The sequence below is a fragment of the Bubalus bubalis genome, chromosome 7 (genome assembly GCF_019923935.1).
Source record: "Bubalus bubalis isolate 160015118507 breed Murrah chromosome 7, NDDB_SH_1, whole genome shotgun sequence".
NCBI classification, from domain to species: Eukaryota; Metazoa; Chordata; class Mammalia; order Artiodactyla; family Bovidae; genus Bubalus; species Bubalus bubalis.
In genome coordinates this window covers 51,065,072-52,218,504 of record NC_059163.1, presented here as the reverse complement: position 1 = coordinate 52,218,504, position 1,153,433 = coordinate 51,065,072, and the positions used below count along the sequence as shown (strand labels likewise).

The 1,153,433-nt window shown below is 38.5% G+C and overlaps 5 protein-coding genes, 1 long non-coding RNA gene, 2 other non-coding genes and 1 pseudogene across 19 annotated transcripts; 6 read left to right on the top strand and 3 right to left on the bottom strand.

The window, feature by feature from the left end:
• The first annotated feature begins 102,360 nt into the window (after window positions 1-102,360).
• LOC102395254 lies at window positions 102,361-103,155 on the top strand (annotated as a pseudogene).
• A 125,348-nt stretch (window positions 103,156-228,503) lies between these two features.
• LOC102395589 (cytochrome c oxidase subunit 7B2, mitochondrial) lies at window positions 228,504-228,862 on the bottom strand. The gene has a single exon (XM_025290094.3). It carries the CDS (start codon window positions 228,860-228,862, stop codon window positions 228,626-228,628), a length of 237 nt encoding a protein of 78 aa, XP_025145879.1. The 3' UTR covers window positions 228,504-228,625.
• GABRA4 (gamma-aminobutyric acid type A receptor subunit alpha4) lies at window positions 228,707-474,158 on the bottom strand. 5 transcript variants are annotated; one of them, XM_044945908.2, is made up of 11 exons: window positions 473,255-474,143; window positions 472,723-472,841; window positions 458,001-458,068; window positions 456,854-457,074; window positions 456,611-456,693; window positions 454,145-454,288; window positions 452,557-452,709; window positions 444,120-444,379; window positions 366,980-367,102; window positions 313,025-313,080; window positions 228,707-228,924 (listed from the first exon to the last, which is right to left on the bottom strand). In XM_044945908.2, the coding sequence occupies exons 1-10, from the start codon at window positions 473,338-473,340 to the stop codon at window positions 313,066-313,068; spliced, it is 1,272 nt and encodes a 423-aa protein (XP_044801843.1). In that variant the 5' UTR covers window positions 473,341-474,143; the 3' UTR covers window positions 228,707-228,924; window positions 313,025-313,065. The 5 variants fall into 5 exon arrangements, 4 of the variants coding, with proteins under 4 accessions (XP_044801843.1, XP_044801844.1, XP_006070011.1 ...); XR_006641275.1 differs by lacking the exon at window positions 228,707-228,924 and adding an exon at window positions 313,861-313,986 and having other exon boundaries at window positions 313,054-313,080; window positions 473,255-474,158; XM_044945909.2 differs by lacking the exon at window positions 366,980-367,102 and having other exon boundaries at window positions 473,255-474,136.
• Window positions 474,159-511,928: 37,770 nt separating this feature from the next.
• GABRB1 (gamma-aminobutyric acid type A receptor subunit beta1) lies at window positions 511,929-958,516 on the top strand. Its single transcript, XM_006069953.4, has 9 exons — window positions 511,929-512,337; window positions 512,510-512,601; window positions 513,033-513,100; window positions 678,239-678,459; window positions 841,767-841,849; window positions 930,121-930,258; window positions 930,358-930,510; window positions 933,560-933,804; window positions 953,423-958,516. Exons 1-9 carry the CDS (start codon window positions 512,258-512,260, stop codon window positions 953,765-953,767), a joined length of 1,425 nt encoding a protein of 474 aa, XP_006070015.3. The 5' UTR covers window positions 511,929-512,257; the 3' UTR covers window positions 953,768-958,516.
• Window positions 878,049-878,155, top strand: LOC112586323. Its single transcript, XR_003110784.3, has one exon. It is a non-coding gene; the product is annotated as a U6 spliceosomal RNA (small nuclear RNA).
• A 26,395-nt stretch (window positions 958,517-984,911) lies between the features above and the next one.
• COMMD8 (COMM domain containing 8) lies at window positions 984,912-1,002,123 on the bottom strand. 2 transcript variants are annotated; one of them, XM_006069957.4, is made up of 5 exons: window positions 1,001,965-1,002,123; window positions 996,058-996,213; window positions 991,799-991,951; window positions 988,295-988,450; window positions 984,912-987,260 (listed from the first exon to the last, which is right to left on the bottom strand). In XM_006069957.4, the coding sequence occupies exons 1-5, from the start codon at window positions 1,002,028-1,002,030 to the stop codon at window positions 987,240-987,242; spliced, it is 552 nt and encodes a 183-aa protein (XP_006070019.3). In that variant the 5' UTR covers window positions 1,002,031-1,002,123; the 3' UTR covers window positions 984,912-987,239. The 2 variants fall into 2 exon arrangements, with proteins under 2 accessions (XP_006070019.3, XP_044801842.2); XM_044945907.2 differs by having other exon boundaries at window positions 987,249-987,365.
• Window positions 1,002,124-1,013,506: 11,383 nt separating this feature from the next.
• Window positions 1,013,507-1,014,391, top strand: LOC123334556. Its single transcript, XR_006552579.2, has 2 exons — window positions 1,013,507-1,014,049; window positions 1,014,307-1,014,391. It is a non-coding gene; the product is annotated as an uncharacterized LOC123334556 (long non-coding RNA).
• A 12,505-nt stretch (window positions 1,014,392-1,026,896) lies between these two features.
• On the top strand, window positions 1,026,897-1,151,464 carry ATP10D (ATPase phospholipid transporting 10D (putative)). Of its 7 annotated transcripts, none has more exons than XM_044945900.2 (24): window positions 1,026,897-1,026,915; window positions 1,028,235-1,028,352; window positions 1,063,771-1,064,097; window positions 1,066,530-1,066,724; window positions 1,081,332-1,081,536; window positions 1,083,777-1,083,862; window positions 1,091,102-1,091,208; window positions 1,091,499-1,091,630; window positions 1,092,032-1,092,159; window positions 1,092,279-1,092,531; window positions 1,104,192-1,104,430; window positions 1,110,276-1,110,464; window positions 1,112,815-1,113,421; window positions 1,114,175-1,114,281; window positions 1,116,855-1,116,981; window positions 1,118,623-1,118,807; window positions 1,121,811-1,122,120; window positions 1,124,984-1,125,060; window positions 1,126,463-1,126,588; window positions 1,133,836-1,134,036; window positions 1,138,724-1,138,804; window positions 1,140,090-1,140,194; window positions 1,144,669-1,144,856; window positions 1,149,906-1,151,464. In XM_044945900.2, the coding sequence occupies exons 3-24, from the start codon at window positions 1,063,778-1,063,780 to the stop codon at window positions 1,150,234-1,150,236; spliced, it is 4,299 nt and encodes a 1,432-aa protein (XP_044801835.2). In that variant the 5' UTR covers window positions 1,026,897-1,026,915; window positions 1,028,235-1,028,352; window positions 1,063,771-1,063,777; the 3' UTR covers window positions 1,150,237-1,151,464. The 7 variants fall into 7 exon arrangements, with proteins under 7 accessions (XP_044801835.2, XP_044801834.2, XP_044801838.2 ...); XM_044945899.2 differs by lacking the exon at window positions 1,026,897-1,026,915 and adding an exon at window positions 1,027,769-1,028,038; XM_044945901.2 differs by lacking the exon at window positions 1,026,897-1,026,915 and adding an exon at window positions 1,046,404-1,046,447 and having other exon boundaries at window positions 1,028,067-1,028,352.
• On the top strand, window positions 1,136,193-1,136,265 carry TRNAC-GCA. The gene has a single exon. It is a non-coding gene; the product is annotated as a tRNA-Cys (tRNA).
• Window positions 1,151,465-1,153,433: the final 1,969 nt, after the last annotated feature.

Below are 1,153,433 nucleotides of genomic sequence, written 5' to 3'. Positions count from 1 at the left end.
ACATATCTGAGCTTGTTGATTTTTCTCTCCCCTACCTTGATTCTGGCTTGTAACTCATATTGTGGTATATTTTTAGACCTAGTTATAAATATTCCTGAAATTTATTTCACAACACAGTTAATTTTTAAAAAAAAAAGGTTTGTCATTTTAAATTTTGCTTTTAATCTTTGTTTGACAGAGCCCAGGAAGCATTTATTTTAAGGCTAATTTTGCCCTATTACTGCAGCAAAATTTGTCTGAGTCCACTACTCAGTGGTTCATGAATTTTGTGGTTTTCCCACTCTGGTTGTTGGGAACATAATTTTCCTGGCCTTTGTGAGTTCCTATTACTATTCTCTTGTTGTTTTGTGTGGTTTCTTTTTTTCTCCCAGCCTTGGGCAATTTCTTCACACACCTGCCCCACTTAGAGCTCAGATAAAGATTCAAGAGTTCTGACCTTCAGCAAATCACCTCAGCTCTCTCTGTGCAGCTCTACTCTCTACTCCTGTGCCCTATGAATGCTGCCTGGTGGTAGTGGTAGTTTAGCCTCTAAGTCATGTCTGATTCTTTGCAACCCCATGGACCAGAGCCCACTAGGCTCCTCTGTCCGTGGGATTTCCCAGGCAAGAATACTGGAATGGGTTGCCATTTCCTTCTCCAGGGTATCTTCCTGACCCAGGGATTGAACCCGCATCTCCTGCCTTCACAGGCATATTCTTGACCACTGAGCCACCTGGAAAGCCCATGAATGCCACCTCCTCTTCATTAAATGAGTAAAACCAAATTTACAGCCCCACTTTCTCAATGCAGAGAGATCACAGGAAGGGGAAACCCTGTACTTCAACTAGGAAACTCCAAGCATTATCCTGGGCCAATTTAAGGTCTTACTGTGCTCAAGGATCACTCTCCTTTATTGCCTGATACATAATTAGGAAAGCTGTCACTTCATATATATTGTCCACTTTTCAATTGTTTCAAATGAGAGGGTAAGTACAGTCCCCTGTTACTGCATCCCAGCTGGTGGCAGTCACATGATCTCAGCTTTTCAGTGCAATAGGCCGTGTGGCATTGTTGATGGTAACATATAATGGCCCAGTAGCCATTAAGGCCCGTAAGCCTTGGGTATCAGCCCCACCTGGATATTTTAAGTTCATCAAAGCCAACAACAGTAGTTTACTTAATACTAAGGAATAAAAGAGATGATTATTTTCATAGGTTCATTATACCTCACTCATCCAACATTAACACAAAGATGACGACACAGAAAAACTTTAGATCTACATTCAAAATTCTCTTGTGCTATTTAGTAAACAAATCTAAGCTTCCTTTTAATGCTTTTTGATTATACTCATTTGACTTAAATATCTTTCATTTCACAGTATGTTTCTTCTTCATGTTTAGTTAAGTAAAATTGAATTAAACTCTAGTGTAACCACAAAGATTTTCAATCATATTATCATTTAGCATATGCTGAAATTGATGAGAACCTACATACAGATATGGTGTCTAGATACACAACATACCCAGTGTCAATAAATCACTCTGTCCCCAGAAGTAGTCCAGAGTTCACCCGTAGTGTCAGACCAATAGACCGTTTTGTAAAGAATTATATTCAATTCAAGAAATATTTATTTAGATTACTAGGTAGGACTCATGTATGGCATGATTTTTCTGAAAGCATCATATTCTAACTACAGAAATGATTTTACCTTTTCTTGAAAGAACAGCTAGCCAGTAGAATATCCAAAGGCTAACTGAGTGTATTGACAGTATTAAAATAAAGACAGAAGGCATTTTTTACACCTCTTTAATATGTCTCCTTTATACTGCAGTGATTCTATTAATTGAAGTAAAGCTTTATTTTTAAATTTTAATTTCTCATAATATTTGTTCAAAGACAGTCAAAATGACTATAAGATAACATTTACACACATATTACAATATGAGCATGAATTGGTTGTTAGAACAATTAGAGATATATATTCAATATCGATAATCTGTTTATAGATTTTCCTTTTATTGCTTTCATTTTCTAAGTGACAGAATCTTCCATCTATTCCTCTGGATACTTTTTTAATATATATATGGATGATTATCTCAGAATTGTTCTCTTGATTCAATGTCTAAAATCAGGAGAAGATTTTTTAAAAGTCTTAAATTCAAATGACTTTTTGTTTTTAAGAAGAAGCTTGTTTACTTTAGGAGAAGCTATCTTTTAAAATTTTCTGAATTTAAGTCTATAATATTAGCAATTTTTATTACCATAAAATGTGAGTTACCTCTGACATTTCATTTCCAGCAATATATCCAAATAATAATGAGCTATCATTTAGTAACAATATATGTCAGGTGCTTTTGTAAGTGGTTTGTTATGCTTAATATTCACCACAATCCCATGAGGTCAATCCTGTTCCTTGGTCATATATGAAAAAAACCAAGCCACAGAGGGGCTAAATGGCTAGCCCAAACTCATGTATTGAGTGAGTAGTGGAGAAGAGATTCAATTCCAGGAAAACTGAGACCAAAGCTCAAATACTTAACAATATAATATGCTCCTTACAAAAAATATAATCAGATACACAAATAATACATATGGAGAGGCTAGATAGACATATCAGTAGATTGATAGATAGGTGGATTGAGCTAGAATATATAGATATTCATTGGCATGTAATTTATTGTAATCTAAAATTAGGAAAAACAGTGTTGGAATAGAGAGTTAGTTAAATATATTATTCTATCCCCATCAAAGGCCTGCGATGCAATCAGCAAAAATAATTATGTAAAAGATAGATTTGTTGACATAACATATCCTTAATGTAAATCTGCAAGAAAAATTAAAAATTGTAGGGAGTTTATATTTTGTTAACTTATTTTTGTAAATATTTGTTAAAAAAAAAAAAAAAAAAAGAGTCCTGGAGTTCTAGAAGCTGTTTACCAAATATCTCATCATAACTATCAAGATCTCTAGGAGTCTAGGTGAAAATCATTCATTTTCTTAGTTCTTTGTTGATTTTAAATTTTTCTGCAATAATCATGACTTTCTATAGAGATAAAACTTCAAAAATTCAATTGCCAACTTTCTTAAAATAATTAAAACAAAAATACTGAATTTCAATATTTTTGAGATATGATAAAATTTACATGTAGAAGCTAATTCTATGACTAACACTTTTTGAAGAAAATAATTAAGAATTCAGCACCAGATGTTAGAAGTAAAAAATAATTTTTAGGAAAACATGAGCAAGATAATTATAAACATAAAGGGAGAAATTGGTATATTTGAAATGACAAAAAATAACAAAAGGAGTCAGTGTCCAGGCTGCTGATGGGGTTAATTTCCTTTCCTAAGACTCCTACTTACACCCACCCAGCTCCACCATTACCCCTATGTGCCATGCTCCAACCTCCTCCTCCTCCTCCTCAGTAATGCAGAGATCAAGCCCTGAGCCTTTGGAGTGGGAGCACTGACTCCAAGACCCTAGAATACCAGAGAACTAACTCTAGGGAGTATCAAATAGTGAGAACTCATACAAAGGAAACCACTTGAATACAAGACCCCGCATAACCCAACCACCAGTAGCACCCTGTTCAGGATGCCTCATCTAAACAACAAACAAAACAAAATACAAACCCAATCATCAGGAGACAGGATTACCACCTCACTCAGCCTTGCCCATCAGAGGAAAGACAAACAAACAAAAACTTAGCACAAATCTCACCCTATAAGGAAGCTCACACAAACCACTGGACCAACCTTCAGTTCAGTTCAGTTTGGTCATTCAGTTGTGTCTGACTCTTTTTGACCCCATGAACCGCAGCATGCCAGGTCTCCCTATCCATCACCAACTCCCGGTTTACCAGAACTTATGTCTACTGAGTCAGTGATGCCATCTAACCCCATCTTGTCCTCTGCTGTACCCTTCTTCTCCTGCCTTCAATCTTTCCCAGCATCAGGGTCTTTTCCAATGAGTCAGCTCTTCATATCAGGTGGCCAAAACTGGAGTTTGAACTTCAACATCAGTCCTTCCAATGAACACCCAGGACTGATTTCCTTTAGGATTGACTGGTTGGATCTCCCTGCAGTTCAAAGGACTCTCAGAGTCTTCTCCAACAGTTCAAAAACATCAATTCTTCAGCACTCAGCTTTCTTTATAGCCAGCTCTCACATTCATACATGACTACTGGAAAAACCATAGCCTTGACTAGATGGACCTTTGTTGACAAAGTAATGTCTCTGCTTTTTAATATGCTGTCTAGTTTAGGCATAACTTTCCTTCCAAGGAGTAAGTGTCTTTTAATTTCATGGCTGCAATCACAATCTGCAGTGATTTTGGAGCCCAGGCAGATAAAGTCAGACACTGTTTCCACTGTTTCCCCATCTATTTGCCATGAAGTAATGGGACTGGCTGCCATGATCTTAGTTTTCTGAATGTTGAGTTTTAAGCCAACTTTTTCACTCTCCTCTTTCACTTGCATCAAGAGGCTCTTTAGTTCTTCTTCACTTTCTGCCATAAGGGTGGTGTCATCTGCATATCTGGGGTTATTGATATTTCTCCCAGCAATCTTGATTTCAGCTTGTGCTTCCTTCAGCCCAGCGTTTCTCATGATGTACTCTGCATAGAAGTTAAAAAAATAGGGTGACAATATACAGCCTTGATGTACTCCTTTTCCTATGTGGAACCAGTCTGTTGTTCCATGTCCAGTTCTAACTGTTGCTTCCTGACATGCATACAGGTTTCTCAAGAGGCAGGACCTACATCAGGAGGGCAGAAACCATAAGAAAGAAAGAATTCAACCTTCTTCAAAGAAAAAGTTCAACTTTCCTTGAAGCCTGGGAAAAGGAAATCTCAAACATAATGTTATTAAAAAAAAATGAAAAGGCAGAGAAATACTACACAAATGAAGGAAAAAACTAGAAACACAGAAGTGCAAATAAATGAAGAGGAAATACGCAAACTACCTATAAAACAATTCAGAATAATGATAGTAAAAATGATCAAAAACCTTGAAAACAAAATGGAGAATGCAACAAAATGCAAGGATTAATTAACAAAGACCAAGAATAATTAAAGAATAAACATACAGAGACAATGCAATTACTGAAATTAAAAATACTTTAGAAGGAATCAATAGCAGAATATCTGAAGCAGAAGAACCAATCAGTGAGCTGGAAGATTAAAATGGTAGAAATAACTTATGAAGAACAGAATAAAGTAAAAAGAATGAGAAGAACTGAGTATAGTCTTAGAAAACTCTGGGACAATATCAAATGCACCAACAATCGAATAATAGGGGTCCTAGAAGAAGAAGAGAAAAAGAAAGGCTATGAGAAAATTTCTGGAGATTATAGCTGATAATTTCCCCAATATGGAAAAGGAAACAGTCAGTCAAGTCGAAGAGGTATAAAGAGGCCCATTAAAGATAAACCCAAGGAAAAACACACCAAAGACACATACTAGTCACACTAATAAAGACTGAACACAAAGAAAGAATATTAAAAACAGCGAGGGAAAAGCAACAAGTAACATACAAGGGAAAATCCCATACGCTTAACAGCTGATCTTTCAGCAGAAACTCTGCAGGCCAGAAGGGAGTGAGTGGCAGGATATTATTTAAACTACTGAAAGGGAAAAATCTACAACCAAGGTTAAACTACCTGGCAAGGATCTCATTCAAAATTGATGGAGAAATGAAAAGTTTTTCAGACAAGCAAAAGCTAAGAGAATTCAGTACCACCAAACCAGCTTTACAACAGACATTAAAGAAATACATGAGAAGAAAAATAATCTACAAAATCAATCCCAAACAATTAAGAAAATGACAATCAGTACAGTTCAGTTCAGTTCAGTCGCTCAGTCTTGTCCAACTCTTTGCGACCCCATGAATCTCAGCACGCCAGGCCTCCCTGTCCATCACCAACTCTCAGAGTTCACTCAAACTCATGTCCATCGAGTTGGTGATGCCATCCAGCTATCTCATCCTCTGTCGTCCCCTTCTCCTCCTGCCCCCAATCCCTCCCTGCATCAGAGTCCTTTCCAATGAGTCAACTCTTCACATGAGGTGGCCAAAGTACTGGAGTTTCAGCTTTAGCATCATTCCTTCCAAAGAAATCCCAGGGCTGATCTCCTTCAGAATGGACTGGTTGGATCTCCTTGCAGTCCAATGGACTCTCAAGAGTCTTCTCCAACACCACAATTCAAAAGTATCAATTCTTCGGCGCTCAGCCTTCTTCACAGTCCAACTCTCACATCCATACATGAGCACAGGAAAAACCATAGCCTTGACTAGACGAACCTTTGTTGGCAAAGTAATGTCTCTGCTTTTGAATATGCTATCTAGGTTGGTCATAACTTTCCTTCCAGTGAGTAAGCGTCTTTTAATTTCATGGCTGCAGTCACCATCTGCAGTGATTTTTGAGCCCCCCCCAAAAAAGTCTGACACTGTTTCCACTGTTTCCCCATCTATTTCCCATGAAGTGATGGAACCAGATGCCATGATCTCCGTTTTCTGAATGTTGAGCTTTAAGCCAACTTTTTCACTCTCCTCTTTCACCTTCATCAAGAGGCTTTTTAGTTCCTCTTCACTTTCTGCCATAAGGGTGGTGTCATCTGCATATCTGAGGTTATTGATATTCTCCCAGCAATCTTGATTCCAGCTTGTGTTTCTTCCAGTCCAGCATTTCTCATGATGTACTCTGCATATAAGTTAAATAAGCAGGGTGACATGACGTACTCCTTTTCCTATTTGGAACCAGTCTGTTGTTCCATGTCCAGTTCTAACTGTTGCTTCCTGACCTGCATACAAATTTCTCAAGAGGCAGGTCACGTGGTCTGATATTCCCATCTCTTGAAGAATTTTCCACAGTTTATTGTGATCCACACAGTCAAAGGCTTTGGCATAGTCAATAAAGCAGAAATAGATGTTTTTCTGGAAGTCTCTTGCTTCTTCCATGATCCAGACAATCGGAACATATATATCAATAATTACTTTAAATGTAAATGGATTAAATGCTCCTATCAAAGACACAGATTGGCTGAATGGATTTAAAAAAAAAAAAAAAACAAGACCCATATATATGCTGTCTACAAGAAACCCACTTCAGACTTAAAGACACATATAGACTGAAAGTGAGAGAATGGAAAAATATATTTCTTGCAAATGGGAAGCAAAAGAAATCTGGAGTAGCAATCCTCATATCAGACAAAATAGAGCTGAAAATAAAGATGATTACAAGAGATAAGGAAGGATACTACATAATGATCAAGAGAGCAATCCAAGAAGAAGACATAAGAATTGTAAATACCTTCCCTGGTGGCTCAGAGGGTAAAGTGTCTGCCTGCAATGCAGGAGACCTGGGTTCGATCCCTGGGCCAGGAAGATCCCCTTGAGAAGGAAATGGCAACCCACTCCAGTACTCTTGCCTGGAAAATCCCACGGACAGAGAAGCCTGGTAGACTACAGTTCATGGATCTCAAAGAGTTGGACACGACTGAGTGACTTTACTTTCTTTCACTTTCATGCACCCAACATAGGAGCAGCTCAATACATAAGACAAACACTAACAGACATTAAAGGAGAAATTGACAGGAACACAATAATAGCAAGAGACTTTAACACCCACTCACACCAATGGACAGATCATCAAAACAAAAAATTAATAAGGAAACACAAGTCTTAAATAATACATTAGATGAGATGGCTCTCATTGATATCTTCAGGACATTCCATCCAAATGCAGAATAATCCACCTTCTCAAGTGCACATGGAACATTCTCCAGGATAAATCACATCTTGGGTCACAAATCAAACCTCAGTAAATTTAAGAAAATTGAAATCATATCAAGCATCTTCTCTGACCACAATGCTATGCCACCAAATATCAATTACAAGAAAAAAACTGTAAGAAACACAAACACATGGAGATTAAACAACACATTTCTTGGTAACCATCAGGTTACTGAAGAAATCAAAAGGGAAATCAAAGAATTTCTAGAAACAAATGACAATGAAAACACAACTCAAAACCTATGGGATGCAGCAAAAGCAGTTCTAAGAAGGAAGTTTGTAGCAATATAATCCTACCTCAAGAAACAAGAAAAACATCAAATAGACAACCTAACTTTACACCTAAAACAACTGGAAAAAGAACCAAAAAAAAGCTCCAAAATTAGTAGAAGGAAAGAAATCATAAAGATCCTAGCAGAAGTAAATGAAAAGCAAATGAAAGAAACAATAGTAAAGACAATAAAACTGAAAGCTGGTTCTTCGAGAACATAAATAAAATTGACAAATCTTTAGCCAGACTCATCAAGAAAAAAAGAGAGAAGAATCAAATCAACAAAATTAAAATGAAAAGGAAGAGGTTACAACAGACAATGCAGAAACACAAAGGATTATAAGAGACTATTATGAACAACTATATGGCAATAAAATGGATAACTTGGAAAAAATGGACATATTCTTTGAAAAGTTCAATGTTTCAAGACTGAACCAGGAAGATATAGAAACCATGAACAACCCAATTACAAGCACTGAAATTGAAAGCTGTGACCAAAAATCTCCCAAAAAACAAAACCCCAGGACCAGATGGCTTCACGGGAGAATTCCATCAAATATTTAGAAAAGAGCTAATGCCTATCCTTCTAAAACTCTTTCAAAAAATTGCAGAGGAATGAACATACCCAAATACATTCAATGAGACCACCATCATCCCAATACCAAAACCAGTTAAAGACAACACACAAAAAAGAAAACTCCAGGCAAATATCACTGATGAATATACATGCAAAAATCCTCAACACAACTTTAACAAACAAAATTCAGAAATACATCTAAAAGCTCATACACCATGATCAAGTTGAGTTTATTCCAGGAATGCAAGGATTCTTCAATGTATGCAAATCAGTCAGTATGATACCCTATATTAACAAACTGAATGATAAAAACCATATGATCATCTCAGTTCAGTTTAGTCGATTAGTCATGTCCGACTCTTTGTGACCCCATGGACTGCAACACATCAGCCTTCCCTGTCCATCACCAATCCCAGAGTTTACTCAAACTCATGTCCATTGAGTCAGTGACGCCATCCAACCATCTCATCCTCTGTCATCCTCTTCTCCTCCTGCCTTCAATCATTCCCAGCATCAGGGTCTTTTCCAGTGAGTTGGTTCTTCACATAAGGTGACCAAACTATTGGAGTTTCAGCTTCAGCATCAAATCTTTCAATGAATACTCAGGATTGATCTCCTTTAGGATAGACTGGTTGGATCCCCTTGCAGTCCAAGGGACTCTCAAGAATCTTCTCCAACACCACAGTTCAAAAGCATCAGTTCTTTGGCACTCAACTTTCTCTACGGTCCAACTCTCACATCCATACATGACTACTGGAAAAACCATAGCTTGGAGTAGACAGACCTTTGTTGGCAAAGTAATGTCTCTGCTTTTTAACATGCTGTCTAAGTTGGTCATAACTTTTCTTCCAAAGAGCAAGCGTCTTTTAATTTCATGGCTGCAGTCACCATCTGCAGTGATTTTGGAGCCCAAAAAATAGTTTCTCACTGTTTCCATTGTTTCCCCATCTATTTACCATGAAGCGGTGAAACTGGATGCCATGATCTTAGTTTTCTGAATGTTGAGCTTTAAGCCAATCTTTTCACTCTCCTCTTTCACTTTCATCAAGAGGCTCTTTGGTTATTCTTCTCTTTCTGCCATAAGTTTGGTGTCATTTGCATATGTGAGGTTATTGATATTTCTCCTGGAAATCTTGATTCCAGCTTGTGCTTCATCCAGCATGGCATTTCTCATGATGTACTCTGCATATAAGTTAAATAAGTAGGGTGACAAAATATAGCCTTGATGTATTCCTTTTCTGATTTGGAACCAGTCTGTTGTTCCATGTCCAGTTTCAACTGTTGCTTCTTGACCTGCATACATATTTCTCAAGAGGCAGTTCAGGTGGTCTGGTATTCCAATCTATTTAAGAATTTTCCAGTTTGTTGTGATCCACACAAATCATCTCAATAGATGCAGAAAAAGCCTTTGACAAAATTCAGTACTCGTTTACAATTAAAACTCTTCAAAAAATGGTCATAGAATAAACCTATCTCAACATAGTAAAGGCCATATATGGTAAGTCTACAGCAAACATTATTCTCAATGGTGAAACACTGAAAGCATTCCCCCTAAGGTCAGGAACAAGACAAGGGTGTCCACTTTCACCACTATTATTCAACATAGTTCTGGAAGTCCTAGCTATAGCAATCAGAGAACAAAAAGAAATAAAAGGAATCCAGGTAAGAGATTGTTTGTAGATGACATAATACTGTACATAGAAAACCCTAAAGTTAGTATCAGAAAATGTCTAGAGCTAATCAGTGAATTTAGCAAAGTTGCAGGATACAAAATCAATACATGGAAATCACTTGCATTTCTATATACTAACAATAAAAATTCAGAAAGAGAAATCAAGGAATCAATCCCATTCACCATTGCAAAATAATAATAATAATTAAATATCTAGGAATAAATTTACTCATGGAGACCAAAGAACTGTACACAGAAAATTATAAGACACTAATGAAAGAAATCAAAGACAACTTAAGTAGATGGAGAGATATTCCATGTTCCTGGGTAGGAAGAATCAATATTGTGAAAATGATTATACTACCAAATGTAACCTACAGATTCAATGTGATCCCTATCAAATTACCAATGGCATTTTTCACAGAACTATAACAAAAAATTTCACAATTCATATTGAAACACAAAATACCCCAAATAGCCATACAGTCCTGAGAAATAAGAATGCAGCTGGAGGAATCAACCTTCCTGACTTCATATTATACTACAAGCTACAGTCATCAAGAAAGTATGGTACTGGCACAAAAACAGATATATAGATCAATGGAACAAGTTAGTAAGCCGAGAAATAAACCCATGGACCTATGGGTACCTTGTTTTTGACAAAGGAGGCAAGAATATACATGGGGCAGAGACAGCCTCTTCAATAAATGGTGCTGGGAAAACATGGTCAGCTCCATTTAAAAGAATGAAATTAAAACACTTCCTAACACCATACACAAAGATAAACTCAAAATGGATTAAAGACCTAAATTTGAGACCAGAAACTATATAACTCTTAGAGGAAAGCATAGACAGAAGACTTGATGACATAAATCAAAGCAAGATCCTATATGCCCAACCTCCTAGAGTAATGGAAATAGAAACAAAAGTAAACGAGTGGGACCTGATTAAACTTAAAAGCTTTTTCACAGCAAAGGAGACTATAAGCAAGGTGAAAAGACAGTCCTCAGAATGGGAGAAAATAATAGCAAATGAAACAACTGACAAAGAATTAATTTCCAAAATATACAAGCAACTCATACAACTCAATGCCAGAAACACAAAAAACCCATCAAAAACTGGGAAAAAGACTTAAACACACATTTCTCCAAAGAAGACATACGGATGGCTAACAAACACATGAAAAGATGCTCAACGTCGCTCATTATTAGAGAAATGCAAATAAAAACTACAATGAGATATCACCTCACACAGATCAGAATGGCCATCATCAAAGTCTGCAAACAATAAATGCTGGAGAGAATGTGGAGAAAAGGGAATGCTCTTACAATGTTGGTGGGAATGTAAATTGATACAGCCACTATGGAAGACGGTATGGAGATTCCTTAAAAAACTAGGAATAAAACCACCATATGACCCAGTAACCCCACTCCTAGGCATAGACCCTAAGGAAACCAAAATTGAAAAAGACACATTTATCCCATTGTTCATTGCAACACTATTTACAAAAGCTAGAACATGGAAGCAACCTAGATGTCCATCAACAGTGGTACATATACACAGTGGAATATTACTCAGCCATAAAAAGGAACACATTTGAGTCAATTCTGATGGGGTGGAACCTAGAATCTATTATACAGAGTGAAGTGAGTCAGAAAGAGAAAGATAAATATCATATTCTAACACATACTTATGGACTCTAGAAAAATGGTACTGAAGAATTTATTTATAGGGCAGCGATGGAGAAACAGACATAGAGAATAGACTTATGGACATGGGGAGAGGGGAGGAGAGGATGATATATATGGAAAAAGTAACATATAAATTTACATTACCATATGTAAAATAGGTAGCCAATGGAAATTTACTCTATGGCTCAGGAAATTCAAACAGGGGTTCTGTATCAATCTAGAGGGGTGCGATGGGGCAGGAGATGGGAGGGAGGTTCAAAAGAGAGAGGATATATGTATACCTATGGCTGATTCATGTTGAAGTTTGACAGAAAACAACAAAATTCCATAAAGCAATTATCATTCAATAAAAAAATAATTAAAAAATAACAAAACTATCAAATGTAATAATCTAAGTGTTAAATGACAAACATAAACCTGTCTTTGAAAAGGAAAATACTACAGCTGCTGCTACTGCTACTGCTAAGCCACTTCAGTTGTGTCCGACTCTGTGTGACCCTATAGGCGGCAGCCCACCAGGCTCTCCCATCCCTGAGATTCTGCAGGCAAGAACACTGGAGTGGGTTGCCATTTCCTTCTCCAATGCATGAAAGTGAAAAATGAAAGTGAAGTCGCTCAGTCGTGTCCGACCCTCAGCGACCCCATGGACTGCAGCCTTCCAGGCTCCTCCGTCCATGGGATTTTCCAGGCGGGGGAGTACTGGAGTGGGGTGCCATTGCCTTCTCAAACAAATATATCTAACAAAATATTATAAATGCTAAGAAAGCATAAAACAAGAGATATGGTGGTTAAGGGTAGGCATAGGTGTCAATTACATAGATTCATAGTGAGTTTCAATATATACAAAGAATGTGATTTGGGGTAACAATTTTTCTTCATTTATGTAACAGGGATAATAATAATAATACCTCCCTAATGAGGTTGTTTTGAGAATAAATTGAGATGACAAATAATGTCATCATTTATGCAAACAACTTGGCAAAACTTGAGGAAATAATTGATTTTCTGAAAGTAAAATTTATTCAAGAGGCATACAACATCAAGAAGCAAATAATCTACTTTTCAAAGATCAGTCTATTCCCCACCTTATTGATAAAGCTTCCCATAGTATCTTGCCCACATAATCTCTTTCTTTTTCTCTGAATCTTCATTTAGGTTTTATGTCTAAACTATCTTTTCAGCACTTACGGTAGGAAGAATAATGGTCCCCAAGGATGTCCATGAACTAATCCCTGAAACCTGTGAATATGTTACCTTACATAGCAAAAGGGAGTTTAAAGGTTAAGAACATTGAGAAAGATTATCTTGGATTTTTCAGGTGAGCCCAGTACGAGACAGCAAAAGAGACACTGATGTATAGAACAGCCTTATGGACTCTGTGGGAGAGGGAGAGGGTGGGAAGATTTGGGAGAATGGCATTGAAACATGTAAACTATCATGTATGAAACGAGTTGCCAGTCCAGGTTCGATGCACGATACTGGATGCTTGGGGCTGGTGCACTGGGACGACCCAGAGGGATGGTATGGGGAGGGAGGAGGGAGGAGGGTTCAGGATGGGGAACACATGTATACCTGTGGCGGATTCATTTTGATGTTTGGCAAAACTAATACAATTATGTAAAGTTTAAAAATAAAATAAAATTTAAAAAAAAGTGAAAAATCCACAGACTTCTTGAGACTCTTTGGATATAGAGAGAAGAAGGAGAAAGGGTAGAATATAATACTGTAAGAGGAACATCGGATCAATCAAATAAATACTGAACCCTCTGATGTCAGATGAGATACAATGGTGGCAGAAGGGTCAGAGAGAAATCTGATGTTGTTAACTTGGAAGATAGAGTAATGGAGCTTACAGCAGATGTATATGAACAGCTTTGAAAGCTAGAAAAAGCAAGGAAACAAACTCTACCCTAGACTTTTCAGGAAGGAATGAAGCCTTCCTGGAATAGAGATTTCTTTATTTTAGCCTGGTGAGACTTTGAAGCTTTAGAACTGAAAGACAGTAAATTAGTGTTGTTTTAAGCCACTGTTGGTGGTAATTTATCACAGAAGCAATGGAAAACTAATATGATATTATACAGTGATGTTCAATTAAAACACATGTGCATAGTCTTGCCTCCTTGCTATAAATAATGCAAGCTCTCTGAGGTCAGGAAGACCATTTGATACCTCTGTTCATAAACTATAGCTTTGCTTGCTAACATGTTCCTTTCCATATAGTGGGAAGGGTTCAGTATTTATTTGATTGACCCGATGTTCCTCTTACAGTATTATATTCTACCCTTTCTCCTTCTTCTCTCTATATCCAAAGAGTCTCAGGAAGTCTGTAGGAAAAGTCGGTCAGGTTCATATTGGATAAATATAGTAAAAAAACAAGAGTCAGGTTTTTAGTTATGGGATTTTGAATTAGCATATGCTCTAAAAGACAGTCCTAGAGTCCTTCCAGAAATAGCTTCCCTTCAGACAGATTCTGCCACCTGAAATATTAATACAACAATCATCTTTTATTCTAATCACAAGCATTTCCTCCTAATAACTCATGATTGCAGTAGTTTCTTGCTTTAATTACCACATAGACACTGTGCACCACAAACAGACAATAGGCATTTCACATAGGCTACATCATTTCCATCAGAAAAGGCACCACTGACTGATGTCAGAGAGCCATTATTAGATACCATATTGACCAGGCTCAGAGATAGACTATTTATAGAAAAACAACTTACATATATTTTGAAAGAGAAACACAAGTGGCAAATAAAGACACTACTCATAGAGCTTTATAGTGTCTTTATATCCGTCTCACAAAAGGTTTGATGCTCATTTACACTTTAACATTACATATATTTGAATAAAATAATCACTATTGTAAAATATTTTAAATGCTTCAAAATTATTTTAAGATTTTTTAGATAATAAAACACTTTGAAGATAGTTATAATATTACACAGTATTAAACTTGGAAGGTAATTTTGAAGTGATTTTGTTCAACCATTCAGTTAATGCAGAAATTCATTTTTCAGTATCTTGATAAGGTTATGTATTGTCTGTTTAGCTTTTAAGATTCATGCTGATGTATGGCAAAACCAACCTACAATATTGTAAAGTAATTAACCTCCAATTAAAATAAATAAACTTATATTTAAAAAAAATAAAATAAAATTCCAAAAACTTGAAAATATAAGCAATCCTTAGTAGTTCAGACTGAAAACAGAGATTGAGGAAGTTCAGAAAATAATCTTTGCTCTTTTACTTTCAAGAAATTTTATTAGGAAATATAGGGAGGGGAGAACATCGGAACTAGACACAAACTAAGAGTGAAAGAAGGGCTGGGGAAGGTGTGAGAATATCTACATCAGTCAAGAGCGCTTGAAGTCTGTTTCTGTTACTTACTTGCTGTGTGACATAGGGAAGTCACATCCTCCCTCAGATATAAAATAATTTAAAGAATTAATGTGTGTTTAGTCACTTAGTCATGTCTGACTCTTTGTGATCTCATAGACTGTACAACCCACCAGGCACCTCTGTCCATGGGGGTTCTCCAGGCAAGAAGAATTCTGGAGTGGGTTGCCATGCCCTCCTCCAGGGGATCTTCCTAACCCAGGGATTAAACTCAGGTCTCCTGCATCGCGGGTGGATTCTTTACCATCTGAGCAACCATTAATAATGGAAGTGAAATAACTTTATAAACACAATTCATCTAAATAGGAATAATTTATCCAAGATATTTTCTTTGTTGCTAGTGTATACGATTTACCTTTCTGCATGTCACATTGATTTAGTCAGTATTTGTTTATTTCTGAGTGGTAAACTCTGCAGTATATGCTAAGAGTCTGTATTTCTTTTCAAGGAAACATAATTTTAAATCAAACATTTAGAAATCCTATATGTGATATCCTAGAGAAATTCTGGAAAAGAATTCATGAAAATAAACATTTATAACATTTGTTTTTTAAGTTTTTTACTGGTTGGTAAAGATACTACATTTGTGAATGAAGAGTTTCCATTTAAGAATGATCTATAGAATTTCAAACTGATGACAATAGTTATAGCAAATTCAAGGCATTGATAATATTAACTATTTTTAAAAATGATCAAAACTTTATCAAAATATTGTGGTAAAGGTGAACCCACTTGTTCATATCTACATTCTCATTAAAGAGAATAGAAAATTTGGACCAACAAAAAAATAATCTATTTGGTGATACCTAAGAACTCTTACTGCTGCTGCTAAGTCGCTTCAGTCGTGTCCGACTCTGTGCGACCCCACAGATGGCAGCCCACCAGGCTCTGCCATCCCTGGGATTCTCCAGGCAAGAACACTGGAGTGGGTTGCCATTTCCTTCTCCAATGCATGAAAGTGAAAGTGAAGTCGCTCAGTAAGTGTCCGACTCTTCGTGACCCCATGGACTACAGCCTACCAGGCTCCTCCGTCCATGGGATTTTCCAGGCAAATGTACTGGAGTGGGTTGCCATTGCCTTCTCCGAAGAACTCTTAAGTAGAGAGGAATTGCAAGACCAAGATAAAAGAAAACAAAAGGAAATACCAGATAAACCCAGAATATGGGGCCATATATTCACCAGGGGCAAACAACAATTATAGAGGATATTACTGAGAGACTGAGAAGCCAAATGTAGCATTTGACAGGTTCATGTACAACAAAGACAAAACTTAGATTCCAAAGGCCAGTAAGGATAGAGGATGTGGCAGGCACACCAGGTTTTAGTTCAGGACCCAAAAGAAGGTCATTGTAGAAATGAGAGAGAAAAGGAAACAGATCTTCTGACATCAAAAAGAGAACTTAATATAGAAGAAAAATGCTAATGATAAGATAAACGAATAAAATAGAAAATAAATATGCACTGGAGATGGATTTACAAAGCCAGGTTCCTATAAATACAATGTTGCGCAAAAGAAGCCAGGGCCCAAATAGTGCATGATAAATGATTCCATCTCTACATACTTTTAAAATGGACAGATCAAATCTATGATTTTAGAAGTCGAGATGGTAGTCCCACTGGGAGAAAGGAAAGAGTATGATTGGGAGAGGTTACAAATAGAGTTTCTGAAAGTAATGGAAATACTTTATTTCCTGACCTACATAATAACTATGAAGCTTTATTTACTGATAATTCATTAAGCTATACATCCTGATTTATGCATTTTTATGTATGTGTGTTACAGTCAATAAAATTGAAAGGAAAAAAAAACTTTAACAACAGAGCAACTGACTATGATATTGATATATACAAAATGCTATTTAAAAATAACACTGCTGCTGCTGCTAAGTCGCTTCAGTGGTGTCCAACTCTGTACGACCCCATAGACGGCACCCCACCAGGCTACCCCCGTCCCTGGGATTCTCCAGGCAAGAACACTGGAGTAGGTTGCCATTTCCTTCTCCAATACATGAAAGTGAAAAGTAAAAGTGAAGTTGCTCAGTTGTGTCTGACTCTTAGCGACCCCATGGACTGCAGCCCACCAGGCTCCTCCATCCATGGGATTTTCCAGGCAAGAGTACTGGAGTGGGGTGCCATTGCTTTCTCTGAAAAATAACACTGATGTCCTTCTAAAGAACAAGTGATGAATCTATTTGTCTTTAACATAAGAATTATAGAGTCATAGTTTATACAGAATACAATCTATCCTACACAATAAACATAAAGTTTTTAAAACACAAATCAGATCTTTCCATACTCTACTTCAAATTGCCCACGACTTATGTCACTCTTAGAACAGAACCCACAGTAAGCAAGGCTGTTCATAATCTGGCCCCTGGTCATTACTTTGACTTCATTTCTTATTCTTTGCTTTGCCCTAGTACTCCAGATTCCTCACAGAACCTTAAATATACTTACTAGGGCTTCTTTTCAGAGTTTTTGTGGTTTTTTATTTATCCTGGAATATCACACCCCAGAAATACGTTCCCTTCCTCCTGTACCTTATTCCTGATGCTGTTCAACTGCTACTTCCTCAGCAAAGCCCATCTCTGAACACCTTATTTTATTTTTAAAATCTTTTCATAGATGTATAATTGATTTATGATGTTGTGTTAGTTTCAGGTGTACAGCAAAGTGATTCAGTTAAATTTTTCAGATTCATTTCCATTATAAGTTATTTGAGATATTGAATATAATTCCTTGTGCTATATAGTAGGTCCTTGTTACTTATTTATTTTATATATAGTAGTTGTGCATCTGTTAATTTCAAGCTAATTGATCCCGCCTCCCTTTCCCATTTGGTGATTGTAAGATTGTTTTCTAAGTCTATGGATCTATTTTGTAAATAAGTGAATGTTTTATTTTAAAATGTACCTCAAACCTTCTAGATACCCTCTCTTTCTTTTCCCAGATTTTTTTCATTCTTTTATCTCTTATAACTGATATTACATTGCATGTTTATTTGTTTATGTTTGCCAGCATAGGAATTTTCCTGTTTGCCCATCCCTTCCTTCACAACATGTAAAACATGTCTGACATGGAATATGAGTAGGCATTCCACATGTTGTTCTGAAATGACTAGATTAATGAATAGATGAATTAATGTATGAACACAATGTATTCCAAAAAGTGCTGGCAATAAGATTTGAAGACTATAATACAGTTCACCAACGTCAAGACACTTTTATACCCATCAGTCTTAAATTTAGCAATGTGAAGACAATTGGTTTTCACAAGGGGAAGTAACATGTGAAATTTCTTTCTAATTGAATTTCTATGAACTACAAAACATAGCTGCCTTTGTTTACAATGCTATTGACTGACTGTTTACATTTGTAGGTGTAGCTCACAGCATTCCCAGGAGAAAAACAAGAAAAACTTTGCTAAGTCAGGATTCTGCACAGGTTGTTGTTTACTCAACTTCATCTTCTCTGGGCACCAGAATCTTTATCTCCTAACCTAATTGTCTGCATTAATCAGGGTTCTCCAGAGAAACAGAACAAAGAGGATTCTGATTGTTCTGTATTCAAAATAACCATCTTGTTGAGGTCTGGATGCCAGGTTCTTTTATAGATTAGAGATGAGGGGAGGTGAGGAAGCAAAGTAAAAGGGCCATTCATCTTGCAAACATCTCCTAGAATGGCAAACCTCAGGCAGGGGATGTGTTAATTTCTTCCTTCCTATCATCCACAGATGGACAGGGTTCTGAACAAAGGCACTTAATTTAACAGTCAGGCAGAGGAGCAGGATTCTCTGAGGCAAACCATTCTATATGATTGTAATAACAAAAGCAATGAATGCAAGTCAAAGAAACAGTTCCAACATAGAGTCAGAACTGGTTTCTTCCCTTCAACATGTTCAAAATTACTAACCTTGGCTGAAGCAAGAAGCAAATATTTTATCATGGACTGTGGTGGGTAGCAGCAAAACTGTGCACTCCAGAGAGAAGTCAAATGGGACAAAATTTGTTTCTCAATAACATGGCATTGGAGATCTCTATCAGAAATCAGGAATTATTGTTTATTCTCCTCCATTAATTCTATATTTATAGCATGTCTCGATTCATTTCAGTTCAGTCACTCAGTCATGTCAGACTCTTTGCAACCCCATGGACTGCAGCACGCCAGGCCTGCCTGTCCATCACCAACTCCCAGAGCTTACTCAGACTCACGTCCATTGAGTCAGTGATGCCATCCAACTATCTCATCCTCTATCGTCCCCTTCTCCTCCCACCTTCAATCTTTCCCAGCATCAGGGTCTCTTCCAATGAATCAGTTCTTCGCATCAGTTGGCCAAAGTATTGGAGCTTCAACTTCAGCATCAATCCTTCCAATATTCAGGAAGGATGAATATTGGAATGAATGTTCAGGACTGATTTCCCTTAGGATTGACTGGTTGGATCTCATTGTAGTCCAAGAGACTCTCAAGAGTCTTCTCCAACATCACATGTCTCAGCTAGACATACACAATTATAATGTGTCCCAATTTAGGTTCAGTGATTCTCAAAAAAAAAAAAAATTACCTTTATAGATACCTGAGTTAAAAGACATCTACCAGATATTATCACATAAGGACATTTTGATGGTTAATTTTGGGTGTTGACTTGTCGTGAGATGCCCAGATTAACCATTTTTTCTGGTGTGTCTGTGAAGGTGTTTCCTATAAGATTAGCATTTGAATCAATTTGAATCAGTAAACTGTCCTCCTTAAAGTGGATGGGCACCATCCAATCTCTTGATGGCTTGAATAGAACAAAAAGTGGAGGGAAATGGAATTCAACCTTTTATTTTTCTGCATCACTACTGGAGTGAGACATCTCATTTTACTTTCTGCTCTCAGACTGGGATTTACATTATTAACATCCCAGTTCTCAGGCTGTCAGATTCAGACTGGAAAGTACCACTGGCTTTTCTAGGGCTAATAGACAGATAGATTGATATCTTCTTGGTTATCTACGGTTAATAGATATATAACCAAGATATAAATATCTGGTTAAATATCTTGGTTATATTTAAAAACAATAATATTGTGAAATATTCAGTATAATACTTGATATAATCACTCAGTAACTGTAAATTGTACAAAAAAAATGAGCAACTGTATACTTATAGTATAAAATGATTTAATATATAGTTTTATGTGCTTTTTCAACCTATGACTTTAACTATGTGGTCTTTATCTGTTAATTTCTTAAGGGAGATGATTATCTCTGGTACGCTCTGCAACTTCCTGTCTTTTACTCGATTGCTCTACATCTATCTCCAGCTACTCTCTGGGACAAAGTGCTTTAAGCAATCAATAATAAGCAAGAGTTTTAATTCCTCTCAAGAGACAAGAGTCTTTTCTTGTTTGGCACAGATCTTTCCCAAGGTTCAGAGGCATTTCCTCCATGCTCCTTCCTCTGTGACACCACTAAACTTTCCTCAAGAAACCATAAGTCAGGGAGTTCCGATTCCGTCCCTTCAAGCTCCTTGTCTGGGTTGCATGAACACTATGTCTTCTGCTGGGCATTTATTCCAGGTTAGCCACGGGTTGTTGCTACTGCACCAAATTTGCCCCAAGTCTGTTATGTCTCATATATTTTGAGACTTGGAAATAGAATGTCAGTTCTTCAGTGCCAAAGGCACCACCCGAGGCGGTTGTGTGATTCAAGCATTTTCATCTCCTCCTGCTCTTTTGCTTTGAAATCAGTAAGGTTATGTGTAATCAAAGAACAAATATGATCACTCAAAGGAATTAGTGGCTGGTAAATTTAGAACTAACCCTTCATATGCGACTTCACACAGAGATTGTTTTTCATCTTTCTCTGCATGTCATAGAGCTCATCTAAATGAGAAACACAAATGTTTTCAAAGGCAATTCCACACACAGCTCTAAGCTGTAAAAATAATGGTGAAAAAGAAGCCTTTGGTGTATTATCAGTTCCACCCACCTGACTTTTCATTACACTCAAGATAAATCAATAATGTTGCTGGTTTTGTAATTTTTTTTAATTAACTGGACAAGTTTACATCATTTAGGAAAGAATGTTGAATATCCCTAATATTGAAATGGTAAGCATGAAGAATCAAGAAGGACAAGTTCATTAACATAATATTAATTGAATATCATGTGAAAAATGTTGTGATAAGTTTGGGGGAAATATAAGAATGATGTCTTAGTCTCCTCAAGCTGCTATAACAAAATACCATAAACTGGATATCAACAATAAAAATGTATTTCCATAGTTCTGGATATTGTAAGTTAGATCAGGGTGCCAGCAGGTTTCTGGTGAGAGTTCTCTTGCAGGTGACTGACTTCTCATTGTATTCTCATGTGGTGGGAAGAGAGCTAGCTAGCTTTCTGACCTCTTTCTATAAGTGTACTAATGATATTTATGAGAACTTCATCCTCATGACCTAATTACCTTACAAAGGCCCACCTCCAAATACCATCACATCAGAATTAGCGTTCAACATATCAATTTTCAGTTCAGTTCAGTTCAGTTCAGTCGCTCAGTTGTGTCTGACTCTTTGCAATTCCATGAATTGCAGCACACCAGGCCTCCCTGTCCATCACCAACTCTCAGAGTTCACTCAAACTCATGTCCATCGAGTTTGTGATGCCATCCAGCTATCTCATCCTCTGTCGTCCCCTTCTCCTCCTGCCCCCAATCCCTCCCAGCATCAGAGTCTTTTCCAATGAGTCAACTCTTCGCATGAGGTGGCCAAAGTACTGGAGTTTCAACTTTAGCATCATTCCTTCCAAAGGACACCCAGGACCGATCTCCTTTAGAATGGACTTGGAGGGACACAAATATTTAGTCCAAGAGAGATGACTAAAAATAGTTGCTGATCTCAAGGATTTCACTATTTGGTTGTAGACAAATAAGGCATAACTGTATGGAATCAAAGCCCTCTGGTAGCGTTAGGAAAACTTACTGATTTTCCTGAGACTGAGCCTGCAGTATACAGTATATCTGAGAAATATGCCATATTTACCTTTCTTTGAATGGCCCCAACATAAGGTGGAAGAAAATTTAGGGGGAAAATAATTTTGGGAATCAATTTAAGAGATTACATGTGTAAACTGAAAGTCCTGCTAAATCTCAATGTTTTACATATTCATTCCTGACATTTACAGTCTCTGGGGACAGAGACCCTTTCCACTAACCCTACTTCCAGAGCTGCCAGTGCACTTCTGTCCTTATTACGTTACTACATTGTCACTGAGATGCAATTGTTATCTCTCTGGGAGCCATTATCGATTCCATTCCCTTCATACATTCTCAGCTCCATGCTCTGCGCTCATGAGTGCTGCCTTTACAAGAAGTATGAATCTTGGAGCATATTTCTATTCTTTTCCTTTGTCTCTTTTCCTGCATTATTAATATTTTCTTCTTTCCTGTCCCCTTTGATACACAAGTGAAAAATGTAAAGCTCATAACCACACGAAGCTTTAGAAAATGCCTTTTTGGAGCTATGACTCATGACATAAGAGCTGGCTTACAGCCATAGATCTTATTCATAGATTAATATACATAAGAAGAATCCAATAAGCTCCAATTTGTACAAATTAAAATAAAATAGGATAGTATTTGAGAGTTCTATACATATCATAAGTGTGTGTCTGGGGTGTTTTCAGATGATAGATTTTGATAATAATTAGAAGTGGCTTAAGTTTATAAAAGAAAGAACATATGTGTGTGTAGATTGGTCCAGAACTGTCTTGTAGGGTGCCGGGGTCCAGCCCCGGCTGATCCAGGGTATTCGAAGGAGAGACAGTGTAGGCGAGGATCAGGAAACAACTGCTTAATTAAACGTTAATTAAGGATATAAAGAGTAATAGAATGAGGATAGCTCAGTAGGAAAATTCAGTGCAGAAAAGAGGCTGAGTAGCTTGGTTTACGCGGGAGACCAATAAAACTTCAAGACAAGAAGTTTGCACCACTTACGTAGGCCGCAGGTGTCCTTCCGTTCTCCCGAAGGAGAGGAGACACTGAGGCCTCCCCGGTCGGATCTTAGAAGCCCAGGCATAATTAGCAAGCATGGCGGGTTCCGCGCTCCAGATGGAGACTCAGCCAGAATTTGAGAGAGCAACATGGGGAGACCAAGTTTCGGTGAACAAGGCCCGCACTTTATTTTCCAAAGTAGTTTTTTTACCTTAAGTTATGCATAGAGGATAATGGGGGAAGGGGTGGAGTCATGCAAGGACAGCAGTTCCTGGTTCTAATCGAAGCCAGGCTTTCAAACTTATCATATGCAAAAGTTCAGGTGATTGACATCATCTTCTGGCCAGGAGGCCTGTTAACATTTTAAGAAACTTATTTTTCTCTAAAGGTGATTATTCCAAAGTCAGGCACCAGCCTCCAAAAAAGCATTGGACATAGCTGCATTTTACATTTCTATACACCCATTATATCAATCACTACACTGCCAAGGACACAGTAGGTAAGGAGTATGGAGACTTAGCAGCAAACATTGGCTCAATAAGTGAAAAACCCTTCACCAATACAATTTCTAATCAATCTTTTAACTACTCAAAAGAATCTGTGTTTAGACAGTTTAGAACATCTCCTGCCTCTCACAGTTGGGAGGCTCTGAACAATCACATGTGGCCGGAAAAACCTATTCAGGCAGGCTAGAGGACTTCCAAAGGAGTTTGTAGGTTGAAACACTGTCACACCCAGGAATTATTAACTGGAGCTGTAAGCTAACTCTTTTTTCAGAGAGACGTAGTGGGGGACAGCCCCCTGTAAAGTCAGAGGTGTAGGTGAAAGCACAAAGCCAAAAGTAGGCAGGCTCTGGTTTGGGGGTAGATGCTCGAGAATTTCCAGGGGGACTCCTGAGGCTCGATCCCGCCTTTGCATATGCCGAGCCTCCTTCCTCATGACCTTTGTCATGGGCGGAGTTCCTCACGCTGGCTCCCGGCAGTGATAGAATTCCAGTTGAGCTATTCCAGATCCTGAAAGATGATGCTGTGGAAAGTGCTGCACTCAATATGCAATATGCTGGCTCCCGGCAGTGGGGTGTAAAAAATATCAGTTAATTTATGAAGATAGATAAGATTTAAAAATAGGAAATAATTGTGAAGGTTGTTCTAGATTAGGGAAATCTGAGATTGATGGTGTGTGCAAAATTGTGAGTTGAACTCCACTGAAAATAGTGAGGTAAATGCAGTTGAGGTCTAATTCCATCAAAATTCTGAGTCTAGATCTTATTCATTTTTCTTCTCTTTGCCAGGCAAACTCCATGGTATATAGAAAATGTGTGTGTGTGTGTGCACACACATGTGTGCGTATGTGTGTGTGTCTGAGGACCAATGAGTTTCTTCAGGAGGCAGTCAAGATGCTATTTCTTTGTGTGCCTCTGTGCTGACTGTGGGGATTAGATCCAATTGCAAAGTAATAAAAGTGTAGAGAAAGGAATGTTGCTATATTAAAGGATAAGCTTTCAAATATATTCCAACGAACACTGTTAGGGTCTTAAGGGAAATCTCATTTCACTTGCTAACTTTTCTAATGCAGGTCAGGTATATAACCTGTCTCCTGAGAGAATAGACAAAGATATGCTGAACCAGGCTGAGTGAGAACAGCCCACATAGAGAGGAAAATGATGACCCTTCTCTTACCTATTTGTGTTTAGCAACGATGTGAAGGCTAAATAGAGAGGTGTTTGTTGATATCATTGGCTCTACAAGCATAAATATTAAATGATGTGCTTCTAGATTGTCATTTCTAGTTATTTTTATGGATGTATATATGGCAACTGAGGGCTACTGGTGCTGCATTTTACTGGGGAGCTTTCAGCACTTTGTATTGATCTAACCAATTTATGACTTTGCTGTGGACAGATTATCTTCTTCCTAATACCTAGGCATTCTGGCTCTGCTTTCTGTTCTCAACTACCTTTCAGCTAACTTTTCCTCAGTTGCTTTCTCTCCATTCCATTCTACAGCCTCTGATTTATTCATCAGTTCATTCATTATTTAGTTTTTGAGAAAAAGTGAGAGAAAACATCTTGGAGAGAGAAAAGATTGTAGAATCAGGAGAAAGAAGATAGGAAAGAAAGGTGGAAATAAATAAATATTCCCTCAATCCCTTTCTCCAGGCTCTAGAAATTTTAAAAAATTTTTGCTTTCTGCAGGGCCTTCTAGAAAATAAGTTTGAGGGGAAAAAAGCAAACAAGCTAATAATCACATTTTAACAAAAATGTCCTTATTGTCCCCTCACATAAAACAGATAAAAATTTAGAGGTAAATCATCAAAAGTGTCAAGTAAGAGAAGCAGTGTCAATACCATCAAAGATGAGTTCTTTACAAGAGGGCTTTCCTCTCCTCCTAAGAAGTTCAGTCTTCCTATCTCCACTGCTACTGCTACAATCGTGTACAGAATTAAAGTTTTCCACACCCAGAACTCTGTCTTTTCACATGAATAATTGAAAGCCCACATCATTCTTTCATCTGGTTTTCAGTGACCCTTGAGATAGTGCATATCTTTCTGCAATAATCGGGCTAAGCTATAGTTGCAATTCTGCCTGTAAGTGGCACAGATGAAAAAGGCAGTAATCAGAGGTGAATGACATTCTCCTCCATGACTCTATAGAGTGTGAGATAAAAATACCAGCAAATGACAGCAAAGGTCCATGTGTGGGTCAGAAAAGAGACATTCTAGGACATCAAATGAATCTGCTTCTAACTTCCAGAACATGACCCTAAGAGATGAAGTTCTATGACTTAATTTTACAGATTTCTTCCTGATTGCTGAATTGAGACCTGAACCCAAGACCCTAGCTTCCTATTTAAGTAATAAGTGAGAAATATCTCTCAAGTTTCAAGGTTTTTAAGGGATAAATACATCTTGATTTTACATCTGGTATTTCATAATTTGTTCACTTTCTACAAGAAACCTGAAAACAAGAAAGACAAAGAGCATTTTACCTAGCAGCACTGATGCAAATGGTTATTGTTACTATAACTTTGATCATTTTTATTTATACTAAAATCTTTAGTCACATCACTATGGGACAATTTTAGATGCAAGTGCCCCAGAAAGTGGACACCACATTTGTCAGGTCCTTGAGCAGAACCTATCCTAGGTTTTTGGGTTATATTAATGATGTAATACAAAATTAATAAAAATCAGCTGAAATAATTATTGCCATTCTAGAAGAAACACATAAAGATAGGCATTGATGAATCCTCAAGGAAATATTGAACCACCACTTAATAATTTAACTTTTCAGAGAACTTTGAGAAATATGTTATTTGAAAACATACTTCATCTCCATCAGAGCTGGGTATTAGTTAGATCTAGCAAGTGAAGCTGGTCCATGTGGGTCCTTCTTTGTCTGAAGTCTGTGTCTGAAAACAAACATTGACCTGGAAGTCATAGCAGTCTAGGTTCAAGACATGCTACTTCTTAAGTGTATAACCCTGGAGAGTCACATATACCTTTTAATTCCATTTTCAGTGCTGACAAAGAGGATAATAATAGCTATCTCACAGGGTGACATGAAATTTAAATGAAATGGATGTGTATGAACACACTTTTTAAAGTCCTTGGCTTTACTATTATAAGATTATTATTTTAATCATATTTTTTAAAATTTAATGTTGATATAATTTGAAAAGCTTTAGTGACTCCTAAAATAACACTTGAATAAGGAATATTCTAATTGCAAATAATTTCAACCATTTTAAGGCACTCAAGTATGTTGCCCAAACCCCAGTGAATTGATTTTAATGATTAGTCAATGATATGAGCAAAAACACATAATGAATTTGAAAAAAATAATTCTGCCTTTCAACTTAAAATTTGCCAGTGGCCACAGAGCAGGCTATTATAGGAAATGAAATCATCTTAGCAAGTCATTTCTTGAGATATAAATAGATACATAGAATTTCATACTTGAAATGTAATCTCATAACCACAATAATGACAACTAATAAGGCTGTAAGACAGAGTTGTTAAGTTACCAGCAGACAAAGACAGCAGGTCATAGTGGAAACAGCGGGAGTCTTAGAACCAAACAACCACAGTTTCCTTTAGTGAGTTATAGGACATGGGTGTGTTATCAGGCTTTCTGGTCAGGAGGGAAATGCCATTTCCCTCTCCTTCCAAGAGCAGGTATTTCCTCTTAGCGCATGCTGGCTTTTCACCATTCTTCATTTCACTCCACCTTAATGGAAGTGAATTGACACACTCATTAGTTATTTTGAGACGAGTAACTACATGTTTGGTTCTTCTGTTTTCTCTTGTACTCATGAACTTGTCCTCAAAGATCATACATTTTCCTCCATTCTGTGTTGTCCAGGATAGGAGGGTAAATCTGCTTATTTCTGAGGTCTGAGATTAGAGTATTTGCCTAGCTAATCAAGAAACCATACCTGCCAACCTGGTCTCTGGTAGTATTTATTGTTGTTATTGTATTTTGTTTCATTGCTAAGTCATGTCTGACTCTTGTGACTCAAAGACTGTAACCAGCCAGACTCCTCTGTCCACGGGATTTCCCAGGCAAGAGTACTGGAATAGGTTGCCATTTCCTTCTCCAGGGGATCTTCCCGACTCACAGATCAAACCCGCATCTCCTGTGTCTCCTGGATTTAGGTGGATTCTTTACCACTGAGCCATCAGTATATTATTTCGGCCTCCATTTTGACTTGATTTTTTTCTCAGCTTCCTCAGATCACACCAGGGTGAAGGGGGACAATAATAATTGCATAGTGGTTCTGTCAATATTCTGACATTATGTGCATCAACCAAAAGCAATGAAAATTAAAACCAAAATGATGGAACTGGGACAGGCAACCAGAATGGGCAGCAAATTATATGCATAGAAGAGTGCTGGGAATTTAAAGATGTACAGTGTGGGCCTTGCTGTTCTGACTTCAGTGACTTGAAGAAGCCAGTTTTAGTCTCATTGAAATTTTTACATTCTGTGATTGACTAAACTGAAATATTTTTACCCAGCTTCATGGTATTTTGGGTTGCAGTAGATAACTTGGTGTCTCAGACAGTAAAGAATCCACCTGCAATGCAGAAGACCTGGGTTTGATCCCTGGGTTGGGAAGATCCCCTGGAGGAGGGAATGACAACCCACTCCAGTATTCTTGCCTAGAGAATCCCCATGCACAGAGGAGCCTGGTGGGCTGCAGTCCAGGGAGTCCTAAAGAGTCAGACACAACTGAGCGGACTGCACAACACAGCATAGTGTATTTAGTAGTCTTTTTGTCCAAAAGCAAATGACTATTTTCCTAGAAGCAGAGATTTAAATAAAGGCCCTAGGGCTGCAAGAAAGGTTCTCAAGGAGGGATGGCAATAAGAGGGAGCCTTTGAATGATAACGTAAAATGAGGGACAAAATGTGGGCATCTTAGCCAAGCAGGATGAAGTCACTCAGCTCTCAGCAGATATGCAGAGAGTGGCAAAGACTCAAAGGGCTGGGGCCTGGAAAGGACAGAGATCCCAATTCAGGGAACGAACTGCAACCTCCTCTCTAGGCATAGCTTTTACTAAGGAGATATGACTGAGGTCAATGCTCCATTTCTCGGAAGACAGTAGAGGCGTCTTAGATCTTAGAGGGAAACTGTTTACTCCTTTTAAGTTGACAGATAGTGGGTTCCCTGGTCCAGTGGTTAAGAAACTGCCTTCCAGTGTAGGGGACATCGTGGGGGAACTAAGATGCCACATTCCTTAGGGCAACTAGACCCACACATCACAACTACTGAGCCTGCTTACCACAGCTAGAGAGAAAGAACAAAAGATCCCACATGCTACAACTAAGACCTCTGCTGCTGCTGCTGCTAAGTCGGTTCAGTCGTGTCCAACTCTGTGCCACCCCATGGACTGCAGCCTACCAGGCTTCCATGGGATTCTCCAGGCAAGAATACTGGAGTGTTTGCCATTTCCTTCTCCAATGCATGAAAGTGAAAAGTGAAAGTAAAGTCGCTCAGTCGTGTCTGACTCCTAACGACCCCATGGACTGCAGCCTATCAGGCTCCTCCATTCCTGGACTAGATGTGCTAAATTCCATTCTGTGTGTAGGGCTAAGAATATAAGAATGGGAGAGCCAGTTATGAGGACTGTCCACAAATTTCAAAATCATTTCCCACTTGATAATTTCAGGGAGTTAGTAGATTGGTTAACTCTGGGTTGAGAGAGAAAACTTACCTAAGAGGCAGGTTTCCTGGCAAGAGGCACTGCAAATATCCACAACAGCTCAGGAATGGAAGTGCATACTTATAAGAGAGTGGGACCCTGGAGCCTGAGTTGCCACCTTTGCAAACTTGTAAACTGTGCAAGCAAGCTAAGTGTCACTCTTACAGGCTGGAGGTGAGGTGCATAAATGGATTATCCCCTCAGATGTATGATTGCAGAGCACCAAAGTTAACTTCTTGCTAAAAGAGTTCTTCCAAGTGAGTTTAAATTCACACATCATGGATTTAGAATACCTGGAGTAGACTGAGTGGTACCCTGGCCAGGCTTCTACCAAGAACATTTTCTTCTTCTCTCAAAAGGATCTTCCTCTCTGGTCTTTGGCATCATTAAATATCGGGCTCTAATGATATTTTTTCCTGGAATAACTGTTTTTAGAAGTGAGAACTAGCTTAATTTGAAATTCCTTAATTTGAATAGTGTGATAATTTTGTGTGTCCTATTATTTTTTTGAACTCTTTAAAAAGTGAGAGTCTACAAATTGTGGTTGAATTAACAGAACTTCTCAGACCTTTTAAAGAATTTTATTCATTCCAGAAGAAAATAGTACAAGCTGTAGTTGCTGATAGAACCCAGGTTTACCAAAGCATGAAGAGTATTTCTAGCTAGGACTGAATTGAAGAAGTTGGAGAAGATGAAATTTTCATTTCTATTCTTTTAATTTTTTATTAAAAGGATCAGTTCAGTTCAGTTCAGTCACTCAGTCATGTCCAACTCTTTGCGACCCCATGAATCGCAGCACGCCAGGCCTGCCTGTCCATCACCAACTCCCGGAGTTCACTCAGACTCATGTCTATCAAGTCCGTGATACCATCCAGCCATCTCATCCTCCATCGTCCCCTTCTCCTCCTGCCCCCAATCCCTCCCAGCATCAGAGTCTTTTCCAATGAGTCAACTCTTCGCATGAGGTGGCCAAAGTACTGGAGTTTCAGCTTTAGCATCATTCCTTCCTAAGAAATCCCAGGGCTGATCTCCTTCAGAATGGACTGGTTGGATCTCCTTGCAGTCCAAGGGACTCTCAAGAATCTTCTCCAACACCACAGTTCAAAAGCATCAATATTGCTCTTTACAGCATCGGACCTTGCTTCTATCACCAGTCACATCCACAGCTGGGTATTGTTTTTGCTTTGGCTCCATCCCTTCATTCTTTCTGGAGTTATTTCTCCACTGATCTCCAGTAGCATATTGGGCACCTACTGACCTGGGGAGTTCTTCTTTCACTATCCTATCGTTTTGCTTTTTCATACTGTTCATGGGGTTCTCAAGGCAAGAATACTGAAATGGTTTGCCATTCTCTTCTCCAGTGGACCACATCCTGTCAGATCTCTCCATGATGACCCACCCGTCTTGGGTTGCTCCACGGGCATGGCTTAGTTTCATTGAGTTAGACAAGGCTGTGGTCCTAGTGTGATTAGATTGACTAGTTTATTAAAAGGGTAAGAGAGCTTAATGTATTGAGTATGAAAGTGGGCTATATGTTTAGTTTCTTTCTAAAAAGTCAATACTTTGCATTCAAATGTTAGCATCTGGATATTGGCATCTTGGACTATCTTAATTAATTTAATCTCACTGAAGAATCTTTAACATATTATGTTATGTGACTGGCCATATTATTGGATAAGAAATCAAATATGGAGTAAACATAGACCTTGGAGGCTGAGTGGCATTGGGTTTAGTTAATGATTTTAATCCATTTTAGGACTTTGGAAGCAAAATGATTATCATCCACATCGACTCTAAGAAAATGCTCAAAAAAAGAAGTAATTAGTACATAAGAGTGACATCTTGAAAATGATGTCATATTTTCCAAACATATTGCTGATCACTTCAATGGACAGTGTTGATCACTTTGGTAGACAATTGACAAGCTCCCATTTTGTTAAACCCTACATGTTTATATGAATAAAAAGTAAGACAACTCTTTTCCTCACTCCTGACTTCTATAAGGAGGGATTTCCCTTGAACTTTTATTACCACTTGCACTCTCTTCCTCCTCTCATTCCTCCCTTCAAAGAAGGAATAAGAGCCATACTACCTGGGTTCAAGTCTTGCCAACACTTCTTGGTAACTGTTAGAAAGAGGCAAGTTGATTAACTCCCCTGTGACTCCCATTTCTCAGTGTAGCTTGTGGGGACATTAATAGTTTTGAATTTATGAAGTCATTGAGTGGAGAACAATGTCTAGCCATACAAGTGTTGTGTTTAAGTTTTAGCTATTATTTGTCAAGTCTGTCCAGTTCTTTTTAATAATTCTTGTTCAGACCTTTGAAGATTGCACTGCTTGCTTGAAATTATGGAAAAAAAGAGACTACTTTTTTTCTCAGTTTTGTATTCATCAATTTTCTGAAAACCCTATCCTAGTATAATAGCCCTTTATTCATAATCTGAATATGAGAATAAGCAACCTATATACTAGAGCATTGGCAAGCAGGAAATTATAGGAATAATGAGATCTCAGTGCAACTACTCTTCCTTCCATTACCAAATCTAAACCACTTCAGATGAATATTTGGGAGAAGATTCCAGATTTGGAACTATAGGAATAGATATGAAATAGATAAGCAGGGAAGTGATAAATGTTGACTGGATTAGGGAAATCTAGTAGGATTTCCAGGTAGCACTAAAGCCCTACTTGATATTAGTGGTCATGATAAAAAAGGATAAAGAGGCTCAGAGGAGGTACAAACTATGTAAAGAGTTGCATTTATGCAGGACAGGTGTTTTGACAAGCAAGCGTGATGGCCTTCACCCAGAATGGGCAGAATGAAGAGGCCCACAGAGCCTGGGGAGACTGGAAAACTCCCTGGTGTTTGTGGTAAGTTATCCTAGTAAGACCTTCATAGCTTCTTTGCAAATCTCCTAAATTAAATACTTTCCAAATCTCTTAAATAGTAAAAGAAAACTATTCATGTATCAAAATATTATTATAAAATAACCAAGTAAGATTAATTACAAAAATGTTGTCATAAAACCTATCAGTATAGTGTACTCCATCAACATGGTTAGAGACAAAATTAATATGACCATGTGATTAAACACACATGTATTGATTTTTAAGAGCTAATAAATATTATAACTAAATTGGAATAAATGAAAATTAATAAAGATTTTAGTAAAATCAACCATAGATAAAAACACCAAAACCATTTCATTTAAATTCAGAAACTATGCAGGGATTCCCAACCTCCATTATCTTCAATATTGCTTCAGAGTTTTTAGTAAATGAGATCATGCAATAAAATAAAATAATATTTATAAAAATAGAAATATAAGAAATAAGGCTAATGGATGATTTGATTCTTAAAGAGACAAAAACAAAGCAATCTTGTTAAGAATAAACTCATAAGATATTCAGGTGCCTACACATTTGATAAAAATGAGCAATTCAAATATTGTGTCTAATTTAGCAATGAATACTTCCCTGGTAACTGAGTTGGTAAAGAATCTGCCTGCAGTGCAGGAGACCAGGTTTTGATCCTTAGTTCAGGAAAATCCCCTGGAGAGGGAAATGGCAACCCTCTCCAGTATTCCTGCCTGGAAAATCCCATGGACAGAGGAGCCTGCCAGGCTACTGTCCATGGAGTCGCAAGATTTCGACACAACTTGGCAATTAAATCACCACCACCACTTACAAAAAAAAAGAAAAAAAATTGTTTACACCTATTGGCCACAAAAATTGAAACACTCACATGACTGAATTTAATAGTGAAGGCATAGGATCCACATGTGTAAAATCTTGTTGAAGGACATAAAACACAATGAACCAATTAAAATCAAATCATAATGTTAAACAAAAAGACTTACTATTGTGAATACGCTAGTTGTTAAAAAATGAATGAGTAGGCCCCTCATCTTCTGAGATGGCTCATGCTGTCTGTGGAGTGGGTTTCCCCCAAGGCCGTTATCACCTTTTGAGATGGATTGCCTTCTGTCTGTTAAATGTGTATCTCTCTAAATAAATCCACTTCTTAACAATCAATTTCTCTCTCACTACATTCTTTCTGTGATGAAACATAAAGAACTTGAGCTTCATAAAAATAAAAGAAAACGAATGAACAAGTGTTAATAGAGTTCTAATAGAATCCCAAAAGAGCTTAAATTCTTGGGAAGAGAAGGGAGTGTTTCTGAGAGCAATTGAAAAAAATAAAAACAAAAGAATTTATGGTTTATAAGGAAAAGAAAATGCCTAAGAATTACCAAGAACATTTTTAAAAAGGGTAGTGAACAGAAACTTTCTTATCAGATATCACAGTTTATTATAAAGCCTCTGTACTTCATATATCATTGGCATTAAGTTTAGTTCAGTCACTCAGTCATGTGATCTTATGGACTGCAGCACGTCAGGCTTCCCTGTCCATCACCAACTCCCAGAGTTTGCTCAAACTCATGTCCATTGAGTCACTGATGCCGTCCAACCATCCCATCCTCTGTCATCCCTTTCTCCTCCTGCCTTCAATGTTTCTCAGCATCAGGGTCTTTTCCAATAAGTCAGTTCTTCCCATCAGGTGGCCAAAATATTGGAGCTTTAGTTTCAGCATCAGTCCTTCCAAGGAATATTCAGGGCCAGTTTCCTCTAGGATTGACTGGTTTGATCTCTTTGCAGTCCAAGGGACTCTCAAGAATCTTCTCCAACACCACAGTTCAATAGCATCTTTTTTCAACTCTCAGCTTTCTTCATGGACCAACTCTCACATCTGTACATGACAACTGGAAAAACCATAGCTTTGACTAGACACATCTTTGTCAGTTAGAAATGGTATGGACCTGAAAGAAGCAGAATATACTAAGAAGAAGTGGCAAAAATACACAGAACTGTACAAAAAAAAAAAAGCTTCACCACCCAGATATTCACGATGATGTGATCACTCACCTAGAGCCAGACATCCTGGAATGTAAAGTCAAGTGAGCCTTAGGAAGCATCACTACAATCAAAGCTGGTGGAGGTGATGGAATTCCAGTTGAGCTCTTTCAAATCCTAAAAGACGATGCTGTGAAACTGCTGCAACCAATATGTCAGCAAATTTGAAAAACTCAGCAGTGGCCACAGGACTGAAAAATGTCAATTTTCATCCCAATCCCAAAGAAAGGCAATGCCAAGAATGCTCAAGCTACTGCACAATTGCACTCATCTCACACACTAGCAGTGTAATGCTCAAAATTCTCCAAGCCAGGCTTCAGCCATACATGAACCATGAACTTCCAGATGTTCAAGCTGGTTTTAGAAAAGGCAGAGGAACAAGAGATCAAATTGCCAACATCTGCTGGATCATCGAAAAAACAAGAGAGTTCCAGAAACATCTATTTCTACTTTATTGACTATGCCAAAGCCTTTGACTGTGTAGATCCCAATAAACTGTGGAAAATTCTCAAAGAGATGGGAATACCAGACCCCCTGATCTGCCTCTTGAGAAACCTGCATGCAGGTCAGAAAGCAACAGTTAGAACTGGACATGGAAAAACATACTGGTTCCAAATAGGAAAAGGAGTACATCAAGGCTGTATATTGTCACCCTGCTTATTTAACTTATATGCAGAGTACATCATGAGAAAAGCTGAACTGGAGGAAGCACAAGCTGGAATCAAGATTGTCGGGAGAAATATCAATAGCCTCAGATATGCAGATGACACCACCCTTATGACAGAAAGTGAAGAAGAACTAAAGAGCCTCTTGATGAAAGTGAAAGAGGAGAGTGAAAAAGTAGCTTAAAGCTCAACATTCAGAAAATGAAGATCATGGCATCCGGTCCCATCACTTCATGGCAAATAGATAGGGAAACAGCAGAAACAGTGGCTGACTTTATTTTGAGAGTCTCCAAAATCACTGAAGATTGGGAATGCAGCCATGAAATTAAAAGACTCTTACTCTTTGGAAGGAGAGTTATGACCAGTCTAGAAAGCATATTAAAAGCAGAGACATTACTTTGTCCACAAAGGTCCGTCTAGTCAAGGCTATGGTTTTTCCAGCGGTCATGTGTGGATGTGAGAGTTGGACTACAAAGAAAGCTGAGTGCCAAAGAATTGATGCTTTTGACCTGTGGTGTTGGAGAAGACTCTTGCGAGTCCCTTGAACTGCAAGGAGATCCAACCAGTTCATCCTAAATGAGATCAGTCCTGGGTGTTCATTGGAAGGACTGATGGTGAAGCTGAAACTCCAATACTCTGGCCACCTGATGTTAAGAGCTGACTCATCTGAAAAGACCCTGATGCTGGAAAATATTGAGGGTGGGAAGAGAAGGGGATGACAGAGGATGAGAGAGTTGGATGGCATCACCAACTCAATGGACATGAGTTTGGGTAAACTCTAGGAGTTGGTGATGGACAGGGAGGCCTGGCGTGCTGTGGTTCATGAGATCGCAAAGAGTTGGACATTACTGAGCGACTGAACTGAACTGAACCTTTGTCAGTGAAGTAATGTCTCTTCTTTTTAATAAGCTATTTAGGTTGGTCATAGCTCTTCTTCCAAGGAGTAAGCGTCTCTTAACTTTATGGCTGCAGTAATCATCTGCAGTGATTTTGGAGCTCAAGGAAATAAAGTTTGTCACTGTTTCCATTGTTTCCTCATCTATTTGCCATGAAGTGATGGGACCAAATGTGATAATCTTAGTTTTCTGAATGTTGAGTTTTAAGCCAGCTCTTTCTCTCTTCTCTTTCACTTTCATCAAGATGCTCTTTAGTTCTTCTTTGCTTTCTGCCATAAGTGTTGTGTCATCTGCATATCTGAGGTGACTGATATTTCTCCCGGCAATCTTGATACCAGCTTGTGCTTCATCCAGCCCAGCCTTTCGCATGATGTACTCTGCATATGAGTTAAATAATCAGGGTGATGATATACAGCCTTGACGTACTCCTTTCCCATTTTGGAACCAGTCCATTGTTCCATGTCTGGTTCTAAATGTTGCTCCTTGACCTGCATACAGGTTTCTCAGTAGGCAGATAATGTCTGGTATTCCCATCTCTTGAAGAATTTTCCACAGTTTGCTGTGATCCACACTGTCAAAAGCTTTGGCACAGTCAATAAAGCAGAAGTAGATTTTCTCTGGAATTCTCTTGCTCTTTCTATGATCCAGCAGATGATGGCAATTTGATCTCAGGTTCCTCTGCCTTTTCTAAATCCAGTTTGAACATCTGGAAGTTCTTGGTCCATGTACTGTTGAGACCTAGCTTGGAAACTTTTGAGCATTACTTTGCTAGCGTATGAGATTAGTGCAATTGTGCAGTAGTTTGAACATTCTTTGGCATTGCCTTTCTTTGGGATTGGAATGAAAACTGCCCTTTTCCAGTCCTGTGGCCACTGCTGAGTTTTCCAAATTTGCTGACATATTGAGTGCAGCACTTTCAGAGCCTCATCTTTTAGGATGTGAAATAGCTCAACTGGAATTCCATTGCCTCCTCTAGCCTTGTTCATACTGATGCTTCCTAAGGCCCATTTGACTTTGCATTCCAAGATGTCTGGCTCTAGGTGAGTGATCACATCATCATGGTTATCTGGGTCATGAAGGTCTTTTTGTATAGTTCTTTATATTCTTCTCACCTCCTTTCATCTCTTCTGCTTCTGTTAGGTCCATAGTGTATCTGTCTTTTACTGTGCCCATCTTTGCATGAAATATTCCCTTAATATCTCTAAATTTCCTAAAGAGATCTCTGGTCTTTCCCATGCTATTGTTTTCCTCTATTTTTTGTTTGATTACTGAGGAAGACTTTCTTATCTCTTCTTGCTATTCCTTGGAACTCTGTATTCAAATGGGTATATCTTTCCTTTTCTCCTTTGCCTTTATCGTCTCAGCTATTTATAAGGCCTCCTCAGACAACCATTTTGCCTTTTTTGCATTTCTTTTTCTTAGGGATGGTCTTGATCACTGCCTCCTGTACAATGTCATGAACCTCCATCCATAGTTAATCAGGCACTCTATCAGATCTCATCCCTTGAATTTGTCACTTCCACCATATAATCATAAGGGATTTGATTGATATGGGAAAATAAAGCATTGAAATAAACTAGTGTATCCAGAAATGGGTTCAAGTATATGTGAGAACATAGCCCATGGAAATTGTTTACTAAATGTTATAATCAGCATCACCACATTTATGATTATCGTACCATTATTATATGATATCGGTTATCATCATTATCATCACACTCTCCTAATACATAGTTCATAGCAATGAGTAAGCTTATATCATTGTTGTTTGAATGGAACTGATATAAAAGTAAGGCATTAAAAATTACATTACATAAGAAAAATGAATCTGGAGAACAATGTGAAGGTTTTTGACCAGTTGTGATATATTTATAGACAAATAAAGTAATACATGTAAAAACTCTTTGCAGATGATAAAGTATTTATGTGTAATTTTGACATTAGCATAATTTTGCATTCTGCAAGGTCAGAGGACATGAAACAGTGGTTTACAGTACATATGAACCATACATTTTGGTAAACCTGCTAAATCATTGTTCTGCCTATAGGCATAAATAAGATAATTTGGTGTTTCTACATGTTCAGCCAAGTTTTTGTGGATGAGGTATGAAGAATAGGGCATTTGTTAGCATGTTAACATATTTGACTTCAAGGAACATACAAGCTCACACAAGATGCACCTATAAAGCTTTGATTCTGTTACACAGTACCTAGTTTCATATGTATTTTCTCAATACATTTCATCAGAAGTAACAAAAGAAAGGGAAATCTGTTTTATTTCTGATGATGAATTACCCACTGTTGACTTCTTATAAACCTTGGGGTATTTTTTACAAGCTATTTTGAGCTTTTTCATCCTGTCTTAATGGCCCAAAGAGTTAAAAAAAAAATAGGTTAATTAACTTTGTTTTTCTATTCCTCCAGAAGTCAGAACAATAGATACATCATTTTATGCTTTAATGGAGAAGAATCATTACAGTAGTAAGGAGTGAGAAGTGAAAGTTTTCTAACTGTGCTCTAAGTGTCTTTAAAGTTTATGATTTCTATATCTGCATGCACTTAGTATGGCATACTTTGGACAATAACAAGAGCATTTTGTTTTCCTGTTTTGCTTCTGTCAATGACATTAGGTCATTAGGAAAGACCTAATGTCACCACCATTTTGAAGCCTTCATATCATCCTATAGGGCAATTCCATGGGTGCTGTGAAATATGCAGGGTGCCTCACCTTTCTACATAGAAGGGCTCTGCATTTGTGGTTGAGATTACAGATCATATAGGGAAAAATAAACCTATTATTATTATAGACTGTGACTCAAATATTAACTATATGTTTTTTAAAATCCCACGTTATTCTTCTGCCGGGTACCACTGCTTCAGACTGACTCTGAGCACAAAGATCCACAAGATCAGAAATATAATTAAAAGCCCACTATGTGTCAGGTGCACAGTTGTGTCCTCAGCACTAATTCCCTGCCATTTAGGTAGTATGATAAAACAGAGACTTTTAACCTATGCTAAGAACAGAAACAGAATTGGAAGACTTTACATAAACATTCAAAAAAAATTATCTGCAATTAAATCTCTGCAGTTTTTTCTGTCATAGAAAATAGGATTAGAGAGTTGGGACTTCTAAACAAATGTAGTGCCCTTTTGACATTTTGTACTTGAACTTTAAAAATAAATAACCAGTGTGTATGCCCAGCAGTAGGATTGCTGGATCATAAGGCAGTTCTATTTCTAGTTTTTTAAGGACTCTCCACACTGTTCTCCATAGTGGCTGTACTAGTTTGCATACACACTGAGGAAACCAGAAGGGAAAGAGACACGTGTACCCCAATGTTCATCGCAGCACTGTTTATAATAGCCAGGACATGGAAGCAACCTAGATGTCCATCAGCAGACGAATGGATAAGAAAGCTGTGGTACATATACACAATGGAGTATTACTCAGCCATTAAAAAGAATACATTTGAATCAGTTCTAATGAGGTGGAGTTCTGAATCAGTTCTAATGAAACTGGAGCCTATTATACAGAGTGAAGTAAGCCAGAAAGAAAAACACCAATACAGTATACTAACGCATATATATGGAATTTAGAAAGATGGTAACAATAACCCTGTGTACGAGACAGCAAAAGAGACACTGATGTATAGAACAGTCTTACGGACTCTGTGGGAGAGGGAGAGGGTGGGAAAATTTGGGAGAATGGCATTGAAACATGTAAACTATCATGTATGAAACGAGTTGCCAGTCCAGGTTCGATACACGATACTGGATGCTTGGGGCTAGTGCACTGGGACGACCCAGAGGGATGGTATGGGGAGGGAGGAGGGAGGAGGGTTCAGGATGGGGAACACATGTATACCTGTGGTGGATTCATTTTGATATTTGGCAAAACTAATACAATTTTGTAAAGTTTAAAAATAAAATTAAATTAAAAATAAATAACCAAACATTCATGTGCTAAAGATACTCCTGCTGTAGGAGAATATAGAAGTGTGACATATTAGTACAATATTTTACAGCCAATGCTTCATTGTTTGTGAGGGCTCATTGGCAGTGTCTCTGCAAATTAGGGTCAGGAAAAAAAGATTCAAATGTGACAAAAAATCTTTAAACTTCTGTAAATCTTACTTTTAGCACAAAGGAAGAAAAACATTTCCTTAAGAAAATCTTTATTATTTTGTTCCTTTTGTATTATCATCATCATCAATTAAAGAAATCCTGGTAATTAAAATATCAATTGATAGAAACATAACAGAAATTCATTTAAGCAAAAAATAAATGCTGCTACTGCTGCTAAGTCACGTCAGTCATGTCTGACTCTGTGCGACCCCACAGACAGGCAGCCCAGCAGGCTCCCCTGTCCCCGGGATTCTCCAGGCAAGAACACTGGAGTGTGTTGCCATTTCCTTCTCCAATGCATGAAAGTGAAACATGAAAGTGAAGTCGCTCAGTTGTGTCCGACTCCTAGCGACCCCATGGACTGCAGCCTACCAGGCTCCTCCGTCCATGGGATTTGCCAGGCAAGAGTATTGGAGTGGGGTGCCATTGCCAACTTCAAAAAGAAGTCAAAGCTATGGTTTTTCCAGTAGTCATGTATGGATGTGAGAATTGGACCATAAAGAAAGCTCAGTGCTGAAGAATTGATGCTTTTGAACTGTGGTGTTGGAAAAGACTCTTGAGAGTCCCTTGGACTGCAAGGAGATCAAAAAAGTCAATCCTAAAGGAAATCATCCCTGAATATTCATGGAATATGCTAAAGCTGAAACTCCAATACTTTGGCCATCTGATGGGAAGAATTGACTTATTGGAAAAAACCCTGATTCTGGGAAAGATTGAAGGCAGAAGGAGAAGGGGACGACAGAGGATGAGATGGTTGAATGGCATCACCAACTCAATAGACATGAGTTTGAGCAAGCTCCAGGAATTGGTGATGGACTGGAAGGCCTGGCGTGCTGCGGTCCATGGGGTTGCAAAGAGTCAGACAAGACTAAGAGACTGAACTGAACTGAAATGAAGAATATATCCTTGAAAAGTTCAAGAAAATTTTTCATGTAAAGCTGAATCTAGAGTTTCAAAAGCAGTCAGCAAGGCCTTGGCATTTTATCTCTATCCCTCAGGTCTACTTCCTTTATTGGCTTCATTCTCTATTTGACTCTCTTCATGTGGTAGCTAAGTTGCTTCCTGGAAATTGAGGTTTAAGTGATCCTTAGCACTTTTGCCTCAGAAAAACATTTCTCACCATGTATCTATGTCAGTCTGCACAGTATGATCTAACTAGAACTGCACTAACTTCAGCTTCAGCAACAGTCCATCCAATAAATATTCAGGATTGATTTCCTTTAGGATTGACTGGTTTGATCTCCTTGCAGTCCAAGGGACTCTCCAGAGTCTTCTCCAACACCACAGTTTAAAAGCATCAATTCTTCAGTGCTCAACCTTCTTCATGGTATAACCCTTACATCTGTACCTGACTACTTGATAAACCATAGTTTTGACTATATGGACCTTTATCAGCAAAGTGATAGCTCTGCTTTTCAATGTGCTGTCTAGGTTTCCCATAGCTTTTCTTCCCAGGAGCAAGCGTCTCTTATATTCATGGCTGCAGTTCCTGTCTGCAGTGATTTTGGAGCCCAAGAAAATAAAATCTGTCACTGCTTCCAATTTTTCTCCACCTATTTGCCATGAAGTGATGGAACCAGATTCCATTCAGTTCAGTTCAGTTCAATCGCTCAGTCGTGTCCGACTCTTTGTGACCCCATGAATTGCAGCATGCCAGGCCTCCCTGTCCCATCACCAACTCCCGGAGTTCACTCAGACTCACGTCCATCGAGTCAGTGATGCCATCCAGCCATCTCATCCTCTGTTGTCCCCTTCCTCTGCCCCCAATCCCTCCCAGCATCAGAGTCTTTTCCAATGAGTCAACTCTTCGCATGAGGTGGTCAAAGTACTGGAGTTTCAGCTTTAGCATCATGCCTTCCAAAGAAATCCCAGGGCTGATCTCCTTCAGAATGGACTGGTTGGATCTCCTTGCAGTCCAATGGACTCTCAAGAGTCTTCTCCAACACCACAGTTCAAAAGCATCAATTCTTCGGCGCTCAGCTTTCTTCACAGTCCAACTCCCACATCCATACATGACCACTGGGAAAACCATAGCCTTGACTAGATGGACCTTGTTGGCAAAGTAATGTCTCTGCTTTTGAATATGCTATCTAGGTTGTCATAACTTTCCTTTGAAGGAGTAAGCGTCTTTTAATTTCATGGCTGCAGTCACCATCTGCAGTGATTTTGGAGCCCCCAAAAATAAAGTCTGACACTGTTTCCACTGTTTCCCCATCTATTTCCCATGAAGTGATGGGCCCAGATGCCATGATGCTAGTGTTCTGAATGTTCAGCTTTAAGCCAACTTTTTCACTCTCCACCTTCACTTTCATCAAGAGGCTTTTGAGTTCCTCTTCACTTTCTACCATTAGGGTGGTGTCACCTGCATATCTGAGGTTATTGATATTTCTCCCAGCAATCTTGATTCCAGCTTGTGCTTCTTCCAGACCAGCGTTTCTCATGATGTACTCTGCACATAAGTTAAATAAGCAGGATGACAATATACAGCCTTGATGTACTCCTTTTCCTATTTGGAACCAGTCAGATTCCATGATCTTAGATTTTTGAATGTTGAGGTTAAAGCCAGCCTTTTCACTGTCTTCTTCACCTTCATCAAGAGGCTCTTTTTTCCTTTTCTCTTTCTGCCATTAGAGTGGTATCATCTGCTTCCTATAGTGTTAGTTGCTCAGTCGTGTCCAACTCTTTGTAACCCCATAGACAGTAGTGCACCAGGTTCCTCTGTCCATTAAATCTACAGGCAAGGATACTGGATAAAGTTGTCATTCCCTTCTCCAGGGGATCTTCTTGACCCAGGGATTGAACCTGGGTCTCCTACATTGCAGGAAGATTCTTTACAATCTAAGTCACCAGGGAAGCTCATCATCTGCATATAAGTTTTTTATATTTCTCCCAGCAATCTCAATTACAGCTTATGATTCTCCAGCCCAGTATTTTGCATGATGTACTCTGCATAGAAGTTAAATAAGCAAGGTGACAGTATACAGCCTTGAGCTACTCTTTCCCAGTTTTGAACCAGTCCATTGTTTCATGTCCGGTTCTAACTGTTTCTCAATCTGCATACAGGTTTCTCAGGAGACAGTTTAGGTGGCCTGGCATTACCATCACTTTAAGAATTTTCCACAGCTTGTTTTAATCCACATAGTCAAAAGTTTAGCATAGTCAATGAAGCAGAAGTAGATGGATGTTTTTCTGGAATGCTTTTGTTTTATCTATGATCCAGTGGATGTATCTCTGGTTCTTTTGCCTTTTCTAAATCCAGCTTGTTGATCTGGAAGTTCTCAGTTCATGTACTGCTAAAGACTAGCTTGAAGGATTTTGAGCATTATCTTGCTAGTACATGAAATGAATGCATTTGTAGAGTAGTTTGAACATTCTTTAGCATTGACTTTCTTTGGGATAGGAATGAAAACAGACCTTTTCCAGTCCTGTGGCCAGTGCTGAGTTTTCCAAGTTTGATAGCGTATTGAGGGCAGCACTTTAACAGTATCATCTTTTAGAATTTTTTTGTAGCTTATCTGTAATTTCATCACCTCCACTAGCTTTGTTCTTAGTAATGCTTCCTAAGGCCTGCTTGACTTCACTCTCCAGAATGTCTGGCTCTAAGTGAGTGACTACCTCATTGCAGTTATCCAGATCATTAATACCTTTTTTGTATAGTTTTTCTGTTTATTTTTGCAACTTCTTCTTAACAGCTTCTGCTTCTGTTAGGTCCTTTCCATTTCTGTCTTTTATTGTACCCATCTTTGCATGAAATGCTCCCTTAGTATCTTCAGTTTTCTTGAAGAAATCGCTAGTTTTTCCCATTCTGTTGTTTTCCTCTATCCCTTTGTACTGGTCACTTAAAGGCTTTCTTATTTCTCCTTGCTATTCTCTGGAACTCTGCATTCAGTTGGGTATATCTTTCTCTTTCTCCTTTGCCTTATGCTTCTCTTCTTTTCTCAGCTATTTGTAAGATCTCCTCAGACAACCACTTTTCCTTCTTGCATTTCTTTTTCTTTGGGATTGTTTTGGTTGTCACCTCCTGTACAATATTACGAACCTCCATCCATAGTTCTTAAGGCACTCTGCCTAGCAGACCTAATTTAATAGGGCATCATGTCCATTCTGTGCAAAGTTATCAGGCTTGTTCAAAAAGAGAAATGAGGAGAAATATTTCTTACACAGAAATATGATACAAAAAAAACTATGAAAGATGCACATTTGAGAAAAACGCATCAAGTATTTGATCTGTTTTTGTAACAGAACTTTTTGAGTTACAGGTATAAGAGTATACCTTCAAATCTTTTCCAAAAATTGTCTATTCCAAACCCCTATACCACATTGTGTTTCCACGTGTAAATCTATTTTGGAGCCAACAATGCAGGAATGCAGGGCAACAAGTAAATCTGGTGAACCATGTGTTAGAAGGGAGGCAGGGGGAGTTGGGAGACAAAGGTCCAGGTAGTTAGTCACCAGTGAAAATATATTTAAGTTGGGTGGTTCATTATAGAAAGCTGGAATCAGAATTGAAATACCCACTCAGTTCCATTTCAGAAGTGGGCAAGAAAATAAATGCAAATCAGGAAAATCATTCTAGTTTATCAAAGAAAATAAAACTGGAAATTGGAAAATAAAACTGGAAATTGGAAAATGCAATGGAGTTTAGTAAGATGGTAGTTTAGTGAGAGAAATTATGTGCCCAAATGAAAGCCATTTACAAGGATCTGATATAAAGAAGGGAAATCTAAGTTTGAAACTCTCTCATCAAAAAGAGAACATAAATTCATTTAATATTCATAAAAAGACTGAGGAAAAACATACTGGAGTATAATCAGAAGTGCAGTGCTCAAATGTCATTGTTAGCACAAGTTTCTTATCATTAAACACATGAAAGAGATCCTTAAAAGAAAATGTGATAATGTTCATTCTCTAAAATTGTCCTCATTTTCCCTTAGGATTTTCTTAAAGACAGAATTAAATTTTCAGTGTCATCAAAACTTTGCTATGCTTCTTAAAGGTAAAAATAATATTTTTCCTAAGTGACATTTTTTCCAAGACTTTTTATGATATCATGTGAACACAATAACACCAGTCATTCAAGGAGAGATCACTTCACTATTGTACAAAAATTGGTGGCAAAGTTCCTATATAGTGGAGATGCCTCCTTAAGAATCTAGATTTTCAGACAAATCTTATTTGTCTAAAGAATGACAAAGCCTCCATTTATTTGTGGCATAAGTGGTGTATACTTAAAATGCAAAAATAAGCTATAAAGCTTTGGATCTTTAGCACTTTGCCTGGCATATGTGTCTTGTTTTTCACATTTAGGAAAAAGTGCCAAAATTTTGTTAATACAATTATCTCAAATATTTCAGCACATGATTTTAAGGAGCAAGCCCATGGACTTTGCAGAACTATGAACCCTTTACCTCAAGTAATGGAGGTGTTAATATTCAGTTTTTCAAATTCAGTATATTGTCTATTAAAAGGATTGGCTAAAACACAGGTCTGGCTCAGTCTCTGGGTGCAGCAGATCTGGGTCACACAGCCTGTGGCAAAGGCCTTCTTGGAGGAAGTCACCATTAACCCCACCATACAGGTGCCAAGCAGACGACCCACAAACACAGAACAATTATACCAAAGAAATTTTCACACTGTTAAGAAAGTTCTACTACCCACAACTGATTTCCCAACCTGGGGATCTGGCAAAGAGACTGAGAACCCCAGGGAATTTGACTTTGGAGGACAGTGGGATCTGATTATAGAATTTACACAGGACTGGGAAACAGACTCTTGCAGGGCACAAACAAAACCTTGTGTGCACCAGGACCCAGGAGAAAGGAGCAGTGACCCCACAAGAGACTGACACAGACTTGCCTGTGAGTGTACATGAGTCTCTGGCATAGGTGTTGGTTGACGGTGGCTGCTGCAGGCTCGGGGCACTAAGTGCTGCAGTGCTTGCACAGGCCGCTTTGAAGGTCACCATTATCTTCCATATCTCCACCCTAGTTCGGTCTCAGGTCAAATAACAAGGAGGAAACACAGCTCCACCCATGAACAGGAAATTGGATTAAAGATTTACTGAGGGTGGCCCCACACATCAGAACAAGACCAAGTTTCCCCCACTGGCAGCCTCTCCCATCAGGAACATAAGGCTTTTATACTTACCTTCAGAGGGCAGACAGAATGAAAACCACAATCACAGAAAACTAACCAAACTGATCACACAGATCACAGCCATGTCTAGCTCAATGAAACTATGAGCCATGCCATGCAGAGTACCCAAGATGGATGGGTCATGATGGAGAGTTCTGACAAAATGTGGTCCACTGGAGAAGGGAATGGCAAACCACTTCAGTATTCTTGCCTTGAGAACCCCATGAACAGTATGAAAAAGCAAAAAGATAGGACACTGAAAGATGAACTCCCCAGGTTGGCAGGTGCCCAATATGCTACTGGAGAAGAGTGGAGAAATAACTCCAGAAAGAATGAAGAGATGGAGCCAAAGCAAAAATAATCCCCAGTTGTGGATGTGACTGGTGATGGAAGTAAAGTCCAGTGCTATAAAGAGCTATATTGCATAGGAACCTAGAATGTTGGGTCTGTGAATCAAGGTAAATTAGAAGTGATCAAACAGGAGATGGCAAAAGTGAACATCAACATTTTAGAAATCAGTGAACTAAAATGGACTGGAATGGGTGAATATAACTCATATGACCATTATGTCTACTACTGTGAGCAAGAATCCCTTAGAAGAAATGTAGTAGCCCTCATAGTCAACAAAAGAGTCCAAATGCAGTACTTGGTTGCAATCTCAAAAATGACAGAATGATCTCTGTTCATTTCTAATGCAAGCCACTCAATATCAGAGTAATGCAAGTCTATGCTCCAACCAGTAATGCTAAAGAAGCTGAAGCTGAATGGTTCTATGAAGACTTACAAGACATTCTAGAACTAACACCCAAAAAAGATGTCCTTTTCATCATAGGGGACTGGACTACAAAAATAAGTAAGTCAAGAGATACCAAGAGTAACAGGCAAATTTGGCCTTGGAATACAAAATGAAGCAGCACAAAGGCTAACAGAGTTTTGCCAAAGGAATGCACTGGTCATAGCAAACACCCTCTTCCAGCAACACAAGAGAAGACTCTGCACATGGACATCACCAGACGGTCAATACCGAAATCAGACTGATTATTTTTTCTGCAGCCAAAGATAGACAAGCTCTATACAGTCAGCAAACACAAGACCAGGAGCTGACTGTGGCTCAGATCATGAACTCCTTATTGTAAAATTCAAACTTAAATTGAAGAAAGTAGAGAAAACCACTAGACCATTCAGTATGACCTAAATCAAATCCCTTATGATTATACAGTAGAAGTTACAAATAGATTAAAGAGATGAGATCTGATAGAGTGCCTGAAGAACTAACAATGGAGGTTCATGACATTGTACAGGAGGCAGGGATCAAGGTCTTCCCCAAGAAAAAGAAAGGCAAAGAGGAAAAATGGTTGTCTGAGGAGGCCTTGTAAATAACTGAGAAAAGAAGAGGAGCTAAAGGCAAAGGAGAAAAGGAAAGATATACCCATTTGAATGAAGAGTTCAAAAGAACAGCAAGGAAAGATAAGAAAGCCTTCTTCAGTGATCAATGTAACAAAATAAAGGAAAACAATAGAATGGGAAAGACTAGAGATCTCTTCAAGAATATCAGAGATACCAAGGAAATATTTCATGCAAAGATGGGCACAATAAAGGACAGGAATGGTATGGACCTAACAAAAGCAGAAAATATTAAGAAGAGGAGGCAAGAATACACAAAAGTACTATACAAAGAAGATCTTCATGACCCAGATAATCATGATGGTGTGATCACTCACCTAGAGCCAGACATCCTGGAATGTGAAGTCAAGTGGACTTAGGAAGTATCACTACAAACAAAATTAGTGGAGGTGATGGAATTCCAGTTGAGCTATTTCACATCCTAAAAGATTAGGCTGTTAAAGTGCTGCACTCAATATGCTAGCAAATTTGGAAAACTCAGCTGTGGCCATGGGACTGGAAAAGGTCCATTTTCATTCCTGTCCCAAAGAAAGGCAATGCCAAAGAATGTTCAAACTACCACACAATTGCACTCATCTCACATGCTAGCAAAATAATTAGCAAAATTCTCCAAACCAGGCTTCAACGTATGTGAACTGTGAACTTCCAGATGTTCAAACTGGATTTAGAAAAGGTAGAGGAACCTGCGATTAAATTGCCATATCTGTTGGATCATAGAAAAAGCAAGACAGTTCCAGAAAAATATCTACTTCTGCTTTATTGATTAAGCCAAAGCCTTTGACTGTGTGGATCACAACAATCTGTGGAAAATTCCTCGAGAAAAGGGAATACCAGACCTTACCTGCCTCCTGAGAAATATGTATTCAGGTCAAGAAACAACAGCTAGAACTGGACATGGAACAACAGACTGGCTCCAATTTGGGAAAGGAGTACGTCAAGGCTATATATTGTCACCTTGCTTATTTTAATTATATGCAGAGTACATGATGCAAAATGTTGAGCTGGATGAAGCACAAGCTGGAATCAAGATTGCTGGGAGAAATATCAATAACCTCAGATACTCAGATGACCCCACCCTTATGGCAGAAAGTGAAGAAGAACTAAAGAGCCTCTTGATGAAAATTAAACAGGAGAGTGAAATAGCTGGCTTAAAACTCAACATTCAAAAAACAAAAATTATTGCATTCAATCCCATTACTTCATGGCAAATAGATGGGGAAACAATGGAAACAGTGACAGACTTTATTGTCTTGGTCTCCAAATCACTGCAGATGGTGACTGCAGCCTTGAAATTAAAAGATGCTTGCTCCTTGGAAAAAAAGCTATAACAAACCTAGACAACATATTAAAAAGCAGAGACATTTCTTTGCCAACAGAGGTCCATTGAGTCAAAGCTATGGTTTTTCCAATAGTCATGTATGGATGTAAGAGCTGGGCTGTAAAGAAAGCTGAATGCCAAAGAATTGATGCCTTTGAACTTTGGTGTTGGAGAAGACTCTTGAGAGTCCCTTGGTGACTCTCCAAGGAGATCCAACCAGTCCATCCTAAAGGAAATCAGTCCTGAATATTCATTGTAAGGACTGATGCTGAAACTGAAACTCCAATATTTTGGCCATCTGATGCGAAGAACTGACTTATTGGAAAAGACCCTGATGATAGGAAAGACTGAAGGCAATAGGAGAAGGGGATGACATAGGTTGAGATGGTTGGATATCATCACTGATTTGATGGACATGAGTTTGAGCAACCCCCGGGAGTTGATGACAGACAGAGAAGCCTGGTGTGCTGCAGTCTATGGGGTCACAGAGTCGGACATGACTGAGCGACTGAACTGAACTGAAAGAAAGGGATTGGCATTTGTTATCACAGTTTTAATGAAGGAAAGAATCTCTGATACTTCACTTTAATTGGTTTTAAGTCTCAACAGCTTTGTAATTTACAAAGCCCTCTACTAGGAAATTGAAAATAATATAAACTATAAATATGCTTTATACAAAGAAAAAATAACATGTCTTAAGTCTCCCAGTGATCCTTCTGTTTTAGATTTATCGATTCATTTGTTCCACAAAGACTAACTTAACAGCTACTATTTTCCCAGTATAAATGCCTGCAAGTATTATTTCAATACACTCCACTAAGGGAAACTGAAAGGGACATTTTAAAGGGAGGGTGTGTGTGTGTGCGTGTGTGTGAAAGTCACTCAGTTGTGTCCGACTCTGTGATCCCATGGAGTATACAGTTCATGGACATCTCCAGGCCAGAGTACTGGAGTGGGTAGCCTTTCCCTTCTCCAGGGGATCTTCCCAACCCAGGGATCAAACCCAGGTCTCCCGCATTGCAGGTGGATTTTTTACCAGCTGAGCCACAAACGAAGCCCAAGAATACTGGTGTGGGTAGCCTACCAGGGGATCTTCCCAACCCACGAATCGAACTGGGATCTCACACATTACAGGAGGATTCTTTACCAACTGAGCTATCAGGGAACCTCCAAAGGGAGGGTACTTAGGCTAAATTATTGATACTTTACTCCCTTTCATCTTTTAAGTGAGAAGAATCCTTCCCAGTATACAATTTATTCTCAAACATTTACATTTCCTTAGCTTAGAGTGGGATCAAAGGTAGCACTCTGCTTGCACTTTGACCCAAAAAATTTTGATAACTTTCTATATGATGCAAATCAAGTGGATATAATTATTTAGTCAAGTTACACAGTTTTACCTTTACTTAACTGACAATGAATTGTTTATGTGAGTATAGACTCATATTTTGACATATATAAGCAAGATACAAATGGATTTAATTTGAACACATTTCCACAATAATGGGAATAGCCGACCCAATGGACATGAATTGAAGCAAACTTTGGGAGAGGGTGAACAACAAGGAAGCCTGGCGTGCTGCAGTCCATGTGGTTGCAAGGAGTCCTACAGGACTGAGGTAATGAATAGCAACAACAAAGTTGCTGTTTATGTTGCTGTATTTCCAGGAGTTGCTTGTAATAAGAAGCCAAGATTCATAGAATAAAAATCAGAAAATAAGATGAAATTTCCAAATATAAATGTCAAAAGCTCTTCCTTTCTTTCCCTCATGACACTCACCATGAGTCTGTTATATTGATTGATGGAGGAATGAGATGAAAAGGTAATGTAGAAGATACTTTCTCTGCACAGGAGAACAGCCTACATAGTGGAGAAAGATCTATCTTATAAATTGTGCTTGGGGTGTGCAATTTTCAGTCCTCAAGATGCCAGTAGCCATTCAGACATCTACCTTCATCACATTAACTCAGAAGCATACTGGCATCACAAAGCTTAATGTGAACGGACTCTGGGAAATAATAGTGCCTGTGAAGAATTACATGCAAAAGTTAATACAAAATAACTGACTCTTTGGGGATTAGAAAGATTTATAAGAGAAAGTACCATGTTGTTTGGGGCTTCCCACATGGCACTATGGTAAAGAACCCACCTGCCCAATGCAGGAGACATAACAGACATGGGTTCAGTCCCTGGGTTGGTAAGATCCCCTGAAGAAGGGCATGACAATCCACTCCAGTATTCTTGCCTGGAGTATCCTGTGGACTGTGGAGCCTGGTGGGCTACAGTCCAGAGGGTTGCAAAGAGCTGGACACGACTGAAATGACTTCACACACACACACACACACACACACACCATGTTGTTTGGTGATAAGAAGTTTACCAAGAAGAAATAGCAAACAGGTCCAAATAGTTCAACTGCTAAGTGCATAAAGCCAAACTAAAGATAACAATTTTCAAGATAAACAAATTATCTACATTTTCTCCCATGAATGCAAATTGAAACTTCATTTTCAATAAAAAATTTTATCAACATGATGGAAAATTGAATAAGAAAAATTTGGATCATTTCATGCACTACACCACAATTATTAGAAAAAAATAATTTCAAGAAATCAGTGGGATAATTTGGTAGTCAAGTGTAGCTTCAAGGCCTTAAAAGGACTCACGTTTTCTGGTTTTCTTAATAAAGTCCAGTGGAAATGTAAATCTTTTTTCAGGCTGATTTACTTCAGAACTGTATTCATGATTCTCATATGACTGTTCTCTAGTGAAATTGAAAGTGTTAGTGACACTCAGTTTTTTCCGACTCTGTCTAACCCCATGGACTATAGCCTGCCAGGTTCCTCTGTCCATGGAATTCTCCAGGCAAGAATACTGGAGTGGGTAGCCAATATCTTCTCCAGGGATCTTCCTGACCAGTGATTGAATCTGGATCTCCCGCATTGCAGACTCTTTACTATCTGAGCCACCACGGAAGCCCAGTAATTAAGACCCTTTTGCTTTCCAACCCATCCTGCAGCCTTGAAATTTTATTTGCTTGACTTTATTTATAGTGTGCTCACAGTTGTGTCTACATCCTGGCCCCCAGTCACCTATCTGCTCTGATACATAGCCCTGCATTTTACTCACCTGTTGAGTTTTTTCACTCCATTGCTTTACCTTTACTCCTGCTGTTACACTTACCATTAGGACTGAGTGCTTCCTATGGCTCACTGTTTAACTGGGACAATAATCTGCAGAAACACATCCCATAGAACTCAGCTCTTATCTCCCACATAATATAACTAACGGCTGCCTGTAGATAACATTCTCCTACATAAAAGCAACTATTTTTCAGCCTTATTACAAATTACTAAAACGTGACATTGTAGTGACCTATGAGGGCATAATGGTTCAAACGATCTGCAAGAATGTGAAAGCATATAAGATTGTAAATTCCTACATGGAACTCCAGTTTATTTGACTCTCGTGTTTCCTCTGCTGTGATTCTCACTCCCTTCATGATAGGAGAATGTGTAATCATAAATCTGTGTTGGCTGCAGTGTCAAAGCCAGATTACACTGGGGGAAGAAGCAAGTTCCTGCTCCATTGAAGCCGACAAAGACAATAGCATCAGTCTGACCCTTTTATAGCCTCATTCTCTGGGCCTCACTTCTCTCATCTCTCATGGAGAATGTGAGCAGATCCTCCTATCATGTTTTTGCCCAATAAAGTGGCATGTGTTTGCAGAACATCTTGTTTTCCTCTTATTCATATTTTGACTTGGCATTTATAGCAGTTGGGTGGAAAAAAAGGAAGCCACAGTCTGATTTGTCTGCAACAGACAGTCTAATTAAATTGGAGGGGAGGTACAGATGCACAAAGCTGCTGAACTGCTCATAATACAAAACATGGCAGCTTCAGTTTGGAAAAATGTAGCAAGATGGTGCCAACAATTTCTGCTCACTGAACTAACTGAAGTATGTAATTATGATAAGTTCTCTCATTTTAATTCCAGTTTCACATATATTGCTGATGCATTTGAAAAGAGCTTAGAAGGCCATTATTTGAGCTGTGATAGAAGTCTGATATACAGATGATTCACAAATGCTGTAATTTTTTTCAAAGTCAGAATTTTCAATATTAAAGTGCTATTTTATAAAATAAATACACATAGAATTTTATCATCTTAAAAAAATTTTTCTCTATGTGATTCAAATCAACATCAGTTCTTTGATTCTTAAGAACTCCATGAAATTGAGAGTTCTAACTGCTGTTAGTAATACTGGAAACTTTAAGCAAACCTTTGTGAATATGAACAGAAGCACAGACTGCTTGCATCTCTAATGGCAAATCCTCTCTGTCAAGCTGTTTGACAACCTGCACTTCCACTATAACATTAGTTTTTCAAATTACTATGGGCATTCATGTTGTTACTATGGGATGCTAATCTCACACTGATCTGTTTGTCTACTTTATCCCATCCTACCTCAAAAGTTACAAAGGCTACAGGCATGGCCACCTTTCAGTGTGAAAGTATATTTACCTGTCTGTAGGTGAAACATGTTGCATTCAAAGTTCACTGTTTCCAAATAATTTATAAGCTTCATGCCACCATTTGAATGGTAAAAGTCTCAAGAGACAAATGCTACAAAATTATAATTTTCAAAAATTTCTTTGAAGAACTGACAACACAAAGAACTCTGAATAAAATAAATTCCAAAATGTACCAAGCCCTTTATAGGAGAGAAGTTATTTATGTCTGTTCCATTCCTAGCAAAATAAAGCAAAGAGCAGCAGTAACAACATCAACAAAAGGATCACATGTATCATGTGATTCATGATCAAGAGAGGAAACAGTCAATGGAAATGGACAAAGAGATGGACCAGATGGACTTTAAATTAAATATGATAAAAATTCAAAAATTCTAATGGAAAGGTATACAATATGCATGAAGAAAGGAAAAAGATCAAGAGAGATACGGAAGTTATAAAAAAGGAAATATTACTTGTGATAGATAAATCAAGATAACTTATATAAGTAATGCTTATAATACTTTAAATATAGTTCTAACATGTAATATTAAATATATTCCCAGTTAATGGAAAATAAGACACAGTTTAAGTGTTACTATGTGACACCTCATTCAAGATGACTAAGGCAACACAAGAGATATATCCCCTACTTTTTGAAATTCCATTTTAAGGATAGATGGTTTAAAAAGGGAATAAACCCAAAGAACAAAGAGAGAAACATATTGGAAGTTGAAGCCATATGGAAAAAGCAGTAAGTGATTTCAAAGATCCAAGAAAACCAAATCCTAATCTAAAAAATTCTAACAATGAAATCTGAGAATACCTAGGATGACCCAGTGCATTCTGAGGAACCAATGACTCAGGAATTGGTAGTATTGTGTACTTATGGAAGTTGGAATAAAAGTGGTAGAATAAAAGCAAGAAGATCAGTCAAAAGACTACTCTCCAGGTCACCTCCTTTCATCTGCAAAGCTGAGAACTTGCTGCCTCCCTTCCTCACATGTATACCAGCTAGGCAGATGAATGCTGGTTCATTAATATGAGAGGGCAAATTAGAATATCTCTGATCTGAGTTGAAGTTCAGAGTATTATACTAAAAAATGAGAAAATTGAGGGGAAATCTAGACACTAAATATATTTGCCACCCCCATGGACTGTAGCCCCAGGCTCTTCTGTCCATGGGGATTCTCCAGGCAAGAATGCTCGAGTGGGTTGCTATGCCATCCTGCAGGGGATCATTCCAACCCAGGGATCAAACCCAGGTCTTCTGCATTGCAGGCAGATTCTTTACCATCTGAGCCACAAGGGAAGCCCTATTATCTCAGCAGAATCTCAGAATTGAAAGTTGTAATTTTTTTTTTATTTTATTTTTAAACTTAACATAACTGTATTAGATTTGCCAAATATCAAAATGAATCCGCCACAGGTACACATGTGCTCCCCATCCTGAACCCTCCTCCCTCCTCCCTCCCCATTCCATCCCTCTGGGTCATCCCAGTGCACCAGCCCCAAGCATCCAGTATCGTGCATCGAACCTGGACTGGCAACTCATTTCATACATGATATTTTACATGTTTCAATGCCATTCACCCAAATCTTCCCACCCTCTCCCTCTCCCACAGAGTCCATAAGACTGTTCTATACATCAGTGTCTCTTTTGCTGTCTCGTACACATGGTTATTGTTACCATCTTTCTAAATTCCATATATATGCGTTAGTGAAAGTTGTAATTTTGTACTGCAAGCTACTTGAGTTTTCCTGGAAGTCTGGCCAGCCCACAGAAAAATTCTGAAGAATTTGCCTAGGGAGCAGCATTGGCAGATCACCCCACAGGGAAGCCCATAGTCTATTCCATATGCATACAGAATCCAATTGGATTTTTAGTGCCCCTCTTTTAAATATGAGTCTACTGTCAAAAATGAACAGATGTTTGAAGCATACCTCTATTATGAAAGATAAAAGCCAAGATGAATAGAAATAAGTAACAGAGAAAATAGACTGCAAAGAGAGATGAAAATCACACAGACACACACATATACACACGCAACTGGATAGATACTATCAGAGAAATAAGAGGAATATGAATATATTGAAAAAAAGAAACATTCAGAGAACAAATAAATGAGTCTTTGGAAAATAGATATATGATGTTAGAAATGAAAACATCAGTAATATAAATGGGAGATAAAGCTGAGGAAACTTCCTAGGAAGTAGAATAATTAGATAAAAAATAGTAAATTTTTTACAATAATAAACTAGAGGACCAATGTGGGGTTTTTAACATCCAAATAATAGGTGATTCCAAAAGGACAGCATAGAAATGGAGAGAGAGGAAGAAAAAGGCAAAACAATTCAAGAAAAATGTTGTAGGTCTCAGAGTCATGATTCCACATTGAAATACACCCCTAGTGCCCAGCGCAATAGCTGAATATAGTCAAAATCAATAGGATTGTCTTATACGGTCACACAGGTTGTAAACGGCACAACTTCAGGGGCAAGTGTCACTGATAATATGAATGAACTTCCTTTGACATGTGCCTTTTGCAATGGTGCCCTGGGCTTTTGTAGTGCAGCAGTTCTTCTCAGCAATGTACCCCACACTGAAATTTTAGAAAGCAGAATAAAAAAAGAGACTCCATGGGATTTCTGAGAGAGGTAGAAGGCCTCATGTGAAGACAGATTTCTCAACAACAATACTGAGGCCTAGAAAAAAATGGAGGAATGTCTTAAAAGACTCAGCGAAAAATGTTTTCCCATTTACAATCCTATAAGGAGTCAAGTGATTATGCGTGACCACCAAAAACACAAACACACAAAGATATTTTCATTCTTATAAATTAGAAAGTGTGACTCCATGCTTAGGAAGCTCCTGGGTACTAATTCAGCAAAATCAGGACGGAAAACAGAAATATGGGAAAATAGGATCCAGGAAACTGGAGATCCAAATTGAGAGAGATTAACAGAACTTTTAGTGTGATGGTGTGGGGAGATATCAATGTAAAAACCATCAAACCTAGGGATGAACCAATCTAGGGTGGAACAAGAAACTTCCGGAAAGAATTTCTTCAAAAATTGTGAAATTTATAGAAAAACTAGGGCTTCCCTGATAGCTCAGTTGGTAAAGAATCTGCCTGCAATGCAGGAGACCCTGATTTGATTCCTGGGTCAGGAAGAACCCCTGGAGAAGGGATAGGCTATACACTCCAGTATTCTTGGGCTTCCCTTATGGCTCAGCTGGTAAAGAATCTGCCTGCAATTTGGGAAACCTTGGTTTGATCCCTGGGTTGGGAATATGCCCTGGAGAAGGGAAAGGCTACCCACTCCAGTGTTCTGGCCTGGAGAATTCCATGGACTGTATAGTCCATGGGATCACAAAGAGTCGGACATGGAGCAACTTTCACTCGCTCATAGAAAACCTGTGACTAAATGATATGTGTGCATACATGCTCAGTCGCTTCAGTTGTGTTCGACTCTTTAGGACCCTGTGGACGGTAGCCCACCAGGCTCCTCTCATCAGAGATTTTGAGATCTCTGATGTATCAGAGATTCTCCAGGCAAGAATACTGGAGTGGGTTGTCATTCCCTCCTCCAGGGGATCTTCCTGACCCGGGGATCAAACTCTCACCTACCTAAATCTCCTGCATTGCAGGCAGATTCTTTACCCACTGAGCCTGGGAAGCCCACAAATGATGTGAGAGGTGTCTGTAAAATTAGGGAACAAATTGGGGCTAAATAAGTGTGTGTGTGGTTTAGTTGCTAAGTCGTGTCCGACTCTTGCAACTCCATGGACTGTAGCTTGCCAAGCTCTTCTGTTCATGGGATTTCTCAGGCAAGAATACTGGAGTGGGTTGCCATTTCCTTCTCCAGGGACTCTTCCCAACCCAGGAATCAAACCTGGTTCTGATGTGTTTGGAAAACTAAACATTTTAAAAGGGCAATTATTAACTCTAAGAAAAATAAACATGCCCAAGAATGAAAAGTACTCAAGGCATGCTATAGGGTTCATTTGGGGTGGCAGTCATATAATCATAATAGTTATAATAATATGAATATTAAATATTCATCTTAATAAAATTAGAATAGAAGGATAATGGCAACATGGGGAGATAGAAAGAGTGGGAAGGGTTGATAGGGTTATGCATAAAAAAGAGTCAATCTTCCTCTTCCATATTAGGAAGTAAATTGATAAAGCCAAAAAAAGAAAAATTCAAAAACAGTAGAGATGTAGAGGTAATACTAATGGAGAAGGCAGTGGCACCCCACTCCAGTACTCTTGTCGGGAAAATCCCATGGAGGGAGGAGCCTGGTGGGCTGCCGTCTATGGGGTTGTACAGAGTCCGATACAACTGAAGCGACTTAGCAGCAGCAGCAGCAGCAGCAGCAGCAGAGGTAATAAGAGTAAGAGTTGCAAATGGTTGCCTCTAAAGTGGGAAGCAGGGAGTGCGATTGTGATACACTTGTTTTAAAAGGTCTGTGGTACTATTGCTATTTCTCTCTTTAAAATGTGTGCACAGAGTATGAAAACCTGCTCCAGAGATTGCCTGTGGGGTCTTCTAAGTAGTCATTAGTTGTACAAATCGTATTAGTATTTATGGTAGCTGTATATACTTGCATGGATTGCTTCCTCAGTGCCTGATATGCATTTCTGTTTCTTTCTGAAAATTGTCAACTGATTGTTCAGTCAATTTGCTTAATTCTTACTAGTCCTGGTCCCTAGGATGAGACACTGTAGCTTCAATGAATGTAAACCTCTGGACCTTATTTGACAATGTTCTATCAGAAACCACAGTGATGATACTTTAACTGATTTCAAGCACCTCTACCTAGAACTTCAGAGCTCGTTGAATCCTGTCATTTGGGCTATAGCATTTTTTCAGTTAAATGTTTTGGGTATAATTTTTCAGGTAAAAATTTGTAGAGTGGACTAGATACCTGGATTTGTGCTTTGGCTTCAGAACTTACTTTTTCTATGATGTTTGGCCATAGCTTAACCAAGCTGAGCAAAGTTTATTGATTTTATAAAGTGATATTAGTCGTACTACCTACCACAAATGATGAAAAGTTAAATGAAATAATGCATATAATGAGTTTATTGCAACAGTTGGCATTTAGTTAGTTCAAAAGATGTATTAGCTAGTACTTTTACTGCCTTCTCAGATCCAAGCTTAAACATCTATCATTCCCCCTAAATTCCTCAGCCACTCTATTAGCCTACGGTACTTAGTTTCCAGATTCACCAACTGCCTCACATCTTAGAACTTTGGAGCTTGTGCAAATAGAACCAGAGGGGCTGTCTGTGGCTTTTCATAAGTCTTTGAAACAACTATGCAGATTGGATTTAAACAGTCAGCTTGAATTACCTATGAGGAAAAAATTTCAGCACTCACAAACACCTTCTGTAAAAATGACAAAAAAAAAACCCAAGATTGTGATCAAATATAGTGAAAGCAAACTAAAATTCGAAAGGTAGGTGATGGTTTAGTTGCTAAGTCATGTTGGACTCTTTGCGACCCCATGGACTATAGCCTGCCAGGCTCCTCTGTCCATGGGATTCTCCTGCATTGCAGACAGATTCATTACCAACTGCTCTGCAAGGGAAGCCCCCTCCAAAGGTATAATTTTGGCTTTTAATTTAAATATGTTTTGTCTCTGCATAGCATTCAGGTAAAGACACAGAACCTGAATGGAAGGCAAATATATTAATACAAAGAAAGTGTTATTTGCTCAGCCATGTCCTACTCTTTGTGACCCCGTGGACTGCAGCCTGCCAGGCTTCTTTGTCCGTGGAATTCTCCAGGCAAGAATACTGGAGTGGGTAGCCATTTCCTTCTCCAGGGGATCTTTCTGACCCAGGGATCAAATCTGAGTCTCTTGCACTACAGACGGATTTTTTACTGTCTGAGCCACCATGTGGGCAAATGTACAAAGAAAATGAAAATAAAAAATTCTGCACCAATCTGGAAATGGGGAACGGCAATAAACATAAGATTTTAAGAATAAAGTTATCCAGCTTTAAGAACAGCGTAAATCCACATACATAACTCAAACACTCACTAATAATCTAAGATGTGGCCGCAACTTGATTGTACCTGCATTCTCAGAGTCCTGAAGTTCCTGAAAGTTCTAAAATATTGATGTGCTTTGCTTCTAATTTCACTTGGTCATTGCTTAAAAAAAAAAAAAAAAAGATGTTGAGGACAAGCAACGAGGAATTGTGTAAAGGCAGAGGGACCATAGATTTTATAAACACAGTTTTAACTTGGGTCAACGTGTCTCACAGGGTATTTCTGCATCAAGATGCAGCTACAGTTCTGGATAATGTACCAATAAAAGATACATTATGACATTTTAAAGTTGAATCACAACTCATTTGTTTATTTAAACACTATGGTTATGTAATAATAAAAGCATTTATTTGGTAAAATAATGTGTTATACGTTCTTCCTTCTCCCACTCATGGATTGGAATCCAAAAATTAGCTTAAGACATAAATGAAAAAGGTACTTAGACTGCCATCTAGTACACATTTTTCTGTATAGCATAATTCCCAAAGCAGTTTGAATAACATCTCTAGCATTGGAACAAACACACACTCAAAACACAATTACTTTTTTTTATGTATTGAAAATTGTATATGAACCATCCTTTTTACTCTTTGACCTAAATTCTTCTCCTAAATAATAATCTGTGAATGCATCATTCTGTCTATCAGTTTATTAGTTCTTTATTCACTTGGCCCAGATAAAGAATTTTATTCTACTAGGGATTTTCTTCAAAAGCCTGAGTTGAAATATTTTTACTAACCTATTTTTTCCTTCTCTAGAAAGTATACAAGGATTTGAGCCAGAAGTCTCTCAGGATTCAACATGCTTTGTATTCAATAAAAATATTTCCCTTCTACAATGAGAAAGCATTATTTCATGGGCAAAAACATAGTTAAGCTGATAATTTAAATTAAATTTAAATATTTTCATGAACAGTTTTTCTAGACTATGTTCTGATATTTGCAAGCTTCCTGCCAATAACTATATGCTTACTCTATCTCTGAGAGCTGGGGCTGGAAGACACACAATGTGCCCAAACACTGTGTCTAAAATGAGCATAACAATGCAATATGTCAAGACTTACACTGACAATATTTAAAATGGCATTAAAACTTGATCAATAAATGTCCTAACTTGATATCAGTCAAGAACAGGCTGGAATTCCAAATACACTTAAGAATAAAGCAGAAACTCCAAGCCTTTTCCACACCTTTAGAGGACCTGCAGAAAATGTCCATATTTGCTCCAAGAGATAAAACCTGACAACTCTTAACAGGTAATATTAGGATATTCAACTCAATTTACTTGCATACATTTTATTGGACTACCACTATGGGCCAGAAATAGATTTTGGAGGTACAAGATCAAATAAGCCATGGTGTGTCCCCTGAACAGTTTACTGTATCTTGATGACACACATTTCAGAATTTAGAAAACTTTCAAAAGATTAAATTTTGATGTAGGTAGAAAACACAGGGCTCCCCAGGTGGAGCTAGTGTAAAGAACCTGCCTGCCAATGCAGAACAGAGACCTGGGTGTGATCCCTGGGGAGGAAGATCCTTGAAAGAGGGTATGGCAACCCATTCCAGTATTCTTGCCTGCAGAATCCTATGGACAGAGGGGCCTAGCAGGCCACAGTCCAGAGGGTCACAAAGAGTCAGAAACGACTGAAGCGACTTAACATGCACACACAGAAAACCTGTCCTTGAAGATTTTATACTGTAGGTTGGGTAATTATTCATCAGTTACACAGCTGAAAAGATTCCTCTATTGGGAAGAAAGTTAGATATCTTAGATTCCATTTTAATGCATAATTTTCTGATTTCTTTATAAATTAGATTTAGACCATCTGAATACCAAATAAATAGTCAAAGAAAATAGAACATTATATTTTATTTGAAGATATAATAGTTTTACTCAATGTCAAAGCTTTGAATAATAAAATACCTTAAAATATTAATGAATCAGGAAATGAACTTAAATTTTTTCAGTAATCACTGCATTATAGAATAGCAATGTAAAAATAAATGCCAAAATAATAAATAGTTATAAGATAACTCAAGAATACTGAACCATGTATCCATTTTATTCCTCAATGTGCTAGGCTTCTTTTTAATAATTTTATCTGAAGAATTGATGCTTTCAAACTGTGGTGTTGGAGAAGACTCTTGAGAGTCCCTTGGACTGCAAGATCCAACCAGTCCATCCTAAAGGAAATCAGTCCTGACTATTCATTGGACGGACTGATGCTTAGGCTGAAGCTCCAATACTTTGGCCACCTGATGCGAAGAGCCAGCTCACTGGAAAGGACCCTGATGGGAGAGTGACAGAGGATGAGATGGTTGAATGGCATCATCAGTGCAAAGGACATGAACTTGGGCAAACTCCAGGAGATGATGAGGGACACGGAAGCCTGGCATGCTATAATCCATGCAGTTGCAAAGGGTGGAACATGACTTTACAACTGAACAACAATCTGATCTTGCGCTGTGCTCTGTTTAGTTGCTCAGTCATGTCTGACGCTTTGCGACCCCATGAACTGTAGCCCACCAGGCACCTCTGTTTATGGGGATTCTACAGGCAAGAATACTAGAGTGGCTTGCCATGCCCTCCTAAAGGGGATCATCCCAACCCAGGGATCAAACCCAGGTCTCCTACACTGCAGACAGAGTCTACTGTCTGAGCCACCAGGGAAGACCAAAAGTACTCCAAGGGCTCTTCCCCACCCAGGAATTGAATTGAGGTCATCTGCATTGCAGGCAGATTCTTTAACAACTGAGCTACTAGGGAAGCCTGCTTTTAGGGAATTTAATTTGAGAAGATAATTTCAAGACAACAATCTTGTCTAGGCCACCAAAATGATTCTAAGCCAAGCACATTCCATTCTTTCAAAACCGTCGTTAGCAACTTCAAGTTACATCTCACCTTATGACTTATTTCAATTTAAAAAGCTTGTAAGGATTTAAATACTAAAAGAAACAAAACCAATTATTTATATATACTTTAAGACGTATAAAATCAGCTAAAGCTAGATTCCAAAAAAAAAAAAAGGAAAACAGTTGCTTTAAATGTGCTTCTTAGCACAAAGAAAAATGGAAATAAATATTCAATTCAATAAATATGAGTCAAATTGTCTTATTCAATTAGTATAAATTTTAATGCAATTTATCTTCCTTGCTTGCAATTAGATGCTGTCTTAAATTGATGTAAACAATTTCTTGCTCTTTCTTTTGGCCACACTGTGTAGTTTGTGGGATTTTAGCTTTGAGCCCAAGGATTGAAACCCTGAACCCAGGCACTCGGCAGTGATAGCATGGAGTCCTAACCACTGGACCGCCGGGAAATATGATCCAAAATTATTATTTTAAGTGTGTTTAAATTATATACTGAGAAGGCAATGGCACCCCACTCCAGTACTCTTGCCTGGAAAATCCCATGGATGGAGGAGCCTGGCGGGCTGCAGTCCACGGGGTCGCTAAGAGTCAGACATGACTGATTGACTTCACTTTCACTTTTCACTTTCATGCATTGGAGAAGGAAATGGCACCCCACTCCAGTGTTCTTCATGGAGAATCCCGGGGACGGGGGAGCCTGGTGGGCTGCCATCTATGGGGTCGCACAGAGTCTGACACGACTGAAGTGACTTAGCAGCACTTAGCAGCAGCATGCATATCCATTGTTAATTATGCAAATAATTTGATGGCAAAAGGGTAGTTAAAAGTCAACATTATAAAGATTCTTTTTGTAAACATTTATTTTAGTTTTTTAACATTATGTATTTAGTTTGTTAGCATGGCTGCACTGGGTTTCATTGCCACTCATGGGCTTTTTCTAATTATGGTAAGTGGGGGGCTTCTGTCTAGTTGCCGTGTGTAGGCTTCTTATTGCAATAGCTTCTCTTGTTGTGGAGTATGGGCTTTAGAGTGTAGGCTTAGTACTTGGGGTGAATGGGCTTAGTTGCCCTGAGGCATGTACAATCGTCCCAGACCAGAGCTTGAACCCATGTCCCCTGAATAGACAGCTGGATTCTTAAACACTGGACCACCAGGGAAACCCTATTCTTGAAACTTACTGTGGCTTTAGTAACCTTCATCTTCTAAATCTCCCCAAAATAAAAAATAAACACAATCAAAATGAGAAAATGATTTGCACTAATTCTTAGAGTTTGACTAATATCTGAGAACATGATATGAATAATTTACTTGCAAAATTTTCAAATTAGTATTATTCAGGCTGCAGAATATTTCTGTTCAATAAATAATTGAATATATATGATTTCATTTTCTATCAAGGTATAGGCAATCATTGATTAAGATTATTAAAGCCATGAAAGTTGGGTTCATCTTATAACTTAAACGCTATCATAAGATATAGCATCTAAGACACTAGAACTCTGAGGAAGTATATAAGTGTGGATATAAAATAGATAACTCAGACTGGCAGTGTATTTTACCTTCAATGTAATTTTTTAGCTTTACAACTAAGATAAAAAGAAAGGAATGTTAGTGGAGAATATTTATTACTTGAAAATTTTTACATAAAATTCCATTCTTTGGCTTCTTTTGAAAAATTGATTATATTACAACAGAAGTCCACTTTTCTACATGGTGACAGTTAGAGGAAACTGAATAGTCATAGCCCTATTCAGGCAGGACAAGCAAGCTCACATGTGACCACCAACTCTCTACTGTATTTTCCTAATACTTTCTCTCATCTGCATGGCCATATGGGCATATTATCCCCATTTTATATCCAAGGAGAAAGAAGGAAAATGTTCAGAATTTGAAATACTGAGGTTTGGATCAAGTTCTTGGGAGGAGCTGAGAATGCTGTAAGACATCCGTATGAGGGAAAGACTAAAACAAAAATATCCACGTTGATGGTCGAAGTACAGAAAGTCACTTTTTCAAGAATATAAGCAACTAGAAATAAATAAGATGTGTTTTTATAGAACCTTTTAATGTTCATTTTAATTTCCTTTCGGTGTGCTTTGATACCCAAAACATTCAGAATCTTTTACTCTTTATATTTCATCGATTTCTAGGTCATTGAAATTGGTGGTCCATGTGGGAACATAAAGCAACTTAGTATTGAGCAGAATATTCATTTAACCAGGAAAAGCATTCCCTTAAAGATTCGTGTACAAAGACTATAGTTTAAAAGAATTACATAGTTCTTAAATATCCTGTAAATTATTCTTTTCCTAAGGTACATACAAGTTGTTTATACAATAAAAGTATCACAAGGGAAGAATAATAAACTGTTAGCTTATGCCATGGTTGGGTTATAGAAATGAAGTTCATTATATTTTCCAGTCCATTAGAAAATATTGTGATTCACAGTGAAAGCTATATTGTTAAAGCATTAAGTTTTCTTTAGCCTTGGAGTGAACACCTATCTGGTACTGTCAAAACAATAAGATTTGGATAATTCTCTTGCTCTTCATGTTTATTCATTTAAAAATCTCAAACAGAATTATTTTCCTATGAATAAATGTTTAAATTCATGATTATACACATAAGAAACTGGAAACTTAAAATAGATTTCTTAAAGAAATTATTTAATGGGAAGTGTCCCTTTGTATACCTGACATAGAAGAAATGAGTAAAGCTTAATATTTAAACAAAAGACTGTTTGAAGACCAGTCTTAAGAATTGAAATATGGTTGAAATATGCCAGAATGACAGATGAATTTAGAAAGGAGAAATATGTATTTTCATCTGTATGTTAATTTTTACACAGCAAAAGAGACAAAGGAAACCAGGACATAGATTATTCTCTAAGAAATTTACTAAATGTGTCCTAATTCACTTCTGGGTGTGCATTTGGTGATCATAAGCATATAATTAGTAAGTATATGATTCAAAAGTATAATTCATATGCCCTGATATCAAATATATATATATAGAAATCTATTTTAAAACCCAATTGCTACTTAAACCTATCTTTGTGCATAGTTTAATAATGTAAAAATGGCTTGTGTTGTGTGCTTAGTCATGTCTGACTCTTTGCAACCCCTGAACTGTAGCCTGCCAGGCTCCTTTGTCCATGGGATTCTCCAGGCAAGAATACTCGAGTGGGTTGCCATGCCCTCCTCCAGGGGATCTTCCCAACCCGGGAATTGAAATGGGGTCTCCTGCATTGCAGGCAGATTTTGTACCAGTTGAGCTACCAAGAGAGCTCCCCAACCCCTCCCAAAAAATGTTTAGTTGAGTCAAATTAATTCAACAAGCAGTCTTTAACTACCTAATTAGTATATAGCAGGCACTCTATTATATACGAGAGAAAACAAAATAAATATTCTATGGCATTTGTTCTCAAAATGTTCACATTCAAAAATTGGCATCTACCAATCTGGGAGATGGTGTGGACCTTTCACTGTGAAAGCATATATTCTAAATTTTTAATTTATATGTGTCATCATGAAGACTACAATACATCACTTTTCCATTATGAAACTTTTACCTAAGTCCACTGCTTATCTTTTATTCTAAGTCTGCTTCTATTGAGCACTATCGTAGGCAGAGTAAATTCTAGCAGAGGATGTGGCGTTATTTGCCAAAGGTTGGATCTTTATCTTGCTCTGAAAAGTTGAACATGATTTTCATGTAAAACATACTTAAATGTTATATTAGCATTCCCCAAATGCGTCCCCTTTTCATCTGTGTTGATAAGTATTCAAATATATCCACTGAAGACATTTTTACATTATTTCCTCAAATGTGAGCCAATTTTAATTTAGCAGGCAATTATTTTGTGTGAATGGAAGTGACTTTTTACCTAATTTACTTTGGTTAATATTAATTCCTAACTAGTAATTGCTTCAGCAACTGTAAAAATGAAGGAGCTTATGGGACCCCCTGCCTCCCTACCAAACACACTGGCCGAGTAATGCTGAACTTGAACTGCCTGCCATCCTCCTGGAGAAAGAGAACTGAGACATCAGTGAAATATTCTGTTCCCTTCCTGTAAAATATGTCTTATTTTCTCAGAGGACTTTCTAGAATGAAGGCAGACAGTGGGATTGAAGCAACAGATAGCTGAAAATTTTAAGGAAATAATAAAAGACACATTTCACAATGCTGAATCAGTGACTCATGTCTGTTACTTCTTTTAAGACATGGTCCACAATTCACCTTTTAAAGAGAGCTTTTCTTCCATCCCATCTGTGAGTAAGGTGACCTCATAGTTTATTGTCTAACTAGAATACTGTTGAGAGTGAAATAGGGCAATAAATAACAGGGCTGAGACAACAGGCATAAACCTGACTGTCCCTGCTAAAGTGTGATGGATGGCCTCCCTATCCATGAAGCGAGCTATAGTCCCTCAAGATTCTAACAGTATTTACTGCGAGTTTTACTTGTTTGACGTTCAGCACATGCTACAGGGGGTTCCTTATATTCTACGTGTATGTTCTGTGGCCTTGACGTGTTTTATAATATCCTTTGTGAGCAGAGAGGCATTTATTTGTTTGTTTCTCTAGATCCTAACACAAGCACTCAGGAGCTATGTTTAAGGCAGTGTGTGAACAGATTTAATGGTTAATTAATGTTTGTTGAAGGAATCTGCATTAGTCAGGGCTGTCCAGACACAGCCAATAGTTTCTGCTATCTATCTATATGTGTGTGTGTTTATATATGTTTATAAATAAATATATATATAGTGCATATATAAAGAAATTTATTATAAGGGGTTGGCTCACATGATTATGGAGGGTGAGACATCCTGAGACCTATAGTCAAAAAGTTAAAAATCCAGGAGAACCAACATGTAGTTATAGTTTGAGGACCAAGGCCTGAGAACAAGAATTCAAGGTATGAGTTCAAGCCTGAAAGCCAGTACACTCAACAAAACCCAAGAACAGCTGAATTTTCAGTTGAATCCAGAGCCAGGAAAAGACTGATGTCTCAGCTTTGCAGTCAGGAATTTCCTTGTACTTACGGAAGAATTGGCCTTTATGTCTTGTTCAGGCCTTTAGTTGATTGAATAGGGCCACTCTCGGGGAAACCAATGCTCAGCCCAATGATTTAAATGTCACAAACACACCCAGAATAACATTTGACCAAATGTCTAAGCACTCTGACCCAGTCAAGTTAACACATAAAATTAAACACCACAAAATGTAACACATGATATTTGTTAGTGATAGTGACTTCAGCTAATACTATCATATCTTTACCTATATGATGTGATTTTGGCTAGGTGTATAATGGTTTATTTCTACTACAAGATGATAAGATCTTTGCTTCCACTGGATTTTCCCAAATTGCCTAGAATCATTTTTTTTTTAATATTCTTAATGATAACAACTTAGGAACTGTGAATATACAGAAGTAAATTAGGGATGGTTTCTGCCTTCAGATCCCTAAAGGCTTTATTTGAAAGAAGAGATGAATACATACAAAGGATGAGTCACAGTAGAGTCAATAAATCATGTAATATTTGTAGCACACACAGAAACTGCAGAACAATGTGGTGGAAAGTGTAAAACTTTTCATCCTGAAACTTGCATGTAACTTTCATACCATTTCAGAGAGCACTGCATTTGAATCCAGCTCTATATTGGAACAACTGTGTGGACTTTGACATTCAGAACTTCATTTCTTCTACTGTAAAATGAACAGTAATAAACTTTTGTCACATAGTTGTTAAAATTAAATGAATCATGGGACTGGCGTGTAGTACTCAAATTACTATTTTAATAATTGTTATCATTATGAACATTATCTTTATTATTATATAACAGCTATGAGTTTTCTAAAGAATACTAAACATAAATGATTACTGTAAAGAGTAAATGATATAACATGTTTAAGTTTTTAGTTAATTTAAAACAATAATATAATTATTAACTGGAAGTAATATTGTCATTACTGTGAAACAGAGTGGAAATATGTTATTCTTTAATAAAAATGTGAAGAGCCAGCTCATTTGAAAAGCCCCTGATGCTGGGAAAGATTGGAGTCAAAAGGAGAAGGGTGCAGCAGAGGATGAGGTGTTTAGATAGCATTATAGACTTAATGGACATGAATTTGAGCAAACCCCAGGAGACAGTGAAGGACAGGGGAGACTTTGCATGCTGCAGTCCATCAGGTAGCAAGAAGTTGGATATGATTTAGCTACTGAACAGCAACAATAAATTTAATTAATTAATCTCAATTAATTCTATGTCAAATAATATTGTCAGAAAAATCTAATTTATCTAAATTTATAAATTTAAATATATAATTTAAAAGTATACCTCTCATATATATGCATGTATATATATATCATATATATTTATCCTGTCATATTTTTGTTATTTTTAACCTCTAGAATATAATAGTTGGATTCAGTGTGGAGAAATAATGTATACATATGAGGATATTTGTTCAGCTATCAACTATCAATGAAATCTTGGTCTAGTCATTTTAATTTCAGGGCCTTGGTTTCTTCATGTGCATAATGTAACACTGTAACATTATTTTTCAATATTTCTGTGATTTTTCTAATAGGAGTCCAAAATAAAGGGTTTGGTCATTAAATCTGTGGCTAGTGACTCACGATAGCTAAAACACAGTACTGTTTTACTCCTGAATTAACCAAATTAACAATTACTAACCTTGACATTTGCTTGCTGTAAAGCCTTCTAGAATCCTTCTCATCGAGTTTCCATTAACCCTCATCTATTAATTTGAGTAAATTCCTTACGCACTTAGGAAATAGATGAACGTGAAAGAATAAAATGATTGTCTGTTTACTTAACTAGAAAATACTTTTAGTTTCTGCCACTTTCAGAAATCATAAAATTATCAGTTCCTTAATTTAAAACTCCATTCAAACCAACAATTTTAATGTGCCCAAATTCTTACTTCAAAGGTAGATTCAACATAAAATAGTAAATTCTTTGTGCTGGGGAATTCTTGCTGTCTAAGAGCCATTTAGAGGATGAATTCTCATTGTGCAGTTAATGTAGATATGGTGGGAAATCAAACTGACACTGCTTTGGTGATAGAGATATTTTCTAGACATAACTTTAAAATACATTCTTGTTATGCTTAGCTGTCAAACACATTTCTTCCAAAGTAGAGGACAGATAAAAAATTCCTGATTCCTCGAGAAGTGGCTGCTTCATCATCAAGTTTTCAATTCTTTCACACTTTCAACTGGTATCCCTTCAAACTCCCCTTTCTGCATATCAGCACTCACCAGCAACAAAGACTGCAGTTTCCTCATATAACCTATTCCAAGTAATAAGCTTTGCATCTAGTCTTTAGTCTTCATCTTCAAAGCACTTGACAAACATTAAATAATTAATCCACACAACACATGTGGGAAGTAGGCATATATTATTATCACCCTGACAGAACTGGAGGCTCCCTGAATTTAAATAAGTTGCCTGAGGCCACACATCAAGTTATTATCAGAGCTGAAATTAGCTGCTGCTTCCCATTCTCATTTAAGACCTCACCATGTCTCTCCTCCTGCCCTGTAAGAACCCATGTCCACTTTCTGCATAATTTTCATAAAGAATCAACAGTGTGGTGCAAATATGATTTGCATATTAGTATTTATCATTTTGGACACACATTTGAATCATTTTGATTCAGATTTAGTAATCAGTAATGATACTCATCTCATACGCTAGTAAAGTAATGCTCAAAATTCTCCAACCCAGGTTTCAGCAATACATGAACCATGAACTTCCAGATGTTCAACCTGGTTTTAGAAAAGGCAGAGGAACCAGAGATCAAATTGCCAATATCATGGAAAAAGCAAGAGAGTTCCAGAAAAACATCTATTTCTGCTTTATTGACTATGCCAAAGCCTTTGACTGTGTGGATCATAATAAACAGTGGAAAATTCTGAAAGAGACAGGAATACCAGATCACCTGACCTGCCTCTTGAGAAACCTATATGCAGGTCAGGACGCAACAGTTAAAACTGGACATGGAACAACAGACCGGTTCCAAGTAGGAAAAGGAGAACGTCAAGGCTGTATTTTGTCACCCTGCTTATTTAACTTATATGCAGAGTACATCATGAGAAACGCTGGGCTGGAAGAAGCACAAGCTGGAATCAAGATTGCTGGGAAAAATATCAATAACCTCAGATATGCAGATGACACCACCCTTACGGCAGAAAGTGAAGAGGAACTAAAAAGCCTCTTGATGAAAGTGAAAGAGGAGAGTGGAAAAGTTGGCTTAAAGGCCAACATTCAGAAATTGAACATCATGGCATCTGGTCCATCACTTCATGGGAAATTCACTTCATGGGGAATTCACTAGATGGGGAAACAGTGGAAAGTGTCAGACTTTTTTGGGGGGGGTGCTCCAAAATCACTGGAGATGGTGACTGCAGCCATGAAATTAAAAGATGCTTACTCCTTGGAAGGAAAGTTATGACCAACCTAGATAGCATATTCAAAAGCAGAGACTTTACTTGGCCAACAAAGGTCCATCTAGTCAAGGCTATGGTTTTTCCAGTGGTCATGTATGGATGTGAGAGTTGAAGTGTGAAGAAAGCTGAGCGCCGAAGAATTGATGCTTTTGAACTGTGGTGTTGGAGAAGACTCTTGAGAGTCCCTTGGACTGCAAGGAGATCCAACCAGTCCATTCTAAAGGAGATCAGCCCTGGGTGTTCTTTGGAAGGAATGATGCTAAAGCTGAAACTCCAGTACTTTGGCCACCTCATGTGAAGAGTTGACTCATTGTAAAAGACTCTGATGCTGGAGAGATTGGGGTCAGGAGGAAAAGGGGACAACAGAGGATGAGATGGCTGGATGGCATCACTGACTCGATGGATGTGAGTTTGAGTGAACTCTGGGAGATGGTGTTGGACAGGGAAGCCTGGCATGCTGCAATTCACAGGGTCGCAAAGAGTCAGACACAACTGAGCGACTGAACTGAACTGAACTGAATGATATGAGATAGATTTTCTTACAGTTTGTTCTGATAGTGACCAAAGGGCTTCACCTTTAAACAAAACATCAGATGATGGCTGCCCAGGAAGGAAATGATGCTATCTTCAACAAGTTAGTGGATCTGTGTTTCAAAATTCCTGTTTTTAAAATAGGGTTTTCATATGTTTACCCTAACAGATAGAAAAGATTTTCTTCTAAGAGCAAGGAATATTCACTAAGGAAATTACTTCAGTTCAGTTGAATGCACCATGAATTGCAGCACGCCAGGCCTCCCTGTCCATCACCAACTCCCGGAGTTCACTCAGACTCACGTCCATCAAGTCAGTGATGCCATCCAGCCATCTCATCCTCGGTTGTCCCCTTCTCCTCCTGACCCCAATCCCTCCCAGCATCAGAGTCTTACAATGAGTCAACTCTTCGCATGAGGTGGCCAAAGTACTAGAGTTTCAGCTTTAGCATCATTCCTTCCAAAGAACACCCAGGGCTGATCTCCTTTAGAATGGACTGGTTGGATCTCCTTGCAGTCCAAGGGACTCTCAAGAGTCTTCTCCAACACCACAGTTCAAAAGCTTCAATTCTTCGGCGCTCATCTTTCTTCACACTTCAACTCTCACATCCATACATGACCACTGGAAAAACCATAGCCTTGACTAGATGGACCTTTGTTGGCAAAGTAATGTCTCTGCTTTTGAATATGCTATCTAGGTTGGTCATAACTTTCCTTCCAAGGAGTAAGCGTCTTTTAATTTCATGGCTGCAGTCATCATCTGCAGTGATTTTGGAGCCCAGAAAAATAAAGTCTGACACTGTTTCCACTGTTTCCCCATCTATTTCCTATGAAGTGATGGGACCAGATGCCATGATCTTCGTTTTCTGAATGTTGAGCTTTAAGCCAACTTTTTCACTCTCCTCTTTCACTTTCATCAAGAGGCTTTTGAGTTCCTCTTCACTTTCTGCCGTAAGGGTGGTGTCATCTGCATATCTGAGGTTATTGATATTTCTCCCGGAAATACTTAGTAAAGTTTAAAAATGGAAGAATTATCTTCATTAGCATTTGTTGGACACCCAGTCCTTGCTAAGCGCTGTATGTGGCAAAGAATTAATCATAGTCTAAACCCCATGGGCTTAAGAGATAGTCTTATTAATATTCACTTGTAAATAGCTTGTACTTACTAATAAAATCCCCTGATGAAGTTCAGGTCATTACTCCTACAATTCCTACACTCAGTATCTCAGAATGTGTACATTCTATAACTTCCAAGTTAAGGAGCTCTACAAGACAGAGCCATGCCCTGACATTTATCACAGAATTAGCAGAAATGAGCCCTCATCATGCCCAGCCGATAAACAGCCTTTGGTGAGCTGAACTCATGTTGCTGATCCGCTAATTGTCCAGCTATATTCATTTGGCGTTGCTGAGCCTCTAAACAAATTAAGGTTAATTGGAATCAGGAATGGATCAGCAACCTTGGTACTCAATCTGTTTAGCAGTTCTCCTCAACTCATTACTTTTCTTCTTTTAGCTCTTGCATGACCAAAGTGCCACTCATTCTACCTGCCTCTGTTGTGACTCGATCTTATTACAAAATGTTTCAAAAGGGAATTATCTGGGGGACACGTGGCAAATCACAACTCAATAGCATCCAGAGACTCAACGCCTCCAAGATGCACCTTGTGAATGTTGTTTTCATGTGTCTTTTTCAAGTAAGTCTCTATCTAATCCCTCAAGACGTTTCATTTTCTCATTTGGGGTCCTCTTTTGGTAGAACAGAACCTAGTCCTAGAAAGGACTTCAACATATCCATCTGATCTAGCTCCTAGTCAGAGATTGTATTAAATGCATTTCATAGATTAAGTACAGAAACTCTGAATGTGATAAGAAAATTTCCCAAAATCCTGTACATAGGGCATTAGTATTTTGGTGTTCTGCTTCATAATTTAGTGACTTTCAACTGTGCTATGTTGCCTCTGTACTTCTAATAGCTAATATTAGACAATCACTATGTTCCAAGCAATGGTGGAGTGCTTTACATGCATTACATTAATGAATCCTTACAAGCTTTAATTCCATTTCAGAAGAAACACCCTTCATTGAATTAGCCTGATTGCACAGTCCCTACTACATATTCAATAACAATTATTCAACAGACAATCTGTAAACAATTCCAGAATCCACCTCCTGCCAGTTACTACTCTGAATTAAAATCAGGACTGTGAGACACAGCTCTGTGCTTTAGGAAAATGGTGTACATCCCATTCAGACCTAGGCAATGAGGAATAGTGAGCATTAATACCCATCAGAATCTCTCTAAAGAGTATATTCTTGTCATCATGGGTTCATAAAAAAAATAAAAACACAGTGAGAATTATTTTATCAGTTTCAAAAGTAAGAATCTATCAAGTTATTGAAGTAATTATCATTCAGTTGGTGTTCTTGGCAGAAGGAAACTATATAGACAGTAAATCCTATTATAACCATGTATTGGGGCTCCATATACTTTCAACAAGTCTCTTTTGTCATTGTGATGTCCTCCCCACATTGCTCCCCTTTTGACCCTCTTCTGTTTCCTTTACTCCCCAAATTCCTCCTTTCAAACACTTCACTTCCTTGTTCTTCACAAGGGCATTCAATTAAGAAGCAGAAATATGAAAGCAACATCCTATATATTAATATCTCCTCTGCTCCAAATCACTTCCTTTTCCACTACATCCTGATGTATTTATGAAACTCTGAAAGTAATGGAATGATATTTGCCATACAGAACCTGGACAGTGGGCCTCTGATGTAATTATTTCTGATGTTTTTCCAGCATGGACAATTGTATAAAATACCAAGCAAGTGCATTTCTTACTTATACTTGAATACATTTTATCATCTTCCTAGCCAAACATTGTGCACGCATGCTCAGTCATAACCGACTCTTTGCGACCCCATGGACTACAGCCTGCCAGGCTCCTCTGTCCATGGAATTTTCCAGGCAAGAATACTGGAGTGGGTTGCCATTTCCTTCTCCAACAATTCAATTATTATTCATCCTTTGAAAAACTTCTAAGCTAAAATTATGAAATTGTTAGGGGAATTAAAAGATGCACAAATTGATTTGTGCCAAATGTAAAATTTATAAAGCTTCTGACTGTCTAAAGGTATAATTCTCAAAACCTGTGTGAGTTAGAATCAACTGGGGCTGTTGTAACAAATTTCTGAACCCCACGGCAAAGAGGCTTAATTAGGCTGGCTTACATCTGACAGCATCAATTTTTTTAATGTACATGAAAGGTTTTATTTATAGAAATATTTTTATTTTTTAAATTAAAAATCAACTTATTAAAGTAATGAATTAAGAAATGAAGATTCTATAGATCCTTTGCTGAAGTATTTGTTGTTGTTTAATTGCTAAATCATGTTGGACTCTTTACAAACCCATAGGCTGTAGCCTGCCAGTCTCCTCTGACCATGGGATTTCCCAGGCAAGAATACTGAAGTGGGTTGCCATTTCCTCCTCCAGAGGATCTTCCCCACCCAAGGATCAAACCTGCTTGGTAGGCAAATTCTTTACCACTGACCTACCCAGGAAAACCTATTGAAGTATAATTGACATTAAATAAATTATGTATGTTTAAATTGTATATTAGACAAGTACCCCTAGAGGAAGGGCATGGCAAGCCACTCCAGTATTTTTGCCTGGAGAATCCAAATGGACAGAGGAGCCTGGAAGATTATATGCACCTCTTTGTTTGGCAAGATGAGGACATAGTCAAGGGTTAATCTCTCCCCACCACTGATGCAAGAACTTTCTTAGTGATCTACACCATGGGCCGTAATTTGTTAGATTTTCCACTCTAGCTGCTGGGAACAGTACTGTTCTAGACCCTATGTGAGTTCAAGTATTATTCCTTCTGATCTTTTCAGATAGTTCTTCTTCAGCCTTGAATAGTTTCTGCATATATGTGCTGATCAAACCTTAGCTGAAAACTCCAGGAATCCCTCTCAGGGCTCTGCTTGTTTCTCCAGGCAACTCTTTTTTCTCTGGTATTCTGTCCTGCAAAATGTGGCTGCCTTGGCCTCCCTGGACACCCAATGGTGTCTCTGTAACCCAAGAAAAAGTCTGGAATGTGTTTCCCTTGGTACAACCTGAAAATTGTTTCCTGGAAGTAACCTGGAGCAATCCAAGGGCTCATCACCTCATTTATTTCTCATCTCCAGGCTCATTGGCCTTCATTGCCTAATGCGCAATTTCTTTAAAATTATTTTCACATCACTTGCCTGGTTTTTTAATTGTTTCAGGAAGAAAAGTGCCTTTGATCCTCCACTATGCCACCTAAGTTACACATTAAACTTTTTAAGTCAATTTATAATCTTTTCCTATAATTGTAAATACAATAAATATTTAGCAATCACTTTATTTTTGTTTTATATTTTATTCAAACAATTATCTAGATATAGTCAATACTTTAAAATTTGTCAAATGACAAGATTCTTTATTTTAGTTAATTCTATATTTATTTTTTCTATTTTTCTTCATTTATTTTTAATTGGAGGATAATTGCTTTATAATGTTGTGTTTTTTTCTACCATACAACACCATGAATAAGCTATATATATACATAACAGTGGCTTTTGATTAATATTTTACCTAATTTATAACTATTTAACCAAAACATCTACATTTACCATTTTAAATATTCAAATTGCATGCTCAGTAATGTCTGACATTTTGCAACTCTTCGGACTGCAGCCCACCAGGCTCCTCTGTCCATGGGCTTCTACAGGCAAGGATACTGGAACAGGTTGCCATTTCCTCTTCCAGGTGATTTTCCTGACCCAGGGATCAAACCCTAGTTTCTTGCATTGCAGACTGATTCTTTACCTGCTTCCCTGATGAGGGAAGCAAACTTTATCTATAATTTAACTATCACACTGAGAGTATTCTCAGTGCAGATGTGAAAGCATATTGGTGTGCTGTGCAGGAATTGCAAAGCTTATTATTGATCTCCTTTGAGCTCGGGATGGCTGGGTGGGACCTTGTGTGTATATGTGCACAAAATGGAAAACAGCAGCACAAACTCTTCTAACAAACAAAATTTTCACAAATTCTTAAGTATTTCTTTACCCCTTGTTGCTCAGTTGCTCAGTCATGTCTGACTCTGCGACCCAATGAACTGCAGCACGCCAAGCTTCCATTTTACCCCTAGTGAATTATAAATAGATTAATAGTAAATATTAAACTTTCAAAGTTATTCCCATGTTGTAAAACACTAAACAAGAGACACAGATATATAGAACAGTCTTTTGGACTCTGTGGGAGAGGGAGGGGGGGATGATTTGGGAGAATGGCATTAAAATATGTGTAATATCATATAAGAAACGAATCTCCAGTCCAGGTTCAATGCAGAATACAGGAAGCTTGGGGCTGGTGCTCTGGGATGACCCAGAGGGATAGTATGGGGAGGGAGGTGGGAGGGGGATTCAGGATGGGGAACATGTGTACACCCATGGAGGATGCATGTTGATGTATGGCAAAACCAATACAATATTGTAAAGTAAAACATTAATTAATTAATTAATTTTAAAAATAAACAAAAATAAAATCTCAACCCATAATTAATTTTTCCTTAAGCATTTTAAATTGAAATTACAACTGAGATACTATAACAAAAATAAAGAGTACAAGCACTTTAACAAAAGTAGACAGATTTTTTTTCCTTCACATAAAATTATTCATACTGTAGCTTGATTTGCTTATCATATTAACCTGTGATAAAATGTTTTTACCCAATCAGTTCAATTCAGTCACTCAGTCATGTCCGACTCTATCCGACCCCAGATCAGATCAGATCAGTCGCTCAGTCATATCCGACTCTTTGCAACCCCATGAATCACAGCACACCAGGCCTCCCTGTCCATCACCAACTCCTGGAGTTCACTCAGACTCACGTCCATCGAGTCAGTGATGCCATCCAGCCATCTCATCCTCTGTTGTTCCCTTTTCCTCCTGCCCCCAATCCCTCCCAGCATCAGAGTCTTTTCCAAAGAGTTAACTCTTCACATGAGGTGGCCAAAGTACTGGAGTTTCAGCTTTAGCATCATTCCTTCCAAAGAAATCCCAGGGCTGATCTCCTTCAGAATGGACTGGTTGGATCTCCTTGCAGTCCAAGGGACTCTCAAGAGTCTTCTCCAACACCACAGTTCAGAAGCATCAATTCTTTGGCGCTCAGCCTTCTTCACAGTCCAACTCTCACATCCATACATGACCACAGGAAAAACCATAGCCTTGAATAGACGGCCCTTTGTTGGCAAAGTAATGTCTCTGCTTTTGAATATGCTATCTAGGTTGGTCATAACTTTCCTTCCAAGGAGTAAGCGTCTTTTAATTTCATGGCTGCAGTCATCATCTGCAGTGATTTTGGAGCCCAGAAAAATAAAGTCTGACACTGTTTCCCCTGTTTCCCCATCTATTTCCTATGAAGTGATGGGACCAGATGCCATGATCTTCATTTTCTGAATGTTGAGCTTTAAGCCAACTTTTTCACTTTCCACTTTCACTTTCATCAAGAGGCTTTTGAGTTCCTCTTCACTTTCTGCCATAAGGGTGGTGTCATGAATTGCCAGTAAAGTGGCCAATATACTTTCGGTGGCTCAGACGATAAAGAATATGCCTAAAATGCAGGAGTCCTCTGTTCAATCCCTAGGTTGGGAAGATCCCTTAGAGAGGAATGGCTACCCACTCCAGTATTCTGGCCTGGAGAATTCCATGGCCAGAGGAGCCTGACAGGCTACATACAGCCCATCGGGTAGCAAAGAGTCAGACACAACTGAGAGAATTTCATTCCACATATTTTCCCAAGCAAACTGGGATTTTCCTGTCTGGCAAATAAGATTGTATATTGACTAAAGAAAGACTTGGCAGGGAAGTGGGTTTCACCTGCTTTGTTTTCTGTTTTTCTCCCAAGACAAAACTGGAAAATGCTGAAAGACTCACTAAACAGATTCCATAGTTACTGTCGTCTAAAAATATACACACAACGTGAAAGTAGAGAGCTATTTTATTTGGTGGGAATGTTTAGGACTCTGAGCCCAGGAGACAGCATCTCAATAGCTCGGAGAAAACTACTCCAAGGAGGAGATAGGGGAAGTAAAGCTACATAGGTGTTTGCAACAAAGGGAGCAGGCAGTCTGAACATCAAAGATCAAGTATCAAGTTAAAGAATTTAACATTCTGTGTATGGGAAAATGCAAGCCTCTGGGCTCACTGAATTCATTCCATTCATAGTTCATACACCTCAGCTATCAGGGGCCAAACCTGTTTCCTTGTTCACTTTTAAGAATGGCAGATGGCTGCTTCCTGCCTGCTCCCAGCTCTTCAGCAATCACCGTGGGGGGTGGCAGTATCCACTCCATCACAGTCTGGGGAGCCCTCATTCACATTTGGAGGCCAGAAGTCACTGATGGCTGGGACATTTCTTATTTATTGATATGGCAGGAGATATCTTCATTTCACATTACAAAGGTGTGCAGTTTTACAATTTTCATTCCCTAATTCAAGTTACTTACACATTAGTCTAATTAGTTCATCACATCTGAGTAGTCTACTTACTCATCCAACTTTAATATTCCGATTTTGCACTTTTGGCTCTCTCTTTACATATATAATTTCATTTATTTGTGGCTGTGTTAGGTCTTTGTTGTTGCCCGGGCTTTTCTGTAGCTGTGGTGAAAGGAGGCCATGCTCTAGGTGCAGGGCGTGGGCTTCTCATTGCAGTAGTTTCTCTAGTTGCAGATCATGGGCTCCTGGGCACATGGGCTTCAGTAGTTGTGGTTGGTGTGCATACGCCCACCAGGCTCCTCTATCCATGGAATTTTCAGGCAAGAATATTGGGGTGGGTTGCCATTTCCTCCTCCAGGGATTGTCCCCACTAGGGATCAAACCCATGTCTCCTGCATTGGCAAGTGGATTCTTTACCACTGAGGTACCAGTGAAACCCTTTGGCTCTCTTAAGACATTTTATTTTCTTCAAATTTGAAAATCACATGCTCTTGAATAGTTCATGCAACGCTTCCGAATTTTATATTTTACCATCTGAACTGTGTAGATGGAATTTCATATTGTATGCTTCTTTTTTGTCATCTGGAAGCACCATTTTATGTATATTTTAAATTAGTTCCTATTGGATTTTGGATGGCATCATGGCTTTCTCTGATTCTAGGGTACTTTACTAAAATTATACTAGCCACAGTGCCTAGGAAGCTATACATTTTAAAGAGTATTAACCAGTGATTTTGAATCTGGTTTTTCTGATATCTCATGATTATACTTTAAGGCAAAGACACATTAAACCCTTAGAAATACTCCGAGTTCCATACTGCAATAATATGATTGGTTACTTTTATATATTGACTACCCATTGTTTTTATTCAATTATCTTTGAGACATTTTGTGTACACAATTTTCAAATATAACAATACTGTACAAATATATTGTCTACATTAAGCATTTCTTCTTTTATGAATTTAACAATGAAAAAGATACTACTGAGGGAAATAGGTCTTGGAGGGTTTTTTTATGGGGAAGGATTAGAGTTGTTTTGCTTTAACATATATTCTTTTTCTTCCCTTTTCATATAGCTACCCTGCTCTAAGGCAGAAAGAAAAAGAGTATAGATGAACTTTCTCCTGTATTATATCCATTTCATATCATTTCCTCTTTCTTATCATATCATATTCAGATCATAGCTGTATCACTTCCTCTATCATATCCAGTAAAAAGCAAGATATTAACAGTTGATATCATATGAGGACCTAAAAATATTTTGTAGCTGTACGTTTAACAGAATAACAGATTTTAGAAGTTATTCCCTTTAATAATTAATATCTATTATGTTACCAGCCTTCATAAATAATTTCTTGGGTGGCTTTTAGAAAGTTCACTTATGGTAAGAATTTGGTGTATACCAAAAGTATATGGATTCATTCTTGGTGTGTGTGAGTGCATACATGTGTGGTGTGTCTGTGTATGCATACACGTTGTTCTCTATGTTTGAAAACACTGAGTAAGTTAAGTTGATTCATCCCAAGTTTTAACTGAGTCTCTTCTTTTCTCTTTAATTGAGTCTCTTCTTTTAATTGAGGCTCTTGCAGAAAAAAATCTGCAAAATTCTGTAATATGAAAGAATTAAAAGTCATGTATATACTCCTGTGTATAAAATAGATGACTTATGAGAACCCACTGTGTAGCTCAGGGAACTCTACTCAGGGCTCCCTTGATGGAAGGGAGATCCAGGAGGGTGGAAATATATGTATATATGTGTATATATATATATATATATATATATATATATATATGGTGGATTCACTTTGCTGTGAAGAAATTAGCACCACATTGTGACTATACTCCTATAATCTTTTTTTTTTTTTTGTCAGTCACTTGCTTCAAGACCATGTTATCTAGAAAAGACAAAAAGAGCAAATCTGGAAAACAAAAAGAATAAAAGTGGTTTGTAATTAAATTCCACATAAGTAGAAGTCATATTTCAGCTTTGTTATCCTACAATTTGAACACAATATGTGGCAGTAAAATAATTAAAATAATTCATCAAACTCTACCCAAACAAAATATACCTAATTAGAGCTTATTCTTCAAAATAATTTTTTAATAGGTTATACACATTTCAGTGGCTTTGAGAATTCCTTTTATTGAGGGGGATGGAGATTCTCTAGGGATATCTTAGAAATGAGTTTTGTTATTCTATACTTATATTTTAAAATCAAATTATTATTCTTCAAACTATTCAAAAGACTTTGCTTAGAGAGTCAGGCAGACTCTTGTGGCTTTGGGCAACTTATTTTAAGTCCTCCTAGCCTGTACCAGACCACCTGACCTGCCTCTTGAGAAACCTATATGCAGGGCAGGAAGCAATAATTAGAACTGGACATGGAACAACAGACCGGTTCCAAGTAGGAAAAGGAGAACATCAAGGCTGTATATTGTCAGCCTGCTTATTTAACTTCTATGCAGAGTACATCATGAGAAATGCTGGGCTGGAAGAAGCACAAGCTGGAATCAAGATTGCCGGGAGAAATATCAATAACCTCAGATATGCAGATGACACCACCCTTATGACAGAAAGTGAAGAGGAACTCAAATCCTCTTGATGAAGGTGAAAGTGGAGAGTGAAAAAGTTGGCTTAAAGCTCAACATTCAGAAAACGAAGATCATGGCATCTGGTCCCATCACTTCATGGGAAATTCACTTCATGGGGAATTCACTAGATGGGGAAACAGTGGAAAGAGTGTCAGACTATTTTTCTGGGCTCCAAAATCACTGCAGATGGTGACTGCAGCCATGAAATTAAAAGACACTTACTCCTTGGAAGGAAAGTTATGACCAACCTAGGTAGCATATTCAAAAGCAGAGACTTTACTTGGCCAACAAAGGTCCATCTAGTCAAGGCTATGGTTTTTCCAGTGGTCATGCATGGATGTGAGAGTTGGACTGTGAAGAAAGCTAAGTGCCGAAGAATTGATGCTTTTGAACTGTGGTGTTGGAGAAGACTCTTGAGAGTCCCTTGAACTGCAAGGAGATCCAACCAGTCCATTCTAAAGGAGATCAGTCCTGGATGTTCTTTGGAAGGACTGATGCTAAAGCTGAAACTCCAGTACTTTGGCCACCTCATGTGATGAGCTGACTCATTGGAAAAGACTCTGATGCTGGGAGGGATTGGGGTCAGGAGGAAAAGGGGACAACAGAGGATGAGATGGCTGGATGGCATCACAGACTTGATGGACATGAGTTTGAGTGAACTCCAGGAGATGGTGATGGACAGGGAGGCCTGGAGTACTGCAATTCATGGGGTTGCAAAGAGTTAGACATGACTGAGCGACTGAACTGAACTGAACTGAACCGAGCCTGTTTCCTCAGCTAAAAAATACTAGATGTACTTAGCTCATTGGGTGGTTATGAAGACTAAATATGATAATGTTCATTACTCTTAGTACAGGGTTTGCTACACATTGTAGGTACTCCATATTGTTGTTATTGTTATTATTTTTTTATGTATTTTTCAAGAAGCATGTGTATTTAAATACACTCCTGAAAAGATGATTTTCCTAGAGAAGATCTGTAAAGTTTCGAGGTAATTCCTAAAGAGGAAATCTAAAAATATGAGTATTAGCAGCATTGTCATAACAAGAGTGTTGCGTTTCCGACGCACCTGCTTCCAAGGAGAGTGGATTTTGTTTATATTCGATACTTTTTTAAACATCTGAGGTAATACTTAGTGGCCTTGTCACTCTACCTGAATACACTGGCAGGTTAACTTGATGTCTCCGTCAGATGAATTGGAATGTCTGTAAAATAGCTATCTAGTTTACATCTAATTCATTATCTACTGTGTAAATGATTCCCAATCTCTAGTACTAATCTGAGACTCTTTCTGAAACTCCAGACTCCCCTATCCTTCTTGCAAACCTACTCCTTCCTATCTGTCTCCTAGACAGAGCCATTCATCCAGTGCTCCACTTTAGAAACCCTAGAGACAGCTTAGATATTGTCCTATGCCCTATCTATCAACAAGTCATATCCATTTTATTTGTCCTCTATTTATGTATCCATTTAATTAATATGAACACCAGCATTGTTCCAGATTCTTCTTCATTCATACTGGCAGAACTTTGATCAAAGTTTACCAAACCTAACACCATAGACCCCTCCTCAGTGTCCCTTTTTCTCTTGTTCCTCATCCAATATATACATCACAACACATGCCTCCTTTATAATACAAATACTATCTGCCTCCATGTCCTTCTGCACAGATTTCACCTATGCTCATTCTTCAAATGTCATTTCTTGTGGTCTATGTGGATACACTATCAATGAAACTGCCTTTGAGAAATGATTTCTGTATGTAGGAATGGATTTTATTTACTATCCATGCTCTCTTGTCTAGGCCTACTAGGACTAAACTAGTTTATTTGTTAGTCTAATACAACTTTGGGTCTGACTGCACAAAATGTTGTGGGGTTTTTGCTTTTTAGTCCTTGTTTTTAGAAAAAGTTTTTTAACTAAAAAAATGTGATTTTATGCATGGGTTTGTTTAGATACTGTGGAAAGTAAATTGTATCACAGATTGATCTAACTTAAGAGAAAATGAAATTGTTAGTCACTAAATCATGTCCAACTCTTTGTGACCCTGTGAATGGTAGCCCACCAGGCTCCTCTGTCCTTGGAATTCTCCAGTGGAGAATTCTCCAGTGGATTGTCATGACCTCCTCCAGGGGATCTTCCCAACACAGTGATCAAACCTGGGTCTCCTGAATTGGCAGGTGGATTCTTTACTGTCTGAGCCACATAAAGGTTATATAAATTCTTTATGACATTTTTTAACAAGTATTTTTTTAACAAAACAAGGAAATAATATCTTCAGATAGATGTGTCTTCATAGAAATGTCTTCAGATAGATCAGGGTTTCTCAGCCTCAGTCCTGTTGACATTTTGAGACATATAATTTTTTGTTTGGATGAGCTGGGTGAGGGGTGAGAGGCTTTTCTGTTCATTGTAGGATGCTTAACAACTTCCCTGGCCTGTACCCACTAAATCCCAACAGCCCCACCTCAACTCCATTTGATACTAACAAAAATTGTCTGTAGACACAGCCAAACGTCCCCTGGAGAAAAAAATCACTCCACCTGAGCACTACTGCTGTAAACTCCCAATTCTCCAGGTTTCCAGGATCACATTTTCTTGAGTACACAAATAAATATTCCCAGCTCTTATCCAATTAAGTATAGGCATTACTTGGTAGTGGACCTTTAAACTGCTCCTATACCAGCCATGTGGCAGCCTGAGCCTCGCCTGTCATGTGGCCCCTGCAATTGCCTCAGCCCCTATGCTTCTCCACACTAACTTCTTTCATTCTTCTCCCCTCAAAAAGCAATCACTAAGCCAAAGGCTCATGTGGTTGCCCGATTTTATACAATGTTGGTAAGTGTAAGAGAATAAATACATCAAAAGGCAAGTAACAATTTTACATTCAATATCAGTCATTACTGTGTCTGCAAAATTATGGCCTATATCCCCAATTAGGAATTTCTCCCTGTATCTTTCTCTATGTTTCTTCTAACATTCTGTTATTGATAGGTCCTCATCCACAGGCCCTCCCACGTTATTTCTCTTTCATACTTTTCCTTTATTGTCACCTTTTTCCTCATTTCATAATCTCAAACTCCTGTGTTGACATGTAGAGCAACTATACTTTGTTGCTTTTTCACATTCCCCGATTTGAGCAATCAAAATGCCCATTGAGACCTACCAGGGTGTTTTTCTAAATACTAGAACCTATTGACCAGTGGATGAATTATGGCCCTGCCCTAAGTGTTTAAATAGCATTTCTCCCTATAGAATGTGTGCCAACCGTTCACCTAACTCTTCTCTTTCAATTCTCATTTTAAATATCATTTCCAGAGAAACTTTTCCTGACTCTCAACAAAATAATTCCCCACCGAGGCTACTCTCTTTCTTAGCTGCCAGCTCCTTTACTTAGTATCTCTTATTGGGACCTGTAACTATTAATACATACTGAAGTGAAGTGAAGGTTGCTCAGTCACGTCCAACTCTTTGCAACCCCATGGACTATACAGTCCATGGAATTCTCCAGGCCAGAATACTGGAGTTGGTAGCCATTCCCTTCTCCAGGGGATCTTTCCACCCTGGGATCCAAACCAGGTCTCCCGCATTGCAGCAGATTCTTTACCAGCTGAGCCACAAGGGAAGACCCATTAATATATATGCCTAGGTGTAATTTTTATGCGTGTGTTTTTATTAATCTGTAAGATCCATAGGGGCAAGCATACATTTGGCCTTTTCAACTATGTGCAATGTCTAGTACTTAATAACTGTGGTTTTTTTTTTTTTTTCATTTAAAAAACTTAAAATTTTAAATAAAAAAGTGAATAAATGAACGTTACAGAAGGTAGCAGTGGGGGAAAAAAAGGGAACTGTAAAATATACTCAAAGATTAAACATAAGCTTTAAGACAGAATTAGTTGGCTCATAATATGAATTAAATAAAGAAACTTTGTGACCCATGGCTTGTAGCCCACTAGGCCCCTCTGTCCATGGAACTTTCCAGGCAAGAATACTGGAGTGGGTAGCTGTTCCATCTTCTAGGAGATATTCCCAATCCAGGGATCAAGCCCAGGTCTCCTACACTGCAGGCAGATTCATTACCATCTGAGCCACCAGGGAAGCCCAAGAATGCTGAAATGAGTAGCCTAACCCTTCTCCAGTGGATCTTCCTGACCCAGTAATCAAACCAGGGTCTCCTGCATTACAGGCAGATTCGTTATCAGCTGAGTTACCAGGGAAACCCTGAAGATAAATCTAAAGTGGCCCAAAGCAGGAAAGATGAAATGACAATCCAAAGGGAATTCAATAGCTGTACAGGTACTATCCCTTAACTGCAAAGAATGGATAAAAGCTGCAATGCATGCTCTTTTGCCTTATAATTATTTACTAGGTTAGAAATCCTTTTCAGCCCCAGCAAGATGTACAAAGGAGATTTCTAAAACTACCTATTTAAAGAAGCAGTGATAATTCTCCAAGAAACATAAATGATTGAAAATATAAACAATAACTCTGTATTGCATAGACTTCCTCTGAAATCAGTATTTAAAAATCTCTCAAAATGTGAATGAATACCAAGGAAAGAAACAGAGAAATAAGGGAAGAGCCAGCCAGTGGCCTTGCCCAGCAGAGGAATTAGGTGAGGCAGAAGCTTCAGGCTCCCCCAGGCTTAGAAGAAATGGTAGATAAACATGCAAAACGGCTTCTGGTGAAACAGCATCCCCCCTCCCTAGTACATTTCGATAGCTGTACCAACACAAATAAATAGACCAAAGCTAAATTCATTCTGAAAGAACCATTTAATTTCAATATCAGAAATAGTGTCTCCTCTAAAGATAACTTTTCCTTCAGGAGTCCCCACTTATATAAACAACAGAGATACACAGGCAAAGACACACAAGCACATAACATACCCACACAGGCACTTGAGCTCACCAGTAGCTAGATAGTGCTAGCTCAAGTGAAGCTTAGAAACATACTGGAACTATAGGCTCTTTAAGGGTTTTGTGGGATTTGTTTTATACAAAGCCTCCAACCTTTATTTTTAAAATGTGGAGAAAGTGGGCCTCAAAAAACTGGAATCACAAGCCCAAGGTTACTCACCAAAACAAAGGATATGCTAGCAAGAATTAGAATCCTAAGCTTGAAGTCCTACAACCTGGGTCCCATTTCCCACAGCACTTACAAAGTAAGTGTTGGCATAACCAACATAACATGGTTAACATTGAATTAATTGACTTCTTTTCCCTGTATCTGTATTACTACCCTATGATAACTAGTTCTGAACTGCAGATGAAAATATTGGAACTAAAAAGGGGATCTATAGCTTGGTGGTGGGCATACAGCTATCACAGAGGCAGAGCTAGAATGTGAGCACAGATGTCTGAATAAATTCACATTGTTCCCAATATTAAATTGTAAAGGACAAAATAAATAAGATGTTAAGGACAATGTCATTATAGAAATCCTGTTTTCTCTTCAAGAAATCCTTATAGAAATCCTGTTTTCTGTTCCTTGCCTGAAATAATAATATAAAAATATTAAACCAAATTTATAGATTCATAGTAGTGTGGAAAGTCAAGGGCTGAGTTACCATGTAACAAGGGCTTGCTAAAGGGGGCCATTTGAAAATGGAAGCCTAAAGAGCTGAGATGTCTGCAACTTTGTACATTTGGAAAGAGGCTCCCAAGCTGAGAGTCCAGGAGAACTCCAGGAGAGTGCTAAGGTAGGAATGACTGGGCTCTGAGAAAAGCAGCAGGCTTGAGACGGAACACCAAGTAAGTGAAAGAAGAGTAACAAAGCTCTGAAGAAAAATGTTCATCAGAAATTAGAAATGTATATCCAATCAAACCACCTTCAAATGCAATGGCACTGAATATATAGAGGCACTGTTAGACATTAAAGGATTTAAAAAGTTTAGTATCCACAAATTTATTCTGAAGAACTTCCACATCTACATATTTCAGCAAAATTTTTAAAAATTAACACAGAATAGTTGAAAAAAAAGTAAGTAGACAAGAATGTACTACAGACACACAGATCAACAGAATGGAATTTAGAGCCCAGAAATATATCACATTATATAAAGACAATAATTTACAACAAAGGAGCACAGACTATACAATAGAGAAAAGATGCTGTGCTGTGCTGTGCTCAGTTGCTTAGTTGTGTACAACTCTGAGACCCCATGGACTGCAGCCCTCCAGACTTCTTGGCCCATGGGATTATCCAAGTAAGAACACTGGAGTGGGTTGCCATTTATCTCCTCCAGGAGATGTTTCCAACCCAGAGACTGAACCTGCATCTTCTGCATTGGCAGGCTTATTCTTTACCACTGAGTCACCTGGGAAGCCCAAAGAAAGGATAGTCTCTCCAATTAATAATGTTAAGAAAACTGGACAGCCACATGCAAGAGTAACACTAGACCACTATCTTACACCACATACAAAAATTAACCCAAAATAAATTGCAGACTTGAATATAAGACCTGAAACCATAAGATTCCCAGAACAAAACAGAGGAACATAAGCAGGAACTTCATTGACCTCAATCTTAGCTGTGTTTTTGTGGATCTGAGTCCAAAGGCAAGAGAATCAAAAGCAAAAATAAACAAATAGAATTGTATCAAACTCAAAAGCTTCTTCACAGTGAGGGAAGGCATCATCAAAGCAAAAGGGCAACCTACTGAATTAGAGAAGATATTAGAAAATCAGATGTCTGATAAGGAGTTAAAAATCAAAAAATATAAGAAGCTCATACAATCCAACAATGACAAAAAACCTTGATTTTAAAAATGAGCAGAGGATCTGAGTAGACATTTTCCCAAAGAAGACATGGAGATGGCCAACAGGCACACGAAAGGTTTTCAACATCATTAGTTATTAGGGACATGCAAATTAAAAACACAATGAGATGTCACTTTACACCTGTTAGAATGGCATTATTGAAAAGAAAAACAAACAAACAAACATTGGAGAGGATGCAGAGAAAAGGCAACTTCTGTCTACACTATTGGTGGGACAGTAAATTGGCACAGCCACTACGAAAAGCAGTGTGGAGTTTCCTCAGAAAATTTAAGACAGAACTGACATATAACCCAGGTATCTCTGGGTATTTATCTAAAAATCACAAAAACACTAATTCAAAAAGATATATGAAACCCAATGTTCATTGCAACATTATTATCAATAGCCAAGATATGGAAACAAGCTACATACCCTGAGGGATGAATGAATTAAAGCAGATGTGATATCTATCTATAATGGAATACTACCCAGACTTATGTTCTTATAAAAGAATAAAATCTTGCTGCCTGTGACAACATGGATGGACCTGAAGAATATTATGGTAAGTGAAAGAAGTCATGGAGAGAAAGACAAATACCATATGAATTCACTCATATCTGCAGTCTACAAAAATAAACTCATAGATACAGGCATAGATTAGTGGTTACTAGAGGAAAGGGGGCTTCCAAGGTGGCACTGCTGCTGCTGCTAAGTCGCGTCAGTCGTGTCCGACTCTGTGCGACCCCATAGACAGCAGCCCACCAGGCTCCCCCGTCCCTGGGATTCTCCAGGCAAGAACACTGGAGTGGGTTGCCATTTACTTCTCCAAGGCATGAAAGTGAAAAGTGAAGGTGAAGTCGCTCAGTCGCGTCCGACCCCCAGCGACCCCATGGACTGCAGCCTTCCAGGCTCCTCCATCCATGGGATTTTCCAGGCAAGAGCACTAGTGATAAAGAACCCCCCTGCCAATGCAGTAGACATAAGAGACATGGGTTCGATCCCTGGGTAAGGAAGATCCCCTGGAAAAGGAAATGGCAACTCAGTCCAATATTCTTGCCTGGAAAACTCCATAGACAGAAGAGCCTGGCAGGCTGTAGTTCATGGGGTCTCAAAGAGTCAGACATGACTGAAGTAACTTAGCACACACATAGAGGAAAAGGGGGCTGGAGAGTGAACAAAATAGGTGACGGGGTCAACTATATGGTGATGAATTGCAACTGGACTTGTGGTGATCATTTTTTAGTGTACCTAGATGTCAAATTGCAATGCTATGCATCTGAAACCTAATATAATTTAAAAAAAGTGTATAAAATCATTATTCTTAATAGCCAAAAATGAAATAAATACTCAGGTATCCATCCTCAACTATAGAAAGCATATATTCATTGGAGAATGTTCATTCAAATAAATCATATATAAGGTATACATTCAACAGCATATGTTGAATAAAATAAACTATAAACAGAAATAAATACACTATCATTCCCTTTACATTAATTTCTAAAATAGGCACAATTAATTTATGTTAGCAAAAATCTTGATAGTTTAATAATGATTATCTTTGTCAGGGTTGATGACTGGAAAGGACCATAAGAGTTGCATCTGGGCTAAGGTTAATGCTTTACGTCTTAAGTGGGGTGGTCATTACATTGATGTGTTGATCACTGTAAAATTCAGTGAAAACCATATTTAAGATTTTCCCCCCCAAAAAATGTCTAAAAGTTCCAAAAAAAAAGAGATTGAACTTTATATGATATACATAGCATAATATGTACATGTAGCTACTATATATAAATAGTGTTTTGCTATAACCTTTTTATGTGCTTGTCATTCATTTTGACTATCTGTCCACATCAATAAATACACTAATTGCAATATCAAAGATTATCATTAATTTTTATTTGTTCATTCAGTTAAAATTTGAATTGGTATTTTAATACCAAAGTACTTGGTACTATTTTTAAAATATAGAGAACTAAATGGAAATATGTAAAGCAAAATAGCCATATTTTTTATGAATTCCCTTTGTGTTCTATTGATCTCAAGATTCCTGGAACATAAAATAAATCCAATGAAATTATTGCAAGGCAATTTAACTTCACATTTTTTTTTCTTTCTGGATGAGTCATTTATCTTTAAGATAGGAATGGGAGAAAAAAAGAGATAGGAATGGCATCATGACTCATAAATTATTAGCTGATAGTGGGAAGTCAGCTTTTATGAACTAAGAACTATTTAAGATTTCAGTACAAAGATTGCAGAGCGTTCTCAGACTAGAGTTTCCAGGTAGAAACACAAGTTGGAATAAAGAAATATATTTGTTAGGCAAATTAATTAAGAAATTTTCTTTTCATCCTAAGCTTGAAAAGTTCTTTATCCTTTAAGACACTGCTAAAATGATATTCTTTGAACACAAATCTTGCACATCGACACACATTCCTCTTTTCAATCCTACTTTGGAGAAAATCAATCAACACCACTGCTTCTTGCCTAATGACCAAGTTCTTACCTTGATTTTAAAGATTTGTTCATTCTAAGTATTCATCGTACAAATTATGTCAAAAGCTTCCCTAAGAACAGGTGTTTACAAGAGAAAATGGAAGGGAAAAAAAAGGAAAACTACCAAGCATGAATGTAGTATGTGTGGTAGATGGAAAGAAACTTGAACTGAGAAAGTCCCTTTAACAAGGACACTGAGAGCAGTAACACATTTAGGTAGAAAGACAGCTGGTGTTTACTGAGCACCTACTATAAGTTTTCATAGACCTTTATTTTACAGATGATGAAACTTAGGCCCAGAAAAGGCCAGAAATTTACCTGACTTCACCAACGTATCTAGATATTAACAGATAACTCTAAACTTCTAAAGGTCATCCTTTTTTTTTTTTTAACGTAATTCTCAGCTAGAGCACATCAATGTAAAATGTACTGTATGTAAAAACAATGCAAAATTAAGACTGTACCTGAGTCACTTGTTTTCAAAATGTGCCTTGAAACATGCTGTAGTGATTTTAAGCAGTCAGTAACCTCTTTCAAATGGATTAATGTAGTTACAAATTTAAGATGAAGTTTGGGTCAGATATGGCACATGAAGTATGTATTTATTTTTTGCAGAGATCAAGAGGGGATAAGACAGCAGCACACTACTTAGAGAATCAATCAGGAAAAATTCTGGGTCACTTTTGCAATGTCACACAGCTCCAAATATTTTTGTGCCATGCATAAATACCCCAACCCATAAGACCCAACTGCTTTAAAGAACCATTGTCACTGGTTGCTTTGTAACTTAGATTCAGTGTTTTGTGGTACAAACTGTTGGAAAACCACTGCCATAAAAAAATAGATTTTAGAACTCCTATCTGTAATTTAATTTTGTTTGTTTCAAAGTAATCACTTTTAACAACCTATTACATATTAGGTTGGATACTTTCAATGCTAGTAAATCTTCTAAGGAAAGGTAATTTAGGTTTCAGAAAGAAAGAATAATCATTCAGAACCATTTTTCATTTGTCTCAAGAGGCAAGTCCCTGATGCTGATTTCTTCTTGTGGCTGGAAAAATAAAAGAAGTTCATTCAAGGAAGTAAGTCCAGCCATGGGTTGAGTAATGGGCACCTTTGGAACTTCTGCTTCCCTATTTTTGGAGAAAGAACAATAGTGTCTACTTCAAAGAGTTGCTTGTAAAGATTCAGTTCAGTTCAGTTCAGTTCAGTCGCTCAGTCGTGTCTGACTCTTTGTGACCCCATGGATTGCAGCATGCCAGTCTTCCCTGTCCAACACCAACTCCTGGAGATTATTCAAATTCATGTCCATTGAGTCAGTGATGCCATCCAACCACCTCATCCTCTGTCATCTCCTTCTCCTCCTACCTTCAATCATTCCCAGAATCAGGGTCAAATGAGTCAGTTCTTCGCATCAGGTGGCCAAAGTGTTGGAGTTTCAGCTACAGCATCAGTCCTTCCAATGAATATTCAGGACTGATTTCCTTTAGGATGGACTGGGTTGGATCTCCTTGCAGTGATTTGTAACCCAATACGAATGAAGAAACACAAATAAAAATGGCTAAGGAACTTAAGGGACAGGGGAGCCTGCTGGGCTGCCGTCTATGGGGTCGCACAGAGTAGGACACGACTGAAGTAACTTAGCAGCAGCAGCAGCAGCAAGAAACTTTAGATGTTACAAAATGTAAAAATGTTATAGTTTTATTTTGCTTAATTGTATCTCGTGAAGTATTTCTAGCATCCTGAATCATATTTGCTTTTATCTCAAGCCCTCAGGATTGGAAATTCAAGAATCTCTGATTTATATATTTCTCCTTTAGCTATCACCACAGCCAACTCATTGCACTTTATGTGTCTCTAGTACCTTCACCCTTTACTGTTCCCTCTGTTACCAGCCTAGTTCAGGCTTTCATTGCTACGACCTAGATTACTGTAACATCTCCTGAGAGTCTGCCATTTACCATCTCCAAACTGTCCACCCTATATCATGGTGTCATATTAATCTTCAAGCCGTACAACAACAATCATATCACTCCCTTGCTCAATGACCTTCAGTGCAATGCCTTCAAGTTCCCAAATAAATCAATTCCCAGTTTTGCACTGTGGCATTCAAGTTTTCCAAAATGTAGCTCCAATGTGTCTTTCTGTCCTTATCTTCAACCATTTCTACACAAATACTATAAATATTGGCTCTCTGGCTTGCAAACTACCCTCTCCTTAATTCTCATAATAGCACTGATCAGGTATCAGCATTTCCAATGTATAGAAGTATAAAGTAATATTTCTTAATGTTACCTAATACTATTTATTGTTATATGTTAACTTTATATTTCTATATTCCTTCTTGTATCTCTTTATATTTTTAAATTAACATTAACTTGACCAAATCCCACAAAGAAAAAATGTTGCTACTATTCAGATTTAGCTTTTCTAACACCAAAGTCCTTGGGATTTCCAATAAACCTGCATACCCAATTCTATCAAGTCAGGACTTCCTGACAAGACGTTTTAACTAGATTCTGGGACTTGGCTTCCAATTTTGTTGGCTGGTGAATAAAGCATCCCTCTTCCACACATTGTCATTTATTTTTAGGACCACATAATTTATTCTTTACGTTTCTTTGGGTTGCAAATAGCAGACGCTGGCACTGGCTAACCTTAGCAAAACAGAGATTTATTGGAAGGACATTAAGGTCACTGTTTGAATTAAAGCAAAGACTGAGTCTCCAAGCATGATAATGACAAAAACTAGGGCAGCTCCAGATATCTTAGCAGCACATATGATATGTGATGCTTTATCATATGATGATTTAGTTTCAACCACCTTTGTCTTTATGTTTCCATGATTGTCCTAGCTTGGGTCATTAGACTGTCCTAGCTTGGGTCATTAGACTGAATCTTGTATCTATTAGCCATATCCAGAGGACAGGAGCTGTGGTACAGATACGGCCTATTTCGACGCAAGCATTTACCCAAGTTTATGTCTCTTACAGATGTTGACTCTGCAAAGAGATAATGAAATCAACACCATTTGTCTGTTTGCATCTACTAATTATAAATTTTTAAAGGAGCTTCATATAGAAAAATCTATGGGATCCTAACATTTTCTTACTCTGGATGTCACAAATATATTTTTAAAATCCGTAAGACTGTGCTTATCCCTATAAAAGTCAAATAAAAAGAAATGACATCGAAATCACTTAGGAAAATCCAATTCATTCACTCAGTCATTAAAAAGCTTTTATTTGATGCCTAAAGTTTGTTTTGGAGATACATTTATGTCTATATATAAAAAAATAGTACTACCTCCCTAAAAGTAGGAAATGTGAATCAGTGAGCTAGACTTCACACCAATCTAGCTTGTTAAAGGGAAACTGGATCTAGCTGATACTGAAATCCTTCCTGCAGCAGGCAAGCAAACATTCTCTATGTGTGTGTGTGTGTGTACACATGCACAGATTTGAATTTGCAGTAGAGTGCATCTGCGGGACTATAGCAAGGGCACGATCAAGTAAAGACTGATTTAGAGCTAGTGAGAGTGAAGCTCAGCAACATCAGAGATAGAAATGGTTGGAATCACTTAAATAAGTGATTCAGAGAGATGCAAATATATGGGGACCTTCAGATCACTATCAACCCCATCATCTGTAGCATGGCAGGATTGTTGAAGGGAAGAAAATAAGCAGGTGAGGCTTTGAGGGCTAGGAGTTGTAGCTGAGAACAGTGTCTTAGTTCCCCAGCACTTGGCAGCAATCAATCTGCAAGGCAAACTTGAATCAAGGGCACAGAAATGTTCCCCCAGGGAACCTCAGAAATATTGAGGGAAAGGACCCACTAAGTAAGCCCAGAATTGTGCTGACAAATGGGTAGTAACTCAAAGCCATTGGGATTTGGTATGGTAATGTCCATGTCATCTCATTTGTAACCAGCACTGGTAAAGCACAAGGCCAAGCCACAGATAACACAGACCACATCAAACACTCTACTGTTGTCCATCTTCTCTGCTTCTGTTTTCATTGTGTTCTCTAATTATATGGTTGTCTAAACCCAGGCCAAGAAAAGATATTTATCCATTTAGTTCACCTCACCAATAACCTCTACTTAGTTTTACTCCATAACCCACCTCCAAGATATAAACAGATAATTTCAATTACAACGGCAGTTTAGCCCAGGCCCTATTCTAGAAGACATTGTGGACTAGGAACTTCATTTGTACTATCCTTTCCTCTTTTCTCTTTTTAAAAGTCTACCTTACCTTGGGTTCACTGTGATTTGTTTATTTGTTTTATTCTCTCTTCTGCATAGTGAATTAATTTAGGACAGTCTGTCTTGTTCATATTTACACCTAATTGAATGAAACTGAATGTTTGCATGTATGCAGACCTGATGTGGTGAAACCATTTTTCTGGAAGGATGATTCAAAAGCCTGGCAAAAAAGATGTCTTATCTTATTTTCTGGAGACCAACAAAAACAGATACCATAGAGCTATCCCCATGTATTAGTCTATGTGAGAGAAAGCCAGGAGGTTTCTGAAGAAAATTCCTAAGAAAATCAATGTAGGTAGACCTCAGGCTTTGAAACATGTGTTCATATAGAATATATTTTGGGAAATGAAAAATTAAAATGTCTTTATTGAAAGAATTAAATCATAGTGACACTAATACAATAGGATAAGACTGAAGCTTTGCTAAGGAAAACTCTGAATAACAGGACCAAGAAATCATGTGGAAGAGAGAACTCTGGCTCAGACTGACAGGTAGGGGGTGAAAAGAGAAGCCACAGGGTAGGATGAGATATTTTCAATTCTGAATCACCTTCCAAATAACCAAGTCCCTGTCTTGGGTTTTGCTATTCAGAGAACCAAACTAAAGTAGAATGGGATCAAGAGTGAAGGCCAACAGGCAGATAATGACTCTTTAGGTGGCACTTGTGGTAAAGAATCTGCCTGCCAGTGCAGGAGACGCAGATACAAGTTAGATCCCTGTGTAGGGAAGATACCCTGGAATAGGAAATGGCAACCCATCCCTGTATTCTTGCCTGAAAAATTCCATGGACAGAGGAGCCTAGCAGGCCTCAGTCCATGGGGCTGCAGAGAGTCAAACATGACTGAGTGACTAAGCACATAATATTACTTGAAGATAAAGGAGAGAGGAAAACACAACGTGGTAGGCTTAAAAACAGCTTCCCTCCAAAAAATAAAAAATTAAAAAATATACTCACATCAAATCTTGGGAACATGTGAGCATTACCTAATTTGGAAGAAGAGTCTTTGTAGATATGATTATGTTAAGGATCTTGAGATGAAAAAATTCTGGATTATCTAAGTAGCTCTAAATGTCATCATGTGTGTCCTTATGAAAGAAAAGTAGAGGGAGGTTTGACACAGAAACACAGAAAAGAAGAAAGCAACATGGAAACAAAAGCAAGAAACCAGAGTGTTGTGGTCACAAGCCAAGGAACTGGGAACCACCAGAAGCTGGAAGATGCAAAGAAGAGATTCTCTCTGAAGGCTCTGTACGGAGTTTGACCGTACTGACACTTGATTTTGGATTTCTGGCCTCCAGAACTGTGAAAGAATACATTTCTGTTGCTTTAAGCCCCTGTGTTTATAAGGCAGCCCTTAAAAATAAATACACAAGAATCAAGGTTTGTATAAGACTACATGTAGGGAAAGAAGTTGAAAATGTCCTTATCAGGTGGTCTAATTTCTTGTTTAAATAAGAATCAAGTATTAAGTGAGTTTTAGAGTCTTCTTGTCCTTTAAAAATAAGAGTCTTTTTTGAAGAATTTGGGAAGAAATGACTAAATACAAGAGAAAAGATTTCTCAGGAGAATCAGATTGAAAGTCATGAATGTGTAATGTGTTGATTGTCATCTCTTGGGACTTGACAGTTAACAACAGGGATGCTGTTTAATAAGCAGAAAATATCATTCCAGTGTCTTTTTGGAGTTCAGGGACTAGATTAAAGATCCTGGTAAAAACAAGGCAAGATTCTAATTCTGATCAGGGAATATGTAATTTAAAAGTGCACAAATATGAACACCTTCTAAAAGTTGAGAATTTTAAGGGAAGTCAGTTTTCTAGAAGCAAAAGCAAAAGCCTGGTTAACAAGATAGCACCTGCTGAAGACACATTAGCATCAATTGTTACTTAGTACAGGAATAGGACCAGCTTCCCATGTCTCAGTTCAGAAGGAACCCCAGACAGCTGAGTTGAACTGAATGTGCAAATGAGAACTCAAATGGCCTTACCTCTTTGCATAACTGGCATTTTGGATGTCACAATCTTCTTGCAGTTTTTTCATCCATTTCTGCCTTTGTTGATCTTCATTTTCAGCCCAAAGATTACTTGGGAGACAGAAAAGAGGAAAAAACAGCAAAAGAAGAGGAGCAGAAAGAGCTGGAGGGAGTATCTTTACAAATATTACCTCGTACAAGTCTCGTGAGCATATAATGCAGGTATTATCATATTTTAGAGAGAAGGAAAGTGAGATTGGAAAAATTAGGCAGCCCAAAGTCACACAACATTTAAAAGATAAAGCCATAATTCAAACCCAAGTTGGACTATTATATATCTGAAACAGCCAGAGTTTATTTAGCCATTCTCCTACTGAAGGGCATCTTTGTTACTTCCGAGTTTTGGCAATCATGAACAAAGTTGTGACAAACGTTCATTTGCTAGTCTCTATGTATGGGCTTCCCTGGTGGCTCAGACGGTAAAGCATCTGCCTACAATGCAGGAGACCCGGGTTCAATCCCTGGGTCGGGAAGATCCCCTGGAGAAGGAAATGGCAACCCACTCCAGTACTTTTACCTGGAAAATCCTATGGACAGAGGAGCCTGGTAGGCTACAGTCCATCGGGTCGCAAAGAGTCGGACATGACTGAGTGACTTCACTTCACTTCACTTCATGTTGACCAAAGTTTCCAACTCATTGGGTTAAATATAAGGAGAGCAGTTGCTGGATCGTATGGTAAGAGTATGTATAGCTTTGTAGGAAACTGCAAAGCTGTATTCAAAGTGGCTGTATCATTTCATTCCCATCAGCAGTTCCTGTTGCTTCATATGCTCATCAGCATTTGGTATTGCTTGCTTCATATTTTGGCCATTCCAATAGATGTGTAGTGGTATCTCATTGTCTTAATTTGTAATTTCCTAATAGTCAAGGCTATGGTTTTTCCAGTGGTCACGTATGGATGTGAGAGTTGGACTGTGAAGAAAGCTGAGCACCGAAGAATTGATGCTTTTGAACTGTGGTGTTAGAAAAGACTTTTGAGAGTCCCTTGGACTGCAAGGAGATCCAACCAGTCCATCCTAAAAGAGATCAGTCCTGGGTGTTCATTGGAAGGACTGATGCTGAGGCTGAAACTCCAATAATTTGGCCACCTCACACGAAGAGTTGACTCACTGGAAAAGACCCTGATGCTGGGAGGGATTGGGGGCAGGAGGAGAAGGGGACGACAGAGGATGAGATGGCTGGATGGCAACACCAACTCGATGGACATGAGTTTGGGTAAACTCCAGGAGTTGGTGATGGACAGGGAGGCCTGGCATGTTGCAGTTCATGGGGCCACAAAGAGTTGGACACGACTGAGTGACTGAACTGAAATGAACTGAAGGACTTAATGACGTTAAACATTTTTTCAAATGTTTCCTTGCCTTCGGTTTATCTTCTTTGGTGAGGTTTTGGTGTTCAAATCTTTGCCTGTGTTTCAATTAGCTTGCTCATTTTCTTGTGTTGAGTTAAAAGTACTCTGTATTTTGGATATAGTCCTTTTTCAGATATGTCTTTTGCAAATGCTTTCCCCGGTCTTTAGCTTGTCTTCTAATTCTCTTGGCAATGTCTTTTGCAGAGCAGAATTTTTCAACTTTAACGAAGTCCAGCTTATCAATTCTTTCTTTCATGGATTGTTATTTTAGTGTTATATCTAGAAAGTCATTACTAGATCCAAGATTATGCAGATTTTTTCTTATGTTCTAAGAGTTTTATACTCTTAGATTTTTTATTTAGTTTGTGATCCATTTGAGCTATTTTTGTGATGGATATAAAGTCAGTCTCTGAATTTTTGTATGTGCATGTACAGTTATTCCAGCACTATTTGATGAAAAAACTCTCTTTGCTCTATGATATTTGCATTTTTTTCCAATAGCTCATCATTTTGGTTACTATAGCTTCATAGAAAGTCTTGAAGTTGGGTTGTGTAAGTCCTCTGACTTTGTTCTTCTCTTTCAATGCTGTGTTGACTATTCTGAATTTTTTGGTCTTCTACAAAAAATTTAGAATCTACTTGTTGATAGCCACAAAATAAGAACTGACATCTTGACATATTGAGTTTTCTTATACATGAACATGGACTCTTTCTCCACTTCTTAAGGTCCTTAATATCTTTCATCAGACTTTTGTAGTTTGGGAGATAGAAGAGGCATATTTCAAAATAGCTCCATTTCTCTTTCTCCTGCTGGAAACAGGAGGGAATTTTTCTCCACTGCAAGAACCTAATGGGGCTCCTGGAGTTAAACTCACAAAAGTGTAGGCGCCCCCTGTGACTGGGTCCCCTTGGAGTTTTTCTATCTATTGTCTCCACACTGAGTCTCTAGCAATTCATTAATTGTAGCTCAGGTTTCCCTACACCAGTACTGGTCCTATGGAGTTTCAGCTCTTGCGGTTCTGCTCTGGTCTCTGTATCTGCCTGTTTCTCTCTCCAATTTTAAATACAATGGTTTGTCCTGTGACCTCACTCTGAGAAATCTATGGAGATTTGTTAATTTTTCATTTTATTCACCTTTCTAATGTTTTTAGGATGGAGGGACAGTTTCTAAACTCTTTATATGCCAGGTAGAACCAACTATGCTTATTTTGTTAATCAGCATTTTCCAGCTTCTCACTCTTTTCTAATCTACCTTTCCAAATATCAACAATTAATTAAATCACTCATTGAAGAAAAGTTACTAATATCTACTGAATTTAGAAAGACTCTGTAAGCTGGAGGAAATTACAAACAGTAACTTGTGACCAAGACATACATTGCATATGCTTTCATGATTTTAAGGCCCCATGGAAGAAACTATCAATGATTTCTTCCATTTCTATTGCCTTGCTGTTACATCTAGTTAATAAACTACTTGATGTTCACATTGGATTATACTTTTTATAGGTAGGACATGGTATCATGTAGGGAAATTTATAAAGTTTTAAAGTTATTGTCGACACCATGTGAATCAAATTTAAGACTCTTGTGTACATGGCAATAATTTAAATAATAAATATCAACAATTTTTCAACAGTTAGAGTAGGAAATATATAAACAATAAAAGCACACTTCACTGGGGAGAAATGATTTTCAGCTAGATTTCTGAACTAGAATAGCATATTTTCTTTTAAATAGAAATGTACTACTTCAAGTTAAATCTAAGTTTCAGGCAAAGCAGTCTTTGATATTTATTATTTAAGTAATACTGAGAGGTAGGTAGAGCACAAAAGTAATTTTAGATTTTGCTAGGGTGACAAATGTGAAATTACAATAGTAGGAGGATGACAGACTCAATCCTATGATAAAAATCACTCCCTATGTTTGTTAACAGTTTCTACACAAAGACTAGTTTCAAGCATTACTATTTAAATAATTCTACCTAGCCAGGTGGGAAGTTTTCAATAAGAGAAGCAGTTTCAGCCTTTTCAGAAATTACAATATGCTAAAAATAATTGAATGCATCCGAGTATTTTCAACATCAGCATTTTACAATTCATCATTACTTCTCTTATTTATTTTCCAATTTAAACACCTTTCATAATTCATTAGGAAAGATATAAACTTGTCTTAACAAAAACTTAGATGGTAAAAGTATCCATCACATGCATTTAAAAGATATTGCTCCTAGCCTATGTGACAGATTTTTCCCATGCTTAGCTTTTTCCCCTACATAAATGTTCATTTTTATATGTTCCCATCCTCTCACATCAACATTCAGTACTTTTGTATCCAATTAAAGTTTAAGAAAAAACTCTCACATTATTTATTATAAAGTTAGTAAAATTTTCTCATATCTTGAGAAAACTGTATGCAGGTCAGGAAGCAACAGTTAGAACTGGACATGGAAAAACAGACTGGTTCCAAATAGGAAAAGGAGTACATCAAGGCTCTATACTGTCACCCTGCTTATTTAACTTATGTGCAGAGTACATCATGAGAAACGCTGGACTGGAGGAAGCACAAGCTGGAATCAAGATTGCAGGGAGAAATATCAATAACCTCAAATATGCAGATGACACCACCCTTAAGGCAGAAAGTGAAGAAGAACTAAAGAGCCTCTTGATGAAAATGAAAGAGGAGAGTGAAAAAGTTAGCTTAAAGCTCAACATTCAGAAAACTAAGATTTTTCTGGGCTCCAAAATCACTACAGATGGTGATTGCAGCCATGAAATTAAAAGACGCTTACTCCTTGGAAGGAAAATTATGACCAACCTAGACAGCATATTAAAGAGCAGAGACATTACTTTGCAAACAAAGGTCCATCTAGTCAAGGCTATGGTTTTTCCAGTGGTCATGTATGGATGTGAGAGTTGGATTATAAAGAAAGCTGAGCACCGAAGAATTGATGTTTTTGAACTATGGTGTTGGAGAAGACTCTTAAGAGTCCCTTGGACTGCAAGGAGATCCAATCAGTACACCCAAAAGGGGAACAGTCCTGGGTGTTCCTTGGAGGGACTGATGTTGAAGCTGAAACTCCAATACTTTGGCCACCTGATGCAGAGAGCTGACTCATTGGAAAAGACCCCAGTGCTGGGAAAGATTGTGGGCAGGAGGAGAAGGGGAGGACAGAGGATGAGATGGTTGGATGGCATCACTACCACAATGGACATGGGTTTGGGTGGACTCTGGGAGTTGGTGATGGACAGGGAGGCCTGGCCTGCTGTGGTTCATGGGGTCACAAAGAGTCAGACACAACTGAGTGAATGAACTGAACTGAACTGAACTGAATAGAAATCAATATAATAAAACTGCTTGTAAGTTTGAGAACACATTGGTATATTGAATTCATAAACAGTACATTGTGGAATAAAATCTATGACAAAACCCATACAAGCATATGGGTCTTCTATGACTTTCAACTTCTTCAAATGTATACATGGCCCTATTCATTTAAGCTTCTCTCTTGTTCAAACTTTCCAAATGTTAAAAAAAAAAATTTGTATCCTTCAAAAAAAAAATTTTTTTAACTGTAAAAAAAATTGTTAAAGATCATTTAATGAATACTTAATGTGTGTTCAGTATTTCCCAGGTACTGGGGATTCAATGACAAATTTGACAAATTAGATTCCAGTTCTTTCCACTACTGGGGCTTTGAATTTATGGTCCCTATCTAACAGGAAGGGAATTAGTCTGCTCTTCATTTGTCTGCCCCTTCATCATTCAGTTCTCACTTAAAGTATATTTCCTGCTCTTTTTCGTGGTGCCTCGGAGGCTGTCAGCCACTTCAGAATGATGCTGAACATCTCTTTCCTGGCCACTGGCTGCCAGAAGCCCATTGAAGTGGATGATGAACGAAAACTTCGTACCTTTCTACGAGAAGTGTATGGCCACAGAAGTTGCTGCTGACACTCTGGGTGAAGAATGGAAGGGTTTGGTGGTCCGAATCAGTGGCGGGAACGATAAGCAGGATTTTCCCATAAAGTAGGATGTCTTGACCCATGGCCGAGTTCGCCTGCTACTGAGTAAGGGGCATTCCTGTTACAGACCAAGGAGGACTGGAGAGAGAAAGTGCAAATCTGTATGGGGTTGCATTGTGGATGCCAATCTGAGTGTTCTCAATTTGGTCATCATGAAAAAAGGAGAGAAGGATATTCCTGGACTCGCTGATACTATAGTGCCTCATCACCTGGGTCCCAAAAGAGCTAGAAGAATCCGCAAACTTTTCAATCTCTCTAAAAGAAGATGATGTCCACCAGTATGTTATGCGAAAGCCCCTAAACAAAGACGGTAAGAAACCTAGGACTAAAGCACCCAAGATTCAGCGTCTCGTGACTCCACGAGTTCTGCAACACAAACACCGGCATATTGCTCTGAAGAAACAGCGTACTAAGAAAAATAAAGACGAGGCTGCAGAATATGCTAAACTTTTGGCCAAGAGAATGAAGGAAGCCAAAGAAAAACGGCAGGAACAGATTGCCAAGAGACGGAGGCTGTCCTCTCTGAGAGCTTCTACTTCTGAGTCTGAGTCCAGTCAAAAATGAGATGTTCTAAGAGTAACAAATAAATAATATCAGACATCAAAAATAAATAAATAAATAAATAAAGTATATTTCCTTAGGCCCTCTGTGAGCATCCTCTTTGATGGGCCACTACTCCATCCCCAACACTTCCTGTCACAAAACTGTGCTTGAATTTCATCATTACTTTTTAAAATTATTTTATTCACATTTTTGCTTACTTTTTTCTTACTTTTCTATCCAAGTAGAATGAAAGTCCCACAGAGTGAGTATACCTTTAATACCTCCAGTAATGCAGATTATATTTTATGCATGGTAGAGTTTCAATTAATATTTCTTAAATTAATTAATCAATAAGAAAATAAATAAGTAAATGTTCCTGACAATATAAAGTTAACTTCTGTTGGGGGCTTCCATTCTAAGGAATGATTCATTTACAGAGGCTATCTTAAGATGCAGTGGCATGGAAACCATCGGAACAGAGAACTGACTGAATCCATTGGTCGAACAGAGTTTGTTGTTGTTCAGTCACTCAGTCATGACCAACTCTTTACAACCCAATGGACTGCAGCACACCAGGCTTCGTGTCCTTCACCATCTCCCAGAACTTGCTCAAACTCATGTCCATTGAGTCAATGATGCCATCCAACTATCTCGTCCTCTGTTACCCCTTCTCTTCCTGCCTTCAATCTTTCCTAGCATCAGGGTCTTTTATAATGAGTCAACTCTTCATATAAAGTGGCCAAAGTATTGGAGCTTCAGCTTCAGCATCAGTCCTTTCAATAAATATTCAGGACTAATTTCCTTTAGGATTGACTAGTTTGATATCTTTGCAGTCCAAGAGTCAAGAGTCTTCTCCATCACCACAGTTCAAAAGCATCAATTCTTTGGCTCTCAGCCTTCTTCATAGTCCAACTCTCACATCCATACATGGATGGAAAAGCCATAGCTTTGACTATAACAGATCTTTGTCAAAAAGTAATGTCTCTGCTTTTTAATATGCTGTCTAGATTTGTCATAACTTTTCTTCCAAGGAGCAAGTGTCTTAATTTCATGGCTACAGTTACCATCTGCAGTGATTTTGGAGCCCAGGAAAATAGAGTCTGTCACTGCTTCCATTATTTCCCCATCTGTTTGCCATGATGGAGAAGGAAATGGCAACCCACTCCAGTATTCTTGCCTGGAGAATTTCACGGACGAATGAGCCTGGTAGGCTATAGTCCATGGTGTCACAAAGAGTCAGATCTGACTGAGTAACTAACACAACACACAAAATTTGCCATGAAATGGTGGGACTGGATGCCATGATCTTAGTTTTTTGAATGTTGAGTTTTAAGCCAGCTTATTCACTCTCCTTTTTCACCTTCATCAAGATGCTCTTTAGTTCCTCTTTGCTTTCTGCCATAAGGGTGATGTCATCTGTATATCTGAGGTTATTGATATTTCTCCCAGCAATCTTTATTCCAGCTTGTGCTTCATCCAGCCCAGCATTTCTCATGATGTATTCTGCATATATAAGAATTCTAGCCTTTTTTTTTTCCTGACCACTATTTCCATAAGTGACCCTACAAAGAAGAATAACTATGTACAATCAGTTATTCTCTAGCAGTCCTCATTCTTCTGAATTTGCTTCTGCCATTAAATAAGTTTCTCCATTCATTCTCTCAAAGAATGTAATTTGTGTGTGAGTTTGATATTGTGTAATAGGAGATAACTGTGGGATGACTAGAGATGGTAGGTTCAAACTGTACCCCATTTGTATCCCTCTCTCTAAGTTGTGGCCCATTATTCCTTCCTGCATGCATGAGTGCTCACTCTCCAAGTTCTGTGAACTCTTTGGAATTCATGTAACCCTCCAGACTCCTCTGCCCATGGAATTTTCCAGGCAAGAATACTGGAGTGAGTTGCCATTTCCTACTGCAGGGTATCTTCCTGACCCAGGGATTGAACCCACATCTCCTGTATCTCTTGCATTGGCAGGCAGATTTTTTATCACTGTGCCACCTGAGAAGCTCTTATTCCCTCCTGCCTCTGACTTTTCCAGTGATCTTATTTAAATGGTAAAGTAATAGATACCAAATGAAAGCACAGGAAATGGTTGCTTAATAGGCAACTTACAATATCTAGTATACTTGTGGAAGAATTAGCAGTTTCAGATAAACTCAAACTACTTCTACCATAATAAGCACTCACAAATTTCTCTGTAAGGTAATGAGTCTGTCCTGCCATTTCCAAGTTTATATACATTAGTGAAATGTGACCTAAAAAGAATAAAAGTGGGCCATTTTCAACTTTACTTTGCCACTTTTAGTCTTTGAATTTTTATGGTTTCCTAATGTCTTATGCAGTTGCTTAATTTTTTCACACTTCAGCGGTCATGGTTAATTCATGTCACATAGCTGTTGGGAATGGACTGACCTGAAAACTGCCCAAGTCATTGAATGAAGAGTAACTCTGTAAAGACAATTAAATATCAGAGAATTTTTCTCAGGGATGGTTGAGTTAAGGTCTTCTACAGTGTCCTTGTAAGTTTAACTGTTCTTGGCATTCCAATGTCATCTAACTTGAAATGTGATGAGGTGTAGAAACTCTTTCCTGTGTGCACTGTATTTACATTTTTTTCAAAACCATCCTTATAAATCTAATATGCTCTGTTTGGAGGTGCTTAGCCATAGTTCTGTTGGTAAATTATTTGCAAAATGTTTTTCTTATCTGTAAAATATTTAGGTGGCACAAGAGCCTCATGAAGTTCTAACATCCTGCCAGAGCACAGGTTGCTAAAACATGACAATCATCATATTATTCCTACTTAAGAATCTGGCTTCCAGGTACCTGTGGTACAAGATGAAATCCGTTTATTTGTATCTCAAGATTCTCCACCTTCTACAGTTGCTCTTCCTCATGTTAACGCTCATATCTCTGATACACACACGTGATCCACACTCACGGGGTGGTTCAACATTTGGTTTACCTTTCAGGAACCATAACTAAGTGACACTCAAAATGTGGCCCATGTTCCTGGGCTGATCCATGAACCATCTCTTATAGGCTGTGACAGTATAAGTTGAGGGACAAAAAGGGATTCAGACATTTTTACAGTAATTTGGCATGGCCATGACATTCAAGCACATGATCAGTTCATTTCTTTTTGCAGTTTTCATACTTCCAAACTGGCTCTGTGGGTAGCATAAAGCAGGACATGCAGGCTGGTCACACTCACTCAAACCGCATTACAGTCTGTAACTGAGTTTGACCAAATTTATAGAAATATGTGAGAACATCTCAATGTATATTTATATTTTTGACATTTTTAGAATTGTTTTAATTTTTAATCAAACCTGGTTTCAGATTTCAGTTTAATATTCTTAGCTAAATTAGGGAAGAAACTTTTCTGTTATTTTAAATTCTAATTTAATTATGGTGATGTAGGACATCAGACATTTTTGTCAAGATACACCTTTTCAAAATGCAGCAACAGTCATAAACTAAATTATGGTTGTGAAGAAATGAAGATCAAAAATATTTATATTATACTATATATACTACTATATTATACTACATAGTATACTATATACTGTATTATAAAGCCTGTTTAGTATCCATAATTGATGATGAAGTTCCAACATTAATATGTTCTAGCTAATGTGCTGGCTAATGGGGCAAGGGAAACAATGAAACTTAAATAGCTTTTAAACTCAAAACATAAAGAAAGATTAAAAACCAAAAGTGCTCTATAAAAAAAGAAATCGTATTGAGTTAACAAGGTGATGGAAAGAATGTTTAATATTTTATATGTAACCATTAGTATGTTGTGAGTTTATTATAAGTAGCTCTGTGAGTTGCTAACACTAAAAGCATATGTATACTTAACTGCTGAATTTTTAATGCAAGACCACTCCTCAGGTATTAGCATGAAAAATAGTGGGTGGAACTTCAGCAAAGAAGATAGTTCAAGTACAAATTTTCAGTGACACTATACATCAACTTAAGAAACAAACTAATGACATGGAATACTAACTCAGAGGATAAGTAAAGCTAGTAAAGTACTTTTTAATGCAATTTTAAAAATCCAGAGATATTCTTAGCATGGCAGTCTTTTTGGTATAAGTGCAATTTGCCTGAACACTTTTTAGCTTCATTGTTAAAAAAACACAACTATACATGAAGTGCATAAAAATAATTTGGAGTTCAAATCTTGTGTAGGAATATGCTCTTGCTACAGTTCCGAAGACAAGGAAGCATTCTGGAGTAATTAGCCAGTTTTTCTGGTTGTGGAGTATTAATCCCCACAACTCCTTAATTCATTGGAATGTTTTGATAGTAAAAGAAAAATGTTAACTCCACTAAATAATGTGTTTGCATGTGTGCGTGCTAAATCACTTCTGTCATGTCTGACTCTTTGAGACCTCACGGACTGTAGCCCTTGAAGCTCCTCTGTCCATGGAATTCTCCAGGCAAAAATATTAGTGTGGGTTGCCCTGCCCTCCTCCAGTGGATCCTCCCAACCCAGGGTTCAAACCCACGTTTCTTATTCTTCTGCATTGGCAGGTGGGTTCTTTACCACTAGTGCCACCTGGGAAGCCCAAGTAATGTGTTTAGGATGTAGTACAAAATTATGATGTTAGAAACTGAAATTTCAAATTTCAGATTATTTTCTTTATTAGGAAATAATATGAAAGCTGATCACAAAGTATTGTTGCATTTTTCAAGTACAATGGCCATCAAGGAGAAAAGCTCTGTAGAAAATATTTGGATGACAGAAAGAAACAGTATACAGTACGGAAAAAAAAAAATTTAATATCAATGTATTCAAATCATAAATTGAGCCTCAAGACATGTTACTTGTTTGGAATTTGGAGCTTTTAGTGATCTAAATACATTCATGCAGTGGAAAAATGCAATATGTTTTTCATGGCAGATAAGTCTTATAGGTAAAAATCAAAGGTGAGAATCTTTGAGAAAAAAGTGTTATTATGTGGCCCAGCATTTAATAACAATTATTAAGCAAGCAGGTAATGATCTTGATAAATTTTATCTGTGGAAAGTTGTCAATAAGGACCTTATGAATTTGATAGGATGATATAAATTAATTTTCCATCAAAAGAATATTCACTTCTCAGTCGTATCTGACTCTTTGCGACCCCATGGACTGTAGCCTATCAGCCTCCATCCATGGGATTTTCCAGGCAAGAGTGCTGGAGTGGATTGTCATTTCCTTCTCCAGGGGATCTTCCTGAGCCAGGAATCAAACCAGTGTCTCCCACATTGCAGGCAGACACTTTACCATCTGAGCCACCAAGGAAGCCCTATCATATATTAATGGAATCTAAAATCAATTTCTTTCATCATAAGTTAAATTAAGTTTGGCAATAACTTGCAGTATAAAATGTTGGCACTAGCTGCTGATAAAGCATTGAAGATGAGTTTTGAAAATATAGCATCCTGGATAAAAGTTAAAAATGAATACCTTGAGCTTGCTGAAATTACTTTAAAACCACTTTCACTGCCATCAACATATTGTTGTGAGTCTGATTTCTCCACAGTTAGTTTATTTATTTATTTATTTTATTGATTGATTGATTGATTTTTGCTGCCCTGTGTGGCTTGTGGGATCTTATTTCCCTGACCAGGAATAGAACCTGAGTCCCCAGCAATAGAAGGGCAGAGTCCTAACAACCGGACTATCAGGTAATTTCATTTACAATGAGTTGATAAAAAACTGAAATAGTTTATATATGTAATTCTCTATAAATAAGAGTTGTTTTTGAGAGAACCTATATTCGATAAATTAATAAGCAAGAACAAATTTATTGTTACTTTAAAAATGTTATATTTTGATGTGTAGGATATTTCTTCAAAGGGTGAACTAGGTAATCAATATACAGAGAATTTCTATTTTACTCATAACTTTTAATTTCTGTTATGACACTACAGGTTCAAGTGTAATAGTGATTTTCTATCTGAATCACAGTGATGCAATTTTCAACAAACAATGTACATATTTTTAATTTTTTTCCTTGTAATGCATTTTTATTGTATTTGTTAAACATAATTTTTCTCTTGAATATAATAACAACTTGGCTTGTATTGGTTTTAATTTCATTTTCCTAGTAATTTATTTTATTGAATTTTAGAAAAGTATAAGTTTGCAACAGAAATGCAATTTTTCAAAAAATGAATTTTTTTGCTCTAAATAATTGAGCAGTGTCCTATATTTCTCTTCTTATCATGAATGAGACAGTGCTGGGAACACAGGAAATGCTCAGCAAATAACTGTACATATATAGATTTAAATCAATCAATTGGGTTATATTTTCTAAAGGGAATAATTCCCCCTAGTGGATAACTGTACTATAGAGAGATTCTTTTTCTCTGCCAATTTCCAGCGCTAGGAATCATTAAAGTACACAGCAGGAATCTTACCATTGTCACTGCTCTATTCTAATGCTTCAGCAATGTCAAGCTATCTATTCCTTTCTGGAGAAAGTTCCTAAGGCAAGCCACAGCATCCGGCTTCAAGCAAGTGGAAAGAACAGTATTTGGTAACCTCTTGATAGGGACATGGACAGGTGTACCTGGCCAATAATATCTTAACTGTGATATTGACCAACAAATGTCAACTCTGGATCCATGTAAGGGTTTGGCTCTTTAAGATACACTATCAAAATGAAAATACCTCTGAACATTTAGCTTGTCATTGTTTTATGATTTATGTAACTGTAAGGGTGAAGGGGGAAGTAGGGTTTTAGAGATAGGATTCATCAGCTCCATAATTTCTTTGTGAAAGTATATTACCTCCCACAGAATCATATGGCCCGATCTCATCTCCTAGTTCTATCTGTACTACACAATGAGAGGGGAGTTCCCTTTTTCTTTTTACAGCTGCCTCAATTATTTGTGTGTATCTCCTAGTTAAAACCAAAACAGAACTGTCAGGATAAATTATATACATAGACACATGTCATGCTCAGTTGCTTCAGTGTGTCTGACTCTTTGTGAACCTATGGACTACTGCCCACCAGGCTCCTCTGTCCATGGAGATTCCCCAGGCAAGAATACTGGAATGGGTTGCATGCTCTCCTCCAGGTGACATTCCCCACCCAGGGATCAACCCATGACTTCTGCAATGCAGGCAGATTCTTTACCACTGAGTCATCTGAAACAACTGTAAAAAATAAACAATCAAATAACAGTAAATTTCTGATACTCATGATAAACCTTAAACCTGAACAAAACTCATATTTGTACTTATTTTTCTTTTAGATTTTAAGCATCATATTAAATACTAACATGCTGTATTTCATATTAGTCTGATGTTAGACAAAGATTCATTCTCCTTCATAGTAAATTTTCACCTTTTTTCTTGAAGAATTGATTTCTTCCTCAGTGGTTTGTGATATTTTCCTACAAGTTGGAAACTTGGACCATGTGAAAATATTCTTATGAAAATTTGGGATTTCCTATATTCATGAATTTAATTCAGCTTTGCTAAATTTAAGAGAAAAACTTTTGTTCTTATTACCATGGACCAATTCCTGGGTTATTTAGGAGCTGGGTAGCTTTTGCCTTGAGAGACTATAATATTGGTGTAAATTTTCCAATTTTTGCCATGTCCTACAACATACTTGGCATCACAAGTCACTGTCTATTTTTACTGCCAACCAAGATGCAATACTGGAAATTGTAATACCAAGGCAGATGTAGTAAATGATACCAGTGTGTGAATAAATCTCAGAAAACTAGGTTCCTCTTACCCCTCTGGTGAGCAAGGCAGAGTACTTCTAAGCAAAGGAGTGGGATCTGCAAGGATAATGTGGATAATTCTTCATAAATTCAAAACTGTGAATGAGCATAATGTCAAACCAAACTGTACAAAGTCCCATATTCCTCCGAATAAAGCAACCACAATTTCCTCTTTTCTAAATCCTTATACAACTAAAGCAATACCATAGAATATCTGAAAAGTATCAAAGACTGTGATGTGATCAGAACATTTCTTAAGAAGAATAAAAGCATGTAAGAATTCTGCTGCCTTTTGTATTTGAAGATTTAATGTTAGGAAACCAGTCAAGCTGAGATTTTGCTTGACCAAAGGTAAACAAAAGAATATTCATGAAAGGGCAAAATGAAACAATATTCCAAGTCTCTGCATTTAATCGTTAGTTTCATCCAGAAATATAAAGTCAAGGTATCCTTATGGAAGTTCATCGGGGAAATGGCAAAAGCAAACTGAAACAGCTAATGGTCCTTGATCTCCTCTTTAATACCTATATTACATATAATGTCTATACTCCAGTATTTGGGAATTAGAGAAAACTTTTGCGTTAGACATTTTTGTGTGTGAAATCAGTCTTAGAGAAATCACTTTCTGGTCTAGTCCAAGTAAGAATTACTCTTTAAGACTTTAAGTGACTAGAACAATTATATTGCATAAAATTTTAATCAAAGTCAGCTCTTTTACATAAAACTTGCAATCAAAGTCTTGATGTGTTTGACACCCTTGGGTTATTTCAGGGCTCCTATAAAGAACAATTGAGCGTGCTCATTTCCTTCCTGAAGTGACAAGGTAGATGCCATTACTATTTCATAGATTTCTTACCTTTCTTTTCCAATTGCACGAACCAAGTATGCACTTTCGGAGAAGGCAATGGCACCCCACTCCAGTACTCTTGCTGGAAAATCCCATGGACGCTGGAGCCTGGTGCGCTGCATTCCATGGGGTCGCTAGGAGTTGGACACGACTAAGCAATTTCACTTTCACTTTTCACTTTCATGCCTTGGAGAAGGAAACGGCAACACACTCCAGTGTTCTTGCCTGGAGAATCCCAGGGACGGGGGAGCCTGATGGGCTGCCTTCTCTGGGGTCACACAGAGTCAGACACGACTGAAGTGACTTAGCAGCAGCAGCAGCAGCAGCAAGTATGCACTTTTTCTCTAAATGTGAATACTTATTACAGTTAATTTATTTGCATATGTGTATAAATGAATTACACATGGTTTTCAATAACCTACCAATAAAATTCCTTAGGGAATGGCATTCGTTCTCTTCTTAATTGTTCTGTTCAGTTCAGTTCAGTTCATTCGCTCAGTCATGTCTGACCCTTTGCAACCCGCAGCATGCCAGGCCTCCCTGTCCATCACCAACTCCCAGAGTCCATCGAAACCCATGTCCACAGAGTCAGTGATGCCATCCAACCATCTAATCCTCTGTCGTCCCCTTCTCCTCCTGCCCTCAATCTTTCCCAGCATCAGGGTCTTTTCCAATGAGTCAACTCTTCGTATCAGGTGGCCAAAGTATTGGAGTTTCAGCGTCAACATCAGTCCCTCCAGTGAACACCCAGGAATAATCTCTTTTAGGATAGACTGCTTGGATCTCCTTGCAGTCCAAGGGACTCTCAAGAGTCTTCTCCAACACCACAGTTCAAAAGCACCAATTCTTCAGCACTCAGCTTTCTTTATAGTCCAACTCTCACATCCATACATGACCACTGAAAAAACCATAGCCCTTACTAGACGGACCTTTGTTGACAAAGTAATGTCTCTACTTTTTAATATGCTGTCTAGGTTGGTCATAACTTTCCTTCCAAGGAGTAAGCGTCTTTTAATTTCATGGCTGCAATCACCATCTGCAGTGATTTTGGAGCCAAGAAAAATAGTCAACCACTGTTTCCCCATCTATCTGCCATGAAATGATGGGACCAGATGCCATGATCTTCGTTTTCTGAATGTTAAGCTTTAAGCCAGCTTTTTCACTCTTCCCTTGCACTTTCCTCAAGAGGCTTTTAGTTCTTCTTCACTTTCTGCCATAAGGGTGGTGTCATCTGCATATCTGAGGTTATTGATATTTCTCCCGGCAATCTTGATTCCAGCTTGTGCTTCTTCCAGCCCAGCATTTCTCATGATGTACTCTGCATAGAAGTTAAATAAGCAGGGTGACAATATACAGCCTGGACGTACTCCTTTTCCTATTTGGAACCAGTCTGTTGTTCCGTGTCCAGTTCTAACTGTTGCTTCCTGACCTGTATACAGGTTTCTCAAGAGGCAGGTCAGGTGGTCTGTATTCCCATCTCTTTCAGAATTTTCCACAGTTTATTATGATCCACACAGTCAAAGGCTTTGGCATAGTCACTAAACCAGAAATAGATGTTTTTCTGGAACTCTCTTGCTTTTTCTATGATCCAGCGGATGTTGGCAATTTGATCTCTGGTTCCTCTGCCTTTTCTAAAACCAGCTTGAACATCTGGAGGTTCATGGTTCACATATTGCTGAACCCTGGCTTGGAGAATTTTGAGCATTACTTTCCTAGCGTGTGAGACGAGTGCAATTGTATATTAGTGTTAATCACTATATAGAACCTGCCAATATTACCTATTATCATGTCAAGGTTAATGGAAAAGAGAAACAGGATAGGACAATTTAGATATAGAAAAGTGTTGCTATAAGAAACTCTGGAGAGTTTTGACTGAGAGAAGACACAGTGGCCTCTTTCCTCAGCAAGTAGATCCTTTTTAGATAAGTCTCGTGTTTTAGCAAACTTTATAGTTTAATATCCTCTTTCATCACCTCCAGTAGCACTCCTCTGTAGTCTAATAACTGAAGTCCTTCTGAGGCAGGAGGCAGATGGACCCTCTCAGGGTAAAGTGATTGGAGATTCATTTCCTATGGACAAAAACTCCAAGACAAGACTAGCAGAACAATTAAGATGAGGAGGCTGGGCCCTGCCCAGACCACATATTTTTCATTCTGAAATCAAGAAACCTCTGAGACCACACATACACAGAAAAGGTTCCTTGCAGGCCAAACAGGAAGCAATGATAAGGGATGCTATATCCAGATGCCTTTTTGGTAAAATCCGTCTTGGCTAAGAGATGCATGTGCACACAAGGGAGGATCCTACGATATGCCAAAAAGACCTGTGAACCAGGCAAATCAAAATGATTGGCCAAAGGAAACATGGACAAAATACCCCATAAAAGTCATTGAAACTGCCACAAGGATGCAACTCAGCGACTCTTTCCACCTCATGGTCTATCCACATGTACTGTGCTTTTTTCCCTCTCTTAATACATACTTTACCTTCTTCACTACTTCCTTCTTTGGGGAAGTTCTTTTCTGTAAAGCCAAAGGCTTTCACTTGACACTTTCCCTTGTCACTGATCACTGGTCTAGTGGCTAAGATCTGAAACTATCACCACCTCAGTCTCTTGCTGGAAACCCAAGCCCTGCTCCAGCCATTGCAGGCTGAGGCCACCCAAGATCACTTCTAAAGAGAGTGTTATTTGGGGGCATGTGAAATGCTTTTTTGGAGAAGGAAATGACAACCCACTCCAGTGTTCTTGCCTGGAGAATCCCAGGGACGGGGGAGCCTGGTGGGCTGCCGTCTATTGGATCGCACAGAGTTGGACACGACTGAAGCAACTTAGCAGCAGCAGAAATGCTTTTTTATATCTAAGACTCTTAGTAACAACAACAAAATGATTTCAATTAATCCAGACTATTGGATAAAGAGTGGGGCAAAATTCATTGTACTAACATTATTTCCACATAATAAACCCATTCTTGATCCTTATCAATTCAAATTACCAAAAACAAAGAGTTAAATTACTTTAGATAATGCAAAAAGAAAATGTCTTGGCAATATTTAGAAAGGAATATATCTATATTTACTGAAATGCCTAAGAGAATTTATGAAATTTATACACAACTTTTACTGAAAAATAATTGGATGCCACCCACAGTATACTATAAAAATTCTAATTTTCCAGCCTTTTTCATTCTGAAACCATTAGCATTCTTCAGTAACACAGAAATTGAAAAACAACAGTTCTTGCCTAATGTTTGACAAAACATAACTCTGTTACATCATTATAAATTCTTATTTCTATTCTCTGAAAATAATCTAAGATTTCTTTTAAATAGCTAAATTTTAAAAATTCTCTTATTCATTTTATACTTTCAAAGACCATCTAAAACTAACATCAATCCGTACCTTCCTATAAATCAACACACTTTGAATATTCAGAGGCCATCATATGTCATTGGGCCACAATCTCCAACATATAAGCAGTTAAATCATAGTTATATATCCTATGGTCCTACTACTGAGAACAAAATTAAAAAATTATCAGGAAAGAATATGAATTTGTTAATTAATCAAATGAATATGTATATTCCTTCCTCAACCAAAAAATCTGATGTACTCTTGCAAATTACCAGTCCCTTAAGCATACTTAGGGTATATTGAAAATCTAGTTTATTATATTCTTTATTAAAATTATTGACTTGTCAAAATATGTGGTACGTAGTTCAGTATTAGGAAATATTATCTAAAACAAAATTCAGAAAGAGGAAGAGAGAACTCTTTACTTTTATGACAAAGTTGTGGCTGTTCAGTTGCTAAGTCATGTCCGACTCTGCAATTCCATGGACTGCCGCATGCTAGGCTCCCCTGTGCTTCACTATCTCTTGGAGTTTGCTCAAACTTACATCTATTGAGTCGATGATGACATCCAACCATCATCAACCCCTTCTCCTCCTGCCTTCAATCTTTCAAAATAGGAAGAATAATCACTATACTTTTAATTCTTTCCTTCTCTGAACTAAATTATTTAGATTTCTCTTACCTGACAGACTTGATGCAAATGTTTGGTACTTTATAATAATTCCCCCAGTGTCCTTCAATTTGATTTCTGAGCAGATTTAGATATTTTCTTTTTTCTTACTTCGTAACAGAGCAGGAAGCTGTGCATTTCCCTACAGACAATTCATGGACAACAGCCTAGCTTGTGGCTCACTTTAGTCCTTATCCATCTGAATTGAAAATGCTCTCACAAGATTTCTTCTCAATCACCAAAACTTAAGTTGTTTTCTCTCCACATTTACTGCCACTTACTCTGTACTTTGATGCTACAATACCAATTCAAACTTACTCCTCTGTTCCTACGCCTAATGAAAAAGATTCATCTATCAGTAAAATTGATAAAATCTGTCAGCAAAATGAGTACAGTCTTTCATCTTAATTTTTAAAAGAAATGAATCATAAATGAAACATTTGGATTTGGTTTATCATTTTCATTTTGAAAGAAAATAACTTATTTGCTATTTACCACTTAAGAATAGGTTTAATATTCACACAAGAATTTTCATATAAAAGTGAATTATTTTAAGTGATATTTATGTCAATGTGAAAAATAATAGAATGTTTACCAGAGGCAATAATTTGGAAGAGACCAATCTCCAAATATATTTGTAAGTGGATTGAGGGTTTTGTAATTAGAGTTCCCAGATCACAATGTTATTGGGAAGTATTCCATAGAAATCAATATTTCCACTTCAAGTCAATCAGGTTGCATTGTCCACTGGCAAAATAATTACATTTGTCTTACACGTGTTAGCTAGAGATAAAGTTTCTGAAACTTTAAAATAATAGTCACTCAAAACAGTATCATTTTATATTGGAATACTTCCATTAAAAAGTTAAAGCTAGAAAAAAAAGAGACCATATAAAAATAACAAAACACATAAACATATTTAGAGATTGTGATTTCTTAAAAACCCTGTCACGAATAGAATTATTTCTTAAAACAAATTTTAATGCTTTTGGTTGATTTAAATGCAGCTTTCCTGTTTTTAAACTGAATTGACTTAATTGTGTGGTTATATCTATACATTTTCCTGCCACATATCATATTTAATTATATCCCAATCCACGTACTGGATTACATTTAGCCTGTATCTCTCTGTAAATAATGCCACAGTCATTTATTTCTGTGTCAGTCTTTGGCCCTTGGAAAGATTTGTGAAAAGGAGAGAAGTGGTGAGCTACCCTCTTATTTTATCTTTTAAAGATTTTAATATCTATTTAGTGCAATGTGAAGACAATGCAACTATCCTTAAGGCCACAGTTCAGTTCAGTTGCTCAGTCGTGTTGGACTCTTTGCGACTCCATGGACTGCAGCACGCCAGGTTTCCTTGTCCATCACCAACTCCCAGAACTTGCTCAAACTCATGTCCATTGAGTCAGTGAGCCATCCAACTATCTCATCCTCTGTCATCCCCTTCTCCTCCTGCCTTAAATCTTTACCAGCAGCAGGGTCTTTTCCAGTAAGTCAGTTCTTCACATCAGCTGGCCAAAGTATTGGAGTTTCAGCTTTAGCATCAGTCCTTTCAATGAATATTCACGACTGATTTCCTTTAGGATGGACTGGTTGGATCTCCTTGAAGTCCAAGGGACTCTCAAGAGTCTTCTCCAACACCACAGTTCAAAAGCATCAGTTCTTCAGTGCTCAGCTTTCTTTACAGTCTAACTCTCACATCCATACATGACTACTGGAAAAAAACCATAGCTTTGACTATACAGACATTTGTTGGCAAAGTCATGTTACTGTTTTTTAATATGCTGTCTAGGTTCCTCATATCTTTTCTTCCAAGGAACAAGGGTCTTTTAACTTCATGGCTGCAGTCACCATCTGCAGTGATTTTGGAGTCCAAAAAAATTAAGTGTCTCGCTGTTTACATTGTATCCCCATCTATTTGCCTCGAATTGATGGGACCAAATGCCATGATCTTAGTTTTCTGAACGTTGAGCTTTAAGCCAACTTTTTCACTCTCCTCTTTCACTTTCATCAAGAGGTTGTTTAGTTCCTCTTCGCTTTCTGACATAAGGGTGGTGTCATCTGCATATCTGAGGTTATTGATATGTCTCCTGGCAATCTTGATTCCAGCTTGTGCTTCATCCAGCCTGCCATTTCACAGGATGTACTCTGCTTATAAGTTAATTAAGCAGGGTGACAATATACAGCCTTGACATACTCTTTTCCCAATTTGGAATAAGTCTGTTTTCCATGTCCAGTTCTAACTGTTTCTTCTTTACCTGAATACATATTTCTCAAGAGGCAGGTCAGGTGGTCTGGTATTCCCATCTCTTTAAAATTTTCCACAGTTTGTTGTGATCCACACTTTCAAAGGCTTTGGTGTAGTCAATAAAGCAGAAATAGATGTTTTTCTGGAACTCTCTTGCTTTTTCAATGATCCAGTGGGTGTTGGCGATTTGATCTCTGGTTCCTCTGCCTTTTCTAAATCCAGCTTGAACATCTGGAAGTTCACAGTTTATGTACTGTTGAAGCCTGGCTTGGAGAATTTGGGGCATTACTTTGCTAGAGTGTGAGATAAGTGCAATTGTGCGGTAGTTTGAACATTCTTTGGCATTGCCTTTCTTTGGGCTGCAGATAACTATTGCTAATTGCTGCTGGTATGATGCAGATCATGATGTTTTCTCTTTTGAATGCCAACTTTATGGATCAAGAATTCTACGCAAGTTGTATTTACTCTTACCAGTTCAAGTCTAAATTCTTCAGATCTACCACCAATATTCATCCCTGTGCTAAAAATTGGTTTCAAAATATATTATTGATAAAAATAACTATGGATTTTCTGTCCAATCCTCCTGGATCTCTCTAAAAATTTTGGTTTTCACTAACCAGATTCTTAAAACAATTTCTTCTTTAGCTCTGTTTTAGTTTATTTTTGCAATGCCTTAATATTTTTTGTTGTTGTTGTATGTATGTTTCTGCATCATAAAAATTGACATTTTCTGGTCTTGTTCTTAATTTACACATAGATTACTCCAAACAATTTTATTGCTTAAATTGCTGTTTTAGTGTAAATGATACAAATCTTTTCCTAAAGCTTCCTGATCACCAGATCAGTTACTCCATTTGATGACAATATATTTATTCACCCTTATTTTTTATTATTTTTTGTTAAGTATATTTCTGTTAATCCCCCTGACTTGCTATCCTTTCTCTCTTCCTCAACTCATTCTGTTGATATATCTATCCAAGATTTGTCACAAATGTCTTCATGTTAATGAAAAACACTTCTTGATTCTTCAAAATGAATATGATTATTTCTTCTGTATGAGTTTTGTTTTTTTCTTTTTTAATGGCACTTGTCTTACTCTACCTGTGCTCCCCCCCCTTATTATCTACTTGATTGTTTAATCCTGTCTGTAAAATTATAATCTTTTGTATGTGTCTTAGCTTGTCAAATATCCCCTTTGGTGTCTTAACTTTTGTTTTGCTAAAACAAAACATTATAGACTGGGTGGCTTATAAACAAAGGGAATTTATTGCTGTGAGTTGTAGAGGCTAGGAAGTGCAAGATCACAGGGTCCAGTTCTGGTGAAGGACACTTCACAGTTTATAGCTGGCACTTTCTCTGGGTGTCCTCATGTGATGGAATTCAGAGTGAAGCTCTCTGAGGTCTCTCTTAAAATCTCACTAATCCCATTCATGAAGGCCCCACCCTCATTGACCTAATTACCTGCCAAAGGCCCCACCTTCTAATACTATCATCTTTGAGGATTAGGATTTTAACACATAGATTTGGGGGAGGGCACAGACAAGAGCTTCCCTGTAGCTCAAATGGTAAAGAATCTGCCTGCAATGCAGGAGACTTGGGTTTGATCCCTGGGTTGGGAAGATCCTCTGGAGAAGGGAATGGCAGTCCACTCCACTGTCTTGCCTGGGGAATCACATGGACAGAGGAGCCTGGTGAACTACAGTTCATGAGATTGCAAAGAGCCAGACATGACTGAGCAACTAACACCACCACTACCACACCACAGACATTCAAGTCTATAGCAGCAGGAATCATGAGATGCCCAAGTGGCACAGTGGTAAAGAACTTGCTTGCCAATGCAGGAGACACAAGACGGGGGTTCAATCCCTGGGTCATGGCAACTCACTCCAGTATTCTTGCCTGGAGAATCCCATGGACAGAGCAGCCTGGCAGTCTACTATCCATAGATTCACAGTGTCAAACAGGACTGAGCATGCCACACCATGCAGTAAGGATGAGATCTAATATCTTAATGCCCTTGTTTTTCCTGCAAAGTCTAGGATATAGTGCCTTCAACATATTGAGTAGATAACTGAATTTAATGTTTCCACCTTTTCACAATTTTCATTTGGAGATTTTTAAAAAGTCTCATAAAATAATCCATTATACAGTTGTTTTTTATTTATTTATTTTTATCTTTGGTCTGGGCCATATGGCATGTGGGATCCTAGTTCCTCTACCAGGGATTGAACTTGCACTCCCAGCACTGGAAGCATGGAGCCTTAAACACTGGATTCCCAGTGAAGTCTCTATAATACAGTTGTGGAAGAAGGAAGAAGTTAGATAGCAGATGTGATCTACATTTGAAATAACTGGAAAAGAAGGCAAAGACATGCATCCAGCTGAGATAAAGAGGTAATTGGAGAGTTCAGCTTGCAATACATTGATACCAAGAAAATATTCATGATGAAACTAGAAAGGAGTCTGGATGCCCCATACAGATATATGGCAACCTTTGACCTCTACAATATGATAAAATCTTTAGGACCAATTTTTCCCTACATAAAATATGTTTATCAGAATTAGTTGATTATATACCTTGATTTGCTCTGGGATAGTCCAGGTTTTCACTATTATCTTTAAACAATTCACTGACTCCTTTATCTCTCAAAAATGTACCAGTTTGAATGATGAATTACATGGTCATTTAACTAAAGCAATATACATACACACTATCATATATAAAATAGATAAGCAAAAAGGATATACTGTATAACACAGGGAACTATGATATATTCAATATCTTGTAATAATCTATAAGTGAAAAAAACTGAAAAAGAATAAATATATTTACCTATAACTGAATTATTTTACTGTACACCTGAAATTAGAACAACATTGTTAATCAACTATACTTCAATAAAAATAAGCAAAATTTAAAAAAAATAAATAAAAAATACACAAAGCTGGGTAGTTTGTCTAATCTATATCTCTATGGTTACCAATCTGTATCTTAAAAATTCACACATTTGTCACATTTCCAGCAAAATTATTTATACTGAATTTGACATGACTGGCATACTAATTAATTATAAATTAATGAAAGGCAAGAATAATTGTGTTCTTTCCTTCACTGTGCCTAACAGGGCCTTGCACTTTATTGGCTCTTCCTTGAGGTTTATGAAATTGGACACATGTTCTACCAGGCAGGTATTAAAAGCTCTCATTGAGAGTCATTGGTATCAAGGGCTCTTGATTAAGTCAGACATTTAATGCTTTTTCAGGTGATTTTGTATGCTAGCAAACTGGATAGAGCTTTGTAAAACTAACTAACGTATTAAAAAGAATCTACATGCCTAACTGAAAGCAGATTTGTCATTGACTCATAATAGAAGCTACTTATTTGGGGGGAAAAAAGTGTTGAAAATAGTGATTTTTTTCCAAAAGTCACATTTAACACCTTTCAAACCAACCCCATTCCAAAAAGAGCTCATTTGAAACACAATATTCAGAATGCACAAGCCAGATTTTTTTTCGTTTAATTATTTGGATATTGAAGATTCAACTCATAGAATTGAAGCTGCTGAGACAAAATTAATGCATAGAAGAATAGACTTCTTTGGACTCTACTATCTTTCTCCTCTCTTTGAATAATTTTTGATACATCAAAGGGTGAAAATTTGAAATTTTTCTGCTTGCTTCATTTCAACTTTATCATCCACCTATTTCTTAGCCACAAAAAAAAAAAAAAAGTTTTTTCCTTAGAGAAAAGAAAAAGGCAGCAACTCTTTCCCATCCACCATAATTTTAAGATCTCATTAATAAAAACATAGATGTTATACTGAGTGTGCAAAATTAAAGCTAATCTGCTACCACGTCCATTAACATCTCCCTGATGTTATATTTGATGGACAGGGAAACCTGGCGTGCTACAGTCCATGGGGTCACAATGTTTGCCTAATGCCCATTAGGCAAACACCCTGTGAAGAAGATAAATGAAGGTGAGAACAGAGAAATGATAGAAGCAGAAAAGAGAATTTGACATCTTCCTTCTAATCTGCAGCCCTGGGATTTCCTGGAAAATAAACACACAATCAGGCATGTCAATTAATCCACACTACACCAATCCCCAGCCAATGAATGGCAATCTCAGATGAGGGGAACAGAGGTATGAAGAGCATCAGTTCAGTTCAGTTCAGTTCAGTCACTCAGTCATGTCTGACTCTTTGTGACCCCATAGACTGTAGCATGCCAGGTTTCCCTGTCCATCACCAACTCCCGGAACTTGCTCAAACTCATGTCCATTGAGTCGGTGATGCCATCGAACCATCTCATCCTCTGTCGTCCCCTTCTCTTCCTGCCCTCAATCTTTCCCAGCATCAGAGTCTTTTCAAATGAGTCAGTTCTTCACATCAGGTGGCCAAAGTATTGGAGTTTCAGCTTCAGCATCAGTCCTTCCAATGAATATTCAGGACTGATTTCCTTTAGGCTGGACTGGTTGGATCTCCTTGAAGTCCAAGGGACTCTCAAGAGTCTTCTCCAACACCACAGTCCAAAAGCATCAATTCTTCAGCACTCAGCTTTCTTTATAGTCCAACTCTCACTTCCATACATGTCTACTGGGAAAATCATAGCTTTGATTATACAGACATTTGTTGGCAAAATAATGTCACTGCTTTTTAATATGCTGTCTAGATTCCTCATAGCTTTTCTTCCAAGGAACAAAGGTCTTTTAATTTCATGGCTGCAATCACCATCTGCAGTGATTTTGAAGCCCCTCAAAAAACAAAGTTTGTCACTGTTTCCATTGTTTCTCCATCTATTTGTCATGAAGTGATGGGACCAAATGCCATGATCTTAGGTTTCTGAATGTTGAGTTTTAAGCCAATATTTTCACTCTCCTCTTTTACTTTCATCAAGAGGCTTTTTAGTTCTTCTTTGCTTTCTGCCATAAGGGTGGTGTCATCTGTATATCTGAGGTTATTGATATATCTCCCGGCAACCTTGATTCCAGCTTGTGTTAGAATCAAAATGTATACTTCTTCCAGAATTATGAATTATGAATATCTGGAAAAGACATAGCAACTTATGTCTTAGTCAATAGTTAAAGTGATATTCTCCTAGAATTCAAGATTAGCATCCAACCTAAACAGCTGATACTCATGCTGACCTCTTTAAATATTTTGAATGCTACTTGTGGCCAGTGGTGTGTATCTACTTCAAGTTTATAAAGAACAAGTAAACGCTAAGTATGTCTTAGTCCAAATAGTCTCTATACTCCATTCTTCCACAATACCAAGATCACCAAAATTATCTCCAATATATTCTTATAGTACTTGTATAACTTTACCTCTTTAAGTTTAGATTTTTGATCCATTTTATGCTAATGAATATTGTATATCTGTATGAGTCTATGTATCGAAGTCCTTTTTTTGTTTGTTTTTGCATACTGGCATTTTGATATCCAATGTTTCTAGCACCAGTTGCTAAAAAGATTCTTCTATATTGAATTACCTACAAAACTATTGCTCACTTTGCTTTAGATCTTTGCTATGGCTCATGATAAAGTAAAAATACCATATATTGTGTGCTAGCCATAAAAACATCTTTGATATAATATTTCACAGACATAAACTAAAGAGAGATCGTTATTTGCCTAACTGTCATTCTTGAAGAATTAAAGATATGCAAAATCAGCACATTGTCAGAGTGACCTCCTCTTTGCTCTTATGTATATTTTATAGTTCTGCCCTAACTGGTAAACTACACAGTTGGGACAAATTGAAAAATAAAGTATGATAGATAAAAGAGACTAGAGATTAGAGTGCAGTAGTCTGTATGTGTTCTGTCCAATATAATCTCAACCTTACTAAGTAACTCTATTAGCAATTTGGAGATCTATGGTACACTGGAGAAAATAGCATAATTTAACTGAACAGGGGAAGGAAAATTTTCTTTGACATTTTCTAAGGGTTATTTCCCATTATATTAAGAAAATGTGGCAGCATTTTATTGTAACAACAAAAGAGGTAAATTTTTGCATGAAACCCCAATCTCTGGTCCCGGAAAGGTCTTTATTATTTAGCCTTCAAGAGAATGAAAGTGACATTGCAATTGTCAGTAGATACTTACTGCCTTTCTGTTCCCCTACTCTTCTTATTCCCAATAGGATACAGAACTGATTACACTCTGACTCCAGAATGTGAAACCAAGAAGTTTTATAACCATGTGGGTGACTTTAGCACCCATGGGTGCCATGGAGATCAGAAGTTCTTGAACTTGACATTATAATCTGCATTATCGTCTCTCAAAATGGTTAAATAGCTGTAGTATCAGAAAACTGATAATTCCAGTTGTATGTTTCAAATCCTATAATTCATCCAGATTTTCAATCTTCTTAAATTTGGTTGGCTGTTTCTGTTTATTGCTACAGTATTCATTAGAGCAGGCATATGTGTGTCAATCTCATTGTCTATGTTAATAGATCAGCAAATAATTTTTTATGGGTTTTATTGTTCAATTCAGAGGATTCTAAACCAGAAATACCTGGTATCAGCTTAACTAAAAAATTAGCAATACGTCAGGCAAAAGTTATGGGACACTCTTAAATGAAGACTTATTCATGCTTGAGGGCATTTCTTTCTTTCTTTTTCCTTCTCATGCTCAATTCAACAACGAAATCATATTACTACTCTACCTCCTATCTATTTCTGGAGATTTCAGTTGGAGAGCTTTAGCACCTCAGTGCCCCTGAGATTAATTTTGACAAGAGCTTTCAAGCACACTTTTCCAAGATCATTCGGTCACTCAGGTAGGCATCTAAGGGATATGTAAGCATACTGTATTTGACCCTGGGATAAACAGTCACAGTACACCTAGCTGTGAAGTTACTCATTAAAAATCTGTACCTTCCACCCTAATCAACATCATGACTCTTCTTTGTAGCTTTTTGTGTGCTTAACTCTACATGCAGATAAGAAAGTTTTAACATAATAGGGGGGTTCTTTTGAAGATGCTTGGGTTGACCAGGGTTATAGTTTTACTGCACAAATATAGGATCCTTTGATTTTCAGAAGAAAAATCATATTTAAAAGCCATTTCTAATCAACTGATTATGACTGTCCACTGATCTACTTCTATATCCAGCTCTCTGTTCTCATGGTATAACTGTGTCAGATTACTTTTTTCACATGATTACTCTTCATTTTTATTTCCTGTCTAGATTCATAAGTTCTGTATCCTTACTATTTACTTTATCCTTTAGTGAAAAAATATATCAGGAAGGACAAGAAAATTCTCTATTTCTTGCTTTTCTTTCTGTACACACCATTTTCTGAATGGAAAGACAGGAAGCCACATTTCAAGTACATGCCCAACTGTAGAGTACAAACATTCTAGGTCATAGTATTTTAAGGTTTCCATGATGTCTTTACTCAGATTCATTCCATTTGGTTCATAATTGGTATTATGCATCTTTAAAAACTTTACTGAAATTTGGATGCTAGTGGGCCTTCAAGCTGCAGTGATGACTTTGTTTGTTCTGTCATGTATTGCTATGTTTGAATCTTCAGTATTGATTGCTTAATGACAAAGACAGGGGAAATTATGAGAAGGATAAGACTGACTAAAATGGATCTTGCTAAAATCTTTATTTCTTATGTTTTTATTCCAGTAGCAACTTCTGGAAGACCTAGAAGTTCCAGGGCATAACAAGTAAAGATTTTTAGAAGCATAGGTAGTGATTTTAACAAAATTATCAGAAATTCCCCTGAAAATATTGGGACTATGTGCTTATATTCCAGGTACATGGGAATATTATTTTATGTTCAGATGGGAAAATATTCTGACTGTAGTTGCCTGGAGCTATGTGTTGCAAATGAGGCTAAGACTTCCAGTAGAAGGGTGCTCCACTGGTTCTCAAAGTTTTGTCACTGATCAACTTGTTCGAAATGCAGATTCCTGTTGCACCTTCAGACTATCAAATCAGAAACTCTGGCACTGGAGACTTAGCAATCTGTGTTTTAGTAGGCTCTCCAGGTTTTCCATACATTCTAAGCTTCGAGAAACACTGCTCTAACCCATTCATTATTTCTGCTATGTGTGTGTGTGATGATAAACCAAAAGTCATTTGCATGTCTGTGTTGGAAGAAATAAAAACAGTGACACAGTAAAGAATCTCTTAGCCACTGAAGTTTTAAAAAATGTGAAATGTTTCACCATCAGGAGCCTCACATTGTGATATTCAGTGAATTTTAAATGAAATTTTTAAAAAGCTAGAGCAATAACTAGTGAACAACTGCAGTAAGAGCATTTACTCTTGTCCACACTCTCTTCTTTCTTAGAACAAGCCCTCCCTATGCCGTAATTCTACCGAGGCTGTCATTTGGGGCCCAACTATTTTAAAAATTGGTACCTGGAACACACTATCCAAAGAGATAGACAATTAAATAGACAAGTTGCATTGATACAGAGCCCCATTTTCCTGGCTGAAATTTGGCAAAGCTTTCTTAAGTGGCAGCAAAAACTGCCTAATGTTTTATCTGTTATATAAGATCCAAGCTCTGTGCCTATGAATGGCATACTTTCAGAAGGCTTAGCAGAAATACATGAGTATTAGAGTGTGCTGTTAACTTCTTGCAGACATTAAGAGGATTTTAGGAGAAGACTAGATTATTTTATCTAAGGGGGGAAATTTTTAAACAGAGAGTGTAGCATGCAGCTTGTTGGATGAGGCAATTGTCTTCCTATAGTTAGGGATGGCTGATCGTGAGGATTCAGATAGTCATGTATTTTGTGGGGATGCGTGTGAAATCTCAATTTCCAGTAAAAGTTAATGCCAGCAAAGTCCAGTAAAATGTAATGCCAGCAAAGTCCAGTAAATGGGAATGTTTGGTTAGCAATAGTGGAAACCAGGGTCTTCACTTAGAAAGCTCATTCCCTAGATGTTTGTCTATTCTACCCTTCCTCTCCACACTCTGACTCAAATGCCAGCCTCCCAGTTAGGCCCACTGAGATTGTCCCATTTATAATTTTCATCAACTCTAGACCCCCATCACCTCTTATTCCCACTTAGCCTGCTGTGTTGTTTTCCATATCACTTAACACTTTCTAACCTGCAATAAAATTTACTTGTTTATTGTATCTACTATTTTTGTCTATTTTGTCTGTGTTTCCCAGAGAGAATGTAACTTCTGTAACAGCAATGGGCTTTATCGGTTTTATTAATTTATGTATCCCCCAAGCCTAGAAGTGTATATGATACATAGTTGGTGCTCACTAAGTGGTTGTTGAAGAAACCTGTGTCCATCTATTACAGGACCCTCAAATTGCTTTGTGATAGCTTGGGAACTCTGACCTCATTAAGAAGTATAATACACCTTTAAAAATGTATTAGGCTTATATATATTGTATAAAAACACTATGTCTGATACAGGGATGTGAGCTGTAGGAGATTTTTTTTAAATATTACCAAGAAAGTTGGTATTATGGGCTGAATTGTGTACCCCACAGATTGTGACAATATTTTCAATTAAGGGTTTTTGCAGAGGTAATTATGTTAAAATGGGATCATTTGAGTAGATCCCTATCCAATCTTACCCATGTCCTTAGAAGAAGAAATTAGGGCACAGACATGCATAGACAATGTTGGTCATTTCTGATTCCCATGGACTGTAGCCCGCCAGGCTCCTTTGTCCATAGAATTCTCCAGGCAAGAATACTGGAGTGGGTTGCCATTCCCTTCTCCAGCGAATCTTCCCAACCCAGGGATCGAACCCAGATCTCCCATATTGCAGCACATTCTTTACCAGCGAGCTACCAGGGAAGCCCTTAAAAGAAGATATTAGGTCACAGACATGTATAGTCAATGTCAAGACACAGGAAGTAGACAACCAACTATAGGCCAAGGGGAGAGGCTTAGAGCAGATCCCTTCCACGTGGTCCTCAGAAAAATTTGTCTTCCCAGCAACTTGTCCAGACTTCATATTTCTGAGAAAATAATTTTCTGAGTGCTTAATTCAACCAGTATGAAGTATTTTGTTATAGCAGCCCTAGCAAACTAATATAGCAAGTTTACATATAGCATTAGAACTGGGGAAGATTGATAGATCTGCCCAGGATAGAACATATTTTGTTTTTACACAACAACGTTAGACAAAATATTGATTGGTACATAACACTTCTGTTTAGAGTTCTCCCATGTGTGAATTTTTGTCTCTAAGATCTATGTTCAGATTCTGCTGTTCTGAGGCCCACACCTTTCTAATAGAAATCCTAAATCACCCATAAGAGGAAAACTTTAGCAGGAGCTCAGTGTTCATAAGTTGAATTATGAACTGGCTTTGACCTTCCCCACATGCATTCAAACTCTGCTTGTACCTATAGAGAGTAGTTGTTATGGGTCACCTAGGACAGTACTAATTATAATGGTTCTTGTTAACCATAATAAGAGCAATCAATAAGAATGATGGTACAACAATTACAACAAGCAAACATAAAACATATTAGTGGTATTGGGCTAATAATTAACCTACGTTTATGGTTCAGTTATCAAGGAGAATAAATGAGTAGGCTACATACATTATTGAGAGTGTCTGCAGATTGGTTTACTTGTACTTGCATTTATATGGATTAAACAGGCTGAAAATTCAGTGGATTGGTTAACAACTGACCAAAGGGTCTTTCCCTTAACAAAACCAAAAGGCACCCTTGCTGATTTGGTAAGATTTTACCAAGATTTACTAAGATTTTACCACTCACTAAGTCTTAGCAGCCAAATAGAGAAAACATCTCTGCTAGAGCAAAGACCTTTGGTGATGGAAAGGATTTTCACCTCAACTACACCATATCAGCTCATTTGTAAACTAAGCATCTTCATCTCAAGCTCAAATATGTCTCAACTTTCCCTGACAACAATGGATCAAGAAGATATATGACAAAGGAAGGGATCTACTCAAGAGTCCTTGACTTAAACAAGAGGATTCTAAGAAGAAAGTTACTTGGAGATACTTCATCCATATTCATATTGATGTGCTGCTCTGCCTAGCAAAGTGCCAAGAGGGCCCCTGTAACAGGTATTTGTGTGACTTACACCGTTGATGCAACTGAACAACGACCACAACAAACAGCAACTGAACAGCAACAACACGCTGTCGTGCAGTAAGATGAGTGCCTGGTGTCTAAACACCTATGCTGCTGCTGCTAAGTCGCGTCAGTCATATCCGACTCTGTGTGGCCCCATAGACGGCAGCCCACCAGGCTCCCTCGTCCCTGGGATTCTCCAGGCAAGAACACTGGAGTGGGTTGCCATTTCCTTCTCCAGTGCATGAAAGTGGAAAGTGAAAGTGAAGTCGCTCAGTCGTGACCGACCCTTAGCGACCCCATGGACTGCAGCCTACCAGGCTCCTCTGTCCATGGGATTTCCTAGTCAAGAGTACTGGAGTGGGGTGCCATTGCCTTCTCCGCTAAACACCTATAAGAAGTGTTATATGTGAGTGCATATGTGAGTAACATTGAATATTTATTCTCTTGAATATTAGTTTTATCTCTTCAGTGGTATGTAGGAATTTAAGCTTTTTTCTAAGTACTCTCCATTATAAAACTATTTCTCTCTTTTTTAAAAAACAATTTTATTTCTCTTACACATGGAAAAAGACCAAAAGTATATATTCAGAGCTGTTGAATGTTCCTTGTCATCAAGTTTTTTTTGTTGTTTAGTTGGTTGGTTGGGTGTTTCTTTCTTTTTTTTTTTTTTTTGGCAAGGGCTGGGGGGCATGTGGCATGCCTTGTAGGATCTCAGTTCCCCACCAACGATCAAATCTGTGCCTCCTAAAGTGGAAGGGCAGAGTCTTAACCACTGGACCACCAGGGAAGTCCCAAAACTTTTATTTCACATAGCTACTTACTTTGTGTCTTGGGTTGTCCATTTGCTTTAACCTTCCAGATTTCCTTCTCTGGCTTTCTGTTAATTTAATACATAATTTGCTCATAGCCCGATGTATTTTTGGTAAATATATTTCCTCAACTAACCATGTCCCCACTCTCATTGTTACCGTAAGTTATTAGCCCTGTAGAAAATTTCATTATATAAAAGAAGTCCCTCTCATTTTTCTACCTAGGTTCAAGGCCTTAAAAAATTTTATCTCTAAAAATAGACATCTATATATAATCTTTTCATTATTATTGACATTAGATATATGGAAAGGTAGCTAAGTAATGAGGTAGGTAGCATGAAAAAAAATCACATACACATATATATAAAATACAAATTAGAAAAAGTATTTCATATTTGTTTGTGTGTTGAACATTTTTGTAATTTTTGTATTGAGACTTTATCAAGAGTTGGAAGAATAGATCAAGAAAGGGATTCAGATATAACCTGAACTCAGCATACTGTATTCTCTGGATATTTGCCTCAGTCTAGCAAAGACACAGGCAAATGGTAATGGCTCCAAAGGACTCATTGGTGCTGATGCTAGCAGTGCATTTTTAAGAAAAGTAGTCAGGGTTCATCATCGACGCATTATCACGCTAGTCCACAGAGACCAATTGGAATTGCTATCGCTCTATGCTTTATCATCATGAGTACTGCTGCCTAACACTCTGCCAAATGGGAGAAATCTCAAAAGGGAGGAGGAGGGAGGGTAATAAGCCAGGTTAAGAATTTGAAATAAACAAATAAATAAGCCTTCAAGTGAAGGTGTGAAAGCTATAAATATGCAATAGAAGAAGAAAAAAAATCACTATCCTATTTCCTATCCTCCCCCTTCAATAAATCTATACTTCAACAAATCTATACTTCTACAAGGAGATAAATAAATCGACAGCTACCAATAAATCTACCCATAAGTCTACAGAAGATTGAACTAAAGGCTTCTAAAAACTTTTACCATTTGCTAATTACCTCTGAAAGAAAGAAAGTGAAATTCACTCAGTGGTGTCCGACTCTTTGGGACCCCATGGACTATACAGTCCATGGAATTCGCCAGGCCAAAATACTGGACTGGGTAGCCTTTCCCTTCTCCAGGTGATCTTCCCAACCCAGGGATCAAACCCAGGTCTCCCACAATGCAGCAGGTTCTTTACCAACTGAGCCACAAGGGAAATCCAAGAATACTGGAGTGCATAGCCTATCCCTTCTCCAGGGATTTTGTCCAGCGGGTCTTACTGACCCAGGAATCAAACCAGGGTCTCTTGCATTGCAGGCAGATTCTTTATCAACTGAGCTATGAGGGAAGCTCTAAAATCTTACAGGACTTTCTTTTCTTTATTCCTTATGATGTTTGAAACATTTTCTAAGTCATAGTTTCCAAGTCTAAACTCATTGTAATACATGCTTTCATTTCTTCTGGGCCTATAAGCAGAATATACTGTTGTGAGTTGATCTCATCCATCTCAGTGGCTTTAAATATTATCTATATACTCATTCATTTATATAGTGATATAAATGAATCCAAAATTTATATCACTAGCCCCTATTATTTCTTGGGATACCAGTGATATATATACACAAATGCTTATTATTTATTTCAGTTCAGTTCAGTTCAGTTCAGTCACTCAGTTGTATCTGACTCTTTGCGACCCCAAGAAGCGCAGCATGCCAGGCCTCCCTGTCATCACCAACTCCCAGAGTTCACTCAGACTCACGACCATTGAGTCAGTGATGCCATCCAGCCATCTCATCTTCTGTCGTCCCATTCTCCTCCTGCCCCCAATCCCTCCAAGCATCAGAGTCTTTTCCAATGAGTCAACTCTTCGCATGAGGTGGCCAAAGTACTGGAGTTTCAGTTCAGCATCAGTCCTTCCAAAGAAATCCCAGGGCTGATCTCCTTCAGAATGGACTGGTTGGATCTCCTTGCAGTCCAAGGGACTCTCAAGAGTCTTCTCCAACACCACAGTTCAGAAGCATCAATTCTTCGGTGCTCAGCTTTCTTCAGAGTCCAACTCTCACATCCATACATGACCACTGGAAAAACCATAGGCTTGACTAGACGGACCTTTGTTGGCAAAGGAATGTCTCTGCTTTTGAATATGCTATCTAGGTTGGTCATAACTTTCCTTCCAAGGAGTAAGCGGCTTTTAATTTCATGGCTGCAGTCATCATCTGTAGTGATTTTGGAGCCCCCAAAAATAAAGTCTGACACTGTTTCCACTGTTTCCCCATCTATTTCCCATGAAGTGATGGGACCAGATGCCATGACCTTACTTTTCTGAATGTTGAGCTTTAAGCCAACTTTTTCACTCTCCTCTTTCACTTTCATCAAGAGGCTTTTTAGTTCCTCTTCACTTTCTGTCATAAGGGTGGTGTCATCTGCATATCTGAGGTTATTGATATTTCTCCCGGCAATCTTGATTCCAGCTTGTGCTTCTTCCAGCCCAGCGTTTCTCATGATGTACTCTGCATATAAGTTAAATAAGCAGGGTGACAATATACAGCCTTGACCAGGAAACACACATTTAATGCCCCAAACTGAGTTGTTGATTTTAACTTGCTCTATTTTTAGTGTTCCTTATATCAGCAAATGTCATCACTAGATCCTAAGATCAAAACTTTCACTTTGTCTCACATAGAAAATCCAGTTCACTGCAAATCCTATCGTCTCTTGATTCTACATTCAAAATGTGTCCCCCTCAATAGCTAGTCTCCTAGTTCACAATTCCTGACCTCCTAATTGATCTCCTTGCTTTCACACTTTTCCCCACTACAGTTTGTTCTCTAAACAGCATCAGCAGAAATCTTTTTATTTTTCATATTTATTTATTTATTTGGCTGTGCCAAATCTTAGTTGTGACATGTGGAATTCTGTTCCCTGACCAGAGATCGAAACTGGGCAGTGCGGTCTTAGTCACTGGATCACCAGAGAAGTCACATGGAATCTTTTTAAAACGTAAGTCTAATTATGCACTTCCCAGCTAGTAGCTTTACATTTGCTTCTTATCCTACTCACACTCAAAGTTAGAAACCTTACAGAGGCCCACAGAGTCCTATACGATCTGGCCCCTGGCTACCTCGCCAGTTTCCCTTCTGTCCCTCACACTGCGCCCCAGTCATACGGGCCTCTGCTTTTCCTTAGACACACATGTGCATCCACCTCAAGATCTTTGCCTCTGTGGTTTCTACTGTTTCCAGTACTAGCACGGTTCATGCATCCTATTCTGGTTTTGCAAATGTCACTCCTTTACAGGGTCCTTTCCTGACCACCTCATCTGAAATAGAACCCTGCTGATCTTTAATCTTATTCTAAAATATGGTGTATTGAGGTAATAGAGAGGCCAACAGATCAGGAGACAATTACCAGTGAAAAGATAGTTTATCACTCATAGTTCCCATGAGAGGGCATGCCATGAAATGAGTGGGCTGGCACACAGAGAGGCACCAGGGTTGGTCAGGAAACCAAGGGAACAGGTTGGGGGAACTGGGCAAATGCCTATACTGTGGTTTTCTCAGGAAGGAACAGGTGAGACAGGGTAAGCAGGTTTCGGATTGCCTACTTTGAATACTTTCAGCATCTCTGGGGCACAAGGGCTGTTCCTAACTGCCTGGTACCTGGCCCTGAGCTGATTAGGGCAGGTGGATAATGGTCCAGAGTGAGAACCTCATAGAGAAAGTACTTGAGGGTGAGACTCTCACTGTTTAAGTTGCATTTAAAAACACAGTTTCCGGCAAGTTGTTTATACCACTAGGAACTGGCTAGCCCTAGGAAGGACAATCACTCCAGGGTCAGAAATTCTCAGATGTGAAGATATTAGAATACAGAAAATAAAAGACATTATTAATATAATCCTCATACCAACTTCATTTTCTTCATATCATTTCTCACTACCTTACCTTATATTATGGATTACTTTATTTATTTATTCTATATTTATTCTTCCATAATAGAGGCTTTGTTAAGGTAGAGTCTTTTCTGTTTCATTCATTGCTGTATTCCTAGTGCTAGAATAGTGCCAGACATGGAGTAAACATTCAATATCATTTTTAAATTGGTTGACAAATGAATGGATGGAAGTTGTATGTCAGATTCTCCATTGGGGTGATTTTATTTCCCAGGGACATTTGGCAATATTTGGATATAACTTTCATTGTCACAGTAGGGGCAGAGGAGTCCTATTAGCATAGACAGGTAGAAGGTAGGTATTATGCTAGCATTCTACAATGTAAAGACAGCCCCACCCAATTTCATGAGTGTCAAGGCTAAATATTGTGCTGTAGATAAACCACATTGCTTTGATGAATCTCAAAACCTATATCTTTTTGAAACCATAGCAATAACTGTCAGAATTTAATGACTATGGTCACAGGAATATTTAATTCAGAATGAATCTTTCTCATGCAATCATTATGTTCATAAACTTTTATTAAATAGGTAAACATAATCATTAACTGCTGTTACTACCTATTGAATTTCAACAAAAACTAAACAATGAAAAGCAATGCATTCATTTGTTAATTTTTTATTTGTATTCTACTTCACTCAGTAAAACAAAAAAAGACTTATAAGAACATCTTCTTGCTATGTTCTCACGTGGCAGAAGGGGCAAAGGAGCTTTCAGTTCAGTTCAGTTCAGTTCAGTCCAGTCGCTCAGTCATGTCCGACTCTTTGCGACCCCATGGATTGCAGCACACCAGGCCTCCCTGTCCATCACCAACTCCCGGAGTTTACTCCAACTCATGTCCATTGAGTTGGTGATGCCATTGAACCATCTTATCCTCTGTCGTCCTTTTTTCCTCCCAACTTCAATCTTTCCCAGCATCAGGGTCTTTTCAAATGAGTCACTTCTTCGTACCAGGTGGCCAAAGTATTGGAGTTTCATCTTTAGCATCAGTCCTTCCTATGAATATTCAGGACTGATTTTCTTTAGGATGGAATGCTTGGACCTCCTTGCAGTCCAAGGGACACTCAAGAGTCTTCTCCAACATCACAGTCAAAAGCATAAATTCTTTGGTGCTTTTGGAGTCCAACTCTCACATCCATGATCCATCCAGATGGATGACTACTTGAAAAACAATAGCCTTGACAAGACAGACTTTTGTTGGCAAAGTAATGTCTCTGCTTTTTAATATGCTGTCTAGGTTGGTCCTAACTTTTTTTCCAAGGAGTAAGTGTCTTTTAACTTCATGGCTGCAGTCACCATCTGCAGTGATTTTTGGAGCCCCCAAAATAAAGTCTGTCACTGTCTCTATTGTTTCCCCATCTATTTGCTGTGAAGTGATGGGTCCAGATGCCATGATCTTAGTTTTCTGAATGCTGAGTTTTAAGCCAACTTTTTCACTCTCCTCTTTCACTTTCATCAAGAGGCTTTTTAGTTCTTCACTTTCTGCCATAAGGTGGTATCATTGGCATATCTGAGGTTATTGATATTTCTCCTAGTAATCTTGATTCCAGCTTGTGCTTCATCCAGCCCAGCATTTCTCATGATGTACTCTGCACATAATTTAAATAAGTAGGGTGACAATATACAGCCTTGACATACTCCTTTCCCAATTTGGAACCAGTCTGTTCTATGTCCAGTTCTAACTATTGCTTTCTGATCTGCATGCAGATTTCTCAAGAGACAGGTAAGGTGGTCTGGTATTCCCATCTCTTTCAAAAATTTCCACAGTTTAATGTAATCCACACAGTCAAAGGCTTTGGCATAGTCAATAAAGCAGAAATAGATGTTTTTCTGGAACTCTCTTGCTTTTTCCATGATCCAGCAGATGTTGGCAATTTGATCTCTGGTTCCCCTGCTTTTCCCAAATCCAGCTTTAATATCTGGAAGTTCACAGTTCACGTACTGTTGAAGCCTGGCTTGGAGAATTTTGAGCATTACTAGCATGTGAGATGAGTGCAGTTGTGCGGTAGTTTGAGCCTTCTTTGGCATTGCCTTTCTTTGGGATTGGAATGAAAACTGACCTTTTCCAGTCCTGTGGCCACTGATGAGTTTTCCAAATTTGCTGGCATACTGTGTGCAATCCTTTCACAGCCTCATCTTTTAGGATTTGAAATAGCTCAACCAGAAAGGAGATTTATCTCTTTTATAAGGGTACTAATCTCATTCATGAAGGCTCTGCCTTCATGACCTAATCACTTCCCAGATGTCTTACCTACAAATATCATCTCATTTGGAATTATATATCAAAATATGAATTGAAGCAGTATATTCAATCTATTACAACACTTATTTCTGTCTTAAAGGGAAATAATTCAAAGCACCATATAGTTACTGAACCCAGCTTGAAGTCTAGGCTTTTTAGGTAGTACAGTATCTTTTTTGAAGTCTTTTGTGTTTCCCTGTGGGAGTCACAACATACAAACTAAAATGACAAACTTGCTGCATCTCTACGTAATACAAATCAGCCAATATACAATGATGGAGCAGGGGCAGAGTATGCCTGGAACAAGGACAGGGTGTGCCCAATAAAAACTTCAGATCAACAAAGTGAAAATGGGAAACACACAGCAGTTACCGATCTATGGCAAAGACAGAATTCTGCTGAGCAAGCAGTTTGAAGAATCTTCCTCTGTTTTTTGCTTGACTTTGATTGGTTACCTTGAAGGAACCAACTGTTCATTGTACTCTGTAATGCTTAGCTCTGCTCACTGAGCATACAGGAGAGTTGGCCTTAGTTAGGGAATTGTGGAAAGTTTAGCTTTTTTATTCTACTTTCTAACAAGGTAAGTTGGAACTGTGGCCTAAGAGTTGGTTCAAAGTCACCTGTTATTTTTGGCTGGGATCATAGTATCCTTAGCAGTACGGTTTTGGCCAAAAAAAAGAGCTTCCCTGGTGGCTCAGACAAAAGAATCTGCCTGCAATGCAGGAGACCCAGGTTCGATCCCTGGGTCAGGAAGATCCTACCATATTGAGGCCTGCTGGCATAGAGTGAAAGTCAATCCCCTTAATTTTATATGGTCTGAAGCAACAGTTAGAACTGGACATGAAACAACAGAAAGGTTCCAAATGGGCAAGGAGTATGTCAAGGCTGTATACTGTCACCCTGCTTTATTTAACTTATATGCAGAGTACATCATGAGAATCGCTGGGCTGGAAGAAGCACAAGCTGGAATCAAGATTGCCAGGAGAAATATCAATACCTCAGATATGCAGATGACACCATCCTTATGGCAGAAAGCGAAGAAGAACTAAAGAGCCTTTTGATGAAAGTGAAAGAGGAGAGTGAAAAGTTGGCTTAAAGCTCAACATTCAGAAAACTAAGATCATAGCATCTGGTCCCATCACTTCATGGCAAATAGATGGGGAAACAGTGGAAATAGTGACAGACTTTATTTTGGGGGGCTCCAAAATCACTGCAGATGGTGACTGCACCCATGAAATTAAAAGACACTTATTCCTTGGAAGTAAAGTTAAGACCAACCTAGGCAATAGCACCCTACTCCAGTACTGTTGCCCAGAAAATCCCATGGATGGAGGAGCCTGGTAGGCTGCAGTCCATGTGGTCGCTAAGAGTCAGACACGACTGAGCAACTTCACTTTCATGCATTGGAGAAGGAAATGGCAACCCACTCCAGTGTTCTTGCCTGGAGAATCCCATGGATGGATAAGCCTGGCAGGCTGCAGTCCATGGGGTTGCACAGAGTCAGACACGACTGAAGCGACTTAGCAGCAGACAGCATATTAAACAGCAGAGACATTACTTTGCCAACAAATGTCTGTCTAGTCAAAGCTATGGTTTTTCCAGTACTCATGTATGGATGTGAGAGTTGGACTATAAAGAAAGCTGAGTGCCGAAGAATTGATGCTTTTGGACTGTGGTGTTGGAGAAGATTCTTGAGAGTCCCTTGGACTGCAAGGAGATCTAACCAGTCCTTTAGAGGAAATCAGTTCTAAATGTTCATTGGAAGGACTGATGCTGAAGCTGAAACACCAATAGTTTGGCCACCTGATGTGAAGAACTGACTCATTTGAAAAGACCCTGATGCTGGGAAAGATTGAAGTTGGGAGGAGAAGGGGACAACAGAGGATGAGATAGTTGGATGGCATCACTGATTCAATGGACTTGATTTTGAGTAAACTCTGGAAGTTGGTGACAGACAGGGAGGCCTGGAGTGCCGCAGTCCATGGGGTTGCAAAGAGTTGAACATGACTGAGCCACTGAACTAACTGAACTGATGCCTCAATTACATTTTTTTCACCTGAGAGGCCTAGATGGTCTTTATGCCCTCAATGCCTTTTCAGTCATATTTTCTATTATTTGAACTCCAGAAACTATTAGTTTTTATCATGATGTGAAATCAATGTGTTATATTTTCCACTTGAAAGCTAGTCAATTACTATTCTAGAAGGAATTAACCAAAATATTCTAACTATCTGGATGGTTCTGGACAGCTTTCCTAAAAGCTACCAGCTTAGTAGGCACTTGATCTACCTTCTAGGTCATCCCAGGTGACAATTTTATCAAATGTTTGCCATGGTAAACAAAGATCTCATTTTCTAGCCACCTCTATTTGCTGCCCACAATCAGACTGCTAATCCAGTTCAACAGATTTTAGTGTTTTTTTACTAGTAGCACTCCACTTCTGGTATAAATTTCTGTATTAGTTTGGGTGACCTAGCTGCAGTTATAAATAAGAACCCAATTTCAGTGACTTAACAGAATGTAAAAGTATTTCACAACTGCATAACAGTTCTGCACATACATTCCCGTTGCTTTCTTCTACATGATGAGTCAGGGAGTCTGGTTGCTTCCATGTCATGGCTCTGCCTCTTCCCAGGCCTTGGAGTCCTCTGTATCAACTTTGTGGATAAAAAAGGAGTATGAGAACTGTGCATAGGAGGACAAAGAGGTCAGCTCTTTAACTTCTTGGAATTATTGATAACAGTAAATATCATAGTTGTCATGATTATAATTTTTATAGAAGTTTCTCTTCATACTAATTTCCTGAATTATATTTTACCCTATTTGTTATTGATGTTACTTGTTTTCCTGTTGAGGAATAAAACAAGTTAAACATTAAGCTATAAGTGTTGATCTTGATGACTTAAAACTTTGATTCAAGAAAACATCTGACTCTGAGCTTTCCAATGTGGTTCTTCTTTCTCTGTGCCTTACTTTGATATCAGCTGCTACTGGCCTACTTTTACTAAAGCTTGGCAACTCTCCTATATACTTAGTGCCCAGTTTGTCTTATCCTAGACTCTTGTTTTTTTTTACACTGCAACAAACCCTGCATCTGTATTTAACTTTGCTATCTTTATGTTAGGGATCAGTTCAGTTCAGTTCAGTTGCTCAGTCGTGTCCGACTCTTTGAGACCCCATGAATCACAGCATGCCAGGCCTCCCTGTCCATCACCAACTCCCGGAGTTCACTGAGACTCACGTCCATTGAGTCGGTGATGCCATCCAGCCATCTCATCCTCTGTTGTCCCCTTCTCCTCCTACCCCCAATCCCTCCCAGCATCAGAGTCTTTTCCAGTGAGTCAACTCTTCGCATGAGGTGGCCAAAGTACTGGAGTTTCAGTTTTAGCATCATTCTTTCCAAAGAACACTCAGGGCTGATCTCCTTTAGAATGGACTGGTTGGATCTCCTTGCAGTCCAAGGGACTCTCAAGAGTCTTCTCCAACACCACAGTTCAAAAGCATCAATTCTTTGGTGCTCAGCTTTCTTCACAGTCCAACTCTCACATCCATACATGACCACTGGAAAAACCATAGCCTTGACTAGATGGACCTTTGTTGGCAAAATAATGTCTCTGCTTTTCAATATGCTATCTAGGTTGGTCATAACTTTTCTTCCAAGGAGTAAGTGTCTTTTAATTTCATGGCTGCAGTCACCATCTGCAGTGATTTTGGAGCCCAGAAAAATAAAGTCTGACACTGTTTCCACTGTTTCCCCATCTATTTCCCATGAAATGATGGGACCAGATGCCATATGTTAGGGATATCATCTCAAAATAAGTCTATCTCATTATAAAAATAATAGATGATAGTCCTTCAAACCACTCATTTTTGATCAACAGCCTTTTAATAATGTTTCCTATTCTATTGCATTTGGCAACTTATTCTGAGTCTATTTGATCTAGCAAGAAATCATTAATTTGCATCATCCCAGCTATACTAGAGAAAAAGCTTTTATAATTTATGCAAATAGAACTTTTAAAAGTTAATAATCAGAAAATTATAGAATGCCACTTAAGAATAAAGAAATATGAAAACCTAAATATGCCATTGTTCCTTAGAACCATAAGCCACATTTCAGATCCCCTGGTACCCCAATAGCAATATTGTGAAAACTAATATTTTAGCAAGGGTTTATATACTCTTGAGTAAATTGCCTCCCCTTGCAATGACCTGGATGAACATTTACAGCATCCTTCAATGCCTAACATCTTCACTGGGGGTGTTTCAGAGCAGTAAATCTTAATCTTTTCATAAATGTGAACTGGTTCAGATCCAATCACCAAAGTATCATCTCTGAAAGAATACAGAATGTAAGCACACTTAAAGAATTTAGAAGCTCACCTCCATTTTCTTACCTAGCGAATCCCATGGACAGAGGAGCTTAGCAAGCTACAGTCCATGGGATTGCAAGAGTCAGACATTACTTAGCAACTAATCTACCACCACCACCATCACCTCCATTTTACCAATATGATCCAGAGCCTTATTACTCTAAGTGTAGCCCACAAACAACAGCATCTGGGAATCATTAAAAATACCAAGTTGTAGGCCTCACTATATGCCTATTGAATAGGAATCTCATACCTATTGAACAGGAATCTGTATCTTCATAACATAATGGATGATTTATAGGATAGCAAAGTTTAAGAAACACTAGCCTAATAAAATATATACTCCAGTTCAAGGTCCAACAGCTAGTGTCAGAGACTAGCCAAGACCCAATCTTTATGTCTCTTTTCAAAACATTTCCCATCATGGTCTACCCATCCACACAATGGCTCCTGGGTCCTCCCTTTCTACCACATTAGGTTTGAGCAAGATCCAGAATCACTGGTAGGCTCCATGCTGGGAGGCCACACCTTTCAGAGAAACTAAAACAATGTTCCAGAGCACAGCTTGGTGAAGTTATTATAAACCAGCTTGAAAGGAAGCATAACACTTTCCCATTGCTATCCACATAGCCCCTAAACACAGGATTTTAAATAGTCAAGATGTCAAGGATATATAACTCTTTGAATAAGTTGACCTCTATTTGTTAAAAAGGCCCTAATTAATAGCACAGAAACCATTAAAGGACAGAAACGATATGGACTTAACAGAGGCTGAAGATATTAAGAAGAGGCAGCAAGAACACACAGAAGAACTATACAAAGAAGATCTTAGTGACGGAGATAGCCACAGCAGTGTGATCACTCATCTAAAGGCAGACATCCTGGAGTGAGAAGTCAAGGGGGCCTTAGGAAGCATCATTATGAACATAGCAAGTGGCAGTGATGGAATTCTACCTGAGCTATTTCACATCCTAAAAAATGATGCTGTAACAGTTCTGCATTTAATATGCCAGAAAATTTGGAAAACTCAGCCATGACCACAGGACTGGAAAAGATCAGTTTTCATTCCAATACCAAAGAAAGGCAATGCCAAAGAATGTTCAAACTACTGCACAATTGAACTCATTTCACATGCTAGCAAAGTAATGCTCAAAATTCTCCAAGTTAGGCTTCACCAGTATGTGAACAGAGATATTACAAATGTTCAAGCTGGATTTGGAAAAGGCAGAGGAACCAGAGATCAAATTGCCAACATCTGTTGGATCATAAAAAAACAAGAGAATTCCAGAAAAACATTTACTTCTGCTTCATTGTCTATGCTAAAGCCTTTGACTGTTTTGAACACAGCAAACTGTGGAAAATTCTTAAAGAGATGGGAATACCAGACCAACTTACCTGCCTCCAGAGAAATCTGTATGAAGATCAAGAAGCAACAGTTAGAAGTGGACATAGAGCAACAGACTGGTTCCAAATTGGGAAAGGAGTATGTCAAGGCTGTATTTTGTCATGCTGCTTATTTAATTTATGTGCAGAGTATATCATGCAAAATGCCAGGCCGGATGAAGCACAAGCTGGAATCAAGACTGCCAGAAGAAATATCAATAACCTCACATATGCAGATGACACCACCCTTATGGCAGAAAGCAAAGAGGAACTAAAGAGCCTCTTGCTGAAGGTGAAAGAGGAGAGTGAAAAAGATGGCTTAAAACAACATTCAAGAAACTAAGATCATGGTATCTTGTCCCATCACTTCATGGCAAATAGATGGGGAAACAATGGAAACAGTGACAGACTTTATTTTGGGGGGCTCCAAAATCACTGCAGATGGTGACTATAGCCATAAATTAAAAGATACTTGCTCCTTGCAAGTAAAGCTATAACAAACCTAGACATCATACTAAAAAAGCAGAGACATTACTTCGCTGACTAAGATCCATCTATGGTCAAGCTATGGTTTTTCCAGTTGTCATGTATGGACATGAGAGCTGGACCATAAAGAAGGCTGAACACTGAAGAATTTATGCTTTTGAACTGCGGTATTGGAAAAGACTCTTGAGAGTCCCTTGGACTGCAAGGAAATCCAACCAGTTCATCCTAAAAGAAATCAGTCCCGAATATTCATTGGAATGACTGATGCTGAAGCTGAAACTCCAATACTGTGATCACCTGATGGAAAGAACTGACTCATTAGAAAAGACTCTGATGCTGAGAAAGATTAAGGCAGGAGAAGAAGGGGATGACAGAGGATGAGATGGTTGGATGGCATCACCAACTCAATGAACATGAGTTTGAGTAAGCTCTGGGAGTTGGTGATGGACAGGGAAGCCTGGCATGCTGCAGTCCATGGTGTCACAGTCTTACATGACTGAGCGGCCGAACTGAACTCATCTGCATGGCACTGAAAAAATGAATGATGGGACATGTGCAAAGAACAGTCAATGCCTTGAGGGAAAAGTCTAGTTGAGGGAAAATGTAGAATAAAGCATTCTAGGGATTCTACCAGGAAAAGAGGTAGGTCAAAAATAGATCCAGATACAATGTGTGGTAAGTTAGTTCAGTCTTGTCCAACTCTTTGTGACTCTATGGACTATAGCCTATCAGGCTCCTCTGTCCTTGGGATTACCTAGGCAAGAATACTGGAGTGGGTTGCCATTTCCTCCTCCAAGGAAGCTTCCCAACCTAGGAATCGAACCCAGGTCTCCTGCACTGGTAGGTGTGTTCTTTACTACTAGTGCCACCCAGGAAGCCCCTCCTGGTACAATAGACCCTGAATATAGGTAACAATTGATTGAAAGGCAATAGGCATTCATAAACAAATTCAATGGATGAATTAACTGTAAAATCTAGAGTTCAATTTGAGTAGGACTGAGAACTGTTCCTGTTCTCTGACATGTTCAAAATAAATCACATAGCAAAAAACAGAAAAAAAAAAAATTATGGACTTTGTGGCAGTATCAGAGTTCAGGAAGATAGCACTTAGTTTGATACAGCAGCAACAGACTCTGCTTTGATTGTTGGTTGTCCTGGTTTGTAGGTTTGCTGCTACTGCTGCTGCTAAGTCGCTTCAGTCGTGTCCGACTCTGTGCGACCCCAGAGACGGCAGCCCACCAGGCTCCCCCGTCCCTGGGATTCTCCAGGCAAGAACACTGGAGTGGGTTGCCATTTCCTCCTCCAATGCATGAAAGTGAAAAGTGAAAGTGAAGTTGATCAGTCACGTCCAAGTCCCAGCGACCCCTTGGACTGCAGCCCACCAGGCTCCTCCGTCCATGGGACTTTCCAGGCAAGAGTACTGGAGTGGGGTGTATGTTTGAGATGATACTAAAGACAGTTTTCAACATCTTCCAACATTGTTCAAGATCTGGTTGTTTTTTTGTTCTGTGCCTCTTCTATCCTTATTAATTTTTTTTATATCATAATAGATGCAAATCTTCCTATGTGCCTGGTTCTATGAAGGTCTATCAGGAAAAGCTTAAAACTTCTAAACCTTCTTTCCAGTTTTAGCATCCTCATATCTACAACAGACTGTGTATAGACATAAAGAAAGTTATACAAAAAATGTTTTTGTGTTTCTCAGAATAAAGCATTCTATACACTGAAAGCATTATGGAATCCAAAATTTTGAAGCATCTGAACAAGTGATCAGCTCTGACATGATCTTTTTCCTCATGAGTTTAATGTTCTATTTTTAATAGAAACAAGAAATATACTTGTTTTTCATTCTATATTCAGCTGAGCAAGTATTAGACCATTTTTCTCTCACTTCAATAATGCATGGAATGTTTTATAGTTCCACCCATACAGAGCAGTCTTAAAATACAGTAAAGAAGGAAATTGCATGTGTTCATCATCATATAGTATGCATACTGTTTGTGCCAACTTGTGGGCACACATTAAATTGAAATTATTTTTTTAAGTTGCCTTTTACAGAAGCATCATTTTTCTTATTTTCCTTGAAGTAAGCCAGATTCTAGCTTTTTGAAATTTAAAATGAATTTTCTCATCCTTCCTTTTCAATAGCCCTTAAACAATAACTGTTGAACCTTCTTTTTACTCAATTACCCCAGGGGTTTAACAATATATTTAATATTTCTTGTGGAACCCTTATCTCTCTTCTACATTTTAAACAATACAAAATTCACATTTTGCATTCCCTGTAATGCTGTTTTTTTATTCAATTGTTTATTTCAAATGTAGCTTTTCTTCCGTAATAGCTAAACACTTGGAAATTGTTCACAATTACTTCCTTTATAATTTCAAACCCCAAATGATTGCTTTTTGCCTCCCAAATGCATTTCAAAATTTGCTATGTGTTAATGTGTTGAGTGAGTCAGACTACTGTAAGATAATTGACTAGACCTTTGCATAAACACATGATTTTTGTAATTAGAAATTTAATTCCACTTTCCCCTTGTTGTTATCCCCCAACTGCAATACATTTTTATTATTTCATAACCCTTGTCCCAAGGGATGAAGCCATTATCTCAAATTCTCTTATTTTTTTTTACTGCTAAAATGTCATTGTTTTTCCTTTTCTTCATGTTAAATTCTATCACTGTTATTTATTTTCTTTTTAGAAATATATATCCAAGGACATTTGTCCTAAGCCTAACAATTCTGTGTTCCAGCTACATAATATAGTTTTTAGGAAGTCCATCAGTGACGGCCTCTTTTTCAGTGTTCTAGCTCTCCTCAGATCATTGTTTTTGAAAAATTTAGCTCCTTCAATTCTGCCTCTCCCTTTGTGGAAGTCATATTATACATCTCAGACAATCTGTGGTTTCTCTATCAAAGCACAGAGTGACTTACATGTCATCTTCTATTCTTGTTGATTATTTCTTCACATCACAAAAGTGGCAACATCTTTTTATGTGCCTGGTTTCAATATAATTCTATCAGAAAGAGGACATAATTGAAATCTTCTCTTTAGTTTTAGTTTCATGATCTTCGTAGTTTGTATCTTTGGGAACACTGCTCAGAGATCTACCTGATTCCCAAAATATCTTCTTGGGGCACTCAAAGTAATGTCATTTTGAGCCTCACATAAAATATGCTGTGAGGTGTATTATTGCAGCATTTATTGGGTTTCCAAAACCAGAATGAACCTTTTGGCCAACCCAATAATTTCCTTTTCTTGACCTAAAACAAATGGTCTATCAGATACCTCCCAGATATCTCTGCAGCAAAGATGATGTGGGGGGTGGTGGGGGCGGATAGGAATCACGAGAGAGTTGCAATCTTGCACCTGCATGTGAGTGCCTGGCAAAGGAAGGAGGGCACTTTATAAAAGGGAAAGGAACTTGGGAGGGCTATAGGAAACAGAGTCCATGGGTTTTCATTTGGCAGAGTTATTGCCAGGAAAAAAGGAAAGTCTTTCTTCTTCCTTTTGGATTCTGCTATCAATACAGTGGGGGAAAGCTACCACTTCCAGTCTCCCAGCTCTATTTAATTTGGGTTTCTATTAATTTTTTATACTTTTCAGAGTCTTAGAATGCAATGTTTTCTATCAAAGTGAAATAACAGTTTAAGAGAAACTAACCACATGATAGAACCACTGCCTTTGGGTAACCTTAAATCACAATAATTAAATAAATTAAATATATCTATGTCTTATATTTTACACCAGATAATTGGAAGTTTCCTAATCATCATCTTTAGGTAAATGAGAACCAACTCCTCACAGCAAATGTACAGATGGAGTTTTCTAGTACTAGTTTGAGACTTTGAGGAGTAAGGACTCATGTCTTATTCACTTCTATGTTAGTTCTTACCAGAGTGCCTAGCATCCAAAAATACATTTATTGATTCAAACCAACATTACTTATGTCTTTAAACTGATGATCCCTTAAGTTCAATGGTATGATTTTTGCAGATATTAATTATGTTTAGAATTTTGTACTACAGTTGCTGCATATAATTCTCAGTTGTTTTAATATTATAAATCATTATGTAAGTAAGATAGCAATGAAGAGAGAGAAATACAGAGCAGATGTTTTGCTTAATAGTTCTTGACTGGACTTGACAAATAGAGAAAGGTATCATAAGTGAAATCTTAAAAATATGAAACTAGCTGTATATGACTTTTAAAATATTACATTCAACTGAAAGTTCAGCACTCAGCCAAAAATTTAAAGTATTTATTTTTTGTTTTCAAACTACTTATTTTTTATTTTCTAGAAAGAATGTATTTTTAAGAGCAGTTTTAGGTTTTACAATAAAACTGAGAAGAAGGTACAGAGATTTCCTTTATGTCCCCTGTTCTCACACAAGCACTTACCAGAATGGCACATTTATGACCCAGGATGAACCTACGCTGACACGTCATCATCACCCCAGGTCCACAGCTGACTTTAGGTTTCACTTTTGTTGTTGCACATTCTACGACTTTGGACAAAGTATAATGACATATATTCATCATTATAATACTATACAAAGTATTTTCACTGCCCCAAACTCTTCTGTTCACCTCCCATCACCCTGCTTTTTCCTAGCAACCACAGATCTTTATACTGTTTCCACAGTTCTGCCTTTCCAGAAAGTCATATAGTTGGAATCATACAGTATGCGGCCTTTTCATATTGGCTTCTCACTTAGTAATATTTTTGTTAACATGGTAAATCCTTTTAAGAAGTCATTACAGTAATATTGTCTTTTCTTTTCAGTCATTCTTATGTGTTTTAACCTCAATATATTTTAGATTTCTCACAAGACACATGAGACACCTGCCGTGGTATTTGATCATGCTTGCAAAGTGTTAAGCCTCAGTGAAGCTTCTCAGTGATTTTTAAAATACTCCAGAAGAATGGAAATCTTTCATTTCAGCAGTTTGAATGATGCAGCAATAACAGTCTCCATGGGAGAGTTAAAGAAGCAACGAACTGCAAAGTATGAACTCAGTAGGTTGGATCTGGAAATCAAAAGGGGTCAGCTTTGAAATGTAATATATCTGCTCATATTCCAATTCAAATAAAAAAGTAGGAAGTCTGACTTACTAGACATTTATTAATTAAACGGCACGCAGCACAATTACTCATAGAAGTACTCTCAATGCTGGGTTACTTTAGAAGTTACCTCATTTAATAATCTCTAAACTGGGAAGCAACCATAGTTCAAGTAGGTTAAATAATTTGATCAAAGGCACCTAGCCAGTGATAACAAGACGTGACATATAATTGTAGACCTAATTAAAAAATGAAGCTCTTTATCGTGTGTCATGCTATCTCTCAATTAGGACATATGCAATTGTCATAATTTTTGCCTTTTTTAACTCCTCATAAAAGCCCTGGACTGAACTCAAGAACTCTGAATTGCAGTAAGCCCTCTGATAGAATTTGCTTGATGTTGAGCAAGTTAGTTCACAGCATATTGTTTCCTCATCTGAAAAGTGAAAGCCTGAACTCTACAAGGACTTTAAAGATTTTTCCACCTCCAACAAGATGTATTGTAACTTTGAAGAGGTGAGGCAACAAGCAATAAGGACAGAAGAAAAAAAAAAAAAAAAAAAAAGGATACTTTTATAATGCAATTGAAGATCAACTATTTTCAGGAAAAAACATAAATATTTAATTTTATTCACTATCTCAAAACTCAAAAAAATTTCCTTTAAGCATTTAAAACATGTTCTTTAATATGTATGCTCATAATTAACGAATTCATAGTTATTATAAAAAATAGAAATTCAATACAAGATCTTCATGACCTCAACTTACTCATTTCCTCAATTGTTTAGAAAGCATATTAAGAGGAAGTTTCCCTAAAAGTATAATAATAATACAAGTCTATAATGATGAACTGAATGTTCCCTCTTTTAGACTTTCCTAGGATGTACATGCACTTTATCCATAGGAAGTGAATTTTAGGATTGCAAAGAGACCATAATGTTCATTACCAGAATTACCTGTGTCAGATGTACTGCTGCTGCTGCTAAGTCACTTCAGTCGTGTCCAACTCTGTGTGGCCCCATAGACAGCAGCCCACCAGGCTCCCTCATCCCTGGGATTCTCCAGGCAAGAATACTGGAGGAGGTTGCCATTTCCTTCTCTTACCATAATTATAATCTGTGTAGTAATTAATTTGATCTTGCCCCAAGCACTCTTGCCTTTGTCCCAGGGTCCTGAAAAGCAATCTCTTAAACTCTTGGAATTTCTCAAGTGGTAAGAATGTTTTTGTTATGTATGGTGAGTCCCTTGGATCACACCTGATAATTTATGCTAAATATTAGGTGACTAATGACACGAAGTAACCCACTCCAGTACTCTTGCCTGGCAAATCCCATGGACGGAGGAGCCTGGTAGGCTGCAGTCCATGGGGTCGCTAGGAGTCGGACAGGACTGAGCAACTTCACTTTCACTTTTCACTTTCATGCATTGGAGAAGGAAATGGCAACCCACTCCAGTGTTCTTGCCTGGAGAATCCCAGGGATGGCAGAGCCTGGTGGGCTGCAGTCTATGGGGTCGCACAGAGTCGGACATGACTGAAGCGACTTAGCAGCAGCAGCAGCAGCAATGACATGAAGTAAAGCAGCATTTATATATAACTTTTATGACTCTGCCTTAAATTAATTTTTTAATCTATTGACTATCTCTGGTCATGAGTGTATCAAATAATAAAGTTTCTACTCCATACAAATCCATCCCTTCTCCAAAAATTAAGAAAAAAAAAAAAAAAAAGAAAACCATTATAATTCCAATATCGAGAGAAAAGCACCTTAACATTTGGATAGAGAAAGAGAGACACAGAGGAGTTGATTTGCATATTTTAATTTAAATATAGAATACAGCCCAGTGTTTTAATGGATGTACTAAATTTATAATAACACATCATCTCATGCTTTGAATGCTATATGAAAGACAGTTCCTTTGACATCTGGGGATTTTGAAGATGAGTAGTATACAGTACCTTACTTTGAAAAACAAATCAAATTTGAGAACAAGCATGTTTTGTTCACCTAATCACTGCAGGTAGGACAATAAAACAAGATCAACAGACATGATCCTCACACTCATACTTTATTTTACTGGATGAAATCAACAAGAAATATAAGTAAACAGAATAATTTTCATAGTGGTTAATATTATGAAGACAAATATAATAAAAATAAATAGTGCACTATGAAAGAGAGTGACTGGCTTGCTACTATAGATTGAATGATGAGAGAGGGTACGGGGGGTAGAATTTGCCACCCCAAAATGTACCTCTTTGGCATAAAGATTATTTTTAGCTGCTGATTTTTAATAAATGACAGGCACTAGAGAAGTTCTGAAAACCAAGAGGCAAGTTACTGTTTGTAAGAGATGTCTATGTTTATAAGGGAAATCTTTGTTTGTAAGGGTGTCTCACTCACTGTGCCAGGAAGAGGGGGATGATTCAATCTCCAGAAACTCATGTCAGTGGAGAAGGCAAAGGCTTCAATCCATGTACACCTGTGAGGGTTACTTTAATGCTGACTTCCAGATGATAAGTAGCTAGCAGCCAGGCCAGTTATTTGCGAGGAATATTCCAGATATAATAGATAACTAGGAAAAATACCATAATGTAGGAACAAACTTAATGTGTTTGATAAAAAGAAAGTCAGTTAGGCTAGAGTATTAACAACTGATAGTAGAATATATGAGACGAAGCCTGAGAAATAAGAGAACCTGATCAAATAGAGAGCTCAGCTTTTAAATGTGATGGAAGCGATTCAGGGCATGAAGAGTATGGTATTTCAGTAGCTTTTAAAATTGTCCCACAGTTTTTTGAGTGTTCTGTTCTGGGTGTATTATTGCTTTATATTTGCATTTCAGTTTGGAAATTTCCTATCTTTAAGCTCACTAATTCTTTTCTTAACTATGTCAGTTTACTGATGAGCTCATCTAAAAGTATAATTTGTTTCTTTTATTGTGTTTTTGATTTATGACATTTCCTTTTGCTTCTTTATTGAGCCCATCTTTGCATGAAATGTTCCTTGGTATCTCTAATTTTCTTGAAGAGATCTCTGCTGCTGTTGCTAAGTCGCATCAGTCGTGTCCAACTCTGTGCGACCCCATAGACAGCAGCCCACCAGGCTCCCCCGTCCCTGGGATTCTCCAGGCAAGAACACTGGAGTGGGTTGCCATTTCCTTCTCCAATGCATGAAAGTGAAAAGTGAAAGTGAAGTCGCTCAGTCGTGTCCAACCCTTAGCAACCCCATGGATTGCAGCCTACCAGGTTCCTCCATCCATGGGATTTTCTAGGCAAGCGTACTGGAGTGGGGTGCCATTGCCTTCTCCATGAAGAGATCTCTAGTCTTTCCCATTCTGTTGTTTTCCTCTATGTCTTTGCATTGATCGCTGAGGAAGGCTTTCTATCTCCTCTTGCTATTCTTTGGAACTCTGCATTCAGATACTTATATCTTTCCTTTTCTTCTTTGCTTTTGCTTCTCTTCTTTTCACAGCTATTTGTAGGGCCTCCTCAGACAGCCATTTTGCCTTTTTTTTTTTTTTTTTTTGCATTTCTTTTCCATGGGTATGGTCTTGATCCCTGTCTCCTGTACAATGTCACGAACCTCTGTCCATAGTTCATCAGGCACTCTATCTATCAGATCTAGGCCCTTAAATCTATTTCTCACTTCCACTGTATAATCATAAGGGATGTGATTTGGGTCAGACCTGAATGGTCAAGTGGTTTTCCCTACTTTCTTCAATTTAAGTCTGAATTTGGCAATAAGGAGTTCATGATCTGAGCCACAGTCAGCTCCCGGTCTTGTTTTTGCTGACTGTATAGAGCTTCTCCATCTTTGGCTGCAAAGAATATAATCAATCTGATTTTGGTGTTGACCATCTGGTGATGTCCATGTGTAGAGTCTTCTCTTGTGTTGTTGGAAGAGGGTGTTTGCTATTACCAGTGCATTCTCTTGGCAAAACTCTATTGGCCTTTGCCCTGCTTGGGCTCGATAAAGGACAGAAATGTTATGGACCTAACAGAAGCAGAAGATATTAAGAAGAGATGGCAAGAATATACAGAAGAACTGTACAAAAAGTTTAAAAATAAAATAAAATTTAAAAAATAAATAAATAAATAAAAAAAAAAAAAAAAAAAGATCTTCATGACCAAGTTAATCACGATGATGCGATCACTCACCTAGAGCCAGACATCCTGGAACGTGAAGTCAAGCCGGCCTTAGAAAACATCACTACAAACAAAGCTAGTGGATGGGATTCACTAGCTTGATGGGATTCCAGTTGAGCTATTTCAAATCCTGAAAGATGATGCTGTGAAAGTGCTGCACTCAATATGCCAGCAAATTTGGAAAACTCAGCAGTGGCCACAGGACTGGAAGAGGTCAGTTTTCATTCCAATCCCAAAGAAAGACAATACCAAAGAATGCTCAAACTACCGCACAATTGCACTGATCTCACATGCTAGTAAAGTAATACTCAAAATTTTGCAAGCCAGGCTTTAGCAGTACGTGAACCGTGAACTTCCAGATGTTCAAGCTGGTTTTAGAAAAGGCAGAGGAACCAGAGATCAAATTGCCAACATCCGCTGGATCATGGAAAAAGCAAGAGAGTTCCAGAAAAGCATCTATTTCTGTTTTATTGACTATGCCAAATCCTTTGACTGTGTGGATCACAATAAACTGTGGAAAATTCTGAAAGAGATGGGAATACCAGACCACCTGAACTGCCTCTTGAGAAATCTATATGCAGGTCAGGAAGCAAGAATTAAAACTGGTCATAGAACAACAGACTGGTTCCAAATAGGGAAAAGAGTAAATCAAGGCTGTATATTGTCACCCTGCTTATTTAACTTATATGCAGAGTACATCATGAGAAACGCTGAGCTGGAGGAAGCACAAGCTGGAATCAAGATTGCCGGGAGAAATATCAATAGCCTCAGATATGCCGAGGACACCACCCTTATGGCAGAAAGTGAAGAGGAACTAAAAAGCCTCTTGATGAAGGTGAAAGAGGAGAGTGAAAAAGTTGGCTTAAAACTCAACATTCACAAAACGAAGATCATGGCTTTTGGTTCCATCATTTCATGGGAAATAGATGGGGAAAGAGTGGAAACAGTGTCAGACTTTATTTTGGGGGGCTCCAAAATCACTGCAGATGGTGATTGCAGCCATGAAATTAAAAGATGGTTACTCCTTGGAAGGAAAGTTAGGACCAACCTAGACAGCATATTGAAAAGCAGAGACATTACTTTGCCAACAAAGTTCCGTCTAGTCAAGCCTATGGTTTTTCCAGTGGTCATGTATGGATGTGCGCGTTGGACTATGAAGAAAGCTGAGCACTGAAGAATTGATGCTTTTGAACTGTGGTGTTGGAGAAGACTCTTAAGGGTCCCTTGGACTGCAAAGAGATCCAACCAGTCCATTCTGAAGGAAATCAGCCCTGGGTGTTCATTGGAAGGAATGATGCTAAAGCTGAAACTCCAGTACTTTGGCCACCTCATGTGAAGAGTTGACTCATTGGAAAAGACTCTGATACTGGGAGGGATTGGGGGCAGGAGGAGAAGGGGACGACAGAGGATGAGATGGCTGGATGGCATCACTGACTCAATGGACGTGAGTTTGAGTGAACTCCAAGAGTTGGTGATGGACAGGGAGGCCTGGAGTGCTGCGATTCATGGGGTCACAAAGAGTCGGACATGACTGAGCGACTGGACTGAACTGAACTTTTGCTTATTTGTTAGAATTTCCATATCTATACTTATTTCTCATCCATTCTCGCATGTTGTCTACTTTTTCCTTAAGAGTCCTTAACATATTAATGATAGATATATAAATTCACAATTTGCTAGTTCAAATACCTATGTCATATCTGAGGCTGGTTCTGATGATTGTTTTGTCTCTTCAATTCTTTTTTTCTTTTTGTCTTTTGCAGTCCTTGGACATATCCATTCTTGTTGAAAACTGGATGCCTTGTACACAATAATAGGAGCTAAGATAAATATGCCTTTATGTTAATCTGGCTAGGAATTGGTTGTTTTTCAGTCACTCAGTCGTGTGCAACTCCTTGCGACCCCATCAACTGCAGTACTCCAGGCTTCCCTGTTCTTCACTATCTCCCAGAGCTTGGCTCAAACTCACGTCCATTGAATCAATGATCCCACCAACCATCTCATCCTCAGTCTCCCCCTTCTCCTGTCCTCAATCTTTCCCAGCATTAGGGTCATTTCCAATGAGTTAGAAGTATAGAAGAGGCTTGAGTTTGAGGAGTACCCTGCCTCTAGCGGAGATAAATCGCTGGTAAATGCTTTTCCTCCTGAGGGAAACCTTTGTTATGGAGAAAGCTCTAGATATTTCACAGTGATTGCTCTTGTAGGCCCCTTAGCAGAGCTGGGTGGGGATCTTCTCCAACTCTTCAATATGAGAGCTTGATGGATTACTACAGGTTAAAACATGAAAATCAGAGGGTCCTTTAAGACAGAAGCTCCCATAGTTTCTCACTCTCTTGCTTGTTGTTGTTCGGTCACTCATTCATGTCCAACTCTTTACGACCCCATGGACCACAGCATGCTAGGCTTCCCTGTCCTTCACTGTCTCCCAGAGTTTGCTCAAATTCATGTCCATTGAGTCGGTGATGCCATCCAACCATCTCATCCTCTGTCGTCCCCTTCTCCTCCTGCCCTCAATCTTCCCCATCACCAGGGTCTTTTCCAGTGAGTTGGACAGGACCTAGCAACTAAACAACTGATACCAAAAGCTCAGTCTCTGTACACCAATGTCAAATCAAATCTCACAGAGTTTTGGGTGAACTAGAAAAGAATAGCTTTATTGCTTTGCCAGGCAATGGGGGACACAGCAGGCTCTGCCTTTCAAAAACTATGTGTCCCAACCTGGGAGGACTTGAGGAAGGGTTTTATAGCAAGGATTCAAGAGTGGGGTAAGATGAGGCTTTGTGCAGATCTCTGCTCCTCTTCTCTGGTCTCAGGTGACCAGAGCTTCTTGATGAGTTACTCTAATTCCTTTCATGTAGACTAAGGTGGTCTTTCTCTGGTATGAAGAAGGCTAACATCTTAAAGAGAGCTTAGAACATTTTTATTCCTTGAAGTGGAACCAGGACCCTGGCCCAAGGCTATACTATTGCTTCCTGGGCTGCCTCTCCCTTTTCTTTGCATCCCTTCCCTTCCAGGAGTATTGTTGTTGTTCAGTCACTCAGTCATGTCCAACTCTTTATGACATCACAGACTGCAACACGTCAGGCTTCCCTGTCCTTCACCATCTCTGGGAGCTTGCCCAAACTCATGTCGAGTCTATAATGCCATGCAACCATCTCATCCTCTGTTGTCCCCTTATACTCCTGCCTTCAATCTTTACCAGCATCAGGGTCTTTTTTAATGAGTTGGCTCTTTGCATCAGGTGGCCAAAGTATTGGAGCTTCAGCTACAGCATCAGTCCTTCCAATGAATATTCAGGGTTGATTTCCACTGTTTAAATCTGTCCTTTGGAACTCAGGGCAGGTCATGGAGGCTGGAGTAAAAAACCTGGGGACAGAAAGGCTTCTGTGCCCAGGAGTCCTACAGAGTCCTGCTTGGTTTCACTACTAGTTTATGGCTCTAGTGGTTTCCACCTCATGTAAGGAGAGTTTGTGACTCTCTAGTTACACCTGTCCGCCCAGATTTTGGGGGAGAGATTTACCTTACAACTTCAGCCTTGTGATGAATTTTTAAAAATTATTGACTTTTCATCTGTTCAGTTTTTTTCTTATTGGAAAGAAAAATAACCACTTCCAAGCTATTTTCATTTCAGAACCAAAATTGGAAGTCAAGAAGTTTCACAACAGACTCTTAATAAATTCTTTTCAATATGATGCTGACTAAAGAATTTAGCTAACTTAAAAAGGAAAGAGCAAACTCCTCAAAATTAAAAAAAGTGATCCTTTTTATCTGATTTCATACTATAAAATCCTTAACTAAATGAGAAACATTTGCATAAAGAGAAATGGAAATTTGGAAGAATAATTCTTCAAGACTCAAATGTCAAAATTCACACCATCAGCCCTTACTACTTTATCTTGGCTCTCCACCCTTTCTCCTCCTTTGCTCCTCTTGCTTCTTCCTGAGGACCAGAATGGGCTGGTACTTCTAGATGTAACTTGATCCACACTGGGTGTTTCTTGTCTTGATTAAATGCCATCAATATCTTCAATCATTATGCTTCAAAGTAGAGATACTTCTTTATAACTTTCCTAAATGTCTATGCCAAACTTGTCACTAAGCTCTTTTGTAGCATTCTGATTCCATTTTTGGTCTTTGACCGCTGACAGTTTTCAAGCCCCATCTATTTCTGTCTCTTGCCCCACAGCTAAGAAAGTCAGTAAGAAAGACTTCACTCACCTTCCCTTGGCACCAGCAGGACTTTGACCTATGCAAACCCAGTCCACACAGAAACTCTTACTCTAGACTTCATACTCTAACTGAAATAAAAACAGAAGTCCCTTCCTTTGCTCAAGTTATTGTACCTGACTACTATCAACAGATAGACCCATTATATGCACTAAACCTTTTCATAACTTCTTAGCATATGTGATATCACCAATTTAGACATATTAACCAATTTTGTTGGGGGCATGGATGGGTAACTACAAAAAAATATCTTTCCTTTTTCCGTTTTCAAATTCTTCCTTGTATTATCTAATATTTTCTCTTGGCTCTTTTAAATTAGAATGGCTGCGATCCAAAAGTCTACAAGTAATAAATGCTGGAGAGGGTGTGGAGAAAAGGGAACCCTCTTACACTGTCGGTGGGAATGCAAACTAGTACAGCCACTATGGAGAACAGTGTGGAGATGCCTTAAAAAACTGGAAATAGAACTGCCTTATGATCCAGCAATCCCACTGCTGGGCATACACACTGAGGAAACCAGAAGGGAAAGAGACACGTGTACCCCAATGTTCATCGCAGCACTGTTTATAATAGCCAGGACATGGAAGCAACCTAGATGTCCATCAGCAGATGAATGGATAAGAAAGCTGTGGTACATATACACAATGGAGTATTACTCAGCCATTAAAAAGAATACATTTGAATCAGTTCTAATGAGGTGGATGAAACTGGAGCCTATTATACAGAGTGAAGTAAGCCAGAAAGAAAAACACCAATACAGTATACTAACACATATATATGGAATTTAGAAAGATGGTAACAATAACCCTGTGTACAAGACAGCAAAAGAGACACTGATGTATAGAACAGTCTTATGGACTCTGTGAGAGAGGGAGAGGGTGGGAAGATTTGGGAGAATGGCATTGAAACATGTAAAATATCATGTATGAAACGAGTTGCCAGTCCAGGTTCGATGCATGATACTGGATGCTTGGGGCTGGTGCACTGGGACGACCCAGAGGGATGGAATGGGGAGGGAGGAGGGAGGAGGGTTCAGGATGGGGAACATATGTATACCTGTGGCAGATTCATTTTGATATTTGGCAAAACTAATACAATTATGTAAAGTTTAAAAATAAAAATAAAATTAAAAAAAAAAAGAAAACTCTTCACTGTTCCAATTCGTCTACTCCCATTGTCCCTTGAATGCAATTCAGAAATACTTTCACTCCACCTCCACACAGAATCTCTTCTTGTGAAGGTCAGCAAAGATTTCATTATTATTTAATCCAAAGGTCAGTTTTTAGAATTCTTGCTTGAAATGCCAGCTGTGTTTGATTCAGTTGATTACTCTTCCAACTTGGAAAAAATTTCTTCTCCTGGCTTTTAAGACATTATAATCTCTAAGTTTCCTCCTATCTCACTGGTGCTGTTTTTCAGTCTCTTTGTTCCTCCTTGTCTACCTTATGGCTTCCCAGGTGGCACCAGTGATAAAAAAAAAAACACTTGCCTGCCAATGCAGGAGACTCAAGAGACTCAGTTTCCATCCCAGGGTGGGAAGATTTGCTGGAGAAGGAAATGTCTTGTTTTTAAAATGCTCCAAATGTCAGTCCCTAGGATGCTTCTCTTCTCTCTCAAGACTCTTTCCTTAGTGATCTCATCTATGGAACTGAGGACTGCCAAATTTCTATCTCAAGGCTTGACCTTTCAAACTCCAAAATTATAGGATTCAACCTCTTACTCAACATCTTTACTTTGATGCCTTAATATCCATTTCAAATGTAACCATGTCAAAATTAGACCCCTGATATTCTTCCCCCCAATTTTTTCCACCTGCAGTTTAACTCTTCTGTTTTAATAACCATTCCATCTTTCCCTGAAGACATCTTTAAGTCCTCCTTATCATTCATATATCACATCCAATTGTCAGAAACTTGAGTTGTCCGTATCTTCAGAATAGTTTAAGAAACTGATGATTCAAATTATTTCCATTGCTGTCACAATGTCCAAAGTATCACTATATGAAACTGGGTTATTGCAATATCCTTCTAACTAGTCTTTCTCTTTCTTCCATTGACACTGTCACCAAGTCTATTGAAACAGCAGTCAGATTTATCCTATTAATACATAAAGCACAATGTGTCTTTCTATTTCTCAAAGCCCTTCTTGGTTTTCTATCACAGTCAAGAGCAAAAGCCAAAGTTCTTATAAGAAACTAGAGTTCTAAATATCAGGCACCCCACTGTTCATCTCACCTAACATTCTACTCCTCTCCCCATTACTTCTATTCCAGCTACAGTATCATGCTTTGCTGTTTCTAGGACACTTCCATGCTTTGATCTTTCTATTGATATGTTGCTCTCTGTCAGGAATGACTTTCACCAGATAACTACTTGGCTTGAAACTTCACCTCCTTCAAATTTATTTAAAATATTACTGTATCAGTAAAACCATTCCAAATCATCTTATTTAACGCCTCTCTCCACCTGGCACTGTATGTCCCCTTCACTGCTTTTTTTCCTCATAGCACCTAATCTGTCAATCTTTATCTATATCTATCTATGTAAGTAATATGTTTATTTTATGTCATAGCAATAGAATATAACCTCCACAAGAGTAAAAAAAATTTTTCTGTTTTTCTTTTTGCTGTATTCACAATACCTAGAACAATACCTGCTTATAGTAAGCATTTGGTAAATATTTATTGTGGAGAAGGCAATGGCACCCCACTCCAGTATGCTTGCCTGAAAAATCTCATGGATGGAGGAGCCTGATAGGCTGCAGTCCATGGGGTCGCTAAGAGTCGGGAACGACTGAGTGACTTCACTTTCACTTTTCACTTTCATGCACTGGAGAAGGAAATGGCAACCCACTCCAGTATTCTTGCCTGGAGAATCCCAGGGATGGAGGAGCCTAGTGGGCTGCCATCTCTGGGGTCGCATAGAGTCAGACACGACTGAAGCGACTTAGCAGCAGCAGCAGCAGCAAATATTTATTGAACCATTGAGTCTTCCTTGTCCTTCCAATTCTCATGCCATCATCCCAACTTTGACCCTCATTAACTCTTTCTTGGCCATTTGCAATCATCTCCTAACTTGTTTCTCTGTGTTAAGTCCCAGATTTCACAAACCCATTATTTCCTAAAGTAATCTTTCTGAAGCATATCTCTGCTTAATACTTCTGTGCTCAAAACCCTTCATTGACTCTCCACTGCCAAAGATAGTTTCTTCCAAATACTGAAGTGCAACATCATCAGTTGATTCTTCAAACTACAGATTCCAAGGTCTCATCCAAAATCTTTTAAATAAGAATATTTACAAGAAGAACAAGATACCTTAAAAAAATTAAATAAAGTAAAATGTGAGGCACAACAGATTTCAAGGATCACAGGGCCAGAAATCCTAAGAATGCCTCCAAAATAATTCAGAAATTTGACCTCAGCCTTACCTTTCCAATCTTCTTTTTCTTTCTCTCTTCCATGTTATCCACCCAGTGCAAGTATAAGTAGCCAAGCAATGCGTGGCTTTGAATTATAGGTAGAGATTTTTACATATAGTAAAAAAAAAAAAAAAAAAAAAAAGGTAAAGAAACTATAGAAGTGAATTAAAATTAAAAAAAAAAAAAAACACAGGAAAGTGAAGCTTGTTTTCTGAGAATAGAAAAGCATACATGAGCTTCAATATTTATTTTGTCTAACTAATTCACTAAGTCCAAAGGGATAATTAGATGAAAAAAAATCCCGGTGATAAAAGCATGTTTTCATTAAAAACTATGATCATGGTCAATATTAAGGATTGGTAAAAGTCAAATTACTTTAAAACTACACACATTGAAAGTTTTCTTTAGTAAGAGAGTTCTATTCTTTGATGTGAGTACCCTGATCCTGGGAAAGATTGAGGGCAGGAGGAGAAAGGGATGACAGAGATGGTTGATAGATGATGAGATGGTTGGATGGCATCACCGACTCAATGGACATGGGTTTTGGTGGACTCCGGAAGTTGGTGATGGACAAGGAGGCCTGGCATGCTGCAGTTCATGGGTTTGAAAAGAGTCTGACATGACTGAGTGACTGAACTGAAGTGAACTGAATCACTCTCAACCATCAACCACTAAATAGTTCAATTTTAGATGGTGAAAAGCAGAAGTGGTAAGGTATACAATCATTTATTCCTCCCATTGTTAAAAAGTGGTTAGAAAGGTAAATTTAAAACTTAATTTTAAGATAGGAAAATCTATATATTTCTAAATTTGAAGCTTCCTATAGTAAAGATAAAAGCACCTAACATGAGATTCGTAATTGGGCCAAATAAGATGATATTAGTAAGCTTACATATGGGGGATTTCAATTTTTTATTCTATGAAAGAATTATCAAAGTTATAACACAATGTTACTATGAAGTCTGAAGATAAGATATTCATCATAAAACCAGTGAGGAAACAAAATTTGGCACCCTAAAATGTCTCTTTGGCAAGAAGACTAATTTAGCTGATTATCTTTGAGAAACAGAAGACCCAGGAAAACTTTTTTTGTCTACATAATTTAGATGAAAGCTCTGTTTCAAAATAGAGCCATCACCAGAGATACCTGCAAAGAATGTGGTATAGATGTGGTGGAGGAGACTTGGCAGGGTTTAAAGATCAGAGTCCACTCCCTTTCTCATTGCCTCTGTATGGACCAACAAACATTTATTCACCAAATCTGTGCTTTTCCATCTTCATATCAAGTGCCTTCTTCCCTTCTGAAATCTCAAACCACCTTATGCAACATCCTCTTTTTCTTAGGCTGAAAACAGTAAATAAGGTGAGAATTTTGGCTATTTGGGTGAGTAGCTCAGTTTTCCTGGGTCTTTCCTGCAAATACACGCTATGAAACTTTTACTTTATTTTCTCCATTAACCTCATGTCAATTTAACTCTTAGATCTCAGATCAGATCAGTCCCTCAGTCGTGTCTGACTCTTTGCAACCCCATGAATCGCAGCACACCAGGCCTCCTTGTCCATCAACAACTCCTGGAGTTCACTCAGACTCACATCCATCAAGTCAGTGATGCCATCCAGCCATCTCCTCATCCTCTGTCGTCCCCTTCTCCTCCTGCCTCCAATCCCTCCCAGCATCAGAGTCTTTTCCAATGAGTCAACTCTTCACATGAGGTGGCCAAAGTATTGGAGTTTCAGCTTTAGCATCATTCCTTCCAAAGAAATCCCAGGGCTGATCTCCTTCAGAATGGACTGGTAGGATCTCCCTGCAGTCCAAGGGACTCTCAAGAGTCTTCTCCAACACCACAGTTCAAAAGCATCAATTCTTCGGCGCTCAGCCTTCTTTACAGTCCAACTCTCACATCCATATATGACCACTGGAAAAACCATAGCCTTGACTAGACGAACCTTTGTTGGTAAAGTAATGTCTCTGCTTTTGAATATGCTATCTAGGTTGGTCATAACTTTCCTTCCAAGGAGTAAGCGTCCTTTATTTTCATGGCTGCAGTCACCATCTGCAGTGATTTTGGAGCCCAGAAAAATAAAGTCTGAGACTGTTTCCACTGTTTCCCCATCTATCTCACATGAAGTGGTGGGAGTGGATGCCATAATCTTCATTTTCTGAATGTTGAGCTTTAAGCCAACTTTTTACTCTCCACTTTCACTTTCATCAAGAGGCTTTTGAGTTCCTCTTCACTTTCTGCCATAAGGGTGGTGTCATCTGCATATCTGAGGTGATTGATATTTCTCCCGGCAATCTTGATTCCAGTTTGTGTTTCTTCCAGTCCAGCATTTCTCATGATGTACTCTGCATATAAGTTAAATAAACAGGGTGACAATATACAGCGTTGACGAACTCCTTTTCCTATTTGGAACCAGTCTGTTGTTCCATATCCAGTTCTAACTCTTGCTTCCTGACCTGCATACAAATTTCTCAAGAGGCAGATCAGGTGGTCTGGTATTCCCATCTCTTTCAGAATTTTCCACAGTTTATTGTGATCCACACAGTCAAAGGCTTCGGCATAGTCAATAAAACAGAAATAGATGTTTTTCTGGAACTCTCTTGCTTTTTCTATGATCCAGCAGATGCTGGCAATTTGATCTCTGGTTCCTCTGCCTTTTCTAAAACCAGCTTGAACATCAGGAAGTTCACGGTTCACATATTGCTGAAGCCTGGCTTGGAGAATTTTGAGCATTACTTTACTAGCGTGTGAGATGAGTGCAATTGTGTGGTAGTTTGAGCATTCTTTGGCATTGCCTTTCTTTGGGATTGGAATGAAAACTGACCTTTTCCAGTCCTGTGGCCACTGCTGAGTTTTCCAAATTTGCTGGCATATTGAGTGCAGCACTTTCACAGCATCAGCTTTCAGGATTTGGAATAGCTCAACTGGAATTCCATCACGTCCACTAGCTTTGTTCGTAGTGATGCTTTCTAAGGCCCACTTGACTTCACATTCCAGGATGTCTGGCTCTAGGTCAGTGATCACACCATCGTGATTATCTGGGTCATGAAGATCTTTTTTGTACAGTTCTTCTGTGTATTCTTGCCACCTCTTCTTAATATCTTCTGCTTCTGTTAGGTCCATACCATTTCTGTCCTTTATCGAGCCCATCTTTGCATGAAATGTTCCTTTGGTATCTCTGATTTTCTTGAAGAGATCCCTAGTCCTTCCCATTCTGTTGTTTTCCTCTATTTCTTTGCATTGATCGCTGAAGAAGGCTTTCTTATCTCCTCTTGCTATTCTTTGGAACTCTGCATTCAGATGCTTATAACTTTGCTTTTCTCCTTTGCTTTTCACTTCTCTTCTTTTCACAGCTATTTGTAAGGCCTCCCCAGACAGCCATTTTGCTTTTTTGCATTTCTTTTCCATGGGGATGGTCTTGATCCCTGTCTCCTGTACAATGTCACGAACCTCATTCCATAGTTCATCAGGCACTCTATCTATCAGATCTAGGCCCTTGAATCTATTTCTCACTTCCACTGTATAATCATAAGGGATTTGATTTAGGTCATACCTGAATGGTCTAGTGGTTTTCCCTACTTTCTTCAATTTAAGTCTGTATTTGGCAATAAGGAGTTCATGGTCTGAGCCACAGTCAGCTCCTGGTCTTATTTTTGCTGACTGTATAGAGCTTCTCCATCTTTGGCTGCAAAGAATATAATCAATCTGATTTGGGTGTTGACCATCTGGTGATGTCCATGTATAGAGTCTTCTCTTGTGTTGTTGGAAGAGGGTGTTTGTTATGACCAGTGCATTTTCTTGGCAAAACTCTATTAGTCTTTGCCCTGCTTCATTCTGTATTCCAAGGCCAAATTTGCCTGTTACTCCAGGTGTTTCTTGACTTCCTACTTTTGCATTCCAGTCCCCTATAATGAAAAGGACATCTTTTTGGGGTGTGTCAATTTAATTCTTAGATCAGCCCAAAGAACTTAGACTGAATGAAAGTCATTCAGTCATGTTCAACTCTTTGGAGAATTCCATGGAATTCTCTAGGCCAGAATACTGGAGTGGGTACCTTTCCCTTCCTCAGGGGATCTTCCCAACCCATGGATCAAACCCAGGTCTCCTGCATTGCAGGCAGATTCTTCACCAACTAAGCCACCAGCGAAGCAACTTAGAAGGGTAGAGGAAATTTTTTTTCTCTCCAACAGACCCAAGGCACTTCTAATGTACTGAGTATGTATGATTTCTCCTGGGTAGTCCTGTCTACTTCTTTCCTTATGACATACTACCTCACTGCAGGAGGCATTTTGCTCCCTCCATGGGTTCTACATTTTGCTTCCTGTTACTTGCAATTTCATTAATTTATGTTTAAATTTGAATCCCATTCTCAAGAGGCCATTTATTTCCCTTCTGGTATTCCCTCTGTAATCTGGGTGCTTTGTCAGTACATGAATCACCAGCTCTGTTTAGGATGTTATGCCTCAGCCAATCTGGCTTCTTCTAAAAATGCTTCATTTGACTATAGTATCCACCCAACCTTTATATTTTAACTCAACTATGCAAGAATCCCTGACGAGGGCCTTTCCATGTAGCATGTGCCCATATATTATCTAATCATAGATGAACAACTAGCAAACCATTGGCCCCAGAAGATTTTATCCACAGGCTGGGCTACCCATTAGATTTCTTTCCTTGGAATTTGAAATTTGAATATTTAGAGACACTGAGACATCAGTTTCCTAACATCCCTTAGGAAACAGCGGTGGGGGATGCAGATTCAGTAAGTAGAGATAAGTGAACATAAAGTCAGAGAAACCAGAGTGAAGGCCCACAAAATCTAGTTGATGGGCTCCTGGAGCTAACGCATTTTTATTTTATTATATAAGGCCTATTTTTTCAGCATTTGCAGATTTTTGTGAAGATGCAACCTCCCCCTTTATTTGAGTAAGCTTGAGTGGACATCTGTTCCTTATCAACCAGAGATCAACTGAAGGATCCAAAGAACCTAAATTATCACCTGTTCAATTATCCTGTTGTGTTTGTGTGTGTGGTGTGTGGATTTTTTTGCTATATATTTTTGTATATTTTGAATACTTCTATACCTTACAAAATAAAAATTATTATATTTATATTTAATTAAATGAGCAGAAATAGCAAATAGTACAATCACTGTAATAAGTAATAAAATTTTACTGTTTATTTTTGTTGTTGCTCTGGGGTTTTTGTTCATTAGTTTGTTTTTTTGCTTTAAAAACCTAGTGTCATTTGGTACCTTTTATAGCATACTAAAATATTTTTCAGAAAGCCCGAGCTTCTCCTAAGTTGACAGAATAGAGTTTGTTTTATATGTCAAGTCTTTTGTGTTTTATTGATGCTTATCTCTTAAGTAATGAGTGGCTAGAAACAACCTAACCGCAAAGCCTGCACCACTCTAAACAGGCACAGGTGATGGCCTATAATTGAAATCATAGTAATTAAAAAATGATAAAAGGAAAAAGAGATGTCTTATAACCAAATCCTAAAGTCAACAATTTCCTGATATCTATAAACCTTGAGCAGTTTCTTTTAAAACAAGAATATTCTAAGGCAAATATCTTTGGGTAGCATAGGATCTGTCAGTCTGACTTGTTTTTAAATTATTATTTCAACATTTCAATTAAAAATACAATCTCACTCCCAGTAAGTTCATGTAAATACATCTGTGTCAAAAGTAAAATGTAGAGTAATCAAAGCAATTGTCTACTCGATGCCATATATTTGGATACATAAAGTTAGGTATAGACAACATCTACCAAATAACCAACATTGTCACTTTATATTTAGAGTGTTATATAAAAGTATCTCCATGTATACTGAAATTGTAAAAAAAAAAAAAAAATCAGTATAAATGTAATTCTACTGCTTATCTCATTTATTCACTGGTATATTATTTCAACAATTACTATAATGAAAGAGATTCTCAGTGTGTGGTCCCTGAACCAACTGAATCAGTATCACTTAAAAACTAGCTCAAGATAAAAATTCTGTCTCTACCTCAAACTTAACTGAAGTAGAAACTATGGGGTCAGAGTTCAGAAATCCTTTTTTTTTTTTAAACAAGCCTTTCAAAGATTACAATGTAGCCAACATTTGCAAAGCATTGCTCTTGGAGAAAGATTGCTGAGTAATGCATATTGTACCAAAATATAGAATATCAAATAATTTACAATATAATATATAATCAAACTAAAAGGTAGTATGAGGTCATCTTCCCGCAGAAAAACTCATTTTTTGGAGTTCATTTGGTGTTTTTAGATTGAGTGCTGCTCTGATGATGTACAGCTGCCCTTCACATCATGATCTGTGTGACTGGTCCCTCCACAGATGTGGAGGCACAGTTCAAATGACAAAACACTGAACCTGGTGTGAGCAGCACTTCATGAGCTCCATTCTTCACCTCTCTGAGTGAGGCACAGTATTAAACAACAACAAACTGTGATACACAGATGTGACATCATGCCATGTAATCAGTTTATTCTTGTTCAAAATTTTAATGCTAAGCCTGCTTCATGTTGGACTTCCCTGATAGCTCAGATGGTAAAGAATCCACCTGCAATGCAGAAGACCTCATGTTTTTTTTTTTAGTATAAATTTATTTATTTTAATTGGAGGCTAATTACTTTACAATATTGTATTGGTTTTGCCATACATCAACATGAATCTGCCACGGGTGTACACGTGTTCCCCATCCTGAACACCCCTCCCACCTTCCTCCCTGTACCATCCCTCTGGGTCGTCCCAGTGCACCAGCCCCGAGCATCCTGCATCAGGCATCGAACCTGGACTGGTGATTCATTTCACATATGATAATATACATGTTTCAATGCCATTCTCCCAAATCATCCCACCCTCGCCCTCTCCCACAGAGTCCATAAGACTGTTCTATACATTTGTGTCTAAATACAGGGTTATTGTTACCCTCTTTCTAAATTCCATATATATGCGTTAGTATACTGTATTGGTGTTTTTCTTTCTGGCTTACTTCACTCTGTATAATAGGCTCCAGTTTCATCCACCTCATTAGAACTGATTCAAATGTATTCTTTTTAATGGCTGAGTAATACTCCATTGTGTATATGTACCACAGCTTTCTTATCCATTCATCTGCTGATGGACATCTAGGTTGCTTCCATGTCCTGACTATTATAAACAGTGCTGCGATGAACATTGGGGTACACGTGTCTCTTTCCCTTCTGGTTTCCTCAGTGTGTATGCCCAGCAGTGGGATTGCTGGGTCGTATGGCAGTTCTATTTCCAGTTTTTTAAGGAATAGGAGACCCCGTTTTGATACCTTGGTCAGGAAGATCCCCTGAAGAAGGAATAGGCTATCCACGTCAGTATTCTTGGGCTTCCCTTGTGGCTCAGCTGGTAAAAAAAAATCCACCCGCAAAGTGGGAGACCTAGGTTCAATCCCTGGATTGGGATGATCTCCTGGAGATCTTTGCTACCCACTCCAATATTCTGGCCTGGAGATTCCATGGACTATATATGCCATGGGGTCGCAAAGAGTTGGACACAACTGAGGTCCTTCATTTTGAATCTATACACTCTTTCACTTTGGATCCATACATGTTAATTTGTGTTCAACTATCAGGTATCTATGCTGTGTGTGTCTGTGATGTATGTATGTTCCTTATGTATGGATTTACTGAAAGTTCTTTTCTGTCTTAAACATTTGGTAAGATTAAAAAAAATACTTCATGTGACTTTTCATTGTTTCTGTTTTGAGGATATTTTAGAATAATAATCAATTTAAGGGAGTGGCTGAGTACATTACAATAATCTATAATAGCATTCAAATAAGCCTTGGAATTTCTACTTTCTCTCAATAACAGTTTGGTGAGGACAGGATTTGGCTGCAGACTCCAACACTCCATATGTTTGATTTAGAATATTTTCCATGTTGTCACTATTTTTTCACAGATGCACAGATGAAAGGCAAAGTAGATTAAGCTGCCATAAAATACTAAGCTGTATTTTACAACAACCACACAATGACTACCAATGAATCCCTGCTCAAAATTGTTATGGGCAGGCCCTTCCCTTTTGGCTATTTTGGTAGCATAGAAAGAAAGTGTTGGCAGCCACCCAGAGAACTTTTTCAGCACCTTATCCTATCTCTAATAAAGCCTATACTTTGATCAACTAGACAAGAAAGTTAACTTATGCTTTTGCTTTGAAGTACACAAAAAGTAAAACTTGACAACATTCCAGTTCAAAAGTACTTCATTTGCTTTCACACATATTGTTTGCCTATGCTGGATTTGTACAAAGGAACTGAAGTCATGGTCCTTGTTCTTAAAAATCTTATAAGGGTCCCAAATCAAAGTAAGAACAATGCATGCCAAATGCTTTATACATTAAAGGGAGCTTCACAACAATCCTGTAAGATAGGTGTTATTATTATCCTCATTTTAGAGAAGAGAAAATTAATTTTCCTAACTATACATAACTAACTTTACAGAGTTGATATTTCTATCCAAGTATTCCCATTTTAAGGCTCATTCTTTTTTCTCTACTCTACATTTCAACTTAACTGATGCCATCACTCTCCCTGTTTTTCACAGCACCAAAGATGAGCAGTGAGTTGGGTCTGGATACCAGCATGAGGTAGTAATAGTTCTTGGGTATGTCTGACTCTCCAAATGTGACTTCTGGAGGCATAGAGTCTAAAATATTCAATGAAAACATATACAATTATATAACTCAAGCATGATCTAATCCAGTCTACCTCCTGAACTCACAGCAGACATTGTAATCAAGCCCAGCTTAATTAACTAGATGGGAAGACTTCTTTCACAAAGAAAGCATGTTTCAAATCATGATGTGCACTTTAAATATCTTACTATATTGTTCATCAACTGTACCTCAAAAAAGTTTTTAAAAACCCAGAAATTTATATCCTCAAATCTGTAATTCACAGAGATAATGGTGGTCTTTACCAGAGCTTCCAGGTTAACATATGAAATGAAAACTGCTATGCTTAGTCTAGTCTAAACCTTATGTCCCCAAGTTTATGGTTAAACTGGGCTTCCCTGGTGGCTCAAATGGTAAAGAATCTGTCTGCAATACAGGAGAACCAGGTTTGATCTCTGGGTCCAAAAGATCCCCCAAAGAAGGAAATGATAACCCACTCCAGTATTCTTGCCTGGGAAATCCCATGGACAGAGGAGCCTGGTGGTCTACATACAGTCCATGGGGTTACAAAGAGTCGGACACAGCTGAGGGACTAACTCTTCACTTCATAGTTAAACTGAGTACACTACAAATCCATGGTAAAGCCTTTAGTATTATATGAATATTAAGTTACATGGCCTCTAGAATTTATTATCAACTCACAGCTTCTTTGTTTTGTTGTAGAAGAAAATAATAATGGTATCATAAAATAAATTCTTTATGAGAATTTCCAAAAATAAGTCCTCCTCTGATTCAACTAAACTTCCATCCTTCCTTGTCTTAGAGTGGATAATTTCAACAAGAGATTAGAAGCAGAATTTAGGCCTCATCAGATTGAGCCACAAGTCGTGGTTTTGGGGATAGAAGTATTGAGTATGGACAATATTATTCTATTTAGATACTTTAATCAGAAACTCTATTTGGAGGTGAACACCCACAAAACAGGTGTGAGTTTATCCAAGAATAATCAAATGTAAGAAATGTCACATTTTGAAACAAATTACCCTGGCTCACAGCCTTCCACAGGCATTTTGCAGCTATCCCCCCTGAAATCCTGCCAAATTACAGAGTATATTTGCATATAGGAAACTGATCTCCAACATCCTTTAATCCTCACAGTCCAAGAATCTCATTATTTTGCCTAGATCAGGCTATCCTCCTCTCTCATCTCTTTGCCTACAACCTAGTGCTGCGCTGTGTAGTACAATGACCATGATCTCCATACAAATATTAAGTGCTGGTATGAATTAGGTGTTCTGTAAGAACAAACAAACAAAGAAGTTAAAAAAAAAGAAAACCTGCATTAACCTGCACTTAAGAAATTAGTCTTAAGTATGTCATTAAAAATTTTATATTGATTACATGTGGAAGTAATAATATTTTTGATATATCAAGTTAACTGAAATCTGTTATTAAAATTATGTTTATTCCTTCTCTTTATTTTTTTAAAAAGATTGTCACTAAAATATTTAAAACTACCTGCGTGATTCACATTACATTTCTGTTGGACAATGCTGCTCTAAGATAATTTCAGCTAAATTGTTGAAGAACTTGTGATACCCTGGATTATTACTCATTTTAGAGTGTTACACCACACAAAAAGAATCAATTATCACACATCATCTCACCCCTAGAAGAACATAGAAAGACACAATTTCAGCTGTCCCAGGAGAGACAAAGAGAGAAAAACACGTTTCTATCTTTTTTTCTTGAAGAACTGAGAGAAGTACACAGGATTTCTCAGAAGTGTCTCAGAACTATCAGCAACACTGTAAGACTGAAACATGGATCCAAGGTAAGAAAACTAGTTTCTCCCTGTGTTACAATAAATTATGTGGCTTAGCATTTCTCTTCTGAGTGACTGTGGGTTTCCATTTCCATGTCTCAAACATGGAACAAGTCGTTAAGCTGTTTCCTGTCCAGATCTCCTATATTCAATGATTTTCTCCATGACTTTAAACAGAGAAATAATCATATGGTCATAAAGAGAACCAGGCTTTAATCTTATAACCTTGAAGAAAGTTTAACTTTCTATCCTATTTCTAATAAGTTACCACATACCATATCTAGATATATTGGGTAGGTGGATTATGGAAAACTAAAGTACTAGATGACTGGTCATGACCCAGTTAGTTTAATCATCCAGAAAAGGCTTCATTCTGTTTCATTTACGTTTTAATCTCCTTCGCATAGAAGAGGGCTCTGCTTTGTACCTGACTCACTGGGTGTCATTTCAATCCAGTGATCTTCACATCTCTGGTTCCACCTGTGAATTTTGTGCCCCCTTGGGTCCCCAGGAGAAGGCAATGGCACCCCACTCCAGTTCTCTTGCCTGGAAAATCCCATGGACGGAGGAGTCTGGAAGGCTGCAGTCCATGGGGACGCGAAGAGTCAGACATGACTGAACGACTTCACTTTCACTTTTCACTTTCATGCACTGGGGAAGGAAATCGCAACCCACTCCAGTGTTCTTGCCTGGAGAATCCCAGGGATGGCGGGGCCTGGTGGGCTGCCATCTATGGGATCACATGAGTTGGACACGACTTAAGTGACTTAGCAGCAGCAGCAGCAGCTTGGGTCTCATAAAATGGTATGATGTTTGTGATCTGGGTATTGAGAAGCACAATGTTATGATCTGTGCCAAAGTTAAATAGTATGGAAAATGACTCTTTTTCTGAGATGGATGCTTTTCTTTACAACTAAATCTGATGATAATTTTAATTGCCATCAATATAAAGTCAATACTCACTTTTTGAAAAACATATAGAAATGGCTTTTCATTATAATTAGAAATGCTTGAAAAGTTTGATCTTAATTGATGTCTACAGTCTTTTAACTTATGCCTGAAACAATATGCTAGAAACCAATATCTTGACTACATTTCATAAGATGTAGGTAAAGGTTTTGATTTTCATTTGTTTTTAGTGCTTAATTTTCCAGAAAACATTACATTTTTAAACTGATATCCCATATTGAAAACTGAACCAAAATTGACATGACTCAGCTGCAATTCAACAAAGATGCTATCCAAAAATTTCCTACTCAGGAGCTCTACAAAAGATATATGGCTCTCCATTAAATTAAACTGTCTTTTTTTTCTTCTGGCAAGTTTTTATAACTGGATAGTTGCATTAGTTTGTTTATTCATGTTTGATTTATCAACTCTAATGTAAATTTAATTCTAAATATGTTTATTTTTAGATATTGGCATTTTTATATTAAAATATTAAGGTCAGAGGTTATTAGTATTACATAATAAAGAGAGGTAACACAAGAAAAATCTTCAATTTCAGGAGGGACTAATATAATCTTGAAAAAACTCTTCTGTCTTGGAGTTATATTAGAGAATAGGAGTGATTATACAAAGGCCTCCTCTAGCTATATTTAAGAATCAGGTGGGTTATGGGTTTAAGAATAATCTTGAAGAAAAATATTTTAAATCTGTCCTCCATTGCTTCACATTCCATAGATTTTTAATATCAAAAATACGAAAAATATACTATGCTGTGTCTGAACAAAAACGAACTAAACAGTATTTTAGTCGATAGATTGATGAATTATGCAGTTTTATCTGAAACAAATAATGTATTTATTAAAGCTTCTAAATAGAATAATCTCTACTTTCTACTCAATATTTTACAACAAGACCACCAAGTCACCATGACACAGGTCTGGCTGCTCTTGATCCCCTTAAAGGTAGTATTCCCTACAGAAATATCAACAAGGTGATTTCCTCTAGCTTCCTGACAATAAAGTTTAGAATGCCTTAGAATCTTAATAATTGCCAAAGCTTCTGGAAAAGTATTGCATCCCCAAATTCCTGAGCACTGGAGCTATTTTTAATTTTATTTCTCCAGAAAATAAGAAAGCCATGCTGCTTCCACAACATTCTAAAATCATGAGCTATTCTGAGAGTATACCTGCTACCAGTATAAATACTGGCAGATGTGTCTTCGCCTGTGTTCAGTTCAATTCAGTTCAGTTCAGTGGCTCAGTCATGTCTGACTCTTTGCAACCCCATGAATTGCAGCATGCCAGGCCTCCCTGTCCATCACCAACTCCCGGAGTTCACTCAGAATCATGTCAATCCAGTCGGTGATGCCATCCAGCCATCTCATCCTCTGTCGTCCCCTTCTCCTCCTGCCCCCAATCCCTCCCAGCATCAGAGTCTCTTCCAATGAGTCAACTATTTGCATGAGGTGGCCAAAGTACTAGAGTTTCAGCTTTAGCATCATTCCTTCCAAAGAAATCTCAGGGCTGATCTCCTTCAGAATGGACTGGTTGGAGCTCCTTGCAGTCCAAGGGACTCTTAAGAGTCTTCTTCAACACCACAGTTCAAAAGCATCAATTCTTCAGCACTCAGCCTTCTTCACAGTCCAACTCTCACATCCATACATGACCACTGGAAAAACCATAGGCTTGATTAGACGGACCTTTGTTGGCAAAGGAATGTCTCTGCTTTTCAATATGCTACCTAGGTTTGTCAGAACTTTCCTTCCAAGGAGTAAGCGTCTTTTAATTTCATGGTGGCAGTCACCATCTGCAGTGATTTTGGAGCTCAGAAAAATAAAGTCTGACACTGTTTCCACTCTTTCCCCATCTATTTCCCATGAAGTGATGGGACTGGATTCCATGATCATCTTTTTCTGAATGTTGAGCTTTAAGCCAACTTTTTCACTCTCCACTTTCACTTTCATGAGGCTTTTTAGTTCCTCTTCACAAAAGAGTCCGAAATGCAGTACTTGGATGCAATCTCAAAAATGACAGAATGATCTCTGTTCATTTCCAAGGCAAACCATTCAATATCACAGCAATCCAAGTCTATGCCCCAACCAGTAATGCTGAAGAAGCTGAAGTTGAATGGTTCTATGAAAATCTACAAGACCTTTTAGAACTAACACCCCAAAAAGATGTCCTTTTCATTATAGGGGACTGGAATGCAAAAGTAGGAAGTCAAGAAACACCTGGAGTAACAGGCAAATTTGGCCTTGGAATACGGAATGAAGCAGGGCAAAGACTAATAGAGTTTTGCCAAGAAAATGCACTGGTCATAACAAACATCCTCTTCCAACAACACAAGAGAAGACTGTACACATGGACATCACCAGATGGTCAACACCGAAATCAGATTGATTATATTCTTTGCAGCCAAAGATGGAGAAGCTCTATACAGTCAGCAAAAACAAGACCAGGAGCTGACTGTGGCTCAGACCATGAACTCCTTATTGCCAAATACAGACTTAAATTGAAGAAAGTAGGGAAAACCACTAGACCATTCAGGTATAACCTACATCAAATCCCTTATGATTATACAGTGGAAGCCAGAAATAGATTTAAGGGCCTAGATCTGATAGAGTGCCTGATGAACTATGGAATGAGGTTCATGACATTGTACAGGAGACAGGGACCAAGACCATTCCCATAGAAAAGAAATGCAAAAAAGCAAAATGGCTCTCTGGGGAGGCCTTACAAATAGCTGTGAAAAGAAGAGAAGCGAAAAGCAAAGGAGAAAAGGAAAGATATAAGCAACTGAATGCAGAGTTCCAAAGAAGAGCAAGAAGAGATAAGAAAGCCTTATTCAGTGATCAATGCAAAGAAATAGAGGAAAACAACAGAATGGGAAAAACTAGAGACCTCTTCAAGAAAATCAGAGATACCAAAGGAACATTTCATGCAAAGATGGGTTCAATAAAGGACAGAAATGGTATGGACCTAACAGAAGCAGAAGATATTAAGAAGAGGTGGCAAGAATACACAGAATAACTGTACAAAAAACATCTTCACGACCCAGATAATCACCATGGTGTGATCACTGATCTAGAGCCAGACATCCTGGAATGTGAAGTCAAGTGGGGGCCTTAGAAAGCATCATTATGAACAAAGCTAGTGGACGTGATGGAATTCCAGTTGAGCTATTTCAAATCCTGAAAGCTGATGCTGTGAAAGTGCTGCACTCAATATGCCAGCAAATTTGGAAAACTCAGCAGTGGCCACAGGACTGGAAAAGGTCAGTTTTCATTCCAATCCCAAAGAAAGGCAATGCCAAAGAATGCTCAAACTACCACACAATTGCACTCATCTCACACGCTAGTAAAATAATGCTCAAAATTCTCCAAGCCAGGCTTAAGCAATACGTGAACCGCGAACTTCCTGATGTTCAAGCTGGTTTTAGAAAAGGCAGAGGAACCAGAGATCAAATTGCCAGCATCCGCTGGATCATAGAAAAAGCAAGAGAATTCCAGAAAAACATCTATTTATGCTTTATTGACTATGCCAAAGCCTTTGACTGTGTGGATCACAATAAACTGGAAAATTCTGAAAGAGATGGGAATACCAGATCACCTGATCTGCCTCTTGAGAAATTTGTATGCAGGTCAGGAAGCAAGAGTTAGAACTGGGCATGGAACAACAGACTGGTTCCAAATAGGAAAAGGAGTTCATCAAGGCTGTATATTGTCACCCTGTTTATTTAACTTATATGCAGAGTACATCATGAGAAACACTGGACGGAAGAAACACAAGCTGGAATCAAGATTGCTGGGAGAAATATCAATAACCTCAGATATGCAAATGACACCACCCTTATGGCAGAAAGTGAAGAGGAACTCAAAAGCCTCTTGATGAAAGTGAAAGTGGAGAGTGAAAAAGTTGGCTTAAAGCTCAACATTCAGAAAACGAAGATTATGGCATCTGGTCCCACCACTTCATAGGAAATAGATGGGGAAAGAATGGAAACAGTGTCAGACTTTATTTTTCTGGGCTCCAAATCACTGCAGATGGTGACTGCAGCCATGAAATTAAAAGACGCTTACTCCTTGGAAGGAAAGTTATGACCAACCTAGTTAGCATATTCAAAAGCAGAGACATTACTTTGCCAACAAAGGTTCGTCTAGTCAAGCCTATGGTTTTTCCTGTGGTCATGTATGGATGTGAGAGTTGGACTGTGAAGAAGGCTGAGCACCGAAGAATTGATGCTTTTGAACTGTGGTGTTGGAGAAGACTCTTGAGAGTCCCTTGGACTGCAAGGAGATCCAACCAGTCCATCCTAAAGGAGATCAGTCCTGGATGTTCATTGGAAGGAATGATGCTAAAGCTGAAACTCCAGTACTTTGGCCACCTCATGCGAAGAGTTGACTCATTGGAAAAGACTCTGATGCTGGGAGGGATTGGGGGCAGGAGGAGAAGGGGACAACAGAGGATGAGATGGCTGGATGGCATCACCGACTGGATTGACATGATTCTGAGTGAACTCCGGGAGTTGGTGATGGACAGGGAGGCCTGGCATGCTGCGATTATGGGGTCGCAAAGAGTTGGACATGACTGAGCGACTGATCTGATCTGATCACTTTCTGCCATAAGGGTGGTGTCATCTGCATATCTGAGGTGATTGATATTTCTCCCGGCAATCTTGATTCCAGCTTGTGTTTCTTCCAGTCCAGCATTTCTCATGATGTACTCTGCATAAAAGTTAAAGAAGCAGGGTGACAATATACAGCCTTGACGTACTCCTTTTCCTATTTGGAACCAGTCTGTTGTTCCATATCCAGTTCTAACTCTTGCTTTCTGACCCATATACAAATTTCTCAAGAGGCAGGTCAGGTGTTCTGGTTTTCCCATCTCTTTCAGAATTTTCCACAGTTTATTGTGATCCACACAGTTAAAGGCTTTGACATAGTCAATAAAGCATAAATAGATGTTTTTCTGGAACTCTCTTGTTTTTTCTATGATCCAGCAGATGCTGGCAATTTGATCTCTGGTTCCTCTGCCTTTTCTAAAGTTTATAATTCAACCTGTTGAACCTTTATCTATGGCTTTATCTAGCCATAGATAAAGATGTTGCCTCAACAACAATATCAAAAGGATTTACAATAGTACACCCAGTACAATATTGCCATTTTCACCTTTTGAATAACAACCATCAGTGAACAATTAGAAGTCAACTTTACCAAATGAAATTTCCTGTAGATCATTATGAGGAGTCAGGAAGTGATCCACCAGAGTTAAGCAGTTTTGATATACTCCTTTGGTGGCAAAGGAGAGAAAAGTAGCCAAGCTGAGGCTATTAAAATGTAAAATAGTTATCTGAGGGTCAGTTAATAAGAAAAATTTCTGTGAGGTAAAGTGGCTGGCTAAGAAATGTTGAGTATGTTGCAAATTCTGGAGAGTTTCTACTGCATGAGGTACAAAAATGATTAAAGGGGACAGCAATTTTCTCTTTGGTCTTAACCAAAAGGGCAGTGGCTGTAATGTCTCTAAAGTAAGTGGAGTATCCCTGTACTACAGGACCCAGTGATTGACTATAATACCGTATGGACTGATGGTGGTCTCCTTTGTTTGAGGGTATGTACCCAAAGGTATTCCCTTTCTTTTCACATATAAAACGGGAAAAGGTATCTAATAATTGGGATACCCAGGACAAGTGGGTTCATCAAACTCTCCTTTATGTAGGCTATGTCATTCAATTTTTCCCATAAAATTGGATCAGACTTGTTATTGTTGAATAAAACATATAGAGGTTTAACTGTAAGAGAAAAATTTGGAATCTAATTTTGGCAATAACCTACTAGCCTAACAAAAACTCACAGTTGGCATTGTTTTGAGTTTGGGGAAACAGGACACCATGAAGTCTCTCTGGATCTAGGTGTAGACTTTGTTCTAAATTTGCCCTAAATATCAAACCTGGGTTTGGGCAAATAGCAATTTTTCCTTGGTGGCGTTATAATTTTTAAGACTAAAAGTTAGCAAGTGGATGCAGCCTTGTTCAATAGTTGAGACGTGTTCGACTGTTTGCAGCCCCATGCACTACAGCACGCCAGAAGAAGTTTGAGAAGGAAAGCAAAAAAGCAAATCATCCATATACCACAACAAAGTAGAACCTCTAAAGAACTCTTTGTCATCTGGGTTAGCCTTCAGGATTTGCAAGAAATAAGAACTCTCAGTAAAACCCTGAGGCATTACTGTTTCCTTCCAAAATGAAAGCAAAAAGGTACTGTCTAGATTCATCAACTGGAATACTAAAGACTGTGCTGCATGAATCAATTTAAAGAATTTACTTCCAGTAGGAATGCATATTAGTAACACATAAGGATTAGGAACAACAGGCTATCAAAGGATAACAGTGTTACTCATTGCTTAGAGGTCCTGGACAAACCTCCATTATCAGCCCTTAGGTTTTCTCACTGGTAAAATGAGAGAGCATGTGTGTGTAGGTGGGCAGTGGTTTCATTTCGGAGCCTTCATTTATTGGAGTTGAAGAAAAAATATTTTTGTGATTTTCTTTGGCAATAACTTACTTAAAGCTCCAATAGATGCAAAGAGCCGACTCACTGGAAAAGGCCCTGATGCTGGGAAAGACTGACGGCAAGAGGAAAAGGGGGCAACAGAGGATGACATCACTGTCTCAATAGACATGAGATTGAGCAAACTCTGGAATATAATGAAGGACAGGGAAGCCTGGCGTGCTGTAGTGCATGGGGTTGCAAACAGTCAAACACGTCTCAACTATTGAACAACAACATCATCTAAAGTAGAAGAGCGTTAGTTTACCAGATGAACTAAACCTGAAGTGGACATAATTTCCCATTTTACCCTGGTCCTTTTCACTAGAGGGGAAAGGTCCCAGTCCATTTCATTAATAAATATAGAGTTGAAAGTTACTTGGGTGGAATCAGCATTTAAAGGAAGATCAGAATTTTCTTTAAAAATAAACTGAAGTCAATTGTAACAATCATGACTATATTCATCAGACTTTTGTGTGCAGGCATGAATTTTGTCCCAATCACCATGCTTTGGAAAAGCTCTAGGAATTTATTGATGAAATCACTCAGTGCTTGCTTAAGCCTGATTTTATAAATTAGTCAGCTGGCCTCCCAGTTTTAATTCCAGAGACCTTTCAGAACTTTCCCAATTAGTGGTTTTCATTAAGTGCTAGGCTTGGTCTTACAGACTAGTGTATGAATTAGCTGATATAAGTATGAGAAAAGAAACTGATAAGTTTGAGTGACTGTGTTAAATTCCTCAGAAATCTGTGAGAATCTCCTATTACTTTGGGAAAATCTTTGACTATGGCTTATAGTTCAGCTTTAGTCTGGGGAATATAAGAAATTAAGAGTTTAGTCTATGGAGCCTCAAAAGGATTAACTTTAAATGAATAGGTTCTGACAATTCAGAGGAAAAGGGAATGGGGCAAGCTCCAAGAAAAGGGGAAGATAGTTTGGAAGTTTTTATGGGAGAACAATGGAGCCACTGGCGGTGTAGAAGGAAAGGAAGAAGATGGTGCCAGTGATGGTTCCGGGCCGAGAGAGAGACAAGATGCTGCTGGAGACAGAGCCTGAGACAAAGAAGCCAGGAAAGGCCAATCTGAGGTTTCAGGACTCATTTTACCTTTTTTCAATCATTTGTTTGCCTCAGTTAATATTAACACCTTATTTTGCAAAGAGGCAATTTTAGACTCTTGATAATGTTAAGAAGTCTCAAAATACCAATCACAATAAGCATTCCACTCAGTTCTGGAAATTTTTGAGTTTCTGTGGTTCAGTTTAGTATTAAGGAAATTAAGTTTGGGGATTACAAAATTCCCCGTAATGACCAGTGATATTCTAAATTGCATTTGGTCAGGTTGGTCCGTTTAGATAGAAATGCACATAAGGAAGGATCACGGTTTTTAAGCATAATATTAGCCAATATTAGACTTTGTGGTGGGATGGATGGGTGGGGTCCTCAAAATATTTAGATAACTGAGGCTCCATTTTCAGGGTTTTTTTCTTCTAGAGTAAAAACAATTTTCAAACAGCTCAAACAGCTTACAGCACAAATGATTCAGTTCAAACAGCTTGCAAGTCAACCCCAGCCAGTCCTAAGAAGACAGCTTGGTCCAGGAAGAGCCAAGGCAAAAGCTTTTTTTTTTCTCAGTCTGCAGAGAATAGTCTTTCCAAAGGAATAGTCTGAAGGCTAAAAAACTCAGCACAGTTTCTTTTGAAGCAGTTCCTTCCTAAAAGAATTGGGCCAACAGCAATTCCAACCACTATCAGTTGAAACAGTCTGATTTCAAAGTCAGATGGAAATGCCAAACCAGTACTAGGACACAGAACAAGGTCTTAACCAGAAAGTCAAAACCCTTAAATAGACCCCAAACAACACCTGGAGAGCTTCAAACACAAACAGGTTGTAAACTTAGATCCAGGAGAAACGCATACGTTTGAACCCCAGGGTTGGTAAGAAAAGCAATGAGTGACAAAGGGTTCAGATCTGCTCACCAGTCCCAGGGCCCTCAGGGGTCTTCTCTAGTTCCCAAATAGGTCACCAAAATGCTGACCTGAAACAAATAGACTGCCAGATATTTCCCCAGCAATGAGAGGTTTATGCAGGATCAGCATAAAATTGTAATTCAGGTTCTGCAACGTGGCAAGCCACGTACATGTTCCCACAGGGCAGGGGAAGGAATACACTTTTACGGAGGGAAAGAGGAAGTTCAGACAGCTCTAGTAAATAGTCTGTGATTTTCATTGGCTGAGTCCTTGCCAGGAAAGAAGATGAGTCTTTCTTTTCCCTGTTGGGCTCTGCTTTCACAGCACATGAGAGCTCCCCCTTCTGCTTTTTTGACTCTGTTTAGTGAAGGTCCATGAGATGCCTGGTAGGCTACAGTCCATGGGGTCACACAGACTCGGACACGACTGAAGCGACGCAGCAGCAGCAGCAGTGAAGGTTTCTCATTATTATTATTATTATTATTATTTTGTTTTTATTTTCTTTCTTTCCTTTGTTTTATTTAACAGCAGACAGAAAATCAAGGATTTCTGGTTAAAGTTAACAGAATCAAAGAAAGAAAGTGAAGTCGCTCAGTTGTGTCCAACTCTTTGGGACCCCAAGGACTGTAGCCTACCAGGCGCCTCCATCCATGGGATTTTCCAGGCAAGAGTACTGGAGTGGGTTGCCATTTCCTTCTCCCTGAGTTCTTCCCGAATCGGGGATTGAACCTGGGTCTCCCACATTGTAGGCAGATGCTTTACCATCTGAGCCACCAGGGAAGTACCTTATAAACACATACACACACACACACACACACTACTCTATTATTCATTTATCCCTAGAAATAAAGTACTGTCAAATTGGAAGCTATATACATATATATAAACTACTAAATTTTGAGTTGCCAAACTTTTCTAATTTGATAGGTAAAGAATGGAATTTCATGTTAATGTTCATTTTGGAGTAAGGTTAAACACTATAGTTGTTTTTTTCCTGTAAAATATTTACTGGCTTACTTTTCCATGTTTGAAAAGAGTTGCTGGTACTCCTTCTTATGAAAACATTTCATGATTAAATAAACCTTGTCAATTATGTTGGAAACACTACATTCTGCCTGTTACCAGAATGAATCACTAGTTTTTTCTTACATATTCTTTCAGAAATCTTCTATCCATAAAGAGACAAATCCGTGTGTGCCAATTTCATGAGATATATACTCTTTAATATACAGAGGAGCTTACAATTCTTCAGTATTTGCTTATATCATTAAAAAAATTTTTCATTTATAATATATTTTCAGAATATTTTTCCTTGTCGATACATATTGAAATCACTCTTTTTAAAGGCTGATAACTTTGTCTTTGTATGTATGTAATATTTCATTTTAAAAGTTCTCTTACCCCTGAATGTTTGTTTCTGGTCTTTTAATATTGTACATATCATACTGTACTTATATTTTTTTAATGTATACAAGACATCTGTAGGAAATTATTGGGTTGAAAGATATGTACAGTTAGACTCTTGAGAGTTCTTATCAAGTGGTTAATCAAATAAAAAGTGCCAATTTACATTCCATTAATGGTAAGGGAGTACCCGTGTTAATCAAACATTTTCACTTTTGCCAACATAATAGACCAAAAATGGAACATCATTGTAATGTTAATTTGCTCATCTTTGATTATGACTGAAGTTGGGCATGTTTCAAATTTTCATAAGGCATTTGTGTTTCTTTTCTTATAGACTATCTGTACATAAACTTTGCTGGTTTTATGTATATTTGTGTATAGGTATGTGTATTTCTATAAAATATATGTTATAGTTTTATTTACATCTTTCATATTTCAAAACTTCTGTTCACTTGATCTTTTGTGGTGTGAGAAATGTAGACAGATCAAAGGAACAGAATGGAGAGTGCAGAAATAGAAACAAATGCATATGGGGATTTAGCAAATAGCTAAATGTGGCATTTCACTTCAATAGGAAAAAGATGAATTATTTTTCTTTCTTAAAGTGTTCAGAATGACTGCCAGTCACTAGGAACAAATAGAGCTATATTTCAACATTATCATTTTAAACAAAATATACTTTAGATATATCAAAGTAGAAAATATGAATATATCATAGGAGATAGAAAAAGATGAGCATATTTATTCATTATATTAGAGTTGGTTATGACTTTCTTCATGAGAAACACTAGAGAGGAAAGGACTACAAAGGAAAATATTGTTAAATATTTTAATAATGTTTAACAATTTAGAGAAAGCTATAGAGGAAAATGGGTTCCCTGGTGGCTCAGATGATAAAGAATCTGCCTGCAATGCAGGAGACCTGGGTTTGATCCCTGGGTCAGAAAAGTCCCCTGGAGAAGGGAATGGCTACCCATTAGAGTATTCTTGCCTGGAGAATTCCATGGACAGAAGAGCCTGGTGGATTACAGTCCATGGGGTCGCAAAGAGTCAGACACATCTGAGTGACTAACACTTTCATAGAGGAAAATGTTGTTAAAGTTGTATATAACAAAATTATTAAATATCAGTCCAGGAAAAATATTATGAAAAGATAAACATAGCAAGTGATAAACTAAAAATAGGGCTATGTTTCCTAAAGATATAAAACATTTCTACACATTAGAAGAAAAACTCAATAACCCTACAGATACATGTATAGATTATATAAAGAAGAAATACCACCAATTTACAAACCTCTTTCATAATCAATAGGATGCACTTTAAAACAAAAATTTGATGCCATCATTATCTCCCAAGATTAAAAAAGTGAAAATATTTATGAACATTCATCTAAAAATTTCAAATCTTGGTGAAAATTGGCTATGTCTCTTTGGAGAACAATTTGGCAATCACAAAATTTTAAGGGCAGATATTTTCTGATTTAGAAATTTTACTTCTTGGAATATATTCTTATGTATACATGTGCACACAAATGTATGCACTGACATTTATTAACAATGTTGTTTTCTTTCAATATGTTGTTAGTGAGGAAATTAAAGCATTGATCAATAGGCAGGGAAGGTTCCTGTTTGTGTTGATATGTGGGACCCAGACCTAAAGTAGAATGGAAAACTTCTTTCATTGCACATGTGTTCAAATGTTACCATTTGAATTTATTTAATTATCAATAATGCAGGTAATAATAGGACTTTTACTTTTTAACCCTGGTAATTCATATTATGATGGGATTTCACCAGTATCAGTTGGACTGATCCAGGAGTACTGAAATTTTAACCTACACTATATCACCCTTCTCATGAGGCTATACACAATGAACAATGACAAATGGGAGAAAGAAGCTTTGGGCAAAAGCTATATTTGTCCCTAAACCTCAAAGCTTATAATCATTTTATATTGAGACTTCTGAAGTTTAACCTGTCACCTTTTCTATTTCAAACTCTCCTCCCACACATACCTCCTCAACCTAAGGCAGATTTTCAGTATTATCACATTCTAATTTCATGGCAGGAAGATGTAGAAGATATTCAAAGAAAGAAAAAGAAAGTAAAGTAGGCTCCAGGGTTGTTGAAATGGCCAAGTTCCTGAACTCCGAGTCGAGGAGGCATGAGAGAGATTTCAAAGGGAGCTGGCCATTTAACCCACAGATTAACTTCACTCATTGCTTGTTATGGCCTTTTCAGTATCTAACATCTGACAAGCAGATTTCTCCTCTAGAAGAAAAAGAAGAGTGTGAGAGTAGAAATGTGAAATCTTCCTTTTCCCCCAGAAACTACAAAGCTAACAGCTCTTAAGTCTATATTGCAGATTCATTCCCATATTCAGAGGCCCAGACTACATTTCTAACTCAGCTAAATTTCTTAGTTTGACTATCCCACCATCTCAAAATTAACTTGTCCCAAACTGAACCTATAATTTTCTCCTAAATCTGTTCCTCTTGCTATGATAATCCCTATCCTGGTTAAGAACCCGTCAGAAGCCTAGACACTTAAGGTAAAAATGTCACGGTGGTCCTCCAAGCATCACTGAACCAAGGCAAGAGAAACATCTATTCTGATCCATCCACTCCAGTATTCTTGCCTGGAAAATTCCATGGACAGCAGAGCCTAGTGGGCTACAGTCCATAGGGTCGCAAAAAGTCAGACATGACTGAGCAACTGAGTACACACATCTTTAAAAAAAATTCCAGGTTCTCTCTCTCATGCACAAACACTCTCTCTCTCTCTCAAGGAAGTCATGGGCATCTCTGACTTTCTGGGTCTGGCACACAGATTGGCACAAGGTGAATTGTGCCACTAATATCTTTTCTCTTGGCTAGTACCCTTCAGTTTCCATGACAACGTTTCACATATCTTTTGCCCTATATTCTTGAAATCAAAGGGAATTACTTCTGAATGATGGGAAGGTGTGAGAACTGTGTCACTAACAACTTCAGAAAGGGGTCTTGCCAAAGAGAACGATGAGGATTTAAGCTGTGGATGTGCTAAGGTAAATGAAAAGACATATTAATGATCTTGTCAAAATGTTCCTTCAGCAGGCATGGGTACAATGGATTCTTGCAATAATTTCTTGGGCTAAGCATCCATTTTCATGTTCTCTTCATGTTCCAATTTGTAGTTCCAGAGGTGCTCAAGCATTAGTATCGTGTTGCTAACTGTTCAGTGGAGACTATGGAACATTTATCAATGTTAAGAATTCTTAATATTAAATTTGTATGAGTTAAGGTCTGGAGGAAACAGGCATGAAGTATGATACCGATTCTTCATATTGGCAACCAGGTAGACATTAAATGCTAGAATTGATCTTAAATAGAATATTCTTTATAATTTACATTTCACATCTTAATTTTAATAGATGATTGGGTTGCTTTAGGTGAAAAAAATCCTTCCCCAAAATATGAAAAGTAATTTTTTAAGTTTATAATTTTATCAAAAATATAATTACATATACTTTGAGCACAATTATATTTTAGCTTTTAATCCCTTAAGCCATTATTTTCATGAAAAAATGCTGACAAAAACATTCAGATATGCACTATATAGTAATTAAATTATCACTGATATTTTACCAACATTGTTATATAAAAATCATAGATTAACCCTATAGTTAATCTGTCATTACAGATTTATATTTTTCAGGAGGAGAGGAGAGGATGTGTTTTAATTACTGGATTGTCAACTTACATAGATTTTTAAAACCTGTGATTATGTTGACCTACACTGACTCATGCACTGGAGCCTAAAAGTCAGAGGCCAGTCTGCTCTTTCTAGTCCCTCCTATTCTCTCACTAACCCTCACCAAGTCTTGCGGGTCCAACTCCTTATTGCTTCTTCAATCCTTCCCCTCTCTTTGTCTACACACTCATGAGTTTAACTTGGATGATAATAACAGTTCTCTAACTTATTTCATTTCTGCTACTCTCATCCTAATCAAATCTATTTTTCCCAATACCAAGAGTGTCTTTGCCACATACATATCAAATAAGTGATGTCACTACTTTGCTTTAAATACTTAAACACCTTAAGAACATTATGCTAAGTGAGATGTCAGGTGAAGAAAGACAAATACTGTATGATATCACTTACACATGGCACCTAAAACAGCTGACCTTGTAAAAACAGAGTAGAACAGTGGTGACCAGGGGTTGGGGAGTTGGGGAATTGGAGGGATGCTGCTTAAGGGTACATACTTGCAACTTGTGAACAAATGGGTCCTAGAGATCTAATGCACAGCACAGTGATTACAGATAACAATGTTGGTGGTGGTGGTGGTGGTGGTGGTGGTGGTGTTTAGTTGCTAAGAATGCTGGAGTGGGTTGCACTCTAGAGCCTGGGAGCCATAATTACCAAGCCCACTTGCCACAACTACTGAAGCCTGACTGCCCATGCACCTTGACTAGATAAAAGCCCACACAGCAACAAAGATCCAACACAGTGAAAAATAAATAAAATGCAAAAATAAATAAAATTAAGTTAGTAAACCTTTTTAAAAGACATCATGATTGCTAGGAATCAGGTACAAATAGATGTAGGAAAAAAATATGACAAACCTGTGTGGCGTGGTGTGGTGTGCTGTCATGTCCATATCTGTGCAACCCCATGGACTGCAGCCCGCCAGGCTTCTCTGTCCATGGAATTCTCCAGGCAAGTATACTGGAGTGGGTTGCCATTTCCTACTCCAGGGGATCTTCCTGATACAGGAATTGGGCCCGTGTCTCTTTCATCTCTTGCATTGGCAGATGGATTGTTTACCACTGTACCACATGGGAATCCCATGACAAACATAGACAATGTATTAAAAAAACAAAGACATCACTTTGCCAGCAAAGGTCCACATAATCATAGCTATGGTTTTTCCAATAGTCATGTATAGATGTGAGTATCGAACCATAAAGAAAACTGAGCACCAAAGAACTGATGCTTTCTAATTGTGGTGTTGGAGAAGATTCTTGAGAGTCCCTTGGACTGCACGAAGATCAAACCAGTCAATCCTTAAGGAAAGCACCACTGAATATTCATTGGAAGGACTGATTCTGAAGCTGAAGATTGAGGGCAGGAGGCGAAGGGGGTGACAGAGGATGAGATGGTTGGATGGCATCATTGACTCAATGGACATGAGTTTAAGCAAACTCCAGGAGATAGCGAAGGACAGGAAGCCTGGCATGCTGCATGCCATGGGTCATAAAGAGTCAGTCATGACTTAGCAACTGAACAACAACAAACCAATTTCCACTGTAGCAGTTGTGGTTGTGGTCATAGTGGATGATGGAACTATCTTCTGTCATTTTTCTCATATTCATTATTCTTGATAATGCTAGATTCTGCCCCCAACCCCCAAAAGCTCTATTTTTTACAACAGTTTAGTTTCACAGCAAAGTTGAGCAGAAAGTACATTTCCTATATACTCCCTGACCACACACATGCATAGCCTCCCTAGTTATCAACAACCCTCACCAGAGTGGTACATTTGTTATAATCACTGAACCTACATTGATATATTATTACCACCCAAAGTCCATAGTTTACATGAGAGCTCACTCTTGGTGTTGTACATTCTAGGGACTTTACAAACATACAATGAGAAGTATCCAGCTTTCTAGTATCGTATGGAGTAATTTCATTATCTAAAAATCCTGTGCTTTGTCTACTCTACACTGTCTCTTCCCTAATCCCTGGCAATAACTGATCTTTTTACTCTCTGCATTGCTTTGCCATTATAGAATGTCATACAGTTGAAATCACACAGTATGTAGCCTTTTCTGATTGGCTTTTTTTCATTTAGTAATATGTATTTAAGGTTCCTACATGTCTTTTCATGGCTTGATTTCTTATTTCCTTTTTAGTCCTGAATAGTATTCCATTTTATAGATTTACCATAGTTTATAATCTGCCTGCAATGCAGGAGACCTGGGTTCGATTCCTGGGCTGGGAAGATTTCCCTAGAGAAGGGAAAGGCTACCCTCTCCAGTATTCTGTCCTAGAGAATCCCATGGATGGTATAGTCTATGGGGTCACAAAGAGTTGGACACAACTGAATGACTTTCACTCACCATAGTTTATTTATCCATTCACTTACTGAAAGACATTTTGGCTACTCCCAGGTTGCGACAACTGTGAATAATGCTGCTATAAACATCTGTGTGCAAGTTTTTGTGAACATGTTGTCATCTCATGTGGGCAATAACCAAGGGATTGTGACTTCTGAATCATATGGTCACAGTAAGTTTAATGTAAGGTTCCCCCTAAGTCTGGGTCTCCTTTAGTTTTTAAAGCTCAGGCTTGCCTACACTGAAACTCTAGCATTTTGTCAATTACAGTTTAGATTTCTGCTCTAGTAAACTGTGATTTTCTGTATCTTCTTGTCTATCCTTCTAATTTGGGGGGTAACAATTTGTCCTATGACTTCAGTTCTCTGATGGATCTAAGAGTAGTGGATGTTCAGTTTGTTCAGCTTTTTATTTGTTTTTAGAACAGAGTGACAACTTCCATGCCCCTCAAATGCATTGATTTTCTTAATGTGTCCTAGTATCTCTCTTACCTCTATGCCTTTATCCAAGTTCCACTATACATCTGGGCTTCTGTGCACTCACTGCTACCATCTGCATTAATCTGCACTGGGTGACAAGAGTTTCTTTTTTGTTGTTCATTTCACTTGAAGATGGAATCTACATACTCAGAGTCTGCATAAGGCATCAGGACACAGTTCTTTAACAACAACAACAACAAACAGAAACCCAATCCCAATTAGCTTAAGCTAAAACAGAAACCTATTGACTCATTTAATAAGAAAATATATGTTGTTGTTCTTGCTTTGGACTTGGCTGGATCCAAAGGTTCAAATACTATCAAGAAGCTGCCATCATTTCATTCTCAAATGGACTAGTCATACCTTAACAAAGATGCATGGTCTGGGTTTTCTGCCTCCTTATACCAAACATTCCTGCCACAGAAATAGAATATTCCCTTTACTATTAACATCTATATTAATCCTTTGAAAGGTTCTGGAGTAGTTAATGTTCCTAACAGTAAAGGCTATTCTTACAGGTCAACCTGGATTATTTTTTTCTTCTGTAGCCAGGAGAGGAGGTTAGAGAAGAGGAACTCACCCAAAGCAAGGAATATAGGCAAGATATAAAGGTCACAGATAAATTCCATGGTTTGTAACAAAGAAAGTCTCAAAAAATATTTATATAAAGGCTTTTGGTAATAAAAATATCTGACTGAAATGACCCCAACTTCATTTTTTAATTTAGTTTTTGCACATAGAGTTCAAATTCACTAAAAATTTATTTTCTCATACCTAGTTTGAAGTGTCTACAACAGCTTCTAGCAAATACATATCCCATTAACCGTTAGGAAAATGGAATGTAAATTAACAACAGGTGCACTTGAAGCAATTTTCCCTGAATTATCTTTAATATGATTCTGATATTGTTTTTAACAATTAAAAAGTTTCAAAGGAAAAAATTCTTGCCAAAAGAGAATAACTTTAAAACATTATGAAGGTTGTTTTATTGCTATAGAAACAATCATAACACCTGCTATTTAAAGAAACACTAACTTTTGCAAGCCTATCTGTCTTGAATGTGAATTAATACTCTTTCCATTATGTATGATATCTTGATAAGAACTGCTTGTATTTGCCTAATTCTGTTTTAAAGCAGTCAGACCACTTTTGAAAACATTATCAATAAATGCATCACCTTGGAGTGTTGTGGATATGATTATTTTCAGCAGTATAGAAAAACTGGAACAAAAGGAGAGTTCCTTATCAGCCTTTATACTTATCAAACCATAGAAAAGACTGAAAGGAGGAAGAGATGCCATCACCAGATGTGTCTTCAGCCCTCTGCTTGGCCATACTTCCCTGACTCATTCATTCACCAAATACGTATGTGGGGACAGCCTCTAAGCAGGCACTACAGTAGATACTACACTTCTCTGCATACTTTGCAATTGTCTTGCCTATTTCTCCTGAGCTAATAATGTAACTGGGCTTCTCTAATGGCTCAGGGGTAAAGTATCTGCCTGCAGTGCAGGAGATGTGGGTTCAATCCTTGGGTCAGGAAGATCCCCTGCAGAAGGAAATGGCAACCCACAGTGGTACTCTTGCCTGGGAAATCCCATGGACTTGGCAGGAGCTTGGCAGGCTACAGTCCTTGGTATTGCAAGGTGACATGACTTAGAGACTAAACAACATTAATAATAAAACTATTACTATCCTTGCCATAATTTTCTTTCCTTTATGCTTCTATTGTGTTTATGATTTAGTTTTAAAATTTGGCAACATGCAAAACCATAAGTAGATAATTACAGTATTCACAGAAAGCTAAAAGTTGACTTAACATTCTAGGCATGGTCTACACTACAAAATTTCTAAAACAAAACTGTTGGTATATAGAAGTAGCTTTTATATGGAACACATCCTGATTTATTACAAAATTCTAAAATGCAACCGTTACATATCATGATTTCAAAAATCAGCAAAGGATCCAAGCAGATAAATTATGAAAAAAGAAACAAAAATAGACAAATAAAATTTAAAAAATTCAACCTTGTTAATGATGAAAGGAAAGCCAAGTAAAATAAGATGCAGCTTATATGTACGAAATTGGCATTTACTAAAAGTTAATATCATGTTATGTGAAGACAATGGTGTGATAGGTCTCTTACATACTGCTGATGAATACATTTTTTGGTAAAACAATTTGGCACATGAATTGTGAAATTTAATATTTTTATAGACTTTTATTCAGAATTTTTACTATGAAGATGAAATCCCAAGGAAACAATGAGGAATAGGGGCAAAGATTATGTAAAGAATTCTCACTGTAGCATTATTACAGCAGTGATTAAGGCGAAGGCGTTTTACACTGTAACCATGAGGGAATAGTAAATTATGTTATGATATATTCATGTACACAATGGAGAATTTTTTCCCTCAAAATTTGTTTATGAGTAATTATCATGTACATGAAAAATCCTTACCATACAATATTGTGATCAAAACTGGACCAAAGCTACAGTACAGCTATAGATACAGAAGTAAAAATATAGATTTGCAAAAAAGTAGCAAAATGTCATGATAATTAATAATGAGATGATTCTTTATGGTTATTTCCTTCTTTATATGTTCCTGAGTATTACAAGTTTTCTTTAATGATTGCTGTTGTTGTTCAATTGCTAAGTCATGTCCAACTCTCCCTGTCCTTCACTATCTTCCAGAGTTGCTCAAACTCATGTACATTGTGTAAATGATGCCATCCAACCATCTCATCTTCTGTTGCCCTCACTCTTTCCCAGCATAAGGGTCTTTTTGAAAGGGTTGGGTCTTTGCTTCAGGTGGCCAAAGTATTGGACCTTCAGCTTCAGCATCAGCCCTTCCAATGAATATTCAGGGTTGATTTCCTGTAAGATTAACTGGTTTGGTCTCCTTGTAGTCCAAGAGATTTTCAAGAGTCTTCTTCAGCACCACAATTTGAAAGCATCAATTCTTCAGCTCTCAGCCTTCTTTATGGTCCACCTCTCACACCCATACATGACAGGAAAATCCATAGCTTTGACTGTTTGGGCCTTTGTTGGCAAATGATGTGCATGTGTTAATTGCTCAACTACATCCGACTCTTTGCAATCCCATGAACTGTAGTTACATTATATTCCTCTGTCCTTGGAATTCTCCAGGCAAGAATACTGGAGTGGGTGGCTATTCCCTTCTCCAGGGTATCATCCTAACTTTGGTATCAAACCAGGGTCTCCTGGACTGCAGGCAGATTCTTTACCATCTGAGCCACAGTGCTTCCAAAGTGTGTTGGCAAAGTGATGTCTCTGCTTTTCAATACACTGTCTAGGTCTGTCATGGTGTTTCTTCCAAGTAACAAGTGCCTTTCAATATCATGGCTGCAGTCATCATCTGCAGTGATTTTGGATCCCAAGAAAATATAATGTACCACTGTTTCCATTTCCATTGTTTCCCCATCTATTTGCCAAGAAGTGATGGGATTGAATGCCACAAGCTTAGTTTTTTTAATGTTGAGTTTTAAGCCAGCTTTTTCTTCAATGATTACTTATTTGTTTTAAAAATAAAATGCAGTAAAATTTATTTTTAAAAGTAACATGATTTCTGGTTCAGGACAGATGATAAAATGCAAACACTTTTCTTCTCTTACCTTAAGATCTTCAACAAAGGCCAATAAAGAGTAAAAAATACATCAGTTCAGTTCAGTTCAGTCACTCAGTCGTGTCCGACTCTTTGTGACCCCATGAATCGCAGCACCCCAGGCCTGCCTGTCCATCACCAACTCCTGGAGTTCACCCAGACTCACGTCCATCGAGTCAGTGATGCCATCCAGCCATCTCATCCTCTGTCGTCCCCTTCTCCTCTTGCCCCCAATCCCTCCCAGCATCAGAGTCTTTTCCAATGAGTCAACTCTTCACATGAGGTGGCCAAAGTACTGGAGTTTCAGCTTTAGCATCATTCATTCCAAAGAAATCCCAGGGCTGATCTCCTTCAGAATGGACTGGCTGGATCTCCTTGCAGTCCAAGGGACTCTCAAGAGTCTTCTCCAACACCACAGTTCAAAAGCATCAATTCTTCGGCACTCAGCTTTCTTCACAGTCCAATTCTCACATCCATACATGACCACTGGAAAAACCATAGCCTTGACTAGATGAACCTTTGTTGGCAAAGGTATGTCTCTGCTTTTCAATATGCTATCTAGGTTGGTCACAACTTTCCTTCCAAGGAGTAAGCATCTTTTAATTTCATGGCTGCAGTCACCATCTACAGTGATTTTGGGAGCCCAGAAAAATAAAGTCTGACACTGTTTCCACTGTTTCCCCATCTATTTCCCATGAAGTGATGGGACCAGATGCCATGATCTTAATTTTCTGAATGTTGAGTTTTAAGCCAACTTTTTCACTCTCCTCTTTCACCTTCATCAAGAGGCTTTTTAATTCTTCTTCACTTTCTGCCATAAGGGTGGTGTCCTCTGCATATCTGAGGTTATTGATATTTCTCCCGGCAATCTTGATTCCAGCTTGTGCTTTTTCCAGCCCAGCATTTCTCATGATGTACTCTGCATATAAGTTAAATAAGCAGGGTGACAATATACAGCCTTGATGTACTCCTTTTCCTATTTGGAACCAGTCTGTTGTTCCATGTCCAGTTCTAACTGTTGCTTCCTGACCTGCATATAGGTTTCTCAAGAGGCAGATCAGGTGTTCTGGTATTCCCATCTCTATTAGAATTTTCCACAGTTTATTGTGATCCACACAGTCAAAGGCTTTGGCATAGTGAATAATGCAGAAATAGATGTTTTTCTGGATCTCTCTTGCTTTTTCGATGATCCAGCGATGTTGGCAATTTGGTCTCTGGTTCCTCTGCCTTTTCTAAAACCAGCTTGAACAATTGGAAGTTCACAATTCATGTATTGCTGAAGCTATACATGAACCTCCAAGGTTCATGTATATAATATGTGAACCTCCAAGGAGCTGTGGCTGCACGGATGCAGGAGGGCCTAGAGGAGCTATTCCACGTTCAAGGTCAGAAGGGACAGCTGTGAGGAGATACCCCTGGTCCAAGGTAAGGAGCAGTGGCTGCACTTTGCTGGAGCAGCCGTGAAGAGATACCCCACATCCAAGGTAAGAGAAACCCAAGTAAGATGGTAGGTGTTGCAAGAGGGCATCAGAGGGCAGAAACACTGAAACCATAATCACTGAAAACTAGTCAATCTAATCACACTAGGACCACAGCCTTGTCTAACTCAATGAAACTAAGCCATGCCAGTGGGGCCACCCAAGACGGGCGGGTCATGGTGGAGAGGTCTGACAGAATATGGTCCACTGGAGAAGGGAATGGCAAACCACTTCAGTATTCTTGCCTTGAGAACTCCATGAACAGTATGAAAAGGAAAAATTATAGGATACTGAAAGAGGAATTCCCCAGGTAAGTAGGTGTCCAATATGCTACTGGAGATCAGTGGAGAAATAACTCCAGAAAGAATGAAGGGATGGAGCCAAAGCAAAAACAATACCCAGCTGTGGATGTGACTGGTGATAGAAGCAAGGTCCAATGCTGTAAAGAGCAATATTGCATAGGAACCTGGAATGTCAGGTCCATGAATCAAGGCAAACTGGAAGTGGTCAAACAAGAGATGGCAAGAGTGAACATCAACATTCTAGGAATCAGCGAACTAAAATGGACTGGAATGGGCGAATTTAACTCACATGACCATTATATCTATTACTGCAGGCAGGAATCCCTCAGAAGACATGGAGCGGCCATCATGGTCAACAAAAGAGTTTGAAAGGCAGTACTTGGATGCAATCTCAAAAACAACAGAATGATCTCTATTCGTTTCCAAGGCAAACCATTCAATATCACAGTAATCCAAATCTATGCTGCAACCAGTAATGCTGAAGAAGCTGAAGTTGAACGGTTCTATGAAGACCCACAAGACCTTTTAGAACTAACACCCAAAAAAGATGTCCTTTTCATTATAGGGGACTGGAATGCAAAAGTAGGAAGTCAAGAAACACCTGGAATAACAGGAAAATTTGGCCTTGGAATACGGAATGAAGCAGGGCAAAGACTAATAGAGTTTTGCCAAGAAAATGCACTGGTCATAGCAAACACCCTCTTCCAACAACACAAGAGAAGACTCTACACATGGACATTACCAGATGGTCAACACCGAAATCGGATTGATTATATTCTTTGCAGCCAAAGATGGAGAAGCTCTATACAGTCACCACTCCAGTACTCTTGCCTGGAAAATCCCATGGATGGAGGAGCCTGATAGGCTGCACTCCATGGGGTCGGGAAGAGTCGGACACGACTGAGCAACTTCACTTTCACTTTTCACTTTCCTGCATTGGAGAAGGAAATGGCAACCCACTCCAGTGTTCTTGCCTGGAGAATCCCAGGGATGGCAGAGACTGGTGGGCTGCCATCTCTGGGGTCGCACAGAGTCAGACACAACTTAAGTGACTTAGCATCATACAGTCAACAAAAACAAGACCAGGAGCTGACTGTGGCTCAGATCATGAACTCCTTATTACCAAATTCAGACTTAAATTGAAGAAAGTAGGGAAAACCACTAGACCATTCAGGTATGACCTACATCAAATCCCTTATGATTATACAGTGGAAGTGAGAAATAGATTTAAGGGCCTATATCTGATAGATAGAGTGCCTGATGAACTATGGAATGAGGTTCGTGACATTGTACAGGAGACAGGGATCAAGACCATCCCCATGGAAAAGAAATGCAAAAAAGCAAAATGGCTGTCTGGGGAGGCCTTACAAATAGCTGTGAAAAGACGAGAAGCAAAAAGCAAAGGGGAAAAGGAAAGATATAAGTATCTGAATGCAGAGTTCCAAAGAATAGCACGAAGAGATAAGAAAGCCTTCCTCAGCGATCAATGCAAAGAAATGGAGGAAAACAACAGAATGGAAAAGACTAGAGATCTCTTCAAGAAAATTAGAGATACCAAGGGAACATTTCATGCAAAGATGGGCTCGATAAAGGACAGAAATGGTATGGACCTAGCAGAAGCAGAAGATATGAAGAAGAGGTGGCAAGTATACACAGAATAACTGTACAGAAAAGATCTTCACGACCCAGATAATCATGATGGTGTGATCACTGACCTAGAGCCAGACATCCTGGAATGTGAAGTCAAGTGGGCCTTAGAAAGCATCACTACGAACAAAGCTAGTGGAGGTGATGGAATTCCAGTTGAGCTATTTCAAATTCTGAAAGATGATGTTGTGAAAGTGCTGCACTCAATATGCCAGCAAATTTGGAAAACTCAGCAGTGACCACAGGACTAGAAAAGGTCAGATTTTATTCCAATCCCAAAGAAAGGCAATGCCAAAGAATGCTCAAACTACCGCACAATTGCACTCATCTCACACGCTAGTAAAGTAATGCTCAAAAAATATATAGATGACTATAATAAAATGAGATAAGAGCTTCAGCAGACAGATTTATCAAACATGGACAAACAGAAGAGGACCCACCCACCCTAGAATTTAAGGAAGAACCCAGAAACACAGGGAGCTGACCTTCTAAACACAACACCTCAGTGTTAATTTTTAGAAAAGTCAGAACAGTCCCCATTTATCCTGACTTCTAAATAAGGCAAAATCACCCAAAGTGTTGAGGTTAGGAGGAAGGGGACTTCATTCTAATGAAACTTAAGTGTCTGTGGGCAAACTGAGATAAATGGGTATTTGCCTTAAAAGCAAAATTTTTCAAATTCTACTATTCAGAAAAATTCCAGTTCCCTGCTCAATTATTCAAAATGAATCCTGCCAGTTCACAGGCCCGAAGCACACACCTTACAGTGACAGTCATTCTCTCTATGAAAGAAATATGCTAGAAACGGAAGAAAAATCTGTAGCAAGGGAAAGATCAAGCTAAACAAATTTGAAAAAGTTACCAAAGGAAAAAGATCAATTATCAGGGAACTGAAGTGAGCTTTTTAAAAAACAAAGAATTTTAACCCTAGTACACAGATTTGAAAAGATTTTCTAATCCCAAAAATGAGAACAGAAAATATTGCTAGATACTCATTTATCATTCCCAGGTGACTTAGGGGTGAGGAATCAACCTGCCAATGCAGGAGACGCAGGAGATGTAGGTTTGATCCCTGGGTCGGGAAGATCCTCTGGAGGAGGAAGTGACAACCCACTCCAGGATTCTTGTCTGGAAAATCCCATGGGCAGAGGAGCCTGGTGGGCTACAGTCCATGGGGTCACAAAGAATTTGGGATGACTGGGCACGCACAGCATCCATCATACAAAGATATGCAGAGACAAAGGCTGAAATAAATTAATCAAGAAATATCAATGCCAGTTTATGATGTAGAGCTACAAGAAAAATTAGCAAACAGAAAAACAATTAGAAAATGGTAAAAAGGTTCTAATGAAAGAGAAACTGAAGATGGAAGGAAATTGTGTGGGAGACTAATTTTTTTTTTTAAGCCTTCTACATTGCTAGAGTTTAAAAAACCATGTACTTGTACTACTTTGTTACAAATAAAAAATAATGTTAAAAATGGGAAGAAATCTGTTTCAAAATGTTCCTTCTCAAAATAACAAGATTTTCCAAACAAAAGTCGGGTTTCTAAATTCACACTTGTTTTAACTCTCATTCTGAGTAGTGAAAACAGAAACGGAGAATCATCTCTGAAGTTTTAATGGGAATGATTAACTTTGTGGCTGTCACTGAAATTCTTTAATCAAGTGTGTACTTGATGTGAGTTTATTCAAAAGCACAGACATTACTTTGCCAACAAAGGTCTGTCTAGTCAAGGCTATGGTTTTTCCTGTGGTCATGCATGGATGTGAGAGTTGGACTGTGAAGAAGGCTGAGCACCGAGGAATTGATGCTTTTGAACTGTGGTGTTGGAGAAGACTCTTGAGAGTCCCTTGGACTGCAAGGAGATCCAACCAGTCCATTCTGAGGGAGATCAGCCCTGGGATTTCTCTGAAAGGAATGATGCTAAAGCTGAAACTCCAGTACTTTGGCCACCTCATGTGAAGAGTTGACTCATTGGAAAAGACTCTGATGCTGGGAGGGATTGGGGGCAGGAGGAAAAGGGGACGACAGAGGATGAGATGGCTGGATGGCATCACTGACTCGATGGACGTGAGTCTGAGTGAACTCTGGGAATTGGTGATGGACAGGGAGGCCTGGCGTGCTGCGATTCATGGGGTCGCAAAGAGTCGGACACGACTGAGCGACTGAACTGAACTGAACTGAACTTTGGAATTTCAGTGCTTTAGATAAAGCTATGTCCCTGAATGAAAATCTCCAAGCATCTTGCTAAATATCTCCTATGCCATCATTAAAGACATGGTATGTGGTGGCATCTGGCTGCTCTCTGCTCAAAATGCCAATAAACAGGCCAAGTTGGTTGAAACGAAAGTTTGCTTTATTTCAAGTGCTGGCAACTCAGTGGGGAGGGGGAGGGCCAACATCTGTCTAAAGGCTGCAGGGGCCGCATGCAGATCAGCACAGTTATCTGTAATAGTCTTCTTCCAGTTGGTCATCAGCTGTCTGACCAGTGTCATCTTCGTGTTAGGGACAGTCAATCTTCAGTTCCAGGGTCTATCTGTTCCCATTTCTTGTGGCCAATTCTCAGAATTGTGGCAGCTCATGTCCTGGGTATAGTCTAGTCAACATGTAGTTAACTTCTCCATCTGGTGTTTTAGTATCTACAGGATAACTCACAGGATATGGTTCAGAACATTATCTAAAGGTCTTTGACTAAGCTTAATGATTACATTATTATTATTTAGTCTCCTTTGACTGTTTTCCTTTGTTTCCTCATTTCTCACTACTCTGATTAAACTTTTTCTTTGACTGGTTTATCACAGACAAAAGGAAGACAGAAGACATGGGGCAGGTTAGAGGGGCAAGGACCACAGGATCCTGCTCCATTTCAGCAATGCCAACAAAAATTAAAACTTGCTTCAAAAATGTTGATTTTTTTCAATTATTTCTCCTCTGTCTTTTCTACTAAGAACCTATTTGCATCCAAACCAAGTGTTCACACCGAAAGGCATTGGTGATGCTCTCCTCTCAAGCTGCCTTCCGTAGCCTTTACACTAATAATGCTCCTTGGTTCAACGCCAGAAACTTCCTGCTGAGATCAGGTACTTTGACAGCCAGGATTCTTCAACCAATTCAGACTACAAAACAGCCTTAGAACTAGTTGGTCCAGCTCTGCACTGCCTAGAGAGCAGGTGTTACAACAACGTTTTCCCAGCCTAAGCTGGAAAAGAGCTTGGTAAGAGTCAAGGTTCTGAAAGGAAGTCAGTTGACTAGAGCATTTGGGGGCAAAGCGGGGAATAATGGCTCAAAACCTAACCAATTAGTGCACAAGTCTGTGAATGTTTCTCTGATGTGATCCCCAAAGACTGTCCAAGTGAAAAAGCTCATTAGAAAAGGTAAAAGGAAATGATTGATTAAATGATTACATCAAAATTGGAAAAAATCACCTGTCAGAAATACCATGAACAAATATAAAGAGCAAACACTAAAGTAAGAAAATTTTTGCAGGACATATGACTGAAAATAACTGGTATTTTATGATTATCAGAAGTCTTAGAATTTAAAAACATAAGAATGTCAGTCAAACAAACAGAGGCTTCCTTGGTAGCTGGGTGGTAAAGCATCTTTCTGTCCATGCAGGAGACATGGGTTCCATCCCTCATCTGGGAAGATCCCTCATGCTGAGGAACAATTAATTGCATATGCCACAACTACTGAGCCTGTGCGCTAGAGCCCAGAAGCCGCATTTACTGAGCCCACAGGCAGCAAATACTGCTGGATCCACAACAAGAGAAGCCACCATAACAAGACGCCCACACACCACAAGTAGAGAGTAGCCCCTGCTAGCTGCAACTAGAGAAAAGCCCATGTAGCAACTAAGACTCAGCATGATCAAAAATAAATAAATCTTCATATTAAAAAAAAAACAGATGAAGGAAACTAATGGACAATACATATATACACATAGTCACATAATACAAAATTATCTTACTTCAAAATGTCTTATACTATTATCAAAGAAATGAAAACATAAAAATCACATGAAAACTCTCAGGTTTCAACTGTGCTTTTTAAAAAATGAGATTACTAAGTGAAACTCAAGTGTACTGAACTCCACATAATACTGGAACTGTTATGTAAAACTGGTGGAAGCTGACAAAGTTTTTCTGAAGGGGATTATTAATCAATATACATATCAATATATAAAGTTTCAAATGTTTATACCTAGTAAATTTTTTAAGATTCTTCTTAAAAATACCAGAAGTGAAGCTTCAAGATTTGTGTATAAGAGTTCCTCATACAGTACTATTTCTAATAGGAACAAATGAGGAATTTATAGGTCTAATAGAAGATAAATGTTTAAACAGATTCTGCATAGGAGACCCCGAAATCACACAAGCTTTCTAAGCATGATAAAATGCATTTAGCTAATAAAAGTTTTACTTCTTAGAATAGTCAAAGGTGTCAAATAAATACTCAAAGTCCTTAGAACAGTGCCTGGTACATAATGATAACAGACAACCAATATTATTTAATAATTATTAAACATTAATATTAAAAGAACTTACTCACTGACAAACTTGAAACTGAAATTTTTACCACCTTTTACCACTAATTAGATAGAATGGCAGAGAAGCAAATAGTTGTGAGGATAAAGGCTTTGAAATCAGGCAAAATGGAAATACTTATACAAAAATCAGTATTCCACATATTTACTGGGGAAATTTAAAGAAATAAAGCATTTAAAGTACATTTAAGCATCACAGTTCTCAAATGGAATGTTCATTGTCATTATTATTAATCACTATGATTATCAGCAAAAGATACTATAAATACACTAAATTATTTACTTTTAATTTTGAAAAATGTAAAAAATAATATATAAATATACAAATAGAATAAGAAAATGAACTCCTATGCACACAATTCTAAGTTTTAATAGTTTTCAACAAGTGGCCATTTTCATTTCATTTATGCCTCCCTGCCCCCACTATGCACACTGGATTATTTTGAAGCAAGTTCTAGGTAGCAGTTTACTTAAAAGTGTCTCAGGGTATATTTCTAAAATACAAGCATTCTCTTACTTGCAACATAACCAAAATATCATTGTTATATCTAAAACAAAATTCCTTAAAATCATCACATGTTCAGGCCAGTCAGTGTTCAAATTCCCAATTGTCTCATATATATTTTGTTTGAATCAAAATCCAAGGAAGGTCCATACATTGCAATTTGCAATTATTTTGTTTCAAGTTTCACTTTATATGTTCCCACCGACTCCCTCTTTTTTTTCTCCATCTCTCTTTTTTTTTTCCTTGCCAATTATTTGCAGAGGAAACTGGATATTTGTCCAAGAGTTTCCCAGTCTTGATTTTGCTTAGCGTATCTCCATGGTGTTGTACAAACTGTTTCTCTCTCTCATTATTTCCTGTAAATTGGTAGTTAGAATGACATTCAACTCTGGGAATTTTTTTTGGCAAGAATGGTCCAGAAATAGTCTCTGTATTCTCACCAGTAGGTAATATTGTCTGATTTTCTCTTTTTTGTGTGATATAGTGGTAGTGATGGTGATAATGAAGTCACTCAGTCGTATCCGACTCTTTGCCACCCCATGGATAGTAGCCAACAAAGCTCCTCCGTCCATGGGATTTTCTAGGCAAGAATACTGGAGTGGGTTGCCATTTCCTTCTCCAGGGGATCTTTCCGACCCAGGGATCAAACCCAGGTCTCCCACATTGTAGGCAGACGCTTTACCATCTGAGCCACCAGGGAAGGATATCAGATCAGATCAGATTAGATCAGTCACTCAGTCGTGTCCGACTCTTTGCGACCCCATGAATCGCGGCATGCCAGGCGTCCCTGTCCATCACCAACTCCAGGAGTTCACTGAGACTCACATCCGTTGAGTCAGTGATGCCATCCAGCCATCTCATCCTCTGCCGTCCCCTTCTCCTCTTGCCCCCAATCCCTCCCAGCATCAGAGTCTTTTCCAATGAGTCAACTCTTCGCATGAGGTGGCCAAAGTACTGGAGTTTCAGCTTTAGCATCATTCCTTCCAAAGAAATCCCAGGGCTGATCTCCTTCAGAATGGACTGGTTGGAGCTCCTTGCAGTCCAAGGGACTCTCAGGAGTCTTCTCCAACACCACAGTTCAAAAGCATCAATTCTTCGGTGCTCAGCCTTCTTCACAGTCCAACTCTCACATCCATACATGACCACTGGAAACACCATAGCCTTGACTAGACGAACCTTTGTTGGCAAAGTAATGTCTCTGCTTTTGAATATGCTATCTAGGTTGGTCAGAACTTTTCTTCCAAGGAGTAAGCGTCTTTTAATTTCATGGCCGCAGTCACCATCTGCAGTGATTTTGGAGCCCAGAAAAATAAAGTCTGACACTGTTTCCACTGTTTCCCCATCTATTTCCCATGAAGTGGTGGGACTGGATGCTATGATCTTCGTTTTCTGAATGTTGAGCTTTAAGCCAACTTTTTCACTCTCCACTTTCACTTTCATCAAGAGGCTTTTGAGTTCCTCTTCACTTTCTGCCACAAGGGTGGTGTCATCTGCATATCTGAGGTTATTGATATTTCTCCCGGAAATCTTGATTCCAGCTTGTGCTTCTTCCGGCCCAGCATTTCTCATGATGTACTCTGCATATAAGTTAAATAAGCAGGGTGCCAATGTAGAGCCTTGACGTACTCCTTTTCCTATTTGGAACCAGTCTGTTGTTCCATGTCCAGTTCTAACTCTTGCTTCCTGACCTGCATACAAATTTCTCAAGAGGCAGATCAGGTGGTCTGGTTTTCCCATCTCTTTCAGAATTTTCCACAGTTTATTGTGATCCACACAGTAAAAGGCTTTGGCATAGTCAATAAAGCAGAAATACATGTTTTTCTGGAACTCTCTTGCTTTTTCCCTGATCAAGTGGACGTTGGCAATTTGATCTCTGGTTCCTCTGACCTTTCTAAAACCAGCTTGAACGTCAGGAAGTTCACGGTTCACATATTGCTGAAGCCTGGCTTGGAGAATTTTGAGCATTACTTTACTAGTGTGTGAGATGAGTGCAATTGTGAGTAGTCACTAATTTGGAGAAGACAATGGCACCCCACTCCAGTACTCTTGCCTGGAAAATCCCATGGACAGAGGAGCCTGGTAGGCTGCAGTCCATGGGGTCACGAAGAGTCGGACACGACTGAGCGACTTCACTTTCACTTTTCACTTTCATGCATTGGAGAAGGAAATGGCAACCCGCTCCAGTGTTCTTGCCTGGAGAGTCCCAGAGACAGGGGAGCCTGGTGGGCTGCCGTCTATGGGGTCGCACAGAGTCGGACACGACTGAAGCGACTTAGCAGCAGCAGCAGTCAGTAGTTACTTTGCTTAGATCCATTGTTCACTGGTTATATTCTAACTCGTTTTTTTCTTTATTCATTAGCAGAATAATATGAAAAGAGACTTCTTGCCATTTGTTTATCCGTCAGTTGAGTTCATAGAGAAGAGGCAGGATGAATAGTAAAATTTTTTATTCCAGTCTTTGGAAAATATTAGATGGTTTCCTAAGTGCTCCAAAGGGAGCATTTGATTGCATTTTAGAGGTTCTAATTCTCATAGAGGGATGTTTATTATGCTATCAGAGATACCGAGCAGCACATACCTGCTGGTCTCCCCTCATTGGAGGTCTGGATGCCAGCTCCACAGGACTTGAAGATCAAATACGCCAGTGCCATCCAAGCAGTGCCCTTTCTTTAGAGGTCTAAGTACCAGTTCTGCTACTTCCCTTTTCAGGCTTTCAAGTTCTCATAACTGCAGATTATTCACCCCTTTGTTTCCCTGGTCATCAGTTCAGTTCAGTTCAGTCGCTCAGTCGTGTCTGACTCTTTGCAACCCCATGAATCGCAGCACACCAGGCCTCCCTGTCCATCACCAACTCCCAGAGTTCACTCAGACTCACATCCATCGAGTCAGTGATGCCATCCAGCCATCTCATCCTCTGTCGTCCCCTTCTCCTCCTGACCCCAATCCCTCCCAGCATCAGAGTCTTTTCCAATGAGTCAACTCTTCGCATGAGGTGGCCAAAGTACTGGAGTTTCAGCTTTAGCATCATTCCTTCCAAAGAAATCCCAGGGCTGATCTCCTTCAGAATGGACTGGTTGGATCTCCTTGCAGTCCAAGGGACTCTCAGGAGTCTTCTCCAACACCACAGTTCAAAAGCATCAATTCTTCAGTGCTCAGCTTTCTTCACAGTCCAACTCTCACATCCATACGTGACCACTGGAAAAACCATAGCCTTGACTAGACGGACCTTTGTTGGCAAAGTAATGTCTCTGCTTTTGAATATGCTATCTAGTCATAGATATTGTTTTTCCCTGTAGTTACTACCTGTGTGACCCGTAAGTGTTCCCATTTTCATCTAGTTATACAATTTCATTTTTAAAATATTTAAATCTCAGAACCATCTGGAATCAAACCTGTGGAGAAGGTCATAAATAAAATCAGTTTTATCTATTATTCCTGTTGTTAACCAGCTAGTCCAACACAATTTAGTAAGAAGTCCAGGTTTTCCTGGATATTATTTGTTCTTCCAAATGAACTGTATTACCAACAGGTTAAGCTTCAGACAAAGCATTTACTATGTGGTAAAGGCAGCATTTAAATCACTGGGGAACAAGTTCTTGTTGTTGGAGTGAAGAAATGTTGCTGTTGTGACACTCAAAGAAACTGGAGGCAAATCATCCTTTAGATGTTTTGGAAAAGTCAGCATTCTTTATTTCCTTTTCTGAGTTTCTGTTTGTTATAGTGTCCCCTGCAGGCAGAGACGAACAGAAGCCATGGAGCAAACAGAACTGTGGTCAATAGAGCCAGACTGCAAATCTGGTCAGTTATACAAGTGTGGATTTTGAAGCTGAAAATAAACAAATAAGAGTTCAATAACAGGCTATTTTTTTTTTTCTCTTTCAAAACTGCTGCCATGAATAGCATGCTGTTTATACTTTTTCATGTATTTGTCAGTGCATTTTGAGATCGATTTCTAGAAATGAGATACCTCGATCAAAAGATAAATGGAAAATATAGCTAAAATTCTCCTTCAGGAAATGTTACCATTTTCCATTCCCAATAGCAATCTATGAAAGTGCTTGTTTTCCCTCAACCTCATCAACGTTTAGTCTACTTTGGGATTTTTGTCAATCTGATTGATGAGAAACAGTATCTCAGCTTAGCTGTAATTAGCACATTTCTCTTATGGAAAGTTGTGAATATTTTCATATATAAGAACTATTTGCATTTCTTCTGTGAACTATCTGCTCATATCTCTTTTGTAAATTGGCCTTTTATCTCTCTACTTTCAGAAGACTTTTATTTTTTAACTTTTTATATTGAAATATAGTTGATTAACAATGTTGTGTTAGTTTCAAGTGTACAGCAAAGTGATTCAGTTGTATGTACACATGTATCTATTCTTTTTCAAATTATTTTCCCACTCTCCTCAATATTATGTAACAACCTAAATGAGCAGAAGGCTTTTTTAGGGATAATAACTCTTTAAAATGACATAATTTTCAAACACTTTTCTCCTATTTGTCATTGTAATTTTTACTTTATTGGATTGTTTTGCAATGTAAAAGTTATTTCTTTATATCATTAAATTTATCAGTATTTTTTCTCATTGCATATTGATTTTGACTTATAATTATGAAATTTTGTGACTCAAAAAAAATTTTCTCCATGTTTTCTTCTTGATTTATATTTTCTTTTCTTTTTTTTTCTTCTTGTATTTAGAGATTCAAACCAGTTGGAATTTATTCTGTATTAAGTGTCAGAAGTAGACACAATTTTATCTATTTTCCTTGTGAGTGACTAGTTATCCCAACACTATTCATTAAAAATGCATCTTCTCCCCACTGTTTAAATGCTACCTTTGTCATATATTAAATTTCCACATAAAAAATCTATTTATGGGTTCCCTATTCCATTATATTGGTCTGGCTTCTATTTATACATGATGGCACAGTGCTTTAGAAATTAAGATTATGAAAAATGTTTCAATAACTAAGAGAGACAGTCACTACCTTCCAGGATATTCATGTGTCCTGATTATTATCTGCTCTGCTAAATGAATTTTATAATTAACTTGCCAAGTCCTAAAGAAATACAGTTTACTAATATTTCCTGGAAAAGCTTTAATGCTAAAATTATCTCAGAGAAGATTAAACTCTATGACATTGAAGTTCTCTGTCCAAGACCACAGCATGTGTTTTCATTCGTTCATACAGACACACATACATATGCTGTACATTTTTCTACATATAGCTGTTCTATGTGCTCATTATTTTTCCTTGGTAAGTGGAATTGTCTCAACCACATTATCTTTTCAAATGTTGACTCTATGATTTTATAATCTGATCTCACCTGGAATTCTTTTATTGTTTGTAGTTACCACATCAGTTTTGTTTCTTTTTTTCCCATTTTCCACATACACAATTCTGTCATCTGCAAATAGGAGTTAACTCTTTCCAACTCCTACGCTTCTAATTGCATTTTTACTGACTAATTGTATATGCTACTTCCTGTAAGTTAAAATTTTAAATAATAGAAGCTGAGAACATATGTGCTTTTTGCTTTATTTTAATCAGAATGTCCCCAGTGCTTTTCCCTTACATAAGATGCTGACTTTGGGATCAAGGGTTGTAGGAGTGTGTGTGTCTGTGTGTGTGTACATTCACACACATGAATATTTTTAAAATGAAAAAAAATTTATACATTGTTAAATATCATTATACATCTTTGAACCTGAGGATATCATTTACCTCCCTAGTTCCATTGATATAATGGGTTATGTAAATGTCAATATTTAACTATCATTGCATTCCTGGAATAAATCCACATGGTCATTGTGTATTATTCCCACATTGATATTGAGATTGAATTTTAATTTAGGTACATTCTTTTTAATTTGAGGGTCTATAACTCATTTATTTCCTAAAATAAATTTGGAATTTTCATTTTTTCCTGTTCTATAATAGTTTAAATAGATTGAGGATTTTCTTATTTTCAAAGTTTGGCCAAATTCTCAACTGGGCCTATTCAGGGTTTTCTTTTCTTTTTTTTTATTGGAGTCATCTCTTTATTCTGAGGTAATTGGTATGTTTATATATCCTTTAGAATAAATGAACTTTGATAAATTATATTTTGCTAGAAAATTATTCATTTCATCTAGATTTTTAAATATATTGAATATAAATATATATAAATGTAAATAATATATATAAACAGAATATGAATAATCGGTTATATTTTTTCAATTTGAATAAAACATTGCCATTTCTAAATTTCAGTATATGTGTCCTCTCCCACATTTTTAAAATTAATATGATTATTTATTGACTAGTGATCTCTTATTGTGTTGATCATTTCAAATGAGTGAGTTCACTTTTGGATTATTAGTTAGTTCTTAATGATGTTTCATTATGTTTCAGTTTTAGAGTTGATTTAAATCTTCTGATTTGAGTTTTATATAATTCTTTCTAAAGTTTCTTGTTTACTGACCTGCGAGGTGTTTAATTCACTTTTCACTTTTATATTTATAAATATGTAATCTAAAAATTGTCATCTAATACCTAATTTAGCTGTATCTCATCAATTCTGATACATTGTGTTCTCTTGAATTTTGAGGAAGGTCTGAAATTTTGGATTCTACTTCCTCTTGAAACTGAGCAGGACCCTATGATCCTTGCCCCCCCACCACACCCCCCACTATGTCCTCGGCCTGCCTTTGCCTGTGGAAACCTTTAGTCAAAGAATAAGTTTAATCAGAGAAGTGAGAAATACTGAAACAAAAGAAAACAGTCAAAAGGGGTTAAATAACAAACATAACATAAACAAAGTCACTAAACATCATCAGGGACCTTTAGTTCTTTCTCAAGGGTTGTAGGTAATATTCTGAGTCATATCCTGTGAGCTGTCTTATAGATACCAAAACATCAGGTGGAGAAGTTAACTATGAGGACCAGGCTGTACCCAGGACATGAGCGGCCACAATTCAGAGAATTGACCGCAAAGAAATGGGAGCAAATGGACCCTGGAACCGAAGATTGTTTAACTGTACCTAAAACAATCAAGATGATGCTGGTCAGACCACCGATGACCAGTTTGAAGATGATGTTAGAGATGACGGTGCTGTGTACTCCCCCTCTACTCTGTCTATAAAAGCTGACACTCCCTGCTTATCAGGGGCAAGTCTGCCTTTGGACAGATGTCTGCCACTCTCCCCGACCCCCACCCCAGTTGCCAGCATCTGAAATAAAGCAAATGTTCCTTTCCACCAACCTGACATGTTCATTGGCTTTTAAGCAGTGAGCAGCCAGACCCCAAACACATACTCTTTCAGTAACACTCTTTGACCCATGAGCTGTGTGATAGTTAATTTCATGTGCCCATATATTTGGTCAAGTAGCATTATGGTAGGTCTGAGATGGTGTTTTAGAGTGAGATTAGCATTTGAAATTCAAAATTCGTACATTGAATAAAACTGACTGCCCTCCCTAATGTGTGTGCCCTCATCAAATCAATTGAAAGTGTGAAAAGAGTAAAAAGCTGACCTTCCTGCAAATAAAAACCCCTCTTGTTGTTTGAGCTGGGACACTGGCCCCTGGAATCAGACTGAAATATCTGCTCATCTTGGGTCTAGAGCCTGCCTGACTTTCAGACTGGAAATTACATCATTAGCTCTGCTGGTTCTCAGGCTGCTGGAATTTGACATGAATTACACTTTTGTTTCCTGGGTCTCCAGCTTGCCCACTCACCCTTCAGATCTTGGAACTTAGCCTTCATCATTGCATGAGCCAAACTATTCAGTTCCGTTCAGTTTAGTTGCTCATTCGTGTCTGACTCTTTGTGACCCCATGTACTGCCTCACGCCAGGTTTGGCTGTCTATCACCAACTTCCGTAGCCTACTCAAACTCATGTCCATTGAGTCTGGGATGCCATCCATTCATCTCATCCTCTGTCGTCCCCTTCTCCTCCCAACTTCAATCTTTCCCAGCATCAGGGTCTTTTCAAATGAATCAGTTCTTCACATCAGGTGGCCAAAGTTTGGTGTTTCAGCTTCACCATCAGTCCTTCCAATGAATATTCAGGAATGATTTCCTTTAGGATGGACTGGTTGGATCTCCTTGTTATACCAAGGAACTAATCTATACCTGATAATGAAACGCATATATATATATATACACACACACACACACACCAAGTGGGCAGGGCTTTCTGTTTTAAAATTTGGGGAGTTTTTGTTTGTTTTGGTTTTAATTGCAGTATGGTCATAGAATTTATTACTACAATCATGCACACATACACACACAACCTTCCTGTTTCTATAACCATACTATTTTGAGAGAAAACAGGGAACCTGCACTGCTTTGGTGTAAGAGGTGTGTTAATCTTCTTACTGTGAATGCTTCCTATTTGTCCTTGAATCTCCAGTGGCTTCTGCTGTTGCTATGGTGTTGCTTAATGCCCTAAACTGTTCACCTGCACAGAACTGCTAAATCAGAAAGAAATAAATTTCAACTTTAAGCTTAGCCTTATTTTATCTAACTAACTACAGACAAATTCACCAAGTTTATAAAGTTTATCTCTGAAGAGACATTGGCTTAGTAACAGGTAACTTTACAAAACGGTCAGTTCCAACTAATACAAATAAAGTGTGGCATGCGTTTTGGACTAACTCATAAAAGAAGATACTTCTTTTTGTTACTTTGCCACTCTCTTTCCCACAATCATTTCAAATGCTAATAATTCTGTCCTACAGACTATTTAATTATATTGTATTCTGAGGAGATTTATAGTACAACCAAATAAATTAATAATTTTGAATGAGTAAAATATACAAAACATTTGTCTTGGTATATTCAGGCTACTATAACAGAATCCCAGAGACTGAGTGGCTTATAAACAGCAGCAATGCATCTCTCACAGTTCTGGAGGCTGAGATGTCTGAGATCAAGCTGCTGTCAACTCAGCGTCTGATGAAATCCTGCTTTCTGATTTAAATATAGGTTCTTCTGATTAAGTTCTCACATGTCAGAAAGGCAAGTAAACTCTTTGGGATCTCTTCTAAGGGCACTAACCCCATTCACGAGGGCTTCATCATCATAATCTAATCATTTCCCCAAGATCCCACTGCCAAATACCATTACATTGGGAATTAAGTTTCAAAATGAATTTTGGAGAGATACAAACATTCTCTATGATAGCAGTCTATTAATTAAAGAACTATCACAGTCTTGTTATGGCAAAGAAGCTTGTATAATGCAATGAAGCTATGAGCCATGCTGTGCAGGGCCACCCAAGACAAACTAGTCATAGGGGAGAGTTTTGACAAAATGTGGTACACTGGAGGAGAAAACAGCAAACCACTCCAGTATTCTTGCCAAGAGAATCCCATGAACAGTATGAACACAGAAAAAGATATGACACCAGAAGTTGAGCCCCCCAGGTTGGAAGATGTCCAATATGCTACTGGGGAAGAGTGAGAGACAATAACCAATAGCTCCAGAAAGAGTGAAGCAGTTCGGTCAAAGTGGAAATGACACTCGGCTATAGATGTATCTGGTGGTAAAAGTAAAGTCTGATGCTGCAAAGAACAATACTGTATAGGAACCTAGAATGTTAGGACTATGAATCAAGGTAACTTGAATGTGGTCAGGCAGGAGATGTCAAGAGTAAACATCAAAATAAGTGAACTAAAATGTACAGGAGAGGGCAAATTTAATTCAGATGATCACTATATATACTACTGAGGGGAAGAATCCTGAAGAAGAAATAAGAGTAGCCATCATAGTCAACAAAAGAATCTGAAATACAGTACTTGGGTGCAATCTCAAAAATGACAATGATCTTGGTTCACTTCCAAGGAAAACCATTCAACATCACAGTAATCTAGGTCTCCAGGCAAGAATACTGAAGTGACTTGCCATGCCCTCCTCCAAGGGATCTTGCAGACTCAGGGATGGGACTCATATCTCTTGCATCTCTTGCCTTACAGGCAGATTCTTTACCTGTTGAGCATCAGGGAAGCCCATAAGATCATTTAGAACTAACACACACAAAGATATACTTTTCATCATAGAGGACTGGAATGCAAGAGTAGAAAATCAAGAGATACCTGGAGTATTGAGGCAAGATTGAGTTTGGAGTACAAAATGAAGCAGGAAAAAGGCTAACAGGGTTTTTTCAAAAGAAGACACCGGTCACAGCAAACACCGTTTTCCAACAATATAAGAGAGGACTCTACACATGCACATCACTAGATGGCCAACACCAAAATCAGATTAATTATATTTTTTGCAGCCAAACATGGAGAAGCTCTATACAGTCTGCAAAAACAAGACCAGGAGCTGACCGTGCTCAGATCATGAACTCCTTATTGCCAAATTCAGACTTAAATTGAAGAGAGTAGGGGAAACCACTAGAACATTCAGTTACAATCTAAATAAATCCCTATGAGTATACAGTGGAAGTGACAAATAAATTCAAGGGATTAGATCTGCTAAACAGAGTGCCTGAAAATATGGATGGAAGCTCATAATGTTGCACAGGAGGCAGTGACCAAAACAATCTCAAAGAAAAAGAAATGCAAGAAGGCAAAGTGGCTGTCTGAGAAGGCTTTAAAATAGCTGAGAAAAGAAGAGAAGCAAAAGGCAAGGGGAAAAGGGAAAGATACACCCAACTGAATGCAGAGTTCCAGAGAATAATAAGGAGAGACAAGAAAGCCTTCTTAAATAAACAATGCAAAGAAATAGAGGAAAATAACATAATGGGAAAGGCTAAAGATCTCAAGAAAGTTGGCAATATCAAGGGACTATTTCATGAAAGAATAGGCATGATAAAGGACAAAAATGGTAAGGACCTAAGAAAAACAGAAGAGATTAGGAAGAGATGCAAGAATAAACAAACAAAACTATACAAAAAAGGTCTTAATGACCCAGATAACCATGATGGTGTGGTTACTCACCTAGAGCTAGATGTCCTACAGTGTGAAGTCAAGTGGGCCTTAGGAAGCATTTAAACAAATAAAGCTAGTGGAAGTGATGGAATTTCAGCTGTGCTATGTCAAATCCTAAAAGATGTGCTGTTAAAGTGCTGCACTGAATATGTCAGCAAATTTTAAAACTCAGCAGTGTCCACAGAACTGGAAAATGTGTTTTCATTCCAATCTCAAAGAAGGGCAATGCCAAAAACATTCAAACTACCATAAAATTGCACCTGTTTCACATGCCAGTAGGGTTATGCTCAAAATTCTTCAAGCTAGTCTTCAGCAGCATGTGAAATAAGAACTTCCAGATGTACAACCCTGGTTTTGAAGAGGCAGAGGAGCCAGAGATCAAATTGCCAACACATATTGGATCATAGAGAAAGCAAGAGAATTCCAGAAAAACATCTCCTTCTGCTTCATTTACTATATGAAAGCCTTTGACTGTGTGGATCACAATAAACTATGGAAAATTCTTAAAAAGATTGGAATACCAGAACACCTAACCAGTATCCTGAGAAACTTGTATGCTGGTCAAGAAGCAATAGTTAGAACCAGACATAGAACAACAGACTGATTCAAAATTTGGAAAGGAGTATGTTAAGGCTGTATATTGTCACCCTGTTAATTTAACTTATATGCAGAGCATTTCATGCGAAATACTGGGCTGGAGGAAGCACAAGCTGGAATCAAGATTGCCAGAATATCAATCTCACATATGCAGATGATACCACTCTAATGGGAGAAAGCAAAGAGGAACTAAAGAGCTTCTTGATGAAGATGAAAGAAGAGAGTGAAAAAGCCGACTTAAAACTCAATATTCAAAAAACTAAGATCATGGCATCCAGTCCCACCACCTCATAGCAAATAAATGGGGGAAAAGTGGAAGCAGTAGTAGATTTTATTTTCTTGGGCTCCAAAATCATTGGGTGGTAATTGTAGCCATGAAATAAAAAGATACTTGCTCCTTAGAAGGAAAGCTATGACAAACCTAGACAGCATATTAAAAAGCAGAGACATCACTGTACCAACAAAGGTCCATATAGTCAAAGCTATGATTTTTCCAGTAGTCATGTATGGATGAGAGAATTCGATCATAAAGAAGGCTGAGCACCAAAGAATTTACGCTTTTGAGCTGTGGTGCTGGAGAAGACTTTTGAGAGTCTCTTGGACAGCAAGGAGATCAGACCAGTCAATCCTAAGGAAATCAACCCAGAGTATTCATTGGAAGGACTGATGCTGAAGTTGAAGCTCCAATATTTTGGCCACATGATGTGATGAGCCAACTCATTGGGAAAGACCCTGTTGCTGGGAAAGTTTGAAGACAAAACGGGAAGAGGGTGGTGGTGGATGAGATAGTTGGATAGCATCACCTACTCAATGGACTTGAATTTAATCAAACTCTGGGAGATAGTGAAGGACAGGGAAGCCTGGCATGTTGCAGTCTATGGGGTAGCAAAGAGTCAGACACAGCTTAGTGACTATACAATAACAACAACAACATAATTATGTGACATAATTAAAGACAAAGCAAATAATCTTGCTTAAAATTTTTATGTAATATACCAGAATAGTTGTGTAAAATATAAAATTCCTTTTTGCCCAATTCTTTTGGAAACTGCCTTTTAAAGGCTACTAATAGCATTTTTTTTTTTCATTTTACAGAAGCAAAAAGTCAAAAAGTCAAAGTATTAGTCACTCAGTCCTGTCCAACTCTGCGATCCCATGGACTGTAGCCTGCCAGGCTCCTCTATCCATGGGATTCTCCAGGCAAGAATACTGGAGTGGGCTGCCATTTCCTTCTCCAGGGGATCTTCCCGACCCAGAGATCAAACACAGGTCTCCTGTATTGCAGGCAGACACTTTACTGTCTGAGCTACCTGGTTTCTTCACTTGTCAGGTAATAACTCAAAAACTGAACACTGAAGTTGGATAATATTTAGCAAACAAAGAAACTCTATTTTTTTCTTGTTAGTCTGATTCTTTAATTAGTCAAGTTGTAATGCTGTTTGTCCAACACAGTAAAGCTAAATTATTATTATTTTTAAATTTATGGAATAATTATCATGCTCAACAAATCATTCTATGTTGTCAGATTAGGAAAATAAAAAATTTATTTGTATTTAAGTTATAATAAAGGAGTACATCGAGGATGTATATTGTCACCCTGCTCATTTAACTTATGTGCAGAGTACATCATGAGAAACGCTGGGCTGGAAGAAGCACAAGCTGGAATCAAGATTGCCGGGAGAAATATCAATGACAGATGACACCACCCTTATGGCAGAAAGTGAAGAGGAACTCAAAAGCCTCTTGATGAAAGTGAAAGAGGAGAGTGAAAAAGTTGGCTTAAAGCTCAACATTCAGAAAACAAAGATCATGGCATCTCGTCCCATCACTTCATGGCAAATAGATGGGGAAACAGTGGCAACAGTGGCTGACTTTATTTTTCTGGGCTCCAAAATCACTGCAGATGGTGACTGCAGCCATGAAATTAAAAGATGCTTACTCCTTGGAAGGAAAGTTATGACCAACCTAGATAGCATATTCAAAAACAGAGACATTACTTTGCCAACAAAGGTCTGTCTAGTCAAGGCTATGGTTTTTCCAGTGGTCATGTATGGATGTGAGAGTTGGACTCTGAAGAAAGCTGAGAGCCGAAGAATTGATGCTTTTGAACTGTGGTGTTGGAGAAGACTCTTGAGAGTCCCTTGGACTGCAAGGAGATCCAACCAGTCCATTCTAAAGGAAATCAGTCCTGGGTGTTCATTAGAAGGACTGATCAGTTTCAGCTGAAGCTGAAGCTGAAACTCCAATACTTTGGCCACTTTATGCGAAGAGTTGACTCATTGGAAAAGACTCTGATGCTGGGAGGGATTGGGGGCAGGAGGAGAAGGGGATGACAGAGGATGAGATGGCTGGATGGCATCACCAACTCGGTGGACGTGAGTTTGGGTGAACTCTGGGAGTTGGTGATGGACAGGGAGGCCTGGCGTGCTGCAATTCATGGGGTCGCAAAGAGTCAGACACGACTGAGCGACTGAACTGAACTGAACTGACTGTGAAAATACATTGAAGATTAATTTTCATTCATATATTAAATGGGTAGTTTCTTACTTATAAATTTAATTTATAAGTAACTTTTTAAAAATAAGTGTACAGTCAGTGGGCTTCCCTGGTGGTTCAGAGGTAAGGAATCCACCTGCAGTGCAGAAGATGCAAGAGATGCAGGTTCAATCCCTGGGTCAGGAAGACCCCCTGGAGAAGGACATGGCAACCCACTCCAGGATTCTTGCTGGGAAAATCCCATAGACACAGGAGCCTGGCAGGCTACTGTAAACATGGTTGCAAAGAGTCAGACATAACTGAAGCAACTGGGTATTCACTTATGGTAATAAGCCATTCTATTTCACTGGGGATAACAGCTTTTAGTGCTTTTCAGTATCATTAGAGAGTAATTTTTAGAGCTATCAGAACAGAACATTTTCTTGATATCACAATTTAGAGAATGCATGAAGTAAACAAACTTTGGCAGGATGTCATATAATCCTAGCCAGCATTCTCATTAAGTGATGTAAAAATTATAATGTCTTTATTGCTAAAGTCCTAAGAGTTAAAAACTCAGATTCACAAATTATTTAGTAGGTAGGGGAGGTAGATATATAAAGAAAAGGAAAGAAATTGGAGTAGTTTAAGGTTTTCCTATCATATGCCTTTTACACATATTAACATGTGAATTTATTTCATTGAGATAAAAAGGTGTGTGGTCAAAGGTAATGCACTGGAAATTGTAACATAACTGAAATCCTATCTTAACCTAAAGTAAGCAAAAAATTTTAAATGTAGGTCTTTAATATACATGCTGCTGCTGCTTCTAAGTTGCTTCAGTCATGTCCAACTCTGTGCGACCCCATAGACGGCAGCCCACCAGGCTCTTCTGTCCTTGGGATTTTCCAGGCAAGAATACTGGAGTGGGTTGCCATGTCCTTCTCCATATTATACAGCTTATGCATGAGTTTGATTATTCTATAATCAATGAAATTGTGTGTGTTTAAAATACTTTTATGCATATCCATGACTTCTTAACTGACTTAACATGATTGTTCCTTTAGCGTTCCTTATTTTTGGAAAAATAAAATTCTGAATACACCCATAGAAGTTTGTTTTATATCACTCAGCATGTGTTGCATGTGTTGCTGCTTAATTTTAATACTGCTTCCATGGTAATATAGTGGAGTCATATCATATATGTGTTTAATTTAATCAGATCAGCTTATAGGCTTGGAGACAAACAGGAGGACACGAAAATGGAAAGAGGCATGGGGAGAGATTAAAGAGACTGGAACATAGATACAGAATGACAGACACACACAAAAATATAGTGAATACAGAGCAGAACAATCTGTCTATTGTTCTGCTCAGTAAACCTACGTGTTTCTGAGTGTTTTTTTGGTTTCACTTTGCTCTCATAAAAGAACATGCCCTCACACTCTATGGAGGTATATTGTATATTTGTCCTGTATATGTCTTGGTTAATATGTGTTACTGTGTATATTCTTTATATAACAGACCACATTTAATGGATACTGAATTTTACATGCAATTTAAGATACTTTTGAAAATATGATTTTTACCTTATGGGCTTATTTTAGGGCTCACTCCTATAATATGATGAAGTCCCTTCTCCACCCCATTCATATGACCCAAGCTCCAAACAGCAATCTTAAAAATAATTTTTTGGAGATTATTCAAATTTTGAATTAGGAATAATCATTGTATTATTAGAATTAAATCATTGTCAAAACTCTTGACATTCCTATTTGGTCTCTTTCACCTATTTAGTCTCTTTTCACCTTTCATCTCTTAACCATTCATTAAAAGGCTGATATAATCCTCCTTCTCACCCTTATCAATACTTCCATCACTCATTTATTCATTTAACCAGTTAAAAATTCATAATTGCTTATTAAGCATTTAGCATAACCCATTAGCAAACAAAACCTGTAAATCAGGTATTATTTTCCTCAACTTTATAATAAAAAAATTAGGAGTCAGAAGCCAGACAGCTAAGGGGCAGAGTTACGCTGTGAATACAGATCTTTCTGAATTCGAAGTCCATACTATTTTAGGAAGTTGCCTTTTATGCAAAAATCTAGAAAGAAAAATATTTAAATAGAGTGACAGAACATTGTTTTCAAAACTGTATTTTTATTTCTGTAGTTGGTATCACACTTACCATTTAAATGTCCTCATTTATGAAGTAGTTATAAAACTCTTCCAAATGTATTATCTAATAAAAATATCTGTGTACTTTTTGTTGGTGGTGGTATATTTGTCAGACACCCATCAGTTATGGTTGTGTCTGACTGGAATATCTTTCATTTCAAGAAAATGTGAAATGTTTCCATGGAGATCAGCTTGAGATAGCCCAGTGACGAACTTCTTTGCTGTAATTTCGCATTGGTTTCTATGGTTTCCAGATAGGAGAAGAAAACGAAGTTACAGATTTTTTTTTTTTTGTAATGTAAAAGGTTATTGGCAAATAACAGATAACTGCTCAAATTAATATACCCCCCCCACTAAGGAAAGCAACTGCTGTTATTGCAAAACATGAAAGATTTTATGATGTAGGTCAAACATCTATGCTATTTTCTATGCTTGTAACAAATGAGGAACTAACATGATACTTAAACAGTTCTAAATTTAGCAGAAATTTCCCTTAAAAGGGGGAATTTTCTACTGAAATCTGTTTTAACAATGGCTGTTAAGAACTAGCTTGTCATCTCCACTTCATTTATCTTACGTCACATCTTTGAAGATGGCACACATTGCATCTGTTACATCAATTAATGATGTGAGTGAAAAATTTAGCACAGAGATATCTCTTTACTTATTGTTCATACTTTTTGGATAGCTTCTGTCATTTTTATTAATTAGTAAATGCTGGACCTCATATTCAAATCACATTAAAGTGGGTGCATGCACATAAATTAGACTGATCACACACACACACACACACCACCCTTTCAGTCCTGTTCTCCAGCCTGACTCTAACTTACCTATTTTCCCAATAGCTGGCATGCAGCCACTCCAGTTATTTATCAATTTACCATCATCCCAAGGGATGAGATCAGGGTTGTCTTTTCTTAGAAGCATGTGAAATTCTAATGAGACAGTAGACCAAAGGCCAAGAGATGTGGGTTCTATCTCTATCTTTAATTTTGGATGACATCCAAACTTAACCAACCCATGGCTAATCACAGATATACATTTATTCAATAGGATACATGACAAGCTTATGTACTCTATACATTTCAAATAAGAAAAATATTCAATGCTTCAACAACTAAAAGAGCATGTAGAAATAGAAAGCTTTAATTATTCTATCTTCACTTATTATTCATACTTAAGCCAGTATGAAAGTGTAGCCTTACTAGCCCAGTTTTTCAAAATAAATAGAGAATGTGCAGAATGAAGTTCTCCTCCTTTGATGGCAGCAAGCAAATATATTCAGTAATTTCCAAGTAATATATTCCTCATAATGATATATACAAGATGGTGGAGTAGAAGAATGTGTGCTCATATTCTCCTGTGAGAACACAAAAATCGCAACTAGCTGCTGAACAGCCATCGATAGGAAGATGTTGCAACCCACCAAAAAAAGATACCCCATGTCCAAAGACAAATAAGAAGCCACAATGAGATAGTAGGAATCACATTAAAAGGATGTTAAAATCAAACCCCATATCCACCAGAGTCTCTTGGAGGACACAAACAAACCTCATTCGCACCAAGACCCAGGGGAAAGGAGCAATAACTCCCACAAAAGACTGAGCCAAGCTTGCCTGTAAGTGTTTGAAGGTTCCCTGTGGAGGCATGGGTCAGCAGTGGTCTGCCGCAGCACAGGAGAACTGGCAACAGCAGTGCTAGGAGGGTCGGTGTGTTGGCATAAGTCCTTTCGGGGGAGGGCACCATTAGCCCTACCATAAAGCCTGAAGCACTATTACAGAGCTGCCAGGTAGGAGACTCATAAACTGGAGAACAATTATACTAAAGATGTTGTCACATACCTGGAGTAACAGGCAAGCTGGCCTTGGATTATAAAATGAAGCAGAGTAAGGGTTAACAGAGTTTTGTCAAGAGAACACCCTGGTCATAGCAAACATGCACTTCCAACAACACGAGAGCTGACTCTGCACATGGACATCATTAGATGGTCAATACTGAAATCAGATTGCTTATTATCTTTGCAGCCGAAAATGGAAAAGCTCCATACAGTCAGCAAAAAACAAGACCTGGAGCTGACTGTGGCTCAGATCATGAGCTCCTTGTTGTAAAATTCAGACTTAAATTGAAGAAAGTAGCAAAAACCACTAGGCCATTCAGGTATGATCTATATCAGATCATTTATGATCATACAGTGGAGATGATAAATAGATTCAGGGGATTAGATCTGATAGACAGGAGTGCCTGAAGAACTATGGACAGAGGTTCATAACATTCTAAAGGAGGCAGTGACCAAAACTATCACAAAGAAAAAGAAATGCAACAAGGCAAAATGGTTGTCTGAGGAGGCCTTACAAATAGCTGAGAAAAAGAAGTGAAAGGCAAAGGAGAAAGGGAAAGATATACTCAACTGAATGCAGCATTCGGGAGATAAGTAAGAAAAGATAAGAAAGCCTTCTTTGGTGCAAAGAAATAGAGCAAAATAACAGAAGGGAAAAGACTAGACAGAAATAGCAAGGATCTAACAGAAGCAGAAGAGATCAAGAAGTGCAAGAATACATAGAACTATACAAAAAGGTCTTAATGACCCAGATAATCACAATGGTGTGGTCACTCACCTAAAGCCAGCCATCCAGGAGTGTGAAGTCAAGTGGGCCTTAGGAAGCATTATTATGAACAAAGCTAATGGAGTGATGGAATTCCAGCTGAGCTATTTCAAATCACAAAAGACGATGCTGTTAAAGTGTTGCACTCAATATGCCAGCAAATTTGTAAAACTCAGCAGTGGCCACAATACTGGAAAAAGTCAGTTTTCATTCCAATCTCAAAGAAAAACAATGCCAAAGAATGTGCAAGTGAAAGTCGCTCAGTCATGTCTGACTCTGCAACCCCATGGACTGTAGCCTGCCAGGATCCTTCCTCTCTGTCCATGGAATTCTCCATGCAGGAATACCAGAGTGGGTAGTATATCCCTTCTCCAGGGGATCTTCCCCACCCAGGAATTGAACCCAGGTCTCCTGTATTGCAGGCAGATTTTTTTTATCATTTGAGCTACCAGGGAAGCCTAACAATACTGGAGGGGGTAGTATATCCCTTATCCAGGGGATCTTCCCAACCTAGAGTTCAAACTAGGGTCTCCTGCATTGCAGACAGATTCCTTACCAGCTGAGCTACCAAGAATGTTCAATCTACCTTACAACTGTGCTCATTTTACATGCTAGCAAGATAATGCTCAAAATTCTTTAAGTTAGGTTTCAACAGTAGGTGAACCAAGAACTTCCAGATGTACAAGTTGGATTTAGAACAGGCAGAGAACAAATTGCCAACATCTGTTGGATTGCAAGCAAAGCAAAGGAATTCCAGAAAAAAATTGACTTCTGTTTCATTGGCTACACTAAAGCCTTTAACTGTGTGGATCACAACAAACTCTGGGAAATTCTTAAAGAGACGGTAATAGCAGTCCACCTTACCTGCCTCCAGAGAAACCTGTATGTAGATCAAGAAGCAACAGTTAGAACAGACATGGACCAACAGACTGGTTCAAAATTGGGAAAGGAGTTTGTTAAGGTATACTTTCACACGGCTTATTCAACTTCTATGTAGAGTACATCATGTGAAGCGCCAGGCTGGATGAATCACAAGCTGGAATAAAGATTGTCAGGAAAAATATCAAAAACCTCAGATATATAGATGATACCACTCTAATGGCAGAAAGCAGAGAGGAACTAAAGAGCCTTTTATGAGGGTGAAAGTGAAAGTATTAGTCACTCAGTTGTGTCTGACTCTTTGCAACCCCATGGACTGTAGCCTGCCATTGTCATCTGTCCATGGAATTCTCCGGGAAAGAATACTGGAGTGGGTAGCCATTCATTTCTCCAGGGGATCTTCCCAAGCCAGGGATCGAACCCAGGTCTACCATGTTGCAGGCAGATTCTTTACCGTGTGAGCCATCAAAGAGGAGAGTGAAAAAGCTTATTTAAAACTCAACATTCAAAAAACTAAGGTCATGGCATTCGGTTCCATCACTTCATGCAAATAGATGGGGAAAAAATGATAACACTGGCTGATTTTATTTTGTTGGGTTCCAAAATCACTGTGTATGCTGATTGCAGCCATGAAATTAAAAGATGCTTGCTCCATGGAAGAAAAGCTATGACAAACCCAGACAGCATATTAAAAAGCAGAGATACCACTTTGCTGATGAAAGTCCATACAGTCAAGCTATGGTTTTCCAGTAGTCATGTATGGATGTGAGAGGTGGACCATAAAGAAGGCTGAGTGCCAAAGAATTGATGTTTTTGAATTGTGGTTCTGAATAGGACTCCAAGAGTCCCTTATATGGCAAAGAGATCAAACCAGTCAATCCTAAAGGAAATCAACCCTGAATATTCACTGGGAGCCCTGATGTTGAAGCTGAAGCTCTAATACTTTGGCCAACTGATGTGGAGAGCTGACTCATTGGAAAAGACCCTGATGCAGGAAAGATGGAAGGGAAGAGGAGAAGAAAGCAGCAGAGGATGAGATGGTTGGATGGCCTCACTGATTCAATGGACGTGAGTTTGAGCAAACTCTGTAAGACAGTGAAGGACAGGGAAACCTGGAGTGCTTCAGTCCATGGGGTCTCAAAGAGTTGGACATGACTTAGCAACTGAACAAAAACAGTGACATTTTAATGAGATACTAAAAAAAATTACATTGTGGCTGAAAATTTGATAAATGTATTCAAAAGTTAGTTTTAGGACACATGGAGAATAATAAAACAGCCTGAATTTGATGTTTTATGTCTGATCATATTATAATAATAATAACCAGATTTATTTTGGGGGGCTCCAAAATCACTGCAGATGGTGACTGCAGCCATGAAATTAAAAAACGCTTACTCCTTGGAAGGAAAGTTATGACCAACCTAGATAGCATATTAAAAAGCAGAGACATTACTTTGCCAACAAAGGTCCGTCTAGTCAAGACTATGGTTTTTCCAGTAGTCATGTATAGATGTGAGAGTTGGACTGTGAAAAAAGCTGAGGGCCAAAGAATTGATGCTTTTGAACTGTGGTGTTGGATAAGACTCTTGAGAGTCCCTTGGACTGCAAGGGGATCCAACCAGTCCATTCTGAAGGAGATCAGCCCTGGGATTTCTTTGGAAGGAATGATGCTAAAGCTGAAACTCCAGTACTTTGGCCACCTCATGCGAAGAGTTGACTCATTGGAAAAGACTCTGATGCTGGGAGGGATTGGGGGCAGGAGTAAAAGGGGATGACAGAGGATGAGATGGCTGGATGGCATCACCAACTCGATGGACATGAGTCTAAGTGAACTCCAGGAGTTGGTGATGGACAGGGAGGCCTGGTGTGCTGCAATTCATGGGGTCGCAAAGAGTTGGACATGACTGAGTGACTGAACTGAACTGAGATTATAATCCAGTGGGAAAAGACAGAAGTAGCAAAAAATTCAATATTTCAATTTCTCATAAGAGACCAGTGGTCACAAACTTTAATATGACTGCGCAACTTCACTTTCACTTTTCACTTTCATGCATTGGAGAAGGAAATGGCAGCCCACTCCAGAGTTCTTGCCTGGAGAATCCCAGGGACGAGGGAGCCTGGTGAGCTGCCGTCTATGTGATTGCGCAGAGTTGGACTCGACTGAAGCGACTCAGCAGCAAAGCTTATTTATATGTATGAAAGTGAAAGTGAAGTTGCTCAGTCATGTCCAACTCTTTGCGATCCTATGAATGGTAAGCCTACCAGGCTCCTCCATCCATGGGATTTTCCAGGCAAGAACACTGGAGTGGGTTGCCATTTCCTTCTCCAGGGGATCTTCCTGACCTAAGGATTGAACCCGGGTCTCCTGCATTGTAGGCAGACGCTTTACCATCTGAGCCACCAGGGAAGTCCATTTATGTGTATAGACATTCCTTTAAATAAATTTAAAAAGCATGTATACATGTGTGTATATCGATATAGATGTGTCTATAACTGTATACCTAAATATGCACACTCCACACCCCCCACACACACACACATTCCCATTTATGCGTGCCCATACTTACATATGTATATATAAGCCTAAAGAGATAGGCTTTCATTCTCATTCCAAATTAGAAAATATTCAAGGTGAACATAAAGTAATAGTATCCATTGCATAATTCATGTATTCCTTATACCTGCTTCCTTGTTGATATGTGTGTGTGTTTGTGTTGATACATGTTTCAGAGACTCAGTCGTGTCCAACTCTTTGTGACCCCATGGACTGTAGCCCACCTGGCTCCTCTGTCCATGGAATTCTCCAAGCAAGAATACTGGATACTGGAGTGGGTTGCCATTTCCTCCTCCACCTTGTTGATATATTCTCTTGATAATGTTTTTCACCCCCTTGGTTTTCACAACAATCTATGATAACTCCCTATCTTCTCTAGCTCCAGCTTGAGTCCTCCTCTGGAACGTCCAAGCCGTACACCAAGAAACACTGAGAGACAGTGTAACTTGGAAGTAAAATAACATATTCTAAAGTTTGACTCCAGGTTCCACTGTTTACACATTGTAGGTTTGGGAAAGTCTCATGTCACTTCAAAATCTAGGATTTATAGTTTCATAAGCCATTTGAATGAGGAATAAAGAATTCAGATCTGGTTCTACAAAATATGCTGGCCCTACCTGAAAGCAGACAGCTTCAGCAATATAGCTTAATTACCAATTGTCCCTGAAGAAGGGAAATCTTGGTAGGCAGTACATGAAATAGTACATAGAGTTGTTGCTTAGTTGGAGGTACAACCGTACACCTGGTCATGGATACCACCTAATGGTTTGGTAAGCTGGTCAGGGAATTAGAAGCAACACTATTGGAAAATTGGTGACAAGTCTGGGAATGGATTATGTAACAGATTTCTCTAAATGAGTACAGAATAGGAAGATATTCAGACCCGTATAAATGCTCACCAAAAGGATACTTATCAGAAGTGTATCTATCTTAATGCTCAGGTGGACAAGATGATCCCTTCTTGCGGCTATCACACTCAGCCACCCTGTACTTTCACAGTGGCTTAGAGACAAAGTGGTCATGACAGCAGGTAGGGAGACTGTCTGTGCTCAACAACGTGGACTTGCACTCATCAAGGTTAGTCTGGCTGTAGTCACTGTTGAGTGCCCCATCTATCAAATGAATAGACCAACACTGCACCTTTACTGGACACTAATTTCTTAGAGGAAAGGAAGGAGTCAGCTAGCTATCAGTGCTAGGTTGATTTCATTAGACATCTCCATCACAGAACAGGCAACATTTTGTTCTCATTCGAATACACACTTACTAACAAGGTCAATTTACCCCTTCTCTCTGTGACTTTTCTGTGAATACCATCATCCATTAATTTACAAAGTGTCTTACTTAATACCATGGTATGTAACACAGCACTGGTACTGACAAAGAAGCTTACTTTTTAGCAAATGTAGTATAGTAATAGGTTTATGCTTCTCGGAGTCACTAATATTACCACATTTCCCATCACTTATGAAATGGTAATGGGACATTTTTGAAGTGTTAGTGACTGCAACAACTGGGCCACACTACCTTGCCAGCTGAAGTAATGTCTCCCAAGATGCTGGACTTGCTTTAAATAACCAACAAATATATGGTGCTATTTCCCAGAACTGAGATTCACAGGCCTGGAAATCAAGAGGTGGAGATTAGAGTTGCTTTTCCACAATCACCCCTAGCATTACACTAGAGAAGCATTTGTTTTCTGTCCCTGTAACTTTAGAGTTTTGCTGGTCTAGACGTCTAAGTTTCCAGTAGAGCTCACAGCAACGGTTCCACTAAACTGGCCCTGCCACAGATAAAGGGTCTTTGTGGTGTCCTCTTTTGAGGATAGGATTAGAGTATTAGTTTTAAGAGAGACAGTTGCATTGTGTTAGGTGAAAGCTTATTTTTGCTACTGTCTTTATTTGAAATTCAAGTACTGGCATGGATGGCAAGTTGACAAGTGGTAGATTACTGTAGCTTATTAAATGTCAACTTAACTAGGATTGAACTTTTTCCAGAATTCCCTCCCCTCTATGGTTTCAGGTTAGGACTGGCCACAAGAGAGAGAGATGCATGAGACAGGGATAGTAGACATGAACCAGCATCCATTTTACACTTGGAAGATTGGTGTAGAGCAAATCCTGAAAGATGATGCTGTGAAAGTGCTGCACTCAGTATGCCAGCTAATTTGGAAAACTCAGCAGTGGCTGAGCAAAATGGCTGTCTGAGGAGGCCTTACAAATAGCTGTGAAAAGAAGAGAAGCGAAAAGAAAAGGAGAAAAGGAAAGATATAAGCATCTGAATGCAGAGTTCCAAAGAATAGCAAGGAGAGATAAAGCCTTCCTCAGCAATCAATGCAAAGAAATAGAGGAAAACAACAGAATGGGAAAAACTAGAAACCTCTAATTAGAGATACCAAAGGAACATTTCATGCAAAGATGGGCTCAATAAAGGACAGAAATGGTATGGACCTAACAAAGCAGAAGATATTAAAAGGTGGCAAGAATACACAGAACTATACAAAAAAGATCTTCATGACCAAGTTAATCACGATGGTGTGATCACTCACCTAGAGCCAGAAATCCTGGAGTGTGAAGTCAAGTGGGCCTTAGAAAACATCACTGCAAACAAAACTAGAGGAGGTGATGGAATTCCAGTTGAGCTATTTCAAATCCTGGAAGACAATGCTGTGAAAGTGCTGCACTCAATATGCCAGCAAATTTGGCAAACTCAGCAGTGGCCAAAGGACTGGAAAAGGTCAGTTTTCATTCCAATCCCAAAGAAAGGCAATGCCAAAGAACGCTCAAACTACCGCACAATTGCACTCATCTCACACGCTAGTAAGGTAATGCTCAAAATTCTCCAAGCCAGGCTTAAGCAATATGTGAACCGTGAACTTCCAGATGTTCAAGCTGGTTTTAGAAAAGGCAGAGGAACCAGAGATCAAATTGCCAATATCCGCTGGATCATCGAAAAAAGAAGAATTGCAGAAAAATATCTATTTCTGCACACTGTGCCAAAGCCTTTGACTGTGTGCATCACAACAAACTGTGGGAAATTCTCAAAGAGATGGGAATACCAGACCACCTGACCTGCCTCTTGAAAAACCTATATGGAGGTCAGGAAGCAACAGTTAGAACTGGGCATGGAACAAGAGACTGGTTCCAAAGAGGAAAAGGAGTACTTCAAGGCTGTATATTGTCACCCTGCTTATTTAACTTATATGCAGAGTACATCATGAGAAACACTGGGCTGGATGAAGCACAAGGTGGAATCAAGATTGCTGGGAGAAATATCAATAACCTCAGATGTGCAGATGACACCACCCTTATGGCAGAAAGTGAAGAAAAACTAAAGAGACTCTTGATGAAAGTGAAAGAGGAGAGTGAAAAAGTTGGCTTAAAGCTCAACATTCAGAAAACTAAGATCATGGCATCCGATCCCATCACTTCATGGCAAATAGATGGGCAAAGAGCGGAAACAATGGCTGACTTTATTTTTCTGGGCTCTAAAATCACTGCAAACGGTGATTGCAGCCATGAAATTAAAAGACGCTTACTCCTTGGAAGGAAAGTTATGACCAACCTAGATAGCAACCTAGATAGCAAAGCAGAGTCATTACTTTGCCAACAAAGGTCCATGTAGTCAAGGCTATTGTTTTTCCAGTGGTCATCTATAAATGTGAGAGTTGGACTATAAAGAAAGCTGAGCACCAAAGCATTGATGCTTTTGAACTGTGGTGCTGGAGAAGACTCTTGAGAGAGTCCCTTGGACTGCAAGGAGATCCAACAAGTCCATCCTAAAGGAAATCAGTCCTGGGTATTCATTGGAGGGACTGATGTTGAAGCTGAAACTCCAATACTTTGGCCACCTGATGCGAAGAGCTGACTCATTTGAAAAGACCCTGATCTAGGAAAGATTGAGGGCAGGAGAGGAGAACTGGTCGACAAGAGGAGATGGTTGGATGGCATTACCAACTCAATGGATATGGGTTTGGGTGGACCCCGGGAGTTGGTGATGGACAGGGAGGCCTGGCGTGCTGTGGTTCATGGGGTTGCTAAGGGTCGGACATGACTGAGCGACTGAATTGAACTGAAGTGGCCCTGCACTGTGGCAGCTTGCGTATGCTGTTACTGATCTTCTGGCTTGATTGATAAGAAACAGCTCCTGGGCCTGTAACTGCTTAAATGCCTGTTTTTCTCCAGCTCTTTTGAGTCCTGAGCCAGGTGAATGTGCAGTTCCACTGTGAAGGGCTCTAGCTTCTCCCATAAGGCATCCTTTTCATCTCAATTAAGAGACAGTAAGAAAGAGGCACAGTTTCCAGTTAATAGCCGTGGTTCCAGTGCACCCTTCTCAATTCCTGTTGGCCCCAGCACTCCCTTTATTGATGTTCAGCTTTCCTCCTTTACTGAGAACTTGTTCAGTACCAAAGACAACAGCCTTGTAAAAACTTCTCTTCTAGCTCTCGAGTCTATACTATTCACACTGCTTCTGTCTCTCTGATTCAATCCTGACTGATATAATCATTAATAGTATGAAGAATATACAAAATTTTCTGCATGATTAAGGTAAATAATTTAAAAAATGGCAAAAAGGAACATATAGAAAGTTCATATACACACAAAAAAATCCCAAACACAAAAAGCTAACACAAGATGTTTGACCTCATAAATTATCAGGAAAACAAAGTATGAGCTATGATTTCATGTTCATCAAAGTAGAAAATATTAAAATGTATGAAAACTCTTTAAGAGTGAGTTTGGATGTGAAACAAGAAGTTGTACATATCATTGCTTAGGGATGATTTGGGAGAATGGCGTTGAAATATGTATAATATCATGTATGAAACGAGTCGCCAGTCCAGGTTCGATGCACGATACTGGATGCTTGGGGCTGGTGCACTGGGACGACCCAGAGGGATGGTATGGGGAGGGAGGAAGGAGGAGGGTTCAGGATGGGGAACACATGTATACCTGTGGCAGATTCATTTTGATATATGGCAAAACCAATATTGTAAAGTTAAATAAAATAAAAATTTTAAAAAAAAGAATGTAAACTAACCACTTTGGGGAATAACTTAGTAATACTAACAGAACTGAAAATGGGCATTCCTCAAAGACCTATAAATAACACACCTCGGAAAGATTCTAGAAAACCCTCAAATAGTAATAATAGGGAGGAATGTGTCCTTTATCCAGAGAATAATGATACGAATATGTATTTGAGCTTGAGAACAGTACACTTACCTTGAAATTGATTATCCAGAAGTAGGAGGTGGTCTAGTCACTCTAGTAAGAGACAGACAGTCTCTCTCATAAGAGCTCCAGTGATCCTTGCCTCCCCTTTTGCAGGGCCTTGATTTAGTGTTTCACTTCTAATAAACAAAATATGGTGCAGGTGATGGAATGTTACTTGCAAGATTAGGTTACAAAAAGACTGAAGCTCTGTCCTGTACACCCTCTCTTATTCTGTTACATTATAAGCTCTATGGAGAGACCGACATGACAAGAAACTGATGTGTCCAGCCACAATCCAGTCAGGCCTGACTAGTCAACAGCCATGTGAGTGACTTTGGATATGGATCCTCCCTCAGTTTGTCTTAAAATAATAGCAGCCCTGTCTGATACTTTGAAGAAGTCCTGGACCTGAGATATCCAGCTAGGTCATACCCAGATTCTTGACCCACAGCAACTGTGAGATAATAAATGTTTGTCGTTTCAAATCACTAAATTTTAAGGCACTTTGTAAAGTAGCAACAGATACTAATAAAATCTCCAGTAATCACTGCAAACCCACCGTGGTAAACAAATGTATTATTTTCAGACTAAGAAGGACAACTGTGAATTATCTCAAATCAGTCATTAATTCATTAATTCAACCAGTAATTACTGAAGACCTAATTTATCAGGCCCTGTTGTAGGGATAAAGTTATGAAAAAAAACAATACACAGACAATAAATAATAAAATATATCCTGTGTGTCAGATGATGAAAATCCTATAGAGAAAAATAAAGCAAGTAGACAGGATAAACAAAGCTTGGTCTAAGCAGGGTTTGCAATTTTCAAAAGTGTAGTCAGAGACCTTCTCTGAAAAGACAGTATGCAAACAAAACCAAGAAAATGTGTGATGGAGTGAGTCATACAGGGTCTGGAGGAAATGCATTCCAGGAAGAGAGAAGAGCAAATGAAGAAGTCTTGATGCAGGGGTGAAACTGAGCAGTGCAGCATCGAAGGGTTCTGGGTACTCTGGAGGGAAGGGGGAGCTGCAGGGTTTTGAAGAAAGGAGTAAAATCACTGTGTTCTGCTTTGTCGCTCAGTAATGTCTGACTCTTTGTGACCCCATGGTCTGCAGCCTGCCAGGTTCCTCCATCCATGGGGATTCTCCAGGCAAGAATATTGGAGTAGGTTGCCATGCCCTCCTCCAGCAGAGATTCTTGACCCAGGGATTGAACCCAGGTCTCCTGCACTGAAGACAGATTCTTTACTGTCTGAGCCACCATGGAAGCCCAACTAGACTAATGTTTTAAAATGATCATTCTTGCTGTTGTCCTTAAAATAGTGTGTGACCGGGTTGGGGGGTGTGGGGCAGGCTTGGGGGTCATCAAGTGTAAAGAAAAGGAGACAGGCTAGGAAGTTTTTATAATAATCCAGTCAAAGTATGTTGGTTCAGATCGGGGAAGGAAAAATGGTCAATTATGAATTGTTTTAAAGTAAGACTTAATAGGATTTGCCAGACAAAAATTTGTAAAATTTGTAAAGTGTATGTGTGTGCTCAGATACTCATTCATGTCCTACTCTTTTGCGACCCCATGGACTGTAGCCCAGCAGGCTTCTCTGTCCATGACATTCTTCCGGCAAGAATATGGGAGTGGGTTGCCATTTCTTCCTCCAGGGATCTTCCAGACTCAGGGATGAAACCCAAGTCTCCTGCAGCTCCTGGATTTGGCAGGGAGATTCTTTACCACTAGTGCCACCTGGGAAGCCCCTTTGTAAAGTACCTATGTATGTATATCTGCTGAAGGATATGTAAATTATTAAACCAGAAAAGTACATGTTTCATTAATTCTACTTTCAAATATTTATTCTTCATAATGCCCTGGAATCTATACATACCACTACTGCCTTGCTTTCACGCACAATGACTATTTTCAATGACTTTTCAACAGTTTCACATGCATTTTATTTCTTCAATTATGCTATAGTTTAATGAGCAGCAGAGTGCTTAAAGAACAAGTTGACCTTGAAACAATTCTGTTTTACAGTAACTGTGATGGCTACTCTTCATTCCACTCTTGTGGGGTGACTCTGCCAACAGGGGAACGGCCCCACTCTATGCCAATCTGTGTGACTAGAAATACCCATGTAACAAGACAGAAAGAGGTTCCACTGGCTAGTAGGATATCACCATATTTGTCATGAAAATCTGGTGAGTGTTTCGAGTGACTCTGTCTAATTTGTTGAATCCTTCGGATCCTGAGACTACTTAGTGCATTTCTGACCAAGGGAAACATCGTGAAGGTATGACAGAATTGAAGTTGATTGAAGCTGCTGGTCTATTTCCTTGTGAAGAAACCTGCAAAAACAAAAAATGGGCAATGACATCTGACCTACATTTAGTTCTTCCCAGTTTGAAGGTTTTACCCACACCATCTCCTGCAGTGTGGTCAGGCAGCTGAGTTTTCATGATGTCTGGATCTGAGTCTTAGCTCTGCCACTGACCAGCTATATGAACTTGGGCAGTTCATATAGTTCTTTTTGCCTTAATTTCTTCAATGGCAAACTGAGACAAAAATGTCCAGCTGATAAAATGGCTTAGATTTCCAACATGCCACACTAGCCCAATGACCTGCCTATGTCTACAGTAAAACTCTAATTTCAGTCAGAATTACAAGGCATTCACAAGTATGTCATATCTTTTTCCTGCTCCTTTCTTCCCTTCGAAACCTCCTCCTCATTTCTTCTCCTCTACCTGTAATTTTTGCCTTGCACTTTCCTACAGGGCAACTTCTATTTACCTTAAATCCTGGTCTAAAAGCCATCGGTTGTATGAAGTCTTCTTGAAACCCCTCTAGGCTGAACAAGCCCTTCTCTGGGCTTCTACACTTCTTACAACCCTTCTTTCATACCATCTGGCATGATGCATTGGTTTAATCATTTTTAAAAACACACTTAATTTCTTTAGTTTTAGATTCACAAAAAATTGAATAGAAAGTATAAAGTCTCCATATAACCCTGTGCCTTTACCATCCTGCACCAGCATAGCACATTTGTTATATTTGTTGCAATGAACCTTCAGTCCTTTATCATATATGTCTTTTGCAAATATTTTCTTCCAGCCTATGGCTTGTCTTGTCATTCTCTTAAAGAATTATCTTTATATTCTCCTCCAGTAATCTGAAAATCTTCAAGAACAAAGAATGTAATTTTGCATACCCAGTAGCTGACATGAAAATTAAGAAAGAACATTTTTGAGTCAATCTGAAATATAAATGAACATTGGTATTCTCATAAGAAGTTAAAACCAACTGAGAACAAAACCCCAAATCATGAAATCAGATGTACATGACCATAATAGCCCTAATAATTCTAATTTTTCAAACAGATAGTTACACTGAACAAGAGATATAGGAGCAGAAACGCATGGAGGAGTCCCTCCTATTAATTTCTCTTCTCTGTGCAAGCTGTCAAACAGTGCTCAGTCTCTAGCAATGACATACGTTAACTGAACCCCAAATGCAGGCAACATGGATACAAAAGGGCCTGAGGTCAGTACTTGTGAACTTTTAACTGTTCACTGAGATTTTCCAACTCAAATTATTTTATTCCCAACTTAGAAAACAAGACCCTAAGGTTCTCTTTTATTTCCTACCAGATGGTAAAGTGGTACTCTTCGTGACTGTGACAAACAGGGTAAAAACAGAACCAAATGCATTTCCTCTGATGTTTCAAGCATTCATAGCTTTTTTTTTTTTTTTTTCTGTTAGTCATGACTCTCTTCACCAAAAAGCACTGCAGTTTTAATCTGAGTGGCGTTCAGAGAGTTGGTTGAAGGTGAAATGGATCAGAGTATGACAGGTGCAGCCTTAATCCAATACAAAAGCGCTTGTGCCACAGAGCTTTCAGCCTCTAAGAAGGCATGGAACCAGAGAATAATTCGTGATAATAGGCATCTCCTGTGGGTCATCAACTCATGCCTGCTGCTTTATGACAAATTGGTTTCATTATTCCTATCCTCTCAGTGTTAAGTTGAAACTCAAATACTTTGTCTCTAGTGACACTTGGTTGCATCTCTTTGCTGCTTAGTTCATCCTTTGGCTATCACCAGATCTGTGAAACTTTTTTCCATCTAGTCTGAATTTTCTTGTACCAATAAGTGTCCATTATTAAGAATTTCATATTAGGAATGCTTTCTGTAGCTTTATGTAGTTACAGTCATTTCATTCTATAATAAAAAAACTGCCACCTTTTCATTCTTTTTTTGTTTTTCCTTGTAAGCATCAGCTAAATCAGAATCAGTTGCTTTCATATCTACCTTTGATCTATTTTTGTTTATAAAACACATGTAAGAGGTGGGAACCTACTGATTAGAGAAATTTTCCATCTTGCTGAACTCCACATGACTTACTTTTACAATAAATTTTGTGTTATCTAAGAGCCTTAAGTCTATTACCCAAAGAACTGAAGCTATAGATTCTCATAACTGTATGAAAGCATAAAAAAGGAAAATTCAATAATACAATGCCGGTAAAGAGAATGCTTCTCAAAGTAGATGCTTTTTGATGAAAATGGACTACAAAGAGAAGGAAGAAGACAGATTTTTCTAGGTAATAAGAACAAAGTAGAGGTTCTCTCATGCCTGTGGCAATAAAAGAAAAAAAATATGTTCTGAATAAATATAAATAGTTAAAGCGAGTGAGGTATCCTGTGAGGATGAAAAGGAAAGATGGATTGTCCCATCTATTTTATACAGTAAAGCAGAAGCACAGTGCAGGAAAAAATAACTAATAGTGGTCCTCAATCTAACTGTAATAAGGAGGTATATAAATTTGAAACTTCACTGGTAACAATAACAATTTTAAATACATACAGCCCATAAAAAGAAGTAAAGCAATAACATAGGAAAGAAACGAACATTTATTGCATATATGCCTGTTTGCCAAATATTATGCCAAAATTTTGCACATCTGCAAAAAGAGTGTGAGATGGTGATTATCTCCATCTTACACACAAGAATAAATGACAGGGCAAGATGTGAAATCAAGTCCTTTGATTTTAAATACTGTGCATTTTCAACTATGCCATGTTTTCTTAAAGTACATTCAATTCTGAGCATTGGAAACAAACATACATACAAAGAAACAAAAGCTAGCCTGGTTACCAGAGATGGGTCTTCAGTTTAAAATGGGTCACTTCAGCTTACTATACATACATACATACATGCATGCATGTATTTCTGGAGTGATTCCTGGTATGACAGGACCTGGGCTAGTGGCACCATCCCTACTCTTATTGTAGCTCTGATAGAGGGAGGTGATGGACAGAGCACTGTCACAAGGGAGGAGACAGTTTAGGGAAGGTCACTGGGTACCCTTAATCCACAGAGGAGAGGTACATTTCACCCTGGGGTTCTAGAAATGGTTTTAGAGGAAAAGATATCTAGGCTTGATCTGAACGATGATTAAGAAACATAAAAAACAAAACTGGTAGGGAAAAAATGTAGACCAAGTACCACAAGCAAAAGCACAGAGGTGAAATAGTATTGGAGCAAGGCAGTCTGATGAGCTCTGTAACACTAAGTAATAAGTACTAAAACAGCAAATACCATGGATGAGCCTGGAGGGATGAAAAAAGAACAGCAGTGGATACTGAAGACTTTACATGCCTTGCTGCGGCATCTGGACTCAATTCTATAGGTCAGTCTTTCCCATTGTTGAGGAAACAGTGCTCAAACACAAAGCCTTTCCTGTAATTTACAAGAATTCTTAATTCTGTGATTTTTCCCTTTATAATAATACAATATAAATAAATACAAGAAAATAATATGAGAACTGGCTGATGTATCAATTTCTAGTACCTGTGTTTATCCTGGTTTTGCATTTCAATTGCACTAGTGTATATTTATCTGTCCTGGGCTAATATGAAAAGAATAGAGGCAGGTTTTATATTTAAATAATACACTGATTTCAGGGACAGAATAAAGAATTAGATGAACAGAGTCACACCACAGCTTACCATATAGCACAGGCACTTGAAAATAACGAACACAAGGCCACTGAAAGCAATGTTTTAGTTTCAAGACAATATTAACTGTCTTACTGAGTTATATTGCAAATTTGAATTTTCTTGGTTGAATAGTTTGGTTCATTTTTAATTTGAAAATTTGTTTTGGTTTCATAGTTGTGTTAAACATAAAGAAGAATTTGATTTTATGTTTATACATAAATACATGTGATATTACAATCAAATAATTTAAGCAGATATCAGCTGAGATAAAATGATTTCTTTCCTCTTTATAAAGATTCCATATGTAATCCACAATTGAGAAACATTCTATTGATGGGGAGAAACTACCTATTGGTTTAATCAGGAAAATTTTAAGGTGGGGGAAAATCTGGAGGAAAAAGCACTTTACAAATTAGACTAGGTGAAAAAATGGTAAGAAAACAGCAAAAGTGGCAGAAAAGTTAAGAGGTTAGTTAAGTGTTTCTTTCAATGGTTTACTAAAAGGATGATGAATATCTGAATTAAGTACTGACGACAGAGGGAGATAAAATTGAGACATATTAGGGAAAAAAATCATATTGATTTGAAAATAAGTTACTCTAAGTAAATTTGTATTCTATTCACTTTAGCCTTTAGGTTAAGATTATGCCCCAAACTGTCTCAATTTCTGTTAAAACTCAGCAGACATTGACACTGTAGCTTTTAGCTGATCCCCTGGAATTAGAATTTGGGTGATCTAGATACAGAACGCAGAAAGGTCAAAGCAAACATAATTGAGGTGTACTAGGAATGACAGGTCTAGATATTTGAGTAGACGAAAGAGGAAGAATCCTAAAAGGATTTTACTGTATCGTCCTAAAATAAAAAAATAAAAAAAAAAAGAAGACGAATTTCACCCAGCCTAAGAATAGCCTGACATGGGTCAATAAATGACCTGCTTAACTTTGGTATAAGACTTTCTATCTAATTTCAGGAAGAAAATTGGAAACTGTATCCTACTTCTCAAATGTGCCCAGATAGGACTATTAAGTATCTCAAAGGGAGATAATGCTCAAGAAGCAATTAATACCAGGGTTTCCCCATTTGGACACTATTGACACTGTGGTCCACGTAATTCTTTGCTGTAGGAGGATGTCTTGTGTGTGGCAGTGTGTTTAGTAGCATCTCTGTCTCTATACACTACATACGAGTAGTACCTCTTTTTCTTTAGCTGTGACATTGCCAAATGTCACCTGTGGGGCAAAATCATTCTTGAGAACCACTGTCGTATGCAGAGTCAAGTGTCTTCCATCACTACTGTCACAGTCTTCTAAATAGCACTGTTCTATTCAATAAAGAAGGCTTAAATTATAAGAAAATACATTTTCTACTATGAGATGCATGTAAGTTGCCCATCACAACTTTTTTCCTGAAATAATCTCAATTTTTCAAAATATTCTGTGCAGTATAATTTAGATGAATCATTTAATCTATCTAGGCATCTGCTTCTTCATCCATAAAATTAAAAAGTGGAACTAATTTGGCTTTTCCCAAACTCGCCTTAGTTATTTGGAATCTTCATTACAAAATGTAGATTCCTGGGCCCCATGTCAAATATATTGTAACAGAGTATCCAGGGAAGAAGCCTGAGAATCTATATTTTTGAAAACAAGTTCTCAGGAGAATCTTGTCATCAGACAAGTTTATGGAACACTGAATCAGATCATCTCTAAGGTCCTATTCAGCCCTAACACTCTAGACCTTTCCAAAGAGAAAAACATTTTAGGAAGACCATTTATTCTTTTAGGCCACTGAAAGAGTACAGCAGTAATTGAATTCACTACCACGGTAATTTAGAAAGCAGTACCTGAGTGACCTGAAAGAGTTATACGGAACCCCTGGGAATAGGTTAGTCAACGAAACATTTGGTAGCATTTAAAAACATTAAAAGCACTAGTAACACGGGTGTTCTGCTGTATAACGAATAATATTCTTTCAAAGCTAAGGCTCCTAGACTCCATTACTCAACTGCAACACTTTTATTTCCACCTTTTATTTCTACTCTTCTACTCTTCGTCAACAACTTCAGAACATTGACACAAAATAAGAAACAGTAAAAAGGTAATCGTCTTGAAATGAAAATGCACCAAATCTGCAGTGTCTTTGTTCATTTATGTATTTCTCAGAAAATTAGGCTGCTCAAGGAGGGATTAAGTATACACGATGTGGTGTCACCCATCACAATTAAGCCTTCAGCCTTTTTCTAACAGGAGATCTGGGAACCCTGCATGAAGCAGTGCCCCTGATGGAAATGTTGAACAATAGTTCTACTTCATATGTAATGATATCGCCTCCTGAGTTACTCAATCGATGGATGGTGCAGCCATTTGTTTAAGGGTGTGGATTATGTCACTTTATTAAGCCTAAAAGTGACACAAATGGATGTCACCTGAACAAACACAAAGGCAGATTACAGTGGTGGATTATTGTGCCAGGAGGGAGAAATGACAGACTGGACAACTTGCCAGCCAATGCCCTCAAATGGCAAATGGTGCTTGATGAGTGAAGGGATAGAATGTATATATTCTCCCTCAGGTACTTCTCACAGCCAAAGTGAGCAGACTATTTCTATCTTATATAGAATGCTGAAAGGATTCAATTCTATCCATCCTCAGAATAACCATAGTGTTCATTCAGGCATTTCCTTTTATGTAACTGATTACATTAATATGCTTCTCTCCTGAAGTGCCCATTATATTTTCTTTAGTCACAAAGCACTCTCAACTATCCTCATTTTCTCCCTTTCTGATAGTTACGTATAACAGAACAAAACTGTTACAGAGAGGTTGGGGGCTCTTCTCCACGCCACACTACAAGTCAATGGCATGACTGTTTTCTGTTAAACTTTATCTTGTTTTTTTATTAAACTTTAGTGGGTTGCGATTTCCTCCTCCAGGGGATCTTCCCAACCCGGGGATCAAATCCAAGTCTGCCACATTGCAGGCAGATTCTTTACTGCTGAGCCACCAGGGAAGCCCTTAAACTCTAATAGATCCAGCAAAGTTCCATGTTATTTTTACATTACGATCCATTTCAAACATTGGAAATAAGTGACCTTGTTATTTTAGGCAATGTATTAATGTCAGAAAGAAGGCTGCTGTGCTTACTCCCAAAAGATTTTATATTAAGTGCATTCCAAGGCTTGTAGGTTGTTGTAGAGTCAGGTCCAGCTAAAAGAGTCTATGGATTCAGTAAACTGAAACATCTGGAGAAATGTGTAGCATTTATCCAACTTAATCTTGGAAAGAAAAGAGTGGTTTCTTTTTAAAGAAAAAGAATGTGGTTTTAATAAATTCCAGAAACTTTGAAAATTTTATCTAGAAAATGAGCCACTGAGAGACATTAGGAACATGAGTTATGGGGTCAACGTTGCACCTTAGACATTACTCTGGTGTGGAGACGAGTTTGCAAGGGAACAATGCAAATGCTAATGATGGATGATTAGAACTTGGACAGTTCACCCAATCAAGATCTTAAAACATGCCAGTCCCTTGTTTCTGCAGTCTTCAAATTTCTGTATCCAGTCCTTTGCTCTGCAGCACTAGACCACAATTCTTTTGGTTGCAAAGGCATGTAAAGATGAGCATCCACCTCATGCCAATGGAACTCTCAGAACTTGACACAGAAACCGGAATGTGAGAATTTATTTTCTAAACTTTAAAAGAATAATATCCCAATCCAGTGACTGGAATACATAATATATCTTTTAACTTAACTTGCCTAACACTGATTTCAATAGTAAAGTGACCTTCTATCAGCATTTCCCCAAAGATATGCCTATTTCAGTATCTCTGTTTGATGCTAGTGTTATTTATTTAAACGACTTCAGTGTCATCTAAATTTGGTAAATATGCAGGTAATAAAGTCGAACTCTTTTTTACTGAAGTATTTCCCAAACCTGTATGTTGCTAATGCATACCGTGATTCTCTGAGAGGAAAGCCATGTGGAGATTTCCAAACTTAGTTGAGCCAGCATGCTTTCTTCCTCTGGAGCATATTTCCATATTAGTGTTTTCCAGAACGCACTTTGGGGAACACCAAAGGATGTCTCTGGTTCTCAATGCTGTTACATCACTGTACTCATTTTAAATGGTTTAATAGCTCCAGGAGGCATCTTGCAAACTAAATCACTTCCTTGTGGGGACTTGCAACATATGACTCAGGGAGTACAGAGTGTGTGGTAAGCCTGGTAACACTCTCAGCAATTAACTCTAGCCTTCACTATGTGACTCTGACTTCTACAGTTTTAATATTTTGTGTGTATGTTTTTCCCTATCTACCTTTTTATTCATGAAACACTCTATGAACAGAAAGATTGTATGATTCTTAAATGGCCATTAGAGTTGCATCAGTGACCCCTCTTTGCATAAAGTGAAACTTTCATTTAAATCTTGAAATAAAAACGTGCAAGGTATTCCTATCTTTAAGTATTTATTCATATTCACGTAAAAGTAGAGAAAAACTAAAATATTAATATTTAACTTTTAGATATCAACCACATTTTAATTTTGAAAGTGTCTCTACTTTCATGAAAATTGTTTTCAGCTACTGGTAAAAAATTAGGGCAGTAATGGTCTATTCCAGAAGTTAATTTGGATCAAATCCACATTTAGATTGGAATATTGAGTGCTGCAGAATAATCCTTTCATCCTTGTTTCTGAAAAATCCAGATTTTATTTCCTACTTGGACTATCTCTGTCCTGCTAAACTCTGTTCAAAATATATCTGCAAATAAAACCTTTAAGAATAAGACTTTTGTTATTGCCATCACCTGGGCAACTTATGGAGCATTTGCAGAGAAATATCATTTGATGAGATAAGCACTTCACAGCCCTCAAGTAGTAACTGTGATCACTTTGCAAGTTGTTTTTTACCAGTTCTTTCAGTACAATTTATTTTTTTATTTTTGCTTTCATAAAATTTTGGAAACTTTTAACAAGATGCTGGTATTCTACTCTTTTTTCCTTTCCATTTAGAATTCATTATTTGGAAGTGAGAAAGACTTTGGTCAGAGGGGCTGACTTTAGTAAACTGATTTTTTTTTTTTCCCTTGCAGATGCCTCAGAAGACACAGTAAGACAGGATGCATTTTGCAAAACCTTGGGGCAGGGTGCCTGCTTTAGTGAACTGATATTTCGTTTTAGTTTTTCTTTTAAATCCTTGAGGGAAAAAGCCTAAAGAAGAAAGCAAGTCTCAGGGAGGTTACCCATCTAAGCACACGCAACAGAAATTCAGAACACAGATTCTTGTTTTGAAATCTTAAGGTTTCCAATTAGAATTCTGGTTTCAAAGAGGTTACTTTCACTTTCTTTTTCTTTAATCTAACGGAGTCTAACATTTCACAGACTAAATGGGCATTCTTAAACTAACCTGGCATAATTTAAATCATTTTGAACATTTGTTAACTTGAAAAGTAAGATTGCAAATAGGCCATAATTTGATTATACATATAATTTATGTGGGCCTCCCTTGTGGCTAAGCTGGCAAAGAGTCTGCCTGCAATGCGGGAGACCTGGGTTCGATTCCTGGGTTGAGAAGATCCCCTGGAGAAGGGAAAGGCTACCCACTCCAGAATTCTGGCCTGGAGAATTCCATGAACTCTATAGTCCACGGGTCGCAAAGAGTCAGACAGGACTGAGTGACTTTCACTTTCACAATTTATATATAGCTTAGAACCTAGCTGATGAGGATCTGTGGGCTTCTTATATAGACTATGTATTTTATCACATTCATTGAATCCAAACCATAAGATCCGAAAGACCCAGACATCACTTTAAATTGATATTTAATGCTTATAGCCAGCTTTTGGTGATTGGTCATTCATGACTTAGTACTATAAATAAATGTTGAGGAAAAACATGGGTAGAAATAGGAAGACAGAGTAGAGTAAACACAGAGATTAAACTACTTCTTTCCTGAATTCACATTCTAACTGAGGGAAAATCAAACACATGTATGTATTTTTCTAATGTAAGTGAAGTTGCTCAGTCATGTCTGACTCTTTGTGACCCCATGGACTGCAGCCCACCAGGCTCCTCCTCGGTCCATGAGATTTTCCAGGCATGAATACTGGAGTGGATTGCCATTTCCTTCCCCATGTAATGTAAGCTAGTTACAAAAGAGGCACAAAGATCAAAGTATAGAAACAGGTATGAATCCTTTGCCCTCCCTTAGATCAGGACACTGAATAAGCAATGGGATAACTGTTACCAGAAGAAGGTGGAATGCATACTGAATGGGCAAGGGCAAACCAAAACAACAAACAAAACCAAAACCAAAAATATCTCCACTATACTGAGAGAAAAATCTGATCCAAATACAAGTCCATTGGAAAGGGAGTGGAAACACAGCAATGCAGTCATTAAATGACAGGGATCCATGGACTAGATTCTCTCCAGCTTTTTCCATCTATAACATTTTATTTCTATTATCAAAAGTTTCAAATAAATATGTTGCACTGGCAGAAAGAAGTCAGTAAAAGGAGCAATTGAGACTGTGAGGATGGGAGTATGTACACTCTTCTTTCTGCCGCTTATTTACAGAACTGAAATTTTCCATTTCAAGATTTTTGCATAATGAAATGATCCTCTAGAAAATCCTAAATAGCATTATGACTATTCTATGCTTGAATATGATTCAATTAAGCTCCTATTATGTGATCGCAGCCTGCTACACACTGGAGTTACAAAAATGGATCAGAAAGGTCCATTCTTCCCAAAAACGCTCAGTGGGAAAGACAGATAATGATAAGGTTTCAATATGAAAAGTTCTATAACAGATATGATCAAGATGCTAAGCCACCAAAAAAAAAGGCATCTACGCCAGCCAAAGAGCTCAGTAAAATTTTCCTGGAGTAATGGATGAGTGAGCTAAAATTCATAAATAAGCTCAACCAGATGTAAAGGAATGGTGGTGGAAAGCTTTATTGAGTGTTTTTCTCCAACTAGCAAAACTAAAATTTAGTTTTCAAACATTTCCTCTTTAAAGGTGATCTTCAGGTCTGATCATGTACAGATTAAGAGGATCTCCTTTAATGTCAAATTTATAACAACAGCACTGGTAATGGGAGCACATAAACATCATATCGGAATGAAGCTCCTTCTGACTTTTTGCCAATTCTATAATACATTTTCATCTAGACTGAATATCATATTGTAATCATCATAAAAACTTGTTAAGGTTCCTGAGAAATAATAGCAGATAAGCCTGAGAGACTTGAGAACAAATACAGGCAATTTATAAGACTGGACAGACACAAAATAATTAGAATTAAGATTGTTAGAATCTAATTGTGCTCTGAATTAATAATATCCAAAGTGAAGCAAGCTCCTGCTTTTACTTCATAGTTCATGATTTTACAGGGTCACCTATAACTTCATAATTTATATTAAAGAGCCAGAAAGAATAACTAAGAAAATCTTGCAATTGATACCGGGATAATAAATGATAGCCATGTTTCATAGGCACTTGCTTCATCCAGGACTGAATTTAAGCTAGATTGTGAAGGTATTCCCTTTGAGTATGCCTAACATCCAAAGTCACACATTAGGTGAGTGCCTACAAATGGTATTTGTCAAAATATGGGGAAAATCCAAAATTACTGATACAACATACACCCAGCAGCTAGATGATGCTGAGGATTTCCTACATAAAACATTCATTTATTTGACTGTAGAAAACAGTCCCAGAACAACAACAAAATGTGCTATGCTTAGTTCCTCAGTCATGTCCAAGTCTTTCTGATCCCACAGACTATAGATCGCCAGGCTCCTCTGACCATGCGGATTCTCCAGGCAAGAATACTGGAGTGGGTTGCCACGCTGTCCTCCAAGGGATCTTCCCAACCCAGGGATTGAACCTAGGTCTCCCACATTGCAGGAAGATTATTTACTGTCTGAGTCACCAGGGAAGCCTTAAGCCAAAACAGCGATTTACATTATGTGAACTGTAGATATATGTGAAGGCTTCCAAGGTGGTGCTGTGGTGTGCTGTGCTTTAGTGGTTCAGTTGTATCCAACTCTTCGTGACCCCGTGGGTTGTTAGCCTGCCAGGCTGCTCTATCCACGGAATCCTCCAGGCAAGAATACTGGAATGGGTAGCCATTCACTTCTCCAGGGGATGTTCCCAACCCAGGGATCAAACCCAGGTCTCCCACATTGCAGGTGGATTCTTTACAGTCTGAGCCAACAGGGAAGCCCACCTGCCAATGCAGGAGACATAAGCGATGTGGGTTCGATCTCCGGGTCAGGAAGATCCCCTGGAGGAGGGCATGGCAACCCACTCCAGTATTCTTGCCTGGAGAGTCCCATGGACATAGGAGCCTGATGGGCTACAGTCCATAGGGTTGCACAAAGTTGGACATGACTGAAGCAACTTAGCATACATGCATGCACACAATGTAAGAATGTATAGAAGGACACAATTCCATGGAAGAGAGATCTAGTTTCAAACAATTAATGAACCCTGAGAATTTCCTGAGTTTCCAGTTTTTTTCCCTTGCACCCCATCTGGTTTCCCCTCATTCAATATAAATAGATATTACAAAGAGCAATAATGGCTCTTCTGTCTCTAAAATGATATAGTAAATCCCTTTTCTTGACTTTTCTGCTACAATAAAATCCAACAATGCACCCCTCTTCTGAATCCCTTCTCTTCCATTAGCTTCTATAATCTCTCTTAAGTTTTCTATTTCTATGGTTATTTCTTCTTTACAAACTTGTTGTTCTCTAATAAGTCCTTTGTGAAGAAGTACTTCAAGAATATATATGCTTTCTCTCTCGCTAGGTACTCCTAGGCACACTAATAAACATACCATCAATGTGCAATTAGATGACTCCCAAATTATGTCTCCACATATAAGCTATCTTCTTAGATACAGGGCAATACATTAAACTGCCTTCTTAACATCTATCCTAAGATAATTCTAATTCTAAGATATTATGAAATAATCCAAAATAATTTGATGTCTACAAAATCAACAGGTGTAAGTGTATTTATTCCCTTCCATACTCAAACCTGGTCTTTATTAGTGCTTCCTAACCTAGCAAAGATTACTTCCACACATGTGGTGGAGTAACTTAAAACTTACAAATGATTCTTGACACCTTCAACTCCCTTGGAACATTTAATACAGCACTGGATTCTTTTACAGTTTCATCCTAAAAACATCTCAAATCCATTAATTTTTTTCTATCCAAACTGCCTCTATCATAGCTCAACTTTTCTTCATAAATGGTGAATGATTTCCATAAATGGTGTTTCTACAATGCCTCTGCCATCCCACATTCTCTATCTATCCTCCCAACTGCTCATAAGTGATTTCTTTTTGCTTGAGATTTTTGTGATTTTGTCTCCCCCAGTTTTATTGAAGTATAAATGACATATGGCATTGCATACTTTTAAGTTACATAGTGTGACAATTTGATGTATGTATACTTTGCGAAATGAACTACAACAATGAAGGTTGTTAACACATCCATCACCTCACATAGTTGTCATTGTGTATGTGTGAGAGAGAGGGAGAGAGACAGGAAAAGAGAGAGATGAGGGCATTTAAGATCTACTTTCAAATTTCAGCTTTACAGTACAGAATTGTTAGTATACACAAGCTATCAATTAGAGTTTCAAAACTGTGGCGGATTCATTTTGATATTTGGCAAAACTAATACAGTTATGTAAAGTTTAAAAATAAAATAAAATTAAAAAAAAAACTTATAAATGGAAATTTGCATCCTTGAATACACCTCTCAATTTCCCCCATCCCCTGTGCCTAACAACTACCAATCTACTCTCTGCTGCTATGAGTTCAGTTGTGTTTGTGTGTTTTTTCCAGTTTCCACTTATAAATAAAATTATGGAGTATTTGTTTTTCTCTCTCTGACTTTTTCATTCAGCATAATGCAGTCTAGGTTAATCCATGTTGGCCCAAATGGCAGATTTTCCTTTTTTGTTATAGCTGAACATATGCCACATTTTACTTACCTATTAATTTGTCAACAGAAGGATTATTTCCACATTTTTGGCTATTGTGAATAATGCTACAATAAACATAGGGGTACAAATATCTCTTCAAAACACAAATTTTGTTTCCTTTGGATGTATACCTAGAAATGGGATTTACTGGATCATATAATATTTCTATTTTTATTTTTTGAGGAAACTCTATAGTGTTTTCCAGCCCCATTTATATTCCCACCATCAGTGCACCAGTGTTCCCTTTTCTCCGTATCTTCCAAGACACTTGGTATCTGCTGCCTTTTTGATGCTAGGCATCAAATGATGATGTTAGGATGCTGCCATCCTAACACGGGGCTTCCCTTGTGGCTCAGACGGTAAAGCATCTGCTTACAATGCAGGAGATCTGGGTTCGATCCCTGGGTCAGGAAGATCCCCTGGAGAAGGCAATGGCATCCCACTCCAGTACTCTTGCCTGGAAAATCCCATGGATGGAGGAGCCAGGTGGGCTGCAGTCCATGGGATCGCTAAGAGTCGGACACGACTGAGCAACTTCACTTTCACTTTGCACTTTCATGCACTGGAGAAGGAAATGGCAACCCACTCCAGTGTTCTTGCCTGGAGAATCCCAGGGACGGGGGAGCCTGGTGGGCTGCCGTCTATGGGGTTGCAGAGTCTGACATGACTGAAGTGACTTAGCACCAGTACTCTCGCCTGGAAAATACATATTGATGGAAAATCCCATGGATGGAGAATCCTGGTAGGCTACAGTCCATGGGGTCGCAAAGAGTCAGACACGACTGAGCGACTTCGCTCTCATCCTAACATATGTGAGGTGATATTTCATTGTGGTTTTGATTTGCATTTTCCTGAGTAGCGACCTTGAACACGTTTTCATGTACCTACTGACCATCTGTACATCTTCTTTGGGTAAATGTCTTTTCCGATTCTTTGCCCATTTTTTAACTGGGTTATTTATTTGCTATTGAATTGCATAAATTCTTTATATATCCTGTATATTAATCCCTTATCCTGTATATTGTCTCTTATATATATATATCCCTTAGATATATGGTTCTCAAATATTTTTCTCCCATTCCACAACTAGCCTTTTCATTTTGTTCCTTTTGCTTTACAGAATCTTTTTACTTTGATATAGCTCTATTTTTTTTGTTGTTGTTGCTGTTGCCTGTGGCTTGGTCTCAAAATTTAAAAAATCATTGCCAAGACCAACAACTTGGAGCTTCTTCCATATGTTTTCTTATAGGAGAGTTTCATGATTTCAGGTCTTACACTTAAGTCTGTAATCCATTTCATGTTAAATTTTACGAGTGATATAAAATAGGGTTCTAGTTTAATTCTTTAGCATGTGAATATACAATTTTCCCAATACCATTTATTGAAGAGATTATCTTTTCCCCAGTGTGTGTTTTTTGTGCTCTTGTTAAAATTATTTGACCATATATGCATAGGTATATTTCTGGCTTCTCTGCTCAGTTCCCCTGGTCTTATGTGTCTGTTTTTATGCCAGTACATATTGTTTTGATTACTATAGGTTTATAATACAGTTCGAAATAAGTGAGTGTGATGCATCCAGTTTTGTTCTTTCTCAAGATTGCTTTTGGTAATTATGGTCCTGATAGTTCCATAAAAATTTTAAGATTATTTTTCTATTTTTTTGAAAAATACTATTGGTATTTGGGAAAATTGCATAGACTATATATATCACTTGGTAGTGTGGACATTTTTATAATATTAAGTTCTTCCAATCCATAAATATGTGATATCTTTCATCTGTGTCTCCCTCAATTTCTTTCATCACTGTCACAGTTTTCAGAGGTCTTTCACCTCTTTAGTTAAATTTATTTCTAGATATTTTATTGTTTTTAACGATATTATAAATGGAATTGTTTTATTTCTTTTACAGATAGTTCATTACTAATATATAGAAATGTAATTTATTTTTGTATGTTGATTTCATATTCTGCAACTTTACTGAAAAAAAAATTAGGGGGGATTCCACAGAATTTTCTACACGAAGTACCATGTTATCTGAAAATAGAAACAATTTTACTTCTTGGTTTCCAACTTGTGCCTTTAATTTATTTACATTTCCTGTCAGATTGCTTTGGCTAGGACTTCTAATACTATGTTAAATAAAAGTGGCAAAAGAGTGCACCCTTGAATTGTTCCTGATCATGGAGGAAAAACTTTCAGCTTTTCACCTTTGAGTATGATAGTTGTGGGCTTCTCATACATGGTCTCTATTATTTTGAGAAAGTTATGACCAACCTAGATGGCATATTAAAAAGCAGAGACATTACTTTGCCAACAAAGGTCCATCTAGTCAAGGCTATGGTTTTTCCAGTGGTCATGTATGGATGTGAGAGTTGGACTGTGAAGAAAGCTGAGTGCTGAAGAATTGATGCTTTTGAACTGTGGTGTTGGAGAAGACTCTTGAGAGTCCCTTGGACTGCAAGGAGATCCAACTAGTCCATTCTAAAGGAGATCAGTGCTGGGTGTTCACTGGAAGGACTGATGCTAAAGCTGAAACTGCAATAGTTTGGCCACCTCATGCGAAGAGTTGACTCCTACGAGACAGCAAAAGAGACACTGATGTATAGAACAGTCTTATGGACTCTGTGGGAGAGGGAGAGGGTGGGAAGATTTGGGAGAATGGCATTGAAACGTAAAATATCATGTATGAAATGAGTTGCCAGTCCAGGTTCGATGCACGATACTGGATGCTTGGGGCTGGTGCACTGGGACGACCCAGAGGGATGGAATGGGGAGGGAGGAGGGAGGAGGGTTCAGGATGGGGAACACATGTATACCTGTGGCGGATTCATTTTGATATTTGGCAAATCTAATACAGTTATGTTAAGTTTAAAAATAAAATAAAATTAAAAAAAAAAAAAAAAAAGGAAAAGACTCTGATGCTGGAAGGGATTGGGGGCAGGAGGAGAAGGGGACGACAGAGGATGAGATGGCTGGATGGCATCAACGACTCGAAGGACATGAATTTGAGGAAACTCCGGGAGTTGGTGATGGACAGGGAGGCCTGGAGTGCTGCGATTCATGGGGTTGCAGGGAGTCGGACCCGACTGAGAGACTGAATTGAACTGATGCTATACTCAATTTTTTGAGAGTTTTTGTCATAAAATGATTTCAAATTTTGTCAAATGCTTTTTATGCATCTATTGAGGTGATCATATGATTTTCATCTTTCATTTTGTTAATGTTCTGTATCACATTTTTTTGACTTGTATATGTTGAACCCTCCTTCACAATCTTCTAAAAGCAGAAACATGACTGTATCACATCCACACTGACAAATCTTTTATTAGACTCTCAGATGACTTACTTTTGAAACGTTTAAATAAAAATAGTATAATATATATGTAAATAATTTAACCTCAGTTTATATCCTTGGGGATGTTAGCATTTGAATTTTATTAATCAGAAATGCATGGGCTTCCTAGGTGGCACTAGTGGTAAAGAATTCACCTGCCAATACAGGGGACATAAGACACATGGGTTTGATCCCTGGGTTGCAAAGATTCCCTGGGGGAGGACATGGCAATCTGCTCCAGTATTCTCGCCTGGAAAATCCCATGGACAGAGGAGCCTGGCAGGCTATACAGTCCATAGGGTCACAAAGAGTCATACACGACAGAAGTGGCTTAGCATGCATGCAGTCAGAAATGTACATTTCAGGAATAATTACATATGCACCCAGCACATAACCATAGAAATATATATCAGAGGGCTTATTTAGAATAAAATATATTAGAAATAATTTTTCAATGAAAATATGAGTTAGACAGTGACTGCTGCCATGAAATTAAAAGACACTTGCTCCTAAAAAAAGGTATGACAAACCCAGACAGTGTATTAAAAAGCAGAGTCATCACTTTGCCAACAAAGGCCTGCAGAGTCAAAGCTATAGTTTTCCCAGTAGTCATGTACAGATGTGAGACTTGGACCAGAAAGAAGGCTGAGTGCCAAAGAATTAATGCTTTTGAACTGTGCTACTGGAGAAGACTCTTGAGAATCCTTTGGACAGCAAGGAGATCAAACCAGTCAACCTTAAAGGAGACCAGCCCTGATTACTCATTGGAAGGACTGATGCTGAAGCTAAAGTTCCAATACTTTGGTCACCTGATGCGAAGAACTTACTCATTGGAAAAGAACCTGATGCTGGGAAAGATGGAGGGCAGGAGGAGAAGGGGGTGATACAAGGTGAGATGGTTGGATAGAATAACCGACTCAATGGACATGAGTTTGAGTAAACTCCAGGAGATGGTGAAGGACAAGAAAGTCTGCCATGCTGCAGTCCATGGGGTCTCAAAATGTTAGACACAACTTAACAACTGAACCACAACAACAAGATACATGGTTCACTAGAAATGTTATATTAGGTCTAATAATACTCTTGCATTGATGAAGAATGAAATTTTGGCGCACACAGTAGCCTGATAAACTGGAAATAGTACTTTAATTTTACAGTTTTATTTTTCCTGACTCTATCTACTGTAGGTCTCTATGAAGACCTATAAGACCTTTTAGAACTAACACCCAAAAAGATGTCCTTTTCATTATAGGGGAATGGAATGCAAAAGTAGGAAGTCAAGAAACACCTGGAGTAATAGGCAAATTTGGCCTTGGAATACGGAATGAAGTAGGGCAAAGACTAATAGAGTTTTGCCAAGAAAATGCACTGGTCATAACAAACACCCTCTTCCAACAACACAGGAGAAGACTCTATACATGGACATCACCAGATGGTCAACACCAAAATCAGATTAATTACATTCTTTGCAGCCAAAGATGGAGAAGCTCTATACAGTCAGCAAAAACAAGACCAGGAGCTGACTGTGGCTCAGACCATGAACTCCTTATTGCCAAATTCAGACTTAAATTGAAGAAAGTAGGGAAAACCACTAGACCATTCAGGTATGACCTAAATCAAATCCCTTATGATTATACAGTGGAAGTGAGAAATAGATTTAAGGGCCTAGATCTGATAGATAGAGTGCCTGATGAACTATGAAATGAGGTTCATGACATTGTACAGAAGACAGGGATCAAGACCATCCTCATGGAAAAGAAATGTAAAAAAGCAAAATGGCTGTCTGGGGAGGCCTTACAAATAGCTGTGAAAAGAAGAGAAGCGAAAAGCAAAGGAGAAAAGGAAAGATATAAACATTTGAATGCAGAGTTCCAAAGAATAGCAAGAAGAGATAAGAAAGCCTTCCTCAGCGATCAATGCAAAGAAATAGAGGAAAACAACAGAATGGGAAAGACTAGGGATCTATTCAAGAAAATCAGAGATACCAAAGGAACATTTCATGCAAAGATGGGCTCGATAAAGGACAGAAATGGTATGGACCTAACAGATGCAGAAGATATTAAGAAGAGATGGCAAGAATACACAGGGAACTGTACAAAAAAAAAAAATCTTCACGACCAAGATAATCACAATGGTGTGATCACTGACCTACAGCCAGACATCCTGGAATGTGAAGTCAAGTGGGCCTTAGAAAGCATCACTACAAACAAAGCTAGTGGAGGTGATGGAATTCCAGTTGAGCTATTCCAAATCCTGATGGATGATGCTGTGAAAGTGCTGCACTCAATATGCCAGCAAATTTGGAAAACTCAGCAGTGGCCACAGGACTGGAAAAGGGCAGTTTTCATTCCAATCCCAAATAAAGGCAATGCCAAAGAATGCTCAAACTACTGCACAACTGCACTCATCTCACATGCTAGTAAAATAATGCTCAAAATTCTCCAAGCCAGGCTTCAGCAATATGTGAACCGTGAACTTCCTGATATTCAAGCTGGTTTTAGGAAAGACAGAGGAACCAGAGATCAAATTGCCAACGTCCGCTGGATCATGGGAAAAGCAAGAGAGTTCCAGAAAAGCATCTATTTCTGCTTTATTGACTATGCCAAAGCCTTTGACTATGTGGATCACAATAAACTGTGGAAAATTCTGAAAGAGATGGCAATACCAGACCACCTGATCTGCTTCGTGAGAAATTTGTATGCAGGTCAGGAAGCAACAGTTAGAACTGGATATGGAACAACAGACTGGTTCCAAATAGGAAAAGGAGTTCGTCAAGGCTGTATATTGTCACCCTGCTTATTTAAATTATATCAGAGTACATCATGAGAAACGCTGGATTGGAAGAAACACAAGCTGGAATCAAGATTGCCGGGAGAAATATCAATAACCTCAGATATGCAGATGACACCACCCTTATGGCAGAAAGTGAAGAGGAACTAAAAGGCGTCTTTATGGAAATGAAAGTGGAGAGTGAAAAAGTTGGCTTAAAGCTCAACATTCAGAAAACGAAGATCATGGCATCTGGTCCCATTACTTCATGGGAAATAGATGAGGAAACAGTGGCTGACTTTATTTTGGGGGGCTGCAAAATCACTGCAGATGGTGACTGCAGCCATGAAATTAAAAGATGCTTACTCCTTGGAAGGAAAGTTATAACCAACCTAGATATCATATTGAAAAGCAGAGACATTCCTTTGCCAACAAAGGTTCATCTAGTCAAGGTTATGGTTTTTCCTGTGGTCACGTATGGATGTGAGAGTTGGACTGTGAAGAAGGCTGAGCACCAAAGAATTGATGCTTTTGAACTGTGGTGCTGGAGAAGACTCTTGAGAGTCCCTTGGACTGCAAGGAGATCCAACCAGTCCATTCTGAAGGAGATCAGCCCTTGGATTTCTTTGGAAGGAATGATGCTAAAGCTGAAACTCCAGTACTTTGGCCACCTCATGCGAAAAGTTGACTCATTGGAAAAGACTCTGATGCTGGGAGGGATTGGGGGCAAGAGGAGAAGGGGACGAGAGGATGAGATGGCTGGATGGCATCACTGACTCGATGGACATGAGTCTGAGTGAACTCAGGGAGTTGGTGATGGACAGGGAGGCCTGGTGTGCTGCGATTCATGGAGTAGCAAAGAGTCGGACATGACTGAGCGACTGATCTGATCTGATTTGTCCTGACTCTATCTACTGTATACAGAATTCTATTATCTAATTAAACTATATGCTTGGCTGTTCCTGCCTTTAAAAAAGAATATCATCACCCGCGTTTTAATGTAAGAAGTGTGCCAAAGTGCCCAAGGATATTGCCCTGAATTTCTGTTCTCATATCTTATTTCTATTCATTCCATATATGAGAATATTAAGTTAAAGAATTTCTTTCATCATAATACCATCCATGTGAACAACCTACTCAAACTATTAGTGAATACAAATATTTTCCAAAGTAACCTGACAATGATGAAAGGCCAAATTGTCTTAGGTCAGAACACAGTATCAATAGTCATTTATTGTTTGAAGATAAAGACTTACATTGGATATGACTATCCCAGTCTGCTCAGGCTGCCATGAAAAATACCACAAACTGCCTGACTTAAGCAGAATTTTATTTTCTCACAGTTCTGGAGGCTGGAAATTCTAAGATCAAGGGCAAGCAGGGTCTGTTTTCTGGTGTGGGCCCTCTTCCTGGCTTACAGACATGTACCCCCTTGTGTCCTCCATAGCAGACAGAGAACAAGCTCTGCTATCTTTTTCCTTTTCATATATATATATATATATATATACACACACACACACACACACACACACATTTTTTTTCTCTCCCTCTTCTTTTTCCTCTTTGACCAGTTTGTTGCCATGCATGTGAGCACATCTGCTCAGTCATGTCCTACTCTTTGTGACCCCATGGATTGTAGCCCACTAGGCTCCTTTGTTCATGGAATTTTCCAGGCAAGAACACTGAAGTGGATTGACATTTCCTACTCCGGGGAATCTTTCCAACCCAAGGACTGAATCTGTGTCTCTTGCATCTCCTGGATTTGGAGGCAGATTCTTTACCAACTGGCCATCTGGGAAGTCCTGCTTATAAGGACACCAGCTTTATCATGTGAGGGCCCCACCCTTATAACCTGATTTAACCTTTCTTACCCACAGGTCCTGTCTTCAAAAACAATCAAACTGAGGGTTAGGGCTTTCATGGGGCACAAGTATTCAGTTCATAACAATGACCTATAAGGCTAGTAGGATGATTATTTAATCAGCAACATCTCACATCACTGCTTCATCAACATCTTCTATTCACTGCTTACATTCCAGTTACACATAGACTTCATTTTTTTGCAACTTCTATTCATTCTCTCTACTGAGTTTCCTGATTTTCCTCCTCTTACTTCAGGTAGCCAGTTTTAATTCATCCTTCTGTTGTAAACTCAAAGTATCCTCAGAGAGACCTTTATATTTTCTTACTGACCATTTCAACTACTTAAAAACAAACAAACAAAAACTAGCTCTATGATATGACTCATTTGGACTTTTATTGAAGCACACATGTACATCTGTAATTGGTGGTGGTGGAGTTCATGGCAGGCTATTTAGTCAATATTTGTATGCCTACTTTAGAATCTACTTCTTATGCCAAGATTTTCTTTTAACTTCCATTAGAAAATGTGAAAGTTAATTATTACTATCATTCTAGAGCATATGTCAACAGACTGGTTCCAAATAGGAAAAGGAGTACGTCAAGGCTGTATATTGTCACCCTGCTTATTTAACTTATATGCAGAGTACATCATGAGAAACGCTGGGCTGGAAGAAGCACAAGCTGGAATCAAGATTGCCGGGAGAAATATCAATAACCTCAGATATGCAGATGACACCACCCTTATGGCAGAAAGTGAAGAGGAACTCAAAAGCCTCTTGATGAAAGTGAAAGTGGAGAGTGAAAAAGTTGGCTTAAAGCTCAACATTCAGAAAACTAAGATCATGGCATATAGTCCCATCACTTCATGGCAATAGATGGGAAACAGTGGAAACAGTGGCTGACTTTATTTTTCTGGGCTCCAGAATCACTGCAGATGGTGACTGCAGCCATGAAATGAAAAGACGCTTTACTCCTTGGAATGAAAGTCTTGACCAACCTAGACAGCATATTAAAAAGCAGAGACATTACGTTGTCCACAAAGGTCCGTCTATTCAAGGCTATGGTTTTTCCAGTGGTCATGCATGGATGTAAGAGTTGGACTATAAAGAAAGCTGAGTGCTGAAGAATTTATTCTTTTGAGCTGTGGTGTTGGAGAAGACTCTTGAGAGTCCCTTGGACTGCAAGGAGATACAACCAGTCCATCCTAAAGGAGATCAGTCCTGGGTGTTCATTGGTAGGTATGATGTTGAAGCTGAAACTCCAATACTTTGGCCACCTGATGCGAAGAGCTGACTCATTTGAAAAGACCCTGATGCTGGCAAAGGTTGAGGGCAGGAAGAGAAGGGGTCGAAAGAGGATGAGATGGTTGGATGGCATCACCAACTCAATGGGCATGGGTCTGGGTGGACTCCGGGAGTTGGTGATGGATAGGGAGGCCTGGCATGCTGCAGTTCATGGGGTCGAAAAGAGTAAGACAAAACTGAGCGACTGAACTGAACTGAACTGTGGCTCAGCTGGTAAAGAATCCTCCCACAATGCAAGAGACCTAGGTTCGATCCCTGGGTTGGAACAATCCCCTGGAGAAGGAAAAGACTACTCACTCTAGTATTCTGGCCTGGAGAATTCCATGGACTATGGTCCATGAAGTCGCAAAGAGTTGGACATGACTGAGCAACTTTCACTTTTTTTTTTTTAAGTGACTTTAAAAAGAACACTATGCCAACAGAAGCCAGAGCTCCCTGAAAAATAGCCCTTCCTTCTATTTGCACAACTTGCTTGTCAGCAGAACCAGTAGCAGGGGACCACCTAAATGGTAGCATCTGGAGTGCAATATAGTTCCCTGCAGTTTTCATGTGGCCATGGTATCCATTAAAGATCTGGCACAGCTACCAGAGGCACATTAGAAACGGCCTTTACCAAATACAGTCTCCTCTTCCTTCCACATTTAGATTACATTGCTTTAATTGGTCAATCATTCCAACTGTGTTCTCCTGGTCCCAAAGGTGGGAGAGAGATGAACTGTTCCTGTTTGCGTTTTCATACCACTGCTTCTTGCTGAGAAAGTATGAATAGAATTAAGGCTGAGAATGCATTTTTCAGAGACTATTAGTTCCTTTTAGTTTTACGTCTGAAATCAGAATGCTTGGACTCAATATCCCAAGCAGTTTGAAACTCAAAGGTTCATTGCTTTGCCCCAGGGAAATATGGATCTCTGCTGGCCAACATGATGAATTGCTTTCTGTTATGCCCTTCTCAGACCTTTGGAAACATTCGGGATTAAAAATCGAGAGCACCCAGGAGAGATCAGAAATTCTAACTATAGGTCAAAGTTGTTGAGAAGAGTGAAATATAAAAGACCTAAAAATTCCATCATTTATTAAGGCACCTTACTGATACCTTTAATCATGACTGTCATATATTTATCTACTATTTTTTTAGACTATCTTGCTGAGACTGCACATAACCACATGAATAGTATGATCCTGGGTGAAGGATTCAGGAATTTCTAGTCTCAACTCTGCAACTTTAGTAACTATGTGACCTTGGGCAGGTTGTAAACTTTCCTTGCTTAATTTTCCTAATATATAAATAAGGATAATAATAACTGTTGCAGTCTTAGGGGAAATAGTTTATAAGAGGTTTAATCAGCATAGAAATAGGTGACAATGAAATACAGTGTCCAACACAGAATAAGAAGGCTCTTAGCTCTATAGTTATACATTCTAAACTTTATTAATAAGGCCTGCCATCTGATATTTTCCCACTTAATAATAAACTTACTAAAAATAGGTAGTTTTCAACTCATATTTGAATTACTCGCACCTACAGAGTATCTTGAATATAAAAGTTCTCAATAAATCCTTGCTGAGTGAATAAATTCGGATAGAGTTAAGTCAGTAAGCGTCCAACTACAGCCCCTTAACAGAGATGACAAGGAAGTGGGGATGTATACATCGCAGTTTTCATGCCACCTCAGGAAAATGGAAACATATACATATAGACATATATAACAGCTTGCTTCAGTTTCCTTTTCTATAAAGGTTATAATTTCATGAGCTTAAAAAACATGTCCCATTTCCCCCTTTTTGTGCATATGTGATCCTTTACATTAAATGGCCTTAGAGTAGACCCAAGGACAGAATCTTATTCTTACCAACAGTGACTCAGGTGGTCTAGTTGGACTTCAAATTGTCTTTGATATATTTTCTAAAGGACTACAACATTTAAATCTTCAAGAACAAAATAAGGTCTTTGATCCTGCTCCTGACCATTTCTATCAGAGTTCATGAACATGATCTTATTTCAACCAAATTTCACACTAACTTAATCAGACTCTATGTGTACCTCAGTAATTATGTCTCCGCCCCTGCCAAATCATAGGAACTTAAGAGGCAAGAAATCCAGCCCAAGGCAGGAATGAGGTGTACACTCTATATGATTTCTTAAATGGAAAATCAACCTTTCAATTATATGAACTAAACATGAAGCCATCAGAGAATTCAAATGTCATTTATATTTGAAGTTACACCCATATATGGGTTTATAGATAAAATATATTAATATATGCATATACACATAGAAACAAAATAGATAAATGACTAATGACATGGGCAACAAATTGATTCTCTATCCAAGTTATACTTGAGTGACTATCTGAATGTCTTCACATTCAGTCTGAATATAATTTGGCTACGCAAAGAAGGTAATTCAAACACTTGTGGTATGATAGGGAAGACAAAATAGTTTGGAGATAAAAATATGGCCAATGATAATATCTCAGGTCAGCCTCACTCAGGAGTAGGTAACCATCTACATAATTGATTTGAAATGGTCTGAAAGATTACCTTTCCAAAAAATGTTTCCTTTTTCCAGCTGCTGCTATGTCAGAATTCTTTAGCATTTTTTTCTTACTATTTAGGATCTTTAAATGTATATATTAAGGCAATGAGCATTTTTAAAATTTCCTCTTTGCTTCGATGGTCATCAAATTCAATAACAATTATTTAAAGATTAAAAACAATATTGCTACATCAAATGTACACACTGATGTTCAGATAAACTCATTTCAGAAATGCTGACGTGCAAAAAACTCAGAAAATAATGTGTTTTTTTCACTTAAAGAAATGTCAAGGAATAGAATAGCAGTCAGCTATATTATGTGTTTAAGTGGAGTGATCCCAATCCAGTACCTCATTTTCATTTGCACAGAAGTCTTTTTTTTTCCCAACAACGTATGCAGATTGTCTAGGTTTCAGATGTTCAGGGTGATTTATTGCCGGTGCCTCCTTAGTGCCTATTTAGAGTACCTGACTCAAGGACACCGAAACTACCTAATGACTCTGTGTCATGAGCTTTAAGTAAGATTGTTTTTTAAAACTTTGGACTATTGAGACCACTACACAAGGCATAGACTTAAATGTCCACAGAAGCTAGAAAAATAATGGAAACATGGCAAAGGGTCTAAAGACTTTCATACAAATTAGGCAGAACATTTTTACATTTCAACAAAAATAATGTGGTGGTGGTGGTGGTGGTGGTTTAGTCGACTCTTGCAACCCCATGGACTGAAGCCTGCCAGGCTCCTCTGTCCATGAGATTTCCCAGGCAATAATACTGGAATGGGTTGCCATTTCCTTCTCCAAGGGATCGTCCTGACCCAGGGATCAAACCCGTGTCTCTTGCATTGCAGGTGGATTCTTTACCACTGAACCACGAGGGAAGCCCCCCCAAATACATGTATTCTCCATTTCCTTGTAACATATGAAATACAACATTGATTTTTACACTGATTAGATTTTCCATTCTAGATAGAGATGTGGGCACAGAAAAATATTTCTATACTGTTACAAAGAAAATCCATGGTGTAAGCATGATTCAAATTCAGAACTGACACCAAGTTTTAGTGCTGGGGAAAAATAGGCTATGTTGGAAACCATGGTAAAGGAATGAAATCAAATCCTTTCCACAAATGGAAACTTTATTTCACTGTTGCCTTGTTAGGACTTGAGATGGTTTTCCAGATCTCATTTTTTTAAAGAGAAGCTGAACATCCAGATTATGAATGTGAAATATTCTGACTTTCAAGAGTAGGTTTAATTTTTAAAAATAAGGTGTAGGGCAAACAAAACACTTTTGAGGGCCATATTCAGTCTATGGAGTGCCTCTGTAAGACCTTATCTAGAGGAATGTTGCTATTGTCTATATGCTTGCCTCCCCCATAATTTCATGTTGAAATCCTAACCCCCAAATGTAACAGTATTAGAAGATGGAGCATTTTGGAGGCACTTAAATCATGAAAGTGGAACCCTCATGAATGGGATTGCTGCTGCTGCTGCTAAGTCGCTTCAGTCGTATCCGACTCTGTGCGACCCCATAGACGGCAGCCCACCAGGCTCTCCATCCCTGGGATTCTCCAGGCAAGAACACTGGAGTGGGTTGCCATTTCCTTCTCCAATGCATGAAAGTGAAAAGTAAAAGTGAAGTCGCTCAGTCGTGTCCAACTCCTAGCGACCCCATGGACTGCAGCCTACCAGGCCCCTCTGTCCATGGGATTTTCCAGGCAAGAGTACTAGTACCTTATAAAAGAGGCTCCAGAGAGATCCTCAACCCTTTCAGTACTTGAGGACATAGCAAGAAGCTTGCAGTCTGCAATGCAGAAGAAGGCCCTTACCCAACAATGCTTGTACCCTGATCTCTTACTTTCGACCTCTATAACTGTGAGAAATAAATCTCAGAACTTCTGATCTCCAGAACTATTGTTTATCAGCTACTCCATGTGTAGCACTTTATTATAGCAACCCGAATGGACTGAGATGGATGTTTCAGTCAGACAACGAATAAACTTAATTTCATGATCCTGAGAAGGCTGTATTTCCTATAGTAACTGGAAACATGTACCCTCCTAATTCCTTCATCCAGTTTTTCTCTTTAAACTGACCTGGATATTTCCTCTTAAGCATTGCTCTTTCAGGAATCTAGCCCATTAACAGTTTCTAAAAAGTCTGTTACAGATTTGGTTAGGTTATGTTTTTCATGGCTGTTTTTCAGTTAAGGCTTTCACCTTTTATTGTTTTCAATAGCTCAAATAGCCAATAATCCCTTCTTGGAAGATGCCTCCAATTTTTGCAGATGATTTTAAAAATGCATCCTTCCTTACTTGCGTTGGCTAACCATACAATTATAATTCATTATTTTAGAACTCAATTCTTCTATTAATGGCTACTTTCAAAGATTCTGCCCTGGATTTTAAATTTGCCTGACCATGTCCTCATATGCAGAGAAATTATACTAACTCCCCATTAGTCTATACAGTACTGCTCCAGTGCTTTAGTTTTATTAATTTTTCATGCCTATCACCAATTTTCCACTCTAAATCTTTTGTGGATAGTCTTATTGCTGCTACTGCTGCTAAGTTGCTTCAGTTATGTCCAACTCTGTGCAACCCCATAGACGGCAGCCCACCAGGCTCCCCCATCCCTGGGATTCTCCAGGCAAGAACACTGGAGGGGGTTGCCATTTCCTTCTCCAATGCGTGAAAGTGAAGTCACTCAGTCGTGTCTGACTCTTCGAGACCCCATGGACTGCAGCCTACAAGGCTCCTTCGTCCATGGGATTTTCCAGGCAAGAGAACTGGAGTGGGTTGCCAGTGCCTTCTCCAGATCGTCTTATTATGTTGGCACAAAATGGAATACTTGATTTTAGGAGGAAGGTGATGTCTATCTTACTCTTTTTCCATTGGTAGACTATTGTCTGTTTCTCCAAATTCCATGTGAACTACGGTTTGCTGGACTGATTGGCTATAGAGAGTTATCGATGACTTTTCTTTCCTCCTTCTTTGTTATATACCCTACTCTTCTTTCACATCTCCATCTATTTTGAAAGCTCCATTTTCACCAGAGCCTCTCTTCTCAAATCTTATCACAGGTGAGTAAAAACAGTAGCTGATAATAAACTCTCTTGAGAGCAGTGAAGGGACTGCTTTTCCTAAGGTTGATCTTGACTCCAAAAGGAAAACGGTTAAATGCATCAGAGATTTAACTACATGTAAAATTTACACTTTGACTATTCAATTCACACAGCAAGTTATTCACTCAGAAACACAAGGCATTATATAATAAGACAGGTTATTTTTACTTGGAAATATAAATAAAGAGGTACCATTTACTGTCAAATATGCAACTGATGTTTCTGTATCTTTGAAATAAAATTAGACTTCTGAAACTTTTAATATTCTGATTTGTTACCTCAATTACATAATTAGCCCTACTCTAGACAGAAGGAAATGGCAACCCACTCCAGTGTTCTTGCCTGGAGAATCCCAGGGACGGGGGAGCCTGATGGGCTGCAGTCTATGGGGTCGCACAGAGTCAGACACGACTGAAGTGACATAACCTTAACCTCGATATTATACGTGATACCGCTTGATACTTAAAAATATACAGCAAATATACAGGGTTTGCTAGTCATTCTTTATTACTATTAAAGAAAATGACTAAGAAAAGACAAGCTATAGTCTTTATAGGAAAGTAAAAGAGGACTTCCAGTATGTTATGCAAAGCCTATCTTATAAGACTGTATTTTGCAAACCAGAGTATTGGGCCCTCTGGAGCCAAATTGTAGCACTATAGTCATGTATTGTTAAAGGGATCATCTCTATTCAGTTTGGTGCTCTAATGCGATTGCAAAAAGTCACTGTACTTTAGGATGACTTTAAATCTTTCATCATGGAAATCATAATGTCCACTTTTTAGAATCTTACATTTCCCTCAAATAGATTGCACATAACTGTGCACTACTTTTATTAGCTTAATATCTTACTGTTCAGTGATAAATATGTTATTTAAATGCTTTTTTCTAATTGGGTCATATTGCAATGAACAGCGCCCTGCATTATGTATTGATGTATAATATGAAGCTCCTGAATAATGTCATTTTCTCCACATACAAAGTAAAATCTGTTATAGCAGCAAGATACATAGACAGTCAAAACCTTCCATTATTTACGAGGTCTGCAAAAACAGTAGTTGGGGTTCAGAGAGATTTTGGCTCAACACAAGGAAGAGAATTATAAACATTAAAGCTATCTTTTGAGGAAACAAGAACCTTGGGAGGTAGTGAGATCCCTGTTTTCTGAGGTGTTAAAAGAAGCCTGAAGTTGATGGAAAATCCAAGCACTAAAACAGGACAATGGCTATCATTATTTCCAAGTTGTTGGCAAAAGACTAGATGCAATTATTGGCAATTTTAGAAAAGACAGTAGAATGTTTATTTTAACTGGAGAAAATTTATCCAAAGATATATTTACTTTCCATTAGGAATTTTCCTGTGCCCTGAAGATAAAACAGTGCTACAAGAGAAAAGAATGTGAAACCTTGTTGCAAGAACGCAAGGAATGAGTGAGTGAGTGCAATAGTATAGTTTATCACAGATTATATATTTGTATTTACAAATCAAGACTAGATGGATCATCAATTGAGTATAGCAGCAAAAGAAGTAAAATTATTAAGAACTGAGCCCAGGCTCATTTTATCATTAGAAGGACAACCAGATGAAGAAAAATTGATAAGAGACTAAGAAAAAGCTACCACTAAATAACAAAACAGAAGAGTGTATTCAACTGGAAACTAAGTATAGAAGGAATTTCAAGGAGAAGAGAGTTATTATTTGTGCCAAATGTCAATAATAAGCTAATGGGAACTGACAAATGACAACTGGATTTAGGAATTCAGAAGCCTTTGGACTTATGGAAACTTCAGTGTGAAATAAGAGTGATAGCTTGAATGTGATGGTTTTAAGAAAATGTGGAAGAAGTGCAATTGAATACAACCAGTATGGATTACTCATGAGAAATTCTGCTTTTAACAAAGAACAGATAAATGAGTCAGTAACGGAAGGGTAAACTGAGGTAAAGAGAATGTGTGCCCATGTGCATGCATGCACAAGTGTTTCAAATAACAGAAAATAATAGAATTTATGTCTTCTAATTGGGAATGATCCAGTAGATCTAGAGAGAGAGTGAGAGAGGAAAATACTAATGCAGGAAAGAAAGGGGAAATTTGCTAGAACAAGGTCCTTAACTAGACAAGAGCAGAGGGATCCTGGGTACAAACGGAGGAACTGGCTCCAGAATGGCACACATAAAATTCATCTGTATCATTAGGATGAAGACAGAATATGTGGATGACAGATGCTGCCAGGAAGAAACTTCAGTTTTCTCAAGAAATGAACAGGGCTGTAAAGAAAGAAGCAGTAGACTAGGAAAAACAGAATATCATGGTAGAGCAAGACACTGCAGGGCTTTAGTTCCTGGGTTCAGTCCTAAAATAGCCATTGCCTAAAAGATATGCAGAGTACATCATGAGAAACACTGGGCTGGATGAAGCACAAGTTGGAATCAAGATCGCCGGGAGAAACATCAATAATCTCAGGTATGCAGATGACACCACCCTTATGACAGAAAGCAAAGAAGAACTAAAGAGCTTCTTGATGAAAGTGAAAGGGGAGAGTAAAAAAGTTGGCTTAAGACTCAACATTCAGAAAACTGAGATCATGACATTTGGTCCCATCACTTCATGGCAAATAGATGGGGAAATGGTGACAGATGTTACTTTTTGGGGCTCCCAAATCACTGCAGATGGTGATTGCAGCCATGAAATTAAAAGATACTTGCCCGTTGGAAGAAACGTTATGACCAACCCACACGGCATACTAAAAAGCAGAGACATTACTTTGCCAACAAAGGTCCATCTAGTCAAAGCTATGGTTTTTCCAGTAGTCATGTATGGATGTTGAGAGTTGGACTCTAAAGAAAGCTGAGTGCCAAAGAATTGATGCTTTTGAACTGTGGTGTTGGAGAAGACTCTTGAGAGTCCCTTGGACTGCAAGGAGATCCAACCAGTCCATGCTAAAGGAAATCAGTCCTGAATATTCATTGGAAGGATTGATGTTGAAGCTGAGACCCCAATACTTTGGCCACCTCATGTGAAGAGCTGACTCATTTGAAAAGACCCTGATGCTGGGAAAGATTGAAGACAGGAGGAGAAGGGGAGGACAGAGGATGAGATAGTTGGATGGTATCACCGACTCAATGGACATGAGTTTGAGTAAACTCCGGGAGTTGGTGATGGACAGGGAGGCCTGGTGTGCTGCAGTTCATGGGGTCGCAAAGAGTTGGATACAGCTGAGAGACTGGACCGAACTGAACTGTAAAGCAAATTAACAAAGTGTTAGTCTTGCCATCATTCCTACTCTTTGGGACCCCATAGAACAACTACAGGCCCACCAGGCTCCTCTGTTCATGGAAATCTCCAGGGTAGAATATTGGAATGGGTAGCTATTCCTTTCTCCAGGAGGTCTTCCTGACCCAGGGATCAAGCCTGGGTCTCCTGCATTGCAGGAAGATTCTTTACAATCTGAGCCACAGCATTGTGGGTTTCTTTTAAACCTCCATTTCTTCAATGGTAGATGAAGATAATACTGGAACCAAATGAATAAAGCGGAAAAGGATTAAATAACACAGCAATCTATTTTTCAATATACTCTCAACAAAATATAAGCTCTGTGATGACATGAATTTCCATCATTTTTCCTTTTTTATGTTATATTCCTAGTTCTTAAATGTCCAAGACTTAGTAGGCACAGAACTAATAATGAATAAATAACACCTGAAAAGTGCTTACATAGTACCTGACACAGAATAAGTATTCAAAAAGGGTGACCTATTACTATTACCACCAGTTACTAATTTTAACACTATCCTCATTGATTCAGAGTGAAATGATTCCTTCCCACAACAAAGACAAGACCTTCCCTGTGGTTAAAGTGGCTATGAGGTGAGGGGAGAGCAGGTGTGAGAGACATGATCTAAAAATCAAATTCTGTAATAGATTGAAAAGGTCCAGATTCTTTCTCGGGAGTATCCAGAACAAGGCTAAAACCCTTTGTATCACTATCCTTACTGTTTGTATTTCTTCTAAAGGGATTTACAAAATCTGCTATTTTCATTAATTTTTCTCTCTCAATATAAAGTAACTATGACAATAACATGCATTTGGCAAAACAAGCTGTATTCTGAATTCTCTATGCTATCAGTATTTTCTCCTAGTAATACCATAGTTACAGGTAAATGCATGCAGATCTTAAGTTTCATTATTGTTCATGACTACCCTACCAAAATATTTGTTGACTAGCAGAACAAGAAAAATAAGCACTATATATCAATTGCAATTATGAATGACATACTTAAACAGCTTGCCACTGTTACACTCAAATTTAAAAATGTGTGGTGTTAATGTGTGAGATGAAGTATATAGAATTAGTAGACATTTTAAAATATCACTTACATCTTGCATATTTAATCACATCAGCTGATGATCCACTGAATAGTTTGATATATCAATTAGCTCCATCAGCATTAAGATATTTGCTAGTATTTATAGCATCTGTTAATTCAGCTAGCAGAATAATCAATGAAACCAAACTTTCACTGTAGTAGTTCAATGGTCCCTGTGCCTATTTTATTCAATTACAAGACTCATTCTTCTTACGTAACAATATTTTATGTAGTAGGCATGTGTTCTTACTCAATAACACTGCATTTTTATAACTGCATACATTCAAAAATACTATATCAAACACAAGATAATACTCTTGCATTGTAGATACTGGAAATATTTACATTCATTGATTTAATTTTTTAGACAAAAAAAAAAACAAAAAAAAAAAAAAACAAAAAAAAAACAGCTTTTACCAAGAAGAATTAAATAACCATTCACTTAAGAAGCCAAAAATATTTATTGGATAACCAATGCTACTAACTATATTTCATCTAAAATTTATGTCAAAACTGTGATTAGAAATTTATTTACATTATCACACCTAATTCTTACATTACCCAAAGAGGCAATGTTATTCCCAGATCACATATAAAAATGTAATAAGCATGATTAGGGTCAACAATTTACTCCTGGTTACATGGCTCGACCTTGGTAAATCCAATAATCAAACAGCTTTCACTAAAGCCAAAACTCATGTGCTATGTCTGTGACCATTATGTTCTGTGTTGTCACGTTCTGAACTAAAGAGTAGATTATGAAATATAGAAATGAATGACACAGTCTCTGCCTCACCGTGTGATACGTGGACAAAGAACATAAAACCAAAAATTTCAGAACCAATATAATAAATTACTCTAAGGAAAAAATACAGAATTATTCAGGCATACAATCTCTGGCAGGATTTGGTTGGTTCCCTAAGAATTAAAACATCAGATCTGTGATTACCTATATCTGAAATGTAAATACAACCCTAATTGTTTTGACTTTTTTTCTTTGTCTTCAGGTTAGCATGCTTACACTCTTTTGCTCCAATTTATCATCTAGTTGAACAACCGCAAAATATTTTGTTTATACATTATAAGTAATTTGGAGGCAATCCATACTCATCTTCTCTATAAAATTAATAAAATTAAAATAGTGCTGCTGCTGCTAAGTCGTTTCAGTCGTGTCCAACTCTGTGCGACCCCAGAGACGGAAGCCCACCAGGCTCCCCCGTCCTTGGGATTCTCCAGGCAAGAACACTGGAGTGGGTTGCCATTTCCTTCTCCAATGAATGAAAGTGAAAAGTGAAAGGGAAGTCGCTCAATCGTGTCCGACTCTTAGCGACCCCATGGACTACAGCCTACCAGGCTCCTCCATCCATGGGATTTTCCAGACAAGAGTACTGGAGTGGGGTGCCATTGCCTTCTTCATAAAATAGTGCATTACTCCACAACTCCATATCATTTTTATTATGTGAAGTCAATGTCTTCATTTATTACACCTAGGAAAATAAACTTATAAACCATATGAAAATATTTTAACTGTAAATTATCCTTGCAAAGGAGATTTTATAGCTTATGATGAATTTCAATATGATAGACAAAGGATGACTATTATCATTTTGAAATTAGAAACAGTCACCACAGTAACAGTTAGATTTGCTTATCAATAGCTCAGATCATATGTTCAACCATATAGCTAGGAGAACAGACTTTCTATTATTAAATAGTGGGCAGCAGGGAAGAGGGAGACACAAAGGAAACATCCTGAGGAAGCAAAAGTAATAGCTACTACAGTCCAGTCCTTGGATGCCTAATATTTAATACACTTCTTTCTCCCCACATTTATCACAGGAGTAAGCACAGACCCAAACTAAGCCAACCAGATTCTCCGCTCCAGAAATGATAGTGTCTGGAAAAACACACACACAGAGAAACCAAAATTAGAGCTGAGATTCTGATGACAGTGCCTTAGAGATTCAGTCAGCATCATCTACTGTAGACAAAAACAGAACTGCTCTAGTTTCTGAACACCTCAAGGCTTGGTTTTCAAGTCTTCCCTTCAATCCTTTCCTACATATTCTGTGTCAGTTCAGTCACTCTGTCGTTTCTGACTCTTTGCGACCACATGGACTACAGCATGCCAGGCTTTCCTGTCCATCACCAGTTCTATGTTCAACTTAGTTCTTTTTGCACTACTAAAACAGTTATAAATTCTAACCTGGTACCTCAAGTGGGATTCATGAAAAGTCTAGGGAACCCAAGGCCTTGGTCCACTACATCCCTTGTTCCACTGTGAAGTCAAACAGAATATGAAAAGATGGTTTGTGTGAAATATTTTGACAATATTAGAACATTCAGGAAATCGATGAATAATGGCTCTGACAGAAACATTACAGGTAGGAAAACAAAACCAAATTCAAAATATGTATTTTTGAGGTTGTAGACTGTTGGCATTTTATTTATTTTTTTTTTTTTAATTTTATTTTATTTTTAAACTTTACATAACTGTATTAGATTTGCCAAATATCAAAATGAATCCGCCACAGGTATACATGTGTTCCCCATCCTGAACCCTCCTCCCTCCTCCCTCCCCATTCCATCCCTCTGGGTCGTCCCAGTGCACCAGCCCCAAGCATCCAGTATCGTGCATCGAACCTGGACTGGCAACTCGTTTCATACATGATATTTTACATGTTTCAATGCCATTCTCCCAAATCTTCCCACCCTCTCCCTCTCCCACAGAGTCCATAAGACTGTTCTATACATCAGTGTCTCTTTTGCTGTCTCGTACACAGGGTTATTGTTACCATCTTTCTAAATTCCATATATATGCGTTAGTATACTGTATTGGTGTTTTTCTTTCTGGCTTACTTCACTCTGTATAATAGGCTCCAGTTTCATCCACCTCATTAGAACTGATTCAAATGTATTCTTTTTAATGGCTGAATAATACTCCATTGTGTATATGTACCACAGCTTTCTTATCCATTCATCTGCTGATGGACATCTAGGTTGCTTCCATGTCCTGGCTATTATAAACAGTGCTGCGATGAACATTGGGGTACTCGTGTCTCTTTCCCTTCTGGTTTTCTCAGTGTGTATGCCCAGCAGTGGGATTGCTGGATCATAAGGCAGGTCTATTTCCAGTTTTTTAAGGAATCTCCACACTGTTCTCCATAGTGGCTGTACTAGTTTGCATTCCCACCAACAGTGTAAGAGGGTTCCCTTTTCTCCACACCCTCTCCAGCATTTATTACTTGTAGACATTTGGATCGCAGCCATTCTGACTGGCGTGAAATGGTACCTCATAGTGGTTTTGATTTGCATTTCTCTGATAATGAGTGATGTTGAGCATCTTTTCATGTGTTTGTTAGCCATCTGTATGTCTTCTTTGGAGAAATGTCTATTTAGTTCTTTGGCCCATTTTTGGATTGGGTCATTTATTTTTCTGGAGTTGAGCTGTAGGAGTTGCTTGTATATTCTTGAGATTAGTTGTTTGTCAGTTGCTTCATTTGCTATTATCTTCTCCCATTCTGAAGGCTGTCTTTTCACCTTGCTAATAGTTTCCTTTGATGTGCAGAAGCTTTTAAGGTTAATTAGGTCCCATTTGTTTATTTTTGCTTTTATTTCCAATATTCTGGGAGGTGGGTCATAGAGGATCCTGCTGTGATGTATGTCAGAGAGTGTTTTGCCTATGTTCTCCTCTAGGAGTTTTATAGTTTCTGGTCTTACATTTAGATCTTTAATCCATTTTGAGTTTATTTTTGTGTGTTGGCATTTTAAAATGAAAGAAATTCAATGTAGTTGACCCGTAACTAGGTAGTTGGCTGATCTCCTAGAAATATCATTTCATATTAGGTGATGTTTGTCAACAATTTGGGAAAATTAGGCACTCTCAGTGGATGTAGCCAGGTCAGTCTTGGTAAGGGTAAGGTGCTCATTTTATTGAGCACACCAGCATCTCCATACTCATTCTATTTTTCCACTTTGTAAATGAGCCTACTGAATAAACCCTGAGTTGACAAAGGAAGCAGAATGACTGCACCTATAAAGTAGGTCATTCTATTTACCTTTCTTTGAAGTAGGGTCTTACTAATGAAAAGTCACATATACTGGGCATAAGCTTGGTGGCTCAGATGGTAAAGTGTTTGCTTACAATGCGGGAGACCGGGTTCAGTCCCTGGGTTGGGAAGATTCCCTGGAGAAGGAAATGGCAACCTACTCCAGTACCCTTGCCTGGAAAATCCCATGGATGGAGGAGCCTGGTAGGCTACAGTCCATGGGGTCGCAAAGAGTTGGACACGACTAAGTGACTTCACTTCAATGAGGTCACTCACATTTTGTGTGCAAATAATATGAAACAAGCTAAAAAATAAATTACCAACTTACTTAACTGGGAAGGTTAGAAATGCTACCTATAACAGACAGAGAGTGATAAGATAGAAATGCCAGGTCTCAGAATTTGTTAGCTTTGCTTTTCCTCATTCTTTATCTTTTCTACTAATGGTTGGAATCCTCTCTTTGGCAGAGGACATGACTGAGACAATATCATAACTTTTCTTCTATTTCCCAGTGTTTGTATACAGTATTTCATTCAATGTTAAAAATGTCCTCATTGTAATCACAGCCAGATCTCCAGTACCTTACAAGCCTCCTACACTATCAAATTACCTTGGAGAATAGCAGTCCCCTCAGAACCTCATGGAATAGAGGAATGGTAAAGTACAAAGAAGTTGGTACTAGTATTAGCAAAATTGATACTCGGTAGACAAAAATCGAACTGTGGATTAAAAAACATACTACACTGCAAAGTATAAAGTACCATATAAATTTAGCCTTACTCTCACACCCATCCATGACTACTGAAAAAGCCATAGCTTTGACTATACAGACCTTTATTGACAATAGATGTCTCTGCTTTTTAATACACTGTTAAGTTTTGTCATAGCTATTCTTCCAGGGAGCAGGCATCTTTTAATTTTGTGTCTGCAGTCACTGTCCATGTTGATTTTGGAGGCCAAGAAAATGAAATGTGGAAGGACTGATGCTGAAGCTGAACCCCAATACCTTGGCCACCTGATAAGATAAGCTGACTCACTGGAAAAAACCCTGATGCTGGGAAAGATTGAAATCAAGAGGAGAAGGGGGCGATAGAGAATGAGATGGTTGGATGGCATCACTGTTGTTGTTGTGAACAACAACAGCCATATAAATTCAGGCTTAGGTAGTAAAGATGGTTAGCATCACTAACTCAATGGGCATGAATCTGAGGAAACTCCAGGAGATAGTGGAGGACAGAGGAGCTGCTGTGCTGCAGTCCATGGAGTTGCAAAGAGTCAGACACAGCTTAGCAACTGAACAACAACAGTAAAGACTAAATAGACTTATACAAATAAAACGAGCTATGTGAATCAAGTGAATAACCTATTTCTATATACTAAAAACCAACTGGAGTGAAATTTTCAACTCCAAGATCTACGTTAGATATATAAGGATCAGTTAGGCCATGACAGGTTGTAATTCTCATGACTCAAAGGGTATCTTATCCATATGCATTCCCTTCTCCAGGGGATCTTCCTGACCCAGGGATCGAACCCAGGTCTCCTGCATTGCAGGCAGTTTCTTTACCATCTGAGCCACCAGAGAAGCCCAATATAATATGCTTATTTAGGTACATGAAAAGAATTTGGCATAAAATTGTAAATACAAAGAAATTTAAAATATTGCAATACATTTTCAGAACCTATTACTCTGATTTTTAAAAATATATTTCAGTAGCATTAAAAATAATCAGTTAAGGCACATATTTTATCACTTTATGTCTCATTGCTTGTGCAGCTTTTTGATTCTCCAATTAGTACAGCTTCACTTACATGCCCATTAAATTAGTGGATGATACTCTGTTAAGCAAAGTTATACCCATCACTGAAATGGAAAATACTACCAAAGGTGTAGAACTAATACAATGCTGCTTTCCTGAGAAATCTATCCCCTTGCTGGGAAACAAACATACATGAATTCCATAAAATCTAATGCAGCCATTTGTGTGGAAATTCCTCCACAGTTAAATTTTTAAAAATCAGATTTCTTCTTCTTACTCCATACTTAAAGTCCATTTGCTGTCCCTTCATCACCACATTTTATCCAAATTACAGCAAGTATGTTAAGATAATAATCATAGAGAAAGGAAAAAAGAAAGCCATGGGTGGAGGGTTCTTCTTCACTTAATCACATGGATGGAGCAGAAGGGGGGTGGGCTGTGAGAAAAGAGCCTGTTACTATACAGCAACCCTGCCGAGAAGGAAACAGGGCTTTCCCATCTACCAATCTGATTAACACTATCTCTTCTAGAAACAAATAAAGGAAATAAATAGGAAAAAATTCCATTTTATACCAATTCTTAACACTGGGAGAAAAATAGAAATAATGTATGTAAAGTGCCTATCAAAGTGACCACACACAATAAACACTTACTAGATGGAAGCAGTTAGATCTTTTTGAAATTCAAAATTGTTCTTTAGTTTTATTTTCATGGTTAAGAGACAATACACATTCCTTGGAGAAAAATTTTAAAATGCAAGAGAACAAAAAGAATAAAGCTGCAAACTGTTGAATTCCCACTAAATGGACTAGTCATAACCACTGGTATAAAATGGGTATGTATCTTGTTAATCATATTCTTTGTAAACTGTATTTTGCATCTAAATATATATTACATTTTCTAATGTCAATATCACCATCATTTAAATGCCCATGTACCCATGCATGCAGTACATCCTTTTACAGATGTAACTTTATTTGAACACTTTATTTGAATACTCTCATTACTGACCACTAATATCTATGCCTTTTTTTCTAATTAGTGACTCTGTGATAGGCATGCCAAGCCATGCATGCTAAGTCTCTTCAGCTGTGTCCCACTTTTTGTGACGCTGTTCATGGGACTTTCAGGAAAGAATACTGGAGAGGGTTGGTGATAGACATCAGTTTAGTTCAGTTCAGTTCAGTTGCTCAGTCCGACTCTTAGCGACCCCATGGATTGTAGCACGCCAGGCCTCCCTGTCCATCACCAACTCCCAGAGTTCACTCAAACTCACGTCCATCGAGTCGGTGATCCCATCCAGCCATCCCATCCCTCTGTCGTCCTCTTCTCCTCCTGCTCCCAATCCCTCCCAGCATCAGAGTCTTTTCCAATGAGTCAACTCTTCACAGGAGGTGGCCAAAGTACCGGAGTTTCAGCTTTAGCACCCAGGGCTGATCTCCTTTATAATGGACTGGTTGGATCTCCTTGCAGTCCAAGGGACTCTCAAGAGTCTTCTCCAACACCACAGCAGTTCAAAAGCATCAATTCTTCAATGCTCAGCTTTCTTCACAGTCCAACTCTCATATCCATACATGACTACTGGAAAAACCATAGCCTTGACTAGACGAACCTTTGGTGGCAAAGTAATGTCTCTGCTTTTGAACATGCTAGACATGCTAAGTCACTCCAGTCATGTCCAACTCTGTGTGACCCCAAGGACGGCAGCCGACCAGGCTCTGCTGTCCCTGGGATTCTCCAGGCAAGAACAACGGAGTGGGTTGCCATTTCCTTCTCCAACGTTTGAAAATGGAAAGTGAAAGTGAAGTCGCTCAGTCCTGTCTGACTCTTCGCAACCCCATGGACTGAAGCCTACCAGGCTCCTCCGTCCATGGGATTTTCCAGGCAAGAGTACTGGAGTAGGTTGCCATTTCCTTCACCAATGCTAGACATAAATGTAACTAAATACTAGTGTGTTTGATTGTTTGGGGGAAATAAATCCTTCAAATTTATTGGGTAGCTAACGGTTCTATGAAGACCTACAAGACCTTTTAGAACAAACACCCAAAAAGATGTCCTTTTCATTATAGGGGACTGGAATGCAAAAGTAGAAGTCAAGAAACACCTGGAGTAACAGGCAAATTTGGCCTTGGAATATGGAATGAAACAGGGCAAAGACTAATAGAGGTTCGCCAAGAAAATGCACTGGTCATAACAAACACCCTCTTCCAAAAACACAAGAGAAGACTCTATACATGGACATCACCAGATGGTCAACACCGAAATCAGATTGATTATATTCTTTGCAGCCAAAGATGGAGAAGCTCTATACAGTCAGCAAAAACAAGACCAGGAGCTGACTGTGGCTCAGACCATAAACTCCTTATTGCCAAATTCAGACTTAAATTGAAGAAAGTAGGGAAAACCACTAGACCATTCAGGTATGACCTAAATCCAATCCCTTATGATTATACAGTGGAAGTGAGAAATAGATTTAAGGGCCTAGATCTGATAGATAAGAGTGCCTGATCTACTACGGAATGAGGTTCGTGACATTGTACAGGAGACAGGGATCAAGACCATCCTCATGGAAAAGAAATGCAAAAAAGCAAAATGGCTGTCTGGGGAGGCCTTACAAATAGCTGTGAAAAGAAGAGAAGCGAAAAGCAAAGGAGAAAAGGAAAGATAAACATCTGAATGCAGAGTTCCAAAGAATAGCAAGAAGAGATAAGAAACCCTTCTTCAGCGATCAATGCAAAGAAATAGAGGAAAACAACAGAATGGGAAAGACTAGGGATCTCTTCAAGAAAATCAGAGATACCAAGGGAACATTTCATGCAAAGATGGGCTCGATAAAGGACAGAAATGGTATGGACCTAACAGAAGCAGAAGATATTAAGAAGAGATGGCAAGAATACACAGAAGAACTGTACAAAAAAGATCTTCATGACCCAGATAATCACGATGGTGTGATCACTGACCTAGAGCCAGACATCCTGGAATGTGAAGTCAAGTGGGCCTTAGAAAGCATCACTACGAACAAAGCTAGTGGAGGTGATAGAATTCCAGTTGAGCTATTCCAAATCCTGAAAGATGATGCTGTGAAAGTGCTACACTCAATATGCCAGCAAATTTGTAAAACTCAGCAGTGGCCACAGGACTGGAAAATGGCAGTTTTCATTCCAATCCCAAATAAAGGCAATGCCAAAGAATGCTCAAACTACTGCACAATTGCACTCATCTCACACGCTAGTAAAGTAATGCTCAAAATTCTCCAAGCCAGGCTTCAGCAATATGTGAACCATGAACTTCCTGATGTTCAAGCTGGTTTTAGAAATGGCAGAGGAACCAGAGATCAAATTGCCAGCATCTGCTGGATCATGAAAAAAGCAAGAGAGTTCCAGAAAAACATCTATTTCTGCTTTATTGACTATGACAAAGCCTTTGACTATGTGGATCACAATAAACTGTGGAAAACTCTGAAAGAGATGGGAATACCAGACCACCTGATCTGCCTCTTGAGAAATTTGTATGCAGGTCAGGAAGCAACAGTTAGAACTGGACATGGAACAACACACTGGTTCCAAATAGGAAAAGGAGTTCGTCAAGGCTGTATATTGTCACCCTGCTTATTTAACTTATATGCAGAATACATCATGAGAAACACTGGACTGGAAGAAACACAAACTGGAATCAAGATTGCCAGGAGAAATATCAATCACCTCAGATATGCAGATGACACCACCCTTATGGCAGAAAGTGAAGAGGAACTCAAAAGCCTCTTGATGAAAGTGAAAGTGGAGAATGAAAAAGTTGGCTTAAACCTCAACATTCAGAAAACGAAGATCATGGCATCCAATCCCACCACTTCATGGGAAATAGATGGGGAAACATGGAAACAGTGTCAGACTTTATTTTTCTGGGCTCCAAAATCACTGCAGATGGTAACTGCAGCCATGAAATTAAAAGATGCTGCTCCTTGGAAGGAAAGTTCTGACCAACCTAGATAGCATATTCAAAAGCAGAGACATTACTTTGCCAACAAAGGTTCTTCTAGTCAAGGCTATGGTTTTTCCTGTGGTCATGTAAGGATGTGAGAGTTGGACTGTGAAGAAGGCTGAGCACCAAAGAATTGATGCTTTTGAACTGTGGTGTTGGAGAAGACTCTTGAGAGTCCCTTGGACTGCAAGGAGATCCAACCAGTCCATTCTGAAGAAGAATAGCCCTGGGATTTCTTTGGAAGGAATGATGCTAAAGCTGAAACTCCAGTACTTTGGCCACCTCATGCGAAGAGTTGACTCATTGGAAAAGACTGTGATGCTGGGAGGGATTGGGGGCAGGAGGAGAAGGGGACGACAGAGGATGAGATGGCTGGATGGCATCACTGACTCAATGGACGTGAGTCTGAGTGAACTCCGGGAGTTCGTGATGGACAGCGAGGCCTGGCGTGCTGCGATTCATGGGGTCGCAAAGAGTCAGACATGACTGAGCAACTGATCTGATCTGATAACTATAATTATTTTTCTCATCTATAATAGTCATTTGTTCAATATCTATCTGGGAAGTTAATTTTTGAGAACTTCAGCTATATTTTCTCTTTTCCCTTCCCCCATTTTACTGAGATAATCTGGCTTCATAATTCTTCCCCTCAGGGTTTACAGCTGGGTAGAAAGCAGAAGCAACCTAAGAAGCATGTCCTTTATAAAAAGCATAAAATCATTCAGGAGACTATATGAGATACCCTACGGTGGAAAACATTACAGTAAGGATACCTGTTTGTAGAAAAAGCTGTCTGTAGTCATGAAATTAAAAGACGCTTGCTCCTTGGAAGAAAAGCTATGACCAACCTAGACAGCATATTAAAAAGCAGAGACATTGCAAACAAAGGCCCATCTAGTCAAAGCTATGGTTTTCCAGTAGTCATGTATGGATGTCAGAGTTGGACTCCAGAAAGCTTAGTGCCGAAGAATTGATGCTTTTGAACTGTGGTGTTGGAGAAGACTCTTGAGAGTCCCTTGGACTGCAAGGAGATCCAACGGGTCCATCCTAAAGGAAATCAATCCTGAATATTCATTGGAAGGACTGATGCTGAAGCTGAAACTCCAATCCTTTGGGCACCTGATGTGAACAACTGAGTCCTTGGAAAAGACTCTGATGCTGGGAAAGATTAAAGGCAGGAGGAGAAGGGGAGGACGGAGGATGAGATGGTTGGATGGCATCACCAACTCAATGGACATGAGTTTGAGTAAACTCCAGGAGTTGGAGATGGACAGGGTGACCTGGCGTGCTACAGTCCAGGGGGTTGCAAATAGTTGGACACGACTGAGGGACAAGGTACCTTTGGTATTATAGACCATAGTTGGTCCCCAAGGTGGCCATATCTAAGAGGGTATCGTTGCAGGATAGCATACCTTAGAAACTTGAATCCTCAGAAAATATATGAAAACAGATCAAGTTTCTGGATTTCAAGTGTTTGCTGTGGGCTTGGAAAAGATGATGATACTAACAATCATGACAAAGAGACCAGTCAGAAATCTTCTTCCATTTTCTAATAAGTGCAAATTCTCCTTTTTGATGTTAGGAGGGAACAATGTGCATGCATACTCAGTCATGTCCAACTCTGTGATCTTACGGACCCTAGCCCACCAGGCTCCTCTGTCCATGGGATTCTCCAGGCAAGAATACTGGAGTGGGTTGCCATTTCCTCCTCCAAGGGATCTTCCCAACCCAGGGATCAAATGTCTCCTGCATGGCAGACAGATTCTTTACCACTGAGTCATCTGGGAAGCCTTAGGAGGAAATGGGAGACCAATAAAAAATGACAAGGTATTTCCTAGCAGAATGTCTGAAACATTGTAGCCACTCAATATTTATTAAACTGAATTAGAAAGTAAAAATACAATGGGAATATTGGTGGAGTACTGAGGGGATATATTAATTGTAGCTTTGGGGATACCAAAGAGAGTGCATCGAACAGAAACCATCTGAGATGAAAATCCTAGAAGGCAGCGTCTGGCTGAGCCAGACCTCAAAATAAGTAGAACTCAGTGCCTGCTCAGTAGGACTTCATTAAACTGCAGGGAAGCTAGAAATAAATTCTGAAATTACTTTCACACCCTGCATTGGTTCTATGTACTTGGTGTTCTCCTTATTTTCTTTCCCAGGATTTTAGTTTACTCTAGTTTTAGTGGCTTCAACCTAGCCAGTTCCTCACCACCCAGGTAATCCCATCACTCGAAGGGTATCTTTCTCTCTCCAAGACTCTTGAATGGCTTTTTAGTCCTGACATGTATGACCTGTGATCGCAATTCCTTTTTTTTTAAAACTCTCTCCCTCCTGCTTTTTAAAAACTACTGTGCTAAGAATATTTAACATGAGATCTACCCTCTTAACACATCTTTATGTACCATATTGTTTAAATATGATATCAACTCTATTCTACAGCTATCTCTCTTGTAGCTTAGGACTTACGAGACAAGGCTTTCAACAAACTGAGCTGGGCACTTGGACTTAGAGAGAATACGCCCAAATTGTGAAAACAGCACAAACAAAAGCCCAGGAAAGAAAAGTAAAGGAAAAGTTATAGAACAACATTGTAGAACAAGGTATCCAATAAGACAGAAGCCCCCAATTCCATAGTTTAACATGTTCCATATTCTTGGTCACCTACATTCAGTCTAGTTATATTTAAATCAATATAAATGAAACCAAGCAAGGCTGGATAGTACATAATAAAAACTGAAATGAAAAACCAATTTTATTTGTCATACAATAAAAACATTATACATAACAGGATAACAAAAGGCAAAAGTTGCCTTTTGAGAGTTTTGATGAGATTAATGTGTCCTTGAAAAAATTTCTCTATTTTTTAATGCTATTATTTTAATACCAAAAGTCATTTCTTAGCTAAAAAATCCATATCAAGTGAAATGGCTGTTTTTAAGGAGTCAAAAATCTAAAATAAGGAGTCAGAATTTCAAAACAGAATTTCTAACAAGCATGCTTTGACCTAAATGATACTTTTTAGGATCCTAAGAATCACCAGGATTGATTGATTCTTGTCATGTTAATTAATAAAACTTTCTAACAAAGTCACAAAAAATAATCTAATAGTAATCTATTAATAAATTCATATTGTTCCAATATGATCTAAATTCCAAATCGATCCAGTATGTTCCAACTCTAATAATAAATTCATATTGTTCTAATTTACTGAAATGATGCTTGCCCCCTAAAAAAAATAATGCATTCATGGAGAACATGATTTTGCCTATTCCCAGGTGGTGCTAGTGGTAAAGAACCCGCAACCAATGCAAGAGAGACGTAAGAAATTTGGGTTCGATCCCTGGGTCTGGAAGATCCCCTGGAGGAGGAAATGGCGACCCACTCCAGTATTCTTGCCTGGAGAATCCCAGGGACAGAGAAGCCTGGTGGGTTACAGTCCATCAGGTAGCAAAGAGTCGGACAGGACTGAAGTGACTTAGCACACATGCAAGTGGAAAGCAGAGAAAAGTGTTGACCTACATCAGCCCATGAATGATCCATGGAGCAAAATTATTTATCCTCAGGATTGTAGAGAGACTTCAGTGTGGAGGCTACCATTTCTAATAAGCACTGCGATGACTCAGCTAGTTTCCCCAAATATCTGCTTTTCTATTTTCTGTTTTGGGTCCTAAGTCATCTCTGGTCTGTTCTTAGTATTCGATTTCTGAACTTCACAAAGTTTGTTACTTGGGAAGCAAAAATAAGTTGAAGTTTAGTTAGAAAAACTTTACAGGACTCTATTTCACGCCCTGTGAATCCAATCAACTCTCAAAAATTAGGTGGATGATTAGCTAGTGTATGGATTATCAAAGCCATTTACTTCTATTCCTCTGATTGCCTCTCCTTTAACTATTCAATTGTCTACTTGCATTTCTACCAGATAAGATGAAAATACAGAAAGGTCCAAAATAAGTAAACAAGACAACTGAATCAAAAAACAGATCAATACTGTGCCTCTCCTACCTGTATGTAACTACTGTTAAAAACAATCATTACAAAAAGCAAAATCTCACAACAGAAAAACAGGTTTAGAAACTGTATTCTCTAGGAATGTTGAAATTGTTTATTGAATAAGAACACCCTTTTGAATTATCTGTCAATTTCATTGATCTAACACTGTTTACCATTACTCTGAAAATTCTAGAATGAACTATTGCCAGTGGGCATATATTACTGTTCACAGCTTTAATAATGTCATGATCCTGAAACACTGGGGAAAACTACATAAAAAGAAATAAAACAATGTGTTTTATTTCTTTATTTCATATAATCCAAGGAAGGAAAAAATTGTCATTCAGATGAACCACTGAAGCTTAACCCCCTCACTTTTTCCTCTAAATATTAAGCTGAGCAAAGGAAGACTTGCCGTTTTTCAGTGTTGTTGTTGTTTTTTCCTCTCTCTCTGTAAACCCTGAACTGGTTTCTGTAAACTGGTTGTAACTATACTCTAGGGGAATTGCTTTTATAGATCCAATTAAAGAGCATCCTACTAGTAGAAGTTCAGGTTTAGAAAGTGTAAGAGTGACACTTCTTGGAATTTTAAAGAAACATGAGGTAAGTGAGACCCTCTGTGGAACTGTCTCTTAGTAACTAAAATAAACAAAGGTTATCATATATTTTGCATCTAAAAACTATTTTTTAGGTTTGTTTTAAAAGAGGTAGCAATAATATATATTGGTTTGGACCAATACTATATCTTAAAATCAGGTATACTTTTGGTGAAAAGATGTAATGTCTTTAACTTTTATGTCTGTCATCTAAGCATACCTTTATACATTGTCTACTTACAATCAGGAAACATTGGGACATTTGAGGCAGAAGCAGAGTAAACAATTTATCTGTCTTCAGATCAGATCAGATCAGATCAGTCACTCAGTCGTGTCTGACTCTTTGCGACCCCATGAATCGCAGCATGCCAGGCCACCCTGTCCAACACCAACTCCCGGAGTTCACTCAGACTCACGTCCATCGAGTCAGTGATGCCATCCAGCCATCTCATCCTCGGTCGTCCCCTTCTCCTCCTGCCCCAATCCCTCCCACCATCACAGTCTTTTCCAATGAGTCAACTCTTCACATGAGGTGGCCAAAGTACTGGAGTTTTAGCTTTAGCATCATTCCTTCCAAAGAAATCCCAGGGCTGACCTCCTTCAGAATGGACTGGTTGGATCTCCTTGCAGTCCAAGGGACTCTCAAGAGTCTTCTCCAACACCACAGTTCAAAATCATCAATTCTTCGGCATTCAGCCTTCTTCACAGTCCAACTCTCACATCCATACATGACCACAGGAAAAACCATAGCCTTGACTAGACGAACCTTTGTTGGCAAAGTAGGTGTGTTCTTTGCAATTCTATTAACTTACTCAGCAAATATTTATTAAGCCCTGCCCTAAGGCTAAGCTCTATAGATGACTCAGTTTGTACCCTAAATGTGTAGGTTTATTTCATTTGGAGGGGGCAGCTAAATAGCCCCTAAAGAGCCAGATTCCTGAGTCTTCTAGGTATGTATCTAACATTTGTAGTGTTTTGAATAGTATTTTGATCAGCAGTTTGGTGACTTCATGTTCAAAATTCATATTATATATATTATTTTATTATTGCTATGCCTGTCTTATTTTTGCTCCTCTTTCACTGTCACTACTTGATCCCAGATCAAGACTGTGCCATTTCAGACAAAGCCAAACAGGGTCACCCAAACTATATTCTCTGCCTTTGGTATCCCACTTCCCAATACATTTTAATTATTTTCAGCCCATGTCTGTTCTAGTTCCCTATATCCTCCCGGAATTTCTAATAAGCTCAGACTCTTACTATTCCTAACAAATTTGTCCAAAGAAAGCAATGTATTATCAGTCTCAATAGGGTCTGCTGAGATAAAGTCTACCAGATGAGCTCTGGGCACATGCCTGACCATCTATTATGGTTCCATCTACCATGTGGAACCATCTATTATGCCCCAACTCTGTTTATTAAAACACCCTATTTTTGTGTGGGAGACCTGGGTTTAATCCCTGGGTTTGGAAGATCCCCTGGAGAAGGGAAAGGCTACCCACTCCAGTATTCTGGCCTGGAGAATCCCATGGACTGGTACAGTCCATGGGGTTGCAAGTAGTCAGACATGACTGAGCGACTTTCACTTCTCACTATCATTCTTGTTGCTTATTAAGCATCAAGCCCTAGCTTATTCTCATTTTTCTGTTCTTTTTTTTCCCTGAATGTCCTCAATGAGAGTGGAATTCCATTGTACAAAAAAAGTTCAGTTTGCTCCAGAAGGATACTTCATCTCACCCTCAGTCCAATGGGGGAAAAAAAGTGAAAAGTGTTAGTCTCTCAGCTGTGTGAAACTCTATACTATGTATTAATTAATCACCGAGTTTTTTGAGTAAAAATGCTTCCCCAGTGGCTCAGCAGTAAAGAATCTGCCTGCAATGCAGGAGACACAGGAGACGTTGGTCTGATCCCTGCATGGGAGGATCCCCTGAAGTAGGAAGTGGTAACCCACTGCAGTATTCTTACTGGGAAAATCCCACCGAGTTTAGAGAGCTACAGTCCATGGAGTCACTAAGAGTCTGACAAACTGTGTGACTGAGCACCTTTTCAAGTGGAAACAGTATCAGGAAATACATATAATATTTTATAATTCTAACAAAATGATACTATTTTGAACAAGAGTGGTGGATTTTAAGTAGATTTGTAGGTGAGTCTTGACTAACCTGCAGATATACATTTGTCTCTTTTACTTCATGTTAGATAGGATAATCTAGTGAATGACACTGGGAGGTTCCTCTAGACTGCTTTGCAGTTAGGTAGCTAGGACCAAGTAGCTCTCCTTTTTCCAAATTAAAACTCCCAAGGGGACCAGGAGCTTCCTAGATGCCACAGGGCTGGGCATCTGGCTTTCTAACACTCAAATGCCCAGCACCTATGCCCAAATTGTCCATTTCTTCCCATGCAAAGCTGTTCTCACATTTGCCCTATTGAAAGAAAACAACAGCTGTTAAGAGTCCCTCTCCTGGAATCCAAACCCACAGAGCATTACAGCTGCCCTCATACCCAAGCATTCCTTTCCACGGGACTCTGAAAGAACAAGGGACCTCTCTATCTGCTGACCCTCCTGCCTGAATTCCAGCTTGCACCCAGGAATGGTTATTGGTATTACCCAAGTCTTTAGACACTGCATGAAAAGATGATATGACAATTAACAGGTGTTTTCAACTCTGACTTTAGAACATAACCAATGAAATGCAATAACACTGTTCAAATGCATACAAAGAGCACCTCAAATTCCCCCAATATTTCAGCTATCACAAAGATCCAGTGAAACATGCCTGATTAACTTCCAGAAGTAGGTTTCAACATGTGAGTCAGAACTCCTATGTGTGCTTGATAGATCACATAGATTTAGGAGGGCAAATACTTTGCTTAGAATCTTCCAGTTTCCCAATCAGATTGCCTAAGACTGTGACCTTCAGATACTTAAACAAGAATCTAGTTAAAGGTCTTGAATCTATACTGACCCAGAGGAGATGTCATTGAAGTTGCTTCTATATTTTTTGAACCAGTTGATTTTGCAAGACATTCCCAAGACCTATTGTTCCTATCCCAGATTCTAAGAAGCCAAAGAGAATATGATTTATTAGACATTGTAATCTTTAATATATTGCATGCATGCATGGTATGCATGTATGATAAGTCACTTCAGTCATGTCTGACTCTTCACAGCCCCATGCACTGTAGCCTGCCAGGCTCCCCTGTCCATGGGATTCTCCAGGCAAGAATACTGGAGTGTGTTGCCATTTCCTCCTCCAGGGGATCTTCCCATCCAGGGATCAAACCCACATCTCTTACATCTCCTGCATTGGCAGGCAGGTTCTTTACCACTAGTATCACCTGGGAAGCCCCATGTTTTAATATATCACATAACCCAAATGAAGCATTTGGCACTGCCATCACCCAAATCAGATTTTAAATACTCTAACATCCACTGCTCTGCTGCTGCTGCTGCTGCTAAGTCACTTCAGTCGTGTCCGACTCTGTGCAACCCCAGAGATGGCAGCCCATCAGGCTCCCCGTCCCTGGGATTCTCCAGGCAAGAACACTGGAGTGAGTTGTCATTTCCTTCTCCAATGCATGAAAGTGAAAAGTGAAAGTGAAGTCGCTCAGTCATGTCCGACCCCCAGCGACCCCATGGACTGCAGCCCACCAGGCTCCTCCATCCACGGGATTCTCCAGGCAAGAGTACTGGAGTGGGGTGCCATATACCAGGTATCAATGAGTTAAGAGTCACTTTGGAAGTTTAATGAATTTTCTAAGCTTCACCATCCCATCTGACATAGTCAGTTGAGAAAGCTGAGGAACAACCCAGGCCCTAAATTAAGTACTTAGTACTTCTGTTGCCTCTGAGTTCCCCATTTGTTTTCTTAACATAAAAGTATTGGGGCCTTTGCCAGGAAGATCAAAGAACTCATACAAAATTTGCCTCAGGAAGCTCTGAATATATCCCTTGTATGCACAGGTCTTTAGAGCTTAGAGCAGATATATTTATTCTAAGCACTGTGAGTTCCATACATGATGTTAACAGAGACAGCCCTTTTATGAATATAGTTGTTTCCTACTTTAAGGGGACCTCTCGATAGAAAACAACCAGCATAGGAGTTACCTCTGTATTAGAGTTGAGAGTTCAGTTTGAGATGGTTTCCATTCATTTGGTTAGAACAAACCAGGCAGATATGTCAGTCTAAAGAGCCAGTGCTTAGATGAAGAGGAGAATCCCAAGAGCTCAAATGATTGTTGCTGTTTAATCGCTAAGGTCGTGTCCAACTCTTTTGTGACCCCCATGAACTATATAGCCTGCCAGTTTCTTCCATCCATGAAATTTCCCAGGCAAGAATTCTGGAGTGGGTTGAGATTTTCTTCTCCAGGGTATCTTCTTAACCCAGGGATCAAATATGCTTCTCCTATATGCAGGCAGATTCTTTACTACTGAGCCACCAGGGAAGCTCAAAGGATTGTTAGGGTTATATTAAGTGATTTTGGCTACATGTTACACAGATAAGTCTATTAGTTTAAAGGAGATATGCAGGAGTAGACAAGGGAATTAGGTTGAATGTGCATGAAACATCTTGGAAGGTGTCCTTAAATATGACAAAAACTTGCTAATTTTAGCTAATTTCTATGGCTTCTTTCATGGAATGAGTAAAATGGTTTTATGAAAGTGCTGACATTGAAAAAATCATGCATAATAGAAAATTTTGCAGGATATTTTAAAATGTCCTTTTTCGGGGTACATGGCTTTAATTATAAGTCAAATATTCACCCCACCCTCATGCCCAGCAACATTACTATCATTTTATATGTTATTCAAGCAACAAAAAATGAATTACAGTTTGCAATCTATTGAACGGAGAAGGGAATGGCAACCCACTCCAGTATTCTTGCCTGGGAAATTCCATGGACAGAAGAGCCTGGTGGGCTACAGTCCACGGGGATGCAAAGTGTTGGACACAACTTAGTGACTGAACAACAATCTATTTAAGAGATTCCTTCTTTGAGTTAGTTCTTCAAAGGTTAGCCACAAGAGCTTCTAACCCCAGGAGAGGCTGAAAACTAGGCTGTCACATTTACAGAATGTCCCACGCTTGGGTTATTTTGTAAAGTTGTGGAAAAGGAAATTGGGGGGAAATGGGACTTGCTTAAATTATCCCCACAACTATCTGTAGTGAAGTTACTGGAACTTCAGGGATTGATGAGCTGAAAAACTTAGTCCTATAAAACTGTGAAGGGATTATACGTCAGGGGAATTCTGGTAAGGCTTAAAAATAGGCTTCCAGAGCAAAAAGGTACCTGGAGAAGTTTATCTTCCATTCCCAGAAGCACAAGGATGAATTTTAAATGGTTTTGAATCACCTACAATAAAGGAGAATCCATAAACTTTCTTAGCAACCAATAACTGTGGCAAACAACTTTCTACATCATTATGTTCTGTCTTGGCGAAGCCAAATCATTCATTTTCCTCTTAAAATTAAGGAATTGTCCAGATTTCACATAGGAGTTCCTTTCAATTTTGTGATTCTATGGATTCTAACTTAACAATCTTGAGAAAACCCCTGGAGTCAAGTCTGTAAGTAGTGTTGGGCTGTGCTGTGCTGGTAATTTCTTTATTCCCTATTCCTTGTATAATAAGAGAGCAGGAAAAATTGACCCAGAGAGTCATTGGGGAAAAAAATGTCTAGAAGAAGGCTTTCTAGATAAAATATCTTATATATACTTATACTAAAAAATTATTCATTGTTTACCTAAAATTCACATTTAACCAGGTGTCCTGTATTTGGGGGGCTTCCCAGATGGCTCAGTGGTAAAGAATCTGTCTGCCAAGCAGGAGACACAGGTTGGGAAGATTCCCTGGAGAAGGAAATGGCAACCTCCTCCAGTATTCTTGCCTGGGAAACCCCACGGACAGAGGAGCTTGGAGGGCTACAATCCATGGGGCCACAAAGAGTCAGACATGACTGAGCGAGTGAACATAACAAACTACTTCAACTTAAGTTCCACTCAATAATGATATTAACGATGTGACCTTTACTTGAGTACTTCTAGAGATGCAAGTTTCACTACCTTCTAGGCTAGACCATCAGATTTTCAGTTACTGAAAATTTATACCATGTTCCACCTTTCATGGTGCCTCTTTTGAGGTAACTTCTCTATTGGTTCTAAATATGCTGTGTGGAGAAAAAGGATTCTATGTTTCAACCACTTCCTCCTTATAGGAGAAGATGGAATTCAAATAAAACCATGGTGTTATGACTTCTTGCTTCATGTGCTAACATCATGACATCCATACCTAGAGTTAGAATCCTGTCCAACTTTCCTTAATCACAAATAAAATTTCCTGCTTCTTGAATTTAGCACTTTTCTCAAATTGTAGCTCAATCTGAGCTCTGTTTGGTATTCTTTCACAATGCTGTGGGGTTAACTGAGCCTCTTTTCATCTTTTCTCTGGATCTTTATTAAAAATATGAGTTCAATTACAGTTCCTTGTCCAGTTACCGTGCTTCCCATTTCTTCATCAAATACTTTATTTCATTAGATTCAATAATTTTAAGATTCTCATCTGACTTGAGCCAGTGTTCCTTTAAGAATCTGAGACCATGCAATTTCTTTACATTTTCTCCCACTACCCCCTACTCCAAATATGTTTAGCATTTATAAATATAGTACAAATCTTTATTCTCAGATAAATTGGACACTTTCTTTCCATTTTCTTTCTTTCCTCAGTGCTTTCAAATCACAATCATTCTTGCTCTTTGTCCAAAAATTAAACCTCATTTACTTCATTGCTTTCTCTACTTTGTAATATATAAAGCTGTCCACAAAGTAAAGTATTCATTATAGTTTACACCCCCCTCATTAAAAAAAAAAAAAAAATCAGAATGAGACTTTTGTAAGCTATCTTCCCTATGAATCTTCTTGCCTTTGTGTTACCTTGGAGGTCTCTGTTAGGAAAATATCACTACACTCCTTCCAAAAAAACTCAAGATGTTACATGTTAACCAAATAATATACTCCAAAACCTATGTACGTAAGACTATGTTATAGGTTGTAAAGTTCTTTCACACCCATTATCCTGTTTCACCTTCATTACAATCCTACAAGATAAATACATCAAGAATTCTGGTTTCTTTTTCACAGATAGGACTACTAAAATTAAGAATGGTGAAATCAAAGGTTATATGTCCAACAAATGGAAGGTGTAGGGGCTAAGCCTAGATTTTTTAAGACTTCAAATATTATAATGGGATATTACTCAGCCCCCAAAAAAGAATGAAATAATGCCATTTGTTGCAACATGGATGGACCTAGGGATTACCATACTAAGTGAAGTGATCCAGACAGAGAAAGACAAATATCATATGATATGCTTATATGTGGAATCTAAAAAGGATAATACAAACAAATTTATTTACAAAATAGAAATAAGACTCATAGACATAGAAAACAAACACGGTTACTAAAGGAGAGGGTGGGACAAATTAGGAGTTTGGGATTAAAAGATACACACTACTACATATAAAATAGATGAAAATCAACAAGGACCTACTGCATAGCAAGGGGAACGACACTAATATCTTGTAATAACCTGTAATGGGAAAAGAATGTAAAAAAGGAATATATATATATATATATACACACACACATAATTAACTTGGTGTACCCCTGAAACTAATACCTGAAATATGGCTGTAAAACAACTATATTTCAATAATTTTTTAATTTAAAAAAGACTTCAAATATAATATTTTAATGATGTCATTTGTTTCCTTCTTTTTGTCATTTCATGTTATCTTCATTTATCTTCTTGCAATGTCCTCTTTCCCCCCATATTTCCAGACACTTTGTAGATTTTCATAGGTAAATAGTATCTTTTATATGTTTTTACTCTTTATGCTTCTATTTGACATTGTTTCAAAAAAATAAAATAAAATAAAAACCTTCCATGTCTTCATGTAATCTTTGAATATTTGAAGGAATGGGAAAATACAAGTTCTTTACCAGATGTCTTGAATAGCCTTATATTTTGATCACCTGGAGTCCTGATCTTTTTCTTCCGCTTCCTTTATATTTCTAATTCTTCATACAGCATGTATGCTTAATCAATACGGACAGGTAGGTGCAAGCATGCACATATCCACGTGTACATACATGCATACACACATCTCAAGAGGCATTGTCTGTGCCTTTCTAATTTGCCTCATAAGAAATACTTGTTTGGTTCAATTTCAATCTTCTTGTCATTGTGTATTCATCTTATTTCTTTGCTGCTATTTTAGGTTACATGGGTTTCTGCTGGTCCTTAATGTACTGGCCCTAACTATGCCCTTACAATCATTCTCCTTTTATTCATCTCAATTGTAACAGATTATCTATATTTTAATACACCATTTTAATATGTTCTAATAACCAACCAAGTCAAATGACAAGAAGCATGGCTTAGGGCTTTAATTGGAAAAATAAAATCACAATGCTAATAACTGACTTTCCCTATCATGAAAAATAAAAGTAAGAGGAATACCCTTCCATATTTTCATGTAACCATCATCGGTTAGATCTGTTTGTTGTTGCTGTTGTTGCTCCTTTTAACAAATATGGACTTACACTGTGCGGCTCCCCTAGCTTCAGTACTTAACCAGAATAATATTCTATTTAATTACTATAATACATATTTATATGAGTTAGGATGGTCTAATGGTTATAACAAATATACTCCAAAATACAGTATGAGTGAAGCATATTAGAAATTTGTTTCTTGTTCACATAAAAGCATTAGATGGGTAAACAGTAGAGCTGACTTCCCATGCAAAATGGAGTCTCAATTCCAGGCTGTTGAAAAGGGTCATAAACAGGGAAGCACAAACATGAGAAGTTTAATTTCATTTTCAAGTGAGTAAGTGGCATGTTTTACTTTTGCTCCCATTCCACTTGGTGGCACTCAGTCACATGGCATGCCTATTCACAAGAAAGTTTGGCAAACACTACCAGTGTGACTAGAAAGACGATTAAAACATGGATTTTGATCAGCAACCAGCAATGTCTAAAATAGTACCATTAGCTGCATGTGAATTTTGAGGTTAATCTGATGATACTTCTTTAATCATATGACAAACTTTTTAAAATATTTCTTATTTGCCTAAACTATTAGTCTGTCATAAGATATTGTAGCCTTGCAGATTTCAGAAGGAAACTTCCACTTTGCTTTCTGTAGTTCACCAGAGAAGTTGCCATGTGCAAAGAAATACATCCTCTGTTTTCCTTTAGTTGGATCAACCTTGGGAAAGTGACATGTAATATGTATCTTTAAGTGTATCCTTCCTGGGCAGAATCATCTTCCTACTGAAAAATTACTACTAAAAATATATAGTTGATTTCAGTGCAAATTATGGAACATTTTTAAAATAACATGTTTCCTTTAGGAAATGAACTAAGCCTACAGCGATTATTCAATAAAAGCAACTTTAAGAGAGTCCTTCTTTAAAGGTATGTATAGGTAAAGTTCAGTTCAGTTCAGTTCAGTCGCTCAGTCATGCCCGACTCGCCGTAACTCAATGGACTGTAGAACGCCAGGCTTCCCTGTCCATCACCAACTCCTAGAGTTTACTCAAACTCATATCCATTGAGTCAGTGACGCCATCCAACCACCTCATCCTTTGTTGTACCCTACTCCTCCCATGCTCAATCTTTCCCAGCACCAGGGTCTTTTCAAATGAGTCAGTTCTTTGCATCAGGTAGCCAAAGTATTGGAGATTCAGCTTCAACATCAGTCCTTCCAATGAATATTCAGGACTGACTTCCTTTAGGATGGACCAGTTGGATTTCCCCGCAGTCCAAAGGACTCTCAAGAGTCTTCTCCAACATCACAGTTCAAAAGCATCGATTCTTCGGTGGTCAGCTTTCTTTATAGTCCAACTTTCACATCCATACATGACTACCAGAAAAACGATAGCTTTGACTAGATGGACCTTTGTTGGCAAAGTAATGTCTCTGCTTTTGAATATGCTATCTAGGTTGATCATAACGTTTCTTCCAAGGAGCAAGCGTTTTTTAATTTCATGGCTGCAATCACCATCTACATTGATTTTGGAGCCCCCCAAAAAATAAAGTCTGCCACTGTTTCTTCTATTTTCCCATCTATTTCCCATGAAGTGATGGGACCAGATGCCATGATCTTGTTTTTCTGAATGTTGAGCTTTAAGCCAACTTTTTCACAATCCTCGTTCACTTTCATCAAGCGACTCTTTAGTTCTTCTTCACTTTCTGCCATAACGGTGGTGTCTGTCATCTGCATATTTGAGGTTATTGATATTTCTCCCGGCAATCTTGATTCCAGCTTGTGCTTCATCCAGCCTAGTGTTTCTCATGATGTACTCTGGATAGAAGTTAAATAAGCAGGGTGACAATATACAGTCTTGACGTACTCCTTTCCTATTTGAAACCAGTCTGTTGTTTCATGTCCAGTTCTAACTGTTGCTTCCTGACCTGCAAACAGATTTCTCAAGAGGTAGGTCAGGTGTCTGGTATTGCCATATCCTTCAGAATTTTCCACAGTTTGTTGTGATCCACACAGTCAAAGGCTTTGGCATAGTCAATAAAGCAGAAATAGATGTTTTTCTGGAACTCTCTTGGTTTTTAGATGATCCAACGATGTTAACAATTTGATCTCTGGTTTTTCTGCCTATTCTAAAACCAGTTTGAACATCTGGAAGTTCACAGTTCACATACTGTTGAACTTCCTGGCTTGGAGAATTTTGAGCATTACTTTGCAGCATGTGAGATGAGTGTTTGTGCAGTAGTTTGAGCATTCTTTGGCACTGCCTTCCTTTGGGATTGGAATGAAAACTGAACTTTTTCAGTCCTGTGGCCACTGCTAAGTTTTCCAAATTTGCTGGCATATTGAGTGTAGCACTTTCACAGCATCATCTTTCAGGATTTGAAATAGCTCAACTGGAATTCCATCACCTCCACTAGCTTTGTTCATAGTGATGCTTCCTGAAGCCCACTTGACTTCACATTCCAGGATGAGTGATCACATCATTGTGATTATCTTGGTCATGAAGATCTTTTTGTATAGTTCTTCTGTGTATTCTTGCCACCTCTTCTTAATATCTTCTGCTTTGTTAGGTCCATACTATTTCTGTCCTTTATTGAGCCCATCTTTGCATGAAATGTTCCCTTGGTGTCTCTAATTTTCTTGAAGAGATCTCTAGTCTTTCCCATTCTATTGTTTTCCTCTATTTATTTGCACTGATAACTGAGGAAGGCTTTTTTTAATCTCTCCTTCCTATTCTTTGGAACTCTGCATTCAAATGGGTATATCTTTCCTTTTCTCCTTTGCTTTTCACTGCTTTTCACAGGTATTTGTAAGGCCTCCTCAGACAACCATTTTTTTTTTGCATTTGCTTTTGCATTTGCATTGCTTTTTTAATTTCTTTTTTGGGGGATGGTCTTGCTCCCTGTCTCCTGTACAATGTCACAAACCCCCATCCATAGTTCATGAGGCACCTCTCTATCATATCTAGTCCCTTAAATCTATTTCTCACTTCTACTGTATAATCATAAGGGATTTGATTTAGGTCATACCTGAATGGTCTAGTGGTTTTCCCTACTTTCTTCAATTTAAGTCTGAATTTGGCAATAAGGAATTCACGATCTGAGCCACAGGCAGCTCCCTGTCTTGTTCTGCTGGCTGTATAGTTTCTCCATTTTTCGCTGCAAAGAATATAATCAATCTGATTTCGGTATTGACCATCTGGTGATGTCCATGTGTCATAGCAAACACCCTCTTTGCTATGTGAAGTTATAGTTATACTAATGAATGGTGATATGATATGAGGTTGTTGGCAATGAATGATTTCAAAGATTGTATTATAAGTTTTGACAGTCATTTTTTATAACTGTGTATTACTGATGTACTGACTGCCATTGGATTCTTTCATTGAAGAGATATCAGCATGAGTTATGATTTCCTACAGAAGTTATATTTTAGACGTTAGGGAATTTGGATGCATTGGTAAAACCAATTCTGCCAATCCTATCGTTCTTCTATTTATTAGTATACAAATTTGGTTTTTAAAAATGTCATTGAGAGGCATATAAATTATTCAGATAGTGAATAAAAATTACCTCCAGTTGGGCTAAGGGTAGACTCTTCTTTTAAATGATAAATAAATGATTAATGTAGAATGAGTGAATTTATGCCTATTAACGTAAAATTATGCAGACTCTATTTAGCTATCAATAGAAATCATGATAGTCACATTATGGCTTCCAATGTGATCATTAACAATCCTACTTGCTAGCAATTCTAATACAGCTTTCCCTATTTATAGTGTACCTTTTGTACATCTTAGATCTGACTTCCCCATGCAACTCTTCAGTGCTAACCAAGAAAATTTCAGAGCTTAGCCTTTGAAATTAAAGACTGCCCTGATTCTAGTAAAAGAAATCTCAGCAAAGTAAGAAAATGGACACATTCTGCCTTCACTTACAACTGCAGAAATGCAGATTCAGTTCTGCTTAAATAGTGAATTAAGAACTTAAAAATTTTACTTTCTTGTTTAGGTGAGAGGAAGTAATCATGTTCTTCTCTAAATTCTCATAGTATGTTATTAGAAACTTTAAAATGATCTAGTCTGGCTTATAATTATTTAATAGTTATCCTATTACTATACTGTAATCACCTTGAGATCATGTTTGGTACCTGGACTTTTTTTAATTCTCTGTGAAATATCCTGTACATGGCAGAAATGCAAATCAAATGTTGAAAATATTATTTAATTTTAAGAAATATTTAATTTCAAAATAATATATTATTTTCATTAGGACGATTTTCCACAAGAAAAATTATTTTGCATAATAAAAATTCATGAAATAGCACAGTATTCACTTTCACTAGAATACTTCATATCTCACTGATTCGTTTTCACCATAACCCTGGTTATGTGTGGGCTAGAAGTGGACCTTCATACGAGGCATCTAGTGTATTATTTGCTGTGTTGTTGTCAATTTACTGGCATCCTACTTTGAATAGCTTACAGCTTTTTTTGAGCCTCTGAGAATTTTGTTTTTCAAATGGGGGTTAGATTCAAGATTTTGCTTCACTTTGCCTTTTAGATTTTGTATGGAGAGAGAGAGAGAGTGATAAAACCTTAGCAGCACATATGGACACCTTATCTTTGACAAAGGAGGCAAGAATATACAATGCATTAAAGACAATCTCTTTAACAAGTGGTGCTGGGAAAACTGGTCAACCACTTGTAAAAGAATGAAACTAGAACACTTTCTAACACCATACACAAAAATAAACTCAAAATGGATTAAAGATCTAAACGTAAGACCAGAAACTATAAAACTCCTAGAGGAGAACATAGGCAAAACACTCTCTGACATACATCACAGCAGGATGCTCTATGACCCACCTCCCAGAATATTGGAAATAAAAGCAAAAATAAAAAAATGGGACCTAATTAAACTTAAAAGCTTCTGCACAACAAAGGAAACTATTAGCAAGGTGAAAAGGCAGCCTTCAGAATGGGAGAAAATAATAGCAAATTAAGCAACTGACAAACAACTAATCTCAAAAATATACAAGCAACTCCGACAGCTCAATTCCAGAAAAATAAATGACCCAATCAAAAAATGGGCCAAAGAACTAAATAGATATTTCTCCAAAGAAGACATACAGATGGCTAACAAACACATGAAAAGATGCTCAACATCACTCATTATCAGAGAAATGCAAATCAAAACCACTATGAGGTACCATTTCATGCCAGTCAGAATGGCTGTGATCCAAAAGTCTACAAGCAATAAATGCTGGAGAGGGTGTGGAGAAAAGGGAACCCTCTTACACTGTCGGTGGGAATGCAAACTAGTACAGCCACTATGGAGAACAGTGTGGAGATGCCTTAAAAAACTGGAAATAGAACTGCCTTATGATCCAGCAATCCCACTGCTGGGCATACACACTGAGGAAACCAGAAGGGAAAGAGACACGTGTACCCCAATGTTCATCGCAGCACTGTTTATAATAGACAGGACATGGAAGCAACCTAGATGTCCATCAGCAGATGAATGGATAAGAAAGCTATGGTACATATACACAATGGAGTATTAGCCATTAAAAAGAATACACTTGAATCAGTTCTAATGAGGTGGATGAAACTGGAGCCTATTATACAGAGTGAAGTAAGCCAGAAAGAAAAACACCAATACAGTATACTAACGCATATATATGGAATTTAGAAAGATGACAACAATAACCCTGTATACAAGACAGCAAAAGAGACACTGATGTATAGAACAGTCTTATGGACTCTGTGGGAGAGGGAGAGGGTGGGAAGATTTGGGAGAATGGCATTGAAACATGTATAATATCATGTATGAAATGAGTCGCTAGTCCAGGTTCGATGCACGATACTGGATGCTTGGGGCTGGTGCACTGGGACGACCCAGAGGGATGGAATGGGGAGGGAGGAGGGAGGAGGGTTCAGGATGGGGAACACATGTATACCTGTGGCAGATTCATTTCAATATTTGGCAAAACCAATACAATATTGCAAAGTTTAAAAATAAAATAAAATAAATAAAAATTTTAAAAAATAAATAAATAAAACCTTAGCTCAAGGCTTTAAGCTCGTAACATAAATAGGAAATTAAAATGAGACAAGAAAGGGGATAGAAGGGAAGCAAGTAAATTTTAAACCTCAACTACACAGATTAAGTGGTTAACTAATAACATGTCATCATTCTTTGCTAGAGTCGATCTGTGTGGAAGGAAGAAAGGCAAAGTAAGAATCAGAGAAAAGTTAACACATTAGATATTAGCAAGAGCCAGACATTCTGCTGAGTGATTTACATGAATTATTTTATTCCTTTCTAACATCTGATAGAATCATTTTCCTTCTTTTCATTGTTGAAGAAACTGAGGCACTAGGGATTTAAGTATACCTACAAGGTGAGTAGACAAGCCAGGTTCACAGTTCATCCCATGAGTTCCTCAGTTTATGATCTCTCTACTATAGTATGCTGAAAAAATCAAGTACAATCTGAATATTGACATTTTCACTGTCACTGTGCTTTTTTTATTACTTCTCTCTGACATTAATTGGGTGACTCTAATTCACTAACTACAAACTCTAAATATTCTGAATAATCACATAATCAAAGCATAATCCTAGGTCACAGAGTAAAAAGCACTTTCTGAAATACTTTCCCATCTTGAGGAAACAGGATGAAGTTAAAGAAGCCTCAAAGAGGCTTAGGGTCTGGTTACAGAGTCAGGCTCAATGAAATTTAAAGAAAACCAGGAGATAGGGGGAAAAGCCTCAAACTGGGGCAGCTGAAAAAGCCTAGACACTCTAATCATCTCAGTAGATTAGAGTTTAGGTAGTGAGCAGAGTTGGAGGGTCACCTTATTGAAACCCTCTTCAAACACATTTTATCCCTCAACTTCAGAACTTGCTTTGCACACGAGATGTCTGAATAACTCTTTGAACCTACGCATTTCTCAGTAGAACAAAGAAAAAGAACTGATTAGAAATTTAAATTTCAGAAAAATTCAAAATTGAAGAAGATAGACTTCTCCCCAAAATAGTGTACAGTGGCTTCCAGTGTCTTATTAAGCCCCTTACAAAGGATAACTGCACTGGTACCTGTGCCAGAATGGACTGTTTGAAAACATCCAGAAAGTTGTACAAGTGAGAATAAAGAGAAAAATTATGTCATTCTCAAATTATTCAATGATCTTGTGTATACTCAGTAACCTTTTCCATGTGATCTTCCCGACTCAGGGATTGAACTTGCATCTCCTGCATTGGCAGGAGGATTCTTTACCACTTAGCCACCCTTGTGAAAAATACAAGAGCATAAGGCTCAGCAGTAAAGAATCTGCCTGCAGTGCAGGAGCCACAGGAGACTTGAGTTTGATCCCTGGATCGGAAAGATCCCCTTAGTAACTAAACAATACCAACATTCTCTACAAAGTTCACTGGAATACTCTATAATAGAGTGGAACTCCAATAAAACAAACAAAAGCAAAACAAAACAAAAAACCAAACTGACCCTTCTTACCTTCTGCTGGAAGTACAAAGGATTAATAAGACAGTAAATTCAATAAAGGTTACTGAGTACTACAAGATCATTGAATAATTTGAGAATCGACATAATTTCTCTCTTTACTTATTCTCACTTGCACAACTTTCTGGATGTTTTCAAACAGTCCATTCTGGCATGGGTACCAGTGCAGGAGAAACCACATGGACAGAGGAGACTGGTGGGGTTGCAAAGAGTCAGACATGACTGAAGTAACTTAGCAAAGCATGGCAGACTTTAAGCATCTTTCAATGTAATGGAAAACCAAGTACACAAAAATGTTCTCATTACTATAAGTAGTTCTCTTAGACATGGCATACATATGTGTTATCATCTGTGTGAAGCAGACCACAGATTCCATATCTGTCTTATCTATGCCATAAATTTGGAGGCTCTGTTCTGTGATACTTCAGATATCTCAATGTTGCAGAAAGCCCCTCCTTTGTTTTACCTACTCATTTGGCTGTCTTTCTTCCTCCAAACACCGTAAGCTTCAAAAACGAAGTGACCATTATTTCTACCTATTAATTTACCTATTCTACCTATTAATTAATTTACCTGTAAATTAATATAAGTGCTCAAAACTACTTATATAAGTGCTCAAAAACTATTTTTTAATGAATGACTGAATAAAATGAATATGTCTTCAGTGTCACTTTGACATGTTCACAATCACTTCAAATTTTGCCCTTTTTAAAACAAAGTCTTTTTTTCATAGCATGTTAGCTTCTCTTGGCTGACAAGTGACAAGAGTTACTTGCATAATAGGGATTATTGAGTATTTTTGATAGAAAAAAATGCAAAATTAGGGCAAATCTGATTTGGAAAACTTCTTGATTGAACTTTTCATCAAAAATTCCTTTGGTGGTATCATTTCATAGTCACACCTCATTCATTCTTTCTACATATGGAATTAAAGCTCCCATCCTAAGGGCTGAAAGGAAAACAGTAACAAATACCTCACTCTTAGGAATTTTACAATCCACAGGTACAGAAATAAATTAAAGCAACAAATAAGTGTTACAAACCATAATTAAATGCTAAAGTAAAACCGAGTAGTGACAGGAAATTCTGATCTAGTCCCAGATAGAAACTAGATCAGGGTAGAATTCCAGATCTTTCCACTGTCTGCATTTCAAAAGGCAATTGCACTGTTTCTGCAAGATTGATGCTAGCTATTCAGCTTAATATAATTCTCTATCTAATCTGATGACTTGCTTTTTGCTTACTTACTTTTGGCTTATACAGAAGAGTAAGTTAGGTAGCACATCTCTAAAAGGTAAAAATTTAGATGCAACAGCCCATCACAGAAAGCCAACCAGAATTGCTATAGTTGAAGGCTAGGAATCTGAATTTTAACAGGTCTGTCAATTAAGTTTTCCACATACTAAAATTAGATCCACTACTGTATGCTGACTTAAAAATCAACTCTGAGTTTCATACCTAGTTGTTCTTGTTGAGGTTCTTCTGCTCTGACTTCAACTCAAATATGGATTTCTAATTATTCTTTAACAAGATGTCATAAACACAAAAGGAAAATGTGAAGTCAAAGTCATGAGAGGCACTTTGAAAACTGTACCAGACAGAATTCAGTCACTCTCATCAAGAAAGTAATATCAGTTAGCATAGATAATTCCTTCTGACAGAAATTACTTTTCCAGAAGAAAATATGAACTGTATTTAGCAGAAACATTCTTTGAAGTTTTCAGTGAATCCTTAAGTACTTTTGACTCCATGTTACAGCTTGTATGTAAATTGACAAATTAAGACACAACATAAGCAGCCAAGAAGGGTGATCACAGGCAGCAGTCTTTTTAGCAATAGCAGGACTGGGTTTGGAATATTAAGATCTGGTGGTTGCTCCACCATTTACTTTTTTATATTAGGGAGATCATTTAATCCCATCTGAGCATCAGATTCTCTAATCTTAGATACGCAGACAACAGTATCTTAGCTCACACTTGCAGAAAAGAGAATCAATTGAATGTATAAGTAGTATAAAACCTGACGTATTATTTAAATATAGAAGCTGAATAATCATCACTGTCACAAATATTTATTATCAAGGTCAAATACTTAGGATGATAATGGAATATGGAGGGATCTCTGTTGATTAACCACATGTGTGTGTGCCAAGTCGCTTCAGTCATTTCTGACTCTTTGTGATCCTATGGACCATAGTCTGCCAGGCTCCTCTATCCAGGGGATTTTCCAGGCAAGAATACTGGAGTGAGCTGCCGTGCCTTCCTCTAGGGGATCATCCCAACCCAGGGATAGAATCCACATCTCCTGCATTGGCAGGTGGGTTCTTTACCATTAGTGCCACCGGGGAAGTCTATAAACTAAGCCTGCTGCTGCTGCTGCTGCTGCTAAGTCGCTTCAGTCTTGTCTGACTCTGTGCAACCCCAAAGACGGCTCCTCCGCCCATGGGATTTTCCAGGCAAGAGTACTGGAGTGGGGTGCCATTGCCTTCTCCGATAAACTAAGCCTAGGAAACAGAAATCATGAAGTATGTCTCTCTAACACTGCCAAAATAGATGTCAAGTGTTTAATATACTTTAAGAACTCAGTTTCTTCTATTTTTAAATAGAAATTATGAGAGATTCTGTCTTTCAAGGAAAAGGCCACTAACATGAACTAGATCCTGTCCACAAAAACATGGGATATGCTTCAAAAATGACAAGGAAGGATGAAAAGAGCCCAGAATATAGCATGAAAACTACAAGAAACATCTAGAGAGACAAAAGATAACATGAAGGAGGTGCAGGTGGAGAGAGGACTATGGAGGGATAGGGGAAAATATCTATTTATGTGTTATTTTTCTTCCTTATGATGAAACTTTTGCCCAACCCCATCATAGGCAGGAAAACAGAAGCACTGTGCAAAATTGGAACAAAAATAGAAAAACTTACACAAAATGAAATTAAAGGAATGTCTTCCCTTACAACAATTTTAAAAATCCTAGATTTTCCACAATCATATTGTTTTTTATTTTTTATTTATTTTACTTTACAATATTGTATTGCTTTTGCCATACATCAACATGCATCTGCCACGGGTGTACACGTGTTCCCCATCCTGAACCCCCCTCCCATCTCCCTCCATATTGTTTTTAAAAAACAGTTAATATCTAATGTCACATAAATTCTTACAGAAAAAAAAATGATTCTACCAACTTATATTATGGAACAAACTGCAGCCATAAAATTAAAAGATGCTTGCTTCTTGGGATAATAGATATGATCAACCTAGACAGCATGTTAAAAAACAGAGACATTACTTTGCTAACAAAAGTCCATCTAATCAAAGCTATGGTTTTTCCCTTAGTCATGTATGCAAGTAAGAGTTGGGCTATAAAGAAAGCTGAGCACTGAAGAATTGATGCTTTTGAACTGTGGTATTGGAGAAGACTCTTGAGAGTCTACTGGACAGCAAGGAGATCCAACCAATCAATCCTAAACGAAATCATTGGAAGGATTGATGCTGAAGCTGAAGCTTCAATACTTTGGACACCTGATGCAAAGGACTGACTCACTGGAGTAGACCCTGATGCTGGAAAAGATTGAAGGCAGGAGAAGGGGACAACAGAGGATGAGGTGGTTGGATAGCATCACCGACTTGATGGACATGAGTTTGAGCAAGCTCTGGGAGTTGATTAGGGACAATGAAGCCTGGCACACTGCAGTCCATGGGGTTGCAAAGAGTCAGACACAACTGAGCGACTGAACTGAACTGACAATACATATTCTAAAACAGGATAAGGAAAGTATTTATGAAAGCAAATATAGATTACTAGATAACAATCAGTTCAGTTCAGTTGCTTCCATTGTTTCCACATCTATTTGCCATGAAGTGATGGGAATGGATGCCACAATCTTAGTTTTCTGAAATTAAGTTTTAAGCCAACCTTTTCACTCTCCTCTTTCACTTTCCTCAAGAGGTTCTTTAGTTCTTCTTTGCTTTCTGCCATAAAGGTGGTGTCATCTGCATATCCGAGGTCATAAATATTTCTCCTGGCAATCTTGACTCCAGCTTGTGCTTCATCCAGCCCAGTATTTCGCATGATATCCTCTGCATATAAGTTAAATAACCAGGATGATAACATACAGCCTTGACGTACTCTTTCCCAATTTGGAACCAGTCTGTTGTTCCATGCCAGTTCTAACTGTTGCTTCCTGACCTGCATACAGGTTTCTCAATAGGCAGGTCAGGTGTTCTGGTATTCCCATCTCTTGAAGAATTTTCCAATTTGTTGTGATCCACACAGTCAAAGGCTTTGGCATAGACAATAAAGCAGAAGTAAATGTTTTTCTGGAACTTTCTTGCTCTTTCTATGATCCAACAGATGTTGGATCTCTGGTGGTTCTGCCTTTTTTAAATCCAGCTTGAACATCTGGAAGCCCACAGTTCACACACTGTATAATATACTAGTACATTAAAAATAATAGTTTAGAGTTCAATAGAACTAGAAAGAGCTTCACTCCTAATTTACATGACAGAAACAAAAATAAGACAAACAGCAAATTAAAAATTATCTTTAATCCACCAAAGAACTGAGGTCTCAACACAAACAGTTACAGGAATACTTCAAATATATTGATGGTTTGGATCCAGACCACCAGGCAAGCAAGACGACAACAGAGTGATATCTTTCTTGTGTTAAGAGAAAACAACACAAGCAGACAAAAACTTGCCAACAAAGAATTCTATACCAAACAAAAATATCACATTACAAGTGAAGTCACATACTGTAAGTGCATGGGCTTATACCTGGGTTTTTTATCCTGTTCCATTGAGCTATATAACGTATCTGTTTTTGCACCAGTACCATACTTTCTTGATTACTATAGGTTTGTAGTATAGTCTGAAGTTGGGAAGCTTGACTCTTGCAGCTCTATTCTTTTTTCCCAAGACTGTTTCGGTTATTTGCAGTCTTCTGTGTTTCCACAGAAATTGTAAATTTTTTCTTCTAGTTCTATAAAAAATGCCTTTGAAGCAAAAAGAGCACTCGTTTATTGAGAGTGGGAATTCAAAATGATACAACCACTTTGGAAAATGGTTTGGCATGTTCTCATAAAGTTAAACATATATTTACCATATGATCCCACAAGTGTTAAGACTAAACAAAACAGAATATTACTTACTAACAATATACAAATTTTGAATGACACTATTAATAAACTGGGCTTCCCTGGTAGCTCAGAGGGTAAAACATTATGCCTGCAATGCAGACCGGGATTTGAACCCCAGGTTGGGAAGATCCCTTGGAGGAGGGCATGGCAACCCACTACAGTAGTCTTGCCTGGAGAATTCCATGGGCAGAGAAGCCTGGCAGGCTACAATCCAAGGGATCACAAAGAGTCAGACATGACTGAGAAAATTTCACTTGATCTAGATGACATTTATGAAACTTTATACCTAATCATTTTTTTAAAAATCATATATTATACCATAAAACTAGTCATTTAAAGGGTTCATATCACAAATATTATAGTCAGTTCAGTCCTTCAGTCGCATCTGACTCTTTGTGACCCATGGACTATAGCACTGAGGGATTCTCTGTCCATCACCAACTTCCAGAGCTTACTCAAACTCATATTCATCAAATCGGTGATGCCATCCAACCATCTCATCCTCTATCATCCCTTTATTCTCCTGCCTTCAATCTTTCCCGGCATCAGGGTCTTTTCCAAGGAGTCAGTTCTTTGCATCAGGTGACCAAAGTACTGGAGCTTCAGCCTCAGCATCAGTCCTTCCAATGAATATTCAGGACTGATTTCCTTTAATTGACTGGTTTGATCACCTTTCAGTCCAAGGGACTCTCAGGAGTCTCTCCAACACGACAGCTCAAAGGCATTAATTCTTTGGTGTTCAGCCTTCTTTATGGTCCAACTCTCATATCCATACATGACTACTGGAAAAACCACAGCTTGGACTACATGGACCTTTGTCAGCAAAGTAATGTCTCTGCTTTTTAATATGCTTTGTCATAGCTTTTCTTTATAGGGTTTTCATAGCTTTTCTTTCAAGGAGCAAGGGTCTTTTAATTTCATGGCTGCTGTCACCATCTGCAGTGATTTTGGAACCCAAAACATAAAGTCTCTCACTGTTTCCATTGTTTTCCCATCTAATTGTCATGAAGTGATGGGACTGGATGCCATGATCTTCATTTTTTGAATGCTGAGTTTTAAGCCAGCTTTTCCACTCTCCTCTTTCACTTTCCTCAAGAAGGTCTTTAAATCCTCTTTGCTTTCTGCCATAAATGTGGTGTCATCTGCATATCTGAGGTTATTGATGTTTCTCCTGGCAATGTTGATTCCAGCTTGTGCTTCATCCAGTCCAGCATTTTGCATGATGTACTCTGCATAAAAGTTAAATAAGCAGGGTGACAATATACAGCCTTGACATACTCCTTTCCCAATGTGGAACCAGTCAGTTGTTCTATGTCCAGTTCTAACTGTTGCTTCTTGACCTGCATACAGATTTCTCAGGAGGCTGGGAAGGTGGTCTGGTATTCCCATCTCTTGAAGAGTTTTCCACAGTTTGTTATGATCCACATAACCAAGGCTTTGGTGTAGTCAATAAAGCAGAAGTAGATGTTTTTCTAGAACTCTTGTGCTTTTTCCATGATCCAATGGATGTTGGCAATTTGAGCTCTGGTTCCTCATGACTACAATACAATTCACTCAAAAATTATCTTAAAATTAAATAGCTCTATATATACTAGGGAAATTGCATTTGTAACTTAATAACTCCCCACAAAGGCTACTACAGGATAAACTGCTTTACTGACAGTTTTACCAAACACATAAAAAAAAAAAAAAAAATAGAAACCCTGCCAAAGCAATATTACAATGAGAGGAAGAAATAAATCTCTGCTCATTTTTTGACTCCAGAATTATCTTGAAATCAAAAGTAGATTAAGACATTAGAGGAAAAAAAAAACTACATAAAAATCAACATTAATACTTTAACAATATCAGTCAATCAAATCTAGAAATATATAAAAAGGGAAACCAATCATATATAAATTGATTTTATATTTGAAACTAACCAATGTAATGCACAATTATAAGATAATAAAGTAAAAAAAAATTATGTCAATAACTAAAGACAAAGCAAACAGACTGGTAAAAAGCTAACAGAGCCCCAGAATCTGAGTATAAACTCTGTACATAAGATATTTGATTAATTGCTAAACTTCATGCTCAGGTTAGAGCTGGGAGGCTAGACAAAAAGAGGGAGAAAGAAAAATGAAGTAAGAGAAAAGGAAGAAGAAGAACAAGGAAAGAATAGGAGGACAAAGAGGCAGTAGCAACAGCCAGAAGCTAAGAAAAAATCAGATGCCGATGAACATTGAAGGAGAAATAAGATTTCAAAATTTGATTCCAAACAAATTAACTTATAAGAGCTTTCTCCATTTTTTCTGATGAACAAAATCATAATCACCATCATCATCATCATCAGGGAAAGAAAAAAAGGAGTTTCTGAGTCATTAAAGCATATTACTTACAATGTCCACTTTTCTACCAAAAATTAGTAGGCAAGCAATAAAATAACAATAAAAGCAGGAAACTGTGGCCCCTGTTCATGAAATATTCATTTTAATATAACCTGACTTTGAACAGGCACAGATGCTAGACATACCAGGCAAAAATGCTAGACATACCAGGCAAAGAATTCAAGGCAGCTATTACAAACATGTTCAAAGAATTAAAGAGAGATATGGTAAAGAATTCACCTTCCAATGAAGGAGAAGTGGAGCACACAGGTTTGATGCCTGGGTGGGGAAGATCCCCTGGAGAAGGAAATGGCAACCCATTCCAGCATTCTTGCCTGGGCAATCCCATGGACAGAAGAGTCTGGCAGGCTACAGTCCATGAGGTCACAATGAGTCAGACAGGACTTAGTAACTAAACACCACCATTCAAAACTTAAAGGAAAACACTTCAATGTGTGAACAGATATGGAATCTTAGCAGAGAAATAGAAACTATAAAAAGAATGAGATGGAAATTCTGGATTGAAAAGTAAAATGAAATTTAAATTTTACTAAATGTGGTCAACACTAGTTGAAGAAGAATCAATGAATTTGAAAGTAGATCATTAGAATGAATAGAATTTGAAGAGACAAAAACTTTAGAAAATAAATAAAGGCTCAGAGACTCTGAGTACTCACTCAGAAAGTGAAAAGTCACTCAGTCATATCTGGCTCTTTGTGACCCCAAGGACTGTAGCCCACTGGGCTCCTTTGTCCATGGAATTCTCCAGGCAAGAATACTGGAGTGTATAGCCATTACCTTCTCCAGAATCTTCCCAACCCAGGGATCAAACCCAGGTCTTCTGCATTGCAGGCAGATCCTTTACTGTCTGAGCCATCAAGGAAGCCCCAGAAACTCTGGGGTAACATCAAATGATTCAATGTACCAGGAGAATAGAGACAACAAATGAAAGAGAAATATTTCAAGAAATAAGGGCTGTAATCTTCATAAACTTAATATAAAGGAAAAAAAGAAAGAAAAAAGTATTACAACTTACATATCCAAGAAGTTTAACAAACTCCCAGTGGGGTAAACACAAAGAAAATCACACTCAGGTACTGCACAGTCAACTTCTGAAAGCTACAGATTAAAAAAAAAAGCTCTGGAAGCAGGGGAAAAATTGACATATTACACAGATGTCAATAGTGATTCAATCAACAATGGGTTTTATATCAAAAACAGTGGATTCCAGAAGAGAATGATGTGTCCGAAGTACAAATGAAAAAACAATTCAGCTAATAACTAATCTATATCGAGTGAAACTACTCTTCCAAAATAAAGTTGAAAAACATTTTTAGTGAGTTAGCAGATGTTCATAAAAGAAATGCTAAAGGAAGTCTGAAGGATTAAAAAGAAATGATATATAAGATACACAAGAAGAAACATAAACTGTACATATATGTATAATATGTATACATCTAACTGTGTATGCATACACATTTTTGTATGCATGCATATATGTGTATGTGTATTTATGTAGAGATACATTTTCTTCTTTTAATTTCTTTAAAAAACATTATGTTGAGTATAAGAAGTGAAAAAGAATGTTCACACTGCATGATCCCATTTATATGATATTCTAGAAAAAGCAAAACTAATCTTTAACAACAGAAAAGAGAACATTAGTTGTCTGGAGCTGGAGACAAAAGGAAGAAATTGACTGCAAAGGGTCACAAGGGTAGTTTCTGGTGTGATGGAAATTTTCTGTATCTTCATTGTGATGGTAAGCACACAGATGTATATACTTGTCAAAATTTTCATACTGTATCCTCAGCATGGGTGCATTTTACTGTATATAAATTACACCTTATTAACTTTGATTAAGATATATATAAAGCAAAAATCTACTAAATTTGACAAAACATGCAGAATTTCTGTTCAGTGAAGAATACTATAAGCAAAGTTAAAAGATATTAAAGACTAGATGTTGCAAAGTATTAATCGAGAATATATAAGAAGCTCCTAAAAATTGTCAAGGAAAACACAAGAAACTCAAAAGAAAGAATGAACAAAAGCTACATATGTGAAAAAGAGGCTCATCTTCACTACTAAGTAATACAAATTTCAAAATACCAATTTTCAAAGTGACAAAAATCAGGAAGTTGCATAGTACAAATGTTAGAAAGTATAAGGGTGAAGTTAAGCTTCCAGGTTTTACTGCTAGGCCTATAAACTATTTCAGAAAAGCAATCAAGAAGTACTTAGTAAAATTATATGCACATGTGACCTATAGAATCCTCTTTTGGTAATACAAAGTGTCAATCATAAGAGATAAGATGAGTAAAATGTGGTATATGCATGAGATGAACTCAAGGCAACAATCAGAAGAATAAAATTAGATGAATACTATTAAGAGAATTAATAAATCACAAGAAAAAACAGGGCTGATCAGAAAACCTATTAAATAGAATAAGTAAGTGAAAGTCATTCAGTCATGTCCGACTCTTTGCAACCCCATGGACTGAGTGACTGACTTTCATTTATTCTCTGCGCCAGAATACTGGAGTGGGTAGTCTTTCCCTTCATCCAGGAAATCATCCCAACCCAGCCATCAGACCCAGTCTCCAACACTGCAGGTGGATTCTTCACCAGTTGAGCCACAAGGGAAGCCCAAGAATACTGGAGTGGGAAGCCTATCCCTCCTCCAGCGGATCTTCCCGACCCAGGAATTGAACTGGGGTGTCCTGCATTGCAGGCGGATTCTTTACCAGCTGAGCCATCAGGGAAGCCCACTGGTCATAATTTATGTAAACTAAAAACACATGAACACATCCATACAGAGAAACACTATACAATTTTCAAATATACATTCAACTCAAATCTAACATGAGTAAGAGTGGAGAGGAATGCCAGTGGAGACAAGGAATCAAGTAAAGGTAGTAAAAGAAGAAAGATCTTACACATCTTGCTACTTTAAAGTTAATTAATTTGTAATTACCTAATTGATGAACTTGTTTCTTTCCTACCTGATGCTAAAGCGACCTAGAATGGTTCTGACAGTTTGTATCTTAAGCACTTCATTTCTTTTTTTTAACTCATAAAATTATTTTTTTGTTACATTTGAAACCTATTTATAAAATCATATTTTACAAAAATCAAATGTTTTTTTAAAATAGGTTTACGAGATAAAACACAAGTCTTCTACTGTTTCTGCCCTGTTCCTGATTCTCACTCCTCTGAATACACTATTTTGATAATTCTAGTGCTTCTTTTTTTATCTTTTCCATGCTTTTAATTTAGCACTTTATTTCTGAGAGTTCTATTAAGTTTTCATTTTATTTCCTCAAGTTTTAGAACAAGCTTAACTAACAACAGCAATAATAATAATAAATACAATTATGTTCCAGTTGATAATAGAGCAATTTTGTTTGCTATTGCTCTGAACACTCAAATCCACATACAAACACACAAACTCAAGTCATTTTCACAAATACATTAATTTTCTAGGCTGTTACGGAAACTAGACTATATATATATTATATAGCAATGAGATTTTATATGTGTATGCTTATGTGTATACACGTTTAACTCAATGCCCAGCACAAAATAAGTACTATAGATAGAGCTCCATTTAGACCTCCATTAATTTTAAAAAGTAGTGTGCAGAATCAGGATACATCTTTAAATATTTTAGACTATATCAATCTCCTCAATCCTGTTTTACAAAATTCTTTCTCTAAATTAATGACTATTATGATGAATAAACACCTTTAACAGCTAAGATTTAAAAGTTTTTTCAATAAAATCATTAACTTGAATTATTTATCTATAATTCTCTATATTCCATTAATAACATAATGTGGCAAATCACACAAAGGTAATGTCAGAGAGTCCCATTACAAACACTTATGGCTCTTAATCCTCATCCCTTGATGTGGAATGAGAACTATGCTTCAGGGTAAAGTTTCCAAAAGCAAACAATTCAATTCTGATTACATTAAGGGAGAGCAGATAAGGATAACATTTTACTGATGATAAAGTTGTCAGCAATGACTGAGTCACAAAGGACATTCAGCTCAACTTTTATCAAAGATCCAATTAAATTAGAACAATGTCTCTCTAGGCATTCTGCTTAACTATGTTTTTCCATATTTAAATTTAGCTATAGGATGTATCTGCACTACATTTTCCAAACATTCTGTTTCCTAATGGATCATCTTTTCTGTAATGCCTACTATTGGTCATTTGCTTACATTCTTTATTGAGGCAGCTCTAAGTTTAGTAGTCAACTTTAGTTAGAAAAAGGTAGAAAAATAAATGACCCAATCAAAAAATGGGCCAAAGAACTAAATAGATATTTCTCCAAAGAAGACATACAGATGGCTAACAAACACATGAAAAGATGCTCAACATCACTCATTATCAGAGAAATGCAAATCAAAACCACTATGAGGTACCATTTCACGCCAGTCAGAATGGCTGTGATCCAAAAGTCTACAAGCAATAAATGCTGGAGAGGGTGTGGAGAAAAGGGAACCCTCTTACACTGTTGGTGGGAATGCAAACTAGTACAGCCACTATGGAGAACAGTGTGGAGATGCCTTAAAAAACTGGAAATAGAACTGCCTTATGATCCAGCAATCCCACTGGTGGGCATACACACTGAGGAAACCAGAAGGGAAAGAGACACGTGTACCCCAATGTTCATCGCAGCACTGTTTATAATAGCCAGGACATGGAAGCAACCTAGATGTCCATCAGCAGATGAATGGATAAGAAAGCTATGGTACATATACACAATGGAGTATTACTCAGCCATTAAAAAGAATACATTTGAATCAGTTCTAATGAGGTAGATGAAACTGGAGCCTATTATACACAGTGAAGTAAGCCAGAAAGAAAAACACCAATACAGTATACTAACGCATATATATGGAATTTAGAAAGATGGTAACAATAACCCTGTGTACGAGACAGCAAAAGAGACACTGATGTATAGAACAGTCTTATGGACTCTGTGGGAGAGGGAGAGGGTGGGGAGATTTGGGAGAATGTCATTGAACCATGTATAATACCATGTATGAAACAAGTCGCCAGTCCAGGTTCAATGCACGATACTGGATGCTTGGGTCTGGTGCACTGGGACGACCCAGAGGGAGGGTATGGGGAGGGAGGAGGGAAGAGGGTTCAGGATGGGAACACAGGTATACCTGTGGCGGATTCATTTCGATATTTGGCAAAACTAATACAATATTGTAAAGTTTAAAAATAAAATTAAAAAAAAAAGAGTTCAATGCTAGTAAAAGAGCTATTCCAAACTCAAAAAAAAAGAAAAAGGTATTTAAATTTTCAATTTGTTTCTGGCTTCCAATTCATACCATTACATCTGTTCAGGCCACTGTAACACAAAATACATAGACTGGACTGCTTGAACAATACAATTTCTCACTTCTGGAGGCCGCAAAGTTTAAGATCAAAGTGCTGGCAGATTTGGTTCCTGGTGAGAGCTCTCTTCCTGGCTTGCAGTGTATCATAGATCACTGTGTCCTCACATAGAGCTCTAGTCTCTTCCCCTTCTTATATTAATTATATTGATAATCCTCTAACATTTAACACTGTTCCCACTATGGGGTCTCCACTCTCATGACTTCATCTAAACTAATGAACTCCAAAAGGTTCCACCTCCTAATACCATCAAATGAATTTTGATGAATGAATTAACAAATGAATTCTGAGGAAACACAAACATTCAGTCCACAACACATACTTTGCAATTATATTTAATTTGAAGTCAACACAGAAACCTTAAACATATTTTTAAGTATCTTCTCATTATAATAGTTTTCACTCTGCATTTATTGAGTATTTTAGAATGTTCTTATAATACTGGTGTGCATCAGACTTACCTGGGGAAGCCTGTGTAACATGTAAGTGAGATCCAACCCAAACATACAAGTAGAGGCACAAATAAATGAAAACATTAACTTTGGTTTTCTATAGGTGAAAACTCTTGAAAGAAAAAAATATCTTCCTATATAAATAATCTAAGGAAGATACTGAGAAGTTAAAAACAAAATACCTCTTTAAATAAAACTTCTTTGCAAATTCATAATTAATTCCTGATTATTATATGACCTTGATCTCTTTTGGAAATCTAATGTAATTTTCAAGTTATATTCATCAAATATTAATGACTCACTATAATCATAACCTTGTTTATCAAAATCAGGAATATATTATTGGAGATAGTTTTCATCAACAGGAAGAGACAGGGCTCTTAGAAAAGTAATGATGATTATATATCCACCAAGAGTTTTTTATAACATTCTCTTTTTTGTGTTTCTACATAGCCTCATGGGCTTCCCAGGTGGCTCAGTGTTAAAGAATCCACCTGACAATGCAGGTGATGCAGGAGATTCAGGTTTGATCCCTGGGTCAGGAAGATTCCCTGGAGGAGGCAATGGCAACCCACTCCAATATTCTTGCCTGGAAAATCCCATGTATAAAGGAGCCTGGCAGGCTGTAGTCCATGGGGTCACAAAGAATCGGATATGACTGAGCAACTGAGCATGTATGCACACATACAGCCTCATGCTGTTTGCTACATTTCAGAAATACTAAAAAGCAAGGTAAGGTTTGGTTAAGGACAATAATAATAATAAACCATAGAACAGATTTATAAATGAAAAAGACACCAAAGGTCAAAACTCCTCATTCTGAGACTGAGGTTGAAATAACTGAAGCTACTGCAAAAAGAGAAGACATTAATAAAGTGAACATAGGCATTTACTGAATTCTGGATGCCTAGAACATAAATCTAGAAAACAGTATACTCTTTGAAAGCACATTAGTGTTTCACAGATGAAGCAAAGCAGCCTGCCAACTACAAGCAAAATAGTTCCTAGAAAATTTAGATGAATTTGCATATTCTAGATAAGCATCAAATTATGAAGAAAAGGTAAAAGGTATTTAGGTCAAACCCTTATTCTGTGGCATTTGACATCATGCAAAATAATTATGCTTCCTCAGAGGCAGCAAGCACTTTAAAAGTTATAAAAAAAAAAAAAACAAAATCATGAATGAACTATCTATATGTCTTACATTAGAAATAATTTAATTTGTATTAAATGATTTAATATATTTCAGATATAAAAATATATAAAAATTATACACACACACACACACACACACACACACCAGAAAATCACTCTTGATCAAATTCCATTTTAACAAGGTAATTAGCATCCTTCATTAGATGAAGAATGCAGATGCAATATGGTCATAGAAGCCAAAATATCTCTTTATTTTTGTTAGTTATCCTCTTTTTTCTTTTTCAGGAAGACTGGAACTGTGCCACAGAAAAGTATCTATAACTTTCTATCAGACTCTGGGAGTCATCTATCAAAGCATAACTTGGTTCATTAATCCTGAGTAGAGCAAAAGTATGGAGTATTCTGTGATCACACAACATGTCTTGTTGCCTGATTGGTATTCATAGCTTCTCTCAAGTGTGTGGTAGACTAGAGATGGCCAGTCCTTATTATTCAAACCTGGATCACTGGCAGCTTTCCTCTCATTCATCTTCTGGGAAAACCCTGTGTCACAGTTAGAAGAAACAGTAATGTGCTCAAATTTCCTTCTGTAGTTTAGCCCAAGACCTGAGAATTCTGAATGGCATTTGGCCTAAGCCCAGAAATTTTATTCCACATTGATTTTTGCCTTTCCTGAACATTTTTTCATTTCAAAATCTGTACCAAAAAAACATCACTTCAAGATCAAGCACTGAAATCAATGCCAATGTCCCTGGACTCTCTTTTTGAAGCAAGTTCTTTGAATGTTTAGTGCTTTTCAAAACACTGACTGATTAAAATTTTTATGCTTTATTTTGAGACCATTTTCTCCTTTTAACTCCTTTGAGTTGCTGTAATTTTATAAATAGATTCTTTATTATGATCTGTTTCTGGCTTTCCTCACAGACTTTGCCGAGAGTCCCGGAGAAGAGCAGCCTATTTTTGTGCTCTCTTGAGGAGGCTTGTTCCCTAGCCCTCCCTCATTGTGAGTTTGTTCCGGGCTGTTGGCTGCCTGATGTTTTGATGTCTCTCTCCATTAACTAACTCTTGCCTTTCAACCACCGAGCTTCAGTTCCTTGTTTACTGCCATCCTTGTCACAGCTCTTGGCTTACTATTCTGTGTCAATAGAATCCTTGGCAACTTCCTGTGTCATTTCTTGCCACTCCTTCTCCACAGATTGCTTTTCACCAATTTGACTTTCCAAAGATAGCCTGTCAGCAATTCCAAGTGTGGATTTTTATCTCTGGTTTCAGAGACTGTGTTCATTTTAATTATTAGTAAGAGTCAGAAGACAGACCCATAAAGGTAAGTAACCACCCACACTGTCCTGTCCAGGGTGCCTGAAATCCCAGAAAAGAGGTTCATTTCTCTGATTTCAAAAATTGCAACTTTGTTTTTAGGAGAGCTTGATCAAATTGTAAATACTGTCTTCTGTACACACTTAGGCTTTTTACATATACTGCTGAGGTGTTTACCATATTATATATTCTATTTCATATTCTACTGTCATAATTCATCATAGTTCATATATAATATCACAATTAATTTTATGTTTATATGCATCTATGGGACTGTAAGCCACCTACATAGGAATGGTGTTCTAGACCTTATATGTTAGTGTCTAGTGTAGTATATGATGACAATAGGTCTAAATACATGGCTGTTGAGTTACCAGATGCAAAGCACGTGGAATAGGTGAAAAACTTATACCACTAACTTCCAACACATTCATTTCAACTGTAAGAAGTATCAATTTGGGAACCGAGTCAGTTGATGCAACAGAAAATTCAAATAACAATGACTTAAACACAAAATGGTGACACTTGTCTCACATAATAAGTTCAAGGGAAGAAGATTACTGATATTGATTTGGAAGTTCAAGGAAGTCATGGCTAAAATTTCAGCAATATTCCTAATCTTTCAAAGTAGCAAGGGTCCAGTCATCATGTGCACCTTCCAGGAACAAGAAAGAAAAGGCCAGAAGGAAGACAAGATAAAATCAACATCAAGAATGCAGAAATATCCCAGGAATTTCATCGGATTTTTGTTTATATTTCATTAGACAGAATTATGGCAGATTGTCTCCCATAACAACAAGGAGAATGAGATAATGGGAAATTTGTGGGGTTTTTTTTCTTTCTCTTGACTCCACAAGTAAGAAGAAGAGAATGAGTACAGAACAAGTCTCAAGAAATTGCTGTCACACAGGGGTACTGAGAAGTGCATGCGTGCTGGGAAAAAGTCAATTTAAGTGAAAATGTAAAAGATTCAATGTAAATGAAAGAGAGCATATAAAGTCAGCTGATGGCTGCTTCACTATCCTGCCCGGCTGACAGAAATCAATCAGATCCACAAGCCTGACTGAGGCATGGGATCTTCATGGGAATCCTAACACAATATTTATTTTTCATCAAGCCTCTTTATGGGCTTTATAAATAAAGTAGTCCTGAGCATTTTCTAAATATCTGGCTCTGTGGTATGTTGAATAATATAACACAATACTTGCTTTAAAGCTGCCGTCCTTAATTTAAACTTTGTAACAACAGAAGTGAGCATAGGATCTTGCAATTGTCCACTAAAGAAGCACTTAGACTCTCTATGTGCTTGTGGGGTGAGTTTTGAGAGGGAAGGACTGACTGTCAGAGAAGAAAAAGTGGAGCTTACCAGATGAAATGCAGAAGGATGTTACCAGCATAAAGGCAAATGCATTAGTGCATAAAGGCTCAGGAAGACAAAGAAAGTGAAAAGCATTCTGGGATGTGTAACATATTCAGTAGTGCAAAGCACAGAATTCAAAGGGTAAAGACAATGGTAGTGAGGCAAATCAGAAGACAGGTAAGCAAGAACCAAAGAGTCTTTCTGAACAATGAGACAATCAATAATTTTAAGCTGTTACTAGCTCTAAGTTTTAAGAAAATTATTCTGGTGCTACCGGGGACAATTTATTGGAGACAGGTAACACTGGAGGGAGAATTCAGTTAAAGGAGTATTCCGACTGCTCCAATGAAAAATATGATTGTTTCAATGAAAAATATGATTGTTCCAATGAAAAATATGAAAAATAAAGGAGTATTCCAATTGTTACAATGAAAAATATGTTCTAAAACAATATTAGAGGATTTGGGGAAAAAAACAGACTGGATTCCACGAACATTAAACAAGTCAAAGAATAAACTCACCAAATGCTGTGTGTGTATGTGTATGTAATGGGCAGGCAGGAGACTAAGTTCAGAAATGGGACAGAAATGAGGGTAGAAAACTAAAACAACTCCTATTTCTTCACTCATTCATGGATTCAATAATGATGATTTTCCTAGAGATAGTGTTCCAAAAGAACAAGCCTGTTCACACCGTTTCCTTAGTGAGTTGTTTAGTAGTCGTCAAAACAACTTATTAGCGAAATGAGAAACTTATATTAGCTTCTGTAGCAATTAAAGAATAAAATCTGGTATCTAAAACATGAGGTAAAATTCTTAAACCATAAGGAAAATGATGTAGTCTTCACAAAGCCATTCCTAGTAATTAATAAGGCACAAAGGAATAGATTATGGTTCCAGCTCCAGAGAAAACCAGCAGAAATGGTGAGTTGGAAGCATGCAACAGTCCCTAAAATTAGCATTTATTATAGTATGCATAAAAGTACCTCAAGGTTCACTAACCCAATAGTCCTTGTCACTACTATCAGCTCAACCATGCTAATAACCTCTTAATGCATTGCCTGGTTTGAAAAAATTGTGTAGAAGAATAAATCTCCAAAGTAATTCTGTTTTCCAAATATAAAGAGCATCCATATTAAAAGATCCAGCTCTTCTTCTTCAAAAGATTGGGTTCTTGTACATTTGTATATTGGGAGATAATTTGACCTTAAGGACAATCAGATCAGATCAGTCGCTCAGTCGTGTCCGACTCTTTTCGACCCCATGAATCGCAGCATGCCAGGCCTCCCTGTCCATCACCAACTCCCGGAGTTCACTCAGACTCACGTCCATCGAGTCAGTAATGCCATCCAGCCAATAAAATCAATTAATTAACAGAAATGAGTAAGTATGATTTAAACAAATACAAAGCATAGTGTTTATAAGCTCATTTTAAATCAGAAAGACAACAACAGAAATCTTGGCCTAAGCCTCATCAATAACACAGAAATAACAGCACCCACTTCACAGAATTATTTTGAGAATAAAATGCTCACGAGGCATCCAGCCTTAAATCTGGCAGATAGTAAATCTTAAATGCATATTAATATAAATGACGAATTAACAATATTCTGCAAAGTAGCAATTTGCATTCCCCTTTTACAGAGAGATTAAGGCTCTGAGATGGATACTGACTTATTCAAGGTCACAATGCTAGTAAATTTCAACAACAGATTCAAATACAGGTCAACTATCATACGTTCACTGTTCTGATTTTTTTAATTCTATATTTTAGAAAATATACTTTTAACAGGCCAGGAAATAATATAAATCCTGTGCTGAGCTTGTAACTTCAGAATTCAATGAAAGAGGTACCATATAGAAGAAAATGAAAGTAAAACCAGTTTACTCCAAAGAGTTCAGTGTGATAGCCCTCTAAATGATCATGTTTAGAACACAGAACCTAAAAGAAATGGTTAAAATCATCATGATAATTTAAGTTTGGAGAAGAGACAGTAGGGGGAATATAACTGCAATTACCAAATTTACAGAAATGTAGTTTAGAATAATATACACATTTTCAGTTTGCAAGGATGGTTTAATTATACCCCAAGGACTAAATATTAAATGCAAAGGAAAATGAAGTTATAAAATAGACAATCTGTTGCCACATTTGAATGATAATTTACAGGAGTGAGGGTGATTTCAGGGGGTGGGTAAGAGTTCTGTTTATGATTCAAGGATGAATTATTATGTTTATATTTGGAATTTCTGTGGTTATAGGAGGGTACTAGAATATAAAAAAAAAAACTTAGAGAACTTAAGATCAATTTTTTCACACAATGAATATTTCAAAAGTAAAATGTGATGTCTTAATTCTCATATTTAATTATTAAAATGTTCATGAGTTTACCAAAAAGAAACTGTTTATAGAAATTTGGTACTTAACAAAGCTATCACCATCAAAGAATTTTATTATCCTGTAAAATTTTATCTCAGTATATAATTTCATATTTACCAAAGCATATATTACTGATCATTAACTTTAACTTAAGGAGTTTATGGCTTAGTATTCCCAAATTCTACATTCAGGTTCACCACTGATTCCAGATATAAAAATGGATAAGGGCAAGGAAAAAAATAAATTCACATTTCTTCAGATAGTTACACACCATACTGGTCTGGTTGGCATAGCAGGAAAAGAAGTCCTATCACCATATAATAGAAAAATGAGATTTAAAAAACAGTATATAAAAAAGGTAACAAAGGATATTGTACAGGACACAGAATTTTAAGTTTTATCTTTTAATAACTTATAATGGAGTATAATATACCAAGATTCTGAATCACTGTACTGTATATTTGAAGTTAAGATAATATTAAAAATCAACTATATGTATCAATAAAAGGTACTCAATAAAAATGTTTTAAAATGAAAAAGGATAGTGCCTAAATTTCTCATAAGCATGATTATACAATCACACCAGGGGGCGCTCTTAACACTGAAATGATGGATGGCATTTTAAAACAAATGGTGGTCTTAGCTAGCTAAAAAAAAGATCTTTCTAAGCCTGTACAGTACTTGCAATAAGTGTTTACCTCTTCAAAATGTTTGCTGGCAATAAACACATTTTATTTTTCATCCAACTGCTTTAAGATTATCAAATTAATCTCTCAAATAAAACATTTTTGACTGATAGGAATTAATCTTATTTTGGAAACATTTACCTATTTACATATGCCCCCATTCTTTCTGTGGTGGGACTAATTCTGAATAATAAATACACTGCTTAGAAGTACATACAACTTTTCACCCCGGCTTTGTTGTTAATTTTATTTGTTTATAATTTCTTACTAGCACTTTAGCTTTTTCTTTTTTTTTCCCCCATAAAAAAATGAGTTCCTTAAAATTATCTAAAATTGACACTCATAGTGAAATTTCTAATCTTGGCGCTATGGGCCTTTTCCATATCTTGTCATTACCTGACACGAACACTGAAGCTCAGATGTTCTCCTCACAAAGTTCAAGATTCAGATTCCTAAAAATATAATTAGAGAATTAGTATGAGGTTTCAAGGAAACAGAAAAAGGCAAAAAGTAAAGAGTGAGCTATATTATCCAGAAAATCACCATAGACTACTCCACCAACAATAAATATTTTACACAAGTGACACCTGATTAAATAAACTTGAAGAAATAAAGTACAAAGAAAAGAATTGCAAAGCATATGAAAGGAAGGGGACATGGTTCCTGCCTTCCTATGGAGATACAGAAGGAGTCTGTAAAATTTTCTGAACCCATGTAGTAGAGACCACACTCTTTTATCTGTCAGCTGCCTCCGTGAGTCACCCTTTACCTGTGTCCAAGCTCAAATAGGCAGAGTTCTGATCAAGGTTCACCTAATATGTACAAATACAGGCAGCTACCTCATCCATGCGAGTTCAAGGAAACAATTATGAACGTCTCTACTGTTTGTGCCCTAAATCAAATTCACCATCACGTTAATGCCTCAAATTCTAGTCACAGGAACACTTTTTTTCTATTCTATAAAAATACACCTGGAGAAAATGGTATTATTTATTCAATACTTTCGACCAAAGTGTAAATGGATGATGGGAAGCCCTACCTAATCAGAAACAGATAATAAGTTTTCCAAAATGTGGGTATGAAAGAAGAACAAAAAGAATAATGGAAGAAAAGCGGGAAGGCCCAAGAAGAGAGAACCCTGAAGACAGAGTATATTAAGACAGGAGGTATGTGACTCCCATTACCTGCACCTCCTCCTCTGTACTGAGAGGTTCATTAAGGCAAAAGCAGACCTGTTTGGTGAGAGGCAACTCTGGCACATTGTAAAATCACAAGAGTTTCCATCAGCAGCAAAGTCAGAAAGCTGAGGGGTTGGAGTGTCACGTGGTCCATCCCAGTAGAAGCAGGCACTGAGCTGGCTGGTAGAAAACAGATACCAGCCAATGGTTACTTGAAATGGTTACTTGAAAAGTACCAGAAATGGTTACTTCTCATTATGACTGAGCTGGCTGGTAGAAAACAAATACCAGCCAATGGTTACTTGAAATGGTTACTTGAAAAGTACCATATGACTCCAGTTGCCAGAGTCGCCAAGGGACCTACCTATATTTTAGATCAGGTCCCAGGGCTACCTGAACATAAGGATCAGGTCCAGCTATTTGTGACCCCATGAACTACATCACATCAGGCTTCCCTACCCATCACCAACTCCTGAAGCTTGTTCAAATTCATATCCATCAAGTCGGTGATGCCATTCAACCATCTCATCCTCTGCCGTCCCCTTTGCCTCTTGCCTTCAATCTTTCCCAGCACAAGGGTCTTTTCCAATGAATCAGTTCTTTGCATCAGGTGGTCAAAGTATTGGAGCTTCAGCTTCAGCATCAGCCCTTCCAATGAATATTCAAGACTGATTTCCTTTAGGACTGACTTGTTTGATCTCCTTGTGGTCCAAGGACATTCAAAAGTCAAAAGACTCTTCTCAACACTACAGTTCAAAAGCATCGAACTTCAGAGCTCAGCTTTCTTTATGGTCCAAATCTCACATCCACACATGACCACTGTCAGCAAAGTAATATCTCTGCTTTTTGATATGCTAGGTTTGTCATAGCTTTTCTTCCAAGGAGCAAGAGTCTCTTAATTTCATGGCTGCAGTCACCATCTGCAGTGATTTTGGTGCCCAAGAAAATAAAATCTCTCACTGTTTCCATTGTTTTCCCCATCTATTCACCATGAAGTGATGGGACCGGATGCCATGATCTCAGTTTTTCGAATGTTGTGTTTTTAAGCCAGCTCTTTCACCCTCCTCTTTCACTTTCATCAAGAGGCTCTTTAGTTCCTGTGCACTTTCTGCCATAAATGTGGTGTCATCTGCATATCTGAGGTTACTGATATTTCACCCTGCAACCTTGATTCCAGTTTGTGATTCATCACAAACTGGATTGTGATTCATCAAGTCCAGCATTTCACATGATGTGCTCTGCATGTAAGTTAAATAAGCAAGATGACAATATACAGCCTTGACATACTCCTTTCCCTATTTGGAATCAGTCTGTTATTACATGTCCGGTTCTAATTGTTGCTTCTTGACCTGCATACAGATTTCTCAGGAGGCAGGTAAGATTGTCTGGTATTCCCATCTGTTTAAGAATTTTCCACAGTTTCTTGTGATCCACACAGTCAAAGGCTTTAGAATAGTCAATGAAGCAGATGTTTTTCTTGAATTCTCTTGCTTTTTCTATGATCCAACAGATGTTGCAATTTGATCTATGGTTTCTCTGTCTTTTCTAAATCCAATTCGAATATCTGGAAATTCTCAGTTCACGTACTGTTGAGGCCTAGGTTCGGGAATTTTGAGCATTAATTTGCTAGCGTGTGACATGAGTGCAATTGTGTGGTAGTTTGAACATTCTCTGGCATTGTGCTACTTTGGTATTAGAATGAAAACTGACCTTTTCCAGTCCTGTGGCCACTGCTGAGTTTTCCAAATTTGCTGGCATATTGAGTGCGCCACTTTCACAGAATCATCTTTTAGGATTTGAAATAGCTCACCTGGAATTCCATCACCTCCACTAGCTTTGTTCGTAGTGATGCTTCCTAAGACCCACTTGACTTTGCACTCCAGGATGTCTGGCTCTAGGTGAGTGATCACACCATTGTGGTTATCTGGGTCATGAAGATCTTTTCTGTATAGTTCTTCTGTGTATTCTTGCCACCTTTTCTTAATATCTTCTGCTTCTGTTAGGTCCATACTGTTTCTGTCCTTCATTGTGCCCATCATTGCATGAAATATTCCCTTGGTATCTCTAATTTTCTTGAAGAGATCTCGTCTTTCCCATTCTATTGTTTTCCTAAATTTCTTTACATTGATAAGGATAATCAAGAAATGACCAATTAAAAAGTAAGAGATTTAATAACTTGGGTCTTGGATAAGAGAGAAGAAGAGTCAAGAATGACACAAGTTTCTTGATCTGAGGAACTGAAAGCATAGAATATAGCTGCCATTTAGTGGGATTGTGAAACCACTGGTAAAGCAATTATTTTTACTATTAGGGGAAACAATTATTTTGACTTTGGATATTTGAATTTTTTAGATATCTATCAGACATACTCAAGAGGAACAATATAAAGAATGCAGTGTCTTATCAGTGTGGAGTTTACAGAAGGATTTGTATGTGCTTGTGTGTGCCAACTCAGTCACATTTGTCTCTTGTGACCCTACAGACTGTTAGCCTATCAGTCTTCTCTGTCCATGAGATTTTTCCTGGTGAGAACACTGGATTCTTTACTGCTGAGCTACAGAGGAAGCCCCTTACAGAAGGATATCAAGTTTTAAATATAAAACAGGGTTGTAAACTCATTGATAGTATAAAGACATGAGATATAAGAGGAAGTGAGTACAGACAGAAGAAAGATGACAGAGACCAGCCTTAGAGGTGAGTGGATTCTTAAGGTGCCTCACTTCTTCCTGCCTCCTGGGGATCATGCTCTTGTTTGATTCCCATTCCCTAGAATGTGGGCAGGACCTGCAACTTGCTTCTAACCAACAGAATACATGACAGCATGCACATGATTGACACTGTGACCACAGTATTACAATAAAGTATATAGTGCCCAAAGTGTTGGGAGATTTTCCCTTGCTAGCTGATTTCTGTGAAGCAAGAGCCATGTTGGGGAACCCACTAGGCAAAGAACCGAGGGCAGCCTCTAGCTGGCTTCTTGTAATGTCTCTAAACTTCAGCCAAGAAATGAAGCCCTCACTTCTATTGCCTTAAGAAAATATATTTTGCCAACAACCCATTTAGCTTGGAAATATATTCTTCTCTAGTAAAGATTCAGATGTTACCTCCACACCAGCTGACACCTTGTCTGCAGTCTTTCAGAAGACCTACTTAAGCTGCATCTAGACTTCTGACCCAAAGAAACTGAGATTATATGTGTGCTGTTTAAAACAATTGGGAAGTGTCAGTTGCTCAGTTTTTTCTGATTCTTTGTGACACAAAGACCAAAGACCCCAAGCAGGGACCACCACGCTCCTCTGTCCATAGAGTTCTCCAGGCAAAAATAATGGAATGGGTAGCCATTCCCTTCTCAAGAGGATCTTCCCCACCTGGGGATCGAACCTGGGTTTCCTGCATTGCAGGCAGATTCTTTACCATCTGAGCCAACTTTGATGTAATTTTTTTATGCATCAGTAGAAATTTATGCAAGTCCTGAGCTACTACAAAATTTAGAGGCTAGGGAATTATGAAAAAACCAGGGAAAAGACGAAGGAAGAGAGACTAGTGAGGTAGGAGGAAAACCAAGAGAAAAGCATTTCTCCAAGAGAAATTTCTCCAGATTCTTCAGACAAATCTGACACAAAAATAAAGAGCAAAGAGAAAGTTGAGTCCTCTGACCTACTAGGAGCACAGGGGCAATCACCACTTACAGGAACAAGGAAACCAGGGGGAGCCATCTCCATTCCAGCCTTGGAATCTTCTACTTAACGCCTTGCTGGCAGAAAGTGCTAAGAGGCAGTGATTCTGCGTGGACATTGGTAGAAGCCAGTAAGCATTCAGTTCCTTCTGCCTTAGGAGGTCATTCACTAATAATACTAGTCCTTTTTAACAGTTTTTTAAGCAATGATGAGTGTCCCTGCAGATGTTTCTGTGAGGAGGTGGGTCTTAGTGTTCTAGCCAGCTTATAGGTGATCATCATTGGAAGGGACACAAGAAGCAAAGTCCCAGCCATCTTCACTCCAGCCTCCTTCTGAGGCGAAAGCGCGAAGTAGCATTCCTAAGTAAAAGACATTCAGCCTTATTAGGCTCCCAGGAAGACCCAATTAGTGCCAGAGTTGTGCTACTTCACTGTTTATAAGGCTTTGAAAGTTAGTATTTCAAAACTGGTTAATACTTAATATTAATCAAAGTCAGTTCATTTTAATTACTAAGTAGCTAACATAACCTATTTTAAAACTTTTGTTTTTAGACATGCTCATATTAGCATTTAATGTGCATTTTTAAAAAATTAATACAACTAAATCTAATGAGCATGTATTATGTGAAAGGCCCTGAATTAATTAACTAGGTATGTCTCAGTGAAAGAAGCTGCCCTGCCACTTTTTGAACATCTATAATTTGTATGCAAACTTATACTATTTATAAAACACTGTCACATAATCAAAGCCTATGTTGTGCTCTAGTATCATTAGTATTCAGCTTTTATCTACATTTATCTACAGTGAGCATCCTATTTTCCTATAATGCTTTGAAAGCAGTTTCTTTCTTGTTCACTTATTCACTGAAGATATATTGAGCACTTACTTAGCTAAACAGAGAGGCAAACTGTATAAAAGATACACAAGTATTCATTATTCCTGTTCTATTAGAAAACAATACTATCCAAAATGTGCAAAATGTTTCCCTTTTATTTTACATATGCAATATGTGGTATCTATATATGTGTGTGTATACATGTGTTATATGTGTGTGTATATTATACAGAGTTGACTCTTTTAATCAACACAGGAGTTAGGGTGACAACCATCAGCACATATAAAAATTCTTCTATACCTTTACAGTCTGCCTTCTGAATTAATGGTTCCACCATATTCTCAATTCCACATCTGTGGATTCAACCAAACTCAGATTAGGTAGTATTATAGCATTTACTATAGAAAGAAATCTGCCTATAAGTGGATCTGTGCAGATGAAATCTGTGTTGTTCAAGGGTCAATTATATCTGTAAACATATACATTATATATGCATTTACTCTGCCTAACACATATATATACACATATATATGTATATAAATATATTGTATGTGTGTATATACATATGTATGTGTGTATGTGTGTATATATATACTTATAGTATATTTCTCTATAGATATTCTGCTAAGCTAGCAATACAACTCACCATCTTGCACCATCAGCTCTTCCCAAGGTTTTACTCCATTATTAATGCTAAAAGTTAAATCAATTGCTGATATACTTCATTTTGTTTGGATTAGCAGGTTTCATTATTCTCAGTAATGTCCTTGGCACCATGAAGCAAGGGGAATTATGTCATGGCATGGAGGCGTTTTCAACTTATTTTATTACTAACAGTTTTCCTAATCTTCTTTGTCAAATCCTCACTAGAATATATGTCCCTCCACAGTATTTACTCCTATTAGCTTTTCACTGAAACACTTTTGAACCCACAGTATGTGCTCGATAAGATTTACCTGACTGGAAAACTACTTTTCCAAATGACTGAGGTGGCTTGCATGAAAATGGAAATATGCATTTACACAAGCAAATGGAAATACATCATTAGATAAACATATACAAACTACAGCTAAATATAAAGGCCTACAAAATGCTTAACCCATAGTTTTGTTCACTCAATAATTTGTCTAATGAATTGAAGACAATAATTGTTTTGAAAAATATGCCCATATAATTGTTTTCAAAATTAAATCCAGCCCTGTGCTTTCTCACAGCTATTACAAAGACAGAAATACAAGTTCTGTAACCTTATTTCCAACAAAAATAAGTATTTCATTTTATGAAAGAAAACATCTTTCCCTAGGTGATTAATTCCAAGAATTTATTGCAAAGATAATTAAAAATCAGAGCATGTCTTCCTTAATGATCTAAAGAAAGATGGATAAATGGACACAGCATTGTTAAAATGAAGATGTTGAATTGAGTGAGGTATACAGCTCTTTCCAGAAATTCTATCAACTGTGTGATTCTATCAACTATCATTCTTAGTGTTAATTATTCCTACATCCAGGGATAATTATTATTTATTAGAACAAGTTAGTGAGCATTTTCAAGAAAAAGAAACAGATTGCTAAATGAACATAAGTATCTTGTAAATTTCCCAAATACAGAATAATTTGTATAGTATAGATATCACACATGGAAAACATATCTTAATATTAAGATCCATTTTCTATTCCCCTCTGAAGTATCACATGAAATTATGTAAGTGAACACAATTTTAGCCTATGAAACACTGCAGAAATGTAAATTAATTACAAACATTGTAAAAAAAAAAAAAGTATAGTTATTTACCAAGTCATATATTAGTGAGAATAAATTGCTGTTCTCCATAGGCCAAATGCATTGCTTGCCAGTACCACAGCAGGCTGCTGAAACCATTATTCCTGATGAGTACAATTATTAGGCAGCCAGGCTTTGTACCACATTTCCATGTCCCCATAGAAACAGAAGTCAGTCATCTTGGGCTAGGCATCTAATCCAAGGACAGTGAATTCATTGGGTTGGCTTGTGACAATAAATGAGAACTGGTTCAAGTTTAAAAAATGCTGGAGCCAATGTACTTCTTTCTCTTTGGATTCAAACTAAGAAATGACAAGGAGATTGAGCAGTGATGGAATTGAAAATGACAGAGGAATAAAGAGGCAATAAATGTTACTTGGGAATATAGGCATTGAGGATAGCAGAGTTGCCATTGGAGGTGTTTTGGTTTATGACAGGATCCAAGAAAGTAGGTAGCCCCCAAGAGCACCTGCGTTGCAGTTCAGTACAAATTCATCTGTGTTCTAATAAGAAGACACCTTTTTTCCCCCAGCTTTAGTGAGATATAATTGACATATAACAAAGGGTAAGTTTAACGGCCACAATATGCCGATGTGATAGATATATATATTGCAAGCCTGGTGTGTGCAAAGAGTTGGAGATGACTGAGGGACTGAACAACAACAATATATTGCAAAATGATTACCAGAGTAAGGCCAGTTAACACAGCCATCACCTCTCATAGTTACATGTGTGTAGGGCAGTGTGGGTGTGGTGCAGTAAGAACATTTAAGATACACTCTAAGCAATTTTCAAGCACGTAATACATTATATCCCCCTAATTTACTCATTTTATAACTGGAAGTGTGTACCTTTTGACCATTATCACCCAATTTCCCTCTCCCCACTGCAACTCTATTCTGTTTCTGAGTTTATTTTTTTTTTTATTTCACATATAAATGAGATCATTCAGTACTTTCTCTGACTTAAGTCACTTAGCCCTCAACATCCATCCTTGTTGTCTGAGATTGAATTTTCTTCTATTTATGGTTGAATAACAGTTTATATTATTTAGAAAATATTATATAATAATAATCATATTACACAATGTTTATATATTAGTTATGAGTATCAATAATCAACATACTATATTAGTGCATACTGGATGGTAAGTCTCTTCAGTTGTGTCCAACTCTATGCAACCCTATAGACTGTAGCCCACCAGGCTCCTCGGTCCATGGGATTCTCCAGGCAAGAATATTGGAATGGGTGGGTTGTTATGCCCTCCTCCAGGAGATACATATCCTCCAGGATATATAGAATCCTGCTTTTTCAAAGGTTTGCTTTACACCAGTTGGCTTTTAGTACCAGTTTTTGTTAGTTAAAAGAAATCCAGAGAAGACTTTTCACATATATGAAAAAAGGCAAAAAGTGAAAATAGCATTCAGCATCTGTTTTAGAGTGGCACCACCAAGTTTCTTCCCCATTAACTACACTCAGTATCTTAGCATAAAGTCATCATAGTTTGAACTGTGTGTGAGCATGTGTGTTTTATCTAGATTTATTTCATGCATCTGTTAGTGAGATGTGTGTATCATAAGGTAACTGCTGCTTCACTTTAGGCCATTTCAGCTTAAGAAAGGTTTCATAGGAACATTCTGCTTTTGAGTAGTGTGAGAAACCTGTACAGGATATTTTCCTTATCCATTCACCCATCAACAGATACTTATTTCCATACCTTGGCTATTGTAAATAATGAAACAATGAACATGAGGGTGCAGCTATCTTTCCCTATGGAAATGATTTCATTCCTTTAGGATATACACCTAGAAGTGAGTTCTGGATCATGAAATGAAGTGAGGTGAAGTTGCTCAGTCGTATCCGACTCTCTGCGACCTCATCAACTGTAGCCTACCAGGCTTCTCCATCCATGGGATTTTTCAGGCAAGAGGATTGGAGTGGGTTGCCATTTCCTTCTCCACGGGATCTTCCCAACCCAGGGATCAATTTTTAATTTTTTGAGGAATCGCCAAACCTTTTCCATATGGCTACACCATATACAAAATAAACTCAAAATGGATTAAAGACCTAAATGTAAGACCAGAAGCTATAAAATTCCTAAAAGAAAACATAGGCAGAACATTCATTGACAAAAATTTCCATAATATTTTTTTGGATCCACCTCCTAAGGCAAAGAAAACAAAAGCAAATATAAACAAATGGGACCTAATTAAAAGCTTTTACACAGCAAAGAAAAACATCAATACAACAAAAAGACAAACTACTGAATGGGAGAAAATATTTGCAAATTATATGACTGATAGGGATTAATATCTAAAACATACAAACAACTCATACAACTCAATACCAAATATAAACAGAATAAAAATAGGCAGAAGAACAGAATAGACATTTTTTTCAAAGAGAACATGCAGATGGCCAACCAGCACATGAAAAGATGCGCAACATCACTAATCATCAGAAAAATCAAATAAAACCACAGTGAGGTATCACAGTGAGGTCAGAATGTTTATCATCAAAAAGAATACAAATAACAATTATCAGCTATGACATGGAGATAAGGGAACCCTAAAACACCATTTGTGGGAATATAAATTGGTGTAGCTACTACGGAAAATAGTATGGAGGTTCCTCAAAATTTATCTACCATAAAAATGTAGCTATCGTATGATCCAGCAAGTCCACTAATACATATGTACTTGAAGGAAATGAAAACACTAATTCAAAATGATACATGTACTCCAATGTTCTTACCAGCATTATTTGCAATTTCCACCATATGAAAGCAAGCAACCTCAGTTTCCACCAACAGATGAATGTATAAAGAAGATATGAGAGATATATAATAAAATATTATTCAGCCATAAAAAATAAAATTTTGCCATTTATAACAATATGGATGAAACTGGAGGGCATTAGGTGCAATGAAATATGTCAAGAAAGAAAGATAAGTATTATATCATTTATATGTGGAATCTAAAAAATAAAAAAAATAAATGAATACAGAAACACAAAACAGAAACAAAGTCTCAGATATAGAGAACAAACTAGTGGTTACCAACAGGGAGAGAGAAAGGGGGAAGGGGCAAGATACAGATACAGGACTAAGTACAAACTATTATCTACAAAGTAAATAAGATACAAGGATATAATGTATAGCACAGCACATACAGCCATTATAATAATTTTAAATGGAGTATAATCTATAAAATTATTCAATCACTGTATTATACAATTAAAACTAATATAATATATAAATCAACTATACTTCAATTAAAAAATGAAGAGAGAAGATGTAATAGCAGAATAACAATACACTAATCATCACAGAAGAAAACATGACAAAGGCATTAAAACATCCTTTTGAGCAATACTAAATGTATGCAAACTAGTCATGCATTTCATGCTCCTCTGAGTTCTGGGCTAAGTGAGAAAAGGTGAACTAAAAATAAACAAATTGTACATAAACAATACGATCCTAAATTTGTTGAACATATATAATATAAAGGCAACCAAGAGATGTTTAAACAGTTAAGCACATAGACCTGGAAAAATAGAAAATTAACTGTTTACAAAGGATTTCTCTGGGTGTTGGATGACAATATTTTTCTTCATACTTTTTTATAGTTTCTAAATATTCACAGTTAAGTCTGGTTTTGTTTTCTAGTCAGAAAAATAAAGTGTTACAAAAAAGATAGCCCAGAATCTTACTTATGTGCCTCCTCCAATTTCTTACAGATCAGTGAGAAATGAAAGCCAGGCAGAGGATATGACTACAGAACCAGAACTGGATGGTACTTTTTTCCAAAGCCCTTGATTAACATCACCTGACTCAATTGTGCTTCATTTCACATACTCTAGCTCAGCACTAGAGGACTAGAACACTGACTTTCACTGCTCAGGGTCACCTTATATGGATTTAGGTTATTTAACCGATTGTTCATATGTTTTAATTCTCAACTGTGAAGTCCAACTTCCAATCCTTTGGTCTCCTACATAGTGCCTCATCCAGCACAGGATCTAGCTTTTGTAAAAATGAAGACATTAAAAAGTTTTATGAAAAACCCTCTCTTGAATAGAAAGTACACAGCTTTTCATCCCATCAGGCACTCTTTACATAAAAAGGGTGAAACTGAAAACTGAAGACCAAAATTATTTCTATGGGAAATGAGATTTTTTTTGAGCAATCGAGAAAAAGCTTGAGGCATACTTATTAAAAGAATTATTTTGCTCATCCAAAGTCATCGTACCTAAAGTGTTTTTGTTTGCTTTTTAAAGTGGCAAATATCAGCAGAGATATTTGCAGAGGAAGAAAATCACCACTATAGCAATTTCAGAATTTCACAGATAGGTGAAATGGTGAATCAGAACAGTAGCGATACAGTTTGATACAACTGTGTAATGAAGGTAGAAATTTTTAACTTTAGAAGTTAACATTCAAACAATCACAGATAGACTGAAAACTCTGTCAACGTTGTATCAGTTCTTACACATGAACATGACAAATGCAAGACAGAACAGAGAAAATAAGCACATGATGACAAAGCAGGTGGCCTGAATGGTTACAGACATGGAAGCTGAAGTCTGAGGGCCAGAGTGGAAATCTCACATCCACCATCACTAGCTTTCTAACTTTCAAAAAGTCACTCAGATTTCCCTGCCATAAGATGAGATAATAACAGTACATATCCCACACAGCTCTTGTGAAAATAAAATAAAACTACATAGTAAGTTTAATAAATACTAGTTGATTTAGATTATGAGGTTGAAAACATAACTATTTCAGTGAAATCCATTTTATTTGCTTCACATCAGCATAAAAAGCTGAATTACTATTTAAAATTTAAACACTGGTTGGAACAGGAGTCATGTATGCTGGGCCCTACTTGAGGTTCTTCAATCTAGAGGTGAGCTGTGGACATTTTCTTTCCAGAGCCCCAGTGGTGTCATGAGGAGGTCTGCTGGATAAGGTTTATATTCTCTGGCTGCTTTCAAATTCCTATGATCTATACAGCTGAGAGGAAAAAAAAAGTGCTTTAATACTGCTGCTTACAAAATATTTTCACAGTAGGAATTGAAATAATGGATCATTTCAACATATTTATGTAACAGCTAAATTAAACAAAGAGCAAGTAAAATTTCCCAGTGGGAGAGCTACAGAAGTAAAAACTGATCAAAACAAAGAATTTTCAGAATGTATGCATACTAAAGTTTCAGTGAACAGAATAAAAACCCTGAAAAACCAATCCTGATGCTGAAAAGAAAAAAAAAATAAGTTTTTTCCCCCTCTGCATGTATCCTCCTTCATAGTTTCATAGAGAGATGAAAGGTACACTGATGATAGATAAAATTAACTCCACGGACACATTACATCTTTACATCTTTACACCTTTTAACCTTATACTATAATTTAACCGGAGAAGGCAGTGGCACCCCACTCCAGTACTCTTGCCTGGAAAATCCCATGGACGGAGGAGCCTGGTAGGCTGCAGTCCATGGGGTTGTGAAGAGTCAGACACAACTGAGCGACTTCACTTTCACTTTTCCCTTTCATGCATTGGAGAAGGAAATGGCAACCCACTCCAGTGTTCTTGCCTGGAGAATCCCAGGGACAGGGGAGCCTGGTGGGCTGCCGTCTATGGGGTCGCACAGAGTTGGACACGACTGAAGCGACTAAGCAGCAGCAGCAGCATAATTTAACCACTATTTATTAACTTATGATGTGACATAACAACCAGAAGCTGGTAGAGTTTTGAAGATTTTTTAAAATCTCATACGTGCCATCTAGGAATTTATTTATATATGTCTGTGTGCTAGTCACTCAATAGTGTCCAATTCTTTGCAACCCCATGGACTGTAGCCTGCCAGGCTCCTCTGCCCGTGGGATTCTCCAGGTAAGAATATTGGAGTGGATTGCATTCCCTTCTCCAGAGGATTTTCCCGACCCAGGGATCGAACCCTGGGTCTCCTGTATCACAGGCAGATTCTCTACCATTTTAGCTACAAGGAAGTCCTTAAAGTTGCTCAGTCATGTCTGACTCTTTGCAACCCCATGAACTGTACACTCCATGAAATTCTCCAGGCCAGAATACTGGAGTGGGTAGCCGTTCCCTCCTCCAGGGGATCTTCCCAACCTGGGATCGAACCCAGGTCTCCCACACTGCAGGCAGATTCTTTAGCAGCTGAGCCACAAGGGAAGCCTAGGAATACCGGAGTGGATGGGTAGCCTATCCCTTCTCCAGTGGATCTTCCCAACCCAGGAATCAAACCAGGGTCTCCTGCATTGCAGGTGGATTCTTTACCAATGGAGCTATCAGGGTAGCCCCATTTATATGTTTATAATATATAATAGAATAAGGCATACAATATACATTATATATAACAAGGTATATTAAAATATATGGTATTTTTAAACACTATAGACTATGATGGGCATCGCCAGTGGCTCAGCAGTAAAGAATCTGCCTGCAATACAGGAGACCAGGGTTCAATCCCTGGATCGGGAAGATCCCCCAGAGAAGGAAATGGCAACCCACTCAAGAATTCTTGCCTGGGAAAACCCATGGACAGAGAAGCATGGTGAGCTACAATTCATAGGACTGCAAAGAGTCGGACATGACTGAGCAATTGCGCATGCATGCACAGACTAGAAATATATATATACATATGGTTAAAGATGAAAGGTAGAATATATTCAAATACAAAAATAAATGGCTTAACACTAGGATAGCAAATTCAAATGATAATCACACCCAAGAAAGGCAAATAAGTGCATGCAATGGGCAAAGTAGATACTGAGCCACACTGAAACATGTTTTTTCAGAAAAGCTACCCATGGATTGCTGCCATTTAGTAACAGAGGTCGAGGGTTCCCAGATCTTCAAATTTTCTAAACAGAAACAGGAGTTTAGAGGTTTATTTAAAATATCAATATTTTTCTAGTGCTGGAAATTAATGTAAACATTTTAAAACATGGGTAAATCAAACAGACACAACTTTGAGGCTTATGCATCTTGTGAGCTGCTACTTTGGATTATTAAATGCTAGAGAAAATATGTTAACACTTTATGAATCTTCAGATGTTTAGCATGTAACATTTTTCTCATAAAAAGTGAGGCAATTATTACACCAACTTTATGATTTTATGGGGAAATGGAGGATCAGGAAAGCTAAAATTGTCTACACAGTCACATAAATAAGCAGACTTGGTTTCAAAACCAAGTTTCTGTTCAGCTCAGTCGTGTCCAAATCTTTGTAACTCCATGGACTGCAGCATGCCAGGCTTCCCTGTCTATCACCAACTCCCGGAGCCTACTCAAACTGTCCATTGAGTTGGTGATGCCATCCAACCATCTCATCCTCTGTCATCCCCTTTTCCTCCTGCCTTCAACCCTTCCTAGCATTAGGGTCTTTTCCAATGAATCAGCTCTTCGCATTAGGTGGCCAAAGTATTGGGAGTTTCAGCTTCAGCATTAGTCCTTCCAATGAATACCCAGGACTGATTTCCTTTAGGATGGACTGGTTGGATCTCCTTGCTGTCCAACGGACTCTCACGAGTCTTCTCCAACACCACAGTTCAAAAACATCAATTCTTCAGTGCTCAGATTTCTTTATAGCCCAACTCTCACATCCATACATGACTACTGGAAAAACCATAGCTTTGACTAGATGGACCTTTGTTGGCAAAGTAATGTCTCTGCCTTTTAATATGCTGTCTAGGTTGGTCATAACTTTTCTTCCAAGAAGCAAGTTTTAATTTCATGGTTGCAGTCACCATCTGAAGTGATTTTGGAGCCCCCCAAAATAAAGTCTGTCACTGTTTCCACTGTTTCCCCATTTATTTCCCATGAAGTGATAGGACCAGATGCCATGATCTTAGTTTTCTGAATGTTGAGTTTTAAGTCAACTTTTTCACTCTCCTCTTTAACTTTCATCAAGAGGCTCTTTAGTTCTTCTTTGTTTTTTCCCATAAGTGTGGTGTCATCTGCATATCTGAGGTTATTGATATTTCTCCCAGCAATCTTGATTCCAGCTTGTGCTTCATCCAGCCCAGCATTTCTCATGATGTACTCTACTCATGATGTACTTTAACATATAAGTTAAATGAGCAGGGTGACAATATACAGCCTTGACGTCCTCCTTTCCCGATTTGGAACCAGTCTGTTGTTCCTTGTCCAGTTCTAACTGTTGCTTCTTTACTTGCATACAGATTTCTCAGGAGTTTGTCCACCTCTAAAGTCCCTATCCTTTCTAATAGGCAATACTTTTTGATTAAAAAAAAAAAAGATGCATGAAAAAAGATAACTTTATTTTGGACCCTGGAGGGTAGGAAAGATCTGGGTAAGGGGAGATATGAAATGGTTTTAGTTATAGGCAATATGTGAATACTGGAGGAAGGAATGAGCATGGTATTTTTAGAGATAAACTTGGAAACTGGACTGGTAGACATTTCATAGTTGGAACTAGGAAAAATCGATTATATATAATACATAAATAACATTTAATTTAACATTTGACACAAAACAGAACATCAAAAGCTAGTAAACTTAAATTATTCTTTTCTATTCCTGCTAATCTTCAGTGTCAAATAATGATCAACAACAACTTTTACTGTCATTCTTATTTTAAAGTTACATTTCTTAATTTCATCTAGAGATTACCCAGTCTCGCCACAAAATGTCTGACAATGGTATTGCAAGAGAGTATGATCTGTCCCCAGCCAAAAGTTTAAGAAGTGCCTTGATCACAATGAAACTAGTCTAGTTTCTTAAACAAATAATGTTAATTTCAAAACCACAAAAAGAAGGCACTGATCCCTTTTAAATTTGATTTAAAAATAAAATTATACTATCTTCCTTAAAATTACCTAAGCTTTGTGGGAAAATCTAAAATAATAGTCTCGTGAGTAAGGTTATTTATCTCAGATCTAGCCTTGGAGAGAGAGTCCAGTGTTGTTAGAACTTTTGATATTCTTTAAAAAAAAAAAAATTGGAACGCAGGGGTTTTTAAATGTAAAGTCTCAATTTTTAAAATCTTGGCTCAGTTAAGAAAATAACTTATAAGGTTAGAAAAATAAAAAACCAAAAGTCTGCAGACCCCCTAAAGGAAATTCAGAAATTAGCCATGGTTGGGTCAGAGCAGGGAATATAAGGAGTAATGTTCAAGCACTGCTATAAGAAACTTTGTGTAGGAATGGCTTATGCAAAGGTGAGGAGGAAAGAGACTGCTAATTACATTTGGGAAACACAAAAATCACTTGTTAAGTTTCTTTAATACAATATTCTTTGTTCCCCTTACCCAATTTTCCATCAAAATGAAGAAAATATTGTAGCATCACTTATAGTTTAAGATATTTTAATAAACCAGCCTAAGCAGCATGTGGGTTTCAGGAAATTTTTCATTCATAAAAAGATTAGCTCTGTATTAATACATTTAAAACAGAGAAAGAGAAAAGATATAGACATTATTCTAGAGATTTAAAATACTTCATCATGAATACAAAAGCAAGATTCATACATATGATGTCTCCAAGAGACCCACTGCAAGCCTAGGAACACATACAGACTGAAAGTAAGGGAACGGAAAAAGATATTCAATTCAAATGGAAGTCAAAAGAAAGCTGGAGAAGCAATACTCATATCAGACAAAATAGACTTTAAAATAAAGACTACTGTAAGAGACAAGAAAGGACACTACATTATGATCAAGGGATCAAACCAAGAGGAAGACGTAACGATTGTAAATATATATGGATCCAACATAGGAGCACATCAATATATAAGACAAATGCTAACAGCCATAAAAGGGGCATCGACATTTATATAAATGGAAAGAGCAACCAGACAGGAACTTAATAAGGAAATGCAAGCCTTAAATGATACATTAGATCATATAGACTTAATTGATGTTTATAGGACATTCCATCTGAAAGTGGCAGAATACACTTTCTTCTCAAGTGCACATGGAACATTCTCCAGGACAAATCACATCTCCAGGGTAGGTCACAAATCATGTCTTGGTAAATTTAAGAAAACTGAAATTGTATCAAGCATCTTTTCTGATCACAATGCTCAGATTAGAAATCAATTATAGGGGGAAAAAACTGTAAAAAACACAAATACATGGAGACAAAACAATATCTGATTTAATGATCAATGGATCACTGAAGAAATCAAAGAGGAAATAAAAAAGTACCTAGATATGAATGACAATAAAAACATGACAACTCAAAACCTATGGGGCACAGCAAAAGCAGTTTTAAGAGGCAAGTTTACTGCAATATAATCTTACCTCCAGAAATAAGAATAGCAAATAAACAACCTATCCTTACACCTAAAGCAACTAAAGAAAAAATAACAACAACAAAAATTCAAAGTTAGTTAGAAGGAAAGAAATCAGAGATCAGAGCAAAACTACAATGAAACAGAGATCAAGAAAACAACAGCAAAGATCAATGAAATTAAAAGCTGATTCCTTGAGACAATAAATAAAATTGATGAACCTTTAGCCAGACTCATCAAGAAAAAAAGGGAGAGAATCCAAATCAATAAAATTAAAAATGAAAAAGGAGAAGTCACAACAGACACCACAGACATACAAAGAATCATAAGGGATTACTACAAGCAACTATATGCCAATAAAATGGACAACCTAGAATAAATGGACAAATCTTAAAAAGATACAACTTTTCAAGACTGAACTAGGAAGAAACAGAAAATATGAATACATTCAATCACAAATATGAAATTGAAAGTGCAATTAAAAATCATCCAACAGGAGGTTCCCTGGTAGCTCAGTGGTAAAAAATTCGCCTGCCAATGCAGAAGATACAGGTTCAGTCCTTGATTTGGGAAGATCCCACATGCTGTGGAGCAACTAGGTCTGTGTGCTACAACTACTGAGCCTGTGCTCTAGAACCCAGGAGCCGCAACTACTGAGCTCATGTACCACAAACTACTGAAGGCCATGTGCCTAGAGCCCATGCTCTGCCACAAGAGAAGCCTGGGCAATGAAAAGCCCACACCACACAACTAGAGAGCAGCCCCCACCCACCACAATGAGAGAAAAGCCCATGCAGCAACGAAGACCCAGCACAGCCAAAAATAAATAAATAAAATTATTTTTTAAATCTTCCAACAAACAAAAGTTCAGGATTAGATGACTGGTACAGGACTAGATGGAATCACAGGCAAATTCTATCAAACATTTAGAGAAATTAACATCTAACCTTCTGAAACTCTTCCAAAAAACTTCAGAGGAAGGAACACTTCCAAGCTTATTCAATAAGACCACCTTTGCCCTGACACCAATACCAGACAGAAAAATCACAAAAAAATAAATTTACAGGCCAATGTTACTGATGAACATAGATGCAAGAGTCCTCAACAAAATATTAGCAAACTGAATACTCCGGTCTCCCATATTTCAGGCAGATTCTTTACCATCTGCTGCTGCTGCTGCTAAGTCGCTTTAGTTGTGTCCGACTCTGTGCGACCCCATAGACGGCAGCCCACCAGGCTCCCCTGTCCCTGGGATTCTCCAGGCAAGAACACTGGAATGGGTTGCCATTTCCTTCTCCAATGGATGAAAGTGAAAAGTGAAAGTGAAGTCGCTCAGTCGTGTCCGACTCTTCGTGACCCTATGGACTGAAGCCTACCAGGCTCCACCATCTATGGGATTTTCCAGGCAAGAGTACTGGAGTGGGGTGCCATTGCCTTCTACACTTGACCATCTGAGCCACTATCAAAGCTCAATTGAATCCAACAATACAGTAAAAGGATCAAGTGGGATTTATCCTAGTGATGCAAGGATTCTTCAACATGCACAAATCAATGTGATACACCACATTAACAAAGAATATGGTACTGGTACAAAAACAATGGAACGGGATAGAAAGGCCAGAGATAAACACATGCATTATCATCACCTAATCGGAGAAGGCAATGGCACCCCACTCCAGTACTCTTGCCTGGAAAATTCCATGGACGGAGGAGCCTGGTAGGCTGCAGTCCATGGGGTCGCTGACGGTTGGACACAACTCAGCGACTTCACTTTCACTTTTCACTTTCATGCATTGGAGAAGGAAATGGCAACCCACTCCAGTGTTCTTGCCTGGAGAATCCCAGGGACGGGGGAGCCTGGTGGGCTGCTGTCTCTGGGGTTGCACGGAGTCGGACACGACTGAAGTGACGTAGTAGTAGTAATACAAGACAAAAGAGACAAGAATATACTGTGGAGAAAAGACAGTCTCTTCAAAAGGTGGTGCTGGACTGGACAGCTACATGTAAATGAACGAAATTAGAACACATCCTAACACCATACACAAAAATAAACTCAAAATGAATTAAAGACTATATAACACTTTTAGAGGAAAACATAGAGAAAACACTCTCAGACATAAGTCACAGCAAGATCTTTTTCAATCCACCTCCTAGAATAATGAAAAAAACAAAAATAACAAATGGGACCCAATAAAACTTAAAAGCTTTTGCGTGACGAAGGAAACCATAAACAAAATGAAACGAGAACCCTCAGAATGGGAGAAAGCATTTGCAAACAAAGGAACTGGCAAGAGATTAACCTCCAAAATATACAAACACCTCAAGTAACTCAATATCAAAGCAATAAACAAAACAATCAAAAATAGGTGGAAAATCTAAAGAGCCATTTCTCCAAATAAGATACACAGATAGTTAAAAAGTATATGAAAAGATGCGCAACATCACTAATTATTAGAGAAATGGCAATCAAAACTACAACGAGGTATCACCTTACACAAGTCACCTTAAACATCAGAAAGTCTACAATGAAAGCTGCAGTGGATGTCGAGAAAAGGGAACCCTCCCACACTGTCTGTGGGAACGCAAACTGTTACAGCACTATGGAGAACAGTATGGAGGTTCCTTTTTGTTGTTCAGTCGCTCAGTTGTGTCCAACTCTTTGCAACCCCATGGACTGCAGCAGGCCAGGCTACCCTGTCCTTCACCATCTCCCAGACTTTGCTCAAATTTTCATGTCCATTGAGTCAGTGATGCCATCCAACCATCTCATCCTCTGTCATCCCTTTCTCTTCCTGCCCACAATCTTTCCCAGGATCAAGATCTCTAATGAGTCAGCTCTTCACATCAGGTGGCCAAAGTATTGAGCTTCAGCTTCAGCATCAGTTGATTGACTTATTTGATCTCCTTACAGTCCAAGGGACTCTCAGGAGTCTTCTCCAGCATTACAGCTTGAAAGCACTGATTCTTTGGCACTCAGCCTTCTTTATGGTCCAGCTCTCACATCTGTACATGACTACTGGAAAAATCATAGCTGAGACTATGGCTATAGTTAAACTAAGTTAAACTATAGCTTAGACTATACAGACCTTTGTCAGCAAAGTAATGTCTCTGTCGTTTAATATGCTGTCAAGGTTTGTCATGGCTTTTCTACCAAGGAACAAGTGTCTTTTAATTTCACGGCTGCAGTCACGGTCCACAGTGATTTTGGAGCCCAAGAAAAAAATGTCTGCCACTGTTTCCATGTTTCCCCATCTATTTTCCATGAAGTGATGGGACCAGATGCCATGATCTTAATATTTTTAATGTTGAGTTTTAAGCCAGCTTTTTTCACTCTCCTCTTTCACCTTCATCAAAAGGCTCTTTAATTCCTTTTCGCCTTCTGCCATAAGGGTAGTGTTATCTGCAAATTTGGGATCATTGATATTTCTCCCGGCAATATTGATTCCAGCCTGTGCTTCCTTCAGCCCAGTGTTTTGCATGATGTACTCTGCATAGAAGTTAAATAAGCAGAATGACAATATACAGCCTTGACGTACTCCTTTCCCAATTTGGAAGCAGCCCATCATTCCATGCCCATTTCTAACTGTTGCTTCTTGATCTGCATACATATTTCTCAGGACACAGGTAAGGTGATCTGGTATTCCCATCTGTTTGAGAATTTTCCATGGTTTGTTGTAATCCACAGAAAGTCTTTAGTCAATGAAGCAGAAATAGATGTTTTTCTGGAATTCCCTTGCTTTTTCTATGATACAATGGAGTTGGCAATTTGATCTCTGGATCCTCTGCCTTTTTTAAATCCAGCTTGTACATCTGGAAGTTCTCAGTTCAAAAAGCTAAAAACAGAACTACCATAAGGAATTGGCAACCCACTCCAGTATTCCTGCCTGGAGAATTCCACGGCCAGAGGAGCCCAGCGTGTTTGCAGAGTCCATGGGTTTGCAGAGTCAGACATGACTGAGCCATTATGACCTAGAAATCTCACTCCTGGGCATATATACTCAGAGAAAAACCATAATCTGAAAAAATACATGAACTCCAATACTCACTGCAGCACTATTTACATTAGCCAGGACATGGAAGCAACCTAAATATCCGTCAACAGAAAGAAAGAGAAGTCGCTCAGTCATATCTGACTCTTTGTGACCCCATGGACTGTGGCTGACCATGTTCCTTTGTCCGTGGGATTTTCCAGACAAGAATACTGGAGTGGGTTGCCATTTCCTTCTCCAAGGATCTTCCCAATCCAGGGATCAAACCGGGGTTTCCCACACTTCAGGCAGACTCTTTACTATCTGAGCCACCAGAGAAGCCCCCATCCAACAGAAGAAAGGATAAAGAAGACATGGTACATATGTACATACAATGGAATATTATTCAGCCATAAAAAAAGAACAAAGTAATGCCATATGCAGCAACATGGATATGCCTAGAGATTCTCATACTGAGTGAAGTCAGTCAGACAAAGACAAATATCACATGACACAACTCAGATGTGGAGTCTTAAAAAAAGGCTACAAATGAACTTTCCACAAAACACCAACAGAGTCAAAGATGTAGAAAATAAGCTTACGGTTACCAGAGTTACAGTAGGCACTGATAAATTGAAAGACTAGGATTGACACATACATATTACTATATATAAAGTAGGTAACTATTAAGGACCTACTGTATAGCACATGGAACTCTATTCAATACTCTGTTATGGCCTATATGGGAAAAGAATCTAAAAAAGAGTGGATATATTTATTTGAGTAACAGATTCACTTAGCTGTACACCTGAGACTAACACAACATTGTAAATCAATTATACCCCAGTAAAAATTTAAGAAAATATAGAACTAAGAAAATAAATAAAATACTACATCTCAAAGTTATCTAATTATTTGGTTTGGTATAGTTAGATATGCTGTGTTTAGTCACTCAGTCATGTCCGACTCTCTTGCGACCCCATGGACTATAGCCGGCCAGGCTCCTCTGTCAATGGGGATTCTCTAGGCAAGAATACTGGAGTGGGTTGCCATGCCCTCCTCCAAGGATTGAACCCAAGTCTCCCGCATTGCAGGCAGATTATCAACTGAACCACCAGGGAAGCCCACAGTTAGACATACCCAAGAGTAATACCTAAGAATTCCCTGGGACCAGGAGACTTTACCAAATAATACAACTCCGTTTCCCTCAATTCTTAAAGATTCTGATGGGTACCCTGTGTGTGTGTGTGTGTGTGTGTGTGTGTGTGTGTGTGTGTGTGTTTGTATGGGTACCTTTGTTTGGGTTCTGGAGGTTGTAAGGATTGACAATCACTGTCCTAGACAGTTGCTACTCATGACAGCAACTAACATGTATGACACGTTGACCACTTTCCTAAAGTCATTTCACAAACACCACTGATTGCTCCTTACTTCAACCTTGACAGATGAATGCTGAAAAGTGTGTGTTTATGATATTCCTCATCATTATACAGTAGCTGGCAGATTCAGAACCTCATCTTATATCTGCTGACTTAGGGTGGAAAAAATACTCATAGAGAGTGTCACAGAGAGTGTGTTGTCTTTAAAACATGTGGATGGATATGTTGAGAAATGCATGGTTAGATGTATTAGTCCTCGAGGGTGAGATTACTAAAAGCCCCTGTCTCACCAGAAATGTCTCTTCCTGCCAATGAGGTTGTCTCCAACCTAACAATCCATATTCCAGATCTACCAACTTCCTCCTTTTCCTTACTGCCCTTGCCACAGATACAGCATCTTATATTTTTCCTAAATCTTTATTCAGCTCCCTTTTTTTTTTGGACTCACAGGTTCCTATTAAAAGGAACACAGATTTCTGGAGTCAGAGATCTGTGTTTAAATTCTGAATCTGACATTTACAAGCTCTGTGATACTGAAGAAGGTATATAATGTATCTGAGTTCTAGTTTCCTCATCTGGAAAATGGTGCTTGGGAAAGAAAATAAGTAAAAAGCTCTTACGTATGATAACCTAAGAAGTATGTCTAGTAGCTATTGCCATTATATTCTATGTCTTTAATGACATTTTGTATCCTCAAGTTATCTGATTCTAGGTAATACATATCTGTGTTTCTTATTTCTATCTCAGAAAGGTAATTCTTCACAAATTATGTCAAACAGAGAAGTTCTACAGCATGAGAAAAGGAAATGAACTCAGAGGTCAGAATGTCCGAGTTTCTATCTTCACCTGCTCCTAGCTGTGGAAACTTGGACAATTTACTGACTCACTCTGTGCCTAGAATAGCAACAGCAATGCTACCCACCTCATAGAGTTTTGGTGTTAATTAAATAGAAAATAGCACTTAAATTATGATAAGAATTTAATAAATTTTGTTATTATGTAGAGATATTATTTCCTTGTTTATTTAAACCTCAGCCACATCTTTTTGCTCAGATTATCAGGAGACTGATACCCAGTTGGTAAGTAAATTAAAATATTATAAACTATAAAGAGAAAAAATATATTTTCCTTTCAGATTACATTTACTTTGTGTCCCAACTCAAACAGAAGCAAGTCTTTTCTTAGTTTGGAAACTGTAGCTTATCCATCTATTTTGTTGCTTTAAAAAAAAAACCAAAAAACATTTGGCTCACGTTTCAGAGAAAACTAAATTCAGTGCATAATTTACAACCTACAACCAAAAGCCAACATTTAATTTTGTTTTAGTCAAGTAAGAGCAACATACCTGGGGGGGGGGGGGGGGGGGGAGTTGGAATTTGCTTACATTTGAGATACTTTTAAGATTCACAAAATATACTTAAAGCAAATTTGAGGTTATTTTAGTTGCAGTCAAGATACAATAAGAACCAAATGAAATGCAGCAGTGAGTAGAATTTCACCCCTAACATCTTCACTGAGAATATATTTTTTTCACTTGCAACATTAAATATATATATAACTAAAAAACAACTGAAAACTAACTAGCCTTCATCTTATAACTACCAAATAATACATGGCCCATCATATTAATTCTTTGGGTATTATTTTTGTTCCAAGAATAGAATGTATTTTCAGCTATATTAATATTTCAAAATAAACATTATGCTTTGATAAGTAGGTTGTATATAGTCCCTGATGCCCTCTGAAACCACAGTATTTTTTCTCTATGTAGACTTCTATACGAAGCTTAAAAGAGAAAATTGTAAACTTGGCTGAATAGCTGCAAATGAAGATGTTTCCTAGATTTTCTCTCAACACTGATATTTTTCTGTATTTTCTAAGACTGACACATGCAATTCTATGCTGGTTGCTTCTCTTCTGTTATGTGTTTGTTTGTACACAGATATAATCACATTATCATTTACCAAAGGGCTCCCAATCTGATATATCAGCTGGTCTCCTAAGTATTCTCTGAAAATTATGGGTTCAATCCCGCCTCCAAATGCTTATTACAAATATTTCAAATCTCCCATCTGCTTCCAAGAGTATGGCTGGGAACTAAAGCTGCCTAACACGTACCTCCTGTGGGTAACTGCTACACTGCATAAAGATATAACTTCTGTTCATGTATGTGTTTTGGATCACTCATTACCAATTCTTTTTAATTTTCCTATTTTGCTTTTTTAAATCAACATTCTGCAGATTTCCTGGAAAGTCATGGATTAAAATAATTACTAAACAAGGAAGTTAAAGAAAAGCATTTAAATCCAATAGTAAGTGCAAAATGTTAGATGTTAATGTTTCTTTCAGAGGATGCACTGTCCACTCATTTTGCCTGATGTCTTCTGAAGCCACTCTTTACCCTTCATTTTTCAGTTTGTTTCACTGTGTTCTCAGTTGTTCTTGAAAAGAGCTCTGAGTTGTTTCATCTTTTCCATCTTCAGTCTCATAGCTGAATTTTAGGTTCTGGACATTCCCAATTCATTTTTAACTGCCTAAGTGACAATTTTCCCCAACTCTAATCCACACAAGGTAGAAACAACCTCTGGATTAAATTTCCTAAAACACAACTTTCATCATGTCATAATATTGCTCAAGATCCCAACGTGGTTCTAGTGATTATGAAAAAAGATCATACTCTTTATACTGACAGGTTCCACAGTGTGGGAAATAGCCCCCATTTTAGTTATCAATCTAACCTCCTACGACTTTCTCCTTTACTGTTGCTCCCATCAGAATAGATTTCTTTGCATCCCCCATGTGCCATGCTTATTCTACCTGTGATTTTCCTGATGTTTGCCTCTTCTTTTTTCCCCATCCACTCATCTATCTGCATCCCATTTACTGTTCATAATCAACTGAAGTGATGACCCTTTAGACATTTCCTATAAGAAAATTCAACTGCTCTAGGCCACAAGTCATATTTTTCTTGGAATTTACACCATACTTAGCAACTGTCTAAGTTATTCACAGAAGTTTATATATTGTGCTGCCTTCATTATCCTTTGGAACTACTGCTAATCCAAAAAGATCATGACCAACTTGAGGTGATGAGATAGTACCCTATGCCATCTATTACCAATTTTTTTTTCATTGCTGGAAACACACTAGATATATGAGAACACAAAGTGGACATGACATCATCATCTTTAAAAAAGGTTTACAAAATAAAATTCTAATTGTAGTGTTACTTATGGATTAATTAATGATTGCATATGATATGTGAATGGGGCAAATGTATATTCTCTGAAAAAGATTAAGTAGAAATCACATTTTTATAAACAGAAGAGGGCCACGTCACATCCAAAGTTTCAAACAGGTTTCAGTCCTGTTCTCTTAAAAAAGAAAGCTTTTTTATTTTTTAAAGTAGGAGTTAAAAAAAGATAAAGGAGGAAAACAAAATATTAATAGATATGTCTGCCAGCTGTGAGAAGGGTACCAACAGAAACCCAGAGCACTGTATCAGAGCATGAATGAGAAGCAAGGATATCCACAGAGAAAATCTCCCTCTGAAGTATCAGAGTCTGATGTGAAGAGGGCCTCCCTCATGGAATAGCAACCTGGAGTGAGTTAGGGAACATCCAAACAAGAGAGAAGAGGAGAAGCCAAGGCAGGCACTCAGAACCAGAGTTAGCAGTGACTCCTGTGGGAAGTTGGCCTGACATGAGATGCCAGCATCAAAGCAAGAAGAGGAGGGTATCTCTTCATGGGCATAGCTTTGTGTGCCATGTCAGAGCTCCAGCAGAGTGAGAAGGATCTTTTTGTATAGACCGAGATTGGTCCAACAAGGAGAACCAGGAGCCCAAATGCAGAGAGGAAAATATTTGTAAGTGAAGGCAGTGTAGCACTGGATGTCAGAATCCAAATGAGGTGGTGAGCTCCTTTGAATGAAGAGTGATGTAGGATGGGGTATAAGATCCCTAGTGATGTGAAGAGGACATGTACACGTGGGAGTCCAAAGAAGATATACAAATGGCCAACAGGTATACAAAAAGGTGCTCAGCACCACTAATCATTCAGATCAGATCAGATCAGTCACTCAGTCGTGTCCGACTCTTTGCGACCTAATAAATTGCAGCATGCCAGGCCTCCCTGTCCATCACCAACTCCCGGAGTTCACTCAGAATCATGTCCATCGAGTCAGTGATGCCATCCAGCCATCTCATCCTCTGTCGTCCCCTTCTCCTCCTGCCCTGAATCCCTCCCAGCATCACAGTCTTTTCCAATGAGTCAACTCTTCGCATGAGGTGGCCAAAGTACTGGAGTTTCAGCTTTAGCATCATTCCTTCCTAAGAAATCCCAGGGCTGATCTCCTTCAGAATGGACTGGTTGGATCTCCTTGCAGTCCAAGGGACTCTCAAGAGTCTCTCCAACACCACAGTTCAAAAGCATCAATTCTTTGGCACTCAGCCTTCTTCACAGTCCAACTCTCACATCCATACATGACCACAGGAAAAACCATAGCCTTGACTAGAGAACTTTTGTTGGCAAAGTAATGTCTCTGCTTTTGAATATGCTATCTAGGTTGGTCGTAACTTTCCTTCCAAGGAGTAAGCATCTTTTAATTTCATGGCTGCAGTCATCATCTGTAGTGATTTTGGAGCCCCCAAAAATAAAAGTCTGACACTGTTTCCCCTGTTTCCCCATCTATTTCACATGAAGTGGTGGGACCGGATGCCATGATCTTCGTTTTCTGAATGTTGAGCTTTAAGCCAACTTTTTCACTCTCCTCTTTCACTTCCATCAAGACGCTTTTTAGTTCCTCTTCACTTTCTGCCATAAGGGTGGTGTCATCTGCATATCTGAGGTATTTGATATTTCTCCCGACAACCTTGATTCCAGCTTGTGTTTCTTCCAGTCCAACGTTTCTCATGATATACTCTGCATATAAGTTAAATAAGCAGGGTGACAATATACAGCCTTGACGAACTCCTTTTCCTATTTGGAACCAGTCTGTTGTTCCATGTCCAGTTCTAACTGTTGCTTCCTGACCTGCATATAGGTTTCTCAAGAGGCAGGTCAGGTGGTCTGGTATTCCCATCTCTTTCAGAATTTTCCACAGTTTATTGTGATCCACACAGTCAAAGGCTTTGGCATAGTCAATAAAGCAGAAATAGATGCTTTTCTGGAACTCTCTTGCTTTTTCCATGATCCAGCAGATGTTGGCAGTTTGATCTCTGGTTCCTCTGCCTTTTCTAAAACCAGCTTGAACATCAGGAAGTTCACGGTTCACATATTGCTGAAGCCTGGCTTGGAAAATTCTGAGCATTACTTTACTAGCGTGTGAGATGAGTGCTATTGTGCGGTAATTTGAGCATTCTTTGGCATTGCCTTTCTTTGGGATTGGAATGAAAACTGACCTTTTCCAGTCCTGTGGCCACTGCTGAGTTTTACAAATTTGCTGGCATATTGAGTGCAGCACTTTCACAGCATCAGCTTTCAGGATTTGGAATAGCTCCACTGGAATTCCATCACCTCCACTAGCTTTGTTCATAGTGATGCTTTCTAAGGCCCACTTGACTTCACATTCCAGGATGTCTGGCTCTAGGTCAGTGATCACACCATCGTGGTTATCTGGGTCGTGAAGCTCTTTTTTGTACAGTTCTTCTGTGTATTCTTGCTATCTCTTCTTAATATCTTCTGCTTCTGTTAGGTCCATACCATTTCTGTCCTTTATCGAGCCCATCTTTGCATGAAATGTTCCTTTGGTATCTCTGATTTTCTTGAAGAGATCTCTAGTCTTTCCCATTCTGTTGTTTTCCTCTATTTGTCTGCATTGATCGCTGAAGAAGGCTTTCTTATCTCTTGCTATTCTTTGGAACTCTGCATTCAGATGTTTATATCTTTCCTTTTCTCCTTTGCTTTTTGCTTCTCTTCTTTTCATAGCCATTTGTAAGGCCTCCCCAGACAGCCATTAGGGAATCATTAGGGAAACACAAATCAAAGCCACAGTTAGATACTTCAAACCTGTCAGAATGGCTATTATCAAAAAGTCAAAAGATAAGTGTTGGCAAGGATGTGGCAAAAAGGAAATTTTTATATACTATTGGTGGGAAAGTAATTTGTTATAGCCATAAGGAAAATAGTAGAGAGGTTCTCAAAAAATTAAAAACAACTATCCTATGAGCCACCAATTCTACTTATGGATATATATCTAAAGGAAATAAAATTAATACCTCAAAGAGATATCTGCATTCTCATGCTGACTGCAGAATCATTTACAACAGCCAAGACATGAAAACAACCTAAGTGTGCATCAAGAGATGACTGAATAAAGACAATTATATATATAAACCAAATTTTCCACATCCAATCATATATATATTATATACAATGCATAAATTTATCATAAATATATATATTTCACATACAAGTATTATTATTTATATATAATATACAAATACATATAAAGATATACATATACATGCAATGAAATAGTATTCAACATGTCACCATTTGTGACAACATAAGAAATCTTGAGGACACTATGCTAAGTGAAATAAGCCAAACACAGAAAGAGAAATACTGCATGATCCCACTTATATATGGAATCTAAAAAAGAGTTGAATCCATAGAAACGGAGCAGAAGAATGGTTACTGGAGCCTGGGGGTTAGGGAAAATGGGTAAATGTTCGCCAAGTAAGTTCAGAATGGTGACTACAGTTAATAATAATGTATTGTTTACTCGAAATCTGCTAAGGAAGGAGATACTAAGTCTTCTCACCATACACACACACACACACACACACACACAAAGTTAGCTGTGGGGCAACAGGTATGCTAATTTTCTTTTTTGTGTGTGTGATAATAATATATTATTGAAGGGCCATAGTAGAGAAACCTCCTAAGCACAGTAACTGACACATAGTTAGCTAATATATGGTAGACTTTTGTACAATTATCCATGTAATTATCTTGGGTGTTTTTTTTTTTAATTTTATTTTATTTTTAAACTTTACATAATTGTATTAGTTTTGCCAAATATCAAAATGAATCTGCCACAGGTATACATGTGTTCCCCATCCTGAACCCTCCAGTAATCATTTCACAAGGTATATATATATATACCAAATCATTGCACCATACACCTTAAATAAAAACAATGTGTATCTGTCGGTCATAGTTTCAACAGAGCTGGAAAAAAATTTAAAAGATAAGTCACAAAAAGGAAGTACTCAAATAATATGCATATCCTAAGAACAAAGAAGCCAGCTTAAGTGGGCTACTGCTTGCCAAATTGGGACAATTTGAACACAAAAATAAAATAGAAAGTCTCTAGTTTATATTGACCTAAATTAACAAATTAAAGAATAGACTTATGAGGAACAGGATATTTACACAGTTCCAAAGTAACTTCCCCAGAGAAGGCGATGGCACCCCTCCACTCCAGTACTCTTGCCTGGAAAAATCCCACAGACGGAGGAGCCTGGTAGGCTGCAATCCATGAGGTCGCGAAGAGTCGGACACGACTGAGCGACTTCACTTTCACTTTTCACTTTCATACATTGGAGAAGGAAATGGCAACCCACTCCAGTGGGTTGCCTGGAGAATCCCAGGGACAGGGGAGCCTGGTGAGCTTCCGTCTATGAGGTCGCACAGAGTCCGTACACGACTCAAGAGGCATAGCAGCAGCAGCAGCACCAAGGTAACTTCCCACAAAATATAAACAGGGACAAGAGTTGCTTTATAAAAGTGAAGGAATCTAGCAGATACTGCATTAATCTAGTAATCAAGGTGAATATCATGAGTAAAGGGTAAAACTGAAATCATGTACCACCTCATAGGCTGCAATGAAAAGAGGGAAATATTTCTGTGGTTTCTGACCAAGATTCCTAATCTGAATCTAATCATGAGGAAACATCAGACAAATTCACATTAAAGGGGCATTCTACCAAATAACTAGTCTCCAATCTTCAAGAGTGTTAGGGTCATAATCAGTTCAGTTCAGACACTCAGTCATGTCTGACTCTTTGCCACCCCATGAATTGCAGCATGCCAGGCTTCCCTGTCCATCACCAACTCCCGGAGCTTGCATCAAAGGAAAAATCATGGAAATGTTCCAGAATAAAGAAGTCAAAAGAGGCAAAACAGCTAAATACAATATGAGAATTTTAGCTGGATTCTTTTGCTGGATGCATTTAGGTCAACAGGCAAAATGTGAATGCAATCTGAGAGTTCTCTGATGTACCGAAGTTGATTTCTTGGTTTTGAAGGTAGTACCATGATTATGTGGGAGAATGTCCTTCTTCATAAGGTTTAAACACTAAAGTATTGGGAATGATAAAGAATCAATTCAGTAACTTACAAATGGTTCAGGAGAAGAAAGTAGTATTTGTACTGTGCTTCTAATTTTTCTAAGTTTGAAATTCTATAAGAAAAGTATTAACAACAGATACTTTGAAAAAAAAATTACAATGTTTTAGAACAGGTTAATGTAAAGCCACATGTATATTAAATAAATTAGAGCAGGGAAGTTTGATGCAAGTACCCAAAAGGGTACTTGTGAAGTTTCATCTATGCTGAAAACATATCTGACATTTTTACTCTGAAAAGTCTCTACATCTAATTAGGGTTAAATGCAACTGATTTTTATTAGAAAAACTTTGGTTGTTCAAAGTTTATTTGCTAAATTCATCTTGGAAAGGCAGTTAGTCTAGCCTGGTAATGACTGACTAAGGTCCAAATATGGTGGGCTGACTTTGTCTTCTGCTAACTAGAAGGAAAGTTATGACCAACCTAGATAGCATATTCAAAAGCAGAGACATTACTTTGCCAACAAAGGTCCGTCTAGTCAAGGCTATGGTTTTTCCTGTGGTCATGTATGGATGTGAGAATTAGACTGTGAAGAAAGCTGAGAGCCGAAGAATTGATGCTTTTGAACTGTGGTGTTGGAGAAGACTCTTGAGAGTACCTTGGACTGCAAGGAGATCCAACCAGTCCATTCTGAAGGAGATCAGCCCTGGGATTTCTTTGGAAGGAATGATGCTAAAGCTGAAACTCCTGTACTTTGGCCACCTCATGCGAAGAGTTGACTCATTGGAAAAGACTGTGATACTGGGAGGGATTGGGGGCAGGAGGAGAAGGGGACGACAGAGGATGAGATGGCTGGATGGCATCACTGACTCGATGGACATGAGTCTGAGTGAACTCTGGGAGCTGGTGATGGACAGGGAGGCCTGGCGTGCTGCAATTCATGGGGTCGCAAAGAGTCAGACACGACTGAGCCACTGAACTGAACTGCACTGAACTAGAAGAGCCATAAATTTTTTTTAGATAAATAAAATACCATAAAAATACACATTCTTGATCTAACAAGAAATATTAGAAAAAAATGGAGCAGTTCAAAGCTTCAGACCAGCAACTGGATATAGAAATTTCTTAGCAGAGATTCCACTTCTAATGTATAGAAAGTTTCTCTCCTTTCCTTCCAGTGTCATGGGCAATACTGAGCAAGAGGTGTTCTGAAGCAGCAGCTGGTGCAATTGATTGGAAGCTATGCAGAAATTTTTTACTGAAAAGTCTCAGAATTTGAGATGTATGTATCCCAGGATAATAAAAATATCTCTTTGACAATCGAAGCTCTCTTCTTTCTAAATTCAGTATTTTAAAAATAACACCTATGTGAAAATTGAGAGCTTATCCCAAGTCAGTCTAACAGAAGGATAGATTCCGGCTTACTTGGCTTTCATTCAGCACTACTCCTGCCACATCTCAAAGACAAAAGAGACTAAAAGATGACAAGGATTGATTTCTTTCCTCAACTCAATGTGTATGTGGTCTATATGACACTACAATTTCTGCCAATAGATATAAAAATCTGATAAATTACTCAGAACCATAAGCCATTTTAATGGATCCAATCGAACCTGGGTTGTAATTCAACGTTAGTAAATGTATACATTAATATCTCAAGAGGAGTCCTAACAGAAAGCCTGGACCTGTTTCTTTCTCTGCTTTTACAGTACAGCTTGAACAGGATATCTTATAAGATGAGGTTTTCCCAATGTAGCATGCAGATTTGCAAAGCCCAAAGGATATTAGGTAGAGCCTAATCTTTTGAATAACACATGTGAAAAATTCTTAAAGAGATGGGAACACCAGACCACCTTACTTGCTTCCTAAGAAATCTGTACACTGGTCAAGAAGCAACAGTTAGAACCAGACATGGAACAACAGACTGGTCCCAAATGGGGAAAGGAGTACATCAAGGCTGTATATTGTCACTCTGCTTATTTAATATGTAGAGTACATCATGAGAAAGGCTGAACTGGATGAAGCACAAGCTGGAATCAAGATGACAGGGATAAATATCAATAACCTCAGATATGCAGATGACACTACCCTTATGGCAGAAAGCAAAGAGGAACTAAAAGAGACTTTTGACAAAGGTGAAAGAGAGTGAAAAAGCTGGCTTAAAACTCAACATTTAAAATATTAAGATCAGGTCATCCAGTCCCATCATTTCACAGCAAATAGATGGGGAAACAATGGAAACAGTGACAGACTTTATTTTCTTGAGCTCCAAAATCACTGCAGATTGTGACTACAGCCATGAAATTAAAAGATGCCTGCTCCCTGTAAGAAAAGCTATGACAAACCTAAACAGCATATTAAAAAGCAGAGATATTACTTTGCCAACAAAGGTCCATATAGTCAAAACTAGGGTTTTTCCAGGATGTGAGAGCTGGACTATAAAGAAAGCTGAGCACTGAAGAATTGATGCTTTTGAACTGTGGTGTTGGAGAAGACTCTTGAGAGTCCCTTGAACTGCAAGGAGATCAAACCAGTCAATGCTAAAGGAAATCATCCTGAATATTCACTGGAAGGACTGATGGTGAAGCTGAAGCTCCAATACTTTGGACACCTGATGAGAAGAACTGACCAGAAAAGACCCTGATACTGGGCAAGATTGAAGGCAGGAGGAGAAAAAGATGACAGAGGATGAGATGGTGGAATGGCATCACCGACTTGACAGACATGAGTTTGAGTAAGCTCTGAGAGTTGGTGATGGACAGGGAAGCCTGGTGTGCTGCCCTCCATGGAGTCAGAAAGAATTGGACACAACTGAGTGACTGAACTGAACTGAATCTTTTGAATGCTTTTGATACAGTGCCTGCAGTAAAGAGTAAGAATCAAATTGTAGACTCTGTTCATTTCCTTGAAAAGTCCCATAACCTTGGTTCTTAATCATTTTTTGTATGCAATTATCATTATTATCACATATCTGTACTATTCCTAGTTTTGCAATGGGGAAAAGAAAAAGACATACAGTAAATATCCTTTACTCAGGGTTTTATGGGCTTCCCTGGCAGCTCATATGCTAAGAATCTGCTTGCAATGCAGGAAACCTGGATTCAATCCCTGGGTTGGTAAAATCCCCTGGAAAAGGGAATAGCAACCCACTTCAGTATTCTTCCATGGACAGAGGAGCCTGGAAAGCTACAGTTCATGGTGTACCAAAGAGTTGGACATGACTGAGTGATTAACACTTTCACTTTCACTTCACTCAGGATCTTGGACAACCAAATCTGAAGGTTATAATAGTATAAAAAATAAAGTCAATTTCCTCTTATTTTTGATAGGTAGTAGGAAATAAAATGTTTTAAATTTTTGATAAAGAAAAAAATCAAGGTGTATTATGTTTTCATACTCACAGTTGAATCCTAGATAAGGCTAGCACCAATCTTGAGTATAATTAAATTGATATCGTATCTGGATTAAAATTTTCAATTCTAGAAGAAAATGTCTAACCATGTGAAAGATGTTATCAATTGCTCTGACAATTCTGATTGTTTATTTTCTTCATGCTTTCTTGAAATTACTTCATAGATTTAATGGCTTGGCATATATCTTGGTTTTTTTACTTAATTTAGAATAGTATCTCAGATTTGTTCCTTTCAGAATTCCTCATCATTCCACATTTTTTCACACTAAAAATTTTCTCTAAAAATAATTCTTATCTACCAATTTATAAACATTTAATTGCATTGCCTGAATATCAGTTTAAAATTCTTATCAGGATCTGTCTTAGCCCATTTGGGCTGCTACAACAGACTACCATATACCGGGTGGTTTATAAACAATAAACATTTATTTTTCATGGTTCTGGAGGCCGGAAGTCCAAGGTCAGGTTGTGTGGTTGGTTGAGGGTTCTCTTCCTGTTACAAACTTCTTATTGTATCCTCACATGGTGGAAGAGGCTAGGGAGCTCTATGGGGGTCACTTCTATAAAAGCACTAATCTCATTTATGAAGGCTCCACCCTCATGACCTAAGCACCCTGCCTAAGGGCCCCACATACTAACACTTTCACATGGGGCCTTAGGATTTCCACATATGAATTTGAAGGGGACTCAAACGTTCAGATAGTATAAAGGTCTCAAAATTTAAATCTGCTTTCAGAATGAAGTTTCCTATTTTCTTCTCCCTGTATCATCGTAGAACAGGATTATCATAACTAGTGTGGAGAATTTTCTAATCCCTGTCCTTATAAGTGCTTAAAGTATAGGAAGACAATTTCAGTGTTATATAAAATAAATCAGAAGAGCTAGGTTTGAATCATTTTTGTAGCATATTATTGGATAATTTATATAATATCTTGTTCTTGATTATTTCTAAGTATTGTTAATCCCATTTTAGAAACTGAGAAACCTGAAGCTCCAAGAGGTTCAATGACTTGTACGGGGTCAGGCAGCTAATAAAAGGAGTCATGAGTCAAAACTGTACCTGCCTGTCTTGAATATCTGTGTGTGGGTTTAAAAAATATTCTGTTTCTATAATGACATCCTTAATTATTCTGCTTAATAGAAGGTTCTAATTCAAGTTATTTCAATTTTTAAAGTAACAGAACACATTCTGTTCAGCTATACCTCCATGTTTGATATCAGATACTAAGATAAATATAAAGATGAGTAAGATACAACTCTTTCAACAAATTTATAAGCTAGAATAAAAACAGCAAAATTGGTCTTGATTGTACAAGAAAAAGGTTGTCTTTTCTTTTTCTACTTATCTTTGACATTTTAATCTTTCACTGGAGGTGGAACATATATTTAAAGGCAATGAATTACTAGAGAAATTTGGTTTCGGATCACATGCTATCCTCACTGGCTCAGTCACAGAGAAATAGCACACAAAGGTTAACCAAATGAAGCTTTTCCTAAATTGGATTTCCATTTCAAAAGATTTCTCCTTCATGTTGACATAAAAGTATTGAATCAACTACTGTAATTTTCATGCATACAACATCTGTGTCTGTAAGTACATGATATGATAAGATTTTCAAAGAACAAAGTAAGAATTTAGGGACAAAGAAAGACATAACTTAAAATGAGAATTTGCACTTGTCCCAGAGGCCACAGAGAAACTGCTAAAAACACCTGACTTCAGATCAGCCTAGGGGCAGTAACTAGTGGAAGCTTCAGGGACTGGCTTACAAATGACCCAAGTGACAGATTATTTGTTGAAAAAACCATTATAAAAAGTATTTACTGCAGAACAAGGTGAAGAAAACTATGGAGACTATAAAGTGATTTATTATTATAACAAATGTAATTATTAGTCCTTGGTGTCAATTTGCATTAATCATATATTTGTATATGGTGGTGAATATAAGCACAGAAATGCAGTTTAAGAGAATCCAGTGAAGATGAAGTTTAGTTACTGCAAAGAAGCTCTGACTTATAAATAAAAAATGTCAAGATACAGACTAAAACAAAAATGAAATTTAAAAAAATAACTAAAGATGAAGTCATTTCTCAACAGGAATAGGCAGTATTCCAGAATCTATTTTTAGCCTTTCAGAAAATAAATTGGTGAAATCAAAAGTTCAATATGAGGAAATGCTTTTTCACAGAGTTAAGGAACACTTGATTAAAGGAAAAAGAAAACCCTTATATGTTCATGAAGGAGTCCACCTACTGGACAGAACAGTTAATTGGTGTGGGGAAAAAAATCACAAGCAGGTGTCTTATACTCTAGGCAGAAATCCTCTCAGCAACATGAAAATATAATTGGCTTTTTAAAAAACAATTAGCATTACAATCCTAACAAGAGGCAGGAGTCATTAAGTGGACCTCAATCTAGGAGGGTTTAATATAAATCAAACTGAAAGGAAGGAAGGGAGGGAGGAAAAAAGAGAGAAAGGGAGGAGAGAGGGAAGGAAGGAATGAATCTCATCTCTTCTTTCTAGACTGTTAATGCTTCATTTTGTTCATTTTTTGCTGAGACGCATTTTAGGGCATAAATTTTCATGTGCATTTTCCACAGAAAGATACTATGTCCTCCCAGCCCAAGAGTATTAACAAATAACAACATCAAAATGCAAATACATTCAAGAAGCAAAACTTCATTCTAACCCTAACCAGTTTGACGTTTATGAGAAAAGGTTCTTATGTCCTTCATCTGTACACTGTCTGCCACCTAGGACTCATAGGTTTCATCTAAGATGTGTGTAAAATTACTTTACAAAGTAAATATCTCATACAGATACAAGACAATTGAGGCTTGTGTGACAATTTTTACCAGCTAGGAAAGCAGTCTTACTATCTGACTATTCCCTAATTGCCTCACCAAAGCAGAGTTAGCCTCCACACACTGGAGGCAGCTTGAAGAATAAAAACAAAGGAAGCACTTAGCCTGGTCCAGGGATTCTTTCGCCACCTCTTGGACACAGCTCACTTCTGTTTGCAACTATTAATCAGGCCAGAACCGGTAGGCTGCCGACCCCTGCAGAAGGCACTGATGTTCCAAAACGGAAGGCTTGCTTGCTGTGCTGACACCACTCTTAATGACTCAAACATGTGGAGAACAACATTTCACAGTGACAGTAAGAGCTTCTCTAATAAGCAAAAAATCACATGCCGGGTACTGTGAATTCAGAGCACAATGAGAGTGACAAAGTGGCCCCGGCCACAAGAGCCCATCGCTTTTCTTTGAGGCAAAGACTTAGGTATCTCACAAGGGTGCCCTCAGGTATTAGACATTGCATTCCACTAAGATTTCAAAGAATTCTTTTAGAATTAGAGGAAATAAGTAGCATTTAAATTCTGGTCTATTTCCACCTTCTTAATGCCAGTTTATGAATTTAAGTGTTTTTTTAAATGTAACAGATTTGACTCAAATCACAAAAGTAATACATAACAAGTCAAGTAGCAGGGATGTACAGGTTACTATATTTATAAAGATGACAGATTACTATTTCTTTCTGAATGATTATATTACAATGATGTGTTCCCCTATTCATTTCTTGTATACTGAAAGTGAAAGTCACTCAGTCATGTCTGACTCCTTGTGACCTCACAGACTGTAGCTTGCCAGGCTCCTCTGTCCATGGACTTTACCAGGCAATAATACTGGGGTGGGTAGCCATTCCCTTCTCCAGGGGATCTTCCTGACCCAGGGATCAAACTCGGGTCTCCAGCATTGCAGGCAAATTCTTTACCATCTGAGCCATCAGGGAAGCCCTACCTCTTCCAATTTCCAATTCTCTCTTTCTCTAATCTCTACCCTAGACATCACTAATATCACAAAGCAAGCACCAAGTGGACAGCTACTTAACTGCACTTTCTAGTGTTTCTATAATGACCATATATTAATAAACCCAAGGAGAAAAGTCCATTTGGTAGAACTAATCCATCTACCTCTATAAAACGTCCTCACATTTCCATTATACATTATGTTTACTATCTGCGTTCTCTCTGGCTAGGACTTCACATCTTCTTTGTTAGGTCTGGCCTTAAACCTGCTATCTGCTCCCTGAATTTAGGTTCAGTCACAAATATTCCTTAACATTCAACTCTTCCCTATATCCACCAAGCCTGACACCACAATACTACTTGACTCTTCTTCAAGTCAATGACACTCTCACATACTTTTCTCTTGTTTTCACTGGAATTCTGTTTTCCAACACTGTTCCAACATATCTGAGCAGGCTTCTAGGGGAATTACCTCTCAGAGAGGGAGAGAGAGACTAGATAGATAGGTAACTAAAAGGACAAATGTACATTCAGCACAGGGTAATGGTAACGTGGAAAGACTGAAGTTTAATTTCATGTGAAAGGAATGCCTCCTGGAGAGTATTCATATTGAGGACAGAAAGTCAAAACCCCTCATTTTTTTATTAAGATCATTAGGACAGGGACAGAAGGCTCTGAATAAAAATGTGTGTGTAAGTCAGTCAGTCGTGTCCGACTCTTTGAGACCCCATGGACTGGGGCTCGTCAGGCTCCTCTGTCCATGAAATTCTCCAGGCAAAAATACTGGAGTGGGTTGCATTCCCTTCTCCACAGGATCTTCCCAACCCAGGAATTGAACCCAGGTCTCTCGCATTGTGGGCAAATTCTTTACTGCCTGAGCCACCAGGGCAACAAATAGTGCTCAATAAATACTGTTGGCTTACCCCGACTGTGTAACACACACACACACACACATAAACAAACACTAAAATAAAGTTAATGAGAAACACAGCAAGTAGTGGAATTTTGAATAATTATTTCTCTACCTTTTTCTACAATTCTTGTTTTGCCAATGTTTCCTCATTCATCTAGTCAGTGTTATTTTTATAACAAAGGAAAATTGATTTACACAAAGGAATAAATTCCAGCAGCATTTCTTACAGAAAGTCACTAAGCCTTGAAACCTTCAACCAGCACAGCCAGGTGTCCCTGCTCTGAAAATATGACTTATAGCTGAAGAGAGCGGGACAGCAGACTTAAGCCTCCATTAAGAAGAATCTGTAATGAGCTCTGAAGCTTTGTTACTCTGGTGTGTCTGGGCAGAAATATAGCCTAAGTCTAGGCCTTCCTTAGTGCATGCCATGTTCTCATAATCACTAGGATTTGGCATCTGTTCTAGTAGAGATTAGCTACTAAAAGCCAAGACTGGAAACTGGCTGGGAACTATAATGGACTTGACTACAGAACAGAAAGGATGCTGCTCTAAAACAAATGGAGCCCCCCAAGAACATTAATGATGACTTATTCATTCCCTCTCCAAATATTTACTTACTGACTACACTATGCCCGGACATCTGACACTTAGGGCATATAAAAGAAGACAAATCAGACCACATCTCTTTCCACATAGATCTCACATACTACTGGGAGATGCAGACAATAAAGATTTAAAGAAAAATAAAGCAGGATAAAGCTGCTTCTTTGAGCAAGACAAGCAGTGAAGTTTTCTCTGACAAGCTGACAAAGACTGAAAGAAATAAAAGAGCGAACCACACAGACTAAGATAATTTTGGACAGAAGAACAGCGAGTGCAAAGGAGCAGCAGAGCTGCTGGAGAACAGGAAGTAAGGGCAGAAACTAGGGAGTCTGGAGGCACATAATGTAAGGCCTTCGGGTGAATAAGGATTTTATACTTCATTGAGTATGATAGCAATGCACTCAAGGGCTTTACTCAGAGGGTCGTAGCATATTTACATTTTAAATGGAACTTTTGGCAATGTAAGACATATAGCTAAATGGAGGCAAGGGAAGACATAAGAGGTAGGAGGATTAAGTAAACGTCCAGGCAATAGATGATGATGGCTTGAATGAAAGTGGTGACAATAGAAATGCAGAGAAGTAGTCAGATTCAAAAGTTCACAACCAACAGTTTTGCTGATGTGGGATATGAAACAAAGAGTGATGTCAAGGATGATGCCAAATTTTTTGACTTGAGCAACTAGATATTATCATTTGCTTGAAGGGGAATACTATGAGATAAACAGAGTTGGTAGAGAAAAATCGAGAATTCAAGTTTGGTTACGTTAGGTTTAAGCAGACATTTGGATATGGGGCTGAAAGATTCAGGCCATAGATGGAACCTAGGGAGCCTTCGGTGTCAGAGTGGTAATTAAAAGATCACCTAGGGAGTGAATGTGTCTAAAGAATAGGCGTGGTCGAGGGACGGAGTCCTGGGACACTTCCACATTTAAGGCCAGAATGAAAAAGAGGATCCAGTAGAGAGGACTGAAAGGGAAAACCAATGAGACAAGGAGAAGATTAGAAGATGCCCCCAGAACCAACTGAAAGAGTCTAAGAGAATGCACTTTGATGTTTTTAATATAAATTTATTTATTTTAATTGGAGGCTAATTACTTTGCAATATTGTATTGTTTTTGCCATACATCAACATGAATCCGCCACGGGTGTACACGTGTTCCCCATCCTGAACCCCCCTCCCAACTCCCTCCCCATACCACCCCTCTGGGCATCCCAGTGCACCAGTCCCGAGCATCCTGTATCATGCATCGAACCTGGACTGGTGATTCGTTTCACATATGATGAATAACACAACTATGTAAAACTCCCTTGTCTTGTCTCTGATCTCAGAGCCTTGGAGAAAAGACAGTAGTTTACATCAAGTCTCAGTTTCCCCAATTCTCATGGGGGAAATCTATGTAGTAGACTAGTAAATACTGTGCCACCTCGTTATGAATTAGTTTGCTTACTCTGAGCCCACTCGTTTCTTTCCCTTCTCCTCTTGCAACTAGAGGATGACTCTGGATTCAGCAAAAGCTGAAGAGACCACAGATTTTTCAGAATAACACATCCTGAAAGCCGAGCTTGATTGTGAGCATTGTAAAATCAAATTAAATTTCAGGCATGTTATTCTGATGCAGTGAAGAGAAAATGAATCTCAGATATAAGTAGGTTTCTTTTGTTCCAGCTCTGTGCAACGGACCTCTTATGTATTCATTTTATTTCCTTACTCTTTCACCCTATTCAGTTAAATTTATTTTTAGCTATTGTTGGGCATCCTTTAGGAGAGGCAAATACTAAGGACTATAACTGAGTACAACCCAAAGGTTCCAAAGAACAGCCTGCTTAATGCATCAATGTCAAAGGAAAGAATCTTTCCTCTCAGGAGGGTCAAAGACTTCTTGCTAACTCTGGTGGCCTGGGAGTCTTCTTCCTGACTTTGATATTAACTTCAGGGACTGTTGGTATTACTGTTACAGGTTAGAATATAGGCTAAAAAGAAAAGACAAGCAGTATCACATGTGGTATTAGACTTAAGTGAAACTTTTCATAATGTTACTGGGAGAAGTCTATTGGAAATGTCACATATAGGTAAACAGTATAGGTGAGCATCTTTGAAATCACTGTCATGTTACCTTTATTTCTATAGTTCTTTATGGACTTTATGATACATCTTACAAGCAGTTTATTGGCTTGGCCATGATTCAGGAAGTAAGGCAAAGACATGCATTCCTTGCACAAGAGTTACTTTGGGGACTTGCCACCAGCTTATATGAATGGGAGAGCTCAGTGTTCTTGAAGAGGTGACTTACTCAGTGGTGCCTGACTCATCCCAAACTTTACCCATCTTCCCCACATCAGTTTTCATTATCAGAAAAAAATGACTCATTAAGAGGAGAGAAAATCAAAGTAGTCCTATATCTTCAGAAAATCAGAATAGGTCACTGTATCCCAAGACCACTCGTTATTTTGGAAAGGTATTCTTGTTGTAGAAAAATTTTTATGGACAAATATGATTGGTGAATGCCCAGTAAAGTTTATTTTCCTGAATTTTGATGTATTTGTCATTTTTAAAGTATAATTATAAATATTCACTTTCTTACCTAAATGTATAGACACAGTTTTATATTTTTCTAAAGAGTCCTCTAAATTGCATAAACTCAAGCTGTACCAACACCTCATCTCCCTGAGGTAGACATCATTCATTAAAATCACATAGATGGAAAATAATAAAAAATGGACTTGAAACTAGGGCTGCTTGGCGTCATAGAGCCCCCTTCATCATTTAACCCCCGGTGTTAATGCACCTCATCTCCTCTTGAGAATAAATAATTTTGGAGGGGAAAGAAAATAAATGAGGCTTCTGGAGAAGGAAATGTTAGTAGGTACACAAGGAGGAGTCTGCTGCTGCTAAGTCGCTTCAGTCGTGTCCGACTCTGTGAGACCCCATAGACGGCAGCCCACCAGGCTCCCCCGTCCCTGGGATTCTCCAGGCAAGAACACTGGAGTGGGTTGCCATTTCCTTCTCCAACTAGAAGCACCTAAAATTGAACTATTCCTACTTCAAAATTTTGCCTAGACATGTGCCACCCACCTATTACAGGGCTAGCAATAAAGGATTATTTTGAGTGTACGTGAGTATGAACTTTTATTTTGCCCTTACCCATGCATTTCTATAAATTTGACTATGGTTTCACAATCATCATGACCATGAGAATGTCTGATGGGGGGAAAGAAAAATCTGCAGTACGCCCTTTATTTATGGAACTCACTCTCTCTCAGAGGCACCAACCTACTTTTATTTTTGGATGCCTTTTATTAATGTGGTGGTTGTGCTATTGGTAAATGTACCCAGTGGCAATTTCATGACTTGCATACCCAATAAATGCAATAAATAATTAAAGCTAGCATTAAGCATGCTAATAAATTTACAGGGTTGTTTCCTAAAATAATTACCCCAGTAAATGTAAAAAGGCTACAGTGAGCAGATAGGCAAAAAGGCTACAGTGAGCAGATAGGCAAGACAATCATATTTGAGATCTGATCATATTTCTAGAAAATTCACAGTAGCTCTGCTATTAAAGCTAGTGGGAAAACCTTCCTCTAGGGACTATTTTCGTGGTTCATTTTGCACCATGCTAGCACTGACCCAAAAAAGGACTAGAAGCACAAGGTTCTGTACTAGGAATAACCACAACACACCTAAAACATAGTTTTGGGCAACTGATTGTTGTATATTTGCCCCTTTTCTTTTATTAATGCAATTCAGTGGATAAGAGCAGACAGAATCGAGAGAGAGGAGAATGTACTTTATCATCTGTTGCCAAATTTCAATTTCCTCTTTCAAGTACAGTTGAATGCATTTTCTTTGCAACCCAAAGACAGAAGATCTTGATTACTGTTGCTAGAATAATCTCAGCATTTGTGTGAAGAAGATAGGAAAAATAAATAGTCTCTCTGGATGATGTGTCAGCTTGTGAACTTACAAGACAAGATATATTCTTGGAGGTAGGGAAATTAAATTAAGGTGAAATGGCAGAGCCATTAAAATGACAATTGAAGGCTTATTTTGCGGGCCAGGGCTGGCTTCCCAACTGTCCTTTGTCCTTAGCCTCACCCCAGGGGCACAGACAACAAACCAGAAACGAACAGGTCAAGACAGGGACAACTGTCTGGAAATACAGGTCACTCAAGCTGTGGGCCCTATTAAGAAATGCTAGTTTTTTCATAAAATTTAGTTTTCAGCTCTTTTCTCCCCTGTCTTCACCTACCCCCATGCTTGTTTCAGGTCTTTAAAAAGAAAAGGAGGTGATATCTCTCCTGGTTCAGTTGGCATTCTTTCTCTCTATAACAAGAAAATGCTAAGGCAGAAAAACACCACTTGGACTTCTGCTAAGAAACAAAGTAGCTACCAGTAGTACTAACAGACACTAATTTAGGAAACAGCCTATTACTGTCCACTCTCAAATGATGGGGTTCAAGGCAGGCCACGCCAAAATACAAAATTAAATTTTATAATGTTAATTTTTATAACATTTTTAATATTAAAACAATATTTATATAGGAATTTTTCTCCTGTATATAGGCACTGACCAATATCCAAATGTATATCAAGATGAATTTAACTACTTCTCTTCCAAATTTCTATACCTTTTTACAAATCTTGAAGCTGAATTACCTCTTCCATTCATAAATTAAACCTAAAAGAACTACTGATTCTTTTGAATTCTCTGCTGAAAAAGTCAAATTAAATTGTTATTATTATTTATTGCTTAGATTATTCTACTATTTCCCTAATTGGTTTTCCTGACTTATGTCTCTCTCCATTCAATTTACCAACAACCAAATTTTCTAAAGTACCATTTTTCATGCTTTCACTTTCTGGTTTAAAATCTCTTGTTGATCCTACTTTATGCATAGCATCTATCTTAAACTCTTTGGTCTAACCTGGTAGGTTCATTGCTGACAGCATATCTCCTTTGTTCCCTAATCACAGGAATAATCAATAAATCACAGTGTATTGTAAAATTACCACACTGTAAAATCAGGGAAAAGGGGCTGTTCATCACTTTTTGTTTATTGCTGTATTTCTCTATAGCTGGAGAAGAAAGTTATCAGATGTTCAAGAAATGGCTTTAATTCATATTAATATCCATACCCGATATGCTTTCTTTTTTTACTTATAAAAAGCAAGGTCCAAATCATGTACCATCTCCTCCAATAAATATTATCAATACTTCAACCTGTATTCATCCTTCTTTTTTTCAATATGCCAGCAAATCTGGAAAACTCAGCAGTGGCCACAGGACTGGAAAAGGTGTTTTCATTCCAATCCTAAAGAAAGGCAATGCCAAAGAATGCTCAAACTACCACACAATTGCACTCATCTCACACGCTAGTAAAGTAATGCTCAGAATTCTCCAAGCCAGGCTTCAGCAATATGCGAACCGTGAACTTCCTGATGTTCAAGCTGGTTTTAGAAAAGGCAGAGGAACCAGAGATCAAATTGCCAACATCCGCTGGATCATGGAAAAAGCAAGAGAGTTCCAGAAAAGCATCTGTTTCTGCTTTATTGACTATGCCAAAGCCTTTGACTGTGTGGATCACAATAAACTGTGGAAAATTCTGAAAGAGATGGGAATACCAGACCACCTGACCTGCCTTTTGAGAAACCTGTATGCAGGTCAGGAAGCAACAGTTAGAACTGGACATGGAACAACAGACTGGTTCCAAATAGGAAAAGGAGTACGTCAAGGCTGTATATTGTCACCCTGCTTATTTAACTTATATGCAGAGTACATTATGAGAAACGCTGGACTGGAAGAAACACAAGCTGGAATCAAGATTGCTGGGAAAAATATCAATAACCTCAGATATGCAGATGACACCACCCTTATGGCAGAAAGTGAAGAGGAACTTTTAAAAAGCCTCTTGATGAAAGTTAAAGAGTAGAGTGAAAAAGTTGGCTTAAAGCTCAACATTCAGAAAACGAAGATCATGGCATCTGGTCCCATCACTTCATGGGAAACAGATGGGGAAACAGTGGAAAGTGTCAGACTTTTTTGGGGGGGGGGGGCTCCAAAATCACTGGAGATGGTGACTGCAGCCATGAAATTAAAAGACGCTTACTCCTTGGAAGGAAAGTTATGACCAACTTAGACAGCATATTCAAAAGCAGAGACATTCCTTTGCCAACAAAGGTTTGTCTAGTCAAGGCTATGGTTTTTCCTGTGGTCATGTATGGATGTGAGAGTTGGACTGTGAAGAAGGCTGAGTGCCGAAGAATTGATGCTTTTGAACTGTGGTGTTGGAGAAGACTCTTGAGAGTCGCTTGGACTGCAAGGAGATCCAACCAGTCCATTCTGAAGGAGATCAGCCCTGGGATTTCTTTGGAAGGAATGATGCTAAAGCTGAAACTCCAGTACTTTGGCCACCTCATGTGAAGAGTTGACTCATTGGAAAAGACTCTGATGCTTGGAGGGATTGGGGGCAGGAGGAGAAGGGGATGACAGAGGATGAGATGGCTGGATGGCATCACTGACTCGATGGATGTGAGTCTGGGTGAACTCCGGGAGCTGGTGATGGACAGGGTGGCCTGGCATGCTGCGATTCATGGGGTCGCAAAGAGTCGGACATGACTGAGCGACTGAATTAACTAACTAAAGTAGATAGTGAAGACTGCGGTTTATCTATTAATATGTTTTCTAGTACTGAATCCAAAATTATGCTTTTTCCCTTTTAGTCTCAGAAATAAGGTATTGGCGACAGTCCTTCTTCTACCCTTGTAAAACAGGAGAGCAGAGCAGCTTCCTGAAGACAGTTCAATTCCAAGAACAAGTGAATATAAAGGGGTTCCTAGTTTCTCCTTCTCAATTCAACAATCAAATAACTCTCTGAACTACTTCAGACATGTTATGACAATGGATCTTACACATAAAGGAAACATCAGAGGTGGGTAGGAAGCATCCTACGGTCCCTCCCATACAACAATATTCTGCAGCATTCTGTTCTTTCTAAACCTCTAAGCTTAATCATTAAGCTTCAGCTCAGCTTGAGGTGTGGCTTTCCCCTAGAGAAAGGAATGAGTATCTTATCAAGACATTCCTGCTCCCACCATTGAGTCACCCACTCCAACTATGACTTTGGGTATCTTTCTAGAGCTAGTGTTTCCAGTTTAGATTTTCAAGCCCAGAATCCTTCAATAACAGGTCAAAAACCACACTAACTGAAGTAAATCTGTAGTCATTCTAAATCTAAAGCTGAAAATTTAATCCCAATTCTATTTCTTATCCCAAATTTTGACCAGCACATTCACCATTTTCATCAGCAGTCCTGTAATTATATCAAAAGGCTGAAATTCTAAGAATAAAATTCTGACATTATAGACATATTCCAAACTTGAAAATAACCTCTTTAAATTATTAAAATCCCAAGGATAAATTAAAGTCCAAAAATTAGATAAACTTGAAAGTTTAAATACAAGAAATTTTAAGGTTTAAAGAAATTTAATGTCTATGATCAAAGTCTCAGGCCTTTGTGAGCTGCAGTTTGAAAATATTAAAATCAAATTTCTAGTAGAAAGTCCAAAACTCATGTTGATAAATTTATTCTACTTTTTCTCAGTCAGAGGTATTCTCAGTGTCTGAATTGGGTATAGTTTCCTCAAGGAGTCATAAATTGTATCATGTCAAAGACAGGTAAAAAGACATGTTTTTACTACAAACATCTTAAAGAGTCCAAAAAGTAGTCATCTGAAAAAAAATAAAGTTGAATCTGTATCTTACTTCATGACCACTGACAAACTCAAAAAGAATCAAAAATTTAATGTATAAAGGAAAAAAAGAAACCATGAAAGTACTAAAGAAAATAAATTTCTTTATAAACTTGGAGAAATACATTTCTAAATAGGACTCCAAACTTATAAAATAAAATAGATATATTTTTACCACATTAAAAAAATTAGTAGGGTCAAAAGACAAATTACTGACATGGGAAAAACATGTGAAACTCACATCAGAGACAAAAGTAACATCTTCTTCATATAAAAAGAGCAGCTGGATATCAACCAGAAATAAAACACTAAGGGTTCCCTAGAAAAAGGACAAAAAGCCAGTTCACAGAAAAATTCAAGTGGCCCTTAAACAAATGGAAAGATATCAAACTCTTTTGTGTCCTATTATTATATAATGAATGCAAATTAAAACAACACTGAAGTAACATTTTTCACTTATCAGATTGGCAAAAATCTCAACCTTTCATAATATTGTTAATAAGGCTATTGTGAAGCATATAAGCAGAATGCAAAATGTAAAAGACTTATGAGATTTGGCAATATATAAACAATGCTATCTACTGCAAAATACTGTAAGAACATCTATGAAATATAATTTTATTGCTCAGACTTCATGAGAAAAGTTAACAGTGGTCCATCAGACAAAAAAATTCATGTGAAGAATTGGATATTAAGTGCTTAAGTGTTGACAATATTGGTCTCTTGAAATGGAGAGCATTAGTTTCTGAATAAAATTCCATACGTAAGATTTGGATGAATTTGGTAGCTAAGTTTAACATATATTTGATGAATAATGGAACCTGTAACTGATTAGATGTATGGTCCATTGGTAATATTTGAAATCATTTATTCATAGCTCAGTCGGTAGGGAATCTGCCTGCAATGTGGGGGCCCTGGGTTTGATTCCTAGGTTAAGAAGATTTCCTGGGGAAGGAAATGGCAACCCACTCCAATGCTCTTGCCTGCAGAATCCCACGGACAGAGGAGCCTGGCAGGCTACAGTCCATGGGGTCACAAGAGTCAGACACAACTTAGCAATTAAACCACCATCACCAAACAATGTTATATATGCATTTAACTTCTGATCCAAAAAATCAAGTCTCAGAATTTATACTATAGATAACTTGCCAAAAATGAGAAGTATATAAGCTTATTACCAAACTACTATTTTTAATTGCAAAAGAAGGGAAATCACTCAAGTGTCTATCAACAGGGGAATATTTAAATAAACTATGATACATTCACATAGCAAATATTCATGCTACAGCTATATTAATATTTTATACCATGAGAAAGAAGCTCTCTACCTATTGATATGGAAGTATTTCTAGAATGAGCAACTAAGGGAAAAAACAAGATGTAGAACAGTATATAAAATTTGATTTCTTTTATAGAGAAAAGGCAAAATTAAAAATATGTATTCATATATGCATACATTGCGTTTAAACTTTGCAACCCCAAGGACTGCAGCACACCAGACTTCCTTGTCCTTCACCATCTTTCAGAGCTTGCTCAAACTCATGTCCATTGAGTCAGTGATGCCATCCAACCACCTCATCCTGTCATCCCCTTCTTCTTCTGCCTTCAATCTTTCCCAGCATCAGGGTCTTTTCTGTGAGTCAGCTCTTTGCACCAGGTGGCCAAAGTATTGGAGCTTCAGCTTCAGCATCAGTCTTTCCAATGAATATTCAGGACTGATTTCCTTTAGGAGGGACTGATTGGATCTCCTTGCAGCCCAAGGGACTCTCGGGAGTCTTCTCCAATACCACAGTTCAAAAGTATCAATTCTTCAGTGCTCAGCCTTCTGTATGGTCCAACTTTCACATCCATACATGACAACTGGAAAAACCATAGCTTTGACTAGATGGATCTTTGTTGGCAAAGTAATGTCTCTGCTTTTTAGAATGCTGTCTGGATTGCTCATAGGTTTTCTTCCAAGGAGCAAGTGTCTTTTAATTTCATGGCTGCAGTAACCATCTGCAGTGATTTTGGAGCCCAAGAAAAAAAAGTCTCTCACTGTTTCCATTGTTTCCCCATCTATTTGCCATGAAGTGATGGGACTGGATGCCATGATCTTAGCTTTTTAAATGTTGAGTTTTAAGCCAGGTTTTCACTCTTCTCTTTCAGTTTCATCAAGAGTCTCTGTAGTTCCTCTTCACTTTCTGCCGTAAGGGTGATGTCATCTGTCATACCTGAGATTATTGATATTTCTCTCAGAAATCTTGATTCCAGGCTGTGCTTCATCCAGCCCAGCATTTCTCATGATGTCCTCTACATATAACTTAAATAAGCAGGGTGACAATATACAGCCTAATGCATTCCTTCCCAATTTGGAACCAGTCTGTTGTTCCATGTCCATTTCTAACTGTTGCTTCTTGACCTGCATACAGGTTTCTCAGGAGGCAGGTAAGATGGTCTGGTATTCCCATCTCTTTAAGAATTTTCCACATAGTCTAACTCAAACCAAACTGCCTAGGTCTATCTTTCGCACTTACAAATTAATTAAAGTCTTTTAGACGATCTGTAAAATGGAAATTGTAGGAATTCTTACTTTATGGGATTGATGCACAAAAATAATGAGTTAACAACTGCAAAGTACACAGGACAATATTGGGCATTTACTAACAATTACAGTAATGTTTGTTAAACAACTGCTGCTTCTGTTTAGTGGCAAAGTCATGTCTGACTCTTTGCGACTCCCTGGACTGTAGCCTGCCAGGCTCCTCCGTCCAAGGAATTTCCCAGGCAAGAATATTGGATTGGGTTGCCATTTCCTTCTCCAGGGCATCTTCTCTACACAGGAATCAAATCATGGTCTCTTGCTTGGCAAGCAAATTCTCTGCCCCTGAAGCACCTGGGAATCCCATGTTAAACAAGTAAATATTAGTTAAGTACAACTTGAAAGAAATATAACAGAAATTCGATTTATCAATGTATATTTTTTTAGTTTTTGAATTATAAGTTTTTGAGTTTGGAATGTATGGTTCAAAAACAAAAGTAAATTAACATATAAACTTAAAACTGGCCCCACAGCACTAAAATTTAAATATAAGACATTCCCAGATTCTAGACTAGATATCCCCCTAAAACACTGTGTTCTTAAAAATCAGAATTGGTGGCACAAGCGGTAAAGAATCCACCTGCCAAAGCAGGAGACACAAGAGATGCAGGTTTGATCCCTGAGTTGGGAAGATCCCCTGGTGTAGGAAATGGCAACCCGCTTCAGTATTCTTGCCTGGAAAATCCCCTGGACAGAGGAGCCTAACAAGCTACAGCCCATAGGGTCACAAAGAGTTGGACGGGACTGAGCGACTGAGTATGCACGAAAAGGAAGAAGTATACCTGGAAATATTCTTGGTTTTAGCTTTATCTGGATGCTTCTAAGTCTGTGTGAGCAGTACAGATTCCAGGAAACTATTTGTACATTGATTATGACACTATGGACTCATAAATCTAGGCACAAAAATGCATTTAGCATACCACTGCCTCTCTTAGACTGACATTTCAGACATTCCTGACTTTCAGAAAAGTTTAAAATTCTGCAATCAAGATCACCAGATTTTACTTGAAGTATAATTTTTCCCTCTGCAACATATGTTTAAAACCTCTTCATTTCTGTTCTCTCCTTTAACTTCCAGTTTTTGACACTCTGTTACTACTGGAAGTGGAAACTCTATCTCATGAAATAAGCCTTACTATCTCCAGAAAGCAGATATTTTCAATCCTATATGACAGTGGCTCTTTCCTCTGCCTCTTGCTACGGAATGGCTTAGCTGGTGAAACCTGTATCTCAGAGAGGGTTTCCTTTTTATCTTATTTATTTTGACTGAAAAATCACCCTCAAAAGTTGATTCCTGAAGTGAAGCTGCAATTGATGTTTCTGAAGCCTGAGAGCCTAGGGGCCCACTGAGAACTAATAGCCCTTCCATATGCTCCTGCGGGCAGTGCCTTTCATCACTGAAGTGTTTAGGCCTTGAATAGCATTTTTTTTTCTGCTACACATTTTTCTACAGCAATAAAATATGCCTCTACTTTTTATCTTCCTATAACTTTCAGAAAGTTGGAGTTAATTTGTTAACCATTTAATCCATTTCAAAAGTTGAGTTTCTAACTGCTTAACCTGCTTATTAATTTGGTCTCTTCTCCAAAATATAACAGATTATTGCTGTTTGCTGGAAATGAATACTTGCCTTCCTTTTTATCTTTTCTAGACATCAGGGTTTGTGGGTTTTGTTTTTTTTTTCCTAATTTCTTCCTCCATTTCTTAAATTCCAGAATCATTTCAACTATCAATGATGAAATCACTACATTCTGAGTTTACTAAAAGTATCTACTATTTAAACAGATTTCTTATCCCCCACTTCTCTGAGATGGATAATTCCACAAAAAAGACTTTTCTCCCATCAGACTGATATCAAGCCCATACAAGCTTAAATTTAACTCATCTTCTTGCCTTGTTCCTTGCAATAAGCCTTATCTTGCTGAGCCTTGTCTTTAGTCCTAATTCTTGGGCATATTCCTTTAAGGCACAAACTAAGTATATCTCTCTGCAAATCTACAAAGACTACAGTACCTGAAAATCACCTAATGATACTCTGTATATTCTACAGACCTTCCTACTTTTCTCACTATTTAAGATTCTGTTCTAATGTACTTTACATCATTTTCTTACCTCAATTGTTTATTGACTCTCTTTGAAGGAGACATTCCATTTGAGACCCTGCCTCTTTCTCTTTTTGATTAATTTGGGACCTGGGGACCTATTTCAATCTAGTAACAACTAAATACCTCTCCCTTTTCTTATACTCGGTTGAACAGCATTTACATCCCCTTGACTCTCTATTTCTCCCTTATAGATGTCTACTGGAACTTCAAAGTGTAATTTTCTACGTCACCTTTGTCAATTCACTTCATAATTTCTCAAGTTTTCTTCTAAAATAAGTTTTATTCTCCTCCAGTTTTTCTTTGTTCCATTGTTCGTTTCCATTGTTCTATATTAACCTGAGCACGAATTTTAAATTACTTGAATACCTCAAACTAAGCAAATGCAATCATTAGAACCAGAGATTCCCAAGCACAAGCCTATCTGACTTGTTTTCTTAGACACTATTTTTGCAATCGTTTTATTGAGTTATTTTTCCTTCTGAATTTAGGAAGTTATATGGTCCTTATCGGCTTCCCTGGTGGCTCAGCGGTAAAGAATTTGCCCACAATGCAGGAGACCAAAGTTCAATCCTTGCATCAGGCAGATCCTCTGGAGAAGGAAATGAGAACCCACTCCAGTATTCTTGCTTGGGAAATCCCACAGACACAGAAGCCTGTCATAAAAGAGTTGGACATGACTGAGGGACTAAACAACAAATACTCTTTACAGTAAGGGTTCTCTCTTTTTTTTTTTAATTTTTATATCCATCAACCTCCTGTTGGTGCAGTCACAATTTGAATCTCAGCAGTGAAAAGTCATGGTCAGACTGTATGAAATTATCAAATTTAGGGCCACTTGAGATCAAGAGATAAGTGGTGGTGGTTTAGTCACTAAGTCCTGTTGTATCTCCCCAAAGAGATAAGAGCAACTTTTAAACACAGGAACAAGTCACCTGACTCCTAGATTTGTCCCTCTGTTTTCTCTCTTGACTCTGGAAAGGACTGAAAACAATATAAAAAATAACCAGAATTTCATCATATTTTCTCTGCCACAACCTAAGCCTAGCACTAAATACATCCCGCAGATACTGCTGATTACAGTAGAAACACTTTGAGACCTAAAAAAGGCTGGTACACGAAAAGACTCTCTATAATCAAACCCTTGTCTCTGACAAGGCTACTTAGAAATAATCAAATATGCAGAATTTAAGGTCAAGCAGCAGCAACTATTTGGCTAGGGCGCATTTAATAAGGATATCTCAGTGGTACTGGTCAGATTTTCTTGCTGAGCCCTTGAAAGCTTGCCTACCTTTGCTTACATCCCAAAGCATGCAGACTTGCCCGCTACAAAAATCGGCGTCTGCTTATATAAAAACAGCCACTCTCCTGTAAACAAAATTGCCATAAGCTGGAACAGCCCCTTACCACTGAAAATATGTTGTCACAGCTCCCTACAGCTGAAAATATGTGGTCAGTGCCTAGTCCAACACTGTCCAATACCTCCCACTCTAACCATACCATAAGCATGTACCCGAAGTGTTACTCCATAAACACTCTAAAACACAGATTTCTCTTTTTCGTTTTCTCTTTTCTCCCACTCTATATTCTAGATGTCTGCATGTGAGAAGGGTCCCGTAAGTAAAGTCCCTCTCTTTCTTCTCTTAAAAGAAATGGAAAAAAAAAAAAAAAAAAAAACAACGGCAGGAAAACCAAAATATTTCCTTACAACTGCTAGAGAAGGTACTTAATTAAGTGTGGCTTATAACCGCAGGCTTACTGATACTGAACTCCAGAATTAGACTTACCAACCACTGGCCAGACAGCGTCCAACGGAAGATGGCGCAAAAGCAAATTCCTCGCCTGTCAACTTGACCGCCTGGCGGCCTCGGTGCCGAGTGAGGTGGGAACCTACTAGAAATCGCTCCTCCCTAAAAGGAAATAAAGGGGCGGGTCACATCCGACTTCCTCTTTCAGAACTGACCAATCAGACAGCTAATTGCCACAGGCTGTACAGGAAGAAGTTCAAAGATCGAGAACCTTTAAGGGTGTTGTTCTTGTATGTGTCCCTCCACGTAAAGGAAACAGCATTGGGACAAGGGTTCCTGTTCCTTAACATAATGCATGGTCTTTCCGGTGGGAATCTTTTCCTTTGTCATAGCGATCTTTTGGCAAACTCTCTGGTTGTTTCTTTCAGTTACATCTTAATCCCACCTGGCCGTGAGGGAAATTTGAAAGTGCCTGTAATCAGAGAATGAGCCACAAGTCTTGCAGTGTTTCTGAGCTCTCCTAAGCATGCCAAGTTATTAATTATGGTGCTAAGTCACTTCAGTCATGTCCGACTCTGTGCGACCCCATAGACGGAAGCCCACCAGGCTTCCCCGTCCCTGGGATTCTCCAGGCAAGAACACTGGAGTGGGTTGCCATTTCCTTCTCCAAAGCATGAAAGTGAAAAGTGAAAGTGAAGTCACTCAGTCGTGTCCGACCCTCAGCGACCCCACGGACTGCAGCCTTCCAGGCTCCTCCATCCATGGGATTTGCCAGGCAAGAGTACTGGAGTGGGGTGCCATTGCCTTCTCCGATTAATTATGGTAACCATATGTTTTCCAAGCTAGGACCCCTGAAAGTGAAAGGGGACAATAAAATAAATTTATAAATTTTTGAGATTTTTATATTGGTGAATTTAGTATAGACAGCAATTCAAAATTCATTTTTTAAAATAAAATTATTTCTCAAAGTTAAACTATATTTAAGCAAAAACTTTAAGATGTCTTCATTATAATATGAATATTAAAAAACAGCAAAATGGTAATTCTTGGCAAATCTTAATGTATTTTAATTAGTTTCAGCCTTTATTGTCTGTAATACTCACTAATATTTTCCTGAAGAATACATTTTTAATATGGTGTTGCTGCTGCTGTCGCTGCAGCTGCTAAGTTGCTTCTGCTACTGTTAAGTCTGCTGCTAAGTCGCTTCTGCTGCTGCCGCTAAGTCGCTTCAGTCGTGTCCGACTCTGTGCGACCCCATCGACGGAAGCCCACCAGGCTCCCCCATCCCTGGGATTCTCCAGGCAAGAACACTGGAGTGGGTTGCCATTTCCTTCTCCAAGGCATGAAAGTGAAAAGTGAAAGTGAAGTCACTCAGTCGTGTCCAACTCTTTGCGACCCCATGGACTGCATGTAACCTACCAGTCTCCTCCGTCCATTGGATTTTCCAGGCAAGAGTACTGGAGTGGGTTGCCATTGCCTTCTCCAATATGGTGTTACTGTTTTAAAATTTTTTAATTGCCTTCAGTCTTGTCAAACATGTATCTTATGTTTGATATATGGGAAATTTTGACATCTTTAATTTACTCCTCACTGTAGATAATATTTTAAATTTAGAAAATAAACTCAGAGAAATTATGCTAAACAGAAAATCTCATTTCCAGTTTTTCTTAAAATATATAATTTTCAGTCCAAATATTTTCCCAAGTACTGTCTTTTTTGTCTCTACTCAAAGTAACAATCTTCAGCAAACATTTGTATGATACAAGTTTCATAAAATGTTTTCCATTATTTATGATCTTTTTGAAGGTTTTGCCAAACTTAGATGCTGCAAATTGGAGAGCCTCTTAAATTTCGTTTATTTTCTCTAAGAATGCAAATTTATCCTGTTTTAATAAGCACTCCATCAAAAGATTCTTCATATGAGTTAAAATATCCCAAGAAATAATTATAGAATGTCAAAATTAAATCTTATATTATGCATCATTTAAAATTCATGTGAACTTGATTAGGTTATTTCTCTATTTTGGAGAGGTAAATATAAATGTCTTTCTTGTGTCACAAGCTCTTTTTCAATAACTGTAATATCTTCAAAATCTGAATTCCATTAGCACAGCTTTTGAACTGTTTAAAATTTCTAAATGAATTTTAAACAGTGCAACAAAATTTTTAACTTTGGTTTATAAAAAATTGAGTAGCTTTTTAGATAATTAAATTTATTTTAAAATGTATTTTTAAAGAATTAAATATTCATAAAATCTTATTAAGGAGAAACTAAAGAGAGAAAACATATGCTATTATGTTTTAGTGTTGTTGGTTTTTTTTTTTTTTTTTTGGAGGGGGTAACCGATTCTGGTTTTATCACAAAATGTTTTATAGGTTAATTCATCAAACTGTTATATACAGTAGTAATTCATGGATGCTCTAGTTCCTCATATAAAATTCCATAGAATATGCATATAACCTATGTACATTCTCCCATTTACTTTAAATTATCTCTAGATTGCTTACAATATTTGAAGCAATGTAAACGCTATATAAGTAGTTACCTGTGGTAACTACTTTATTTTTTTTAACTTTTTTAAGTTAACTTAAAAAAAATTTAAGTTTTGCTTTTCATAAATTTCTGAATTTTTTTTCAAATATTTTCAATCTTTGGTTGGTTGAATCTGTGGATGTGGAATCTGCAGATGCTGAAGGTCAACTATATACAGGCATATCTCAGAGATATTGTAAATTCAGCCCAAGACCACCAGAACAAAGCAAATATCAAATAAATCAAGTTACACACACTTTCTGTCTTCCCACCACATATAAAATTTATGTTTAAGTACATTGTAGTCTATTAAATGTACAATAGCATTATATCTAAAAAAGACAATGTATATACCTTAATTAAAATTTAAAGATATACCTTAATTAAATATTTTATTGCTAAAATATGCTAGCCATCATCTGAGCCTTCAGCAAGTCATAGTAGTAACATCAAAGATCACTAATCCAGATCACAATAGCAAATATAATAAAATGAAAAGGTTTGACATATTCCAAGAATTCCTGAAATGTGACACAGAGACACGAGGTGATCAAATGTTGTTGGAAAAATGTCTCCAATAGATTTGCCCAAAGGAGAGTTGTCACAAACCTCCAATTTGTAAAAAACTCAGTATCTACAAAACACAGTGACATGAAGCACGCACACACAAAAAAAACCAAGGTATATCTGTACCTAACATTATTTGTGAAGTTTGACAATTAACAGCTTACAAGTCAATTGCAGTTCGGATGCATTTATGAATTATGTACATACCACAGCCAATTCTGAGGATATAGTCATTGCATATATTTCTCAGTAAGAATTTTTATCTTTTACTATGATCTTATGACCTGCCCAATTTAAATTGATATCACTGCAGATAATTTTATTTTAAATATAATCCTTTTAACTTAATATAAAATGACATTCACAAAAATAGAAGATGTTTTACTTTTGAGGAATGAATTTTCAGGTTTTAATGTGATTCCACAAGCTGAATAGTAAAGAAAAAGCATGGGAATTTACTTGTTTTCTACCTGAAGCACCAGATAGCAATATAATACAAAACCGGCCTTATGTAATAGCCAATATATCAAACTGCATGCACTAAAAAATTGGGATTAAAAATATAATAAAAACAACTAGATAAATAGTCACTTGCTCTAAAGGAAAATATTTATTTCACAATGAAATGTATAGATGCACCTTCTGTAGCCATGTGTGGGTTAATTTCTTATCTTCCAGTACAGTCGTCTTAAAATAACTACTAACCTTTGAAGTAAATGCTGATGATTCTTTTGCAAATCCATCACTTCTGGCTTTGGTAGTGATATCACTAATGTTCTCATTATGGGTAATAAATGGTGACAACTTTTTTGTGTACTTAATATTTATGAACTTTCTTAAAAACAGAAATTTAATATTTAAAATCTCATTTAATATACTTTACTTTTTTTAAGTCTGATTGTCTATAAAAAGGCTTATTGCAAGTTAAAATTTTACTAAATAATAAAATACTTTATTATAACATATAATAAATGACAAAACAACTGTAACAAGAAAATTCAGCTTATTATGCATGAGCTCAAGAGTAGTATAAGTTAGCCTCAGTTGCCCAGGCTTGTTTTGTGTACCTTATCTGCAATGTTTCACTGAGTACATCCTTTGGCAGATATCTAAGGGAGGACCTCTGTCTCTCAAAGGCCTATTGAACCAGGTCACAGCAGGATGGTACCCCAACAGGACAGTAAGGAGAACAGCATCAGAAAGCTTGCTCACCATGACCCAAGACCAGAAGAAGTTAGTTCTCTTAGCTGCCCTGAGCTGCTAGTGTCCCAGATCATGTTGCTTTATTAGTATCTTACCTAATATTCTTAATGGAAAGATGTTGGTTATATTGGGTCTGGAAAGACAAGAACCAGAGACAATCTACTGTTGGTTGTTTCTGAGGTTTGATCATGCATAACAAACAAAATCAGATTTTTGTTTACTATACATGCTTCACATTTCTAATGAGACCATGGTAGAAGTCAGAAGAATAAAGCTAAGATCTAACAAATAGCTGACTTATTTTAGTACAAACATAAAGACTAATTTTTAATCAAAAATTAAAAATCTGGGATAAATACTATTTTGGACAAGATTCCAAGAAATGGGATATACAATCTTTTCTGTGGCACACTTCTCTGAGCCTGACACTTTCAGAAAGTCTTCAGAAAAGGTGTGGAAGCAATCCCCTTTCAAAAGATCTTCTCCAACTCAACTACATTTATTTTGTGTACTTTCCTCCCTTTATAGTTATTTCTAACCATGTAGATTTTTTGTTGTTGTTCCATCATAGAGCTTAACTTCAGAAGTGAAATTTGGCATCCTGTATTACCTCTCTTCTCTTCCTACATTTTTCTTTTCTCTATCTCTGAAAACTGATCACACTACCCCTACTTCTAAATTTACATCCATTCAGAATCCAAGTTGGGGAGAAGGAATGATCGGAATTCTCTAAAGAAAATTTTGTCAATTGCCTGATGGGTTATTTTGTTCATAATGGAATATGTTGTTGTTGTTCAGTCACTCAGTCATGTCCAACTCTTTGTGACCCAAGGGACTGCAGCACACCATACTTCCCTGTCCTTCAATATCTCCCAGAGTTTTCTCAAACTCATGTCCATTGAGGCGATGATGCCATCCAACCATCTCATCCTTTGTCGCTCCTTCTCCTCATGCCCTCAGTCTTTTCCAACTTCAGGGTCTTTTCCAATGAGTTGGCTCTTCACATCAGGTGGCTAAAGTATTGAAGCTTCAGCTTCAGCATCAGTCCTTCCAATGAATATTCAAGGACAAAACGTAGTCCGCTGGAGAAGGGAGTGGCAAATCACTTCAGTATTCTTGCCTTGAGAACTCCATAAACAGTAAGAAGAGACAAAAAGATATGACACTGGAAGATAAGGCCCCCAGGTCAGTAGGTGTCCAATATGCTACTGGGGAAGAGGAGAGAAATAGCTCCAGAAAGTGTGAAGAGGCTGAGCCAAAGCAGAAACGATGACCAGTTGTGCATGTGTCTGGTGGTGAAAGTAAAGTCTGATGCTTTGTTTTAAAGAACAATGGAATATGAAGAAGAAGCAAACTAGAGAGTTAGGCAGAAAGCTGTAAAAAATGAGAGGTGAATGATATAGGTCCTTAAGGAGGCATTTATGAAGACTTTTGGAGGCAGGGAAATGGGAATGACTATGGAATATGGGGAAAGGGATAGGACATAAGAGGAGATTTTAAGTGTTCATTTTTATTATATGCATACACTTCAAGGTGTTTAAGAAATCCAAGTGAATAAATTAATTTACTTGGAAATTGATTTTTGATTGCTGTGCTGTGATTCTACAACCACTCTACTCCAAGTGTATGATTTCAAGTTTTTTTTTAATGAAACAAACAATGGAATTTAGTAGGAGATGTCATAAAATAATATATCTTCGTCAAGAAGTGATTCAGGTTAAAAATAAATATCTAACTACATTAGTACCACATGAATGCTTGAGAGATTATGTTTCCTGGCAAGTTTTTATTTTTATTTTCTTTATAGCTAATACTGTGCAGGATATTAGACAGAAATGACTTCTCCATTTATTTAGGTCATTGGAACCGCCTGTCTAAATTTGTGATACTGAACCTCAAAATGTGGAACAATAGGCTGGTTCCAAATAGGGAAAGGAGTCAAGGCTGTATATTGTCATCTTGCTTATTTAGCTTATATGCAGAGGACATCATGCAAAATGCTGGGCTGGATGAAGCACAATCTGGAATCAAGATTGCAGGAAGAAATATCAATAACCTCTCATATGCAGATGACACCACCCTTATGGCAGAAAGCGAAGAGGAACTAAAGAGCCTTTTGATGAAAGTGAAAGAGGAGAGTGAAAAAGCTTAAAACTCTACATTCAAAAAAAGAAGATCATGGCATGGCATCCAGTCCCATCACTTCATGGCAAATAGAGGGGGAAACAATGGAAACAGTGAGAGGCTCCAAAATCACTGCAGATGGTGACTGCAACCATGAAATTAAAAGATGCTTGCTCCTTGGAAGAAAAGCGATGACCAACTTAGCATATAAAAAGCAGAGACATTACTTTGCCAACAAAGGTCCATCTAGTCAAAGCTAGGGTTTTTCCAGTAGTCATGTATGGATGTGAGAGTTGGACCATAAAGAAAGCTGAGCACCGAAGAATTGAAGCTTTTGAACTGTGATGTTGGAAAAGAATCTTAAGAGTCCCTTGGACTGCAAGGAGATCTAACCAGTCAATCCCAAAGGAAATCAATCTTGAATATTCACCTGAAGGACTGATGCCGAAGCTGACTCTCCAATACTTTGGCCACCTGATGGGAAGAACTGACTCATTGGAAAAGACCCTGATGCTAGGAGAGATAGAAGGCAGAAGGAGAAGTGGACCACAGAGGATGAGATGGCTGGATGGCATCACTGATTTGATGGACATGAGTTTGAGTATGCTCTGGGAGTTGGTGATGAACAGATAGCCTGGCTGCTGCAGTCCATGGGGTCACAAAGGGTCTGACACGACTGAGCGACTGAATTGAACTGAATTGAACCTACAAAACTAATTTTAAAATTTCTTTGTTTCAAATTGCCACTTTAACTGGCTCAAGTGCCAGTTCACTAAGGTCTGGAGTCAATTAGCTATATAAAGGGATGGTTAAGGGGCTGGTGCAACAGGAGCAGAAAAACATATCTCCACTGTCACAATCCCAAACTTTGAACTCCCTTTACTTAACTGTGCTGCCATTTTTAGCTAAGGTTTAGGAAGAAGCCACCCTGCCCCAGTAATTCTTTTCCCTAGAACCTGAATGACCTCTAATTTTTATACCCTGTTGACAGCAACATATGTGACCCAGTTCTCTCACAATCTTGTTTCATGTTTTAAAACAGAGATATTTATCCTTGACGGATTTTATGGAAAAACAAATGTTTCTTCTCTGAATTGATCTTTAACTATTAGGTAATGGTGGTATACACAACAGCACTCCACATGATGCAAGTCAATGGGGGATAAAGCTGGGGTTGTCTTTTTCATAGGTTGGAATTCTCCAGTGATTATAATGCTAATTGTTCAAATACCATTTTTTTAACATTGTAATATTGAGAATCTAGGGCAAATGTATCTAAATTCCACAGAGGTCATCAACTGCCAAGAAGTCATGAAATGTTGGTATTCATTAAATAGGCCACTGAATAATGTTAATATATGTGATAGATTAAAGATGGCTGTAATCCTTTGACACACATCCCACTGAGAGGTAAGGTTTGAGTCCCCTCTTCTTGAATCTGAAAGGACTCCATTTTGACCTAGAGAACATGGCACAAGCATGATATTTGTGCCAGTTTGTAGGATGGACATTGATAGACATGCTGCTTCTACTTCCTATCTCTTGGAATGCTTGCTCCGGGAAAGCTAGCTGCCCTATATAAAATCTGATTTATGAAACTGCCTTGTCATGGGAAGGCACAAAATGGCCACATACAGACAGGAATCCTCAAATAACCACCATAATTGTGGGCCTCTCAGTCCAAGAATTAGGTCTGGAAGTATAAAAACTTTCCTATGGCCCCATCTTCACCTGCCGTTTGACTGCAACTATATCTGGGACTGCAAGTGAGAACCACTCAGTTGAGCCAAAAGAACAACAAAGGTAAATAATAAATTGATGTTTTTAAGCCACCAAATGTCAGGCAAGTTTGTTAGGCTCAATTGATAACTGAGAATAAAACCCATCATTTATGGAGCATTTAACTATGAGCCAGGTATTTTTCAAAACATATTCACATGAATCAACTCATGAGGTGAGTTGGTTCACATCAAAATCACTGTTCAGGTGATTATTCTTATTTGACTGATGAGGAGACTAAAAGCAATGAGATTAAATGATAAGTCTAATGTCACACACTACTAAGTGATCTACGAACCTAGAGACCCTGAACTAACACTATATTAACCTACTTCTAGGTAGTAGATTGTCACCTTAAATATCTTAGTTTGTTGTCTCTCATTTACCATATTGTGTTTGTATGTATATGTGTGTCCCTGCTTAATAATTTGTGCCAGCATGCATTGACTTAATTGAAAATATTTTCAGCTTCATCATATCAGATGACAAGACATATATAAACTCTAAAGACACTGTAAATCTTAAATTTAAAAGTAAAATCAATAGTATTGATACAAAAATATATCTATATTCGTACACATATGTTTCTATTACTTACATAGTACCAGACATGTTTCTTTCCTCAAATGAGTAAAGTAAGTGAATAAAAATCACAGGTATGTAAGTGCTTATCCATCCATATATCATGTAGACTTAAAAGTAATATTAACACATTGAAAGTAAAATACTGGATCAGCCTGGCATGCTACAGTTCACGGGGTCACAAAGAGTCAGACATGACTGTGAAACAAACATTTCATTTTATTTTCTTCTCTGCCCTTACTCTGTCTTTATTTCCACAGTTTCTTTTCTATCTTTGTGTGTGTGTGTTCAGTCACATCTGACTTTTTGTGACACCATGGACTGGAGCCTGCCAGGCTCCTGTCCCTGGGATTATCCTGGCAAGAATAATGGTGCAAGTTGCCATTTCCTTCTCCAAGGGATCTACCCAACCCAAGGATCAAACCTGTGTCTCTTGTGACTCCTGCATTATAGGCGGATTCTTTACCACCAAGCCACAGGGGAAGCCCAGTTTTCTATCTTTAAATTGTTATTACATAATAATACAAATATCAATTTGTGTTCTTACAAAGTCATTTCTTGCCAATCAGGAAACAGGTTGGAGATACGATTGATTTAGTTTTCCATTTATATCCACAAAGCCAACAACACCCAATACAGGTAGCTAGATCAGCAACAATTTGATTTTTCCACACCACTAAACATCCGTCCCTGTGCAAACAGTTCAGAAATAAGAACATCAGCAAGCTTAAATATACATCATGTTATAGTAACTGAAAAAGACTCGTCTCATTTTATCTTCTCCAACTTATTGCTGTGGCCCAAGGTTAACTTTTAATTTTGTAAGATTTGAAAACTGATCTAAAAGTAGTAGAAATGGCATCCCTGCTTTGTCAAGTATTTCATTCTGCTCCTGGCCAATTTTAAAAACTATTGCTGAACTTCTTTCAAATGCTTCTTACCAGTGTTTCTAACTTTTTTTACTCTCTTACCTCTTTGATACTACTTTTCTCATCCTATTCTCATTATAGGAAGGAATTTGGTAAACTCAATGAGTAGTGCACTAAAGTAAGGTTTTCATAGAATGACAATGTATGTCAGTGTTCTTCAAAAACCAGTGGAATCAACCTATTCTACTGTTAGTTAATAGAACATTTATGTGTGTGTGCATGCTCAGTTGCTCAGTCATATCCAACTCTTTGTAACTCGTGGACTGTAGGCTGCCAGGCCCCTCTGTCCGTGGGATTTCCCAGACAAGTATACTGGAGTGGATGGCCATTTCCTTCTCCAGGGAATCTTCCCCACTCAGATATGCACCATGGTCTCCTGCATTGCAGGCAGATTCTTTGCCCCTGTGCCACAAGAAATCCCATTAAAAGTTTACAACCAAGAAGTGAGTGTGAAGCTGATCCTTTGTATTTTCTATACCTATTATTTTAAAGTGGCAAGTGGAGAAAACAACAGTCAAGAACAGTAGAGCTGTATTTATTATTTAACAAAAATATACAACCCAACAACAATTTTGAAATATATAGGTCTGAATCTCAGCCCAATTTCTGTCAACTACATGTCAGAATTACATTGATAATTATAGAGTCATGATAATGCCTTTGGTTAAGAGTATTAAAAATGGTTGTTTAGACTCTTTGCATGTATCTGTCCAAAGTGGACTACTCTCTTACATCATGCACAAAAATAAATTCAAACAGGATTAAAGACTTATATGTAAGGCCTGAAACCATGAAACATTTGGAAGAAAATACAGACAGTAAGATCTATGACATCAGTCTTAGTAATAGGTTTTTAGGAGCTTTTTTGTATCCTCAGGCAAGGGAAACAAAAGAAAAGAGAAACAAATGTGACTAAATCACAGAAAAAAGTTTAGCACAGTGAAAGTAACCAACAATAAAGCCACTTATTGAATGGGAGGAAATATAATATAATGCATGTAATATATCCAATATGTGGTTAGTATCCAAAATATACAAAGAACTACAAATTAACATCAAAAAAGCAAATAATTCAATTAAAAATGGGCAGAGGATCTGAACATTGTTTCAAACAAGATATACACATGGCCAACAGACACATGAAAAGATACTCAACATCACTAATCACCAGAAAAATGCAAATCAAAACTGCAATGAGATACCACTTTATACCTGTTAGATTGACTATTGGCCAAAAAAAAAAAAAAAAAACAGATAAAAAGTGTTGACCAAGATGTAGAGAAAAGGGAATCCTCTTGCTCTGTTGGTGGGAACATAAATTGGTGCAGCCACCATGGAAAACAGCATGGAGACTCCTCAAAAAAGTAAAAATAGAATGACCATATGATCCAGCAATTCCACACATGGGTATTTATCCAAAGACATGAAAACAAAAATTAGAAAAGACATACACACTCCTCTGTTCATTATACCCCAGTTTATAATAGCCAAGACATGGAAGCAGCCTAAATGCTTATCAACAAACAAATTGATTTAGAAGATATGAGATATGTAATTATATATAGATACATATATCAATCTACACACAATGGAATATAACTCAGCCATAAACCATAAAAAAGAATGAAATCTTGCATTTGGTGACAACATGTATGGACCCAGAGGATATTATGATAAGTGAAGTAACTCAGACAAAGACAAATACTATATGATTTAATTTATATGTAGATTCTGAATGACAAAGCAAATGGAAAAATATAAAAGAGAAAAAAAGTTGTACATACAGAGAACAAAAAGGTGACTGTCAGAGGAGAGAAACATGAGGAGAAAGGAACAAATTTCCAGTTGCAAAATAAATGAGTCATGGTTATAAAATACGCAGTATCAGAAATATAATCAATAACTTTGTAATATCTTTATATGGTGACATAACCACACTTTTCATGGTGATTATTTTGAAATGTACAGAAATATCAAATCACTATGTTGTATAATAGAAACTAACATGTTTCAGGTCAATTATACTTCAAAACAAGACTGAGAAACAAGATCAAAAGAAGGCAGAAAAAGAGGTCACATTTGTGGTTACCAGGAGTGGAGAGTACGGTGGAGTGAGAATTGGATGAAAGCATTCAAAAGGTACAAACTAGGTACATTATAGAATAAATAAAATAAATAAGTACTAGGGATATAATGTAGAACATAATAAATGTAATTAACATTCCTACTAATTCATTATGACACTGATGTATAGAACAGTCTTATGGACTCTGTGGGAGAGGGAGAGGGTGGGAAGATTTGGGAGAATGGCATTGAAACATGTAAAATATCATGTATGAAATGAGTTGCCAGTCCAGGTTCGATGCACGATACTGGATGCTTGGGGCTGGTGCACTGGGACGACCCAGAGGGATGGAATGGGGAGGGAGGAGGGAGGAGGGTTCAGGATGGGGAACACATGTAAACCTGTGGCGGATTCATTTTGATATTTGGCAAATCTAATACAGTTATGTAAAGTTTAAAAATAAAATAAAATTAAAAAAAAAAAAAAAAAAGAAAATTCTTAAAGAGATGGGAATACCAGACCATCTTACCTTCCTCCTAAGAAACCTGTATGCAGGTCAAGAAGCAACAGTTAGAACTAGACATGGAACAACAGACTGGTTCCAAATTGAGAAAGGAGTACGTCAAGGCTGTATATTGTCACCCTGCTTATTTAAATTATATGCAGAGTACATCATGCAAAATGCAGGATAGATGAAGCCCAAGCTGGAATCAAGATTTCTGGGAGAAATATCAATAACCTCAGATATGCAGATGACGCCACCCTTATGGTAGAAGGTGAAGAAGAACTAAAGAGACTCTTAATGAAAGTGAAAGAGGAGAGTGAAAAACCTGGCTTAAAACCCAACGTTCAAAAAACTCCATCATGTCATGGCAAATATATGGGGAAACAATGGAAACAGTGACAGACTTTATTTTCTTGGGCTCCAAAATCACTGCAGATGGTGACTGCAGCCATGAAATTAAAAGATGTTTGCTCCTTGGAAGAAAACTATGACAAACCTAGACAGCATATTAAAAAGCTGAGACATTACTTTGCCAACAAAGGTCTGTCTAGACAAAGCTATGGTTTTTTCAGTAGTCATGTATGGATGTGAGAGTTGGACCATACAGAAGGCTGAGTGCCGAAGACTTGATGCCTTTGAACTGTGACACTGGAGAAGACTCTTGAGACTCCCTTGGACTGCAAGGAGATCAAACCAGTCAACCCTAAAGGAAATCAATCTTGAATATTCATTGGAAGAACTGATGCTTTAGATGAAGCTCCAATACTTTGGCCACCTGATGCAAAGAGCCAATTCATTAGAAAAGACCCTGATGGTGGGAGAGATAGAAGGCAGGAGAAGGGGATGACAGTGGACGAGATGGTTAGCTGGCATCACTGACTCAATGGACATGAGTTTGAACAAGCTCTGGAAGATGGTGAAGGACAGAGAAGACTAGCATGCTGCAGTCAATGGGATGGCAGAAGTCGGACATGACTGAGCGACTGAACAACACTGCTATTTGTTGTAGATCAGCGTTGTTAAGAGTTCTCATCACAAGTAAAAATACGTTTTCTATTTCTTCAGCTTTGTGTCTTTATGAGATAATGGCTATTCACTAACATTTTTGTGGTAATCATTTAATGGTGTATGTAAGTCAAATCATTATACTGTACACCTTAAATTTATACAGTCACGTACATCAATTATACTTCAATAAAACTGGGGGAGAAGTTTTCAACATTAAAAAAGGGTGTTTTCATCATAATACACAACCTTACATTGGAATTATATGAAGGAATTTGTTTTATCCTACTTTTTTAGATAATTAAATATTTTATCATTATGTATATAAAAAGTGAAATCTATTGTTGGCTTACTGTCCTCTTTGGTAATCAACTAATTCAAATTATTGAATGAAACAAACCTATCTGTTGCTGAGAGGAGCACTGGCAAACCCCAAGGGTTTAGCAATGACTTCAGCCTCTGAAGTTTGAGGAGTTTGGCAGACACCAGAGAAAAGCTCCTTTCATATCTTAAGTTGTTTGCATGCTATGGCAACTGCAGCCTTAAAGACTTGAGAGTGAGGTGTGTTTTATGGCCCAGAATATGGTCTATCTTGAATCAAGCCCTGAGCCTTTGGAGTGGGAGCACTGATTCCAAGACCCTAGACTACCAGAGAACTAACCCTAGCGAGTATCCAATAGTGAGAACTCACACAAAGGAAACCACTTCAATACAAGACCAGGCATCACCCAACCAAGACCTGCACAATACCCTGTGCAGGACTCCTCATCTAAACAACAAACAAAACAAAAATACAAATCCAATCACCAGTAGACAAGATTACCACCTCACTCAGTCTTGCCCATCAGAAGAAAAACAAACAAACAAAAACTCAGCACAAATCTCACCCTATATGAAGCTTACACAAATCACTGGACAAACCTTAGGAGGGCAGAAACCAAATGGAAGAAAGAATTGAACTTTGAAGCCTCAGATAAGGAGACATCAAACACAGTAAGTTTTAAAAAATAATGAAAAGTCAGAGAAATACTACACAAATGAAGAAACAAACTAGAAACAGAAGTCCAAATAAATGAAAAGGAAATAGGCAAACTCCCTGAAAAAGAATTCAGAATAATGATAGTAAAGATGATTAAAAACATTGAAAACAAAATTGAGAAAATGCAAGAATCAATTAACAAAAACCTAGGAGAATTAAAGAATAAACATACAGAGACAAACAACACAACTACTGAAATTAAAAATACTCTAGAAGGAATCAATAGCAGAATATCTGAAGCAGTGGAACAAATCAGTGAGCTGGAAGATAAACTGGTGGAAATAACTTTTGAAGAGCAGAATAAAGTACAAGAATGAAAGGAACCGAGGATAGTCTCAGAGACCTCTGGAACAATATCAAATGCAGCAACATTTGAATAATAGGGGTCCCAGAGGAAGAAGAGAAAAAGAAAGGGTATGAGAAAATTTTTAAAGAGATTATAGTTGTAAATTTCCCCAACATGGAAAAGGAAATAGTCAGTCAAGTCCAACAGGCACAAAGAGTCCCATAAAGGATAAACCCAAGGAGAAACACACCAAGACATACACTAATCAAACTAACAAAGACTAAACACAAAGAAAGAATATTAAAAGCAGCAAGAGAAAAGCAACAAGTAACATACAAGGGAAATCCCATATGCTTAACAGCTGATCGTTCAGCAGAAATTGCAGGCCAGAAAGGAATGGCAGGATATATTTAAAATACTGAAGGGAAAAAATCTACAACCAAGACTACTGTACCTGGCAAAGATCTCATTCAAAATTGATGGAGAAATCAAAAGCTTATCAAACAAGCAAAAGTTAAGAGAATTCAGTACCACCAAATCAACTTTACAACAAATGTTAAAGGGACTTATATAGCCAAGAAATACAAGAGAAGAAAAAAGATCTACAGAATCAACCCCAATTAAGAAAATGACAATAGGAACATATATACCAATAATTACTTTAAATGTAAATGGATTAAATGCTCCAACCAAAAGACACAGACTGGCTGAATGGATACAAAAACAAGACCCATATATATGCTGTCTACAAGAAACCCCACTTCAGACCTCAACACACAAACAGACTGAAAGTGAGAGAATGGAAAAATATATTCCATGCAAATGGGAAGCAAAAGAAAGCTGGAGTAACAATCCTCATATCAGACAAAATAGACCTTAAAGATTACAAGAGATAAGGAAGGACACTACATAATGATCAAGGGATCAATCCAAGAGGAAGGCATAACAATTGTAAATATCTATGCACCCAACATAGGAGCAGCTCAATACATAAGACAAACACTAACAGACATAGAAGGAGAAATTGACAGGAACACAATAATAGTAGGAGAATTTAACACCCTACTCACACCAATGGACAGATCATCAAAACAGAAAATTAATAAGGAAACACAAGTCTTAAATGATACATTAGATGAGATGCATCTCACTGATATCTTCAGGAGATTCCATCCAAAGCAGAAGAATATACCTTCTTCTCAAGTACACATGGACTATTCTCCAAGATAGACCACATCTTGGGTCACAAATCAAACCTCAGTAAATTTAAGAAAATTGAAATCATAACATGCATCTTCTCTGACCACAATGCTATGAGACTAGATATCAATTATAAGAAAAAACTGTAAGAAACACAAACACATGAGATTAAACAACACATTTTAAAATAACTAACAGGTTACTGAAGAAATCGAAGGGAAATAAAAAAAATTCTAAAAACAAATGACAATGAAAATACAACAACTCGAAACCTATGGGATGCAGCAAAAGCAGTTCTAAGAGGGAAGTTTATAGCAATACAATCCTACCTAAAGAAACAAGAAAAACATCAAATAGACAACCTAACTTTATACCTAAAACAATTGGAAAAAGAAGAACAAAAAAAACCCCAAAATTAGTAAAAACAAAGAAATAATAAAGATCTGAGCCTAAACATCTGAAAAAGAAATGAAAGAAACAAAAGTAAAGATTAATAAAACTAAAAACTGGTTCTTCAAGAAGATAAAATTGACAAACCTTTGGCCAGACTAATCAAGGAAAAAGAGAGAAGAACCAAATCAATAAAATTAGAAATGAAAAAGGAGAGTTTACAACAGACAGTACAGAAATACAAAAGATTATAAGAGACTATTATGAACAGCTATATGGCAATAAAATGGATAACCTGGAAGAAATGGACAGATTCTTAAAAAAGTTCAATGTTCTAAGACTGAACCAGGAAGATATAGAAATCATGAACAACCCAATTGCAAGCACTGAAATTGAAGCTGTGATCAAAACTCTCCCAAAAAACAAAAGCTCAGGACCAGATGGCTTCACAGGAGAATTCTATCAAACATGTAGAGAAGAGCTAACACCTATCCTTCTAAAACTCTTTCAAAAATTGCAGAGGAAGGAACACTTCCAAACTCATTCTACAGGATCACCATCACCCTGATCCCAAAACCAGACAAAGACAACACAGAAAAAGAAAACTATAGGCCAATATCACTAAGGAACATAGATGCAAAAATCCTCAACAAAATTTTAACAAACTGAATTCAGCAACACATCAAAAAGCTCCAACACCATGATCAAGTTGGGTTTGTTCCAGCAATGCAAGGATTCTTCAATATACACAAATCAATCAATGTGATACACCATATTAACATATTGAAAGATTAAAAAAAACCGTATGAGCATCTCAATAGATGCAGAAAAAGCCCTTGACAAAATCAGCACCATTTATGATTAAAACTCTTCAAAAGATGGGCATAGAAGGAACCTACTTCAACACAGTAAAGGCCATATATGATAGAAAGAAAGAAAGAAAGTGAAGTCAAACTCTTTGCAAAGTCCAACTCTTTGCAACCCCATGGAATGTAGCCTACCAGGCTCCTCCATCCATGAGATTTTCCAGGCAAGAATACTGGAGCAGGTTACCATTTCCTTCTCCAGGAGATCTTCCCCATCCGGGGTTTGAACCTGGGTCTCCCACATTGTAGGCAGACGCTTTACCATCTGAGCCACCAGGGAAGTCTCATAAATGATAAACCTACAGCAAACATTATTCTCAGTGGTGAAACACTGAAAGCATTCCCCCAAGATCAGGAACCAGACAAGGGTGTCCACTTTCACCACTATTATTCAACATAGTTCTGGAAGTCCTAGCTTTGGCAATCAGAAGAAAAAGAAATAAAAGGAATCCAGATCAGAAAAGAAGTAAATCTCTCACTGTTTGCAGATGACATGATATGTACATAGAAAACCCTAAAGATAGTATCAGAAAATTACTAGAGCTAATCAGTGAATTTAGCAAAAGTTGCAGGATACAAAATCAATACACAGAAATCATCTGCATTTCTATATACTAACAATGAAAAATCAGAAAGAGAAATCAAGGAATCAATCCCATTCACCATTGCAAAAAAAAAAGAATAATAATTAAATATATAGGAAGAAACTTACCTAAGAAGACAAAAGAACTGTACACAGAAAATTATATGACACTAATGAAAGAAATAAAAGACTACATAAACAGAAGGAGAGATATTCCATGTTACTGGGTAAGATGAATCAATATTGTGAAAATGACTATAATACCAAATGCAATCTACAGATTCAATGTGATCCCTATCAAATTACCAATGGCAATTTTCACAGAACTACAACAAAAAATTTCCAAGTCATATGGAAACACAAATGACCCCGAATAGCCAAACAGTCTTGAGAAAGAAGAATGGAGCTGGAGAAATCAACCTTTGTGACTTCAGATTATACTACAAAGCTACAGTCATCAAGACAGTATGGTACTGGCACAAAAACACAAATATAGACCAATGGAACAAGACAGAAAGCCCAGAAATAAACCCATGCACCTATCAGTACCTTGTTTTTGACAAAGGAGGCAAGACTATACAATGGGGAGAAGACAACCTCTTCAATAAATGGTGCTGGGAAAACTGGACAGCTACATGGTAAAGGATGAAATTAGAACACTTCTTAACACCATACAGAAAGATAAATTCAAAAGTGGATTAAAGACCTAAATGTAAGACCAGAAACTATAAAACACTTAGAGGAAAACAGAGGCAGAATACTTGAAGATATAAATCAAAGCAAGATCCTCCATGACCCACCTCCTAGGGTAATGGAAATAAAAACAAGTAAACAAGTGGGACCTAATTAAACTTAAAAGCTTTTGCACAGCTTTTAAGCTTTCAAAAACCTTACACACCTACAAGCAAGGTGAAAAGACAACCTTTAGAATGGGAGAAAATAATAGCAAATGAAACAACTGGCAAAGGATTTATTTCCAAAATATACAAGCAGCTCATACAACTCAATGCCAGAAACACAAACAACCCATCAAAAACTGGGAAAAAGATACTTCTCCAAAGAAGACATACAGATGGCTAACAAACGTATGAAAAGATGTTCAACATCACTTATTATTAGAGAAATGCAAATCAAAACAACAAGATATGACCTCACACCAGTCAGAATGGCCATCATCAAAAAGTCTACAAACAATAAATGCTGGAGAGGGTGTGGAGAAAAGGGAACGCTCTTGCACTGTTGCTGGGAATGTGAACTGATACACCAACTATGGAAGATGGTTTAGAGATTCCTTAAAAAACTAGGAATAAAACCACCATATGACCCAGAAATCCCACTCCTAGGCATAAACCCTGAGGAAACCAAAATTGAAAAAGACACTTGTATCCCATTGTTCACTGCAGCACTATTTACAATAGCTAGAACATGGAAGCAACCTAGATGCCCATCAATAGATGAATGGATAAAGAAGTTGTGGTGCATATACACAATGGAATATAACTCAGCCATAAAAAGGAACACATCTGAGTCAGTTCTAATGAGGTGGATAAAACTAGAATCTATTATACAGAGTGAAGTGAGTCAGAAAGAGAAAGATAAATATCATATTCTAACACACATATATGGAATCTAGAAAATGGTACTAAAGAATTTATTTATAGGGAAGCAATGGAGAAACAGACATTGAGAATAAACTTATGGACATGGGTAGAGGGGAGGAGAGGGTGAGATATATGGAAAGAGTAACATGGAAACTTACATTACCATATGTAAAATAGATAGCCAATGGGAATTTGCTGTATGGGTCAGTTGGGATGGGGAGGGAGATGGGAGGGAGGTTCAAGAGGGAGGGGATATATGTATGCCTATGGCTGATTCATGTTGCAGTTTGACAGAAAACAACAAAATTCTGTAAAGCAATTATCCCTCAATAAAAAAATAAGTTAAAAGAAAAAAAAAAAAACACAACCTATGAATTACCAACCAGTATGCTATGATCCTGTTTGTTATAAGGCAATAAGCATGTGTGCATGCTAAGTTGCTTCAGTCGTGTCTGACTCTTGGCTACCCCATGGACTCTTTGCAGGCTCCTCTGTCCATGAGATTCTCTAGGCAAGAATACTGGAGTGGATTGCTGTGCCCTCCTCCAAGGGATCTTCCCAACCCAGGGATCGAACTCGCATCTCTTACGCCTCCTACATTGGCTGGTCGGTTCTTTACCCCTAGTGCCACATGGGAAGTTCATAAGACAATATACACATTAATTTTAATCCTGTTACACTGATGAGATAAGAATGAACTTGTGGTCAAGGAGCCAAGCCCCTTCACACCATTATCTAAATGTAGTTAATTTATAAATTAAACACAGAAATTAAAAGCAAATATTATCAAATAATCATAATTCCATATGAAAGTTACTACAAAAATAGATGTAGGAAATATGGGGAAGTTCCATGAATTAATTCTACTAATGAGAATGAGAAATGGACTTCCTTGTGTTTCTTACATCTATTTTTCATGTTAGAGCTATTACTTATAAGAGGTCATCAACAAGACAAGAGCGTAAGAAAGGCAATCAGAACAAAGGATTTAGGTTGAAAAGAGACCAATGCATATATGTCCAGAGAATTCCATGTTGTCCTGGGTGGCTGGATGGTAGAATAGGTGAAAGGAGAGGATAAAGGCGACATCAGAACTGGAACCTGAATGTCATGGTCAGTATTAATATTTTTTCACACAGGTGATGAACCAACCAATAGAAACTTAAAGTGAAGTGAAGTGAAAGTCGCTCAGTCGTGTCTGACTCTTTGCGACCCCATAGACTTTACAGTCCATGGAATTCTCCAGGGCAGAATACTGAAATGAGTGACATTTCCTTCTCCAAGGGATCTTCCCAACCCAGGGATTGAACCCAAGTCTCCCACATTGCAGGCGGATTCTTTACCAGCTGAGCTACCAGAGAAGCCAGAGATAAGTGTAAAATGAGCTGAAATATTCTGACATCAGCATGTAGAAGGGTGAGACTATACAGACATTACAGACTATATAGACATTAAGATCAAGGAGCTTAAATAAGGCCATCACTTAGGCAGAAATGCAAGGAGTAATTGTGTAATGAAAAATGGATTACGTATCACTCAACTTTTATGATGAATGCCAGCATTTTAGATCTTCTCTTTAAAGGATGTATTTGAATAATTCAGTTAGCACAAGTCTCTACAGGGCATTTTCAATTCTATGGTTTATTCTTAGAGTGGCCAGAAGGTATTATTCTATTCACAATGCAACCTTTTCCAAAATAAAAAGCAATAGCTTTCCCCCTCACATTTGCTTTTCTGCTAAAAGAAACATTAAACCAAGTTTTACTTCTGAGTAAAAATGTATTGTTCTCATTTATGGGGGAGTATTATATGATGTATTGGTTAAACAATTATGCACACAAAAATAGAATGATGCCTATACCCTTTCCATTTTGCATTCAGGAGAAAAAGATATTTTTTTAATCTCTTCTCTCTGTGACACTAGTCGGAACACCATAAACTCGAGGGAAGGAGTTTGGGTACCATAAGTTTACAGTAATGAGCAAGGAGGCAAAATATAGGAGACTGAAGGAAGAAATGGAAATGTATCAGAATGTTGGAGTAAATGCCAACTCAGAGATTTCCTTCTGTTAAAAGTACCTATGTATAAGTCTGTTTATAGTTTTCAGCTGATAGATGCATGTGGGCATTTTAACAATATTATTATTTCAAAAGCAGACATAATGGTCTTACTTAATAAATGATACCACTGATTAGCATTTATCTTAATGCTAATGATACAGATTCCTGAATTCATTTGCTTAGAATACCAAGTTGATGAATGTTACCCTAAAGAGTTTTTAAATGAGAACATAATCCAAAACAACATTAAGTGAATGACATTATTTTATATCCTCTGGAATAAAATGAGAGGGATAACATTTAAGAACTCACATGATGGATGCATATTTGACATCAAGAAAACATATGAGAATATAATAGCAAGAATTTAATATAATTTTCCTCAGGAGAGAGATTAATTTTCAAAATGCACAGAGAATGATAATACGGATTAGGTAACATTGTAAACAAGCTCACAATTACTGAATTGCCCCAGGGTGTATTTTCATATCCACGTGGCCAGCATTGAGCTTCTGCTTCCAATTAGTCAGAAAGAAAATTAACCTTTAAATATAAGCTATGTAGAAATTATTCATAGAAGATTCAAACAAACAAAATTGGTATAATTTAAACAACTGATGCCATAACAATTGAAAAGTCATAAACTCTATATGTGGCATTATCACCTTGTGTTTCAGAATAGCTTTGTTTGTTTGATTTTGACTTTGACTTTTTTTTACATTAGCTGTACTTCTCTATGATCAATATTAACTATAAAAGGCAGGTATTTTCTAATGCAAATTAATTTCAATTGGAAATCAGATCTGGTGATCAATACAACTTTCAATTTTTTTTTTAAAGCAGAACACAAATCACTACACAACAAAGGGGCTACATATTTAAATATTGGGCTTCTCAGGTGGATCAGTAGTGAAGGATCCACCTACCAATGCAGGAGATGCAGGAAACATGTGTGCACTCCATCTCTGGGTGGGGAAGCTACCCTGGAGACGGAAATGGCAACCCACTCATATATTCTTGCCTGGAAAATCCCATGGACAGAGGAGCCTAGAGGGTTACAGTCCATGGGGTCTCAAAGAGTTGGACATGATGGAGAGACTGAACACCCACTCACACAAATCTAAATATTAAAAATTTAATAGAAATATTCTCCCAAGAGTAAAGAATTGCCTTAGTCAGATTAGGCAGCCATAACAGAATAACATAGACTGTGTAAAGAATCTGCATACAATGCAGGAGACCTGGGTTTCATCTCTGGATCCCCTGGAGAAGGGAATAGCTTACCCACTCCAGAATTCTTGCCTGGAGAATTCCATGGATAGAGGAGCCTGGTGGGCTGTAGTCCATGGGGGTCACAAGAGTTGGACATGATTGAAGGACTGGGTAGCTTAAACAACAGAGATGTATTCCTCACAGTTACAGAGGCTGGAAGTCCATGATCAGGTGCCCACATAGTCCAACAGACTGCCAAATTTTTAATGTATCTTCATGTAACAGCAGAGAGAGGAAGTAAACTCATCTGACTCTTATAAGGGCACTAATCCCATTCATAAGGGTTCCACTCTTATAACCTTATGTAAGCCAAATTCTCTCTCCATAACCCCATCTCCTAACACCATCACATGGAAGGTCAAGGTTCAACATATGCATCTTGGGTGACACAAATATTCAGTCCACAACAAGAATCACATTTAACTGAATAAATACAGTTAAGTATGAAGGGACTAAATTAATATCTTGTAAAAGTGAAGGAGATCCAAACCAGTCCATCCTAAAGGAGATCAGTCCTGGGTGTTCATAGGAAGGACTGATGCTGAAGCTGAAACTCCAGTACTTTGGCCACCTCATGCAAAGAGTTGACTCATTAGAAAAGACCTTGATGCTGGGAGGGATTGGGGGCAGGAGGAGAAGGGGACGACAGAGAATGAGATGGCTGGATGGCATCACCGACTGCATGGACATGAGTTTGGGTGAACTCCGGGAGGTGGTGATGGACAGGGAGGCCTGGCGTGCTGTGATTCATGGGGTTGCAAAGAGTCGGACATGACTGAGCGACTGAACTGAACTGAACTGAACTGAAAAGTGAACAACCAAAACAAAAATACTATGTAATTTATTAGTATGCATTCAGATATGCACATGTGCTTGTACATCACGGAAAATCTGTGGTCAACTTTTTATCTCTTAGGTGTTCTCCTTTTTAAAAGGTATAATTCAGAAAGCTGAATTTTTCTTCAGAAAACAGTTGCTTTAGAGTAAGAAGGGTTACATAAAAAGTGCTTCAAAATACATTATATTTTTTAAAAATTTCATTAAAGACCATCAGAACGTTCAAAGTGCTTCATCTCATCAAAATAATTACACTATTATTCTGAGCTATATATTTAAAAACATAAACACACATATTTTTATAAGTTAGCATTGTTTAGTTTCTCAGAATTTTATTTTGTTTTCACAAGTTAGTATTAAACCATGGAGAGCTATACATTATTTTGACTTATCAGAAAATTTGATACCTCTTTAATCAAAACCAGCTAGTTACAGGCTTTTATTGTGCTATATCAGATCTCATGGGCCTTATAAATTACCTTCAACCACATCACCCACAAATAAATTCCCCAATTATGAGAGCTTGGCAAAACTATAACCTAGATGATGGTATGGGTTATGCAGGGAATTAAAGGTAAGAAAAACTAGAAATACTCATGATACGGGCAGGGCTTCAAAAGTGACATATCTTGTCACTAACGATTCTATGACCAATTTAAAGAAAACATATTTACAAACAGAAGAAAAGTTCTTAAGCACCCCCCCAAATATTCCAAAGATATTTATATTTATTGTTTTAAATAGAAAACTGCATTAGAGAGATACAATGTTTGTATTTTAATGATTCCAGAGTTCAACTCCAAAATATGTCTCTTAAGATATAAGTATCTGTGATCAAATTTTATGGAAATTTTAATCCTTAATATTTTAAATACTCACTCTCCAGTGAAAATTGAAAACTGAATTATTCACCATGCCATGCTCAAGTATATTGTTTTTAAGAAGCAAAGGAAAAGTACCTCTAGTAACAAGTTAAACTTTGAGAAGCAAGGGAAGTTTGCTTAAAGACAGTTTTAAAAACTCATCTCCTGATGAATTATTTAAAATACTAAACCAATATTTGATATCCCTTTTTCAAAAGAAATCTGCCCAAGCAAAATCATAATGACTATGTGCTCTTCCTTGTATTGTACTCATTAAAATATATAATACGCTTACAGGAATAAACTCATCAGTTTCACAGGGGCGAATATGGTTGCTATAAGCTCCAGAACTGGGTACTTTGTAAGAAAACTGCATCCCCATGAAATCAAAACATGTGTATCTATTACAGAATTTTGAGCTGTTTTAAATACCACACTTAACTATCTGCTATTCTGATTAAAGAAAAATAATGAAGCTCAAAGGAGGACAAATTTAGTTTTTTATGATAAAATAAAATATGTGTTATTACTGTTCTTTACTTTCATGATAAGCAATATTTTCAATTGTACAATTAAGGAAACAAAATCAGTCAGAGGGCAAGCAGATAAGCCTTTATTCCTCAATTTGTGCAACATTCCAATTGAAAAGCCAGACAGAATACTTAATTTCTTCTTCAGTTAATTGTTAAGAAGTTTTCATCATTAAGGATAAACCAATGGAAAATTTAGCTTCTTATTTACTATGGCCATTCAATGTCTTATAACACAGAGTACAGTTTGGCATGAACACTTTGGATTTTAATTCAATTTACAGTAACGCTTCCTTAAAATCATAGACCCTTACCTCATCGACCAATACTAATTTATATGTATGTTAAAAAATGAAAGCTTTGGTTTATTGTATATTAAATTGGAATACAGTATATGGAATCAGTAAAATGACAACAAACATGTTGCATTATATCAGCAAACCTGCAAAGCTGGAATGTAGACTACTGTTCACAAATATAGATGGCTGAGAAAGACTATGTCAGTCAATGGTTAACTGCAATAATATTTATTTTCTAGTATTATAGTTTCTTTTCCTTCCCCCAAAGGGAAGTGTTTTCTATCAACACTGTCATAACAGATTTAATGTAGGTTGAATACCTGATTCCAATGACACCTGATAAGCAGAAGGGAAAACCAGGTAGCTCTGGTTGTCAGTAAATGATATCAGCAAATGATAATCTGGTCAACCTTGATCTAATGGAAAGGAAAATGATAGACGGATTCAATTTAAAAGAGTGAAATACAGACATTTATAATGCACTTTGCTCCTAAGAAATCCTTCCCAAAAATATAATAATGAAAAATTGGGATGAAAAACACATCTATAATTACAAGTAATTGACCATAAACTATAATAAATAGCTTTCAAATGGAGAGACATTTGGACTTACAGTAGAAAAATATTGACTGGCACACATATCTTGACAGGATGTGGATTTCACTGAATGTTACAGTCCTACACTGTCCTCCAAAGACTGAAATAACCATAATATAGAGTGTGAAAAGGGAAAAGAAAAACAATTCTGTCTTCATGAGTTTCCAGTTGTTTATTCCCAGATGGTAGAATATGGGGGTAAAGACAAAATTGCTGGAAGACTCTGATAGCTGTGACACAGATGCAGCATAATACGGAGCACTGGCATCACAGTGGGAAAGCTGGGGAAAGCAGCAATAACCCCTAAAAGACTAACATGGAGAAAGTAAAACTGAGAGTTCTACACTATGAGCCACATTGACCACCCAAATGTCAACAGCAGACAAATAATATGGTCTCTAGGCAGAAGATAAACCAAATCTGGGGAGATGGGCTTGAAACCTGAGATTTAAAAAGCTGCTGTGGGCTAATCATTCTCCTACCACTTCCCACACTGCTGCTGCTAAGTCGCTTCAGTCGTGTCCGACTCTGTGCAACCCTATAGACGGCAGCCCACCAGACTCCCCCGTCCCTGGGATTCTCCAGGCAAGAACACTGGAGTGGATTGCCATTTCCTTCTCCAATGCATGAAAGTGAAAAGTGAAAGTGAAGTCGCTCAGTCGTGTCCGACTCTTCGTGATGCCATGGACTGCAGCCCACCAGGCTCCTCCGTCCATGGGATTTTCCAGGCAAGAGTACTAGAGTGGGGTGCCATTGCCTTCTCCAACTTCCCACACTATAGTTTGCTAAATACCTGACTTCATTCAGTGATTAACAGAAATCAGCCCAGAAGGCAAAGAACAAAAGCACAATGAAAATGCAGGTGAAGTTCATACTAGAGAAAACATTTTTGGGGTGGAAATGAAGGAAAAGTTTGTATAAATAATTCTCTATAGCCTCAAATAAATTATAGACATGATCTCATTAAGAGAGTCAGAAGCTCAAAAAGAAAAATTTAACAGAGACTATAAAAACAAGAAGAGAGAAATGAAAAATTGAAATGACACAGAGTGGGAAAGGAAGGGAAAAGAAGAAAACCAAAACCATTATGAAGTTTAAAATTACAACAGACGATTAAAAAACAAACACAAACAAAACTAAACACTTTTAGAGAAACAAAAGAACACTTTGAAAAAACGTGATTTAGACACATAATAGGGGGAAAAATCCTGAAATAAATTCCAAAATCTGGGGTAAAAAGATATGGTATCTTTCAAACCTTTTGCTTTGACTATCTAAATTTCAATAATTTCTTCAGTCTTATCCTTGTATTTCTATCTTAAGTTGAGATAAAGATAAATGGAATATTTTTAAAATTATTTAAGAGCATTCATTTATGGAACATTTGGCTCAAATTTACAGAATTCTGTCTTTTAATCAGTCTTTCTAGTCTTCAATACAAGCACTTGTACAAAAGTATCTGGCACAATATTCATGAAATATTAACAATTTCTCTGCAGTGGGATTTTGAGATGGTTCATAATTTTCTGTGATACCTATATTTATTTTTTAAAAATCACATATTTTTATGAATGACAATGAACTCATTGGGGTACAAAAAAAAGAATTAGAAGGCAAAGATTGAGAGAAAAGAAAAATGAGATATCACCATTCTGTTACTAATTCTAGATTTACGGCCATCTATTTCATAACTCTTACGGCAATCATAATTTCTCTGAAACAGAAGCATAGCATGTTCATTTTCATCTTATTATCCTGCAAGATTTTCATTGAACTCCCACTAATCCAGGATCATATCTATTCTCTTTAGTAATTTACACAAAACTCTCGCTGTCCCAGCAGGTCTTTCCAACATCAGCAACTCTCACTTCCTCATGTTTACCTTGCTTCCCAATACTGTGAACAATCTGTTGAAAGAGTTTCCTCTTGAAGTTCAAAATCTGTATCTCTTTTCATGCCTCAGAGGGTGGTGAAAATATGCTTTTCTTATTTGTGGGAGTAGACAGAGGGATAAGAACTCCCAGTTATTCTACAAAATTCAGTTTAAGATCTCTGTGAAGCCTTCCCTGCCATCACTCTTTTTTTCTCCCCATCAACAGTCATACAATTACATGCATTCTTTTTTCACTGTCTATACCAGTACCATGCCAAGCAATATTAGAGGCTGATACAAAAGGATAAATTATTAGTACCAATCCCATATTTTTTTAAAATTTAGGCATTTTGTTCATCATCAATTTTTGCATTAATTTTGATTTTAAATGATGGAAAAAATGACCTTTCAGAGTTCTTTCCACAGCTTTGCTTTTATCTTGGTCACTAACTTCTCTATGATTCATGTCCATTTGTAAAACAGGGTGATTCTACTCTCTGCCAACTCAAATTCAAGGTTTGTGAGGTTCAATTTAAAGTACACATTATTCAAATACTCTGTATATACACAAAATGCAAGCCCTTTTCAACTGTGGATTAATCATGTAAGTATATATTATCATCCCTAGTCATACCTGGAAGTTGGAAGTAATTACGTAGCAGCTAGTGAATATAGATCCTGGTACTGAAGGAAACAATTCTGAATTTCATCTTTAAATGATAGAGACAAGTACTTCCTTGGTGGTCCAGTGGTTAAGAATCTGCAAAGCAATCTATAGATTCAATGCAATCCCTATCAAGCTACCAACACCATTCTTCACAGAGCTAGAACAAATAATTTCACAATTTGTATGGAAATACAAAAAACCTCGAATAGCCAAAGCGATCTTGAGAAAGAAGAATGGAACTGGAGGAATCAACCGACCTGACTTCAGGCTCTACTACAAAGCCACAGTTATCAAGACAGTATGGTACTGGCACAAAGACAGAAATATAGATCAATGGAACAAAATAGAAAGCCCAGAGATAAGTCCACGCACATATGGACACCTTATCTTTGACGAAGGAGGCAAGAATATACAATGGATTAAAGACAATCTCTTTAAAAAGTGGTGCTGGGAAAACTGGTCAACCACTTGTAAAAGAATGAAACTAGAACACTTTCTAACACCATACACAAAAATAAACTCAAAATGGATTAAAGATCTCAACGTAAGACCAGAAACTATAAAACTCCTAGAGGAGAACATAGGCAAAACACTCTCTGACATACATCACAGCAGGATCCTCTATGACCCACCTCCCAGAATATTGGAAATAAAAGCAAAAATAAACAAATGGGACCTAATTAACCTTAAAAGCTTCTGCACATCAAAGGAAACTATTAGCAAGATGAAAAGACAGCCTTCAGAATGGGAGAAGATAATAGCAAATGAAGCAACTGACAAACAATTAATCTCGAGAATATACAAGCAACTCCTACAGCTCAACTCCAGAAAAATAAATGACCCAATCAAAAAATGGGCCAAAGAACTAAATAGACATTTCTCCAAAGAAGACATACAGATGGCTAACAAACACATGAAAAGATGCTCAACATCACTCATTATCAGAGAAATGCAAATCAAAACCACTATGAGGTACCATTTCACACCAGTCAGAATGGCTGCAATCCAAAAGTCTACAAGTAATAAATGCTGGAGAGGGTGTGGAGAAAAGGGAACCCTCTTACACTGTTGGTGAGAATGCAAACTAGTACAGCCACTATGGAGAACAGTGTGGAGATTCCTTAAAAAACTGGAAAGAGAACTGCCTTATGATCCAGCAATCCCACTGCTGGGCATACACACTGAGGAAACCAGAAGGGAAAGAGACACATGTACCCCAATGTTCATCGCAGCACTGTTTATAATAGCCAGGACATGGAAGCAACCTAGATGTCCATCAGCAGATGAATGGATAAGAAAGCTGTGGTACATATACACAATGGAGTATTACTCAGCCATTAAAAAGAATACATTTGAATCAGTTCTAATGAGGCGGATGAAACTGGAGCCTATTATACACAGTGAAGTAAGCCAGAAAGAAAAGCACCAATACAGTATACTAACACATATATATGGAATTTAGAAAGATGGTAACAATAACCCTGTGTACGAGACAGCAAAAGAGACACTGATGTATAGAACAGTCTTATGGACTCTGTGAGAGAGGGAGAGGGTGGGAAGATTTGGGAGAATGGCATTGAAACATGTAAAATATCATGTATGAAACGAGTTGCCAGCCCAGGTTCGATGCACGATACTGGATGCTTGGGGCTGGTGCACTGGGACGACCCAGAGGGATGGAATGGGGAGGGAGGAGGGAGGAGGGTTCAGGATGGGGAACACATGTATACCTGTGGTGGATTCATTTTGATATTTGGCAAAACTAATACAATTATGTAAAGTTTAAAAATAAAATAAAATTAAATTAAAAAAAAAAAAAAAAAGAATCTGCCTTGCAATGACGTGGGTTTGATTCCTGGTCAGGGAACTAAGATCCCACAGCCTGCAGCGCATTGAAGCCTGTTTGCCACAAATGTATAGTCTATGCACTGCAACAAAACTTCCTGCACAATGCAATGACGATCCTTAGTGCTGCAACTACGATGCAGCCAAAAATAAAAAGATAGAGACGTAAAAAGGTACCATTCATAGCCATTCTTTTCCACAAACTGCCAGGATTTGGGCTCTCCTAATAACTCTTGTGATATTTTCTCATGGTGAAATGTGACTGGTTCTTCACAAGAATGTTCCATTAATGCATCTCTGAGTTATTGAAAAGATAGAAAAGATCATTTTAAAAAGTTAGCTTTGAATTAATTTGATGGAATTGAGTTAAGAAAAACAAACTGTATATTTTTACTACTAACATTGTGGGCAATAGAAATAATTCCTTTTCACAAGAATGATTAAACATTCTGGTCAATTTATTCTTCCATTTAACAACTAAGAATCCTTGGTTAGTTTTGTCCTTTCTCTTTGCTTGGCTACCTGAATTATTTTAAAAATCTTCATATACAAAGGTAAAGACAAAATTATGAATCCACCTGTATCACTGATCTACAAATCTAAAACCATTTCTTTTTATTCCCTAAAAATCTGCAAGAATTTATAGGAGAAGAATTTCTTTTAAAAAAAAGAAAGCCAATGAACTATTCTTAAGAATAGGCCAACAGACAAGCAAAGAGCATTTTCCTCACCAAAGAAATAAGGTCATTTTGTTGGAATAAAGAACAATCATAGCTTCTGACCACAATTTCAAACATCATCCTGAAGGCTATAAATCTACTCACATTCATGAAATAATTTATTATCAGCTTTTTTGTTATAAGTATTCTTTATTAAATATATACACATATACAAATTTTATTGGGCTTCATACTACTGGCATCAATTTGTAAATGAGGAGTTTGGACTGGATGATTACTAAAATATTCTTCAGCCTTAAAATTATTGATGATTCTAAGAAACACCTAGAGACATAGCCAAGAAGGAATTCTCAGATATGATTCAAATTAATATTTAGTATTTGCACGTTTTATAGGTCTCATATACAACCATTTCAAGGCAATTCAACAACTAAAAAACTAATGCAAATTAATATATATATTTTCTAAAAAAATAAGAAATACTGTTGACAAGGTGGCCATTTCTATCAAAATAGTCCCCAAACATCCAGAACACATTCATTCACATACCCCAGATCAGGAAGAGAGAAGTACAGAAGAAAAATCTTGGAAGTAACACAACAAAAAAAACTAGGCCTAGATTTAGAGGCATAGGACTGCTGAAAGAAAATTAATTAAGCTGTTAAGCCTACCTAATAAAAAAAAGGAAAATCAGCACATGAAAATCCTGATAAACTGCATAACAACCTCAGTAGCATACTACCCCCAAGTCATGATTTTTTTTTCCTTTACTCCATTCTTTTACTGTTCTTATAATTTTAAAATACTCACCTTTGTTATGAAACTGTATAAAAACTCCCCCAAGAATAAACATAAAACTTCCCAGAAATATGAATTATGGACACAAAAACTCCCTAGAAGCTTAGTATTTCACCAGCTGATATAGCTCTATGTTGGGAAAAGTATCTAAAAGGCTTTGTACTGGATTCCTGATTCTGATGATTCTGTGATTCTAATCAGATTCTATTCTGCTTCTATTCTGCTTCTATTCAAATTCTATATGTGATTCTGATCAAGTTTGAGACAGGTAATCTATAAGGTCCTACAGTGCCCAGATTACTACTTTGAGGTACACAGTGCTTTTCACTAAGAGAACAATCTTTACCACATTTTCATTATATATTGAAGTCACTTGCTGAAGTTGTGTTAATGTGTACTAATCTCAAAAGTGGCTATGTGAATAATACACTTGTAATCCTCTATCAATATAGCAGAAACGAATATTATGTCATCAGACTCTAAACAAACCTCCTACACTAAAGAATGCAATATCTGCTGCTAGTTGATGGCTCATTAGCATGCACTCACTCTCCTATCTGAGTAAAAGTGCAGGTAAAGGTGAAAGAGCTTTTCTAGAGAGACAGTGTCTAACATAGTGCCTGGAACATGGTAGGCTCTGAATAACTATATGTTGAAAGGATATATAACTGAATGAACTATTATCAAAAGGAATTCATACAATAAGTTAAACTTTGGCTCAAAGTACAGATTTTCTAGTCAACTGTTAACTCTTGTTTGGCCAGCACATGGCAGGAACACATTTCTCCTGGTCTCTGTCTTTGTTGCAGCAGAGGTTTCACTCGATTGGTCAGTATTTGTTGTGTTCCATTTTCCTTTTAAAAATGTTTCGTATAAGAGGAAAAGTCCTTTTCTTGAAGATACTAAGAGGATCTCCAGAAGTTACTGTGGCATATCATATCCAAAGATTCCGATTAAGAGCAGTGCCACTGGGAAATTTAGGGTGGTTGGTTGATATTCATAGTGTGTATTAGAAAATATCATAGACTATTTTCAAAATTCAATGCATAAATATGCACCATGGATCTCTAATAGCCCTGTTTCGCTTGTCCCAACTTTTCAGGATAGTCTGTATTCCATCTAATTTGAATGCTGAATTGATTCTATTTAAATCATCTTTCTGAAATGAAAGATAGCTCACTTTCCCTTCACTAAGGAATTAATTAACTCTCCCAATGACTGGCTTGAATTTTTTAAATGGAAAAATTACATGGAATTTTTATTTTAGTAAAGAACAGTTGTTTATCTTTAAAAACATTTAAAAAGACATTCTGTGTGAAGTTCATCATCTTTTAGGAAACTACTATAGCAACAAAATTACATTAGACTTTCTGATTTCTCCATAGTGTCCTTAGATAAGTAAACAACCCAATAGACCATATTAAATGCCCCAAATGTTACTGGAAAGAGAATGCGGGCATATTTGTCTATTTTACTTGTGCCAGATCCAGAAGGTGGTGGAGCAGAGGGAGTAGTAGCGGCTGACAACTTCCCAGAAGTCCCTATGCTATTAACTGTGGTCTTAATTCGCTGCAGTCTTGATCCAAACACATGCTGGGTAGAAGCAGATCCAACTGGGACTTGTCGGGGCACATACCCAGTTCTACTAGGAGTAGAAGGAAGAGCAGATGGAATTGCTCTTGCGGCAGATATAGTTTCAGCTGCATTTGCACGGCTAAATGGGTTTGGACTGGAAGCTAAGTAAGACTGTGGTGTGGCTTCAGAAGATCCTTGAACAACCGTGGAAGACTTGCTAGAATGGTTTCCCACATCAGTTCTGCTGCCAACATCAGATTCAGAGTGAACCAAGGCGTTGGCTCTTTTTCTCATGCTCAAATTGGCATTTGTGTTCTGAAAAGGTATATTAAAAATTATATTGGTTACATAATTTTATGCAATTATACAAAATTTAAATGGATCAAATACTTACAAATTAGCTGTTTTCATAAGCCTTTATTAATGTGCTACAGTCATTCAGCTTTTTGTGAAAGCTTAAGAATATCTAACTTAAAAAGGACACATATATATTTGAAACTCTGAATGAAGCATCTTCTATTTCAAAATATTTTCCATCCTTATGAATAATTAGAATTTAAATCTATGGAAAGATTAGGCTTTTAGAACTTTGAACTAGAGTTATACTTGATTTTACTTTAAGGGTTCATGATGATAACTGTACAACATCTTTCTACAGTTTTACTGATATGCTGTATACATTTCAATGTGTTTAGTAAATGTTCGCTTTATAAACAAGAATGATATCTATTTTTGTGCACAGAATAAAAACAATAGCCATCTATATGTGTATAATATTCCTTTAAAATGACAGGAACTCCAAAACTTTACTTTCTAAATCTCTGGGAATTATTTTCATAATCTTACATTGACGTTATTATATAAAATCTAGAAGTCCTAATGCATTTTAGTTTTTCACCACAATTAATAATGTGACTAGAAAGGAAAATAATTTTTAAACAAACTGTTGTATTATAATATAAATATCATCACCATATCATTCATTAATATCTGAGTTCAAACTATTTACCAAGTGTTTAAATCAAAATGAAATTCACCATTTTCCATAAAATGATTTTATGTATAGAACAAGACTATATCTGAATACAGATGGTAAGCATTAAAATTCTTATATTTTGACAGGCATGATAAATAACCATAGAACCAACTATAGATTGTCCATACTAATGAAGGAAAGCAATTGCTCAAACAATTCCCAAAATAATCATGTCTATCTTTAGAAGATACTGTGACTTTTTGCAACAATCTTTCCTCTTTAATTATGTTTATTCTAAGTTATACTAAGGGTATATTGTAATTGCTTTTTCCACCCTCTTTTCCCACCATTTTACAAAATAAATGGTGGGTAAGGAGATGGAGAAGTACAGAGGCGAGAGACACATGATGAAGAAAAGCTCACAAGTGGATGATTAGAAGGAGCCAACTTGCAAGGAACTTTATGGATAATATTATACAAAATTACTTGTGAGCTCCCTTTACAGAGAAATATTTATTTTACAAGTAAAATATCTTTCCAATACTACACTTATTGAACAGGTTGAAAGCATTCAGTCCATACATATCTCATAGACTTGTGAATTATGGCCTCAAGTTCCCTGAGTAGAGAGAGAAGAAAAAGCCTTGCAACAGGCATAGCCAAAGCAGGATCTGAAAAGGTTTAGGAAGTATTTTTCATGTCAGCCTGGAGTATTCTTCTAAACAGGTTGCAGCTGAACTCATGAGAAACTGTAGTCTCACATATGTCACATAATTTGAGTGGAAACAAGTGAAACCAAAATTAACATCAACCTAAAAGCTAAAGGTATCATTATTTGCCTTGTGCTTTTCCTATACAAGATACATTATAAACATCACCTGATTAATCCTCAGATTTTGAATCCCTCTTTACAGAATTAATTTTAAGATGTTACATTCAAGATGAAAAATATAAATGATAAGGTATATCCACAACATTTAAAGAGTTTATACTATCATTGGGAAGATAATATGCACTCCCACACACATGATGCAATCAAAAATATAAGAAAAAGTAAAATAGAATGAAGGGTCAAGCTGTGGCAAAATATTAAATATTCTAAGAAAAGAAGGGAAGAAAGTAATAAAGGGCTGATTGGAGAAGCAAGAGAAATACATCTTTTCAAATACAGCATGATATTTGCATACTGCCTTCTTCCACCAGAAATTGGGTTGCCCATAATCTTTAGAAACTCCTATTTTCCCTCAGACTAAGTTCTAAGAACTGGAGATTTCTGCTTCTGGCCAAAATGGAGCAACAGGAACTGAATTTACTGTCTCATAGGAAATGACAAAAAAAAGAAAACATTTGTAAAACAGCTGTTTTTTAAGAGATTGAGCATTAGAGAACCCAGGACACAATCACTGAGAGAGAAAAAACAAAACTCAGTTTGCATGCTGTGGTGGAGGAAAAGAGAATACACGAGTAATCTGACAGACCCCCTACATTGAGGAGATGAAGCTGAGAACGTGATGAAATCAAGGTGGCTAGAATTTACAGGAAAAAATAGCAGAGAATTTGATACTGGAAAAAAAAATGCCCCAAAATCCTGAAGATCCCTAGTGAGAATTTTGCTTGCACAGATCCACTTTTGAGTATGAGTTAACTACCCAAGGCAAAAAGAACCACCTTACAGGATTAGAAAAAACAGTGTGCAGCACATACCAAGCCAGGAAGAGTGCATGTTCCCTCCAGACATAGTGGAAATCTCAACATTTATGTAGTATTTGGTGGAGTCCTCAGAAGAGCCTTGTCTCAGTAATATGGAATAGTTAACTCCACAGACTGTTTCAATCCTGCCTAATGAATTTTAAAAGTGAGACCTTAAAAGGCGAAACTATAAGTGACTTAACTGTGCCTCAGAAGGAAGAACATTTGTAGGACCCTGTCTTCCTTTCTTCCAGATTAGAATCCTTCTGAAATATTCTGAAATACCAACTGTGAGTTATGTTCTAATATAACTGATTGCTTCCCAAATGGCACTTGTTGTAAAGAACCCGCCTGCCAATGCAGGAGATGTAAGAGATGCGGATTCAATTCCTTGGTCGGGAAGATCCCCTGGAGGAGTAAATGGTAACCCACTCCAGTATTATTGCTGGGAAATCCCATAGACAGAATTGCTTGGCGGGCCCCAGTCCATGGGACACAACCGAGCATGCATGCAGCTCACAGCAGTAGAAAAGAATCACAGAAGAAGGGTTATGGTGGATGAAAGTCACCGAGTGAGTGACTGACTGAGTGTTCTGCCATGTTGTACAGCCTCTGGATACTCAAATATGGGGGAGACATTAAAGAACTTCATAAACTACACCTACAGGAGTTAGTCAAGTATTTGTAATAGTCAAGTATATTGTTTAAAAATTATTCAAGACTTGGAAATCAGAAAGGAATACAGCATGTCCCTGCAATGTCATTGTGGAGCATGGTTTAAAAAGCCCAGCCAAGGATTATCAAGTCTCTTGGAGAGTATACTTGAGTTTGATTTTGCTATTTAATATTGGATTTGACCCCAAACACTGTGAGTTACATATTAACTTATAGATTACTGTTCAGTAGAAAGGAGCACCAAAGGTTATGGTTTTGACTCCCTGAAGGATATTAACTACTTCTGAATCTAATCTAGCAGTCTCATTCTAGTATTCTTTTCAAATGACAATAATAATGGTTACTTATAGGCATTCCCCCCAAAAAGATTTTGAGCCAGTTTTACTAATAAGTGAAGCGACTTAGCAGCAGCAGCAGCAGTATCCCCCTTAATTAATGAATTAGACAAAACCTTGACATAGATTAATTCCATATTTGTATGACTCACGTTTTTGACGTTTTGAAAATTATATTGACACTACCCACTACCTGGCAAGTTTTAAATATCAAAGTAATGTAAGCACAGACTTGAAGAATATGTCTAGAGAAAACAGTGAGTTCAAGTCAAAGAGGCAGGATCAGTCTGTGATTGGAAAAAAGAATCAATGAAGCATGAGACTTTATGAAAGTAGAGGAAGCAGTATGAAGTATGCCACTAGGATTACCATCTGAAAAAAAATCAAATCTTTTTATTCCCAGTTTTACAGTATTAGTGAACTTCTAGGATAGAAAGCTATGTTATTAATCATAGTAGGCTAATGCACATAGCAGGCATCTACTTCATTTTTAATGAATTTCACTGAAATGGATATAATACAGAGTCAAGACTCCTTTTCAGATTAAAGAGCAAGTTTCAGAAACTTTCTATCTGACCTTCAGATGACGATCTCTTTGTTTATGCACATATGTCCATAATATTGCAGATAACACCTAAGGTGTATAAATTATCTGGACTTGAACCTAGGTCTGACTAACAATGCCTAAGAAGTCTCAATACTCTAAATATCATAACCTACAAAAGCAGAGAAGAACTAGACTGATTCAAGGCTTAAATCTTTGTTCTTTGCCAGGCAGTCAAATGATACTGAAGTTATTTTGCATTGATGTCTCAAGGGCCTCAATGTAAAAAGTAGTTGTCATTTTCCCTGATGACAAACTCTAAAAGGATTGAGAAATCTGCTGACCTAACTGGCACAGGACTCGCTAGGAATAATATCCACACCGCCTTCAAGTATTGGAACCACTAATGTGTCAGTCAGAGTGAGGTTATGTTTCATACACAGGGTTGAGTATCTCTATCAGTATTCAGCAGACGTACAGTGGTTACAAACAAGAAAAGCATCCAAGCTTCACTTGAATTTTAAAAAAGGATTTAGTTTGAGATCATTTTGTCATTAGTCACAATAGCCTGAAGCAAGGGAAACTGTCGGATAGAGATGCGAGGTGGCAGATTTAAACATTACCAACAAATTAAAGCAGCAACAGGCAAACAGGAGCAAATCCAAGCAATTCGTCAATCATGACTGTGATCTGACAAGATTTCTAAAGAAGTATTATCAACTGCAAAGAGAAAATTCATCTCAACTTATTACTCTAGCAGCAATGAGATAAAGTGACTATGCAGAACGCAAGCCACATTCATCTTGTTTATTTGAAAAGCTAATGAAGTTTAATAAAATGTAATTTAACCCTTCTAAATGAAAAACAAACAAGGCTAATAATGAACAGGTTTATCTTCTAGAATATCAATGAGTCACATACCAAAAAAAAAAAAAAATCCAATAATGCAAAGACATTTATTCAAGGCCTGTTCTGACAGGGCTTCAGGGGTTAGACACACATCTTATTTAATAAAGAAATAAACAATAAATGGTAAGAGCAGATGAAAAACTAAATCCCAAGGTAATGATTCATGGAAGACCCTCAGTAGTGTTTTTTTTAAGATGTTACCAAATAGAAATGAAAAACATTCCCTACAAATAAACATGCTAAATATTTCATCAGTTGTTACCAGGGGATTCCAACACACACTGAACAACAAAATGTAGAAATGAAAATGCCGAGTTCTCTATTTATTGTATTTCATTTCCTCCCAATGTTAGCTTTTAATTCAGTGTTTGCATTTCCATAAGCTGTAGAAATATTATTTTCAATATCAGGCACTGGGATAAGAAATTTATATCTTCAATTTGGAATTACCAGAGAACACGGTCTTACAGAATTCATTCATGTTGTCTTGCATATTTAGAAGTTGAAAGAAGTAGGGTTTCTTGAAGATAAGTGATCTTTGGTTAGTTTTATTTCACAGTGATTCCTAGTGCTTCTTTTTATTTGCCAAGACTTTGTAGGTGAAATAGATGGCTGTTGCTGCTGCTGCTGCTAAGTCGCTTCAGTCGTGTCCAACTCTGTGCGACCCCATAGAGGGCAGCCCACCAGGCTCCCCCGTCCCTGGGATTCTCCAGGCAGGAACACTGGAGTGGGTTGCCATTTCCTTCTCCAGTGCATGAAAGTCAAAAGTGAAGGTGAAGTTGCCCAGTCATGTCTGACTCTTAGCAACCCCACGGACTGCAGCCTACCAGGTTCCTCTGTCCGTGGGATTTTCCAGGCGAGAGTACTGGAGTGGGGTGCCATTGCCTTCTCCAATAGATGGCTGTAGGAGAGGAAATTTCTTGGTCAGACACTTCACCAATCAGAGCAGACGTTCTCTGCTTGATCAAGTGGTCCTGGACCTGACAAGAATGCTACCTGGAATTGCTCCAGGAGATGTTTTCATCAATACTGCCAACATAAAAGTGGAGAGGGTAGAGGGCAAAGCATCATCTGCTCAATTTTTCCAAATGCAAACACTGAATAGGATAGATCTTCTCTCGCTCAATGATGAAAGCAGCATTAAAATCACTCCAACTGTTCATAGGAATAACCTGGGATCTAGATAAAAACTCAGCATCACCCTATTTGGCTGCTGCTGCTGCTAAGTCGCTTCAGTCGTGTCCGCTCTGTGTGACCCCATAGACGGCAGCCCACCAGGCTCCCCCGTCCCTGGGATTCTCCAGGCAAGAGCACTAGAGTGGGTTGCCATTTCCTTCTCCAATGCATGAAAGTGAAAAGTGAAAGTAAAGTCGCTCAGTCGTGTCCGACCCTCAGCGACCCCATGGACTGCAGCCTTCCAGGCTCCTCCGTCCATGGGATTTTCCAGGCAAGAGTACTGGAGTGGGGTGCCATTGCCTTCTCCGACCCTATTTGGAGGACGTGTTATTTATTAGTTATGCTACCGCCAGTCATCAGGGATCAGAAAATGGGAAACATTGGCTAAACTGAATTGTGAGCCATCAAATCAGACTGTCCTGGACTCGAACACTGAATTTGCCATTTATCAGCTGTGGGATATTTAACAACTTACTAAATCTCTTGAAACCTCAAAGTTCTTATTAAAACAGGAGTAATAATGGTCCTTCCTCATTAGGAATAAATAAGATAATGCATGCAAGGCACTCAGTACCTAGTAGGCATCAAAGGATATTGTATAGAAATAATTCAGAAGGCAGATAACAAGATCCTGTTTCTGAAATAAAAAGATATGTCATTCAAGAACAAATCATTACAGACAACAAGATTTTAGAAAATTTTTTCTATGTTTCTATAAAAATAATGTGCCTGTTTTGAATAATCAGAAAGGTAGAGGGAGCTAAAGACAGTCTGTGATTAAGTCAGCCATGAAAAGGGATGTTGCTAGCAAAAATAAGAATAAATACAAGGAAATATAAAATGCAATAATGAAATTAAAACACATTTTAGACATAATAAAGTTAAGAATTAACACTAAAGTAAATCCTATGGTATAAGACAAATATAAAAAGCTCATCTAGGAAAACAGCAACAGCAGCAATAATGGTTAATTTTTACCAAGTGGTTCTTCTGCACCTGACACTTAGCTAACATGCTTTTAATTAACCAACTACCATAACCAATCATGGGCTTCCCTGGTGGCTCAGACAGTAAAGAATCTGACTGTAATGCAGGAGACCTGGGTTCGACCCCTGAGTCAGGAAGATCCCCTGGAGAAGGGAATAACAACCCACTCCAGTATTCTTGCCCGGGAAATCCCATGGACAGAGGACCCTGGTGGCCTACAGTCCATGGGGTCACAGAGTTGGACACGACTGAGTGACTCACAGCCAATCCTAAAGGAAATCAACCCTGAATATTAATTGGAAGGACTGATGTGGAAGATGAAACTCCAGTACTTTAGCCACCTGATGCAAAGAGCCAGCTCATTGGAAAAGATCCTCATGCTGGGAAAGATTGAAGGCGGGAGGAAAAGGGAGTGACAGAGGATGAGTTGGTTGAATGGCGTCACCGATTTGATGGACATGAGTTTGAGCAAACTCTGGGAGATGGTGAGGGACAGGGAAGCCTGGCATGCTATAATCCTTGGGGTTGCAAAGAGTTGAAAATGACTTACTGACTGAACAACAACCACACCACAACCATATGCCAAAGCTATATGTAAGAAAAACAATAGCCACAAGTATTTCAATGTCCAGAAAAGATGTGAATTATATTTTTTAAAAAGCATCTCATGTATTAATTTAATCAGTTCACTGATCTCTTTCTGAAACATTCCAACTACCAGTAAAGTCTAGAAACTGGTAACCAGGGACAAGACTGGAGGAACTGTTGTAATCCAACCTGTAGGATGATATTCACACTTCATTATGCTATGAAAAGACATACCCAGAAAGTTGGCTCACAATTAGAACTTTGGCAACTCAGTTTGGCTGGCCCACTTTCTCAATATAATGGAATATTAAAAAGAGTTGTATCTGTGGAAATACTGGTCTGGCATTATAGTATCACTCTTTTTATTTTTTTTATTTCAATGACAGTAGCCAAAGGACTTTTTTCCACATTTAAATTAGAAGAAATGAGACAATGAAAGACACCAAACTGGGGATAGCAGAAGGCAACAAATGTCAAAAAAGGTAAAGAGTGAAACATTAAAAAGTTTTAATCATTGCTGTGGACTGAATTATGGCCCCTCAAAATTCATATGTTGGAAGCCTAACTCCTCAAGGTCCTATACTGGAGATAGGATCTTTAAGGAAGTGATATTAAATGAGGTCATAAGAATGAAGCCCTGATCAGACAGAACTAATGTCCTTACGAAAGAGAAAGAGACGCCAGCAAACCCTTTCTCTGTGTCATATGAGGACACAGCAGGAAGGCAGTCGTCTGCAAACAGAAAAAGAGCTCTCATCAGAAACCTGAATGGCCAGAACCTTGATCTTGGATTTTCTAGTCCTTAGAAATATGAAAATAAATTTCTATTATTTAAGTCAACTGATCTATGTTATTTGGCTATGGCAACCACAGGAATCTAAGATAATCGTCTAACTTTAATAAATTTAAGACATACATCTTAATATTTTAAAATAATGAATGTTAACTTTTTCTCATAGAAAAAAAAAAATAAAACCTAAACAGTTCTCTCTTCTCAGGTATTTTGTTTCTAGTTTGTTCTCTCTTCTCCACTGAGTGAGTATCCTCTTTTGATAACCCCCCAAATCCTAGGTTGAGTTAAGGTAAGATATGTAGAGAAATTGAGATGCTTTTAACAGGAATTAAGCATCGATTTCTTTGTAACATTTTTAATTTTGTCCTTAACGAATGAAAACACTTCCATATATCCACCAGGAGGGCATCGACATCATCTTTCTAAACCGGTCAGAGTTGCTTAGATATGAATTCTCCACGATATCTCTTGAGTTCCTTTCAGTTTTCCTTAATCCTAATCAGAGGACTTGAGTCAACCAGGATTTTCATTTAAGCTTCTAATTTGGACTTAGCTCCAGGTCCTTCTTTAACTACTCAATATTTTTCATAAAATATTTTTATTTTCCTTTCAGATTATGATTTTCATGTGACAGTGTATGTACCTGTATCATGGATTTCAAAACATATATGTGTTTAAGTATTGAAAAAATGTCATTAAAAATAATTTATAACTTTTGCTCATATTTTATATTAAGGATATTTTTAATCCTTAAAAGTAAAGGTAATATATGTAGATATCTGATAAAATATTACAAAAGAAATCTTACCGTGGTTTTTAATTTCTAACTTGGGTGTCCAAACAAATTCATTTTTTTAATAAACCACATCATCCTATGAAAATGATTTGTTTCAGCTTGAAAATATTCAGAAAATTGTATTTGAACTTAGAAAACATTTGGACAATGCTTTTCTTAATATAGACTTCATATGATTTGATCAAAATGAAATTGTGCTATAATAAATAGCCATGCAGAAAAATTCAGATCCCTGCCAATCCTATAGGAGGCTGGCATAGCAGGCAGTCTGAGTCACAATTTTATCTGCATCAGCAAAGACAACAGGGGCAATGTCTAAAAAGAAATAATTTATCAGGACTAGATCTGCAGTGTACTTCTGCTTGGGGAGAAAGTTCTAAAGCTGAAGAATTAGCAGCCAAGTCATTTAGTAAAATCACAACCATTCTGCATTAAGGAAGCCTTTGATGCGCCAAGAGCCTTACCTAAAGGAAGCCAACTTTCTTTGGAACATTAGATAATGTTTACCCACTGAATCTAAACATTCATGATGACTTTAACAGATTTATTTTTAGGAAAAAAGGCTTAGGTTGTATGCTTCCTCTCTTGTTGGAAATGAGTAACAGAATATCCACATTTAAGTTGAAAAGCAATGAAGGACTTATCAAAGGCACTGATTTACCCAATTCATTCATTCATTGAACAATATGTATTGAGTGTCTAAATTTTCAAGTATCTTGTTGGGCATGGGGAGTACAGAGGTGAAAAGGCACAGGCCTTACAACTTCTACCAGGAATTATTAAGAAGTTATAATAAGCAATAAATGCTATCATGGAAAAAATTTTTAATTAGGGAGTACATGACATAGCCTGACTGCTGGGAAAGTCTCTTCGTAAAAGTAACACATAAGCTGAAATTTAGGGATGAGTAAGTCTTAACCACATTCCTAGATGGCAGTTAAGACTTGGTAAACTTTGGTAAACAATCCACCTGTCAATGCAGGAGACACAAGCTCAATCCCTGGGTTGGGAAATCTCCTGGAGAAGGAAATGGCAACCCACTCCAGTATTCTAACCTGGGAAATCCCATGGACAGAGGAGCCTGGCAGGCTACAGTCCATGGGGTTGCAAAGAGTTGGACAAGACTGAACACGCACGCACACACAAGTATTAACCATAGGGAAAAGGGATGCTAGAGGAAGGAACAAAGTGCCTGCTGGCAGGAGGACAATTTTCAAAGATTTCTCTCTATGGTGTAAGGATAAAGAAGGCCAATAACCTTCTTTGTCAGTTAAAATTTGAAATCCCTTGAGGACGTTCTAAAATCTTCCTTTTCTTTTTTTACCCTTGTATTTTCTTGAAATAGACTGTTAAAGCAATGCTTCACATTCACAGGCTACTCTAAATAATTAATGTCTGATATTAGCACTTGCCAAACAGAAGTCTTGAATCTTTATCAACATCTCTACCATGTATTGAGCACTTACTATGGACCAAGCCCTACACTAATAACCTAAAACATTATCTACAACCACCCAGGTAATAGTATTAATATTCTTATTTTCCCAATAAGGACACTGAAGCCTTGGAAAGTTGGTTACTTCTAAGACCAGACAGTCAAAATGAGCTACAGTCATAATCTGCATCCCAAAGCAACAATTTTAGCCACTTCAGGAAGTTGCTTACAGAATATATGTTAATTTGCCATGTTAGAAAGCTACCCTAATGGAGTTGAAAGAAAGCATAACTTACCTGAAATATGTGCACACAACCCAAACCAGGTTAAGCGACATTTATAAACAGCTTGGTTTTTCAGATTTGGATTTTAGTTACATTAATCCAATTTCTATTATAAGGTAACTACTGTACTAATGTTTGACCCACATTATCCCACAAAAAAATCTTCCTCTGATTAATCCTTCCTTTCCAGTATGTGTAAAAATTGTAAAATTCTTATGAATTTTTCTGTTCTTCCTAATATTTGCCCTACTTCTTTGGTGCTTAGTAGTCATAATATGCTTACAGATAATACTTTGCTTCCCATATACCTTCTACAGTCTACAGTCAGACCTAAATAAATATTTACAAATAGGTCCACATTTAGGTGATTTACTGTATAGAAAATTTTATCTTAACCACAAAAGTAAACTAGCAGTGCAAAATTTCTTTTTAATTGAAGAAAACTTCTCTTTGGGTTGTGTGAAAAATGAACCATCGCCGTCATTCAAAATACACATCTTCTGTATGATGAACCATTTTTATGAAGTTCTTCTGCAAAAAAGAAGCTGTGTTCCAACTTCCTTCCATAGACTTTACATTCAGTTTGAATATATAATTTTCAAAAGATGCTTATAAAATTGCTACTCAAAATTATGGAAAAACTAAAACATCTCCCCCTCGGGTTCATAGGACACTGCAATTTCAACTTTAATTGTAATCCAGGGAAGATATCAACATAAACACTAGCTCTAGTTTCTGACTTGAAAATGATTCTTCAAACTGTGCTTAGTTGCTCAGTCATGTCCAACTCTTTGCGATCCCATGGACTGTCAGGCTCCCATCCCTGTCAGGCTCCTCTTGTCCATGGGGATTCTCTAGGCAAGAATACTGGAGTGGGTTGCCATGCCCCCCTCCAGGGGATCTTCCCAAACCCAGGTCTCCCACGTTGCAAGAGAAATCTTTACCATCTGAGCCACCAGGGAACAGAACATGTAATTATCTGCAAATAATTAAAGTAAATGAAGTTCAACAACACATGTGCCAAATTATATATAAAGTAAATGTGTGCACACATGTGCATGTAGCAGAAAAGGATTCATTAAGTACCTATTGCATATGCTCTTGTATTTTAAACATCAATCCAATTCCCTAGACTTTACGAATGGAAGCACAGTCAATTGGTCATAAAAGCGTATGTTGAATTACCTTTTAAACACAATTCATTACAAATCTCTATCTATAGTAAAACAGCATATTCAGTCAGCAGAACAAATTGATATTCTACCACAACACAAGTTGTCAAACAGATAACCCCACAAATCGCTGAGGCCATTTGGACTTTCTCCAGGAAATAATGTGACTTGTCCTGAGGAGGAAGTGCCATGCTATTACCTGTAGTTTTCAATGAGGTATTAGCAAGACCATTTGGTGTTTAATAAGGCTCTCATGTTGAAACAGCTGTTCATCCAAAGTGAAAATTTTAAAACTTTCTCTGAGCCTAGATAATCTTACTTGAGCTAGAAAATAAGGTATTAGACTCTTTTGCATGTTCTACCACTTTAGGACAAGAAAGCCAATTTTGCACTTCAGTAAAGGCAGATTGCAAATTTAGCAGGAATTAAACCAGTAGCTGAGTTGCAATTTATGGTAAATGGCTCATCAGCACATTAATGTATATCACCAACATAACCACTTCAGCCTAGCAGGCCAGAAACTAAAAGACACAAATATCTGGTATGCAGCAAGGGAAATGTGCCCTTTATTTGTTGTTGCTTCATTGCTAAGACGTGTCCAACTCTTTTGGGTCCCCATGAACTGTAGCCCACTAGATTCCTCTGTCCTTGGGATTTCCCAGGCAAGAATACTGGAGTGGGTTGCTGTATACTTCTCCAAGGGATCTTCCTGACCCAGAGTTGGAACCCACGTCTCCTGCATTGGCAGGCAGATTCTTTACCACTGAGCCACCAGGGAAGCCCTTGCCCTCTACAGACATCTATAAGATAAATTCTAAAACTGAAAGCTGCCAAATATCTATCCTCATTTTTATCCTTGTTGGCAGTATATTGAAAGTTGAAAACCAACGTCAGAACTGTAGGTTCTAAATACTAGCTGGGTTACCTTGGAGAAATTATTTAGCCTCTCTGTGCTACATATTTCTCCTGGGTATAATGAAGATAATAATGATAACTTCTTAGAGTTATTGATGGAGTAGTATTCATAAAGTGCTTAACACTTTACCTGAAGTTGGTAAGTGATCAATACTTGTGAAATATCATTTTGATATTGTTATTCATATTCTAGAACAAAAATGTAGATAGTCCCTGTGAGATAAATTATTATAATAGAAGTTTCCATTATTTCTATACTCAGATATTCATTGTATTGTTTTCAATAGAACTAATGTTGAATGAATACTGTAAATATCTACCTCAGAAAATGTTGGAAATATATGGGAACACTACATTGGGTGTTCTTTTCAAAATTCATGCTATTTCCTATTCCTCCGTGAAGACAGTCATCTCCATTCCTCAGAGCAATGCTGCTGCTGCTGCTAAGTCACTTCAGTCGTGTCCAACTCTGTGCGACCCCAGAGACGGCAGCCCACCAGGCTCCCCCGTCCCTGGGATCCTCCAGGCAAGAACACTGGAATGGGTTGCCATTTCCTCCTCAGTGCATGAAAGTGAAAAGTGAAAAGTGAAGTCCCTTAGTTGTGTCTGACTCTTCCCGACCCCACGGATGCAGCCCACCAGGCTCCCCCGTCCCTGGGATTCTCCAGGCAAGAGTACTGGAGTGGGGTGCCATTGTCTTCTCTAAGAATCAGCTAAAACCCAACTTGCCTTGATCTGACAGTTGTAGGAAGAGATAAGTAAGAACTCCCATTTAAAAGGTTTCCTTCTGGGCTGATGGATGTTTGAGGAGAGCATAAAATCAACAATCCTGGGAATATTGTTTGACTTAATCATGCTAGCAATTAAAAAATATTTGCACTTTCCCAACATAGAACATACTAAAATTTATCTCATGTTACAAAGAAGGGGATGAAAGTATCAAGTCCCACAACTCCTTAACCTTTGATCCCTTCCAGATTCCACTCTATCATTGCCAGTTTAGGGAAACATCTTCTACACTTAATGTTTCCACTTCTCCCTGGTCATTTACTCTTCAACCCACTGTTTATTAATTTCCCTTCCCATCTTTCCCTTGCAACTTTTTGTGTTTTAATCCAATAAGAACTTTTAAAAATCTGCATCTTAAATACTGCCTTGGCAGCATCTAACACTGCTGATTATTTCTTTCTCTGTTAAATGGGTCCAATAAATTCCACAATCCAGGCATGTTCCATTTAATACTCTCTTCAGTGTGGAATACTCTTCCTCTACTGAATCCTAAAATGTTACATTTCCAGAGGGCTCAACCCTCAGACATTTCAGTTCTTCCAGTCTTCAGGAAATGAATAAACTAGTCCAGAGGCTTAGATTACCATCTTTATATGTGTATCATAAAATCAATGTCTATTTCTCAAATTTTTATCCAAATTGAAGACCCATACAGCAACAGGAATCAGGAGCATAACAAAGTTTTAATTTATCCATTCATATATTCATTCATTTCAGTTCAGTTCAGTCATTCAGTCATGTACGATTTTTGCGACCCCGTGGACTACAGCAGGCCAGGCCTCCCTGTCCATAACCAATTCCTGGAGTTTACTCAAACTCATGTCCATTGAGTCAATGATGCCATCCAACCATCTCATCCTCTGTCATCCCCTTCTCCTCCCACTTTCAATCTTTCCTAGCATCAGGGTCTTTTCAAATGAGTCATTTCTTCACATCAGGTGGCCAAAGTACTGGAGTTTCAGCTTCAACATAAGTCCTTCCAATGAATATTTAGGACTGATTTCCTTTAGGATGGACTGGTTGGACCTCTTCACTGTCCAAGGGACTCTCAAGAGTCTTCTTCAACACCACAGTTCAAAAGCATCAATTATTTGGTGCTCAGCTTTCTTTATAGTCCAACCCTCACATCCATACATGACTACTGGAAAAAGCATAGCCTTGACTAGACAGACCTTTGTTGACAAAATGTCTCTGCTTTTTAACAGCCCATCTATGTTGTCATAACTTTTATTCCAAGGAGCAAGTGTATCTTAATTTCATGGCTGCAGTCACCATCTGCAGTGATTTTGGAGCCCTCAAAAATAAAGTATATTCTGTTTCCATTGTTCCCCCATCTATTTGCCATGAAGTGATGGGACCAGATGCCATGATCTTAGTTTTCTGAATGTTGAGTTTTAAGCCAACTTTTTCTCTCTCCTCTTTCACTTTTATCAAGAGGCTCTTCAGTTCTTCGCTTTCTGCCATAAGGATGGTGTCATCTGCATATCTGAGGTGTTTGATATTTCTCCTGGCAATCTTGATTTCAGCTTGTGCTTCATCCAGCCCAGGGTTTCTCATGATGTACTATGCAGAGAAATTAAATAAGCAGAGTGACAATATACAGCTTTGATGTACTCCTTTTCCTATTTGGAACCAGTCTGTTGTTCCATGTCCAGTTCTAACTGTTGCTTCCTGACCTGCATACAGGTTTCTCAAGAGGCAGATCAGGTGGTCTGGTATTCCCATCTATTTCAGAATTTTCCACAGTTTGTTGTGATCCACACAGTCAAAGGCTTTGGCATAGTCAATAAAGCAGAAATAGATGCTTTTCTGGAACTCTTTTACTTTTTCCATGATCCAACGGATGTTGGCAATTTGATCTCTGGTTCTTCTGCCTTTTCTAAAACCAGCTTGAACATATGGAAGTTCATGGGTCATGTACAGCTGAAGCCTGGCTTGGAGAATTTTGAGCATTAGTTTACTAGACTGTGAGATGAGTACAATTGTGCGGTAGTTTGAACATTTTTTGGCATTGCCTTTCTTTGGGATTGGAATGAAAACTGACATTTTCCAGTCCTGTGGCCACTGCTGAGTTTGCCAAATTTGCTGGCATATTGAGTGCAGCACTTTCACAGCATCATTTTTAGGATTTGAAATAGCTCCACTGGAATTCCATCACCTCCACTAGCTTTGTTCGTAGGGATGCTTTCTAAGGCCCACTTGACTTCACATTCCAGGATGTCTGGCTCTAGGTCAGTGATCACACCATCGTGATTATCTGGGTCGTGAAGATCTTTTTGTACAGTTCTTCTGTGTATTCCTGCCACCTCTTCTTAATATCTTCTGCTTCTGTTAGGTCCATACCATTTCTGTCCTTTATTGAGCCCATCTTTGCATGAAATGTTCCCTTGGTATGTCTAATGTTCTTGAAGAGATCTCTAGTCTTTCCCATTCTATTGTTTTCCTCTATTTCTTTGAACTGATCACTTAGGAATGCTTTCTTATCTCTCCTTGCTATTCGTTGGAACTCTGCATTCAAATAGGTATATCTTTCCTTTTCCCTTTTGCTTTTTATTTCTCTTCTTTTCACAGCTATTTGTAAGGCCTCCTCAGACAGCCATTTTGTCTTTTTGCATTTCTTTTTCTTGGGGATGATCTTGATTCCTGTCTCCTGTACAGTGTCACAAACCTCCATCCATAGTTCTTCAGGTACTCTGTCTATCAGATCTAATCCCTTGAATCTATTTCTCACTTCCACTGTATAATTGTAAGGGATTTGATTTAGGCCATACTTGAATGGTCTAGTGGTTTTCCCCACTTTCTACAATTTAAGTCTGAATTTGTCAATAAGGAGTTCATGATCTGAGCCACAGTCAGCTCCCAGTCTTGTTTTTGCTGACTGTATAGAGCTTCTCCATCTTTGGCTGCAAAGAATATAATCAATCTGATTTCGGTGTTGACCATCTGGTGATGTCCATGTGTAGAGTCTTCTTTTGTGTTGTTGGAAGAGCTTGTTTGCTATGACCAGTGTGTTCTCTTGGCAGAACTCTATTAGCCTTTGCAGTGCTTCATTCTGTACTCCAAGGCTAAATTTGCCTGTTACTCCAGGTGTTTCTTGACTTCTTACTTTTGCATTCCTGTCCCCTAAAATGAAAAGGACATCTTTTTTGGGTGTTAGTTCTAGAAGGTCTTGTAGGTCTTCATAGAACCATTCAACTTCAGCTTCTTCAGCGTTACTGGTTGGGGCATAGACTTGGATTACTGTGATATTGAATTGTTTGCCTTGGAAATGAACAGAGATCATTCTGTCATTTTTGAGATTGCATCCAACCAAGTACTGCATTTCAAACTCTTTTGTTGACTCTGATGGCTACTCCATTTCTTCTAAGGGATTCTTGCCCACAGTGGTAGATATAATGGTCATCTGAGTTAAATTCACCCATTCCAGTCCATGTTAGTTCTCTGATTCCTAAAATGCCAATGTTCACTCTTGCCATCTCCTGTTTGACCACTTCCAATTTGCCTTGATTCATGGACCTAACATTCCAGTTTCCAATGGAATATTGCTCTTTACAGCATCAGACTTTGCTTCTATCACCAGTCACATCCACAACTAGTGTTGTTTTTGCTTTGGCTCTGTCTCTTCATTCTTTCTGGTCTTATTTCTCTACTGATCTCCAGTAGCATTTTGGGCACCTACCAACCTGGGGAGTTCATCTTTCGGTGTTCCTATCATTTTGCCTTTTCATACTGTTAATGGGGTTCTCAAGGCAAGAATACTTGAAGTGGTTTGCCATTCCCTTCTCCAGTGGACCACACTCTGTCAGAACTCTCCACCATGATCCCTCTGTCTTGGGTGGCCCTACACAGCATGGCTCATAGTTTCATTGAGTTAGACAAGGCTGTGGTCCATATGATCATATTGGATTGTTTTCTGTGATTGTGGCTTTCAGTCTGTCTGCCCTCTGATGGAGAAGGATAAGAGGCTTATGGAACACAAGAGGCATTAGTCAACAAATATTTAAGTGCCTATTTATATTTCCTGGGGTCATGTATGGATGTGAGAGTTGGACTGTAAAGAAGGCTGAGCACCGAAGAATTGATGCTTTTGAACTGTGGTGTTGGAGAAGACTCTTGAGAGTCCCTTGGACTGCAAGGAGATCCAACCAGTCCATTCTGAAGGAGATCAGCCCTGGGATTTCTTTGGAAGGAATGATGCTAAAGCTGAAACTCTAGTACTTTGACCACCTCATGTGAAGAGTTGACTCATTGGAAAAGACTCTGATGCTGGGAGGGATTGTGGGCAAGAGGAGAAGGGGACGACAGAGGATGAGATAGCTGGATGGCATCACTGACTCGATGGACATGAGTCTGAGTGAACTCCAGGAGTTGGTGATGGACAGGGAGGCCTGACGTGCTGCGATTCATGGGGTTGCAAAGAGTCGGACATGACTGAGCGACTGATCTTATCTGATCTCATTTATATGTCAGGCACTGTTCTGACTCTGGTGATATGAAAGGTGGAAAAAAGTCCCAAATTCTTACCCTTAAGAAACCCTCTTGACCAAAGTCAAACCAGGTAGAAATTTATTCATATCCAAGGAGTTCAGTATATTTATCCAAACAAACACAACCTTCGTACGCTATGCTAGATCTTAGAGACTAGCACACAATCCAGTTAACTTTGCAAGCCACAAAACTTTGATTTTTGCCTCTCTCTGTGTTATTCCTTTCCATCCAACTTCCTCAGGATTTTTCCAATCTGCCTATTCTTCTTCAAAGCCACAGAATAGCATTCAACATGTCTCACTTAGCTACCACACAGGCTATTAAAGTTCTCAGAACTAATATCCTTAGGAACCTATTGTTTTCCTGAAACACTCACACTTATATAACAAAACATTCTCCCTGACCTGGTCCTGCCTCCAAGTCCAGGTACATCTCCCCATTTATTCGCAAACCCTCCTCTGGACCCACTCCAGGGATCCTAGTGTAGCATAGGCTATGAGTGTCTGGTCTGTATTCGTTCGGTTTACTCAGACATCACTGATGGCTTCCTACCTTTTTCTGCTCTAAGTAATGATCTGTCTACAGGAGCTTGACTGGAATGGGAGAGAGGGTTTGACCAGAAGTAGAAGAAAGTTAATATCTCCTGAATAAACATAATGAACAAGAGGCAAGAGCTGATAAATAAGTACCTCAACTTCTCTGCCCCGCAACAGGACAATTCTGAGGTGTGTTCCACACATATTCTGGGAGAGCCTCTGGAGATGAGCACACAGTGGTAAATCTGTTCCATTAGTCATACTTTATTGGATTGTCTTTCTTGCCATCTCACTTTCCTTGCAGTGCTTCTTGGGATCACCTCAAATATGAATTGCCTGCACACGAATTCTTGAAACAGAGTCTGCTTTGGGGAAAACCCAATTAAAACACCTGGGTTCTAGCCAGGATGTCTTCATTTAGTTCTACAAGGATGAGCTGTATTGTCTTGCTTCTGGGTCTTGGCACGTTTTCTTCTCACTCTGCTTCCTCATCTCCTTTGCCTCCATTCTGTGTTTTCTGATATCATACTTAGTCATTGCTTCCTCTGAGAAATTTAACCTGACAGCCCCACCACCCTCTTCAGAATCTCCCACCACAGAGATGGCTCATCTGGGCTGTGACATCTTCACACAGCATTTGATGTTTCTTCCCAGCCTAGCAATGCAGCATGCTGTATGAGAGCCCATCTCTACAGTTTCTTTGGGGTTGCAATACGGTCTTATCATTTTCTTCCCCCCAGTGACTAGCACAGTACTAAGCACTACGAATATTCAATAAAAATAAGTCCAATGAAGAAATAATAAATAATGAATAAACTGTATTGATATAAATCAACAACACAATCATTCCCTCCTGTACACTCAAAACAGCAAAAATGAGTCTCACACAATATGTCTCGAGAGATAAGTAGTTGGCAAAGCTATATAGCCAAAAGCAGCCCATTTAAATCCACTTGAAAACCAGATGACAGTCATTTATGCAATCCAGATTATACTTCCTGGACCACTACAGCAGTTAATGGACTGCTTAATGAGTCAGTCCTGGAATATTAACTGATAACCAGAATTAAATGCCTTTCCTCTCCCATTTCATGAATTTGCCTGTTTAAAAGTATGGCTGAGTGATTGCTATGGAGCTGCAGAGTCATCTCCCAGATCCAGCCCCACCTTCTTCTTGCCTTCTGCTCCCACACAGAAAATGCATGAGGGCCATGGGCACCAACCTGCCTCTCTGGGAGCAAAGTGATGAGGTGATGTGAGCCTCTCTTTCTTCAAACGGTTTGAAGCATGCATCCAGGAGCTGAAATAGCTTGTTTAACAAGGACTGGATTTTTCCTCTCAATCACGGTTCTAAAGCTATCAGTTATTGAAAAGCTGATTTTCAAAGCACACACGAGAACAGCTTTTCTGTACAGCTGCAATGCTATTTAAATCTTCCATGAATATATCCACAAATCCAAGAAAATTCTAAGCTAAAATATTGCTCTTAGAGAGGGACATAGTAAAATAAGACCCCAGGGAAGAAGAATCCAGGAAGTGAAATTTGGTTTTTAATTTTAATGCTGAAATTATAAAATCAGCCATATGGCTTCGACTCCTTAGAGCTAAAAGAACACCTGAAATCACTATTTAGTATAGTCAGGCTAGAAGGCTTTTCCTGTGAGACTCTTTGGTGGACATTAGCTGTCTATTTCATAGTCATTCTTTAATAGGTTTCAGAAATGTGAATAAATGCACATAACCTTCTGCTGTGATGAGGTAGGGAGTGAATATAGAATTAGCAGGAAAGGCCACGTTCTGGAGATACTGGATAGATTAATGAAAAGCAAGATCATCCTTGGAAAGAACGGACTCTGGAATCCAGGTTTCTGTTCCACAGTCCTTCTCTCCAGCACCATTGTGGACAAATTCCCAGGAGCACCTTGGTGATCCTGGCAGCACTGATGTCAGGCTTTAATCTCATGTCACTGGTGTATCATTCTCCTGCAGTGATCAAGCAGTCCACTACAACTGCGTTGGCTGCCCCTGTAGCATTCTATAATGTTGATACCTCTTTGAATTTCATCAAGGTGGAAACTACGACTTTAGCCAGCTATGTTGCAATCTGAATTTCCTTCATTTAAGACATTCAATTTCATCAAATTACCTACCAAATGAAATTATATTGAGCATGAGTCACTATCATAAATATTTTGGAGCCATTCACTTGGAAGTTGGTGATGAAAACAAGCTGACTGCACCTAGGAAAGTTCCCTGAAATCACTGACCAAAGAAAAGCCATGATGGGATCCCATCAATAGTGTGAGGCCATGTGGTTCATTTAGTTATCTCTTAGCTCCTATGTAATAATAACCTCTCCAGGCTGAGGCTAAATGAATGCTGGCTAAATTATTGAGTCACTTCAAGCAAAGAACTACCACAATATCCCGTGAATATGGCAGAATAATGTCATAAGACGTAAGGCAAGGGGTTTATGGAGCCTCAGTACCCAGCACAATGCCTGGCACAAATTAGACAGTCCACAAATATTTGTTGAATGAATAGATAAATGAACATGAATAATGCTGACATCCTAATGTTTATGAAAGACTTACTACACACCAGGGCATTGAAAGTTCCTCACAAATGTTTGGAGTCATCATTTGATCACAAAGCATGAATAAAAAGTTCAGTGTGGTCAAAACAAATTTGGATCTCACTCATATTCTAAAGCACTAAGGAATTAATAAATGAAAACTTAACGCCATTTTGAGTTCTGGTTCTGCTGTGGAAGCCTGCTGGTCCCTCAGTTTTAAAATACTTTCTCAGCATACTAAAATCAGAACTCTTTTTCTCATGTTGTTCTTTCCTTTGTTTCCATAGGAAACAGTGACTTCCAGGCATCCGAGATGACACAACGGAGAGCGCCAAATTGCATGCCACCCTGCAGTTGCCAAGGAGATAATGTATGTCATTCCTACAAATAACATGTTGCTCATGCCTTCATTTCCTTTATCTAGCTTTTTAAGATATTCTTCGCCTGAACTGAATTCAGATAATGTTCACTGTGAACTGATGGAAACATTTCTTTTTAAAAAAATGTATTTACCCCACTCCCCCAAGGCACTTGATCATACCACACACACTGTCTGTGGAAGGTCTGAGCATATTTTCTGCCAATTTTGGAACCAGTGATTCAGCAGTTTTCACCAAAAAAAAAAAAAAAAAAAATGCATCCTGAATTCTGACTGCTTGCGTTTTAAGTAAGGGTCCAATTAAATCCACACCTGGCACTAAGATATTCCAATCTAAAATGGCCTACCACCAAAGCAGCTGCACTCCGTTAAATTTACATGGGAAAGAAGGGGAGGAAAGGAGTAAGCAAGCAAAAAGGAAAAGATGGAAGGAAGACAAGAAAGAAGGAAGGGAAGGAGGGAGAGAGGGAGGGAAGGAAGAAGGGAGGGAAAGAAGGGAGGAAAACCAGAAGGGGAGGTGGAGGGGAAACTCATGTTCATTGAACCCCTGCAATATTCCAGATTGAACATCTGTAACAGGAACAAAAAGAATTAGAGAAACTTGAGATCTTGGCTGACACATCTCACTAGCAGGAAGTAGGGTCAATATTCAAACTTGAGTAGGTCTGACTTAAAAGCATGTGTTTTCTAGCCATTTAGTGCTGCATAACAAATCACTCCAAATGATCATGTCTTTCTTTAAACAATGGCAATCATCTTAACACCATCTTTCACAGGTTTGGAGGTTGGCTGGACTCAGGCTGCTCTCCGTCATTCAGCACCTCTCACCTGGTTTCAGTCAAAGCAGCTGGTACTGGAGTCTCCTTCCTCACATGTCTGGCCACTGATGCTGGGACTGTCAGCTGGCAGGCCCTACCTGTGCTCTCTGCATGTGGCCTGGATTTCCTTAGAGCACAGCATGTTGGCTGGATCCAAGAAAGCAGGCCCAAGACAGCCAGCCTCAGAGTCATAAAGCACCACTTCTACTGTGGCCACAGGTCCGCCCAGGTTTTAAGGAAAAGGGAACAAAGAGTCCACCATACATTGTAAGAAATGCATGTGGGATGGATGGCCAGTAGTGGGGGTGGGGAATGGGGTTCTCATTACAACCATCTTGAAAAATGATTTCTGGCCCAACACAATTTTTGCAATATTCATTAATGTCTCAAAAAGCCTGGGAGTGAGGCTTCACAGGCTCTTTTTGTCTGCATGGTGGAGTAATTAAGGACGGAACAGTTAAAATGATCAGTCTAAAAAGAGGGAACCATTAAAGTATTCACATTTGTTTATCCTTTAGAAACCTAACAAACTATTATCATAAATAAAGAGAACCTCAGCCAGAAAATAGGATATTAATGATACCAAGAATGAACACCATGGAGTAAACACAATAACCAGATTGCACAAAGCATTCAAATTGGAGAAGTACATTATGGCAATCTAGTGAAAAAACAACAACAAAATCTGTATCATTGCTTGTCCTGCTGAGAGTGTATGATTGTGCTTGCTTTACTGTGCTCGTAGATTGGCTGGAAAAAAAACATATACAATGTTCATATTTAATAGTTATTGCTAAGATGAGCAGCTCTATAACTAATCAGGCTATACTACTCAGTGCAAACTCAGGTCTATCTGACAGAATCCCAGAATCCCAAATAACAGCAGTGTTCTATCCAGAACATGACAACTGGATCTGTATCTCTCTCTTCCCAGTACAAGTCCAGCATTCCATTCTCATTCAGGTCAACACATATGCTGAAACTTTACGATTTCCTCAGTTAGTGCTTCAAGGGAGGAAAAAAAAAAAAAAACTAAAAATTGAAGTGCTCAGACAGTAAAGCATCTGCCTGCAATGCAGGAGACCTGGGTTCAATCCCTGGGTTGGGAAGATCCCCTGGAGAAGGAAATGGCAACCCACTCCAGTACTCTTGCCTGGAAAATCCCATGGACAGATAAGCCTGATAGGCTACAGTTCAAGGGGTAGCAAAAAGGAGACACAACTGAGCGACTTCACTTTCACTTTAGGTGATATATGGGCAGCAGCCCAGCAAGTGACACAGAAGAGAAGATATTTTCTTCAGTATTTCTCTTCTAACTTTTATACTTCTGATTTCACCCCACATATTTCAGCTCCAAATTTTACATCTTTCTCCATCTTTTTTCCCCCCTAAAACGAGGAATATACTCTGATAACAAAATCCCTGAGAATAAAGCCACAGTATCTTTTAGGACAATTGTTACCTCACCAACAACGAAGATTTGAGATTTTTTTTTTCCTCTTTTTTCTTCAATTCTTAGTTCTTGGAACATAGAACTAAGAATTTACATCACTTAGATGCTATAATTTCTAATACTGTGAGTAGCTAGTTCCACTTAATGGCTTTAGAATGACTGGATAGTCACCAAGAAGTTAACTGTAGCCAATGATTATCTCAAACTGTCTCATCAGATTCTGAAATTCCTTACGGGTTGTAACTTTAACCTTTAACTCCATTTTAGCATGCCTATTATACTTGTTATACTGCAAGATCAAACCAGTCAATCCTAAAGGAAATCAATCCTGAATATTCATTGGAACAATTGAGGCTGAAGCTGAAGCTCCAAGACTTTGGCCACCTGATGTGAAGAGCTGACTCATTGAAAAAGACCCTGCTGCTGGGAAAGATTGAAGGCAAAAGGAAAAGAGGGCGACAGAGGACAAGATGGTTGGATGGTATCACTGATTCAGTGGATATGAGTTTGAGCAAACTTCAGGATACAGTGAAGGACAGGGAAGCCTGGTTTGCTGCAGTCCATGGGGTCGCAAAGAGTCAGACACGACTTAGCGACTGAACAACAACAAAATACTAAGTCAACATATGTCATATATACTAAGATTGCCGTTTGGTAACATTTAACTGAAATACTTTACAAGTTTTCAATCATAGAGGAAGACTGCTTTTTATATTTGCTTTATCATTAGGGTACCTATCCACTCTATTCTATTGGACAAAAGCCAGGATACTTCTGTCCTAAACAAATGTTAGCTGGTAGGTCAAAAGCTATAAACTTGGGTTGTTACAAGCAAAGACAATCTATCCATCATAGGTTAACTGCAAAAAATAATCAAAAATTCCAATCTGTCACATGGGAACTTGAAGGTCACACAGGAAATAATTGCAAGTTTCACTTAAAAAGTTATTTTTAAATCATCCCAAATTTTATAGAATTTGGTGCTTCTGTACACATCTTTAAAGTATATGTAATAATGAATTTGATCAAATAAATGTGACTATTGTACAAACCCATCTGCTGCTGCTGCTGCTAAGTCACTTCAGTCGTGTCCGACTCTGTACAACCCCATAGACGGCAGCCCACCAGGTTCCCCTGTCCCTGGGATTCTCCAGGCAAGAACACCAGAGTGGGTTGCCATTTCCTTCTCCAATGCATGAAAGTGAAAAGTGAAAGGGAAGTCGTTCAGTCGTGTCCGACTCTTCGCGACCCCATGGACTGCAACCTACCAGGCTCCTCTGCCCATGGGATTTTCCAGGCAAGAGTACTGAAGTGGGGTGCCATTGCCAAACCCATCACACATGTGCAAAAATGAACGATTTATGGAGTTTTGAAGGATGAATGCATATGAATTCAATAAAGAAAAGTGAAAAAATAAGAAAAAAAACCTTAAATATTGAAAGCTACTAAAGGAGAGAGTCTTTGTTTAATTAAAAAAAAAAAAAAACAAGATTCACCACATAAAAATCTCTTCCTATTTTTATGAATTGCTCAGGGATACTAATATAACTTCCTGTCAGCAGATCAAGTCTCCATTGACCATAATCTATTCCAGTCCTAAAATGTATTCTTGTTCTGTGGATAATAGGTAACCTCCTTGGTGCCATTTTTAGATCAGCCCGTTGGCAAACATTAAGCAGAAAGCATGTTAACATTTTTCAGGATCAGCTAAGGCTTTAGCAAAGTGGTTTCTTGCTTGCAGAAGCAGCCAGAGTGAGTTCAGCACAGGGGAAAGTGACTGTTGAAGCTCCTCCTCTGCACAAGCCTGAACAGCTTCAAGTCAAAATCAAACAAACAAACTAACAAAACAATCCTACTGAGAGCATTAAGATGCCCACAGAGGATGTATCCCCATCAGCCCCAGGCACATTGAGCACAGCTCCAAGGTTTTGACATCCTTAGCTCCAAACTCAAGCTTTGTCCTGAAAACAAACTAATAAATTTTAAAATGTTAATCACCATAATCACTAGCACAATTTCTTATTAATTACCTGTTTTGCTGTCAGAAAGAGACAGTTGGTAAAGGAAATTAAAAGCCAGATCTTGGCCTCATCTTCACTTCAAAAGATCATTTTTGACTTGCTAAAAATTATTCTGTTTTTTTTTAATTTCTTTTTAATTGAAGGATAATTGCTTTACAATATTGTGTTAGCATCCCCTATACAACAATGTGAACCAGCCATAAGTATACACATGCCCCCTCCCTCTTGAGCTTCCCCAACCCCTCAGCCAATCCTACCCCTCTAAATTATCACTGAGCACCAGGTTGAGCTCCCTGTACTATACAGCAACCTCCCATCAGCTACCCACTCCACACATGGTAATGTATATGTTTCAATACTACTCTCTTAATCCATCCCACCCTCTCCTTCCCCAGCTGCCTCCAAAGTTTGTTCTCTGTGTCTGCATCTCTATTTGTACCCTGCAAATAGGTACATCAGTACCATTTTCCTAGATTCCATATATATGCATTAATATAAGAAATTTGTTTCTCTCTTTCTCACTTACTTCATTCTGTATAACAGGCTCTAGGTTCATCCACTCATGAGAACTGATCCAAATGTGTCCCTTTTTATGGCTATGAGTAATATCCCATTGTATGCATGGATCCATTAGACAAAGGGAAGAGGGAGGGAGTACTCCACTGTTTAGGACATCTGCATTTCCTTTTTGGTCAGTTTGTTGGCATACGTGGGAGCTCAGTCCTGTTCGATTCTTTGAGATCCCATGGACTGTAGACCTCCAGGCTCCTCTGTCCATGGAATTTTCCATGGAATCCACTACAGTGGATTATCATTTCTTCTTCATCCATTCATCATCCATCAATGGACATCTAGGTGGCTTCATAGATGTCCTAGCTATTGTAAATAGTGCTTCTATGAACATTGGGGTGCCTGTGTCTTATCTCAAGTATGGTTTTCCCAGGGTATATGCCCATAGTGAAATTGCTGGGTCACATGGAGTTTTTTAAGGATTCTTCATACTGTTCTATTCCAACCAAGAGGACCCCCTATTCTCCACACACTCTCTAGCATTTATTGTTTGTAGATATTTTTTGATGATGACTATTCTGACTGGTGTGAGGTGAATCTCAATGTAGTTTTGAAAGCTATAGCAATCAAGACAGTATGCTACTGGCACAAAAACAGAACTATAGATCAATGGAACAAGTCAAAAAGCCCAGGGATAAACCCATACACCTATGGGTACCTTTTGTTTGACAAAGGAGGCACAAATATACAATGGAGAAAAGATAGCCTCTTCAATAAGTGTTGCTGGGAAAACTGGACAGCTACGTGTAAAAGAATGAAGTCAGAACACTTCCTAACACCATACAGAAATATAAACTCAAAATGGATTAAAGACTTAAATGTAACACCAGAATCTATAAACCTCTTGGAGGAAAACAGAGGCAGAACACTTGAAGACATAAATCAAAGCAAGATCCTCTATGACCCACCTCCTAGAGTAATGGAAATAAAAACAAAAGTAAACAAGTGGGACCTAATCAAACTTAAAAGCTTTTGCACAGCTTTTAAGCTTTTAAAAACCTTGCACACCTACAAGCAAGGTGAAAAGACAGTCTTCAGAATGGGAGAAAATAATAGCAAATGAAACAACTGACAAAGGATTAATTTCCAAAATATATAAGCAGCTCATACAACTCAATGCCAGAAACACAAACAACCCAACAGAAACTGGGAAAAAGACATTTCTCCAAAGAAGATGTACAGATGGCTAACAAACACATGAAAAGTACTCAACATTGCTCATTATTAGAGAAATGCAAATCAAAACAACAATGAGATATCACCTCACACCAGTCAGAATGGCCATCGTCAAAAAGTCTACAAGCAATAAATGCTGGAGAGGGTGTGGAGAAAAGGGAATGCTCTTGCACTGTTGGTGGGAATATAAACTGATACACCAACTATGGAAGATGGTATGGAGATTCCTTAAAAAACTAGGAATAAAACCACCATATGACCCAGCAATCCCACTCCTAGGCATATACCCTGAGGAACCCAAAATTGAAAAAGACACATGTATCCCAATGTTCATTGCAGCACTCTTTACAATAGCTAGAACATGGAAGCAACATATATGCCCATCAATAGATGAATGGATAAAGAAGTTGTGGTGCATATACGCAATGGAATATAACTCAGCCATAAAAAAGGAATGCATTTGAGTCAGTTCTAATGAGGTGGATGAACCTAGAGCCTATTATACAGAGTGAAGTAAGTCAGAAAGAGAAAAATATATATTGTATACTAATACATATATATGGAATCTAGAAAGATGGTATGATGAAATTTATTTGCAAGGCAGCAATGGAGAAACAGACACAGAGAACAGACTTATGGACACAGGGAGAGGGGAGGAGAGGGTGAGATGTATGGAGAAAGTAACATGGAAACTTACATTACCACATGTAAAATACATAGCCAATGGGAATTGCTGTATGGTTCAGGAAACTCAAAGAGGGGCTCTGTATCAACCTAGAGGGGAGGGATAGGGAGGGAAATGGGAGGGAGGTTCAACAAGGAGGGGACATATGTACACCTATTGCTGATTCATGTTGATGTTTGACAGAAAAGAGCAAAATTCTGTAAAACAATTATCCTTCAATTAAAAAATAAATATTTTTTAAAAGAATGAAATTAGAGCATTTTTTAACACCATACACAAAAATGAACTCAAAATGGATCAAAGACCTAAATGTAAGACCAGAAACTATAAAATTCTTAGAGGAAAACATAGAGCACTCTTTGACATAAATCACACCAATATCCTCTTTGATCCAACTCCTGGAGAATGGCATTGAAACATGTAAAATATCATGTATGAAACGAGTTGCCAGTCTAGGTTCGATGCACGATACTGGATGCTTGGGGCTGGTGCACTGGGACGACCCAGAGGGATGGAATGGGGAGGGAGGGGGGAGGGGGGTTCGGGATGGGGAACACATGTATACCTGTGGCGGATTCATTTCGATATTTGGCAAAACTAATACAGTTATGTAAAGTCTAAAAATAAAATAAAATTAAAAAAAATAAAATAAACAATTAAATTTAAAGGCTTTTGCACAGCAAAGGAAACTATAAACAAAATGAAAAGACAATCCTCAGAATGGGAGAAAATGATTGCAAATTAAACAACTGACAAAGGATTAATCTTCAAAATATACTAGCAGCTCATGCAGCTCAATACTAGAAAATCAAACAACACAATCAAAAAGTGGGAGGAAGATCTAAAGAGACATTTCTCCAAAAAGGACATACAGATGGCCAATGAACACATGAAAAGATACTCAACATCGCTAATTATTAAAAATCATTTTAAACCAAGCAAAAACAGTGCTTTTACATGGTTCAAACAAATAAAACCTGGCTTTTCTCAAAACAAAACACAGGCTCATTGCTTCATGGAAGAGACAGCCAGGGAAGATCAAGTGCCCAGCTGTCAACTCATTGCTGCTGTTAATGCTGCTTTAGTTAAGGATCAGCTCTCGAGACTATAGCTAGCAAGTTTCTAAATGGTTGTTAGACTCTTGCTCACTTTCCAGGGAAGTACCTTCCAAGCTCCACAGAGGCTTCTTTTTATCACTTTCCAAGCAAAATGCTCTTCCCAGAGCTCCTCCATTTAACCCAGTTCTCAGGAGAGTATTGATTATTCCCTTTTTCCATAGGCAACCAGAGAACATGCCTAATATAGCCTAAACAGCAGAGTTGAGCACGATTCTCATCTCCCCTCTAGTAGCCCATCTACATTAGGACACAAAGAAAACCCAAAAACAAAACTAAGAATCAAACAAATGGACAATTAAAAGGCAGGGATAAGCAGCTCCTTCACAGGGAAGAGTTCCAAAGAAACCAGGCAGTTTGAGGTCAAGTGTTATCCAGATTTCCTTCAGTAATCCCAAAGCTCTGTGTGAACCTCAAAAAATAAAAAAACAATGCTGGGATGGGTTTATGGGATTTTTCTCTATTATTGTTATCATCTAGGACTTCTCTTTCCTATCATTACTAGCAGTAACAATATTTCGTAGAGACTATATTGCATTCATTCTTTCATTCATTAACTCAGTATACAAATGTTGGAGGGCCATTTACTGGGTGCTCTGTGCTAAGCATTTATCTTATGATTTGTATTCTTCAAATTGCTTCTTTAAAAGAAAATCTGTTCAATAGACTCATCCCAGATGTACACAAATGTCCACAGTTTGATAAGCTGGAGAGGATAACATGCTTGTTTTTATATATGAAGAGTTGACTTTCTGCTCCTTGGCTACAGAGGTCTCACCAACTTTGGCTAAGTCCTCTTTGGGAATGTTAATCCTCAGGTGCCAACAAACTGGGGGCTTCCCAGGTGGCACAGGCAGTAAAGAATCTGTCTGCCAGTACAAGAGATGCGGGTTCAATCCCTTTGTGGGGAAGATCCCCTGGAGTAGGAAATGATAATCCACTCTAGTGGATTCCATGGAAAATTCCATGGACAGAGGAGCCTGGAGGTCTACAGTCCATGGGATCTCAAAGAATCGAACAGGACTGAGTTCCCACGCATGCCAACAAACTGGCCAAAAAGGAAATGCAGATGTCCTAAACAGTGGAGTACTCCCTCCCTCTTCCCTTTGTCTAATATTTTCATGGTATGAGATTTTCTACTTTTAAGTGATCCCTTGATATCCATACTAAACTGCCGGGACTCAGTAAAAATTTTTTAAGGAGGCAAAAATAGAAGCACTCTCAGGGAAACTAACCCCCATCCTTACTTGCAAACCCCTAACCTTCTTGATGAAAGTGAAAGAGGAGAGTGAAAAAGTTGGCTTAAAGCTCAACATTCAGAAAACGAAGATCATGGCATCCGGTCCCATCACTTCATGGGAAATAGATGGGGAAGCAGTGGAAACAGTGTCAGACTTTATTTTGGGGGGCTCCAAAATCACTGCAGATGGTGATTGCAGCCATGAAATTAAAAGACGCTTACTCCTTGGAAGGAAAGTTATGACCAACCTAGATAGCATATTCAAAAGCAGAGACATTACTTTGCCAACAAAGGTCCATCTAGTCAAGGCTATGGTTTTTCCAGTAGTCATGTATGGATGTAAGAGTTGGACTGTGAAGAAAGCTGAGTGATGAAGAATTGATGCTTTTGAACTGTGGTGTTGGAGAAGACTCTTGAGAGTCCCTTGGACTGCAAGGAGATCCAACCAGTCCACCCTAAAGGAGATCAGTCCTGGATGTTCATTGGAAGGACTGATGCTGAAGATGAAACTCCAATACTTTGGCCACCTCATGCGAAGAGTTAACTCATTGGAAAAGACCCTGATGCTGGGAGGGATTGGGGGCAGGAGGAGAAGGGGACAACAGAGGATGAGATAGGATGGATGGCATCACCGACTTGATGGACATGAGTTTGGGTGAACTCCAGGAGTTGGTGATGGACAGGGAGGCCTGGCGTGCTGCGATTCATGGGGTCGCAAAGAGTCGGACACGACTGAAGACTGAACTGAACTGAACTGAACCTTCTTTTAGAATTCCTTATAAGCAAACTTTTCTTTGACTAAGGAATCTACAACTGTTTTCAATTAGCCAAACAAAAAGTAAGTAAAAAAGGTGGCTTCAGCAAAACTACTCCTAAAAGAAGGGAGAGAGTTTGAGAAAGAAGCAAAATTCACTGGACTACATTGTTAGCGAGTCATGAGACTGGAGGGAATAAAGAAATGCCCAAGGTAGTTGTCTACATGAAAACATTAGATTTTTAAAAATTACTCAAGTCATAAAAAAGAACAAAATAATTCAATTTACAGTAACATGGAGGAACCTAAAGACTATTATACTGAGTGAAGTAAATCAGACACAGAAAGACAAATATATATGATATTGCTTATATGTGGAATCTAAAAAAAAGTGTATAGATGAACTTATTTACAGAACAGAAGTAAAATCACAGATGTACAAAACAAACTTAGGTTACCAGGGGATAAGCAGGGGAAGGGATAAATGGGGAGTTTGGAATTGATATATATACACTACTGTATATAAAATAGATAACTAATAAGAACCTACTGTATAGCACAGAGAGCTCTACTCAATACTCTGTAATGGCTTATATGGGAAAAGAATCTAAAAAAGAGGATTATATATATATATATATATATATATTTGGATATATCTGATTAACTCTGCTGTATACCTGAAACCAACACAACATAGTAAATCAGCTATATAATTCAATAAAATTCAAAACTAAAAGAAAACTAAAAAACCAAAAAATTAAAGACAGAGCAAATGAAGGGGAAAGAATAGTTCTACAGAGTAATTAAGCAAGAGGAATGTGAAAATTCAGGCTCACTAATAAAAGCAGCAAAAAAGACATTGGGAAAGAATTTGACACATTATTCAAACAAAGAAGTTAGGTAGGGTAAGAGTCTCCTGGAAGATGAGATAGTAGCAAATATTAAGAAAACACACCATCCCACACAATCTGAAAAGAAAATACCCTCTCCTTTAATTGGCCAAAATACATATCAATTTTCCTCTACCAAAGACATTTATATGCATAATATCCTCTAGTTTATTTAAGTGAAATGAAATAAGTAATACCCAAACTGATGCATCTTGAAACTTCTAAATTATCACAGGCTGAGAGAAAGGCTGGAGATTTAGCGATGTATATTATGTTGTGGGGAAATTAGCCCCTCAAAATAGCAGAAGGGAAATTGGCAGCTTAGCCAAATAAACCAGAAGGAATGAATACTCTTACTCAGTAGCTGAGGGACGAGAACTTGCTTGATAATACAGCCAAATATTGAGGGAATTTGTTTCAAGCATCTGCATATTTTTGAAGCTGACAATGTTCCCCCCTAAAAAGAAGTGCTGGCCCACTCACATAGTAACACAGAAAAAGATTCACCAAGTTAATAATAATGGGAAACACCATTAAGAAAAAAACTGAGCAAAAATTTCACCTGGGGAAATGGCTGGCTCCTTCATGTAGTGCGCTCCCTGACAACTGAACACCTATCTCAGTTATATGAGAAGTGAAATTAATCAGTAGCTGTTTCTTGAGCACCTGCTAGATTCTTAGCAAATCTGTGCCAGATGTACTGGAGAAGGAATGGAGTAAATGGAGAAGTAATAAAAATACCAACAACGTGACAGAAGTTTACTAATTATAGAGCAATTCTACAGCGATCCTTAAGCTAACGCATAAAAATCACAAACCAAACTAATGATATTTATAGTAATGAAGTGGCTCATTTCTTTGATACTCTCCTTTATCTGCTGACCATCAGTAAAACACACCTCACTGCCAGTTTAGGTTCTCCACCAGCCCCTCCCAAAATTCACCACATTTTTTACATCTCTTGGCCCCTACGGAATACGTATGCTGTCACCTAACATAGTATAAATTCAGTAAGGGCAAAACCTCTCTTTTAAGATCCTTTAAAATTTTCCTCTCCACCTTTACAATAGAATTCTTTTGAAATATATTATAAATAAATATTGTTAATTGAATGTACTAGTACATATCAGGCAGGTTATTTCAAACCAAAAATTCAAAGACATACCTTTTAACATTTTTTAGATGTTTAAAATGCCAAAAAAATTGGGAAAACTATGGATTGGTCTATAGTCAAAATCAACTGTTGATTTTTAGCACTGAGGAAATCCACATATATTTTATGCAAAGCTAGAAATTTGGAGAGTGTGTCTAATTTTCTGAGACTTTAGCTTCTATGTAAACTGAACTGCCAGCCCTGAACTGCTTGGGCTTCATTATAAATGGGATAGAGTTTTATAGTCTGGCTTACACTTTCAACAATATAAACATTGACAACCTTCAGAAAAATGAGGAATGGGGTGGGGAGTGAGGCTGTGGGCGTAGGCACAGGAAAAAGTCACCAGTCGTGGTATTTGGTTATAAGAGAGGGGAAACAATTTATACAGGTTGTAAATCTAGACTTTGGGGCCAGACTATTGGGTTTAAATCCTGGCTCAGTTATTTAGGAGGTGTGTGCTTGGACAAATCACTTACACCTCTCTGTGTCTCAGTTAGTCATCTATAAAAGAGGATGAAACCAGAACAGGATTGCTATGCCAATTATATAAGTGAATATATGCAAAATATTTAAAATACTCTCTGGTGCTACTAAACACAGGATCAGTTGATGTTCTTATTGCTGTTGGAACAGTATGAACTTTCGCTATGTAAGAGTACATAAAATAACCTGAATATTTAGTTTGACCTGACTCAGTGAACCCAAAAAGAACCATCCTTCTTTGTAGCCATGCTTATGAAAGTAAACATATGTTAAAGAGTATAAAGCAAGCTAGCATTAGTTACAGATACAGATGAGTTTGTAGTAACAGGCTTTTAAATTAGAAGGGAATTTGAATATAATCTTGGTTAACATCATCAGGTAACAGACAGAGAAATGTACACTCAGATATTAGGTTGTGTGATCAAAGAAAAACCAGAAAACTGAGAGTAGAGACAAAAATCCCTCAATAGCTGGCTGTTTTCTCTAGTTGAGAGTCAGCACAGTGCATCGGAAAGCATCCAAAACACTTCACCAAGGCTCAGTGTCCTCAACCCCAAAACTGTATATGTAACAACACGACTTATCTTAGGGTGTTTGTGGAAATCAGAGATAACACACGTAAAGTAACTAGCACAATATATATATATGGCATATGTGTGTGTGTGCTAAGTCGTTTCAGTTGTGATCAACTCTTTGCAACTCCATGGATGCATCTCTTATGTCTCTGCATTGGTAGGTGGGTTCTTGACCACTATGGCCACCTGGGAAGCCCTATAGGGCACACAGAAGTAACAATGATGGGGACTTCTCTGGTGGTCCAGTGGTTAAGAATCCACTTCCCAATGCAGGGGATGTGGTTTTGATCCTTGGTCAGGGAACTAAAGATCCCACATACCAAGGGGCAACTGAACCCATGTGCCACAATTAAAACCTGACATCAAAAATAAATAAATAAAATTTTTAAAATAACAATGATGATTATGATGGTGACAAGCTACTTACTAAATCCTCAAATTCTCCATATTGTATAAATACACTTCCAGCTTCTTCCTTTGTCATATTTGCAAACATAGAATACATGAAAATAAATGGAAAAGTTTACTAGTAATCTATATCCATACCACATACACACACTCCTACATTGTATTATACTAGGTTTACAAGATGCCTTAATACTTCCTTAAATACTAGCTAACATATTAATATCTAGCCTTCCTGATGCAGCATTGAAATTACGGCATTTCCCCTTCTGGAGGAGAAAATAGCCTAAATTTTCAATTATGATGCTAATGTTGGCATTTTTCTTCCCATGTGATGTTATTACAAATAATTACCAAGATATGCATAGTATTACTTCAATAAGCTACTAAAACTGATCGCTTCTCCTCCCTTTGTCATTTTGAATAATGTCTCTTACCTTGTCACTTTTTGCATTTCAAAGGCTAATTTGAAGTCTCAGCTTAACTCTTTCTGATTTAATTTATCATCACCCTCTCAAACATCCTTCAAAGCATTTTTCACATTTATTCATTCACGTTCACATTCATTTATTCACATTCACATACATATCATTATTTAAATATTTGAAGTTAAGTGATGAATGTCACCCCCTACACTACCCTCAGAGTATTCCCAAACTACTACATTTAACAAATGTTCCATTAATATAGCCATAAATAAATAGGTTCCCAGTAGGAAATTGAATTCATAGATCCATATTCCAGCACATAGGTCTAAAGTAGCAGTGAATATTTGAGAGTAAGCTTATACTGCTACAAACATACTTGAATTATTCTAAAACCAAGATTCTATATATTACATACAGTCAATTATAAGAATAATATCCTGTCTCCTTCACGTTAAGACTATTCTCCCCAGTTTTCTATTCTTCAACTCCTCAGCACCTTGCATGATGACTAGTGCGTAGTAGTTGCTCTGGAAACAGTTGTTAAATTGCTAACTGAGATTTGGCTCTCTTGCTTTAGCAAAATGACAATTTCTCATGAGTCAGCACATGACACATAATAAAAGTAACAGAGGAAAAACATGGTTGGAAATTAAACAAAATTCTGATACTCATGACACTTAAATCATCCAGTTTAATAATTGTGCGATTAAACAATTACTCATTGCCTAAAGAGCATTACTAACTACAGAACATTCAGTACAGAAAAAAGTATGGCTTCAGAGAGGTACAATTTATATAAGACTTAAAGAAGTCATTAAACTACTACTGTCACCAACAAACCGAAATGTCAAGTGGAATGACAGTACCTCTTCACATCCTTGTTCAAACTGCCACGGAAAGAGATTTTAAACTAAGTTAAGAAGTGAAAGAAATAAGGATAAATGAGAAAACAAGGTGGTTTTTTTTTTGGTTTTTTTTTGGGTTTTTTTTGCATGCTAGCTTAAACTATTTAAAGCACAGCATTTCTAAGAGGAATTTTGAGAATGATTGAGATGAAAATCTGAAACTGGCCTAGTTTATAGAGCCTGTTAGAATGCAATGAGGCTTGTGTATTACCAACCACTGGGAAATCATTGTACTTAACACTGGTGTTGCTCACAGACACCAATATCTGTGTGGGCTTCCCTGGTAGCTCAGCTCGTAAAGAATCCACCTGCGATGCAGGAGACCCCAGTTCAATTCCTGGGCTGGGAATGTCCTCTGAAGAAGGGATAGGCTATGCACTCCAATATTCTTGGGCTTCCCTGGTGGCTCAGCAGGTAAAGAACCCACCTGCAATGCAGGAGACCTGGCTTTGATCCCTGGGTTGGGAAGATCCCCTGGAGAAGGGAAAGGCTACCTACTCCAACATTCTGGCCAGGAGAATTCCATGGATGGTATACTCCATGGAGTCGCAAAGAATCGGACAAGACTGAGCGACTTTCACTTTCAGTGAAAGAGATGACAAAAATGATCCAAGGACAACAAACTGTACTGTCCTCATAATGCATGGCTGCACTCATAGATTTACAGAGACTTTTCATTTTGCTTGATTTTGTTTTCAAAGTGTCCTCCTCAGTTCCCTGTTGTTGTCCACTAGCTAAGTCCAACTGTTGACACGCATGTCTCAGAATGACTATCTGCTGTTCCTGGTCCTCACAGTGACCTGATTCTAGCTCACCACTTAATATCCACCTAAAGTTCACACTTAACTGTGGTAAGGAGGAATTTTACATAAAAATGCAAGTGCTTTTGGAAATTGGTGATAAATGTATTGGTTTTTAGAGGCACCACATTTCCTACTGTCTGATTACTATAGTTGGCTGATTATAATAAACAACTGTGACTATTAGACACTGTGCTATGTGCTGTATGGGAAGACAGAATGAAGCCATAATCAATTTTATTAAGGAGTTCACCATCCATGTAGGTAAACAGAGTAATCACATATGAAATAATTCATTCAAAATACTTTAGAATATTATAGATGATAACTTATGTGTGGTGCATGTGTTAGGTGTCAAAGATGCTTCAAGGAAATAAACAATGATAATGATCACAGCTACTGTGACCATCAGGGAAATGCAAATCAAAACCATCTGAGATAGCACCTCACACTTGTCAGATGGCTATCATCATAAAGACCACAAATAACAAACGCTGGAGAGGGTGTTGAGACCCTGTATAGTGAGGGGCCCTGTACACCATTGGAAGGAATGTAAATTGGTATAGCCACTATGAAGAACAAGAAGGTTTGTCAAGAAACTAAAAATAGAACTACCATATGATCCAGTAATTCCACTCCTGAGTATATTTCCAAAGGAAATAAAAACACTAATTTGAAAAACTATATGTACCCCCATGTTCATTGCAGCTCTATTCACAGTTGCCATGATATGGAAGCAACCTAAGTGTCCATCAATAGATTAATGGATTTAAAAAGATGTAGTATATATGTTTATGTTTATATATATATGTGTGTATATATATACACACATATATATACACACACACAATGAAACACTACTTAACCACCAAAAGAATGTTGCCATTTGCTATAACATGGCTGGGTCTGGAGGGTATTCGTAGTGAAATAAGTCATACAGAGAAAGACAAATAGTTCCTATTTTTTCTATTCTTTTTTCTCTTATTTTGTTATTACTCACATGTTGTATATGTGGAATCTTGCCACCATGTTCTTGAGATCCTTAAGGTTGGTCAAAATGATCCTCATCTGGGAAATAGGGCTAGAGTTTGACTTTGAAGAATAGACAGTAAAGAAGGAGATTTTCAAGAATGCACTTGAATTACTAAATTCAAGGTGCATCTTGAATTATTTATATACTCTTTTCATATCATCTTTTTCTTAAATATTCTAAGTGGAGCAAATAGCTATTTAATTTACAAATATCCTTGTAAGAATCTATGAGCACTTTAACAGTGAAAAGTTCATGAAGAATAGCTACAGTGAAATGAAAACAGACAAAGCAATTAGGTAGATGGGACAGGAAAGGTGCACAGTGGAGATGTATGCACTTGTATCAGAAAAGTACCCAGTTACATTCCATCCTATCACGGGATAGGAGAAAATGTCCCGCTATGGAAAAGTCTACCTGTCTAAACTTGAACTAATTATCTTCTTCATTAAACATGCTTCACTGCTCTTCTCTGTTCTAATGAATGATGCCACCACCATCTATCTCATCCTTCATTTCCCTGTCCCAACATCTAATCAGTCATTAAGATGTGAAATGAGAAGTTTGAGGTTTGCAAGCCCAGTCCTGCCACTTACCAGATAAATAACTTTGGGCAGATTTCTTGATCCCTAACTAGCAATATCCTCATTGGTAAAACATGGACAAAAACAATGTATTTTATAAGTTGTTAAAATTAAAATGTATCTACAGTATCTGTAAAAGTTCTTACTAAAAGCATTTGGAATATTTTGCTGTTATTATTTAATTATAGAAACACAAACAAAAGACTCTGTGTTAAGCTCATAATTTTATACACATGTATTATACACACACACACACACACATTCTTATGTCTATCTGTATAGCTATATTATAAATTAAATACTATAAAACAGAATTTAAGAGAACAAGCCCTACACTCAGACACAACTAAATTAAGCTAAATATTGGGTCTACCATTTTCTAGTTGTGTTATCTTGAATACATCACTTAACAACTTCAAGGGTCACTTTCTTCATCTGTAAAATAGTTATTGTGAGTTTGCAACTAATTAGCACATATCAAGCATATCACACAGTACCTGACACAATATAAAAGTCCAAGGAATTTTAGTCATTATATCATGGGATTTTTTTCACAATATACAATGTGCATACATTAATGTATACTTTCTGACTGAACAAGAACTGTGAAATATATTTTCAAATAATTGTTAAAATATGATTTTATTAAGAAATCTCCACATTTTATAGTTACTATTTTCCAAACCATCCTATTAGTCCAGATCACCTGTGTCAGCGAGCAAGTAGGTACTCTAAGAAGCAGTAAGGGTACAGAAAGATAGAACCACAAAAACAGAGCTCAGCTTAAATACTGGAAGGGCAAAGTCAAAGTCAGAATTATAGTAATGTCGCAGAAGCAAAACATCCACTTTCCCTCCTGAGATGCCTAAAAACATACTCAGGCTGCCCGTAGCTGCTCTTAGAGTCTGCCAATCGGCCTTTTCTCCTTGCTTCATGAATATTCCATAAAGCATAAGCTTTCCAATTCCCAAGAAATAAAAATGGTAACCATAAAACTCTGCTTGGCCATTAATAGTCCATAGGTCACATATAGTGACAATGAATCAAACGACTAGTGACCTTACCCAAAGGACCAGTGAACTATCAAATATTGTGCAGACTGAAGGCAATTTTAAATGAGTTTAAACACATTTTAAACAAAGGCAGCATTATTCAAATAAGCAAATAGCTACCCAAGTTGGAACACATTAGAATAATAAAATTTCAACTATTTGATTAAAATCTATCCTGAAAATCCAAACTTACTAAGATAATTAGAATATTTCCTACCAGGAACATATTTTAAAATTTTGCTCCTAACATACTCTTTCCCCTTCTTGATTTCCTTGTCCTTATTTATCTATGTTTTTCTCTGTCTCCTTCCCTTCCTCAATTTTAATGCATTCTCAACCTTCAAAGCTAAACTTAATAATGAAAGTATTCAGTGACAACTGAAGCCCCAAAGCCAGGTGTGTTCTGGCAGCAATATGTGCTCTGGAGAATGGATGGTCAATTCATTAATCACTGTCCTTAGAACACAGATTCTTCAAGGAAACTGCTCTGGAGATCTAAGTTATAATACATACATGGTTACACACTGTAGAGGATGTGAAATACATATTTTGATGAAATTTATTATAAATTCCTTCCACACCTGTAAAGACCATGACTCTATGCCCTTCACAAACAAATTTCATCATCTTATTCCTTATTATGCCATTTGCACACAGCATGAGGCCCATGCTGCCAAGAGGAGTTACCGAATCCAAGCGGACTTAGCCAACTGAACACACCAAACCTAGCATTCATCAGTGATAACAACTGTTACAGTCAAAAAATATGTTTCAAGGAGGTATTAGTTCTCATCCCACCTTTGGAAATTCTGCAGAACAGTTTTATGCTAGTTAAGCAGTACTTTCAAGTATATACAATAACACTATGCAAGGAGTCTTATCACCTTGCAAAAATGAAAAGAGAACCACATTAACTCATTATAAACAGAAAAAAACTACATATTTATATGTGTGTGTGTGTGTTTATATATATATATATGTCTCCAAATGCATAATCTTTAGACTTTAGCAATCCTGGGATCAGGGCAAGTTAATAGCTACAAGGAAAAGTCAATATATTTAATAACTTCCACATTAGAAAATGATAAGTTGAAATATGTTGTTTTAAAAGTTAAACACTGGTTATAATAGGACAGATAGCTTTCAAAGTACATGAAAAAATAAAGAATGTGAAAATTAAGCAATAAAAATGCATTACAAAAGTTAATATTAAGAAAGAATGTAAAAGTTAATGAAATCAGACCAAATCGAATTCAAGGGGTACTATATGGAATCTCCCCAAAGAGGTTATTTTATGATCAAATTCACAGAGTTCAATGAAAATAGAGCTGTTATAAATCTTTACATGTTGAGTATCATAGCATCAAGATGCATAAGACAAAACTAGCTAAAATACAAAACTAACACAATCTCATTTTTGGAGAATTTTTCTTAACGTTTTTGGTATTTGAAAGATCAAGAAGACAAGAAGTGACTTATAAAATTATTAAGAGGTGACATAATAATGTTTTAGGTAAAATTAGTAACTAATAGTCAACTCCTTAATTTCCATCAAACATCTATAAGCTTTAGTATAATTCAGACCACAATGAAAGTATCAATAACATTCAAATCTATACAGGTAACATTTCTGAATATAAGGTGGTTCAGCTAAAAATACAATGAAGCTAGATAAACAAACAATATCCCATTTGGAACTTATAATATTATCTTCCAAATAATTATGAGCTTATATAGAAAAATAGCAGCATAATTGCAGAATATTTAGCAAATAATTATGATAATACATCACTAAAAAGTTATGAATTATGGCCAAAGCTGTATGCAAAGGAAATCTCATTGCAATAAAGGAAACTTTATTATTAAATAAGAAACGGTGAAAATAAATTAAGAACTAAACTCAAAATGCTAGAAAAAGAGTAACAAAATTAACCTGCAGAAAGATGAAATTAAAATAAATCTTAAGTCAACAATAAGAATAAAAAGCAAATAAATAAACACAGGATAATTTTTTAAAGGAACATTAGATAGAATTATTCTACCAAGGCCTCAATACAACAAAGCAAAACAACAAACACAACAAAACAACAATAAAAGGCAGAAAGGACACAAAATTACTTATGGGGAAAGGGAAAGGGAATAAAACTGTTGATAATGAGTTTTTTATCTGACAATAGTAAACAAAATTCATTTTAATAATTTTGAAAATCTTGATGAAATTGATTTCTTTAGAAGAAAATGTAAGCTATCCAAACTTACTTTAATGGAAGGACAATAATTTTTTCTATCAGCTCATATGTCATTCTTAGAGAATCAGTTCCCTTATCCCTGCATGGGGAAAGACAGCTATAAACTGAAGGACCCTTAACAGTTTATACCTACCAGGGTAGAGTGGAAGTGAAAGTGAAGTCGTTCAGTCGTGTCCGACTCTTTGCAACCCCATGGACTGTAGCCTATCAGCCTCCTCCGTCCATGGGATTTTCCAGGCAAGAGTGCTGGAGCAGATTGCCATTTCCTTCTCCAAAGGCTCTTCCCGACCCAGGAATCGATCTGGGTCTCCCGCATTGCAGGTAGACGCTTTAGGGTCTGAGCCACCAGGGAAGCCCAGGGTAAACAGCTAACCTAATTTGTTCTACTGGCATCTTCTCTGGGAGGACTTTCTGGTCTCGGAACTGAATTCTACTATTGTCACAGTGCCCTAACATTTCCTTCCCACTTTGGTGATTCAGCACTATCAAAGCAATGCACCATCTAATGTACCTGTTTTGCTATATATATATACATTTTTTGTAAATTTTCTGTCTCCCCTGTCCTACATACTTAAATATAAGTCCATAGAGTAAGATAATTGTCAGAGGGCTTTGTATGCCCCTGTTTCTCAGATCATCAACAGTGTCTGGTGCATAGTTGATGCTAAATATGTATTTGGTGAATGAGTGAAAAAAAAGAATGAATGCATGTTTGAATAATTAAGGGGATGAGTTATTACCATAGAGAATAGAGTTGGTGACTTTCATACACTTTGATTTGGGTACATGCAGACAAAAGGAGCTTTTGACTCATTTGTGGCAACTACAATAAGGCTGTGTATAACTGACCATAGATACTTATTTGATTCAGGAAAGAAAAAGAGAGAGAGACAGTAGAGTATCAGAGGAGGAGGAGGAGAAAGAAGAGAAGGAGGAGGAAGAGGAGGTGATGATTGCTTGCTTTCTCATTTTCATGATGGTTTGCTATTTTTGTACAACTGGTATCCAAAAGTCACTTTTTAATTTTTTTTAATTCACAGAATCACTCATGTGCCCAATGTAAATTACAGTAGCTTTTATATACTTTCATATCCTTTTAGATCTGTCTCTTTAGGGCAAAAATTCTCAATCTTGGAAGGATATCACCTGCACCTATGAGTCTTCTTGTTTATTGGTTTTCTTTTCTTTTTTCATACAAGGGCACATCCCCATGGGGGCAATTCTAATGTGGAGCCATGCTAAGAATCACTGCTTTATTTTGTTCAATGAACTCTACTAAGATGCTTTTCCGACCTACTTAAGAGTATCCACAGGTTTCTCATAAGATTTTGCCCCCTAAAAATTAAAAATTTTTAAATTCTGAACTTTCATTTGAACAGGGCTGTGTACATCTATCTATCCAGAGCTGTTTAATTTTTAAGCCATTAATCATAGTTTCAAAGTTGAAATTTATGATTATCCTTTAACATTTTTTTTGAATTTTTAAATGAGTTACAAATTGTCATTGAGATTTTCAACTTCCTAGCTTTTCTCCTGGCAATGGAAATTTGACCAAGATGCTAAAATCATGAGCTAAAGGATATTAAGTCAAATACCTGCAGAGGTGTTTCAAGATGCTTTTCTCTCAGCACTGGAGCAGCTGAAATTTCCTGGGGGGCTTTTGATGTCTTCCTTTTGGCTTTTTCCATTTGTACATTGGTAAAGTAGTTGACGGCAGCAAACTCAATAAGGGCCGAAAATACAAAAGCAAAGCAGACAGCTATGAACCAATCCATGGCAGTTGCATAGGACACTTTGGGTAAAGAATGCCGTGCACTGATGCTCAGTGTGGTCATGGTCAGGACTGTGGTTATTCCTTCAAGGGAAAAGAGCAAAGAGACAAAATACTTTATGGTTACTTCTATGCAGAAAAAACAACCAAACAAAAAGATATGGAAATTTGGTGGGATGGCAGTAACAAAGTTTATAGTAACTCAAAACAAACCATTTTTGATATGATTCCAATCCTAATGGTTCCGTGAAATTAGCACAGGCTTTGGAGTGAGAGACAGACGTGGTTCAAATACTTATTTCTCCAATCACTGGCTCAGTGTGAGTTGGATTAAGTTAGGAAAACACACTGGGTTTCACTTGATGCCCACTTACTGAGCTTACTATGAAGACTTAAAGTATGTAAGGCAACTACATACATTGGGTTGATATTAGTACCCAGGCCAATATACCTGAGAAACTCAACACCTAACAGGAAGTGTGACTCACTGAAGCACTGATTCTCAACCAGGAGTGGGAAGATGGTAGCACTGAAAATTAAAGTATCAGAATTTCATGTCTGGGGTAGGCATGGCCCATGTTATTGAAACTCTCTACCAGAAAAATCACAAGTTATATACACTCAAAATCTTTACCTGAATATTACCTATTTAACTAAAATTAAAATGTACTAGTTATAAAAATAGCTCAATTTATATAAAACAGAAGGAATGCTCCCAAGAAATAGATTTCTAGAACAATTTGGTTTTAAAAATATTGGATATCTCAGTTCAGTTCAGTGACTCAGTGATGTCCAACTCTTTGTGACCCCATGGACTGCACCAAGCCAGGCTTCCTTGTTCATCACCAACTCCTGGAGCTTGTTCAAACTCATGTCCATTGAGTCAGTGATGCCATCCAACCATCTCATTCTCTGTCGTCCCCTTTTCTTCCTGCCTTCAATCTTTCCCAGCATCAGAGTCTTTTCTAATGAGTCAGTTCTTCGAATTAGGTGGTCAAACTATTGGAGCTTCAACATCAGTACTTCCAATAAATATTCAGGACTAATTTCCTTTGATTGGACATCTACTGCCCTTCAGTTTATGGTTGGCAGGAAAATACTGGTAACAAGAATAACAGTATTTCTCTCCCATCAACAAGCTTCTGAAACATATCATCTCCAGAAAAACCTTTTCTGCAGAGCCTGGAAAAATGTTAATCCCCATTCTCAATAGAAAAATCCCACTTGCCACTGAAACTACAGAGAAATGCATTACTTAAGAACGCTAAATATTTGCACAATTGCCCCTTTCTGCATCTTTGTTTCTCTGTGGATCTAATCCATGTTATGTAGTTAAGTTTGGAAATTTATTTGGAGATTTACCATATCCATTTAAATCATTCTGTGTAATACCTAGGAAATCTCCTGAATTGATACACTCAGATGTTTGGGAATGATGATGATGAAGACAATAACAATGATGAATGTATAAACTATTTATTCCAATCCATGCCAATCCCTAGTGTAAAGTCACACATTAAACTGAAGGGATAGTGAGCCCCATGCAATAATGAAGGAATAAAAATATTTTGATGCAGGGAGAAATAACATTGTCTCTTCAACTCAGCACTTAATTATATTCTACCTTGTATTGTTTCCTAATTGTTTCCTTTGTGTGAGCTCTGTTTCCACAACTTCATTAAGCATGGACTCCTTATGGGCAGAAATATTTAACACCACTTTGGAATTTACTGTATTTCACATAGTGCAGAGCACATGATAAATGCGTAATAAATACAAATACATTTTTCAGCTCTTCAGGAATCCATTTTCTTTCTAGTCCTTTCTGAATTGTCAGTTTTAAAACATGAGAAATTAGAACAACTTCTGAGCTATGGATCTTTCAAAAATATTCCATGAACTATACATAGGGAACAAGTTGAGAATTTGGTTGTATTCTCTTTTAAAAGAAATGTTTGTGATAGTTTTAACAATTTATAAGTTTAAAACAGACTTAAAATATGTTTATTCAATCAAATATATAAATACCTACATGCCTATGAAAATGCAATATTGTGAATTTATTAGACTTTGTTTTGGAAAGAGACCTCAGGACTTTTAGGCCTCTATTTTATTTTATTTTTATTTTTAGGCTTCTATTTTAAATCTCAGGAAAATGGCACTATCCTTATGGTCATTATGAGATAGTGAATAAACCCTAAATCAATTCTGAAAACTTCTAGCTGCAAAATTTAAATATAAATCAAAGTTTTTCTTCTTATTCATAGCAGGTTAAATGACCTATTAAGAATTCAAAACTGTTCTACAACTTTATTAGGTATATTTCCTCTAATAGCATAGAAATTATACTGAAAGAGCTTGAAAATAAAATATAAACAGTGCCATTTAAGTAAGAATACTACTCAGAAATCAGAAAGTTTTACAGAGACCATAATGTAATCAAAAAGGTATCTGAAACTCAAATATAAACAATTTAAGATTATCCATATTGCTTTGAACATTTTTTTAGCAATAGAGCAATTTCTCCTGAGGATAAGCAGTAATGGTCTTTTTCTCTCCTGCAGTATGAGAAGAAATTTCATCATTAATGACAAGTAAGCAGAATATTAATGCAATTATTGAGTTGTGAATCCAAAAATGACTTTCTGATTGTTAAGGAGGGTAGATCACCAAGTTTATGAATATGTTCAACAGTATATGGCTATGTGGCTGCTTTGCATTTCTTTTTTATTATCTAGAGCACACTTGATTTAAAAGTTTGCAGAAAGGTCTTTCAGATATTATGGTTCCTATTTTATGACTTGGCAAAATTAAGAAAGTAACTGGCATAAACAATTGGCTGAGTGTTTGAAATTGCCATGCCTTTAGACATTAAAACGTTTCTCTGTCTGGAGTTCAATTTTAAGAAAGAACTAGCATGACAGGAATGGGCTTCTTACGCCTGCGTCTAGGTGAAGCAGTTGGTTAAATGGACACCTACAAAACAGCAAACAGACGCTAACCTCTCGGATAAGAGGCCATGCTCCTTCTGCATCTAGGAAGACAGTATATCTGAAACCACATCTCTCCTGAAAATACTTTAATAACCATGGAACTTTTTTGATAAGTTCAGATATTGATGCCAGGCCCCGTTTTTAGAATGCTGAATATGCACCATATTGGCTGGCCCAGGAGCTGGAAGAGGACATTTAAAAGTAGGCTAAGACTATACACAGGAGTGAATTTTGGGCTAGCTACTCCTAGAAAACGAACTAGTAATGGTGTAGATATGCCAGCTGGCATTTACGCAGATTTCATGTTTTACTATACTGGAATAATTAGAAAACTTAAGAGGCATACATCTTTAGTGATAGACCTTTCCAGAGAATTTGGCACACGCTACTTCTCATATTTACACTAATTTTTATTAGTTTTTCTTTTTGCGTGATCTTGAGTGACGTCTCTTACTCAGCAAATTCTTCCTTGAGTAAAGAGAAAAATGAGAATTGGGACAGATAAATGTTAGCCCAGAATTATTTCTTTTTATTTGAATCTCATATGAAATAGACTGTTCACTCCCCACTCCCCACATACTTAAAACTTAACTTCCTTAAGAAAATACCATCAAAAATCTCAACAAACAATTAAATAGTTACTGTTCTGGCACATCTTAGGTCTTAGAAAACTTCATTATTGGGCATAATTTTCCTGGTCAATCCAAACCAGTATCTTGGTGCCTGAGCACAATCAGAAGCAAATGGAAGAGTTCCCACAAAGTATGCAGAGCGCATAGCCATAGACATCCACTCAGCAGCTCTGAAGTCATCCACAAGCTCCCAGGTCCCCAGACTGCCTCCCCAACCCCACCCCCACTACATAAGGACAGAATGGCAGAGTGGACATGAGGGAGTTCTCAAAGTCAGGAAGAAATTGTTTTGGGTTTATCACTTCAATATATGATTTTATACAAGTTTCTTAATCTCTTTGTGTCTATATCCTTATCCATATAAAATTACTAATGCCTAACTTGCTGAGTTATTCTGAGGATTAAATAAGATGATCTCTATCAGTACATGGCAAATTTTATTATCATTATTATTAGTGTTACCAGGGCTGCCGTCTTGGGCTCCCACAGTCGGACACACGACTGAAGCGACTTAGCAGCAGCAGTATCCTTACTATATGATACATAATGTCCTTACGCTGGCTTATCTGGATAGGAAATATTGGATGGATACAGCTATAACTAATGCTCTCCGCCCACACACACATACCACTGGAAATTTCTATTATTTGGGGACAAATGAGACAGTACCATGGCTATGAGTTTATAATCAACCAAGAAAGCATTCAAAGCTCATCAAGCAATCACAATAACTATAAAATAAAGAGAACATTCACATGATAGTATCAAGTAGCGAGTCTCAAAATGAGAGAGAAGGCAGCACAGACTGTCATAATAGTCAACGACACTATAAACAGTATTCACTGTGGTAGCCTTTGTATCCAAATAAACTCATTGAATCCTCACAGCAACCTTATGCAGTAGTGACAATTCGCCCTGTTGTAACACTTGAGGAAACAGGCAGAAATAACTCACTGAAGGCTCACAGCTAATAAATGGTAGACTTTAGGTTACAACCTAGGCCATCTTGCTCCAAAGTCTGCACTTTTTGACGTGGATGCCTCTTAATCAAAGGCATCATTAATAGGGCAATATTTTCTGTTGCAGAAATTATTTAGGAGCATAAGATAAAGATGGTAATACATGTGGAAGTGATTTTATTTTTATTTTCAATGATGATAGTTCCTGAAACATTAATATTATTTGTACAAGGGAAAGTTCAGGGACTTTGACCTTATTCTCAGCCCCTAACTTTCTGCCCTGTCAGGTTGTCTTTATAGATGATGCATACAGCCAAGGTTAACTGAGTGTTCACTGCACTTAATGAGACAATAAACACCAAGCATTTAGCAAATTAATCTTTTTTTGGTAACACAGATAGACCTAGAGATTATCATACTGAGGGGAAGTAAACCAGACTGAGAAAGAAAACTATATATTAATAGGATATCACTTACATGTAGAATCTAAACACTGATAAAAATGAACTTATTTATAAAACAGAAACAGACGCATAGACAGAAAGGAAACTTATGGTTACCAAAGGGGAAGAAGATGTGGGAGGAACAACTTAAGAGTTTGGGATTAACATACACACTACATACATAAAATAGATAAACAACAAGAAATTATTGTATACTCAGTATTTTGTAATAATCTATAAGGGAAAAGAATCTAAAAAAATATACATATATATTTTTATATATGTCTACATATATATATCTGAGTAACTGTGCTATATAACTGAGACTAACACAATGTTGTAATAATGTTGTAATAATGCTGTAAAGAGCAATGTTGGATAGGAAGCTGGAATGTTAGGTCCATGAATCAAGGCAAACTGGAAGTGGTCAAACAGGAGATGGCAGAGTGAACATCGACATTCTAGGAATCAGCAAACTAAGATGGACTGGAATGGGTGAATTTAACACAGATGACCATTATATCAACTACTGTGGGCAGAAATCCCTTAGAAGAAATGGAGTAGCTATTATGGTCAACAAAAGAGTCCGAAATGCAGTACTTAGATGCAATCTCAAAAATGACAGAATGATCTCTGTTCATTTCCAAGGCAAACCATTCAAGATCACAGTAATCCAACTCTGTGCCCCGACCAGTAACGCTGAAGAAGCTGAAGTTGAACAGTTCTATGAAGACCTACAAGAGCTTCTAGAACTAACACCCAAAAAAGATGTCCTTTTCACTATAGGGGACTGGAATGCAAAACCAGGAAGTCAAGAAACACCTGGAGTAACAGGTAAATTTGGCCTTGGAGAACAGAATGAAGCAGGGCAAAGGCTAATAGAGTTCTGCCAAGAGAACGCACTGGTCATAGCAAACACCCTCCTCCAACAACAGAAGAGAAGACTCTACACATGGACATCACCAGATGGTCAACACCAAAATCAGATTGATTGTATTCTTTGCAGCCGAAGATGGAGAAGCTCTATACAGTCAGCAAAAACAAGACCGGGAGCTGACTGTGGCTCAGATCATGAACTCCTTATTGGCAAATTCAGACTTAAATAGAACAAAGTGGGGAAAACCACTAGACCATTCAAGTATGACCTAAATCAAATCCCTTATGATTATACAGTGGAAGTGAGAAATAGATTTAAGGGACTAGATCTGATAGACAGAGTGCCTGATGAACTATGGACGGAGGTTCATGACATTGAACTATAAAGAAAGCTGAGAACCAAAAAATTAATGCTTTTGAACTGTGGTGTTGGAGAAGACTCTTGAGAGTCCCTTGGACTGCAAGGAGATCCAACGAGTGTATCCTCACAGAGATCGGTCCTGAGTGCTCATTGGAAGGACTGTTGTTGAAGCTGAAACTCTAATACTTTGGCCACCTCATGTGAAGAGCTGACTCATTTGAAAAGACCCTGATTCTGGGAAAGATTGAGGGCAGGAGGAAAAGGGGACAACAGAGGATGAGATGGTTGGATGGCATCACTGACTCAATGGACATGAGTTTGGGTAGACTCTGGGAGTTGGTGATGGACAGGGAGGCCTAGCGTGATGCGGTTCATGGGGTCACAAACTGAACTGAACTGAACACAGTGATGCAAATCAACTGTATTTCATTAAAAAAAAAAGAATTTAGCAGAGTGTATGGCATTACATAATGGAAAGATGCATGTTTTCTTTTAAAAACAGTTAATAATCAAGGCAACAAAGTCAAAGCAAAATTATTCTCCCCTATATAATAGAACATCTGGGAGTAACAAGTATGTGCTAAGTGTGCTATTTACCCTGTAATGACTACCACACGTTACTCTAAATCTTCACTAGTCTAGGAAGGAGAGATGTGTTATCACAATGTCCTATGGATGGAGAAAATAAGTGGCAAATGTGGGTTTTAAAACCTGACCTACTGGAAAATAAACTTCACTACATTGTTTTCTCTCTTCATTTTTCCATCTATTTTCAACAGCTGAATTTTTTCAACACTTGCAATGTGCAGTTATTCTTTAATTAAACCCTCACAACTCTATGAAGTAGACAGTCCCACTACACCCGCTCAACGCCTTCTTGGGGTCACACTCTGCCCGGAGCACTAACCCTCCTCTAAGCGTTTCCCCAGTAGGATTCCAAAACCTTCTTGAGTGAACCTAAGCTTAAAGCGGTGGGGGTGTCCGTGGATTATGTCCCCACATTCAGGTCAACTGAGAACACTAAGATGGCCCTCATCAGAAAGTCTCTCAATGGATCAGGGTTGGGTGAGAAGTCCCCACGCTCTTCAGTTTCTTCTTAGCAGCATTCTTTCAGCTTTTGTGTGATGAGGGGTATTATATCATGGCTTTCTACCAAAGAGAAAAAAGCAATGGGAAGTTGGCATCTTTCATGGGGACTATACCTCCATTCCAGAGCAATTCTGATCATTTTCTTTTTTGTCCTACAACTGAATGCCTTTTCCACTCACAATCAATAGAAAAAGAATAGAGAAATATTAAATTAAATATTATTATAACTAATTGTAATATTTTACAATCAGCCAAAAGCATGGCTGATATGCAAAGGCTTATTAACAGCTAAAAAAATTAAAACTCAAGTTTTCTGGATTTGATACAATGACGAATGATATATAGGAAGCCAGTATATAAACAAAAAGAAAAAATGTGACATATTCAGAAAATAAAGTGTAGATAGACTACAACAATGAGTTAACAAACTAAGCATATAATACTTTCAATTCAATGCATTTAAACCTTTTGTTCCTCTTCATTAAAAGGCAAATATTTCTAAGGCTTTCATATTCATTCATCCATGACTTTTATTTTAAACTCCCGGTGCATTTCATTTTAACACCTAGACATGATTTTAATTCAATTACACAGCATTAAGCTAGGCACCCAAGAATATCACCCACAGTGAAATTATATCCAGATTCACACTTGGTCTTCACCTGCCAGTTTACAATAAAGTAAATCCGATGGGGACCCAAATGAAGGAATGGAATGCACTTATCCTCTCAAGCTTTATTACTTTGTATTAGCTGATAAAAATGAAATCTTATGTGATTCTTTACTTAGCACAGCCAGATATATTACTGTTTAATATCTTCTCAGAGATGATATCTAAAGGCTAGTCCCATGAATCACAATCAAAATGTGAAGTGAACAAAAATAACCAAGAAATGAATTATAATTACCAAATACAGTCCTAGCTGGAACTGATTCCTTATTTATCCAGAATGAAACTTGAGAAAGAATTACTGTCATAATACATGGAATGTATGTTTGAATCATAAAATAACCCATCTTCCGTCTGAGGTGAAAATAAACCGTCATAACAATATATTCACCTGTGAACGAAGCATGAGGAAAATTTTATATTAATAGGTTCTGTGAGCAAATATTCAATGGTTTTATAATCATATTTCAGAATAACAAACAGTATTCTAGGCAAAGAAAGTATCTGCTCTGCATGACAGCACAAGCATTGAGAAATATGAAGTTCCCAACAAGGGGAAAACAATACTGAGCATCATTACACAGAAAAACATTTCTGTTGTTACATTGTGATTAAGCAATTTAGTAAGTTGGGCTATAATTTTATAAAAATTCTTACAGTGCCTTCCATTTTAAAGATCTAACACTGCAAAAGCAATTAGACTTCATTTTCAGCATTTTTAAGAGCAGAATTTAGAGTTAACATTTATGGAAAATCACTTGGAAAAAAACCATGAAAATATACACACCTGTATGAAAATATAAAGCCTCATTTTAGAAAGAATTGTAATACACAGCTATACATTGTATATACATATATGCTTAGAGAAAGGTTGTCTTACTGTCTTAGTTTCAGGAAAAAACTTTCTTTCTAAATGTGATATATGTGAAAAAAATATATAAAGAAACACATATAGACCCATCCATAACATCCCTGAGTTCAGGTGTGTTTTATTAGCATTTAGACAAAAACCTAAAAAAGATAGTAAGTAAATATATCATAAGATTTCTCATAGCTCTTGATAAAATATTTAATATTACATCTGAAAGTAACATGCTAAGAAAGTAACTCAGGAAGCAGTAGCCTTATTCTCAGATTGAAGACTCAAATCTTCCCAAAACATATTTTTATAATCACTTACAGGCTGGAAAATAAATGTTTTCAAAAAATATTTTTCCTGGTGATACATATAAGGAATAGTTTAAGAACAAGCAATAATCAGCTATTTTTCTCACACTGAATATGACAAAAACTAAGTCCTATGATTCTTTCCATTCACATCCCCAAAACAAATACAGACCAAGAATCCTCAATAATAATCATCCATCTACTCACATGACAGCTTTAATATATGCCTTTAACATATTTTATAATCAAATTTTATATTTTGCCTTTACTTTTGAAAAGAGGATAGAGTAGCACCATAAAAATTGGCAAGATATAAAAAACAGATTTGGGGAAAGTACTAAAAAACAAAGAAAATTCAGTGTTCAAAAAATCAATGATCAGATTTCCTACCTGAGAATTCTGTTGAAAATAGTTTTGATATATTTGATCATTGACTTTTTTTATGAAAAAGAAAACCAACTTTTTTCTTGCATCTCACCAACTCAGAATTTATTTTAAACTAAAATAAGATTTAAACATAAATAAAGAGAATTCTCAACTGTGAGCTATGCATCAACTCTATTTCTGGAAACTTTTAGCTGGACCCTGAAAACACAAGATATTTCAATGAAGAAGCTAGTGCCAAGTTGCATATCGGTTTAAATTACTGAATGTCTCACCCGTGATGGATTTGATAGTTTCACTTGATACAGTTTGCCCAATCAAGTCATACTGAACTAAGCTGGAAGACTCCTTTGGAACTTCTACTGATTTCTCAGGGCCTTTCGTCCAGGTATAAATCATCTCACTCTTCGGATAGGCATCTGGAGGACAGCAGAGAAGGTGGTTAGAGTCAGGGTTCCTTTTCCATCTGCACTGACAGTCAATGATTAAGAATATTACACATGTCCAAGAAAGATGGAATAAATGAAAACAAGAATCATTATGATTTATTCAAACATGTTTAAGATTGAGAAAACTGTAGAGATTAAATAAGCAGTCTTGCAACTGGGCAAATTTCTCATTTTTATGCCAGAGGTTTACAGGAGGAGAGACTAAAACTAAGGCAACTAAAACGTGATCTATGCATCAGTGCCCTTGGATATGTTTCCATACTAATAGGATAAACAGGTGAAAAGCAGATAAAATAACCCCCATCCAAAGTACTGTCCAACTGCTATTCCTTTCCCTTCTAACTCACTTCTAATACTTGACCAATATTGACATCTTCCTTCCTCATACAGCTCTCTCAATTAGAAACATACCAGATGCTGCCTATAATAATACAACAACAAAAGCAAATCCTACTTTGGAAGCGCTCTCCATGGGTCACCTATTCCAGATTCTGCCTCTGGGCAATACCCATGCTGTTTGGGAACCATTCTGCAAGTGACAACTGACTGCAGTTTGTAAAGCTCTCCAGGGAACGTACTTACAGAACCAATTCCACTACCTTTAAACTCTCACAATCAGAACATTTTCCCTTCCATCTTCAGCAAATCCCTCCCAGAGGCAATTCAAGCCCATTTTCTATTATTTGGTGTTCAGTGCACATGGAGACCAGCTGCTTGCTTACCAGCCTACCCAGAACAGATAGCTTGGCTCACACACAAATGAGTTCAAAAGAACCAAGATGAATTGTGTGCTGCCCTCTGCAAAGATTCCTAAAATGGCTAGAGCACAGTAGGCCCTCAGTGAAAATGTTTAATTCTGCAAAAGGGGTTGGTACCTAGGGAGACTATCTCTACAAATGACTTTGCAAAACAAGCTATAAGGCTTGTGTTGTCATTCAGTGGTGTACAATCAGGTCTCAAGGTTTATCTTCTGAAGTATATTCATGCTTAAATTATACATTTAAAGTCTCAGAATGCTAAGACCCTGTCCATGATATTTTAAGTCAGGTATCCTTTCTGTCCGTGTATTTTTCTGTTTTTATCTTTTCTCATCAAATCACTAGTTGGAGAGCAAAGGACCCACTCTAGTTTCAAGTTAACCCAACTTGAATATTGTGATTACTGAGGGTTATAAAAAGAATGGTGACTGCCAAGTCTCATTAAGTTAAGCAATAAGCAATAATAACAGCAGGCAACAGTTTCACAATCATTGTGACTGAGAATCTGAAGCAATAGTAAAAGTCAGCATCTATTTTTGGTAGCTTCTGATTGAGTCAAATATTTGAGGCAGACGTGAGAAGAGGCAAGCACATTTTGCTGCCATCTCTGAGAGGGGAGCTTGGGTAAAAGAGATTCCTTATTCTGTCCTACCCATTCATTTCATCCTTTTGCCTTCACCACCACAAAATATCCCAAATCCATGTGTCTTACACCTCCTCTGATATTATAATCTAGTCTACGTCACCACCAAGACACAGCCTCCAGCTCATCTCTGTTTCTACAATCCATTCTCCCTAGAATGAACAGAAAGCATGATCTTACTGGGGCCAGAATTGAAAACTATTTGTACTATAATAATTTAAATTTCACTCAAGATAGGTCTAATCTAGGTAAAGTCCTTTCTCAACCACCCTTAGTAAAACCTTCCAAAGGCATCCAATAGCACTTAGAATAATATCTAAACTAATTAATGTAGTCCATAAGGTACTATACCATCTTGTTCTGCCTACATATCAGACCATCCCTCCTAATCTGTGTTGGTCATGCTTCAGCCATTTTTATACTAATAGCGCTGCTTATGTTATTCTAACCCATGTCATGTCAGGAAGCCCTGAACCTTCTTTTGCTTTTTTTCAAGTCTGCCATAAAGGTTTCTGGTTGTAACAGAAGCTGTTAAATTTAAAAAATGAAAAAAATCATTTACTCTTTCTCTGATACATTACCAACACAAGGAGTTCAGTGGTCCCTAAATTTCACCACTGATCACCAACCTATTAACTATGACTCAGTCTACCTAGGCTATCTAGGTAGCAAATAGAAATAATTTTTGCTTCTGGTGAGGCGAATGGGTTGTTTTTACCTCTTAATTTAAATATATTAGGTAATAAACTGTCTCCTAAAAGTCAAACCTCAGACAAGTCATTGTCATGGACAATGATTTAAATGTTAGACTATGGAAAATCATGAACATACAAAAACATCAGCTTGCATGAGGTAACCATAAATCCTAACCACAATCTGATTGTAACTTACAACTCCCAAATTTCAAAGGGCAGGCATGGCCATCCATGGGGAAGTCCACCAATCTCATGGGACATTCTGCACTTATGGTGAGTCTATGATCGAAAAAAGGCAATTAAATAAAATCAAAACTTAAAAAAAATAATTTTATAGATTCCTCAATGAGGAAGAAGGAAGAAAGGAAGGAAAAAGAAAGACAGGAAGGAAGGAAGGGAAGAAAGAAAAAACAGTTTAAAAAATTTTTAAAAAGACTACCTCATTGTGTATAAAATTGTGCCATTTCTCATAATTCTAAAAAGTTTATTTGGAGCTGTCATATTATGTGAGACAGATTTCTTTCCATTCCTGAAGAAAGTATCAGGAGTCCACACTTTTGTTACCATCATATTGTTCAATCTCAAAATTTCAATGGGGCCATCATATTTTAGTCTTTTGTCAATCCATGTCTGTCTGAAGAACACATCCATTGTGTATTCCTAGGGAAGTTAGTTTGTGACATAATCAATCACAGATGATTACACATAAATATGCAGAAAAATGCAGTAAATTCTAGATTTGCCCTCAGAAAAGACAACCCCAGATAAAAACAAATAAGAGCAAATTAAAAAAAAAAAATCAATGGAGCAAAAGGAGTGTCAGCAATTAAAGCATATTATGTCCATCTGATACGTTAATCTTCTACATTTGTTAGATAAATAAATTATCATACATATTAATCATTCCAGAATAATTACTCTAATTTAATAAAACTGCCAGCCATCAGGTAATTACAGTTGTACTTTGTTTTAAATCAAGTGGCAAAATTAGTTAATGTGTAACAAATAACATTGCATAATTAATCATAAAATTATAGGCATCTCTTTAAGACAAAGTATGTAAAGTATGTAAAAGAGAAATCTTATATCCACAGAATTTATTAACGTTCACCTAGGGTCATTTCTTTGACCTGGAAACTGAAAATATTTAATATTAGAAAGCAAAACTGAATTTATACTGACCAGGGCTTAATGTTCTGTGGAAGTGGGAGGAGGGGTGGTGAGCAAGAGGGCCAACAAGGAATTCTAAATGCAATTAGGACTACAATATAGTTTCATACCAAAACTAATTACACTCTCTAATTTTCTCCTCCGCAATAACTTTCTAAGGGAAAAAATATTACATACAACATTGTATTGTGGGGACAGAATGTTCTTTTCTTTGTTGAGAATGACTCCAAACCAGAAAAAAACCTCAACTATTACAGCTGAAATGCAAATTAAATGTCTCACTTTTTTAAACTTTTTAGGCTGTTCTTTCACTTTCTAGTTCTGTGTAATAGATTATAAGATAAATGTTAATTGCCCTCTTTTCTGCATATTTTCTCCAAACCTCAAAAAGTACATTTAATTTCCCAGATACCTACCATTTCAACATCAGAAACAGGTCCAAAGCTAGTGACATATATGTCAGTTTTCACTTCTGTAACAGGACCTAGTAGGCATGAATTAAACAAGTGTGAAAAGATAATTACCGATCCTACAGGCAAGGAGGGTTTGATAATTAAAAAGTAAAGACAGATAAATCATGTTTTTACAAGCATCTTATGTTTTCAGTGAGATTATGTATCTCTCCAAAAAATGTAGACAAAAGAACAAAAACCCAGAAAGCAATATTTACTTACAGGCAAAAAGAAACCCCAATTACTTACTGCGATTCTTAGTTCTTCAAAGATACATCACCCCCGGGGCACTGTTAAAACAGGCAGTGCAGGGAACAAAAGCTTTTAGCCTTTGTGATTTTTTTTATAGCTCATCATCTGATTGGCTTTTAGTAAAGAAGTGAGCTGTTAAAAAGAGGGAACTTAACCACAAGAGTAAAGTAGAGAAAAACCATAATGGCTGTAAGGAACACATTTTCAGTGAGTTGAGGATATTGGTAAATAAACACAAAAATGATTCAGGTCACTTTTAACAATAGGAAGATCATCCACTGGTAATTAGGATCAAAAACAAGCTCTCCTAAAAGTCAAACCCATGTATGTTCTGCCATCTACTTGTTGTGTGATCTTGGGCAAGTTACTTAACTCCTCAATGACAGCAGCCTCACCTATCAGACAAGACTATTGATGGGGATCAGATGAAGTTTCTCCTATGAGACCCTGAACGCAGTTACACTTTCATGAAAATATTTATCAAGTATTAGCTTTTCTTTGCTATTGAGATTCTTTTCTACGTCTAAATAAGACTGTTTCAGGAACAAGTGTATGGGTGTGTTTGGCAGAAGCAAAATATGGGAGCATCATGACAATAGGGTTGACACAGATTTTAGACAGAGAAAACTGCTGCAATCCAGGTTTAGCATGTTGCTTAAAATGAGAAATTCCAGAGTTTAAATTTGGCTCTAATAATTTCTAATTGCATGATCTTAGTCAAGTCATACATCATCAGATACAGAGGAGGTTTTAATGGGTATTAGCTGAAATAATACATGTAAATCACTTGTCCCAGTCTCCAGAACATAACATGCTCAATAATGATAGTAATTATTATTGTACATAATAGCAATTTTAATTACTAATAAAAATTTTAAATTGCTGCACTCTTGAACATCATTTCTTATATGATGGTTTATAACACTGGATGGCCAGGGGCTACCTATTCCATACTAGAAAGAACAACATCTGTTATCAAGATGGACTGTTTCTCTTGAATACTGGGTAGGCAATTGGATTTATGCCAAAAAGGACACAGAGCAATTGGAAAAGCTTTATGCCCTAGATCTAAAGTTATCTTCATAAAACAAATGAGAGTATTTCTCCCTCTACATGGTGAAGACTGAACCACAGAAAGAAAAACAGTCTGAAGGAGAAAGAAAATTCTTTCTTAAATAAGTATCCTAAGAAAAATATATCCTTTGGAAGTACAGTGAGAGAAAAAGTATAAATCATGCTGATCTGCCACGAGTTTTCATTTTGTAAAAATAATATTTTCTAAAATGTTAAAAATTCAAAAAAAAACAGAGAATAAGTGTGAGAAGTTGACTGAGAAATTGAAAACAGCAACAACAAAAATATGATAGTAATAAGCTTATGAAAGCCAAAGTGCTTCAGAAATAGGTAATCCAGGAAGCAAATAATGTGTGTCAAACCCTAGTAGATGGAGATTTCATTCAAAAAAATTCAAAAGTGAGAGAAATCTCTCTGCTAGCTTCTTAAGGACAATTGCTAAAGTGTTAAAAACATTACTTCAGTGCAAGTCAGGACAAGGAGTGATAAGTTACCCAGAACAATTAAGGCTGAGTAGATCTCGACAGTGAGACTGTTTGATGAGAATCTTGAGAAATTCAGTTACTTTGAAGATCAATTTAGGAAACTGGTTCTAAAACTTTAACTGGTTCAGAACCACCCAGAAGGTTTATTAAAGCACACATGGCTGGAGCCTACCTCAGACTTGCCGTAAAGTAGGTCTAAAGTAGGGCTTGAAAATTTACATTTCTAACAAGTTCCTAGGTGATGCTGTTCACTTTAGTTCACAGAAAATGTTTATCTGTTTCCTAGAACAGTATTTAGTTAGCTAACTGTGTCCTGTAAAACATTAATACCACAGGTGTTCTACTGACATGCAGGAAAGGTAGGAAAGGGAGGGATTAAGCCAATCATATTTTTCCTTATACATTTATTTTAAGGTGTGTGGGTTTATGCTAATTCTTAAAGTTATAATGATTCCATGATAATGAATCTTTTCAAATTCTGACATAACACTGTTACTTTTTCAATGATCCTTGAAAAATGCTTTATGTTCAGAATTACAACCTTGATTATTTGTGACATTATTCAGTATTTACACAATCAAAAAGTTCTTTGAGATTGAATGAGAGCCTAAAAATATATAATTAGTAGAAAAATTGCATTTGGACACCCATTCATTCAACATTTATTGAATGACCACCTGATGTACACCATTCCATGCTAGATTCTGGTGTTACAGTGGTAAATCAGAAGTTTCCTGCCTCAGGCACTTAACATGCTACTGGGGGAGTCAAAGAATAAATAATAAGGAAATTAATTAAATGAAAGAATGCTATCAGTCATAAGAGAAACAAAACAGGCTGGTAATAGTCTAGGAAAGCCATTGTAGATTTTTTAGCCACTCTTCAATGCAGTGACTTATTTTTAATTTCTAAATTCTATTTTTCTATTAAGGTATAATTGATTTCCTGTAGAGTGGGCTTCCCTGGTGGCTCAGATGGTAAAGAATCCACCTGCAATGCAGGAGACCCGGGTTCGATCCATGTTGGGAGGATCCCCTGGAGGAGGACATGGCAACCCTCTCCAGTATTCTTGCCTCGAGAATCCCCATGGACAGAGGAGCCTGGTAGGCTACAATCAACGGGGTTGCAAAGAGTCAGACATGACTGAGCGACTAAACACAAAGCACATAGTTGATTTACAATGTTGTACCAATCTCCAAAGCAGTGACTTTCAAACAGAGCTGAAGAATGATCACAAGACACTGGAAAAGCTGAGAAAATGCATTTCAGGTAGGAGAACTTCAAGGGGAAAAACTTGGACAGAACACCTCCTTCGCTGTCCATATTCTGAAAGTGGTATCTTTTAAGCAACTTATTTATATGTTAAGTTCACTGTTTTAAACTTGTAGAAATCCCAGTGAAAGAGATTGTTATGAGCTGAATTATATTCTCCTAAAATCATATGTTGAGCATCTAGTACTTCAGAATGTGATTATGTTTTGAGATAGGGTCTTTACAAGGGGAATAAACTTAAAATGAGGTCATTAGGCTGGGCCTGAATTTAATATAACTGGTGTCCTTATAAAAAGAGGAAATAGAACACAGAAACACAGAGAAGAAAAACTAAGATACAAAGAGAAGACAGCCACCTACAAGCCAAGGGGAAAGAGCTTAGAAGAAATCAACCTGCTGACACATTGATCTTGGGCTTCTAGCTTAAGGAATTGTGAAAAAAATGAATTTACTGTTATTGAAGCCACTCTGTCCATGGCACTTTATTATGGCAGCTGAAGCGAATGAATACAGAGGTCAATCATTTGTCCTGTTTTTTTCCCCCAAGTTTTCTCCCTCTGATAGGCAGTCCAGCTCTGCCTCTGTTTATAGGCTATGGTAAGAAGTTTGATTTGTATTCCTTAATCACTGGGAGACCACTGAAAAGTTTGATGTAAGGAAAATGTATGATCTGAATCACTCTGGCATTTGTATGGGCACTGAATTATAGGGAAGCAAGAGTAGAAGAAGGTTTCCCTGGTGGCTCAGGCAGTAAAGAATCTACCTTCAATGCAGTAGTGCGTGTGAAGTCGCTCAGTCGTGTCCGACTCTTTGCAACCTCGTGGACTGTAGCCCAGCAGGCTCCTCCATCCATGAGATTCTCCAGGCAAGAATACTGGAGTGGGTTGCCATTTCCTTCTCCAGTGCAATAGACCCATGTTCAATCCTGGGGTCAAGAAGATCCCCTAGAGAAAGGAATGGCAACCCACTCTAGTAACCTTGTCGGAGAAATTCATGGACAAAGGAGCCTGGCGGGTTACAGTCCATGGGATTACAAAGAGTTGGACATACCTGAGTGACTAACACATACACACACAACCAGCTGAAGAAATCTCTTCTAAGAGGCTGCTGTACTAGGTCAGGTGACGGGTGACAGTGTCCTGGACAAGGGATGTGGCAGTAGGGATGGAGAATGGCAGTGGGGATGGAGAGTGGACGAATCAAGGGGCATGTATATGTGGAACTGCTCCCAAGCAATGGGGCTGTTCCCAAAGAACAATAAGCAAACATACTAGTATTTATTTAAGGCCTACTATGTGCCAGTGGGCTACCCTGGTGGCTCAGTGGTAAAGAATCCACCTGCAATGCAAGAGATGCAAGAGATACAGGTTTGATCCCTGGGTCGGGAATACCCCTGGAAGAAGGCATGGACCCACTCCGGATTTGTTACCTTGGAGAATCCCATGGACAGAGGAGCCTAGTGGGCTATAGTTCATGGGGTCACAAAGAGTCGGACACAAATGAGAGACTGAGCAGGTATGCCTGCATGTGCCAAGCAGGTTACTAAATTCTTCCCATATGCTCTTTCATTCAATCTTCATAATATTCTCCAGGAATGATATTTTAAGAGAATTTTATGGATATGGAAACTGAGCTCACAGAGGTTAAATGTTATATTCCAGAGCCAGAATTATAACCTCCCTGTGTTGATCTACAAGACTTATTCTAGATTTACTATGTTAATGATGTCATTAAATAGTAAATCCATCGTTAATAATATACATATAATTTTCTATCTAGTACATAACACGCCATACCTATCTTTCTTGTTTTGTTTCATAAGTAGTTTCTGAACTATATTCTTGTAGCTTGTTGTATGCATTTGCTCTTCTTCTTATTACAGCCTGCTTGAGTCTTCCTCTCCTTAACAGCAAAGGTGAATCTTAATTCTCTTGGAAATCCCAAACAAGCACAGTTTTTCACATACCAGGTGGTGAATAACTATGTGTTTGATTGTGTTCCCAGTTATCACCCTAGTAGTGGTTTTAAAATCTCGCCAAAGGAAAAAAATTCTGGGATTCATTTGTTACATTAGCTAAGATACAAATATTTCCTGATTAAAGTAGAATCCATGTTTTATTTATATTTGTATCCTCTTCCTGAACAGATTTTAGGCCTTAAATGTAATAGATTTCCAATAAATCAGTTCTCAATGAACAACGGTCGCTATGCAATTAAGAATAATTCTTAGAGACGCTTCCTCTAACACTGCAGTTTAGGATGTTCAAATCAACGTTCCTAAGAGTATAATTACATAGAAACCAGATAATTTTGATCTTGGAAGGACTTCTCATAATTTTATATGCATTTGTGTAACATAAAGGAATCTTTTAAAATCTTGCTTCTTTGATAATAAGGAAATAGTTTTTGTTCCCCACAACATAGTGGACAATTCCTAGGGCAAAGGGATCTTCAACAGTTTTGAAAGGAACCAAGACCACCAGGATCAAATTCATAGGAATACTCCCATCTTACTAATGAATCGAACTTGCTTGGAACATGGGAAAGCAATTAACAAGGTCTTAGACAATTTCCCACTCTTTAGCTTTAGAGACGTGGACAAAAATATCACTTTTTAATTTCTTCTCTGGTAAAAGGGTCCAACTTGCTGTCACACCCAGGAAAAAACACTTAAGCTGTTTTGCAGATACTGAAACGAGTCAACTCCTGTTCTCCAAATCGCCTTCTGAGCTATGCACTTGAAAGTTTTCTGGGTTTTCAGTCACCTAAATCCGTGCACCCAGCTACATCTCATAAAACACTATTAACGTCTCCCCAAATCAAGAGACTTAAAATATTTAAGATGTATGATTACAACAATGAATCTTGGTGTAATATGTAAAGAAATCTCTAATTCTCTGTCACCTACAAAATATAGAAAAACTAGCCTTCCTGCATATTAAAGAAGGAACAGATGTCTATTGATATTGTTGAGAAAGCAAACAAGTATAGAGCTTTACTTAGATGACATTAAAGATTAGTGCCTCCTTTATGCTATGATCCTTCTATGAATCCAGCTCTACTTCTTAAATATTAAAGCCATCAAATAAACAAATAACAGTACCTAAACAACAAAAAACATGAGCAAAAGATGAAAATGCTATTCATAGAAGGAAAATTCTTGTGAGCAATAACATTTTGAAAAGATGTTCAATCAGAGTAGAAATCAGGAAAATACAAGTCATTTCACATTAAAATACCATTTCTTTTCTAAAGTGTTGAAAGGTTTGTGGATCCTGAATCTCATATTCACTGTAAATGGATTTGAATTTGTAAAACTACCACAGAAAACAGTTTGGCATTATCTCATCAAATTGAACTCCCACTTACACTAAGATCCAGAAAAATCCACTTTTGGATATATATGCAAAAGCAACTCTTGCACATTTACAGCAGGGAATTTGGGCCAGAATATTCACAGAAACACAATCTTGGAAACAAGCAAAATGCCTACTGCCAACAGAGCAGCAGATGAATCAGCTAGTTTCTATGCAATGGGAATATCACACAGCAGTTAAAATGAATGATCTATAGCAAGACACGATGGTAAGAATAGATTTTAGAAATACACAAGTGAAAAAGCATCAAAAGATAATAGCATGTTCAAAACAAATGAAAAATTTTAAATTTCAATGTCTTTCTTAAAAGAGTAAATTTGAGCTAAAACAATATTCAAATAAAGCTATGGAATAACTTAAAAAGGTCTCAGAATCATGGTTATTTTGGGTGGAGAAAACAGGCAAATAGGATGAGGGAGACCAAGTTGTGCTGTTTAGTTATTTAAGTGGGTGTTTATTTTATTAGAGCAAATGAATGAATAGATGGATAGATATAAAGAAGGCTATCTGTGGACCAATAATGGAAATGTGTCATGAACCAAGGATTATTAATCCAGAATCTAATTATGTGTAGCAGAAGCTTTTTAAAACAAATACATAAAAAGGCCTAGACAATAAAGCAGCTATTTGCTTAATGATACACAAAATACAAGTTGATGCAATTTTTCATCTAAGAGAAAACGAACATCTCAGTGAAACACCATCTAAATGTCCACCAAGTTATTAATAACCAGATTTTTAGTGCCTATCTTAGGAAACAAAAAAATACATTTTGCATATTCTTGTCCTAAGGAACCTATGTGTATATTAGCACCAGTACATCTTTTTTGTTAAATCAAGAGCATAAGAAAGTAAATTTGTGATTTGGATTCTACAGTCTCTTGCTGTCTCAAGGGCATCTTTCTTTCAGTTATCTTTTCCCTCCACTCTAATATTAAATTATTCTCTCCTTGTCTGTTTCCAGTGGTACACAAACAGCTTATGGTATTTCTAATTCTTTGGAAAAGGTAACCTTCCCTCTTCCTCTTCTCTTTCATATGTAAACTTTGAGGGGAAAAGAAGGCTATGCTGACTGCCTGGAATTTTCTTTTTATTCACTCCATCATCTATTACAATCTAGTTTTCATGTTTAGGATCCACTAAAATTGCTTTTGTCAGTATCATCAGTTTTTTTTTTCCCTATCTACAGCATCGTTCCCTCAAAGTTTTAAAATAATCTTATTTCTCTCATTTTAAAAAAAGATCTCTTGATGCTACTTCTCCCGTTTACCAGCTCATTTCTCTGCTCCCCTGTACAGATGCCCAGAAAGAAACTCCTTTCATTCTTTTCAGAACACACGCAATCAGACTTTCATCACGTCACCAAAGCTGCCTTTGTCAAAATCACTGGAGATGTAGATATTGCTAAATCTAGAGGTCCACTTGATGTTCTTATCTTTCTTTATCTGTCAGAAGCATTAGATATAATTGATCAATCTTGCCTCCACTTTGAAATACCTTTTTTTTTTTCTTTACATCCAATCTAAACACTCTCTTGGATATTTTCTTTTGACCTCAAAGGTCATTCCTTTTCAGTCTTCCTGAGACAGAAATTCCTCCTACTCTTTCCCTACCTCTTAACACTGGGGACTTTGGAGCTCAATATTTGTACTTCTTCTCTATCGCCATTAATTCCTTGGTTTTCCCTGTAGTCTTATGGCCTTATATACCATACACATTGATATACCCAATATCTCTGCATTTCAAGACTATCTTCATTTTACAGCCAATAAGCAGCTCAAATGTAACATATCCACATGCGAATTGTTCAACTACATCCCCAAGCTGCTTCAGCCAGTTTTGGCAGCTCCATTTTTCTAGCTGTTCAAGTCTAAAACTCCTGAGTCAGACCTGGTGTGTCCCTTTTTTCTCACATCTCATAGCCTAGCTGTCACCAGTAGACTATAACTTTGAAAAATAGCCAAAAGCCAACCATTTCTTACAATTTTACAGGCTCCTTTGCCACCAACTTGGTCAAAATGGCCATCAGTTTTTGCCTGGTTGATCATAAAAACCTTTCTGCCCTTGACCCTGACTTACTGTTCTCAATCCAGCAACCAAGGCGAGCATTTGAAAATGAGCCAGTTCAGGTCTCACCCCTAGTGGAATCCTTCCAAACACTTCTGATATGATTCAGAGTAAAAGCAAAGCTCTCACCAGTCTGCGAAGCTTTATCCAACCTCATCCTTGTACCACACTGGCCCCTTCTTACTCCTCAGCCATGCAGGGACGGGCTCCACTCCTTCATGCGGTGACACTTCCATTCTCAGCAAGTCTGCATCCGTGTTCCCTGTCACCAGAAGACCCCACCTAAAGACAACTTAGGCTCTTTTCTACTTAGGAGCATTGTTCAAATATCCACACATGATCTCTAAATTTCACCCTTCTCCCCTTACTGTTCCTCCTCCAATCCTCTCCAATTTAAATAACACTATTCCCTGTCCATTTTCTCAAAATAAAAAATCCAGGACTCATTTCTTGTTTCTCCCTCTCCTTTACCACCAATATAGGAATCCATCACCAATTTTTTGTTGAACTATACCTCCAATATATATCTCACCTTTATCTATTTATATTCATCTTTGTTGCATTTACCGTCTTATTCCAAGCCATCATTAACTAAATGGAGACAACCAGGGAATAAAAGGTTTTTTGTTTTGTTTTGTTTTGTTTTCCCATTGGTCTCCTTGTTTCTAATATTGTCCCAACTCCATATCTAGGCCTTTCTTTTTATTATGCAGCAGCCAGAGATATCATATTACAATCTAAGTCATACCTTGTCATTCCCTCTACCTAAAAAACTCCAATAGCATCCAGGTTCATAAAAGAAAACTCCTTTATGAAAGACCTTGCATAATCTGACCTCCTCTAACAGCACTAAGCTAGGCCTATGAGATTCTTCCTCTTGCTTTCTGACTCCAGGCACACTGGACACCCTTCACTGTCTGAATCACATTAATTTATTATTTAACTTAGAATCTTTGCATTTGTTTTTTGTTTTCTTTTTTTCTGCCTGAGACAAGTTTTATTTAATCTTCCCATGTCTGTCACTTTTAGGTCTCAGCTTAAACATCTACCTCATCCACTGTATCTGAAATAGATCTCTCACTCAATTTATTCTTTATCTTGGCATTTGGATTGTTCCATAGCATTATCTTTAATTATTTGTTTCCCTGTTATTTTTATCTCTCTACACTGCTTAGCCTGTGTCTGATTCAGAATTATATCTTTACAACTTTACATTGTTCTTAGCTCGTAACAATTTCTCACTATCTATTGATTTAACCAATGAATGAAAGTGACAAGTTTGAAGAGAATGAAGCTTTATTTTTCTTTTTCCCTGTGGACTTCAACAAAAGCCCCTTGATAAAAGTAAAAGAGTAGAGTGAAAAAGTTGGCTTAAAGCTCAACATTCAGAAAACGAAGATCATGGCATCTGGTCCCATCACTTCATGGGAAATAGAGGGGAAAAAGTGGAAACAGTGTCAGACTTTATTTTTTGGGGCTCCAAAATCATTGCAGATGGTGATTGCAGCCATGAAATTAAAAGACGCTTACTCCTTGGAAGGAAAGTTATGACCAACCTAGATAGCATATTCAAAAAGCAGAGACATTACTTTGCCAACAAAGGTCCATCTAGTCAAGGCTATGGTTTTTCCTGTGGTCATGTATGGATGTGAGAATTGGACTGTGAAGAAAGCTGAGAGCTGAAGAATTGATGCTTTTGAACTGTGGTTTTGGAGAAGACTCTTGAGAGTCCCTTGGACTGCAAGGAGATCCAACCAGTCCATCCTAAAGGAGATCAGTCCTGGATGTTCATTGGAAGGAATGATGCTAAAGCTGAAACTCCAGTACTTTGGCCACCTCATGTGAAGCGTTGACTCATTGGAAAAGACCCTGATGCTGGGAGGGATTGGGGGCAGGAGGAAAAGGGGATGACAGAGGATGAGATGGCTGGATGGCATCACCAACTCAATGGACATGAGTTTGAGTGAACTCCGGGAGTTGGTGATGGACAGGGAGGCCTGGCATGCTGCAATTCATGGGGTCGCAAAGAGTCAGACACGGCTGAGTGACTGAAAAACAACAATATATTCCCCCAATGTTCACTTTTCCATTTAAAGCTGTTATTAAGTCTTTAAAATAAAAGTTCTCATTTTACTCCTCTGGGGGAAATGGCGTTTTGCTTACTGTAATGACCTACTTTGTAACAGGAAGGTATGTTCATGAAAATTTGACTCTTGGTCAACAGAAGGATGCAAAAAATGTCTTAGAAGTGGTTGAAGCAAAAGACCAGCTGCCTGACTAAGGTTTTAAAGAGTCAAGTGTGAGTTCTGATCTTGTCTTGTCAACTAGAAGATGCAGGATTCTTGGGTAATTCACTGCAATTTTCCCAGCCTCCTCTCTAAGAGAAGAAAAAAGCATGCCCTGCATATCTTTTTGCATTGTTGTGATCATCTTATTAGAAATCGTATGTGAAAATGTTTTCAAAACTGCAGAAAACCCTACTCAAATGAAGTCCTACAGTGTTGATGAACAACCTTGCAAAACCCTAGTGCTGCACTGCCATTTCAGAGAGATTGTGGAAGATGAGCCAAGGCAATTATCTCTATCTGTATGTCTCTGGAAGCATTTATGATTCCAAATCATGTGCCTCATTTATTCCAGATTTTGTGCAGAGATGCACGAAAGGATTGTGTAATCCTTCGATCAACGGAAGTGGATAAGGACTGGCTTCCTACAGGTGGTTAGTACCTTAGCTATGCATTTTCAAGAAGGTGTATAACAGTGCTGAAGTGGCTAGAGGCCCAGGGGATGCTCTTTATTGTGGAATGGTTTACTGTGTGCTGCTTCTAGGTTGGTGCAAGCTCGTTCCAGATGGTAGCAGGCTGGAAGAACTCTGCCTTTTCAGATGTCCCAGTCTAGGTGCCCTTACTCTGCCTCCATCCTTCCCTTCTCACCTTTCCCCTTTCCTCTTCCAACAGAGACAAAGGAGAGGGAATCCTGGAGGGATGAAAAGAAAGAACCATTTCAGCTCCTTTTACTTCCCCATTGCAAGCTGTGCTACTGAGTTAAAAATATGTAATTTCATTTCCAAGTCTATTTCAACCCTTGCCTGGCCTACTGAGCAATCACAAACCCTCCCATCTCAGTTCAGATCTTTGCTTTTAGCTTTATTTTAAAGGGAACACTGCTAAGTTGTATAAACAGATATAAAGTAAATGATCTACAAAGAGCAGAAGTAGGATTAAGGGAACCAGGAAGTAAATCTGTATTTATAGCACAATGGTCAAAATCTGAATTATTTTCATTTCATTTCAAAAATGCCAAATTTTCCACAAGATATAAAATGTCCAGGAAGGCATCAAACCTGTGGCATTCAAGAGTTTCTGCTAACAATGAATTTTCTTATTATTTTCTGTGATACTCATTTATAACACCATGTAAACAGATTACACATTTTTCTGCAGGTGAGAATTACTGTTCCTGTGTTGCATCTGGAATACTACATATTTACAAAGAATGACCCACTTCTAAATAATGAATCACATTTACCACAAATATTTATGAGCAACAACCCCCAAAATTGTGCTACATGGTAAATTATTAATAATGAATCAACTACTAACACTTAAAATAATGTAAATTCAACCCCTTCCCATAAAGCTATAAAAGAACCTCCAAGTGGGCAATGAATATCACTTGGCAGAGACAAACAAGATGACTAATGCCCTTGAAACATTTTAGCAGTCCTGCAGCTAACCAAAATCGAGCAATGGCTTCTATAGGTGGATTTCATTTATTTTATTGTCTATATACTATCATGGGAGAAGGTAGCTGGTAAAAAAATGATGCATCTACAATGGATCCCTTCTTCCTTTTGAATTACAACTTGCATTACAACCAACTGGGCAGATGTGATTTTAATTTTCCACATTTAATAATAAAATCATACAGTTGCAATAATTTTGTGCTTTAATTTATGTTCGGGGACATCAATTCACTAATGAATATTTAAACTACATGTGATTTGATACTTCTATTATTTTTTTCCTTTACTTAAAATGTCAAGTTTAAAAACTTTATGGGCAGATAAATCCTTTTTTATTGATATAATATAGCCTTAAATGGCATCACATCATCTGAAACCTTCTCCACACAGTTATTTTTGATCTAAAGTGATAATTTCCCAGTCACTTATGAAAGATCGTGCATTGACAAATGATTCACGTCTGTAAGGAAGCCTTTTTTCACATTTGCATGAAGGCAAATGCAGGGCTAAGCATCCTACCCCTAGAGAGGCAACATGAGAAGAACTGGGAGAATCTTTCATCCTCTGACCCACCTTTATCACTGTCAAAATGCAAAAAAAAAAAAAAAAAATGAATTAAATCCCTCAATGGCTCCCAGTAACCTTCTCAATAAAATCCAGGAATAAGGAATAAAGTGGGCTCCTTGTTTCAGAAGACTGGATTCCAGTCTATCATTAATATGCTATGTTAGTCATTCAGTCATGTTTGACTCTTAAGGAACCCAAGGACTATAGCCTGCCAGGCTCCTCTGTCTATGGAATTCTCCAAGCAAGAATACTGCAGTGGGTTGCCATTCCCTTTCTCCAGAGGATCTTCCCAACCCAGGGACTGAACCTGTGTCTCCTGTGTCCTTTGCATTGCAGGCAGATTCTTCACCACCTGAGCCACCAGAGAAGCCTAATATGCTGTTTCTCAGTATAAATCACTTTCTCTTTCAAACGTTCTCCTTTGTTACATGAGAAAAACAAGACTGGTTAAACTCCTAAAACCCATACAATTCTCATTTATTTTCAACAATTCTTCCTAAGCTGGGACCAAACACCTCTGGAATAATATCTAATTCTGTTCTTTTTCCCAGAAACATCCTGCTCCCATTTACCTTCTACACTCCCCATCCTTATCTCCTAAAACCCTCAAAAGGAAGCACAAATGCCTCAGTGCTTCTAATACTATGATATTCATCAGAAAGTATCTGATAGCATCCCAATCATTGTGGGTTTGTCTTTTAAGTACACAACTTGATGTGGGTTCCAATATTGCCCATGCCATTTATTAAGTGTGAACTTGGACCAGTTGTTTATCTTCCCAAGCCTCAACTTCTACACCTGTAAAACAGGGATAGTAATACCTTTCTCTCGGGGTTGTTGTAAGGTTAAACAGTAAGGTTCCTTATCCTTTAAGGTAGAGCCTATGTCTTATTCGACTCATTTCCCAAGAAGTAACTAGATCAGACTAGTGGAAAGAACAGGAACTTGGTGGTCAGGAGACATGGGCTGAGGCTTTAGGTGAAGACTGTTCTCACTGAACTGGACTGAGAGGATATTTGAGGTTAAGAATAGTATCTTGAGATCTCTGTGAACCTGGTGCCTAGCACAATGCTTGAGATTCTCATTACATAAGCAAAGGGACTATGAATACGAAAAGAGAGCAACGATGCCGTGAATGGATGTGCCTCTGTTAGATCCTTTATACATATTTACTTTAGGAAGAAATAAGGCAGAAACATCCCTGACTTCAAAGTCTTAGGAGGGAAGTAAACAGCCACCTCTTCAAATAAAGTAAAATTTGATCCCAGGGTAGAAAAGAATAGGCAAGGACTGGGTTCTCTAGGAGAGCAGACAGCTTCGTGCCCTAGATTCATGTCCTAGGTAGAACAGGGTCGAGGTTTTGGCTGAGAAACTAACACCACGTGGGAGGACAGGGGACTTAGAATCAGCTGTCCAAGTGCAACCTGTTCTGAGCAAAGTGGCCAAGTTGGGAGAAGTCCATTCTCAGGGCGCAGAGCAGCGGGCCAGTTGAGCCCCAGGTTCCCATTTTTGACTCTTTCCCTTCACCCTCCCCCGCCCAGCAGTCAGGTCCCAGGAGGTAATTAGTGTGGGGGAGACGCAAAGCTGCTGAGGGGGCAGGGAGATGGGAAAGTACCGGTGGGGGCGGTCTTCTTGTCAGAGGTCTTGTCAAACGAGGGGAGAGGGAGAGAGAGGAGACGGAGAGGGAAAGGCGGGGGGGGGGGGGGGGGAGGGGGGAGAGAAAGAGAGACTAACAGATTTTTCATTTTTGCATTCCAGGCATACCTAATGATATTCCCACAGACAGACAGGCAGACGCAGAGAGAGACATACACAGGACACACTTGCGCGTTTGAAATCGTTCATACCCCCAAATCCAGGACGCAGCCTGTTGTCATAACCATCGAGTAAACTGTCCAGGATGCGGGTAAAATTTTCTGGGCATAATTTCTCCTCCTTTTGGTTCTGTCCTGGGGATTCGTTTAAACTGCAAACGCACACGCACACACATACAAACATACAACACACACAAAAAAAAAGACAGGAGGAGGGGTTATTTTAAGAATCGATCAACGAACAGGTGGAAACAGGTTTATGTTCTAGGAAAAGAGTCTCTCGCTCCAAACTAAAGGAGTCAGGGCTGAGGGATGGGGGAGAGAGAAATGGCCCAGGGAGGCGCAGCCCGCGCACACGGACCCCAGTATCCACACTCTTCTCGGACCCCGCGCCCCTGCTGCTCTTGGCGTTTACGCGTTCAGAGCAAAGCCGGACTCCGCGCCCCTGACGTTACAGCGGAGACCAGAGGGTCTGGTTCGCCTTGGGAGGGGCAGGTGGCCAGAGGAGACCCAGAACTGGCCCCTTCTTCATCTTCCCCTGACCCCAGCACCCCAGGGAACTCACCAAGCCGCCAGGCACAGGAAGTGCAGGAGGGCGAAACTGACCCCGAAGGACATCGCGATCGCGGGTACCTTCTTGGCAGAAACCATCTTTGCAACATGCCATACTTTAAGCCTGTTCAGGTTTCCAGGCTCTCCAGATGCCCTGAGCAGGGTGCGAGGCGAGGGCAGAGGCTCTCCGCGGCGTGCGCACACTCGCGCTCACACTCGCCCGCGCTCACACTCGCCCGCGCTCAGCCAGCCCCAGCCGCGGTGGGCGCGTGTGTGCACGCGGGCCGGGGAGGCGGATCCTGCCTTTCCTCGCCCCCTCCTTTTCTCGCCGAGCTCTCCAGTGTATGAAGAGCTGTGTATACCGCTCACACTCTTTCTTGCCCGCACCGCGAAGCGGCCAGAGTTAACACCTGGAGCACTGATACCGAAAGGCTGAGCCGAGTTCTTTCCGACGTTTAACTCCTGGGCGTGAGACAGGGGCTGCAGCCTCTTCTCGAGCTCTCGAGCCCCGGCGCCAAGTGTGTCCCCGCCCACGGCTAAGCTTAGCCTCCGCTTCTCCCTCCGGTGGCATTTGGATTTAACCCCTGAAGCTCTTCTCTCTTTAGGTTGTCGAGGACCTGTCTGTACCCATTTTTAAGGCTGGAGGTGGAGAAAGGGCGAGATGGATGGGCTTTCTGGGCGAAGGGGTGGGAGATCTTGATGGGGAGGAGGAAATCAAGTCTGGACAGAAACAACCTCTGGGACTCTCCCCTTCAGGTGTTGTGGGGCGGCGGAGGAAAGAAAAATCTTCTTAGTAAAAGGGATTGCAACTGACTGGTGCTCTCTCGCCAAACTGTTAGAAGGTGGACTTGAGCCTCATTGTGTTGTCAACTCCTTTGCCAAGCTGTTGCTGCAAAGATAACAAATTCCTCTATGCTACCCGCCGCCGCCTGGCACGCACATGCCCCCTGCTTTGCTGCTCCATCCTTTCTCCGGAGGGAAGAGAAGTGGAAACAAGGGACAGCAGGTCAAAATCACTTTCACTTTTTGAGACACTTGACACTTTTTCTTTCACTGCAGAGCTGACTCCACATCCAGAACGCATCAGGGAGCAGGGAAAGGATGTCTGGGGAAAGGGAAAGGAGAGAGCAGGAAAAGTGTGTGTGTGTGTGTGTCTGAGAGAGAGAGCTGAAAATCAAAGGGATGCCTCAAAGTTCACTAATGACTTGAAACACTTGGCAGTATAACTTTAGTGTTGTATTGAACAGAGATAAGCACTTTCAGTAGAACTTTTAAAAACTTTAGTTATTGATTCCAAGAAGGAAAGGTGTCTGTCACCTTAATAGTGATTCCTATGGAAAGACTTACATGTTGAATCAGTGACCTAAGTAAATTTCTGTATAGGTCCCTAGAACCACCAATAATTATGCTCTGTTTAGAACTTTGATGATTTGTTCATAATTTGATGACTGGTGGACTTATTTGATATGGAAACAATCAAACCAAGGGAGTTTGGGGTTTGTGTGTGTGTGTGTAAAATGCAAATTTCTCCTGCCATATTAATCAACAAGAAATGTCACAGCCATCAGCGATTTCTGGCCTCCAAATGAGAATGCAAGCTCCGCTAGCTTCAAGGCTTTGGATGCTGCCACCCCCAGGGTGATTGCTGAGGAGCCCAGGGAATGCTAGAAGCTAGGTGACTAAGGAAAACAGGATTGGCTCCACATAGTTGAGATGCATATGAAAGGAATGAATTCAGGGAGCCTAGAGGGTTGCATCTTCCTATACATAGAATGCTAAATTCCTTAATACCTGATCTTTGATGTTCAAACTCCCTGCCCCTTTTGTTGCAAACTAGTATATAGACTGACTTTCCCCCTGCGCCCTTGAAGCCGTTTTCTCAGAGCTACTAAGATGCTGTCTCCTGGGATCAGAGTCCTAAACATTCCCACCAAATAAAATAACTCTCTAGTTTCAGGTTGTATTTATATTTTTTAAATATAAAACTGAAACTTGTTTGTTTCAGTCTCCTAGTTAAATTTTTTCTTACAAAGAGGAAGACTTTCTTAATTGCCAAAAATGCAGAAGAGCCAGAGGTATACACTCTCACTATATTCTGTACTACTTCCTTCCTGGCTTTTATTACATCTCACTCTAATTCGGTCTGTATCTTTCTCTCAAAGACTGTAATCTCCTGGAGGTCTGGAGCTGGGTAACTTTTCTTATCTGAGTTTACTTTTTTCTATTACAGTGCATGACACCTAGTACAAGGACAAGAAATATTTATTGAATGAACAATTAAATTAATGAATAGCTTGTTTCCAAGTCCATCTTAATTAACTTGGATGAAACTCAAGTTCAAGCAAGCTTTTGGGGAAAAAAAATGGAAATACTAGTGTATTTCCCAAATAAGCCATGAAAACATTTGTCTCCTCAGATTATCTACATAAAAGATGCTAATACATTATATTATTATGATATCAAACTCTATTATTATATCAAACTATATTATTTCTCCAATCTTAGTGCTTTCCTACACTTTCTAAAATCTAATTCAGTATTCTTTACTTTTCTTTACAATTGCCATTAAATATGCATATAAAAAACTGCAGGGCTTCCCTTGTAGCTCACTTGGTAAAGAATCTGCCTGCAGTACAGGAGACCAGGGTTCGATCCCTGGGTTGGGAAGAGCCCTTGGAGAAGGAAATGGCAACCCACTCCAGTATCCTTGCCCAGAAAATCTCATGGACAGAGGAGCCTGGTGGGCTGCAGTCCATGGGATCGCAAAGAGTCGGCCACGACTGAGTGACTAACACTTACTTGCTTATATATAAAATAAACAATAGAAAACTATGACCTTGGGGAAAAGAAGTTCCATATTGTTAAAACAAATAATCTTAAAATATTAATTTTAAGTATGTAAAACTAAAACCTCACAAAATATAAAAAGAAGATTTCTCCTTCATATAGCTATTTCCAATTTTATTTTTGCTAACTGACGTCTAGTACTTGAAATCAACTGAAGATAATAATAGAGACATTTATATTTCATTTTTTTACATCACAGACTTTTATTTACGCTATCTAAGGGCTTCCCACAACTGGGTATTGTTTTTGCTTTGGCTTCATCCCTTCATTCTTTCTGGCATTATTTCTCCACTGATCTCCAGTAGCATATTGGGCACCTACTGACCCGGGGAGTTCCTCTTTTAGTATCCTATCATTTTGCCTTTTCATACTGTTCATGAGGTTCTCAAGGCAAGAATGCTGAAGTGGTTTGCCATTCCCTTCTCCAGTGGGCCACATTCTGTCAGACCTCTCCACCATGACCCGCCCGTCCTGGGTGGCCCCACACGGCATGGCTTGGTTTCACTGGGTTAAACAAGGCTGTGGTCTGTGTGACCAGATTGGCTAGTTTAGTGTGATTATGGTTTCAGTGTGTCTGCCCTCTGATGGCCTCTCACAACACAGACCATCTTACTTGGGTTTCTCTGACCTTGGATGTGGAATATCTCTTCACGGCTGCTTCAGCAAAGTGCAGCCACTGCTCCTTACCTTGGACAAGGGGCATCTCCTCCCGGCTGCCCCTCCTGACCTTGAACGTGGAGTAGCTCCTCTCGGCCCCTCCTAAGCTCGCACAGCCACCACTCTTGGACCTGGAGTTGCACCTCTCGGCTGCCGCCCCTGACACTGGGCATGTGGTAGCTCCTCTAGGCCGCCGCCCTCAAGTGACTGGTGATAGAAGCAAGGTCTGATGCTGTAAAGAGACATATTGCATAGGAACCTGGTATGTCAGGTCCATGAATCAAGGCAAATTGGAAGTGGTCAAACAGGAGTTGGCAAGAGTGAACGTCGATATTCTAGGAATCAGTGAACTAAAATGGACTGGAATGGGTGAATTTAACTCAGATGACAATTATATCTGCTACTGTAGGCAGGAATCCCTTAGAAGAAATGGAGTAGCCATCATGGTCAACAAAAGAGTCTGAAATGCAGTACTTGGATGCAATCTCAAAAAGGACAGAATAATCTCTGTTCATTTCCAAGGCAAACCATTCAATACCACAGTAATCCAAGTCTATGCCCCAACCAGTAACACTGAAGAAGCTGAAGTTGAATGGTTCTATGAAGACCTACAAGAGCTTCTAGAACTAACACCCCCAAACCATGTCCTTTCCGCATAGGGGACTGGAATGCAAAACCAGAAAGTCAAGAAACACCTGGAGTAATGCAATTTGGCCTTGGAGAACAGAATGAAGCAGGGCAAAGGCTAATAGAGTTTTGCCAACAGAATGCACTGGTCATAGCAAACACCCTCTTTCAACAACACAAGAGAAGACTCTACACATGGACATCACCAGATGGTCAACACCGAAATCAGATTGATTATATTCTTTGCAGCCAAAGATGGAGAAGCTCTATACAGTCAGCAAAAACAAGACCGGGAGCAGACTGTGGCTCAGATCATGAGCTCCTTATTGCCAAATTCAGACTGAAATTGAAGAAAGTGGGGAAAACCACTAGACCATTCAAGTATGACCTAAATCAAATCCCTTGTGATTATACAGTGGAAGTGAGAAATAGATTTAAGGGACTAGATCTGATAGATAGAGTGCCTGGTGAACTATGGATGGAGTTTCCTGACATTGTACAGGAGACAGGGATCAAGACCATCCCCATGGAAAAGAAATGCAAAAAAGCAAAATGGCTGTCTGGGGAGGCCTTAAAAATTGCTGTGAAAAGAAGAAAAGTGAAAAGCAAAGGAGAAAAGGAAAGATATAAGCATCTGAATGCAGAGTTCCAAAGAATAGCAAGGAGAGATAAGAAAGCCTTCCTCAGCGATCAATGCAAAGAAATAGAGGAAAACAACAGAATGGGAAAGACCAGAGATCTCTTCAAGAAAATCTGAGATACCAAGGGAACATTTCATGCAAAGATGGGCTTGATAAAGAACAAAAATGGTACAGACCTAACAGAAGCAGAAGATATTAAGAAGAGGTGACAAGAATACACAGGATAACTGTACAAAAAAGAGCTTCACGACCCAGATTATCATGATGGTGTGATCACTCACCTAGAGCCAGACATCCTGGAATGTGAAGTCAAGTGGGCCTTAGAAAGCATCACTACGAACAAAGCTAGTGGAGGTGACGGAATTCCAGTTGAGCTATTTCAAATCCTAAAAGATGATGCTGTGAAAGTGCTGCATTCAACATGCCAGCAAATTTGGAAAACTCAGCAGTGGCCACAGGACTGGAAATGGTCAGTTTTCATTCCAATCCCAAAGAAAGGCAATGCCAAAGAATGCTAAAACTACTGCACAATTGCACTCATCTCACATGATAGTAAAGTAATGTTCAAAATTCTCCAAGCCAGGCTTCAGCAATACATGAACCATGAACTTCCAGATGTTTAAGCTGGTTTTAGAAAAGGCAGAAGAACCAGAGATCAAATTGCCAACATGCACTGCATCATCAAAAAAGGAAGAGAGTTCCAGAAAAACATCTATTTCTGCTTTATTGACTACACCAAAGTCCACTTTGTGTGGATCACAATAAACTGTGGAAAATTCTGAAAGAGATGGGAATACCAGACCACCTGATCTGCCTCATGAGAAACCTATATACAGGTCAGGAAGCAACAGTTAGAACTGGACATGGAACAACAGACTGGTTCCAAATAAGAAAAGGAGTACGTCAGGGCTGTATATTGTCACCCTGCTATTTAACTTATATGCAGAGTACATCATGAGAAACGCTGGGGCTGGAAGAAACACAAGCTGGAATCAAGATTGCCGGGAGAAATATCAATAACCTCAGATATGCAGATGACACCACCCTTATGGCAGAAAGTGAAGAGGAACTAAAAAGCCTCTTGATGAAAGTGAAAGAGGAGAGTGAAAAAGTTGGCTTAAAACTCAACATTCAGAAAACGAAGATCATGGCATCCGGTCCCATCACTTCATGGGAAATAGATGGGGAAACAGTGGAAATAGCGTCAGATTTTATTTTTGGGGGCTCCAAAATCACTGCAGATGGTGACTGCAGTCATGAAATTAAAAGACGCTTACTTCTTGGAAGGAAAGTTATGACCAACCTAGATAGCATATTCAAAAAGCAGAGACATTACTTTGCCAACAAAGGTCAGTCTAGTCAAGGCTATGGTTTTTCCAGTGGTCATGTATGGATGTGAGAGTTGGGCTATGAAGAAAGCTGAGTACCAAAGAATTGATGCTTTTGAACTGTGGTGTTGGAGAAGACTCTTGAGAGTCCCTTGGATTGCAAGGAGGTCCAACCAGTCCATCGTAAAGGAGATCAGTCCTGGGTATTCATTGGAAGGACTTATGCTAAAGCTGAAACTCCAAGGAGAAGGAGCGACAGAGGATGAGATAGCTGGAAGGCATCACCAACTCAATGGACATGAGTTTGAGTGAACTCCGGGAGTTGGTGATGGACAGGGAGGCCTGGAGTGCTGCAATTCATGGAGTTGCAATGAGTTGGACACGACTGAGTGACTGAACTGAACTGAACTGAACTGAAGGGCTTCCCTGTTGGCTCAGATGGTAAAGAATCTATCTGCAGTGAGGGAGACCTCGGTGGATCCCAGACTTGGGAAAATCCCCTGGAGAAGGGAAAGATTAACCACTCCAGTATTCTTTCCTGGAGAATTCGATGGACAGAATAGCCTGGCAGGCTACAGTCCGTGTGGTCCCAAGAGTCAGACACGACCAAGCATCTTTCAGTTTCACCTTTTTCATATATTATTAAAGAAGTTACATGTTGGATTTACAGTCTAAATGTTTAAAATATATATATCTATACACATGTATATTGTGGTGTTGGAGAAGACTCTTGAGAGTCCCTTGGGTTGCAAGAAGATCCAACCAGGCCATTCTGAAGGAGATCAGCCCTGGGATTTCTTTGGAAGGAATGATGCTAAAGCTGAAACCCCAGTACTTTGGCCACCTCATGCGAAGAGTTGACTCATTGGAAAAGACTCTGATGCTGGGAGGGATCGGGGGCAGGAGGAGAAGGGGACGACAGAGGATGAGATGTCTGGACGGCATAACTGACTCGATGGACATGAGTTTGAATGAACTCCGGGAGTTGGTGATGGACAGGGAGGCCTGGCATGCTGAGATTCATGGGGTCGCAAAGAGTCAGACATAACTGAGCGACTGAACTGAACTGATACACATGTATGTATCACCAGTTTAGTCGCTCAGTTGGGTCTGGCTCTTTGCGACCCCATGTATTGCAGCATGCCAGGCTTCTCTGTCCATCACCAACTCCCAGAGCCTGCTTAAACTCATGTCCATTGAGTTGGTGATGCCATCCAACCCTCTCATCCTCTGTCGTCCCCTTCTCTTCTAACCTTCAATCTTTCGCAGCATCAAGGTCTTTGCCAATGAGTCAGTTCTTCACATCAGGTGGACAAATTACTGAAGCTTCAGCTTCAGCATCAGTCCTTCCAATGAATACCCAGGACTGATTTCCTTTAGCATGGACTGGTTGGATCTCCTTGCTGTCCAAGGGACTCTCAAGAGTCTTCTCCAACACCATAATTCAAAAGTATTAATTCTTCGGCGCTCAGCTTTCTTTATAGTCCAACTATCCCACCCATACATGACTACTGGAAAAACCATATCTTTGACTAGATGTTGGTAAAGTAATGTCTTTGTTTTTTAATATGCTGTCTAGGTTGATCATAGCTTTTCTTCCAAGGAGCAAGTGTCTTAAAATCATGGCTGCAATCACCATTTGCAGTGATTTTGGAGCCCCACCAAAAATAAAGTCTGTCACTCTTTTCATTTTTTCCCCATCTATTTCCCATGAAGTGATGGGAGCAGATGCCATGATCTTAGTTTTCTGAATGCTGAATTTTAAGCCAACTTTTTCACTCTCCTATTTCACTTTCATCAGGAGGCTCTTTAGTTCTTCTTCACTTTCTGCCATAAAGGTTGTGTTATCTGATATCTGAGGTTATTGGTATTTCTCCCAGCAATCTTGATTCCAGCTTGTGCTTCATCCAGCCTGGCATTAGATATATATATATTGTCGTGGTCTGGGGGCAAGTTGGAAAAGAATTTGCAGACAATAGACAGAATGAGAGGGAAATAAAGTTTATTACAGTGGGAGACTCTATTAGAACAACGGGCCAGCTCAAGGCAGAACCAATGTTGAACAGGGTCCTTAATCCACTTTTATGCCCATGGTACAAGGAGTGGGATAGGGGTCTTGTGGGCCATTTGCTGATTGGATGAGGCACATATCCTGTGTTGGGTGGGGGAGTAAGGAAAATATCTTCTCCCTATGGGGTAGGAGGGGAGACAGGTTATACTGCTCAAGAGAACCTGAAATCTGTTCATAGTGACAACATGAGGGAGGGAAGGATGATAAGGGTCTATTTTTTCTGTTCCTGCATTCCAAGACTGTCCTTGGTTTTATCTGCTCTTTTGTTCTTGGGTCCCCACATATATCTTGTCACTATGAACTTTAAAATAAATCCAGTATTGAAAAATTACAATTTACTCCTGCAAATATCACTCAATATGCTATTATTTGGGGCTTTCCTGTTAGCTCAGCTGGTAAAGAATCCTCTTGCAATACAGGAGACCCAGCTTTGATTCCTGGGTCAGGAAGTTTACCTGGAGAAAGGATAGGCTACCCACTCCAGTATTCTTGGGCTTCCTTGGTGGCTTAGACAGTAAAGAATCTGCCTGCAATGTAGGAGACCTGGGTTTGATCCCTGAGTTGAGAAGATCCGCTGGAGGAGGGCATGGCAACCCACTCCAGTATTGTTACCTGGAGAATCCTCATGGACAGAGGAGCCTGGAGGGCTACAGTCCACGGGGCTACAGTCTATTCTCAGTCGGACATGACTGAGCAAGTAAGAACATCACAGCACATGATATTATGTGCTAATTATGAACATGATATAATGTTCCTATCCATTAAGATCCAGGCTGTAAATAAATTTTTCTTATAAATAGCTGTGTAGAAATATGAAGAAATTAAAATTATACCCATAATTTCCTTCTTTAAAGTTAACCTAAGTCTCTGATTGCTATATTCAAATGCACTACCCCCTAAACATCATGACGTTAAGCCAGCAACATATTATAAATGTATCATAAAGGATTACATTTGGTATGGAGGGATGCAAATAATGCGTATCACCTTATTGTTAAAGTCTTAGGATGGATACTTTGTCTACAATGCCTAAAAAATGTCCAGAAAATTCATAAAAAATTTTGTATTCATGTAAATATGTGCATTTTTCTGTGTGCTCTTCATAACTTTTATTAGATTCCCAAAGCCTGTAAACAACTACAGTATGGACTAATATTTTCACATAAGAGATGACATATATAATAGAAAAATTAACCAAAGAAATGAATATCCATTTGTAGGTAATGTGTGACAAACATCTCTACCTCATTTGATAAACAACAACCAGTTTCTATAGACTATTATGTAGACTTTGAGTCTACATTGAAAGTGCTTGGCCCAATTTTTGTCAATTTATTCAATAGTCTTAATTGGTACACAGAATTTTGAGCAATAATAAAATGTATGATTTGAAAAGTTTCAATCCGTTTCTCTTTCTTTCTGTTAATTATTTCTGGTAAAATATTGAACCAATTTAAACTATTTGAAGAGGGTAATGGTGTGAATTACTATAAATTCTGAAGGAATGGATATCCACCTAGCTGAAACATTTCAGTTCTGAGAACGTAAAAGCTATTGACTATTTTTACATTAATGCATTTCTCTGCACTAAATATTTAGGGTAGGTGAGAAGAACTGTTTGATGCTCTCTGGTCATGTCTTTCCTTATTTGTATTAAAACAATGATTTTACAAAAATTTACCAGCATGCTGGCCTATTGTTATTGTCTAGTTGTAGATTTGTATCTCTGCTCTTAAGGCATCTCGAAACTGTCTGTTGTTTTAATGGTTATTACTTTAAAAATGGCATAATCTGGGGTATCTTAACAGAATCTATTTGAACAAATACATCATAAAATTAATTGATTATTTCTCCCAAAATATTTATTTCTCTTTGCCATATAGTTAATGCAGATTTAGTTTTTCAATGTGATTACTTGAAAGAGAAAATAATTTAAGCAATATGTGTATCTTATCTGAATAATTTCTATACATGAAATTTGGAAAGCCAGCTATTATATTAAAATTATAAAATTATTGATTAAATATTTTTGTGATTGTCCATGATGAAGTTGGACAATGAAGACAGTGTGCATGCATGCATGCATACCAATTGCTTCAAACCTGTCCCACTCTTTGCGACCCTGTGGACCATAGCTGGCCAGGCTTCTCTGTCCATGGGATTCTCCTGGCAAGAATACTGGAGTGGGTTGAGGTGCCCTCCTCCAGGGGATCTTCCCAACCCAGGGAACTCAAACCTAAGTTTTTTGTTTTTTATGTCTCTTGCATTGGCAAGTGAGTTCTTTATCACTGAGGCCACCTGGGAAGCCCATGATAGTATCAATTAGTTATTAATAGCTAATCTTATTTGAATCTTCAAAAAAAATTTTTGGTTAGGTATTATTTCCCACATCTTATAGATAAGGAAACCAAAGCTTAAAAATGCTAAAAAAAAACCCTTTGCCTGTAGTTACATGACCAGAAAATGGAAAGATCAAGATTTTATTCTATTTCCTTGTGGAACTACTTAATAAAATTTACTTTTGTAGTTTTATTTGATATATGTGTATATTGTAAAATGATTACCACAATGATGTTAATTAACACATCCATCACCTCACACAGTTACCTTTTGTGTGTGTGTGTGTGTATGTGTGAGATAAGATCTACTCTCAGCATATTTCATGTATACAATGCTGCTGCTAAGTCACTCAGTCGTGTCCGACTCTGTGCGACCCCATAGACGGAAGCCCACCAGGCTCCCCTGTCCCTGGGACTCGCCAGGCAAGAACACTGGAGTGGGTTGCCATTTCCTTCTCCAATGCATGAAAGTGAAAAGTGAGAGGGAAGTCACTCATTCATGTCCAACTCTTAGCGACCCCATGGACTGCAGCCCACTAGACTTCTCCATCCATGGGATTTTCCAGGCAAGAGTACTGGAGTGGGGTGCCATTGCCTTCTCTGCATGTATACAATACAGTATTGTTAATTATAGTTATCACACTATACTTTAGATCCTTAAAACTTATATTTTTAATTGAAAGCTTGAAATCCCTTTGATCAATGCCTTCCCATTTCCCTCACCCCCAGCCCCAGACAGTCACTAATCCACTTTTTTCCTATGAGTTCAATTTTAAAATTTTACATATAAGTGAGATTATACAGTATTTGTCTTTCTCTGTCTGAATTATCTTGTTTCAAGAGTAACACAGGATTAATGCAACAAATTTGGGAAGTCACTTAGTGATACATATACACACGTTGAACATGATCATAACGTATGATCGGGCCATCCCATGCCTATTTTATAGCCCACTGAAGCTGTGTGTATCACAACAAACTGAAAAATTCTTAAAGAGATGGGCTTCCCTGGTAGCTCAGATGGTAAAGAATCTGCCTACCAATGCAGGAGATGCAGGTTCAATCCCTGGGTCAGGAAGATCCCCGGACAAGAGAATGACAACCCACTATAGTATTCTTGCCTGGAGAATTCCTTGGACAGAGGAACCTGGAGGGCTACAGTCCATGGGGCTGCAAAGAGTCAGACAGGACTGAGTGACTAACACTTACCTGCTTCCTGAGAAATCTGTATGCAGGTCAAGAAGCAACAGTTAAAACTGCACATGAAACAATGGACTGGTTCCAAATTGGGAAAGGAGTACATCAAGGCTGTATATTGTCACCTTGCTTACTTAATTTACATGCACAGTATATCACATGAAATGCCGGGCTGGATGAAGCACAAGCTGGAATCAAAATTGCTGGGAGAAATATCAATAACTTCAGATATGCAGGTGACACCACCCTTATGGCAGAAAGCAAAGAGGAACTGAAGCGCCTCTTGATGAAGTGAAAGAGGAGAGTGAAAAAGTTAGCTTAAAACTCAACATTCAAAAAATTAATATCATGGCAGCCAGTCCCATCACTTCATGGTAAATAGATGGGGAAACAATGGAAACAGTGACAGACTTTATTTGGGGGGACTCAAAAATCACTGCAGATGGTGACTGCAGCCATGAAATTAAAAGATGCTTGCTATGACAAACCTAGACAGCATATTAAAAAGCAGAGACGTTATTTTGCTGACAAAGTCCATCTAGTCAAAGCTATAGTTTTTCCAGTAGTCATGTATGGATGGGAGAGTTGGACTATAAAGAAAGCTGAGTGCCAAAGAATTGATGCTTTTGAACTGTGGTGTTGGAGAAGACTCTTGAGATTCCCTTGGATTGCAGGGAGATCAAGCCAGTCAATCCTAAAAGAAATCAGTCCTATATATTCATTGGAAGGACTGATGTTGAAGCTGAAGCTACAATAATTTGGCCACCTGACATGAAGAACTGACTCCTTGGAAAAGACCCTGATGCTGGGAAAGATTGAAGGCAGGAGGAGAAGGGGACGACAGAGGATGAGATGGTTGGATAGCATCACCGACTCAGTGGACATGAGTTTGAGTAAACTCCGGCAGTTAGTGATGGACAGAGAAGCCTGGCGTGGGGCAGTTCGCGGGGTCACAAACAGTAGGACACAACTGAGCGACTAAACTGAACTGAAGCTCTCAAACGAGACCTACAAAACAGTGTATTATTTGTAACAATGAAGACTGTTAAATTTTAGTTGTTCAGTTGTCTGATTTCTGTGACATCATGGACTATATAGCCCACCAGGCTTATCTGTCCATGGAATTCTTTAAGAAAGAGTACTTAAGTAGGTAGTCATTCCCTTCTCCCAAGGATCTTCCTGACCCAGGGATGGAACCCAGATCTCCTGTATTGAAGGCAGATTCTTTACTATCTGAGACATGAAATACCAACTAATTAAATGTCCTTTAACAGGGAAATGGATACATTGTACTGTGGTGTAAATGAAGCACTATAAAGAAATTAAAATTAAGAAAATCAGGTGCATATATATGTATCAATTTAGACATATGCCAAGAATATGTTGTATGCTGTTTATGAGTATGCATGTAGTCATAAACTTGCATGCAAAAATAAATACCAAATTAGAGATAATGGCTGTCTGTGGAGAAGAGAGGAACAGAATAGAACATTGGCTACTTCAATTATTTATCTAATGAAGCACATATGGCAAAATGTTACATATTGACAAATGCAGTGGTAAAGACCTGAGCCTCCATAATATTACTTTTAGGTATTGTTCTGACCATCTATTGCTATATAAAAAACCATTACAAAACTCGCTGATTGGAAACAAGAAATTTATGACTATCTCTCAGCGTTCATGGTATGACCAGGCTCATCTGGCAGTTCTCCCAGAACATCTGGCACTTCTGGAAGTGCCTCACCTTGTTGCAGTAACTGGGGCTGCAATTAGATGGTAACTGGGGCTGTGGTTATCTAAAGGTTTGACTGAGCTGGCCAGGAAGATAACTTATGGCTTCACATCACTGACACAACATCCAGGATACCTGAAGCAGTTGGAGGGCTGACTGGATACCTCTCTTCCTCTATCTTTTGCTTCATTACTTACTTAGCTTGGATTTCCCCACAACATGATGGTCTCAGGACAGCCAAACTTTTTTACATGGCAATTGGCTGCTGTGAGACTTAAAAACAAGCCTTAGAAGACAGAGTGTAACCACAATTGCATTCTATTGGTCAAATCGAGTTACAGGACCAAACCACATCATGCAAATAGGATACCCATGGGAGGCATGGTTCACTGAATGGCCATCTTTGAAGACTAGCTGCATATGTACTCTTCTCTAGGCCTGAAATAGTTCATGGAAAAACTGAATAGCATTTTACACCAGTGGTGTGAAGGTTAGTTTCCTGTGTCAACTTGGCATGGCTACAGTTCCCAGATATTTGGCCAAAAATTATTCTAGATGTTTCTGTGAAAGTACTTTTTAGATGAGGTTAACATTTAAATCGAAGTTTTGAGTAAATCATCCAATCAATTGAAAGCCTTAAAGAAAAAAAGACTGACCTACCCAGAGGAAGAGAGGATTCAGCCAGGAGACCTTCAAATTTAAACTGTAACTCTTTCCTGGATTGCCAACTTGCCAACTTATCCTATAGATGTAGAACTTGCCAGCTTCCATTATTGTGTGAGCCAATTTCTTAAAATCAATCTCTCTTTCTCTCTCTCATTTCCTATTGGTTCTGTTTCTCTGCAGAACCCTAATCTAACACAAGTGGTATGGTGATATAAGACTAAATGCTTGTTGAACCTCTGCAGTATGAGAAATATTTAATGTTGTGTCCATTCAACAAGTAAACATATTCTTTCCTTTCAAATGCCACTAAATCCTTCCCCAAATAAGTAGTATGAAATGATTTTAGAGTCTTGAATATTATCTTATAATAAGATATCTTATTGCCATTGTTGTTCTTAGGATGGACAGTTTTTTTGTGACACAGTTAAGGGTTCACTCGTGATATGTGAACACATATAAATCTTAAACATAGATAAGTCATAATTGAGGCTTTAGATAAATCACTCTATTTGAATTTTGTCTTTTTGATTTTTAAATCAGTCAAATAACACACGTTCATTATAGAAATTTTGGAGAATACAAAAAACTAGCAAAACCCCCCAAAATTATGTAAAATATAATTATTCAAGTAAGGCACTTCTTAACTTGGTTTAAGGATAAAAAAGGGCTTAACTCTTTGAAAAAATTATTGCCATCTGCTTTATGAACTTTAACAAAAACTGTATATAGTGAATATATTTGGCAACTGAATAAGTCCAGGTAGTAAAGATGTGGAATACATTCTGTATCTTATGCAATTTATTGTATGTACTTACATTACTTTTATCAATTTTTTACTAGTGATATGAGGAGACCCGCTACTTAAAATATATTCATAACTAGAATAAAAATTAAATTAATCTAAAGGATGTATTTATTTTCACTAATCATTGTAGACACAAATATTTTAGCCTTTTAAAATGCTTAATACCAAAAACCTTTGAAGACAGGCATAATGACAGATATTTGTATGTCTTTTTCAGTGCTTTTTTAAACTTCAGTACAGAATCTAACACATAAATCAGATTCACACAAAGTAAACAATTAAAGTATCACAGGTGTATACTGACTGGCCATCAACCCAGCATTTGGAACTAAATTTTCCAAACAAACCTAGGAATGCATAACATGACACAATAGCAATATTACTATATTTGATCCACAGAAGACTACGAAGCTAGACTGCTCTTCATTACCATCTGGTGGCTACTGCATGGAGTGGCATTAACCATAATTTTAAAAGAAAGTTAGAAGAACTAAATACTTTAGAATAGAGAAAACCTTAGTATTATTGATGAATATTAAGAATGAACGAGGATAAAAACCAAAGAAGGATTTGGAACTTTCTTTACAATAAAAAAGTATACCATAAAAAGTTATTTTTTGGAAACAATCTATAATGGACAAAAGTTGAATATATGCTAAATAATACTTTGAACAGCATAAGAACTCCATATCACGCAATTGTTTTACAGCACAAAAGACAATGTACTTTTTTTCTTCTAGTGGTAAATTAGATGTAATCATTTTTCTGAATTTACTAAATATTTTGGTCATCCATGTATCTTCACATGCCATTTGCCAAGAAATACTCTTCTATTTTATCTACCTGGCAAACACTTGTATACCTTTAGAAATTTAGCTTAATGGTACCTCACTGGAGAAGTCTATCTGTGCAGTCCTAGTTGAAGGCTCAGTTATCCATCCCTAGAAACTGCTGTTGCTAGTCTGTTATCATTTACATAATGTTTTTATTCACGACTGGTTGACTTCCTCAGGAGAGGTGATGGTGCCCTACTTATCCTTTTAAGATCCTAGTTCTAAGCATTTAACATATATTTAAATAAATATATCCAGGAAGGAATAAATATTCCAGCAAGGAATGAATCCAGGAAGTTCATTGTTCTTTAGGAAATTTAAACCAAAGGAAACCTTCCCCATTTTACACTCAACAGATGAAACAAGGACAGAAGGAGATTTTGGAGAAAGAAAATGGACATATTGATGTTTTAAATTTCCCACTTCCATCACAGAATCACAAAGCCAAACTAGAACCAGAAAATCACCTAGTTACGCTACAAAATTTTAAGTATGAGACTGAGGCTCAGAAAGAATCTTGGACTTTCCCAAGTTTCTACAACTAATAACTACTGGAATTAGTATTTGGACCCCCTATCAACTGACACTTCATCAGCGAGGTTTTTACTCTACTGGTTTAATCCCCGACTTCTTTTAGGAGAAATCTTAGTTCTAGAGAACTGGATTGTAAAAATTAAATACTCTTTTAGGGATCTGAATTCTGTACTTGATCCATGACCTGTGCTGTGCTGTGCTTAGTCACTCAGTCATGTGCGACTCTTTGCAACCCCAAGGACTGTAACCTGCCAGGCTCCTCTGTCCATGGGGATTCTCCAGGCGAGAATATGGGAGTGGGTTGCCATGCCCTCCTCCAGGAGTCGAACCCAGGTCTCCCGCACTGCAAGTGGATTCTTTACCATCTGAGCCACCAGGGAAGCCCTGATTCATGACCTAAACTATACATATTTACAGGCAACTTAAGAAATCGTTAATTATGTTATACGACAATATGAAATTCAGCTGAACCTTGAACAGTATAGTGTGAACTGCACCGATTTTATGCAGATTTTTTTTCCATAAATACATTCTATAGTTCTATAAGATCCACAGTTGATTGAATCTGAAGATATGGCACTGCCATTAAGGAGGGCTGACTCTAAAGTAATAAAGGAATTTTTCACTACGTGAGTGTGTCCATGCCTCCAAACTTCTCTACCGCATCTCATTGTTCAAAGGTCAACTGTATATTTAAATTTCTTAAAGTGCTTGATTTTGTGCCAACTGTTCTGTGAATTTACCCTAAGGAAACAGCAAGTCATGCATGTCAAGATTATGAGCTCAATAAGCATTAGGATATCATCATTATTAATACCTTTTTATTTTTTGGCCACACTGCCCAGGATGTAGGATCTTAGTTCCCCAACCAGGGATTGAACCCATGGCCTCTAGAGTGGAAGCATGGAGTCTTAACCACTGACCCTCCGGCTAAGTCCACATTATTAATATTTCTGAAAAGTATAGACTCTCTAATATAATTTCTGGTATCTTTCTTCGACTATTAAGGGATATCCTTTAGAGCTGAGTAGGAGGTTTTTGAGATTCTCCAAACTTACCTTGCTTTTGCTGTTTTTTTTTTTTTTTTTTTAAATTTATTTTTGGCTGCACTGTGTCTTCCTTGCCACATGAGGGCTTTCTCTAGTTGTGGCAAGCAGGGGGCTACTCTATTTGCAGGGTGTGGATTTCTCCTTTCAGTGGCTTCTCTTGTGGCAGTGGCACATGGGCTATAGGGTGCTAGGGCTTCAGTAATTGTGGTGCAGAGGCCCAGCTGCCCCATGGATGTGGACTCCTCCTGATTCAGGGATTAAACTTGTGTCCCCTGCATTGGTAGGCCAGTTCCTAACCACTGAACCACCAGGGAGGTCCATACCTTGTTTTTTAACCAAATCCACAGAATGTCACTATAAAAATAAATGACATAGTCTTTTGGAATGTGTTTTTAATAAGATATGCAAGTTAAAATCCAGAATCAGTTTACATCTTTGAATGTATATTTGCTGCCATATCATCCAGTTGTTTTGTTTTTTTCTTCATCTTCAGAAAGTACATTTCTAGGGAAAAAATGTTTTGGCATTTTCAGCCTTAACATTTATAGTTTCACTAATTTTGGCATTTCCCATGGTGTCTGGCACACAGTTATTTGTAATTTCTGTTAAAGCGTAAACATAAATAGTGGATGCTGAGAGGCCAGGAAGCAGGCAGAGCCAGTCACTTTGTTGGTCTAAGCCAAGCATAGTCCTCAGCTGAGGCCAAACACCATCTGACTACGTGGTGCCAAGGGTTAATATCTCATAGACAGAAACACTCCCCAAGTGATTAAAAGTAAAAAAAGTGGTTCTTGGTAAAGAATAAAATTCAGTAAGATTTTAAATTTTAGTGAATGCTAGAAATGTAGCAAATGTGATTTGAACAGAATCTCTGGGAAGGAGCCCTTTGATACTGAAAGAAACAGGAAAGTGAGATTAGTGAAGTAGCACATTCAGTATTTATAAAGTAGAGGCTGAGAATAGTCCAGCTTAACTTATGCTCTGTGTTTGCTGTGCTCAGTTGCTCAGTCTTGTCAGACTCTTTACGACCCCCTGTAGCCCTCCAGGCTCTTCTGTCCAAGAGATTCTCCAGGAAGAATACTGGAGTGGGTTGTCATTCCCTTCTCCAGGGGATCTTCTCAAATCAGGATCAAACCCAAGTCTACTGTATCTCCTGCATTGGCAAGCAGATTCTTTACCTGAGAACTCCTATCTTACCTTATAGTCAGCTTTTAAAAGGCTTTCTAAAGATATAAGAACTAAAAGTGCCTTTTTAAATTTCCCGTCAAAGAGAACTTTACTTCTCCCTCTGCAAATTTTCTAAAATTAGAAGCCAATGTCTCTGTGATGACTATCAGTTCTTCTACCGAAAACTGACCATGGGCAAGCTGTAGCATATAGAGCTCAGTTAAGAGATGTTGTCATTTAATTTGCCCTCTACTCAACTTATTTGGGGCTTCTCAGGTGGCACAGTGGTAAAGAATCTGCCTGTCAATGCAGGAGGCAAGAGACATGGGTTCCATCCCTGGGTCAGGAAGATCCTCTAGAGTAGGTAATGGCAACCCACTCCAGTATTCTTGCTGGGAGAATTCCCTGGACAGAGGAGCCTGGCGAGCTACGGTTCATGGCGTCACAAAGAGTCAGACATGATGGAGGACACACACACACACACACACACACAAAACTTATTTACAACTGCATTTTGGTTTTCTAAGAGTAAAGCTGGCTATTAACTCAATAATCAAAAATCTAAGATCATGGCATCTGGTCCCATCACTTCATGGCAAATAGATGGAGGAACAATGGAAACAGTGACAGACTTTATTTTCCTGGGCTCCAAAATCACTGCAGATGGTGACTGCAGCCATGAAATTAAAAGACACTTGCTCCTTGGAAGAAAAGCTATGACCAACCTAGACAGCATATTAAAAAGCAGAGACATTGTTTTGCCGACAAAGGTCTATGTCTAGTCAAAGGTATGGTTTTTCCAATAGTCATGTATGGATGGGAGAGTTGGACTATAAAGAAAGCTGAGCACCAAAGAATTCATGCTTTTGAACTGTGGTGTTGGAGAAGACTCTTGAGAGTCCCTTGGACTGCAAGGAGATCCAACCAGTCCATCCTAAAGGAGATCAGCCCTGAATATTCACTGGAAGGACTGATGCTGAAGCTGAAGCTACAATAATTTGGCCACCTGATGTGAGGAACTGACTCCTTGGAAAAGACCCTGATGCTGGGAAAGACTGAGGGCAGAAGGAGAAGGGGACAATAGAGTACAAGTTGGTTGGATGGCATCACCTACTCAATGGAAGTAAGTTTGAGTGGGCTCTGGGAGATGGTGATGGACAGGGAAGCCTGGTATGCTGTAGTCCATGGGGTCGCAAAGAGTCAGACACAACTGAGTGACTGAACAACAACAAAGAGAATAAATGTTCTCTCCTTTATTCTTGCTGTTTTTTAAAAATTATTTGAAACTTGGAAGTATCTGATTTGGGGAGACTTTTGTTATGCTTTTAAGTCATCTAATAAAAAAGTAGTGATTTCTTTTTGTCTTCTCCTTCCTGGGTAAAATAAAAACTATTTTTCTAACTCCTTTAGATGTTCTTTGAAATGGAGTCTTTTCAATTGAGTTGTTTACAACAGAATTATAGTAAAAACTGTGTTATTGCTGTTCCCTTCCATATCGAATAATGACCATACATTTTTATTTTAGGTCAGGATTGGCTTCCAGAAATTTCATAAGGCTTCCTAACCCTCACAAACAGCCCCCTCATTATATTATACTGAAATAATCTGGCTCTTGGAAAAGATATTTAACATATTATAATTTATTTCATTATTCCAGATTGTATATTCCCACAAAGTTTGCAGTAAAAAATGAAAATGTATAAAAATTACCCAGTTATAATCATAAAGATAGAATACTGTAATTTTATGGGTCTGGCACATGTACTATATCTATACTTTGTCTTAGATCATGAATACAAACTCAGTCCAAAATCAATTTGCTTCACTTGGTTCTGATTACATTGACTTTAGTTATGATAAAGCCTGTATCCTGTAGGCAAACGTCTTCTGAAATATGGAATTATAAAGGCTAAGTGTTGAAAAGTACTATATATGTGTTTGGCATAAGATTCTATAATTAATATGTTGTTTTCAGCATATTTGACTTTGCCTGTAACACAAAATTTTGTGACATGTGAACTCAAGCAGAAACATACAATATGTGAGGCAAATAGAAAAGGTAGTAAGATGTTAAATTTTAACCAAATATTCCAATAATTACATTAAAATTTTAAAGTAAATATGGTAACTAAAAGATAAGGGTGCTGATTCATGTTGATGTATGGCAGAGGCCATCACAATATGCAATTATCCTCCAATTGATACAAACAAATATCTCTTAAAAAAAGATAAAAGTTGTTAGACTGAATAACAAAAAGAGCTTAAGTATATGGCACTTAAAACAAAAGGCTTACTTTGAAGGTAAAACACAAATAATTTTAAGATAAAGTATATCCCCATGTTTTCAAGTGTCATTATATCAAATAAAAGAAGCCTAATCTCCAAGAAACATCATTAGAAATAAAGGTGAATGTTTCATATTGTAAAAAGACATATACACACCAGAATGATATAATAATTCTGAATTTGTTTATACTTCAATTTACAGCTTAAAAACCAGAATGATATAATAATTCTGAATTTGTTTGTACTTCAATTTACAGGCTTAAAAACACCGTAGGAAACATTGACAAAATCAAAATTTCGAGTCATAGTGGGAGATTTCAACATACTTTTCTCTCCAAAACTAATGGAACTGACAAAATACATAATAAGCATGTAGATGATTTCAATAGCACAATTAAGAAACTGGATCTTATAAACATAGGGGACCGTTTCACCTAACAACTGCAAAGTATATATTCTTTTCAAATGACATGGGACACCAACCCCAGTGGCCACATGCTGGGGTTTAAAGCAAACCAAAACAAATGTCAAGAGACTGAAATCATATCAACTGTACTCTTTGATGGGTATGAAATTAAGGTAGAAGTTAATAGTAAATAGATAACTAGAAACTCCGTCTAGAGAAAGGAGAAAAATTAGGGAGATGGAACAAGAAACCAGAGAGATGCACAGAATCTAGATTATAAGAAGGCTTAAGTCATCCTAAGGTGTTCATATCCTAACAGCATTGGGAGAGCAATAAAGGATATATATCTTGGGATTGATGTAATCAAGTTTGCATTTTAAAATGGTCATTCTGGTTATGTCTGTGTTGATGGGAAGTGAGGAGAGTTAGACTGAACAACGGTTTGGAGTAAGGAAATGCTAGAGGCCAGGAGGCCTGTTAGGGAGTGCTTGCTATATTATATTTAGATGAGGCTGGGTTTCGGAACTAGAACAGTGGCATGGTACACCTCTCAGCATGACACCTTGGACCTTTGATGCTGTTTGCCTTTCAGCCTCACAAGGATGTGCCCTGATAACTTGTGTGAGGACACTCTTCTTGATGTTAGATTTCACTAAGATGCTTGGAGTTACTATTCACTGAGACTAATTTGTTCTTTACACTTCCCAGTCTCCTTGTTCTCCTCTTGGTATCTGGGTTTTCTTTCCATCTCTGCCCATAAGCCTCTTTCCACTTCCAAGGTTTTCTAAGCTTTGATACTTCATTGCTGCCAGGTGAGCTGTTCTTAGCCCTTTCTTCTGGCTCCGGATGCCTCACATCTGTATATACACTATTCTTTCCAGAATTGAATCAGACAGGAGTCCCTGGGGGGCTCCAAAATCACTGCAGATGGTGACTGCAGCCATGAAATTAAAAGACACTTGCTCCTTGGAAGAAAAGCTATCACCAACTTAGCATATTAAAAAGCAGAGACATTACTCTGCTAACAAAGGTCCATCTAGTCAAAGCTATGGCTTTTCCAGTAGTTAGGTATGGATGTGAGAGTTGGACTATAAAGAAAGCTGAGCACCAAAGAATAGATGCTTTTGAACTGTGGTGTTGCAGAAGACTCTTGAGAGGCCCTTGGACAGCAAGGAGATCCAACCAGTCCATCCAAAGAAAATCAGTCCTGAATATTCACTGGAAGAACTGATACTGAAGCTGAAACTCCAATACTTTGGCCACCTGATGCGAAGAACTGATTCCTTGGAAAAGACCCTGATGCTGGGAAAGATTGAAGGTGGGAGGAGAAGGGGACGACAGAGGATGAGATGGTTGGATAGCATCACCGACTCAGTGGACATGAATTTGAGTAAACTCCGGGAGTTGGTGAGGGACAGGGAGGCCTGGTGTGGTGCAGTCCATGGAGTCGCAAAGAATCAGACACGACTGAGCGACTGAACTGAACTGAACTGAACCATATTATACTTTTTATTTAGCAAAGTTCTTGTTTCTTCTTCCCCAAAGCTGGAATATTATTATCTGGAATTTTGTAATCTTGACTCCCCCATTACCTAACAGTTTGACCTTGGAGACATTGCTTCACTACTCTTGGCTTCATACTCATCATTTGCAAAATAAGGACAATGATGGTGCCTATTTTATTGCTAACAAGGATTAAATGTGTTAATACATGTTAAAACAATTCAAAGAGTGCCTGGAACAGAGCACTAACAACGTGTTAGCTATGTTAATAACTAACATATTCGATTTTTGAAACTGACAGTTTTTTTTAACCTATTGCCACTGATGGAGAGAAAGTCTTTCTACAGCTAGAGGTCAAAAGCTTAAAAGTGTTAAAGCATTAGGGAGTTAACACGTTGGTGTGAATAACTTTTAGTCAAAGTGAAAATGAGGGCATTAGACAGTTTGCAGTTTCAATGGTATATGGAGTTCAAAGGTGGCCAAGGCACCTACAAAATGAAAGGAAATGAAACCAGGTGGGAAAAGTTTCCAGAAGAGGATGCAGGAAGCTCAGGCAAACTCCAAAGACTTTGCAATTTTTTTGGAGGAGGTCATAGAGATGACAGGACCGCCAGTTGACCCAGACTCCTCACCCCTTCCCTATCCTTGAAATGTACATTCTGCTCACTATGCCCACACTGGGAGCTGTTTCAAGGACAGCATTGAGAGAGCAAGGGGCTGTTGAGACCTTTTGGATGGAATATGTACTGAACCCCATTAAGAACTCTATGTCAAAGACATAGACTTCAGAGAGTAAGGGGCTGTTGAGACCTTTTGGATGGAATATGTGACTGAACCCCATTAAGAACTCTATATAAAGCTTTAAGATTCTCAGGGAGCAGGGGAGTATCTTGTATGGAAATCTACTCATTTTGCAGCCAGACAAGTTTTGCAGGTAAGTTCCCCTGCTTATTCACACAGTCATCTACCAATCTGGAGTGGTCAGCATTTTCTCCAGTCTCTCCTTGCCCTCCTTGTATGGGGGCCATGAACCAACATGATTGTATTCATTGCTGCTGCAGGAATAAACCCAGAGGTGCGATTAAGGTACTCCTTTCCGACTTTATTGTGAAAACACACCAAGCCTGCAACTTTGATCCTGCCCTGGATCTGAGGAGGCTGAGATAGACATTCAGCCCAGCTGTGAACTGTCTGGGCAGCAAATACTAAGAAAACTGGCAGCAAGACAGATGTGGGGCTGAGCCAAGGACATCTGTGTTATATGCTGCTTGCCCGGGGCTAAAAACTAGGTGCAGGAATGGGTGCGAGCAGGTTCTAGATAAGACCAGATGGTCAAGCTTGACTGGAGAGCAGAGATGTCCCAGACACTGGGGCCAGACTGTTCCGAGGGAAATCTGTTTGGGGCATGCATACCTCTCCTCTGTGGTGAATGTATTCCAATAACCTGTGCTGCGGTTTATGAATTTGACTCATGGTTGCTTCACTTTGTATTTTCAAACTGTTCTAACTCTGAGGTAGCTCACAGGTTTATATTTAATTTCTAAGTAAAATACATTTCTCAGTAAAGGGAAAAGACATCGCTTTTTCAAGTTTTTTGCTTAAACCTAATTTTAAATGTTTGATGAATATGTGCAAATTTTCTCCCCAACTATTTATGATTTATAGACTTCTATCTAAACTCCTCACAATCATTACATGTTGATTTTTTGATATTTCAAAATACAGGGGAAAAAAATCACCATAAAGTAGTATAATAAACATCTACTGTACTCGGCTCTATTCTAGCATTTTGTCAAAATAGATTCAAAACTTATAAAATAAAAACAAAACAGAAACAATCAAAATTTCCTGAGTACTCCACCATAGTAGTTCTTCCATTTTTTAAATGCAGTCATCTTTCCACAAATATTTGTGTATTGTTATATATGTATACCAAATAACTATTATGCTTTTAACATTTTATATATAGTAAATTATATATATATATGTGCTTTTATATTAACATTATGTTTTGGAAATTACTCATTTTTATACAGTGTTATGGTAATTAACCCAAGTTTTTATAAGAAACAATACTCAGCATAATAAGATAAAAGTTTATTTCTCCCTCAGGTAAGGTCCAATGTTGTTTACTCCTTTAAACTCTGAGTAGATTTTCTTCAAGAACTGACAGGGATCAGAGCTTCTTTCCATCATGTGACTCGTTTATATTTTACTTCTGCTTTCTCTAGCTTCACTGAAGTGGGAGAAAGAGAAAAAGAATGAAAAGCACACAATTTATTTGGCCATCTTGGCCAAAAAGTAACGCCAAACTGTCTTCTTGACATTCTATTGCACTGAACATGTCACAGTCACACTAACTTCAAGGAAGACACTGAGTTGCAAAAGTGATAATACATGGTTTCAGAGCATTAGTCAGGAAATGTCGCCATTAATCCTGTGCTTTACTTTGTAGAGGTCTGTCTGCTATTTATCAACATACTATTATTAGGCATTGGTTAGTTTTGCAACATTTTTACTCTCTCTGATTAAAAGTAGAAAAGTACTCTCTCTGTAGAAGCTTTAAGCTTTTCTACTTTATTTATTCATTCCATTCTTCATTTGATCTCCTGCAGTCTACCAGTATTTTTTTTTTGCCATTTTCTATCACAGATAATTTTCCTAAAGGATACAAAGTAGCAGAGAAAATTTATATCCAGCTACCTATAGAACTATGGGGAAAATGTTCCAATAGAGGTTTTAAGCACTGCTAAAAAGCCTGGAGTATTAGGGAGAATTATATCTTGACTTTTTCAAGGATGAGATGGACAGAGAAGTGCTGCAGTGATAGAATTCAACATGAAAGTCCTGCTTCTGTTTATACAGAAAATGGGAACAGTTCAGCATTAATTAAATATCAAGTACAGGGTGATGAAGTGCAATGAAAGTAAAACAATTTAAATAATACAGGTTAAGAGGTTGTGCATGCAGATATAGCATGTGGCCTTCAATGAAAAATGCTCTGGGTTGCAAAAGTCAAAGATTCTTTTAAAACACTTCACATTTTGCCCTATAAAAATTCACATTCCTGAATACTGAGTGACAAGCCAAGCCTATTATTTCTATTATTATTCCACGTTGTTAAAAATTTTCAAACTCTTTAATAATGGTTTAATAGATATTTTTGGAAAATCATGATCAATTCAAGCCACTTGAATTGACTGACCATTAAGGTAACATGGTGACATTCAATGAATTACAAAACTGCTTAATGGTTTTCTGAAGAAAAGGAAAGCCGAATTCAGAAATTTACCTTTTTCTAGATGACAAAATTTCTATTATGCAGACAATTTAATGAACCAAAAGATGTCTCTTGGTTGATGTGAGAATAGAATCAGTTTTAAAACCAGGTGTTAAAATATCTGACCTCTTATTATTAGAACATTTAAATCTTAATAAATAGTATGTTCAGTTTTAAAAGCAAGATTGAGAAATACCAGAATTAGTACAACTTTTGACTGGAGGAAGATGTCTGGAAAGAGTGACGATTGAAGTTAATTCATCTTGAATGAAATTCTAGGTCTACAACTTACTAGATGTGTGGTCTTCTGCATGTCATATAGCTTCTATATCTCTCACTATTTCTCGCCTTAAAAAGAGAGTGTTAGGTCAGACTCTTAAATTCTCTGCTGGTGTTAACCTCAAGTGAATCTAAAAGGAGTATTTGGCATCATGCTCTAGATATGACATAATAGTAAGAAAAAAGTTTTATGACTTTGGCAACCCTTCAATATTATACACATCTTCAATGATACTTTCATAACTATGATGCTTTGCTGATGGTTGCATTATTCATGCATTTACTCAAAATCCTAGGAGAACTGTACTGTGAAAACCACTGTAGTAATATACCTAAGGGCTAAATACAAAGAAATAAATAAGAAGCAACTAGACACAAAGAGTAATACGAATACGTAAAATAGGAAAGAATAAATGTAAATAGCAAAAAATAAAAAACTTTCAGTTCAGTTCAGTTCGGTCGCTCAGTCATGTCCAACTCTTTGCAACCCCATGGACTGCAATATGCCAGGCCTCTCTGTCCATTACCAACTCCTGGAGTTTATTCAAACTCATGTCCACTGAATTGGAGCCACCTCATCCTCTGTCGTCCCCTTCTCCTCCCACCTTCAATTTTTCCCAGCATCAGGGTCTTTTCCAAGGAGTTAGTTGTTCGCATCAGGTGGCCAAAGTATTGGGGTTTCAGCTTCAGTATCAGTCCATCCAGTGAATATTCAGGACTGATTTTCTTTGGAATGGACTGGATGGATCTCCTTGCAGTCCAAGGGACTCTCAAGAGTCTTCTCCAGCACCCCAGTTCAAAAGCATCAATTCTTCGGCACTCAGCTCTCTTTATACTCCAACTCTCACATCCATATATGACTACTGGAAAAACCATAGCTTTGACTAGACGGGCATTGGTTGGCAAAGTAATGTCTCTGCTTTTTAGTATACTGTCTAGGTTGATCATAACTTTTCTTCCAAGGAGCAAGGTCTTTTAATTTCATGGCTGCAGTCACCATCTGCAGTGATTTTGGAGCCCAAGAAAATAAAGTCTTTTGCTATTTCCATTGTTTCCCCATCTATTTGCCATGAAGGGATGGGACCAGATGCCATGATCTTAATTTTTTGAATGATCCAATTTAGTCTGTCCCAAACCAACTTACAACAAAACACCCATTCCCAAATTATCCTTCCACACCTTCCCTGTCTTGGATAATGGTCCTCTCGGCTCAGAGACTTTGGAGTCATCCTTAATTCCTCTCTTTCTCTCACACAACATATCTAATCTGTCAGAAAGTTCTGTTAACTCCAGCTTCAAAATGTATCCAGAATATGACTACTTATCACCACCCCTACTACCATCTATTTTCCACCTGGATTAGTGATGCTCCTCCTTCCACCCTTGCCCACCAGATGTCTACATTCCAGAGCAGTTAGAGTGATTTCATTAAAAAACAAGTCAGACTACGTTCTTCTCCACCTGAGATTCTTCCACTGACTTTCTGTCTTCTATAACTCATCTCCTGTTGCTTTTTCTGCCTCTCATTCTGCTCTAACAGCTCTGGCCTCCTTATACATACCGTATACTTTTTTTTTACTGCAGTATCCTTACACTTGCTATTCTCTGTTGGAAATGTTTCTCCTCTCTAGATTTACATCTGGCTCGCTCCATCTCTATCTATAGCTCTCTACCCAAATGTCATCTTTTCAATGTTATCTTCCTTGACCACTATTTCTAAAGTCTCAGCAAACACTCCCTCTCCCAAATTTTCATTTCCTAGTTTACTGTTTTTCCTCCTATAACTGTCTACATATACAGTATACTGTATATTTGCTTTTTTTTTCGCTTATGATCCGTTTTCCTCACTAAAATATAAATGCTAAAATAGCTAAGATGTATTTTTATCTATTTAGAGTTGTACACCCTGTATTTAGAATAATACTCTTGAATCATATTAGACAGTCAAGAAATATTATTGAATTTATTTATTTATCCATTCATTCAGCAAATATGTATTCAGCAAACATATATGTATATATATTTCATGCAGACAAGATTCTAGATAAGGGATATACATTGATGAATTAAAGAAAAAGCTTCTTTTCCTCAGAGAGCTGTATTGTAAGAATGGGCATCATAGAGATGAACACAAAAATCTCAGCCACGATACTGGGCCATGTGAGCATACAGGAAATGTTGAAATCCACTAGTAACAGCAGATACTCTAATGAAGTTGGAAATGTAAAGAATTCATGGCAGCTCACAAGTATGGCAGTATTTTCAGTTCCTCTGCAGGTGTGTAGATCTTCAAACATGTGCAGGCTTATCTCACTGTGTCTTACCCTCACTATTGCTAAGTCGCTTCAGTCGTGTCCAACTCTGTGCAACCCCATAGATGGCAGCCCACCAGGCTCCCCCATCCCTGGGATTCTCCAGGCAAGAACACTGGAGTGGGTTGCCATTTCCTTCTCCAATGCCTGAACGTGAAAAGTGAAAGTGAAGTCGCTCAGTCGTGTCCGACTCTTAGCGACCCCATGGACTGCAGCCTACCAGGCTCCTCTGTCCATGGAATTTTCCAGGCAAGAGTACTGGAGTGGGGTGCCATTGCCTTCTCCAACCCTCACTATTACTCAACTACTATTTCGGGTTCTGCTCATCTTTTAGGGGAATTCTTCATTATCTGTCTACCAACTTCTGGATGTTTCACTACCTGTGCTCCACCTTTTCTCCATCAAAAGCAACGAATTATACTGGTTTTGGATTTTGACTTTATAAGCTTGAATCCTGGCTCTGTCATATCTAAGCTATGTGACCAACAGCAAGTTGCTTTTCCCATCAAAAAAATCTGAAAAATGAAGACAGTTTTTTTTTAACCAGAGTTTAAAGATGTCACATATAAATGACTTAATAAAAGACTTACCACAGTGCCAGACACATAGTAAGCATTAAATACATTGTAAGTTGATTTTAATTCATAATTTTTTTAATGAAGCTTATTCAAAATATCTACTCCTTCCTATTTCATCACAACCAGTCAATGTCACAGCACCTTCTCTAATACATAAGTGTTTAATTTCTGCACCTTTTGCCTATAGCTTCATAATAATTTCTTAACAATTGCTTTCAATTTCACTGCATTTAACTTAAAAATTAAATAATTTGTTTTATTCATTTATTTGCATATCACTTAATTTTATGTCTTAATTGCCCCATCTTATATTGATGTTTTTGTGTTGCTGTAGTAATCCTTAGGTAATTTTTGCCTAAAGGATTTGTAGGGGGCAGACTTATCAGTCTTTTTATGTCTAAAAACAAGTTTATATTCTCAACACAGCTGAATGCTAGTTTGTGAGAGTACAGAATTAGCACTTGAAAATCATTTTTGTTCAAAAAGTTTCAACTTCTTTGAAGTGTCTTCCCTAACACTACAGAGTAGTATGAAATGCTTTTTTCTCATTTATAGCATTTTCGATATTATATACTAGTAATTCATATGTGTTTACCTTGCTAGTTTTTTTTATCTTGTATTGTTTTATAATTCTGAAAATATTTTTTGAGTAAATGAATGAACCCTAAGGCTATACATTTAGGTAGAAAATTGTTTACCTGGATAATAACCTCACTATTTATAACCCTTTTGTCCTTCAGTTAATTCTAGATACATTTAACCTATGAAATAAGTAAGATGAAAAGTATAAATAGTTCCTACTAAAAAAAAAACTGTAAAATCTCTACACATAGCAAAGTTATGAATGGCAACATTTTTAAATGATAGTTTAGTATCGGGCAATATCTCCCTGGTAACAACTTAATAGTAATTCTCTTTGATCTTCTTCTACCCACAGGCCCACATTAGTTAGTCAGAGGTCACAACATGCCAAGCACTTCCAGCTGACACTTTACAATATACCACCACAGACCTGTGGTGCTTAAAGAAAAGAATGTCTCTAATCCTGGCTTGTTCTAAAAATGTAAATCACTCATAACATAGAATAAACCCAAAGTGCATTTAATTACATAGCAGAATTTGCCAAAAAAAAAAAATCATGTAATTATATCAACAGAGGTTAAAACAGCATTTTACAGTGGCAACATTTTTTCATAATTAATAGTGTACTGGTAAAAAGTGGTATGGAGGGCTTCCCAGGTAACACAGTGGTAAAGAATCCGACTGCCAATACAGGAGACACAAGAGATGTGGGTTCAATCCCTGGGTTCAGAAGGTCCCCTGGAGAAAGAAATGGTACCCCACTCCAGTACTCCTGCCTGGAAAAATCCCATGGATGGAAGAGCCTGGAAGGCTGCAGTCCATGGGGTCGCTGAGGGTCGGACACGACTGAGTGACCTCACTTTCACTTTTCACTTTTCACTTTCGTGCAGTGGAGAAGGAAATGGCAACCCACTCCAGTGTTCTTGCCTGGAGAATCCCAGGGACGGGGGAGCCTGGTGGGCTGCCGTCTATGGGGTCACACAGAGTCGGATGCGACTGAAGTGACTTAGCAGCAGCAATTTATAAAATTGTTAGGACCTGATTAAAAAGTAAAATGAAAAAGAAATAAAAATATACCTGACTGTATCATATGATATAAGATTTATTTTCAGAAGTCCACATTGTAATATATGAATAAGAAGAGTGAAAAATACAAAGTAGAAAAAAAGACATTTTTCATATTAGCAGCTAGAAATCTGTTAAATAACTGGCTACTAATATAGCCTGAAACACAAGATATTTTTATAAGAAAATAATAAACTTTTACAGAATAAATTCATATGCAAAAATGAAATGAGACTGTTTGCATTTGCACAGATAAAAATGATACTTGTTAGTTAATAGATTTATTGTAATAACAAAGTAACACAGATTTTATAATCTTAATAAATTAATACGTTAATCTAAAAAATAAAGTGTGAATGCATAACAAGGGATACATATTTCATTAATAGTGTGACTACCTTATTATTGTTGTTCAGTCACTAAATCATGTCCAACTCTCTGCAGTCCCGAGGACTGCAGCATCCCAAGCTTCCTTGTCCTTGACTGCCTCCCAGGCTTTGCTCAAACTTATGTCCATTGAGTCTGTGATGCCACTCAATTGACCCCAGTTCGATTCCTGGGTCAGGAAGATCCTCTAGAGAAGAGTTAGGCTACCCACCCCAGTATTCTTTGGCTTCCCTTGTGGCTCAGCTGGTAAAGAATCTACCTGCAATGCAGGAGACCTGGGTTTGATCCCTGGGTTGGGAAGATCCCCTGGAGAAGGGAAAGGCTACCCACTCCAGCATTCTGGCCTGGAGAATTCCATGGGCTGTATAGTCCATGGGATCACAAAGAGTCACAAAATAAAGTGTGAATGCATAAAAAAAAGATATACATTTCATTAATAGTGTGACTACCTTATTATTGTTTTTCAGTCACCAAGTTGTGTCCAATTCTTCGCAGTCCTACGGACTGCAACATCCCAAGCTTCCTTGTCCTTGACTGCCTCCCAGAGTTTGTGTAATCTCATGTCCATTGAGTCAGTGATGCCACTCAATTATCTGTGGAGCATGATGTACTCTGCATATAAGTTAAATAAACAGGGTGACAATATATACAGCCTTATCATACTCCTTTCCAAAATTTGAACTAATCCATTGTTTCATGTCTGGTTCTAAGTGTTGCTTTTTGACTTGCCTACAGGTTTCTCAAGAGACAGGTAAGGTTGTTGGTCTGGTATTCCCATCTCTTTAAGAATTTTCTACAGTTTGTGGTGGTCCACACATTCAAAGCCTTCAGCATAATAACAAAGTAAAACATTTTATAATCTTAATAAATTAATGTTACTTAATCTACGAAATAAAGTGTGAAAGCATAAAAAGGATATATATTTCAAAGACAGTGTGTCTACCTTAGCAAAATTCAAACCTCACTAATAATGATTGTGATAAAAATATATCATAAATGAAAATTTGGACCCTTTCACCAGTTGTAAGATGAGAAAAATCTGGGAATACAATGTACATCATGGTGATTTGCTGTTGTTACTCTTCAGTCGCTTAGTTGTGTCCACCTCTTAGCAAACCCATAGACTGCAGCACGCCAGGCTTCTCTTGTCCTTCACTATATTCTGGAGTTTGCTCAAACTCATATCCATTGAGTCAGTGATGCCATCCAACCATCTCATCCCAGGTTACCCCCTTCTCCTCCTGCATCCCTAGCATCAGAGTCTTTTCCAATGAGTTGGCTCTTCGCATCAGGTGGCCAACGTATTGGAGCTTCCCCCTCAGCATCAGTGCCAATGAATATTAAGGGTTGATTTTCTTTAGGATTGACTGGTTTGATCTTCTTGCTGTCCAAGGGACTCTCAAGAGTCTTTTCCAGCACCACAGTTTGAAAGCATCAATTTTTTGGTGCTCAGCCTTCTTTATAGTTCAACTCTCACAACCATACATAACTACTGAAAAAACCATAGCTTTGACCTTTTTGACTATAAGGACTTTTGTCAGCAAAGTGATGTCTCTGCTTTTTTATTTTGCTGTCTATGTTTGTCATAGCTTTTTTTCCAAGGAGGAAGTGTCTTTTAATTTCATGGCTGCATTATAGATAATAATCATTGTATATATAATAATAATAATAATTATAGATAATAATCATTATAGATGATAATAATTCAATAATCATTGAAATCTAAGAGATTATATTTTAAGTGTTTTCATTACACCTACACACAAAAAGGTAACTATGTGGGATGATAGCTATATCAACTTGGTTGTGGTAAGCATTTCACAATGTAGACATATATTAAATAATTATTAAATATTGAAATTGAATGTGATCTATGCATAATAAGTTAATATAATATATATGGTATATGTGTGTATTTGTGCCTAGTCACTCAGTCATGTCTGACTCTTGGCAACCCCATGGACTGTAGCCTGCCAGACTCCTTTGTTCGTGGGATTATCTAGGCAAGAATACAGGAGTGGGTAGCCATTCCCTTCCCCAGGGTATTATATGATATATACATATTATATATATGTACACACATTAGGTTAAATCAGAAACACTGATTAATTAAACAGAATGCAAATTCCACAGGTAGATTAAGAAAATTGCATATTGTATGACAATATTACAAACTGTCCTTTAAGATAGATTGTGGTAATTCTGCCCCCAAAGTGTATGAAATTATATTTCTCCAAAACATTCATGATAATTGAGGCTAAATGTTTTTTAAAATAGCAAACTAGTGAATAAAAATAGTGCTTCATATAGTTTTAAAAATTGTATTAATTTAGTTATTACCGAGGTTGATGTTTTTAATATTATTTTTGAAACTTTCTTTTGTGAGAGTCCTGTTAAAATTGTTTGCCCATTTACTTATTAGGTTTGTTTCTTTCCCTTATTGATGTGGTTCAATATTTTAATAATGTATATTGCATATATATCTTCCCAATTCATTACTTATTAGTCTTAATGAATTTTTATAGAATATTTTAAATACCTTGAAATATAGAGAGAGCAGAATCATATCTGTATATATATCTCATGTTTTGATTAATTTGCTTTAGTTTTTTTCTTGGATTAAGTATTATAGATAGAGTTGAAGCATGTTTTATAACCTAAAACTTAGTACCCTTCCTATTTTGTTATTTATCTTTACAGTATCTATTATCCAAAATCTGTATTATATACATGTTGCTGCTGCTGCTAAGTTGCTTCAGTTGTGTCCAACTCTGTGCGACCCCATAGACGGCAGCCCAGCAGGCTCCTCCGTCCATGGGATTTTCCAGGCAAGAGTATTGGAGTGGGGTGCTATAAAGTAATATATATTCTGATTTTTTCACTTAATGTCTTTAACTTTACTTAATGTTGTCAATTTGTTTCATTCCATATCTAGCTCTTTTTATTTTGTTTTGTTTTTGCTTAATGATTTATGATGGGATTTATCTGTGTAAAAGCATATAGATTTTTTATATATTGAGTGTTTTATTGTATTATATAACTATATATTTATTCCCAATAGATAAATATTTAGGTTGCTGCCAATTTAGTACTATTAAAAGCCACACTGCAATCAACATTCTTAGATTGCATGAATATATCTCTAGGGTGTGTTCCTAGTGCTGGAAATTCTGAGCCAAATAGTGTGTGCATCTTTGACTTTATCAGACATGCACAAATTTCTTTATAAAGTATTCAGATCCATTTATATCCCTCCTGAAAGTACTTATATGAGCATCTCTAACCAATATTTGACATTCTTAAATTTTTCATATCTGATATATTTAGAATGGTATATCATTGTTTTAGGGCTTCCCTGGTGGCTCAGTTGGTAAAGAATTCACTTGCAATTCAGGAGACCCTGGTTTGATCCCTGGATCAGGAAGATCTCCTGGAGAAGGAGATGGCAACCCACTCCAATATTCTTGCCTGGTGAATCACATGGACAGAGGAGCCCGGTGGGCTACAGTCTATGGGGTCACAAAGAATCAGACAACACTTAGAGACTAAACCACCACCACCACCACCACATTATTGTTTTATTAGCAATCCCTTATTTAGAGATGCTCTTTGTCTTTTTTATTCTTTCTTTCTCTTTTATTGACTTCTAGAAAATTTTTCTTTCTTTTTTTTTTTTTTTGATAATTTCTTCATACTAATATTTTGGCAGTTAAATTTGCTAAAAACACCTTTTGGTTGACTTTTCACTATATTAAAGGATCTTTTGATTTAAAGGTTACATTTTCTATAGTTATCACTACTGGTCTTTCCTTTTATAATTTATATCAATACTTTCATTTATCTTTAAATCTTTGTGCTCAAGTGCTCAGTCATTAGCACTCTTCGTGACCCATGGACTATAGCCTTCTGGGTTCTGCTGTCCATGGAATTTTCCAGGCAAGAATACTGGAGTGGTTGCCATTTCCTCCTCCAGGAGATCTTCCCAACCTAGGGAATCAAACCCATGTCTCCTGAGTCTCTTGCACTGGCAGGTGGATTCTTTTACCACTGAGCCACCTGGGAAGCCCCTTTTAAGTCTTTCCCTGAACCCATATCATAAATATATCTCTTATAAGATTTTTCTAAAGTTTTGATTTTATATTTCAGTTATGTATCCACCTGTAATACATTTTTGTGCATGCAATAATGTAAAGGTTTACTTTTTTCCCCCTTTATGAATAATAAATTGTCCCCATAACATTTATTGAATATCTCGTCCTTTCCTATCTTTCCTAAAATAGAAGAATATTTTTATGCTATTTATTTGGCTGTGCTATTTTCTGTTTTACTATATCTAAATGAATTTTAAACTAAACAGAAACTGTTTTAATTTCAATGTCTTAAAAATCTTGATATTTCAAAGCCAAGTGCTCCCATATACTTCTTTTTTTCTTCCAAATTTTGTCTTTTTTTTCACTCTTTACTCTTGCATTTATATTTTAGAACTGATGTCTTAATTTTCACAATAAATGTAAGAATTTCAATTCAAATTGATTATATTTCTTATATTGGATAGAATTAATATCTTTATAATATTGACTCTCCCCAGCCACATAGTTTTCATTTAGCTAGGTCTCATGTCCTTCAAAAATATTATATAGATTCTCTATAAAGCTCTTACACTTTTTTCTGTTATTCCTAGATACACTAGAATTTTTCCTATTATTGTAATAGAATGTTTCCCATTTTATGTGTCTTTTTGGTAGGAGTTACATACAGGAATACTAGTAATATGTACTTAATGCTATTTGATATTGAAGCTAGAAGTCTCGTTTAACTCACTGTATTCTTATATGTTTGGAGACCTCATTGGATTTTTCTCTCTAGTTAAATGTAACATGTAGATATAAGGATAGCTTAATTTCTTCCTTTTTTATTCTTTAAAAAAAATTATTGTCTCATTGCAATATCACACTTCTACTATAATTAGATTGCAATATCATACCTCTATATAATTAAGTAGTCCTACACTTCAACTGAAGTACCTCATAAGTATCATGATTAATTACTTTATAAGTATATGTTTTAAAAATAACTCTAAAATGATATATTCAGCTCTATCAACATTTTCCTTTAATTGTTCAGCTTTTGTAAGCATACATCAAGAGAAAAGATGTTTAGTAATCATTTTGTAAATGTTCAATGATTATATTATAGGTACTTATCCATTATTTTTGACCTTTTGGCAAATACTGCTAAATAAAATCCTAGTTATTATTCAAAAATAATGATTGAGGTTTATAACCAACTGGAAAACATATATCCCAGTAAAAACTATATAAATTTAAAAAATATAGCAAACACTAACCAATAACATCTTTTACAAATTGAATTTGACTACCAAGGATAACAATTTGCAACTTCCAATAGATGGGTCAGTTAACAAATTCCATGTGGAAGGAGACTCTGTATGCTTTCTTTTCTGCTGTTGTACCACCAGTATAGAGTCTGACACTTAGTAAATGTTCAATAAATATTTGAGGAATAAATGAATGAAATAAACTCTCCATATATTTTATTTTCTCTAGTGCAGCTTTTGCAAAGAGTTGTGCAGCACAAAGATGTTCTATGCTTCAACAAAGACCTGTAGCATAAACAAATCTTCTCCTTTACCCATTAAAAGCAGATCCACATGGATTAAAAAAAAGTAGACAACATACTTTTAAGTCAATTAAGAAAATTGATTGAGTTAATGCTGGCCCCAGAAGAAAAGGCCATAGTGTTTAAAGTTGTCATGAGCCTCAAAGAAAAAAATGAAATTAATGTATACATAGAATGTCAAGATCTACACATGTGTAAATGTATGTATAATTGTTTAGGCCACTTTCAAAAGTCTGCAAATCCTGACCTTCACAACTACTTGATGATTCTATTATATTTCTGAAAACTTGTACTGGTCCATCACCTCCTTTCTATGCTAAACACTATCTGATTTCATTTCTTTTTGCTTGGTGTTACCGTAATAATTCTTCTTCCTTGTTTTCAGTATCTCTGGTTCTTTCTCTTGGGATCTATGCTTCATAGAATACAGCAGATAGGTCCATAGATTGTGAGTTAAAATGCTGATTTCATCATTTATTAGCAGTTTGGTATTAAACTAGTTATAATACCTTGATTTGTTCTTAGTATCATCTATAAAATTATAATAATAGTAATATCTAATAATACTAATAGTAATAACATTTGGATTACTACCAGGTTTAAATGAGATCATCTATGTAATGTGCATGATAACCAGCAAATAGTCCACAACTGATGAAGGTTAATCATTCTTACCATGTTTATTCTATCAGAACATTTTAAAACCTAAATCTGACCCTGACCATTGCTACTTAAAACTCTCAGTAATTTCCAGAAGCTTAAAAGTGTGTAATGGAGAATGTAACTTTCCCTATAGTCTAGCCTTGGTTTCCCTTTGCACCCTCACCACCCTCAGTTCCTCCCTCCCCACTCCTTCCAGCCTTTTATATTCTGCTCAGTCATTTCAGGGTTCAGCTACTCAAGCAGACCACAGGCTTTCAGGTCTCATAGTCTGGCAAAGTCTCTTTCAAGTCTCTTTGGCATATTCTCTTCCTTCCTTCTGGAATTACCCTCCCTCCCTGCTCTGGCAAAAAAAAAAAAAACTTCTTTCTCCAGAAACCCTATCTACCTCACTTTGGTAGAATTAACAACATCTTGCCACTATGTAAACTATATAGAATTTACATATATTTACATCCATCTTCCCCAACAGCCTGTGAATTTCCCAACATCAGAAATCCTTTTAAAGTTGTCTTTGAGTCCCAGAATTCCTAGAAGATAGTAAAAGATTTAATATATGAGCAAATGCCTAGCAAAGGGATTCCTGCCTAACATAGGCTCAATGACTTTTATCGAATTGTATTGACTGAATTGAATTTAATTCAAATAGCTTTTGTTCCTACAGAACCCCAATCTACTAGTAAACAGAGGTTAGACCCTCTCGGTGTTTCTGGGTCCTATTTTGGGTTACTGACACAAGCTTAACACTTGGCAATAAAAAAGATATTTTCGTTACTAGAACCTAGAAGAAAATACGACCAATGACTCTAGAAAAAGAATTTCCTGTCCGAGGTGCTGCCTCATGGCTGGCTTCTCTCACCTCTCTTGCCTGGTGAGACACGAAAGGGGGAGGGAAGACAAGCAGGGGGAGCAACTGCAAAAGTCGACCAGCTCCTCTTCCTCCTCCTGGAAAAGAGAAAGAGGACACTAAGCCAGACATCCTAAGAAGCCTTTCAGGAGACCTGAACAAATAAGCCTGAGTTTCCTTCTCTGGCTCTCCCTCTCCACTTACTTCGTCCCCCTTACTCCCCTCACCCCATCACTCACACACACACAGACGCACAGAGAACCACCTCGCCTCCAGACGCCCAGTTCTAAGATTACCGTGACTGTCAACGAAATATGCCAATCACAGGCAGCCTAAACCAGATCCCTGGGAATTGAGTAAAAAAACCGGTTTGGAGGCAGAAAAGAAATGAACATAGCAACCTCCAATGCACAAAGAGAGATTCATACTCATATGCACGTAGGATCCGAAGCAAAGAAACAACAGGGTATCTTTTACTATCGGAGAACGCGGAGCACCACAAACAGGAACTTTAAAGGAACTGAAATCTGTTGCCTGTTCCACTAGGAATATTGTTTGCAAGGCACAAGGTGTCTTTTGGTAGTGAGCACCCTCTGCGCATGCGCAGGTCCATTCGGGAATTACTGCCCTGCCGCCGACTAAGTTGCATTCCTTGAATCTTCGCAGAAAAGACAATTCTTTAATCAGAGTTAGTAATGTGGACAGTACAAAATCGAGAGAGTTTGGGGCTTCTCTCTTTCCCTGTGATGATTGCCATGGTCTGTTGTGCACACAGGTGAGCAGCTGTTGTTGAATGTCTCTCTTTTTTTTTTCTCTAGGTGTTTTCTTTTTACATGCTTGCTGGATCATGTAGCTCGTTATTTGGGGGGGTAGGTGTGCCTGTCTATTTTTATGTCTGCTCGCAATTTGTGCTCATTCTGAATCCGGTCCCTACTTCTTCCCTTCAGCGCCAACGAGCCCAGCAACATGTCATACGTGAAAGAGACAGTGGACAGATTGCTCAAAGGATATGACATTCGCTTGCGGCCGGACTTTGGAGGTAATGCTTCATCTTTTTTTTTTTCAACCTGTAACCCATATCTAGTTCTCCTTTCCTGTCGAAGATAAATGTCAAAAAAATTAGAAGGAGAAGCGTGTCATTTTCATAAGCGTGCACTACGCCCTATGCTCTGGCCAAACACGCGCGCGCACACACACACACTCACATTCACACACACGCCGGACCCCTAGGCTCAGGTGGATGAACCCGAGGCACAGCCGACCTTCCGTGGCTCAAAACACCCTCTGCATAGTCACTGCATCATGCGTGTGCCCACACCTGTTCTCTCGGGCTGTCCCCTGCAACGGGGTGGAGGGATGAGGGTGGTGGGAACCCATTCAGAATGTAGTAAGCGCAGGGAAGCCCTCTGCCCCTCCCCAGCCTGTGGCCGCTCTGAGATTATGTCCACAATGTGCCCCTGTCCCCCGCAGGGCCCCCCGTGGACGTCGGGATGAGGATCGATGTCGCCAGCATAGACATGGTCTCCGAAGTGAACATGGTGAGTGGCCTCGCTACTGGCCCGGCCGCCGCGCTTACGCAGATGCGAAATGGACCGGTCCCCGTGCCCTCTGCGTTTGGTTGGCGGTCACCTCGCCCGGGCCCAGGGATCCCGCTCCAAGCGCGCTCCCTACTCTGGCACACACGCCCTGCTGGCCCTGGTTTGTATTTTCAACACACACACGGGCTACTGCGGGTGTTGAGGAGGAAACGTGCTCGGCACTATTTGGGGAAGAACGGGTGACTGGCGCCGCCGGAGCGGGTGGGGCGGAGTCAGCGGTACTTTCGCAGGGTTTCCTTGGGTGTTGCGAGGCGCAGGGCACCATCTGCCGGCGGCCGGGTGGCCTGCACCCGCGGGCCCCCGCACCGTGGTCCGCAGCCACCTCCTCGCCAGTCGCGATCCCCGCAGCGGACAAGCCAGACCCCCGCCCAGGGCCCGCCGCCAAGCACCCGAGCACAAACATGAGGTTTCCTAGTGCCCTCTCCCTTTCCGGGCCCTAGCATACGGAGTGGCAGGAGCAACAGGCTGAGACCACGGTCCCTGCTGGCTAGCTTATACGAAAGTACTCAAGCCAGCTTCTGGGGAGAGGCTTGCATTGTTCCCGCGTGGAGGTTGATGAATTTGTCTTGCTGCATCTTGCGAGTTTAAGTTGAAATCAAACGGTTCGAGTTTTGCTTTGTTTTGCCTTAGACACCGAAGCATGCGGAGGAAAGCCTGATGATCAGTTACGGTGGAAAAGGGAGAGCAAGGGAGAGGGCGATAGTAACGTGTAGTGAACATAGCGCAATCTTTTTATTGCGAAGAGTTAACATTCTTTTATTTCATATTGTCTCCTTCCTTCTGAAGCTGTTTCAACATCGATTGAAATCATAGTGTTTCTTTCTCTATTGGCTGTTTCCAACCACTGTGGGGTAGCAGTTTTCTAGTTAGAGTTTCTAACTGTTGCTTCTTATAAGGCAGGGGGGAAAAGCCTGTTGCTTTTCTAGAACACACCACCCAGAGAACAGCTAGATCTACCTGAGAAAATTGCCATTTTCATTCCACTTATGGGAAAAAAAAATGTATTGTGGCAGTGGAAATTTAGATAGCCTTAATAATTTAAAGACTAAAGCCTTTGGGAATTTTATCACTGTGTAGCTGTAAAGGCTATAGAGTGATAGGCTAAATGAATTGTCAGTTCATTTCATTTCATTGCTATTGTGTCATTTTATTTTAGCATGTTAAGGCTTAAGAATTTCTTTTTTTAGGGTATGTCAGGGACGAAATATATATATTTAAAATATATTGAGTTGAAGTAGATTTAAAAGTGTGACTATTACATTTTGTATTTTATAGTTGTACCTTCCCCTGCTTTAAGTAGCTTATTTTAAACAGTATTTTAATCTGATGGTGGTATTAGAAAAACAATTTTGAAATATCAATGCACAATGAATATTCTCTGACTTGGAAAAGGTTTTTAATAGCCTCATTTATGATATTCTCTCATATACATGTCCCCGCTACAAAGCACCCCAAAGGAACTATTTACAGATACTGAGGAATATAATAACATGGGCACATATACAAACCATACCCAATCAATGTCATTGTGACTGGATAAACTAAGCAATGAATTAGTTTAACAAGCTGTTTGTATCAGGTAGATAAATGATGAAAATATTTTCCTTTTCAGTCATTTATTTGGCACCTTGTAAGTACCTACACAGATAATTTATAAAATAGGAGAAGATTGGGAAAGCTCAAAAGGCAAACGATGTCTTTGCTAGTGGTCTGCTTTTCAGAGTACTATGCTTTTTAGAATTTTTAAAATGTATAATTTTGTTAACTATGTTTACAAACAACTTTTCAGTTTAAAAACATAAACAAAACTGAATGGAATAGGAAGTTGCTATTTAACCAAAACAACCACCATAACAAAAAAGGTCTGTATAATCAGTTGTTCAATGGAATTTGTACAGAGGCTCAGAAAAAAAAATATTGAATTAATTGCTTTACCATTGGAAATAGCTCTTTATTATGGAATAATATTTTAAGAAAATCTATTTATTCACTGTACCATGTGTGTATGTACTTGATTTTTAAAAAATATTCACCCAACATGTAAACCATTAAAAAATACATTCTACCAGATTACCCGTTAACTTTCCACAATGGTGTTAAAGACATGATAGGAAAATAGAAACCACTGGAGAGGGAAATGGCAACCCACTCCAGTGTTCTTGCCTGGAGAATCCCAGGGACGGGGGAGCCTGGTGGGCTGCCATCTATGGGGTCGCACAGAGTCCGACACGACTGAAGCGACTTAGCAGCAGCAGCAGCAGAACATAGAAAAATAAAACTTCATTTACTTAATTTTTCTCCTGTCATCAGTGACAAAACATTGAAATGCATAGATTGCAAATAACTCCCCCCCCCAAAAAAAAATGGAAACGAGGAGTTTAGGATCAAGCGTTCTATAGAAACACAATGTGGATAGTTAGCCCTGCTTAAGAGCACTGTCTATGATGTGCTTTGATTTTTAGATAAGACAGTAGAGCTGAAAAGTCAATGAGCACTAAGACATTGCTTTTATATTGAGCATGTTTCAGAACCCTGATAGGCAATAACTTCTGAGATTATTTAATAGGGAATTTTCAACAAAATTAATAACAACTAAGAATGGATATTGCATATAATAAAAATAGTTTTAAATAAAATTCAGATTAAAATCCATTGCTAAAACATTACTCATTTTTATATTTTTTATTCATTACCATTATTACCCACCCATTTCCACAACTGGGAAAATGACATAACTGTACATTACATTAATGCTTTTGAAAACTATATTCTGTTTTGAAAACTAGGTTCTTTTAACTTTTATTCTTTTCGTATGCTATGCTAAGTTAAATATAATTCCAGGTTGGTTTCTAACATTGTGTTTTATTAAAGACTAACGTCACATCAGGAGTATTTTTGATTCATGTCCTTCTGGACTTAAAAATATTTTTCCTAAATTTAAAAAAGAGACAGAGAGCTCTGTTTGTCAAGAATCTCTATAATCAAGAATTGTTGGTTTTGAACAGTGAATGGAAAACCTCTGAAGAATAATTCTGATGCAGGGAAAAAAATCTATACTTGAGAGCAGGACTTTTCTTTTCAGGCAAAAATATTATTGATTAAATCAGGAAGGACTTTTTCTTTTGGCATCATGGGATAGATTGTGCTTGTGATAGCAACTACAGTACGGTTATTTTCTAAACAGTTTAAAAAGCTACTGATTTCCATGTGTTTTAAATTAAATCTCTCAAACCTTTTTTTTAACAATTTCTGTGAAATTGTATATCTACACACATACACAAACACATACACAAATGGCTGATCAAAGAGGAATAAAGAGCAGTTGGAACAAAAAGAGATAGTAGTCCTCAGAAACTGCCTTGAAGTAACCACTAACATTTAGTAATAAAAGTCCAATAAAACACAGATAATAATAAGCAAGTCTTAAAGCAATTGATTGGAAGAAACATGATGTTAAATACCTATAACAAAAGGTTGAACCCTTGTATTTGATTCCAATGACTAGCTGTTCCTTCTTATTAAAGAGGTAGCTCCTCATCATCAAAGAGGAGTTTCAACCCATGCAACTCTGTCTCCCATCGAAAAACATGGTGGTCTGAGAGTGGCCATCCCCAGAAGATTTCACATCTATTGAGCTCTAATCCAGTGTAGGTCTCAACCCAAACTGTTCCCAGGATTGGATACCTATGGTGTGTTCATTGTTTCCTTCTTTCATACATACATAGATGCCACAGTGAATGCTCTTATAGGAATTAAAATTGACATAAGAACACCTCCTCAAAAAACTAAAATGAGTTTAATTGTCTAAATAATACCCCAGAAAAAAACAAATCTTATTTATGAAATACCCTCTATTGTTAATTCCCACTGTTATTTTAATAGTTGATTCCAGACGTTTCTGGTATACACTTCATTTATGTCTCACTTATGTCTAGTTACCACCCTCCTGATGACACGCAACAGTAACCACCTATCAGAAATCTCCCTCCCCCATTTCTCTAAGCCAGTGCTTCTCATTCTTTAATGTTTATCTGAACCACTCTGGGATCTCAAAATGTTAAAATACAGTTTCTTATTCAGAGGTCTGGGGTGAGGTCTGATATCCTACATTGTTAACAACTCCCAGATGCTGTCAATTGCTGGTACATAGACAGCACCAGGATTTGCCTGGTGGCTCAGATGGTAAAGCGTCTTCCTACAATGTGGGAGACCTGGGTTCGATCCCTGGGTTGGGAAGATCCTCTGGAGAAGGAAATGGCAACCCATTCCAGTACTCTTGCCTGGAAAATCCCATGGATGGAGGAGTGTGGTAGGCTATAGCCCATGGGGTTGCAAGAGTTGGACACGACTGAGCAACTTCACTTTCACTTTCAGACAGCACTTTGAGAAGCAAGATTGCAGTACATTATTCCAAGGCCTAGCATTATTAAGAAATGAACCTTTTTTTTTCTCTTAAATTTCTCTAAGGATGGTATTTTTCCAAGGTTTCAAATTAATTTCTGGGTAGTCAAACAGGTAGCTGTGCTCAAAAGCAAAAATTAGTGTAGTAATTGATGATAAGGAACAGGATAAAGACAAGAGCCTTGTTGGTAGGGCTCGACTTAAAACTGATACACAGTCCTGCTGTGTCAGTACTTATGAGTCATCCAACCTTAAATGATGGCCATGAAAATGTTACCAAGCAGAGCAACTTGCACAACACTATCCTGCGACTTTACAGAGCACCAGTGACTCTTCTTTTTCCGAATAAAGAACATTACAAACCGGGTTTCCCCCTACTAACAGCCTGTAATAGCTTTATAAAATAGCTTAAACATACTCTTGTGGTTGTCGGTAAATTTTCTGAGGTTATAACAGAATTCCTTTGCAAATAGAGTAAATAGGTCAGTACTATTTAAAGGCATGAACAGATATCAGCAGTTAAAGATATAAGTATGTTTTTCTCTTATTAATGAGGTCTCACTTTTAGGTGCTGGGTTACAATATTGTACCATCTAGAGAAGTTCAAAGAGGAAAAACTTCCTTTTACCTTTCTGTTTGGAGATAACAGATCTTTTTATTCTCTAAGCTACATCAAAGTAAACCTATCCAGATTTTTTAAGGTTTGAAGTTATATTTGAAATACTATATTCCTAGGGTCACATGGCCAGACTAGGAATTAAAGTGTGTAGTACGATGAAAATAAATAATGGCATTTGTTGAATGCCATTTGTTGAATATCCTATGTAGAAGACATGGTTATCAAATCCTTTTATTAGTAACTCATTTTGTTTGTTGTTCAGTCGATAAGCCATGTCCACTTCTTTGAGACCCCATGGACTGCGGCATGTCAGGCTTCCCTGTCCTTCCCTGTCTCCTAGAGTTTGCTCAAACTTGTGTCTGTTGAAGTCTCTGTAGTCACCATCCCCCATTACAGAAGGAGAAACTGAGGTTGAGAGAGGGAGAAAGTTAGGTTGAAAGAGATTAAATATCTTTAACAACTCAGAAGTTACAGATCTAACTTCTGTAGACCCAGGCAGCCTGATTCCAGAACCTGGCTCCTATTTGTGAGGCAAATAAGAAAACATTGCTGGTATTTAGCTTTGGGACTTTGAGTAAGTGCCCTTGACTTCTCCAGTTCTCAAGTTTTTCTTCTGTAAAATGAAGGTAAATGACCCAGTTACTAAATCTTTTTCAGTTCAAATATCTACTGTAGAAACTTAGACTCTGTCAAAATGCAGATTCTTCCTCTCCACTGTATTCTCCTGCTAGATTTCATCTTATTCCATTTTGTTCTTCTGTAGATGTGTCAGTCAACAAGCATTTATTGAATTCCACTGACTGCAAACTCCAGGTGTCTCCTGGGAACATTGCTGTAATGATTGTGTGCAATCTGGGGCCCCTTGGATTGCCATTTTAATTGGTTATGACATAATCATCCATTTTTTCCCTAGTTAAACACATTCCTAAAGACAACAACAAGAAATGTTGAATCAATGGTATTCAAAATGAGATTTGAATGATGCTGGGTTTATATTGTATTGCACTTTGGAGCCAAGAGTGTATTTGAAGTGTTTCCATCCAGTGTTGTCCATAGTATTCACATGGGGAACTTTGCTCAACTGTTGACAAACTAACAAATGTTTCAGCACAATGTGAAACAGAAGGAGAACTTTACTTTCCAAGATATGGGTATCCCAAAGGATTTACCCAAATCACCTAAAATCTTTCCATCAGGTGGTCTGGGAGCAAGAGGTAAAGCCCAGATGTCACCTGAGCTGAATATCGCTTAGTATCAATTCTATAAGTATTTTTTTTTTGTCATGGCAGACCCCCTAAGTTCTTGATAGCACTCTCAAAACACACATGAATCAAATCTTGCATTATCAGAGAAGGTAAAACATGTCAAAAGAAAAATAAATGATATTAAATGTTTTTAACTGATTTGAGTTTTAACAACTCAAATGACCATCATCATACTTGAGGATAGTGGAAAGATAAATGCTATACCCTTGCAGTTGATTAAATGTTAATACAATTTCCCCCATGAACTTTTTCAAAACACTGAATCTTATTTTTCATAATAGCAGGATTGACTTTTTACATTTTAGAATACTTCTGTTTTCAGAAGATCATGCATTTCATGAAGTCTCTTGACTTCTGGTTGTTGAAAGTAGTTATAGTCAGTAGCATAAAACAATATATTACTCAGCACTTGACAGAAATGCTCAAGAAAGGTTTTAAATTAATTCCTATCAGTGGTGATAACTTAGGAAAAAAAGACTGGTCATAGATGAGTGAAAGATGAATAGGTTTTCTTTAGTGAACTCAGTATCCCCTTCTTAAAATCCTCATATTCCTCTCTGTTTTTCTGCTAATAGTTTTTTTTTCTTCTACACCTCCATTAAGTGCTGAGTGTATTTTATCTCTTACAATCCCAATAAAACTGTCATTGTTTTGCATATTTAAGATTAAAGGCTTTTTCCCCAAAGCACGCATTCAACCATTTTAGTAATTAAAGCAGATAAGGTCTCTGTCTTTGTGGAGTTTATAGTCTTTAAAAAACAAACAAAGATCTCTATACTTGAAGTAATTTTTTTTTTCCTTTTTGAAAGATTTTGAAACACTCATAGTTACCTTGATGGTGGGCTGTTTTGGTTCAGCACATACTGAACAGTTAGTCTTTTATTGTGTCATGATCTCGGTATTAGGAATGGAAAAATGACTAAGACGTGTTCTGTATCTTCAAATATTTTATAGTGTAGAGAAGAATGTAGAAATAGTGATTTTAAAACAATGCGGTAGGGGCTGTGATAGAGATGTGCATGTCCGTGTCCTGTGGAAGCATGGAGAAGTAGTTTCTAAGGAAGGGTGAAGGGTTAAAACTCGGGGTGAATCCTAAAGAGAACTAGTAGTGAGTGCCCTGTGTAGGCTGCAAATGAGAAGAAATACTTTCCAAGCAAAAAGAAGGGCATAAGCATTGGCAAGTGTGCCTGCAAACAGCGTGGAGTGTTCTGGGAACTACAGGTCATTCACTATTGTGAGAACTTAAAAGGCACAGGGAAGATTGTCAAGAGATGAAACAGGATACTCAAAACAAGATGTAGGACAGTGTTATCGAATGTTCTCACTTGTGTAAAAAGAAGCCTCTTTAGAAGTGTGTGTGTGTGTGTGTGTGTGTGTGTATATATATATATATATATATATATATATATATATATAGTATATGCACTGACCACTTCTGGAAGAATGCTCAGGAGATGAGTAACAGTGGCTGCCTCTTGGAAATGGAGCCAGCACTAGGAGTATGAATTGGAGGGACACTTAGTGTTCTTTATATGCCCCTTTGAATTGTTTGATTTTTAAAACTTTTACATGTTTTACATTTTCATTTTAAAAACACAAAGAGAGAGAGAGAAAGAGACAGAGTTAGAAAGGCAGAGAAACAGAAAGAAATGATGGAATGTGTGCATTAAGGAAATGAGCCCTAATTCTGAAACAGGAGACCTGCTACAGATTTTAACAGGTTGCTACATTTTATTTTTCAGATAGATCATTCTGATGGCTTCGTGGAGAGTAAAGTAGAGAAAGCTAAAACAGGGGCAAACATTTCTAGTTAAGAAGCATTAGAGGGGGGTTTAAACTTCATATGAGATGGTAAATGCCTCAAGTAGAACAGTAGCTTTAGGAATGGAGAGGAAGAGGAAAAAAAGATTCAAACAAGTCAATAAGAGGGATTTTGTGAGTGGTTAGATATTGGAAGTTAGAGAGACAGTGAGCCTAAGATGCCCTATGACTTCCATATTGAATGATGGGCACATATGACACCATCTGCCCAGGGAGGGAAACAGGAAAGGAAGTACCAGCTATCTTGTTTACCACTAAAGTAGATGTCTTTACAGATTCTTTTAGAAAAAATATCAGAGCATGTTGTTACAAGATACTGTGGGAACGTGCTCAGTCACTAAGTCGTGTCTCCCTCTTTGCAACTTCATGGACTATAGCCCGCCAGGCTCCTCTGTCCTTGGAATTTCTCAGGCAAGAATATTAGAGTGGGTTACATTTCCTCTTCCAGGGGATCTTCCCAACCCAGAGATCAAACTCGAGTCTCCTGCATCTCCTTCCTTGGCAGTTTGCTTCTTTACTACTGAGCCACCTGGGAAGTCCCTCTCGTGGAAATATAGAGGTAGAATATTTTGGAGGTTGGCCTATCCTGAGAAAAGCTAGTTTCTTGGTGACCCTTCCAGTTCAGTTCACAAATAAGGCAAGTTCTACATGGAAAAATTCTGAGCCCATACGTGTGGTGGCTGAAATGACCTGGTTAGAGATTTGGAGAAAAGGTGCTGGCCAAAGACAGAGAATGTTCAGTGCAGTCAACTTTAATCTATAGCAACATTGTTCTTTATCTGCTGCTCCTGCTAAGTCGCTTCAGTCATGTCGGACTCTGTGCGACCCCATAGACGGCAGCCCACCAGGCTCCCCTGTCCTGGGATCCTCCAGGCAAGGACATTGGAGTGGGTTGCCATTTCCTTCTCCAATGCATGAAAGTGAAAAGTGAAAGTGAAGTCGCTCAGTCATGTCTGACTCTTTGCGACCCCATGGACTGCAGCCTACCAGGCTCCTCCGTCCATGGGATTTTCCAGGCAAGAGTACTGGAGTGGGGTGCCATTGCCTTCTCCGGTTCTTTATCTAGGAGGACCCAGACCCTGATAAGATTGAGAACTTACTTTTCAAAATGCCCTAGAGAAGTGACCTTTGTATGCTGTTTCCTTTGCTTTTATAAAACTCTATAGGCAGGGGAAAAAAAGATTTGTGCAGAACTCACTCACACAGCATCTGCTGTCTTCTCCATCGAGTCCCTAGAATGATTCAGAGTCCTTCTGGAACACTGTGTTTCCATGGGAAATCACATGAAAGCAGTGTGAGTTCTTGTAGAAAGTGCATTTGGCACTGAAATGAGACGGGGTATAATAGACAGCACAAGTGGGGCCAGCAGAAATGAAGCTTAGCTGCCAGAAAATTCAAAAGTGACTCCCAGGAGCTTTACAGAAGAGCAGAAACATTTGAATGGTTTGGTGGGGTTGATATTTGGCAAATCTAATACAGTTATGTAAAGTTTAAAAATAAAATAAAATTAAAAAAAAAAAAAAAAGAAATGCAAATCAAAACTAAAAAAAAAAAAAAAAAAAAAATAAACAACCTTGTTGAAACAAGGTTTCAACAGAGCCCTATCCCCACAAATGGTTTCCTGGCAAGTGGATACCTATTTAAGCAAAGGCTTATTCATAGATTGTGTCATTGAGTTCAGAGAAAGAAGGCAGAGAAGCAGGTAGAGAAATAGACTTAAACAGAAGAGGGTTCAGACAGAAGGTAGCTGTTAGCAATCCCTACCGCAATGGAAAGAGTATGGGTTAAGGTCCTTGGGATGCAACCAGAAAGTTAGAGGCCCAGAGTCTTATTCTGGTTGTTGAATGGATTCATCGGGAAGTTGCTAAAAGAGAATCCTATTTGAATGAGAAGGTTTATTTGGGAACCTTCCTAAAGGTAGAGGAATAGATTTGTTGAAAGTTCAGGATGTCTGCCTACTCTAACCCTCTGTGACTCATGGAGAGGTTGTTTCTTTTTCTTTCAATCTATTATTTTCAAGAGAATGCTATTCGATTCTCTAGTCAAGAGAAACCCCTTTGTGGTTTCCATAGAGACAGTTCAATGACATTTATTTGAAATCCTACCTGTGCCTAGAACATTTTCTCATGTCAGATGCCATCATTTCTCCCTTCTCCCACCTGTAATCTCTTTCCACCCAAATGCATCTAGATCTACTTCAAAATCCACGAGAAATCATCTTTCTTCTATAGTCTTGTCTGTAGCCACATGGAAGAGGAATCTACTGGAGGAAGAATGTCTAGGGCATAGAAGAAAACCTCTGAAAAGTCTGAGACTCTGAAAAGACAAAAGACCCAATATAACAATGATTTTCTTTCAGTTCATATACAGTTTTTATTAGCCTTGTCTTCCACCTCCTACCCTCAGCATGATGTTAGCTACAGGAAGTTTAGGATTATACTCTTTATGCTCTGTATGTAGTTCTTAGAATATTATAGAGACTTAATAACATTTATTAGGATTATAAAATAATTTTTCTAGACATAAAAAAGTGTTAGTAATAATTTAAATTTAAATTCAGAGTTTAAATTTTCTAATTCAGAAATTAATAGTTCCTCTGTCAGCTCTACCTTATACTTTCATATGTAATTTTCTTTTATGTTGATTGTGAATCATGAGCCATCTCCATAGAAACAACTTTATCAGGTGGCACAGCCAGTTTTAGAGACACAAAATCATTTCATGACAAATCTCAAAATACATATATATGCATACACACTTAAGTATTCATTGTCTTTAAAAATTAGTGAATTCATTTCATTTTTCAAAATGTAATCTGTATGTTGGTACCTGGACTTTCAATATTTCTGGAAACATTTAAGAAATTACAAAGAATAACTGGATTTATGACTACAAAGTGAATAGCATTTAAATAGAAGAAAAGTAAAACATAAAAGGAAGCATATTAAAAAGGTTTTCTCAGGCATTTGGGGTGATTTTAGAGGAGCCAAGTTAAATTTTAAATGATAACCAAGGAACTTAATCAAATTTGAAAATATAAAGTAAATGAAATACCTAATTCAGAAATATATATTTACTATGGAAGCATATAATATCCATTATATCTATCTTATCTAGTCATATCTGCTGTAAATGTATCCTTACCCTAAACATGAATATCTGCTTTGAAACATCAACTTTTGTCTGAAACTTCCACACCCACACAGTCATTTGTCATAACCAGTAAATGTGTTAAAACAACTACCACATTAAATGGAGAAAAGAGATTTTTTTCCCCACTGACATCGCTACTTTTCTGCTCACCCCACCTGCAACACACACACACACACACACACACAATTCAGCACATCCTGAAAGAACACTCTAGAGAACAAAAATCCCAGTTCAAACTGACCGTGGAGTTGAGGCTGATGAGAGGAGACAAAGAACATTCACTATGAAGGTTCATGTTGGACAACTGAAAACTTTTGGCTAAATGTGGTGGGAACTGATTTTCAGATGTTTCAAAGTTGGAAACAGAAGGAGGAGGACAGGATGAAAAGTTTGAAGAGTGAAAGGTACTCACAAAACTGGAAAGTCATATTCCGTTTTTGGTGGGTTATCGGTGCGTATCTCCTACATCCAGGTCTACCCTACTTTGGGAAACACCCCTGCAAGGTGTGCTATCGTGAAGTGTAAACAGAACTTCATAAACTGCTTATCTGAAATTGTGGAAGGGAAAGACTTTTGAAATATTACAGACATCTGCCCTACTGGGTTCAAAATCCCTGTCATAAGACATAAGCATAACTTGCTGAATTATAGTTTTGCCTCATTCAGTTTCAGTTTAGTTGCTCAGTCGTGTCTGACTCTTTGCGACCCCATGGACTGCAGCACGCCAGGCCTCCCTGTCCATCACCAACTCCTGGAGTCTACCCAAACTCATGTCCATCGAGTCGGTGATGCCATCCAACCATCTCATCCTCTGTCGTCCCCTTCTCCTCCTGCCCTCAATCCTTTGCAGCATCAGGGTCTTTTCCAATGAGTCAACTCTTCGCATGAGGTGGCCAAAGTATTGGAGTTTCAGCTTCAGCATCAGTCCTTCCAGTGAAAACTCAGGACTGATCTCCTTTAGGATGGACTGATTGGATTTCCTTGCAGTCCAAGGGACTCTCAAGAGTCTTCTCCAACACCACAGTTCAAAAGCATCAATTCTTCGGCACTCAGCTTTCTTTACAGTCCAACTCTCACATCCACACATGACCACTGGAAAAACCATAGCCTTGACTAGACGGACCTTTGTTGGCAAAGTAATGTCTCTGCTTTTTAATATGCTGTCTAGGTTGGTCATAACTTTCTTTCCAAGGAATATGCATCTTTTAATTTCATGGCTGCAGTCACCATCTGCAGTGATTTTGGAGCCCAAAAATATAAGTCAGCCACTGTTTCCCCATCTATTTCCCATGAAGTGATGGGACAGGATGCCATGATCTTAGTTTTCTGAATTTTGAGATTTAAGCCAACTTTTTGACTCTCCTCTTTCACTTTCATCAAGAGGCTCTTTAGTTCTTCACTTTCTGCCATAAGGGTGGTGTTATCTGCTTATCTGAGGTTATTGATATTTCTCCTAGCAATCTTGATTCCAGCTTGTGCTTCATCCAGCCCAGCATTTCTCATGATGTACTCTGCATAGAAATTAAATAAGCAGGGTGACAATATACAGCCTTGACGTACTCTTTTTCCTATTTGGAACCAGTCTGTTGTTCCATGTCCAGTTCTAACTTTTGCTTCCTGACCTGCATAAAGATTTCTCAAGAGGCAGGTCAGGTGGTCTGGTATTCCCATCTTTTGAAGAATTTTCCAGTTTATTGTGATCCACACAGTCAAAGGCTTTGGCATAGTCAATAAAGCAGAAATAGATGTTTCTCCAGAACTCTCTTTCTTTTTTGATGATCCAGCGGATGTTGGCAATTTGATCTCTGGTTCCTCTGCCTTTTCTAAAACCAACTTGAACATCTGGAAGTTCAAAATTCACTGATTGCTGAAGCCTGGCTTGGAGAATTTTGAGCTTTACTTTGCTAGTATGTGAGATGAGTGCAATTGTGCAGTAGTTTGAGCATTCTTTGGCATTGCCTTTCTTTGGGATTGGAATGAAAACTGACCTTTTCCAGTCCTGTGGCCACTGCTGAGTTTTCCAAATTTGCTGGCATATTGAGTGCAGCACTTTCACAGCATCATCTTTTAGGATTTGAAATAGCTCAACTGGAATTCCATCACTTCCACTAGCTTTGTTTGTAATGAAATGGCAACCCACTCCAGTGTTCTTGCCTGGAGAATCCCAGGGACAGGGAAGCCTGGTGGGCTGTTCTATGGGGTCACACAGAGTCAGACACGACTGAAGCGACTTAGCAGCAGTAGCAGCAGCAAAGCCCACTTGACTTCACATTCCAGGATGTCTGGCTCTAGGTGAGTGATCACACCATCATGATTATCTGGGTCATGAAGATCTTTTTTGCCTCATTACCATAGAGCTTTCACACATTTTAAAGGATTTGTACTTTGGCTTGTGCAGAATGGACAGAGATATGTGAGCCCAACCTCAAACCAAACAAATTCCACTATTCTTTTTCAATACTATTCCATCTCACTGAGTGGAGGTTTAGTTTTGAGTGGAAATGTGGGCCCCTTTGAGTAGTTGGGTAGGAAACAGCTATGGAAGGTGGTTTCAGAAGCTACCTGCTCGAAATACTGTCGTCAGATCTTGATATCCTCTGTTTTGATTCGTGGTGAAAGGCAAATAACTCCCAGACAGGCACTAATCATGCTAGTATTTATTTCTTGTATTTGCACCAATGTGTGAATGAATGATTGAATGACAGAACAGGTTTGCTTAAAAGAAAGACTAGAAAATAATAGGGGAAAAGTGGGGAAACAGAACTTACTTCATACTTTCCCAGAATCAGCAGTTTCCTTACTTTGGGAACCAATACAAAAGAGTTCAGCACAGTTGCAGAGTGAGATGTGCTGACCCAGCATTTCTGCTGTCCGCTCCTCACTCAGAAAGAATTGTGCTTTATCTGACAGTGATACTCAACGTTCTGTAGCCCAAGATGTGAAATCTACAAATTCACTTCCATTGTCTGAAGGCATAGTATCTATGCTGATGGGGCCAGGAGGCAATAATATCTCACAGTTTTAATAACCTGATGAATTGCATAGTTAAAATCAGTGTCTAGTGGGCAGCACACTGGCAATTTTTTAAGTCCAGACACTCCCCATCTGGTGTACATAATTTCAGTTTTTCTCCTTAAGTACATTCCCCTTGAATATGCTTCTGTCAAGTTATATTTAAATAATTTAAATCACTTTAAAATGTCAGGATGAGATTGTATTCTAATTTATACTCTCAAGTATAAATCTCATGACTTACTTAAGCCCCTTGATTCTCAGTTCCATGTAAAATGGAAATAATGTCTGTTCTACTTATTTCAAGGAGCAGGAAGAATCAAAAGAGATTAAATCATATACAAATATGTGCTCTGTATATGTGATATAAAACTGTAAACTATTATGAATGTTAAATACTGGTGTTTTTATTGTTTTACTGTTATCTCTTAGGCTGGTAATGAATTTCTCCTGCTTTAATGCTAGGATATCAGGAATAATATTAATTCACATCTTGCATAATCAAATATAATGATATTTTTGTTCAGTGCTGGGATTTTTATCAGGCAGTTGAAATTCACAGTACTACCTCTAATTGTGAAACTATTCTGTGACATCTGACAGGAAAAAAAAAAAAAAAAAGATGGAAAGAGTTTCTCACACCTTTCCTCCTGATCATTTTCTCTTGGTACTCACTCTGAGACCTCTCACATTTTAAAATTTGTAAAGAGGTATGGTCCCCCATACTTCTCTAACTTTCACATTTTGTGTTACTTCCTAGTCTGTGAAAGAAATGGGTTATGTGATTTTCCATGAGCTTAGCCGAGACAATGAGGGTTCTGGAGTTGATGTTATTTTAATTGCAGCCCCTGCACTTACAGGCCCTGTTACCTTAATATTTTTAACTCTAGAATAATCATATAGTTGATTATCCAAACGTGAACCATTGAGAATGAAAAGGAGCACTATTAACAATACCTGGATCAAGAAGTGTAAACTGACACTGTCTTGGGAAAGCCAGGATTTATGATCACCCTATGCTACTCAAAACCTGAATTTCTTCATCTTTAAAATGGGGATAAATTAAATTTTCTTCTTAAGTCATTGAAGGCTTAATGAGATAATATGTTGTCTGATCTGGGGAAATATCCATTATTTTCTTCTTTATCGTTTTCATTTTCCTCCCTCTCCTCTTCTCCTTCCCCTTCCTTCACTGAACACATATTATGTACCAGTCACTGTTATGAGCACCTTATATGAACTTCAACAATGGACGTAAAGTAGAGTAAATAACCTAATAAGAGTTTTTATACTAAAGTTTGAGATAATCAAACAGATAAAAATATCATCTATCAGCTCACCTTTGTTTATCAAGAGTATTATAAGAGCAAAGAGATTTGCTAGGAATTGGGAAGTGTTATTAAAAATTGTAGGATTTACTTTATTCATTCAAGGAACAGCCAAGAATATCATTGAGAGAGTAGGTTATTAAAAGATAACAGTCTTCATGGGGTCATTATTGACCACAATTAACACTAAAAATGGGCCCTAATGATGAGATCTTAACTTATGACATCATAGAGAAAGTACTACCAAGCTGAGATGTTCAAGAGGAGAATAATCTAGGCAGGAAGGTGATGGATATTCCACATAGGGAAAATAATACAAAGAAGTTTGTAAAGATAGTATTACCAAGACTAATCAGATGTGAATCTTAAGGCCTAAAAAATCATCTTGGAGTCTTAGTAATAATAATAATACTTACTGAGTACTTCTACCAAGCAGGTACCACTCTAAGCATTTTACAAATATTAACCCACTTAATCCATAATGCAGCCATATGAGGGATATATCATTATTATCTCAATTTTACAGATAAAGAATCTGAGGCATAGATAGAAAAGTTAAAAAAAAAAAAAAACTTGCCCAAAGTTGTACAACTAGTAAATTATAGAACTGTGATTTGCACCCAGATAGACTGACTTCAGGGTCTATGTGTGGTAGTTAGGTCACTAAATCAATTAGATCATATAACATTGTTATTTCTGATAACATTTTAACTAGAGAAGTTTTGAAGATTAGGAGGCATTAATACTTGACAAAATGGGTCCTAGGATGAAATGTATTAGCAATTAATATTATTTAGTCCAGAGTTAAACTTTGTAAAGGTTAAGGAGTAGCTTGATTAATGTCTTCAGGTTTACAAAAGCATTTGACCCATTAACTGATTAAAATCACATTCAACCTATTTGCATGCAAGATATTACTTAAAGTGCTGTTAGGTGCTCATTGAAAATAAGAAGAGAGCATGTATTTTATGCCTCTTCTGAGAAACTCTTAACTTGAAGAAAGAAGCAAAGTTTAAATTGGACATAAGGAAGAACATCTTGACTGTAATGAGTGAGAAGATGCTGGAAGCAGCTACAGAGAGTATCTGGGAAGTGTCCATCCTTAGAAAGCTTCAGAACAAGAAAAGATAATTATATCCGTCCTAGTTGGCTTATAGAGCTCTTCTATCCAAAGGCAAGAGGGTGACCAGAGAAATAATGCTTCACTAAGACCCTTAAGAGTCGGACACAACTGAGCGACTGAACTGAACTGAAGACCCTTTCCAATTGAGGGATTTGAACGTCTAAGACTTTAACTTGATATTAACAATCTATGTAAGATCTTCAAAAATCCCCACATTTTGATCACCTGCTTCCCTGGTGGCTCAGACAGTAAAGCATCTGCCTGCAATGTGGAAGACCTGGGTTCGATCCCTGGGTTGGGAATATTCCCTGGAGAAGGGAATGGCAACCCACTCCAGTACTCTTGCTGGAAAATCCCATGGACAGAGGAGCCTGGTAGGCTACAGTCCATGGGGTCAAAGAGTCGGACATGACTGAAGCGACTTAACACACAGAGTATATATAATTCAAGAAGAAGATTACAACCATACACTTAGAGACAGTGACGGGGCACTTGGCTGGGCTATCATTAATTCAGTGGTTCTTTCTGGAGCAACCAACTTATTGGCCTTATACTGGGCTTCTCCTTGGCTCAGAGGTAAAGATTCCACTGCCAATGTAGAAGACACAGGAGACTCGTGTTTGATTCCTGGGTTAAGAAGATCCCCTGGTGGAGGGCATGACAGCCCACTCCAGTATTCTTGCCTGGAGAATCCCATGGACAGAGGAGCCTGGTGGGCTATTCCATGGGGTCACTAAGAGTTGGACACACTGAAGTGACTGAGCGCATACACTGACCTTATCCTACTCACACTTATATCAGAAAAATTTGCCATGTCACTAACCTTCATGGTGGTTAGTGAAGAGGAGATTCAGGAGACATTAAATCCTCAAATGCCAAGGGTGTTCTGTAATGGGAGTGTCTTGAAGACTTTGCCTGATAAGTGCCTTTTGCGTGGGGTAGGCTGTGTAAAATCATGTTGAACTGAATTTAAATGTAATGCATTCAAGTCTGTGTATACTTATGTACTTCGTACAGGAAAAAAATCCTTTAATGTCAAGAATAGAAATAGTTATTAAAATATAATGAAATGTATTATGTATCAGGTTCCAAATAAATACTTGACATCAGTTTTTACAAGAGCCACCTGGGATAGGAATATCTAATATCTCTGTTTCACAGATGGGACTTCTTTGGTGGCTCAGATGGTAAAGAATCTGCCTGCAATGCAAGAGACCCAGGTTTGTTCTCTGAGTAGGGAAGATCCCTGGAGAAGGGAATGGCAACCCACTTCAGTATTCTTGCCTGGAGAATCCCTTGGACAGAGGAGCCTGGTGGGCTACAGTCCATGGGGTCAGATAAAGAATTGAGACCAGGAAAGCTGATTTGTTTTAGAGTTGTTTTTAGAGATCAAGCCTGTTTAAGAACCACACATCTAACCCCCTCTTTTGGGTCCTGCGACTTAATTCCAATGTGTGTGTATGGGGGGAGGGGACTGGGAGGCTCCCCAACACATACAACAAGCAAGATTCTGGACACTAGCTGAATGTGCTACAACACAACTCAATTCTGACACTGTTTATCCAGAGACAGCATCAGATTCCACAGGTTAAGTGTTCAGGTCTATAAGATTTCCCCTTCCCCACTTCAGATGCCAGCTGCAAGACCAGGTTGTTACCTGTACTCATGACTAACTAGCTGTAAATTAGAGGTTCCCACAATCTCCACCTTGGGTTTGATTATATTTTGTTACAGCAGCTCACAGAACTCAGAGAAACATTTTACTGACTAGAGCACCAATTATTATAAAAGGATATAGCTCAGGAGCAACCAGATGGGAGACACGTATGGAGCAAGGTGTGGGGAGTGGCCACAGATCGTCCACACTCTCTCCAGGTCCACCCCTCTCCCCTGTTTCCAAGTGTTCACCAACTGGGAAGCTTTGAATCCCTTTCCTCTTGGATCTTTATGGAAGCTTCATTACATAGTCAGGATTGATTAAATCATTGGCTGTTGTAGATTGAACTCAATCTCCAGCCCCTCTCCTCTCCCTGGTGGTCAGGGCAGGGGACTAGAAGTTCCAGTCCTCTAGTTACTCAGTTGGCTGTGCTGGCCATCAGTCCCCAGCTTTAGATACTTTCTCAAAGTCATCTCATTAACATAACAAAAGACATTGTCCCTCCTCCCGCCACCCTTCCTTGGCTTCCCTGATGGCTCAGATGGTAAACAATCTGCCTGCAAAGCAGGAGATACAGGTTTGATTCCTGGGTCGGGAATATCCCCTGGAGAAGGGAATGGTAACCCACTCCAATGTTCTTGCCTAGAGAATTCCACGGATAAAGGACCCTAACGAGTCCATGTGGTCACAAAGAGTCGGATGACTGAGCAACTAACACTTTCACTCTTCATTTAGACATTTGAAAGATTTTTTTTTTTTATGAGTTGTTTGATAAAAGTTGAGGGGGGTGGGGAATAGGAGGACCAAATATATATTTCTTATTATAAATCGCAATATCACACTCCCCTTATCTTTTTTTTTTTTTACTTTTTGGCATGTGGGATCTTACTAGTCAGTCCCCAACCAGGGTTGGAACCTGTGCCCCCTGCAGTGGAAGCCTGGAGTCTTAACCACTGGATCCCCAGGGAAGTCCCTCCCCTTGTCATTTTATCCAGCAATCATTTTCCATTTCAGAGTTTACTCTGGTCTGAATTGTGCTGTTAAGAGATATCTTCTATTTCTTTTGAGAAGAATCCCACCAAAAAGAATTGAATTTTGAATTTCAGTCCTCAAAACAAGCAGGAGCATGAGGGGTAGTTGGTATTCTTGCTCTAGTTCTGCGGAATAACTTCCCTGGACAGAACTTTACCTCTTCATTTTTTTGTGATGGAAGATGAAAGAAAAAAAATGACTCTCACCAGAGGAGAGGGTTGTTTGCTGGGAGCCCAGGTTCTTGTTTCTCCCTCCCTTGCTCGCCTTGTCATGGTTCATAAAACAGGCAACACAGCATTTTTCCTGTCAGATTTGCTTGCAGAGGGGATTTGTTTGTTGGAGTCCAAGACAAAGACTCAGAAAATCTAAAATCTGTTATTTTTCAATTTATGGGATTTCCTGCCAATGAAAAGAAAGAATTGCCCTTCACTTCAGAATTCTCTAACGGGAGCAGACATCACCCCTGGAAGGGGGAAGCATGCCAGTTGTTTCTTGGTGGGGAGAGTAGGGAAGCTAATTAGACAACCCATTTGAGTTCTCAACCCAGAAGAGGCTCAGGTATATTTAGCTTTTCTTATTTTTCCGACTGAACACTGAGAGAGAAATCAAACAGGAATGTATAAAGGTCACATCATTTCATCACTGTCCTTTCAGAACTGGGGAATTACATTATGAAATGCAGATGGCATCTTGAGGTTAAAATAGCAAGTTATTATTATCACATCGCTTACAGGAGAGATTTTTCATTTTTCCGTCTCCTGAAGGAATATACATTTTAAAACTTTATTTAAAAAAATTAAAGGTGTGTATTAAAAATTATAAACCTCTGTTTCTTCAGGCTTGGTTGGAATGATGGCAAAATAACAATCACTTAGCTTGCTTCTATAGAAATATAAAGCAAAGGATTTACTGCTGAAGGATAGTATATTTATAAAGTAGAAGACATTCATGGGACGTAGTTTAGGGAGAAGCAACTTGCTTGAAATAAACTATCTTGCTGTATTTCAAAAAATGCAAAGTGAGGCTGAGAGAACACTAAATTCTGCTAAAGCCATTACAGGCTTGATTGTGTGTGTGTGTGTGTGTGTGTGTGTGTGTGTGTACTACATAAGGCATGGTACTGCTGATCACCAATATAGATCTTGCTGCATTTCTTTGCCCCTGGGGCTTCCCTAGTAGCTCAGACAGTAAAAGAATCTGCCTGCAATGCAGGAGACAGGGTTTGATCCCTGGGTTAGGAAGAGCCCCTGGAGAAGGGAATGGCTACCCTCTCCAGGATTCTTGCCTGGGAAATCCCATGAACAGAGGAGCCTGGTGGGCTACAGTCCATGGAGTCACAAAGACTTGGACATGACTGGGTGACTTCCGTTTTTTTCACAGGTAAGAATAATCTGCTTTACGTCTCAGCGGGGAGTTAAGCAGTTAACTGTCTTTGTGCTGTCACTAAAGACTGGGTCCCATGCAGGCTGAGTCACATACTGCTGCTGCTGCTAAGTCGCTTCAGTCGTGTCCAACTCTGTGCGACCCCATAGATGGCAGCCCACCAGGCACCCCCGTCCCTGGGGTTCTCCAGGCAAGAACACTGGAGTGGGTTGCCATTCCCTTCTCCAATGCATGAAAGTGATAAGTGAAAGTGAAGTCGTTCAGTCGAGTCCGACTCTTAGCGACCCCATGGACTGCAGCCTACCAGGCTATTCCATCCATGGGATTTTCCAGGCAAGAGTGCTGGAGTGGGGTGCCATTGCCTTCTCCATCAGCCACACACAGGTCAGGTCAAATCAGAGCTTTATTATCTTTGGTTTAAGGATAAGACTAAGTTCTGGATGTAGAGGGGTGAGTGCAACACAAAGTCGGCTTCAAGAAAAGCTGTAATTTAGCATCATGTATTGTGGGGTTTACTGAGATCTGAAAATACATAATTTCAGAATGGCTTTCATAATTGAAATCATCAGACCAATACATTGTTTTGTAACTTCTCAACCCCTTTAACTTCTGATTTTATTGGAGATTTTGTAGAAAAGAAAGATTCATGTTAGTCAGTAAATACATGTATTTTTTTAAAAGATGCTAATAAGAAAGCCCCAAGAGGTTTGTTTGTTACGGGAATTCAGATACAAAGGGAAAAATAAAGGCCAATGAAAAAAAGTTCAGGGAAGCAAAAAATAATTTCGATGAAATTTAATTTCAAGAAGAATCTAGAGACACTTGCCCATCTTCATTGTTGGAAAGCTGCTTTGGAAATGCCTTGCCAAAAGTAGAATATCACTGGGATAAAGACTGTTTTTCCCCAAACTGGCTCCTTTATGTTGAGGAGCAAATTAACAGCAAATGCACCATTCTATCTCCTGACTCCTCACTTTCTCTGCTTCTTACTATACATTAAAAAAATTAACATTTCCATCACAAACTCAATTTCAAGATCATTGATAATTCCTCTTTCTTCTTCTACCTTTTCTTCCCTTCTATCCTCTTTTACCCCATATTTCCTTAATTTAGCAGTGAATAGAGACTCCTCTGGCCACCATCTGTTCTGGAAAAGCAGCATAGTGGAAAAGGGATGGGTCATTACTTGGCATGCCCTGGTATGAATGCTCTGTTAATATCCTTATCTCTGATGTTGGATCAAGAAAAAAAAAAAAAAGCATTCACACATGCAAGCCACTTTCTTTCTCAAGCAGGGAGACATAATTTATGTTGGTAGGAAAATAAATCTTTGGGCTGCCCTTTGCACTTGCTGAGAATGGAAGGGAGAAGGGGAAGAGGGATTGGGATTTTAAAGGCTCTACCAATTACTCCCTGGTGGCTCAGATCATACAGAATCTACCTGCAATTCAGGAGACCTGGGTTCAATCCCTGGGTTGGGAAGATTCTCTGGAGAAGGGAATGGCAACCCACTCCAGTATTCTTGCTTGGAGAATTCCATGGACAGAGGAGCCTGGTGGGCTACGGTCCATGGGATCACACAGAGTTGGACATGACTGAGCTGCTAACACCAATTACTCTGTGATGTTAAAGGATAAGACCCAGAATAACTGAAATAATCTTTGTTTAGGGGAAATATTAATGACTTTTAGGAATATATCAGATGTCTAGATTCAAGAAGGAAAAAAGAGCTAAAATTCTTGGAGTAATAAGTAATACAAGGAGCGTTGAGGACAGAATAGATAATAGAGGACTAGGATGAAGAGGAAGACTGGAACCAAAAATGCTGAGAAACTAGACAAAAAATTGAAGTTCTTAGCTAATAATTCCCAGTGTTAGAATGGCTGAGGGACTCAAAAACAGAGATTTTATTATTCAATATTATAGTATTTTTCATTATTTTGATAGAAAACCTCGTTGCTTCTTCACTTTTTAAAAAAAAAAATCCTATTATTTGTAGAAATATTTTGTTGGGGGATTTTATAGTGCCAAGTTCCACCTCTGGGTCATCATGGAGTACAGGGAAGAGAACAGCCAGGTACTTAACAGCAGAATGATGATATGAGTTCAGAGGAAATGAGATCTGAGCCAGAGGTGACCATGAAAATGTACCTGGACATGTACAGAAAACCCAGGGAAAACATTGGACTTTGAATAGTACAAGGATAAAGGGCTTGGGTTAATAGATTTCATTCTCAAAGGATGCCAGCTGACATCTAGCTATACAGAAAATGTCATTAAAACCACCATATGGGAAGCAGAAAACCTGGTATCTAGTGGGTGCTGAATAAACCCGAGGCCCCTTCTTTTCACAGAAACAATATGGAAACCATGCCACTATGGGGAAGGAATATGGGAAGACTTGAATAAAGGGCAAAGAAGGACAAGAGCGAGGTAGTAAAGCATGATCATTGTTTCCTCCTCTAGCTTCCTACCTGAACTCCCATGAAGGCTGCGGACTTATGATGAATATGGATGTGCCTATCCGGATATGGGGCTGAAGGGTTAGGGAGAGGGGCTATCCAGCAATTCAAACCCTGTAGCATATGCACAATTCATTCAAAACATACGGACCACCAATTAAACTTGTTTTGCATAATTCTCAGAAGCATAAAGCTTCTATTCCCACAATATGCCTTAAGACTCAGGGGCTTCCCAGGTAGTGCTAGTGGTAAAGAACTCACCTGCCAATGCAAGAGACATAAGAGACATGGGTTTGATCCCTGGGTCAGGAAGATCCCCTGGAGGAGGGCATGGCAACCCACTCCAGTATTCTTGCCTAGAGAATCCCATGGACAGAGGAGCCTGGTGTGTTATAGTCCGTAGGGTCGCAAACAGTTGGAGGCGACTGAAGTGACTTAGCAGGGCATGGCATGGCCTTAAGACCCAGTTTGTGCTGTGGTCTGGTACTTAAAAAAGTACCAGAGGTGGTGAAGCAGAGGAATTCTGAACCAATGAGTGCTTTGAACTCATCAGAGGCACGAACCCTGTTCCTGGCCTCTTGCTGGTTCTGCTGATCCTTCTGATTGTATTCTGTGCTTTCTCATGTTCAGCTCAGTTCTCTCACTCTCTTCTCTGACTTTATCATAGCATTATGAATCTTCCTATCAGTGTATTTGTCCCTTTATGGATTAGCTTCCAAAGCATTCAGTGGCCTTAAATATCATGTGATTAAAATTAGCTCTCCTGGTAGAAACATAGCAGCTGCCCGGTGCCATGTCTGTTGCTGAGCGCTGAGTCCCCTAGCCAGACAGACTCTATTTGACAAAGTGTTTAGGATAAAACAGCTTGCATCATTCAGTAGAGGATACGCATGTGGACAGGAAGATGCAAAATGTTAAGATAAATCAAGGGAGGCAAATGAGAGAGCTAGACAGAACACTTTCGTATATAAACTGAACTAAATTGAAATGTCGAGAGAAGGCAAAAGAAGGGGAGGCAGGGAGAAATTTTGGACCAGGGTGAGTTTAGAGGGTATAGTTAACTCCAGTGGAAATCAGAAGAAATTTGAATATGAGAACAAGAAGAATGAGAAGAGTAGAATGTCACCCTGGTGCAGGTTGGGTTCTTGTGAAACAAAGAAATAGAAATTTTTGTTTATGGGATGTATTGAAGAGTCCTCCCAGGAACAACGTCTGTTGAGGAGTGAGGTAAGTAGCATTGATCAAAGGGAGAGGTGAAACTTTGAATTGAATGAAGATGTCATTGCTACAAATGGGTAACTAACCCCAAGGAGAACTTGGAGACTAGAATTATCCTTCAGAATGATCTAGAAATGAGGTATGTGGCCTGGGTCTTCGTATCCTACCCTCAACCATCCATTCCAACATCAACCAGCCATATGATATGGGCTATCCGTGAAAAGGCAATGGTACCCCACTCCAGTACTTTTGCCTAGAAAATCCCATGGAAGGAGGAGCCTGGTAGGCTGCAGTCCATGGGGTCGCTAGAGTCGGACACGACTGAGCGACTTCACTTTTCACTTTCATGCACTGGAGAAGGAAATGGCAACCCACTCCAGTGTTCTTGCCTGGAGAATCCCAGGGATGGGGAAGCCTGGTGGGCTGCCGTCAATGGGGTTGCACAGAGTTGGACATGACTGAAGCAACTTAGCAGCAGCAGCATCTGTGAAAAAGAGATGTGACTGACAGTGAGAAGCGCCAGTCTCCAGCTGGGAGACTGCTGAAGAGGGACTCGGCTAAGAACATCAGCCGCCACTCCTGGAAGCTGGAGGAATGAGTGTTTCCGCCCTGAAAGGGGTGTGAAATCTAAGCTGAGTCTCACAGCATCTCTCTCACAGCCCTAGAATCAGAACACAACTGAAAAGGCTGACCTAAAGTGAATTCCCCTCTGAGACTCTACGGAATTTATTCTCGTACTGCTCGCTGATTGTTTCATGTGCATTGGTCTTGTCTTTTTACCTAAACTCTGAGCGTTCTGAGTGCTGGTATCACATTTCACATATTTTTTTTCTATTTCTTAATAATTCCTTTAGCAGAGTAAGTGGCCTAATCTAAGACTGATGGAAAAACAAGCCCAATGGCCTGTGGTGTAACAAAATGATACTGAATAATAAAAAATTCTTTCCTCTGTATTTTGGAGAAAATAAAGTTGACCTCTTGTTTACCACTTTTTTCCAATCATTCATTCCTATAAATGTTTTCTGAGTGAAGACTGTTATGAAGCTCTGTAACAGTTACAGGCAGTCCTCATCTTGAAAATTGAAAGACAAGGCAGGGAAGACCTACAGAACGTGGGTGTGAAAGAAAGAATCTAGGTAATTCAGTGGAAAAGGTACTAAACCAGAGTCTGGAGACTGGATTCTGTTTCTTGCTGTCCTGTTCCTTCCATATGATCTTGAGAAAAATCAGTTGAGCTCTTTCAGTGCACTTCTTTTTTCATGTAATGATTAGGCATAAATTGTTTGTTGTACCTTCTTTAATAGAAGTGGGTGTTGTAATGAAGGACTTGATGGGAATTGATAGATAATGCCTGCCTTGTAGGTTTGATGTCTAAAAAGCCATTCAAAAGGAGCTTCATTTTTTTCCCAGTAATTACCTTTTTATTTATAGTACATATTTATAATTAGCAGTTTATAGATGACATTTCTAAAATTTGTTTCACACATTGTATTGTATTAGGTGATTTGGATTTTTTTTAAATCAATGACTATAATAGAAGAAATATACATAATTCATAGTGGTTGACTCTGAATTGTTACACTGGCTTTTAGATTCTTCATTTCTATAGTGAAGGGTAGGGTGAGTAAGATGATCTCATATATGTTTGGTTTCTAAACTTCATAAACATGTGTTTTCAAAACTGACCTTCCCACCTATCATCTAGGGGAAATGAAATATTGATACTTCTTGTGTCTGTTTAACAAGGTGATTTGTTTGTGGGGAAAACAGTGTTATAGATGAATATGAAGCATAGAATCTGGAACAGAGATGTTTGGGAAGAATTTCAAAATGTTCAAGGAAGAAAGGCTAACCTCAAATAATTTCAGGCTGCCAAACTTAATTATGGGTTGGAATTAAATGTTCTCCATTAATGCAGTTATCCATCAGTTGATTTTGAAGAAGCTCAGTAGTGGGCTTTTTAATGACCTGTTTTGGTGTAGAAGGCACTCAAGTGATAACCAAACAGACACCATTTACACGGGCATGTACTTTCTCTAAATATTGTTTAGAATACTAATTACTTTCCCAAAATGGAATAACTTTTTTTTTTTGCTGATCTTAAGTTAAAATACCCAAACCCCACCACCACATTCACATACCCCATAGCAAAGGCAGAGATGCAGGGTGGAAGATGAGAGTCTCATAGTGGCAGAGCTGGGCATCATTTTTAGGATCCTAACAGATACCATTTGCCACAAGTCAAGAAAAATACCAGCTAGAAATCAGGTGACCCTTGAGCACAATTCTCTTTTTATTCCTGCTTTCTGTTATCTGAGCTTGCTCTTCCCATCCTTCTGCAGGCACCTGGAGTTTTCATATTTTTATACCCAGTCTTCTATTAAAGAAAAAATAAAAGCCTGCCTCCAAGATTGGATATGAAACTCATGTATAACCATATTCAACCCACTGAGAAGGTTTATTCTATGAGTCTTCCTAAGGGCATTTGGCTCTGACACAATGCAAAGGCTGAAGTCCAAGAATGGGATTTTAATAGTGAAATTTCTAATATTATTGAATTGTAGGCCAAGGAATTCAAATCAAAGATGAACACAGCTTAAGTAGCTTCCAAGGGGATGGCACTGACTATGCTCTGTTGACACATCTAGATTCCATCTCTTATTCCATCCATGACTAAGTCTGTGAAACAATGGTGGCATTTTTAAAAATTCTACCTAATCCCTACTCTTATTGAAAACTAGAGATTAAATTGATTGGAAACAAAGTCATAGAAACATAGGAAGAACCATTCCCTTGGAGGTCTTCAAGTCTGTCTCCTTTATTTTGTTGAAGAATATTTAAAATCAACAATTTTCATTGTGTTCTTTTGGGAAGTCACCCTCTAACTCTTTTTAGAAAGCATTTCTTCAAAATCAGTGTTTTTACTTCACTCGAGTCCGCTTGGACTAATCGATACTGTATTTCCCAACGTTTCACAGTTTGGTTTCTGCAAGACTCCTGAGACCCTAACCTGTCAGGGGATTGAGTGACGAAGGGTGGCGTCTCTGATCACAGATGAAGATACACATGCCAACCAATTCCTTTCTCCTCACTTTAATCATCCAAGTCAAACATGATGAGAAAGAAAACCAGAGGAAAACACATTCAAAATGGACATATTACTTGGGATCAGTGCCCAGGACACTCAAGCTTCAGTATAAACTGATAAGAAGGAAGGTTGCTGCTTAAAATAATTCACAGAAGGACTGAAAGGAAAGAAAAAGATGTGAACTGGTATTCTAATGTGGTCTGAACCAATTCTGAACTCTCTGAAATGAAAGCAGAAAGGGGAAAGAGGGAGATGGAGTAGAGACTGAGAAATGGTTTATATGAGTGAAAGGCATGGTCCAAAACATGATTATTTGTTCTACTTTTATCTCCAATCACAAGAAGAGAGAGATGAAATGAACGAAGGAACATCATTCTCTCCCATTGTGTGTCTGATGAGTGTTCAGCCTGGGAAGAAAGGATATGATTCCTTAATGATTCCAGCCCACAGATTTTTCTATTAAATAGTGGTCATTTGTGGACTTTTGAAAATACCATGCAATTCATTGAAGAAAATTATTTGTTTGTGGGGAAAAGAGGTAATATAAATGAATATGAAGCACAGAATCTGAAAAAGAGATGTTTTCAAAGAATTTCAAAATGTTCAGGGAAGAAAGGTTAGCTTCAAATAATTATTAAGATCATGATTATTACCACTTAAAATGATTTCTCTAGAATGTTGAGGTTAGATGCAAAATAAAAGATTAAATATGAACATCTTACATAAACTTAAAACCATGAAAAAAGAACCTAGATAGGACAATTCTAGCACATTTAATGTTTAGGCTAATGATGAATTCCTTTGCATATTAACATAAATGCAATTTTTCTGAGAAAGTAGCATACACAGTGCACATCCAGTACCATTGAAATCCAATAAATAATAAGTTTAGGTATACAATTTGTCAACATCTTGCACAACCACCCTGGCTAACGGCATCATAATTAAATTTCCAGAATCAATCTACATTCTGTCCTCATCTCTTATGACGAGCTGTGAGTCTGAGGCCACTCCTGTGAGAAGTGAGTACCTTTGTGCGAATAAGGTCAGCAGTTTGGCGATGGTCTCACCCAGCAAGTGCAATCTCTAAGAGGGAAGTTATGCATGGTGTTTTTGCACAAGTGTGCCACCTGCTGGAGATCATATGCAGAATGTCAAGGACTGAAGTAGGTTCCTGATAGGGAGTGACTGGCTCTGGTAGGAAAGTGACGAGATAATGATCAAAGGCAAAAACCTGAGCAAGAGACAGGAGTCTGGAACCCACACAATGCACAGCACAGATGTGTCATGAAAATAAGCAGCAGTAAAAACTACCACTTGAAACTACACGGAGCTGTAGGCAGGTGACTCATGTAGGATATGGCCTGTGAGGTTAAAGAAGGCTGAAGATTCATGAGACATAAAGTGCTGATAGGATCTAGAGTTTCCATTTAGAAAACAAAACATTCATTTCTGTGCAGAAGGGTTCATCATCACTCAGGAAGCTCTTATTAACCACTGACCTGTACATAGAAGCTGGTCATTGCACAAATGAGCAAATAAGAATCTATCAGGAAAAAGTCTATACAGTTTCTATAGGCAGAAATCACACCTGACTAAAAAACCTGAATTTTTCTCAGGCATAAGCAGATCTTTTTTAAAAAAATAAACAGATGCCTTGGAGACAAGGAACTACCAGTGGAAGTAATTTAATTAGACACATAGAGCCGTTGGCAAGGTAGACCTTGAGAGATACTTCACTAGAGGGACTTACACAATGTTGGCTGTTCATGCATCCATGCTGGGGGATGATTCACATGTCCAGTAGAAGGTAATATTACCTAAGAATGTCCAAACTACATCCTTTGAATTTTCATGGATTTTCCCTGTGGGCCATGCATGGCCAAGGAAGGTAATGGTGGATGCTACTTCAAAAGGGCAGTTCTAGGCTTATTTTATATATTCCGATTTCTACTAAGCTTTCATTCCAATGGCTTGAAAACAACTCTATCAGATTACCTTTGAAATCTCTTTTACTTTTATGAAGAATCTGGAATTGTCATTTTTATCTATCCCAATGGATATACATTTTTATTCACCAAGGAACTTGGATAAATTTTTGAAACAGAAAGCTGTATTTAAAGCAGGAAACAAAGTGCAGTAATAAGTGACATATTTTCTAGGTAGAAAATAAATAAATGGTGGTGCCTTCTTAAGACCAATGCTGAGGTCCCTCTTCTTAATTGATTAATCAGTTGTTTGGTGTATAGTTGCTAAGTCGTGTCTGACTTTTGTGACCCCCATGGGCTCTCCGTCCCTGGGATTTTCCAGGCAAGAATACTGGGGTGGGTTGCCATTTCCTTCTCCAGAGGATCTTCCTGACCCAGGGATCAAACCTGTGTTTCCTGCATTGCCAGGAGGAGTCTTTACCACTGAGACACCAGGGAAGCCCAGATTAATCAATTCACTTGTATTCGATGTGAAGATTGCAATATTCAGTTTTGGAAGTGAAAAAGCGACCCCATGGACTATACAGTCCATCGAATTCTCCAGGCCAGAATACTGGAGTGGGTAGCCTTTCCCTTCTCCAGGTATCTTCCCAACCCAGGTCTCCCTCATTGCAGGTGGATTCTTTACCCTCAGCTGAGCCACAAAGGAAGCCCAAGAATACTGGAGTGGGTAGCCTATCCCTTTTCCAGATGATCTTCCCGACCCAGGAATTGAACCAGGGTCTCCTGCATTGCAGGCAGATTCTTTACCAACTGAACTATCAGGGAAGCCCAATTCTGTTTTGAAGCTGAGTTTAATTTATCTTGGAGAAAAGTGTCAGTTCGGTCCCAAATAAATGTCACTTTAATATTTATGCTAAGCAAAATCAAGGAAGAGTGCTAGGAGCGAATTAGTAATGTAGAGCTTAAAGTTCCCTACATTATGGAAGATTTAGAACCACTCTAAATAGGAATCACTTCCTAGTCCTTCCACAGTGCAGTTTTATTCACCTGTGGCTGACTGGGGTGAGAGAGCATACTATTGACCCCTAAGTTTGCTTTGCAGTATCTGACGTCCTGTATTAAGACTGAACTTTTTCTCTATTTTGTGTGGTAAGTTCCTAATGTGTGCGTGCGTGCTAAGTCGCTTCAGTCGTGTCTGACTCTGTGTGACCCTATAGACTGTAGCCTGCCAGGCTCCTCTGTCCATGGGATTCTCCAGGCAAGAATACTGGAGTGGGCTGCCATACCTTCCTCCAGGGGATCTTCCTGACCCAGGAATCTAACCCAGGTCTCCTGCATTGCAGGCAGATTCTTTACTGTCTGAGCCACTAGGGAAGCCCAAGTTACTAGATTTTACTTCTATCGGTGTAGTTTCCTGCTGTTTTACATCTAAAAGCTATTTAAGTGTAGAACCTTTGTGTTGTTCTAAAAATATTTTCTCAGTGCAACATAAAAACCCAAGAAAGCATATAAGAAATATCATGCCAAATAAAATCTATGATACATCGAGTCCAGTTTTCTGTCTCTGATAGCCAAAGATAAGTTGTGGAAGGCTAAGTCATCCCTCTGAAATATTCATTTTAGTTATCACATCCAGTTGAAAACTTACAATAAAATCTGTGTGCTGGTGACTTACAATTAGGTAGCTCTCACCCTGACCCATCCTTCACATATTTAGTCCTTTTTTCAGTTCCCTGCTAGTCATTTCCAATTGTAAAAATGACCAATTCTCAAATGCACTATTTCACACATGGACTTATAAGCCTTTTTTTTTCCAAATTAGCATTTCCAGTATTCTCAGTTTCTGTTAATGGCACTGATCATGTACCAAAGTGTGGGCTCATTACTGATTCCTCACATATGTTTTTTCTACTATCTTCTGCTGTCTTCCAATAAATACACTTCAATGACAACTCTCTGGGGTCAGCCCCTTAGGAAATGGTTCATAAACTCTGTGCTCTATAATTCATGAATTTATATTTGCCAGAACTGTCTTTAAAAAATAAATATGACCTCAGTGGTAAACCTATATTCTACATAGGTGGCACTCTATAAACCAAATAGAACACCATGCAGAAAATAAGGGAACTGGAATATAAATACAGGCCCACCAGACTCTGAATGTAAGACTACCCCTAAAGTCATCATCACATGCTGAATCTCAGAGCAAATAAACTGTTGTTTAGTTATCCAGAAGTGATAGGGGAAAAAAAAAACCCACAGGAATATCTCAGCTTCCAGGGTTTTGCCTTATAATTACAGAATGAAATCAACCCTTTGAACATTTCTGCATATACACTGGTGAGGATTATTTGTTTTTCTCTCAGTGGAATTAATTTCCATATGTCATTTTCAGTTTTAGTAAATACAAGAATTATAAAGAGGGTTTGAAGTTTGGTAGAATGCATTTTTCTTTTGACTTTTAGGTCTCTCCTGAAGCCAGTGTCATGCTTGTGACCCTTCAGAATTTCCCACCTTAACACTCATCTCTACAGAAGGCAGATTGCCAGGCTGGCATTAGTGAATTCAGCACCTTCAATTAATTTCCAATATGGAAATGCCTTAGAATGAGTCGTGTAAGCTGCCTAAGAAAGATGGCACTTTAAAACTAATGTCCATGGTTAGCCCTCACCATTTCCCCATTTGTTCTTCATTACATTATTCATAGTTGGTTGGATAAATCATACTATTATTCATCTTAAGCATTTTGCTGTTAAAAGTAAATGTCCAATTTCAGGATTTTATGGTTTCAATCGAAGAATTAATGTCCCATGGTGAATCTACAATAAACATATTTAATCTTGTCTCCCATCATTATGAAACACAGATTACTAAAACATAGCTATAAAATCCATTTATTCAAAAATATTTTGCTAACAATATAGTAATGCATCATATATGCCTATTTTTCAAAAGGCTCTGACATGTGATTTGAATTTCCCTTTGGGTTGGAACTCTGTCCATCTGTAATTGAACTGTCAATTCTCCAGGGTAAAATTCAATTCTGAAAAAAAGACTTTTTCCTTATTTTTCCCTATTCCATTCATTCTAAGGAAACTAACAAGTGAACTACATGTATAGAGCTTTATTTGTTGCCTTATTGGCCTCTCCTATGAAAATAATTCAAAGGTTTAAGAAGTCTTGTAGGCAAGACAAAGAGTTGACTAAAATTGTTACTTTTTGTTTGCTAGATTCAAACTGTAATGGAAAAGGGAACAGGCTGGAATTTGGAAGCACTTGGGCTTTCTTAGTAGATCCTACCAAGAAAATAAGTTGTTTTTCTGCTACTAGCTGGGTGGATTATCTGCAGTTCCTCAAGCAGAGTTTTGATGAATAAACTGAACTCAAAGAAATGTCATGTCTTGAGCAATGTATGCATGCATGCTAAGTCGCTGCAGTCGTGTCCAACTCTTTGCGACCCTATGGACTGTAGCCTGCCAGGCTCCTCTCAAGGCCACGTATAAAATGCCTTTTCTTCATTCATTCAGGAGCTACATAGAAAGCATTTAACCCAATTCTGGAAAACATCTCATCTTCAGAGTAATTCCTCTGGAGAGGTGGTCATCTTAGAATGTAATCCATAAACCCATGGGTTCTCCCCAAAGTGGTCATCAGTCTGTGACTGTTGCAGATAATTTCCTCTGATTCATTTTGTAATGTGCGCTCAGTGGAATTTGTCACAGGAGACTGCTTTCAGTTTAGCCCCTCTCAACTCTCAAATGGTAATATCCATTCTTATTTTTCTTTCCCACGTTGAATTCTGCATTCTGTAATAGTGACAGATATGATGCTGCCAAGGTAGATCAGAGTCATATTTATCTTCTCCTTGGAGACCTTATTGCATTAGTATCATGAGGTCTTTTCATTTCTGCTGCTTTGCCCCTTATTGGGTCTCAAAGTCCTGGCCAGTTCACCCTAATCTGATGTGACACAGCTGATAACATTTGAACTGCATCACATTAAGGGGGACTCATAAGCGATTTATACCAAATTCCACTAAGAATGGAGCAAAACCCAGACAGGGTCATTTTCGCAAAAGGATTTTTCCAGTCCTGAGCTATTCCCATCAGATTTCCAGTGACTCCTTCAGGTCAAGCTTAAAGCAATGTCTTTTTTTGACAAGCCAGAGATTAATTTAATGCTTGGTGTTTTTGCTGACATGATGGAAACCTGTTTCCACCAGAAAAAATACAAAGCCTTTCTTCGGAAATTTGGCCTACCTAGAATGTTCTTTGATGGCATGTATATTTTAAATGTCAATTTATGAAAATAGATGAAACAATTTATTATAAATTAATTATGTGACATGTGTGCTCAGTCCAACTCTGTGTGATCCCATGGACTGTATTCTGCCAGGCTCTTCTGTCCATGGGATTTCCCAGGCAAGAAATTGAAGTGGGTTGGCATTTCCTCCTCCAGGGGATCTTCCTTACCCAGGGATCAAAAGCATGTCTCCTATGTCTCGCACATTGGCAGGCATAGGAGCAAGTCACCTAGGAAACCCAGATATGTGACATAACTTGATTTAAATATTCAAGCATTGTATATCCTGGGAAGAGTATAATATTTTACTTTTCTTCCTCTAGAGCAAGATATTCTCTTTCCATAACATTCAGGAGATTTCCTTTTTATCTTTCTAATTATCATAGAAATTGTGTATAGAAAGAGTACTCTGCTTGAAGTCAAGAGACTTGGTGTTCTCCTAGTAAGCAATGAATCCGTGCCATATTTCTTCAACTCTGTATAGGTTTCATCACCTACCGATAGTCTTATCCAGTCCATGTCTTGAAATAGCAACAGTAGTACATTGATCACAAAATTTATGAAACCAATATCTTTTGGGTGTATGGAGAACATTTCAAATTTTATATATACAAAATCTTGAGTTTACTCCAAACTTCTTCCTTCCTTCCTTCAACTTCTTCCATTTGAAATTGTTTTCAATTTCAAAATATGGAAGCACCATTGGCTTTGTGACCTAGGCCAAAAATCTTGGAGTAATCTATGACTCTCTCATACTTCACATCCAACCTGTCAAGAAATTCTGTCAGGTATGCTTTCAAATATATCTCACATTTGACCACTTTCACCACATTCATGACTATCACTCATATCAAAACCATATCATATCCTTCCTGAATCATTGCAAAGTCATTTAACTGGTCTCCCAGCTGCCAATCTTGCCACCCTCAAATTCATTCTCTATGTAGAATCCAGAGGGCCATTTCCAAAACACCATTCATCATATATCCCTTCTATCTATTTTTGGGAGTCTCTTTTTATTAAATGAAAGACTTTAAATTCTATACTGCTTTACAGTCCTCAAAAGTTTCACACACATGATTTCTTATAATCCCCTAATAACCCATTTTACATCCACCCTTATACTGCCCCTCACCTTTCCCTCTCATCACTGGTAATCTCTGGTTTGTTCTCTATATCTGTCTGCTTCCTTTTTGTTTTATTGTAAAAAGAAGGAAATGTTGCCTTTTGCAGCAACAGGGATGCACTTGGAGGGCATTGTGTTAAGTGAAGTAAGTCAGATAGAGAAAGACAAAGACTGTAAAATGACATCATACAATAAGTGAAAGTCACTCAGTCATAGCCAACTCTTTGTGACCTCATGGACTATAGAGTCCATGGAATTCTCCAGGCCAGAATACTGGAGTGGGTAGCCATTACCTTCTCCAGGGGATCTTCCCAACTCAGAGATTGAACCCAGGTGTCCCACATTGTAGGCAGATTCTTTACCAGCTGAGTTACCAGGGAAGCCTGGTATTTAAAGACAAATACTGTAAAATAGTATCACTTATATGTGCAATCTAAACAATATCACTTCCCTATTTAAAACCCTCTAATGGCTTACTCTCTTTCTTAAACCAAAACCCAGAAGTTTTATACTAAGACCCTAAAAGGAATCTCCCTGGCAACCTCTCTCACCTCTCATCTTTCTCCCTCTTACTCACTTTTCTCTAGCCCTGTTGATCTCTCTCTATGTGGATGTTCAATGTGCCAAGCACACTCCCCATTCAGGGTCTAACAAGTGCTGTGGGCCTGACACAGACAATTTGGGTGATGCTTTTTACATGCTTTTTACATGCTTTTTCTTTAAGAAAAAACAAAAATTAGACAAAAAAGTGAATATTTAGAATAAAAAATAAATCACTGCAATTTACAAATTTGGATAAGCTGACAAACACCCTATCAGTGTTTTTATTAAGGAACTGGCTGCTATCCCTTAGTATAATGGATGTAGACGTTAACTTGGATCCTACAGGGAGAAGTTAAATATAGCTTATATCAATAACTTAAATCAAAAGTGACTGCAAACCACATGATCCCACTAAAATCAGGCTAAATTAGTCTCCTCAGGATCCCAGCAATGCTACAGGCTCTTCCAACACTACCTGACAGGAAGGAGGGAAGGTAGAAGGAGAGGTAGGAATCCAAAGAGACAGCAAACATAACCCATGTGGTCCACATGCTGTATTGTGCAAATCTCATAAGAAATATACGACCCTGGGAACAGTAGGCTAGGGCTCTTCCCAAAGCTTTGGCAGTAGTATAAAGTATTAGTCACTCACGCATGCACACATGCTAAGTCGCTTCACTCGTGTCCGATTCTGTGTGACCCTATGGACAGCAGCCCACCAGGCTCCGCTGTCCTCAGGATACTCCAGGCAAGAATACTGGAATGGGTTGCCAGTCCTGTCTCCATAATGGTATCACTTCAATTCAGTTCAGTCGCTCAGTTGTGTCCCATTCTTTGCGACCCCATGAATCACAGCACACCAGGCCTCCCTGTCCATCACCAACTCCGGGAGTTCACTCAAACTCATGTCCATCGAGTTGGTGATGCCATCCAGCCATCTCATCCTCTGTCGTCCCCTTCTCCTCCTTCCCTCAATCACCCCCAGCATCAGGGTCTTTTCCAATAAGTCAACTCTTTGCATGATATGGCCAAAGTATTGGAGTTTCAGCTTCAACATCAGTCCTTCCTATGAACACCCAGGACTGATCTCCTTTAGGATGGACTGGTTGACTCTCTTTGCAGCCCAAGGAACTCTCAAGAGTCTTCTACAATACCACAGTTCAAAAGCATCAATTCTTCGGCCCTTAGCTTTCTTCACAGTCCAACTCTCACATCCATATATGACCACTGGAAAAACCATAGCCTTGACTAGATGGACCTTTGTTGGCAAAGTAATATCTCTGCTTTTCAATATGCTATCTAGGTTGGTCATAACTTTCCTTCTAAGGAGTAAGTGTCTTTTAATTTCATGGCTGCAGTCACCATCTGCAGTGATTTTGGAGCCCCCCCAAAATAAAGTCTGACGCTGTTTCCACCATTTCCCCATTTATTTCCCATGAAGTGATGGGACTGGATGCCATGATCTTCATTTTTTGAATGTTGAGCTTTAAGCCAAATTTTTCACTCTTCTCTTTCACTTTCATCAAGAGGTTTTTTAGTTCCTCTTCACTTTCTGCCATAAGGGTGGTGTCATCTGCATATCTGAGGTTATTGATATTTCTCCCGGCAATCTTGATTCCAGCTTGTGTTTCTTCCAGCCCAGCGTTTCTCATGATGTATTCTGCATATAAGTTAAATAAGCAGGGTGACAATATACAGCCTTGAAGTACTCCTTTTCCTATTTGGAACCAGTGTATTGTTCCATGTCCAGTTCTAACTGTTGCTTCCTGACCTGCATACAGGTTTCTCAGGAGGCAGGTCAGGTGGTCTGGTATTCCCATCTCTTTCAGAATTTTCCACAGTTTATTGTGATCCACACAGTCAAAGGCTTTGGCATAGTCAATAAAGCAGAAATAGATGTTTTTCTGGAACTCTCTTGCTTTTTCCATGATCCAATGGATGTTGGCAATTTGATCTCTGGTTACGCTGCCTTTTCTGAAACCAGCTTGAACATCTGGAAGTTCATGGTTCACGTACTGTTGAAGCCTGGCTTGGAGAATTTTGAGCTTTACTTTACTAGTGTGTAAGATGAGTGCAATTGTGTGGTAGTTTGAGCGTTCTTTGGCATTGCCTTTCTTTGGGATTGGAATGAAAACTGACCTTTTCCTATCCTGTGGCCACTGCTGAGTTTTCCAAATTTGCTGGCATATTGAGTGTAAAGAGCAATATTGCATAGGAACCTGGACTGTCAGGTCCATGAATCACGGCAAATTGGAACTGGTCAAACAGGAGATGGCAAGAATGAATGTTGAAATTCTAGGAATCAGCGAACTAAAATGGACTGGAATGGGTGAATTTAACTCAGATGACCATTATATCTACTACTGCGGGCAGGAATACCTTACAAGAAATGGAGTGGCCATTATGGTCAACAAAAGAGTCTGAAATGCAGCACTTGGATGCAATCTCAAAAATGACAGAATGACCTCTGTTCGTTTCCAAGGCAAACCATTCAATATCACAGTAATCCAAGCCTATGCCCCAACCAGAAATGCTGAAGAAGCTGAAATTGAACGGTTCTATGAAGACCTACAAGACCTTTGACAACTAACACCCAAAAACGATGTCCTTTTCATTATAGGGGACTGGAATGCAAAAGTAAGAAGTCAAGAAACACCTGGAGTAACAGGCAAATTTGGCCTTGGAGTACAGAATGAAGCAGGGCAAAGGCTAATAGAGTTTTGCCAGGAGAACGCACTGGTCACAGCAGACACCCTCTTCTAACAACACAGGAGAAGACTCTACACATGGACATCACCAGATGGTCAACACCGAAATCAGATTGATTATATTCTTTGCAGCCAAAAATGAAGAAGCTCTATACAGTCAGCAAAAACAAGACTGGGAGCTGACTGTGGCTCAGATCATGAACTCCTTATTGCCAAATTCAGACTTAAATTGAAGAAAGTAGGGAAAACCACTAGACTATTCAGGTATGACCTAAATCAAATCCCTTATGATTATACAGTGGAAGTGAGAAATAGATTTAAGGGCCTAGATCTGATAGATAGAGTGCCTGATGAACTATGGAATGAGGTTTGTGACATTGTACAGGAGACAGGGATCAAGACCATCCCCATGGAAAAGAAATGCAAAAAAGCAAAATGGCTGTCTGGGGAGGCGTTACAAATAGCTGTGAAAAGAAGAGAAGTGAAAAGCAAAGGAGAAAAGGAAGGATATAAACATCTGAATGCAGAGTTCCAGAGAATAGCAAGGAAAGATAAGAAAGCCTTCCTCAGCGATCAATGCAAAGAAATAGAGGAAAACAACAGAATGGGAAAGACTAGAGATCTCTTCAAGAAAATTCGAGATACCAAGGGAACATTTCATGCAAAGATGGGCTCGATAAAGGATAGAAATGGTATGGACCTAACAGAAGCAGAAGCTATTAAGAAAAGATGTCAAGAATACACAGAAGAACTGTACAAAACAGAGCTTCACGACCCAGATAATCACGATGGTGTGTTCACTCACCTAGAGCCAGATATCCTGGAATGTGAAGTCAAGTGGGTCTTAGAAAGCATTACTACGAACAAAGCTAGTGGAGGTGATGGAATTCCAGTTGAGCTATTTCAAATCTATATTAGTAAGTAAAAGTAAAAAGTCGCTCAGTCGTGCCTGACTCTTTGCGACCCCAGGGACTGTGGCTTACCAGGCTCCTCAGTCCATGGAATTTTCCAAGCAAGAGCACTGGAGTGGGTTGCCATTTCCTTCTCCAATTAGTCGCTCAGTCGTGTCCAACTTTTTGCGATCCCATGGACTGATCCCACCAGGCTCCTCTGTCCATGGGATTGTCTAGGCAAAAACACTGGAGTGGGTTGCCATTTCTCCTCCGGGGGACTGTCCCAGCTGTACATAAAGGAGACTTCATTAATGTGTATTAGAGGATACCCCAGGTTAACCTGTCATAGAAAACTGTCTCCTGAGTCTCTAAATTTTATATCACTTCTACACCTCTGGTTGGCCTATTGCTTATTTCTTTATTTAGGTTTTAAGGTGAATGTCCTGGGGCTATTTGTTTCCATCAACCTGATTGGCAGATTCATGTTGATGTATGGCAAAACCAATACAATATTGTAAAGTAATTAGCCTCCAATTAAAATAAATAAATTTATATTAAAAAAAAGAAATGTCTATTTTTCTTGCTATCCTCAGAAGAGATTTGCTGCAGATCTACTCTATGATTCTCATTCTTTTCAGTTTACAATACAAATAGCTTATTATTTTTTGCAACCTATGTCTTATAATAAAGCAGTGCTGAAAAATTAAATAGAAGAAAGTTCAGTTGCCATATAGGCTACAAAAATGATTTGCTGGTGGTGACTTTTAAGTTGGATTCTAAATAGATTTATGAAGAAGGGCACTTGGAAGACATGGTTCAAATTTTGCTATTTAAAGTATCTTGAAATTATAGGCTCACTCTCCTTAAACTTTCAAAAAGTGTAGAGCTTAGGCTCTTAAGGGTATAGCAGTGATAAAAGCTTTCATAGTCACGTCTAAAAAGCAGCACTTCATAGTTTTCTCTCTCCAGTGGTTCTCTAATATACTTGTAGAAGGAAGGTAACAGAAAACCAAGAATAAAATGAGCGGTCTTAAAGCTTCAGCTCATTAGCTTGAAGGTGGGTCTGCATCTGGCCTCTGCTTTTGCTTTTTCCCTACTTGGAATGGAATGCCTTCATTTAGTTCTCTCTTTAAATTATCCTAGTTAAATGAGGACTTTCTGTCTTCTAACTGAAGCAGCAAGCCCTGTCACTGTCTCTTCTTTTCCTCTTCCTTTTCTTCATAACATTTACGACTACTACTATTATACTATGTACCTACTTATTTATTCAGTTATAGTTTGCTTCCCCTGCTAGAATGGGAGCACCAAGGCTGCAAAGACATGTTTTGGCTCACAGATGTATCCCAGAGTCTAGAACAGGGTTTGGTATGTAATAGGTGTTCGGTAAACATCTATTGAAAGAAATAATGGATGCATTATCTTTCAAAATGCTTGTGAAAACCAATGGGATTAGGGTATTTGAAATGGTATGAGAACAGAAAGGTCTCATTGTTATAAAGACATTAGTGATTCAGTTTTGGCATTGCCCAAAGCCTGCTTTCTCCCAGAAAGGATATTTAATTGGAAAATACACAAGAAGGACTTTGGCAGTGCAAGCAAAGATTTGGCTGAGTTTTAATTATGAATTTGTTAAAATTGGCTTGTACTCTGTGAAGTGGTTAGAATGCTGTTCCCATGGTTTTACCGAGCCACTGGGGAAAACTGGTGACATTTTAAATGGCAGTAGATGTTGGAAAGACAAATGGCACATTAAAACCCACACACCAGCGAGCAGTGCTGCCTCCAACCAATAACAACCCTTAGTAAAAACAATGTTTCATCTCTTGCATAATGATGCTTTTTTTTCCCCCTTGCTCTCAAATCGACACTGTCTAGTTCATGCAGAAATGTGATTTTTTTTTGTCCCTTTAGCAATAGTTGGAAACCTGCCTCCTTGTTGAAGCTATGCAATTTCTCAGTTCTCCTAGGATAGCTAGGCAGCTCGTCACTCATGATGATAGCTCCATTCACAAACTGACATCATAAAAACATGAAGGAAGATAAAGAAAGTATTGTGCAAAGAACTTTATGCCAAGAGAAAAATAAACCCCTTGGATATTTCAGAATAGAATCCCAATGTACAGTGAAAGGCAGTGTCTCAAGTGAGATTCTCCTGTTTTAAACTCCTGTTGATAAGAGAAATCTAAATTGTTGGTTTCAGTCAAAGTCTGCCAGTCTTCTGGTTAGCCAAATACTGAACGACTCTTGCAAACCAAATATCTGAGGGTTTTTCTGCTTTGCTACCTCTAGGCTAGAAATGAGGGAGGAAAGGCTGGCCCCATTAAATTATGTGGAAGAATGAAGCCATTAAAGAACCAGGGATCACAGAGTCATTTAGGCTTTTAAAACTAGGTTAACCCAATCGACATTGAAAAAGTTATTTGTTAAATAACTTTTGTAGGGAAAACCACTAGACCATTCAGGAATGACCTAAATCAAATCCCTTAAAATTATACAGTGGAAGTGAGAAATAGATTCAAGGGATTAGATCTGATAGAGTGCCTGAAGAACTATGGATGGAGGTTTGTGACATTGTACAGGAGGCAGCGATCAAGATAATCCCCAAGAAAAATAAATGCAAAAAGGCAAAATGGTTGTCTGAGGAGGCCTTAAAATAGCTGTGAAAAGAAGAGAAGCAAAAGGCAAAGGAGAAAAGGAAAGACATGCCATTTGATGCAGAGTTCCCAAGAATATCAAGGAGAGATAAGAAAGCCTTCCTCAGTGATCAATGCAAAGAAATAGAGGAAAACAATAGAATGGGAAAGACTAGAGATCTCTTCAAGAAAATTAGAGGTACCGAGGGAACATTTCATGCAAAGATGGGCTCAATAAAGGACAGAAGTGGTATGGACATAACAGAAGCAGAAGATATTAAGAAGAGGTGGCAAGAATACACAGAACTGTACAAAAAAGATCTTCATGACCCAGATAACCACGATGGTGTGATCACTTACCTAGAGCCAGACATCCTGGAGTGTGAAGTAAAGTGGGCCTTAGGAAGCATCACTATGAACAAAGCTAGTGGAGGTGATGGAATTCCAGTTGAGCTATTTCAAATCCTAAAAGATGATGTGAAAGTGCTACACTCAATATGCCAGCAAATCTGGAAAACTCAGCAGTGGCCACAGGACTGGAAAATGTCAGTTTTCATTCCAATCCCCAAAAAAGGCAATGCCGAAAAGTCCTCAAACTACCACACAATTGCACTCATCTCACACACTAGCAAAGTGCTAATGCTCAAAATTCTCCAAGCCAGGCTTCAGCAGTATGTGAACCGTGAACTTTCAGATGTTCAAGCTGGATTTAGAAAAGGCAGAGGAACCAGAGATCAAATTGCCAACATCCATTGGATCATCAAAAAAGCAAGAGAGTTCCAGAAAAACATCTATTTCTGCTTTATTGACTATGCCAAAGCCTTTGACTGTGTGGATCATAAAAAACTGTGGAAAATTCTTAAAGATTTGGGACTACCAGACCACCTGATCTGCCTCCTGAGAAATCTGTATGCAGGTCAAGAAGCAATAATTAGAACTGGACATGGGAAAACAGACTGGTTCCAAATAGTAAAAGGAGTACGTCCAGGCTGTATATTGTCACCCTGCTTATTTAATTTATATGCAGAGTACATCATGAGAAATGCTGGACTGGGTGAAGCACAAGCTGGAATGAAGATTGAAGGGAGAAATATCGATAACCTCAGATATGCAGATGACACCACCCTTGTGGCAGAAAGTGAAGAAAAACTAAAGAGCATCTTGATGAAAGTGAAAGAGGAGAGTTAAAAATTTGGCTAAAAACTCAACACTCAGAAAATGAAGATCATAGTATCTGGTCCCATCACTTCATGGGAAATAGATGGGGTAACAGTGGAAACGGTGACAGACTTAATTTTCTTGGGCTCCAAAATCACTGCAAATGCTAACTGCAGCCATGAAATTAAAAGACGCTTGCTCCTTGGGAGAAAAGTTATGGCCAACCTAGACAGCATATTCAAAAGCAGAGACGTTACTTTGCCAACCAATGTCCGTCTAGTCAAAGCTATGGTTTTTCCAGTAGTCATGTATGGATGTGAGAGTTGGGCTATAAAGAAAGCTGAGCGCTGAAGAATGGATGCTTTTGAACTGTGGTGTTGGAGAAGACTCTTGGGAGTCCCTTGCACTGCAAGGAGATCAAACAAGTCAACCCTAAAGGAAATCAGTCCTGAGTATGTACTGGAAGGACTGATGCTGAAGCTGAAATTCCAATACTTTGGCCACCTGATGAGAAGACCTGACTCATTTGAAAAGACCCTGATGCTGGGGAAGATTGAAGGCAGGAGGAGAAGGGGATGACACAGGATGAGATGGTTGGATGGCATCACCAACTGAGGGACATGAGTTTGAGTAAACTCCAGGAGTTGGTGATGGACAAGGAAGCTTGGCATGCTGCAGTCCATGGGGTTACAAAGAGTCTGACACAACTGAGCGACTGAACTGAACTGAACTGAACATTTAGTTATCTTTTAAAAGGGGGATTTTGGTTGGGGAGGGAAACACAATAGGTTCCAAGGTTCCAAATCATTTCTTAGTAGTGTGTGTGGTGTGCTGCGATTCATGGGGTCGCAGAGTCGGACATGACTGAGCGACTGAACTGAACTGAACTCTGTGTTAGGGTAAGCATGTTAAGTGATTGTACTTGTATCTCAACAAAGTGCCTTCTATTTTAGTCACCCTATTTAATAAATCAGCTCTAAAATTTATGGGTCAGCTGTCAAGGCTCTGAGAGCTGTTGCTTAGGCTCCCATAACAAAGAAAACCTAAATTTGGGAAGGTGAAGCAATTAACAACACAGAGAGATGCTGAGCCTGGCTTTCTTAAAAAAAAAAAAAAAAGTCACAAAGATTTCTCCAAGTTTGCCTTTTTATCCCTCTGAATTTTTGTTTCAATCTATCTTTTTTCTAAATTTTGTCTTCTTTCCTCTCATCTCTATTTTTGGAGTATGCATAGAATCTCCCTATGTAGGATTAATTTAGATCAGCTTTGAACCAGGAAACCTGGCATAAAATAGAACTCCACTCTTCCCAAACCCATATTTTCCTCTTCTGTTACCCAAGTTAAAAGCATTATCAGTCTTCCTAAACCCTACAGAAACTTTGGTCTTGTCATCAAACTCCTTCTCCTCTCAAGCTCTGCTTTCTAAAATTTTCTCAGATCTGTCCTATTCCTGTCTCTTAATTGAGGCTTCCATTCCTCCTCTTCAAAAATGAAGTCATTTTCTAATTATTTCCACACATTCTATTCATTCCTCCTATGTACCTTCCAATCCAAATAGTCTTTCAGAGTCACCATTAAAAATGCATACCTGTTGAAAAACCTCTGCGGAGTCACATTACATCTCTTATATGCTAAATTCCTCAGCCAATATTCAGTTGTTTCTACAATTTGACCCTCACCTACTTTCTTGGTGTTATCTTTTTCTTCACCCCAGTTCATATCCCCAGGAACCATACTCTCTAGACATGTATGTCGGGATGTTCCTAAAATATTTTTGTGCTTTAAAGATCCTCTTCTGACCAGAAAGTTCATCTTCCCAAGCCTGTCCATCATAATTCTTCATACTGGGACTTCCCTGGCAGTCCGGTAGTTAAGACAGGGAGCGCACGTTAGATCCATGGTCAGGGAACTAAGATCCCCCATGCCTCATGGCAGGGCTAAAATAAATAAATGAATAAACACATAATCCTTTGCATTGTCACCTTTTTAGAATCTTCCATTTCTACTCTCAGGTGGGGTGGGGGGGTGGGGGTGGCAGGGAACTTCCCTTCCCCTATTTTCAATGGTAAATTTTATCTGTAATATAGTCTCACATCTCCATTTCTCTTTACAACAAAAATTCTTAAATATATTAACTATACCCACTACCTCCAATTTCTCCCCAAACATTTGCTTTTGAAGCTGTTGAAATTACTCTGCTATTCCAAGAGAATTCATATCTAGATCAAGAAAAACACCCTCCCTGCTGTACCTAACCATAAGTTCCAGGACATCTTACTCAGCAAGAACATTGCATTTGCCCTTCTTGTTGAAATATTTTGTCCATTTGCCAGGATAGCACTCAACCTAGGCTTCTCCCTACTCTGTCAACTACTTCTTTTCAGTTCCCTTTGGTGTTATGCATCATCTGCCACTTTTCAGATCTTTGCTCTTTTCAGCCTACTTCACCTAGTCGAATAGCTTTAAATATCAATTTCACTCTAAGGACTCTCAAAGTCAAAGATCTTAAGCATGAATTCCAGACTTTTGACTCAACTACCACTTGCTATCTCCATATAGAAGTCTAATGTGCATCTCAAATTTAACATATCCAAAAACAATCAAGATCCCCAACCCCCATTGTGACCTAGACTTCTACTCCTACATGAGGCTGAAGCTCCAATACTTTGGCCACTTGATGCAAAGAGCCAACTCTTTGGAAAAGACCCTGATGCTGGGTAAGACTGAAGGCAGGAGGAGAAGGGGATGACAGACAACAATATTGTTGGATGGCATCACTGACTCAGTGGACATGAGTTTGAGCAAGCTCCAGGATATGGTAAAAGACAGGGAAGCCTGGCGTGTTGCAGCCCACGTAGTCACAAAGAGTTGGATACGACTGAGTGACTGAAAAACATTTTTTAATCTCAGAAAGAAGCAATGCCATTCTGAGCAATTCAAGCAATTGCTCAGATCATCCATGGAATGGGATCATCCTTTCTTTCACATCCTGTATCAGATCCACCTGTAAGTCCTAAATGCTCTCCTTTCCTACTGTGTTCAGAATCTGATTAGTTCTTACATCTGCTGTTCTTGTGAATCCTGGACTATGACAAAAACTTCTGAACTAATTTCACTGCTTCTATACTAAACCTACTGATAGGTAGGTTGGTAAAGAATAGCTGATAGCTCAGTTGGTAAAGAATCCGCCTTCCATGCAAGACAGCCAGATTTGATTCCTGGGTCGGGAAGATCCTCTGGAGAAGGGATAGGCAACTCACTCCAGTGTTCTTGGGCTTCCCTTGTGACTCAACTGGTAAAGAATCCACCTGCAATGTGGGAAACCTGGGTTTGATCCCTAGGTTGGGAAGATCCCCTGGAGAAGGGAAAAGCTACCCACTCCAGTACCCTGACCTAGAGAATTCCATGGACTGTATAGTCCGTGGAGTCACAAAGAGTTGGACACAACTAAGTGACTTTCACATACTAAACCTCCACAATCCATAGTACTACACAAAGCAGCCAGAGCTATCCTCTTAAACCCCAAGTCAGGTGATTCTCCTCTTCTGCTCCCACGTTTCAGTGATTTCCCTTTTCATTAAAAATGAAATCCCAAACTTTAATGTAGCCAACAAAATCATTCTGGCCTCACCTGATTTCCTAACATCATGTTTTCCCACTCTTCCCTGTACTGCTGTGGCCCCAGTCATACCTGCCTCCTTTCTGTTCCTCAGACATTCCATATACTCCCTTCACAAGGCCTTTGTGCTAGTTTTCTCTGTCAGAAATATGTGTATCTGGATTCTTGAATGATTTTCTCTATCTTTTACTTCAGGTTTCTGTTCAAATATCATTTTCTCAGTGAGGCTTTCCCTAAGTACCCTGTGCAAAATAGCACATGCTCACCACCCAGCATCCTCCAAGCCCACCCAGCACTCCTTATCCTCATTATCTTGTTTTTACGATATCAGTGGAACTTACCATCACCTGAAATGTTACATATTTGCATCATTTACCTGTTTTCTTTTCCCATCTCTCCTCAGTAGACTGTGCTAACTCCAAGAGGGCAGGGATTTGTGTCTATTTTGTTCTTTGTTGTATTCCCAGTGCCTAGAACAGTGCAAAACATATGGGTGGTATTTACTAGATATGCATTAAATGAGCTCTGTTCCATTTTAAAATTCTTAACTTTCAAGCCAACTGGTAGAAACATATGGAGAAGGCAATGGCACCCCACTCCAGTACTCTTGTCTGGAAAATCCCATGGATGGAGGAGCCTGGTAGGCTGCAGTCCATGGGGTCACTAAGAGTTGGACACGACTAAACGACTTCACTTTCACTTTTCACTTTCCTGCACTGGAGAAGGAAGTGGCAACCCACTCCAGTGTTCTTGCCTGGAGAATCCCAGGGACGGGGAGCCTGGTGGGCTGCCGTCTATGGGGTCACACAGAGTCGGACACAACTGAAGTGACTTAGCAGCAGCAGTAGAAACATAATACACATATAACTGATTTTTCAACAAAGCATAAAATTCCTGTTCTATTTTAATTGGGGATGATGAAGCTGAGGTTAGACTATCTTGACAACCACTATGTGATTTTAAATTACCTTAAACAGTTCTACAATGTATGCAGGAAGTGAAGTCATAATCTCTCAGTCATGAGTATTTTTTTTTTTAAAAAGCAAGTTGAAGTAATACAATACAAAATGTCATCTTGACTGGATAGAAACAGAACATTCCTGCTTTGAAAAAGATTCAAATTTCTTTTTTAAGTTGTACCCTCTCAAATAAACCTTGACTCTCAAGTATATTTATTCAATCAAAAAGATTGCTATTACAGTGTAGTACTTAAAGGTAATATCTTCCTGTGGGTTTACCATTTTAAGTAACTGATGACATTTACTATAGAGATTGCACATGGACCACAGTTCTGGAAAATAGATTGTTGAGGGTTTCCTTTGGTACCACAGTCTAAGGAAGAAAGTTAAGAGTTTAATATTTTATAACTCACAGTAGCTTACATGGTCAAGCTAAACTTGTTTTAGTAACAATGCTTCAAGCTACCAAAGGTTATTGCTACCAGAGAAAAAGAAAGTGTTAGTTTGCTACAATGACTCCCAGCAGAGCCTAGCCTATATAAGCAACATCATAAAGGAATATGTTATTTTATTCCTATAATATTTAGCTAAGTACAACTTTTGTTCAGTCACTCAGTCGTGTCCGACTCTTTGGGACCCCATGGACTGCAGCACCACAGGCTTCCCTATCCTTCACTATCTCCTGGAGTTTGCTTAAACTCATGTCCATTGAGTCAGTTATGCCATCTAACTATCTCATCCTCTGTCACGCCCTTCTCCTCCTACCCTCAATCTTTCCCAGCATCTGGGTATTTCCCAATGAATTAACTCCTTGAATCAAGTGGCCAAAGTATTGAAGCTTTAGCTTTAGCATCAGCCATTTCAATGAATATTCAGAGATGATTTCCTTTAGGATTGACTGGTTTGATCTCCTTGCTGTTCAAGGGACTCTCAAGAGTCTTCTCCAGCACCACACTTTGAAAGCATCAATACAACTTTTATTATGTGATATCATATTTGATAATATTTCTCTAATGTCTACCTGAAAATATAAGTTTGCATAATGATCAGACAATGCCATACATTTTAATCTACTCATAAATTGGTTTCTAAGAATGGTATTTCTGCAGCACTTGGTTGTATACTGTATCACATAAAAAACAAAAAAGAAGATGGATTTAGTAAGCTGGTTTCTGCTTTCTCTTGTGGTAGGTTTCTTGAAATCTGTGTTATTTATGTGTTGTCACCAATTTAATTAAATTAACATTCAGAAATTATACAGCCAATTTGGCAGTACTGTAAGTTGATATAAAAATTTATCTGGCATTGTTAATGTGCTTTTAAATGCTGACATGGCACCATTATTGAATATTTACTACACATTTCTGTTGTTTAGCACACTTACAACATTTTGTCTTTTTAATGTAGACAGTTTTTATTATAAACCTGTACACTATGACTTATCAGAAAGTATTAAAACACAGATACATACAGTTAATCTCAGGTGTCCAGAATTGAATTAAATGCATGCTCTTGATGGCAACAGCTGTTTTAAACACCTAGACTGCTTCTTTTATCCTTGTTTGCTTTGAAAATAGGTATCTCTGACTCTCTTTTATTTTGGGATTATTATTAATTTTAAGCTATCATTGGATTATTTCTAAATTACATAGACTACGTGTAAGATAAAACTTTCTTCAGATATAATTTTATAAACAACATTGTTCTTGTCAAAGATTTTTTAACGGTATTTTAAATCAGTCTTTTCTGCAAAAATCAGACAATGAATACATTTCACATAGAAATGCATCTTTACAAGCAATACACTAATAGTGTATTTTTTAAAACAATAGTGTATAGTTTAAAATGCCGGTATAAAAAAACCAAATTAAAGAACATATACAGTATGCTCAAATGTATCTTTGAAGCTTGTGTCTAAAAGTGGCACAAATTAAAGAGCTTAAAGTCTTTCGTAGCTCCTGGAAAATAGATCTTCCATGTAGCATGCAAGGCTAATGTTGGATTTCCTCACATTAAATTTTATAAAATACTTCCTGAAAGATATCAAATAAGGAGTCAGGGACTGCCAGGGCAGAGAAGTTGGAGGCAAAGCATTTCCTATAAATTAGGGCTACTAATGCTACATTTCTTATAGAATTCTTGTGAAGATTAAGGCATATCATGGCTGTAAAGTGCTTAGTATGGCTCTTGGTGCATAAGAAGTGCTCAATAAATGTTAGTGATTGTTATTATTGGGCTTCTTAGGTGGCTCAGTGGTAAAGAATCTGCCTGCCAATACAGGAGATGTGAATTCGATCCTTGGGTCGGGAAGATCCTCTGGAGAAGGAAATGGCAACCCACTCCAGAATTCTTGCTGGGATATTCCCATGGACAGAGGAGCCTGGCAGACTACAATCCACAGAATCACAAAAGAGTCACAAATGAGTTAGCAACTAAACAACAGACAACAACTGTTATTATTACTACTGTTACCAGTACACATACAACATGCAAAAAAGTCTGTGAGGCAGGAGTAACAGAAACAGGACTTCAGAAGAGGTGACATCTAAGTCTCATCTATAACATGAATATATATAGTTGTCATGCAAAGATGGAAAGGAGCTAATGCTGGAAGAATTGTAATTACCAAAGAGGAAGCAATTATTAATTAAATTTTAAACCACTTATCTTTTCTATGCATTGTACCTAAAGTAACTAAGTGGCAGATGTAGCACTGGGAAAATCTCAGGATTATCTCATCATTTAAGGGCAAATCACTTAAAATAGCTACCTTACTGAAATGGAGGAATTTCCTTCCTCTCTTGCCAAGGTCTGGTGAGGAAGAGCTGTTTTTAGATAAAGTTTCTTCCAAAATTAACAATGGCTTCCATGAGGATTTTTGCTGCCAATATGAGGCTATAATAAGTCGTTTCTGTTTCACCGAGGAGCCACTAGCTCGCAGAGTGAAATTGGTTGAAATCAGAGAGCAAGGAAAGCTACTTGGGAATGTGCCTCTTGTGGCAGCAAATCAGAAGCATCCTGTGATTTTTTTTCCTCCCTCTGTTTCAACTAAAGCAACCCAGATTCCACAGGTACCAGCTGAATTAACTTTTACAAATGTTATGAGAATTTAACCTTAGCTCTGAAACGTACAGAAACTGGAGACAATACATGATGCTGTAATAGTCATTAATTTAGTGGTGCAATGGGAAATAAAGCCTGCAATCCAAGTAGAGTTGTTTTCATGAATGCCAGGGGTCTATGGTTGGTCTTTCTGTCTGTCACAACAGGTGAATCAAACAAGGGAATCATGTGTTGCTGCTGCTACTGCTGCTGCTAAGTCACTTCAGTCGTGTCCGACTCTGCGACCCCAGATGGCAGCCCACCAGGCTCCCCCGTCCCTGGGATTCTCCAGGCAAGAACACTGGAGTGGGTTGCCATTTCGTTCTCCAATGCATGAAAGTGAAAAATGAAAGTGAAGTCGCTCAGTCATGTCCAACTCTTAGTGACCCCATGGACTGCAGCCTACCAGGCTCCTCCGACCATGGGATTTTCCAGGCAAGAGTACTGGAGTGGGGTGCCATTGCCTTCTCCAAATCATGTGTTAAGTGTCTCCAAATTAATCAAGGAAGGTATGACGCTTGCACCCCATAATCTGACCAGCAAGTTTGTGATATATAGACATTTCTTTTGGGTGTTATATTTTATGGCTATTTCAGTAACAAGGGAGTTTATCTTTTGAAAGATGTTTGTTCACAGAAATCCCTATGTGCCACACCAACATGGGGTCCTATGCGATATTAGAAAAATGTGAAAGCAGCCTAAGTTAAAATGGAGGGGAAAGTCAGCACTTCCATGGAGGCATCTACTGGCAGTAGATAAGTAATAATATTGGGATTGGGACTTCCAAGGGTTTGTCATCTCCCTTTCAAAAAATGCAGGAGTCACTGAGACCTGGCAGCCTATCCCCCATGGAGCCTGCGTGGGTCAATCCAGAAACTATAGCTGCAGATAAAAATCCAGTAGCCAGTGAGGTCTGAAATGAGTTTTAACTTCTTTAGTCTTTGTGTGGAGGGAGGAGCTAACTCCATGTTCTTGAATGTTTCCCAAGCCATAAATTTGTCCTCATCTTTATTGTTTCCTTGATGAGATGCAGCCTTGCATTGCTTGCTCCATTCCGATGCTCCAGGTGGGACTGCCTGTCCCCTTCAACTGACTCCAGCAATGTAATGGACCCTGACCTCTTGTCTGGTCCTCCCTTTCCTACTGAAAGGCAGGTGTTGGTCCTTGTTCCTTCAGCCACTGGTGGAAGTGCTCCTAAGAAGCTTTTGACCCAGTGACCCACTTGTCTGGAAATTCCCATTGCTTTGTCTCCTAATTTAGACTGACTAGATGCCCCTTGAATACAAACCAGTTTAGATCAAATAGGAGTTCCATATGTTCTTTCAAATATGAACTCAGGCTGCTCCCTTTGGGATTCATTCCTACAACTGGATTGGTTTACCAGTCCCAGTTTAGGCTGTTGGTGTCCAGCCTAGACCACTTGTTGGGGTGCTGGTGGATTCACTCCCAAGCAGCCATGAATGTTGCTGTGAAGGCTCGCAGCACCTCCTTTCTCTTCTCCTTTCTCAAGGGCAAGAGATTTTGCCCTTGCTCCAGTGGGATTCTTGCTTGAGAGCTTACCCACCACCCTCCCTGAAGCCAGCAGTCCATAATTTTTAAAGAGGAAATTTCCTGGCTTCAAGGTGGGACCAAATGTCTGGTGCAATTTGTGTTCCAGGGTATGGGGCAGACTAAGGCTTTTCTCTACCAGAGATAACACATTTGCTTAGCTATTCTTTTTACCAGTTCCCTGTTTTCATTGCTTCCTTTGTCTTAAAAATGTTTCTTTCCAAGAAGCCCCATTTTAGGTTCTTTGCTTTGGAAGCAGACCAAAGACCACTTTCCTTTCTGTTTGGGCCAGTGCTGGGATCCCAGGCTTGAGATCAGATCATGAGTTTGCCACCTCTCCGGTCATAAGATAGGCTTATAAAATTATCTCATTGTGGCATACCATCTGCCAAGCCCACCAAGCCTGTTCTTTTTCTCTCTAAATATCACCTCCTCTTTACCCACTCCCCAAGCAAACCTTGCACAACATGAAGCTTGTTGTGTAAACCTAGAAGTACAATGGAATTCTATCAGAGATTGAAATGTACCTGGGTCCGAAAAGTGTATCTTAACATAGGCATCACTGGATCCTGGTTTAAAGAACTGAGTTTCTGGAGTTAATATTGGCTCACTTATTCCTTAGCTTGTCAGGAGCTAGATTTGTTTTTTGAATAGACTGGTCCTTGAAAGACTTTAGGCCACCAATTGTTCTAAGAAGTTTTACACATAAGATGCATTAATCTGTGCACATTGCAAGGGTGACCTCCTTACCACCCACCTGGAGCAGGGAACATGAACTAATGAACTAAAGTAGAACATAAAATATCCATCAGTTCAGTTCAGTCGCTCACTCTGACTCTGCAACCCCATGGACTGCAGCAGGCCAGGCTTCCCTGTCCATCCCCAACTCCTGAAGCCTACTCAAACTCATGTCCATCGCATTGGTGATGCCATCCAATCATCTCATCCATATAATAGTTATTTTCTTATTCCATGTCATCTCTATTATATCCCTTTGAGGCAAATATATTTTGAGTAGAATGTACAATCAGCAAGTTTTCTATTATTTACAAATTGCTGGATATATCCTGTCAAAACACTCACTAAAAATACTTCACATTCTCTCAATCATGCTAAGAAAAACACAATCACTCAAGGAAGAGTTTGCCTACAGAATATCACACCCTTCGAAATAAATTTTTAGAGAAACCATGTGAGATACTTCGCTCCACTTTCTCCTTTTGTTAAAAATTAGCGTATCAAAGACCTGCAGAGCAGTTTTTTTTCAAACTCTTATTGTTTTTATTAATGATTAGACATATTGCTGTATTACCAGTCACTGGAAAAATTTAAGAGACACATGACTAATTGCGCATATAGGTGGCTCTTTACCTTTTTTTTCTTTCACATTTTTCTCTTATCTCATATTCTTACTCTTTCCTATCAATTGCCACTTCCACACCCTAACTTTTCACTATTTACATGGAATGATCTTAATTTAAACCTTTCTAAAATAGTATCCTTGAGCAAAGTTGTAAGGTGGGTGAAAGAGGGCAATATATCAAACTGGGAAGCCTGATTTTTATTTCAGCTCTTCTTTCCTTCCTGCATGTCATCTGGTTTGCTTCTTAGTCTTTCTTACAGCCCTCACTTGAATTATCTGTAAAATGAATTGGTGAGACCAGGGAGCCTGAGAATACCTTCCAGCTCTAACACCCTAGGATACTATAATTTCATCTCCGGAATCTCCTCAGAGAGGAGAAGACTCTTGAGAGTCCTTTGGACTGCAAGGAGATCCAACCAGTCCATCCTAAAGGAAATCAGCCCTGAATATTCATTGGAAGGACTGATGTTGAAGCTGAAAGTCCAATTCTTTGGCCACCTGATGCAAAGAGCTGACTCATTTGAAAAGACCCTGATGCTGGGAAAGATTGAGGGCAGGAGAAGGGGACGACAGAGGATGAGATGATTGGATGCCATCACCGACTCAATGGACATGAGTTTGAGTAAACTCCAGGAGTTGATGATGGACAGGGAGGCCTGGCATACTGCAGTCCATGGGGTTGCAAAGAGTCAGACATGACTGAACAACTGAATTGAACTGAACTGGACCTCTCCTCCTTGTCATCCTAGATCCAGCTTTTCTTTGTCAGTGACTTATCAGTCACTTGCTGTGGCCCAAAGTCTCTGCATGTTTTTATCCTCCAGCTCATCTTTTCCATCCTAAGTGTCCAGAGTTCTATTTCTTCAGGGTACCTACTCTCTGCACAGAAAGAGACATGGCCTCTCAGTAGAAATCTAGGGCCCTAATTAGCTCCACATACATGGCAAATGGCAGACACATCCTGCTCCCATGTGTGAAATGAAACTAATAATTGTATCCTGTCAATTTTGAAATATTAGGAGTTCAGACGATGAGAGAGAGAAGTGAGTGTGAAGTATTAGAGTGTCATAGAAATGCAGTGTATCATGAAAAATGAACACATTAGCAGAGCCTGCTGTGTAATCTCTCCTAGGTAACACTTGTTCTTTTTTAATAAGACCTTCAAGAGACAAATTTCTTAATCAAAACCAATGACCCTGAAGGTCTTGTGAGTACTCTACCATTCTGGTGGAGGAGATGTTTAGGCTACTGGAGGAGCTGGAGACACCTCTCATGGGAGTTGTACTCCCATTTACAGTTTTGTGGTTAAACACAAAAGAATTTGCCTAGATGTCTGTCTTTATGGATCAAACTGCTCTAGCTATACTTAAAGTGAGTGTGAAACCCACTCAAAATGCAAAATCAGCACATCAGGTGGGCATATCATTATAGTTTGGACTGTATCCAAAAGCCAGGATGAAAGAGAACAGGATTTAGCTCTAATCCTTAAGATTATGTTTTACAATGAATGGTGATCCTGAGGAATGAAATATTGTGAATTAAAAATCATCCCAGCTTAAGATGACATAAGGCAGCCTTTGATACCTCTGAAAAACTGTCCAGAACTAAGACCCAAAGTATTTAATGGATCAATCATAGCCAAAAAAATCAGGTTTTTCTTTCTTCAGATCATTATGGAGATAGAGCCATGGGGCCATGTTCATGCAAATATTGAGGCACTATTCAATGGATCTTAGGCCTGGCATTTAAATTCATTTTCTTCATTTGCAAAATTAAGATAACCTTCAATGAGGCAATGCATATTAAAGAAGCTTGTAAAACTTGACACAAGGCAGGAGATTAGTGCAATTCACACATTTATTATTACATATAAATATTTTAAATTTTATTTATTTATTTTTGGGTGTGCTGGGTCTTGGTTGCTGCATGAGATTTTTTCTAGTTGTGGTGAGTGGTTGCTACTCTCTAGCTGCAGTGCACAGGCTTCTCATTGCAGTGGCTTATTGCACAGGCTCTAGGGCGCGTGTGCTTCAGTAGTTGAGGCTACCAGACTCTAGAGCACAGGCACAATAGTTGTGGTGTACAGACTTTCTTGCTCCTGGGCATGTGGGATCTTCCTGGACCAGGGATCAAACCTGTGTCTCCTGCATTGGCAGGTGAATTCTTTACCACTGAGCCACCAGGGAAGCCCCATTATTATATTTGCTTCTATTTATTCTCTAAATTTTATGCAATATATTTTCTCTGTACAGTTCTATAAATATTCCAATAAAGTGCATGATTTTTGTGGTCAATATTTATAGGGTGAAAGCCGCTCTTATTATCCCAGAAGTTGTGCTGACATAGTCTTACTGCCCCCAGAAGTTAATCAACATCAAACTTCTCCTGTGTGGGGTACATTCACCTTCCAGAAACCAAGCAAATAAACAAACCCAAATAAACCTGCCCATGATATCATGATCAAAAAGAAAAGAATCATGTAATACTTTAAAAAGTATTGAATGTATCTGTTCTTTAATCTCCCTCTTACTCAATGATTGATCAATCTCATTTTCAACCCATTAAAATCCAATTTTATGGGTTGAGTATTTCAGACAGAATGTACTATAATGTCTAATGGTATTAGACATTAGAACACATGAAAATTCAACCAATAGCTACTGACTCTTTTGTAGAGCAAACTTCCCAATTTCATTGAGTGATGGGACAAGAGACCTTCTGCTACAAGAGTGGGATATATACCAGGCAGAATAACCTCTGGAGAAAATGAATTTAACTTTTATTGGGGCTCTCTCATTTATTTGTTTTGTGACCATATATAAGTTGTTTTATTTTTCTTCCTTTATAAAATAGAGATGCTAATGTTTGCTTATTTTAAAAAATTATTAAGTAGATGCAAATAACTTTAGATAGTATAGGAAGTAATTAAAATACAATAATTTATAAATTTAGAGTTAGCAGTATAAATGATATTGACATATATGGTTTCACTCAAGTTATCTGATGTCACTTTCATGATTTTTGCAGTGGCTGAGGATCACTTAAGCTATTATTTACATAATATTTTAAATCAACTCTATTTTGTTATCAAAATTAATTTATTTTTAAAAAGAGACTTTATATTAATATTACCATTGTAAATGGAGAATACCACTTTGAGAAATAGAAGATGACTTCAAAAATAAATTCAATAAAAAATAATGTCATTAAGTTCTAGCTAGATGCTGCTGCCTACTATGCCTCTGGGGCTTCCCTGGTAGCTCAGCTGGTAAAGAATCCACCTGCAATACAGGAGACCCCAGTTTGATTCCTGGATTGCAAAGATCCCCTGAAGAAGGGATAGGCTACCCACTCCAGTATTCTTGGGCTTCCCTGGTGGCTCAGATGGTAAAGAAGCCACCTGCAATGTGGGAGACCTGCATTAGATCCTTGGTTTGGGAAGATCTCCTGGAGGAGGGCATGGCAACTCACTCCAGTATTCTTGCCTGGACAGAGGAGTATTCTTGCCTGGACAGAGGAGTATTCTGGACTCCAGTATTCCTGCCTGGAATTCCCATGGACAGAGGAGCCTGGTGCGCTACAGTCCATGGGGTTGCAGAGCCAGACATGACTAAGTGACTAAACTCAGCACGCATACTATGCCTCTGACCTATTCTCTTTGTTAAAATTAGCTATCACAGAGCATTAAAATTACACTCGTTTTATACAGAGGCTTTCTGCTAGATGTAAACCAGAAGTATTGCAGACTATTTAAAAAGAGTAATTTTCTGTGTCATTCTCTGCTGTTTCTTAAATGACTTAGAATGATCTTACCACCCATCTGTATGGCATGCCCCTCATTTGGAGGGAAATTAGTGCAGCAGGAAGTATAATGAGCAATAGCAGTCTGTACTCTGCCCCAGACCTTGGCATGTCACTAATATCCATGAGCCTTATTTTCTGAATTTCAAATACAGGTGTGGAGATAGAGTATTTCTGAAATTTCTATTCCCTAAAATACTGTGTAGTATCCTTCATTTGTACATGCAGAATAGATAGCACATCATTTAGTAAATATCTGAGAATGTCTAGGTTCTCATTACTAAAAGAATGATCTTGTTTATCACAATGTTGTATCTTTATAAATAAGGTCAGTCTGAACTTCTATAGACATCACCAATTCAAAAGATGGTCAAGCTTATGGGGAAATTGGGGAAGTCACTTTAATATTGCCTGTAATGGAAGATTAGGTGCAATAGAGTATGGGAAATTATCAGATATTCATGAATAATAGGCTTCTCTGATCTCTCCTGCTAAAGTGCTACAGAAAAGTCTTGATTGATAATACACTATTACAAAGGAAAAGAAAAAAAAAAGACAGATATTCCTGCTTCCTACAAGTCTTTTGAAAGTACACCTGAATAAATACAGCCCTAGATGAAGTGAGGAGACCATTAGTCTTGCAATAGATGGATTCTCAATGATTTAATGATGACTCAGGCGATGATCCCTGGAGAAGGAAACGGTAACCCACTTCAGTATTCTTGCCTGGAGAATCCCCATTGGCAGAGGGGCCTAGCAGGCTACAGTCCACGGGGTCGCAAGAGTCAGACATGACTTAGCGACTAAACCACCACAGGCCATGATAATGTCCTCAGCTCTGCACAGCATAGTGGGCAACACCACGTTATGCTTCCCATTGCAAGTTTTACACTTTACATTTTGAAGACTGTCGTTAATTATACACATGAACACACACACATGAATTATGTATAACTACAAAGGAGTAGTCGGAGAAGCTAATGGCACCCCACTCCAGTGCTCTTGCCTGGAAAATCCCATGGATGGAGGACATTTCTCAATGTCTTGTTTTGTGAAATGTATGCTCTTCTAAAGCTGATGATTACATATGCCACCTGATTTTCCCAGTGAGCATCAAAATAAAGTAATGAATGCGCATCAAAAGCTTCACATTTTAAGTCCTGAGATTAGAGGCTTACCCAGGCCAGCTGATCAGGAGCTAAAGTGGGGCTGTCCTCTTTCAGATCTTCACTGTGTCTTTGGTCAGGCACGCCAGAGTTGGCCAGCGCAGCTTCACATTGCCCATCCCTACACAAGATTCTTCACCTTCTTGCTTGACACCAGAACTTACTAGGAGCTGGCTTACTTGTCGTTTGGAATTTTGGATCCCACCCTGGGAATCTTGTTGCCCTGTGCTCATTCTTACTACTTACCACTCAATAATTGTTCTGGATTTTCTCTAGGCCTCTATTCATCTTATTTTTTGATCAGAGATATACCTCAGTAGAGAGTCTGCACAGCCAGCCACCTGCTTTAGGTCTCCAGTCAATTCACTCTTGTCTCCCAAGCCCAGAAAATAGACTGTAACAAAGTATTGTCTCATAGGAAAAAAATTATCAGCTGTAAAGGAGAAAAAAAATTAGAAAAGGAATACAGTTTGATTCCTTTAAATTAAAACTAATTATTTTTTAATTAAAAGGAATTCTTAGAGTAAGTTATCAATATGAGTGTAAAGTAACTAAGGTTTCTTTCATGGAGGATAAATTAAATTAAAAGTCTCAAGTACAAACATCAATAACAGCTTAAATAAATAGAATGTGTTGAACTGAAATGTCATGCCGTTTCTATTTCAGTCTTCTGTGGGAATGTTTCTGCCAATATGTGGTTTTGGCTTTATAAGGCAAATACAGGGAGGCTGTTTTTTGTTTTCTAGATCTTTAACTGGTTATCAGTATAACCTAGCACCACTGAAACCTGATCACTGTCTATTTTCACATATGCCTTCAAACTAGACTTCCCTGTTTCTGCATTTCAAGGTCAACATCCCATAAAAGTAAATGCAAGATACCAAAACATCTCTGATGCCTGTTCTCTCTCTCTCGATGTGTTTTAATGCACTGAATAACCAGATCTGACATCAATAATCTTTCCCTAGAGTCCGTTTTTACAATTCATAGAAGCATTTAGCATAGCACTTGGCACAAAATAGAATTTTGTAATGGTAGCTATGATTAGTTTGGGGCTTCTCTCACTGCCTGATTCTGAGCCTCTCATCCCTCAGGCTTAACTGTTTTCTTGTTCTAAGGGATTTAGAATGAGTCATAAATAGTATAGCTCAGACACCCAGAGTGTTCTCTGGCAAAGCCAGGAAAAGTCCCCTTCAAGATGAGGCAGGACAGTCCATTTGTACCTTTAAACTGGCCTTTGTGCCCTTGGGTTCTACATGGACAAAACTGATTTCAGCTGACATTGTCAATTACCAGCTTTGGGCAATTTATAAACAGTGGGTAATTTATAAACCCGTGAGTCTCTGCTTCTCTTCATTTGAGATAGCTATAGTAACTTATTAGATGATCTGGGGTGAGATGCCTAGCTGACTCTTCCTCACTTTCCTCATCACTAAAATGGAGTTGGACTTGTCACTATTAGATAATCTCTAAAGTTCCATCTAGATCTAAAATTTTGTTAAATTTTTGTTCACTTCCAGATGATTAAAAATATCTGTAATAAAAGTCAACCACTTATATAATATTTTTCCCCTTTTGAGATTGGAAATTTAATGAAAATAATCTATGGTAATATCCTGTATTAGATTTTGTGGCTTTTGTCTATATTTTAATCTGTGAACACTTTTTTGGCTTCCAAAACAAGTGAAAATAAGATTCACAAGCAGACAAAATTCACTCTGTACTAATGCAACACTTAATTTTCTGTGTTCCTTGATTCACAGATCTCTTATGATAATAAAAGCACTTTCCATATTGGCTCTTGAGAGAGATGGAAACAGTATATTGAACTAGTGTAAATGACAAATTTAGAACAACAGATTCTTTGCAAAAAAGAAAAAAAATTCTCACTTCTCAGATCTTATTTTTCAAGGGAAGGACAGATTATATTGAATTATTTTAGTTATTGTTGCTGCACAACTGTCCAAAATCTGGTGTCTTGAAACAATACTTCCTTTTCTCAAGGTTCTCTGCTGGGTTGGTGATCTGGGTAACTCTTTGGCTGATCTAATCGGGAGTCACTCCCTTGGCTGCAGTTATCTGATGACCGAAATGAAGGCTTCATCCACATTTGCAGTTTGAGTTGGCTCTACCTGTCACCTCCAGCTGGCCTGTCACCTTCACAGCCTGGTCATCAAGGGTTCTGAGGAGGCTAGAGCAAAGGCTGCAAGCTCTCTTAAGGCCTAGGAGAGCTTGCATTGTGGCTTCTGACACATCCTATTGGTCAAAGCAAGTCACAAAACTAGCATGCCAGATACAAGAAAGTGAAGAAATAGACTCCAGATCGTTAAGGGAGGAGTAGCAAGTCACGCTGTCAAAGGGTGGGACACAAGGAGGAGTCATTTACTGTAACAATCTGTCAGGACAATATACTGTTTCCATAAAGACAATTTGAAAAGAACTCTTTTATCCCCATGGTCTTAATACCCTTGATTTTACATACTATGTTAAATGAACAAGAGTTCTTATCATTAGCGAAACTCAACTCTCAGACCACCATATCTGACCACCTTACCTGCCTCCTGAGAAACATGTATGCAGAACTGGACATGGAACAACAGACTGGTTCCAAATCGGGAAAGGAGTACGTCAAGCCTGTACAGTGTCACCCTGCTTATTTAACTTATATGCAGAGTACAGCATTCAAAATGCCATGCTGGATGAAACATAAGCTGGAGTCAAGATTGCTGAGAGAAATATCAATAACCTCAGATATGCAGATGACACCACCCTTATGGCAGAAAGCAAAGAGGAACTAGAGTCTCTTGATGAAGGTGACTAAGATCATGGCACCCAGTCCCATCACTTCATGGCAAATAGATGAGGAAACAATGGAAACGGTTACAGGCTTTATTTTGGGGAGCTCCAAAATCACTGCAGACGGTGACTACAGTCATGAGATTAAAAGACGCTTGTTCCTTGGAAGAAAAGCTATGACCAACCTAGACAGCATAATAAAAAGCAGAGACATTACTTTGCTGACAAAGGTCCATATAGTCAAAGCTATGGTTTTCCCAGTAGTCATGTATGGATGTGAGAGTTGGACCCTAAAGAAAACTGAGCATCAAAAAATTGATGTTTTTGAACTGTGGTGTTGAAGAAGACTCTTCAGAGTCCCTTGGAAATCAACCCTGAATATTCATTAGAAGGACCGATGCTGAATCTGAAGCTCTAATACTTTGGCCACCTGATGTGAAGAGCTGACTCATTAGAAAAAACCCTGATTCTGGGAAAGATTGAAGGCAGGAGGAGAAGGGGATGACGGAGGATGAGATGGTTGGATGGCATCACTGATTCAATGGACATGAGTTTGAGCAAGCTCCAGGAGACAGTGAAGGACAGGGAAGCCTGGCATGCTGCAGTATCTGGGGTTGCAGAGTCGGACATGACTGAGTAACTGAACAACAGCAACGTATTCAGATAGTACAGAGACATATTAAAGATAACTACTTTCCATTTTTCAGATGTTGAGGATTCTTAGTCAGACATTTAGTTGCTTCAAGATAAATTTGTGGTCTTTGGGAATTGGGTAGTTGTTCTCTTGTATTGTAAATGGAATTTCCTTCCCCCAAATCTTTTTTAGTTTCCTTCAGGAAAGTCATTGGTTACATAATTCTTAAGCTATGTTGTCTAAAACAGCCCATATTTTTAAAAGAAAATTAAATTTTTAATACATTCTTTTGTATTAGAAGACTTTTTTTGTCCTGTGTGCTATGTTTAGTTGCTCAGTTGTGTCTGACTCTCTGTGATCCCTTGGACTGTAGCCCTTCAGACTCCTCTGTCCATGGGGATACTTCAGGCAAGAATACTGGAGAAGGTTGCCGTGATTCCTCCAAGGGATCTTCCCAGGCCAGAGGTCGAACTCAGGTCTCCCACATTGTGGGTGGATTCTTTATCGTCTGAACCACCAGGGAAGCCCCAGAAGACTTTTCTTTTTTAACACATATTTAAAAGGCAAACAATACAGAAAGGATAGTATTGTTGAAAATGATTAGTTTATAAAGGGAAATTACAAGCATGCAGCTAATCAGAACTTCAAACTCCATCAATGAAGAAGTCAAACGTCATTGAAGTATCAATAACAGATGTGCTAAGCCAGCCTGAAAACTAGGGCAGAAATTCATAGCACAGGTCTATGGATTGAATATGAATCCTCCTGTACCTATCAGATTATACCATGCTTAATTCTCCAGCTCATTACCCACCTCTGTGTTGTGTGATGACCTGTAGTCCACAGGGGTGTCTCACATCATCACTCAAATAGGTTCTTATTTCTTTCAAGACAGACCTCTTAGGTGATATTTTCAGGAAGGGAGACATTTCCCCTCTATCTCTTGCTTTCTTATGACTGGACTAATAATAGAATTGACACATGACAGAAGAAAAGAAACAAATTGTAATATATGTGCATAGTGGTCTCATTGAAATGGGAGCAAAGAAGTGGGCAAAGCAGGCAGCTTTTATATTTTCCAGACAAAGGAACAATACAGTTGTAGGGAACTGACAGGAAAAAGAAACCTGAGTTTGGGGTAGTTAATTTGTGAGGAATGTAAACAGTATTTGGGCTTAGGGTAGTAAACTGAAGGAGTAACAGATTCAGCCCCCAGTCCCCTATTTGTGGTAGAAGAATGTCCTTCTGCCTCCAGATGCAGGAAGCGCACCTTTCATGTGAGAGACTAATTTCCTGCTTTTAAGGAAGGAGACAGGAAGGAGGGTGAGAGTGTCTCTCTTGCATTGGCTCTTAAGTAACTAATTCAAAGTAGTCAATAGCCCCTGAGGCACATTTTGGTGGGCAGCCTGCTCTGGGTCCTGTAGTCCTCAGTGCCTCGGAGCCTACCGCATTAGCCTCAGTCCTGCTTCTAACATCTCCATGGCTTTCGTATTCAAAGTGCCCAAGTGTTCCGAGGTTTCCCTTTGTCCTTATGGTGCTGGGACCATGCTTGATCCCGCGTGGAAGTGCACAAATGCCGCTTGCATAGCTCATAAAACACTTTATGGATTTTCACATCACTTCAATTTTGGTTGTATTCATTCTCTCCGAGGGGTTTATACTTAATCCATGAGGATGGCATAGGGTCATTGTATTAGTCATGGTTCTCCAGAGAAACAAAGGAAAGAGGATGTACATACATAAAATTTAGAGGAGATTTCTCATAGGAATTGACTTGCACATCTATGGAGGCCAAGAAGTCCCATACTCTGTCATCTGCAAACTGGTTTGGAGACCCAAGAAAGCTGGTAGTAGCATAAGTCGTCTAAAGGCCTGAGAACTAGGGGAGAGCCTTGTGTATATCTCACAGCTCCAAGGCTCAAGAAACAGGAGCTCAGATATCCAGGGGTCGGAGATGGACACTGCAGCTCAAGAAGAGAGAGAATTCTCCCTTTGCCTTTTTGTTTTCTTGGGGCCCCCAAGGTATTGGATGATGCCTATCCACATTTGAAAGGGCAAATCTATTTACTCAGTCTACTAAATCAAATGCTAAACTCTTCCAGAAACTCCTTCTCAGACACACCTAAATATTAATATAACACTTCACCAGCTCTCCATGCATCATGAGCCCAATCAATTTGACACTGAAAAGTAACCATCACAGTAACGAAACCGGGCTTTTGTTCCCATTGGCCATTTTAATCTCTATTTAAGGAAGCACACAAGAAACCCCTCTTCACACAAGCGAATATTTTTACTAGAAAAAAGCAGGTAGATTCTCCATAAGAAAAGAGACATTGAGGAAAAATGATTACTCTTGACCTCACCAATCCATAAGCTATGCCAGAGTTTATCTGACGTTCATTCAGTTTAGGCTCAGCTAGAACACCAGACATATGACATAATAAAACATGTTAGAATTAATACTTGATTTTCAGGGTTTCCCAGACAGGAAGGTCAAATTCTAGAATGTCCTGTTTTAAACACTGTGATTATTAATCCTATATCATCCCATAATATTATAAAACTTTCCATTGAATAAACTTTTTGAAAGTGCCTTGGAAAAACAGCATAGTATGGTGAAAAGAGCCTGCAGTCAGGCAGATCTTTATAAACAACCATTCTCTCAAATTGGCATCATGTTTTAAGGCTTGTTTTCCTCATTTGAAAAATGAGGACAATAAAATTTAATGTAGGCTAATTTGAGGGACTGAAGAAGAAAATGTGTGTAAAGCATTTAGCATAATATCCAATAGGAAATAGCTGACTTTGTTACAAAGAACCTATCATTGTTTTTTGAAACCTAGGAACCTACTTAGGAACTTGGAGAAGAGGTCCTCTCTTGATTTTCAGTCCAGTTCAGTCTCTGTCATGTCCGATTCTTTGCGACCCATGAACTGAAACACGCCAGGCCTCCCTGTCTGTCACCAACTCCTGGAGTCCACCGAAACCCACGTGATGCCATCCAACCATCTCATCGTCGTCCCCTCCTCCTCCTGCCATCAATCTTTCCCAGCATCAGGGTCTTTTCACATGAGTCAGCTCTTTGCATCAGGTGGCCAAAGTATTGGAGTTTCAGCTTCAACATCAGTCCTTCCAATGAACACCCAGGACTGATCTCTTTAGGATGTTCTGGTTGGATCTCCTTGCAGTCCAAGGGACTCTCAGGAGTCTTCTCCAACACCACAGTTCAAAAGCATCAATTCTTTGTGCTCAGCTTTCTTCACAGTCCAACTCTCACATCCATACATGACCACTGGAAAAAGCATAGCCTTGTCTAGACAGACCTTTGTTGACAAAGTAATGTCTCTGCTTTTTAATATGCTATCTAGGTTGGTCATAACTTTCCTTCCAAGGAGTAGGTGTCTTTTACTTTCATGGCTGCAGTCACCATCTGCTGTGATTTTGGAGCCCCCCAAAATAAAATTAGCTACTGTTTCCACTGTTTACCTATCTATTTGCCATGAAGTGATGGGACCAGATGCCATGATCTTAGTTTTCTGAATGTTGAGCTTTAAGCCAACTTTTTCATTCTCCTTTTTCACTTTCATCAAGAGGTTCTTTAGTTCTTCTTCACTTTCTGCCATAAGGGTGGTGTCATCTGCATATCTGAGGTTATTGATATTTCTCCCAGCAGTCTTCATTCCAGCTTCTGCTTCTTCCAACCCAGCATTTCTCATGATGTACTCTGCATAGAAGTTAAATAAGCAGGGTGACAATATACAGCCTTGACGTATTCCTTTTCCTATTTGGAACCAGTCTGTTGTTCCATGTCCAGTTCTAACTATTGCTTCCTGACCTGCATATAGGTTTCTCAGGAGGCAGGTCAGGTGGTCTGGTATTCCCATCTCCTTCAGAATTTTCCACAGTTTATTGTGATCCACACAGTCAAAGGCTTTGGCATAGTCAATAAAGCAGAAATAGATGATTTTATGGAACTCTCTTGCTTTTTCAGTGATCCAATGGATGTTGGCAATTTGATCTCTGGTTCCTCTGCCTTTTCTAAAACCAGCTTGAACATCTGGAAGTTCATGGTTCACATATTGCTGAAGCCTGGCTTGGAGAGTTTTGAGCATTACTTTACTAGTGTGTGAGATGAGTGCAATTGTGCGGTAGTTTGAACATTCTTTGGCATTGCCTTTCTTTGGGATTGGAATGAAAACTGACCTTTTCCAGTCCTGTGGCCACTGCTGAGTTTTCCAAATGTGCTGGCACATTGAGGGCAGCACTTTCACAGCATCATCTTTTAGGATTTGAAATAGCTCAACTGGAATTCCATCACCTCCACTAGCTTTGTTTGTAGTGATGCTTCCTAAGGCCCACTTGACTTCACATTCCAGGATGTCTAGCTCTAGGTGAGTGATGATATCATGATTATCTGGGTCATGAAGGTCTTTTTTGTACAGATCTTCTGTATATTCTTGCCACCTCTTCTTAATAGCTTCTGCTTCTGTTAGGTCCATACCATTTCTGTCCTTTATTGAACCCATCTTTGCATGAAATGTGCCCTTAGTATCTCTAATTTTCATGAAGAGATCCCTAGTCTTTCCCATTCTATTGTTTTCCTCTATTTCTTTGCACTGATCACTGAGGAAGGCTTTCTTATTGCTCCTTGCTATTCTTTGGAACTCTATATTCAAATGGGTATATCTTAGTATATCTTAGTATATCGTCTTTTCTTTTCACAGCTATTTGTAAGGCCTCCTCAGACACTATTTTGCTTTTTTGCATTTCTTTTTCTTGGGGATGGTCTTGATCCCACAGTGTCACAAACCTCCGTCCATAGTTCATCAGGCACGCTATCAGATCTAGTTCCTTAAATCTATTTCTCACTTCCATTGTATAATTGTAAGGGATTTGATTTAGGTCATACCTGAATAGTCTAGTGGTTTTCCCCACTTTCTTCAATTTAAGTCTGAATTTCACAATAAGGAGTTCATGATCTGAGCCACAGTCAGCTCCCGGTCTTGTTTTTGCTGACAGTATAGAGCGTCTCCATCTTTGGTTGCAAACAATATAATCATTCTGGTTATACATATATTAAAATGTTAATTTCTATATATCATGATGTTATATGGAAATATTAATATGGATATCATTTTAATTCTTCTTTATTATGGTTGTTAGAGGGAGTGATGGAGGACAAAAAATATGAAATTCCTTAAGATATCCACTCCATGAATGCACTCAAATTTCAGAAGTACTACTTTTTCTACTTTTATAAAAACTTGAGTCTTAGAATTCCTTCAGCAGACACTGTAGAGCACTAAGGGAGCATAATCCCTGCTGTCATGGAAGGGGACAAACAATTAACAAATGCAATACTGCACATAGGAGGCTAAGATAGGAGCATCCAAGTCAAAGAAAATAACTGGGGAGATGAGGGGTTCTGTCTAAGGAAGTGACTCAAACTGAGATCTGGAGAAGGACTCAGTGAGAATGCCATACATGTGACATATTAATATGATCTAGCAATGTAAAAACATATGGCATATGATCATATGACATATGATCTAGCAATGTACAGACCAGGAGTATAAGGCTAGGAGAAAATCCAATGACAAATCCAAGTGGAAGAACCTGGCATGCTTGCATGGCCAGGCTTAGGAAGAAGAAGAAAAGTGGAAGGAATGGGGCTGGCAAAGCAAAAGCAGCTATGGAAGAACAATGTGGGCTTAGACTTGAACCCCAAAGAAGAGCTTGTTTCTTTTCTTTGCAGCCTATGTCATTAAGAAGGTCAGTTGATATTGCAAGGACCCACAGCATGTGGAATTCTTATTGCACTTAATATTTAACAAATGATGCGTTAACCACAGAACCACCAAGTGCTATTGCCCATCCAAAGACTAAGCTGCTGACCATCATTCCATCAGCCTGCATGCTTTTGAAATGAGCAATTAACCATAATCTTTCCTAGCTGTAGCCAATGTTTGCAGAATCTGTCTTGGTAAAAAAAATTAAAATTTTTATATTTCAAGAAAGAGAAGGCAATATGGTTTTCCCTGCAAAGCACAGAAAGCTTTCTCTGCTCCTCAGCCTCTCAGTCCTTTCCCAGACCTCAGCTGACTTCTTTGCCTTGTATGAAAACCAGAGACACCATTCTCTATTTTGCTTTTCTTTTCTCCTTTTAGTTCCCAATTACTAAGTTTTGTTTTGTTTTGTATTTTTGCCGGGAGTGCTGGGTGGTAATCTTTATCTTCAAGCCTGGATGATGAATATGATCTTCTCTAACTTCTCTAACTTTCTTCACTTAGTATGATAACCTCTAGGTCTGTCCACGTTGCTGCAAATAGCATTATTTCTTTCCTTTTACGTCTGAATTATATATATGTAATTATATTATAATTATATATTTATAATTATATTTATAATTATGTTATAATTATATATATATATATGTATCTTTTGAATTAGAGTTTTTGGTTTTACTAAGTGTATACCTAGGAATGGGATTGGCAGATGATATGGTAACTATAGTTTTTTCTTTTAAAGAGCCTTTATTCTGTTCTCCACAGTGGCTGAACCAATTTCCATTCCCTCCAACAGTGTAGGGAGGATGCCTTTTCTTCATACCCTATTCAGCATCTATAATTTGTAGACTTTCTGATAATAGCCATGTTGACCAATGTAAAGTGAAACCTCATTGTAGTTTTTTTTTCGCATTTCTTTAACACTTAGCAGTATTGAGCATCTTTTTGTGTGCCTATTGGTCAATCTGTCTGCCTTCTTTAGAGATATGTCAATTTAGGGTCTTCTGCCAATTTTTTGATTGGGTTATTTGTTTTTTTGATATTGAGTTTTCTGAGCTGTTTGTATATTTTGGGAATTAGGCTCTTGTTGATCACGTTGTTGGCAAATATTTTCTTCCAGTCTTTTCATTTAGTTTATGGTCTCCTTGGCTGTGAAAAAGCTTGTAAATTTGGTTAGGTCCTATTTACTTATTTTTGCTTTTATTTCTTTTGCTTTGGGAGACTGACCTAAGAAAACACTGCTCTGACTTATGTCAAAGAATGTTTTGCTTATGTTCTCTTCTAGGAGTTTTATAGTTTCATGTCTTGTATTTAAGTGTCTAATCTTATATTTAAATCTTTAATACTCCAGTTTTTCTTTTTGAGGCACAAAGAAATTTTCATGTGATTGATTCACTACTAATCACACTGACTGACAAACACTGGGATGGGGAAGAGGTAAAGGAAAGACCTTTAAAACTTAGATGTTTTTACCCTCTGGAGATCTCTGGTCTCCAGCTGCTTTGTACTACTAAAGTTCTGAGATGATTTAGTGGACTGTGTACTTAGATTTTATTTCTGAAAGTTGAGTTCACCATTCTCCCTTCCTGCCTTAATAAGTCTCCATAATCTTATGGGGGAAAGCTTTGACCTTAGGAACCAAAGAGCTGTGTTCTAAGCCAGCTTCACTTCAAAGTGCCAGTCTGAAGTGGGCTATGTGTAACTATTTGAGACTATTTTCTCATTACAAAAGTGAGAATAGTAATCCCTAATCTTTCATAAAGTTTGGAAGGAGAATATATGAAAATTATATATATATATAATTATATATCATATATATATATAATTATATATCACTTCATGGGAAATAGATGGGGAAACAGTGGAAACAGTGTCAGACTTTATTTTTCTGGGCTCCAGAATCACTGCAGATGGTGACTGCAGCCATGAAATTAAAAGACGCTTACTCCTTGGAAGGAAAGTTATGACCAACCTAGATAGCATATTCAAAAGCAGAGACATTACTTTGCCAACAAAGGTTCGTCTAGTCAAGGCTATGGTTTTTCCTGTGGTCGTGTATGGATGTGAGAGTTGGACTGTGAAGAAGGCTGAGCACCGAAGAATTGATGCTTTTGAACTGTAGTGTTGGAGAAGACTCTTGAGAGTCCCTTGGACTGCAAGGAGATCCAACCAGTCCATTCTGAAGGAGATCAGCCCTGGGATTTCTTTGGAAGGAATGATGCTAAAGCTGAAACTCCAGTATTTTGGCCACCTCATGCGAAGAGTTGACTCATTGGAAAAGACTCTGATGCTGGGAGGGACTGGGGGCAAGAGGAGAAAGGGATGACAGAGGATGAGATGGCTGGATGGCATCACTGACTCGATGGACGTGAGTCTGAGTGAACTCTGGGAGTTGGTGATGGACAGGGAGGCCTGGTGTGCTGCGATTCATGGGGTGGCAAAGAGTCGGACACGACTGAGCGACTGATCTGGTCTGATCTGATAATTTTATATATATGTTAAAAGTATATAGCATTAAGAGGTTTATTTAAACAGAAGGTCTGAAGCATACAATATTTTATAAATAAAGGAAAAAATTATAAGTTACAAGTTCCAGTATTACTTATAATCAGATAGTCAACAATGAGATATATGATCAATTTTGTCTGATGGGTAAAAAAGAATTATTACTATATATACTATGGTTATTTTTTTATATTGTTACAATCTGGGAGGATGACAGAAACTATATGGAAGTAGGTAGTATAAAAATAAAACTGTATAAGTAATTATGGTTAAAATATATATCCTAAGCTCTTTTCAATCATAATAAGAACTATTGAAAATATCCCAATTGTTATCAAGTTATTTGCAAGTAGTGAATTTAGAGAAGAAACCACACTTCTTCCTTTGATAATTCTAAAGAATAATTTCTGCCTAATGTCATTTTAGTTCTATCATATTTGTGACTGTTATTCCTTCAGTACATTTTTTCTCAGGAAACTGGTAATGTTATCAGACTTCTTAGTTGAACATAAAAACAATTGCTGCTATGACTGGGAAAGTTATTAATGCCATACATGACCCATCTGGGGATAGGAAATTGAAAATAAGTTGTTTACTTTTATATCCTGTTAGCAAAGAAGTTCTAATGACATGCTATTAATTTTATGAAATAGAAAATGTCTAATACAATCAATTGTAACCAGCCTTTCCCACAATACACTTATCCCATCCCATCTATTTTAAATTACAAAATTGCATAAAATTTAACATACAAAGTCATTTTACAGTGTTTCCTTTTAGTCATCTGAACCAGTAAAAAGCCAGGAATTGTACAGAACTGGAATCTGATGGTAGGAAGACAAGGTAAAGTGAAGAAGCTGGGTGAAAATCAAACTGATGGATATTTCTTGCAGCTGATCTGGACAGACACACCATTGGGCAAGTTATTGAGGCATTATACATCCCCAGTGGCTCAACAGTAAATCAACACACAGAAATCACTTGCATTCCTATACACTAATAATGAGAAAACAGAAAGAGAAATTAAGGAAACAATTCCATTCACCATTGCAACAGAAAGAATAAAATACTTAGGAATATATCTACCTAAAGAAACTAAAGACCTATATATAGAAAACTATAAAACACTGGTGAAAGAAATCAAAGAGGACACTAGCAGATGGAGAAATATACCATGTTCATGGATTGGAAGAATCAATATAGTGAAAATGAGTATACTACCCAAAGCAATCTATAGATTCAATGCAATCCCTATCAAGCTACCAACAGCATTCTTCACAGAGCTAGAACAAATAATTTCACAATTTGTATGGAAATACAAAAAACCTCAAATAGCCAAAGCAATCTTGAGAAAGAAGAATGGAACTGGAGGAATCAACCCACCTGACTTCAGGCTCTACTACAAAGCCACAGTTATCAAGACAGTATGGTACTGGCACAAAGACAGAAATATAGATCAATGGAACAAAATAGAAAGCCCAGAGATAAGTCCACGCACATATGGACACCTTATCTTTGACAAAGGAGGCAAGAATATACAATGGATTAAAGACAATCTCTTTAACAAGTGGTGCTGGGAAATCTGGTCAACCACTTGTAAAAGAATGAAACTAGAACACTTTCTAACACCATACACAAAAATAAACTCAAAATGGATTAAAGATCTCAACGTAAGACCAGAAACTATAAAACTCCTAGAGGAGAACATAGGCAAAACACTCTCTGACATACATCACAGCAGGATCCTCTATGACCCACCTCCCAGAATATTGGAAATAAAAGCAAAAATAAAGAAATGGGACCTAATTAACCTTAAAAGCTTCTGCACATCAAAGGAAACTATTAGCAAGGTGAAAAGACAGCTTTCAGAATGGGAGAAGATAATAGCAAATGAAGCAACTGACAAACAACTAATCTCGAGAATATACAAGCAACTCCTACAGCTCAACTCCAGAAAAATAAATGACCCAATCAAAAAATGGGCCAAAGAACTAAATAGACATTTCTCCAAAGAAGACATACAGATGGCTAACAAACACATGAAAAGATGCTCAACATCACTCATTATCAGAGAAATGCAAATCAAATCCACTATGAGGTACCATTTCACACCAGTCAGAATGGCTGCGATCCAAAAGTCTACAAGTAATAAATGCTGGAGAGGGTGTGGAGAAAAGGGAACCCTCTTACACTCTTGGTGGGAATGCAAACTAGTACAGCCACTATGGAGAACAGTGTGGAGATTCCTTAAAAAACTGGAAATAGAACTGCCTTATGATCCAGCAATCCCACTGCTGGGCATACACACTGAGGAAACCAGAAGGGAAAGAGACACGTGTACCCCAATGTTCATCGCAGCACTGTTTATAATAGCCAGGACATGGAAGCAACCTAGATGTCCATCAGCAGATGAATGGATAAGAAAGCTGTGGTACATACACACAATGGAGTATTACTCAGCCATTAAAAAGAATACATTTGAATCAGTTCTAATGCGGTGGATGAAACTGGAGCCTATTATACAGAGTGAAGTAAGCCAGAAAGAAAAACACCAATACAGTATACTAACGCATATATATGGAATTTAGAAAGATGGTAACAATAACCCTGTGTACGAGACAGCAAAAGAGACACTGATGTATAGAACAGTCTTATGGACTCTGTGGGAGAGGGAGAGGGTGGGAAGATTTGGGAGAATGGCATTGAAACTTGTAAAATATCATGTATGAAACGAGTTGCCAGTCCAGGTTCGATGCACGATACTGGATGCTTGGGGCTGGTGCACTGGGACGACCCAGAGGGATGGAATGGGGAGGGAGGAGGGAGGAGGGTTCGGGATGGGGAACACATGTATACCTGTGGCAGATTCATTTTGATATTTGGCAAAACTAATACAATTATGTAAAGTTTAAAAAAAAAAAAAAAAGAATCCACTTGCAATGCAGGAGATGTGGCAGGAGATTCGGGTTCCACTCCTGAATTGGGACGATCCCCTGGAGTAACACACGGCTTAGTAAACTAACAACAACAAATTATACAGCCATAGCATATTGAAATATTTTAGAGTTGGTGTAACCCTGATTATATTTTCTCTCCCTCAAGAATTAAGGACAGAAACATTGGCTTGTGCTGACCCTTTCTATTTTTTTTAGGTTTCTTTTTAATTAAATTTTTAATTTTTTAAGAAAAGTTTTTGGCCTTGTCAAGCAGCATGTGGGATCTGGGTTCCCCAACCAGGGATTGAACCCATGCCCACTGCATTAGAAGCATAGGGTACCAACCACTAGACCACCAGAGAAGTCCTTGACCCTTTCTATTAATCTCAAGCCTTCAGGGAAATAAAAAGTTCTGTCTCACTAACTATTAAAAATTAGAGAATTTAATACAATAAAAGTGTGGATATAAGCAAACTTTACCAGGGAACCTCCAAAAGATGAGTGGACGGAATTGAAAGTATGGACCAGTGACTACTCACCCCTATGTAGTCAAGCATTGTAAATCAACTGTTGATGTTGTTGTTTAGTCACAAAGTTGTGTTCAACTCTTTTGTGACCCCATGGATGGCAGCCCACCAAGTTTCTCTATCCATGGGATTCACCAGGCAAGAATACTAGACTGGGTTGCCGTTTCCTTCTCCAGGGGATCTTCCAGACCCAGAGATCAAACCCTAGTCTCCTGCATTGGCAGGTGGATTCTTCACTACTGAGCCATCAGATCAGATCAGATCAGATCAGTCGCTCAGTCGTGTCCGACTCTTTGCCACCCCATGAATCGCAGCACACCAGGCCTCCCTGTCCATCAGCAACTCCCAGAGTTCACTCAGACTCACGTCCATCGAGTCAGTGATGCCATCCAGCCATCTCATCCTCTGTTGTCCCCTTCTCCTCCTGCCCCCAATCCCTCCCAGCATCAGAGTCTTTTCCAATGAGTCAACTCTTCGCATGAGGTGGCCAAAGTACTGGAGTTTCAGCTTTAGCATCATTCCTTCCAAAGAAATCCCAGGGCTGATCTCCTTCAGAATGGACTGGTTGGATCTCCTTGCAGTCCAAGGGACTCTCAAGAGTCTTCTCCAACACCACAGTTCAAAAGCATCAATTCTTCGGCGCTCAGCCTTCTTCACAGTCCAACTCTCACATCCACAGATGACCACAGGAAAAACCATAGCCTTGACTAGACGGACCTTTGTTGGCAAAGCAATGTCTCTGCCTTTGAATATGCTATCTAGGTTGGTCATAACTTTTCTTCCAAGGAGTAAGCATCTTTTAATTTCATGGCTGCAGTCACCATCTGCAGTGATTTTGGAGCCCAAAAAAATAAAGTCTGACACTGTTTCCACACTTTCCCCATCTATTTGCAATGAAGTGATGGGACCGGATGCCATGATCTTCGTTTTCTGAATGTTGAGCTTTAAGCCAACTTTTTCACTCTCCACTTTCACTTTCATCAAGAGGCTTTTTAGTTCCTCTTCACTTTCTGCCATAAGGGTGGTGTCATCTGCATATCTGAGGTTATTGATCTTTCTCCTGGCAATCTTGATTCCAGCTTGTGTTTCTTCCATGAGCCATCAGGGAAGCCCATATATCAACTATACCCCAATATAAAATAAAAGTTTTTAAAAAGAAACCTTTCTTGTGATTCTCTCCTGTAACGAGGCTCTCGGCCCAATAAGTGGCACAACTGTCCATTCATTCTGCTCCTCAGGACTACATCTAGTCACCATGATCTCCTCTCATTTCCCTACTTCTAGTTCAGTACCAAGTCCTGCATATTTGTCCTGCTTTCCTCACATCCTACCTACTAGGCATGAGTTATTTTTTTCCTCAGGATTTTGGCTGCATGTAGGTTAAAGACTAAATTCTTCCAAGGCATTTCATGTTATTTTCATGTTACTCCCTTGCTTCTCCACTAGGCTCACTGTACAGCCCTGGTCTATTTCTGCCCTCCAACCACATCAGCCTGCTGTTGAGTTCTTGGGCTGGTATTTCCCATCTCTTGGCCTTCCTACACACTCTAGTCTCAGTTTGAGCTTTATTTCCTTTCCCTTTTTTCCCCTGATTTAATCCCACTCATCATACCTATCTCTGTTCAATTATTTCTTCCTCTGATATGTTTCCTCTGATCACACTGAGTCTGTTCTCCCCATAGTTCCTCAGAATCCCTTTCTTTGTAGCACTTGTCACTGTAATTATACCTTAATTTGCTTTTATTAGTAGTAGTAGTAATGTAGTAGTCATTGCCCTGTTATTTCCAATAATAATTGAGCAACACAAAAGGAGATCAGTGATCCACCACAGGTCTTACCATTATCTTAAACAACTGGTTTTATACAGAATTGTTCTCTTTTGGAAATTTAATTCATAATGCACATGCTGAAGTTTGTGGAAAACTTTTTCTTAAAATGATACATGTTTCAATTTCATTGTAGAGAAGCTAAATTTTTTTCTCATTTCTGGTGTTAAAGAAAATGTGTGATAATTTACCTGCCTTACTTTAGAGACATGTTAATAAGAAACCTCTGAAACAGATTACACAAAGTCATCTAGTTCTTAATCAAAATCCCCTTTAAATAAGAAATAAAAATACTTCTTAGAGTACCTCCTGCATAAAATACTAAAAGTTAAGTCATTTTTATTTATTACATGTTGCTATGGTTGCTCATTATTTTCACATTACTTTTCAGGCATCAATTGGCAATGTTCCTCATAATCTGTACTATCATCTCCCCAATGCAAAAAACAACAATAACAACAAAAGACTATAAGCTTGACCTTTAGTTTTAATTCCACATGCTTCCATTTGCTAATTGTGCGTAATTACAAAGTTGTAGGCAGTAATTATTTACACCACCATTTTTTCATGTGTACAAAAGAAAAAAAAAACTCATGTGTTACTTATCACAGTTCCAAATTATCACTTAATTGAAAAAAGCAAGGGAATCTAAGACTCAAACATGACTTCCTAATCAAAAACTAGGAAAACTGAAGGAAAAATAATTTGTCTTTTAATGTGTATATTAGAATCTTAAGAATTGATAAGCCTTTGCAGTATCACAAATGTGCATTAATGATTATGATAAAATTTCTCTCAAGATACAGATGAAATAATTCTATGAGACAATTTTATGTCCTAAAATTCCTAATGGTAATAAAAAGATTTTCATGAAATATTTTTTTAGTATGGATACATTCCAATGAAAGGAAAGCTTTATACATTTGCCACAATTTCTACCTTGATTCAGAAGCTATTAAAAAGTACTGATCAAATTGCCTTCCATCTGTCCCTAGTGTTTTGTAGTGTCCTCTGGGGGGATGTGGGTCTGTGAGGGAGCAGGTGAACACACCAAGCAGGCAAGATCTCTGTCCCAGCCTTACCTCAACTAGAGGAGTTCAGTGCACTGTAGTTGAAAAAACCTGCGAGGAAACAAAACAATTTTTAAACACTGTTTTGAAAAAGTAGGAATATAAAAATGTTTTATTCTAACCCCATCAGTGTTAAGACTTCACTGTTTAATTAATCTAAGTCTTTTACATGTATGCAGGTCCAAGCTTTAGCCTAAGCTGTAGCTCCTAGTGGGATTGAAAGTCTGGAGTGCCTCTGTTGAACTGGTAAAACCACACCTGGTTGTTCAGTTCAGTCAATCAGTCATGAGCGAGCCCATGGACTGCAGCACATCAGGCTTCCCTGACTGTTGCCAGCTCCTGGAGCTTGCTCAAACTCATGTCCATCGAGTTGGTGATGCCATCCAAGAACACCTGCTAGAGGTTACCTTGAATGAGGATTTGAGAAAATGCTTCAAGGAAAAAGAACATTAAGCAGAAAAACTTAGCCTAGAAAAAAAAGTCCCTGATAGATCACAAGGGTTTGTCTGAGGGTTTGGTAAAGAATGGGTTGCTAAATGTAAACTTTAAAGTCATTCCACTAATCGAAGTAAGCCGTAAGGCACAATGCTGTAGAACCCCTGCAAAAGAATATTTAACAGAGTTTACATAAAAAGGAGGAATAAATGCAATTTCTTATGTTGATAGAACTCCAAACAACTCTAGGAACTTGAATGTCCCAGAAGCGGGGCTAGGCAGGTGCCAGCAGAAGTGAGAGACCAACAGAAGCACCACAGGAACCTGGTGGCCATACCTGGCAAGGGCGACAACAGTCTGTGGATGGGACAGCACGTGAACAATTCTACAGTTCCCAGAAAAGAGGACCAGAACAAGAAAAAAGGAAAAGCACTGTGCTTAATAAATAAAGACTATAGCTGAGAAGCCTGGTTCAAGTGCATGTGTGAAAACTATTTAAGGGAAGGGGGGTGTCATGTACATGCAAACAGGGAGCAAGAGCCTTTGGAACATGATGACTGCTATTTGTACCTGCAGGCTGGCAAGGCCTGGGGGAAACATTGTGAACATTTATGAGTCATGAAATTCATAAACTGATTCTTGATTCATACTTATCTTTTAATCTTCACATTCTTCAGTCACTTTCATTAGCTGTCACTGTTGAGTCACCCTCTCTTGAAATATCACAGATGTGTATATTAATGTATTCTTTGCAAATTATGCTTAGTCTTCAGTGGAAGTGACTATTATCTTTGATAACTTAATGAGAACTTTCATTTCAAAGATCAATCACATGCATCAAATTCCATAAGTCAGGGTCATCCGAACCTGGAATTTAAATAAGAATCCTTACTTTATATAAAGCTGTATCCTGGGGAAATAAAAACATCTGATGGACTAACCATATGTTTGAGGAACAATGAAAAATCTTTGAGAATATAAAATGTTTAGAGTAGACTAGTGACTAGTATTTCACTTTGTTTTTATTGAGCCCATTTTTGTTCTATTTAAGGGACTTTTGTCATGGAGTCATAGAGCTGGAAACATATCTCCATATGCCATATAGTCTGTCCTCCTGCCTTCACACAGATGGTGGTCTAGCAGACATTCAAATATCTTCAGGGATACCATTCTATGCTCATGCCAGTGTGAATATAAAAATTCCTATGTATGGAGAGTAAATATAACCTCTTATATTGATTTTAGACCCTAGAAGTCTTTGCGGTGGCAGTGGTTTAATCATTAAGTCATGTCCAATGCTTGTGACCCCATGAACTGTAGCCTGCCAGGCTCCCCTGTCCATGGGATTTCCCAGGCAGGAATACTGGAGTGGGTTGCCATTTCCTTCTGTAGCGGATCTTTCTGACCCAGGGGTTGAAACTGCATCTCCTGCATTACAGGCAGTCTCCTGCATTGCAGGTGGCTTCTGTACTGTTGAACCATCAGGGAAACCCAAAAGTCTTTGAGATTCCATCCTTATCCTTTGTTATTATTATCCATTATTTTCCCTTCCCACTGATTAGAATGGAAACTCCAAGCTAAGTAACAGTGAGACAGGCTGGCTAAGAAGGGACAAGGGATTGGAAACAAGACATGGATGCTGAGGTGAGATAGACCCACCAAGTCTAACCCTGCAGAGAAAGAGTGGTTTGGAAAGGGAACAAAGTACATGCACACTTAAGAATAATATAAGCAAAAAGTAGATTGTGGTAAATGTCTGTGGTAGGCAGAATCATGTCTCTCCACCCTGTTTCCTAAGATGGTGAAGTTTGAATCCTTAGAAGCTGCAGATATATTACCTTAGGTGGCAAAAAGAATTTAGCAGATTAAGGACCTTGAGATGGGGACATGATCCTGAATTACCCAGGAAATGCAGTCTAATCACTGGATCCTTAAAACTGCAGAACAAGAATGATCAGAGTGAGCTATCAAGAGAGATACAGCTTTGCAGGCTTTGAATGTGGAGGAAGGGTCCATAAGCTAAGGAATGAGGGAAGCCACTCGAAATTGGAAAAGGCCAAGAAATGGATTCTCCCCTAGCACTTCCAAAAAGAACCAGCCCTCCTGACAACTTGAGTTTAACCCAATGAAATGTATGCACTCTTCTAACCTACAGAACTGTAAGATAATAAAACTGTACTATGTTAAGCTATTAAGTTTCTTGCCTTCCATTTAGCAGCAATAGAAAACCAATATGACTAATAAGTTTGGGTCTCCCTTATTCTGCCCTTGACTGCTTACATTCTGTTCTCAAAACAGCATTCAGAGTGATCCTTTTAAAACAAACAACAGAGCAAGTCTCTTTTCTGATCAGAATCCTCCAGTGGCTTCCAGTCTCAATCAGAGTGGAAACAAAAATCCTCATCATGGCCTCCAAGGTCCTATGCCTTCTGTCCCATCATTTACTCTGACTTTATCCCCCATCTCCCTCTCGCTTGACCGATCACCTTGCTCTTCCCGGAACTCACCTGGCATACTTCTGCTTTAGGACTTCAGGACTTGGAACTTGGTATCCCTGTGATTGAAAATCTCCTTTGATAGCCACATGACTCACTTCTATACCTTGTTTAGGCCTTTGTTCCAATGCAACCCATTGAGAGAACATTCTATGATCACAAATAAATTGGATTTTAAACCTCCCACTTTCACCCATTTCAATTTTCTTGCTTTATTCTTTGTCACATCACTTTTACATATAATATACAAAACCATTCTACATATATTGTACTTATTTACATTATTCATTACCTATCTCTTTCCATTAGAACTGAAAACCTATTAGTTCATTGAGTTTTTTCTATTGTATTCATTGGTGATCCTCCAGTGCCTAGGATGTTGTCTGGCATGGAGTTAGTGCTTAATATATATTTATTAAATAAATATGCTTGGGGCTGGTGCACTGGGACGACCCAGAGGGATGGTACAGGGAGGGAGGAGGGAGGAGGGTTCAGGATGGGGAACATGTGTATACCTGTGGCGGATTCGTGTTGATATATGGCAAAACCAATACAATATTGTAAAGCTAAAAAATAAAATTAAAAATAAATTAAAAAAATAAAATTAAAAATAAATAAATAAATGAAAACAATATTGGAATTAAAAGAAGGAATAACTTTAGATGTCTATTCTCTTCTTGATCTCATAGTGACATTTATATTTGATGGAACCCAGATAAAAGATTTTTTAAAACAACTTGTAACTGTACACAAATCAAGAATTTTATAGTTTATCTTGGGTTACTTAGATTTAGGATTAGTCTTTATTGGTTTTTCCAGTAGTCATGTATGGATGTGAGACTGTGAAGAAAGCTGAGCACTGAAGAATTGATGCTTTTGAACTGTGGTGTTGGAGAAGACTCTTGAGAGTCCCTTGGACTGCAAGGATATCCAACCAGTCCATTCTAAAGGAGATCAGTCCTGGGTGTTCTTTGGAAGGACTGATGCTAAAGCTGAAACTCCAGTACTTTGGCCACCTCATGCAAAGAGTTGACTCATTGGAAAAGACTCTGATGCTGGGAGGGATTGGGGGCAGGAGGAGAAGGGGACCACAGAGGATGAGATGGCTGGATGGCATCACTGACTCAATGGACATGGGTTTGAGTGAACTCCGGGAGTTGGTGATGGACAGAGAGGCCTGGCGTGCTGCAATTCATGGGGTCGCAAAGAGTCGGACACGACTGAGTGACTGAACTGAACTGAATCCAAGATATCTCAGTACTTCCAGCTTAATTCTCAAACTTAGCAATGCACTAGTGACTGTGATTATGAAATTTGCCTTGGCACACTCTTTGTATCACTCATTTGGTTTTGTCAAACTGGGCTATGCTTAATGGCACATGTGCTGTATTTCCACAGCCTCTTATTAAGTTAAAATACATTGGACACAACTGCTGTAACTCATGTCTCTATCACTAAAAATTAGCATGGTAATCTGGAATGTAGTTTGTCAGCACACACACGTGCACATAGAATTATTTTTCAAGTGAATTTCTTTCTTCCTTCTACCTTTATTTCCATGTAAGCTTCATTAAAATTTGCCAAGCCTTTTCTGGAGTTGTCTCCCTGTCTCACCCTAAATCAATAATAGTTATCATTTACTTTGGGGGGCGGGCTTATTGATTCACTGAACCTAGTTCAAAGAATTTATTACTTTGAATTTTATCATAAAACTTTGCTTAAGTGAATGTTGTCATCCTTACAGAGGAATAATCCCAAACTTCTCTGCTATCTACCATTTGGAACTGTTTCTTTCCCTAATTAGGTTTTCTACCAAATGTTATTTTATTGCTTTGTTTATTTTTTTCCAAGTGAGAGTCCGAACAAGATAAGGTATTGATACTGATTTTGTAACATAAGGCTGAAGATGCATTTTATTTCTTTTTAATTTTTTTTTCTCTTTTGGCCACACCACCCAGCATGAAGGCATGTAGGATCTTAGTTAGTGATGGAACCCGCATGGGTTGGAGGTCTGAAGTCATTTTTTTTAATATATATAATTATTTTATTTTTTATTTTTATTTTTTTTTTTACTTTACAATATTGTATTGGTTTTGCCATACATCAACATGCATCTGCCACGGGTGTACACGTGTTCCCATCCTGAACGCCCCTCCCACCTCCCTCCCCATACCATCCCTCTGGGTCATCCCAGTGCACCAGCCCCAAGAATCCTGTATCCTGCATCGAACCTGGACTGGCGATTCGTTTCTTATATGATATTATACATGTTTTAATGCCATTCTCCCAAATCATCCCCCTCTTCCCTCTCCCACAGAGTCCAAAAGACTGTTCTATACATCTGTGTCTCTTTTGCTGTCTCGCATACAGGGTTGTCGTTACCATCTTTCTAAATTCCATATATATGCTATATGTTAGTATACTGTGTTGGAGGAAAAGGTAATGGCACCACACTCCAGTACTCTTGCCTGGAAAATCCCATGGACGGAGAAGCCTGGTGGGCTACAGTCCATGGGGTCGCTAAGAGTCGGACATGACTGAGCGACTTCACTTTCACTTTTCACTTTCATGCATTGGAGAAGGAAATGGCAACCCACTCCAGTGTTCTTGCCTCAAGAATCCCAGGGATGGGGGAGCCCGGTGGGCTGCCATCTATGGGGTCGCACAGAGTCAGACATGACTGAAGCGACTTAGCAGCAGCATACTGTATTGGTGTTTTTCTTTCTGGCTTACTTCACTGTGTATAATAGGCTCTAGTTTCATCCACCTCATTAGAACTGATTCAAACATTCTTTTTAATGGCTGAGTAATACTCCATTGTGTATATGTACCACAGCTTTCTTACCATTCATCTGCTGATGGACATCTAGGTTGCTTCCATGTCCTGGCTATTATTAACAGTGCTGAGATGAACATTGGGGTACACATGTCTCTTTCAGTTCTGGTTTCCTCAGTGTGTATGCCCAGCAGTGGGATTGCTGGGTTGTATGGCAGTTCTTTTTCCAGTTTTTTGAGGAATCTCCACACTGTTCTCCATAGTGGCTGTACTAGTTTGCATTCCCACCAACAGTGTAAGAGGGTTCCCTTTTCTCCACACCCTCTTCAGCATTTATTGCTTGTAGACTTTTGGATCACAGCCATTCTGACTGGCATGAAATGGTACCTCATAGTGGTTTTGATTTGCATTTCCCTGATAATGAGTGATGTTGAGCATCTTTTCATGTGTTTGTTAGCCATCTGTATGTCTTCTTTGGAGAAATGTCTATTTAGTTCTTTGGCCCATTTTTTGATTGGGTCATTTATTTTTCTGGAATTGAGCTGCAGGAGTTGCTTGTATATTTTTGAGATTAGTTGTTTGTCAGCAAATAGCTTCATTTGCTATTATTTTCTCCCATTCTGAAGGCTGTCTTTTCACCTTGCTTCTAGTTTCTTTTGTTGTGCAGAAGCTTTTAATTTTAATTAGGTCCCATTTGTTTATTTTTGCTTTTATTTCCAATATTCTGGGAGGTGGGTTATAGAGGATCCTGTTGTGATGTATGTCGGAGAGTGTTTTGCCTATGTTTTCCTCTAGGAGTTTTATAGTTTCTGGTCTTATGTTTAGATCTTTAATCCATTTTGAGTTTATTTTTGTGTATGGTGTTAGAAAGTGTTCTAGTTTCATTCTTTTACAAGTGGTTGACCAGTTTTCCCAGCACCACTTGTTAAAGAGATTGTCTTTTCTCCACTGTGTATTCTTGCCTCCTTTGTCAAAGATAAGGTGTCCATAGGTGTGTGGGTTTATCTCTGGGCTTTCTATTTTGTTCCATTGATCTATATTTCTGTCTTTGTGCCAGTACCATACTGTCCTGATGACTGTGGCTTTGTAGTAGAGCCTGAAGTCAGGCAGGTTGATTCCTCCAGTTCCATTCTTATTTCTCAAGGTTGCTTTGGCTATTCAAGGTTTTTTGTATCTCCATACAAATTGTGAAATTATTTGTTCTAGCTCTGTTGAAAATACTGTTGGTAGCTTGATAGGGATTGCGTTGAATCTATAAATTGCTTTGGGTAGTATACTCATTTTCACTATATTGATTCTTCCAATCCATGAACATGGTATATTTCTCCATCTATTAGTGTCCTCTTTGATGTCTTTCATCAGTGTTTTATAGTTTTCTATATATAGGTCTTTAGTTTTTTTAGGTAGATATATTCCTAAGTATTTTATTCTTTTTGTTGCAATGGTGAATGGAATTGTTTCCTTAATTTCTCTATTTTCTCATTATTAGTGTATAGGAATGCAAGGGATTTCTGTGTGTTGATTTTATATCCTGCAACTTTACTATATTCATTGATTAGCTCTAGGAATTTTCTGGTGGAGTCTTTAGGGTTTTCTATGTAGAGGATCATGTCATCTGCAAACAGTGAGTGTTTTACTTCGGAGGCCTGAAGTCTTAACCATTGGACTACTGATGCATTATATTCCATAGCATCCAATGGGACCAGCTTCCAAAATGAGCATTAATATTCATTTTCTCACACTGTACAGGCATTGCTATTGTTCAGTCATTAAGTCATATCCAACTCTTCTATCCTATGGGGTGCAGCATGCCAGGCCTCTCTATCCTTCACTATCTAGAGGAGTTCACTTAGACTCATGTCCATTGAGTCAATGATGCCAGGCAACCATCTCATCCTCTGCCATCCCCTTCTCCTCCTGCCCTCAAACTTTCCCAGCATCAGGGTCTTTTCCAATGAGTCAGCTCTTCGCATCAGGTGGCCAAAGTATTGAAGCTTCAGCTTCAGCATCAGTCCCTCCAGTGAACATTCAGGGTTGATTTCCTTTAGGACTGACTGGCTTGATCTCCTTGCAGTCCAAGGGACTCTCTCTCTAGAGTCTTTTCCAGCACCACTTTGAAAGCATCAATTCTTTGGCACTCAGCCTTCTTTATGGTCCAACTCTCCATCCATACATGACTATTGGAAAAACCATAGCTTTGACTATACAGACCTTTGTTCACAAAGTGGTGTCTCTGCTTTTTGATATACTGTTTAGGTTTGTCATAGTTTGTCTTCCAAGGAGTGAGCATCTTTTAATTTCAGAGCTGCAGTCACCTTCTGCAGTGATTTTGAAGTCCAAGAAAATAAAGTCTCTCACTGTTTCCATTTTCCCCCATCTATTTGCCATGAAGTGATGGGACTGAATGCCATGATCTTAGCTTTTTCAATGTTGAGTTTTAAGCCAGGTTTTCCACTCTTCTCTTTCACTTCATCAAGAGGCTCTTTGGTTCCTCTTCACTTTCTGATGTTAGGGTGGTGTCATCTACATATCTGAAGTTATTGATATTTCTGCCAGCAATCTTGATTCCAGTTTGAGCTTCATCCAGTCCACCATTTTCATGATGTCCTCTGCATATATAAGTTAACTTAGCAGTGTGACAGTATACAGCCTCGACATACTCCTTTCCCAATTTGGAACCGGTCTGTTGTTCCATGTCCAGTTCTCTTGCTTCTTGACCTACAGGCAGGTTTCTCAGGTAGCAAGTAAGGTGGTCTGGTAGTCCCATCACAATACTATACAAGCATGTATAGGTTAAAAATTGACTGAGTCACTGTGAGTCAGTTTTATTTAAATTGACTAGGGTTAAACAGGGCTTCCTTGATAGTTCAGTAGTAAAGAATTCTCTTGCCAAGGCAGGAAACATGAGTTTGATCCCTGGGTTGGGAAGATCCCCTGCAGAAGGAAATGACAACCCGCTCCATTATTCTTGCCTGGTAAATCCCACGGACAGAGGAACCTGGTGGGCTACAGTCCATTGGGTTGCAAAAGAGTCAGACACGATTTAGTGACTAAACAACTAAACAACAACAACAACTAAGTTAAAAAATAGTTTAAGAATTTGATGTGATGGTGAGGGAGGTGAGGTACTGTGAGTTTGTATTGTATTGTGGCACTTAGTATTGTGATACCAATCTGGAGTTTTCCCAATGGGCCATGTTCTTTTTCTATAATTACCCTAGGCAGATGTCACATAGTATCTTCTTATACATTTTCATTGACAGACAGTGCAGCCCTACAGAAGCAATTCTTTCCATTATTGGTTGGTCTTATTGTAGAGCAGCTTTGTATAATCATGGAGAAAAATGCTAAGTTCCGGTGCTTTTCATTGACTGGTTCTAGTTCTGGCTTCTGGGGCAACCCAAAGAATTAATACTTCCTACTCTTCTTCACATTTGACAATATCAGTAAAAAGACCATATAGGTACAGCTATGTTAAATAATCTCCATCATGATGTGACAGGTCCATCAAAGAAGAAAACATTTAAATAAATTATAGAACGGTGTTTCTCAAGTAGTAAGAACATGCCAACATCATGATCTCAAGCCATTCTGCTAATGTGCTCAGTCGTGGCTGACTCTTTGCAACCCCATGAACTGTAGCCCACCAGGTTCTTCTGTCCATGGAATTTTCCAGGCAAGAATACTGGAGTGGGTTGCCATTTCCTGTACCTGGTGGGAAATAGTTTGGTCATATTCCTCAGGTGTATTAAATAGAAGAAAGAGTGAGGGTCGCTGCTATAGTGAGTGATTTTTATCTCTCCAAGGACAGAAGATGAACTATATTGGAATCTTCATTACTCTGCTTTTGAGGGCTGTCAGACATATTTTTGAAATGCTCCTGATGGCAAGGTATTGCTACCCAGTTCCTTGCTCTTTCCTTGAATTAGACAAAGATATTTACCTGCTGATGGAAGTTCATAAGAATCATTAAAACTGTACATCTCCTCTTTTGTTTTGATTCTTATTTATTTATTAATTTGGCTGTGCTGGGCCTTCACTGCAGCATGCAGGCTTCTGTAGTTGCAAAGTGTAGCATTCTCCACTTGTGGCGCACGGGCTTAGTTGCCACAGGGCATGTGGGATCTTAGTTCCCCAACCAGAAATCAAACCTGAGTTCCCTTCCTTGGAATGCAGATTCTTTACCACTGGACCACCAGGGAAGTACCCACACTTCTCCTCTTAAATAAAAATAAAGTTCATGATAAAAATAGACTAAAAAACATTTTTTGAGTGAATGGATTGCTCCTTATCTGAGGCTCTCAGAAACCTTTATCCTTTAGATGCTACAGAAGTAAAAAATATTTCAGAGCTAGATTAAAAAAAAAAAAATTCACTCACCAAACCTGACAAAATTATTTCTTAGGGTTTCTGGGTAGTTTTTGAGTAAGAAACTTGAGGAAATCACTACAGGATGAAGAAAGAATTGTGCACACCTCTGCAAGTGTGTCCAAGACTGAGATGTCTAGTGTGTCAATACTTTGATTTATTTTTAAAAAAGTCAACCAAACACTTTTATATAAATAAAATTCTAAGTTATATGCCTTATTTAGTGATTACAAAAAAAACCATTTAGTTGTAAATTCACCTATATGGTTTGATTTAATAACATTTACATTCTATTTGGCTAAACAGCAACAACAAGAAACAACATTCTATTTTACTCTGGAAACCACATTTGGAGATTATAAAAAGATGAATCTGTTAAAGCAAGTGGATTATAGAGATACATTTCCATAATATTTTGTATTAAGATTATATGCTCAGTTTCAAAGACTTAAGAGGCCATTCAAGAGACTGCTATTTACATTTTGTTTTCTATTTTCAGAGAATGGGGACTTATTTCTAATTAAAGTGCAATAAAATCATATAATGATAAAATTATTTCTAGATAATTTTTATTAAAGAAAACATTTAATAACATTTTAAAGATAACTCATGCAGAATCATGTCTAGTGTCTATCATTAATTTATAAAATATATCTAAGAGCCTAAACACACTGGTATAGGTTTCAAATATGTTCTTATTTCAGGAGGCTTTTTGGCTCTTTAAGATACAGGGTCTGAGCAGAAAAATGTCAAGAAATGGTGGTTCAGGAGGAAAAGGGGCAATATAGCATCATTTCCCTGGTCTTTTAATTAATATCATAAAGGAGTCTGAAATATTTTGATTACCTTTGTATACAAATAATTTTGGATTTATTTTAAAATTTCAATGCAATTTTATGTGAAATAGGTCCCTTCCTCTTTGAAGTATTTGCTAATTCTTCTTCTAGAATCAATTATTCATGTCTATGCCCCTGTAGCATTTCATTGATTTAAATAAAATTTTAGTTAGCTCTGTACTTTGTGTTTGAACCATATATCATGGAAATCAGGGATGGGAAGAGTAAGGCAAAGGACCAATTAAAAATAGATATTAAAGAATATACAGATAAATAATTACTTGTATATATATAATTACTTGCATATATGTAAATAATTACTTGTATATCTATATAAATAATTACTTGTATATATGTATATATAATTACTTATAGTAAAGTATAAGAGAGAATCAAGTATATATTTATTATAGTACATATATATGCATTTTACAGTATTTATAGTAAAAATAAATAGTAGAAAGATGAAAGTGAAAGAGGATAGTGAAAAAGGTGGCTTAAAACTTAACATTCAGAAAGCTAAGATCATAGCATCTTGTTCCATCACTTCATGACAAACAGATGGGGAAACAGTAGAAACAGTGACAGACTTTATTTTGGGGGGCTCCAAAATCACTGCAGATGGGGACTGCAGCCATGAAATTAAAAAACGCTTGCTCCTTGGAAGGACAGTTATGACCAACCTAGACAGCATATTAAAAAGCAGAGACATTAATTTGCCAACAAAGGTCCATCTAGTCAAAGCTATGGTTTTTCCAGTAGTCATGTATAGATGTGAGAGTTGGACTATAAAGAAAGCTGAGTGCCGAGAATTGCTGCTTTTGAACTGCGGTGTTGGAAGACTCGAGAATCCCTTGGACAACAAGGAGATCCAATCAGTCCATCCTAAAGGAAATCAGTCTGAAGATTCATTGGAAGGACTGATGCTGAAGCTGAAACTCCAATACTTTGGCCACCTGATGTGAAGAACTGACTCATTGGAAAAGACCCTGATGCTGGGAAAGATTGAAGGTGGGAAGAGAAGGGGATCACAGAGGATGAGATGGTTGGATGGCATCACAGACTCAATGGACATGAGTTTGAGTAGGCTCTGGGAGTTGGTGATGGACAAGGAATCCTGGCGTGCTGCAGTCCATGGGGTTGCAAAGAGTCAGACATTACTGAGCGACTGAACTGTACTGAACTGAACTGATAGTAAAAGTGAATAGAACTCTTAGCTATGGGAATACTCAACCACTCATGGCCTCTCGAGGCCAAGTCTACCTAAAGATCAAAGTCAAAAAAGAAACCTTAAAAGAGGTGACATTAAGTTCAGTTTAGTGTCACGTTTCAGATCTTAGTTTTCTGAAAGTTGAGCTTTGAGCCAACTTTTTCACTCTCCTCTTTCACTTTCATCAAGAGGCTTTTTAGTTCTTCTTCCCTTTCTGCCATAAGGGTGGTATCATCTGTGTATCTGAGGTTATTGATATTTCTCCCATAAATCTTGACTCCAGCTTGTGCTTCGTCCAGCCCAGCATTTCTCATGATGTACTCTGCATTTAAGTTAAGTAAGCAGGGTGACAATATACAGCCTTGACGTACTGCTTTTCCTATTTGGAACCAGTTCTAACTGTTGCTTCCTGACCTGCATACAGGTTTCTCAAGAGGCAGATCAGGTGGTCTGGTATTCCCATCTCTTTCAGAGTTTTCCACAGTTTATTGTGATCCACACAGTCAAAGGCTTTGGCATAGTCAATAAAGCAGAAATAGATGTTTTTCTGGAACTCTCTTTCTTTTTCCATGATCCAGCGGATGTTGGCAATTTGATCTCTGGTTCCTCTGCCTTTTCTAAATCCAGCTATGTAGGTATTATTGTGGACACAGCAGCGAAAGGAGATGATGGGATGAACTGAGAGAGTAGCACTGAGATATATATATATATATATACTGCTACTGCTGCTGCTAAGTCACTTCAGTCATGTCCAACTTTGTGCGACCCCATAGATGGCAGCCCACCATGTGTAAAATAGCTAGCTAGTAGGAAGCTGCTGTATAGCTCAGTGAGCTCAGCTCAGTGCTCTGTGATGACCTAGAGGGGCAGAATGGGGTGGGGGTGGGGGCAAGGCTCAAGAGGTAGGGGATACATTTATACTTATAGCTGACTCACATTGTTGTACAGCAGAAACTAATACAACATTGTAAAGTAATTATCCTCCAAATTAAATAATAATACTACCAATAAAGAAATAGGTCTTAAAATATAATACAGGGGGCTTGCAAGTATTTCTGAGACACATCAGATTGCATAAAGTTATAGAAGCATATACATATGAGGGGATCTAAACATCGGACACTGTATCTGTAACATAGATACATACAGGGATGGAGTTAAATGAGGCTCAAAAGTTAGGTTGCACTAAAGTTCACAATTTCACACCCATGCTTAGAAGTTTAGATTTAATCCTGCATATAAGCAAAGTGTTACATGGTATTCACCTTCAGTAGACTCCCTTAGGGCAGAGACTGAACTCACATGTTTTTGAGATCAACACCATGTCCCAGCATATAACACAATGCACAGCACATGATTAACACCCTGTAAATATTTGAATACATGAATTGTGCACAAAACTAGATTATTGCCATAGAGTTAAAAGCTAGATTGCAAGAGCCCCAGAACAGGAGGAATAAAAATGGAGAGTTAAAAGAAGTTTTGCTTTGTAGGTGATTTTTATGTGGAAAAAGGAGGTTATTAGAAAAGGAGCTTTACATGGAAATTACATTACTTTGTTACATTTTGGTGGAATATGTAAAATATACAGGGGCTTCCCAGGTGGCCTGGTAAAGAACCCACTTGCTAATGCAGGAGATGTAAGAGATGCAGGTTTGATCTCTGGGTTGGGAAGATCCCCTGGAGGAGGGCATGGCAACCCACTCCAGTAGTCTTGCCTGGAGAATCCCATGGACAGAGGAGGCTGGCGGGCTACAGTCCATGGGCTTGCACAGAGTTGGACACGACTGAAGCTACTTAGCACGCACGCACACACATACAATATACAATTTCTGTAAGCTGCATTGAATTAAGATGAATAATATCTTTATTTTAACCTCCTTTCTTTGGGCTAAATTCCTCACTGCCACAGAAACCAACAGCTTCATTTAACAGTAGAACAAAAGAAAAAAATCACTTCTGACTGAGATCATCTCTGTTGACCCCCTATCCGCGATGTTTAGCAGCTATTGTTTGGTTCTCTCTAAATGCTGTATGTAAAAAACCATGCAGATGTCATGGCAGCAAGCATCACAGCAAAATGAAGAGACATTTCTATTTTAAGAGCCAAAATAACCAATCAAATGATGGGGAAATGTACAGGTATAGAGTGTTTTATATTCTGGTTTTGAAAATTTGGTCCTTACGTGTGGAATGCTTATTTCTGAAAGAGAGTGAAATAGCAGATGGGTAAACTTTTTTTTTTCTTTGAAGTTAGGAAGGCATTTTCACAAAAGCACCTCCTTCATCTCTGAAGTGTATTTCTAGACAGGAAGAGGGAGAGTGCCATTCTTTGTAGGAACTGCAAATAAACTCCAGTTTGCCATCTTAATTAACAGAGAACCTAGCTTTTACTGCAGAAATGGAAAAAATAAAATTCTCAAGAGACAACCAACACTTGGCAAGTTGTCATAAGGACTTGGCTATGAAGGAACATGATAAAAGAACTCCACAGTTTCATAAACCTTGCTAATCTGCATTTACAAATAGGGTTGGCAGTTAAGGGAAGCAAATAGAGAGGGAGAATTTGGGAATTTAAGTCAAAGTATAAAATTTTGCTTATTTTGTGTGTTATTCAACCACAAACCATTAGTGACAATTAACCACGTGGTATTTACCCTCAAGGATACTCTTCCAAGAGATACAAATCTAAGAATGAACAAGATCTCACCCCTGCCCTTAGGAAGTTTAAGAGATTCTTATGGAGATGAACAAGTTAATAGGTAAATTAGATTGCAGAGTGAATTACAATAAAAGTCAAGATTATAGAGAACCATAAGAGTCGCTATAAAGAGTCAAGATATCTCAGCCAATCTAGGGTTAAAGAATCAGGGGAAGATGCCAGACAAGTGAAGTCTAAGCTGAGTCCTAAAGATGGGTTGGGATTATCCATTTGAGGGAAGGGAATAATGGCAAAGCGGGGACGAGTGAGAAAATGGCAAGCTCTGAGAACTTCAAACTGTAGAAATGTGGCAAAAACATAAAGGGTCAGAAAATGCCAAGAGATGAGAGTCAAGGAAAAAGCAGTACATGGAGGACAAGCAGCTTAAAACATCAGAGTAGGATAATCAAATTGTAGGCAATGGCACCCCACTCCAGTACTCTTGCCTGGACAGTCCCATGGATGGAGGAGCCTGGTGGGCTGCAGTCCATGGGGCCGCGAAGAGTTGGACACGACTGACTTCACTTTCACTTTTCACTTTCATGCATTGGAGAAGGAAATGGCAACCCACTCCAGTGTTCTTGCCTGGAGAATCCCAGGGACGGGGAAGCCTGGTGGGCTGCCGTCTATGGGGTTGCACAGAGTCAGACATGACTGAAGCGACTTAGCAGCAGCAGCATACTCCTAAAACTGGATTGAAAAAGGCCAAGACTAGGGTCAAGGAGGGTCGAGAAATTATTGCAGTAGCTTAAAGGAAGAATGATGATTCTCAGTCACATCCATGGTGGAGAGATCTTCAAAAATATAAAGGAAGGTATCTTGAGGCAAGGGAGAGTAGAAGTTCAGGATGACTTCTAGTTTTCCTTGTTGACAACTGGGTGAGTGGATGTATGTTCTTAGAGACCTGGAACAAGGCAGATGAGCGTGAGGCTAGTGTGTGGAGGTGAATGGAGATGAGGAGGGAGGGGATTAGCTGAATTTGTGAAATCTGTGGGATATCTGATGAAGAAATTCAGACAATGAGTTTAATGTAAATAGTTTATACAGACATACGACTAAATATGTAGAAACAAATGAGGGAAAGGGTATTCTTTTTCTAAAGTTAATTTATTTTTGGTTGCATTGGGTCTTTGTTGGTATGAGTGGGCTTTCTCTAGTTATGGTGAGCAGGGGCTACTCTTTCGGTACGTGTGGGCTTCTCATTGCAGTGACTTCTCTTACAGTACATGGGCTCCTGGGAGCATGGGCTTCAGTAATTGTGATATGTGGGCTTAGTTGCCCCATGGCATATGGAATCTTCCCAGACCGGGGATCAAATCTGTGTCCCCTGCATTGGCAGATGGATTCTTAACCACTGGACCACCAGGAAACTCCAGGGTCCTCTGTTCTTGATATTCTAGAGTCATTTTTATTACTTATCTGTCAGTATCAAATGTGAAAAACAAACCTATGGCTTCCAGGAATATTAAAGAGGTATTTTATAGTCTTTTGGTGCAAATATTTTCCAAAGTGGTAGCTTTCTATAGGTATCTTGAAAAACTATGAGGCAAATTTATTTCAGCCCAGATTATTTTATTGAACTCATTTTTTGTGTTAAAACTGTTGTGCAGTGAGTCTAATACTTACACTCAAAAATAATTTTATTAGATTATTTTGTTACTCTATTTAGCTGTATCAATGTATGTATGGTTAAAGCAATTATCTTTGCACAATACTGTTTTTATTCAACACAAGACAGTTTACTAGTTCAAGCTGTTTACTGTAAAATTCAGATCATATTTTATATTTCTATATAGAAGCTGCTGCTGCTGCTATGTCACTTCAGTCGTGTCCGACTCTGTGCGACCCCATAGACAGCAGCCCACCAGGCTCCCCCGTCCCTGGGATTCTCGAGGCAAGAACACTGGAGTGGGTTGCCATTTCCTTCTCCAATGCATGAAAGTGAAAAGTGAAAGTGAAATCACTCAGTCGTGTCCGACTCTTAGTGACCCCATGGACTGCAGCCTACCAGGGTCCTCCATCAATGGGATTTTCCAGGCAAGAATACTGGAGTGGGGTGCCATTGCCTTCTCCAATATAGAAGATAGTCAATGGCTAAGATCAAAAATCATATGAATTAAATTAGAGTAGTAATAGAAGTGTTTAAAAATATAATTTCTTTGGGGTATAAAAGAATGCTTGAAGGAATTGTACATAATTACCTTTGCAACTTCCCTGGTGGCTCAGACGGTAAAGAATTCTCCTGCAATGCGGGAGACATGAGTTCGGTCCCTGGGTTGGGAAGACCCCCTGGAGGAAGGCATGGCAGCCCACTCCAGTGTTCTTACCTGGAGAATCCCCATGGACAGAGGAGCCTGGTGGGCTATAGTCCATGGGGTTGCACAGTTGGACACGACTGAGTGACTAACACACACCTTTGCAACTATAACACGTAGCACATGTGCAGAGAAATAAGCCAAACTTCTGACTAGTGGTCATCCTACTCCTTGTTATGTCTTCTATTCTCTTTCACACAATGGTGATTGGTTGCTTTTTAGTAGTCAAAAGACCTTCCTGCTGGGATATTACTGGGAAAAATCCTCCCTGGGGCAGGAAAATAAACTGTCGTTTACCAGCTAAAGATCATGTGCGGAACTGTAAGCTTTTCAAGGCAGCCCATTGTAAGTACACCACAAAATCTGGCCTAAGAACATCAGCTCAACAGAGAGACAGAATATTCCCTATTTCTTTTACTTATGATGAATTCTTTATGCAACTGACCGTCATCAAAATTTAGTGAGGTACTCAGAATCCTAGTTTCTCAGAGTTGGATAGAGCCCCCAGGATCCTTACTACACCAGTTCTCGTGAGTTGATGTCTGCTGCTGCTGCTAAGTCGCTTCAGTCGTGTCCAACTCTGTGTGACCCCATAGACGGCAGCCCACCAGGTTCCCCTGTCCCTCGCAAGAACACTGGAGTGGGTTGCCATTTCTTTCTCCAATGCATGAAAGTGAAAAGTGAAAGTGAAGTCGCTCAGTTGTGTCCGAGTCTTAGCGACCCCATGGACTGCTGCCCACCAGGCTCCTCCGTCCATGGGATTTTCCAGGGAAGAGTATGGAGTGGGGTGCCATTGCCTTCTCTGTGAGTTGATGTCTAGTGTCTACCTGATACCTCTCTCAACTACTCCTTGACTTGATTACTTGCCTCTGGACAAATTCCAGTGTATTTGTTCCACTGAGATTATCAAAATATCAATTGCACTCATTTAAATTGGGAAAAATAAGGAATAGTATTTTCAATGGGTTCATTGTTTTCAGCTTAACTATAACGACATCTTGACTATAGTACTTTCTAGTGGTGTGACATTAGGAAAATCACTTAACTTGTGTTTACTCGTCTATGAAATGAGTCAATGATATTAGTTTAATTCTTATAGTAATATTTTAGGTTTGTTGTAGGAAATAAATGAGTTAACATAAATAAAGCCTTTAGAACAATGTTTGGCGCATAGTGATTTAGAAGAATCAGCTAATGTTTGTGGAGTAGGATGCAAATCAATATGGAGAAAAGACATAAGTAGCTTTCTATCAGTGATTCCAAATATCCACAGATTTTTTTCTTAAAGCTTAGAATTTTCAAAAAACTGGAAAGACACCAAATTTCAAAAGAGAATAGCTTTTGGGTAGTATTGTTTTATCTTTGAAAATAACAGAGGAAACTAGAAGAAAATTAATTAAAGCTGCTAAAGGTCGAGATATTTTTGATCGGTAATATTTTGTTTTTGTTCTTATTTTCCATTATCTGGAAACCAGAAATTGTGTTTACAATAACCCAAATCTCCTCTTCTTTCCAATTTAAATGAATCCACTTTGAATCCACTTCAGATGCATGGTTTTATAATTTTATATTCACGATATGCTATTCATCTTCTCTGAACTTGCCTCACTACCTCTGACAATCAGAGTCCCCTCAGATGAATTTCACAGACACTTGAAAATTAATTCTGCAAAAAGGTTAAGGAGGCCATTGAATTTTTTAAAGAATACTTTTAACTTAGATCTCAATAGTCATCTGAATAATATCCAGGCTTCTTTCCCACTTTTTGAATAATAAGTGTATCCATGAAAGAGATTGGAAAGGATCAATAGAGAAGAAACTTTGAAAAACCTTCTGGAGTAGATGCCTCATGGTTTTATGTTGAAATAATTCTAAAGCCATCAGATAAATACAAATCTTATAAGAATCACATTGACATAAATAGTAGGCTATAGATTTTTGACATTTCATTGCTTCTTTAATAAAAAAAGCATTTATGTTTCTGGTTATGATTTTCAGAGATTCATCCACAGTTATAATTATTAATTACAAAGAAAAAGCTAAGAGAATTTTCCATCTAATAAAATTTTAACAAATAATCTGTAACTCTTCAGCCATACTGTCATACTAATTAGTTTAGAATTACATGTTATAATCATTGTGATTATTGCTTTTGGCTTGGATGAGGGACCTTTTGAGTAATAATTAGTTTTTTTTTCTACAGAAAGGAGTGAAACAATGGCATGATTTCCTTTTAGGTATTACCTTAACAGTCTTATTTTTTGACAAGTTAACATCTGACAAAATGGATACATTCCTATAGTCAGGACACTAAAGTAGATTGTGTGAAAAATAAACATCATTTCCCACAGAGTTCAAATGATATACCTTCTCTATTATCTGGAGAGATTCGTTTAGCTGCTGGAGTCAAGTCTGATTGGCTTTTTTAAAAGCATTTGCTTTCTGATGTGTCAGGTGTGAAGAAACTGTTTATGTCTTTGAGCTACTTTGAGTATTAAGATTGCTGAGTGAAGATTCCAATGAAATAATATGTGAAAGCTCTTTGTAAACATTAATGCACTCGAAAATGCAGTTTTTGTTGGCTTATGGTATATCATTAATATTTTTAGCAAAGTGGTGATAAAATCAGATTTATTTTTGGATTTATATGAATGTAGGTTATAGGATGTCCTATAGTGAGGGAAGACTACAGTCTGGGTGATGAGATAGAAAATTATTTATAATAAAAATTACTGGCTTGTGAGCAAATCAATGGCAACGGAAAGGACAGGACAAATAATATGGAGGTGGGGAACTTAGGTGGATATTAAAGTTCCTTTTAACATTAACATTCAGTTAGAATTTGATAAAAAAGATAAAGATGGATGCCTTGCCATCCATATGCTGCTGCTGCTGCGAAGTCTCTTCAGTCATGTCCAACTCTCTGCGACCCCAGAGACGGCAGCCCACCAGGTTCTGCCATCCCTGGGATTCTCCAGGCAAGAATGCTGGAGTGGGTTGCCATTTCCTTCTCCAGTGCATGAAAGTGAAAAGTGAAAGTGAAGTCGCTCAGTCATGTCCAACTCTTCGCGACCCCATGGACTGCAGCCTTCCAGGCTCCTCCGTCCATGGGATTTTCCAGGCAAGAGTACTGGAGTGGGTTGCCATTGCCTTCTCCGAAGAAAATACTACTTAGATATAAAAAATGAAATTTTGTAGCAACATGGATGGCCTTGCACGGTATTATGCTAGGTGAAGTAAGTCAGAAAGACACATCCTGTATGCTATTACTTATATGTGAACTCTAAAAAAAATACAACAAACTAGTGAATATAAAAAAATAAGAAATAGACTCACAGATATTGAAAACAAAGTGGTTACCAGTTGAGAGAGGGAAGAGAGGAAGGACAATATAGTGTTATGGGAATAAAAGGCACAAACTATTAGATATAGAATAAGCTATAAGAACATATTATAAATATTGAGAATATAGCCAATATTTTACAATAACTCTAATGAAGTATAACCTTTAAAAATTTTGAATCAACTATATTGTATACCTGTAACTTACATAATATTGTGTCAACTATACTTCAGTAAAAAATAAGAAGTAAAAATAGAGACTTACAAGTGAGGGTTTGGGGTGGAATATAGGGAAAATGTGATAAATAAGATTTCAGATTTTTTTTTAATATTAGAGGCTAAAAGGATATAAAAGGGGAAATACCTATCAAGCATCTTGCTCAGGGCCTTGAAACTTATGAGGGTGGTAGATTTAGAGTGAACTCTTAACTTTTAGAGTTGTCTGCCTACAGAAGATGAAAGTTGGGATTTGAAATCTGGAGTATTTCGTGTCTGATCTTATGAGAATTTTATCTCTTGCAAAACCAAGAATAAAACGGGGGCTTTAGTTGGCATTTCTAGGTCTTTATTATTAGTGGCATACTAGTTTCCAGGGCTCGTGTTGATGTGCAAGGCCCTGTGAGCCGAATTAGAGCAGCCAGAAGCAACAATGAGTTAGCGCTGTAGTGGAAGAAGGAAGCAGGAAATCAGAGGTTAAGGACCAGCAGAGAGATTCGAAGTATCAAGAAAAAAGCTGCTAGTTAAAATATAAAAATGAAATTAATTAGTTCAGGAATAGATGGGAACCCAAGGGGTCTGTAAGTTGAGGTTAATGATTCTGGACTACTTCTGGGAACACAGCAGGTTGCTAGGAATCACCTTTTAAAGATAGTGGGCCAAATCTAATAGTATAAAATATTTACCCAGCTAATCAGCCAATCTTCCATCTTCCCTATGTTCCTCTTCAGCGTATCCCTTAAATAGATTGTGAATTATGTACAAATTTCAAGAGACACTGCTAACCTTACCTACTGTTATCTCAAAGCCTTTTCCCACAAGTAGCGGTAAAATCATTTTCCTAAACACAGACTATGCTCTTTTCTTTTGTTAACTGAATTATAATACAACAGGAAAGATGTACAAGGCCTAAGCGTACATATTTCAAATAATATTATTTTTGATACATCTTTGTCAAATCTTTGCTTAATCAAAAATTTTTTTTAAATATTGTGTTAATTAAACAAGTTTATTATAGTCAGTTGTAATAAACCATAGTGATATATTTTGTTCCAAAAGGCATTAAAGGGAATCTGTTTTATAAGTGAGAAATATTTTTGTTCATTGTAAATAAGATTTAATGTTCATTCAATAAAAAATATTCTAAAGTATTAATGAAAGACAAATTTGGGAAATCATATCTGCTTAGATACTGGTAGAGTGATGGTTTAATAAATATAATCAATTTTATCAGTGGAATCTAAAAGATGAAACAACATTAATTCCTTATTTAGAGAAACAATTGCCAAAATATGAAAGTACATGAATTTCAATTTAGTCAACAAATATTTGCTGAGCTCTCACCAGATGTCAGGGACTTTTTAACCTATATTTCTTTATGGAAGCTGGGTGAGTTTCAATTATGAGGCAAATGAATTCTGACTACAAATGCAAATAAGGTTTACAATAAAAGATACTATAACATGAAGCAAAAATCTTTTATTCTAACAAGAACAAAAATAGATTAGATCTAGTTACAGATATTTCTCACTATTATTTGAAAAAAATGATATATTTATTTCCAGTTGTTCCTCAAAAGATTGTATGTCTGAATACTAAACTAGAATAATTTCTAGGTAAAAATTAGTTTTTAGTTTAGTATGTGAACTTATAGTTCTATGACTTAAAGTACGGTGGTTTAGTGTTAGAAGCTCAGTCATGTCCGACTCTTGTGACCCCATGGAGTGTTGCCTGCCAGGCTCCTCTGTCCATGGGGATTCTCCGGGCAGGAATAATGGAGTGGGTAGACATTTCCTACTCCAGGGAATGGTGGTATAACTGACAGATAAAGAACACTTTTCACAACTTCTCACAAATGATTTGGCTTTATGAAAAGTTTCTGGGGCAAAACAGTGCAAAGTGAGATGTGCTCATTTAAAAAGTGAGTTGTGGGCTTCCCTGTGGCTCTGCAGTAAAGAATTTGCCTCCAGTGCAAGAGACACCGGTTCAAGGGCTCGGGGAAGATCCCACACGCCTAGAAGCAATTAAGTGCATGTGTCACCACTATTGACCTTGTGCTCTAGAGCCCAAGGCTGAAACTGCTGAAGCCTGTGAGCCCTAGAAGCCATGCTCCACAGCGGAAGTCACCATACCAAAGTCACCCTGCGCACTAAAACTAGAGAGTAGCCCCTGCCCTTCACAACTAGAGAAAAGGCTGAGCAGCAGTGAAGAGACAGTGCAGTCAAAAATAAATTAATTAATTAAATTAAAAAAAAAAACTGTAAGGGCCAAAATAGAAATGTAAATTTCTGATACATAAAAATTCATGTTTTTAAGAATATATATCAAAGTTGATTTCAAATTAGAATTAATCTTTCTGAGTCTCAGTAAAGAAAGTGGCAGCAAAACTGTATACTTGAAATTGGTACCTAGGCTGGCATTCCATTGCCTATCATTTCCTTCTTAGAAATTTAATGCAATCGAACAATCCCAGAGGGTTTCTTCTTATAAGTAATTTGAAAAATTATTTGGAATATCAGATGTCCTATTTTCTCTTGCTTTCTTCAGTGAACAGTATTCTACTATTTCATTACTACATAGCAGAAAGCATATGACCCTTGAAGGGTGTCAGGCAGGTCTTGTTTGGATTGTAAGATCCTTCCTATGATCTTAGTCCAGTTATTTAAACTCTTGAAGCCTCATTTGTTTAATAAATACTCATAAGCCTGAGGAGGAAAAGGAGATAATGCATAGTCCATAACAATGTCTGTCAATTCCTTTCCTTTTCTGTATGGGGTATCCAGTATCCATGATTCATCTATTTGTGTATCTATTTAACCAAGGAATTCAGTTTAATCAATCAACATTGATTAAAGGCACTGTATTAAGTATTGATATTTAAAGACTTCCCTGTAGCTCAAATGGTAAAGAAACTGCCTGCAATGCAGGAGACCAGGGTTCAATCCCTGGGTCAGGAAGATCCTCTGGAGAAGGGAATGGCAAACCACTCCAGTATTCTTGCCTGGAGAATCCCATGGACAGGAGCCTGTCGGGCTACAGTCTGTGGGGTTGCAAAGAGTTGGACACAACTGAGCGACTAACAGACATTAGGTATTGAGGGGGCAGCAGTGAAATTTAAAAAATCCTACCCTTATAGAACTTATCTTCTTACTTGCAAAATGTAACTGCATCCTTAAGAAGAAAGTTAATTGCAAACTTGCCTCTGAATCTATAAACATATACAATTATATGTTAAAAAAATCCTATCTCTGTATCCACCTTTCTTTTATCTCTTACTCCTTTCCTAGATTTAGCCCTTTCTGTCTTCTCTCCAACTACAAAACGTTTTCCAGTGTCTACCTCCACATTAAGTTTAGATGGGGCTGAAGAGGTGCGGGAGCAGGGAATACAGAAGAGAGAATCCCTATCTTAAAAGAAGGTGAATGTCACAGCAAGGAAAGAAAACATAAAATTATGAATAGTAGCCTAATCAATCCACATGATAAAACAACCATATGTTAAGTGATAAATGGCCATAAAGCCAATGAAAATTCAAAGAAGGGAGAAATAATTCAACAGAATTTGTCAAAATAAACTAAAAAATAAGAGGTGAAAATTAAGCCAACTTAAAAGATTAGTAAATTTTAATGACACAAGAGGAAAAAATAATCATGAAAGGGTAACATTTTTTTCTCAACAGCAAATGCCCAGGTTTTTAACTAGCATCATTAATCTAGTTGTGACAAATTTCAGGTTATTTTTTTAAAAAAACTTGTAAATTTAGCAAAGTACAACCTGCAAATCAGGATTTTTTGTTGGCTTAATCAAAAGTAAATCCAGATTTCCCAAGTATCATTTCTGATTACTTAATTTATTCAGCCATAGAGGAGAGAGATACCCACAGTTCTGGATACATAGAGTGTCCTTATACCTCCTGTGGTCAGTAGGATTCACTCTCCTCTACTCTCTTTTCCAAAGAGTAAGGTCCACAGCTTTTTGGCAGTTCGTTCTGACGGCCTTCAGTCTCTTCTACTTCAATGGTTAGGGTTGTCTACCTGAGTTAGAGATTCACATGCAGTTTGCAGTTATTCTTTCATTCTGAAATGCTCTACCCCATCTCCCCAGCAGCGAACAGAGTTCCCTGTCATCTTTACCCCATCGGCAATGGTTTCCTTCGGCTAAGCCATCCAGGGTGTACCAGAAGAGGTGTCCACGTCTCTTGCCACCCTCTACTGCCAACACAGGTCATTCTCAGAATGCTTCTGGAGTACACAGAGTGTTTGGGAAAAACTATTTGGCTTAGAAAGGGTAGGCTCTCGCTTTAGTTCATTTTAAAGATAGTTTCTAAATATTTAGGACAAGAAGGCCTGATTCTCCCTAGTCTTGTCAGTCTCTTCATACTGAGGTTAAGTACTAAAGTGTCAATGAATCAAAATGTTCATCTCTATCCCTACCTATATTTTTTGTGACCATCTGCCTGACCATAATTCTGGGCATGCAATGCTAGGTATGTTGCCCAAGAATGTGCTTTTCTATTCATCTTCATCAAGGAGACAGATAATTGAATTTCTGCCAAGATTTTTGGCAGGTGGCTTTTCTTCTTTATGATTTTGTCTCAATATTGCCAGTTTTTTGTCTGTTTTCTTGTAATCTTAGGTATTTTCATGAGAATTCTAGGAGACATTGATCAGTTCCTCTCCATCCTGACTGGGAAGTTATTCCAACTTTACTTTTTGAAACTGGACCAGATACATAATTTGTAAAGGCCCAATGTAAAGTGAAAAATGCAGGATCCCTTGTCCAAAAATTCTTGACAAAAGACTATGAAAAGAGAATGTTAAACCAAACAAGGGAACCTCTTAAGTGCTAAGTGAGGCCTGCATGACTCACATACCCATGAGGCTGGCCCTGATGGAAACTTTCTCTAACTTCGGGTTTGATGACATTGCTGGCCCCTGATGTTCCTTTTCTCTCTCCTAGAGCTTCTCTATTACTTGACCGACTTCTCCCATCTTCTTTCTTAAGCCCTCTAAATAAGAAGAAATCCAAGATTATGTCTTCAGTTCTCACTCTTTTTCTGCTATGTAATTCTCAGAAATCCCCACTATTTTAGTGATCTCAATGACTCCTTTCTGAAGATGGCTCTCAGCTTACTATTAATATTTTCCATTTTGATGGATCTTATCTTATTTGAGGTACAAATCTCTAATTGCAAACAGACATTTACACTAATAGCTTATACACCTACAGTGGAATCTTTCATCTCATCTGTCAACTACTGACACTTGCATGTGAATTTTCTTTACTCTGACTCTTTGATTATTCCCTCTCCTTGGCTTCACAAATCTAAGTGACAGTTAACCTTTGATTTTTTTAGAAATTTGGAGAATTCGCTGATTTATATATTTCCAGACTTTTTTCATTTATTTCATTTTTCACATTGTTGGATGCTGTAAATACTTTTAATCTCTCTCTTTTTGAGAAGGAGGAAAGTAAGACTTCATATAAATAAGATCTTGACAAAAATGAGTTGGAAAAATAGATTAAAACATCAAAAATACTGCTTTTCTTTAAGAGATGTTTAACTTAACTCTTCTTTGCTGCTGCTGCTAAGTCACTTAACTTGTGTCCGACTCTGTGCGACCCCATAGAGGAGCCCCACCAGGCTCCTCTGTCTGCAGGATTCTCCAGGCAAGAACACTGGAGTGGATTGCCATGTCCTTCTCCTACATCTTCTTTCAGTTCAGTAGCTCAGCCATGTTCGACTCTTTGCAACCCCATGAATCCCAGCACGCCAGGCCTCCCTGTCCATCACCAACTCCCAGAGTTCACTCAGACTCACGTCCATCGAGTCAGTGATGCCATCCAGCCATCTCATCCTCTGTTGTCCCCTTCTCCTCTCACCTTCAATCATTCCCAGCATTAGGGTCTTTTCCAATGAGTCAACTCTTCGCATGAGGTGGCCAAAGTACTGGAGTTTCAGCTTCAACATCAGTCCTTCCAATGAACACCCAGGACTGATCTCCCTTAGGATGGACTGGTTGGATCTACTTGCAGTCCAAGGGACTCTCAAGAGTCTTCTCCAACACCATAGTTCAAAAGCATCAATTCTTCGGTGCTCAGCTTTCTTAACAGTCCAACTCGAATCCATACATGACTACTGGAAAAACCATAGCCTTGACTAGACGGACCTTTGTTGGCAAAGTTATATCTCTGCTTAAATCTTGACAAATACACCTGATTTTCATTTTTGGCATTAAATTCTAGGAAACAACCCTGTTTAAAAAAATCAACTGAAAATTATTTTCACATAATGCCTTTTTCATATGTTGAAAAAAAGGCATAATTTTTATAAGTATAAATAGTGAACTGAAAAGGCTCTTTCAGATATATCAAAAATTTTTAATCATGCAAAATTATTGTGTTAACAAGATGTCATAAAACAAAGTTATAACAAATGGAAATTTCTCTGATTATTTGGGACAGGAATATCATTTCTCATTTCCCTATATATTTGATTCAATTTCACATTAATGCTGAAACAAGCCACATGGTACTATGCCTTTATTTGTGTTGTACTTTCTAGCTTCTTGTTTTGTTTACCTGATTTTATTTTTACTATGAGTAACCATAATAATTGGTATGTGTCACCTTGCCAAGGACAACTTCAAAACATTTTCTACATTTAACCACTCATAACACTGGTGGTGAAGAGGAACTAAAAACCTCTTGATGAAAATGAAAGTGGAAAGTGAAAAAGTTGGCTTAAAGCTCAACATTCAGAAAATGAAGATCATGGCATCTAATCCCATCATTTCATTGGAAATAGATGGGAAAACAGTGGACACAGTGTCAGACTTTATTTTTCTGGGCTCCAAAATCACTGCAGATGGTGACTACAGCCATGAAATTAAAAGATGCTTACTCCTTGGAAGGAAAGTTATGACCAACCTAGATAGCATAAAGCAGAGATATTACTTTGCCAACAAAGGTCCATCTAGTCAAGGCTATGGTTTTTCCAGTAGTCATGTATGGATTTGAGAGTTGGACTCTGAAGAAAGCTGAGCACTGAAGAATTGATGCTTTTGAACTGTGGTGTTGGAGAAGACTCTTGAGAGTCCCTTGGACTGCAAGGAGATCCAACCAGTCCATCCTAAGGGAGATCAGTCCTGGGTGTTCATTGGAGGGACTGATGCTGAAGTTGAAACTCCAATATTTTGGCCACCTCATGTGAAGCGTTGACTCATTGGAAAAGATCCTGATGCTGGGAGGGATAGGGGGCAGGAGGAGAAGGGGATGATAGAGGATGAGATGGCTGGATGGCATCTCTGACTCAAAGGACATGAGTTTGGGTAAACTCTGGGAGTTGGTGATGGACAGGGAGGCCTGGCATGCTGTGATTCATGGAGTCACAAAGAGTTGGACATGACTGAGCGACTGAACTGAACTGAACTGAACACTGGTGGTTTGTCTTGCTAATTTGAAGAAAAGCAAGCATCAGCATATGAAAATATTTTTGCAAGTTTTTTATTTTTATTTTTTACCTTTTTATTTTATATTGGAGTATAGCCAATTAACAATGTTGTGATAGTTTCGGGTGGATAGCCAAGAGCCTCAGCCATAGGTATATATGTATCCATTCTCCCCTAAACTCCCCTGCCACCCAGACAGCCACACAACATTAAGCAGAGTTCCCTGTGCCATAAAGTAGTTCCTTCTTGGTTTTTCATTTTAAATAGAGCAGTGTGTACACACTTGTCAATCCCAAACTCCCTAACTATCCCTTCCCCTGCATTCTTCCCACTGGTAACCATAAGTTCGTTCTTAAGTCTGCGAGTCTGTTTCTGTTTTGTAATAACTTAAACTAATTTGAGCATTTTACAACAAAATGAATTGGCTGGGTTGGTATATTCTATAGCTAGTTACTTAAGGCAGTCTTTATGGTCTACACAAAGACAACGGTTTGTTTTGTCTTCCTATTTTTCTGTTCTGCTGGGGAAGTGTTTGAAAGTTCATTTCTAGCCCAAGACATTCATCTCAATTATTTGAATTGGCTCCCTGCTGCTGCTGCTGCTTGCTAAGTCGCCTCAGTCGTGTCCGACTCTGTGCGACCCCAGAGACGGCAGCCCACCAGGCTCCCCCGTCCTGGGATTCTCCAGGCAAGAACACGGGAGTGGGTTGCCATTAGTTGCCACACACATGTGCCAGTGCTCAACCTGGCAGCAAAGATGTATAAAAAACTTTTCAAATTATGTTTTTGGACACACAGAGAATATCACTGTAGTATAACGTTTAGTGCACTGATTTGTCTCCATTCAATCTCTCTACTTATCTGTTCTCCAAAGTCAGCAGAATTGTCACAACTAAGTATTTTGAAACATGTACTAGTGAATTAGTTTGGTTGGTAAAGTTGGGAGACTAAACAATACATGTTTACTAATTTTTCTTTGGATTTCTAATTAGATATTATGACTCATTGGTCCTATATTTCTTACTATTTTGATGCTGATGTTCTAGAACCTTTATCTGGACAAGTAGAATCAAATGTAAGCTGTTCAAAACTCAGAAACTACTGCTTTTGTCTATTTTGGGAGATCACTAAAATTTTTTTATGTTTTTTGCTTATGAGAGAAGCAAGCTGTCTGAGTTTTATAGAAAAATAGTTGAGTTGCTTTTAAAGTCCATGTGCATCAAAGTATGCACATTAGAGATGGGGCTCAGTCATACAAAAGTACTTACAGACCCCATCTGACCTGCCTTATCAGGTGTCCAGATCTTCCCATGAGTAAGCTTTTCTGCCCTTGAGACTTTCTGATTGCTGGTGGGGGTGCTGTTTTTCACCAGATGTATCATTCATCAAAATTCTGTTCACATACATTCTCCTCTATGCAATCCTTTTGAATATCAACATCTTTTTATCATCTACACATTTCAACTCTCAGACTTTTATACAGTAATCTATTTAAGATCATCTTGAGCTCAGGGAATGACAATAGTTTGCAATATCTCTGGTTCTACCACTGAATAACACTAACATTAGTAACTATAGGGTTGCTTTTCAGTGTTAGGCTCCAGGAAACATCCCTGTTAAAGAACCACCTGATAAGTCTTCTTAAATAATTAGAGTTGGTTATGAAATACTCTTTTATTATGAAATACCTTTTATATAATAAAGTTTGATTATGAAATGCATTGGGAGAAAATTATTTAGACTACTTATGTTCCAGATTCATCATTTGTATGTTAAGGGGAACATGTGTATAGGATTTGGAATATTTTAGATTAAGAAACATCAGAAAGCTTCTAGCATAATCAATGAATGTTCACTATTATAAAGTCATCTACCTCATAGTCTAGATATTTGTTTCCATTTCTTGTGAAATTCATGAAGGTGATCTATGACTTACTCACCTATATATTCCCTGCAACTAGAGCAACACCTGGCAACCAGGTGATGCTAAACAATATTTATTAAAATAAAATATATAAGATATAAAATACAGGCCATAAGTAACTTTTTTATTACTGATTATGGGCTAAGTCCCAAAAAGATGTTTTAAATTTAGTCTTGGTATTTAAGCTTATGTGAAAAAGGATGAAGATGAGTTCATAGTGAAAAAATCATAGAGTTAAATGCCAATGAGTTTAAAGGACATTTAGCCCTTTAAAATGTTAGTTTGCTTTCATGTTCGCCTACTAACTTCAGTGACTATACCTAAAGAAACTCATCATTCACGGGACTCAACGAACAATTCATTGATGTAAAGGATTCAGCCTAAGGTCAAAAATGCTGTGCTTCTTGCAGTTATGTAAGCAACTTCATTCCCTTTCATGTGATGAAAGTATTTGGTATTTTTAAAATTACTTTTGCTGTTTTTCAAAATGAATTAAAATCTTGTCAAAATATTATTGATTTTCCAGTTGCTATATTGTTCTCTCAGATGTAACAAAAAATACTTTGTCTGAAATAAAAGCAATATTCAGAATTGTGTACGTAAGTCTTAGTTACGCACATGTGACCTCTTATGAAATACCCCCCAAACCTTTTCTAAGAATAAATGTTCTATGATTATTGAAGTAGTAGCCTCAGAATGCATGTAAATACACACACACACATACACTCACACAATCACACACCCTAAAGTATAGATGAAAATATATGCATTTACCTGTTTCCAAGTACATCTGGAAATAAGGATCAGAAACTTGTGCCAACAGACTGACTCACTGAACAGAAATATGCCAGGTGGATGATGCATTTCTAAGTCAAATACCTGCCTCAGATAATTACCAACCACAAGTTACAATTTGGGCAGGTGTCATATACACTGAAAGATAAGAAAGAGAGAGTGTTAATAAAAATAAACCTGGGACTGACTGGAGACGAAATGGCTAGATAAGTATTTGATAAAAAGGAAGCATTCAATTTTTACTAACCCTTGTAAGATGTAAAGGCATATGAAAACATGTACTACCAGATTTTAAAATTTATAAGATTTCTGAATTAAGACAGTGTGATATTAATCTCAGAAGAGGCAAACCAAGGAATGAAAATATTTGTATATATAAACACATTTATCTACACATGCTTTGAAATTTGTTATAAAATAAAGATAACATTACAAATTAAAGAAAAAAGATTGAGTAATAAAAGATGCTTAGAAAACTGATTTAAATATGAGATAGTATAAAATTCTATTTTAATTCATGGTGTGTATGTTGTATTTAAATGGCCAGACCAATGCAAAGCAATCTAGAGATTTAATGTGATCCTTATCAATTTACCATGACATTTTTCACAGAACTAGAACAAATAGTCCTAAAATTTATATGGCACCACAAAAGACTCAGAATTAACAAAGCGATCCTGAAGAAGAACAAAGCTAAAGGCACAATCCTCTCAGACTTCAGACAATACTACAAAGCTGCAGTAATCAAAAGAGTGTGCTGCTGGCGCAAAAACTGACGTATGGATCAATAGAATAGAGAGCCCTGAAATAAACCCACATACCTATGATCAATTAAGCTTTGACAAAGGAGGCAAACATACATAATGGAGAAAAGTCTCTTCAGCAAGTGGTTTTAGGAAAGGTGGACAGCTGCATGTAAATCAATGAAGTTAGAACAAAAATATCTCAAGACATACAAATACCATTAAGCAAGATGTACTTAGATATTTATCTATGAAAATATATGCTGCATGTAGAAAATTTCATCTCCAAGGATGTATTTGTTGTTGTTCAGTTGCTCGGTCATGGCCAACTCTTTGCAAACCCATGGACTGCAGCATGCCAGGCTTCCCTGTCCTTCACCATCACCTGAAGCTTGCTCAAACTCATGTCTATTGAGTCAGTGATGCCATCCAACCGTCTTGTTTTCTGTCATCCCCTACTCCTCCCGCCTTCAATCTTTCCTAGCATCAGGGTCTTTTCTAATGAGTTGGCTCTTCAAATCAGGTGGCCAGAATATCGGAGCTTCAGCTTCAGCATCAATCCTTCCAGTGAATATTCAGGACTGGTTTCCTTTATGGTTGTTGACTGGTTTGATCTCCTTGATGTCCAAAGGACTCTCAACATTCTTCTCCAACACCAAGTTCAAAAGCATCAGTTCTTTGGCACTCAGCCTTCTTTATGGTCCAACTCTCACATTCATACATGACTACTGCAAAAACCATAGCTTTGACTATATGGACCTCTTTTGGCAAAGTAATATCTCTGCTTTTTAATAAGCTGTCTAGGTTGGTCATAGTTTTTCTTGCAAGGAGTAAGCATCTTTTAATTTCATGGCTGCAGTCACCATTTGCAGTGATTTTGGAGTCCAAGAAAATCAAGTCTGCCACTGTTTCCATTGTTTCCCCATCTATTTGCCATGAAGTGGTGGGACCAGTTCCCATGATCTTAGTTTTTTGAATGTTGAGTTTTATGCCAACTTTTTCACTCTCCTCTTTCATCTTCATCAAGAGGCTATTTAGTTCCTCTTCCTTTTCTGCCATAAGAGTGGTGTCATCTGCATATCTGAGATTATTGATATTTCTTCTGGCAGTCTCAATTCCAGCTTGTGCTTCATCCAGTATTTTGCAGTAGATTTCTTACAGTAGAAATTTATAAAAATAAATAATTATGCAAAATAAACATGTCATTTGACTTCAATATATCTCAAAACATTAAATTTCTTAGAGATTCAATTTTTGACAGTTACTCTAAATTTGTTAGGCATAATCTTCTTGTGAAACAAAAAGAAAAATAGATAGGCATTTTTCTCTTCTCTGATTTTGTCATCCATTTCCATGATGTCTGTATCTTCAATTCCACTTCTGACTACTGTTTGGCTCATGGACTCCACAAACAGCCTAAAGCAAACCTTCGGGAAAGCCCTGTCAGCATTTAATATGTGATCATCCTGTCACTGTAATATTGCCCAGAGCTGTACCTCCAAAATCACATAACTGGATTTATGCTTGAAAATGGAATCATCAATGGGCAAGGAAACACTGTTGTGCAGAGAGGTTTAAAATTTTAGTTGACAATATTGAATCTCAATTTGTTGAACTCTTTCTGGGTGAAATAACTCAGACTGCTTGATTTTTTTTTTTTTTTTTTTTTTTTTTTGCAGTCAAAGTCTTCCTTTTGAGTTTGATAATTAGGCGACTGAAAGAATAAAAAGAGATTTCTAAGATATTATGAATGTAATAATTTCAGGAGGCAGCTATTACCCTCATGGTTGGTGAAATACTCAGACACTTGGAGGAGGAGTCCCATGGAACTGAAAGTAAGGCCTCTGAAGAGCAGGCCGTATCAGCCGGAGCTGATTTCTCAGAGAGGCAGCATAATAAAGCAGGTCTACAAGTGTTGGAAAAACTACAAGAGCTGCTCTCACAGGACAAAACCGTCACTGCTGGAGTGAAAAAGGCTCCCTGAGATGGGGCTCAGAGGAACCAGAATGGACAGGGAGATCACAGGAAACCCATAGAAAGGGCGCATTTTTCTCTTCCTGCCTTGCAACCTCTTTCTGGCTCCCTCTACCGGCAGAGCTTAAGATGAATGCACTGGCCAAGCTGAAACGTGTTTAGTGGAGTCATAGTCAGGAGCCTGGTAAGCTGCAGTCCATGGGGTCGCAAAGAGTCAGACACGACTGAGCGACTTCATTTTCACTTTTCAGTTTCATACATTGGAGAAGGAAATGGCAACCCATTCCAGTGTTCTTGCCTGGAAAATCCCAGGGACAGGGGAGCCTGGTGGGCTGCCATCTATGGGGGTCACACAGAGTCGGACACGACTGAAGCGACTTAGCAGCAGCAGCAGTCTTAAGTAAGGAAAGTTGGGGTGGGAAGCCCACTACGTACTAAACCTAATATGTATCACAGTTGTCCGTATCAACATACCAAAGAAGGAGGCTGTCATTCTACAATGGTCTGAAAGCCAATAGCTGGATTACCCAGAATTCTCCTGACTTCTTCAAATCCTTTGCACATCATAAGAATCCCAATTCTCTATTCAATAAATCCCAGTATTTTTTCAAATATGTAGTCATTTGTTTGGATGTGTCAGGTCTTAGCTGCAGTACATGGACTTCTCTAATTGTGGCACGTGGACCTAGTTGTCCCACAGCATGTGGGATCTTAGTTCTCCAGCCAGGGGTTGAACCAGTGTCCCCTGCGTTGGAAGGCAGATTCTCAACCACTGAACTACCAAGGAAGTCCCTATATCCAATATTTTTTAATTCACTTTTTAAAATGAAATTTATTTACAACCATTTTACAAAAGACATTATTCTGGGCTAAAGATGAAATAAACTTATTTCCTTTTTTCAAAGAATTTAAAATGTGAAAAGCAAGATAAAAATACATATGTATAAATCAATAGGAGAAGGAAAAGCTATACAGTCTAACTACACAGCCTAAGATCACAAGGGCTTCAACTAGGTCTATCAATTCTTTCGACTAATTAATAGAAGAGTTAAAAAACCTCAGGGGTCATTTGTAAAAGACTTTGTTGAAGAGACCACATGGTCATGATGAGTGGGTAAGAGTCTAAAATTAGCTGTTGGCATTAGAAAAGCTTTACAGAGAGAATGGCAGGTTAAATCTGGACTGGCAGGAAAGCAAAATTTACATTTTAAAATGGCAAAAATCACTGGATGCGCATTGACTATGATGTTGATGTAATAGAATATTGAAAGAGAAGTCTGGAAAGGAAATTAAGAGTCAGACTGTGGAGCTTTTTAATGCTATGCTAGGAAGTTTGTTATTTATTTAGTGGATAAGCTCCTGGAAATTTTTGAGCAAATAGGTAAAAAGCTTCACAAGATTAAGCTAATGGCTGTGTACAGGTTGAGTCAAAGGAGGAAGAGCACACTGGCAAATATTGTAGGAAGATCAGCAATGAAGCCGAACCATCAGAAAGGAGGGAGTAAGGGTTCCAAACAGAATATGAGTTTTCTTTCCATCTAATTTTTTCTACAGTGAGCTTCCATTTCTGCATAAGCTAGATGAGATGCTAAAAATGTTTTCTATGTAGGTGGTTAGCCTCTGCTTCCACGTTCAGAATACAGCTGTCCCTTTCCATGGTATTTTTAAGAATTATAAAAATAAGCCAAAATCAGATACAGTTTGAGTAGAAAGAAAAAGAAACATAGGAATACCTTCTTATATTGTCTCATTTCTTAATTACAGTACCTTGTATGGATTAAATATTTATAGTATTAATTATGAGAATAGTAGACCAAAGAACTTTATTTTGGTCAAGCATATAAGGATGATAGCAATATGTTCATATTGATCATTTTTTACAAAGGTCTAGAACTGGACTGAAAAAGACTACAACACAAATAAGTATGGAGATATGTCTGAAATCATTTAGTATTAGAATATTTGGCTATACAAATTAAATTGGCCTCAACTAGTTTCTATGACCAACATTGCCCATAAAAATAAACAGAAATATATTTAAGGAAACGTTTTCTTTATTGGTATCACAGTTTCTAAGACCTTATCTTTTCTTTATGATTTAGTTCATTAGCCGTGAAAGTATTTTGCTATGTATTTTCTTTCCTCTACTGTTGTTTATAGATGTTTTCTCACTGTCCCTTTGCTTATATTCTGTTCTGCACGTAAATTACCCCATCTAAGCTAAACTCTATATTTCTGTTTCAACATTTTCTTTTCCTCTTACAAGCTGTATGATCTTGAGCAAGTATATAAAGCTTTCTGTGCCTCTAATCTTTTCATATGTAAAATGAGATTTAAAATATTGCCTCCCACTGTGACTAATTAAAGATGCACATTATACTATACAGCATCTTTATAGTAACCAATAAAAAATTAAATGAGGATGACTAATTAATAATACAATATTGAAATAAATAGAATACTAAAAATTTAATTAATTAACCTAATTAAGGCCGGAAAAAACAAAGAGGAAGAAACAAATAGAAATCAAATAGCAATAAGATTGATTTCTACTTAGCCATATCATTAATCACACTGAATATAAACCATGTAAAAACATGCCAATGAAAAGGCTGAGAGTTTTAGAAAAATCTCTATGAGAAATCTATTTTAGATATAAACATACAAATAGGTTAAAGTAGAGTAATGGGAAAACATTCAACCTTTACACTCTGAAAGTAACAAATCCAAAGTAGTTGTATTTTAGACTAAATACAAACGAAAATTCCACAAATCAAAATTATTAAATTAGCTAAAGTAGTGCTGAGGGGGAAATGTCAAGCTTTAAATTCTTATGTTGAAACAATAGAAAGATCTTGCATCCGTGATCTGGGCTGCCATCCTAGGAAGCTAAGACAAGAAGATAAAATTAAACCATATAAAGTATAAGAAAGGAAATAATAAAAAGAAAATCAGTGAAATAGAAAATAGCTTAGTCTGTACCCAAACTAAGCTACCTAAACTAACCAAAATGAAAGATAAGACACACATTATGAATGCTAGATAATAAAAGAAGATCCATTACTTTGTCCCTGAAACATGCTGAGCAGAAGAGAAAACACAAAAACTGGGTTGTATAATTCCATTTATATGAAATTCTAGAATCGGCAAATCTAATCTAGTGTATATAGAAACCATGCCATGGAGCTGATTTCATGAATATGTTTCTTGTTTTATCATATTTTAGATAGTTATCATATTTCAATGCTTTCTCCCTTCTGGGATATTCAGACATAACTGGGAAGTGGGACAAAAACATTTATTTCTTGGAAAGGGGAGCAGTGTCACAAATTAGTTCTTTCCATCACTCTGTGGGACTCAACTTTTCTTTCTCTGTTGATCTTGACAGCTGCGAGTCTTTCATCTGCTGTTTTTAGTCTGTATCACACCAGAGAGGGTTTGATTGTATTGACTTGATTAGGTCAGTTGCTTGAGCACAAAACTTAAATGGCAACTCACTCCAGTACTCTTGCCTAGAAAATTCCATGGATGGAGGAGCCTGGTGGGCTACAGTCCATGGGGTCACAAAGAGTTGGACATGACTGAGCAACTTCATGACTTCACGACTTCACGATTGGCAAAAACTAAATCTATTAAAGAATAATAAAATAGCACTAGCAATATTAATATACTTAATTAACTAAGACTTCTAATGCACCACAAAAATACTGCAGTACATTTTTCCTAGCATTTGGGAACAGAGATTGAGTCAACTCTTCTTAGACCAGCCATAGAATTAATGATTTTCTGATGCTGGTCATGAATTTCCCCAAGAATAGAATATGCTTTAATAGACTACAATATCATAGTATATTTCTCACATCTCTTATAAATATATATTCAGTGTTGTTGTGATGGATTTTATAACAAAAAAAAAATTACTGATTTCTCATATTTTTAAGAGGAAAGTCATACATGAATAAAATCTGCCTAACTCCAGTAAAGAGTGACTCTGGGGGTTCTTGAGCTAAATTTCAACTCTTAGCACAATCATCAGTTTCTACAAAACTACCACAGCATAGCAACAGCTCTAGTGTATGACAAAGATGGACTATCTCCAGAAGAGCTAATATGTCTCATAAACTTTAAGCCTTAAGCAGAGCTATTGGTATTGATCTGATTTTCCATGAGGGTAGCTTTGCCAAACAGCAGATCACATGTACACAATGACAAAATTACTCCATAGACAGTGAACTCGAAACATCACTTATTTCTAAATATATTATTCCTACCCACCTACTGCTCTCTCTCCTCTCCCATCCAACAGTACAGAAATTAAATATCCTCTTCGATTAACTGCAGGTCCATGCCAGTCTGTTCTCTAGACTATTCACCTGAAAAGAAGCATGATAGACAATCACTAGCGAAGCAGACTCAAAATAGCTCAGTTAGTAAAGAATCTGCCTGCATGCAGGAGACCCTGGATGATTCCTGGGTCAGGAAGATCCGCTGGAGAAGGGAAAGGCTACCCGCGCCAGTATCTGGCCTGAAGAATTCCATGGTGTCGCAAAGAATGGGACACAACTAAGTGACTTTCACTTCACTCACCAAAAAACCAAACCAAATACCAATATTCACTGTCAAATATCCGGCTATTTCAAAGATAAATGTGGATTTCAGTTCAGTTCAGTTCAGTTCAGTCACTCAGTCATGCCTGACTCCATACAACCCCTTGGACTGCAGCAAGCCAGGCCTCCCTGTCCATCACCAACTCCCAGAGTTTACTCAAACTCATGTCCATTGAGTTGGTGATGCCATCCAACCATCTCATCCTCTGTTGTCCCCTTCTCCTTCCACCTTTAGTCTTTCCCAGCATTAGAGTCTTTTCAAATGAGGCAGCTCTTCACATCAGGTAGCCAAAGTATTGAAGTTTCAGCTTCAGCATCAGTCCTTCCAATGAATATTCAGGACTGATTTCCTTTAAGATGGACTGGTTGGATCTCTTTGCTGTCCAAGGGACTCTCAAGAGTCTTCCCCAACACCACAGTTGAAAAGCATCAATTCTCTGGTGCTCAGCTTTCTTTATAGTCCAACTCTCACAATCATACATGACTACTGGAAAAACCATAGCTTTGACTAAATGGACCTTTGTTGGCAAGTAATGTCTCTGTTTTTTAATAAGCTGTCTAGGTTGGTCATAACTTTTCATACAAGGAGCAAGCATCTTTTAATTTCATGGCTGCAGTCACCATCTGCAGTGATTTTGGAGCACCCCACCCCAAAATAAAATCTGTCACTGTTTACACTGTTTCCCCATCTGTTTGCCATGAAGTGATGGGAAGAGATGCCATGATCTTAGTTTTCTGAATGTTGAGTTTTAAGCCAACTTTTTCACTCTCCTCTTTCGTTTTCATCAAGAGGCTCTTTAGTTCTTTTTCACTTTCTGCCATAAGGGTGGTGTCATCTGCATATCTGTGGTTACTGATATTTCTCCCAGCAATCTGGATTCCAGCTTGTGGTTCATCCAGTCCAGCATTTTTTATGATGTACTCTGCATGTAAGTTAAATAAGCAGGGTGACAATATACAGCCTTGATGTACTCTTTTCCTGAGTTGGAACCAGTCTGTTGTTCCATGTCCAGTTCTAACTGTTGCTTCTTGACCTGCATACAGATTTCTCAAGAGGCAGGTCAGGTGGTCTGGTATTCCCATCTCTTTAAGAAGTTTCCACAGTTTGTTGTGATCCACACAAAGGCTTTGGCATAGTCAATAAAGCAAAAATATATGTTTTTCTGCAACTTTCTTGCTTTTTCAGTGAGCCAATGGATGTTGGCAATTTGATCCCTGGTTCTTCTGCCTTTTCTAAATCCAGCTTGAACATCTGGAAGTTCATGGTTCACATACTTTTGAAGCCTGGCTTGGAGAATTTTGAGCATTACTTTGCTAGCGTGTGAGTGTAATTGTGTGGTAGTTTGAGCATTCTTTGGCATTGCCTTTCTTTGGAATTGGAATGAAAACTGATCTTTTCCAGTCCTGTGGCCACTGCTGAGTTTTCCAAATTTGCTGGCATATCGAGTGCAGCACTTTCACAGCATCATCTTTCAGGATTTGAAATAGCTCAAATTCCATCACCTCTATTAGCTTTGTTCTTACAGATGCTTCCTAAGGCCCACTTGACTTCCCATTCCAGGATGTCTGGCTCTAAGTGAGTGATCACACCATTGTGATTATCTGGGTTGTGAAGATCTTTTTTGTACAGTTCTTCTGTGTACTCTTGCCACCTCTTCTTAATACCTTCTGCTTCTGTTAGGTCCCTACCGTTTCTGTCCTTTATTGTGCCCATCTTTGCATGAAAAGTTACCTTGGTATCTCTAATTTTCTTGAAGAGATATCTAGTCACTTCACTCACCAAAAAAACATAAACCAAATACCAATATTCACTGTCAAAACTCTGGCTATTTCAAAGATAAACGCAGATTTAGTCTTGTCAAATAAGTTTTATTTTATTGCATTCATTTAACAAATAAATAGTTTTTTCATGTCTATGAGAGGCTATAAGTTTGTAATATAAAATGATGATAAAATAGACAGAGTTCCTGCCTTCAAGACACTTACAGCTGAATGAGAGAAACTAGAATTAAATGAGCAATTATATGTAAACCCCATGACCTATCTGGTGCACTGGGAGTCACTGTGAATGTATTCAGTAGCTACCTTGGATTTTGAGAGTCAATTTAAGGCTTCCTGGAGAAAGATGTTGACTAAAAAATATAGTCACGACCTGAAAGCAGAGAGTTGTTTTATTTGGTGGGAATGTTTAGGAATCTGAGACCAAGAGACAGCATCTCAGTAGCCCTCAGAAAACTGCTCCAAGGAGACAGTGGGGAATATAAGCTACATACAAGTTTGCAACAAAGGGAGCAGGCATTCTGAACATCAAAGATCAGACATCAAGTTAAGGAATTTAGCATTCTATGTATGGGAAGATGCAAGCCTCTCGGCTCACTGAATTCATTCTTTCACAAGCACCTCAGCTAACTGGGAGCAATCCTGTTTCCTTGTTCATCTTGCTTCTTGCATTCCCCTGACTCCTCAGTAATCAGCATGGGGGGTGGCAGCATCCGCTGGATCTTAGTTTTGGGAGCTCTCATTCGTATTTGGAGGCCAGAAATTGCTGATGGCCATAACATTTCTTGTTGATTAATATGGCAGGAGATATTTTCATTTCACAAAGATATACTTAACCAGGTGTTGGAGAAGACTCTTGAGAGTCCCTTGGACTGCAAGGAGATCCAATCAGTCCATTCTGAAGGAGATCAGCCCTGGGATTTCTTTGGAAGGAATGATACTAAAGCTGAAACTCCAGTACTTTGGCCACCTCATGCGAAGAGTTGACTCTGATGCTGGGAGGGATTGGGGGCAGGAGGAGAAGGGGACGACAGAGGATGAGATGGTTGGATGGCATCACTGACTCGATGGACATGAGTCTCAGTGAACTCCGGGAGTTGGTGTTGGACAGGGAGGCCTGGCGTGCTGCGATTCATGGGGTCACAAAGAGTCAGACACGACTGAGCGACTGATCTGATCTGATCTGATCTGATACTTAAGAAAGGGGTTTCCCAAGTGGTGCTAGTGGTAAAGAACCCACCTGGCTATATAGGAGACAAAAGAGACTCAGGTTTGATCCCTGGGTCAGGAAGATCCCCTAGAAGAGGATCCATGGCAACCCACTCTGGAATTCTGGCCAGGAGAATCCCATGGACAGAGGGACCTGGCGGGCTGCAGTCCATGGAGTTGCAAAGAGTTGTACATGACTGAAGCGAATTAGCACACACCCAGCACACAAAGAGTGATTCAAAGAAAATTTTTTTTTCTGAAAAAGGATACATGAAGTGTTGTTCAAAGACTCACTCTAAGCCAAAAAGAGATAATCAATCTTCCAGGAATGGAAGAGCATAAAAGAAAAAAAAGTAATTAAAGCAGGAAAATAAATGCAGAAATAGGCAAACAGATAGATATAAACAGTCTAGCTTTACTTTTGAAGTGTATAAATCATTGTCTCATTTTTAAGCATCTGATTTTTGAAAAGTATATTGAAAAGCCTGCTATAATTTTCACATCTCTTGCCTAGATGATTGTTTCCTATATAATCTCTTAACTGATCTCTTATACCTCTTGTTCCCCCACAGTCTCCCCCTCCACATCAAGCTTGGGTTTTCTTTCAAAAATCCAAATTTGATCATATCACTCCATTGATTAAAAGAATCCATTCCCTCAGGATAAAGACCACAAATCTTAACCAGTCCTGTGTGGACTGGTTATCTCTGCAGCCTCAAGTCACTGCATGTTCTTTTCCCCATGATGTCTGGCTCTACCTACTATGGCTTTTCTTTCAGTTTCTGGGAAATGTATTGTGCCCTACTGCAACATGGCTTTTGGACAACTTGTGTTTTCAGCCAGAAGCCTCCTTCTTCCTTACTTTTATTTTCTCTGCTACTGCTGCTGCTGCTAAGATGCTTCAGTCATGTCCAACTCTGTGTGACCCCATAGACGGCAGCCCACCAGACTCCCCTGTCCCTGGGATTCTCCAGGCAAGAACACTGGAGTGGGTTGCCATTTCCTTCTCCAATGCATGAAAGTGAAAAGTGAAAGTGAAGTCCCTCAGTCGTGTCCAACTCTTAGCGACCCCATGGACTGCAGCCTAACAGGCTCCTCCATCCATGGGATTTTCCAGGCAAGAGTACTGGAGTGGGGTGCCATTGCCTTCTATTCTGGTTCCTGTCAAATATGCCTTCTTTGTGAAGTCTTCCTAACACCCACATCCCAAACCAGAAATGATCAAATCCTCCTATTACATGCTTTTCTAAAGGCATACAGCTTTTCTTTCATGACACCAACTACCATTTCATTTATCTATTTAGCTGTGTAATTATTAATTAGTGCTCCTCTCTTGCAGTAGGTCATGAGTATAATGAGGGCAGGGACTCCATATGCTCTAAGGGCCAAAAGGACAGGGATTCTTTTATGTTTTACTCATTACTGTATCCCCAGCACTCAGCACTGTGCTTAATTGTTGTTCAGTCGATAGGTCATGTCCAATTCTTTGCAACCCCATGGACTGCAGCATGCCAGGCTTCCCTGTCCTTTGCTATTTCCTACAGTCTGCTGAAACTCATGTCCATTGAATTGGTGATGCTTTTTCTATGAACCAACAGGTTGGCAATTTGATCTCTGGTTCCTCTATTTGGTGCTCATGTTCACTCACTAAGTCGTGTCCAACTCTTTGTGACCCCATGGACGGTAGCCCATCAATCTTCCCTGTCCATGGGATTTCCCAGGCAAGAATGCTGGAGTGGGTTGCCATTTCCTTCTCCAGGGGATCTTCCTGATCCAGGGATCAAACCTGCATTTTCTGCACTGGCAGGTGATTCTTTACCAGTGAGTCACCTGGGAAGCCCCCCCCTCCCCTACTTGGTACTGTCAATGAAGAAAAAAAAATGTTGCCTGGTCTTTTCAGTAAAGATAAGATGTTACAGCTATCAGGCCTTCACATACAGATGCCCTGAAGGTGAGCCCTGAGGGAAGTCAGGATAGAAACAGGATGCCCACCATCTAGCAATCAACTGCTGCAACTACCACCCCCCTTCCCCTCCCCGCTCCTGCCTCCAGTGTGCACCCTGAAGAGATTCATTATGAGAAAGCTCAGGATACTGGCCCCAGATGGCTGAGGTACATATCAAAGTAATGATTTCAATGATCCCAAACTCTTGCATCTTCCCATAAATGCTAAATTCCTTAACATGAGATATCTGGTTTTCTTTAATTAACAGTAATCTTTGATGTTCTGACTATCTGGTCTTTGTTGCAAACACTCCTTATCCTGGCTACTTCCTCCCCTCTTCAGGGTAGTCTATCAGAGCTATCAAAGAGGTGGTTTCCTGAGCTTATGTCCTCAGTTTTGTTGGCTGAATAAAACATCATTCTTTTTTCTTTCTGTCAACAGTTTGTAGTTCAGTTCAGTTCAGTTCAGTTCAGTCGCTCAGTCGTGTCCAACTCTTTGCGACCCCATGAATCGCAGCACGCCAGGCCTCCCTGTCCATCACCAACTCCCAGAGTTCACTCAGACTCACATCCATCGAGTCAGTGATGCCATCCAGCCATCTCATCCTCTGTCGTCCTCTTCTCCTCCTGCCCCCAATCTCTCCCAGCATGAGTCTTTTCCAATGAGTCAACTCTTCGAATGAGGTGGCCAAAGTACTGGAGTTTCAGCTTTAGCATCATTCCTTCCAAAGAAATCCCAGGGCTGATCTCCTTCAGAATGGACTGGTTGGATCTCCTTGCAGTCCAAGGGACTCTCAAGAGTCTTCTCCAGCACCATAGTTCAAAGGCATCAATTCTTTAGCACTCAGCTTTCTTTACAGTCCAACTCTCACATCCATACATGACCACAGGAAAAACCATAGCCTTGACTAGATGAACCTTTGTTGGCAAAGTAATGTCTCTGCTTTTCAATATGCTATCTAGGTGGATCATAACTTTTCTTCCAAGGAGTAAGTGTCTTTTAATTTCATGGCTGCAGTTACCATCTGCAGTGATTTTGGAGCCCAAAAAAATAAAGTCTGACACTGTTTCCACTGTTTCCCCATCTATTTCCCATGAAGTGATGGGACCAGATGCCATGATCTTCGTTTTCTGAATGTTGAGTTTTAAGCCAACTTTTTCACTCTCCTCTTTCACCTTCATCCAGAGGCTTTTTAGTTCCTCTTCACTTTCTGCCATAAGGGTGGTGTCATCTGCATATCTGAGGTTATTGATATTTCTCCCAGCAATCTTGATTCCAGCTTGTGTTTCTTCCAGTCCAGCATTTCTCATGATGTACTCTGCATATAAGTTAAATAAGCAGGGTGACAATATACAGCCTTGACATACTCCTTTTCCTATTCGGAACCAGTCTGTTGTTCCATGTCCAGTTCTAACTGTTGCTTCCTGACCTGCATACAGGTTTCTCAAGAGGCAGGTCAGGTAGTCTGGTATTCCCATCTCTTTCAGATTTTTCCACAGTTTATTGTGATCCAGACAGTCAAAGGCTTTGGTATAGTCGATAAAGCAGAAATAGATGTTTTTCTGGAACTCTCTTGCTTTTTCCATGACCCAGCGGATGTTGGCAATTTGGTCTCTGGTTCCTCTGCCTTTTCTAAAACCAGCTTGAACAACTGGAAGTTCACGGTTCACGTATTGCTGAAGCCTGGCTTTGAGAATTTTGAGCATTACTTTACTAGCCTGTCAGATGAGTGCAATTGTGCGGTAGTTTGAGCATTCTTTGGCATTGCCTTTCTTTGGGATTGGAATAAAAACTGACCTTTTCCAGTCCTGTGGCCACTGCTGAGTTTTCCAAATTTGCTATTTCTTGACTGAAGGAATTAGTGTCATATTCAAGAAAGCTAGTTTTAAGTCAAGTTTTTAATGTCCTTTAGGATAAATTACGGGAAACAAGGTTGACCCATGGCAGACTGACAAGTGGCCTAAAAACAGAGCTGAATGTTTGTCTATGTTTCTGCAAAACCAGCTCCACTTCCCTGGTTAATGTCTCTGTGTGTTCACATTCATGCAAAAACCCTGCTGTCCTTGGCCCTGGAAGAAAACTGAGAGGACTGTTTTCTGATTGTTTGAGTCCAGGGTTCCTTCTGGAGAGTCTTGCTATTTTTGAGTGCAAGTCAGTTTTATGTAATATATCCATTACTTGCAATTTCATCATTACCTGTCTGAAATGCTAGGGAGGGAGTAGCATTGGATGTAGAAAATATTTATTATTTTCAAATAGGTCATGTGGTGTTATGATGCAATGAAGGAATCAATACCTGGGGTTTGATGGCCCAGTTTATATTGATATTTCCATTATGCCACTAAATCTCCAGAAGCCTGTGCAAATTACTGAACTTTCAGATAAGGTTAACTCTCAAGAGGGATTTCAGGCCCCTGCCTGTCTTCGAGTTGAAAAGTGTAATACCTGAAAACCATTACTGAGTTCTCTGACAGAGCAAAACAATCTTATAGCTCACAGAATCAAAATTCCATATTTAGATATAATGGTTTCCTTTTTTCTTTTTTAAAGTTTATAATTTGATTTGACAAACAGCCTCTGGACTATTGCCTCAGAAATAGAAGCTTAATCAGTTTTCATATATTTGGAAGTTAGGTTTATTTTATTTGCTTTGATTTATTAAATCATATATTTATTGAACTTTTAATTATGGTGGTATTGAGTAAGGGTAAAAATCAGTTTATAAAACATGGCATTGAGTTGATTTCATTGAGAAAGTATCATTCAGTTTTAATTCTTGCTTTTTAAAAGAAATTTGTTTTATTTCCTTTTTTGACAATATGAATCACTGTTTCTACATTATATGCTAACTTTCTCTCTTGATATTTTCCCATTGATGTGAGAGATAGCTTAATGACACAGATCCTCATTTTAGCACTACTATTAAATCCTACAATACCCTTAGGCTGACTTAGAATTTCATGTAAGTATTGCCTCTTTTTGGTTTGTTTTGAAATTGCTTTTAAAAAAAGGATGAGACCATTTTAAGAGAGGTTTTAGGTTTTTAATTTAGTTTAAGATGGTAATCTGAGGCCACTCTGTTCCTAAAGAGTTCATTAAAAATTTTTATAAACTAAAATTTCATGGCAATGAACAAAGAATGGAGTCATTAATGAACTAAAAACTCTAATATTCTGGAATGAAGGAAAGTACATGAATAAGAATAGTTGATGAAACTAGATGGAAATAGCCACTATCTAGAATATTTTCTGGGAGAAGGCAATGGCACCCCACTCCAGTACTCTTACTTGGAAAATCCCATGGACAGAGGAGCCTGGAAGGCTGCAGTCCATGGGGTCGCTGAGGGTCGGACACGACTGAGGGACTTCACTCTCACTTTTCACTTTCATGCATTGGAGAAAGAAATGGCAACCCACTCCAGTGTTCTTGCCTGGAGAATCCCAGGGATGGGGCATCCTGGTGGGCTGCCGTCTATGGGGTCCCACAGAGCCGGACACGACTGAAGCAACTCAGCAGCAGCAGCAGCAGCAGAATATTTTCTGAGGACCCCACCACTGAGTAAGTAATCAGCATGCCTTCAGGACTGTAGAGAGATTCCAAGGCAAGAAGGAGAAGTGTCTATAACTCCTTCAGGGAAAAATCCCATCTTGCTTTGCATTCTTGATGCGATTGCTTACCACATACTTCCTTTTAATATCTTTGTGTCTACCTCATTTCTCTCAAGTCCGTATCCAATACCTTTCTATCAGAGATACTCCTTAACCACTTTATGTAAACAAGAACTATCTCTAGCCTTTCCCTCAAACCTGTCACTCTATATCCCTTCTATTCTTCTTTAATTTTCTTCACAATACCTACTATGTTCTAACTTGCTCAATGCTTCTTTTATGAAAAACGTAACTTTGATAAGAGCAATTTGTCTGTTTGGTTAGCTAATTTTATAGACCATCAGTACCATTCTGGGGATTGATTAAGTGAATGAATGATTGAACTGTGGCTATAAATTTTTGTTGTGCTCTTCACCCCAACTTCATACTTTTCCATTACAATATTTAGAGTATTTAGTAGCCAGATATTTACTCCTAATTTGGTTGTGTGGAAAAGGGAATTCTCTAAAAAATGAATAAACTATCAAAAGCAAACTGGCCACTGGTGTTGATGTTTGTGCTTTGTGTATATGAGAGTTTCCCAACACAATGGCCAACTCCTCATCAATTTACCAAAGTCCACCATTGCCCTGTCATCTTACTTACTTCATTCTTAAGCAAAACTGTCAAAACTTGCTGTATAATTGAAGAAAGAATATGGGAAAATAATGGTCAAGCAAAACAAACAGAAACATCTTACTCTAAAAGAAACAAAGAAAATAAATTTAAAAATTTTAACAAAAATCTAACTCATATCCTTAGAGAGGTTTGAGAAGATACTACATCCTCAGCATTAGGACAAAATTCTGTGAAGGAACAAAAACAATAAAAAGCCCTTAGTAATTAAAAATAAACCAGCTATAATTTAAAAAGAAAGCCAAAACAAGGAAAAACAAAATCAAGGGAATCCCCCAAAATACAGTTAAGAAAGAGAAGATAAAAGGTAAAGAAGATTAGCCCAAAAGATTCAAGTTTCAACTATTAAAGATTCCAGAAAATAAAATGAAAGAAATGAGATTCTTAATTTGAAAAATTAACATTCTAGAAATGAAGAAAAGCATAGACCTTTAAATTAAAAAATACTAATATATACAAAGAAGAAAAAATACAAAAGTATCATATGTTAAAGTAGCATGTGGAACATCACTGTGAAACTGCAAAACAGTAAGAATAAAGAAAAATTCTTCAAAGCCTCCACTGAAGTGAAAAACAAAAGAACTGCAACAATAAAAAAAAAAAAGAAGTGGTCACCACTAGAGAATGGGAATCGTAAGAAATCATAAAATTCTCTTCAACAGCACAAGATTCTGGCATACATAGATAATAGGCTGTACAAAAAATACAATGCTAAAATAAAATTTGGCACAATTTTGAGTTAGTGGTGCTGTGTTGGAAAGGAGAATCCACTGAGCATTCCTTTGAACTCTGGCGATTTGATATTTAACCATGAGATAAGGAAACATAACCATAGTACACCACTTGCCTCTATTTTTTCTTACACTCATGAAAGAAAAGATACTGTTAATCAATTTTTAATTTTTAGATTTAATCCATAGACAAAGTAAAAAGATTTAATGGTGTCTATCAAATGTAATGTAAATAGAATCAAATCAGCCCTGTCTAGGGAGAGCAAAACTACAACTGACAAAGATTGGAGGGTAGATAGAGGCGACATGTAGATAAACACAGTATATACATAGCCCTATTTTACAAAGTGGAGTCACGAGACACTGTGTAGAAAGTACATAACAGAAATACAAGAAAACATTTCAATTTCAAAGATTACTAATAGAAGAAAACAATTTCAAAATTACATTGTGAGGAAGGGGACACAAATGTGAGCTAAATCTTAATCTACAATAGGAAGAAGTCTGTAGAGGGCATCTAAATTGATAAATTAAGAGAGGAAAAAGATAGGCATATTATTTAGAAATTAGGAAGCATCAACAAAACTAAAAATTGAAATGGTTAAAAATTTGGGAGGAAACAAGACAGGGAAAATGCTTCCATATTCAAAACTTACATGGGTACATTTTAAATGTATTTAAATTGTTGACAAATTCTAATTAAAGTAAAATACAAACAAATAAAGCATGCAAAGGCCTTTCACCAAGTGCTAAACTACTAGAAAAAGCCAACATTCTTTTAAAAATAAAGAGAAAAATTATGATACATAAAAGGAAATATATTTGTGTAGTTTTTTATTTTGATATAATTTCAAACTTACAGAAATATTTCAAGAATACTACCAAGAATTCCTGTTTTGTTTACATTTTGCCTATCTCCTCTGTTATTTGTTCTTTATACATACATGCACATACACTTTTTTCTGAGCCATTTTTGAATAAATTTCAGACATTGTGTTCTTTTACTAAACACTTCAGTGTATATTTTTTTAAGAACAAAGATATTTCCTTTCATAGTCACAGTACAACTATCAAAACCAGGACATTTAACATTGACATCCTACTGTTATCTATCCCAAAGGTCATATTGTTTCCTTGTTGTCACAAGCATTCCCCAATTCAACTGTCTTTCTTTGCTAACTATATTTTTCACATTCTAGTTTAATCGAGGATCACAGATTGCAGTTAGCGATCATGTCATTTTAATATGGGACAGCTCATCAGTCTCTGTATTTCATGACCTTGACATTTTTCAAGAGGCAGGCAAGCTACTTTATCTCTCACTTTGAATTTGTTTGATGTTTCCTTAATATTAAATTCAGGTTATTATTTTTTTGGCAGAGATGTTACAGAAAAAAGATTGTGTTCCCAACAAGCTCCTGCTGTACAGCACATGGAATTCTGCTCAACGTTATGTGGGTGCCTAGATGGGAGAAGGTTTGGGGGAGAGTAGATACACATATGTGTATGGCTGAATCCCTTTGCTATTCACCTGAAACTATCACAGTTTGTTAATTAGCTATATCTCCAATACAAAAAAAAATTTATTTTATAAAATTACTTACAAAGTAATTTATTTTACAAAATAAAAAGTTAAAAAAAAAAAGAAGTCTGTGTTCTCATTGCATCCCATCCGAGGCACATAATGTTGATTTGTTCTATTACTGGTAACATTATCTGTGATAATTTGGTTAAGGTAGAGGACTCCAGATTTCTCCAGTATAGATTAAATTTTTCCTTTCTACAATTGCAAAATAGTTATTTGACACTATATAAATATCCTATTTCTCATTTTCAGAGAAAATTTTTATCCACTAGTTTTAGCATGAAAAATGTGGTATTTTACATGGAAAGAATGTAAAAGAATGTTTTGGGGAATATTAATCTTTGATTTTTATTTCTGTATTCAAGAACCTTTAGTAAATGTCTCAATACTTCAAGGAAATTATAGGGAGATTTAAAACCACCAGTGTTGATTTCACATATTCATTGCAATTTGTAATTTTTAAAAGGCATTTCTTTTACATGTATGTTTAGTAATTTAGGCTTTTTCTAGCAATAGGTTAATAATCAGTTGTTTCTAATAATACTCCACTGAATCACTGAAAGTTGAAAATAAAGGTTATATTACAAATTTCATCTGTACTTTGGAAAGGATTAGTGCTGTTTATCTTATCAGCACAAGCACTGGGTAATTGTATCCTTTATTTACTAATAATTAGGGGGTAGATTTATATCACAAGAAATATGCACAATAAAACCAGCCATAACTTAGCTTGGCTTGTGAAAAAAAGGAAAGGAAAACAAGATAATAGATTGATGTCACCAGTGTATGAATTTGTGAAAAGCAATGGCAATTAAAAATAAAATTCTCAAATACAAGCAACAAAACAATGATAGATGTCTTTGGAATAAAGAACAAACAAAATTTAAATATATAAAACTAGATTTATTGTACATACACAATTGTATTCGATTCTTTTAGTAAGCAAACATCCTACAAACTTTAAACTATTCTTTCAAACTTATAGATAGATGTGATTTGACATCCTAAAAATTTGGAGTTGCCATGAAGTAGTGATACAAAGTTTTCCATTTTCCTAGTGTATAACACAGTATGTAGAAAAGAGCAGAAAGGGACATTACCAAAAAGATTTGGCTGGAAATGCAATGAAGGACAACTAAGGCTAGAATGCGTAAGAGATATAATGAGTAAAGGCGTGTGTGTGCGTGCTCAGTCATTCAGTTGTGTCAGACTCTCTGTGACCCTTTTGACTGTAGCCTCCAGGCTGCTCTGTCCATGCAGTTTTCCAGGCAAGAATACTGTAGTGTGTTGCCATGTCCTATTCCAGGGTATCTTTTCAACCCAGGGATCAAAGCTGTGTCTCCTGTGTCTCCTGCATTACAGGTGGAGTCTTTACCCACTGAACCATCAGGGAAGCCAAAAATAGTAAAAAGAGCAAAGTATCATCATTCTGGAAAAATCTAGAGCATGACTATTGGATTTTACTTTATTGGTAATGGTGAGATGTTTTGGCCACCTCATGCGAAGAGTTGACTCATTGGAAAAGACTCTGATGCTGGGAGGGATTGGGGGCTGGAGGAGAAGGGGACGACAGAGGATAAGATGGCTGGATGGCATCACTGAGTCGATGGACGTGAGTCTGAGTGAACTCCAGGAGTTGGTGATGGACACGGAGGCCTGGCGTGCTGCGATTCATGGGGTCGCAAATAGTCGGACACGACTGAGCGACTGAACTGAATTGAACTGAGATGTTACTTTTACGGGGGAAGGTGCTGAGCTTTATTTTATCATGGTAAGCTTCAGAAATTGGCAGCACAGTCCTGCGAGGTAGCCTACCAGCAGTTGGTTAAAGAGACAGAAAGATTAGTCTTATTAACACTGAGTCATTTCTGTGTGTGTGTGTATGGTTCTTTTTTTTGTTTGTTTGTTCATTTGTTTATTTTACATGTATCCATGCCTTCTTAGATTCTTTTCCCAGTTAGGCCATTACAGAGTTCCCTGTTCCATAGAGTAGGTCCTTGTTATCTATTTTATATATAGTAATGTGTAAGAAAAGAGAATATCCACAGTTATCTGAGATGGCTATTTAAATACCTCTCCCTTTGCCAACTATCTTGGTGAAGCCAAATTTTCTTCAAATAATTCAACCAAAACAATATAGTACAACACACCAAATGCAGAAAAAGAAATGAGAACCCAGTTTTCCTTTATTTAGCCAGAATTGAAGACAGAGGCAAAAATGTAAAACAATGTCAGTCTTCTCACTATTTTGGTTCATTTTTTAAAGTACAGCTAGTTTTCATTAAAAAAAAAAAAAATCTTAAAAAACACTCATTTTTCATGCAGACAAATCTGTGACAGTCCAGACAACTTCCAGGGGAAACAGACATAGAAGGAGGGCACACCACCAGGGATTTCACTTTTTGCACAGCTAGCCTACGTGTAGAAAAAGAAGAGAAACCACTGGATACATTCCAGTGGTTGGAAGAGAGATAAGTCAGATCTTCGGTCACTAAAGCCCAAATGATACTCCTTTCTTGTATCTCTCTCATCTGTCTCATTTCTTCATCCCTACTCCCTATTCTTTGGTGTAAGCCTGAATCATCTCCTGACTCAGTCAAGTAGTGGTCTCTGCCTCTAGTTTCTTTGACCTCTCTCTCTAATCTATTTTCTGCCCCACTGTGCTACCACAGTGATCTTTATAAAATGTTCAGCTGACCAAAGCTTTCCTCTGATAAAAATTTACTAGCTCTCTTATGCCTTCAGTTTTAAATCTAAATTGTGATTCAGACAAATTTACTTCTAAAAATTCTCAAGTTTCCTCTGTCATTAAACACCCTGCGGCTGCTGCTGCTAAGTCGCTTCAGTCGTGTCTGACTCGGTGTGACCCCGTAGACAGCAGCCCACCAGGCTCCCCCATCCCTGGGATTCTCCAGGCAAGAATACTGGAGTGGGTTGCCATTTCCTTCTCCAATGCAGGAAAGGGAAAAGTGAAAGTGAAGTCACTCAGTCATGTCCAACCCTCAGCAACCCCATGGACTGCAGCCCTGGCTCTTCTAAAAATGCTGGATACTTTACCTGAAACAGCATCTCCTCTCTTCCTCACCTTATTAATTCATACTAAATTCCTTTTTAGGCTTACTTGTATCAAATGCCACCTCTAGAAAGCCTTCCTTTTCCCTAAAATAGGTGTCCTTCCTAAGTGTTATTGTAACTTTATAGGCTTTCCTCTCTTACCTTCAGTCACACTGTGATTACCTTGAGTGACTTGCACAGCCTGAAAAATAATAATTCTCAGTACCCTTGTTGAGTGAAAGAGGGAAGCTAAAAAATAAAAGAACAGATAGAAGGCAATCTTGGGGGGGGGGGGGGCCTGAGAACAGAGGGTAATTCTGTGTTCCAGAGATTAAAAATAAAGATAGCTGATTAAAACAAAGAGTAAATCAAAATGACTGCTGAATTTATCTAGAAGATCAGGGAAGACTATTACAGCTTTTCTGAAACAGAAAGTATAGCATATTTTAGGGAAATAAAAAAAGAGGAGATATATATATATATATATATAATTGATCTGCATTGATTTATGATACAGACCATCACAACATCATAAAATGATTATCCTTTAACTTAAAAAAAATGTGCTAAGTTCCCTCTAATATGGCTCAATCATAAAATCTTGTTTAATTTACAGATTCTTTTATACTTGTAATAATATCACACATAGTAGCCATATGGATATGCATAAACCCATCTGTACATACTTTATCTCTCCAAACTAAAATATCAGAGCTATTTTAATCTGGTCTTCTGTGTTATCAAGCAATTGGAAATGAACAAAAAATGTTTAGTGTCTATATACATATGAGATTACTAAGAAGTACATCATGATAGTAAAGCCTAGAGTGTAGAGGGCAAAGTTTCCAACCAATTTTTCCCCAAAATCAACCGCCTGTAAGGAAATAATCTAAAATTATTATGCAAAGAGAGAATAAGATTAACTTTATTATATAAAAAAATAGGAGAAGGGGATATAGGAGGTTAACATGCCATGAAGGTTAATTTATAATCAAATCCTGCCCTAGAGTTAACTTGGAGAGCCAAAGCTTGGTGACCCATTCCAAAATGACCTTAAGAAAGGTGAGAGAAGGAAAGGTTTCTGATAGATATCAGGAAGCGAAGTATGAAAATGTAGGCCAACCAGGGATCAAAGAGCTAGGGTAGAAGAATGAACAGCAGGAGAGAGGGATCTGGAGGTTGACTGGTGAGTGCCAGGGAGTTTCATGAGTGTCCACTTCATGCCTCTGCTTGGTTTCTAGCATGATGGCTGTGGGCTGACTGGACCATTTAAAGAACTGTGATCAGAATGGACAGGTGATGGGGTATCTCAAGTAAAATTTTAGAAATAGTAGATTTTGTCAACTAGAATGGAATGTTATATTTACTATTGTTCACCAAACTGTCCATCTAATAGAGAAGTCTATGTCCTATTGAGATGTATTAAGCAGGCACCATTAACTAGAAGTTGTCATGAATATCATTGCCTCTCTACTTTGAATCATTTAATGCTATTTGGAAATTAAACAAAATTCTTTGCTAATAAAGAGAAACAACATTTGATTCCTAATTCCAAATAGGCTGTGACATCCACCAAAGACTTGTCAACCTTTCTTACTTAGTGACAAGAATTTAATGCATTTGGTTATTTGACCAATCTTCTTGAAAATTCTTCTAAAATTTGAACTGGTTACAGTAATATGTAACCAGTAAATCAAATGAAACTTTGCAACTGAAATGAATTTAATCTATCTTACTGCAATATATGTATGTATAAACAAAAGAATGCAAAAACTAATTTGACTCAGAAAACTACAGGAATAGAAATATCCATATACACCAAAGCAACTCTCAATAAATTACTCAGGTCCATTGTATTGAAGTAAGTTGTCCAGAAAAAAATATTGAAATGTTCCTGGAACATAAACGGTATGTAGTCAGTATGGATTGAAGTTTGCATGGATAGTAAGTTGCAACTTACTTATTGAACTTACTTTCTCTATGAAACAAAACTGATGAGACTTTATGGTCTTCAGTTTTTAATAAAATCCCTGCTGGGCACTTACACAAGAAGTAAATTTATGGATTCAGGAGTAACACAGATGATGCTTCAAAAGTAAAAGGAGTGTGTCTATTAATCTGAGACTGATTTGGAATCAGTGTCTTAAGGGTGACCTTCATCGATTAGTATCATATGAATTGAGACAGTTCCACTGCAGTTGACATACATATGTTTATCCAAAACTCCTTGGTCTTGGGGAATCACCTGCCCCTCTGATTTGGTAGTCCTTTTTATTTCATGTGGTTTTAATAGGACTGACAAAGTAAGGCTTTAAAAGTAAGGTCCCAGACCTGACCAATCTGAGTTCTTTCTCAAGCTGATCAGATTGATTGTTTGAGACATCAGAGTATAACTGAAGATGGACAGGTGAGAAGCTTCCTAGGGACTTTTGCCAGAGCTGTCTGGAAGAACACTCCCTTCTTTGGGAAGCACAGGCTATAAGGACTTCATATTGCTGGTGTTGCCAGAAGCCATCTTTCAAACATATGAAGTGCTGTCATTTGAAACTGAAGACAAGCAGAGATGAGCAAAGCTGAGAAACAGAGCGAGGCCGAAGTATGACATCATTTAATACCTGAATCTAGCTGAGGTCTACATAGGAAGAAATTCCTTTTGGTCCTCTCAGCCAAGAAAATGGGTGAATTTCTTTATTTAAATTTAAATGAATTTGAATTGGATTTCTGTCATTGAAATTAAAGGAGGCCTGATTAATTCACCATGAATGGCTAAAATCAATGGCTCCCAAACATTTATAGTATAACAATAATAATAGTTCAAAGACCAACTTCCTTGTACTTCATCTTCTGAAAGTGTAAGTCCCTCAGTCGTGTCCAACTCTTTACGACCCCATGGAATGTAGCTCACTAGTTTCCTCTGTCCATAGAATTCTCCAGGCAAGAATACTGGAGTGGGTTGCCATTCCTTTCTCCAGAGGATCTTCCTGACCCAGGGATCAAACCCAGGTCTCCTGCATTGCAAGAAGATTCTTTACCATCTAAGCCTGCCCAACTATTTCTACTCCTTCATCCACTTGTGCATCTGGTTTCCCTGCAAAGGTAAATTAACGTTTTCAATTGATCAGGATTGTGAATCTATCATTTTCCCCACAGACTTTGAATCCTTCATGGAGACCTGCAAGTATCACTGAGAATGGACAGTCTTCAAGACAGTGATGATTCTAAAACAGTTCCCAACAGTAAATAAATACATCAGGTCTAGCATCCCTCACTTAAGCAAATCATATATGTAGTAAAGGCCTGAGACAATGGTCTCTATCACTTGTAGGGTCCCTATCATCTCAGTCTTTTTGTTACTGAGCCCAAGTTTGTTCTGCTCACCACATTATGAACCAATGAATCACAGACGAGATGTTGAGGCAAGGAATACAACTTTATTCAGAAAGCTGGCTGACCGAGAAATTGGAAGACTAATGTCTCAAAATAACCATCTTCTGAGGTCTGGATGCCTGGTTCTTTTACAGAACACAGAAAGGGAGAAGGTGAGAAAATAGAGTAAAAAGGCCATTAATCTTGCAAATATCTCTTGGAATGGCTAGCCTCTGGAAGAGAGTGTATTAATTTCTTCCTTCCTGTAGCCGTCTACAGGTGGACAAGGTCATGAACAAAGGCATTTTGGCTTAACCCTTAGGCAAAGGAGCAAGGTTCCCAGAGGTAGGCCATTATGGATAAATGGTATCCTTTTAGTAAACAAAAGCAATGGGAAATAAAGTTTAAGTAAAAGAAGCTGATCCCACCATGGAATCAGTTTTCCCCTGTAGCACTTTTGTTTATAACTCACCACCAATTTATATATGTACATTATTTATCCACCTCTGTTTATCCATCTTAGAAAAACTGAGGAAGCATTATAGTGGTTGATGTTAAGTCCTTAAGTGGTTGACATGAATACATACGGTATTTTGACAACATATCCTTGAGAAAGCAAAGATCTCTTAAGGCTTAAGCCTGTGTTTCAATCCCAATCATCAGAACTTAAAATGTAGGCTCCAGGGTCTCAGTCTGGCCCTGCTGGATCAAAGTCTGTGAAGCTGAGGTCTAGTTCATTTTTAATCAACTCCCCACTTGGCTTAAGTCCATAATTTGAAACTACCAGTACTGAAACCAGTACATAACTTTGACCACCAACTTAGATAAATTTAAATTAGTTTATTCTTAATGCTCTACTCAGATATTTTCTAATTTTAATGTCAATATGAAACAATTGAATCTTGTTACGGTACATGTGCAACAGCTCTGAGGTAAGGCCTGAGATTCTGTATTTTCAACAAGTTCCCAGGTAATGCTGATAGACTTTGTCTAGGGATATGAAAAGAATCAACAAAAATACATACAATTGAAAAGAATATGTAGCACTACTGTTTGGGATTAACATATACACATCACTATATATAAAATATATAACCAAAAAGGACCTACTCTATAGCACAGGCAACTCTACTCAATATTTTGCAATAACTTATAAGGGAAAATAACCTGAGAAAGAACATACAGATATAGATATCTGAGTCACTGTACTCTACACTATAACACAACACTGTAAATCAACTATACTTCAGTTAAAAATAAAAATTAGTAAATCTGGCCTATGGAAAAATTAAAGTAGAACAGAGATAAGAATATCACATGAAAACACAGTTTACCTTCACGCTATGCAGTTGTAGAAGAAGCCTGCGATTCTATTTTCCTGGCAGCTAAGTCAAATAAGAAAAAACACATTCTTACATTCTTCCCAGGATGCATAAAAAGCAAAACAAGCCTTAAAAAGAAGCACACATTCTGTGAACACTGTGAGATGCAATGTATATGATAATTCTTTTATCTGTCTTTTTCTTACTTTACCTTTCATATAATGTCTCCGGGCATAATAAGGAAATGTAATTGAGAAAGAATAGTTCCATTGGAGCCAAAAACTTCTGATCAAAATATGTAATTCTCTGGTGGCTTTGCTTCATACACCGTAAAATTTATAATAGCTAGAGAAATGGATGGGAATGCCTTCTAAGCAGGTTAGGTGCCAGGAAAATTTGGTAAATCCCAAAAGGGCTATTAAACTCTTTTTTTCTACCATGAAAAAGACAACAGAATTGTCTTAGCACATTTGATCACATTGGCCCAGTATAAGGTAAAAATAGTACCTACCTTGGCAGTGACACGTAAAACAGAATGGGCAATCAGATCACACAAGCTTTAAGTTATTTAGCTCTGACGTTCAAGTTTCCCACTCCTTCTTTTCTTAATTCACACCAAAAGAAGGGACTGCCTTCCTCTTCCTCTATTTTGGGTCATGTATACATTCCCCTATTATTTCTTTTATCTGAACTGTATGATTAAGAGATCTTTTGTTCTAAAAAACCAGAGCCAACTTAAGCTAGTTTATCAAAAAAGGGGCTATTTTCTATGTGAATATAGAGACACAGCTGCTATTCAAATTATTTTCACGTCCTTGTTCTGTAGGCTATAAATCAGAGGGTTTAACATGGGAATCATAAGGGTGTAAAACAATGAGGTCATTTTGTCTTGATCTAAAGAGTAGATTGAACTTTGCCTGAAGTACATAAAAAGCTCCTGCTTCATCTCTTGTAATTGTTCCTGTCCACCTGCCTTCTTTTTTTCTTTTCTCTCTGTATAAGTTTCTGCTTCTTAGTCTGCAAGACAAGTAGAGGATGAGCATGCACATATTCTGAAATTAAAATCTCCCACATAACAATAACTTCTTTATTCAGATTCAGAATTTCAGAAGAAAGTAGTTGGTCATCTTTGCTTAGGCCAGATGATTTTCTCTTAGTACAGTCAAGTGTGGCTAGAGATGCTGATCATATTTTATTTTTAAAAAGGCTACAAAAATTTCAAGTGGTTATTATGCATATTGTATTCTACATACCATGAAATTTATTTCTTGACCTATTTTTATTTACTACTTTTGTCTTGATTTATTCACAAGCCTATATTGTTATTTTATAAAGTTCTACAATCTTCCCTGATTTTTCTGAAGTTGGTAATAATATCTGAGAAACACTTCCTATCTTTATTAATAGCTTTTAAGCTAGGACTGAAGAGCCCATTTTCATGGATACATGTGAATTTCACATGAGATACATGTTAATTTAAGTAAATACAAATATCTATCACACTGAAAAGCATCCCAAGACCATGTGTTAATAAGTAACCAATCATTTAAAGATTGTCCTGAGCCTATAACTCAGACAACACAGGAGCAGATTCTATAGCCATCTGCCCCCTTAAAAAATGACTTGTTTTGTTTGCCTGACTTATATCTCAGTTAATTCAGGAGATAGTTCTTGAGGACGGTGATTATGAGCTAAGCATTGGTTAGATGCTAGAATGAATGGCAGTAGGGGAATCTATATTATAGACAGAAGATATTAAGGAAATAGGTAATTTCAGTAAATGTGATAAATGTAAAATAACATTAAGCACAGGGTGCTATAAGATCTCCACTCTTGTGAGGTAAAGATGTTATCCCCATCATCAATTTAGAACTAAATGATGGGACATGGAGATGAGGCACAGAGTGTAGTTTCAGGGTTGGGGCACAGGCAAAGAGAAGTAGAAATGCTAAAAGATGTATTCAGAGTGTTAGTGAATGAAAACAAGAGAGAGATGGTATAAGAAGAGCATGGTCCATTCAATAGGTAAGTAAGATTTCATGACCAGAGAGTAGAGTTCATGATGGAGGAAAAAAGGAGAGATGAGATTGGGCATATAAATAGATCATACATGGTCTAAGAAATCATATCAGGACATTTGAATTTACTCCTGAAGGCAACGGGAAGCCATATTAGAAAAGTGAGGACCTGATTGATTCTCATTGTAGAACATGATTACTCTGACAATAATGTCAAAAAAGAAATGAATTTGAAAGATGGGTGAATTGAAGGAAGGAAACCTTCAATTGTTAGAATTGTACAGTTATTCAGAAGAGAGGAGACTGTGGCCTGAATTAAAATTTCGGCAGTAAGTAAGAGAGAAAGGGATAGTTTTGACATGTACAGTTGACCTTTGTACAACATGGGTTTGAACTGCATGGTTCCACTTTTATGTGGCTTTTTCAGTAGTAAATGCCATGGTACTACATGATCCAAGGTTGATCGAATCCAAGGATGCAGAATGTGGATACAGAAGAACCTTGATACAGAGCATGGAATGTAAATTATATGCAGGTTTTTAATTGCATGGAGGGTAAGCACCCCAACCCCCAGTGTTGTTCAAGGGTCAGCTGTGTTTAGAAGTTGTAAATGAAAGGAATTCGTAATTAATTGGATTAGTGGATGACCTGAATACAGGAAGAGAAGACCAAAAGTCAAGGATGATACCCAACTAAATTGACAACAAAGACGGTGCCTGAGATGTGAAAAGTAAATACCTACCATGTGATGCATTGATGTTCAGTCTCCTTAATTAGCATTTGCTTGTACATTATAAGATAAATACATTTCATCTTTATCAGTTTCCTCCCATTAAGATCATTTCAGCTACGTAATAACCTATTCCTCATGGAAAGCATGATTTCTTTGACCTTCCTGATGGGAGCCAGAATTGTGATGTATTTTTCATTAAAAACTAAAAATATGCTGTGAACTGCATTCAGAAATTCTGTACAAAAACTTTTAGTAGCAATAACCTGATTGTACTTTTCTATGATGCCATGGAATAGAAGAACCAGCTAAAATTCTTCCTCCACCCAGTGTCTGGCAGGTCAAAACAGGAAGTAAGGAGGATGTCACTAAAAATAAGGATTCCACATTTTTTCCTCTATTTTAGCTTGTCAATTGAGTGAGCCATACCCTTCCAGCAGTGCTTACCTCAGGCACAATGTGAATTGTATAAAATTTGTCTTCCATAGTAGCGATCATTTTCTTTCTCTATATTATTTCCCTTCCTTTTAATTTTTTCTTTCTTTATTTTTAATTGAAGGATAATTACAATATTGTGTTAGTTTCTGCCATACATCAATGCGGATCAGCCATAGGTATACATATATTGCCTCCCTCCCACCTGCCACCCAATCCCACCCCTCTAGGTTGTCACAGAGCCCCAGTTTGAATTCCCTGAGTTATACAGCAAATTCCCACTGGCTATTTATTTTACATATGCTAATGTATATGTCTCCATGTTACTCTCTCCATTCCTCCCTTCCCTTTTAGAGTGTCCTGTTCTAAAATGTAAAGGGTTTATTTTGATTGCTCTATCTGGACAGGAGGAACACATTTACACACAAACACTTTTAGGTAAAGATTTTAGAGTAAACCATAGGGACAAAACAATGTAATATTGTATGTTCATATTTACTGTGATTTTTTTCCCCTAGAATACTACATATAGGGTGGATATACACATATACATGGCACATGGATGGAGAAAATATTTCAAGATGCTTGCCACATCAGACCCCATAAGCAATTGCCTGGTTCATTGAGGCATCCGACTGACCCTGTTTCTTGGTGTTTGCAGTTGCATATTAAAAAAAAATTACATTGGGTTATGGAAATGAGTTTGAGCAAACTTCAGGAGATGGTGAAGGACAGGGAAGCTTGATGTACTGCAGTCCATGGGGTTGCAAAGAGTCAGAGATGACTGAACAACAACAACATTGGGTTTTGGTCAATAAATTCTAAATATACCACTTACATACTAGTTGGGTGAAAAATATTAACAATAACAATAATAGAGTCAACTCACATCTATTGAAAGATTTAATAAGAGAGACGTCTTTTTTTGTTCCTCTAGCCCACCAAGCTTCTTTCTGCCTTAGAATGTGAAACTGCCCATTGTTTCTCTCTGGAACCTCACTGAGAATAGGGAAGTTTTCTATCTTGTTTATTGCTGCTTTAGCACCTAAAACTATTTTTGCTGCATAATACATACTGAATATATATCCCTTAGAATATGAATGGGTACTATTCATTGTTTTGTGTGTTTAATCTTATTTCCCTGACCACACTGAAGGTAGGAGCACAATAACTTCTATATTCCACATAGCAGCTAACATTCTAGACCCTAAAACTCTAAGTGCTAAAATATTACTGATGAGGCTGACAGAATGACTACATATATTAGTGAATATCCAAAAAATGTACAAAATTCAAAAGAGCAGATTAAGAAGGTATGTTAGTTTCCTACACCTGCCATAATAAATGATCACAATTCAGGTGGCTTGAAACAAGAGAACAACCCTCAGTTCTGATGGCCAAAAGCTTGAAATCAAGATGTCAGCAGAGCTGTGCTCCCTCTGAAAATTCTAGGAGAAAATTCTCTCTTGTCTCTTCCAGCTTCTAGTGGCTCCAAGGCATTCCTTGGCTTGTGGGTGCATCACTCACAGCTTGGCTTTCATCCTCACATCACCTTTTCCTCTTCTCCCTTGTATCTCTCCCATGTATGTCTCTTACAAGGACACTTATCATTGGCTTTAGGGACCATCTGAATAATCTAGAATGATCCTGTCTCAAGATCTTTAAATTAATTATATCTATAATATCCCCTTTTCCAAATAAGGTTACATTCTAAGGTTCTGGGAATTAGGAAATGGATATATCTTTTCATTTGTCACCATTCAGCCCACTATAGCAGGCAGGGTATAGTAGAAAATGCACAACCTTGATATCAGGCATGAAAGTGAAAGTCACTCAGTCATGTCTGACTCTTTGCGACCCCATGGGCTATACAGTCCATGGAATTCTCCAGGCCAGAATACTGAAGTGGGTAGCCTTTCCCTTCTCCAGGGGATCTTCCCAACCCAGGGATTGGACCCACGTCTCCCGCATTGCAGGTGGATTCTTTACCAGCTGAGCTACCAGGGGAGGCCTGATGTCAGGCATACATGAATTCAAACTCAGCTCAGACATTTACAACTAGCGTGTTAAATCTCTTTCAACCCTGGTTTTCATTATAATTATATCTGCTTTCATGAGTTGCTGAGACCACTATGTGAGATATTGTATACAGAATGAATAGCTAAGTATCTGATCCACTATGAATGCTCAAGAAATGTTCCCATTCCTTCTCACTTTGTAAGCTCTTTAACCAAAAGTACATCCCTAGTTTAAGGCTTTCTTCTAAATACCAGCTGTAGCTTTTACAGTTCTTTACTGGATATTTCTATTGTCAAAATATTCTCCAAAATCCATTCCCTATTGAATCTTATAATCAAATTTGTCAAATAATACAATCTTACAATGAAGTACAACAAAAGCCCTTTGTATGTATGTATGTATTTGTCACTCAGTCATTTCCAACTCTTTGTGACCCCATGGACTCTATAGCTTTCCAAGCTCCATTGTCCTTGGAATTCTCCAGGAAAGAATACTGGAGTGGGTTGCCATTCCCTTCTCCAGGGGATCTTCCTAACCCAGGAATCAAACCCAGGTCTCCCATATTGCAGGCAGATTCTTTACCATGTGAGCCACCACAAGTTTGAAATCTACATTCATTTTCAGATGTCTGAAGAGAATTACAAGTGGTGGGTTTGGGCCATTGTTCCTTGATGTTGCTGAGTGGAAAAAGGATATAAGTGTACCATAAGTACATCACTGTGTCTTCTAAGGCAGTGTTTCAAAAGAATAGTTTATGTGAAATATCTGAGATGTTTGCCTCATGTCCTATTTTGACTATGCCAAGAAGTAAAGTCTGTAGCCTTTCTTAGAACAAAATTAAATGAGTATTAGTGAGGTTAAAGGCTTCAATAAAGGGGCATGATATGGAACTCTTGGACACATAGAACTTCAAAAATCCTTATTTAAATGCCAAATCAATTAACATAAGAGCTTGGATGGTGGGGGAAGGGTGTGTGTTCACAACTTTATAGCCAGAAATAAGATAAGCTGAATCTTTATAACTGTCTTCAAAAACTTACATGTGTCACTAAGGAATCACTCAGCACTGTTTGATCAGTTTATTCATCAATGCAAACATCCAAGATTGTTAAATAATACCTATTCTATTTTGGACATTGTGCATGATGTGGTAAACACACACACACGCACACACAAACACACACATAAACACTGCCTTCCTGGAAGGCAGCATCTAGGAAGGGGTACAGACATGTACATAGAGAAATGCCTTGTGGTATATTAGGTTTAATACTAAGGCATAAGAGGAGCATGGAGGAAAGAGGGAGTAATTCCCTGGGGTTCCAATGCCTAGCAGAATGCCTGGCACATAGTAACTATTCAAAAAATACTTCATAGATGAAAAAGTGATTGCCTTCAGGTAAGTTTCAAATGGTAGACATGTCTAAATCAAAAATTTTGAGATCCTAAGTGAGAAACAGTCAGGCTGTGAAGAGCTGAGTTCCTGTTATTTGAGTTGATAACATGTGGAGGCATCTATAAGAATTGACAGCAGTGTTAGCTCTCACATAGTTGAGCTTCGCTGGGAAATGGAACCCAGATCAAGATCCATGATGAACTCCAGAGATCTCCAGCAACATCTTTCAAGGAATTCAGCTGCATGATGTCTTTGCTTTATCTCTACGCGCTGCTTTCACCAGCAGTTCTTGCTAGTCTCTTTTACCCCCTGCATACTGCTTCCTCTCTGTGTGTCTTTGTTTCTGCTCCGTGCTACTACCTGTGTCCCTTTCTGTGTGTTTTAACTTTCAAACTCCAGAGTCTCTATCCAATAGAGTATACATAATGTGTAGAATGAATATTCAAGGACATTTCATAGCCCACTGCCCAGTTTTTTTAAGTCTTTCTTTGCATCAGAGTGTTGTGGCTTGCCTGGGGAAGTCTTGTGATCAGAGTATGGCCAAATAAGTATAAAAAATAATGGCTGTAGACATGACGCACCCTCAGAAGACTATTTTATGCACAGTATAACAATTACAAAGGGGTATCCAGTGGTATCATGGAAACAGTTGAAATGAAACAACCTCTTGGGGGTGATCTCTAAGTTATACTTGCAGTAGTTAACTATTTGTTGAATGCATAACTGTATATTAAGTGCTGTCATAAACCTTTCATTTTACTATCTCAATTAATTCTAAACTCATGGGGAGAAAGCAAGACCTCCAAAGATTAAGTGAACTGGTAAGAGAGCTAGTAAAAAATAAAACTGGAATTGAATTCAGGTCTATTTGACTCCAAATCCTATGCTCTTTCAAATAATTGTGATACTACATGACTATAGTTTCTAGAAGTGCAACTCAGCCATGGATTTTAGAAAAAATTATCACAACTGACAGCACATCATACTTAACTGAAAAGTGGACTACTCATACAGAGTACTATACTGTATGAGTACTCATAGACAGTACTCACAGACACCAGCCTATGCACATTATGACTGGTTTGTTATGTCATGAGCGACCAGAACCCCAAAGCTCCTCAGTTGGCTGTTTTACTGAGTGAGCATTATTTATTCAGTTCACATTAATATATTTAAATCTAGTAAACATCTGCTGGTGTCTACGTGCTAGATACTGTGGGCATACAAAGATGAATGAGACATGGGCTACACCGTCAAAAGCATAGAGTGAGGATCCAGGTGAAAAAGCCAAATTATGACCATTCTGAGTAGAAAAGGTAAATGCTGTCTGTAGTAGAGAAGTTAACAAAGTAACAAAGAGCAGAATAAGGGGAAGATTAATTTGCCTTTGAGAGGGGATTAGGGAGTTCTTTGTAGAATTCAACTAATATCAACTTGGGTCTTGGAGATAAGTAGGATTTTTATTTTTAAGAAGAGGAAAAAGCACAACCAAAGACAGAGATATGGAAAAATACAAGAATGTTAAGGAAATAGCCTTTCGTGTCAGCAGGAGGGTACACTTGAGTGGGCAGGTAGTCAAGGGACAAATGATTTTGGAAAAATAGGTTGAGACAGATTATTGAGAACCTTGCTTGACAGAGTCTTGACTTCTCTTTTGAGAGGTATGGCAACTACAAGCAATTTTATTCTGCCAAACAAATCTTCCCTGGAATATGAATCAGGAAACCTCACAAATGCTTCCCAAGGTGACTCCATACTCAACTACAGCATTATCTGCCTTCATGTACAGTTGTAGTGTGGCAACCTGCTAATATTTTCAACCACTCCCTTGGAAACTGGAGCTCATGACTACCATCTAGAGTGTCCTCTTTAAATATTTCAAATATGAAGGCCACTGATTATACACATACATGCACATACACACTTATACCTAAGGAAGGGGATGGAGAAAGAGCGAGCGAGAGAGAAAGAGATGTGCTGTGAGCACAGGAAGAATTTTTATAAGCTTGTCTTTCATCTTGTAGAAGAAACAAACATGATGTAGCATGTCTATTTATAGATCTCTAAAAATGGTTTCTAGTCAGGTAATCTTGCAAAATCAGGGAATGCATATATAACATAATGAATATTTAAATGTAATGGGAACTTCAGATCCTCTTGAAACTAGGGTATTTCAGTGGCAACATCAGAAGGGACTGATGCCAAGGGGATGAGAATCGTTACCATGGCAACTCCCAGGCTGACTCACTCATAGATAACGCCTTAAACTTGTGACATGAGATTGCTTGAGGATTTTTAACACTGTACTAAAATACATATTGCTTCATGCAGATGAGAAAATATATCAGCATAGCATTCCCCCCGCTAAGGCTTTCTATGACATTTCTAGACAAGACCTCCCTTGTCCTTCAGTCTCTCCATGTTTGGGATGGAGAAATTGCTCCAGAGGTGTGGAGAATTGAGAGAGAGAGAATTGTGGAGAGAGAGAGAGAAACTGCTCTTCAGAAAATTCTGCCTTTCGGTGGCAGATATCATTTTAGTGGTCATACTACTTCCTGATCTTTGATTTCTACTCACATCTGAGCTGGGGATTCCACTTCCAATATACTTCAGAACTACATGTTGTAGAAACAAATGTGTGAAGCCAGAAGTAAGTAAGTTGGAGGGATAGGAAAACACACAGTACCAGAAATTAAAGATAATAGAACTCTCACTCTCCATAGTCTTCTTTTCCTCCTTTAGTATTCATGAAAATGTTTTTTAGGCAACATTAAGAGAAGGTTCCAGATTTACATTCCTTTTGCTGCAATGGAAAGAGAGGACTGTAGGAAATTGACTAAATATAAAATGACATACATGGAGTCAGGAGCAGATTTTATAGAACTAATGAAAATATAGATATTGTTCATTTAAGATTTTGAAGAACACCAAGGGAATATTGAGGTCACTGTTTCTCAAATTAAGATCTGAAAATTAACAGCATAATAATCTCCTTGAAAGCATCAATCAAAAAAATGTGGATTTCAGAACTGTACTCCTCGGAAATCAAACTCAGTGGTCCAAGCAGTCGTGGTGGTAATTATGTACACTGAGTGTGAGAACTGTTCATCTAGTCAACCTATTCATTTTGCTATGCTAAGTCACTTCAGTCATGTCCGACTCTGTGCAACCCCATAGACGGCAGCCCACCAGGCTCCCCCGTCCCTGGGATTCTCCAGGCAAGAACACTGGAGTGGGTTGCCATTTCCTTCTCCAATGCAGGAAAGTGAAAAGTGAAAGTGAAGTCGCTCAGTTGTGTCCGACTCTTAGCGACCCCATGGACTGCAGCCTAACAGGCTCCTCCGTCCGTGGGATTTTTCCAAGCAAGAGTACTGGACTGAGGTGCCATTGCCTACTGCATGTAAAAGCTCCCTGTCTTAGAGTTGGATTTGCCAAAGATTATCCACAGGTCTAAAACTCACTTCTCCAAATCCTCAGATTCATTTTCATTAGTAAACCAAGTTTCCCACATGAATTTTTTAAGGAAATGTGTTAAATTTTTAAATTTTATTTATTTATTTTTAGTGAAATATAGTTGATTTACAACATTGTGGGGGTTTCCCTCGTGGCTCAGATGGTGAAGAGTCTGCTTGCAATGGAGAAGACCTGGGTTCAATCCCTGAGTCAAGAAGATCCCTTGAAGAAGGAAATGGCTGCCCATTTCAGTATTCTTGCCTGGAGAATTCGATGGACAGAGGAGTCTGGCTGGCTACAGTCCATGGGGTCACAAAGAGTTGGCCATGACTGACGACTAACACTTTCACACTTTCACTTTCATTTTACAACATTGTGTTAATTTCAGGTATACAATAATGATTCAGTTTAGATAAATAGATGGATAGATGTAAATATTCTTTTTTGAACTTTTTATTGTAGATTATTACAACATAATGTTCTTAATAATATAAAACTTATTATATGACTGCATTAATACCCTTTAAATATCCTTAAAATGAATGTAGTGGAGTGTGATGCCACAGTTTAAATAGAATTTTGATTGACTGGGTACTGAATTATTCAAGATTTCTTTTTGGGATTCATTTTGTTGCTGAAGACTAACTTTGAAATACATACATCCCCTAGTGGGTGGATAAGGCACACGAAAAGTAAGTAAAATAATATAGTTTAAAAAGTGAGTCTTACTAGTCATTTACATCATATTTTAAGTAAGAAAACAGTTTTCACAGCTAACGATTGAAAGTTCATTATCATGGTTTGGGGATTCATCTATAGATTCTGATACTGAGACTATTCAGTGTCACTAATACCCCATTCCCTCCTTTGTGTGATAATGGATCAATTGGTTGGATTCATACACTGAAAGAGCATTTTGATTCTCAGCCGGTACAAAAAGACTGATATGCACTAAGCTTATGTCTTAGGCCCTTGTCTTGCCTCAATCTCTGAATTTACCTTGATAACCTCATTTAATCTCATAGCCATGGTGTTGATGAGGATTCATTAATCTATATTCTCTATATCTTTCTACAACTTTATAGCAGCTAATATATCTATATCTGCACTTCAAGTACTTCAGAAAAATATCCAATCCAAATACATCAATTTTCCCCTAAATTCCAGTACTTCTGTAGTGTTTGCATTTTTCCCTCATCTCCCATATCCACAACAACGAGTTTAAATCCATTCTCTTTCCTTTCAACGTTTTATCTCTACTCCTCTTTTCACCTACCCCTACATTTTCTGCCTCCATTCAGGCTTATAGTATGTTACACTTGTATTGCAAAGTTTAACTGCTTTGTAACTTAGCTGTCTGTCTCAGGCTTTTTCCTCACGCCAATCATTCAAAAAGTAGTTGTTGTGTACTTACTTACCTGCTGGAATAGGAAATGGCAACCCACTCCAGTATTCTCATCTAGAAAATTCCATGGACAGAGGAGCATGGTGGGCTACAGTCCATGAGGTCACAAAGAGTTGGATACAACTGAGTAACTGAGCATACGCTCACTAATCCGCAGGCCCCGTACTCAGCACTAGGGGATAACCAGATAGATATGCCCTCATGAGACTCACAGTCTAGTAGTGGAGGAAATAGACAGGCACCAACTGTGGTGTTGGAGAAGACTCTTGAGAGTCCCTTGGACTCCAAGGAGATCCAACCAGTCCATTCTGAAGGAAATCAATTCTGGGTGTTCATTGCAAGGACTGATGTTGAAGCTGAAACTCCAATATTTTGGCCACCTGATGCGAAGAGCTGACTCATTTGAAAAGATCCTGATATCGGCAAAGATTGAAGGCAGGAGTAGAAGGGGACAACAGAGGATGAGATGGTTAGATGGCATCACCGACTCAATGGACATGAGTTTGGGTAAACTTCAGGAGTTGATGATGGACAGGGAGGCCTGGCGTGCTGCGGTTCATGGGGTCACAAAGAGTTGGACATGACTGAGTGACTGAACTGAACTGAACTGAAACCAATTTCCTTGTAGAATGATTCAGGCTACAATGAAAAGGGGCTACGGGAGCAGAGTGGCAAACTCAGACTTCCTGGTTGCTGATTAGGGAGAAAAAGGTGTAATTAGGCTTCCAATCTGAGACCTACATCAGTTAGGGATAGTCAGGCAAAGAAGCAAGAGAGAAAGAGTGAGTGTTCTAGGCCCAGAAGAAGCATCATGTTTCTGAGGAACTGGACGAAAGAGTCAGAGGAGTCAAGTTAGAAGTGTGGCTGGAAAGAGAGGAACAGATGAAGTACATCATTTGCCTTAGGGAATTTTTCCTCATAACATTGAGGATCCATTAAAGCTTAAGTTGGAGCAATATAATCATAATTGTAAGTTTTAAAAAAATTGGGATATCCATTTATCAGCCATACAACAAATGATCTAGAGAAGAGCTAAATGCAGATGACTAGTCAGGAGCCCTATTGCAGTAAATCAGGTAAGAAATGATAAAGGCCAAACTAGATCATAGCAACTATAAATAGAATATAGAGTTTTTTTATGGAATAGAAAGACCAGGTTTTATTGATTTATTTAATGTGGAAAGTGAGGAAGAGAAAAGAATCAAGACTCCTTCCAGCTTCTGATTTGGTCCACAGGATAGATGAGTGTACCATTCACTAGGAATAACAATGAAGACGGGGGACCAGATTTAAGTGCAGATGGGAATGATTCTATTGGGGACCATGGATGGTTCTTTCATTCAGCATCCTCTCATATTGGTGCTGGAAGCGTAGAAGTAAACCATAATATCTCTATTCTCAATGAATTTATGCTCCCCTTCTCCTAGAGGGTTATCATGCACAATGTTAAATAAAAGATCCTTAATCTGTAGGTAATACCCATGTTTGCCTTTCATCTTACTGTCACTTAGAAATAATTTCTAATCTGGGAAATATGTTTCTGTTGTTGTGTCCAATTCTTTGCAACCCCATGGACTGCAGCACACCAGGCTTCTCTGTTCTATCTCCCGAAGTTTACTCAAACTCTTGTCCATTGAGTCAGCAATGCCGTTCAACCATCTCATCCTGTCGTCCCCTTCTCATCCTGCCCTCAATCTTTCCCCACGTCAAGATCTTTCCCAATGAGTTGATTCTTCACATCAGTTCAGTTCAGTCGCTCAGTTGTGTCTGACTCTTTGCAACCCCATGAACTGCAGCACACCAGGCCTCCCTGTCCATCACCAACTGCCGGAGTCCACCCAAACCCATGTCCATTGAGTCAGTGATGCCATCCAACCATCTCACCCTCTGTCGTCCCCTTCTCCTCCTGCCCTCAATCTTTCCCAGCATCAGGGTCTTTTCAAATAAGTCAGCTCTTCACATCAGGTAGCCAAAGTTTCAGCTTCAGCATCAGTCCTTCCGGTGAACACCCAGGACTGATCTCCTTTAGGATGGACTGGTTGGATCTCCTTGCAGTCCAAGGGACTCTCAAGAGTCTTCTCCAAAACTAAAGTTCAAAAGCATCAATTCTTCAGCACTCAGCTTTCTTTATCATCCAACTCTCACATCCATACATGACCACTGGTAAAACAGTTGGCCAAAATATTGGAATTTCAGCTTCAGCATCAGTCCTTCCAAGGAATATTCAGGGTTGATTTCCTTTAGGATTGACTGGGTTGATTTCCTTGCTATCTAGGGGACTCTGAAGAGTCTTCTCCTGAACCAGTTTGAAAACATCAATCCTTTGACACTCAGCCTTCTTTATGATCCAATTCTCATATCCATACATGACTACTGGAAAAACCATAGCTTTGACTAGATGGACCTTTGTTGGCAAGGTAATGTCTCTGCTTTTTAATACTCTGCTTATGTTTGTCATAGCTTTCCTTCCAAGGAGCAGTTCAGTTCAGTTGTTCAGTTGTGTCTGACTCTTTGCAACCCATGGACTGCAGCACACCAGGCTCCCCTGTCCATCACCAACACCTGAATCTTGCTCAAACTCATGTCCATTGAGTTGGTGATGTCATCCAACCATCTCATCCTCTGTCATCTCCTTCTCCTGCCTTCAGTCTTTCCCAGCATCAGGATCTTTTACAATAAGTCAGTTCTTCATATCAGGTGGCCAAAGTATTGGAGTTTCAGCTTCAGCATCAGTCCTTCCAATGAATATTCAGGACTGATTTCCTTTATGATTGACTGGTTGGATCTCCTTGCAGTCCAAGGGACTCTCAAGAGTATTCTCCAACACTACAGTTTAAAAGAATCAATTCAAGGAGCCAGTGTCTTTTAATTTTGTGGCTGCAGTCACTGTCTGCTGTGATTTTGGAGCTGAAGAAGATAAAATCTGCCACTGTTTCCACTTTGGCCCCATCTATTTGCTATAAAGTGATGGGACCAGATGCCATGATCTTAGTTTTTTGAATGTTGAGTTTTAAGCCAACTTTTTCACTCTCCTCTTTCACCCTCATCCATAAGCTGTCTTCACTTTGTGCTTTTAAAGTGGTATCATCTGCATATCTGAGGTTGTTGATATTTCTCCCAAGAATCTTGATTCCAGCTTGTGATTCATATATACGGGAAATACAGCTGCTACCATAACTCATGACTAAGGAGGTTTTTCTTTGAAAGTGGTAAAATGCTTTAGCAGGCTTTTGAATGTGAATGCCATCCCACCAAAAGAAAATTATTCTATTTCCTGTGAAAGTGACATGGCTCAGTCATGTCTGACTCTTTGCGACCCCATGGACTGTAGCCTACCAGGCTCCTTCATCCATGGGATTTTCCAGGCAAGAGTACTGGAGTGGGTTGCCATGTACTTGAGGATTATTATGGAATAAACATGTTGTCTTTCCTTTAGCTAACATTTGAAGACTCATCCAGGGAATGATGAATGATTGACTGTATTTAGCATTCCGTGGGGTTTTCAACAGCACACAGATAAGAGTATGGCAGCTGTGTTCATTACCAGTTGATGAAGGGGAGCTCATGGATAAAACATCAGAGGGCTGAAAAGTCTACATTAGAACTGAATGTTAGTGATTAATAGGTATCCATAACACAGCAAGGCAGAAGTTAGCCTTAGGCAAGAGATAACCCTTGTCCTAGGAGGAAAATATTTTGTGCTTGTAATGCATGTTTAAGCCCTTGTTTATTATGTGACACAGTGGAAAGAACTAGGAACTTAAAGTCAGACAGATTTGGGTTCAAATTACAGCTCCAACTTTTTCTAGTAGGTCATTTTGGGCATCCCTTAAACTCAGAGTCTCTGCTTTATAAAAAGGGAATATTAATTTCAACTTCATAGAGCTGTTATGAGGTTTAAATAATATAACATGTTGAAAGCACCTAGCAAATTGCTGGTCTTATAGTTAAACATTTGGTAATAGCTCTTGTTATTCAGTATTTAGTGGAGAAAAAATCAATAACTTAGTTAAAGAGAAGAAAAATATATCATAGGCATTGCATTGTCCTATAACCTGCTTTAGGCTACTTGATTTTCCTTATTTATTCAATTAGTTTTACAGTTTTCTGGGACTATTATATACATAATTTCAATTAATCTTTTCAACAATCTTGTTGACAGTTTTCCTGCCCATCACACAGGTAAGGAGATTGAGTATCAGACTAGCTGAAAAATTTGCTCTAAGATACCAGGACTAATGAACAATGAATCTTTAACTAGATTCCAACTCTCCCAATTCAGTTTTACTTGTAGACTTAATTGATAGCCCTGTTTGTTTTAACATGGTGTTAGCCTAGAGGTTTTATTTCTGAATGGATCTAGTCTATATACTTAATGCAAATCTACTAAGATATGCATGTTTGTTATAGGTCCAAGGATGATTTTGAAGCTATATAAGAGGAAAATTAAGCTTATTAAAATTATTAGCTTTAAAATTCACAAACCATTTTTTCTGCACTGCCAAAGGAATTCTTAAAGTGTTTTTTTTGGTCATTATGCAGTACAAGGTTGCCAATGTCTTCTGCAGCAGTATGTGCCAAGTTACTTTTTACCCAGATCCAGTCAAAGATTAATAGAAGTTTGAACAGATGCTCAATGAGGTTAAGCCACTGGAGGTGGCCAATATGGATATTTATGTAGCTTTTGGATTCTATAGACCTGACTTTAAGGCCTTAGCTAATGCTTTCTATAAGTTTAAATTTAATTCAATATTTAGAAAGTTATTGTACCAAAGGAGCAGTCTATGATTTTATTTTTATTTACCTTAGCAAGTTATTATATTAAGCTCCAGAGTATGACATCATATAATACAAAGGATGCAGTAAAACACCAGTACTTGTGGTATTTATATCTCTATCTGTCTATCTGCAGAGAGAGAAGAGTTATTGCAACACTATATTTAAGTTGTAGAAGAACCTGAAACAACTTCAATTACCATTAACATAATAATGACTAATATGTTATTCTATACTGTGTAGCCACTAAATGGAATGAGTCATATCTTTACCCACTGATTTGGAGGAAGTTCTGAGTTGTCATTAAGAAAAGAAGATGTATAAGCATGGATTGATTTCAGAGAGCTTTCATGAATATACGTTTTAGGGAATTGAATTAATGGCATGGATATCAAAGGTAAGCTGTTTTGATTTAAAATATTTTTTGTCAAACTGGATCAGGGAAAGGAAAGCCAGCTCTCTTTCTATTTTTACCTCTTCCTTGAAAACTTATGGTTTCCAGTTACCAGGTCCCAGAATTTAAGAGCATACCATTCAAACATCTCAACCAATTTATGGGTAAATTAACTTTTGAAGACTGACCTAGGAATACAGCCACTCATTATTATGTTATCACTACAGAGACATTAATGTCTGAAGTCTACATAATCTATTTACAAATGCCGTGTTACAATATTATAAACAGAGCACCAGGGAAATTTGTATAATATACAGTTTTTGCACTGCACAGACACACCTTGTCCACTGAGTGAATGATGTGGAAGTCTAATCTGTGCTTCCCACCCCCTCAAGCTGTTTGTCCTACTGCGGGGCTGAGATAGCAGGAGGAAGAAGAGCTATTGTGTAATTCCTACAAATAGATTTTTTTTTTTTACAGTCTCCATAAAGGTAGATAAATGAGTCAAAGTATAATGGGGAGTCATGGAATAGCAAAAAGGTAATTGGGAAAGAAGACAAAGGAAAATCTATGCTTTTCTGAGGAAAGGCAGATATAGATTATGAAGGCCTTAAATCAGTGGTTATCAACCAGGGGGAATTTCACCTCCCCTCCTGCCATCCTGGGGACATTTGGTAGTGTCTGCAGCCATCTCTGATGGTCATGGCTGCAGGGCTGGTCCCGGAATCTAGTGAATAAAGGCCAAGGGTGCAGCTAATGCTGCATCCTAGAATACACAGATGCAGCCTCCCACGTAGAGTAAGCATTCAATCCAAAATTTTAATAGTGCTGCAGTTGATAAGCCAAACTCTAAATGAATACACACTCTGTTTAAAAAGAGACTAAAATGTTAGGAAGGATTGAAGGCTTGCTGAAAGGAGATTGGCACTAAAATTGCATCTTGCCTGATGCATTATTCTTCCTGAAAGTTAAATATTTTATTATTGGAGCCATTGTTTCATGCTTCTCAATAAGCTTCCAAGTAATGTGTTTTTAATGTGGAAAAAAAAAAGTCTCCTAGTTCCAAAATTTTTCTTTCTCAAAAGTAACTATTTGTATCTGATTTGAACTTTTGTATGCCATTTTCTAAGATTTCTGCACAAATAAGAAATCTAAATCTCTAGCGAATTTTTTCTTGATATTTTGTTCCATCCATTATTTATTTTTTAAAAAAATATAAATTTATTTATATAGAATTGTTACTGAGAACTCCTTCCTGAACTTCTAAATTTCAAAATATGGAAGTCACAGAGGATGTTGTCCAAAGATTTTCAGTTTCTTGTACAAACACAATGAACATTTTTTAAAAAAGAATGCTTCACAAAAGTGAATATAATATACCGCTATTTTTAAAAACAATGACAAAAGTTCTGGAGTCCCTGGAATAGGAAGTAGCAACTCACTCCAGTATTCTTGCCTGGAAAATTCCATGGACAGAGACAGCGGCACCTAGCAGGCTACAGTCCATGGGCTCTCAAAGAGTCAGACATGATTGAGCAACTGAGCATGCATGCATGTATGTAGTTCCTAGACAGTTGCATCAGCAAACGTAAAATGTTGCCCACCAAGTTACTAATTAGTGAAAGAAAGTACAATGGAGGAAGCAAGATTGCTCAACAATAAATAAGCAAATAAATACATAAATAGCTGTGGAAAAGGTAGCAATGTTTATGATAAAAAGTAGGTTATGTAGAATGATTTTTTTTTCTTTTAAAGCTGATGGAAAAAAACTGGATACCAAATGTTGATGGTGATTATCTCTGAATGGAAAATTAAAACAAACAAAATCCAAAACACCAACATGGTACAGAAAAGAGAGGATGGAATAAAAGAATGAATGTGATAAAGTTGACATTTGGACATTATAATTGGCTACCTATTCTATTTTGAGAGTTCCCCAGGGACTCCCCAGAGATCATTACCTACCATCTCTTTAAGATGATAATTTGATGGAAATCAATCTTCCTGTTAGAAAAATATAAAAATAAGGTTTCTGAGAGTGTGCTAACAATTCCTTTCCAGGAAGGTAAATTCAAGTTTTAAGAGATATCAGAAGTGCTTGATTCTAGAGTTATTACTATAGCCCTTTTAAGAATCCCTCTTATTCTACCCTATTAAATTTAAGCTAAGAGTTCCTAAGATCTCATTCTCCTCCAACAAAACAGTACCAGACCTAGAATTTTTGCTATTAACTGTGCTCTTTACACTCTCTATATATTACAAGATCACAAATCACAAGAGAAAAATACCTTCCTAGGCTAGAAAAGGCTTACAAATTTTTTTTCATCTCTTCTAAGTCATGTGTTCTTGATAACATCTTGGTTTAATCCTGATTCTCATATTCTTTCACAGTTTAGCTCAGTTCATAGCTCGACTTTTTCAAGTTGTCATGCATACCACACTTTGATTTCTATTCTGGTCATGGATTCATAGTCCAGCTCAACATGGTCAGGCAAATCCACCACATTCTGCATTAGATCCTCCATGGAACTGATTTTATATCTACTCTTACTTCAGTATTGGGGAAAATAGAAACAGTAATTCTCTTTGAACCTCTTGGAACTCAAGAACTTTGAAAAAGTGTGTCATAACTCATTAATTGTGTGGTTTTAAATGTCAGTGGTTTATGAATCATTCTCCTGATAAATTAATCATTAATATAATATTTTATTGAGAATTTTGAATACTAACTTGTGAATGAATTTGAAAGTTGTTCTGAATAGAGATCTATTTTTAAAGCTTTAGTATATATAGGCTTATACTTTCAAAATGACTTGTGATATAATTCAAAATATATCTATTAATACTTTATAGAAAGTCACTATTAATTCATTCCTAAAGAGTAAGTTTGTTTCAAATGCCATATGCATTTGTCATCTCCCAGAAATTCATCAATTTCTAAATTTGTGGGAATTATGGGCTCACTAGGGAAGCTCACTCAATGGTCAATCTCGAATGGTTAGAGAATGGAAACTCTGGGTTATTAATTATTTTGCCTAACTGAGAGTGTCCATGTATTTTAAAAAGATAACCAATATTTCAAAGTTTAAGATGAGTTTGCACTAACACAATTAGTGCTGAGATCAAGTGCCCCAAACAGCACTACTTAATTCATATTCAGCTAATATATTTGAGCTCTTGCTATCATTGGTGCACTAAGCTGAAACCTAAAAATACAAACTTTTGCCCTTGGAGGAGTTCAAAATCTAGTGGGACTGAGAAATAATTACAATATAAGTACTACAATCAAAGTAGAAGAAGACTATTCTGAGAACTCAAAGGAGGATGAATCCCAGAATCAGATTTCCCAGGGGTGCTGTCCTCTTCTCACCTTCTACTGTCTCCATGGTGCGTTAATCCATTCCCACGGCCGCATCTATCATCATGACTCACTTAGCTTTGTTCCTCCCTGAGCGCTGCCTTCCTGTATTTTTTGGCTCATAACTACTTACTCGGCACCTTACACGCAACTGCCACTGACACCCACAACACAAAGTAGCCTGTAAATGAGTAAATGAATCATCCTCAGTCCCAAATCTTCAATTCTTACTATTTTTATCCACGTACTCATTTGGGTCAGAAACCCTATAGTCATCCTTGATGCCCTCTTCTCTCTATCCTCCCGTATCAATGTCACCAAATTTTGCCTAAACCATTTCCATTTTCTTTCCTCCACCTCCCTGTTAGGACTAACTCTGACTTCACTATTCTTTAAGCAAATGCCAGAGCTTGTAAAACTGATAACCTCCTACTCAATAATCTTGTCTCCAGTGATAGACTGCCAGTGAAAAGAAGTGGAGTTTTCTGAGTATCTGAGGTGGAAGGAATTTCATGCAGGGAGCTGGTTACAGAGGTGATGGAAGGACTGACAAGCCTATGGAGGCCAGTTTGATAGCTTGGAAATGAACGATGCTCAGTCTCACCTCCTGGTTTAGGAGTTCTTTGAGGTAGGCAGGGGAAATGTATTACACAACATTTTCTCATAAGCATCTGGCATAATACAGTATTTTCAAGCTAGTCAACAATGGCAAAATGCTGAGAGAATGAATTAGTCACTCTCATAATCTAAGATGTTTTGACTTAGAAGTTTCTAGCAAATTTGCCCTGCTTTGGGCCAAAGTTTTCAATATATCTTACCATGGAAACAACTTGAGTTATTTGTTCTTCTGATTAATTAGGTTCTAGATGAGACATTTAAACTGTCACTGGATGAAATACAAATTTTGTCATATCGTTTTTAGGAAATCAGGTTCATTGTAAAGAAAAAAAGCATTTTCATTTTTTTTAATCATTAATCTTTACAGCTTATAAAGTAGATATTAGATCACAGATGCTGAGATTTTTAAATTGTACAGTCTCAGTTTTGTATAGTGAGAGTCTCCTGCAGTTCATGGCCTTGGAACACAAGGTCATACTCCAGTTGTCATGTTAGTGTCCTGTGTGCCCATGTGATTTCCTTAGATGACTCCCATTGGTAGAAACCTACAGCTCCCAATGGTTTTGTTCACCCAGAAGATCACTTCATTCCCAGATTGTTCAGAACACTACACACGACTGACAAAAATCTGACGATACAGATGGATAAACCAAATGGGGCTATTAGGATGAGACAAAGGTAAAGGAAGATTATGAAGCATAGTACAAGCTGCAGTTGTTGGAAAAAATCAATAAAAAGAAAAACATGGGCTTTGAAACAATGAGATTGTATGTATTTTAAAGATATTAAAACAAAACATGGCTAAGGAGTAAGCACAACAAATATGTATTAATAGTTAGCATAATACTAGATGATAAGATGAAAGATTAGAAATGAACAGAAAATCTGGAAATACAGTGATGCATTTCTGCTGCGGAATGTACTTAATGGTGACACGATACACAAAGCATTCATTTAAGCAGGAGTCTCAATTAGAAACAGACGTTGTGCAATTCTTTTCAATTACAACCTAAATTGGCTTATTTATCAGGCAATTTTTCACTAAAGTTTGTTTTTGTGAGATGAGTTTGTTTTGTTTTCTCATCCTTGTAAGAAGTACTGTTTGTTGCCGTCTTATGCATTTAGTCTCCAGGTTACATTTCTGGATAATTGTCATTGTGTTTGATAGAGAATTGTCTCCATAGAAGTAAATATATCTTCTATCACTTTCCTTGCTCTCGGTTAATAAACAATATCAAATATGTCTCTTCCTCCTTTTTTCCAGTCATTTAACGTCTCTGAGTGTCAGATTTCTCATAATACCTCCCTTTTTCAAAATCAACGAGATGGGCCAGATGATTTTGATTTTCTTCGGTTTTTACAATATGTATAATTATTGCTTAATGAAATTCTCATATGGACATCAATCTGCATAATCATTATGGCTTCTTTTGGTTTGAGGAAATAAAGATGAAATCAATTTAGGACAAGGAAAGCGAAATTTGTTGTAATAATACAAAGAAGGTTTATAAGAAGTATAGAAGTTTATATATAAACTTTATATAAGAAGCTTATATTGAAGTATAGAACATTTCCAGACCTCAGGAGAGCTAGAAATAGGAAACAGGAAGTTCTGTATGAACTTGGCCATTCGTTCTCTAACAATGGAAGACTCTTTCTCCTATGGCTCTTTTCTGCATTTTTCTCCATTTTCTTTCTTCTTTTGCAAGCTGGCTTCCTCCTTTTTTTCAAGCTCCCCTCTCTTTTACTTTATACTAGCAGTGTAGCCCTAGTTCTATGTCATGACCTTTGCACTTGGTACTACAGCTGCTGTATCAGATCCTTTTGTAGTTGTTCAGTCCCTAAGTCATTTCTAATTCTTTGTGACCCCATGGACTGTAGCTGAGCAGACTCCTCTGTCTATGGGATTCTCCTGGCAAGAATACATAGAAAACTATACAAAAAAGATCTTCATGACCCAGATAACCACAATGGTGTGATCACTCACCTAGAGCCAGACATCCTGGAATATGAAGTCAAGTGGGCCTTAGGAAGCATCACTACAAACAAAGCTAGTGGAGGTGATAGAATTCCTGTTGAGTTATTTCAAATCCTAAAAGATGATGCTGTGAAAGTGCTGCACTCAATATGCCAGGAAATTTGAAAAACTCAGCAGTGGCCACAGGACTGGAAAAGGTCAGTTTTCATTCCAATCCCAAAGAAAGGCAATGCCAAAGAGTGTTCAAACTACCACACAATTGCACTCATCTCACATGATAGCAAAGTAATGTTCAAAATTCTCCAAGCCAGGCTTCAACAGTATGTGAACCGTGAACTTCCAGATGTTCAACCTGGATTTAGAGAAGGCAGAGGAACGAGAGATCAAATTGCCATTTGATCATCATTTGATCATCAAATTGCCGCTAGATCATCAAAAAAGCACGAGAGTTCCAGAAAAACATCTACTTCTTTATTGACTACGCCAAAGCCTTTGACTGTGTGGATCACAGCAAACTATGGAAAATTCTTCAAGAGATGGGAATACCAGGCCACGTGACCTGCTTCCTGAGAAATCTGTATTCAGGTCAAGAAGCAACAGTTAAAACTGGAAATGGAACAACAGATGGACTCCAAATCAGGAAAGGAGTACGTCAAGGCTGTATATTGTCACCCTGCTTATTTAACTTATATGCAGAGTACATCATGAAAAATGCCAGGCTGGATGAAGCACAGGCTGGAATCAAGATTGCTGGGAGAATTATCAATAACCTCAGATATGCAGATGACACCACCCTATGGCAGAAAGTGAAGAACTAAAGAGCCTCTTGATGAAAGTTGAAAGAGGAGAGTGAAAAAGTTGGCTTAATACTCAACATTCAGAAAACTAAGATCATGGCATCCAGTCCCATCACTTCATGGCAAATAGATGGGGAAAAAATGGAAACAATGACAGACTTTATTTGGGGGACTCCAAAATCACTGCCGATGGTGACTGCAGCCATGAAATTAAAAGACGCTTGCTCCTTGGAAGAAAAACTATGACCAACCTAGACAGCATATTAAAAAGCAGAGACATTACTTTGCCAACAAAAGTCCATTTAGTCAAAGCTATGGTTTTTCCAATAGTCATGTATGGGTGTCAGAGTTGGACTATGAAGAAAGCTGGGCACCAAAAAATTGATGCTTTTGAACTGTGGTGTTGGAGAAGACTCTTGAGAGTCCCTTGGACTGCAAGAAGATCCAGACTATCAATCCTAGAAGAAATCAGTCCTTCATATTCATTGGGAGGACTGATGCTGAAGCTGAAACTCCAATACTTTGGCTACCTGATGCAAAGAACTGACTCATTGGAAAAGACCCTGATTGAAGGTGGGAGGAGAAGGGGATGGCAGAGGATGAGATGGTTGGATGGCATCACTGACACGCTGGACATGAGTTTGAGTAAGCTCCGGGAGTTGGTGATGAACTGGGAAGTCTGGTGTTCTACAGTCCATGGGGTTGCAAAGAGTTGGACACAAATGAGTGACTGAACTGAACTGAACTGAACTGAGCCATTCCCTTCTCCAGAGGATCTTCCAGATGCAGGAATCGAACCTGCATCTCCTGCATTAGCAGACAGATTCTTTAGTACTGAGCCACCAGGGAAACCCATCAGATCCTTTATCCAATAGCCAATTTCTGGGAGAGGATTCTGATTGGCCCATCTCATCTTCTTGAATCAGGCACAAGTTTATCACCTGCCTATAAATCATCTGGTCTTAGATTAGATATCTACTCTTCATTCCAAAGGTGGGAGGAGGGCAGAATCATGTGATACAGAACATGGTCACACTCAGTTAGCAGGAACTCTAGGCAGGGCAGTTTCCACCAGAAACAGGAGTTTCTGTAGAAGTGATGCACAGCTCGGCTACAATCAGTTTTGGGGGAAAGCAACCTAAGTTTTGGAAAGAGTGGATCTCAGAGTTCAACTAAGATGGCATAAAAGTTTTATAAGGAACAGAGAGGTGTGCTTGGGACCCTTTGTGATGCATAATGTACAGTCAAATCAATGGAATATAAAATACAAATGTGTGCAATGACATATATATATATATATATATATATAAAGAACTTATATATATATATATAAGTTCTCCCTCTTTTGAAAAGGAGTTTGAAAAGGAGGGATTGCTCATATGATCCTTCTGGTAGATACAATATTATTAGATGTTAAATCAATATTCTGTCTCTTCACTATTGAATTAGTTTGAGTTGTGTGCTAATTGTGGAGGCAGCTAATAAGAGACTTTCACTTTTCCAGCCCACTATGCAGTCTTCTTAGAGCTCATTTTATTAAAATATATATCTCAATATATTTGCCAAAACCATATAACTTTTTCACTCTTCTGATGCTAGATAATTAAGGAATTTTTGTCAATGATTTCTTATGTTAAAGTGGCAAATTATGAACCATCTAGTGTTAGCATTCCTTACACAAAGTTTTAAGAAATATATTAAAAGCTTGAGTAGACATGTTGAAGATACTATTTTACTAATAATACAATTATCTTACTGATACTAGAAAGGAAGATATTTTCATTTAAGGCAGAGTTCATAACCTTGACACTATTGACATTTGGAGTCAGTTAATCCTTTGTTATAGGGGATGCATGGTGCAGTGTATTAGGCGTATTAGGCTGGGGAGCATACCTGGCCACTACCCATAGGTGCTAGTGTTACCAAGTCCAAGTTCTTACTGGTCACAGCACAGCAAACCAATAAATCAAAAGGTGAAGTATTAGGGCAAGGAATAGTGGCTTCATTTAGAAAGCCAGAAAACTGAGAAGATGGCAGACTAGTGTCCCAAAGAACCATCTTATTCGAGTTAGAATCCAGGCTTCTTTTATACTAAAAGGGGAGACAGTGGGGCTGGTTGTTGTAGACTTCTTGATGCCAGAATCCTTTGTTTTTTCAGCTGTCAACATAGGTCTGGTCACCATGGTTTCTGTAAACCTCCAACAAGACAATTGTTATGCTCTGCTCTGCAACTTTTCATCTCAGTATAAATGGAAAAGTGGTAAACCTTCAAAGGTCAAGCCTATGAGGCGGATCATGAAGAACGGCTATTATGTATGTTTCATGCTTTACGAAACAGTCTTTTACAAAGGCGCAGAGCCAGCATGACTTAGCACCAGCAGCAGAGCACAAAGATTAAAGCTGAAAGAATAGATCCCGTATGGAGCCAGGTTTGTTCCTCTCTGTGATATTCGCTGCACACACAGTACTCTCAGTTGTGACAACTAAAACTGTCTTCAGACGTGGTTAAATATCCTCTGGCTGACAAAATCATCCAGAGTTCAAAACTACTGCTCTAAAATGAATGTTCCCCTTTTCTATCTGACTCGTTTCACTAAACATAGTACCCTCTAGGCCCATCCATGTTATAAATGGCAAAATTCCATTCTTTTTATGGCTGAGTGACATTATATATATATATCCATATCCATTTATCTGTTGATGGACACAAGTGGATTACATATCTTGGAAAGACAAATACTGTATGTTGTCACTTATGTATGAAATCTAAAAAATAAAACAAATGAATATAACAAAGCAGAAACAGACTTACAGATATAGAGAATAAACTAGTGGTTACCAGCAGGAAGGGAGAAGAAGGGAGGGGCAAGAGACATAGGTGTAGGGGATCAAGACGTACAAACTTATGTGTATAAAATAAATAAGATACAAGGATATATTGTGCAGCATAGGGAATATCACAAATATTTTGTAATAACCTTAAATGGAATATAATCTATAAAAATTTTGAATCATATGCTGTATACCTGAAACTAAATTGTGAATCAACTGTACTTCAATAAAAATAAGTATATAAAAGAATATTACCTTTATTCTCCAAAAGGACTGCTTTAATTTATTAGAAATATTTTCTGATATCTTTAAGCATTTTTAGATTTAAAAAGGATGGGTTTTGGAGATTACTGACTTGATATTGTTTATCCTGCTTTTCTTCAATGAATCAAATTCTCTCATGCCCGAATTAGCCTGACCAATTTCGTTAGGAATCTCATACCAGTTAATCCCATTAATTTGCTTCGGTGTCAAAGAATCTCCTATGGCCCATAGTTTCTAAATATGTCACACTTTCTGTCAAGGAGTAGCTTGCACACTTGAGAAAGGTAGTTGAACAATATCATACAACTGGAAGAAAAATGATTTTAGAATTCTTGGCCAAAGTATCAAAAGCTTTCATTTCTTTCTGAAAACTTTCCATCCTCCCTGGAGTGCTTGCACTTTGACCTAATGAAAAATTAGTAGAAAATCGGTTGTATCAGAGAAAAAAAGATACAGCAATTTTAACCCTTTCTTTTCCATCTAAAAAATAGAATATACCAAAGAATATCTTAGGCTTTATTATATGCAGATATGACTGTAAATATTTATACTAAAGTGCAGAAAGAAAAAAATAATTTACTTAAAATTCAGTAAGTAGTTTCCTAGAGATGTAAACATAAATTCTCTTAGGGAGAATTTGCCTGTTTCATGAGGTAGTGAGAATGAAATGAAATAATAGTATGAAGCTCTATGGAAACCACAGAGAGTATAGCATTTTCTAGAAGGAAATTATTATCATGCTTGTGGTAAAATATGCATAGGAAGAAGATATTACTCTGTTTTAAGTCTTTCCACATTGTGCATAATTATCATCACAATTATCATTAGTTTCAAAAAGTTTTTTGAAGGTTATCAAACTCATGGGTCCATATTTCCATTTATCATAGAATCGGGTCCTAGATTAAGATGATAACCCTAGAAATGCATAAGAAGAAAAGTCCTAAAAGGTACTTGTTCTGCATCACCCACTTCCTAAAGTAAAATACTAGCATCCATGGACCAGAAAGAAGGCTGAGCACTGAAGAATTGATGCTTTCCAACTGTGGTGCTAAGGAGAAGACTCTTGAGTATCTCTTGGACTGCAAGATCAAACCAGTCAATCCTAAAGGAAATCAACTCTGAATATTCATTGGAGGGACTGATGCAGGAGCTGAAGCTCCAATACCTTGGCCACCTGATGCAAAGAGCTGACTCACTGAAAAAAACACTGATGCTGGGAAAGACTGAGGGCAGGAGGATAAGGTGGCTACAGAATATGAGATGGTTGGATGGCATCACTGACTCAATGGACATGAGTTTGAGCAAACTGGGAGATAGTGAAGGACAGGGAAGCCTTGGGTGCTACAGTCCATGGGGTCACAAAGAGTCAGATACTACTGAGCACCTGAATAACAACAACACAAATTTCCACTGAATGATTTCTTATTGCAAATAGAGCAAATTACTGCTTTAATTGGGAAACATGGTGTGACATTTAGTCAATATTTATTGAAAACAGAGTGAGTTGTATAGAGCAAAGATCTCAGTACATGTGTATAGTTCTTTCTTTACAGGAAACAGGAGTTTCCATAAAGGGAAAGGGAGAAGCACACACACACACACACATGCATGCACTTAATTTATGCGGAGGTTACTCAAGTTGACATTATTTTCTCCTTCCACTCTCCATTGTTTACTTACCACAAGCATATTTTAATTATAACATTAGTTAATAGAATATCATTTGTCATTATAATCATTTGTACTTTACAATAAGTTTTTCCTGATCACACATTAAAACTCCTTTTAATGAAGAGAATGTAGTGTAAGGATTTTGCCTCATAGTCTTATTGTGAGGAAATCCTCTGTGGCACTCGAGAGCTGGAGGTTAATGAGTATTCAGCATGAGTAGTGAAACATGTAACCCGTTGCTGGTCATGCTGATCTCAGTGACAATGTTTACAATAATGTATCTTGAGATAGTTATTAATTTTATTACATTGTCTGAATTACAAACTAGACCCCAACAAGACTTACAACACAGACAAGCGCCTGTGTTGTAAGTCTTGTTGGGGTCTAGTTCATGGTTACTGGGGTCTTTCTGCCTACAAGTTCTTTTATACACATCTCTTTAAAAGTGGCAATGCCTATGAAAATAAATATGTACATTACAAGTAGTTTGGAAGAATATTAATCTTTAAACAGCAGTCAATAATTTTGAAGATAATATATTTGTTTAGCATTCTAGTTTCTAAAATACCTGCACCCTAATTTTCCTAAGCAATGTTTTCAATAAGCTAGTAAAATGCTATAATTTTTATTTTAGAAGTGAGACATTGGAGATAACAATTGGTTAAGTTAGTAGCTCATGGTTACATAGCTCTACAAGTGGTAGATTTTGGCATCAAGATGTTTTAGAATCTAAGGCTCAGAATCTGTCCAATCTATTGTACTCCAAGAAGGTATGATGTTTACAACTTGAAGAGGATGCAAATGATAATGTTAGCAATTGAGAAGAGAAATGTACATAACCCTGTAGGTTCTCTTTTTCTGTTAAGTGAAGGTAAGGTGGAATGAAGTTTCAGACCTGTAAAAGGGATATTGTATGATTAATAATGAGCAAATGTCCTTCTCATTGAACATGAAAGAATTAATTTATTGTAAGTTTGTTTCTGAGTAAACAATGTAAACATTCTTGAATATAGTGGTTAAAGGACATTGGAACTCATTGGCCAGAATAAATATTGAGGACAATATCATTTAGGATATTTAAGAAATGCATTAATATCCATATAGGGATCTAGATGAAGTACAGTTGACCCAGATGTAAGACATGAGCAGAGTCAGTGAACCCATGAAGTTGCTCAGTCATGTCCGACTCTTTGAGATCTCATGGACTGTAGCCTACAAGGCTCCTCCATCCATGGAATTTTCCGGGCAAGAGTACTGGAGTGGATTGCCATTTCCTTCTCCAGGGATCTTCCTGACCTGGGGATCAAACCCAGGTCTCCCACATTGCAGGCAGACGCTTTACCGTCTGAGCTACCAGGAAAGCCTGAGTAGAGTCAATGTTTCTCAAATCAGTTCAGTCACTCAGTCGTGTCCAACTCTTTGCGACCCCATGGACTGCAGCATGCCAGGCTTCCCTGTCCATCACCAACTCCTGGAGCCTACTCAAACTCATGTCCATTGTGTTGGTGATGCCATCCAGCCATCCCATCCTCTGTCATCCCCTTCTCCTCCTGCCTTCAATCTTTCCCAACATCATGGTCTTTTCCAATAAGTCAGTTCATCACAACAAGTGGCCAATGTATTGGAGTTTCACCTTCTGCATCAGTCTTTCCAATGAATATTCAGGACTGATTTCCTTTAGGATCAACTGGTTGGATCTCCTTGCAGTCCAAGGGACTCTCAAGAGTCTTCTCCAACACCACAGTTCAAAAGCATCAATTCTTCGGCGCTCAGCTTTCTTTGTAGTCCAACTCTCACACCCATACATGACTACTGGAAAAACCATAGCTTTGACTAGATGGACATTTGTTGGCAAAGTAATGTCTCTGCTTTTTAATATGCTGTCTAGGTTGGTCATAACGTTTCTTCCAAGGAGCAAGCGTTTTTTAATTTCATGGGCTCCCCTTGTGGCTCAGCTGGTCTCTCAAAGAGTTGTATGTATATATATATAAAACAATTGCAGTTTACAGAGTTGTGCAGGGGTTATATTGTGTTTTCTTAATTGTTGCCAATGCATTCAGCTAAAGCTATTGACAGATAAATGTCCTTTAAAAGAAAAAGTGAACCATCTTTTTTAATGATATTAGGACCCACAACTTAAGCCTTTATGTTGTTACTGTGACCTCATATTCTTTTAATGGACAATTTGCCTGGTGGCTCAGATGGTAAAGAGTCTGCCTGCAATGCAGGGTACCTGGGTTCCATCCCTGGGGTTGGGAATACCCACTGGAGAAGAGAATGGCAACCCACTCCAGTATTCTTGCTTGGAGAATCCCATGGACAGAGGAGCCTGATGGGCTACAGTCCTTAGGGTGGCAAAAAGACAAGACTGAAGCAACTGAGCAAGCACACACATCGCTCATGTCCGTTCTCAGGCCAAATGAGTATCTCCCTCCACGTGTTCTACATAAACTACTTTTTATGACTGATAGACAAGTTATAATTTGCTAGAAAAATCCAGATAATGGAAACTGATAACATTTATAAGGCAAATAACACTATTCATTCAGAAGGTATTTACAGTTTAGTTACAGTTAGTTACAAACACACTCCTTCAAAATAGTTCTATAAATACAATGTCCAGGGATAGATATTTGAGAACATAAATCTCTAAGTACAACTTCCCTTTACGGCCTTCCCCATGACCTTAACTTCAAACATTAAAATTCAATTAAATGGATTTACCCTATATTGGTACAAACGCTTCTGCATGCTCTAGTACTTCTAACCTGTTGGTTGCCTTATACTTGGAGGTGCAACTCACAGCATATTCAAATGTAACCTCATAGCAGGCCTGCAGAATGCTGAGTCTCTGGGCATCCACAGTACCACATACTATCAGGTTCTTAACAAAAAGGCTTTTAGCTGAAGATAATGATGATGATGATGGTAAAAGTCTTTTTTTTTTTTTTTTTGGTTTCCTTTCTTTTACAGGATTATACTCTCACCATGTATTTCCAGCAGTCTTGGAAAGACAAAAGGCTTTCTTATTCTGGAATCCCACTAAACCTCACACTAGACAACAGGGTGGCTGATCAGCTCTGGGTACCAGACACCTACTTTCTGAATGACAAGAAATCCTTTGTGCATGGGGTTACAGTGAAAAATCGCATGATCCGCCTGCATCCTGATGGAACAGTTCTCTACGGACTCCGGTAAAGAGCTTTGTGTTTCATATTTTATTGCTGTTGTGCATGTTGTTGTTTAACTTTTACTTTTGGAAATGGGCAGAAGGGAGAAAGGCAAGTAGGTAAATATGTAGACTCTCTAATCTTGATAATAAAATTATATTAAAGTTCAGAAAAATCTCTTTAGAACTATTTAAGCTAAAGCTAGACAACTTTGTCCATCAAAGGTAAATGATTTGTTCTTATGTTTAAATAATAAACATAGTAATAAGAATATGTTTTTGTTAGATTTCACATCTAGTTTATTCTTGGTTACGTCTTTTTTAGGCAATTGCTTGATTATCTCAGGTCTACCCAGACTCAATGTTTTCTGGGTATTCTGTGTAGCTACTTAATTATGAAATTATTATGAATTTATAAACAATATTCTGAAGAAATTGGAAAATATTTTGTTGGTGACTCTGAGAAGATTCAGTGATTTCATTCCCTTAAATTTATGTGTTTTCACTTTTTTTTCATATATATGATCCACTTTAAATTAATTGTTCTGTTTCTTATGAGGTAGGGGTTGAAGTTCATTTCTTTTCCATATGGCTATCCAGTTATTCTAGCCCTATTTATTGAAAAGTCTTTGCTTTTCGCATTAGATTGGGTTGGTACCTTTTGAGGATGAGTGGGGTCTATTTTTAGGTTCTATTCTGTTCCTTTGTTCTCTATGTCCATCCTTAGACAGTATCACACTATTTAATTACCATATCTATAAGGTAAGTCATGAAGTCACATAAGTCCTTCAATTTTATACTGACTGTTTAAGATTGTTTTGGAAATGCTAATACCTTTGCATCTCACTATATAACTTCTAGGATCAACTTCTCGATTTCTATCCAAAAAAGTCTGTTGGAATTATAATTGAGATTGTATTGAATCTCTACATCAGTGCAGAGAGAACTGACAATTTAAAGTAAAGTTATGAAGCTTTTTAATCCATGAATATATCTTTATTTATTTATCTTTCTTTTTCTCAGCAATATTTTTCATCACACTGTGTTTGTTTATTTTTTTTAAGAATCAAGTATAAAAGAGGTCTTGTACACTGATAGAGGTCTATTACTAACCTTCATGTAATTAAAAGTTTACTAAAACTTTTAGGCTACAATTCAAATCAGCTTCCAGTTTTACCAGAAAATATCTGAATTGTAACATATTATTGGAGGATATGAAGTGTGGTGCTTCTTTAACCTTTGTTGTCACCTTTTGTGATCCCTTTGAGAAGCTGATGAAATTCTCCTATTGTTTTAGAGTGGTCATAAGCCCCCTAAAATCCTTTTATATAGCATCAATACCAAGCTAAAACTGTACTTAAGGGCCAAAAGTCTACAGTTAACATGTATCTGATATCTGAAAACATATGCAAGTGAAAAGAATGCATCTGTGATAAAACTTTTGAACTTAACCTAATGGTTGGTTATTTAGTTGATAGCTTTGGTCTTCCTTTGCACAGTGACATAGTATCAATTGATCTTGGCAAAATGATCTTTGGAATTTTCCCACCCTTTCAGTACTCAAGGAACTGTTAACTCCAGTTAAAAATCTCTGACCTAAAGTCCTCTCAGAAAAAATGATGAAATAAACTAACAAGTCTCTTGAGTGTATTGATATTACTACAGATAAAATCTACTAATGCAAGAGCACAGTGGTAGTCATTAGTGATGGTCATACAATGGAAATCAGGTGTGATTTTTTCTATTACCTATGTAGCTTCCATTCTATATAACTAAGATACAAAGTGATGAATTATCCTTATAAAGTTTTCTGGGAGAGTAATTATATAACCCATGACCCAACTTAGTAGGCTGATGGGCCACAATATGTATATTCACTGTATGTGATTTTTCAACTGTATATAAAAAGTTGTTTGTTTTTTTTAAAGAAACTAGATTTTTTGCAAGTAAGAATGTGGGTGGCAATTTCAAATTTTTTCTAAATTATTGGCAGTCTTTACCAATGGCAATGCTGCAAAAGAAGAAAAATAGTTGAGAACCATGAAATTGAACATTTGAACCTCATTTTAAATTAAGAAAACTGAGGCCCAAAAGGGGAAAGGGCCTGATCTAAGGGACAACAAATGATAGAACTAGGATTAAAGTCCAGATCTTGATTCCCATAAGAATGGTGTGCTTTTCTCATCCCACTGTCTTTCAGATACACTTAAAGTCAATACCTTCTTCCAAGTTGCATAGCGTTGCTTTCTCCTCTTTGGAGCCCACCCATGACTTTGTAGCTAGGAGCCTGGCAACAGATCTCTCAAAGAAAACACAAATCCTTCATCTATTACTTGATCTCTGATCTCTTTCTGGCATCAGTTTTCTCCGTAAAAGCCTCACATTAGTTCTAATATATTCCCCCCTACTCTGTCTTTCTATCTCTTCCCTCACAGATTAGGTTTTCTTTTCCCTAGAGGTTATAAATGTCCTGGAGAAACCATAGGCATAACAAAGAAAGCATGGCAATCTGGAGTCAGAGGATCAAAGTTGGGTTCATTCTCTGACTGCTTGACCTTAAGTTATAAACTGAGCCTTACTTAGTTTTATCAGGTGCAACAATGGGCTAATAACATCTGATTCATTATTGGGAAGTTTTTATGAAATAATGAATATGTTGCTGATGTTAAGTCACTTCAGTCATGTCTGACTCTGTGCAACCCCATAGACGGCTGCCCACCAGGCTTCCCCATCCCTGGGATTCTCCAGGCAAGAATACTGGAGTGGTTTGCCATTTCCTTCTCCAATGCGTGAAAGTGAATAGCGAAGTCGCTCAGTTGTGTCCGACTCTTAGCGACCCCATGGACTGTAGCCTACCAGGCTCCTCCGCCGTGGGATTTTCCAGGCAAGAGTACTGGAGTGGGTTGTTAATACATGTAAATACTAAGCTATATTTCTTTAAAGTTATTGTGCCTGATATAGCCTTACTATGTTATAAGCCTTAGTGGAAAAGCTGTACAGTAAGGGTGTTTCTCTAACTCCTACGTATGTCAGTGACAGAGATACAATTGTTCAATTAAGAAAGCATTCACTGAGTGCCTAGTATGTACAGTATACCTATTATTCTGTCCCTGGGATTAATTATCCAGAAACTGGGTATAAATTTGTCATTGTGGCAGAGTGGAGGCACCTGGGACTTTGAGTCAAAGACACATGTGGCCCGACTAGTTTGTACCCTTCAATAAGCTATTTCCTCTATGAGTTTCAGATTACCCAGCCTTAAAGAGACAGGGAGTGGACAAAATCATTCCTAAATTCTCTCAAACCTCAATTTCATTGCTTCTATGATTCTATATCATGGCTTATTCATTTTCAGTCCTCTGATATAACATTTCCTAGGCTTAGGCAGGACAGTCTTCACTTTTTTCTTTGTAGTTGCCTTTTAAGGAATAATTGCCATTGTCACTGCCTAAGCCCATGCACCAGAAAATCCTTGTAGTATAACATAGGTATTGACATAGTTATGACCATACCAATTCTAGACAAAGAATCAGGAGTTTGAAACTTCTTGCCTTATCCATAATCCAGCTATAGTCATCATGAATTTGAGACCATGTATCACTGGGGTGTTTTTAAGCAATTATGGTGTCAATTGGATTTTCTGAATGTACCTGAAAGGCCCTTTAATCAGGAATTCCAAAGTCATAAGACCGTGTCATTAAATGGATTCCACATTTTGCTATATTCAAACTCAATGTGAGATGCTATAACTTAGTTTATATAAAGACCCAAGAACAGAGTCTGTTTGCTATTTTTGTGAACTATGTCAAATCATATTTTACACACCAGGGATGGCACACAGTTCTGTAAAACCTCTAAAATAAGAGAGTGGTGTCTGAAGAGGTCTGCTGCTACTGTGCAACAGGCATTCAGCACAGAGAAAAAACTACTTTCTGTTGTGCTTCTTAAGCTCAGATTTCCTTGCTGCAACAACATGTGTCATACCAAAAAATAACCCTGCAGTCATTATTACTTCCTCTTCCACTTTGCCAGGAATCCGTATAAAGGATGGAAGTCTGTGATGTGCTGTAAGATATGGCAGGCAATGGGATTTGTCCATGAGCCCTGAGCTCTCCACCCTGCTCCTCTCAAGGCATATAATGTCACTTCTTTTCTTACTCAAAGTGGAGACAAAATATCAGCTGCCTCAATGTCACACATCAAATCCTTAAAATTCTGTCTGTCCTCCCTTTCTTTCATTTAACTCTGAGGAAGTTTCTCTCTCCTTTCTAAGGCTTATTTCTCCACATCCACATTTAATCTTATTGTTGGATGCTCTTCAGATTTTGCTCTCTTCTTTATTAAATCTTCCCCTGCTGGCGCCTTCACTTCTCTTTTGTCTTCAAGCACGATTCCTCAAATAGCTTTGGTTTCCTCTGTTTCCTCACCATCCATCTATTCTGTAGTCTCCAAAGGCAGGGCTCCCACCTGTGTTCCATTTCCAAAACAGCTCTGTCAAAAATTACCACAACTATTTCTGGTTCTCAGTCTATAGTCTTGACCTCTCTGGATGATTTTAAGAGTATTAAATTGATTGACCTTGACTTCAGAATTTCCAAGCACAATTTTTTCATTATTCTTGTTCTTGTGTCTTTTTGCTATTCTATCAATGTTTTTTGTCTCTGGTTGTGAATCAGACAGGTTCCTTGAATTCTGAGCAACTCGTTGAATTTAACAGCTTAAATACCTATATTATGAAATCATTGAGATTAGAAAAATATTTTTAATTGTTTGCCAGGCATCTGTATGTGGAGGGTTGCCCTGACAGTTATTACTGACATGACCCCTATTTTGCATTATCTGTTTTCCCTAAAATCAGCTCTTCCTCCTTACCCAATTACTAACAAAAGGTATCAGCCTCATAGTCAATAGACAAAGACGTGTAGGCATCTTTGACTCTCGACCTCTTTTGTCCCAAGATCCAATCTGATGCTTCCTCTCTATCTAGACCATTGCCATTTCCAAACCACTTCCATCACCTCAGTTAACAGCTCAACTCTCTGTTACTCCCTGGCCAATTTCCTATTTTAATTTTACTTGTTCTCATCATTTTCATCATATTCTTCCTACTGTGCATGTCAGATCATATCAATCCCACATTTGAAAAAAGATAAAAACAAACCAAAAATATCTCTGCAGTCCCCATAAAATTAAGTTTTCAGTCTCCTGTCTGGAAGCTGAGACCCTCTGCTTCTGCATATGACCAAAATGTCTTTCAAACATTTCCTTTGTTTATGAAGCCTAAACTTTTATAAAACAACTATTCCTCTAAACACATCTAGTGCATTTCAAATTCAAGTAGATCCCAAATTTTTTATAGATCATACTTATACTAAAACTATTAGTTCTTGACTTGAAATTCACATTTAACTGGGCATCCTGTATTTCATGTGGCAACCCTCCAGCCCCGCTGAAATGTCCTCTCTTCTTTATTCCCATATAGCTTCCCCTACTCCACCACTTCTTCATCTCTCTTCTTTCCTTAGAAGCCTCTCTCAAACCCCATTTTTTTTTCATGAGGACTTGTACAGTATTCTCAACCAGATAAAAACTTGTTCTCATCTGATACCTTACTTCACTTTAATCTCCTAAAGGCCCATGAGATTTATAACTCTCTTAGGATGTATTATCTCTCCGTGTCTTATTTTCCTGTGATGCAAACAAGATTGTATATTTGTTGAAAATCCAAACTGTATTTCTTTCACCTTTGTATCCTCTTTCTAAAACCAAATAAATGTTTGAAAAATTGAAATGACAATTTGTAAGATGCAGTGACTTAACTCACGATAGTGGTCAGCTGCAACATTTCCTATGTCAAAGTGATGGCTTTTAACCAAAGGGCCATTATCGCTGTTAATGACCAGATGTGTTCTGCCTCTTGTCCAAACACGATCCAGCTGGCTGAAAAGCAGATTGCCTCTGAGGCCTTGCCCTGTGGGTGCTTAAAGATTGTGTTTATCTTTCCTCAAAGATAGAAGGCATAGAACAGCCTAATTCTCAGAAGACATTTAGTGGTGTACTTAACTGCTTAAAATGCTCTTTGCCTCCCTCTCATAACCCTTGCCTTGGCTTTTCTTTCAGACTTTCACAATGTTATTTTCCTGCATCTCCTATCAAAGGTGACCTTTCAAGGGCTACATGAGAATGAGGAATGGAAGGGGTAGCTTAAAGTCTTCCAGCTCCGTGTGGGCTCACACTGAGACTCCATATGTTGCAGAATGTGTATGTGGGCTTGTGTGCACCCGCCGTAAGCACATACAGAGTAGGATGTGCGTGTCACATCATTCTAACTAATACTGATAACAACTGTGTCAGGAATTCAAAGAATACCCAAGTATATAAATAATTGAAGCTATCCTATACATCAAGCACTGTGCTAAGTGCCCGACCTATATTGTCATATTTAATTTTTACCACAACACTATGAACTTTGTACTATTATTATTTTAACTTTACAGATATCAACAGTAGGAGAGTGAACCTAATTTTTCCTGTCTCATAATTTGTTATTAACTTTTTAAAAGCAGGCCCAAACATGTACACACCTTGCATGTGGCTGGTAAATTTATCTAAATTTTCTTTTGCTCTGCGGCTAAGTCACTTCAGTTGTGTCCGACTCTGTGTGACCCCATAGATGGCAGCCCACCAGGCTCCCCCGTCCCTGGGATTCTCCAGGCAAGAACACTGGAGTGGGTTGCCATTTCCTTCTCCAATGCATGAAAGTGAAAAGTGAAAGTGAAGTCACTCAAGTCATGCCCGACCCTCAGTGACCCCATGGACTGCAGCCTACCAGGCTCTTCCATCCATGGGATTTTCCAGGTAGGAGTACTGGAGTGGGGTGCCATTGCCTTCTCCGTTCTTTTGCTCTAAATGTTTCCTATTCCTTTATTTTCTCCCTAGAAAGTTTTTTTTCTTGAAGATCTGTGCTGTTTTTTGTGATTGTTTCCACTTGTTGTACATGTGTTCTTTTATGCCCCATATATGAGGCTTAATCAGATCCAGATTAGTTATTTTGTTGTGCTTTGGTGAGACTGCTTCATAAGCCAGGCGTAATATGTACTTTTATCAGAAGACACAAAATGCCTGCCTGTCTCTGTTTTTATGATGTGAATGAACTTTGATATGCTGATTTAGGCAATGACAACCTGAAGTATCCATTATCAAACTTCTATTAATTTTATATAACAGCATTTGTTTGCTAGGGCTGCTGTAACGAAATGAGTGACTTAGAAATTTATCGTCTCAAAGTTTTGGAGTCAGAAGTGTTGTTTCCTATCAAGGGCTGTGAGAGATGGATCTACTCCAGGTCCCTCTCCTTGGCATACAGATAACCGACTTCTGCCTGTGTCACTTCCTTCTGGTGCCACCGTGTCCCTTTTTATATAAGGACACCAGTCATATTGGATTAAGGCTTACCCTAGTGATCTACTTTAATTTGACTACTTCCGTAAAGACCTTATCTCCAAATAAGGTCACATTCTGAGGTACTGGGGATTAGGGCTTCAACATATGAAATTAGGGGGACACGATGCAGCCCATAACAGTAACAGTTTTAGCAGCCACTGATAATCTTTGCCCAAACCTATTTAGAGCTTACATAATGACAATATTCTACCACCCTTTCCTTATTTATTAACTAGATTATTCTCTAAAGAACTTCCTCTCACCAACTGTTTGACTGTCTGGAGGTCAAGTTGGTTCAGTGAAGGTAAGATCAATGCTTGATGGCTCCCTTTATTTAGCAGTTTTCAAAACAAGTAGTTTCTCTAGAACTCCCCACACATGACCACTAGGTGTGGCATTTTGTTGTTTGTGTGTTTATCATTATGAAGTCACTGGTAATAACAAGTATGTCTGTATCAGTCCACTGCAGCTATTGTTATTTTTGATCCTGTTTGTCTTACCTTCAGCCAGCAGCAGCAGCTTTGAGTTGGCACCTGCATTCTTTCAGCATGACCTCAATAGTCGTTGATAGCTTCCTTGCCTTCTGGCACATCGGCTTGTATTGATAATTCTGTGTCCCAGAAGAGGATAAAATACATCAGGAGTTCATATTGATGTTTCTAATTCAAATTTAGAATTTCAGGGCTTCTATTCAGCCTCTTTGATTTTATTTTTTGTTTCTTTTTTCTTCATTGAACATCTTGATTCTTAACGTAATAACATGATTATTTACTTTGTCCTGCTATTTGTAATTATATCTATATATGTATGAAAGTGCAAGTTACTCACTTATGTCCGACTCTTTGCAACCCCATAGACTGTAGCCCACCAGGCTCTTCTGTCCATGGAATTCTCAAGACAAGAATACTGGAGTGGGTAGCCATTCCCTTCACCAGAGGGTCTTCCCAACCCAGGTCTCCTGCATCACAGGTAAATAGCATAGCTATTTACCATCTGTGAATAGCTAATAGTATGTATAGTAGCTTTTAAACAGAAATATCAATTGTCACTGTCCTGTATTTAGCATTTTTTCCTGAAGATCATTTCTAGGAAGACAGTTGTCCATAGAAGATGCTTTTGTTGCTTACCATCGTAGAAATGGAAATAATTAAAAGGGGCACACAGCATAAATGGGAATAGTTCTGCCAAGTGTGTGCACTTTATGAAATGTACACAGCTTTGTCAGGTTCTCTTAAACATATCAATGACTCCAAACTCCAAACAGATGCTTCTTAAGCTTCAGGTTTCAGAAATGAATCAAATGTTTACCCAAAACTTGTGGCCTGATGTGGATTTTGGGAACTCCATTGCTGTATTTGCTTACTAGCTCTACTCTGAATTGATTTTTGTGATGTTCTTGACACTCCCTGACCATGAGCTGTGCATGAGAGTAAAATCAATGGCTACGCTTAATGAATATAAAAGAAAACAGGGTTTTTGACTATTCCTTGAGGGATCATCTCTTCCTGCCTTGTTTTTCATGATAAAGCCAAGTGAAAATTAGAAGCAATTATCTTGATAATATAGATTAAAAAACAACAACTCACTACTATTGACTTTTAAAGCAGTTTGGGGGTCCTAAATGTTTCATATTAACTTTCTATATTGATTGTACACCCTGAAAAAAAAAATCTCTTTCTTATGGACTTTCCGTGTAGAGACAGTTATGATTACATTCTAGACTCCTGGGTAGATCATACAGGGCTGTCTGTGAGATAGGCTGGGAAAAAATATTGTTGACTTGACTCCAGGGAATAAATATGTGGGCTGATGCAGTGTTTGCAGAGGAGGATTGGTTGATATTGACAAATGCGTTCTGTTAAGAGAAAGAAACGAGTACTTCAAATGGAAGAGAGAAAAAGCAGGGCATGCATAAAGAACAGGTAGCTCACTTTATTAGAAGGAATGCCTGCAGACTCTATAATTCCCACCGAGGAAGACAGTATTGTTATTCCCCTCACAATGTGGTTGACTTATATTTTAGAATTTCATCAGTGGAATACAGAGAAAGCTACTTAAAATGTTCTCCAGTGAATAGGCTCTTATTTTTGCCTCTCAAAGTTTTTATTTTTAATACTCTTTATTTACTTATATATGAAAAACTTTATGATTTAATGATTTTTGTTAGGGTCTCCTTTTTAATAAATATGGTATTATGACTGATTCAAATACTAAATGAGCAATTTAAATAATTATACACTACTGGTACTATTTTTTGGTCATGTGACCTGTAGATATGCCATTATGATTAAACCTCCATCATTAAATTGGTGTAAAAGATTAAGTAAAAGCAGTGATCATAAATTATCTAAAAAAGAACTACATCTCCTCAAATTCTTAATCTTCATTGAGTCAAGATTAATGTGGAATAATGTTAAATGTATATGCTCAGGAAAGAAGAAAAAATGAAAGAAAGAGTGAAGGAAAGGAGAAGGAAGAAAGGAAAGATGATAAGAAGGGTAGGTGGGAGGGTGGAAAGGGAGACAAAAAAGGCAAGTAAAACCCAATATCTTAGAAATATGTCATGAACTTTAGATCTTTGCTATAATGTTACCAATGACACCATTTCCAAGAATGGTGGAATATTAGACTTTGACAATCACGCTTCATTTACTTTGGAATTTTCTACCTGGCTTCTTCTATTCTTTTCTCTTAATTCTATCCTGCAGCCCACTAGCAGATTTTTTTTTTTTTTAAATAAAGCACCATTGTGTAACACCTCTCTCCTGCTCAGGAACTTATTGACTCCAGTTACCGACCACACCAAAGCTTCTTTCCAGATATTCGTGACACTTTATAATTAGATTACCCTTGCCACACAGCCTCATTTAAGATCTTGCCCAAGCATGAAGCTTTACACTACAGTATGTGTTTCATTTCACTTTCCCTAATTATTAGACTGATTCTTATTTCCTAGCCTCTGGTCAGTTGTTCCCCTTCTTTTTAACTCAACAATGAAAAGTATTTCCCTTTATTTTTAACTGTATATTGCTCATAGTCCAAGACCCAATTGAGAGATCACTTTTTTTCTTAAAATCTCTACTTTAACCCTCATAGGTCTCCTTCTCCATAGTTATACAGATCTTGGAACCTCTTTCAATATAGCAATTATGAAATGTCCTCTCCAATTATTAACACATTGCTTCACATGTGTTAATTTCATCTCCTCCCAAGCTGTGTAATATTTTTTTAAATAGTCCATTTTTTATATTTCTTTCCCCACAGTGCATACAACAGTTAGCATATACTGAGGTGTCTCAGTGGTAAAGAATCTGACTGCCAATGCAGGAGACACAGGTTTGATCCCTGGATCAGGAAGACTTCTTGGAGAAGGAAATGGCAATCTACTCCAGTATTCTTGCCTGGGAAATCCCATGGACAGAAGAGCCTGGCGGGCTACAGTCCATGGGGTCGCAAAAGAGTTGGACACGAATTAAACGACATCAGAGCAAATGGTACACTTACCATTTTACTTATTTATTTTTAAACCCCAATCTTGCTCTTAATGATATCTCCCTAACTATGGTTTTTGTGTAGTCAGGTTTGCTAACTTTTAAGGAGAAAGCTTACCCTTATATGAAAATAGGAACAGTATGAAAATGAAACCTTTACATGAAAAGGTTAGTTCTAATGTTTAAGATTCTGCTGTACCTAATGTGTAGAGGGCATCTGGCTAAGAGTAAAGCATGTTGAGATACGAGGAATATATAAAATATTATGGGTGATATTTATTCTCTTATTGCCAACCGATAAGTATGTGCATGGATGTTTTCTCTCCAGAATATTTCTTTTAGAAAGCTATATGTTTAGTTCATTCTAAGAAAATATTCAAAGTATTTTCACAACTTCTCTTTAGGAATTTAATTTGAACCCTTGTCTAAATTTAAAGTAGTAACAAATCATGACCTTGAAGGTGATTATTAGAAATAAATAAGAGTGGGAATAAGTGAAAGTGGGGCTCCCCTTGTGGCTCAGCTGGTAAAGAATCCACCTGCAATGAGGGAAACCTGTGTTCTATCCCTGGGATGGGAAGATGCCCTGGAGAAGGGAAAGGCTAAAAGTAGTAGCAAATCATTACCTTGAAGGTGATTATTAGAAATAAATAAGAATAGGAAATAAACTTGTGAACAATATTGTTGGTCAAAGCTGGGTGATACACACACATAAGTAATTTTTGTTGTATTTCATTAAATAGCTATAAGTAGCTATATTCCATGGAGAAGGAAATGGCAACCCACTTCAGTACTCTTGCCTGGAAAATCCCATGGATGGAGGAGCCTGGTAGGCTGCAGTCCATGGGGTCGCTAAGAGTCGCACACGATTGAGCAACTTCACTTTCACTTTTCACTTTCATGCATTGGAGAAGGAAATAGCAACCCACTCCAGTGTTCTTGCCTGGAGAATCCCAGGGACGGGGGAGCCTGGTGGGGTCTCTGGGGTCACGCAGAGTCGGACACGGCTGAAGCAACTTTGCAGCAGCAGCTATATTCCAAATGAGAACTGAAAAGTGTTTTTAGCTAAGGAAGTACACAAGTCAAATAATATTGTATTTCATCAATGGGATCAATTTTTTTGGACTTTTAATTTTATATTGCAGTGGTAAGGAACACACCCGCCAGTCCAGGAGACATAGGAGACTTGGGTTTGATCCCTGGGTCGGGAAGATCCTCTGGAGGATAGCATGGCAACCCACTCCAATATTCTTGCCTAGAGAATCCCATGGACAGAAAAGCCTGGTGGGCTATGGTCAATAAGGTTGCAAAGAGTTGGACATGACTGAGGCGACTTATGTGCACACACATAGCTGATTAACAATGTTATGCCAATTTCAAGTGGACATCAAAGGAACTCAGCCATATATGTACATGTAGTCATTCACTCCCAAACTCTTCTCCTATCCAGGCTGCCAGATAACACTGAGTAGAGTTCCCTGTGCTACACACTAGGACCTTGTTGGTCATCCATTTTAAATATAGCAGTGTGAACATGTCAGTCACAAACTCCCTAACTATCTCAATAGGATCAATTTAAGAGTCTAAACTTAACTGTATTTATTATACTCATTCTTTGCTTCGCCAGTAGCTCAGGTGGTAAAGAATCTGCCTGCAATGCAGGAGACCCCGGTTCAATTCCTGGGTCAGGAAGATCCACTGGAGAAGGGACTGGCTACCCACTCCAGTATTCTTGGGCTTCCTTGGTGGCTCAGCTGGTAAAGAATCTGCCTGCAATGCAGGAGACCGGGGTTCCATCCCTGGGTTGGGAAGATCCCCTGGAGAAGGGAAAAGCTACCCACTTCAGTATTCTGGCCTAGAGAATTCCATGGACTGTACAGTACATGGAGTTGCAAAGAGTCAGACAGGACTGAGCAACTTTCACTTTCATACTCATTCTTTAGCTCACATAATGTAATATGATCAGAACCAGATAGAACTATTCAACTTCTATCTTACTTCTATCCAATCAGATAAGATAACTACTAGAAATAGCAACTATTCTAACAGAAATGCAGGTTTCAGCACAAGGTCGGGTCTCACCTAGACTATTTTTTTCAGTCCTCAATAATTCATTTTGAGAACAACATTGTCAATCCAGAGAAACAGAATATGATGGCAAAGGCCTTGGTACTCTGTCAATATGCAGATAATGAGGTTTAAATATGCTTTGAAGATTATCACTCTTAGATCTTTTTATCTTTAAAGCTATAGACGAAATGCTAATATAATCACTTGTGTTTAAAAATGCAAAAACACAGAAACTACGGTTTTAAATAATATTTGAAGAAAACAGGAGAAAAACGTAGAAGGCACTAGGGAGGAAACTCATTTCACCCACACTGAAAATAAGCCTAGATAAGGAAGAAATATGATAACACACCTGAAGTATTTGAAAATCTGCTATTTCAAAGAAAGCTTAAATTTACCATGTATTGCTTCCAACAGAAGATCACTAGCCAACACGTGAAACTTTCAAGGAACGTGTCAGTTCTATTTGCCTACCTTGTGAGTCTATGTGGAAAAAGTTCACTATATATTCAAAAATGGAATTAATGCCATGTTACTAGTATTTCTTCAGAAGTAGGTAGGCTAGTGAAAGAAAAGACCTTGAGCTTTAGAACCAGAAGGACAAGCCTCACCATTTACTGATTGCATGCCTTAGGACCACTTACCTAACCTCTTTGAATCTCTCAACTTCCTCATTTATAAAATGTCTGTGGTGGTACATCTTTCAGATTTTTGTGAGAATGAATATGTAAGGTGATACAGTGTTTTGTGTGTGTGTGTGTGTGTCTGTTTTGTTTTTCTCTTTCCCTTCTCTCACACTAGCGTCTCCATTACTAAAAATGTTTAGACAGAGCTAAAATAGAGTATAAATACATGTCAAAGATATTACAGATGGGGTTCCACCCTGAATGTGAGATTGATTAAGTGGATTACTAGGTGTATTTTGACTCCACATTGTTATAGAACTAAGGGAAACATTATTCATAGAGAATAAAAGCATGGGTGCTGGAGACATGCAGTCCTTGGATAGAATCATGTACTTCTCCTCATTATTCAACCTTGCACATGTCAATCAACCTGTCTATGCTACAGTTTATCCAACCGAATTATAATATTTCTAATGGGGCATGATTGTTGATATAATTAAATGAGAAATGCATTTAAAATGCATAACAAAGGGCTTATCATATAGTAAGCACTCAATGAAAGTGAAAGTGGCTCAGTCATGTCTGACTCTTTGCAACACATGGACTGTAGTCCGCCAGGCTCCTCTGTCAATGGAATTCTCCAGGCCAAAATACTGGAGAAGATAGCTGTTTCCTTCTTCAGGTCATCTTTCCAACCCAGGGATCAAACCCAGGTCTCCTGCATTGCATCTGACCCACCAGGGAAGTCCAAGAATACTGGAGTAGGTAATCTATCCCTTCTCCAGGAGATCTTCCCAACCCAGGAATCAAACCGGGGTCTTCTGCATTGCAGGTGGATTCTTTACCAGCTGAGCTACCAGGGAAGCCTGAAACACTCAGTAAATGGTTTCCTGTGCAGGTTCTTTACCACTAGCGCCACCTGGGAAGCCCATTCCTATCCTTGGGGACTGCTCCATGAGCTAAGAACCTATCTCTTTAAAGTCTTGTCCCATTTCCTTGGGAGGTGCTGCTGCTTTTGTGATTAAAGGGAAAACTCTTTCATGGCTCTAATAGAATCATTTGGATTAACTTTAGTGATATCTGGTCCTGGCCCTTTAGAATCTAGGTTTGTTCAACCTGGACAGTGAAGAGGCATTTCATTCTTTTCTATGCTCTGAGTTTTTGAGTCATTGGATTAGTGGAGCCAGAGAAGAATGAAGCCATTATCTTCGTGCAGGAAACTGTTATTGCTCATTATTTTCAGTATTATGTACTTTCCTCTTTTGTGTTGCAGGATAATTCTGTACCAAGGATACTGTATGTGCTGAAAATATAGAGTCACTTTTATTCACCCCATATAAAAAGGCAATGAGGGATGCCATTTTTAGAAAAAGATAATCTTTGAAGATCAGCCTCCTTTGTGTCTTTTATCTAGAAATACACATGCCAAATGAGACGCCAAAAGATTTGGTTTCTGCTAAGAAGCTTAAGAAAATTAGGCACTACGGTTGAAAGTATATAGCATTTATGGTTTAATACAGAGAAAATGTAGTGTAATGAGTTGCTTTGTTCCACACTCCACTTTCCTGTTCAATTTCATCTCCAACTTGATTGCAAGAAATTTAAAATATTACTACTACTCATGACTGTGAGAAAATAGACCATACTCTTGTCGTTTGCCTTCTCTTAAATGGATGTTTTACTTGTTTTCACTGTCTGAGGAGGAGACAATAGCAAAATAATTAGCCTATATGATATGCCTTAAAGAAAATAGACAACTAACGTTCAGTCAAGTAGGTGTGGTACTAACAGAGCCATCTCTGGAATACCCCAGGGTCTGAAAATGGTTCTGACCTTTAGGAGCTGCAAGAACAAATTGGGAAGAGGTACCTAAATGCTCACCAGCCTGTGCACTGATTCAGCTCCCTGGTTGTCTTCCCTTTCCCTAGCTCTATTAAGGGAATCAGAAGTTGACACTGGGATCAAATAAGCCTAGACTCTGAATCATGGTGAATCTGCTAGGACTTTGGGATCCATCCACTAAGGGAAGATCATGAATTCAATTTCAAGTTTGGAATTTAAGGAGATCTCAATCCTCCTCTATAAGCCAGAGCCACTGATGAACACCTGGAACACAGCAAAACATGCTCCCTCCCTGTTGTATATTCTGTATTTTCTTTCTATTCGAAATATTGTAGAAGCGGAGTTAAAGCTCCTCATTGTTCTAGCAGCGCTTCAGGAACAAAATCATAGGTACCGGTGGTAGGAATGTGGCTCCCTCTGGAATTACAATAGAATACCACAACTAGTATGGCAAATGAAGTCAAGGTAATTGTAATTAAGTTATCTGGGCCTCTGGAGGGACCATGGCCCTGCTTATTGCTATGTGCCTACTTTTAAGAACTGGGAGGGTAGCATTCAGCAGTAATTACAAGCAAACCCTCAGCAGAAGACAGAAAGGTTTAACCGGGCCCTGCTGCAAGCTAGGTGATCAGCTTTTGGCAATATTCTCAAACTTTATGAATCTCAGCTTTCTGCTTTGAAATGTGGAAACTGAAAATAGCAGCTACTTCATTAGGCTTTCCAGAGAACTACAGGTGAAAATGCATGTAAAACAGTATATAGCCTGGAACGTTAGTAAAAATTCAACAAATAAGTATTGTCATTATCATTAGCTGGTTTATTATTTCCATCCTAAGATTGTTCAGTGGAAATAAGAGATGTGCCTTATCCATTAGCTAGTCAGTTAACCTATGCATTTGTTTAATACTTCACTCTCCAGATACTGTTGAGAAATCACTGTACTAAGTGCTGTCATAACAAAAAGTTTCAAGATCATTAAAAAGGAGAGGAAAAAAAGAGTGAGGCATCTTGTTTCTAGGATGCCTCTTCATTCATCACCCAGCAGCATAGGAGAGATGCTCCTCTTGGTTAAATCCTCTCTTCCCCACAAGGAAAATGCATCGAAATGCCAAGACTGGCATTAACATCTCTGATGCTCTGAACAGACACTCTACTCCAACCCATGCAGTAGAGGCCAGGGTATATTATTTTTTTCTTGAGAGTTCAGGTGCTAACAAAGAATGGCTAACACGTTTTAAAAGGATCTCCTTTCACAGATACACACAACAATAGCACAGAAGCACAGGGGTTAAGTCACAGTCATTTGTTCTGCTTAAAATTTTTTATGCAAAGAAAGAGACTCCCTGATAGAGGGAATGTACTTTTATACAGGTGTGTTGTGGTCACAGAGCTGCTGACCCAGTAGAAAAGATGTCTTCCAGCAAACACTGTTTCCAAGTAAATTTCTATGGTGGATACTCCGCTTTCTCATTGACTTACTTGGCTGGAAATATCATTTTTTGGATGTAGTAAGCGTCATGTTAAAACTGAAGCAACACATCAAGATGTTATATGTTCAAATGGAGAAAAATACTTCTGATAAAATAATATTAATGTTAAAAAAATGACAAGAATATCATAAGGTATTCACATCACAAGACAAAAATAATAACAACTATCCTCTAAAAAGTAGCCATTTGCCTCATATTATTTTCATACTGTTTCTATTCTAGAGAAGGCAAACCTCCAAACAGTTATTTGGCTGTCTTTTACTTAGCATTTGGAAGTTTACATTTAAATGGGTTTATCTTTCAGAGATTTCATTTGAGCTTTATGATATCTTTCTAAATATCTTATTAAATTTTCTATAGTTTTGGATGGGAAGTAATAACTATTACAATAGTAACATCTACTTTTACTAAGTGATATTAATTTCAAAGCACCCTTATAATTTCGTTAATATTTGCACCAGTTCTAGGAGGCAATGTTATACTTCCTCTTACAACGAATGAGGAAACTAGAGTGCAAAGAAGATATATAACTTACTCAAGGACACTTTACTACAAAGCCCACGAACTTTACCAGAATAGTATCTAGTCTTGTATTGGAGGTTTACCCCATTGTCTGTGAAAGTATCATTACCTGGCTATCAGCTAGTATACGTCTGAAAGACTACAGATGAATAATTTATCATAGATATCATCTGCTCTCTTTCTAGTTTAGTTATTAAGCTATTGACCAGTATTTTCATCAGGGATTGTTAAGACTTCACACATTATTAATCTTATCAAAGTTCATTTCATTGAAGGACATTAGCCAGCTTCTAGAATTTGTCTGTGATCAATCACTCCAAATGCTGTTCAGTGCTGATTCTTTAGCTTATTCTTTTAGCTCAGAACCTGAATTAAACCATCCAAAACTAAGTGTAAAATGTTCTAAAAAAGGCAGTTTATACACTGTATGTCAACCTTCAATACTCTGACAATCAAGTCTCTTTTGATTTTAGGAAAGCTTGTGAAAATAACAGAGTCTTCTAATGCTCACTTTGTAAGCATCTGTGAATGAGACATTAGCATGGTAACTGTCCTAAGATCACTGCACATATTTGTTATATTATTACTAATTTATGTTGTGTTCACTTTTGCTTCTTTAAATCCTCAACTTCCCTTTCATCTTATTTTTCTTCTTACTGGAATATAAGCAACAAGAATCTGGTTTATACATCAGGGAATATCTTTATTTCATCTGGTTCCTTTGGGTATAGAATTCTACTTTTAAAGATAATTTTACTTGGAACTTTGGAAGTCCTTTTCCTCTGTCTTTAAATTGTATTACTAATTATTTTAAAAGAAAACCTCATTCTTTCTATTATACTTTAGAATTTTTTCTCTGTCATTGATTCTACACTGCTTTGACTATAATGTGCCTTGGTATTAGGGTTTTTTGGTGATAATTTATTTCTTTTTAAGCACACTCACATTCTAAGATATTTTGTGTTGAATATTTTATTAATTCTAGTAGGTTTTCAGTTATTTTATCTCAAAATATTAGTTTACCACAACTCTCTTCATTCTCTCCTTCTATAGCTTTTATCAGGATTTTGATGAAGTTTCTGAATTTATTCTATTTATGTTTCTTAATATTTATATTATTTCTGTGCTTCTGTTTTGCTCTGAATTTATTCTATTTATGTTTCTTAATATTTGTATTATTTCTGTGCTTCTATTTTGCTCTGAATTCTAGAACATTTCCTCAACTCAATTTTTTAATTCAACAGTTCAGGCCTCAGTTGTGTTCAATGCTCTTTGGCTCATTATTTGGAACTTTCATTTCAAAATCAACATATTTTTAATTTCCATTTTTTCTAATGATTCTTTTCCATAATAATCTAAACAATTTTTATTACTCCATCTATCCTTTTTCTCGTTTACCTATTTATGGTAATAATTATATATATATATATACACACTAATTATATAAATTGAAGGCCTTTCAGATTGTAGTAGAACACATTGACTAAAAATATGAACACTAGACTTGGATGCTGCATTCTAATCTTGGTTCCACAGTTTAGAATCTTTCCCCTCTTGAGTAGTTCCCTTTCAGTTTCCTCATCTATAAGAGAGTGGAAGTAATAGTATCTATTTCATATTATTGGTAGGACAAGAACACACACATACACACACATTTATATACACAATACAGTGCTTGGTACATAATTAGTGCTCACGACTAGCTGCTATTGTGTTTATTATGGGATTGCAAAGAGGTGGACACAACTTAGTGACTGAAGAACAACAGTTGTGTTTATTATTATGGTTATGGTTACTGTTTCCTCAAGTGTAATCTATTTATACTATTTACCCATAGTATTTGTTTCCTCTGTGTTTTTAGTTAAGTTTGAGTGTTGGCTCATCTTCCAAGGAGGAGTACTCCTTTAAGCATCCTGGGTTTGAATGACCTCACAGAAGGAGAGGCATGTGGAAGCTTCACTCCCAGACTTAATAGAGGGGAGTGGCTCTATCCAGAAAGTAACCACTTTTCCCTCTGTCTTCTGGACCAGGCACAATCTGCTTCTCCTCTAAAAGCACGGAGAAGAGGCAAATTCTTCTTCCATTCATTTCTTCCATGGAACCCCCACCTTTCCTCATTCTCCTAAACTTTGGAAATGGAGGGCCATGTAAATATTTTCCTTTCCCCCAAATGCTGCTTCTAAATAATTGGATGGCTGCTCTCTTTCTATATCTGTCTATACCATCTTTTTCTTTCTTTCTTTTTTTTTTACAGACATTGACATATTCCCATGAAGTTATGGGTACTTTCCTATGACGTTTCATTCTATTCTACCTTCAATCCAATGGGTTCTACATCCAAGTAGATAATACTATGGACCAGTTAACTTCTAAGTTTGTTGACCTCCACCTCAACTCATATCAAAAGCATACCAGAAAGTCTATAATTGATCTACATCCCTTGTTAATTTAATCTCTTCATCCAGTTTTCTACAAGTCCTCAATTGGAAGTTCTGCCTTAATAGTTATTCTAGTTCTTGGTCCCTTCCTGATTACTCACATCAGACTCTTATTCAGTCAGGATGCCATGATTCTCCACTAAACCTTCTACCCTATCCAGAAAGCTAGTGGCCAACCTTGGTTACTCTAATAATCTACTTCCTTTGTTTCCATTCCTAGATACCAAACCAACATTGGAGGAAACCACTATTTATCATCCACTTTTTCTATAGCTTCCCACTCTACCCAAACGGGAATCCTTTTACTCATTAGTCATCATATGTTTCCAACTAGATCATCCAGGTTACTGAGAGCAGAGACTCTATTTATACACATCTCTATCTCCTTAAGAATTGGTATATTAAAATATATAATATTGTTTTTAAATGAATAAATGAATGGTTACATGGTTGAATGAATGGTTGGATGGACAGAGGAATAACTGGATTTTCCTCCAAAACAATAAGAACTTTGATGTTCCACCTCACCTTGCTTCCACCTCACTGTGAGTCATGCACAGTAGTGGTAGAACAGCTTTTAGCCCTACACAAAAGCCATGTCAAGCCCTGCTCAACTCAGCCCTTCCTCTGATTTAGTTTGGTTCCTTTTAACAACTTTGGTGGTACTTCTGTGAACTAGATCAGACTACAGAAGCCAGTCTTAGTTCAAAGGGTCAGATAGAAGATAAGCTATACTCAGCTGAGGTTACCTTGACTTGGTTTTGCTCCTTGGTCAGCAAATCTTAAGGATACAGCTTGGTATAACCATGGCTCCCAGGCGTCTCCCTTAACCATTACAATGATATAAAGCTTGGTGGCCTCAATGGTCCATGATGTAGAAGAAAACATAAGACTAGGGAATACCAGACATGCAGGGATTTAAATATTACATTTCTTAGGCAGTGTAGTTGGAGAGCATGTTAGGACTTGAAGATCCATCCTGTTACCACAAAAGAACTTGCCTGCACTGTAGTTACGTGTTTCACTTTTTACTTCTTCCTGAGCCATTGCTGGAGTTACAGGGCAGACAAACAGACCTGCTTTCATTCCTCTAAGCATTAAATTCATTTTAATTTGGTTTATTTACATGGTGTCTAAAAGCATGTTCTGCTTATGTTCACAATGTTCTTTTCATTTTCTTTTGCCAAGGACTCATTTTCTTAATGCTTATCTCTGTGAATCTCTAATGATGACCAGTCCTTAGAACATAAAAGTTAACAAGATCCTTCTATTTTTCCACTGGGCACAATTCCTCACAAAATCATTCACACTGTAGAGCTCCTCCAGCTCTTGCAGGATAAAAAGGGTTATCTTCCTTATCTTAACCCCTTTCCTTCCTAAGTAAAGTCCTAGAAGGAAGTAAGAATACTGCTTCTTGGAGAATGTTTATACCTCCATTCCACTATGGAGTAAAAGATCATGACTTCCATGAGATCAGTCATATAAAGGAATGAATTCAATTTCAGTCTCAAATCTAAAAAGAAACATTAAAACTTTTTGATAATAGATGGATATAAATGGAATCACCCACTGTTCACTCTTCCTGGTGTAAGAGACAGTGTAGTGTATTACTAAGCACTGTGATAGAATCATACTAAGCTATGTTCAAGTTTTAATTCTTATTACCTGTGAAACTTCTGAGCACAGGTTTTCCTGCTTTCTGAAAGTAAAATGTTCCTATGAAATCTCTCATAAGCCAGGAAGCAATTACCTTAGGACACATCTTGCTAATGGATGCACAAAATAAATCAAGATAGAGCACAGATGTTCACACACACAGTTAAAAGCGATGGCAGCCTGATGCTGAGTGTAGTTCCCAGGGAAGGGGCTTGGTGTTACCACTCTCTCTACTTAGATGTGGCTGCCTTTATAGGCTGCTGCAAAACCTTTGCTTAATGCTGTTTTACCTTTTTGCCTTTTTTTGTAAAAGCAAAAGTCATCTTCAAATTTCTTTTGGTTAGTGAAAATAGGAGTTGATCTTTAATGAAGTAGCATAAAATGAACCTTTAAAAAGTGGGAAATACCTGTATTCATTCTCCTAGCACTTCAGTTTTCTCATCTGAGGATGCTAATAACATCAGATCACAAGATCTTATGTTATGTATCATGTTCCTTAGAAGAAAAGCTATGACAAACCTAGATAGCATACTAAAAAGCAGAGATATCACTTTGTCGACAAAGGTCTGTATAGTCAAAGCTATGATTTTTCTAGTAGTCATATATGGATGTGAGAGATGGACGATAAAGAAGGCTGAGCATTGAAGAATTGATGCTTTCCAACTGTGGTGATGGAGAAGACTCTTGAGAGTCCCTTGGATAGCAAGGAGATAAAACCAGTCAATTCCAAAGGAAATTAACACTGAATATACATTGGAAGGACTGATGTGAAGCTCCAACACTTTGGTCACCTGATGTGAAGAGCCAGCTCATTGGAAAATACTCTGATGCTGGGAAAGATTGAAGGCAGGAGGAGAAGGGGCAACAGAGCATGAGATGGTTGGATGGCATCATCAATTTAATGGACATGAGTTTGAACAAACTTCAGGAGATGGTGAATGACAGGGAAGCCTGGCATGCTGCAGTCCATGAGGTTGCAAAGAGTTGGACATGACTTAGTAACTAAAGAACAACAACAATCATATGTAAAACATCTGGCAACTAGTAAGAGTTCCATGAGTGGTAGTTATCAACCCCCCTTTTAAAAAAAGGTCAAGGGATGAAAACAGTGATCAAAAATTGGCCTGCAAATCCCAGCTCTTAAAATGGCGTGGCAGAATTCCTGAGAGCTGACAGCAGCAGCTTGCTGATCTCTTTGGAACATGGTCCTTCTGTTCAGATGTCTCAGAAAGGAGTATCATGCATGAATATGCTGTATTTAACCAAGGGAAAGCATCAACTGGTCATGACTGGCTTATATATAGCTTTTTACAGAAGGTCCCCAAAGTATTTAACTGAATGTCTTTCAAGTACTGCATGAATCCCTAATATTGCACCAAAGCTGAGTATATCTCTCAAAATGTCATAATAAAAAGTTATTGCTGAGCCAAGAAAGGTGCTGGGATTCTTGGCCTCTGGAGGAGAGGAATTCAATCTGGGGCCAGTGATGAGGCTTGATCGCTCAGAGCTTTAGTGTAATAAAGTTTTATTAAAGTATAAAAGACAGAAAGCTTCTGACATAGACATCAGAAAGGGAGCAGAAAGAGTGCCCCCCTGCTAATCTTTAGCTGGATGTTATATAGCTACTGCTGCTGCTACTGCTGCTAAGTCGCTTCAGTCGTGTCCGACTCTGTGCGACCCCAGAGACGGCAGCCCACCTAGCACGCTGCTAATTAGAGAAAGGAAATGTCTCAAAACTCAGAGTGGCACAAGACCCCTCACCCTCAACATGCACTTTGAGATAACATTGGCACAAGTTAAGTCATTCCGGGCCATAAAATGATTGACATGAATCTTGAAGAAGGGCAGGTTTCCAACCAAATATATGGTTTCATTAACATAGATTAGGAGAACAATTGTATGAATGAAACATACTGGTTAGTCAAGTCGGTTCTGAGTCTTAAGTGGAACCAACTGGAAGACAGAGTCTAGTTCATTAACATAGCTTAAGAAAAATATTTCCATAAGAAAAATGCATTGGTTAGCTCAAGGTTTGAGAAAAGTTAAGTTCGGGTGGAACCAGATGTCCTCATGCCAACACAGACTTTTAAGAGAAATCTTTTAATTTTGTATAGCGAAGGGAAAAAAATCTGACACTTGTAGTTTGTTTTTCCTGCTGCTTAAGAGGGAGATTAAAAAAAAAAGTCTGACACTTGCAGCCTATTTCCTCCATTTGGAGATCCCTAGCTTTCCTGCCTGTTACCCTCTTAATAACAGCATTAAATTCTATTCCAACAGTAGAATTTTTGACTAAAAGTTCCTGCATGTACCTTCAGTTTTACAAAATCAAATAACTAACTGGTGGGAGAGTGTTTCAAAACATACATCACTAAAGTAAATCTGGGAAGTCAGTTCTGACCTCTTCTTGTAATCACTGTGCTTAGATGATGGTTCAGTGGTCTGTCAGGAGCTCTTGTATCCTGAGCACACCAGTTTGCTTACTAACCATTGGAACATGGACCCCAAGTTACAGAAAGGTCCCTCTTTGTAATTTTCAATTTGGCTAAAATTAGAAAGGTTATTTGATGCAGGAAATTTGTCTGAAAACTTTTTGGTGGCCTCAAGTGTACTTGAAAAAAATTCCTAACAATTCTGGGGGTCTCATGTCTAATAACAAGAAACATCAATGAAAATGGTCACAGATAGTTTGGAGGTCTCATGAAATTATGCATATTTCTAATCAAGTTACTTCTATGAATCTTTAAAGAACCCCACTTTTCCCAAAGTGACAGTTATACCCAGGCAATAACCATGGAGCTCAGAAAATTATCTATCATGGAAAAGTAACTTAAAAGTAACATCCTACTTAACAATAACATTTTAACTAAAGAAGACAATATTAACTCTTTTATATTACTTATAGCAAGTCCCCTCATTAGAGAGACACTTTTGACATGGTTGTTGATTAGCTCTTAGAGATGCTTTACCCAAACTATGAAAGCATAGTAGCTAACAACTGCATAAAATATTAGAATTTATAAAATGCTTGCCATATGCCAGACACTATAAAAAAAAAACATTTATTTATTGCATTCTCACAAAATTCCTCTGAGGTGAACTAATATCCTTACTTTAAATGAGGAAATAGAACATTGTAGATCACTCGGTAAAGAATGTGCCTGCAGTGCAGGAGACCTGGGTTCGATCCCTGGGTTGGGAAGATCCCCTGGAGAAGGAAATGGCAACCCACTCCAGTATCCTTGTCTGGAAAATCTCATGGACAGAGGAGCCTGGGGGGCTGCAGTCCATGGGGTCACAGAGTCGGGCACGACCGAGTGACTAACTCATAACTCATGAAACAGAAACAGACACACACACGTAGAGAACAGACTTGTGGTTTCCAAAGGCAAAGCAGTTGGTAGAAGGATGGACGGTTGGAGATAGTAGATGTAAATTATTACATGTGGAATTGGTAAGTAGCAAGGTCTTAACTGTCAGAGAAGGCAATGGCACCAGTACTCTTGCCTGGAAAATCCCATAGACGGAGGAGCCTGGTGGGCTGCAGTCCATGGGGTCGCTAAGAGTCGGACACGACTGAGCGACTTCACTTTCACTTTCCACTTTCATGCATTGGAGAAGAAATGGCAACCCACTCCAGTGTTCTTGCCTGGAGAATCCCAGGGACGGGGGAGCCTGGTGGGCTGCCGTCTATGGGGTCGCACAGAGTGGGACACGACTGAAGTGACTTAGCAGCAGTAGCAGTAAGGTCTTACTGTATAGCACAGAGAATTATTTTCACTGCCCTCTTATAAACCATAATGAAAAATAAAATTAAAACAAGAATGGATATATGTGTATAACTGAATTACTTTCCTGTATAGTAGAAATTAATACATTACAAATCAACTATACATTAATTTAAAAAATAAACGAAGAAGTAAAGGCTAGAGGATTATTAGTAGCTTTCAAAGGTTGTACATGTGTGCTAAGTTGCTTCAATCATTTCCAACTCTTTGCAACTTCATGGAACCTCGTGTCCCACCAGGGTCCACTGTCCATGGGATTCTACAGGCAAGAATACTAGAGTGGGTTGCCAAGCTCTCCTCTAGGGAATCTTTCCGACCCAGGGATTGAACCTGTGTCTCATGTCTCCTGCATTGGCAGGCAGGTTCTTTACTACTAGAGCCACCTGGGAAGCCCCGAAATTTGCACACGTAGTAAATATTGGAAGCACTACTACAAAGATGTAGGAACTGTGAGATTCCAGTGCTTTCAGCACTGCATTCAGCCTCTATACTAGACAACTTCTCCAGTCTACAAAGCACACTTACCTGTAGGTTACACATGTTCCTCATATCAACCTAGTTTATAGATAAGAAAGTTTAGGTCAGTGGATGTTAGGCTCACACAGGTTGCCAGGGGTTAAGATGGACCCAAGTCCAACTTTCACTTCAAGTCACTCCAAATTATTAAGAAATTGGACTTCCCTGGTACTTGGCACCCCACTCCAGTACTTTTGCCTGGAAAATCCCATGGACGGAGGAGCCTGGTGGGCTGCAGTCCATAGGGTCGCTAGAGTCGGACACGACTGAGCGACTTCACTTTCACTTTTCACTTTCATGCATTGGAGAAGGAAATGGCAACCCACTCCAGTGTTCTTGCCTGGAGAATCCCAGGGACGGGGAAGCCTGGTGGGCTGCCGTCTTTGGGGTCACACAGAGTCAGACACAACTGAAGTGACTTAGCAGCAGCAGCAGCAGGCAGTCTAGTGGTTAAGACTCTAAGCTTCCACTGCTGGGGGCTTGAGTTCGATCTCTGGTTGGGGAACTAAGATCCCACATGCCTCACGGTGTGGCCAAAACATTATTTTTTTTTAATTTAAAAAATAAAAAAAGAACACCTTTTAGAAACAAACAAGTGAAAAAACAAGTTATTAAGAATAGAACAGTCTTATGGACTCTGTTGGAAAGGGAGAGGGTGGGAAGATTTGGGAGAATGGCATTGAAACATGTGTAATATCATGTATGAAACTAGTTGCCAGTCCAGGTTCAATGCACGATACTGGATGCTTGGGGCTGGTGCGCTGGGACGACCCAGAGGGATGGTGTGGGGAGGGAGGAGGGAGGAGGGTTCAGGATGGGGAGCACATGTATACCAGTGGAGGATTCGTTTTGATGTTTGGCAAAACTAATACAGTGTTTCAGGTTTAAAAATAAAATAAAATTTAAAAAAAATTAAAAAAAAAAGAAATTGAACTAACTAAATCCATAACCCGGGTGTCCTGCATCACAGGCAGATTCTTTGCCATCTGAGCCACCAGGGAAGCCCAACTAAATCCACACTAGGAAATAAATGCTTCTTTTTAGTGGGACGCACTGCATATACACATTAAGGATGACTGTAAATTAAGTATATCCTGAATGAATCCATCTACATGTTGTCACCTCTCTTGTATTCCCCTCTTGTTGGAACCACCATCATTTCTCACCTGAACATGGCTGCCACCCGACAGCTGCAGTCCTTTAGAGCCATAGATACCTCTGAGAAGCTGATATAAGAAATAAACTTTGCCCTCCATGACAATAAATGTTTATACATTTTCACATATACAGGTGTGTGCACAAAGCAGCAGGGCATTTATGGAGCTTCCCCAGTGGGGGATCCTCCTTGAGGATTTCAGCCCCCCTCCATCATCTATTAGATGTACAGCAGCCATGGTGATGGTTGAAACCGAAATCAGGTCATGTCATTTCTCTACTGACAACCCGCCGATGACTTACCTCACTCAGAAAAGAATCCAAAATGAGACACCACAGAATCAGACTCCACAGTTCCTCATTTCCTGGTCCTTTCCTTCAATCACCTTACACCAGTCACAAAGGTCTTCTTGCTAATATACATCAAGCTGACTCCTGACTAGCACCCTGGCTCTTAGCATTCCTTTTGCCTTGAAGGCTCTTTCTCCAGAAGTCCACTAAAATGGTCCTTTGTCCAGATCCCCTAGTTTCATCTGATCACAGAGGTCCTCTAATCACTCTCTCTCCCTTTGTCTTGATTTTTTTTTTCTGTACTAGCAATTACAACCATTTTTCAAATCATATCCTTGTTTCATATTCTGATCTTTTTCTCTGTACACTAAATGATTTGTACCCTGAGTACCCAAACTTTGTTTTGTTTACTGCTATAATCCCAGTGACTAGATCATGGTTGGTATATGCTGAGTATTTGTTGGATGAATCATGAGGTACATAAGCAACTTAATAAAAATATGACACAAAATATAAATATAAATGAGCATCTTCACAACCAAGTTAGCCACATTTTTTAAAAGACACTGTTACGTATTTATCTTCAAAACTAGTTCAGAATTGGTTCACAGACCATTCAATGAGGTTGATTTCGTAACTTTATAGTCACCTTTAGAGTCCTTAAAAAGTGTAAGATGGTATTTTTTTTTAGATTGATAACCCATTCAACTCACCAGCTGTGTGTCTGGTTGATTTTTCACCTGAAATCTAATTGACCTTCTAAAAAGAATACTGTATTTTGGGTACCCGATTAAATGACACTGTGCTTGTTGGACTGTGATCAATAGTTCCCTCTGAAAATTCATATATATATAAAAATATTGTTACTCTTCAAGTTTGCTGTTTGTCAGAAATTCAATATATGTTAGAAGGAAAATCAAGAAATCTTTCCCTCTGTTCCCTCTGCTATGATGTGTGACAGTGAAGACTTATCCAAGAGTCTTTAAAAAGTATAAAGTATATTATTGAGCCAAGGTAGACTTCATCAAATAATAAAATTTCATCAATTAAACATGTTTAAAATCAGTGATCATACAGAAATAAAATATGCAAACTTCCTTTGTGCTGAGATCAGTAACTTTCTCACTTATATAACTTCAACCCGCTTTGTGTTTAGGGGTTACTATGTGTCGATCTATATCAGGGAAATAATCTATTTAGTTAATCTCTGGTTATCCATCCAACAAACTTATGGAGAATCAGCGGTGTGCCAGTAGCATTACCAGTTGCTAGATACACGAAGCTGAGTGATACACATATTTTAGAAAGAAAGAGAATCTAAAGGTGAAATACCTGCAGTGAACTGTCAAAGAATCCTGGAAACAGAAATGTACAAAATGGAATAGGACCACAAACAAGCAGGAGCCCGAGTCTTCCAAAGGAAATGAAGGGCATAGAGGCTTTTAAAGAAAGTAAAATTTGAGCTTAATTTTGAAGGATGCTGAAAAGCCTCTCCCAAAAAGAAGAGGTCAAAGGAAGGAAACAGCTATCCAGGCAATGGAAGTGCTTGGAAAATCTTGGAGGAAATGGAGAATACATTGAATGGGTGAAGTGCAGGAGTCAAGCCTACAAGGAGAAGTGCTGTCCTTATACAAAGTGTTATGGCCATGATGAGCAATCCAAGTTGAAGAAATAGTCTAATGACTGTTTCTGAATCATTTTTGAACAAAGTCCTTTCTGGGAGCAACATGGGCGCTGCAGTATAGGAAGGGTAAGGCTTTGTTGGAGTTTTAGTAGTCATCTTACATTTTGAAATAGGAGTTTTGTTAGGAGCTAGACATTTTTATCCACAGACTCAAAAAGGTCTGCCTCTTGTAAAACATTAGATGATGAGTTCTTCGTGGTAGAGTACCTAGTCTTATTCATCTTTTTTTCCCCAGAACCTGGCAGACAGGAACCACAGATGCTCAGTAAATAATTTTCAGTTGAATCAGACTGTGTTCTGTTAATGCAGCGAGCTTTCAGGCTCTGTTGCATAACACACTCTAATGCAAAGATGGAGACATCCATAAGCCTTTCACTGGTGTCCAATGGCCTATCTTTGGTAAGAAGGTCTCTGCTGGCACTCATGATCCAAGACAGCTGCACTGGAAAATGCAAGAAAGCACTTCAGTCCACCTCGCTCTGCTCTCCCTTCTTCATAGGATAAAGCCAGAACAAATGTTTCAACCAGAAGCAACTTTGATTTCCTATTCGAACTGAATTCCTTAATCTTCTCCATTTATTATGTTCAAGGAATAAAATAGCATGGATATACCTGGCAAAATTTCTCCAGAAAAGCAGCTGGAGTCGTCATTGGGAAAATTTAGTTAAAAAAATAATTGTATGTGTCATATGGCACTTCTTCCAGCAGCTTACTGCAGCTCAACAACGCAGTATTAATTACTGCCCACCCATTCTTGGCTAACCTTGTTCAACTCTATTTAAATTAGTTAAATTGATAGTTAATTTTTAATTGATTTAGAAAATAAGAGACATTTAATTATCATGTATTGTGCACATGCTATAAACCAACATACATTATGTGTTAATAATTTTATGCATGTTATCTTATTTAATCTTTCCAGCCGACTTGATCATTGTCAATGCCCACAGATATTCCCCTGTGTGTGCTTTTGAAAGCCATCACAACCATTTTCAAAAGGTTTTAAATCTTTGAACTTTAAAGCATAGTGAATATACTCTCTTGAGAACAAAAGAGAAAGGATATGAAACTATAATTTAGAAAGGTTAAGGTGTATAAGGCCACCTAGGTGATAAGAAGTGGGACTAGGATTTAGACCCCAGCCAGTCTGACTCCCAATCCCCTTGGTTCTCAAAACTTACCTTCTTTCTCAGTTTTATTGAGAAATGAGTGACATATAATGTTATATTAGTTTGCAGTTGTTGTTTTTGTTCAGCCTCAAAGTTGTGTCCAACTCTTTGCAACCCCATGGACTGCAGCACGCCAGGCTTCCTTTTCCTTCACTTTTTCCTGCAGTTCGCTCAAACTCAAGTCCTTTGAGTCAGTGATCCAATCCAACCATCTCATCCTCTGTCACCCCCTTCTCCTCCTGTTTTTAGTCTTTCCCAACATCAGGGTCTTTTCCAATAAGCTGGCGCTTCACATCAGGTGCTTTAGCTTCTGTATCAGTCCTTCCAATCAGTATTCAGGGTTGATTTCCTTTAGGATTGAGTGGTTGATCTCCTTGCTGTCCAAAAGACTCTCAAGAATCTTCTCTAGTAACACAGTTTGAAAGCGTCAATTCTTCAGTTGCTAAGCCTTCTTTTTGGTCCATCTCTCACATCCATACATGACTACTGGAAAAATCATAGCTTTGACTATACAGACCTTTGTCAGCAAAGTGATGTCTCTGCTTTTTAATAGGTTGTCTAGGTTTGTCATAGCTTTTCTTGCAGTGAGCAAGCATCTTATACATGATGATGTGATATTTGAATACATTGTAAAATAATTACCACAATTACTTTACATCCATCAGCTCATAAATGTTTCAATTTTTTTTCTTGTGATGAGAATTTTTAACATCTACTCTTCTAGCAAGCTTCAAGTATACAATAGAGTGTCATTAACTATAGTAACAATGCAGTACATAATATCATTAGGACTTATTTTATAATTGGAAGTTTATACCTTTGACCACCTTCAGCCCCACGAAGAACCCCAGCCTCTGGCAACCTCCAATATATTCTGTTTCTATGAGTTTGGTTTTTGTGCGTTTGAATAACCTCAGGATCTTGTGAAAATACACATTTTGACTTACGAGTCAAAATGAGCCTAAGAGCCTAAGAGCCTATGAGCCTAAGGCGAGGCCAGAGATTCTGGGGACCATATCTTGGTTATAAATACTAAACCACTATGGTTCTAAACTATACTGGACTTGAGCATAGAAAATTCAGCCTGTGCCAATGCCTGTAACAGATATTTGACTGTTAGCTCTGCAAGTTCTGAATTTATATAGGTCTAATTTATACACGCAGGTTTTCCTTGTCCTGACGTTGTATATTTTATTCCCTGAATTTTCAGATTTTTAAAACAAAATTCAGGTCTTTTTGAAGCATTAAACTCTCAGCAAAATATGATCCACTTAATGTTCTTCTACTCTCCTGGAAAGAAAGTGTTTGCATAGAAGACAATTGGAGAATTAAAGAAAAGATGATCAGATAAGCAATTTCACTGTTGGGTATATAGTCAAAGAAAATGAAAACATGAATTCCAAAGGATACATGAACCCCAATGTTCATAGCAGCATTATTTACAATTGCCAAGATATGGAAGCAACTTAACTGTCCTTCAACAGATGAATGGATAAAGAAAATATGGTGCACATATACAATAAAAACATTATATACATATATACATAAAATGCAATATTACTCACCCATAAAAAGGGATGACATTTTGCCATTTGCAGCAATGTGGGTGGTCCTAGAGATTAAGTACTATGTTTAGTGAAATAAGTCAGACAGAAAAACAAATGCTCTGTTATCACTCAGTGTTAGTTGCTTCTGATTTAAAGAAAAGAGTCATTAACTAATTCATTAATTTAATAAGTGAATATTAATTCATTTAATTTTTATAGAAATCCTATGCTGTGAGTATTGGAGAAGGCAATGGCAACCCACTCCAGTACTCTTGCCTGGAAAATCCTGTGGACAGAGGAGCCTGGTAGGCTGCAGTCCATGGGGTCGCTAAGAGTCGCACATGATTGAGTGACTTCATTTTCACTTTCATGCATTGGAGAAGGAAGTGGCAGCCCACTCCAGTGTTCTTGCGTGGAGAATCCCAGGGACCGGGGAACCTGGTGGGCTGCCGTCTATGGGGTCGCACAGAGTTGGACACGACTGAAGCAACTAAGCAGCAGCAGCAGCATGCTGTGAGTATTAGTTTTATTTCTGTTTTACAGATAAGAAAAATGAAAGTAAAGACAGTTAAATAGCTTCCAGTTTACATGGCTAAGCAAAGAAGCTAGAAAGTCAAAAGGAGATGCTAAGGCTTCAGAGCCCACATGACTAACCATGTATGGAGGAAGTTTGTAATCCACATGGTACCAGCATGGCATAAAGAAAAACAAACTTTTTATGCAATATATGATGTTATCCTATTTTACAAATGAATGAATTAGGACTCAAAGTCAAGTTCCATACAGTCTGTTAGCACTGACAATTATTCTCTCAAAGGTTCAGTTTCCTCATTTGTAAAATGAGTTAATCTCAAATAACTCCTAGAGTTTGGAAGGAGAATTAAAAGAAAGCATATATATATATATAAGGTGTTTACCAAGTAATAGATTCTCTAAATATGGCCTTATATTGAAGGTGTTATCTGAGTGTCTCCCCAGGAATGTCTTCCTCAAGGACCTGGGAGCCATCCCTTTGAAATTGTAATCATCCAAGAAAGAAAGAATCTGCCTGCAATGTGGGAGACCTGGGTTCCATCCCTGGTTTGGGAATATCCCTAGAGAAGGGAAAGGCTACCCACTCCAGTGTTCTGGCCTGGAGAATTCCATGGACTGTGCAGTCCGTGGGGTTGCAAAGAGTCGGACACAATTGAGCGACTTTCACTTCACTTCACTTCACTTCAAGAAAGATAGGAGCCTTATCTCCCAGTCTCTGTGGGAGGGTGAGAGTTTACATAACTTCCATAGGTGTCAATTAGGAAACACCAATAGCTTAAACACCTTAGACAACCCCACCAAAAAGGTCCTCTCATACTCTTCCACTGATTCACCTGGTCACTTAAAAACTCTCCCACCTTTTCTTTCAGTGGAGTAATAGTCGATCTCTCTCCCCATTGCAAAAGTATTGAATAAAGTCCTCCTTGCCTGTTTAAAATCAACCAACCAACCTAAGTGATTTTCATGATGAAATAGTCGACATTGAAAGCATTTAGACTATATCAATATAATAGTTTGTACAAAGGGGCAACTGCATATATATATGTGTGTGTGTGTGTGTGTGTAGTTAATTTAAATTAAACTATTTACTTATTCCACATTTTTTTCATTAGAGAGTTAGGATTTTCATCATTTGACCATGATAAGGCAAGATTATGCTAAATGTGATTGGTATCTTAGTGCCATTTTTATGACCAAGAAAAAGTCAGCAGCTCCTTTTTATCAGCTAAATTCCATATAAAAATGCATTATTTCACTTACAATATTCAGGAGTGAGATACAACAGATGATTATTTTGAAAATGACAGCATTAAACTGCACTCATATTCTCTTAAATTTTCACTAGTTTCATTAACTATAAAATGATTTGTTCTTTGACTCTGGCACTCTCATCTCAAGCTCATTAATGTACCTCTTTTATTTCTTGTAAAACTCATGTCAAACTGATTAAACCAGGACATAAGTTCAACAATGCAGAATAGAATTGACATCATTTTATCAGATGGCCTCCTTGCCTGGAATGAGAAAAGAGCCTGAGCCATATATTCCAAATTTGGGATGCGTTTCATTAGCCAGCCTTAGGACCACACAATAATATGCATATTCTTTTCAACACACCTACACTTTTTTCATTGGCTAAACTCTATTTAGAATAAGTAGTTGTGCTGGTCTCCTTGTTTTGCCTTTCCCATCTGCCATTTCTGTCATTAAAAATGAGTGAAAATAGATAAAGCTATCATTTGTATTTATTGTATCTCTTCTCCTCATTCCAGAAATGTTGTACTAAACTTCTAATTTTCCTTTGGCTTGCTTTATTTTAATAATACACTGAGAATTCTAAGTTCTTATGGCAAATACTATTTTTCCCATAATGAGTCACCAGGTAGGTGTTATTCAAACCAGCACATCAATGTACAAAAGTTACCATATAGAAGTATATTCTTAAACACTTAATAAAAGATTTTATTGAAGATTTGCTCCAAGAGGGCCTTTCCAAGAGTCTCTGTAGAACTTAATAAATATACTCCAAAGAGAGAGGATTTGGTGGAAGTGAGAACTTGACCTGTGATTCTTTAATATGTGATATACTTAGCATCTCAAAGATATAGAGACCTTTGAAAAGCCACAGACACAGACTAAGAAGAGGCTTGAGACTAGGGCAGAGGCATAGCTAGGCTTTAGGAGCCCCAAAGTTGTACAACTTGATACATAACGCTAGGCTCTTTCCAGGGTGTTAGAAAGGGTCCTAAGAAAGTGAGCGACTTTAAGTGGTAGTTTCATTAGTTTCACTGAGAACCTGTCTCTTGATTCTTTACCATCTGAGCCACGAGGGAAGTCCAAGGTGGGCAAAAGTGGGTGGTAATTATGCCTCACCTACATAAATTAATATCCCAAATTATGATTCCTCATTTTTAAATATTCCCATCACTTACTGCTTTACATTGTCTAAATGTTGGCAAAAATTAAAATTTTGGATCCTAATATTTAGATTCTAATATTCTATATCAAAGATCTCTATACACTTGAGATGCTAAGGGACTATTCTCATAGAATTCTATATTCACTAGGGCTCAAGCCTCCAAATGTAACACAAAGATTTCATATATTTTGCATGTATGCACTTATTTATGCATACATACCAACAGTGCAAGCATTAAACACTTAGTAAGTTCAAGACATTGTCAAAGACTCTACCAAATTATTTCATCTAATTCTGTCAGTAATAGATGAAGAAACATGATTTTTAAAATTTTATCGTTGAGAAATTAAGACAAACAATTTAGGTAATTTGCTTGTGGTCACCAGTGATTCAATGGCAAACTCTATCTAATGTCAAAGTCTATGGTCATGCCTTCTCTGGTCCAAAAGGCAATAGTGTTTCTGTAGTACAGAGTGAATAATGAAAGTAAAAGCAGACGTTGATAGACATTCCTAGTTGTGTGGATAGCTCAAGACGTGTAATAGTAGTAAGTGTTTTAAGACTTTTAGAACAAAATTTATTCCATTCACAGCTGTTTAGGGCTTCCCTGGTAGCTCAGCTGGTAAAGAATCCTTCTGCAATGCAGAAGACCTGGGTTCAATTCCCGGGTTGGGAAGATCCCCTGAAGAAGGGAAAGGCTACCCACTCCAGTATTCTGGCTGGCCTGAAGAATCCCATGGACTGTATAGTCCATTCAGCCTCCAAGAGTCAGACACAACTGAGCAACTTTCACTTTCACCAAATAACAAACCCTAAGAGATTCCCCACCCCGCCTTAAACTGGGACATAATCTTGGAAAGCAGGGGGCTATTGATTTAAATAATTGGGATGATAAACTATCAAATATTCATTCCCTAAGAGGTAATTCTTAGGTTGAAAGTAGATGTTTTGTCAGAGTGAACAACTCCTAAGTGAAATTTAAGTGAATTCTCATAATCTGGGTTGTAAGATCAGCTTCTTTAACAGTTTATTTTCAAAGACTTTCAGAAGTGTGCAGAGTCTATCTAGACCCAAGTACTTGGGGCTGGGTCTTCACAGGCTTGTACACTAATCACCATGCCCACGGCAGAAGCACCCAGAACTAGTACTGGTTAGATCCAGCCTAGAATCTTGCAGGCTGACACAGGAACGGAGCAGGGGGAGCATGGAGGGCTCTGTGCATATGCAAACCAGAAAGTGAAATGGGCACAAAAGGAATAGTGGAGATCTCCTTTCTCTCCCAGAATAGACCCAGATATTCCCCCCAAACCCCTTGGGATTCTAGCTTAGCAGAAAAAAGAGGTATCTTGGGGAGAAAAAGGTGTGTGTATAGGGACTAGAACAAAGTTCAGATATGTTATTAGAGTTCTAGGAAAATATATGCCCAAATGAGTAAAAACTGAATATTATTATTAAACATTTTTATCAGAATGCTATTATTTAAATAAAAATTTAAGTACTTTAAAAAATTTAAGTACTTATTAGATTATTGTACAGTCACGATAAATATACTCTCAGTATTATTCCTGTACTTGGTACATAGATTTTACATAAAGCTCACTGTAGTACATTTCTTTGTTTCTTTGTTTTCACTCCCACGGGAAGTCCTTGAGGGCAGTGTTCACAACTCCTTATTTATAACGCTTATGTCCTCCACCTGTAAATTTTCACTGTGTTCTTGATGAGTTACAGGCAAGAAACAGGCACAGTGATACCCTAAGTATATTTATATTTATTGATATTTATTCTGGGTGGTAAATTAAAACTTGTTAGAACAAAGCTTATGACTCTTGGCCTGGGGTTAGAAGAGTCAGATTATTAGAAGATGACCTGTGGAAAGAGCTGGCTGTCCTCTGGAGGTGGCCAGATGTCACTAAGAAGAGCTAACATTATCTGAAAAAAGTGAAAGTCACTCAGTCATCTCCGACTCTTTGCGACCCCATGGACTATACAGTCCATGGAATTCTCCAAGCCAGAATGTTGGAGCGGGTAGTCTTTCCCTTCTCCAGGGGATCCTCCCAACCCAGGGATCGAACCCATGTCTCCTGCATTGTAGGTGGATTCTTTACCAGCTGAGCCACAAAGGGAAGCCCAAGAATATTGGAGTGGGTAGCCTATCCCTTCTCCAGTAGATCTTCCTGACTCAGGAATCAAACAGGGGTCTCCTGCATTGTAGGCAGAACCTTTACCAACTGAGCTATCAGGGATGTCTGAGGCAACCAGCATCATGAAATGTGAAAACATTATGTACTGTCTTCTACGTAGTTTGTTTTGCTGCAAAACCTACGACTTTCTGTATTCGTGCTTCTTCCATAGTTGGTTTTGCATCATTTGAGTGTATGTGTTCGTTGGATTTTATTCTTCCTGAATTGCTCCGCAGGCTCTGATCCCTTCCACTCTGCCCCCAATTCATTGATGGCAATGTGGCACAATAAATATGCCCCATCTGCTGGCCAATTTTTGTTGACCTAACCAAGAGGCTCATTAGATCTGTTGATGGTCCTTAATATTCACAACTTAATCCATTGAAGGCAAATCATGCTAAATTGTTCATTTTCCTGGGCTGAATCAATAGGGCTGCTGCCATATTACAGGCTCTAGGCTCATAACTCTATCACAGTGCTTTCCAAGTCATATTATTGATACCATATGTCTGAATATAAAAGCTATGATTTCCCCACTAAAATATAAGCTTTTGTGAGGTAAGAGATCATGTCCTGTTTACCTTATTATCCCTAAGCACTAGCCTAATGCCTAGCCCATAATATGCATTATGTGTTTGTAGAGAAAAATTAATATCTTACTATTTTGTCCATTTTGTGCATGCATTCATGATAAGTCGTTTCAGTCATGTCCAACTCTCCAACCATTTGGACTGTAGCCTGCCAAGCTTCTCTGTCTATGGGATTCTCTTTGCAAGAATACTGTAGTGGGTTGCCATGCCCTCCTCCAGGGGATCTTCCTGACTCAGGGATTGAACCCTCATCTTTTAATGTCTCCTGCATTGGCAAGTGGTTTCTTTACCACTAATGCCATCTGGGAAGTCCTTACATGGTGTAATTCAATACAAAAGCCTCCTATAATCTTATGAATGATTTTATTTGTGAAAGAAGTTGTGATATTTTTCTCATTCTGGGTATGTCACTCAGTGTGCCTGTCGTACCCTCAAGCCTTAATTTTGTATAGCATATATTTTCCAATATAAAATGTCACCATTAATAAATTTTAATCACAGCACACCTCAACTCTGCTTTATTCCCCCTTCCCAACCTCCTATTCACATAAATCTGAATATCTGAGAAGACATAGAGAGATGTTATCTTGAGATCAGAAATATTGCCTGGACAAGAGGGCAGGATAAAGGATATAAAAATCCCTATCTTTGTGTCAGTTCAGTTCAGTTGCTCAGTCGTGTCTGACTCTTTGTGACTCTATGAATCACAGCATGCCAGGCCTCCCTGTCCATCACCAACTCCTGGAGTTCACCCAAACTCATGTCCATCGAGTCGGTGATGCCATCCAGCCATCTCATCCTCTGTTGTCCCCTTCTTCTCCTGCCCCCAATCCCTCCCAGCCTCAGGGTCTTTTCCAATGAATCAACTTTTCACATGAGATGGCCAAAGTATTGGAGTTTCAACTTCAGCATCAGTCCTTCCAAAGAACACCCAAGACTGATCGCCCTTAGAATGGACTGGTTGGATCTCCTTGCAGTCCAAGGGACTCTCAAGAGTCTTCTCCAACACCACAGTTCAAAAGCATCAATTCTTCGGTACTCAGCCTTCTTCACCGTCCAACTCTCACATCCATACATGACCACAGGAAAAACCATAGCTTTGACTAGACGGACCTTTGTTGGCAAAGTAATGTTCTGCTTTTGAATATACTATCTAGGTTGGTCATAACTTTCCTTCCAAGGAGTAAGTGTCTTTTAATTTCATGGCTGCAATCACCATCTGCAGTGATTTTGGAACCCAAAAAAATAAAGTCTGACACTGTTTCTCCATCTATTTCCCATGAAGTGATGGGACCAGATGCCATGATCTTCGTTTTCTGAATGTTGAGCTTTAAGCCAACTTTTTCACTCTCTTCTTTCACGTTCATCAAGAGGCTTTTTAGTTCTTCACTTTCTGCCATAAGGGTGGTGTCATCTGCATATCTGAGGTTATTGATATTTCTCCCGGCAATCTTGATTCCAGCTTGTGCTTCTTCCAGCCCAGCGTTTCTCATGATGTACTCTGCATGTAAGTTAAATAAGCAGGGTGACAATATACAGCCTTGACTGTATTGTACTCCTTTTCCTATTTGGAACCAGTCTGTTGTTCCATGTCCAGTTCTAACTGTTGCTTCCTGACCTGCATATAGGTTTCTCAAGAGGAAGGTCAGGTGCTCTGGTATTCCCATCTCTTTCAAAACTTTCCACAGTTTATTGTGATCCACACAGTCAAAGGCTTTGTGTCACTTATATTCTATTGGAAAGATTATGTATTAGACTAAATCATAAAGCAAAAATATTTTGTATAATACATAGGAGTAAATGCTCAGGAGAAACATAAAGAAAAGGAAGTTGATGATAGCTAGAAGCATGTTTATTTGCAAATGGCAACATCCTGATTCTGAAGGAAAAACTGATGATGGAGGAAAAATAAGGGAGTAATGTCTTCACTGTAGATGAGGAGGGCTGGGATCCACTGCTCAAGTCTTAGGTAGCTGACATATACAGATCATCTGCAGTCAGAAGGTGAGATAAAGTCCATGAAACAGAAGCAGGTGAGAAGGATATGTGGTCTGAGAGTGTGCAAGTTCTCTTCCGATGGCTTCTAGTTATGAGGTGAATAGGTAGGTACATCATCAACTGAGAGAAAGAATTGGAGGTGAACGTTCAATGTTGAGAGAATGAAGCAGAAAAAAATTTGAATCATCCAGAAAAAAATGGAATATACTTAGACTAGATAAAGAGAGGAGGATTGGTTAGGCAGTATAATTAGGCCCATTCTGTCATCATGAATTTCAAAGGAGATTGATCAACTTGGTTCTTGTTTTTCTCTATCCATTTTTTGCTGCACAGGATGCATGGAGTTAGCAGACAGAAAGCTTTAACCAAAGTTCTACTTGAACCAATGCAATTCAACAAAGGGAGACATTGGGAAGAGAATTTGAGATGTATGTAAAGTAATGATTATAATGACTGAGCAGAGAGGAAAATGAAGATGTGGGGGGAAAAAACATACTGAAAAGGGTCAGGATATTGTTTTCCTGGTGGGGTCAAAGAATTGTTGAGGGCTTCCCAGGTGGCGCAGTGGTAAAGAATCTGCCTACCAGTGCAGAAGATGCAAGAGATGCGGGTTTGATCCCTAGATTTGGAAGATCCCCTGGAGAAGGACATGGCAACCCACTCCAGTATTTTTGCCTAGAAAATTCCATAGACAGTGGAGCCTGGCCAGCTACAGTCCATGGGTCTCAAAGAGTCAGACACGACTGAGCTTGTACATCACATCACATCAAGTGGATGGTGGATATTTAAAGAAGATGGAATTTGAGTCTTACTTAGAAAGAGTTTAATCCAAAATGGCAGGTTTTTTTTGTGGGGGGAAGGTTGTTTTTGTTTTTAGTAAAGGCATTCAACACTCCACAGCAAAATGGCTTGTCTTTGACTCACTTTATTTACAATTATTACAGCCAAAAACCAAAACAAAGCTTTATATCCATAGACTTTATGTTGCGGGAATGACTGCTGGATGAATACCATTAATAATAGAAGCGTCACCCCTGAATTCAGAAGTTCTTTCCAAACAATTGGATGCCCAGAGCTTTACACAATGCCAGGAAGTAGTTATCCAATGAATATGTGCTATTTTAATAAAAGTATGTATGATGTACCGAAACTCTCAACTTTAGCTAAATTTATCTCATGTTAACCACATCTTTAGAAAGTCATTGCTAGTACATTAATTTAACATAAAGAATTTGCATAATGCAATGCAGATACTTAATTTCTCCCTGTTACTTGCATCTCAAACGCTAGGCTGGTTAATAATGTATTAGTCAGCTAGTGTAGTCATTAGTTTTGTCATTTAAAATCATGTCTATTATTAGACATACTACGTTTCAACAAATATAAATCACTGATATTTAATTAGAGAAATGTTTCTCTCACACTGAATAAAGTTGGTAGGTAATCATTCTTCATAAAATACATCTGAAATCACCTGCTCTAAATCATACAATGTCTTTTAAGTACGTTAAATCTTATGAAAATGAAATTATGCAAATTTTGGAAGGATTATAAAATACTGAATAATAAATGAGACCATCTCATACAGCCTATTATCTTGTATTTTTGAGTTGAATTTATCAAACAGCCAATAGAAAAAAAAATTTTAAGTCATTAAAGTTTAAGGAGAAACTGCATCTGCAATAAATTTAAAATTAAATCTGCTTTTGGACACTCACTGCTTTTGCATAGCAAAGATAACAACATGCTTATCTGGATTGACTGTCTCGCCAGATTGAAAAATTGACACTTTTTAACATACAGCCAGTGAAATACCATTTATTCTTTTGTATTCTTTCTTGTAAACCAGAATTATGAGGAAAATAACATAGAACACACTCCTCCCGATAGTTACCTCTTAGGAAGAGTGGAGTCAACAGGTGGCTTCAGTAAAATTGGAAATTTGCTGTTTCTTAAGCTGGGTTATGGGTATGAATGTTTTATTATTATACTAATAATACATAAATGTATAAATAATAAATAAAGTATGGTTTGTTATAAATATTTTAAAATATATGAACTATTTCATAATTTAAAATTGTAAAAACAAAAATAATGTAACTAAAACCCTAGATATAATAGATCAAAGAAGAAAAATACTAACCAAAAATAGCATATGTCTTGTTTTTGGTGGCCTATAATAGTGCCCCTTCTGTCCTGCCTGTTTCAATCTTTTGGAAGAGTATAAGCACCTTTTGCTTCATCCTATTTTAGACTAACTGGCATAGAAGAGTATCCTTGTAGCCTTGAAGCAATTGACATGGATCCTCCCATCCTAATCTAACATTTAATGCCTTCATTCCATTAAGGTTGCTCTGTCTCTAGTCTCTCTACTCTCAACACTTTTGGTTCAAAATAGGTGATAGAGATCATGACTCAACCTTCATCCATTTAATAAATATTTATTGAAAATCTCTTTTATTTTTTAACTTTACAATATTGTATTGGTTTTGCCATACATTGACATGAATCCTCCATGGGTGTACATGTGTTCCCCATCCTGAACCCCCCTCCCACCTCCCTCCCTGTACCATCCCTCTGGGTCATTCCATTGCACCAGCCCCGAGCATCCTGTATCCTGCATCGAACCTGGACTGGCAATTCGTTCCATATATGATATTATACGTTTCAATGCCATTCTCCCAAATCATCCCACTCTCGCCCTCTCCCACAGAGTTCAAAAGACTGTTCTATACACCTGTGTCTCTTTTGCTGTCTCACATACAGGGTTATCATTACCATCTTTCTAAATTCCATATATATGAGTTAGTATACTGTATTGGTGTTTCCCTTTCTGGCTTACTTCACTCTGTATAATAGGCTCCAGTTTCATCCACCTCATTAGAACTGATTCAAATGTATTCTTTTTAATGGCTGAGTAATATTCCATTGTGTATATGTACCTCAGCTTTCTTATCCATTCATCTGCTGATGGACATCTAGGTTGCATCCATGAAAATTGCATATGGATAAGTAAGCACAAGTTTTGAGATCCTTTCCATCCTATTTGGATAATCCACTTTGGGTTTAATGACTATATAAACTGTTTTAGCAGCCAACTGATTCCTGCAGAAAAATGGGACAATTGGAATACATTCTGAGAACAGAGCTCGAGACAGAAAAAACAAGCACAGAATCGACAAACTGTGTCAAACAGGTCATTTCCTTTGGGTGAGGCAAGCACTTAATTTCCAAGGAGTGGTCTGCACAGCCTTCTTACCCAGTGTGAATGAAACAGTTTCTCAGTAATGGCAACATCCTATCTTAGAATTCTCCCAGGAACTCTCAGTGTTACATCAACACCTGTTCTTTTGAACTGACCACCTCTTTACAAAAAGAGAGGCAGACAATGGCTGACTGGTGGGGTGTCTGTCCATGTGAATAGGACAAGCCCATGGTGTCCATTAGTACCAGCGTCAAGGGCCCAAAGGACAGTTACTCCCCTCATTCTCTCCCTAACAGGACACATGTCATTGGTCTATGAAGTGGGCACACACAAAGCTTGGAACAGAAAAGAAATGAGACCTCTGCTCATGTGGGTACCCTCTAAGCAGACTTTCCTAGAAAAAAAATCCTGGTCCTGTAAGTAAGTCATCCATAGGCACTCCTTGACAGATTATGTCATTTCCGAAAATAAACAATCCCAAACACTCCTAGCTATGGATAAACTATTTTCTCTGCCTCCCCACTCCAAGTCATTTAATGAGCTTCAAAATCTACCCCCTGTCCTGCCATCTCACTACAGGAAGCAATTTGTGTGCTTCTCCTTTTTAAGGAGTTGTTCCATCTATAAAGTCATTGTAATGCTTCACATCTGTTGGTCAAATGCCACTAAGTGCCTCTCCCTAAATCTGATCAGGGATGTCTGTCATTTTTATTATTTCAGTCAGTAGCTGAGTTCTCCAACCCCAAATCCATTTCTTTGCTGAATACCAAGACATGTACAATGATGATGGGGTGGGGGCAGGAGGATGAGGAGGAATTTCTGAAGCAAGTGAAGAGAGAGAGAGGTAAAGAAACGGGAATGTCTCTTCCCGCTGTTACAACCATCATTCCTTCCCTTCAGTGACTGTGTTAATACAGAGGTGCCCTGGTTGCTGGTGGCAACCCTTCTTTATGACACAGTGATGGCATGCAGCGTTATCTTCCCTCCACAGTCCCATGAGCACAACACCAGATTGTCATACATATTGATTTTTCTCTCATCCCGTGGAGACATCACAGCTGCCCCCTCAGAGCGTAGGTTGGAGGCGAAACCTCATTCCCCGGCAGGACAAATGCATGCTCACAGCCCTGCTTTTGGAACATCTCCATGCTGCTCTGAGTCTTTTCCATTTGCTTCTTCTGGGGTTGAGAAAATGAAAGCAAAGGCCTCAGAGGACCTTAGACAGGTCTGAAGCATAAACTAAAACAGCTGGGTTGAAACCAGCTCACTCATGCATCACTTTGGACTCTCCTCTTGAAACTATGGCTATGGAAGACACTGAGAAAGAGAAAATGAAGTGTGGCCTTGAGATTCAAAGGAAGCAGTTGCATGTGAATTTAAGGGGTAAATCACTGGGGGCTTCTTTATGAGATGACTAAATTATCCAAAGTGGATGCTTACATAGTTAGTGTTAAAATATGCCGGGCCTGGATCTGTGGTTGCATGCTTGGCAGCCATGTGGTCTTGTCTCTGCTCACAGCTGGCTGCATATTGTGATTTCTGTGTGATTTCTTGAAGATCAAGATCAGAAGCACAGGCAGGGAATATGGTGGCAAATGGTACTGATTGATCAAGTCTTTTAGCCTTTCCAGGGCTACAAAGTCACAGTGATGTTTGGACCTCAGACCACAGACCAAATATTTAAAATTATTTTGGGGTAGTTTTACCCTGATTAAGAGGGATCTTGAGAGGCTAATTCTTCTCACTCTCCTTCCATGAGAAGTCCCCAAATATATCCAGCAAGAAAATTGTTCATCTCATCAAGCACAACAAATCAAGCAAGCCCTTCTCTTATCTCGGGCCTTAATCTGTTGATAAATCAGTAGCCTCACACATAAGTGAATAAGTGAAGTAAATGAGCACCTGATAGACTTTAGGGACAGTTTCTCTGCATTTCCTCTACTCACCAATATCCATGCACACAGATACATGTGTACACACATTCAGGCACACAAAGCAGGGTTATTAGGTTGCTAGTGTATGAAATCCTTTACCTGGGGGCTTCCCAGGGGGCCCTGGTGGTAAAGAACCTACCTGCCAAAGCAAGAGACATAAGGGATGCGACTTCAATCCTGAGTCAGGAATATCCCCTGGAGGAGGGCATAGCAACTTACTCCAGTATTCTTGCCTGGAGAATCCCATGGACAGAGGAGCCTGGCGGGCTACAGTCCATAGAGTCACATAGAGTCCAATACGACTGAATCAATTCAGCATGCACACACATACATATGAAATCTCTGTAGTTATAGACTCTACTGTTTATCCCAAGGCTTAACTTCTAAATACTCCTGAGAAAGTTAATTCAAATTTACACTGATTGATACTAGATTCATTCATGAGAATAGTTTTTATAGAAAGAAGGCTCCAAGATTATAACAGGATAGAGAAAAAGTGGCAGAGAAGATAAAAGCTATTTCTTTATTTTCTAAGAAATACACAGATCCAAGAAACTATGATCAAGTCACATGTCTAGATTTGGTTTTATGTCATTTTCATAAAGTATGTTGGCTTGTAAGAATTATGAGACATCTTTGATGTCTAAGTATTCAATTTTCCCTTAACTTTTTTTTGTCCTTTAATGGTTTTGTGTAAATCAAACACTTGAACACATCTTGATACTACTTCAAATTTTAACAAGAGATCCAGTTTAAGGTTTCTGTATGTTCTGAAATATCTTCTTAAATTCTACAAAATGCTTTGTGGGGATGATTCTGGAGGTTATGCTCTTAAATTTTGGTATCACAGCCTCTTGACTGTTTTCAAATCCCAATTACCATCTAGAACAGAGGCTAGCAGTTTGCTTTGTCCTTATCACCCAGTTCTTCTTTTCTTTTTGAGCTTCTGCAATTTTTAGACCAGGAAGAGTAATGCTAGAAAAGAAAATATCTTCTAGTGTAGTGCTAGGCCAAATGCTTTTAAAGGAGTTCTTTAAGGGAAATTTGTTAAGCAAAAGGTATTTGGGGGAGATGAGTGATTTTGATTAGAAGTGTCTTTACTGTTCTCCAGATTTTTGCTCACTTTATCTGTGACTGCCTCAAAAGACTAGCACGGAGCATATTCCCAAAGCTAGCTAAGATCTTGTAGGATTAACTATAAAAGAAACTTGGGGATTTTCTTTCTAAAAGACCACATGTGAGCACTAGGGTCACTGGATTTAAAAAAAAAATGTCTTAAAATCATCAATTGACCTAGAGGCTATAGGTTTTCGCTTTGTCAGGATGGGGCTTGTTCAATCTTTTTTTATTCAGACACTCTGATAAAAAAAAAAAAAAAAAACCCACAGCTAAGAAAGAAGGATTAGTTAACCTGGCAGGTGTGAAAGAGGTAAGGTGAAAATGCTTGGTGCTAGGCTTTTGTTCATTGTTTGTCTTAAAATTCTTGGAGGCTCTAAATCCTGTCACAGTCTAGAAATAATTCTAGTACAGAGTGCCAAGGGTAGAAATGGATTTCTCTGCATAGAAGATGGTTGGCATTTGACCCTTTTAAATACACAATGATCTCACATGTCTTTCAAAGATATATCTAGTCCCGTTCAACTTTTACAACTATGCTTAAAGACCATGGCCAAAAAGACATCTAAAATACATTTATTTAATCCTTATTTTCAAATGCATCTTCAATGAATATTACCACTGAAAAAAGGTAGCAAACATTGTTTTTACTGCTTCTTGGGTGCTTCCCAGGTAGTGCTAGGTGTAAAGAACCCATCTGTCAATGCAGGAGACATAAGAGATGTGAGTTCGATCCCTGGGTCGGGAAGATCCCCTGGAGGAGGGCATGGCAACCCACTCCGGTATTCTTGCCTAGAGAATCCCATAGCAGAGGAGCCTGGCTGGCTACAGTCCATAGGGTTGCAGAGTCAGATATGACTGACGTGTCTTAGCATGAACGCATGCGTACAAAGCATAACCTTTACAACACCAAAGATCTAGGTTTTTATTATTTTTCTCATTTAACTGAGGAACCTGAAGGATTGGGGTTACTTACCCAAAGCTACAGAGCTAATGAAGAGTAAATATACCACCCATATAGTCTAACTTACAACCAAACACACAAACATTTTAACACAGGGCCAAATAGTCCACATTTTAGTTCACTAAGAGAATAGATTTTAGTTTATTAAATTGTAATTTCTATATATGTACTTCTCAGGTTACAACAGAACAAAAAGTGTTTGGAATTTAAAATTCTATTCAGAAGCCTGAATGGCATTAAGCCACCATGACAACATCTTCTGTGAGTTGATTTTCCATCTTCCCAGCAACCTATGATTCTTTGAGATGAATTCAAACCTAACTCTTTCTTGACAGGGAAAGGAGGAACAAGGTTTTAATAGAGTTGATTAGAATTCACTAGAATATACCAATTTTTTTGACAGGACATGCCAAAATTTGTTGCATCCTGACACAATTTGCACAAAGCCCATGTAAGTTTAGATCATTTATCTACATAGGCAACCCATTAACTTGATGTTAATACGGCATTACAGTAACTTGTGAATTTTTTCTCTCTCTGTTCCTTAAAAGGTCAGCTTCTGAGTTTGTTTACTTATTAATATGTGAACCCTGAATAGGTAATAGGAATAAAAAGCTATGCCAAGATAATGATTCTCCCAAAGTTAGTTGCTATCATTTACTTTTGCCATAATATTCTGCATCTTATACAAGTGAGAAAAGCAAGTGTATTTCTAAATTGTATGAGCTTTCACAGTTCTCATACTCTTAATGCTTTTTAGGCTCTACATACTTCTAAGAGCTTCCCAGGTGGCTCAGTGGTAAAGAACTCGTCTGTCAGTGCGGAGACATGGGTTTGATTTCCAGTCAGGAAGTCTCCTGGAGAAGGAAATGGCTACCCATTCCAGTATTCTTGCCTGGAAAATCCCATGGACAGAGGAGTCTGGCAGGCTACAGTCTATGGGGTCACAAAAGATTCAGACACGACTTAGCGGCTAAACAATAACAACAGCTGACTAAGAATTGGCTAGCAGCCAACCTTTGTTTTATAAAATCTGGATATTGCAGTTATTGAAAGTATTTTGCTGATGCTTTGATCCTGTGATTTCAAATGTGTAGTATTTTTACATTATGAAAGTTTTTACAGCAGCCTGTTTTACACTCTGATTTAGAAGGGGTCTCTCTTCACCTACTTGACCAGATATTAAACTGCATTTAAGCAGCTTTCTACTATAGGTCACATCTCTGTAACACATGGCACTGTAACCCATTTTGCCCCAAAGTTTACCCAGGTAAATTTAATTGTGTATTTAACCTAAAAAGAGGTCAATCAGGTTGAGAAAATGTAGTGCAATAGAGAGATAGTCTTCAGATACTTTTCCTGGCTATGCCTCTTCAAGGACCTTGAGAGAGTTACTTAACTCTTAACCTGTTGGGCTTCCCTGGTAGTTCAGCTGATAAAGAACCTGCCTGCAATGCAGGGGACCTCGGTTCAATTCCTGGGTTGGGAAGATCCCCTGGAGAAGTGCTAGGCTGCCCTCTCCAGTGTTCTTGGACTTCCCTGGTGACTCTGGCAGGCTACAGTCCATGGAGTTGCAGAGTTGGCCACGACTAGGCATGCACACATGCATAACCTGTTAAATCTATACATGTATGTAAGTAATTGGACAATGACTATAAAAATGGATTGTTCTGATTTGTACAACAACATTCATAACGTTTCCATTAAAAGATAAAATATGGTATATACAAACCATGGAATATTATTCAGCCATAGAAAGAAATGAAGTTCTAGTGCATGCAACAACATTATGAGCTTTGAAAACATTATGCTAAATACAATAACCCAGGCAAAGAAAGACATTATATAATTTGATTTCTACATTAGGCAAATATAGAGACAGAAAGTAGATTAGAAGTCATCAGAGGCTGAAGAGAGTGGGCAGTGAGGAATGCAGACTTAATGCTTAATGAGTAGAGTTTCTATTTGGGATTATTTAAAAATTTTAGAAATAGTGGTGATGGTTACACAAAATTATGAATACAATTTTATTGCCACTGAAGTATACACTTTAAATTCCTCAAATGATAAATTTTATGTAATGTACAATCTTACATAATTTTTGTCACTCCAAACATTTTAATTTGTATTACAAATGTTAATATCCATCACCAATCACTGTTTTAGTTTCAAAATTAAGGAGCAAGACAATTAAGGCTTTGGAATTTTCTTTGGTTTTAACCCTAGAGAGTTCATATCACTTTTTTATGTCCCCTTGGATTGGATGTATAGTTTTCCCACACAAATATTTTTTATCATTGACCATACTGCCTCTATTTTTAAAAGTTTATTCCTGATCTGATTTTTTTAAATTAATAATGTCATATGCACACGCTTATTGAACTGTACACTTAAATAAATGAATTGTATGGTATGTATATCTCAATAAAATGCTTAAAATACCAAAAAAATGTATAGTTCTAAGGTTCAAGTGAATGTCAGCCACTAAAAGAGAGAAAGGGTGTGAAAGGATTTAGGGACCACATGGAGAGGTCAAAGTTGCACTTGAGTGAGAGTTGACACAGTCATAATCCCATAAAAAACTTGGGTTTGGCTCCAGCTCTTTTCTGGGTATGCTTTATATTCTTGTGGCACTTTCATATCTACCATCAAGATAGGTCCATTCTGGGAAGGCCATCATGACCTCATGGCTTAAGACCAACTACTTGGCTAAGCTCTTGGTACCATACATGTTATACCTTATTAAGAGTTGAGGAACTGACTCGATATTGACACCTCCTATCTCCTCGGATGTAACTGTCCTGAAAGCAAGGATAACATTGCTCAGGCTTGCCTGCCTGTCCCATCAGTTATTCAGACCTCACTTCAGACCACAGGCAGAGTTGACCACCATCGAAACCTTGACAGCTTTTGTTATTATTTTTAGACCTCTCCATTTCCTCTCTTAACTGAACTATCCCTGGATACTTTATAACCTGACAGCTGCAACTCTTTTCACTAAAGAAAGAAAATGTCCAGAGCTATTAAGTCTAACCTCATTTTTTATGCCTTTGGAATCAACTTTGATTCTATATTCCAAGTTGTTCAGTAATCCATTGTTTCTAAGTTAACAACACCTCCTGCCACTCCCTTCATTAGACTATTTCTATACCATGTAACATTCACAACACCATCATAGTATTCATCTCATTCCACAATTTTTGACATATCTGTCAGTCTCCCCTAGTAAACCATGAAATTTACAATGGCAAGGCTCATTTGCTTTTTATCTTCTCACTTGAGAGTAATGGGTCTGTAGTAGATGAACAAAAAAAGTGTTAGCTAAATGAATCAGAAATGATCCAGTAAATGAATGGTATTGAAAGACCCCAGTAAATAAAATAAATTCTTTACTGATTTTAAAAAAAGGCATTTCAGTGACAAATGTGTTCAATTTTGTGACTAGTAAGACCTTGGCCTGCAGTGGTTTAGAGTGGGACTTGGGTTCCTAGCCAGAAACTGGGCTGGGTCACAGCAGTGAAAGCAGCAGACCCTAGCCACTAGACCAGTGGTCAGTGACAAAGGCCTTTGGCCCTTTGGTTTTGCAGAAAAGAATTTCCACAAACTGAAAAGTAAGGAAGCAAGTAAAGTATCTATTCAGGTCAGCTCAGTTCAGCCGCTCAGTCCTGTCCGACCCTGCAACCACATGAATTGCAGCACGCCAGGCCTCCCTGTCCATCACCAACTCCCGGAGTTCACTCAAACTCACATCCATCAAGTCGGTGATGCCATCCAGCCATCTCATCCTCTGTCATCCCCTTCTCTTCCTGCCCCTAATCCCTCCCAGAATCAGTCTTTTCCAATGAGTCAACTCTTCACATGAGGTGGCCAAAGTACTGGAGTTTCAGCTTTAGCATCATTCCTTCCAAAGAACACCCAGGACTGATTTCCTTTAGAATGGACTGGTTGGATCTCCTTGCAGTCCAAGGAGGGAAAAAAGTATAGTACGTGTAGATAGACACACAGGCAGACTCAGAGGGCGAGTCCCTGAGTTGTGCTGTTATGGCAGTTTGAATCACTTTTATGGAGTACTTCTTTCCAGGTTTCCTTTGGCCAATCATTTTGACTTGCCTGGTTTGCAATCCATATTTGGTATATCTCAGGATCCTCCCATGTGTGTGCACGCATCTCTCAGCCGAGATGGATTTACCAGAAAGGCATATGGGTAGGGAACATCTTTTGACATAACTCTTCTTTGGCTTCCAAGGAGTTTTTCTGCATATGTGCGGTTGGGGAGATCTCCTGACTTTAAGAATAAGAAATATGTGGTCTGGGCAGGGCCCAGACTCTTAATTGTCCTTCAACTCTCATATTGAAGTTTCAGTTGGTAGGAAATGAATCCCCAATCACTTTACCCTGAGAGGGCCTGTCTATCTTCTGCCTCAATTTCATAGGACAATCATCAGTCACATGTGTAGAGATGTATATATACATAAATATGCTTTCCTGGTACTCCTTGCAGCCTCTGTAACTACACTATGCCTTCCTTACTGGTTGTGTACACAACTTTACAGTCCAAAGTTTGCAGTCATATTAAGTAAGAGCAAAGCATTGTCTTTCAAAATAAGCATAATTTCCTGCTGATGCCATTACAGAAGTGGATCAAAGTCTAGTTAACTACTTTTTTCCAGGTCCATTAATGGTGTTTACCATACCCATTTAAACTAGTACTCAATTGATGTGCCACTAAGTATAAACCAGGAAGGATAGAATGCAGAACTCCTGATAAAACGCTTAAAAATCCTGTCACTCTTGTCTAAGAAATACTGCATATTAACTATGTGCTCCAGATTTTTGGCCCACTTAATTCCAGTAGAAAATCTATGCAAGTTATTCAACCTTCTAGCTCGAACATTCACTAAAGCCAAGAGCTGAGATATACACAGAGCCTGTAAAACATGTGAATGAACCAAAGCTGGAATTTATTTATAGAATAACAAATTATACACATTAAATTTAGATAGTGGAAGGGGAGTCTCTCAGGGATCTACAGATTTTAGATTTCATATGAACATTTGTTTGATTCTGATGTCGGGCTGTTCCATTTAAGATAACTATTTTTATAATGTGGCATTTCCCCAGTATTATTTTTGTTCTATTGAATAAGACTACTTGGGACTATTAAAAACTGTTAATGTCAACTCCTGAATGGATAAAATTTAATACTGGGAATAGTGATGCTTATTGTGTAAATACTTATTTATACAAAAATGATATAGATTTAACTTTAGATGTTGCTTAATATTCACTCACAAAGAATTTATTAAATATTTATTGAATCTATTTGCAAAGCAGAAATAGAGACAAAGACATAGGGAACAAATGCATGGGCACAAATGGGGTAAGGGGGGTTGGATAAATTGGGATTAACATATACACACTACTATGTATAAAATAAATATTGAGAACCTACAGTATAGCACAAGGGAAAAAAGAAGGTATCAATACAATTTGTTCATAGGACATATATTAAGTTAACCTTAAAAATGCATTCCAATATACTTTAGATGTAGACAAATACCGTTTGATTGCACTTATACAAGGCACCTAGAACAGTCAAATTCGTATAGCCTCAAAAAGTACATTGATGGACACTAGGGGCCCAGGGATTGGGAGGGAGGGTGGGTAGTTAGTGTTTAATATTTAAAGGGTTTCAGTTTAGGCAGGTGAAAAATTCAGGAGATGGATGATAGTAAGAGTTGCCCAACAATGTGAATGTACTTAGTGCTCCGAACTGTACAGTTAAATATAGTTAAAATAGTATGTTTTATATTGTATGACTTTTACCACGATAAAAAATTATTTACTGAGACTTTACTATGAACCAGACACCATGTTAGGTGTTAAGGACATGGAGATAATGGACATAGTTTTATTCTGAAAGAAAAGAATTCACAATGTACTGGGGAGAGACAGGTAAAGTAATAGTTCCAATATTTGATCAGCAAAGTGGAGATAATCACAGGAAGACTAATAGAACATTGCAAGTGGACACCTAATTCAACCTATGGATCATGGATGGCTTCCAGGAGGAGGTGGCAAATAGAAATTAGGAGCAGAGAAGAAAACAAGGGCATTCTGGATAAAGAGACAGCATGGAAGAAACCCAGAGACATAAGCAAACCATCCCCAGTGGCAGAATACGATCCTTTTGGTCACTCAAGAGGTTCTTAGTGTCAAGCATTAGTTAAATCAGCTGCTGTTTTCTGTGCTTGGGCTTGATTTCTTCCCCACATCATCAGATTAATTTGCCTTTTCAGGTTTGTCCTGAGAGTCTTAATCAAATCTATTCTTGTGATTTGGATCTGGGCCTAATATGAGCAAATGACACCTTTATATCTGTTCACTCTAGCTTGATTATCTATTCCAGGTGACTATCCAAGCAAGTGGCACCCAATAGTATGAAGCATGCAAAACATTTTCAGTTGAAAAATCTACATTACTTTACAATCTTAAAACATGTGCTTACCTCATCAACTCATTTGCTCTCACAGCCATCTTGGGTGATAGGTATTATTAATGATCATACCCACTTTTAAAAGTGAAGAAAAAGGAAATTCATAGAGGTTTCTGACAGAAAACACATGGCACATTCAACCTGGGTAAATCATGATAGTTTAACATAAAGATTACTTATAAAATGTGGACAAAGTTTAGGATCACCAACAAGGGAGAGTGTGCTACCCTGGGCTATTGAAGCCAGTAGAGAGCCTTTATTACCCTAAGCCTGGGTGTTAGTATCCTACTGCTGCTGTAACAAATTACCACCAATTTAGTGGCTTAAAATAACATGAATTTATTATCATACAGGTCTGCTGCTGCTGCTAAGTCACTTTAGTCGTGTCCAACTCTGTGTGACCCCATAGACGGCAGCCCACCAGGCTTCCCCATCCCTGGGATTCTCCAGGCAAGAACACTGGAGTGGGTTGCCATTTCCTTCTCCAATGCATGAAAAGTGAAAGTGAAGTCGCTCAGTCGTGTCTGACTCTCAGCGACCCCATGGACTGCAGCCTACCAGGCTCCTCCGTCCATGGGATTTTCCAGGAAAGAGTACTGGAGTGGGGTGCCATTGCCTTCTCCATGGTCAAGGAGTCAGAAATACAATATCATCATGCTAAGTCACGAGGTCGACAGAGACGAGTTGCTTCTGGAGGTTCTAGGAGAGAATCCTTGTTCTGGCTTTTTCTGGCCTTTAGAGGCCACCTGCATTCCTTGGATCAAGTCTTCACATCACATCTTCTTTTCTCCCTGTTTCCAGGTTTCCATAGTTTCTATGGTACAGCAAAGTGAGTCAGTTATACATGTATATATATATCCTCTCTATTTTTAAATTTCTTTCCCAGCTAGGTCACCACAGAGCATTGAGTAAAGTTCTCTGTGTTATACAGTATGTTCCCATTAGTTATCTATTTTATACATAGTATCAATAATGTACGAAGTCCCTTTTAAGGTACAAGGCAATGGTCATGGGTTCCAGGGAAGAAGCTTATCTTTGGGGGCTGTCATTCAGCCCACCATGACCAGAGAGACAAGGGAAGGGAAGGTGATCAGAGCTCAGAGAGAGCTATGTAGAGAGGTTACCTGATGCATGATGCCTGTCTTCTTCAGAGAGAGACAGCTGAACATGCAGACCTTCCAAGGAGGACCTTGAAGAATAAATACCCTGTGTTCGTGTGCTCCGACCTCTGACCTCCTTCCTAGGTCTCCCGTTGGCCAAGCTCAACCAGTAGCCAGAAGGCAGTGAGAGCCCACTAGTGACACCTGTGCACGTCAGGCTCTCAGAGGCACAACCCGGTGGAGCAGAGTGAAGAGAGGTCCTCAGGGCAAATGAAAGACATCCAACAATCTTCCTTCTGTAAAACTCTCCTTAATTTTTACTTGTTCTTGTAAAAGATATATGTGCTCATTAATTCAAATGCTTAACAGTAAAGAAGGATAAAAAATAAAATAGAAATCCTACCCCCAAACCTACACCAACATCCTCCATACCCACTTCCTAACTCAACCTCCCGGTAGCAGGAGACACAGATGTCTGTATCAGAGGAAGAGTAGGTGTGAAAAAATTGATTACATACATAAAATCTTCTTTGACCTTTTTCCTGATGCAAAATATGTAACAATGCTATTCTTTCTGCCTGAAATTCATCTCCCTTCATTATTGTCTGCTTAAGTCCTACCCACTTCTCAGGTCTCATCTCAAATAGTGCTTCTTCATGAAAGCTGTGCCTAACTTCCCAATATAGACACCCATCCCTATATACTTTATACCCTTCTTCAGGATCTGGCATTTTCCTTTAGTCCATAAAGGTACTTTTATTTGTCTGTTTAATTGATTAATGCAAGTATGTTTATCTCCCCATCGGTTTCTGAGCTTTAGGAGGATGATACCCTGTAGCACCCGCAGTGGTTGGCACGTACCAGAAATGAAATGCTTTATGTCTATGTGGGTATCTTAAAATTTCACGTCTACAGCAAAAGTTCAAAGTTAAGTACAAGCAAACTCATCAATATTTCACATATTTTCACATCTGTTCTCTGTCTGGTTTATTCCCTCTTCCTTTCTCCCTCCCTCATTTTTGTCTCCTCTCTCTTTTTCTCTCTTGTTGATTTATGTTCTAAATATCTTGATTTCTAACTCATACTCTATTTTGACATCCGAAAATGTTAAATAATACTTAACTCAGGATGGGGAATTTTCTTACTGTTTTCTTCTGCTTCATGGTGGGTTTTGGGGAGACTGTTTATCAGCTGACATTGATTCACATTTCTGTTTTCTTCTTTTATTAGCTTTGATTGCCATCTTCTGTTCATTGCGATGGAGAAGGAAATGGCAACCCACTCCAGTTCATTGCGAAATGTCTTCTATTTTTCCGGGCCAGAGAAATAGTGGTGTGGGTGGCTGAGCTGAAGAGAGCTTTTTTCTGTCAGTCGGGGAAGCACAGTTTCTAAAATCAATAGTGCTTTCTTTTGTTCTTATAGAAAGTTTCAGTGTATCTTCTTACTTTGTGATTCTTTTATATATTGGTAAGACTCTTGATTTTCATTGTTTTTTTCCCTTTTTTTCTCTTCATCAGCAAACCTTCAAGGTTGCTCCTCATCTGCAGATAGTGTCTTAATGAGACTCCAGCCTCTAGTCTTGTATATACTTTCAAGCTCCTTACCTTCAGTGCTGTGAGCTATCAAGACTTGGTCCTGTCCTCAATATTCCCCCTCTTACGGTGGGACTCCTTTTGTCCAGAGTTAGTAATATTTGTGTTCTGTCAGCCCTATGCCCCTGTTACCTCCTTCTCTCTTCCTTGCAGCATTCACATGACTCTCAGTTGCAGCATGGGCTCTGTCGCTGGTCTGGAGCTATTTCCCTACTTACGTGTAAATTGTGGTTGTGGCGTTCTCTGTCTCCAGTCAGATTATAGCAATATATCCTGAGTAATTTTCTCTGTTCTCCTTGGGAATCTGTATTTTTTTTTTTTTTTTTTTGGAGAATGTCTGGAGAAATTTGGATTTAGAAGCACTGCTTATGTCATGGGAAATGAGAATTTCAATTGTGTTTTGAAAACACAATTTGAAAAAATAGATATTAACAGCTGCTTTAATGCCAAATATAACCATGAAATCAGACTTCCCTGATAGCTCAGTTGGTAAAGAATCTGCCTGCAGGAGACCCCGATTCGATTCCTGGGTCAGGAATATCTGCTGGAGAAGGTATAGGCTACCCATTCCAGTCTTTTTGAGCTTCCCTTGTGGCTCAGCTGGTAAAGAATCCACATGCAATGAGGGAGACCTGGGTTTGATCCCTGGGTTAGGAAGATCCCTTGGAGAAGGGAAAGGCTATCCATTCCAGTATTCTGGCCTGGAGAATTCCATGAACTGTATAGTCCATGGGGCCACAAAGAGTTGGACACAACTGAGTGACTTTTACTTTCAAACAGCCAGGGAAGTATTCAAGTATCAGATATTGGGTTAACTCAAATTTTTATTAGTAAATTTAAAAAACCCTTTCCCCCAAATTGATCTCTACCTAAAGGCCAGCCACATCAATAGCAGTATCTTCTCCAACCCTTATTTTTTCTCCAATCCTTACAGAATTTCTCTGTAATAGTAGCGAGCTAATCAGTGTTGTTGTAGAGTCTTGTAAAAGTCCCCACATATCTGTTCTTTACTTCTCTTTGTGAACGGAAGCCTGTTTTAGCTAGGCATATGTCTGTGCTAAGTAAAGACTATACTTCTTAGCGTCCCTTATAGCCACATAGGGTCATAGAACATGTACTCAATGGTATGTAACTGAAAATATCATGGTGTGACTTCTGTGGAGATCCCTAAAAGAAATGGGTACACTCTTATTTAGCTTTCCTCATTTCTGCTGGTTGGAATACCAACATAATGGTTGGAGCTCAAGCAGCCATCTTAAACTAGGAGGTGAAAATCCCACATGTTCAATATAAAAGAATTACAAGAGAGAAATAACATGGTTCATTGATAATTGTAGAGCTGTCATATCATTTTAGGAATGCTAAATTGTAAATTGCATTTAAGGAAGGGAAAACTGAGTATCTGTGATTTTAAGCCACTGTAATTTTGTATATCCTGTCATTTTTAGCCAGACCTAATTCTAAAAGTAAACTGGAAATCTAAAAGTAAGCAGATATAGACAACTGCTCTGTATCAACTGTAGCTGCTAAATATAGTACTAAAATTACCTTTGGCTCATATAAGTGTAGTTCATTTCTGAGTCATCAAGAATAGCATTGCTTCATTTTACACATGGAACTGTTTATATTATGTATAAATTTTCTCCATCTTCTTGTTTATGAAACTGATTCTATATTATAAGATACTTGACCTATTATCTTTAACTTACAATTACCATAATTTCTCCAACTTTGTTTCTTTAAAAAGCTCATGGATATTTTGTAAGATTGAGTCTTAAGTACTTTATAGTATATGTTTCCAGTGAAAATGAATGCTTTTTTCATCCATTTTATAATTACTTATTGCTGTTGCTTTGTATAAGATGGTTCAATATCCAACAACCTCATTAAACTTTCATATTAATTCTAAAAGTTGCTTGTAGATAACTCAATTCTGTTTTTAAAGTGTTTAGGAAACATCACTGTAAATTAATTTATTTACTGTGCAATAGCCAGTCCAAAAGACTAAACTAGGTCAATGGACAAAATTAAGAGATGGATAAGTAAACAAGGTATACCCTGAAACAGTAAAAAGTTAATACACTTTAATGCACCATAAGATATTGAATTTCTCTATTTCTATAAATTAGCATAAGAATAAAAGAATCAGTCATGTCCTTAAAATAACCATTAATTTTTATTCCTCTTGGATTTCAATAAACTGATCAACTTAATTTTTGGAATTCCTTTAGGTCAATATAGCAGCTTATTTATAGGGAATAAGCCCACTTTGGGAGAAAGCAATGGCACCCCATTGCCTGGAAAATTCCATGGGCTGAGGAGCCTGGAAGGCTGCAGTCCATGGGGTCGCTAAGAGTTGGACACAACTGAGCGACTTCACTTTCACTTTTCACTTTCATGCATTGGAGAAGGAAATGGCAACCCACTCCAGTGTTCTTGCCTGGAGAATCCCAGGGATAGGGGAGCCTGGTGGGCTGCTGTCTATGGGGTCGCACAGAGTCGGACACGACTGAAGTGACTTAGCAGCAGCAGCAGCAGCAGCAGCAAGCCCTAAAGTGAAGTTTTGTTGACACTGGATAGATGCTCAAACAGCCTAAAATAGTCTTCGTGAAGGAATGAACACTAGCACTTCAAAAGCCAGCTCAGTCAAATTCTTCATTCATATTGGATGACACAGTTCCTCTAAAATTACTCACACAGGAGATTTGCCACAGCATAAATTATTTTAAGTGGCTGATATCACATTCTATGAAATCTTTTACCATCAATGAATGGCTGGTGCGCCTGTCTGCTCTTGACAAATGAGAATGGAATATATTAGTCATAAAGAAGAATAAGCTCTCCAAGTTAAAAAATGGAAATAAATAAGAAAAGCAAATCATGAATAAATATCAAGCTTTGAGAAGAAAGTTGAAAAACTCTGCCAAATTTCATGAGAAACTTTTCTCTGTTTTACAGTTCAAAACAAGTCTTTTCAGTGATTCAATTGTTTTTCACCCTTCAACTCATTCAGAGTCCATTTTATTATCTTATATTGTTAATTTAATTTTATTATATTTTATATTTTAGCATTGCTCTAGCAGAGAAGAAAAGTTATCTTTGGCCTGTGTCTGAGACCAATCATAACGTGACATACTATTGTTTTATATTCCATAAGAAAAAAAATCATGGTGATTGTAGAAAATATGTGATGGAAAGTAATCACTTATCTTCTAAAACAATTTTCCTTAGAATTAACCTTGGTGATAATGTTGACCTGCAGAGGAACCACCTTGAGCCTCATTCAACATCAGTGTTTTTTGTAATGTATAATGTGTAATCTGCTGCTACTTTTATTCATATAAATAATTCATTATAATAATAACTGTGATCAGAGTCATATCTAGGTCAGGAGTCAAAAATCACTCATAGATTTCTTTTTTTTTTTAATTTTATTTTATTTTTAAACTTTACATAATTGTATTAGTTTTGCCAAATATCAAAATGAATCCGCCACAGGTATACATGTGTTCCCCATCCTGCACCTTTCTCCCTCCTCCCTCCCCATACCATCCCTCTGGGTCGTCCCAGTGCACCAGCCCCAAGCATCCAGTAGAGAATTCCAATGGCAGGTGGACACGCAATAAAAAAAGTCAACTCTGCTAGTAATTGAGGAGTTAACATTTTATACCCACTTGACTGATAAAGTTTTTGAAAATTCTGACAATAATATGTTGGCAATAGAGACTCTCAGGCATTACTAAAGGGGATATACCTTTGGGACAACAACTTTGATAAGCAACTAATTCATACCTAACAAACTGAATTTATACACTCAACCCATGAATTCTAGCCCTAAATTTGTCTTCTCACATATGTTTAAGAGCAAGTGCAAAAAAATGCTTATCACCAAACTGTTTAAATAGTGAAAAAAATTGCAAACAACCTAAAATCCATCAACAGGAGACTAGAAAAACAAAAATGTGATATAATCATACAAAAAAAACACTGCACTAAATAATAAATAAGCCTAAACAGATACAATAAACAAACTAAGTTTACAGATTATGATATGTATAAATATTACTTTAAAAACTCATTGTAAAGAATATGTTTAATATGAAACAATTTTCATATAAATTTTAAAAGGTAAACAACATACTATAGTCTATGATTGTATACTTGAAAAATGAAGACATTCTAGAAAATTATAGACACCAATTCCAGCAATGGATAAAGAATAGCAGTGTGATAGAAAACAAGTATACAGGAATTTTCAACTCCTGTAGTATTACACATCTGATATGGCAAATGAATGAATACATGCCTGTTATTCTCTATAATTCCTCATATTTGATTATAATTATAATCATTCATACAACCTTTATACCTCATGCTGATAAGAAGCAGTAAACATCTCAGAACCCTATACCCCATTGAGTAGGGTATAGGGGTTCTTTTTTTTCTAATTAATTTTTATTGGCATATAGTTGCTTAACAATGTTGTGTTAGTTTCTACTGTACAAAAAAGGGAATCAGCTTCTTTGGATTTCCCCTCTTTTGGATTTCCTTCCCATTTAGGTCACCAGAGAGAACTGAGTAGAGTTTTCTGAGCTATACAATATGTTCTCATGATTTTTCTATTTTACACATAGTATCAATAGTGTATATATGTCAATCCCAATTTCCCAATTCACCCCACTCCTCCTTTCCCCTCTTGGTGTCCATATATTTGTTCTCTATATCTGTGTTTCTATTTCTGTTTCGCAAATAAGATTATCTGTACCATCCTTCTAAATCCACATATATGCATTATTATGTGATTTTTTTTCTCTTTTTGACTTACTTCACTATGTATGATGTCTCTAGGACCATCTACATCTCTACAAATGATCCAGTTTTGTTCCTTTTTATGACTGAGTAATATTCCATTGCATATGTGTACAACAACTTCTTTATCCATTCCTCAGTTGATGGACGTTTAGCTTGTTTCCATGTCCTGGCTATTGTAAATAGTGCTGTAATGAACATTGGGGTGCATGTATCTTTTTGATTTATGGCTTTCTCTGGGTATATGTATATGCCTAGTAGTGAGATTGCTAGATCATATGGTAGTTTTATTTTTAGTTCATTAATGAGGTCTCCTGGAGACCTCCCCCTGGAAGATGAGAATTCCCAGAGGAAAGGAGGGGATATTACTTATTTAGACTCTTCTACCAGCTCAGGCCACTCTCTAGAATCTACCTAGAAACTTGACTTAGAAGCAATATAGGAGCACCACAAATTCCATTCTTGAGTTCTAAAGCTCAAGCATTACTTTATAAGTAAAGAGTAGGAATTTTTCCCATGCCTCTCTGTATTTCCTCATTTCCATCTCTGGATAACCTGTTTTCATATCTGCTTTACTTACTTTGACAGGAAAGAGTGGCTTTTATTTTCTCTATAAATGTGATATGTTTGGACATAGAGAAACTTCCGTTTGTGCACTCTATTTTTCTAATGTAGAAGGAAAGTAGAGTCTATGGTCAATAGAACTGGTTTCAAAACTTGGTGCTATATGTGATTAATGAGCTGAGTGATTTCTGAAGTTTTTAACAACGTATTATCCTGCTTCATTTTACAAAGAAGAGTGGGGAACTCTACTCAGTGTTCTGTGGTAACCTATATGAGAAGAGAATCTGAAAAAGAATAAATGTATGTATAGGTATAACTGAATCACTTCACTATACACCTGAAATGGCCACAATATTGTAAATAAACTATACTCCAATAAAATTTTTGAAAACTTAAAAGGAGTAGTATTTGTGGGATTCTTATGAGAATCAGAAGAAATTAAGCAAGTATTTATTAGAGAATATATTTTAAAATATTTTTTGGTACCTTGTATAGTTGTGGTGACCATGTTTATAATATTAAAGTTCAATTCAATGAACACAATTTTATAAGAATCCAGCTAAGCTAATAGTCATATAGCTTTCCAGAGTTCCACAAATATGACATTCCCATACTCCCTGCAGAAGTTAGGTACATAAGTACTTAGCCTAGTACCCAAATAGGTGCAGAAGTACCTAGCTTGAGCTATGTATTCCACAGATGTATTATAAATATGAAGCACAAAAAGAAGTTATAAGTTGTTATTATTTTCATTCCTCTCACTTGCTCCTATTAACTGCCTTGTAAAGCTTGTGAGCTATCATGCCTGAACTCATTCATTACAGTCAGCCACTGTAAAATCTTTTGGATTCAGTGTTGATCACTTTTGGCTTATGATCCTCTCCTCAACTCTCTTTCAGTTGTTGTCCTTTACTAATGGTCTTAATGACTTCACCCTGTATGTTGTAACCTTCCCTAAACCCTGATCTCAAGTTCTTCAATCTAGTGTCCGTCATCTCTGTCTTATTTTATATGCACATCAACATACCTGGAATTACTCTACTTCCAAAATCAAAACCTAAGAAGTCTCCTCTCTGAGTCAACCCTCAGGCTATAGTTTTTATTTCTTTTTCTTGATCTCACTGAATCTACTCCTTATCCCCAGTGTGCCTTTGATCTGGGTCTCTTTCAGTTCTTTCGGACTATCCCATCCATCAAGAATTACTTATCTTCCTACCCCAGCCTCAGTTTCATAATCAATCATTTCAGAATTGCTCTCATCAGAAACATAGAGTTCTTTATAATCTTCATGCCAACTTTTCACTTTCTAAATCTGATTAAACCCATTATGTTATTCATCCTCCTCTGTCCTCAAACCACAAAATATGTCTTCTACCCTGCTTCTGAAGAAGTCACTTTCCTAAAGAAGCTTCCTCAGTTGAGCTGCCATACCGTCTTTTTTATTAGACACCAAATATTTCTCAACCTGTTGCAATCTGACCTCTCATTCCAGTATTCTTAAGCCCACTTCTTTAAGGTTTTCAAAGACCTTGTGCTCATCCAATCTTTCCTGGTTAAACTGTTATAACTTGACACTTTCCTACTCTTTGGCTGTCTTTTACTTTGATGCCTCTATTTCACATTCTCCTGCTTCCTTCTGTTCAGTGAAGGCATTCTTTATACATGTACTCTTTATCCTCTTCTGCAATTGCTCCAATTTTGCAGATCATCTGTAATCATGGTCTCACTAACTGCCTCTCAACAGATGGTTCCCAAATCTCTGCCCCCAGCATAACTTCTCCTGAATTTCCTACTTCCTAATGATTCTCTCTTCCTAGAGTTCTACTAGCAACACAAATAGGCATCCCCCTCCAGATCCTGAAACCCTCTTAAAACCTCATCTTCCCAACTTCAGTAAATGCTGAAGTTGAGCCTGTTATTCAGACAAGCCCAGAGCCCCTTTTTTATCTTTTGTTACTCTCCTATTCTACCTTTCATCCTCAGTTTGTGCATTAAAACTCTCCAATGTCTGTGGAATTCTCACCCTTCTTTTGGGTTCTGCTGCTGCTGCTGCTAAGTCACTTTAGTCATGTCCGACTCTGTGCGACCCCATAGACAGCAGCCCACCAGGCTCCCCCATCCCTGGGATTCTCCAGGCAAGAACACTGGAATGGGTTGCCATTTCCTTCTCCAATGCAGGAGAGTGAAAAGTGAAAGTGAAGTCGCTCAGTCATGTCTGACTCTTAGCGATCCCATGGACTACAGCCTACCAGGCTCCTCCATCTGTAGGGTTTTCCAGGCAAGAGTACTGGAGTAGGGTGCCATTGCCTTCTCCATCTTTTGGGTTCTAATGCCCCTTTTAATCTCTTTATCTGGCTCTTAGGATAATATGCTGTTTGCTCTTTTCCCTGACCCTCTTGTGGAAACTTCTTTCCAATTACATCTAATCCAACCTCTGCCAAAGGGAACTTTTGATCAAAGCATGGCTCTGATTAGATTACATCTCTACTCAGAAATCATCGGTTGTCTATGTATTACAGTTGACTTTATTAAGTATGGAATTGAAAACCCCTCATGATCCAGGTCCAACTCATCTTCTCTGGCCTAAATTATGCAACTCCTCTCTGGAGTTGTTGTTCAGTCGCTAAGTTGTGTCTGACTCTTTGAAACCCCAAGAACTGCAACACACCAGGCTTCCCTATCTTCACTGTCTCCCAAAGTTTGCTGAGACTCATGTTCACTGAGTCAGTGATTCCAACCAACCATCTCATCCTCTGTCACCCCCTTCTCCTCCCACCCTCAATCTTTCTCAACATCAGGGTCTTTTCCAATGAGTTGGCTCTTCACATCAGGTGGCCAAAGTGTTGAAGCTTCAGCTCCAGCATCAGTCCTTCCAATGAATATTCAGGGTTGATTTCCTTTAAGATTAACTGATTTGATCTCCTTGCTGTCCAAGAGATTCTCCAAAGTCTTCCCCAGCACCACAATTTGAAAGCATCAATTCTTCAGTGATCAGCCTTCTTTATGGTCCAACTCTCACATCCTTATATGACTACTGGAGAAACCATAACTTTGACTAATGGACCTTTGTCAGAAAAGTGATGTCTCTGCTTTTTAATACGCTGTTTAGGCTTGTCATAGCTTTTCTTCCAAGGAGCAAGGATCTTTTAATTTTGGGGCTGCAGTTACTGTCTGCAGTGATTTTAGAGCCCAAGAAAATAAAATCTGTCACTGTTTTTTATTTTTCCCCTTATATTTGCCATGAAGTGATGGTACCAGATATGATGATCTTAGTTTTTTGAACGTTGAGTTTTAAGCCAGCTTTTCACTCTTCTTTATCACCTTCATCAAGAGGCTCTTTTGTTTCTCTTCACTTTCTGCCACTGAAGTGGTATCGGTTTCAGTCTTGGCTCTTCTACTTTACTGTTGTCTTACGTATTGATCATACTGATTAACTCCTTATAGTCCTCCAGAAATTATTTGGGGAGCTGGAAATACATAAGTGAGCAAGAATACAAGGTTCCTGCTCTCACAGAACTTGTACTTTCTTTCAATAAGTATTCATCAGGAATCTACTGTGTGCCACAAAGGTCTATTGCTATTTGGGTACAGGGGATACAGCTGTGAATAAAACAGACAGATAAGTAAATAAATAAATGAATGGCTGAATATACAAACACAACTATATAATGGATAAACAAAAATCATTATAATTAGTTTCAAGATTTGATAGGCCATTTAGGGAAGGCCTGTTCAAGCTGCTGACACTTGGGTTGAAAGCTGGGGAAAGACATTCCAGAAGAGGGATTAGCAAGTGCAAATGCCCTTGGCAAGAATGTCAAGAATGAGCTTGGACTTATTAGAGAAATAGGAAAGGATTATGTGAGGGAAGGGTGCTGTGACTTTAGGCAAGTTATACTCTGTCTATGCCTCAGTTCCTTCACCTCTGCAATGATACTGTACTGAAATGATACCAATACTGCACTTCATCACTTTTTAGTGAGAATAAAATGAAATAATACATGTGACATGCTTAAAAGGTGGTATTAACTGCTCGGTAAGTGGTAACTGTTACCACTTTTGATGCAACCACTTCACTAGGACTTCATGATACAGTCACCCCTCCCAAGTGCTCCAAACTTCCTCTCCCCATTTCAGCATATCTTTTGTTCATGATGTTCCTTTCTTTAATACAGAAATTTCATTTCCCCTCAACTTTCTTTATGAAAATACCATCCATATTTAAATACCATCTCTTCCATGAATCCTGCTCTGGTTTCACCAGCCAAATGCATTTCTCATTTCTGGGCTTCCTTAATACTTTGTGAACTTTCTTTTCTAGCCTAAATCACATTCCCTACTGCCTCACTTCCTTCACTGGATTCTGAGCCTCTTTAGGATAAACCAAGTGTTCAGTGTTGTCCTTACTCTAATACCCACACATGACATCACCTTGCCCAATTTTGTAAATGCCTCATAAATGTTTATCAAATTGATTTGGAATTGAACTAATTCAATTCACTTTGGGCTTGTCACTTGATCTTTTTCATTACTGTTTAATTTGTCAAAAGTGGTTTATGATTTATACTTTTCTTAGAAATAATATAGGCATACTACTCTACACTAGATAGGAACGAATACACTGTTGTGTATTGCGAATCCTCATTGTTCATGGTGGTTATGTTCTGTAAAGTTCTACAAATACCTGGTTAGCAAATACTGAGTCACTGCTCCTAGAAGTAATACAGGGTTAGGTTCTTGTGAATCTCTAGGTACAACCTTTTTGTCAACCAGTTAATGCATAAACTTATTTAATGTGGATTGAAGATTAAAGACACCATAGTGAATATGTATTATTGGCTCATTAACATTCAACTCACAGCCAACAACATTATAATGCATGCCTGGATGAAGTTTCTCTAGCGCACCTATTTTTTCCAGTAAAGCACCTCACAGCCTTCTTGCATTTAGGATTGCCAGACAGCACTTCAGCTGTATGATTGAGGACCATGTTAAACAGCAACATCACCAGTGAAACACAAAAATATGAAAGATATGACGCTAAATATAGTACCAAAAAAACACACTTGTTTACAGTATAAGCTGAAATGAAAAGACAGTTCATCGACTTATTGAACCTAAACTGGGACTCAAATTTTTCTCTGTTCTGCACCAGTCCACAAATGATCACGAAAACACTGTGAGTTTTGATTTGGGGGTTACAAACAAATTTTTGCAAGTTGGCAAGTTCACAAATACAAAATCCATGAAAAATGAGGTTTGACTAGATTGCCTCTGTGGTGTGTTGTTACAGTCATGGTCCCACATTAATTCGTGTGAAGAAACCAAGACTATTGTGCTAGAGAGGAAGGGCAGCATCCCCCACAAGACCACAAAATGACTGCAGCATGTAAGTCACTCCAGGACACTCAGTAAGAGAGTTGACCAGCTCAGACCATTGTAAATTGCTGAGTCACAGACTGTAAGCAAATAAAATGCTGGGTGCTTTAAACCATTAACTATTGCAATAAGTTGCTAAAAAATTGTTTGTAATAGATAACCTGTACAGCCTCAATATTCTTCAAGTCTATAATTTTAAGAAGATTTTTTTAATTGCATATTTCAAAGAAATCTGAAGTTTATTTGGAAACATCTCAAATAATCTTAAATAATTTACTTCTCTCATATGTTGCATATTAGAATGCTTCCTTCTAGATTTTCAAAGAAATCAAATGACATCTTGCCATCCAGATTCATCTTAAGCAATGTGATTGCCCAGGTTTACCATAGTTGGCAAGGAGAGCAACATCCCCAAGGCAATCGCTTATTCTTCTGATATCTCCCACTGGGAGCATTTCTGCAGTAAAGACTGCATCCACCCTTCTTCCTTCCTTCTTCCCTTCCTCCTTTCCTCTTCCTCCTCCTCCTTCCCATCTCCTCTTCCTCTTTCTACTTCTCTCTCTTTCTTTCTATCTGCAACAGTAAGCCAAGCCTCTCTGACTTGTAAGAGCTTTTCTTTTTTAACTTTCTTAACTCCCATCCAAGTTAGATTGTTAATTATAGACCTAACAATGTCTTATTTTACTATAGGACTTCCTGCAGTGCCTACACTAATGATTTTCATTTGTTATGGATGCATGAGCATGCATACACAACCAAAGTTAAGAGGAAAAAAGATCTAGGACTTCCTTTTCAAAAATGAAATTTGGAATGTAGGTTGATAAGAGGCATTGTGACATAAAATCTATACATCTGTATCTGAACATAATAGTGAACTGTTATTTAAAATCTTGCTTGTAAACTGTTCATACTATTTTCTTTATTTTGACTTTTAAAAATTCTTTGATATTCAGCCTGACAAACTACAAACCATACTAAAGATTGCTGTGCTTTTATGCTCATTTCTTGTAAAGAAAGAGCTATGAAGGGAATTAAGAAGCACATGATGTTTGGAACACTCAAGAACAGACTTGTAGGCTTTGGAATTTCAGGACTCTGTAAGAAAATGCCCATGGTATAGGAGGTTGGGGTTCTAGCCCATGTAGTTATGGATTCAGTTTTCTTTTAATACTCTGTGTTTAGACTATGACATTTGGAAGTCAACTCATACAGAAAATGGAGAAAAGTGAAAAATTATAGAAATAAAAAGAAATAAAATAAAGAAATAAAAATTATAGAAATAAAATTAAAATTATAGAATAAAAAGTTGAGGAGTCTGTCCCTGACAGGAGTTTCCTTTCTAGTAAAGCAAGACGTGACATTGTAAACCATAACAAATTTCTTATAAATCTCTCCTCTGTAGTCACTATCTTATAGTTTTGAGAAGAACATATGACACTAAAAAAAAAAAATCTCCACATAATTTCTACACAGATTGGCTAAATCTGTAAAACTTGGCTAAATCTATAATATTGAAAGTTGAATACTCATAGCAAAAATTTAAAGACTTCATAAATTGAAAGTATCGAATGTACGTGAGTCCTGTACTTCCAGAAAAGAACAATCATTGAGAAATCTCCCCATCATCATTTTGCCTTCCAAACTCCTCTCACCATTTTTTGCTTCAGGAAATGGTCAATGATAAAGAATCCCTCCCCATGTGACTCAAATAAGACTCACTGTCCACTCTTTCTCATGACTCCCTAAATACTCCAGATGACTCCTTGTTTATCTGCCTATTTTTAAAGAAAAAAAATTTCTTACACTTTGAGATAAGACTTTATCACAATAGGAGTCAACTTGATTGTGATAAGGAAGAGAGATTGTGCTCAACTCCAATTCCAACAAGGATAAAGGGAGATTTGTAGCCAACAAGCACGGTGAGAATATCAGTAGATGTAAAATTACTAAGAGGAAATATCAAGGGTAGAGGGACTCATGGGGAAAACTGGCCTAACAGTATTCTTGCTAAGAACAAAACAATGAATTATGCATCAAAGGTGGAATGAGAAACTTGATCAGATATCAAGGATGCTCTGATATCCAGGTTGAGATATTCTGCTTCACTGACTTAGCAGGATTCTTACTAAAACTGGACTCAACAATAACAAACACAGAGGCAAAGGTCAAGAGTCTACTTAAGAAGAGGGCTCAGAGGAGCCTAATTCAAATTTGGTCAAGGAGTATCTTTGACACCATACAAAACTCCAGACTGCCCTTCCTTTTCTTTGAGGCATATCTCATTAGTGAAATTTCTCTGCAGTATCATAACCTGAATAAAACCATCTCCCTGATCTTTCCATTAACTTTGTCTTTAATGATAACATTGGCATGTTTATCTGTTTGTATTGGAGCATGTTCTCCTTGGAGCAGAGATTCTCAACTCCAGCTCAGAGATAAGCTTTAAGAGTCCATGGCTCCTGGAGTTGGAGACTTGAACTATGTGAAGATGCAAATTTGGGGCAGTAAAGGTGTCGTGCATAGTGTTCATCAAATTTTCAGACAAATGTGTGAACAATTTAAGAAATGCCAATAGATGGGTTTATTAATGTTTTGGTTTGAGTGTGGGATGGAATTAGTTCTGTGTGATTTAACTCAGAATGGAAGAGATGGGTTCCCTTTCTCCTTCAGTTCAGTTCAGTTCAGTCCCTCAGCCGTGTCTAACTCTTTGCGACCCCATGAATCGCTGCATGCCAGGCCTCCATGTCCATCACCATCTCCCAGAGTTCACTTAAACTCACGTCCATCAAGTCAGTGATGCCATCCAGCTATCTCATCCTCTGTCATCCCCTTTTCCTCCTGCCCCCAATCCCTCCCAGCATCAGGGTCTTTTCCAATGAGTCAACTCTTCGCATGAGGTGGCCGAAGTACTGGAGTTTCAGCTTTAGCATCAGTCCTTCCAAAGAACACCCAGGGTTGATCTCCTTTAGAATGGACTGGTTGGATCTCCTTGCAGTCCAAGGGACTCTCAAGAGTCTTCTCCAACACCACAGTTCAAAAGCATCAATTCTTCGGTGCTCAGCCTTTTTCACAGTCCAACTCACATCCATACATGACCACAGGAAAAACCATAGCCTTGACTAGACAGACCTTTGTTGGCAAAGTAATGTCTCTGCTTTTGAATATGCTATCTAGGTTGGTCATAACTTTCCTTCCAAGGAGTAAACGTCTTTTAATTTCACGGCTGCAATCACCATCTGCAGTGATTTTGGAGCCCCCAAAAATAAAGTCTGACACTGTTTCCACTGTTTCCCCATCTATTTCCCATGAAATGATGGGGCCAGGTGCCATGATCTTCATTAGCAAGGCTCAAATTCACAGATATCTCTTTTCTCTTTTATGGAGGAAAAAAATTGAAACATTGGGTAGGAAAATAAGTTAATTGCATAAATTCTAGGTGTCTCAGGCACAGAATTAATGTGTATGCTTAGTCACTCAGTTGTGTCTGACTCTTTGTGACCCCATGGACTGTAGCCCATCAGGCTCCTCTTCCATGGGGATTCTCCAGGCAAGAACACTGGAGTGGGTTGCCATGCCCTCCTCCAGAGAATCTTCCCAAACCAGGGATCAAAGCCAGGTCTCCCACAAAGTCAGGTGGATTCTCTACCATCTGAGCTACCAGGGGAGCCCAAAATTAATAATTCTGTGCTAATTCTAGGAGGTTAAATAATCCTCATAAAACACAGTTTAGGTGAAGCAAAGGTGAAAGTAGCTCTCTTCAGGTTGCTAGACAATAGAATTTCATTCCACATGTATGGTTATCATCACCCATTTAAATTCTCATTGGCCCTGTTTATTACTGTGAACTCTTTCAACACAATTTAATAGTGCAGGCAAATTTATTTCACCCTTCCACATAAAGTTCTTCAACTCAGTGTTTATGCAGTGGGTCTCAGTATACAACCACAAATCTTAATCATCAAAAATTGTCAAGTATGTTGTTTTCTTCAAATCAGGATAAATCTAACTCAAACCCGCATCCCAGTGGACTGGGTGAGGATTTAGCCTTATACATTTCCAGGGCTATGCTCACTCCCCAGGGATGGACAATAATGCAGGGATTATGTCCATTCATTCAATACCTGCAATTAAGCCTGCTACCAAATATAATGTAATCCTCACTATCCAGCATTGCATGTTCATGAAACACTTTTTCTCCATGGTATTTATTTCAATCTGACAATACCATATACTTCATTTATTTTTATGACTTATTTCCCCACTCTTGAAATGTAAGCTCTTGAGACTAGAAGCATTTCTTATTTTACTCTCCATTGTATCCACACTACTTGGTAGCTGGCTTAGTAGCAGGTATTGAATGAATGGGCATAATCCCTGCATTATTGTCCGTCCTTGGAAAGTAGAGATAGCCCTGCAAATGTATGAGTTTGAATTCTTACCCAGAATCTGACTACAAATTCAGTTCCAACAGAGTAATGAGTTCAACTCATGGAGCCCTGGAACTGAGATGGCCCTCCCTGAGTTCAGATTTGTTCAGAGTCACGCCAATGGGTTTGGGCCTTTGTAACTCCTGGTAATTGAAGGACAGATAGTGTCTTAGTTTGCTAGGACTGCTACAGACTGAATGGTTTAAATAACAGAAATTTATTTTCTCACAGTTCTGGAGGCTGGCAGTCCGAGGTCAATGTGTTGGCAGGTTCGGTTCTTCTTGATGCCTTTCTCCTTGGTTTGCATGTGGCCACCCTCTAACTGCCTCTTTCTGTGATTGTACCTCCTATGCACATACATCTGTGTGTGTGTGTGTATTATAATCTCTTCTTTGGCCCAAATTGGATAAGGGCCCACCTTAATAGCCTCATTTTAAAATGATTACCTATTTAACAAACCTGACCTCCCAAAACAGCCACATTCTGAGGTACTGGGAGTTTAAGGCTATGACATAAGAATTTGAATACAACACAATTCAATCCATAACACTCAACCATGTGTATTCCCCAAATTCACATCCTTCTCACATGAAAAATAAATGCATTTTATGCCGACAGCCCAAAATCTTAACGATTCCAGCAACACTAAGTCTGAAATCTCACCTAAATATCTAAATGGAGGATGGAAAAGACCCATGATTCCTCTTGAGGCAACATTCTCCAGCTGTGAACCTGTGAAACCAGACAAGATATCTGCTTCTAAAATACAATGATGGGACAGGCATAGGAGAGACAGTCTCACTCCAAAAGGGAGATTCTGGAGAGAAGAAAAAAGGGCATGGGTCCCACGTGTGTGGACTATGACACCTCCAGAATACAGGAGAACCTACCAAGTATTTCCCTTCTTTCTCAGTGATGAGAAATGTGAGATGAATAATCCCTCTTAGGTTGGAGGGGATGTCCTTGCATACTAAACTAATAGACCTTTAAAGCTTCACTGATGCAGTAGCTCCCTGGATATTTGTAAGTCTGCCAATGACCCTTTGAAGGGTGTGTATCTTATAAAAGTCTCCAAAGTACTCGCTACTTGTCACTGGTTAACATGATATCATAAAATAGGGCTGGGCAGAGGAGCAAGTTGAAATGTGGGGCAGTTACAAGAGTGGCTTCAGCTAATTCCACAGGATAATCAGTGTTATATGGGCTTTCAGAATTGACCTTATATCTTCCCATGGTGTTGAGCAGTAATTAGAGGCTCCTGGTGAGGGTGGTCAGAGAAGGCAATGGCACCCCACTCCAGTACTCTTGCCTGAAAAATCCCATGGACGGAGGAGCCTGGTAGGCTGCAGTCCACTGGGTCGCAAGAGTCGGACACGACTGAGCGACTTCACTTTCTCTTTTCACTTTTATGCACTGGAGAAGGAAATGGCACCCACTCCAGTGTTCTTGCCTGGAGAATCCCAGGGACAGGGAAGCCTGGTGGGCTGCCGTCTATGGGGTCACACAGAGTTGGACATGACTGAAGCGACTTAGCAGCAGCAGGTGAGGGTGGTAGAACCTTGGGTCACCCGGTTCAATTTCTGAAGATCAGTTCCTGGTGGGGGACCTGTGGATGAGTCCCTTGGTCCTAAAGGAACATCTCTGTGATGCAAATGTATCCACTACAACATGGATTCATGCTCTTACTCTTTATGGTCAATGTGAGATAACAAACCATCATTTTAGTGAGGCTAAATAATTTGTCTCAGGCTATGCAACTAGTAAAGGACAGAGCTTAAATCAAGCTAGGAGATTTACACAAGCTTCATTACCCCTGAGCCTTCCACTCTAATACCTGGAAAAAAAATAAAAAAGGAAAACAGAGCAAAGAGGGTACAAGGATCAGGTATTTAAAGGAAAAAAGAAAGATGAACAGAATGTTTGTGTGTGCCCAGTCATGTCCAACTTTTTGCCACCCCATGGACTGTAGCACACCAGACTCTTCTGCCCATGGAATTTTCCAAGCAAGAATACCAGAGTGGGGTGCCATGCCCTCCTCCAGGGGATATTCCTGACCCAGGGATTGAACTCATGTCTCTTGCATCTCTTGCATTGGCAGATAGTTTCTTTACTGCTAGTGCCACCTAAGGAAACTCTCAAGGAGGGTACAAGGACCAGTATTTAATTGGAAAAAATAAAAGGACAGAATACTTTCTACCTATTCCCACCATAATGTTTTCGCTATGATGAATCTTTTCACATTATTTCTCCTCCCACCTCAAACCCAAGATCCACTTTCAGATTATGGCTTAGGGCTGAGCTAACGTGTTTCTGTTGTAGACACAGTTTTATTAAGCTGTATCTCAAGAAAGAGAACACTGGAGATCAGAGGATCTTCCTTCAAGCCAAGAAATCATCTGACTATCCAAGGCCCTTGCTCCACCCTCTGGAGCAGCAAACACTTAGATAATATTTCAATGTTCTACGTCAGTAAACAGCACATTCAATATAGGTTATTTGTAGAGTTTAATTGAAGGACTCTTCAAAGATGAAGCAGAGTTAAGGAATGTGTTAGTCGCTTAGTTGTGTCTGACTCTTTGTGACCGCATTGACTAAAATTCTGTCCATGGGATTTTCCAGGCAAGAGTATTGGAGTGGGTCGCCACTCCAACTGGAGTGGGTTGCCAGTTCTTGCCACTCCAGTTGGAGTGGGTTTCCAGTTCCTTTTCTACAGGATCTTTCCAATTCAGGGATCTTCCTGACCCAGGATTGAACCCAGGTCTCCTGCATTGCAGGCAGATGCTTTACCATCTGAGCTACCAAGGAAGCCAAGAGTTAGGGAAACCAACATGTAAATAGTGCAGTGCCTGGGATTAGCAGTAGTGGGGACCCTTACACTTGAAGGATGAGGTGAGGGAGAGAGGCTTTATAAAAGGGCCGCCTGACATCATCAACCAGGGAGCCCACAGGAGGGATCTGGAGTGACACACACCTTGGCTTCACTACCCTCTTCCAGTCTCCTGTGGCTGCCACCCCTTAACCAGCCCCAGAAAGAACCCCACAGGGTGTGGGAGCCCTCTGAACAGTTCATACAGGGTAGCATCCTGGAGCATGGAAAAGGGTAGCAACTGGGTTTGGAGGAGCAAATGAAAACTATCAACACACTTTTTTTTTTTTAAATTCTAATTATTTATTAAGAAAATATTGTGCAAAAACCATATAAAACCTAATTTTGAATATTTCATATGTACAATAATAACAGGTTTAGACAACATGATGTCTTATAGTAAACAATTCTTGAATTTTATATATTTTTAAACGTTTGAATGCAGTTTATTGGCTTACTATTTCTGAATGTTGTACTAATTAATTATCAATAACATAGTAAGTGGTGCATTTGAAAACATTCACAACTTTTATTTTTTTCTTTTTTCTTTTTTTTTTTTTGGTAGTTGTATTTTTTTTTATTTTATTTTATTTTTAAACTTTACATAACTGTATTAGTTTTGCCAAACATCCATTTATGGTAAAAACTCTCCAGAAAGCAGGAATAGAAGGAACATACCTCAACATAATAAAAGCTATATATGACAAACCCACAGCAAACATTATCCTCAATGGTGAAAAATTGAAAGCATTTCCTCTGAAGTCAGGAACAAGACAAGGGTGCCCACTTTCACCATTACTATTCAGCATAGTTTTGGAAGTTTTGGCTACAGCAATCAGAACAGAAAAAGAAATAAAAGGAATCCAAATTGGAAAAGAAGAAGTAAAGCTCTCACTGTTTGCAGATGACATGATCCTCTACATAGAAAACCCTAAAGACTCCACCAGAAAATTACTAGAACTAATCAATGACTATAGTAAAGTTGCAGGATATAAAATCAACACACAGAATTCCCTTGCATTCCTATACACTCATAATGAGAAAACAGAAAGAGAAATTAAGGAAACAATTCCATTCACCATTGCAACGGAAAGAATAAAATACTTAGGAATATATCTACCTAAAGAAACTAAAGACCTATATATAGAAAACTATAAAACACTGGTGAAAGAAATCAAAGAGGACACTAACAGGTGGAGAAATATACCATGTTCATGGATTGGAAGAATCAATATAGTGAAAATGAGTATACTACCCAAAGCAATCTATAGATTCAATGCAATCCCTATCAAGCTACCAACAGCATTCTTCACAGAGCTAGAACAAATAATTTCACAATTTGTATGGAAATACAAAAAACCTCGAATAGCCAAAGCGATCTTGAGAAAGAAGAATGGAACTGGAGGAATCAACCGACCTGACTTCAGGCTCTACTACAAAGCCACAGTCATCAAGACAGTATGGTACTGGCACAAAGACAGAAATATAGATCAATGGAACAAAATAGAAAGCCCAGAGATAAATCCATGCACATATGGACACCTTATCTTTGACAAAGGAGGCAAGAATATACAATGGATTAAAGACAATCTCTTTAACAAGTGGTGCTGGGAAATCTGGTCAACCACTTGTACAAGAATGAAACTAGAACACTTTCTAACACCATACACAAAAATAAACTCAAAATGGATTAAAGATCTCAACGTAAGACCAGAAACTATAAAACTCCTAGAGGAGAACATAGGCAAAACACTCTCTGACATACATCACAGCAGGATCCTCTATGACCCACCTCCCAGAATATTGGAAATAAAAGCAAAAATAAACAAATGGGACCTAATTAACCTTAAAAGCTTCTGCACATCCAAGGAAACTATTAGCAAGGTGAAAAGGCAGCCTTCAGAATGGGAGAAGATAATAGCAAATGAAGCAACTGACAAACAACTAATCTCGAGAATATACAAGCAACTCCTACAGCTCAACTCCAGAAAAATAAATGACCCAATCAAAAAATGGGCCAAAGAACTAAATAGACATTTCTCCAAAGAAGACATACAGATGGCTAACAAACACATGAAAAAATGCTCAACATTACTCATTATCAGAGAAATGCAAATCAAACACACTTTTTAACTCTATGATAATGTGCCTTAAATACCATCAGTTTGGGCATAATGGATCTTACAAGCCTAGTCCAAGTGGAGACACACCTAGAATTTTCTTAAGGCCAGCATAGGTGTATGTGCACATAGTGTGGTAGGGGAAGGAGTGTAGGAAGTATGAAGGAGAGGACGAAGAGCAAAAGGAGACATCCAAAACTCAGATACACTATACTAAGGAGAGAATTGAGATCAATGGACGCTTAATTCAAGAACAAGTGTCTGATCGTTTTTTTTTAAAGGAATTGTCCTTGACCAGAGATATTCGTGTAACTCTGATATTATATGATATAATATGGGTTCTTCTGATCCTTGGACTGCAACCCACAGAAACACTCTATCAGTGATATTGAGTCTTAATGAGATTCTTCTGGAGTGATGCAGTGAACAGAGCAAAGGCTTAAGGTAGACACCTCTGGTAAAATTTTTAAGGTAAAAGTAAACAGATCACTTAACCCTTCAAATGATCCTAATTCCTTCTCCAGATGAGTGTAACAACAGCAGTCACCATTTATACGGCATAGCTGCATAGCTAGGCACTTTGCTGGAGGAGTGGATGTTCATATGTTCACCTTACACATGAGAAAACACACTTACAAAAGTGAATTAATTCTCCCCTGGCTAGTAAAGGGTGGAGCCAGGATTTGAATCCAGTCTGTCTGACTTCAAAATCCTAGATCTTTCTTTTTTTAATTTATTTAATTGGAGGCTAATTACTTTACAATATTGTGGTAGTTTTTGCCATACATTCACATGAATCAGCCATGGGTGTACATGTGTTCCCCATCCTGAACCCCCCTCCCAGCTCCCTCCCCATCCCATCTTTCAGGCTCACCCCAGTGCACCAGCCCTGAGCACCCTGTCTCATGCATCAAAGGGGACCTAATTAAACTTAAAAGCTTTTGCACAACAAAAGAAACTAGAAGCAAGGTGAAAAGACAGCCTTCAGAATGGGAGAAAATAATAGCAAATGAAGCAACTGACAAAGAATTAATCTCAAAAATATACAAGCAACTCCTGCAGCTCAATTCCAGAAAAATAAATGACCCAATCAAAAAATGGGCCAAAGAACTAAACAGACATTTCTCCAAAGAAGACATAGAGATGGTTAACAAACACATGAAAAGATGCTCAACATCACTCATTATCAGAGAAATGCAAATCAAAACCACAATGAAGTACCATCTCACACCGGTCAGAATGGCTGCTATCAAAAAATCTACAAACAATAAATGCTGGAGAGGGTGCGGAGAATAAGGAACCCTCTTACACGGTTGGTGGGAATGCAAACTAGTACAGCCACTATGGAGAACAGTGTGGAGATTCCTTAAAAAACTGGAAAACCCTAGATCTTAATCACTACACTGAACTCTGGTTCAAATGGCTTTGGGGAAGATTAAGAGAACTAAATTTTTTGAAGTGCTTGACTCAAACCTGACATGTGATTGATGTTCAATACATGTTTGTGAAAAGAAATTTAATGAATGAATGGAACTCATACTGAAAGCCCATTCAGTGTTGTTATAGTTTATTCAATAGGAAAGGCCCAATGCATGACGAGGAAAGTGGGTAGAGAAAGTAATGTTTATTTGGCACTGATTGTACCACATGCATTAGATATGTGCAGTTTATTGAAAGATTGGTGTGACCCAAGTGTCAAATAATTCTGTATTGATTTCTGGCAAGAAAATGAGTATGTCCAAGTAAAAATGGACTTTTGGTAACCATAATGTGTATGGTAGGCTGCAAGTAATGCCCCCTCAAAGATACAGTCACTTCGCAATTCCCCAACCTATGAATATCACCTTATTTTGCAAACAGTATAACGAAGTTAAGGATCCAGAGAGAAATTGTTTATCCTGGATTATCTAAGTGGGCCTGAAACACTATCACAATGTAGCCTTATAAAGAAGGAGACTGGGAGTTTTGAGATAGACGCACAGAGGCAATGTGAAGAGAGGGTGATGATACCACAAGTTAAGGAATACTTGACTCCAAGAGCAAGAAGACATAGGGGATGAACTCCACACTAGAGCCTCAGGAGGGAGTATGGCCCTGCCACCACTTTCATTTCAAGATCCTGGCTTCCAGAAAATGTAAGAGAACAGATTCCTGTCGGTTTAAGCCACCAAATGTGTGGTAATCGGTGATCACAGCAGTAGGAAACTAATACACTGTCTTTCCAAGTGATTAGACTGTGCTAGCTTTCAAAGGTGATATTTGGCAAAATAAATTATTGTCACTATAATAAAGACTGAATTCTTCAGAAAATGTATTATTAATTGCTACAAAACATAGACAACCCAAATATTTTGTTGAACAACTGCTTTTCATTTCCCCAGAGCTTCGAGGCTAAATGAGAGAAAGACGGAGCTACCCATGAATTACATAAGTGTGTGGTGTGGGGGAGGGTTAGATGATAGGAAAGAAGGAAGATGAGTCTTAAAGTAGGCAGGGCCAATGGGGAGCTAAAAGGAGGAGACTGGGCATTAAAGCTTTCCATCAACCATGGCCAAGAGCTCAATGCTGTGGTTATCTGTGGGAAGTGACAAAAAAATATTGGTCCATAAAACCAGAAATTTCCTGGTTGATATCTGAAATTAACCCCCAGACATGGTAGGCAAGGAGAGACCAGACCAAAGACAGAAAGAGGCAGATCACTTCAGATTGGTAGGTGACAGTGTTAATAAGCAAGGAAACGTACTTATGAAGCTTGTCTTGGACAGCCACAAAGTGAGTAAAAGCCTGCACCTGTCCACCAGAGTCTTAAACATTTGTATAGAGGTCTTAACTGGATCCAGTCATACATTCAGTCCAGATGGTCCCAACAACTCCTTGCTCTCTCAAGGCTGCATCTGTGAAAATGCAAATGGTGAGAAAAACAAGCATTTCAAGGATGGGGAGGGGGAGGAGTCTCTGCATGCCTGGGTCCAGTTCATGGGTCAACCAGCAGCCACATCCTCTCAACGACTTCCTCCAACAGAAGACCACCCAGATTCATGCAAAGAGATAAGAAGAATCTCAAGCTTTTCAGTGATGGGGGATGGGAGCTTGGGGAGATACTCTGTCAGTGACTCTGGTGACACAGTTTTAATTCTGATCTGAGCAGAAAGATACCATTTGGAGGAAGTTGACCAGGGGCAGAGTTTCATGGGTCAAATCAAAGAAACCATGTATAACAGTGCTTAACATTGAGCTTGCTGAGTATTTTCTCTCATGAGCCTCTTTATCCCATATCAATGTGAGGACTGCTCCATTCCACTGGTTAGACATAAAGTGAAGTCAAAGTCACTCAGTTTTGTCCAATTGTTCGCAACCTCATGGACTATAGCCCACCAGGCTCCTTTGTCCATGGAATTCAGGCAAGAACAGTGGAGTGGGTTGCCATCCCCTTCTCTAGGAGATCTTCCTGACCCAGGAATCAAACCCAGGTCTCCTGCATTGCACACAGATTCTTTACCATCTGAGCCACCAGGGAAGCCCTGGTTAGAAATACCAGTGTCTAAACAAGGCTTGGAACCTGTAAGCATTCATTAATTATGTGTTGATGGAATGAACTGCCAATGGAATCCATCTTGGGAATTTGTGTTACTGGAATGGGGGAGGAGGTTCTAAAAAGAACCTCAAATGAGGGACCATTATCTAGAATCCGGGCTTTATTTTTTTAAGAATACCTCCTGAATATTCAATGGAAGGCAGTCAAAGTGCTGTCCAATTTCATATAATGGACCCTCATTTTGAGGGTTTTGTCAGACTAGGACTCTTATCAGGGCCAGATTTATAAGGTAAAAAGTGTTTAAGATTTCCCATTCCTACCAGTTCAGTCTACTGTTAAAAAAACAGAATCTCCAGAACTAGGGATAAGCATCGGAGTGCTGAACCAGAAACCAAAGTCCTTGAGTCCCAATCCTTCACTCCATCCTACAGCCACATTGGCATTGGTGAAGCTCCTGGAAAATTACTATCATTTTACTAATAATTAAGGCCTTTAATGTTAAAACAACAGGGCATGATGTTTAGTAAAACTAATTTTTTTCCATAAGAAGTTTAAAATAAATAGGTATTTCAAGAGATTTATAGAAATAGTGTATGCTTAATTCATATCGCAGTAATGCTCTGTTAATCATTTGATTTCTTTGGATCTCAGGTCTTTCATCTATAAAATAAGGAGGTTGAAAAAATAATTATAGCCATGTTAATAGTTGCCAATGGTCTAGAATCTATGACTCAATCACTAAAAGCTGGAAATATTCTGATTTTATGATGATAAATCACTTCCTTACTGCTGTAAATATACTTAGAAGGAAATCAGAATTTCTTGGATGGCAGTGGAAATTAGTCCTTTATGTGGTGCTTTTTATTATTTAACAACACAAAATGACAAAGCAATAGTTATATGAGAGGTATAAGCCTGGGAGACTGACAAATCCAATGATTTGGGGGACTGGATTAGCTTTTCATATTGACCAGAGAAATACCATGAGCTCTTTGAGTACTTGAACCATGTCTGCAACATACCTGAAACATAATAGCAGATATACTCATGTTCACTATGAAAGCCTATTGTTAAGACTTTATTTCCAGACACAGGCATGATAAGGAAAACTATAGTTTCTCACAAAATTTTGGCATTGTATCCACGCACTACTCTGTTCTAGTTGTAATAAAGGTTTTCCATGGCAACACATAAGGTCGTCCCTGGTAGCTCAGCTGGTAAAGAATCCACCTGCAATGCAGGAGATTCCAGTTCAATTCCTGGCTTGGGAAGATCCACTGAAGAAAGGATAAGCTACCCACTCCAGTATTCTTTGGCTTTCTTGGTGGCTTAGCTGGTAAAGAATCTGCCCACAATGCGGGAGACTTGGCTTCGATCCTGGGTTAGGAAGATCCCCTGGAGAAGGAAAAGGCTACCCACTCCAGTATTCTGGCATGGAGAATTCCATGGCCTGTTACAAAGAGACATTGATGATGGTCATAATTATAGTGCATTGTATTTTTTAAATATTGCATCCAAGTATCTTCAAGTTCTGTGTATAGAGAATCTTATTTTTCCAACAATTACCAGGAAAGTAATGGGTATTATTCTTCTAGTCTACAAATATGGAGGAATCAAGCTTCAAACAGAACTGTGAATTTAAGTTTTGTCCATGGTGTTGAAGTTAACTGAGCTCTCATCTGTCACAAAGACTTCAGTACTAAAGGCCCTCCTGGTGCTTTCACCAAACGTTCAGCTCTAAGACCCCATAACCAGAACCACTTTCCTCCAACCTTCAACATAGTAGTCATCAGCTTGGTCCTTAAAATGTGATAAGACTGACTTCTGATAATTCTTTCACTGAGGTCACCAGGGACTCTTAATTTCCAATCCAGATAACTATTTTTAGTTCTCATTCTTTTAGGCATATTTTAGACATTTACATATTTATCTATTTTTACCATTCTTTGGCTTTTGAGGTAGAACTTTCTTATTTCTCTTCTTTATTGCCTATTCCTCATCCTCGTGGCTCAGAGGTGCGGGAGACCCAGCTTTAATCCCTGTGTTGGGAAGATCTCCTGGAAAAGGAAATGGCAACCCACTCCAGTATTCTTGCCTAAAGAATCCCATGGACGGAGGAGCCTGGTAGGCTACAGTCCACAAGGTCACAAAGAGTGACCTCACACTACTAAGCGACTTCACTTTCACTTTCATCCTCTAACAATCCCTCAACTGTTAATCTTTTCCAGGTGTCTTACCAACCCTCTTATCTGAGCCCTCTACACTCACTCACTTCTGTGATTTTAAAAATCACCTTTTTGCTAAAAATTCTGGTCTGTCATATGAACCCCAAACTTAATACACATATCCCCATCTGGACTCCTTGCATGCATTTCAGATTTAGCACTTGATGTACACTGTAAGTTCCAAGATGGAACTCTTAAGTTTCTCCTGCAAGCCTGCTCCAACTCTAGCAAAATACACTTCTAATATGAGTACTGACCGCTATCCCATCTTCCAGACATCTTCATCAGAAAAACTCAACTCCTCATGGCACATCCCATGGATAATCAAATTTTTCAGATTCTATCTCAAAAATTCTTCTCAAATTACTTTTATTGTCTCCATTCCCACTTCCTCTGCTATAACTCAGATTATCATCTCTGTTTTTATGTTTTGATAATCCCTGTCTTCTCATTCTCTCGCTATACTCTTGACAATTCTCCACACTGTTGACACTGTCCTACAAAATGAAGCCAATGGCATTAGTCTGTTACTCAAAAACATCATAGAACCTTCAATAATTTGGAATAAAACTCTTCTGCTCTTGACATGTGAGGAGGTTGGCAATTTGGCCCCGCCTCTTTCTAGCATCTACTTTTACTGCTCTGTCAAACAGAACTACTAAGATTGAACTTCTTTAACTTTCCACTCATAACAAACTTTTTCAGGGTTCTAATTTTTTGAACAAAATCTTTGTTCATGATGCATCTAACTTCTCAATAGAGCATTTTCTTATTATTTTTGGAATGATCTTATTATTTTGGGAATGATCCTCTAAGTTTTTAGAGCTTTTTTAGCTCTTAAATATATGTAAGTGCTAACTCACCAAATTTTACTATAATTTCTTCATTTATGTCAGCTCACATGACTAAATATTGTTAATTTATCAATATCTATGAACAAGATTCTTAACAAATCTAAAAAGTGAAATCTTATATGCAGTATCTTTTAGAAATTACATGCTAATTACATTTTATGGTGTCTTAAAAATACTATGGTTTCAAATGGGACCTGATTGAACTTAAAAGCTTTTACACAGCAAAGGAAACCATAAATAAAATGAAAAGGCAGCTCACAGAATGGGAGAAAAATATTTGCATACAATATAAACCATAGGGGTTAATTTTCAAAAGATACAAACAGCTCATATAATTCAATATAAAAAAAAGTGAAAAAAAAATGGGCAGAAGACATAAATAGACATCTTTCCAAAGAGGACCTACAGATGGCCAATAGGCACATGAAAAGATGACCAACATCATTAAATATTAGAGAAATGAAAATAAAAATCACAATGAGGTCTTACCTCACCATTGAGAATGGCCATCATCAAAGCATCTACAAATAATACTTGCTAGAGAAGATGTGGAGAAAAAGGGAACTTCCTATTCTATTGGTGACAATGGAAATTGGTGCAGCCGCTGTGGAAAACAATACGGAGGTCCGTTTAAAAACTAAAAATAGAGCTACCATATGATCCAGCAATCACACTCCTGGGTACATATTGGAGAAAACTATAATCCGAACTGGACATGGAACAACAGACTGGTTCCAAATAGGAAAAGGAGTTCGTCAAGGCTGTATATTGTCACCTTGTTTATTTAACTTACATGCAGAGTACATCATGAGAAACGCTGGACTGGAAGAAACACAAGCTGGAATCAAGATTGCCGGGAGAAATATCAATAACCTCAGATATGCAGATGACACCACTCTTATGGCAGAAAGTGAAGACGAACTCAAAAGCCTCTTGATGAAAGTGAAAGTGGAGAGTGAAAAAGTTGGCTTAAAGCTCAACATTCAGAAAACAAAGACAATGGCATCCGGTCCCATCACTTCATGGGAAATAGCTGGGGAAACAGTGGAAACAGTGTCAGACTTTATTTTGGGGGGCTCCAAAATCACTACAGATGGTGACTGCAGCCATGAAATTAAAAGACACTTACTCCTTGGAAGGAAAGTTATGACCAGCCTAGATAGCATATTGAAAAGCACAGACATTACTTTGCCAACAAAGGTTCGTCTAGTCAAGGCTATGGTTTTTCCTGTAGTCATGTATGGATGTGAGAGTTGGACTGTGAAGAAGGCTGAGCGCCAAAGAATTGATGCTTTTGAACTGTGGTGTTGGAGAAGACTCTTAAGAGTCCCTTGGACTGCAAGGAGATCCAACCAGTCCTTTCTGAAGGACATCAGCCCTGGGATTTCTTTGGAAGGAATGATGCTAAAGCTGAAACTCCAGTACTTTGGCCACCTTTTGCGAAGAGTTGATTCATTGGAAAAGACCCTGATGCTGGGAGGGATTGGGGGCAGGAGGAGAAGGGGATGACAGAGGATGAGATGGCTGGATGGCATCACTGACTTGATGGACCTGAATCTCAGTGAACTCCGGGAGTTGGTGATGGACAGGGAGGCCTGGCGTGCTGCGATTCATGGGGTCGCAAAGAGTCGAACACGACTGAGCGACTGATCTGATCCGATCTGATAATCTGAAAAGTTTCATGCAGCTCAATGTTCATAGCAACATTATTTACAATAGCCAGGATATTGAAGGAAACTCAGTGTCCATTGACAGATGAATGGATAAAGCAGATGTGGTGTGTGTGTGTGTGTATATATATATACACACACACAGTGGAATATTCAGTCCGTTCAGTTCTCTCTCTCAGTCGTGTCCAACTCTTTGCGACCCCATGGATGGCAGCACACCAGGCCTCCCTGTCCCTCAACAACTCCCGGAGTTTACCCTAACTCATGTCCATTGAGTTGGTGATGCCATCCAACCATCTCATCATCTGTCGTCCCCTTCTCCTCCTGCCCTTAATCTTTCCTAGCATCAGGGTCTTTTCAAATGAGTCAGCTCTTCACATCAGGTGGCCAAAGTATTGGAGTTTCAGCTTCAACATCAGTCCTTCCAATGAACACCCAGGACTGATCTCCTTTAGGATGGACTGGTTGGATCTCCTTGCAGTCCAAGGGATTTTCAAGAGTCTTCTCCAACACCACAGTTCAAAAGCATCAATTCTTCAGTGCTCAGCTGTCTTCACAGTCCAACTCTCACATCCATACATGACTACTGGAAAAATCATAGCCTTGACTAGATGGACCTTTGCTGGCAAAGTAATGTCTCTGCTTTTGAATATGCTGTCTAGGTTGGTCATAACTTCCCTTCGAAGGAGTAAGCGTCTTTTAATTTCATGGCTGCAGTCACCATCTGCAGTGATTTTGGAGCCCAAGAAAATAAAGTCTGACACTGTTTCCACTGTTTTCCCATCTATTTCCCACGAAGTGATGGGACCAGATGCCATGATCTTAGTTTTTTGAATATTACTCAGCCATAAAAGAGCCATAAAATTTAAACCATCTTATTTACAAAACAGAAACACTCATAGACATAGAAAATAAACTTAAAATTTCTCTGGTGGCTCAGTGGTTAAGAATATACCTGCCAATGCAGGTGACACAGAGTCAGTACCTGGTCTGAGAAGATTCCACATGCTATGGGGCAAGTAAGTTGTGCACTACAACTACTGAGTCCTCAAGCTGCTGCTGCTGCTAAGTCGCTTTAGTCGTGTCCGACTCTGTGCGACCCCACAGATGGCAGCCCACCAGGCTCCCCCGTCCCTGGGATTCTCCAGGCAAGAACACTGGAGTGGGTTGCCATTTCCTTCTCCAATGCATGAAAGTGAAAAGACGAAGTGAAGTCGCTCAGTCGTGTCCAACTCTTCGCAACATCATGGACTGCAGCCTATCAGGCTCCTCCGTCCATGGGATTTTCCAGGCAAGAGTACTGGAGTGGGGTACCATTGCCTTCTCTGCTACTACACACTGCTATATATAAAATAACAAAGTCCCACTGTGTAGTCCAGGGAATTATAGTATCTTTTAATAACTATAATGGCAAAGAATCTGAAAAAGAACATAAAACTGAATCACTTTGCTGTATACAAGAGGCTAACTCAACATTGTAATTCAGCTGTGTGTGTGTGTGTTCATCCAGCTATATATCAACTTAAAAAAATACTATGTTTTCAAATAGTGTAATTAATTTATTAGACATTTATAGCTTATAAACCTCAGACAAAAGTATTTAACGGTTAATCAAGAAATTACATTTAACATTACTAATGTACTCTTAAAGAATAAATTCCATTATATTCTTTTTTCCTGAAATATTTACTTTTTGAAACCTATAATTGCTACAAAATACTACTTGAAGTGTGACTTAATAATAACATTTTAACCATAGAACATCTTATTCCCTGGTTTTAATAGAAGATCTTTGAGAGTTATAAATTACTTTGAATGCTAACTGCAGTTATTCATAAGAACATAATAAAACTAAAAGTGCTGAAGCATAATGCAATGTGTCTTCACTCTAAAACATGACAGAAACTCCATCATTTAAGGTTTGCTTTGCTTCTCCAAGTTCAAAAACAAATGCTCTATTTAATTAATAGCCTTCTTTTTTTTTTTTTTAAAGAAGTCCATTTTCTATTTCTGCAAAATTTTTCTTTGCTTTTTCTGTTTTGTATGACATTGTTGATGGTAAAATTGCTGGTTTACACTTAAGTTACCTAATTCAAAGTATCTGAAAAGGAAGAAAAATTTTCCCTTTACCCCCATTAACATCTTAGATTGGAGAATGCATTTTGATATTGCCAAGACAAACATCCAAAGTCACCCACAGATGATTGATGATAGATTGACTCTTAATTTTACAAAATATCTCAATATTGTAATAGAACCCTACATGCTGTTAGACTTTAAAAAATTAGGAGGGAGTGTTTAATGGAATAAGAATCAATATTTTAAATATATTCATTCTTTTATCAGCATTTCAGCAAAACTGACATAGCAGTGAATAATATTACTTTGTAGTTTTTGTATAATTGAATATTCATATGGAGAGTAATTAATCTGGATTCATATTTCACATCTTACATTACAATAAATAACAACTGAATCAAAAACATAATTAATTTTGTAAACTATAGAGGGAAATATAATAGCATACTTAAATGATAACAGAAAAATGAAAAACTCAGTCTATTCCAGACATGAAGATTACTAGAGGTAAAATTTATATGACTGTACATATAAACTTTTTGTAAGGCAAAATACCATAAAATAAAATAACAGAATGAAGAAATCATAACAGGTAAACGTAGTTGGCAAACTTTCACTATTAAAAGTATAGAGAAAACTGAGATTAATGTGTGTGGTAAAAAAAAATCTATTTAATAAATGATCAAAAATAGTACATTAATGAGAAATACAGAACTGTAGCTTATAAATTACCTATGACAGCATGAATAGAGCCCTTTAGAAGTGATATAACATTAAAACAGACTTTCAGCATCCACTTATGACCTTTGTCTGAATAGCTCTACGTCAGAGAATATGTACTTAAAGAGATAAGCTGAGAACAGAAAACCAATGGCATCTGTTTATTCTGAATGAAAAATTGAAACATTCTAATAATAGAATGGTCAAGTAACACAGAAGCATGTGTATGTGTGTGTATGTGGCATGTGCATATGTAGGTATGTGGATATAGGTATCACACACATATATGTATATAGATATACATATACATTTGAAAAAAAATATTTTAAAGAATGTCTATACACAGAAATAAGCTTCCCTGGTTGCTCAATGATAAAAAAAAAAATCTGACTGCCAAGTAGAAGATGTGGGTTCAACCCCTGGGTCAGGAAGATCCCCTGGAGAAGGAATGGCAACCCACTCTAGTATTCTTGCTTGCAAAATCCCCTGGACAGAAGAACCTGGCAGGTTACAGTCCATGGGGTCTCAAAAGAGTCAGACATGACTTAGCAAAGCAACAAAATGAATACAGACAGTAAAATGCATACATACAGTAAAGCCAATAGCAAGTATTTGGTGTGAAGCAGTTTTACAGATGCAAATGTCCATATATCCACACTCAGATCAAGATATTGAATATTTTCAGCACTGTAGAGCATGCATACCTTGTAACCCTTCCCAAACAATACTCCACCCAAAGAAGTATCCACTATTTTGACTTCTGGCACCATCTGTTGGTTTTACTTGTTCATGAGTTACTTAAATGCAATTCATATAGTCATTAATCCTCTGCATTTGTTTTCTTTCAAATCAGCATGTCTATGAGAGTCATTCATATTATTGTGTGCATGAGTAGTTCATTCTTTTTCATGGCTGTTTAATATTTCATGACTGTGTATGAATATACCATATTTTAATAATCCATTTTACTATTAGTGAACATCTTTGGATTAGTTCCAGGTTTTGGTAATTATGAATAAATCTGGTTTTTAAATGGCTTTTGGTGAACATAAAGACATATCTCTTGGATATTCACTTAGGATATGCTTAGGAAAAGAATGGCTTAAATGAGAGCTAGGTGTATGTTTTGATTTAGTAGTAATTGGTACATTGTTTTAGGGGAAAGAATTAGCAATATCGGTAATAAATAAATTTCTAATGGGACCCATTGCTAACTGGCATTACTTTATTTATTTACGGGTTTCTTTTTAATAGTTTACTTATATTGCTGAATCAAAAAGGCTTTGAGCTTGCAATTCCTAATAGAAAAATAATTTAGCACACTGATTCACCTGAAATTATAAGCATCGCATTTTCAGTGGTAATGGCTTATAAGTACTTCAGTTTGAGAAAAGTGAATTTTTCCAAATGTGTTCAATCCATCTTCTCAGGAGCAAGGTTACCTCAAAGCCAAGAGCAATGGTTGTTTCACGTTCCCAGCGATGAGCACAGAGTAGATGCAGTCCTGTGCTCTAGAGCCAGGGCTTCCTGCGGCAGCTCAGCCCTGGTCCTCGCTCTGTACTGTGGCACTGCCTGATGGGCCAGCCTAACTGGCCTTGCTCAGACTGTACCGCCACAGGGCTCAGTGCCTAGGCCAAGGCAATCATCTTTGTGCACATTATACTGCAAGGATCTTTCCTTTTCTTGTATTTCACTTAATAAAATTAGTCACTACATATGGTGGATTATCAGCAACAGCAGCTCTGCTGCCTTGGATTTACATGAATTTATTCTCAGTGGAGAGATCAAAAAGCAATTTATTCAGTTCTTGGCCTTGTTAGGAGATGTCATCATCCAACCCTGCAACTCTGTCTGCATAGCACGTTTGTGATTATTTATTATGTGGAATGATGATTCCCACTTTATCAGGCAATCATTTCCAGATCCTAAAATTTTCTAAGCTATTTTTATCAGCTATTTATAAGAGGGAAAAGTTTTAAAGCGTGGGCTAAAATGTCAAAAATTTGATCCCAAAGCACTTCTGGAAGTCTCTATTTTTGCCAAAGCGACTGTCAAGATATTTCTCTGAGTGATGGCAGCTGTTTTCAAAGAGACCATGTCTATACTCCATGCGTGAATATTTAATAAACGGGAAATTCAGCTTTTCAAGAATGGCAGACGTAAATATGGTATAGCTAAAGAAGGAGCAGCCTCCCTGAATGTCTACAGCAGATAAGAACTAGACGGGAAGGAAAAGGTGATAGAGCATCCCTCTCCTTTCCTCTTGCACACCTAAAGATATTTCTGTAGTGAAAAGAGCTGAATCCAGAAGCACCAAGGACTAGATTTTAAAGGTGCCTCTCCTTTCACAACTTCAGAATATACAGAAAGGCAGGCAAGTAATTTAAATTTTGGTGCCTTACTCTTCTCACGTGTGTGTATAAAAATAATACCAACCCTATAGAACTGATGGAGATTAGATGGGTCAGGCCCTTCAAGGGCAGGGCACAGGCCCTGGTGCTTAGTATATTCATAGTCTAATATTCAGTAATATTAGCTGTCACTAGTCTTGTGACTATAACTGTCCTTGCCTTTCCTTCCCATACCCCTCCTCCCATTCCTGTTCCTCCTCTTCCAGTCTCCAGTTCCTACATAAAAGAACCATGAATTGTACATACTCATTAGAAAAGTCAGTATGACTAGAAAGAACCCAGATATATAAACTCTAGCTTTGGGGGGTATATAATGAACCCAAATTCTTCATATCCCTTCAAACCAGTTTCAGACTTTTGCAGTTCAGAAAACTGTTACTTTCCTTCTTGTGTTTTAGCTCTACAGCATTATTAATGGTTTTACAGATTATCTTCCTAGAGAAAGGGAGTGAAAATCTGTGTACAGTGATTTCTGGTGGTGGGTGGCAACAACAGAGCTTTCATGTTGAAAATGACATCTTATTTTTCAAAAGTAATTTGGGCTAAGAGGAAAAGTGCTAAAATGTTGTAGGATGGCATTGGCATTTTCATTCCTTTTCCCTTCCCCTTAGAGCGTGTTAACCAATTTAAAGGATTATTGTGTGCTTAGTCCTGGCTAATGAGAGGAATGTTCAATTGTACAGTCTTGGCCACAATTCTATGCAAGGCCACATATGGTCCCACCTGACTGTGAAGTCAGCAGACTGGCACACGATAGGTATGATCTCACCTTGATGCACACCATCTCTCAGGCTTCTTCTTTAATCTTCATTACTGTAAAGTATATTTGTTTAAGAGTACAGAATCTGAATCCACACAAGTTCTAGCTTCAAATCATGGTTCCCCGCTTCCCAGCGGTGTGATTGGAAACAAATTATTTAACCTCTTTGTGCATCACTGTGCTCATATGTAAGGTGAAGATTGTCACTCTAAAACTTTCTGAGGTTACTGTGAGGATTAAATAGTCAATGTATATTGACTATACTAATATATACTAAGTGCTATGAAAGTGTTTGCTATTATTTTTTTTTATGACATTGTCTTTGAGTTTCTCCAAGTGATTTCTAAAAGTCTCCCTTTTTAAATTTTCAGTAAAAATAGTATGTGGACACTGTAAGCAATTTGAACAATAAAGAAATATGCACAATTTAAAGCAAAGGCAACCACTGGTAATAGTTTCTCAGATATTCTTCCAGAGTGTTTCTATGCTACCTTTTTCTTCCTTTCTGCCTTCCTTCCCTCCTTCCTTCTTCCTCCATTCCTACATCTTTCCCTTCCTCACTTTTTTTTTCTCCTTCTCTGTTTACTGTACAGTAATGCAGATAGAAGAAGACTGAAAGGTGGCGATTTTCATCCTTATGCACATGAGGAATTTAAAAGGGAAGGAAATTTTATTGGCTGTTTTTGTCCACAGAGAACTGCATTTGTAATACATGAGCTCTAATTAAAGCATAAACCAATGAATTTTCGGTATGAAAGAACTTGTCAGTTGAAGAAACTCTGGAATGGCAAACCAAGAAGGTGACTTTGAAAACATAGCTTTTTTATTATTAAAAAAAAAATCTCTGTAGAGTAATTGCGGTAATTAAACTGCCCATCCTCACCATTATCATTGTCTTTTGGGGGAAGCAATGTGCTTCATCTTCAAATTTCATTTCCTTAGTTTTATTTACAAATTGTTCCCCTCCAATGATCAAGTATATTCAAATGCCTTAAGGGAGAACATCTCGAACACTACCCACCTTACTTTATTATAGAAACAATTTCCTTTGATTGGTCCCATTACTCTTGCAAGGATGAAATTAAGATGATTAAATAAAACATGTAAAACAAAATCATTAGGGAAATCTATGTGAAGTACACACAGGAAAACTAATAAAGGGATATTTGAAGCTCACTTTTTTAGGACACGATTTTCCAGTATATAAGGAAATGGTTACAATAGTCATGTTTTCAAAAAACATGTCATAATGAAATCTATTTAGTAAAAGAGCTAATGGAGTGGTCATTGTATGCTTTATTGAATATACTTTTCATTAATGTGAGCCACAAAATGAATAGTATCTGACTTTATTGAGATTTGAGTAGTGAATGAGTTAACAATGTTAAAGAAAAACACAGACTATTGCATTGACAATCAGTTCCGTCACTCAGTTGAGTCTGGCTCTGCAACCACATGAACTGCAGCATGCCAGGCCTCCCTGTCCATCACCAACTCCCGGAGTTTACCCTAACTCATGTCCATTGAGTCGGTGATGCCATCCAACCATCTCATTCTCCGTCGTCCCCTTCTCCTCCTGCCCTCAGTCTTTCCTAGCATCAGGGTCTTTTCAAATGAGTCAGCTCTTCACATTAGGTGGCCAAAGTATTGGAGTTTCAGCTTCAACATCAGTCCTTCCAACGAACACCCAGGGCTGATCTCCTTTAGAATGGACTGGTTGGATCTCTTTGCAGTCCAAGGGACTCTCAAGAGTTTTCTCCAACACCACAGTTCAAAAGCATCAATCTTCGACACTCAGCTTTCTTTACAGTCCAACTCTCAAATCCATACATGACTACTGAAAAAACCATAGCCTTGACTAGACAGACCTTTGTTGGCAAAGTAATGTCTCTGCTTTTGAATATGCTATCTAGGTTGGTCATAACTCTCCTTCCAAGGAGTAACCATCTTTTAATTTCATGGCTGCAATCACCATCTGCAGTGATTTTGGAGCCCAAAAAATCATGGTTTCCACTGTTTCCACATCTATTTGCCATGAAGTGACAGGACCGGATGCCATGATCTTAGTTTTCTGAATATTGAGCCTTAAGCCAACTTTTTCACTCTCCTCTTTCACTTTCATCAAGAGGCTCTTTATTTCCTCTTCACTTTCTGCCATAAGGGTGGTGACATCTGCCTATCTGAGGTTATCGATATTTCTCCCAGCAATCTTGATTCGTGCTTGTGCTTCTTCCAGCCCAGCGTTTCTCATGATGTACTCTGCATATAAGTTAAATAAGCAGGGTGGCAATATACAGCCTTGACGTACTCCTTTCCCAATTTGGAATCAGTCTGTTGTTCCATGTCCAGTTCTAACTGTTAAGGGGAATCTTTTTTTAGAAAGAGGAATGTTTCGAAACTGTAAAGTTTTGCAAACATGATAGATCATTTCCTCTTCTGATTTTCTCAAGAGCCCATGATCAAGATGGTTGAGTCATGCCATTTCTGTACCAGAGAAGGTACTATCAGAGAATCTCCCTGCCTTTAGTGAGAAAATAAAACTGAGCACGGTTTTCTCTATAACCCTGACATCCCTGACCTCCACCCTATTATTTCTGTAGCATCATACCTGACATTTTTCTCTTGCTGGAACAAATGAATGATGGATTATCCATATCCATAGTGATGGATGCTATTCCTACGCCCACAAATTGGTTGTAATTTTTGCACGATACTTTACCCAATACCTATACTGCCAACTTCTCTTTCTTCCCTTTACAAAAGCATATTGAAATGCAATAATCTGGGAAAGACATTATTTCATAGATGACCTTGAATTCTTCTCAATGCATACAAGGCTAAGTCATAAACAAAATCTATTATTTTAAATATTTTGTGTAGGAAATCTTATATGTAATCATTTGAAAGAACTAGTCTGTCATGCGGAGAAGGCAATGGCACCCCACTCCAGTACTCTTGCCTGGAAAATCCCATGGACAGAGGAGCCTGGTAGGCTGCAGTCCATGGGGTCACTAAGAGTCAGACACGACTGAGCGACTTCACTTTCACTTCTCACTTTCATGCATTGGAGAAGGAAATGGCAACCCACTCCAGTGTTCTTGCCTGGAGAATCCCAGGGACGGGGGAGCCTGGTGAGCTGCTGTCTATGGGGTCACACAGAGTCAGACACGACTGACGTGACTTAGCAACAGCAGCAGCAGTCTGTCATGACACTGAGAGTGACCACATCTTAACAAGTCACCATTTGCTTAGTGATCAACTGGAACTATAATCCATTGCCTGCAAGAGAACAATGTTCTTTCTCTCTCTACTTTGCTTAAATTAAAAAAAGGACACCTTGAGAGAAAAATGGAGGCAATTTCTCTCTGTGTATTTCAAAGATAATGTGTTTAAATACCTGATCTTGGAGGTCAGAATACCTGAGTTCTAGTCCTAGCTCTGCTGCTTATTAGATTTGTAATTCTGAACAAGTTACATAACCCCTCTGAGCTTCAGAAGAATAAGAATGATAGTTAATGAGAATTCAGTACTTGCTTTGCACTAAGAACTGTACCAAATACTCTAGTCTTAGTATTTTACTTAATTCTCATTTTATAATGTAGGTCCTATAGTTAGCTCCACTTTACAAAGGGGTTTCCTTTTTGGCTCAACTGGTAAAGAATCTGCCTGCAGTAGGGGAGACCTGGGTTCAATCCCTGGGTTGGGAAGATCCCCTGGAGAAGGGAAAGGCTATCCACTCCAGTATTCTGACCTAGAAAATTCCATGGACTGTATAGTCCATGGGGTCCCAAAGAGTCAGACATGACTGAGTAACTTTCACTTCATTTCACTTACAGACAAAGAGACTGTGACTCACAGATTAAATCATTTGCTGCTTCTTCCATTTGTCCTTCCAAATATACTTTCCATTTTTTTCTGCCTTCTTTCTGCCCCAGGAAGCTGACCTGTGTCGTCAAGCTTCCAGTTAGATATAGCCAATGAGAGAACCCAGCAAGGGACTAGAGGTATGGAACAGAGAGAGGTCAAGTTTTATTTCCTCCTCAAATGTTGTCTCACACTGGCTATGTTACTCAGTAAAATGTCATGGAGCCTGTGTATATGGCCCTGTCTACACAGCTTTCTCCTTCCTAGTCCCAGGAACCAACTCTTCCCCTCCAGTGACATCTCTTCTGTTACTAGGACTGGGGTACTCACTATGTCTCATAGTTTCCTTACCAGATACTTACACTTTAATATCAGTCCCTTTATGAATTTCTCATCAAATTGTTCTACTTTGAGCTTTGAGTGTATTATCTCTTTCCCACTGGAAGCCTGCCTGATGTAATTGCTCAAAGAACACAAGGAAAGGGTAGGGGAGGCAGGAATTAGAAATCCCACAATCTGACTCTGGACACCAAGCCTCCAGAAGTCTGAATGAGGGACAGGGGAGAGGAAAATTAGTAACTCTCCCCTCTTTTGGAATGAGTACAGAGGAGAGCAAAGAAGGATCATCTAGCTAAATGGGTTTCTGCAAATTAAGAAAATCCAAGCTTCTGAAAAGATACTGATGAAAATCCTCTTTTTGACCTCTTGACCGGCTCATCCTAATTGGGAAAAAAAAAAAAGAAGACTCTGCTCAGTCCTCAACACCTTTATATGAGAATAACAGCCTGTTTAAAAATAGATAAGGTCTAAAGTACTGCCACTGGGAAGATAATAAGTGGCAGCCTTTGCTTTTCTCAATCTCACACCTTGCTCCGGTGCCTGCCCCTTCCATCAGCAAGACAAGCAATTAAAATAGTGTGGTGAGCAAAATGAGGCAGGATAGAGTCAAAGTCTCTGTGAGGTTTTTGAAAAGGCTGTTTAAACTAACAACCTGTATATGATGTAAGTGATGATTTTTTAATGGGTGGAAGTACAGTTAGAGGATGAAAAGCAGCACTCTGGATAATATCCTTCTATCTTCTCATGTTCATGTCCTGTTCAGTTCAAAGAACTTATTTTCTTACAGTGTGTGGCATCTTATTCTCGATTATGGAGCATCGCATAGAGTGATATATACAGTTATATGAAACAAAAGTTAATATACACAAAATCATCAGAAAACAGATCAATGTTTGATTTTCCAGAACTGATTAGAACTGTTAATCAGAGTTCAGAGAGGAGTGAGGGCAGTCTCAGCCAAGATAACAGTTCCACAGGTTTGTGATAGGTTTCATAACAATATAATCCTGTTCGAGCCATAGGTAAGTTTAGGTTATGTGCCTATCATTTTATTTAAATATATTAGTTCTTTAAGCTATGAGGCTGTTGCTGTAAAGTTAAAAGTTAATATTGAAAAATGGCAATCGTGACCACCATTGAGAAAATGATAAGGACTTGAGAAAATGAGAACAGATGAAAGTTACTCAATGTAGATAATCTAATTTTTCTAGGAAAATTGTGAAGTGAAAACAAATATATATACACGAAAGAAGTTCAAAATTAAAAATTCAAAAGAATGGCAATTTACTGGTCTAAATGATTTCTTAATGAGTTACAATATTTAGCACATTTTTGTGCACAAAAAATTCAATTTTCTACAAAAACGCTGTGTGATAATCATTATATATGTATATAGTCATAAATAGTTCAATTTTTTTTCTCAGAAAGCATCTTGTTAAATTGGAAATGAGTGATAACCAGTGCACTATTAACACCTAGGTTTAGATCTCTTGCTTTCTATTCTGTTTCTATTCCAACAGATAACACAGAAACAATTAACAAAATGTCTTTGTTCCCGTATCTTACTTAACTTTCTGCCTGTTCCTCTAGTTCTAATCAAGTGAATCTATTCCATGTCATGCCCATATGCAGCTAGCTTAAGTGGACTGAAGCCTTGAACATGACTTTCATTGCTTTCAACACTGTGATCAGTTCAGTTCCCAGAGCCAAACTGATCATGTGGCAATGGCCATCCATCTCTGAGACGGTCACATTTAACAGCAGCATGCCTCTGTTTACTGTCAGCCACAGATAAGCCTGACCCTCACATGGGCAGGAGGTTTATGTAGCAGGAGAGACAGATGCAGAGTTACCCCAAAGTCTGAGGTTAACAGTTTGGATGATCTACCATGTTTATAAACATAAACATGGCAAATGAGGGGGGAAAACACAAAAATTGTAAGAACAGTGAGCAAACCACATCTGGTTTGTGAAGTAACAAGTAATTTTTTTTTTTTTTCTGCAAAACTTGTAAGGTATGTTTGTACATTAGAAATAGCTAATATATAATGTACCCTTTTGGGGGGAGTTTTGTCACTTATAATCTTATTCAATTTTCTCAACATCCTAATGTTTTTCATTACTTCATTCAGTCTGCTCAACATCCTATAAAGGAGGTATTATTAGCACCCATGTATGTTGGGGCTAATGGAAGGTTAAATAATGTGCTCAAGGTCACATAACAAGTGACTGGGACTGGATTTAAACCCAGGTCTGAAAGGTGCCAGAGCAACATTGGGTTTTAGAACTGCAAACCTCCCGTCATAGCTGAGGTCACCATCAGTCCCCCTGGGGTGAACCACTGTTGGTTGCTCACCTTCTTAACACACTCAACTCCAACTCCTACCAAACCTTGCAGAAAGGTTGGCATTTAACCCAAGTAAGGGGAGGAACATAAATCATCAGTAAGATTCAAATTTTTAAGGCAAAATTAAATCTGATGTGAAGTATGGATAGAGAGCTTTAATGAAGGAAAGGAGGATATCCTTGAACTGTTAAAATGCCCCATTGGGTGGTCTTCTTCTCTGGTATGAGAACAAGTAAAAAGGTGACTGGGAAGGGAGGATGATTACTATTTCCTTGAAAGGACAGAGACCAGTAAATGTATGTTTGACTCAGCACTTCACTTTGAAGACCTCCTAAATATCAAACTACTTTTGTTGTTGTTCTTCAGTCACTCAGTTGTGTCCAACTCTTTGCAACCCCATGGACTGCAGCACTCCAGGCTTTCCTGTCCTTCACCATCTCCCAGAGCTTGCTCAAACTCATGTCCATTGAGCCAGTGATGCCCTGCAACCATCTCATCGTCTGTCATCCCCTTCTCCTCCTGCCTTCAATCTTTTCCAGCATCAGGGAGTTTTCTAATGAGTTGGTTCTTATCATCAGGTGGCCAAAGTATTAGAGCTTCAGCTTCAGCATCTGTCCTTCCAATGACTATTCAGGACTGATTTCCTTTAGGATCGACTGGCTTGATCTTGCAGTCCAAGGGACTCTCAAGAGTCTTCTCCAGCACCACAGTTCAAAAGCATCAATTCTTTGCACTCAGCTTTCTTTATGGTCCAAATCTCACATCCATACATGCCTACTGGAAAAACCATAGCTTTGACTAGACAGACCTTTGTTGGCAAAGTGATATCTCTGCTTTTTAATACACTGTCTAGGTTGGCCACAGTTTTTCTTCCAAGGAGCAAGCGTCTTTTTATTTCATGGTTGTAGTCACCATCTGAAGTGATTTTGGAGCCCAAGAAAATACTAAATCATTTCAAAAATGTGGATATTTCTTTCAAATTCTGGTTAAATATGGAGAATGAATACTTGAATCTACTTCTGCCTGCTCTTTTAATATCACCAAAATGAAAGAGGAGAAATAAAACAGTAAAAATCTTCAATGACAATGCAATAAAAATCTGGAGAGGAGACAACAGCAGGAAGGAAGGAAAGAATATGGATGAATATTCTGTAGGTAGGAAGCTGATGAAAGATAGCTTACTGGCTTAGCTGAAAAGAGAAAGCTAAACTCTGTGTGTCTATACAAGGAGATAATGATGAAGCAAAATATACAAGCCCTCAGAACCCAAAATGGAGCTCAGTGTTCCATTAAATGTCAGATAAAGCTGAGGGCTGAAGAAAGCAGAGTAGGTGGAAAGCCTTCATAAAGAGTTAGACCTAGATTTCTTCCTGCAACTTTTGCCAACAAATATTCATTCTCAACTCTCAAAGGCCAGAAGAGTTTTAGTCTCTCAAGAAAATGAACCAGAAAATTTAGACTCAAGATCCCTGTGTGATGCCATAGTGACATACTAAACAGAAAGCAGGGAATTAAAATGAACGTCTCCATAGCTTCATGCTAGAACTCCCGGCTCCATTCTCACACCTCTGCTCATAGGCCACTGTCATCCCAAAGTATATATATTGCTTAAGGATTTGTCTCTGAAAAATTTCAGAGAAAACTTACAATTAGTAACATGTAGAATGGTGTCTGAATCCAAAAGGCAAGTCTCATATGTAGACCATTTGCTGAGAAGCTATGGCTTTAAAATGAAGAAGTAGCAAAGAATAAGAGAGCAATATGAAGAAATTCTTTTACATTAGAGACAGAAGAGAGAAATGGAATTTAGAAGAAATAGGCAGCACAAGCGACAGAAAATAATTACAAAAAGAGAGGCATTTAAGAAAAGATTGTACTCATAAGACAAGAATGGGGGGGCTATTTTTTAAAGAACAAAAAAAAAGTAGCTAATATAAACATTGTGCGGCTCTTGGGAAAAAATACCAGTAAAAGAATAGAAAGAACATTCATGAAAACCTCAGAGAAAGTGGAATACAAAGCAAAAGAAAAAGGAAAAAATGGACAATAAGACAAAAAGAAACTCAAGTGTTGAGGTCAATCATCAACACAATCACTCCATAGAGAATGAAAAAATAATGGAATGAAGAAAATTGTCTCCATGAATCGCAGCATGCCAGGCCTCCCTGTCCATCACCAACTACCGGAGTTCACTGAGACTCATGTCCATCGAGTCGGTGATGCCATCCAGCCATCTCATCCTCTGTCGTCCCCTTCTCCTCTTGCCCCCAATCCCTCCCAGCATCAGGGTCTTTTCCAATGAGTCAACTCTTTGCATGAGGTGGCCAAAGTACTGGAGTTTCAGCTTTAGCATCATTCCTTCCAAAGAACACCCAGGGCTGATCTCCTTCAGAATGGACTGGTTGGATCTCCTTGCAGTCCAAGGCACTCTCAAAAGTCTTCTCCAACACCACAGTTCAAAAGCATCAATTCTTCGGCACTCAGCCTTCTTCACAGTCCAACTCTCATATCCATACATGACCACTGGAAAAACCATAGCCTTGACTAGACGAACCTTTGTTGGCAAAGTAATGTCTCTGCTTTTCAATATGCCATCTAGGTTGGTCATAACTTTCCTTCCAAGGAGTAAGCGTCTTTTAATTTCATGGCTGCAATCACCGTCTGGAGTGATTTTGGAGCCCCAAAAAATAAAGTCTCACACTATTTCTACTGTTTCCCCATCTATTTCCCATGAAGTGATGGGACCAGATGCCATGATCTTCTTTTTCTGAATGTTGAGCTTTAAGCCAACTTTTTCACTCTCCACTTTCACTTTCATCAAGAGGCTTTTTAGTTCCTCTTCACTTTCTGCCATAAGGGTGGTGTCATCTGCATATCTGAGGTTGTTGATATTTCTCCCAGCAATCTTGATTCCAGCTTGTGCTTCTTCCAGCCCAACATTTCTCATGATGTACTCTGCAATAGTGGTAAAAATGATAATAATAATTTAAAAGGAACACTTGCAATATAAGTGAGATAATAGAACCTGATAGGAAAGATTAAATGAAGTGTGAGAAGTCTAAAGATGACTGGTTTGTGCCAAGCCTGGAAAACAATTGGCCTACACTGAAACAGAAAGAGCTGTGAGAGGGACTGACTGGGATGTGGGCATGCAGAGGGAAGTGCTATTTGAGTATTTAAAAATAGTATAAATATTCATGGGACAAATAGTAATGGAATTTAAAAAATATAAAAACACAAGAATTTTTTTAAATGAGGCAATTAATAAATCAAAGAAGAATACAACTTGTACAAGTCAAGAAGTTAACAATATTTTTATTATTTATAAAAATAATAATAATACAAACACTAACCTCTAATTTAAACTGATGTGTATATATATACACATCAGTTTAAAAATAATGGAGGTGGGTATAAAAGCTAAATAGTCAACTATGATAAAAGGAAAGAAATAGAAAATCAAATATTATAAATACATAAAATATATTATACCATGTAAATACATAAAATAATAGATAAATACATAAATATAAATATTCAGCCAGTAAAGAATCCACCTGCCAGGAGACCCTGGTTCGATTCCTGGGTCAGGAAGCTCTCTTGGAGAAGGGACAGGCTTCCCACTCCATTATTCTTGGTCTTCCCTGATGGCTCAGATGGTAAAGAATCTGTCTTCAATGCAGGATACCTGGGTTTGATCCCTGGGTTGGGAAGATCCCCTGGAGAAAGGAAAGGTTACCCACTGCAGTGTTCCTGCCTGGAGAGTTCCACGGATCGAGGAGCCTGGCAGAATACAGTCCATGGAGTCACAAAGAGTCGGACATGACTGAGTGACTGTTCACTTCAAGTGATAGAAGTGTCTTTTGTTACTCATATAAAGCCTTTTTCACTCATCCCTGAGTTTACGCTAATTAGATTTCCTAAGTAGCTTTGAGATGGAGCTGCTTGGCATAAAAAACAGCCAAGTAACTAGAGCACTAGAACTTTCACTCCCATCTCATGACCTCCAAAACAGTTCAATCACATGACTAGTGACATTAACCGATCATGCTTCATAAGAAAACTCTGATAAAAACTCTGGTCAGTGAGGCTCAGGGAGCTTCTGGGTTGGTGACCACATGGATGTGCTGGGAGGGTGGTATGAACAGACTCCATTAGAAGAGGGCATGGGGGCCCTGGGGCCTCCCTCCACAAGACTGTATCCTGTTCATCTCCTCCATTTGGCTATTCTTGAATTTTATCCTTTATAATAAAGCTGCAGTTGTAAGTATGACATTTTCAGTCAATTCTATAAGCTCTGTTAACAAATTTTCAAACGTACTGGAGAGTTACAACACTCTCAAATTTGTGGTCAAATAGGAAGACGTGCAGGGACTTGGGGACATCTGCAAGTGGGAGCAAGTGAGAGCAGTTGTGTGGGACTGAGTCCTTCAACCTATACTAATTCCAGATTTAATTGAATTGTGAGACATTAAATCAATGTCAGAGAATTTCCTTTGGAAATGCAGCGGTAGAAGTATATTGTTTAGAATATGAAAGTTAGCACCAGAAGAAAAAGAAAATGGTTCAAAGTTATCTCTCAAGAGAGCTGAGCTAAAGGATGGAAAAAAATGGGCAGTGGCTGCTTTATTTCCTTAAAATCTTTAAATTTGTTTTTCTATTGTATGAATTACATGGATAAAAAGGAAGTTTGATTTAAACAAGAAGTTAAAGTATCATTTCTAAGAAGTGAGAATATCACTTTATTATTCACTAAGCTCGAGTCATAATGCTTATTACATAGCCCTTCATTCATTCATTCATCATACCATATTTATTACTGGACATCCTGTGCTCAGTGGGAATAAGGAGATTTGAGGAATGTGTAGTTTGATTTAGAAGAACCATGTGAAAAAAGTAAGAGAATAAATGCAGAGTATATAATAAATATACTATAATATTATAACACATTAATACCATTAATTATTATTGTTATTATTATTATTAACACATTATCAACTGCCAGGAGTAGGCATTTTTTTCTACCTGGAAAACTTCCCTAACATATATTGGCATAGCATGATTGATTAAGTCATGAATAAAATTTGCATTATACATATTATAAATTATTATTATACAAAAGTCTTCAAAAATTATCAAAATGTGTTTATGAAAAATCATTTTATGAGTATAGGACAATTTATGTTTCATAAAAATCATGAACCCAACTATTTTATTTTCATGCCTCGCTCCTCATTTGCCATCCACTTTTTAGTTTTATGGGCTTCCCACATAGCTTAATTGGTAAAGAATCACCTGCAATGCAGGAAACTCCCGTTCAGTCCCTGGATTGGGAAGATCCCCTGGAGAAGGGAAAGGCTATCCATTCGAGTATTCTGACCTGGAGAATTCCATAGACTCTATAGTCCATGGGCTTTCAAAGAGTCAGACACGACTGAGTGACTTTCACTTTCACATTCTTTTAGTTTTATATTGAAATTGTGATTTGTGTTACAATTTCTTTTGATGGTTTCCAAAATCATTGAATTTGATCTGTTTTGTGCACTCTTCAAGGTTACTCAGTGACATTTATGCTGCTTTCTTTTTTATCCATTTGCATCAGTCAATTTATTACTTTTAGCTTGCAAGAATGTACAAATGTGTTTTTCTTCACTGTTTAAACTCCCAGAAGAAATATAACTCTTTTATGATAAGGCTGAAACTCCCTAATCCTAAATCTCTTCTGCCCTATTGAAACAGTGGTTTTTGTTATGCTCTTTTTTATCACCTCAAGGTGTCATTGGCAAGAGTACAGAACAGGCATTCAAACATTTAGGAACACAAAGCAGATAATGAAATAATGGGTAATAATTAGATAATGAAAACCACTGTGTTAGTCCAACAAATTTTGTCAACTTGCCTCATTTAGTTGCATCCAGTAAGAGATGGGATGCAGTTGGGTCTAGAGCTGGGGCAGAAATTTGGGCCACATCCAATGGTTGAGGTACCTGGTAATGACACTGCCCTATGGCAAGATGCGCCTCACTCTTCCATGGTCCTTTCCCTCTCTTTGTTTTCAATACTATCTTTTATTCTTTGTTTCCCATTACTCCTGTCTTCCCCTATCCCCTATACCTTTATCCTGCCAAACATTTCAGTTCAGTCACTCAGTCGTGTCCGACTCTCTGCGACCCCATGCACCACAGCACACCAGGCCTCCCTGTCCATCACCAACTCCCAGAGTTTACCCAAACTCATGTCCATCGAGTCGGTGATGCCATCCAGCCATCTCATCCTCTGTCGTCCCCTTTTTCTCCTGCCTTCAATCTTTCCCAACATCAGGGTCTTTTCAAACGAGTCAGTTCTTCGCATCAGGTGGCCAAAATACTGGAGTTTCAGCTTCAACATCAGTCCTTCCAATGAACACCCAGGACTGACTTCCTTTAGGATGGACTGGTGATCAGGGCTGATAAGGAGTATATATGTATTAACTTATTAATCTTCACTACAGCCCTATGGAATAGGTATTATCAATTTTCCATTATACTGATGAAACAAGAGATTAGATGAACTCCCCAAATTCATGTAGCTGGAAATCTCACTTTCTTGATTATCATGTGTGTGTGTGTGTGTGTGTTTAGTCATGTCTGTTTGTGACCCCAAGGATGGTAGCCCGCCAGTCTCCTCTATCTGTGGAATTTTCCAGGCAGGAATACTGGAGTGGGTTGCCATTTCCTCCTCCAGGGCATCTTCCCTACCCAGGGATCAAACTCATGTCTCCTATGTCTCCTGCATTGGTAGGTGGATTCTTTCATTGTTACTTATACACTGCTTAACAAGCCAGATATTGTAAGGTACCCTTTCAGCTCCTTCCCCCATATGTACACAAGGCTTTCTGTGACACTTACAGAAACCCAACAAATTCCAGTTTTAACTGATTCATTCAAAGTGGTCAGTCCTTTCCTGCAGTGCAGTTGTTAGTTTTCCAATCTGTCTCTGGATTCTTAGACCATTTCTATCTTCCAAAGGAATGTGATGAGCTATTACAGACAAATAAGAAGTCAGGTTTGCTGAATCTGAATTTACCCATGTGACGTGGCTGTTTTGGTTTTAGCCTTAGGGTGCCTATTTCCTAAAGCTTACCTGTGCTTTATAAGCTAGTGTGGGCAGACTGTTGCTCCTAAAATGAGGAATAATTCCTGCCTATTAGCAAGTGAGTTTACTCCAGGAAACCATTGGAAGTCAGTACAAATCAGAAGAGTTCCGGCAGGAGTCTAAATTAACCTGCAGGAGTCTTTGAGAGCTATGAGCAGTATTACTCCCAAGCACAACAAGGTCAGCCCAGTCATGGTTTTGACTCTGCTTCTAAAGTGGGAATGATTTTTGAAAGAGAGCTTGCCTGTTGCTTTATGTTGTGGAAAAGAAAAGAAACATTAAGAATATGTGACTAATCAAGGGCTAGAAGACTTGAAAACAGAAGTTTTCTGATTAGTAATGCAAAGCTGGGATCATGTCTTTTTGTATTTGTCAAAGTGGGGAACATAAAATCCTGATAACCTATTCAGCTAGCTAAAAAGGTTTCCATGACAACTGTGGGAACATGGAACATTCGGTACTCTTATCTTCAAAAATAACCTTTCTGTATAGGCAAGAGATTGTTAAAAGCACTAACCTGCTTCACCTTTCTAGTCCAAGGTAACTACCTGACCATTACATTGGTCTCTTCCTACCCTGGAAAAACTTCAAATGTTCTGTTTGCCCTACAGCATAGGGATAAAAATTCAGATAAGTAGCCCAGGATAAACTATGTTTAATCTCAGTGGTTATAGCCTTTTATAATGCACTCATTAGTTTTTCCGGGGGAAAGTGAACTTACCTCTGTGCAAGGTATTATAGATATAAAGGTTGTTCTTTCTGTCTTTTTAAAGCCAATCAAATTGAAAATAGAAAATATAGTTATCTTTTATAAAAACTTTTTTCTGAAAAACCAGAAATACATGCTTATTATAGATAATATAAGAAATATAGAAAAAAGCTAAGGAAAAAATAAAGCACCCATTCTCTCACAACCTAGAGAGCCTAACCATTGCTAATTTTTTTTACATATTTTCTTTTAGTGTTTATATCATATCTCATCTCTATTTTGTTTGCTCACTGTTTTAACTGAACTGTTCTTTAAGTTAGACCCACAGAGATAATGGAGGGTTTATTGCAAAAACAAAAAGAAACATATAATAGATGGTCACTTGGGTGGCAGTGCCTCTAAGACTGACTTCTTAAAAAACCAAACCAATAGCTTTATGAATACTCAGATGTAAATAACGTATCTTATCTGAGGAATGGCATTCGTACTTCTCTAGAAACAGGTTCTAATGGTCCATTGGCTCTTATCCAGTATGGACTATCACTCTCTTTGGTTTATTCCATCCTTGTCCAGATCACATGTTTAGTGTCAGATATCACAAATGGCACAAGCTCCAGACAACTCATGGACCATCTGATACTTCCTTATGCAGAAGGAAGACTTCAAGGCCCCTTACCAGTATATCTTATATACAATTTTATATCCCTTTCCCCCCTGAGATTTATCATCAGTGGCGTTTCAGGAGGGGAACTATAGAAGTGGTTCACTCCAGGTGCAGGTAACAAGGGAGTGGGGAGGGCATAACAGAGAAATTAATAATTAATAAATAAAACCTACTAAAGTTTCAGTCAGTTCACTTGCTCAGCCATGTCTGACTCTTTGTGACCCCATGGACTTCAACCCACCAGGCTTCCCTGTCCACCACCAACTCCCAGAACCTACTCAAACTCATGTCCATCGTGTTGGTGATGCCTCCAACCGTCTCATCCTCTGTCATCCCCTTCTCCTCCCGCCTTCAATCTTTCCTAGTATTGGGGTATTTTCCAATGAGTCAGCTCTTTGCATCAGGTAGCCAAAGTATTGGAGTTTCAGCTTCAGCATCAGTCCTTCCAATGAATATTCAGGATAGATTTCCTTTAGGATTGACTGGTTTGATCTCCTTGCAGGCCGTCGGACTCTGAAGAGTCTTCTCCAACCTCACAGTTCAAAAGCATCAATTCTTCAGCAATAAGCTTTCCTTATGGTCCAACTTTCACAACCATACATGACTACTGGAAAAACCATAGCTTTGACTAGGTGGACCTTTGTCAGCAAAGAAATGTCTCTGCTTTTTAATATGCTGTCTAGCTTTGTCATAGATTTTCTTCCAAGGAGCCAGCATCTTTTAATTTCATGGTTGCAGTCACCATCTGCAATGATTTTGGAACCCAAGAAAATAAAGTCTCTCAGTGTTTCCACTGTTTCCCCATCTATTTGCCATGAAGTGATGGGACTAGATGCCATGATCTTTGTTTTTTGAATGGTGAGTTTTAATCCAGCTTTTTCACTATCCTCTCTCACTTTCCATCAAGAGGCTCTTGAGTTCTCTTCGCTTTCTGCCTTAAGGATGCTGTCATCTGGGTATCTGAGGTTATTGATATTTCTCCCTGAAATCTTGATTCCAGCTTGTGCTTTATCCAGTCTGGCATTTAGCATGATGTACTCTATGTATGAGTTAAATCAGCAGGTTGACAATACACAACCTTGACATACTCCTTTCCCAATTTTGAACCAGTCCATTTTTCCTTGTCCAGTCTAACTGTTACTTCTGGACCTGCATGCATATTTCTGAGGAGGCAGGTAAGGTGGTCTGGTATTCCCATCTCTTTAAGAATTTTCCACAGTTTGTTGTGAATCACACAGTAAAAGGCTTTGGCATAGGCAATAAAGCAGAAGTAGAAGTTTTTCTGGATCTTTCTTGCTTTTTCTATAATCCAACAGATGTTGGCAATTTGATCTCTGGTTCCTCTGCCTTTTCTAAATTCATCTTGAACATCTGGAAGTTCACAGTTCACGTACTGCTGAAGCCTGGCTTGGAGAATTTTGAGCATCACTTTGCTAGCGTGTGAGATGAGTGCAATTGTGCAGTAGTTTGTTTCTGTCCTTTATTGTGCCTATCTTTGTATGCAATGTTCCCTTGGTATCTCTGATTTTCTTGAAGAGATCTCTGGTCTTTCTCATTCTATTGTTTTCCTCTATTTATTTGCACTGATCTCTTAGGAAGGCTTTCTTATCTCTCCTTGCTATTCTTTGGAACTCTGCATTTGGATGGATATATTTTTCCTTTTCTCTCTTACCTTTCACTTCTCTTTTCTCAGCTATTTGTAAGGCTTCCTCAGACAACCATTTTGCCTTTTTGCATTTCTTCTTCTTGGGGATGATTTTGATCACTGCCTCCTGTACAATGTTATGAACCTCCATCCATAGTTCTTCAGGCCCGCTGTCTATCAGATCTAATCCCTTGAATTTATTGTCACTTCCACTGTATAATCATAAGGGCTTTGATTTAGGTCATACCTGAATGGTCTAGTGGTTTTCCCTAAAGCCTGCTTTATATTATCACAATGATTCAGCAATTCTAAATATCAGGAATAAAATACATCTCCCAAAATATGTTTTGTTGGCCTAATTTCTAAAGAATTAGTGAAGACAAGGATGGATTTTGCTTATATAATATATACTCAAGCTTCAGATTAGCACATTTTAGTTCTTACACTTTAATTAACTTTGTGATCTACATGGGAGTTAATTCAAAGGATTCCCTCTGTGGTCCATGACAGAGAATTAGTTACTATGTTCCTCTCCTCTCAAAAATAAGTTTTATAGTGTTCATAATCATTCAAGCTCACTTGGAGGGCAGTTAATGTATTCAAGTCTTATGCCTTGTACACTTCTGCATTCAGTCAATAGATTTAAAATCAAAAGTGGTAGCATAGGGGTAGCATCAGTTCAGTTCAGTCGCTCAGTCGTGTCCAACTCTTTGCAACCCCATGAATCACAGCACGCCAGGCCTCCCTGTCCATCACCAACTCCCGGAGTTCACTCAGACTCATATCCATCAAGTCAGTGATGCCATCCAGCCATCTCATCCTCTGTCGTCCCCTTCTCCTCCTGCCCCCCAATCCCTCCCAGCATCAGAGTCTTTTCCAATGAGTCAACTCTTCGCATGAGGTGGCCAAAGTACTGGAGTTTCAGCTTTAGCATCAGTCCTTCCAAAGAACACCCAGGGCTGATCTCCTTCAGAATGGCCTGGTTGGATCTCCTTGCAATCCAAGGGATTCTCAAGCGTCTTCTCCAACACCACAGTTCAAAGGCATCAATTCTTCAGTGCTCAGTCTTCTTCACAGTCCATCTCTCACATCCATACATGACCACAGGAAAAACCATAGCCTTGACTAGATAGTGGCTATAAAAATAAAGTAATAGAACTTAAGTTACTTCCAGTCTGCCATTCTATGTGCAAATCATCCTCTGAAACAAGGAATTCAACCTTCTGGAAGTATTTCTCCCTATCCTTTGCCCACTTCCTTCCAAAAAATAAAACTTTAAAACTATTAATTTATTACTTTTTCTTCTTTGTACTATAATATTCATTTTAAATTATATTTTACTCTGCTTTCTACATTGGGGTATAATCATATAAACGTCAATATTAGAAGAATTTTACTGTTCATATTTCTGGCCATTGTCACTGTTTGCTACACTTTATGATTATGATTGAAAATAATTTTGTCCTATAGAAGAGGAAAAGTATTTAAAATGATTCACTGCAGATGTCAAGATAGTCCATTGTCTATCATATTTTAAGCATTTAATCATATTAGGTTTTCATTATAAACACTATTTTATTATGATAATATTCCTTTATCCAGAGATGCCAAAACTTATTTATTAATAACAATTAATTATTGGACAATTAGCTTGTCCAGGCTTCACTTTTATAAATAGTGCTATATTGAATATCTCTGTACATATTTTATTTCTACCTTCTGCCTTTGCCTCAGTCTAATTTTATGGATTGCTTATAGACAGTAAACAAAGCCAAAAACCAGGACAAGAGGCCCACAATCGATTATCCTCAAACTAGATGATATGACTCATCACTGCAGTGAACTCTGGCTTACTCAATAGTTAATTATCCACAAGCTTAGTATCCATAATTCATATGACCTACCTACAGCATCCTAGAAAACAGCAAATATATAAAAACAAAAAATCTGATGGTGTATTGTCTTTAAAAACCCTTAAGAATCTCCCTTTTTTGTATACACATCTATTATTTATGTGCAGTATTCTTGAACATTTTCATCTATCATATTATGCAGAGATTCTGCTGAATAAAATCCTCCCAGGCAGCTCCTAGTCATCTAGGGCATCCTAATCTGCTCTATTTATTCATGTTTCGATGCACATGCTAAATAAGAAACTGGCAAGATGATGCAAGAAGCTATGGATACTTGGCTTTGTTCTTGCACTCAGAGTCAGGCAGCATTTCTCTGGATAGTTTATTCCCTCCCAAACTTATGTGAAGAGTATAAAGAGAATCTGATGTACACCCACACCAAAGAAGCAGCCATGCCCTAAAATCACTATTCAGTGCATTCAGGAGAGGATTGTTCTGTAAGAGACATGACAAAGTCATGAGTAAGAGTTTGTCTCTAGTGTGAGATTGCCTGAGTTTGAATCCCATTGGCTGGTTGGGTGACCCTGGGCTGGTCAGGGGCTGTACTAAGCTCTGGGATAAAAGAATAGGCAAGTTATACTCACTGCCTGATGGAAACTTACAGTTTGGAGAGAGAGTCAGACAATTAAAAAGATCATTATATAAGAGATTGCAGTCATTTCATCCCTCTAGACTCAGGATATCTGCCATTATTATTTATACTGAGATTGATGTTACCATCCACAGAAGATTAAATCTCTTTGAAAGCAGACCATAGGTTCACAAACATTGAAGACAGCTCTCCTCTCTCCCTCTTTCCATGTATATGCTGTTCTTAGTCACTCAGACTTTTTACAGCCACATGGACTGCAGCCCACCAGGCTCCTCTGTCCGTGAGAATTCTCCAGTCAAGAATACTGGAGCAGGTTACCATGCTCCAGGAGATCTTCCCAACCCAGGGATTGAACCCAGGTCTCCCGCACTGCAGGCAGATTCTTTACCATCTGAGCCACCAGGGAACCCCAAAAATACTGTAGCTTATCCCTTCTCCAGAGGATCTTCATGGCTCAGGAATTGAACCAGGGTCTCCTGCCTGGCAGATGGATTCTTTACCAACTGAGCTATCAGGAAAGCCCAAACTGGAGTAGGTAGCCATTCCCTTCTCCAGGGGATCTTCCCAACCCAGGGAATGAACTCAGGTCTCCTGCACTGCAGGCAGATTCTTTACTGTCTGAACCACCAGAAAAGCCCTGAAGGTCCATGTATATATATTTGTATACACACACACACACACATATATATATATATATATATGCTTGTGTGTGTGTACATACATACATATTAAAGATAGAGTCTCTCTACACATGCACATACACATGTGCACTTTTATATACATATACACATTTATATGCATACAAGTATTTACATACATACAAAAATATAATTTTTTCTTCAGGAAAAATGGATGGATGCTCCCACCATCCCCCTTTACTATGTGACCTTATTATTCATTATTTTTCTCCTTCTTGCTCAACCAAGACTACCTGACTCAAATCCAAATTCGGCCTCTGACCAGTTTTCTGACTTCTGCTAAATTTACATGTCTTTACAAAGCCTCAGTTTCTCCATCTATAAAATGAAGATTAAAAGCAACATCATCTCATAAGGATTTAATGGAGATTATAAGCAATAATCTATATAAAATGTTAAGCATAATCCCAGGCACATAGTTAAGAATTCAATTGATGTTATCTGCTTTTACAATTAGTATGTAAATTACCTTAGTCAGTATAAGATCATCCATAGACTTGGACTCATTATTATTACCCTCCCTCTGGGACCTTACACTTATTAGAAAATAGTTATTGAGCATTTAGAGGGAATATAAAATTATCTATGCATGGAGGGGATTATCCTCAATGACCGTTTATGAATTATTAGATGCTGCACACTGGTTCCAATCACTGCACATTGCCTAGACAAGAAGTTTGTTTCTCCACGCAACTTCATCACCCTTGTGAGTGTCACATGATGTCAGTGCTCAATTCCAGCATGTGGAGAAGATTTTCACCCACTCAGTTCAGTTCAGTTCAGTTAAGTCACTCAGTCATGTCCGATTCTTTGCAACCCCATGAACCACAGCATGCCAGGCCTCCCTGTCCATCATCAACTCCTGGAGTCCACCCAAAACCATGTCCATCGAGTCAGTGATGCCATCCAACCATCTAATCCTCTGTCATCCCCTTCTCCTCCTGCCCTTATTCTTTCCCAGCATCAGGGTCTTTTCAAATGAGTCAGCTCTTCACATCAGGTGGCCAAAGTATTGGAGTTTCAGCTTCAACATCAGTCCTTCCAATGAACACCGAGGAATGATCTCCTTTAGGATGGACTGGTTGGATCTCCTTGCAGTCCATAGGACTCCGAAAAGTCTTCTCCAACACCACAGTTCAAAAGCATCAATTTTTTGGCGCTCAGCTTTCTTTATAGTCCAACTCTCACATCCATACATGACCACTGGAAAAACCATAGCCTTGACTAAACGGACCTTTGTTGGTAAAGTAATGTCTCTGCTTTTTAATATGCTGTCTAGGTTGGTCATAACTTTCCTTCCAAGGAGTAAGCGTCTTTTAATTTCATAGCTGCAGTCACCATCTGCAGTGATTTTGGAGCCCAGAAAAATAAAATCAGCCACTGTTTCCACTGTCTCCCCATCTATTTGCCATGAAGTGATGGGACCAGATGCCATGATCTTAGGTTTCTGAATGTTGAGCTTTAAGCCAACTTTTTCACTCTCCTCTTTCACTTTCATCAAGAGGCTCTTTAGTTCCTCTTCACTTTCTGCCATAAGGGTGGTGTCATCTGCACATCTGAGGTTATTGATATTTCTCCCAGCAATCTTGATTCTAGCTTGTGCTTCCTCCAGCCCAGCGCTTCTCATGATGTACTCTGCGTTTAAGTTAAATAAGCAGGGTGACAATATACAGCCTTGATGTATTCCATTTCCTATTTAGAACCAGTCTGTTGTTCCATGTCCAGTTCTAACTGTTGCTTCTTGACCTGCATACAGGTTTCTCAAGAGGCAGATCAGGTGGTCTGGTATTCCCATCTCTTTCAGACTTTTCCACAGTTTATTCACCCACTCAAGTTAGCCAAATGGAGAGATGAACACATCTTAGGGACATAGGCAGGCATTGCTCTAACAAGAAATTCAAGACAGTACACTGGCTGCTCTCTCTGTGGAATTCTCACCAGTGGGAGATGAGAAGAGGAGCTGAAAGCCTGGGTTTTGTCCATGTCCACTCACAAGGCCATGGAGTCTCATCCCAGTGTTGCTGACCAACTGCACCCACTATGCAGAGTTCGGCAATCCTTCCTTTGGGACTGACCAAAAGGCTACCCTCATTCAGCCAAAGAAGACTGCTTTTTCAGTCTGAGGAAGAAGGTCAAAGACTAGATTATTGTTTTCAAGTGAAGTGAAGTGAAGTGAAGTGAAGTCGCTCAGTCGTGTCTGACTCTTTGCGACTCCATGGACTGTAGCCTACCAGGCTTCTCTGTCCATGGGATTCTCCAGGCAAGAATACTGGAGTGGGTTACCATTTCCTTCTCCAGGGGATCTTCCTGATCCAGGGATGGAACCCGGGTCTCCCACATTGTAGGCAGACGCTTTAACCTCTGAGCCACCAGGGAAGCCCCTAAGTTCTCAAATCGTTTTCACATCGTACTTGAGATAAAGTCTTTGAAAAGTCCAAGAGCTAAAATTTATGCAACTTTGTTCTCTGCATCTATTTTGACAACTTCCTTCAAAACCAATGAGTGGTTGACATCCAGCTACCTGCCCAAAGAAGTGAGGAAGGACTAGGCTACAATTCAGTGAAGCATGAACAGAAGAAACCACAAAGGGTACTATTGGCGTTTATTTCCTCTTCACATCTACAGTTACCCTTTGTAAGAGAAGCAATCACCCCAGAGTGGTCGAGCCCCTTGCACCCTTAGTCCAGCTGCAAATGCAGTACCTAAATAGTCACAGCATTGCTGGGGCAGGGAAGAGACATAGGGCGAGATTAGGAGAGGTGGTCTCTAGTAGTGGCTAAGACCATGTACTTTCAAATCAAAAAGATCTGGGTTCGAATCCTCCTTCAGCTACTTACAAACTAAGTGACCTTGGGCAAATTACTCAACGTCTCTGAGCTATGGCTGCCTTAATTGATAAAGTGGTGATAGTTCTGACTTCACACGGTTATCCTGGGAACTAAATAATAATACAATCTTGGCATAAGGAAGCCATCAGCAGATGCTAGCTTCTGCTACTCTTAAGGGAGGTAGAGGGAGATTAAGTCAAGAAAACTTTACAGTATCTGTGCTCGACTGTGTCGACTATGTGTCATTGGGTTTCTGAGATTAGGAAACCACTGGATGCCTTGTCTAATGTCAGCAACTCATTTTTGTTGTGCAAAATTCACATTTGCAGACCTCCCAGAAACCTTTACAGAATGAAGCACATAAAAGATTCATACGCGTTCAGCAGCTACCTCCCCAATAACACTTCTCAGGGGATTGATTAAGGAATTTAATTTAAACCAACAGAACCAGTAGTATTTCTGCTGATCCCTGTGTAACTGTGTTAGTGAACATAAATATACATGGACAGGCTTTGGGTAGTCTGTGATTCTTACAATTATCTAGTTCAAAGGAAAGCAAACTGATTACCATATGCATGAAAGGGAGAAACAGAAAGTTCTGTTCTATGTCAGCAGTAGGGGAAAAAGGTGGTTTTGAAATATGAATGTCTTGCTACTTTTATTTGATGTGTTTCCAGTACTTGTAAAAGAAAATAATCACCAAAATATGACACATGGAAGCAAATTCAGAGAGTAGTTTTCTTCTCAAGTTGCTGTGTTCAAACTTTGAACAAAAGTAATGCTAGCTAACGTAACCCTTGCAATAGTATGTGCGTCCCAGGGATTAAATGCTAAATAAATGATCCTTTTCTTATATTTGGTTATCATGATATATTTCATAATTATGTCTATGTTCTATGGGGCTGTCCTGCACATCATAAAATACTTAACAGCATCCTTGGCCTCTACTCACTGGAAATCAATAGTCTGCTATTCCTGAAATGACAATCAAATATGTTTCCAGACATCACCAAAGGTCTCAGACACTGGGATGAGGGGACAAAATGGCCCCATTGGAGAACTAACGCTCTTAATCTAGAGTTCATGGACCCTGCAAGAGCCCATGGATAAGACTCAAGGGGTCCTTGAACTTGGTGGGAAAGATTTGAATTTCATTTTCACCAACCTTTATTAGAAATTTAATATTTCTTTCCATAATATATGTAAGTAACAGACCCTAATTTTGAATTATCAGATATAGAATTACCAGTATATGTGAGTTTTAACCAGATAAAAAGCACTAATACACCAGATTTTCTGTCTAACTACCGTTAGTACAGGTAATTCAATATCATTGAAAATTGGGGTAAATGTCATGACATATTCAGTGCAAAAAGCAGTTTCCGAAGTATACTTTAAAAGCATTTTGTTAAAAAAAAAAAAATCCTAGCAGGTTATACAGCAGAGTGTTAATAGTTTTCTCTGAAAGATGAGATTATAGATAAAATTTCCAACTTAACGATTTTTGTATTGCTTGAATTTTAAAAAAAGAATGTATTATTTTAAGCGTGAAAAATCAGTAAAATGTTTCTATTTTTTTTTTTTTTTTTTTTTAGGTCTATTTTTATTTTTTATTTTTTTTTTTTTAATTTTATTTTATTTTTAAACTTTACATAACTGTATTAGATTTGCCAAATATCAAAATGAATCTATTTTTTAAAAAAGAAAATTCGGCTTAATTGTTCTAATTTCTAGTTCAAAATTATGCTAGATATTTGACCCTCTGCCTGGTCTTATTTAAAATATTACCAAAGGAGTACATATATTACTATATTTATTACACTTTGCTAATTATATTTTACAATGATTGTTACAATGATTCTTTCTTTGCATTTTTGCACCTATACCTTTTCTGAGAAGGTGTCCACAGGTTTAACCTGACTGTGAATAAAGTCCACAACACAGAGTTTACCAAGTCCTACTCTAAAACTTCTGCACTTCACCACTTATATTTGGGAAGACATGCGGCAAAGTTGTATAGTGGCTCAGAGCACAGACTCTGTTCTTCCTTCACTCAAATTACTGGCTGTAACCTTAACCAGATTAAGTAACTCTCTAAACCTCAGTTTCTTCATCTGCAAAATGAGATTAATACTAGTATGTGCCTTATACCGGCTTTCATAAGGTTAAGTGTTTAGTAACACTGCCTGGCACATAGTTGACACTTAATAACTGCAAGTTATTATTATTACTGCTTTAGTATCTTACAACATGGCCTCTTCAGAAATAATTGTCTAGTAAGTATTTTGCCAGAGGCAGGGGCATTGACAAAGCACAAAAATCTCTGAAATATATGCCAGGGAATATAAAATACTTAGTCTGTCTCCTGGCCAGTGGTGCTTAGCATTTTTCATTTGTAGGAGATATGTAAGAAATTCATTTTCTTTAAGAAGGATTTGAAAGTGCTCAAAATTTCATTTGTTCCTGGACACTGTGAGGATGGAAACAGCATTTATTTCAAGTGTAGGGCTTGAAGGGTAAGAATGCAGCAGGAACAATGAAGACAGAAGTCAGCTAGGAATTGCTGGACTGGGTGGCGCTTCAGTCCCCAGGTTTCTGCCTTTTACCTGCCCCTCAGTGCCAATTACCAACAAATCCCCACTGATCACACTTTTCCATCCCTGCTCGATTCACACTTGAAAGAATTTCTTTTCCCATGTGATGCCAATTCATGATAAATGTTCACAAAGGCATGACAATTTCAATTGCCAGACCATCTGGCTACTGGATATTTTACTGTGGTCTTTAGAGCCAAGAGCTTTACCAGTTGCCCTGTTTCTAAGGAAACAGAAGCTATGGTAACAATTCGTGACTTAGATGAACTGTCTCATTGCTTATTAAAAACGGCCTCTGGGGGTCAGCAAGCACAAGCTGTACTCCTGTTCCTGCAGCCAGAACACTAGGTACTATATTGCTCGTTTTCATTATTCTTATTTGCATCTTCTTTTCTGAATCACTTGCAGAACCAAGCTGAAGTGTGATCTGAGCATAGAAAAGTCCATATTATACCCACTTTTTCTGGGATCTTTGGTTGGGTGGATGAATAGATGGATGGAAGGATGGATGGATGGTTCAATCATTCATTCAGTTAGTCAACAAACAAATACTAAGCATTTGAGAATCAGGTCACGTCTATGCTTAAATATTTCAGGGTGAAAAGTCCAAGTTTCTTAGTTTAATAATAAATAAACAAAACCTAATGTGGGTCAAAATGCAGCCACACATTGATGAGTAATACTAATTTAGTCGGTGATGAGAAGCATTTTTACAAATGAGTGAAATAGACTAGGACAGAATAGAGCAAAGTGCATTGTAAGTATTAAGGGTATATGCTGCTTCATGAAACTTTTCTTAAATATGTTTTGTGTGTTTTATTGAGTTGAAAAGTAAAATGCATTTCTTATTAGAAAGTCAAGTTATGAAGAAATTTTAAAGTCACTGACTACAAACGCCCTTTTACCTACCTCCCAGTCCCATCTCTAATTGGTACATCAAAATTCATTTTCTAATCATGCTGCACTGCTCCAGTTCTCTAAAAGCACACTTATTTTTCTTTCATAAATATCTTCAATGTCCATCTTAATAGAATATGGTTGGGTTCTCAAACTGCTTCTGCTTTCTTAAAAGTTATTTATTTGAATTTTAAAAATGTATTTCATTGAAGTATCAGTTCAGTTCAGTTCAGTCGCTCAGTCATGTCCAACTCTTTTCGACCCCATGAATCGCAGCACACCAGGCCTCCCTGTCTATCACCAACTCCCCGAGTCCACTCAGACTCACGCCCATCGAGTCAGTGATGCCATCCAGCCATCTCATCCTCTGTCATCCCCTTGTCCTCCTGCCCCCAATCCCTCCCAGCATCAGAGTCTTTTCCAATGAGTCAACTCTTTGCATGAGGTGGCCAAAGTACTGGAGTTTCAGCTTTAGCATCATTTCCCTCCAAAGAAATACCGGGGCTGATCTCCTTCAGAATGGACTGGTTGGATCTCCTTGCAGTCCATGGGACTCTCAAGAGTCTTCTCCAACACCACAGTTCAAAAGCATCAATTCTTTAGCGCTCAGCTTTCTTCACAGTCCAACTCTCACATCCATACATGACCACAGGAAAAACCATGGCCTTGACTAGATGGACCTTTGTTGGCAAAGTAATGTCTCTACTTTTGAATATGCTAAATAGGTTGGTCATAACTTTCCTTCCAAGCAGTAAGTGTCTTTTAATTTCATGGCTGCAGTCACCATCTGCAGTGATTTTGGAGCCCCCCAAAATAAAGTCTCACTGTTTCCATTGTTTCCCCATCTATTTCCCATGAAGTGATGGGACCGGATGCCATGATTTTCATTTTCTGAATGTTGAGCTTTAAGCCAACTTTTTCACTCTCCACTTTCACTTTCGTCAAGAGGCTTTTTAGTTCCTCTTCACTATAGTTGACTTATAATGTGTTATTAATTTCTGCTATACAGGAAAGTGATTCAGTTTTACATATATATATATTTTTATATATATATACTCATTTTCATATTCTTTTCCATTATGGTTTATCACAGGATATTGAATATAGTTCTCTGTGCTATACAGTAGGACTTTGTTGTTTATCCACTTTACGTATAATAGTTTGCATCTGCTAATCCCAACTCCCAATCCATCCCTCCCCATCCCCACCTCCCTCCCGTTTAGCAACCATGAGTCTGTTCTGTATGTCTGTCAGTCTATAAAACCACACACTGGTGTGGTTCTAGATGCTTGCACAGGGCACTTTTACTTTATGTTACAGTGTATCCATCAGTTCCTGCCTCACTGTTCTTTGTCCCACCTACAGCCTCCTCCAGGAAGCCTCTCTCACATACCGCTCCCCTCCACCACCCAGCCCGGGTCAAGTCCCCATCTAGAAGTTTGTAAGATCCTCATGCATACCTTATGACTGATGTTGGCTTGTCTTTCATCTTTTCAACTATATGTCTCTTAGAAATCACAACTAAGTATAATTGGTTGTTGTAGCTGCAAGTTTTAACTTCCAAAGGTGACCTAAAGTGCAGACAAGCCTGAGAGATAGTATCCAGTTCAATGTTGTCAAAGTGTGAGTTGCTTGTTAGTGGTGGTGGACACTGCATGACTTTACTCTGAAGAGTGAATTCTAGAAATTAAAGGACAATAATATTAAATAGTATTGAAACACTCAGTGAGGAAATTTTCCCTTTGCAAAACTTACCCATCTTTCTGATAACAAAAGGGAGAAAAATCTGTTTGATGTGTTGAAGGACAGATTTTGTAAAAAGTAAAATGATGACTCTTCTACCAATATGAATGATGCCTTTGAACTGTGTGCTGAAGACTCCTGAAAGCCCCTTGGACAGCAAGGAGATCAAACCAGTCAATTGTGAGGGAGATCAACTCTGAGTATTCACTGGAAGGACGGATGCTGAAGCTGAAGCTCCAGTATTTTGGTCATCTGATGTGAACAGACGACTCATTGGAAAAGTCCCTGATGCTGGGAAAGATTGAGGGCAGAAGGAGAAAAGGGCATCAGAGGATGAGATGGCTGGACTGCATCAGCGACAAAATGAAGATGAACTTGGACAAACTTCGGGAGATGGTGAGGAACAGGGAGGCGTTTCGTGCTGCAGTCCAAGGGGTCACAAAGAGTCGGACACGACTGGGCAACTGAACACCACCACCGCCACCAATATAAAATGAATGTATGTGAAAGATTTAACTTAGTGATTAATAAGGGAACCAGTCAGATGCTACAACCAGTTCAAAGGAATGTTCAAAGAACTCCACATATATAGACAAATAAGGAGTGCTGAAATGAAATTACAAGTAGAAGCAAAACGGGTCTGTTCACTAGGCAATAATCAATTTCAATTTGCTTGACACAATCAATTTGTGTTTCTGTGGCTCAGAACCATTTGCATTATCATCATTTTCTACAATTTATTAAGTTGTAAAGTAACTGAAAGAACAATACAAGGCTGAGAGAACACAGAAAGGTTATCTTTTTGGCCCATTTCAGTCTTTTGTAATTTTTCCCAACCTGCACAAATCTTTCATCTCCCTCCAACAATTGCTAATCTTCTTTGTAATATGTAAAAAGCAAGCCACTCTCTCTGAGCCTTTGGTATATAGCATTGACTAGCTGCTGCTGGTGAAGATTGAAGGCAGAAGGAGAAGGTGACAGAGGATAAGATGGTTAGATAGCATCACTGACTCAGTGGACATATGTCTAATCAACCTCTGGGAGATACTGAAGGACAAGGAAGCCTAGTGTGCTGCAGTCCATGGGGTCTCAAAGAGTTAGACGTGACTTAGCAGCTGAACAACAAACAACAATTGACTAGCTGGAATTGGATAATATCGTTATTTTTATTATGATCACCTTACACTTACCTTTTATTATTTAAACTAACTTGTTTTTATTTGGTGCAATGGTGTGAATTTTTGTTAAAAATGTATTAATATAATGTGTCTATTAAAAGAAAATAATAAGAAAATCACAGCACAGTGATACAAATATTAGGAGGCCATATATACACTGGTTAGGACAGACATTTCAAACCAGACTCCCTGGGATCAAGTGACTTTAATAAGTTATTTAAACTCTCCATGCCTCAGTTATTTTACCTGTGAAATGTATTTATCTGTAAAATGGACACAATAATAGTATCCACCCTGGTAGCTCAGCTATTAAGGAATCCGCCTGCCATGCAGGAGACCCCAGTTTGATTCCTCGGTTGGGAAGATCCCCTGGAGAAGGGAAAGGCTACCTACTTCAGTATTTTGGCCTGGAGAAATCCATGGACTGCATAATCCATGGGGTCACAACAAGTCAGACACAACTAAGCAACTTTACTTTCATAACATTATGGTGAGGATTAAATTATTTAAAGTTTAGAATAGTATCTGCATATAGCAAATACTGAATACAAATTATCACTATTATTATTTTTATTGTTATAATTATATGGCAAAAACTGTGAAGATAGTATGCATGTGACTATCAGATCAGATCAGTTGCTCAGTCGTGTCCGACTCTTTGCGACCCCATGAATCACAGCACGCCAGGCCTCCCTGTCCATCACCAACTCCGGGAGTTCACTGAGACTCACGTTCATCGAGTCAGTGATGCCATCCAGCCATCTCATCCTCTGTCGTCCCCTTCTCCTCCTGCCCCCAATCCCTCCCAGCATCAGGGTCTTTTCTAATGAATCAACTCTTCACATGAGGTGGCCAAAGTACTGGAGTTTCAGCTTTAGCATCATTCCTTCCAAAGAAATCCCAGGGCTGATCTCCTTCAGAATGGACTGGTTGGATCTCCTTGCAGTCCAAGGGACTCTCAAGAGTCTTCTCCAACACCACAGTTCAAAAGCATCAATTCTTCAGCGCTCAGCCTTCTTCACAGTCCAACTCTCACATCCATACATGACCACAGGAAAAACCATAGCCTTGACTAGACGAAACTTTGTTGGCAAAGTAATGTCTCTGCTTTTGAATATGCTATCTAGGTTGGTCATAACTTTCCTTCCAAGGAGTAAGTGTCTTTTAATTTCATGGCTGCAATCACCATCTGTAGTGATTTTGGAGCCCAGAAAAATAGTCTGACACTGTTTCCACTGTTTCCCCATCTATTTCCCATGAAGTGGTGGGACCGGATGCCATGATCTTTGTTTTCTGAATGTTGAGCTTTAAGCCAACTTTTTCACCCTCCACTTTCACTTTCATCAAGAGGCTTTTGAGTTCCTCTTCACTTTCTGCCATAAGGGTGGTGTCATCTGCATATCTGAGGTTATTGATATTTCTCCCGACAATCTTGATTCCAGCTTGTGTTTCTTCCAGTCCAGCGTTTCTCATGATGTACTCTGCATATAAGTTAAATAAACAGGGTGACAATATACAGCCTTGATGTACTCCTTTTCCTATTTGGAACCAGTCTGTTGTTCCATGTCCAGTTCTAACTGTTGCTTCCTGACCTGCACACAGGTTTCTCAAGAGGCAGATCAGGTGGTCTGGTATTCCCATCTCTTTCAGAATTTTCCACAGTTTATTGTGATCCACCCAGTCTTTGGCATAGTCAATAAAGCAGAAATAGATGTTTTTCTGGAACTCTCTTGCTTTTTTCATGATCCAGCGGATGTTGGCAATTTGATCTCTGGTTCTCCTGCCTTTTCTAAAACCAGCTTGCACATCAGGAAGTTCACGGTTCACATATTGCTGAAGCCTGGCTTGGAGAATTTTGAGCATTCCTTTCCTAGCGTATGAGATGGGTGCAGTTGTGCGGTAGTTTGAGCATTCTTTGGCATTTGGGAAATACTGGTATCTATAGCAGCAACCAGTTTATAGGATTTTGTCTCTACCTGAGAGTGCTTCCGAAGAGCATCAAACTTCTTAGAGTTTCTCTCCACTAGTTAACAAATTCAGTAACCTTATATCTCTCTTAATTCCTCCCAGCACTCCAATAAAAACTCTTCAGTAATCAATCCTATTGACCTTCAAATTCATTGAGCCTCCTCCCAACAATGAACTCAATTTGCTTCTTACCAAGCTTAGAATTCATTGTTCATCACTCTGATCATTCATTTACATATGTACTCAACTCCCTTATTCCTGTTCCATAATATTTGCCTAGAAAAATCTCTAACCTTGAATAAACACAATTACCCCACACCTGTATGAATGAAGAAGCGTGACTTAGAGGGAAAACCTAACAGTGATAACAAAATCATAAATGTCTAACCGAACTCTAAGAAGCCTTCAGTGCCGTCCAGCAGTCCTACTGCTTTTTCTGAAATGCCTCCTCATTGCTCTGAGACTACTATTTCACATCTTTTCTTCTCTCCTCAAGTCTTCAATATTCACCCACTTGTAGCACTTCTTCTTGCCTATATTTCACTGATAAGCAAATTAAGAAAACAATGACCACATTTTTTCCAGCAGCAAATTGACCAAGTCTTTGAAAACATGCACACATAGACTGACACCCTACAGTTATGAGGGATGAAGAGTATGGGCTTCAGTCATCTAAAGACAAGGGCTCTACATAGGCACTGGCTGCTGTCCCCTCTGTCTACTCAAGGACTTTGATTCTACAGTACCCCCCCCTTTTTTTCCTACATCACCAACTTTTCCCTTTTTCTACTGGACCACACCTTACATAACACAGAATGCTGTAAAATATTTTTGACTCCCTGCATACGCCAACTAGCACCTCATACCATATAGCCAAAAAAGAGTTGCTTCCACTTCCTCTGGATATTCCACTCACCCACAATCCACTTATCAAGGTGATAGTGAAACTTCATCTTGCTAAAGTCAGTGGAATGCTATCCATCTTCTTACTAGACCTCTGAGGAGCATTTATTCAAACTCTTTCTCTTAAAACGTTATATTCTCTTGCTCTAAGGATGTCATACCCTCTAAACTTTAATTATATCTTTCTAACTGACTGACCACTTCTTCTCAATATCCTTACTGATTCTGTGTCCTCTGCCAGATCTGTGAATAGTGAACTCCCCTTCAGTGCTAAACATTGTTCTCAATCTACAACCGGTTCCATTCATGGCTTGAAATATCACCTACCCTCACCTCTCTCTGAGACCCAGATTTGATGATTCACCAGTTTATCTCAAATCTCCACTTCAGTGTCAGTAAGCACCTCAAATCAATATGTCCAAAATCATCATCATCATCATCTCTGATTAATAAAGATACAGATTAGACTCATGTATCAAAGAAACTCAAAAATATACTGCTTTAATCAAGAGAAAGTTTATTTATCTCTCACATAGAAGTCCAGCTAGGTGATGATGTCAAATAAAGTATAAACAAAGTTATGAGTATTTGGGAATAAGGGGTTTATTAAAGGAATAAGACCTTACTCATTTTGAGAGATAGTGTGGACGTTAGATTCTAGATGGGAATGCTGGAGCATCATCACAGAAGTCTCTAATAGGGTCTCCTGAAGCACTACTTGAGTTGACAAGTTGAAGATTACTGGGGAATCTGGGAAGCCAGATATGTTCAGAAACCAATGTGGGACAATGAAGAGGAGCTGGTGAAAAATGAGATTGAAATATGTTATTTCTGTCAAAATATTATTTCTGTAGTTCCAAACACAAGTACTTAGTGGTGGGCTTGTGGCCACTATTGGTAAATATGGCCATTAGTCAGGAAGAATGGCCAAATGCAGGGCAGGGGAGAGCAAGTAGAAAATCAAATCTACCACTACTTAGAGAACAGATGTGTACAGGATTAGCACATCCTCTGTGGGCCTCAGAGGACACTGAGGGCAATGTCATCATTTGAGGAATAGACAAAACAGAGTGAGTTCACTGAAAAAAGCAAAAAAGAAATGGGAAAGTCAGAAAAATGGGAGGAAAACAATAAGAAAGCAGTAGAATGTAAACCAAGAGAACTGAGAGTTTTGTGAAGCAATGAGTCATCAAGCAAGTCCTGTCCTTCAGAGAGATTCATAAGGTAAGAACTGGAAGGTGGCCTTGGATTTGGCAGTAAGACAGTCAGTGGTGACCTCTGAGTGCAGAAAGCCAAGGGCAGTGATTGAGTTGTGTGTTAGGAGAGCTACTTCTTCCAACTGAGAAGACAGTCTTCCAAGAAGGGCAGGAAAGAGAGAAGGCAGTGGCTAGGACAAGAGGCATGGCCAGGAGAAGAGTTTTGTTATCATTATTTGCAGATGTTTGTTTGTGTGTCTATTTGCTTGTATTGCAAAGCCTGGAACATGTTTATAGGATATAATGAAAGAACTATTTCAGAAAAGGGCAAGTAGAAATCTGAAAGACAGGATAAATAATTGACTGATTAAAGCCCCGGCGTTGGTCAGAGGGGGTAAGAATTCTGGAAACAATTGAGGGTTTTACCTCAAACAAAAAACTAAAAATGAGTATGCAAGCATTGTAGAGGAAGGGAAGAGGATCCCTTTTCTGGTTGAGATTATCTGATAGGCAACATCCAGTATGTAGTGGCTATGATCCAGGGAACTTAAGAAGAATAAAGAAAATATGGAATAGCCTCTTGAATTCAGTAGGAGAGAGTTCACCAAACATAACTGAAAAGAGTATAGAATGGATTCATGGTCTGACTGAGGTTGACAAAACTGTAGTGGAACTGTACTGAATAATTGTGCCACACTGTCCTTCAGTATTTGGTCAAAGTGTACGTATGGATCTTCATTCCAAGACTAGTGTTCTTCTCATGGTGGGTTCAGTCAGCTGGATGGATTCTTCTTGCAAGAAATAGAAAATGGAACTAGGTTTTTAAAAAAGTGAGTCTGTTTTTCTCACACAATAAATCCTAAAGGTAAATGGCTGTGGACGCTGGTTTTAGCAACTCAGTGAAGGTCCTACAACTGTTCTCTGTAATTCTTTCTCCTTTTTGACCATATTTGCATTTGATCCAGTAGGAAAAGAGTGAAGGAGATTGGTGCCAATTTATCATTGCCTCAGTCGTGTCCGACTCTTTGCAACCCCATGGACTGTAGCCTACCACGCTTCTCTGTCCATGGGATTTTCCAGCCAAGAGTACTGGAGTGGATTGCCATTTCCTTCTCCAGAGGATCTTCCCGACCAAGGGATCGAACCCAGGTCTCCCACATAGTAGGCAGATGCTTTACTGTCTGAGCCACCAGGGAAGTCCTTTATTAGGAAGGCAAAACTTTCCTAGAAGTCCCAGGCTTGCTGCATCTCACTGACTCTCTTAGAGGAACTAGAGTACCTCCAGCAAGTCAGGGAGAGGCTGGCAACAGGCTAAGTGTGTACCACCAAACAGTGTCTACTCTAGGATTCAGAGTTGAGTCTAGGTGAAAAAAGTCATTCAAATGATAAGTAATAAGATCTGGATAAAGAGAGAGGTGGACAGTACCTTAACCAAGTGATCTCACTTAGCACCAAAAATAATAATATAAATTTATACTAAGTGACTTTTAGTTTGAAGCAATAGGACGTGCATATCCCTCAAGCTATTTTCTTACTAAGAGTGTGAAAGCTGTATGTAATCTTGTAAAACAATAAAATCAATCCAGATTGTGAGACATTCTATAAAAAAAATTGACCTGAACTCTTCAACTATGCCAATGTCCAGAAATGAAAAAAAAGGGGTGAAGTATTAAACTGAACTAAAAAGACTAAATTGGCAATAAAATACAATATCTGATCCTTGATTCAATTCTGAACTGTTCAAAAAAGCAACAGTTATAAAAGTTTTGAAGTAACTGGACAATATTTAATATAGATGAAATATTCAAAGTTAAATTTCTTGGATATAATAATGGTTGTATTATTTTGTCATAGTGTGAAATATATTTATTCTTAAAGGATTCACACTACTGCATTTAGGAGTAAACCATCATAAACACTGCAATTACTTTCAAATTGTTCACAGAAATACTATATATATTGTATGATTATACACACACACATACACAACACACACAGGCATAGAAAGAAAGAGAATGAACAAATGTGGTAAAATGTTAACAATTGTTGAATCTAAGGGAAGAGAGCAGGTGTTTGTTGTACTGTTTTTTTAACTTTCATATAGCTTTTTAATTTCTCTAAAGATAGCTAGAGATAAAAGAGAGGAAAAGAGCATTTTGGAATTTCCAATTTATTATATGGAGTGCTACTTGAATTATTCTTGTTGTGAGCATGAGTGTGAGTGGTTTAAAGTAGAAGTGTCAAGAGCATTTATATAAAACATACTCAGGCCATAGGTCTTAGGTTCAAATCCTGATTTGGCAACTTGGGCTGGGAAAACTGAACAGCTACATGTAAAAGAATGTGATTAGAATATTTCCCTACATCACATATAAAAACAAACTCAAAGTGGGTTAAAGACCTAAATATAAGACCTGAAACCATAAAACTCCTAGAAGAAAAGAAAGAACAATCTTTGACATAAATTGTATATTTTTTTGGATTTGTTTCCTAAGGCAAAAGAAATAAAAAGGAAAATAAACAAATGGTACCTAACTAAACTTAAAAACTTTTGCACAGCAAAGAAAACAGGAACAAAAGGAGAAGACAACTAACTGAATGGGAGAAAACATTTGCAACTAATATGATCAATAATGGTTAATATTCAAACTATATAAACAGCTGAAAACAAAACAAAACAAAACAAAAACTGAATTAATAAAAGAGCAGAGAACCTGAATAGACATTTTTCCAAAGAAGATATACCAACGGCTAACGGGCGTATAAAAATATGCTCAACATCTCTAATTATTAGAGAAATGCAAATCAAAACCACAGTGAGATATAACCTCACATCTGTCTGAAAGGGTATCATCAAAAAGAAAACAAATACCAAATGGTGGTGAGGATGTGGAGAAAAGGAAACCCTTGAACACTGCTGGTGGGAATGTAAATCAGTGCGACCACTGTGGGAACCACATGGAGGTTCCTCAAAAAACTAAATGTAGGACTACTACATGATCTAGCAATTCCACTTCTGGGAACATTTTTTTAAACACCTGAAAACACTAATTTGAAAAGATATGTGTACCCCAATGTTCATAGAGGCACTATTTACATTTCCCAAGATATGGAAGCAACCTAACCTCACCTCAACAAGATGTCGGTCTGTCAAAGATGGTGTGTGTGTGTGTGTGTGTATTCAATGGAGTAGAATTCAGAAAAAATGAAATTCTGCCATTTGCAACACAGACATATTAGAGAGTATTATGCTTAGAAATAAGTCAAAGAAAGACAAATACTGTAGGTTATCACTTTATGTGGGATCTGAAAAATAAAACAAATGACTGTATGTAATAAAACAGAAATAGACTCACAGATATAGAAAACTAACTAGCGGATACCAAAGGGGACAGAGTAGATGGGGCAGGGGCAAGATAGGGGTATGGGATTAAGAGATACAAACTACTATGTATAAAATAAACAAACAACAAGGATATACCACACAGCACAGGGAAATAGAGTCATTATTTTGCAATAATGGAGCATAATCTATAAAAAATACTGAATCACTATGTTGTATAGCTGAAACTAATATTCCAAATCAACTATATTTCAATATAAAAAAAAGTCATATTTATAATGCAGTAAATTATCCATAACTGTTGCCAAATTCCTTTTTAAAAGGTCCCAACTGTGAGGTCAGAGGGTAAGAAGTGACCTTATGGCATCTTGTGACAGGCTGCATTATAACTTTCACAAAGACATCCAGGTCCTAATCTCCATAACTTATAAATCTAGGAATATATCATCTTCCATGACAAAAGAGACTTTATAAATGGAGTACAATTAACTTTGGAGAAAGAAATGGCAACCTATTATGGTGGTCTTGCCTGGGAAATGCCATGGACAGAGGAGCCTAGCAGGCTACAGTCCCAGGGGTCGCCAAGAGTCAAACACGACTTAATGATTAAACAACAACAGTGACTGAATTTAGTTCAATATTCAACCTGCAGAATCCATGATGATGATATGTTTGTCACCCAGTCGTGTCCAATTCTCAAGACCCCGTGGACTGTAGCCGCCAGGCTCCTCTGTCCATGGAATTCTCCAGGCAAGAATACTGGAGTGGGTAGCCATTCCTCTCTCTGGGGGATCTTCTCAACCCAGGGATTGAACCCAGGCCTCCTGCATTGAAGGCAGATTCTTCACTGTCTGAACCACCAGGAAAGTCTCAAAATTCATACCAGTCCTCAACACCCTACTATTTAGGCAAGAATATCTATAATTTTTATTTCCTTTCTTCCAAGCAGGAACTTATTTTTCCCTTTTGTCTGTATAGTTTTGTATCATATAATTCTGGATGACTAACATTAATTTTCTTGTACCATTAATGTTGCTTTTTCCAAGAAAGTCTAAAGACCAGAGCTAAAGTGGTTTTCCAGCTATTTTCCTTTGTCAAGGCCTTACAACCTAAGCCAAACAGCAACCATACTTGGTATTCCCTCTTGTTTCCTGTCAGGTCTTTGAATCTAAATCTCATAAAGATTGGATTGTGAAAGCACAAAATAAACAGTCTCATAATTAAACAAAGATATTCTTAGAGCAGACTGCTCCCAAAGGCTAAAGAAAACTTTTATTTTGTAATGAAGAAAAGAGTTAATTGGCTTCAAAAATACTTAACCAAAATGTATGAAACAATGGCACTTTGCAAGATGTGTCATATGGTAACATTTTAGAATGGACAACAAAATTTAGAGGTTGGCGTCTCACCAAACAAGGATTTCTACCATCAGTGTGTGTAAGTAGGTCTCCCTCTTTCTGAAAATATCTTGTAAACATTCTGACACAATGTAAGAGTAGCTGCAGAGAAGCTTTTGCTCTAGGTACTAAAATAAAAGTAGCCTAGGTTTTTTCTTTTTAATTGAGATTATAAGGTCTTCCCTAATAGCTCAGTTGGTAAAGAATCCGCCTGCAATGCAGAAGACCCCGGTTCAATTCCTGGGTCAGGTAAATCCTCTGAAGAAGGGATAGGCTACCCACTCCAGTATTCTTGGGCTTCTCTGGTGGCTCAGCTGGTAAAGAATCTGCCTGCAGTGTGGGAGACCTGGGTTCAATCCTTGGGTTGGGAAGAGCCCCTGGAGAAGGAAAAGACTACCCACTCCAGTATTCTGGCCTGGAGAATTCCATGGACTGTAAAGTCCATGGGGTCGCAAAGAGTCGAACACGACTGAGCAACTTTCACTTTCAGGGAAATAAATGATGTACAGTAAAGCCTGAGACTCTCCACAGCATAAGAGTTGTAGCTGACTGATGTGCTGTGCTCACTGCCATCAAAGACCCTTGGCTTACACAAGAGACAAATGGTTCCCAGTTCTTAGAAAGATAAAAGCTTGTTTTTCTCCAGATCACATTCCTTAAGAGTCTCGTGTTTACTATGCATTGCTTTCTCACAAGATTTTAACTGAAGTTCTAGCTCTTATTTTACAGATTTTTTTATTGCCTCAGAACTCACTAAGATGGCTTTAAAAATCAGTGGTTACATTTCCTTATACATCATATGAAGGATTATTTCACAATGTATTTATAAGCATCTTGTTAATTTTACTTTTGTCTTTCAGTTTATATAAACCTTTTAATAGCCAGCCACCAACCATTACTTTCTTAGACCCCTTCACCTTCTCTTCACTTCCACTGCCAGCACCAACAGTGGAAGGTTGTTTTCCACAGGGATTAAGGGCTGGACTATAGCATCAGACTAAGTCCAAATCCCTACTCTTGCATTTCCTGATTCTGTGATCTCAGCCAGTTCACTAGATCTTTTCCATCTTCAGGTTCTTTGGCTGGTTGTGAGGATTAATAAGATATACAACATCTTAATACACCTGGTACATAGTTAAAAGTGTTTAATGTTTTTGGAGGTCCATCTTTTACCTACCTATCCCCAAAATAGTTTTGCTTTAGTTCAGTGAAAATAGTACTTTGCATTCAGATTCCATTGCTAGGAGAAGGAAGAAGTCAGTCAACTAGTCAGAGTCACTACTTAATTTATTACACACATGACTTAAATTTGGGCTGAGTTAGAAATTAACAACTGGAATAAATCCTTGTTATTTCTGGGGAAAGTGAAGTTTCTCAGTCGTGTCTGACTCTTTGCAACCTCATGGACTGTAGCCTACCACGCTCCTCTGTCCATGGGATTTTCCAGGCAAGAGTACTGGAGTGGGTTGCCATTTCCTTCTCCAGAGGATCTTCCCAACCCAGGGATTAAACCCAGGTCTCCTGCATTGTAAGCAAGACGCTTTACCATCTGAGCCACCGGGGAGTCTTTCTGGGGAAAAAAGTCAAATTCCAAAGAAAACATAGACATAAAACCATGATGGAACAAGTAAGAGGGTTATTTACAGAAAGAAATAGAAAGATGAAAGTCTTGATCATCAATTGACAACTACAGTTCCCCCAAATTTGCCACCCATTAACACTCTAAACACTTGTTTTGGCCCCACATGTGCTCTGTTCAAGAAATACAAATAAAACTCATGGCTGGTCAAGGAGCTAGTTACCATGACACGGTTGTAGCAAGACACAACCGTGGAGATGTGTATGTTCTGTATCTCTCCCTCTATCTCACTAGCCCAGAGTACCTTCTGAGGACTACCCTGCTCATACCTCAACTCTGTTCCTCATAGTCACACCACTAGTCGGGGAATCTGAGGTGGCAAAGAGAGAGGGTATATATGAACACTATATGTTCCATAACTCAGATAGTGAAATTCTTACACTTACTTACACCCTAAGTGTAGGTTGCCCCATTTCTTTCACTGTGATTTTCACTTGTATTTTAAATTGATTTAATATGTCATGTAACTCAAGTATTTTAATTTAGCTGTTCCATGACTTCTGGGAGGTTTTCTTGTTAGCAAATGTCAAGATAATCTCTCACATGATATTTGATCACATAACATTCTTTCATATGCTTTTGTGAATGTTTTATTCTCAGTACTAAAATGCTTCTCCCTTAAATCTTTTCGTGAATAATAACATGTGCTTTAAAACCCAAATCATACTGGCCTTACATTTAAAGTCTTTCCAGCTCTGATTTTTGTTTCAACACTGTACTCTGTGCAGACATCCTCTAAAAGGAATCTGAGTGAGTCTCATTTCCTAGTAATTGACATCATATATAATTCCCTTCCCTTGAGTATGGCCCTACCGTGTAACTCACGTCAAAGATAAAGAACATAGCAAAAGTGATAAGATGTAGGTTTCAAAGTAGGATTCAAAAAGACTTGCTACTGTCCAGCTGGCTCTTCTTGCTATTTCTCACTTGTTCTAAGGGAAACCAGTTGAGAATTACCTCATCGAAATGTCTTTTTGACAAAGAACTGAGGGAGCACTCCAATGAACAGCCAGGAAGGAAGTGGAACCCTTGATCCAGGAGTATGTGAGGAAACTGAATCTTACCTACAACAATTTGAGTGAGCTTAGGAGTAGCTCCTCCTTCAATTGAGCTTTCAGAGAAGACCAAAGTCCCAGCCAGCACCTTTATTGCAACCTTGTGAAAGGCCTAGAAGCAGAGACATTAAGCACAGATTTCTGGCCCACAAAATCCATGAGATAGCAAATGTTTGTTGTTTTAAGCAACTAAGTTTTGGGGTAATTTGCTATATAGCAAGAAATAGCTAATATAGTCCCTATGCCACAGACCTGGATATGGCATAAGCCCTCTTGGAGGAGGTTGCCATAAACCCCACCATAGAGCCACCAGAACTTACACAGGACTGGGGAAACAGACTCTTGGAGGGCACAAACAGAACCTTGTGCACACCAGGACCCAGGATAAAGAAGCAGTGATGCCACAAGGGACTGACCCAGACTTGACCATGAATGTCAAGGAGTCTCCAGCGGAGGCATGGGTCAGTGGTGGCCTGCGGCAGGGTTGGGGCACTGAGTGTAGCAGTGCCTGCATGGGACCTTTTAAAGAAAGTTGCCATTATTTTCATTACCTCCACCATAGTTTGGCTCCAGATAAATAACAGGGAGGGAACACAGCCCCACCCATCAACAGAAAATTGAATTAAAGATTTACTGAGTATGGCCCCACCCATCAGAACAAGACCCAGTTTTCCCCTCAGTCAAGTCTCTCCCATCAGGAAGCTTCCATAAGCCTCTTATCCTTCTCCATCAGAGAGCAGACAGACTGAAAACCACAATCACAGAAAACTAACCAATATGATCACATGGACCACAGCCTTGTCTAACTCAATGAAACTATGAGCCATGCTGTGCAGGGCCACCCAAGACGGACAGGTCCTGCTGGAGAGTTCTGACAGAATGTGGTCCACTGGAGAAGGTAATGACAAACCACTTCAGCATTCTTGCCTTGAGAACCTCATGAACAGTATGAAAAGGCAAAAAGATAGGACACTGAAAGATGAACTCCCCATGAACTCCCGACATGCTACTGGGGATCAGTGGAAAAATAACTCCAGAAAGAATGAAGAGACAGAGCCAAAGCAAAAACAACACCCAGTTGTGGATGTGACTGATGATGGAAGTAAAGTTTGATGCTGTAAAGAGCAATATTGCATAGGAACCTGGAATGTTATGTCCATGAGTCAAAGCAAACTGGAGCTGGCAAGAGTGAACAGTGAACTAAAATGGACTGGAATGGGTAAATTTAACTCAGATGACCATTATATTTACTGCTGTGGGCAGGAATCCCTTAGAAGAAATGGAGTAGCCATCATAGTCAACAAAATAATCTGAAATGCAGTACTTGGATGCAATCTCAAAAATGACAGAATGATCTGTATTTGTTTCCAAGGCAAACCATTCAATACCATAGTAATCCAAGTCTTTGCCCCGACCAGTAACGCTGAAGAAGCTGAAGTTGAATGATTCTATGAAGACCTACAAGACCTTCTAGAACTAACACCCAAAAAAGATATCCCTTTCATTATAGCAGACTGGAATGTAAAAGTAGGAAGTCAAGAAACACCTGGAGTAACAGGAAAATTTGGCCTGGAGTACAGAATGAAGCAGGGCAAAGGCTAACAGAGTTTTGCCAAGAGAACTCACTGGTCATAGCAAACACCCTTTTCCAACAACACAAGAGAAGACTCTACAAATGGACATCACCAGATGGTCAATACAGAAATCAGATTGATTATATTCTTTGCAGCCAAAGATGGAGAAGCTCTATACAGTCAGCAAAAACAAGACCAGGAGCTGACTGTGGCTCAGATCATGAACTCTTTATTGCCAAATTCAGACTTAAATTGAAGAAAGTGGGGAAAACCACTAAACCATTCTGGTATGACCTAAATCAAATCCCTTATGATTATACAGTGGAAGTGAGAAATATATTCAAGGGATTAGATCTGATAGACAGAGGGCCTGAAGAACTATGGACAAAGGTTTGTGACATTGTACAGGAGGCTGTAATCAAAACTATCCCCAAGAAAAAGAAATGCAAAAAAGTAAAATGGTTGTCTGAGGAGACCTTACAATAGCTGAGAAAAGAAGAGAATTGAAAGATACTGGATGCTTGGGGCTGGTGCACTGGGACGACCCAGAGGGATGGAATGGGGAGGGAGGAGGGAGGAGGGTTCAGGATGGGGAACACATGTATACCTGTGGTGGATTCATTTTGATATTTGGCAAATCTAATACAGTTATGTAAAGTTTAAAAATAAAATAAAATTAAAAAAAAAAAAAAAAAAGAAAGGCAAAGGAGGAAAGGAAAGATATACCCATTTGAATGCAGAGTTCCAAAGAATGGCAAGGAGAGATAAGAAAGCCTTCCTCAGTGATCAATGCAAACAAATAGAGGAAAACAACGGAATGGGAAAGACTAGAGATCTCTTCAAGGAAATTCGAGATACCAAGGAAACATTTCATGCAAAGATGGGCTCAATAAAGGACAGAAATGGTATGGACCTAACTGAAGTAGAAGATATTAAGAAGAAGTGGCAAGAATACACAGAACTATACAAAAAAGATCTTCACAACCCAGTCACAATGGTGTGATCACTCACCTAGAGCCAGACATCCTGGAATGTGAAGTCAAGTGGGCCTTAGGAAGCATCACTACGAACAAAGCTAGTGGAAGTGATGGAATTCTAGTTGAGCTATTTCAAATCCTGAAAGATGATGCTGTGAAAGTGTTGCACTCAATATGCCAGCCAATTTGGAAAACGCAACAGTGGCCACAGGACTCGAAAAGGTCAGTTTTCATTCCAATTCCAAAGAAAGGCAATGCCAAAGAATGCTCAAACTACTGCACAATTGCACTCATCTTGCATGCTAGCAAAGTAATGCTCAAATTTCTCCAAGGCAGGCTTCAACAGTACATGAACTGTGAACTTTCAGATTTTCAAGCTGGATTTAGAAAAAGCAGAGGAACCAGAGATCATATCGCCACATCTGTTGGATCATCAAAAAAGCAAGAGAGTTCCAGAAAAAAAACATCTACTTTTGCTTTATTGACTATGCCAAAGCTTTTGACTGTGTGGATCACCACCAACTGTGGATAATTCTTAAAGAGATAGGAATACCAGACCACCTGACCTGCCTCATGAGAAATCTATATGCAGGTCAGGAAGCAACAGTTAGAACTGGACATGGAACAACAGACTGGTTCCAAATCAGGAAAGGAGTATATCAACACTATATATTGTCACCCTGCTTATTTAATTTATATGCAGAGTACATCATGAGAAACACTGGGCTGGAAGAAGCACAAGCTGGCATCAAGATTGCCAGGAGAAATATCAATAACCTCAGATATGCAGATGACACGACCCTTATGGCAAAAATCAAAGAAGAACTAAAGAGCCTCTTGATGAAAGTGAAAGAGGAGAGTGAAAAGTTGGCTTAAAACTCAACATTCAGAAAACTAAGGTCATTGCATCTAGTCCCATCACTTTACAGCAAACAGAGGGGGAAGCAATGGAAACAATGACACACTTTATTTTCTTGGGCTCCAAAATCACTGCATATGGTAACTGCACCCATGAAATTAAAAGACACTTGCTCCTTGGAAGAAAACCTATGAGCAATCCAGACAGCATTCTAAAAAGCAGAGACATTACTTTGCCAACAAAGATCCATCTAGTCAAAGCTATGGTTTTTCCAGTAGTCATGTATGGATGTGAGAGTTGGACCATAACAAAAGTTGAGCGCTAAAGAACTAATGCTTTTGAACTGTGTTGTTGGAGAAGACTCTTGAGAGACCCTTGGACAGCAAGGAGATCCAACCAGTCCATCATGAGATTACGTCATGGAAAGGAAATCAGTCCTGAATATTCATTGGAAGGACTGATGCTGAAGCTGAAACTCCAATAACTTTGGCCACCTGATGCAAAGAACTGACTCATTTGAAAAGACTCTGATGCTGGGAAAGATTGAAGGCAGGAGGAGAAGGGGACAACAGAGATTGAGATGGTTGGATGGCATCACCGACTCAATGAACATGAGCTTGAGTAAACTCCAGGAGTTGATGATGGACAGGGAGGCCTGGCATGCTGCAGTCCATGGGGTTGCAAAGGGTCAGACACGACTAAGTGACTGAACTGAACTGATATACAAATCTACTTTAACATTAATCACAGAGCACTGATGTGATATGGCTGTACAACCTATGGTATTATTTGTACCCCAAAGCTAGGCTTTCCATCTTTGTGATATTTTCCTAGGGTCTAGCAGTTCCTGGAATGTATTAGGTCCATGACTGTGATGTTTATGATTTGGAAGCTCTTTGTGATAAGTAATTTAACCATAACAACAATAAGTATTTATTGTGTCCTTTTAGAAGAGGAAATGAGAACACACTCCAGTATTCTTGTTTGGACAATCCTGTGGACAGAGGAGCCTGGCAGGCTACAGTCCATGGGGTCTCAGAGTCAGACATGACTGAGCAACTGAGCATGCACACACATTCAGTCCTTGCCTTTCAACGCAATTCATTAAATATTTTACAAGTATTATTTATCTGATCCTAATATTAAACCAGCTTAAAAAGAAAGAAACGGAGTCACAGAAAAGTCAGGTAACTTGTAACATGCCCAGCATCAAAAGCTAAAGGAGCCTAGCTGTAAAAACAGACAGTCTATGTAGAGTTCACATTCTCAACCACAAAGATTACATAGATATCTTATATTTCTAATATTATGTATCCTTTTTATACATCTTACATGTTTTTATTTCACACACATTCACCAGCACAATGCCTTGCATGTGTGCTTGTGCTAAGACACTTCGGTCGTGTCCAACTCTTTGCAATCCTGTGGGCTTTAGCCTGCCAAGCTCCTCTGTCCATGGGGATTCTCCAGGCAAGAATACTGTGATGGGTTGCATGCCCTCCTCCAGGGAATCTTTCTGACCCAGAGATGAACCTGAGTCTCTTACATCTCCTGCAGTGTCAGGTGGGTCCTTTACCACTAGCACCCCCTGTGAAGTCCCAATATCTTCCATAGAAAGGATCAATAAATATGAGTGAATGAAGAAATCAATACCGGAAATTTTCTGTTCTGGCTAAGTTTTTATCTTCTGAGCCAAGGAGACAAGCACATCAGCCACAGAGGAATTCTCTGACTGTTCCCTGAGGATCCATTATCATCTGTGATGATGTGAAATAGAGACCAGTGTTCCACAGAGACCCTTTCAATTCCCCATTCTATCTGAATGGAAAACTAGAGAAATGCTACATTTTTTCACTAGCCCTTATTTCTGCTTGTTTTCCATCCTGAGACCATTGCTTTAAATGAACTCATTCAGGAAAAATAAATAAATAAATAATGAATTATCTCTGAAAAAAGATGCAAGTGCCATGTAGCAATTTCATTGCATCATAGTTATAAGTCAAATCTGAAGTGGTGGAAATCACAAATCAAAAACTTTTGCTGCTACTGTTAGGGATGGGGACAGTTTCTCATAGACTGTAACAGATCAAATGATGTGTGCAACCTACGCATTCTGTTCTCAACCTTCATTCTGGTTGCTGCTGCTACTGCTAAGTCGCTTCAGTAGTGCCCGACTCTGTGCAACCCCGTAGACAGCAGCCCACCAGGCTCGCCCATCCCTGGGATTCTCCAGGCAAGAATACTGGAGTGGGTTGCCATTTCCTTCTCCAATGCATGAAAGTGAAGTCGCTCAGTCATGTCCAACTCATAGCAAGTCCATGGACTGCAGCCTATGAGGCTCCTCCATCCATGGGATTTTCCAGGCAAGAGTACTGGAGTGGGGTGCCATTGCCTTCTCCTTCATTCTGGTAGTCTGGGAAATTAAACTCCACCACAAGGAATTCATTTTCTGTTGCTCTTTTATCTGTGACCACTATGGTAAATTGGCTACTGCCTAAAATAATATATAGCTGTCTATGGGGTCACACAGAGTCGGACACGACTGAAGTGACTTAGCATAGCATAAAATAGTATTAGGGGCTTCCCTTGTAGCTCAGTTGGTAAAGAATCTGCCTGCAGTGCAGGACACCCGGGTTCGATCCCTGAGTTGGGAAGATCCCCTGGAGAAGGAAATGGCAACCTACTCCAGTATCCTTGCCTGGAAAATCTCATGGACAGAGGAGTCCAGTGGGTGCAGTCCATGGGGTCGCAGAGTCAGGCACGACTGAGCGAGTTCACTTTCACTTTTCACTTTCCTGCATTGGAGAAGGAAATGGCAACCCACTCCAGTGTTCTTGCCTGGAGAATCCCAGGGACGGGGGAGCCTGGTGGGCTGCCGTCTCTGGGGTTGCACAGAGTCAGACACGACTGAAACGACTTAGCAGCAGCAGCAGCAGCAGAGCAACTAACACTAAAATAGTATACACCTTGTTTTCAGTAGTTTTGTTTACCAAAGTAGATGCAACTGTCAAAATTATAGAGAAATACCAAGTGAGTGATGGAAGCCTGGCTGTGTCATATGACAGTTTACTAGCCTTACTGCTTCTCTACGTGGACTAGGTCGGTGAGTTAAATCATAACGAGAGACAAAGTACCTGAAAACCTGACCCCACCAGTGCTTTAATTCTTTTTGTTTTGAGGTTTTTTAAAGATATCCAATTTAAACTATGCTACAGCTTTGCATTGCGCAGAAACAGAAATAAGACAGCAATGAATATTGGGAGCCTTCAAGGAATGAGCTTTCAGGGAACAGGACTCAGTTGTGCTGAGATTGGGATGATCAGCCTGGGAGGTATCTGGCCTCCAAATGAAGTGAGAAATGCAGAAATACTGTCATCTCTGCTTGACAGTTTTGTCTAGGAGAACATATCCAAAGCATGTGCAGAATCAGAATGAGACCTTACTGTCTAGAAGATGCTTGATTAAAATTAATGAAGGAAGAGTGTGGAAAAGTAAACACTTGTAAATAATACTTGAAATTATGACTGAAAATACTAAACTTTTGTTATTTAATATCTTCAGGCAAAGCACCATCAGGACTCTGGTAAAAGTAGGAAAACTGGAGAGAGCTATTTGGTAAGAGTTTTAAGTAGTGTTTCTCCTGAGGTTGATATATATTATGGAAAGTGCGGGCACTGACAAAATGCCAGGGTCTCACCATAAAGCCTGCACTTTCTGAAATATTTATAGTAATAACATTTTATCTGTAAAAATTTAATTGGGGACAGAATGAAAATATCCTGTTACTTGACACCTCTTCACATGTGACTCCTACAAAATTACTCAGTGGTTTTTTTCAGAGGCCCTCTGGGGAAACAAGATAGTTTTGCATGTAAAAGATTAGATATAGGCATAGAGGATATAGATGTAGACTAGTTTACATATATAAAAGGCATTAAATCAGTAAGTCAAGTAAGCAAACCCATCAAGATCAAACTGCTTAAATTTTATTACATTTCACAGCTTATTTTCATTCAGATATTATGAATAAAAGCAAATAAAATTCACTTTTTGAGGTTTAATGCTCTGTCATTTTCTGGAATGTACATAGAATTCACTTTAGTATGGTACTTCTTTTTTTGTTTGTTTTTTCTTCTTTCTTTTTTATTTTTTTGAATTATGAAAGTAACATCAGATCAGATCAGATCAGATCAGTCGCTCAGTCGTGTCCGACTCTTTGCGACTCCATGAATCGCAGCATGCCAGGCCTCCCTGTCCATCACCAACTACCAGAGTTCACTGAGACTCATGTCCATCGAGTCGGTGATGCCATCCAGCCATCTCATCCTCTGTCGTCCCCTTCTCCTCTTGCCCCCAATCCCTCCCAGCATCAGGGTCTTTTCCAATGAGTCAACTCTTTGCATGAGGTGGCCAAAGTACTGGAGTTTCAGCTTCAGCATCATTCCTTCCAAAGAAATCCCAGGGCTGATCTCCTTCAGAATGGACTGGTTGGATCTCCTTGCAGTCCAAGGGACTCTCAAGAGTCTTCTCCAACACCACAGTTCAAAAGCATCAATTCTTCAGCTTTCAGCCTTCTTCACAGTCCAACTCTCACATCCATACATGACCACAGGAAAAACCATAGCCTTGACTAGAAGGACCTTTGTTGGCAAAGTAATGTCTCTGCTTTTGAATATGCTATCTAGGTTGGTCATAACTTCCCTTCCAAGGAGTAAGAGTCTTTTAATTTCATGGCTGCAGTCACCATCTGCAGTGATTTTGGAGCCCCCCAAAATAAAGTCTGACACTGTTTCCACTGTTTCCCCATCTATTTCCCATGAAGTGATGGGACCAGATGCCATGATCTTTGTTTTCTGAATGTTGAGCTTTAAGCCAACTTTTTCACTCTCCACTTTCACTTTCATCAAGAGGCTTTTGAGTTCCTCTTCACTTTCTGCCATAAGGGTGGTATCATCTGCATATCTGAGGTTATTGATATTTCTCCCGGCAATCTTGATTCCAGCTTGTGTTTCTTCCAGTCCAGCGTTTCTCATGATGTACTCTGCATATAAGTTAAATAAACAGGGTGACAATATACAGCCTTGACGTATTCCTTTTCCTATTTGGAACCAGTCTGTTGTTCCATGTCCAGTTCTAACTGTTGCTTCCTGACCTGCATACAGATTTCTCAAGAGACAGATCAGGTGGTCTGGTATTCCCATCTCTTTCAGAATTTTCCACAGTTTATTGTGATCTACACAGTCAAAGGCTTTGGCATAGTCAAGAAAGCAGAAATAGATGTTTTTCTGGAACTCTCTTGCTTTTTCCATGATCCAGCAGATGTTGGCAATTTGATCTCTGGTTCCTCTGCCTTTTCTAAAACCAGCTTGAACATCAGGAAGTTCACGGTTCATGTATTGCTGAAGCCTGGCTTGGAGAATTTTGAGCTTTACTTTACTATCATGTGAGATGAGTGCAATTGTGAGTAGTTTGAGCATTCTTTGGCATTGCCTTTCTTTGGAATTGGAATGAAAACTGACCTTTTCCATTCCTGTGGCCACTGCTGAGTTTTCCAAATTTGCTGGCATATTGAGTGCAGTACTTTCACAGCAAAAGTCTTTCAGGATTTGGAATAGCTCAACTGAAATTCTATCACCTCCACTAGCTTTGTTCGTAGTGACGCTTTCTAAGCCCACTTGACTTCACATTCCAGGATGTCTGGCTCTAGGTCAGTGATCACACCATCATGATTATCTGGGTCATGAAGCTCTTTTTTGTACAGTTCTTCTGTGTATTCTTGCCATCTCTTCTTAATATCTTCTGCTTCTGTTAGGTCCATACCATTTCTGTCCTTCATTGAGCCCATCTTTGCATGAAATGTTCCTTTGGTATCTCTGATTTTCTTGAAGAGATCTCTAGTCCTTCCCATTCTGTTGTTTTCCTCTATTTCTTTGCATTGATCACTGAAGAAGGCTTTCTTATCTCTTCTTGCTATTCTTTGGAACTCTGCATTCAGATGTTTATATCTTTCCTTTTCTCCTTTGCTTTTCACTTCTCTTCTTTTCACAGCTATTTGTAAGGCCTCCCCAGACAGCTGTTTTGCTTTTTTGCATTTCTTTTCCGTGGGGATGGTCTTGATCCCTGTCTCCTGTACAATGTCATGAACCTCATTCCATAGTTCATCAGGCATTCTGTCTATCAGATCTAGGCCCTTAAATCTATTTCTCACTTCCACTGTATAATCATAAGGGATTTGATTTAGGTCATACCAGAATGGTCTAGTGGTTTTCCCTACTTTCTTCAATTTAAGTCTGAATTTGCCAATAAGGAGTTCATGATCTGAGCCACAGTCAGCTCCTGGTCTTGTTTTTGCTGACTGTATAGAGCTTCTCCATCTTTGACTGCAAAGAATATAATCAATCTGATTTTGGTGTTGACAGTCTGGTGATGTCCATGTATAGAGTCTTCTCTTGTGTTGTTGGAAGAGGGTGTTTGTTATGACCAGTGCATTTTCTTGGCAAAACTCTTTATTAGTCTTTGCCCTGCTTCATTCTGTATTCCAAGGCCAAATTTTCCTGTTACTCCAGGTGTTTCTTGACCTCCTACTTTTGCATTCCAGTCCCCTATAATGAAATGGATATCTTTGTTGGGTGTTAGTTCTAAAAGGTCTTGTAGGTCTTCATAGAACCATTCAACTTCAGCTTCTTCAGCGTTACTGGTTGGGGCATAGACTTGGATTACTGTGATATTGAATGGTTTGCCTTGGAAACGAACAGAGATCATTCTGTCATTTTTGAGATTGCATCCAAGTACTGCATTTCGGACTCTTCTGTTGACCATGATGGCTACTCCATTTCTTCTGAGGCATTCCTGCCCACAGTAGTAGATATAATGGTCATCTGAGTTAAATTCACCCATTCTAGTCCATTTCAGTTCACTGATTCCTAGAATGTCGACATTCACTCTTGCCATCTCTTGTTTGACCACTTCCAATTTGCCTTGATTCATGGACCTGACATTCCAGGTTCCTATGCAATATTGCTCTTTACAGCATCGGACCTTGCTTCTATCACCAGTCACATCCACAGCTGGGTATTGTTTTTGCTTTGGCTCCATCCCTTCATTCTTTCTGGAGTTATTTCTCCACTGATCTCCAGTAGCATATTGGGCACCTACTGACCTGGGGAGTTCCTCTTTCAGTATCCTATCATTTTGCCTTTTCATACTGTTCATGGGGTTCTCAAGGCAAGAATACTGAAGTGGTTTGCCATTCCCTTCTCCAGTGGACCACATTCTGTCAGATCTCTCCACCATGACCCGCCCATCTCTTAGGTTGCCCCATGGGCATGGCTTAGTTTCATTGAGTTAGACAAGGCTGTGGTCCTAGTGTGATTAGATTGACTAGTTTTCTGTGAGTATGGTTTCAGTGTGTTTGCCCTCTGATGCCCTCTCGCAACACCTACCATCTTACTTGGGTTTCTCTTTCCTTGGGCGTGGGGTATCTCTTCACGGCTGCTCCAGCAAAGTGCAGCCATTGCTCCTTACCTTGGACGAGGGGTATCTCCTCACCACCTCCCTTCCTGACCTTCAGCGAGGGATAGCTCCTCTAGGCCCTCCTGCGCCCGCGCAGCCACGGCTCCTTGGACGTGGGGTTGGTCCTCCCGGCCACCGCCCCTGGCCTCCGGCATGGGGTTGCTCCTCCCGGCTGCCGCCTCTGGCCTCGGGCGTGGGGGCGTGGGGTAGCTCCTCCCGGCGGCTGCCCCTGACCTCGGATGCAGGGTAACTTCTCTCGTCACCACCCCTGACCTCGGACACTGGGTATCTCCTCTCGGCTGCCCCCCCGACCTCGGACGCAGGGTACCTCCTCTCTGCGGTTCCTGCACCGTCACAGTCTGAAAGTAACATAACAGATACTTATCAAGGGACTTGGAAATTACAGAACAAAATTACATGTAGTTCCACTATATATGACAGTTATTTTTTAAGTAGATTAACTAAGAGTTTATAGTTGGAATTTTAATATCAAACTCTCAAAAATTAATAGAATGAATATACAGAAGAATATAGTAGACCTGAAAAGCACTATGAACCAATTCAACATAATTAAGATTTATACAATTTTCACACAATAGTAGGATACAAATTCTATTCAGGTTCCCATAGACTATAATCCAGAAGACACTGGAACATATCTGGGAATGTAAAATAAGTTGCATAAATTTCATGATCTAAAAGTATTGCTGGAGAAGGAAATGTCAACCCACTCCAGTATTCTTGCCTGAAAAATCCCATGGACAGAGGAGCTTGGTGGTCTACAGTTCATGGGGTCACAAAGAGTCAGACAGGACTGAATGACTGAGCACGTGAAAGTATTGAAATAATACACAGTCTGTACTCACTGTGGAATTGTGTTAGAAATCACTATCAAAAGATATTTTAAAATAACCCAAGTATTTTCAAGTGCTGTGTGACATTTACCAAAAGACATCTTTGACTTAACCACTGAAAGCCTCAATAAAGTCAAAAGAATGAAAAAACACAGAGGGTGATTTCAGAGAAGAAAGCATTTAAATGAGAAATTGATAACAAAGATACTTTAAAAACGCCATGTATTTGGAAATTAGATGTTCACTTTTAAATGATAGGTGTATCTAAGAAGCCATAGAAAGGAAAATTTAAAAGTATTTGTAACAGAATAAAAATGAAAAGAATTTATGAGAATTTCTTGTAGCTGAAGATGCTCAATGCAACTAAATACAATGTGGAATCTTGACTAAGGTATGAAAACAAATAATGGGCCCTAATATATATCACTTTGTGAAATTTGAACAAAATTACTACAGTGCTTCTTTATCAAGAGGTCTATACAGTCAGAACTATTCTCATAATAACACTAAAACTTTAACATGCAATGCATTCATCATTGCTCATGAATCAGTAAATGCACATTAAAATTTTTCTTAGTTTTAATTTCAATTATAGTAAATATTGATGAGATTTAAGAGTGTAAATGGATCAGGAGACCAAAAAATTTGAGTACCATGGCTTTAGGATAAAACTAATTTTTTCTTGAATAAGACACACATATACATGTGTATTTCTTTGTCACAACCTAGATGTCCATCAGCAGATGAATGCATAAGAAAGCTGTGGTACATATACACAATGGAGTATTGCTGCTGCTGTTGCTGCTAAGTCGCTTCAGTCGTGTCTTACTCTGTGCAACCCCATAGGCGGCAGCCCACTAGGCTCCCCGTCCCTGGGATTCTCCAAGCAAGAACACTGGAGTGGGGTGCCATTTCCTTCTCCAACGCAGGAAAGTGAAAAGTGCAAGTGAAGTCGCTCAGCCGTGTCTGACCCTCAGCGACCCCATGGACTGCAGCCCACCAGGCTCCTCTGTCCATGGGATTTTCCAGGCAAGAGTACTGGAGTGGGGTGCCACTGCCTTCTCCCAATGGAGTATTACTCAGCCATTAAAAAGAATACTTTTGAATCAGTTCTAATGAGGTGGATGAAACTGGTGCCAATTATACAGAGTGAAGTAAGCCAGAAAGAAAAACACCAATACAGTATACTAACACATATATATGGAATTTAGAAAGATGGTAACGATAATCCTATATGCGAGACAGCAAAAGAGACACAGATGTATAGAACAGTCTTTTGAACTCTGTGGGAGAGGGAGAGGGGGGGATGATTTGGGAGAATGGCATTGAAACATGTATAATATCCTATAAGAAATGAATTGCCAGTCCAGATTCGATGCAGGATACAGGATGCTTGGGGCTGGTACACTGGGATGATCCAGAGGGATGGTACAGAGAGGGAGGAGGGAGGGGGGGTTCAGGATGGGGAGCACGTGTACACCCATGGCGGATTCATGTTGATGTATGGCAAAATAAATACAATATTGTAAAGTAATTAGCCTCCAATTAAAATAAATAAATTTAAATTTAAAAAAATTAAAACTTTTAACTCAAGGAAATGAGGTTGTATTTCACAAGGAAAAGTAGGGAGTGGAAAATTGACAGCTGTGTGTCATTTTAAACGACTACATCAGAGTAGCAGAACTCATAAACACATATAATACAACTTTTACAGACATTTACATTTTCTTTAACACTGAAGAATTTATGCTTTTGAACTGCGGTGTTGGAGAAGACTCTTGAGAGTCCCTTGGACTGCAAGGAGATCCAACCAGTACATCCTAAAGGAGATCAGTCCTGGGTGTTCATTGGTAGGACTGATGTTGAAGCTGAAACTCCAATACTTTGGCCACCTGATGCGGAAAGCTGACTCATTTAAAAAGACCCTGATGCTGGGAAAGATTGAGGGCAGGAGGAGAAGGGAACAACAGAGGATGAGATGGTTGGATGGCATCACCGACTCAATGGAGTGGACTCCAGGAATTGGTGATGGACAGGGAGGCCTGGCATGCTGTGGTTCATGGGGTTGCAAAGAGTTGGACACAACTGAGTGACTGAACTGAACTGAACATATTTTTAAAGTGGCAAAAATGAACACATTTATTAACATCCCTAAATCTATAGCCACTCCATTGCCCAAACAATAAGAAGTAAAGGTATGTTCTGTGCTGTGCTGAGCTGTGCTATGCTAAGTTGCTTCAGTTGTGTCCGACTCTCTGCAACTCTATGGACTATACTTCACTGGGCTCCTCTGTCCATGGGATTCTCCAAGCAAAATACTGGAGTGGGTAGCCATTTCCTTTTCCAGGGGACCTTCCCAGCCCAGGGATCAAGCCAGTCTCTCCTGTGTCTCCTGCATTGCAGGATTCTTTTTTTTTTTTTTTAATTTATTTATTTTAATTGGAGGCTAATTACTTTACAATATTGTATTGGTTTTGCCATACATCAACATTACCACTGAGCCACCAGAGAAAGGTATATAAATTTTAAATTATGCTTAGTAACCAATGTTTAAGTATTTACTTAGAAATTATATGGGTATTCAATGACTACTCATTAATTAGCTCAATTTAATATCAATCCAAGGTTTTAAGCTAAGTATTATGAAAATTATCTCCAAGCTGACATATTACAGAACATAATGACTATTGAAGAAAAGTTTATCAGAATAATGATACAATTTATTTGAACACAAATTGCCATTTTTATAATCATGTTTAAGAAGTACTATGAGGTGTTAATGTCAGCATATTTGATCTGGATAAAATGTATACTTGTGTTATATTTAATACTGATAAATTGAAAAAGACATGGCTGTTTTATATTAAACCAAAATTATTAAACTAGGTTTATTTACCAAAGGTTTATCTTAATTAGGTGAACTTGCATCTTTAAAATGTATCTGAGTTAGCTTATATAAGAAAATATTTAAGTCTAGAACATTTAAAGTATTTGAAGTACAGTTTTCCTTTTTCTGGGAATTTAGGAGCATTTGATTTTTATTAACACTTATTTATCTAAACAAATCAATTAGAATAAAGCACTATCATATCAAGACTTTGTACCCTAATTTATTAATACTCTCATGCAATGAGCCCTTTCTGAATTATAAGCACAAAGACAGAGTGTTTATAAATTCAGATCTACACTTTTGCCACAGGTTGAAAGCAAATATAGAAACACACAAAGTCATGGTCCAGATACTAAACAGCTGCTTTCCATTCCACTGGACACAATACTCTTAATTGACTTGAGCGCAAAATGGACAAATAGATAAAACAAACTAAAAAGACTAATAAACCAGACTCTCTGTCGTCCCTCATTCAACACAGTATAGAACTCTAACTCTATTATTCATTAGCCTATTTACAGAAATCATTGAATGGTCAGACCATGAAATCAAATCCTCAATCATTTGTCACCACTGGGGAATAACTGGCTGTAAGCAAACTAGAAACAAAAACAAAACAAAAACATCCTAGATGGTGGTGGTGGAGGGGGAATCAGAAAAGTTATCTGCTTAGGTTCACCTTAAAATCAATCAATAGATATTGAACTTACACCCCTGGGAACAAAGACAAGATATGCCTAAGTTTAAGTGACCTGTAAGGTACACTTTTCTGGCAATATATTTTCAGTTCAGTTCAGTTCAGTCGCTCAGTCATGTTCGACTCTTTGCAACCCCATGAACTCAGTATATTTTATGTGTCTCTATTAGGTAAATTCATCGGGCATCTGATAGATTATCTCCAAAACTATTTAAGGGCAATCATTCAAAAAACGATAAAATCATGTAAAAATGTAAAACAAAAGTGGGTCAAAGATTTCAATAACTCATTAATTAATGAGAGAACTAGTGAGATGTTGTAACTAGTTTCAAGGAGAATCCAGGGGGTGAAAGGGAAAGTAAAAGTGAAGTCGCTCAGTCATGTCCAAGTCTTTGGGACCGCATGGACTGTAGCCTACCAGGCTTCTCCGTCCATGGGATTTTCCAGGCAGTGGGTTGCTATTTCCTTGTCCAGGGGATTTTTCAGAACTAGGGATCGAACTGGGGTCTCCCACATTGCAGGCAGACGCTTTACCCTCTGAGCCACCAGGAAAGCCCATGGAGTAGATATACTGAAAAGGCATAATATAGCGTAACTATATCACAAATAGATGTAAACTGGCAAAATTGGTCAGTATTCACAGGGCAATATCAATACCATTGAAATTCTATGAGTAAGAATTATTTGCATTACCATCATTTTTCTACAGTGCACAGTATTGCAAAATAGGTCTCAGATGATGAAAGGTGAGATGACCCTAACCACTAGGCAACACTTCCAGTAATCTTTCTGATTCATTTCAAGTGTTAGTCACTCAGTCATGTCCAACTCTTCCTGAGCTGATGGACTGTAGCCTGCCAGTCTCTTCTGCCCATGGAATTCTCCAGGCAAGAATACTGGAGTGGGTAGCCTTTCCCTTCGCCAGGGCATCTTCCAAACCCAGGGATTGAACCCAGGTCTCCTGCATTGCAGGCAGATTCTTTACCATCTGAGCCACCAGAGTTCATTTCAAAATCTTTCACAATTTTCTCTACAAAAGGAGAGGTAAAGTCCTTTCTGAATTATAGATACAGATACACATAGAGTGCTTATAAATTCAGATCTACACTTTTGCCAAAGGTCAACAATAAACTTAGAAACACAAAACTATGGTCATAATACATTTGCCTCCTTTGACGGAACAGTTTTCTCTTCTGAACCCCAAACAATTCCCAACATAGAGGGATACTGGAAAGACCTGAAGAGATATATATGCAAGATGGCTAGTGCTGTTCTTTGCACTCTCATATTTCTATTTGCACTATTAATTGTGCATTAAATTTATCTATTAAATATAGCAATTTATTTGTGGAAACTTGAAAGTGAAATTTAAGAATGATTCTTAAGAGGGTGCTGTTACTTATACCATCTTCTATTTACATTTGTTGTTGTTCAGTCACTAAATCATATTCGACTCTTTACAACCCCATGGACCGCATCACACCAGGCTTCCCTGTGCTTCACTATCTTCCGGAGTTTGCTCAAACTCATATCCACTGAGTTAGTGATGCCATCCAACCGTCTCATCCTCTGTCGCCCCCTTCTAGTGGGCTACAGTCTGTGGGGTCACAAAGAGTTGGACATGACTGAGTGACTAACACTTTCATTTTCTATTTACATAAGTGATATTAAAAGTTGTGAATGTTTTCAAATGCACCACTTACTATGTTATTGATAATTAATTAGTACAACATTCAGAAATAGTAAGCCAATAAACTGCATTCAAACGTTTAAAAATATATAAAATTCAAGAATTGTTTACTATGAGACATCATGTTGTCTAAACCTGTTATTGTATATATGAAATATTCAAAATTAGGTTTTATATGCTTTTTGCACAATATTTTCTTAATAAATAATTAGAATTTAAATACAAGATTTATTGGGTGTAGCATTTTTAGTTTATTCAGTAGGATAATGGTCTCTACTAAAATGCAGTTCTAATTTACACAGTTTATAATAGGGATAATAAGACTGTACTATTTGTTTATTCATTTAAATGGTCAAGGTACCAAAGCAGCCTTTGTAGAGTAACTAATTGCCAAAGTTTATTGGAACACTCAGGTTTTTCATAAACCTGAAAATGGTCATAATGAATTTCATTATTCTTGAGGGTAATGGTGATAGGAATTACTTTGTTTAATGTAACATAGGCAAAGCTCTATAGATCATTTCCTTTGTTTAGGAGAATATATTTTAACTTCAACAATCTATATATATGCTCATGTATGCTTCCTGAATAAAGTGTATTTAGGGGTTTTGTTTTGTTAATTTTTAGTTTGTGGGGTGGTGATGGAAAAGGAAAGATAAGAAGAAATCTACATTTATTGAATTTCTAGTGACTAAAACTTTCTGTATTTAAAAGGGGACTATTCTTAAAATGTAGGTAATTCACGGAATTATACAATTTGCTTACACCTGCCTTAATTTAAGTGTGCTTCATGCAGCTTCATAACCCTAGAAATTACCTAACTGACAATAGTCTGTGGTTGTTTTTCTACCAAATGTACTCAAGATAGTCTCTAGTAATAAACTGAATTCAGTGGAGGAAATGTATCTTTATCTTAAATCTATATTCCAAGCAACACTGGCATAGTTTTTTAATAAAGGCAGCACACTGTTCTTTTTCTGTCTTCTTTAGGGAAGTAATGACTTCACTGCTTCCTTAAGTTACATATTAATATCACTAATTTACACATTAATTCTATGCTAGACACTGGTTTGGACACTGGTAAGTGGCTCATTGTAAGGTTACTTCTCTTGCAGTATTTACCATCTATTCAAGAAGCAAACAAGAATAAGTTATCAAGCAAATATATAGTTGTGATGAGAAATGTATATATATTTATATATATATATCATTTATAAGGAATGATACATATATATATATATATATATATATATGGAACTATATATCATTTTCAAATACCAAGATTCATCCTGTTTCAACAATTTAGGAATAAACCTGACCAAGGAGGTGAAAGACATATACATGGAAAACTATAAAACACTGGTAAAGGAAATTGAAGATGATTCAAAGAAATGGAAAGACATTTCATGCTCTTGGATTGGAAGAATTAATAATGTTAAAATGTCCACTCTACCCAAACCAATCAATAGATTTAAAATAATCCCTATCAAAATACCCATGACATTTTTCACAAAATTAGAACTAATAATCCTAATATAGAGAGAACATGAAAGACCCAAACTGTCAAAACAATCTTGAATAAAAAGGACAAAGCCGGAGGCATAACCATTCTGGACTTCAGACATTATTACAAAGCTATAGTAATCAAAACAGCGTGGTATTAGTATATACCATACAGATCAATGAAACAGAATAGAGAGCCCAGAAATAAACCCAGACATCTACAGTCAATTAATCTACAAAAAGAATGCAAGAACATAAAATGGAGAAAAGCCAGTCTCTTCCACAAGTGGTGCTGGGAAAGCTGGACAGGGACATGTAAATCAATGAAGTTAGAAAATTACCTAACACCATATAAGAAAAATAAACTCAAAATGGTTTAAAGACCTAAATATAAAACATGACACCATTAAACTCCTAGAAGAAAACATAGGCAAAATATTCCCTGACATAAATCATAGCAATATATTCTTAGATTAATCTCTCAAGGTAAAAAAAGAAAGCAAAAACAAACAAGTTCGACCTAATCAAATTTAAAAGCTTTGCACAGCAAAGGAAACCATCAACAAAACAAGGAAACAACCAGCAGAATGGGAGAAGATATTTGCAAACTGATGAAAAGGAAAGCCCCTTAAATGTCCGTGATGATGTAGTTTTCTACTGAAAAATGTGCAATCCTGACATATTAAGATTCAAAGGGAAGAAGAGAGAACTCTAAACCTAGTTACAAGCATACAAAAATCCCACAGCCATTGGGAAGGGGCGATGAAAGTATATATACCACAATGCTGTTGGTAGTCATATTAGGAGTAATATTTCCCTACTGATTTCAAAATATTTTAATGTTTACTTGTTTAAAGAGGAAAAAAAACAATTTCACAAGCCCTGCTCTTAGTCTCACGGGGAGCTGGAAATTTCACACAATTTATGCCACTGCCTTACTTGTATTTAAGTGGGGTTCTGTTTTGTTCCTCTACAAAAAGCCATTGTCCTAAGACAGTGCAGTATTTTAATGCTCTATCACTCTTGAATCTTATTTCACTCCTTCAATAATATTTGGAAATTACTTTGATTACCTTTCACTAAATGTGTCAATTCTTTGTTCTGAGAGAAATTGTCATGTGGCAGAACAACAGGGCAGTTTTGCAAATAAGCCCAAAAAATGAATAGCTGTGAAGACCCATATATTTGCTTTATCTTGTAATTCTGAGTCCTTATTTAACTATCCTGCACTTATTGATTACCAAATCATGGCATTCCATCAGAAGTAAACCTTTTCTTTGAATTTGACTTTTACTATAATTTCTAAGTCCATTTCACTTGCAATTTAAAGGCTTATTATTTTAATTGCTCATAGTCTGTCCACTACAGATATTACTGATTATCAAGATAATGACGATAAAGATGTTATAATTTTGAAGAAGTGACCTGGTTTTTTCTGCCACCTAACACATATCTCAACTGACTGTTACTAGGAAACATTAAGCATGGTAGAAATTTAACATATGCCTTTATACTCCACAGATAAGTGAATATAGTGATATAATTTGGGGGAAATAGTCTATTTTGAATTCAGCAATACATCTATGTAAAACATAACTGAGATTATCACTGGGTCCTTGACAAGGGTCTATTAATTGCTATTGCCCTGTGAGTACTTTCTGTTATTGCTGTTCCCCTGCCCCAGGCTGCTCTGATTTATGAATAGCTTTTCATATTCACAGAGTGGCTCATGAATCACTCTGGCCCAACAGAAATGAATAAAAATGAGCCCATTTACACAACATTTGGTATATAGCTAATTACCTGAAAATGACTGCTTGGGATTGCACAGAGAAGAGTGTTATTAACATTCAGCACAAAGAGTACAAAACAGAGGGAGAAAAGAAAGCAGAATCAAAAAAATAAAAATATAAGAGGAGCAACAAGAATGCTGTTGACACAGTGTGAGTAAAGTAAAGTGTTAGTCGCTCAGTCATGTCTGACCCTTTGAACTGTAGCCAGCCAGGCTCCTCTCTTCATGGGGTTTCCTAGGCAAGAATACTGGAGTGGGTTGCCATTTCTTTCTTCAGGGGATCTTCCCCACCGAGGAATCGAACCTGTGTCTCCCACATTGCAGGCAGATTCTTTACCGTCTGCGCTACCAGGGAAGCCTTCAAAGCAACACCAAAGAGTACCTAATGACATCATCCAAGAGAGGAATGGTTAACTAAACAGCAGTAGATGTAAAGGATAAATACAGTGTAAGTTCAACTTATTAAACAATATACTTAGAAAAAAGGAAATTACTAATCAGATTGTGGCAATGAGACTGTGGGTCATCTTTATTCTGTGTATAGTTTTCTGTGTTTTTCAGATGCCTTACTATATTGTTGTTTAATCACTCAGTCATGTCCAACTCTTTGCCACACCATGGATTATAGCCTATCAGGCTCCTCTGTCCATGGGATTTCCCAGGCAAAAGTACTGGAGTGGGTGGCCATTTCCTTCTCCAAGAGATCTTCCTGACCCAGGGATTGAACCCACATCTGTTGCTTGACAGGCCGATTCTTTACCACTGAGCCACCTGAAGTCTTTTATTTTACTATGACCCTGCATTAATCTTACAATGTACTTGTGTTAGTAATCTTACATATTATTGCCGTTGTCCAGTCACTAAGTCATGTCTGACTCTTAGAGACACCATGGACTGCAGCACACCAGGCTCCCCTGTCCTTCACTATCTCCTGGAATTTGCTCAAATTCTTGTCCATTGAGTTGGTGATGCTATCTAACCATCTCATCCTCGGCTGATCCCCTTCTCCTTTTGCCTTCAATCTTTCACAGCATCAGGGTCTTTTCCAATAAGTCATCTCTTTGCATCAGGTGTCCAAAGTACTGGAGCTATAGCTTCAGCATTAGTCCTTCCAATGAATCTCTTATAAGTATGTATGTATGTATTTAGAAGCATACAGTTTAAAAATAATAATGGGGCTTCCCTAGTGGCTCAGATGGTAAACAATCTGCCTGCAATGCACAAGACTCAAGTTTGATCCCTGGGTCAGGAAGAGTCCCTGGAGAATGGAATGGCTACTCACTCCAGTATTCTTGCCTGGAGAATTCCACAGACAGAGGAGCCTGGTTAGAGTTAACTGAGAGGTTATTATGTACCAAGCATTGAATTTGACTATTCATGTGATAACCCTCTTCTTCTTGCCTGTTCCATTCTATATTCACTTACATAATACCTCTGTTTGTGGAATACAACAAACTTAAGGCATCCAAAAGCTAACTAAACACACCAATCAAATAAGAGTAGGATTGAACCATCTCCTTCCTGAGTGATTTTCATGCTTTTGTGATAATGTATACATTTGTCTAAGGTGATATATTTGTATTTCTAGAAAAATGGCAGAGCTAGTAGTCCCAGTTGAGACATAAGCATGTTCTCCCCAGCTATTTCATTAAATCAATAGACAAAGGCTCTGCCTTCTATCTTCTGCTACCTGACAGTATTGAAAAACAACAACAAAAAATCGTGACAGCAGAAAGGTGCAGCTGGATATTTTTAACTGCTGTAACTTCCATGCTTACAGTATTGCCTGATTCCTACTAAGTCTTCTATCATTTTTATACCCATTATTGAGTGGCTAAAAGATGCCCTAAATTAGTGATAACTAAGTGAATACTAAAAATATATAGGAAGGTCAACTCTTAGTTGTTTTTTATGTTTTACCGCTTATGGGAGAAATTTTACTGAACCAATTGTTCTCTGCCTAGATTTATCTGGCCTGAATATAATAACTGGAAATATTATAAAATTTAGCTCCTGAGTCTAGAGTATCTGAATTTGAATCTCCTTTACAGACTGTGTCAACTTGGAAACATTTTCTAACCTCATCAGATATCAGTTTCCTTATCTTTGAAACTGGCATAAAATGGCACCAACATAATTTGGCTTTCATAAATAATAAATTAAAACAATGCTTATATGGTAGTCAGAATAACAGCACTCTAAAGAGGTCTATGTCCTAATTCTCAGGACCTGTAAATATGTTTCCTTAGATTTCAACAGGGATTTTGCAGATAGGATTAATATAAGGATTTTGAAACAGATTATCTTGGATTATCTGGAGTGAGCCCAACGTAATCACAAGAGTTCTTATACAAGGAAGGCAGGAGAGTCAGTGGGGAAGGAGATGTGAGGACAAAAGCAGACATTGAAATGATGGAGGAAGATCGAGGAAGGGGACTTGAGCCAAGGATGCAAAGCAGCCTCTAGAAGCTGGCAAAGGCAAGAAAATGGATTCTCCTGGAGAGCCTCTGGAAGGAACACAGCCCTACTGAAACCTTGATTTTAGAACTTCAGATCTCTAAAATGTAGAAGCATATATCTGTGCTGTTTTAAGCTACTAAATTTACAGTAACGTTGCAAGAGCAATAGGTAACGAATACAGTAAGTATGGTGCTTAGCACAGTCCTGTTGTGGAGGATTCTAACATAGTATTTTCTAAGATCACTCTGCCTCTTAAAATCTAAATAAAGGTAGTTTAAACACACAACCCATTACTTGTGGGAGTCCAACACCTTCTGCAGGGTTGCCGAGGCTTCCCAAAGGGCTTCCTGATTTGACCATCTCTGGCTTTGAAGTTCCAGTTTGGCTGAATTGATTTAATTTATAGAATACTGTTTCATGAATGTTATCAAGATATGGAATTAAGTCATTTTATAAGAATGAAAATAAAACATTTACATAAGACTTTACTTGGCTGGGAGGTATTGGGGGAAAGCTTTATTTAGGTAAATAGAGAAAAATTTTATTATAATAGCAATGTAAAAATCTTAAAGTTGAATACTGTCCTACAAAATGCTTTGCTACTCCATCATTTTGCTTTTCCACACCTAAATTCCTCATAAATCTCACAGCAGTTTACCTCCTTTTGTTTCTTTGTCATTCATGTCTTTTTTTCTCAAGATTTCACCTTTAAGCACCAAGGTATTTTCCTAAACATAATATCTTACCAAAAGCAAAATTTGGTGCCAGTTATGCAGATGGTGACTGCAGCCGTGAAATTAAGACACTTGCTCCTTGGAAGGAAAGTTATGACCAACCTAGATAGCATATTCAAAAGCAGAGACATTACTTTGCCAACAAAGGTCCGTCTAGTCAAGGCTATGGTTTTTCCTGTGGTCATGTATGGATGTGAGAGTTGGACTGTGAAAAAAGCTGAGCACTGAAGAATTGATGCTTTTGAACTGTGGTGTTGGAGAAGACTCTTGAGAGTCCCTTGGACTGCAAGGAGATCCAACCAGTCCATTCTAAAGGAGATCAGCCCTGGGATTTCTTTGGAAGGACTGATGCTGAAGCTGAAACTCCAGTACTTTGGCCACCTCATGTGAAGAGTTGACTCATTGGAAAAGATTCTGATGCTGGGAGGGATTGGGGGCAGGAGGAAAAGGGGACGACAGTGGATGAGATGGCTGGATGGCATCACTGACTCGATGGACGTGAGTCTCAGTGAACTCCGGGAGTTGGTGATGGACAGGGAGGCCTGGCTTGCTGCGATTCATGGGGTCGCAGAGTCGGACATGACTGAGAAACTGAACTGAACTGAACTGATGAAGATAATACATATTCTTTTCACCACTCAGTGTTAGCTACAGGAAAAAATCTATGCACACATTGGTCATGACTTAGGCTAACCCATCCATCATCTTTCATTGGTTTCTTTGGGTGATGAATCTAACATGGACTAAGGGTATAGCCTAGAGGCCAGAGGCAGCCATGGGACATTCTCCAAACAAACTTACAGAGGGATACTGATATCAATCTTACACTGCTACTCACTATCATTCTCAACAATCTTAGGAGTATAATTAGGGAATAGAATTTTCAGGCTTTTTTCCTCTCTACTTTTTCATATTCATTTTATATGTGCATGTTAAGTCACTTCAGTCATGTCTGACTCTTTGCGACCCTGTGGACTACAGCCGTCCAGGCTCCTCTGTCCATGGGATTCTCCAGACAAGAATACTGGAGTAGGTTGCTATGCCCTCCTCCAGGGGATCTTCCCAACCCAGGGACTGAACCTGAGTCTCCAGCATCTCCTGCACTGGCAGGTGGGTTTTTTACCACTAGTGCCACCTGGGAAGCCTCCTTTTATATAGATTATGTTAAGTTGTACAGTTATGCTCTACAGAGATCATGTTTAAAACCTGGAGCTCCTCCCTATAAGATTGATGATTATAGAAAATCTCAACATAATTCATTCATTTACTTAAGTCTCCATTCTTACTTGCAAAAATGCACACTCCATATGTATATATGTATACATGCTTGTGTGTGCGTGTTTGTGTGTGTGTGTGTGTGTGTGTGTAGCTAGGTTTTAAGCTACTTAAGGACCAGGACTTCCTGGATGTCTTATCAGCAATGAGAGTCATGCTGCTCTTGGACATCAAATATACATGAATTTTGATTACAGTGATTCTTGGGGTAAATGACCATGCAGCACACAAATTAATACATAAATACTATAGCAGCATGATTTCCCTTCATTCCAAAGTATCATGGGGCCATAGTTTCTAACTAACAGCCTATTATAGTGTTCTGACCTAACCTTCAAAATGTCAATAAATTGGATTATAATGTAAATCATTCTAAATGTCTTTGAAAGAAGACAGATGAATGTTATGCCATCATGAATCTGTATCTCTGGACAGTCTGAGTTCAGAAAAACAATCATTTGATACTTTTGCCTTTTGCTAGTTCTACCCTATTGTAATTTCATTTGCCGATAGCCAATAGTCATATCTTCACACACTGAGAATGAATGATTGCTGCTGCTGCTGCTGCTGCTAAGTCACTTCAGTCGTGTCCGACTCTGTGTGGCCCCATAGACGGCAGCCACCAGGCTCCTCCATCCATGGGATTTTCCAGGCAAGAGTACTGGAGTGGGGTGCCACTGCCTTCTCCGATGAATGATTGAGTGTGAATATTTAAAAAAAAATTCAAAAATGCTTCAATTTCGAAACCCTCAACCTATCCAGTTTTGTGATCTTTGGCACCTTAAACTCCATAGAAGATTGCTTCAGCCACAATGTTGGGAACATTTCCATGAGGATGTGTTAAGTAGTTGTAGAGGTGACTTAACCACTGCTGAGCAATTGCAAACAAATCGAAACATAGAGAACAGTCATTTTTCACGATGTTCATTGTTGCCTCACACCCAGAAGACAAGAGCCAAACAGCACTCTGCCCAACAAAATGACATCGTTTTGTTGATGCTTCTGAGAATTCTTGCTGAGTAATTTTTCTCACAAAGAGCTCAGGATAGTCAATTCACTTAGCCATATGTATTACAAAATCTAGAGATACCAAACTCTTAAATTAGCAGAGACTGACATTCTGTTGCATAAATTTCTATGGGTCACAACATGAATTTATGAGTACCTGCTTGTATAGGGGTCCCTGTCTGAGTTTTAGTAATTCCTCTCTTCTTAGATGAGAGACCCTTTCTGGTCCCTGGTGACGATATTTGTGCCTAGCTTTCTTTCCTGTCCTTAACAATAATTTGAGGCATGTTGGCACATAATCCAAGTTGAGCCAGTGAAATCCTCTTGCAAATTCAAAATTTGGAACATCTAGATTCGAAGAAGGATGTTGTTTCACTAATGTCAGTGCTCTGTAGAGGAAGTCAGGAATTTCGCACAGCTCGAGTTCTGGAAGTTGCCTTGATCGCCTCTTTCTGAATTGTAACGACTCAGTTCTCTTTGGTATCTTAATGGGATTTGGGGCAGGAGAAATGAACTCGCCCAAGCAATCACAGTTGAAAACTCATCAGGTTATAGGCAGAGTTCTGGTGTGGTATGCAGATTTCCTATGTGATACCAAAAAAATTCTCATATTTATTGATTGCTGAATGGATTGATCATAACAGATAGCAATAGTCAATTCCATTATGCTTTCCAAAATCCATTTTTTGTCTTTTTTTAATCACTCACAACTGTAGTACCCAGAAGCATGAGACATGTTAATCATTTTATCGACAATGCTTTGTTGGCTTTTCAAATTGCTTTGTAAAACCTCCACAGCCTTACAATGTGTGAATCAGTGGTTCAGCATGTCCTGATGTTGGTATGATGTGGTAAACTAACCATATGACATGTAGAAAAATGATGTCAATTAAGTTAGAAAAGCTGACAAGGGGGTTCATGTAGAGTTCTTAAGTATCCCAAAAGTTGCTTTGTTCCACACATATCTTAATTTTCTTTAAATATTATATTTATTTTAAACTATAAGCATGTACACGGTAATGGGTCCTATGCCACATTTTAATGCATTCAAGGCCATCATAATATCAACTTGTGCTGCCAGGTGAGTTTACACGGAGCATGGAACACCAAGTACAGTTTCCATTTTTTTTTTAGTTGGAGGAAAATTTCTTTACAATATTGTGCTGGTTTCTGCATACACAAACTATATATATATATATATATATATATATATACACACCCTCCCCCTTGAGCCTTCCTTCCCTTCCTCCCACCCCACCCGCTAGACCATCATCACAGAGCACTGGGCTGGGCTCCTTGTGATACACAGTAGCTTTGCACTCTGCTCTGCTAAGTCGCTTCAGTCGTGTCCAACTCTGTGCGACCCCAGAGACGGCAGCCCACCAGACTCCCCCGTCCCTGGGATTCTCCAGGCAAGAACACTGGAGTGGGTTGCCATTTCCTTCTCCAATGCATGAAAGTGAAAAGTGAAAGGGAAGTCACTCAGTCGTGTCCGACTCTTAGCGACCCCATGGACTACAGCCTACCAGGCTCCTCCATCCATGGGATTTTCCAGGCAAGAGTACTGGAGTGGGGTGCCATTGCCTTCTCCAATAGCTACCTGTTTTACACATGATAGTGGACACATGTCAATGCTACTTTCTCAGTTCATCCCACCCTCTCTATCCTTTGAATCAGTTTCTAAATATCTATTAGAGATCAACCACCTATGAATGTATCTAAAACATCTGCAAAAGTGTCATTGATTATAGAGGTGATTACAAAGCAAATGGATATTTTTTCTCCGAATGCAGGGTAGCCCATGACTGGTCATGTAAGATTTTAGAGGCAAGTGTTTCTATATTTGTGAGGATTTTCTCGATACCACACAAATAAAATACAAAACAAAAATAACTGGCACTGAGGAAGATTGAAGACCATAATTCTCATCATAATTCCTGCTTTCATGTGTGCTCACATTAAGATAGATGTCAACATTTGAACTTGTATAAGAAATCTGCATTAACAACATATGGCTTTCACTTATTTCATTTGTATTTTATCTATTGAGGTTCTCTGTAAGTTTCCATTTTGTTAAAAGTCTCCTTAGAGGAAAAATGTTTGAAAGCACCATTGTAGCAGGGTTTTTCCACTGTGGCACTACTGACGTGTTGGAACAGATCATTGTGAATTGGGGAGGTTCTGCGCGCTGTAGGATATTTAGCTGCATCCCTGGTCGTACCCCCACTAGACACCAGTGTCAACCCTCCACCCCAAGCCTGATAATCAGAGCTGCCTCCAGATGTTGTCAAATGTCCCCTGTTGGTAAAAACAATTCCTGGTTGAAAATAACTGGCTAAGTCATAGGATCATAAGGATGGCCTCACTTTAGTAATTCCTAGAAAACATTCGCATTTTCACAATCCTTTTTATTCATAAGCAGCAGTTAAACAAAGAATATGGTAGAGAGAGGATGTTTTTAAGTGCTTTTAAATATTTATTGTGCTGTCTTATTGGGGATATTTGAAACCCTTAGTGTTAGTTTTTCAGTTGTGTCCAACTCTCTGCAACCCCATATACTATCCCCTAGGCTCCTCTGTCCACGGAATTCTCCAAGCAAGAATACTGGAGTGGGTTGCCATTTCCTCCTCCAGGGGATCTTCCTGCCCCAGGGATCAAAGCCCGGTCGTCTGCATTGCAGCCAGATTCTCTACCATCTGAGCCACTAGGGAAGCCTTCACTACGAAGACCAAAAAAAGAATGTGATGGAATTGTACTTTCAGACAATGAAAGCTATTCATGATATATTGTGAAATGAGAAAAATCAATCAAGTCACAAGATTATGGGAGCAGAAAGCAAAAAGTAATCTAGTAAAACCCTTTTATGTGCTAATTCTAGAATACATCCAATCTTTAAACTTTTATAAAACATTTGAAATTCTTTAAATTAAACTTTAAAATTCCTTTTATTCTTGCCTACTACTCAAATGGCACCCCACTGCAGTACTCTTGCCTGGAAAATCCCATGGATGGAGGAGCCTGGTAGGCTGCAGTCCATGGGGTCGCTAAGAGTTGGACACGACTGAGCGACTTCCCTTTCACTTTTCACTTTCATGCATTGGAGAAGGAAATGGCAACCCACTCCAGTGTTCTTGCCTGGAGAATCCCAGGGACAGGGGAGCCTGGTGGGCTGCCGTCTCTGGGGTCGCACAGAGTCGGACACGACTGAAGCGACTTAGCACACTTAGCAGCAATGCTCAAATAAATCTGATTAACTGACCAACATCTTATCTAAGAGAGGCTTAAAAAGAGAATCTTCACTTTTAACTTTCACAAAGAAACACAAAGAAAAATTAGGACGGTCTAAGGTTTATGCCTAATACTGTTTTTAGGAAGAAGGTGCCTATTAGTTTAACACAAATCACCAAAACAATAACTTGCCTTGACAGCTTCACAAAACATAGGTATGAGAAGAACTTTGTCAAATTTACATACACTGTTGATGAGCAGTAATGTTGCAAAATTTTAAATGCATATACCTTTTTTTCTAGAATTCCCTTTTCTACAATTCCCTTTCTAGAAATAGCCAGTCAACATACTCAAGTATCACAGAGTATACCAGTATATTCAAAGCATCTTTATTTATAAAAGTAAATGATATTAAACAACATATATACCCACTAGAGGGTGATGAGGAAAATAAGTGATGGTATTTCCATACAACTCAATACATTGTAGTAAATTTTTTATAGAGGGCTTATTATTTGCTAATATAGAACCAAATCCAAGATGCGTCATCAATGTAAACATGCTAGGTTCAGAACAGGGTGTGCAGTACTCTTCTAACAAAGAAGTTCCCCCATAAGAAGATATAGCTGGACTTCTATTTATATTTGGGAATTTTCCAATGCTGTAGCTCCTGGGCCTTAAGGTACAAAGGAAGCTTATTATTAAGTTCGAATTTTTAATTTTTAAAAAATCATTATTACACCTTATTTTGTGAAAGAGGACAAGGTAATTCACTTTTTTAAGAAAAGTATTTTGTCAATCCCAAAGTGATATCAAATGTTTGTGTGAGTGGACTAGCTGTAAGATTTAAGTTCCTCTCAAACACTCAGCACAGTCCGCGAAACCAGCCCAGCCATGAGATGCCGGGGTCCAGCCCCAGCTGATCCAGGGTATTCGAAGCAGGGACGGCGTCAGCGACCTATTTAATTATTTATTCATCAAAGATATAAAGAGTAATAGAATGAGGATAGCTCAGTAGGAAAATTCAGTGGAGAAAAGAGGCTGAGTAGCTTGGTTTACGCGGGGGACCAATAAAACTTCAAGACAAGAAGCTTGCACCACTTACGTAGGCCGCAGGCGTCCTTCCGTTCTCCCGAAGGAGAGGAGACACTGAGGCCTCCCCGGTCGGATCTTAGAAGCCCAGGCAAAATTAGTAAGCTTGGTGGGTTCCGCGCTCCAGATGGAGACTCAACCAGAGAGAGAGAGAGAGAGAGACATGGGGAGACCAGTATTTTGTGAAACTGATCCCAATTCTTTATTTTCCATGGTCTACTTTTATACACTGAGATGTTATGCAAAAGTCACGTGGGGTCAGCAGTCCTGACTTTTATCAAAGTCAGGTGCTTCATACAAATGTATACAGAGGTCTTAGGGGTGTTACATCATCTTCTGGCCAGGGGGCCTGCTGACAATTTATGACCCTCTCCTTGTGACAGCGGTCAGTCAACCAGGACACTTATTTCTCCAGGGGTGATTATTCTTAAAACAGACGCCACCCAAATAAAGTTACATTCCTATAGGGTGAGGGTGTAGTGGGTTTTAATTAAGGAAAGAATGTACTTAGCCTAAGGTCTAACGTGATTAATATCAAAGGTTAATACTTATTTCTTCTATATATTCATTAATGTGTATAAGGGCAGGGGATATGGAAACTTAGCAACAAGCATTGGCTCAACAAATGAAAAACCCTTCACCAATACAATTTCTAATCAGCCCATTATACTTATGGTTTTCTAACTTTTCTAAGGAACCTGTTTTTAGAAGGTTTAAAGCATCTCGTGCCTCTCACAGTTGGGAGGCTGTGAGCAATCACATGTGGCCGGACAAGCCTGTCAGGCAGGCTAGAGAACCTTCAGAGGAGTTTGTAGGTTGAAACATTCCTATCACACCCAGGAATTATTATTAACTGGAGCTCTAAGTTAACTCCTTCTCCGAATGAGGTGGTGGGGGACAGCCCCCCCGTAAAGTCAGAGGTGTAGGTGAGAGCACAAAGTAGTAAAGTAGGCAGGCTCTGGTCATGGGGGTAGATGCTCGAGGATTTCCAGGGGGACTCCTGAGGCTCGATCCCACCTTTGCGTATGTCGAGCCTCCTTCCTCATGACCTTTGCCATGGGCGGAGTGCCTCACTCTGGCCCCCAACAATGAGAACATGGAGGGATCATGGAAGCCAGGTAGGATATCTAGAGTCAGGGTCCTTGGGTTTGCATAAATACATAAGCCAAACTGTAGTTGGTAGATAGGGTGTAAGCACTAGGATAGTATTTCTTTACTGGCTATATGCTATGGGCCAGGGACTCAGAGATGAATCTAACAACTCTCTCTAATAGTGGGGAGTGCAAGGCATTAAAAGTCATGAAGGACAAATTTTGTTGTTTTTGTTGCTTTTGCTGTTTTATCATTAGGCTGTAGCAGGAGAGGGAGGTAGGCTTTGATGCATAACGTAGATAGATATTCTCCTCCTTGTAAAGCCAGCCTTGTGGCAGATATTGACAAAGACATTGCTAGGATGCTAGTGAATATAGGAAGGGCTGTGGGATAATTTATAGCGATAATAACGGCCATCCTTCACGGGGCACTTACTAAGTATGAAGCACTGGGTTAACAGCTTCATACCCATTATCTCTTTTAATCTTCACAGCCATTCTATGCAGTAGGTGTTTTGATTGATGGGTGGTCTGAGGCTCCTGGAGATATATTAACTAGCCCAACCTCACATGGCTAGTGAGCAGTAAAGAAAGACTCAAATTCAATCTGCCTGTCTTCAATTTTTATCTTTTATTTACTTTTATTATTTTAGATCATTTTAGTATGTTTCTTTTTTTAATTTTTTAATTGGAGGATAATTGCTTTACAATGTTGTGTTGGTTTCTGCCATTCAACAACACAAATCAGTCATAACTATATATCTCCTGCCTCTTGAGCCTCCCTCCCATCCCATCCTCATCCTACCCCTCTAGGTTGTGATAAAGCACCAGGCTGGGCTCCCTGTGTTATATACAAACTTCTACTAGCATATATTGGAGAAGGCAATGGCATCCCACTCCAGTATTCTTGTGTGGAAAATACATATGAAATCTAGAAAAATGGTACTGATGAACCTATCCCAGGGAATGAATGGAGATGCAGATTTAGAGAATGGAGTTTTGGATACAGAATGGGGAGAGAGAGTGGAACAAATTTAGAAAGTATCATTGCCTGTCTTTAATATTTTGAATCGCAAAGCTTTGATGCCATCTAGTAGGCATGATTCAGGGCTAGAAAGCCTGGAAATGAGAGTCACCATCTTTACAATGTTCTTTTCTCTCTCTCACCCTGACAGGATCACAACCACAGCTGCGTGCATGATGGATCTACGAAGATATCCTCTGGATGAACAAAACTGCACCCTGGAGATTGAAAGTTGTGAGTTAACTTGGACAGGGGGACAAAAAAAGAGGGATGTTTGCTTGACCTAATTAAGTGCAAACTCGTACTGAGTAATTGGCACTGGGATATTTTCAGCTATACTACCCTGCCAACTTTTCAAAGGGTTCACAGTCTAGTAACATTTTCCTCTGTATTGGCAGTTATCTTTTTGAATCATTAAGGAAAGTCCACTCCTTTTAGCTGGACAATTTATAATTTCATGCTTTCTCCTTCTCAAAATCAAGTTTTTTCCAAGACCTTCCAATACCCAAGCTGCATTAAGAGGAGGGAAATATTTAGTTTTAAAACACTTTTTGAGATTGTCTTTGGTTCTATAGTCTGTCTTTCTGAAGGACTGTAAATTGTTGTCTAGGAAAACACTATGGTAAAGTCTTTCTTCATGGAAGAATGAGATGATAAATGGTATTGTCTATTTCTCATCTTGTGGCTTATAGTGTAGGTTTGTCCTCTTGGGCTGTTTTTCACTGATTAACAATTAGAATTTTTTAGTCACTAAGAGTTAATCTGATTGATTATCTTTGTTTCATTGTTTCCCAGTCATCAACATGCAGACATTTGATTCCATTTGTTGTGAATACAAGGCCAAGGCCATTTCCTGGTTTTCAGGGACAGGGAAAGTGCAGTAGGTAATTCAGAGCATTGTAATACAACTTAATGTAATTTAAGAATAGACAGATATTTATTTAGATCATTTAAAATGCTTTCCAAATCTAAACTTCAAAATGGTAAAGAAAAATGGGAAAATTCCAGGTGATCCTCTAGTATTATTGAACAATAAATGTATTCCCCATTGTCTATTGAGTAATTAAATTCATTTTCTAGTTTTACTGAATACAAACATAGAACTAGATAAAGAATGCTTATGTAGATATAGATTCAGATATAAATATTGATCTATTACCCCTAGAACCTGGAATGAATAACATTCATCAGCTATTCTTTAATTAATATTCTAATTTTAAAATATATTATATAAATATGTTGGCTGAAAGGTAATAATATATGAAAGTATTAATAGTGAATTTTGGTTTAAATGCCAATGACAAGCAAATTCAAACTATAGGAATGAAATATAAACCCAGTCATTTGTTATTGGCTAATAATGTTTTACAAATAAGACAGAACTTTAGCTAAGCAAGTACACCGTTAGCTGTTAGAACTGACATGGAAAGAGAAAGATGCTCATTTATATAGGTAGCCTTTTACCCTCAGTCTCCTTCCACTGATTGTGATTTTTTTACCTTTGCTTCTGTTGGATCACATTAGGATATGACAATCTGTTAAAATTCTAACATGTTTACAGCATGCACTTAAAAAAGCAATGAATTTTGACAAGTACTGGAATTGATTCTGTGGATAAATTGCAAGTGCTAAAGTTATCAACATTCTCTCCCCCAAAATATTTTATTTTATAATGCATATTGTGTCTTTCTATTATTACAAGTTTACATTTTTCTTTAAGTAGGCAATTTCTTTTATTCCTATTTAGAAAATAAATTACTTTTAGGACCATTTATTATATCATACAATGAGCCAAATCAAAACTATAAATGAGGCAGAATTAACCATAACTTTTGTGGGGCAAGGATTGGGGAGGCCCAAACAATCAGAGAGTCCAAAGTTATCGTAAGACATGATGTCAGGCAATAAGTAGTGACCCAGGCATATGATAATCATTGAGGCAACTCAGTAAGATGCAATCAGTTGTCTGGGTAGATGGATGAGTCATGGTAACTGGGACCCTAAAATCAGTTAATATATAGGACTGTATGGAATTACCATCATCAAAAAAAATCTACAAAGAATAAATGCTAAAGAAGATGTAGAGAAAAAGGAACCTTCCTACACTATTGGTGGGAATGTAAAGTGATACAGCCATTTGGAGAACAGTATGAAGATTCCTTAAAAAAACTAGGAATAATCTACCATATGACCCAGCAACACCACTACTGGGCATATATACCCTGAGAAAACCAAATCAAAAAAGACATATGTGCCCCAATGTTCATAGCAGCACTATTTAAAATAGCCAGGACATGCAAGCAACCTAGATGTCTCTTGAGAGATGAATGGATAAAGAAGATGTAGTACATATATATGGAATTATATACATATATACTCAGCCATAAAAAGAATGAATTTGAATCAGTTCTAGTGAGGTGGAAGAACCTAGAGCCTGTTATACAGAGTGAAGTAAGTCAGAAAAAGAAAAACAAATACAGAATATTAAAGCATATATATGAAATCTAAAAAAATAGTATTGATGGACCTATTTACAAGGAAGGAATGGAGATGCAGATGTAGAGAACAGACTTATGGACACAGTGGGGGAGGGAGAGAGTGGGACCAATGGAGAAAATAGCATCAACATATATATACTGTCAAGTGTAAGATGGAGAGCTTGTGAGAAGTTGCTGTGTAGCACAGGGAGCCCAGTCTAGTACTCTGTGACGATGTGGAGGGATGGGATGTAAGAAGGGGAGGGAGGCTAGGGAAGGTGGGCTAGGTGTATATAATTATGGCTGATTTGCATTGTTGTAGGGCAGAAACCCAGCTTCCCAGGTGGTGCTAGTGGTTAAAGAGCCTGTCTGCCAATGCAGGAGACGTAAGAGGCAGGTTCGATCCGTTGGTAGGGAAGATCCTCTGGAGGAGGGCATAGTAACCCACTCCAGTATTCTCACCTGGAGAATCCCATGGACAGAGAAGCCTGATGGACTACCGTCCATAGGGTCTCAAAGAGCCCGACACAACTGAAACAACTTAGCAGGCATGATGGCAGAAACCAACACAACTTTGTAAACAAATTTTTAATATTTAAATTAAAAATAAAAAAAAATACAAATAGAGTCACAGATGTTAAAAAAATAACTTAAGCTTACCAAGGGCAAAAGAGGGTTAGGGATAAATTGAGAGACTGGGATTGACATATACACACTACTATATGTAAAATAGATAACTAATAAGGACCTGCTGTATAGCACAAGGAACTCTGGTCAATACTCTGCAATGACCTTTATGGAGAAGGAATCGTAAAAAAAAAGAGTAGATATATGTATATGTATAACTGATTCACTTTGCTGTACAGTAGAAGCTAAGTCAACATTGTAAATCAATTATATTTCAATAAATTAAATATACACATACATGATCATGTGGGCAGACTATGACCATCATAAAGTGATCCAACAGCAGATCATAGAACTCTAGTCCCTGAAGAATCTAAAGCAAAGAAGTAATTCAGTCAGTAAGAATTTGTGTAATGAGGAGTCTATGAAGTCAGGAACTCGGGAGAAAGGGAAAAAACCAGGGAACTGCATTCTGTTTGCCAGGCAAAAGCTAGGCATTAATCTAATACCTCTGTAGCAGAAGATAGACCTATTATCTTAATGAATAAAGGTCTATCTCTAACAACATTTGAGAGATAATGTGAGTTTCAGAGAAGTCAAATAACTTCCCCAGGGCCATAAGGCAAGGATAGCGGTGAAGTGGAAATTCAAACCCAGGAAATTCAAAACCCAGAATTTGAAATAGAATTCAAATTCTATTTCTCTATAATAGAATCCTGCAATTAACAGGTGAGCAAGGAAGCAGAACATCAATGATTAGACATATCGCACCAGTCAGAACCACTCTCAGTTAGATTGAGGGTGCTAAATCAACCAAAGACGGGTCGAAATTATCCCTGATAAAAGTCGATTCCAGAAGCTGAAACAGAATTTAGCTCTGGTCAAGGGTCAAATGATTGCAACTGTGGAAAAAGCATAGTCTGTGGAAACAGGAAACAAGTACTCCAGATTCCATTGGTGTTGCCCCCCAGAAAAAACTAAAAGCCTCAAATGACAACATTGCTTAGCTCCAAAACTTTCCTTGAAATGTATCTCTTCTTAACAATAGATAAACCAATATAAAGTGAAAGTGATGTCGCTCAGTCATGTCCAACTCTTTGTGATCTCATGGACTGTAGTCTACCAGGCTTCTCTGTCCATGGGATTTTCCAGGCAAGTGTACTGGAGTGGGTTGCCATTTCCTTCTCCAGGGGATATTCCTGACCCAGGGATCGAACCCAGGTTTCCTGCATTGCAGGCAGACGCTTTACCCTCTGAGCCACCAGGGAAGCATCAGGAAACCAATATAAAGAGATCTTAAATCTTAAGAGGAATAACTCCCAGCGACAAGGTAACATATGGCAATAATAGAGAGTCCAAATGAGCTTTGCTTGTTCCTGACATAAGTACATAATCAATATATGCTAAGCGTTAATAAATACTGAATCTATTATATATTTTTTAACTCTTCAAGAAGAAATATGTGCTGCATTATTTACTGAAACAGATCTCTCTGAATTGTCATTTTATGACGACCATAACTGAGTTTTATTTTTTTAAATGTAACATTGTGTTTATTAAGTCATTAATTAGTATCTATGATAATGATTCCTTATATTCTTAGATATCCAATACATTATTCATTTCTCCTTTGCCTGATATATGGGAAAAAACAGAGGGACAAGTTTTTATGTAGTGACTTATAGGAAAAATAGATTATTCATTAAGATAATAGGTGAATGTTAAATGGAGGCATTGTTGCTTCACTGTCTATTTTTCCTGATAGTTTGTTAAGCTTCTTTACTGTTCCTTTTTTTTTAACAATGTCTTCATGTGAAGTTGAGGGTATAATGAGTGTGAATTTCAGTATCTTTACTGGATATATCAATACCTTAAGTGGAAGTTCAGCTCATAATAATTTATGTGGCCTCTTGTACTTAACTTTTCATATGGGTTAGTGCATCATGAAGCTAAGTAAAGAATTAATAATTCCCTCTTAGAAGTCACAAGTGATTTGTTTTGCTTATTAAAAGTAAGTCTACTGCTAGAAAATTGGGATACTTAAGTTATTGGTCCCTAAAAATCTTTCCCTGAATATTAAAATCTACTTATTTTATGTCAGCTTCTTTGACAAATCATTTTCTGTTATCTTTAGTTTTCTTCACTTCCCAATATGTTCCATTTATTCATTCACTCACTGCATTACAAAAGGTGTGATCAGGACTACTAACACAGATAAACCATTCAGTTTGAAGCTTCTACTTGCCAAAATAAATCACTGCAGATGGTGACTGCAGTCTTGAAATTAAAAGACGCTGCTTACTCCTTGGAAGAAAAGCTTATGACAAACCTGCTGCTGCTACTGCTGCTGCTAAGACACTTCAGTTGTGTCCGACTCTGTGAGACCCCATAGACGGCAGCCCACCAGGCTCCCCCGTCCCTGGGATTCTCCAGGCAAGAACACTGGAGTGGGTTGCCATTTCCTTCTCCAATGCCTGAAAGTGAAAAGTGAAAGTGAATTCACTCAGTCGTGTCTGACTCTTAGTGACCCCATGGACTGCAGCCCACCAGGCTCCTCCATCCATGGGATTTTCCAGGCAAGAGTACTGGAGTGGGGTGCCATTGCCTTCTCCAATGACAAACCTAGACAGCATATTAAAAAGCAGAGACATCACTTCGCCAACAAAGGTTCATGTAGTCAAAACTATGGTTTTCCCAGTAGTCATGTACGGATGTGAGAGTTGGACTGAAAAGAAAGCTGAGCACCAAGAATTGATGCTTTCGAGTTGTGGTGCTAGAGAAAACTCTTGAGAGTCCCTTGGACTGCAAGATCACACCAATCAATCCTAAAGGAAATCAACCTTGAATATTCACTGAAAGGACTGTTAGTGAAGCTGAAGCTCCAATACTTGGGCCACCTAATGCGAAGAGTTGACTCAATGGAAAAGACCCTAGTGCTGGGAAAGATTGAGGGTAAGAGGAGAAGTGGGCAGTTATCATCTCATGTACATTAATTTGAGCAATCTCCAGGAGATAGTGAAGCGCAGGGAAACCTGATGTGCTGGAGTCCATGGGGTTGCAAAAAGTCAGGCACAACTTAGCAACTGAACAACAAAAATGCTGCTTGCTTCTGATATTTCAGGGCCTTAAGCTAGAAGAAGCCCAGACTTTCGGACAAAGAAACAAATAACCTAGCTATAGATCTTGTATTCTCTAGTTTATGGTCTTGTAGTCATAACTGAGCTTTAAAGTGATTACAAATGAAAGGGTCTAGTGTCAGTTGGGGAACATGATTGATAAAGTAGACATTTCACCAATGTAAGATTGAATTAATTGTACTTTTATGACTAATAGAGCAGAAATTTTACCTACCTTACAACATTTACTAGTTTGTATTTTCTTCCATTACAATCTCAAAGATGAAGAAATGTTTTCCTTGGTTAGGTCCTTTGAGACAAATTAAAGATGTTTTGTTTTTCTTTAATGTCATCTAATCGAGTAAAATTAGGAAAGCCATAAAGCCTTGTTAAATTTAAATTTTATTTGAACTTGGAGCACATTAATGAGCTTATAGCCCTGGGATGCTTCATAGCCCTGGGATGCTACAAAATGAGTTAATGGCACATGGAAAAAAATCAAAGAATTTAGTATTAGGAGGATTTGGAATTTGAAATCAATAAAGCTATCACATGAAGGTTTGAAGCCACATGGAAATATAGAAAGGCTTTGGGACAACAGTCATGAAGGTGTCTAATGCCTTTTGGAATATATTTTTGGCAACAACTGTTGAAGAAAATCAACCCTAATCCTACCCTCTCTCTGTCAGCAAATAGTGCCAACTCTCACTACCTGCCCTCCCACCCCAAATAGAAGCCATTTGGGTCTGAAATCTCTCAGCAGACTCACCCCTTTTTCTAAATGTCCTTATATCCTCACCATTATAAGTTAGTCCCCTGTATTTAAGAGGAAGAGGTATTCCTTTCTTTTACAAACTGATCCTGGCCCCTGTGCTCAGGACTTTCATTTCTTTCTTCCTCCTCTGGTAAATGATTTTCTCAAGTTAATACACACCTCCACCCCTGATTTTTCAGCTCCTCTGTCTCACACTGTCTGCTACCTCTTTTTTCACAGTTTAAAAAACAAGCTGAAAACTCACAAAACATGGCTACTCTACTTCACCGCTCCCCTTAAGCTTTTCCCAATCTCTTACTTCCTTTTTCTCAAAACTACTTGAAAGAATGCTACAAAATGCTTGTAGATACTTCCCTGGTGGCTCAGATAGTAAAGCGTCTGTCTACAATGCGGGAGACCTGGGTCCAATCCCTAGGTCTGGAAGATCCCCTGGAGAAGGAAATGGCAACCCACTCCAGTACTATTGCCTGGAAAATCCCATAGATTGAGGAACCTGGTAGGCTACAGTCCATGCAAAGAGTCAGACACGACTGAGCGACTTCACTTCACTTCACTTGAAAGAATGGTCTATCTCTGTTAAGATAAGGTCCTTTATTGAGCCCATCTTTGCATGAAATGTTCCCTTGGTATGTTGAATTTTCTTGAAGAGATCTCTAGTCTTTCACATTCTATTATTTTCCTCTATTTCTTTGCGCTGATCACTGAGGAAGGCTTTCTTATCTCTCCTTGCTATTCTTTGGAACTCTGCATTCAAATGGGTATATCTTTTCTTTTCTCCTTTGCTTTTTTCCCTGAACTTTAGACTGAGACTTTCAATTGTAAACTTGATATTTCCACCTAGAAGTCTATTAATGTCTAAAAACTCTTCTGGGCTCTACCTGATGCTGTCTTCAATTCAGCAGATGGCACGTCCATGCTTTCATTTTCTTAGAATTTTGATTCAGAGAAGACCATTTACTTATAAGGGTAGATCTTTACTGTCTAAGAAAGAACGTTCCACAAAAAAGATGCTTCTCCTGTGAATTCTTTGAGGCTGATGTGTAAGTCTCAGGGCTGGTGTTCTGTGTTATCTTTGTCATGTTTAAACCTTCTGTGTGCATTCATGCCTCCAGGTGTATTCAACATACTGCTCACACTGACCCAGGTGGACTGCTTTTTTCATGGTCTAAATTTTGGCAAGTGAGTGTAGTATCTGAGACATCCTGTCTCAGCCCTCTTTTGCTTTATATCCTAGCACTTCTAGTCTTAGTAGTACTAGTAATCATTATAGTATTCAGTTATTATTATCCTTTGATTATTATTATAGTTCAGCCCCAAGTGGAACAAAATATGGAATTTTAAATAGTGTATATGCATAAAATTCACTTCAAAGTAAAATTTTAAGAAGAGTAACTATGACCAGGTATCACAGTAGCAGAAGGATACTTATTCCTAAACTTCATGTGACCTAGGGAGAAAATTTAATTTTATTATAATTCCACACACTGGTTAGGAAACTGAAAATTTACCAAACTCAGGCTTGACCCTTCGATTATGCTATTAAAGTTTTGAAGTAAACAATCAGTAGGACAATTGGAAGAGTATTATTTTACATTTCTCTGGGGAGACACTTTCTAAAACTTCCCCTCTACAGTCAGGTGAAAATTATGCAAAATATCTTCCTGCTAAAACCAACGTACTGTTTTGGCATATAGAGCACGTAAAAATTCAAAGAGGAAGAGAAAAAATAATGGCAGCACCAGTGAGAATAGGATATTAAATGTAAAAAGAAACCTGTGTAACTCAGTAAATGGACAGTGCATGAATGCAGATGACCTAAGAACGCATCACTGTGGCAGTCAGGATGAAGGAAGGTGATGAAGGGGTGACACTGAGGACCTAGATAATGGCTCAGACTTTGAAATGAGTGATTCACAAAGAGCTATTACTGATCCCTAATGAAGAGGCTATGTTACCTAAAATGAGAACTCTGCAAGGAAAACACCTTTTTGAGCTGTAAAAATATGCCTAATTGACTAAAGATGTACGTTTTTTATTGATACTAATTACAGAGAAGGCAATGGCACCCCACTCCAGTACTCTTGCCTGGAAAATCCCATGGACGGAGGAGCCTGGAAGACTGCAGTCCATGGGGTTGCTGAGGGTCAGACACAACTGAGCGACTTCACTTTCCCTTTTCACTTTCATGCATTGGAGAAGGAAATGGCAACCCACTCCAGTGTTCTTACCTGGAAAATCCCAGGGACGGGGCAGCCTGGTGGGCTGCCGTCTCTGGGGTCACACAGAGTCGGACACGACTGAAGTGACTTAGCAGCAGCATGTAGAAAGGTGCCCTCATCAGTCCATCAAGGAAGATACAAAAAGGTAGGTCTTAAATTAAGGTCATGGTGAGGATCAGAGTGCAAGTCCTTATACCTCCTTTTTCTTAAGATGAAGTTAGACCTTCAGCACATCATAAAAGATAATCAGTTATGACCCCGAATCATCAGAAAAGAATAAATGATTTTAGAACTCTCTACTGGGAAAGGTTTGCATCAAAATAATTAAAATAAAATCTAGCAAACTTGGGTTCTTCAGAATGACTGGTTAAATCTCAGATCTCTAGAAAGTGAAGGCATAACTATATGCTCCTTCCATGAAAACCTCTAGTTTGCAGAAATGAAAATCAAATAGAATAATTTTCATCATTTTTTCCTTCATTAAAGTTAAATCCTAAGTGAAAAAAAAATATATTCAACAAATTTTGTTTTTAATGTGGGCTTAAAAGTACTAATGACCTATATTACATCTGGAAATCTTCCATATATTAAAGAGTAAGCCAGGAATGTTACATGCCGGGTGACTACCAGCAACTAAGCTGTTCAGATTTCAGTGTATGGGAAGTATTCAGGTCATCTGAAAATGACTTTTCTGCCTCAGTTAATTTAAAACTTAAAACTCTTGAATTAAGTACTGAGCAACCACTGTGGCAATGACTAATTATTTAAATTTCAGTAGGAAGCAAACGGACTGAGAAAGAAGATTGAGGAGGAAAACAGGTGAGACAGGGTTTTTTGTTTTTCTTTTTTGTTTTATTAATTTTTATGGGCATACAGTCACTTTAACATTGTGTTAATCTCTGCTGTACAGCAAAGCGATATACATACATCTCCTCTTTCTTGAATTTCCTTCCCAATTAAGTCATCACAGAGCACTGAGTAGAGCTCCCTATGCTATACAGTAAGTTTTCATTAGTTATCTATTTTATATATGTTGTTTACTCGCTAAGTTGTTTCTGACTCTTTTGTGACCCCATGGACTGTAACCTGTGATGCTCCTCTGTCCATGAGATTTCCCAGGTAAGAATAATACAATGGGTTGCCATTTCCTTCTCCAGGGGATCTTCTTGACCCAGGAATTGAACCTGTGCCTCCTGTGTTGGCAGGAGGATTCTTTACCAATGAGCTACCTGGGAAGCCCATTTTGCACATAGCAGTGTGTATCTAGGGCTTCCCAGGTGGCGCTAGTGGCAAAGAACCCCCCTGCCGATGCTGGAGACTCGGGTTCAATCCCTGGGTCAGGAAGATCCCCTGGAGGAGGGCATGGCAACCCACTCCAGTATTCTTGCCTGGAGAATCCCATAGACAGAGGAGCCTGGAGGGCTACAGTCCATAGGGTCTCAAAGAGTTGGACATGATTGAAGTGACTCAGCACACACATAATGTGTATATATGTCACTCCCAATTTCCTGATTCATCCTGCTTCCCCTGCCTCTCTGGGTATCCATAGTTTGTTCTCTATACTGATATCTCTATTTCTGCTTTGCAAATAAGTTCATGTGTACCATTTTTCCAGATTCCACATATAAGCAATATTATATGATATTTGTTTTTCTCTTTCTGACTTATTTCACTGTATGACAGTTTCTAGGTCCATTTATGTCTTTGCAAATGGCACAATTTCATTCCTTTTTATGACTTTAATATTCCATTTTATATATGCACTACATCTTTTTTTTTTTTTTTTTTAATTTACTGTGGATTCCTATTACTCAAAGTGTGGTCCATAGGCCAGTAGCTCTAGCATTACTTGGGAACATGTTAGAAATGCAGACCCTCGGGCCTCAGCCCAAGCTCATTAAACCAGAATGCATCTTAACAAGATCCCTGTAAAGGCATGGCCATTTGACAAGCACCTCAGGGAGCATATCAGACAACAGATGGGTTTCCACTCTGACAGTGTTTAAGGCAAGAGCAGGCAGCCTTTTGGTTCTACTCAGTGAGACTGCGTTTCTGAACTGTAGATGTACATACGCTCAGTACTTGGGAATACAGTCTATTTGGAATCAACAGTCATCTAGTGAGAGCTCTGTGACAAGTGTGCTTGTTCACACAATCAAATGAGGACAGTCAGTGCCTGTGAGACGGGGTGTGGGAGATGAAGATGAACACCAAACTTGTTATTTCATTTTTTTTAAGTTTGAAAGAAATAGACTTTGCTCGATTTTTGTTTTCTAAAACTGTTCCTGTAAAAATCACTGTATGATCTTGCTTATCATGTAAAATCTAAAAAAATACAACAAACTAGTGAATAAATCAAAAAAGAAGCAGACTCACAGATACAGAGAACAAACTAGCAGTTACCAGTGGGGAGAGGACAGGAAGAGGGGCGATATAGGGATAAGGCCAAAAGGGTTATTATGAAATTATATGAAATCATGTATGTGAAACTTTTGAAAATTTTAAAGCACTACATAAATTTTAAAAATCTTTCATCTGATTAAAAGAATAAAATAAAGAACAAAACAAAAACTATATTTCTGTAAAACCTGTTGCTATGTATTCATTCAAGAGTAAATTGTTAAGTATTGTAGCTTATCTTTTGACATGATTGATATTGTTATGAAAACAGCTGATGCCCATGCATTTCTTTCCCAGGTAGATAATTCCATTTACCACAGCATCATAATACAAATTAAAGTTTCAATGATTGCATTCATATCAACATGTAGTATATATATATCAGGGCTTTTAAAATAGAGTAGCGTCTTGCAACAGCTTATTATTACATGGATTTGAAAATCTGATTGAAGCACTTAATTCCAGTGAAAGACACGGTCTATTGGTCACAGATGGTGACTGCAGCCATGAAATTAAAAGACGCTTACTCCTTGTAAGGAAAGTTATGACCAACCTAGATAGCATATTCAAAAGCAGAGACATTACTTTGCCAACAAAGGTTCGTCTAGTCAAGGCCATGGTCATGTATGGATATGAGAGTTGGACTGTGAAGAAGGCTGAGCGCCGAAGAATTGATGCTTTTGAACTGTGGTGTTGGAGAAGACTCTTGAGAGTCCCTTGGACTGCAAGGAGATCCAACCAGTCCATTCTGAAGGAGATCAGCCCTGGGATTTCTTTGGAAGGAATGATGCTAAAGCTGAAACTCCAGTACTTTGGCCACCTCATGTGAAGAGTTGACTCGTTGGAAAAGACTGTGATACTGGGAGGGATTGGGGGCAAGAGGAGAAGGGGACGACAGAGGATGAGATGGCTGGATGGCATCACTGAATCGATGGACATGAGTCTCAGTGAACTCCGGGAGTTGGTGATGGACAGGGAGGCCTGGCTTGCTTCGATTCATGGGGTCGCAAAGAGTCGGACACGACTGAGCGACTGATCTGATCTGATCTGATTGGTCTACCTATTTATTTTAAGGCACAAACTTTGAAAGAAAATTATTGTAGCCTTATGCCTGAGGGAAGAAAGGAAAGAAAAGTTTAGATTTTTTCCTTTGATCATTTCAGTGATTTTTTTTCTTTGAAAGAAATTGTGCTATTTTCTGTTCTTTGCCGTACTTTCTTCTTTCACGTTTATGTTTCCATTCTGTTTCCCATTTAGAGGACTGGGTCCACTAGAAGCGATGGTGAAAGAAAAAGAGAAAAGCAAAAATTTAAAGCATGGCAACCTTAAAGCAGTGACTGTTATACATGGAGAAAATTAAAATTAAAATCACCTGGGGAATTTAAAAAAATGCTGGCAGAAGGGCTCAGTTCAGTTCAGTTGCTCAGTCGTGTCCGACTCTTTGCGAGCCCATGAATCACAGCATGCCAGGCCTCCCCGTCCATCACCAACTCTGGTCTCACCTTCTATAAATTCTGATGTTATTGGTCTGGGGTGGGGTCACAGTATCAGTAGTTTTAAAATATCTCCCTTCTAAAATCTTTGCTCTTAAGAATAAAGCAATTTAAACATGGATATTGACACTGAAGTGAAAATTAAATTATCTGTTATTGACATAGGATTTCTATATGGATGTGGCTCACAGAACAAACCAAGTCAAGACCTCTCAGGAGAATATGTCCATTTTCAAGGTTATAGATGTTCATGCATCACACAATTATGAGTAATGAATGGACTTTTTGAAACTACAGCACCAGTGCAGTCAGTCAAGCCTAACAGTTTACTAAAATGATTTTGGAAAGAGTATCTGTAGCCACCTGGAAGAGAAAGGATCTGACTATTGTATGACCTATTGTAATTGTAGAAGTGACCTGGTAAAATAAGAATTGTTCTTGAATTATATATCAGTGTTCCGTTTCATTGACAGGAATGTCAGAAAATAAATGCTCATGAGGAACTGAGTTTAGACTGATTCAGTAGAGAGGGGAAGGGCCAATTAAAACCTGCTTTGTTCTCAGGTGTCTGCTTTGCATTCAGATATAGCATCCTCCCAAGTCACCCAACTCCCACATTTTGGAAGTTAGAAGATGAACACAAAAATTGTTATTTCATTTTTCTGTTCTAAGGACACTATGGGGTGGCAGGGGAGGCGGGGGTGGCGCTGGTAAATCTTAGAGGTTCAAGTCAGATTGCTTGAGTTTAAATTCCTTTTGGACCACTACAGTTTTGTGACCTGGGTGAGTAACTACCATGGTCCTTTGATTTCCTTCACTATAAAATGGAGTAAAGCAATTGGGTTTTGGTGAATATTCTATAGGAAATTTCTGTTAAGTGCCTGGTGCATAATATATAGTCAGTAAATATTAGCAGTCATTACTATCAAGTTTGGATCCTAAGTGAACCAAAGCCTTTGGTTTAGCATGGGTGTTCAGTTCTAGAAGATCAAAGTTCCATTCAAAATTGTGTCTTTAAGTGTTTGGTTAATACCTAAAGCCTTTAGACAAAACAATGCACTGTATTTTTACTTCCTCTAAGGAAGGAATGATGCTAAAGCTGAAACTCCAGTACTTTGGCCACCTCATGCGAAGAGCTGACTCATTGGAAAAGACTCTAATGCTGGGAGGGATTGGGGGCAGGAGGAGAAGGGGACGACAGAGGATGAGATGGCTGGATGGCATCACTGACTCAATGGACATGAGTCTGAGTGAATTCCAGGAGTTGGTGATGGACAGGGAGGCCTGGTGTGCTGCGATTCATGGGGTCGCAAAGAGTCGGACACGACTGAGCAACTGAACTGAACTGAACTGAACTGAAGAAAATTGGAAGCAAAATGGTCATCCATCAGAGCATCAAGAAGAAACTTATGGAAATCTAACTGTAAATCCAAGATCTCTTCATCTATCTACATAACCACTTAGCTATGCATGGAAAATAGCCTATATTGGTAGAAGTGAACAACTATAAGGCTAACTTAATAGACAACTTGATTGTGAAACCAGTTTTCATAAAAGGAAGTCCACTTGCCACTGCCTTTTATTTTCTAACTTTTAAAGATCAGAGAGTTTTCAGAAAGACTGCTTTTCCACAGTTTCAGAAAAGCAGCCTGGAAAAAGGAATAAATTAATTCAGGAAAGATTCCCTTCTTCCTACACCCACCACTCTACAGATCAAAAAAGCTACGGGCACTAAAATTCATTAACATTTCTATGAACATAAATGTGAAATATTCATTTTCATTAAGTAGTCTACTGAATATAGCAAAATCAAATTTATCTAAGGAGATATCCAATGCTGCTAATTTCCTTGACAATGAGGACATAAAGCAAAGGAAGCCATGAATGATTCATGAAGTTCAATTTACTTCTGTTATTTTGGGTGTTTAGCATCCATGAATAGAAATTGTGCAGCATGTTGTAGGTGCTATTTTTAAGTTATTTCAGATCAGAATTAATGATTTGGCAGGCAGCAATAAAGTAAGAATGATTCAAAGACCTTGCTTGTAATTGTCCTACATTGCATATTTTTTTTGCGAGTATATGTTCATGTATTCATAACTTTTTTATTGGTTCAATGTCCTTGATAAATCAGAATCACTTTATAACCAGTACTTTAGGCAAGCACATGAAGTAATTCATTGGTAATGTTAGTAAATTAAAGAAACTCGTAGAATTCTGGATTTTAGGGCTGAAAGAGATCTTCAAGGTTATATAATTAACAGCCCTCTGCATTAAGACTGGTAGGTGGCCATTTACAATTAATTGAAGTGTCTTGTAGGAGGGGAAATCTTTCTTAAGGAGGGACTAGTTCCATGAATGGGCCCTTCTGCTCATTAGATAGGATTTTCTCTTTAGTTCCACATCTACCTTCTGGCCACTTCTGTTACCTGTCAGCTTGGTTGCTGCTGTATTATTACCAGCACTTACTTATTTGCATACAGAGTGGCTTGTGGCCACCACTAAAAAAGTGCTATTTGAATTGAATGGGTTCAAGTCTAGCACTCTGGGTGTGATGATTCATTTTATATGTCAACTTGACTGGGCCACGGGATGCCCTGATACTGGTCAGGCATTATTTTGTGTATTCCTTTGAGGGTGTTTTTGGATGAGATTAGCATTTAAATAGGTACACTGAGTAGATTGCCCCCCTAATGTGCGTGGGCCTCACACAGTCAGTCAAATGTCTGAATTAAAAGGAAAAGACTGACCCACTACAGAGTAAGAGAGACTTCCTCTTGCCTGTCTATCTTTGCATTGGGACTATCAGCTCTTTCCTGCTTTCAGACTCAAGTTGAAGCATCCACTCCTCCTGAGTCTCAAGACTCCTGGCCTTCAGCTGTATCAGCTGTTTAATTTGCTGACTCATCCCGAAGATTAATGGTTTATCAGCTTCCATCATCACATGAGCCAATTCTTATAATAAATATTGTTTTCTCTATATATCTCATCGGTTCTTTTTCTCTGGAGAATCCTGACTAACACACTGGAAAACACCAAACATAAGATTTCTCTTTTATGATAGCATTTAAAACATTCAGAAATGGTTATTATGCCTCCCTAAAATTTTCTTCCCAGATATCTTGGTCTACTTCTCTAAAGCGAATTATCTTTATATGGCATTACATGTGGGTTTGATCCCTGGGTTGGGAACATTCCCTTGGAATAAAAAACGGCAACCCACTCCAGTATTCTTGCCTGGAGAATTCCATGAACAGAGAAGCCTGCTGGGCTACAGATCATAGGGTCACATGGAGTTGGACAAGAATTAGCATCATGCATGCACACAAGAAAAGGACACAATTCTACACATGTGAATTTACAAGGGCAGACTTTTGTAGAACAGCTCCTGCCTCATGTCTGGACACTATACTTACATTATTTTCAGGTGATAAAGTAACACATTATGTAAATTAGCATTTCAACTCTGTAAATAACACTTTTTTTTTTCAGGGAATTTTCTATAGTTAAGTTAGACCTATTTTCATTCTGATCCCAAAGAAAGGCAATGCCAAAGACTGCTCAAACTACTGCACAATTGCAGTCATCTCACACGCTAGTCAAGTAATACTCAAAATTCTCCAAGCCAGGCTTCAACAGTACATGAACCGTGAACTTCCATGTGTTCAAGCTGGATTTAGAAAAGGCAGAGGAACCAGAGATCAAATTGCCAACATCCACTGGATCATCAAAAAAACAAAAGAGTTCCAGAAAAATATCTACTTTTGCTTTATTGACTATGCCAAAGCCTTTGACTGTGTGGACCACAACAAACTGTGGAAAATTCTGAAAGAGATGGGAATACCAGACCACCTGACCTGCCTCCTGAGAAATCTGTATGCAGGTCAGGAAGCAACAGTTACAATTGGACATGGAACAACAGACTGGTTCCACACTGGGAAAGGAGTAGGTCAAGGCTGTCTATTGTCATCGTGCTTATTTAACTTATATGCAGAATACATCATGAGAAATGCTGGGCTGGATGAAGCACAAGCTGGAATCAAAATTGCCAGGAGAAATATCAATAACCTCAGATGTGCAGATGATACCACCCTTATCACAGAAAGAGAAGAAGAACTAAAGAGCCTCTTGATGAAAGTGGAAGAGGAGAGTGAAAATGTTGGCTTAAAGCTCAACATTCAGAAAACTAAGATCATGGCATCTGGTCTCATCACTTTATGGCAAATAGATGGGAGAACAGTGGAAACAGTGACAGACGTTATTTTTGGGGCTCCAAAATCACTGCAGATGGTGACTGCAGCCATGAAATTAAAAGACGCTTACTCCTTGGAAGAAAAGTTATGACCAACCTAGACAGCATATTAAAAAGCAGAGACATTGCTTTGCCAACAAAGGTCTGTCTAGTCAAAGCTATGATTTTTCCAGTAGTCATGTATGGATGTGAGAGTTGGACTATAAAGAAAGTTGAGCGCCAAACAACTGATGCTTTTAAACTGTGGTGTTGGAGAAGACACTTGGACTACAATCCTTTCGAGTGCAAGGAGATCCAACCAGTCCATCCTAAAGGAAATCAGTCCTGAATATTCATTGGAAGGACTGATGTTGAAGCTGAAACTCCAGTACTTTGGCCACCTGATACAAAGAGCTGACTCATTTGAAAAGACCCTGATGCTGGGAAAGTTTGAAGGCAGGAGGAGAAGGGGACAACAAAGGATGAGATGGTTGAATGGCATCACCAACTCAATGGACATGAGTTTGAGTAAGCTCTGGGAGTTTGTGATAGACAGGGAGGCCTGGTGTGCTGCAGTCTATGGGGTCACAAAGAGTTGGACATGATGGAGTGACTGAACTGAAAAGTTCAGCATAGAACTGAAAGTGAAAGTGAACGGGCTCAGTCATGCCCGACTCTTTGTGACCCCATGGACTGTAGCCCCCCAGGCTCCTCTGTCCATGGGATTCTCCAGGCAAGAATACTGGAGTGGGTTGCCATTTCCTTCTCCAGGAGATCTTCCCAACCCAAGGATCAAACCTGGGTCTCCTGCATGGCAGGCAGATGCTTTATCCTTTGAGCCACCAGGGAGCTCATTGAACTGAAAGCTGAACTGAAAGTTCAGGGTAGAGGTCCTTTCTAGAAATGTAAATTTATAATTCATGAGCTTCTAGACGTATGTAAAGCCATACATCTAGATGATGCACCAAGGTAATTAGTGTAGCTAGAGAAGAGGTCCAAGTGCTGACCCTTGGCCAAATTAATACTTAGAGTTTAGAAAACTGATAGAAACACAGGTATGGCAATTACTATGTGCAAATACATTGCATATAATAATTCATTTAATCTCAACCATGACTCCTTCATTAGGTACTATTATTGTACCCATTTTACCAATGAGGAAACTAAATCACAGTGGCATTACCTCATTGGTTCATGTTCACATCTAGTAAGTGGGAGAATCACATCACTAAAGGAGCCTAAAAGGGGCGATCAATGAGGCAGGAGGAAGCCTAAGAGAAGAGTGTTCAGGAATCGAAGTAAAAAGCATTCTAGAAAAAAAGAGGTGATCATCAGAGTCAAATACACATGATAAAACAAGCTAACTAAGAACTGAGAATGGACTGTTGTGTTTGGCAACGTGAAGGGCTGGGAGTGAAAATCTAAATGCAGTGGATGTAAAGAAGGATAGGAGAAGAGAACATGACCTTACTTGTAAAGTGCTTGGTACAGTGCTTAGCATAGTTTTACTACTCAATAAATAGGAGTCACAACCATCATCAAAGCACAGAGCAATCAACTATTTGCTCTCAGAGAATTCTGAACTGCTCCAACTTTTGTATCAGTTGTAAAGACTCTTTTCTTCAGTTTTGTCACATTTATCATCACTCTGTTGTCACTGTTGTCAAAGTCATCATCACTTTCCCTTCTTCATTTCCAACCATTTTCTCCCATCTCTTGGTTTTCACCTTAAAAGCTGATTTTGTACATCACTAGCCAATCAAAGCTCTCTTCTCCTCTCCTCTTGAGCTGATTGATGACAGAGTGCCAGGAGCAACTGCTTGTCTCACTCTTGTTGGCTCTATTTGTCTGTTTCTAGGTTCCTAGAGGTTTCTGATTCTTTCATCATAGCCAAGTGTTTATTGTTCACACACCATTCCTGACACTGTCAATACTTCTGGGATGGCAAGAAGACTATATCATAGTCCCCCAAGGCTCATTCCTAAAGTAGCATTTGTATAAATGCATGAATGCCATTCTTGGGAGTTTTCAATTATTAATAGAAACTAGATCATTCACCAGCAGCATTCTGTTGCTATTCTAACTTAGCATCAAAGTCCAATACATTTTTCGTCAGATTCATAGTCCAATGACTCACTTCCTCTTAGATTAAGTTGGGATCACTTGAAAAGACTCTGTGGGCACCTCTCTCTCCCTAACATTGGCAGTTTAAACACAGCTACTGGTTTCAGCATGCTCCTGTGCACCTCATTGCTAAATAGAATATTTTTAAACATTCTTTTGTGTGAACTATGGAGCACCATACAGACGATTTATCAGCCTGCTTTACAGACAAGGAAGTGATGTGGCAAAGAATTTGGCCCACAGTTCCTCTCCCTAATTCTCAGGAAGGAAATCTCTATTATCCATTGCATTTGAAAAACTGTGGCCGCTGTACAACAATAGGTAGAGTCTCCATTTCCTTAAGCAAATAAAGGGGTGGCCCAACCACTGGTAAACTTTCCAAAAATGTCTTTTTGTTAGACTGTCTTTTAACAGTCTTTACCTAAATGTTTGAGGAATCAAGCAGAACATCAAAAAAAACTAGGTTAATAATTCAAATGTTTATTCACCCACACACTTTCATCATTAACTATTCCAGGCAGAACAAAGTCTCTCTCCAGATGTACCTTACAGTAGATTATAGAAGGATGTGGAAAAAAATCAAAACAAAGTCACTGATGTAAAATATAATGCAGGAGTATGATATGCTGTGACAAGTATGCTGAAGAAGAGAAAGATGGGGTGGAGGGATGGAGAGGCATGTGAAGAGAGACAGACATATACACATGCTGTTTGTGGATCAGGAGTTATACAAATCCAAAAATGTTAGCACCAAGAAAAATAAGCCAGAGTGTATCTACATTTCATAGGCACAGCTGTTGAAAGATCTGTTCAATGCCAACAGACTCTCAGCCATTACCAACCATGGGCTCCTGTCTTCCCCTGGCTCTTGTCCATTGCCCTGTCTTGCCTCATTGCAATGAATTAACTGAGTCCACTTTTAATAAATCACATGTGTGAAATCCTGACCATGATCATTCAGTAACTTCAGGAGAGCATGATTGCCAGTAAGGATGGAAAATGAAAGGTTATCTCATTGGTTTTGGGCAGCTGATTTGATGTATTCCTTCCCAATACTCAGGATCAAGTATGACTACAGCAGCGACCTTCTGCATGGGGAGCAGTTTGCACTCCACTCTATGGGGTCTGAAAACCATCCTATGCTGAAGCAATACATATTTTCTCAGTTTTTCCATGGAGTCTCAGCCCCACAGTATGACACCCTCTCTCAGTCACTGCCCTGTTTGTTGACAGCCACGTTGGGTTAAGTCTCCCAGAGGTGGGTGTGCATATGATTGCCATATTTACACTCAGGCTCAGTAGAAATGCTTTAGTTCTCTAGAAGTTACTTTTATTGAACTTTTATCAATCTCCATTATTATTTGCATTTAATTAGTATGTGAATGTGATTCTAGAGAATAATAACATATATACACAATGCTTTCATACATTTTCATTTGAGTCCCCCAAAGACTACATTCCTAAAGTAGCATTTGTACAGATGCCTGAATGCCATTCTCAAGGGGTCTCAAGAAATATAAGACAGGTGTCATGACTCCCGTCATGGTGATACAGTCACCAAGCCCAGAAGTTAAATGAATTTGCCAAATATGCAGGGTTAACAAGCAACCGAGACCAGACTCAATTATGGACAATATGAGTTGAGAATCTGTTCTTTTCACTGTAGGAAATTGTGCCCTTTTGAACCGAGTTCTTCTAAGAGAGCAAAATAAGACACTTTGGAAAACTTCATCAACTTTCTTAGGCCTCAAAGGTATTGCTGAATGTTGAAGAGCAATCGTTTACTGAATAATGCCTAGTACTCAGTTGCTCAGTCATGTCTGACTCTTTGCGGCCCCATGGACTATTATAGCCTGCCAGGCTCCTATGTCCATGGGCTTTTCTAGGCAAGAATACTGGAATGGATTGCCACTTCCTACTCCAGAGGATCTTCTCCACCCAGGGGTTGAATCCACATCTCTTACATCTCCTCCATTGGCAGCTGGATTCTTTACCACTAGAGCCACCTGGAAAGCCCAAATAATACCTAGATGGCTTGTTAAAAAAAAACTCATGGTTTTCCCCCAAGGTGCTAACCATATATATAAATGCAATTAGTTGAAGCTTGAAAGTGAAAGTGAAGTCACTCAGTCGTTTCCTACTCTTTGGGACCATCCCATGGACTGTAGCCTACCAGGCTCTTCTGTCCATGGGATTTTCCAGGCAAGAATACTGGAGTGGGTTGCCATTTCCTTCACCAGGAGATCTTCCCAACCCAGGGATTGAACCCGGGTCTTCTGCATTGTAGGCTTTACCGCTTTACCGTCTAAGCCACCATGCTCAAATTTAACATTTGAGATTCTATTTCTAGTCAAGTTTCTATCAAGAAAACAGAAGAGCTATTCGATGTATTCAAGATAACGTAGGTTTTAACATGGAGAACTAAGAGCATACACGAAGACTGGAAAAGCTGGTGAGCCAAGGTGAAAGAAATCAACTGCAGCAATTTCAGCCTGAAGCACCCAAGCAGAAGAAGGTGTTGCAAGACTAAGGATCTCTAGGAAGACCCCACCAATTATCTCTGACTCTTTATCAAAGTAGAAGTACTCAAGAGCTCCCCAGCAAGTCACTGAATCTCACATCTACCCATGAATCTAGCAGCAATTGTCCCCAGAAAATAATGGTCTCTCCTCCGTCTTCCAGTGCTGACACGAATGCCTCTCTTTGGTAAACTCAAGGACAGAAATGGTATGGACCTAACAGAAGCAGAAGATATTAAGAAGAGATGGCAAGAATACACAGAAGAACTGTACAAAAAGAGCTTCACGACCCAGATAATCATGATGGTGTCATCACTGACCTAGAGCCAGACATCCTGGAATGTGAAGTCGAGTGGGCCTTAGAAAGCATCACTACGAACAAAGCTAGTGGAGGTGATAGAATTTCAGTTGAGCTATTCCAAATCCTGAAAGATGATGCTGTGAAAGTGCTGCACTCAATATGCCAGCAAATTTGGAAAACTCAGCAGTGGCCACAGGACTGGAAAAGGTCAGTTTTCATTCCAATCCAGGAGAAAGGCAATGCCAAAGAATGCTCAAACTACCACACAATTGCACTCATCTCACACGCTAGTAAAGTAATGCTCAAAATTCTTCAAGCCAGGCTTCAGCAATATGTGAACCATGAACTTCCTGATGTTCAAGCTGGTTTTAGAAAAGGCAGAGGAACCAGAGATCAAATTGCCAACATCTGCTGGATCATGGAAAAAGCAAGAGAATTCCAGAAAAACATCTATTTCTGCTTTGTTGACTATGCCAAAGCCTTTGACTGTGTGGATCACAATCAACTGTGGAAAATTCTGAAAGAGATGGGAATACCAGACCACCTGATCTGCCTCTTGAGTAATTTGTATCAGGACAGGAAGCAACAGTTAGAACTGGACATGGAACAACAGCCTGGTTCCAAATAGGAAAAGGAGTTTGTCAAGGCTGTATATTGTCACCTTGTTTATTTAACTTCCATGCAGAATACATCATGAGAAACACTGGACTGGAAGAAACACAAGCTGGAATCAAGATTGCCAGGAGAAATATCAATAACCTCAGATATGCAGATGACACCACCCTTATGGCAGAAAGTGAAGAGGAACTCAAAAGCCTCTTGATGAAAGTGAAAGTGGAGAGTGAAAATGTTGGCTTAAAGCTCAACATTCAGAAAACGAAGATCATGGCATCCGGTCCCATCACTTCATGGGAAATAGATGGGGAGACAGTGGAAACAGTGTCAGACTTTATTTTTCTGGGCTCCAAAATCACTACAGATGGTGACTACAGCCATGAAATTAGAAGACGCTTACTCCTTGGAAGGAAAGTTATGACCGACCTAGATAGTATATTCAAAAGCAGAGACATTACTGTGCCAACAAAGGTCTGTCTAGTCAAGGCTATGGTTTTTCCTGTGGTCATGTATGGATGTGAGAGTTGGACTGTGAAGAAGGCTGAGAGCTGAAGAATTGATGCTTTTGAACTGTGGTGTTGGAGAAGACTCTTGAGAGTCCCATGGACTGCAAGGAGATGCAACCAGTCCATTCTGAAGGAGATCAGCCCTGGGATTTCTTTGGAAAGAATGATGCTGAAGCTGAAACTCCAGTACTTTGGCCACCTCGTGTGAAGAGTTGACTCATTGGAAAAGACTCTGATGCTGGGAGGGATTGGGAGCAAGAGAAGAAGGGGACGACAGAGGATGAGATGGCTGGATGGCATCACTGACTCAATGGACGTGAGTCTCAGTGAACTCCAGGAGTTGGTGATGGACAAGGAGGCCTGGCGTGCTGCGATTCATGGGGTCGCAAAGAGTCGGACATGACTGAGTGACCTGATCTGATCTGAACCTGGATAAGAAGATTCTGGGGAAATTGTTCTAGCTTCTCTTCTATGATACTTGGTGTTGTGATGTCAAGTTGACAACAAATGAACAGATACTGGCATTTCGAAGTGATCTCAGAATTCTGAGTCTCACTATGTGTAAGTTTTCTGAAACACAAGCCGGAATCCTGTGCCTTAACTGACATAGGAAAGGAGCAAGACACACAGCCATGGAGGGTACCTCATCATTCATCCAGCTTCCCCTCCATGTAATCAACAAATATTTGACTTGATATTTTATGTCCATTGAACAAAAAAGACATGGACCAGACTTCATGTTGTTTATATCTTGATAAGACTTTGTCCTCAACTCCAATGAAGTTGCATTGGGAAGCAGGGAAATTTATATGTTGTTGAATCATTCACAAATTTGGGAAACACCAAGAATCTGAGATTGGCTTAGCCATCTTAACCACCAACTTTGCAAAATCATCCAATTTAGTCATAAAAGCAATCCAAAAATACTCACAAAGTCATCAGAGGTCATCTCTTGACTCATGGCTGTGCACACATATACAAATGTATATAACATTTTGTACTTACTGAATGGGGTTATCTAGCACTGTCTTGCTTGACCCTCACAAATCATCTTGCAGGTATGGGCTGATAATTTTTCTCTTTTCATTACTGAAAAATCAAGGACACAGAGTCAGGCAATCCATTGTTTCTTTGATTAATGACCGGTGTTGGACTTGAAACTAGGTCTCCATTTAGAGTCCCTCTGCAACACCCCCCAGCCTCTTTTCTACTAAAAGAACTGGAATCTGCACTTTCTAGGTATGAAACTACAGAGTTAAAAAGGCCTAGGAAAATCCCATGGTTGGAGGAGCCTGGCAGGCTGCAGTCCACGGGGTCACTGAGGGTCGGACACGACTGAGAGACTTCACTTTCACTTTTCACTTTTATGCATTGGAGAAGGAAATGGCAACCCACTCCAGTGTTCTTACCTGGAGAATCCCAGGGACGGGGGAGCCTGATGGGCTGCTGTCTATGGGGTCGCACAGAGTTGGACAGGACTGAAGCAACTTAGCAGCAGCAGCAGGCCTTCTAAATCATTTTTATTACCCATTTGTAATTATTCTTCCAGCTTAAATTCTGAACCAAAGTGTCTAGAAGTGTCCTCTTTGTTAATGAAAAAAGCGAGTAAATCTCCCTTACACAGAGCCCTTCTCTTTATGGACATCTTCTGCAATAAATAGGTCACTTGGTCATATTCATATCTGCGAGTAGTTTACTAAGTCAGATCTGTCTTTAAATATCTTGTGTCAAGAATGTTTTTTTTAAGAATTCATGCAATTGTGACAGAATCTTAGGACTGCTGCTGCTACTGCTGCTAAGTCGCTTCAGTCGTGTCCGACTCTGTGCGACCCCATAGATGGCAGCCCACTAGGCTCCTCTGTCCCTGGGATTCTCCAGGCAAGAATACTGGAGTGGGTTGCCATTTCCTTCTCCAATGCATGAAAGTGAAAAGTGAAAGGGAAGTCACTCAGTCATGCCTGACTCTTAGCGACCCCATGGACTGGAGCCTACCAGGCTCCTCCGTCCATGGGATTTTCCAGGCAAGAGTACTGGAGTGGGGTGCCATTGCCTGGTCATTGAAGATTATTTCAGGCCAATTCTGTCAGATACAGATGAGGAGAATGAAATTCTTCAAGTCTCAATGACATTAAGGTCAATATCACACAGCTAGTTACCTAGAAGCAGACCTTTATCTGGAAGTCTGATTTAAAGATTCAATGAGCATATGCTATGCTGCCAGTGTGTGGAGGGATATAGGAAAATTTTAAGAATATAATCTGGATTAAAACCAAGTTATGGAGACATAAAACAATGAAAGAAAAATATAAGTCAGAAAATAATTGAGAAATAATGATCTGTAAGTTATAATTGCTATAATTCCCTAGAGGAACAGATCAAGAATTTATTTTTAATCTCCTATTCTACTAAAGATATGAGACACTTAACAAAACATAGTTTTGGTGTAAAAGGATTATAGTAAACAGCTGTGGTGACCAGAACAAAGAGAAACTATAGGTGGAAAAATAATAAAGCAAAACTTGTTAGTAAGGTGGAGCATACAGTTGAGAGAAATGAACCCCAAATTTATCAGTAAGGTTTTTAATGGCCAAAGCAAGGAAAGGCAATCAACTTATAAATTTCAAGTTGTCCATAAAACCAAACCTAATTTACTATTCTGTAGTATTTCTCCAGTAGATATTCAGAACAGGGGCTCAGAGATTTATCTAGTTCTTTCTTATGCAATCCATCAGTGTGGTCTGCTGGCATAACAACAAAGTACAACTCAGTAAGGCAATTCTATTACATCTAAAATGATGCAGCTAAAGGATCCAGCAGTCTTGTGGTGTGGCTTGATTCAAAGGCATTGTTTAGGGCATGTAGAAAAATGGATCAATTACCTGATTCCGTAGTATTTCTTCCAAAACATTATTTATGTGATATGGAAAGCAGAGAGCTTATGGTATATATACTATTTGTCAAGAGCCATTGGTGTGTTTAGTCATCATGCTGGTTTGTGGATGCTTCACGAGCTAGTTAATCAACCAAGAAGAGTTTAGTATCATTAAGGGCATCTGTGAAAATGGAAGAGACGAATTATGTTTAATGCCTTGTACAGAGCCAAATAAAGTCAAAACCACACTTAGAAAAAGATATATAATATATTTATTACATTATAATATATCATATATATATATATATACACACACACAAACACACACACACACATTTATATAAATGTCCTATTCTGGGTCAAGAGCAAAGAAGACCGGAGACCAGGGATTAAATAATTTAGGAATGGCTTACTAAAGGAAATGGGACTTCAGACTTGGATGGACAGAGAGGAAAAGTGAGGAAATTTTAGACTGAAAGAATCACATGATCATATGGTGAGGGGGTTACAGATAGGAGATGAGTTGACTTGCCATCAAAATTTGCGACCTTAAAATGTAGCAACAATAGAGCCAATCTAAACATAATTTAGCTTCATTTTTTTATGGAAATACTGTGAGTAGAAAGTGCTTTAATTTAATACAACAGCGCTGGTTTGATAGGATTTCGAGCCAATGAATTCAGTAAGTGGGTTTGTTTTGATGACCTTTGCTAATTTGTTGAATGCCGTGAAAAATCCCCTGCAGCTTTCTAACGGTTCCAAAGCTAAAAATAATGACCTCACTGAAGATTCTGTCAGCTGCTCTGATTCAGAGAATGGCTGAGAATGACTGATAGACTTTGGTTGCAAAATGAGGCTCAGAAATTTGCAGCCTGACGCAACTCATGGATACCAGAAAATGAAGTCTGTCTTACTGGAGAGCAAACATAGGGTCAGAGGAGCCATGAGCACTATCTCTTTTAAATAAAAGTTGTAATTACATCAGTGCTTCATTGTAGGCCGGCTCTGTACCAAGTACTGTGTTTCACCTGTATTACATATTTAATATTATCCTCACAATGTCTCCATGAAGAAAGAAGCATCACTAGCTTCTAGATATAGTAACAAAGATTCATAAGCTTTAAAGTAACGTGCTTAAAATTACATAGCTCATTAATGCCAAAGGTTTTGAACCCAGGTCTTTCTGATTCAAAAGCTAGTGTTTTTCACCTCTACATAATACAGATTCTCAGTCTTGTAGGGGTTGTTGCTTTAGATTATATCACAAAAGCACTTTGTTTGGCAGTGTGAGGCATAAATTTAAAAAAATAATAAAATAAAATCCTTGGTGAAGAATCAGGGAATTTGAAGGTTAACTAAGGGCCTCTAGAATCATTAACACAATCCTCTAATTCGGGATTTGAGACACCAAAGGGTAATATCCAGTGTGAGCTGTCAAAAAATGTGAGGGCTTCTCCATTTCTAAATAGGTTTAGGAGATTCACATGCTTCATTTCCAAAATGTTTCTGCAGAGATTCAGTTGACCTAAAAAAGATGGCAGAGTAGAAAGACATGTGCTCATCTTCTCCTGTGAGAACTCCAAAATTGCAGCTAACCACTAAACAACCATTAACAGGAGAATGTTGGAAAGGAAAGGAAAGAAGTCGCTCAGTCTTGTCTGACTCTTTGTGACCCCCATGGATAGAGGAGCCTACCAGACTCCTCCGTCCATGGGATTTTCCAGGCAAGAATACTGGAATGGGTTGCCATTTCCTTCCCACCCGAAAAAGATATCTGACATCCAAGGACAAAGGAGAAGCCCCAACAAGACAGTAGGAGGGGCAAAATAGTGTTTAGAATTGAACCCATACCTTCCAGAAACACTCAGAGAACTCAAAGAAAACCTGTGTGCACCAGGAACCCCACAAGAGACTGAGCCAGACCTGCCTTTGAGTGCTTGTGTGTCTCCTGCGGAGGCATGGGTCAGCAGTGGCCTGCTGTGGGGACAGGGGCTCTGGCTGCAGCAGACCTGGGAGCCGTGCCATGTGATATAAGTCCTCTTGGAGGAGGTCGCCATTAGTCCCACCACAAAGCCACTAAGCAGACGACCCCCAAACTGGAGAACAATTCTACCAAAGAAATTCTCATACTATTGCAAAAGTTCTAGGTCTCACAACAGATTTCCCAACCTGGGGATTCAACAAAGGGACTGAGAACCCCCAGGGAATTTGACTTTGAAAGCCAGTGGGATTTGATTACAGTACTTCCAAAGGATTAGGGAAACAGATTCTTGGAGGGCACACCAGGACACAGGAGAAAGGAGCAGTGGCCCACAAGAGACTGAACCAGACTTGCCTGTGAATGTCCTGGAGTCTCCAGTAGAGGCATGGGTTGGCAGTGCCCTGCCTTGGGATCAGGGGCACTGAATACAACAGTCCTTGGAGCCACAGCATGCTGGCATAAGTCCTTTTGAAGGAGGTTGCCATTACCACCATTACCCCTACCATAGTTTGCCCTCAAGTCAAACTACAAGAAAGCAACAGAGCACCAACCATCAATAGAAAATCAAATTAAAGATTTACTGAGCATGGTCCCACTCATCAGAGCAAGAACCAGATTCCCCTGCAGCCAGTTCCTCCCATCAGGAAGCTTCCATGAGCATCTTATCCTTCTCCATCAGAGGGCAGAATGAAAACCACAATTACAGAAAACTAACCAAACTGATTACATGGATCACAGCCTTGTCTAATTCAATGAAACTATGAGTTATGCCATGTGGGGCCAACCAAGACAGATGGGTCATAGTGGAAAGTTCTGACAAAACATGGTCCACTGAAGAAGGGAATGAAAAACCACTTCGGTATTCTTGCCTTGAGAATCCCAAAAACCATACGAAAAGGAAAAAAGATATGACACTGAAAGATGAATTCCCCAGGTCAGTGTCTACTATGCAATGGGAGAAGAGTGGAGAAATACCTCCAAAAAGAATGAAGAGGCTGAGCCAAAGCAAAAACAATACCCAGTTCTGGATGTGACTGGTGATGGAAGTAAAGTCCAATGCTATAAAGAACAATATTGCATTGGAACCTGGAATGTTAAGTCCATGAATCAAGGTAAATTGGAAGTGGTCAAGCAGGAGTCAGCAAGACTGAACATCAACATTTTAGGAATCAGTGAACTAAAATGGACCAAAATGGGTGAATGGAATTCACCATTATATCTACTACTATGGGCAAGAATCCCTTAGAAGAAATGGAGTAGCCCTCATAGTCAACAAAAGAGTGCAAGATGCGGTACTTGAGTGCAATCTCAAAAACGACAGAATGATCTCTGTTCATTTCCAAGGCAAACCATTCAATATCACAGTAATCCAAGTCTATGCCCCGACCAGTAATTCTGAAGAAACTGAAGTTCTATGAAGACTTGAACAACCTTCTAGAATGAACACCCCCAAAAGATGTCCTTTTCATCATAGGAGACTGGAATGCAAAAGTAGGAAGTCAAGAGATACCTGGAGTAACAGGCAAGTTTGGCCTTGGAGTACAAAATGAAGCAGGGCAAAGGCTAACAGCATTTTACGGAGAGAACGCACTGCTCATAGTAAACACCCTGTTCCAACAACACAGGAGATGACTCTACACATGGACATCACCAGATGGTCAACACTGAAATCAGATTGATTATATTCTTTGCAGCCAAAGATAGAGAAGCTCTATACAGTCAGCAAAAACAAGACCAGGAGCTGACTGGCTCAGATCATGAATTCCTTATTGCAAAAATCAGATTTAATGAAAGTAGAGAAAACCATTCAGGTATGACCTAAATCAAATCTTTTACAATTGATTATACAGTGGAAGTGGCAAATAGATTCAAGGGATTAAATCTGATAGATAGAGTGCCTGAAGAACTATGGACAGAGGTTCAAAACATTTTACAAGAGGCTGTAATCAAAACCTTCTCTAAGAAAAAGAAATGCATAAAGGTAAAATGGTTGTCTGAGGAGGCCTTACAAATAACTGAGCAAAGAAGAGAAGTGAAAGGCAAATGAGAAAAGGAAGCATATATGCATCTGAATGCAGATTTTCAAAGAATAGCAAAGAGAGATAAGAAAGCCTTCCTCAGTGATCAACACAAAGAAATAGAGGAAAACAATAGAATGGGAAAGACTAGAGATCTCTTCAAGAAAATTTGAGATACCAGGGAACATTTCATGCAAAGATGGGCACAATAAAGGACAGAACTGGTATGGACCTAACAGAAGCAGAAGATATTAAGAAGAGGTGGCAAGAATACACAGAAAGTGAAAGTCTCTCAGTCATGTCTGACTCTTTGGGACCCCATGGACTGCACAGTCAATGGGATTCTCCAGGCCAGAATACTGGAGTGTGTGGCCTTTCCCTTCTCCAGGAGATCTTCTCAACCCAGGGATCCAACCCAGGTCTCCTGCATTGCAGACAGATTCTTTACCAGCTGAGCCACAAGGGAAGCCCAGAATACACAGAAGAACTATACAAAAAAGATCTTAGTGACCCAGATAATATGATAGTGTGATCACTCACCTAGAGCCAAACATCCTGGAGTATTAAGTCAAGTGGGCCTTAGGAAGCATCTCTACGAACCAAGCTAGTGGAGGTGACAGAATTCCAGCTGAGCTATTTCAAATCCTAAAAGATGATGCTGTGAAAGTGCTGCACTCAATATGCCAGCAAATTTGGAAAACTCAGCAGTGGCCACAGGACTGGAAAAGGTCAGTTTTCATTGCAGTCCTAAAGAAAAGCAGTGCCAAAGAATGTTCAGACTACCGCACAATTGCACTCATCTCATACGCTAGCAAAGTAATGCTCAAAATTCTCCAAGCCTGGCTTCAACAGTATCTGAACTGAGAACTTCCAGAAGTTCAAGCTGGATTTAGAAAAGGCAGAGGAACCAGAGATCAAATTGCTAACATCTGTTGAATCATAGAAAAAGCAAGAGAATTCCAGTAAAACATTTATTTGTGCTTCATTGACTACATTAAATCCTTTGACTGTGTGGATCACAACAAACTGTGGAAAATTCTTCAAAAGATGGGAATACCAGACCACCTTACCTGCCTCCTGAGAAATCTGCATGCAGGTCAAGAAGCAACAGTTACAACCAGACATGGAACAATGGACTGGCTCCAAATTGGGAAAGGCTGTATACTGTCACACTGCTTATTTAATTTGTATGCAGAGTACATCATGTGAAATGCTGGACTGGATGAAGCACAAGATGGAATCAAGATTGCCAGGAGAAATATCAGTAACCTCAGATATGCGGATGACACCACTCTTATGACAGAAAGCAAAGAGAAACTAAAGAACCACTTGATGAAAGTGAAAGAGGAGAGTAAAAATGCTGGCTTAAAACTCAACATTCAAAAAACTAAGATCATGGCATCCAGTCCCATCACTTCATGGCAAATAGATGGGGAAACAATGGAAAGAGTGATAGATTTTATTTTCTTGGGCTCCAAAATCACTGCAGATGGTGACTGCAGCCATGAAATTAAAAGGTGCTTGTTCCTTGGAAGAAAAGCTACAACCAACCTAGACAGCATGTTAAAAAGCAGAGACATTACTTTGCTGACAAAGTTTCATCTATCAAAGCTGATTTTCTAGTAGCCATATATGGACGTGAGAGTTGGACCATAAAGAAAGCTGAGTACCCATGAATTGATGCTTTTGAACTGTGGGGTTGAGGAAGACTCTTGGGAGTCCCTTGGGTAGCAAGGAGATCCAACCAGTCAATCCTAAAGGAAATCGACCCTGAATATTCATTTGAAGGACTGATGCTAAAGCTCCAATCCTTTGCCCACCTATGTGAAGAGCCAACTCATTGGAAAAGACCCTGATGCTGGGAAAGATTGAAGGCAGGAGGAGAAAGGGACAACAGAGGATGAGATGATTGGGTGGCATCACCAACTCAATTGTAAATTAAGTCTGAGCAAGATCCGGGAGTTGGTGATGAACAGGAAGCCTGGCGTGTTGCAGTCCATGGGGTCACAAAGAGTTGGACACTACTGAGTGACTGAACTGAACTGACTAAGCTGTCCAGAGCTCTGCAACTGGTTAATTAGGCCATCCAGTTCACAACAGAGTGCTCCTGATTTCTGCCTCCTGCTGTCTACTCTGGGGCAGGTCAATAGAAGTAAAACATGAGAAAAGAAATGAACCTGAGTGTAAAGGGAGACCTACGCTTTTACCAAACTCAGGTGCCACTGTCTAGTATTATATGGTTAGAGTATTATACGGTTTTTATATTGTTAGGATACTACAAGTTGGCTTTCTGCTTTTTCACTGAAAACACCCTGAGGATCAAGAGAATACTAAAGGATAATTGTAAATAATTTGGATTGGGGAAGGGGGAACTCACATACGGAGAATCTTATATAACCTGGTTAAAAACTTACTGATCTGCTTCAGGCCTCCACGTCTTTGAACTCAGCAGTGAACATGAGCATAAGTGCTAATTTTCATGATTGGACTGAAAAATTCTTAAAATCTTCTTAAGTGTCAGTAGGGTATCTCCAACCTGCTCCTGTTACTCAGCATTCTCATAAGTGTAACCCTCAGTATGTATATAGTCTTTCAGTGCCTGGTTAAGCTTTTATCTACATTAATAAAATGTACATCTGATCTTACCAATGTACATGACTTCCTTCCTTCTCTGAATAATTGAATATCTTCTCTTAGAAACATAGTTTCTAGAGTTGGTATCAAACAATAAGAAATGTTTGGTTAACTAGGAAATTATTTCAGTAATCCATTCAGCAAGTACATTGCAGCCTGGGTGGTACCCAGCACTGTGCTAGATAATGCATGCCTGCTAAATGGCTTCAGTCGTGTCCAACTCTTTGTGACCCTGTGGACTGTAGCCCACCAGGCTTCTCTGTCTATGGGATTCTCCAGGTAAGAATACTGGAGTGGGTTACCATGCCCTCCTCCAGGGGATCTTCCTTACCCAGGGATCAAACCCACATCTCTTATATTCATGGTGAGCAAAAGTAAAGAGGGTCCCTACCCTCCCTAATGGAGCATCTAGGCAAGGGAGGGAGAGAGCAATAGTCACTCTTATTGCTGTGTTTGTTAAATGCCTGTGCACTAGTGGTACTTCATGTTCAGTTCAGTTCATTTCAGTCGCTCAGTCGTGTCCGACTCTTTGCGACCCCAAGAATAGCAGCACGCCAGGCTTCCCTGTCCATCACCAACTCCCAGAGTTCACCCAGACTCACGTCCATCAATTTGGTGATGCCATCCAGCCATCTCATCCACTGTCGTCCCCTTCTCCTCCTGCCCCCAATCCCTCCCAGCATCAGAGTCTTTTCCAATGAGTCAAATCTTCATATCAGGTGGCCAAAGTACTGGAGTTTCAGCTTTAGCATCAGTCCTTCCAATGAACACTCAAGACTGATCTCCTTTAGAATGGACTGGTTGGATCTCCTTGCAGTCCAAGGGACTCTCAAGAGTCTTCTCCAACACCACAGTTCAAAAGCATCAGTTCTTCGGTGCTCCGCTTTCTTCACAGTCCAGCTCTCACATCCATACGTGACCACTGGAAAAACCATAGCCTTGACTAGACGGACCTTTGTTGACAAAGTAACGTCTCTGCTTTTTAATATGCTATCTAGGTTGGCCATAACTTTCCTTCATTAGAGGGCAAATGGAGGGATGGACTTATGAGGATCAAGAGAGTTCCCTTGAGGATATGTCTTTTGTTTATTGGCTGAGTAAGGAAATAACAAGGGTTTCCTTGGTGGCTCAATGGTAAAAAAATCCACCTGCCAATGCAGGAGACTCTGGTTGGATTCCAGTGTCATATTCAAGACTCTGTAGCAGGAGGAAAGCTGGCAAACATGGTGCCCAGAAGTACATTTAATGTGGCTGTAGCAGCAAAAGAAAAAAGACCACGGTATGAGTGGAAGCTGGAAATGTGGGTAGAGGACTTACCTTGGAGGATCTTATATTAAAAAAAAAAAGGTTTTATCTTTATCCTAGGAACAGTGGATCACTGGTGGATTTTTGATCTGGGGGAAGGAGGGCTGATATGGTAAGATTTGTGTTTGGAGAATCACTTTAGCTGTAGCATTGAGAACAGACTGATGCAGGTAGAGAAAGGAAGTATACCATTTTGAAGACTATCAGAATGGATCAAGGAGAGAAAGATGCTAGCTTGGATCAGGATAGAAGTGGAAAAGAGTAGATGGATAGAAGGGAGAATTAGAAGGAAAAATAGATGGGATTTAGTAAAAGAGTCAATATGAATGAGAAAGAGAGGAATGAAAAATGACCCTTATGATTTCCAAGGATTTTTGCTTGGATTAGTACATAAATGAGGATGTCATTCACCCAAAATGAGAAGAATGAGAATGTTTTAGGTTCTGTGCATGTGCGTGAGTGCTCAGTTGCTTCAGTCATGTCCGACTCTTTGCAACCCTATGTACTATAGCCCACCAGGCTCCTCTGTCCATGGGGATTCTCCAAGCAAGAATACTGGAGCGGGTTGCCATGCCCTCCTCCAGGAGATCTTCCCAACCCAGGGATTGAACCTGTGTCTCCTGCGGCTCCTGCATTGCAGGTGGATTCTTCCCATCTGGGAAGCCTTTAGATTCTGGGTGGGGGGCAAGGAAGAAATCACAAGTTTAATTATTATTTCTTGATGTATGACACAGGTCTGGAGCACACAGAGAGCTCTACCCTGAAGATATAAATTTGTGAATCACTTGAATATTTTGATAATTATAACTATAGGCATATGTGAATTTCCATGAGGAGTTGATGCAGAGTAAAGAATGAAAACTTAGGAGGCCTGAGAATCTACAATATTTAATAACTGGGTGAATAAGATGTGAACAGAAAAGAGATAAAAAAGGAACAGCCAGAAAAATAGGAGGAAGACTATGGAGTGTAGAGCTACAGAAGCCAAAGAAAGGAAGTAAAGTAAAATCTGGGTTCAACAAACTCTAATCTTAAAAAATATATATTTATATGGTACATATGGCTTTGTCTCCTTAGGAACGCTGCACAAACTTCTAGTCAGGTTCAAAGTGGAATAGAACAAAGAGGGTGGATTTTTAATTCCAGTTATGATACTCTCAGACAGTTCAGTCTTTGTGATATATTTCTCTCATTGGAATTATGAAATATGTCAGAATACGTTTACACAAATACACACATCTTATAATCTTAAGATCACATGTAGTGATCTTTGCTTGTAAGTTGTCTGTCAACTTTAGAAATATTCCTGACTTTGTGTCCATGAAAGTGCTGAGGATGGAATATAATAAACTGTACTTTTCAGAATATAAGAAACTCTTTTGCAAGATGACTACAATATGCTTCATTGGTCTCACCTAACTTAATGCTTGAAAAAATATATTTCATTTAGTACTTTACATCAGTTCTTAGGTTTTCACTTAAAATGTTGCCCTCTTGGGTTTAGATTACATATATACATTATGTAATCTAGATTAAATTACATATATATATATATGGGCTTCCCAGGTGGTGGTGATAAAGAACTCGCCTGCCAATGCAGGAGACATAAGAGACGCAGGTTTGATCCCTGGGTCAGAAGGAAGTGGCAACCTACTGCAGTATCCTCGCCTGGAGAATCCCAAAGACAGAGGAGCCTGGTGGGCTACAGTCCATAGGATCACAAAGAGTCGGACGTGACTGAAGCGACTTAGCAAGCACACACACACACACACACACACACACGTGCATATATATATATATATATATATATATATATATGTGAAAATGAGGTTTTAAGGCATGAGTATATATATCTAATGGAGAAGGCAATGCCAACCCACTCCAGTACTCTTGCCTGGAAAATCCCATGGATGGAGGAGCCTGGAAGGCTGCAGTCCATTGGGTCGCTAAGAGTCGGACACGACTGAGTGACTTCACTTTCACTTTTCACTTTCACGCATTGGAGAAGGAAATGGCAACCCACTCCAGTGTTCTTGCCTGGAGAATCCCAGGGACGGGGGAGCCTGGTGGGCTTCCGTTTATGGGGTCGCACAGAGTCGGACACGACTGAAGCGACTTAGCAGCAGCAGCAGCATATATATCTAAGTCTTTTAAAGATAAAGTTTTCAATATATATTTCTTTTTAAAAAACTTTATTTTATATTACTGTGTTTTACTTTTGTTCTAGCTTCAGCAGCACATATACTAAAATTGGAACAATATAGAGAAGATTAGCATGGCCCCTGCACAAGGATGACATGCACATTCGTGAAGTGTTCCATATCTTGGGGCTTCCTATGTAGCTCAACTGGTAAAGAATCTGCCTGCAATGCAGGAGACCCTGGTTTGATTCCTGGGTTGGGAAGATCCGCTGGAGAAGGGAGAGGCTACCCACTCCACTATTCTTGAGCTTCCCTGGTGGCTCAGTTGGTAAAGAATCCACCTGCAATGTGGAAGACCTAGGTTCAGTACCCGGGTTGGGAAGATCCCCTGGAGAAGGGAATGGCTACCACTCCAAATTCTGGCTTAGAGAATCCCATGGACTGTATCCATGGGGTTGCAAAGAGTCAGACACGACTGAGCGACTTTCACTCACATAGCCAATTGAAAATGTTGTGATAGTTTCAAATGGACAGCAAAGGGACTCAGCCATAGGTATACGTGCATCCATTCTCCCCCACATTCCCCTCCCATCCAGGCTTCCACATATCATTGAGCAGAGTTCCCTGTGCTATATAGTAGGTCTTTTTTGGTTAACCATTTTAAATATATCAATGTCCACTTGTCAATCCCAAATTCCCTAACTATCCCTTTCCATACTTCTTCAACTAACTTAAACTTTTGTGTATAATTTCAATATATCTGGGCTTAATTTATTACAAAATCATAAGCCCTATAGGCCAACTCCTATAGATCATAGTAGAAAAGGCATGGGATAAGAATCAGACATCACTGGGTTTCATCCCAGATTTGCTACCTGGACAGGTTGTCAGTATAGCACTCTGTACCATTTGCTTCTTCTGTGAAATATGGACAATAATACTTACCTCATGAGGTTGCTGTAAAGAAGTCTACAACATACAAGTACTCAATAAATGTTAATGCCTTCTTGACATCACAGTGATAATATAGTGCCAGAGTAGCTGCCAGCTGAAATCATAACCAATTATGACTGCAGTGTAAGCTGTTGAACTAGCATACATGTCATCCAGGAAAACAATCACGTTTTTCAATATATTCAGAGTGCGATGAACTCTGATGATGTAAAAAATAACAAATCAACCTTGGGTTTATGGTCATCTCATAGCTTATGAATTGAAACATTTCATGATCCTTGTCAGTGTAGAGAGTTAACTTCCCTACGATTTGAGAGAAAAAAGAGATCATTTCTCCTGTACTAGTTTTTAGTAAAAAGATGCCCAACTAAGAGGCTTTCACAGAGAATTCCTTCAATAATGATGTGCTGAATAAATGAATAGAGTAAAATGGAAGAAGATAAAAGTTCATTTTTGTGTGTTAGGAAATGTATTGAAATTAGAGATTATGATTATTTTTGTAAATTAACAGTTCTCTGGAGGAATTAGTGTTGTGCTGGGCTCTGCAGTCATTTGTTTACTCAATAGATATGTTGCTATGATATTAGGTTCTATGATGGTCAATAAAAGAGTCATGTCTATAGATCACTGCCCTACAGATTTACAGTGCCAGATAGGAAAATCATGAACCAGATAATCATGAGATTATTTCCAAAACTAGTCAAATAAAGTAGTCTCCTCATCTAATCTTCATCTAATTCTTCCATTTTAGGCCAAGAGTGTCTATTGTGTTTCCCCAATAAAACAATATTCAATCCAACCAAACCAAAAGTCAAGATGAATTGTTGATTTTCCCTTTTAACTTCACCATATGTATCATCCTTTTTAAAATATAGTTTTCGTCTAGATTCTGAGCATATGCATACATTCTAATTTGCCTATTGCCTAGCTGTTATATTACATTCACATTTTTTTGGCTCACATGTTTGGAATTGCTTATTTTGGATATTTTGTTTATTTTATTATAGTAGTAAGGGGGAGAAAATATAGATGGTTCAGAGATCTTTTCTGTCATACTTCTCAAACCAGTTTATTTTCAATGTTTTTTATTTAAGCAAAAACTACTAAAAATATAAAAATGTAATAAGGAATTCCATCAAAGCTCCTCCCACTTAAGTATTTTTTTCCAATAGTGATGAAGGTGAAACTACATTTCAGGAGGTTTCATGTTAAGTGACTCCTTTGATATATCCATCACAGGAACATAACATACTTATTACTAACTTATTTTAAGGTGACTCAAGATCAGTCTTCAAGTTAATGCTTTTGTAAGCCTTGCTGATATAAATGCCTTGAATTTGTCTTCTAATATGTAAAAGAATATTCCCTTTCCTGCCTTTATTGTCAGTAAAAATAAAACTCTGTCTGCACTACTCTCATCTTAGGATCTCTGTTCAGATCATCCTAAAGGGTTTCTTGTCTATCTTTTGCATGGGAGCTTCTGTTTTCTGAGTTCCACAGCATCTTCTTCCTTAATTTACGTCTTAGTGGAGCCTTCTCCTGTAGCTTCCTGTGAGTAGCTGAGGGAAGATAAATGTTTTGAGATCTTGCATATCTAGCAATGCCTTTATTCACTCTTGACAATTGAATTTTTATGTATATATACTCCTGTGTAAGAAAACAATTTCCCTTGGGTTTTCTAAGGCAATATTTCAGTGTCTTCTAGCTTTGGATATTGCTCCTGAGACAGTCAATGCTGTTCTGATGTTTGAATTTGTAACATATGAATAGTTTCTACCTTTGTGACATTTTGGAATAGTCTCTGCTTCCTAAGATTCTAAATTTGATAATGGTAAACCTTACTGTGACCCTTTTTTATCATGTTAAGTATCAGTTTGGACGTCCAGTGTTGACACACTTAAAATGTTATATGCTTGGAATCATAAGTATTTCAGTCCTTTGGGGTGCTTTAACAAAATACCATAGACTGGATGGCTTACAAACAGAAATTTATTTCTGACATTCTGGAGAGACTGGGAAGTCCAAGATCATGATGCCGGCTAACTTGGTATCTAGTGAGGGTCTGCTTCCTGGTTCAGGTGGCCATCTTCTCTCTGTGTCCTCACATGGTGGTAGGGTCAAGGGAGACCTTTGGAGAATCTTCTGTAAGGGCACTAATGCCATTCATGAGAACTCTGCTTTCATGGACTAATCACCTCCCCCAAGCTCCACCTTTTCCTACCATCACATTGGGCATTAGAATTTCAACATATGAATTTTGCAGGCACACAATCATTGAGCCTGTAGCTATATAGCATGTAGCCTTTCCAAATTTGCTTCTTTCTCTTAGCGATATTGGCTTGACAGCTCATCTCTTTTTAGCACTGAATAATATTCCATTTATAAACATACCACTGTTTATCTATTTACCTACTGAAGGACATCTTGGCTTCTTCCATGTTTTGCAATTACAAATAGAGTTGCTATAAACATATATGTGCAGGGTTTGTGTGGATGTAAGTTTTTAGCCCATTTTGGCAAATACTGAGAAGTGCAATTGCTGGATAGTATGTTTGGTTTTGTAAGAAAATACCAAACTGTCTCCCAAAGTGGCTGTACCATTTTGCCCACTAGCAATGAATACAAGTTCCTTTGCTCCGTATCCTCACCAGCATTTGGTGTTGTCACTATTTTGGATTTTAGCCATATTAGTAGGTGCAGTAGTATCTCACTGATGTTTAAATTCATAGTTTTCTAATAACATATGATGTTGAGCATCTTTTCATACAGGGCTTCCCTGGTGACTCAGATAGTAAAGAATTTGCCTGCAATGTAGATGACCCGGGTTTGATCCCTGGGTCGGGAAGACCCCTGGAGAAGGGAATAGCTACCCACTCCAGTATTCTTGCCTGGAGAATTCCATGAACAGAGGAATCTGGTGGGCTATAGCCCATGGGGTCACAAAGAGTCAGACACAACTGAGTATGAGTGAGACTCCTTATCTTTTCATACATCTATATGCCATCTGTGTTTCTTCTTTGGTGAAGTCTTTGAGATCTTTTGCTCATTTTTTAATTGAGTTGTCTGTTTTCTCAGCATTGAGCTTTAAGAGTTCTTTATGTGGAGAAGGTAATGGCACCCCACTCCAGTCCTCTTGCCTGGAAAATCCCATGGACGGAGGAGCCTGGTAGGCTGCAGTCCATGGGGTCGCTAGGAGTCAGACATGACTGAGCAACTTCACTTTCACTTTTCACTTTCATGTATTGGAGAAGGAAATGGCAACCCACTCCAGTGTTCTTGCCTGGAGAATCCCAGGGATGGGAGAACCTGGTGGGCTGCCATCAATGGGGTCGCACAGAGTCGGACATGACTGAAGTGACTTAGCAGCAGCAGCAGCAGCAGTTTTTTATGCATTTTAGACCACTCCTTTATCAGTAATGTTGTGCACCACTTTATTTTCAAATTTTTTAAATAGTAATGCATTTACATAGCTAAAATGTAAAAATGAAATTAAAAGGTAAATATTGGGAAGTCCCACTGCTCCCACTCCTTCCAAATTCATCCTCTTCCTTCACCATTTTTATTTGTTTCTGATTTATCCTTCTCAGGTCTCTTTATATTGTGCTGTGCTATGCTGATTTACTCAGTTGTGTCCGACTCTTTGTGACCCCAAGGACTGTAGCCTCCCAGACTCCTCTGTCCATGGGGATTCTCCAGGCAAGAATAGTGGAGTGGGTTGCCATGCCCTCCTCCAGGGGATCTTCCCAACCCAGGGATCAAACCCAGGTCCCCCACACTGCAGGTGGATTCCTTACCATCTGAACCACCAGGGAAGCCCTCTCTTTATACAAGTACAAGCAAATACAAATATACAGTTTACTTTTCCCATTTCTTAACAAAAGTGGCATTTCACATACATTATTTTGAACCTTGATTTTTCACTTAACACTGTATCATGGGCATCTTTCCATATCTTATCATAGAGCTCTTCCCTATTTTTTAACAGCTGTATAATGTTCCATTGTGGGGATATACCACAGTTCAGAAATTCCTTGTTGCTGGACACTTATCACCCTGACTTTTAAAAGTACCTGGTGCTCTCTTACAAATTTATGAGATTGTAAGGCTCTATAATGAAAAGTGGGTGCTTCTTAACTTTCTTCCGTTGCCACCTTAGGTTCTGGTTTCTTCCATTATAGGACACTTTCCACTTAACTCTCTGCTTTATAGCTTCCAGAATTTATTTTGTTTACCACTCAGTAGCATAGCACTATCATCTTCAAACTGAAGGAACAATTCCTTGATTGTCTAGACTCTGTAAGTAAGTCCTCTCTTACCTTGTATACTTCTATTGTACCTTTCCAGACTTTAGGCACACCCTTTCAGAATAAAGACACTCAGTTTTCACAAATGAAAATAATCTTGGAAAGAGCTAGAAGGTATAAAATGGGGCATAAAATTGTTTCCTTTTTCAGACCTCCCCCCCCCAAAAAAACCCCAACAAAACAGAGAAACAGTATGGTCTAAAGACCTCCTGGAATCATTTAATAAGGCAATGGATTTCTATGTTTTTTTCTCCCTTCTATGGCGGTAACTATTACAAAAGCATTTCTGTGCCTGGCCTTCAATTTGGTAGGCCTGATGACTGTTTTCCTAATTTATAGGCACCGTTAGCACCATCAGTCCTGGTACATCAAGGGCCCTGAAGGATCAGCAATTCTCCTGCTGTACACTTCAACTGATATAGTCATTTGTTTCATCAACTGTATGAGTCACAAGATGGACCTCTCTTGTAAGGCTGTAAAGCAGTGATTGAGATTTGTGCCCTTCACTCAGAGAAAACCCAGAACTATTCCACTTTCTATTTATGTAACCTTCAGCAAGCTATTCAACCCTTCTAAACCTGTGTTTCCTCATCTATAAAATAACGTGCACTTCATAGGTTTGTTGTGAAGATTAATCGCATATAAAACAGCTAGTACAGAGCCAGGCAATTCTCCAACACCAGCCAATGTCCTACAACTCAATTCTGACACTATTTCCCTGGAGATACTGCAGATCCCACAGATGAGGAGCTCTTCAACACCAGTCCTTTCGTGTTTTTTTAGAGGCTTCATTACCTAGGCATGACTGATCAAATCATAGGCATTCGTGATTGATTCAACTTCCACCTCTTCTCTTCTCCCCAGAGGTGGAAGAATGGGACTGTCTGAAATCTCCAACCCACTAATCTCACGGTTGGGCTTCCCTGCTGGCTCAGACGGTACAGAATCTGCCTACAATACAAGAGACTCGCTCACATTCAATCCCTGGGTTGGGAAGACCCCCTGGAGGAGGGCATGGCAACTCACTCCAGTATTCTGGCCTGGAGAATTCCCTGGACAGAGGAGCCTGGTGGGCTACAGTCCATGGCGTCACAAAGAGTCAGACACGACTGAGCGACTAACACTTTCACCTTTCAGTCTCATGGTTGGCTTCACTGGCAACCAGTCTCCATCCATAGGTGCTTTCCAAAAGACAGTATGTTAAAAAGAACCCAGCTTGAGAACTGTCTTTTGTAAATAATAAGATGCTCATTTCACCTTTAGGGTTTCAAGAACTGAGGACTAAACACTAATTATTATAATAAAAGATGCTCCCATGGCTCTTATCACTCAGGAAATTCCATGGCTTTGGGGAAGTAGGAGCCAGATGTGAACCATGAACCATGACAAAAAAATATATGAAATATATTTTGGTCATTTGAATGATCAAATATGCATTTCTTATAAATAACATTATTGTCATTTGTTTTCCCGACTGGTCTAAAAACTCTGTGAATAAAGAGATACTGTCTGTATTCCTCCTTTTGTCTCCCAGGTGCCAAGCAAAGTGCCTGGTTCATATAAGAAATTGACAAATACTCATTAAATGACTCTTTCAGTAAAGGAATGAGTAAATAGATATATCTTGTTCACATTAATTCTCAGGATACAAAAAAAATTTTTTTCAAGAAAACTATGGAGTGCATGTATATATTTAAGAAACTCAGCTTGTTATTATAGGAAGATCTGCTATTCCCCCAAATTTGGTCTGCAAACACTCTTCCAAGGAGTAAATTTTAAGGAAATATTTCTTGACTGACCATGGCCTAACAGTTATCCACTTAGTCTTGTGCACCATGTCCTCTCTAGCTGCATTTATGCGTAAGACAAATGGGAAAATGCTGTGTTTAGTAGTTGGAAAGTATCTGTCATAGGTAAGATGACCTTTGTGCCGGTTTGACTTGGTAGGGGAGACTGGGTCATAAACCTTAATAAAAATGCCTTGGGAGATGTTGATCTAAATGTTGATCATTTATTTTTTAAATGGGATTTTTAACCAGAAAGATTCCATCATGTAATGTTCAATAATAATGCCATCCAGAAAAAAAAGAAACCACTCAAAATAATCGACATTTATTTGACCTTATCTTGTGGGTAAAAATCTGATAAAATCAGATTTAAAATATTGTTTCATTGGCCTTTTTGATACCCCTGAAGGCTGAAAATCATTACAACAGGTCTTGTTTTTGCCCAGTTCCACACTTCATGATTATGTCTGATTCTCACAAACATGCTTCAAGATCAGCAATTTACTGTTATTCCTGTTTTACAAATAGAGAAACGGAGACCCAAGGTTTAAAACCTTGCCACTAACAATTATAACACTAAACAGAAAGGCAGGATACAAAGCCTGTTCTTTCTGACTCCAAAACTCATGTTTTTCAATACTTTCTCTCTTTCAATGGGGTGTTTTTCCCTAGAAATTATAACAAAATATCTTCATAGGCCATAAAATAATGTTAGACTCCTTTGTGTCACCATTATCACAACAAATTTCCTAAACCAAGTCAACACATACAAAAAAGATATGTTTAGGAGTAAGAGTTTGGGAGTTGTCATAGGTGGTAGTCGGAGAAGGCAATGGCACCCCACTCCAGTCTTGCCTGGAAAATCCCATGGACGGAGGAGCCTGGTAGACTGCAGTCCATGGGGTCGCTAGGAGTCGGACACGACTGTGTAACTTTCAAGTAGACAACCTGAGCAACTTCACTTTCACTTTTCACTTTCATGCATTGGAGAAGGAAATGGCAAGCCACTCCAGTATTCTTGCCTGGAGAATCCCAGGGACGGGGGAGCCTGGTGGGCTGCCGTCTCTGGGGTCACACAGAGTCAGACACGACTGAAGCGACTTAGCAGCAGCAGCAGCAGCAGCATAGGTGGTAGTGGTTATAGAAGGAAACAGGATTAGAAAGCATTGTAAAGAAACAGAAGAGTTTCCGTGATTACAGGTCACCTGATTGTAGTGTCCATTCATATGTGGTGAATACTGGTCACTTTTTGAATATCCAGCATTCCTATGTCTTATGTATCCCTGACTCCGGTGTATCAAATAGAGCTTGTCTCTCACTATCAAAACAGGAAACACCAGATACCTTCCCAGGACTCCTTGCATCTGGGCATGAGACAGACATAGGTTCCACCATTCATTCACTCATGCTTATGGCAACCATCAAATCAAAAGTTAGTGATGTAAAGAAGAAAGGAGCACAGAGAAATCCATCATGAAAAGACTAGCACCATAACACAGCTGATGGAGTGGTTCTGGTCTCCAGGCTCGGTGCTGTTGACTGTAGGATTGATGTTGGGGTAGAAGAAGCAGTGGGGCCTCAGAAAGTCAGTTCTACAGCATCGATTTTGGCAATGGTTTCTAGCTTTATGACCTCAGAGTCTGGATCCCTGATACTCTCAGGGAACCTGTGAGGTTCCCATCATTCTTTCATTAAATTGCCTTTTATTTAACTTAGTTCCTACTGTCTAAGAATCCTGACTGGGGAAAAAAATGTATAAATAATAATAATAATGACAGTAACTAGCATATCTTGAGAACTTATAATTTAATATTGCTAAATGCTTTAAAAAACATTTTACTCCTTAAATTCTCACTGCAACCCAGTAATTTCTATATTACAAACAAAGAAATTAAGAGATTAAGTGGCTTGATCCAAGACATCTTGCTGGAAAGTGGCAGAGTCAAGATTTGAACCTGCCATCTCTATCTATCCCTGGGTCAGGAAGATCCCCTGGAGAAGGAAAATGGCAAAGCACTCCAGTATTCCTGCCTGGAGAATTCCAATCCACGGGGTTGCAAAAGTGTCAGACACGACTGGGCAACTAAACATCAATTTTAGCTCCAAAACCTAGTCAGTTCAGTTCAGTCACTCAGTCATGTCTGACTCTTTGCGACCCTATGAACCACAGCACACCAGGCGTCCCTGTTCATCACCAACTCCCTGAGTTCACCCAAACCCATGTCCGTCGAGTCAGTGATTCCATCCAACCATCTCATCCTCTGTTGTCCTCTTTTCTTCCTGCCCTCATTCTTTCCCAGCATCAGGATCTTTTCAAATGAGTCAGCTCTTCACATCAGTTGGCCAAAGTATTGGAGTTTCAGCTTCAACATCAGTTCTTCCAATGAACACCCTGGACTGATCTCCTTTAGGATAGACTGTTTGAATCTCCTGCAGTCCACGGGACTCTCAAGAGTCTTCTCCAAAACCACAGTTCAAAAGCATCAATTCTTCGGCACTCAGCTTTCTTTATAGTCCAACTGTCACATCCATACATGACCACTGGAAAAACCATGAACCTTTATTGGCAAAGTAATGTCTCTGCTTTTGAATATGCTGTCTAGGTTGGTCATAACTTTCCTTCCAAGGAGTATGTGTCTTTTAATTTCATGGCTGCAATCACCATCTGCAGTGATTTTGGACCCCAGAAAAATAAAGTCAGCCACTGTTTCCACTGTTTCACATCTATTTGCCGTGAAATGATGGGACCAGATACCATGATTTTAGTTTTCTGAATGTTGAGCTTTAAACCAACTTTTTCACTCTCCTCTTTCACTTTCATCAAGAGTCTCTTTAGTTCTTCTTCACTTTCTGCCATAAGGGTGGTGTCATCTGCATATCTGAGGTTATTAATATTTCTCCCCAGCAATCTTGATTCCAGCTTGTGCTTCTTCCAGCCCAGCGTTTCTCATGATGTACTCTGCATAGAAGTTAAATAAGCAGGGTGACAATATACAGCCTTCACGTACTCCTTTTCCTGTTTGGAACCAGGCTGTTGTTCCATGTTCAGTTCTAACTGTTGCTTCCTGACCTGCATACAAGTTTTTCAAGAGGCAGGTCAGGTGGTCTGGTATTCCCATCTCTTTCAGAATTTTCCACAGTTTATTGTGATCCACACAGTCAAAGGCTTTGGCATAGTCAAGAAAGCAGAAATAGATGTTTTTCTGGAATTCTCTTGCTTTTTCCATGATCCAGTGGATGTTGGCAATTTGATCTCTGGTTCCCCTGCCTTTTCTAAAGCCATCTTGAACTTCTGGAAGTTTACAGTTCACTTATTGCTGAAGCCTGGCTTGGAGAATTTTGAGCGTTACTTTACTAGCGTGTGAGATGAGTGCAATTGTGCAGTAATTTGATCATTCTCTGGCATTGCCTTTCTTTGGGATTGGAATGAAAACTGACCTTTTCCAGTCCTGTGGCCACTGCTGAGTTTTCCAAATTTTCTGGCATATTGAGTGCAGCACTTTCACAGTGTCATCTTTCAGGATTTGAAATAGCTCATCTGGAATTCCATCACCTCCTCTAGCTTTGTTTGTAGTGATGCTTCCTAAGGCCCACTTGAGTTCACATTCCAGGATGTCTGGCTCTAGGTGAGTGATCACACCATCGTGATTATCTGGCTCATGAAGATATTTTTTGTACAGTTCTTCTATGTATTCTTGCTACCTCTTCTTAATAGCTTCTGCTTCTGTTAGTCAGCCACTGAACTTAAATATATAATTTAGGAGTAGTTTGTACTGTATGTTTTTTTAGAATATAGACATCCAAAGGTAGTTGTTCAGAGGTTTTCCAAAGACAACAAACTGGATGTGTACATATATAAAAGAACTGGCTTATGAAATTTTGAGGGCTATCAAGTGAGAAATCTGCCAGACAGACCAACAAGGCCAAGGCCCCAGGGGAGGATTCATATTGCAGCTCAAGTCCAGAGGTGGTTTGGAGCAGAAGTCCCTCTGTAGGTGTCTATATCCAAATCTCTGCTTCTTAGAAGGACATCAGTCCTATTGGATTAGGATCCACTTTAATGACTTCATTTTAACTTAGTTACCTCTGTAAAGACCCCTGTCTCCCAAATTCAATCACATTCTGAGATACTCAGGGATAGCACTGTAAGATATGAATTTTAGAGGGGACATAATTCAGCCCCTAGCAGTAGTAATTTCAACACAACATTTTAGAAAGTGTATGTATGTACATGTAGTCTCAGGGACTTTCTAAATTTGCATGACACATCTTTAGAGTATTTGAGGCCCTCTTCAATTTTTAAAATACCAGTCCTGCCCATAGCCAACATCAAAATGGTAACCATAATATTATCAGTAACCAAAGTCTCTTATGTCTTAGCTTGAAGATGATGATACCCAGCTACAAGGGAATTTTAGGTTGTGTTTCCCACCAGAAGTACAAAAACTGGTTGCACTAGTTTTTAAGTACTAGTTTCCCAGTACTTAAACTCATCAGAAGAATCAAATGAAATAAACTGCCCCATGGTAAAGTGACACAGCTCCTAAAAATATTCTTCTCCTTCAAGGACTGATGGCTTTTGGCTGTACTCAGTTTTTGCAAAGATTTCAAACCTCGAGGGGGCCAGACAGCACTGTGAGGTCTGCAGTGTGCCTCTTGGCAATGAACATCATAATGGGAACACTTGTCATTTTTTTTCACCTGGAGATTGGTTATTCAATGGTTGAAAGTGAAAGTGAGTGCTTGGAAAAGCCATCTTAACTCCTCCATCAGTTATTTAACAGCAGTCACACCCTCTTGCATTGTAGAACTCTTTGTCCTTCTTAAAGGACTTGTACATGGTTTAGTTCACTTCATCTAAATGGTCCTTGATTGGCCTAAAGTTTAAATCAGCTTCCCAATGTGCCTAGCAATCTTAGAGAGCACTTTATGAGCTTAAAAAAACATGACCCAAAGTGGAGAAATTGCTCTGAAAGCATTCTATAAAATCAAGGCACCTTTATTCTACACATTCGTAAACAGTGAAGCTAACTAAGGTAAATCCTTAAAGGAACTGTGGGGATTATCCAAAGATTCTCAATCCTTTACAGATTACTTTGTTTTCAACACCATTTTCTATAGGGCTAAGCTCTTAAATCCAATATTACCTTATTAAAAACTTCAGACAAAAACATGCCTCCATTATCATTCTGTCTTTCTCTTAAGAGTCAAACCTACATATTCCCTTTAAAGAAAAACTGAAGGTAATTTGTTGTCAAAAGATCCTGAACTAAAAATACGTGTCACAATTAGACAGGGCCTGAATAGTTCTCCCTACACAGAGCAGATGGTAATCTCTTTTTAAAAGAAAACGGTGATCTGTGTTTCTGACTGTGTGCCTTCTGCATCAGGCGTGAAGTAAAAATGAATTTCTATTTTGTTTCACTCTGGGAGCCTATTACATTGACCAACATGGGTGGTGGGGAGGGAGGGAATCACCTAATTTGTTCAAATATAATCATACAGTAACAACAAAAGCATTGGCTGCTTTGACTCTCTGCAGGAAAGCTTTTTAAAAAAATGAACAGACACAGAATAATCTTGAGAATGCTCTTGTTATTCTGCCGGTAATGTCTGTAGTTAAGGAGACATCTGTGATGGGGGATAAAGAAGATCATTTTCTTTTCTGAAGTACAAAGTGTGGAGTAAAAATATCATTTTGAGGATTTAAAACATAAGAAATAACCTGATTTTTTACCTATATGTTTTTTAAATGATTGATTGTAGGAGTACTGCGATTCAGAGTTGATTTTTTTCCATTTATATGGTGTTAGAAAGTAAAAAATGAAACTCGATCTCCTAAAATATGTAAGGAAAGAGCTAGGTTCATATAAGAATGTGGAATTAGCACACTGCCTGTGCTAATACACTATAATGATATATGATGTTAGTATAATATGGTGGTGGTTTGGTTGCTAAGTCATGTGTGACTCTTTGCAACCCCAGGGACTATACCCCACCAGGTTCCTCAGTCCATGGGATTTTCCAGGGAAGAATACTGCAAGGGGTTGTCATTTCCTTCTCCAGGGGATCTTCCCCACTCAGGGATTGAACCTGGATCTCCTGCATTGCAGGCAGATTCTTTACCAACTGAACAAGCCCATAACATAATGACAATAAGATAATGATAATATAATGTGTCTCTAATCCTGGTTCTAAATTAGGGTGTGCAGCCATATTTCTATTGAGGCAGGAGTGCAGATATAACCTTGCTTCAAAGATATTTTCTGCCTGTGTTTTTATTATACAGTTCTATGGAGCAAACCATAATGCCTTTACCGTTAGTCCTACAAATAGCATCTCTCGCATTTTTTCATTTTTATTGGAATCTAGTTGCTTTACAGTGTTGTGTTAGATTCTGCTATACAGCAAAGTGAATCAGTTATATGTATACATATATCCCTCTTTTTTAGATTTCCTTCCCACTTAGGTCACCACAGAGCATTGAGTAAAGTTTCCTGTGCTACACAGAAGGGTCTCCTTATTTATCTATGCTATACATAGTACTATTGTGGGGAGAGAGCGAATTAGCCAAGATGGTGTGTTCAGGCTCTCTTGCCCCACGTTTTGTAAATGTTGACCATGTAACAGCTGAGATCACTGATAGCACTGCACATGCCCATCACTAGATACTCACTTGGTCATGGGTTACTTAGTGCAGTATGCATATGGGAGTTCCACCTAGAAAGCACTGGCACCGCTGCTGCATCACGGTTGTGTCCATTGGCTCAGCCATGAGAGGAGAGAATACTGCTATGGCTGCTGTGCCAGCCAGGAGAGAATAAATGTGTCTGCAGTTCCTATGGCTCTTTGTGTCTTCTTCCAACCCCTTAGTTCGCGCATTGCCTACTCTGGATTCAACAAACAGTGTGCAAAGTGTGAACAGCAAGACAGTTGGCATCATGAACAGGATAAGCAATACAAGCGTATATATGTCAATTCCAACGTCCCAATTCATCCCTCCCCTTACCCTCCCTGGTATCCATAAGTTTGTTCTCTGTATCTGTGTCTCTATTTCTGCTTTGCAAATATGTTCATCTGTACCATTTTTCTAGATTTCACATGTAAGTGATATTATATGATATTTGTTTTTCTCTTTCTGACTTACTTCACTCTGTATGACAGTCTCTAGGTCTATCCGCATCTATGCAAATGGCACTATTCTGTTCCTTTTTGGGACTGAGTAATATCCCATTGAATGTATGTATCACATCTTCTTTATCATTCTTCTGTTGATGGACATTTAAGTTGCTTCCATGTCCTGGCTATTGTAAATACTGCTTCAGTGAACACAGAGATGCATCTATTTATTTACGTTATGCTCTTCACCCAGTATATGCCTAGGCATGGGATTGCCGGGTCATATGGGAGCTCTGTTTTTTAACTTTTTGCGAAACCTCCATACTGTTCTCCATAGAGGCTGTATCAATTTACATTCCTGCCAACAGTGTAGAGGATTCCCTTTTCTGCATACCCTCTCCAGCATTAATTGTTTGTAGATTTTTTGATGATAGCCATTCTGACCAGTGTAAGGTGACAGTTATCACATTGAAGTGTTGATTTGCATTTCTCTACTAATTAGTGATGCTGAGCATTGTTGTTCGTCTATATGTCTTCTTTAGAGAAATGTCTATTTAGATTCTCTCTCCATTTTTTTAATTGGGCTGTTTTCTGTTTTTTGTTTGGTTTTTTTTTTTTTCTCCTTTTATATAGAGCTTCATGAGCTGTTTGTATATTTTGGAGATTAACCCCTTGTCAGTTGCTTTATTTGTAAATATTTTATATCATTCTGAGGGTTGTCTTTTTGTTTTGCTTATGGTTTCCTTTGCTGTGCAAAAGATTTTAAGTTTAATTAGATCTCACTTGCTTATTTTTTTGTAATTTTTATTATTCTAGGAGGTGGACCAAAAAAGATCTTGCTGCGATCTATGCCCAGGAGTGTTCTGCCTATGTTTTCCTCTAAGTTTTCATGCCCAGTCTTACGTTTAGGTCTTAGATCCATTTTGAGTTTATTTTTGTGTATGGTATTAAGAAGTATTCTAATTTTATTCTTTTACATGTAGCTGTCCAGTTTCCCGCACTACTTATTGAAAAGACTGTCTTTTCTCCATTGTATATTCTTGCCCCTTTTGTCATAGATTAGTTGACCATAGGTGTGTGGCTTTCTATCCTATTCCATTGGTCTATATTTCTGTTTTTGTGCCAGTACCATACTGTCTTGATTACTGTAGCTTTGTAGTATAGTCTGAAGTCAGGCAACCTGATTATTCCAGCTCCATTTGTCTTTCTCAAGATGGCTTTGGCTATTTGGGCTTTTTGTGTTGTCATACAGCTTGTAAAATTTTTTGTTCTAGTTTTGTGAAGCATCTCTCCAATTTTAATATAAAATATCTATTATTACAATAGGGAATCAAATGTATTTCCTTAGAATCTGAATCTGAATTATCAAAACTATTCATCAAATACTATACATGTTATTACATACAAAGTATAATAGAGCTTTGAGCCAAGAATTCATGCATTAAAACCCAAAAGTCATTTTCACATGAAGCACCCTAGCAATTCAAGCTGTGCTGATATCGGTTCAGTTCAGTTCAGTCACTCAGTCATGTCTAACTCTCTGCAACCCCATGGAATGCAGCACATCAGGTTTCCCTGTCCATCATCAACTCCCGGAGTTTACTCAAACTCATGTCCATTGAGTCAGTGATGCCAACCAACTATCTCATCCTCTGTCATCCCTTCTCCTCCTGCCTTCAATCTTTCCCAGCAAAAGGGTCTTTTCAAATGAGTCAGTTCTTTGCATCAGGTGGCCAAAGTATTGGAGCTTCAGCTTCAACATCAGTCCTTCCAATGAATATTCAGGACTGATTTCCTTTAGGATGGACTGGTTGGCTCTCCTTGCAGTCCAAGGGACTCCCAAGAGTCTTCTCCAACACCACAGTTCAAAAGCATCAATTCTTTGGCACTCAGCTTTCTTTATAGTCCAACTCTCATATCCATACATGACTACTGGAGAAACCATAGCTCTGACTAGATGGACCTTTGTAGACAAAGCAGTGTCTCTGCTTTTTAATATGCTGTCTAGGTTGGTCATCACTTTTCTTCCAAGGAGCAAGCATCTTTTAATTTCATGACTGCAGTCACCATCTGCAGTGATTTTGGAGCCCCTCAAAAAACAACATCTCTCACTGTTTCCATTGCTTCCCCATCTATTTGCCATGAAGTGATGGGACCAGATGCCATGATATTAGTTTTCTGAATGTTGCATTTTAAGCTGACTTTTTCACTCTCCTTTTACTTTCATCAAGAGGCTCTTTAGTTCTTTGCTTTCTGCCATAAGGGTGCTGACATAGGAAATATCAGCTGATATACGAAATAATAAAACAACTAACTTTTATTAAGTACTTGTAATGCATCAGGCACTATTTTAAATGCTTTATGCCTGTTAATGTATTTACTTCTCACAACAACCATTTGAGAATAAATATTGTTTCTGGGCTTCCCAGGTGGCTCAGTGTTCAAGAATCCACCTGCAATGCAGGAGATGTGGGGTGGTTCCTAGGTCAGTAAGATCCCCAGGAGAAGGAAATGGCAACCCACTCTAGTATTCTTGCCTGGACAATCCCATGGATCAAGGAGCCTGAAGGTCTACAGTCCAGAGGGTCACAAAGAGTAGGACAAAACTAAGCAACTGAGCACCCACTCATTATTATCTCTATTTTATAAATGAGAAAATAAAATCATAGAAATATTAAGTAACTTGACAAAAGTCAAACAACTGGTGAATACAGGAGCCAGAATTCAAACCTAGTTAATTTAGTTCCAGAACCCAGGCCAGTAACCATTGCCCAGTGCAGACAATGTGAGAAGCTAGTGGCAGCAGGTAAACATGATACATTTCATGACTCATCATGTCTGCAAGATTAAAATAAAACAAGGATATTAAGAGAACTCCAATGATTTTGGGGAGAGGAGGGCTTAATAGCCAAAGAAACTTCTCCTGGGGACTTAATGAAAATTTGCCTATGAAAATATCTTATGGCTTGATAGTAACCTAGCCAAAGGGACCCATAAAAATATTCCAGATTGAGAAATACACACCAGCATGTGCAAAGGACCCGTGGCAAGAAGAAACGTGGATGTTTGAGGAGCAGAAACTGAAGCCAGAGTGGCTGGAGGCAGAGTGAGGAGATCCCTAGGAAGAAGAGGCTGGAAAAAGGGAAAGCATTTCACTCAGGGATTTGGGAGCTATGTTAATGGCCTTGATCTGTGTCCTGAGAGAAGTAGGAAACCACTGAGAGAATTTAAGCAGAGGGCTAATGTGAACAGATGTGCATTTGAAATCAGTCATCTGGCTGCCACCTTGGAAAACAATTTGGAGAAGTCTAGAGTAGAAGTTGGACTTCCCTCATAGCTCAGTTGGTAAAGAATCTGCCTGCAGTGCAGGAGACCTGGGTTCAATCCCTAGGTCGGGAAGATCCCCTGGAGAAGTAAGTGGCAACCCACTTCAGTATTCTTGTCTGGAGAATCCCACGGACAGAGGAGCCCGGCAGGCTACAATCCATACGGTCACTAGAGTCGGACAGGACTTAGTGACTAAAGAGAGAGAGAAAGAGTAGAAGCAAGTAAACCAGTTTTAAAAATATTGCAGTAGCATTAGCTAAAAATAATAAAAGCAGAGGTATGAATGGGGATGGAGAAAACTGAACTGATTCAAGAGATGTTGCTGTGTTAAAGTCTTTAAATGATGACAAATTAGATATTGGAGATAAGAAGGAAAAGGTCAAAGATGACTCTCAAATTTATGACCAGCGCAACTCTGTGGATGATAGGTTTAGAGGAGGAGGCTAAGAGGTCCTGTTGAAGATACCGAGCTTGAGGTGGCTTTAGTTATCCAATGAAGTCAAGTTCACAGTGATACTATGGGTCTAAAGTTTAGAGGAGAGGTCTAGGCTGTATGTATACATTTGGAGGTTATCCAGGCAAAGAGAATTGTAAGAAACCACTGGCCTGAATACCTCATCCAGGGACAAAATACAAAATAAGTGAGAAGAGAGAAATGCCTAAGACCAGTTCTGGGGAGAAGATAAGTCTACAAAGAATTATAAGACAGAGGTTCCAGATAAGTAGGACCATGACCAGCAGAAATGGCATTGGGGAACTTAAAGAAGTAGAATTTCAAGAAAGAAAACAAAGACAATGGGGTCAAATACTGCTAAGAAATCAAGTAAAAATGAGGACTGAAAAAGTGAATATAGCAAAATGAGGGTAAGGGTCATGGTTGTATTAACATAAACTATTTGGAGGTGATGAGGCTGAAGGTCAGACCAGAGTGGGGTGAATGGAAAGCAAAGCAATGCAGGACAACTGTGGACAACTCTAGAAATTCTGCTGTGAAGCAGAAGAGGGATTAGAGTGGCAGCAGGAGAGAGATAATGGGATACATAGAATGACCACAACCACCAGAGACGGGACCAGAAGAGGCTTTACTGCTGTAGATTGTTTTCTTCTTGAGAATTCTGGAGTGAGGCTTTGGGGAGGGTCATCATTTAATGAACTGAGAGGTCATTAGGGATATTAGTAGCAGAAAAGTAACTTCAGGGCAAGTGCAGGGAAGAAAACCAGTCAATTTATTCTACTGGTTTTCTTCATGTTGCCAAGCTTCTTGCCTTCTTGTGACGACAAAAGCAAATTACAAAATAAAGTAAGAAGAAGAAGAGGAGGAGGAAGAGGAAGGGAGAGGAAGAATTTGGAGAAGAAGGAGAAAGAAAAGAAGAGGAGGAAGGAGGAGAGAGGAGAAAGAGAACTGATAGCATTACAATAAAATGATGAAGGCAGAGAACAAATTTCAGGGGCAAATCAAAGCATGAAATTAAGTCTAAGAATAAAATTAAAAGAATAAAATAAAGGAAAAATTAGCCTAAACAATATAAAGTTCAACAAAGATTAAAGGCTAGAAGGAAAGAAAACCTAAAACCACTAAGATTTTTTAAAAAATCAAAACATGAAAATAAGAGGGAAAAAAGATTAAAAATAAAACCAACATAAACAAAAAACATAAAAGGGCTAGAACCAGTGAGATAAAAAGCTGAAAACATGAAAGTCAGAGAGTTGAAAGATAAAAGCTAGGACAAGTAAATCCAAGTTAAAAGGATTACTTAGAAGTTGAGCATAAAATTCTTTTAAAGACTGTTGAAAAGTTATTTGCTTCTTAGAATAGAAAAAAAAAGAATTTGAGATAGAAAGTGAAGACAAGGGAAAAACAAGAAATCTAAAGAATTCAGCAAAACAAACTAAAATAGAAATAGGAAAAAATTAAGTAATCAACATATACCATGGCAACAAGAAATTCTAAAATAATTTTGAGATGCTGATTTATACCTCAGCATATGTTCCTGATATAATAAGGAAATAAAAGTAATCAGCCAAAAAGAAAGAGATGAACTTTTATAACCACACCTCTGAAAGTTTATTCTTGGTTCCTGTCCATTCCTCCACCTCTCCAGTCTTCATCTGAAAAAAAAAAAAATTACTATTTTTCTTTTTTTTTTCTGGCGGCAACTCCTTTCCTTTATTTCTTCCCCTTATAAAGGGCAATTGGAGTTCAGCAGCATTCCTTTCCCGTCCCCAAGTCCCCATCAGACCAGATACTGCAGCACCAGATCCTGGGCGGCAGGGGCCACAGCAGCTGTTGGTATCCATTAGGTCAGCACTGAATCCACTGGACGAGGGCAGCACCTCTCAGACCATGGGGCAGCTGCACCTGAAGCTTGGGGTGGCCCAGAGGCAGGCTTTCCCGTGAGGACAGAGGCTCAGACAACTGGCTGCATGAGCTGGCTGGATGGAACCCCATGATGACAAATGTCACCTCTGCCTGTAATCTTCAGCTTAGCCTTTACATCTGCTTACAATAAGAAACACAGACTGATGAAGTATGGCTAGCCCTAGTAAAATTGCAGAATATAGAGTCTGTTTTGATTTTTGTTTGTTTATACTTTGAATACCCTCCAGTCCTTTAATCTATTGTTCATTCTTTCATTAATTACCACTTAGCTTGAATTACTTTAATTCTATCATTTCCAGGATAACTTTCACTTTAAAAGAAGGCCCATTGGATAGATATTTTGGACAAGTATCCCTCCTTCTTATCCTGGTTTTTGGTGACTAGCAACACCACAAAGATTTCTGTTAGATGTCTTCCCTTTTGCTTTACCCTCAACATCCACTCCCACCTCACACTCTGCTCTCTCTCTCTACCCTTCTCCACTGTGCTGTGTGTTCTGGGAGACTGACTTATGGACTGTTTCCATGGATTTGCTTACTCTCAGCCTTCTGGTTGACTTTACCAATGGGAGGCATGGACAGAATATCATAGAATGAGAGGAGAGTGAGATGAAGGTATTTACTCCTGGGGTTCCCTTACTGCCATGGATTGACTCCATTCTCCTGCAAGCCCACAGCTCCTGCCTCATGGCCTTTCCCTACAGCTCCTCCCTCTGGATTCTACTGCAATATCTAGAATGTGTCTGACTTCCTCCTCCATCTAGACTTATCTGTACATGCGGGCTAAGTCGCTTCAGTCGTGTCCAACTGTTTGTGACCCTATGGACAGTAGACAGCCAGGCTCCTCTGTCCATGGGGTCCTCCCAGCAAGAATACTAGAGTAGGTTGCCATATCCTCCTCCAGGAGATCTTCCCAACCCAGGGATTGAACCCACATCTCTTACATCTCCTGCATCATTTCTTTACCACTAGCACCAGCTGAGAAGCCCCAAAACTTATCTGTATATTGAGCCATTTTCCTAAGACCCAGATCTCTTTGGCATGTAAGCTGATGAATCAATAGGACTAATCTCTGCCAGAAAATGAATTTTCTCTTATCCAGGTAAGCAGAATGTTTCCTAATGGCCTTCAAATTACCTCAGAGTGAATTATTGCAAAAAAATTTTAAACTAGCATTTCTTCCTCCAGTTTTGTCCTCCACTCATTTATTCTAAGCAGTGAAACTGGATTAATTTCTCTATAAAGACATTCTCATTATGCTCCCCACTGATTTTAAAAGCCTCAATTGTTTCTCATTGTCCACAGGATTAAATTCAAGCATTTAAGATCCACAGTCTGGCTCCAACCAAATCTTCAACTTTGTCGATCACTACAGAGCTTCCTAGTGTGTACTCTGAATAGAAGAAGGTGGGGATAGGAAAGAATCTGAATATCACCCCCAGTTCCCCAAAACATTTTCTCCTTGTTTTCTTCAATAACAGAAGAATAATTATGTAGCAGGGATGGACTCCTCCATGAGATGGCATTCATAATTTTTCTTTGACTTTAGTTTCTATCATGAAGAAAAGTTGTAAGGTTTATACTGCCATGGAGCAATACTTCACAGTTTATCTAACTGATTCCATGTACTATCAAGTTTCAAATTATATTGTTTTTTAAACTGTTTTTTATTAAACTGTTTTCTGAGATTTCATGACATTAGGTTGGCATTATAAGGGAATTATAATCGGTGGTACCAAGGTTGTGTGATGTCTCCCAAACCCACCACTGCATAAAGTCTTCTTTCAGCAAAACCTGGACATACCTATTAGGTGCATTCTGACATCCTTCCTTCTAAGACCTGACTTGTATTATCTACTCCTCAGCTCCGTGGACTCAGCCCTAATACTCCAGGCCTGTTGTTGCTCAACCAGAGCACTTTTGCGTGCTGCCCCCACCCCCCGCCACCCCCACCAAGGGACATTTGACAGTGTCTGGAGACATCTGTGGGTGTCATAACTGGAGAAGGAAAGTACTACTGACCCAGGAGGTTGCTACTGTACATCTTACCATATATACAGGAGAGCTCCCCCACAACAAAGACATATCAAGCACAAAATGCAATGGTGTCGAGCCTGAGAAAACTTGCACCAGGATAATCGTGATCCTTCCCTGATATCTTACAGGGAGCTAGGCCAATGTTCCCAGCACCGTAGATTCTCGCAGTTGGCAATGTATTTTTTTTTTTTTTTTTTTTGCTTTTGATAATAATTTTTTTTTAATTTTATTTTATTTTTAAACTTTACATAATTGTATTAGTTTTGCCAAATATCAAAATGAATCTGCCACAGGTATACATGTGTTCCCCATCCTGAACCCTCCTCCCTCCTCCCTCCGCATTCCATCCCTCTGGGTCGTCCAAGTGCACCAGCCCCAAGCATCCAGTATCGTGCATCGAACCTGGACTGGCAACTCGTTTCATACATGATATTTTACATGTTTCAATGCCATTCTACCAAATCCATACTTATCAGTAATTACCTTAAACGTAAATGGGTTGAATGCCCCAACCAAAAGACAAAGACTGGCTGAATGGATACAAAAACAAGACCCCTACATATGTTGTCTACAAGAGACCCACCTCAAAACAGGGGACACATACAGACTGAAAGTGAAGGGCTGGAAAAAGATTTTCCATGCAAATAGGGACCAAAAGAAAGCAGGAGTAGCAATACTCATATCAGATAAAATAGACTTTAAAACAAAGACTGTGAAAAGAGACAAAGAAGGTCACTACATAATGATCAAAGGATCAATCCAAGAAGAAGATATAACAATTATAAATATATATGCACCCAACACGGGAGCACCGCAGTATGTAAGACAAATGCTAACAAGTATGAAAGGAGAAATTAACAATAACACAATAATAGTGGGAGACTTTAATACCCCACTCACACCTATGGATAGATCAACTAAACAGAAAATTAACAAGGAAACACAAACTTTAAACGATACAATAGAACAGTTAGACCTAATTGATATCTATAGGACATTTCATCCCAAAACAATGAATTTCACCTTTTTCTCAAGCGCACATGGAACCTTCTCCAGGATAGATCACATCCTGGGCCATAAAGCTAGCCTTGGTAAATTCAAAAAAATAGAAATCATTCCAAGCATCTTTTCTGACCACGATGCAGTAAGATTAGATCTCAATTACAGGAGAAAAACTATTAAAAATTCCAACATATGGAGGCTCAACAACACGCTGCTGAATAACCAACAAATCACAGAAGAAATCAAAAAAGAAATCAAAATTTGCATAGAAATGAATGAAAATGAAAATACAACAACCCAAAACCTGTGGGACACGGTAAAAGCAGTCCTAAGGGGAAAGTTCATAGCAATACAGGCATACCTCAAGAAACAAGAAAAAAGTCAAATAAATAACCTAACTCTACACCTAAAGCAGCTAGAAAAGGAAGAAATGAAGAACCCCAGGGTTAGTAGATGGCAATGTATTTTTTATTCACACTATGGCCTGCTTTTCTCACCATACATTGCTTCAGACTTTCAGTCTAGGTTCTTACAAAAGCTAATAATCTCAGTGGTCTGCAACAACAACTATAGTGTTTAAGTAGGTCCTTTTTAGTGAAATAAAATTGTATTATCTTTTAGGGAATGTTAAAATTTGTCCTCGGGGCTAACAAAGAAGGAATAACAGTTTGGTTGGTGGATAGAGCACAGGTCTGGGGGCCAGGTTCTTGAACTTGTTCTTCTATGAACCAGCTAAGTGATCATGAGCAAAGCGTAGTCCTTCTGAGCTTAAGTTTTCCCTTTCAGTGAAATGAAGGGTTGGACTCATGTAAGACATCAAATTATTCTTACAGTGTCTAGTCCCCAGTTGCAATAATTACTTCTTCACTTCTCTTTATTTTCTATTTGCACACACACACACACACACACATACACACACATACACATCTTCTTTTCTACAAAAGAGGTTAATTTCCTCAGTTAAGTTTACATCCCCTAGAATTAAACCAGCAGCAGTTTGCAGCAAGAATTATTAAAGCAACAGGCAAGGCTACCCATATCCTCATCTGATTTTTCTTTTTTTCTAATTTCAAACTTACCATTCCTTAATTTAATTGTGTGAGCTCAGTCAAGTCTTAACTCTCTCTCTGGGCCTTGGCTTCAGTGAGAGAGTTAATTTCCAAATTCCCTTCTAGTTCTAATATATTTTTCCTACCCAGAACTTCTTCTGGCTTAACCTTGCACCCTCTTAAGAATGTGTGATGATTAGTGTCATGAAAATATAATAACACAAGTGAAGATAGCAGCATTCTATAAAATGGTAATAGAAAAAAAATGCTTATTTTTCCTAACTTTAAGAATAAAGACTGATCATAAGCAGGCAAAAAGAGGTAGCTATTTTGTGACTTGATCTTTTCAGTTTTTGTTTTCCTTTTCACTGTATTTTACAGCCCACACTAAAGAAACAGCAAAAATTCAAATTTGAGTACAGACATATCTTAGAGATGCTTCTCTTCAATTTCCTAAATAACTCACCCAAAACTGATTTCCTTTATCATAAAAAATGACACATATATAATTTTATTTCTGTCCTCAAGCTACACAAAAACAGTTGTTTCAAATTTGGAAAATAAATCTTTTGCATCCCAGTAACTCCCCTTTAGTTTAAAGCTATATCACCAAATCCCTGGGTCGGGAAGATCCCCTGGAGAAGGGAATGGCAACCCACTCCATATTCTTGCCTGGAGAATCAGAGGAGCCTGGCAGGCTATAGTCTGTGGGTTCACAAAGAGTCAGACATGACTGAGTGACTAACACTTTCATTTTTCATATCACCGAAAGCTTCAGGTGATGCTAGGAATAATGATTAAGTAAAGGTTAAACTGGCTAAAATTAAGGCTAATGACAAAAGAAACGTCACAATATTTGTGACATCTGGGTTTCTAGGAGGTTTCTGAGTACATCTGGTAATGAGCAGATGTGTTCTGAACTCCAAGGTGGGTAAACATCTGGGACATTACAAACAGACAGCAGCGCTTAACAACTTCTCTTTCAGCTTGTCTTGGTCCAGTAGAATTAGGTTGTTGCCTCTTTGGGGGCTTCACCTCCCAAGGACAACAGCAAGCTTATAAGTGGGTCATAATCAGTGAATAAGAATGAGTTCTCAAATGTTCCCCTAAGGAGAACCCAAGAGTTTCTTCCACATTCCACTGATTCCATTAAATTCACTTCATGTGACGCAACCCAGGCTATCACTTTAAGTCTGCTTAGGTGCCTAGTTAGATGAACAGACAGAACTTAATTGGATACAAAGGAGAAATTCTATTTTTCTCCCCAGTCCTAGCCCCCTGCATGCTAATAAAGCTCTCTTTCCTATTCTTGCATCTCAAGCCAGATCCGTAACATTCCAGCCACTTACAGTCATTTACCAAAAAAACTCAGTCCTGTTTAAAATTCAAATTCTCTCCCCACTCACCCCACTTTTGCATGCTGTAGCTCAAGGAACTTCAAGAGGGAAAGGGGTGAGGTCTGTCAGCTTGCCTTCCTCCCAGGACTCCAACTGTTTTCGGTCCCATGGACTACTCCAGGCAAGAATACTGGAGCCGGTTGCCATTTCCTACTCCAGGGGGGATCTTCCCAACCCAGGGATCGAACCCTCATCTCTTGTGTCTCCTGCATCAGCAGGCAGATTCTTTACCACTAGTGCCACGTGGGAAGCCCCAGAGGAAGACAATAGCCATTGCTTAATGGCTGAGTGATTACAGTCCTGTGCCAAATATCAGTGCTTCTCCAACTAACCCTGTCTGATCAAACATGCCCTTTGTATGGCAGGTACTCAAGGACTGGATCTGTCTTTAGGTATGTGAGTGAGCTCTGGACAGGTGTTCGGCTTCCCACAGTTTCTTTATATGAAGATGAACAGCTATTGCCACCAACTACCACCTTCCCCAACCTACTCCCCATACATACTCACACACACACACACACACACACACACACACACACACTGACCCTAGGAATCACCAAACTTCTTTCTACTGTGTCCACTTGCCCTGCAGGGCAACGTTCATAGATGGACCACTTAAGCTGCTAGAAACCTAACATTGCCAAATAGTGGAGGACAGGCTCCTCCCCTGCTGACCCTCTTTCTTTCTACCAGGAGAGCAAGCTCACAGCCTTTTCCCTGCCAGCGCAGGGGCAGGCGTATCAGCGAGTCTGTGCCTAAGCAAACAATCACTACAGGGAAATGAGGTGCAGAGTGTCCCTGACTTGCAGGTATTCCCAATCTTTAAATGATTTTCCCTTTTCTCTCCTCAATGAAGTGAAGAGAAAGCCAAAACTTTCTTTACTAGTTAACTCACACTCTGACAATTTTCTCAGTCTTTCCTTTCCTCCTGTACTTCCTCTCTCTTCATACCTTCTTTCTTCTTCCTTCCATTCTATTTATTTGGGCTGGTGCAGCTATGGTGATTAAAATTACAATCAGCTGCCTCCCAGGAGACCCAGGAATGGACATGCAGTCCCACCTGCTTGTGGTTATCTTCAGAATGTAAGATCCTTTGTTCCTCTTTTTGCCCCAGTTTCAGATTCCATTCACCAACTTGGGGACAAAGGGAAAGTCTCATTTGCATGAGTTTTATTTTCACATCACCAAACCATTTGGCCCATCACAGACTCACTGACTGAGCAGTTTATCTATCTACATATAAAGATGACAGTCTTAAGGGATATACCTGGGCCATGATCCAGTTCTGCCTCTTAACATGTTGTATGGTCTTAAGGCAGATTGCTCAGTTTAGGTTCAAATTCCTCATCTCTAGAACAAGGGACAATACCAACCTTGTGGAGCCTTGAGCTGTGGTTTGTAAAAGTGCTCAAAAGATATGTTATTTAATATTTTCATCAGATTCACCGGCAGCACTGCAGGAACAAGGTGCAGGCACTGTAAGTAAGGTCTGGTGTCCGACGTCAAGGAGTTCACACTCTAATATAGCGACCAACACATAAAGACACAGTTACGATGAAATGTGGTATATCTAAAGAAAGATACATACAAAGTGCTAATGGGGCCAGACTGAACTAGACACGAAATAAGATGTAGAGGAAGGTCTCTGTTTTAATCGCCTCCTATTCATTCTGTTGGCAAGGGAGATATTCCTGCACTCGGCATGAACATATGACATCTGACAGAAGACTGAAGACATCAGCAGCAGTTGATCAATCACTTAGGGGAGGACACCATATGCCATGCAAGGCTACATGAGGATTTCACTCAGGAGCTCAGGGGCTCTAGGAAACAGGCTTTGTAGTATTAAGAGGGTAAGATGCCCCTGGTTTCCATAGGGTGGGATGGACATGATTGGCTTGTTTGAACAACTCCACAGGCTGGCAGGGAGCCACAACCCATTACTCAGGGACACGTAGGACCTTGCCTGGTCCCCATGATGAAGAGGGTTATTTGTCTAGGGGATCTTATCCACAGGAGCAGATCAAAGCCCTCCTGATTTCATGAGATGTCAAGGCAACACACAATACAGAGCGTTAATTTTAGGTCTTACATGACATCTTCCTGCAGCAAACATCCTCTGAACTCAGTATGAAAGACTAACCGTGAGATATGTGAGTGACTGGCATGGGGTTGGGGTCACCATGTTCCAGCTGAAGTAAATAGCACTTCCAAATGCAAACTTCTTCCATGGACAGTGTGTGCAAGATTGGTACACATTCAATGTTGCTGAAACATAAATGGTGCAGGAGAAGGTGGTAGAAAAAGACCCTCAAGGCACAGGCAGAGGGTGATCATAAAAATCCTTGAAGCCAGGGAAAGAGCTTAGATAATATTCTGCTACTCTGATGCTAGAAGGTATTCTTCTAAAATGATTAGGGGTCCCATAATTGGAGGAAAGGACTATTGAAAACAAATTATACTAATGTCTTCACGATATTTTAATATCCCACTGCAGTACATTTGTAAACCTCTAAGATGATGTGCATTACCACACAATCTTCTTGAACCTGGAGACATAATTCTTTTAGGAATTTTTTTTCTGGATACTAATTAACTGTTCCAGGGAACAAATTTTTAAATTACTGTTATAGGTAATGAGGGATCATTAAAAGATTCAAGCTGCATGTGACATTGTCATATTTGTATTTTAAATTAAGCACCCTGGTAGATGTGTTGAAGATGAATCTGAAAGGATAAAAATTTGACTATTTAGTGAAGCCAGCTAGAAGGCTGTGGAAGCTATCCAAGAAAGCAACGGTGAATAGAAGTAAGATAATAGAGACAGGAGAGGAGGAAATTTGAAAGACTTTTTAATGTATCAGATGAGGTAAATGTATCAGTGGGAAAGCTAGGTCATGCCGCAGTCAGAAACACTCACCAAAATTTCAATGACTTACAGCAGAGGCTTCTACTCTGTTTACATTGTCTATCATAAATTGATATGGAGGAGGGGTTCTGCTCCACAAAATTACTCAGGGACCCAGCTGATGGAGATTCTATAATCTTGTAGCAACACCATCTTGAAGAGCATGCTTCTTGGATTATTACAGAAAGGGAAAGACCATTCAAACATTGGCTTTGGCCTGAAGAATACATATCATCTCTTTGTTCTTGTTGGTATAGCCCACTTACTAGAAGTAGTCACATGGCCCTGACTAATTGCAGTGGGTCTGGGAAATATGACCTTCCATGTATCCAAGAATATAATATATATATATATATATATATATATATATATATATATATATATAGAATATATATATATATATTTGTAGGATCAGTGACAAAACAGAATCAAGGATGGCTCCCACAGGTGACTAGGTGAATGGCAGTGCCATGAACTGGGAGTGTGGGGGTACCAGAAGAGGGACAGAATGTTTAGGAGATGAGGTGATAAACATTTTGAGTTTTATGGGAGGAATTTTCATCTGAGGATGACAGGTGGATTGTGGGAAATTTGAAGTCTAAGTCTCAAACAAGAATTATATCCTAGAAATATTTAAGGTTTAGAAATCATCATCAGTAGTTCAAACCAAGAGTGAAATGATTACCCAAGAAGACTAGGATGCTCCCTAAGGAACATCACAGTTTTTGATTTGAGAGAAAACCCCAAGAGGGAGAGAAACTGTCAGAGACAGACAAGAAGAGAGTGCAGAAATGAAAATTCAAAACATTGAGAAAAGGTGAGGTTCTGAGAGAAAATAATCAGCAACAATAAGTACACCTAAGAGATCAGGTAAGATAGAAGCTTAAAAGGGCCCAGCTGATTTGGGAATTAAGCCATTAATTCCACATGTAAGTGAGATCAGGTGATATTTGTCTTCCTGTGTCATTATTTCATTTAGTGTAGTATCCAGCAGGTTCATCCTGTGCTCACAAATGGCAAACAGTATCTAGGTATGTGTGTGTGTGTACAATGAACATGGGAATGCAGATATCCCTTTGAGATAATTAGCTCATCCACTTTGGATAATACCTGAAAGTGAAATTGCTGGATTGTAAGGTATTTTCTTTTTTTTAATTTTTTGAGAAAACTCCATAATATTTTCCATATCATATGTATCAATATACTTCCCCATAAACAGTGCACAAGAGTTCTTTTATTCCCCCCACATCCTTACCAAAATGTATCTTTCTCCTTGATAATAGCTATTCTAACAGGTATGAGGTGGTATGTCCTTGTGATTTTGATTTGTGACTCCCTGATAATTAATGATGTTGAACACCTTTTCATATACATGTTAGCCAATTCTATGTCATGAGAAAATGTATATTCAGGTTTATTGCACAATTTTTTAATTGGATTATTTAGCATTTTGTTATTGAGTTGTATGAATTCCTTGTATATTTTGGATATTAACCCCTTATCCAGATATATGATTTGTAAATATTTTCTCCCATCCTGTAAGTTGCCTTTTTTGTTCTTTTGTTTTCTTTGCTGTGCATTTGAAATATTTTCCAGTCTTGCCAGTTTAAAATCATACCAGGAATACATTTTTCTTCTTTATTGAATTACCATAAAGCATAAAACAAGCTATTGCAGAAAGAAGTTCATGAGAGGAGGAGAGAGATACCAGTTAGGCTGACATGATTTGACTAGTGAGAGGGCAGTGAGGATATGAAAGAGGCAAAGAAAAGTTCTATTCCCAATCTTCTTCCTCGATGTCCATGAATCCTTCATTTATTCAACCACTATTTAGTAAAAAGCTTATTAGAGTATGAACATTCAAAATCACTGCAAATGGTGAATGCAGCCATGAAATTAAAAGACAGTTGCTCTTTGGAAGAAAAGCTATGAGAAACCTAGCCAGCATATTAAAAAGCAGAGACATTACTTTACCGACAAAGGTCCGTCTAGTCAAAGCTATGGTTTTTTCAGTAGTCATGTATAGATGTGAGAGTTGGACCACAAAGAAGGCTCAGCAATGAAAGATTGATACTTTTGAACCATGGTGTTGGAGAAGACTCTTGAGAGTCCGTTGGACTGTAAGGAGATCCAACCAGTCAACCCTAAAGGAAATCAGTCCTGAATATTCATTGGAAAGACTGATGCTAAAGCTGAAGCTCCAAGACTTTGGCCACCTGATGCAAAGAACTGACTCATTGGAAAACTCATTGGGAAGATTGAAGTCAGGGAGAGAGGGGATAACAGAGGATGAGATGGTTGGATGGCATCACTGACTCAATGGACATGAGTTTGAGCAACCTCCGGGAGTTGGTGATGGACAGGGAAGCCTGGCGTGCTGCAGTCCATGGGGTCGCAGAGAGTTGGACATGACTGAGCGAATGAACTGAACTGAACTGAACTGAATGACCCATGAGCTTACCACACTCAAGTTGCTCTAGTGGATGACTGTTACATTTCCTCCTTGCTGCTTCTGTAACATTTGTACATTCCATTATTTTAACACTTTTAACATTATATTGTATTTATTTATTTCTCTTATCTCTGAAAGTGATGAACTCCTTCAGGATAAAAGGCAGAGTAAAGATATTATTGATCTGTGTGCACCAAAAACTCATCCCAATGCCTGGGCATAGTAAGCATGCAATAAACACTTTTATTTTTAATTAAATTTTTCAGTAATCACATCTCTGTGAGATCATTAGGATTAGCCTCATTTCACAGAAAAGGTAGCTGAGACTCAGCATGGCTCCACCTTAGGAGAGGTCAGAAGCGGTAAGTGGCAGAGCTGAGACCAGAATTCCATGTCTGTTTCTCTCCATCACATAAGAACTGCTCTGACATCTTTTCCTTCTGTGGTGATGGATTCAAAATGACTTACGCATATCTTTTCAATTCCTCATTCTATTCAAGATTACAGATTAGCAGTACAATCTGAGGTACGAATGGGGTAATAGATCAAAACCAGTCCACAGACTCTCACACTTTTTTTACCTGAGCTGAGCCGCTGCATGCTGCACTATAATAAGATTACACACATGAAATTGCTGGCTTTGGTCCATAAAAGGTCAAATATCAGCACTTTCTTAAGCTTCAACCTAGTAAGGTACAGAGTCATTCTTTCTATAGCATATAACTAGAAGTATAAATTAGTAGTATAAATTAACAAAATTAAACCTAGGTAGTGTGGTAGGGAAGAAAGATTTTAGAAATGCTGCCCTAACATGGTTTGTGACTGTGTTCCCTAAACAGACTAAACCTCAGCATCCTAATGATTACTATGGAGATAATAATTTCTTCCTAACTGGCTGTTGTATGGGTTGAATGTCGTGTATTGCTTGCCTCAGAATTAAAAGGTCTTAGTGCATGGAATATCTAATCAGGTATCAACAAACAGTTGCTTACTAATACTTCTTTAGTAAAAGGTAATCTTCAAAAAGAAAGAAATAGGCAAGCTGTGGGGTTTTAAGATGAATATTGATATGGAATTTCTCAAAGAATTCTGAGGAAGATAGACTGGTTTCATCTCTAGAAAAAAATAACCCAGCTAAAGACTTCCTTTTGAATGAAAATTAATAACCAGAGTACCTGCTTAAAAACAATCTAGATCAGCGGACACCATTATCTTCAGTTTCAGGGTCCTTTGGGCAGCATCATGTGGATTAAACCAAAGTACAGCTGAAAAATCCGAAAGCGTAGTATAAAAAAAGACTACGCTAAAGGATTCTTCTAGTACAATTTTAAAATACGTATTTTGATATCATGAACTTCTGGAAATTGAGCACCAATTCATAAGATTGAAAACATCTAAATGGAGATTCTTTGGGAAGAAAATTTCACCCATTCCACTCTTACAGCCCCAGCTATGTTGTTTTATGAGATGCTAATTGTGCATCTTTTTGCTCAGGTTCTAATATGGCCTTTAGATACTGTGTAAAGAGTAGGAACAAGACGCTAGACTTCGTAATCTCTGTACTCTTTTCCCCCACAGATACAGCTAATATAGGTAAAAATTTCAATCTATAAACTAAAATGTATCCATTTAGTTTTAAACTGTGTAAATTTAAAAATTTATTTTAAATGTAAATTACTCTCATAATTTCTACATAATCGCTCAAGTTCAGCTCTTCCTCAGACACTCAGGTGTAGACTCAGGAACACCAGGACTGTTTCTTTCTTCGTGCTCTTCCCTGGATGTTGACGGCGAGCTCAGAAGACACCAGGGTAAATGCCAGGGGAGCGGAGGGGATGTGACTTGGTCTGTCGGCAGTGTCGCTCTTTTGTGCCACTCCTCCCCCTGGGGCTGATCCTAAGCTCTGAAAGTACTTAGGGTGCATTGCACAGGGGGTCAGAGAGGAGCTGTTCTCCTTTCATGCTCCATCGTTGGGTCCTAGGCCAGCCTCTGACCTCAGATATAACTTTTCCTGTTTGCATCACAGCACAGGTGAAATCAGGTCTCACTCTAATGGCAACTAGGCATTCTGTGGGTGCCAGTCCAGATCCCACTGAACGCTTGCAGCACTAGCAACATGCCCAAGACTTAACTGGGTCTTTCAGCCCTGTCCATGCTGTATCCTTCCAATGACATAACACTGAGATGTCTTTCTCGACCACAAGTTTTCTCCCAGGGCACATCTGCTAACCACAACCCTCTGGAATCCTCCCCACTATTAAAAACCCACAAGAAACTCAGATGGAGCTGTCTCTAGCACTCTGCAGCTTTAACAAAGCAACTGTTGTCATAAATAGTGGGATGAATAATGCTTTCTGCAATACTTGCTTGCCTTCAGCATAAAGCACAGGCTCCACTCCCATCCAGAACTTTAAAGCAGCTGTCTAGCATCATACCCCCACCATAGAACCCAGCATGAAGGGGCAGAGGCAACCTGGGCTTCCCAAATTCACATCTGATTCTTCCTTCCTCTCTGCTCTTTCCCCCCTGTTCTCTTCCTTGAAGTCTCTTTAAATTATGTGTTGGGAGAGTTGAGGGTGAAAAGAATTATTCAGAAAGTTTGTGTATATGGACATCCTTCTTTCAGGCTGCTGCTGTTGCTGCTGCTGCTGCTAAGTCGTTTCAGTCGTGTCCAACTCTGTGCGACCCCATAGACGGCAGTCCACCAGGCTCCCCCATCCCTGGGATTCTCCAGGCAAGAACACTGGAGTGGGTTGCCATTTCCTTCTCCAATGCATGAAAGTGAAAAGTGAAAGTGAAGTCGCTCAGTCGTGTCCGACTCTTCGAGACCCCATGGACTGCAGCCTACCAGGCTCCTCCATCCATGGGATTTTCTCGGCAAGAGTACTAGAGTGGGGTGCCATTTCCTTCTCCTCTTTCAGGCTAGTGTCTTTTAAACCAAAGAGTCAAGAATTTGCCTTGCTTGTTAGTCAGGTTACCCAAGGTCAATTTTCCCTCTACCCAGCCCCCGGTAGCATGTAACCACAATCTTACTGTCTTGGCCTGAGGCCCTTAGATTATAAGAAACTCTATTTGTGATTTGAGGACAAAAGAAGTCTATGTCTTCCTTTCATGAAAGAGCTGTCTGCTTAGAATGAGATCTAAGTAAATTATGAACCACTTGCCATATCATCAATACAAATAGCCTTTTCCTTTTTTACCTCTTTTTTGTTTAAGGGTTTTTTTTTTTTATTTTACATAATTGTATTAGTTTTGCCAAATATCAAAATGAATCCGCCACAGGTATACATGTGTTCCCCATCCTCTTCCCTCCTCCCTCCCCATACCATCCCTCTGGGTCGTCCCAGTGCACCAGCCCCAAGCATCCAGTATCGTGCATCGAACCTGGACTGGCAACTTGTTTCATACATGATATTTTACATGTTTCAATGCCATTCTCCCAAATTTTCCCACCCTCTCCCTCTCCCACAGAGTCCATAAGACTGTTCTATACATCAGTGTCTCTTTTGCTGTTTCGTACACAGGGTTATTGTTACCATCTTTCTAAATTCCATATATATGCGTTAGTATACTGTATTGGTGTTTTTCTTTCTGGCTTACTTTTTTTACCTCTTAAGAAACTTTATTATTAGCTATGTGCTAGACAGTTCTCGGAGAAGGCAATGGCACCCCACTCCAGTACTCTTGCCTGGAAAATCCCATGGACGGAGGAGCCTGGAAGGCTGCACTCCATGGGGTCGCTAAGAGTCGGACACGACTGAGCGACTTCACTTTCACTTTTCACTTTCACTCACTGGAGAAGGAAATGGCAACCCACTCCAGTGTTCTTGCCTTGAGAATCCCAGGGACGGGGGAGCCTGGTGGGCTGCCATCTATGGGGTAGCACAGAGTCGGACACGACTGAAGCAACTTAGCAGCAGCAGCAGCAGAATTTGAAATTCCTTTTCATATTCTTTCCTCGTCTAAGTTAGTGTTAATACACAATATTGAGCAGAGTTCCCTGTGCCATACGGCAGATCCTTTTGGTTATTCATTTTAAATATAGCAGTGTGTCCATGTTGATCCCAAACTCTCTATCCATCCCTCCCCTCCCCCATAGTCTTAATATGACCTTCTACCAACCACATTCTACCCTCTAGCTATGGACCAAAGTGTCCCAACATCAGCATTACTGGCATGCTGGGCTGCATAATTCATGCAGAGCACGGCCCTGACTATTGCAGAGCATCAGGCATCATCCCTGGCCTCTAGTCACCAGATACTAGCAGCATCCATCCCGCAAGTCGTGACAGCCAAAATGCCTTCAGGTGTCGCCACATGTCCCCTGGGCAGAGGAAGCCACCCTTGGTTGAGAACAAGGCTACAGATCTATCCAGAAGCAACAGGTGATGCCTGTGTAATGCTTGTAAGTATTTTGAAGATAGATTGCTTCTAAGAAGCACTCTGTAGCTGTAACTGCAAAAACAATCTTTTTTACCTTCCCTATAAGCCAGGTACTGCAGATTATTGGCCCCTTTTCCACAGATAGATAGAAACTTGGAAACATTCAGCTTTCCCTATCAGGTCATGGAAATCTGTACTTTCATTTCCCTCCTCTGAAAATGAAAATGATACTCACTGATTTTCTTCCCTGGCCTGAGATCAGGCAATAATATTAGAACAATGCCCTTTCCTAACTGCTGTTCTCAGACTTCTACATCAAGCATCTTCAAAGATAAATTTATATTTGCCTATCTCATTATTTCACGGACATCAGAAATAAAACCCTCAACATAAATAAAATGGCAGCGAGCCACATGTTTCATCAGTGTAACTGCCAAGTTACAGGGAGTGAAAAATCAATTCCAGCAAAACCAGTAATAATCTGATAGGGCTTTTTTTTTTCCCCCCGTCATGCCCAGACACAATGCAATTTTTAAAACACAGATATTACTGTGCCCAACAAGCCTGCCACAATAACCTCCATGACACCAATCTAGCACTTGGGAATGAGCACAGATAAATTGTAGATACAAACAACTGTGAACTGTCAGCTCTTCAACATTCTATTCACAAGGATTTCAAAAGCCAAGAAATTATACAAAACATATAATAGTTTGTGAGCCACAAAAGCACATGGCCTCCTAGTTGCTAGATCTATCCAACTTGATCCTAAAGGAAATCCAAAAGAACACGGGATATTCAAAAACGGTTGAGAATTGCAAGAGAAAAGCTATCTTGTTGGAAAATAAAACCAACCACCTTTAGATACTAGGGCTTGGTTGTTGTTGTTGTTGTTGTTGTTCAGCCACTCAGTTGTGTCTGACTCTTTGCAACCTCATGGACTGCAGCATGCCAGGCTTCCCTGTCCTTCACCAACTCCCGGGGCTTGCTCAAACTCATGTCCATTGAGTCGATGATGCCATCCAACCATTTCATCCTCAGTCGTCCCCATCTCCCCATGCCTTCAATCTTTCCCAGCGTTAAGGTCTTATTTCTAAAGAGTCAGCTCTTTACATCAGGTAGCCAAAGTACTGGAGCTTCAGCTTCAGCATCAGTCCTTCCAATGAATATTCAGGATTGATTTCCTTTAGGATTGATTTCATTTAGGTTTTCCTTTAGGATTGATTTCCTTTAGGTTTGATCTCCTTGCAGTCCAAGGGACTCTCAAGAGTCTTCTCCAACACCACAGTTCAAAAGCATCAATCCTTCGTCACTCAGCCTTCTTTATGGTCCAACTCTCACATCCATACATGATTACTGGAAAAACCATAGCTTTGACTAGATGGACCTTTGTCAGCAAAGTAATGTCTCTTCTTTTTAACAGCTAAGTTGGTCAAAGCTTTTCTTCCAAGGAGCAAGCATCTTTCAATTTCATGGCTGCAGTCACCATCTGCAGTGATTTTGAAACCCAAGAAAATAAAGTCTGTCACTGTTTCCATTGTTTCCCCATCTATTTTCTATGAAGTGATGGGACCAGATGCCATGATCTTTGTTCTTTTAATGTTGGGTTTTAAGCCAGCTTTTTCATCTTCTTCTTTCACTTTCATCAAGAGGCTCTTTAGTTCCTCCTCACTTTCTATCATCTGCATATCTGAGATTATTTATATTTCTCTCAGCAATCTTAATTCCAGCCTGTGCTTCATCCAGCCTGGCATTTCGCATGTTGTACTCTGCATAGAAGTTAAATAAGCAGGGTGACAATATACAGCCTTAACGTACTCCTTTCCCAATTTTGAACCAGTCTATTGTTGTATGTCTTGTACTAACTGTTGCTTCTTGACCTGCACACAAATTTCTCAGGAGGCAGGTAAGGTGATCTGATATTCCCATCTTTTTAAGAATGTTCCACAGTTTGTTGTGATCCACACAGTCAAAGGCTTTAGCATAGTCAATGAAGCAGAAATGGATGTTTTTCTGGAATTCTCTTGCTTTTTCTATGATTCAATGGATGTTGGCCATTTGATCTCTGGTTCCTCTGCCTTTTCTAAATCCAGCTTGAACATCTGGAAGTTCACAGTTCACATATTGCTGAAGCCTGGCTTGGAGAATTTTGAGCATTATTTTGCTAGCATGTGAGATGAGTGCAATTGTGTGGTAGTTTGAGCATTCTTTGGCATTGCCTATCTTTGGGATTGGAATGAAAACTGACCTTTTCCAGTCCTGTGGCCACTGCTGTGTTTTCCAAATTTGCTGACATATTGAGTGCAGCACTTTCACAGCATCATCTTTCAGGATTTGAAATAGCTCAACTGGAATTCCATCAGCTCCACTAGCTTTGTTCATAGCAATGCTTCCTAAGGCTACTATATTTATTACTGTATGTTGTGTGCAACACATTTGTGAAAATCCAGGCAGGGACTACATACTTCTCATTCACAAATGTAGAAGGCATCATTTAGAAACTGAATGGAATGGGTCTCAGTAAACAGTGTCTGAATGTGATTGATATGGTATATGAGACTAAAAGACATAGCTTACAGATAAAAGAAATTAGGAACTAGGCAAGTTAGTTAATATAAATTAAAATTAACTTTGACCTGATAGAAGGCTGATTTTTAGTTCAGTGCATTTTATTGCAACCAGTTGCATAATAATAATAAGATATGTGAAGGATGGGTCCATTTTCTACACATAAATGTTTGTTAACTCATGTGCATGGCTAAACTAGCTTATTCTGTACTTTTGAAGATGTAGTGAGATTACAACTCAACCATTAAATATACCAAAACAAGTCATTTGTTATAGTCATTCTAGTAACAATTAGAGTTGTATGTATTCAAATACAAATAGATATTTCTAGCTAAAAATATGAATCTGTGACTAGATATATTAATCAGAATTGTTCTAGTGTTATTTAACATAGATGAATTTTAAAATAAAACCTTGTGGGAATCAGTGATCCAAAGCTAAAATAGTCAGGAAAAATGTAAAACTCCTGCAATTGAAAATAATAAACTGTTCAGACACTATCCTGTCTCTGCCTATAAATCTGGAAGGTCTTGAGTGCCCTCTACAGGGCATACAAATAATTTCACAGATTTGAACTTACATTTAGGCATTTTTTTTAGAACATAAAAAAATAATAATTTACTGGGGTTCTATTTTTAAAAGATTTTTATATATTCACCACATAAGTTTTTTAAAATAAAAAATTCATTTTCAGCACATAAAGAGATACCACTATTAACTACATTGAAATTAATGTAAGTTAAAAAGAGATGGATAAGAATTTTTTGAGATATAAAATATTCTCCTTTAAGACAATAAAATGTAGATGGCTAGTAGTTGTTTGTACTGAGTAACTTCCATTGGTAAAAAAAAAAAAAAAACAACAATAAGACAAGCACTTAATAGTAAGATTTTAGCATTTCCAGGTGTGATTATCTTTCACTTCACCAGTGATTGTGGCCGTACAGTAACCCTGATTCTGATCTTTAACCAATAATTTGCCTAAAACATATGCGCCCACATATATTAATTCAATATAGCTCCATTAGCTGGACATTGTGAAGGGAAAGTTATTATCATGAGCCTACACACCATTAGTACACTAAACAATTATTAGTGTTGACAGAATGGAATACACCACTCCATGTTCCAGACGGTTAGAAAGAGAAATTCAAAGACACTTAGGCTGATGAGGCTGATTCAATCTGGGAAAGATTCTAGCCATGGATCCCATAGAAATGTTCTCAGTAATCCACAGAAGCAGCTTGATTTCTCCAAACACAAGTCTAAATAGACTTGATACTGATACATATGGAGTACAGACTCAAAGCTAAAACCATTAGGTGAATATTAAATGAATAGATGATGATGCCACCCTGAAAAATGCTGATTAAAGATTTTTTATATCAGTCTAAAGGAACATCGCCAATAGACGATAACAGAGCTCTATCTTTGTCTCTGACATCCCACATTTGTCTTAATCAAGACAATAATGATAAAAAGGCATGTTTATCAAATTTGAAGAAAAGATACAGTGCAGGTAAGCAAATAAATATTTTTAAAAAAAGTCTCAACAGCAAGTCAAATTGAATTAGATCAATTTAATGGGGACTATATTAGATCCTATGTTTGAATCCAAAGGGAAAAAACAATGTGACTGTCAAAAACCTCATTTAAACTTGTGCTGCTTTAACAGGTTACTAGAATAAGAAAAGCATTGCTCTTTGCTACCTAGCTATACCAAGAATACTGTGATTTGGACAGGTATGGCAGAAAGCATGTAGGAACTTCATCAGTATGAGGCCAGAAAAAATGGTAGGGGAAGGAGGTCAGACAGGGTCAGACAGGCTCAGCCTGAGAGAGGGCACCTGAATCACCCATGGGGAAGGCTAGTGCATGCAGTCCAACCTGCCAGACAATTTCATCTTGAGAAATTCCAGGTGGGAGCCAGTTTACATGTCAGAACAAGCCACAGTCAGGATCAGAAGATCTGATGATGGCAGCAGAATTCCCACCAGTGGTAAATTTAGGAGAAACTGGATGTATTTCAAATAAAGAAAGCATAGAAGGAGATCTTAGGCGGTGTACTAGAGCCCAGTTGGTATCCAGGCTCCAGCAAAATCATTTCACCATCAAGTACTATAGGCAAAATGTCTACATACTATGAGTTTATCAAGGATCTTAAATTATTGGATCCAAAATACATAAAGGAAAAGTGAAAGTCACTCAGTCGTGTCCAACTCTTTGCAACATTATGAACTGACTCTTAGTGACCCCATGGACTGCAGCGTGCCAGACCTCCCTGTCCATCAACAACTCCCGGAGTTTACTCAAACTCATGTCCATTGAGTTGGTGATACCATCCAACCATCTCACCCTCTGTCGTCCCCTTCTCCTCCCGCCTTCAATCTTTCCTGGCATCAGGGTCTTTTCCAATGAGTCAGTTCTTCGCATCAGGTGGCCAAATTATTGGAGTTTCAGCTTCAACATCAGTCCTTCCAATAAACACCCAGGACTGATCTCCTTTAGGATGGACTGGTTGGATCTCCTTGTAGTCCAAGGGACTCTCAAGAGTCTTCTCCAACACCACAGTTCAAAAGCATCAATTCTTTGGTGCTCAGCTTTCTTTATAGTCCAGCTCTCAATCCATACATGACCACTGGAAAAACCATAGCCTTGACTAGATGGACCTTTGCTGGCAAAGTAATGTCTCTGCTTTTTACTATACTGTCTAGGTTGGTCATAACTTTTCTTTCAAGGAGTAAGCATCTTTTAATTTCATGGCTGCAGTCACCATCTGCAGTGATTTTGGAGGCCATAAAAATAAAGTCTTCCACTGTTTCCACTGTTTTTCCATTTATTTGCCATGAAGTGATGGGGCTGGATGCCATGATCTTAGTTTTCTGAATGTTGAGCTTTAAGCCAACTTTTTCACTCTCCTCTTTCACTTTAATCAAGAGGCTTTTTAGTTCTTCTTCACTTTCTGCCATAAGGGTGGTGTCATCTGCACATCTAAGGTTATTGATATTTCTCCCAGCAATCTTGATTCCAGCTTGTGCTTCTTCCAGCCCAGCATTTCTCATGATGTACTCTATATATAAGTTAAATAAGCAGGGTGACAATAGACAGCCTTGACGTACTCCTTTCCCTATTTGAAACCAGTCTGTTGTTCCATGTCCACTTCTAACTGTTGCTTCCTGACCTTCATACACATTTCTCAAGAGGCAGGTCATGTGGTCTGGTATTCCCATCTCTTTCAGAATTTTCCATAGTTTGTGGTGATCCACAGAAAGGCTTTGGCGTAGTCAATGAAGCAGAAGTAGATGTTTTTCTGAACTCTATTGCTTTTTTGATAATCCAACAGATGTTGGCAATTTGATCTCTGGTTCCTCTGCCTTTTCTAAATTCAACTTGAACATCTGGAAGTTCTCAGTTCATGTACTGTTGAAGCCTAGCTTGGAGAATTTTGAGCATTACTTTGCTAGCATGTGAGATGAGTGCAATTGTGGGGTGGTTTGAACATTCTTTAGCATTGCCTTTCTTTGGGATTGGAATGAAAACTGACCTTTTCCAGTCCTGTGGCCACTGTTGCGTTTTCCAAATTGGCTGGCATATTGAGTGCAGCTCTTTCACAGCATCATCTTTCAGGATTTGAAATAGCTCAACTGGAATTCCATCACCTCCACTAGCCTTGTTCATAGTTATGCTTTCTAAGGCCCACTTGACTTCACATTCCAGGATGTCTGGTTCTAAGTGAGTGATCACACAATCATGATTATCTGGTTCATGAAGATCTTTTTTGTACAGTTCTTCTGTGTATTCTTGCCACCTCTTCTTAATATCTTCTGCTTCTGTTAGGTACATACCATTTCTGTCCTTTATTGTGCCCATCTTTGCATGAAATGTTCCCTTGGTACCTCTAATTTTCTTGAAGATATCTCTAGTCTTTCCCATTCTATTGTTTTCCTCTATTTCTTTGCACTCATCACTGAGGAAGGCTTTCTTATCTCTCCTTGCTATTCTTTGGAACTCTGCGTTCAAATGGGGTATATCTTTCCTTTTCTCCTTTGCTTTTTGCCTTCTCTTCTTTTCACAGCTATATGTAAGGCCTCCTCAGACTGTCATTTTAGTTTTTTGCATTTCTTTTTCTTGGGGATGGTCTTGATCCCTGTCTCCTGTACAATGTCACGAACCTCATTCCATAGTTCATCAGGCACTCTGTCTATCAGATCTAGTCCCTTAAATCTATGTCTCACTTTCACTGTATAATCGTTAGAGATTTGATTTAGGTCCTACCTGAATGTTCTAGTGGTTTTATTTTTTTATTAGTGACTTTTTTTTATTTGGAGAAGGAAATGACAACCCACTCCAGTATTCTTGCCTGGAGAATCCCATGGACGGAGTAGCTTGGTGGGCTACAGTCCACGGGTCACAAAGAGTCGGACAGGACTGACTCACTTTCAGTCACTTTCACTTTCACTTTCACTTTTTTTATTAGTACTTTTATTAGTGACACATAAATTAAGTTTAACATGGAATGTGAATACATTTTAATAATTGAAAATAAAGTGGAAAGCTGTCTCTAAAAGCAAAGGCACTTGGGATCTAAAAGCCTTTAAAAGGGGATGACCAAATATAGACAACATTAATGGATTATGCCGTATTAAACAATCAGATATGAAGGAGCAGGTCTTTTGGAAAGTCATTCTTGAAATTTACACATTGGGCAAACATAGGAACTGGCCGGGTTTGACCAGCATGAGAAGAAGACTGAGAATCCTGACTCTGCGTCTTGTGCATCTTAGATCTGGCTGGAAATAGCGGAGGACCTCTCAAGGAATGCTTAAGAAACCAGCAGACAACCCTGGACCTGAAGATTTCAAATCTAAGGATGTGACATAATTCCAAATCTGATGCTGCTGAATTTCCAAATCACTCAGGAGTAGCTCAATGACCAGGGCAGGTTTAATCTTGGGGGTGAGTCAGTTCAACAGGAAAAGTTGCCAGATAATGCAAAATGAGGGGTAAGGGATGAGGTAGACATGGCCACCCCTCAGTTGGGGTTCCTGTGGTTCAAGGAGTATATCAGCAACCTCAGAACTACTGAGAGGAGAGGTTTCATAGGTTGAGTATATCCTGGGAAGGACCAGAACCTAAAGAAGGAAACAATGAAAGGGATGACCAGATGCGTGCTCAAACATAAGAGGTACTGTCATGTAAGAAATGTACTTGGCTTGTTTTCTATTGGCACAAGGGGTAGATAAAGATCAGATGGTGAATGCTCTCAGAAAAGATGAATTTTTACTTATTATACAGCCACATTTTCTAATGATCACCTAGAAATCTAATTAACTGTTGAGTTGACTAAGAAAATAGCAAGAGGGCCATTCCTAGGGACAGGGTGATGACTCAAACGGTGAGTCATCAGGTAGGAGTCAGTTATAAAGTGGCTTGTTGCCTATAAAGTGCTTTGTACCTACAGTTTCTTAATACTTGTGAGAATGCTTTAAAAATCTGGCTTCCCTGGTTGCTTTATTGCTTCTTAGGATACAGAGATAAGTGAGAAAGAAATCCCAAGTAGCCTTTAGAGTAAGTGCTACAATAGACTTGGAGCCACTTAAAGGATTAGATCCAACTAGCTTTCTAGTCAGAGAAGGCAATGGCACCCCACTCTAGTACTCTTGCCTGGAAAATCCCCTGGGCGGAGGAGCCTGGTGGGCTGCAGTCCATGGGGTCGTGAAGAGTCGGACTTGACTGAGCGACTTCACTTTCACTTTTCACTTTCCTGCATTGGAGAAGGAAATGGCAACACACTCCAGTGTTCTTGCCTGAAGAATCCCAGGGACGGGGGAGCCTGGTGGGCTGCCGTCTCTGGGGTCGCACAGAATCGGACACGACTGAAGCGACTTAGCAGCAGCAGCAGCTGCAACAGCTTTCTAGTGGTTTAGATGGTAAAGAATCCGCCTGCAATATGAGAGACCTGGGTTCGATTCCTGGGTTGGGAATATCCCTTGGAGGAGGGCATGGCAACCCACTTAAGTAATTTTGCCCATGGACAGAGGAGCCTGGCAGGCTATGGTCCATGGAGTTGCAAAGAGCTGGACATGACAGAGCGAATGGCTAAGAACAGAGACAGATTTCTTATCTGCTTCAGAGATGCACCATTACAAATATCTAATAACTTTGTAATAGGAAGGATCTACCCAGCTCCTAGACCAGAGATGATAAATTCCTAATATTTTGGCCCTCATGTGGAAGGTAGCAGAGAGGGGCAGACTACTAAATCTACTTCAATAGGTCAACTAAAATCTTGATCATGAGTGGTTTCAATTAGGTGCTAATAATGACTGGCATAAACAAGAAGGGAAGAAATCGGCTTTTATAGCTAGACTGGCCACTTTCCACTGAGCATTTCTTATTTACCTACAGCTAAAAGAGAAAGGGAGAACTTCTCTCCTCCAAATTTTAAACACAGTTCCTAGCTTTCTCTAGGACAGGACCAACTTGGGTCACACACCTATTTCCAAGCAAAAAATGTGGCCAGGAGACTGCTATAACCTAATTGTTTTAGACATGACTTATTGCTTAACCCTGAGCCAATGACCATAGCAAAGAGGATGGAGTTTTAACAACTGGCTTAAACCAATCAAGCCCCACACTGCGAAACTTGCGATAAGGCTGTGGCCACGCCACAGAGGGAAATACATTTACTTATGTCCACTTGTGGATTAGAAGCTGAAATCTCTCTATTCTCTAAAACACAGTTCAGTACAATTTTAGACCATCTTCCCAGCTCTATTAAGCACAGCAGGGAGTAATTTTTATTTCCAAGTTAGAAAATGCATCCAAAATAGAGTGTTTCAAGAAGTGAAGAGAAATACTAGCATCCAGTTCCTTGTACATTTGTACTAGCTCCATGCATCTTTATCCACTGACATCAACTTAATTTTATCTGTACTTTCTGCACCACTAAGAAGTCCCCAGGGGCTGAGAGGAAATTTTGAGAGCTTCTGTGTGGTTATTGTTGCTAGGAAACAATATCCTTGGTATCCAAGTGTTCAGGCTTTGAGACACTGTGTGAAGTCACTGGTTCATAAAGGGAACCTTTGGTAAATAGGTTGTTTGGGTGTGAGTAAATTGATGTTCACTCTCTGTGGCAAAATGTTCTTGTGTAATCTTTGAACAATAGTTTATTTCTAGGCCTCTCTTCTTTCCTTTGGATCCAGCTGCCATTATTTTTCCCATGAGAACTCACACTTCTACCTAAAATGGAGTGAGCATTATTTTTTTCCCCCCAAATCATCTGTAATTATCTCAGTGCTTTGAACACTCAGCCTACGAGGTTTTAGTTAAACAAAGTCAAGTGAGCTTGGGAATACAGACCCAGACCACTGACTGTATAAATCATTAAATCCTATTAAAATTCACAGTGATTGACAGCCATACTCCTGCTCTGCTATTGGGCATGGCACTGAAGGGTTCTGCTGCCCTGCAGAAGAGGAGGCAATGAGAAGTTTTAAGCTCAGTACTATCTTCTCCCCTCTCAATCCCAAACTGAACCATCTCTGGTCCTTCAACTCTAGATATTGCTTACATATTTCTCCCATAGAATCCCACAACTTGAAGATCAGCCTGAGGTTGTAATTTATCACCTAGTTACTCAATAAGCCTAAAATTAATAAGCAGCTTTTTCCATTTCCTTGGGGCCCAGACCCACCTGTAAGGCTCCTGTAGGCAGAATCACTGTAATCAAAAGTGTATCTGGCTCAAAAATGCTACCAAATAAATTATATATCAGGTTACCAGTTTGAGACAATAAATGCAGACCCCTAAGCAGCAAACAGCATTAATAAATTCATTTATTCACAAATACATATATTGGATGCATAACTATGGGCAAAATATGTTCTAGGATTTGAGAATTGCTTTAATGAATAAAAGAAGGTCTTTGCTCTCAAAAAGTACATAATATACATAATATAATGAGAGATGGAGGAGACAAAAGGCAGAGATAAACACAAAACTATGTAAACAGATAAAATATTTGCACAATAAGATGTACTATGTGTTGACAGAAACTCAGTGGGAAAGCAGAAACCACTCAAGGTTTTTCAAAAAGGGAATGAGGTGGATGGAACTGGTGCCTATTATACAGAGTGAAGTAAGCCAAAAAGAAAAACACCAATCCAGTATATTAATACATATATGGAATTTAGAAAGATGGTAATGATGGCCCTATATACTAGACAGCAAAAGAGACACAGATATAAGGACAGACTTTTGGACTCTGTGGGAGAAGGTGCAGGTGGGATGATTTGAGAGAGTAGCATTGAAACATGTGTATTACCATACGTGAAATAGATAACCAGTGCAGGTTTGATGCATGAAACAGGACACTCAAAGCTGGTGCACTGGGACAACCCTGAGGGATGGGATGGGGAGGCAGGTGGCGGGCGTGTAGGATGGGGGACACATGTACAACCATGTCTGATTCATGTCAATGTATGGAAAAACCACTACAATATTGTAAAGTAACTAGCTTCAAAATAAATTAATTAATTTTTAAAAAGGGGGACTTAATAGAGAGAATTGATTACAAAGACTGGAAGAGCTGGAAAAGCAAGAGAGAAAAAAGAAAAGGGTGTTAAGGGAGCAAAAGCCAGAAGCAAGCGCCATGAGCCTGAATCTGTTGGATCCTATTAGAAATGCTGTCCTGGTTGTTTGTGGAGGTGCCGGAAGAGCTGCTGTGAGAGTCTGGAGTCACCCCCACTGTCCCAGCAGTGATGGCCAGCAACGCAACACTGCCACCTTGTCAGAGACAGAATCAAGGGCCTTTCCTTCCCCTTCTACCTTCTAATCTTCAGCCCGTTCTTCCTAGGGGCATCTAAAGGAAGCAAGAGAGACAGAGAGTCCAGCCCCAGAGGTACAGAACAGAGTTTAGAAAGCAGGATGTGAGACACAGAAACAGCAAATGAATGATCAGCAGAGGCCACAGCAGAGGTTTTAATGGAAAGCTCTGGTAATCCCAAATCTGGAGGAAATAATTCTTCCCTAGAAGAGAAAGACAATATATAGATCTAGATTTTTGTTGCAGAATTGTTATAGAAGCCCATTTGGCCACAAGCAGAAAGAGATTTAATAAGGAAGTGCTGCTTACGAAAATAAAAAACAGAAGTAGTAGGCTAGTCTAGCCTGGGCAACTAGAAATGACTCCCAGCACCACAGTGTGGACTGGCCCTACCATGGGGCCTGAGCGCTTCACCACAATCAGGAAGCTGGTGATCAGGTAGCTCCCGCCATCACGTTGACTCCAGAACCACAGAAAGTTAAAACCAGGATTTCTGGTTCCAGAGCCCCCTCTATAATGTATGAGCTGCACCAAAATGAATGCTCAAATATCACCTTTGACATCACTTAAATTCATTTAATAAGGGTACCTAAATCTTTACCTTGGGAACTGTAGTTTTTGGCTTTCCTAAATATTAGAACATGTATTAAAGGAAGCCAATCCACACAGAAAGATTTAGAAAGGAATTCTGTGGTGAAATATGTAACATTTTACATGAAATATGCAATCTCCAAGAGGGCAGGAGCCATGTCAGTTTTATTCACTACTGTAACCATGGTAACTTTCCATTCCCAGCACATAGTCTGCACTCACTAAATGCCTACTTATCCAATGAGTAACACACACACATAGGTTTGTGCCTGGTTGTCAAGCTAAGGTTAGTAGCACAAAGTCAAGAGTCGTAATTTTTACAGTTGTCTTAGATTGTCTAATCTGTTTAATTTAATTTTAGAATCACTTTTGTTTAGTCCCCCCGACCTTGAAAAAAAGCCGATTGGTATTACCAGGCAATCACATTAAATTATAAACGAACTTATGATGTTGAGTCTTCCTATTTGAAATATGGTATGCCTTTTTATTTGTTCAAGGCTTCTTTTGTGCTTTTCAAAAGTGTTTCAAATATTGCTTTATGTAAGTCTTGCCTGTTAGTTTATTACTAGATATTTCCTGTCTCTATTTTAAAAACAGTCATTGTAAATTTTTGTTTTATATAAGAAAACCACTCATTTCTGTGTAGTAACTTTGTACCCCATAATCATACTAATTCTATTGTTTGTAATAGTCATTCAGTTAATTCTTTAGGGCTTACTGGATATGCAATTGTATAATTAATCTGAATACTTTAACCAGCAGTTTTCCAACTTTATAGTTCAAAATTTTCATTCATTTACTTAATGGCTAGTGTTTCCATAACAATGTTAAAAATAATAGCAATGACAGTGGACACTCTTATTTTGTTCTTAACTTTCATAGCAATAGTCCACTATTTCCAAAATATTCTGGTTTTCAGACTGAGAAAGTTATATCTTACCACATTATGTAAATATTCATATAGTCATATTTATTGGGTGGTGTTGTTTGTTTTGTTACAAAAACAGACTGGCTATTAAATTTTGTCAAATGCCTTTTTAGCACCTGTGGTATATAATCATATGCTTTTTTTCTCCTTAGATCTGTTAATATAATGAAATATATTACTAAAATTTTCTAATATTGAATATTTGCACTCCTGGAGTAAACATTGTTTATTTAATTATGTTATACATTGTTATTTAATGTCCTGCTGGATCTTATGTTCTGTTTATGAAAATAATTTGGAAGTTTATATTCTTAGCTTATACTTTGGAATTGTTTAAGTAGAAATAGAATTATCAGTTCTTAACTGTTGGAATCTGGTGCTTGTTTGTAAGGGATAACATCAAGCTTTTTGTTTGTTTGTTTAATTACATTATTTTATTTTATATTGGAGTATGGCTGTGATAGTTTCCATGGACAGCAAAGGAACTCAGCCACACATATACATGTATTTTGATCTTCTTCCTCTCCTGATTCAAGCTTTAGCAAATGCTTTTCTTACAAGAAAATTATGTTTTATTCAGATTTTCAAATGCGTTTCCATAGATTTCAGCAAAGTTGTCTTAAAATTCTTCCCAGCCCCCCTGTTTCCAAAGTGCTTTCCCTGATGATATCCTAGTTATCCATCCTGATTCCTTTGTTTGACTGGAGTCCTCTGTAGAATAGTTTCCTCAAATAGGTCCCTGGGTAATGTTCTCAGATCTTTATATAACTTCTCTGGAAGGAAGTGGTATTTCAGCAGAGAATGGGACTCTTGAGTCTCTGAGTTGCTGCCCTTTTGCTTTTACACTAGCTCTTCTGAATTGTTATTCTATAATCCCTTCCTTTCTAAAGCTGTATATCTGAAGTCCAATAGCTTTTCCTGTGAAAACACCCTCTATTTTGTGTCTGGAAGATTGTAAATTTATTATTTTACCTTGGAGTTCAGGAATGATATCAGGGTTGCCTGATATAATGAGCCCCTCAATAGACAAAATAGTTTAGTTATTAAATTCAGGGAAATTTGTCTTTGGTTTTGTGTGTTACAGCTCCTCTTCTTCTTTCACTCAGGCCCACTATTCATATATTGACCCTTATATTTTCCACTTCTCTGTAATTTGTTCAAACTGTCATCTAAGCCACTAATCTGGCCTCATCAGTGGCATCTTCTCATCAATTCATCTAACACACTTTTTTATTAAAACCTATGGGCTAAGAGTTGGACACGACTGAGCGACTTCACTTTCACTTTTCACTTTCATGCATTGGAGAAGGAAATGGCAATCCACTCCAGTGTTCTTGCCTGGAGAATCCCAGGGACAGAGGAGCCTGGTGGGCTGCCGTCTACAGGGTCGCACGGAGTCGGACACGACTGAAGCGACTTAGCAGCAGCAGCAGCAGCATGGGTTTCAGAACAAGGAAGTAAGGAACTTTTTCCACGCTAATCGTATATCCTTATGTGTTCCCAAATTTTGAATAAGGGTGGGAAATGAGAAGTTCATACTCTTGTCTGCTCTCTCCAACAGTTCTTCTCATGAGATGACATCTATTTTGAATGTTCTGGTTGTTTTGCTTCCCTAGGATGACTGGGTTTTCTTACAAATATTGTTGTGTTTTTCTTGCATATCCCTTGGGGTTTGGACCCAATAGCCAGAGCACCCTAAAAGGAAACAGTGTTCTAGGTGGAAAGCATGGTGGGCTCCAGGCAAGCTGTCATTCCCCTACTGATGCACAAGAGGTAGTCATCGCTCTCTCTCTCTCTCTCTGTTTCTCTCTCTCTCTCCACTTTTAAAATTCTCCTACATCTTATTAAGGGAATGGCTCAAATGGTAAAGAATCTGACTGCAATGCTGGAGATCTGGGTTTGATCCCTGGGTCAGGAAGATCCCTTAGAGAAGGGAATGGCAATCCTCTCCAGTATTCTTGCCTAGAGAATTCCATGGACAGAGGAGCCTGGCAGGCTACAGTCCATGGCATCGCAAAGAGTCGGGCACAACTTAGCAACTAACACATTCATGTTACATCTTATTAAGAGCTTCCCAGGTGGTGCTAGTGGTAAAGAACTTGCCTGCCAATGCAAGAGACATAAGAGATGTGGGTTAGATCCCTGGGTTCAGAAAATCCCCTGGAGGAGGGCATGGCAGCCCACTCCAGTATTCTTGCCTGGAGAATCCCATGGACAGAGGAGCCTAGCAGGCTATGGTCCATAGGGTTGCAAAGTGACTTAGCACACACATACACATCTTATTAGAGGACTGTGAAAGCAGCAGTTACTCTAAATAGTCACACAAGTGGTAGCAGCCTTCATTACATAGGCCCCACCAAATCCCCACACCCAGCTTTCTTCCTTAATCTCACTGTTCTAACCCCCATCCAAGTACCCAAGCTCCTAGTCCCCTGGTTCTCTCCTTTCTAAATGGAAAAGAATTTGATGCTTTTTTATTTGAGGTGAATATAAATAAAAAATAAACTTAGCAGGTAAACATTTATACACAGACCCCTCCCTACCAAAAAAAATCTCAGGAATTGCCTAATAAAATAACTTTGGCAGGAGGGATGAAGGTGGGACTATTAACAGAAAAACAGAGAGTCTAAGCAATTGAATCTCCAGACCCCTGGTCCCACACCTTCACTCCATGACCAGAGGCTTCTCCTCTGAAGAGGGGAGAACAGCAGGTCTTTGGGATAGGCAGATATCAGTGCAGAGCTTGAAGATAAGAATACGGGCTGAAAACAAAAGGACTGAATAAAAAAGAAAAGAAACTTAGAAAGACCCTCTTTGTCTCTAGAAGATAGAAAGATACAAATATAGCCTTCTTTATGTCTTAAGTGAATTTTAGACTTTTGGATATATCAGTTCATTGTTTTTATGCAAGCTATTCTAATATATGATAATATATGGTCTATTCTATAACCTTTAATAGACTACTGACAAGTGGGAGCAAAAATGAAAGGGAGAATAGATTTCAGGATAGACCCTTCTGCCACAATCTATAATCCTCTTCATGTTCTCCTAAATTACTTAAAGCTCACTCTCATAAGTATTAAGATATAAAAATATCATCAAAAAATCACATGGTTCCTAAAATTTTCACACATATATTAGCTATAATCAAAAGATATAAATAGAAGCTTGCCTAAGTTTTTTTTTTTTAAAGAGACTGCTATCTTGAATGTCTTTTGATCATTTAACAGATCTGTACCAATTTGTTCTTTCATTATACTTCATTATACTTCATCCCTTTATTCTAACAAGAATTTCTAACAAGAATATATTTCTAGCAAGAATATTATTTCTTTCTCTCTTAACAAATATGTGCTCTATTATTATGCTTGTTGTGATTAAATGTTGTTCAGTCACTAAGTCGTGTCCAACTCTTTGTGACCCCAGGGACTGCAGCACACCAGGCTTTCTGTCCTTCACTGTCTCCTGGAGTGTACTCAAATTCATGTCCCTTGAGTCAGTGATGCTATCTCACCATCTCATCCTCTGCTCTCTCCTCCTTTTGCCTTCAATCTTTCCCAGCATCAGAGTCTTTTCCATTATGTTGGCTCTTTGCATCAGGTGACCAAAGTGTTGGCACTTCAGCTTCAGCATCAGTTCTTCCAATAAATATTCAGGGTTGATTTCCTTTAGGATTGACTGGTTTCATCCCCTTGCAGTCTAAGGCACTCTTTTTTTTTTTTTTTTTACATTTGTTTATTTATTTATTTTTGTTTGTTTGTTTTTTTAATTTTATTTTATTTTTAAACTTTACAAAATTGTATTAGTTTTAAGAGTCTTCTACGCCAAGACACCTAGAATCCAGGCATCCTCCAATCCACACTGGTAGACACGATGAGAGTAAATACACAGCAGTGATAGTGGATACCACTGAGTGATCGCAGAGCTTATGTTCACCAAGGCCAGTGGTGTCCATCTGCCCAATGCAACCACAACCAGCCTATCAGAAATAGCACTCAACAAATCTCTTTTGTCATCCTGATTTAAAACATCATCTTATTATCAATCGCTGGGAATTTTTTCTCAGATCCCCGACTGTCTTCAAAATGAATTTCTAGGCCAACTGAACTCGATCTAACTATGCTGCTTCTTCATTTCAGATGGCTACACCACTGATGACATTGAGTTTTACTGGAATGGAGGAGAGGGCGCAGTAACAGGAGTGAATAAAATTGAGCTCCCTCAGTTTTCAATTGTTGATTACAAGATGGTGTCCAAGAAGGTGGAATTCACAACAGGTGAGAAGTTTCCCCCCAAATGTGCTAGGGGTGCTGAGAAAGAAGATGGAGCCAACCAAATGACCATCTGATTTTTTTCTTTTATTTTTTTCCATTCAGGGGCATACCCACGACTATCACTAAGTTTTCGTCTAAAAAGAAACATCGGTTACTTCATTTTGCAAACCTACATGCCTTCCACACTGATTACAATTCTGTCCTGGGTGTCGTTTTGGATCAATTATGATGCATCTGCAGCCAGAGTTGCACTAGGTAATGCATTCAGCACCCCAGAGGGCTGGTGGGATTTCACCTCAAATAACAACCAATGAGAAGCATTACAGGCAAGGGCTTCTCACATAGAGAGCCAAAGGATGAGAGTGCCCTAAGGGTGCTTGGTAATAAAACATCTACATGTAAGCACTTAACAGAGTGCATGTTTTACAACATAACATCTTTTTATCACTTTACCAAAATTAAAAAAAATAATAATTATCTTAGAGTACATTCAACCCTATATAAGTGCTTCTTAGAAAATATTTTTAAAATTCTCATTACACTAATTTTTACTAACTTTGTGATTTCTTCCTTGGTTCTTACTTTCTTTGGTGGAGAACATTATTACATTATTCTCAAATGGACCTGAAGAAAGCTAAATCTTGTAACCATTCACAAGCTATGTCAATACTATCTTTTGAATATTAAATGTAGTTAAATTGTATCTATCTGAATTTCCCTTAAATGGAGCTTCTTGCACTTGAGAAAGGTACAGATATTCATCAGCTGTATTAATGATCTGTAATCAGGACAGAATAAAAATGGTTTCTTTCCTGAAGAACAAAATTCAGAATTAATCTTGCCATGACTGAATAATTGCTCCAAGCTGAAGGGCTGTGTTTAATTGTAAAGGATTCCTTGGAAAGTTAGAATATGTATGATCTGTCTGATGAATCTGGGTATGTGTGGGTCAGCCTTATTATTTGACCCAGAGCCATTTCATTTATCATCTTCTGGGATTATTCATGCACGCGCACGCGCGCACACACACACACACACACACGCATATGTTCATGCAAAAGAGCATCATTTGTGACTAAGCCAACATACCTAGGTCTTCTGAGACTACAGAACTGGATTAAATAATCAGCATAACCTTTCACCCCTAGACCAGTCATCATGTCCACAGCTCATTTCTATTGGTTGAGTATCTAAGGCTCACAAAGTCAAGTGCTAGCAGCCCCTCATCAACCTTTGAACATTCCAAGACTAAGGAAACTAGACAAATACTTTATCATATCATACATATATATGTGCACATATTATTTGAATGTGAATATGAATACATATATATTCTGTGGTTAAAGAAAAACACTGAACAATGTCCACAGCAGGGAATATGAACCATCAAGGTCATGAATTGCAGTTCTTTTTTACACATCTCTCCTCAAAGCTAACAATATTTTGATTAGAGATGTCAGCATATAAAGATAATGAATAAAACTGTCTTTTGAAATGTAAAACCTAAGGTAGTTTAAAACCTAATTAAGTAGAAAATAAATTTATTTACCAACCCCCCCTTGCTTAAAAAAAGTTAAGCCAAGGACTAGAAGCAGAAATGGAATTGATGTATTTTAAATGAATTGTTTGTTTCTGTATCAGAGTTTAGGTAGAATTATGAGAAATTTAAAATTTTATTCAAAAAAGTAAATAGGACCACTCACGAGGGCATTTCATATCAGTCCAGACATTTAAATCCATTACTGATGTCAACAATTTAAACTTTTTGTACAGTAGTTCTGACTACCTCTATTCTCCTAAAGCTGGGCGGTCAAATCAGGGAATCCAAATAGAATAATCTCACTCGCAAATGAGGTTGAAACTATTTTATTCCCTTATCATTTTCGAACTTCTGTTCCCTTTGCCAGTTCTCCTTTGTCTTTAGTATCCATTTTACATCTCTTGTCTTTATTTTTAAGGAACTCCATCAAGTTTTAGGTTTTGCTTTTATTTTAAATGCCTTTGCTTCGTACCTCCTTGCCTTTTTGCCCCTAGCTCAGTGATCTACAGTAAAATAGCTAATCTCAGAGTCTCTGTTTACTTAGCTATAAAATGGGAACAACATACCTGCCCTATCCCACTCAGCAGGCTGTTACGACTGCATAGAATTCAGAGATGTGTTGACAACTGGAAAATCACTGTGTGTGTATATTAGTCACTCAATCGTGTCCAACTCATTGTGACCCCATGGACTGTAGCCCACCAGGCTCCTCTGTCCAGGCAAGGCTACTGAAGTGGGTAGCCATTCCCTTCTGCAAGGGATCTTCCCATCCCAGAGTTCAAACTTGGGTCTCCCACATTGCAGATTCTTTACCGTCCGAGCCACCAGGGAAGTCCTAAACAGGTGTGCAATATCAGTATTACAGCATAGTTTAGGATTCAGTAGGCATATCACTTCTTATTTTCCCCAATCATTGTTTCATCACCATCACCAACACAAAATGTTATACAGACACACAAAGATTATACTGTTAAGAATGATACATTTAACAAAGTAGACAAAGCAAAAATCTTCCTTCTAAAAGAATACAGTCTTAAATTTCTTTAACAAGTTAAATGTTTAGGAAGTCTTTTCCTGACTCAGGGAGCTAACTAACTCTAGTCTCTGGAAGCAAGGAACTACAGGTAATATTTGAGGGGGAAAAGTCAGTAAGATTTTATTATATTTTAAAATACATATATCAAATACTTGATGCAAATCATGAACTTTATTAGTTTCTTCTTTCCATGTCAACTCACTATGAATGTTGCATTATACTTTTAAAAATCAATACTGACCTATGACCTGGGTATATTAGTTTCATGCAATGAAATAGTTCTTAAACTGGTCACTGACTTTCAGTTTGGTAGTGGCTGTCTTGGGGATTAGTATTACAAGAACAGATTTAGGATGGACATGACAGATGCTGAGAGAAGGAAGGAAAGAAGGTGGCATGTAGCAGAATGAGGGACATGTGACAGTAAACAGTGGGTGAATCAATGAGATTTTAATATTTCCATTTACCTTTCTTTCTCCTTTGTGCATTATTTTTTAAAATACAGTTTTCAACCCAACATTCACAAAGCATCCCATTTTATGATTCACTCATGAACTATGTAAGGAGCCTGCAGCTTTGTCTTTTAAACCATCTGCTCTTTTCACCCCATGGTTTATTGTATCACTGCCGTCATTCTGGGATACTAACAAGAGAATGGCATCTGTCATCTGTCTTCAACAGGAATCTTTACAGTGCATTCAGCTGAGCTGTGTTTTTCTGTTTCATAGGAATCACCACAGTGCTGACAATGACCACCATCAGCACTCACCTCAGGGAGACCCTGCCAAAGATTCCTTATGTCAAAGCGATTGACATTTACCTGATGGGTTGCTTCGTGTTTGTGTTCCTGGCTCTGCTGGAATATGCCTTTGTAAATTACATCTTTTTTGGAAAGGGCCCTCAGAAGAAAGGAGCTGGCAAACAAGACCAGAGTGCTAATGAGAAGAACAAACTGGAGATGAATAAAGTCCAGGTAATCTATGAAATAGGGCTTCCCTGGTAGCTCAGCTGGTAAAGAACACACCTTCCATGTAGGAGACCCTGGTTTGATTCCTGGGTAGGGATAATGGATAAGCTACCCACTCCAGTATTCATGGGCCCCCTCCCCCCCCGATGGCTCAGATGGTAAAGAATCCTCCTGCAATGCTGGAGACCTGGGCTCAATCCCTGGGTTGGGAAGATCCCCTAGAGGAGGGCATGGCAACCCACACCAGTATTCTTACCTGGAGAGTCCCCATGGACAGAGGAGCCTGGCAGGCTACAGTCCACGGAGTCGCAAAAAGTTAGACGCGACTGAGTGACTAAGCACAGCACAATCTATTAAATATGCCTAACAATCTTCTTCTGCAATTTAGCAGCAGTATGGTACTCAGAGCTCCCACAAGAAAATAAAATATCATAAAATACTAGTTTATCTTTAATAAGGCTCAAAGTACACTTCATGTTGCATAACTGGAAACTGAGAATTGGAGATGTTAGGTGGAATTTTATATTAGATAAATAACATACATGGGCCTGCAACTCAACTGCAAGTCCGTGATTCCTTATTCTAAACTATATAGTTGTGAGACTATATGCAAAATAATTCCAGATCTACTTTATAAATAAATGAGAGAACTAAAGAAGTAAGAACAAACTCTTACTCCTAAGTGGCAATGAGGCACTACAGCACAGCGGTTACCACCACAGAATGGAATCAAACTGCTTGGGGGTAATTCCCAGCTCTGCCACTTACTGGCTTCGGAAAGTGAAAGTGAAGTTGCCCGGTCATGTCTGACTCTCTGCGACCCCATGGACTATAGCCCACCAGGCTGTTCTGTCCATGGGATTTTCCAGGCAAGAGTACTGGAGTGGGGTGCCATTGCCTTCTCCAGGGGGATCTTCCTAACCCAGGGATTGAACCTGGGTCTCCCGCATTGTAGCCAGATGCTCTTACCATCTGAGCCACCAGGGAAGTCCAGTTACTGGCTTTAGAACTCCAGGCAAATCAACCTATGTTACTCCTCATCTAACTCCTATTCCTAATGTTATCAACCAGAAAATGATGACTATAGTATACCTATCTCTCAGTTACCATAAGGACTAAATGAGTTTTGGTATTTTTTTTCAAAGTCTAGTATTTGAAAGTTTATATTCTAGTATTTTTAAGGTCTAATCTAGTACACAGTAAATACTCAATAAGTATTAAAGCTCCAATATTTTGGCCACCTGATCCAAAGGGCTGACTCATTGGGAAAGGTCTTAAGGCTGAGAAAGATCAAGGGCAGGAGGAGAAGGCAGGGAGAGAGGATGAGATGGTTGGATAGCATCACCAACTCAACAGACAAGAGTTTGAGCAAACTCTAGGAGATAACGAATGACAGGGAAGTCTGGCATGCTGCAGTCCATGGGGCTGCAAATAGTCTGATACTAATGAGCAACTGAACAGCAACAATTATTATATTCAAGACACTGTCAATATTTGTCCTTTGCTTTTCACTGGTAGATCCTATGACCTGTGCTCTCACTGTGTAATTAAATTGAAAATAATGCTTTGTTTATTCCTTTGAAAAATCCCTAGGCCCTAGGCCCTAGTCCCTACTTTCATGCCATTTTTCACTAAAACCATTTGACAATTATGTGCATTGAAATACTGGGTCCATGACAAATTGTTTTGAAGATGGCACACAGGGTGACAACTCAATATTCATTCATGGTTCTGAGCATTGAGGATACTGCTGTTAATGAAAGGAGTTTCCTTGCCCTCCTGGAGTTTAGACGCTAACATGGGAAGACAGGCAGGATGCAAACAACCAACTATTCAGAGAATAATTTCAGGTAAAAGGAAGTGCTATAAAGAAAGTGGGCTTTCCTTGTGGCTCAGCTGGTAAAGAATCTGCCTGCAATGCAGGAGACCTGGGTTTGATCCCTGGGTTGGGAAGATCCCCCAGAGAAGGGAAAGTCTACCCACTCTAGTATTCTGGCCTGGAGAATTCCATGGACTGTATAGTCTATTGGGTCATCAAGAGTCAGACACAATTGAGTGACTCACTTTCACAAAGAAAGTAAAACAGAGTAATGGGCAAGAGAATGTCATGGGAACATTGTCTTGAACAGGGGAATGTTCAAGGGAACAGGAAATATTGATCAGGTGATCCGGAAAATGTCTCTGAGGAATTACCATTGGATCTGTCAGCTGGGTGATGAAAGTGGCAACCATGCCATGTCCATTCTAGGCAAAGAATTGCATGATATGTAAAAGTACTGAAAGAAGACCAATGTAGCAAGAGCATAGTAAGTGAGGGAGAAATAAAGTAATATGTGCTGTGGCTGAAGAATCAGGCAGAAGTCAAATTACTAATCTTCAAGGTGCATCTTCGTGCTCTTTAGTAGGATATCAAAATTTGACAGACAATGTCAAGTAACTAGAAAATCATAAATGAAGAAAACCTACAGATTCAGCCAAATGGTCAAAATTCAAAGCAACACACTCAAATAAAATGTTACTCCTGTGTAAAGCACTATGTTCAGTCCTACAAGGAAAGGGGGTTGTCATGATCCTTGCCCTCAAGAATCTTCTGATCTGGCTGGAAAGAAAACTATGATTGAATTATAAAATAAGACAGGAGAGCATATTTCTTGGACATATCTGAAAGGAAAAGCTTCCTATTATCTGATTGTAGCCAGACCAGCTTTAGAAGTATCTTAGCAGTGGTTTTCAAGGCCACCTCTTTTCTACTCCCATTCCCAACTCAGTTACTTCTAATCTACTGGTTGGCCCTCTGCAGAGCTTGAAATGTGTGTGAACTGATTTATCATGCGTAAAAACCCTACACAGATAAAATGGTAGAGATTCCTTGGTAGGAAAGTTCAGAAGATATGAACTGGATGAACAGTCAAAGGTACATAGCATTTGGAGTAATAAAAAGAAGAAAACAAGGTCTTTCAATTGGCTAGAAAAGCAACATTCTCTAGAGAGAGTAACTAGATGGATAAGTCAAGCAACTGTAAGTCAGATTATTCAGATAAAAGAAAAATATTATAAAACAAACTTTAACCACACTCTGCCTTGATTCTATCCCAGGATATCAAAGAATTTTCTAAGGTGCTAAGGCTTCCCAGGTGGCTCAGGGGTAAAGAATCCACCTGCCATGTAGGAGATATGGATTCAGTCCCTGGGTTGGGAAAATGCCCTGGAGATGGACATGACAACCCATTACAGTATTCTTGGCTGAGAAATCCCATGGACAGAGGAGCCTGGCAGGCTACAGTCCATATGGTCTTAAAAGAGTCTGACACAACATAGTGATTAAACAACAAATGGACAAATAAAGGCTGGCAGAAAGGCTCGTATGCCATATCAAATCTAGAGGTATAACGTATATTGCTCTAAAGTGGATTTACTGACTACATAAGAAATAAGTAAAATGTTTCCATCTAACTCATCTTTATCTCATAAGCAGGTGTTTTGAGCAACACCGGACTTAGACAAAGTAAGGTTTCATTGGATCTCAAATAAACAAATGTTTATTTGATTTTTAAATTGACTTTTTAAATTTGACTTCCAAGAGAAATAACAGAAAAATCCCTCAGTTGTCAGAAGACAAAACATGTAAAGAAAATAAAGATGTATTTTTATCCATGGAAAGCTAGACTTGGAATGCCATAGATGCTTTTCATAGAAACATAAGTAAACACATTTACACCAAAATTCAACAACAGATCATGTTAAGTAAGACATGGCAGAGTTGTTTAAATCAAATTGGCCCTTTGACAGATTAAAAATCATAAATCCTGAGAAAAAATAATTTTTTTAATCTGCTTGAAGACATGAGAGAGTAACTGAAAACAAGCAAAAACTAGCAGAGTCAAACCCCAATGAAGGGAATCTCACTGTGTAAATGAGTGTTTATACAGCTTCCTCCCTGAGGGCTACTCCCCAGTCTGGAAGATGCAGGGCAGGGAAATATCAGCAAAAAAAAAGTGCAGTTTTGTTGATCTGATAAATCAGAGCATGGAGTTTGATGCTTCCAGAGTTCCTAGAAATTTTAGGAGGAAGTGAAGCCACAAGAGAAACTCAAAATCTAAGTATAAACTTCCCATGAGTCCTTGGTTGATCCTTGAATTACAAATATAGGTAAAATGCCAAGAATGCCATAGAGAAAAAAAAGCAGCTGAAAGTCTAGGAGATGGGGAGAGATGAACAGAGATTTCAGCTGTTATCTGCCATATGGAAGTCAGGTTGGAGTCTGAATCCATCCATTTAGGGCAGGTTGGTAAATACATTAAGCTTTCCATTAAAACCCCTAAAAAGATCACACATTAGAAGTAAAGACTAAGTCACTAGAATAAGAAATTCCCTTCAAGTTAAGGGAAAAACTAAAATAGACTCAGCCTAACAACATATAAAACCAAGTCTACACATTCTAGGGGATCTGTTAGTAATTTAACTTAATTTCAAAACAAAACTCAGGATTTGTCAGGGAAGATAACAAAATCCAGTCTCTATGGTATATCACCAACATGTCTAGTTTAATAATAAAAGATTTCTGGACGTGAGAAGAAATAGGAAAAAAAAATGCCCATAGTCAAGAGAAAGAAACTTAGTCAATAAAACAACCTGCAAAAATCTCAGATGTTGGGTTAAAAATAATGGTTATAATTAATAATAATAACTATAATTAATATATTTAGAAGTTCATTGGAAATAGCCAAAATATCCTATAAAAGGTAAATGGTTGGGCTTCCCAGGTGGCACTAGTGGTAAAGAACCCACCTGCCAATGCAGGAGACGCAAGAGACGTGTGTTCGATCCCTGGGTCAGGAAGATCCCCTGGAGGAGGGCATGGCAACCCACTCCAGTATTCTTGCCTAGAGAATTCCAAGGACACAGGTGCCTGGTGGGCTACAGTCCATAGGGTCACAAAGAGTTGGACACTGAACAACTGAGCATGCATACAGGTGAATGGTTAAACAAACTATTATACATTCACACTGTGAAGTAATAGCCCAATAAAAAGTAAGAATCATTGATACAGGCAACAACTTGGCTGGATCTCAAGGGCATTATGCCAAGTGAAAAAAGCCAATCTCAAAAGATTATATATGTATGATTGTATTTATATAATGCTTCTGAAATGACAACATTCTAGAGATGAAGAACAGATTAGTGGTTTCCAGAACTTAGTGACAGTGGTGGGGAGGGGTCAGTGGATGCGACTGATTATAAAGCGGGAGCAGGAGGGAAACCTTCGCAGTGGTAGAAGACTTTGTATCTTGGTTGCAGTCGTGGTTACATGGAACTAATGTGTAGTAAAATTACATAGAACTATACATACTTTATATTCATATCAGTTTCCTGGTTTTGATATTGTACAACAGTAAGATGTGCTCAGTGGGAGAAACTGGGAGAAGAATACATGGGCTGTCTCTGTGCTATCTTTGCAACTTTCCAGAAATCTACATAATTTCAAAATTAAAAGTTTAAAATAAGGGCCATAGGAAAAGTTTAACATAATACATGAAGAGATGAAAAGTATTAATTTCTCAGACTCTTTTGTGACTCCATGGACTGTAGCCCGCCAGGCTCCCCTGTCCATGGAATTTTCAAGGCAAGAATACTGGAGTGGGTTGCCATGCCCTTCTCCAAGGGATCTTCCCAACCCAAGGATCGAACCTAGCTCTCCTGCATTGTAGGCAGATTCTTTACTGTCTGAACCAAATAAAGAGATGGGAAGTATCCAGGTAGGAATTAGTTTATATTGGTGCCCTTGTGATTTGTTTTCATGACATTCTATACTTTTCCACCTTAAGACTTACCACAATATTGAGTATGTGTATAATTAATTGGAGAAGGCAATGGCAACCCACTCCAATACTCTTGCCTGGAAAAATCCCATGGACGGAGGAGCCTGGTGGGCTGCAGTCCATGGGGTCACTAAGAGTCGGACACGACTGAATGACTTCACTCTCACTTTTCACTTTCCTGCATTGGAGTAGGAAATGGCAACCCACTCCAGTGTTCTTGCCTGGAGAATCCCAGGGATGGGGGAGCCTCGTGGGCTGACATCTCTGGGGTGACACAGAGTCAGACATGACTGAAGTGACTTAGCAGCAGCAGCAGTATAATTAATTCATTTGTATAATTATTTTTATAACCTCTGTCTCTTTATTAGACTCCAAGCTTCCCCAGGATAGACACTAGGGTCCAGTCTACTATGTTTATTGTTCTTTCCTCAGTGACTAGAATTGAGAAAATACCAAATAAGTACTTTTTGAATGAATGACTGACTGCCAGAGAAGACTTTTCCAGTCAAGATGAGTTCTTAGTTACCACACAGGGTATTGAGTGTTATATCATAATGTTTTATAAAGTTCTTATGTGTTTATAATAAGCAAGAAAAAGACATTATCTATGGTTCATTTTAGCTTCTACTCCAGACTTACTTACTGTTTCTATCAGTTTGATTTTTAACATTTCTTCAAGTGTACTTTCTATCAACCTCTGCTATTCTTTCTGAATCACAGCGATATAACATCAGAAAAACAGAATCTTCAAAGGAGTGTTATGGATAAGATTTTATAAACTTCTTCAGATTTAAGTGGAATAATAATAGGCCAGTACTATCTCAAGGAAATTATAGGCATTCCTGTGGCTACTTGGGTTTTCCAGTTCCTAACTTCCTTGTCCTCTTCTAAAATGGGCACAGGCAGACAATGTGTCAGTAACAAAGCAAGTCTGTTCAGTGCATCATCTCCAGCAGTGATGTTAATAATACAACCTGAATGGTATTTTAAAATGTTACCCCCTGGTTAAATTAAAAAAAATAGAAAATATTAGATTTTTCCTTTAATATAATGGTTGAATGATCTCCCCCTTTCCTTTTGCTGCTGCTGCTGCAGCTAAGTCGCTTCAGTCGTGTCCAACTCTGTGCAACCCCATAGATGGCAGCCCACCAGGCTCCCCCGTCCCTGGGATTCTCCAGGCAAGAACACTGGAGTGGGTTGCCATTTCCTCCTCCAATGCATGAAAGTGAAAAGTGAACGTGAAGTCACTCAGTCGTGTCCAACTCCTAGCGACCCTATGGACTGCAGCCTACCAGGCTCCTCCATCCATGGGATTTTCCAGGCAAGAGTATTGGAGTGGGGTGCCATTGCCTTCACCCCCTTTCCTTTTAGATGCTTATAAACAGTTGCATTCAAATTAAATATATATTTTAGTCCCAGACAATTTTTATTTAAGGGATCCCTAATAATGGCCTTGGTACCCTAGAGCATTGACAGGCATTGATCATTTATCACACATTACTGTCAGAGTCATGGCTGGGCAGTACTGTCAAGGAGTATCTGTATTGAAGCTTCAGAAGTACTTGCTTTATCTTGATTTATCTCTCTACCACTGAACTGAAGGATCTTTTCATATGAGTACAGATGCTCAATCCAGACATTAGGAGAGTTTCAACATGTTAGGTGATAAAGACTGCAGATTCATAAACCCCTCAGGCATCATTTGAAATAAGAGATGGTATTTAGAGTTTTGAAGGATAGATTTCTCAGTACAAAGAAGTTGTAAGTAAACTACTTCAGAGCCACTTTTACACTAACTTGGAACAAATACGGTTATATTGCTAGCCGCAATGCCCATTTGCAAATAGATCCACCCAAGATGGAATGATTGCATGGGTGGTCTTTGATCAAAAACTGATTCAGAATCATTCTAAGCCACGGAGGACACTAGTGGAATCTGCCAGAGTTGCCCAATGGGCAGGTGGAACTCTAGTCAAGAAAGAATTTTTCCCTTCACAGCCAGATGTTGATACTGTAATCTGGCTACTTTCCTCCCATTCCTTTTCTCTACAGTTAATCCTCCCATTCCTATTCTCTACAGTTAATCTACACTTTCAGACCACTTTCTAAATGTAAATAAGCTCTGTACTGTGATTAATTCCAGAATATAAAATGCATGTGGAAAGCAGGCTTCATAAAGGTAAACAGCTCTCCTTGGACCAGTTTTATATGCATATATTAGCCTTTGAGCCAGGGCTCCACCCCACATCACTGCCTTGCCCTCAGCCTTCAATGAAAATTTAACTATTCCAATTTAGCAGCTTGGATTCTAGAGAAATCCAGACAGGGCCTTTGATTTATGACAGTTCGTATTAACAGTTCACTAACTTCTTTAGCCCTCAGACCCCTGCCCAAATCTGGTGTGGTCCATATTTTGTTCTCTAGTCTTGACGTGACATACCTAATCACTAGAGCCTTCAGCAGTTTAACAGTCTGATTTTCTCCAGAAATCTCAAAATCTCTCTCTCACACACGCCTTCTTTCTGGCATCTAGCCCCCAATTTCTTCTATATTCAAACAGCTAGGATTCTTCTGTGAATGAGAGAGAAATCTAACTTACTGGCTTAAGAAAATCTAACTGGCTAAAAAAAAAAAAAAAAAAAAGAGGTCAGAGGACTTTGGGGGCCCACACAACTGGAAGGTCCAGCAAAGGTTTTAATTTTACATGTGGCTAAGTCCAGATGTTTAAACAATGTCATCAGAGAGCATATCTCTTCATATCTTAATATTTCTTTTCTTTATGTTACTTTCATTTTAGTAGACCCTTCTTTTGTGGTGTCCCCAAAGTTTATAGTATCAAAGATCTTCAACCTCAATGCAAAAGTACTTTCTTATACCAAATAGTTCCAACCAAAAACAAAGTTCCAGGATTGAGTCTTTTGGGACCAACTCGAGTCACATTCTCATGCAGAAGTCAATCTCTCTGACCAGGAAGATAGAAAACGAAATACCCAGGTCTAGGTCACAGGTCCATCCCCAGAGCCAAGAAGATGCAGTTAGGCCCTCCTCAGTCACACACAACAAGTGAACGTCCAGGCAGTGATGTCAGAGGAAGGTGGAAAGGACTCAGGTCAAACCTACAGGCAGCCAGCAGCCCCATCCGAACCCTTTGCCTAAAGAAAATACCCAGACTCCTCAACATGGAGTCCAAGGCCCACAGTGATCTCCTTCTGCTTTCCTTCTCTGCCATACTTCTCTTTCCTCTTCTTTTCACCAACACACTCTTTGCTCCAGAAGAACAGCTCACAGTTTTTCCTAAATGCCTTGTTTTCACTCTTCGGAATCTCTTCGTGACTTGCTCCCTAGTGAACTCCTGGATGAGGGTTTTCCTCATTCCTCAGGCTGAGTTGGTTCTCCTCTGCTATCTTTCCACTGCATTTTATGCTTACCTATTTTTACAAACAAATATGTTTTAAAACATATGTTTTATGTAATGACTTTATACTATATGAATACTCTGTGCATTGTATACAGTCAGCAATGAATAAAACAGAAGCTTACATTTGAATGAGGGAGATAGGTAATCTCCCACACACAACTATATCACTCATCAACAATGAACACTGCTGCTGTTGCTGCTGCTAAGTCGCTTCAGTCGTGTCCAACTCTGTGCGACCCCATAGACAGCAGCCCACCAGGCTCCCCTGTCCCTGGGATTCTCCAGGCAAGAACACTGGAGTGGGTTGCCATTTCCTTCTCCAATGCATGAAAGTGAAAAGTGAAATGAAGTCGCTCAGTCGTGTCCGACTCTTAGCAACCCCATGGACTGAGGCCCACCAGGCTCCTCCGTCCATGGGATTTTCCAGGCAAGAGTGCTGGAGTGGGGTGCCATTGCCTTCTCCGAGAGCCGCTGCTGCTGAGTCACTTCAGTCGTGTCCGACTCTGTGCAACCCCACAGATGGCAGCCCACCAGGATGCCCGGTCCCTGGGATTCTCCAGGCAAGAACACTGGAGTGGGTTGCCATTTCCTTAAAAACACACATAATGCCAGGTAATAATAAATGCATAAAGAAAAAAAAAAGTAGGCCTTGATGCAGATACTATGTCTTCTATCTTTGATATTCCAGTGCTTGTCACTGAACCTGCACAAAATAGGCATTTAAATGACTTTCAAAATAATAAGCAAACTAATAAATTTATTTTAAAACCAAACAGGCATGACCTTAGAATTCATGTGTAATTGGTAACTAGTTTCCTGTTATATTCCAATAATTACAAAAACAAAAATTAACCCTTTCCCAATATGAGCACTACTTGGTACTTTGTAGAATTTATATATATATATATAATATTTTAATGAAGGACCTTTATTCTAATGGGGGACTGTTAGTGGTAACAATAATGTATGGTATCAGTGGATAGTGTGGACCTGTGTTGATACTTTAAGTGGCCCTAACAAATCTTTTCCTAGCAATTTCCTTCTCCTGAAGTCCTTATTTAGAATCCAAGCTGATTGATAACTCCTCACTGCCTTTCTTCCATTGTCCTCTCTGATTGGGAGGAATAAAGTGGAGAAGTGGTGGGTTGATTGCCTTAGGCAACCTTGGCTAATGCAGGAAGAACATTCTATCTGATGAGATGCAGTAACAAGGACTTATCCACTTAGATGTCATATCCACAAATCCCAAGATGTTCACACACATATGGACATTACACACTCTAAATATCTCCTTTACAGCTGTGTGAGAAACAATTATTACTCTGGCCAAAATCACTTAATCACTCTCTTCTATACCTGAAGAGTAAAATACTATCCTTGACATTTTAAATGAATATCTAAAGGGGGTTCACTGAAGATGAATAAAAAAAAAAAATGGCCCTTATTTGCATCATTCGAAATTGACTGAATTTGCTGGTTATAAATAATTTTATATTTAATTGTAAAAAGCAATCATCTCAAATATTGGGCCTCCCTAGGCAATCAGTGAACACTTTATCTAGGTATAAAATGCTTCCATGTATACAATAGTTTCTACTTTCTTGTTTCCATCATTTTCCACTCAAAGCTCAATAAATTCCCACTAACATCAATTTAGGAAATCAATCCCCAACCTTCATATCACATATCCCTCAGGCTTGAACCATGCGTGCATGCTGCATGCATATCTGCATGCTAAGTCACTTCAGTCATATTCAACTCTTTGCGACCCTATGGACTGTAGCCTACCAGGCTCCTCTGTCCATGGGATTCTCAGGTAAGAATACTGGAGTGGGTTTCCATGCCCTCCTCCAGGGGATCTTCCCAACCCTGGGATTAACTCATATCTCTTACATCTCCTGCATTGGCAGATGGGTTCTTTACCCCTGGTGCCACCTGGGAAGCCCACTGAACCATGCATATTTGTAATTAATTCCTGGTCACCTGGAAATAAAATAGCTTCTGTGGATTATCTATCTGCCAAGACTTCCATTAAAGCCAGGTACACAAGAGCTAACTAGGACCCTTGAAATGTGTGTGTGAAATGCAGATTCGGAAAGTCTTAGTCTAAACCAAAATGAGCTCAAACTCATAAATTTTAGCAAGTTTCCCAATGGATTTGGATACACAGTAATGTCTGAGAACCACTACTCTAGAGATTCTAGCCACTCAGGTATCCTTAGCTAGTGAACTCAGAACTCAGAGAGTTTCTCATTCATTACCCAGTCCCTCCATAAGACTATCTAAAGTTCTGTTCTGAAAAAGCAAGGAGGATATACAGTAATTACCAATAGCAACAAAAAAGCAGCTGTTCTCCTGGAGCTTACATTTCAACTGAGATTACTGACAAATGTGTAAATAAATGCATGATATAATGGCAGATGATAACTATGGTAAAGAAAATGATGCAAAGTCAGCCAGGTAGCAATCTAAGCAACAGCATGCCAGGAGGGAGGAACAGCAGGTGACAATGGCCTGAGGATGTAGGAGCATAAACGGCAGCCAACCAAAGGCCAACGTGGCTGGAACAGTGAGCTAAGAAGCTGAGTAGTAGGAAATGAGGACAGAGGTACCTCTAGTAGCCAAGTCACATGGTGATTTGTGGATTTGGATGAGAAAATTGGATTTTATTCCATGACTTGGGAAATTGCTGCTGCTGCTAAGTCACTTCAGTCGTGTCCGACTCTGTGCAACCCCATAGACGGCAGCCCATCAGGCTCCACCGTCCCTGGGATTCTCCAGGCAAGAACACTGGAAGTTGCTAGAAGATTCAAATAGAAGACAAATTCTGTTTTGCATTTGAAAGGATCACTCCAGCTGCTATGTAGAGAAAAGACCACAGGGTTTTGGTCCTGGAAAAAGGGAAGATAAATTATGTGGCCAGAGGTGATGTGGAGAAGTGATCAGAATCAGGATACATTTAAAAGCAGACCCATTACAACCTGCTCATACACTGGATGGGAGAAACAAGGGAAAGAAAGGAATCGAGGATGAAATTTATCAACTGAGTAATGTTCTGGAAAATTTGCCAGTTGTTTCATTTGATCCTGATCTTTTCCTTTCTCCATTTCCCGAATTACATAATGTTTAGATTTATGTAGGTTCATATCTAACCTTCTATTGCTTCTTGAAATCATATTTCCACTTCCGCCACTATATCATCAGAAGAAGCAAAGAGATATGCAGATCATCTCCAGCAAAGCTCCCATCCCCCAGCTCCCCTCAAAGAAAAAATGTTACAGGAATTTGAGACCAAAGAACTGGGGCTTGGCAGCTCTGTTGAGAGCTAATGGCTGACAGCGATGTCATAAATGCGGTTCATTATATGCGCAGGGTCAGCAATGGAGGGTGTGGCTGTGTGGCTCTCCATGCTCTGCAGGCAAAGGCAGCCGAGCATGCTGGACAGCTTCATTCAATCGACTGTAGGCTTCCAGTGGGCAGCCCACTCTGTGGCCAGCATCACTTCTCCTGGCTTCCTCCCCTGTACTTCAGAACCTCTCAGTAAATGGAAATCTAATTGAATTGGTTAACAGTAAGGAAATCACTTTCTGTTTGCAAAGTAGATTGAACCTGGAGGTATTTCTTAAAGGAGCTTTTAAAATTGCCAGTGAAAACAAGATTATACTTTATTCCAACTACACTGTAATGAGCTCAGTTATTGAAAATATCCTGAACAGTTCAATTCAGTGAGTGGCAACATTTTTAACAGACCAAGGGATTCTTTTGGAATTTGGGGGGCAGAAAGAAGCAGAGGGTGAATGAGATGAAAGGGGTGGGATCAAGGTTAAACCCAAACTAGAAAATGAATGTGTACATTCACTTGGGGTTTCTGCTGAGAGAAGAAACACAGCCAGCATGTCAGTGTTTCCTGGGCTATAGTCCCTCCTGACTTTTGTCATCCTTTTCATATCAGTCAGGGTTTTCCAGAGAATTAGAACCAATAGAAACAGAACCAACATACTTGCAAAAAGAGATTTACTTTAAGGAACTGGCTCATGAAATTGTGGAGATTGGAAAGTCCAAAAACAGGAGAGTGTGCTGAAAACTCAAGCGGGATTTCTGTTTCAGGTTTGAGACAGAATTTCTACTCTGAGAAACTTCCATTTTCACTCTTGAAACTTTTAAGGGATAGGATAAGGCCACCCAGATCATCAAGCTGAATCTCCTTATTTAACAGTAGTTGGTTGAAAATGTCAATCACATTTACAAAATACATTCACAGCAACATCTAGACAAGTGCTTGACCAAATAACTGGGCACAACCTAGATAGCATGTTAGAAAGCAGAGAGTACTTTGCCAACAAAGGTCCATCTAGTCAAGGCTATGGTTTTTCCAGTGGTCATGTATGGATGTGAAAGTTGGACTGTGAAGAAAGCTGAGCACAGAAGAATTGATGCTTTTGAACTGTGGTGTTGGAGAAGACTCTTGAGAGTCCCTTGGACTGCAAGGAGATCCAACCAGTCCATTCTAAAGGAGATCAGTCCTGGGTGTTCTTTGGAAGGAATGATGCTAAAGCTGAAACTCCAGTACTTTGGCCACCTCATGCGAAGAGTTGACTCATTGGAAAAGACTCTGATGCTGGGAGGGATTGGGGGCAGGAGGAGAAGGGGATTACAGAGAATGAGATGGCTGGATGGCATCACCAACTCGATGGACATGAGTTTGAGTAAACTCCGGGAGTTGGTGATAGACAGGGAGGCCTGGCGTGCTGTGATTCATGGGGTCACAAAGAGTCGGACATGACTGAGCGACTGAACTGAACTGAACTGATAGACTGGTCAAGTTGACACATAAAATTAACCATCATTCCCCCTTATCCCCTTTAGTACCATCCATTCATTCAGTAGATATTTACTGACCATGCATACAAGTGCCAAGCACTTTTCTCAAGTCTAGAGAAACAGTGAATAAGACAAAGTCCCTGCCCTCCTGGAGTGATATTCTAGTGGGACATTGGGTGGGGGAAACCAAGAAAAGAGAGAATCAAGAGTTCTGCTCTAGCCTGAGATGCCTTTGAAAGTGAGAGTGGAAGTCGCTCAGTCATATCTGACTCTTTGCGACCCCATGGACTATAGAATTCTTCAAGCCAGGATACTGGAGTGGGTAGACTTTCTGTCTCCAAGGGATCTTCCCAACCCAGGGATCGAATCCAGGTCTCCTGCATTGCAGGTGGATTCTTTACCAGGTGAGCCGCCAGAGAAGCCCAAGAATACTGGAGTGGGTAGACTATCCCTTCTCCAGCGGGTCTTCCTGACTCAGGAATTGAACCAGGGTCTCCTGCATTGCAGGTGGATTCTTTACCAGCTGAGTTATTAGGGAGACCCTTTAAACATACATAATCTGCTCTATGAGGAGGGCCTTGCAACCCATTCCAGGATTCTTGCCTGGAGAATCCCATGGACAGAGGAGCCTGGGCTACAGCCCATGGTGTTGGACCCGACTGAGCAACTACCATTTTCACTTCACAGGAGATGGGGACCAGTCACAGGGTTTGTAAAGGAGAATACAAGATTAAGGAGCGTTATTAGTAACAATTTTTAAATTCTAAAATGTGGGATGTGATGCTCTATTGCTTGTGGAGGAACTGATTCCTTCATCAGTATCTGGAATAGTGCCCAACACAAAGTAGGCACTCAATAAACATTTATTAGATAAAGAGCACAGTAATGTTGATTTAACTATATAGTAATGAAATCTGCTTTCAATGGGTAGCTACAGAAATGGACTCAATATTTTATATGTCAAACCACTTAAAGCTATGATTTCTAGCCAATAACAGAATACTTTAGGGATATGCACAAACTAATAAGCCTTGTGCAATTTAAAAGTGTTAATACCTTTGAGTTTGCACCAAGGTTAGCAAAATATCTTAATAAAATGTACCTTGTTTGCAGTGACTTGTGCTTAATGAGCTTTGGAGAAGGCAATGGCAACCTACTCCAGTACTCTTGCCTGGAAAATCCCATGGAAGGAGGAGCCTGGTAGGCTGCAGTCCACGGGTTCACTAGGAGTCGGACATGACTGCGACTTCACTTTCACTTTTTACTTTCATGCATTGGAGAAGAAAATGGCAACCCACTCCAGTGTTCTTGCCTGGAGAATCCCAGGGATGGGGGAGCCCAGTGGGCTGCCGTCTCTAGGGTCACACAGAGTCGGACACGACTGAAGCGACTTAGCAGCAGCAGCAGCAGCAGCAGCAGTGCTTAATGAGCAGCATCTGTATGCTTCACTGGCTGATTCTAAATTCTAGAAACTTGTTTACTTTAAAGGGATTTCATAATAATGTAACTTAATGATGCATACAATACAGATCAAGTGATTCCATTTTACAAAAAAAAATTTTTTTAGAATGCTGTGTCTTCTGCCTGGAATATTCTCCATAATCAAAGTCTGTCAAAAATTAGAAACAAGCCATGAGATAACCTAGTGAAAACCTCTCATTTATGGATGAGGAAACTGAGTTAATAACAAAACCAAGATGAGAACAGTTTTCAACTTCTAGCCCTTTGTCCTGTCCTCTCCCCGCCTTCTAAGATTCAATACAAGCCCCAGGTCCTCATGAAGCCTTCTGTGAACCCCAACATTTCTCACTTTTATGAACCCCTAATCATGGTCTATACTATACCATTGAGCATTTGCTTAAAAACTTTTGTCACTTTCAATATTATGTCTTATTCTTGTATCTCTAAGGAGACTATTATCTCAAGGACAAAATGCATGTTTGTTGATTCTCTTGACTGTTTCACAATCAAATCACATGCATTACCTTATTTTCTAATGTACTTGTCCCTTCTTTAATGAATCCAAGATTTTTCTGTTTGTCACTTCAACCCTGCTATCCTCTTTAGTATCAGAAACTTCCACATGCATGACTTTTTCAACCATAAATTTGCACTATATTACATATATGTGTGTGTGTGTGTATGTGTGTGTGTATATACACACATCCTTGACACCTAGCACTATAGCTGACACATAGTAAGCAATCAATAAAGGTTGGGAGAAAGGAGGAGAGAGAGCATTCTTGAGGTTACTATCACAGCTACACAGAGGAAGTAAAATTTAAATTGAGCCTTGAAGAAAGGAGAGTTGGACACGATTTTGTGACTGAACAACAACAACAATCTGTGAAGAGGAGAAAAAAATGATGTTTGAGATAAAGAGTATTCTATGTTTTAACACTAGATTGGTTGCTTATTTTTTGTTAAATCTTAGGCAATTTACTTAACCTGAGTCTCAATTTCCCCATCTGCTGAACTAGGAAAATGTTATATATTTCATAGTGTTTTGAAAAATACTGAGATAAGTTACACAGTAGGATTTAACAAATAATAGTTACTAACAACAATATCAAAACATAATAATAATTCCTTGAATAAAGAAACCAATAGATGTTCTGGGTGAGGCATAGTGGGGAGCCTCATTATACTACAGCAAAATGCTTCTCAGAGAGAAGTGATGACAGATGAGAATGAGAGTGAAACAGAGACCAGATTCAATCACCATTTCTCTCTCCAGCCAACTAAAAGCTTAAATCTATCAACTGCATTACTAAATTCACTGCAGGATGTGATGATGGTCAAGGACTGTGAAGTGGTTCATTCTCAGCAAAAACCACATGAACTTTGAATCAGACAAAACATGGGTTGTAATCTCAGGTCTGGCACCTACCACGGTGTAAATTTGAGACTGTTGTTATTGTAAGACTAAATGAGTAATATACGTGAAGCATCTACCATAATGCTAAGCACATCAGTTCAGTTCAGATCAGTCGCTCAGTCATGTCCAACTCTTTGCGACCCCATGAATCGCAGCATGCCAGGCTTCCCTGTCCATCACTAACTCCCGGAGTTGTTGGCAAAGTAATGTCTCTGCTTTTGAATATGCTATCTAGGTTGGACACAACTTTCCTTCCAAGGAGTAAGCGTCTTTTAATTTTATGGCTGCAGTCACCATCTGCAGTGATTTTGGAGCCCCAAAAAATAAAGTCTGACACCGTTTCCACTGTTTCCCTATATATTTCCCATGAAGTGATGAGACCGGATGCCATGATCTTCGTTTTCTGAATGTTGAGCTTTAAGCCAACTTTTTCACTCTCCACTTTCACCTTCATCAAGAGGCTTTTTAGTTCCTCTTCACTTTCTGCCATAAAGGTGGTATCATCTGCATATCTTAGGTTATTGATATTTCTCCCGGCACACGGTGGACACAATAAATCTTAGTTATCTTGTCTGTGATAAACCACGATCACATCTCACCTTCTGTACTTTTCTTTCTCCCGTTTGTCTCTGCCTCTTCCCAAGGTTTTCTCTATCTCTTTCTTCATCACCAGGTTCGCTGCTTGCCTACTAAAACCTTTCAACAGTGTTTACTGAGATCAATGTCATTGATAGAGCATTTATAGAGCACTGATTGTAAGTCAGGCACTGTGCTAATAACTCTAAATTTAGAGTTTTTATTTATTTACTTATTTAATTTATTTACCTGCTATCTTGTCCTTGGAGGTACTTTAGACTCATCTGCATGAATGAGCCATGTCTCCTTCAGGTAAGTTAGTTTTCAAGTACATCAATTTAAAGTTAAAGCCACAACATGTTAGGCCAAAGGTACTCACAATTCTTGTAGTTCCAAAAGTGTGTGTCTGGGCATAGCATAGAGAAAAACCAGGAAACCTGGATTAGGTATCAGTGGAATGCTAGGAAGCAACAATGAACAACAGTGGAAAGATAAAAGTCAAAGTATAGCCAAGCATATCTTTTTGACCAGTGAATTCATTCTACTTCTGGCAATTTAGTCTGAGGAAATAACGATGGGTATGAACAAAGATTTAGCTAAAAGGTGTTCTTTGCAGGCTTACTTTTATTTATTCATGTTTTATTGGAGTATAACTGCTTTACAGTGTTGTATTGGTTTCTGCTGCACAACAATGTGAATCAGTTAAATGTACACATATATCCCCTGGCTCCTGAATCTCTCTCCCAACCCCCAACTATCCCAAACCTTAGGTCATCACAGAGCACCGAGTTGAGTTCCCTGTGCTATACAGCAGGTTCCCACTAGCTATCTATTCAGGTTTGTTTATTTAATAGTATGAAAGCAAAACAAGCCTTAACATCTAAAAATAGATTGATTCAGTTATGGTTTATCCATATAGGCTATGAATACATTATGTCACAGAGGAATATTTATTAACATGAAAAGATGACCAGGTTATACTATTAAGTGACAAAAGTAGATTACAAAACAAAATATACTAGCTGAGCTTGTGTCTGTAAGCATAAATGAATAAAAAAAAAAAGACTAAAGGTTTAGCAAGGTATTAAAAATAATGGACACTAAAGGTGAAATTATGAATTTTTAGTTTTTAATTTATTTCCTGATTGCTTTCTAGTTTTGAATGTTTACATGTATCACTTTTGTAACAAGGAAAAATGCCATGTATATATACACATATATGGTATTTTTTCACATACATATGGCATTTTTTGTTTTATATGTAGTGTATTTCTATGGATTCAATGAATGGTAGTTTTGAAAAACAAAAATTACATAATTTATATATAGTGTATATATAATATATATTCTATACACACATACTGTTTTGTGAGTCCAGATAAAAGATGGATGGATGGATGGATGGATTAATCATAGAGGCATGATGGATCATAGACAAACTGTAGATTATATTGATTGATAGATGATGGATTCAATAAATAGATGGTAGACAACAGGTAAGTAGATAAATGATAGATAAATGTGTTAAATAGCTTCAGCTGTGTCTGACTCTTTAGGACCTCTTAGACTAGAGCCCACCAGGCTCCTCTGTACATGGAATTTTCCAGGAAGAATACTGGAATGGGTTGCCATGCCTTCCTCCAGGAGATCTTCCTGACCCAGGGATCGAACTTGTGTCTCTTAAGGCTCTTGCATTGGCAGGCGGGTTCGTTACCACTAGCGCCACCTGGGAAGCTTAGATAGATAGATAAATAGATACCACTAGCGCCAGTCAGACGTGATTGAGCGACTTCACTTTTACTTTTCACTTTCGTGCATTGGAGAAGGAAATGGCTACCCACTCCAGTGTTCTTGCCTGGAGAATCCCAGGGACGGCGGAGCCTGCTGGGCTGCCTTCTCTGGGGTCGCACAGAGTCGGACACGACTGAAGCGACTTAGCAGCAGTAGCGCCACCTGGGAAGCTTAGATAGATAGATAGATACCCAGGGGTCATGCAGAACCAGATGTCTAGCAAGACAGTGTAATGAGCCCGACCCAGTATCATCAGTTACAGGTTAACTAAAACAAGCGAATGTCGTGGCAGCTGTGCCTGAGGCTTTTTTTCTCGGTCAGGTCGACGCCCACGGCAACATTCTCCTCAGTACCCTGGAGATGAGGAACGAGACGAGCGGCTCGGAAGTGCTCATGGGCGTGGGAGACCCCAAGGCCACCATGTACTCCTACGACAGCGCCAGCATCCAGTACCGCAAGCCAATGAGCAGCCGTGAGGGGTACGGGCGCGCGCTGGACCGGCACGGCGCGCACAGCAAGGGGCGCATCCGCAGACGCGCCTCGCAGCTCAAAGTCAAAATCCCCGACTTGACTGACGTGAATTCCATAGACAAGTGGTCCCGAATGTTCTTCCCCATCACCTTTTCTCTTTTTAACGTCGTTTATTGGCTTTACTATGTACACTAAGTCTGTCCCAATGGTTCCTAAACGACTTCTTTCCTCTTCTTTTGGTTTTTAACCCCACAGGTCCCTAGCAGCGATACTGCTGTGCTTTTTGAGGTAAGAGATTCAGCCATCCAATTGGTTTTTGGTCTTGCATATCAATTTTATTACTGCACCATGTTTACTTCAAAAAAAAAAAAAAAAAAACCTATTTTTTTCCAGTCTACTGTGGTCCAGGTTATTGGCTCTTTCAGAGCTTTGTTAATTGCCATGTTTACAAACACACACACACACAAAGAGAGAAATTAGATAGGTAGATCTTTAGCAGTTCTAGTCGCCCTGGATTTTATTATTTTTTTAAATGCAAATGAAAAGAGGGCTTAGCTCTCCGGTGTGCATGGCCTCCTGGTAAACTGTAACAATCTCATGCTGCCAAAAAACAATACAATTTCCAGGATCTCAGAAGAAAAAAAAACAAAGCCATTGATAAGTTACAGATTTCCAGGAAGAAGGGAAAACAAAAAGGAGCCCAGAAGAAGAAGGAAGATTCCTTTCCACTCTCCATCTTCCCGAGGTCCATTGTAGGAGTCCCTGCTCCACAGAGAAAGAGGGAGAGATAGGCAAGCTGGAACCCAGGTTATACAAACTCAGCCTGCCATCTTCACCCCACCTTTAAGCCAGATATTCTGAAAAATGCTTCTTTCTCAGACTTCCAGGGAGATTTTAAAAATTAACATGAGAATCCAACCTGGTAGCCATTGGGAACATTTTTCTTCTCTTGTTAAGAATGAGTTTGGGGGGCAGTGACTAATTTTGTAAACTATTTCAAATGAGCAGCCCTGAACTTACTTCCTTAGCCTGGAATCACTTGACCTCATGCCATGAAGCTATGGCTTCACACTGTCCTAGTTCCTCCTTCAGAGATTAAGAGAAAGGGGGCTGGGGCAGGTGGGCTTTGAAGAAGGGAATGGTAAGAATTTTTGCTTGAGAAAAATATTGCCCTTTCCATGAGGAAGGCAAGACTTATGTGCTGTGAAAAGGGTGCCTGGGCAGTTACCTGAACTGCCAAATCTTTAATCAAATAGTATATATTTCTTAGCCTTCCAGAGAGCAGTATCTAATGGTGACAAGCTAGTTGCACAGCGCTAGTTTCTCAGCTAGCACAGTATGCCTCTGCTCTCTGAGCTCTGCATTCCAACATATGAAATGAATGCGTCAGGAAATGCACATATACCCACTTTAGTATCATTCCCCTTCAAGGCCAGATTTCTGTTTTAAAGAAAACCTTCTGTTTAAAGAAAACAGCAAAACCTTCTGTTTAAAGAAAACAACAAAACCACAGATAACAACATCACTGAGCCTTCAGACATTTACAACAGCCCCTAAATGACAGCCCTTCTCTACCATCATTACTGCTTCTGCCGTATCTCTACTCATGGGTTACTTTGCTCATCATAGAAGGATTATTCCCTCAAGAGCTCAACACACAGTTCTAATCAAATCCAACAAACTACAGTTGAGATTCATCTCATTTATGTCATTAAAGCCTCATTATTTTTGTGCAGTGTGTGTTCAGCCTGAGTATGTATATAAGAATTCTATATATTCATTTCCAAGATTGAGTGAAACCCAAAGTTGACAGACTAGTCATAAAGGCAATTTGGGACCTGATCTACGAATGTGGTGTGCGTTGAGGTAATAATAGGGAGGTTTGCCTCATTTGATGACCTGGCTTTCTCCCTAAGGCTGATGAGAGCCCCTGTTTACAATAGCATCAGCTGCTAGAGATTATAATCTTAATTGAAAAGAGGAGGCTGAATTTGCACTGATAAATCCAAGGAGAGAGAGTTATAAAGTGTTCTTTTAGAAAGCAAGAGGAAAAGAGAACCCTCAAATAAAAAAACGGTTATGCTATAGATAATATATGTTAGTAAGAAAATAAAAACACTGCTTTAATTGGACAAATAATTTCAGTGGTTTCATGAGAAATGAATCAGGCATGGGGACCAAATTTCGTTTGTTTTCAGTTGTACAATCATAGTTCCCTGGTCTAGGAAATCTCCATCCTCTGGGGATGAAGCGATCCATTTCAGAACTCTGAGTAGTTAGTTCCTTGACAGGGTGATGTTTTTCCATAGTGAAATGCCCAGAGTGGGATGTAGCCATACCAGTGATTGTAAGGTTAATATTCCCAATGACCACCCAGGAACCACCATGTAGTCATTTATTTAAAACACAGGAAGGAAGACTTTTGGCTGATACTTAACAGGAATGAATCATTTTGATGTAAAAACTCTTTTAAAAAGTGTTTAAGGATGAAATGCGATTTCAGAAATGAAGTATCTGTTGATCCATGTTCTGTAGCAAAACAATTTCTCTGTATTTACTTGTGTGGCTCACTCTTCTTGGAAAAGATTGAGTAATTTATAATTTTATTATTATGATCTTGCTTTAAAAGTCTGAAGAATTTGATGCTTGTAGTTTTAGATGTAAAGCATCTCGGAGAGAAAAAGAACATTTTGAGTTCTTATCTCTTATCCTTTGTAAAATGTAAAACTAGTAAGCCTGAATTCATTATCAGGCACAAAATGGTGTCACAGTATGCCCCTCTGGATGTAGACAGGCACACAAGTAAGACACAAATCCTGTTAAATATCTCTGATTTTAGAGGCGATGACAGCCAGAAAAATTGAAAAGCTGCCCTATTGCTAATTAATAACCTCTGTCCCCACTTCCTTCATCTGGATACTTCCTAGCCAAATCCTCTCCTCCTTGGCCCTCACCCTCTCTCTTTCCAGGCTGAACAGTACACAGAAAAATATTCTTCTCTGCCTGTCTGCCTTGTCTCACCCAAACTGATGGACATAAAACATAAAACTTGCTAGACTTTCTTAAGTACCCTCAAACTGGCCCCCCTTCCTGAAAGATTCAGATCATTACCTTTTAGCGGTGTTGCTGTTTAAAGTTTGTTTTCTTTTAGCCATCAAAATAGCCATAATCTCCTAAGTTATCCAAGTGGCAGTAGAGGCTAAATATTGCATGAACTCACTCTCTCATGCCACAGTCATGTCCAGGGGACCCCATGTTCACAAACTGTGATATAAACTGTCATAGACTCAAGCTGTGTGGACCCAGCAGAAATCTCATCATTCATTTGACAATGATGACTACACACTCATTTCTACCAGTCAAGTTTCTTGACTTAAAATACCAGGGGTGACATGTGCGTTATACTCACCAGCTTTGCGAGGCAAAGACCCAGGTAAAGACGTATTTTGGGCTTGAATTATCCAGGATTGTTGCCTCCATCCTCTCCATTGCCAAATAGAAACAGCAGACTGGTTGTTAATTCTGTTGACTAAATGATATGTGTTTTCATATATGCCATGTATATTGTACATTACAATCAATGAAGGATCTTGAAAACGCAAAGAGAAAATGTGGTGCAGAGAATAAAGTTTGGTTTATGGATCCAAGGATAGGCTTTCCTTAAAAAGCACTATGTACAATACACAGAAATGTTGACTAAATTCCATCTTTCTAAAATCAATGACTACTTTATAAATATTCATTTCAGAAAGAGCTCAATCAAAATTTGCCAAGTGAAACAAACAAACAAACTAAAAGAAAAGATCTATTTATAATGCTAGAAGGAAAAGATCTCCAAGATTTCTTATATGGACCATTTTGAATAGTATTTTACAAAGGGTGATGTGCCACAGGTTTTTTTTTTTCCTTTTCTGAACAAAATGTAATCAAATATTTATCCCAGGAGCTAGGGTAAAGAAATGGGCAAGCATTTGTTCATGTTGGTTCAATCAGCACTTACTGGGATGAGAAGGACAGAAAAACAAACAACAAGATCAGATGCTTGAAAGCAAACAGTCAACACTGAGGTGAAGTTGTTAATGGAATGTAGAATATTATGTAAACTTCCTTGTAAATTCTGTACATAGTTCATTGAACTGTTCCTTGTGGTGTGGTGGTCCTCTGCTTCTGGGTGGATGTCTGAAAACTCTGAGCATTGTAAATAATGTCAGCTTAAAAGGCACTTGCTTTTTTTTTCATGAAGTGAAATGACTAGTGATTTGGGCCCAAACCAGAATCCTTTAGCTCTTGCGCTTTCTCTGCCATTGTGTGTATGCAGTTGTGTAATTCTGCCTGGTGTCTCTGATCACTGCCTCATGCTCCAACCCCACTGAAAGGGACTGGAGCTGCCAAGAAGGCTGCACCCCTATGGGCCTTGGGAATAGCACACCAGCAGAACCTTAGTGAGCCACTCCTGGAACTATGCCATGAAAAGTAGACGTGTGTTTATCACTCATCCATGGCTACTCATATATTCAGATGCCGAATTACCCAAGCTCTTGAGGGGGTCAGGAATGGAAGATGTGGTCAAAATCCGCAGGGAATCCAAAGCTTCATTTGCACCAATAGCTTTAGCTTCTACCTTCTTTCCTTCCACAAGGTTTCCCAGAACTTTTAACAAGAATATAAATGGATGGATGGTTGATCAGGGTAAACAGTCAAATGTACAAATGATGGGAAGGAGAAAAGGAAGAGATAGCCAACAACATTGATAACACCAACTGGCTGACTCAAGCCTGAAAGATCCAGAGGTAACCATGTCACTGTTTTTGAAAGGTAAAAAGAAATACTGGTATAAATGGACTGGGTATTAAGACAAGTCTTTTTCAACTTTGTGTCAAAGATGTTTGGTATGTGCTAGTCAAATTTAAGAGAGAATCTGGTAATTAAATGTTCTCAAATATATTTCTCCCAAGTCCTGGTATTCTTGAAAAAGCCTTCAGAATGGTGGGACATTATGCCATAAGATGTGTTTCCATGCAAACTGGCAGTCCCATAAAGGGTGATGTTGTCTTCAGAAATTCCGAGCAAGGAGGGGCATAGCTTGGTTTCTTGGCAATGTTTGAGGGCAAACAAGGTTTTTCTTCCAGGTAGGAATGTAGCAAGGCACGGCTTTTATTGCCAGCATTTTGAGTGCAAGGAGCTATTGTGAGACATTTTGGCTCCAAAATGTGCCACCTAGGATTCACCATCAATGGAGTAAGAAAAATGCCCTATTGAAACTAATCAAGTCCGTTTCTAGGTCCAGAACACATTATGATTTTTGCCTAAATCCTGCTTTTTCCAAATAACTGAAATCAACTGAACTGTCAGAAAACTTCATTATTAGAGGCTGCAATTTCACAAACATTTGAAAGGAAATCCTTTTCCATAGACAAATTGCAAACTAGAAAATACTAAGTGCCTGTAAGGATAAGCATCATTTTGTGTTTGTTTTTATTTTTCCAAAGCAAGAATTCCCTTATTCAAACTGAAGAAGTCTAACAGTTTTTTGTTTTGTTTCATTTTTCCTACTTCAAAAGTTCTTGGTACATCAAGGGACTGGCAACCATTCCTAGTTGGCCTCTGTACTTTGCACACCCTAGAGCAATGAGCACTCATCACCAAGGCTTCAATAGGAATTAAGTGTGGGGAAAAAGGAAGTACGTTTCTGAATCATTTGGATTAGAAGCCAAAGGATAAATAAGAGCAACTAGTATTGTAGTCTGACTCCTACTTCTCCCTGGGTTTCCTTTTGAAGAAAAGCAGGGAAGGGGGAACATTTTCTACTATAATTTTTTAGAGGTGAAATTTATTCAAATATAATATGTTTATGCATTTTGGAAGTCTGGCAATGAAAAGCAGATTACCTCTTTTGTGTCCATTCCTTCCTGGTGCCATCGCCATCATGCTGCATACCTTAACCCAATGAAATCAGTTCATTTATTTTTCTTTTTTCATTTCCAAATCCTCATAAGCTGTCTTGTCCGTAAATAGCAGAAAGCTTAAGCTTCTTTGGACTTACACTGCAGATCTTCAATGAAATCTACAGAAACAATGAATGTTAATAATTTCCCCAAATTCTGACTCTTATTGCCTTTGACAGGGCTGTAGAGGTAGGCTACATAATCACAGCAGCCTCTCCTGAAATGCCTTTGATCATTTCTCTTTTCTGCTTTCCTGCCCCTTATATGAAGAGTACATATGTTAACCTAAACCTTCTTTCTCCCAGTCTGATTTAAAATAAACTGTAAATAAAAATCATTAGCTCAAACCTAGAAAAATTATCTACATCAAAGTTTGATGATAAGACCATCTCCTTACAGTTGTAATGTGGTGAATTCACATTATATCAATTCTTTTTTTAGTATTTATTTATTTGGCTGCATTAGGTCTTAGTGGGTAGCACTTGGGATCTTTGTTGCATCATATGGGATCTTTGATTGCGGTACAGGGACTCGCTGGTTGTGGCACATGCACTCAGTAGTGGTGGCATGATGGCTTAGTTGCCCACAGGCATGTGGGATCTTAGTTCCTGGGGCAGGGATTGAACCCACGTCCTCGGCATAGCAAGGCGGCTTCTTAACCACTAGACTGCCAGGGAAGTCCCTGTATCAATTCGTTTACACCAAACTTGTTTATTCATGCACTTCTTCAGTCTTAATTGTGCACCATTTAAAAATCTATTATTATTCCTCCCAGTATGTCTAAACATTTACATAGCATACCACCAGTTATAGGCTATTCTCTAGGAACTTGACCTACTTCCTCCCTTCTGTATCTGATTCCCACTTCTATGGAAATCCCACAGATTTGCACTTCTATGTATTACCCTACCTTCAGCCTTCTAGCAGATATTAAATACAGTTAGTAATTGGACAGATCATAATGCAAACTGTCTAAAGCGGCCTGATAAAATATGTAAAACATCTTTTCCCTCCAGACAACATTTCTACATTTCGAGAACAGAAAGTTCTCCAAAACACATACCAAGTGATGTGTAGCCTGACATTAAACAGTTAAGTACAAATGAGCTGCATGCTGGGGAGAAGGAAATTATAATGAACAGAAAATACCTTGGAATTAGGATTTTGTGAGCTTGACTTTATGCTGTCACTATTACAGCCCAATTGTGTAACTTTGGACATATCACCAGATGACCTCCAATTCCCCTTCCAGAACTAAATTTCAAAGGGAATTTTAGGGAGGTGCGTTTGTACAAGAGGTTACCAGAAAGATAGAGGAGTCCCATGGCCCCTGCTAACACAACCCCACAAGTTCAGTAATATTCCTTGTCTCATGTCTTTGGGAGTAAGCCATCTGGTGTAAAGTGAACTGAATTCAAAACTTGTTTATATTCCTCTAAATATATATATATAAGAGAGAGAATATACAGTTAAATTTTCAGGCAAGTGGCAAAAAAATATTTTATGATGTTAGTAATGATCTCCACTACAATATTGCCCTTTCTTAGCACTGGAGAGTCTCAGATAACATAAATCACCATGGTCTCTATTTTCAGATATCTGGAAGATGTTGACTCCTTAGACCATTCTTTCTAATTCAGTCAGGAAGTGGTCATGAAATGCCCCTCCTGAGTGGAAAAGCCAACTTCTAAGCAGCATCTAGGCAGAAATACGGTTACAGCACCCATCAGTGTCCCTTCCCCTCCTAGACACCATCGCTGTCGTGTAAGGGGACTAAGCAGATAGGGCTGAGTTCTCAGGCAAGAAACAGCCGCTCATCTGTTGGAAAAGATTTCAGGTCTGTTATCCACTCTCTTTGCCCCAATTCTCCCACCTCTTCTCATCCCCCACTTAAATAATTAAATCTGCCAAATGTTTTAGGCATAGCCATGGCAAAAACTGAAAGTTTACTTACTGAATTGCAATCAGCATTTCTAGCTATTCATATTTTTTAGAGCATGCATCCTCCCCATTCCAATCTCTGAACAAGATCCTCATTGAGCTTTCTGCACCAGGATGTTCTTAAGTTTTTTTTCCCTATTTTATAAGATAACTTTCCACCTCTCAACTTCCCTGATTCTCCTGAGAGCCCCTGGCCATTCAAAACTGTTAAGACTGTCTAGAAATTCTTCCCTTCCATCATAGGCCAGTCTATGAAGGAGACAGTTTCTTTTTTGTAAAGTTAATTAATATTCTGCCCCTCAACCTCATATACCCTATAAAAATTTCCTATGTGCAGGTGTACTCGTCACTGGGGCTTCCCAGGTGGCTCAGTGGTAAAGAATCTACATGCCAAGCAGGAATTGTGGGTTCAATCCTTGGGTTGGGAAGATCCCCTGGAGATGGAAATGGCAACCCACTCTAGTATTCATGCCTGAACAATCCCATGGACAGAGGAACCTGGCAGGGTAGAGTCTACGGGGTTGCAAAAGAGTCAGGCATGACTTAGGGACTAAATAACTACAACAACTCATCACTTCTCTTAAAGAACTGAGCAAATACTACTTTTTCTGGTTTCCCTACTTATTACCTAGAGATGGTTTCATATTTAATTTTATCTTTTTCAAAACAGAGAAGCAGTCCTAAATCTTAACATTTTCACCAAGTTGAGATTAGTCCTTATTAACATGTATATCAATTAGAATTCATTCAGAAGCAAGTTAACAAAAGATACTAAAAGTAACTTTAGCAACAAAATGTTATCTCATATAACAGTAAGCTAGAAGTAGGGTAGTTACTGAATTCATTGTTTCAATAGCCCAATGGTATCATTTAGGACCCAAGTCTTCCCAACCAGCTCTTCTTAACCCTGTATGTTATCAGCACCCATTATGGTTGCAAAGTAGCTACACTCATGCACTCATCTCAAGTGGAAGAAATATAGGAAAGCTCTGCTTTGGGTTTCTTTTTAAGAGCAAGGCCATCTTTCCCAAAACACTCCCCCAGCAGTTTTCTCTTTTGTCCCATTGGCCAGGGTTGGAGTACACACTTACTCCTGGACCAGTCTCTGGTAAAAGGAATGGTATTATCATGACTGGTTTACAACATTAACCACCCCTCCTCCCACCCCACCCCCACCCCACTCCCACCCCCCCCAACCCCACTCTCACCCCCCCACCCCACTCCCACCCCCCCACCTCACCCCCCCACCCCACCTCCGTCTGGTGCCTGGGGCAAAGGGGTGGGAAAATATTTAACAAAAAGATGGAAGAATGGCTTTTGGCTAGATACCTAATGACTGTTAACATTGGTCTAAGGCATCAGAAAATACTTTCCCACCCACAATTTCCTAATATGACCTTCACTACAATGTTGTGAATATGATGACAATACCAGGATCTGGAAATAGAGGCTCAAATAGGCTAAGTGATTAACCCAAGATCTGATACCTAGTTACTGATGGAGTTAGTATTCAACCTGTTTCTCTTGGCTCCAAAGGCAAAGATTTTTCCACTCACAACACTGTCTGGAATTAATCTTTTTACCATGATGATCCAGGTTGTAGGCAGTCCAAAGATAGTGGAGAATAGGGGAAAAGAGAGTAATTTCCCCTCTCAACAGCTCTATACTATGCCCAGTAAAATTCTTGTTCTTTTTTTTTTTTTTTAATCCTTCTCCTCCATCCTTCCTCCATCCCTCACACAAAAGCCTTTCATTATTCTCTTGAGGGAATATGCAGGACTAGTTTGTGCCACAACTAAGTAGCCTGAAGTGTGCCCGTTTGCTTGAAATAGTGCCAGCATATAATTATTAATAGATCATTTCATTCTCAAAACTGTCCACTTAGATGAGCTATATAGTCATGCTAATTATGAGGCCTCATAATTCCCACATCTGGAGGATACGGGAAATATTAATGTTAACATTAACACCTTGGAGAAAATGTCCTGGCTCCCTATGAATCCTTCATTCATGATTGACCTCAGTCTTCTTCATCACTCATGCTCATTTCATTTCTCACCATTCCCCTTCCTCAGCTTCAAGCAAGCTAATCCTCAGGCTTTCCCTTCCTTTCCAAAGCAACGGTCACCTATCATCCCAAAATGTTCCCGTTGCTGTGCTTGAATTTTTACATTTTGCCTTCAATGCCCAGATTTGCCTCTTCCCGGCTCCTCCCTTATGTTGGAGTATGAATCAGGCCAACATCATCCTACCATCTGTCCTACCGTCTGTCCATGGTAGAGTCTATACCTGCTTATTTGATAACTTATGTTGCTAAATGTAGCCACAGAGAAGCACATTTCCATAATGGATGTTACTTCAGGATTATATACAATACCTGTGAGACACGTGTCACCTACACCCTCCCCCAAGTTATTTTTAGTCCCATAGAGCCTATGTCTACAACCCCTAAATGGATTTTTTTTAATGCAGTCAAAATTGCAATTGAATCCATGTTAGGGTCTGTGCCAAGTGGTCATTGAGATTTTTTTCATTGCTTCAGTTCCGTTCAGTTCAGTCGCTTATGATTGTACAAATCCTAATACCACCATTTTCGATTCTGCCAGTCTAGCAGATCTTGACTTCCTAGGCTAATTACTGCTGCTTTTCCTTTATGGAAAAAGAAAATTTTTATTCAGAGTTTCATTTTCCCCTAATTTACCCAAGACTGGCTTATTAAAATCTTTGAATTTAGATTCTATGAGGTGTTTACTCTTGAAGCTGGGACTATACTGCATAACCAGAACATTCCAATGTGAATTCTAGAGAATCCTCCCAGAGTATGGCATACCAAATTCCAAGAAATAAATAGGTTTAAAACTATCTAAGGGGGATGGGCAGTTCTTGACATGTGCCACTGTCCCTCAAGACTGCATAAAATAGATGTGCAGAGAAATACCTTTTCTGCCCCTCTCCTTTCAACTGTTAACTTCCCTGGTCTCCTGTTACATACAGTATTTACTTATTTGCATAAAAATATCTGCAAGCCTTACCACAGAGTGGCAACCAGCCATCCCAGTTTTACAAGATAATGTATTTTTCCACTTGATATTTCCCCAATTACATTGAATTGCAATATATCTGCTTTTTTTTTTTTAAGCTAATCAATTTCATGTTAATATGTTTCCTACATCTTTTGAAATACTCACTGGATAAAGCTTGAACTATTTTGTATTTTTCAACAATGTCCCCAAGACACTTAGGGCTAAGTCCCTTGATTATGAATATATTCATTGACTGTGTTGCTCAACTCCTTATTTTAGAGAGGATCAATAACTCCCCTGATAAAAATAAAGTGGCATTCTTACAAAGTCAAGATTGCATGAGGGTTTTGGAAATCCCAAATGATATTAATGTTTACAGGGACTTTTTTTTTTTTACATCTTTAAGTAAGCTTTTTGTTTTTGACCACCAGGCAACATTTTGTGCCATTGTGATGGAATCCTACTAACTAATGTGAAATAATGTGTCATGTCATTTAAAAGGTTAATGAAAATGTAAAGTGGAAGCTTTAATACTGTCTCAATACAAATAAAACTGTTTTTGAGAGAAACTCATCTGGGTTAGGGTGGCTTGCTTGAAAATTCTCCTGGCTGTCAGTCATCTCTGAATAATTATTTCACTCCTCTGATTTTACCCAAGGAAACTCAACTTGAGGCAAAGGTCTTTATATGATGATTCAAGAGGTTTGGAAAAGCAGGACTCACTAGGGTAAAGATTGGGAAAATTACTATCTTGCCAGCAATGGAACACCTCTTTGGCTACCACCCTACCTAAAACTTGATTGAATCCAAACATGAGCTGAACTTTCCTGCTATTTTAATTCACAGCACACTGTACTACATAACTGGATCTTTCAAAAGCAGGTGCTACATGTATACAGAAAGAAATGCATACCTTCTGTTGCCTCTCAAAATCCATTATGCTAAACTCACCAAATATGTTAGAATATGTTAAATGTTTTGATCCTTGTGTTTTTTCAGTCTCCACTAATCATTTTGCTGAATTGTCTACTACCCTCCTATTGAACAGGAATTAGCTAATTCATTTCTCGAATGGTATTACAGTTCTTGTAAATAACCCCTTTCTCCATCTCTATTTTTCAGCTGGCAGAACTTTAATTACAAAGGTATATAAATTATACTATTTTAATGTTCTTTTGCTCTTTCGACATAAGCATTTGCTTTCATACATAAGCAGATATTTTGTATACCTACCAGACCACTAAAAAGCTAAATGGCAAGAATGAGTATTTCTGGAAACATAAAAATCTTAATGCAATGAGACAGGTTTAACCAATGCCAAGAAAGAAAAGGTAGACTCCTTACTTTTATAATTCAACTTTCTATTTTGTATCAGTATATGCTGTATTTTCTGACTGAAACTGCTGTTCTAATGAAACTTGTGATTTTCTGTAGTTTGCTTTATACATTTGAAATCAAACTTTCATACAGTGTGCTTGATTTGTACCCTTTCTGTTAGGGATTTGATTAAATATTCTAACCATTTCCTTAATTCCTTTTTACATGCTTCAAGTATTTGACGTTAGGCTCTCTCAAAAATGATCTCTGGACAAAATCCATGAAGCCTGTAGACTGTGATTTATACACATGGAAGAAATAGGTTTTCCTCTTAGCAGTGAATCAGTGACTAAGAAGCGGTTCAGTGTCTTCTGATTCCTGACCCTTCTACCCTTCATGGCCTTTTTTCTATTCATCACTCATTGAGTAATCGTGTATTCTTTTAAAATGCAAACTCAACTTCATGCAATCAGGTATGGACACAAGAAATGCTTGTGCTCTCAATTTCAGGACCAACAGTCTCATACCCTAGCTGTCACGGGACTGTAGTTTACTCAATATTTTGTTAATAATGTGGCTTTGCTATAAAATAAGTTGCTGTTTTCTTTGCGTTGGTACTACAAGGTTTGCAATGTTGCAGCAAATGAAAGGAAGAAAACATGTTTGAAGGCTGGTGTCAAAAACCATCAGCTATACTCAACAAAAGCCGTCATGCAGCTTCTGAAATGTAGTTACTGCTGTAAATATGTACAATTTATGTTAGCCTGTTAATTCCTAAAACACAAATAAAACTTTTTTTATTAAAAATGCCTACATATAAAAAGTTTACTTTGTACTGTTTAAAAACATGCAAGATTTCAGGCATATCTTTTTATAATCCTTAAAAATGTTTAGAATTCTGAATCTATTGTTTAGGAGCTTTTATTATAAAATTTAATACAAAACAAAATCCCTTTATTTGGAAGAAATTATTTGCAGTATTATCCAACAATTGGGGAAAAAATACCAGCACTTTTCCAGGAGTTTATTTCTATACCACTTTGATTTTTTTTTAATATTCTTTAAGATAACATGCCTTACAAACATTTGAACATATGAAGTGTTTATATATTAGGGAACTAAAAAGAAGAAATGAAGTTTCCTTGTATTTAAAAAATGATGCCTAAAATGAATTTTAATAGCATCCATTTGTGAGGTGCATTATGTCATTTTTCTTTTAAAAATCTCCACTGTAAATAAGAATAGTAGAGTCGGCCTATTTGTCAGTCTTTCCTAATTTGAAGACTTCCAACCTCTGAACTCATTCTCTCCCTTCACAAATAATAATATGTTGACAATAAAATAATGAACTGACAAAAGGTGTGAAGCTCATTTATCCATTAGTTGGTGATTAGTAGAATAGCTTTTCAGTAAGAGTCTAAATTCCAGCCTAGAGATAGATGGCTTTAACTTCCATCCAGCAAAAACTGAGCATCTGCACTTGTATCATCAGAGATTTGACCTGCAGAGTAACAGGGTTTGGACATTCAACACTTCGCTACTATTTCCCGAAGATGACGTAATACAATGGGAGAAATAAATGGCCATCCAGTTTTAAACTAGAAAATAACAAGCATATATGTAACATGTTTAGGAGTTACTATAACGATTATAGATATAAGAAGCTAGTGAAAGGTAGGTATGTGTGTGTGTGTGTGTGTGTGTGTGTGTGTGTGTTGTCACTAGTACCAGCCAAGGATATGGAGAAATTGGAATCCTTGTGTACTGTTGATGGCAATGTAAAATTATGTCATGGTTATGGAAAACAGTATGGAGATTTCTTAAAAACAGACCTACCATGTCATTCAACAATCCCATGTCAAGGTTACTTATCCAGAATAATTGGAAACAGGCTCTCGAAAAGATATCTGTACCCCTATGCTAACTGCAGCATTTGTCACAATAGCCAAGAGGTGAAAACCCATTTAATTGTCCATTGTAGACTAATGGATTTTTTTGTGGTATATACATATAATAGGATATTATTCAGCATTTAATAAAAGAAGGAAATCCTGGGGACATTATGGTAAACATATGAAATATGCTAGTTATAGGACAAAGGCTGCATGATTCCACTTATATGAAATATCAAAAGTAGTCCAATTCTTGAAGCAGAAAGCAGAATGGGGATTGTTCAAGACTGGAGAAGGGGGAAACAGGGAGCTGCTGTTCAGGGATAGTGTTTCAATGCTGTGCAACAATGCATGTAGAGTTAACAATACTGTGAAAAAGTGAATCACTCAGTCATGTCCAACTCCTTGCAACCCCATGGACTGTAGCCCACCAGGCTCCTCGGTCCATGGAATTCTCCAGGCAAGAACACTGGAGTGGGTAGCCATTCCTTTCTCCAGATCTTCCTGACCCAAAGATCAAACCTGGATCTCCTGCATTTCAGGCAGACTGTTTACCATCGACATGTATTGCAAGCTTAAACATTTGTTAAAGAGAGTAGACTTTTTGTTTATGTTTTTTAACCACAATTTAAAAAAAAAGAAAGAAAGAAATGCAAAGTGGTATGGCCATTTTGAAATAGTTTGACAGTATCCTACAATATTAAATACGGTTGTGCAAAATCGTTGAGCAATCACATTCCTGGGTATTAGTTTGAAAACTTATGTCCACATAAACACCTGCCTGTGCATGGGTACAACGGCTATATTCATAACTGCCCCCCAAATGAAAAGAACCAATTTCCTTCAATAGGTGAGTATAAATGGTGGTATATCTATACAATGAAGTATTATTCAAAGGGAAAACAGAAATGAATTATTGAGGCAAAAAGACCTGGAAGAAAAGCATACTTACTGCTAAGTGAAAGAAGCCAGTCTGAAGACTATACACTATATGATCCCAATTACATGACATTCTGAAAAAGGCAAAACTATAAAGACATTAAGAAAAATCACCAGTTGTCTGGGGAGCAGAGGAAGGTGGAGAGGGATGAATTGATAAAAGCATTTTTAGGGTGTTGAACTATTCTGTAGAGTCAGAAGATGTGTTAGTTCACAACCTCAAGTGCAATCTGAAACCAGCCCCCCCAACTCCCATCCACATAGGGCAAGGAGAGAACTAAGAAAGAGATGAACCACTCCAGAGTGGCAGGTGGTGGCTTTAACAAACAAGGCAATGTACGAGACTTGTCTTGGGCAACTAGATCTCTGCAACCCGCCCAAATCTTAAAAGTTAACACAGAAGCTTTAACTGAGTTTAGTCACATATACCATCCAGGCAGTCTCAATAGCTCATTATTATCTCAGGCAGGATCCTTGGGGCAGCTTCTGGGATTGGAAAAAGCAAGCAGAATGCATATTCCAAGGGCAGGGGTGGGGATAAGGAGCCTCTTGTTTCCTGGGTCCAGCTCTCAGGTCAACAGGTGGTCACATCCTCTTGATGACCTCCCTCAACAACATGACATCAGGCATTCATCACAACTCAGAACCATTCAACACAAAGAATAAACCTTAATATATGCAAATTTAAATTTAAGAAGTTGGAGGATCCCAGTAAAGAAGATAGATTATGGCCAAAAAAAAATCTAACCATATTACAAATGTATACAACCACCTCAGGAAGGCAGTGGGAAGAAAAGGTCTTGACCTCAGTGACTTGGAAATGAGTGAAGTCTGTAAGACTAAAGGCAAAAGGAGTATATCCTTCTAAAACACCAAAGGGGTACAGATTAACAATGTGAATACTGCTATGTACATTCTGGAGTTGAAAAACTAAGCGAATGGCTGGTGGATGGTGGGAGTCAGGTTTCTCATGGCTGGAATGTGAATTTATGGATAAGGAAGGGTAGCCAACTAGAACCATCCCTGTGGTAATGAATTACAGTTGGAGGCATCAGGATGAACTCACATGCAGCTTAATATACAGATGATTAAATAAAGAAATATTTCTAGATATGTGCATATACCTAGGTTAGTTTACATTCATGTAGTTCTTGTTCGTCAGCTGAGAGGACCCAAAAGAAACAACAGCGAGCACACACCTCATTCAGTTTCTAATACCATTCTTCAGTGAACTGAACCAGTGCTTTTGAAAGAAATGGTTGATTCTGGGACTGAGCAGGTCACTGACAAGATGAATGTGGAGCATCTTGTATTGCCAGAAAGTTACGGAGATAATATAAAACAAATAAATAAAATCCACCTCCACTGACAGGAGTATGTCAAAGGGACAAAGGAACCAAGTGGAGAGCTCCACATGGCCGATGCTGGAACAATTTCAGTAATAAAATAAGTGATACCGGATTATAACCCAAAGTGTAAAATAAATATCCTTGAGTCCATACTATATAAGTAAATGATCAAATTAATAAATAGAAGAGAAGAGACAAATCTATGTAGAAGAAACCCAAAAGATTTATGTAAATATTCTGACTCAAGGAGTTCAGTTCAGTTCAGTTCAGTTCAGTCGCTCAGTCGTGTCTGACTCTTTGCAACCCCATGAATCGCAGCACACCAGGCCTCCCTGTCCATCACCAACTCCCGGAGTTCACTCAGACTCACGTCCATCGAGTCCATGATGCCATCCAGCCATCTCATCCTCTGTCATCCCCTTCTCCTCTTGCCCCCAATCCCTCCCAGCATCAGAGTCTTTTCCAACGAGTCAACTCTTCGCATTAGGTGGCCAAAGTACTGGAGTTTCAGCTTTAGCATCATTCCTTCCAAAGAAATCCCAGGGCTGATCTCCTTCAGAATGGACTGGTTGCATCTCCTTGCAGTCCAAGAGACTCTCAAGAGTCTTCTCCAACACCACAGTTCAAAAGCATCAATTCTTTGGCACAGCCTTCTTCACAGTCCAACTCTCGCATCCATACATGACCACTGGAAAAACCATAGCCTTGACTAGGCGGACCTTTGTTGGCAAAGGAATGTCTCTGCTTTTGAATATGCTATCTAGGTTGGTCATAACTTTCCTTCCAAGGAGTAAGCGTCTTTTAATTTCATGGCTGCAGTCACCATCTGCAGTGATTTTGGAGCCCCCAAAAATAAAGTCTGACACTGTTTCCCCAGTTTCCCCATCTATTTCCCATGAAGTGATGGGACCGGACTCAAGGAGAGAGAGCCCAATTTCTTTAGTCTGAGCAACAGTGACTTCCTTCCAAGAAGACAATATGGAAGGAGGAGAAATAAAGAATAACTTAACAGTGAAAAAAACTTAACACTACCTCAGCCAGGTGATCAAGGTCAATGTCAAGTAGTAAATATTATTAAGAACCCTTGAAATGATGTGGTGTAAATGGCGTTTTACCTCTGTGATCTTCCTCCCCAAAACCCATAACTGCAGTGTAAATAGGAGAAAAAAATTAAACTCCAATAGAGAAGCATCCTGCAAAGTATTTCAGCCATAGTCCTCAAACTGTTGAGGTCATCAAAAACAAGGAAAGTATGGGCAATTATCAAAACAAGAGATGCCTAAGGAGACATGACAGTCATGAAATGGAATTCTGGAACAGAAACAGGATATTAGGTAAAAAACTTAGGAAATCTGAATAAACCATGGAATTTAATTAATAATAATGTATTGATATTAGTTCATCAACTATAACAGAAAGCGAAAGTTGCTCAGCCATGTCCGACTTTTTGTGACCCCGTGGACTACACAGTCCATGGAATTCCCCAGGCCAGAATACTGGAGTGAGTAGCCTTTCCCTTTTCCAGGGGATCTTTCCAACACAGGGATCGAACCCAGGTCTCCCACAATGCAGGTGGATTCTTTACCAGCTGAGTCACAAGGGAAGCCCAAGAATACTGGAGTGGGTACCTTATCCCTTCTCCAGAGGATCTTCCTGACCCAAGAATTGAATCGGGATCTCTTGCACTGCAGGCGGATTCCCTAAGCTACAGGGGAGCCCAACTATATCAAATGTACCATACTAATATAAAATGTTAATAATAGTGGAAACTGGATGTGGTGTATATGAGATCTTTTTGTAATATATGCTTGATTTTTCTATATATCCAAAACTATCCTAAAAAAATAAACTATTAGAGAACAAGATGGTGGAGGAGCAGGTAGACGTGGAGTACATCTCTCTCCACGGATACATCAGGAATACACCTTCAGACACAGAAGTGCATGCAGAACACCAGCTGACAGTAGACAGGCATACTTGACCAGAGGAAAAGAATATATAGACCCACACAAAACTTGGTAGGATGAAAGAACTAGGGGGAAAACAGGAGTGTTACTAGGACTGGACCTGCCCTCAGTGGGTGGCAGAACTGAAGCAGGGGTCCGATCCCCACATCAGGGCAACTGTCTGAGTCAGAGGAGAAACATTTAAGGCTGAGAGTGAAACAGCTGATCTGTGGCAGCCTAAATGGAATGAGAATCAGACAGTCCTAGCCGCAGCCATATGTACCCAGGGATGCAGGGCTCCTAGAAGGCACAGTGGCTGGGAGCTGGAGCTTAGAGATTGAGGAGCAATCCCAAGGCAAGGGCTACTGTTGACTGCTGAGAGACGGATGGAGGGGATGTGAGGGAGGAGATTGTGGTGGGAAATGCCTGTGGAGGAAACCAGACAGCCAAGGAAGCAAGGCAATACTGCTAAGTCACAAGTAGAGGGTAGAGCCATCACCAAAGCCTCTCTGTCCCCACATGCCAGCACTGGCAGCTGAATAATAGAGGCTGGTCCATCAGGAGCCTGACACACCCAACTATAGACTACGACCCCACCCAGTTTAGTTCAGTTTAGTCCTTCAGTCATGTCCAACTCTTTACGACCCCGTGGACTGCAGCACAGAGGATTCCCTGTCCATCACCAACTCCCAGAGCTTGCTCAAACTCACATCCATCTACTCGGTGATACCATCCAACCATCTCATCCTCTGTCCTTCCTGTCTACTCCTGCCTGAAGTCTTTCCCAGCATCAGGGTCTTTTCCAATGAGTCAGTTCTTCACATCAGGTGACCAAAGGATTGGAGTTTCAGCTATAGCGTCAGTCCTTCCAATGAACATTCAAGACTGATTTCCTTTAGGATTGACTGGTTGGATCTCCTTGCAGTCCAAGGGACTCTCAAGAGTCTTCTCCAACACCACAGTTCAAAAACATCAATTCTTTGATGTTCTTTATGGTCCAACTCTACATCCATACATGACTACTGGAGAAACCATAGCTTTGACTGGACGAAACTTTGTTGGAAAAGTAATGTCTCTGCTTTTTAATATGCTGTCTAGGTTGGTCATAACTTTTCTTCCAAGGAACAAGTGTCTTTTAATTTCATGCCTGCAGTCACTATGTGCAGTGATTTTGGAGCCCAAGAAAATAAAGTCTCTCTCTGTTTTCCCTGTTTCCCCATCTATTTGCCATGAAGTGATGGGACCGGATGCCATGATCTTACTTTCCTGAATGTTGAGCTTTAAGCCAACTTTTCACTCTCCTCTTTCACTTTCATCAAGAGGCTCTTTAGTTCTTCACTTTCTGCCATATGGGTGGTGTTATTTGCATATCTGAGGTTATAGATATTTCTACCGGCAATCTTGATTCCAGCTTGTGCTTCACCCAGCTGGCATTTCACATGGTGTGCTCTGCATATAAGGTAAATAAGCAGGGTAACAATACACAGCCTTGACGTACTCCTTTCCGATTTGGAACCAGTCCATTGTTCCTGTCCAGTTCTAACTGTTGCTTCTTGACCTGCACACAGATTTTTCAGGAGGCAGGTCAGGTGGTCTGCTATTCCCATCTCTTTCAGAGTTTTTCAGTTTATTGTGATCCACACAGTCAAAGGCTTTGGCATAATCAATAAAGCAGATGTTTTTCTGGAACTCTCTCGCTTTTTCAATGATCCAACAGATGTTGGCAATTTGATCTCTGGTTCCTCTGCCTTTTCTAAAACCAGCTTGAACATCAGGAAGTTCACGATTCACATATTGCTGAAGCCTGGCTTGGAGAATTTTGAGCATTACTTGACTAGCATGTGAGATGAGTGCAATTGTGTGGTAGTTTGAGCATTCTTTGACATTGCCTTTCTTTGGGATTGGAATGAAAACTGACCCTTTCCAGTCCTGTGGCCACTGCTGAGTTTTCCAAATTTGCTGGCATATTGAGGGCAGCACTTTCACAGCATCATCTTTTAGGATTTGAAATAGCTCAACTGGAATTCCATCACCTCCACTAGCTCTGTTCATAGTGATGCTTCTTCCTAAGGCCCACTTGACTTCACATTCCAGCATGTCTGGCTCTAGATGAGGGATTACACCATCATGGTTATCTGGATCATGAATATATATATATATATATATATATATATATATATATATATATATATATATTTTATAGCTCTTCTGTGTACTCTTGGCACCTCTTCTTAATATCTTCTGCTTCTGTTAGGTCCATACCGTTTCTGTCCTTTATTGTGCCCATCTTTGCATGTAATATTCCCTTGGTATCTCTAATTACCTTGACAAAATCTCTAGACTTTCCCATTCTATTATTTACGTCTATTTCTTTGCATTGATCACTGAGGATGTCTTTCTTATCACTCCTTCTTATTCTTTATAACTCTGCATTCAAATGGGTATCTTTCCTTTTCTCCTTTGCCTTTTGATTCTCTTCTTTTCTCAGCTACTTGTAAGGTCCCCTCAGACAACCATGTTGCCTTTTTGCATTTCTTTTTCTTGGGGATGGTCTTGATCCCTGCCTCCTGTATGATGTCATGAACCTCTGTCCGTAGTTCTTCAGGCAGTCTATCTATCAGATCTAATCCCTTGAATCTATTTCTCACTTCCACTGTATATTTGTAAGGGATTTGATTTAGATCATACCTAAATGGTCTAGTGATTTTCCCTACTTTCTTCAACTTAAATCTGAATTTCATACCCTTTTAGAGCACTATTATTTCCTGCTGCTGAGCAGCCAACTCCCTTGAGTACCTAGTGCTGCTAGATCCCGTGACCCAAGGAGCTGCACCACCTCCGCACCTGGCCCTCACTAGGGCAGACCCAAGTCCTCCAGGGAAGTCTCTGGAGAAAACCCCATTGGACGACCCACATGCAGAAGTGGAAATAAAACCACAACTGAAACCCAGGTGCAGTGTGGCTAAGGAAGAAGACCCAAAACTTTCCCACCAGCTGTACAAGCTACAGATTAAATCCACATGATCAACTAGGCAGACTGTGTGTTTACAGAATATATAAAAGAACACTGAGAGCTCACACAAAAGAGAATGCACTAGTTCTGATAGCTGTGCACATTGGAGGCAAGAACACACAGGAGTAGGACCAGCTTAGAATCTGAGCTGCCCCCTCAGCAGGTCCAGAGACCAGCAGTGTTGGAGGGTATCCTAGGGAGGCGAGGTGGACTGTGACTTCCAGCGAGAGAAAGGATCCTAATAGCAGTGACTCAAGAAAAACATGTACTATTCTTTTGACTTGTTCTATAGTTTCTTTTGGATTTTTTTTTTTTCCTTTTCCCACCACCCCCTCTGTTGTATTTGTCAATTTTATTGGCACTACAAAATTTAATTGAGTTTTTGAGGTGTGTTTTTTTTTTCTTTCAATTGCATGTTTTATTGTTATAAACCTCTGCCTCTACACTGGGCTTTTGTAGTTTTGTGGAGTTTCCTTTTTTGTTTTCTCTAATTTTTTTAAACCTATTATTTTTTTACATTTATTCCTTTGTTTGCTTTTCCTATTGTTCCTCTTACAGTTAATCTTTTATGTGTATAAATCTTTATCTAATTCTATTTAACTTTGCATATCTATTCTCTCTTTCCTTTCTGTTCAACATATTTGTTAGTTTTGCTTTCACTGCTTTATTCCCCACTCAGCACCTTGCTTTAGTTTTGTTTTCCAGTTTGTGCTTTAGTTAGTTTTGTTCTTAACTGGTATATGTAAATTGGGGTTTCCTTTGTTTACTGGGTCAATCTACTGTACTTTATTTTTGTTGGATCATTTTGATTTTGCTTATGGATGTATATGTGTATATTCCATTATTTTAATTATTACTTGCCTGATTTTCTGTTATTTTTCTGGGGTTCATCTTTGGTTTCTCATTTTGGGTATTTGTTTTAATCTCACTTAATGCCATAACAAACCATTTGTGGAATCTTCGTACCTGACCAGAGATCAAGCCCTGACCCTTTGGAGTGGGAGCACTGACCAAGACCCTAGACTACCAGAGAACTAACCATAGGGAGTATCAAATAGTGAGAACTCATACAAAGGAAACCACTTGAATACAAGACCCTGCATAACCCAACCACAAGTAGCAACCTGTACAGGACGCCTCACCAAAGAACAAAACAAAAATACAAGCCCAATCATCAGCAGAAAGGATTACCACCTCACTCAGCCTGGCTCATCAGAAGAAAAACAAAACAAAACAAAAACTCAGCACAAATCTCACCCTATACAAAGCTTACACAAACCACTGCACAAACCTTCAGTTCAGTTCAGTCATTCAGTCGTGTCCGACTCTTTGCAACCCCATGAATCGCAGCACACCAGACCTCCCTGTCCATCACCAACTCCTGGAGTATACCCAAACTCATGTCCATTGAGTTGGTGATGCCATCCAACCATCTCATCCTCTGTCGTCCCCTTCTCCTCCTGGCCTCCATCATTTCCAGCATGAGGGTCTTTTCAAATGAGTCAGCTCTTCGTCTCAGGTGGCCAAAGTTCTGGAGTTTCGGCTTCAACATCATTCCTTCCAATGAACACCCAGGACTGATCTCCTTTAGGATGGACTGGTTGGATCTCCTTGCAGTCCAAGACACTCTCAAGAGTCTTCTCCAACACCACAGTTCAAAAGGATCAATTCTTCAGCACTCAGCTTTCTTTATAGTCCAACTCTCACATCCATATATGACTACTGGAAAAACCATAGCCTTAACTAGACAGACAATTGTTGACAAAGTAATGTCTCTGCTTTTGAATATGCTATCTAGGTTGGTCATAACCTTCCTTCCAAGGAGTAAGCATCTTTTAATTTCATGGCTGCAGTCACCATCTGCAGTGATTTTGGAGCCAAAAAAATAAAGTCTCTCACTGTTTGCACTGTTTCCCCACCTATTTGCCATTATGTGATGGGACCAGATGCCATGATCTTAGTTTTCTGAATGTTGAGCTTTAAGCCAACTTTTTCACTCTCCTCTTTCACTTTCATCAAGAGGCTCTTTAGTTCTTCACTTTCTGCCATAAGGGTGGTGTCATCGGCATATCTGAGGTTATTGATATTTCTCCTGGCAATCTTGATTCCAGCTTGTGCTTCTTCCAACCCATCGTTTCTCATGATATACTCTGCATATAAGTTAAATAAGCAGGGTGACAACATACGACCTTGACATACTCCTTTTCCTATTTGTAACCAGTCTGTTGTTCCATGTCCAGTTGTAACTGTTGTTTACCGACCTGCATACAGGTTTCCCAAGAGGCAGATCAGGTGCTCTGGTAATCCCATCTCTTGAAGAATTTTCCACAGTTATTGTGATCCACACAGTCAAAGGCTTTGGCATAGTCAATAAAGCATAAATAGATGTTTTTCTGGAACTCTCTTGCTTTTTCAAAGATCCAGCAGATGGTGGCAATTTGATCTCTGGTTCCTCTGCCTTTTCTAAAACCAGCTTGAACATCTAGAAGTTCACAGTTCTCGTATTGCTGAAGCCTGGCTTGGAGAATTTTGAGCATTACTTTGCTAGCACATGAGTGTGCAATTGTGTTTGAGCATTCTTTGGCATTGCCCTTCTTTGGGATTGGAATGAAAACTGACCCTTTCCCGTCCTGTGGCCACTGGCATACTGAGTGTGGCACTTTCACAGCATCATCTTTTAGGATATGAAATAGCTGAACTGCAATTCCATCACCTCCAATAGCCTTGTTCATAGTGATGCTTCCTAAGGCCCACTTGACTTCACATTCCAGCATGTCTGGCTCTAGGTGAGTGATCACACCATCATGATTATCTGGGTCGTGAAGATCTTTTTTGTACAGTTCTTCTGTGTACTCTTGCCACTTCTTCTTAATATCTTCTGCTTCTGTTAGGTCCATACCATTTCTATCCTTTATTGAGCCCATCTTTGCATGAAATGTTCCCTTGGTATCTCTAATTTTATTGAAGAGATCTCTAGTCTTTCCCATTCTATTAAAATCCTCTATTTCTTTGCACTTACCGCTGAGGAAGGCTTTCTTATCTCTCCTTGCTATTCTTTGGAACTCTGCATTCAAATGGGTATGCTAAGTCACTTCAGTCGTGTCCAACTCTGTGCGACCCCATAGACAGCAGCCCACCAGGCTCCCTGGTCCCTGGGATTCTCCAGGCAAGAACACTGGAGTGGGTTGCCATTTCCTTCTCCAATGCATGAAAGTGAAAAGTTAAAGTGAAGTCGCTCAGTCGTGTCCGACCCTCAGCGACCCCATGGACTGCAGCCTGCCAGGCTCCTCCGTCCATGGGATTTTCCAGGCAAAAGTACTGGTGCCATTGCCTTCTCCATCAAATGGGTATATCTTTCCTTTTCTCCTTTGCTTTTTGCTTCTCTTCTTTTCACAGCTATTTGTAAGGCCTCCTCAGACAGCCATTTTGCTTTTTTGCATTTCTTTTTCTTGGGGATGGTTTTGTCCCTGTCTCTTGTACAATGTCATGAATGTCCATTCATAGTTCATCAGGCACTCTATCAGATCTAGTCCCTTAAATCTATTTCTCACCTCCACTGTATAATCGTAAGGGATTTGATTTAGGTCATACTTGAATGGTCTAGGCACAAACCTCAGGAGGGAAGAAACCAAAAGTAAGAAACAATTCAACCCTGAAGCCTGGGAAAAGGAGAGCTCAAACACAGTAAGTTTAAATATATATATATATTGAAAATACAGAGAAATACTGCACAAATGAAGGAACAAACTAGAAGCAGAGAAGTCCAAATAAATGAAGAGGAAATAGGCAAACTACCTGAAAAAGAATTCAGAATAATGAGAGTAAAGATGACCGAAAACCCTGAAAACAGAATGGAGAAAACACAAGAATCAATTAACAAAGACCTAGAAGAACTGAGGAATAAACATACAGAGAGACTAACAACACAATTACAGAAATTAAAAATACTCTAGAAGGAATCAAAAGCAGAGTATCTGAAGAAGAATGAATCATTGGGTTGGAAGATAAAATGGTGGAAATAATTTCTCAACAGTAGAATAAAATAAAAGAGTGAAAATAACTGAGGATAGTCTCAGAGATCTCTGGGACAATATCAAATGCACCAACATTCAAATTACAGTGGTCACAGAAGAAGAAGAGAAAAAGAAAGGATATGAGAAAATTTTTGAAGAAATTATAGTTGAAAATTTCCCCAACATGGAAAAGAAAATAGTCAATCAGGTCCAAGAGGCACAAAGAGTCCTATACAGGATAAACCCAAGGAGAAACACACCAAGACACATACTAATCAAACTAACAAAGACTAAACACAAATAAAGAATATTAAAAGCTGCAAGGGAGAAGCAACAAGTAACATACAAGGGAAACCCCATGCACTTAACAGCTGATCTTTCAGCAGAAACCCTGCAGGCCAAAAGGAAATGGCAGGATATACTTAAAGTACTGAAAGGGAAAAATCTGCAACCAAGATTACTCTACCTGGCAAGTATCTCATTCAAAATTGAGGGAAAAATCCAAAGCTTTTCAGACAAGCAAAAGTTAAGAGAATTCAGTACCACCAAACCAGCTTTACAACAAATCTTAAAGCGACTTATATAGTCAAGAAATACGAGAAGAAAAAGATCTACAAAATCAAAACCCCAAACAATTAAGAAAAATGGCAATAGAAACATATATATCAATAATTACTTTAAATGTAAATGGATTAAATGCTCCAACGAAAAGACACAGACTGGCTGAACAGGTACAAAAACAAGACCCATATATATGCTGTGTACAAGAAACCCACTTCAGACCTAGAGACACATATAGACTGAAAGTGAGAGGATGGAAAAATATATTCCATGCAAATGGAAAGCAAAAGAAAGCTGGAGTAGCAATCCTCATATCAGACAAAACAGACCTTAAAATAAGATTACAAGAAATAAGGAAGGACACTACATAATGATCAAGGGATCAATCCAAGAGGAAGACATAACAATAGTAAATATCTATGCACCCAACATAGGAGCAGCTCAATACATAAGACAAACACTAAGAGACATAAAGGGAGAAACTGACAGTACACAATAGTACTAGGAGACTTTAACACCCCACTCACACAATGGACAGATCATCAAAACAAAATTGATAAGGAAACACAAGTCTTAAATGATACATTAGATGAGATGGATCTCATTGATATCTTCAGGACATTCCATCCAAATGCAGAAGAATCCACCTTTTTCTCAAGTGCACATGGAACATTCTCCAGGATAGACCACATCTTGGGTCACAAATCAAACCTCAGTAAATTTAAGAAAATTGAAATCGTATCAGGCATCTTTTCCTACCACAATGCTATGAGACTAGGTATCAATTACAATAAAAAAAAAAAAAAACTAAAAAACATGAATACATGGAGATTAAACAATATGTTTCTAAATAACCAACAGGTTACTGAAGAAATCAAAAAGGAAATTAAAAAATTTCTAGAAACAAATGACAATGAAAACATGACAACTCAAAAACTATGGGATGCGGCAAAAGCAGTTCTAAGAGGGAAGTTTATAGCAATACAATCCTACCTCAAGAAACAAGAAAAACATCGAATATACAACCTAACTTTACACCTAAAACAACTGGAAAAAGAACAACAACAACAAAAAAAACCCAAAATTAGTAGAAGGAAAGAAATCATAAAGATCCAAGCAGAAATAAATGAAAAAGAAATGAAATAAGCAATAGTAAAGATTAATAAAACTAAAGCTGGTTCTTTGAGAAGATAAAATTGACAAACCTTTAGCCAGACTCATCAAGGGAAAGAGAGAAGAATCAAATCAACAAAATTAGAAATGAAAAAGGAGGGGTTACAACAGACAATGCAGAAATACAAAGGATTATAAGAGACTATTATGAAGAACTATATGGCAATAAAATGGATAACCTGGAAGAAATGAACAGATTCTTAGAAAAGTTCAATCTTCTAAGACTGAACCAGGAAGAAACAAAAATTATGAACAACCCAATTACAAGCACTGAAATTTAAGCTGGGATCAAAATCTCCCAAAAAACAAAACCCCAGGACCAGATGGCTTCACAGAATTCTATCAAACATTTAGAGAAGAGCTAATGCCTATCCTTCTAAAACTCTTTCAAAAAATTGCAGAGGAAGGAACACTTCCAAACTCATTTCTACGAGGGCACCATCACTCTGATACCAAAACCAAAGACAACACAGAAAAAGAAAACTACAAGCCAGTATCACTGATGAACACACATGCAAAAATCCTCAACAAAATTTTAGCAAACAGAATTCAGCAACACATCAAAAAGTTCATACACCATGATCAAGTTGGGTTTATTCCAGGGATGCAAGAATTCTTTCATATATGTAAATCAATCAATGTGATACACCATATTAACAAATTGAAAGATAAAAACCATATGATTATCTCAATAGATGCAGAAAAAGCCTTTGACAAAATTCAGCACCCATTTATGATTAAAACTCTTCAATAAATGGGCACAGAAAGAACCTATCTCAACATAGTAAAAGTCATACACGATAAGCTTACAGCAAACATTATTCTCAGTGGTGAAAAACTGAAAAGTATTCCGCCTAAGATCAGGAACAAGACAATGGTGTCCACTTTCACCACTATTATTCAACATAGTTCTGGAAGTCCTAGCAACAGCAATCAGAGAAGAAAAAGAAACAAAAGGAATCCAGATGGGAAAAGAAGAATTAAAGCTCTCACTTCTGCAGATGACATGATATGGTACATAGAAAACCCTAAAGATAGTGTCAGAAAATTACTAGAGCTAATCAGTGAATTCAGCAAAGTTTCAGGATACAAAATCAACACACAGAAATCACTTGCATTTCTATATACTAACAATGAAGAATCAGAAAGAGAAATTAAGGAATCAATCCCATTCACCATTGCAAAAAAAAAAAAAAGAATTACATATCTAGGAATAAACTTACCTAAGGAGACAAAAGAACTGTACACAGAAAATTAGACACCGATGAAAGAAATCAAAATGACATAAACAGATGGAGAGATATTCCATGTCCCTGGGTACAAAGAATCAATATTGTGAAAATAACTACACTACCAAATGCAATCTTTAGATTCAATGTGATCCCTACCAAATTACCAATGGCATTTTTCACAGAACTAGAAAAAAAATTTTTCACAATTTATATGGAAACACAAAAGACCCCAAAGAGCCAAAGCAGTTTTGAGAAAGAAGAATGGAGCTGGAGGAATCAACCTTCCTGAGTTCAGATACTACAAAGCAACAATCATCAAGACAGTATGGTACTGGCACAAAATCAGAATATAGATGAATGGAACAAGATATAAAGCCCAGAAATAAACCCATGCACCTATGGGTGCCTTATTTTTGACAAAAGGGGCAAGAATATACAATGGGGAAGACAGCCTCTTGGGAAAACTGGACAGCTACATGTAAAACAATGTAATTATAACACCTCCTAACAGCACACACAAAGATCAACTCAAAATGGATTAAAGACCTAAATGTAAGACCAGAAACTATAAAACTCGTAGAGAAAAACACAGGCAGAACACTCGATGACATAAATCAAAGCAAGATCCTCTATGACCCACCTCCTAGAGTAATGCAAATATAAACAAAAGTAAACAAGTGGGACCTGATTAAACTTAAAAGCTTTTGCACAGCAAAGGAAACTATAAGCAAGGTGAAGAGACAGCCTTCAGAATGGGAGAAAATAATAGCAAATGAAACAACTGACAAAGGATTAATTTCCAAAATATACAAACAGCTCATACAACTCAATACCAGAAAAACTAACAACCCAATCAAAAAGTGGGAAAAGACCTAAACAGACATTTCTCCAAAGACATACAGATGGCTAACAAACACGTGAAAAGATGCTCAACATCACTCATTATTAGAGAAAAGCAAATCAAAAATACAATGAGCTATGACCTCACACTGGTCAGAATGACCATCATCAAAAAGTCTACAAACAATGAATGCTGGAGAGCGTGTGGAGAAGAGGGAACGCTCTTGCACTGTTGGTGAGAATGTAAATTGATACAGCCACTATGGAAGACGGTATGGCGACTCCTTAAAAAACTAGGAATAAAACCACCATATGACCCAGCAATCCCACTTCTAGGTATATACCCTGAGGAAACCAAAACTGAAAAAGACACATGTATCCTATTTTTCATTGCAGCACTATTTACAATAGCTAGAACATGGAAGCAACCTAGACGTCCATTGACAGATGAATGGATAAAGGTTTGGTACATATACAGCATGCAATTATTACTTAGCCATAAAAAGGTACGCATTTGAGTCAGTTCTAATGAGGTGGATGAACCTAGAACCTATTATACAGAGTGAAGTTAATCAGAAAGAGAAGGATAAATATAGTATATTAATGCATATATATAGAATCTAGAAAGATGGTACTGAAGAATTTATTTGCAGGGCAGCAATGGAAAAACAGACATAGAGAACAGACTTATGGACACAGGGAGAGGGGAGGAGAGGGTGAGACGTATGGAAAGAGTAACATGGAAACTTACATCACCTTATGTAAAATAGATAGCCAACCAGAATTTGCTGTATGACTCAGGAAACTCAAAGAGGGGCTCTGTATCAACCTAGAGGGGTGGGATGGGGAGGGAGATGGGAGGTTGAAGAAGGAGGGGATATATGTATACCTAAGACTGATTCATGTTGAGGTTTGACAGAAAACAACAAAACTCTGTAGAGCAATTATCCTTCAATTAAAATATAAATAAACTATTAAAAATGAAAAAAAAAGATAAACCACAAATTAGAAGAGAATACTTAAATATTTTCAAGGCATATATGTAATAAAATTTATATTCAGGCTATGTAAAAATTTACCCCAAATTCAAAAATAAGAAAACAATCAAATTTAAAAATGGCAACAGATCTGAACAGAGACTTCACCAAAGATGCACAGATGAAAAAAAGGACATGGAAAAGACATTCAACATCATTAGCCATTAGGGAAAAGAATATTATTAAAACCACAATGAGATACAACACACCTATTCAGTTCAGTCAGTTCAGTTCAGTCGCTCAGTCATGTCCAACTCTTTGCGCACGCCAGGCCTCCCTGTCCATCACCAACTCCCGGAGTTCACACAAACTCAAGTCCATCGAGTCGGTGATGCCATCCAGCCATCTCATCCTGTCGTCCCCTTCTCCTCCTGCCCCCAATCCCTTCCAGCATCAGAGTCTTTTCCAATGAGTCAACTCTTCACATGTGGCGGCCAAAGTACTGAAGTTTCAGCTTTAGCATCAGTCCTTCCAAAGAACACCAAGGACTGATCTGCTTGCAGTCCAAGGGACTCTCAAGAGTCTTCTCCAACACCACAGTTCAAAAGCATCAATTCTTCAGTGCTCAGCTTTCTTCACAGTCCAACTCTCGCATCCATACATGACCACAGGAAAAACCATAGCCTTGACTAGACGGACCTTTGTTGGCAAAGTAATGTCTCTGCTTTTGAATATGCTATCTAGGTCAGTCATAACTTTCCTTCCAAGGAGTAAGCGACTTTTAATTTCATGGCTGCAATCACCATTTGCAGTGATTTTGGAGCCCCAAAAAATAAAGTCTGACACTGTTTCCTCTGTTTCCCCAGTTTCCCCAGCTATTTCCCATGAAGTGATGGGACCAGATGTTGTGTGTGTTTTTTGTTTGTTTTTTTTTTTAACACACCTATTAGAACAGTTGAAATTAACAAGACTGACCACACCAAGTGTTAGCAAGGAGGTGGAGGTGGAACTCTCATAGACTGTGGCATGGAAAGTAAGATGGTAAAAATTTGTTTGGAATAGTTTGGAAGTTTCCTGAAAAGATAAACATACACCTACCACATGATCCAGCTATTTCACACCTAAGTATTTACTTCCAAAAGAAAGCATATGTCCATACAAAGACACATACAAGAATATTTACAGCATTCTGTGTATTTTAATAGCCAAAAATTGCAAACAACGAAAATATCCATTAACAGGTGAACAGATAAACAAATGATGGTGGAATTCTACAATAGAATAGTTCTCAAAAATAAAATGGAAATCAACTACTGATAAATGTTGTAATATGGATGAACTCAAAATCATAATGAAAGCAGCCAGATTACACACAAAAAAGAACATGCTCTATGATTCTATTTAAATTCTGGAAAATGTGAACTAATCTATAGTGGCAGGAAGTAGATTAGTGGTTGTCTAGGAGCAAAGTGGGCAAGAAGCAAGGATTACAACAAAATAGGATGACACTTTCAGGAATGATTGGTTGCTCACCATCTTGATTGATGTGATGCTTTCCTGTGCTCAAGTGCTCTGTCGTCTCCGACTCTTTGCAGCCCTGTGGACTGTAGCCCACCAGGTTCCTCTACCTGTCATATTTCCCAGACAAGAATACTGGAGTGGGTTGCCATTTCCTACTCCAGAAGCTTTCCTGGGTACGTATATGTCAAAACTGCTCAGACTATCCACTTTAAATATGTGTAGTTTATTTCAGTCATATTTCAATAAAGTATTTAAATATGCTGATATAGTAATAATGTAGTGAGAGGACTAAGAAGAGTAAGTTTTTTTCCTTCTCAAAGGAAGGACTGTGTGGAGCGTTGAAATTCAGAAGGACCTTAGATCAGTCAGTATTATTGGACGTGCTTGTCTGCAAGCTGTTACTGGTGGTGGTGGTGCTTTAGTCACTAGGTCGTATCTGACTTTTGTGACCCCATGGACTGTAGCCCACCAGGCTTCTCTGTCCATGGGATTCTCCAGGCAAGAATACTGGAGTGGATTGCCATTTCCTTCTCCACTGTTACTGGTACACAGCATCATAAGGAATTTGCTGCTGCTAAGTCGCTTCAATCATGTCCGACTCTGTGCGACCCCAGAAACGATAGCCCACCAGGCTCCCCCATCCCTGGGATTCTCCAGACAAGAACACTGGAGTGGATTGCCATTTCCTTCTCCACTGTTACTGGTACACAGCATCATAAGGAAATTGCACAGGAAAGTAAATTAACTACTACCTCCCTAAGCACACTGGTTAGTTCAGCTGATTTTTTTTTTAATGGCCAAAATTTCTCAATGAAAAAGCAGTATATTGAGGAACATTCTGGCACAAACTCCACATCTAATCACCAAGCTGTAACAAACAGTTCACAGAGTGGCATTATCTAGACCACACTCACATTTATTAATCTCCCTAAACCTATATACTCATCTGTATGGAATAATAGGGATTGCTCTGGACACCTCAAGTAACAGTCTGATGCTCTAATGAGTTATAAAGCTTGCAAAACAGCAGGTACCAATGATGTATCATACTGCATTATATAGGAATTTGAAAATACAGCAAAACATAAAGATAATATATTTTTATTTGCTCAGAATGCTTGTTTCTAAAGGTCACTGAAATTAAAAATGGTTTGCTTTCCAATGAAGTTGTTAACATCCAGAACTTCATTAAGTTTACACCCAAATAAGAATTTACAATAAACAAGAACCTATATAGTCTTAGCAGATATTGGAGTAATAAGGTATACACTATACAGTGACACATATTCTTTTTATCAGAGCATAGTCTCCTGAACAGACACAGAAATGCAGAAGTAAGTAACAGTGTTGTTTTCACTTTTATCTATGCTCGAATATTTTAGTTCCTAGAATTCAAAATTCAAATTGTTCACCCAGATTTAGTTTATTTTTTTTCCTTCCAGTTCAAGTCTGGAGAGCTTCTCTATAAAATTTTACATTTTATAACTTTTCCTTTGAAATATGAGAAAAGCATGAAATCTCCTGAGTTAGATGCAGCTTATACATTCTTTAAAAATTATTTTTAAAAAAATATCACAAGTGAACCACCAAATATATCCATAATAAACTCCTTGCTATTCACATAGTTCTTTAAGCAATATTCAAGTATATTTGTGCTTGTATGTTTACATTACTTTAGAGTATATTTTTAGCTTACCATAAAACTGTATCTATAAAGCCTTTTCAAATATTTAACAAATGAAGCAAAACAGTCATTATGAAAATATAAACTGTGTTTACACCCTTTTCATCTTTCATGTTTTTATGCATTTCCTGTCAACCATATAATTTTCTTTTCTTTAGGGATGCTGATAAATTGTTGTCTTTGTAATCTCAACACTGCTGCTTTCTCAGCTGGCCATTCAGATTTTCTGAACACATGGTATTCTCTCTGTGCATCAGTTGTACCAGTGGAATCTGATAATGTTGGTATTCATCATTTCCAGTTATTTCAACTGCAGGACCACCTTCAAACACAAAATGGAGGAAGGGCAGCAATCAGATTATACCAGAATGATGCCAGTAGATGCTGAATGAGATGCTTTGAAATCTCTGAAGAAGGGCCTGGAGAACTGACAAGAATAACACAAAAAACACAGGCATGCAAGGATCCACGGTTCAGACTCATTCAACATTTACACCAGAACCTGCCACACACCCCTTCAGACATGCAGCCCCATCAAAAGGTAAGCCAGGCTACCAGTTTATTACTGGGCACGTGGACAAGTCATCAAGGCACTGTGATGCCCAAGTGACTGCAGAAGATGAAGTATACCGGGGTTTCAAAAAGATGGAGACAAGATGGGTCAGTGTCAAGAGAGGTGGAAAGAATAACTGACTTTAGTCCTTGAGACACAATCACTAGAGATGATGCTCAGCAACAGGGAAAGGAACATACATAATGCAGATAAGTATTTTTTATGTCTTCACAGCAGCAGTTTCTACTGTTTAAATATCATTGTTCTCATTAGTTAAACATCAGAATTGTTACTGTTATTTAGCCATTCCTTTGTAAATGCAAAGCTTTTGGTCCTTCATTAGTTTGTCTCAAACTGATATTTTTGTAACTATAAACGATATTCTGTCTCCTGAACTTAAATTATCTACCATTTGTCCAGTTAAATAAAACAATCTTTTCTTCAAAATCATAACTATTTTTAATCATTAAATCTCTTCAGAACTAGCTAATTTCACAGCCCCAAGATAAAAAAAAAAAAAAAATTTATCATTAATGGGGACTAGGGCAAAACAAATTTAGCTTTTATTCCTTAAAATATAACTACTGAACAAATTATGTTCTATTAATGCAAATCGATAATAAATGTAATATCTAAAATGAGAGATGCAGCACGTATCAACAAAACATCTTTTGTGCTTGACATAAAATATCAGGAACAAAACAAACTTTAAATGGAAATGATTAGCTTTTCTTATATTGCTCCAGTGGTATCAATCAAAACTTAAAACATTTTGAAGCACACAACAAAATTAAAACACATACCTTATTAGCTGCTTCCAAGGAATTTATTAGCTTCTGCAGCTCTTCTTTACTCATTTCAACAGAATATGGCTTGACTTCACCATTTTCTTTTACATCCAGATAAAGGTTTAAAAGTGGCATTTGTAATGAAGCAATCTTGTCACTAGAAAGTGCAAGCTGTTTAAAATGAGAAAAACAGTAATTAATAAGTAGTTTTTAAAAGGAATATACTAAAAATGCATCAGAGCTTACAAACAACACATTGAAGGAAAAAAAGAGTACTCTTGTTTGCTATGAAGTACAGGGAAATATGAAAGGAATCAAGGAAATTAAACTCATGCCAAAGCAGCACATATCTGAACAGAAAAAGAAAGGAGAGTGAATGAAAGCAAGAAAATAGTTTAGGGACAACTGATTGGGATTTGTAGTAGGAGTAGATAGCTAGAGCAGTGCTATGGCTCAGAAGTACCAAAATGGGTCCAAGAAACAGAGAATTCTTAAAGAAGTGTAATGACACCAAGAGGACAAAAGTCCACATACAAAGATAAAACTAAAACATGGTGCAGCTCAGAAATTAAGTTGTGTAAATAATGAGCAGTTAACTCTCCATTAAACTACTGACAAATGTTATCAAGATACCACCTTCAATTAGAGTCAGTCAACAAAAATATGACACTCTTCCCTCTTCCACTCTGTCTAAAATCAGTAGCTGAGAGGAAATGGAAGAACCAAATGTTGATGATACTAAAGCTTTTTGAAGCAAACATCATAGCTTCACTGGCAGATGGCAAAGAGAAACTCAATTTCCCTGGAATTTGAGCCAGGAACCCATAATAACTGAATTTTGGAGTGCAAGCACTTGTAAAAATTGACTGGGGCAATGGTAAAGGACTCCTTCTGTGTGGTACATATACTGCTGCCGCTGCTGCTAAGTCACTTCAGTTGTGTCCGACTCTGTGCGACCCCATAGACGGCAGCCCACCAGGCTCCCCCGTCCCTGGGATTCTCCAGGCAAGGACACTGGAGTGGGTTGCCATTTCCTTCTCCAATGCATGAAAGTGAAAAGTGAAAGTGAAGCCGCTCAGTCGTGTCCGACTCTTAGCGACCCCATGGACTCCATGCAGCCCACCAGGCTCTTCCGTCCATGGGATTTTCCAGGCAAGCGTACTGGAGTGGGGTGCCATTGCCTTCTCCGGGTACATACACTACAGGACCAAATAAACCTTCACACAACTCCTCCATTTTCTCTCTCCAAAATACAGGACTCACCATATCTGAGATTTGAAAGTATCAGCTTCAGGTTGCCCACCTCATCGTTAATTCTCTTCAGTATTTCCAATAAGTGGTTTAGCCTATGCTTGAGTACCAGCAATGAGGATGAGTGTGCTAACTCAAAAAGAGATTAGAATAATTTTCAGACACTCATGGAATGAGTGAGTGAAGTCACTCAGTCATGTCTGACTCTTTGTGACCCCGTGGACTGTAGCCCACCAGGCTCCTCCGTCCATGGGGATTCTCCAGGCAAGAATACTGGAGTGGGTTGCCACTTCCTTCTCCAGGGGATCTTCCCGACCCAGGGACTGAACCCAGGTCTCCCGCATTGCAGGCATACACTTTAACCTCTGAGCCACCAGGGAAGCCCCAAGGGGTTAGATTATTATTTCTTAGGTTGAAATTATTGCATTGCATATACTTTAGCCTTGTCCTATCCCCCAAAGCCACAAAGCACATATCTATTCCTTCATCCACGTCTTAAAACTTCATTTAATTAAATTTATTATAACTCTAATGTTGTTATACATGTTTTAGATGTCTGCAGTGCAAGTTAACACAAAAGATGTAATTTTAATTATCTTTGATACATTTTTAAGAAAATGTATCTCAAAAACACATTTTAGGTATCAGTTCAGTCGCTCAGTCCTGTCCAACTCTTTGCAACCCCATGAATTGTAGCAAGCCAGGCCTCCCTGTCCATCACCAACTCCCAGAGTTCATTCAAACTCATGTCCTCGAGTCGGTGATGCCATCCAGCCATCTCATCCTCTGTCGTCCCCTTCTCCTCCTGTCCCCAATCAGCTCCCAGCATCAGAGTCTTTTCCAATGAGTCAACTCTTCACATGAGGTGGCCAAAGTATTGGAGTTTCAGCTTTAGCATCGGTCCTTCCAACGAACTACCCAGGACTGATCTCCTTTAGAATGGACTGGATGGATCTCCTTGCAGTCCAAAGGACTCTCAAGAGTCTTCTTCAACACCACAGTTCAAAAGCATCAATTCTTAGGCACTCAGCTTTCTTCACAGTCCAACTCTCACATCCATACATGACCACTGGAAAAACCATAGCCTTGACTAGACGGACCTTTGTTGGCAGAGTAATGTCTCTGCTTTTGAATATGCTATCTGCTGCTGCTGCTGCTGCTAAGTCGCTTCAGTCGTGTCCGACTCTGTGCGACCCCATAGCCGGCAGCCCACCAGGCTCCCCCATCCCTGGGATTCTCCAGGCAAGAACACTGGAGTGGGTTGCCATTTCCTTCTCCAATGCATAAAAGTGAAAAGTGAAAGTGAAGTTGCTCAGTCGTGTCTGACTCTTAGCGACCCCATGGACTGTGGCCCACCAGGGTCCTCTGTCCATGGGATTTTCCAGGCAAGAGTACTGGAGTGGGTTGCCATTGCCTTCTCCTTTGGTCATAACATTCCTTCCAAGGACCAAGTGTCTTTTTAATTTCATGGCTGCAATCACCATCTGCAGTGATTTTGAAAACCAAAAAAATAAAGTCTGCCACTGTTTCCACTGTTTCCCCATCTATTTCCCATGAAGTGATGGGACCAGATGCCATGATCTTAGTTTTCTGAATGTTGAGCTTTAAGCCAACTTTTTCACTCTCCTCTTTCACTTTCATCAAGAGGCTTTTTAGTTCCTCTTCACTTTCTGCCATAAGGGTGGTGTCATCTGCACATCTGAGGTTATTGATATTTCTCCTGGCAATTTTGATTCCAGCTTGTGCTTCTTCCAGCCCAGCATTTCTCATGATGTACTCTGCATGTAAATTAAATAAGCAGGGTGACAACATACAGCCTTGACGTACTCCTTTTCCTATTTGGAACCAGTCTGTTGTTCCATGTCCAGTTCTAACTGTTGCTTCCTGACCTGAATATAGGTTTCTCAAGAGGCAGGTCAGGTGGTCTGGTATTCCCATCTCTTGAAGAATTTTCCACAGTTTATTGTGATCCACACAGTGATAGGCTTTGGCATAGTCAATAAAGCAGAAATAGATGTTTTTCTGGCACTCTCTTCCTTTTTCCATGATCCATATTAGATATATAATATTACAAAAAAATAATGTATTCAAAAAGTGAAACAGAAAGTATTCTCCTCCTGAAAACACTCCTGACTCTTTGCGACTCCATGGTCTGTAGCCCACCAGGCTCCTCTGCTCATGGGATTCTCCAGCAAGAATACTAGACTGGGTTGCCATTTCCTTTTCCAAATAAAAAATATAAATACTCACAAATAAATATATTCTCACCTTTATCTGCCAATCAAAATCCTGTAGTCGTGCAGAGGAAATATCAACTATTTCTTCCAACAGAGTCTTCTTGATTTCATCTTTCCTACTTTTTAAGCATTTCATGATAGCTTCTTGATGAGATGAATTCAACTGATTCAACTGTTGAGATATCTATGAAAAGAAAAATAAATGATTAGAAAATAAGTGAAAAGGCTTTTCTGTTTAAAATGTAAACAACAGTTACATTCTCATTTCATATAATCTTTAAAATGGTAGTAAATGGGGAAAAATACTACTATGACTATAAAAAGAATAAGATGAGGATGCATAACCAGGAAACAAGAAGTTTTAACAAGGTTTTGCAAAACAGAAAGGAAAAGGGCTGACTGATGAACCAACATGGGAGAGAATACATTGGAAACCACTAAAGCTGATTTACCGATATTAATGTATTAGACAAAACAGACTTTAAGGCAAGAAGACTTACAAGAAATAGAACAAGATAGTAATGGGGTTGTTCAACAGAAATACACAACAATCATAAATTTGTGTGCACCTAATAACGTGGCCTCAAAATATATAAAGCAGCAAAACTTGGCAGAAAAAGTAAAACGGGAAAATCAACTTTCATAGAGATGCTAACACACCCTTCAGTAATGGATGGGAAGAGAAAGCACTGTAAAGATACAGCACTGAGAAACACTTTCTATTTAATCTAACTACACACAGAGCACTACACTCTACAACTGAAAAATACATATTATCTTCTAATGTATATGGAACATTACCCGAAAATGAACCATATGCTGAGCCATGTCACAAACCACAACAGATTTCAAAGAACTGGAATCATATTAATTATATTTTTGAGTCATCGTGTAATTAAATGAGAACTGAACAAAACTTATCCAAATATTTTAAAATTAAGCAGCATGGTAACACAGTACTAAGTGACGAAGTAAATCTTGCATACACTCTTTCATAGGAAAAAGAAAAGAAAAACAAACAACAACAACTTCCTAATTCATTCCACAAGATGGGAATAAAACCTGATATTTTGACAAAAACATTATAGGCAAAAAATTATGGGCCAAGATTACTCAAACATAGGTGAAAAAAATCCTAATGAAATACTGACAAATCAAAATAAATTAAAAAAGAATAATATATCTTGACCAAGTTGGATTTATTTTGGTAAGGTTAGTTTAACATTCAAAAATCAATGTAAGGCATCACATTAACAAAATAAAGGTGAAGATATAAATTTAGGAAAAAAATAATTTTATAAAATTCAATACCTATTAATTCTCAGCAAAGTAAGAATCGGCAGAAGCTTCTTTAATCATTGATACCAACAAAATCATACAGCTAACATATTAAATTGTGAAATAATGAACACATACATTCTCCCTTAAGTCAGACAAGGCACTGGTTTTTTTCTTCTTTTCTTTTCTAAAACTGTTCTGAAGACATTAGGCAGTACAATAGAGGGAAAAAAGAAATAAAAACTATTAAAATTGAAAAAGAAAATGATTACATACCAAAAAAATTCCCCCCCCAAATTTATAAGCCATTATATATAGTAGATAGGGGCTTCCATGGTGGCTCATATGATAAATAATTTGCCTGAAATACAGGAGACTTGGGTTCAATCCCTGGGTCAGGAAGATCCTCTGGAGAAGGGAATGGTTACCCACTCCAGTATTTCTTGCCTAGAGAATTCCATGGACAGAGAAGCCTGGTGGGCTACAGTCCATGGTGTCGCAAAGAGTTGGACAAGACTGAGCAACTTACACTTCTATATAGTAAATAAATTTAGAAAGATTGTTGGACACAGAGTAAGTATACAAAAACCAACTTGGGTTTCCACATACTAGCAATATGCAATTGGAGAACAAAATTTAAGAACATCTGAAACATCAGTTACTTAGAAATAAACACAGCAAAACATTTGTGAGAGCTCTACACTGAGAACTACAAAATACAAGAGAGAAACTGAAGCTAATCTAAATAAATAAAGGTAATACCAAGTTCATAGATCAGAAGGCTCAATACTGTTGTCAATTCTCTCCAAAATAGAGACTCAGTGCAACCCATGCTATGGACTTAATGTCCCCTCAAAATTCACATTAAAACTCTGACCCTCAAGATGATATCTAGAAATGGGGCCTTTGACACAAAATCAGGCTTAGATGAGGTGATGAAGGTAAGACCCTCATGATGGGATCAGTTCCCTTGTAAGAAGCATCAGAGAGTTTGCTCCCTCTCTCTCTGTACCGGACCCCGCCCCCCACAGCCATCAGAGGACACAGTGAGAAGGCAAAAGTCTTCAGCAAGGAAAAAGCCCTCCCTCATAAGGGACCAGAATCAGCCAGGGCCTTAATTTTGTATTCCCTAAACTCTAGAACTGTGAGAAATTAATTCCTGTTATTTAAGCTACCCATTTTAAGGTATTTTGTTGCGGCAGCCCAAGCTAATACTCTCCATCAAAATTCCAGCAAGTGTTTTGGTTAAAAGTGACTGATTTTAAAATGTACCTGAAATTATGGAGGATATAGAAAAATCAAAGCTATCTTGAAGAAATACAAGGTTGAAGGTCTTCTACTATCAGATATCAAAATTTAATGTAATGCAGCTCTAATTCTACAGTAATTTAAGCCATTGAGATATGGGTAAATACAGGCAAACAGACTAATGGACTAGAAAGAGTCCAGATACAGACCCAAACATATATGGTCACCTGCATTTCCAAGAAAGGCTGCACAGCAATTCTATGAGGTAAGGATGGTCATTTTGACAAATGGATATCATATGGAAAAATCTCAACTTGATCCTTACTCCATATACAAATAGTAATTCAAATATATCACTGACATAAATAAAAGCTAAAACAATCAAACTACAAAAAAAATGAAAAAGTTTTCATGATTTTAGCACAAACACTCCTTAAACACAGTATTAACATCACTATCAGAAGAAAATATTGACAAATTAGACTTGATTAAAATTCAGAACTTCTATTCACCAAAAGACACTATTAAGAGACTAAAAAGACAAGCAATATAATAGAAAATATTTAAAATACATATATCCAAGAACTCATATTCAGAATATCATCCAAATCAAAATGATAAATATATATAACTTCATTTTTCCCCAAGTGGGCAACCTACACAAACATGCCCAAATTACTTTTGACAAAGGTACAAAAGCAGTTTAATGGAAAGACACCCCGTGAACCTGCAGTTTTACTTTAAGATGTCTATTCTAGAAAAGCTGACCAATTTGTGTATAAAAAGACACATACAAAATGTTTGCAGCAACACTATTCATAATAATGAAAGAGGCAATGATCCAACTGGTCATCCGTAGGGAGACACAAAAATAAGTCTTACTAATGCCTATCATCAAATACTACAAGGAGATGAAACACATAAGCCAGATCAATACTTTTCACATTGATAAATCTAAAACACAGTATTGCTGAAAAAATTATAAATGGATACATACATTACCACTCACAAGTTACACATTTAAACAGCTCAAATAATTGTATGTATCGCTTAAAGATGCAAATATTCATACATTAGAGAATATGAAACATGCATACAAATTCACTAGTGGTTTTTTCTATTGGGAGGGTGATATTTACATGCATCTATAATGCCTTGTTTCTAAAACACACACACACAAACCTGAAATACATAAAGTAACATGTGAACAGTTGTTTAATTGTGGTAACGGGAATATAGGTATCAGTTATATACCTTTTAATTTTCTTCCACATGATTTAAATGTTTCACAATTTAAAATAAGACAACCAATCAGAAACAAAAGTACAAAAACCCAAAACTTCCACAGATTTTTCCATTTACTCACAATTAGGTTTTTATTGCTATCGCAAAGAGTCAGACACGACTGAGCAACTGAACTGAACTGATTTTATAAACTTGGACCTCCCTGGTGGCTCAGATGGTAAAGAATCTGCCTGCAATGTGGGAGACGTGCATTCAATCCCTGGGTCAGGGAGATCCCCTGGAGAAGGGAATGGCTACCTACTCCAGTATTCTTGCCTGGAGAATTCCATGGGCAGAGAAGCCTTGCGAGTTACACTCCATAGGGTCGCAGAGTCAGATAGGACTGAGTGACTAACACTGTCACTTTTCATTACACACTTACTGAGGATATATTACATGGTACCCTAAACACCAAAATAATAATAAAAAAAAAAATCTGAACATGAATTATCAAGGTATCGAAATCTGGAGCAAAGTTACCTCTTCGTCAGATAAATTTTTACCAACTACAGCTCTGAAAAAGGTGGTAATGTCTTCTAGAACATGCATCCATTCTGTTGAATCCCAAACACTGTGATAATCCTGGTATAGAGGATAAGTTCGGCCACAAATGCCATCAATTATTTTGTGAAGAAGCTAGAGAGAAAAAAACAAGAGAGAATAATAAATGTAATTATAAGTAAAATTATAAAACAGATTTATCTTCCTTGTAGCAAATAAATGTTATTGGCAGAAGTCCATGTTATCTGCAGAAAAGCTGAGGCTGAAAAGCAACTATCCTTAACATTATTTTATTAACTAAAAGTCAGAGCTACACACACACATACACACAGACTTTCCATAATTTTGTCCACCTTCAGAAACTAAAATAATTTTACAGAATCGCTGTTGTTTCTCCAATGTTCCTAAGAGGAATATGGTGAGTGCAGCAGTTTCTCCTTGGGATTCCTTAGACTTCATATTAATACCAACAACCAAAAAACAAGGTATAAGTCTTACAGCAAAGTCTTTCAACTGTAAATCTACAAACCCCTTCTCTCCATTTTCCATAGCATCCACACTTATCTTCTTTCGGTCCACTCCAAAAAACCCCTCATTGACTTACTTTCTCTTTTTCACATTTCTTTCTCTCTACCCTAGCTTAATGCCAGCAATGGAAATCCTAACACATATATAACTGAACATGTGATTAAGTCTGTGGCTTTTGGAACAAAACTGGCTAGTCTGAATCTTATTCCCGCTATTTACTAGTTTTGCCAAGTTACTTACAGATTCTTTGCTGGTTTCCTCATGCGTAAAACGAGGATATCATCCACCCCCATAATGTTGTTTTAAGGATTGAAGAAGGATACATGCAAATCACTTGGCACACTCCTGACATTAAACATTGCTTCCCATTGTTATCCTTCTTTTTACTAGTTGTAATTATCATCATCACTATTACTACTGGTACTAACATATATCATCATAACATAACATCCACACCTCTAACATATATTACCTGAGTACCTACTGTATCAGCACTACTCTAGGCAAGTGATCAATACAGTTTTCTTTCTCAAGAGATATTTGTGTGTTATAAGAAGAGTACCTGAATCCAAATAACTTGGAAATGCATTTAAACATTAAGGAGGCTTCCAACTCTTTTCTCCTGGATCATGTTCCAGTGCATTTTAAGCAAAAACGCCTTCTCTGTAATATCATAGTTTTTGGAACAGAGATGAGTAATTGGTGACTCTAATTCCAAATGATGGCTAATGCACTATGTGAACAGAATTTTATTTACCATAAATTAACGAAAAACATTTTCAATTTGAAATCATTCAAAATTCTCTACCTACACTTCACCTTATTCCAAACTGTCCCCAATGCTAAAGTAAAACCCAGAACTCAAATTGAAAACTAAGAGCACCATGTTTTTGGAACATAATCTTTTTAAATTAATTCACAAATATGTAATGAGCACTTCATACCAGTTATTAAACAGGTTAATGCAAATACAAAGAAAAAATAACTATAATAGCTAGCATTTATAGAGCCCTAATTATATACCAAACACTGTGCTGATCTTCACTACAACCCTGTGAAGTAAGTCTTGCTATTATGCCCATTTTAAAAATGAGGAAACTGAGGATAAATAAGATAAGGTCCTATCATATCAGAGCCTCAGGCCATTAGAGAAAACTAATATAATCAATAAGTATATGCAATTTAGGATGATAGGTGTTATAATTAAAGTTTACAGAGGGTACAAAGGAGCACAGAAGAGAAAACTATGTCTTAAAATAATGAATAGTTAGCCAAACAGGAGCAGGGTATTTCTAGTCACAACAGCTGCACGTTGACAGGATAAAAGTGTAAAACCGCATGGCGCAGTTTGGGAGATGGCAGCATACAAAGGTGGAGAGGTGGCAGAGACCACACCATAAAGGGCCTTGTACACAATGCAGAAGAGCCCAGACTGTAATCTGTGTTCAACAGGGAAGCAACCTCTTCACATATTTGCATTCAGTTCAGTTCAGTCACTCAGTCGTGTCTGACTCTTTGCGACCCCATGAATTGCAGCACGCCAGGCCTTCCTGTCCATCACCATCTCCTGGAGTTCACTGAGACTCACGTCCATCAAGTCGGTGATGCCATCCAGCCATCTCATCCTCTGTCGTCTCCTTTCCCTCCTGCCCCCAATCCCTCCTAGCATCAGAGTCTTTTCCAATGAGTCAACTCTTCGCATGAGGTGGCCAAAGTACTGGAGTTTCAGCTTTAGCATCAGTCCTTCCAAAGAACACCCAGGGCTGATCTCCTTTAGAATGGACTGGTTGGATCTCCTTGCAGTCCAAGGGACTCTCAAGAGTCTTCTCCAACACCACAGTTCAAAAGCATCAATTCTTCGGTGCTCAGCTTTCTTCACAGTCCAACTCTCACATACATACATGACGACTGGAAAAACCATAGCCTTGACTAAACGGACCTTTGTCAGCAAAGTAATATCTCTGCTTTTGAATATGCTATCTAGGTTGGTCATAACTTTCCTTCCAAGGAGTAAGCGTCTTTTAATTTCATGGCTGCAGTCACCATCTGCAGTGATTTTGCAGCCCAAAAAAATAAAGTCTGACACTGTTTCCACTGTTTCCCCATCTATTTCCCATATTTGCATTATGTTTCCATAAATCTGCCAGCAGGTCAGGAGATACAAGGAAAGAAAAGGGCAAGAGGGTGAGTCCAAAGGCCCCCCACTTCCATTTACTTACCAGCAAGAGATTAAAAGGGAGGTGATAAATTGTTAGGGACACTCAAACTGGAGGCAGCAGAGAGGTAAAGGAGATCTGAAAAGGATGATACTCAGAATTTCAGGTTGAATGATAGGAAGTGGTGGTATCACAAACCAAATTTGAGGCTACAGCCACAGGAGAAAGTTAGGGAAAAAGACAAGAGCTAAGCCAAGTATATACTAAATTTGAGGTACCTATGGGTGTATCTAAGCAGAAGCCTGATACTCAGAAGAGATTTTTAGATCCAGAGATTCAGGAGTCATCCACATACCTGGCAGTGAAGGTTATGGGCCTATCTAAGTAGAATGCAGGTAAGACGAAGACAGGAGCAGAAAGCTAATACAAGACTCAGAGTCAACAGATCTGAGCATCTGTTTCCACTTTGCCACTTACTAGTTTGGCAACTTTGGGTACATTACCCAAACCCTCTACATACATTTCAGTTTTCTCATTTGTACAGTCAGAGAAAAGTTAAGATCTTTTTTTTTTTATCCTGGCAAGATAAGTAAGTTTATTACTTTCTATCTCCTCCACACTATTCCCATTATAAATGGAACAAAGGAAAAAGAAAGGCAGAGATTTGGGGCTTATAAAAGCTGGATACCACATAACTCTCTATCACATTAGCAGGCTAAGCCCTCGTCCCCAACCTTCATCCACTGTAAATGAAACAGATTTGGGATTTATTCAAAATTACATATCATAGAAACTAAAAGCCAGCCCATCAGAGCCTGGGATCCAGATCTTGGTCACAATGATAAAGCTGAATTTAGTAAACATTAATTGATTCCTTACTTTAGCAAATACTGATTAAGAACCCACCTGGAGCCAGACATAATTCCCAAGAACCAGGTATATAAACAAAGTATCTACCCTGAAGGAGTTCAGAATAAGAGAGACTAGTGGCAAGAGGACCAGTTAGGAAGTTGCATTTAAGGAAGACTTGATTAGGCTGGAACTGCTGGGGAACAGAAAAAGATGGGAGTAAGCATCAGTTCAGTTCAGTTCAGTTCAGCCTCTCAGTCGTGTCCGACTCTTTGCAACTCCATGAATCGCAGCACGCCAGGCCTCCCTGTCCATCACCAACTCCCAGAGTTCACTCAGACTCATGTCCATCGAGTCAGTGATGCCATCCAGCCATCTCATCCTCTGTCGTGTCCTTCTCCTCCTGCCCCCAATCCCTCCCAGCATCAGTCTTTTCCAATGAGTCAACTTTTCGCATGAGGTGGCCAAAGTACTGGAGTTTCACCTTCAGCATCATTCCACCATCATTCTTTCCATTCTGAAGAAATCCCAGGGCTGATCTTCAGAATGGACTGGTTGGATCTCCTTGCAGTCCAAGGGACTCTCAAGAGTCTTCTCCAACACCACAGTTCAAAAGCATCCATTCTTCGGCACTCAGCCTTCTTCACAGTCCAACTCTCACATCCATACATGACCACAGGAAAAACCACAGCCTTGACTAGACGGACCTTTGTTGGCAAAGTAATGTCTCTGCTTTTGAATATGCTATCTAGGTTGGTCATAACTTTCCTTCCAAGGAGTAAGCGTCTTTTAATTTCATGGCTGCAGTCACCATCTGCAGTGATATTGGAGTAAGCATAGTAACATATTAATAATAATACAAAGCATGAGTCAGTTCTCTGAAGTCAGAGGGCAAAGGACCACAGCTCCCAGAGCTCAAGCTGAAACTCTATTTTGCTTATGTTGCCTTTTTTTTTTTTTTAACAGGGCTGGCAAATTTCTTTTGAGTCTTATACTTGGGGCACCAAGGGTTTTTTAACTTGAAAGTTCAAGGGAGAAAAAACACTTCTCAGTTAGATTTTCCTCTTACAGTAACCATTGGGTTTTCTTCCTTTCACAGTTCACAGACAAAATTTCGTTGTATGTATTTACTGTCTCCACATTTCTCTCACCCTTCAAACTAAAAATCTGCTGCTGTCAAAAACAATTATAAACTGCCAGTACCTTTGGTATTAAGGCTAAACCCAGGAGTATAGTACACCAAGGCTCCTGACTGCTCCTCACTTGTTCAGCCACAGTCTCCCTGCTCTACTTCTCAGTCTTAACTTTGGCCTCTAAAACTACAGCAGGCCCTAAAGCTCCCAGGGGCTGCCTTTCTTCTAGTCTTCATAAGTGCTGTCCCTTGGCCTGAAACACTCTGTACCCTCAGCCCATCTGGTTCCTACTCATCCTTCAGGAACTCAACGTAGAAACCTAGGCAGATGCTCTAGAAAATGTTCCCTTGCCCCTTCCAGCCAGAGTTGCTACCCCTCCTACAAACTGATTACTAGATAACTCATTAATTCAGTTATCCATTTATTCAGTTTGGTTTCCTCATTAGTTAACAAGGTCCACCAGGGTATAGGCTGTCTCATTCACCATTTTACCTTATCCCATAGGGTATTAAGCACATAGTTCAGTGAACAGTTGGCTGAACAAGTGAATAAGGCTGCTTTTTTCCCGATTCTCATAAACTAGGTTCCTTCCTAGACTGGAGGGGGCAACATATATGTCACGTCTTGAAGTACGGTCCACCTTGGACCATCCTACCTGTAAGTCTCCCAGTCTGGGGTAACACTTATCAATTTTTTTCTGCCACCCATAAAGTATTACGGCCTGCCTCTCTAGGTCACCACGGTATTCCCATCACCGAGCACCAGTGTTCCTGTGCATGGGGAATGTTGTAGAGGTTTTGCTGAAACAGTTAATGAATGAATGAAACATATACAAGAGGTTGTAAACCACCCCCTCCAGCTTTCAAGCTGGCGACTGCGCACTCCCCAGTCCAGGGTCACTTGGTCCCGGCCGCTCCCGGGAACGGGTAAGTGGTCCCCGCTAGGGTGCGGGCGCGGCCCCGTGGGCGTCTGCGTGCAAAACCCCTGGAGGGGCCGCTGGAAGCCAAAGCTCGGAGCCTAAGCTCGTCCCAAGCCTAGGAATTCTCCACTCTCCAGAGAACACGGGGTGGGGCGAGGGAGCACCCAAAATCACACCCGGTCCTCTTCCCCTCCCCGGGCAGCCGGCGCGGGACTCCCAAAGGCATTGGGATGAGGCCTACCCCTCACGCCAAGCCTTCCAGGAGCCTGGCCCGCGCAGCCTGCCCCTGCGCCCTCCTCACCTGCAAGCCCCGCTCTGCAGGAAGCTTCTGCAGCCGCCACAAGGGTGTCCCCTCTTCCGGCTCCATCCCTGCGAGAAGCTCGGGGCTAGGTCACATGACCAGTCCCGGCGTAAGACGTGCTACGCCTCGTCCACGTGACCAGCCGGGACGGGTGGGAGGGGCGGGCTCGGAGACGCTGGAGCCCATGTGCGCGTGCGCAGAGGTGGAGGCTTGGCTTTCTCCGTAATCAAAGAAAATCCTTTCCGTCTGGGGCAACATTGGTTAAACACCCTTTTGGTATTACAATGAAGATGCATTCTCAAATCTCTCAGAGCAATTTGGCAACTTTATTCAGAGTTATATTAAACTTTCTATGCACACTTAGAATGCAAAATAAGGGTAACTAAAAAAAAAAAAATAAGGGTAACTACATTTGGAAGGCAAATTGATTTGGAAAGTATCCTGATTTGGAAGGTCAATTTGCCTCCTACCGTGCGCGAGGTTCTTCATAGATTATCCTATGAAGTTACTATTTTCATCCTTATTTCCAAATAACAAGACCAGAGAAGTTACTAGGGTTGTCAGATTTAGCAAATAAAAATACCAAATTCCCAGTTAAACATGAAATTTCAGATAATATTTTCTTATAAGTGTGTCTTAAATATTGTATGGGACATAACACTAAAAAAGTATTCTTTATCTGAAATTCAAACTTAACCAGGCATCTTGTATTTTATCTGTCAACCCTAAAAGTCCCCACAAAAAGTCCCTAAGAGCTCAGCCTGAAGTAAATGAAATCAGATTCTAGAGCCAGACTCAAAGTTGGACTAAACCTAAAACCCAGAGCACCTGTGATTACTCTCATTATAGCTTTTACTTATGCTGGAGAATTCGGTAATAAATAAGGTAGCCTCTGCGAGCCAGAAGTTTCCAGGAGCACAGTAAATAAGAGACAGAAACAGGAATTACAATCTAAACAATAGCAAATGTGGTGCAAGCTGCTAAAGCATACCACTGCAAAGTATTTTAATCTGTGGATTATACAGAAAAAGAACTACTCAATGACTCCCTTCAAAGGTTAGCACAAAGGCTCTTTCTCTACTTTATGCCCACCTCTTGTATTTCACGGCTGTCTCTCTCTTTCAAAAGTTAACACTTTCTAGTTCTTAATATAGGTAGACATATATAACCTTCATTGTCCTAGCTGAAACATAATTATCTTTACACACTTTGTCTTTATGCACAGGTGCTCCCCAAGTAATAGCTGATAAGTCAGAAAGAATCTGGAAAATAGGCTCATATCCATCAATTAGTAAGTCTCCTGAGGGTGGGGTCTGTTTTCTAAAAAAAAAACAAAAAGACTAAATTTTATATGTTGTAACAGAATAAAAATATTTATCAAGCATCTACTATATACCAAAAAAATTATATATTTCATATTAATCTTCCCTACAACTTTGTGTTGTAGATATTGTCCCAGTTTTAAAAATGAGGACCCAATATTGGTGACATAATATCAACCCTGTTCAAGGTCGCAAAGGTGGTACTCATGACCTATTTTGTATTCATGGACTGATAAGTCCTATGACCTTGAGTTATAATCCTAATGGCAAAGAATAAAAAGCAATATTATAAATATAAAATATCAGTGAAACTTTGAAACAGCATTCCCACATATTGCTGTTGAAAATATAGAATAGTAACATTTTTCTGGAGGGTTGTGATTGCATATATAAAGCCTTCAAAATGTACCTACTCTTGGACCCAAGGATTCCAGTTTTAGAAATATAAGACAGAAATGTTTCACTCTGAGGATATTGCTCTGTTAGTTACTATAGTAATAAATTATTGGTCTAATAAATTACAATGCAGCATAAAAATCCACAAAAAAAATTATCATGTAGAAAAATCTTTGGTAAATTTGCTTGCTCTACACTACTGGGAAAAAAGTTTAGTTTCAAAACTACTTGTACTGTACAATGGTGTGGTATGTACAGTATATGGTATGGCATGGATACTTGTAGTGTATAAATTCCTGGCATAGGAGTATACTAAATATTAGTTATGGTGATCTTTCATTTTGGGGATTACGGGTGACTTTCACTTTTAGTTTTTCTAAACTTTTATTCAAAGTTTTATTTAAAATGTTTTAATGGTAACAATGATAAATTATAATTCCATCTATTCCCTTTAATTTTGCCTTGAAAATTAGCCAAATCTTACCAGAACTTATCCTCTTCTTTCAGCATCTTGCTAAATACCACCAATATACCTTGATAGTAATGTTTTCTGATCTCATTGCCTAGAACAGTCTCAGTTGGCTCAGATTCTGCCTTCCAGATTTTAAAAGGCACTGCATAACATGAATCATAGCTTTTCAGCCTGCCGCCATCCACTAACCATAAATCAAATATTCTAGCTTTTGTTACAGTACCTCCGGGGTCTTCCCAGGTGGTGCTAGTGGTAAAGAACCCACCTGCCAGTGCAGGAGACAGTAAGAGACTCAGGTTCAATCCTTGGGTCAGGAAGATCCCCTGGAGGAGGGCATGGAAACCCACTCCAGTATTCTTGCCAGGAGAATCCCATGGACAGAGGAGCCTGGCAGGCTACAGTCCATAGGGTCTCAAAGAGTGAGACACGACTGAAGCAACTTACACACATGTATAGTACTTCCTGCTCCTCATTTCTGCCTTTGTCAGAGTAGGTTAATTACTTTAACAAAACAACACCAAAATTTTAGTAGTTTATCATAATATTTATTTATTTCTTCCTAAATGTATGTCAGTTTAATATAGGTATAGGTGGTTAGGTGGCTCTTTTATTCTCTAAGACCTCAGTTCTGTTTATTCAGTCAATAGGGAAAGAGCATATGAAAGATCACTGGAGTGGGTTGCCATTTCCTTCTCCAGTGCATGAAAGTGAAAAGTGAAAGTGAAGTCGCTCAGTCGTGTCTGACTCCTAGCGACCCCATGGACTGCAGCCCACCAGGCTCCTCCGTCCATGGGATTTTCCAGGCAAGAGTACTGGAGTGGGGTGCCAGTGCCTTCTCCAGAAAGATCATAAAGGAAATGTTTATGTGCCAGATTTAGAAATGGGAAACATCATTTCTACCCATTTCTATTAGCCAGAACCCACCCAGTTTCATGGCAACAGTTAACTGTAAGAGAATCTGGAAAATACAGTTTAGCTGTGTGCCCCCCAAAAAAATGGAGTTTGGCAAACAATTTCTCTCTACTACAATCATGCTTTTTAAAAGATAGCTGATAATTTCTAATAGCTATGTCAGCAGTGTTATCATTCTCCTTCACATTTTTATTTGGAACAATCATGCTTGATAGCTTCCTGTTAAAGTGGAATATAAAAGCAGGCTCCAACTGGCATCTTTACCTGCCTCACATTAGTATGGATTCAGGTTCATATTAAGAGGAGGATCTGAGAGGTTAATAATTCAATCAACCCCTTTTTGTGTTATTGCCACAATCAGGTTAGATTAAAATCTGTGATTCTAGAAGTTATATCTGAGAGAAATCAAGGAGGTGAAACTGACTAGTTGGCTATTAAGGTAAAGCTCTGGGTTATACTTATTTCAAGTCATTTCAAGAAAAATTCGAGTCTTCAATTTTTTTTAAGGTCCCCAGACTGTATTTTGTCTTTTCACTCAGAAGATACTAACTTACTCTAACTGAACTCTCAAGAGACTGATAAACCAGAATGTTACACAATAGGAATTCCTTCTCTCTTGAAAAGAAAATTTTTTTCTTTGGATCTTCTTTCCATTAAATGCCATTCCCTTATCATTGCTTCTTATAGACTCTTAACCAAGATTTAGGAAATACTCTGTTCTGAGGGTTACTCTGGGAATTTCTATTCCCCATCATTGTGGGTCAAATCTTACTGGTAAATTTCAAATCATAACTTTCTATTGCCCCTAAATTCTGAGCTCCCTACTTTCACCCATGAACTAACATTAGCTTCAATAATTACAATTCCTGAAAAATGTTTGAGGAATCAAGAAAAGCAATTAACTCATTATCCAGAGTTGATGGCACCCTTATCCTTTAATAAGAGACATTGTAATTTTCCACATCTATTTCTCAGCTCATACCTGCTTTTCAAGTTATCCTATGCCTTAAAGTTGACTAATTTGTTCATCTTAATTAAACATGTTGCAGTATAGATGTGCTTAGTGATTTGCATTGCAATCTGTGTAAAATTATTCCTGTTCATAAATTGCTGAGAGCAAAGAGGCTTTATGTTTAAATAAGTTTAATTACTACCTTATAACTATACAGGAAATATTTAACTGTTATGTTGGTATTGGTTCTATTACACTGAAAGAAGTTATAGATAGCTAATTTGAAAGGTATTGGGTTTCATTTTGTCTCTATAAACTCAGATTTGACTGCCTAGAAAGTTTCTTATAAGTCAACTCAATAAATGCCTCATCTCATTCTAGTGAATGAGCTTAATAAATGGAAAGTGTCTTTCTTTTTGACCTTTATGTAATGAAGAAATCCTTTTTTGTGTTAGTCGCTGAGTCTGACTCTCTACAACCCCATAGACTGTAGCCTCTATGCATGGAATTCTTCAAGCAAGAATACTGGAGTTGACTGTCATACCCTTCTCCAGGGTATCTTCCCCACCGAAGGATTGAACCTACCTCTTTTATGTCTCCTGCCTTAATAGGCAGGTTCTTTGCCACTAGCACCACCAAAGACATGCTTTTGTGTGTTAGTCACTTAGTTGTATCCAACTCTTTTCAACCCCAAGGACTGTAGCCCGCCAGGCTCCGTGTCCATGGAATTCTCCAGGCAAGAATATTGGAGTGGGTTGCCATTTCCTTCTCAAAGAAATGCTTTTAACACTTCCTTATAACATATTTATCAAAGAAATATTCTTGTAACTTAAGTCATCTGAGTTCTCCATTAAAGGGATCTTTAAAACAAACAGGCATTTCATTTGAAATAGGGCAATAAAGATTGTACATAACAGTTATTCCAGTGCAGCACTAAAGGATACAGTAGACTAAAAGCTTTGAAATCATTCTGTTAAAGTGAAATATTTGAGTGAACTGCAATTTTGGAACTTAGACGTAATACACTGTAATCCACACTTTGTCCTCCAGGGTTGGCAGTCTTAGAATGCCAGGTCAAGTGCTCCATTAGTCTTTCTGATGAAGCTTCTATGCCTGCAAGAGCTCCCTCTTCTCAGTTGCCACCTCTTTTAATCACTGTGCTGAAAGCCTCCACATCTGTGAGCTGTTAGGATTTTAGCCAGTGGTTCTTAATCAAGACAGCTCGTTAGAGTTACCCTGGAGAATTTTTGAGTGATGCATTTTTTACTTTAAATGTGCTATACTTTTGTTTTTGAAATAGCTTTGTCACTTTCATACCATATATTTTGCCACAGTTCACTGGGGCTTTCCAAATTTACACAGGTCTGCAATCATCACCACAATTTAGTTTGAGAACACTACCATGGCCCCCCAAAATGTCCTTTGTGCCTGTTTGTAGATAATCACATGCACGTGTGCTCCGTCACTTCAGCCTGAGCTGGACTTTTCGACCCCAGGGACTGTAGCCCACCAGGCTCTTCTGTCCATGGAATTTTCCAGGCAAGAATACTGGAGTGGGTTGCCATTTCCTCCTCCATAGGATGCTCCTGACCCCTGGATCAAACCCACGTCACCTGTGTCTCCTGCATTGGCAGGCAGATTCTTTATCCCCAGTCATCTGGGAAGCCTGGATAATAGTGTTAGGGCTTTCAAAAAAGTAATAGTCAAACCTAACTCCTAGACCAACAATATCAGAATCTTTTTGTGGGTAAAACACCAACATTATTTTGTTGTTACAAAACACCCAAAATTATTTTAATGTAAATCAGTAAATTCACTGATTTGAACAAAACTTAGTAGAAGAGGTGAGGAACTGGAAAATGTAATGCATGCATGCATGCTTAGTCACTTCAGTTGTGTTTGACTCTTTGCGACCCCATGGACTGTAGTCCACCAGGCTCCTCTGTCCATGGGATTTCTCAGGCAAGAATGTTGGAATGGGTGGCCATTCTCGTCTCCAGGGGATCTTCCTGACCCAGGGATCGAACCTGGATCTCTCGCATTGTGGGCAGATTCTTTACCATCTGAGCCACCAGGGAACCCGGAAAGTGTAGACATGACCCCATGCTAACTCAGAGATCTGGCCAACTTAGACCAATGTTGTCTCAACAAAAGCAGCAGCACAGTAGCAAAAAACCTTTAGAACATCAAGGGACAAGTTTTTGTTTTTTTTTTTTTTTTGATCACTCTAGTTTTGTTTTGTTTTGTTTTTTCCTATTGTTTAGTTTGCTTAGAATCTTCTCTCCATCCACCTGCAGCTCCCTCCATGCATATTTAAGTGCACAAGATGAAGTCAGACACATTCCCCAGAGAATTTTAATTGCTGCCTCATCTGTGTTTCCATAACTCTTTTAACAAACTTTGACTATCGTCTTTTGCATTGCAATGCAGCTGTTTGTATATAGTCTGCTTCTCCCATTGTTCCCAGAGCTCCTTGAAAAGCAGAGGCCACTGACACATTCATTTCCATATTCCAGACAGTGTCTGGCATGAAGCAGACTCCCCATAAGTGTTGAATTCAGAAATAGAAGAGGAGATTAAAAAGAGAAAGTGCAAAAAGCTTAGGCAGTGATTCAAGGGAAACTTGACTGCAAATTAGAATCAACTTAGTAGCTTTGCAAACTCCCTAGGACCAGTTTGCACCCAGACAATTAAGTCAGAACCTCTAGGGAGGGAATTGCCTGTTCCCCCAGCAGTACTTTTTTCAGCTGCCCATGTGATTCTCCTGATGTGTAGCTGAAATTGAGAACATAGGTTAAAGACTTAAAGCAGCAGTCCCTAACCTTTTTGGTACCAGAGACAGGTTTCATGGAAGACAATTTTTCAACAGACTGGGGGTGGGTGGAGGGAGATGATTTGGGGATGATTCAAGCACAAAATATATTTATTGTGCAATTTGTTTCTATTATTATTACATTAGATCCACCTCAGATCATCAGGCATTAGATCCCAGAGGTTGGGGACCCCTGCCTTAAAGGATGGCCCAAAATTGCCCCCTTGACCAAAATAGGCTGCCCCATTGCCCCCAAATGCTTAAATTATTTGCTGCTAGTTTACCAGAAGAGAGCTCAGAAATATAGGTGGATTAATAGATATCTGTTTAAAATATATAAAAACCCCTAGCAAGCCCAAGAAAGAACACTGGGATTCATATAAATTACTAAAGTCTGAGTACTTCCCACCTGACATCTCAAGAACCATTATGAGACATATAGGAGTCAACTTGGGTAAAAAATTGAAAGTGTCAAAGCAAAAACTGCACGGAACAATGTTGAGCAGGCAAGGAAGACTTTATTCAGGGCTCTTACAATAGGAGAGGGAGAAACCAGAATTCAGCTCCACTGACACAAAGGGCAGGAGGATTTTTAAGTGCTAGAGTGAGTCAGAACACACAGCATCTGTATTTGCTAACAGGCTTTACCCAAAGGAAAAGTAAACTTTCTTGTATCTTTGCGACAAGAGGCAGTTCTCGAAATTGGGCTCCTACCCTTTTACAGAGAAGGAGAGATAGTAATTCTGTTCCTTTTAATGATTACATCCCAGAGAGATGGCTCACAAGCTCTTGAGAACAATATTCCTAAAATGTAAAACTGGCAAGAGACTTTTTCTTTTTTTTTAATTTTCAAAGGGAAGAGAGAGTAACTACAATAACAAGTTTTCTAAATAAAATTCTGAAAGTGGAAGCCAGTCGATTCGTCAGGAGGAAGCTTCTCTCAAGCTTGGCCAAGCTGGGAAATTTTAAGGCTGCTGCTGCTGCTGCTATGGCATTGTGTCTGACTTCAGTTGTGTCCGGCTCTATGTGACCCCATAGACGGAAGCCCACCAGGCTTCCCTGTCCCTGGGATTCTCCAGGCAAGAGTACTGGAGTGGGTTGCCATTGCCTTCTCCGAATTTTAAGGCAGTCTTGGTCAAAAGACTAATAGATCACTTTGAAACATGGAGAGTGAGAAGCCCAGAACGGCTGCCCAAGAAATGCCTCCACACAGAGCTTGCAGCAGCTAAGTGTAGCAATGAGTGTTGGACAATCGCAAGAACCAGGAGAGGTTCCCTGGTGGCTCAGACAGTAAAGAATCCGCCTGCGTTGCAGGAGACCTGGGCTTGATCCCTGGGTTGGGAAGATCCCCTGGAAGAGGGCATAAGCAACCCTCTCCAGAATTCTTGCTTGGAGTATCCCCATGAACCGAAGAACCTAGTGGGCTGCAGTTCATGGGGTCACAAAGAGTCAAACTTTGCGCACAAAAGGGAAAGCCAGAAAAGGAATTAGGAGACTTTTGGAAACAAAATATTTTGCAGTTTTCCTCTCCCTAATCTGGTTGATATCCAGCAAATGCAAAAGGAAATGCTTCCTTTCTCACCTCCTTCTTCTTAAAGGAACTCTCAAGTTTACATTCCACCCTGCCCTTCAGCTGTGCAGGAAAATACCCACAGCTGTAGTCACCAACTAACCTGAAAAGGTCATTCTAGCTGCTTTACTTGGTAAGGTCCATTCAAATGTTATATCTGTCCCCATACTCATGCCAAGCTTGGTTTGATAAAAGAGGAAGTCATAGGGAAGTCTGGTCTACACTTGTTCCAACAGTGTGAGCTGTTGGGGAGACTAATTTTGGTTTTATCCCAGAATCCTTGGAGTTTTGTTTTTATTTTTTGTAGGTTCTGATTTTTTCCCATCTTCTGTCTTCCTGATTCTCCTTCCTCATGGATGATTCATGATACTACCGATACATACTCTCTTCTGCCTGAGTACATCAGTTTTTAACCTTTAATCAGCTTAACTCAGCATTCCTCAAACCCAGTTGTATGTCTTTAGGTGTATAATCTTTTCAGCCAATTTACTATTCTTCTTATTTGCACTTAAAGATATATTCTCATTTTAGTTCAAGCTAGATTTAGTTAGGGATTCCCTGGCGGCTCAGTGGTAAAGAATCTGTCTGCCAATGCAGGAAACGTGGGTTTGATCCCTGGATCAGGAAGATCCCCTGGAAAAGGAAATGGCAAATCATTGCAGTATTTTTGTTTGGGAAATCCCATGGACAGAGGAGCCTGGCAGGCTACAAATCTATGGGGTCACAAAAGTGTCAGACATGATTAGCAACTCAACAACAACAAACAACAAATTTAGTTAAGGAAAACACTTTGTTTTTCTTCCTGGGAAAAACAGATTATTCAGCATATTTTTAAAACTCAAGGAATTGCAGTAGGGGAGTTTTTGTTTTGTTTTAATGAACTAATTACCACAATGTAAAGAGTATTTCATCAATAGAGGAATTATAAATTAAATAATGTATAGTCATATACGAGAATGCTGTATGTACTTTAGAAAATGAACTTATTTATTACATCACTGAGAATAGATGTAAATTTTTAAAATATACTGTTCAGTTGAAAAAAAAGGATGTGGAACTTGTTTACATACCACGTAACCATCATTTACAGTAAAGTACAAAAAAGTAGCAACATATATATATATATATAAAAGGATCTGGAAGGTTACACAACACATACATGTAACTTCTGGAAATTAGACTTCAAGTAATATTAAAAAGGACTTTAGTGATCACTATGAAAAGAACTGAGATTAGAAACACATAATCCAAAATGGTAATTATAATTCATTCTGAAAGGTAGGATAGGTAAATTTGTTCTACCACCTTTGTATTTTTCTAGATCACTTAAATTTTACAAAAAGAAAACCAAAATGAAAACAGAGCTCATGTGATAGATCTAAGCCAGGAGCTCAGAAAAAGGGAAACTCACTATCAAGATGACCAGAGACATTCTGGTAATGGAATAAGCAGGATTTGGAAGATGGATTGAATATCCACAGGCAGAAATGGATGAACACAGCAATTTGGTTGCAAGGAATTATACGAACCAAAAAGGCAGATAATAAAATCGCATGTCAGTCTATATCCAAAAATCAGTAATTTTTAAACCAAAATTTGATACTAAAAATAAAGAAATTTCTATATAGAGTATTAGGAATATTTAGGTCCAAAGTGAAGCAGATAATTTTCTAAGCTAAAACTTCTGTTCGTATTGTGGCTAAATTATAGAGCAGAGCAAGAGGAAACAAGAACTCAGATAATTATAGTGTTAGAAGCCAAACTAACCTTGGAAGGCATCTAATTCAACTTACTTTTACAAAAGAGGAAATGGAGGCCTTCAGAAGTTCAAATCACCCAGTGGTCCAGCCCAATACAGACTCAAATAATAACACCAACATCAATTGAACACAGTTCAATAAGGCTAATCATGTCTTGACTGTCTTTGATGGTAAAGTAGTTATCCGCTTGACATGCTGGAATGTAGGGAGAATGATGAGGAGTAATTGTAGTGTATGCCATAGTAAGTCTTAAAAGTTTATGGATAAAACACAGACACTTTTATAAATTCATTTTTGTTAAATTCACTTTAATCTATTTTAGGCAAAGAAAGATCATTTTAAAATTCAAAGAAGGGAGGAGGGAGGAGGGTTCAGGATGGGGAACACAGGTATATCTGTGGCGGATTCATTTCGATATTTGGCAAAACTAATACAATATTGTAAAGTTTAAAAATAAAATAAAATTTAAAAAATATAAAAAAAATAAAATTCAAAGAGATTTTAGCATAGATTAAATTATGTAAATTGAGAGAGAAAAAAAGGGTCATAATATAAGCCCTCTGTCTTAGCATCTATAAAAGCTCATTTAATGGAATTGTGTACATTATACAACATTTTTAAGAATTCTTATAAAAACTCTATACCAATGACAGCAAATGGATTTCATGCAAACAGTAATAACCTATCACAGCTTTCCTGGTGGCTCAGTGGTAAAGAATCCACCTGCAATGCAGGAGACGTGGGTTTGATACTCAGGTTCGATCCCTGGGTCGGGAAGATCCCCCTGGAGAAGGAAATGACAACCCACTCCAGTGTTCTTGCCTGGGAAATCCCATGGACGGAGGAGCCTGGCGGGCTACAGTCCACAGTGTTGCCAAGAGTCAGGCACAACTTAGCAACTAAATCACCAAATAACCTACTGAGGGACCATGTGAAAGATCGCTCAGAACCTAGCAGGCCTGAAAGGCACACTGCACATCATTAGCAAATTCTTTTAAGAAAAGAAGCATTTAAAAATCTGATATAGTAGTAGGATTCATTACCAGGCTCCTCTAGTAATGAACTTCTCTAGGGTATTTGAAATAAAATTTGACATACGGAAATTCAATAAACACAATTTTTAAGAAACATTGTTTTGGTGAAGAAATAAATATTGAGAAGGCAAGCTAAGAGTCGGGCACGACTGAGCAACTTCACTTTCACTTTTCACTTTCATGCATTGGAGAAGGAAACGGCAACCCACTCCAGTGTTCTTGCCTGGAGAATCCCAGGGACGGGAGCCTGGTGGGCTGCCGTCTATGGGGTCGCACAGAGTCAGACACAACTGAAGCGACTTAGCAGCAGCAGCAGCAGCAGTACTCACTGTGGGTTCAGTATGTGTCTCCTTAATGAAAGATGGTTCAAATTAGTCTAACATTAAACACTCTACCTTGGGTGAACTTAAGCAGTAACCATTTTCAGAGGAGTCATCAATGCCAGCATGTGTCAACAGAAGCTGTCTCAGGCCCAGCAAGGGAGTGAGCCCCTTGACGGTCTAGCCAGCCTTCTTTCTGCCTCTCAGCTCTGCTTGTTTCATCTACGAAGGCAACTGTTAGGATATTTTTTAGATTCTCCCCTTCCCTTCCACTAATACTTCAGCAGATGCCCTGAACTTCCAATTGGTAGCTCATTAACAACCTTTTGAATCAATTAGAGATAAAGTAAGGGGTCAGATCCAGCATGTGAGAATAGAATAGGCCTGCCTATACCTAGCTCTTCTGTTTTTGTAGTGCTTGTTTACATGTCTGATCCCCTTGCATTCCACAGGACCCTTGATTTGCATATCTTTAAAGTCTATTTTCTTATTGTTGGCCCACAGGCCAACTCACTACTGTCTTGGCCAACCTTAGGTAAGATCTTCTGTTCCAAACTGTAATCTCAGTGTCCAAGAGGAAGAAAGATACTGATTTTGTTTTACTTTTTAATGTATATTTACAGTTTAAAAGCAATAATAAAAGGAAAACCCATATACCCACCTGTTAGGGTAAATTTTATGTGTCAGCATGGCCAGGCCATAATACCCAGATGCTAGGTCAAACATTATTCTAGGTGTTTCTTTCAAGATTATTTTTTAGATTTGGTTAACTTTAAATCACCTTACTTTCAGTGAAGCAAACTAACCTCCATAATGTGGGTGAGCCTCATTCAATCAATTGAAAGCCTTAAAAGAAAAACATTGGTCTCCCGCAAAAGAGAGAATTCTGGAAGCAAACTGCCTTTGGACTCAAACCTCAACATCAACTCTTCCCTGGATCTCTGGCCTGCCAACCTACCTTGCAGATTTGGGATTTAACAGCCTCCACAATCATGTGAGTAACTCCTAAAAATCTTTCAATCTCTCTTTCCCTCATTATGTATTTATATCTATTGTATTGGCTCTGTCTCTCCCAAGAATCCTAACACAGCACCACTGAGTTTAAGAAACAATAAAACATGCTCAGTACCTTCGAATTCCACTGTGTGCCCTCCCCCTGCCCCAGTTTTATTGACTTTCTATTGTAATTTTGCTTAGTAATGGAAAAATTTTTTTAATATATTTAATTTTTGGCTGTGCCGGGTCTTCAATGCTGCATGGACTTTTCTCTAGTTGTGGTGAGTGGGGGCTACTCCCTAGTTGTGGTTCAAGGGCTTCTCATTGTTGTGGCTTTTCTTGTTGCAGAGTACGAGCTCTAGGGCACAGAGGGTTCAGTAGTTGCAGCGTGTGAGCTCCGTGGTTGTAGTTTGCAGGCTCTAGACCACAGGCTCAGTAGTTGTGGTGTACAGACTTAGTTGCTCCGGGGCATGTGGAATCTTCCTGCACCAGGGGCCCAATCGGTGTCCCATGCATTGAAAGGCAGATTCTTAACCACTGGCCCACCAGGGAAGCCCCAGTAATGGAGATTCTTGATCAGCAAAATCACTCAAGAAAGGAATTTGCTATTTTATCCAGTAGATGACAGGAATGTCACTAGATTCAGCATGGAAACTTGCACTATTTAACAATATTGTGTTAGTTTCAGGTACATAGCAAAGTGATTCAGTTACACATATACAAGTATATATTCTTTTTCAAATTCTTTCCCATTTAGGTTATTACAGAGTGTTGGGCAGAGTTCCCAGTGCTATACAGTAGGACCTTGTTGGTTATGTATTTTAAATATAACAGTGTATACATATCAATCCAAAACTCCCAATCTATCCCTCTCCCCAGCTTCCTCCCCCCTCACAATAACCAAGTTAGTTCTCTAAGTCTGTGAGCCTGTTTCTGCTTTGTAAATAGGTAGGTTCATTTGTATCATTTTTCTTAACAGATTCTGCATATAAGCAATATCATATGATATTTGTCTTTCTGTCTGCCTTATTATAATAATCTCCAGGTCCATCCATGTTGCTGTAAATGGCATGATTTCATTCTTTTTAATGGCTAATACTCCATTTTATGTATGTACCACATATTCTTTATCCATTCATCTGTTGATGGACATTTAGGTTGCTTCCAGGTCTTGGCTATCGTAGACAGTTCTGCAATGAACATTGGAGTGCGTGTATCCTTTTGAACCATGTTTTTTTCCTGCTGATAATGTCATTTTTAATCACCACTTAAGTTGTATATTATCTGTCAGACCAAAAATTCAGCAGCTAGGAATCTGCTGGTCAGCCTGCCCAGGTTGGTGTTCTTCCCAAAGGCTCAGGACCCTTTGAATGACCCTATTACTCAGAGCAGTATCATCCCTGCAGGCCACACAACCTCAATTGTCGGCTGGAGCTCTGACAAGAAAGAAACAAGAAAGGTTGGACAATGCAAAGACTCTTGAATGCACCACTTCCTTTCCACACCACTTCCTTGTTTCAGGCCTCCATTTCATCTCTCTCACTCTGCAGTATCTCTCCTGCCCATCACTGTTAGATCAGCTTATTATAGCACAGGTGTGACCACATCACTCACTCTTCTTGAAACCTTCACAATAGAGTCCTAATTCTCTTTCTCTCCTTCTCTGCTGGTCACATAAAACTTAAAAAAAAACATGCAAATGTGCCATATATGCCATTGTCTTTGTGTTTTTCCTCTTGTTTGCTTTGTATTTGTCAGAGGCGGTATTCCAACTCATGATATCCATTCAGATGACATCCCATATAAAATTTTTGCTAGTTCCCTATCATTTACACTCCCATCACCTGAATCATACCTCCGTTATAAACACTTATTCTATTAGCACCTTGCAAATTGGTGTTAAAGTTCTGCGGTGGTATTTAAAGGTTGAGGGTAGAAGGTGACCCTTAATGAAAAACATCATGCTCTACTTGGAATTATCCAGCCCTTACAAGGGTTTATTTTATTTTTTTCTAGGCCAATCAAGTGGGCCTGGAATTTTCTTTTCTAATGATTAGTCCCAAGAGGTTCCAGAGTCTCTTGCTAATCAGCTTCTAGTGTGCTGCCCCACTAGTTGCCACAGCTGCCTTGATATGAGTGAACCCCAGATGTGGGCATCTCAGAGCCTGACAGAGATATGGGAAGGAGAAACAAAAGCAGCAGGATAGAAAGAAGGGGACACAGCCTTGGATGTACCAGGATGACTTTGCCATCAGGAAGAAGTGGTGGGCTGACAACTGGAAATGTACATATAAAGCTCAGTAGAGGGCAAAAGAAGTTTGGAAGTCCTCGGCCTAGAGACCAAAACTAAATTCATGAAAATGAATGAGATCATCAGGGTAGTCTTTTTTTCTCCTCTTCCTCCTTCCCCTCAGTGTAGAGAACCTATATATTCCACCTCTAAATTAAATATTTGTAGGCTGATGGGAATAATCCAGAGAAATAGTGATTGAAAGAGAGATAATAGTTGATAACATAAATCCCTGGCCAAGAGCTGGCAGCCAGAGATAATTGACTTCTTTCTCTAAATAAGGAAGGATGCCTTACATTGAAATCTAGGAATCAGCAAGATTCACACACCAAGGTGTCTTAGATCCATTTCAGTATATTGCATAATTGCCTGTCATGAATGAAGGTGGTGAGACTGAGTTTAGACTGGTGCCTGGCACTTGATGGTGCTCAGTAAATATTGGTTAGAAGAGAAGGGCTTGGCTCAGAATGTGATAAGGAATTGTTTAAAGACAAAAGCAGAGCCAAAAGAGTGTGGATTCTATTGAGTTAACTAAAGTTTTCAGAGGAGCCATTTGGCTTATTTTCATCATGTTCTCCTGCAACACAATACAGATTCATACAGGGAAAAGCAGCTGGTAGTCTCCCCAGGGTTGAGGACTGACAAGGTAGATTTGTGTCAAAGAAAAGGGGTAGTGGAACCAGGAGCTGACTGTGATCCTGTAGGAAGTCCTTGAGATGTGGAGCCAAAACTGTGAAACCATCATGGAGATGACCAACTTTGTCAGACCAAAGTCACCAATACCTGTAAAAATCTCCATGCTGATCACATGAAGATAAATGTAAGTCCTACTCTGTGGGAGAGGGCGAGGGTAGGATGATTTGGGAGAATGGCATTGAAATATGTATAATATCATATGTGAAATGAATTGCCAGTCCAGTTTGATGCATGATACAGGATGCCTGGGGCTGGTGCACTGGGATGACCCAGAGGGATGGTATGAGGAGGGAGGTGGGAGGAGGTTCAGGATGTGGAACATGTATACACCCATGGTGCATTCATGTTGATGTATGGCAAAACCAATACAATACTGTAAAGTAATTAGCCTCCAATTAAAATAAATTTATATTTAAAAAATAAATAAAATATTCTGATCAGGGATTTAAAAATATGCTGGAATTTTAAAATAAAAATCTACATTAAAAAAATGTAAGTCCTAAATATGATAGCCATTTAACCTACTGAATGTTTCCTCTATCTGAAACACTTCCTCTTATTTCTCCTTTCATTTGGCTGATTTCTTTGCATCCTGCAGATGCCAGGTTATAACGGTATCATTTGCTCCAGGATGTCTTACCTGCCCATATCTAGCACATAAACTTTTCCCATTATAGCAGTTTTCATCATACATTACGATTGGCTGACAATTGCTCTTGTTTTTGATGAGGCTACAAGCCAATGACATCAAAGACTTCTTTTACTCTTGGGTCCTTAGCACCTAGCCAGCCACACAGTAAGCTGTTGGTAAGTATTGAATAAGTATACAAAGCCCCTGCACACTTTTTGCTAGCTGGAAAAGATAGTCAGTGATAGGCTCCCAGAGAGGGAGATATTCTAAACCAGGGGTAATGAAAAAAGACTTATGAGGTTTAGACATCCTCCTGGATTGTGGCTCAGTCTCTGGCAGTGTAAAAGAAGACCTCTTCCAGGGTAATAGACTCCAACATAGAACTGTATAAAAGAAGACCACTTCCAGGAGGTCTCCAACATGGAATTGAAGTCCATTTTTCCATTTTCAAAGTGCCCATCTCCCAGTGGTAAGTATAAGAGCTTGAGTTTGAAGAACAGGGAATCCCTGTTAACTTCACAAAGCCTTGTCAAGAAAGGAAGGGGTATGGCTGAATTTGGTCATCTTTCTCTCCTGCTAAAAGTGGGATTACCTTGCTATACCTCATTTTAAAAAATTCTGGTATTGAGGTATATAAATATAAGTCAATGTATCTGGCCCTCTGTTTCATTTCTGAGCATCTAACGTTAAAAAAATTTCAAGATGTCTGAAATCTACATTTGTCCCCACAATACTTGTGCTTTGAATGTGTCATTGAACTGCCTGATGAGTGTCTAGGCTGGGAAGCAAGTGAGGTTCTCAAAAGGTTAATAAAGGAGCAGGATCTATGAGTCTGTGGCTACAGAGGGTGATTTTCAGAGTTCTAGAACTTGGATCTTTCCACCTCCAATATTCACAGATGATGGAAACTAAGGTTGTGGGTGACAGTTCTGCAAACTTCACTTTGAACTTTGAAATCATTTTTAAATTTTGGTATATTTTACAAGATTCAGTAAAGATAATAGGTTTAGTTGCTAAGTCATGTCCGACTCTTGCAAACACATGGACTGCAGCCTGCTAGGCTCCTTTATCCATGGGATTCTCCAGGCAAGAATACTGGAATGGATTGCCATTTCCTTCTCCAGGGGATCTTCCCAACCCAGGAATCGAACCCGAATCTCCTGCATTGCAGGCATATTCTTTACTGACTAAACTATGAGGGAAGTCTTAAAGATAATTAAAGACTACAGTATTTCTTAACTTACTAAAGTATATAAATGAGAGATAGAAGCAAAGTAAAAATTTACAACTATATAATAGGCAATCCCAGCTGGTGACATTGCCTCATGTCTATCATCTTTTCTCTGGTTGCCTCCTCTCAGGCATAGACATTCCTCTTCAATTCCCCTGATTCTATTAAAATAAGCCAGTGAACATAACAGACTTTTTTTTTAAAAAAATAAAGGTTGGAGTACAGATTTTTGTCACTTTTCATGTGTTGCATACACAGAAAATAATACCTGTACAGCCTAATGAGATAAAATAATTTGATCTACATAGGGCTTGGTATAAAATTCCATTGCATTTTAAACTATAACAGAATCATAATAGATTTTAAAATTCCAAGTATTGGGGAAGATTTTAAAGACTTTGACTTTATATAAAATTTTTATGAAACATTTAAAATTTTTATTGAATATCTCTTGCTTGATTTGAACCTTTTTTTCCTTGTAGATAATTTTTAGTTGGGATATAATTCAGGTAATATAAAATTCACTTGTTTAATGTAAATATCCCTTTTAAGTATTTTTAGTAGACTCATACAATCACCATCACTATCTATTTTCAGAACATTTTTTTCACCCCAGTTAGAACCCTTGTAAGTCATTGGCAGTCACTGCCTATTCTCCTCACTTCCCAGGCCCTGGCAACTACTATTCTACTTTCTGCCTCTGTGGATTTACCTATTCTGGGCATTTCATAAAAACAGAATCATACAATATGTGGCCTGTTATGTCTGGTCTCTTTCTATGAGCATTTTTATAAAAGGTTTTCTGTTTTAAATGGTTACATATAATTTTGGGTAAATGTACAATTTCTTCAAATTCTTGATAATTGCCATCAGTGAGAAACTATTTTTAAAACCATATCAGAATTTGTAAGAGTAGAAATTATATTTCAAGGCACTGATAGTTTTTCCTTTAATTAGTCTAACCATATGAAATTGCTATTTTAGGATGTCAAAACTGGTTGAATATTGGCAGTTGCATATGGATCAACCTTGTATTTCACTGGAAAATATTGAAATTCTTTGTGATAATGTGAATGGATTTTGCATCCAGTTCAGTTTTTCATGTCAAGCTCTAATTTGCAGAACATATGTCTTAAGGACCACGTGGGCCACAGCCTTGTCTAACTCAATGAAACTATGAGCCATGCCGTGTAGGGCCACTCAAGATGGGGGGGTCATGGTGGAGAGTTCTGACAAAACGTGGTCCACTGGAGAAGGGAATGACAAACCACTTCAGTATTCTTGCCTTGAGAACTCCATGGATAGTATGAAAAGGCAAAAAGATAGGACACTGAAAGATGAACTCCCCAGGTCAGTAGGTGTCCAGTATGCTACTGGAGAACAGTGGAGAAATAACTCCAGAAAGAATGAAGAGACAGAGCTAAAGTGAAAACAATGCCCAGTTATGGATGTGACTGGTGATGGAAGTAAGTCTGATGCTGTAAAGAGCAGTATTTCATAGGAACCTGGAATGTTAGAGCCATGAATCAAGGTAAATTAGAAGTGGTCAAACAGGAGATGGCAAGAGTAAACATCAACATTTTAGGAATCAGTGAACTAAAATGGATTGGAATGGGTGAATGGAATTCAGATGGCCATTATATGTACTACTGTGGGCAAGAATCCCTTAGAAGAAGTGGAGTAGCCCTCATAGTCAACAAGAGTCCAAAATGCAGTACTTGGATGCAATCTCAAAAACAACAGAATGATGTCTGTTCGTTTCCAAGGCAAACCATTCAATATCAGAGTAATCCAAGTCTATTCCCCAACCAGTAATGCTGAAGAAGCTGAAACTGAACGGTTCTATGATATCTGCAAGACCTTTTCGGGAAAACCCCCCAAAAAAGATGTCCTTTTCATCATAGGGGACTGGAATGAAAAAGTAGGAAGTCAAGAGATAACTGGAGTAACAGGCAAATTTGGCCTTGAAGTACGAAATGAAACAGGACAAAGGCTAACAGAGTTTTACCAAGAGAATGCATTGGTTAGCAAACACCCTCTTCCAACAGCACAAGAGAAGACTATACAGACGGATATCATCAGATGGTCAATACCAAAATCAGATTGATTATATTCTTTGCAGCCAAAGATGGAGAAGCTCTATACAGTCATTGAAAACAAGATCAGGAGGTGACTCTGGCTCCGATCATGAACTCCTTATTGCCAAACTCAGATTTACATTGAAGAAACCAGGGAAAACCACTAGACCATTCAGGTATGACCTAAATCAATTTCCTTATGATTATACAGTGGAAGTAACAAATAGATTCAAGGGATTAGATCTGATAGACAGAGTGCCTGAAGAACTATGGATGGAGGTTCTTGACATTGTACAGAAGGCAGTGATCAAGACCATCCCCCAAAAAAAGAAATGCAAAAAGGCAACATGGTTGACACCACCCTTATGGCAGAAAGTGAAGAGGAACGAAAGTGTCTCTTGATGAAAGTGAAAGAGGCAAGTGAAAAAGCTGGCTTAAAACTCAACATTCTGAAAATTAAGATCATGGCATCCAGTCCCATCACTTCATGGCAAATAGGGAAACAATGGGAACAGTGGCAGACATTATTTTCTTGGGCTCCAAAGTCACTGCAGATGGTGACTGCAGCCATGAAATTAAAAGATGCTTGCTCCTTGGAAGAAAAGCTATGACCAACCTAGACAGCATATTAAAAAGCAGAGACGTTACTTTGCCAACAAAGGTCCGTCTAGTCAAAGCTATGGCTTTTCCAGTAGTGATGTATGGATGTGAGAGTTGGACCATAAACAAAGCTGAGCACCGAAGAATTGACGCTTTTGAACCGTGGTGTTGAAAAAGACTCTTGAGAGTCCCTTGGACTGCAACGAGACAAACCAGTCAATCCTGGAGGAAATCAGTCCTGAATGTTCATTTGAAGGACAGATGCTGAAGCTGAAGCTCCAATACTTTGGCCACCTGATGAGAAGAGCTGACTCATTGAAAAAGACCCTGATGCTGGGAAAGATTGAAGGCAGGAGGAGAAGGAGACGACAGAGGATGAGATGGTTGGATGGCATCACCAACTCAATGGACATGAGTTTGAGCAAGCTCTGGGAGTTGGTGATGGACAGGGAAGCCTGGTGTGCTGCAGTCCATGGGGTCGCAAAGAGTTAGACATGAATGGGGGACTGAACTGACTGACGTCTTAAGCAGCAATGGGCCTCCACATCTGAAAATGGAAAGAGGTATCAAAAGAAAGAACTGGGAACAGGCCTATGCTTCCATACCCTCCTCACCAGCACCACCTTACATTCCCTGAGGCCAGCTGCCATGTTTTTTGAACCTTGAAAACAGGTTACCCTTTCATCAGCTCCATGGGTTCCTGTTCCATGATGAGTTCTAGACCCCATCGGTCCCACGGAGCTGCTCAGGGGCTGAGAGATTATCTCACAGTACAACCATAGCCTATTGTCTGGGGAGCTCTGATTTGTAAGGTATATAGCACCACAGCAAAGGAAACAGCTTAATAGTGGGTTTTAGATATCACTTTCTTAAACTCCATCAGTTGTAGCTGCTCACAGAATTTATCATTGGCCTTTTTACACATCTGACTCAAGATTGTATGCCATTCCTTAGAGGCCAGATCCCGTCTTCTTTCTCTCTGGGTAGAGTTATTGCTTATCCTCTTATCTTTCCAAAGCCCTCACACTCCTACCTGGTCTGGCCAGTGGGGGAAATACATCATATTTAGAGAAATGTACATGTACTTCTTTATCTCAATTACATCTAAATTCAGAATAAAGCTCTGGAGCCAACTTTTATATAAGTAAGGGACTGAGGAATTGTCTTTCTCCTGCATTGCAGGTGAATTCTTGACCATCGAGCCACCAGGAAAGCCCAAATTATCTTTCTTAAAGTAAAAGACCATCAATCCATGTGAGGAATTCTGCTACCATCCTATCAGGCACTTATCACATTACAAACAGGTTTCAGAAGGAGTTAATGGACATATCTAGAAGTCTGAGACCAGCTTGAATCGCTGCCATTATGGAGATTCCCTTGTTGATATTCTGTGTGATCATTGCATTTCAGGGGTTTTTATAAGATGAAAAGCCAATGTTCTCATGTGGAACAAAGTGATTCAGCTGATGAAAAGGGACAGTGAGAGTCACTCAGTGGAGTCCAACTCTTTGCGATCCCATGGACTGTAACCTGCCAGGCTCCTCTGTCCATGCGATTCTCCAGGCAAGAATACTGGAGTGAGTTGCCATTCCCTTCTCCAGGGACCTTCCCCACCCAGGTCTCCTGCATTGCAGGAGGATTCTTTACTGTCTGAGCCACCAGGAAAGCCCAGGTAAAGGGAAGGAAATTTAATTCCTCTTTTTAATAAATGCACAAATATAAAATTAAGGCATAAGTTTACAATCAGTAATAATGATGTATATATTATTGTTGTTTCTTAAAAATATAAATTTCTACTCTCATCAAGGCGGTTATAGTCATAGCATGGTTTTTACCTCTCCCTGTCCCCCAAAATCAATTAATATGCACCTTCCTAATTCACCGAATGCTATGCTGAATAGTCCACAATAGAATATGGGTTCTCCAGCCTTTCACTTACTAGCTTTTCTGTCTTGGGGAAGTCAGTTTATCTCTCTGTACCTCAGATTCTTATCTCTAAATAAACACTGAACTCATAGGGATAATATGAGGATCAAATGAGGTAGTAGATGTAAACTCTTGAGAACTGTGCCTAAAAGAATTCTTTTTACTAGTGCTCAGCAAATATTAAGGAAAGGAAAAAAGAGAGAAAAGAAATCTGGTGATGATGTTACCAAAATCAGGGCTCATCTATGAGGCATAAGCCCTTATTGCTTGAGGCATTGAACTCTTTTTTTTTTTGGCCAAAAGTTGGAAAGCCAATCCTGGGAAATACTCCTCTGTCCTTGAGTCATACTTTGTTAATAAGATAAGTAATACAGAGAAGAAGTGGTTGATGAATCCTGAAAAATCAGCTGTGTCACTTTAGGGACCACTGTTACATGTGAAATATTTGAAAGCAAACAAAAAAGAACACACAGTTTCATGTGTTACATGTTACAGTGGTGGTCTGAAAGGATGAATGTTTCTCTTTCACATCTATCTGGATAAGAGGCGTCATCAGTCATAGAAAGAATCATGATTACTGTTTTGTTTAAAAAACAAAGTGTTTTCTGATAAAGTCTAAGCCAGTTCACTGCTGCCATGGTAATCTTTGAGTATGTTTAAGAGGGGAAAGTAGAAGTTAGAGAATTGATAACTATCATATATTACGTTCCTACTTTTTGCTTTACACAGTGATAAGCACTGCAGCTATATGACTTGATGTAATCTTATACTGAGGTAGGTATTATTGGAATCATTTCACCTGCGGAGCTTAGCGATGATACCCAAGAATATCCATCTAAAATTAACAGAGCTAAGATTTAAAGCCAGGTAGGACCTAGGCACTTGACTACTATGCCATGTTTCCTACTGGCAGTTGGTTACAAAGTTGTTGACACTGACGTACTGCTAATTACAAATAATTTTCCAGTTGGAAAAGATGAAATTTCCTTCAGTTCAGTTCAGTCGCTCAGTCGTATCCGACTCTTTGTGACTCCATGAATCGCAGCACTCCAGGCCTCCCTGTCCATCACCAACTCCCAGAGTTCACTGAGACTCACGTCCATAGAGTCAGTGATGTCATCCAGCCATCTCATCCTCTGTCGTCCCCTTCTCCTCTTGCCCCCAGTCCGTCCCAGCATCAGAGTCTTTTCCAATGAGTCAACTCTTCACATGAGGTGGCCAAAGTACTGGAGTTTCAGCTTTAGCATCATTCCTTCCAAAGAAATCCCAGGGCTGATCTCCTTCAGAATGGACTGGTTGGATCTCCTTGCAGTCCAAGGGACTCTCAAGAGTCTTCTCCAACACCACAGTTCAAAAGCATCAACTCTTCGGCGCTCAGCCTTCTTCACAGTCCAACTCTCACATCCATACATGACCACAGGAAAAACCATAGCCTTGACTAGACGAATCTTTGTTGGCAAAGTAATGTCTCTGCTTTTGATATGCTATCTAGGTTGGTCATAACTTACATCCATACTATATATTTTGAATATTTCTCCTAAAACTTCATGAGGAAATGGGCACATAAAATTTGAAAATATTTCTGAAATTAAAAGAAAACATTTAAGTTTAGCAATGGTGTATGGATTAATACTTACATTTCGGTAGCCAATGGATTTAATCAAAGATTTTATGGAATTTTTTAACAAAATGGAAGCAACTCTATGAGAAATGTTAGATACTAGAGGAACATTTGGAAAAAAAACTGAAACTCACATTAACAGTGATTATTTGCAAATATATTTGTAAGTATTGATTTCTTCTTCCAATTTTACTGAGACTCAATTGACATACAGCATTGTATAAGTTTATGGAGAAGGAAATGGCAACCCACTCCAGCATTCTTGCCTGAGAAATCCCACGGACAGAGGAGCCTGGTGGGCTACAGTCCATGGGGTCTCAGAAGAGTCGGGCACAGACATAGGGACTAAACAACAACTGCAACAACTGTATAAATTTAAGGTGTGCAGCATAATGATTTGACTTACACACACCATGAAATGATTACTGCAATAAGTTTAGTGACCATCCATCATCTCATATAGGTAGAAAAATAAAAGAAAAAATACTTTTTTCTTCTGATGAGAACTCGTAGGATTAGCTTTTAACAACTTTCATATATATAATATGCAGCCATGCAGCCATGTTACATGTATTAATCATGTTGTTCATTACATCCCTAGGATTTAGTCATCTTATAATTGAAGGCGGTACCTTTTGACCTCCTTAATCACCATACAAAGATATTACATTATTACTGACTATATTCCCCGTACTGTGCATTTCATCCCTGTGATTCATTCTATAACTAGAAGTTTGTACCTCTTAAATTCCCTCAACCATTTCACTAAAGTATTAATTTTTAAAACTTAATTAAGTACATTTAAATCAAATGGGACACATGTTCCTTGCATTCAGTCAAATGTCACAGAAACAAAAGAAAAGCTGGTAATGTCTCCTCTTCTACTTCCCCTCATTCTTCATCCTTTTCCTCTGAGTAAACAATTTTGTGTGTCTTAACATCATATTTTATGTTTATATTAAGTTCCATTTATTTATAATTTTATATTTAATATACATTTTATAAATATATATGAACAAATTGTATTACAGAGTGTTTTACATTATCCTGCTACTGCATTTTTTAACTTAAATATAATGTAGATTTTCATCTAAGACAATTTAAATCTAAGCCAGTGATTCTCAACCTTTGCTGCAGATGAGAATCACATGGAGAGCTTTAAACAAATAAAAGAGATTGCTTGAAATCCATCCCCAGAGATTCAGATTTAATTGGCTTGGGTGGGGCCTTGGCATCAAGCTCCTCAGTTGACTCTGATGTGTAACTTGTTAGGACCCGATTTAAGCAATCCAAACTGGCTGCAAATACCAGCTGCCTGCCTGAACTGTCCTGGTATGCATCCTCTCAAGAAAGCCCTCCACTGAGATTATTTCAGCATCAGTGCTGAGGGGAAATTACGGAAAGCCCATAAACTTTGTCTCCCCAGGAAGTCTGGCTATCAGATGGGAAAATTGCTTCATCTTTTATATCACTTAGAGAGAGTCTAATGACTGCAAAAAGGGTTACCAGGGCCAGGAATTCCAGAGACCACGAGACTGACACTCTGCTCTACTAGACTAGGCTTATCCCAGAACTGACAAAACTTGCCTGCAAGAAAGAGTTTCCTGAATTGGCCATCGCAGGAAGCCACACCCAGAACTTGTTTCTCCTTGTCTGGGAGAGGCACCTACTCTGTAGGTGCAGGAACTTGTTTGGCCTCTCCAGCTTGACCTTCCTACTCTTCTAGCACCATGGTTCTGTCCTGATGGGCTCTTCACTATTAGCGAAACGTTCGTACTATCATTTAGTTTTCTTCACTCTTGCCACATATTTAAACATTTGAGAAAATGGAAGATAAATATACAAAAAAAGAGTTGTGGAGAGATTTGCCCTTCTTTATCTTTGTGGGATAAAACAATTGGCAGCCAGTGATTCAGACCAAATAGGTCTGAATTATTAATAGTCACCGCTGGTTCTGCCTTCTTTGCATGCCCTTTCCCTTCCTCTCAAGGCACTTCGCGGGTAAGAAGTGTTGAGAGAGTAGATGGGTTGTTGGAATTTACTTGGAAGTAAAATATTTTTTTAAAGCTGTGAGTTTTAAGCTAGCAGACCATGGCAGCACAGAGCCACATCATTCTGGGTGAAGAAGGGGATAAAAGGTCAAGGAGTGAGAAAAAAGACCAAATAATTTTTCTTTTTTTTTCTCAATCTCTTTTCTAGTTAACATCAATATTAGGTATTTAGATTTGATCCTTTTACCCTCCAAAAATAATTCCCAAGAGTTTCAAGTTTAGGTAAATGAATGAACTGTTAAAACAGTTTCAGCGATACAAGAATGAACCGAACACCCAAGCAGGCAGATTCTGGGTTATTGGGAGACAGCTGCATCAAGCAGACAGGAAGCTCGCGCCAACAGCTGGAGCTGGGAAACCCCTCGGCGTCCAGGCCCCTCCCCTTTCACCTGACGTCATGAGAGGTGGGCCGGCGAGCGATTGGCCTTCCGCGGAAGCTCGGGCCACTCTGCATCCCCGCGGAAAGGGGAGGCGGAGCAGCGGGGGCGGGCCGCCGGGAGCAGAAGGTTACTGCCAGCTCGGCTCGGGCTGGGCTCGGGTTTTGGCAGCTGACTTTGAGAGCCGTCTGAGAAGTGTTTTGTTGGTTTTTTTTCTTCAAAGTCAAATGGCTGGCGTAGAGGCATAACCCGCCTCCTGTCTTCGGATCTGTGCTTGGTTCTTCTCTTGCATCTTGGGACTTGTGACCATCATGCTGTGATGTGTGCCCAGAGAGAAACTGGTAAGGGTGAACCAGCGAGCCTCTTTGATGGTTTTCCTGCCTTCCTTTTCACTACTCTTTCCCTCTGTTTCTTTACTCTCTCTGTCCTCTGCCTCCCACAGTAGTGGTGTTCAAATTGGATGAAGTACCTCAAAACTGGACTTTGTAGCTTTGTTAAACTTTAAAAAGAAGAATCTTACACCATTTTCAGTCACTTGATTACAGGAGAGGGATGACTATCTTCTGAATGCTGGGTTTTATGAAAAGATAAGTTATGCATACACACCCTTTGTCATCTCATTGTGAAATCGAACAGTTTAAAGCAATTTTGGCTCTGTTTCAAACATAATAAATAGAATAGGGATTGAAATTTTTACCCAGTAGATAAACCACGGATTGATTCCTTAGGAAGAAAAAGGTGTTTGTGTTGGAGCTTGCTCAGAAATAGTTTTTACAGGAGCCCTACCAAAAAGCCCTCAATTTTCCATGCAAACACTAATTTTACAGAGCTTCATTGTTGTTTGGGGCACCCTTTACATTGTAAAACGTGTGGTTATACTTCATACAGCAGAGAGACATCTAGTTGGTTAATGAAACCCTCCATTCTGGAAGGTCAGGCTCCCTGTGCCTTCAGAAATGATGTATTTAAACTACTCATAATCATAAGGGCACGTCTACTCGGGTATTTAGAGTGTTATCTAAATAAAACCAAAGATTTTTCTTGCTTCTTTTCACAGAAGTTCTTTTCAAGGAGAAAAACAATTCTGTAGTCTGAGGGCAAGTCTCGGACTCTAATCAACCTTGAAAGATGACCCACAAGGATAGGGCACTCCTTATCCACCAATGTTACTGTATCCAAAAAGTAACTCCAGAGTAGATAAATATTTTGAAATTCGGCTAGGTCACCGTTGCTGGGAAGAGTACCATCAGAAAGATATATTTGGTGGCTTGTTTAGAGCCAGTGTGTAGCACATGATCATTATAACGGTAAATTCATTCAGTGCCCAGGTGTAAGCACTCACTCCAGTTAACCCCACAAGGTAATCTCTCTCCTTCTGAACTCTTCTGTCCATGATTCAGATACATATTACCTACATTGTGATAGTTTATCACAAGGAGATCATGCTATATAATTTGAAAAACAACTCTCCAACATTCAAAAACTTTTAGACAGTTTTAAAAAGTAACACTGTAACTGCTAAACATTTGTTAAGTTGTATGAAAAAGATGGAGAATCTGAGCAGTCTAAAATAGGATGTCAATACTGTTTGACCTTTGCCTAATAACTGAATATTTGTTCAATACAATTGCTTAGTGACTAAATAGAATTTGAATGGGATATCTTTTATTTTGATGTCAGTAAATGGAAAAAACGTTTAGAATTTGATTATAATTTGTAATAGAACAGAGATGATACATCTATTAGACAAATGGACTTAGAATTAACTTGAAAAATTAAGAGGTAAAAAATGTCCACATATTCAAGCCCTCTCTACAGACCTTATTGTCTGATCTAGTTGAAAGTAGTCTTTTTAATGAGGCAAAACCAAAGAAAATGCTACAAACAAGATCACTTGGGGATCCTCAAAACCCAAAGCATTAGCAGCTGTGCAGGTTTCATTTTCAGCTGAAAGAGGTTTGTTGTGAGTATATCTCCTAAAACATCATTCCCTTCCTCCCTACTGGGAAAGAATTTCAAGCTGAAATTGCTAGAATGAATGATCTCCCTCATGTGCCTTTAGGAAAGCGAAGCTTAAAGACTGGGAGACCAATTTCCCATAAATGCCTGATTTACAGAGGGCTTCCCTGGTGGCTCAGACCGTAAAGAATCTGCCTGCAATGCGGGAGACCTTGGTTTGATCCCTGGGTTGGGAAGATCCTGTGGAGGAGGACATGGCAGTCCACTCCAGTATTCTTGCCTGGAGAATCCCCATGGACAGAGGAGCCTGGCGGGGTACAGTCCATGTGGTCACAGACACCATGGAGCGACTAAGCACACACACACACACACAAGTCGATAAATTGGAATTTTCTTAAATGTCAAGGAGTTAATCAGAAGTTTTGCCTTTTATCAGCATTGGAAAGATTTGCTTATGATTTCCAGAGTAAAAAATAAATGACCCAGGTCGGGTTGGTGTCCAAAAAATGAGTTACATTGAATTTCTCTTGTATGATTAGACTAGTCGTATCTGCTCAGGGAATTTTCAAAGCAGGTCTCCATTTATTTTGACTTTTTAGCAGATACTCACTGAACTCTCTCCTTGTTACATGCCCTGCCCATAAACACAGCCTATTCCAAACCCTGCCGGCTTCCCCAGTGGCTCAGTGGTAAAGCCTGCGATGCAGGAGATGTGGGTTCAATCCCTAGGTGGGGTAAATCCCCTGGAGAAGGAAATGGCAACTGACTCCAGTATTCTTGCCTGGGAAATCCCATGGACAGAGGAGCCTGGTGGGCTACATTCCATGGGGTTCTAAAGAGTCACACACGACTAAGCTACTAAACAACGTTCCAAATCCTCAATGAACTCACTTCTGGCTTGCTATAGTTCAGGTGTCCCAAATTGTAATTCCTCTGTTATTCCCGAATAAACTCGTTTCTTTGAGCATGCCTCTCAATTTACCTCTTTACTAAGATGGACATTTCTACTGTAGATGGATTTATTTCATTTTAGAAACCATCTTAGTCATAGAAACCGTACTTTTCACAAAGCTAATATCACAGTTAGAGTAAAAATAATGGTGGTACTAGTTTTATAAAAGAGTGTGTCCCTGTGGACTGCAGCCCATCAGGTTCCTCTGTCCATGGAATGTCCCCCCTTAATTTATTTCGCTGCTGCTGCTGCTACTGCTAAGTCACGTCAGTCGTGTCCGACTCTCTGCGACCCCATAGACGGCAGCCCCCCAGACTCCTGTCCCTGGGATTCTCCAGGCAAGAACACTGGAGTGGGTTGCCATTTCCTCCTCCAGTGCATGAAAGTGAAAAGTGAAAGTGAAGTCGCTCAGTCGAGTCTGACTCTTCACGACCCCATAGACTGTAGCCTACCAGGCTCCTCCGTCCATGGGATTTCCCAGGCAAGAGTACTGGAGTGGGTTGCCATTGCCTTCTCTGAATTTATTTCGCTAAAATCTTCTTACTCCATTTAAGGCCATTCTGAAAGAGGAAGATGAGTGCAACTACAGTTCTGTTAAAAAACAAACTTACAAAATTTCAACTCTTTATGTAGGATAAATAATTTTAAAAATCTTGGGGAGGGAGGAGGGTTCAGGATGGGGAACACATGTATACCTGTGGTGGATTCATTTTGATATTTGGCAAAACTAATACAATTTTGTAAAGTTTAAAAATAAAATAAAATTTAAAAAAAATTAAAAAAAATAAAAATCTTATTATCTTGGTTATAAGGAAGGTGAAAATTAGCTTTAAATTATCCAAAAATGTGAAATCTTTCTTCAGTTTAGTGAGTGAAGTCGCTCAGTAGTGTCCGACTCTTTGCAATCCTATGACCATAGCCTGCTGCGTTCCTCTGTCCATGGAATTTTCCAGGCAAGAATACTGGAGTAGGTTGCCATTTCCTTCTCCAGGGGATCTTCCAGACCCAGGGATCGAACCCAGGTCTCCCGTATTGAGGACAGATACTTTACTGTCTGAACCACCAGGGAAGCATTCTTCAGTTTATAGTACTCGTAATTTCTTAGCACTGTGTTTAAAAATACTCATTCCTCTTACAGACTATAATAATATATAGAAAGTTCTACTAAAAATCTTAACTGTCCCTTCTTCTTTGCTAAAGTCTTCCATAGAGAGGTAATCTCAGATAGTTTAATGACACATTCTAGTAATCTGTGATGTCCTTCAGCCAACAAATTAACCTTGCCATGTTAGAAAAATGCCTGTCTTTTAAAAAATTTTTATTGAAGACTAGTTGACTTACAATATCGTTAGTTTCAAGTGTGCAATATAATGATTCAATATTTTATACATTATGCATAAAGTTATTACAATATTATTGTTTTCTCTGTGCTATGCACTATATCCCTGTGACTTATTTATTTTATAAGGTAGTTTGCACCTCTTAATCCTCTTCACCTGTTTCATCCATTTCCCCTTCCCTTCCTGCAACCACTAATTTGTTCTCTATATTTGAGTCTGTCTCTGCTTTGTTATATTTGTTTGTTGCTTATTAAATTTCATATGTAACAAAAAACATACAGTATTCCATCTTTTTTCTGACTTATTTTACTAAGAAAAATAACCCTTAGGTCCATCCTTCTCACAAATGGCAAGATTTCATTATTTTTTTTATGGCTGAGTAATCTTCCGTTGTGCATATACCACATCTTTTGTATTCATTCGTTTATTGAGGAACACTTAGGTTACTTACATATCTTGGCTATTGTAAATAATACTTCAGTGAACATTGGGGTGCATGTATCTTTAGTGTTTCAATTTGGGGGGATAAATACCTAGAAGTGGAATTGCTAAGCATGTGGTACTGGTTGTCGTTCAGTAATGTCTGACTCTCTGTGACCCCATGGACTGTAGCATGCCAACCTTCCCTGTCCTTCACTATCTCCCGGAGTTTGCTCAAACTCATGTCGATTGAGTCGGTGATGTCATCCAACCCATCTCATCCTCTGTCACCTCCTTCTCCTCCTGCCCTCAATCTTTCCCAGCATCAGAGTCTTTTCCAATAGAGTCAGCTCTTCGCATCACCAGAGTGTTGGAACTTCATCATCAGTCCTTTGAATAAATATTCAGGACCGATTTCCTTTGACTGGTTTGATCTCCTTGCAGTCTAAGGGACTCTCAAGAGTCTTCTCCAACACCACAATTCAAAAGCATGAATTCTTTTGTGCTCAGGCTTCTTTATGGTCCAAGTCTCTCATCCATACATGACTACTGGAAAAATCAGAGCTTTGACTAGATGGACCTCTGTTGGCAAAGTTATCTCTCTGCTTTTTAGTTCTGTTTTTGAGAGGACTCTATTGTTTTCCAGAGTGGCAGTGCCAATTTACATTTCAATTAACAGTGCACAAGCATTCTCTTTTCTATACATTCTCACCAATACTTGATGTTTCTTTTTGATGATAGCCATTTTGACAGATGTGAGGTAATAGCTCATTGTGGTTTTGATTTGCATTTCTCTTCTGAATAGTGATGCTGAGCATCTTTTCAAATGCTTAGTCATCTGTATGTCTTCTTTGAAAAATACCTATTTAGATTCTGTGCATTTTTTAGTCAGACTGGCTTTACTTTTTGATACTGAGTTGTATGAGTTTTTTTTTAAATATATTTTGGATATTAACCCCTTACAGACGTATCCTTTACAAATACCTTCTCCCATTCAGTAAGTTGTATTTTCATTTTGTTGATGGTTTCCTTTTTTGTGAAATAGCTTTTTCATTTGATGTGGTCCCACTTATTTTTGCTTTTTGTTGCTCTTTCCTAAGGAGACATATCCATAAAAAATGTTTCTAGGACTGATATAAAAGTATACTGCCTATGTTTTTTTCTAGGAGTTTTTGGTATCAGGTCTTAGTTGAAGCCTTTCACTTTTCAAGTTTATTTTTGGTTTATTTTTCATCTTTTTACATGTGATTGTCCAGTTTTCCTAACACAACTTACTGAAGAGGCTGTCTTTTCCTAATTGTATATTTATGCCTCCTGTGTCATATATGTTAAGTCGCTTTAGTTGTGTCCGACTCTTTGGAACCATTGTAGCCCACTAGTTTCCTCTGTTCATGGGATTCTCCAGGTGAGAATACTGGAGTGGTTTGCCATTTCCTCATCTAGGGGATCTTCCTGACCCAGGGATCAGACCCCTGTCTCTTACATCTCCTGCATCGCCCAGCAGGTTCTTTACCACTAATGCCGCCTGGGAAGCCCCCTTTGTCATGGAGTAATCAGTTGACCAGATGTGAGTGGGCTTCTTTCTGGGTTCTCTATTCTGTTCCATTAATCCATGTGTCTGTTTTTGTGTGAGTACCATACTGTTTTTATTACTGTAGCTTTGTAGTATAGTCTGAAGTCGAGGAGCATGATGCCTCCAGTTTTGTTCTTTTTCTCAAGATTGCTTTGGCTAGTCAGGATTTTTTGTAGTTCATACATATTTTGGGATTACTTATTCTAGTTCTGTGAAAAAATGCTGTGGATGAATTGATAGAAATTGCATTAAATATGTAGATTGTTTTGGATAGTATGGTCATTTTAACAATATTCTTGTGATCCATGAGCACAATATATCATTCCATTTATTGGGGTCAACTTCAGTTTCTTTTATAAAGGTCTTATATTTTTCAGAGTACAGGTCTTTCATTTTCTTTGGATTTATTCCTAGCTATTTTATTCTTTTTGATGCAATTGTAAATGAGAGTGATAGCTCATTTTTAGTGTATAAAAATGCAATGGATTTCTGTATATTAATTTTGAATCCTAAAATTTTACTAAATTTATTTCTTCTAGGCTTGTTTTTTTTTGGTGGCGTTATTAGAATTTTCTGTATCTAATATCATGTCATCTTCTACTAGTGACAGTTTTACTACTTCTCTCCCAGTTGTATATCTTTTATTTTTCTTTTCTGATTGTAGAATCTAGGACTTCCAGTACTATGTTGAATAAAAATGGGAGTGTGGTCATACTTGTCTTATTCCTGATTCTAGAGGGAAAACTCATAGCTTTTCACTATTGAATAGGATTAGCTGTTGGTTTGTCATAAATGGACTTTACTATGTTGAGGTATGTTCCCCCTATACTCACTTTGTTGAGAATTTTTATCATAAATATATATTTTTAATAATATCCTATTCCTTTGAATATATTTTTTTATCTTAGTAGGTAAAGGCTTATTACTAGATATCCATCTTAATTTCCCATCATTCTTTAATTTGTACTTGAAACGCAAACCATATTGAACTACACAGTGTTATGTAACATGGGGTTACAGGGTTTTCCAGCTGCCTTACCTTTATTCATATTTTCTTTCCTAAAATTTACAAATCTCATATCTGATTCTAGACATTTCCCAAGACTCAGTTAAAGTTCTGTCTCTTGGGCAGCGTACCCTACTTTTGTCTTCCCGTCTCATGTCATGTATCCTCATAAGATGTTCTAGTTCCATAAAGGTATGTACTGCATGATTAGTGTTATTTATTTATTTATTTTATTCTTGAATTGAGTATTTTGACTGGTTCTTGGCATGTTTATTCATGCCCAGCCCCAAAGGACCAGCACTGTGCCTATAAGACAAGGTAAAGGGAATGAACACTCAAAGGTAAGCTCCTAGAAGACAGATATTTTTGTCTGTTTTGTTCTCTGATGAATCTCTGTCACCTGTTATAATGCCAGCATTATAGTAGAAGCTCAGCAAAACATTAGTTGGAAGAATGAAGTTGAGCACTTTCAGTGTGCTGGACAAGTGCTGGTACATTGATTTCATAAACCTCCTTTTAAAACAGTGTGAGGCTGAGTAGTATTCCATGGTGTATAGTACACATAAAAAGGAACAGTGTGAGTCAGTTCTAATGAGGTAGATGGATCTAGAGCCTATTATGCAGAGTGAAGTAAGTCAGAAAGAGACAAGCAAATGTATATTAACACCTATCAGTGGAATCTAGAAAAATGGTACTGATGAACCTGTTTGCAGGGCAGCAATGGAGACGTAACCATGAAAAACAGACTTGTGGACACAATAGGGGAAGAGGAGAGAGGGTCGAATTGAAGGAGTAACACTGAAACATGTACTTTACCATATGTAAAATAGACAGCCAGTGGGAATTTGCTGTATGATGTAGGGAGCTCAAACCTGGTGCTCTGTGATAACCTAGAGGGGTGGTTTGGGGTGGGAGGAGGGAGGGAGGCTCAAGAGAGTGGGGACATATGTATACCTATGGCTGATTCATGTTGATATTTAGCAGAAACTAAGACGATAGTGTAAACCAATTGTCCTCCAGTTAAAAAGCAAAAAATTGTCATTTAAATGAAAAAAAAGTATGAGGTCTATGATTTTATTTCCATTTTACAGATGAGGGAACTGAGGCTCAGGCTAAGAGCTTGTGATACTGACTGAGAATCTGAGCATCAGTACCACTGGAACTTTTTAGAGCCTGTGTTCTTTCTACTAACTGCAGGTGCATCTGCTGGTTTGAATACAGCTGATTATAATATCACTTTTAATTCAAATGGATGTGTTTTGGAGGGTGAAGAGCATCTAGTAATTATTGGAATTGACCACTTATCATGCATCCAATTTATAATTCCAGTGAACACCGTCCGTTTCTTTTTAATACCATTTGTAGTTTTCATCTATTTCTTATTGCTGTGTATATACTGTACTTAATAACACTTAACTTGCAAACTTTGGGGACAATTTAAATACAGTCATCCCTCCCTGCCCCTAGTGGCTCAGACTGTAAAGAATCTGCCTGCAATCCAGGAGACCAAGGTTTGATCTCTGAGTCAGGAAGATCCTCTGGAGAATGGAATGGCAACCCAATTCTTACCTGGAGAATTCCATGGACGGAGGAGCCTGATGGGCTACAGTCCCTGGGATTGCAGCTGCTGCTGCTAAGTTGCTTCAGTTGTGTCCGACTCTGTGCAACCCCATAGACGGCAGCTCATCAGGCCCTGCCGTCCCTGGGATTCTCCAGGCAAGAACACTGCAGTGGGTTGCCATTTCCTTCTCCAATGCATGAAAATGGAAAGTGAAAGTGAAGTCGCTCAGTCATGTCCGAGCCTCAGCGACCCCATGGACTGCAGCCCACCAGGCTCCTCCATCCATGGGATTTTCCAGGCAAGAGTACTGGAGTGGGATGCCATTGCCTTCTCTGGGGATTGCAGAGTCAGACACAATTGAACGACTAACACTTACCTATCCCTGCCTATCTGTGCGGGGTTGGTTCCAGAACCCACTGTGGATATCAAAATCCACAGATGTTCAGAACGCAGAGTTGACCCTTCATATCATCAGTTCCATAATTCAGCGAGCCATGGTTGGTGTAGCACTGTATTTATTGAAAGCAATCAGCGTATAAGTGGACATATGCAGTTCAAACTCACGTTGTTCAAGGGTCAAGTGTATGTATGTTGAGACAGTTTAAGTAATTGACATATGTAATCTGTGTTTGCATTACTTTGTCATGCGCTGAAGTTATTTTTATCCATTGTGAAATTATCTATGAAATATTTAACATATTTTAAGTGACCAAAATACTTCCAGAATTGAATCTTAAAAAAAGGTTTTAGAAATGAATTAAATCTCTTGTTCATTATACTGGAATATTCTTTTAAGAATTCAACTAAAATAATACCTGTCTTCATCATTTATCCAATAATGCCACAAACTTAAAAATTATACTCTTTGATGTGTTTATTTGGTTTATAATTTAATAGCTCAGGTTAATGATCTGCAAGAGGCCTTTGGAAAACATTTGTGGTCTGTTTAGTTTTATGAGTATATACATTCTTTCAGTGCCTAAATTCTTCCCATTTTAGCTGCAAATAACTCCATTTCCCAATTTATGCTTTTTTCCTCTTATTCCGTATTCTTTTAAGCGTTTTATTTTCTTTTGCTTTTTACAAATTTCCATGATGACTAATCCAGAAAATAATTGCCCTACTTTTTGTGTATAAAAAAGTAGTTTCACTAATTATTTAAATAATATATGCATCATTGGGGAGTAAATGAATAGTTGCATAAAATGATACTTAATAGTAATGAATCCATGGAGAATATATACTTTAAATGAAAAATAAGTCTCTCTAAAACAGTCACAGATATAGAAAACAAACAAACTTATGGTTACCAAAGGGAAGGAGTGGGGGGAGGGATAAATTCTATAAATTATGGAATTAGCAGATACACACCACTCCATAAAATAGATACGGATTCACTGTATAGGACAGGGAATGGTGTTCAGTATCTTGTAATAACCTATAATAGAAAAGGATTTTTTAAAAGGAGCTATATATATGACTGAGTCACTTTGCTATACATCTGAAACTAACACAGTGTTGTAAATCAACTATATTCAATAAAAAATAAATTTTTTAAAAGGTACAAAAAATAAATCTCTTCAGAGCAAATTTGGGTTGCCTGGGCTCATGGTTTTAAGTCTGGTCCCCAGAGTGAGAGCGTCAGCATCACTCGAATTTATTAGAACTGCCAGTTCATAGGCCCCACTGCAGATGGACTGAATCAAATTGGGGCGACAGTGTGTGTGTACCAGGTGGAATCTGTGCTTTCACAAGCTTTCCAGTGATTCAGATCTCTGGCAGTTTGAGGACACAGGCTTAGGCTGAAGAACCTTAAGATTTCTTTATTTTGTTATTTTACTTAATTTTAAAACTGTTATTTGATATACAGTTGATTTACAATATTCATTTCATGTATGCAACATAGTGATCCAATATTTTTATCGAGTACACTCTATTTAAAGTTGTTATAAAATGTTGGCTCTATTCCCTGTGCTGTACAGTCTGCCCTTGTAGCTTTTTTATACATAGTAGTTTCTGCCTCTTAATCTCCTACCCCTGTCTTGCCATTTTTCCTTCCTTCTCCCTATTGGTAACAACTAATTTGTTCTCTATATCTGTGAGTCTTCTTCTGTTTTGTTATATTTATTCTTTTTCATTTTTTGGATTCCATGTATCAGTGATAACACACAGGATTTTCTCTGCCTGACCTAATAGCATAATAACCTGTAGGTCCACTCATGTTGTGGCAAATGACAGAATTTCACTATTTTTTATGGCTAAGTAATATTCCATTGTGAGTGTATGTATGTGTGTGTGTACCACATCTTTATCAGTTTATCTGTTGATGTACACTTAAGTTGGTTGTATATTTTAGCTATTGTAAAAATGAACATAGATCTTTTTGAATTAGGATTTTCATTTTCTTCAAATATATAGTTAGGAGTGGAATGGGTGGATCATATGCTAGTTTTTTGAGGAACCTCTATACTGTTTTCCACTGGGCTGCTGCACAAATTTATATTCCCACCGAGAGTGTACCAGGATTCCCTTTTCTCCACATCCTCATCAACATTTGTTATTTGTAAACTTTGGCAATAGCCATTCTGACAAGTATAAAGTGACACCTCATTTTAATTTATATTTCTCTGATTAGTGGTGATGAGTGTGTTTTCATGTGCCTGTTGACCATCTTTGTCTTCCTTGGATTTCAAAAATCAGGTGGAATTGACCAAGTAGAATCACACCAAAGCACGCTACTCAATCATTCATCAATGATTTTTCCACACTTTTTTGATTGCTTGACTCTTATCCTCTTAAAAATCAAATACTCATTCCCTGGATTCATAGTGTACCACAGTGAACCTGACTGGACATTAATTTATTTTAAAAAATACTCATTGAGTACTTGCTATGTGCTGGGCATTGTCCAGTTACCGGTTAAAGCAGTGTACCAGATGATCTCATAGAGGAAACACACATGAAAATAATAATTATAGCTCATTCCTCTATCTTTTGGATAATCTATTAAAGCTTATCTTTAGGATCACAATACAGTGTGTTTATTATGTTTTACATACACAAAAATACACACTTCATCACATAGAGCTGAAGGTTGCAGTCTTTGTATGAATGAATAAAGATAACACAGTAGGTAAATTTGTATTCTTCTGCCAGTTTAAAAAGATACTTTGTAGTTTTCAAAATGAGCACTTATCTGGGGTTTAGCTCCACTTCCTTATCTATTGGTTAGTGTTTTATTTATTTTTATTTTTATTTTTTATTTTATTTTATTTTTAAACTTTACATAACTGTATTAGTTTAGTTGGTTAGTGTTTTAATGCTCTCAGTATTTGCTGTTCTGAAGCCTGGCCATAAACATGTCTAAGTTTGTCCCAAGGGAATTGATCTCTGAAGTATTTCAGGCAATGAGGTGAATCTCATGAACTTCTTGCAGGATCCCTCTCCTGGACTGTGTGGTCTTTGAAGACAAGAACCACAGAGTTTACGCATAACTTTTCATCACTTTGCTTGTAATGCCTGGACAGTACTTTGCTGACATAGCGTAGCCTTTCGGTAGCTGTTTATTAAACAAATGTAAGGAAAAGCAATCTCTGAACAATGAGAATAGGTTTCACTAAAATAAGTCTTCTGTTTCTATAGTTCTGCTTCCTGAAGACCCCTGAGGTGGTTAATTCAGTTTATTTGTTCTAAAGTAGTTGGAAATATGAGTTCAGATTTCATAAAGATAGATATTTGGTCAGCCAAGGGAGACACAGACCTATGAAAATAGTCATGAACATTCAAAACAAGGTCTTCAACTGCTGGTTGAAAACCTATAGATATGCCTCTGAAGACCCTGAAGGCATCACTATATAGAGTACTTTACAATAATTGGTGCTTTGAGCATTTTGGTGATGAATTCTCAGAAAGAAACATTTATTCAAAATGTTGTATAAAATGTAGGAAAATTGAGAACACACAATGATTTCTATCATGAAGAAGTTATTTTGATATTTAAGGGATAAACTTTAAACCTCTTAAAAAAAAATAGGGTACTCAGAAGAACTTCCTTCCTGAGAGTTTTAGAACAATGAAATTCAAATACCTCAGCTATTTTTAAAAATAGATTTTATTTCCCCTTTTATGTCTTTTTTGTTGCAGAGTCTTATTAGCAGCCATTTTAGGGTTACCTGCTAAAGATCTTCATTCAAAGTATAATAATTTTAGCATATATAATAAAAGCTATAATATCATGAGATAACTAAGCTTATATTACTTCTAGAGTTGGTATGTGTAGGATTGTTAGAGGTATTCTGGTTGTTACTGCATATAAGAGAGGTGTTATTTTAGTCATTCATTCCTATGTCTATTCCACAAATATGTGTTGGAAGTCTGCTCTGGGTCTGATACTGTTCTAAGCGTAGGTTACATCAGTGGACAAAGGAGATAGAAATTTCTACTCTGGAAGGGGAGACAAGAACTAAAATACAAAAAAAAATTATAGATTGTTAGAAAATGACTTAAGTTTATGAAAAATAAGAAAGGGAAAAAGAATGAATTGCTGAGACAAGGCTGTGTAAGGAGTGGAATGAAGGAGGGGCAGAGGAATAGATTGGAGAGGACATTGGGAGGTAGGTGTGTGTGGCCTTGGTGGCTTTTATTATAATTAACGTGGTAGCCTTTCAGTTCAGTTCAGTCACTCAGTCGTGTCTGACTCTTTGTGACCCCATGAACCACAGCATGCCAGGCTTCCCTGTCCATCACCAACTCCTGGAGTTTACCCAAACTCAGGTCCATTGAGTCGGTGATGCCATCCAACCATCTCATCCTCTGTCGTCGCCTTCTCCTCCTGTCCTCAGTCTTTCCCAGCAACAGGGTCTTTTCCAGTGAGTCAGCTGTTCACATCAGGTGGCCAAAGGATTGGAGTTTCAGCTTCAACATCAGTCTTTCCAATGAATATTCAAGACTGATTTCCTTCAGGATGGACTGGTTGGATCTCCTTGCAGTCCAAGGGACTCTCAAGAGTCTTCTCCAACACCACAGTTCAAAAGCGTCAGTTCTTCAGCACTCAGCTTTCTTTATAGTCCAACTCTCACATCCATACATGACCACTGGAAAAACCATAGCCTTGACTAGACGGACCTTTGTTGGCAGAGTAATGTCTCTGCTTTTTAATATGCTCTCTAGGTTGGTCATAACTTTCCTTCCAAGGAATAAGAGTCCCCTTTAGAGAATTTTAAATTGCAGAAGAAGTTTTAGGTTCCAAATGAAGTGTTAACAGGGCAAGTTAGAGTGTTGGACTCAGGTGATAGTGCTGGAGTGATGCCAAGTGGTGAGAATCCAGATACACTTGGAAGGTGATGGTGGTGGTGCTCAGTCATGTCCAACTCTTTGCGGCCCCATGGACTATAGCCTGCCAGGTTTCTCTGTCCATGGAATTTCCTAGACAAGAATACTGGAATGGGTTGCCATTTCCTACTCCAGGGGATATTCCCAACCTAGGGATTGAACCCACGTTTCTTGTGTCTCCTGCATTGGCAGACAGATTCTTTACCACTGAGCCATCCAGGAAGCCCCATATTTGGAAGGTAGAGTCAACAAAATCTACTGACTATGTGGGTTGTGAGACACAGGACCCTGGATGATCCAGAGGCCTTTGGGCTCAGGGTCCTAGAAGGATGGAGCTGCATTCAACTAACTGACAAAACTAATCTGTGAAATAAGCAGGTTTTGGTGGGGGTGGTATCAGAAGTTCCATTTTGCACATGTTACCATTTGATGATGAGCCTAAATGGAGATGTGCTGACTAGTTGGCAATCAGAAGTACATATCTGGAAATTAGGAAGAGATCCAGTCTGTGCTGGAGGGTGGTTATGTGGTGGGTAATCTGTAGAAGTTCTCTTCTGAGGGCTTTGACTTTCCCAGTAAAATAGAAATATGGTCTTCAGCAGAGAGGGAGCTGTTGGAAATTAGAGAAGAAAGTCTGAAACAGTTGTCTGAAAAAGTGGGAAAGTGAAGAGACTAGAAATGCTGTATGATTGCAGTTGGCATGTCTGGTCAACTAGTAGTTCATGGTCAAGAATTTAAAGTAACACTAAGCCTGCTTATTTGCCACCATATCTTTGCACAAGTTCTTACTTATTTCTAGTCCCCTGGCATGTTTATGAGAATACTGCTGCTATCACAAAGGCAAAACATAAAAAAATAAAGTGACACTCTTCAGGGACCTTGTGTATTTCTCTTAGCCACTTTCAACTTTTCAGTATTGGAAAAGTATGTAGAGATTCAGATCGAACTGATTTGAGTTGGCCAGGAAGTTCATTTGGGTTTGCTGTAAGCTGTAACTAGGGTAAGCGGTTGGCCAAGAAAGAAGTGAAAGAGGAGCTAAGAGGCTGAGAGAATATACAAAGAAGTGAGAACAGTGTTGACCACAACATTCAGACTAAGTAGGGAAGTGTGGCCACGCAAGAATGAAAGGCAGTGAGGTGGTGGTGGGTGGCTGGGGGGTGGCGGGGGTGGGGGGGGGGCGGGCAGCTGCTTGAAGGTCCCTGTGGGGTCAGAGAATATGGAAGGCAGAATAAAAATGAATCATTTATTTTAAACACATGTTATGTGTATATAGTGAATCGTATTTCAAATATATGGAAAAAACTTTCTATTGAAGGCATCTAATACATTTTTTAAACTTAAATGCAAATATCTGAATCTGTTAACTTCAGTTTTTCAAATGAAGTATGCCTTCAGCATTTTTTCCTTCTAAGTGACTTTTCCTTATCCTAGTCCTGTTCTTCCCACCCTCACATTCTTTGGAGATGCTCTGTGCCTCTGCCCACCTGTTGCTCAAGTGCTTTTGCCCTGTGTCAGAGCCTCCTAATAACCACAGAGGCTTATTTGCGTTAGACTTGGGTGAGTTTCTCACTCTGAGCCTCAGTTTCCTCATTTAAGTAGGGATAATAATTTGTACTTGATTGTAAGGACTAATGTTAATGTGTGTTTATCCCTTGCACAGAACTTGGCATGTCTTTAAAAATGGTAGATATTATTATCTTAGGCTTATTGAATGAATCATATGTTATTAGAGCTGAATAACTGAATCTCAAAAACATGCTGTTCTGTCATTTCAATAACATGTTAGTTTAGAAGCATCTAGGATTATCAGTGGCAAAACATTGTATTAATGATAGCTATCATTAACCTTTTAAAATTATTTTTAATTGGAGGATAATTGCTTTACAGTATTGTTGGTTTCTGCCATACAGCAACATGAATTAGCCATAGGTATACATATGTCCCCTCCCTCTTGAACCTCCCTCCTGCCTCCCACCCCAGCGCACCCCTCTAGGTTGTCATACAGCACTGGGTTTGAGCTTCCTGCATCATACAGCAAATTTCCACTGGTTCTCTGTTTTACATATGATAATATGTATGTTTCAAAGCTACTCTCTCAAATTGTCCCACTCTCTCCTTGCCCCACTGTGTCCACAAGTCTCTTCTCTATCTGTCTCCACTGCTGCCCTGCAAATGGTTCATTTAGTACCATTTTTCTAGATTCCATATATATGTGTGTTAATATATGATATTTGTTTTTCTCTTTCTGATTTGCTTCACTCAGTGTAATAGGCTCTAGATTCATCCACCTCATTTGAACTGACTCAAATATGTTCCTTTTTATGGCGGAGTAATATTCCATTGTATATATGTACCACAGCTTCTTTAGCCGTTCCTGTGTTGTTGGGCATCTAGGTTGCTTCCATGTCTTGGCTATTGTAAATAGGTCTGTGATGAACATTGGGATACATGTGTCTTTTTCAGTTATAATTTCCTCAGGGAATATGCCCAGTGGTGGGATTACTGTGTCGTATGGTAGTTTTATTTCTAGTTTGTTAAGGAATCTCCATGCTGTTTTCCATGGTGGCAGTATCAATTTACCTTCCCAACAACAGCACAAGAGGGTTTCCTTTTCTCCACACTCTCTCCAGCATTTATTGTTTGTAGATTTTTTGATGATGGTCATTCTGACCAGTGTGAGGTGATGCCTCATTGTAGTTTTGATTTGCATTTCTCTAATAATGAGCAATGTTGAACATCTTTTCATGTGTTTATTAGCATCTTTATGTCTTCTTGGCTTCCCTGATGGCTCAGTTGGTAAAGAATCCGCCTGCAATGCAGGAGTCCCTGGTTCGATTCCTGGATTGGGAAGATCTGCTGGAGAAGGGAAAGGCCACCCACTCCAGAATTCTGACCTAGGGAATTCCATGGATTGTATAGTACATGGGGGGTTGCAAAGAGTTGGCCACAGCTGAGCAACTTTCACTTCACTTCATGTCTACTTTGGAGAAATGTCTGTTTAGATATTCTGCCCATATTTTGATTGGGTTGTTTATCTGGTATTGAGCTGCATGAGCTGCTTATATATTTTGGAGATTTATCCTTTGTCAGTTGTTTCATTTGCTATTGTTTGCTCCCATTATGAAAGTTGTCTTTTCACCTTGTTTATAGCTTCCTTTGCTGTGCAAAAGCTTTTAATTAGGTCCCATTTGTTTGTTTTTATTTCCATTACTCTAGAAAGTGGGTCATAGACGATCTTGCTGTGGTTTATGTCCAAGAGTGTTGTGCTTATGCTTTCCTCTAAGAGTTTTATAGTTTCTGGTCTTACATTTAGGGCTTTAATCCATTTTGAGTTGATCCCTCTGTATGGTGTTAGGAAGTATTCCAGTTTCATTCTTTTACATGTAGCTGTCCAGTTTTCCCAGCACCCTTTATTGAAGAGACTGTCTTTGCCTCATTTTATATTCTTGGCTTCTTTGTCAGAGATAAGGTGCCCCTTGGTGCATGGGTTTATCTCTGGGCTTTCTATCTTGTTGCATTGGTCTATATTTCTGTTTTTGTGCCAGTATCATACTGTCCTGATGACTATAACTTTGTAGTGTAGTTTGAAGTCGGGGTGGTTGATTCCTCCAGCTCCATCCTTCTTTCTCAAGATTGCCTTGGCTATTTGGGGTCTTTTGTGTTCCCATACAAATTGTGAAATTTTTTTGTTGTTGTTCTAGTTCTGTGAAAAATAGCATTGATACTTTCATAGGGATTGCATTGAAAGTATAGATTGCTTTGGATAATGTAGTTGTTTTCACAGTATTGATTCTTTCTACCCAAGAACATGGTATATCTCTCCATATGTTTGTTTCATTTATGATTTCTTTCATCCGTGTTTTATAGTTTTCTGCATACAAGTCTTTTGTCTCTTTAGGTATGTTTATTCCTAGGTATTTTATTCTTTTTGTTGCAGTGGTGAATGGATTATTTCCTTAATTTCTCTTTCTGATATTTTTGTTGTTAGTGTATAGGAATGTAAGGGATTTCTTTGTATTCATTTTATATCTTGTGACTTTAATACATTCATTGATTAGGTCTAGTAATTTTCTGGTGGCATCTTTAGGGTTTTCTATGTATAGTATTACTTCTTCTTTTCCAACCTGGATTCCTTTTATTTTTCTTCTCTGATTGCTGTGCCTCCAAAACTATGTTGAATAATAGCGGCAGGAGTGGGCTCCCTTATCGTGTCTTTATTGACCTTTTAATGTATGTTTATTTTTTTTCAGCTTTAAGAATAGACTAAGAGAGTGGGAACTCACTATGAATATAGGTGAGATTTTTTTTTTTTTTAGTTCCCAGTAACAAAGGTACATGCATATACTTGCATCACTTCCCTGTAGTTTTGCTAGCTTAATTCAGTTTTGAGTCAAAGCATCAGACAGAGGTGACTCATTTAGGTGTGTGATCCCTTCAAAAAAAAGTTGAGGTATATTAAAGAGAGATAGTAGATATTTAAGTGTCTATATATTGACATATATGTTTCAGTGTCTATATATTGGGAGATGTGTGTGTGTGTGTGTGTGTGTGTGTGTGTGTGTAGGCTTTATTATCACACAGGAGAATTGAAACTCTAATATAAGTTTGGAATACTAAGAATGGATAAATTTTTCTATATAAAACAATGCATCTGTCTACACCAGTTATATTTTATACTGCTATCTTCTTTCTGGGGCTTCCCTCATAGCTCAATTGGTAAAGAATCCACCTGCAATGCAGGAGACCCCAGTTCAATTCCTGGGCCAGGAAGCTCTCCTGGAGAAGGGATAGGCTACCCAAATAAACATGTTGTATTTGAAAATTCTAATTTGACTCATCAACAATGATATAAGCCTGTCACCTTTTGCTCTACTTGGTCCCCTCCCTTAATCTGGGCTAGAGGCTGCTTCTCTGATGTAAATAGAACAGTATTTTCTGTTTCTGTCTCCCCACTATCAGCCATTGAGTCTATTTTTCAGGTCATGGTTCTTGAATGAATTGGGACTGAGTGAGCTTGATTTAAGCATTCTTTTCTAGAAAGGGGTATGTGCTTAAGTAAAATGGACTTTTTCCTGTTTAGCATCCTAAAAATGATAGAACTGTCACAAAGATTTTTTAGTGGTCAAAGTGAAAAATACTTAGTTTCTTATATTCTCATGTAGCACTTCCTTTCCTGATACTAACCACCAGGTATCAAAAGTTCAGCGCTTTTGGTGATGTATTACCCTTGCCTGGCCTTAATATGGAGCAAGCATCTTTAAGTTCATGGCTACAGTCACCATCTGCAGTGATTTTGAAGCCCCCCAAAATAAAGTCTGTCACTGTTTGAATTATCTCCCCATCTGTTTGCCATGAAGTGATGGGACCAGATGCCATGATCGTAGTGTTTTGAATATTGGGTTTTAAGCCAGCTTTTTCACTCACCTCTTTCACTTTCATCAAGAGGCTCTTTAGTTCCTCTTCACTTTCTTGACTTCACACTCCAGGATGTCTGACTCTAGGTGAGTGATCAGACCATTGTGGTTATCTGAGTCATTAAGATCTTTCTTTGTCTTTTTGGGCTCCAAAATCACTGCAAATGATGACTGCAGCCATGAAATTATAAGACATTTGCTCCTTGGAAGAAAAGCTATGACCAACCTAGACAGCATATTAAAAAGCAGAGACATTACTCTGCCAGCAAAGGTCCATCTAGTCAAAGCTATGGTTTTTCCAGTAGTTGGACCATAAACAAAGCTGAGTGCTGAAGAACTGATGCTTTTGAACTGTGGTGTTAGAGAAGACTCTTGAGGGTCCCTTGGACTGCAAGGAGATCCAACCAGTCCATCCTGAAGGAAATCAGTCCCGAATATTCATGGGAAGGACTGATGCTGAAGCTGAAACTCCAGTACTTTGGCCACGTGATGCAAAGAACTGACTCGCTGGAAAAGACTCTGATGCTGGGAAAGATTGAGGCAGGAGAAGAAAGGGATGACAGAGGATGAGATGGTTGGATGGCATCACTGATACGATGGATATGAGTTTGAGCAAGCTCTGGGAGTTGGTGATGGAGAGGGAAGCCTGGTGTGCTGCAGTCCATGGGGTTGCAAAGAGTAGGACACCAGTGAGTGACCAAATTGAACTCTGTGTATTCTTGCCACCTCTTCTTAATACCTTCTGCTTCTATTAGGTCCATACCATTTCTGCCCTTTATTGTGCCCATCTTTGCATGAAATGATCCCTTGGTATCTAATCTTCTTGAAGAGATCTCTAGTCTTTCCTATTCTATTATTTTCCTCCTTTTCTTTCCATTGATCATTTAAGAAGGCCTTCTTCTCTCTTCTTGCTGTACATTGGAACTCTGCATTCAGATAGATGTATCTTTCCTCTTCTCCTTTGCCTTTTGCTTCTCTTTTTTTCTCAACTATTTGTAAGGCCTCCTCGGACAACCATTTTGCCTTTTTGCATTTCTTCCTGTTGGGGATGGCTTCAATCACTGCCTCTGGTGCAGTGTTACAGACCTCTGTCCATAGTTCTTCAGGCATTCTATCAGATCTAATCCCTTGAATCTATTTGTCACTTCCACTGTGTAATCGTAAGGGATTTGATTTAGGTCATACCTGAATAGTCTAGTGGTTTTTCCTACTTTCTTCAATTTAAGCCTGAATTTTTCAATAAGGAGTTCAATGTCTGAGCCACAGTCAGCTCCCAGTCTTGTTTTTGCTGACTGTATAGAGTTTCTCCATCTTTGGCTGCAAGGAGTATAATCAATCTGATTTCAGTATTGACCATCTGGTGATGTCCATGCGTAGAGGCTTCTCTTGTGTTGTTCGAAGAGGGTATTTACTGTGACCAGTGCATTCTCTTGGCAAAACTCTATTAGCTTTTGCCCTGCTTCATTTTGTACTCCAAGGCGAAACTTTCCTGTTACTCCAGGTTATCTCTTGACTTCCTAGTTTGCATTCCAGTGCCCTATAATGAAAAGGACATCTTTTTTGGGTGTTAGTTCATAGAACTGTTCAACTTCAGCTTCTTTGGCATTTGTGGTCGGGGCATAGACTTGGATTGCTGCGAATAGAATAGTGTTAGAATAGCATAGAATGGTGTTTCTCAAAGTGGGTCCCAAGACTAGCATACCAGCACTACCTGGAAACTTGTTAAACATGTAGATTTTAGATCCCCACCCGAGATTTGCTGTATCAGACTTGGGTGTGTCTCAAGACTTTCTGATGCATCCTGGCATTTGACGTCCACAAAGGGCATCTTGAAATGACCATGCACAAACGTGTTTTTCTTTTCAGGACGAGTGAGCTCGTGCATATATTTCAAGTTGTTTGTTGGCTGGTGATGGGATGATCTCAGAAATTTAAAAATACCTACTGGACTCAAGGGAGTTCATTATCCTGTATTTACCTTTGGTAATCTGCCCTGCTGCAAGCTTCATTAAGCGTTCATTAAGGGAAACGGGGTTTTTGAGAACTGGCTGCTTTCAAGTACGTTTATGTACAAGAGGGAACATAGTATGATATTTTAGATACGCTCTTATTGAATGACTGTGGCTTTTATATCGTCTAGAAAAATATACCCTGGTTAGAAATAATTTAGCTTAAAATGATTATATTTGATTATTTTTAATTTTATATATAAGTAGGATTGTTTAGTTGGAAAGGCATGGCTTTGGAATAAAAAATTGTATGCCTTGAATTCTAGAAACCTTCCTTGACTTCTTGTTTCTTCTTCTGAAAAATGGAAATAAAACTCCACACCGCATTGTGAAATTTAAATGACGTGCAAAATGTATTACATAAGCAGTAATAATCATTGAAGAATTGCTTGTACTTATTTTCTAAGCAGATCTTGGTTTATGTTTATTTCTGAACTTAATTGATTTTAGGCTTAAAATTGATAGCTTGTAATTTTCAAAACTTCATTTATTTTTTATCCTCTGTGAGTAAAGAATATTGGCTCATGTAGCATCATGCAGGCCTAATGTTGAGCGCAGCTGCTTTGTTGTTCAGTCACTCAATCGTGTCTGACTCTTTTTAACCCCATGGGCTGCAGCACAGCGGGCTTCCGTGTCCTTCACCATCTCCTGGAGTTTGCTCAAACTCATGTCCATTGAGTTGGTGATGCCATCCAAGCATCTCGTCCTCTGTCATCCCCTTCTCCTCCTGCCTTCAGGCTTTCCCAGCATCAGGGTCTTTTCCAGTGAGTTGGCTCTTGGCATTCAGTTCAGTTCAGTTCAGTCTCTCAGTCGTGTCCGACTCTGCGACCCCATGAATCGCAGCACGCCAGGCCTCCCTGTCCATCACCAACTCCCGGAGTTCACTGAGACTCACATCCATCAAGTCAGTGATGCCATCCAGCCATCTCATCCTCTGTCGTCCCCTTCTCCTGCCCCCATCCCTCCCAGCATCAGAGTCTTTTCCAATGAGTCAGCTCTTTGCATTAGGTGACCAAAAGTGTTGTAGCTTCAGCTTCTGTATCAGTCCTTCTAATGAATATTCAGAGTTGATTTGCTTTAGGATAGACTGGTTTGACGGAGAAGGCAATGGCACCCCACTCCAGTACTCTTGCCTGGAAAATCCCATGGATGGAGGAGCCTGGTAGGCTATAGTCCATGGGGTCGCTAAGAGTTGGACACGACTGAACGACTTCCCTTTCACTTTTCACTTTCATGCATTGGAGAAGGAAATGGCAACCCACTCCAGTGTTCTTGCCTGGAGAATCCCATGGACGGGGGAGCCTGGTGGGCTTCCGTCTATGGGGTTGCACAGAATCGGACATGACTGAAGTGACTTAGCAGCAGCAGCAGCAGCAGCAGCAGACTGGTTTGATCTCCTTGCTGTCCAAATGACTCTCAAGAGTCTCCTCCAGCACCACAGTTCGAAGGCATCAGTTCTTTGGCACTCAACCTTCTTTATGGTCCAACTCTCAAATCTATACAAGGGCAGCTTTGGACTATTTCATAGCTATTATTTACAACTTCTTCCTTCAAAAAGTTGATGGGCACAATAAAGGACAGAAATGGTAAGGATCTAACAGAAGCAGAAGATATTAAAAAGAGGTGGCAAGAATACACAGAAGAACCGTACAAAAAAGATTTTAATGACTTGGATAACCACAATGGTGTGATCACTCACCTAGAGCCAGACATCTTGGAGTGTGATGTCAAGTGGGCCTTAGGAAGCATCACTAAAACAAAGCTAGTGGAGATCATGGAATTCCAGCTGAGCTGTTTCAAATCCTAAAAGATTATGCTGTGAAAGTGCTGCACTCAATATGCCAGCAAATTTGGAAAACTCAGCAGTTGGGCACAGGGCTGGAAAAGGTCAGTTTTCAATCCCGAAGAAGGGCAATGCCAAAGAATGCTCAAACTACTGCACACTTGTAGTCATTTCACATGCTAGCAAGGTCATGCTCAGAATCCTCCAAGCTGTGCTTCAGCAGTGCATGAACTGAGAACTTCCAGTTGTACAAGCTGATTTAGAAAAGGCAGAGGAACCAGAGATCAAATTGCCTACATCTGCTGGATGATAGAAAAGCAAGAGAATTCCAGAAAAACTACTTCTGCTTCATTGACTATGCTTAAGCCTTTGATATGTGGATCACGGCAAACTGCGGGAAATTCTTCAAGAGATGGGAATACCAGACCACCTTACCTGATTCCTGAGAAATCTCTATGCAGATCAAGATGCAACAGTTAGAAATGGACACGGAACAATGGACTGGTTCTAAATTGGGAAAGGAGTACATCAAGGCTGTCTGTTGTCACCCTGCTTATTTATCTTATATGCAGAATACATCATGAAAAATACCGGGGTGGATGAAGCATAAACTGGAATCCAGATTGCCGGCAGAAATATCAATAACCTCAGATATGCAGATGACACCATCCTTATCACAGAACGCAAAAAGAACTAAAGAGCCTTTTGATGAATATGAAAGAGGGGAGTGAAAAAACTGGCTTAAAACTCAACACGCAAAAAACTAAGATGATGGTATCTGGTCCCATCAATTCATGGCAAAGCGATGGGGAAACAATGGTAACAGTGACAAACTTTATTTTCTTGGGCTCCAAAATCACTGTGGACACTGATTGCAGCCATGAAATTAAAAGACGCTTGCTCCTTGGGAGAAAAGCTATGAGAAACCTAGGCAGTGTATTAAAAAGTAGAAACATTATTTTGCCAACAAAGGTTCATCTAGTGAAAGCTTTGCTTTTTCCAAAGTAGTCATGTATGGATGTGAGAATTGAACCATAAAGAAGGCTAAGCGCCAAAGAATTGATGCTTTTGAACTGTGATGTTGGAGAAGACTCGTGACAGTTTTTTGGACTGCAAGATCAAACCTGTCAATCCTAAAGGAAATCAACCGTGAATATTCATTGGAAGGGCTAATGCTGAAGTTCCAATCCTTTGGCGACCTGATGTGAAGAGTCAACTCATTCTAAAAGACCCTGATGCCGGGGGAGATTGAAAGCAGGAGGAGATGGGACCGACAGAGGATAAGATGGTTGGATGAATCACCAACTCAATGAACATGACTTTGAGCAAGCTCTGAGAGTTGGAGAAGGACAGGGAAGCCTGGTGTGCTGTGGTCTATGGGGTCACAAAGAGTTGGACACGACCAAGTGACTGAACAACATCACATTTTTACTATAACAAAAGGAAAGTTAACAATTTCTGTTTTCTTTTTATTCCCTCCTCGAGATAACTGATAATAATAGATTTGTGTGAATTTTTCTGTACTTTTATTCATGTCCTTGCAGATGTGTATGACCATGCACACATTCAGGCAGTTTGTGTGAAGGCCGGTCAATGGAAGGTTCAGTGATGCTGTAAGAAATAAAACCGAGACCTATGAATCTGTGCCGCAGGAGGACCAGTCCTTGGTTACTAATTGGTAGACTCTTTTGTGTCAATGTGACCGTCTTGCAGCCTAAGAAATCGAAAAGGCTTAATTCCAGGTTGTTTCTTGATGGGCTCCTCATTCTCCACAATTGACAAAGCTCCTAAGTATTCATAACTTCATGAGAAACTAGGCAGGTGATAGGAGCTACAGCCACTCAGGTGTATCCTACATCTTTGCAGATCCTGTTTACTGATTAGGGCGGTAAACCAGAGTGAATGTTGAACTGTGTCCAAGTTCTTCTCACCACTCTTTGAACCCAGGTCTTTGATATTAGTCTGTTCTTCATTCATTTTTAAAAATTTTGGATTATTACATTTGCATTTCTCTGTCATTTGTTTTATTCCTTTTCTGCTCTAGTACCTAATAGTTATCAGTCCAGGTCAATGGTTAGAGAAATGTTATTTTTAATATATGCATAATATCCCAGAATGTGGATGTTATAATTTAGTTAGCTGTTCTCCAGTTGACTTTCATGATATTTCCAGGTTGTTAGTACCAAAAAAACCCAACTACAGTATACATTCTTGTACATATAGGTAAGCCTCCCCAAAGTGGACTTGCTCTGTTAGTTGCTGGTACTGTTGTTTAGTCATTCAGTCATGTCTGACTCTTTGTGACCATGTGGACTACCCCATGGACTGTAGCCTGTCAGGCTCCTCTGTCTATGGAATTTTCTGGGCAAGATGACTGGGGTGGGTTCCGTTTCCTCCTCTGGGGGATCTTCCCTACCCAAGAATTGAACCTGCATCTCAGAGTCTCCTGCATTACAGTGGATTCTTTTACTGCTGAGCCACTGGGAAAGCCGATTGCTCCATCAGTATTCATATGTATTTAAAATTTTAAGAGATACTGTCAATTTGGGGGGCATGAGAGAGGGTAAAAGAAGAGGAAGATAGTAGCAGTTTTCACTCCCATTGTCCGGGGGTTTGTTTATACCTTTTAATACTGTTTCCTGTGGTCATGTATGGATGTGAGAGTTGGACTGTGAAGAAGGCTGAGCGCCGAAGAATTGATGCTTTTGAACTGTGGTGTTGGAGAAGACTCTTGAGAGTCCCTTGGACTGCAAGGAGCTCCAACCAGTCCATTCTGAAGGAGATCAGCCCTGGGATTTCTTTGGAAGGAATGATGCTAAAGCTGAAACTCCAGTACTTTGGCCACCTCATGCGAAGAGTTAACTCATTGGAAAAGACTCTGATGCTGGGAGGGATTGGGGGAAGGAGGAGAAGGGGACGACAGAGGATGAGATGGCTGGATGGCATCACTGACTCGATGGACGTGAGTCTCGGTGAACTCCAGGAGTTGGTGATGGACAGGGAGGCCTGGCGTGCTGTGATTCATGGGGTGGCAAAGAGTCGGACACGACTGAGCGACTGCTCTGATCTGATCTGTTTATACCTATCCTCACCAGCACAGGCTATAATTATTTTAATATTTATCAGTCATATGGATAAAAACAGTATCTCATTATACCTTCAGTTTGCAACCTTCTGGTGACTAGTGAGGCTTGAGAGTCTCTTCATATTTATTGGCCCTTTGGATGTCCTCTTTTGAGAATTGCTTATTCATATTCCTTACCCAATTTTATTGACCTTTTTATTTTTGTCTTATAAATTTGTATGGCTGATTAGGAGTATTAAGAGCTTGCCATCATTATGCAGAGAAGGCATGGCACCCCACTCCAGTACTCTTGCCTGGAAAATCCCATGGATGGAGGAGCCTGGTAGGCTGCAGTCCATGGGGTCGCTAAGAGTCAGACACGACTGAGTGACTTCACTTTCACTTCACTTTCATGCATTGGAGAAGGAAATGGCAACCCACTCCAGTGTTCTTGCCTGGAGAATCCCAGGGATGGCGGAGCCTGGTGGGCTGCCATCTATGGGGTCGCACAGAGTCAGACATGACTGAAGCAATTTAGCAGCAGCAGCAGCCATCATTATGAGCTGCACTTGTCTCTTGATTTTATTTATGATTTTTGCTATGTAAGATAGATGATAGGTAAGTGAATAGTTAAATCATTTGTCTTTACTAACTTCTCTCTTGCTTTGGAAAGTTTTTCTCAGCTAACAGTAATAAAATATCTTTCTAAATTTTCTTCTGGTAAATTTATTGTAATTTTTGTATTTAAGTTTTTAATCTAGAGATTTGTTTTTAACTTAAAAGTTATTAAATTACAAATTTATTAACATTTTAATAAAAGATGTATTTTTAATGTATAGAGTAGGAATTTAGCTTTCTGTTTTCAAGATGAATGTCAGTTTATTCCAGAGTTGTTAAATTACCATTTTCCAACTTGAAATTCCACTTTTCCATATGTTGTTATCCTGTTTATAAAAGCAACTAGTTTTGGTCCTCTGCATTAATTTCTATAGATTACCACAGTTTAGTGCTTAAAACAACCCCAGCTTATTAGTGTATAATTCCATAGATCAGAAGTCCAGGAACAGTGAGGCTGGGTTTGTTGCTCAGGTTCTCAAAGTCTGAGGTTAGGATGGGGAAGGATCCACTTACAGCCTTATTGAGATTGCTGGCAGAATCAGTTCCTGTGGTTATAGGACCTAAGTCTCTGTTTCCTTGCTGGCTGTCCAGGATGCTGTCAGCCCTTTGAGACCACCAGCAGCTGTTCTTTTGAATTGTATTTTATTTGCTAAATTTTATTGTTTCCCCATCAATATTCATAAGCGAAAGTGGTTCATAATTTTTTTGTGGCAGTTATAAAGTTTATGCATACATATTTTAGTACATACAGATATTTGTATGATGGTGATAAATAATTATTACAATAAAACATTTTTTTTTTCAACCATATAGTTGCCTTGCTATGAAGTAGTGTTGCAAATTGGGTATATGTAGCATTTGTTTTGTATTCATCTCATGCCAAATCCTCTCTCCTAGTATCAACATGTATTAAGAATCTTGATCTTTAGGATCTATGGTCATATTATTTAACTTTTAAATCCCAGATAAAATGCTAATGTGTTAGTTAAAGCAAGGTGTACAGAGTCAGGTGGCCTTTGACTCCTTATTTCTGGGTAATATTAGGCTTCAAGTGGCCATGCTGAGCCCCGGAACATGCAGTCCATTTCATATAGTTAATCTTTTTAAAAAAATTATATTTGTTTTTAATTGGAGGATAATTGCTTTACCATATTGTATTTGTTTCTGCCATATATCAACATCAATCACCATAGGTTTATGTATGTCCCCTCCCTCTTGAACCTACCTCCCACCCCATCCCACCTCCATATAGTTTAACTTTGAGTGGTATTTTTCCATCACTAACCATCAGCAAGTTTGTTGTAATCCATTTTACAACAAACTACTACTAATTTTCATATAGTAGTAGTTTGCTCTTAAACTAAAAATGAAATTAGAAATGTAGATTTTAATAAAATCTATGTATAGTTTTTTTTTTTCTTTTTTAATGAAATAATCTATCTTTTAAGGACGGAAGGTCATTCAGGAGTGGTGTATCAGAATCTAAAATGTTCTTTCTTATTCCAAGTGATGATGAATGACCTTTAGGCACCTAGTTCTTGGTATGTTTAAAAAATTGTGTTAATTTTCAAGGGTTAGTGGCAGAGGATGAGGTCAAATAAAGCATGGAGCCTTTTGGTTTACTAGTGGAAAATCATGACAAATCAACTCTTCATGGAGTGGGAAAAGTCTTTGAATTATGAATGCTGTTCTTGAAAAATTCTGAAAATGCTTCACATGCAGTTGCTCGTTAGAGCTTCTGTCTGTCAGAGTGCTCTCTTTATCCTTTGGGGATGGTTGAGAGCGTGTTGCTCTGCTCAGCTACTTGGTTGCCTGGCAGACTCTCCAGCTCAGTGAAAGAACTAAGTTGCTAAAGCTGTGTGACCAGGTGGTTGAGTGTGAGTTACATGCGCTTTAAGAAATGAAACATCAATGAGTAATTTGGTATCATCGTTATTATCAATACTATATATAACATTGTCAACACTTCTGAAAAAATACTATGGTTGAGAGAACATTTCCCAGATTATCACTACAGTTGTTAATTTTACTTAACACTTGCATGCTTCCCACACTGCCCTAAGAGCTTTACATATATTAACTCACTGAATCCTCACAACAAGTCTTAAACTGAGGTTAGGTGGCAAGTGGAGGTGCCAGGAATTAATGTTGGTGTCTGGCTCCTGAGTCTATGCTCTTGATCATGATTATACACTTATTGATCTTACAAATCTAGTAGGACAGAATGATTTCCTAAAAAAGTCCTTCAGACTTGGAGAAGCGGACTCCTCCTACTAATAAAGACAGAATGGTGCAGTCAAAGCTGAGAGTGAGTTACTTCTGTTGCCTTAAACTTTCATCTTTTCCTTTTGTGGAAGGCAGGCCAGGCTGAGCCATGAAAGAGGAAACTGTGTTTTTGTTTCTATTTCCCGTCTATTTTCTGTGAACTTGAGTGATCAGCCATTTGTTGATCATCTCACTTTGAACAAGCATTAGTTAGACTCTGTGGAGTCTGGAAAGGACTTAGCTCTGTTCCCTGACTCTGAACAACGAAGCTACCTGCAGCCCACCGTAGAGACTGCAGTGCCTGAGTCATGCTCAAGCTTGTAATGGGAGCAGAGAAGGAATCAATGTACCGTATCTCCTGTGTGGATCCTTCTCCATCTCTCCCTCTCTAAGGTAAAGCCAAAAGTCTAGAGGGTGAAGAGAGGCTCATGTGGTGAGTTGGTATATGATTGATCAGCCTGCCACATAAGAGAGGGCAGATTTGCAAAGGTGCAGGGTGTAGGTTATACTTGGCAACCTCCTTGATAAGTCACCTGGGTACTTATTAAATTCCACATTTGTGGGCCCCATTCGATAGCCTCTGAATCAGAATCTCCAGGGGAGGGGCCTAGGGAATGCTGATTAACAGGGCCCCCAGGGCATTCTTGTTGGGGGAGCTTGGAAAACACCACAGGAGTGGAATACAGTTTGTTCACAAACATTGAATTGTAGAGTTAATGGTTGAGGATGAGATCAGATGATATAAAGGTCATTTTATGTCTTGCCTGTCTTTTGTGATTGGATCTCTCTTTGTATCCTACTGAATGTTGCTTACTTTGCAAGTATCATTAGATATATCGAACAGCATTTACTTAGACTTGGACAACCTTAATGTGCAAGCAATATGTTGAAAGTTTGGACTTCAGCCCAATTTACAGGGTTCGCAACCTTGACTTATGTCGAGAAACAGCCAAGGAGAAGAGTGGGGAAAAGAATGAATGTTGTTAATCTACTGTGTGCCCCATGACACTTCATGGTGCCTCCTCGTGTTCCTTAGCCAGCTGAGGCTAATAGGGTAATTATGTGGGCCACATAGCTGTTAAGTGATGCAACTGATATTCAAACCTGGGTCTATAGAGGAGAAATTTGATTTGTCAAAAAGTGATGATCAGAGTGTTCATTCACTCAATTAAAATTGGTGAACCAGAAAAAGCAGGGTTAGGATAAGGAGCTATGGTAAAAAACTTCGATGTTTGCTACCATGTGAAAATATATGCCCAGTGTTCTGTACTTTTTTCATTTTAAAAGAAGTCAGTTATCAGCATTTTATGTGAATTTCTCTATTTTAAAATTTTAGTCCTATATTCAAAAAGTGTAAAACAATGTGTTTGTCAACACCATGATACAGAAGACATCATTAGGTAGAAATTTGTTTAAGGGCTTCTGGCTTGTGACTTCTAGATTAAATAATCTCTAAAGTCTAAACTTTAAAATACCAAGATTCTTGCTGTGATTTACTGTGATTTGCTGTCCCTTCATATCTTAAAGGAAAAATTTCGTGAACATTTATGTGAAAGTAATAATGAAGCCTTTTCTAAATATTTGTATGCTTTTAACTTTGCTGAGGTAAATGGAGAAAGATGAAAAAGCTACTTCTGGCTTCTTGCACTGGGGAAAGTATTGCCCTCTCCTGGGCCTTTAGTCCAACTACTGTGTTTTGGTTGCCTTCTACCATCAGAGGAGCTAAAAGTGGATCTGTCTATTCGTATGCTTTGAACCCATGAGGAGCCGTGTGCAATTGGTGTCTTTCCAAAGTGTATAGAGCAGCATATTGCTGCTGCTGCTAAGTCACTTCCGTCGTGTCCGATTCTATGCGACCCCATAGACGGCAGCCCACCAGGCTCCCCCGTCCCTGGGATTCTCCAGGCAAGAACACTGGAGATCAGTATATTAGTGGACCTTGAAACCAATTTGGTGCCAGCTTGACCATTATTAAATGAGAGAGATTGAGAAAGAGAAAGAGAACAAAGTAGGATAGAAGCTACAAAGCAACCAACAATAGCTTTGTAGTACTATTGTTTCAGCTGTATATGTGTATGTGTTGCATAAGAGAATGTATTTCCCATTGTCCTAGCAGTTAGATTTTGAAAGCACTGACTTAGAGTGACTAAGTAGATTCCTTGGTCATTCTCCCAGAATCTAAGATGGTATAAATTCTAAGCTGGAAATTTGAAAGGATTTTCACCACATGTTAATTACATCCACACTTGTGACTCCATGGACTGTAGCCCACCAGGCTCCTCTGTCCTTGGGATTCTCCAGGCAAGAACACGGGAGATCAGTCCTTTAATCCAGTCATTACTTTTCAGGCAAAGAGTGGCCATGACGAAGGGAAGGAGGGTCATTACAAGATGGTAAGTCACATAGCCTTAGAGAGTAGGACAGAGACTCCGTGACTAAGAGAGGATGCTGAGGAGGACACTGAGCCAGTCCCAGTTCTGTGTTTACAGAAATTCCTAGAGGATGAAAAGGAAAAAGGGGGAAGATAGTATGAGTAAAAAGAACACCTAATGCAAATTTAAGGGCACTGGAGAGGCTCAGAGGAAGGTGGACCTGGGGATACTTTGACAATGAAACATTTTCCATTTGTAGAATTCCCTCTTTGGAACTGAGTGAATGGGGAAAGGTGACCTGAATTAACACTCTCCATGTGTTGTATTTGCTTCATCATTTCTAAGTTTGCATTCTCAAGAAACTCTATTGTGAAATTTAAAAATCTAAGTAGAATGTTGTATGAGATTGAGGGGCCCTAGAAGGATGCACACTCCTGTGTCTTAAGAGTTTAATTGTAAATGCAAACTCTTAAGGTTTCCAGAAATAATATAAAGTTGTATTAGTTTCAGCCTGCTAAAAATTAAGTTTTGTCATAATGGCCACCTGATGGGATGAAATACATGAAAAGTGTTTAGTGCTTATATTAAGTATTTTACATTATCTACTGATTCATCGATAAAGCACTATCTTACATCCTTATTCTGGGAAGATTTCTGGATATCTTATGAACTACTTTAAGCTCTCCTAGCTCTCATTACTCGGAGAAGGCAATGGCACCCCACTCCAGTACTCTTGCCTGGAAAATCCCATGGACGGAGGAGCCTGATGGGCTGCAGTCCATGGGGTCACTAAGAGTCGGACACGACTGATCAACTTCACTTTCACTTTTCACTTTCATTCATTGGAGAAGGAAATGGCAACCCACTCCAGTGTTCTTGCCTGGAGAATCCCAGGGATGGGGGAGCCTGGTGGGCTGCCGTCTATGGGGTCGCACAGAGTCGGACACGACTGAAGCGACTTAGCAGCAGCAGCAGCAGCTGCTCTCATTACTACATATAGGTTAAGAAGCTAATTTATATACAGTTGACTCTTGAACAATGCAGGTTGGAACTGCAGGGATCCACTTAAACTAGGATATTTTTCAGTAGTAAGTGTTTACAATATTACCAAATCCTGGTTGGTTGAGTCTGTGGATGCCTGGAAACTGGAAATGCAAGGCCAAGTACAACTTACATGTGGATTTTCTACCATTAGGAGGGTGGGCACCCAAGCCCCCATGTTGTTGATGCGTCGCCTGTACTGAAGTGAAAAATAGGCTTTTCAAATTACTTGAGAGAGAGATTGTTAAAACATGACATTAAAAGAGGACTAGTTTGACCAGTCAGTGTACTTTGTTTTAGCTCTCTATGGACAGATATTTGAGAGAGCAAACTCCAAAGGACAGCAAACCGATGGGATGGAACTTTTTTTGTCTTGTTTCTATTCCTAGTATACAGCTGATGAAACTGACTTTTTTGGCCATTTTTTCTCATTGATAGTAGACGCTGTGTATTATGGGTCCAATATCCAGGCACAAATACACACATTTGGAGGCTATTGTGTTCTTCCCATTAAAGGGGATTTTCTGCCTCTTAACTTGTTTTTATTGTATTAAGTTTTAAAGATCTGATAAATTCTTGTGAGATTATTTGTAATTCAACTTATTTTCTATAAGTACAGTGATGGTGATGCTGTGTAACTGTTATCTCTTGGATTGCTTAAGGACCAATATAGAGTAAATAAGTGTGTTAGCTGAATGGATTATTAAAAATATCGATTCACTAGAATTACTAGAATAGGACCAAATCTTCCACTGCTGCTATGTATTGATTTATGATTTCAGATCCATGAAAGCTGGATATAATTTTAATATCCTTAGGGGGATAATTTCTATATCTGATTAGTTATAATACTTTAGAGAAAATAATAGACATGTTATAAACTTAAAATGAAGCTTAGAAAGGAAGGAAGCTTAAAGAATTTACCCAAACTATTTTATTACCTTGAAGACTCTTTTGCACTTGGGATTGCATTTATATATTTACATACATATTGCCTCACCTAAACCCTGAGATTCTGGAGATGAGGCTCCAGGTCTCTATATTTCTAACCTCATGTACTTTCTACCACATAACCTAGTTTTTCTGCAGATGCGGTCATGGACCACCTGAATCTGATTCATCAGGGGAGTTTTATTACCAATACAGATTGGTACCCATAGATTTGTGGGTATCTGTGACATACCCACAGATTTACTAAAAATCTCCAGAAGTGAACTCCACCCTAAAATGATCAAGTAAATGCAATGACATTGATAATGCAGGAATAGACATCAAGGCTTCCAGACCTTGCCCTCCACTCTCCTTGCCTACTCAGTGAACTTTTACTGGCCATCTACTAAGTACCAGCTACTCTGGATGTGAAGTTAAATGAAGCACATTAACAGTTAAAAACAGACTGACTTGGAAAGATTTGATTTGAATCAACCTTATTTACATGCTAACCACGTAAATTTCAGCAAGTCACTTAACTTCCCTAAACCTATTTCCTCTTTTGTGAAGTAAAATAATGACTGTCATAAGATTAAGGTAAATACTAAATAAGATCAGTTCAGTTCAGTCACTCAGTCGTGTCTAACTCTTTGCAACCCCATGGACTGCAGCACGCTAGGCTTTCCTGTCTATTACCAGCTCCTGGAGCTTGCTCAAATTCATGTTGCTGATGCCATCCAACCATCTCATCCTCTGTCATCCCCTTCTCCTCCTGCCTTCAATCTTTCCCAGCATCAGGGTCTTTTCCAGTGACCCTGATGAGTCCAGTGAGTCAGTTCTTCACATCAGGTGGCCAAAGTATTGAAGTTTCAGGTTCAGCATGAGTCCTTCCAGTGGACATTTAGGACTGATTTCCTTTAGGATTGACTGGTTGGATCTCCTTAAATACTTTTGCAAAGTGCTTGGAATAGAGTGTGCTCTTAATGAACATTAGATTTTTTTTTTTTCTTAAATTAATGAGCTCATGTTCTAGGAAGGGCTGAATTTCTTGGAAAATACACACTCGAAAATAGAGAAAATAAGGGAAGAGATGTAAGAGATTTTGTTTTCTATCAAACCACCCCAAAATTTGGTGGTATAACTTTTATTGACTCATAGTGGGTTGACAGTGGGAGTTGAGTTCAGTTGGGACAGCTTGTCTCTGCTCTAGATTGTATCATCTGGGTACACTCAGGTGTTGTCAGTCTGCTGGCACTCAGTGGCCTCACTCCTATGTTGATAGGAGCAATAGTTGCTAAGTGGGTCATGAGTACTCATCATGAGCACTACCAGCCTGGACTAGATACGTGGTAGTGGCTGCAGGGTTCCCAAGAGCAGTGGGAAAGGAGTTGTTGAGGGAGTCCCATGAGCAGGCACTTTGCAAGCCTCTGCTTGTGTCAGGGTTACTAGTGATTCATTAGTCAAAGCAAACCACGAGACCAAGCCTAGATTCAGCAGGTAGAGAAAGACTTCACCACTTTGTGGGTAAAGGGATGTGACTACAGGGATGGAAAGCATTTGTGGCTATTTTTGTAATCTTCACAGGCTTTTCTGAGTGCTTCATGCTAGGTGATTTATATGTTATTCCCTTAATCCTCCCAACAGTCTCCTGACATGTGTGACAATCTCATTTCAAGGATGAGAAAATTGATTAGATAAATTGAGACTTGTACACATGAAGCACAAACTTCTTGCCTCAACTTGTGGAGTGGCCTTTTGGGTGCTATCTCTTGTTGGTTAGGTGATCAGCCCACAAGGCAGAAGGTGTATGCTCTTTTCATTAAGATTTGGTTAAAATGGAGTTTTAGTGACTTGTTTTACTCTCATATTGCTACCTTCTAGACTAAATAAGACTTCTCAGGTGGCTCAGAGGTAAAGCATCCACCTACAATGTAGGAGACGGGGGTTTGATCCCTGGGTTGGAAAGATCCCTTGGAGGAGGAAATGGCAACCCTCTCCAGTAAACTGTTGAGTCATTTGTTTAGTATAGAAAAAATTTAATCTTAACTAACATTACTGTTCTTTAAGACTTTCCAGAAGTTTATGAGAATTGTTTTAATGGACTTTTCTTTGTTTTGCCAGATCACCTATGCAACCTGGATCTCACCGCATTTTGGACATGACCGAGCCTCTTCAATGGGCCAGGTATCACTGGCAGCGGCTGATCGGCCGTACGAACACAGACGATGACGAGAGACCATACAGCTATTCCTCTCTGCTTGCCTGCGGGGGCAAGTCCTCCCAGACCCCCAAACTGGCAGGAAAGCATCGGGTTGTTGTTCCCCACCTCCAGCTCTTCAAGGAGGAGTATGAAAAGTTCTGTGGAACCTACGTGAATAACAGAATACGGACAACAAAGTACACGCTGTTGAATTTTGTGCCAAGAAATTTGTTTGAACAATTTCACAGGTACTTTTATTTTTTGGGGGAAAAAACTTAGAATGTTCTTTGTCATTCTGATTGATATATAAGATTTTTCATTTTCATAATGTCTGTTACCTAAGCCTAACACTTGCGACATTATCTTTGACGATTCTGGTAGGGTCCATTGTGGAATGATGAGTCCTTACATTCATATAACACTTTAGGACTAATAAAATGCTTTCTCGTGACAAGAAAAGATATTGTTATCTTCATATTACAGATAAGGAAACTAAGTTTGGCCCTGTAGTTTAACCAGTGTCCTGCCAGAGGTGAATGAGGGGCTATGACCTTCAGTCTATTCACTCTTGCTTTTGTGTTCTGTCCATTAAAAGAATGTTAATTCTGTGTTTAAATTTGACTTATAGCCTTTTCTTTTTTTTTTTTTTTAATATTTATTTATTTACTTCTTTGGCTGCTCTGGGTCTACATGGGACCTTAAATCTTCATTGTGGCATAAGGAATCTTTAGTTGCAGCATTTGGGATCTTGTTCCCTGACCAGGGATTTGGGAGCAGGGAGTCTTAGCCACTAGCTCCTAGCTTTTTATTCCTCATAAAAGGAGGAAATAGAGCTCTGAAGTAAATACAAATGTAACCTGTAAGATTAGGTAAAGCAGATATAATTCAGTGTAATATGTATTTGCTGAAGCCCTTTCATCAGGTTAAGTATTGAAGGAAATGCAAGGTTACATGAAGCTTCTTTCCTTATGGAGCCTTATATTTAGCAAGGGCAGCAAGATGTGCATACAATGAAAAGACACAGTGGATGTGATGAGTGCTGTAAGGTGCTGCCAACTAGGATGGAAGCCTCAAAAAGAGAAATACTACTGTTAGCCAGAGCAGTAGAAAGAAAGTGGCATGTTAAGTTAATTATGAAGGTTGAGATATTCAAGGCAGAGATGTCTATAAAGCACATTTCAGATGGAGGAAGGAATACAAAGAAAAGCAGAATGGCAGTGGCATAGAAGATTTGCTGGAGGCCTGGGAAGTAGTCCTCTGTGACTGATACTGGTAGAGGCTAATTGAAAGCAGGACAGAACATTTAGGAAGATGCTGCATATATCTTGGCAAGCTATAATAGAGACCTGAACTTAGAACAAAGTGGGGATGAGAAAGAGGATAGTCTATTACAGATACTATGGATAGATGTAAGGAATTAAGTGAAAGGAGTGAAAAGATGATGTGAGCAAATTGAGTTATGATGACCAGGATTATTAGCAGAAAAAAGAAAGACAGGAATAAAAACAAGGTTGGCTCAAAGGTTATGTTTATGTTGTTCTTGTAAATGTTGAGTTTGAGATGCTAATGTGAGTATAGAGATTCTCAGCATTTGTTGTTATTTTTTCCAGTATTATTCATTTCATATATATTCATCCTCATTTTTTAATCTCTGTATATTCCATGTAGTTATGAAACAGTGGATATTGTTAAAGAACAGATGTGAATTTGTCAAATTAATGGTTTTAACTACTATGGATGTTTCTATCTTGTATGGAGTTTGCAGTTGTGCCCATGATAGAATTAGAACCTGGAACCTGAATAGAGTTCAGGGCCCAGCCCTATAGATAGAAATGCAGTTAACCTGGTGTGCTGCAGTCCATGGAGTCGCAAAGAGTCGGACATGACTGAGCGACTGAACAGAACTGTATATGCAAATCATTGAAGCCACAGAAGAAGCAAAAAGGGTTGCAAGTAGCCAAAAATTTCAGCATAAGAGGAATTGGAGGTGAGAAATGAAGAATATGTGTAGATTATTTTGAGAAGTTTGGCCGTGGGAAGAAAATGTGATAAAAATTCAAGGGACTGTGCAAAACTGAGATTTAGTTTCTTTCTTTTAAGGAAAGAGACTGCTTGCACTTGCCTTAGAGTCCAGTGGGAAATATTTGATTGTATAAAAGAGACGTAGTTCCTTAAAAAGTAGTTCTCAGTAATGTGAAAGCAGAAATGGAAGCGTCGATCTCGGGGGAAAATAAACCCTCAGGGTTTTCTAGGTTCAAACAAGGTTCAAAATAATTAATGTTTGGACAATCAAGTTAACTTCGGAAAGTTTGAGTTAATTTTTTGTTTTTTGCAATGCATTAACTTTGAATTTCCTCTTAAGGTTATTGAACTTTTTAAAAGAAAGTAGTACCTCCTATTGTGCTTTATTATGTTACACAACTCACAATGGTCACACTGCAATATTGACTATAATATATTTAATAAATGATACCTCACATTTATTAGAGTATGTCCAACCAGGTGTCTGCAGGGATAATACATCGTTAATTCACATTTGTTAGATTTCACTAGTTCTGTTGTGTAGCATCCAAAATCAACTGATAGGAACTTGTGGAAAAACGCCACCAGGTCTTTTGCATCATTTGTTCCAGGCTTCGCTTGCTTTGTTAACACCTCCTTGTGTGTGTTTGGGTTTCAGAGTCGCCAATTTATATTTCCTGTTTCTAGTTGTTCTGAACTGGGTGCCTTTGGTAGAAGCCTTCCAAAAGGAAATTACTATGCTGCCTCTGGTGGTTGTCCTTACAATTATTGCAATTAAAGATGGCTTGGAAGATTACCGAAAATACAAAATTGACAAACAGATCAACAACCTAGTAACTAAAGTTTATAGTAGGTAAGTGTAATAGGAGCTATGCTGGGGAGGAGGGAGGAGGGTTCAGGATGGGGAACACATGTATACCTGTGGCGGATTCATTTTGATATTTGGCAAATCTAATACAGTTATGTAAAGTTTAAAAATAAAATAAAATTAAAAAAAAAAAAAAAACAAAAACTGTAGCCCCCCTCCCTCCTTGACTGGGTAGATATTTTAAACATAGAAATCATTATTAATCAAAAACTTAATACAAGACCCCTAATTGTAATTGTTTTCATAATATCTGAACAAAGAAAATTTCTTCTGAGGAATTCCTTAATGTCCAGATGTTTTCTTTTAGATAATTACATATCAGCTATTGCTTAAATTGCTTTTTTCAAAATATTCTGGAATTTAATTGGTTGTATACTCAGGACCTTTTTATTGTAGTATTTGGATGCCTTAAGTTATAGTTATTGGAAGTTGCAGCTTTAAAACCTAAAGACAGGCCTTTAATAACTGTCTAAGTTTTTCATATGTTATTAGATAAATTATCCAATATATGAATATTCCAGATATATGTCTATTGGTGTTATTAAAATACTGATAATTTTATTTCCTCAAAGCATATTTGTCTGTCCTAATATGGAGTTTGTTAAACAAATGTATATTAAATTTGTAAGTTATATTGAAAAAAAAAAAAAAAAAAAAAAAAAAAAAAGGAGCTATGCTGGGGAATATACATGCATCATTTAGAAACATGCAGAATGTTACTCTCCACCCCTTAGATGTGACTAGGACACTTTTGGGGGTGGGATGGTGTTTTTAACTAATATTTATTAAAATCCTAGAGTGCATTTAAATCAGGATCATAGGAAAACAATAAACACATTAAACCATTATCAACCAGATGTTATAAAGTAAAAGCTTCTATAATTTAGGTGTAAGTAGAGCTGAAAGAATTAAACTTCAAACCATAAGAAGGAAAGCAAGCAGATAGCTTTTAACCCTAGATATTTACAATTTGGAATTAAGAGGATGGGATATGAAATGTATGAATGAATATGAAAAACAAGATGGGATATGAGAGAAGGTGAGTTTCTTGTGGAGGAAAGGAATTGTGAGATACAGAGAAGTGCATTCTTTTTTGTAAACAAGCAAGAAGCCTATAAAACCCTTCCTGTTGCAGCAGCAATTGAGGGCATTCGTAATAGGAGGACTTATAAGGAGCATACTTGCTCTGTTGGAGACTTCTATTTCAAGTATTTATGAAATAGCCTGTGTAGCCAAGAGTGAAGTCCATTAAGGTGAGTGTTTAACTGTGCTGTATATTAATGACTACATTTACAAATTTCAATGCTAGCATCCAGAGACAACTATTTATAATGCTGTGATGCATTCCTTGAAGTCATACATATTGTGTGTGGTAGGAAAATGTAGGACAGTTTACAAAATTGGGATTGTACTACATATATTGTTTTTATTCTATTATTTTAGCCTAATTTACATCATGAATATTTACCATGTCTTTATCCATCAAGAAAGCACTTTTAATAGCTGCATTGTAATAAGACTCTAAGATAATTTAAACATTTCCCATATTTATATAATTTAAAAATATATCAGTGAGTATTCTTACACAGAAGTATTGAAGATCTATGATTATTTCCCCATTATAATTAGGAATGGAATTAATATATTCAAAGAGGAGAATATATTTTTTAATTTATTAAAGTATCAGTTTAGTTCAGTCACTCAGATGTGTCTGACTCTTTGTGACCCCATGAATGACAGCACGCCAGGCCTCCCCGTCCATCACCATCTCCCGGAGTTCACTCAGACTCACGTCCATAGAGTCAGTGATGCCATCCAGCCATCTCATCCTCTGTCATCCCCTTTTCCCTGCCCCCAATCCCTCCCAGCATCAGAGTCTTTTCCAATGAGTCAACTCTTCGCATGAGGTGGCCAAAGTACTGGAGCTTCAGCTTTAGCATCATTCCTTCCAAAGAACACCCAGGGCTAATCGCCTTCAGAATGGACTGGCTGGATCTCCTTGCAGTCCAAGGGACTCTCAAGAGTCTTCTCCAACATCACAGTTCAAAAGCATCAATTCTTCGGTGCTCAGCCTTCTTCACAGTCCAACTCTCACATCCATACATGACCACTGGAAAAACCATAGCCTTGACTAGACGGACCTTTGTTGGCAAAGTAATGTCTCTGCTTTTCAATATGCTATCTAGGTTGGTCATAACTTTTCTTCCAAGGAGTAAGCGTCTTTTAATTTCATGGCTGCAGTCACCATCTGCAGTGATTTTGGAGCCCCCAAAAATAAAGTCTGCCACTGTTTCCACTGTTTCGCCATCTATTTCCCGTGAAGTGATGGGACCAGATGCCATGATCCTCATTTTCTGAATGTTGAGCTTTAAGCCAACTTTTTCACCCTCCTCTTCCACTTTCATCAAGAGGCTTTTTAGTTCCTCTTCACTTTCTGCCATAAGGGTGGTGTCATCTGCATATCTGAGTTGATTGATATTTCTCCCGGCAATCTTGATTCCAGCTTGTGCTTCTTCCAGCCCAGTGTTTCTCATGATGTACTCTGCATAGAAGTTAAATAAGCAGAGTGACAATATACAGCCTTGACGTACTCCTTTTCCTATTTGGAACCAGTCTGTTGTTCCATGTCCAGTTCTAACTGTTGCTTCCTGACCTGCATATAGGTGTCTCAAGAAGCAGGTCAGGTGGTCTGGTATTCCCATCTCTTTCAGAATTTTCCACAGTTTATTGTGATCCACACAGTCAAAGGTTTTGGCATAGTCAATATGTATAGTCTATGTATATGTATATTGATTGTGTATATACATAGTCAATATGTATAACTGAATCTGCACAGCAGATTTAGTTATACGTGTATAGACATTGTTTTTCATATTCTTTTCCATTGTGATTTATTATAGTGCTTCCCTTGTAGTTCAGTTGGTAAGTGATTTATTATAGAATATCAAATATAGTTCCCTGTGCTATACAGTGGGACCTTGTTATTTATCCATTCTATAAATAATAGTTTGTATCAGCTAATCTCAAACTTTGAATCCTTCTTTCTCCCACCCTCCTCCCCTTTGGCAACCACACGTTTGTTCTCTGTATCTGTGAGTCTGTTTCTATTTCACAGATAAATTCATTTGTGTTATATTTTAGATTCCATATATAAGTGATATATCTTTTTCTTTCTTACTTCACTTAGTATGATCTCTACCTGCATCCATGTTGCTGTAAATGGCATTACATGGTATTTCACTCTTTTTTGTGACTGAGTAGTATTCCATTGTGTGTATATGTGTGTGTGAATATGCATATTTTACCTTCTTTATCCATTCATTTGTCAGTAGACGCTTAGGTTGCTTCCATGTCTTGGCTGTTGTAAAGAGTGTTGCTATGAACATTGGGATGCATTGTATCTTTTCAGATTACTATTTTCTGTGGATATATGCCTAAGAGTGGGATTGCTGGATCATATGGTAGCTCTATTTTTAGTTTTTAAGGAACCTCCATACTGGTTGCATTAATTTACATTCCCACCAAAAGTGTAAGTGGGTTCCCTTTTCAAGGAGCAATATTTTTAAGTCCTTATTCATGTGGCTTTTGTGAATGCCAATTACAAAGTTTATAAGGTTAATTCTCTGAAGTTCTTTTTCATGAGAAATGTATCTACTTCTTAAAAAGTTATCATTAAGGATAGATTTATGAAATTCTCATTGTGTTTACTGCTTTACAAATAAGGTTTTGGTGTCATTTATTTTCATTTCAGAGTTTGGAAGGTTTATGGAGTATTCTGACGATAATGAGTAGGTTAATTTGGCCTGAGGGTAGTGACCCAGTAAAAGGGCTGTAATTAGAAATAAGGGGATCCCCTGGTGACTCGGTGGTAAAGAATTCACCTGCCAGAGCAGGAGATGTGGGTTCAATCCTTGGGTCAGGAAGATGCCCCAGAGAAGGAAATGGCAACCCATTTCAGTATTCTTGCCTGGGAAAACCTATGGGCAGAGGAGCCTGGCAGGCCACAGTTCTTGGGTTGTAAACAGTCAGACACGACTTAGTGACTAAACAACAACAATAAGAAATAAAAGGGGACTTTGAGGCCTGCTGTGGCGGGATGTCATGCCCAGGCTACTGCTTACACACTGAGTAAAAGAGCTCTCCAGAGAAATACAATCAATAGGAATAAGATTTATTATAAGGAATTGGCTCATGGGATTATGGAGGCTAAGAAGTCCCTTTGCGACTCTTTGCGACCCCATGGATGGTAGCCTGCCAGAGAATTGTCTGCCATGTAGTTTGAAGGCCAGAGAGTGATGGTGTAGATTCCAATCCATGTCTGTAGGCCTGAGAACCAGGAATGTCCAGGGAAGATCAGTGTACCGGATCAGTCAGGCAGAGAGTGAATTCCTTCGCCTTTTTGTTCTATTCAAGCCCTCAACAAATTGGATGATGCCCACCTATACTGGAAGGGCCATCTGCTTTACTCCACCAATTCAAATGTTCATCTCTTCCAGAAACACCCCCAGAGACACCTAGAAATAATATTTAACCAGGTACTTGGGCATCCTTTCAACCAGTGAAGTTGACTCATAAAATTAACCATCACAGATATTTTCCTTGAGTTGTACAGAATCCATGTTTTGAGCCAAGAGACAACATAGTAAAAGTTGTGCTTTAAGGAATATTGGTCAATTCGGGTCATAAGAATGGCTTCTTAAGGGATCTGCCTCTGCTAATTAATCCAGGGCACTAAAAGGAGTATGTGCTAAGTGCAGGAAGGGATTCATAGAATAGATACTGTGTAGAAGGGCCCAGTGGAATTTGGTGAACTTTTGTGATTTTTTCCCCAGATTTGTAGGGTGAAAATACCATTGATAGAAATAGGGAGCGTTATGGCAGAAAGTGAAGAGGAACTAAAAAGCCTCTTGATGAAGGTGAAAGAGGAGAGTGAAAAAGTTGGCTTAAAACTCAACATTCAGAAAATGAAGATCATGGCATCTGATCCCATCACTTCATGGGAAATAGATGGGGAAACAGTGTCAGACTTTATTTTTTGGGGCTCCAAAATCATTGCAGATGGTGACTGCAGCCATGAAATTAAAAGACGCTTACTCCTTGGAAGAAAAGTTATGACCAACCTAGATAGCATATTGAAAAGCAGAGACATTACTTTGCCAACAAAGGTCCGTCTAGTCAAGGCTATGGTTTTTCCATTGGTCATGTATGGATGTGAGAGTTGGACTGTGAAGAAAGCTGAGTGCCGAAGAATTGATGCTTTTGAACTGTGATGTTGGAGAAGACTCTTGAGAGTCCCTTGGACTGCAAGGAGATCCAACCAGTCCATTCTGAAGGAGATCAGCCCTGGGATTTCTTCAGAGGGAATGATGCTAAAGCTGAAACTCCAGTACTTTGGCCCCCTCCTGCGAAGAGTTGACTCACTGGAAAAGACTCTGATGCTGGGAGGGATTGGGGGCAGGAGGAGAAGGGGGCAACGGAGGATGAGATGGCTGGATGGCATCACTGAATCGATGGACATGAGTTTGAGTGAACTCAGGGAGTTGGTGATAGACAGGGAGGCCTGGCGTGCTGCGATTCATGGGGTTGCAAAGAGTTGGACACTGAGCGACTGAACTGAAGTTCATCTAAGGTAGAATGAACTAGAAATGATAGCAAGACAGGCATCCCAGAGGAATGTCCAGTGGGCAAATAGGAACATATGATAATTTCTGGAGGGAAGGAAAGGCTGCAGAGAGAAATTTCAAAGTCATCAGCCCATTTAGAGGTGATTCTGAAGTTAGGAGTTTGACTTAAATTCTCAAGGGAGAACATGTGACAAGGTAAAAGACTGAGCTTTGAGTTCAAAGGCACCTATTTCAGCCTTTGGAGAAACTTCACAGGCTGTTTGACAAGTCCTACTCTTCTGAGATCCCAAAGCATGTGGCATATTTCTTGGGTTGACTTCAGTGCTCTGATACAGAGCCAACTTTCATAAGACAGCGATTCCTAATCTGCAAACTTATAAAATAACCTGTTATATTTTAGTTTGCAAGTCAGAATAAAAGATATATCTCGGTTTGAAAGTCTAGCTTTATAATAAACAGAAGTATATTCTGAACAAATTTAAGGCTCACTTGACTAAGAGTTCAACCAGATGACATAATTTTTTTTGTTTTGGGAGAAAAATAACTCAAAGCCTTGTCCTGATAATAGAGCTGTCTTTCATTTTATATGAGCAAATGATTAGGGAAGGCTTCTCTGAAGAAGTGATACTTAAGCTGATATATGTAGAAATCTGAATTTTGTTTGTTATTAGAATTCTTCAGTGGCTTTCCCAAAATTTGTTTTAAATATTTATTGAAGCAGAGTAACTTTTTTTTCTCTTTTGTGAGATGCTGTGTATGCTCTGTGTGTGTGTGTGTGTGTGTATTAGTTGCTCAGTCGTGTGCAGCTCTTTGTGACCCCGTGGACTGTAGCTTACAGGCTCCTCTGTCCATGGAATTCTCCAGGCAAGAATACTGGAGTGAGTTGCCATTCCCTTCTCCAGGGGATCTTCCCAACCCAGGGATTGAACCCCAGTCTCTCACATTGCAGGCAGATTCTTTACCATCTGAGCCACCAGGGAAATCCCAAAGATGCTGTGAACTGTACTTAAATAAGAAAATATTCTGTTTTTTCTTATATAGTCTAAGGGGAACCAGAAAAAAAATGATGTGTTGTATAGAAAAATAAAAAAATAATAAAAGGCATGGTTTTAAAATTCATAGATCACTTTACTGAAACAGTGCTATGAATCATTCAGCCATGTTTAAATGCTTTCATATGCCAGGGACAGAGAGATGAAATGTTGATACAATCCCTGCCTTCAAAACATAGCTATAGGAAGTAGAAATTTACAGTGATTATCTGATGAGAAAAATCCATATTTCGACCAATTTTACGATTACTCAGTGTCAAATTTAGCAAATGGAAAGAATATTTCTTATATATTTTTAAATACAAATTCTTGTACATAAATTCTAATTTTTAGCGTGAGTTTAGAGTTGATGCTGTATATTTGCTTTCTAGGGTTGCTCTAAAAGTTCTGGTTCTCATACTTAGTAGCTGTGTAGTCTTGGGAAAAATTATGTAAACTAGCTAAATTCCAGTTTATTTCATTATGAATAAAATAGTATCAGACAGTAAGCATAGCACTTACCTCTTTCTAAGTGCTAAGCAGCGTGCTCAGTCACTTGGTTGTGTCCGACTCTTTGTGACCTCCAGGACTGTAGCCCCCCAGGCCCCTCTGTCCATGGGGATTCTCCAGGCAAGAATACTAGAGTGGGTTGCCATTTCCTCCTCTAGGGGATCTTCCCAAATAGGGATCAAACTCATGTCTCTCTCATCTCCTGCATTGGCAGGCAGATTCTTTACCACTGCACTACTTGGGAACCCCTTTATTACAATTTCCTAATGGGAGACATGGTATAATTTTTTTCTCAGGTGTCCTTTGGATCTGTTTTAGATGATTTGCATATAAACTTGAAGATGAGAGGCAATATTCTTTTCAGTTGTTTTAAAGTCTAGTCCTAGATAATCATTTTATGATTGCATTTCATAATAGAATCTGGTAATTCTTTTTTATTTATTAACTATTATTCTATGTGATTTGCCTATTTCTTGGTGTCATAAAAGAAATAATGCTTACATCCCAATGCCTACCCCTCACTGTTCTTGGAACAAATTATAAGAATATAGAGAAATGAAGATTGTCTATTTATTGTTATTCATTTAAGTTAATGTACTAACTTAAATTCCTGTGAAATACAAAGAAATTACTTTAAAGTACTAATTATTTCTCAGTAAAAGTAAGTTGAAGATATGGGATCATTAAACTTTGCAAGCTTTTGCAAGAAGCATTAACATTTTTTTTTTTTTTTTTTTTTTTTTTAATTTTATTTTATTTTTAAACTTTACATAACTGTATTAGATTTGCCAGATATCAAAATGAATCCGCCACAGGTATACATGTGTTCCCCATCCTGAACTTATGCAGATAATTTGGTTCTTATTTGTGAAAGACTGTGGTCTTTCACAGGGTGCTTAATTTTATTTGGGAAAGTATCATTGGGAAATAACAAATGCTGGAACAGAAAGTAAACATTTAAACCCTATTACACCTCAATTACGTTAGAATGAACTATTATCAAAAACTTCACATTCTTAAGATTGCCTTTAAAATGGCAGCCATTTGCTAAGGTTTTAAGATTTGCTTCAAGTATATTAGAAGTGTGCTGAAAATAAAACTATTAATCATCTGACAAATTTAGCCACATACTGTGTTGCAGGCACTGAAAGATTTAGAGGTTTAAACAAAAAACAAAGTGCCTGCCATCCAAGAACGTATATTGTTTTCTGATCTTTAAAAATCACCGTGTTGTTGGTGTTTTGGTTTATGTGCTTCAGTTCAGTCAGTTCAGTTCAGTCGCTCAGTCGTGTCCGACTCTTTGTGATCCCATGGACTGCAGCACACCAGGCCTCCCTGTCCATCACCATCTCCTGGAGTTCACCCAAACTCAGGCCCATTGAGTCGGTGATGCCATCCAACCGTCTCATCCTCTCTCGTCCCCTTCTCCTCCTGCCTTGTCTTAGTTGTGTCTCACTCTTGCGACCCTTTGGACTGCAGCCCTCCAGGCTCGTCTGTCCATGAGATTTTTCTAGCAGGAATACTGGAGTGGGTTGCCATTTCCCTCTCCAAGAGATGTCCCCAACCCAGGAATCAAATCGGCATCTCCCATGTCTCCTGCATTGCAGCTGGAGTCTTTACCCACTGAGCCATTTGGGATGTTGGGAGTTTAAAAATACTAGCTGATGTTAATATTTTAGCATTATCTCATAAATCCATGGTATTTCATTATTCTTGAAACTAAATTTTAGTGGCCTTCTAAGGTATTAACCTTATTTATGTGTGACATTTTCTAAAGTAGTTCTTGAAATTCACTTTCTAATACATGGTTAATCCGTATTCTATTTGGTGGTCATTGGTAAGTTGTTATAACTGGGAGTAAAGTCCAGTATTTGAGAGGTGGAGCTTCTTGCCTTGTTTTAATCCCAGAAATACTAGAAACTGTGTGACCTTGAACTAGTTCCTTAACCTCCCTAAGCCAGTTTTTGTCATTTATAATAGGTGGGGAGTGGGGCATAGTGCATTCATAGTACCAACTACATAACATTGATTGAAAATTAAATGATTTATGAATTGATAAAGCCTCCAATAAATCTGTCTAGGCTGGTCATAACTTTCCTTCCAAAGAGTAAGTGTCTTTTAATTTCATGGCTGCAGTCACCATCTGCAGTGATTTTGGAACCCCCCAAAATAAAGTCAGTCATCTAGATGGCATATTAAAAAGCAGAGACATTACTTTGTCAATAGAGGTCCGTCTAGTCAAGGCTATGGTTTTTCCAGTAGTCATGTATGGATGTGAGAGTTGGACTACAAAGAAAGCTGAGCACCAAAGAATTGATACTTTTGAATTATGGTGTTGGAAAAGACTCTTGAGAGTCCCTTGGACTGCAAGGAGATCCCACCAGTCCATCCTAAAGGAGATAAGGCTTGGGTGTTCATTGAAAGGACTGGTGTTGAAGCTGAAACACCAGTACTTTGGCCACCTGATGCGAAGAGCTGACTCATTGGAAAAGACCCTGATGCTGGGAAGGATTGAGGGCAGGGGGAGAAGGGGGCGACAGGATGAGATGGCTGGATGGCATCACCGACTCAATGGACATGAGTTTGGGTAAACCCTGAGAATTGGTAATGGACAGGGAGGCCTGGTGTGCTGCGGTTCATGGGGTCACAAAGAGTCGGACATGACCGAGCAACTGAACTGAACCAATAAATCTGAGCTGCTCTGTGCCAGTGATACTCATTATATAAATTGTTTTTAGTGTTTTTTTCAGAGAAGTACTAATGAATGTCAAAAAGAAAAATTCATTCATAATCCCACTCTTTGTTTAGATTTGTTAAAGTAGAAAGTAGCAGTCCACATTTTCCACCTTTTCAGCTCACTGCAGCCAACTTCCACCAGTGGAATTACTATTAATAATCGAATATATTCTTCCCAAATTTCCCCAGTGCTTATGTATTGACATAAAAGCTGGGCGACATTGAACAAAATGGGACTAGAAGCAAAATGGGTAGCTTTCCTCAGCAATCAGTGCAAAGAAATAGAGGGAAACAATAGAATGGGAAAGTCTAGAGATCTCTTCAAGAAAATTAGAGATACCAAGGGAACATTTCATTGCAAAGATGGGCACAATAAAGGACAGAAACGGTATGGACCTCACAGAAGCAGAGGATATTAAGAAGAGGTGGCAAGATTACACAGAAGAACTACACAAAAAAGATCTTCATGACCCAGATAATCATAATGGTGTGATCACCAACCTAGAGCCAGACATCCTGGAATGCTAAGTCAAGTGGGCCTTAGGAAGCATCACTACAAACAAAGCTAGTGAAGGTGATGGAATTCCAGTTGAGCTATTTCAAATCCTAAAAGATGATGCTGTGAAAGTGCTGCACTCAACATGCCAGCAAATTTGGAAAACCCAGCAGTGGCCACAGGACTGGAAAAGGTCAGCTTTCCTTCCAATCCCAAAGAAAGGCAATGCCAAAGAATGCTCAAACTGCCATCTCACATGCTAGTAAGGTAATACTCAAAATTCTCCAAGCCAGGTTTCAATAGTACGTGAACCATGAACTTCCAGATGTTCAAGCTAGATTTAGAAAAGGCAGAGGAACCAGATATCAAATTGCCAACATCCATTGGATCATTGAAAAAGCAAGAGAGATCCAGAAAAACATCTTGTTTCTGCTTTATTGACTATGCCAAAGCCTTAGACTGTGTGGATCACAATAAACTGTGGAAAATTCTAGAAGAGATGGGAATACTAGACCACCTGACCTGCCTCCTGAGAAATCTGTATGCAGGTCAAAAAGCAACAGTTAGAACTGGAAATGGAACAACAGACTGGTTCCAAACTGGGAAAGGAGTATGTCAAGGCTGTATATTGTTACCCTGCTTATTTAAGTTTTATGCAGAGTACATTATGAGAAATGCAGGGCTAGATGAAGCACAAACAAATCAATATTGCCAGGAGAAATATCAGTAACCTCAGATATGCAGATGGCACCACCCTTATGACAGAAAAGCAAAGAAGAACTAAAGAGCCTCTTGATGAAAGTGAAAGAGGAGAGTGAAAAAATTGGTTTAAAACTCAACATTCAGAAAACTAAGATCATGTCATCTGGTCCCATCATTTCATGGCAAATAGATAGGGAAACAGTGGAAATCATGACAGACTTTATTGGGCTCCAAAATCACTGCAGATGGTGACTGCAGCCATGAAATTAAAAGACAGTCTTGGAAGAAAAGCTATGACCAACCTAGACAGCATATTAAAAAGCAGAGACTACTTTGCCAACAAAGGTCCATCTTGTCAAAGCTATGGTTTTCCCAGTAGTCATGTATGGATGTGAGAGTTGGACTATAAAGAAAGCTGAGAGCCAAAGAATTGATGCTTTTGAACTGAGGTGTTGGAGAAGACTCTTGAGAGTCCCTTGGACAGCAAGGAGATCCAACCAGCCCATCCTAAAGGAAGTCAGTCCTGAATATTCATTGGAAGGACTGATGCTAAAGCTGAAACTCCAATACTTGGCCACCTGATACAAAGAACTGACTCATTGGAAAAGACCCTGATGCTGGGAAAGATTGAAGGCAGGAGGATAAGCAGACGACAGAGGATGAGATGGTTGGAAGGTATCACTGACTCAATGGACATGAGTTTGAGTAAACTCCAGGAGTTGGTGATGGACAAGGAGTCCTGGCATGTTGCAGTCCATGGGGTCGAAAAGAGTTGGACATGACTGAGTGAATGAACTGAGCTGATTGAGTTTACCTGAAGGATGGATTATAAGTACTATATCCTAAATGGTGAGAGTAATACTGAAGCAACAAATAACAAGTAGATGCAGGAAATTCTAGCTGTATATTTAGGCTGTGAGAGAAGAAGAAAGTTTCTGCTAGTTTTAGTTCTGTGTCCGAGAAGGAAATACAACCTTATTTAGAGTCTACCCCATTGATAGATTCTCAAAGCTAGTTAAGATTGGCAATGAACATTGTCGCTTAGCTTGCAGTTTTAAAACATCGTACACACCCATACCCTGTGCCATTATGCCTCTACTGTCACTCTTGACAGTTACACTGTCCCACTTTCTTCACATGACTCTCGATCATCCTGCAAGACGCACCTCCTCCAGAGGTCAGTGTCCCAGCTATTTGCTTCCAAAAGAGCCTGTGCATACCTATCTTATAAAATTGCTGTTTGTGGTTCTTTTTCACATTTTGACTATAGCTTTCTAGGGGAATGACCGTAATTTAATCACTTTTGTATTCTTAGCATCTAACATGGTAACTGGCATAAATTAAGATCAGTATGGCTCAGTGGGAAAGAATCTGCCTGCCAATGCAGGATACACAGGTTCAGTCCCTGGGTTGGGAAGATCCCCTGGAGGAGGAAATGGTAACGTACACCAGTATTCTTGCCTGGAAAATCCCATGGATAGAAGAGCCTGATGAGCTCCAGTCCGTGAGGCCTCAGAGAATCGGGTACCACTGAGTGACTAAGCACACACACAGCCAGCTACTGGGGACATTAGCCATTTTTTAAAATCTAGTAGGAACTCTAAATGGGGAATAGCGAAGTTAATTCAGTTGTAAAATTAACCTCATTTGGATTTTGTTCCAATGTAGAGTGGAGAGTAAATAAACTTGTCCCTTAGAAGGATTCTATTTACTAGGTTTGAAAGAAAAATAAAATCCTTAACCCTAGTATTCAAGTCTGTCTTCTCTCCCTACTTTCACAAATTCTGAGCAACTTTCCTTATACCTTTCTTCATAGAAAAAGTAGAGGTCATTAAGCATGAACCAGGTATCTCGGTTCCTTCTTATGTCATCTTCACCTGCTTTCTTCTGACTTTACATGAAGCAGTAACTCCCTTCCTTGTAATAGTAGTCCTTTCATCTGTGTTCTTAATTCCATTCCTTGTTACTTCTCGATAGCTTCAACCAACACTGTCCATTCTCTCTGCTCTCCCCTACCTTGCCTTCTCCATGGGCTTCTTCCTTGCATGCTGTGTGTGTGTGTGTGTGTGTGTGTGTGTGTGTGTGTGTCCAGTTCTCTCTCTTTTTTCTTGCCCGGTTCTTTCATCCTTACTGCCCTTTGCCTTCCCTTCCCTTGCAGTGGCTGCTTTCACCCTTTATTCCTTTCAGAGCTAAACTTGATGAAGTAGACTCCTCTTTCAGCTTCTAATCATGCCTTAACCCACTGGAGGTCTTTCTTCTTTACTCTCCATGTCACCAATTTCACATTCCCTACTTAATAGCAGACATCCTAATAACCACGTACCACAGACATGATCCCTTTGTGGCTTTTGTTACTCTGATGACTCCCTTTTTAAAAAATTTTTATTTTTAATTGAAGGATAATTGCTTTACAGAATTTTGTTGGTTTCTTCCAGACATCAACATGAATCAGCCATAGGTATACATATGTCCCCTCCCTCTTGAACCCCGTTCCCCCCGCCATCTTCCTCCCCATCCCACCTCTCTAGGTTGTTACGGAGTACCTGTTTGAGTTCCCTGAGTCTTACGGCAAGTGTCCGTTGGCTATCTATTTCACATATGGTAATGTAAGTTTCCATGTTCCTCTCTCCATACCTCCCACCCTCTCCTTCCTCCCTCCCCCACCCACCATGTCCATAAGTCTGTTCTCTATATCTGTGTTTCCACTGCCGTTCTGCAAATAATTTCATCAGTATCAGCTTTCTAGATTCCATATATATACATTAGTATACAACATTTGTCTTTATTTTTCTGACTTCACTCTGTATAACAGGCTTTAGGTTCCTTCCATCTCATTAGAACTGACTCAAATTGTTCCTTTTTATGGCTGAGTAACATTCCATTGTGTATATCCATTCATCTGTTGATGGACATCCAGCTTGCTACCATGTTCTAGCTGTTGTAAACAGTGTAAATATTTTGAAATTTCCTGCTTTCTTGATTTCTCCATTTCCTCTTGAATCTTACTTCACTTCCCTATCACCTTGAAGTTTCTTTCCCTAAGGAATCCCATATCCTTCAGTCCAGTTCAGTTCAGTCGCTCAGTCATGTCTGACTCTTTGCGACCCCATGAATCGCATTGTGTCTTGTGCACTTTTGGATCCTTGATACCTGACATGGAGAGCACGCAGGAATTGCTTCATTTATGAATAAACCCATCCAGTGTTAATTTTAATTTTATTCCAGAATTACTCAATTAACATAATGGTTCGAAATCTCACAGGGAAAAAAGAATTGAAAAACTTAGTAACTAAATTTTCAGATGAAGCAAGCTGTGGAATTTTAAGTTTTACAAATTCTCTGGCTTCCCCTTTTAGCATTTAACAGATCACCCTAAATTTTTAAATCACTTTAAGCTATAAACTAAAATTAAAAAAAAAACTATTATGTGAGTTTTGAGCTTGAGATTCTTTTTAAACTTTTTTTTTTTTTTTTTTTTTTTTTTCAATTTTAGGAAAGAGAAAAAATATGTGGACAGATGCTGGAAAGATGTTACTGTTGGGGACTTTATTCACCTTTCCTGTAATGAGATCATTCCTGCAGATATGGTTTTACTCTTTTCCACTGATCCAGATGGAATCTGTCACATTGAGACTTCTGGTCTTGATGGAGAGAGCAATTTAAAACAGAAGCAGGTGGTTCGGAGATATGCAGAGCAGGTAAAAAATGTGTTCTCCGTTAGTGATATTAACATTTTCTTTTCAGAAGATGACTGAGCTCATTTTCACATGTACAGATAAAGAGATGTTTCAAATATATTTTTACCTTTACAAAATAGAAGTCTCGAGGGCTTAATGTAATTCCAGATATCAGTAGAAGTATTTCATAGATAATATCATATTTCATAGATAATACGATATAATGACTTTGGAGTTCAGACATTTCATTCTGACAATCACATTTCTGGGAATTTACGAAACCTAACAGTTTTGGAAAATTCTTTTGTAATAGAAATGATCAACTTCTGTTTTTCTTAAGCTTCTATTTGTATGTTGTTTTATTGAAGCTGGAGATATCATTTGGTTATTGTTCCTAAAATCTGGTAATTACTTATGTATCAAGGCCTTTCAAGACTTTCATAACTTCTCATGCCACAGAGCTCTGACTCTTCACGTACTGTGGAGAGGGAAATAAAACTTTGAATTTATATTAACACAAGTTTGAGTAACATTCAAACAGTTCTGTCATTTAATTACTGTGTGGTTTTGGGGAGGTCACTTAAACACTTTATGCCTCAGTTTATTAAAGTGGAAATGATGACACCTCCTTCATAGCCTGTTGTATGACAAAATGAAGTAATATATATAAAAACATCATGCAAAGTGCCTATCAGTTTTCCTTTCCTTTCTCTGGAAGCACTTAAAATGAGGTATTTTAAAATGTAACTTTTTTTTTTTTTTTAACTTGAACTACTATTAAGTCACGTTTCTTACAAACCAAAAATATTGTAACCTCATTATATCCTTTGGTAAATTCGATCTTGTCACATTAAGTCCATCTTTCTACCTATAGATTAATTTAGATCCTCTGTGATTGTTACGCCTCTCAACTTCCTGTCATTGTCACATTTGTAAGCATTTTCACACTTAAAACATTGGTAAAAATCCTCTACCACTTGGAAATTACATACCACTAAATACCTACTTTGAGGGGTGATACCAGTTGATTAATCAGCATACTTTACATTCAGTTAAGGGTAAGCTTTCCAGACTCTGATGGCCTCAATTAAAATCCTGACTCTAAAAACCTTCTTGTTTTGAAACCTTTAGCAAATTACTGGTCCTCTTTGTGTGTATCTTTCCTCATCTGTTAATTAGGCCTAATTATAGTATCTAGTGAAGAAGAAACTAGTTAAGATGTTTAAAGGGCATAATATAGATTCTAACTCATTAGAAGAACTCAGTAAATATCAATTATTAGAAAGCCACATCACATGATCATATGACTCATATTTTTCAAATGTTTGCTGATATACATATCAATACTTTGAGATATATCAGTAGCATTTATCTTATTATCCAAAAAACCATATAAAAAAAGAAAAGGATATAAGGTTGACGTGGCTTGTTCTTAGTGAATCCATGCATTATACAAGCCATGCCTATTTTCTGTAAGACACTGTTTATTCACGTGTTGGTTTCGTAAAGCATTTTAAAATTATTTTTTGACCTATTACAGAATTTTGTGAGATATATCTAGATTTAATTTTTTAAATAAAATTTGCTGAGATTAAATGCATGTGTGCTCAGAGTACTTATATACATGTATGCATGCATGCTAAGTCACTTCAGTTGTGTCTGACTCTTTGTGACCCTATGGACTGTAGCCTGCCAAATTCTTCCTTCCATGGGGTTCTCCAGGCAAGAATACTGGAGTGGGTTGCCATGCCCTCCTCCAGGGGATCTTCCCAAACACAGAGATTGAACCCGTACCTCTTAAGTTTCCTGCATTAGTAGGTTGGTTCTTTACCACTAGTGCCACCTGGGAAGCCTATATTACATGTATGTGTGTGTGTGTGTGTATAGATATACACTTAATCTCAGAAACTACCTATATGTTTAAAGAACAATAAGAAAAGTATTTTCAGCTTTTCAGTGTCTTCCGGATAAAAGAGTGTGTTTTGTAGGAGAAGCTCCCTCCTGCAGGGACTCCTGCATGAATTTCGGTGTATGGTTCAGGCATTCTTATCACCTGAAGATATTTATTAATGCTCTAGGACCATTCTCATCTTATCTATTCATTCATAATTATGTGTGTACTTTCCTTCATTTGGGCAATTTGTGACATATTTTGTGACATGAATACCTTTTATCTTAATTGGTGAAAGGATAAACACTTAAATCTCAAGATTTAACCTTTATTTTTTGTGTGGTAATTTTTCAAATACATATATTTTTAGGACTCTGAAGTTGATCCTGAGAAATTCTCCAGTAGGATAGAATGTGAAAGTCCAAACAATGACCTCAACAGATTCCGAGGCTTCCTGTGAGTGATACAAGATTTTCCTTTGTGGAATTGTATGTTACAGTTATATTTAACTAAAAAAAAAAACAAAAAACTTTTGTGTACTTATACCCAAGGTAAATCACTAAAGGCTGTAAGTTAAGCCACTTGTAAGTTTGGCTTATTTTAATTATTTGATAAATATTTACCTATGTATTTTTTAAAACAACAACAAAATCTTGTTCTTAAAATAACCCTAGAATCTCTTTCAGTGATATATGAATGATTTACATGAGCTCCATGTTAAGCCCAAGACATGTTAGTTATTTGGAAGAAAGTGTTTGGACAGACATGGCAGCTTAAGTGACATGACAGGATGGTGTCTTTCTATCCTATTAGAGTAGGTGGGCAACTCAGCTGGTAAAAGTTAGCCAATGACTTGGAAACACATTTAAGAAAAAGTATGGGAATCCACAACAGAGTCCATCTGGAGGCTTCCTATGGCATCTGCATCCCTTTCGAATGGAATTTAGGGTCTTACCTGATTTCTGGCTGGCTTCTGCCACTTAAGTGCTTTATTTTTTGATCCAAGTTACTGACTCTTTTTATCCTTCCTGATGTTTAAGAGAAGTCAATTAGACCTACTTCATAGTGGTAATCTTATAAGAAGATGGCAGAGAAAAAAAAAAGTTCCTAAATCATCTTTTGACACCAGAATCATCCTGATACCAAAAGAATACAGAGACATTTAAAGGAAGATTTATAGCCCTCATAAACATAGATGCAAAAAATTTACACAGATTAATAGCAAATGAAAGCAAACCCAACAATATATAAAGAGGAAAGTAATAATGACTCAGTAGGACATATACCAAAAATGCAGTGTTGGCTTAACATTAGAAGATCAAACAATGTAATTTCTAATATTAGCAAACCATAATTAACAAATGAAAAAGAAAAATCAGGTGAGACTCTCCTGGACATAGAAAAACTTTGACAAAATCTAACTTCCGTTTTTGCAAACTGAAAATAGAAGGAAACTTTCTCCTCTTGTTGATGGGCATCTATAAAAACCACACAGCTAGCATCATGCTTAGTGTGTTGTGTGCTGAGTTGCTCAGTCATGCCCGACTGTTTTTGAATCCATGGACTGTAACCTGCCAGGCTCCTCTACCCATGGAAATTCTCCAGGCAAGAATACTGGAGTGGTGAATAGTGAAGGACTAAACATCTTTCCCCTAAGATCAAGAACAAGACATGAATATTATCTCTTACCACTTTTATTCAGGGAGATCCTAGCTAATGTAAAGAAAATGAAATAAAAGCAGTAAGTGATAAAGCAGTAAAACTGTCTTTTATTCATTGATGAGATGATGGTCTTTGTAGAAAACGTGATGAAATCTATTAAAAAGCAACTGGAATTAATAGTTTAGCAGTGTTGTAGGAAATAAGATCAATATAAAAATATTAATTGTATTTCTGTACATACCAAAGAACATTCAGATATCGAAACTTTTAAAAAAATCAATTTACAATAGCATCAGAAAAAATACTTAAGAATAAACCAGACAAAAGATATGAAAGACTACATATTGAAAACTACTGAACATGGTTGAGATAAACTAAAGATGTAACTAAATGGAGAGATATTTGTTGTTCATGCATTAAAACTCAGTGTTGTCAGTTTTTCTCCCAAAATTGATCTGTAGATTCAGTGTAATCCCAATTGAAATTCCAACAAAGTTTTTTATTTTTGAAAGTGAAAGTTGCTCAGTCATGTCCGACTCTTTGCCACCCCATGGACTATATAGTCCATGGAATTCTCCAGGCCAGAATACTGGAGTGGTAGCCATTCCCTTCTCCAGGGGATCTTCCCAACCCAGGGATCTAACCCAGGTGTCCCACATTGCAGGTGGATTCTTTAACAGCTGAGACACAGGGAAGCCTAAGAATTCTGGAGTGGGTAGCCTATCCCTCTCCAGGGGGTCTCCCTGACTCAGGAATCAAACTGGGGTCTCCTGCATTGCAGGCGATTCTTTACCAACTGAGCTATCCGAGAAGCCCACCCCTACCCTTTTTAAAATTTCATTTTTAGAAACTGGCAAGTTTATTCTAAAAATTTATATGGAGATAGAATCATCTAACTAAAACAACTTTGAAAAAGAACAGATGTGGAGGGCTAAGACCACCAGATTTTGTTTTTGACATAATGATAGACCAGTAGGTCAATGGAGTAGATTAGAGTCCAGAAATTGGTCCAGACATTTATGGGCAGCAGGATTTTTACAAAGATGAAAAAGCGGTTTAGTGGAGAAAGGTTAATTTCAACAAATAATGCTTCAACAATTACACATCCATATTCAAAAAAATAAACTTCAACACAGACCTCTCACCACCAAGAGTAATCACCAAGAATAACTAAAAAGGGATCCTGTACTTCAATTTAAACCTGAAATTATAATACTCCTAGAAGGAAACATAGGGGAAACATTTGGTATCTTGTGTTAGTCAAAGATTTCTTAGATATAACTCCAAAAGTGCAGTTCATAAAAGGACAAAAATAATTAAATAACTTTGTCAGTATTAGAAACTTATTCTTTTCAAATGACACTGCTAAATGAATGAAAACGTAAGTTTTCATTCAAACTGGAAGAAAATAGCTTGCAGTGTGTATATCTCATGTAGGACTTGTGTTCAAATATATGTCTTTATTATTAAATAAAATCTTTATTATTTGCTTATTGTTCAATAGGCAAATGAACAGTACAGTTTTTAAATGATCGAAAATATTGGACACTTCACCAAAGACAACACATGGACTTTAGATATCTGTGTGAAAAGATGCAAGTTAAAGCCTTAGGAGTGTAACTCCTCAATTAAAAGGACTGACTATACCAACTTTTCACAAGAATGTAGAGAAACTAGACTATGCATATACTGCTGGTGGGAATGGAAAAAGCACGATCACTTTAGGACATAGTTTGGAAATTTCCTAAAAAATTAAATACACACCTACTTTATGATCTGGTTATTCTACTCCTAAGTAGTTACTCAAGGGAAAAATATTTATCCTTATACTAACCTGGACACTAATTTTCAGAGCTGCTTTATTTGTAATAGCCCCAAATATTCCATCAACAGGTAAATGGATAAACAAGTGATAGAGCCATACAATGAATACGACTGCAGCAAAGAGGAATTCACTAGTGATATATGTAGCAACATGGATTCATCCCAAAATAATGTTGAGTGGAAGAAGCCAGACAAAAAAGAATATATACTATATGATTTGATTTATATAATTTCTCAAAAAAGAAAGCTAACTTGTGATAGCAAGCAGATAGTGGGTGCCTGGGAGAGGCAGAAAAGATCACAGAAACACATAAGGAAACCTTAGGGAGCAATGGATATGTTCATTTTTCTAATTGTAGTGATGTTTTCACAGGGGAAACATGTCAAAACATCAAATTTTGCACTTTAAATGTGTACAGTATATATTTACTATATGATTCTTATTATTCTTCAATCAAGTTGTTTAAAATTTTAGAGAATTGTCAAGATGGAAGTTTAGAACATACTGGTAGCATCTTTAAGTAGCATTTGATACAGATGGGTGTTGGGGCAGGGACTGGAAGCTATGCAGTGGGAAAAGGGAAAGGATTTAGTCCAGATAAAGAGATAATGCCAGACTAAACCATCAAAAATAAGATACCAGGCAGACAACTAAATACAAAGAATTACTGACATTCTCGGTTGAGGGACCACTACAGGTAATAACATAGGGGCCTGAGACCACAGTGCATTTGTGGAGTCATAAGTGGTTTAAGTATATTTGGAGGGTAGGGGAGCCATATAGAAGATCATAGAGAGGCGAGACGATGAAGGGAAGTTAGCAGATTCTCCTGCCATCAGAAACATGCTCATAAGTTTAAGAAGAATCATTTTCTAGTATTATTTTCTCAACTGCTGACTATTTATACAATTTCCTGTTGTAATTGGAAGATTTAGGGGTTGTCATTTTTTCTGACCTGGACTTCAACACCTGAGGTCCAGGTCAAAAAATACCTTAGAGTCCAGTTTTTACAGCCCCTCACTGGGAACGCTGACTCCCCTGACAAGCTCAGACTAGATTCTGGCACAATTCTGGACAGAAAAGGACAGAACTTTAGTCTCTTTCTGTGTGGTCTGGAATATAGTACTCTGCACAGAATCTGAGTCAGAGTATGCATATTTAGTAGAGGCAGCCCAGGTGGGTACAGTAATTTTTTGTGAAATAGTTTTTATCTGCTGAACTAGATCCTTACATTTTTCCTGCTGTGTGGCCTATTTTCTAAAATTAACAGAAATTGAGGTGTTCAGGTTCACTCTCTATATTATTGATGGCTTCTATGATCATCTTACTCTCAGGAAGCACTGACTTTTCCCTGTTTGTGCCCATGTTGTATGCTGAATATCAGATTTCTATCATAATAACTACACTATTGTTATACTCAGACATTTCTATATGAATCATCTCCTGTTAAACCACAGAGGCCAAGACTATCTAAGTTTGTTTTTCTGTTCTCAGCATTCAGGTGGGTGTGCTAGGCATATGGTACATATTATATAGGCTCTTGAATGGATGAAGGCTGTAATCAGACAGTCCATGTCTTGCACAGAATCTGAAGGTCACATATCATATGTGCCAAATACACACTTATCCAGTGCAGAATGTTTAGAGTTTGGAGCCAGTACAATCAAGATAAAAGTTGGGCTTTAATGTAAAGGTGGTAAACTAGAGTGATGTAATGGTGAAAAATGAGGATCCCCGGGTAAAAGTTTTAATACACTAAGAAATTTTTGTAACTGATGCTTTTGTATATTATATCTGTTCCTGTAAAGGTTCTAGGAATAATAAATGTTATGTTGTTGAGGAGCCTAATCAAGCCTGGGATACGTGCCTGAGAATGCTACATGGGAATGTAAATATTGGGATTAATTTCCTCATCTGTAAATCCAGGAAGTATTGATAGAATTAGGTTAAACCCAAGGACACTACTGGTTCTGACTATGACCCCATGGGCCTCTCTTTGTGCATAAACCCGTATATATGAAGGAATGTAAACACGTACCTCTTAAAAGAAAATGCTTTGCAAGTTAGAGGAGGAAAATGACAAAACAGATTTGTCTATTTTCCTCCTCATTTGAAGAGTAGGGAAGCTCTTCAAACTTCTCTAGAAGAGCTTTCTTTTTTCTTTTCCTTGCAAGATAGCATGGATAGCAGATATAATGACAATTTCCCTATACATAACAAAGAGGAAACAACTCATAGACTGAAGTCTGTTGCTTAGAAAATAAACTAACCTTAATGCTGAAATTTAGTATGCGTTTTCACAAAATATGTGAAATACCTGACTTTTTGCATATTTTAAAAAATTTTCCAATGAGTTTGCTCTGCATTTCTACCACTATAGTAATTTAATCAAGTGATTATGTTGATTATTTTAAAACTGTTTATTACAGAAGATTTCAAATATACAAAAGTAGGAAGAAAAGTGTAATGAACACCATGGGCCCTCACCCAGTTTTAGCTGTTTTATAATTTGCCAACTTTGTTTCAATTATCCTCCCACTTCCTTCCCTATATGCCCCTACATCACATCATTTCACTGTAAATACTTCACTATGAATATACAACAGAAAAAAGCTTTATATAAAAATAGTCATAGCATCATTATAACATTTAAGTAAATTAAGAACATTTTCTTGGTAGTATCTAATACCTAGTCTTTGTTTCAGTCAGTTCACTCACTCAGTCTTGTCCAACTCTTTGCGACCCCATGAATCGCAGCACGCCAGGCCTCCCTGTCCATCACCAACTCCCGGAGTTCACTCAAACTCATGTGCATCGAGTCGGTGATGCCATCCAGCCATCTCATCCTCTGTCTTCCCCTTCTCCTCCTGCCCCCAATCCCTCCCAGCATCAGGGTCTTTTCCAGTGAGTCAACTCTTCGCATCAGGTGGCCAAAGTACTGGAGTTTCAGCTTCAGTATCAGTCCTTCCAATGTACACCCAGGACTGATCTCCTTTAGAATGGACTGGTTGGATCTCTTTGCAGTCCAAGGGACTCTCAAGAGTCTTCTTCAACACCACAGTTCAAAAGCATCAATTCTTCAGCTCTTAGCTTTCTTCACAGTCCAACTCTCACATCCATACATGACCACTGGAAAAACCATAGCTTTGACTAGACGGACCTTTGTTGGCAAAGTAATATCTCTTTGTTTAAATGTCTCCAATTATCTCAATTTTTTTTTATAGTTACTATATTCTAACCAGGATCAAAACAAAGGTGTACATGTTGCATTTAGTTGATATGTCTCTAAATTTCCCTCCCATTCCCTCCTCCACCACTTCTGCTCCCCTCAACCCCCCCTGCATACCACTCACTTGTTAAATAGACCAGATCATTTTGCCTGCAGGGGTTCCCCTGCAGATTTCATAGATTTGGCCAACTGCATCCTTGGGTGATGGTTAACATGTTTTTCTGGCCTTGTTTCCTGAAAACTCTTCACAGACATTTAGAATCTGATGAAAGAAATACTTTTGTCTAGAAAATGACAAATGTATATGAATGTACATACATAGACGCACACAGGGAAATACTGTATACAGTTTCAAAGGCGTCACAGATCCCCTGATGCCACAGACCCCTGTTTGATTCATCCTCATAGAAGCTTGATAAGATTCCCAGGGGGATGAGCAGTTTCTGTCCCTAAACTTCTGGAGGCCTTGATGTCCTGTAGTTATGTTAAGATTGGTATTGTCAGCCTTACCCTTTCATTATAAAGTTCCCCACCAGCCTTCTACCTAATGATTTTAGTAGCCACTAACTATTATTGCCCAAGAATCCTTGATTTCACCAGGGCCAAGATAGTAATTTTCTAATTCCATTAAGAACTTTTCCCTTATCATTAAGAACTTTTCCCTCATCAGCTAGTAAGTTACTCCCAAATACAGTTTCTCCTATAGAAAATAGTTTTCTTATTTGGATTATCTTTTAGTTTTTGTAGTACTAGTAGTTGGCAAACAATGAATGATAGAAAACAGTATTAGAAACCTGTTGTGTCTTTTTTCCCAGCCAAAGTGGGAAATAACTAGATCAAGTACATCAAGATTTGAAACTTTTCCTGTGAACTGCTTAACTTTATACTCTAATCAAGAAAACTCAAAATTCATAGTGTTTATTTTTCCATTCCCATTTTTGCTATTTAAAAATAAATCTATATGCTGTCTTTTTTATAGAGAACATTCCAACAAAGAACGCGTGGGTCTCAGTAAAGAGAATTTATTACTTAGAGGATGCACCATTAGAAACACAGAGGCTGTCATGGGCATTGTGGTTTATGCAGGTTGGTTACCCTTCTGACTTTTCACCATCATCGCCTCTGTGCTTTTCTGCAAGTTAACATTTTCCACTTATTCAAATGCAATCTCTAGCAGCAGAAAGGAAATTTTGTCTTGATAATCTTAATCATTGGTCTCTGTTTTTCTAAATGGATCACAAATGGAAACTAAATTTAACAAAGTGTATTACATAACTACTTTTCATTAAATTATCTGCCAGAGAGACTTTAAAATATGCTATTTGCTACTTGGCTTTAATTTCCACATTTTCTGAATATTTGTGTTACCCATGTAGGCCATGAAACCAAAGCAATGCTGAACAACAGCGGACCAAGATATAAGCGCAGCAAATTAGAAAGAAGAGCAAATACAGATGTCCTCTGGTGTGTCCTGCTTTTGCTTATAATGTGTTTAACTGGTGCATTGGGTAGGTAGAATTTGATTATTTGCTGACATCTTTCCCTCAAGATATTCATTTTAAAGTATTATATTTTCAAAATGATAGTTATGAATTTAAGTTTGACTCCAATAAGTGGGGGTGGTTATTGGCCAATAATTATTTTCTTCACATCTTCATCTCTCTCATTCTCTAATTTGAAAAGCACTAATATTTATTATATGTGGCCACAGTAATAAAGGGACCTGGGAAGAGATGTAAAGAGAGACAGAGGCAGGAGAACATGTAGTCTTTTGAATTTGAATTTGTTTCTCAAACAGCTGTTGTTCAACCAAAATAAATACTGTCATCTCTCTTTCTTTAGAAATAAAGTTTTATATTTGAATAATATATATATAGCATCCTTTTGATGCCTGTGCATTTTTTGAAAGGTCATGGAATCTGGTTGAGCAGATATGAAAACATACCCTTTTTTAATATCCCTGAGCCAGATGGACATATCATATCACCAGTGTTGGCAGGTTTCTATATGTTTTGGACCATGATCATTTTGTTACAGGTAATTTCTATTGAGCTCATCATACAATTTTAAAATCTTTCCTACTTATCTAGCTCTGTATGGCTTTTCATCCTTTCTTTTCTCCCTTTAACGTTTTTAAATTGTTTGGTTCTTCTTAGGTCTTGATTCCCATTTCTCTCTATGTTTCCATTGAAATTGTGAAGCTTGGACAGATATATTTTATTCAAAGCGATGTGGATTTCTACAATGAGAAAATGGGTTCTACTGTTCAGTGCCGAGCCCTGAACATCACTGAGGATCTTGGACAGATTCAGTACCTCTTTTCTGATAAAACAGGAACCCTCACTGAGAATAAGATGGTTTTTCGAAGATGTAGTGTGGCAGGCTTTGATTACTGCCATGAAGAAAATGGTGAGTGTTGAGTTTCTGTGAAAATCACCCTTGAGGTTTGTCTTTTTTGCATCCACCTAACAGTTTGGTAATTCTGGCACAAAAGTGCGATATTCAATCATTGTGTACTTAATTCCTCCAGGTGCTCATGGAGTTTCATTGTTATGTCTTTAGAAGTTAGGAGGTCAAAAGTTAGTCGAGATTTGGTGGGTTAAAGTCAAGACTCTGCCTCTGTGAATTTTTTTTTTTTTTTTTTTTGACCATGGTTTCTCTGAAAGGAAAGGAAATTGCTAGCAATTGTAGAAGGTTTGGGGTTAGATATGGTGTCAGTGATACTGCATTATAGATATTCTTGAGAATCTCATGAAACTTGATGGACCATTTGTGTATTAGTCACTCAGTTGTGTCCAACTCTTTATGACCCCATGGACTGTAGCCTGCCAGGCTCCTCTGTCCATGGGATTCTCCAGGCAAGAATACTGGATATTATTTTTTTAATAATCCCAAAGGGACGACAGTCTTCCCTTACCCTATCACTCAGCCCATAAGTAACTGTTGGTCCCTGGCTAAGAATACCTATTTTAAGAAGAAATAAGGTAAGTAGATAAGAGGAAGTAAATATATAAATTGCAATTTTTCTTTTAAGAATTGAACTTCATTAATTTTATTATTTACAAAAGTAAATATACTCTTATAAAAATAATTCTGAGACGTGTCCAAAACAGATTAACCTAGAGGTGAACCACTGTTAATAATTTGAATATATAACCATCCATTTCTTTATATATATTCTTATATATGTGAAAATAAATGTTTGCACATTTCTTTTATAAGTGATATAATAATATTACTTTGCAATTTGCTTTTTTTTACTCAATATCTCATGGGCTTTTTTCTAAGTCAGTTCATGAGTTAACATGAAATTCATAGTATCGCATTGTATGTGATCAAGCTTAGTTTGCTATTATAGCAGTGTGTGTGTGTGTAAGTCTATGCAGTTATGTCCGACTCTTTGTGATCCCATGGACTGTAGCCCTCCAGGCTCCTCTGTCCATGGGATTCTCCAGGCAAGAATACTCATGTGGGTTGCCATGCCCTCCTCCAGGGGGTCTTCCCAACCCAAGGACTGAACCTGTGTCTTTTATGTCTCCTGCATTGGCAGGCAGGTGCACTCAGTTGGTAACGAATCCACCTGCAATACAGAAGAAGGGTTTGATCCCTGGATTGGGAAGATCCCCTGGACAAAGGAAAGGCTACCCACTCCAGTATTCTGGCCTGGAGAATTCCATGGACTGTATTATATAGTGCATGGGGTCACAAAGAACTGGACACAACTGAGCGACTCTCACTTTCTTTACCACTAGTGCCATCTGGGAAGCCCGTTATAATAGTACTTGCAATTAACATCACTTATTCATTCAACAAATATTTTGTGAGCTCCTAACATGTGACATAAGTTTCTGATGTAGCGTACAGTTTAAGGCAAGAAGATAGACAAGATGAAAAATTATAATGTATAAAATAAAATTCATCATGCAATATCCATTTCTGTACACACATCTAAAGTTGGTTTTGCTAGATCCAGAAGTATGCACGTATAGAATTTTTATAGATCCCACAAAATTTATCTCTAAAGCATTGTGCTAATTTATATTCTCACAACCCAGAAGAATAGTATCTATTTTTCATACCCAACCATAATGGGATAAAGCTATTCTTTTTAATTTGTGAGTTTTGTAGATACAGTGAGTGTTTCATTATCTTAATTTTTCTATGATTAGCAATGAGATGCCAACTTTTTATGTTTTTAGCCATTTGAATTTCCTTGACAAAATCTATTTTATATGTCTTCCTATTTTACGAATGAGTTTTTCTCATTCTTAGTAATCTGTAGGAGGATTTTATCTATTAAGGCAGGGTTGGTGTTCAGCTTGTATGTCCCTGTCTAGGTTGTCTCTGGCCAGTGTCCATTTTCACTTTGCACTTGTATTGAACCTTTGTTCAATAATTTGAATTATTTGAAAAACAATAATTTGAATACCGATGTTGACATAATTCTTTTCTTCTACATGTGGCAAATACTTCTCTGGTTTGTTATTTATCACTGTATTAGTTTTCTATTGCCACATAACAAGTTACCACAAATTTGATGGCTTCAAATAACATATACTGTCTTATAGCTTCTGTGGGTCAGGAATATGGGTCCAGGTAGCTATGTCCTCCCTGAGTCTCTCACCAGGCTGAAATCTCGGGGTTGGCTGGGGCTGTGATCTTATCTGAGGCTCAGGGTCCTCTTCTTAATTCCCTGGTTTTGGAATTATCAGAGTCTTGAGGTTTTAGGACTATTCCCCTAGCTTTCTTGCTGGCTGTCAACTTGGGTCTGTTCTGAGTTCATGGAGATAGCCCATCATTCCTTGCCCTGTGACCTCTCCACAGCATGGCAGTCACTTCTTCAAGGCAAGCAGCAGAACCTCTAGTTTTTAGAGCAGAACCTCTAGAGATTTTTTTTGAATCTCTCACCTCAGGGATGTTTTGACACCTATTTGTACTTGATGAGGTCATACCACTCTGACTGGACCAGCAGTAACATTTTAGTGCTTTTCTTTTGAGTATTTTTTCCTGTAAACATTAATATATGTTTTTTAAACAAAGTGACATCACAGTGTGCTTTGACTTTTATAATCATTTGTCTTAAGACTTCATCATGATTGCCTTTCCATCCTCTTCTTATTTTTCTAATGGTTATGCTGTATCGCCGGAGAAGGCAATGGCACCCCACTGCAGTACTTTTGCCTAGAAAATCCCATGGACGGAGGAGCCTGGAAGGCTGTAGTCCATGGGGTCACTAGAGTTGGACACAACTGAGCGACTTCACTTTCACTTTTCACTTTCATGCATTGGAGAAGGAAATGGCAACCCACTCCAGTGTTCTTGCCTGGAGAATCCCAGGGACGAGGGAGCCTGGTGGGCTGCCGCCTATGGGTCACACAGAGTCGGACACTACTAAAGTGATGCAGCAGCAGCAGCATGCTGTATCGCATTGTAATAATTGCCACAATTTATGTAACAGATCAACCATTAGTTTAGCTAATCAACAGTCATTTGCTGTAGTAAACAATACTGTAGTGAATATCACTGGAGTTAAACCCCTATGTCCATTTGTGAGATTAGTCTTTTCCAAAATTATCTGACTATAAATTCCTATTTTGAGGAAGTATCTTATAGCAGTCATGTTTCACAAAATATATGGTGGGAAACACTGTATTATTTTTTGTATTTGTGGGATTTTAATTTTGTAGCATCTAGGAGAGCTGATACCAGCCCCCTCTCCCCCTGTCCCTCAATATATACAGTGCTGCCCAATGAGTACTTCTCTTCTGTAGCCCCTTGTGCAGGGAAGATGCTAAGTGACTGAGAATCAAATGCTACCAGGACTGAACTGTAATTGGTAAGATACCTGTCTGTGAACCAAGGAGTGTTACACCACCTCTGGGAGGTGTTGACATTGTCTGTCCACACATTTCTAACATATATACATTCATAGCTCCTAATCTCTTGTCTGTGAAAGTGAAAGTCACTCAGTTGTGTCTGACTCTTTGTGACCCCATGGACTATACAGTCCATGGAATTCTCCAGGCCAGAATACTGGAGTGGGTAGCCATTCCTTTCTCCAGGGGATCTTCCCAACCCAGGAATCAAACTGGGGTCTCCTGCATTGCAGGTGGATTCTTTACCAACTGAGCTATCAGGGAAGCCCTCAAAAGACAAGTCTCGGCTTAAAAACAAGCATATGCATACAAACACACACCTTCCTCCCTCCCTCCCCCTCTCTCTCTCTCTCTCAGTGCTGAAGGGGATAATGATAGAGGCTAGTTTTCCTCAGAACTTAACCCTGAAGCCTTATATTCACTGAAATGAAAATCAGTTAAGGCTTCAGGATTTTCTGTCAAAAGAATTGCCTATAAGATATTCACATTGAAAATGTTACTGCTGGGAAGTAACCCCTTACTCTTATTAAGTAAGAGTAAGCACTCTTAGTTCTTGCAGTTGAACTAAATACATTTGATGGCACCATTTCTTGTTTTAAAGCCTTGCAGCTTATAAATTTGGTTCATGGACTAAGCATCAGCAACACCCAGGTATATCTTAGAAATGCAGAGTCTTGGGCCCCTCTTTAAAATTTCAGTTAAAATCTTCATTTAACAATATATCAGGTGACTTGTATGGATATTAAAATTTTTTAAACTCCTTTAAAAGATTACTGAAAAAGAATGTTAATAATAAACATTTTATTTTAGAATGATTTTAGATTTACAGAAAACTTATAAAGATACTGTGCATTCCAGTATGCTCCTCCTGCCCACTTTCCTTTGTCTTAACATTTTACATTAGTCTTAAGATACATTAGTTACAAATAATGAACCCATATTGATACTTCATTGACAACTAAAATCCAGACTTTATTGGGACTTCCTTACTTTTTACCAAGGGTCTTTTTTGTCTCAGACCCTGTCCAGGATACCACGTAACACTTAGTCATCATTTAGGTGCCTCTAGATTTTGAGTTTCTTGGCCTTTCGTTTTTTGGATGACTGCTCAGATGGTAAAGAATCTGCCTGCAGTGCAGGAGACCTGAGTTCAAACCCTGGGTCAGGAAGATCCCCTGGAAAAAGAAATAACTACCCACTCCAGTACTCTTGCCTTAGAGAATTTCATGGACAGAGGAGCCTGGCGGGTTACAGTCCAGGGGGTCGCAAAGAGTCGGACACGACTAAGTGACTAACGCTTTCACTTTACTTTTCACTTCAAGAGTTCTGAGGGGCACTCTTTAGGGATTTTGTAGGGTGGCCCTCAATTTGGGTATGTCCGCACAGTGCCTTTATGATGAAGCTTGTAAATCTGATGGATGTAGTGGCAGCCTTTAGTGGTTTCTAAAAACAAGGATTTTGGAATCAAGCCTCCTAAACCTGACTCCCATCTTCACTGCCAGCAAGCTGTGTGACTCTGGGCAAGTGATATAATTTCTCTGGGCTATGATAAAAAACGATTGGTGATATTAATAGTATCTACTTCATGGGGATGATTAAGAGGATAAGAGAAAGTAAATTATGAAAAAGCAGTTGGAGACTTCCCTGGTGGTCCAGTAACTAAGACTCTGCACTCCCAATGCAGGGGACCCAGCTTCAATCCCTGGTCAGGGGAGCTAGATCCCACCTGCTGAAACTGAAAGATCCCATGTGCTGCAACTAAGACCTCAGTTCAGTTCAGTTCAGTCGCTCAGTCGTGTCCAGCTCTTCGCGACCCCATGAATCGCAGCACGCCAGGCCTCCCTGTCCATCACCAACTCCCTGAGTTCACTCAGACTCACATCCATCGAGTCAGTGATGCCATCCAGCCATCTCATCCTCTCTCGTCCCCTTCTCCTCCTGCCCTCAATCCCTCTCAGCATCAGAGTCTTTTCCAATGAGTCAACTCTTCGCATGAGGTGGCCAAATACTGGAGTTTCAGCTTTCGCATCATTCCTTCCAAAGAAATCCCAGGGCTGATCTCCTTCAGAATGGACTGGTTGGATCTCCTTGCAGTCCAAGGGACGCTCAAGAGTCTTCTCCAACACCACAGTTCAAAAGCATCAATTCTTCAGCGCTCAGCCTTCTTCACAGTCCAACTCTCACATCCATACATGACCACAGGAAAAACCATAGCCTTGACTAGACGGACCTTTGTTGGCAAAGTAATGTCTCTGCTTTTCAATATGCTATCTAGGTTGGTCATAACTTTTCTTCCAAGGAGTAAGCGTCTTTTAATTTCATGGCTGCAGTCACCATCTGCAGTGATTTTGGAGCCTCAAAAATAAAGTCTGACACTGTTTCCACTGTTTCCCCATCTATTTCCCATGAAGTGATGGGACCGGATGCCATGATCTTTGTTTTCTGAATGTTGAGTTTTAAGCCAACTTTTTCACTCTCCACTTTCACTTACATCAAGAGGCTTTTTAGTTCCTCTTCACTTTCTGCCATAAGGGTGGTGTCATGTGCATATCTGCTGCTGCTGCTGCGTCACTTCAGTCATGTCCAACTCTGTGCGACCCCATAGACGGCAGCCTACCAGGCTTCCCGTCCCTGGGATTCTCCAGGCAAGAACACTGGAGTGGGTTGCCATTTCCTTCTCCAATGCATGAAAGCAAAAAGTGAAAGTGAAGTCGCTCAGTCGTGGCCGACTCGAGCGACCCCATGAACTGCAGCCTACCAGGCTCCTCCGTCCATGGGATTTTCTAGGCAAAAGTACTGGAGTGGGGTGCCATTGCCTTCTCCATGCATATCTGAGGTTATTGATATTTCTCCCTGCAATCTTGATTCCAGCTTGTGTTTCTTCCAGTCCAGCGTTTCTCATGATGTACTCTGCATAGAAGTTAAATAAGCAGGGTGACAATATACAGCCTTGATGGACTCCTTTTCCTATTTGGAACCAGTCTGTTGTTCCATGTCCAGTTCTGTTACTTCCTGACTTGCATACAGATTTCTCAAGAGGCAGGTCAGGTGCTTTGGTATTCCCATCTCTTTCAGAATTTTCCACAGTTTATTGTGATCCACACAGTCAAAGGCTTTGGCATAGTCAATAAAGCAGAAATAGATGTTTTTCTGGAACTCGCTAGCTTTTTCCATGATCCAGCAGATGTTGGCAATTTGATCTCTGGTTCCTCTGCCTTTTCTAAAACCAGCTTGCACATCAGGAAGTTCACGGTTCACATATTGCTGAAGCCTGGCTTGGAGAATTTTGAGCATTACTTTAGTAGCACATGAGATGAGTGCACAGCCAAATAAGTAAATATATTTTTTAAAAGGCACATAGAGCATAGCACAGAATAAATTCTTTATAAATACTAGTTGCTAGTATTGTTGTCATACCTGGAGGAGGAAATGGCAACCCACTCCAGTATTCTTGCCTGGAAAATTCCATGGACAGAGGAGCCTGGCGGGATGTAGTCCATAGGGTCACAAAGAGCCAGATACAACTGAGCGACCGAGCACATTGTTGTCATATCAAAGTAAGAGATAGGCTTGTCTCTTGAGAAGCTCATGGTCCAACGTGGGAGGGACACCTGGAAACATAGAAATACCTTTTTAAGTGTTGTAGGTTTAAAGTCAGCGTTGCCTTTCTATATTGTTTTGATTTTCAGGCAGTCAGTTTTGGAGGTGGATTTGCACTGATCAAGGTTTGGGGCTTTGAAGATATTGGCCAAGAAATTCTTGGAATGCTGGAAATATGAGGAATTAGAATAAAAGTCTTTGTGTCAGGGCTGTGTGGATGATACAGTTGAAAGAAACTCCACTGAGTGTGCTGTTTACAAGCAGGTGAAAGTTGGAATGCTGGAAATGTTTGTGTAGTTAGTTCATAGCAAAATGTTCAGTGGAGGATATGGGGATGATATAGTTGAAAGAAGTTTATCCGAGTGTCCTGTGCTTTTCATCCTTATGTTTGGCCCTTTGGAGAGCACGTTTTATCACACTTTTTAGTGTGATAAATGTTTTGCTCCATAGGCTAATGCTCACTTCTTCCAGATATCACATAAATGTAAATAATAGGTCATGAATAGGTTACTGGATGTTTGAGCAGGAGCATTGGAAGAGAAAAGAGATTAGGATTAAATAAGAGATAAATAAAGTAGTTAATGTAGCATCTAACATAGTACCTACCTTGAGACGAAGGAAACATTACAGACTTTGTATATTTTCTCTTACCAGCTGGAAGGCAAGAATTCTCTTGCCACTTTGAGGTATTCACGGAACTTTTCAAGTCTACTTTAGGAGACATAATAAAAGTCTTGATGATTATTTGGATGGATTTTATTTATCAGTATAATAATAAACCTTTGCTTCTCATGCTCAATTTAAAAAAAAAAAAAAATTCAGAGTCTAAAAGTATGGCTCTTAGCAGCTTTGTTTTCTGAATCACGTTGTAACTTTACTGGTCTGTTTATTTCTCATCGCTTCCCACAAATGATTAAAGATTGAGTTACTCCATGTCTTTTCTTATTTCACTCTTGCAGTTTTATCAGTCCCTATTGAGCAAGTTCATCCTAGAGGAACAGCTCAGCTATCTGGCTCTATACTAATTCCACAGTTCCTTGATGAATACTTTCCCTACTGATGACTATGAGAAATTCCTAAAGTATAACCTTCATGTTTATATATGTTGTATAGTATTTTAATTATTTAAAAATGGTATCACATTGTCAATATGTAAATTTTTTTAGCTACTCAAGCATTTATCAACCTAGCACTATTGACATTTTGGGCTGGATGACTTTGTCTTAATGGGGAGTTGTTTAAGATATTTAGAAGCATTCTTGGCCTTTGCCCACTGCATGGCATAGCACTCCTCCCAAGATGTAATAGCCAACTTGTGAACAGGCATTGCCAAATGTTTGCTAGGGGATAAATTTGACCCTCCTTCAGAATCACTGAGCTAACCTCTTGTATACAAGTAACTGTGTGCTGTACTGCGCTGTGCTGTGCTAAGTCATTTAAGTCGTGTCTGACTCCTTGCAGCGCTATGGACTGTAGCCTGCCAGACTCCTCTGTCCATGTGATTCTCCAGGCAAGATTACTGGAGTGGCTTGCCACGACCTCCTCCAGGGGATCTTCCCAACCCAGGGATCGAAACCCACCTCTCTTATGTCTCCTGCATTGGCAGGTGGGTTCTTTACCACTTGTGCCACCTGGGAGGCCCTATAAGTAACTGCTAAGGACATATAGCAGATACTTGTCTGACTTTGGAGTCATGAAAACTCAAATTCAGATCCCAGCTCTACCCACTCTGAGTTGTTTACTGTCTTACTCTCCTTAGCTGCAAAGTGGAACAGTGATAATTTCTAGCCAATAACATTATTTTAAAGATAAAATATATATAGATACAGCTATATGTAGTTGTTTATATACAGGACCTAGCACAGCATGTACAGTTACAGGCAGTGGTCCTGGCAAGGTGGCCAAGGGTCAGCAAAGAAAGCTAGGGGAAGTGTGAAAAAGGAAGGGAAAATAATAACAATAAAAAATTAAAAAAAATAAAGGACCTAGCAAGATGCTTGATGAAAAGGAGGTACTCAGTGAGTGCTAATGCTGTATCCTACAGTGGATTTTCCCTTGATGCTAGGGATGTTATTCATACATCTGTTCATACACTTATTCATTATTCATATAATATTTAAACTACAAAACATGGACTCAGTGAAATCAAGCAGGGAATATTGACCATTTTAATTTTTTGGCTATATTTAGAAACAGTATAGCATGAAGACTCACAGCACTGGCTGTGGAGTTTAATAGAACTGGATATAAAACTGATCTGTATCACTCTCATGAGATGGGGAAACTTACTTAATTTTTGTTTCTTTATTTATAAAGTGAAGGTATTGATAATATCTATCTCAGAAGGTTGTTAGAGGGATTAAATGAGACAAATGGCTGGCACATAGTAACATTTAGCAGTACGTCTAAGCTATAAAGTGGTACCAGTGAGTGGGATGAAGCCGAGGTCTTCAGTGAGGAACTGGGACTGAGGTAAGTAGAAAGGAGGAGAATGGCTGTCTTGAGTCTTGAGCAAAGGCATGGGTAAGAATGGAGAACCTCAGAGTATTTGGGATGCAATAAATATATCTGTTTTTGAAGTTCAGAGGACATATAGGGAAATAGTCTGTATTTTTTTAGGCAGAGAATATAATAAACTTACAGAACTGCAGAATTGGAAAGGATCTTGAAGTCATTGAGTCCAAATCATTCATTTTTCCAGTAAGAAAACAGAGGCCTAGAAAGTGATTTGCTGGAAGCCACTTTTTGAAAGAGTTAGTCCTAGAACACAGAATTACCATGTTGCCTCTTAGTCTCTCCTTGTCCTTAAAAAACATAGACAAAAGCTATTAAAATAAATAGAATATGCAGATGCTCTTTATTTTATAAATTGACTTCCTGAAAGCCATACCTATTCAGTAGCTAGAATTGGCATGAATACAGATAACTAGCAGTCCAAACAAGCATGTAGTTTTTGATTGTCTACTCTCGATTCCAGACACTGGACATAATGATAAACAAGACAGACAAGGCCCCTCCTCTCATAGAACTTCTGTTGGAGAAAATTATCACGTTAGTTAATTTTTAAATAAAAAATATTAAAAATTGTTTTGCAGAGAATTAAAATTGGGTGATTGGGCTTCCCCAGTAGCGTGGATGGTAAAGAATCTGCCTGCAGTGCAGGAGACGTGGGTTTGATCCCTGGGTTGGGAAGGTCCCCTGGAGTAGGAAATGCCACCACACTCCAGTATTTTTGCCTGAAGAATCCCATGGTCAAAGGAGCCTGGCAGGCTGCAGTCTATAGGGTCTCAAAGAGTTGGACACGACTAACATTTACTTACACTTTATGATACAAAATGAACAGAAAGTACTTTGGGATGGTTGAGCAAGGCCTCTCTAGGGGGTATATCAGAGCCTAGATCTGAATGACTTGGTTTTTGAATTCAGGAGTAAAAGCCTTCCAGTCAGATGGAGTAGCTAGTATAGGGGCCCTCAGACAGAAATGAGCTTGACAGTTTTCAAAGTAAAGAAAGGCCAGTGAGGCTAGATTTAGTGTAGAAGAGGGGCCAGAAAAGTTAGGTCATCAGAGGCCAGATCATTTTGAGTTATGTACGCCAAGATAAGGAATTCAGATTTTATTCCAAGTGAACTGTGAAGCCACTAGAAAGTTTTGTGTGGGCAGTAGTCTGATCTGCTCTATCTTTGGAAGATCATTCTAGCTACTGTTTCAGGAGTGGAGTACATACAGCAAGGAGGCCAGTCAGGAGGCTATTGTTCTGATCCATTTGGGAGATGATGGTGAGTTGGATTAAGGTGTTGGAGATGAAGAGAAGTTTAGGTATTTGGGATATATTTTAGATGAATAATAGACAGCTGTTAATGATGCTTTCAATACTAGGGATAAGGAAGAAAAGAGAAATCAAGGATAATCCTAGATTTTTGGTATAAATAGCTAGGTAGATATTTAGGTTTCATTTACAAAGATAAGAAAGACCAGAGAAAGAGTGATTTGATGGAAGCCTGGGGGAATAGAAAGAGCAGTCTACATTTACCATACCAAATTTAAGATGTCCATTATTTATTCAGCTAGTATTTTTTGAGTATCAACTCCTTCCCTGGACTTTTAGGAATATCATATTAACAAAAGGCAAAATTATCTGCCCTTCTGGAGTTTATAGTCTAATGGATGATTCAGAGAATTAAAAATAAGGTCAATGATGTATAGATGGTGGTAAGAACAGTGTGGTTAGATCTGAGAAGTCTTCACTGACAAAGGACCATGATTTCAAGGAGACTTGAAGAGGGTAAGGGAGTGAACCATGCAGATATGTGCCCGAAATGTGCACAGAGATAATAGTTTAAAGATGGGACCAGATGACACCACAGAGGAAGAGTATGTAGGTGGTGAAGGAAGGAATTCTTGTGGCCTTTCTCATTGCTACTACTTTTCTCAATGATACAAGTTCATTAACTCAGTGTATTGGAGGAGTTTGGAAGCCAAGTTTTAAAAAGGAGGGGATCGTGTGAAATAGCTGTTTAAGAAAATGCTTGATATATTCGACCTGCAAGCGTTTCATCTCAGGGAATGACCCAGTGTGGTTTTCTTTCCCTCAGCCAAGAGGTTGGAATCCTATCAGGAAGCTGCCTCTGAAGATGAAGATCCCGCCGACACTCCCAGTGGCTCCCTCAGCAATATGGCGAAACCGAGGGCCCCCAGCTGCAGGACAGCTCACAGTCGGCCTTTAGGAAGTATCTCCTCGAATCATCTTACCGGGAGCTGTTTCGCTCTAGAAAGTAGAGAAGGAGCCAGTGAAGTGCCTCATTCCAGACAGGCTGCTTTCAGTAGCCCCATTGTAAGTGTGAATGCGTGACTTGAAACTTGTCTGTCTGTGATGAATAATGAAAGAACATTCTCATAATTACAATAGACCACACACTGTTGTCTTTTCTCCCTGAGAAGAGACTGTGTAAGTTCAGTCTGATTGCCACACATTCACAATATCTTAATTTTGGAGATCAGTGTCAAGAGATAGTATACCATTTCTGAAAAACATGTTTCTGGTCAAGGTCAATCACTTCTGAGCCTGGAGAAAGCTGCCTTGCTTTAATGATCATGGCTCACTTTCAGAACCAGCACAACTTACCGGAGGTATCTCATACACTGGTAAGTGTGTCTAACTGATCGGGAAATCAGAGGCCTTTCAGTATCCTCCGAGGCCTTTTTATCTCTTTGTAATCCTCCCCGAAATCCCACCAAATATGTGTCCTCTTCTCCATTCCTAGTCCTCAGCAGATCATTTTCTAGTGTTTCTATACAGAGCTCAAGAGGGTGTGTGTTCTTAAGTCCTGAGAGGAAAATATGGAGGAAGAACCACGTGGAAGATGGGAAAGAGGAAAGATACTTGTGCGAAAGAATTAGAAATCAAAACTTTTGCTGCACTTAAAATCACTTTGATAAAATTTCAGCTGTCTTCTCTGCCCTCCACATTTCATTAACTTCTCCTTATCCTCATTCAAGATGAGGATTCCCTAGCCATGAGACTGGTAAGCAGTTGGTGATCTCTGAAATAGGTGACATAATAAGAAATAAACAGTTTTGGGAAGACTTTTGTTTCTGCAGTGAATTTATCTAGACTTTCATAGTAGAGATGTGATCTGAGTATACCCCAGGGATCTCATTTGTCCTGGAAAGGCCTTGAGGGGAGTCTGGCTCTTTTCAAAGTTCCAACAAATAGAGCAATTTAGAATCTAGGAAGATCATTTCACTGAAACTCATCCAATGCATTTCTTTGGCTCTAAGGATATAATACCTGTTGTATCCTATCATTACCATATGTCAAGCTATTCCAAACATCTGGACTTAATTTTTCTCCAGTCTCTGAGGACAAAAAAAAAAAAAAGGTAAAGACTGCATACAATCTCTTTTCTGTACTCATTTTCAGGCTATATCAGAAGTAGATATCGGTTTTCTTCTGGTTTATCAATTTTGCCCATTACTCTGCTGATCTTTTACCTTTTTCAGCCACCTGCAGTTAACCACATGTTGACTCATGTTTCCTTGGAAGTCAAGGATACTAATGACCAGGTGGGACTGTGCCATGGCCTCCCTCTCAGTTTCCCGATCCAGCCTCACTCTCTTTGTGGAACAAAGGATTATTTCCTAATTTTGAGTCATTATGGTTTTTGTACCATTTCCCCTGTCTAAAATTCATTCTCCCCTCACCACCTACCTCTGTCTACCAGATCTGATGAAATACTTCTTTAAATATTATTTCTTCTGAAGATTTCTCAGACTCTTTAAGTTCTGTTTACACAGTCCCTCCTGCCCTTCAGTCCCTTAGTCCTCATGGCATTGGCCTTATTTCTGCCTCTGATGTGGACCTTGCTCCTTGAGAGCAAGGACTTCGTCACCTTGAATCCTTGGCCTCTGAGGTCAGAGTCTCCCATGTCTGCTCTCCGTGAAGTATCATTATTGGAAGCCGCTCAACAGGCTCAGTCTTCCCATTCAATCTGTTTTGTTTTGACTTGCCTTGTACTCTAGTTCCATGCTTTGTGCTGATTATACAGCTTCTCTGGGGTTGCTGCATTGTTTTGTGTTTTGAATACCAGACCCTTACATACAGGATGACGAGGTCTTCCTTGAGATACGAGACCATCTCTCATGCTTGCTCTAGACAAGCCAATTCTGTCCTTCTTAGAGACTAAAAATTATTTTGAGAAAACTATAGATCTTTAACCTGAAAGCTGACATCTGTGAAAATTGTACATATGATACTAAAAGTCTGTTCATGTATCCCAGGTTGTAGAACAGCAGTGTGAAAGCACAGTGAGGGCTGTGATGTCTGGAAGTGAAAAGTTGTTAAGATGGTGCCCTTCATGGGGGAGGCAAGGGGAGAGTCAGAGAGGGTCCAAGGCAGAGTGCTGGCAAAGGCGTGCCAGCTTCAGGAGTTAGAATGGCATTGAGGACCTTGAGTCCTGGATTCACATGACCTACTTTAGAAATAGAAACCTTGACTTTGTGAGTCAGTGTTTTTATGCTTCTTTAATCCTCGAGAAGTTTTCATTCAGCAAGCATGCTATTCATTCTACCTGGAGTGCTATCCTCCTAGATCTTTATATGGCTGTTTCCTTTCTTTTCACTGAGGTCTCAGTTCAGATGTCACCTCCTCAGTAAATCTTGTTCAGTTGCTAAGCCATGTCAGACTCGTTGTGACCCCATGAACAGCAGCACGGCAGGCTTCCCTGTCCTTCACTATCTCCTGGAGTTTTCTCAGACTCATATCTTTTGAGTCAGTGATGCTATCCAACCATCTCACCTCTGTCATCCCCTTCTTCTCTTGCCCTCAATCTTTCCCAGCATCAGGGTCTTTTCCAGTAGTTAGCTCTTTGCATCCAGTGGCCAGAGTATTAGAGCTTCAGCATCAGTCCTTCCAATGAATATTCAGGGTTGATTTCATTTAGGGTTGACTGGTTTGATCTCCTTGTTGTCCAAGGGACTCTCAAGAGTCTTCTTCAACACCACAGTTCGAAAGCATCAATTCTTCAACATGGTAGTAAGATTCAGTAAATCTCACTGACCACCCAATCCAAAGTATGTTCCATCTCCTGCACACTTGTCTGAATAGAACCATCTTGTCTTGTATAAATAGAACCATCTATTTATAGATTAATTTATCTCCCCCACCTAGGATGTCAGTTCCATGCACCCAGGATCCCATATATTCTGTGCACCCATTTTCCTTGAGGTGTTGCTGATACCATAGATCAATAATAAATATTTATGGAGTAAATATTCCATAAATGGAGTCGTATTCCATTAATGGAGTAATGGAAGACAATGACATAATACTAGAGCCTGGGATATAAAACGGATAAGACACATCCCCAGCTTTCAGCTTTGCTTTTGATAGAGGAGGCAGACATATAAGTAAATAGAAGTAATCCTGTATTGAAGATGCAGTAATGGTAGTTAATCCATAGTATTAAAAAGGCACAAAGAAGAGAGTCATCAACTCTGTGGGGATGAGAAGGGATCAAGAAAAGCTGCACAAAAGAGGTAAAACTTATTTTATGATTAAACTAATGAGTAGAGGGTTACACAGTAGAAAAGGAAGGAAAAGCCCTCAGGGCAGACAGTATATAGTGTGTGCAAAGGCTCAGAACCACACAACCGGGGAGAACATAGTGGGGAGGAGGAGCTGCGCGTGTGTGGCTGTTGGCCTTTGTCTTTTCTCTTAGGTCTTTGGTATTTAGGAATCTGAGGCAGAAGGCATTGTATCTATATTTATGCCAAAGTTGTCCAGATGGAGTGCTGAGTCCCTAAGATTGGAGTGAGGGTGGCAGCAGGGAATGAGATGAAAACCTTGGGTGCAGGTGACAGTAGAGGAGTAGAGCAGTGTTGGGCTTCCCAGGTGGCTCAGTGGTAAAGAATCGCCTGCCAAGCAGGCGACATGGGTTTGATCCCTGGGTCGGGAAGATCCCCTAGAGAAGGAAATGGCAACCCACTCCAGTATTCTTGCCTGGGAAATTCCATGAACAGAGGAGGCTGGTGGGCTACAGTCCATGTGGTTGCAAAAAGTTGGACACGACTCAGCAACTGAACAACAGGGCACAGTGTTAGAACTTGGTCAGTGTTATCTCCCACATGGAGTATCTTTGTTCTTTAACTTTGGACATTTTCAAATTTGCATAAACAAAGTGGGTCCAAGTCATTCTCAGTTTGAAAACAGAGTTAACATTCAGTACATAGTGAGACTACACAAAAACTTTGGCAGACACTTTGAGAGAGCAAAGAGAAGTCTTGGCCAGTGTTTGTTTTAATTGGATTTGCATAGTTCACTTGGAATAAAATCTGAATTCCTTATCTTGGCGTACATAACTCAAATTCCATGCAACAAGGTTCCCAAGCATCAGACCTTGCCACTCTCTTGTAACTAACTTTGGCAAGGGGATCCTCAAGGAAGGGATGGTTCTCCAAATAACTGAGGGCGCAGCACAGACTCTTGCTGGCTCAGTGTTACTCTTTGTGAGTCTTGAGAGGGAATGTGGCCAACTAGTTAATGAGCAGTCATCAGATTACAAACATTTACAAACTCTATCAAACACAACATGGTTCAAATTTTGCTGAGTAAACTATCACAGAACAATAGATGCTGTCTTTAGGTAGAAATTTAAGACTGTCTTTTGACAGCAGAAAACTGGGACCTTTGAAACCCACTGTGAACCAGGTAAACTGCCTGAAAATGAGTATGTCATTCCAGAAGAAAAAGGAACATAAAATTATTCCAGTTTCTGTTGTGCTGGTCTCGTCTCACTTATTGTCTCATTTACTTTATACAGCCACCCTCTGAGGTAGGTATACTTCTTAAGATTATTCAGAAGAGGGAAATGAAGCTCAGAGGGTTAAATAAGTAAGTTGCCTAAGGCCCCTAGAGAGCATGTAGTGGATCTAGAGCCTGAACCCAAACCCATATGATTTCCAGCCTGTGCTCTTTGCTTGTTGAGCCTGTGTTAAACCTTACCAAATTCCTAAGTGTAAAACACAAGCCATGATCACTGAGTGTAACATCAAGCATCTCCTTATTTGAGTCTGTTCTCTCCACCGCCTCTCTCGGCTTTCCTAAAGTCAGTATGCTTTGCCAGCATCCTGGATTCCTCTAGAATACAGTGGCACTTTTTTGAAAACTTGATTCAGAGATGATGATCCCTTTTTTGAATCATCTGAAAAATTTCTAAAGTAGTTGACTACATATTACAAAATTATAAAGAAATTTCTACAACAGTATTCTTTCATTAAAGTTAGTACTTCTAAATAAGTGTGGAAAGTACTGTGTTAAACAGAATGAAGTATTTTCCCCCAATAATCAAACTTCTTAAAGCCAATCTGTAAAAGGAATTGTACAAAAGAGAAAGGCATAGGTCACAGTTGCCAAATATATTTGATAATCAGAAATCTCGTAGAGGGACCCTTGAATGTTCATCGGTGATTCTGTCTCTGGGTCGGGAAGATCCCCTGGAAGAGAGAATGACAACGCACTCCAGTCCTCTTGCCTGGAGAATCCCATGGGCAGAAGAACCATGAACAAGGGGGTACAGTCCATAGGGTCGCAAAGAGTTGGACACATCTGAAGCAACTTAGCATAGCAAGCATGGATGTTCATGTCTTGTAAGGTATTACTAGGGAAATACAGATAAACTCTGTTAACCTGCTTATAGTAGTTTTTATTTTGCAGGGTTGGTTTTTAAACAATAGTAGTGACTTGAGCCATAAAATATTTTGTTAAAATAACATAGTATGAATAACATGCTCACTTTTAAAAGAATTAATATACATCAGTTGCTGTTGGATGAATCTATGCCCAAAGTAGAATCCTACAGTAAAATATAGCTCTGTACTGTATATTTCAAAATAAGGAAACACTCATTCAATTAAAATTTGGTGAAAGGCATTGTCTCTATCTCTTACTTTAATAGTCAAGGTAATCTCTTTTCATATCATGCATTCTAGATTTTCCATTTAATTTTTTGTCTTTTCCTTTTTTTCATTTCCCATGATACCATGTACATTAAATGTTATTTTTAAAGAATACTGTCTCATGTTTCATAGATTCTGGTTAGAAATCATACTTCCTATGTAGATTTAAAACTCATATTTTTAGATGCTTATTGTGACCACACTTTATCTCATTGGATATTCAGGAAACAGATGTGGTACCAGACACCAGGCTTTTGGACAAGTTTAGTCAGATTACACCTCTGCTCTTCACCCCAGCGGATGAGACTATCCCAGATCCACCACTGGAGACTCTGTACATCATAGACTTCTTTATTGCATTGGCAATTTGCAACACAGTAGTGGTTTCTGCTCCTAACCAGCCACGGCAAAAGGTAAGACTGATGCAAACAACGGTCACCTTCCAGAAGAGAACTGTGGGTTTAAATATATTTGTTATGTGCTCTTTACTGTGCATGCGTGCTGAATTGCTTCAGTCATGTCCAAATCTTTGCAACTCCATGGACTGTAGCCTGCCAGGCTCCTCTGTCTATGGGGATTCTCCAGGCAAGAATACTGGAGTGGGTTGCCATGCCCTCGGACCTTCCCTACCCAGGGATCGAACTGGAGTTCTTACATCTAACCTGCATTGGCAGGTGGGTTCTTTACCACTTTTGCCACCTGGGAAGCTGCGTGGTCTTATATGGATTGTAATTAACAATAGTAGCAGGTAACATTTATACATCGCTTAACCTGTACTCTGAATTTATGATGTTCTAAGTGATTTCTTGGTATTAATAGGTTTAATACTCCCAACAGTTCCATGAGTTAGGTACTATTACTCTACTACTCCTCATTTTACAGGTGAGCTTAAGTAACTTGCCCAGGGATACAGGACCAGTTTGTTGAGGAAATAGGATTAAACCCAGGGAGTATGGATCCATGCTACTATACTACTTTGCTTCCAGGAGGATAGCTAATGAGAGCAGTTCTTGGCAAATGTGACTCTCTTCATTTTGCTTTACTTTTTCTAACAAATTGAAGCTTTCTGTGAAACTTCTGAACATATGCAGTACATCAAGCAAAATATAAAGTATTAGATTCATTATCATGTTTAATGATAATATACCTTTTCATATGCCACTTGGGTAATGTAAACTCAATCACTGGAAGATCCAGTACATCTATAATATACCAAGGTTCTGCTGTTCCCACACAAGCTGAATCTTTAAAGTCTCTTTGTAGCTTAAAATTCATGGAAAATTCATTTTCAATTAAAAAGGAAAGCTTGCTTTAGAGATTGGTGATTCACCACTTGCTGTGCTGTCTTCCTTGAATATAACTATTTCCCCTTTTGCACCATCCACTTAAAATTCAATTTGCAGCACAACCCAATTAAATTTTCATTTTCTATTAGATCATTTTCTCTTGGCAACTTCAGAGGTGGTCAGTTTTAACATAAAAATAACTTCTCATTAAGCTTTCATTTGATCAGAAACTGTATTTTTATAAGATTTCAATTAGAAACTTGCTCTTTGAAGTTATCTAGTTAGAGGATAAATCAGTGGTTATTCTGTTTTTTTTCTCATACAACACCTTTTGATATACATCCATTTCCAATGCAGACATTTTTTGGCGTTTTCTGCTTAAGAAATATAGTTGTCTTATCCCCAAAGAATGTAATATTCTGTGGCCTGAAAGAAAATCTCTGTAGGCGTATAAAAGTCTAAGCCTCATGATATTTTAAGGTAGTGATAGCAAGGCAGTGAATAAAGAACTCATTGGAATTCATGTGTAATACAGAGACGTCATCTGTAGTTGAGTTCACTTTTCATTTTTGGGTTGCCAGTAAGTTTGCAAATTGACCAACATGAGTCCCTCAAACTATCATAAAATTAATAATAATTAGGAGAAAATTCTTTAATTCCTTAGACATTTCTATTGTGAAAATTTTAGAATTCAATTAATTGGTCTTCCCAATTAGTATTAAATTCTAAATTGAATCACTGATAAGAGTTAAGATCTAGAAGAAATCAGAATATGAACAAGAAAAAGTTCTATAAAAGTAGAAATTTGAATTCATATCATGATATTGATAGTCTTCCATAAACTACTTTATTGGCCTATTTTTCTTAAGTCAAATTAACAACCTTTTTTATAATCTGAAAAATGAAAGAAAAAACACATTTTGTTAGTCTTTTGATTTACTTTCTTCTAGTGTTTTAAATGTGTATTACTCATTTGTTTTTCTACTGTTCATACTATTTTTATAGCTTTTTCAGTATGGCCCTGTAATCTTTATAAACTTGATATTTAAATATTATATCACATTTTAAGATGTTTCTAATTTGTTATTGAATACTTATAATTTTTAAATTATTATTGCTAGGATGCATATAATAAAGATAATTTTTTATATTAGGTTATATTATCAGAAAAATTTGCTAAAAGTATGCCCACTGCTACCAATATTAGCACACTTTATATCTTTTGCTATGAGCTGTCCGATTTCTTCCTAAACGGTTGTAGAAATTCACAGTGCTATCAACATTAGCACATCTTTTTCATAAGGGCTGCTTTTATTTTTATTAATTTTTTTGCAGCATTGTGCAAAACATGAAACAGTTTGCTATGTAAGGGAGTAGTAACTTTTCATTGTCCTTTTTGTCCCCTAGTTTGACTTCATAGTTGTTACCAACTGCTTTTGACTGTTTTATTGAGACCTTCTCATGTTATCTTTCTTAGGTCGGACTCTCTTCTCTGCGTGGAATACCCATTAAATCTTTGGAAGAAATTAAAAACCTCTTCCAGAGACTGTCTGTCCGAAGGTCGAGTTCACCATCTCTTGCCAGTGGGAAAGAGCCATCTGGAGTCCCAAACGCCTTTGTGAGCAGACTCTCTCTGTTTAATAGAATGAAACCAGCCTCACCTGTGGAGGAAGAGATCTCCCAGACGAGTGAGAGCCTCCAGGGCTCTGATGACTCAGCTTGTCCCACAGAAATTGAGAAACAAAACAGCGATGCAGGCATCGCAAATGGCAAGGTGGAAGCCCTCCCTGGACAGCCTTTGACCTCCAGCCTGTGTTATGAGGCTGAGAGCCCCGATGAAGCCGCCTTAGTGTACGCTGCCCGGGCTTACCAGTGCACTCTGCAGTCCCGGACCCCAGAGCAGGTCGTGGTGGACTTTGCTGCTTTGGGACCATTAACATTTCAACTCCTACACATCCTGCCCTTTGACTCAGTAAGAAAAAGAATGTCCGTGGTGGTCCGGCACCCCCTTTCCAACCAAGTGGTGGTATATACAAAGGGTGCTGATTCCGCAATCATGGAGTTGCTCTCTGTGGCTTCCCCAGGTGGGTTCATGCAGGTCTGAGAAAGAAGTGATGGGAAGGGCTTGGTGATCACAGGGCCACTCTCAATGATCTTGTAAAGGCAAACAAGCAGATCTGTGAGGATCCATCACACTTGATGAAGTAAGGGAAGTTGCCTAGGATTTGGTGAGAAAGCACCTAAGTTTTGGGGTTCCGTAGACCAGGGTTCAAATCTGTATTCTTTCTTTTGAAAGTAAGAATGTTGTGTAACTCATGGCAGAGGACACAAACATTTAAAACAATAGAAGTTACACTCAAGTATAGGGTTTCACAATTTTATATAATTCTTATGCAATATTAGGGTTCTCAAGTATAGTCTTTCACATTTTTACAAAAACAGATAACATTTGTCCATAGTATAATCTGCAGATAATGGATCAAAGGGATATATGCAATATATATGCATATATGCAATATATGCAGTGCCTCTGCTCAGAGCCTAGAAAATGGTAAGTGCTCGGTGGAAGACAGCCAGCAGCAGTATAATCATTGTTACTGTCATTATCACTGTTGTGGGAATGGTATTTGTATTAATTTGGGGGCCTTTTTCTCCCCAAGGAGAAAGGAACAAGGGAAAGATTTATTCTGAGGGGGTCCCTTTTATAAATGCACATTTAGGATTCAAAACTATGAGGCCTTTTGTTTGTTATGGATTAAGCTTCCATTATTAAAAAAAAAAAATGTCTATCATTGGATAAACTGGTAGGAGCACTTGTGTTTCGTCAATTATTTCAGATGGACCAGGTCTGGAAAAACAGCAGATGATGATAAGGGAGAAAACCCAGAAGCACTTGGATGACTACGCCAAACGAGGCCTGCGCACTCTGTGTATAGCGAAGAGGGTGAGGCTGCTTGGGGCACCCTCTGGCTTCCTTCTTTCCTGTGTTCGACCATCATTTAATGAAAACAAGCATGTACCTGATCCAGATATCTGAGAAAGTTCCTGGGCCAGTGGCTTTCTTTTCATATAGCTTCTTTATTCCTTATATATTAGTTGGTCAGAGTTTGTTCTCAAAGTATTTTGCCAGAAAAGTTTTCAATAGATTTGAGTATTTTCATTTGGAAACTGCAGTATGGCTGGGAATAAAAATCCCTGGATCCTACTCTCTGCTCTCAGTGCCTTGTAAATGTCATTCCTCTGTCTTGTAGCATTTTTAATGAATGAGGCCAGAGACTGGCCTTTATTTTCATCTTAGAAGTTCTTGATATTTTTTCCTTGTTTGCTTGTACATCTTTATCTGTAAATCCAGATAAATTCCCTAAATGTTATCTCAGTTTTGATTATTCTCTATGTAGAATAATCCTGAGACCTAGTTTTTCATTTCTACGTAAAAAATTATGTAATAAGAAAGTAGAGTTCCAAGAAGTGATTTGAAGGGTGTTACTACCAAAACCATCCCTGGGAACCTGGGAGAAACTGAGATACAGAGTCTTTTAAGAGTAAATTTGTCAAGTTTTTTTGTGCCCCTTGGCCAGTGGGGCATGGCTTTAGTACTGACCAAGTCCAGCTGCTCAGCTGTAATGTGTGCTATATGCTAAGTTGCTTTAGTTGTGTCTGACTCTTTGCAACCCTATGGACCCACCAGGCTCCTCTGTCCATGGGCCTCTCCAGTCAGGAATACTGGAGTAGGTTCCCATTTCCTTCTCCAGGGCATCTTCCTGACCCAGGGGTTGAACCTGCATCTTTTTATGTATCCTGCATTGGCAGGTTTTTTACCACTAGTGCCTCCTGGGAAGCCCACTCAGGTGTAATAAGCCTATGCAAAGCCTTACACCTTTAGATTCCCCTCCCTTATTAATAAGCCAAGACATGCCGAGTCCCATCCCTACAACTGTATCCCCAAATACACACCTCGGTAATGTTTCTTCCTTCCATGGAGATTGAGCTAGCTCATTGATGAGAGCCCTGGCAGGAGAAGATGGGGAAGTCTACTTAGGGTAGGGAAGGGGAGTCTAGTAAGGCCTAGGGCAAGGGAAGAATGTACTTATGGGGAAGGGAAGGGAGTCTGCTATCAAGATATAGCTAAGACTTTGTTCCTTGTTTCTTGTTCTTCAGTGTTTTATCTGTCAGCCCACACGGGAAGTACTGAAGGAGAACCAAGGAGGCTGCTCTTGCCAACTCTCTCTCTCCTCCATAACTACCTCCCACCCATTCTGTCATCCTCTCCCTCCCTGGCTCTGAGCCCTGCAGTTAATTTTTACTGTGTTAGAAGCCAGAGTGTCAATTTTCTGTCCTTCATTGTGAGCTCTAACTAGTAGAGAAGATGGAGAGAGATGTGTAGATCAAAGTATCCATTCTTTAATGGCTGTCCGATAATTCCTAAACAATAGAGCTCCTGAGAGAACTGCGGACTGAATTGGAGTCTTAACTGAATTGGAGACTGTAACTAGGTCCTGAGGCCAGTGCATGCATCTCTCATTTCTTTCCCAAATCCTAATTCTTGGGAACTGCCTTAGGGAAAGTAGCATATTTTATAGACTCTGAAGCACTTAATATCAGCTGCAAGGATAATCAAAAGCCTGTCTCACACATGGTTGTAAGAGTGAAGAAACCAAGATCAAAACAGAGCCTCTGCCTTTTCAGTGGAATGACTCTGTCCTAATAAAGATATAGCCCAGCAGATGTCAGATTCTCCCAAATCAAATTACCTTGTGGGCAAGAATGAGTAGAGAAATTGGCTCACCCCATCAACTCCATGCTGCTTTATAAGAATTGAAAGTAGATTTCTTCTCTATAGCAACCTGAAGACAAAGGAACATGTAGCATTGGTTCTTTCTCTAGGAATTCCACTTAATGTTTTGTTTGGAAGAGAGCTTTCTTGCTTCACTCATTTGGCTTCCTCTTTCTTTTAACCCCTATGAATAACTCACCCCAGAAACCAACCATCAAAAGAAATCAAAGGTGGGACTTTCCCAGTGGCCCAGTGGTTAGGACTCCAAGCTTCCAATGCAGGGAGTGATCCCTAAGTGGGGTAGGGAACTAAGATCCCACGTGCCACATGGTGCGGCCAAATGAAACAGTGCTGCCCTAGAGCTCTGTGACACCTGAAATTGAGTACCTAAGGCCACTTTCTCAACTGCACCATTGGAATCCCCTTGGATTTCACTTTCAAGTGGCTTCTTTCTCCTTTCTCTGTGCAGAGTTCCTGGTTTAATTAAATAGACTAACCCACTTTCATCTTATGAGTAGAATTTCCCAGAGATACTGAGCTACAGCGTTCATCCATCCTCAGGGTTTTACTAGTCTGATCACAGAGCTTGGGAGGTTTGCTACTGGATATGGTATTTGGACCTGGCCTAAGTGAACCCAGAAAGAGGTATACCTAAAATGAGCTCATGGTTTAATATTTTTCAAGGGTGGGTCTTGACAGGTTTATCACATAGCCTGCCTCATAGTTTTTTTTCCCCCCAATAGGTCATGAGTGACACTGAATATGCAGAGTGGCTGAGAAATCATTTTTTAGCTGAAACCAGCATTGACAACAGGGAAGAATTACTCCTTGAATCTGCCATGAGGTTGGAGAACAAACTAACTTTACTTGGTAGGTGGACTACAGTGTATTGTCTTAACGGATAATTTTTTTAAATGCTTAATGTCTCTGTATTAGTTATTTATTCACCAGTGCCTTTTTTTCCCCACTTTGATCCAATATATATATGTGGTTCTATCCACCCTGTCCAGTTTGATTTCTACCCACCTTCCAATCCTTCCCAGTCCATTTTCAACCATAGTAAACTTGACTTCATTTGTGGTAGGGTCAGGGTGATCATCCTTAAGATCATTTAACAATTCAACACTTAACATAGAGTATAAAGCTGAATAAATACCCTTGTTCAAGACAAGAAAGCTCGAGTTTCTTGCCAGGTATTGGATAAGGTTTTTTAATATATGTTGTCTTTTTGAATCCCACACTACAGATCTGTTGTATGTAGAAGAAACTTGGGGCACAGAGCAGTTTAATGACTTGTTCAGAGTCACAGTCTAGTCACCGGCAGAGCTGGGGAGAAGCTCAGAGCTATCCATCCCTCACTCTAGGGCCCGTATTCTTTATTGTGTGCCTGCAATTGGACTAAAAATTTTTTTCTCTCTCTTACTTTTTGGTTTCAGCTAAAAGTCGCACACTGACACCTCTTGTTTCAGATTGAACTGCACCCTAAAATCGCCTGGAGCAGTGCAGATAGTGCCAGTGCCTGCCCATGGAATCTGGTTCAGTTGGCCTGATGTGTGCCCGGGGTGTTTGAACTTTTCAAAGGTCCCCAAGTAGTTCCCAAGAGGCAGTCAAGATTGAAGAACACTGTTTTAGAGTCTGGACCTCTAGATACTAATATAAATGCTAACACACCAAAATACCAGTCTCTAAGCCCCATTCCTCAGGTTCAGAGAAAAGCAATGATCTGACTTGGTCTCTAGCCAGTGGAGTAATGATCTTCCTCCCAAGTCATTTCTCCATGACAGTGTAAATGGTCTATAATAGATCCACTTTTCCTCGTCTGCAGTCCCAAACTCAACATGCTCTGGGTTTAGTGCCAAAACTCATTTAGTGGCAAGATCAGGCCTGATTTGATAAGGCAGTTTAAAGTATTTATTATCCTAATTAGTGTGATTGTAATTTATAAGTTTTGCTAAAGAAATATTAATATGCTTGATTACCAGATATTATAAGATATGACACATGTACCATGTTACTTAAAAATCTGCAGAGCTTTTGAGTTCCAAAATATAGCTAGTCTCAGTTGTTTTAGAAAAGGAAATTATGGACTTACAAGTATGAAAGAGCATTAAAAATAGATATTGTGGGTTACTGACCAGAACATTCTTCTTTAAAAGCCTGTCTTTACCCTTGGGAATTATAGAATTATAGAATTATAAAACTGGGGAGTAAGTTTATATAAGTAACTGAGTGAAATCCCCTCAATCCCCCTAGAAGAAAGCTAGCCAGAAGGAGAGCAAGTGAGTTTGATAAACTCATTGATTGCTAAGGCTTTCCTCCCCCAGTATTACTTTTTTGTATATGATTTTGGTCTGAGGGGTCAACGTTTCATTTGGACCCCTTGAAGCTACTGGAGTGGTTTGCATAGTTCAGGACAGGATCAGCTAACAGATAGGGTTCCATCATAGTTTAGGCGGGCTTCAGCTGGCTTTTGTTTCTTACAAGCCCTATTGAACTCCGGTTATTTTCTAGGTGCTACTGGCATTGAAGATCGTCTGCAGGAGGGGGTCCCTGAGGCTATAGAAGCCCTTCACAAAGCTGGAATCAAGATCTGGATGCTGACAGGGGACAAACAGGAGACAGCTGTCAATATTGCTTATGCGTGCAAACTCCTGGAGCCGAATGACAAGCTCTTCATCCTCAATACTGAAAGTAAGGTATGTACCCTGAGATTAGCCCAGTCTCCTTTTTTTTTTTTTCAAAGCCAGTGGAATACTTGTGATTTCATGACTGTTAGGAGAAAGAAAAACCAATAACCATTAGCTCCATGATAATTAGTTCTTCTGTCCAGCAGTTGGACTTCCCTGGTGGCTCATTCGGTAAAGAATCGGGCCTGCAATGCAGGAGACTACCTGTAATGCGGGAGACCTGGGTTCGATCCCTGGGTCAGAAAGCTCCACCTGGAGAAGGAAATGGCAACCCACTCCAGTATTCTTGCCTGGAGAATTCCACAGACAGAAGGGCCTGGCAGGCTCCAGTCCATTTGGTCAGAGGAGTCAGACACGACTTAGCGACTATACTGCTACTACTATCCAGCAATGTAGCTTGTTTAGTTATTTTAAAGGCTTGGAAAATAAAATGATTCAAAGGAAAAAATTCCCATTAAAAGAATTTCCATTGTATTTGCTTTTCCCTTTACCCCCGTATTGAATTATCACTGAGTTGACCAGATTTAGCCCATGATGACAAAATAATGTCAAGCTGTGAGGCAGGCACCTACCTCCCTTTCAAGCTGAGGGGAAGTGATTTCTGGTGTAATCTTGTGAGTATTTTCCTGATAATTCTAAAATTAGGCTCAGAGGATAATCTTGCCCTCTAGTGGCAAATCTTATATAGTGCACCTGAGAATATCAAAAGTTGAAAGAACTTGAAGGGAAAAAAGTTTTTTCTTCTTTTTTAAGGAGAAGGAATTTAAAAGGTTTGGATTCAGCCTATATTTTCCAATACCCTCTGCCCTCAGCTCTGTCACTCATCTCTAACACAAATAATCTAATTAGTTAAACAGGCATTTTATTGAAGATTCTTAATACAGTGATAATAAGAATTTGTGCGTGTTGTATAATTTGCCTAGAAAACCTTCCTCCTTCCTTCCTAAGTTGTCAGACTCTATCAGTCATGTTCATTTTGTCATAGCAATCTGCCGCTCAGAAATTCTCTGGAACTTGTCACCCGGGTCATGTCTTGGGTCTTGGTCACAGGCTACCATGTTTGATTAGCCATGTTTTTATGGTCAGTCGTCAGTCAGTACCCAACTAGATGGTACATTTTGAGGGAAGAGAATTTTCCTTAATACAGACTTAGTTCTCCTTGGCAGTGGACAGTGGCTCAGGAACCTATAAGCAAAACTAGCAGCCAGATCCCAGTATCAGCTAGGGAGTTAGCACCAGAAAATGCCTGGTGATTTTAGTCACTAAAATGGATGTGCCCTTAAGTCTAGTAAGACCTGGATTCAAATGCTTAGCCTGCCAGTGACCAGGTATGTGACCTTTGGGAGTTAACCACCTGAGTCATTTTCCTTACCTGTAATTTGAGAGTAATCCCTATTTTATAGCATTGTTGTGTGTATTAAATGGGAAAATATAAATTATTTAATATGGCCCCTGGCAGATGTAAGGGCTCCCCTGGTGCTTCACTGGTAAAGAACCCACCTGCCACTGTAGGAGACGTGAGTTCGATCCCTGGGTTGGGAAGATCCCCCAGAAGAGAAAGTGGCAACCTACTCTGGTATTCTTGCCTGGGAAATCACCTGGACAGATGGGTCTGGCGGGCTACAGTCCATAGGGTTGCAAAAGAAGCGGACATGACTTAGCAACTAAACAGCACACAACAGGTTAATAGACATCTTGATTTTCAGTGACTACAGAGTACGTTGCCTTCCAAATGTACCATTTTAGTTTAACCAAACTCCAGAGGGTTTTTAAAGATAATTTTTTACTATTACATTTTGAGCCTCTAATGAGCATATTTGATTCACTGGGGACATTTGAGGTGTATGGGATCAGATTTGTACCCATGGTAAAGGTTGCCAGGTAGCTCCATTTTGAAGCTGAATCTCTTGTTTATTGTGTATCCATCCCTGTTGTTAAGTAAGGTTGTTAAGTCTTTGTTGTGTCCATGTGTGCCTACATATCCATACCTACTTATAATCTATTTTATTGTGGGTTGAGAAATACTTGATAAAACAACATTTGAAATAAGAGAAAATGGCCTCTGAGTGAGGGACTCTTTCCTGAATAAACTGTTTTAGACCAAGTGTAGAAACTTAAATGCACTGCTCTAGGCTTTTGTTTGTCTCTGTCCTTTGTGTCATTTGACACTGTAGTTTCTGGTTAAATTTATTGTTCTTGTTTTGAGTAGAATTCATCAATGAATATTTATTGAGTGACTAACTTGGTCCTCTGTTAGGCGTTATGATGGTTTCAAAAATAAATTAAAAGTGCTGTCTGTCTTCAGAGACCTTCCTACCAAGCCTGGGGTGAGGAGAGTGGAGGGGATTGTATGCAAACCAACTGTGAAGAGGCCTCTGAGAACAGGACCAGAATGTTAGCTCAGAGAGGGCGGGGACTTCTGGTTCATTGACTTGTCCCCAGCACCTAGAATTCTCAGTAAATAGTAAGTGAATGAGTGAATAAATGTGTTGAATCAAAAAGAAGAGAAAAATAATAATTACTGTTTTAAATTCTGAGTATTGTGCTTTACACTAGGAGCTTTGCGTGTATTATTTCACTTATTCCTCACAACAACTTTATAATGTAGACATTTGTATTTTTCAGATTAGAAAGTTTGAGGGTGAGAGAGGTTATATAATTTGCCTAAAGCCAAGCACATAGAAAATGAAAGAATGAGACCAGAGCACACTTGAAATTTATAGTTTGAGAAGTAAACTGCACAAATATTTGTAAACTGCACAAATACACAAATCTTACACCTATTTCTCAGTTGTATAGTTGGAAGTGAGATGTTCCTCATCTATTTATCCCCTTCCCACATACACACAGAAGTCTCTGCGGAAGAGCTGTGAGGTCTTCAAAAGGAACCTGTTACTCCCTCCCTGGGGTTGCCTGGATGCGGCAGATGTTAAAGAATAGCAGTGATAAATTTAGCTGAAAGTGGCCAGCAAGGGAGCCCGGAGGCTAAATGTCTGTGCCTCTTGTTTCAAGAATGCCTGTGAGATGCTGATGGATACAATTTTGAAAGAACTTCAGAAGAACCCAGCTTCTCCAGAGCAAGCATCGTTGAGTGCGAGTTTACACCAGCCTCCTCCCACCCTGCAGGGCTCAGGGCTTCGGGCTGCACTCATTATCACAGGGAAGACCCTGGAGTTTGCCCTGCAGGAGAGTCTGCAGAAGCAGTTCCTGGAGCTGACTGCTCGCTGCCAAGCTGTGGTCTGCTGCCGAGCCACGCCCCTGCAGAAGAGCGAGGTGGTAAAACTGGTTCGAAGCCACCTCCGGGTGATGACCCTGGCCATCGGTGAGTGGGAGTGGAACCCAGCCCCATGCTTCTCCCTTTCGTGTCACACCAAAAGCTGATTCTTCTGTTTGTCCTTTCTTCCGTACATCCCTTTGCCCTTCTGTGGGTCTGTCCTTCTCCTCCCTTCTTTTTCTCCATCCCCGACTGCCTCCCCGTTGCCCTCCATCACCTATTTGGCCCCCTGTTATGAATCAGGTGGTAGAGATGTGACATAGAAAACAACATAATAGGAGTCTGTGTTACATATCAGATCACCTGGGTTAGGAGGGTTATGTAGTTAAATGTAGACCTGATAAGTCCCTGAGTTCTACCTTCAAGAAAGTTAAACTCAGGAAAATTAACAATTCATTTATTCGTTCAACAACTGTTTATTGAGTGCCTTCTATGTACCAGGCATTTTCCTAGGCAGTGGAGAAAGACAAGTGTACAAAACCGACAAAGTACCTTTTCTTAAGGAGCTTACATCTAGGAGGAGGGCAATGCAGTAAAAAGTGAAACAAAACAAAAAGGTATAAAGATTTAAGATGTCAGATAGTGACAAGTGCTATTGAAAAAATTAAATCAAAGTCAAGGGATGAAGAGCATTGGGGGAGGGGGAAGGGGCTGCTATTTAAAATAGGTTTTTCAGAGATAGTCTTACTGATTAGATGGCGTGAGCAGAGACTTGAAGGAGATGATAAAGCAGCCATAGGAGATCTGGGTGGGGGGAAATTTCTGGCAGAGAAGACAGTGAAATGTCAGGATATGGACCATGCTCAGTGTGTCAAACCCAAAGCAGGTTGAGCAAAAGGAAGGGTCTTCTGCAGGTTAGTGAAGGGCAGAAACGTGGCAGGCAACCAGATCATGTAAAGTCTTGGAGGCCATTAGGAATTTTGGCTTTTATCTGTAGAGATAGGGAGCCACAGGAGGACTTTGGGCAGAGGAGGGACATGAGCTGCCTTAAGTTGAGAAGGGTCACATTGGCTACTGTGTTGGGGGTAACCACTGGATCACAAGGACACAAGGAAGACCAGTTGAGCAGCTATTGTAATAATTCAGGGAGAAGAGAACTGTGGATCGAGCCCAAGTGGGAGCAGAGGAGGTGGTGGGATGTGATCAGATAATGGACATGGTTTGAAGAAAGAGGTGGTGAAATTTGCTGATGGCTTGGATATGTTGAAGAATAGTAGGCGTCAAGGGGGAGGTCAAGGGTTTATCTCTAAGAATATAAAGGATGGAGCATCCATTTACTGAGATGGAGTCAGGGGAAGCAGGAGTTGGGTCTTACACACATTAAGTTTGAGAAATCCATTAGCTGTCAGCAGTGATGTTAGGTAGGCAGCTGGAGATAAAGTCTGAGATTTTAGCAGTGAAGAATTGGCTAGAGACATAAATTTGGGAATTGTAAGTCTAGTGATGGTATTTAAAGCCTTGATATTAGGTAAGATCACCAAAAATGAATATAAGTGGAAAAGAGAAACAGGGTGAGATTAAGTTCTGTGACACACCAAAATTCAGACATTAGCACAATGAGAACTCAGTCTTCCCTGATAGTCTCTGCTTCTACCTGGATTATTTTCAGTCTCAGGTAGCCTCTCCCCTCAGGATGCTGTTCTAGCCACTGAAAATTCCCACCTTTATATCTCATCCTATTAGCAACCTGAGAGAAATAATAGTACATGTTTTCAAGTTGCTGGAATAAAGTATCAGGGTTAGGGTGGAATTCTGTTCAACTGTCCTATTGAAAGAACATATAAATGAGTGAATTGTTCAAGGCTCTGGATCCGTATGTTCCTGAGGCTAGAGCCCTGGACATGTCATTTATGTCAATTAAGTTGAATCATGTACCCATCTCTGAACCAATCACTGAGGCCAGGGAACAGATGATGCTAATTTCCCCGGCTTATTTCAGTTGCCCATCCCAAATCTAGAGATTTGGGTTCATCCTAACAAACCACATGGACTCAGTCCCCAGGAAAAGGTAGGATACTTCATTAGAAAACAAGTAAAGTTTGCTGGGCAGCTGGGGACAACCAATGTTCATTACCAGTGGGAATGTAATAGCTCCTCCTAAGAAGCTTCCCCTGTGTTGAGACAAGGAAATCTGTAGGAACCGTAATAATATCACGTGACAGGTTTACTAGAGACACAGTCAGTGGTACTTGAAACCTAAGGAAGGGGCATCAAGAAATATGACGACTTCCCTGGTGGTCCAGTGGCTAAGAGTCCACCTGCGAATGCAGGAGACACGAGTTCAATCCCTGGTTCAGGAAGATCCATATGCTGTGGGGCAGCTAAGCCAGTGTGCTGCAGCTGTTGAAGCCCATGCTCAGTAGAGCCTGTACTCCAAAGAGAAGCCCACACACCGTAACTAGAGAGTACCCTTGCTCACTGCAACTCGAGAAGGCCTGCACATAGCAACAGAGACCCGGCATAGCCATAAATAAGCAAATAAATAAGTATTATTTAAAAGTAAAAGGAATATGAGAAGGATTTCCCAGAGGAAGGGATATCTAAGCTGAGAGAGCAATTAAAATCGAGCAAGGTGGGGTGGGGGTGATGAGGGCAGTGTTATAGGAATAGAGGAACACGAGGTGCAGGGCTAGAAGAAGCAGAGTATATCTGGGAAATTGGAAGTAGAGTGAGTGACACAGACAAAGGGGAGGCTAGCCCAGGTAAAGGATTTTCAAGTAGTACTGATTTGGAATTCTTCTGATGGCAATGGGATGCCACCTTGAATTCCTGCTTAGCCAGTTTCCAGGTAGCTTGGAGACATGGGATAAACCTTGAATGATTAGTTTGATGGCTTGAGAGGCTGCTACTGATTTGCAGTTTGCATCTTTTCTTTGGTCCTCATCTGTTTCTCTTCTCCTGTCTCACGAAGGTGACGGTGCCAACGATGTCAGCATGATTCAAGTGGCAGACATTGGCATTGGCATCTCTGGGCAGGAAGGCATGCAGGTGAGTAGATGTTGCACACCCGAATACCATAAACTTGACCTTCCCATCCAAAGGCAGCCTTTTCCACGGTCACATCTCTGTGGTAGAGTGAGGCTGTCTGCAGCTAGCTCAGAAGTGAGTGACAGGGCATTTATCCATTCATTCGCTCAGTGATTATTTACTGGGTGAGTATTATGGTATTTTCCTGGGTAATTTTAACTCACTTGTTCAGTTTTAAAAATATAACGTATCTAAATCATAAGAACATATGTGTTATCTCTGCAATAACTATGACTTGACACTGAGAGCTACTGAGGATTTGAATAAAAGACCTGAAGATCCTAAAGAGAGACGGAGATGCGAAGAGGAGATAGGAGAGGATGGGGGAGGAGTGACTGCCAGTTTTCATGTGTGCATGTGTATGCACTGGATAGTGTTGTAGGCACAAAATTCAGGTAGAGGCTTGGACAAAAGACTGCTTGTCATGATTGGAGCAAGTACTGTCAAAAGAAAGTGGGCTGTGAGGCTGAGGGTTTCCTGAGAATTGTAAATTATGATGTCTTTACAAAAGATGAGAAATTCAAATACCTCCTTCGCCTGCCGTGTTATTAATAGTCACGTGAAGTCATAACTGTATGCTTTTATATTCTCTTCATTGAGGAGAAGCAAATGCTCCCTCAGAGTTCTTTCTGAGGGACCTGCTTTCTAGGGAAAGCACACTTGCCAAAACTACATCATGAATAATAGACCAGAGAGAAGTCTTGTGTCATGGGATCATGTTGGAAAGCTGAGTGGTAACTCCAGGCAACCCATTAAGGCTCTGTATGCAGGCGTTTTTGCTTGTTTGGAGAGGGGTTTTTTTGTTTTGTTTTGTTTTGTTTTTGGTGGGGGCGGGGGTCTGCATGTAAGGCTTAAACTACATATTTTTAAAAATTTTTATTTAAGTATAGCTGACTTACAGTGTTATGTTAGTTTCAATTTTATAGCAAAATGAATCAATTATACATATACCCAACTGTTTTTAGATTCTTTTTCCCACATAGGCTATTACAGAGTATTTAGTAGAGTTCCCTGTGCTGGGCAATAGATCCTTATTAGTTATCTATTTTATATATAGTATATATATCAGTCCCTATCTCCCAGTTTATCCCGGTCCCCTTACACCCTGGTAACCATAAATTTGTTTTCTACATCTGTGACTTTGTTTCTGTTTTGCAAATAAGTTCATTTGTACTTTTTTTTTTTTTAGATTCCCACGTATGTTTGATATTTGCATCAGATGGCCAAAGTGTAAATCACTGTGTGATTTACTACATTTAAACCACATTTTTACCAGTCTGAGCCTGCTGGAGGTCAGGCTGCCATGCTATGTCTGTTCTAACATGTTCTGCTCAGGGTGACATTCTCTCCGTTGTCCCCACAGGCTGTGATGGCCAGCGACTTTGCTGTTTCTCAGTTTAGACATCTCAGCAAGCTCCTCCTTGTCCACGGGCACTGGTGTTATACCCGACTTTCCAACATGATTCTGTATTTTTTCTACAAGAACGTGGTATGTAGCTCCAGAGAATTCATTCTTTTCCCTGTGGCCCTTCCTCTCCTGCTGGTGTAAGGGGTGAAGAGGGAGGGCCCGACGTTAAGCTTACTTTGCTTATTGATGTTTGGGAAGCAGCCAGGATGACTCCTACTGTCTTACCAGGAATAATCTGCTATGTTTCAGCAGCTGACAGCAAATTGCTAGGCTTGTCCATCTGCTAGCATTTTCTATTCCCTATGCATTTAAATTCAATTAAACCCTGTCTGATTCACTTAGAATCCAATTTTTGACCTGCTGTAAAATGATTGTGACAAGCAGAATTATGAAATGTTTAATGCTGTCTGTCAGTAGAGAATGAAAAGGTTTGCTTCCGTGTTACAGGAGATTACTAAAAAAAAAAATCTGTTGTCCCTAATGGATGTCCCATGTGGTATGTTGAAGATGCAGATACAAATGAAATCCTAGGATAGTGCCTTAGCCTATAGAGCTGGCTAGTACCACTAGATAAAGAATTCTATGGCAAGCCTGTAAAATGTGTTTGTACTTGGTAGCTGTAATTCTGAAAAGGGCAGAATTTGATTAGTAAGCATCTTGGCTTTTAATCTTCAACTTATCACTTAAATTTCAGTTTCCTCTTTTATAAACCCATGTTGACCTTAGGTTGCTTCACCTGAATCCCTTCTTAGTGGGATGATTAGGTAAAATGTCATGATTTTCAACCAAATTTATTCTTGGTCTTTTAAGTCCATATGTAGCAAGTTAGTAGTAAACAAAAATTAACATCACTATTGAAATACCATCTTTAGGGAAAAGATGACTTTGGGTCATTTTTAGATCTGTGCATGTGTGTGTGTGTCTATCATCAGCAGGAACATTTTTTTTTTCTTCTAGCACAGTGAACTTTTCAGGAAGCTCTTGGTACTTTACTAATTAGAATTAGCACACTTAGTCACCAGAGTACATCATGCAAAATGCTGGGCTAGATGAAGCACAAGTGGAATCCAGATAGCCAGCAGAAATATCAATAACCTCAGATATGCAGATGATACCACCCTTACACAGAAAGCAAAGAAGAACTAAAGAGCCTCTTGATGAAAGTGAAAGAGGAGAGTGAGAAAGTTGGCTTAAAGCTCAACATTCAGAAAACTAGGATCATGACATCCAGTCCCATCACTTCATGGCAAATAGATGGGGAAACAGTGTAAACAGTGACAGACTTTATTTTCTTAGGCTCCAAAATCACTGCAGATGGTGACTGGCTCCATGAAATTTAACACGCTTGCTCCTTGGAAGAAAAGCTATGACCAACCTAGACAGCACATTAAAAAGCAGAGACATTACTTTACCAACAAAGGTCCATCTAGTCAAAGCTATGGTTTTTCCAGTAGTCATATATGGATGTGAGAGTTGGACTATAAAGAAAGCTGAGTGCCTAAGAATTGATGCTTTTGAACCGTGGTGTTGGGAAAGACTCTTGAGAGTCCCTTGGACTGCAAGGATATCAAACCAGTCAAACCTAAAGGAAATCAGTCCTGAATATTCATTGGAAGGACTGATGCTAAAGCTGAAACTCCAATACTTTGGCCATCTGATGCAAAGGACTGACTTATTTGAAAAGACCCTGGTGCTGGGAAATATTGAAGGCAGGAGGAGAAGGGGACGTTCGAAGATGAGATGGTTAGATAGCATCACCAACTCTATGGACATGAGTTTGAGCAAACTCGGAGCTGGTGATAGACAGGGAAGCCTGGAGTGCTGCAGTCCATGGGGTCGCAGAGTCAGACATGACTGAGCGACTGAACTGAGCTGAACATTCAGTCAAAGTTTTAATAAACTTTACAAAAATATTTGAAATGCATAATGTCTCTGTCTGAGTGTTGACTGTAGGTTAGGCTGTGATTTTAATGTAAAATTCCAGGACTTAGTGGTCTGTGACTTTAAGAAAGGAGTCCCTCTCCTAGGTTTCATTTTCATATCTTTGCATTTTTCTACTTCTATTAATATTATAATGCCCTGATTCAGCAGTGAAAAATCCACCTGCAATGTAGACACAAGTTTGATCCCTGAGTTAGTAAGATCCCCTGTAAAAGGAAATGGAAAACCCATTGCAGTATTGCCAGGATAATCCCAGAGGAGGAGCCTGGTGGGTTACACTCCAGGGTTAACAAAGAGTCAGTTACGACTTAGCGACTAAACAAACAGCAGCAGTTATGATGCAGCCCACTCCACCACTCCTTCCTTTTAACTCCATATTTCTAGCTAATATTAGAAAGGGATGCCTCATGCTCTTGGAGAGAGAGAATGTTTATTTGTAGAAAGCACATCACCAGGGAGCAGGGACCCCATGGTCTTTCTGCTCTGTAAATCTTGATGGCTGTTCACACTGAAATCCTCTCTACTTGTTTCTGCCTCTTTCTTGCCTAGCCAAACAGGGACTGGTTTGTAAACTATGGAGAATAGGGCCAGTATCAGAAGCCATTTGAGTAGCTTAGCTTTCTGAGACTGTGGTTCTTTCATCTTGAACAACTTTTGAGATAGTAATGAAGGCTATGGATTCAGTCCCCAGAATAGCACCCCAAACTGCACATACCCTAAACCACTGTGTTTTCAGGAGTGATTCATAATGCATATCCATGGACCCTAGGTTAAGAAACTCTATTCTAAGGATTGTGGCCCCCATCCTAAAGTGTTCCAAGGTATCTATGGTGCCAATAATAATATCTTAATCAATTAATGTTAATTAAAAGTCACGTTATTCTTGCCTTGAGAACCCCATGAACAGTATGAAAAGGCAAAAGGATAAGACACTGAGAGGTGAACTCCCCAGGTCAGTAGGTGCCCAGTATGCTACTGGAGATCAGTGGAGAAATAACTCTAGAAAGAATGAAGGGATGGAGCCAAAGCAAAAACAACACCCAGTTGTGGATGTGACTGATGGTAGAAGCAAGGTCTGATGCTGTAAAGAGCAATATTGGCATAGGAACCTGGGATGTCAGGTCCATGAATCAAGGCAAAGTGGAAGTGGTCAAACAGGAGATGGCAAGAGTGAACATCGACATTCTAGGGATCAGCGAACTAAAATGGACTGGAATGGGTGAATTTAACTCAAATGACCATTATTTCTACTACTGTGGGCAGGAATCCCTTAGAAGAAATGGAGTAGCCAACAAAGGAGTCAACAAAGGAGGCCGAAATGCAGTACTTAGATGCAGTCTCAAAGACAACAGACTGATCTCTGTTCGTTTCCAAGACAAACCGTTCAATATCATGGTAATGCAAGTCTTTTCCCCAACCAGTAATGCTGAAGAAGCTGAACTTGAATGGTTCTTTGAAGACCTACAAGACCTTTTAGAACTAACACCCAAAAAAAATGTCCTTTTCATTATAGGGGACTGGAATGCAAAATCTGCCTGGAGTAACAGGCAGATTTGGCCTTGGAGTACAGAATGATGCAGGGCAAAGGCTAATAGACTTTTGCCAAGAGAACACACTGGTCATAGCAAACACCCTCTTCCAACAATACAAGAAAAGACTCTACACATGGATATCACCAGATGGCCAACAGGGAAATCAGATTGATTATATTCTTTGCAGCCAAAGATAGAGAAGCTCTATACAGTCAGCAAAAACAAGACCAGAAGCTGACTGTAGCTCAGATCATGAACTCCTTATTGCCAAATTCAGACTTAAATTGAAGAAAGTGGGGAAAACCACCAGACCATTTAGGTTTGACCTAAATCAAATCCCTTATGATTATACAGTGGAAGTGAGGAATAGATTTAAGGGACTAGATCTGATAGAGTCCCTGATGAACTGTGGACAGAGGTTCATGACATTGTACAGGAGACAGGGATCAAGACCATCTCCAAGAAAAAGAAATGCAAAAAAGCAAACTGGCTGTCTGAGGAGGCCTTACAAATAGCTGTGAAAAGAAGAGAAGTGAAGTGAAGTCACTCAGTTGTGTCCGACTCTTTGCAAGCCTGTGGACTGTAGCCCACCAGGCTCCTCCATCCATGGGATTCTCCAGGCAAGAACACTGGAGTGGGTTACCAAAGAGAAGCAAAAAGCAAAGGTTAAAAGGAAAGATATACCCATTTGAATAAAGAGTTCCAAAGAATAGCAAGGAGAGATAAGAAAGCCTTCCTCAGCAACCAATACAAAGAAATAGAGGAAAACAATAAAATGGGAAAGAGTAGAGATCTCTTCAAGAAAATGAGAGATACCAAGGGAACATTTCATTCAAAGATGAGCTCAATAAAGGACAGAAATGGTAGGGACCTAACAGAAGCAGAAGATATCAAGAAGAGGTGGCAAGAATACACAGAAGAACTGTACAAAAAAAGATCTTCACGACCCAGATAATCACGATGGTGTGATCACTCACCTAGAGCCAGACATCCTGGAACATGAAGTCAAGTGGGCCTTAGGAAGCATCGCTATGAACAGAGCTAGTGAAGGTGATGAGCTATTCCAGTTGAGCTATTTCAGATCCTAAAAGGTGATGCTGTGAAAGTGCTGCACTCAATATGCCAACAAATTTGGAAACTCAGCAGTGGCCACAGGACTGGAAAAGGTCAGTTTTCATTCCAATCCCAAAGAAAGGCAATGCCAACGAATGCTCAAACTACCGCACAGTTGTGCTCATCTCACACACTAGCAAAGTAATGCTGAGAATTCTCCAAGCCAAGCTTCAGCAATACGTGAATCATGAACTTCCTGATGTTCAAGCTGGTTTTAGAAAAGGCAGAGGAACCAGAGATCAAATTGCCAACATCTGCTGGATCGTTGAAAAAGCAAAGAGAGATCCAGAAAAACATCTTATTTCTGCTTTATTGACTATGCCAAAGCCTTTGGGTGTGTGGATCACAGTAGACTGTGGAAACTTCTTAAAGAGATGGGAATACCAGACCACCTGATCTGCCTCTTGAGAAATTTGTATGCAGGTCAGGAAGCAACAGTTAGAACTGGACATGGAACAACAACTGGTTCCAAATAGGAAAAGGAGTACATCAAGGCTGTATGTTGTCACCCTGCTTATTTAACTCATATGCAGAGTACATCATGAGAAACGCTGGGCTGAAAGAAGCACAAGCTGGAATCAAGATTGCTGGGAGAAATATCAACAACCTCAGATATGCAGATAACACCAACCTTATGGCAGAAAGTGAAGAACTAAAGAGCCTCTTGATGAAAGAGGAGAGTGAAAAAGTTGGCTTAAAACTCAACATTCAGAAAACTAAGATCATGGCATCTGGTCCCATCACTTCACAGCAAATAGTTGGGGAAACAGTGTCAGACTTTATTTTTTGTGGCTCCAAAATCACTGCAGATGGTGATTGTAGCCATGAAAATTAAAAGACGCTTACTCCTTGGAAGGAAAGTTATGACCAACCTAGACAGCATGTTAAAAAGCAGAGACATTACTTTGTCACCAGAGGTCCATCTAGTCAAAGCTATGGTTTTTCCAGTAGTCATGTATGGATGTGAGAGTTGGACTATATAGAAACCTGAGTGCTAAAGAATTGATGCTTTTGAACTGTGGTGTTGGAGAAGACTCTTGAGAGTCCCTCGGACTGCAAGGAGATCCAACCAGTCCATCCTAAAGGAGATCAGTCCTGGTGTTCGTTGGAAGGACTGATGTTGAAGCTGAAACTCCAATACTTTGGCCACCTGATGTGAAGAGCTGACTCATTTGAAAACACCCTGATGCTAGGAATGATTGAAGACAAGAGGAGAAGGGGATGACAGAGGATGAGATGGTTGGATGGCATCACTGACTCAATGGACATGAGTTTGGGTAAACTCCGGGAGTTCGTGATGGACAGGGAGGCCTGGTGTGCCATGGGGTCGCAAAGAGTCGGACACGAATGAGCAACTGAACGGAACTAAAAAGGCACTTTATAGTTCATGAGCAGTTTCTAACTGGATCTTGATATTAAGACCTGATGTGGTATAATTCTCTAAGTCTTTTCCAGGCATAGAAACCAAAATTTATAGAGGTTTTTAAAATGACCTAAAGTTTTTACAGTGGTCATGTATGGATGTGAGAGTTGGACTGTGAAGAAGGCTGAGCACCGAAGAATTGATGCTTTTGAACTGTGGTGTTGGAGAAGATTCTTGAGAGTCCCTTGGACTGCAAGGAGATCCAACCAGTCCATTCTGAAGGAGATCAGCCCTGGGATTTCTTTGGAAGGAATGATGCGAAAGCTGAAACTCCAGTACTATGGCCACCTCATGCGAAGAGTTGACTCACTTGAAAAGACCCTGATGCTGGGAGGGATTGAGGGCAGGAGGAGAAGGGGACAACAGAGGATGAGATGGCTGGATGGCATCACTGACTTGATGGACGTGAGTCTGGATGAACTCTGGGAGTTGGTGGTGGACAGGGAGGCCTGGCGTGCTGCAATTCATGGGGTCACAAAGAGTCGGACATGACTGAGTGACTGAACTGAACTGAAAGTCATATAGTCATATAGAAAGTGTCCCCTTGGACTTGAAACAAGACCCCCTAAATCTGAGTTGAATGACCATTCCTGTGTCCTACATTGCTTCAGGAAAGAAAGCTTTTGCTATTGAAAACTTACTGCACATGAGACAAAATACTGAAACCATGTTGAATGTATGTGCCTGCCTCTGGGATGACCACCTGTCCTGGTTTGCCTGGGTCTGCCCCTGTTTAAGTTGTAAGAGTACTATGTCCTAAGAAACTCCTTTGCTTCAAGCAAACTGGGATGATTGCCCACCCACTGGCACCATCCCGCTTCACCACGAAAAGAATAATCGAGAACCCAGAAAGCAATTGAATGAACATGTGTCGTGATGGCTGCCACCTACCAGCACGGGTCCAGCTTCTCTTCATCTGGAACTGGAATGTCTCTATTTGAATCCTGGCTCTGCCACTTATTTGCCGGGTAACTTTAGGCAAGTTCCTTAGCCTCTCCATGCCTCACTTTCCTCATCTGTAAAAATAGGAACAACAATAATTTCCAAGTTGTTACGAAAATTAAATGAATGATTTATAAAGCTCTTAGAACCGTGCGTGCCAGCACCACGTAGTAAACGGTCTGTATGTGTGTGTGTGTTTTAATGAAACATTTACCAAAAAAAAAGCTGTAAGGTCAGCTGTGGTTCTCTATTCTGTCAGCAAAGAAGCTGTACTAAGAGGCTGAGATCACACCATTCAGAACAGCACTGCGTGGCCTGTGTGGTCATGGCTCTCATAGCAGACTCTAAGATGTGACTTTTTCTCTTTGTGTTCCTAGGCCTACGTGAACCTCCTTTTCTGGTACCAGTTCTTTTGTGGGTTTTCAGGAACATCCATGACTGACTACTGGGTCTTGATCTTCTTCAACCTCCTTTTCACATCTGCACCTCCCGTCATTTATGGAGTCCTGGAGAAAGACGTGTCTGCAGAGACTCTCATGCAGCTGCCCGAGCTCTACAGGAGTGGCCAGAGGTCAGAGGTGAGTGCTACAGCAAAAACATGCACACCAAAAGTCCGGGGTGCTTGGCTCAAATACTCTGGTGTGTTGAAACGTATCTGAATCATCTGTGTTTGTTTCCAAAGATCTCTACTAACACAACAGACATAAAGTTACTCATTTCTGAGAGAAAACAAAACTTTGAAAGACCTCAGGTGCTTCTAAGAAGAAATCCAGTCTTCAGACCTTACAAATAACATTATCTAGTATTTCCTAAACCCCCGGCGCCTTCTCTTGGGCAAACTATGACGTATTCACAGACCCATTTATCTTCACAAAACACTTTGAGAGAGAACCTGGTGTTGTTCCCATTCTAAGATGAAGAATCTGAACTTCAAAGGGGCTGATGAATTTTTCCAGAAATCTCATAGCTATGAAAAAAAAAAAATAGCAGAACTGGGATGGGAACCCTTTTTAGTCTGGTTCTAAAGCCAAAATTAAATTCTTCAGGTTTTACTGTCATGCGAAACAGTGGTATGATCTTACTGCCTCCCTCTCCCTAAACCTGTGTCCACCTTCCACTTAATTAACTTCTCAGTCCTGTCCGCCCACCTTCGATATATCCCTTATATTTGTCCCCTCTCCATCCTTCTCTCTGCCCTCATTACCTCTTACCCATAATATTATAATCACCAATTAATTGAGCTAGTTGTCTCAAACTCTTTTCATTTGTCTAGTTCATCTTTTACAAAATTAATAACTATTTTTGAGATAGCCTAATGAACATTATGTAATGCCTCTTATATGCCAGGCATATATATATGCATACATACATTTATGTATGTAAGGTGCTTAACATACATAAATGTAATTCTCAAAATGACCCTGCAGAATAGATGCTATCGTCAGCCACTCTGTAGATGAGGAAAGTCAGGCACAGGGAGGTACCCTAAGTAATCCACCCATGTCACCGAGCTCATGGGTGGTGCAGATGAACCCCAGTTCCCAAGCCTCTGCTGCGTTGCCGAAAGAACATTGATGTTATCTTCAGTCCTTGGGTGCTCCCAACCCCTTTGCTATTTAATGGCCAGAAATCCGAAGTGCTCTCATAAGTGCTCAGGATCACAGGGACTGAGGTGGACCAGTAGCCTGTAGATACCTGTAAATGGACAAAGCTGAGGGCTTAGTCTGGTAAAATATTCTAGCCTTAAGAAGAAGTCTGTGTTAGTCAGGACTCTTCGGTTTCAGGTGACAGAAAACCAGCTCAAATTGGCTTAATGAAAAAGGGAAATATATTGGCCCCATAACTGCAAAATCGAGGACTAATGGTGACATCTATTATTATTTTTTTAATTTAATTTTTATTTTGTACTGGAGTGTAGTTGATTTACAGTGCTGTGTAAGACACCATTATTCTTAAATCAGCTGTAAATGTGCTGGTTATGACTCCGTGGCTCAGCTGACAGTGTTAGTCCCTCAGTCACGTCCAACTCTTTGCAACGCCGTGGGCTGTAGCCTGCCAGGGTCCTCTGTGCATTGGGTTCTCAAGGCAAGAATACTGAAGGGGGTTGCCGTTCTCTTCTCTAGGGGATCTTCCCTACCCAGGCATCGAAGTCAGGTCTTGTGCATTGGGATTTGAGTCCTATGCTTTTCCCTGTGTGTATCGTTGTCACTAGAAAGATCATTTTCTCACCAACCAGACCTGGGATATGGATCTTTCCTGAGGGCAGAGCCTAACCACATGGACAGGATTGGGAAAGAGGATTTCCTGTCAAAGGGCTGGAGAAATGAAAATGAGACCCATGGTAAGAAATTCATGCATTGGGTTTCACTGGGCTCACTATTCTGAAGACACTGACCCAGAACAGCACATGTTACAAATGATGGGTGATGGTTAGCCTGAGTTTACATTCTGGCTCAGTGGTATGTGACCTTGGTAAGTTACTCAACTTGCCTGTACTCCAGTTTCTTTATTTATGGAGATTATGTGAAGATTAAGTAAGATAATATGTATAAAAGTTCAGCCATATTACACTCTCAATGTTGTTTTTACCCCACCCCTAGACTTAACCAGAAATTTGAGGAAATCCTAAATACAAAATGATGCTTTATTTTTGTCAATCCAACTTTCTTCTGGCTTGAACTGCCTTTCCAGACTGGAGAGTAAGTTAATATCCTTAGGCTCATGGGTATGGGCTTCCCTGATAGCTCAGTTGGTAGAGAGTCTGCCTGCAATGCAGGAGACCCTGGTTTGATTCCAGGGTCAGGAAAATCGGCTGGAGAAGGGATACGCTACCCTCTCCAGTATTCTTGGGCTTCCCTTGTGGCTCAGCTTGTAAAGACTCCGCCTGCAATTCGGGAGACCTGGGTTCAATCTCTGGTTTGGGAAGATCCCCTGGAGAAGGGAAAGGCTCATGGGGTAGTCAATGCATGGAGAAGTCAGCTTCCAGGGAGGAGGAAATCCTTACAGTTCTTCAGTTTCATCCAATTCATTTTGATCAAAGAACCAAATGGGGTATTCTAAAAAAGTCCAATCTGACTTAAGGTTCAAAGCCAGGGGTGCAGGAATGTGTGGCTGATAGTAATGAAGTTGTCCTGCACCCCAGGTCTAAGTAAAATTCCAAGTCCATTGAGGAAAGAAGGATAGAAGGGAGATCTTTAATGTTTTTATAGCTGGTGTTTCAGAATCCCATTTGTACAGCCTGAAGATCGTAATTGGTCTTTACCCTGGAAGAGTTGAGGTCATTGTTTCCTGTTGTTGAGCCCTGCTATCTATTCTGTGCACACAGTGTTCTACTGAGCTGGCCAGTTTTGTAATACATGGTGATTGCAGGCAGTGTCCCAGCATGTGGCTATTGATAAAAGGTAATTGATTTCATTGATTTACCTTCCGGAAGAGCTGTCCTTTTTGTGAACTTGGCCTCCAAACAAATTCTGTTTTATGTTTGGGCCATTTCCTGTCTTTGGTGTTATGAAAGATAACTTTCCAGGGTTATAGCATCTCTTTCCTTGAAAGGAGATGGGTCTGGAAGGCCGCAGTGAGAGGTGTCCCTTCCAAACAGCCGTCATCTATTACCATCTTTCTTCACCCACACAGCCTTCTGGCTTTAACCTCATGTCCAGATTTTTGCCTCTCAGTTTCCAGGGATCTCATGAGTTACTCCTTTCAGCCTCTCATCTGTCTTATCCTTGACACTTCCCTACCCCGAAGTCCCCTAATTCACATGACTGTGAAGAAGGTGTACTTGTTATCTTTTGGCTCTAGGTATTTTGAGCAGCCTCCATTCCCCTAGAAGCATGGAGCTATATTTTAACTTACCCTGGAATTATTCTCTCTTGTCCAGTGACATTTTGGTGGCCCTTTTGACTCCGCTACATTCTCTTCCACCCATTTGATTGTGCTTAGTTTATGGACACTCGAAGAAAGGCAGGTAGAAGATTCCATCATTCCAATGAGAAATTGTAACAGAAGATACAGGGAAAAGTAGACTGAAAACCATGACTCTTCATCACTTTGATTTTTCCAGAGGACAAAGAAATTAAAAAACAAAAGAAAAAAAGGTAGAGGCCTCAAACTTCTTTTGAGGGCTGGAAGAATGTATATGGAAATTTCGAACACTTATAAAGCTTTAGAAGACAACTACCCATTTTGAAGAAAATTTCAGCCTCTTTTTTCATTTTAAAGGAAATAAGACTATAAACATGTTAAGAAAAGGAAAAAGTAGCTCAAGGATATGATATATGTGTTGTCATTTTGGTCCGTGGCAGACGTCACTAATAAACCATAGCCCTCCATCCTTCCTGTCAGGTCTGAATGGAGCCTCAGAATCCTGCACACACAGTATTATTTGTTCAGAATTATCTTTTATTTGAAAACCTGTTTTCAATCATTTGACTGGTATTTATACTTGATCTTTCTCTTTCTGCAGGCTTCTGGTAGGAAGCAGTTTAGCACATGAAAAGTTAGGTAAAAATAGTTTATTAATCCAAGAAATATTTGTTGGGTACTTGCTGTATACCAGGCACTGTTTTAATCACTTGAATAAAAGAATCTAGGTCCCACTTTATGAAGCTTGCATTCTGTTGAGAGAAATAGGAAATGATTAGGTAAACAAGATGATTTCCGATTGTGAGGAAAGATTTCTAGGGATCCCTGGTGTTAATAGTAAATGATGACTGGACATAACTTTTAGATTGGGGTCTATGCCTCCATGAGGAGTGATATTTGAATTAGGATATGAATAATGAGGACCTGGTTGTGTAGGAGGTCTAGGAAGAATTTCTAGCAGAGATAACAGCACAGAGGAAGCCCTGAGGTAAGAAGGGATTTGGCATATTTGAGAAACAGATGAAGTCTGTGTGTTGGGAGGATGGTGAATGAAGATTAGACCAGGAGGGTGTGACCCTGGAGAGCAGGGATTTCAATGAGAAGACCACACAGGACCTCCTAAATCATGGGAAGGGACTAAGATTGATCCAGTGTTAGAAGCAATACAAGTTGAGGAGTTCCTTCAGGTTTTTTTTCCACCTGTGAACTCATTTTATTCAATTATCACCCCCTCATTCTTTCACTATTACTTACAGATCTGACCTGTGTCATGAATGAGAGACTGAAGGAGTAGAGTTTTCTCTCAGAGAAGCAAAAACAAGCCCTGGCTGGTGGTGTTCCTTGATTTTGCTTTGACCCTTATTAATCTTTCTCCCTCCCCAATGTCTGCTTTGTTTTCAGGCATACTTACCCCTCACCTTCTGGATTACTTTGTTGGATGCCTTTTATCAGAGCCTGGTCTGCTTCTTTGTGCCTTACTATGTGAGTCCTTGTTCACTCAAAGGATTTGTTGTTAATGAATAAATGGTGCCTCTTTGTTCTCTGTCACTGGTGTCAGCATTTAGAATAGGTATATGAGGGTAGATTGCTCATGGAATTAAGTTATTAACTAAATATAATGCTTCTAAATATATAACTAAACTAAATATATAACTAAATATAATGCTAAATATAATGCTTCTCTCAAATATGGTAGGGTAGTGAGTTAAATTTGGAGAGAAGTACCTAGATGGTAGGTAATGAGTTAAATTTGAAGAGAAGTGCCTAGCTGAATCCTTTTGGTTCTCTTTTTAGCCCTGTACTGCTTGATAATTTTCATCAATGACTTGAATAAAGTTGAAAGCCTGGCATATAATTAGATGAGTCAAATCAAAGAGGCAAAGGCAGAATATGAAAGCTATTATTAGTCAGTGCTGGACTAATTCTATCAGGATGACATTCAGAGTATTAAATTTAAGTAGTATCCGCCAAACTAAAAATTTAAAAAAAAAAAAACACCCTGTTATGCAGGTAAAAAATGGAAAAAAATATGACTAAACAAAGAATAAAATTAATTTAAAAAATTTAGACCAACACCAAGCAGCATGATATAGTTGCCCATTCACCCACCTCCCTCCCCAGAAGAAAACGCTAATTTGATCATGGATGGTTAACAAAAGTTCATTAACAAAAAGGGAAAAGGTAATAGTCTTTAACAATTTTCATTCTTTATTCAAATAAAACTACTTGAATTTACCCACCTAGAATATTCAAGGTATACTGTATTTCAAGAGGAACATAGGTAAGGCAATCTAAAGTATATTTAGAAAAGAATGACTAGAATTGTAAAATATCAGAAACCTGTGTCATGTGAGGAGTGCTTTAAGGACTTGAAGACATAAGCATATGAGAGGGGTGGATATTTACTTAACCATGATAAAAACTCAAGTTAGTCATAGTATCTGCTTCAAAGGTTTGCAGCTCTGTTAAGTGGAGCATATTTGAAATTTCTCTACTTCAAAGAATCAGAAGCATAAGTAAAAGAATCAAGGAAGATGAATTAAGATTCAGAATAAAAAATAATTCCAACTGAAAAATCCAAAGATTAGATGGCCTGTCTGGGATTCACTCTCTTTTTCTAAAAATGTTCAAGTTTATCCTACATGACCAATTATTAGGAACACTGAAGAAAGGGACTCAGTCCTCATTTGGGCCATGGAATAAAGTGACGATACACCAGAGTGTGCACAACTCTCCAAGATCACCAACTTTTATCCTCTCTTTGTAGACCTACCAGGGCTCAGACATTGACATCTTTACATTTGGAAACCCCCTGAACACAGCTGCTCTCTTCGTCATTCTCCTCCATCTGGTGATAGAAAGCAAGAGTTTGGTGAGTGGTTTTCCTGCCTCTGAAGTAGCCTGAAACTGTTCTTGGGGAAATGTCTTCATGCCTAGAAAGCAAATGGTAATGAGAAGAGTAATGACTCCAAGGAAGAAGGGTAACTCACAGCCACTCTCGTGGATTGTTGAGCGCTATTATGCTAAGGTTAATGTGCAGCCAGGGGCAGTGGGGAACACCTGCCTGATCCCCTTGGTGGTGCTCATGGTGTGAATGGTTCATGGTGTGAGTCAGGCTGGAGAAATAATTACTAGCATTGGCCAGCATTCTTCAAGACAAAGCTGATGCCTTTCAACTAAAATGAAAACAGGTGTTGTGCCATAATCCTGGTATAGTGACTTTTGTAAGTAATGATTTTATGCTTTTCTCATAAACAAAAAAAATTTTTTTTCTCCCTCCAAAAGTTTCACCATCCATTTCATTTATACCTAGGTCTTTTTTAACTTAGTTGCCAACTAAATGATAAAGTTAAGTCTTTTCTTCAAAGTGATTGCAGGATAGCTATGAAGCAAAGCTAGTATGGAAACTGCCTCTGTAATTATTTATGCTGCTCACTCACTTCCATTGTGTCTGCTGTCGTCAAAGCCTCTGTCATTTCTTCCTGAATTATAGCTACGGCCTCCTTGGTCTTCTCACCTTGACTCTTGACTCTGCTGGCCCTTCTCTACAAAGCAACCAAAATCATCCTTGTGAAATATAAATCATACCTTTTTGCTGTCCTTTGGGTAAAACCCTTCAGCAGCTTCCAATTTTACTTGGAATAAAATCTAAAAGCCCTAAGACAGCCTATAATGCTTCATGCAGCCATGCCTCCTCTTCTCTCTCCAGTGTCATTCCCACTTATTTGTGGGTTGGTACCACACTGTCCCTCTTTCTCTCAGTACAGTGAGCCCATTAGCACATCAGGGTCTTAGCACTGACCGTATCTTCTGATGGGAGCATCCCTTGCTTACTTTTGGATCCCTGTACTTTACCCAGATCAAAAGTTTTTGTTTCTTTAGCTTTTTTTGGTTTCAGCAAAAATGCTGCTTCTCTCAAGCAGCATTTCCTTTCATAACCATCCATTTTCTCCTATTATCCTCTTACTTTATTCATAATCCTAATAATAATTTATAATTCTTCATTTAATTATGTGATTATACTATTCATGTTTGTCTTCTACATTAGACTGTAATCTTCTTGAGGGCAGAATTCATGTTTTGTTTACCATTGTATACCCGTATCTAGGACAAGGCTGGCACACAGTAGGTGCTCAAATAATATTTGAATAAATAAATGAATAATTAAATAACCAATGTTTGGGGTGAATTAACATCTTACTGGTGATGCATTTTATATAGGAAATAGCTGGGTGAAATTACAGTTTTAAATGATATATGAGGTTATATCATGAGATTATAATTTTTTATAATTATATAAAAGTTTATATAATTTTTATTATATATTATATAATATATATATAATATAATATATATTATATATATATTATAAAATTCACATTTTTGGCATCACATGCTTTGCTTATAACCTTCTATAACCAAACTTTAAAAGCCTAAAGTGTTATAAAAAGTTAATATCTGCAGATACCAGATGGGAAGAGTAAAGGGAATTCTAGAGCTAAAATATTGGGGATTATTTTAGTATCTATTTAATTTCATTTTTAAACTCTTATGTAGATACTTTTGGCTACTGCCTAAGGAAATGTCATAAGTTCTGATTTCAAAAGGTGTTGCAAAGATGCTAATATGCCAAGTGTCAGTTTGGGTTCAGTGGTTATGATCAACAGCAATCTATTTTAGCTAACCTGAGCAAATAGAAGAGTTATTAAAAATATATTGAAGAATCATAGTAAAACAAACAAAAAGATGTCCTGAGGATTCAGAGTGACTCCAGAGATCCAGGGAACAGAAAGCAATGGATAAGCTTGTCAGGATGGCACTGCAGTCTGAACTGGTCCCAGTCATTTTCTCTCTTGCCTCATTCGTTGTGCTACAAATTCAGTCCCTGGTGACAGAATTCTATTTCCTTAACTCCAGTCACAGGCTTTGGCGAAAGAGGAAGGTTTTGTCAAGATTGCACATAATCCTGGGAGTCTTCACTAAGAGAAGGGGAGCAAAAACGAGGTGCCAAGAACAATGAGTACTATATAAAGAATGTATCATTAAAGGATTGTTTCTCACACTGCAGGGTGGGATAGAGCTTATGGCCTCTGGAGGTCTACTGTCAGTAACAGTCATTCTGAGAATATGAATTGGTTTCCATCACCTTTTACTCACCATCTCACTGTCACTCCTCCCCTCTCCCTCTGGGTTTTTACCCAGCATCCCTTGACTTTATCTGCATCCATTTATTTAAACAGGTCAACTCCATCAAGTCACTTCTCACTTGCCAAAAGTACTTCTTAAAAGGAAAAAGAAAACCCTGGCAGTAGGGCTCAGTGAGAAGGAAAAACATTTGATAAAGGAAAAAAACCATTGTCTTTGGAGCCATAAAGATCTTTTTTTTAACCGGAGAAGCCCTAGTTGCTTTACAGTGTTTTATTTTCTGCTGTACAACAAGATGAATCAGCTATGAAAGTGAAAGTGTTAGTCACTCAGTCAAGTCCCACTCTTAGTGACCCCATGGACCATAGCCTGCCAGGCTTCTCTGTCCATGGAATTTTCCAGGCAAGAATACTGGAGTGGGTAGCCATTCCATTCTCCAGGGGATCTTCCCGACTCAGGGATCAAACCCGGATCTATATTTATACATATATCCCCTCCCTCTTGGAACTTCCACGCATCCCACCCCTCTGGGTCACCATGAGCACCGAGCTGAACTCCCCGTGCTATACAGCAGCTTCCCACTAGCTGTCCGTTTTACATATGGCACTGCTCGTATGTCAGTCCCAGTCTCCCAATTAACCCCCCTCCCCGTGTCCACATGTCTACTCCCTATATCTGCGTTGGCATAAGGATCTTAATTGAGGATTCATCCAACATTTTCTGAGCACTTTGTGCATGTTTACAAAATATAAACAGTTTTGTGATTTTTGTGAAGATATCTATCCTGGGAAAATACTTTGCAAGGTTAAAAAGAAAACAGAAAATTGGATCTTGTTTGAGAATTTTAGGCCTAGAAAGTAAAGAAGATTAATAAAAGCATTCTTCCCCCAAAAGACTAATAAATACCACCATGGTGTACACAGTGATTTTAGGTGGGACTGTACACTGCACTAAATAACACTGACGACTAGATAATGTGAAAGTGACTCTTTCATACTTTGGATTATGTTAAACAAGAAGTCTGTTTGGGGCTATCATGTTTTATCACAATAACTCTTGCTAATTTCCTTTTGTAACAAAGATAGATCAGACTCCAGACTCAAAGCTGTTATGATAGGAAATGCAGATATTACATTTAAGGTAGTGATCTGCTTTTCTTTCTAAATAAAGTTATTTAGTGAACCTGTTTATAGCAAAATAATAAAAATAATAATGCAAGCTCTGTGTAGTTATGAAGGTGGATGGGTTATAATGTGATATACAAAGATGTGTATCTTGTTCATGTAGAACTACTAAGGTTGCAGAGAACTTGAGAGCAATTGCCCTCCAAGGAGTGGCTCAGTGACCCAAGCCATGTCTTGTAGCTGTACCACCTGAAATTATTCCCCAAAAGAACATCTTGGTCAAACATGGGAAGAAAGGAGACAGTATGGAAAATTGCACACCTGCTCTTCCATGCTTCTAACTGGAAAGTTTTGCACATCCCTTCCATTCACATTTCTTTGGTCCAAGCAAGACACAGCCATGCTTCATTTCAAGGAAGTGGGGAAATGCAATTCTTTTGAATGTTTATTAGAGGCAGAGAATGAGATATTGGTGATCAACAGTGATATCTACCACCTACTTAAATGGATAAAGTTTGAAGTTCACTGGATTAAAGTATTATCTCAAAGAAGAAACAGACCACTAAGTGACTATATGGAAAAATAAGGAGAAAATCCTAATACTTCATGGAGCATGTGTGTATGTTAGTCACTTAGTTGTGGGGACTCTGTGACCCCATGGACTGTAGTCCACCAGGCTCCTCTGTCCATGGGGTTTCCCAGGCAAGCATACTGGAGTAGATTGCCAGTCCCTTCTCCAGGGGATCTTCCTGACCCAGAGATCGAACCTGGGTCTCCCACACTGCGGGCAGATTCTTTACCGTCTGAGCCACCTGGAAAGCCCAAGCATGGACAATACAGAATGAGCTAGTCATCAGAGTTACTTTTTGGCATTTGATTTCATTTTATATAACTTCAACAGTGATATGAACTATTCATGAAGGATGCTCTTGTGCTTCAATATTTTGTGTTTTGTTCACTGATTTGTTATACCATTTACCCACTGCTTAAATACAATGTTTCTTCAAAAGAGCAGATTTTGCCAGACTGTGAAACTATCAGAGTGTATTCATTTCCCTTGCTATTCTTATCTTGCAGACTTGGATCCACCTGCTGGTCATCGTTGGGAGCATCTTGTGCTATTTTTGCTTTGCCTTGGCTTTTGGAGCCATGTGTGTAACTTGCAACCCACCATCCAACCCCTACTGGATTATGCAGGAGCACATGGCAGATCCAGTGTTCTACTTGGTTTGTGTTCTCACAACCTGTGTTGCTCTACTGCCCAGGTATGGTATTTGTTTTATCATCAAGAGAGTAAGCAAAATCATAGGTTTAGAACTCTTCTAGCAACTACTAAGAATAGATGGTTAGACCATCATGTTTAGTAGTAGAAAAGTCGGTCTGTGTGGTAGTTAAAATATTGGTTTTATCTCTTTTACCAGAGTACAAAAGTGGCTTAAGCAAATGAAAAGATTTATTTCTCTTTCAAGAAAATTTCTAGTCTGGTTGATAGTCCACAGGGATAGGGCAGTTTTGCTTCCCAAAGTTATTGAAGGACTCAGATCCTTTCCTTTGTCTGTTTTGTTCTGCCATCTCCCAAGGGCGTTGCCTTCATTTGCATGACTGAAGCAGGTCACCACCAGTCCACTCTGGTCCTGGATCCCTGCCCTGCATCTCTGCCTTCAGGAGGGAGAAAGACAAGATGGAGGGCGTGCAGCTTTCCAACTTTCCTCTTTTTATTCTTTTTCATAATGATATGACCCAGATGTAATATCCATCATTGCTCATATCTCATTACCTAGAATCTGGGTATGCAGAACTCTGAGTGGCTAAAATCTGGTGGTTTCTGAAAAAGGGGAGAATGGGTACTGAGGGACATGTAGCAGTCTCAACAAAAACCTATAAACTTTGAAAGCTTACCTCCTTTCGGACTTCAGTTATCTTCCTCATTTAAGTTTAACTTTGTGGATGTTTCTCATGTGGATGGAAATGGCTAAGATGTATGCCTGGGCTTTTACTCTGTAGGTTTTTACTCTATAGGTTCCTCAGACTCTTTAGAGCTCTTCCCCTTTGTAGTTTTATGTAGCTGTTTAGCTGAAAACACTATAGCAAAGAATTGTTCTCCCTTTATAAATATGATATAAACATCAAAATGATGATTTCATATTATTTGCTCACAGGGTTGACAAATTGGCTCACAAGCAACTCTGACCTGCTGCCTGTTTTTATAAATAACATTTTATTGGAACATAGACATACTTAATAATTTATGTACTGTCTATGGCTGCTTTTGCATTATAATAGCAGAGTTGAATAGTTCCAACACAGACTGTCTGGTGCCCCAAGCCTTACTGTCTGGCCTATTGGATGAAAGTTTGCCAACCCCAATCTGTCACATCATCATAAGTAACAATGGGCGCAGACCTTTTGTTGTGGATAGACATCCCTTCTAGAAATGCATAAGAAAAACCCACCTGAGTCATTCTGTGGTGGCTACGATTATATACTTAACTCAGTTTACCAGGGATATTGTTGCTTCTGTAGTTCTCAATGTAATTACCAACTTTCAGATTAAAAATTGACAAGATGAACATGTAAAATTTATGAAGAAACACTTACTTTAAAATTGGAGCCTGAACATTTTTTTCAAGTGCATTAACAGTACAGTTTTACCTATTATTGTTGTAGTAACCTGAAAAAACAAACAAGCCCCTAACCCAGCGATCCCACTACTGGGCAATATACTCTGAGAAAACCATAATTGAAAAAGTCACATGTGCCCCAATATTCACAGCAGCACTATTTACAGTGGCCAGGACATGGAAGCAACCTAGATGTCCATCGATGGATGAATGGATAAAGAAGACGTGGTATATATACACAATGAAATATTCAGCCATAAAAAGGAATGAAATAGTGCCATTTGCAGAGAAGCAGGGGGAGATTTGACACAGACAGGAGAATGCACTTTGACCATGGTAACAGAAATACCTTGGTCACAAGGCAAGGAATGCCTGCAGCCACCAGAAGCTGGAAGAGGCAAGAAATGAATTATCTACAAGAGGGAGCAAGGCCTTTCTGGCACCTTGATTTTGTTGTTCAGTTCAGTCACTCAGTCATGTCCAACTCTTTGCAACCCCATGGACTGCGCATGCTAGGCTTCCCTGTCCATCACCAACTCCTGGAGCTTGCTCAAACTCATGTCCATCGAGTCAGTGATGCCATCCAACCATCTCATCCTCTGTCATCTGCTGCTCCTGCCTTCAGTCTTGCCCAGCATCAGGGTCTTTTCCAGTGAGTCAGTTCTTTGCATCAGGTGGCCAAAGTATTGGAGTTTTAGCTTCAGCATCAGTCCTTCCAGTGAATATTCAGGGCTGATTTCCTTTAGGATGGACTGGTTTCATCTCCTTGCAGTCCAAGGGACTCTCAAGAGTCTTCTCTAACACCACAGTTCAAAAGCATCAATTCTTCAGCACTCAGCTTTCTTTATAGTTCAGCTCTCACATCCATACATGACTACTGGAAAAACCATAGCTTTGAGTAGACGGACCTTTGTTAGCAAAGTAGTGTTTTTGCTTTTAAATATGATGTCTAGTTTGGTCATAGCTTTTCTTCCAAGGAGCAAGCGTCTTTTAATTTCATGGCTGCAGTCACCATCTGCAGTGATTTTGGAGCCCAAGAAAATAAAGTCTGTTACGGTTTCCATTGTTTCCCTATCTATTTGCCATGAAGTGATGGGACTGGATGCCATGACCTTTGTTTTTTGAGTGTTGAGTTTTAAGCCAGCTTTTTCACTCTCCTCTACCACTTTCATCAAGAGGCTCTTTAGTTCCTCTTCTCTTTCTGCTGTAAGGGTGGCGTCATCTGCGTATCTGAGGTTATTGATGTTTCTCCCAGCAATCTTGATTCCAGTTTGTGCTTCATACAGCCTGGCATTTCGCATGATGTACTCTGCTTGTAAGTTAAATAAACAGCGTGACAATACATAGCCTTGACATACTCCTTTCCCAATTTGGAACCAGTCCGTTGTTCCATGTCCAGTTCTAACTGTTGCTTTTTGACCTTCATACAGATTTCTTGTGAGGCAGGTAAGGTGGTCTGGTATTCCCATCTCTTGAAGAAGTTTCCACAGTTTATCATGATCCACACTGTCAAAGGCTTTGCCATAGTCAATAAAGCAGAGGTAGATGTTTTTCTGGAACTCTTTTGCTGTTTTTGTAATCCAGTGGATGTTGGCAATTTGATCTCTGATTCCTCTGCTTTTTCTAAATCCTGCTTAAACACCTGGAAGTTCATGGTTCACGAACTGTTTGAAGCCTGGCCTGAAGAATTTTGAGCATTACTTTGCTAGCATGTAGGATGAGTGCAATTGTACCTTGAACATTCTTTGGCATTGCCTTTCTTTGGGATTGAGATGAAAACACAGATTTCAGAATTCTTGGCCTGCTGAACTGTGAGAAAATCAGGTTCTGTTGTCCTAAGCCAGCACATTTATGGTGCAGCAGCTATAGAAAACAAATGCAGACTTGTATAGGAAGGTGGGTACTGCTGTAATAAATACCTAAAAATGTGAAATAGGCTTTGAAATTAGATAACAAGCAGATCCTGGAAAAATTGTGAGGTACGTAATAGACTGTTGAATTTTGAGGCATGTATGCAGACTGTCAATAGAACTAGGGACCTTAAAGTACCTGCTGGTGAAAATTCAGAAGAAAGTAGAAAGCGTGGTCAAGATATCTTGGAAAATACATAAATGGTCATTAATGGAATACTGCTAGAAATGTGGGGAGAAGGCAATGGCACCCCACTCCAGTACTGTTGCCCGGAAAATCCCATGGATGGAGGAGCCTGGTAGGCTGGAGTCCATGGGGTCGCTAAGAGTCAGACACGACTGAGTGACTTCACTTTCACTTTCCACTTTCATGCATTGGAGAAGGAAATGGCAACCCATTCCAGTGTTCTTGCCTGGAGAATCCCAGGGACGGGGGAGCCTGGTGGGCTGCCGTCTATGGGGTCGCACAGAGTCGGACACGACTGAAGCGACTTAGCAGCAGCAGCAGCTAGAAATGTGAGTGTTAAAGGTACTCCTGGCAAAGTCTCAAGGAAATGAGAAACACTATTGGAAATTGCAGGAAAGGGAGTCTTGGCAATATAGTGGCAGAAAGCTTAGCTGAATTGTGTTCTACTGTTATGTGGAAAGCAGAATTTGTAAGTGATGAACTTGGGTATTTAGCTGAGGAGTTTTCAAAGTGTTGAAGGTTTGGTCTAGTTTCTTCTTGTTGCTTATTTATAGAAACTTAGCAACTGAACAACAACTTGGGAAAATGTGAAGGAAAAGAGATTTAGGGAAGGTACTATTAAGTCCAAAGAAACTAGATTTAGAAAATCCTCAGCCTACCCAGATTTTAAAAGTTGCTAAAATTAGGCAATTTGCTATTGGGAGTATGCTCGAAAGAGAGGGCTAAGGGTGTGGCTGAACAGCCTTTGCTGGTGCTGAAGAGATTGGGTGTGTGACTCATGGATCCTCTCAGTCACCAAGGAAGCAGGTGAGATACACAGGAAAGATCTGTGGCGGACCCTCTTATCTAATGGCATAAATGCCCATAACATACATTGGAGACTCAACAAGGTTTTTGCAAATGTTCTTGTTATTTAGTTGCCAAGTCATCTCTGACTCTTTGCAACCCTATGAACTGTAGCCCACCAGGCTCCTCTGGCCATGGAATTTCCCAGGCAAGAATATTAGAGAGGATTGCCATTTCCTTCTCCAGAGGATCTTCCTGACTGAAGGATTGAGCCCATGTCTCCAGTACTGGCAGGCAGATTCTTTACTGCTGAACCACCAGGGAAGCCCCTAAATACTGTCAGCTTGGCCTGAAGGGGTCAAGTTTGTGGTAATTTGTTACAATAGCCATAGAAAACTAGAAGCTAGCATTTTAAAAAATACTGTGCCAACGCTTTGCCTGCTTCACATGTATTGTCTCATTTAACTTAACAGACTATTGACTAGGGGATTGTTGAAGAAACTAACACCTATGGCATTAGTACATCTCTGGTCATTAACATGATAACATTAAGACTGTAATGTAGCTCTGTTAGTATCTCTACTTTTATTACAGATTTTATTTTTTATTGGACAATCAGGAACTCATTATTTTCTCAGTGTTTAATAAACATTAATTTCATGTCATCTCCATTTTATAGTTCACTTATCCTCCTTATTTACCTCAAGAAGGGCCACCAGACCCTTTTACTTTTTCTAATCGGTGAGTATTTTTTGTGGTCCATAATGCATTCAAGGTGAATGTAATTCTGTGATGCTTTTTGTAACCTAGGTTTATATACAGAGTTCTTCAGGGATCCCTCTTTCCATCTCCAATTCTGAGGGCAAAACACTTGGACAGACTTCCTGCAGAGGAGAGGATTGAAGCTCTCAAGAAGTGGAGAGGGACTGGGCAGATGGATCAGTTGACATCTAAGTATGCTGACCACTCAGCTGTTGAGTCAGAGAGAATACCCATTTATGACCCGTCTGCTGTCTTTGCAGTGATGTCGGCAACTCCTTGTGCTGTTGAGAAAGGAAACTTACCTGTATGTGAAACTGCTTTAGACTCGGACTTCTCTGAAACTAAGGCCTCAGGGATGGCTGGACCCTCAAAGGATTAAAAAAAGCAGGATATCCTTCTTGGAGATGCCAGTATTCCATCAAGTTTGGGAAAGCAACTTTGAAGAGGCTCCTTTGCCAAAGCAGCATGACTTGATTTTTCCTTAAGGGACAAGAACATTTTACTGGAAATGTTTGGAAAAGCCTATGTGATGACTTTTACTGTTTGTTTGTGGATCCATGTGTAACGGACATTAGAATTTGACCTGGAGAGAGTTTAGAGAAGTGAAATATTTAATTCAGATTCAAATGCTTTCATGAAACTTTTTGGATTTTGTGAAAGCATTTTAGTTGTTCTATAAATGCAAATATTTTCAAGAGGATTCATTTGGGACATATATTTATTTGACTCTGCTCAGTGTTCTCCTGAGATGGAGTCTTCCTGAGAAAGGGGCAGCGGGGATGCCAGGGGTCCATGGAGATGCATTCCTCTCTTGGCTTCTAGTCAAAAGAAGACTTTTTATGAGGTCTGCCTCTACACATGCTGTCAGTGAGGTGATAGAGGCCATAGGTAAGGAAAATGGAATCAGTTGAGTCCAGGCCACCTTGGCAATTTCCTGTATTCTAAAACTGACAGTAGCTGGATCAAAATGAGACAATCAAAGCAGTCTTCAGGAGACCGTTTGAGGGTTTATCGTCTTTACCCTATAACTTTCCTGGCATGCAAATACTTTCAAGCTCTTTTCAACCTCTAAAAATGAGGTATTATAAACTGACACTGATACAGGTGATTCTCAGGAGAATTCTATGAGGTTCTTAGATTTGCTTTTAATTACATTTAGGACATGAAAGTCTATACCAAGTCCATTGCTGTTGCAAATCATGTATGCTGGCTTTAATTGAAACAAGGAAACTAGTTTCTACCATAACTGCCAGGTATTATTATAAGATCATGTATTCTTGTCGAGTTCTTTTAAAATTCTGTATCCATTCATCTGAAAATTATCAGCCAACCCAGAACTTCCTTCATGAAATCTCCATGCTAATGTTCTATGTCTGTATCAAGCTCTTCTTAATGACTATGCAGCTGTGTTCTCAGGGCTTAAGTTTCTACCTGTTGCCTACTGTTCTGGTCTGATATTTTTTGTAGCCTTCTAATATTATTGCAAATGGTCTTTTATACAGACTGATTTCTAGCATATCCAAAATCCCATATGGCTAATGGAGGTAGCTATCTGCTTTCTTATGATTTTTTAAAACTTTTTAATAAATAACATATATTAAAAGCTGTCATAACTCTGATACTCATCAAATCCAATAGTAATTGGTACCAGAACTGAGAAGGAAAATCCCAAAGCAATACCTTTAAAGAATATTGTTTGACCTATCCTTATATGGTAAAGTCAGTGGTGTCGTATCATCTGTTATCTTCATAGCAACTAGCATTTACTCCTTGAGATCATCATCTTCTGATAAATAAAAATTTAGAGATATATTCACTTAAAAAAGATTAGAATCTAAGGAATGAGTCCAAAAGACTAAAAAAAGGTCAGTCTCTCTGATATAAATTATCTGTACACGACAGCTCATGTTATGGGTCTACAACTTCTTGTCTACAATTCAGCAATCCCAGGAACTCGGAAAATTGAAAAAGTTTTCATAAATTAAGCACAAATACAATGGGTTAAACAGATACAAGACTATTTATTTAATATATTCATATATTTTGCCACAAAAATATTAATAACTTTATTACTGTGCTACTAAACATTTTAATATTATGCTTTTTAAATTTTTTAAAATTCTGGATTCTGAGACACATCTGGTCCTCAGGCAGAGATTTGGGGTCTTTATAAAGCCTTTAAAGATTCTCATTTCCAAGTGAATAACTCTTATGCAAAGTTTCCTAAGCTGATGTTCCAGCATTTTCGGTAAGTATTCAGCATATTTTACCAAATTTGAGGGACCGCAATTTGCTCCTAGTAGCCAAGAAAAATTAACATTATATATTTGTGATATAATTTTTACCCCAAAAGATTTATAAAGGAATTGGATTAGATTCCCAAAATGTGTTCTAGAAGACAAAAATCCTTATCCTCTTACCAGGGCTAAGGTTTTCCTTGGACACGCAATGGGTGATTAGAGATTATCGCAAACTCTTTCAGACTCATCAAAGAGTAGTGGCATTTAAAAGAGCATGTTCCTGGGGGAGTGAGATAAAAGACAAGTAAATTTTGATTGGTGGGGAACTGACTGCCAACTTATAATCGTGGGAAACATTTTCTGGGGCTTGCTCCATGTTTTACATCCAATTCAAATTATACCATTTTATTTGTATTAAGGGTTATTTAAAATAACTACAGTATATACATTTCACTGAACATAAGTTGAGCATAGTTGTCCCATTATATAACAGAACTGATGTATGTTCTTAAGCTTTCATACAAGTTGTGACCATAATTTCTGTTGCTGGATTTTACATTCTCGATAGGTTTATACAAACTACAGAACAAGAGATGAATCACATGGAAAGTGTCAAGACAGCTTTGCGAATGTCACCTATGCAAACACATAGAAGAGAGTACAAAACGACGTGTATAAAACTGCAGGTAGTCTCTGGGGGTGCTGGGGCAGCCCAGGCTGCGGAGGAAATCCTTTGTTGTTGTTTAGGTGCTTAGCCGTGTCCGACTCTTTGAGACCCCATGGACTGTAGCCTGCCAGGTTCCTCTGTCCATGGGATTTCCCAGGCAAGAATACTGGAGTGGGTTGCCATTTTGTTCTCCAGAGGATCTTCCCAACCTAGGGATTGAACCAGTGTCTCCTGCATTGGCAGGAAGATTCTTCACTGCTGAGCCACCAGGAAAGCCCATAAATTAAATTAGGTACATGTGAATATTTGTGTTTTGAAGGTTTTTAGTGGGAAAAAAAAATACTTTAACCACCAATTACTTTATAAATTGATGTGCATCATGACATAGTACTTAAAAGCATATTTATTTTTTTAATTATCAATGGGAAGAAATGGCAACACCAGCTATTAAATATCTTTTAAGAAAAGTTACAAAATGTTTTTATTCATGCAAAAAGTTTACTGTGCTTTGAAATACATCTCTGTGACCTTATTGGTATGGATGAACAGAGAAAAACTGGAAAATACTTAGGTGTGGGGTGCAATTTAATTTCCTTAAAAAATTGCATCTCTCCACTCTATAGCAAGCCCTCCTTTAGCAAAGTTTAACCTCAACTTCATTGTCACAAA

What these genes read in the sequence shown, in the direction of transcription:
- LOC102395589 (XM_025290094.3), bottom strand. Translation starts at nt 228,862, where the DNA reads ATGTTTCCCTTGGTCAGAAATGCACTAAGTAGTCTCAGGATCCGAAGG.
- GABRA4 (XM_006069949.4), bottom strand. Translation starts at nt 473,340, where the DNA reads ATGGTTTCTGCCAAGAAGGTACCCGCGATCGCGATGTCCTTCGGGGTC. An exon ending in TTCCTGTGCCTGGCGGCTTG is followed by an intron (nt 472,842 to 473,254) that starts GTGAGTTCCCTG and finishes GTGCGTTTGCAG; the next exon opens with TTTAAACGAATCCCCAGGAC. An exon ending in CCCTTTGAAATTTGGGAGTT is followed by an intron (nt 454,289 to 456,610) that starts GTAAGTTACAAT and finishes GCTGTCCTCCAG; the next exon opens with ATGCCTATCCGAAGAGTGAG.
- GABRB1 (XM_006069953.4), top strand. Translation starts at nt 512,258, where the DNA reads ATGTGGACAGTACAAAATCGAGAGAGTTTGGGGCTTCTCTCTTTCCCT. An exon ending in TGGTCTCCGAAGTGAACATG is followed by an intron (nt 513,101 to 678,238) that starts GTGAGTGGCCTC and finishes TTTCTTTTACAG; the next exon opens with GATTATACTCTCACCATGTA. An exon ending in GAAGGTGGAATTCACAACAG is followed by an intron (nt 930,259 to 930,357) that starts GTGAGAAGTTTC and finishes TTTTCCATTCAG; the next exon opens with GGGCATACCCACGACTATCA.
- COMMD8 (XM_044945907.2), bottom strand. Translation starts at nt 1,002,030, where the DNA reads ATGGAGCCGGAAGAGGGGACACCCTTGTGGCGGCTGCAGAAGCTTCCT. An exon ending in CTGCAGAGCGGGGCTTGCAG is followed by an intron (nt 996,214 to 1,001,964) that starts GTGAGGAGGGCG and finishes TTTTCTCTCTAG; the next exon opens with CTTCTTCACAAAATAATTGA. An exon ending in ATTTTGATTGGCAGATAAAG is followed by an intron (nt 988,451 to 991,798) that starts GTGAGAATATAT and finishes CATTTTAAACAG; the next exon opens with CTTGCACTTTCTAGTGACAA.
- ATP10D (XM_044945900.2), top strand. Translation starts at nt 1,063,778, where the DNA reads ATGCAACCTGGATCTCACCGCATTTTGGACATGACCGAGCCTCTTCAA. An exon ending in CCATGATCATTTTGTTACAG is followed by an intron (nt 1,092,160 to 1,092,278) that starts GTAATTTCTATT and finishes GGTTCTTCTTAG; the next exon opens with GTCTTGATTCCCATTTCTCT. An exon ending in GGAGTGGCCAGAGGTCAGAG is followed by an intron (nt 1,134,037 to 1,138,723) that starts GTGAGTGCTACA and finishes CTTTGTTTTCAG; the next exon opens with GCATACTTACCCCTCACCTT.